Source organism: Nomia melanderi, chromosome 6 (assembly GCF_051020985.1).
Source record: "Nomia melanderi isolate GNS246 chromosome 6, iyNomMela1, whole genome shotgun sequence".
NCBI classification, from domain to species: domain Eukaryota; kingdom Metazoa; phylum Arthropoda; class Insecta; order Hymenoptera; family Halictidae; genus Nomia; species Nomia melanderi.
The window spans coordinates 12090928-13235869 of NC_135004.1; the positions used below are offsets into that span (position 1 = coordinate 12090928).

Below are 1144942 nucleotides of genomic sequence, written 5' to 3' on the forward strand. Positions count from 1 at the left end.
TTAGATATTTCTAGTGAAAAGCTTTCGAGTGCAAGGGGTTAAATTTCGCCCGGCGTTGCAGGGCGAAGGGCGAACAGACATTTCAATAAGATCTCGTGGAATAGTTAATCGTGTTTATATTGATGTTTGCATACCGGGGACACGTGAATACGCTTTAGGTCGCCTTAAATCGTGGTCGACGGCGATTTGGTAGTTGAACGGCGCGTCATAATTCAACGCACAGTGAAACCCGGTGCGCCTAAAGGTAACACGCATAAATCCGGCCCACGTGATCGCCGAACCAGGATACATTTAAAGTGGCCGAATAAGACGAGGTGGTTCACGATGGCCCCGAGATTAGGATCGGGACCGGCTGTTAGGTGTGTCGCCCCGCTCGTTCCGAAACGCATCCGGAATTCATGCGGCAGCTTCTGTCCACGTGTGCTACGGGGATCCGGGGCGGAATAGTTGTACGACACCGGGCCCCGGATCGTCCCGCTATCTCTATCCACGGGATGTTACTTACATAAAGGCTCTTCTTTATCGTGAAACGCCACCGGAACGGAAAACGAACAGCGCGAGGAGACGCGCGACCGCTTCTGCGGCGATAGTACATTCTCAATTTTAAATACTAATGAACTCGCCACTTTACGATTACGCGTTTAAACCCAGAAGGCGGACCGTGGAATTGTTGCGTATGAAAACGGTTGCAATCACGGTAAGTGTGACTGCGGGCAAAGAATACTAAGAAAAACAGGCGAGGAAAAGGACTCGAGAGCCGATCTCGTTGCTCGCGTACGAGGAATTATAGCGGAGAAAGTTTGCGAATCGATAGACAGCTCGTCAAAATCGTTCTCGTAATCCGGTAAATTTTTCGATTTTCCAAATGTTTCATTTGTCTGAGATCATATCAGAATAATCTCTTGAATCTACAGGTTTTAGGTAAGCTGTAGAAGCTGAGTATCCTAATTGATCGATTATTGCGTTCCACTATGAAATATTAAGACTAGGTTCACGGGCATTTATTGTACACTTCATTCTATTATTCCTAAAAGAATCGATGCTCGTTTATTTAGATCGTGGAAACTGGAGATTTGATAGTAGGTAATTGGGGTACGTGTGATCGCATCAATCAAAATCGGCGTAAATATGTACGAAATAATATTTCTAAAATCCAATATGCGTCAATTTGACGCGTTCCGTAAACCTAGTGTTAAAGAGTCTTGTTAGCACAAAGGATTGCTCACGAACAACGGAGCTGATGTCTCGCGAGGAGCTCGCAGCCTCGCGAGGACTCGAAAAAACGTGTTAAAGGGGTTTTGCCGGAGAGGAAAAAATTGCTGCGGTCAGTCGAGCGACAGCAGTTGCATCGGGAATCGATACACGTGTCAAATATACTTATCGCAATGCCATAAACAGATCATAAATCACCGGGAGCATATTTCAGAGCGAGAGGCTCGGTTGAAGCGACCTCGTAACGATCGCGGCACAGAAACCAGGAGCGACGAGCAAACGAAGGCGCGAGAACTTGGCGCAGAAGTATCGGGATTTATTCACGAATGCACGGCATTATCCCGTCTAGGCGGTCGTAACAAGCAAGGGAAACGATCTCGCTGGGCAGGATGTCCTTTTTCGGGCAGCCGGCTCTGTTCGACGGTGAAAAAACCACTCGAGAAAGAGAAGGGAACGCTCGCCTTCCCGGGAGAAATGGAAAATGCAGTCGCGACGCGACGTCGGAGGATTTTTTTCTCCCCGGGACTATCTGCGCGCGAGATCATTTCGAAATAGGAAGAAGGCGGGCGACTTTCTCTGGAACGTATATTCGGTGGTTGAATTCAATTCGATGCGATTCCGTGAATAATTTCACACGTCGAGAGTCATGGGGGTCACCGGTCACCCCCCGACCACATCGAATTATCACAGTACACTCAATTAAACGATGATTATTTGCAAACGTTTCTATATTATAAATAATGCTGCCTAACGCGGTGACATTCGGTGTGCAATAATGACGATCAACGCGCGATATTAATAATGCGATTCAATCGAATGATTTAATATTGCGTTTTTCCCGATTCTTACGTGGGCTTTTGTTTTACGAAATCCTGCTGCATTCGAGGGAGAGGTCAGATATTTGTGACGCTCAATATTTTGTACCTTGCGTGGAGAAAATTATATAGATCGCCTTCACGTGTGCTTGTATTCGAAATCGTAACTCGTGGTGCGGGGCATGGGAAGCTGACACGATTTCTTTCTTGAATTTTGTTTTGATGTTATCGAGACGATTTATCGGTTTAATGATATATTATAAACGTGAAGATGCCTACCGATATAAATGCTGATCGCGACCATGTTAAACCGATTTCTTTTGTACTTGTACTCAATGATGAATGGCCGTTCGAACGCAATATTTTACGAACTGTTTATTTTCACTATTTACGTTCAGTTGTTCGCTAATGAAGATAATGCGAAGGTTATAAAAGAGAACTGAATTTTTGGCAATTAGTACCTACATCTTTTATAATGGCCACGTGCGTCACTGACGGTAAATTTCCAACAAGTTCCCCGTTCTTTTTTTCAGAAATATGATTTAATATTAAAAAATACGTTGGGCAGTAGACAATACATTAATTGTTCATTTAATTTTTGTGACATTTCGCCCAGTTTTAAAGCCCGTTCGTATTACCCGTCAGAACGGAACGTCCATCACCTGGACAGAACAGTCGGGAAAAAACTGGAGCGTTTTGAAATACAAAAGAATATTTTCTATATTTTCTGTACGTCAATGAATAAATTAATCAACGGCATTTCTAAAATAACGAAAAAATTAAAATACACGGGGCTCGATCCTGAATAATAATTCTACGGGAACGCTGATTTTATATTAGTAATCACTAAAACATCATTTCCCCGGTAATTTCAACCATTAATGCATTGCACACAATATTTCAAATGATACAAATATCGATTTTCAAGCAATCAGCTTATCTAACATCTAAACGGCAAACCAATCATTCATCTTAATAGACAAACATTTATGAATCATTCGATACTGTCTACGTCAACCTATATCAACCACAAAAGAAGAATTTGACACTAAACGTACTCCGACCATTCAAACGTCCGATTTCAAAATTTCATTTAACCCTCTGCGCTCCTATGTCGAGAGTGCCTCGACATCAGTTTTATTCACAGGTATGACTCTTTGTCAAGATATTTTTAAAACAGACAATATTATTATGTTACTTTCAATATTATTAGTAAGAAGAATCGTTTACACTGCTCTCCACAAACTAACTATCCTTCGAAATGCATTTTAAATCAAATATAATAATACAGTTATCAAGGAAAACACGCAAAAGAAATTCGGAGTGCAAAGGTTTAAAACTGCATTTTCCTCCGTCCATTTAACACTATTTCTACCGAAGGTGTAAAGAAACCCCTAAGATTTTAACTTCAAATTATCTTCCAAGATCAGTCGTATATTTCAAATTAAATTTTCGACGTTTCCAATAACGATTATAAAATTGAGTAAAGAAAATATCCAAAATTTAACCAAACGAAAATGATTAAACTGAGAAAATAATTTCATGTTAAAATTTCAAAAGGTGTCTCGACACTCTAGAAACAGTGGTAACTATATATCAATTCTTATATCCTCCGATCAATCAATTCATCAATTCTCTTTCCTTCTTCCTATCTCCAATAAGAAACACTGATCGTTTACCTTGTTCCTTCATTTCATAATCAATTATTTCACCGGTTACGGTGAGAAGCTTACGTATAACCCGCCGGTTACGATTACCGTGAAAAGTTCGGAATAAATTCGTGTATCCCGGTGGACGTCTCTCCGAATAAAGGGGTCGAATGCGCGGCAAATTATTAGAATATATCTGGAATTCGTAATCGGCCGCGCTGGGTTACGGTTTAATAATGCCCGAGGAACGCGAGGCGTGTTCGTTTGTTTGCGTTTGCGCGACGTTGTGTCGGTTGCGCGCAGGAGGCCGGAGGGATCGCGAACCCGGAACAATGCGTCGGCAACGGGAGAAACAAAAATTTCCGTCGGGGCCGGCGGAGTCGCCGCGGGAAAGCGTTGCCGTGCAGAAAACAAATTGGTCACGATCATTAACGCCCTCTCCGCGTACCGTGCGGCCGGACCTATGGCGGTTACAGAACGATATTTTACATGGCCGCGCCGCCGTCGCCGCGCGCCGCGCGCATTCGGACGGATTAAATAACGTTCGGGTGCACTTGTTGCAGTGTCGTTGAAATCTGTTAGAGACCCCCGGATCATTTACACTTTCACTGGCCGCGTCACCGGCCGGTCGGCTGACATATTCGCGTTTTTTGATCGGCCTCGGAAATTAATTTTTACGCGTGGACACTGGAACGATCTCGACTGTTGTCCTATTAATGCGGACGAGAGGATGATAAGGGAATAATTATTGTATTGAATTTGACGTGTAACTATTGTCGATGTGCTTCGTGATATGGATAATTTTTTAACACGTTGAATGTCGTACGATTTCATGGAGAAAATACACAAAATGAAAAAATATAATGTTGAATCATTTGATTGAATTGCATTCTTATTATTGCACGTTCTTCTGGCTAAAAGTCACAAAATGGCAGTATTTGTAATATAGAAATGTTTCCAAATAATGGTCGTTTAATTGAGTGAACTATAGTAATTCCATTTGGTTGGGGTTACCGGTGACCCTCATAGCAGTCAACGTGCTAAGGGACTAACTATCGTAGTAGAACGTTAGTTTTGCAGTATATAAAGAGGAAAATCGTGGTTTTGTACGGGATTTTTTTAATTTCAAGGTCGATCGTTTTTTTGAGTTCTCTGTTGTTAGTATAGTAGGAGAAGGAACTAGGGAAACTTAATCTTTGCGGTTGTGTGTCGAGTGGTACGGTTTTAGTTAGGCATCAACGCGTGCAGTCATTTTGAATGCAATCTTTATAGTTTTTCGAATTGGACGCTTGACATTGAGTACTCGGCGCTGATAGTTCGCTTCCGGTATAATTCGCCGGTTGTTTCAGTCGTGAAAGGATAGTTGTAAAGTTCGCCCATGAACGCTCGGTGAATAATGAAGCAAATAGACCCGAAGACAATAGTCAAAGGGTGTTCTAAACGAGCAACAGATTTTTCGACGGGGAATCGATCAGGAACACCGACATAAAATAAATAAGCATGTTAGTTAAAGCGGAATTGGGATAGCGAATTCATTTCTTGGCAGGCACTTCATATCATTGCATTTATTGCAGCGCGCTCAGTGCAACGTATCAAATATAGATTAAAATACGTGCCGTGCATATTGAGCGCCGGTTCACATATGGCAGGGTACAAGTCAACGTCTGACGAATGAATAAACATGATCCGAGGTGTTCCATCTCGCGATAAGCATAAGTAAAATATAATTTATACTGACGTCTACTTCGGAGTATAATTAAATGTAACAATTCTTGGATACATTAACGGAGAATGTGGCTGCCGAACGCTAACGGGCGAATAAAGATCGGAGTACTCGAATTCGCTTTCGTCGGCTGAGCGGTTAATAGATATGAACACTTAATTACTTAAATATATCAAGCAATTGAAACGGTTACTCGAACAGACACACGTCTCCGATGTAACTAAAAATAATAACACGTTACACGGGCACAGTTAATAACTACATCTTTTCACTAATAGCAAATATTGAAAACAGTCTTACTTTACCTTTACCGTAAAGAATCTTCCGATATGCGAAAGATAGACGTTTATATTTACTGTTTACGTAACAAAACACACTCATATAGAATCAGTACTGCTCCGAAATACTTCCGTCATTCCCTTAAGCAAACTTCGACCGCGATTCCTTCGATTAATTCTATTTGAAACGTCGCGCGGTACCAGCGTCGAATAAACTCCAGGTAAACAAAGGGATAATAACTCGCGATACAATAAGAAGGAAAGAATCGAGCGCCGATCGGCCGGGGTGAAAATCCGAATTTCCGTTACAGGCGCAACCGGCCCGATTATTATGTTTCTTTGAGCGGAATATTTACCGGTTATCGAGCGTTTGTTTGCCGCGAGCTGAAACCGTTGTGGCGGTTACACAACGGTATCTATTTCACGTACGGAACTATTGAAAACTGTAGGCAGCGTTTCGGATACGCCATTAATCGTACAGGAATATTAATAACCCCCGCTCCGGCCGTCGGCCGGCGTTCACCGCCATCCCCCAATCGGCTGGTGCGTAACCGTAGTAGATTCGGAAGCTTTTGGCAGGTACAAAGCCGGCTCGTTTTACGCGGTTACACACCGGGCACGCTTCGAATGTATTAAATAACATTTAACGCGACCGCTGTAATATCGTTGAAATAATTAAAACGGGAACGGGAACGGCGGGCAGCGTGCGCGCGGCTCGTTTCACCGGAAAAATAAATCGGCGCGCGTCGAAACGAACTCCGGAATCCGGGCACCGTCGAATCGCGTCGCGCGGCTCGCGTCCCGTCGCGTCGCGTTGCACCGTCCGACGCGTTTCCGGCGTATTCGGCGACTGATACCGGCGAATAGATTCTAATTATCGAATAAATTAATGTAACGAAACGATCGATCCGGCTGGTAACCGACGCCGATCGTCGCGCGCGGTCCGGTTATTTACCGGGCGCGCGCGGCGCGGCGGGCAAAAACTTTTCTACCCGCGTGCCCGATTGATCAGCGATGTTGACAAGCGCGACGGCGAGCGGCGCCGATATCGCGCGGACATACATTATCGTCCTTTTTGATTGATCGATGAAATCTCGGCGTGTCGATTGCGGGCCCAACCGCCGCCGCCGACGCCGCCGCCACCGCCGTCGCGCATGTATATTTCATTTCTGCCTGGTTTAATGAACGCTCCTCCGGCAGAAGCTCGTAATTAACGCCCGCGGACCCTGATGTTTCAATTACGAGCACAACCCCCTTCTTCGGAGCGGAGACGCGGCTCGCTCCGGAAAACCGGAGCCCGAGGACGGCGTAATCTCGCGAAAAATCATCCCCGTACCCCGCGACGCTCTCTCCTTCATCCCGCAACGGAGGTTTCCCTTCCCTTTTTTCGTTTTGTTTCTTAACCCGAGTTTTTTTCCTCGCGCGCCCGCGCGGGGACGTCATTATCATAATTACGGCAACGGTGTATCTGGAGGCGGTTTCATGCGGAAAACAAATTGGCCACGATCATTATCGCCCCTTCTCGATCACTGAGAAACCGAGGGCCCTCGTGCCCGCTCCGCTCCGCTCGCTCCGTGCGCCGCGACGGCTACGCACGCGTTTCACCGTGCCTTGGTATTTACGTATGTAAGTGCGGCCAGGTAATGGCGCGTTTACGCCGAAAGGAGAAATCTTCGGTTCATCTTTGGAATTGAGGGACTCTGTGCTCGTCGGGACTGATGTGGGAGAATGACTTTTTTCCGGTGGTGTTGTGTCATTGCGATTTGATGTTGATAACGATGCTTGAATTGGAGGAAGCTGGCCGAAGAGAGAGACAAGTTGCAACGCTGACGAAACATCGTTTGTTCGTGTTAGACCTTTATCACTTGACCTACAATATCGTGTCAGACTCGAAGCAAATATTTAAACTGAATTTTGGAAGTCTAAGTGTTATTTATTTCTTTCAAATCTGAATTAAATGTCAATATTTGAAGCAAACGTAGACATAGAATGGGCATAACAATTGCTTCCTTTTACAATAAACTATTAACGATGAAGTAGTTGACGATCGTAGTTAAGAAATAGATCAAAGGGCAAGGGGTCAATATGAACTGCGATCGAGGTATGTTATTAACAACCACGAACTATGTATTCAATTTTTCCGCTGTATTTCAACGTTTGTGAACACTAGAACTATCGAGAATCCTTTTGAAAACGTCTTTATAACAACTACATGCCTGAATTTATTAACATTTCAATTGGTTTATACTTCAGTTTAGGTATTACTAAATCAGCTTCTTTAATCATTTCTTAAAGAAGTATCCGTACGTTTGCAGTCATTGTAAAAGAAGGAATTAGGAATTGCTCATTTTAACCCACCTGATAGTTCTAGTGTTAAATTGAACCACCATTTGTCGAGTACTCAGATATATTTTGCACGTAAAACATTTGCTAATGAAACCTAATGAGCATCGTTCGCTAAGAATGAAATGAACGAATCTTCGTTTGAGTTTCAATCTTACCGGGCGAGTAAGCAACCGTTTACTTGGTGTAAACGCACCGTAACACGTCCTCGCGCATGCAACTTGTCGCGTGTTCGTTGCGAGGAGCGCGAATCGCGAGCAAGTTTCCCCGCGGAGCGCGATAGCGAGTTTTACAGGTCGATTGAAATTGCGTGCCAAATTATGCTCGTCGGGTACGGACTCGTCTCGCGACGCGCTCGTCGATCCTTCATCTAGGGGACACGGTGTTCTACATGGAAATCGATTTCGCTGATCAACGCGTTCGCAGCTAATTAACCGTAATACGATCACCTGTCGCGGACCAGGACTCGTTCGATATTCAGGTGCACGCTCAACACAGAAGTTGTTACACTGTGATACATTTTAGATCGTTGAGAAACGGTGACCAGTTACGCTCGAGTCGTCGATTAAATTTAATTGAATACGGATGATTTATGGAGATCGGCGTGATTGAGAAAGATTCGTGGCGAGTGGTTTGATTTGGTAGGTTGATTTTCCAGAAACGAAGGTGTAGGTACACGCAAGATATATCCATTCGAAGGTGTATATTTTAATGGAACTGGAATAGAGTATCGGGAGAATGTTGCATACAATACAGATTTTGCAGACTTTTAATCGGCTGTTTTTATGCGGCGCAGATTACTTTAATCGGTAATCGAACGGAACGATTTCCCTGCGTACCCCTTATTTTCCCTGTGTTCGAAACAAAAAAAAGTGAAACTCACCCCAGCGTTACACGATCAATTGAATTCACGTGAAATCTCATGTTTTTTCGCATGATTTCTCATTAACCGATTTCAATTCAACCCGACCAGGATACCCCGGAAAAAACCAAAAACCGCGGTACGCTTTCATAGTTACCAAAGTAGCTAGCGCCGCACGCAGCCCCGGCGAAACGGAAAAATAATGAATAACCGGCCAATATTATTTTTCATTTAATTTCCCCCGTAATCCCGGCGGATCCCGAAAACGATCTTTGAAACTTTCGAGCCCGCCGAGCGTCCCGCGCCGTTGTTCCAACCGAAATCCTCGAAGTCTCATTATAAACAGAATCGAGGCTCTTGAAGCCGCGTGCCCCCGGAATCCACTTTATTCCGCCTCCTCCGGAACGACTTTCTAATTTTCCCGTGCGATCCCGCGCGCGGGAAAATCCGCGGGATACATTCCGCGTGTAATCTCGCGGCGAGAATATTTCCGGGCATCGTTAAAAAACCAACGATAGTTGGCCGGGGCGGCCGCGGGGATGGAAAAACGCGGGAACGATTTTCCCGAGAGCTTCCCCAGAAAATCAACATTGGCCCCGGCGAAAAAGAATTAATCGCGAGCGCAGCCCCCGTGCTCTTATGATAATTTCGCGAAATTTCAAATTAAGCCGCTCGCCCGGTTCCGTCTCTCATTTTTTTTTTGCTTCTTTCACTTCCCTTTTCAATCAAAGGTAAATTCCGTAAATATTCCGAACGGCTCTCCCCCCCGCCCCTCCCCCTCATCCTCGCCGTCTGCCAATCTATGTCTCTCTCTCCTCTTTTTCTCGACGATGTTCAGCTGGATTCGCCTGCTATCTCTCTCCCAGCCCTGTCCGCTTCCTCCCCCTTTCGCCCCGTTGCAAATCGACACGGTGGTCTGACCCGGGGATAATATTTAACATTATTACCGTGCCACGCCTTTCGGCCTGAAACAACCGTCTCGGTTTGCTTTATGCAATACCGGAAATCGACCCTCCGCGAACAGGAAGCGGCGATTACCCGTTGCATAAATATCACGCCTTTGTAAACCTCTATTCTTCGCGGACCAATCGATGCTCGGAGAAAGAAGTGCATCCGTAATACGGGGTGCTCCGAAAGTATTAGGTTAATGTGAAACCAATTGCGGTTCTCGTTGCTTTATGATTATAGTGAGTCGGAGAGCGCATAAAGATGCAACGCGGTGTCCTCTTTCGTACCGCGATTACTGTTAGGGAATTATTTTGATTGGATGTGTGTGTATATATATATTGTATATTGTTTTGAGTAAATATCAGTATCAATTTATATACTGTATCTGCAACATTGATTAACTTAGTGTCCGCCTGATATTGCATTTACGAATGAAGTAGAGTACGAATACGGGGAATATTATTAATATCGTCAATTCATAAATACGAACCTGTTCGAACTTCTTTCACTCGGCGCAACATAAAAAAGCACGTGCATTACGTTCCCCGTTCATCTTTTATAGGGCATACCGTAAAAATGACGTTCATCGGACATAATTAATTAAAGTCTAAGAAACATGATTCGATCACTTTCCGTTTTTAAAAAAGAATTTATAGTGGTACAACGCCGCTGTTACGCCGGTGCCGAGCGCGCGACGTCATTTTTCACTTTATCCTCCACTTTGACCTCCCGACGCTGCCTGCCGGCCGCGATCGTCGAACCAATAAATGCTCCGGACTGATCCGGGATATCCAGATCAGCCGGAGCGCGGTGCTCGCAACCAAACACGCGGTAATTGCGCGCGGTTTCTGTACGGATCACCCTGTACGAGCGCATCCCGATCCTTCATTAAAATCTGCAGAATGTCCGGCGGGGTCGATTCCAGTAAACCCGGCCGCAAAATACGACCGCCGGCCAATTAACAGGAGTAAAATAGCCGGCGTCGCTTTCCCAGTTCCTAATTCTAATCAAATCAGCCGCGGAATCTTACGATCGCAGCCCGATGCCGTCGATACCGATGATTTTTCGGCAATTAGCGAATACCGAATACAGCCGCGCGGACAATTCCGAGATTCCATCGGATCGTTGCGGCGAAGTCGCAAGGGGCTCCGCGATATCTCGTGGCCATCCCCATCCCCGTGCCCCGCCGGGTCAACCCGCGTCGCTTTTACCGCTCGAACCACGGTGGTCCGACCTGCTGCTAACGATTATCATTATCGCCTCGCCGCCTTTAACTTTCCGAACGACCGTCTTACGCAATGCTTGAAATTGGCGCCGCTCCCGGCACGGCCGCGGACGGGGCGAACGGAGACCACGGCCGCGCGGGGAAGTGCGCCGCAAAGACGACGGCTCGGATGTTTCGCGGCGACGAGCTTTACGATTTTCATCGGCGACCTCTGACACGGCGGACCTTGTCGCGATCCGGGTCCGCGGGGCTTCGGTTTCTCGATACGTTCCTGGGGAGCGTTTCCATTGTTCCTTTTCTTCTGCCAGGTCGTTACACCATTGTGCAAGCAGAAACGAGACGATCTCCGTCAGGGTCTAGCTTAGGTACGCCGTAATCTCGATAATTTCGGGATTTTTTCAAGTGGCGAGCCGTGAAGCTAGGATTCTGGGTGAATGGAAAGGTGCTGGATTTCACTTCGGCCGTGACGAATCCTTTTGCGTTGGATTGTTACGCCGAGATGATCGTCGGGATCGTTTGTTACTTTGATCCGATTTTAGGAGATGTTTGCTCGGGGTCTGCTTCGGCGGCAGTCTGTAGTGCTGTTGGTTATGTAATCTTTTTGTGGATCACGTTTTTACGATATCGGTTCCAATTAAGGTGCACCAAATATCAAGTTCCTGCTATACTAGAATATATACAACTTCCTGTGCCCATGTTTGAAGCCGCTAATTCGCATGTAACAAAAGTCACTGAAAGTACGATACACAAATAGTTTCAAAGAAAAAATGGCCGAAAGGTAGCTAATTCATTTTCACCAAACCAACTACTCGAAGAACCTTGATTCCAAAGAAGAATGACAGGGACGACTATACGCGGAGTGACGACAGCGCGAAGGGTTTTGGGTCAGGGGCGATGAAATTTTTCCTCCGAATCATCGGGGGATCGAGATGCGGGTTTATATAGAGATTCGATAAGAGCGACGTTATTTGCTTTCCTCGGCGGCGATCGCTTCGTCATCGTGGCAACCGAGGATCTCGCGTCTCGGGACGACGGATCGTGGCCGAAGGATCGAGGGCGTTTTGATCGTTCGAGCGGCCGTCCTCCTCTCGCTCGTTTTTATTTCTCGTTCCCCCGGCGCGGTGCGGCGCGGCGCGACGCGGCTCCGGTCCGCGCGCAGGTTCGTTCCTCGCGTTCCTGCGTGTCGTACGTGCGTACGAATTCGATTTCACGCGATTTCGTTCGATCGATTGCCACGTATAAACTATCCCGAACGGATCCGGCCGTCCGCGTTCTCCGCCTTCCCCTTTTTTTCTCTTTCCATCGTCCGCCTCCTACGTCGCGTTTAACGAAACAAAACGCGGGGAAAAAACGGTACCAAGACAATTAACGTCCTCGGGCATCCGAGTTTCGGCGCCGAGCGTGTCTCGTTGGACCCGGAGATCGACGTTTCAAGTAAGCGACGAGGATTCTGTCGGAGAACAAACCCGCGATCTTGAATCCGCTCGAGCCAGTTTCAATCCGAACCATGGCAAGGGTGGGTCGGGTCTCTAATGTTAACGAACTTGCGTCTAATTCGAAACTTAAATTGTATCGTTCGGACCGGCGCGAAGTGGAGACACGATCGTTCGATTAACGCCGAAGAGAAACAAGATGGCGAAACTTCCGGGCGAATCGCGCGCGCGATCGAAAAAAATGCGAGGAACGAACGGATGGACGGGGAGAGTAGTTCCGTGGGACTTGGTTGGAACTCTTCTCGGGATTCCTTGAATAACATCAACGCCCGATAAGCGAGAATGAAAATGGAAATTACAGGAGAGAGGAGGAAAGTTGAGGACGCTGATAGAAAACAACCCTTGTTCCACGCGGAATTGCGAGATAGACGCGAGGTACGCGATGTATGAATCGTGATGAATACTAAAATAGTATAATTTTTTGTAATATACGTGGCACTCGTACGTGTGTGTAGATATACGATAAACAATGTATTTACGAAGAAATCGTACTGTTTTAATCTTTCAGCTCGTAACGTTTAATATGAAAATACCAGAAGTATAACTGGTGTGATTAATATCGAATTCTCAGTTCTTGTTTCGTTGAATATGTTGCTTTTATTTGATGAGATTTTTATGGGTGGTTGATTGATAGTCGGTGTATTAACACTTATCTTCTTCATGTAGCATTATCTGCATGACTGGTAGAATCATGAATTCTGCACATATGACGCGGTAACGTGACTCAACACTATCGTGTTACATTTAATTCTAACATTTCAAGTTTGTTGCACTCTGTCTTCGCGAATACGGCCATAAACTTCAATTTCTCGCGATATTAATTTTCAAGAGTTTTTCAATCTATTGAGCCTTGTAACATTACTAAAAATTCGTTTAGTCGATCGTGATATTTCGCGTTAATTGTCTAGAGCAATCTGATGAACGCGTTAATTTACTTCTCGAGACGTTTGCATGTCATTTTCCCTTACCGTCGCGGATATTATAATTCAGGAACATCGCAATATTAACCTGTTAGCCAGGTGGCTTCTCGATCACGAATACGTATACGGACACAGAAAAAGGGGATGATAACCATCTGAAGCGATTTATCCCGCAATAAATTAGATCATCATTTCGTTTACGTCGCTAACAATGTTATGATACGTGTAACGTCATACGAGATTCTCCAAACAAACAAATAAGAAACCTAGCAACCAGCGAAAGGTGAAAACATGAAAATAAAAGAATATTAATAATCTCTTACCATACATAATTGCATTGTTTCCAAAAAAAAATCAGCGTACTACAAATATGCAAAAGTTAAAAACTTTCAACGCGAATCATCGAGGAGCTTACGAAATCCAGTATCAATGAAATCAGTGGATTCCGCAGATGTACGGTCGCCCACCAAGAAAATATCAATCGCTGCACCGGCTACATTTGAACGTGACTCGACGCTCTCCGCTGACCTTTAATTCCCTCCTCATAAGTTCACCTGACCGCGGTTTTTGTGTGCCTCCTTCTCTCCTAGTTGCGTAACAATCGAACCACCTCGCAGCGATGAAATAACGAGAAAACACGGTGATTCTCGTAACCGAGATATCCGCAGAGGCGGCATGTCGCGACGACGCAATTAGAACAGACAAAAAGAGGATCCGCGCGATCGAAGTCGAGTGGCCGGCACCGGGCAAAATTCCGGAGCCAGGTGCAAGTAGAATCAACCGCAGCAGCGCGCGGCCAAAAAAGGAGGCCGTAATAAAGTTCGCGCGTTTGGATCGCGCGTTGTCCTCGATATCATGACGGAGGAGATTAGAGTATCGATAAAAACGGCGGCTTGGCACCGGCTGGGCATACGAATGAATCCGGAGAGGTGGGAAGAGCGTGGCCGGTTCGGAACACGGGAAGAAAATACGGGCCGGATGGAAAATCGTTGGCGAGTTGGCGCAACGAGTTCTCGTAGGGGCCGACGACGACGACGACGACGACGACGACGAAGACGACGCTGGCTGGCATTATTTTTGCGTACCGTGGGATCCTCGTTTATATCCGACTGAAATTTCCAGGGGGTTTCGCTGGGAACGAGATTTCAAAGAGCGAAGGACGTGGCGCAAAAGCGGCAAAGCCGGGCAAAAACGGGAAGAAAGCCTGGCGAACGCGAATTCAATCTCGGAAGAACGGATATCCCGGTTCCTCGAGCGGAATTTAAAAGCTTTGAACCCGGTGGAACCGGGGCGGACGGGGACGGAGGCGCGAAAAAAGGAACGGGGCCGAAAGAGAAACGAAAGAGACGGGGCGTGCACCCCCGTGCGCCGGCCGCGAAACTTCCGCGGAAGAATCTTCGCGCGAGGTGAATTGAATTTTCGGGGATATTCGAATTCTGTTCGAGGAATCTGGAAGATTCCGGCTGCTACGGGGGAAAAGGGACTCGCGGGTTTTGCCGAGGAAGAATTTGTTCGGTTGTTGCCGGTACGATTCTAATGGGCTGTTCGTGAAACGTTTTCATCGGCGAACGTAGCTTTGAATCTTTTTGAACCGTCGTTAGGGATTCTAAAGGTTTACAGTGTTATCCGAGATATAGGAAATTGTATTCCTATTCTTGCAAGGTGGAACTAATTGGACATTGAAAGATGATCGTCCGTACTGAAGCAAGCTAATAATAATTTCAAAATTCTCGCGCGTAAAACAGATGTTTCGTTTGAGAAACTGGCCTCGCCTGACACGGGATATCTGAATCAATCTCTATACATTATCTCCGTACACATCGAACAGTCTCGAACAACAGACAACCGAATGCCCAAAATATTCGCAGTTTCAAACCCACCTCGCTGCACTCCACTCAACCACCCGGTACTAAAAGCGATAAATCGCGATATCACGCCACGACGTCAATGCTAATACTTACAGAAGCGTGAAAAATTACCCTAAACTTCCACGATCGTGAATCCAACGATCGCATGAAACTTTTAATCCTTCCTCCCTATCCTCGCACCTAAACACACAGTAAACGCATCGAACGGACGTAAAAGAGAACGCGGAAAACGTGGTGCGAAGACGAGATATTTCGTCACGGGCGCAGGACGAGCCGCGTTGGATCAGGAAGAAAAGGTGGACCGGGGTAGAAAGAAGGCTGTTGTTCGGCGCAAAGAAGGAAGAAGCGCGCCAGGAAGGAAGGAAGGAAGGAAGGAAGGGATCCTGGAAGGCGGATTCACCGCAGGATCGCAGGTAGTAGCAGGGTACGGTAGGACGATTTCTACGTGGCCCATCCCTCCGTTCGTTTTCTTCTCTTTCCTCCGGCGGCCGTACACACCACCTCATCCTCTCTCCACCCTTCGTTGGGTTTCGTGCCGAACGAAAGCCGAGGCAAAGCCGGAGCCGAACGAAACGAAACACGGTTCTCTCTTATTCGCTCCACCTCCTGCCTCTCTTGCATACAGGCTCATACGGTATCCACGTACAGGCGGACACGTGCACACGAAATCATACATACACACTCGACTGCCACTCTTTCTCGCGTCCTCTCTCCCTCGCGAGAGACTACTCTTACTCCGGCGCTCCTTCCACGGCTTTTCTCTCCCTTTCCGTCTTTCACCCGCTCCTTTTTCCTACGCCGCCTGACACCCTCTCTCTTCAACCCTCGAATCAGCGGCGAGGCAAAGGTGGCTCCGTCTCCTTCTAATTCTATCTCGTTGCTCGACCGCCTATCTCTCGCTCTCCGTCCGTCTCTCTCCCCTTTTCTCTTCAACGCAGCCGGGCTCGGCTCGCGCGCTCTCTCCCTCTACGCTTATCTCGCTCACCCTCGCGGCATCCGCGGTTACCGCTCTCCGTCCCGCCCGCGATCGTTCCCGTCTCGCTTCCACCCGGCCTCATTCCTACTCTCTCGCTCGAACAACCTATCAACTCGGTGGGTAGACGCGAGGTCCGGACGACGATTCTCTCTCTCTCATCCCATCGACCGACCGTTCTTACACCGATATAGTCCGCGGCCTGGCTCGGCTGTGTTCGTGGACGGGAACACGGGTCGTTCTATACCGGGTGGCCACGGGAAAACTGTGTCCCGCGCTGCGCTTATTCTATGATCGGCTAACGAAAATCTATGGTTCGCTGTGCTCGTACACCGTTTTTCGCGAATGTTCAACCGTGGGATCGGTTCGGTCCACCCGCGAACCGCGTCCGACGAACGCGGAAAATAGGCGATCGGAGGGTTAATTGGTTACTTCGGTAGCGCGATCGGCTAGACGATTATTTGCGCGGATATCTATAATGCAGCGCGTAGATTTTTATTTATAGGGCCGCGGGGGACGCGTTCATCCCTGTCGCACCGTGTTTGCCGCGGTCGGTGTTTTTTTAATTTTTAAGTCCTGGTTTCCCGTGGTCCCGTTTTCGAGTCGGGCGGCACGCGGCACGATAACGCGACGAGTTAGACGAACAATAAGCGGCTTTTCGGTGTAATATCTTCAGACGGACAGGCCGTCGGTCCCGTCAGCCGACCGAGGATCCGAATTACCGCGGATCCCGGCGTATTTCCATTTCGGATTTAAAACCGCGGCACCGGGGCGCACGCCCCCGGTCAACCGGAGCACATCGCGCGGCTTGATAACACCCGGGACCCCCGTGTAACGTCGGGCAACGCGGAACCCGGCTGATAACAGGTGTTTAGCCGGTGGCCTTCGGCGGAAACGCGCGAGCACCGCGATCCATGGAATATTAGATTTCGCATAAATCACGTATCATAATAATGGGCGGCCGGGCGGGCCCGCGCGCCGCGGGACGGCTATAAATTTTTAATGTGTTTTCTAATTTACACGGCCGGAATGCTGGTTGCCGTGTCCGTTAATAAATTGGAGCATAATAGAGGAATGCTAATAAGAGATTCTGTGGGGTTCCAATTCCGGAATGATATCGATGTAAATGTGAAAGTATGTTGCGAAGATGCATGGACGTTGTCGCAGTGTTTTGTATCTGTTCTTTGATGCGGCTGAGGATGCGTGTTGGGAGTAAGTTGTATGAAGGTGATTCGAGGTAAAAAGTATGTTGAGAATGTTCGTTGAATCGAGTGTGTAATTCAGTGTGAAAGAATGTTGGCGATGTTTATTCTGTGGACTGTGAACAGTACAATTTTGGGAAGGGTGTAGCTGTGTTTGGCGAAGAATGTTGAGGAAGAATGCAGTTGGTTGAAGATAGTGTTATATATATTTTTATATGATTTCTGTATACGATTGTATGAATAAAAGACAAGGATCGATTTTTTTGTGGGTGAAAATGTAAAGAATCGTACGAAATCGACTGCGTTAGATGGGGAAGTCTATATCATGGAAGGTAATGGATGAAAATTGAAGTTGAAGGGAAAAGGAATTGCTCTGAAGGTACACCCTGTTTTAAAAGCATGAAGTCTATTATGATTTCATAAGGAATAAGGTATTCCTTGCATTAATGAATGATTTTTGATAATGTGTTAAGTGTTATCCTGTTGTGATAGTGAAACAGTGTTTAATTACAAGCTAATCGGAAGGCTAATAATAAAAGTCGGAACAACGGTGTAACTTCTACTTAAAACCCTTTGCACTCGAAGTACTCCTCACAAACACTATCAAAGTTCGTCGTTGTACTGGAAGTGCATCTCTCAAACACACCAACAATATGCAGCACTGAAAATCAACTAAAAAGAGTCCGAGCCGCTGAAAGCTGTAGCCAATGAAAAGTTCGAGTGCAAATGGATAATATACAAATGAAAACATTAATTCCATAATTCGAAAAGAACTCAATTAAAGATACTCCATTTGCACATTCAACACACTCACCCTCGACGGAATGTAATGAGAAATGCAAATGAGCTATAATGAACGCGATCATACATTATCTTCTAGGAAAATGAAACGCTCCAATAATAAAAATCCGAATAACGAAGTCTTTTTCGAACACCTAAGAACTGTGCGCACGTGAAACGTTTAAACTACAAAAAATGGGGAAAAGGAAGTTTAGAACGAACATACAGGTAAAACGGTACAATAAAAGTTACGCAATTTACGCAGAACCTACGATTACAACAGATAAAAACCGATTACGGTAACGAATGAAAGTAGATGATAACATAAATTTCGATAAAATAACCTCGTAATTCGATTTCCGGTGGATTGTAAACGAAACACGGCGGTCACTTCTTCGGTTAGCGCAGACAGAGCCGTAGTTCGTTGTTCGGAATAATTGTTTCGAATTCTGGAACGCCGCGGGGTGAAGTCAGCATCGTCGGAATAACCGAGAATGCAAAATCGTGATGCACAGGCGGTCACGTCGGCGGCGGGTTTCTGCTAATCACCGTCCCGTTCTCGGTCACGGGAAAAGAAACGGATTTCTCGAAGTCCTGACGGCGACGGTTGGATCGGACGCGAAGGACTCGAGTCATCGCGTCGGATGACTACGAGTGTCGTCACCGAGGCACGCACACGACTGACTCACGATAAAAGGAGAAGGATGCAACGGGTGTTGTGCAAGCATTTAATTGTTTCGCAGAGGCCGAACAAAAAGGATTCTACTCGCCGGATAATTGAAACTGTCCTATTCTACTTGCTGGGATCTGAGGTGCCATTCCCAGATCTGCAGTTTTGCCAACGGAACATGCGTCGTAAACATTTTTCATTTACAACATGTCGGAATTCGAAATTTCGACCAACAGTTCCTGTCCATTGGTCTTCAGATTACACTTGATCACTCTTCTTTTCTTGTGTTCATTAGACGAAGAGGAAAATAATAGAATTTTAGATTTGAAATTTCACTGGTTTGTGGAGCTGTTACTGTTGACCTAAATGTCCTTTGGTTCCGAGAAGTGCTTTTAAACTAAATTCAACTTAAATTTTGTTTAACTTTATGTTATATATTATATACACAAATTTCCAAGATACGTATCAATTATAAATTTTTCCGCGCTAAAAACCGCGCGCGATTCGTCGGTGACGCGATAAGAAACATTTTTCAGGGATTACAGCGACGGTTTTCCGTGGCTTGAATAAATGAGAAAATGTTTAATTTTTACTCTCCGCGATCCGGCGCAAAAGGGATTCGTCATGGGGCTCGCGTTAAATCGATTCAATACAATTTAAATTCAAGCAAAATACCACCGGCGAAGAATATACCGTACATTTCAATTAAAAAACGCGACCGTTCCCGGGACCGGAAGCTTGCAACGAAACGTTGAAGCCCGCGCGAGATTGGAAAACGTTGCTAGAAGAATCGTTTTCGACGGAGGAATCCCGCAAATTATACGCACCGCGGAAACAACGATAAGAAACGCTATCGCCAGCGTCTCGATTATTTGCTTGCAAGACGATCCGCACGCAATTGCATCATAATTGAATAATAAAGAGAAAGAACTCTCGACTGTTCTGGAAATCCGATATCTATCGTTTCTCGTTGCTCTCTCGTTTCCGCTGCGGCCGCCTCGTCTCGCGAGAGGACGTCGCGTCGCGGGGTACCATTAACACGTTGACTGCCATAGGAATTTCGAGCGTTTTGTATAACATTGCTTATTCTTTTGTAAAACAAGAAAACTGTGTTAGAATCAATTGAGTCGCTCAGAAGCCAATGCGGTTAAGCCTAGAAAACAAGGATTGAGGAAATTAATGTTTTAACTTCCGAATGATTGTACGACATATTCAGAAGTTAGAACCTAAAAATGAGAAAATCCTTTAATAATTAAAAAGAATATTATTTGTTCCATGAAAATGGACAAAAATCAGACAATATTAAAAAATGGAGTTAACCGCATTGGCTTCTGAGCGACTCAATTATTAATGATTTGGTATCATAATTCCTAAGTTATACTGTTGTCTTAGTTACTTATGTGATTGAACATTTTCATTCAATATCAATCTTTTTATTGTAATTGCTTCCAAGCCTTCAAGCTCCGGTCATCGTTGACCATCGTCATGGTCATCACGCTACGCGAATCAATAATTATCAATCAAGAAGTAATCTCGATCGATTCGAATCGCCTGGATCGGCCGGCCAGATTAGAAATACCTACTTCGAATTTAGCCTCGTCCCGATCGTCGCGAGCAGATCCTGCGCGACTGGCACGTGCGTGAAGAATGGCGACAACGCCGGTTCCGCCGGAGATTTTCCGGGGCTTCGCGTGGAATATACGACTTCGCAAATATCGCGGGTGAATCGACGTCGCTTCGTGCGACTGTAAATCGTTTCGGCAAACTCGGAACGTTCGCGGGATCTTCCACGTAAGAGTTCTATAGAATTTTTATTATTGCTCGAGAGCAATTACGATGGAAAAATTCATGTCGAATAGAAATATTTAGTACTGCAAGTAGCTAGATGATCGTGTAATACGAGCACTGCGATATCGAGTCATTAATAATTATTTCTAATTCCATTCGGCTTTGTTGCGGAAGAATATGTGTTGCTATACGAAACGTTCGAAATTTTTCGTGGCAGCGAACGCGTTAACAGAGTAGGTCATCTATTACTGAAGAATAAAAGGGACATGCAGCAGTGCACGGAGAGAAGAAGAAGTGTGGGTTCACGAAATATATCGACAGATGAATGAATAGAATAGATATTAACGTGTTAACTGGAGATGAAGTATGGCAGAGTGTACAGATACGTTTGTATCTGTATTATCTTGGTTATTTACTTGGAGATTCTGGGATTAAATTATATGGTAGTATCCGTAGGAATGTAGGTAGAAGTGAAATTGTATTTATTGTAGGGTAGATTGCTTTTGATTGTTATCATTCCTCTTTGCTCGTGTCCGTAATGGTATTTGTGGTTGAAGAATTACTTTGCTAACAAGTTAAACGTTTCATTAAGCGAACTCTCCGTACGGTGATCCACGATCTATTGTAAAAAGTCTAGCGCTTAATTTCTATTATAAAACGAAACAGGTACACATTGTTTGAAAACGTAAAACAATCTTGTTTACCAGATTTCAAGCAACGAATTCATTAACGAGCGAAACACGCGTCAATATTTCCACACCAAAGGAATACCCCTGGACACCATGAAATTTTCCATCGGATGCAGAGTTATGCAGTCGCGAATATTACGAACTCGCGCAATCCGCAACGTTTGTTTTTTTTTCCCGGAAACATAATCTAATACCAGCAATAATTTCCATCCACCCAGTAGATGATTCTTTTTTGGAATGCTTCTCCTACTCCATTTTCGTCGAGTTATCGCGTCCGTGTTATCACGCGATGCGGCCCTCGGTCTGCTCCTGAATTATCGCCAATCGTACAGCGGGAAAATATGAAATTTCGTGCAACCGTAGCAATTTTTCCAGCCGCCCTCTCCACGCCTCCGCCGTCGCCGCCGCCGCCGCCGCTCGATTCCGATTTGCGAACAAAATGCACTCAACAGCCGGCGGCGCGATTGAAAAAGCGCGGTGAGTGAATACAGTTAAAGCAACGATAATAGTCCGCGATACAGAAAATTTTTCATCTGTGACCGCGATGTACAACCGAAACGACTTTACATTTTCCAACGTTTTTTCCTTTCCCCCTCTCGTTCTTTTACGTGCGCGCGTATAACCTCCCTCTCTCTCTCTCCATCCCTTTCGTATTTTTCAACCCCCTTGAAAATGTTTCATCGTCCAACGATAAACTGTCAATTCAAACGGCTTTACAAACTTGGCCCGGAAATATTTTTCCAGTCGCCATTTAAGCTTTTAAAGCGAGTTCGAACGACCAGCACGCTGTTTCGCAAGAAATTACGTTTCACAGGCCAGTCGGACGCGAAATTTCATTCGAAATCTCGTTTGAAAGAAACGCATCGTGTCGCGTGCAACTCTACGGAGTTTCCGACATCCAAAGCGATTCGAAACGTTTGCCTCGTGTTTTTAAATACTGGGTTTTAAATACAGGTCGATCTGTAATCTTTCGGAACCCCTAACGGTTTCGTTGTTCTTTGTTTCCATTCCGTCGCGATATTGCGAAGAAGTAACAGCTTCGCTAATACTACTGATATCATGTTTTCTGCATTAATGGACTGCAATGCAGTTCGCTGTTTTCGAGTGCTTCACTACGAAAGCAATATTTAATGACTATCTGTTTATGTAGTTTAGCTGTGATAGATAGCGTTACGACTTTGGATTCATTGGAGTATATAACTGTTATGCGTGTTTTGCCTCATTGGAAGAACTTTCCTATTCCCTAATGCCGTATTTTGCACCTAACATTTTCGTACATCCTACGTACGGTTTTTCGGAGTTAAAAGTTACACTCCTCGGAAGAACAGTTGGTTCTTTCTTCTATTTAATATGGTAACTTTAGATCCGGGCAACCCTGTCAGTGTTCAGCACTGATAACAGACATTTTAATAACATCTTTTATGTCGCAGCTCGTCCAAGATGCAGAGGAAAACGAGATTTTGAATTTCAGCAGGAAGACAGCAAAAATTGCTTGACTAAGTTACACAAAGTAAAAAGTCATGAGACGAAAAACTTACGCCACAATACTATATGTAATGAATTGACCCTTGAATTGACAGATCTCCACGATACTAGACAAATTGCAACAATCTCATTTTAGCAGCCATCACAAAAATCGTCGCATGAAATTGGTTCACTAACTTCGAAGTAATGTTTAAGAGAACATACTTCACAGACAATTACAACAATTTCCCTCGCTTCATATTCCGCTTTGGATTTACACAATGAATTCGCTCAAATTCCCTTGTTCCATCTTTCTTTCACTCGCTTCGAATAAACGCCGTCAAACGGTAAAACAAAACTGCTCGCACAACTCAATGAAACACACTTTCCGCCTTAAAACAGTATATACCTGCCAACGTAATTACCAAACAGTTTACTTGAAAATACGTACGGAACTAACAAAAACTTCCTTCATTTTCGCAGCAACACCGACGAAACTTTAAAACAAACACCCACCCAAAAACGGGATTAAAACGAAATAATCCACAACGATCCACAATTCACCGTCCAATTCAGTTTTATCATTAGACAGCAAAAATCAAAATAATCCGTAATCCCCCGTCACGCGGATAAACGCAAAGGAAAATAACGTTCGAATCGTCCGCGTTACGCCGATCTTCCAAAGAAAATCCGCGTTTCCCTGGGCCGTATTTCCCCGCGAATCAAGATCGTCCTTTTCCCGTGACGATCGGGTGATCGGTATCGACGCCCGGCGAACGGCACGGAGCCGGTTCGCGCGACGGGTCGACAAAAAAGTGCGGATTTCAGGATCACCCGGTACGTGCGGTGGCACATACAGCCCCGCGGTAGACGAAGCTTTGGGTCGCCGCTAGCTGCGGGCGTCCGGACCTCGCGTCTACCCTCTCATTTACCATTTGGTACCTATAGATAGGTACCTATATATACGTGCAGGTACCTAATGTACGTGCACGCAGACAGAGGCGCGAGCCGGGCGACGAAGACGAGCGTACGGGGCCACTAACATGAAACACGTAGGTATACATGCGGCGAACGAACACGCACACCTATGTACGTCGAGCCGACGGCAGAGGACACACGGAAAATAAGTGAGAGAGACGAAATGAGAAAAATAGAGAGGCAGAGCGAGAGAGAGAGAGAGAGAGAGAGAGAGGGAGAGAGAGAGAGAGAGAAAGGTAGAAAGAGAAGGAGAAAATGAGAGAGAGAGAGAGAGAAAGGTAGCAATGGTGAACGGGCCGAGAGTACAGGATTCGCATCTCTCGTTCTTTCGCGTTCCCTTCGCGTGTCCCTTTTTCTCTGTTTTCTCCCTCTGTTCCATCGCGCGCGCTGGGTGCCTAGGTGGCTCCGCGTACTTATTTTTCTACATAACAGGCTCGCGGCCGGGCCCACGAGCAACGGGGACGGGGAAGGGAGTGCCGAGGCCGTGTAACGCGTACGTACCGTACTTACGGCCGCATCCGTATTTACGGTGCAAGCGTTACCGGCACTAGCCTAGCCGGCTGGATGCGAAACGGAGGAGCGAGGGAGCTCTTAACGTGGTCCCGCGCACCGGTCCTCCACACGCGCGACATGTGCGCGACTTGCACGCGAGAGGCACACCGGTGTATCGCGAGCTGCTCGCCGCGGAGAGGCGAGACGCGTGGAGAAAGCCGCGCAGGGGCGGCGGACGGGGGAGCGGTAACAGTGGCCGCGGCGCGGCGGTTTTGCGCGCGGGCATAGAATCCGTTCGCCTCGCGTGTCTTCGGCAGAAAAGGCCGAGCCCGGCGAGAAAAGGTTGGAGGTGGCGGCATTGACGCGGGCCAGCCGGGACGCCGGGAGCGGAGGCGGGAACGCTGCGATGCCGGGCATCTCGGAACGACGGAAGCTACCGACGAGCCGGAGAGAGAGTCCTGCCCGAAGGGGCATTTTTTTTTTTGCAACTCGAAAAAGGAGGGACGAAGAGATTGAGGCGAGATGGAACGCCGCATCCGAACGCGGATGGGGCCAAGCGGAGAGGAAAACGGGGGTTGGGGGATGGTTGGTCGGTGGCAAGCCAGAGGGAGGACAGAGGCGGTGATGAAGAGGGTGAAGGTGGGACAGGGAGCTTTCGGAGAGAGCGCGCTGTTCTCTCTTTGTGTCTCTGTCTCTCTCGTTCCTCTCTCTAAGCGAAATTGATCAACGTCCTCGGGAAACCGATTAACCGAGGCAGACGTCTGCCATGAATTTTATAAATATATTTTCTTTTCAGCCGCCTGGTACTAGCTCGCTCGTGCCACGGTTCGCTTCGCTATCGGGCTGGCTAGGCTCCGCGACTTTTTCGACGATTTTCCGTTGATGAGATTGCATGCCCCCGCGGTTTCCCCGTACGTATATCGCGGAGGGGTGGAAACACGTACCGGCTGACCGCACAGAGAGATAGTTCCGCGGCTGTTTGTGTGTATCTTGCGCTACCTTTCTCTCTGCCGCGGCGCTGTATATGCAGATGAAATATATAGCCGGGAATTTTCGGGGCTGATGGAACCCGGCCTGCGGGAAATGGCGGAGTTCGAATATAGACGGCGGCCCGGGTCTAATAATTTTAGAACTCTTCGTTCTCGAGATAATTGCGTTCGTATGATTGCCGGGCTATGGACGTTCCGTTACGAATTTACATTTTTATGCGGGGTGCCGCGGGGGAAGTTGGACGGAAGTTAGACGGAAGTTGGACGGAAGTTGGACGGAAGTTGAACAGAAATTGATTTTTCTGTGTTCACGCGTTGTTCGACGGAGAGAGGATTTTTTTCGGAAGCTTGTTTCGTTGCGCCGATCGTGATTCTGGCGCTTTTAAATGTGTCGCGCGTCGTGCGATGTGTTCGTTGATTTGAATACGAAGGAATCATCGTGGTCGCACGCGGAGCGTCGATACCCCCTATAGGCTGAAACTACCGCGGAATTGTATTCGGTTTTATAAATTTCATTAGATCAAGTCCGGTGTGTATATTAGAGATTGTTACGTGGAAATTGTTTCCTTCCTCCCAGCCATTAACATCAACCCTCAAAGGTAACAGCATCGAACAATTTCAATCACTAGCTCGGAAATGAATTCATCAGATCGGTGCCAGGCTACAGTAATACGTGCATGTGGGCTTAATCCGCTGATTTCTTAATCACCCGTGTGTCTGCATTTAACTATCGTCAATCACAAAGCCGCGGAATACTACACAGTCTACATTTCTCAATACAGGGGCCCGTTCCAATCGCTTTTTTTCACCGTTAATGTAGAGATTACATGAATAAAACACGGCTAGAATAAAATCTTCCAGAAAAGCTGAACGCCGAACCACTTAATTGAAAACTCTATTTTTCCGTTGCACTCCGCTTTCGCGAAATGTTCCATGAAACCGGGAATTTGCGTGAGCATTATACCCAGCCTAATAATAATAAGGATAATTCGTGCGATCGAATCTCCAGTGACGAACGCGGACGTGTTAAAACGAACACGGTGATAAAATTAATACCATAACGCATTTATGATGTAAAATTATAGTGTCGTAAAATTATCATTGCACTTCTTTCTGTGCCCGCTTATAATCTACGGGAATAAATTGAGACATAGATCGTATGGGGACGACATAACCATCACCGGCGTCGGGCGGAGGGTACGGTAGGGGTACACCTTTTTAGTCTTCTGTCTATTTTAATTAATCCCCGGCCACCTTCGTCGGGATTACACTCGAATCTACACGATCGCGGGCTCCAGATACGGCCACTTCCCGATTTATGTTATTAGAAAATTATGTAACCGGCACGCGCGGTTTAATCGAACACAGCGTTTCGGCCGGGGCGGAATAACTCGGCCGACGCGACGCGACTCGTGTCGCGAAACCGTCGGCCACCGGGCCTTCCATTCGAAAATTGACAAAGAGTCGCGAAAACGCGGATGACCGGCCTTCACCCGTAATTACACGGCCGGCCGAGGAAGATGTTACCGGCGAAGTATCGTTACACGTGACAATGAATCATTATCGACGCGGTAATTAATCATAATCCGCGGCCTGCAATTAATGTCCCCTACGCTCGCAGCCTGTAATTAGGATCTTCGCTCGAAAACGCTTGATTTTCTTTCAACCGTTAGCTTCGCTTTTTCCCAATGCTCAGAATTCAGGAATATAAAAAGGAAAGTAAAAGAAAACGGACGGAGGGAAAGAAAAGATCGGCGAAAAACCTGTCGTCGCGCGGGAGGAGGAACGCGGCGAGGCAACCGCGGTTTAAAATGTCACGAAATAATCCCCGAAACTCGTTGGCCGGAAAATAATCACGTTCTCAGCGGCGAGCAACGTGACCGGCCACCAATTTTCTAAATAATAACGAACCGGCGGGGGCGGAGGACCGAGGGGAAAAAAAGAAAACGTTCCCGGCTCATTTGAGTTTAAAAGAGCGCACCGACCGTGCCCGACCGCAAACTGTTTCGCGAAAATCACGTTGCGTGCATTTCCATTCCGTTCCGTTCCGTCCTCAAAGACACGCTTTAATTATCTCGGCATGAACACCGTGAGAAAATTCGTTTCCAAGCAACAGAGAGAGAAAAGATCGTGACTATTTTTCTTTCTCTTTCCTCCATTTCGCCCCCTTTCTATTTCTTTCTCTTTCTGACCTTCTGTTCCCCGTTCCATCTCTTTCTTTGTTGTTTCAGGTACGTCGAAACAAAGATCGAAACGGTAATTTGTTTTAATCGTTCGGAACCGAGGGACTATTGTTTCCCATTGAAGAATTAACGAGTTCGCGCAGGAGGCTGGCCAGTGCGCCGGATTCTAACCCTTCGGTTGCCTACCAAAATGTTCATGGTTGTTGAAGCTTTAACATTTTACATTCTTTGCATAACCGTCAATGCTGAAAACGGAGAACAACGTGTAAATATTCGTAGAATGAGGACATAAAGCAACTTCACCATATTTTCATAGAAACAGGTTGCTAACAGAACCGTAGAGATATACACGTTCGCAAACATAAAAAATCGTTCATTTGCATCAGCCGATCTTGATTTCAGAACAACTGTGCGCTTTAAAACAAACTGAAGGGCACTAGTCGCGTGTTGTACGTATATTAAAGCATTTCCAAGATTTCAGACACCGTATAATAAATTAAATGTGAAAACTGCATCCGTTGCATTTGGAATCACTTTCTTAAGGAAATAAATATTTAAATATCTAGATCTAACTTGCCAGCACGAGAGCGGGCTAACGTAAAGTAAAAAGTTTACCATGACACGGGCACTTAATCTATCTAAGAAATCAAACTTTCGTAAGAATAATCAACATTAAGACGCGGTCGCCATTCAATCGTCCGCAGGAAAATCCGTAAAAACGCAGAACTTCCCAACGATTTTCCTGTTCTTGTCCCTGCTCGCGCACCGCTTCGAGGGGATGCGCGATCAACGTTCAAGGCCGACGCGAAACTTCGCGATAACGAAGGGAATAAATTTTCGGCGGTGCTCCGTGGCACGCGAAGTTTCCCTACGAAGATTTATCGCCTTGCTTCGGTCTCGGCCAACGGATTCGGCGGCGAACTTCCGAATGAAACTGCTTGGTCGTGCCGTTGCGTTGCGGCGAACGGAAAACAAACGGGAAAAACAAACGTTGCGGGGAACCGGCGTGTATCGCGTTCCTTCCGGAAACGGGGATCGAGAGATCCGTGCCGGGACCCCGCGGAACTAACTCGGCCGCCGACAAACGCACGGTCGCTGCTTTGTTTTCTATTAATTTCGCCGGATTCGTCGAGCGGACATTCAATTATCGGTGGCCGATAACGCGATTAAAATTTCCCGCCACTATGACACCGTAAAATATTAATTATAATACATTATTTTATTTAACGGTTATTTAATACCAGCGCACAATAATCACGACTCGCCGCGCCCGCCTCGCATTTCCCCGGAGCTTCATAGAGTGTATAATGAACTCTCGCCGGGCAGAAACACGAAACGTACGAAGAATTTACATAATACCGGTGTTTACTCCAGTTTCATCGAGAATAATTGAATCAATTTGCCCCACCCCACTCCTCGCCGTCCGCCAGCTACACGATTACACCAACCCGGGAGGGCAAGTAAAAAAAAGCAAGGAAACGGAAGTTAATGTATCAATGATGGTCGGACGGTGTGTACGATCGAAGGATCCTGTCGGTTATCCATTTCGCGAGTCTCGAACTCGTTGCCGCAGGACCAGCAAATTGAGCTTAAAAGCTGCTCGAATTACCGGCTGAAATTTTCTTTTAGAACTCCGCCGATCCGCACAATTTGCATACTAATTTTTTAAGAGAATTCCGACTTGATTGCGGGCCGATGTTTCTCCTCCGGTCCGGTTTCTCGGAAATGCTCCGGCTAACGAACGAAACCGATTCACGGATCACCGGTCCGGTCCGAACGGCGTTTGCCCCGGAAACGTTGAAAACGCGTCGGGGGTGTGAAACACGTCGCGCCGCGACACGAGCGCGCAGCTAATCTGCTCGGCGACAGAGAATTTTCCCCGATGATTAACCGCTTGTCAGACATATGCCGTCTCCGTTGGCCCCCTTTACATAGGGCGCTGCCACGTGGTTCGGCCGCGTTTCCGTGAAACGCCGGTCCTACCCCTCGGACGCGCGACGCGCACCCGCCGCGCCCGGCTAATTTGTCGGCCGAGTGTAACTTCGGGAGGTCCTTTAAAGCTCTCGTTCCCGTTCTCTCTTTTTTTCCGGCGGGTTTTTTCTCTGCGGAGTCGGGTTTTTGTGGCACCGTCAAGCCGGAACGCGCGTAATTTCCGCGTAAAGTGGAGTTCATAATCACCGGCGGGCCGGGGAACCGCGCGGCGGCGCGGGTCCGTCGACGATCAACGAAATTTCGACTTCGTTCCCATGTTTTCTGTTTCACTGCTTTTTTTCCGGCGCGGGGAAAATTTGATCGAACGGGTTTTGATTGGAATGATGATGAAGCAGTTGAGTTAAGGAGTAGTGATTGAAGCGTTGATTGGTGGAGATTGATAAATTTGGGACAATGGAATTGCAGTTTTTGTGTATCCCGGTATTAATTTTCCGAAGATCCTTCTACGTTTGTGCGTTCGTGTATTACTCACTGTTTTTTCTTGATACCAGACTTTTATCAAATTCAAGTTAAGATAGAAATTTGCTGGCCGAGATAAATAATATTGCACCGTGCAACGCTCGAGATTCATGTCCATTAATCCAAGGATCAGAAAAATAAAAAGTCCACACGCCCCGGATTATTTTCCAAATTCGATTACCTCGGAATGGAAACTACCAATAAAACGAATACATGAAAACCAGGAACTCCGCTAACATGGTTTCTATTGCCAGATAGAATCGAAGTATCCGATCCTCTAGGATCCCGAAATCTCCCCTAAACTCTAATCCGGTAGATTCCATCGGACCCAGTATAGAAATCGGTGAAAACAATTCTCCAATTTCCCTTCTAAATCCCATTAATCATTTTCCTCGGGTTACTTTCGGATCCGAAAAGTTTCGCGGACGTGGCCTGGGACCGCGGGAAAAAAGTGGCCGGACGCCAATCCAGAAATTCAGAAGACAGTTGCCTGAACTCTTACGACATTCTTCCAACGTCGAGAAGACAAGTGAGGGCCGTGGACAAAAAAGAATCACGCCGGGAGAAGAAGAAAAGGTGGAGGGAGGAGCACGGAGGTGGACGAGCAGCAGGAGGAGGATGTGGTGGTGGTGGTAGTGGTGGCAGAGGAGGTAGAGGAAGAAGAAGAAGAAGAAGACGGGCGTGTGGCGTGCGTTCGTCGTACGGGACGTGTTATTAGCCGGCACCCTCTTTCACGTTGCCCCATTCCTGCTCGAGCACCGCTCGTCTCGTCTCCTTTTTTCTCTGATTTCCTATGCGGGGGCTAGAAACGCGTTTAATTAACATAGCTGGCGTGGCTGCATCCCTCTTCTCCTGGGTGTCGAGCAGCCAGTCAGCTTTCACGGGCCATCGCACGCACGATACACGTATTACAAACTGTGTTTCCCTTCCTCTCCCTCCCACGGTCACCACATGGCCCGTTGTCTCTCTTCCGCGGCCCGGATGTACGGAGTGGGTGTGATTTAAATGTTAACACGAAATTCCGAGATCGATGGCCCACTGAAATATACGAGCCGGCTCCTTTCCATTGGATCGTTAGGGCTACACGCGGCACACGGCCGGCAATTCCGTACGCTTTAAACTTTTGCGACGCGTATCGGCGAGATGTTCCGACGTTTACGTAGAATCACTCTAAATGTATAAAGTCTAAGCAGATATGGATTGGAATGAAATTTAACTCGTTCGGACTTGAATCTTATCTAATCTGAAATGGTAAACTTGTTTGTACGTCCACGGCCTAGTCGGATGGAGATCAATTAAAATTCCTTCAGAGTTCGGATTCTCTTTTTGGAGGAGTTAAAACGGAAAGCTCGGGACTGCGATCATTGCTACGATTATTCCCTTTTTACTGTTATGTGCGCACACATTGTCGCGTAGACTGAACGCAAATAACATTAAAATCGACGTTCAATGGTGTTAACGATTAAAAAATTTCAATCTATACGTTTACAGCTCGAATAGCTACAGAAGACCCTGCAATACCGTAATAAAATTCATAAAAACGAAGTCGAGTGTTTTATAGAAATTTATCGTGTTTATTTGGGTGTGAAACTTCTCGTTAAATGTTTGTGTAGCCGATAAAAAGAACTGATATTTACGTACTGACGCTTAAATAGCGGTATGTATACATGTCTACATGTAGTTATACGTGGAGGGTGACTGTTCTGGCGCGTCTGCGCGCGGACCAGCATGTGGCGGATATAATACACGCCTACCACGGAAATGCTCTTTTTGACGGATCGCCCGACTAATTTGGTCGTTGTCACCCGGTATGCCCGAGGATTAATGGCGACCACCTAGCCTACTCTGCCGCGAATTCCTTGGAAAATTCTTTCGCGACCCAAGACGTGGATATAATACGGTGAACCCCTTAATTAACAGTTCCGAATAGGAACAATAATACACTTGCCACCCCAAACGTTCGCCACCCTCGATTTGCTCGCTCAGCTCGTAACTACTCGTGTGTGAACGAAACGAGTCTATTTTGATCTATATTATAACTTCAAGTCAACACACCTACTCATAAGCTTTACATAATTCGGGATTGTGGGAAGAGTATATACTTTTAAGAGAGAGAGAGAGAGAAAGATCATTAACACCTGTTTTTAAGATGTAATTGCCAGATATTGTGATCTTCAAATATGGCGCCAGATTACTTTGCGATGTTTATCGGGACTTTAAAAAAAATTGTTTAAAATAGGAATAGTAGACATTTATTCTTTATATTGAGGCTTATATCATCGCAATGGTAAAATAAGGATTTAATAAACGAATGTTTCAAAATGCAGTGAGAATTACTTTTTTTGGTCACCCTTATCTTGGTATGCTATGTATAATCAATTACTGCTAAATTCTTTATGTACCTTATACTGAGAGATCAGATTGAGTCTCTTTTCTGTTTTAATTACTAATTAGTGCTATTTGCAACGTTATAAAATGAGATATTTGTTTATAGATTAAGGTAAAATAATTTGTTCAAAAACTCACCGATCAGAGAAGTACTGAAAGTTTGCTCTCTTGTCAAGAATGGTTGTTTTCAATTAAATATTCCAATCACACGGACTCTAAATGATGATTATTTATATCAGGATTGTGTTATCTTTCATTTACAAGTGCAATAATAAACAAATTTGCTTTTACCATGACCAGTGGTGGTTTCTGCGCGCCATTTAACCGTTAATCTATTGACAACCTTGTTGCGCCATCTCGCGAAACGTTTGTGAACTATTAAGATGTATTATCGACGGAGAACAAATTCGGCCGGCAAGTTTGAACATACAGATCAATTAGCTACATTTTTAATTCTATTGTTTAAATGTACAGGTGACCGGGTTACAGATCTAAATATTCTACGGGAATCAATTAATTCTTTACATTCAACGTAAATACTTTATTTTCAGATCAATAATACAACTTAGAGTGGTTTTGTTAGAAAAATATCATTTAAAAAATATTTGTGAGTTAATTAAATAAGACTTGCAAACATTAAAGTGAAGAGAATAGGATTAAAAAAAGAAATAATATGTAACAATATAGTGATATTGCCGATACAAAAACGACTAGAATGAAAAGATATAAAATGAATTCCATTGTTGAATACGAACGCACCAAACATACTTGTATAGCTCGTACTTCAAAATCCTATTGTTAAAACATCAAATACAATTAATTATACGTATTGAGTCGGAACGGCTTCGGTATCACATTCAATAAGTGGTTTAGGACGTAGTACCGATTTGATTTGAATGTATTCAGTCTTAGGAACGTTTAGCAATCGCTACAAAGGAATAATAATTCGTATAGTGTATCACTCCGTTTACGCTTCGTTGTGACTACCACGTTTTAATAAATTTCCTTGGAATGTATGCAACAATAAAGACTACTGTCGGCCAAAATGTAGTACGGTACGAATGTGCAAACACAATTGATATTTAGCTTGGCACAGTATAAATAAGCTCTATAAATTTGTCAAAATTTGATCATCCCACGGATTATTTTAAGAAACTCGAAGAAGATTTCATTCGTGATTGGTTGATCGCCGCAGACAGTTTGTGCTCCTCTTGGAGGGCTGAGTCCATCATAACGTTTTGATACGTTTGCTTGATCCTGTCTTTGTCGCGGATCGCCAAATCTTGCCACTCCTTCTCGAGACTGTTCATCAGCTCCTCTCTCTGCAGTCGTGCATCCTTGATCACGGATCTGTCGTCCTCGTGCACCCACTTCTGCCACAGGGCCTTTGCATCCTGGCTACAATCAGTATAAACAAATGATCAAAACTGTTTCAATAATTATTCAAACTATGGCCATCGAAATTTTTTGATTGACGTATCGCTAATTGCTTTCTTAGAATCTTCACCTATTACATTTGCCCACATGCCATACAAACATATACACATCTGTCTGAAACTACGATCCTTCAAAGTCCAAAGGATCAGAGGGTTCAATGGATGACTAATCAATTAAAGCTATTAGCGGATCGTTTACTACTAATATAATTATTTATAGTTGATCTTGCTCATCACCCATTTACTCAAATCAATATCGCAAATGTTAATTCGGTAGAACTGCACTCCGAGTGTCAAAATGATCTATAATGAAAGTTCCATTTTTACAAACGTGACGAAGGAAGATCCAATTGCGGATCGCCGCCCTCACGAAACCTATCGAGAAACGAATGTAGGGCGTATAGGATGACGAACGTCTTGGCAAGCATTTACGAAATGCGCGTAGCGTATAGCGTGCACCGTAAGACGTGAATGACTCACGGTTTACGGTTGCAACATCGACGGACTTCGACTAATTCGAGAAGCACGGGGTGCTATTCGTCGTCCTAGACCCTTAGCGTCGCTCTCACGGTCACGTGCCGCGATTGCAACAAATCAAATCGCCGGTCGGATATTAAAAAGGAACAACAACATAGGTTCGATTAAGTCATACGTAATGTTATATCGCGATCGAAATATTTTTGTACAGCGAGTCTCGGTGTTGACACGATCGGACGTAACAGAGTGTTCTCCGGAAGGAAGTACGATTATTTCTTGATAAATAATTCTGGTAAGCAATCGAAAAAGAAATTCTTCCAGTGACAATTCGAAGTATTGAGAACTATTAAATTGCAAATTATCTTCGATCAATAGAATTCGAACAGAATTCTCTCTGAAATTGGCTTTCATCAGACATAGTTAAAAACTACATTTCGAAACGTGCAACATAATTCAAATATCAAAGTTTCAATGAACAAAATATTAAGGATTGCATAATAATGATAATTAAAATCCACGAAGATTTTCTGTAGAATTCATTGAACGTTCTTAAACTCACCTGTACATCGTAGAGTCACTGCAGATGTTCTCGCGCTCGGCCAGTTCCGCTGCCCTCTTCCCGATATTCATCAACCCTATCTTCCTCACCTCTTCATCTAGATACAAATTGTCAATGTTGTATAGCTGTTTCTCGCGGATCAATTCCAGTCTGTTTCTCATGTCCCTGAGCCTCAGAGCCTCGTCCCAACAGTGTTTGTTGCAGGCGTGGAGTTCACGCCTCGCAAAGTCCTCGATCTTGGACTTCAGCTCGTTGTGCGTCAAATAGAGGAACATCTGCTTCGAGAGGTTCTTGTCGCCGGGATCCCTCCGCAGCCAAGGCAAACTTTTCTCGACCTCGAACTGCCGGTTGTCCTTCCTTTTTATGTCGATCTCGTCTTGTTCCTCTTTGTCCGACCGATCTTTCTCGCGGCGAACCGATTCTTCAGAGGGTGTTTCGCCCGTGTGACCGGTGTCTGCATCGTCACCAGCTCTTTCAAGCGGAGACTTATCCGACTGATCTGTTCCCGTATTTCCTGGCCGGGAATCAGTTCCTTGCGAATCACCTATGTCCTTCGAACTGACTATACCGTCCGTCAAATTAGCAGATGGACTTACAGTCATCCTGCCATCTTCCTGGTAGTTGGTCAATCGTGAGTCTTCTTTCCTGTTTTCTTTATTATCACCGTAAACAAGATTCTCATTTTTCCCATTCGGAAGTCCAAGGGATAGAGAAGACCTGGACGACCTATAAGGAAAGTACCCATCGGGTTCGTCGCTCCGCACGTTCGTGTTCTCCAAACTCTTGCGAGCGTACCGAGCAGACAGCTGGTGGCTAGGAACGTCGGAATTCTCCTCATCCTTGGGACTCTTGCTGTTGTTCTCGCTCATTTTGTTGTTCCTGCGATAAGAACCCTGGCCGATTTGAACGAAATTCGTCGAATCTCTACAGATACGAGTGTACCCGAGATTGGTATCTTTCAGAGTGTGGAAACGTGAAATTGGGGGATCCGTGGGGCAGACGAAATAGGACTGATATCTTCGGCAAGTCCTAGGCAAATAGAGACTCTGCTCTGCTCGCTTCTCTTTTAACTTTTGCTTTAAAGCTTCCAATGAACACTCATCGGGTCGTGTTCGCGGTTTTTTCTTTTCTTCTAATTCCTTTTTGTATGTTTCCTCTTCCGCTTTCAGCAACGTTCTCAGTTTGTTCCTTCTGATTAATAACCGTTCCGCTTTCTTCGCCTTCTCTAGCTCGCCTCTCGGGTCTACGTTCTTGTAATTCCACGAGTCATAGTGTCTGGCAATTCTACACTCTCGCTCAAAGTATCTCGCGGTTCGCTGATAATAGTCGTGCTTGAGGTACGCTTCGTTGTGTTTCTGCGCGGCCAGCTGGTACTGTCTTTCTCGAAAACGACTGACCCTTTAACAGAACATGCCTCGTTGGTTACGCGAATGTGTTCGAGGTGTTATAGGAATAAATGAAAATTAACCCATTTCTGTCAGAAGGGTGTACATCACAGGGAAAGATGTAATAATATAGACAGGTTTTCTAAATTCTATTTAACATATTCACTTGTGTATTCGAGAAATGTAATTGTCCTCTGCTCGTCTTTTAAATGTTTTATGAGGTTACTTTTGACCGCACAAACAATGGTTGGAATGTTAACACATTCCCAGCCGGTGACGTAATATTACGTCTTCGAATGAATTATAGGAGCACAGTGTTGACGTACTGGTACGTCTTTTTATAATCAAGCTGTCTGGCGCTCCCTTCAAATTCATAGTACCTATAATTCACAAGCTTGCTTTGTTAACCTGTTAACAAGACAGATGACTTCTCCTTTGTGGCTGTTATTGATTTTCGGCAATCGTTTAGTATCCCCTTTATTTAATTAATTATTCTATCATTTTACTGTTAAATAAATGTATCATTAATATATTTCTTAAATTAACATTATTCGTCTCAAATGTTTGCAATCGTTCATGCTTAAGAAGTCATCCGGTTAATAGGTTACAATCGAATCAACAAGGACTAAACCACACAGGTCACCCAACTCTGAAAGAACTAACCAAGTACTAGCGGTGAACGCATCCAAGGACAATCACGGGTACCGATCTGCAGTCGATGACCCTGAGGATCGATCGACCTTCGTGTCGATCGGCACTTGGTGCATCGTAAACAGACGTGGGATACGTGGTACGACCAAGGGAAGAGGCGTTTCAACCGAGAGAGTCACCGAAAGCATCCTAGAAGAAGAGGACTGTCTTCTATTTCGAGCTTGCGTCTCTCTGTGACGTCACGTGGACGAAAATATCGCGCGGTTAGGGAGGTGCAGTCGTGGCCCTGATGTGTGGTCCAGGTCTCAATCTTTCCCAGACTCCCAAAAATTCCCAGCGGCTACGCTCTTAGAAGATTTCCTGTTAACCGATCGGCCGAACGTACGCGCGGCCACCGATAAATCCATTCTCCTCATTGTACCCGAAAAGTTTCCCTTGCGTCGCCCGTCGGGATCAGTGAACCGCGAGAGCAGGATCGCGGAAGATTTCCCCGAGCGCGAGAACACGTTTCGAGAAAAGTGGGTCGTAACTCTCCCACGTAAAACCGATCCCCACCTCGCCGTGCCGACGTCCAGGAGTCCGTCAGTGGCACATCGTACACGTCCTACAGAGGATCCTCGACGTCTACCGCGGCTCTCGCGATCCCCGAGAGCTGAATATACCACCCCCGAGTTTCACCAGGTGGACCTGATCGAGAAAGAAAGTCGAGCGTGATCGGAAGAAACCCTGCGACAGCGCTGAAGAAGAATGCCAGGCGCCGGTGGTCAACCACCGCAGAGGACCACCTTCAGACCGCCATGGGTCAAGGATGGTCCGAACCCTCTGCCGATGCCGACTGCACCCTGGACACTTAACTCCAGGAGAGACTCCAAATCGAAGGCCGAAGAACCGCCGGCGTTTACTCAAGTTACTCTCAAAGTAAGTTTCCAACTATTCAGAATTGTTAGCAGTTTCTTTTAAAGAAAACGCCAATGACTGGAACATTACATTTATACAATACACAATCGGCTAGACATTTCTTTCAATATCTGATTCAAAGTTGGAAGTGTTTTCGATAAAACGAGACGGTGATTAAAGTGACAAACGCTGGAGTACTATCGGTGTTAAAGAAACGAGAATGTGATTCCGTTGAAAAGGCTTTCTACGTTTTAATGGATATTAATATCTATTCTAATAACTTCTACATAGTATAACTGTTTCTCCTCGTTCTTTCTACAGAAATTGTGAATTCGAGAGAAGTTTTAAGGGCTCCTCTCTAAGACACCGGTTAGAATCTCATAATAAAAACCTAGAAAGTTTGTTTTCGTTTAAGAAGATAGCGTCAGCTCTATACAGAGGTAAAACAATAACGTCTGATCCCATCTGCGCTCATTCTACTAGAAACATGAACGGCCGAAGAATGACGGCCGCCTTCTGCAGTCTTTTTCCATTCAGATATTGGGTTTCAAAGTCACCGGACTTAGTCTATTAATATCTCGCGTGGGTGTCAAATAGCAAGTTTGCGTTACAAACACTTCGATAGTTCGAAATTTACAAGGGCGATGCATTCTGACCGTTTCCGTCCAAGAGATTGTTAGCGGAAACATTGTAACGCGTTTCGGTCGTACAGGTATTTACATTGTTCGTCCGCCATATTGTCCAGCTTGTTTACAGTCGAAACGATTTATTTACTTCGCGCGTAAGAATCGACCCTAACGCGTACACGAATCAAAAAGGATTCTGGTTCCTCTGTTTATTTGTACTTTGTTTTTTATCGCCGCATACCAATCCCAGAGCGCATACCTCCGATATTTTGGCAACGAGCCACGCGAAATCGTCGAAGTCAAATGAATCCTTGATCTGTCCAACCGGGAAAACGTGAAAAACGTGATGCCTGATGTTCCGCGGGACACGTGGCTGCGACGTGAACGTTAACGTCACTGTATTGTTTACAACTGTCGCGGTTAGTTAGATCATCGATAAGTCTGATCGGGATTTAGGTGATGGTACAGGGCGGCCGGTCTACATCGCCGTTTCGTGGAAATCACCGTTGAAAGTTTCCCGGCGCATACACGCGATTCAGGAAAGTTCCAAAAATATCGATTTATTCATTTCCTCCGAGACATTCGTCCGTGAGTTACGGCCGAGTCGTTATATTTGCAACTTTAAGCAGTTCGCGAACAGATGAAAGTCATCCTCGCCTTCCGAGTGGATGAAATTATAGATATTCGATCGTAGGATTAATCTGAAGCATCGGAACCAAATGATGTACCGGCGATTTAATAGGGAAAAGAATACATTGGAATGTTGCGAATTAGAATTCACGGTGACTCATAATTGTATTCGTTGCATCAAAGAGTCGGATCAATTCCCCTTTCATGATACGAGAGAGATCGGACAGAAGGCTAGCCCCACGGGTCCTCGCATATAAGCCTCTGGGTCACGATTATTTAAAGAACACGCGTTTCTATTTCAAATGTCTTGCCAGCTACGTCTTCCGCCAGTTTCTTAACGAGTTTATATCACGCTTTCGCGCAAACGTGTCGATTAGTTGAGGCGATTTCCCCCAGATTCCGCTATGAATGGCTTTTTTCCTTTCGCTGATCGCAGCTTATCTTGGCGACAGTGCCGCGATCTTCGCTCAGAGGAAGACTTATTCGAAGATCCGAAAAACGAATCCTTTTTTCGTAATTAATAAACACGATCGAGGCATTGATCGAAGCTTCTAGCGCAGAAACGATCGAGAAGGAAGTGCAATTCGGATTATTTAAAGACGACCGAGCGAACTTCGATACTTGCCAAGAGAATTCTCGAGACTTTCTTTCTTTAGGATCGAAGAGGGGCGGGTGGGGGTGGATGAACTTTTTTTTTCTATTTTCCGACGCAACTGCCTTTCACAATGCGTGGTATCGGTTCTTTTGTTGTAAATCGCCGGGCCTTACAAGCAGTCGTAACGAGTTGATCTGGGATAGAAGACGGAAGCGAAGTGTTCGGTCGTGAACAATGGACTGATCGTGTTCGACGAATTAAGTACGCGTTGATCGACGGTTGGCGTGCAAATGCTGCTGATATTAAAATACAGAATATCTAGGTTCGCTGATGCTGCTAGTTTAAACGGAACACATAACAAGTACCTACATTGTTAGTCCACTAATTCGCGGTTTAATTCGAACTGTACTTCTAACTTAACGCTAAATCGACCGGCTACTTAATTTACGGTTGTACATACACAACCGACGAGCAAGGCCAAAAACCAAACTGAAATTAAATCACATAGCCAGTGCGTAATATTACAGATAGCAAAAATGCAATGCCAGTTGTTTAGCAATAGCCGAGAAACGATGCAAAAATGCAGTGCTGATTATTTGAGTGTTAATGGCTCGTAAATCCTCAATGACACACAAAATCAAATGAAATCTAAAAACGGCACTCAATGTAAACAGTCTCTTTGTGTTAGTTTAGTGGTATACTCTAAAAATTGTCTTAATCATGATTTGTATTAATTTTGCGGGAAAGTATCCATAAAAAATGTTACAGTAAAAATAGTAGGTTAACAAGTTGATGAGTTAAAGTAGAAATATGTGAAGATTCTTTGGTTTATAGAGTGTGGCGAAGCCAGAAGCAAAACCAGTAGCGAAACCGGAAGCAAAAACAGTAGTGAAACCAGAAGTAAAAACAGTGGTGAAACCGGAAGTAAAACCAGCGGCAGAATCTCAATCTCGCAAACAGAGCAAAATCACAATAATCCCGGCACAGCCAAAAACCGAGAAGAATACGACCAGTAAACCGGCACCGAAGCCCCGCGAGAATGGACGACAAGAGCCAAATTCGAGGCCACAGCTCGAACGACAGGTTCGAATCGAGAGGTCTCGATCTCGAGGTGACACTATACCTCTCTCCAAGAGTGAGAGTAGTACAGGTAACAGCACTTAGAAAACTCCCCTTTAATCACAGTCTAGTTACCCCTATGTGTTTTGTAAAGTTATCCTAAAAAGAAGAAACAGTGAAACCAAATCCCAGTAGCTCTAATAGATCTAACAACTACAAACCAATCACTACATTTCGACCGATTTAACTATTACCGGGGCATGTTGATCGTACCGTAAATATCAATGTTTAAGATATATAATCACAACATAACAGTGAAATTGTCTCGATATTTTCTATAATAGATTTACGAATATTGTTCTTTACGTTGACACTTTTTAATCAGAGAAAAAGATACCTAGCTACAATGTAGATTATCATTCACAGGCATATATATATTTAGACACTTAATAAAATTTGATCAACAACTTTTCATTATTTACGCAATTGAATATAAAACAAAAGAATTATAAGTTATACTACGAAATGTTTTATATCCTCATTTTCTCAACATCCGACTCAATAAAGTACAGTTCAATAATTCAACACACTTTTACTGGGAAAAATGAAATTTCAAGTGATAGAATTCTTCAGTAATATGATGAGTCGCATTCAACGAAATCACGGTTGAGGATTACGGTACGATCAAGGATTCCCCGAGCGTTTCGAGCAAATCTACTTACCCCCATCGAAAACAAGATACCTCGCTATCGGACGGGCGTCGCGAAATATTCACGGCACAGTTTGCCACGGTAAAAATAAGATTTCCTTATAAATAGGCGCACCGACGCTGTCGAAGAGCTCTTCGAGGGCAGCGATCCCGCCGCCGCCGCCGCCGCGACCACCGCCACCGCCACCCAGCCGAACGATCCTGAAGGACCTTCCGCCGCTCAACGAGTCGCAACAAGAGAAACTGGAGATGCTGAAGTCGAGGCCACGGAAACGTCCCGACTGGGCGAGCATGATGAAGGAGGTGGAGAGCGGAAAGCGATTGAGACACGTGAAGTGCAACGACAGGAGCGCGCCCCTGATCGAGAGGGTGAACAAGGTCACTGCCGATCCAGCAGGTGATCGTCAATCGAACTTCGATCCTACTCAGATTCCCCGGGGCCGATTCTCTTAGGAGAAAACCGGTTTCACCATGTTCTTTGATTAGTCTCTGCTAGATTCCCCCTACCCCTCTACTCGCCCGTTTGTGCTGTTACCCCTTGGCAAACACGCACCCCCCCCCCTGCTCGCCCATGTAGAGGTCGATCCGGCGGGGTGTAATTAATTAAACTGTTAATAAAACGGTTCAATCAGCTTTTGTCCCCGAGACTACGATACGAGCTGTTTGTAGTACAACCTAGTCGTTATTGTTCCGATCCCCGTTCTACTGCACGGGAACCCTTTCGTTTTGTTGCTGAATAATATTATTATCGTTGAATTAACCGGCGTCTTCGTGTTCAGTGGGTTTTCACCGACCCCCTCCTCCCTTCTTCCAATTGTCCCTGTGTAAACGAATATCGGAGCGCGTCGCGTTCCGATTGTTGCCCGAATGAGACCATTTCCCCTGGTCGCGCTGTATGATCCTGATTGAGATTGATGTGTTTCTGGGAATTAAGGAACGGCCCGAACGGGATGCGTTCTGGCGTTTGTCTGTTTTTGGACCGAACGTTTCAGGATGTCGCGGTGTCTGTTGTACTGACTCGGTGTTTCTCATTAGGGAAGGCACACTTTGTGTTCGAATCCGAAAAGTCGAACATGCATAACCAATTGCTGAAGCAGATTCAGGAGGGCGTGAAACTGAAGAGCGTGAAGACGAACGATCGGTCGAAACCGATGCTCGAGGGACTGAGGAAATTCCGGAGGCAGCTGACGATAGAGGAACAAATGCAAAAGGCTGACGAGCCTACGGACGATTCGATTTCGGATGATATGGACGACATCGATGCGGTCAGGGACGATCTGCAGAGTACGAAGCAAATGCTTGCTTTGGAGTTAAGAAACAAGGAGGCTTTGGAGAGGGATAACAAGAGATTACAAGTAAGCTGATGTCTGATAAGTTACTGGTAACCGCCTTGATTTAACTGATTGTATCATTTTTTTAATGTTGACGCTACGTTTGGACTGGATTTACTTTTGTTCAACGTAATAATTTTTAGAGTTTTTTTTTGTAGTTAGCGTGTTATATGGGATTACACGAACTAAAAACTGTATTTAAGGTATCCCCTTTACAGGCAAGGATTTTGAATCTTGAAGCTGAGCTCGACAGACAAAAATCTACGAAAACCGTACAAGAACACAGAAAACAGGACGAGAAACTCACAGAGTCATTGAAACAGGAAGCTCAGCAGGCCAGGAAAGAGGCTGAGAAGTTTGAGAAAGACTATATGAATGTAGCAGAAGAGAGGGATAAAATGAAGAACGAATTGGAGGAGATGAGGAGAATGTATGCTGCTTTGGAGAGGCGTATGAAAGCTGGTAACAATAGTTCAAGTTTTATGGTACTGAAGAGTATACACGTAATATACTGATTTCTAACTCTTTTAACCTTTGCTCATTTATTGTAATATAGGCTTAGGCTAGCAACAGCTACTAATCTATTAACAACGCAATTAATAAACGATAACGAGCTTGAATAAAAAATTACTGTATCTTTGCGGCGTTAAGTTAACTCCAAATCGCTTATGCTTATTCTAATTTTGCCCCTTTATTTTGCGCTTTTGGGATCAGAGCTTGAGCAAGAGCTTGAGCAAGAGCTTGAGCAAGAGCTTGACGTTGAGCCGATAATAGAGCTAGCAGACGATAGCGACGACGCAGCATGGTACAATGTTTCAGGAATGGCACTGGCTGGTTGTCCAAGTGCAAAAGATGTAGCAAAAGTGGCTTCTCAAAAGAGTATAGATAAGAGAGAGCCAAGCGAAAGCGAAGAAGATGAAGAGGAAAGCACAGAAGAAGAAGAGGAAGATGACGATCCAAAGATTGCAGCTGAAAAAAGATTGCAGAGGGAGATCAAACTTTTATCAACAAAGATCAAGAATTCCAAGTAAGTATTATTGCATGAATAGTTTCCATGTAAACATGCATAAATATGATAAAAAATAATATGTTTATAATAGGGACAAAGCCGTAAATGCTAGAAAAGAGAGGCATGCATTGAAAGATCAAATTAAGCAACAGCAAAAAATGTTGAAAGAAGAGAAAAGGAAATTTAAACGTCTTCAGAAAGAAGTTGATAAAATGGCAAATTTAATGTCAGAAACTGATGAAGATAAAGATGAGGAAGAAGAGGAAGAGGAAGAAGAAGAGACAGAGTCTGAAGAAGAGTCTGAATCAGAAGAATCTGAAGAAGAGGAAGATTCTGAGACAGAAAATGAGGATGATTCATTAGAAGGTCAAAGAGACTCATTACAGGTATTACGCTAAATATCATATACTAATATAAGAAATAAAAATTATTCAATGTAATAACATTACCCAATAGAGATTGCATCAAATTTTGTCGTATTGCATCATGAAAAATTTGTTAATTCTATGCACATAATAATATTAATATTTTCATAGAAACGAGCCAAAAAGCATGAAGGACGTTTAGCTGCATTAAAGAAGGGTAATTATTTACTCAAAGCACAAGTTGACAGACTGAAAGATGATTTAGCGAAGCAACGAGAAGAAAGTATCTCTTTACAAGAAGATCTAGACTCTGTCTTAGCAGAATTAGGTTAAGTTAATTTAAGGAACAGTGAAAGCTTACTATGGACAATTGTATACATACACATATAAGTATTACATATGAAAATATAGAAAATTTTCTGCCTGAAAATTCAGACACGCAAATACACGCACTCACCTAAATGTATTTTATAGGATACCTCACACTTGAATCAAATTTTCTGTTCAGTTTTATCCGTAGCGTATGAAATTACTACTCTTTAATAACGACTAGTGAACAGAATAATTTGTTTTCTCCAGTATCTATGGAAAATGTACTGGAAGCGTTACGAATCAAAAGAGAAACATACCATAAACTATACCACATGCCTATCGATCAAAACAAAAGACAAAAGAGATGTAAATTTTCTATACATTAACCATTGCTCATCATATTTCGCAGAAAAAAAAATCTTTATACGAAAATATTGGAAACGTTTTTCCTTTTTTTGCTATAATATTGTATAATATTTTTAAATAAAAGACAATCGTTAGTCGATGATAAAACTTTCTGATAGGTTATCACAAACAAAAAGTCAACAACACTCACATGCTTATATAACTGAAATACAATCGACGAGCAGGTTTTCCAGAATTTACAAACTTTATTTTTTTTAACGATGACTTTTCTTTTATTTAGAATACACGATGACATAAATGTGTTTATTATATACTTTTGTAACTACAAAAAGAAAATCCACTACCACCCGTTAGAGTGGCCTGAAAAGATATGCACATATGACGTGAGACAAAATCCCTAGCATATTCCTTGAATGCATTGGCGTCGTAAAGTAAACATTGAATACACTTATAAATTTATTTACATGTTTAGTTGTTGCCGCTCAGCAAATGTACAAATCTCTCTTTTTTCTATGATTGTGTGACGAAACAGTTCTTGTGTTGTTTTATAATTATTCGACTAATATGACTAACTATAATAAAAGTAAAATTGTAAAATACACAGTGTCACTAAAACGAACAGGTAAGGACGATGCCGAAGTTTTTAAAATTTAAAATTATATTTGAAAATCAGAATATCGCTATAGTTCTCTGTGGATTACATATTCTATACAATGGTGTTGTAGTTTTTAGAACATTAGTCGTACCTTAAGTATTTTTAAGCATGCTTGAATTATAAAAATGTATTCGCGTTTGAACAATTCTGCGTCAACAAGTGTGATGACAACATTGCACTGCGAGCTAAGTTGAAAAAATAAGCTGAACTTTTATTAGTGCGGATAGTTCATGCATCTTTCGAGTGACACACTGAGAAAGATGTATTCGTTAAACCGCGCGTAACACCTTGCGTACGCGACGAAGTTCGTGAAACAACGGAGGCATTAAAGTGCAGGTAATTAAATTCTTATTGCTCTCCATTATTATTATTATTATCACTCTCAAATTATGCACATAATATGCACAACAAAAAATAAAACTGAAATGTAAATTTATAAAAAGAAATTAACTGTATGTACATTCGTTTACATAAAAACATTTAAACTGAACACAGCATCCAGATCGTAAATTAAAACATTCATGTAATGTACATGTTTTCCTTTCAGTGTAATATTAATCACCTATCTAATAATATTATGAAGTGGTATAGACGAATATGTTTCATTGCGCGCGTTCGTATCTATATAGTATGAGTTTATGTAGTCAACAGGTTGCATTAGTTTCGCGACTTTCGTGTCAGTTAGTGACCGTTGCGTTCGAAATTTATCGAAACACACATACAAATAAATATACCTCTTTCTTTCTTTTATTTATATATCGGTGATTAATATCATCGATATGCTAATCAACCGAGTACCTGTCGCAAGATTACAGACATACATGTTTGTTTCCGTATTACCCGCATCCGTATTTCTTCCACATCTGTATAGAATTCCAACTAAATACTGCCCGTTCGTCTTCTCAAAACTGTGACAGTAGTCATTTCTATACTGATGCAAACATCTCATTTCGTACTAATAGAATACTGAATATTAAGCGAGTAATGATTTCCGTTACATGATCAATGTAACTCAATAGCCGCATTTATTAAACCGCTCTTAGCTTTAGTTGCTAGAAAGGCTAGATCCCGTCAGGCTACGACACATTCCCGATTCAATTAATATATTTCCACGTTAATTAACTGCAAATATTTTTTAAAATCCGCATTACTTATTTAATATCCTGTATTCATGAAAATATTTGAGTATATGCACAGAGCTATCCAGGCATAAAGGAAGACAGCATCTACAGTAATAAAAATAAAACAAATAAAACATTCCTTGATCATTATAAATCATTTACAGATATAGTTTCTACCCAGACTGCATGATGATAGTGGTGAAACTGAACATGTTAGAAATCCTATGCTAGTCAGGTCCATGATTTTATGTTATAAAGTTGCAATACGGTGCTAATGAATGATGATAATTATAAATAATTGCCAGTTTACATACTAGGTTTCACTTTCTAGTGAATCAGTAACCGAATTGCACTTGCCAAAAACTTTCATAACAAACAAATACAGTTTTTCATGAAACTTTAACGTCTGTCTTAATCCTTTTCTCTTCCACTAATTTAACATCCGTTACATGTAGATTATGAATACTTTTCGCAGCAAATTTAATTACAGATTGTGTCGAAACTTGAGTCGTGTGTCTGAGATCCAAACGTTTAAGCACTTTACATCTTGCCAAGTGATCTAGTGTTGCCTCCGTGAGTAATCTACAGTTTGACAAGTTGAGTGACGCTAGATTTGATACTGATTGCGCTGGTGAAGTTGCTAGTTGAGCTACGCCAGCATCAGTAACTCTGCCACAAGATGACAGATCTAACGTTTCGAGATACGGCAAGTGTTGAACAATATATCTCAAAGCTACATCAGTGATATCACATCCAGCCAAAGATAAATTTTTAACATGTTTCAATCTTGATGTTTTGTCAATCAAACCAGGTCTTGAGTCTGTAGGTGGACTGAGAACTTCTCTCAAACTTGAGTCGTTCAGTCCAGATACATGACTCAAGTCTAAGGTGACGAGTGGTGGGCAAGTGCAAGTTCTCAAAGCACATACTCCCGCCCACGTGCAACCTTGTACAGATAATGTTCTAAGTTGCGGTAATCTACTTAGCAGCCAGGCTAATTGTCTTTTAGTAACATTTGTCCAGTCAAGAGACAGATGTTCCGGTTGGCGGCGTATAATACCAGTCAAATGTAAAGCTGTTAGATGAGAATGAGACATGTCCAATTTTCTCCACAAACTAGGATCTATGCTATATCTGGCCCATGTACGGCAAACCAAGGCACAATTCGCCAGATCCTTTGCATTTAAAAATCTAAAAATAGCAAGTAATGCTGTCTTGTCATACGCTAAAGATTGTCCATTAAAATCGGGCCCTGGTCTTTGAACAGGCGGAAGCGGAACAGGCCTAACAACCACATGGGGCCTCTTCAATGACTTACTACTTGAACCTGTTAATTGTACTGCTAATTGTGTACGCAAAGCTGTTCTCTGTTCACCCTCAGCCGGTTCTCTGTCATTCCATGCCTGGAATTTTTTGTATAGTAACCATGAATATTTCGTATTCTTAGACCGTGTCAGATTCCATGTGGGGACTTACATCGCTGGGATCGGGTCTTGAACGTTTACTTGGTGTAGTAGCTCGTTCAGAGTCTGTTGTCGGTGCTGATGAAGCAGCACTAGATACAGACAGTTTTCGTGCACGAGCCTTAGGTTGACGTGGTCTGCAGTCTAGATTTCGACCGCTTTCACAACACGACGGACACTCCCAACTGTTCGGTAAGTCATCGCTGACGGTTATAGTTTGCTGATCCATTCCTATGCATTCTGGATGGACAATGTCAAAACATATTGAACATTCTACTAAACTTGACGGTGCTGTTGGTGTCGGTTTGCCTGGATTAAATATTAAAAATTAAAGTACTTTAGTTCCTTAGTCTAATTTAAAAAAAAAAACACTATATTGAAAAAATAAATACCCATTAAAGGTGCAGGTGGCTGTCCCCAGCCATCTAATCTGCAAACTTTACATGCTGCAGTAACTGGGAGCATAGGCCTCAGACATTGCCTCATTAAGCACGTTTGTTTGGCACGACCACTTCCACCAAACTTCACCATATCTTGACAATACATGCACTCTCCACAATCAGTCCTTGTACACGCCTCACACTTTTTACACCTAGTGCGTCTTCGCCGCGGGAAAGCTCTTTCAGACTTTTCCTGTGAGTGATGCCTCTGTATCTTTGCAAAACTTTTCTTAGTTACTCTCAAGCGCTCCTGTTACGTAATGCAACAAGATATTTGTGAATATTGAAAAAGCAATAGACACGCATATGTTAATATAAATGTAACTTTTGCTTACCCTTTCTGCAATTGTCAATGGTGGTGGAGGTGGTAACACCGGATTTCCTGTTACAGCTGCTTCTGGATTATCATGCCTGTGTTGCTCTACCAAACATCGAACGTCATGAATTAAGGCAACAGGATCACGGATAAGGTCAGGCACATTCTTCTTAGTAGAAGGTAATGAATGTAAATACATAACTATTGCTTTTAAACCATGTAACTCAAATGGTGTTAGGTGCAGATGTTGATGGTGTTGTGGAATTGAATGTTGACGATGTGACTCAGAAATATCTAAGTGACTTCTCCCTAGCAGCACATGTACATATCTTTCCAATACATACCTACAATAAATGAACAGAAATTAATTCTCATGTTCTTTCAATAATTTGTTACAATGTATTAAGTAGTTATAAACTCACCATAACATTTCAGTGAAAAATGGATATCTGAATTTTTGTGGAACTTTTGTATGTTCTTCAACTTGTGCAACTTTCAACTGTTTTTCAATACCAAAACTATGTAAAAAATTTCCACCAAAAACTAATGAATCTTGAGGTGTATAGACAGCATGAATCCAACCAGTTGGGATGAACAATGTCATACCAGCTGTTAAACTTATTCTACCGCATCTGTCCACCATATCTCCAAAGAATACATCTGATTGTTTTCCACTTAATACCCATTCTTGATAAAGAGCTAAGTTTTTTTCAGTGGGAGGGATAAGCCAAAATATTTTTCCACCTCGTAAGATATGATACCAAACACTAGTTCCACCAAAATCAACATGAAAGTCCGTATAACACCCTTTCACAGACATCAAACAATACTTCTGCACTTTTGGATACATCATATCTTCCAAAAGATTTGTAGATTCCACTTGAGCTTCTTTCAAATGTCTTGGCCATACAACATCCACCCAGTCAACTTGTCGTACTAATGCAGGTGACTGTACGTAGTTCTCTAATTTAGTATGACTAAATTCTAAAGAGATGACATTCAATAAACGTTCCTTGTTAGCATCTTCATAATACTTTTGCCATTCTTTCATTGTCATATCTTCATTTTTTTGTGTATTGACATCCATTACGTCTAGTACTCTCTTGGAACCTAATAGATATAGACAATGCATCTTATTATATACGAATACTGATTATCAAACTGTTATAAAATTGTACATGAAACATACCAACACATGTTCTGACATCATTGACAGAAAAGTTTGAACTAGGTACTCGTAATCCCAATCCAGATTTGTCTCTGAATAATAAGGGTATGCTAAGACCATGCTTCTGCAGGTATGCTAGAGTAAGTTCTGAACCAGCCATTTCACGGAATAATCCAGAAAAATTACTAAGATTGTATCTGTCACATTCAATTTTTTCATCGAGCTGAAACGTCCTACGACCCTCGATTTCCTCGTCGCCAATAGTCCAATCATCTGTATATAACTTCCTAGTCCTTTCTCGCTGTAATAGAATTTGCAACAAATTCAATATTTACATATAAATTTTACTAAACATCACAAAAAAAGAAGCAAAACTTGTGATAAATCGTAAAATTATGTTTGGTTTGTTTACCAATTGACGCCTTTTAGGCAGGGGAGTAGAGTCATCGGCCATTGCGGACACGCTGTCAGAAACGTATCACCGAAAACTCATCGAATATTCAAAGTATGATGTTTAATGATGATTAACGTGGTTCCTTTAATATTAAATAAACGAAATCTCGTTTATTATTTACATGTCACGTACGATAGCCTGATATTAACATCGAACTTTTCTTGGATTTTACTTTCCCAGCAAAACGAGGTCGCCATTTTGCTGCCGGCCAATGCTACCAATAAGTACTATAAAAACTTCAAACCACTCCGAGCACGTAGTGTGTCGTGTGTAAGATATATTATAATTTAATAATTAAAAAATTTCCATTATATAACAGCACAATAGGATGTACATTTCTAAGATGTTATAACTATACAATTTTTCGTTATACTGCAAGAAATTTAATAGTAATAACCTAGAGATTTTATGTCACTACGCCAACTATGTATGGTACATATTGATGTGGCCTATATTGCAAATATGACGTTGTTTAGTGTCTTATACTGCGTGGGTACATTTTGACAATTCATAGTTAAAACTCGAATGTTGACATATTTGTATGAGTTATGGTGCTTTCCACGTTGTATTTCTTTACATAGTTGTGAAATTATACATATAAGATTTCTTAAAACTTTTTTATACCAATAAACATCAAGTCATTCACGAAAGTAAAGAAATATATTCTGCAAGCAAGGCCTAAACGAACGGGTTAGCTATGACGAGCCTACGTGACAGGCAAATAAATGCCTTGAAACAAATGTTAAATTTAAATCAACCTGAACAAAAATTGGAAGAAGCTGTACCAACATGGAAAGTTCTAATTTATGATCGACTTGGGCAGGATATTATCTCACCATTGATATCCGTGAGAGAACTAAGAGAGCTTGGCATCACGCTCCATATGCAGTTGCACTCTGATAGAGATTCTATTCCTGAAGTGCCAGCAATTTACTTTTGTGCTCCAACAGATGAAAATCTTGGGAGGATTGGCCAAGATTTACAGAATGGTTTATATGACATATATCACTTAAATTTTATATCGCCCATATCTCGACAAAAAATGGAAGATTTAGCAGCAGCTGCATTACTCGGTGGTGTGGTATCAAATATCCACAAAGTATTCGATCAGTATTTAAATTTTATATCATTGGAAGATGACCTTTTCATTCTTAGGCATCAAAACAGTGATGTGATATCATATCATGCAATTAATCGAGGAGAAGTGAAAGATACTGAAATGGAATCAGTTATGGAAATTATAGTTGATTGCTTATTCTCTGTCTTTGTCACGTTGGGAACTGTTCCAATTATAAGATGTCCAAGAGGGAATGCTGCAGAAATGGTGGCTAAAATGATAGACAAGAAATTAAGGGAAAATGTCTGGGACACAAGGAATAATCTGTTTGAAAGTGAAACAACTGGTCATTATAGTTTCCAAAGGCCACTTCTTATAATATTAGACCGCAATATAGATATGGCTACACCATTGCATCATACATGGACATATCAAGCATTGGCACATGATGTATTAGAGATGGCATTAAACAGACTTGTAGTTGAGGAGAATGTAGGACGGTCTCCTGCAGGTGGTACGCGTTCAAAGACTAGAGCTTATGAACTGGACAATAAAGATAGATTTTGGTGCCAACATAAAGGTAGTCCATTTCCTAGAGTAGCTGAAGCTATACAGGAAGAATTGGAACAGTATCGTACTTTCGAAGAAGATGTAAAAAAATTGAAATCTTCTATGGGTATTGATAGTGAGAGTGAGGTAGCAATGTCAATGGTTTCCAATAATACAGCACGTTTGACGAGCGCTGTGAATTCTCTACCACAACTTTTAGAAATGAAGAGATTGATAGACATGCACACATCAATTGCAACAGGTATTTTAAATTTTATTAAATCTCGAAGACTGGATACATTCTTTGAACTAGAAGAGAAAATCATGAGCAAACAAACATTAGATAGAAGTGTATATGAAACAATAAGTGATCCAGATGGTGGTACACCTGAGGACAAGTTACGTCTTGCTATTATATATTACATTTGTACAAATGTGTCTGATGCTGATTATAGCAAGCTTGAGGCAGCATTATCTGCTGCTGGGTGTGATCTGAATCCACTACTTTATATAAAAAGATTAAGAAGTTACACTAGAATAGCTGAGATCCAAAATAACTATGAAGGTGGTGGAACCAAAACTGTTAGTATGTTTTCAAAACTCATGAACCAGGGATCATCTTTTGTAATGGAGGGGGTAAAGAATTTAGTTGTTAAAAAACATAATTTACCTGTTACGAAAATAGTTGACGAACTGATGGAATCTAGACAGTCCTCTCAGACAGACGATTACTGTTATCTAGATCCAAAACAGTTGAAACATACAGAACAAATGCCAAAGAATCGACCAACATTCCAGGATGTAATTGTGTTTATTGTGGGTGGTGGTAATTATATAGAATATCAAAATTTAGTGGATTATGTGAAACAGAAAAGTGGAGCAGGAGTAAATAAACGGATCACATATGGTTCAACAACATTTATTAATGCAAAACAGTTGCTTAAACAGCTTTCACTTCTGGGACAAGAAGTGCATTCATAATTCTTGCAAATTATCCAATTGACTTTGGACGAATTTGTATATTTATCTCCTTTCTTATGGCGTATGCTAAATTTTCCTATTATTGTTATAGCCTTCTTGTAAAAATGTAAAATAAATAAAATACGTTTAATTATTTTAGATACAATTTCTCTAGGTATATTTGCCTATCCTTCATTTTTCCAACACATGGTTGAAATCTAGTTACGAATTTCGAATAAAGTCTCTAGCACGTTCTACGATTTGGGGTATTTTCTATAGTAAGAAAACAAGCCTGCATTTCGAATTGTTTGATCAATGAATCATTTATGTACGAGTATCTTTTCGGTTTTATCAAAAATTCATTGCACACCGTCTAGAAAATTCACTTTGACTCATTTATATAGTTCTATATAAATGAAAAATGACGACGATACAAGAGGAAACGAAAAACTTCGTGAGACGAGCTGTTCTTACAACAGACCCGCAGAAAGCTGTCACGGAATACTTTTTATCCAAGCAAGAGGATCGAAATATTAAGTAATGTCACAGAAAAAAAAAATAATTAATCTTTATAGTCGACATATAACAAGTATCAAGTGTATCCTAAGTATTCTTTTATTTTCAGCATAGTAACAATTAGAAATAAAAAGATTGTTTTAGAATTTTATGCACGAGATACTTATAAATTTCTTTTTATTTTTCCGTTACGATTTTCTCTTTGACAAATGAGATGTGTATTTTGAAAATTGAACGATAGAAAGTATCCGGAATGGGATAAGCCAAGGGATTTCCCTGCGTCGGAAGTGGTGAGAGCATATTGTGACTTAGCAAAAGTACAAGAGAAATTGCAGGCGAAATGGCTCGAGCAAGAGAAAAGGCGACAAATCATGGATGAGCAGTGGAAGGAGATGAGGCACGATGAATTAGTACTTCGCGAGTCATTCATAAAATTCAACCGATTCGTTCGGGAGAATCAGGAGAAACGGGAGCGTGCGGAGATTAAAATTAAAGAAGAACGAGAGCGCCAAGAGAGTCGACGCAAAGAAGTAAACTTTACATTTACTATCAACGAAGAGGAAGAATAATTGTTCTCAGTTGATAAAAACGCTTTTCAGATCGACAATTTAACCGAAAAGTTAGATCACATGAAAAACGTTCGCGACAAAATGAAGAAGTACGTGGAAGAGTACAAAAAATATCAGAATTATTTAGAGAGAGTGATTAACGAGACAGGAGAGTTTCACTCGATCTCTGAGATATTCAATCGTTATGAAACTTTGATCGAGGCCAGGTCGATCTTGTCCGTGCATCAAGATAAGAATCTTCAAGCGTTAGAGGAGACAGGGACAGAAATAGTAAACGTTTTTCTTTTATATTGAAGTAAAATTCTATAAAGTTTATTTGTCGCTTCTTGTACAGTGAGACGAATTCTTGTCCCGTTTCAGTATCATATGACGGAAACAAAGGCACAGAAATTCATGGGTCTGAACAATAAGTTGGCACAACTACAAGCGAGACGCGACAAGGCAGAGGCGAAAGCCCTGAAATGGGAGACGATCCTATCGAGGATAAAGGCAAGCACCACGGAGATGAATTTGAAGTACACGCAGGTAAAAACCTGCTGCTGGAATTTGTATCAGCAGACATGTAAGAGAAAGGATGTTCCCATCACTGTTGGCAAAGATGACACGGAGCAACAGCTCGAGCACATAAAACGCACTATCCTCGAATTAAAACGAATCATCAAGGTCGCGAAGAAACGAGCAGCGAAGATGGACGATCATCCTTAAAATACTCATTTAAACTGCTCTTTTTTTACATAAATACATACTTTTATCGCAAATGAAATATATACTAACAAATACACGGTTACTGTTTTAAGAATAAATTAAAAGACAGTTTGTAGATAAATTACAGCTTGACGTCGGATGAATCCATCAGCATTCGCGCGAAATTGGTTTTATTATTTGCATTATAGTTCGCGGGGAATTACGTTGAGGATGGAATCGCTTATTCTGTAAATTGTAATGATTATGTAGAAGTTGACTGGCATATCCTTTCATTATATCATTGATATCTCCTTTGTATGATTTTTCTGGCTGCCGGTAAGTGACAACCAGATATGTTATGCAGCAGGTCCGAGTAGTCTTCCTGGAGTCTTTGTTTCAACTTTTGAGTGGCTTCGTCGCGTGTTAATGGCTGCTCTAAGCCTTCGGACACGATCTGTAATTCTTCTTTTTCAACGCATCTATATCGTTTAATTGTTTTTTAGTTGATTGAAATTAAACATTGAAATTAAATCAATCATAAAAGATTACGGGACGTCACAGTATCATAAATTAATAACAACAGGAAAGGAATAAGAGAGGAAATTAGGACTTACAAGGCGCAGGGTTGAGTGGGAGCAATGTGTTTAATAGTGGGGACTCTTAATCGCGGTCGTTTGTCTTCGTCAAGACGGAGTAGCTGAGATTTGGTGGCCCTGTCTACCCAATGGACCTTGTGGAACATTTGCGTGATACGTTTCTCAATGATTCCCAGGTACAGCATCACGTTACTCATCATTATCTGATCGTTGTCGCCCAGCAGTTCTAAAATCGGTGAATTGTCGCACCGTATCGCTTTGAACAAGGAATCGATCCCTTTCAATAGTTTCTCCAATATGTCGTCGCACTGAAACAAACACCAAGAGAGCGTTCACGTAGAGGGAGACAAATAATGCAGGAGTAAACTATCTATTCAATCGTGGAGTTCGACGTTCTAGGTTTTCAATGTTCGATAGGATTACTGGGGCGTCACCTGTGTCACTCTTTCCTCAGCCGCGTCGGCGAAAGCTGTCTCCTCTTCGAGCTCTTTCTTCAGTTTTTCCAGTGTTTCGGTCTGCTCCTTGCTTTGGTTCTCGTTCAACATATTTGCCTCCTGTATCGCCGCCGTTAGCTGGACCATTCTCGCCTGCAGACTTTCCAGCTCGTCGTTCAATTCGTTCACGTAACTGAATAAAGCGAAGTTTTCCTCTTCTTGCTTGATGAAGTGTGCCGTTAGCTTGTCGATTTCTTGTTCGCCTAAAAGATGCAATTGCGTAACACGTGAACTGCTTGTTATTATTAGGTTTCCGTCGATGGAAGTGAAAGTACCAGTGAATTCTTTGATCGTCTGCAGAATTTGTTTGTAATTCGCGATCATGCTTTGTTTCTCTTCCATCTTCGCCTTCTTCTCAGCTGCACGTTTGGCATTTAGATCCACCATTTCACGATGCTGCCCCTTTACACCGAGGAACTCCTGCAGTTTCATCTCATTGTCCAGCGTTCTTTGAAGCTCGCACATCTCCGAGACGTGGGTCTTCAAATCTCTCATTCCCCTTTCAACAGACGAAGACCATGTTACGCGTACGACAGTTGACGAGATCACGTTTTCTTACCGGAAGCAATGAAAGTACAAATAGTTCGACGACTTATCTAATAAAGGTATAAAATAATCGATCATATGACGAGACCACCGGATACGATCACGCGTCATTGATTCCAGACCGTTGCTCCCGGTTCCGAGTTTCTAATTCGACGACGGTCAAGTTATTGTACACGAAGTACGAACAACTTTCTGGTCGTTAATGCGACTCTCAGTATTATGGGGCAACGATCCAATCTTTTCCAGCTTTCGCGGTAATTCTTTGAAGAGTGTGGTGGATCTTGCCACAGGACACTAGCGGGACAACAAGGACAAAATATTTATCGTTGTTCCGCGTGTACCTCTCGCGAAGAGCTTGAATCGTGTTCAACTCCTCGTCCCTCTGATTAAACGCGATGGTAGCTTGCTCGATTAAATCATTGATTATTTGTTTCCTAGTGTTTAAGTGATTAATCGATTTCTTCCAGAGCGCCGTAAACTGCGATCTCTCCTTTAGCAACGCTTCAATCTCGTTCCGTATCTCTGCATTTTTAGCGATTATAACGTTGAATCTCTTCGTAGTTACGTCCAAGCGATTCTCCAACATCGTGATCGTCTTTTGTTGTTTTTCAGCAATGTCTCTCAGCTGTGCGTCCGTTCGAACCTTCATTTTCAAGCTCGTCACTTCTTTCGTAAGCTGCAAAGGAAAATTATATCGAAGTTCGAACCAGAAACTTGATCTTAATCCAATAATACCTTGTCGATTTGTTTATCGAGCTCCGCTGTTTCTTCTTGCTCAGTTTTTATCATATCAGTGTAGCTCGCCTGGAGTTTTAAAAGGCACTTCAGCTTCCCTTCCATCTTCTGATCCTCGCGTAGGAACGTTTTCGAGTTCGCAGTCTTGATACGAAGCACGAGCTCCGCCTTTTCGCCCTCCAAATGATTGATCATGTTCATCTGGCTGCGAAGCTGCAGCCTAGCATCCTCTGCACAGGTTGCCCGGTCATTCTCCATTATCCTGTACTGTCTCTTTAGCCTTGACAGTTCAGCCATCGCCAAAGTCTCGAGCTCATGCTCGTCCGGCGTTTGTTGTGTTCTGTACGCCATCGTTGGTTACTGCTTTCGTTAACGGCGATCTTGCAAAAACGTTCGCAATGAATAATCAGTTACTCATTCCGTTACGCAATAGAACGACTCGATCGTCTACTTTGCGAAACTTTACTTCCTCGACGAAACTTCAAATCCGTGGTGCACGACGAGGGTATATTTAGAAATTTATTTATCGAGCCGTCAGTAGTTATAAATTATCCCCGGTTACATACGACTTGTCGCGTAAGGTTGTTTTTATTGATTGATGCTACGGAGAAAGGTTATTGTGACTCACTATTTATTTAACATTCGTGGAAAGTTACACGCGCGGCGCCGATGATCACTGCAGAAACCGCGGACGCCTTTCCCCGTGTCTTCCTCGTTTTCCACGTTGATGATCTCGAGGATCCACGGTGGAGAGTAAAACACTTTCCAGACGCGATCCCCGATGACGTTCGACGGCGACATTTGAGGAAGACATCTGCCACCCTGTATAGCTCGACCAGCTGTACGCGCGCCACTGTCGTTCTTGTTGGTGCTTCCGGTTGCCAAGCACCCTCTCAGGAGTGTATTGTAACGGGGATCCTTATTTCGCGAACTATTCCAATGGACCTTTCTCGATGAGTACGTTGTAGAACTCATACGAACACGTTCAACCGATGATAGACAGAAAATGCTAAATCTTAGAAATATCGACATCAGTTTAAAAATGTAGGACAATTTCATATGTTTCCAGGTAACTTCAATTACTTGAAGAGTCACTAGTTAGTGCGTGTATGTTAATGATAATTGATGTTATCGCATGTCTACAATTACACTGTTAAGTAGAGCGCTCGATGATCAACACCTACCAGTGTTGTTTATACTAAGGTATACAAATGGTGTCATGACCAACAACCTCGAAAGAGAAATATTTTCATTATCCGCCTCTCTTTAGCACAAATTTATTGCTACATCATTTGTGAAACACTTTATGATTGGGCAAGTGTTTCTCTTTCATGAGAACGCTTTGTTTTATACATTCGTCCGGCGTCATGACGGAATTGCAGTGAAATTGCCTGAGTCATTTCGCACGAAACGTATTTTCTAACACCTGGAAAGGCATAGAGAGCCCGATAGAACGCGATGTCTGGCAAATTTTCAGTCGAACTGCAGCAACCTGTTAAACTCGTAAAACGGCGCGGGAGGAAGGAGGGGGTAGGTAACCTGCGTTATATAAAGGCGCTGCAAAAAATGGTTCCGATGTGTAGTAGTCGATAATGATAAGATATGCGTCATAACGGACTCTTAACGAATATTGTTTCGCGATAATTTCCAGTCCGCAAAGATATTACACCTGTATCGACATCGATGGCTGCTTTTAAATGCAAATTCCCCTGAATTTTGAATAAACTATCCTACTGTTGACGCATAACACTGTACGCCAGTAAAATTTTATCGAACAATATAGATAAAATTCCTCTATAGCACAAGTAATTCGTATCTTCGATTCATACTCCAATTCTTCAATTTAATTCCTTACAACTACAAATTCCGTCTTCGCATTCCAGTATATATTTTTAAACATACAAAAATGTCCGTATGAAATTACAGAACAGTATTTAATTCCTCAAGAAAAAACCGCTGTACTTTCGATCCCAGCAGAAAAAACGATTGGCCGTTCTTGAACATCTGTTAAGCATCGAGAAAAAAAGTCAAAATTTATTTGAGACCAAGACACGAACGACGCCAGACAAGCTTACGAGGATCCTACGTTAAACACGATCCATAGATTTCGTGAGATCGAGTCAGGTGGCGGTTCGACCAGGTGGGTCAAGTGGTGGGGGCACGGTTGGCGGCGGGTACGGGCAAGGGAGAGGTTAGTATGCCTCCAGAGGGGAAGGTCGACAGGTCGATTGTCCCGTGTACGGGTACGCGAGCCTTCCACGCCGCGTTCTTTCGATTCTCCACTTCTACTCCAGTTACATCGATAAACGTCGCCAGTCATTAACGGGGGAAAAAAAGTAACGCGCAGCGTTGCCAGCAATCGGCGATAAAAATTAACCGGAAGCTACCTGGCGGACAGCCGAGCACAATAAACCTGGTCGGGCGGCAAACGCGAAAATAAAATCACGATACGGTCGTGCTCGATCGAATCCAGCGGCGCGAGTGAACGTTTTTCGTGACGGAACCGAGACCGAGCCGAACGAATTACTTTCAACCGGAGCCTCGGAGGTGGGAGAATCTCTACCTGGCCGGAGGAGAGCACCGCACCGCACAATTCCGTAATATTTATTTTCTACTGGCGGCTAGTGAGTCACTACCTGGCCGGCCACGGTGCGGCGAGCTGGTCGCCTCGCGTGTTCGCGTCCCTCTGCGCGTGGTTTCCTTGCGGACAGTGAGTTCACGGTGACGCTACGAACCAGTCCTGCGAGCAGGAGAACCGTCGCTTAAACTTGGACACGTTTCACCGTTACCGAAATGGACGATTAATCTTCGTTCCGTTGGCTTTGTGTTCGAAGTGTTAAAGGAAAATTCCGTCGTCTTTGACCGTGTTGGATTCATTTGCGGCTTGCACCCTTAATCAAACCAATTACAGATCGTCGTATCATTAATACAATGTTCCAATTTACCGGTAAAAATGAGTGAGTGCAGATTACCAGTTCTACATGTTGTACACGTTTGACATTTGTCACAGGTGCACGCTAAAATCAAGTGCCCTATGGAATTATAACAAATTTAGCGCAAGGTGATTTTGAAAGTGATCGAAAACCGGTGCAAGGTAATTTTACTTCATTCTCAAGCTTCCCTCGTCGCTTTCAAGTTACGAATATTTGAATTTGAATTCTAAATTTTGAATTGTTCGATTGGTTCCGGTCACCGAGGTTAACAACTAAAACCCAGTACAAGGGGCGTGATATGTAAAGACAATAAAGCTCGCAAATGGGTTAAGAATGTACGGTACGATGCTCTACATAGGTCACGGAGATTACATCGACACCCGTAGAAACGGAAAACACAACAAGGAAACGCTACGGTACCCTGGACTCGTCAGTGCGACGTTACAGTGTTCAATCAACGTGGGATACTTCGACTGACGTTTGAATCAAATTCGTGCGTCGGCCGTTCGCGTATATCTCACCGGGGCTGTCGCGCAGCTGTACCGTGCGTGTGCCCCTGGAAACGTATCGGGAACGGTTGTAGAATCGGAGTACAGCTGTGTACGCTGCACCGCTGTGTTTTCAGGCGCGGTAACATTGTTGACTTTCTATCGGAGAAATATAGTTACCGTTTCGAGGTTTCGCATGCAGTAACGGGGAAACGGAGCAGAACCACGGAATTAGTCCCGTAACAGTTCGCTCCATTTTCCGCGCGTAAACACCGCGTCGCATTGACAATTGGCCGATCAGGTTGCCTTTGATCGAACGCCGATCGGTTTCGACCCGTCAAGACTACGAGGATACCTAATGTGCTAAGAAAAACAGTATCCTTCACGGAGGATCGTGTCGATCGCCGCAACGATCACAGCTGATCGTTACCTCTAGCGAAAGACTCGCCGATCAATCACAGAACCTGTTCGGCCACCGATGTCGCGTGGTGGGCCGAGGGAAAAAGTGAACTTCAGCTCGCTCGTTACCGTCGCTCGCGTCTCGCGATTTATTGACAACGTTCGAAGGTGAGCGCCGTGAGTCACGAGTCGATTATCGATCACTTCGTTATTCCGTAACATTCCGCGAGCGAGCGTTCGAGTCACCGTTGTGTACGAAACGCGTCGCGCAGGTGAACTGTCCACGCTGCCAGCAGATAAGGGAACGTTATCGCTTCCAAGTACGAGGACTCGAGTGTCGCGTGCTCGGACGTCTGTGCCGCATAATCGATACCTTTCCCGACTCTGCGGATCGAAGGACGCCAATTCTTGAAAGGGATTGCTCTAGCTTCGAGATAAACATCGGAGGAATACGCGGGAAAGTGTACTGTCGTTGCACGAGGGTTCCAGACATGTGTTTACTTTTTAACGTCGATCAATCGCGGTATGAATATCGATCGCCACGTGACACCGAATCGACTGGACGCCAGCTAGAGCCGTCGTGTTGACCGGTTGTTCATTGTTGCTTGACTGAACGTTACAAATGTTCCTGACGTACGACCGGCCGGCCACCTGGTCTCGTGTCTGTCGTTAGTGCCAGGCGACGTTAAAGGTCACGGCTCCGCCGGACACGCAACATTTCAGTGACAGTCGCGAGTGCACGAGGACGCTCGGCCGCGAGATGCTGCCCAAAAAGGAGGTGCAGCACGAGCCTTACGCTCTCGAGGACATGATCTCCGATATTCAAGCGAGACGGAACTCCTTGGACCAGGAGGACCTCGAAGACCCTGCCGAACTTCTGAAGAAGCGCGACAGGGACCTGGTCCTCGCGGCTGAACTCGGCAAAGCCTTGCTCGAGAGGAATCAAGAGTTGACCAAGCAGAGCGAGGCCCTCGTCGAGGAGTTCTCGACGAAGTTGGAGGTGAGTGGTGTTATTTGTTACTTATTGTACCGTTGCTATAGACGCTCCGATCGATCAGAGTGCTTCCACGCGTTCGGATCCCTAGGGCTCTAGAAGTCTAGAGCCTAGACCATGAATGTCATGCGGGTGCCAACCTTTTGCGTGGGTGCTTTGAACTTTTTTGTTATCGGTAGCTCAGGGTTTCGTGATAATTTCGTCATTTTATTGTGTACCTGTTGTCTGCATTTATAGTTTCGATTGGTGTTAAAAACTAGAGACTTTCACGTCGATCGGTACCACGGCGTACCGGAACTTTTCAGTTCTTCTTTTCCTCGTTTTAACGATTTCAGAATATTAACAGAATATCCTTGCGCTGTTTTTTTATGTAAATTAGCTAGGTACGTACGACGTTTTGAATAATGCATCATTTTTCGAATAAATGTTTTCACTTTTGTTTAAACAGGCGATGAATCATCGGGCTAGGGTAATAGTGATCGTGTATTTAACTGGTGATAGTGTTAAATTGATTAGTATTATAATAATTTAATGAATGTCGACTTTTTCTTTAATAAATGTTTACAAATTGTTCATTCATAAATATATTGCGAGAGTTGTATGCTGTATGAGAAGCGGGTAGTTCGGGTCACGACCTCTTCTGTCTGAAAATAAGGGTAATAGATAATCGAGAATTAATTACTTAGACGACCGCATTCCTACTAATTGCCGAATAGCGTACGAAATCATGAGACAGCATTGGGTATTCGCGTGTTCGAATACAATTGTCGACAACGCTGATAATCCTATGGAAACTGTAACGTCAATTAATTTCACACAAACACATTTGTAACACTGATAATGCTCGATCCCATCGAATATGTAACTATGTGTAAACAAAGCATAACGAATCACCCTAGTACAAATTAATCGAATTTCTTCCACCGTCATTAAAGCCAGGCTTTTGTGCCTTGCCTACTATATTTTTCGTTTATTGTTTGACATAATGAAGTTGTTAACGGAGAAAGTACATTTCTAAGTAATTATTATTTGCATCAAATTGGTCTAGAAAGATCCGCATTTGCATAAATAATTCCACTCGAATCGTTACCTGCCGTTTCAATTTCTTAAATCTCGAATCATACTTGACACACACATTCACCTACTTCAATACGCGTTGAACAAGCGGCAATACTATCTTCCTGTTATCAGCGTTCAATCTCCGCGATACGAATACATCTGCAAAATGCACGCGAATCGCGGCGAAATATTCGCAAGTGCCTAATTATAAGCTAGAAAACATTGTAACTACTTAGTTCACTCCAAATACAGAAGTCCATTTTCCTCTGGAACAGAGGCAACCGATCTGGGGTATGCGAAAAAAACTGTGTAACGTAGGAAAAGCAAGAAATCACTGTTCCAGAATGCAACTATCTCCCTTCTTTTCTTACCTTTCATTTCGCAAACGCGCAATGCCATAAATATCGCGACGCGCTAATTCGAATCCGTCAATCAGTGATGATATCGTGGGAGATAATGAAAATATCTGATAGCGAAGATACGCTGAAGGTAGTCTGGCTAATGGCGTCGTAGCAGCGAGGGTAAAAATCGATTTACTTAGCTCGATGACAAAGATCATTGCGAGACAGCGGTCAACCGGTCGTATCGCTCGATTGAAAGCGACGGCTCTCGAAAGGGAAGCGCGGGAAAAATCGATCTCGGGCCAACAGAAAGCGAGTAGCGTTGCGTAAAAGAAGGTTTTATTAGATTAATCGTCGGGGCGTGGTTTGCGCATACAGTTCCCACGCGGAATGGTACGTGCAGTTTCATTACAATGAAAGCTTGCGCTAAGGCGACACATATGCCGTATTAATAGCATTTGAAGTCTTTCGAGTGAACCGTGAAAATAACGTGTTATTATATGCATATATGTAACACTATTTAGTTACCGGTTCACACGCATTAACGCCTATAGAAGAACCTTGCCTTTTCCCGCGATCAATTCTCGATTCAAAGGAAAAGACTACGACTCGTAAATATTCGAGCGGTTGACGCGATTCCTTGCTTAACTGTCTTATACGCGATAGTTCCTGCGGCGGTAAATAAGTTAGCGCGAGCTAACTTTTGTGAAACGAGCAACTGTTATTCCTCTTTCACGATTTTTAGATAAACTTAGCCGTCCAATCGAAGAAGGAGGTGAAGGTAAACATAAATTAAAAGTAAAGTAACGCTGCTCGTGTTATCTGGTGCTCCAAATATACGCGGGGCAAACGAATGTTTACGCACGAACGAGTATTGATGAATATTTGCGTTGAACCGCGAGAATGTAAGAATCCATCCAGTTTATAGTGTTCGGCTTGTTTTCGATTTATTCGAACTTCTACGTTCTACGTATAAAACGATGTTTTACGTTCTACGTAAAACACACTACACGTTATATTGTTTTCATATTCTTTCTCAGAGTGCGTGAACAACGCGATAAATCGAAAGATTATGGAGGACTAAACTTAACCTAGTTGCTGCCACGGAAAAGTAGTTTCCATAAGACAACCGGTGGAAAAAGTCTGCGCAAGAATGCAGCTGCATATTCGCCGTTCCTTCCTCTTCGAAAAGACACGCACCCAGCGTCCAACCGGAACGGTCATGATTACTCGCGCGTCCATTCCGAAAGAGTATTCATTTACCGTCAAGAACGAGTGGTTCGCGTCGCGTGTGCGCATCTTCCTGGCTCGGCCACGGGTTTTCGTGGTGCACGCCCGCAGAATGCACGCGCGAGAACTAAAAAAAGAAACAAAAAATGAAAGTCGCCGGATGGCGAGTCGGGGCTCGCGAGCACAAAACAACATTTCTCCGGCGGATTTCGCCGGAATCGGGCCACGGTGGATCGCTATGAATTTCCAATGCGGTTTTTACGAGCGTTGCCGCGATGGAACCGCGATCCGCCGTGCCGATACAGCCGATTTTATCTACCTCGCGAGACGAAGGAAGACACGGCGACATTGAAGTTGCGAATCGGCTGCTAAACGATTCCTCGCGTCATCGTTGATAAAGTTATTGGCGTCAGTTGCCGGTGGATGTATTCATGTTCATAAGTTGTCGCTGACACGTTCTGCTTAACCTGCAAACAACCACGCGCTCGCGCAAATGAACGTTTTTCTTATCTCTCGCGGAGTAAAGTAAACTTTGCGTGGACTGGCTCTGTGTACGCAGGGTAATGGGACCTAAAACGACGTACTAAAATTCAAATTGGTCTCGGTTAAAGGGTAATTGGCATTTTCTGTGCTTAATTGGTCCCGGTTTAAGGAGAAATTACTTGTCTCTCGTCTAGGATACGCTAAAATTGTTGAAGTTTTATTGGTTTTTAATTACCTGTGGTTGAAAAAATGCTAGACATGCGAAATTAGAGATCTACAAGAGATGTATTTAATATCTTTGATCTGAAGAATATTTATTAATTCGCCTGTTTGTGGCTTTCTAAAAATATGAATTCATTTTGATGGTTGCTTCTGCTAACGACAATGTTAGAGTCGGTTGAACCGCTCAGGCACGTCATTAGTTACGTAGCCTCGACAAATGATCATACGCTCGTCAAATATTTAGACTCGGCTCCCCAATTTTTCAATTATGATATTACGAATGGTGAAATTAGATAGAAAATTAGATGGATGTTAGTAAAAATTTGATTTGTACCTTCGTATTCCGAACTTAATTTACGTAGACTAAAGTGCTCGTGTATGTAAGGTAACTTGCTCGGAACGATATTCGATAGAACATTCATTAAGACACTTAAAATGATTTACTCTCTCCGGTCAGGTCAGTATATTCGGAGTACATCAAACACCTCCGCTCAACAGCCCACATGGGAACATTACGCCGGCATACAATCGTTACAAGGGGAATATTATAACCATCGAAGATTACCAAAGCATATACGTTCAATAGGAAATCTGTAGGAAGCATTAATTAATGGTGCAACTAAGTTACCGGGTACTTGTTGCTCAATCTTAACCATAGATCTCCTTCCGCCTAGGTAACTAAAAGCCACTTCTCTCAGAAATAACAAGTTACATAGCTATTGAAGTAACATCGCCTCTTCAAGAAAGGGGATACGCTCTTATGCAATGTTATCCCATTTTACTCTCAATTTTCGTCATGCGTTTTGTCATGCAGAATCACTTTTCGAGTTTCTCCCATTTACTAATCAAACGTTAAAATCCAACTACCCAACAACAATGAAAAGCTGTCCCATTCTCAGTAAAAGAAGGAACAATCACAAATCTCCACGCGGAAGAGAGGAGAAAAGGAGCGATGAGAATTGATTCATTGAAATCGAAGTTGTCAATCACGAATCTGACCATTGTAATCGAAGACAAAGGGAGAACAAAGGCAAGCGCAGGGCCGATCTTTCGGGACGAGGTCAAAAATAAGGCGACAGGCAGAACGCGGAAAGATAGAGGACGAAGAAGCGGGCGCGCGGCTACGCGGAGCGTGGTGCCGGGCATTGTCTTTGACGTTACGTTGCCTAAGTGACTTGTTTCCACGCTTTCGTGGCTTTCTGTCCATCGTCGGGGATTCGAGAACCCGTTGCAGGCCGCGCCGCGACGCGACGTACGCTCGAGAGCCGAGCGCGGTCCCTGCGTGCCAATAAGAGCTTCTCCGGAAAAATTGATGTCGTTACGCGGCCGAAACGATTTTGCTTTTACGCTTTCCCGGCCGCTTAAACGCTGTTGCGCTCGTGTATCGATCCCATGCCGATTCCAGCTCTCGCGTGAGCTTCTTCTGCGGAAAGTATTCGTCGAAAGTTACCTAAACCGAGCAAGATCCTTTAGAAAACCGCGGTTTCCGAGCGTTCCGCGCTGCAATTATGCAAATGTCCGTTGGAATGTCCAGTTCACTTTTTTTTGTCACTTTCCAGAAGTTGCTGGATGTAGGCTAATGTTGTTACGGATAAAATATTCCGTTGTTGCGCACGCTGCGAGGATGAATAATGCCATTCGAAGGGAAGTTGGAGACTTTCTTCTTGTTCCGAGATGTGTTACTTGTTTGCAGTCGCGTCGCGTGAGACCGAAAATAGGAATACACACAAATTAACGCTATTTGCAGCGACGCATATTTGCGGCGATCAATGTTCCATATTTCGTGCGGAGGAAAGTACATTACATTTAAGTGCGTTTTCGTCTAACATTGTAACGCAAGATATAACGTGGAGATTTTTTCTCTTGATTATTGTTTGTGTTTTGTAAAGACGATATGCTTTATCTAATAAAATATTGTAACCGAGAGGACTGTTATTGGACGAAATGCTGCTAGCGAATGGGTTGAGAATGTTTAAACACTTGTAGTTTATATAATCATATAAATGTACACGTGTAATAATCATATGTAGGATTATTATTTCTTGCCCGCATACCGTTTCCTAAATTCAGAAATGAGTAACTGCCATGACAAAGAATCACTCGATTATTCAGCGATTTTATCGCGAAAGAGATGTTATTAACTGCGCAGAATGACGAAAGGAAGACAATGGCACTTATTGTTCGGCCTGCTCGGCTAGTCACTACAAAACAGGAATTCCGGGGATAATCGTTTTCGCACGAAACGAGGATCACGTAATCGCTAATCGTCACGAACTTTTAGTCCCCGGTGTGTTTCGTTTTATGGCGCAGCGATGCCCGTACCGGAAATGTATATGCTTTCTTCAGGGGAGGGAAACTTACGGGTCTTCCGCTTCGTTTCCGCATGTAATTATCGGTTACGCGAGACAGTTCCGCGAGAACATGTATTACTATATATATATATATATATGGTACGGTGCAAATTTCATGCTAATCGACTTGTCGCTCGGTCATTTTTCACGCTTTATTACGATCGATTGTCTCGATAAGCGGCGATGTTTACGTGGTTGTTCTCTTCGTTACGCGCAGGTGCGACTTACACGTTCGTTAACTCGTTTTCCAGGGAAGACGAGTTCGATTTCCTAATCGTATTCAATGTTCTTACACTATCCTCTTTCTCATTGTTTCATTAGCATGTTACCTACTTTCTAAGATTAAAAATAACCCGTATTAGAAGCTTCAATTTACCAACAGATTGTGGCAGTGTCCGTAATAAGGAAACAATCCGAAAGAATTGAAAAAAACGGATTTAATTAACCCCTTGCCATATATCGTGCCAGACTCGTGGTGAAAAGATTAAACGAAATACAATAAACATAAAAATTACTGAACTCTTTTAAATTCAAATTAAATATTCTTCTATTATCAATAATCATACTTTAGAGCAAACGAATACGTAGGATATGTCTAGAATTGTTCTTTTTCAATAAACTATAAATAACGCAGCAGTTGTATCGGTCATAATCGAGGAAGAAATCATAGATCAAAGGGTTAATAATAATAGAAATGATTATATTCTACACAAAATTATTCATAGCACGCACGATCTGAGAATGTGCCTATTGGCTCGAAAACGGTAAGAGCTCAGCTTATCGGTGTCGTCTAATTTGTTTTTCGTTTCTTCTGATTTCCCCTGTGACCGTTTGGTTTTTTTTTATGTTCCTTCCTCAACGATTTCACTTTCACGATACAACCGTCCGTCCCCTTCCTCGTGGCTCGTTATCGACGATACAGATTTATTCATCGGACTTAGTGTGAACACACGTAGGCAGGTACAAGGCGCGTGCACGAACTGCGAAAGAGATGCGCGCCTAATGTGTGTATTACCACTGCGTGCCTCTATTATTGCACGGGTGGGGCTAGGCGCCGCGTTTCCGGATGTTTTAATTAGACCCGTTCGCGTTACTTTTACGGATATAGTGGGTACCGCCCGGCATCGCACGTGCACGACGTATCATTAAAATCGGTTACGTAAAGGTAACCGCTAGAAAGCACTTCGCGGTAGGGATCGGTCGTTTCCTCGATCGATCGTGATTCATTCTACCCGAAATTATGCGACCGCTTTTTACGACTGTTAACCTCTCGTTCCGAGTAGTCGCGGCGCGCGATGAAGATGCTAACGTGTTCGCTACCGGTTACCGACGAAGATCGTCGTCGTCTCATGAAGAGAGGACGAAGTAATCTTATGTGCATCTTGATTCCAACCTACAATTCGCTCCGCAACATTCAGGAAATTAATGAGATCGCTTTGGTATGCTTTTGTTGAATGCCTCGTAACGAGGATACGTTACATTCACAATATCGCGGCAACCGCCGTTACCGAGACGGATGGTGGCGGCGAACGTGTTAAATTCAAATTTTGCGGTAATTAATGAACGTTTTGGCGTTTAAGATGTATCTATGCGTCAAGAAGTGATTTAATTTCGTATTAAATTCACTAAACGAGTGATTTTAAATCGTCTGAGCTGAACAGTGAGATAACGAGTCCTGTGTTCTAACACGCTTTTATTTCCACGATTAATCGTCTTCAGCAACTAAGAGATCCACCGAAACATTCTTCGAGCAAAAAGAACTTCTACCAGCTGCAAAACAGCTGCTAGCGCGAAGCATACTACAGGACACGTTCTAAGCTATTGTAAAGAAATTTATGAGTCGATTGCGGCACGCTGTGCCAAGCGAAAGCAAGCGATCCGAAAATTTGATGCGTTTAATTCTCACGGTATCGGTCGTCTGTCGTCAAATAAATTCAGATTACAAATTGCCTTTCGATTTGACGTAATTCTCAGTTTAATATCTTCATTGTAACACAGTGTACTTTCCATTGTGCATGCTCGTTACGATTCCAGCTACAATTTCAAAGCAGACAGAATTTATGGACCGATTTCAAACGGCAAAATAATCCACCAGATACGTGCTAGAACAACGCCGAGAGTTGCAATAAAACAGAATAAATTCCAACGGAACGTGCACTAAAGTCGAATTCCGCAGTGAACGGGAGTAGAGCAGCGTTTAACTACATTCAAATGTCGCAGAAGTAAAACCGAGTTCACACCGCTTTAGATTTTCACGCACGGTTTTCCCGTATGTTTCACATTGAGAATGTTTTGCATACAACATTATACAATAAGCGTATGAAATTTATAGCTGCGAATCTAATATGTAGTTAAACATTTTCACCCGAGTTACAAGCTATAAATCAAGCTCGACCCCTTGGCGTAAAAAACATCCGAGTGCAAAGGGTTAAAATTACCGTCGCCACAGATGCGTAAAACATTCTTCCCTGCGTCTAGCAAATTATCGATGTCAAAATAATTCCAACAGTTGTAGAAGAAATCCTAGGATCAGGGGTTAAATGTTAAACTTCTTATTGAATTCGTTAAAACTTGACTTTTCCAGTCGCAAAGGACGCCTCCCTCAGGCGTTTCCTATTGTCAGCTAAAATGGATTACCCGAACCCACCAGCGAAACTTGCCCACGCTTTCAACCTCAACGGAAACGTGTCACGCGGCTTGGGCCGGCAGATTATCACGTGGGTTTTTCTCAGCGGTCTGTCGTACGCTAAAGGCTTCCGGGCAAGGCCAAGTCGGTGAGGACACGGCTTTACGTATGGCCGGGTTAACAGTCCCGCGAGCAAACGCGCTAATCGGCGAACCGATTACCCACGACACGCTTCTCTTTCGATGTTCGGTCGACGGAACCGATGCATGGCGAGGCATGCGATTATTTGAATAATAACGTTCTTGAAATGCCGAGGCAACCTTTCTGTATTTCAGCCGCGAAGAATGGAGCACTTCGGCGATCGAAAAAAAAAAACGAAAGAAAGAATCTTAATCGCTGGAAACCCGTTAATAGGTGTTTGCGCACGTGGAAATCGGCTCGTTTAGTTACGGAAGACGTTAACTGGAAAAGTGAGGCGGATCTTTAACACCTCGATCGACTGGAATTTTCTTGGTTTGCCTAACAGCCGGTTAACGTCGAGCGCGTAAATTTCACTGATCGCGTACATTTGATTACCTACACGCATTTAACAGCGGTGTATTCTTCCTTCAAAGTTCACTATCACCGGCGTACGTGGAAAGGAAAGTCGCGAATGGGTTTTTAAAGTCTGATGCGCATGGTTGGCGACGAAGCATGGGTTAGGGTAATAGCTAGATGGCAAAGATTTACGAGAATACGTATTCTTACGGCGAACAATTGCGAAAAACGGATAACATGGATAGTCTATCAATATATTTATTGCTTTTAATATATTTGAAGTATGACGATATATTCACAATCCATCTCGTGCATCATAGAAAGCGGTAATAATGAAGAAACTACCAAAGATGCACAATATTTTCTAGGTTCACTCTAGAATCCTACTCGAAATAGTACATTAGAACTCCATTTGCTTAGAAATCTTTCTCGATTCTCAATTAACCGTACACACTTCGGAGTTTCAATTAACTTCCGAGAACAGTGCGCCTCTGTTACCAGCAGAATAACAGCCATCGGTACCGTGCATCCAGCGGCGAACGCCGAGAATCGTTGAATAACAAGTTTGAAGAAATGGCGTTCCGTTGTAGCATAACTCGTACCACTTTCAGCAGATAAAAAAGGAAAAGTTTAATAGCGCTGTTTATTGTCGGATTCTCGTTTCGCGGGGAGATGTCCGGATCCATTGGACCAGTCGCGAAACGTTCGCCACGGGGTCGCGAAGGGGTTGGAAGAGGAGAAGCGGGTCAGAGACTGCGATGAAATCGAGCCGTCACCGCCGCCGCCGCCGCGTTTGCTTCTCGTTATTGTATAATTGGCTGTCTGAAAGCGGCAGCGGAATAATCGTGGTACCGTGTCGGCAATAAAAAGCGGCACTTACACGGCTAGGCGCAAGGCGGAGATCTAGAAAGCCGGGATTCCACGGGCTCCTCGCAGCCGGCGACCTGGGAATCTCGAGCGCGCGAATTACGCGATCCGCTCGTACGATTCTCCAGCGCGAGCCTGTTCAGCCCATTACAATTTAAGATCAGCCATTAACCTCATGATAATGCGTCGTGCGCGCGATAATTAACCGCGTGAAACTATGGAATCAACCCTCCACGCATTAGAGTATCTACTTCTCTGCACATTTCTTTCGAATGTGATTATCTTGGAATTGATTGTTCCAGCTGCGCGCGATCTATAGTTCCATCAGAAAGTCTTGTTTCGTTTGTATGTTTGTTTGTTTTTTTGGGGTGTACCATCAATGAAATTTCGAGCGGGATCCGAGAAGGTAAAAAGAACAAATTACTATAATAGATGTAAACTCTTCACTTTCTGTTTTATTACATAAATTACTCCGATTTTGTAAGATTTTTATGGGTACTGATTCGGCCGTCAGCGCGTTAATTGGAGTCTCGGAAAGATTTATTGATCACTTTCTACCTTTAAAAATACCATTGTTGTTTCGTTATTTCTGAGGCATTTCTATGTTACTAGTGTGCGATGCACAGCGTGATGAGTTCAGTCGATTAATGTAAGCAACTGCGAGCAGTTGGATCCGTTTCTGACAGGTGGTAATTAAGGGGAGAGAGTATTTGCTAATCGATAGATTGTTAACTTTTAGCCGGTAGCTACTGTACGTTTGCACGAAGGAGAATAATGAGTGAATGAAAAGAAGAAAGATCGTTTGAATCGTTTGCATTGCTTGCTATAGTCGTGTTCACGGTTCCAAGTATAAAGAGAAAATACTGAACATTTCACGACGAAGGTTATAACGTATCTTTTTAAAAGAATCAGTTTCTTTAAAGCATACAGTGATTTCCTTGGATTAGACACTTCCGGATCGCAAGGAAAAATATTCCTTTTCTGTGCCGATTTTATAAAATTTAGCAATAAAAATGATCTATCCGCCTAACTTCCGGGATACTGAATGCTTTGTTGGGTTCGAACGGAATTGGAGCAGGCCGTAATGTATCCAAGTACATACTTGCTCTAAATCACTACGTATAATACTTGCAGATTCCTCTGGTAGTAAAGCCGAGGATACGCATGGATATAAAGATTTCTTGCAATACTTATTGCTACTAGTAACGGGTATTTAACATTATACATCTAATTTCTGGCTCGCAATTGCCGTCAGTCTCAATAAACATTCACTTTCACAACTAATATCGACATTTGCATGGAACACGCTTCCCCCTTGTCCTCGTTCGCGGTGTTCTCGTTAAACAAGCAATTTCGCGTATCGTAACGCGTCAGCTTTTAGAGTACGTAAGCCGTATTGCATAAGTCCTTCCTTCACGTGCATTCTTATGAAGTAATTGTTCCTACCATTAAATAATTAATGAATACTTGAAGCCTTTCATCAAGCTGCCAAGGGACAAGCTGTCTAAAATATATAATGGAGCCAGGAAGAGAACTATTCCCACATTTCGTGGTTTATGCGCAGCCATTAACAGTATCATTAACTTCCATTCGTGCTTATACCTTCTAGTATACACTTACGGCTCGCAAACATTTACAATTGTTTGATACTTAATATTTCACGAAGAAAAATATTAAAACAAATACTATTAAAAAAGAACTACAATAAGCAGTAAAATAATACTATTAAAAAATAACTACAATAAGCAGTAAAAGAATTAGCGGAAACATCCTAGTACGTTCACTGCCACGAGAACCTTGATCCTCTTTTATTTTCGCGGATTCACTGTCAGCATAAAATACATAATCTCATGGTGTATCTTCAATTCATTCACCTTTACGTCAACACTTATTTAAAATACAATGAAGATACTCGTATTGTCGAACCTAAACACTTCCTCAACCACGAGTATATCCTACTCGAACAGGAAACAGCTAGCAACGTTAACCCCGAGGAAAATCCGCGCTCGGATCCGTTCTAGATCCAACGAGTGCAGGTCGGATCTGTTCGATAAGACGAGAAGTTTCACGCGCAAGCACACGTTATGCCCGCCATTTATGATTCCGTGAGAAAGTGTGGAGAACGAGAAGTCGTGGTTCGAGCCTAGCGACCGAGGCGTTCTCTGCGCGGCCGTGACGCGCGGCGTTGCTTTCGTGGAGTCACTATTATGTGGCTAACGTCCATAGGAAAGTGCCTCGTGAGATCGCGGTTAGACGATTATAGGGGGATCCGGTGCATTACGCCTTTCCCTTTAAATATTTATCGCATTTCCTACGAGAGCTTGACTGGTTCTCCTTTGTCGAGCGCGCCAGACTCGAAACGGACCAGCCCCGCTTTTCACAATCGCGCGCTCAGGTAGATTAACACGGCTCGCTGCCCTTCGCCAGTGTTTGGGCTGTTACCCGGGTGCCTCTCTTCCTCCCTCGAAAACGCGCCGCGGGGTATACGCCTCGACAAAAGGGACCCTGCCGGCCTCTTGGCCAAACACTGGCGAGGGGCTTTTCAAGTTGGAACCGTTCCTCGCCACTCCGATAAATTATCTCTTGTGTTGCGCCGGTCAAGGTAATTAGAGAGGAATGGCGGATGGTAGCTGGAGGCTTCGGGTCACTGTTTGTTCTCTAGGTAAATGGGTACCCCCTTCTAACGCGTTGCATTTGTCGAGCGTATTACGAAAGAACGTTGTTTGTAATCGGCACCGTGAATCTCTTCGCGGGGAACGCGATTCCTGAACAAACTACCGTGGCTTTGGGAAGTTTCGGTTGTTGAAGGTCGAGCGGCACCGTTAAATACGGCGATTAGTACTCTACGTGTAATTGTGTTTCATTGCCGTGAATTTATTGAATTAACAAACAGAGGGTAATTTAGAAATATGCGAGATGAACGATACAACCGTCGTTCCTTCGAATTACACCGGGAAATTCCATTCCTCTAATTACAAGCAAATACGTTTCCTGGATTCCATTTCCACAGCCCAATTCAATGCAGAGCATCGGGATCGCTAGCAGTGTAACTTCCTCGAAACAGTTAGATCTCTTAAAAAAAACGCCGATTCGCACACGCCACTTAGATGCGACTCGAGATAACGACGATAACGATCGTCCCACGAGCGATCTCCGAAACAATGTAAAAGACGAGAAGACACAGTTAGTTAGCTTCGGAAGAAAAGGTGCTCCGGCGGTAATATTCTTTGGCACTGGCGTTTTTGCCGAGTGTTTAACTTATCGCGGCGGATTAATAATCTGCTTAATTAAGTAATTAGAGGAAAAAGTTGTAGAACCGGCTGAGATGCCAAGAGAGTTACGGTACGCTATTCAGCTGGCTCGGATGGCTTGCTCGCGAGTAACAGACCCGATTCCACGCGTATAGGGAGACGAATACAATAATCGTTCCCAGTCGCGGCAGGACTAATTGCGCTGGTACAAGGAGCCGGCTACGAAGCGCGGCGATTTAAAGCGTAGACAGGCGCGAAGCAGACCGGAAGTCCTCGAAAAAGCGAACCGTTATCTCCGTATCTCGGAGGAACGTTCTACCCTCTTTCCTCGACCTGCTGTCACAGTCAAGATTAATGTCCGGTCGTTTGCGATCGGACAACGACGAATCTTTCGACTGTGGCATACCATTAACCTTTTGTTTTGCAGTATCAGGTTAACTTCAAAACGTCAAATATCGAATTCAATTCCACGGATGGACGTTCCATTTATTTCTTCCACCTTGTATAGAGGGTGACTTACGGAAGTGGGCTAAGCCTCGGACCTAAGCTTTACAACTAAGCCTTGAAACTAAGCCTGTGGTAAAAGGTAGAACAGGTTTTCAACAAACAAGATTAAATTACTTCAGTTTAGTGAATTCTCATGACTTTAAGATCACAATCCTTTCCCGTGGATATACACTTTTCCTATGCACTTGCAACCTTCGAATCTCTATTTTAGAAACAACCACCGTTCAACCTAGTTCGATCGATTCGTCTCTATCCTCCATTCTTCCAAAGCATTCCTCAGTCGCGTGAAGAATCCCGCACAAATAATTTTCATAGATTCGTGACCGTTGCGGCGAGCCGCGCCACTGGTTCCGATGATCGATCGCCGCAAAGCCCCCGGAAGAGATTTCGTGGAAGACAACAGAGGATGGATCTCTCACGCGATCGGCGATTAGAATCTCCCGAGTAGCTGGACACCGTTAGCAGTTCTTCGATTCTTTCTTTCCTTTTCAACGGTGAAAAACGGGAAACTGCTCGAGAACATGCTAGTTCGGACAGCGGCGTCATACTTCGTTAGACCGAGACGAATCGGATCCTCCTGTCTTTGGCACTGAAGAAGCAACGATACGGAAACATTACCAGTTTTATTACCAAAACGTTATTTTACCAAAACGTTTGAAACAATGTTCAACTCTTTCCTTTGTACATATAGTTCTCTATATATAGTTCGCGATATAACGAATATTTTATGTCATATTATTTCTATCTACCTCACCTTATGATCCGATCCGATTTGGACTACCCTAGCTATCGATAAACATCTTCGAGCCCCGCAGGAAGCGAAACTGTTCTCCGCGAAGACACCTTCGAACGAAATTAAAAGACCGGAAAGAACGGCGCAGAAGGCGCTCGCCAGAAGTTCACCGCGGTCTGTCACGAAACCGGCTAGTTAGGACGTAGCTCGTACCGTTACACGGAAACCACGGAGATTGTTTGTTTTCGATCTCGTAGTACCACGTTCGTTATCGTCGTCCATTGTTCCTCGGCTCCTAGTTTCCTCGGCCACGGCTCGAGCCGCGTTCATCGAAACGAACGAACGAACGAACGAACGAACGAACGAACGATCGCACGCGTAATTTCCCGGCGATCCAGTGAAATTGATCCAACGATGAAGGTGTTCGCTTGGTGGCCCACAATGTAGCGTGACGTTTTAACAAGGACCACCGGTACGCGAGGATCGTTGCCTGGCACCTTGGACACGCGGCGTTGCGCGTTTACGAGTTCCCGCTGGACGCGTTTGATGATTCGAAGCCGTTGTCGGCTAATTGATGCGGCCGCGGCCGGTCCGATTAGAGATAACACCTAGGATCTGTCTTTATAATGTGCCGCAGGCAAATTAGCTGGTAATTATGCCGAATAATTTAGCAGTTGTCATAAAGTAACGATTAATTTCTGCTGATTGCTCGTCCAGAGAATACCAATTAATTCTTCTCTCTTCGCTGAAGAATAGGAGATTCGCGGATAGGAAATTCTTCGAATTCCGGGTTTACGTTTACAGTTGCTGATGCATTACGAGCGCGATTCGTAGTTAAATGTGGAGCAGTCTGATTCAGCGAACAAAGAAGTCGACCTGAATGGAGCGGGCCGATTCTTTCTCCCTCCATGATGTCCGCCGGTGACGCCCGCGTTTTGTTGAATCGTTGTTTTCAACGCGGAATTCTATGGCTCATCGGGGACGGCTATTTTCGCGAAGTTAGTCAATACGTGGGTAGCAATCATTTTAAATACCGATATTCCGAGGAAAAAGTCCGTCGACGACCTACATAGTTCCATCGGTTAATGTAATCTGCGATTGGAAACGCGGAATTTCTAATATCGATACCAGCCCACGTGAACGAAAGACATCTTATCTATTTTAAACTGACACTAACAGGATAATCGCAAACATTCTGTTTGCTCTTCGCCTACGAAGATCAATTTTCCAATTGCACCGGCTACATTGCTATAAAAAGAATGAACTTACCTAATCTTCCAGACGATAAGATAAACAGAACATCTAATATCGCGTAATCAAATAAATACAACATTCCTTGCTCAATTATGACTCACCGCGTACCCGACAAAAAGCTGAATAAGTAAAGCTACGAATGGATTTGCGCCGTTGGCGCAGTCGAACCGCATTTCTTACCTACCGAAGGTTAATTCTGAAAGCGGAAAATATTACAGCGTCGTTTTCGCAATCGAGTCCCTGGAATTCTCCTTTTCAAAAAGAGAGAAAGAATTTCTCGGCCTGGATGACTCAACCCGAGCCCCCATTTTGCGTTCCCATGTAGGGCAGGAGCCGGTCGGTCTTTTCCTACGCTCCCACAGAGACAAAAATTGCCACGGAAAGAACTCGGAAGCGTCTCACGCGCGAGTCACGCCTAATTATCCCGTCTCGGGTCGTCGTTTTCCTTCCCCGACGCATTAATTCAATTGTCCGTGCAGATCCCGCGGCAGGGAAAATCCTGCGGGCGGCCTGCCCACCGCGCGAGTTTTTCCGTCGGTCTCGCAAGAGGCGTGTGCGTGCGCGAAGTGCGTGCACTCTCACCTGCCGGTGTCGAATGACGATCTGAAACGGGAGATCGGTACGCTGGTTTCACGAGACGCGGTTTACCGCTTAAGGGAGCATTGTAAAACAAGAACGAATTTTTCTGCACGATTCCATCCCCCCTCGCCCGCTCCGCGGAGCGTTTCCTCATTTCCCACGATTCGCCGCCGCAGAACCGACGGATAAAACGGTAATTTTATTTCTTAGTTGAATCATTGGTCGCTGGGAACCCGAGGCTACCCGTGGAAAAGAAACTCGCAGGGGTGGGATAAGGCGTTTACGTCAAACGGGCGCTCGGAGATTTGAAATGGTGCTTTGTTTATATTCTGCGTAATATTGGGTTGATGCAAACATTTTGACGTTTCTCGTGTGTGGTTAACAAAGCGATGTTTTCCTTCGAAACATATCACATTCGTCTTCAAACTATTACGACGGATACAAAGGACACTTCGTTTTTTACTCTGTCTTGGTTTATCCAGCGAACAGTTGAGAAATCTTCATTTCTTATATTAATATTCATTATACTGCAAATATTCTGTATAATATAGGGTCGATGCGAAAGTTTCAACGATATTTGTAACGTTCGCATCAACCTAATGTTATACTTTTATATTAAACATGGTTCATGATCTTCGAGCTACCTAGTAATAGCGTCTTCTATCTTAATCTGTATCGTGTACCGAGTAAATTTTCATTTCCTCCAAATCCGCGGCACTCGAATGTCATTTCAAACGAACAATTCAATTAATTCGATGTATCTGTCGATCTAAATCAGGCCCACGATCGCGGAAAGTTTTAATCGCGAGGTGCCGTGGATGCCTTGCATTGTCATCACCGCGAGCCCTCAACTTGATAAGATAATACTCTGATAGAGTGCCCGCGCAGGCGCACCTCGCGCAGCCTTGATACATTTCGAAAGGTTCTGGAGCCGCGAGCCGCGTTATGCAATCCGCGTTTAATTGCCGGCTGAGTCACATAAGTTTTGTAAACAATAATAGTTGCCGCGAAACCGCAGCGCAGCCAGCGACCTGTCTGTCGCTCGCTCGCTCGCTGGTCGAGGCGTTGCGACACGCGCGCTCAGTTTGCCGTAATCAACCCTGTAATCTCGCTGATCTGTGTACTTGGCCACTTTCGCGGAGATTCTGCAGATAGTTCGGCGGCGGCCGCCTTGTTTTCCAACTGTATCCACGATTTTACCGTCTCGACGCCGCCTCGTTGTGTAGTCGAGCGCGTTTTCGACTCCCCGGCGAACGTTTCGCGCGCCTTTATCATCTGAGCTTCCGCGGAATCGAGCGAGTTTCTATGGCCTGATAATCTCTTAACAACACAGGCATGATTGTTAAGACTGTTAATGATCAAGATCGTTCCTCACTTTCATTCGATGAAATTTTAATTAACAGGTTGACCGCCACGCTGGTCACCGATGACCGGAGCTTCCAAATTGCTCGACGGCAATAACAGAAAATTGATGTCGAATAAAAATATTTAGTGACATACTTAGCTGGATAATAGCGTAACGAGTAAATCATTATTAATCATTTCTAATACCAGTTGCCTTTGTTATGAAGGAAAACTCGTGGCAATCAACTTAATTACCGATACGCGATTGCCGAATCACCGGTTTGATCGATGTATTTTGAATATCCCAGCGAATTTTGCACGAATTATCTTTTCGTCGATGGTAACGGAATAACATTCTTCATACAGAAATGTAACAGTGTTTGGAATATCGTGTCGATGTCGCGGATTTCCAAGCGTTTCCAGTCCATTTTCACTTTCGATCAGCCGATTTATCGGTCTAAAACGATTGCGGGGCCGATTAGGTTCACCTTTCCGGCGTGTTCTGGCTGCGCCGTTTCCATGCTAACGGAATTACGCAATGCGGAGCTGGGATTTTACTACGGTTCGTCACAGCAGATTGAATACACGATCACGTAAACGGCCGCGTTCGGTGCACCTTTCCAGCTGCCACGAGCCGAACGACCGATCGAATTATTAGGCTGTCGCTTACGTAAAACGATAACGCTGCATTGAAGTCGGCGACTTTGTCGTTTAACGGGCATTCAGCGGGAGATCGAGCAATTGGTCGAGTGTTTTCAGCTGTATCATCGAATATCGGCGGAGTAATCGAGACGCGTTTGTCACGAACGTGTCGCAGTTGAACAAACTGACTCCTCAATGGCGACCGCGTGACAGAAACCGACCATTTCTTCGGAGTTGTCGCGCGCTGTTTGCGCGAACCTGTTCCAATTGCAAAACGTTCGAGGCAAAAACTGATGCGAGCGGTGCGTTCTTCTTGCGAGAGACAGCCGTAATCGCGGCCGAGGCGAGCTTCGATCCAATTAGCCGCTCTTTCCCTGATGAAGCGATATTTCGAGGCGTAAGAGGCCTACAGAAATTACACAACGCTTAACGCCGGTCGCCACCGGGTTTCCTCTAACTCTCGTTCACGTTAATGCTCGCGGACGGATCTGAGCTCTGTTATTAGCCGGCCGCCATTACGACGCGGTCGCGATCCGCGATCCCAACGTTTGAACTTCTCGGACGGTGAATCGTACGAGTTTTATTATTAATATATTAAGAGCCGGATTTTATGGCGGCCCCTTCGTCTGTATCTCTGAGTTGCGTATTAGATTGCGGATCTTTATGCCTTTACAGCCCCGCGGAGATTACGAAAAATAGAACATAACGTGTTTCCTCGGGTGTAATTAGCCACAGCCGTTGTTTATTTGCAGGCTCCCGGTGGTTATAGATGGGAAAAATCAAATTTCATTTCGCTTTGGTTACTTCGATGTTATTCGAGGCCTTGAACGTTAATGGGACGACACTATGTACGATGTTTCAATTAATTAGGATTGAAAGATAAAATCTGGGGTACATTTTTGTTGAATATTAAGGGGTATTTTTCATAGTTCGTCGAGATATAGATTTTCTGGGGAATTATATCCCGTTATTATGGGAAAAGGAAATTTAGTGGCCTAGATCGTTGTGGTTTCTAACGGTTTCGTTAATGAGGTTATAAATTTGTGTAATCAGTCCTAGGCTAATTGTAATATCCGATCGATGCCGTCTCTGGATATTAGCGGTTAGCAATGTTTACTTTCGTGAGCGGGAAGGCTGCCCAGACAAATGTTTAACGATCGCGAATATTGTCTTTACGATGGATTAAGAGATATAATTAAACTTTACGACGGTTTTATGTAATTTTTAACGCATGAGGTCTTTCGAAATGGCAATTGGCGTATGACGACTCCATGGAAATTCGCGTTTGCATAAAGATCTGTAATTTAGTGATCCTGGCTTTTCATTAATTGCACCTGGTGAATTAAGAGGTACGGGCTCGGACAGTCGACGAAAAATTATTAATGAACAGCGAGAAGAAGGGGTCGTTTTTTTCTGTCCCATAATCGAGTGTAACCGGTCATGTAGGCGTGCAAGCTGCACAGACCATGACGACAGAGGATTTTTCTAGTCTGTAAATAGTTTTAGCTAGAACTCATTGCATTCTCTGCACTTTGCATGGTACATTAACGCAACAAAATCCTCTGGGGCGACGCGATGGTTATTTTCGTAGATTCTCATGGGAACAATATATATTCCAGAGACAGAGAATTGTACTGCTCTTTGAATATTTTTCAAAGCTGGGTGTACTCTGCGGACGGTGCATTCTGCACGGAAAATTCGGTTCTCTCTAGAGAAATAGAAAGATATTTCCATGTTCTGCCGCGGAAAAGCGTATTTTTACGACAATTCAACGATGATTATTTGAAAACTTCTCTATATTATAAGTAATACCACCTAATACAGTGACATTCAACGAGATAAATCTGCAATAATAATAACATAATTCTATTACATAAATGGATATTACGTTACTTTCATTTTCTACATTTTTCTCGGCAAAATCGTGCGGCACTCAACGTGTTACCGATATTTATGATGTAACGGTTGTTTCAAGAAAACTGGGCCATCCTTCTTCAGTTTACCTTAAACCTTTTAAAAATCAGTTTGCCCTGAAGAATGCAATAATGGATGGACCGAGTTGCGCTGCCACGGCGATCGTGGATTCATTACGGGCCATTGCGGCTCGATTACGCGGCTATCTCCTTCTCCCCTTCTCTTTGAACTCTTTCCTCGACGAAGGTTCGCCTCGTAGTATCGTTTTCTTCGGAGGGAAAGTGAACAACGCAACGCTCGCGCACCGACAGCCGAGCGCTGCGTCATCGGCGAAGTGCAATGCCAATTAAATACAATTATCGCAAATATTCTTTTTTCGTCACCCTAATGTATGGTTGCGTTATTCGGAGAACTATGACGAATAGTCGTTTTCATACATACTTCTATCGAAAATGATCTAAGCATAGTTTCTATCGATTCGTATCGTCGATCTTCATTGCGAAATAATAATGCCTGTAGGAGGCCGATGTTCAGGTTCCATCAACCTTTCTATCGATTCAATGAAACGTTTTACGAAGCAATTGAGTTTACACTTCGTGCTTTTCCATTTGTAAATTAATGCGCGATAAAGTGAAAATGTGCGAAGGTTTAAAGTTTATTCGTAATTTAGAGACGAAGATAATTGGGGAGAATAAGAGGGGTTGTAAAAGGAGAAGAGAGTTTTAGTTTGGAAAAGTGTATTTTAATTTATGGACGACGTTTAAAAATGAAGACTTGGCGCTTTAATGTCCGGAGGAGACTGAGAAAAGGATCGGAAAGATTTAATAACCATCGACTCTTTTTAAGAAAGTAATAGCAGCTTGCCAGTCAAGAGGCGTTCAAAGTAAACTTTATTATTTCAAAGGGAATTCGAGCACCCTTCCTCGTTACCTCTCCTTTGTCGTTACAAAAGGTGAAGTACTCTTATTCGATTGTTCTGTCAACATTTTTACAATCGTGTCATTGATTCTACTATTCCTCACAACTAAATGGCAGTGGGTAAATGCTGTTTAATTATTTCCAACGAATAGGATATAATCTTAAGCACTTAATAATCAAAACTTATAATCAAACCACTTTATACTATCACAATCATTTAAAATGGAAATAAACTTTGCGTAATGCAAAAATACTAGATATTAAAAAGAAAACGTAGCGAAACTCCGGTGGAAATACAATAACAATAACCGACGGTCTCCTCAATTATATTTTCTTCAATCCAATAAATCTAAACAAGATACTAGAAAAATGAAACTGAAACAAGTCATCGAGTTCCTAGATATACTGTCGTAGTTTATAATTTCTAATAACAATATCCATAGGATTAATTTCATTTTCATTCTGCAAAATATAGCCTTACGGCCGTCACAAATATATGACGCCGCTATCGCACGCATTAGGGACGCCAGAATTGACTCGTCCAAACTGCATTGTCTTAACTTGGTGGCACAGTTTTCCCAACTTCCTCGTCATTTGCCAGTTACCTAACGGCAGTCAGCGGCAAGCAGCATCAGGCGAAGATCTTTCATTAAAGGGAACAGATTCGCGGGAAGGTCTTAACCGGCGTACCGTGTAATTAGATCAGACCGAAAACCGTTGCGCTTTGCGACCAAAGGAAACGCGATCGCGTTGCCTCACGCTGAAAACGGGGCTCGTTCATTCCATTTTCGCAATGGACGTCGCCGGAAGCTCGTCGTAAACCTTGCGGTTACCGTAACGAGAATTTCGACAAAAAGTGCAGAGCATTTCAATGATCCATCGGCGAAGGTTTTCTGCTAACTCTTAAGCAAGGAAGACGATCATCGCGCCTAACTTGATCCCGTAATTGCTTATCACTTTTCTTTTCGTTCCGTTGATATTTCCCGTTTAATATTTTCATTTTACCCGCTCGATAATTTACGTGTATCGTTACCAGAACGATCCTAATCACAGTGGAAGCACCGTGGCCGCGTCGGGGCACGGTAAATCGAAGATCCGCGGCGATTCGTACCAGCCAGCGCAGCGGCTCACTCTGCTTCCTTGTTTCGGTTGTTTCCCTTTCAATCGAGCGGATGTCTGTTTCTTCGAGCAGAAAGCGACAGGAGCTCAGCCATTAAATTAGAAGTCCGATAAAGTGTGCCGGAAGATGGATTGCCGGCTGTAATTAGAATAATCCCTGTCTGTCGGGGACGGTTTCTTTTTCGAAACCTTATTATTTCCAACCTTCGTCATCTTCCCGTTCTTACTCTGCCTTCACTAAAAGCACCGTTTATCCGTCGTTTACCTCCAACCCGAATTGTTCGAAGCGAGCCTCTCGATTTGAATACAGTTAGAGCGACCTGCTCCGATTTTCTCTAATCGAGGTAAATAAATTTTCGTTGCTTACAGTTTCAAGAGAACACTAAACGTACCGGCACTTTGTATACATTTACTCCTACAGTAACGTCGAATAATTGATTACAAAATAAAGGTAAATCAATTAAACGATAAACTTTCCTTGGTAAAAACAGAAACGAAAGAGAAGACAGGAATTGCGTAATTAGTCGGGCAATACGAGAATTGATATGAAGTTAAATGTATGAAAGAAAATGCAGAACTTCTGATCAAACTTTAAAACCGGTCATGGTACGTTTAGCGTTCACGAAGCTCGGTATTCACGGGAATTGTAGAAATCTCGTTCAAAACAGTTTTAATTGAAGCGTGTATTGTGGAGTGGCTTCACGGTAGAAAGAGTTAACGAACTCATTCTGTCATTTGCGTAACGTTAACGACGATAATGGGCACCGACGTGGGAAGATGAGGCAGAACCGATCGATGATGGAGGATCGAGGATGGAACAGGATCCGTGACTCACCGATAGTCAGGACCTTGTCACGCCAGCCACTTTTCAAGCAACGGTAGATCGTCGCCGGCAATTATCCGCATTGATCCGGACAGGTAGATGTATGGGTGGACTCGCAATCGGACGCTCGGATTAACCGGTGGTAACAGATGCTTAAGTTTGCCGAGAGGATGAGCGCTCGCTGCGGCCCGCGTATCTATGATTCATCCCTCGAGATATTAATAAAGACAGATAGCGACGCAGGCTCGAGTCGGAATAGACGGCATCGTTATCGGCACTCGACATTGTCCGGGGATCACGATCGCGTTATTTTCTCGTTGGAAAGCGAGAGAAGGGTACATCGTTCTTTTTTCGTGGTTTAATAACAGGAGATTTTTAAATCTTTTTAAAGAAAGCGAGGAAACGATAATATTCGACACGTTTATTGCCACGTGTGGTTGCTGTTTATGTTGAACGTTAAATACCGGGAGAATTAAATTAAATGAAATTAGATTAAAATGAATGTTAAGGAACGTAAAGGCTGTTAAAGCGTGTTTGATAAACGATTTATTGAGATTGTACGAAATGATATTCCATTTTAGAAAGGATTACGAGTTAAATTACTGTAATATGAGAGTAAGGTATAAATATTCCGTACTTTATGGAGAAAGAAGCTTTTAGAAAGCGCCGATGGTATTTAATGAATCGTACAATGGAGAGTACAAAGAACAGGAAAGATCCGAAGAACGACAAAGGAAAGCGCGTTCCTGAATATCTTTTCATTCGGTGTTCACTGAAATTACGCAAAAGCACGGGGCGATTCTAGAAACTGGGACGATTCGCAACTCTCTTCTCGGCATGACTAAAGAACGTTTATTATGTAAAAAAAAATTGAACCGCTTAACGAGCGTCTGCGCATCTGTCTGCGATGAGATTCCCGGGTGAAACGTTGAAACCAGTAATTATACTCTCTCGAGAACTGCGACCGTAGAATATGAATTTATCGCGCTGTAATGCAAGTGCACGCCTAGAAATAACATTCATTACATAAAACAAAGAAAACCGTGGCGCGTTCTACTCGAAACCGCCGCGCTCAAGAAAGAGCAATTAGAAATTCATAACAAATTCATTAAACTGTTTCGTGCATAAAAATTTTAATCCACCGACGGCGGCATAGCGTTCCGATGAGTTATTTTCTTAATCTTCGAACTAAAACGTGCGCCGACAAATTGCCAGGAAAACGAAATCCGAATATTCGTCTGGAGCTTGTAATCAGTTTGAAATTGCACTCGTTCCGCCAGAAATTAAATGAAGCGCAAACAAACAACGGAACTTTCCGTGAGTCCTAATGCAAACTGCATGACTCGATAGAGCGTGTCGCACGCGTCGCTCGAATGATCCCTTCCGGTCGGACCGTGTAATGTCCAGACATTAAACGGCAAGGATCATTCGAGCAGGATGTCGGATCTGCCGAAACGAAACGCGCCGGCAGAAAAGGCAGCGATCACAGTTTCCTGGAGCAGCCTGGCGTGGGAGTATTATATTCACGGCGTCATCGACAGTAAGACCACTACAATCGGGCCAACGGTCGGGCCGGAGAACAGGATGGAGACCCGTGACTCATGAACCTCCCGCTAGTTACCTCGGGCGATGTTCCCTTACGGAAAAGCGTGCACCTTGTCTCTCCTATGCGTTTTACAAGCGCCGCATTTTTTTATGCCTCATCTGTAGCAGTGACGCGCAACCTTTTGCTTGTAACGGACCGGGTGCAGCATCATGCGCTGCATATTCATCGTATAAATAACCGCCGAGCAGAAAAAGAGGTGGGAAGAGAAACGTATGAACCGTTTGCAAGGTGAAGGTAAATACATTTTCTGAACGTTGATAAATCTTAGAAACGGTGATTTATATTGGAAAGAATTGATGCTTAGGTTCGTCTGCGTGTAGGTAGTTTCATTAAACTTTTCTGGTTTCCCTGTTGCGAAGTCGATCACTTTGGTGAACGAAAGCAGTTTTGAGTCAGTTGTGCGAATATTTTTAATTGTGAGAATATATAGTTGAAATATGGCCGTGGAAAGTTTTATAAACAGAAAGTTTAGCCGAGCCACGCGCGATCCGCGAGTCGTAAAAATGAAATGTTTTGCCGGGCCGCAGGTTGTGCATCACTGATCTACAGTCATCCTTCTCTGTACCTTTAGTTACTCTATCTCTTCCACAGCGCTTTTAATATTTTGTCCATTGTTTTCCGGTTTCTCGTTTCTGTTTTATTCGTTTCGAACCTCTGCGTCAATAATTGAGCGTTGTTTCGAAAGTATTTCAAGCGTTCCTGTTCCGATGTAACGAATGCGGAGCAACGTTTTTTTAATCTCATTTTTTCAACTGCGCTTTAACCTTTTCACAGTATACTACTCGAAAGGATAATTATCCAGGTAAAATTGCAAACGGGAATGTTGCTAAAACCACGAAGATAATTACTGTGAACGTACGATTACGTCGAACATGAATATTCATATCAGAACACAACTGTCACCGCGTTTAAAGCGATCCGAAGTATTCGAATTTCCGCAGAAAGACACCGATGGAACAGATGTTTTTCAAATAAAGGATAACGTTCCGAATGATAAGCGGTGATAACGACGAACACTGTATTTTTCTGCGATCAGGCATTATTGAGTGCGCTCGAACGAGGATCGAGCTCCAATTGTTCCGCGAACTGGCTTACCGTGGAAGAGCTTTTAAACGGTGAAGTTTAACGCAAATCATTCGTCTGGTTTTGAAAAGTTAATTAGTCGCGTGAATGGTTGAATCGTCGGTTTCAAGAGCAATCGATCCATTCTATAGGCTAAGGATGCCAACGGCGTCCGGATAATGAAGGTGTATCTACCCCAACTTCAACCTAGAGACATTGCTTCAGCTCAAGTCTCTAACAAACTTCGTTCGATTTGCATTCAGTGGATTATAATAATCCGGGAGATTGATAGCTATTCCGTGACGGAATTCGTTAGCCTACGGTGAACTTTTGGGGGATCGGCGAACCATAAGCCTTTGGCTTCACCGGCGATCGGTCGATGAGTAACCATGGGAGACCAAGGCCGTACCTTCTAGCTCGATAAACGCCGCCGGCATCAAACAACGCGATTGTTTGTTTGTGTGCAGTCCCGCATTACAGACGCGAGTTCATTTGCACATGCATCCTGATTGATATTATGAAATTGTATCCACCAATTACGCAATTAAACGCAGACCTCATCGTAGGGATGAAATCTGAGTCGTCACGCGTAGATTGAGTAAAGGGTACAAGATTGTTCCTAGTACACGTTCATTCTTAAAAATATTGTTTTGTGTAAACAGTTTATAATGATTCAGTACTCAATATCTAGGAAAGATTAATCGACCGCTAATATGAAATATCCCAGCTCGATCACGATCCCACTAACCCAGAGCAATAGATATTACTTCTATCGCTGAGTTTTTTTATGGACTCCTCTGCTAGAATTCTTGATTGCAAATCGAGAACACCGTAATATTTCATTCCGATTCGTTAGTTTAATAGACCGTTCCCTGGTCGTTTGTAATTCTTCAGAGACGAGAAGAACGCAGGAGCTCTGCGTGACTGCGGTTCGTTTTATTTTCTTATCCACAGTTCTCTTCGCGTAGAACAATCATCCGAATATCAAACTGAGAGGCACGTTCGGCGATAAATCATTTCTTTTTACCGGTTCGAGATTTTCTCCGGTCAGGAGTTTCTTCTCTTAATGCTCCGCGGCTGAATTTAGCATGTACGATACTAAAATGTTACATAAAATGAATGTGATTGAATTAAAATGACTATCCGTCAAGCACCGAGGATCATCTGTTCTTCACCTGCTGCGCGGAAAACGCTGGATCACCGTGATCCGGTGTCTTGATCCCAAGAGATAATCGAAATACCTCGAATCGCGATTCGTGTTTATCCATTATCTAACCGCTGGAAGTTCTCGAAATACATTTTCGCAATGAACGACTTGGATTACGATTTACGATCAAAATATAAGGATTTAATCGGATACATATATCGTTGCAACCTGCAGCATGGCTAACCTCATTTCCTTTCTCTTCCTCAATTAAAGCCCAAACGCGCAGTAGTGAAATCATGCGGGCAGTATCCGCGATAGCTTAACCCCTGCGCTCTGTTCGAATACTTCGCATTGAATCGGTAACGCTGCAATCCAATTAAACTTGAATTACGGAAACGCGTTATCGCATCTCGATACTAACATGTGGAAATTACTCGACTACGATCTACAATCTTATCTGCAGCCAGTCGGTAAAGGCTGCTCATTGAAACCGCGATAACGATCGTCGAGACCTTATGTTGACCATGCGATAAAAGAAATTTACAAACAAAACTCTTGCGAATATTCGTACACTGTCGACAAAATTTCATTGAAACTAACACTAGAGCTACCGAGTATTTGATACGATTGATACGTAATCTCTATAAAAAGTGTAACACTAGATTATTCTCGGTTTCCTCAGACATTCATTATAGCATTCAAGTGAAACTATCTATTCTGAAGATCGTTTCGGATGTTATGTTTCTAAGATATCAATAACTGCGAGACAAAAAGACTGAAACCAGTCACATTTTATTTAACAAAGCGAAAGCTGACGAGTCAAGATATCTCATTAATTTGTACCTCAATCTTCTATCTCATAAATCAATTGAAATTCAATTTACTCAGTGTCTACATTCATTTTTACACCTTCGCGAAGATTTGTATCACCCGAATTCAAGTGACGCGACTGTCAACGCACTAAAGAGTACGATTTTAAGTGACACATGCCCTTCAACACAATGGACCATTAAAAACGAGGAACATGGTGTTCGTCGAATCGCTCTTGTATAGTACACGACAGAGGTACTGCAACTGCAACACAGAAAAAAAGAATCCACTGACCTGGAACACAATCCGGATTCTAGTCCGAAAATGTCAATTTCCACTCCGTTCCCGTTTCCCTCGGTCGAAAGCGAGATTCGTGCGGCTGGCCGCGGCCCAAACCGTTCCAGCCACCTCGTCGATGATGAAAGTTGTCGGCGCAGCTTTTGTTTCGTTTCCGCGCCGTTACGAAACCGTCGAATTCGTTGTCCTTTCCCTGGATCCACGCGAGCGGCTCACAGTCTTTAAACAGCGAACCATCGAAATCGTGGGGCTCGTGAGTCACCTGGGTCTCTTTAAAATTCGTCGAACGACCACGGTGAAACGAACCGGGAATTTCGGGGAACGAAATCCTGTTTTCCATTTTTTTTTCTCCTCTTCGTACGCCGCTCACGAACGACTGCGACAGCGTTCGTGGGTCGTAGGCGAAGCTTCGAGGTCAGAAGCAGTCGAGCGGTTCCAGCGGTGATCTTACGAGCAGCATTGATTCGTTTGTTTATCGACTAGGATTTTCTTTCCCTAGCTGAATGCCATTGCTGTATCCGGCATCGGTGCTCGCTGGATCGTGTCTTTAATCGAAGAAATGAGCGGGTATACAACAGCGTTCGGATTTCATCAGCCGGCTTGTCGATTATGAGCGTGTCTAGTTTTTATATAATCGATGAGATCATGTCCGAAATGTTTCGTTTTCCAATTGAAACTTTCCGTGAATCATTCAACGTGGATTGATGGAGGAGAGTGTCGTAATCGTTAGCGGTTCTCAGTACAATTAGTATGAGTGGAATTACCAGAACAAACTTCGCGAAGCAATCGAACTTCGTTTAAACGACTCCGCAACAGCTAGAGGTTGCAATCAACTCTCCGAGTACACTGCGCTTAAATTAGAATGATCTTTATTCAAACACCATTAACCCTATATTGTTTAAACTTCTAGAAACTCGTTCCACGTGTCACAGATCTCCCTTTATTTGCATAATCGAACGATTCATCCGCAGCTTTCGTTTCCGAATATGGCCGCTCGGAGTCGCCATTACGGCGGCATTCGACCGCTAAGGGTTCGAGCGAGTTATTAGAAAGGAATACTTCTCGAAACTTTTCGAAAGTTCATCTGTAGCATGGAAACCTTGCGAAATCGGGTTCTGGAGCTCGTTGTATAGCTCTCGATCGCGGAAAGGTTAAAGGCACGCGCAGCGCGGCGCGTGTTGTCGGGGCAAATTGGCTTCGATCGATTTTTCTAATGGTTTTAACATTCCCTCTGTTTGTTGCGACAGAGCCTAGAACAAGAGAGGCACCTGCTGAGAAGAAGGCTCGAGGAAGTCAAGGGCGAGAGCGAAGCCAGAGTGCTGGAGCTTCAGGCCGACGTCGAGACGCTCAGGAGCCAGCTGGAGGAGCAGAATGAGCGCGCGAGACGGGCGGAGCGCGATCAGGCGACTCTCGTCACCGAGCTCACCGCTCAAAACACGAGGCTCGCCGATCAGCTGAGAGAGGCAGCCAAACAGGAAGAGCAGCTGCTCATCGAGGTCAAGGTGCTCAGGGAAAAGTGTGCCCTTCGAAGTACCACGCTCCAGGATCACGTCAGCAGCCTGGAGGTTCTCAGGGACGAGGTAAATTAACAGTTTCCGTTTACGAACGTTGCTCAAACTTTCCGTGAAAACCGTCGAGCGGATGGCCTCGCGCTTGCGCGTTCTCTCGTACCACCTGAATATTGTTAAGCGATGATCGAACGCTACGTATACTGGTCACGATGTAAACTATGAGTCATCGTCGTCTCTTTCATTGAATTATTCTTACTGTTAGAATAACTTTGTATCTTTGTATCGCGTGGAATGATCATTTCATTATTATTAGAAACTCAGTGACTCCCGGTTTCGAAATGTTTCGTGTTCTAAAGAGTTAGAATACTTGCATGGCATTCGTCCGTTGTCAAGAGCTAGGTTCGACATACCAACTCGTTGCGATCTTAAGCTCTTGGTAGCAATCGAAACTTCGCAAAGGGAATATATGATTTGACTGCACTTAAAGCAGTAGCGTCAGCTATGAATTCATGAAGATCCGCAGTATAGCCGTGAAGAACCTCCCGGAGAACTTATCGATCGTTAGTCGATTCCGAGTCTCGGGTACTTCTAATTCCACGAGTATCCGAATACTCTCACGCATCTTCTTACGTAACGATCTTCGTGAGCCTCAAAGTATTCGTGCCGAAGGACTGTCCCGAGGACTGACCCCGTTCCTCCGACTCCGATCTTAGATTAGTCCACAAATTATTCTGGGAATCGCGCGTACCGTTGCATCGCGGACATCGCTGGGAATAGTTGAATATTTATGACACGGTGTGCATCGAATGGTCCGCGCGTTTAACGGAGTCACGGGGGAAACGTAGCCGTGAGAAGTTTAGGGCGCACCGCGGACGCAATCGTGACCCCCGGCGATCGACTTAAACCCGTCGTCCTTCGGCCCCGCGCCCTTTGTTCTCTCCTTACAAGAGGCGACGCGACGCGACGCGTACTCGAGTTTCAGGAAATGCTCTTCACGCATGAATTAAGTCCGCTGATGCACGTTACGCCGTCTGCACGTTACGTCGGTGTTATTGATTGTGCCGCGGAACGCTCGAAAACGTAAGTTGAACGGCTCCGTAAAGGCTGACACTTCGCGTTTCAGGAACTAGGTCGGTAGGAACCGTAAACAGATTCATTACAATGCGATAGAAACGTGAAAGATAATATTTCTCGGCGACAAAAGGTAAACAGGTCTGCGATCGATTATGCAAGTTTTTTTTAAGTGTTACATTTAGACAAAACGGAGTCGAGTGACACCGTGTTTTTGTAGTTTGTGTATTATACGTGCCAGTCGACGCGTAACTATGTGAAATTACGGAGCGAATTAATAATAAAGATTGTTGAATCATACATGTCTATTCGCGACCTATAGTGATGAATAAAGTAACTGGCCGGTAAGAGGAACATAGTCGCGACTAGGAACATTTACCACATTACCCGCCTGAAGGAGAAAGGAAGGAACAAAGGATATTACAATGAACCGATCCACATACAAGCGTCTATCATAGATCAGTATTTCATGGTATCAGTGCATATGTGGTCGAAGGCCATCTCACGGCTCTGGAATAAAGGATTTCTAAATATATTGAAGTCTTGCTGAAACTTCTATTCTACTCTTGTTCATCAAACTCGTTAATTGCTCCCTCTATCGCAGTCGTTGTTAGCACTTTCACCTTAGAAATCTAAGAAGACAATTCGTATAACCTACATCCACTTCACAGGACCATTATTACAATCTGATAACAAACCAGACATTAAAATCCTTATGCAAAATTTTACTCAAAGTACTAACAATCCCACATATACATATATCATTCAATAAATCTCAAAACCTCTCGAAACCTCTCAAACAAAAGCCCAAACGAAAGACCAAGAACAATAGTCGAGAAACACAAAGGGCGAACCGATTCCTGTATTCGTTCCAACTCGCAAACGTGACGCCCGTAGCTTGACCTTACGGCCGCAGAAGTATCGACGCGTTCCCTCCACCGAGAAACAAAATCACGCGTCCGTATCGTCGGGAGAGGGTTAACATACACGTGTTCACGCGCGAGGCCGTATTCTATAGTGTCAACAGCGGTTCGTAAGCGGATTGGTAGAGGCCAACAAAGTCGAGCCGAATGAAACGCGAGTCCGTTAAAGTCGGTCTTGCTGGCGTTCCAGGTGCAGTTAGTGTCCGCGCAAAGAGCAGAATTAGAGAGGAGGTCCTTGGAGCTACGGGAGGAGAGGGCGAGGGCCATGGCGGCCCTCGAAGAAGCCGAGGAGAGAGCAGCGGCCTTGGAGCGGCTCGGCCACGAGGCGGAGCACAGGGCGAAGCTCGCCGAACGAGAGAGGTGAGTTCTCGCGGTTCGACGCCAGGCTTCTTAATATTCCGCGATAACGCGCCAGTGATCCGCGATAACCCAGCCGACTCTTGTTTCATTATTGCGAATCGCTGGCCCGGCTCGATGCTACACGAGCAATCCGTGTAGCGTTGCCTTTCTGTTTTCTATCCGGGGAAGCCAAGGGGAGGATTCTTGGGCTTATCGGACGCAACGTATTTCAGACGTGCTGCTTATCTGGGCTATTGATACGTTTCTGAAGTTAACTGTGGAAGGTTGATGAAAACGGAATTTAGTAGAAGTTCGAACCGGCGACGTTTGTAAAAGTATTGACACAACGCTCACTTTGAAATCGGCGATGGATAGCAATTTTTTTTATTAACTCGATTCTTGGGAGTTCCATTAAGATTTTATATTTTTAGAACACAATTATATTTTTTATTTATAATATTAAGAATATAAGATGGTCGTTTTCGTTATTTGCGTCTATGTTCACGAGTGATCGACGGTTATAGACTTGTTGAAGTTGCGAGGGAACTTTTTCAAATTTTACTAGTTTAAATAGATAGGTTTTCTTATCAAACTACTAATACGGTGAATTAGATAATGGAGATTCTATTGCACAAAAATCCGTGGCTTACTGATCAGACTTTCGATTTACCGGAAGATTTCGTCGCTGCTCTCTTCTAATCAGATACAGACTTGAATATTACCGTGTTGAAATGTCAACACGCCGATTGCCCCACGCGTGTAACGTTGACGTAGTTTACACGATCGGGAACAATAAACGTAAAACACATTTTCCGCGGCGTAGTCGTCGATCTCAGCGCCCACGCGCCGCTACGGAAAGTCGATCTGGCGCAAGGCGATCGAGCCGAACCGGGAAACGGAATAGGATTCGAGTCGCGTGGCATTCAGCCTCGATCGGCTTCTCTCGTGCTCAGTAATCTCAGGCCAGCTGTTTGCTCGAGTCCATCGAGATTTATCGCGTCCTAAATTCGGTAGCCCGGATCGGTGTCCGAGTCGTTGCGCAAACATCCATTAATTGTCCGACGAGCGTTCTCCGTCTTCTATCTTGGGAAGAGGCTTTATCAAATCTCGATGGTAATCCTCCTCCGACGCTGGATAGCTTAATAATGTTACTAATAATAATATTGGGTCAACCAACAAATCTTTCTCCATTTTAAAAGTAAGTTTAACCCTTGTGTACCGTTCAGCTAATTCTCACACTCCAATGATGGAAAAAAGCAGCTTACGAATAAAAGGAAACTTCCACTATCAAACAAAATTTTATTAACACGTTGAATGCCGTACGATTTCGTACAGCAAAATTCACGAAATGGAAAAATATTAAATCTGATTGAATTGCATTATTATTGCTGTACGTTTATCCATCTAAATGTCATAAAAAGGCAAACAATCATCGTTTAATTAAATAAACCATTATAATTCAATGCCACTCAACGTGTTAAACTACGCATTGTCCACCGTCGGCCTCCCGACATCCTCCGGACATATTAAATAAAAAGAGGGTAGCTTTCCTTTTCAATCCAATATTCCTTCTCACATGCTCGCTGTACCTTGTCGCCAGCGTACGCTGTACTCATTATTTCAGCTAGGCTTGGAAACGAACCCCAACGAACATATCTCAACAAGTATTATTATCATTCGTAGGGACGAGCTGGCTGCGACGTTAGCGGTCATCGAGGCGGAAAGGAGAGGCCGATCGGACTCTATACAGAAGCCGCCGAGGTCGTTGCAGGCTGAAATGGAGTGCGAGGAGAGCGGAAGTTCGCTGGGGGAGCAGGAGGACCTTCGCAGCGAAGTGGCGAGGGCTGCGAAACGGTTGAAGGAGCTCTGCGTCCATTTGAGGCGGGGGGAGGACGACTCCGGCCTGCAAAGCGACTGCGACGAGTCCATGCTCGTGATCAACACCGCGGAGGAGGTGACCACCAACGGTCGGGAGACTCTATCCAGCACGGTAAGAGACTCCGCCGGCCCGCCCTCTTTGTTCCGCGACTTCCGGTTTCCGGCTACGGGGCACCGGGGCTCTTGACCGGCCACGAAAAAAACTCGACGAACGTGCTCGGCTCACTGATCGCAGCCGGGAGATCGTAGATAGCGAATCGAGCGTGACTGAAGCACCCAGACGATCGTCCGTGCGCATTGTTTTGCTAGAGTATTTGCGGATCGTGTTTGCGCGGGCCATGCCTCTGATAAGATTCGTAGCTCCTTGATGCGTGCTGATATCGCCGCGATCGAGTAACTGCCACTAATACAGCAATTAACATCGGATAAGAATACGAAGGCAAAATGGTTCCTAAGAAACTGGTAGCGATAAAGAGAATTGTCGAGTGATATTTTATGATGCGTAGTAATGATCATTTTAAATCAGAGTGTAACCTAATACGTCTGTCGTATGATCTGCCTGTGAAATGATAAAGAGTAAATCTTGATAGTCCTCTTTAGTTACTATTTTAAGCGATCCCGACAGTCTCCAATTTTTTCAATCTTCTTGCAGCCGAACTGTCCCGGCGCTCTACTGGACATCGTCGAGGAGGTGTACAACCTGGCACTGTCCGGAAGAGGAGCGCCAGGGGAGCTAGGTCTCGCCGTCGAGCTGCACAGGGTACGAGAAGAGCTGGAGCACACGAAAGAGCAGCTGAAGCAGACGCAGGACGAACTGAAGAGGCGCGGGGAGGCTCTGCTGGACATGACCAGCAAGCTGAGCGTATCCGAAGCGGAACTGCGCGGAGTGAGGGAGGAACGCGACAGAGCTCGAGGGGACATGGAGCATTCGCAGCTGACGAAAGACGAGGTCCTGGCGCAGGCTTACAAAGTCAGGGATCAAGCGGTCGCCAGGAAGAACAGGGCGGAAGTGGAATTGGCGAAAACGCGGATAGACGTTCTCCAGGCTAACAGCCAGCTGATGGAGGCGATCCAGCAGAAGATAGAGCTCAGTCAGCAGCTGGAGCAGTGGCAGATGGACGTGCAATCGCTCGTCGATGAACATGTCCGCAGTAAAATGATGCCAGTCGCGAACGCCATCACCGCCGCGAACGGCGAGAACGCGGAGATCGTGGCGCCGGCCAGGAAGAAGAGGAGCACCGGCTCGTCGCGGAAGATGTTCGGCTTTTTTTGACGAAAGTGATGGTTCGCGGCACGTGACAGCCAGGAAGGCCGGTGCACACGTTGATTGAAGACTGCGCTCGAAGGGAGGTTCTTTCTCGCGTTTCAAGGAGTATCAGGGACCATTCGACCGCTCATCGCCCCGGTTCAGGGGCAGACTGGTGACTCGAATTCACGTATTCGAGTCCGAATTCTACGATTAACCCGTCGCGAAAGATGAGACGCTAGTTTCTACGACAGTTTCTAGAAAATAGTCATATCGCGGACGGTTCGTATCACTTTTTACGCGCGCACGCATCCGAAATACGGACGGCACAGACTTCATCGTCCTCGGTAAAAGTTTCTCGCGGCTGTAAGACGCTTTTGCGCACGAAGTATCTTTCGTTTTCCTTTTTAACGAAGTCGGAAGAAGGATTAACGCGTTGCTACGTGGTATCGCAACGCGATAGAGAGTCCGAAACAGCGACCGAAGTTTCTTCCTTACGGCGCGAGCAAATCATTGAGGAAAGAAAGCGACAGCAACTCTCGGCCAGCTCGGGCGAGTTAAGCGATCGCCAACGGTGAAGCGTGAACGCTTTTCATTTCCCTTTGCGCGAACGTTTCGAGAAGTAATGATCATTCCGGTAATCGCGGTACGGCTCGTTACCGCGGCAAGAACGATCTTTAACGGCCGTGTGTTTCTTAAGGATCTCGTACGTTTCGCGGGTTCGATCTTATTACCGTGTCGAGCGAGAAGAATATAAGAGAAACCAGCGAACTTCCTAGTTCTTCTGACGACTGATCGTACCCGCGCCGGCCTAATGAAAGTCGATCGTTGGCCTCGCGTCTGTAAATAAACGGTTTTCGACGGACACTTGTCTTCGTAGGAGCGGAATTTCTTTATCGTTGATTGGTGAGACATTTTATCGATGTTACGATCAGCGCTCTGGGTCGAATTTACGACGTTACTGGTAGCCAGGAAATTGATCGTTGAAAAATTAACCGAATCGATTTTTAGCGCCCGTTATCGCGTCATACTTTGCCTTTTCAAATCGGTCTAACGTTTTAGATGGAATTGCCATTGCGCGCGCGATCGCAGCTCGAACGGCTGCAACGAAAGAAGCGAAATCGGTCGACCAGACCGCGGCACTGTCGCCGTTTCGTGTAACGACAGTGCAACGACACTAGAGAAATTTCCACGCGAATCCGCGCGCCGGTCGATCGCGAACGATTCTTCTCTCGGCGCTCAATTTTCATTCCAGTCCGAACGGTTAGCTTTAATTAACGAACGGTGTTTAACGAACAACGAAGCGGTCGCACGCGGATCGCCAACGCGCGGCTCCGTCCTTTGTAAATTAGCGGCCGGCGAGCCGCGAGCCTCGCCGAGATTGTACGATAGCTGTATGGTTCGCGATCTGAGCAATTGTGACAACTTATTTATTTAATAAAAGTCTGTTTTACGGATGCGTTGTTGGAACACACTTGTAAATACGTTCCTTGAGCCTCTTTACGGTTCAAGGTCTCGCGGTGAGTACCGTTCGTTGTTCTGAATGAGAGCTTACATCCATCTGGCATGAATTTGTAGAGTTTCATCGAGTTCCGCAGGACAATCGAAGCTATCTGATTCTCTGGCGAAATGTCGGGAACTTGTTTCCGAGAGAAGACGATGCACGATTCAGCGCAATCGAACAGCATTCGCTGCAGTTCACCGTGTTTTGATGAATATTATTTTATCTTCGATTGTTACTCTTTAGCGTTAGACTGAAATCATTAGTTCCTATCCTTTAGGATAAATCCTCGAGTGACGAAACGTTTGAAGTGACTAATTGTAAGAGATCGTAGACTATTGTAATAATTTGGTAAGAAAAATGAACACGGCAATATTTCATTACTAGTCGGCTTGGTGGACTTCATACTAGACCATCCATATTTCCTTCTATTTAAAACTCTTCGTTCAACAAACTAAATCGACGTATCGCAATATATTACCGTATCGAGTTCCTAACGGAGTAGTCAACAACAACAACAACAGGATTGAAAAGAAACAAATAGGCATTTATTCACAAGAGGCAGGTGTAGTTACAGTAGTTTTTTCTGTCGCTTTTATATATATATTTATATATATATATAATATGTATATATACGTATATATATAATAGTATCTCACGTTCGTTATAATTATCGATCGGTCCAACTACGCAATATAAATGGGCATGAACAATGGGGGAGGGGGCGGGTGCATACAAAGTGTTTTCTTTTTTTTTTTTGTCCTTTCGTACGCTCTAAAAAGCGACGTCGTTGCGAAGACGCGTCGCTCGGATATTAGTCTCCTCGCTGGTTAGAATTTTCAATTATCCTCCATCTCGCCTCGCGGGAAGCAAGACTCTATCCTAATGAAACGAACAAAATTAATCTCCTCCGCCGTGAATAGGGAATCATCCCTTCGCCGGCCGCAGACCCGGCGACGAACGTTCCGCTCGCGGTTTGCTCGCGACGTCGACCGAAAACAGGATCGATCGTACTCGTTTATCGTTTTCCTTTCATCTACTCTTCGTCCCCTTTTCCTCCTTTCTTCCCCTTCAAGTACATAGCCGGAGATCGCGCTACTCGAGTTCCAAAGGCGATCGCCAACGATATTTCCTCTCCGTTCCCTTTTACCCTCGTGAATCGGCGCGCAGTCGACGGCAACGATACTTTTATAATTGAAACGCTTCGACCGACACGCGACGAGACTCGGCGATTCCCCTATACTTTCTCGCTTCTCTTCGGCGTCGTGTCAACACGATGATCGGTGGCAACAATAGAATTAACAATGATCGATGACAACGCGATGATCCGATGACAATCGAGTCTGAACAATTGAACGAGATGACGCGGTAACGTTTATATTTTTCCTCCTCCTCTTCTTCTTCTTCATCATCGTCTTCATCTTCTTCTTCATCTTCATCTTCATCATCTTCTTCTTCTTCTGGTATCGTCGAAACTATCGAGTCGAGTATCGTTTTAATTTGCCATTAGGTATAGAGAGGTACGTTACTCGTTTTTTTTTTCTGAAGATAGAGAGAAAGAGAGATAGAGAAAGAGAGAGAGAGAGAGACACTATAATTATCAATGAAGCATCGTGTTTGTGCAGAACAACTCTTCTATCAGTAGATCGCATTTTTTTTTTCGTTAAGGATATTACATGTCACAGTAAATATAGTTAGGTTTGCTCTATTCTATGTCAGTTACAAGTGGCTTCCCTTCTCCTTTACCCTCCTCCTTCACCTCTTTTTCGCCTTTTTTTTCATCGATATCCTCGTGTCCCTCCCATGGCGACAAGTCAACACCTATTTATTTAAAGGAGACAGTTAAGCTACGCGCAGTTTGTGATCGTGTGTCTCGGTGTACGCTTCGTCGTGTTTATGTTTTCCTTCGCTATGTGTTCGTGTGTGTGTATGTGTGTGTGTACATTGTATATTCTCCGTGTCGTCTCCCTTCTCAGTCAAACGTGTAACATGTGTACTCGTGTTTCGTGTACATATGTGGCTCGCGTCACACGCGTCGCCGTTTCGACGACTCGGCGCCGCGATGTGTCCAACACCATTCAACTCCACGATTCATCGCCGCGTAAAGTCCTCGTACCTCCTTCCTTCGTTTGTCCTCCCTTTATCTCTACACAAGTGTATATTAATATATTTACATCCACACACACATGCACACACGCACGCACGCACGCACGCACGCACATCGCGTTTAGCATCCCCGCGCTCGTCGAGGCTGTCGCATGCCACCCCCGATCACTCTCGATCGACCTAACATTAATATAAATTCAACAACTGACATACGTATATATATACATATACATATACATATCGATCTACGTATATGTATATATACATAGAATTTTCGTAAAGCAAGGTATCGCGTCAACGATTACATGTATGTATATCAATGGTAGCAGAAGAAGCGCCGCCCCGGTTACTTTCGCGTCAATTACTCGCCGCGGCTGTCCCGATTCGCCCGGAATGCGGGTCGCCCGACGTTCCGTCGATTTCTCATCGTACCGAGACACCGTTCTCGCCGTCCGCGTTCGCGGAGAATCGATCGGCAACGGAAGGAACGGAAAAGACACGGGTGAAAGGAAATCCGAAGCGGCGGATCGAAAGGAGAAGTTCGAATGGTTAACGCGCGCCACTCGCGTCATCCATGACGCATTGGCCGCCAATGACCGATCAGTCTCGCGGGTGACGATAGTGAGGCACCGAGCAGACCGATCGGTTGCAAGCATTTTTCGTTTAACACGTTCGTTGCCAATGCTAACGGTTGCCGTCGTTGGGACTGATAAGGAAACCTTGTTCAGTGTCAATGGAATCGATATGTCCCCTTCGTTATACAGCACTCGAAGTTTCGAAGTGATGTATCGTTGGAATAGCGCCTATCAGCGGTTGCATGCAGCCGGAAAGGCTTTGGCACCGGATGTGCTGCCAGCCGGATAAGTTGGCAACGAACGTGCTGAACGGGGGATGTTTCCTTTCGTGGCAACACTCAGCCGTGGGACGAGGCGATTCTTTCTTTGTCTGCCGCGAGTGAGACCGTCTCTCCCCTCCAACGTATTCCAGTCAGTTCTCGTCGTAAAAGGCGGGTGATCGTCGCTACGTGCATTTTATGTACAAATTAATGATCCGTCTATCACCGCCACTGTAATCCCGCTACGTCCTCTTCGCCTAGATACAATTCGCTCTCTCGCAACCCCTCGCCAAGCACACTGTTCCCTCTTGCACACACGCTCGCCTATTACTCTCGCCATCGTTCCTATTTAAACGCTACATAGAAATATCTCTCTTCGTTCTGGGTCCCGCACAACTTTGTATCATTCGCATATGACGATGGCTTCCACGATGTGACCGTCCTCGATGGACACGGGAGGATCCGACGCCGAGCGCGGCAACCCTCTCCCCCACGGGGAACCGGTGATGACCGCGGAATCAGAAATGGGGCTTCCATTTGCATTTTGGTACTTAACGGTGAAGTAATTATTTTATTTATTCGTGGAATAATTGAAGTGGTAAATAATTCAATATGATTACCAGATGATTTGATAATTAAAAGTTACTAATGATTATTAATAAAGGTTTCCGTGACAGACCGAATAAAGTGTTTGCACTCGTGGAAATTCTAATTGCAAGATACTTGGTTCGAGATTGTCGAACGATACAACGGGTTTTCAATTAAAATTTTCAAGAAGAGCGCTGAAGGAGTTATTGATATTTATGAAAAGAGAAAGTAAAGGAGATAGTGAGGTACACTATCAGATTAAGAGAGACATAATGTTAATCGTAAAAATGATGCCCATCTCGGCTCACGGAAACGTGTTTTCTTCGAAGGAAGCGTCCAGGGAAAATGAACCTCCCTTGCTGTGAAACAATGTAGGTTCACTGCATCGTCTGTCATACGAAAATAATCGGAGATCGGACGAATTAGCTTCGTATGTCTGTACAATTCTGCGATCGTTCAGCGTCGGTAACATCTAGAGCTACATTAGAGAATCAACTGAAAGGAAAACGGCGCACGATGTTGGATCTCAGGTCAATTATTAAGCTACTGATTGGTATTAGGCGTATCGGCGTGCACTTGTCGCCGATTTCCTTCGAGTAGTCAGCATTTCCGCACGTGATCCATCTGCCACGTTCTATTACTCCGTGCAATGTGAAATGTCTCAATCCGAACTCATAAAATAGAACAACTCGTACAATCCAATCGATTTCCCATCTCAGTTACGCAAACAAAGCTCCAGCTCTCTAAGAATGAAAAAATAGTAACAGCAACCGAAGAACCGTACAAACTTATCATTTACACGAACACACAATATACGAAGTCAATTGGAAAAAGTGAAAACTTCTAGAAATCAATGAACGATCAATGAAAAATCGAACATGTTACATTGCACAATCGTTTCCGGCAACGAGGCCGAAAGTCGTTTCGCTGACTGCACGATGTATCCTAGACAGCCGCTGAATCACGATCGACGCGGTGCACGTGCGACTATCAAGGATTCAGAGTACGTACGTGCACTATCGTGAACGGGCAATCTCCGTGGACGAATATGGCGTCGGTCTAAGTTCCACGTGACGCGTGAACCGCGATATCGATTTCCGTTATCGTGAAATGACAACTACGTCGCGCGCGAAGGCGGTCAGCGTTTCCGATGATCGTCGGGCGTCACGATGACAGCAGCTCGTTACAGCGCGCGCAACAATGGCGAACGATCGCGTCGCTCGCGCTCGCGTCAGCGTTTTACCGCGCATAGTTTGTGCGTACGGTAACAACGTCGGATCGCTTTATGGTGTCGCAGGATCGGTGTATAACTTCGTCCTCGTCCTCGTTCATCTCGGCCGCGTCCTCCCCGTGGATTTGAAGGACGGTCGCGGTCACTTTTTCTTTGTCGCATCGCCCTCATCTCGCAAGGTGCAAGCTCTTCTATAGTTCGCCATAAAAAATAAACTCCCTATTACTCGTCTGTCCGCGCATGTAAGTAACGTGACGTGTACGTGTGTTTTAATTACGTGTGCCTGCCTGTTCGCGTGGGTGTCCCTACAGTTGCGTGTCCATTACAATACGTGTTTACGTGTGTGAGGTTTCGTGTAGCCCGGTCGTCCTCGTCTCGCTCCTCTAATCTGTACACCCGAGAATACACAATTGTTTTAAGTTATACATTTAAGCTCCCTATAGCTTCCGATTTCATCTTCTGTATCTCCCATTAATATTAATATTATTATTTCGTTTCCTCCCTCCCTTCGCTCGCTTCCCAGTTGAGTCGTCGGGTGCGCCTTGACGCTGGAACGCTCCGCTTCCTCAGTCATTCCGTTAACACTCGCACACCGTTCCCCGTTCACACTCCGCCTAGAGCTTCCCTCTCGAACCCAGCGAATTCACTAAATTCAGCGCGATAGCTAATACCATCCCGTATATACATTAAATCGATCCCTATTCTCGCAGGGACGTTGCTCGCTGCTCCGATCGTGTTTACGAGACACCGTGAATCGTGATCAACGGGTTCCATGCTCCTGGCGGCAGGAGCCTTTCTCTCGTTCGGTGTCTATCAAAGGTGGAACGAGAGCGCGAGCGTCTCCTGGGGGGACCGGGATTCTCTGTCAATATCCCGAAGTGAGTATACAGGCTTCTGGGGCGGTCGCGGCGCGTGAAATCGTTCCCCGCGGCCCCGTCGCCGTCACCTCGGCATCGTGTTTTTTAATCTTTTCATTTTTGTCGGACACTGCGTTTAACATACATAACATCATATCGACACACGTAAGCGTAGTCCACTATAGCTGTGGTAATTAGTATATGTAGTTATTAGTAGTATATGCTGTCCGGAGAGGGCGAAAGGAGTGACCTCGATGACGCGTTCGGCGGCGATTCGCTAAAGTATTTCAAGGTCAGGGGCGACTGCAGATGTCTATGTCGGATCACCTCTCGCTCAGCAGGCAGCGGCCACAGTTCCTGCGCAATCAGCGGATAAGTCTATTCAGATTTTTATTACACACTGCGGTGGGTGGGGTATCGGGAATAAAAGACATATAGCGAATTGTTCGTTGAGATAGCGACAACTTTGGAAAGTACATTGTTTGCTTTATTTGTCATTGATACAGTTGGAAAGGAGGGAAATGATGTTTCACTGAATCGCTTCATGGATCAACCCTTTAACCTGTTACCTTTGCCAGTATACGAGGAAGAGGAGCTTATATAATAATTGTACGATTAACATTGGAGGATAGTGTCCAGAGAACTGGACGCCATCTGGACGATGCGGGTGAACATAAACGACGAGTTTTCTTGTTTTCCTCCAGTTAACAGGTTAAGGACCACTTGGGCACGCTCGACTATTTCTTTGTGATAGTAAATAAGCGCTTAGCCTTTGAGACAAGTGCGTTAGTTTACTATTCCGAGGAATTTTTGGCGATAGTTCGAGGAACTATTGAGAATCGAATGATTTGAAATGAAGCCATGATGCATGAAAGGGTTTGACTTCGAATCATACGTTTCACTGGATGTCTTTTATTCGCAATATGAAGAACAGAAGTACTGCCGATTCGTATAGTTCAGCGGCTGAGCGTGATCATTTACCTGCAGCGAGAGAGCCTCGTCTCAGGACTCACCCTGCTTATTTCTACGTCCAGTCAGAGAGCCAACTAGAGACTGCAGAGTGGTGCCCAGTCTTCTCTCCTTCGGATTGTTCAGTTTGGTGGCGTGTTTAAAGCCCAGCGGGTGTGCGTCTAAGCATTTCTGATACCTCAGCTGTATACGGAAAGAAGGAATCGGATTTCAGTCAATAATCGAGTGAGTAGATTCGATTACTTGAATTTTTCATATCGTCAAATATTTTTCATTTCATTCACCGACCCATGTGATTTAGTATTTGCTAATTACCTTGCAAGCGGCTTCGATGGTTTTGCATAGGGCCCCGCTGCTGGGCTCGCAGTTGAAGACGTGTGCGAAGAAGAGATTTTGCGCGGTGTGCATTATAAAAGCGCACTGTTTCACGTTCCGGCCAATACCGAGGAACGACAAGTAACGTACTCGACACTCGGTGATACTCTCCTCCTAGAAAATACACCAACGAATGGGATCATTAATCCCTCATCCTATGATTTCTCTTATAATCATGCTAAGATAACTTTGACGTTAAGAGTTTATCGAAAAACAAAGAAAAATTCTTAGTTCATCCATACCAAAGTTTACCTCAAAATATAACAACTAATAATGAAAAAATAGTATTTACTTTTAATCTAAAATAATTGAATGACATTTAATTCTTGTAAGTTCCGATTGAAAACTTCCTCGCGAGTCTAACTCGATATTGTATGGCGAGGGGTTAAATGGAAATTATTCAACGAAGTCGATTTCTGCAGTCCCTTAATCTCAACTTACGTTCGGTGTAAGAATAGAAATCATGCTAGGCGCGACAGCAACTTTCACGTTTCGCCATTCGTTGATAGGTGTCATAGCTACGGTCTGATCTATCGCGTCGTTTAGAACCTTCATGCCTGTGGCCTGAGAAACTCTTATGGATCCCAGATACTGCGCCGGCAGTACCTTCTTTGGCTCTTCCATCGGCGTTGGAAAGGATTGTGCTGGGAACAGATCGATACACAATTAATCTTCTGACGCAACGAAACCTCCAATCCTGTTCTATCAGGAACAATCAATCATTAAGACGTTTCGTGCCACGGAAATTTTGGTCATATTTTGTTAATGAACTCTATTGATTTTTAAAATAAAATATTAAATTATATTCACGTTTTCGGTTATTTTTATATATTTCGATATTCTTTCTTTATATTTTGGGTGTTTTGTAACGTATAACACTCTTGATACACTCAAAAATATTTTCTTATAAAAATTGACGTGTACCATATTTGGTACATATGGACTGAACGTAAAAAGTAACGTCAAGGATATTGTTACTTTTATCCATTTCAAGTGCAACGTTTGAACGATTTCGATTATCCAAGCACTGGTTCGATCTTTGCAATATCGATCACTTACTGACTAGCCCTTGGCCATTTCTATGGAAGCGTCGGTGTTCCGTGGGCAAGTTGGTGGGTCTCGTGGCGAGGTTCGTTCGCCCGTTGATGTCTACAGGCTTCGCCAGGTTCTGGTGTTGCGACCGCTCGATCATGATCTTCTTGCAGATATCGCGTAGCGTGTTGGCAATCGTGCGCGCTGGTATGTCGCAACGGAACACGTGACACATGTGCTTCCGGGTCGTTCGGTCTCTTGCCACGTAAGCGAAGTCCCTGAAGAGCAATTTCATTCGACGGTTTAGTATCCAGCGATCTACAGTATCATCTGACCAAGTGTATAACAAGCGAAATTTACCTTTCACTGCAGAGGCCGACGAGGAAGACATGGAAAGAATTATGAACACGTTATTAACACTTCGATTCCAGCGGAAAATATTTCAACCCTCGGAAGATGGACATCTTAGAGGCTTCGTTAATTGGAATGTCTAGATTCTTTTTAATATTTGTTCGTCAATTCTTTTTAGATACGTTACCGAGGTAGTTGTATTAACCCTTTGTATTCGGAGTTTCTCACCAGAAATATTTTCACATTTTCTGATGGAATAAAGACGATATTTTGTGATACTAACGAAGAGAAATCACACGTATATTGAGGAACGAAGCTATTTCATTTCAATATTTCTCAAATTAATGCGTTGTACGAAGTATGATATTAAATATCAAGTTTTACAGTTGTACTGTAAGAAATCGAGCGGTGAGTGAGAGTCAGCTCTCTAGTGCAAAGGGTTAATGATAGTTTAATATTACCAATGTAATTAGCTTCAATTTTTATACGAATTTTCAAAAACTTGGGTCAAGATAGACCTCGCTATCGTCTTCCGAGGATTAGAAGCATCACTTACCGGCAGTGATCTCTGCCAACCCCCCACACCCTCACTGTGTGAATCGGTTGAGTATTCAGTACAGTCAGATTTTCCGGATCTATCAGCTTCAGTGCGCCCTCGTCCAAGTCCATGAACAAATCTTTACCCTGAAAGAATGGAAATTGTAAGTATAATTTTAGTATATTACTTATGTCAACCCTTAATGGACCAATGCCGCCATATAAGTAGTATGATACTTTTACTTAATGAGTTTAATATCGCGTATATGGCGGCAAAACTCATTTTATTATTATTACTGTTATTATTGTAATATTTACAATTAACACGTTAACCCCTTGACCTACGATATCGTGTCTCTCGTGACGAATATTTTCAATTAAATTTGAGAAATCTAAGTGTTACTAATTCTCTTCAAATATAAATTAAATATTATCGTTAACCTTATGTTCTAAATTATTAACGATAAAGTAGTTGTATCGATCATGATTAAGAAATAAGTAATAGTTCAAGGGGTTACGTATCGCTAGCTCACTTCTGTGGATTTATTTCCGCTTGTTATCCACGTTACGCTATTTTTTGGTAAGTGAACTTGAAATACCTCCGGTCCGTTAAGGGTGAATACAATAGAAGACACAAATAATACTAACATCGCCCCATCGACCAACCACGTCCAAAAGATCATTTCTACCAAGAGACAGGTCGACGATGCATTTGTTGACAGCCTTGCTGCTTCTTTCAGGTGTCAGATCTTCCTCGGCGATCTCGGTCCATCCCAGAGAACGCACGGCGAATCTGATCGGCTTGTCTTTGCCCTCGGAATCTGCCCTAGCCGGATAGCTTCTTCGCCTGAACGCAGAGAAAACATGAAAAAAATTCCTGCGTGCTCAAGAGACACGAAGGAATATAAACATTACAGGTAATCAATTAAGCGAAACGAATCTTACTTCAGAAGCAATTCTTTTCTCTTGGTTTCGAGCTCTTGGCACAAACATGAACTCGTGTTGCTGCGGGTCACGGTGTTCACCATGCCACTCGAAGTGTGGAAATTGTTTATCTGTAATAATCACGTTTGTTTACTGAACTTTCATCCGGACTCAATTTCGATTTCAAATTAACACACTGTTGATCGGCAATTCCATGCAGAAGCTGCCTCATGTTACCGGTTGTTGTTTCGTAATTAAATATAAAAGTGGAACGATCCAAGTAAACTTCAATATACTTTATTTACATATAACAAATTGAAATATAATTTTGAATATTTGCTTCCGCAATGTTCTATATTGCCCTGTGCTTCTAAAATTGAAACAGCTAATGCAAGTGCAAACACGAGTTAACTCGTGACCGGTCAACAATGTGTTAAGTCAGATTTGAACAATAAACCTACTGGTCAAAATGACTCGTTCCTACTTCCTCCACTTTGCAATTATCAAAAAGACAACAGATGTTTCTCGGAGGAAGTATTAACCCTTTGCCGACGAAGATCGTTTTTAGTACACAAAACCTTTCGCAGATTCTGCTAAATTAAACGCTGAATACTTAAATCATAAAGAATAAGGAAACTGTACTGATTTCTTGCTGTTCGAATAGTTAAATCATTTGTTTGCAACTTGGTATTCCATGGAAGTTTGATCTCAGCGAAATGCCGACATTCGTCCGCAAAAGGTTAAAGGAATTGATTTAGCAATACGCGAACTGAATTATAAATTAATTAAAGTCTCGACAGATGCACTCTTGAAGTTCTTATGGAGGAATTTCAAAAAAGTCAATTCAACACGGTAGTTTTAGTGTTAATGATTGAACCTTGTTACTCGATACTGTCATTATTAATTTACTCACGCTGTCGTTGTCCTTGATGAGATTCTTTCGGGATTCTCTCTTAGAGTTCAGCGGGGCTTCCGGAGGCTCTCTTTGTATGTTGCCGCTTTTCACGTGCCAATAATAGGGGCCATTTTCGTCTGAAAGGAAATCCGATCGTTCATTGGCTCCGCGAGTGTCAACATTCCCTTGTTGACCACTTTTGCCGTATTCACGAAGGTTTATCGGCTTACGCGGTAAAAGTTGGATCACCGAACTCGACGCAACACCTTCACGCCCACGCTTCTATTTGCCGTGCATCGATTTTCGTGACGTCCGTTCTTTTATTTAATCTTTCATTTCGCGTTGTTTCATTTGCTGCTTAAAACGGTTAAAATTAAAACGCTCCGGAAGCATCGTTCGTGTCGGACGATAAATAAAAATTGTTAATTTCCGTGTATAATCCACGCTATATTCTGCGCCGACTATAATTACGTCGATTTTCCATCGCGACACGGAGTTAGTTAACACGGCGGCTAACGAAGCGATCGCGGGATTGTCCATTGATCTCTGTAATTGCGTTACATGTCCCGGGCGACGCGACTATCGGGTGGAACTATTATACGGTGCTTGTAACTATTTCATTCATAATGCAAAACATTTCAAAGTGAAATTATGTCAGTCACAAGAGCAATAAGGCACTAATTTGAACATTCACGTTCGACAGGATAATTAAACCCTTCACTTCTGTATATCGAGCACCTTTCACGTTGCTCTGAAAACGATTTGGAGCAATCTGAGGTCATCGAGTCGGCTGATTCATCCTATACTTTCAATTATTCACCGTCTTGCTGCTACTAATACTAGATATTGTTCTCTTAACGTTGTCGCTGTTACTCCATTAATTCTATTAATCAACGTATCAACATTCATTTTTCATAGATTACAGTGACCAGAAAATCTCATCATGCTTTCAATTAACTTCAAGCACAAATTTCACTTTATTAGACTAAACTTTATTGAAGTATGCAAAAAGTATGTCTACGTTCTTTTATTCGTAGACATATTGACTATTATCCATAACCCTCCCATTTCCCGATTCATTTGTCAATACCACTTTCGAAATTTGGTGAAAAATATTTTACAAAGATAAGACACGGAATTCATCTAGTACAAACGACCTTTTAACACTAGATTTACAGAACCCGTTAATTTAACGGACACTGAATTCTTCAAACATTATTAATCAAGAATTTAGGTAATTTCGATCGATGTAATTACGAGTACACCTTGATTATGCGAATTAACTCTTTGCACTCCGAATTTCTTTTGCATTTTTCCCTCAGTAACTCTGTATTATTAAATTCATTCGAAATGCATCTTAAAAAATAGTTACTTTCTAGAGAACAGTGTAAACGAGTCTCACTAATAACACTGAAAATAGCACAACAATATAATCTATTTTAAAAATATCTCGACAAAGAATCACGCCGACACAGGAGCGCAAAGGGCTAAATCAATAAAGAAAGGGCTTTTCGAGCACAACTGAATGTTTATCTTTCACGTGGAACATCCTCCTGAAAAAGGAAGAAAAGAGATGATATCGGTATTGATACCCACCCTCGTGCTTCTGCCATCCAGGCGGCAGGTTCTCGTCTTTGTCCTCTGAATCAGTGGTATCCACCTCGGACGGCTTCTCCTGTTCATTGTTCTGCTGAGCGGCGTTGTTCTTTTGATCCTTCGGCTGTCTCCGTTTCACGGGCACAGCGTACAGCTCGCTGTTCAAGCCGCCCTCGACGTGCGGGACTCCGCCCATCTCTGTCGTCTCGTTGTCTGGTTTCTCGCAATAACTGCAACGCGAACGCCGCCGGATTACCATTTTATTGCCGCGAAATCGCTTCCCTCTCGTTAACGCAAACAATCGTGCCCGCGTCGCGTCGCGCAGCGCGAAACTCCGTTGCGGAAGCGGTACACAGCGCTCGAAAGCGAAGCAACAGGGATCCTGCTCGAGCAAGCGGTAAATCTCAAGTCGATGAATCTCCGTTTCGTCTGTTATCAAGCATCGGGTTGTGCAAGAAGAAATAATGAATCATAGAAACAGAGAAAGATCGGTCTTTCGATTCGGACGAGTATTGCGTTGAGTAAAAGACGCACTGTTATCCCGTGTGCATTTATTCTAACGTGTTCCGGACAAGGAAATTACTCTTCTGAGAATTCATAATTTTTTAACATATGAGTCACTTGAACAACCGACTTGCAATTGGTAATGGATATCTAATAGAATACGAGGAGCTAACAATTCGTCTTGTCGGTAGATTCTATGGATTCCTCTCGGATTAAGCAACAGTTTAATAATACAAAATAATGAATCATTGAAACAGAAAGTAATTGTTTTAATTCGAATGAGCATTGTATTGATCTAACGCGTTTCCAGTAAATAGATTCTTCCGAAAGTTTGTAACTTTTAAAAATACGAATCACTTAAACTATCGACTTGCAATTGATAATAAAATACGTATCGACGAGTGAACGATTCGTCTCTGATCAAGTATCGGATAGTAATAAAAAGCGATGAACCATTAAAATAAAAATGAATCGATGTTTTGATTTTAATCAATGAAATATGTACTATCATCCCGGGTGCATTTTAACGCGTTTCCGATAAAGAAGTTCCTCTTCTAAAAATTTGTAATTTTTGAATGTACAACCAATTAAATGTACAACCAGTCAAGCAATCGATTTGCAGGTGATAATGGATATCTAACGGAATACGTGTCGAGGAGCTGACGACGATTCGCCCCGACAACAGGTTCGATGGATCGCGTCGTCGTTAATATTTACTTATCGCCGCTGACGACGCGTCCGGTATGATAAATCGGGCTCCCCGTGTAATTGGCCATCGGACGGATCGTGAAGTTTTATTGATCACGCGTCGGCATCGACAGAGACGAATCGCGTATCGCTTCTAATCGCGTATCATCGGGACTGCTTACCGGCGCGACGCGACGCGACGTTTATCTATGTATGCAAGCGCAACGAGGCGAGCCGGGGGAACGGGGGGTGGAACGGAGGAGTTCGTAACGGAATCAACCCTTGTTAAACAGCACGAAGATTGAGTTAACGGCGGCCCGTAACGACTCGAATCGGAACTTGTTGCCAATTTCAAGAGCAGACCGCTGTGCGTGCGTTTTCAGAGCTGAATCGTTAATTTCGATAGTTCATTGAAAGCTACGAAACGGAAATAATATTCGAAACATTCCGATATTTACTCTTTTCCTCTGATCACAAATAAAAATGTGATTCAATTTACTTTTCGTTTGAAATATAAAACAATTTCTCTTCGTGGTTTCACGTTCATGTTATGTATTTATTAAACAACCGGACTATATCAAGACTTTATGGTTGTCATGTCTACCGACGTGAAAAGGGGAATAACGGAGAGTTTCATAAGCTTCCTTTCTTGCATTACAGTTTTATTATATGTTCGAACTAAGCTGCAACGTTCCTTTCAATTCTTAGTTCTATAAAATTGATTATGCGGGCATGTGCACAAGCATTCGTAGTTTAATAACAACAACGTGAATACTGCATTCGTAACCATACCGATGCAAAAGGAAGCAACATAAATATAAGAATCGTATAACATTCACCTATACAAACTTCTACGTTAAAGTGTAAAAGGAACATATAGTAATACAAAGGTTTATACCATTATAAAATCCAACATTTCCAAAAGTACATCCATTAAAATAGATTATCTTTCCTTAAACGAACTTTCCAAGCAAAATACCAGTGAAATTTGAAGTTTAATACATTTGCAATATTAAAATGCGTAACGCGAAGTTCCCGATAATTCCAACTTAACCGGAAATGCCGTAGAAACTACAATTTTCAGAGAGGAAGGTAAAATGCGTGATCAACGACAAAGATTTATACCATTATAAAATCCAACATTTCCAAAAGTACATCCATTAAAATAGATTATCTTTCCTTAAACGAACTTTCCAAGCAAAATACCAATGAAATTTGAAGTTTAATACATTTGCAATATTAAAATGCGTAACGCGAAGTTCCCGATAATTCCAGCTTAACCGGAAATGCCGTAGGAACTACGGTTTTCAGAGTGGAAGGTAAAATGCGTGATCAACGCGTACGGAGATCTACGGATAGAAAAGTTCTACGTGGAAATGGCGAAGGCACCGGCGAGGTGGAACGTTTCCATTCGCGATTCTACTTCCCAGGGAGTTTGATTTCCACGCTCGCGGTCCGCCCCACGGGATAAAAGTCTATTCTTCCGGGGCGCGCGCCAATTCGAACGCGCCTACCCACTTCCTAGCGCGGCCCGCGGCTGGGAGGATCGACGGGTAAAACTCGGGAAAAGTCAGTTTTACTTTCTAATGCGGCCGCCGCGGAAAACCGACGAGCTTTATGCGAAGAATTTTCACTTTATCTCTCCGGAGGAGCGAACGCTTTCTTCGCTGCTCGTTCTTCGCGGGGAAACGCGATCTTCCGGTGGCTCGGCAGCCAGCGGCGGAGATCGCGTCCATTTTTGTTAATCAGTGTACGTCCTCGAGTTCTTAACCCTAAGCGTACCACGTGTTTTTGTGATGTGACTCTTAGTCGCTTATGAGAATAACAGGAATGCTTAGTGTTATTGTCTTTGTAGGGCCCAAATTTTAACAGCTCAAAAAAACCTTTGGAAACGCAATATGATATAATGAAAAAATTTATGTAAAAAGTTACTCAAAGTCACATCGTGGTCCGATTAGGGTTAAGGAATTTTCGTCGTAATTTATCATCGACTAAGCTTCCATTTTGTTGCTGTGGATTTCGTTCGTGTTCCGAATTTTTAACACGTGCGCTACCAGCGTCAGATATTTGTGACGACTGTAATTTTATATTTGACATAATGAAAATGAAATTGATTCTATAGATATTGTTATTAGATATAAACTACGTTATATTTAGGAACTCAATGACTCAGTTTCAATTTTCTAATATTTTGTTTAGAAGATTTATTGGATCGAAGGAAATATTCTAATTGAGGGGACCGTCACCGAAATAAGCGCTGGTAGAGAGTGTTAAAGGGTCTTCCTACTTTTACCGTCAAATACACTTTTCCCAAGTTCGTTGAATTGAAATTTGATAGGAACGTATTGTCGATGTTAGTAATGATCAAGTACCGATAACAGAATTTTCTAATTGTTTTACATAGCTGCGTGATTACGTGTGTTACATATATACGTTACGTTGTGCAATAATTGGACGCGAACGTTATAAATACACGATTTATTTTTACCGAGTAAGGGCAAGGTGTAGAGGTTGTTTTAAGAGCCAACCCCGTTCAGTATAAAAGGAACTGATATTTACTCTACGAATGATATCGCGACCGGAAGGGACCATTAATTTTTCGCAGCGTCAAAGCAGGAGGACCCATTAATTACGAACACGATACCGGTGACACGAGTTTCGCGTTCCCCTGAATAAATCTCCGGGACACGTAGAGAACCCTCGAAACGGGCGCATGCAACGCGTCTGCGGCCGCAAGTTTGCAGCGCTGCAGCGTGGATGGGAGATGGGGCACAAAGATAAGCAATAACAACAACAACAACAACAACAACAAGAACTCGGAGTTTCCTACGGAGCAGGCTTCGAAGCGAGGAGGAACGATCGACTACAAAAGCTACTGATTCCAAATGGAATCGTCGAATCAGTTCGTTAACGATAACGCAACAGCAGCAGCAGCGGCAGCAGCAGCAGCAATGAGGTAACAACAATAACAACAAAACGGTGAAGCAACAATTGTTCGACATACGGTGCAGTGGTAGACTAGAGGAAGGGAGGCAACCAGTGAAAGACTCTATTCGTACGTACTTTCTCGAACCGGATAGATTGGCAGCGTCAACCGAGTCCGCGGTTCCCGACTGAAGGGGAGGCAGAATCGAGGAGGAAGACGCCGACGACGATGATCGAAGATTTCCGTTGAGGGTGTCGTCGACCAGAGCGGACTCCGCTACACCCTCGCTGCCGTACCTGAATCAGCACGTTACCGAGCGCATTACAAAAGGGAATCGATCGACGATGGAACACGGTGATTTCGGTGCGCCGTCATCGAATCGGTTCGGTTCTACCTCGTTTTCGTTGGTACATCGGTACTACAATGGTAGCTAATGAATGATTAGTAGTAACAATGATCGTCAGAATATTTTGTAAATAATATTCTATGTTTCTGTGAAATCAATCATTGCATCGGACTTCTGGAAAATTGAAAAATGAAATGAAACCGGTGGGAAATATGACTAATAGTAACAAACGTGTAGCTTACTTTTTAATATCTGCGAGTGCTTTTCATTTGATTATTCTGTATGGAATGTATCGGGGGAGGGGGGAATATTTTTCTCGCGAACAACAAATCCTTTTTTCTCGGTGATTCTATGTTATTTGCGAAGGACGTTTAATATAAATGTAAATTTAATACGAGTCCGTTCACGGGGAAAAAAGAGGGATACGCTGAAACGTTTGAACCAATTAAAATTGAATTAAGTGATCCGCGATTCGGTAATATGCAAAATGATCGGCTTGTAAATATTGATGGGAATAAATAAATTTCGTTGGCCGCGCAAAGGTATGTTGTCTTTATATTTTGATGCACTTCGGCGCGAGCAAAACGAGGAACAGATGCTGTCAATAGTATTTGCGCCCGTATTGCAATGGCAGTATTTACATTATCATATTGATGCCTCTATTACAAAGTCATGAATCTGGGGTAATTATGATCCGAACGGATAACTGTCCACCGGCCGCGTTTTGCATAATTAAACCGCGATTTATGCTCGTTCGCCGCGCGTCCGACATTTATACGTGTCAGGTTTCGCGATCATTTTTAGCAGATATGGATTTTACGCTTGTAACTCCGGTTGCGTTCCATAAATGAATTCACCACGATATTCCACTTTTGCGCAAATAACTCACTGTACGCTTACTGACGAAATATTTCATCGTCCCTTTAATAAAAAAACAGAATTAGAAATCATATATTTCATCGAAGATAATCAGTCTCATTTTATTCACACGTTATTCGGCAATTAATTCTGTTTCTCTGCAACCAATTTTAAATTAGTTACACAATCTCTATCGCATATATCTCATTGTGAACCATTTAGGACATTACAGGAACCAACGAGGTCCGACTTACACGGGGGCAATCTTTCAATCCAATATATCACACCGAAGGAAAAGGGTCCGGGGAAGTGACGCCCATTCCAAGAAATCGAAAAATACTGCAACAGAGGATACACCGGCGGCAGAAAAATTCAATTCCCCGGGGACGTTCTCGAAAATACGGTGAAAGTTCCCCCGGATGAAATTCCGGAAATCGATGTTATTTCCCTCGAATTGGTCAGACGGCGCTCGTTGTATTCTTCCATTCCCGTGATTCAAAAGCCCGATCCGCGCGGATGAGCCGGGGGCCGCTCGAAGTTCCCCGATTCTCGGCTGGAAATTCCGCGCGAACGACACATTGTCCCGGGAACACGCGAAACCCTCGGCGGTCTTGGTTAATTTCGTGCCGGGAACTTTTCTAATTGTACGATTTCCGCGGAAGTGTCGCGGCAGTTCGGGAAACCCGAGGAGATCCGCGCTATCCTCGTGAATGTAACGCGACCGGGCAAGTTCGCAGCTCGCGGAAACTTCTCGGAAATCTTTGAATCGCGAGATATCTCCCGGGACTGACGCCACGGTTCCGGGGACCCGTGTTACAAAACCGCGATTGCGTCTGACAGTTCCGTTCCGAGGTGCGCAAGTTTCCAGGATGTGACGTTTTCCTTTTAATCGAGGCTACCTCGATACCGAATATTATTGCTGTAATTAGCGTGACGCCGATCTCACGTGTTCTTTTCGCAAACGCAGGGAATCGGGAGTGGGATCGGTGTTCCCTTTTAGTCTCACGATTGAGCTGCTAGAAGTATCTCAATATTCTACCCGTAGAAAGTTAACGCTTCTTCTATGAAAGATGTTTTTTGACACCGTTGGAATTTTTGAATTCAAATTATTTTCCGAGTGTAGTCGTATATTCTGAACTGACTATTCGACTTTCTCAGTAACGATTATACAATTAAAACGTCCAAAATTCGATTGAGGACGAATGATTTAACTGGGAAAATAGTTTCAAGTGAAAATTTCAGGTGCCTTTTGACACGTTCGGTAGGAATAGTGTTAATTAGGTTTTCGATGTTTGTGTTAAAAGGATTAGTAACTTCTCTTTCGATGGTACTCTCGAAAGGAGTTGCATTTTTATAGACGATCAGTTTGTATAGAGAAATTCATTACAGAATCGTTAAGCAGATTCGAGAAAAACGAGAGATATGAATGATTCATCTCTGACGTAATCACTAAGGATCCGTTAGATCCCATGAATGATTCATAGAGCAACAGTTCAGCGTGTTCCGGGCTGTTCCTCTGTTTGCACTTTCGCTGTTTCGCGAACGGAGCACGGTGACCAATGGAACGCCGCGAACTGCCCCGAAACGGGCTCCCAGTGAAAACGGTACCGTCATTAGAAATTTTACGCCGACCGGGTACGACGCTTAGAGACGAACTTAACTGACCGTCACGGGGCGTTGCACGCCGCGCCGCAGAAATTACGCGGCTGCAAGGAAGTGCCATTTTAATTAACGATCGGGGAACGGAGCCAGGCACCGGCGTGGTTAGTACAGGGTCGCTAACCATGTCGAAGTAATTAAGGGATTAGCCGAGCGGTTTGCTGACTAACGCCGGCTCGCCTCTCCTGAGCGACGCTCGGCTCAGTCTTCAAACGATTCCTTCAAAGCCTGGGAATCGAAAGATTCCCGATAGTCTCCGGCTGCTTAGAGAATTATGATTCGCCAGCAGACGCACAGACATCGATGCTCTCGCTTAATCTCCCGTGGAGATCTTCAGTTCATCGTTTTCCGAGAGTTCGCAGGACCAGCACCCTCGGGCAACTTCTAATTCCTGCGAAGATAATTCCCTAACCTGGCTCTGAATAATTCAAATTTGGCACACGGTTACTGGCAGATAGAGTTAGGGGCGTCTGAAATGCGCACAGCATTCATTACGCGAGATTCAGCGAAGAACTCGAGTTTAACACTTCGGACGTCGAGCGCTAATCAGCTTGGACTTGGAGACTTTTGATCATTTACTTAACTCGAAGCAGCAGCGAAGTCGCGATAAGCCGGTCGGAATTATAGTTTATCATAAACTGACCCGGATCGCTTTTTCCGCGAAGTTTCGCTGCCGAGGACGTAAACGGAGCTGTTAAACGAGGGAAGTTGTCAATTTTCGCGGGGTCTTTAGACTCTGACAAGTGTCTTTAATCAACTGGATTTTTATGCTTGCCTCTCAGCTGGGAAAGATTATTATTAGTCATGCTGCTACTTAAGATCTCTCGTAATTTCTTAGTCGTATCTTTCGCCAGTAATGGACTACTTTCACTGTCTTTTATCGATCGCGTCGTTCCAAAAATTCGAGCCCCAAGTTGTTTGTTACTTTCAATTTTAGTCTTAGTTAGATCTTGGTTAGGTAATTTCGGTAATTTTGTTTTTAATTAATTTCTTAGTCATATCTTTCGCCAGTAATGGACTACTTCGACTATCTTTTATCGATCACTCCGTTCCAAAGATTCAAGCTTCAAGTTATTATTATCTTCGATTCTAGTCTTATCTATTTTTAGCTGGAGCACGTCCCAAGAAATTTTCGCGAGTCTCAGAGAAGCCTTCTTGAACCCTATCAATCTTCCAATGGCCCCGATCCTTAAGAAATATCCAAAAGGACTTTGATAAACCCCGCTGACCCTTATAGACCGACGATTGCCTGAGCCATAGAGCACCGGTGGCCCTTCACTCCTCGCCCGAAGAACGCGAGGCACGGAGATGGATTATTCAGAGGATTTCCGATTGCTTCTGACAGCCTGAAACTCGATCCTTTACCGGCCCGTTGCTCCGACCCCGGTGACACGTATCCTTCTTCTCCCCCGAGCTGAACCATATTTTAAGATGGCCGATGGACTGTCAGACTCTTCGGCGATATTAAATTTCTCGAAGGGTGGGACCGCGATAGATCACAATGACCGTCAAGCTGAAGGGCTGTCTGTGTACAGAGGACACAAATTATGGTAATACGCATAAAGAGAATTACTCGTCGAACACTAGCAATAAATTCCACTCAAACATCTAACCTCCCCCAGAATCGAATAACAAAGCTCACAAGGTTACGCCTTCATTTCCCCTATCAAATCAATCCGAAGAAAAACCCCGTATATTCCAATAACCACAACTCCACCTGAAAAATTCTCCTAACCAAAGAACAGGTACAACCTCCCCTTTAACTCTCTTCAAAGTACTCTAACAATCCAAACTCGCCCCGCTCCGCGCGAGACCCTCCGTCGTTAATAAAAACGTTACCTCATCGCGATTAAAGCTTTGACGGCGAGTCCGCTGCGTGTCGGCGTAATCTCGTGTTTTCATTTCGCCGGGGCTCCTTTTGAGCGTCGCCGGAGCAACCGGAAGAAAGGGGGTAGCAAACGCGGATAAGAGAACCGAGCACTTGGCAGAGCGCAGAGGAGAGCGCGCGGAAAGGAGAGGGACGCGGAGCTCGCGGAGTGTAGCCGAAGGGAGAAGAGCAAAGGAAGAGCGCGAGATTTCGCGCGGTCCAGTGGCCGGAGCTTAATAACACCGTTCTCAGCAAGTATGTGGGTTAGCGGAGGCACGAGTAGCAGCTTGGAAATTCGCCAGTAGTCGCGGGTGGAAGAGGAGGACGTCGACGCGCATAAATGCGGTCGTGCCGCGGCCGGCTCGGCTGATCGATCGATCCCTGGATGCCATCGTCGCGGGAATTCCCCATCGATTATTCCCCGCAGCGACACAACTTCCGATTGCTCCTTTGTCCGATCGCGAGCCGGATGATCCGCCCCGGAACGATTCGTTCCGCGGCTCGCTGCCGGATATCGCCGGGATTCCGCGCGTTCCGCTCGGCTCGGCCCGCGGCGCAATTCCCCGCGAAGTTGCCGCAACTCGCGGCGTTTCGCGCGTTCGAATTCAGCCGGCCTCTTATTATGTTCTCGAGGCCGCGGCGGTATGCGAGTCACGGGAACGACGGGTTCAAGGGGCGCGGGGGGCATCCGCGAGTGTCAATATTTAGTTTCTTTCGCCCACCGCGGGCCACCGCGTTCCTCCGTTGTTCCGCGGAAAGTTGTGCTTCGCTCGGAAATTCGAGAAACGGCCTGGTTCCACCGCTGGCATGTATATTCCAGAGGCAACTTTGATTAATCGCTCGTTTTTCAGCGGACCCGGTACTTCGCGCATGTGCTTTTCCATCGTCGCGACCGGACTCGTATTTGAAGTAGCTGTTAATTACTTCCTCGGGGATCGTTCTCGGGATAGAAATTTTTGATACTTTCATTTCGCGGTTGATCGAACGCCGAAGAATCGGTCGGCTTGCCGGGTGTAATTCGCGGATTTATGACGATTGGATGTTATCAGCGTTACCACCGGGAACCGGTTAATTAACTCGCAACAGGCTTCGAGTTTATTTCGTTCACAGAGTGTCCCAATGGAAAGTAACAGCGATAATAACGGAAAAAGTGATTTATAAAGGAGAACAACGGTAATCTACAGAATATATAGACATTTGGATGCTGAAATTCAATGAAAAACCGTGCTGCGCTAAGATAAACAGGCGAATTTACATATTTAGGCTAAACGAATCTCGACCCCGTCGTCCAATAGTTAAACGCTCGAGCTGAATGCAAATGTTCACCGCGGCAACATCTCCGGCATTTACAGCCACGATAATTAAACGCCCTCGGCGCGCGCGAGTCGCGATTAAAGATCTCGTTTCAGGCGGAGGAACTCGCTCGAGAAACGAATTCACCGGGACCACGGCGCGCCGCCGACGTTCATCGTCGTCTACGCTTCGAGTCGCTCTCCCGGCTGGAGTGTCGCTCGCTGAATTTCGGGATCGAGCCTCGCGTGCACGATCAAAGCGAGAGGAGATCGGATCGCGTCGAGGGGCTGGCTTGCCGATCGATTAACCAAAGCTATTCGCCCTGTTTGCGACCGGCTCGAGCGACTTACGCTAAACGGCCGAGAGGCAATGCAGAGTGCGGACAAACGGCCATTTTCTCGATAAAACTCGATAACTTGGAAAGTATGCGCGATAGGAACAAATGCTTCGGACAAAGTTGTAAGGTATGCAGCTAAACGTATGGTGGTTATATTCGTTTTTTACATTATGGGGTTGGTATGAAGGTTTTTCGGTGATTATGGATACTTTGCGTTTTGGTATCGATGTTATATAGAGGAACGGAATTTATTTGTAGGAAACTTTGATTTTTCGAAAATCGTTTTCAATTTTCGTTATGTGAACAGCCGAATTTGTCTATATGAGTGAACTAATGTTTTAGGAATAATAGGGAAATAAATGTAATTTTAATAAAACTATTGATCTCCACAATTTTCCATCTATCTTGCGTCGATTTTGATCGATGCCATTATAGGAACAGGTATCCAAATCCTTTGTTCTAGAAACTAATTGCAAACGTCTGTATGAGTAAACTTCTATTGTTCCACGAACAATAAGTGATACGATAAACGTTACTAAATCTATTTTTAATAAAACAATAAATATCCACAGTTTTCCATCTATCCTGTGTCAATTTTGATTAATACCTCTATAGGAATAGCTATCCAAATCCTTTGTTCTAGAAACAAATTACAAACTTCTACATAGATAAACTCGTATTGTTCGAGGAACCATAAGTTATACGATAAACGTTAGTAAATTTAATTTTAATAAAACTATAAATATCCACGATAACCTGTAGTTTTCGTTATATGAATACTGAAATTTGAAGGTGCTGTCGACAGGCAACGGAGGAGTGACAGGACTATAGCCTCGCTGCTCGAAAATCCTCGCACGGCGACGATCGCGATGAATATTCGCGGAACAGGCGGAAGAAAGCTGCAGAGGGAGGGGCTTTGAATTATAAGCAGCCGTGTAATAAGGCCGATCGCGGCGACTGAGATCGGCTGTCGGCGGCTCGTAATTGTAACCCACCCGATATACGGACGCACGCCGCCGCCGTAACTTTCAGCGAGGTGTAATTAAACCCAATTAGGTCGTAAGGTGAGCAACTTCTGACGCACCTGGCTGAACCGTAAATTACACCGGCAAGTTCTCTGTCTACCGCAATACCATGATTACGGTATACGCAGTTTCGCAATTTCTGGCCGGGCCCTGGCCCCGGATATCGACGGGAATTAAGCATTCCGTTTACCGTCAACGACGCCCCTGTCGATCCGCTAATTGTTGCGGTCCGCAGCTTGTTCGCCGGAAGAAGAACGTTATCGTACGTAAGTATTTGGACAGTTATGGTTTCCGTTTGCGAGAACCGGATGAGACAGGAATATTCGGGTGCACGGTCTTCGATTGTAGATCAAGTTTTCTATCAATTATTCTATATCATAGAAACTATGGAATTATTAGGATAGGAAATTTATTAATTTGTTGGATACTGGATTTTGTAAATGTTGGTTGGCACAATTTTGTGTTGATTTTGATTGATGTCGTTATAGGAATAGGTATTCAAATTTTTTCTTTTAGAAGTTTTAATTGGAAACGTCTGTATGAGTGATTTTCTATTGTTCTAGGAACCATAAATTGTGCGATAAAAGTTAGTAAATTCAATTTTAATAAAACTATGGATATTCACAATTTTTTATCTCTTGTGTCGACTGTGATTGATGGCATTGTAGAAATAGGTTTCGAAGTTCTTTGTTTTAGAAGCTCCAATTGCAAATATCTATTATTCTAGAAACCATAAATTGTACAACAAATGTTAATAAATTTAATTATTCTATTAATAATAAGTAAATTCAATTATCGTATTGATAATATTTAATAATTACTATAAATATCCATAATCTTCTATCTATCCGCCGATGAATAATGTCGTTAATATGTAATTACTTTTCCCCTGAAATTTTTGTGAAAGAAACTCGAATCAAAGTGCTGATACGTTGATTATGAGGAGAGGTGGTCAGGATCATTGATCGAGGCGGTCGGCGAGGGAGGTGCGAGTCGAAGATAGCGCTTCGGATAACCGGACCTAGGGAGAAATCTGCTGACAATATGATACAATCGGGATAATAGGGGGAAGCTAATTGGAACGTTTGATTCGGCTTTGAGGAACTTACCACCAGACTGAATGTCTACCCGGAGCCTGGCAGTAGAGAAACAAAATGTACTGGCAATGCGGATTGCCATTTGGAGAATTAGATTCGGAATGCTGCAATCTAGTGCTGTGTGTGGCTGCTTGCGAGGTATATTAGCTTGGGAACAATGTCAATAGAGTTGGCTTATGGTATTACGCTGAGCGACAGGATACTGAAATCAAGACGGGTAAGTAATCAAGATGATGTGCATTGAATTTTACGGCAAGAACAAAGGTACGCGTATCTGCATAAAATAATAAATACAAGTACGTAGAATTTATATATATCTGTGTAAAAAGTAGGATAAAATTACAAATTATCGAAACTGCAAACAAACCTGAGGCATATAGATATAGAAACCGAAGGTAAATATCGACTCCTAGAATCGCGTTTCGCATATTTTTCTGGCGAGGTAGAAAACAGAATATCGTATGATCGTTATCTCGGAAAGGTTTCGCTAACAACTTGATTCGATCGCACACGTTACCGCGTCCATTAAAATTCTCGGTCCGATGGACGTTATACTGATGGTCTCCGATAATTCCCAATAATTTATATATCCACAATAAACACATTAGGCAAACAATCCTCGGAGATAACCGATCTCGTATCGTTTCCCAATAACGGAAAAGAGGAGGAAACTTATCATTCCTGGAAGCAACAATCATTGTCCTCGATCAATCAACGCAACCCCGTAGATCAATACATCTCGGTCATCGATTATACCCTTGAAAACGTGAAATTATAAGTTGAATTACAAGTTACATCAGCACACGTCTAATTAGAACAAGGTAACTCAAGCTCGAACTTCCATTAACGCATTAAGCGAATCAAATATTTCTCAACAATTCTTAAAACGATTCTAACAATCACATTAAGTAATAACCACGTTTCCAATGAACATCTCCACTCACCTCTCCATAAAACAAAAAACCCCAAACGTCTTCCATCACATTAAGCAAACCAAACAATTCTCAATAATTCTTAAAACCATCCCAACAACCACATTACCCATCACCCACGTTTCCAATAAACATCTCCACTCGATCTCCATAAACAAAAAGAAACTAAACACCTCCCACCAAATTAAACCAAATAATCCTCAATAATCTCAAAACAGCCCCAACAATCACATCAACCAATAACCACGTTTCCAACAAACATCTCCACTCACCGATCCGCATAAACCAAAAACCACCGTCTTCCATCAACAACATTCAACAGTTAAAAACTCCCAATCTCCCGTCAGCAGCATGTAACAGTCGAAACGCGCCGATCGGCGTCTCCGGCCAGCAACGCGTCAAAGGAGGTGGCCGCGTGGCCGACTAATTCATAGCGAACTCTAACCGACGTTCGCAGGTGGAAAGGAAGAAGCATCGCGCCGCGTCGCGTCGCGTCGAGGCCGGTGTCGCGGAAGGAGGTGGGTCGGGGATGAGAAACAGGGACAAGTCGAACGGCGAGGGAGAAAGGGGTCGGCCGGGGGTTGCCAGTGGAAATGGAGAAAAGCGATATAAGAAGAAAGAGAGTCGTGTACGAGGGAAACACCGCGTACGTGGGCGTTCGTACGAAGTACAGTGGAGTCCGTTGGAAGGGGTGGCTGACGGTGGGAAGGAGGGGGTGTGCTCTTCTCCCTAGCCTCGATCAATACACACTACCGGTAACCCCTGCGCGTCCCGCGTCGTCCCTCGTCCGTTTCACCCCTGACACCCTATCCCCCGCCCCCGTTCCATTTCGAACCGACTCCTGCCAGCCCGACGGTTTAGACGGCCGAGACCGGCGCGGCGGTGTGTCGTTTAGCCGCACTCACCGGCGCGAGGCGCGCGCGGGAACCGGGCGTCTTAGAGCACGTTTACTGTAGAGCTGCGATACTCGATTAGAGCGGCGACGATAGAGCGGAGTAAGGAATTGATGAGGTTCGCTCTAGCGATGGGAGCGTTTGTGTTCGAGGGATGAATAAAAGTATGATTAGCGATCGATCAACGATGCGAATAATGGGAGATTAACACGTTCGCTGCAAGGGTTAGATATTCGTGACGGTTGTAATCCTAGATTTTACATAATGAAAATGAAATTACTTCTGTGGATATTGTTATTGGAAGTTATGAACTGTGGTATATTTAGGAAGTCAATGGTTCGTTTGTGGTTCAGTTTTCTGATATTTTGTTTGGATGATTTATTGGATTGGAGAAAATATAATTGAGACCGTCACCGAAATAATGCTGGCAGCGAACGTGTTAATGTTTACGTACTTTTTTCGTGGTATCTCAGGAGGGTGGTAATGATCGTTTTTTAATGAGTTTTTTAAGTCTGAATTGTAACGCATTTTGAGAACGTAGTTTGAGACACTAATGAGAGCTAATGAGAAAACATACGTAAATTAAGAAACAAAGCCATTTTATACAAATATTTCACATATTGATCATTACACCAAACTTAATATTATCTACAACTCTTTGTAATTTTATTATATCAAATCAAATGATAACTGAGAGTTTTAACCCTTTCTTCTCGAAAGTTTCTCACTAGAAATGTTTAACATCTTTTGACAAAAAGACGATATTCCTTGAAACTAACTCGAAGAGAAATCAGAAGTACATTGAGGAACAAGATTAACCAGTTAACTGTGGAATTTAGTTGGAAAAACCTCTCGTTCTGCGCGCAATAAAATCGAAAAATGGTGCGTGCACTCGTCGAATGCACGTAGAGTATATTTTAACGAAAGATCAAAGCGAAACAAAGAATAACTACATGTTTATATGAAAAAATAAAGAATTCATTCAGAAGAATTAGTATCACGTCAAGCTTCGCGATGACCTGTATACTCGTCAAACACGGTTAACTAGTTAATTTATTCCAATATTTACGGGTGCAAAACGTTAATAAAAAGCGAGACTCGTGACGAAGATTTCTAGATTAATTCAACAACAATCAATGTTGCTCATTTTCCATGGATCAAAAAACAACTGCTTTGCCATTACCAATGTGTTATCCTCAAATGAAATTTCCACCTGAAGTAGAACGGAGAATTTTCTTGCTTTTCTTTCAAATCGTCGATAGTAGAATATTACGCGAGCTTAGTAGCGAGAGTAAATAGTGCGCCAAGGGGTTAACAAGAACATAGTTTCACGAACTTTTCCTTCGTAATCCGACCATCTGGACCGCTACGCGGCGAAAGGGAAAACCGATTAACCGCGCGTGCCCACATGCTTTCTTTTGTTCGCGACGTTCCCCCGTTCCGCCGCGCACCCCTTGCCTGACCGTTGTCCGTCTATCGTGGTCCCACGTGCTTCGTTCCTGCCGGTTAATTTTTGCCCGGCTGACTCGGATTAGGTCTTCCTCGGATTTCGGAGGTGTTTCCTTTTGGGGCGTGAGTTTGTTTTCGGCCTCGCGAGGGAATTTCGGTCAATCAATTTGGGAAAAGAGCTGTGGCAAAATGGAGGATTTCGGAATTGAATTTCGGTCGACTAATATTGTCAAGGTTAATATTATGATTGACATCGTCTCCTGTACACTTCTAGCGAAATAAGGAAAACTGGAGAATTAATGAAAATCACTATCGAAATTCATCTATTTCGGTGACAAACCGAGTAGTGGTATCAATTCGCAATTTGTCGGAAGCTAATATGATTTTCCAGCGTCGAGTTAATTAAATCAGCGCGGGAAGAATTATAATTGATAATGAATTATCTGATAATCAGATAATACTTAATTAGATAGGAAATCTAATGAACGCTGGTGCGATCACGCATCAGCAATAACCGATTTCTAATTTCCAATGGTAATTATTATAGTGTACGCCTATCGTAGTACACGCATTAACCCTTTGCACTCTGATTTTCCACACATCCAAATTTTCTACTGAGAAGGAAAATAAAAGATCGAAGGAATGTTATAGCATTTTTCATTTTCATTAGAGATACTATAAAAATTAGTTGCAGTTGCTGATAAATTACAGAACCATCTGGAGCGCTAAGGGTTAAAAATATCTTGACAAAGAATCTGCGAATAAAACTGATTTAGCGCGAAGGGTTGCATCAATAAAGAAAGGGCTGTTCGAACAACTAAATACGTATCTTTACTTGTCAAAACTGATGTCGAGTCACGCTCGAAGATCGCAAAGGGTGAATAAATAACCTTTCAATTTTTCAACGAAACCGAGAGAAGCTCTGTATATTCATAAATATCAACGAAGCTAACATACACTTCATCATATCAACAAATTCTAACGATATTAAGAAAACGTTTTACCACGAACGAATAAACTCCAGCGAAAGTGGAAAATATTCGAGTGCTTTCTCGATACCGTCGTGGCGGCCACGAGATATTTGCCGAGCGAGTACAACAAATACCGACGGGCAAAGAACATGGGTACTGTCGACGAGCCCAGACCACCTCGAAATGGCTGGCGGTTTACGTTCGCAGGGAAGACACAGCGTTGCGCCAAGTGTTGCCGTCAGTTCAGGCTAGCTCGGTACAAGAAGGGCGGCTAGTTAGATCTTGTCGAACCGACAGCGTTACTCCCTGCGGCCTTTACGCCCTTCGGAGAGAGGGTTCCAAGGCAGTACACAGTCAGCTGGGGTAATTAAGTTTCGGGCGATGGAACGAACTCTCCAGAGTTCGGGTACACGTTCACCGTTTCGTCGAGGATACAGCCGGTCTGGCTGCTTTCAGATTAAATTCTATAAATATCGGACCGCGGCGCGCATCGAATTTAGATCGGCGAGGAAAGGGCGGCTGGCGGGGAACGATTCCTCATCTTTGAGCGGAATTAATTAACTTAACAGGGCACGGGCCGCGTAATCACATTTACATTTCGGGGTAATAACGATAGCTCGCGACGGTGTCTCGTAACGAGTCGTAACTGCCGGGGCGATTCCGCTCGCGGAACCCGCTTCGAATAAATACTCGGGAAAATTCGGTTCAAAGGTACCTTCTAATTTACTTAAAAGGTGTTCCTGTTTGGTTCCATTAGCGCTCGGAGTCTGTAAATTTCAGGGAATTTATAGACGGGGTTCCTTGCTCTAGACCTGCCAGGAGAGTTTCGATTGCGCTCATATTATGTTCGTTCGATCGAAACGTTTTCGATTGAAAATGCGTTCGGCGATTATAGGAGACGGTTTGGGACTCAGCGGACCATGAAATTAATCTATATATTATTCCATAGAAATTTCTATTCGAATAAACGTCCGTGGCGTGGTAATTGGATTGCGTGTTGCTCGATGTTGTGGAGTTCGATTTATTCCGAAGGGAGGTAAATAAGCGAAACTCCGGCATGGAACTTCTACCGTTTCTTAACTGACAGTCCCAGCAACGGCTCGGCGGAGTTGACGCGGAGCGATGCCGGCGAACTATCGACAAACGCGGTTTCCCAAGGCTCGGGGAGCGAAGGTCGCCGCCGGGGTAACGAGAACGTTCATCCACGTCACTTTCGTAATCAGACGGTTCTAATAAACGATCCCGCCTCGATAAGTCTGCGTCGGTAGGTGAGTCACATCCGTGAGAACGTCGAAGCGTGTCCTGGCACCGTCAACTCTAACAAACCGTGTAACTTTGGGTCGAGACCCCAGCGTTTTCAGTTGCCAGCTTAATCTTATCGTGCCCCGCGAATCTATAACTCGATACTTCGTGCTGGAAGCCGTTTCCTATCCGCCTGTCGCGAGGGCAAGATCGAGCGGGAGCCTATGTCTACAAACATCACGGTCACCTCGAGTTCGCAATTCATTCTTCCAACGTGCGATCAGCAACACCTACGGCGTCCTTGGCGCTGATAGCGATAAATAAACGTTAGCTCGCGTGATCGGATCTCTGTTATTCAACGGATTTCAACGAGATTACACGCGTACATATTTTTATCGGCTTTCCGATAGACTTTCATCTTCCCCGAAGCAATCTGAACGCGTAAACCCCGGTTTCGAAGGTGAATCGATTCATCTGACTCGGGTACGTACATACTCCCCCAACAGTTACAGATCCGCCGATTCCCAGCAGAAATGCCACGTCGCGTTACACTCGAGCTCAACTTCCTACCCCGCGCCTAAGCATAACGTTAATTCCGATTTCCGAGTGCTCCGGCGCGATCGGAGAATCAATCCGACGGAATCTTCGATCTCGCAACAAAGTTCCGATCCCGGTCTATTATCCACGAATCAGCCAACGGGAGCGTTCTAAATCCATCAAACGGCAAGGTGGGATAAAAATTCCATCAATCCCAAAGGAGATTCCCGCCGCGAGTTCCCCGGGATCGAATAAAAACGCGGCAAATCCTAGGCGCGACGCGTTCCGGGGGCGTCCCGTCGAGCTCGCGGACACCTGTTCCCGTTCTCCGGAGGAACGAGGAGCTTCCGTACACGGCCGTCGCAGCGACGCTGGATTACATCGGAATCGGGGCGGCCCGATTTAACGTCCGCGGAGTAGAATCGAGCGCGAGAGGGATCGGCAACGATGGAACGGGAAAAATTTGTTCTTCCAGGCCGCAGACTATAAAGTTTTATTACCGGTGCCGCTAAATTGCGCATTTTTTTTTCGTCACGGAATCTACACGTAGCGGGTGGTTAATAAACTTTTGGGTCTGGCTGGCTGCCGCTGCCACGGAAGAGAGCTTTCCCCCGACGGTGCCGGCCGGTTTACGAGCCTTTTTTTACGAGACTCCGGAAACTCCTCCCCCGCCCCCCGCGGAACGCCACGGCGTCCTGACCCCGAACACCTTCGGCTGTCTTTACGCCCCGCGCGAGATTTTAATCTAACTCCCGCCAGAAGTCCCGATCAAAGGGGAATCGAGCACGGTTGCCGGGTACGTGCCAGCGGGGAAAGGATTTCATCGATTCCATCGTGCAGTCCTTTTTTTTTTACGTGTATCCCGTCGTTGCTAACCGATCGCTTCGCATCGCGATGGAAATTCGAGCATCGCGGCGGAACGTTTGTATCTCTCGCGTCTCGATACACCCGGGCACGGTGTGTGGTTTTTTTATTGCCACCGGATACGCGATCGAGGATCGATGGTGTGGGAAACGCGAGCGAAGGGAAACGCGAGAGGACGACGGTGTTTACTTAGGAGCCGATGTTTTGGGACAGCGGGGGTCGTGTGTTATGATAGGGGTGTTTGAGGATTGTAGTTCCGGGGAAAGGTATCGGTGGACTGTTTTTTCTCGTTGTTGAGGGGCTCTTTTGGGAGGATTAGAATCGAAGGTGGGGTTATTGCGGAATCTGTTCTTGATTTTAAATGGTATTGTGTTTCTAAAAAGGAAGCAAGGATTACCGGAGCAATATTAATTATAATGATTAATAATCTAAATAGGAGTTTAATTTAACAGTAAAACTATCGAGGATTTAATACGATTAACCCCTATGAAAATTGTACCAATAGATTATTTCCGGTTTCTCTAGATACACATTACTGAAACTATCTCCAAGATCATCACGACTATTCGCTTTTCGAATATTAATAATGAAACAAAACAATCGAAACCGGTCACTTCGTCTACACCAGTTCCAGCGTCGACATAAATGAAATTCAAACGCATTAGCCGTTAAATCATCGAGACCCAACTTCCAAATCACAACAGCCGAGTTCCAGTTGGACAATTCAGGATTCAATAAGAGACACGATAACTGGGAAAAGGGACAGCTCAAGGAGAGCTATGCACGAAGCAGATCATTTCACGTGGAACCTAGTTCCCAAGGAAAATCGATTCTCAAAGGTACCCCCGCGACTAAAGGAGACCAGGGTAACATGTCCGCCTGCGACTGACTCACTCCACTTACACAAGCCCCGCCGGCGGCGCGGGTCCGTCCGTCCTTCATCGATCCCGGCGCAATTCCCTGCCAGTTTGTTTCACGTAATCGTTGACCGAAATTCACGTGGAGCCCGGCCTGGCCCGGCCCGGCCGCGGCGTTCGTGCCACGTAGCGAGCCCGGCCGGCTCGAAAAAGGACCGGCGGAGCGTAAATGGTGGAGGCGCATTGTCTCCGGAGGATTCGTCCGCGAGATAAGCCCGTCGGACAAACAGCGCGGGAGCCGGAAGAACAAACGGGGACACCTAGGCGATAGGATAGTTCCGTCCGCGGCGGCCACCCCTACCGGGGATTTCAGTTTCAGCCCGATAATTTCGCCCCGGCCGGGTATATCCCGGCAGAACCTTTCGGGACATTACTCTTCGCCGAGGTCTCCGGCGTCCCTTAGACGTCGCGCTGCCTCCGTTTTCGCCGGACGGTTCTCACTCCGCGGGGAGGGGAAAAAAGAGGAGGGAGGAGGGAAGATAGAGGGAATAGAGTGGAGAGGAGGATAAAGGGAAACGGGAAAGAGTTGATGGTTATAGAGGAAAAGGGAGATAAGAGTAATGAACGAGAGCTAGAGTAATAGAGAATGGACAGTAACGGAGGAAAAGAGATGAGGTGACGAAAGAGCTAGAGGTAGTAGAAAAAATTGAGCAGAGTAACGGAGGAGGGATGAGGTAATAGAAAAGAGCCAGAGGTAATAGAAAATAGAGTGTAACGGAGGGAAAGGGATGAGGTGAGAAAAGAGCTAGAGGCAATAGAAAAAGTTGAGGAGAGTAACGAAGGAGAAGGGATGAGGTATCAGAAAAGAGCTAGAGGTAATAGAAAGTATATAGAGTAACGGAGGGAAAGGGATGAGGTGAGAAAAGAGCTAGAGGCAATAAAAAAAATTGAGGAGAGTAACAGAGAAAGAGGGACGAGATCAGAGTACCAACAAGAGAGCTAGAGAGAGTAATAGAGAAAGTAGAGTAAAAGAGAGTAACGAAGGGAAAGAGAAAAGAAAAGAGAGAAAAACAGAGAATAATGAAGAAAGAGAAGATAAGAGAAGAATACACAGAAGAGCGAGAGAGAGGTTCAGAAGAAACGAGGGAAAAATAGGGGAAACGAGTGGAAAGTGGGTGAGACGTGAGTAACGGAGACAAGAAGGGAACGACAGAGACAAACAGCGAGAGAAAAGATAGAGCTTTCTCAAAAGCTCGACACGGCGGAACTTATCAACCGCGCGGCGCCGAGTTCCATCCCCCCGGCCCGCGCCGGATCGGCGATTACGTCGTGCCGGTATTACCGGGAGAGAAAAGAGGCACGCCCGGGAAGAAAAAGGATCCGGCGGCCCCGCGGAAAGGAACGCCGGCACGACAGGGGATTCCATTTCGAGGATTTATAGGGGCCCGTGAACGCGTGCGTGCATGAATGCATGCATGCATTCACGTCCACGCCCGGGCACTGAATTTCTCAACGTTCCGCGGGACGAACGAGCCACATCCGTGACCGTGCATCTGGATCAACGCCGGCCTGCGACCCCCCCGCAGCGCTCGTTGTCGATGGATATTCACGGGGAACGCGCTGCCCGGAAGATGGATTCACTGGGAAATTGTCAGAGATCCCGTGCTAGATGGTGCAGCGGACTCGCGATTCTTCTCATGTTATTTAGATTTAGGGTCGATGGCTGCGTACCGCTGGAAATCTCCCGGTTACTGATCGACTGCGGATAAGATCCGCCCTAGATACTGAATTTTATTTGTGCAACTTCTGCGTGTAGGAATTTAAACATTTATGTATGTATGTGTGTACGGGAACGTGTATTGTGTGTGCTGTGAGTCGTTTGGAAGTTAAGGGTAGGTCCAGGAAATGGAAACTGAGGAAATTAGTGTTTTGGAGTTTGAAATGAGTGTAGAATGTATTTAGAAGATACAACAGTAGGGCTTTCTGATTTAGGAAGAATGTAGAACTGAGTAAATTATTTAATAAGGAGAATATTATTTGTTATATTAAAATAATTATTACTATTGAATCACCATTAAAACTGACAGTAATCAGGAAATATCAAATCGACTTAACATTAGCTTCTAAGCAACTGATATCTATATTATATACACCCTATTGATTTATTATTTTATATCCATTCCAACAAGCCTATACCTTCGTCTTTACAGCTAAAATCCAAATTCCCACGTAATTGCTATACTCATATCGCACAAACACTCGGCCACGCCCAGATAACGGCATTCTCGACTGACAAAACATCGTCGGAAGAAAACAAAACTTGCGAGGATCAGAACGAACGTGACACGGTGCAATCGAAAAAAGGTCGAATAAATTGGCAAATACTCGCTGGAAATAAAACACAGCGGAAGAGACGTGATAGACAAGCTTCAACGAATAAACGTTAACACTGAACCCGCGTCGATATGCTTTTCATCGCGATCGCCGCGCGCTCCATCGAAGAAAAAGAATTTATTCCGCGCGTAGGCGGCTGGCGTGTCGCGCCGGTGACGATCATCGCGAGGAGTATCGGAGAAAAAAAGCGGAGCCGCGCTGCCAATAATTCTTCCGCGTTCCGGAGCACGCCGCTCGTCCCTGTCATTACCATCGTATCGGGTCCGCGCGGCGTTTAATGCGCGGATATCGAGGAACACTCGTTCCGCGGATAATACATCGTGCGTTTTTAACGACGGAAATATTTCTCGCGGCGCGCAGATGGACGGCCGCGTAATCTGTCGATGTAACGGCACGATAGCTTCGTAAAATTCGCGATATTACCCGGCGTCCGGCCGTTGCGCGCCGTTCCGATCGTTCGCATCCCGAAATATTTTCGTCGGCGATAAACGAAATCCGTCGTTCGCCGATCCATTTACGAGCCGGGCCGGGGCCTTGAACACGCGCTCCGCCCGTGAACTATGAACCGCGTCGTAAACCGATCGGCCGGAGGTTACCCGATCGTATTGATCATGCCGCGTTACGTGTTTCCGTCGTGAGCGCGTGTCACGGGGAAGACTAATTCGAATGTCCGCTTTGAAATTGTCGGGGATTACAGGTATTTATGGAGTTATCGTTTAGAGGACGCGTGGAGTAGTAAATATTCATGTTACTGTTTCTATTCGATTTCTGCTGATTTCTTTTTTAGTTTAATATTTCTCACTTTGGGGTTCACGTCGACGTTAGTTCATTCAATTACAGCTTAATATGACGCTCTATTTATTTATTTGAGAATATTTTGGAGTCATTGAAATCTTACCTTTAATTGTGACACTACAAATAAATATAGAAAAAATTGTTAAAACAGGTAGAGGTTGCAATAAAATAGAATGTCGAGTTTGACTCGACACAGGACTGCTAAGGGTTAACAGTTGTATTCAAGTTTCAGGTGATTTTTATATATTTTGATATCTTTTCTTTACGTTTCCGCTGTTTTATAAGGTATACCGCTATCTGCAATCATGTGTCTTAAAGATATTTTCCTAGTAAAATCAATGTGCACCATATGTGATAAATATAGTATTGAACGTGTTAAATTTAAGACTAAATAGGGAAATAACAAGTGTCAGAGCAATAATTTTCAATCGAACGTTGACGCGAATGTGTATAATATTGGGATTATTTCATGTAATCACCTATCCGGATCTTATCAAAACCCGCCGCGAAGAGCATGCGAAGATACTTAACACCGATGACCGCGAAAGCGGTCCGTTTCATTTTGAGCCAAAAGCTAACCCAAATACCTGTCGAAGTGGAGTCAGATATCACCGCGGAATTCCGCGGGGCAACGCGCTCTCAGGGATCTCCGCGCGAGGTCGAACGCCACGGAGGCCTCCAGCGAACCATTAAAAGCTCGTCTGCGGTAGACAGACGAAAATACTTGGTGCTCCGGAGTCAAGGGGCCGTCTATTACGTGTCTTAAAAGGATATATTTTTAGCGAGCCAGACGCCTTGAAACGTTTCGATGGAGTAACGAACTCTGTTTTCCCACGAACCCCGCGTGAAAAAGACGTTTTACCAAGCTTCCGTTTGTCGTTCGACCAACGCTATCATCTTCCAATTACGAAGGAATTACAATGTTTTCTTTATCGAACGTATTTCTAATCGCGTCTTGTTTTCATGTTAACACATCGTTTACGGGAAACGTAGATGCACTGTTTTCATGTAACGTAGTACTAAAGTACTACATATTTGTGTGACTTCATTAACAGTTTTGACAAAAGTAGATAGTTCCTTTTGCATGATTAAAAGTATTTCTATTTGCAGCGGAAACTCTCGAAAATATGTTGAATAATAAATAAATGAATTGAATGTAACTGACAGTTGAAATGAACAGAATAGTCCGCACGCAATGTGTTGATATAAATCAAAATCCGATAAGATCTAGTAACTCTGTTAAATCTAATAAATCTAATAAGATCTAATATAGTCACGTGGATCCTTTAACAAGAATTTTATGAACTTTTTAATTGAAAAATTTGAATTCTATCTTCACCGAGCGAGTGAAAGTAAATTACATTCAAAGATGAGACGTTGATAACAAGAAAATAATTAAGTTCTTTATAGCTTCTTTTAATTACGAATTACCGCCGAAAATAAAACGGAATTACGTTCACCGCTGTCCGTAATCCTGTCACCAATTACCGAGCGGTGTGGCTACAAGCAGGAAGCACAGTACGCCAAACGGAAGGCCGAAGAACGATCTCCTCCGATGATGCTAATGAAAATTTGTCTTCGCCGGGATAATGAAAAGGAGATGACTTTGGCAGAATCTTCGCTGGCCCGGGCTCACCGCGCTAATCGTTTCATTACCGTCAAAGCTGACGGTGATTAATGTCTGCTAAACGATCGAACTTCATCGAACGCAAACCCGTCCGTCCTAATTGCTAAAAGTCAACGGGTTGACGTTGCAAAAGACGTTTCGCCGCGTTGGCCGTAACGAAACTCTATCAACGCTAATTATTCAACTAATGGCGTAGCAATATCGTTTTTCGATAACGCGATACCTGAATCCGCAGCCGCGGACTCGCTTTCGGTCTGCATTGCCGATTCGACGCTGTAATACAGTTTTCAGAGCCTCTTTCGATTCAACCAAAAATCCGGAAACAACGAAATAAGACCCTTTATTCCAAAATTCATTTCCTTCGTGACAATGAGATACACCTTGATGCCTGATTGGGGAGACGAATGCACGTCGATGATTTACAATAAACGAATCATTTGGTAAGCCCACAAAGTATATTTAACAAAACGAGATTACACATTGTACGATCGACCATGCAACCACGCGACTACGAGGAACGCGTATGTAATAACTGATTAACGAAAAGATGTTCCTTTGTTCATCGCGTGCTTATTGTCGCGGTTTATACGAACGCCTCAACAATTTATTATGGCTACCTGATATTTTTGTAAGAGGAGTTTTCCGGAGGAACTGTTTTACTTCAACACTTCAAAACAAAAATACCAACATACAAATCCCCACCAAGCGTACACAAAACTAAACATAAAACATTCTAATAGAAAACCACAATCGCAAGAATATCAAAAAGATCACACCCTCATTCCAAAGCCTACAGATAAACCCTAGAACCTATTTATCTCCAGCAGAAACACTCCTCTTCCCTAATAGCAAGCACCATCGTTAAAACCGAGGCGGCATTGATCGAACAATTAACCCGTTACGAGGTCCTCGACGATTAAGCTCGTCCCAGAAGTTATTTCGGATCAAGCTGCCGGCATTCCGGTTAGGGTCGCGCGCGATCGGTTGCAGAATTCTCGCCCCGGGGACGGGAGGATCCAACGAATGTCCTGTGAAGCGGCTCCTTAACCGAGGACAGCCACACCTGGTGTTATCTGGCGCGCGGCGAGAGCCTCTATTACCATTAGAACAGCCAGCGCTTTCCGGATGTTAATGGAAAGCGGAGGTGTTCGAGGCGGGCCGAGTGGCCCGGGGAAAATCGTCGCCAGGGCCGTTACGCAGACCGTAAAGTCGTGGACCTTAAGCGATCCCGGGCTCCCGACGATCAAACGCGCGCCGGGATAACCGGCGCGATCTCGCAAACGGGAAAAACCGGCGACCGACCGCGAGCTCTCTTTCCCCGTCCGCTAACGAGACCCCTGAAACCGGCGGCCTCCTCCTCGAATTCGTTTCGACGGGTCCGCGCGCTATATAATAACGCGTTTATAATTGATTCGACGGATTAACGCGGCGATGTTTCGGCCCGGCTGTCCAATTAACGGAACGACTTCACCGGATTGTCCCCGTTTAACGAGGTTTCCCGCGGCGCGGCTGTATTATCCGGTCTGAGTTTCGATCGATCGACCGGCTCCGCTGGTTTTTTCATATGTTTTTTCGTCTTCCCTGGGTCCGCCGTTCGCGGATATTAGGTCATCGAGCGAGGATTCGATTTGGAACCGATGATTGGTAGATTCGGAGATTCGCGAGTTGTTATTCGATAACTTGTGAATGTTTTTCCGATTAATTCGACAGTGTAGTCGCGTGCGATTGTATTAGCGTCGTTTGATAGGGGTCCGCTATTTTTCCAGAGTAACGGGGCGGTAAACGATCGAGAGCCCATCGGTTCTCGCGTTCGACGTGAACGCCGGTTAATGGCGTTATCGTTAGAGCCGTAGTTTCCTTGACAATGAAGGGGAGCGGGGGGAACGCGATTAACTCGGGAGTAAATCTTGGACAGCGCTGAATTGAATCGGAAGGATCGCGAGGAAAGCTGGAGGAACTGTGTGTTCTCAATGGGGAATTTATGGAACGTTCGGTTCGAAGTTTCTTTGTACGTTCACGACTTCCTTGAACGCCACTCGATTCTCTGGGGGGAGGGGAGAGGACGTGATTTATGAAAGCCTTCGAATGGAATCGAAGGAAATTTGTGGAAGAATGCTGGGACATAATTATCAGCAGTATAGAAACGGAAGGACTGTTGACGCGATTAGCGTTAATAACGCACGTAACGTTGGGGCCGTGTTATATACAGCTAACATTCTTGGGGTGAGATTCCCAGCGAAGACGGTGGGTATATTAAAGTTGTTTCGCGAAGGGATTCGTTGAAATTCCAGGGACGCGACTGCGGAGCAGCGGCGCTGCTCCTTCGAGGTGTTTTCTGCGTGACATTAGATCGAGTAGGGACGCTGAGTGAATGGAAATGGGGATGGAAGCAGGGGAAGGGGGAATGGAAGAAGCAGGATTAGACGGGCAAAGTGGATTCCAAGACTAGCAGGTCAAATAGAATTATTCCGGAGCATCGGTAATTGCTTGCTTTCTTTGTATCGGATTAAGAGGGTTTCGCACGATTGAGTTACCAATGCGTTTCTAGGATTGTCGCGGAATATGTCTGTAACTATGAATAAGCATTACGCAACAGTAAAAATGATAATCAACCTTTTATCGTGTTACTTCAATTCGCTGTTTCTAAGGATATCGATACTTAACCTAAACTGAAATAAATATTAATCTTAACCCCTCGTTCTACGATTTATTTTTCAACTATGACCGACACAACTGCTTTGCCATTAATAATTTATTGAAAAGAGAGACGAATTTTAGGTCTATTCTATGCCTTTTGCTATAAATTATAATAATTGATGGAAGGATATTATTTAATTTGTATTCATAATAACGGAGGAATATTTACATTTGTTACGTTCTGTTTAACCTTCACGAGTCTCACGCGTTATTACAAGGCAAGAGATTAATTCGATAGTAGGTTAAAATTATAATTCGATATTCAATATTTCGTTCCCTAATTTCCCCAACTTCTCTACAAATCAATTTCAAAAACTATCGCCTACATCTCGCCGCAAAATATCAAAAATTTCAAGTGCAAAACTATCCATTGCAAAGAGTTAATATCGTTTCTACTTCCCACAACCTCCCAATTCCCAAGCACAAAAACAAATAAAGCATTCCCACTATAACATCTTCCCTCCACAACTCTCATCCCACAACCAAAGTTACCAACGAGAACCTCTGCTCCCCAAGAAACTGAACCGTCAATTCAAAACTCGACTACTAAAACCGCCCAAAACTCCGAGTTCCCGACAAAATTGCCAACGTCCCAGGAATGTCTCGCGCGCCGCGGAACCACGAGTGCTGAAATATTAGCCGCGTAATTTAATATAACATCCGACGGAATTCCAGGGAGAAGTTGAGCGACAAGAGGACGGCGTCCGGGGCGACCAAGGCGAGGCGGTCGACGGCAAGAATCGAAGCGGCCGATAGAAAATTCCCTGCGGCGAGCGCGCGGGGTCGAAAACAATTTCGCAAGGCGTCCGGTTCTTTGAAGCTGCCACGGACGCGTCCTGCCGCACGTGAATTTTCCACGGTCGCCGGATTCCCGGCCGCGGAGCGCGTGCCGGCACCGGTGGGGAAGGAAAAAACACGGGGAAAAGGAAAAAGAATGGAGGACGATCAAAGGCGAGAAAGAGGGAGGGATGATTAGGCGGCGAGGGGAATACACGGCCGAAACGGAAGAACGGGAAGGAACAAACGCGCGAAGTGGATTCTAATTTTACCGCGGGATCGATCTTCTTCTCCCGGCCCCTTCTCGTTGAATATTTATTTGCTAAAAATAAATACAACAGAGTTTGAAGATATATGTAGTATCATGGTTTTAAGACAGCGGGACAGCGAGTATCCCGAGGGCCATGCAAGGGAAAGGGACTCATGGAGACCAGGCCCAAGGGTTGGTGGGTTTTCCCGAAGGATACGTAAGCGATGACGAGTGCGTGGTTGGAGCAGGATGTGTCTGAGAATTTGTTGGAAGTTTGAGTAAGATTTGATAACACTTGATTTGATACAACGAAACTAAAGTTGGATATTTCATATTTCAAACTGAACTTCGCATTGTTACGTGAAATATTGAAATAAAACACCTTTGTTGCTTAATTTATCTGTGAATTATCGTCAAATTAGTTTCAAACAATATCACCTATATCTTGTTAAAAAGTGTTGAATATTTCCATTGAAAAACTTTCGACTGCCGATGGCGAGAGAGAAAGATGCTCAGAGTGCAATAAAAATGGCTGTCTTCAAGAAAACAGCTGACTCCTGCGAGGGAGGGGACTGCCTCGGATGCACCTTTCTCACCATTAAAAATACATTCGATGCTCACTCTCGACGCTTCTGTTCGTGCATCGAGTCCCGTGTCTCCCGATGATCACGGGACCGGCGTGCAAGCACGTTCGAGTGCGGCCTGGCAATGAAATATGATTACAACCACCGAGCGCGTGTTCGCGAGCACTCCGCGAACATCGACGGGGAGACCTTCTCGAAGCTCGGCGATCGTTCCCCCGTCTAAACAAGAACCGCAGGTGAAATACTACTTCGCGGTTGGCTATAAGATTGAAGTGTTGACCTACTCGTTGCTCTCGCAGAGTTATTTCGCGGTGCAATTTTGTGGAAGGAGGCTGCCGCGCGGTTCTTCGGCGGATGGAATTGGCTCGCGAGTGGATTTCCGTGTGTATTTAGGGTAGTTAACGTTCTTCGTTCCTTCTTGCGATTTTATTCTTGGGGAATTGGGTTGCCGTTGTCGAAGAGCATGTGGTATTGGAGTTTTTTATGATTGCCATTATTTTTAGACGCGGAATAGTCTTGGCGCATCGATCGCGACGGTCTTGGGGCGATTCTTTTATCGCCTCGAGTGCACGCCGGGAAAGTAGGTCTGACACTTGTCTCTCTCAATTCGAGTTTGTATATAGAGTGTCTTGTGATGAGTACCACCGACCGAGAGATTATATATAAAAAGAGGCCAGTGGGAATGGAGAAGATTTTCAAATGTTGGATGAAGCTTTCAGATGAATTCTAGTGTTCTCAGAATTTATTTTCGTACGTAGGTTTATCTAGTGTCTGGTTGTGATATTTATTCCGGGACACTATATATCCACCTGTTAGCACACATTACGAATTGTTTCTTCCGAATCCCGTATAAGCAAGCGCTCTCGAAACGTATCGAACGCTTCCCGTATCACTGCTAGAGTACACGAAGCCAGCTTCAGATCTCGTCCCAGAAGCTCTTTACGATTGGCCTGTTTTTATCGGGAGCGTAACAATAAAATGGAGAACGTCTCCGATTTACTTCAGAGATTTCCCAAGAATCCTCAAATCTCCGAAACGAAATAAAGTAACAAAACACCGACAAATAAACCACGGAAACACACCAAAACCCCCAAAAGCAGATAAACAAATCGAAGAATACTCAGTTACAAAATCACCGATCGAGCGATCAAACTCCGCGAGTAAAAGTGCCCTTTCTCCGCGAAATTGCGGTCGGATCCTTGTCTCATAAATCCCGGCGCGGAGTTGCAGCGGCACTCGATGGCGGTGGTCGATGGAGGTCGGACGATTAATTAATCCTGAAAAACCGGGGACCGAACAGAAAGATGAGGGGAGGAGAAAGGAGAAGACCGCGGAGGAGGTAAAAAAACAAACGACCCGGTGGCCATCGAAACGTCACGTGCCATCGGCGCGGCGAACGCGCGAAATTTATTTGCAGGCGCGCGGAACGCCACGCGGCCTCTATTTATAGATCCTCTTTCAAAGCGATTATAGTCGATCCGCGGGGGTGGCGAGCGCGGAGACAGACAAGGGCGGAGAGACGGTCAGGGGGTGACGGGGGCGCGCGGACGCGCTATAAAACCCATTTGAACGGCGGCGAGCCGCGATTAACGAGGCATTGAACGTTTTCTCCCGAAGCGGGCGAGCGGGGGGTGGCACGATCCCAAGTGCAAGTGCAAGTGCAAGCACCCTGGAGGACGTTCGGGCTTTAATTAACGATTGTCGCGGGAGCGGGATGCCGAAGTGGCCCGGCTGAGTGTGCCGGATAGCGACGAGTTTCCAGCTGAAAAAACTTGGTGTCCTTCGCCTCTTCAACCCCCAGCAGCCACCTGCAATTTTCCCCGCCATCTGTCGGCAGCAGACCGCGTCTCCTCGAGGAGGGCAAAAAGTACGGATTAATGAAACATTCGTTCCGCGACTGGGCGAGGTCGCCGGGCTCGTGACGCGCGATTGTTCCGCTCTTTCGAATTACGCTCGATTCGATTGCCGTCGAGGGTCGGGCGATCGAGAGGGGCCTCGGGTGTAGTTCACTGACACCGTTTACGGATATCTGTTCGGGGGTGGAGAGGCATTACCGATCACGGTCCGGCCGGAGGGATTCGTTTGATGGATGCTCCACGTTTGCGGCGGAATTCTTGTCGCGCGGTTTGAGACGGCTTTGCGGGGTGTTTCCGTGATGGGGTTCAATTGGTTCCAGTTAGAGGTGGGTCTTCGATGCTTTGACGTAGGGAAATTATAGGTTGTGTATAATATTGAGCTCTGTGCGTGTGTGAAATAGGGAAATGAAGCTTTAAAGAATGTAGTCTGTTAGACGTTGAATATTTCTTGGTGGTTTTCCTCGTGGAAGAATGAATCAGTTGTTATTTAAGTAAGATGATAAGTAAACACGCTTACAATTGATCTAACCGTAATGAACTACATTAACTCGTTTCATGAATATTCTCATGGAGATTGTAGTGCGTCTTTCTTTTGATCCGCGCACAATTTTATCCAGTCGAATCCATAGATGACTGCCGATTCCATTCCCACTATTCCTAGCGAAGAACTTTCGAGCGCCAGGGGTTACCTTTACGTGCCTCAATTTCGAATGCGAGTACTCGAGAGCTCGCGACTACAAGCGTACGTTCCCTTTGCAACGCGCGAGGTAGAATCGAGAAGATTCGAAAAGAATAAAGCAACTACGGTCGACTTCAGTCCCCAAAATTCCCTGTTCCGGGCGAGGAAACAGAAGGAGCCATTCCGCGCACGTAACACGGGAAACCAAGAAGAAACAGTCGCCCGTAGTCGGACAGCAAGCCGTTTACCGAGGAACGGCGTCGAAACAGTTCCCGTTCCATCCGAAACAGGAAAGAAAACTCGGAGCAGCGGGAAGTAAGAAGACTGCGAACTTATTTCGCAATCGAATCACCGGGGTGAAATTTTTTAAGCCAACACGACCCGAACGGGTCGGGCGACTGCTCGGAGGAAGCCGGCGCGCTAGGACTGCGCCAAAAGAAAATCAGCAACGGGATCGCGGGCATCTGGGCAGCCTCGGGGGATCGATATTCGCATAACAACGGTGCCGGGCGCAGCGCGAAATTTCCTCGGGCCGATCGTCCGGCCAGATTGCCGGCCGACTTAATCGTTCGATCGTCGTTATCGAACCAGCGCGGCGCACGGCGAGAGGATCGTTGCGCTCGCGTGCAACGCGACGCGTCGCGCCGCGCCGCGCGGCCGAACAAGCGTGCAGTCATCGGGCGCGCAATCCCCGCTTTATATACGTAATAACGGAGCCACGCGAGGGTGGCTTTTATCGACCAACCCTTCGCCTACTCCTAGGCACGCCTCCCACTTCGTCCTTTCTATCCGCCCGCGGAATCCTCCCACCCACACTCTCTTTTCAGCCTTGCCCGGCTGCTTCCGGGGAAACTGCGGACCTGCCGCAACTTTGACGTTCGCGGCAAGAAACACCGAAGAGCGTCCATCATTGTCTAACCTGGCGCTTCTTAACCTTCTTGAAGTCACGGAAGGTTCGCTTGTAGGATTTTTACCGAAGCCGGTGATAGTTAATCCTTTGCAAATACTCCGCCAGTGAGGATACTTAAATTCGATGTCGAAAGGTGACTCTTAATCACTACTTACCTCAATACAGGAAAAGTTTACAATTTTATGTACTATATTAAATTTTGTATGTTGCGTTAATATGTGAAATATTGATTCTCGGTCGCCACTTGAAGCGGTAAAACTGTGAAATCTGATATTTAATGTTGAAGTTTGTATAATGCCTTGACACGTGAAATATTGGAAAAAAATAGTTTTGTTAAACATTTTTAGCGAGAAACTTCCGAGGAAAGGGTTAAGACTTTCAGTCACCATTAGACTCGATATAACAAAATTACAAAGTGTTGTGTATAACATTAAGTTTTGTACAATTCATCGGTATGTGAGATGTTTATACAAAATAGCTTTGTTTCTTAATTCACTATGTTTCCTCATCGGTTCGTTTCAAATGTCTATGTTTCCAGTGAAAGACTTCCGAGTGCAAAGGGTTAAGATATTTATGATTTTATTTACTATTATTAAGACATTTTATTATTAAGAATTAAATGTCTATTTAATGTATTTACTCAGTGAGTAGTGACGTTTGATTTGAAATAAAGGGGTGTCTACTAGTGATGCAATTTCGATGTTGCTTGTTTCAATGGACTACTGTTTTTGTCTAGTTTTATTGCATCGTGTACTCCTGGAAGTCGAATGTAAAGGGTTAACGGTGAATAGAAATTGCGTTCGTGTTACCGTATACAGTCCTCTTGTATAGAACCTCTCGCCAGCTTCCGTGATTCCGAGGAACAATAGTTAAGTACCATTGGTCTAAGCAGTTAACGCGTAAGATCGCTTGTTCCATTTGAATTTTATCGCGGACACGCGAGACTACTTTCTCTTCTCCTGGAGCGCGCCGGTGTTTTGATATTTATTGGCCCGAATCATGGAAAGTATCCGGCGAATCGGTTGAAAATTGAACGCTTCCGAGGCGGTGTTGAATTTATTGTCGGGCCCCCGCGCGCGTATTTACACGCGCGCCAACCCCTCAGACGTATTTGATCGCTTGTTTGGCGTTCAATGGAATTGGGGCTTTTTTCTCGGCGTGGAAATACACGGACGCGCGATCCGACTGTTTCGTATCTTTTATTTACGTCTCCGTTGAACCGCGAATTGAAAAATAAGTGATCGAATGGGCTTTCGGCGGTCGCGCATTGTTTCGGGAGATTGTTCCGTCGCGGTTGCTTTTTTCCCTCGGTGTTCCCGAGGACCGCGGAGGAATTTTTTTAACGAACTCGGTGATGGATTGGTACACGCGGGACCCGGTAAATTTGATATATAGACCGGCTGGAAAGTTGTTTTCGATATTTTTCAAATAAATTTCGAGATAAAGCTCGTTGCGTAGGATTAGCTTTTCTTTTAACGTAATCTCCAAAAAGAGAATAACGTTTAAAGAGTTTAATCATTCGAATTCTTTTGCATGAGAAATGATTGGAACTTTTTAGCTGTTCACGCGTTAGAAAATTGATAAAGTTTGTAAGTTTCGCTGTGAAGCTATGAGAAAGTTATAAATATTCTGACTGAGCCGGGCAGTTTGTGCCATCGTGTTAACTGTAATCGTGATTCGAAAACGAGAGAAGAACAGTTGAATTGTACACAAAAGGGAACTAAAGAAGTGACGAATTGGCTGAGAGAACTCTATAATTCCCATTCTCCTAAAGGTAACGCCTCCTGGCGAGTGGCAGTTCATTCTTCCTTTAAGTACTGTTTCAAGATCCTCGGGAAGATACTTGTTTCACGACTGACCCGGTTTCTTTTCATTCATCCATTACTACATTGCCCCGCGGAAAACCGTGAAACGCGGTCTGTCCATTAACGCTTTACTTAGAGGAACCTACCTAACAGTTTCTGAACAATATAGCACAAAAAAAGGTAACCGTGATTAAGTTTTCTTCGAGAACAACAGAAGCGATCGCGTGCACCGGTTAATTTACATTTTGCCGCACGGTTTCCCATTCGAAAGGAAACGTCTGAAAAATATAGCGAACAAACATCGCAACGTTAAACAATTCAACGCCACGCCATCGACGAAATATTTATATACTCGCTGTTAATTAAATATTTATCACATGCGATACGATGGCAATATTATATTATTTGCGAGCATCGCTACGCGGGTAAATGCCACGAACAAATACACAAAAATACAGCAGAAAATCATCGAACAATCTAGGCAACGCATGATTCGATGAAACATCGCTTCAAATCCATTTCAAAAATTCGGAGAAGTCTTCCGTATCAACCTCGACACAGAAACTATACACCGGCAATCAATATTACGAAAACTTCCACAGTAATAGAATTTCCCTCCGTGTTGCAACTTTCACGTGCAACTCCGTATCTCTATAGATCTACCGCTACAATTAACTGCACTATTACGCTTCGAATCAATAAAACGCTACACGCGTATCCAGACCGCAATTACAATATCCTATAAACCGCCCCGGAACCGCCTTCGACCGAGGAACAATAAATTTTCAATTTCCCGGCAGCCCAGCGCGAGGAAAAAAAAACACAAAAATTCGCTTCATTTGGAGAACATTTCGGGAACCATTAAAAATGCATCCCATCGCGAGGAACGATTTCGGCCGACCGAATGAGAGCCGTGGAATGAAAAAAAAAAAATGCGGGGCCGTAGGTTCGCGGGGGCGGCGTCGGAATAAAACGTTTCGCAGTGAAACCGGCCGGCGGGTTCGATAACTATTTTCCGCTATCCGATCCATTTCACGCGATGCTGAGCAAAACGCGCACCGTCGACGAGAATTTGCGCGGCGCACCGTGGAGACACGCAGTCCCGGCGAAGCGAAGCGTGTGCGTCCGTAGGACACGTTGCCCGCCGACGATTTCACCGGCTCGTTAACGAGCCTGCGGATCGATCGCGTCGCGAACTAATGCTCGTGCATCGATAACGCGGCGCGAACGATCGAATCCTCCCGTTGCGCGTCACAGTTTCACGCGGAAATTACCGAAAACACACGTCGCCGGAGCGCGTTGAGAACCACTGGGCGGGAACGCGCTTACATCGATACGCAGTTCGACCGTAGCCACGCGATTCCTTTCGCAACTGCGTTCGAAGCAATTCTAGCTGTGGCAAGTCGTTAGGATGGCGAAGAATGATTGTATTCATCGTATACCTGCATATTTTCTAAAACTAATACATCGTTAACAGAAATAATAGACCTATCACTCGACTCGAAGGAAAGAAGTAATATTTACGTTCATTAAGGTCCATTATAAGCTTCATCGATAAGATTAAGATTCGTCGCAGCTGACGCAACCTATTGGAATCCTAGAATACCTAGATCGCGCGTAACAGTTCTAAAAGATCCCATCAAACCCCCTGATTGCCTCGCGAATTGCACGCTATCGCTAAACAAACCCTTCACCCGAGTTTTCCGGCTCCCAACAAGCGACCCTACGTAACCAGCGGAAGGGCCGAGTGCACGGGTCGGCGGTGATACGGGCGCGAGTCGGCTGGCGGATCCAGCCACGTCGCCAGTGGAACGAATCAATATTTCTTCCGACGACTTTAAACTTCGATTACCGTGCCGGCGACGCCGCTCGTTTCCAGACGCTTCGATGTCTCGCGCCGTTTCGCTTTCGGGTAAAGGGCCGTCTGACGGGCACAGCGGGGCCGGAACGGGCGGAGGACGAATGAAAGAACGGATGGATGGATGAAGGGATAAGGAGAGGCAGGTCGGTGCGGAAATCCAATAGCGGGTGCCTCGGGTGAGTCAGGAGTGGGTGGTCGGGGGGGGATTGGAGCAACGAACTTTAAAACGGCCGTCGGAAGCACTTACAGTCAGCTGCCACGAAGATCAGCGTGCAACGGGAGTCGCGGCACTAGCTCGACCTCCACCGCGCTGGGATTGTTATTCATTTAGGAGCGTGCAATCAATACTCTCCGCCCCCTAATTCGGCCAGGGAGACCTTTTCCGCCGCCTCCGTCTTCCAGCGTCGCCGTCGTCGCCGTCGTTGTCGTCGGATGGATGGCTCTCGGCACCGCGAGCGCGACGTGGCTACGTCGTCGCGACGGACTCTGCGTTCGTTCTTCCACCGGCAACCAGCAGCAGCAGCAGCAGCGGATCCCACGCACGGCGAATCGATCGCACGGCCAGTTCGAGTTCGCTCGCGCGGTTGATTGATTGCGCGCGCGAACGCGCCCGAAAACGGCGAACCGGTTCCGCGCGGCGAAGGGCGGGGGAGGGACGCCCAGCGGGAGCGACAGAGACAGAGGACAGAGAAGACCAAGAGAGAGAAAGGCGAACGCGAGGCGGACGACGAAACGTCACGACCACGCGACGCTCGACGACAGACTGAACGCCGCTCCGCTGCCAGGCGGTAGATTTCGGGCAACTTCGTGCCCACTCGCCGGCACTCGCCGCGGACCGTGACGTCATCCTGCCGTACCATCGCGTGCCCATACTACTGGCGCCTTGCGGTCGCCGCAGGTGGATCGCGGCGTATTTTTCAGCCGATCGTAAAATGTTGCCTGACTTATCCTTATTCCTTGCCGTTCTTGCTCCCCCGTTCGGAGTCGCTCTTTTTTGGCTGCTCAGGATACCGATCCCGTGCCCTCGCGCCGATGTTTTATGAAGTGGAGTCCTGCTCGCCGCGGATAATGAAACGGAGAATCGCTCTCGGATTGCTGCGACGCGAGCTGACGAATTAGGGGAGTTCAGGGTGGAGAGGTTCTTTCGGCGAGGGAGCGTTGATTCGACGGAGATGGAGGACGGAGGAGTGTTTATTTTTTCTGTGGTTTTGGAAGGGGGGAGTGGGTCGATGGAATTTGAATTATTTGGTGGTTTGTCGTGGATTAGGAGGATATAGGGATTTTGATGAGAGGATAGCTCGACTTTGTAGATGTTACTCTTCTATCTGACGCAACGCGAAATTTAATACTGGAACTACGGATCCTGACGATTTGACGGGTATTGAATTTTTTAACCCTTTGCGAGAGGATTCTTTGAAACATACGAAACCAGCAGATCAAGCTAAATTATATATCAATTGCTTAATTCACAGGAAAAAGGAAACTACGCACTGATCTCTCGGTGTTGGACTAATTAAATCATTTACGCGTGACTTAGTCTTCCAAACATAAAAATCTCATTTCACTAAAATGTCGATATTCGTTCGCAACGTTTAAAATTAAACATTATTGAGTCACTTAAGTCGATTTCGATTCGTGCGATTATTCGAATACGTATTGTAATACTCTAGTTTCGAAGCTACAATTTTCGCGATTCATAGACGTTTTCTAGGAACAATAGATTGAAGTGTAGAATAAACGTACGTAACTCCAGTGTTAACCATTGAAAAATCGTGTAGGAATAATGAAAATCTCGAGTCTGTTACCTGTTCGATCGCTGGATACTCGTTTCTGTTATCGTGCCTCCGACGGAACGTTATTAACGTTTCTCAACAAGAATATTCTTTTCGTGAATGATAAAGTAATAAAACATGCAGATCGCATCGACATGCTACTTTCTAAAATAAGGCAGCGCTACGAAATCTAGATTCCGCCCGCTCGCTACATTTTTGCATGGAATTATCGCGATCGAACCGGGCGTATAAATAGTTTTGTGTTTCATTGCAGTTCGGTTGCCACTCCCAGCTATTAAATACGCTCAATATAAAGTCTCAGCTGCGCGGGGGTAATTTACGGGGCAATTCGCTGCCGAGTGTGCCTGTCGGCATGTAAACAACTCGTGACAATCGACCTCGCCGGTATTATGAAAGACTCGTCGTTCGAAGACACCAAGGTCTTCGCAAGTAATCATCGAAGTTCGTTAAAGGCTACGCTAGGTCACTAAAGTGCACGTACAGCCTTAGAACTTTGTACGCCTGCATATCGGATTGAATCCGGAACACACGCTGCCGCGGAACAACGCGTTTCATGTTTATATCTACAAAGACACATCGCTTTCGCGAGCTTGTATCTAGGATAAAAAATCTAAACCATCAATCTGCATCCACGTCCATGTACTGCAAAGCAAACTGCTTCAATGTCGCTTCAAAACGCAGTATACACAAATTACGAATGTTCAGAAACCAATTGCGCAAAGTAATCTAAGAATGGCTGTATCGATGAACGATTAACGTGTACGCATTGGAATATTCTAGACTAAACTGATTTGCTATAATATTGATTCTTACATGTTAATTTTCATATTAACTGTTTGTTACCTAAAAGTGTCTATCGGTTCGTAGAATCAGACGAAGCTTATTTATTTGCTTTCCTTCTAATTATTCATTCTTATTTTTGTCATTACCCGCTTAGAACTGGAAAAATATAACGATCGCCCTATTTAAAATTTGTTTTTGTAAGAATAGAACAGCGTCATTCGGTTTCCGAATTGAAATGGAAGAAGTGCGATCGATTCGGTTAAATGAATCTAGAATATTTCAAATGTACGTGAATGACAGATAGAATGTCTCAAAATATATGCATCCAAAATGTATGTATTTGAATTCATATTATTGCGAGTCTCACAGTAAAAATATTCTTTACGCAAATAAAATATTCTCTCCTCCATTAATAAACGGGAGTTCGGAACTATCCAACAACGGTCACCTCCGAAAAGCCTTTCCCTTCCTCTCCAGCCGTGCACAGGCTTTCCCAATCAACTCCGCACACCCCTGGCTCCCGTTCACGAACAATGCGAGAGCCGTACAAAAGGCGACGGTCAACCGTTCCGACGAACAAATTTTTCCGCGTGACGCGCGTGCGGCGGGCAGCCGACACCTCTCCCCGATCACGCGAGTTCCGCATCAGCCCGATCTCGATAGCGCAATCCGCCAGGGATCGCCGAGCGGCGAGCGGGGCCGGGGGCGCGCTATCAAGTTCACGTCCGTGGAACGCAAACAAGACGAAGTCCACTCATCGCCGCTATTAATCTCGATTCCCGGCGGGACGCTGTAACGAGAACGAATTGCCATCGAAGGGTAGTGAAGAGGTCGTAAAGACGACTCGCGGCGAGCGCCGGCTGCCGGGGCGAATGAAAGGAACCCGGGCCGGGGGAGCGCGCGAGTCTGCTCGGTCCGCGGTACCTCGGAGCGGAGGCAACGATTTCGCGGGTTCCCCTTTCGCGCTGAAACTTTTCTACCCTCCACTTAATAAACGCCGGGAAGAATCTGTGCGCGCGGCGGCGGCGGCCGCTCCGGGGTAGGGTCGGCAAAGTAAATTCGAAAGTTTCGCCTCAACATGCCCGAGCGCAGGCGCGCGCGCGCGGGACGGGGGAGCGGGCGACCGAACAAAAGCGCGGAGCGACGAGGGAACGGCGTCCCGCGACGATGTCTGCCGACAAACAAGCAGTTCGTCTAATTGAGTAGATAAGCTGGAAGTTGCCGACAGCGGAAACGACTTGTTTACGCAAGAAACGAGACTGCCGGCTGACATAGCCGCCCTCTGATCACCGGGGTGAACGGGAACACCCGCTCGGAGGGGGAGACGCGAATGCGCCCGGTTTCGGGGATGGGTTCGTTGATCGGGGAACGTGACTCGTGATTTTCTGTTGATCAGGAACTATTTCGGGCGCCCGTACCGTTCAACCGTACGTGCGAGTTATATTGATTGGATGTGGCTGACGCGAAGGCGGGCCGCGTTAGTTTTTGGCAGTTCAATTTTTTTTCGAATGTTCGGCCGTCGCGCGACGGACGTTCGCTTTTTTCCGGCTCGTTTTCGGCGAACAGTTGCGGGGCGGATAGCTTTTGTGGTAGCGCTGTTACCGATGATTAGGTGCATAGCTTCCGTGCTGTGATAGATATTGTTAGGAGAATTTCGACGCATCCTGAAAACTGCGCAGAGATTCTTCCGTTGGAGTTCTAATATATTGAACTAAAGGAATACGGTAGACAAATTCCTATATAATTCTCATTTCACTCGCAACGTTCATATCGCAGGGAAACCGCGTCAAACGCGTTTTTAAGCCCTTTTTCCGAGCCAGAAGGGAACAATTCACGTTTGAATCCCACTCGAAACAATTATACTCGCAAGGAGCGGTAAAATCCCGGGAAAATCAGGAACGTCGGAGCGCGCGACGGATTCGATCCTCCCTTCATCGTGGACGAATATTCGTCGGCGAGGGTAGCGGAGTGAACCGCACTCATCGCAGCGAGCGCGACGCGATAAAAAGCGTCGCGTTATTTATTCATCTCGCTGCGTGCTCGAAACCGTGGACCAGGTGGGGGATTAAACATTTTCCGACGCGAGACAATAAAAATCCGGGACGCGGGACGGGAGGAGGCGCGGATCCGACGCGGAATCCATCGAATAACGCCGCCTGTTCACGGGATATTATTTACACCGAATTCCAGCGGAGAAACGGGAGAAAGGCAGCTGAAAGGGGAAGGGATTGTTTTCACCCTAGCGGGGGGCAGTGAAAAGAAGTCGAGCGGGGTTGGGGATGATCCGCGGGGTTCCTCCATATCCGGTTGATTTATTAAATTAACGTGGGAGGGTCCTTTTCGAACACGGGGAGGCATCCGCGCGACTGTGTGCCGGGTCGCGCGGAGATTACGGGACGGAATTCGACACACAGAATGCCGCAGACCAATCAATAGAGTACACTGGCCCCCACGGCCTTATCGAGTGCGTTCTCCCGATGCCAGATATATTCCCGCTTCTCCCCGAAACGAGCTGCATTCCCGTCCGCGCGACCAAAGTGCCGCGCACGGAGTTCTTCTCCGCCCCCGTCCACCTCCGTCGAACGGCTGAAAAGACGGCCTAGGACGTGGCCGGGGCTGGAGGGTTGTTGCCAACCGCTGAGACAAAGATGACGAACGGATAATAAAGCGGGGGCGGATAGGGAGGGCACCGAGCAGCGTCGGGCTAAGGGGCGTCTGCCGCGGGATCGTTTCTTCCGTTCTATAGCGGGCGTCGCGTCGCCGGGCGAATTGCGCCCGCGAAATTACAACCGGTGAAGCGTGTCCAATGTACCAATCTTGAATGTCGCCTACGGTTGTTATAGGAACGGTTATGGGGGAATCGAAAGAGGAAACGCGTCGCATATTGGGGAGGCTAATGTGTCTACCGCTGGCTGTTTGTAGTTTTAGATTGGACGTAATATGGAGATGCATGAACTCAATTAGCGGGGTGATTCGTGTATAATGTATCGCACGGGAACTATGTGTATTTGTTCCGCTCGTTGTATATTATTAACCCCTCGCGTTCGAGAATTTTCCATTCGAAACGTCCAATATTTTCGGAGACAGAGAACGTTCCTTGGAACTAACGACCATTCTCGCTTCAAATAAGGAACGAAACGATTTCATTCCAATGCTCCCTACAGCGACGCGTTATGCAAAGTTTAACGTACAGTTTACAATATCCCTGTGTCAAATCGAGAGGTAGAATATTTTTCAATCGAAAATTCATTCGATCTCCCGGACACCGGAGCCTAAAGGAGAACAATAGAGAAACGAGGTCCAGAAATTTATATATAAAATACTTAACTACATTACCCGCGAAAGTGCGCGAAATTACCCAGCGAAATTCATAGGCATCGCGGCGAAATGGCGGGCGATACGGTCGCTCGAGGGCCAATCTGCATCTGCCGCGATATAATAACAACACCGTCGCCGGGGCAATATATCCAACGGAAAACATCGATGGCAACGAGCGGCGCTGTTTATTTTGAATAATATCCGCGGCTGCCAGCCGGTTGGCTGGCTGTTTCTTTGTCGTCGCGGTCGCAATTATTGCCCGGAATGGAGTCACTACGTTACCCGGGTCGATTACACGGCCAACCTCGTTCGCGAATAAAAGGGTGGCGGAGGGTTATTGCATACGGAATCGCAGCCGGGCCGAAGTGTCCGGAATGGATGCGTCCCGCGGCCAACGAGACGGCCGCGTTTTATCGCCGATATTTTTCTCCGCGCGCGCGGAACGCCGCCGCGTCGAAGAAAGCGGCCGGAGGATAACGCCGGCAATCCTTTCCCCCGTCGCGTCTTGGACTTACGTAAAATAGTCGGGACGTTTCGTAAGCATAATTGCAGATTCTATCGGGGCAGGGCACGGTGGTATCGTGCTCCGGGGCGGAGTTTTATGGGTTCATTCGTCACCCGCCCCCCCACCCTGCCCCGCCGCGCTCCGCGTAATAGCGTTTCAGCGTGATATTCACCTTAATTTCTGCCGCCTTCGTAATCGATGGCCACTCTCTTTAATTTCTGCCGCTGTTTAGCGGCGGCGATATATGGAGTCGCGGAATTATACGGGTTACCTCTGGACCGTGGATTTTTATGCGTTCCTAACGGGATGAAGGTTAAGTACTCGGGTAATAATTGGATTTATTAGTGGCCTTCCGTGTTTCGTGGGTACGGCAGTGTTGGGGGATTACGTTGATTAGGTTGTTCGACGGATTTTGGAGTTTTTCTATCAGGACCAAACGTGGAAGATAATTTCCGATTTAGGACGTAGTTCCGTTCCACTGAACTAAAGTGGATTTTACGATTACTTTTACGCAACATGGTAGTTTCAGGAGCGTTACCGTGTCTTCCGTTGAAATCTAATAGAACGCCGATAAAATTTCAGTTCGCCGTTCTATACGCCGAAACCAATATCGCAGAAAATAAAATTTAAGCCAATCTACGTTCTTCATATCTTCCCGTGAGACTACGCGTTTTTATGGCGGATTCCATCGTCAGGTTTCATAAGTATACGGAAACAAAATTCCACGAGTGGTGCCGGGAAAAGTGGGCCACGCGAATACGTTGTGGTTTCATTAATCTCTCCGCGGTTTAGTCGGCGTATCGCGTGAGCGAGACAAATTTTATCGACATGTTTGATCGCTGTAGAGAAAATTTGTCCAAAATGTGCCGCGTTGCTTTCAGCGACTCTTTATTTTTAATAGCGATGAATGCAACAGAAAATATGAAGAATTCCACTGATGATTACGTTTATCGCTGTATTTCTCAGATTTTCTGTTACATCTATCGCTATCAAAAATAAAGAGTCGCTGAGACCGACAATGGCACTTTTTCGAGAAACTTTCAACGCTGTGAGCGACGTTGGCACTAAGAGTTAAGACATCCGTCTCGACTGCACGGGAGTTTCGATGAGTGTTTACTCGCCAGTCAAAGTGTCAAACACTTTTACATCCATTTCCATGCCGTTCAACTCGAATGACTTGGCCATCGCGTTGTCACGTTAAGCGCCATGTCAGTCAACGATGACTGACACTTCTGAGTTATTTGAAAACAATAGTAACATGCAAGATAACCAATATCGAATGAAGATGTTTAACACAATAAATCTTCTAAACAAAATATCAGAAAAATAAAACTGAAACGAGCTATTGAGTTCCTAAATACAACGTCGCAGTTTATAACTTCTAATAACGATATCCATAGGATTAATTTCATTTTCATTATGTAAAATACAGGATTACAACCGCAAAATATGACGCTGGTAGCGAACGTGTTAATAACGTAACGAAGTTGATTGCACTGCAAGGATTACAACGCCAAATAACTAATCCCAATCACACCACGATGCGACTTCGAGTCACATTTGAACTCTTCACCCAAATTTTTTCATTATTTCGTATTAAATTTCCAAAAGTTTTAGGCTTTTAAAATGTGCACCCTGTAAACAAAAACAATAACAGTCATTCCTTCTATTCTCATAAGCGACTGCGAGTCACATCGTGGTATGATTCGTTACAAAAACACGTGGTACGATTAGGGTTAATAATTGCCCCTTTTCTTCGCTACCAAAGAATAACTCCACGAGAGAACGGCCAGGATTTTCGTAACGCTCGGCGCGTTAATGGGCCGCGAATGGGTTAAGCATCGAATCGTTCGATACGTTTCGTTTAGCCGAACAGGCGGCGTTCGCACGGAAACTGGGTTGCACGCAGCTGATCGTCGAGCTCTCGAGTGGCACTCGTCATCCGTTCGGAGGAGCACGTCCGCGGGAAAGTTTCGCTCGCGGGTTGGATGGGATCGGCCGTGCGACTGTCATGTCTCCACTCGGCTCGTGGGAGGCGGATGAAGACGCGTTTGCAAACTGTGTACCGGCGCGTATTAAACGCGCGCCTCGTAATTCCCAATTGCGCGGGTTAATTATTCGACGCGGCGCGACGCGACGCGACACGGCGCCAGGAACTCGCGGCAAACTCGATAAGGATGCCCAATACCCAAGAGTCTTCTGGGCCGGTCTCGCGACAGAATTTCTAATCACCCGGGCGCTCGGGATTATCGACGCCTTCGGAACACCGGGCTTACCTACCGGCGCCAAGTTTCGCGGTTCTGCGGCGCACTCGAGGAGGCGTTCGAAACAGACCACCGAAATTTCTCGCCTCTTGCGGTCGCCGGCTGAAATCACTTCCGCCGGCGAATGGCGCCGCGCGGAGGACACCGCAGCGTCCAAGTACCCGGGCAGGATGTATCGCGGAAGTATTCGGCGACGAATATTCCTGCGGTTTCCGGCTCGTTTCGCTGCGAGGCGAGGTTTTAGGGGAGCTCTGTTTTCAAATTGAAGAGGAATCCTGAGAACCGGTTATACTTCTGTCGTTTGAAAGGTTGTTTCGAAATTGGAGGAAGATTCTGGGAGATGAGGGTTATATTTTTATCGTTCGAAAGGTTCAAGGAATGTTTTTCTGTTTTCTGTTCTAATTTCGAATTATTTTTAGTCGAGTTATCATTGAAGGAGTAATATCTAAAAAGGGCTGACAGTAGAGGTAACTGTCATGCAAGTGGAAATAGACATTTTATATTAGACACGAAAAGTGGCAAGAATATGCATCGTAAAAAGTCACGTCATTGTGAAATGTCAAAATGTAAATTTGTTTGATTAACTCTCATTGCATGGATTCGAGGAATAGTCCGAAACTGAATCTTCGTTTGAAAATTGTATGACCGTCCCGCTTTTACATCGGTGGAAATGAGGTTTCAAAACCAGTCCTCGTGAATAAGAGCCGACCAACTCAATCAATGAGACCAATTATACACACGATGAAAATCGGAATCCAACCGATCGATCACCTATATATTAACTGGTTAAAGAATACTCTACGCGATGACCGGAGTCAGTCGGTTACAGTGAACTCTGCCCGAACGTTTTTCAATACAGACCTAACCAAAAGCTCCGGCCCACTTTTTCAATGAAGCTTTCGAAAATCATAAGTTCTGCTTTGAAAAGGGAGAATCAGAAATATTTAAACAGTAATCGAACTTTCATTCCTTTGTCATATTGCTTTATTCCGCGGTTCGTGGAAGTTCTATTTCACGTTCGGAAATTACCCTCTGTACAATACCAATGGTACAAAGCAATATCATTTAACAACGATATTATTATATTCGAGCAAATTGAATTCGAAGCTTCGAAACCATCTTCATCATACCTATTTCTATCCCACTCATTTCCAATCACAAGAATAATACGTGTTCCAGTCAAAACATATCAAGCCAAATGCAAATCATTAAAACCAACTTCATCATTCCTATTTCCATCCCAATTATCACTAATATCCAATAACAAGAGTAAAATCTATTTCAGTGAAAACACGTCAAACCAATTGCAACTCTATATCATTCCTATTCCCAATCACACGAATAAAATCTATTCTAGTCAAACATGTCAATCCGAATGCAAATTATTAAAACCATTTTCATCATTCCTATTTCCATCCCAATTATCACTAATATCCAATAACAAGAGTAAAATCTATTCCATTGGAGACATGTCAAACCGACTGCAACTCTGCATCATATCTATTCCCAATCGCAAGAATAAAATCTATTCCGGTCACAATGGATCAAACCGTCTCTCTCATTAATATCTCTACCTCCATCATTACCGATCCCACAAACAAACCCTATTTCAGTAAACACGCGCCGAATGGTTCCTTCCGATCGGAGAAGGTTAGATCAGATTTAGCCGATCCGTGACGGCAGCCGGAGATATTTCCGCAACGGCCGCGCCAAGACGGCACGTCGAACGGTCAGTTATTTCCGCGGAGGCGACGAACGACGGCGATCCATTACAGGCGACGCAGGCGAGAGATCACAGGCGACGAAGACGAGAAATTAAATCCACGAGGTGAACGCGCGGAGCAATGAAACCGCCGGGCCGGAAGTAATCGCGGCTGAAACGCGGCGCGGTCCGGCGACGACCTGAAATTTCGTTATCGGAATGTCCGCGGGACGTGGACACAGCGACGGGATGACGACGTGCCGAATCGTTTAGCGCCGCGCCGCGCCACGGGGATCCGGAATGTCCTCCACCCCCGTTCGATCGGTCGCGGAAGGTTCGTTAGCCGCGCGGGGGATTAAAAATATTCGCGTCGCGAGCCGCTGACCCAGATTTCCATCGGGCCGCATCGATCGTTTGATTAATATATCTTGCGCGCGAAAATTCCGACGGAACGGGATCGAGCACGCCCGATGTGTCTCAGTTCGCCGGTACAACGGCACGTAACGCGGCCGGTTGATTGAAAACGATGGAGGGAAACGAACGAGGCGGAGGAATCTAAACGAAAAACTGTTCATACCGGCGGGCTAGGAATAATTACAGTAATTCTGCTTCGTTTCCCGTCTGCGCGTGCGTTTCGCCGACGGAAATGCACGCGGTTTTTCGAATACGCTCGGCGGTCCTCTTTCGAACGTATTCTTCTCGTTTAATTATGTATAAATATCGCATTAACGTCGGGATCGTTAAAGGATGTAGGCGCGTGTACGAATCTGTACGTGCGCACAGATTATCGCTGAATATTGCAGTGCCCGGTAAGTGATTATTAATTAATGAATATTCGGTGCGCATGTGTCTGGCGTTATCTGGAGAGTTTACGGCGAGATTGGGAGTTGAATAAAACTGAAGTTTAATGTAACAGATGGTTCGTAGATCATTCGACGATGATGACGAGTGTCATCTTGGCGAGATGAAATGTTCGTATTTGAGACTAAGTCGCAAATGAATGATTTAATTACTCGAGTAGCAAGAAATCAGAGAGTAGTTTCTTTTCTATTGTTCAAGCAATTGATGTATAATTTCACTTCATCAGGGTTTGTATTTCGAATTCGTCGCCGACGGTTTAAATCCGAAAACAGTGCGTCAATATTAAGTTCCCAGAGATCGATGAGAGTTTCTTTCGGTTTCGCGGTCGGACCATTCTCCTCCGAGTCAGGTGTCGAGAAGCTAGAGGCCGAGTATCGCGAACGGGACGAAGACGGAGAAGAGGGTCGGGAGGCAAGACAGCGTTACGATTCTCGCGGGAAGCCTAGAACGGCTTGGCAAGCAAGAAAAAGAAACGTTCCTTCCGTCGAGGGTGCACTCGAACGCGGTCTCCTCTCGCGAAGGAAACGGGGGGAAAAAAGTGGACGAGGCTTGAATATTTATTCACAGTTTTCCGGCGGCGGTCCGCGTCCACTCGATTCTTCCTCCACTCAGACTTCCGTGAATTGTCCGACTGTCGGAGTGCACTTCATTTCGAATACCGGTGCTCGCGAGGCATTGGACGAGCTGTGTGTAACCGGCGGCTCGAATAATTTCCGCGTGAAACGAGAAAGAGGGACAGAGACGGAGAGAGGGGGAGCGCGACAACGAGCGAGAGAGACGGGGCAAGGTTACGCGAGACTCGTTTCGTGTTTCGTGTCGCGATTTATTAACTCGGTGGTCCGGGGGTCTGCAATAAAAATAATTCGCCCGACGGAGAGAGACGGGGGCAGGGACAAAGAAGGAGCGTTCGTCGCGCGGCGTAACCGAAACAGAGGACGGAAACGGTCGATGAACGCTCTCGAAGCTGTCTGTCGAGCTCGTTTTTTGTTTCAGCCTCCTTTTTCCCGCGGTGAAAGGAAACAGCCCCGACGGTGCGCCGGAAAAATTGAAAAGTTCCACGGTACTTTCGCGGACTTCGGGCTCCCGCGTGTATTTTTTCGGTTTTCCGACGGGAAGTTGAAAGAAATCCGTCGGCGACCGCCGGATCGACCGTATCGCTGTCGGGACTTTATTCGAAAAACAAAACCGGAAAAAAATACACCGCGCTCCGGGATGAAAGCGGTGGTTTTCGCGTGTCGCCGCCGCGGCTGCTCAGCCGGCACTCGATTTTCGCCACCCCGCCGACGACGGCCGGGGCGATCGATTCCCCCGATGCACTTGGTCGCCAAGCATCGCGGTGCAACCTCGCTACAAAGACCTCCGCGCACTCGTCCCGGCGACTTGCATTGCAAAGCACTTCCGGTCGAGAGGATCCTCCTCGTCGTGACTCCCCCAGGGGGGGAGGGGGTTGTACGAAAGGGTCAAAGGGTAAGAAGGGTTCGTTGGCCCTCGATCAACTCCCTATACCCCGCGCACAGGTCACCCACTATCAACCTGTTCCGTCTGTACGCGTTTACTTGCGGTTCCGAACTACCCCCCCCCCCCCCCGCCTCCAGCGTTTCGCCCTTCGACCCTTACTACCTTCACTTTCAGGCCTTCCACTTTATTTTCCAGCTATCCGCCCTCCTCCGCAGCTCTCCGACCATCCCCGGCTGAACGTTCGGCCAGACGATCGACGATTACGAGGCTGCCGGAAGTCGTGGCGTTCTCTTTCAACGTGCTTGTCGTCCTGTCTCCGCCTACCCGCGCGACTTTCAATTCCGCTGTACTTTCGACGACGCGACCTTATCTGCCTCGCGTGCCCCGGACGATTATCCAATTTTTCCTGTTGGCGTTAAGATGCCACGGTCGGGAGATAGCTAGCCAATTTATTCGGTGGTACGAGCGTTCCTCGATTTACCCGGCTTCCGCGTGTCGGTCGAGTCGCCGTGTTCGCGGTAATGGCTTCTAGCGTGAGTATTATTTATTAAATAAAAGCGCGACTGGATACTCGAGGATTAGATAGATCTGAATGCGGTAAAATAAACGTGTTTTTATCTATACTTAACAGAAGAGTTATATCAGAAGCGAGTGCACGTCGAAAATAATCTAATCAACGTAATTGTAACGCGACCAGTTATTACCGTGAAAAAAGGCATCGTTCCGCGCTTCTAAAGCGGAATTTTCTTGGAACCTGTATTCCAAGGTCTACTACAAAGTCCATTCAATTTCGCCGTACCAGGTAAATTCCCCGTTTGCGACCCTCGACCTCGAGTTTCGTTCAACCGCCGCGATGCAGTTTTCGCATGCATACGAAACGAACTCCCCACAGATTTCAAAACGAACGATGCCCTCAGCCGAAATTTTTTTACGAGCGAAATTTCGAGTCGTAAAACTATGTGGAATCGGCTCCGTGATCTACAGGCCGGCGTTTGAAAATTGCGAAAGATCCTCGTAAAGCCCGCTGTTACCCTTTTCCTCGCCGTTTGCCCGTTCACGGACGCAACATTCCTCTTCTCCTCCCGGCCGTTTTATCCCCTCCTTTCGATCGTTTCTCGCGGTCCATTCGTTCCTGCTCTTGCGTCACGTTGATCGCGTTTCCCCGCGGTTTAGCAGTGTTTTAACCATTATACCAACGATACATCTTCGTTAGCAACGCTTAGTTTACCAGATTCAAGAGTACGATATGTAAATATACATAGGATCGTCAAGGAATAACCGAACTCTATTCCTCATTTTTGCAACAGCCATCGAACAGGAAAAGTATTTTAGAAAATACAACGTGCACTAACACAGGATACAACAGTGTCTCCGACTTCACGGCGTTCCGCGCGCAACGCCAACCCCCGTGGCCAGGAATTGCGAAGTTTCTCAAGCCCCGTCGAATTTTTCGTGAAAAATGTTCACGGCGAGCCCTTTGTCGATTACCCGCGCTATCGTCTCGCGTTCCAGTTTCCTTATTTATTTCCCTCCGCGTTCACCGAAGTTCCTGCGCGTTCCATACGATCGCCCCGGAAGCCGAGTTGAACGCTCCTCGAGCACGCCGCCATTCACTGTTATTCGGAATCGAGAATTTCTATTTGTTACCGCGTATAATAAGTTCGCGAACTTCCAGCGACTTGTTTGCGTGCCCGTGCCGGCGCTATAACCATTTTCGTTCTTAAAAATAGTTCGGGGGAAGTATCGATTCGCCCGTCGAACCGATTGCATACACGCTTTTGACGGTCCCGTTATCCGGAGACTTTCGCGGAACTGCCGCGAATTACGGATTCCTATTGTGTCGCTTTATTACGCGAAGTGTCTTCTGATATATTCGCCCCCCATCGGACGAAGTGTTAATATTTCAACCGCGACGCTTCGGGGAAGCTCGCTTAATCAAGCGACGTTTCGAATATTTTATTTCCCGGTCTCGTTCCGAGCTTCATGTGTTCGGTTTCGAACAGCTTCGGGATCAAATGAAACCGGACGAAGTTAAAACGAAACGAGGCGCACGCGTGTTCGAATAAAAGGAGTTCAAAAAGGATTATTACTACGCGCGGAACACGTTTTTCTTCGCGCGGAAATCGTTCCGGGGCAGGAAGCACGGTTCTTCATTTCGCGCGAGCGTGGCTCCTCGTTTTTTTTTTCTTTTTTTTCGAAAAGTTTCTCGATTTCCCCGCTGGTCTGGCAGCTCAGTACCCCCGGCGGAGCGGAGAGAGCGACGTAACGGCGCCCCTGGAGGGATTCGTTCACATAACACGCGTCGACACGGTGCCGGTGGGCCCGGAGGAGAACTTTTTTCGCCACCTATCTTCCCCGAGTACTTTGCGAAGATGAGGAGAACGATTCGGTGACGCGAGAGGCCGGGGGCGACGGCGGGGACGAAAAGTTTACGACGTGACGCGTGTCCCACATGATAAACCGGCGTCATTCATTTCACGTTCCTTATTCCGCTTTGGCGTGTCTCCGCGTCTGCCTCTGTTCCGCGGAATAATGCGCTCGCCGAGCGGACGAATTGACGCGGCAGCGTAAATGGGATCGCGGTGAAATTACTAACACAGATTTTCGCGGGCAACTCTCGTCGATGCGAATTAGTCGAGGGGAATCTTAGCTGACCTCGTTATTAACCCTTTGCGCTCGACGATATTTCTCATTACGAACATTCATTATTTTCTGACGAAATGTTAACGGTATTATCCGCAGCTTAGACAAAGTGCAACTCAGATGATAATACATTTGCAAACGTGTCTCGTTTTGTGATCCATGCATTCTGTTAATTAGAAGAATGTTAATTATAAGTAATACTGGCAAGGTACTACTAATTATTACGTTAATTTATTCTTAATGAGGAACTGCACGAATTTTGTACGTGCGAAAACACGTCACCTGTACTTCAGTCGCATGACGTAGCTCGACACTGGACGGTTTCGCACGGAACACTAATGACGAGCTGCACTCCTCACTTTACCGTAAAGGGATATAATTGATAGAGGGAGCGGAAGGCGAGTATATTTTGTTAACTAACGTAGTTTTGTTGTTGTCGACGCGTTTGTATTTTTATTGTGTATTTCATGGAGAAACAGATGTATTCATTTTAATGACACCCAATTTTTGAACTTGAGTATTTTTGAAATTTTATATATTAAAGAAAAATTAGAAATAAAGGGCAATCATTTCTCATGTTCTCATGACCACGTGCCATTTACTATAGACGCGTATATTTTTTTTGTTGTTTTTATTGTGTATTTTATGGAGATATAGATGTATTCATTTTAATAGCCTCTAATTCTTGAACTGGCGTATTTTTGGAATTTTATGTACTAGAAAGATATTAGGAATAAAAAGCAATCATTTCTCATGTTCCCATGACCACGTGTCATTTATTACAGACGAGTATATTTTTGTAGTTACTGTTATTGTGTATTTTATGGAGATATAGATATATTCATTCATAGCCTATAATTCTCGAATTGGCGTATTTTTGAAATTTTATGTACTAGAAAGATAATAGAAATAAAAAGCAATTATTTCTCATGTTCCCATGACCACGTGTCATTTATTACAGACGAGTATATTTTTGTAGTTACTTTTATTGTGTATTTTATGGAGATATAGATATATTCATTCATAGCCTATAATTCTCGAATTGGCGTATTTTTGAAATTTTATGTACTAGAAAGATATTAGGAATAAAAAGCAATCATTTCTCATGTTCTCATGACCACGTATCATTTATTATAGGTCGAAGTGACAGCGTGAAAATGTTAATTAACGCGATAAAGCATCCCGTCCTTTCTCGCCGCTCCGACGAGCCCTCTCGCATGTTTCACGCGTAAGCGCCCGAAAGAACGGGGATTTAACTCTCAATTAACGAGACGTCCACTAACGAACCATGCGTCGTCTAACCGGCGTTCACTCGTTACGCGTCCCTCCTAAGGATTCAAACGTACGTCAGGATGAATTATCACGCGCAAGGAACAACAGAGAGGCGAACGCAACACGACGCCCGCGTCTCCTCTCTATAACGACCACCTCCCACGGTTGCGGCCGCTTAATTATCGCGCAGCGTTAATTACGCCGCGATTAAACCGGCCAACGTACCGACCACAGCCGCAGAAACCCGCGTGGGAATTCGGAATCGTCCGTGCCGGATCTTGTCCTTGGTTTTGACGAGTTCAACGCGTCGAAACAATCGAATATTGTATATAAATTTTCGAAACTGTATACACAACGATATTCAAATGTTTATTCGCTAGAATATCGATCGCAGGACTAACACTGAACTGCGCTCAAATATCGAGCGAGGTTAAATGAAATTAATCTCATTTCGCGCTGTTTTAGAAACAGATTTACCTTTAAACCATAGAACTCGATTTTTACAACTATCCTACAATAGTTATTTCTCCTATAATTTCATAGTTATCGAAACTTCTCTACATCTATCTCGAATAATTCTAATCGCAGTTCCCATACAATTCGCTCGGAAGCCAATGCGGTTAACTCCAGGAAACGAAAATCGAGAAAATCAATATCTTCGCATCTAAAATTAGTATACAAAATATTCAGAAGCTATAAAACTATCTGACCTAAAAACAAAGTAAATCCTTCAATAACCGAATACAACTTATGCCTTCAAAACTGACAAAAATCAGATATCAAAAAATCTATTATTCAGCGAGTCAATCAAATTAAAAGCAAATCCCGAAGCGTCGCGCAACCCTTCTATAAATACGACTCGCGGCGAAATTCTCGGGACAATTTGCAAGCGACACTCGCAAGTTAACGTGTCACCGGGAACAGCGGTGCGGACGATACGCTAATATATTCCCGATCGTCTCGCCCGACTGTTTGCGTTGATCACTTGGCCGGCGAGTGTCACGGCGCGCGGTACCTCGTAGGGCAGGGAGACGGGGATGGATCAATTATTGCCGGGAACTTGGCTGGGACACCGTGTACACTGGTAAGTGGTCCGTTGGAAAGCGCGTCAGGGCGCGGCCGACACGTTTCGACGGGATCTCAAGGTGGAAACAGGGACCGCGCGCGACGCGTGTGGCTTCGAGTTAGCATATAAATGAAATTCGCCGTGGCCTCGGTGAATGCCAATGGACGGACGAGGGTTTCGAGCGTCGCGTCGCGTCGCGTCTGTGCACGTGTCTGCAAGTACGACCGCGCGGAGCGGAACGCGTTCCGTCGGGACGCACCGGGCCTCCGAATGGTTACATCTTGCGGGATTCTTTGTCTGTGGCAACGAGACAACGAGCTCGCGCTCACCCCCTATCGTGACGAGTCACCCGAATTTTCTCGCTTACGCGACGCCACTCCCCTTTGTCTCTCTTCCTTATTACGGCACGTGCATGCTGGAGTCGCCTCCCCTTTGCGAGGCTGCTCTTCCCAGAAATCTTTGGGGAGTTACGGAGCTTCGGGAGTGTTTGCCGTTTAGCTAGTTTGACGAGTCCCGCTCGTGATCATAGTTTCATAGAGTGGAATGTAGTGATAACGTGTCGCGATGCGAGATTCGGGGTCGAACGAGTGGATGGTACAGTTATGGCGGGGATTTAACGGTATGTTAAAATTGTGAGAGGATTGGATGGGGATGTGGTGATCTCGAGAAATGAGATACGCGGTAGATTTACGTAATATGAAGTAACAGTTGAAGTAATACGTGAAAAATGTTTATAAAATGGTGATCGGTGGAAGTTAGATTGAAGGTTTGGTTGATTAGAAGCTCTAGGTGTCAGTTATTGCAGCCCGCGAGGAAAGAAAGAAGCTAGTGTTAAGGAAACGTGAAAATGATATTTCCAAGGGTCGAGGGGACTAATAAATCAGTTGGAACGAAGGTGGAATAGCGTCGGCACACGCGAAAGCGAATGAAGATACCCGTGTAACTGGGTAACAGTAACGTCGTTAATTGTAACATTCTTGTCGGTTTATTTCGCCGGGGCGGGGCAGAGATTGAGGGCGATTCCGGGACCCGGTAATTTCCGTTCCGCGTAATATATCGATATGAATCATTTATGGCGTTGTTAATTGAGTCGGTACAATGCGATGGTCGATACGGAGCCGCTGGGAGAAGCAGTGGCGCGGGCAATGGTACAATCCGGCGGCGCTGGCAGAATGTCAATGAGCCGACGGTTTTGTCGGCGAAATAACGTGTCCGGGGAAATGCGCTCGCGTTGGAAGGATCACCGCGTCGCCGGCCATTGTACGCGGAAAACGATGCCAACGTGTGACCAAAGCCGATTGGCCCGACCCCTGCTTTCTTTCGGCCGGAATCGCGAAATTTCCGATGAACCAGCATTCTACCTCGGACTCCGGCCGCGAATTCAACCGGCCCCCGTATTGACTAGCAGCTCGTTGATCGATATCAAAGTGTCTCGACGTGTTCGCCGGCGGCAACGAAACAAACACGAAACGGAACGAAACGTCCCGGCAAACACGTCGAATGTTGCTCCGAACGGATTCAGGTGTCTGATTTGTCTGTTCGGCGTCAGTTTTACCGTTCTCGAACGTGACGTGGAACACGAATTTCTTAGAGCTTAATGTTCGTCGGTTTATTATGTTTAATTTACTTCGTTATTTATTCTGGTAGAATCCTTGGAACGTTGAATTCGTATTTGAAGCTGGTTTCTTTTGATGTTAATCGAGTGGCTTATATTGAAGCCTTTAGGTCTCTATAGATCTATGGAAGCTCAGCATTATACATTCATTCATAATAATATAACAATATAATATAATTAAGTATAATCAATACACTATAAAATTCACAACTCCCTACAGCGAAACATTAAATCAACAAACTATCCCGCGAGATAATCAACGCAGGAACGGTTAATCGATTAAAGGAACCCTAACCTTCGTTTTTTCGCGAACTTTTACTTCTCCCGTGAAAGGAGACTGATTCCACTAAAGAGACGACCAGGCTCGCGTATCGCCAGACCTCGACACGTGCAAATTTGCCAAGGTCCGAGGCGCGTCAATTCGAGCGTGCACGGCCAGTAGCAAACACGAGTCCGCGTCGGTACGTAGCGGAGGATCAACAAGGTGGTGTTCGGATTAAACAATGAACTCTTCGGCAATTAAAAGTTTAGCGGCAGAGGCCACGCCAAGAGAGCTGGGACATAGAGGGCCGGAGTGAAACTTCCCGTGGCCGGACATTAAACGCGAACCCGGAAAATAATTATTCGGATCGGCCGTTATCTCGCGGCGTTTACACGGCGCCAGGGGCGGCGATAAGATGCGCGGCGCATTCAGTTCACCGACCGCCCTGCGAGCTCGCCGACCGTCGGCGTGGCCATTATCGGCATTAACGGGCAAATTCGACGATAGCCCGCGGAGCCGAGTGCAACTGCAATTAAGGGCGCCGGAGGAAAACCGATTCGTGCCAAGTGCGTCCTCCTTTCTCGTCCTCTGCCCGCGCGCGACTTTCCTTTTTGCCTCTTCCGCCGGGCTCACTGGCGCGGGTCACTCGATCATCGTTACGGAAACGGGGTACTGTGCTCGAACAGGAAATACTGTTCGCGGAACATCGAGGAATGAGTAATACGAGGAATATTTTATAGCTATTTGTGGTACAGCTGCGGAATATTCGGGAATAGCTTGTTCGGAATGTTGGAATACGCGTGGAGTGTAGATGGGAATTGTGTAGACGAGAGGCTTCACGTTTTATGCTGGTTTTTGGAGGATGGATGCGAATGGTTAGTATTATTGTTGGTGTGTGTGTGTGTGTGTGTGTGTGTATGTGTGTGTATGATTGTTTAACTCGAAGATTGGTCGGTTACGAAAGCATCGCTCGTTAGCGATCGTTTCGAGAATACCGAAGATAGCGAGGTCTAGGAATCGTGCTCCTAGACAGAGCTTATTGCATTATGCATGGTATTTGGCCTATATAATCTATTTACGGGCCAGTGAATATGCATCATAGATTACAGAGTATACAGCGTGCATGTATTGCTAATACGTGTCCTCGACGTAGGTATAAGGAGACATTCGACATAGAATGTTTTCGATTTTGCTCTATTATTTAATCGCATATAGTAGAATTTAATTGTTGTCAATAGTGAAATGAAATTTGATGATCTATCAAGTGAAGAATATTGTTTCCAACCTGATAAACGTATGTTTATCAATAATCACCAAGTTCCTGCTCTCATAAACATGTTTGAACACATTGTATCCCTATGTCTGATCATTGCAAGAGTCTTCTACTTAGCGTCAGTATTCAATCGCAAAAATCGTCTGATCGACTGCATCATCACGTCAATCCTCAAATCAGCACTCAACAAGTTACTCATACATTCTAAGCGACTTACCTAACAGTACAAAAACTGAAAAGTCAAGATTTTCCACAACAATCGCCCCTTAACCTTCTTGCACCTCATAGATCCAGTAAAATTCAGTTTGTCCGACGGATCACAGAAAATTAACCCCTTGCACTCGAAAGTTTTTTACTAGAAACATTTGAACATTTTCCGCTGATAAAGACGATACTTCGTGTAAATACCTCGAAAAAAAATCATACGTACATCGAGGAACAAAGTTATTTTATTTCAACATTTCTCAAGATTTAATATTAAATATCGAATTCTATAGTTTCACAGTGTGAAATCAGGTGGCGAGTAAGTGTCACTTCTCGAGTGCAAAGGGTTAATTGTTAAACCTATACAAAAGCCTACGAATTTACCTTACACGACATTCGAACCGTTACAGATACGTAGAAGTGATTCGACTCCGTCATTTATCCGACATCCGTTACGATACAGTAGTACGAAGAACGCAAGAAGAGACGCGAGAGAATGAAGCGCGAGGAAGTTGAACGAGGTAGGGATTCCGGAAAGAAGCTCTCGACCGTTCGCTTCTTCTTAGGGGAACGCCTCCTTCGATCACCGAGCAGCTACATCGTTCGATTTACGAGGGTTCGGCGAACGTCCGCGATGCGCCTGTTATCGTCCGAATTCGTGGAGAGCTCTCGAGGCGGGTACGAGTGCAATCGCAATTAAGGTGCATCGATGGAAACCGATTCGTGCCAAATGCTACAGCTTCAGTTCCGTCCGTGCGAGCCGCTCCTTTCCCACCGCCAGGAAACGCGGCGATTCGATGGACGAGGGTGGAATCTTCTATCGACCGTGTTGCCCTCGCGAGGAATCACCGGTCAGTCTTTAAAAGCGGCGCGCTCCTCGCGCTCGACCCTCTAATCTTCGTTTACAGGCCACGGTTTCATTACAAGCAACTTCGCGAGACAAAGACGGGACCTAATTCTGCTGCAGAATTCAATTCCCGTGTGTACAAATCCTTGGCCGCATCTCAGACCGTTGAACTATGAAATACGTGTCGTGGAATAAATACATTTTAACCAAATTGCTCCCGACTTATTCAGAATCTTCCCCTGTGTTCTTCCGCGAAATAAATTCCGAAGTGGAGCGTAACAGCCGGAGCTTGCCGGCTAGAAGTTAGTAATGTAACAATCAGAATCTATTATCGTCCCGACGAAGTCCGACCGAATTGCTATTACATTCAACAGAAATCCCAGTTTACGCTGTCCCCGCCTAACACGCCGCTCGAGCGGTCGCGCGGGCGCAGCCCGGCCGTTTCGGCGTCGTCATGTAAAAATGCTGTTCACCCTAAAAACTGCAGAATCCTCCCAGCGGCCGTTGAATTATTCAGAGGCCGGAGGCCGGCGAGCGTGTCGGTCGCGTTACTTACGCGTCCGATTTCTTTTTACTGCTCGCGCTATGACGCGGTCCGTTTACTCCGGCGTCCGCCGCGTCGGTACTTCTTTACGATCGTTCGCGCGGACTTATCGGCGCGGCGACGCTGGCCCGTTATAAAGTTTAGCCTTTCGCGCTGGCAACCGATTCGGAGTCTCGGTAGAGTCTCTGCGAAGTGTGTCTTCACATATTTTAATAGATGTGTGCACTGTTCTTGCTTCATTTGCCTTTTCAATCGTTTGGCTTGCGAGACATGTTTCAACGTCTATAATTGTATCTACCTTATTAGGCCTGATGTACTGCAATGTACTGGAAAGCTGACGCGTTATGCACATACGGATCACACAACAAGTAGCTTGAAGTGTCCTATGACGTCACAAGTGCCTTCCTAGCACTTGGTACTATTCTATTCCAAATAATGCCATTACTGGTGATCTCTGCTAAGGAACAACCTTGCGTCGAGTTTATTTCTCTCCGAAAAGTGTCTTGGTTAGGTCGTTGATTAGAATCGTTTTATCTACAATAATACTATTACTAGCATCGAATGATAGTCTTTATTGTTAGCAAATAAACATAAAATAACCAGGTCTAGAGTTAACACGTTACCAGTTTCAAATCCGAAAACACATCCGAAAAGTGTCTTGGTTAGGTCGTTGATTAGTATCGTTTTATCTAAAATAATAATATTACTAGTAGTGCATCGAACGATGGTCTTTGTTGTTAGCAAATAAACGTTATACGATAACCAGGTCTAAAGGGGTTGATACGTTGCCAATTTCAAAAGCAAAAGCACATCGATGCGCATAAAACGTCATACCAACGCAGGAGGTTAATGAACATCGCGGAGCGGAGCTCCTGATGCCTCGTCGTTTTCGGGATAACAGGGCCCGGCGGATCCGCGCGGAAAAACGGCCGGCGCTAACGGGAATTTAAGCGCGCGGCCGAACAAGCGGCCCCTTCCAACGAGATAATGCGATTTATCGGCGTTTTGCGCACTGCAGCGAGAATTCCCGATGAATACGGAAGGAGAGGAACAGGACGCGGAAACCGCACGCTCGCCTGTACGAACTCCAGACCCGCGGGAAGCGTTCCGCACGCTTCATTTCGCGAGACGGTTATGCCAATCAGGACGCGGTTGCGTTCCCTGCTCCGCCGTCCCGAGATCTTTTATCGATTTCACCGTTATGACTTCCGATGGCCGGAGTCTCGTTTCCCAGTGGCCGCGCGGCGAACATTTCGCCGGGTCCTGCGGATCGTTAGTCCGTGAACAGGCCGTTACAATGGCCCCGGGAACGCCGGGAGAAAATAAACGTTTATGCCGTGCGAAATGTATTTGTTGGTCGCGCCGGGTGAACGGCGGCCGAGGTAATCGATGAAACGAAGATTACGGATTTCGTATTGTTTAGAACAGTTCGTGGAATAATGCAGTTTAGAAAGTGCGCGCACCGGTGCTGGGAAGTTCGACGTAAACGCTGGGCAAAATGTTTTGTATGACTAACATGGTGGTTTATGTGAATTTGTTATTACAGAATCGTGTCGGTATTATCTTCTTTCGAGGAAAGAAGTGGCTTGTATTATTTATGAGTAACCAATTGCAGAATTTGATGTGCTCTGATAAGTTACTTGTTCCTGCAGTTCGAGGGGCTTAGAATACTGAAAATTCAGTCTCGAGTAATTTCGTGTGCACCGTGTACGGTACGACTGCAGCGAATTCGATGAATATTATGTTGAACAACGTAACGTAATATTTGTGTAACACAGAGTATATTTCGGTGTAGTATATTTGCATAGACTGAGTCTTCCAGCGATTGCGAGCGAATCAAGGTACTAGGAACAGATGTACGTCCATTTTACAATTCATTAGAAAACCGAATGCGCTCGAGCAACTCGCAGAGGAGAAATCATGTTCCCTCGATCCAATTGATCCGCTGTAAATTGATCGCTCGCTCCATCAACGCTGAACTCCGCTCCGATGAGAAACTTCGGAATTAACGTGTCGAGTCCTCGATCAATTCACGAGCACAAGTCACCCGACATCTCGAACTTAAAATACAAACTAAGAAACCAACTGTTTTACCGACGGGCAGAACGAACGGTTACATTATACACGTTCGCGCGAACGGCGAGAACCGTAAAAGGGCGACGACGTTGACAACAGCGGAATATTTTTAATTGGATTAAACGAAATTCGCGTCTCGGGGGAAGGTTAAATTTTCCGCTCGAAAAAATTCCGCTGCAAAATACTTCATCCGGGTGCCGGTTTTAAAAGCGTGCTTCGGGCGATATCCGATGTCCTAGCTCTGATTACCGTCGAGCTACACGGGGAAAAATATTTCAACTTCCGCCTGCCCCCGCCCCGCTGACCCCGCGATTCGCAGGCGTGACGCGGTCCCCGGCGTTGCGGGATATTTTGTACCACAATTTACTGCGCGATTATAAATGTATGGAATGTAAATGGGTAGACGTTCGCGGGCGGTCCGTTTAAAATTCCTACTTTTCCCCCTTATTTCGAGCTGTTATGACTGCCACCCCCTCCGCCGCTCTTCGCGGCGTTTCCACTCGGGGCTTCGCCGGGCTCGGGATGTGCTTCTTTTTGGCGGAACCGCGCCACGCTATAAGCGCTTTAATAACGGGCGTCGGAAGCGCGTTTATACGGGCCTGAAGGGAGGCAGTCGGTTTCGCGCCTGTAACCAGTAATTTGCATAAAATAGGTCGGTATTTATTGCCAGACCGGGTAGAACGAAACTTAGCCGGCCCTAGTAATTCCTTCCTCCTGATACCACGGCGAAATTGTGAGATCGGAATCAGCCCTGTACACAATTCCCCCTTCCACCCCCTCCCGAGATCTCCGGCGAGCGCGATCCGCTGCCGAAATCGCCGGATCGAGCATGAAATTCGCGAGAATCGGTACAACGGTTTTACCGGAGACGAGGTAGTTCGATCGAGTGTTCGCTGTTTGAGAGTTAACATTCGACTCACATCTGTATCTCAGATTGTTACAGACAGCTGCATGTTTCACGAAGGAAATGAATATAGAAATCCGAGGATTCTTGAACAATTGAGACCTAGTAGATATCTCAGCTTGCATATCGCGAGCATCAATGAACCACCTATTAAACCATCGTTCGCGTTTCACTTCGCCAACTCTTTGTTTCCCCGTTTACCCACCGAGCCACGTTATACACAGGTTTGTTGGACAATATTGACCCTGTAATTCGAATCGCCTCGGGTCGTTTTGTTATGTGACTAATTAAATCGCTCGCAACCCGCGATGCCAGAATTCCGCTGTCGTCGTGAATGAAGACGTTCCTGAAAGGGTTAGACCATTCGCCGCGAGTCGCATAAGCGAGTAATTCATAGAATTTAGAACGGAGACTCCTTCCCTCTCGGCGCCGAGATTGGGTCCAGCTTACGGTTCCCAGGGATCGGTGCCGGGGATCCGCGGAAATCGGGAACAACGGAGGCGGATCGCGTACGACCGTTTTCCTTTATCGGCGAAGCGGAAACGGTCCGGCGGTTTCATAAGACGGGGAAGAAAGGGGGCGACGTTCGAAGACAGAAATTTTCGTGAATGGCGAGCGTTTTACCCGGGTCTCGAAAAATCCGCAATATCCGGTATATCCCGGCGACCCACGGCCGGTGTAAGCATTTTAATAACAACCGACCGCTCCCCGGCAACCCCTTCGCCGCGCCGCGGCGGACCCGACGCTTCCCGGCTGGCAGCGTCCGTGTGTTTGTGCGAGCTCTTGCAGCGATGCCCGCCGATTTGCATGAAATTGAAAGCCTCTTGGCGGCGCGCTGCGATCGGCGTCGGCGGTCTCTCGTTAGAATGGAAATCGCGGATTGAAATTTTCAGCGGCGAACGACCGGGAGATCGGGCTTCCTCTTCCCCGACGGCGTCGACTCTCCTCGTGCGTGAGGCCGCGCGCTAGGGATCGATATACGCCACGCGTATTCCTTCGCCTGACCACGTACGCCGGAGAATATCCAATTCGCAGCTGATGCCTTATACGCTGCACCGAATTTCTTCGGAATTCCTGCGACACCGCGCTTCTCGATCTCGTTAGATCGAACGTTTCGCGATCTTACGTTTAGATGAAGTTTCCGGACGATGCTTCCTGCTTTCTGAATGTTTACTGGAATAGTGTCGTCGTCTGTAGCGATCGGATCTTCAATTCGACGTAAAATACTGTGTTTTCGACGAGGTTTTCAGGAAATGGGACGTATACGCGGCATTGGGACTTTTTATGTGGATGTTGGGAGGAAAATGGAATTGTTATAGAAATGGAATGATGTTCGGGTATTGCTGAATGAAAGAAACGATGAATAACATTTGTTTACTGGGATATTGACAGTGGAGATTTCATCTGTAGGTAGGAGATACTGTTGCATAATTTGTTTGAACGTTAAAAGCTTTTTAATATTCTAATAGATGGGAATATTAAAATAAATTATCGAATAATCCGATGATTTCATCAATATTCCAGTGAACACAAATATTATTCATCTTTAAAATGCTTTTAATATTCTATTAAAGCTACTCGCGGAGTTATTTGAAAGCTCTTCCGCTCGAATGGAGAAACTTCGTTTTATCTTTCCCATTAGATTCTCATTTTATTTTCATTTCAATATCGTAAACTCTTTTATCCCATTTCACGAGCGCGATACCATTTCCCTTTCCACGACATGTAACTATAAATAATTCCTCGAGCGGTCACGTTAACTATTCTACTTTGATTGAACACTTCCTGTTAGGGGCCAGTGGCTCAAGTCCCGCGGAAGGGTCGTAAAGTAGTTTCAGGAAGAAAAATTAAATCGAAATGTTCCGGAGTTATACAGTTACGAAGGGACACAGTGAACTTTGAGCGTCGTAAAGTTTCAAGTGTTGTACTTTGAGGAAAGTCTAACGATGTTTCGAAGGTGTCGGGAAATGAGGTACCCATCTCCCGTTAGCACATCTCGTCCGTTCTCCGCGTTGCCCCCTTTTCCCACTGATCTCCGCGTTCCCGCGGAACGTGTTCTTTTCGCGTAACGCCGCGCAGAACGAGCAGATTAATAATTCAATGCGGCGGGATTTTAAAATGCCAATCCCAGCGACGGAATTTCGTTGAATTTTTATTCGCTCAATCGAACCCTGGAATAGCTGAAAATTCGCTATTCACGAAGATTCAAAGCGGCAAGCCGTTTGACGCGTAATCCATTCACCGGCCGGAGTGATTAATTCCGCAAAAAGGCAGAAAAACGTTTCGAAATCGGACGCGCGAAGAACAATTTCAACTCTCCAGCACCGTAACTCGGAAAAATTCGAAAAGTCGAAACAGTGACGGACAATAACAGCGAACAACTAACAAGTATCAAAATCCGTTAATCAAAAGTAACGTCTACCGTTACAGACTTCTTACTAAATGAATTCTACGTAATTTATTCGAACTTCAGAATCCTTCATTTTGCCGAGTGAATCTGACGAATGAGTGGATCCTACACGGATCGCACACCGAAACCCATAAATTCCATCGGTAGAAAAGAAAGCTGGAGTGCGCGAACGTTGCGCGACCGTTTCGAGGTGCGCGCGTATCGAGGAATAACGTTGTAAGCGCTCGTTGGGCCGTGACGTCGCATTTATCTGCGCGGGCGTGGAATCAATATACATTTATACCTGACGGCGCCGCGACGCCTAGCCATGACTTACGGCACCGGAGCAACAAAAGCCGCGGAGGAAATCTGTCGCGCGTCCGCGTACGTAGAGCTGCACCGGCGCGACGACCGTAATGCTACAATGCTTCGTATAGAAAATCGTGAAAGACCGCCAGGTTGCATTTCACACGAGCCGTGTATCGCGATACGTTGGCACGCGGATAAAACTCGCGTTATACACGGCGTCCGGGCACGGGAAACAAAGTTACAAACATTATATAGGCTATAGGACGCACGCAACGCGGGCTGCAGAGTATTTAGTGTCACGCTCGCGGACTCTAGGGGGACTGTAGAATGCATAATGTATACCCACGGACGTTCTGTGAACTGTAAAATGTATTATAGACACTGCAGGGATTGTAGAATATACGTGGAATCCGTGTGATGCACAATGCAGAGCAGTGAACCGTATTCTACGCTGTACTCTAGCGTAGCTGTGCGGGTAACATTCTTGAAATGCGAATACTTAACCCTTTGCAGTCGAGAGGTGACTTAATCGTTACTTAATTCAATGTAGGAGAATTGTATAATTTTATGTAGAATATTAACCAGTTAACTGTGGAATTCAGTTGGAAACACCTGTCGTTCTGCGCGCGATAAAATAACAAAAATGGAGCGTGTACTCATCGAACGCGGAATGAATGCACGTAGAGTATATTTTATGTGGAAAAATAAAACATTCATCGCTGAAGGAATTAGTATCATGTCAAGCTTTACGATAACGTGTATACTCGTTAAACACAGTTAACTGGTTACATTTTGTATGGGTCAATATGTGAAATATTAAAATAGCTTCGCTGTTATCCCTTGGCAGTTGACAGGTCACTCTTAATCACTACTTAATTCGATGTAGAAGGATTATACAATTTTATGTGTAATATTAAATTTTGTATGATGAGTCAATATGTGACATATCGAAACAATAGCTTTGTTATTAACCATTTTGCACTTGAGAGGTGACTCTCAGTCACCATTTGATTCGACGTAACAGAATTACAAAGTGTTAGATATACTATTAAGTTTCGTATCATGAAACATTTATATAAAATAGATTTGCTTCTTAATTTATGTTTCCTCATTAGTTCGTTTCAAATAGTGTCTATGTCTCGTCGGAAAGTATCGAATATTCCTAGTGAAAAGCTTCCGAGTGCAAATGGTTAATTTCTTTATCTTTTCTGATTACTTAGTTTCAAAAAGTGTCATTTATATCTTTATTCAATATGTCTAGTGAGAAACTTTCGATTGCAAAGAGTTAAGGACACTGAATGTGATGCGAGTATATTCTACGTTGAATCATTTGTACATGTTCCACAGATTATAGTAGTTTGATCGATAATAAGAATTGTAGTACCGTTCGAATTGCTTTGTAATTCTAATCTATTGAATATTTAAAAATATATTAAAAGCTATGGTTTACGGAGCTTTCCATGCGAACGGGGATGAATGAGACGCGCTCGCTTATGGGATGTAATGGGCTGTACGTAGTACTGTGTACGAGCACCATTCACTGTCACACAACGTACCATTACTTCTTTTCTACTATAACTTCGGATTAGATTAACCTATAGACGCGAATCGAACTGTATATTGAAAAGCAACGTCGCGATTAATTGATGACACTGTTACCGGACAGATGTAGCGATTGTTATTGTGTATCAAACGAATTGTTACATCCGCCATAGTCCGCGGTTCACTCCGGACGACGACCTTCCACGTAAATAATAGTTTATTGAAGTCCACACACGGGGCTACTGACTCCGCCAACATAAAAAATGTACGCTGTGTGTTATCTAGAACTGCAACCAGAAGTATCTCCATCGATAAAACCGGCACGAACAAGTTTCTAAATAAAAAGGGAACACTGAATCATTAAACATTAATAAGCCCGATCAGTCTCGTTTCCCTTACGCCGTTGAAAACAATGAAAACAAAGAACACAGTCGTCGTTCCATTTCCAATCGACCCACCCGTTACACCCGCGAATCCGTATCAGGTCAATCACATCCGTCGCATCCCGTTGCCAACGATAATCAGCCACCGAAGACACAAACTGATATTAATTTTCTATTAGAAACAGACTCCTCTTCGCGAGCGACGTCCAATCGCGCCTCGATGCGTATCGATCACGCTGGCAAAAGCTGTCCATGCACCGGGACACGTCCTACATAAATTTCCTGCCGCGTTCCGTGAAACCGGCGATCTCCGCCGAGGAGAACGTCGGCCGATTTGATTTAAGAGCGTCAAAACGCGTCGCGTCCGGATTAGTCCTCGTCGCGCGACGACGAACCTGTAAAACTCGGATCGAGAGGGTGAAGTAGGTGGGAATCGGCTCGCGGGCCGAGTTCAATTTCAACGGGGGTTAAACGGATCGGCATCAACGTCCCCGGCAGAGGAATCATGCAATTACGTAAATGGCAGATAATCGATAAACCGCAATAAAAGTTCGATCCGCGGACGCTCGTGAAAGTTTTATCGGGCTGGCGGGGGGTGGGGGGTGGGAACGCGGTCGGACGCGGCGGGACCGCGGTACGAATGCAAGCCGCGTGCCCGCGGTCTATCGGTGCATTCGTTGCATTATTTAAGCGTTCGGCATTACTGTCGCGCTAGCTTCGCCTGCGCTGCCCGCGAACATACGAGAACAATGTGTCGTTTACCTTCGACTACGCTTCGCCCGGCTCTCGTTTACGCTTCGCCCACACCCTCCGAACCTCTTCTTCCAGCTCCGTCAACGGGTACCCGGCTACTTCCGCGCTAATGTGGAGCAACCGTGTTTGCGCTAACAAAGTTTCGCGCGCCGCCCCTCGCAATTCGCGGACTACTTCCGCGCCCGACTATTTGCGGACCGCCGTCGCCGCCGCCGTTCTCCGTGATCATTACGGAATATTAAATGGAAACGCGGCTCCCTTTGAGCCGGAGCCCGACCCGCGAGTAAATCCTCCGACGTTGATCGAGTTAATCGCCGCCTTTGACCGGGGATTTCGATTTCTTCGCGAGGAAAACAGAGGCGGGCTTCAAAGCGGGACGGAGTAACGCGTTGTTTGCGGCGGCGCGCCGATCTCGCTTCCGCGTCTTTGACGCGTTAATTGCGATTCCTTCTTTCATTTCTATATGTCGCTGAACCGTAAATCTCGTTATGTCATTCCACAGACTGAATTCCACCGTTCCGATCGCGGATGATCCCGTGAACTCGGAATTAGCGAAGAGCTAAAACCGACGTGCATGGAAATAGTCATTGTAATGTCAACTTAATAGCCGCCTCGTTGATACCACTTATATCTCGGTTCAGTCTAGGGACGAGTCAGCTGTCGAGCAACGTCACCGAAGCCTGCGCACGGGAATATCCGAATATATTTCCTTATTTTCTATTTTAGCACGGGGAACGGCGACACAGGTGGAATACTAATCCGGGGTGCACGATGACTGAATTATTCCGGGATATCAATTTGGAACCTTCAGCGAAGGGGACGCGTCGGGTTTATTTTGGCGCGCGCGCTCGGTCGTTCTTTCTTTATTCAAGCCGGGTCGCCCGGCGACGTGCGACCGTCAACGATAATGTCGCGGGACGGAATGCTCGCCGGGTCCCGATCGCGAGAGAAATAACGAAAGCGCGGAGGCGTCGTTCGGGGCGTTGCAGGCAACGCGGTAAAAGGATTACAGGGACGCGCGAGAACGTCCTGGCAGCAGCCTATCATAAATTTCCATGGCCGTGGCAGCGTCGGCGCGACGGGACGTGACGGGCTTGAAGATACAGTGACGAGCGCGCGGAATGCATGCGACGTAATACGTCGACCCTCGATTGGGTTTTATTTCAAGGTCGGGATGGCGCGCGCTGCTGCGCGGCGAAGGTGAATGAAAGAGAACGACGGAGAGGGCTCGGCTGCGGGTTAATGAATTCCCGCGGTCGCCATCGGTCTATTTTTTTTCGCGGTTATTCTCGATTTCTGCGTCCCTCGATCAGTTTCCCCGGTTAACCTTTTGCTCGAGAGCCACCACTTGATTCGATATAGCAGAAGTATAAAGTGTGTGCAATATTAAAGGGTGATGTTTCAGCATGCGAGATATTGAAACGAAACGGGTTCGATTGTTCATTTATATATGTTTTCTTCGATAGCTTCAGAGAATGTCTGTATCTTATTGGGAAATGTTGAATATTTATAGTGAACTATTTTCGAGGTAATATAACATTTGATCTATGACGTTGAGATTTGAGAATGGATATTTATTTTGTAATTAGCTTATTCTTAGTTACCTCATATTTAGGTACGGTATTAAATTCAATATTTACTTAGAAATTCGTGCCAGTTTACTAAATTTGGAATACTCCATCCGCTATTCAGATATGGAATTTGACGTGCTTCTACATTTCACGCTTTATTTGAAATTTCTGAGACATCCGTTATCGTTTACTAATCCAGGAGATTCTATCAGTAATACGAACCGTATTACGAAAACATAGATACGCTCTCGGAAAGAACGAATTTTCGTAAGTATAACGAAACCGCTGCGCGAACGCGCAAAGTCTAAAACAATACAAAGGGATGCCTGCAAGCAACAGGGAAGCTTCGCAAACCGCTCAGTCGCAGCTGCGAAAATTATTCGACAAGGAAATCCCAACAACGGGGAGTTAAACACGTTCCAATAGATCCCCGCACCGCGCCATCAGCTCGTTTATTGCTCGCCCGATCGTGCGCGCCGTACTTATCCGAGCTTCCACTTCCGATACGACCGATACTAATATACAAACGGCCCCTGCACATCCCGGCGAGCGCAGAACACACCGAATAATCCAATTATAACATCAGAACCCCGCCTCTCGAAGGACACTGACGTAATATCCCTATCAACGTGTAAAGCGGCCGCGGGAATTCAGATAACACCGCCCCGACAAATATCGGTCCTCTCCCCCGTTAACGGAGTTCCAGCGAGCATTAGCGTATCCCGTCCCCCCCGGCAGCGTACACTAAAACTGTTAGCTCGTCGGTTTCACGAGCTGGTCCTGGAGGAAAGCCGCCGGTGCAGGGGATACGCAACGGAGTGGAGGCAGTTTTCACCGGGTCCTTTTCCATCTTGCCCCCCCGCCCTCCAGAAGACGAGTCTGCCGGTTCTATGGTGTGTCAGGCACGGTGGACCCTCCTCGATCCTGACGGAGGTTGCGGTCTCCGCGAGGGTGGCGACCGGGAAAAGCGAAGGCGTACGCTTCCAGAGGATTCCGGGGGAATGAGTTGCACGGCGGAATTGGAAGGATGCGGGACGCCGGAGGAGGTGCGGGGGAGGGTTGAAGAGGCAGGCTCTAAAGAAAAGCTGCCCTAACAAAGGCGCCTTATTTCACGCCCAATGTATCCCGCCTCAGACACGATCGTTAAGATACCTATCCTAGCGAGGTGCGAGTTCCGCCACCCTCGTCCGCCGCCATCCCGCCTCTTCCGACCCTCTTCCCTCTTTTTTGTCTTCCTCCACGCGAGACCCTCGAAAATGGTTCCTACTTCACGGACGCGCGGCTTTCGGCTCTCGTGCCGGTGTGCTCGCAAAGAGTCCTTGGAGACACTGTATAGCCTCCTACGTGCTAATCCGCGGTTCGCCGGTGTGACGTTGGGTTTCTTATATGAAACAAAGAAGTCACACAGGAAGCGCGACTTAGATCTTTCGATGAGTGAAATATAGCCGCAGAGGGTGCGAAGTGCCGGCTTACTCGCGATCGACGATGCTCGTGAATCACCGGAGAATTCCTTATCCCCTTCTTTACCTTCCATTTTTTTTATTAACCGGCAGAGATACGAGGCTCTTTCGGAAGCGGCGCGATATAAAATCTAATACGGATAATATCGGATCGCTCGGAGGCTTTTAATATCCCAGGGACGCATTGTCGACGCGATGCCACGGATAAAGGGTGGCAGAGAGTTGCGGGGTCGAAACGATAGCGGGGTGGCTGGTGAGGAGCGTGAGTGCGTGAGAGGAGGAGCCCGATAGAGGGAACTTATAGCGACGTTTTCGCTCTTCCGGCTGGGCCGATATTATACAAGATGACCCGCAATTCGCACCCAGCCCGAATGGCGGCTGTCCTCGTTCCTTATGGGCTTACGCTTCCTGAATGGGTTCGGGCCCGCGGGTAGGGGGGATTTTATCGGGACACGGGGACATGCCCGTTACCGAGGCGCCGCTTTGTGCCGCGCCGCGGAGCCCCGATTATGCGCGTGTTTCACCGCCCGACGAAACGGCGCGCATCCGTCGTTGAAAAGCTCTCGTCCTGGCCCCCGGTATCGCGGCCCGTACACGCCGCTGCACAATAACGACCCGATAATAAAAATGAAAAGCTGGTCTCTCGCGACGCCGCTGATCCTCGTTCGTTCGCGCCCTACTGCCGTTATCTCGTGCGGAGGAGCGCGACACCGGCGCCGGATAAACGCGGAAAAATCCTTTGAACCCTGCCACGTCAACGGTGATCATCCTGCTCATGGTTCAGAAATAATGCTGGATACAGCGAGTTTGCGTCGGCCGTTCCACCGCCGAGGCGGGTTTAACGGATCGAGCGGATGGCGGTTGGCGAGCATGTAGTTGGAGTTACTTCGATTGAAATTCATTTGAGGCCTTTGACCATTGGAGGGGAATAGAAGGGAAAATTAGGTGACTGATGGTTTGCAGTGGAAAAAGAAACAGTTGTGGATTTTGTGATTCTGGGAATTTTGAAGTTGTGCTAGAAAGTTTTTCAGTAGAAATATTCGGCATTTTTCGGCGAGGTGTAAATATATTTTATTCTTGGAAAGTGGCTAATGGAGAAAAGCTGGTTTTCAATATTTCACGTATCAATATTATATCACGCTGCCAGTATTGTCACCAACATTCGCAACGGTATACAAATACGATCTTCCTTTTTCCCTTGTATAACCTCAATAATTGCGTGTACAATGCAAACGATTATTACCACGATCACGAAGAGAACGTGGGATTACAACGTTCGCCTTCCAAGACAATTTCCCGCGACGTCGTTTTTAGCATAGACATCCCAGGCGCGTAAACCGTTATTACCGTAATCCCCCGTTCGTCCGCGATCGTCACCTGAACGCGATCTCCTCCCGCCGCTATCGAGAAGCGAGCTTAAGCGTGGAAAATCGCCGAGCAAAAGGGGCGTAATGATAACGAGCGGTTCGCGCGGAACGTCGGGGTGCCTCCGGGGGGAACGTAGCGGGGTGAGTGCCTCGGGTAATAAAAATTCAATTACCGAGGCAAGAATGTTTTATATCGGCGGCCACTCGAAAGTAATCGGTCCATTTGCCGGCCGGTCTCCGCGGGACGGCCTCTCGCGACGAGATGATTGGCCGAAAACGAGAGCAAAATGACGCATAATAACGGGCGAACGGCTGTAAGTGAATACGGAGCGGCTGATGGCCCCCCCCCCCCCGGGGGGGGGGGGGAGACGAGGCCTCAACCCTCCACCCGATGGAGATTGATGCGGATTGCATTAATCTACCTCTGCCTGGCATGTCCTTACCACCACCACCACGCCGGATGCTCGCCGGAGCTTTCTACAGGACGAAGAATAATGCGGATGTATTAAGCCCGCAGCATCCGTCACGAGCTCGCCGTTCCGCTTCCCGAAAATATATAATCCTCGAGCGCAAGCGGCGTGTCGAGTCCGGCCACTCCGTTCTCCGTTATCGGCTCTTCCTTCCGTTCCGTTAGGTATCCCCGCGTTTCTACGGCTCGTCAACCGCGGAACGCGATTTCCTATGGTCCCGTGTGCAAGTGTAGCGTCAGTGAAATTTACCAGCTCCGTCGCTCTCGGCGGAGGAAAAAGGAAGGCCGCTCGTTAAAGAGCGGACGCCAAAGGCGAGCGATCGTTAATTGATACCGCTGCTTTCATCTCGGTTCGCTCGGGATTCGTGCTCCGATCGTTTGAGATCCTCCTCTTATCCCTTTACCGCTCCACTCTGTGCCGAAACTTCCGCGCTTCTTTCGTCCGAGATCAGAGAAGACGGTGCTCCGCGCCGACTTCCGTTTTTCGCGGACCGCTCCTTTGAGATTCCGCTTCCCGCGAGCCGCGTCAAAGGGCAACAGAAACATCCGATCGATCGGCCGCTGTCGCGCGGTCCCTCGCTGCGTCCCCGTCGAACCGCCCTTCCGGCGTGCCCGCGCGCTCGCCCCGTCAAAGCGGAACAAGGTTAAGGATCGCGAGCGGAGATTCGGCAGAAATATGAGAGATAGCGCGAAGTACGGGCGAAGTTTGTCGCAAGTTTAGATTGAGTTCAATCTCCGAGCCCCGCGATCGTTGCACCCCTGCCTGCTTCCCGGACGAGCCTCGCCCGCCCCCGCCGACCCCTTCCGCGCTTGGCTTATCGTCTAATATCCAACCCCCGGGGGCGGAGGAGCGAAATATCAGGGCATTCCGTGCTCAGACCCATCCTCGCGCCGCCCCGTCGGCCTCACGGCTTGACAAAGTGGCCGACCCTTGAAATTGCAGGCCGACCTCCCCTTTCCGACACATTTTTGCCCGAGGACGCCGCCAGATTCTCGAATACCGGCCGCCGCTGACAAACTTCGCGTACACCCCCTCGCCGCCCATCGGAACTTGGGCAATCGCGACTTCGGGGCTTACCGACGCCTCGAATGTCCTTCGATTTGTTAGCGTCCCGCGGAAAGACACGTGTGGGGAATCTGTTACACTTGGAAAATGAATTTTTGCAGTGATTGCGCCGCTGATACCTTCCTCGGGAGAAGCGTAGGAGTTCCCGGTGGGTTTCCGTTTTCTATATTGGTAGACTATTAGTATGTTGGTTTATTTCTTTTAGGTCTAGACTGATGGTAGCTAAGTTACAGAAGAAAGTATTGCCGAGTCTAAGTTTCCTCTGAAGATTAAGTATTAACTCTGCGGACGGATGTCGGCATCTCGGTGAGACGAAACGTTCAGATTTGGAAGGCTGAGTCGTAGACGAATAATCTAATTAGTCGAACAGCAAGAGACCAGCACGTAGTTTCTTTTTCTATTTATTAAGCAATTAATATATAATTTAGCTTCGTATGCTGAAGGTTTATATGTATATTCACCTGCACAATATAGGTAAAATAGTGTCTCGATTAACGTAATAAAATAGGGTCAGCGAGGGTAATAGATTGGAGTCCACGAATATTCCGCGGGTTCCTCAAAACCGTTTGCCCACTTTGTCCAAAGTCCATTGTTCGAATTCTTGTCTTCCGGGTATGACCGCAGCGCTGGGTCTATTATATTAGAACAGAGGGTTGAATATTGAATTGCTCTTATCATCAGCTGTTCTAACGGGGCCACTTAGATGATCAACGAGCTCTCCTCTGAGAAGCCGCCGCGGCGGTGCAATAATGCAGCTCGCTAAACGAAGTTACCCGGCAAGCAATCCAGAAAAGGTTTCACGGCGTTGGAACGCGAGTCGCCGAATAATCAGGCGCGTTATTAGATCATCGATTTTCCGGTGACGCAGCTACCTCGGGAGCAGGGAATTACTCGGGCACGTCGAGTGCCTAACAACGTAACGTTGCGTACATTTCAGGCGCATCACCGCAAACGAAGTTAACGTTGCGCCGCGCGTTGAAAGCGGCCGGCCTGCAGCCAGGAAAATTCGCTTTTCCGCCCCGCTTCGCCCGGCGGAATTCGATCAGTCGCGACGGATTGTCGTCCCTCGCCGGCTTCGTTACCCCGCCGTCACTGCGCGCGGTGATTCGAGCGACGCGGAACCAAAGAAAACTGATCGGCCCGTATAAGTGGACCCAGCATGCATTAACTCTTTACACTCAGGAGGCGACACTCAGTCGCCATTAAACACAGCAAAATCATAAAATGAAAAACTCAAGATAAAATATTGAGTAAAGTATTAACACACGAAACAGAAGTACAACAATTCTCGTAATTTAAGCAAGATGTTCCTTTATCTAAGCTGCAAGTAATATTGTTAATATTTCGTCAGAAAATAATGAATGTAATGAGAGAAAATTGTGCTACAATTTAGCTGGGCGAAATTCATAATTGTGGGAATTCGTAAAAATGGATCGTAATTGTAACAATTGATATTTCATTCGTGATACTCGTGTTTGGCTTGAAATTGCGTCTTCGTGACAGTCGTGTCGTCGCACATCTGTAATTCGTGTTCAATGGGTTATGGTTCAAGCTTGACGACAGGCAGAATGTTACGTGTCTGACGGTATAAACATGATTTTTGTGTGAAATGAATCGTTACCTGTCTGAGCGAACAGTATAAACGCACCTCTAAAGTTTATTCTTCTTCCGGCCGCGCGGCCAGTGAAGCGGAACAAACATTACTCGCGGCCCGAAGTGTGCCACGAACGACTTTCCGAGTTCTAAGTCGAATACGAGCTCAATGAATAGCGCCGACCGGAGCTCTTCACATAAATTCTTTCCCGTTTGTGTTCTATACGCTCCCCGGGAGATGTATGACTCTTGAGGGTCGGATCTCCTTTGAAAAACTGTCCGAACGGTGACTCAGCTGCGCGGGATTGTCTACGAAGATGTATGTATGGACGAGCGTAGGAATTCTTAAGTACAGCATTCCGCATGTATTAATAGAATCGTGTCCTCAAAAATAAAGTTGCCGAGTCAAACGCGGATTCGAACTCGCGTTGATATTTAACCCTAATCGTACCACGTGTTTTTATAACGAATCACACCAGAATGTCTCTCAGTCACTTATGAGAATATAAGGAACGATTAAAATGTTATTGCTTTCGTTTAAAGAGCCCAAATTTTAAAAGTCCGAAAAAACTTTTGCAAATGTAATATGAAATAAAGAATTTCAGTAAAAAGTTCAAATGTGACTCAAAGTCAACGTCCGATTAGAGTTAACGTATCCAACGTCAGCTAGCGGAGCTTCATATTAGAATTATTCTGAAACACTGCAATCTTTCCGATGAAATCAGTTTTCCTACGAAATTAGGATCTTAATTGAACTCGATAAGAGTACGTGTACCACGGACACGATAAATGATTCGGCCAGGTAAAATTACAACTTCTTCGTGCCCGACGATCGATGTCTCGCCAGTAATACAGGTCTCCAAAAGCAGAGCCACGCGAAATTTCAACGGAATCGTCGGTATCGGATAATTGGAATCGTCCCGAAAGTTGCCGGCTGCCGGCGAACAGCTCGAAATTTCCCCGTGAGCCCGTAAATTTTCAATTACTTCGACTCGGATACAGCCGCCGGAGCAATAATATACCGCGCCGATGGAACGGCGAACAACGCCGGAGCGTATCAATCGGGGCAGACGGACCGCTTCCGAATTCCTCCGTGGAACTCCACAATGAGAGGCTCGAGCAGCTGAAATCTATTTACCGGATACCGCGATGCGAAAGCGGCCGGGAACCAAAGATCGGCTTTCCGCCGATCGTTCATTGAATCCTTTCACCGCGCTGCCCGCTAATTGCCGAACGTCTCGGCGCAGTCCTCGGAGGCGTTTCTATTCTATTCGGTGAATCCGCGGCCATTTAACCAGGATCCGGAACGCCGGACTGAATTTAGGCGAGTCCAAAGGGAGTGGCCGGGCGAGATAGAAGGGAAACGGGGGTAACGAAGGGTGAGACGGGGGTCGAAGAACGAGCGAGTGGAAGAAGAAGCCACCTTCCAGGCGAGAGGAATGCACCGGCCCCTGCCAGACGCCCGGCGTTTCCTTAATTGCATTTTTATGCTCGCCCGGATTTCCGGCCCGAGGAAGAGGACGGGCGAAAGGGCAACGCGGGAAGGGTTGCGGGCAGAGCGTGGAAGACGCCGGGAGGAGAACAGAAAAGATAGGGCGGATGAAATGGGGCTGCGAGAAGAGAGGAGTTTATTATCCCGCTTGGAAGAGGTTCCTTCGGTGTCCATTAACGTATCTCGATTCAGCGCGGGCCTGGCCGAATAAGACGCGCGATCGACGGCTCCGCTGACCGGCAACGGTTTTCTTCCGCGTCGTTGAGTACCCGTCTCGGGCAATTATCGGATAAACGAGAATCAACGGGTATGATGTCTGCTTGGACGGAGGAAGATAACGCAAATGCCACTGCGCTGATTCGAATTACCTTGTTGGTCTGTTAGGATTCGGAAGATCAATTGATTGGTTATTGGAAAAATGGTTCGATGGAAGAAGGAAAGAAATGAAGAGTTCCGAATTTTGAAATGAGGGAGTTATTAGTTTTGGAGGAAACGAGGCTGGACATTCTCGTTTTCGAAGTTGTGGAATATGGAGAACGGAGGTTTTCAAGGAGGAATTCAGTTCTGAACGAATGCGATTTGCCGTGCTCCTACGTTTACCGTTCCCGTTAAAACAATTTCGATCGTTTGTTAACGCGGCTAACAAGGGGGCCGGAGCAGCGGAAACTAATTACAGGAGTGTCCGGGGAATCTAATTTCGATATTAAAGGAGAGTGGACCGGGCGAGCGGCAATCGGCGAGAGCGGATCGGGCCGACCTTTCGAAAATCTCGTTTGCAAGATTAACGAGCCGGGACGGAACCGTCGGCAATTCCAAACATCGCCGGCAAAAGATCCTCGAGACGGAGGAGCCGGACGCGCGAACCAGAAGGAGAGTCGAGGAATTCCGGTCCGTTGAACAATCGCGACGGAGCTCCTGTAACTGTCCCGTGGAGCTTCCAATCGTCTTCCGAAGTTGTTCGTTTCTTGTTCGATCGCTCTCGCCCTCCCGCTGGAAGTCTTAATTCACTGGGTAAAGGAATGCTGAGTCGGAGTATCGTTCCAATTGAAAAATGTAATTACTTCCTACGATCGCGCTCCGTTCGACCGACGTACAATTTTCACTTCCACCGTTCGTGCCGGCGTTTATCTTGGATAATAATCCGCCGGCTCTTGAAATTAAGTGATAAAAATTAATGCTTCGAATGAAGCCGTTGCCAGCTGAACTTCAACGGCTTCAATTCTAGAAATTATCAAGGTAATACGTGTTCGCTCCAATTTTTTCGAATATGACGATATCCACGAAGTGCAACAACATTCTCGTCCATAAGTGAATTAAACGTAAACAGATGGGTGTACTTTCATTAACCGAATTAGAACTCCAAAGAGTGTACACTCGGGGCAGCGACTTGTTTGAAGATTCGAGCGCAAATATTCAGATACGTGTGTAACGAGGAACAAATATTCCTCTCGAAAAGATGGCAAGGGAGCGTTGTATCGCTCGTGTAAACGAGGAGTACCTTTAATGTAGTTTCCATCGAGGCGGTCGTAAATTGACTACCGTCGCGTCTATCAAATAATAATCACCAGCATTCACGTTTAAGGATCGTACAATTTCATATCTAAATTCCCTCGATCAATATCTCCGAAGAAAGGAATCCGTATTTGCAGCTCGGGGGCTGCTCAATGACTCCATTCGTCGGCCCATCATAATCGGAGGACGAAAGGGTCACGGGGTTCTTTACGAGGTGGCACGGATCGTTCGACGGGGCTCGATAACAGGTTCGAAAGACAAAGGAGGGCGGACCGAGCAGAATCTGGGCACTGAAAGGACGAGAATTTCGACCGGTTCGACAAATACCGCCGTGGGAGAAGAGGGGAGCGTGTAACTGCCGGAAATAAGTTCGAACTGGCTTGTAGCATCGACCATTCGCTCCTTCTGTCCGAGACGCCCCTTCTCGCGGGTCCGGATTTATTGAAATTTTATGCGGTATCCCGATGAGGTCCGACTCGGAAGTTTTATCAACGGCTCTAGGTGGACGGACCCTATATTACCGCGCGCGGAGGGATCAAGCCTGTTCGATTTCGCTCCTCGAAGCCGATTTCTCGCTTATTCCGGCTATCCGCGATTCGAGGAGCGACCGGAATATCTCAGCTAGACGGGATAGACGGGAATTCGGGGTGGAAGGCTGTCCAGAGAAACGGGCGGCCTCATGTTTAAAAGCAAACGCATAAAAATATCCCGAAGAAAATGGCGGACGGTTAAGGGGACGAATATAAATCGCTGGATATTCTCATCTTCTCCCGCCGGATATTAGACCCGGCATCGCAATTCGAACGAGACCTTTTTTTTTTTCTTCTCTTCGTGCGGGCGTCGCCGTGGATGGCGATCCTCTGTTCTACGACTTCTGCCGTCGTATCGTTTACTACGCGCACGGGGCGTTTCGTGAAATTGACCGTATAACGCGCCGTGAAAATCACGAGAAATATGTATTCGTTATCAACGACGTCGAGTTACGATTGCCTTCGCGATACGTTACTGATCGTCGAAGAGTCGTTTGAATTTTTTAGCTGTACCGTCTCCGCTTTCCAGAATCAGGGGAAAAGTTGCTCTTTAGTGAAAATTCTGGGTATATTCTGTGAAACAATGGAAATATACTAAGCTCGCTGAGTGTTTCATTCGAACGTAAACGAACACGGAAAGTATCAATGACATTTAATCTCTTGCGCTGGAAATCAATTCAGAAATTCAACAGTTTCGCGGAAAAATGTTTTTACTTATTTCACGCAAATGTACACAATGATTTTGTTTATCAATCATTTTGTATACAGTGATACGTTTCAAAAGAATCTGATAATGCAGCGAACCTCGATATATATATAAAACGTCATTAGCAATTTAGGTGAAATAACATTTGCACGTGTCTGCTACGTCTTTCCAGCGCGAGAACATCAAACCGAATCTTGAAACGTCGCCATCGACGCGCTCGTCAAACTACAACATGAACACCCTTCACCTTCAACCCAGGTCGTCTGGTCGGCGAAACACGTAACATCGATAAAAGGCTCGATCGTTTCAATTAACGGCCCCGTTCAGCGAAAGTATTAGGCCTGTCGTACAGTTTGGCCGTCGCGGGATCAGCCCTGTCGCAACAATAATCTGTCACGGGTAGGCTATTAATTCTTGCGGGAGGCGTCGCGCGCCCCGGCGATTTGTCAACGTCCCCCGTGTAAGTCTTCGCCGCCGCGTGGCGTCATTAAAACACGGATCGAAGGACGGAACGACAGAGCCTGCCGTGAAACCTAATAACTCCGCCGCGGTATCGGGGACACCTGGTACATCGCAATTCCGGACGCTACACGGACCACGCACGTACACAGAGACCACGTATACGTGTGGGACAGGCCGTGGGCGAGACGTCTCAATCCGGTGAAAGCTCGGCTCGCGGGGAACACGGAAAAACGCGGGGCACGGGGGCGGGGCGGCCGTAATCCCGGTCGTCGTCGCGTTTCCCGAATGCGTTGGACGTCCGTTCGGAAGCGGAAAGTTCGCCCGTGGCAAAGATTACCCGTGGCCGCGCCCGCTCGAAGAATCGAAACCCGCCAGGTCACGTCGCCTATTTCGCCCCGGCGACGAACGTGATCCGTTTAATGTCCGGCCCGACGAAATGAACGCTTACTCACCCTAGGTTATGGTTGTCCGAATTGTCCGGCGCGTCCTCCGTCACGGAGTCTTGGGTTAGGGGACCTTGAGTGACGTCGACCCCCATGCTGCACAGATCCAGCGTCGCGTACGTTCTGCGTGCCTGCACCCTCGTGTCGCCGCCGCCGGTCACATCGCCGACTCGGTCGCCGCCGCCGCCGCCGGTCACCTCGCCGCTTCTGTCGCCGTTCCCTAATAACTCCTGGTAGAGCTCATCGTACAGCGAGCTGCCGTTACCGTTACTGTTCAACGCGTCGTCCAGGCGAGCCGGGTCCAAGTGGTAGTTCGGGTTCTCGAACGAGAGCAGACCGTTTTCTGGAAGATTATTGTAAAGGAATTCTCTGGTTAGTCGGCTGTGAGGTTGATCATTCTATGGATTGTTGTCAGTCGGAGAATTTTCTCGAGTCACAATGTACTAGATGATTGGTCTACGAAAGTGGTAAGCCTCTAGAGTTAACATCTCGAAGGACATTGAAGCCGATACGAGAATGTCTATACAGTGATATGTACGAAACTAATACTGACGACAACACTTCACAATACGAACAAGACATATGCACAACAGCCAATACGAATACTGCGACTAAGGAGTAAGTAGTTCGACTATGTTCTTAGGAAGGATAGCTGAATCGATGATAGAAGTAAGTGTGATTCGACGGGATGATAACGATCATGAAAAATCATATTCTACGTTCAAGACGATTTATTCTTCAGTACCGAGAACTACAGTATACTAAAAGTACTATCGCAAACGTCCCACCGATCCGTGCTGCTTTCATGAAAAAGGACACGAATCGCACGAACGAAATCACCGCGAGATCGATCACACCCGAGCATTCTACTCATTTCAATACCCCGCGCCGCCATCTTCTTACACGATCCATCATCCCCCGCGCGTAAACCGAAACGGACGACGCGCTCAGGTGTTACAACTTCATCCCGTGCCCATTAGCCACGCCGCAACCTGCTATTTCATTTTCAGCCGCGAAAGTATCTTCGACCATCGCTCACGTCATTCGCCCGAAACCGTCTGTCGGTGCGGGTGGTCCCTGTGGTCCGTCCTGCAAAGGACGCGTCTACCGGGGTAGAGTCTACTCGGTGCGACATGCGGTGCAGCGCGTAGAACGTCCGTAGAACGCGAGGAAGCGTGGCGCAGAGGGAACAGGATCGAATAACGTGGAGGGTCAAGGTTCACGGCTATGGAGCGAGAGGTGTGCGGATAGGTGTAGCGAAACGGCGTGGCGTCGAAGGTAAAGCGTGAGACGCGGCCACCGGGAGGCTCTTTAGCCGTTTTACGAGCGGCCGTCGGAGAGGCTCGGGCCGTGTACGAAAAAGCGACAGGAGGCAGCGCGGAACAACCTGGCGGATCGATAGCCCTCGGCCGGTTGGCGTTCGTGGTCGTGGAAGGTGTGTGGCGGCCGACTTTTGCGATAACGAAAGCGTCATAGGCGGTCGGTCCTCGGCGTATCAAGATACAGCTCGGACGGAAATAAATGAACGGGACGAAAATAAGGGAGGCCGGCGTGAATGCAGGCCGAAGAGACGAGACGAGGCGCCGGGCGGAGGGCCGCACGCCGGATCAATCGCCGGGAACTCGCCGCGCTGGCCCCGAGGCTGCCCTCCCGCGTCAAAGGATCGAGAGACCGGCCCGACGAGAGGTTGGATAGACTGTTTGGCGGTGAACAAGCGCAGAGTTGTAGGTTGAAGCTGCGTGAGACACAGGTACACACCCAGAGCTGTCGTGATCGTGTATGTTCTACTCACTGATGCTCCTGAACAAGACGGCAGTCGCTAGAAGCAGGTTGTACAGAAACCGACAGAACGCGTCCATGCCGACGCGTCGACGGTCATATTGTCGCGGGGAATCGTCTTCCCCGGATAATCGTGAAACGACGCCAAGTGTACTTATCGACTAGCTATCGGCACACATAGAAGCGTTAGGGGGTGTGCATGTACAAAAGGAAACCGGCTCAGTGGAACGAGCGTGTGCGAGTCTGGGCTGCCTAAGTCGAATCTCCTTGGCCTCCTTTGTCCCTTCCTTTCTTCCTTCCTTCCTTCTTTCCTTCCTTCCTGCCTGCTTGCCTGCCTGACTGCCTGACTGCTTGCTAGTCTGTCCTCTATCCTTGATGCTCCTATCTATTCAACGTCTACCTATCTCTGTCCCCGTATCGATTCAACCGCGAGCTTTAAAGCCTTGCGCCTCGAGAAGTCGCCGGTTCTCTCGGTCAAAGGGACACGGGTTACCCACCGCGCGATTCCTTCGTCGTAACGTATTTCGCGCGTCTCCGCTCTCCGCTTCGATCTACGACAATTGGACTCGCACCGTTCAGAGCAATGTTCTTTGACCGAGCGGTCGGTTCGTAATTCGATGAGATGTTTCGTTCGCTTGGGAAACCGATTTTTGATGGTGCAACTTCTTTGTTAGAGACTGTCGCGTGACCGGGGATTGAAAAGATGGGGCGGGCTCGATCGGTCGATTGAAATTCAAGCTTTTCCAGGCTGGAATCAACGCTCGACGCTGCTTTTTACGCGAGTCTCGTGAAACAATGGACCCGTTGACGGTCGGGTCCATTAGCCGATCGAGCAGGCCCGGCGAAACCTGTTTCCGCGTCCCTTTGACGACACTTCTGTCGGGTAATTCGACGTTTGTCGCGACCCTCGCCGTTTTCACCGTCCATCGAACGTCGTGATTCGAATCATATTCCCGTGACGAACAAGAGGGTAATCGGCTTTACCCTCTTTCTTTCTCCCAGGCTACAGCGATCGAGGATACTTCTACTGCGATATCCGACCGACCGACCCCGTGTATTATCCCGATCGAAATTCCTGATTGGCCACGGTTATACTCCGTGTCACTGGGGAACGAGCAAATATAGCTAATTAGGTTGCGCTGGAATTTCCGACTTTTAGAAACACGCCTCCTACACATTCGACATCGGAAACTCAATTTACTATTGTTCTCGAATCTATTGTATATCCGTTATAAATTATTTTAAGTTATAAAAATCTCGATTAGAGAACAATTTCCTTACAAAATTCTTCCTGAGGAAATCAAAGAAGAGAATAATACTCTTAATATACACGAGCCACGTGTTTAATTAACCGTACGGACAACGCACAGCTTCAGTTAAATCGAACAATTCCGCGATCGTTAATGTGTAAACGTTGTTTCTACGAACGGAACTTGGCAAGCTAATATTTCGTCCGAGCGAGGCAGCGCTGGCCATAATCCCGGAAGTGTACGAAAGTTGGTCGATTCGGGGGAAACGTTCGTACGGGATGAATCAGCGGCAGGGGCGGCCGGGGTTGATCAAATTGGCCGGCGACGTTGTCCGGTTTGCGTGGCCTGTTAGACGCGTCCAGGAGTCGATAAAGTTAGACCCCCCTCCCTTTTCTTGGACAGCGCCGCACAGTTCCCCGGGTGCATCTCGTTATTTCGCTCGGGAGAAGCCCGAAGGGACCGGGGAACTTCGGGAGTTCGGACGCGGAAGAACAGCTGAAACCTCGGCGCGAAGTTTATCCCGGCTGTCGCCGGCAACTAGAGGAAAAGTTGCGTCGCGAAAGAAGGAGCTCCCCGGAACCGTGGCACGGGGCTTGTCGATAATCCATTAACCGGTTTTCGTGTCGGCCTAACGATTCTGAGGAGTGATACCGAAGGGATTGAAGAATGGCGGGTATCGAGCAACTTCTCTAGCTCCGGCCGTGAATAATGAATGCGTTGAATATTCCATTATGCGGTTTTCATGAGGGATATATGGTCAGAAAGCTATCGGAATAATTGAACGGGCCACTCTATTTTAAGCCTCGCGCAACGTCCCGGTAAATTCGACCCAAAACCTAAGCGTTGTTCTTAATAACGTTGTTCGATACAGAAATGTGTAGATTAATTTGATAAGGATACCTTGTATGCACGATCGTGTTACAGTTCACGTATTTAACTCGAAGGTCTGAATAGGAAATGTTCCGAACGCGGCCTGCATACAAGTAACAATGGAAATAAGGATTCGCGGAGAGAGGTCGACGGAGATTTAGTTAAAAAGTCAAGGGATCGGTAAAGGTGAAGTGTCCATTATCGAGTGGAAAGCAACTTAAAGAATTCGCAGCCGAGGATTAAAGGATTAAGACAACGCTGAGAAGCGAAGAATGCAAGACAGTTCGAGCTGCAGAGTTTCCAAGGAATCTCCTAATTGCTCTCCGGAGTAACGCAATAGTATTCCGCAGTAGTTTCGATGTTCGACTGAAGAAGTCGCTATCTTATGTTCGTTCTACCAGATTATGTCAGGATTGCGGGTAATATCGAATTCGTACGTAACGAAGAACACTTTATAGCTCGTAAAAACAATCTTATAGGATATTTAATTAAGGTCTGGTCGGGGGACACGGTTGGCTGGCAAAAAGACGCCCGTAAGATTTCGTTAATTCCGGAGGGAGGTCGCGGAATGACTCAGCGCGAGGGTGGAGCGCCTGTGCGCGACAAATTGGCTGACGACGTCGTCTTGCCGCATGCTCGTTATAGGTATGACCGACCGGAGTGCAGTTGCAGCCATAGTTGCAGCTGCTGCGGCCTGTTCGAATGAATCTTGTTACTTTCCCGGCGGCCGGGGGTTGGCGCGGAGAAAGGGGAAGGCGGAAACTAAATGGTGGGCTTTACACTTTTAGCTTGCCTTTCGCGTTAGTTTCGCTGGATAAGGAAAAGAAAAACGAGGATATAAGGCGCGGAAAAGTTATTCAAACGTTGCTGAAACTCACGGCGCTGCCGGCTCGAACCAGATCCCCTTTCTCCACTTAAGCGCGGATGGACGGATATCGCAAAGAATTTAGTCGGCCGTTAATTACCGCCGCTCCTCCGCGTGTATTTGTGTTCGAGGCTCGGGGAGGCGCGGAGCATTCAGTTGAAAAGTTATAAATATTCAATGCGACCTTAATATCTCCTAACTCCGACGAAATTCTGATGCGGCTAATTATTGTGATTTCTTAACGCGCGTACTGACTGAAGACCGAGAACGAAGTGCTATCGATGCGGAAATCCCTGTTAACTCTCCGAAGATCGTATAAATAACCGTCGCCAAATGAACTGCTAATAAACACAGAAGAATATCAGTTTCATGAATATTCCGAGAAATCCACATTCGACCATTCACAGGCTAATTATTACTAACGTCCGCGAGCAGCGATTGTAATCGAATCGAGTACGAAATTCGGCCGAACCGATCGTATCAATATCAATTAAATCGGTCTCCGGCGGCGAGAGTTCTCACATCGGAAATCCATACGCGGCCACCAACAAAAATCCGCATTGCGGGACACAGGGAACCATGAAAACACACAAGTCTCCTCTCTTCCTTTCCCGCGCCCGGTGCGGGGTTAAGTCATGGGAGTCGAGTCAGCCGATTCCGCGGGTAGACAGCGATACGATGGTCTTTTTCGCGAGTGCATTTCGTTATTTCCTCGGGAGCGGAGATCTTCGAAGAGAACCGGAATGGAGGTTGAACAGCGGAGTTTGAAAGTTTGGACACGCTTTCGGCGTTAGAACCGGAAGCACCGGGGACTCGAGGGGAAGAAGGGCGTGGGAAGAGTGAACAAGGAGGACAGGGTGTAAGGGAAGGGGAGAGCTCCGTCACCGCCCCTCGATGAGTCACCCTATCGATTCCTCGGCCGAGTCTAGGTGAAGTCTAAGGGGTGAAGGGGTCTTCTACCACCGGCTACCACTTCTCTCGCTCTCATTCTCTCTCTCTCTCTTTCCCTCTGTTTCTCTCGTTTCTCGTCTCCCTCTCTCTGTCCCCCGGTCTCATTCTTTTCCTCCCTTTTTTTCCCTCCTTCGACGTCCTTACGTAAGTCCTTTCCACGGAATATTAACTTTCATGGGCGCGGAGCAAGCTCTTCTGCCACGTTCCTCCGCTACTCGCAATTGCGAGGGTCACGTATCTCATAAGTACTGAACGCGATTGGCCGAGACCGTCCCGAGTATTCCCCGGGCCAGAAATGGTTCGCGGTAATTTTTTAGACGGGTGACGCAATGCAAATCAATTTCCCTCGGAGAGGGCGGACCGTCGAAGGCGACTCGAGGGAGGCAATCGGAGCGACGGTTTGGAAAATCGAAAATTCCTACAGGCTGTCTCTTTGCTGCTAAGTGGTTTGGTCGAACAGTTTCGTTGCGAGTTTCATTTTGCGAACAATAGTGATTGTTTATTAGAATCTCCGTGTTATATAGGAAAGTCGCGTGGGAAATAAATAATTCTTCAAGAAAAAGATTCTACTATCCTGATTTTCATTCTTAACTCTTTGAGGCACACGCTTTTAAATAAGAAAATAACCCGAGCTGCACAGAATTCACCACACCGTTTTGCTTTCACTTACTTACGCATTTATTTAGTTCATAGCATTTCCAACTGGACGAAAAACCTTAAATAAAATATTAAACTGTACGACTATCGGTAACTAGAACTTTTCGAGATGGGTCAAACTGTATCCCACTATGCATAAAAAGCTAAGCAAACCCCTAACAAAACCTAACCTCAGAGAGTTGAACTCCCAATCGATACCTTCAATCTCGAAATATATAGACCGCGAAACCCACGTCGTCTTAATTCTCTTAAATGTTTCTTGTTTACAAAAGAAAGAGAAATACGTATACCGAGGTTGCAGCAAACGCAACGAATAGAGGGTAGTTTTCCGCGGTCTGTCATATTTCACGGTACATAATCCGAGATAATAGCAGCGGAATAATTTCGGCCCGCGGCACGCGGTGCGCCATTCTTCCCGTTCACGGTCCGCCGCGATAAGGTTCTCCGCGGGCCGAGAAATAAAGTGATTCCCGCCCCCGCGGTCACCCTTTCGCGGAACTCAACGTTTATTCGAGCTCGGTCTTGCGATTACGTTCGGGTCGGGCGTCGATGCCAGCCCCGTCGCCCCTCTCGCGGCTTCCCCTCGCCGCCCATAACAATGGAGTTACGGCCTTAAATGTCTCTCGCACGGCGTACCATAGAGAATGGGGTGCGAAGAATCAAGTACCGTGTCTCGTTACGGCGAAAAAAGGCCGGGGCAATTTCAAAAGCGGTCGTTAAGTTTTACGACGGCCCGAAAACACGGCGGACCCTCCGAAAAGGTCAAGATTTTGCCGGGTAATGGTGTTTGACGGCGTCCTTTCCCTCTTGCCGGCGTCGCTTTCCCCGTGAACGGGTCGTCGGGACGGTGACCGTCGTCGATCGCCGGCCAATCGCCGCCCCCCGCCGCCCCGTCGACGCGAGGTCACGCCGCAGATTGATTTAATCGTTTACAACGTGTAACGCAGAGAAAATTCAGTTACACCGTCGTTAGCCAGCCGACCGTGCGGCGAACAACACCGTCCAACGCCGCGCAAGAATGCACAGTATCGATCAAAGCGGGGTGAATTTATAGCGAGCAGAAGTAAGAAGCGTGGAAGTATTTTAAAATGGCAAGATGGACGACGCGCCGCTCGCGGAATGCGAGAATATTAGCCGAGAAATATGCGCGACGGGTCTGACAGAAATATTCCTACCTATGATTGGTGTTCGGAGGAGAGGAGAATTCTACAATTATTGGAAACGCATCCGCGACCGTTATAAATGGTAGAAATTTAAAATTCAATCCCGACACGTCTCGAATATCGAGTATAACGGGGAAAAGCGAAATTAAACAAGCTAATAAACCCAAGCACCGTGATCCGAGGGGTCGAACCGTGCTCTTCAATCACTCGGAGCATCCGACAAGGACCGGAAACAAAAGTCCCATTTCAATAATGAAGACAATCGGGCCCGTCAATCACGGGCGCGCTCGATCGTCAACGATCGACGAGGGAAGTCACAGATCGACGGGTAACGATAACGGGGAGGAAAAATCGGTGAACAAGAGCTTCCGCTTTTTTCCCCCTGTCCGTTTCCCCTTTCCGTTCGTTTTCGCCGGGACAAGCTACGAACAATCCCGTTCGAAGGCAATTGGCCTTTCCGCTTTTACCCGCTCCCCGAGTCCCGACAATACCCGTTTTTCCCAGGGGGTCGCGCGGCCGACCGACCGACCGGCCGGCGACGGCGGATCGACTTCATGGAAGGATGCCTGTACCTATTTTTTCCTCGACTGCACCGGCCAGCACGGCCGAATGACGCATACCTCGGCAACGCTCGTCCCGTTGGCGCTTAGACATCCTGGCGCCATTCACCTACGGCGCCGCACGCAACCCTTAAACACTATTAACCGCGCCGTGCCACCACCCTCCGACTCCTCCTCCTCCTCCAACCCTTTGCTACCCAGACCAACCGTCGACGCCGACGTCGACGTCGACATCGACCGCTTCCGCGGCGTGTTATCTGGCTTCTCGATACCGTCGAACCTGGGTGGACCAATAAAGCCCTACGTCTGATTAGAAACGAGCGACGCCGTGCCCGTTCCCTTATCGCGCTCTTATCGGACGCGGGCCTTAAATCTCACTGAGGAAAATTGCGCGCCGTGCACGCTTATTATTACCGGATATTTGCGATCGATACTCGACGCACCGCTCGACTTTAGAACGCTCGCCGGAACGGTCTCGTCGATGATTCACGCTGTGACGCGACGCGACACGTCGCCGATCGTTCGACGATTTATCATTTTCTTCTTTATTTTTTTCATCCTTCTCCCTGCCGCCGCTTTTTGTCTTCCCGGCAGAGGAGCGCCGGACACGACCCCGCGACCGGATAACTGCCGTTTGATGGAACTCGCGCCTGCCGATGACGAGCTTTTGTTTGTTTTCCGAAAAATTGGAAAAAGTGGAACCGGCCCGCCTCGTTCCTTTGTGACGGGCGCCATCGGCGATATTGATTCCGCGATCCTTCCCCGTATAATTGAAACTGCAGCGCGGCCGGTGATTGGATTTCTCGTTTTCCCCCGGATCCTTATTTTTTCGGCGTGCGGAATTATATCGCGTGACGATGTAAATGGCGGTATATTTCTCAATTTCGCACGAAATATCCCGACGCTTCGTCGGGAATTTCCCGGAGCGAAATCGTTCCCGGCGCTGGATAAATTGTGTTTGAAAACGGCGAGCGCAACGTTCGATGCGGAACGCTCCGTTCCTTGCAGTAAGTTTTTCAAACGGTACTTTATCGGGACAGTAATGGAGATATTTTTACTTTATTTCCGAATCTCCCCGTACGACCGTGTATCGTCCAATATTTCACCCTCCATTTAATTCGTTATTTTGTCAGCTCCGCACGTTCTCGCCGAGCAGCAACATTTTACAAGTGAAACACACCAATTCCGCGGACTGTTACCGAATAAACTACGCGCACCGCCCGGAACACGCTACGCCGACCGCGCGGACGAATTCTTCGAATTAAATGGAGCCCGGATGAATCGTGTCGCTCGTCGACGGTGGTTTAACGACGGGATTCAAGGAAGCGACAACGCGCCATTCAACAACGTCTTTACAGCATGCAGTCGATAAACCCTTTTGAGCGGTTCCTGTCGAAGTAAGCCGGGCGCCGCGTCGTGTAATGGCGGCGGCCGTCTGACCACGCGCCGGCCGTTTTCACTTAAACGTACGGCCTGCACGAGGGCATAGCTCGACGGTTAAAGCACCGACCGCTGGTTTATGGCTCGTGTAAAGCAGAGACGCCCGATGAATATGAATAAGTGGCGGCGCGATCCGCGGGCTGCGTCTCGCGGAACCGCCATTTTTCCATCGTCTTAGCCACGGTCCTGTTGCTTTTAGTTTCTCCTTCCTCTCGCCCGGCTACTTTTCCCGATTGCTATTTGCTGATGCGTTAGCGCGCGATTTAATGAAGAGTAAAAGCCACTCTCGCCGAGGACACTTCCACGGAATTCGTCCCGGCACACAGTATATTCCCCTGCTGTCCCGGGGACACGTGACTCACCGTGCTCCTAAACTGTACAGCCTGCACCGTGAAATGCGGCCACTGCCACGGGGACGGACCGGCTTCGGAATTAAGGAACAACATTCGTAAAAAGTCCCCCGTTTTATTACCGTCCCCGTCACCGTTGCTGGATAGACCCGAAAAAAGTTTTGTGGAACTTTCATGATTCTACGCTCGGCAGGTTACTCGGAAGCTTCCACAGGAGAAACTGTATTGTCTGGTGAATTGTTCTACAAAGTCGGAATATCTACAGATTCCTGCGCCCTTATTCGAAACAATCTTCTAACGGGACAATAATATCTATCCGACCTCATTCGCAGTGGTCGCTTCTTCTCTGTCTCTTACAACGACGATATACCAAAGCTAAATCCGGTGTCCAGGATGCACCGAAAAACTGCCGCACGGTATACGAAGTTTATCATCCGATTGACGGGGAATAAGCGCGGTAGATCGGCGACGGGAAACCGGCCGAAGGCCATCGGTCAACGGACGAGGCACGGGCAATACCTTCCTGTCCATCGAATTAGATGATCCCGCGTTTCGGCGGGGCCCCGGGGGAAGGAATTTCGGCTGTCGGGGAATTGAATGGGAAGGGCTCTGACAAAACGGGTTTCTTCGTGACGACGGCAGGTGCTTCGTCAACCGTTCGATTCAGGGGCAAACCCGTAAAAATAGTCGCGCTCGCTCGCACACATCGCTCAAAGGCCGCCAGACGGGGTCCACGGTTGGCGGGCAGGGGAGGGGAGAGGAGGACGACGGTGGACTGGGGTGGAAAAAGGCCGTGGGCAGTGTGGTGCGCGAAGGCAGCGTTAAAAACTGCAACAAAACAGACGCGACCGTGTCTGGCACAAAGCCATCCGTAGCGGCACCGTCGGCCAGAGAGCTATCGATCTGAAACCAGTCTCTCCCCGTCTCTCTTCCGCGCTCTCCACCGCCCCCTCCCGCCGCGGCCGTGTTCCGCGTGACAGATAATTCCGATTCGCGAGCCCGAGGCTCGACGGCGAATTAAGATCGCTCGATGCGACGCATCGCGCCGCGTCAGACAACGACCGTTCCGGGGTTTAGCGGCGGGTCAAGGAAGAAGGGCGGAGGAGAGAGGCGCCGTAAAAATAGCGCCCCCCCCGTTTGCTCGATATTTCAACGGGGGAAAGGTTCCCCATCGCGGGAAAATTAAGTTACCGTACACGTCGCGGCCACAGGCCTCCGTTGTTCCCTACGACGTCTTTATAGCGGCGGAAGTGTGCTTAAAAATGGTGTACATCGCCGGCCGGGGGAGGGTGGCGCTTTTATCGCGTGTTAAAACCGGTTCCCCCGGGAGCGTTAGCTACGCGCGGTTTTAACTGCTGCCGGATGAAGGCTCGCGCTGCGTCTTGATAACCACTAAAGCGGCCTGATCTGATACCTCCTAGCCCGATGGGCTATACGTTCCGTTAACCCCCGGTCGACTCTCGTTTTCGCCTGTTCATTGTCCCCTGATGATACATTGCTACTGTGTTAACGCGTCATTAACGCACGGAGTGAATACTTGGGAAGTAACCGTGTTTTGTACCTATTAGTAGCGTATTTCGTCAAATAAGGTTATAAAATGAAAGCATGTTCGACGGTAGATCTTCCCCAGAGGCGATAGAAGCAGAAGGGAAAAGAAAAATTGAGAAACTGATTAATCGAGTAATACAACCGATACAACGTTGAATGAAAGACGTAGAATTTTCAAATCTTACTACCATTCGACCGAATTGTTCCTTTGAAAAATCGATCTAAGAGTAACCCAGGAGAAGACTCTTCACCGAAACCCTTCCACGAGTCACAAAATTAGCCACGCTTCCTGACGGAATAATAGCGCGGAAATTCGCAGTTGCCGCGGTCTCCAGCGAAGAACATCGAAACGTCGTTAAAAGCAAACTATGCAAATTAATTCGCCGGCGCGAGAGCGGACGTCGCGGTAGACGCCAGCCTCTGCTTCCGGCGAAGGCTAAATATCTCGGACACCGGAGAAAGCAGACGCACAGCGAAATATGGCGGCGGAAGGGAAGGGGTGCGGGAAAATGAGAGGAAACGGTGTTCGTGAATCCGGGACGGGGATAATCCAATTTGGCCGCGTCTTCTGGCCTGCTTCGTCCGTCACCGCCATCTTGAAACCGTTCGAAGTGCCGTCGGATGCGAATCGATATTTCAAGGACGGCTCGCCGTACGCAAAATAATTAACGACGGTCTGCTGTAGTGAACGGTGACGGATCGAAGACCGCGCGCCGCTCTCGTCCCGCTCCCCGCGCCGCGCCGCGCCGTTACGCCACGCCGCAAATGGCTCGGTAGGACACGGGACGGTAACCGGGAAAATTACGCGGACGCTTCCCGTCTTGGGTTTTTCTTTGCCCTGACTTTACGGCCGACCGTGAATAATTTACGCTGTAGCTATTTCACCGGGCGCTGCGCTCCGGAGGATAGCTGTTATCCGGGGACTACCCTCGGACGATAAAACGCGGGCCGCAATTAGAGGTTACTCGGTGAGATCGTCGCCGGCGAATCCCGATCCCGACGGGAAACGGCACGTGTCCCCCTTATGAAAATGATACACAGCTTTTTCGGGACCGCTTCGGCAAATAATGGAAACGTATCGGCCGGGTGTGATATATTGGATACGGTTGCGCGCGGGCGCTGCGGTGTATTTGCACGCCGAGAGTAAATATTGAGTGTGTGTGATCCGAATGTGTTTTACGTTTGTCGGCTCGAGTTCGCTTCTACGGATTTGCCGGTGAAATGTCCGATCCAGCGATCTTTTTGTGCGAATGCTTCAGTGGGGTTCTCGAGACACCTGTCGTGGAGGATTCTTTGGGTTATTTATGTTATGGTGTATAACTGAGCGTAATGGTTAGGTCCTAACCCTTTGAGGAAGATTCTTTGAAATCCGAAACCTTCAGATGAAGTTGAATTATATACCAATGAATGAAAGGAAATTATGTACTGATCTGTTGCTGTTCGAGTAATTAACACGAATGCCATGGGGGTCACCACCAACCATATCGAATTATTATAGTTTATTCAGTTGTGTGATTATTTGAAAAGATTTTTATATTATAAATGATGCTACCTAATGCGGTGACATTTAGCTAGATGAATGTTTAATAATTCAATTCAATCAGATAATTTAATATTCCTCCTTTTTGAAAATTTTGCTATATGAAATCGTGCGGTATTCAACGAGTTAAATCATTTGCTTCGGACTCAGTCTTCTAAACATAAAGATTTGATCTCGTTGGTATGACATTCGCGCGAAATGTTAAACACGCGGTAACTAAAGAATGATAAAATTGTTGCTATTAACTAAGATACTCTTATACCTAAAAACAGACTTTGTCCATGCTTCTTATAACAGCTGCACTTATAAGATATCTACAGGACACTACAGAACATTATACTCGACTGAATCATTCGAAGTGACTTTCGTAAATGCAAGACGAACCTACCGATGAACGGGGCGTCTACCCTTAATATAAAAAGTTTCTAGCAATCGCGTATATTCAAAAAATGATTCCGCGCTGTAATAACCATCGCGAACTCAATTTTACCAGCGATGCAATTACGCTGTCCTGTTTATACAGCGAGGTTCAGATCCAGCGGCGGCCGGGCGGCGCGAAAGTTTGTAAAATTCATCCAATTAAACGATGGTCGGCAAAGTTCGAAGGGTCACGTAATTATCAGAAATGGTTATACACGTTAACGACGAAGCGGAGGCGGCGCGGCGCGGGCGTAGTGCACGGCTCGCAGGAAAATAGTGCTCGGGGAGGAAGGGAAAGTAAAATTGCGAGGACTTGCGAGTCTCCGCGGCACGGCGGAGCGGGAGGGGTCTCGTCCTCGTTAGATTCGCATTTAGATTAAACTCGGTGCCGCGGTAATAACCCAAGTTTGGTCATCATTTTTTCCCGGCGAGCCGGCTGGGACGATCCCTCTCGCGGCTGGCTCCGGCTTCTCTCTCTCTCTCCCTCTCTCTCTCTCTCGTAATTCGGGCCCCGATCTCGGGCAACGAGCCCCGCTAACTTTCGGGAATTCGTTTAGAAAGTGTGTCGAAGATTTCCTTCGGGGGATAGCAGCCGCGACGCACGGAATCCTGAGAAATTCCGAGGATTTAGGGGACTCGTATTATCAGCTCACGGAGCCTGGACGAAAAACTTTCGACGAAAGCTGACAAATCGCGGCGCCGTGCAGCTGCAGTTTTAATTCTCGGCCTCGTCTGCTTTAACTCTCTGCTCTATGATTTATTTCTTAGCTATGATAGATAGAAGTAGTTTATCGTTAATAATTTATTACGAAGAGACAATTTTTATGATTATTCTACATCTACGTTTCCTTCGGAGGTTAATAATAACCATTAATAATAATTAATGGTAGAGAAGAAATATTCAACTTATTTTTAAGAAATATAAATACTTTCTGTTTGAAATTTTTATCATGAATCTGATGCGATACTGTAAGTCAACGGGTTAAGGTTCTTCTGGATCGAGTTCCTTTCGAGTCGCCGATTTATCTCGTTCACGTGTGTCTGGATTTTTTCTATTCGATACAACGAAACTCTGTGATCTTCAAATTTTAGACATGCAAACTATCATTCTATCATTCTATTAACCCTTTGCACGCAGAATCTCTTTTGCATTTGTTCCTCGATAACTCTGTATTACTACGATATTCACTCTGAAATGCATTTTAAAGAATAGTTTGTCCAGAGCAGTAAACGATTCTTCTTGCCAATAATCTTGAAACTAACACAATAATATAATCTATTTTAAAAACATCAAGACAAAGAATCACACCTGAATAAAACTGATGTCGAGTCACAAAGGGTTAATTCGCAAGTATTTATAATGCATGTGATATATTAGAAGGTAGAGCGTTAACAGTATGAACGCATTCGCACGCGTCGTGCAGTGAACGTTTGTGTGACCACTGTATCAGCGAGTCTATGTACATTCGTTATTGAATGGCAACACTACGCGTTTAACGACTAAATACGGAGGAAAAAGAGATACGAGGGAATAGCGCTGCGTGCCTGTGACCCGATCCGCAGGCTTTGCCGTGGCCCCGGCCTTCCATTTTCGGATCGTGCGCGAATCGTGTTGGCACATGTACTTAAGCGGCATGAGACCGAGCCATTCCGCCGGAACGGCAAAGCCAGCGTGGATGTTTCCGCCCGTACTTTCGATCGCCGTTTTTCACCTAAGACCCCGCCGCTCCATAAATCAACTCGCCTTTAACTTTTCGTGTACCGAAATCCCGCAGTACTTTGCCCGCGTCGCGTATTAAGCTTCCGCGGCACTGGCGCGCCTCGCTTGCCGCCTCCCCGCGTTCCAATTAACTCAAATGATAGACGTATTAACTGCGCGCCGCCCTGTCCATCTCCGACTGCATTTCCGTTCGTATTTTACGCACCGGATAAGATACCCCGAGGATCTCGACGCGGAACACGCGTCGGAGTTCAGCGGTTCTGTTCGCAAGTAGTAATAGTCTGTCCGTTGTTGGACGGACATCGACGTCACGCGATAGACACTGCATCCTGCTATGCTAACAGTGCCGTTGCGAAGTACGTTAGTCACTTTGACGATCTCGAGCTCGATATATTTCTAAATTTTCGGTTGTAGCTTACTAAGTAGTGATACCCTGCGTATAGTCAGACTCACACGTATTCAACCTACAGAACTTATATCGTAATATCGACGATAGTAATCTACAATTATAAACGTTACGCGATAGACAGTGCATCCTGCTATACTAACAGTGCCGTTGCAAAGTACGTTAGTCACTTTGACAATCTCGAGCTCGATCTATCTTCAAAGTTTCGGTTGTAGCTTATTACGTAGTGATACCCCGTGTATAGTCAGACTCACCACGTACACAACCTACTGGAATTTATACTGTAATATAGACGATACCAATTTACAATTATAAAAGGCTAGAATATAGAATACCTCGAAAACGTTCGTCTCGTTCGTAACATTTCAATGAAATTTTATTTTCTATTATTTTTCGAAAGAACCTCAAGATCACGCGTAACGACTTCCGCGAATATTTTCCCACAGTTTACCGTCATCGTCGCAGCGCCGGCCTCGTGATCCTTTCATCATCGACTGACGTACTTGATGAAACGCCCTCCGATATAGAGGCCAGGTGTTTTTAACCCCGGCCCCGTCTGCTTTCTCACGTGCCTTAACCCCTTTACGCCCATCGGGCGGCACGTACGCCCGGTACGAGGAGCTTAGAAGCATCTTTCGGTTTTACCGCGGCACCATAAAACCGATATTGCGCCGGTTCCAGGTGAAAGTTTTACCAGAAATCGTCGTCCGCTGACGTCTGACGGCGGCCAGGCGGCAATGGCACCTCGACTAATCCTTTTAACTACGGGGGATACACCGGCGTTTCCTTGCCGGCGTTACCTTTACGACACACGCCGGTTTTACTGACTTCCCGCCTCGAGACGGCCGACGTGTATCGCCGACGGATCCCTTCCCCCGTACGCCATCCGCCGGGCTGAACGTCCCTCGGCCAACCGTGGCCGCGATCAATTCCGCGAAATAATTCCTGTCGCGCGCACGGTGCAGCGAACTCCGCCCAGCCACCTCGAATCGGCCGTAAACCTTCCAATAATGCACTTTATACGGTGCGCGGGGGGCGCCGTGTAACGATACCGGCGCGAACCAACTAATCCGCGATCGTATAGATTATGTAAAGAGAGTGTAATAGACTCCGGACCCGCTGGATTACAGGATTATAGAGAAACCGTACGGCGTCCGCACCTACCCGCCGCGCGGGAGTAAGAAATTACCCGCGGATTACACCGCTGGTACCAGACGACGCTGTGATTATCTCGCGCGCGACTGTTCGACGACAATGCTGCGTTATGCTCTCGCGACAGCAGTGCCTCTCGACGCCGATGAGTTTCAGTAGATAGAGCTGCGGTTTTTCCACTGAACTGTTGGTATCGTAGAAGAACGCGTGTCTATCGAAGTTTCATATTGTAAATTTATCTAGAAATTGGGGCACAAGCACTATAGAATACTATAAATTTATCTGGAAATTGGGATACGAGCACTATAGAATACTATAAATTTATTTAGAAATTGGGGCACAAGCACTATAGAATACTATAAATTTATCTAGAAATTGGGGCACAAGCACTATAGAATACTACAAATTTATCTAGAAATTGGGGTATAAGAATACTGAGTCTAATTAGAGTATTAAACCTCATGTCATCTATATTTTCGAACAGAATAATCTCAAAGATAAACATTCTTTTTGCACTTCTAAGAAGAAACTCCGCAGATTAAAAGGATATTAGATACACACCATTAATCTCTCACAGTTACAGTCAATTTAGAGGTATAGCGTTTCAGCGAAGATCGCAGCTGTTACATCTCTAAGCCACTTCGCGTGAAATCGTGCGGTAGAGTAGCAAGTTTTCTGGGATACAAGCTATCAGATATGAAACGTCGGCCCTGTTTCACAATCGTCGGCGAAAACACGGCCGGTTACGATCGAATAATTCAATTGTCGAGTCAGGTCTGGCGGCGGAACGCGTTTCGAAAAGGGAAACCCGTAACGCGGCGTCGTATCAGACCGCGTAATGGATTCTAACTTCGGCGTCGGCGTAAAATGTACGCTTTACTGTCGATCTTAAGCGCTTCCCGCGTACCATGCATTTCACGTAAACTGTATGGTTTATCGCGGCTCGAGTTCCCGCGCCGCTGCGCTGCGCCGCTCCGCGCGAACTTGCCTGCCGGAAGGCTTCCCGCGAAAGAAACTTCTCGATTAAGGAAACGAGATACCGCGTAGTCGGCTAACGACGGAACATTGAAACGCGCCGCTCGGCTTGTTTGGCCGATTCTAGCTGAGTTTATTTTACGGCCCGCGACGCGCTTTCGATTTAATGGAACAGAGGTACCCAGCGTCTTTAAGGCCTCGTCTCTGTCTTGGAATTCTTAATCCTGTCATGCTTCGCGGCGAGACGTACTTTATGCTCGGATATTTGAAACGAACGGTTGAAAATATCTTCATTGCAGTATTTTCTAGAGTACTGTTCTTCTTGTGTAAACGCGTTAACCCTTTGCACTCGAAAATTTTCTAATAGAAATATTTAACTTTTTCTGGTAAGATGTAGACATTTGAAATCAACCAATGAGAAAATAGATATAAATCAAGAAGCAGGGATTTTATTCCGATATTTATATATAATATTATATATGATCTTATAATTTTATTATATTAAATCAAGTCATTTCTCGAGTACGAAGGGTTAATAGCTTTTTGAGGAAAACGGAGGTTTGTGTTCGAAATTAGATGGAATTATGTCCTTTGAAAGTACTCAGCTTTGATTTGAAAATTGTTTGAATGCTGTTGGTAGTTTCGAAGATGAAACAATCAATATTTTGCTTGTAGAATTTTGCACCAGCTTTATTAAGAACTCATGAATAATAATATAATGAGAAAATAGTTTTTCTTTCGTGAAATTCTCGACCAAACAGGAAATTACGTGAGAAACGGACGCAACGGGAATCAGTATCGCATACAATCCTTCCGCTCGGGGAAACCAGTTATAAGAAGATTTCCCGACGCTGGTAATCTTCGCTGGCAACAGGGTAGACCGCAAAATATTAGCGGCAGTAACGACGATTCCCGTAAGATTAGTTAACCAAGCGTAAAGCTCGGCGATAAAGCGGGACAAAGTAGCGAGGCGAACGTGAAATAGCCATTTCCGTGAATTTTTCGGTTTGCTAACGTTAAATATTGCAGGGAATATATTTCTGTAATAGAAACCATTCATCGGAGCATAGTTTTCGTCAATAAGATTATTAATTCATATGAAATTGTCGCGACGCACCATTTTTATTACCAAGAAACGATGAAGTAGAAGTTCCTAGCAATGGTCAGACACGCGAGCCAATAAGAAAACTTCGACGAGAATGTTCCTGTTTCGTAAAACTTTGCAATTCTGCATAAGATACAACTACATTAACAAAATATTCTGATCGTAATTCACTTATTTCCCAAATAACAAAACAAAACGAACCGAACAAGACTCAACTAACCAGTATTCAGCATAAACAATGATTCAAAGTTCAACATTAGTCCCTCGAAGCAAGAACTTCCTCCAAAAACAAACACTTGTCGCCCCACATTCCCGCGGACGACGAAAATTACCGTACACGCGAAGAACATTGTCATAAGTAAATTGAATGATTCGAAACGCTCACGCGGGAAACAATCGTTCTATATATGCGCGAGTAGGATTACTCCCCGATTGTTCTCGAAACTACAACAGACGACCTGCGTGTCGGTCCATAAACTCCGCGTATTATACGGGAATGTTTTCTGTGTATCAAAAGCTCTCCGAATTACCGAAGAGAACTTCGCCCGGATCACGTACAATTTTGCGCTGTTTAATTTGCCAAGGAATTGTGTGTTTCCGCTGCGAGGCGAGGAGCACGCGTTAGAGGTGAAACGAGGTGCGATGCGATGGTATAGCTCGCAATCCTTTCACCGGGGTCGCTGGCGATGGGATGGGGCCGGCATAAGGAGATTTCCCGAGGCGGGCGGGCTAGCTTCGGCGCGGCAGCTTTTCGCGAAATATTAGCTGCAATAACAGTATTTCTCGCGATATTAGCTGTTAGTCGTTTAGTTCTTCTAGCTCGCAACCCTTCCCGAGGCTTTCCCGCGGCGGCCCATTCTTCTCCGTTCTCGCGTTCCCTTTCGTTCTCCCCCGTTGAAATCCTCTTCCGCGTCTTTTAATTGATCCACCGCGTTGCCCTCCGCCGTTAACTAGCTGCGGGGCTTTCGTTGAGGTTCGAACGATCTTGGAGAACGTATCGCTGGCGAACCGCCAGTCCCCGGGCCGAAACGCCAACGGCCGCCGACGATTCTCGCAGCGGGCCAAGAACAGCTTTCTGATATTTCGCCCGGAACCTTTTACTGGGTCGGAATCAATGGGGCCGGGGCTCCATCGGTTTTATGTACTTCACCCGTTTGTTCTATATATTGGATTATTACACTCGTCGTTCCGAGACCCTTCGGGAGCAATGCCTCGGAGAAATTTGAAAAGTTGCGCGGACTTCTGGAAGGAACTGTGTCGATGTAATGGACTACGTTAGCTGATCGCTGGACTGCGGACCTTCGGGCGATTTCCAATGTTCGGGGATTACTTTGCGAATAAGAGGACGCAATCTCTAACCGTTTGTTCTTACAGTTCGAATGAATATTTTAAGCCCTTCGCTACTGTTGGCGTCTATAGACCGTAAAATATTATTTACAATAATTGCAGCAAAGCTTAAATCATGTATTATATAAATGTGACTTCGATTGGTTTAATTTACTTCAATTCAGTGTTTCCATAGTTTTAATACACTCCCTTCGAAATATGCGTTGACGAAAAATTCTGTCGTAGTCAAAGGGTTGAACAGTCTCATTCGAATAATGCAGGCGTTCTATTTAAAGTCTGTCCCAATATTGAGATTGTCGAGCGAAACGAAAAATTTGCTTCGTGTATCGAGTTGTTACCGTAGAATGGTTCGAGCGGCGTGTAAATATGACGGAAACACAGAGCGAGAGTCGTGCACAAAGCCGGCGGAGTTCCTTCGTCGCGGCACCGTCTCCGAAGGTTTCATAAAGCTGTCTACTAGCTGGAATTCCTCGGGAAAGGTCGCGTCGAAGACAATGGCTCCCATTGCAAGTGGGATTGCTTTCAGAGCAGCCGAGGACCGGCTTCAATGGCTATACCGGGGAGCTGCAGGCCCTTTTATATCGTTCTCTCGCGTTATTGCGAGCACCCTTTCCCACCTTATAATTGACTTACGGACTTTTGTGTCTTCGGTTCGGTCCCGAGAAGAAATTGCGGAGAAGATTTGCTGGCTGTCCGCCAGCCGGCCAATAAGAGGCAACGAAAGCACGCCGTTTCCCGCGGCCAGTCACGAAACGGCTTTCCGTTCCGATCGATCGACGGTTATGCGGCGTTCAAGCTCCTTGCGGGCCTGCGACCCTCGATAAACACCGTTCCCGAAACCGTGTTCGCGCGTCCGACGGTTTTTCGCTCGCTCGAGCTCGTGGAATCGCCAATGTAACGAACTTCCAATTTCATGGAGAGAGGAAAATTCTCGGCTGTGGACCACGAAAATTGGGAAATTTATATTTCCCCATTATCTACCGATCTTCTGGGTCTCCTCCAGAAATTGTCTGCTTCCTAAGATTAAAAGATCGGAGATTCGGAAGCTTGTTAGACTATATAGAAACAATTCAGTGATATCTTCGAATGGATATCAAGATATCTTCTGCAATAGATATATATTTATCAAGACTACTCGAACGAGACAATTTTGGACGCAGAGCATCCGGAAGATTCAATATTACCGATTTTCGCATCGGCGCGTTTACAAGAAAGCAACAGACTCTTTTACATTATTCAAATTCCCCCTAACTCTAATCAAGCTCGTCGAGCAATCCAATCGCGTGACAGCCTCACAATTAATTAACGCGCGACCACCGAGCAGGGTAGCTTTTCCCCGAAAGCAATTAAAAAACAGGAAGCTCTGCCCGCGATTCCCTCCGTCGGCCCCTAAAGCGCGAAGAGTCCGCGAGCGGTCGCGTCGCTCTGCAAATTATCCGGCTCTGGCAGCGGACTCCTCGGGGCGGTTTCTGGCGGCGGGCGGCCATAAATTGTATCGCGATACTAATCACGCCGGAATACATAAATACCTCGCCGGTAATCAGCGTGCACGCGTGTCCCGGGCAGCGACGCGTAAGTCTCTCTTAACGCTGGCTGGCGCCGAGAAAAACGAACTTCGCACATTATGGAGAATTATGCGTGCTCCTTTAATTACGGTGTATCGCGGGTGCCGGGCGGAGGGGGGGCGGCGCGTGGTAGGGGGTCGGTTGCTCGCGGTCATAAATAAAATATGAGCGATATGCAAATGCGATGCCGCCGGCTCGTTAATTAATAGACTGGCCTGGAATTCATGGCGGGACCGCGTCGACGACGTCTCGCGAGAATCGGTTTCCGCCGTTGCGCCTCGCGAGGAACGCGCGCCATTAATCGGCGTTTGCGGGCGCCGCGGCGCGGACCGGGCGGTCGTGTCGCAATTAAACGGCGTCGTTCATTTCGCGCCCGGAAAAAAGATCGCGCCGGCCGGGCATTGTGCGCGGAAAACCCGCTCGGACAGTTCCGATGAAAAATACGGCCGGATGGGAGAAAAACGTTTTCCCGGGGTCGCGTTATCGAGAAGTTGCCGCGCGCGAACGTCGAGTGGGTGAAAAATCGTTCTCGTTCGAGCGGGGAAAGAACGGGCGTTAAGGATACAAAAGGGTCCGGGATCGCCGGCGGAGGGGAAAAACGGGAAAAATGAAATCGGCTCGCACACACGGTTAACGGCGCTCGGCGCGAGACGGGCAGGGAAGAGGGTGGAAAAGCTCGGTTCCGGTCGGGGCGCGGCACGCACCTGTTCGAAGGGGTGAAAAAGCACGGCGACGGGGATCGCGGGCGAGCCGCGTTAACGTGACTACGAGGGTGGAATTACAAGGGGGTTAATCAACGTTCACGCAGACCGGCTTCGGGCTTTCGAGTCCGGGGGCTGTAAATGCTGGTCCGCCCGTGGACTTTATGCTTCGCGAAAATAGAGAGAGCACCGACGGCCGAAGCTACGTGGGAATGCGGTCCGGAGCGAGAGGGTGGGTCGGGGAGCGCCGGAAGTTAGAGAGAGAAGCGGGGGGCATAGATTTTACGAGGTGGACGCGCCACTTGTCTGCGAGCTCGCGGCGTTCCTCGTAAATTTATCTGGAGATCTTTCTTTTTTCCTTCCCCTCGGCTGGCCCGCCAACCCACCTGGTCCTCGCGCTTCCATCCCCTTTTTTCCCCCGTAATTTACTGCTAGCCGGTCGTGGCAACGGGAATACTTATGCCTCATATTTCCTTATAACGCGGCGGTAACGCGGCTCCGCTCCCCCCCTGGGAGGCGCGCGCCGCCGCGGAAACGGCCACGCGTAATTAAAAATGTAATCGTAGCTGAAACGCGGCCTGACGAATTTACTGCGGCAAGAATCCCCGCCGAGTGGTCGCGACGCGGCGACGCGCCGCGTGCCGTTCCGGGCAATTAGAAACGAATTTTCGAAATTGAATGGAACACGACCGACAACGCTGTCGCGCGCGGCTGGCCTAGCGGAGCACCGTGCGCGATGCCGGGCCCGGCGAATAACAATCAGTTACATTAATGCGTCGGTAATTAATTATCGAAAATTTTATACGATGGCTCAGCCCGACCCGTGGGCCGAGCGAATAGTTACATCGTGGCTTGATATTGCTGCCGGAGCAATTAATTACTTCCGATAAGTACAGCGGCGCGCGGTAAGAGCCGGCAGAACTGCGTCGCTGCCAGCCGGTAATTAATTAGCTCGAATTAATGTAGTTCAACGTTCCTGCGGGCCGCCTCGGTGATATTTCAATATTTCAACCGCGACGCCGGTGAAGCGTTTTTCCTTCCCGATTAACCCCGGGCTAGCTTCGCAGCTCCTATCAACGGTTGGGGATGGAGACGCCGGACCCGAGGATTCGGGCGGGACTGGTGAATAGTTAAACAGCAAAGGCGGGCCGGCTAGTGGGGGGCGGCAATCGCTTGCCAAGCGAAACACAACGGACGGGTAACTAAGATATACCGCAGTGCAATTCAATTATTCGAGAACAGGCGATAGTTAAATAAGGAATTTACGATAAACAAGCTTCGAGAGGGAAAGGGGACTCCACGAAAAAGATTATTAACACTAAAACCACCAGGTCGAAATGATTCTTGATTGCTACTTTGACAGTTGTTAAAAAGATAACAGATTCTCTCAGAAATTACAGAAATTGATTCAGCAATAGGTAAATTGTAAAACAATAGGAATCTGAGCAGCAGTGAGTATCCATACGAACTATCAGAAAATCAATTAGACTCGCCAGTTATAGTGTTAAAAAGTAACATTTTGTGAAATAAACCTCGAAAATGTCTCCAATGGTCCCGAAACGTTACAGATCGGAAAATGAATCAGTAGCGAATTTCTCCATAGGACGTCACGGGGCCTGGCTTTTAAGGTACGCCAGTAAAACACGAAAACGGATGGGCAACGTAAACGCAGAAAGGTGGACGGGTCGGTACACTGCCGCGGTAGCAGGTTATTTACGTTTCGCGTTGAGAAGTTCTGATCCGTGAAACGCGCCCCCCTGAAATATGACGGAAGTCTCGCGTCCGCGAGAGCTCCTCCCATTTTTTCGCGTTTCCTTTCTCCGCAATTTAATATCAGCGAGCAGTCACGTGGCAGCCGCCCGCTCGCCCTCCCACCCCCTTTGTCCTGGCGCTGACAACTTCGCGGAATTTTCGCGAGCAGCGATACGCGAACGCGTGTATTTTCCGGGCGGCTCTGTTTCCGCGAGACCTCGTTAGCGGGACCGTGTTAATTCTCAATACCCCGGCCCTTTTATTCAGCCGGCTATTACAACGCGGCTCGCCCTGTTACTTTTCTCGCCAGCCTGGTTTCCGCTCTTAACTCCCCGACTTCCGCGTCTCATAAACGCGATCGCGGCGCGCCTCGGGATTTCTCCGGCGGGTCAACACTCGGATCTCGTTCCTTATCTCGCGCGCTGCGCAGTGTTTGTCGTCTTAATTAGTACGGGCAACGCCTTTCTCGGATTTCCTTCGAAATGTTTTTTTAAAGGACTCCTCCGCGGCACTCTCGAAGTCGCTGGCCCCATTGTTCCGACGGAACGCGTGCGCGGTGAATGGAATTGTTTAAAACCAAGATTGAGTTGAGTTGTTAGAGAAGGAACTATAGCGTTTGTGGGTAGTGTGTATAGCGGTAATAGTTGTGAAAGAATGGAGAGCCAAAACTGTAAGAGCGTCGATGGAATATTTTCTCTTGGTTACCGAGAATTTGCTGCTGATGAATGCATTGGAAGTTTAAAGTCATTGCGAGTATAGTATCTTGTAACGTGAATATACTGTATAATAGAAAACTGAAAGTGGCTCGGTAAGCCAATATATTTCTGGTACAAGTGTTATCGCTGTCTCGATTAGCAGGACATCGTTTCTGCTTCCGGAAGGTATCAACGGCGGCCGCGAATATGCATATAAATCGATGAGGGAAAACGAGCGACCGCTTCAATATTGATCGGCCACGACACGCGGCTCTACGCGTAAATCTATTTACGAAAATTGTTGAAAGATACTCCGGCAGGAGGCGAGTTAGTCCCTTTTACGCGTAACAGCCATCATAAGCCGGCGGATCTCGTAAGTTCCAGTTACAAGGCGGGTTTAACGACGTCGCGGAATATCGCGTGCTGCGCGGAGGAGAAGTAACGCCCCGGAGATAAAAGTATAAAGACGTAAAGTGATACCAAGATGATAGAGACATTCACGGGAGGAAAATGCACGGAGAGAGCTCGTGAAACGCGCATCCGGATGGGATTTAAGAAGCGAGCCCCGAGCACGGTGTTTCGACGGGTAATAATGTAGACAGGGAAAATCACGTCGGCGTGTTTAAGGCGCGAAGAAGGTCGGCCAGTTCTAAACGATACACGCTGAACACAATTAAAGAAGCGAACTGCATATTTCATTGTGCGCGCTCAATTTTCTGAAATAGAATTTTTTTACGATACTTCTCCCGTGCTCAATTTTCTTCGCGGGTTACCCTGTGACGATTCCAGATTTTTATACAAAATTTTGTTATCCGAAGCTTTCTTTTAACCCTTAAAAGACCGGAAGTATTTCAAGTTTACTTACCGGTAAACAATACTGTATCATAGACAAGCAAAATGAAATTCACAGAAGTGAGCTAGTACAATACTTAACGTGTTGATTTTGAATATTACAACAATAACAGTGGAAATGAAATTACTTTTGCTGCCGTATACAAGGCGTTCGCTTGACAAAAGTTAAAATATGCAAGATGACTGCTGCCCACTAAAAATATTTAATAACATAAGTAAGTGAACAATATTGTAATCTAAGAATTCTAATGCCGAATAATTAATAATTGTTCCTATTTACCTCTGTTATGAAAGAACAAATCATATAAAATGTTGGAGATTCTCGTAGCGTTTAACACGTCGACTGCTACGAAAGCCTTCAGTTTTATGTATCGCATATTTTGTAGCAAAAATAATCGCAATGAGTACGGTACACTGTTATCTAGTAATGCTATAAAATATTTCCATTCGACATCGTCTCACGAATTATAATTATTGTCAAGTAATTTGGAAGCTCCGATCATCGGTAACCGATATGGCAGTCGACATGTTAACGTGTTAAATCAATTTGTAACATCGACGGTTTAATAATCGCGCACACGTCAGTTAGGAAAGATCAAGCTGAATCGAATCGCAACGGAACGCCACGGTCTCCGGGCGCAACCGAACGTTCCGCAAGCACGAAAGAAAATTCCGCGAATCGATAGTTCGGCAAACTCGTCTCCGATTCCCGGTACTCTCTCATCAACGCGGCTCACGGTCCCCGGCGGGCTCCGATCCGGGAAAAGTTACTTCCCGGCCACTTAAAACGGGCGGATCCAAGTGGTCCGTCCAAGTTATTCAAGTTCAGCCGGATTATCATACCTTTAATTCGTAGCAATTTGGTCGCCCGGCTATTAGATGGAGAGGAAAGAAATAATTGCCAGGATATCCTGGTCCGCCGACGCCAGCCAAGACGACAGACAGACCGACGGCAGATTAAAAAAGGCCAGATGCAGAGAGCGAGAGAGAGACGGAGAGAAAGAGAAGGGTGGAAGGTAAGGGTGGAAGAGGAGAAGAAAGAAAAAAGGAAGGGAAAAAAAGGAAAACAGGGAGACGACGAGAGGCTCTCGAGGAATTCGTGACTAATTAGGACAATGGCGGAGCACTCGGTGAGTAAGCAGGATTTTAATGGGCGGGCCTTCCAATCATCAAGGGAAAGTGCTCTTTTATTTTAGCCTCCCTCTCCGCGCCGCGCTCGTTCCCGCGGAGTCTTTCGATCGTCGAATCTCTCATCTCCGGATTCGATCGAGGCCGCTCTTATCTAGCCACCTCTGGAAGGAGGTGCAGCTGCATCTCCCGAGATTCGACCGCGATAACCAGGCATCGAGTATCCATCAAAGCTTTTCACTCGGCGAGCGACGCCGCGTGTATCGCGCGCGGGGCTCGTTACACGGGTGAACGATAAGTTCGACGGGGGTTGGAAGGATCCCGTTGGCGGGACGATTACGCGGGGCGATCTATTTTACAAATGGTCCCGACACGACGGTAGCGAGAGGCGAACAGCCGCGCTAATGGAAGTTACACGCTCGGATAAATTTGTTAAAGATACCGGTGCATTAAACGTCGCGTTCCGACGCGGCCGCGGGAGGGGAGGGGGCGGACGGCCGGGGGGGCAAACTACTTCGGCCTCGCCGGTATCGTTCCCCGGCATGAATAATTCAATAAAACGATAACTGCGTTGCGTGCTAATTTACCGTCGAGTTTCTCCGCTAATAATTCACGCGGTTTATGATATATCGCCGACGTCTCGCGGCCGACAATTATGCACCGCGCGGCGCTGCCCTAGCCGTAATTCGCGCGCCGCGAACACATCCGCGGCCCCCGACGCCGCGCCGGCGGATCCGAGTCTTCTTTTCCTCGACGGCCGGGACACGTTTTCGCGCGACAACCGCCGCGGAAACGATCGAATTACGGTAATGCGCTCCGGCGTATGATTCACGGGGCCCGCCCGTTCGAACGCGATAATCCGCTCGGGCCGCCCCGCCCCCCGGACTGCGGGGGCCGATCGAAAAGTCAAACACGCCGGAAATAATGATACGGCGCGGTCTACGGGGTCGCCCGAAGAATTTATTCCGGCGCCCCGGAAAGTATGAACCGAGATACTTTCGCCGGATGAGCTTGTATATTAGAGCCGTTCTCATTCCGCTCGCTGGGATACCGGGAGATTTCTTTTAAGTTCCTGAGATATATTCCCTCGTAGATTGTTCCTCGAGTTTCCGAGTTGATCACTGGTCGGCGACGGGGATATTCGGGCGGAATTTCCACGATAAATTCGGATAATAAATTGTTTATGGCGGGTTTTCGTGGGAGTTAGATCCATAGATGAGAAATGAACTTCTTTCTTTATGGGAGGCGGTTTGAAAACGTTTTTCCTTCGATTGTGAGATGTTCTTGGGATTTTGTTGGTGTTACTTGGTTGTTCAATGAAAACGATTCAATTTGGAGTTTCTTTTCTTTGGGTTGGGTTATTAATTTGTTCGTGTTAGTATTTAGTCGGGGATAGAATATAGATCGATGTATGAGACGGAGGATCATAGAGATCTTGAATCATCTTAATCCAAGGGAGCCTTCACCGGAGGAAGCGAAGTTTAAGAACATTCTGATACCCTTAGGAACGATTACGAGGATGTCAAACAGAGTTCGAGTACTTTCGCGAGCTGAGAAGTGCCTTTCAATTTAATAAAAACTTTCTAACTCGAGTACGCCTCGTCGTGATCCTCTGACGTACAAATCTCAGGTCCAATCCGTAGCATATTTTAAAATGATTACATTCCTTTGAAACGAATGAAACAAAACACTCAAAGAGCAGGCCTAATCAATAAATGTATCGAGTTCGCAAGAACATTTTTGCATTAACGGAGGACCTTTGATGTCTTTCCTTTGTTGCTTCGATGTATTTCAAACGGACTCGGACGGTTTCTTTGTTATTCAAATCTTACAACCGAAATTTAGCCTTCAACAAGTACACCTGACAAAAGAAAAGGTACTCCACCAAGGAGAACCAAAGCGCAAATTATCGATCACCACTAAAACATGTCGGTATAACCCAAAGAAAGGAAATATAATTGGAAAAATCAATTAACATTAAAACTACCAGACGCTTCAAATTAACCGACTTCGGAATCTTCATTCTACAAGTGTTTAAATTATCAAGCTATTTTCGCGAAAGACTTTCAATTAAATCTCTGCCTCTTCATAGATACAAGACTAGCAAACTCTTCGAATCTCAAGAAAACAATTCTCCCAATTTTGATTAAAGCTCGAAAATAAATCACTCTAATTCCTCCGTAGTTAAAACAAGCTTCCTCTCCAACGAGAAACACACACGAAGTTCATTCTATCTCCAACAACACGCCACGTACTATTTACAAACTTGCGTCGCGCGACCGCAGAGAAAATCAATGGCAACAAAACACCTAACGCAAAAAACACTACGTGGCTCTATACCCGCCGCATTATCCGCTCGGTCCGCCCGAGTCGTCCGCTCGCCCCAATACGCGCTGTGCGTTCGCATAATTTCGCGTCCCCGTGTACCTAAGCCCGGAACCGGCCGCGCTAATTGTGCGTTTCGCAGGGAGGCGCAGTGGGCTCGTATCGTAACGTGTTTTACCGTCAATATTTGTCGGCGGGCGGGGGCGTGGAGCCGACTCGCCGGCCGTTACTTACCGGGGCCCACCTTCATGGCGCTACGGCCGAGCCTGTATCGTAATTACGGCCGGGTTATGGGGGCGTAAAGGGAAGAAGTAGAGACGAAGTGACACTCTCTCCCGATCTCCGCCTATAAATGGCCGAAGGCCGTCGCCGGCCTTCCTATTTACACAGCCAGCCCTGTTTCCCGACCCGAAGGCCGAGAGCCGGGTCGCGTGTAACGCGGCAGCGTACTGCATGACCCCGAGCGTAAATGCGCTGCGTGGCAACGCCGATGTTTACCGAAACACGGGCCGCGAGTGCCGTTCGACGGACCGTCATTGCGTTCTGTAATCCGTGCAACTGAAAACCGAGGGAATTAGCCGGTGCTAGCCCTGTTGGCGCCGTGATTAAACGGCCAATATGGACGACCGCGGATTTCTTGCTTCAGAATTAAACCGCGGATGGTCGGGCAGCTGTAGATTCCATTGAAACATCTATAGATTCCATCAGTGAAACACTGGGAATCGAAGATTCGCGATATTTTGGTGTACGCCTGTTTATGCGTGGGCATTATGGGATAATTGATCGTGAGGTAGAAGGCCGTTACCGTGAAAACGTAGGAGACCGGTGTATTCAGCCGTTCATATGTTTGCTATTTGTGAACGGTAATTATGGTAGAATAATGGAGTCGCGCTGTGGACTGTAATTGTAGCTTGAGGGAGCATATTTTACGAAAATTATGAATTAACGCGCACACCCGCGGTTTATTCGGGACTATCGGCAGTGCGTACGTTCGTTCGGAGAATTATTAAAATACATAAATTTACTCGCGCGGCGACGAAAGCCGCGCGAAATCTCGGAAAACGAGCTCCCGGGATTTTTATAGGGAATCACGGACGAGTAATTCTCGCCGCGCGGCACTCCTGGCGTTAATTAATTCTGTTCCCGATTGTCGCGTCTCCGGGCCAAAATGAAGCAGCGGCGCCGGCCGCGGGTGCTTTATCGACTGCCTGTTGTATATCGGCGCGTGCCGCGTTGAAAAATATGAAAAGGGTAACCACGCGCGTTCCCAAAGCGAGCTGTTCAGCCGATGTAATTGTCCTTTCGCGGCGGTCCGTGGTCGGACTTCGGTGGCAGCGTGGAATCGCGATTCAATTTGCGGCCACGGGAACAGGGCCGTTTCTAGGCCGGCTAAGTTGTTTAAGAGGCAATGATTAATCACTGGGATTGATCGGGGACAGCGCGCTCGTACGATTTCGACGGGCGGAGATTTATGGAGCGAAGGATTGCCGGCCGGCCGGTCGGAACTGGAAATCGAAGCGACGCGTTCGGCCGTTGCAAAGGTCAAGCTTGTTTGAACTTCGTGCGCGTTTTCACGTGGATCGTTGATGCGGACAAAAAGGTTTATGTTTACGGAAAAAAAGGTGGCACGCGATACGTATGACCTTATTTGCCCTTATGGTAACTAATATCTCCCGGAGTTTCGCCGATGATTCGAGGTAACAACTGTTCGAACGTAACAACCCGGTGAAATGACCTATTCATAATCCGAAGCCCTTTATGCGAATGCCAATATATCTAGCGCGCAAAGAAGTAGATCGTGGCAAAGTTTCATTTCAGTGGCTCGAACATTGTAGAAAATACAGCCCCTTAAAGCGTACCTCGACAACTAGGGTTACTACATTTGAATAATCTTACTTTATATTTCTTGGACGCAGTTCTCTTCAGTATCAGTTTATCGCGCCCGCTCCCTTGCCGCCTGTACCTCACAAATCCGCGTAAACTGTCATTTGCAAACCTCTCCGGGAAAGTCAACGGCACGCACCGCGGCGAAATATTAATTTAAAGAACTGCGGAACGGTAAAGGCAGCGCGAAGAAGTGCGCTGAAGAGCGGAACAGAACGTTCTCCCGTGAAATTCCGGGCGGTAACTGTTTCCAAAGTTAATTCCGGCTGTCGCTGCCGCGGATCAGAGGCGGTTCTTATCCGCGACTGAAGCGGGCAATAAAAGAAGGAATATTTTCCGGTACCTTTGTGCCTACTTCGTGCTTGTTTATAGTAAGTGGCTGTACAAGAGGAAATTTCGTGATAGTAAAAACTTTTCCCCGGCGCGTTTCTCCTTGTACTTTTAGTTGAGCGGTTCCAGACGATGCTCGGGAAGAGGCAGACGCCGAGAGGCGAGGGTGGGTCGGGCAAAATTATTCCGCCGGTGGATGGGGTAACAGAGGGGGCGGAGATATTAAGGAAACAAGGCCAGGCGAAGTGTGCTAACGCCCCGAATCTCCTTCGATGGAGGGAAAAGTATTTCCGGGGCGAGGGGCGGCTCGCGTCACTTTCGAATCGGACGTTAAAAATTTTTCTCCAAAGTCACCCTCTTAGATGTGTTACTTAATAAAGACTTCAACCCCCGAAAAAGGGGACGACGTTCTTTCTGTTTGCGAGGAGAAGCTGTCGCGAGAGTATAATACATTGAAATTCTCCGTCGCCGGGGAAGAAGTCGATTGGAAGTTTCGGTCGGGAACAATTCAGGGTCAGCGGGAGAGCCTTCTGATATGAACTTCCCCGGGCGGAAAGTTGGTATTCCCGTTCGCGACGGAAGTTGCTCGTCATGCGGGTATCGACGGAAAGTTCGCGGGCTAAGTGTTCTTAACGTCGCGGATCGTTTAGATAAATGGTTATCGGATGGCAGTATCGCTGCGAAAAAGTAAACTGAAAGTAAAGGAAGTATCGTGTGTAAAGAAAACTGAATTGATTCAGAGGTTGCGCGAGCAGAAGGAACATCAAGGATAATGGCTGCCGCGATTTCACTTATCGATTGCGTCAATCGCGTTCCGGGGAGTACGGAGGATACTTTAAAAGCTACTATCTCCAGCATTCTTATAGTCGACTGTATTTTGACTTCGTTAAATCATCGAGATTCTTCGAGTTGCTCGCGACTGAAACTTTCAATGAAAAGATTTCAAAGACACTTCGAAATATATGTTTCGATAACGACAATATGCTACACTTCCTTCCACAATCTCCGCCCCTGAAATAGAAGAAACACGATGAAAAACCTGCTAATCCCAGTGATCCTTGTAACTACGCTTCCGGTCAAGGCAGCGAGCCGAAACTTGGCGCAAAACGTGTTCCTTGGCAATCTACCCTGCGCTTCATCACCGGTCTAATTTAGTTCAAGGTCGTTTCTGACCCCCTTATCCGGCAACACCCTTTCCCAAGGCTCTAAAAAGCCGCAGAATTTCTAACCGTGGCACAGTCGAATGGAGAACCCGTCGCCGCCGACGTCGTTGCGCCGCGGGCAAAAACTTTCTCGATTATTCAAACTTCCGCTCGTAATTCTCTTCGAGGCCGTTGAATCCGAGCGGCGATAAGTCCGACGAAATAATTCCTACACACTTCGGAACTGCATTTTTATGTCTCCTAAACTGGATCCTCGCGGTGGTGGTTTATCGCAGCGTCGCGACGCTCCGCCTAACAATCCAGCCAGAGGCTTTTCAGTGCGCGCAGGCCGCAGGGGGTGGATGTCTGGGAAGAGGATAGGCCGCGGGACAAATTCCACAGGATCGATCCTCCGCAGCGGGACGAAGTAGCTGGCTTTGAGTTGCTTCTACTCGTTCCCTCTCCCTCTGTTCCCTTTCCTCGTCGACAGACGTCTCTCTGTTCCTCTTCGGAGACTCCGGGATTTTCCTGTGTGTTTTTTAGACGGTAACGAGATCAGCGTTCGTTTCTACAGCAGACACCTATACCGGATAGGGCTTCAACTAGAGCACGCGGGTTCCACCCTCCCGGCAACATCCAGCCGTGCGCCAGTCCAGCACGCTCGACCCTGCCCGCCCCTCGCGCCTTCGTGCTTCTTCTCCGGGATAATCTTGTTACCGGCGATACCTACCCTCTTAATCCGCAGGAGCTTGTCTACGAACGAGCACCTAATCGTTCACCGAACCAGCCCGGCTATCTTTCACGCGGAAATCCACGAAACCTCCGCGAGCTCCTCTACCGAGGAAAAAGCGGCTTCATTAGCCGAACGCTGGCCCCCGTCGAAACGCAACAAGGGGCGAACGATTAGGGGGCGAAGAGAGGAAGGCGGATTCCTCGATCGCCGGACCCGGCTGATGGTAACGAGTCCGGAATCGTTTTAACGCGGTTCGCGTGACTCGCAGCCTCTCCGTTGCGCGATGGAAGAGGATTCTTTCAGCCGGCTTCATTTCACGGATGCGCGGGCCAGACGATGATTCCATTTTTTCTCCTTCGGCCGATCCCCCCGGCGCCTTTATTAGGATCAAATTAAACGGGCGAAAGAAAGAACAGGCAACGCGATCGATCGCCGGGAACGAGCACCATCCCCCGCGTTTAATTTATTCGCAAAGTAGCCGAACGGATATTCCGCGGGATGAAAAGTTGATTTCTGGGTTATTGGAAGATCGATTGACGGCCGGCGAGTAGGCTCGAGAGCCGAGCACCGGAACGATTATCGATAAGAATGTTATTAAAGCTCCCGCTCCTGCGTCTGTCTAAAACTCGAGCGCGGGCTGAGATCGCGAACCGGTTCCGATCCATCATCGTCGATTAGGGCGGCCGAACGGGAGCAGCTCGAGCTTTTTTCAATGGGAACTCTCCGGAGAAAGCAACCGGGAATACGCGGCTCCCGTATTATGCAGCGGCTTAATCGGGACTCCCGTCTATTAAGGGATCATCGTTCGCGGCCGTCCCATTTCGATTCTTTGATTCCGAGCCGCGGTCGCAGCTTCTTCTTGCAAATGGATCGGCGTCCCGGTTTCCTTTCACTTAACAAATTGTCAGCCGTTGCCTATGCTTCCACGGAGAAAGGAGTCGACCTCAAAGAGCCTCTGTTTCCATGCTAGCCCCGCCGAGGGACTCCCCCGTCATACTTAAGACGATCAGCCTTTTCAGTCGCGACAATGCCGCGAATAGCTTAAAGATCAGCCACCGACCCGCAATTTTGCTCCGCGTCGTAACCGTAAGGAGAGGGCGTTGGTCGGCGAGGTCTCATTCGTGCCTCGATATCCGCGTTTTGATCTGCTGACAAGGTCCGCAGCGTTGTCCGGTTTTAATGGAGAGTGCGACCCTTGAGGCAACGCCGGACCGAACGGACGTTACAGCGCCGCAGACGCCCGACCCCATTTCTTCCTCGACCTACGGTATAGTGGTAACAACGACGACGATTCGAGCCGTCTCGAATTAACGCTGAAACGCCCCGCTATACCTCGGCGAGACCCTGGGGAGCCCGCGGGATACCTTCGGCATCGTTAACTGGATTCTCCTCCCGCCAACTGGGTTGGTCTCTTCGACAACGCGATGGTAATTACGGGACAACAATGGGACGCGGTGGGTCCCGGTGTTTTTTAGGGGATTGGACTCTGCGGATGCTGGCTTCTGATAACGAAGGGATTATTAGGGATCAACGTATTAAGACGTGTTTTAATTAAGAGATGAAGCTCTTACCGTTGCTCGGTATCGAGTGAGGTTATACTTCCAAGATGATTCGCGTTTTAAGGTTCCATTTTGGAAAGAGGAAACTGTATCCCGTTGCATGCTTCGAAAGACCATAAAAGTGCTAGTGCCAGCGGCGGTGCCGAGAAATAAATTATTGCAGGACGACCCGTTAATCTTGGAAAGCTGCTAGGGGGCACGTTCGTGTCATAAACCCATGTTCGTCTTCGGCCAGCGTTCATTCTTGCTGGGCGTGTAGCATACATGCCATGCGATGAAGTAGTTATGCAAATGTAACGTTACAATGTAAATATTACATGTATAATGTAATAACGATGGTACGGTGTAACAACGACGATAAATATACACGTTCCCCGGATGGAGCTAACGAACGGGCAGACAGAGACTCGGAAGCGAGCAATTAAGGTAGATACAGCGATCAAGGTAAAGACTAATCTGTCGTAAAGTCGGTGTCCTACCAGTAACCCTCTCGAGTTCATAATTACCAAGTTTGGCGATCCAACATCGGAGGCCGCTAGTCGATGTAAATATTACCCTTTGCAATTGGGTGAACTTCGAGCCCGGGTACGTCTCGGGCGGGGACGAGGCTCGCCTCGGAGCGACTCCGCGGAGTCTAATCAAACATCCGAGCGAGGGATCAAGGTTGACGCGGCAGTCGTCTTATCTGAGGGCCGACTAATTCCCGGATTTCGTGGACGGGCGTTTCGTCGGGTCGCCCTTCATCAAGAGTTAATCAGATCACGTTTTAGAAGGACCGACGGGAAACGAGGACCTCGCGAGATCGCGAGGAGGATGCGGTGCCGAGAGGTCGAATGTTCGCGAGCGTAACAGACAGAGTACAAGCGAAAGAGGAGGATGGCGAGAGGAGAAGAGACAGGAGACAGAGAAAGAGAGAGAGAGAGAGTCAAAGAGAACCGATAGAGAGATCGCGGCAAATCGCTCGTGAGCGTATTACAGGCACGTTCACGCGTGGCTGTTTGCACGCGACAGGCGAAGAGCAAATACGTGTTCCCATTTGATGTGTTAAGCTTTTAGCTGTTTGTGTGAGTTGGTCGGGCTCTGTTCGTCGACGATCTCCGCGAATTTCTCGTTCGCATCACCGGCTCTCTGCGTCCTGCTCTCGCAAACCCTCTTCCAATCATCCTCTCTCTCTCTCTCTCTCTCCGTCTATCTCCCTCTCGCTCCGCGTATTCGTATGCGTGAATACAAACTCTCGCAACGATCAGTCGTCTCGTTCGCGCGCACGGCTCTCCCTCCGTCACCGACGAAACGAAAGAGAGACGATACCGAACGACGACCAACCGAGCCAGGCCGATGATCTCCGCGCGGCTCGCGGAAAAGTGGGGCGGTAATTGCATTTGCATGGGGTTGCGCCGGCTACGCGAGGGTGAAACCGACGAGGGAACGCGGAGACAATGGGAGAGAGAGAAGAAGCGAAGCGAGCGCGGAGTCGCGACGCGGGAACGAGGCCGCGCGAGAACAACGGGAAGCGAATGGGGAACGGGGCGAGGGGGGCAGGATGGGAAACGAGGGAGCCAGGAAACCGTAACGGCAGCCAAAGAAACGGGAACGTCGCGCCGCCGGCTCGATGAAGAATCCTATCGGAATGTCATTCCCGTCACGAGGGCGTTTTCCGTTCCGCCACCCTGGCAGACTTTATTGCATATTCCGAGGCTCTCGTTTCTTTTCCCCGCGTTTAACGCGGCGCACGAGAAGAAGACGCGGAAACTTGGGAACGAAGATAATAAACGCGTCCGTTTCATCCGAAGACGACGTCAGGCTCCGTGATAACGATACGCGTCCCGAACGCTGCGACGGACGAATTTCCTTTCGGATCGTCTTTCTGCTAGCAACGTCTCCGCCCTTATTCCCATTCTTCACTTCACAATCCTCTTCCGTCTCGGCGGAAATGCGGATCCGGGATTCCGAACCGCTTGCCAGATCGTTATTCCGGCGTTCCTTTTATCGTTAACCGCGTCGCGGAAAATACGGCGGACGTACATAAATTCCGCGGGATGGTCGCGTCGAAAAAAGCTTGAGCGACTTCCAAGAGACGGGCCGAGACGCCCAGCCTTGTAGAAGCGTATTAATATTCTGCGGTCGGCGTGCACCCTCTCCGCCGGGGTACATTTCGAGTCGCGGCGCGCGCGCGAGCACGGCAAGGGCTTCCATTTCCTCCCTCTAATCCACCGAATTCTCTGGGCGCGATACGTACACGAGCGGGTACTGAATGTGGAGATCTGCATACGCGCGTGTATACAGTCGGCGTAAAAAGTATTCGTGGGTAATTTCAACGGAAATGTAGAGCATCGTTTATGAGCGAAATGTTCGACAATTGGAAATAGGAACGTTCCCTTTGGAAAGAGTAATTACTATTAATTCAACCAATTAATACTCGCAAAATTGCGAAAATACAGGGTGTCGCGTACCCAGCGAATATTCAAAGTCGATTTTATCGAAAGCGAAGCTTCACATGAAAAACTTTTACATATAGCACCCTGTATGCGCGTAACAAGTACGAATAATATATCTCGTTCTTAACCTTTTACCTACGGCGGGACTAGGTGAACAGTTATACCTCTGCACGGCAAGGTTTGTCGCGGTCTGCATATCATAAATGTAATATCACTGTGATTTGAAGGAATTTTCCATCGTGTAATTACCTCCGCTTAGACTATAATGTGCATAACTATCGATGACAGAAGAACTATGCCACTACACTCGCATACCGTTCAAAAAGACATACACGAAAGCCACAGCGACGTGCAGTAGCTAAAAGGTGAAGAATTTCCCTTTACTTTTTCGAAATTGAAATTTTCACTTAGAACTATTCTAAGTTTAATCATTCCTCTTCTATTGAATTTCGTACATTTCCTACAATTAGTTTTATAATCGTAATTAGAAACATATAGAAGTCGACTCAGAATACGACCGAGCTTGGAAAATAATTCTAAGTGAAAATTTCAAAAACCCTTTTCACACCTTCGATGGAAATAGCGTTAAACCACGATCTACAATATTTCCCTTGAAACTCTTCGCTTTTCGAATACTTTCCGCACTGACTATATGCGTGCGTACCTCCATACAATGTATATTTACTCCATCAGGAGCCAGCATTCGTAGACGCGTGCTCGAGTATTTCGAAATACTCCACTCGGACGTCTTTCCAGAGGTGGATTACCCTCTCGTCCATGACCCGACCGCATAATCGCCCCCCGGCTCGAATTCCCCGCATAATCCCGTCCCCGACGAGGTCGACGCGGGGGTCGTCGCGCGACGACGGTTCCGGGTCCGCGCTTTCATTACACAGTTTGCAGAACGCCGCTCGAAAACACGCGTTCCGCTCGCGACGTGCCGGGCGCGGCTAATGGACCAACCCCGTTCCCCTGTCACCTCCCTTCGCTCAGCGGCGACCGTCCGTTCCCCGTCCCGTTCCACCGACACCCCGTCCCGTCGTTTCGCGAAACCATTTTTCATTCTTGTTAGTAGTCGCACGGCCGCGCAGCCCCGGCCCCCCGTGTTTTCTTATCCTCTTAAGTGTTATAAATCAACCTTTAATGTCGGTTTAGTCGGCCGAATAAATTCCCGCGTATCGTAACGGTGTTGCGCGAATTCTTGGAAATATTCCGAGCGTATCGCGGGCACCCGGCGCCGCCCCGTGTTAACGACCCGGCCCCGTTTATACGCGCGTCTCGGTGCGATCTGGGTACGGTTACCAGGCAAATAGAGAACGGGGAGCGTGCGAGATTCAAAGAAGCCGGGGAACGATGTATTTATTCGGGGATATGGTAAACAAGGAATCGGCTCGTTAAGGAAGAAGTTCGAAGATAGAGTTGGTTAAAGGTATCGAAGAGCTCTATTTGCCGATTTAAAAGCGAAACGGTGTATCTATGGAGAATATATAAAGAGTCTGAAATAATTGATGTCGAAAAGAATAATCTTGAACTGACTCGGTGTATGAGATATAAGAGAGTAGAAAATTAACGTGAAATGCGTCTAAATGCGAGTATGGATTAATAACACGCAACGAAATCGCGAAAGTTTGAAGTAACGGTACGAATGCAGTCGGATATCGTAAATATCAGATGTCCGGGACTCGCGTTCTCCGTGGATGGTAGCGTTTCAAGCTAAACATCTCCCACCCCGTTGTTCAACTCCCGACGTAATCCACGGCGTCACTTTCTGCTCCAATTTCTTCGAGAATCTTTGTCATCCGAGGACCTCCGAGCGTTTCAATTTTCTCCGTTCGGCGTGCCAGTCGCAGAGCTTTACATTCCGCAGCTTCTCGAGGAATCCGGCTTTTTGTCTTAATAATTGAAACGGCGATGCTCCCGCCGCCGGCGCCGTACCCGGCGCACAATACGAACGGTTCGCCGGCCAGTCTCCACCCGTCGACGATGAAGTTTCCCTTCATCCCGGAAATAATAGGCGGCCGCGTTGCAAACTCGGCCGCGGGACCCGCGTTTAAACCGCGTTTCAACGTAATTAAAAATACCGGGGCAACGGAAGACGAGTCGCGAGGGCCGTTCGGCGAGCTGTCCGCGCGTTCCCGTTCGCGAGCTCTCGCCGGCCGCTCGCGATTCGAACCGTCGGGCTGAATTTTAAACGTTCATGCGCGCCGCTCGTTCGCCGGCGTGTCCCGTGAATTATAATTATTATTCGTCCGTCGGCGGTATCGCTCGACAACGCCGGCCGTTTCGCCGCATTCACGGAAAGCAAAATTGCAAAACAACGCTGCCTGCCGTCGCGACTACCGCCGGCTTTCTCTCTCGCGCAATTTTCCAGCGTACACTGTTTTTTCTTCCCCCTCTTCCGCCGGTTTTTCCTTTTATCGCGGCCGTTCCAGCTCTTCGCAGCGTCAAGACGCGGTGCTAGAGGAAAGTCGCAACCGGATGCAGGCTCTCTTTCGTCTTTTCATCCCTCCGCCGCCCCGTCCGGCCGTTGCAGCCACCAAAGTTAATAGGTAGGAAACTCCGCGTAAGCCTCGTAATAAAGTGGCGAAACGTACGGCCCTTTCTTCTCCGACAAGACAGAAAATATTTGTCCCCGGCACGGAACCGGGTTTTTCTTCATTTCTCCGCGGGATTTTCTGGTTCTCGAAGGACCTTCCGCCCCGGGGCGCGCGTCGCTGCGAGGACTTTGCGCCGATCATAATTCTGCGGCCGCCTTAATAGGATTACTCTCTCCCTTTTTAATTGACCGCGCGCAGTCTCCGGTGCCTATCGGCACCGCGGGCCATAACGGGACGTAATGGATGGAAAATAGCAGGTGTATGTTGTCCAATAAAGGAGACGATTTCCGTGGTCCTCGGCAAAGGGGAAAAGGGACGAAAAAGGAGACAGGATTCAGCGTGCCTTCGCAAAATCTGTTACGGCTACCACGCCTGTGCTCCCTCCGTCCCCGAATTCCGGTTATATTTCGCGCACCAGGTGCTACCACGCCGACGGTTAAAACAATTTGCCGTAAATTTTCTCAGGCTAGAAGCCAAAGGAAGTAGCTGCCGGAGGGAGGGCGTCAGAGAGCGCGAGCAGACCAAGGATACTGCAAGGAATCCGCACGCGGTCCACCGAAGTTCGACGTTCTTCCTTCGTCTTCGACCTACATGCTCTATCGCGATTTTCCTCGCCATTTCCTCCGGGCAACGCCGACCGCGCGAATCGCCGTTTGTGTTCTACTTCTCCGGTTGCACGAGAATGTGAAAAATTGGAGAATTTTTATTTGAAACAGGAAATAAAGGTTCCTTTATCACATGGCTCTACGCGTTCCGAACACGAGGATCGTTTATACGACGAGATGCTATCAGAACTGGTTTCACGAATAACGTGAAACCACGGTTGCGCCTCTGATATTTCCAAGATGAATATTACATTTCCAATTCCGCGGAACAGAATTAAGTTACAAACGAATGTTTGATTCGAGCAAGGGTTTTCCACTTTGTAACTTTACGTTTTCCCTCCGCGAAATGTCTCCTAAGCAGCGTTGAACCATCGTTCCCCTACGTCTCCCCTTAGCGTGCGCTGGAATTGCTGGTCGAGTGGTACCTTTTAAACGACGAGGACAATCCACGGGCCATTGAAAATAATTCTGAAGGAGGACGAGTGTTTCGGGTTAGTGGACCTCGAGTATCGTGCTCCTGGGAAGAACGGGAACTAGGTATCTCGCCCCCTAGCTCGGGGCACTGAAAAACTGCGGCGAGGCTCGGGAAGGTAGTCGAGATAGCCTGGTCTGAAGGGACAAGAAGGATTCATAAAACAAGGGAGCCGGGGCGAGGGCGACATATTGCTGCGCGTGGCATGTATTATGCATGAATAGCAGGGGCCCAGGTCTACGTCGCCTCTTCCAGGTTCTTGGCTTTTGTTCTCCTTCTTGGCCGAGTCTATTAATTCGAACAATCGCGACTGTGTCCCGATCTTACGTCTCCATCAGCGATCCTTCCGTCCCAGGCGGACGCTTTCACCTGGAATCCTCGTGATTCCTTTGACCCCCGCAATTTCCTCGGTAACCAGCGAATAAAGTGAACTCTGCTGAAGCTCGTTATCGAACTGTCTCACTTAATCTCGTCTCATTAACCCGTTACGATTTCTTTCACGACCGCACTCGTTCGGATAATTTCGCCATTGATAATTCAAAAAGCAAAGACGACATTCCCAATTCACTCATACCTATCTTAACTTCAGAAGCTAGCAATTGATAACGGGAAAACAGTATTTAATTCGAACCCAAAATAATCGAGTTATGTTTAAATCTTGCGACTTCCATTTCAGAACTTGATTACGGGTCTGACTAGATTTTGCACGATAAATGATAACGTCGGCTAATAACGTTTCCGAATCGAACCTCGCGTCTTTAATAGATTATGGGACAACGTCGAGCCGCGTCTTCCCAGAATGCACTAGTGTGTCCTCTCATCCTTTGAAATTCCCCCCAGCCTAAAGTTCTGCCGGCTTGCTGTTGCGTCGGCAACGGCGGAATTATGCCACTTTTATGTCAAATATTACGACGGTCTTGCGGCTTGTCGGAAATTTTCCGAGAGCTCGTCGGATTTACGGACACGACTCTCCGGGAAAGCCGACTGAATCACCTCTCAGACGTGTTCGGAATGTTCGTTAAAAAGAAAAAAAATGACGAACCGGGAGAAGAAAAGGGAGAGAGAATTTGACGGGCGAAGGGGGCGGGTGGGGAGTGTATGTTTCCGTGAAATAATAAACGCGCGGAACGAGCTCGGATTCGTTCTCTGATGGATCGAGACGCGGACGACTACTGACGGGGAGGCGCACACTTCAACGGAGGCTCGTGCAGGGACTCTGAATAGAACGAGGATCAATTTGAAGTGCAACGGCTACATATTTTCGTAACAAATGGTTCTCAGTATGCACTCGAGTCTTTGCAGATAATAATGATGATGGAGCTCGTCTCGATATTTTTGCGATATCGTTGACTTCGTTCGGTACTTAACTACGAGTGTTTGTTAAAGCACGATATAAAACTACTGTGGAATTGAATGGAAACTACCGTTAAAGAATGATATTGCCTCTTTCTAAACGACTGTTCTGTCAACGCGTCGTCGTTACATTTTCATTAGTATCAAGCGAATAATATATCTTGGGAGCGATACGGTAATCGACGCGAGAGCAGGCAATTCCGACAACGTTTCCCAAATTGATCTTCCACCCTCATTTTTAAATTCCCCATCGAACCGGCCGTTACCCAGGAAACCAGCTCCACGGAATCGGCGTTCGTGCTCGCTGAGACGCGGCCCGTCGTGTTTACAGGAGGTTAACGATATTTGCGTTGATGGGAATGCGCGGGATGGATTAATCTGCATTAAATTCGGCTAAAACATGGGGATTACGTGGCGCGAATGCGAGCAACCGTCACGCATGATTGAACGGTTCCGCGGCGCATTGTGCACGTACCAGCGACCCGTGTACATACGCGGGCTGCGTCTCGTAACGCGGAACGAATGAGTTTCTTGAGGTGCATCCGGGATGAGAGTGCACGCTCGCGTGTCCCCGCCGTCCCGCTCCGATATGCAATAATACTTTCTCTATTCCGCGAGATAAGCCACGTCTGCGTTGCCAGCGGTTACGTAAAACCCGGCGCACAATATCGAGATTAACGTCGCAGTCTAAATTTAGGCTGCGCGATTTTCTGGAGCGCTTCCTTCGCGAAGCGCCTCCCTTCTGTTCCCCGTAGCACGCCTCCTAGAAAAACGAAGACCGCGGAGCAGAGAGAAAGCCAGAGAGGGGAGCATCTCGGCGCGAAGAGCCGCCAGTAAAAATAGAGAGATGTGACACAGTTCCAGCGATCGGTCGGGAGACCGAGGAGAGATCGAAGCGCGAGATGAGGGAGGGGTCGGTTCGACGCTCGCTCCGCTCGGATCAAGGGATGGGGAGTGGAAATGGGATGGAACGACGCCGTCGTATCGTGATATACGGGAAACGATACCTCGCCGAACGGCCGGCACACCCGCATCGGCATTTTCCATTTGCAATATCCGCCGAGGCAAACAAAAATCTAATACATATTTGCTCGTCGCGGCTGCGACCCGCATAACTGGCTGCGGCTATGAAGGGCAGAAACAGGAGGGCAGCGAAGGTGGAGGGTAGCGTGGAAACGGCGGTGGTTGGACCGGCGAAAGGGGGTGGCCGAGGTGACTTCGCTTTCTGGGGCCACCAGTCGAACACGCAGCCCCGAGTCAACGGCGACGACATTATCGGTTTCGCATCAACCCTAGTTTACTCCGGCTGCATGTGTCGGTCCTTTGCTCTCCACCCCTTCCACTCGCCGTTACCTCGTATACCGTTTACACGTGTGTCCGCGTGCGCACCCGCCCCGATAAACGGGGCTCTCGATCCGGAGCATCTTCCGCCGCGATCACCGTGTTAGCGTCGACCATCATCCCCCGAAAAACGGATTCTCGCGCGAAGAGACGAACGAATTCGGCGGTCACGGAAGGACCGCGGCTGCGGTCGCGTTCAACCGGCGTGGCGAGCTCGTCGCGAGCGAGAATGTCACGCTTTTACGAGCCCACTTTCAACCAGCCACGCAACAACCCCTCTAACCCCCGGTTTACCGGGCGTCGGTGCCCGAGCCCGGCCGCAAAAGCCGAGGGGCTACTTATTCAATATTGTATACGGCCGGCCCGTGTTTGCGCTCGCGAATTACACCCCGGTTTTCATGGCGCGATAAAACACGGACAGGGGAGCGTGCATACTCGCGCGAGAGAGGGAGTGAGAGGGGGTAGACGGAGAAAGTGAGACACAGGGAGAGAGAGTACTCGGAGAATTGCCACCTTGCGGGAAGGAAGCGCGCCGCTCACCCCGGATGGGATGAAGGGGATGTCTTTATCCGATACCGTCGGCTTATCTTGGTCCCCCGTGATTCTGCGTGGGCGAGCAAGGTGAGGGTTACACGGTTCCGACCTTCGTTGACGTCAGACGTAAATAAAGCCGACGTCTACCCTTAAATTCCGCCGGTAGCGCGCCAGCTTATTATTAGGACCCGGCGAATCTCCATGTTCCGAACGGAGACGCTTTCTCGCGTGGTTTGTCACGAGCCGACGTAAACCGAGCGTCCCGGATATATACCGCGTTGCTGGATTATTCCACGATCGCGTCGTTAACTTGAAATTTATATTGCTCCGAATGGAAGGTGCGTCGAGGTTACGATGCAATTTACATTTGCCACGAGCGAGGGTGAATTAGACGAACGCTAATGTCGATTCCTTCGATGTCTGCTTCTACATTTAGCACGGGATATGCGGAACATATTCGTAACATCGAAGACGAGAATACCTCCGGTCGATGATTTTAAAGCTACGAGAGATGCAGTGACGAAGAATCCGAAGAATGTATTTGTCAATCGAGATTCCAATACCGCGACACACCTGTTTCCCCACATACTCTATTTCCCCGAGAAAACGCTGCACCGACGCTCCGCGAATCTGTCGCGCGAAAAACACGCGCCACGTCGGAACGAGAGCACGAGCCAATTAAACTCCGCCGCCGTCAATCGAATAACCATCAACGAGGTTCTCCAAGACAACCGAAGCGTGGGATCGATACCGGTCGCGGGACGCGAGGCGGGCGATATCGCGACGGCTCATCGCGAATGCATCTCGAGGAGCCCGTTCGCCTCCCATTACGGAATGCAGGCTGCATGCGCCCGGGCGACGCGTAGAACAAACCGTCGAGGCGTTGCGTCGTGCCTGATGCATGCATGCATACATGCATGCACCCGCCGCTCCGCGCTCCGTGCGTTGCTCGTATTTCAGAAGGCCCTGAGGCCGCGCCGGAGGATTTACGGCGAGCTGGAGATTCGGGGTCGGCGGCCGAAGGTCGTGTCCGAAGACGTCCTCGGCGAGAAGGGAACAAGGTGGTTCGGCGAGACTGACGAGGCGCAGGCCGCCGCGGAAGACGGACGGAGAGACGGCCGCCGGCGCTCTCATATCTGCTTCCGGCCGATGAGAAATTTCAGGTCGGCGGTCGACGAGGTTCACTCGGGTCGAGGGGCTCTCGCGCGCAGCTCGACCGCAAAGTCTCGGTTTAGACGATGTTGGTTCAGCGGGAGATTTAGACGTCGGGTTTCCGAGGCTCGCAGGATTAATGATATTTGCGGAAAAACAATGGCGGACCGTGCGCGAGGCGAGCGCGGACGCCGGCCGCGTATCGAAGGGCACCGGCGCCGCTCCAGCGCGCGCGCAGCAGTCGGAGAGAGAATAAATCCGAGGACCGACTGCTCGAATTAACGTTCATCCCCGGAAATTGGAAAGCGGATAAACGACGGAGCTTGTAACGAGACTTTTCGCAGCTCCTCCGCACGGGGGGACTTGCTGAAGGCTCGGAGCTAATTATCGCGCCGGTCGTTACCGTGGATATTCTTAAGGACACGTTCGCCGGCACGTTCGGGAACTTTCGCAAATAATATTAATACCGGCTCGTCTTTCGGCGGCTCGTCTCTCCGCGTTGATAGGCGCATCTCGTACGGGCGTACGTCACCCGGCCTCATTATTATACTCTGTGTCGCGAACTGAAAAGCCCCGACCGCCGTGTCGTCGGAACAGCGATGTCACGGCGGATGGAGACAACGGCCGGGGACGTGCTCGGGCAGAGACAAGGTACCCGTCCTAACTTTCGAGTAATTAAGTGCGTCGAAACTTGGATAAGACTCGTAATTGTGTTTTATAAGGAGCCACCGGGATAGCTTTCCGGGGCAGTCGCTCGTTCGTCGGGCTTTTTAGCGGGGAAGACAATCGGGGCTACGTGACCCGATGGTTTGATGAAACTTCTAATGAAGTAGATTTGGGACGATCTAATCTGCAGAGTCGAAATGTCTAGTTTCTTCTACATTTTTCGAGAATCCGTCTAAAGGAACGTTTGGAGAATTGCAGAAGCTATGAAGCAGGATTCGGTGTTCTTTATGAAGGAAAAAAATTATGTCTGTAGAGTTTAGAGGTAGATAATTAGGATACAATTGCGTAATTGTGTTACTAAAATCGGCGCGCTTAGACCTACCGTTAAACGAGCACGCCAATGGTACGATCTCTCTTAGTAAAGAGCTGCCATTGTATCCTGAGTTCCGCGTTTGAAAATGAAATGCACTTCGACACGCTAATCCCACATAGTCGATTCACCGTTGAAAAACGACGGAGTGTAACAGTTTAGCATTCCGAAGCGGCGCGAGCCCGTGCGAATCGACTTCTCGCCGCCCACGCGGTGAAAGGACTAAACCACGGAGAAACTCTTCTCGTTTAAAAGTCCGCGCGTATCGTACGACCGAGCCGTATCGTATACGCTCGGACCGCGACGAGAGGCGGTAACCTTGTTACAATACGTCGGTTGCGAAACTCTTTATCCTATAGACTGCATTATTTCGTAACGCGTGTTTCTCGCCGGGAGAAAACAGATAATCCGCGAGTCACGTTTGCGTAGCTGCGTTTCGAGGGAAAAGCGATTCGGTACGCACGCGAGACCGAATTCTCCTCACGAGGATGTAGCACTTGGACAAACGTCGGTCGCATCTTTCAACAATTCCGCGAGCAATCGCTGAGCGCATTGCCGCTTCGGTAATTGCATTTCCGATAGGCGAGTGGTCAGACCCGATACAGAAACGCCAATTACTCGACATCCAACGAGGCAAATTTACTTGCGCCAATTTCCGGTCACGGAACGGCTCGCGCGGCGGACGGAAATGATAAACGGATTGGATATGCTCGGCGATAATTAGTCAACGGCGCGTTCCTGGGCCGCGCGCAGGAATGCAGTTTCTTCCCGTTGAAAATCAATTTCCCGATTTCTTGTTCGAGTCGGCCGGGCCCGGAAGCGGAGAAATGAGAGACGGTTGTTTTGGCCCGCCCGCCTCGCGCCGCTCGCCGAACAATGCGTCCATCAGCGTGCCCCGCGACGCGGTGTGCTGAATGCCGCGGCGATTGCATGGAGCTGCAACTAACTGCGATATCGATGTTCCCCGTGTCGAATTATTCGGCCGAAAAATTCTGTACCGAGCTGGACACCGGAAATCCGGAAAGGGGCTCTCGGTGTCGGAAGGTCGGAAGCGACGAACGAACGAGCCGCGCGAATTGACTCGATATCGACGCAACAATTAGCTAATGTATCGATGCACGGCGACACTGCGCCGCCACCGGCTAGACGCACGCTAGCTTTACGAGACGAGGAAATTCGCTTTCCCAGATGTCCTCGGCCCAACCCTGTCGATAATTGCCGACTATAAACCGCCGACCAACCTTTGCCACTTTTGTCCTCGCCGTTATCAGGTTACCTTCTCCGCTCTAGAAAAACCTTCCACCAACTTCTCGATGGACAACTTGGAATGTTTCTTGTTGTTCAGTGAAGCTGCTTCGTTATTCGTCGGACGAAAAGGAAACTTGTGTGTCTTACAAGGTTTACATTTGCTATGGAAGTTAAATATTAACGATACGGAGACTATATAAGAAGGTTAAATCAATATTTGCGAAATTCGAATTTTGCGGCTTGGAAAGGTACTATTATTTTCGCATAAATCGAAAGTTTCATTTGATTGAAATGATCGCTTTTTGATTCTATGTAGCTTCAACTGTTGCTATCATGAACAATGAGAGCAATACTTTTTGTCCAAAAATATACTCTACATATTTGAACCAGAAATTAATCTACAATCTTTGAAACCACGTTCGATATCTTTTCCAAAAATCCCCGAAAGATTACGTTCGAATCGATGCAAAGGAAGTTCCTTAGAGGGAAAATCTTTGCATCGATCAAGACATCGATTATCCTGAGAAACAGGCGACCGGCTGTAGTCGTGGTCGCGTGTGGACGGACAGGTTCAACGCCAACCCGTGAATTCTTAGTAGAAGTTACCCGTTAATCGATCGCCGGCCGGGGAAGCCTGTCGAGTATTTTTAACGCTGTCTTTGAAATCCAACGAACCGAACGGGAGCCGGAGAAGAGGAATTCCTACGATACCTCTGGAAATATATTCCCTTCGAAGAGACGTATAACCGCGGCGCTGATCGGAGGTCATCCCCGCCTTGCATTTTTAATGGAACTCCGTGGGACGCGTAGTTACGCGATACGGATCGAACCGGCCGGTAGTTTCACCGGGTTTTCGCCGTTTCGTCGCGAGCGGGGCCCTATCTCGCGTGATCGAACGCGTGTGCGGTGAGTAACAAGGCGTGCCCCGGGCAGTTCGGTCGTCACGCGACGATACGCGGCCGTTTTTCGCGCGCGCGGCTGGTCAGGGTCGGCACACACGCAGAAAATACGTGACAAAGACCCCTAGGGCCGTGAAAGCACTCGAAAAACAGCGACAAACGGAACGCGTGGAAATGTTAACTCGAGTGCGCGGAGTTGTTAACTCGATGGCCTGGGGTGGGCGCATTTGCGCGATAATTATCGGGCACGTCGAAAAATCGTGAAGCATGGGAGAAACGGAAGGCACGGGGTCGTTCGGTCGTTTCGGTCGAGCCGTTCGTGACTGGGTGGACATACAGACTATGCAAACACATCGGGTGAATTGCTTTTTAATGGGCGCTAACTATTGTAATTGTCAGGGCATCTACTCGTTGCTAATTGACACACGGATATGCATTAACAGGGGTCGAAGGAAGGGACAAAAAGCGTGCTCGGTGACTTCTAGGCCGTTCCACGCGGCGAGAGGATCCTCTCGGAATGTTTTCGCCGAGAGATGAATGTTCAACGGTGAGAAACGGACGGCGAGGAGTCACCGAGCACGCTCGCGAGGACGATAGGAGACACATAACTTACGATTCACTCCGTGGAGAACCATCGTGGCCGTTTTACACAACAATAAAAATTGTCCTCGACAGGCTCCACTGGTTACCGAAGCGAAACTCGTGCGCGAACGGATTCGGTGCTTTCCACCCTCTCACGGGGTTAGCTCATTGTTCACGCGGCGTAGCGGGCTCCCCGCGAGAAGATAACGACGCTCCCGGGTGCTTCTCGACTCGGCTCGACGAAAATAAAAAAAAAGCGAACGCAGCCGCGCTTTCTAACACATCTCCGCGAGCACCCGCTCTGCTCGACCGACGAGTGGAGGCAACAACCCGACGAGAGGAAAACAAGCTTCGAGCTCTTTCTCCGCACTGTTTCGTTACTCCGTTAATCGAGCCTACTGCCGCGATCCGAGCAGAATCATCTTATTTCACGATCGAGAACCGGCGAACCGAGAGTCACGCTGTTCGGTCGTTTCGGCGGAAAAGAGATTGATAACGTCAGCGTAAACGAGTATTACGACGGTTGTTAAGGTCAGTAGCGGACAAATGGCACCCCGAGACGTTGGGGCGTCGCGGTCGTCGCAGTGACTGGCGAGACTCGCGGCTACCCCCACCAAATTCCATCCCCTTCCAAGCTTTCCTCTTCAACCCTCGCGTATCCCCACGCTTCCCCCACCAAGCACGCCCGTCAACCTCTATATCCATACATCTATACGTTCTCTCCTCTCGCTCTTTTTCTCGCGCCGGATATCATCCCCCACCAGGCGGCTGCTTCTTCAACCCTCTCTTTTTCTTTTCGACTTGGTTCGTTTTCTTTCTACGCCGGCTCCGATCTGCCCGTCTCCGTTGTTCCGACAACCGAGAACCGAGCTAGTCTCTTTCTACCTTTTTTTCCCACCTGACTCGTCTCCCTGTCCTTCTCCCTTCTACCTTTCTCTCTTCACCCCATCGCTCGCTCGCTCACCCGCTGTTTCCCTCCCTCTCGCCGTTACCCTTACTTTACATCCCACGATCTCTCCCTCGTGCTTCCACCCTCTCTCCCTTAGTCACCCTCTACAACCCCCCAGACACTGGCCAAGCGAGTGGTCACGTGACCGTTAGCTCGGCCAATCATGCGCCGGATGACGTCATTCGCAGGGGTTCTCACGAGCCGAGAGAACGAAGGTTGAACCCCGACGCGTAAGGGATGCATTTGCGGACTTCGGGGAACGCTCGTGGAAGGGATGGTCGGTCGGACGCGGTCGTGCGGTCGGTCGGTCGGTCGGTTCGATCTCGGAGACGACGCGCGTGACGCAACGGCAGGACCGTCGATCCTCTCGGATCCTCGGGGAAGGATTAAAGTAGCCGTGTCGCGGGCCGGACAAAGGAACGCTTCGCGCTCTCGCGTTTGATTTTCTCCTCCTCTCCCCAGCGACCCCTCGACGTTGCAATATTCAAGAGCCATCGCACCGTGAAAAATTACGCGGTGTACGAACCGGGAAAACGATTCTTGAATTATATCGTGGAGCGCCTCTATAGCTCACCAAACGTCGCGTTTAACGCTTACAACGGCGAGATACGTAAATCCAATGGAGCCGGCGGGCTCGTTGTCGAACGAAGCTGACGGATTATCGAGAACGCTCGATAAAATCGTAGAAACGAAGTTTCCATTGTGGACAGAGAATTACATCATCCGTGCAATTCGCTCGTGCTTAAAGGTAATGAGATACTTGGTATCGGAGGCGAATGAGTTCTATAATAGGAATCGGAACAAAATCGAGTACCGAGCTGCGAATTTGTATTAAAGAACTTTCACTGGCGTATTTACTAAGTCAATAATACGTACATTACAGTTTTCGTACAAATATTTCTCTTCTAGGAGACTCGTACATAAAATAGCCTCTTACCTCTAAGCACGTACACGTCGCACGTGACAGACGCGGCACTGAACGCATCGAGACCTTCGAAGAAAGTCGAAAGTTCAGCGAGAAGCGGAGCGTTCGATAGAGTCTCCTTTCTGTTTAGAGCTCCGCCGTTCGTAACGCGACCCCCATAAATTCGCGACGGGGATGCAACGCGTACCGAAGCCCATTTTTCTCGGGACCCGGGGAAAATGGGTTAGCGCCGAAAACTTGCCTGTTTGTATTCCGCACTCGACGAAGGTTCCCCGGGCGTCGCGTTACGAGGTCGTCGGCGTCGAAATGAAATTCCACGGGTCGCGCCGTTCGGGCCGGGCCGGGTCGGGTCGGGCCAGGCGCGAAAGCCGGCGGTAAATCAAACAACCGTGGGTGTTTTCCTCCGAAAAATTTCAGCACGGAAATCGCCTTAACTGCGGCTCGGTCGGCGCCGTGCCGCTGCGATCGGTACCGCTGCCAGGTGTGGATTTAGCGCGGAACTTTCATTCGCCGAAAAACTTGCTCGTAAATCTCGCGGCGAGCGTCGTAAAGATTTTCCATTCCTCCTCTTTATTCGCGTGTTCCTGGCGATCCGCCGGGGCGAGGAACACGCGCGTAACTCATCCCTCCGGCGGCGCCGCCGCCGCCGCTGCTGCTGCTGCTGCCGCGCAAAATAATGCGAGTTAATCCGCGCCGTAAACAGTTCATGAATAAACGAGGTACGCGGCCGCGAACAGCAGACGCGAGCGTTTTCCCACTAGCGGAGCATCGCATCCCGCGTCTCTTCGTCCCCCTTCCGTCGAAAATTGTTTGCTCGCTGCGCCATGAAAACTGTCGATCGTGAAATTCGGTCGGCGGCATCGCCGCTCGCGATCTCTCCCTCTGCTCCCCTCTCGTTCCCTCTTGATCCCTGAACGGGGTAATCCTTCCGGAAAGTATCGAGGCAAGGGGACGGAAAAAAAAGAAGCGGTCGATCGGTTATCTCGTCCGACTCGAATATGTCATCCGACGATCGATGACTCTATTAACGGGGGATACGCGTCGCGCGAACAGACGATCGCCGGGATTATTTTAAGGACATTAGCGGCGATAGCGTCGCAAAAACTGTATTAATCCGACGATATATCGTCGGCCATTGTGTACGTTCGTATTTTTTTCCGAATCCCGGGGATCGAAATGCGGGAATAACGAACCGGTGCCGAACATACGTCAACGAATCTTCGATTCCGGGATCGGCCGGAGGAAATTTCTGTTACGCGTCCGCCCGGGGACAAGCGCGAACCGAATCGCGGTTTGCTCGACGCTTATAAGCAGAAACGTAATTATTGGTTATTAACCGAGCATGACACGCCGGCGCGCCTCGTAATTCTCGCATTAATGAAATTGATTCATCGAATCCATAAAGCGAATTAAATTCTAGCAGCGCGGATGCGCAATCAACGGTTGCGGAAACGGAGCGCGCCCGGCCACCGCACCGGCGGGAAACGGGAACGGGGACTTTCCGGATTTAATTTACGAGCCACTCGGTCAGCGGATGGCTCTCTTTTTTTCGGAAAAATGGGGCGGAACGGGGAGCAAGAGCGGTTCGCGGCGATTCCTTTGATTCCTGTGGCGCATAAAGTAAAAGCGGTCGCGGGGAAAGACGCGTAATTAAAAGCGTGTACTGGCACTTAATAATCGCGGCCGGCAATTTAATTTCAAATCCATTTTGCCGCCGTTCACGTCGGCCTTTACACCGCGCCGCCGCTCGAACGATGGAAACGTATCGGTTTTTCGTCTGTCCGTTCGGATCCACCCTTCACCATACTCGCGACGGCCGGGCCGAACGAAAAAAAGAGCGGCGCGAGAGTTACGAGATCCATTTTTCTGTTCGATAGGTGTCGTTCATTCGTAGCCTGTCTTCGGGAGTGATCGCGACGTTCCGTCGGATAGATGGATTCGTAAATGGTTTGTCCCCTGAATTGCTGCGAGTCACAGAATAAGGGCCTGTGCACACGAGCGACGTGATCCCGCTGCGGTGCCGCAGCGGTTGACGCTGGCGATTGCGTATCGTGAACGATGTGGCCGTTCAATCTTTTTTGTTTCGGAAACTAATGACGTATGACAGAACTAAAATATAGCGATACATTTTTTAATGTTACAACTAAAATACTGCATACTAATGTAGAGTTACGCAAAATGTTTGACGAGTAATGTTTGACCTCTAAGAAATTGATTAAAGTAGATATTTCTTAAAAACATTTTGTTCCTCTGTAACGTGTGGCATTACACATATTAAATAAATACACGCATGGAGCGACATGAAGTTATTGATGTGCTTAGCCCAATTTTGATGATTTTCATGTTGTTGAGGATATAATTTTGAACAACCTTTTTCTTAATAGATTGTCAGTGGAAGGCTTTCGATGTTACATCGACAACTTGACCCAGAAAGATATGCTTTATTGGGTATATACTTAAAATCACTGTCACGATTCGTTGCGATCACGCAGCGGTCGTTGTGGGAGTCTTGACGTATCGTCTAATGTTCGGAACATGACAGACCATCGTTGCCATAGCATTCTGTCAATAGCAGAGTCGCTGCAGTCCCGCGGAAGGATCGCGTCGCTCGTGTGCACAGGCCCTGTTGCGGTGATACCGAGAGCTAAAGCGGGTCGTGAATCGTTGGCAGTGAATTTTGCGGTGGGTGTAGGCGATTCTTACGTGATCTAAACTTTTAAATAGTTTAGATACCCAGAGATTGACGTATAAAAGTCGGGAATTACTTTACTAGTACGTAGTCACGATTTATGGGAGAAGATAGAGCTTGAAGTAATGAAGGTCACTATTTCTAATCTTAGATTAATCATAAGCTTCTTTCATCCGGTTATCCGCCCCGCCTTTTAATTCGATAATATTCCGGTTAATCCAGGTGACATTAATTAGAAACTTACGGTTTCGACGCGACAGAAAACGCATCGACATCTTTCGTAACCGGCCAACCGGCGGGCAAAAAAGATTCTTGGCTGACAACCGAAATTCCCTTTTGGGGAACCGAGGAATGCAGAACCAACGGCTTTTCCGCGCGCCGCCGTCGCTCTCTATTTTTATTTTGCTCGGCGTGAATGCCACTGACACGCGATACGCAACCAGAATGCGAAACGCGTTCGCGATTTTCTAGAGGTGACTGCGCGCACGGCGGGGGCTCGGGTTATAAATTCACGATCCCCGCGGAACGGTCGACAGTGTCGCGGCAAAAAAAAAAAAACGAGAAGCGGGGGGAATCGGAGTGGGAAACAAAACAAGAAAGAACGTAATCGCGTTTCATCGGTAATAAAGCTGATATTTGGTAACAAGGGCGAGCCGTAAAAGTACCGATGGAAACGGCCCCTCTTTAAAACAGTTTAGAACAGGAATATGAAGTTACGAGGGTTCGTTAAAACGAAGGAAACGGTTTTAATGGCCCCGCGACGCGTCTACTCGTTATGCACGGCGATACGTCGCACTCTCCGCTCGGTGGTTAACCCTTAATTTGTAGGGTGAAGGGTGAAAGACTCCCGCTGCTCTTTCAAAGCCGAGTGCCTGATTGGTTATGGTAGAGGGATTAATACTCTGCGCGGGGCCTTTCACGAAATGGATGGAATCTCGAGAGTCGGCGGCACGGGAGTAATCAACGGCTGCTCCTTCAAACCGTTTGTTCAATGAAATCTTTCCTGTTATTTACTAACCTCCTTTGTCCGCTTTCATCGTTCGGAACATTGTGGCGAGGCAGCTTTCGTGTTCCGTACGTGTGAGCCGACGGGAAAACATTCTACGAATATCTCACGGATCAATCTGCCCGGGGGTAGTTTCTTGAACCCCGATGCACGTAAGTGCCTAATGAAAGGCAAATTAAATCAAGTGCCTCGTCATAATTGGGTTCCAGAGTTTGTAAGTGTACTAACGACGGAATGATAAATTATTTAGAATTATGTTACTGATGTGTCATTATAATTCAAGATTTTCCTCGGCGATTATTGCTACACATGTTTTTCGCATTTGCATTAAAATACGATGACCGGTTTCTAAAACCTCGGCTGAAAATAGAAGTGATACATCACTCGGAGACGGTAAATAACAACACCGCTCGTCGGCCCATTTAATATTCATTACTCTATTTTAATGGGGCGTACGAAAATAGACACCGCCCACGCTTATTAATGAAAGTCAATTTGACCTCGATCCGGCAGTTACGTAACAAATATGTTCCTACGGCGGTCGAGGGTCGAAGCGATCGACATAACAGCGAGTAAATCAGAATTCGCTGTGCACGCCCCGCTCAGTTACGTCTACTCTGTTGTTTGTCCCATAGCAACCGAAACAGGTGCCAGACAGCTTACACAAATCATGCTTGAAACATCATCGGGTAGACGGGGAGCGTGGGCGGCTGTCTGCAGGTGACAGGATCACAAAAATGTCGGCGCGTGCACCTGTCATGGATGTAACAGTCCAAAAGCGACGTTCCCCGAAACCATTAATACTTCGACAACTGGTCTTTCAATTACACCTGAATCTAGGATATATACCAATGAACGATATTTACTCTCTCCTTAAGGTCATATAATTGAGCTCATATTAATGCTTAACATTTTATCCACCGCAACCCAATTAACCGGTTTTTCAATTGCTTAACAAACAATAGCCTATTAAAATTAGGCTACATTAAAACAGAAGACACCAGAACTATATAATGATAATTTCCTGTATTTTGATTGTAAAGTTACAAAACTTCACAAGTAGAAACATGCGCTTCTAGTAGCAGAGAAAACCGTGTTAAGCAGTTGTCATCAGTGATTTTCAGAAGATTCCCATGAAATGTACCCACTAGCGCGCTGAAAGACTCCTCGTTTCCCCATGAAAGACTAAACGAATACATTACACAGAACCAAAACACAATCTACATCCCTTACCGTGAGCGACAGCTCAAAGAACACACGAATATTGGTCGCTACTCCTCGAGGCGACGCGCCGAGGAGAGCCAACCGCGCACGAGGCAGCGAGCAAACACTCGACCGTTGACCTTTCCCCGGGGCCCGTGTTTATGTAAAAACGGCCAGGGAAATAATAAAGAGGAAGACGAATGAAACGTAAATAAGAGCAATATCAATTCATTTGACGGGGGGTCGGCGCGCGCCTTCTACGCCGTTGACGCAAATTGTCCCGGAAGACGCTCGCGCCCGGAATGAAACAATCAGGGGGTAGCAGCAGCGGGCGGAAGACGCGCGCGGCCCCGGATTTTCCTCCGGGGCCTGGTGAATGAAGAAATCACGGCGAGGCGGCCATCATATTTTTACGACACGCGCGGCACGTCGTCGCCCGCGACGGCTGAGACTTGCATACATCCACCTATACAGGCCGGTTTTTATCGTCGTCCTTTTCATCGTTCGCGCAACCCCCAGCTCGCATGTAGGTTACGCGGATTAATACTCTCCAGAGGAAGTGCAACGGCGATAAAGAGCGTTAGACATGGGAAGAGGTATATATATAGAGAGAGAAAGAGGGAGAGAGAGAGAAACGAGACTGATCTACGTTGAGCATTAATAGAACAAAACTTTCTTGATATTTAATCTAATAAATCTACGAGTTCAGCAACCTTCTATTTCAAACGAGGAATAACGATTTATCGGTGAACAATGAATAACGAATAAAGAGTTATTGCCAACGAAGTTTTTCGCCGTATAAAATCGTCACTCCCCATTATCACATATAAATCGATTCCGCGATGTCATTCTTTATTCGCTGTTTAAAACCAGATTTGTCCAATGCCGTCCGCAGCGTGGAAAAGACGAAAAATAGCGGATAAAGAGAGGACGGGGTTGGGAAAACAGGAACGAAAACTGAAGAGAAAAGCGGAACGGCGTGGATTCGATTGGATTTATACCCGGTGTAAGGACTCCGTAGGAGGAACGGTGGCGGCGGCGGCGGTGGCGGAGGGAAATCGCGAACGATAAAAGAGAAAAGAAGTGGAATACGGGTGGAATGGGCGGAGTGGGTGGAGCGGGGGTCGAACGGCGAAAGGGTGAGTGGAAGAAGAAAAAACGAAGGGTGCCTCGAGGGTCTGCATATTTTTTTTTTCATCCATTTAACGATCACCCACCGGTCGTACTCCCTGCAGACAGTCGGGAGAGTGGCGGGCGCGAAGGAGCGAGGGGGCAGGTGTGGATTACGAGGATGTGGCACTTTTTAGCGATGAAAAAAAGTATGTCGCATTAATTAAAAACGCGACGCCGACGGTGAACGCAATTACGGGGGCTGCGCGACGCTCCGGGTTCATTCGGGGGCCTCGCGTTTTCACCGAGCAACCTGTTTTTCGCTTATTTTTGTTCCGTTTCCCACCGTTTCCTTCGCCCCATCATCGCGCGGCCTTTCTCTCCACCTCTCTCTCTCTCTCTCTCTCTCTCTCTCTCTGTTTTTACCCACCCCACTCGCCCCTTTCACCCTTCGACCCCGCCATTTCTCGGTTGGCATGCCGCGACTTCGGAAAAATCGTGACACGGTTCTTTGGCAGTTATTCCGGCGGTCGCCGCGGCCCCGCCGTAATTAATGTCCGACTTAACGGGACGTAAAATTCCTTCCGTGGTAAAGCGAAACGAGTGCAAGCCCGTCGCGCGGCGTCGGCGGCGTAACATCGATCCGTTTCGTGGGAACGAACTCCGCGGTACTTTGTTGCGAAAACCGAAAGAAGGTCAGAAGCCCGTGCATCTCTGAATTAGGATTTCCGCCGGCCCGTCGAACGTTTCTACAGCCGAAGCCAGTACGCGGGACGAAAGCCAAAGGACAAGCTAATATCTGGCCAGTCGGAGCTCGCCGCTCGCGCCGTCGCAAAGATTTCGCCGGGACGACGAAGATGAGACTGGACGGAAGGGTGAAGAACACGGGGAGGGTGGTCACCCCCTAACTGCTAGGGACGTGCCGCTGTGCCCTGTGGCAATTTCCGTCCTCGAATTGAAATGTTATTACGTTAGCGACACGTTCAGGTTACCACCGTCCGACCACCCTTCGCTTTAACCCCCCCCCGGCCCCTCGCCATTCTTTCTCCTCTCTGTCCGACTTCCCTTTATTTTTCTCTTTCCTGTTGTCCTCCGCGCAAATGCGATTTCAAGTCACCGGGCGCGGCCGAAATGGACGAAAGAAGGAGCACGCCGGCCGGAATCAAGAGGAGAAGAGGCTACGAAGGTCTTCCCAGCGGATCCAATTCGCCTCGTAAAGAGAGCCAGGAACGAGGACAACCAGCGAAACGTCGAATCGCTAATCCCGCCGTGTTGCCCGCGTTGCCGCGTCGAATGGCTCCTTTTATCTTTTCCCTTCGTTTCGCCGCACTTTTCTAAAATCGAATTAAATCCGTTACACTTGCGCGAGAGTCGGCGCGGACTCTCCGTGTCTGATCGCGGCGCGCCGGCTGAAAGAGCTGCTCCGCGGGACTCCGTTCCGTGTCCTCGCAAAGCGGCAGGCCGATACCGGCGGAATGCGGACCGAATGTCCCGGCGCGCATCAGTATTTCCGGCTTCCCGAAGCCGCCCGATAAAACGGGCCGGGGGTAGATTTGTGCAGCCGGAGAATGAGGTAACCAGAATGCAAGCTCGCCGCTTCGAAATCGCTGATCCGAATGTCTCCGACGTATACTTCCGTCTACGTGAACGGCTTTAACGGCGGGATCGGCGGCCGCTCGAAAACGAAAGAGACGACGGAAATGCGCCGGGAAGTGGAACGACGCGTGCTCCGGTTGGACTGACGGCATCCGTCTGGCGTCGACGTTATCGGCCACCGAATTATCGGGGAGATAATACTTCGCTGAATGACAGATGACTGAATGACTACTCTAATGAGTAGTTGTATTGTCCGGTCTATTTATCTGGAATGGGATATTAGACCGCGTAACTTCCCATCGTCCGAGTTTAAAAGGAGTGGGTGTAGTTTTGTCGACGATAAAATCTTGTGCGAATATTACTATTGCGTCGGTGATTTAGGAATATTATTTATGTGGCACTTTTAGCGTTAAAGATATTACCGTGACGTCTAACGTATGAATTGCGAAGTTTTCTTTGTCATTAACTGCTTGGAATATCGTTGAATGAGTTCTGATTAGAGAAATCTAAATCTGTCATTGTTAAACCTTTGGAATAATATTTCTCTTCAGCCAGAGTATCGAATAATGATCTTACATTGAATTGTACTGTTCAGAGGACGAGATTCTGTAATGCACGCTACATTCGAAATTCTTGCTTTCTCACCTGGAGAACACTCTTCCAGTGGCTGATACTTCCAGAACAATGTTACTGTATCCGACACCCGATATCCAGGAAACTTTGAGTCACCCCAGTCGAGACAGAATCAATTGGCTGCTCAAGGATATTGAATATCCTCACCATTCGTCCCTTCAGAGAAGAAAGCCGAACGCTAAAAGCAACTGCTTAAGGAAATTCGATTGCCTTACACCCTGCGAAACTCAACTTTATAAACATCGTACGATCCTTCTCCTTTTTATTAAAAGGCTCCAAATACACGTTCAAACATATGCGAACACCTCTGACTTACTGCAGCGAATTAATAACGAACAAGCTGTAACCCTTCCGGAACGAATGTCGGCAGTTTGAAGACATCAAGCATGCATAACCAAGATACAAAGTTGCCAACATAAAACTGAATTATTCAGCTAACCGAAGATCGATCTTCTCTATTCCTTCGGCATCTAGAAGTTTCACATATAATTTAGCCCTCCCAGCTGAAAGGCTTCGCGTATTCTCAACGAACTCTCGTCAAAGGGATGAAACACTCTCAGAACACAAGGGATGAGAGATACACTAGAACCGGCAAAGCCGAAAGAAGAATCGCGCAACAAATGTGATCGACGTTGATTCATCGCAGCTGTAGTCACCGATCAAACAAGATTGATAGGAGCGGTCCGCGACGCGAGTGCTCGCCGGACTTTTTATGGGATTAAGGCAGCCGTGATCCACGCCTCTCGTAAACGGGTTATAAACTATATTCTGGTCCGGTGTATAAACGCGCAACGTTACGTCCGGCCGTCGTCGAGGACCATACCCCGCGACGTACGGTTTGCACCGGCATAATTATCCCTGTAATACCTTCAATTTCCGCGGGATCGCTTCTGAACCGTCCTCGCTTACGAGCGACGCGCTCGTAAATTACGATGTACGCGGCTCGCCCCTCGCGTTCCCCGTTAATCATCCCTCTTGTCCGATTCTTTGTCCCGCGTCGCGGTAAATGCTCGGATCCCAGCGGCCCCGCGAAACCAAATCCGCAGACAACGACGCATTGTATCGTTCCGGGAGGCTTTTTACCCCGATATGCGTTAAGAAGAAAGTGCCGGCACAGTCGGGGGGCGGGAGAAGAGCTCCGCGAACGGGGGTGTCTCGAAAACAGGAACATTCCGGCGGTTTAATGTCGCCAGTGTCGTCTACCCCCTTCCCGCGTCGGCGGAGGGGGCTAGCGTTTCTCGCACTTGTTCCTTTCTTTCTCCATTTACTCGCCGCGCGGGATCGAGGGGATCAGGGGCGGACAAAGGGACCGAGGAATAAGGGAGAAACCCGTTTTAGACACCGAAACTTCTGTGAAGTCGGGAGACGGGACGAAGGCGGCGGATGACGGAGCCTTCCGCTCGGACGGGGATGCGCAAAAAGAATGAGAAGACGAACGACGGCGGCGGGGGCGGCGGCGGGGCGGGGGTGGAACGACGGAAAACGGAACGAGAGCTGACCGGAGCTCCCGTGACTTTTATTGCGAGCCGAGCGTGTTAATCCCGGACGCCCATAAATTCATCCTGCGGGAATTGCTTCTTAACCGACGCTGTCCCTCGGCCACCGGACAACCTGTCGAACACTTAACTAACGTACGTGATCTCCGTTTGGCAGAGGAACAATTCGAGGAACGCGGATGCCTGAGTGCGGCACCTGTTATACTCACCGCCGGAGCTATTAGGATTATACCTTTTTCCTGCGATCGTTCGCATCCGATATCCACGTGTTCGATCGCGTTGCAGAAGCTTGGTGGATCGTGTTATCGGTTAGTTCTTTGGGAAACCTGAGACGTTTTCTTGCTTTCGCCAATTGTGCAGCTTCGTTTGTTGGCCGTCCGTCGTGTTTTTATCATAGTCATCGAATTAGGTCTAACCAGAACGATCTCGGCGCGGCTTGAAACGTAAATCCGGGAACCGCGTAAAATCAGCGCGGCGAGTGGAGAGCGTAAATATCGACCGGTTCCGGGAATACGACAAATATTTAATTACCGGAGGCAAACGATAGTTCGCTCGGAGTAGGTCGTAGACGCGGAGAACCGAAGAGGCTGGATGGTCGGACGAGTGGCTGAAAAAAGGATGAAGGGAAACGAAGGCTTTCAATCTCCCGTTCCTCCCATTATCCGCGCAGCCATTTCGATTCCTCGAAGCTGCCTCCGGCCAACGGTTAGCACGCCGGCCGAATTACACCGAGGGGCAATTTCTTTCGAAGGCATTAATTAGTTTGTATTTTCCGGCGCCATCAATCTGCGACCCGCGCCACAAATTCAAGTTCGCGTGGGTCGCAGCGCGCCGCATCGTTACACCGGCCGATCGATAGTTCGTGAAATTTAAAGACACCCCGGCGCCGCCGCGTTAAATATTTCAAGGAAATTAATATGACATCCGTCTGGAATACTTGTACAAAGTATTTCCGACGGCGGAACCATCGGAGGAACGGAGCAGCCGAATATGATACTCTAACCCGACACTTGTAACTTCGCGAATGGTTTTATTAATTTTCCAAAATTCGAGCGGAAAACCCCGGCAAAATTCAATCATTAAATACACCTTGAATTACGTCCGATCGTAATCAACATACTTCTCGACGTTCACGACGACCGGGGTCAGTGAAATTTTTTTAATACACGGACCACGGGGAGCAGATTGAAAAGAAGATTACCGAAGCGGACCGCGAACGTTGGCTTAAGCCAGGAGTTATCAAGTAAATTGTATACGAGTTAATGAAGCACACTCCGCTTAATAGGCACTCGCTTAAATATTAACCACGATACTCCAGTTTCCCGGGAAGAAATCCGCAAGATTCCCCGCAGCGAACAGAAACCGGCACGGGGTTAATGTCTCCTCGCGTCTAACGAACCTCCGCAGCTCTCCGGGCGAAAAACGTTAATTAAGGTGAATTTTTCGCGAAGGAAACCGATACCGAAATGAAATTAGAGGAAGGCCGTTGCAGGGCGGAGGGTCGGCACCGGGCGACAACACAGGGCAACGGACGAAAACCGAGTGAATGGCCGCGCGGGCCTCTTCACACTCTGAAAATCCGGCTGGCTTCGGGTGGAACCGGGGGTCGGCTCTTTCCGGATCTCTCGTCAGGGTCGTTTGATATTCACGTGCCCGTGAGTTTTGAGGGAAACCTTATACGCCACTTCGATCCCCCTGACAGGACTTTTGCGCCGCGTATCCAAAGCCCCGCGGCAAAACTGGCACGGAACGAGTCTCTTCGCTCCCGTACATACGGCTATGTACGGTACATACCTATCCACGAGGTGCAATTTGCATGCCCGTCCTCGTTTTAAAGCCTACCGGTGATTTCTGGCGTCATAGTTTCTATACACCGCCGCTACGAAAACTCGACCCGATTCCGTCCCGTTCCAGCCGCCTTCCGCGCGGCTGTTCCATTGGAAATGACTTTCGTGGAATTAATAGGATACCGACGCCGGATGCGTCCCCCTTCGATACGCACTGCCACCCCCGCGTCGTGCTCTGTTTTTCTTGGATAGATATAATACGGACGTGACTGTCGATTCAGGTTTCATCGGAGATCGCCGCATTGGTTGCTGGCGAAAGTTAGGAAATTAATTACAGAAGATCGTTGAAGTGATTTGTGAATTATGTATATTTTTATAGTCCGAAAGTGTGTTTCAATGTTTGAAGGTAAGAAATTCGTGAGGCTTGAATAAAGGTATGTTGATTAGATTTATCGAGTGTATGAAATTTTAATTGCATTGCATGTCGAAGCAATGGTAAAAAGGGGATGGTTCCTAATGAGGGACGGACAAGTGGAACGAAGTTTTTTAATATAAGGTACCGTGTTCGGGAAGACAAGCTTTGACAATTTATCCGATACGCGTGCAGACTGAACAGGATAAGTGGAAACAGACGGTAATGAACAGACACGTTAGTGGAGTTCTTTTCAGCGGCACGTGTACGCGACGAATATTCCATGTATTATCTCGGAAACACAGCATTGTACGAGATAACTTCGGTTCACGTTTCGAACTTATTTTTACACGAAAATTCGTCCTCTCTCTTCACTCGTGTCGCGATTATCGTCGAGACACTCCGCGTTGAATGTAACTGAAATCGTGTCAAGATTTTTCCGTGCATACTAAGTTGAACGTGTAGAAACGAAAGTCGTTTTCATGCAGTTGGCTCTCTCGCGTATCTCTTCATTAATCATTATTTCCCTTTGTAGATGTAACTATGCCATCGATGGAAGCGGCACAACGCCGTACCATCGTCGATACTTATCCCAAGCAGAAACAGTGAGTAACGCAGCCACGTTAACCCAGATACTCGAGGTATTCTTAGACTAGAATTTCTTGCAAATGACGTTTTGCACAAAAAATATCTGCATTCCGGTGTCTCTGTAGAACTGACAGGTGTAGAATATTTTACGCGTGACGTCGACGAATCGACGATACAGCCAGGGAAAGGGTGGATCTATACGAATAAAAATATAACGAATGCATACGGTGACGTTTATTCATATAAAAAATCAATTTAAAACGAACGCGCGCTGGAAATTTGTCTGCTGCTCACGTAATCGCGCATACAACAAATAGAATTGGTAAATAATAAACAGACGTTTCAATTAAACCGCATTCAACAGTGGAGACGTTTGATCGATTTCCAAACGGGGAACCGCTGGTCAAAAAATTTCATTCCAGGTTTTCAACGTATTGATTCACATAGATACGCGCATTTTTTAGATATCCATGTAGCCCCGCCGCGGTATGTAATTTTAATTAATCTCCATTGTCCTTTAGCAGTTCTCCACCGATCCAAATTTTAAGAATACCTCAACATCCTGCACGAGCATACATCACGCATAATTTCATAAAAATGTTCGGGACGAGATTTAATAAAAGCGATATTAAAACGTGCTGAATTTCGCCCCATACACGCCATTATTATTCCGATTACGCTAGAGGAAAATGCGAATTTCCACATAAATTTACATTTCCCCGCATTAACTTTGCAGAGACTTACGAAAACCACGAATGAAAGTATATTATTCGCTGTATTATCAACTCCAAGTCGTTGATAACAACAGAAAAATGTCTGAAGCTTCAATGGAAAATTCATATCTTACTCGATCTCAATAATTTCTATCAGCATTCACGATGTTCCTGTATTTCCAATTCGAAAGAAGCTCCGCGACGCGACACAAGCGAGGAAGCATCGGTGTTTACGCGAACGTTTCGGCATCAGTCTGCAAATATCAGTGTCAAAGTGGAGGTGGACGAGTCGAAGGAGGCGACGGCCTACTTCGAGTCATCGGCGATACCGGCGCCGAGGCGAGGGAAGAATTAGCCACGAAACGAGCAATGCCGGAAGCACGTGTACCAGAGACCTCCGCAGGAAGCGGGGTCTTTCCTTTGAATGCGCTTAATTGCGAGAACAGTTTCGTTTCCAGGAGGGGCCAGACGGTCTGACGAGGAGCACGGAAATGATTAACGACAAAAGCCGGCTCCTCCGTCGGATCTCGGCCGCGCGGCGGAACGGAGCCGGCCGGGGGACAGAGAACGAGATACCGTGAAAGAAGAAATAAATCTCGAACGTGAACAAAATGAACGGAACTGTGCAATTACTCCGTGGCTTCGGAACTATCGGCGGATTCCGCGAATGAAAGGAAACATTTTAATTATTGGCCGAACCGTTATTTTAATTTCCATGATTGTCACGGCGAACAATGCCGGACAAGGTTACCGTCCTCGGACGTCTCGCCTGCGAGACATCAGCAGGGGAAAGGAAGCCGGATTCACCGTGCGCGATCCAATTACACGCGAAAGATTAGGATCTCTAATTCGACGACGGCATGACTATTTCCACGACGCAGGGTTTGCCGATTAAATTGAGTAGCCTGTGTATCATTTGGATGAATTACGTGGTATACGAGAGGAACACAAGGTGTCTTGTAGCTGGAGGTGCAATCGGACAGAGGCTGACGTTATGTGAAAAGGTCAAAATTTGATTTCGAGAAAATCGACTTTGAATATTCACCTGGCACGAGATTTCCATGTCTTGTTATTGGATCTCACTGTGGATCATTGTCTCGGTTAATGTAAACATTTTCCTGAGTTTCATTTTTCACATAGTATCAGCCACTATCCGGTTGCAGAGAGTTACATACTACCCCGTATCTCGTTCGTTTATTTGACAAACATCACGCCTTATCTACGATATCGGTCAGATCGACGGTTCTTAGAAGAGTATAATGTTTGCGAGCCCCGGCGGTCAGTATGGTACGGGGAAAAAATCGAACGCCGCACGAGCGCGTATCGACGGACGAGATTGCGCTCGACGTTCGCGTATCGAGAAGTATCGACAACGCGCGTCAAGTTTAATTAAGCGGTAGATATCGTTGAAATCGAGGGGAAATAATCCTGACAGAATGTTTCGGGGGGAAATGTAGAAAATCGACGGGTGACGGTTGTTTGCCGGGACAGATGGATGTTTCGATTAAAATCGATGTTACGGCGCCCCTCGCCCGGTCAGCCGGAGGATGCGCCGTTCTCGGGGATCGCGGAACTCCACGCCGGCAGCGTGGAAACGAACGGGGCAAATATTTCTTTTAATTAAGCGGACACGGCCGCGACACGATCGAGGAAGTTCGATAACGAAGCGCGCGCTCTGTCTTGCCCCGTAGGAAATTAAACGGCGGATGATTTATTCCGTCGGTCAAATGAAACAACACCGGCAGAGAGGGGGAGGGTTATTCGTTTATTTGGCAAATATCGAGACCGTAATCTTGGTTCCCGGGCCGGGAATAGCGTCGCAGAAGAAGCGGAGGCCGAGCGAAGAGACAGACGGGACGAGGGAACCGTGAGAGAACGAGTAGAAAACCGAAGGGATGGGGCAGGGAACGGTTGTGGACGAACACCGACTAACTGAAGGGTGGGTGGTTGGTCTGACGCAGCAAACAGAAAATAATACCGCGGCCATTGTTCCCGTTTCGCTTTTCCGTCTCGCCTCATCCGAGCACCGCCGGCATCGGGCCTTCTCTTCCTAGGAACCCTTCTCCATTGTCGAGTTTCGCTAGGTCCCTTTACCTCCCTCATCATTTCCCTCCACCTTCTTCCTTTCTCCTGCTCGTTCTCCCGTCAGTCTCATGCTCGGCGTCCCTTCTTCGTCCCTTTTTTCGCTCCCTGCTGCTGCCGCTCAGGTCCTTCATCCCATTGCGCGGCACATGTATTCCCATATTTTAGCCGGCCCTGAAGAGGAACGAGGAGAGGAATCAGCTGCAGATTGGAGCATTTATTCGACTCGGGAAAAGGCGAACAATACGCCCTTCGTGTCTCGACACTTTCGCCTGGAATAAATCAATTTTTTCGTTCGGCCCCGACCGCGTTCTCCTTTTGCTTCCCGGCGGCGCCTCGTTCGGTCTCTCGATTCCGGTTCGTCCACCTCCCGACGAAATCACTCGCGGCGAAGCGAGCCGCGCGAATTAATCCCACGTAACGCGTTTATTTGTCTTCCATCCGCAGCGACCGCGTCCCCATCTACGAATCAGCTTTATTACCTCCCGACGCGGTGGGTTTCACTCCTCCCCCGTTCTTCCGTCGCGACAGCCCGAGCGGAACGCGCGGCTTATTTCGTTGTCCCTTTGATCGGTCTGCTGTAGTGAAAACCCGGCACCCCAGCTCGCGGGGAGTTCACTTTCCAACCACCGTCAAAGACCGCCGTTGCTCGCCGAGTCCGACGCTCCGTCCCGTTTGCGATTGCACGCCCATTGAAGGATACGTTTATAAATCGTCCGTCGTGAATCTTTTTATTCGCTCGATGCTTCTCGTGCTCTCCTTTTTCTTTTTCCTGCTGGTCGAACTACAGCTTGAATATATTGAATTGCTTCCCATCCGGGGCGGAACGGGACGAACAACGCGCGGGGATGGATCGAAATGTTTATTCGATCGACGCAAAGAGAACGATTCGTCGCGTTCAAGCGCGACGTGGAATCGAAACGCCCTCGCGCCACTTCTCCTCGCCTCGGTGTCAAACGAATTAATTTACCAGGTAATTTTCAATATGTATCGGAAACATCGATTCGTTCCCCGGGCGACCTCTCCCACCCGGCGGTGTTCCCGTCTGTTTCTGCCCGTACGGGTTGTATTTGCCATTTAATTTTCAGCTCTCGGAGATAATCAAGAAATATGCCCGCGTCATCGTGTATTTTTATCGGCCGGCTGCTACGACCTCTGGCTCCGCCGACAGGGAGGCCATATTCAAGCTGACCGGGAGTCGGACCAGTGACCGATAAGGGCAACAAAAACCGGCGGCTTCGATTCAATCTCCCGCGGCGTTCAATTCGGATTGGATCGGTTTAATTGAAAAATTCGACGCGTCCTGTCCGGCCTTAATGAGATTTTCGTTACCGTGGAATTATCGCTGACATTATCAATCGGCGACACGCCGCCCGACATCCAGTAATAAACGGTCGTTCCGCCGGCTTTTGCGCGCCCGTTCGACGAAATCGAGTTATAGGGACTCCGAATTGCTGCTCTCCGCCGAGCTACTCTCCATACTACGGTAAAAGGGTCTTTATAGGCGGGCAGTGACTGAAGTTAACAGATTGGAAAGTTGTTTCAAATCTACCCATCATAAAATATAACGCTTGACTTTTAATCTTCTTCGATAACTTTCAATGTATCGTCCACTCGTTACGGAAACTTTCTACGATCAACTGTCGCAGAAAGGGTGAACATAACCAGTTGGTCGACGAGTAAACGGTAAGAACCTCACGGCAAACGTAGATTAGCCTAGCAACACGTTTCCTGCCTCATGAGACGTTTCTTTCTCAGCAGAAACTACAAGACGTTTCTTTTTCTTTCTTCTGGTACCGCCAGGTAATTTCGTTCCGGGTAAACGTAATATCGCGGGACGACTTGAAACGGGAATTATTTTTAGCCGGGCAACGTTTTTCGCCCCTTGCGAGGCATCGCCGAGTGTCGAGTGGAAGGCCGAGCACAATGACCGATAAAAGTAGCTCGCCCGCCTCCCCAAGTTCGATTCAATTTCACGAAGTTTCAGCAGGCGCGCCCGACGGCGTCGGCGTCGGCGTCGGCGTCGGCGTCGGCAACGGCGGCAGCGGCAGCGGTGGCGGCGCGTCAAGTGCTGTCATCAAACTCGCATCCACTTTGCGCTGGTAGGACAAGTGGCTCTGCAGCACGGCCCGCGAAAATCCACTTTCCAGCTTCGAGGCCCTGCTACTCGGCGATGCATTATTCCGTCGAATAAGACGGATGGGAATAATATTCCAATCAGGGGCGTCCGATGCAGCGAGCAGCCTCCGATCGTTTGCCATAATGGGCCACGATCTTAGCACTCGTGAATTATGCGACTCCGTCCCCTGCTGCAGCCCTAGCGCCGCTTAGGAATAAGATCAGAATTTCCCTGGATACTTCCGGAGAATTAACCGGAAACTTGCACCCTACGCGCAACGGTGCTCGTTCAGACGCCACGTGTGGAGGATGGATGACGGCGTATCGGCGCCGATGAATTTTTCAAGCGTTGCGTTTCGACGCCGAGTTCACCGGCGGTAGTTTTTAGAGGTTGCATCACGTGTCCCGTGACACTTGGGGCAAACTTAAGAGATCGGCTCGATCCGTTACGAATAATAATATTGGAAGATGTCTGTTCGGCGGTTAAGAGGATTACAGAGTAATTCACGAGGGTGTAAGTGGTTTGTTAACACGGAAATTAGTGGTTAATTGATTTAGAAACTGGCGGGGTTCCGCGGCGAGTCGTTATTTATCGCGCGTTATCGGTCTACCTAAAATTAGGTGACCCGATACAGCTGCTTTGACTCCGGCCGATGATAATCTTCCCTCGAAGAAGCCCGGAAGGAAATAGCATCGATTTGTGCCCGCGCGGCACGATAAAATTCCCTTCCTCGGATTCGCCCTTTCTCTTCCAATCGCCGGAAAAATTGCCGTAATCGCCGGCCATTACACCGATGGCGCGACGATAAGGGTAAATTATCCTCGGATTAAAAGTGTTCCGCTCGACGGAGACCGGTGTCCGACAATTTCTAAGGGATCTCGAAGGATTCACGGCGATACTCCATTTTTCTCGGAGGCCACCGCGAAATAGGATAGAGTCACGGAACGATTTATTAAGATCCCGGCGAAGTTCGAAGCAGAAGGGAAACCAAAGCGCGGAATAGCACTGCGCCTCCGCCGAGGAAGAAAGGATAACGGAAAAGAAGCGACCTGTCTCGGGCGAACTTAATGGCTCTAGAAACGAAAGTCCGGCTGGGAAAGTTATCAGCGTGAAGCCTCGCTCGGAGATACGAGCATGAAACGCGTGACAGCGAAAACGCTGAAGTTTATTCTGGGTCACTGCGCAATTAACTTCACATGATTTTCTCAAAGTTTTCAGGCTCACCGCGTTTTCTCTGGAAATTACCGCTTAACAGTGAAATATAAAATACGACTAACTTTGAATTCTCCGAAGCTACGACTGCAACAGACGCTGAAACTGTGCGTTAAACGGAACTCCCCGAAAGTCTCGGTTTCGTTGCCCTCCGTTTAATTCGAAGACAGAAGATTCTCCTCCAGTTTCATCGAAACACATCGTAAATCCTCCCCAATGTTTTATTTACAGCCCTAAACTTGTTGCTCCCAGGGGGAGCCCCTAAATTCATACAAATAGCAGCCGTCTTCCCGTCGATGGCCCCGCCATAGTTCAAGGGGGGCACGAACGGAAGACGGAGATCTCGAAGACGAATGGGCGGAATTAAAAGTCGCGAGTCGGCGACAGGCGTAATGAAGCGGAAGTGGCGGCAAGAATCACGGTCTGTCTAGCTCGGTGAGCTTCCTGTTAATATAGGACACTCTTAAATTTCCGTCGTCGCCGCGAACGAACGGAGAAAGAGAACGGGGACAGGCGAGACGAAGATTGCAGTACGGCGCGGCACGTTCGCGTAACGACCGGTTGGGGTCTAAATCTTGATAAACAGCTGCAAAGATTGTTAACGGTCTCCCATTATTTAGTGGAGAGGCCGAGTTCTCGCGGCTCCGGAAGACCGGAGGAAAGGAAAGAATTAGAGGGGAGACGGCCGGGAAAAGAAGAAAGGGTTTGGATGTCGGCCAGGCTCCGCGGGGCTGAAATGGTCGATCGCCAAAAAGGGGATCGTTTAAGGGCTGAGCATCGCGGAGCGTTTTGTCGCGGAATGATGGAGAGCCGCGCCTCGAGATCCGCTTTGTGAAAGGGCTCGCTGCAGTCTGTCACGCCCACGTCGATTCCGGCGGGCGATCAACGTCGCTTGAATTCCCTTTCTTCTTGGCGCGGCTTAATATGCGACTCCGACGTTAGAGTTTGCGAAGCGCCGCGCCGCGCGGACGCCGTTGTTTGCCCGGCCACAAATCGTGCCAAAAGTGGGGAAGAACGTTTACGGACGTTCCAGCGGAACGGACGGCCGGGCGGACATATTTACCCGTGAACGTAATCGCGAGTGTCTGCGCCACTCACCGCTGCCAACGCGTGGCGGCTACTTTCGCGATGTCGTCACGACACCGTATTGCCCATTAACGCGATATACGGCGGCTCCGGTCGCTACGGAACGCGACGCTTTCGAAATAAACCCATTAGACGACGCCGCGCCCCCGCGGCTGGGACCAGCTCGCGAGTCTCTCGTATGTGGAGCGGGACGGATAGACACGCTCGCTGCCGGGGACGAGATTCGATATAGCGTTCGTACATGGGCGAGCTGGAAACCTGCTTGTTTAACCCTTTACACTTGATAATATTTTCCGCTGTAAATGTTCAGTGTAAAATACTGTTCTGATATAATGGAACGTGTTACAATGAATTCAAGGATAGAACTATTTTATTTCTAGATTTCCCGAGTTTGTACCTTATTTCGTACGTTTAATATGGAATTTGTAATTTCGTAATTTGGCTGTGTCGAATCAAATGGCGGCTGAGAGCACTGCAGAGGGAATGCGGTATCAGTATTTCGATGTTTAAAGCGGTTATAACGCACGCTGTTAGGTCTCTTGACTGGAAATGAGTAATATTAATTACACGTTGAAGCCTGGTGCCCCGTTAATAGATTCCACCGACGACGAAGTAGTTATGGAACCAATCCAAACTGCATGCTTTTGCATATTCGTCGTGACGTTTCATTTTCCGTGACTTAAGGGTTTCAGTGTCAGAGTGCAAACGCTTAGAATTCGACCCACTTGAACGAGCAACGAAAAGATAAATTCTATAAAATGTACATTGCTTGATTGTCGCTCGACGTGTATCTGCGATACAGGTGGGTGCAAAAACAATGAGCACGATTACAGAGCGCGGTATCCGTGTAATCGGTTCGAGCTCTTCGAGAGCTGCTCAAAGGCTCGCGCAGCGAACACGGCATATTTGCCGGTTCGCGAGATCGAATAGGCTACTTGTATAATCATTAGACTGGGGGATGTTTATGCACGTTAAATATTCAAGAAGCGTATGACGTTTATTACCCACGGAAATTATGCAAATATGCACGCGAAATATGCTAATACCCACGAAAAATATGTGAAACATGCCAGCAACGTGTTACGACGTAGATTTGACATATAAAATATTACCTACAATGCCAAGACCTATGTTTGTACAGTGCTCAATGTTGCATTCGTTTCGAGAGACACGTATGAACGTACGCAAAATAAAAATATAGCGAACACTAGAGAAAATACGAGCTCCATAACTTTTCGCTATACTCAGACTGTTAAAGCACTATTCTCCAAATATTCTCTCTACGTCCGAAATCAACAGCTCACGTTTATTCCCGGTTATTCTAATTACCCAGCGTGTACTTCGCAACCTATCGAGCTCGATCCTCTGTCGTCCATTTACTAGATTAAGACATTTATAAATAGATCCAACGCGACTCGCGTCGGACGAGCCTCCTTATCTCCGTCGACATGCTCGCTAACAAAGAGAATCCTTGGAGACGTGGAAAAGAAGAAAAATAGAAATGGAGGGGAACGAGCACTCACCGAGAAAGACGCTCTCGTCCATGTCGTCGGCGTACAGGTCGAGGGCAAGGTCGACCGCGCCGTCGGTGACGGCCTGCTCGTTCTTCTTCGCGAGGTCCATCAGCTCGTTTCGTATCGCCAGGTGGCCCGTGGCCAGAAGCTCGGCCAACAGGGTCAGGTAAGACGAGTTCAGGGAAGTAGGGCTGGTAGCACGTAGACAGCCAGGCAGCCAGAATCCTAAGAGGCCGTAGGGAACCACCGGTACCGCTCCGGTACTGACGAAGCCACCGTTCAGAAGTTCGCCGCACAACATAGGTGCAGCGATGACCTCAGCTCCTCCCTCGTGACCTTGGCAACGCCTCGATGTCGACTACCTGCGTCAACAGATCGGAGAGACGCGGAATTAATCGAAGCCGCGGGATTACTCGGTACGGCGGGATCGAATTAAAACGGGACGTTAATCGTTTTACGCGGTGATCGGGATCGTCGACCGGCTGACGGCTCTTTTATTCGCGTTCGAGCTCCGTTTAAAAGTTCTCCTATTGTTCCGCGATGAATTTCAAGGCTGACGGAAAGGCGACACTTTATGCGTGTAGAATTATCGTCGGGTAACTTTGTTCATTCGAAAGTACGGGGAATTGTGACATTGTTTGGTGAGTGGGAATCGAAACTGTTTCGTTTAGTCATGCCTCTTTGATAACCTCGAGTTGCATCATGTTATTGTTGACATCTTGAAAAGTGACGAGTAACGTTAAACGAAATCAGATAAGGCTAGTCGAAGCGTTGTTTTAAGTACAATGGAAGATTTCTCTGAGGACGTTACGAGACAGTAGATTGAACAAAAAACGATTCAATGGAGATACGAAAGAGTGAGCTGTAAATCATAATTGCAAATCAAACAATGATAAGAAAGTGTGCTCTGGACTGCAGATAATGCGAGCAGTGCAGGCGTGCTACACCCTATCGCATCAAATAATTCCGCCCACATGTAACCTCAACAGACTACAAAGTCAGAGAAGTTTATGGTGTATTGTGTGTGATGTATAGCATTGTTTTATTAAGGCTTAAGATAACCAAGATTGTAAAACGCGCTAATAAAACTTGGCACGGTTCAGAATCCCGAAGCACGCGTAGAATAAGTGTATACAAAATAACAATTCCGTCGTGAATCAAAAGATTCTTATAAACACGCAGTCCTATTAAAAAATTATTCAAACAATTTCAAACATTCGAATTTGGACACTTTGCACTCGGTAGCTGAACTTTATTTAACATAACAAAAATATAAAGTCTTGTATACAATATCAAATTTTCTACAACGCATCGATACGAGAAATATCGAAATAAAATAGCTTTCTTAATTTATGTATGTTCTCTCATTATTCAGTTTCTAAGAACACCGTTTATATTTCATCGAAACATGTCGAGTATATCTACTGAAAAACTTCCAAGTGGAAAAGGTCAAATCCCCATCGTTCATATTTCCCTACAAGAACAGACCGATTAACCCGCTCAAAAGCGGACGAACGAAAATCCAATTATAGAACGGCAGCACAGCGGCGCTCGTGTTTTGCGCGACCCGTTAATGGACGGTACATTACTATACCTCTATCCGCGCGCACGGTTTTCGGCGGAGCTCTATATCAAACACGGACAAAGCGAGCACGGTGCGGCGCCCGGTATCCAAAGAGAAACATCGAGAAAACGGTTCACGAGAAAATTGTCCCGATCCTCGGAACGTAAGGTCATTACTCTTTCGAGATCCGACCGCGAAACCGAATAATACGTTGCCGCGGGTGCCGGTGCACGCGCGGATGAGAACAAAACTTCGCGACCATCTGCATGACAAAAGAGTTGGCACAACACTGGACAACGGAGGAGAACCGGAACAATACGATTCACGGCTCACGTGGTTCCTGTGCAATTATCGTGAAATGCACGCGAATTAATGCACGCCGCGGGCACAGGTACACACGCGCGCATACAAACGGTACCGTGAAACGCGAGCCGACCGTACGCGGCGTGTACCGGCGATACAATACGGAGATGGAGCACAAGACGATCGATACAGCCGCGGATTCACTCGTAAAAAATCGATTTAGCGGAGCGGACAGGTGTTGTGGAAACGCGGTGGCTCGCAGAAATGTCGACGCTCCGCGACACGTGTTCCGATCGTAAAGTTTTCGGGGGGACACGCGCGAAATTGAACCCACCCGTCATCTTTCGGCGCGCCGGCCGGCTTGACGCGGTACACCGTGAAGAAGAAAGTTCCGGCGGAGAGTCCGACAGTTCAGCGTGAAATTCACGGATATTCGAGCCGCGCCGCCGGCGGGCAACACCGGTCGAGAACCGGCCGTTCCGCAGAGCCGGTTACGCGACGGAGGACAGGCGTAAATGGACCGTGGCGAGGGGAAAACCAGATGCGACCCAATCGGAGCTGTGACATTCTTCTGGAGCCGGCCACTTGTCGCCGTGTTGCACGGCTGACGTCACTAGTGGCTCGCGTGGGCGTGGACACGCCGGATGATCTCACGTTCGCCGTCGTTGCATCGTGGATTCACCGCGAACGATCCTGACCGATCCGATCTTTCGGCCGCGCGTCGAGCGCTCGGGAATGGAAGTCTCTCGAATGTCAAGGCGAACTTGGTTAACGAGAGAAGTTGAGAAACGCATGCAGATTTCGATTCGCTTTCCGTGTAATATGGAACTCGGAGAAATATTCGGTAAGATTTTGATGGAGCGGATTGCTCTCGACGAGAAGGGTGAAGGAACGATCGGATGACGCGGAGTATAGTTTTGAAAAGAATTCGTACCAATTAGCTTTGATCGTTTAGCGATGTAAGTGTGGGGAATATTATTCTAGTTACCTTGTTATGATTTGAATAATTCAGTAGACGGTGATCTAATCCACTGGTCATGCCACGGATATTTCTTCTTTCATTCTGATTCACTGATTTGATCGCGGTGGGAGATCCTATGCACTCTAGTTCGTGCATAGCGGGAGGGAAAGGATTGTGAATCACTTTTTATGAATCATAGATTTATATGAGCGTTTGTAGGGAGAAAGATCGTCATTGACACGCGATCTCGAATGTTAGGGATGCATACAGTAGAAGAATATTAATAAATATCGCATTCTAAGCATTGTATAAAAATACTAATTCTACATATCAATTACGTAAGAGTAAGGAAGGAAAGATCGTGGATAAATTACATTTCGATTAACCAGTTGATTCTGAAATAAGACTGTCGCATATATGGGGAGAAAATACAAGTGTCCATGGATACGGCCCTGAAATTGACCATGTATTTCTTTCGCCGGCGCGACCGGCGTAAACCGAGGCGCATCAGACGCGAGAAATACCCTGGGAAATGATCTCCCGTTAATTCGATCGTCTATGCACGGACTATCTGCGACATACATATTTCATGGGTATTCCGATTACACCGCGAGAAATCGCTGTGCAATTCGAGTTCCAGAAATTCCTGATCGGAATTTCGAACGCGTTCCGTAACCATTGGCGTAGCGCCGCGCCGCGCCGCGCCGCCGCCACCGGCGCTATAACCAAATTGATAATTTTACGCGCTATCGTTCCTGGCGAAGCGATACTCCAATTGACATTCATTTCAATCACCGTTCCGTTAGACACGCCGCTATTCGATTTTATTTCGCAATCAGGAATTCTTCTCGCGTCTCCTCGGAACTCCCCTCTCGGCGGGAAATTTATCGAAATACGAGGTTCCCGCGCGGGATCCTCGCAATTCCGAAAATTACATGTAGCCGGGTAATGCAGTTCGCCCTGTACACGAGCCGCGGTACATAGTCGATATTACGGCAACAACGCACGAGCGCAATTCCTCGGTCGCCTTTCGTTAACGCTACATCAGACCCGTAACGATTATTCGTTTCGAAAATTGGCGGAACGGTCCGTTGCGGACGACAACCGTAAAGGATAGGGCGTGTTGTCAAAGTGATTTAATTTTCCAGAAACACGCGCGAGCTGCTACGCCGCTGCAAGACGGCGAGTTCCACTCCTGGAGGAACGACGTTTTACTGTGTACTATTTTCGCGAAAAAGCATACCGTGCATAGCGTACGCGTGGACGGAATATTCTATCGAGACTACGCTGCAAAATCTTGGGCGCTGACGTGACCCGGACCGAGAAGTTCATTTTGAAAATCTCTCCCGAACGGAAGGAACGTTATTACGGCCGGTGCATCGCGCGATATGAAACATTCCACGCGATAAATTTGTTTAATGAGCGCTTTATGGAAAGTTAATGCACTGTTACGCGTGCCTCCTGTGTTTAATACAACGCTGATGCGCCGCTGTACCATGAAATTCATGTAATGTATCAATATACGTGGAATGATCGTTACGAAAAGACTACAAGAGTCTCGTGAACATTCGCTTTTACAGAAGTTGCAGATAACGAGCTAATTAAGAGTGAAGTTTCTCGTTTATCGAATATGAATCTAAAGATTCGAAGATTTGAAAAATCTATTTAAGACCTGAGGTCTAGATGGAAATTTCAATCCGGAGACTCATAAGTCTCGGAAAATTTCTCTTTTGGACTTCGTTGGGCTGGTTTCCTTGTAAAGATCCAACGGTCCCTTGGAAAGGTCTCTATCTAGGCTCCCAATGTTTCCCCCGGGAATGTCGCCCCTAGGGATTCAAGGATTTCGTGGGTCTAAAACTCCCTTTGGAACGTTCTCCCCAGGGTTTGTCGAATATATTACAGAAGTGCTTTCCGCTGACCACGATCGTCGTATATACAATATGTACTCAATATTCCCCGCTTATCTCTAGATAAAAAGACACGTCAGTATAAAGTGCAAGGATCCAATTTAAGTAGAATGGAAAGGATCAAACTTTTCATGGCAGTCAGACACGTTCGTTTGAATAAGCGTAATGCCTTCCAGATGCAATCGTAACGAACGTAGAAAGTTCTTTCTGAATGTTTCAAAGTGGCGTCCGCGGTATAATTCAGCCTCTTCGATGTTTCAGGTTAGATAAAAAGTGGCATTAACAATTACGCCCGGCGCGGCGAGTAAAAGACAATCGTATCGCGCGGCCGAGGCGTGCTAAATTGATAAGCCGGCGGCGGTTTAAGTTGAATCGATAACAGGGTTAAAACTTACGCAGTCGAAATTACCGTGTTCGGGCTCGAATTCCTTTTTCCCAGATTGCACGCGATTCGAGTAACGTTCATGATCGTCGAATTACACCATTACCGGGTCGAATGAATCATGACTGACTAGGAATACTGCTATACCGGTACTGAGAAGTTTGCAGATAACACCGGGGGAACAGGAGGGGTTGGAGGAAGCCATCGACCAGGAGCGGCAGACGAACGGGCGCCGTGACCACCCCACCCCAGAAACCCACACCACCGTCCTTTTATTCACCGGCTTATCCAAAACTGGAACAGCCCCTTGCTCAGCTCGAGAGCACGAAACGTATGAGCGCTGAGCACGAGATATTCGTTCCACCTTCGTGGCCATTCATAAAGCAACCTTAAACGCCGCTTTTAACCGCTAAATACAGCCTGATTTATGACGGTATCTACGCGTTCTCCGCCAAAAATTTCACGGTTCGTTTAATCTACGACAAAAAGAAATCGTTGGCCGCACGGAAATTAACCGGCCATCCCCTCCCCCCCGGCCGCCGCGCGATTATTACCCTCGTTATTTTATTTCTCCTTCGCCGAGCCGGTAAACCACGCGGCGAATCGCCACCCACGGCAACAACGGCGTTGTTATCGCCGGTATTACGGAGGCAACGTTGCACGACCGAACTCTCAACAAATTTGCACACCTTGATTGGCTGTAACCCGCAATGACGGGGGTGGGGGAGGGCGGGAGGTTACGAATTTTCAAACTCTCCGGGCGTTGTTTGCGGCCGCGAATTTCTCTATTCCGCGGCGGCCCCGCGCGCCGTTCGATTCCCGAGGGCCGTTGAACTCTCGGTGCATTCACAAAGTAGCTGAAGTTCGCGGCGGGTCGATAGATATATAAACGAGTCGTAAGTTTCCCCGGTGCAGGACTCCGTGAGCACTTTCGCGAGCACGTACACACACGAATCACGGCCGGATCGTTTCCACCCCTCGTCGTGTCTGGGTAAACATCGTCGACGCGTCGTTACCAGCTCCAATCTCGGTGGTGCCCGCGAAAATCCGACGGGACTCGATATCACCTGCCGGAAAATCGTGACGTCGCCGAACAGCCGGGCTTATACACCGGCGAAGCTTCGATATCGCGACGCTTCTCATCGTTCCTGCGGCCCCGCTAGACCTCCGACGTTTCCGGCCGCCGATAGAGGGTAGAATTCGTTTGATGACCCATTCCGCGGCCGGACCTAGATGTGTGCACGGATGTGCCGTTGACAGATGACTCGATGGTCTAGTGGGATAGCGTAGACTAACAAGGTTTTCGGCTTGTTTTCTTTATAGCTTCCATTAGTTACGAGTCCCGCTCTTAATCATAATTTTGGACCAAACGGGAACGTCACGAGTGAGATTCGAGATAAGAATTTCAAACATAAATGTCACGAGTGAGACTGGTGGTCTACGGCAAATATTTTCCTATTTAATATATATAATATAATAAATAAATAGTAGTGTGAGGGAGTAACATTGTGAATGATAGGAGGGCCGATCAAACCTATATTCCTCAGCTTAACAATCAAGTGTTCTTCCAATGGTACTCTGGTAACGACGGAATCGGATGACATCAAAACGGCGAAATATTTGAGCAAACATCCCGATAAAACCGCCAGGTCCCGGCATCGATTAAAATTTCGTGTAATATCGCGCCGGAATCTAGACGGGGTGCCGTCGAATCGAAGGAGGACAGGAATCCCAACTGATGAGAAACTTGAACGAATTTTTTCCTTTTCCCCGTTTCCCTTATTTTTTATCTGGGCCCGCGCCGCACCTAAGAGCAACCTAGTCGACTCGATAAGAGGCGAAAGTCATTTGCTCCCCCTAACTCGGTCGGCGAAACGAAATCTTCTAAATCGAAGATGAGTTTCCCCCGACAAGAATCTCGTCATTAAGATTTTTGATTTGAATGCAAATAGGCTGCTAGTTCTCGGTATCTCCGTCCCCCCTATCCTTCGGGGTATTTCTCGCCGTAAATGGAAATAGAGCTTATTTTCTGGAACGAGACAGAGAAGTTCGAACGACGCGGACGCGATTCGGGAATGGCGCGGATGGGGGCGAATCCGTACCGCAGCCAACTTTTGCAATCAGTTCACCGTGGAACAACGGCTTAGACGTGTTCGTCTCGTGTGCGGTTCCTTTCGTCGCAACCGCGCGTCACGCCGCGGACGATTTAAAATTTCAAATGTTCTACGAACATTCCAACCGGATCTTCTACGCGCGTCTTTCTACAGCAATCTTTGAAATTTAGTTTTAAGAAGTTGACACGTATATTCTTAAGCTTCTCGTATGCGCTCGAATGTGTCAGTAACACTAAACGTACCTTGAACAGTCAAATGATCAGTTTTAAAATTTGATTGATAATTTTTAGTATTCATTTATTCATTCCACTTTATATCAATTCCTACATTGTCCGATTAATCAGTTTCTCAATTTTTGCCTTTCTTTCTGTTTCCACTAAGAAAAATCATCTAATCTCTTTACCTTTGTTCTCTAACCAGTTAGTTCACTGGTAGCACAAGATATATAAAAAGTGCCGATAAGTTTAGTGTCAATGATAGAAAAATATTTCCACATCCTTCTTCGTTATCAATTGTAACAATATACCCGAGATCGAAGGAATACGAGGAACATTGAATTTTTGTTTCGCTCGGGTCAGATCACCCCCCAACTGTCCAAGGAAAAATGAGTTATGCCCGACACACAGGTAAGGCAAGTCGTAATCTACTGGTTCCTGCTTGTTACACCAGCCGCGCGTCTTCCTGTCGTCGCGGGCGGTGTCGCCCGTAAAGACGACAAACCCGACGTAATTTTATCCGCGTCTAGGCGCGCCTGTGCACACACGCGCACACACACACACACACAAACACACACACGTGCGCCGCGTCGTCCTTCGTCCAAATGAGATTTTACTTCGCGACGGGTCGCGCGTTTACCCGCGACACGCGCTAACAACGCCGCCCGCGCCGATGAGAATGAAAACGGTTCGCGCGAACCTGACGCCCTTCCTTCGGACGTCCCCTCGTTACCGGCTGGAACGTCGTTTTCCGTAATCTAACGTTACATCCTTTCACGGCAGAATTTTTGTTAACGAGAAGGAAAAGGTGGCGGCCGGCGTCAAAGCTAAAGCCCCGGCAAAGAAACACGAACCGGCCGCGGCGCGGCGAGTCGACGGGTTTACGGGCGAACGACGCTGAAAATAATTCACAATTACGGCTCGCGTTTCTCCTTCGGGCGCCACGACCCGATGAATCACGCGACCCGGCTCCATTTCCCGTCGCAGTAATGCCCGCGGGAAACAATATCCGACAGTGATACGAAATTAATATAAACAATAACGGCGCGAAACGTGGCGCGAACCGATATCGCGGATTCGATCGCCGGCTAACAACCGGTCAGATTACACGGAAATGGGTTTTGATACCGCGATAACCCGGCAATAGGATTTCCCCGGCGAGGCGGGGTTATCCCTTTAGAAGGAGAATTTACACGAGGATTTACACAGTCCGTTAGGAACGGGTGAACGCCGAGCGACACGCGTCGAGCCCTGCCTCCCCTCCTCCGACCGACTCTTCCCGGTGTAAATTCAAATATATTTGACGCGTCATTCGGCAGCGTCGCGCGCGGATATTTCCGGTTACAAGGCGGCGCGGAACGCTCGCGGAACATTCCCCCCGTTGTTTCTCCGGCGCGGATTGCGAAGGGCCGCCGCCTTCGGCCTCCGTTCTACACGCGTTATAGCTGTATAATTACGTTCGTTAAATTCCCGGTGCCTTCTGGACGAGCAAACTGCTCGCTATTTTAATTAAAAGTTTCTGTTTGGCTCCCTTCCGCTAGCCGGGAATTATGCAGCGCATTTAGAGCGCGAATTCAAACTCGAGCGATGAGGTAAACCAGCAGGTAAACCCGGCCCGGTGGACAGGGCAGCGGGTTGATTGATCGCGTGTCAGGTTCCAGCCAACCTGGCGCCGGCACAGAGTCTCTCAACCTGGCGCCACGCGGCTTGGCTCCGCTGGGAACGATCTGTCCTCGGTCTCTTGTCTACACGACATTCAGGCATAAATTTCCTGACTCATGCTTTTCCACGAATGATCCGCGGCAAAAGAAACAAATAAGGGAACCGGGGCGCGCGATGTTGGAACGAGGACGAATGTTTGTTCTCTTTAAACGGGAATTTTCAGAGGCTTTTCTAAGATTATAGATAAGTATTTGTTGAAAGTGTTAAAAGTACTCGTTAAAATATACCTTTTCAAACTCACGGATAACGTATATTTATTAATTGTCGATGATCGGTATGCCGGATCTTGAAGTTAATTTATAATTCAGGCTATATCGCTCGAAACACTGTTCTCTCGAATTCCAACGGAAAGTTCACAAATCTTCGAGTCCTCGTTCGGCAACCATGACACCGATTACAACACAGTCAGAAATCGATACGCTGTTTGCGAGATACGTTTGACAACGGCTCGCTAAACCAGCCAGCATTGTTAGCACACGAAGGTCTATGGAAGCGTTGCGAAGGAGAGTCCTTGAACTTAACGAATAAAATGAAATTATCGTCCGCGCCGACCCCGCGTTATTCACCGTCGACGTTAACGTTCGAGAGGTCGGCCCGTTCTCTCCTACCCCGTTTCTTTTATTCCCGTTCCCAGCGGTTGGGCGCAGCGAATAAGAAACTCGCGTGATAAGAAAACCGCGGGTTTTCGCCGGATAGAACGGTGGTCGCTACAAATCACGGGGCCTCCCACCCCCGCCGCCCCCGTTCTCGTTTCTGTCAGTCACTTATTCGCTCGGTCCCGTTCTCCTCTGTTGGCCGAACTCTCTCCCCCTCTCGCTTTCTCTCGAACGAGCCTTTTATTTGATCGACGACTGACGTTATCGTGGGTAATATTGGAGCGAGAGGCGACTCCACCACTTCCGAGCGATCAGCTTCGCTCCATCAAACATTCATGCTGTCGGCCGCGAGCTTGTGTAGCCGCTCCGTGAAAATGCGCCCGATAAAATGTGCTGGCCCCCCTCCCCTCCGCCGTTCCACCCGCAGAACCACCTCTTTCGCGTGGCCACGGCACTCTTTTGTGAGGAGTATATAACGTCGCCTGCCACCGTTAATATTCCACCAGTTAACTTTCGCCGTCCCATGGAGCTACTTTTCGAAAATTGCGCCGCCCTTTCGATCCCGATAATCGTAACTCTGCCTGTCATGTATATCCATATGTCTCTATATTTCTGTATCGATACGTCTGTATATCCGTATCTCTATAAAGCTATAAATCTATAAAGCTATATCTCTACGAATCTATAGATCTATAAATCTATATCTCTACGGATCTATATGCACAGGTATCTATATATATATATATATCTACATGCCTATACGCCTGTATATACACATATATTTCTAGTTACGTGACTCGCGGTCAGCCGCGCGTCGAATCGCTCTCCAATACGAGAATTAACGTTATCGATCCGTATAAGCGGGCGGAACTTGTTGCGAGAGTCTCTCTATCTCGAAGGAAGCCAGGCCTCGGTGCAATTTCAAATACCGTGAACGATGGACAGAAGGTAGGCCGGGCGGACGGGCGGACAGGCGGGTGGCGAGCGAAGAGGGTGGGCAGGAAGAGGGACTCTTTGAATGCAAAGAGAGGAGAGTGAACTCTAGACCACTTCGTCACACTCGAGGGAAGACGGAGAGGGCGGCGGGCGCGGCAGCTTGTTCTAGTTTACGATTCTCAGAACGGGCGTAGAGAAAACTCAGGCAGCCGTGCATCCCACGTGGCTAAGAGGCCAACCCGAAATTGTCGCGAAACTCCGCCGGATTTCGCGTCGAAATAACTCCCAAAGGCTGCCTCTGCCTCGAGCCCCGGTCCGAGACGTTAACGGATTACTTTTATTTTTCGGCTGTCTGCCTTTCAATACATTCCGCGCGAATTCCTCGCGTACCGCGAGTCCTCGAAATTTTGTTCAAATTTTCGTGTGCGCGAGGTTACGCCGACAAGGGGTTGCAATTCACTTTCATCGAAACGATAGGATATCGATTTGAGCTTTTTTTATTAAGTAGGGTAATAGGGGCTGTTAAATATGTGGGATAAAAGGGACACTTCTCCCAATTGAAATTAATGAATTTAACGTGGCTATTTAACAGTGTTACTCTACCTGTTTCCTTAGTTTCCGGTGCTGTGTAATAAGAGAGCAATGGGAACATTCGTTTCAACGCGCTTATATCTCAATTGCCTCGTTCCATTGATGAGTGCGGTAGCTTTACGGTATTCCATATTTCGAGCGTTAGACAATTACGCTAATGAAGGAGAGCCGGCATATTTATGTAACCTGACCATTTCAGCTAACCATGTCTGATTACAGAGTAAATAGCCGATTGATTGAAAACCGACTCTGCAGGTAACGCGGCGCGTTGATGACTCGCGTCAACACGCAGCCGCGTCGTTGACGCATACCAAGCGGAAATGATGCTCGATCCGCGAGCGTTCGTCTCAAGAATGCAAATGCACCCGGCGCGCATAGTAATATGTAGATTAAATTAATCCCCTGCCGGTCGAAAACTCTCCCGAAACTCACCCTTGTTCCGAATCTACGCTGGAACGTTCTGCGCGGCCTCGCCGCTGTTATTAAAGGATCCCATATATTTTGTAATCCGAGTGATTCTTGCTATTTGTTACTGCAAAACCGAATGCATTATTATTCACGAACATCGCGACACGGCTAAAATCGGCAACGATTCGCGAGGAACGAGAAACATTTCGGACAGATGGACTTTATTTTTATTCGCCTGGACGCGTTGATTGGCGATCCAACGGTTGCGGGAATCGCAGCGAAATTGGAGTAATTCGCTTAATGGAACAGAACCATAAAAGTCAAAGTTTATCAGACTAATTACTAAGAATAATTTTATCTTTCCTCTATCTCATGGATTCTGACAAAACGAATGCGCGTGTCGCTATAAAAATTCATTTCTGTCTCTGGACGAAGAGCAGTATTTTCGTGAAACTGAATGAGCAGTTATGAAGATTCAGCGTGCAGCATATCATTTCGAACGAGCAGTAATAATTTCATACACTATCACTTTCGTACGGATACGCAACAGGAAGTTCAAAGTTTCTCTAATCGCTCACCACGTTACGTAATGTACTTCGTTACGCAAGATCATTAGTATGCTACAAAGTTTCCACAATGTTTTTGCGATACTGAATGTGTTTTAAATTAGATACGCCATGTCATGAATGCTGATATAGACGCGTAAATGTGATACACAGATGGTAAACAATCCTTACGTTATCGAAAACAACGGGGGGGGGGGGGGGGCAGTGATTGAAGGTTGATGAGGAACTTTATATCGGACATTCTCTATTTTCGCATCGATCGTTGAAATTGAAATTACCCGGCGCACTATTCTCGTTAAGTGCATCTCCCTACGCCGCCCGTTCCTCTATTCTCATCCCTGTTGTTACACAGAAAAATCGAATGTATCAGAACGTCGGGACAATAACGAAAACAATTCGTCTCGATAATACCGAGGCAGGAGCATCGATATTACTTTATTGAAGAGCCCGTTCGATGGGAATAATAATGCTATGAATCATTCAAATTCAGTTCTTCGTTGCCAACGGTGTTATCGACTCCCGGTCGCATATTCAGCGTTCTAGCATCCGTGCGGCTCCATCAAGAATATTTCGACGTTGCCTCGTGTCCCGAGAATTAAAAGGCATTCGTTCGAACCTATTATTTCCTGCTACCGGTGTTCCCGTCGAACGAGCGCCTACAGCTTAACCTTAATCTTCCCCGCAAATGATTAACAATCTATCATCGAGATTTAACCGAGGAACGATACTCTGTCATCATTACTTGAATCCGATGCCGAAAAAAGGGGAAAAGAAGTACAATTAATCTCGAGGTAGTTCTGAGATTCACTTTACTGCTAGTTGTGTATAATGTGTACATTTATCGTGTTTAGTTCGCGTACTCCATTAGTGTTCAGTGTAGTTAGATTTATTCTAATGTCTGCAGTACACTTTTAAGAGAATGTTTAATGAAACGACGAGGAAAATTGTACTTACTTCAAGTTTTAAGGTATCATTGTAAAGGGAACATTTCAATCTTTAAATCCATTTAAAAACTAAAAGCTAAAGATATTGAATTAAAATTCAATGAGTGTTAAATCAATTGTAATAGAGACTATCAAGTTCGATGAATATTAAACTCAGTGTCTGTTACATTAAAATGTCAAAGAATGTTATATAAATCACCTTGAGTTTCAGACTTCCTTTGTGTCTTCTATCATTTTCGAATCAAGGACTTCTTCCTTGATTCACTTCCTTCACTACTGTGACGAATGTATAATGTATAATGTTTACGAAGAAACTGCTCATCGATCATCTGCTATGAGATATTTCATTTCAAACCGAAGAAAGAAATCAGCCGCCGTGAGATTATTATTAAGTGCAATAACAATAAGTGGGTCTTCACTCGCAGTCTCATCGTGGTGAGACCTGGGCAATTACCACTACAATATTTTTTGTAAAACGAGCATGGTAGGCTAATTACCTGCGGTAATTGTACAATCTACATGTGAAATATGCAATCATCGGCAGCTAAGTATATACACAATATTTACGTTCTTCGCGGATTATGGAGAGAGTTATGTAACTTGTATACTTTTCGGTATGTTCATTATTTCGACGCATAATTAAAATAAACGGAAAATCGCTAACTTTACTATTTACATTTGCTACCTACCGCTGTTTGTTCTGTATATTAAAGTAGACTCTACGTTAGCATTAATTCTGTTTACTGTGCTTATGAAGTTAGGAGTTACCCTCGTGTAACATCTACAACAGAAAGGAGAGATCTAAAATGAGCTTAAAACAATAATTTAAGCAACGAGCATTGTACGGCGGATGTAAATATTAAAATTCGACTTAAACTACATCCACCGCGCTTACTCCAGGCCCCTGGCAACGGTGAAACGCTGTTTCATCGATTGATTTATTGGCCTAAGAATTCGTGACAAGATTTCCGAGTTCGAGAAGCCATTATTCACCGGCGAATCGGTGCATCTGCGGTGAACATGGTGTAATTCCTCAGGAACGAGGCAGATTCTCGAAGCGTCAGGTGGTTCCCGAACCCGCGTCTGATCGATAGAAACGAGATTTAATGACGGAGGCGTCATTGATGGCCGTTCAATATCCGTCTTATACGGGGCCGAACACGCGTGGCCCCGTCCAACGGTCGTTCCTCATAGCCGCGGAATTTCGGGGGCCGCTTTTTCTCGCGCGAACCCGACCCGGTCGGTCGATAAGCGGATTCCTCCCACGTACGTGGAGCATTCGCGACGCGTCGCGAAAGTTCAGCCAAGTTTTCCGCGAAACTGGATTCGTTCGGGGCCGGCGAGTTATCGCGCGGTTCTTTTTTATATTTCCCCGGGACACAACGGTGTCTCGCGGAGCTGGCGGTTGTCGTGACATGGCTCTCGAATAGGACACTTGACTGATCGATCCAGCGCCGGTTGACAGCTATAAATATATCGTTGAGAAATTAATACCGCGGAGAGCTAGTTTGACCTATTTCACTCTAAAATCATGAATACTTTAAACCTCTAATCCTTCGATTTTCAAATATCGCGGCTATAATAAAACCGAGCCAAATGGTACGTACGAAACATATGCTCAGCGAGAATGGAGATTAAACAAATACCGAACCGTTTAACTAAATCGTGTCCCGCGGTTCCCGGGCATCGACAGTTCGCCGGTAAAAGCGAATTTGTTTTTGAAACTCCAGTTCGTGACAGCTTAGCCTCGAGGTAAATTACCAAAGTTATCAATAATCGTTGCATTGAGTCGCCCGCGCTGGACTGCAGCGGAAAGCAAACGCAGAGACGGCTCGCGGCTAATCCACGGAGGCCTCTGACGGGCCGGCGAGTCTAATTTTAAATGAAAAGTCGGCGATCCTTTAATCCGAACGAAGTAACAATCTTCGGGTGTCACGGCACATCGGTCGGGGTGCAGCTGTAGACAGTGACAACGATAAATATTTATGGAAAGATATCACGATTCAAATTAAGATCCGAAAAGAGACCGAACACGCCGCCGGGAAGTAATTTCGCGTCTACGGAAGCAAGAAAAAACTCCCTTCCGTCGAGGACAAGTCGTTATCGCTAAAGTGGCGTACTTTAGATATTCCTCGCACGTTTTTAAAGTGTCCCGTGTCAAAGAGTTCGCAGAAGGGCAGAAAGAGAGAAAGAGGGAGAGAGGGTGGGAGAGAAAGAGAGAGTTTCCCGAGGTAGCAGCAGCAGGAGTCGTCGTCCAGTCCCCAGAGAGGATTTTCCTGAATTCGTTTCAACTGGATTTCCTATCCGCCAGTCAGGTACACTTCGGCATAAGCACACACAGTGACGCACACGTAGACCCTTCGTGTCACGCAGCCGACGCGAACGAAACGTATCTTCGTGGAACAATATTTTCGTTTCCCTCGCTCGCGTGATCTCTACGCCCGGACTGTTTGCCGGGATACACTCCAGGTAGGGTGAACGTACACCGTGTATTATCACCGTCGAATCGGGTTTCATTCGGCCAGATTCGACTCGAACTGGAAACTCGTTCCCTCGCAAATCCTCCGACGGATGTTCCTAAGGTTTCACGGGGAACGCCGCGGCGAGCACGAGTTTTTGTCAACGTGGGACGTATCTCTTCCTTTTCTGTTGCCATCGGCCCGGCACAGAGCAGGGCTCCGGCTTACTTTTTTCGGTGTTCGTTTAACCCCACGGAACGGCGTCTGGCTCGTAGCGAAATTTCAAAATTGAATTTCGTTCGTTTGGAAAACGGCGTAACAGCTCTTACGATTTGTTCGTTCGTTTGAGACAAGCAGTTGGACTTCTAAGTGTTCATCCATCAAATGTAAGAAGTCGGAACGATTTCTGATGCGGGGAAATGGTTAGCTCTGCTTCGGTTAGCACGGAATTGTCATTGTATATCTAGTTCCTCTCGCCGGAGACAGTTTGAGAGATCCTGATCGAATGAAGCACCCTTGTAATCGACTGCGGGAGTGACAGGTACCGGAAGCACCGAGACACGCCGTGTTATTTAATATAAAATTTTGATGGGCCCGAGATTGGTGGATCGAGCCGGATCCAGAGGCAACGGGGGTTAAGTCGATGAGGCGAAAGAGATCGAGAGTTCGGGAGAGGCCGAGTGTAAGGGAGGGCTGGTGATCGATTGCGTCGGTACATGCACAATAATAGGGGGATGGAGTCATGTATCCGGGCTAAACAGCCCATTTGCCCTGCACAATGGAAGCGACGTCGCTGTGGGCTCGACTTAATTACCAGAGGCTGCCTTTGGCGGAGATCAGAGAGGCGAAGAGAGGCGAGAGGATCCCCTATCGGGAGCAGTCTACACCTAAGCCCCATTTAACAGACTCCCAAGAATGCAAAATTCACAGACAAATCGATGCTCTTCAATGGTAAATTTAATTAACGTTGTTAGCGGAACTTGATTGCTGGAACAATCGCCAAAGAAGACGAACGGGTAGACGATGCACTCGAATGGGCCTACGCCAATGTAAATAAAGTTAACAGTATCGTTTAAGTGGCCTCGAACCGCGAGTGTACACTTCGCCGCGAATCCAGTGTAACACTCGTTTTATCGTTGTAAAAAAATTATTGGCTCTTCAATTCAACTATTTTCTATTGATACCCGGCTTTTCTAAGTAAATAATAAGTATGTCGGAAAAAACGAACGTTATAAGTAGACTGCGAAGTAAGTGGATCTTGAATCTCGAATCATACATTCGAGGGAAATGCACGCAATATGAGAAAATATACGAACAATCGAAAGTGCATTGCTTTTCACTGCTGTTACCGCGCGAGAAAAGTATTCGCGACGCGACGTGAACGATACGTTCGGTGATGCTCACCTCCAACGCGAATTTAATTGCGATGGAAGATCTTTAGGTGTTAGAAGAGGAAGACGTGACTCTCAGGGTACAGAATTGATGAACGTTTTAAAAAAACTTTAATACTGACTGCCACAGACTTTCTTACCAGGGCGACGCCGTGCCACGGAAAAACGCAAGGCTTGTAAAAATCCGAAGACCTGGACATCGTTTTATTAAATTGACTATTTTCGTTACGTACAGATGTCCAAGACTTCCGACTTACTGCATGCCGGACGCTAAAGCGCCGTTCGTCGAGCCTGCTTGTAATTTTTATGATTTGTGCTGCGTCACGACAATTGCATTGTTACAGAATACTGTTCTCCATCGTGATTCTATTTTTTTTAATTACATAGAAAAGTTGAATTTTCATAATGATTCGCAGTGTAGTTATACACTAGTAACAACCAATATTTAAATGACCCGACATTTTGAAGAGTGAATGTGAGTATATTTAGCAACGAAAGAACTAGAAACTGGGACATTGTTTTACTCTCGTCACACGTTATTCGCATCAATTGCATCTGCGCTATGATCGTTGCTTTTAATGAACGAGTTCAACAAGAAGTTTACGGCCATATTCGTGACATTGTTACGTGTTAATGTGTTACAGCAACCTTGTGGATTGATTGAACTAATATCGTCGCTGTTATGGCACCGCACATGTTCGGGATGCTTACGCGGTCGATCTCTATGCTCGCTATAACCAAATGCTCCTTGATAACTTAATATCGCGGAGCTCGTTACGCATACGCGTGACATTAGACACTTAGACATGACACTTTAGACGTGTGATACACTTAAGGGGGTGCTCTACTGTCAGTACCTCGAAAATAGGCAATTTTGGTGAATTTTCCTTCTAAAGTATGTATTTCATTTTATACGATGAGCATACTGCGGTCTCGAGGTACCAAAAACTTTCCAACTACCTATAATAAATTGCGACGCTCTTAAACAGGCAATGATATTGAATTTCGCAATACAAGCAATCGATTACGCATATACACCAGACATATCTGTTTATATCCAAGATCGAAAGTAGAACCGAATAATTCTTTCATATGTATATTCGTCATGACACTGATGTTTAATTGTAAATTGGTTATTCACATATTATCAAGTTTTTCAGAATAAATAAATGTATCTATTCTCTTTAATTCTACCGAAAGATGTATTCTACGATATTTGTTAGACGTGCAACCCGTCACTGAAAAGAGATCTGTCGTCTACAGGGCCCACTAACTATACCACTGTGCCCTCAGGTTAATCGCTTCAATCTGCTACGTTAGTATACTCAGAGGTAACCGTATAGCGAGGCAGTAAACCCAGTGGGACCATAAACAGAAGCTCCTTTTGCGGATTCGGAGCAGCTCAGGCATTATTGGGTACGATATTATTTCAAATAGCAGACAATAAATGGACCGTCTCACTTGAAATTTTCAGTAAGTTTTGAGTAGCAATAATATGCTCGAATTGTGCACGAAAATAAAATTCCATTCTAAATTTACTAGATATCGTTTCAACAGATAACGCAATAACAACATGTATCATTTCAAATGACATTTAAATCGTCTTTGTAGAAAATGATGTGATCAGGTCAAAGCGAAGATCCTCGAACCCAGAACCGCGTACAGGATTTCAAAAACTTCTAAAGCCGGTCTGAAGCTAAAGCTCCCTTAAAAGAAGGCTACCTCGCAAACTATACACCGAGCTAAGTATCACATTTTTTATTGTCGCGGTACTTCTTGCTAACTGGCAAGCCCAAACAACTATTTACTGTCTCGTCATATTTACTTCCTCGCTACAACACCGCTCCGAGGCGTGCATCAAAGAACCATTTTTAAACCAACCATCCCAAGGATGCCAGGAAGTCATTACATCTGTCTATTATTATAGACGTCTTATTAGACGTCCAAACATTTTTTGTTATTCCGTCGAATCAACACATTAATCCCTAGCTACAAAGGTTACGTCAAAGTGCACACAGAAAGAGATTCAAGATTTTCTGAACCGGCGGTATTCGATCCCGAGGAGCCACTGAATCCGTCCGGTCGAGCAGACAAATCTCATCGATAATTTGAAGGTAAACTGCACGCGAAGTTCGAGCATTCTTACGGCCGGGCCGTTCGTTACTTATCTCCCGACATGGCTCACGGAGCGGAGTATACCCGGGAAACCGGAGCAGTAAGAGTTCCCCCGGAAAACAAAACAGTTTTCCGATAGTTCCGTCTAGTGTGAAAACGAACAGAGTTAGCGGAGCCCGGCCATTAGTACGGGAGCGGCGGGCTCCCGGTATGTATCATTGCGGGAGGGAGGATAAATTACGAATCTGCGCCTAGTACTTACCAAAGTTTTCATAAAGTTCACCGGTTCGCTGAGGCCACTGCATTAAACGGGAGTGTATCTGTAACAGACGGCGTAGTTTCTGTTTAGCGTGACATGTAGATAGGGGAACGTATCAATTTTATTTGAAATGGCGTAGGGTTCCGTTATCATCGTCGCTGCGCAACACCGTCGGCCCGTTCCCGTCTTCCCGTATTCGCGATTCAACCGCCGTGCAAAATCAAAAATTTCACAGAAGAACATTGTAACGAGGGATGAAAACCGCGAAATTCGTTGTAGCGCAGAATGTAGGTTTCTGCGCAATTTCGCAACGGCGATGCAGGCGCTTCAGTATTCAACGCCGACGCTTCTGTCTTTAGCTCCAATTGATAAGCATGTGACGTTTATCTCCGTCAGAGTACACGGGCATGGCATAAATATCAGCGCAAAATCGCTCGCGCTCACTAGTATAGCGGCTGGCGGCTAGCTAGCAGCATCGTTTGAACTACTGCTCCCGTGGAACCGGAAACATGGAGTCCACGACGTTAACGTTGCTGCTCGGCGCGTTGGTGCTTCTGGTGCTTTATATGCTGAAGAAATACACTTATTGGCAGAGGCGCGGGATTACAGTTGCCAGTGGGTTCATACCGTTTTTGGGTCACACGTGGCCGATATACTGCTTGAGGATGAGCCTGCAGGAACTGTTCGAGAGGATATGCACGGAACAAAAGAATCGCAGTATGTTCGGGATATACGACATGTTCACGCCGGCGTTGGTGTTACGCGAAGCGGCTTTAGTAAAGACCGTGTTGCAAGGCAGCTTCACGAGTTTCCATCGGAACGGATTCCAGATATCGAAAGATCAGGATCCTCTATTGTATTATAGTCCGTTCTTCAACGAAGGCCAGGAATGGATGACCGGAAGGAAGCGGCTAACATACGCGTTCTCCGGCTTGAGGCTAAAGGTGATGTTCTCCGCCGTGAGCGGCGTGTCCAGGAAGATGCAGGACTACCTGGAGAGACGGATGAAAACGACCAACAAATACGAGACTGAAATGAAGAGTTTCTTCGGACGGTTCACAGCCGAGACCGTGGCGAACGCGGGCATGGGCGTGGAAGGATACAGCTTCGATGAAAACCCGCCGCCGGACTCTTTCCACGACATTGGCACGCAGATCTTCAACCCGATGTTCCTTCTAGCGATTCTGAACAACCTGGTACTTCTCAAACCCGGCATAGCTAAAGTGCTAAAGCTCTCGTTCCTGCCGAGGAACGTGGACAGATTCTTCAGGAACTTCGTCGACGAGAACCTAGAATTGAGGGTGAAGAACACGGTACCGAGGAACGATTTCTTCCAAGTGATGGTCGATTTCGAGAAGGAACAGAGCGAGAAGTTAAACAAGGAGGTAATCACGTCACACGCGCTTACATTCTTCTTCGACGGTTTCGAGACCAGCCGGTTGACCCTCAGCTTCATCACGTATCAACTGGCGATCCATCAGGATGTTCAACAGAAAGTGAGGGACGAGATCAAGAGCGTCATAGCTAAATACGACGGGGCGCTGACCTACGATGCTTTGAAGGATCTCAAGTATATGGAGCAAGTGATGAACGAGGCGCAACGATGCCATTCGGCTTTGGTTTTCCTGAGGAAGGAGTGCACCGAGGAATTTGTGCTCGAGGGCTCGGATGGACTGCGGTTTCGCGTGGAACCCGGTACGCAAGTGCTCATACCTGTCGAGGCGATTCACCACGACCCCACTTACTGGAAGGACCCGATGGTGTTCGATCCCGAACGTTTTAGCGAAGAGAATAAGCCAAATATAGAAAAAATGTCTTTCATCCCGTTCGGGGAGGGTCCACGCATGTGTGTCGGCATGCGAATGGCGATACTGGTGATGAAATCGTGCTTGGCTACCTTGCTAAATGACTATAAGATCGAACTCTCACCGAAAACCAAAGTTCCTTTGAGGTGGTCACCTTGTCATTTCCTGTGTGAACCCCGTGACGGTATTTGGATGAATATTACGAAACTATAAAGTGTTTTGTTACTTTGTTGCTCGTATTTAATACTCTTTGTTTCTCGCGTATGATGTAATATTGAGTTTCGTAATGTTTCTCTATACGATAATTACTGTCTTGTGACATTCGAATATTACTACTCGAAGAGATAAGTGTCGGCACGATAACGTATCGAAACAAATGTCTATTTGCGATGTTGACATCATTCGTAGAAGTGGTTTGTAAACATATTTTTTTACTTTATATTAGTCTTGTTTATTTCATTCTAAGAAAAGACGAATGTTTCGCATAGTTTTCAATTTGAACTACTATGTCGTTATTTGTTGCATGAAACGATTTGGTTTTCGTGACATGCAACCTCGGTGTAATAGTTTTCGAACTAAACGCGCCGGATGTTGGAGGCTACCGTGTCCGTCAATTTGTTAACCTACTAGCTACAGTCTCTCTGTGCAACGTAACGACGTATGAAACCCATTTGTAATCGTAAGGTCAATATAGACTACTTTAGTAATTCAGTTTCTTTTATTTCACATTGTTATTGCTCCCTTTATCCTTGAAATTTATTCATATACTCTCAATATTTTAATAGAAACATCTATTACTGTTATTATCATCATTATTATTATTCACATTGTGTAATATTAATAAGATTGCATGATATAATAATCTATTGAGATTATTCACCTAAATTATTCGCTTAGTCATCATATAAAATTTCAGCTGAAAATAATTAATCTTATCTTTAGATAACTTTTTTTTTCAATTTGTTGACACTTGTAGTTGGAAACTTTAGGATGTCTGCTTTTATTCGCAGACCTTTATCTCAAAAATAAACAGCGCCATGCGACCAGATTACTCTGGAACTCTAGTACGCAACAAAATTACTTTGATAACAAAATCTCGAGATTTTACTTCTTTGTCTGTCTGTCTGTCTGTCTTTTGTTGCGCAATAGCCCGGGATAGATAAATAGAAAAACAGGGGACACATAAACTTTGCAGCCGTGTGTAGGTATCCGTGTTGACTGCAAGTATGTCTCTCCCTCGTCTCAGAAGGTAGCGACTCGAACAGGTTCTCTGAGTGGTTTCTCGTGTTCGCTATCGTCATGTACACATAACTACGCTCAATGTACGTGTGCGGGCGTACATATTCTATATTTTATAGGTATATTTTATCGTCTGGCTCGTCGGTTACGTGGCAACTCGACGAAAGAACCAAGCTTCCCAAAACAATTCGAATAAAGTGATTATCGATAAAGTTGATTATCAATATCACTTTATCGATAAAGTGATCAAACGATATACTATTTTAACGGGGTGCGCGTTCTATTGCACGAATTTAATTTTTGGATCATCGTCATTCGAAATCAGTAAAAAGAGGAAGAAGATATTGAATATTCAATTGAAAACGAAGAAGTATAATCAAATTTGTACGCACTTATAAAACACTTTAAGTTAATAAACATAATTACAGATGAATAATAAAATTATACTTATTTACACATATTTAGCTGAAATTATCGCTTGTTATTACTTCGCATCCTCCTCGTTTAAACAACGTTTCTAAGAAATAATATGGTAGACACTAATTCGAGATAAAAAACTAAATCACATCATTAAATAACTACGAGTAATCAACTTCTATTCAACGACATCAACATATCTACACTTAATACGTTGATACTGAAACAAACTGTTTGTAATCTACATGAAGTAATCGAATCCATTTTCACTCGTCCTACATTCCTCTTTACCTTCACATTTACTCTAAAAAAGGTTCATCGAAACGTCTTCGAAAATCTCTCCGAACCAACAAGCCCACAGGAGACGAAGGAACTCGGGATCGACCTCGCGAACGACGAGATCGCGCAAAAAAGAAATTCCTTTGAAACACCCGGAGCGGGAGAGAGAAAAAGGAGCAACGACTCTTGATTAACTTGGAACTGTTCAATCAACCTTATCGTGTGCTTCTGTCTGCTGACAAGTCCATTAAGTCCCCCGGTAAATAAACAACGATCTTAGGTTTTAATTAGAAAGTTTGTTAATCCGTCGCGTCCGACGGAAGCAAATCCGGATGTTTAACGATTCATAAATCGATCGGTCGACGAATGGATTTCCCGGCCATCTAATTCGCGAACCGGTCTCCGCGTTGAATTATGCGCGAGAATTCGATTCGACCCTGCTTCCGAACACAATGCGTTCGCGCTCGCGTCGAGTAAGTACATCTACTCTCTTTTCCCTCGTTCTCCATTTCACTTCCACGCTCTATTCTCCTTTTCCATTTGATTCGTCTCCTAGACCGATCGGTTCCGTTGCTCGCCCACCGAGAAACAAGAAAGCGCACGATAGAGGATCGACGCTGGTGTGCGCACTCTCGAAGGCGGAAACGTGTGGTGTCGTGCCACGAGCAGAAGGGGATGGCGCGCGACGACCAAGGAGAGAAGGGTGGTTTAGGGCAGGGGATGAGGAAAAGGGCCTCGACGTCCGTAGTGCATCTTTCTCTGATTTCCCGCGGGACTAGTCGCCTCGGTAGCTTTCTCCTCGGTATCGGAGCCCGCCGGATGAAGGACAGAGGAACGTGGGTGGTTAGGTAGGTAGGTAGGTAGGTAGGTAGGTAGGTAGGTAGGTAGGTAGGTAGGTAGGTAGGTAGGTAGGTAGGTAGGTAGGTGGGTAGGTAGGTAGGTAGGTAGGTAGGTAGGTAGGTACCGTAGGTGGCTATACGAGCACCGCAACGTGTGTCCCCGCGTAGCATGATTTATTTTATTGCTTTTCAAGAACCTCGCATAATTTCACCCTCACCCTACCAGCAGTTATTTACCTCCCCCTGCTGCCGATACTGTATGTAGAAGGGCCAACGGAACGGATCGAGGATCCCGGCAAGAGATCAACAGGTACGAAGGACTGCCAGTATCCGAGTCAGGACATCGAAACCACTGTCCGGGGATGAGGGTAGAAGAAAAATTGGAATGCGCGAAGCTCGTGTCGCGAATTACGCGGGGAACACGAAAATTGGATAAAGATTTCGATGGAAATATTCACCATGGCAGGAAATGAATTAGTACATTCGAAGGTCGCGTCGGTTCGAGCGGGATGCGCGAAACGGAAGTTGAGCTCGATTTAATTAAAGCGGACACCGGTAACAGCGACGCAGTAAATTGAAAATTACGGAGCGAACTAATCCTCTTAAATGGAATATTGCTACCAGAACGATACTCGGGGAGCGCCGCCACCAATTCGATTGTTTTTGACTAAAGCTACGGCAATAAATTAATCCTCTTTAATGGACGCTCGAAGCCTGCCGGCACGTTTGAGTCCTCTAGCTCGCGTCCTTCTCCGCGTCACCCCGGCCCGACGGTCTCGTCGCCCGGCCGAGCTGCTCTCGCGTCGTATTAACAGCTGGCTAGAACCGTTGAAGTCAGTTAGGAGCTACTGCGATTAAGCGACGAATGAATGAAAAGCGGAGGTGCGAGGAAACGTATATTCGCTTCGTACGTTGAGATTGGAGTGTCATCGGTACTCTTAGAATAATAAACGCTGTCAAATATCAGTAATAGTGATAAAGTTAATAATTGATAAAAAGATTGATGAACTGTATTCATCCGTGTGTAACGTTCATATTTAACGCTTCGGTGGAGGATTTCTTTAAAAAACGATTGAATATTTTTAAATGACCGATTTGCGCGCTAACGAGTAATATAGAAATAATTTGAAAAATATGTATCGTTTTTTCGATGTTTCTCTTTGATTGGCAAACAGTATTTGTTGACAAGTTGCTAGAACATCGATAACTGACTATTGCGAGAATTTGTGAAGTGATTGTTGTTTTTATAGAGATATGACGAGTTGCCAGTAACAATAGAAAAAAACAATATGCGTGCACTATCGCCGCACTACCTATTCGAGAAGAAAAATCAATCACGTTGTATCGTCAGGCAACGACGCGCAACAACAGTAGAGAATAGAGATTCGGCAGATTATGGAATACGTCTCTTGCAGAAGACGATAAAATTTCGGAACGCGGACACGCGAGCATCGCGATCTCGAGCATAATTTTCGCGAGAGCGGCGCTCGTTCGCATCTTCCAGCATCCATTTGCATGAGAAATCGTCCGTTTTCCGATTGCGCGGCGATTCCGGGAACACCGGGGATAGCAGATAAATTCCTCAACAACCATAAAACGACACTCGCCGGTTTTCATTCTCGTCCCCGGCGTTGTATTTCTTTCTTTTGCCGGCAGTTCGACGATATTAGCGGCCCCGTTGAAAGGATACCGGAAGAACGTCAACTCGGAGCGTAATTTACTTGCCCGCCGCCTTTTCCGAATGCGCGTCGCCAAGGGTGGGAAGGTGAAAGAGAAAGAGAAAGGGGGAGAAAGAGAACGAGGAACGAAGGCGAGGGTGCAGAGGAAGGTGGTAACGGGACGGAGGAGGGGGGTAGCGGCAGGGTCGTACCAGGAAATTTCACGGAGTGGCGCAATAACGTTTCTTATGCCACGTTTCCGGAGTGGCGTGCTGTTGGGGGGAGGGTGGGCAGCTTGCAAATACTCACCGCCGCGCGCGGCACGAAGAATGAGAGTGCAATGGAGAGGGTGAAAATAGCAGGGAAAAGGGAGGAGATGCAGTCACTCTCTGGCATGCAATTAGGAGCTAGGCATCGCCTTGGAAAGGATCCCCCTCTTTCGGTGTTCCACCTAGGATCGTCCTTCTCTTACCATTTCTTCTCTCTCCCCCATTCACCGTCCCTGCCCTATCGTTCCCGACTTTCTTCAGCTTTCTCCCGCCAACCGTCGTTCGATTATATACGCACACAGATTTCCACCCCCCATCGCACGGCTTCCCGTAATCCGCGTCAGCGTCTCTCGGCACGCACACAGCGTGTAACGACCATAGAAAATATCGGTTCGAAAATTGGACGCTCCCTCCACGCGGGAATCGGGAACCGAGATTCCGAACATGAAAAGCGACGGATATCAAACGTGTATTACGATTGTGGCGGCATTTCGAGCAGACGTCGCTGGAAGGCTTCTGAACTGATAGTTCTCACTGTGAGATTCGCCAGCGGTTTCTATTATTGTCGGCAAGAGTGGAGGGATGGAAGGATTAAGGTACCCTAATTAAGAGGATAAGGTAATGTGTGTAGATATTTTTTGTTACTGCCCCTGTTGTAAATTGACGTACGTAAACGCGACGCTACGGCTTTGGTTTGTTCCTTCAGTAGGAAAAATTGAGGGCAAAACCACTGCCAAAGGTGGGCGAGTCGGATAAATTGCACCATCAACCTTTAATCAGTTGACCCCAGACCGCACATTACCAGGCCCGTGGCGAAGCGGTCCCTTTTTTTTCCCCCCGTCCCATTCCACCATTTTCTCCGCATCCATCATAGCCGCCATACCACTAATAAAGGATCGGGTCCAGAGACAATGTCGTTCTCGGGTTAATTCAACGGAAAACAATGAGGGATTCGGACCGTCAGGCTCGTGAAAGAGGTCGAGGGACGCGACGCTGATTTCGAAAAATTTCATTTCTACGTACCACGGGATTTATAACGGAAATGTTTGAGATTGAACTGCCACCGGTGAATCGGGAACAGCGGTGGAATGAAAGGGGCCAGGAGAGCGGAGTGTGCGAAAACAAAAAAAAAAGAGAGAGAGAAAAGGTTTGAAACATTGCTGCCGCGTACGAGCGAAGGGGGTTGAAGCAGATAGTGCCATTCAGTGCTACCAACGGATGATTCCCGCGGGAACGGGAGGGTAAACACTAACGCCAATCCAGTTCTCCTCTCTCTCACTCTTCTCCACCCGCTCGCCCTCATCCTTTCTCACTTTCTCACCCCCCATTCACTCTGTCTCTCTCTTTGGGCCTCTCCTGCCGACTATCTGTTTCTCGTTTTTTATTCGCTTTTCTGGTTCTGGCAGCCTCCCACCGCGCGACGACGCGTAATAACGATAATAAATCGTGTCTGAGTGATTTAGAGGGTTCATTTAGCAGCCGAAACTTACGCGCGAACGCGGAGATCGCCGACGGGTTATAGAGAATACGTCATTTCCGTTCACGTCAATCCATGAATTAGCGACAGTGACATCTGCGCCGTGAAATTATTGCATCCCGCGGTACGACAAAATTTTTTCGTCCGACCGGAACCTTGAAAAATTGCAACCCGCCGCGGCGCAGCGCTTCGACGCCGGCAGATCGCGTTCCACGTCGCTAAGTTCCACGTAACCGGTTTCTCGATAGACAACTGTTTCACTGGTTTCGCGCGATGTACTCGGGAGACATTGTCCACATATGGGACTCGACGCGTCAAAACGGCGAACGGAGGGTCCTGTCAGTTTATAAAGTATCGATCATTCGACCGGCGCGATGGACAGTCGCGTAGTACCCCGAAACTAAAATGAATCTTCCGAACAGTGAGTCGGGATGGAATACGGTTTGAGCGCCAATAAAATCGTACCGCTATCGCGGCCGGCCAGACAAAAGTAGCTGCTTGATATAAGACACAAGGTTCTATTGCCGGAAATTAACAAAAGCCGGGCGGTGTGCGTACGTGGTAGCCGGGGAACAGAGGCAGCTTCGAGAACGAGTTTCTATTTCTCGTTTCTCGTCGACCTTCTCCCCCGACGGTTGGGTTATTCGGTTCGAGCAAGCGCGAAAACAATGGCTTTAATCTCGGCCGGTCACAATGCACGGCTCGCTGGTATGTCGTAGCCGATAAAGCGCGAGCGACCGGCCACCCGCTTACCAGTGCCGAGAAAGACCTCGGGAATAGAGTATATCAGAGGCCACTCAATGTAGAACCGAACTCGCCGGTCCCGATTATTATCTACCCCAAATAATTCCAATTAATCGCGGCAGCTTAGCTCGGCGAACTTTTAAATTCAATTTGCCGTTGTTCGCGGATTATCCTTCCCGCCCCTAGCGCCTCACCTGAACACCGTGCACACGCCAAAAGTTTATCACCGGCGTTCTCTTATTTACTCGGTATCCGTCCACCGTGGCTAATAAATGAATCGATCGATCTTCCGTGTACGTGCGAAAAGAGGGGACTGGTACGACGAAGTCGAGGGGCAATTTTGTTGCGCCCGATTTTCCGTTCCGCACACGGGTTTCCCGTTGCGAACACGAGCGCGAGCGCGCGCGGCGTGTGTGTGTGTGTGTGAGCTAGCAGACGGATTCGACGTCGGCCACCGGCAAGGGGAAAGAGGAAGGGAAAAGGCGGAGGCACGTCTCCCGGTATCTTTACGACCTCCCAGGGACATAAAGTGGTGTTATCCCTCTGTAGCCGGTTCTCTAGTAAAGATGGTGTACGACGACGCACACACGCGAACGCGTGACAGCGTCCGACTCCTATGAGGGACGGACACACAGCACGTAACTATAGCGCGCGGACGACCGGGACACCACCACGACCCCTTCTGCCAGTTAGTCTCGCCGAGATACTAGGATAGCGATAGGACATCAGCCTTTAAGCATCACCCCTTGAACCGGGCGGACGGTACAAACCCCAATATTGTCGGAAGAAAGGCGGATAAGCCTGTCCCCGTTACAATGGGACCTTTCCTGAATGGAGGTGTCGAAATTGTTGAATCTATGGTACACGGATCTCGCCAGCCAGAGTCGTTTAAGACGCGATGAAAATTCAACAGGATCTTTCAGGCCGCGGCCGGGATAGGAACGGTATTGGTTACGGAATAAATGACGGAGAATTGTTTCGCGAACAATGTTACCCCGCTCGCCCCCTTCCCCTCCGATATGCATATTCATACGCGTGTCTACGTACGCGAGGTGCCGTCCATTCAACGGAGTAACAGGTGCACGGTCGGTCCCTTCCCCTCTGCTGGAAACGTTCCGCGTTTCCCATCGGTCGAGTTTCGATATTAGAAACGCAAGATTACTGCCATCCGAAAATCAAGTTGAACAAGTGGAAAGATGGAGATGAAGTTGGAAGGTGTGAGAAAATTGATTTCTCTTACAGATATTTAATATTGTACGCTTTAAGAATATTTATTCAGAATTTGAGACGGTAATTTTAGAAGATGTGGGAGATGAAGATAGCTTTCTAGGTGTCCGACTCATCTCTCATTTAATCGTATCCAGAAGTACTAAAATTATGAAAGAGAATTTTTAGATGCACCATAAAAAGAGTAAAAGATGCGCGCTCACGGTAATGTGCAAGCTTTCTTAAAAAGGAGTACCTGGGGAGGACGTCAATGTTTAGGCCTCCCCTAAATACATATTCGTGCTCAATGGCGCCAATATAAAGGAAAGGAATGAAGAGCATCGAGGAAAAGAGGAAGTCGTAAGAGGGCACGCGTAGCGATACGACAAGGCATTTCCTGACCTTAAAACTTTTACAGGTCCCGCACAGAATGCAACAGTCAAAGGTATTTTATAGGTCTGTCGGCTGCCGGTGGCAATGTTCCTATCCCCCGAACATGTATTACTCGCGGCCATAAACTTACAGCCGGAAATCGATCTCGTTTTTACCGTCGCGCGGGAACCAATCGTAAAATAAAATCCAGAAGGAGCCAATGTTTCGGAATTTTCAAAACGACGGGACGCCGGCCCGTGTGTACGCGCGTGTGCGTGTATGTGTATATGCCGCGCGCCGCGAAATGTACCGCCACCCCCTACGCGAAAGTGGAACGGTTCTCCCGTTCCCCTTATTATCCGCGCGCATTTTCCCCCTCTCCCCCTGCCGTCTGTTCCTGTTTCGTTTCTCGTTGTCCCGTCCCACGGCGCTTGACACGCGAGGGGAAAAGGAGGTAAAAATCGTCTGTCTAGATATCCCGCGTCTCCCGGGTGAGATAAGATCCGTGAAAAAAGGAGGCGAACTACCGGCGCGGAGAAAGAAGGAAAAAAGGTCGCGAGACATTGCCGCGAACCTCGCGGATGGAAATTGAATTTCCAGGTCGAAAGTTCTCGAGAGACACCCTCCGTTACTCGGCCCGTTGTAACACAACACGAGGTTTCTTCGCGAGGCATCATAGACGCGACTGGATGAAGTCCGTGGACCGGTTCACAGGGAACGGCGCGCCGCTGCTCGCAGCAGATTAGTATCCCTCGTGGAAGATAAAAAGAAGAAAACAGGGCAGAAGGATCGATTCACCGTCGAAACCCGGGGAATTCCATTGCGATTACGAGTCACCGCGTAACCGCGAACGAGTCGGTTAATTCTTTTCCCCGTTCTCCCCCGTTTTTTCTCCCCCAACGACCGTAATATTTCACATTTCCATATTACTCGGCCAGATTTGCTGGCTTCAGTACTCGGCGCCGTTACTTTAAACCGCCTTTTCACTGCAATTTTCCCGTACGAGCGACTCGCAGACCTCTTGCCGTGACGCAGGTACATTCACGGGCTAAATTACATGGTGCCGGGGCGCAATACGTAATTAGAGGCGCGTGAAAATAAATATTTCGCTTGCCGCCGTCTTAGCCAGCTACACGCGCGCGGACGGTCCACCTTTATTTTCCGGCTGTTTCCCTTCCGAGCGAGAGGCGAAGCGAAATCTTTCGCGAGCACCCGGATTTTCCTCGTTCCGTCCACTGTGAATATTTAACTCTCAAAGACCCTCGTGAGTGAAATTTCATAGCGCCCGGTTTGTGTTCTGGTATTATTAGAAAATGTTATAACCGATGTTTTTAATTTGTCGACTGTTTATTTAGACTATCGGTTATCTAACTATGTAAACGTTATCACGGTAACGTAACAATAACGAAGCAATTAGAAGCTAAAGGTCGGGAGTGTTGATATTTCTAAGCAGATTTCTTGAGGTCAGACCGGTTCGACTCGCGATTTTTAATGTCATGCATCGTCGAGTTTCTAAATCATCCTCGCGATTATTGAATGGGATGGTGGCGCGGATAACTCCATAAATTCAGTGTCACGGGCCAGTTACTATCCGGAACGAGAGTTCCCGTAGTGGCCCGTAGTATCAGAATTAAGTGTAAACCTATAGATTCGAGGATCCCTTTCGGAATCCTTATGGGGTCGTTATCGAAGGAAACGACGCTGAAAGCGAGTGGCTTTCTGGTCAATAGCAGTTAGCGGTGCACGTGAGACCAGCACGCAAATATTGATTACGGATAGTCCTTGGCGAAACCGTCGCGAATAAGCTCGAATATGCATTACTGGCATTCACTCGAAACGAGTAGCAACGGGACTGGAAAGTACACCATGAATATGTGAACGGGTGAATGCGCGGTAATTTCGTTTGAAGGAGAAAATTTCTCTTCTTTACCTTTCGAGCAACTTCTCTTCTTTTTTTCTCCCTCTGTTTCTTTTCACGAGCGTTACCTTCAAAGAGGTATCCTTGTACAAATTGGAAAATCGTAACGAGGTGTAGAACACGGGAAAACAGGACGCGGGATGATCAAAGAAGACGGCAACGGGAGAGGGAAACGCGGAATCGGAATATGAAAATTGTAGGAATTGAAAGCACCTGCGCGCACAATTCATTAAGCATTATTTGTATGCTAATACGGGATATTTGAATTTTATTAAAAAGTACACGGACGTTGCCTGTATTTCCTGGAGGTAACCCTAACATCTTCCTCGCCCTCTTCTTCCCTCCTAACTGATCTTCTCGAGCATCCAGACACGCCCTTCATCGACCGTTCCTTTCGCGAATTAAGCTCGGGATAAGGTGGTATCCGAAGGCGAGTAAGGGTGAGAAAGTCAAGGGCAAGGGCGTGGGCGTAAAACCGAGTCGAAAAAGAGGATGTACGGGGAATGGAACTGGAACACAGTCGAAACCGCCTCGGAATAAGGGAGAATGCGTGTATTTTCCTTTCCTCCGCGCTACTCTATTGCCCGTTCGTTCGGCAGTAAATATTTCTTTTACGCCATCTACATTTTGCAAACTGTCCGTGAAACGCTGCGAACATTTTCTGAATACAATCCCCGGTTCCTGTGAGCGTTTCCGTTGAATATAAAGAGACTTCAGCCCCGGATTAAATTTCGGATCAAGCGATATTCGAGGATGACTGACAACGTTGAGCCGCGCCGAAGAGGGTGTAAAGTAAGGTCGAACGGAGGGTGTTACCCGTTTTACCTGCTGCTCCAACCCTTTCTGCAAGGGGAAGGGCTTCTCTCTGCAACGCCTCGCTAAAGAAACAAGCCCCTTAAATTTTACGAATTCCGAGAAGCAGAGTCTCGTAATGGTCACCATAAATTCATCCCTCCAGCCCTTAACCTTGCCAGACCCGAGTTACATAATCAGCTTTAAAACTTTAGTTGGCTATCGACGAATGAGACGCCAGGCGAAATATGCCCGTTCGGGCCCCTGCTAATCGATCAAAGCGATAACAATAGAAAGGTTTACAACTCTGTCGAAGTGTAGAATTCCAATGTATAATGGACTATTCGTTATATAAGCCCTTGTGCTTTACAATCACTTTTAGCTACGATCATTGAAACCTTACCGTGATTAGTATATTAAAAGAAAGATAATTCTATGTTTTGTGAATTGAAGCTGGACAACATAAGAGTAAACTTTCATTTCGACTTAACGTAATTTATTAAATTACGTTTAATGTTTTCAAAGATTTGTTTCAATGATACGAGCCAAGAGGTTAATATGATGTTTTTAATTAACAACCAAAAGCTCAGCATTCTGTATATCCAGTGAAATATATTCAACAGAATTAATGCGAATATAATTTCATAGCGACTTGGTGAAACAGATTAACAAACGACTCGTTACTGTTAATGCGGGAACGACATCAGCGACAAGACAACCTCATTTCGCAGCAGCCGGGGAACAGCGAGTAAACATCTTGAAAGAAAATCCTCGATGCAAATCTGGTATGAAACTTTGCTTGTCCACGATTCGTCGGTACTCGGCAATGTTCTATACGAGCCTTGCTCGACAGAAACTTCAGCAATTACGGTGTCGAAAACCCAATTAACATTGCCACAACGCCGCGTATTTTCAATAGAGGATACGAGAAACTTGGCACAAAGGAGTGCTTTCTATTCTTACCGGAGGCGAAGTTAAACAGTACCAAGAAATTGGTGCACTGATATTTCAGAAGTTAAAAACACCGCGCAAAAGATTGAAACTATTTAGGAAGGGTTGATTCTGCACGAAGCCAACAGCCGAAAATGTGAAATACAACTTTTTAATGCAAAACATTATCGCCAAGAAAGTCAACTTCGAAACCTTATTAGATACACGTGTATGCAGTAAATTACAAAATTATAAAACACGAACGTACACGTTGATAAGTTTTCATACAACGGCACGCTACAAAAAATTCGACTTTAAGTTTGTTCTAACAAGGGATGAACTATAATATTAGATTTTCTCTTGGTTCTACGCGAAACGTTACGAAATACCTCGCACAACGAAGCGCAATATTTTTTTCCGAGTTGGCACCTTCAAATTAGTGAACTCGAAGGTAGCACGAGGAATGCACCGTGGAAAGGGCTGGTAAACTTTATAGTTTCCTCTTAATTAGAACACAGTACCCAGATGTACAGCACGAGGATCTTCTTCTTCGTGACCCGCATACGCCGTTTGAAAATTTCCCCGTGGACCAGGCGCGTCGTGGCACGTGAGATCACGTGTGATCGAACGACAAAGGGATAGCTGCCGGCTAAAGGAAAACGGTTCGTGGATTTAATCGAATCAGCCCCAAGATTTCTGTTTCTGCTAATAGCGTTCCCAAAAATCGAATGTCGGCCCAGGACCGTATTTCGCTCCGTTTCCTCTCGATCGATGTCTTAATTGGATTATAGGAAGTCCATTTACCGATGGTGCGTGCCCCAGTGATAGAGGAAACACGGGTAACAAACGCGAACGAGAGGCTAACGGGAAAAAAAGGAATTCCGTCTGTCGAACTTATAAATGATCGCCCCTCGTCCCGATTTCATTTCACGAGCCGTCGCACAGCTAGACGCTTCTTCCTCCCCGTCATAATTGTCATAACTTCCTGCATTTTCCTCGGCCTTTTATATCGCCGACCGTTCCCTCGTTCTCCTCTACTCTCCCGTCCCCGTTTCCATGTTCGCGAGAGTAGGGCGGACGCGAACCACCCCCGAAACTACCGCCGCAGAGAGAAGACATTAGAAATAAATTGCCGAGATACGTCAGAAACTGATAAAGTATCCCCGAAGAGGCAATATTAGCAAAGAGGACTGCGGCAATAACTCTCGTCGTCGGTGATCGAAAATTTCAGCCTCGCGACGGGTTGAATTATTCGTGCAACGAATCGGATCGCAGCATCCTTATTTCACGTTTCCCGGCCCGTTCGGCGTTACCTGCCACCCCCGCCGCCGCGCCGTCGCCGCGTTCGATTTCCTCTCGAACGGGGGGCCGGCCAATGAGATTTCCGAGGAACGGCCGGGGTCCGAAAGTTAAACGGAGAAATTTCAGTAGACGGCCACCGGCCGGCGCGCGAAGGGCGAAGTAACGAATTTCAGGAAACATTAAGCTCCCTTCGTGACGGGGCGAAGGTCCGTCCGAGTAGCTAGGGGATGACGTCGGGTTAAGGTCAGGCCGAGCGGCCGATTTCAGGATTCCCTCTTTCTGTAACCGATCGCGAGGGGATCGCGCGAGATGTCGTCGAAGACGAACTCAAGGGAAAGATTGAGAGAGAGAAAGAGAGAGAGAGAGAAGAGCAGAGGACGAGGGAGGGAAAGTTAGAAAAAGAGAGACTGTGGCCAAAAGGTAAAAGAGGAGAGCGAGAGAGAGTGGAGTATTGACGTTGTGCCGCTTTTAAATATTGCATCCAAGTCACGTTCAGGACCGTATCCTCTCCACCCCCAAGCCTGAGCCCAATGCCCCCACCGTCAACCTCGAGTCACCCCCTTCCCCTTTTTCCGACCCCACCAGCCAAGCGGCTGGGCCGAACGTCGCATAACTACCGCAAGGTTTCCAGGGAGACAAAGGAAAAGCCTGGAGGAAAGAAGACAGGACGCGCGAGAGCGGCGTGGCACAGGGGGTGGCAAGAAACAAGGGGAGATCGAGGGAAGAAAAAACATCCGTGGCCAGTCTCTTTCTCCCCGCGGCGCGGCGTAAAGAAGGTAACGAAGAAAAAAAACGAGAGTAGGGTGGAATGGGGGCGAGAAACGAGAGAAGGAGTACGAGAAGGGTGGAAGCGAAAAAATAATGCGCGTAGAGCGGTTCGGACGTTCGTGCGGGAGACACGTTCGACGCTTCGGGAGAATGGGAACGGGAGAATGAAAGAGAGAAAGCAGAAAAGGAAAGAGGTCCGCCGAGCCGGGACGCGAAACTGTGGTTCTGCTCCCTTTGTCGTCCCTTAACCCTTTGTCGGCGCCGCGATCGTCATTAGAGTCATTTTCTAAACGATTTATTTAACGTAGCCGCGCGCGCGAGTGGCTAGTTGAGCGTCGATCGGCTGAGGGTATCGCGAGTTCGAGAAACCGATCGATCGATGGTGCACGATTTTCACGGGATACGTGTCGATTCGTCGGCCAGAAGCGAGAATCAACGGGAATCACGTTCACGAAGTTGTACTGCACTGCGTAAAAACTTTCGGAGCCGGAAGAAGGTAAGGAAAACCGAGCGCGCGTGGTTAGCTGACCTTTATCCCGATCCCCTTCCGCGATCCTCGAACATCATCCCTGCCGATCGATCGGGGCCTGATCGACGCGTTCAACAATTTATTTCCACCCTCGGCCCTCCCACGGTTTCCGAGTAGGACTCGTCCCTACGCGAGAACAACTGCAGCCACTTCCGAGTATCGACCTGCCGCAATGAAAATATATAAAATTCTCTAGGCACCCCGCTTGGGATCCGCGTCTCGGGACTCGCGCGAGCGGCGTGTCCTCGCGGCGCTAGTCAGCTTATCTTATCGACTATCGGGGCCGAATTAACCGTGTCAAGGACGGAAATTAAGATATTGACCTCGGCGGGGGTGAGTCGGAAAGTGTGTCACAAAATGCACAAGCAGCGCCCTAAAATTGTTTAAATTAACCAGCGAATATATAAAACCGTCTACCACGAAATAAACTCATTGTTTAATAACCGTGCATCGCGCGACGCGTCTGCGTGAAATATTCAACGATCACGGGACTGCGTAACAAAATTTAATGGCGTCCGGTTCAAAATTCACCGGAAGTTACCACGGAGCCAGCGAAACGTTGCGTCGTCGCGTACATGGCTAACAATGGAGAACAATCTTAAAAACCCGTTGAAAAACGCGGAAACTAACATGCCCGTTATCAAAGTATCTACGCCACTCGCGGGCACAATAAAATCACCGTGGCTCTCCCAGAGAGAAAATAAATTTTTATTTTTGCAAGCCATAAAAATAGTGAGCGACCCGGGGTAAGATAATGTCGACCCTAACAGGAACTCATCTCACCTTTCCACAGGACACGAGCGACGCGAGGAATTAACTTGTATCGCGGTAGGTTTCGCGCGCGATTAAAAATTAATAGGACTGCCGCATCGGGACGATAAACGTAACGCGACGACATTTCGTGCGGGAGGCGCGTAAAAACCGCGGGGAATAAAAAAAGAGACCGTTCGTCGATACGACGTCCGTGACGCTTCGACGGCCGTAACATTTGCCCTTAAAAATTTTCGCGCGAAACGGCCGCTCGGCACGCGAATGGACCTATAGAACGAGCCAATTCGAGCCAGTGGAACGCGAGTTTCGAACGTCCCGGGAACACGGGACGCGGGTGACAGCGATTTTGAAACGGCCGCGGGCGACGCGGCTCATCCTTCGAACTAGTCGGGCCGCGGGAGAACGAAACGGGGAAAAGAAAAGAGCGGACAGCCTACTTACCGTGTGCGCGAGGCGGGAGCGTTTTCTCCGACGGTTATTCGAAGAAAATCTGCGATGTGTCAGCTGATTCTTCTTTTGTCTCTTCTAGGTTCACGGTTCGAACGGTTCACCCGTGCCGCAACACGCGAGAACGTGGGGGGTGACGGGCGCGTGATAGTGGAGCGAGAATGAATACGTGCGACACTGTACCGTTACACGGTGCGAAAACGAAGGGAGCGACACACAGCGCCAGGACAAGGTTAGAAACGCCGAAATGCCTCGGTGACGAGCGCAGAGCGGAACGTCTAGTTCGCCTCGAGGGCGTCGCGGCGCTGCCAGGCGACGATGCGACCGCGTTCCTACGATCCCCCCACGAATCTGTCCCCCGTTTCGTGCCTTTCTCCCGCGCAAACGCTATTGGCCACCCCCTCCGATCCTCCCACCAACTGTCGGACTCGGGGTATGTCGGTATTTCGACCAACCTGCTGTTCGCTAATTTCCACGATTACCCTCCGCCGATCCCCCTCCCCGCCGCACGGCACTGCTCCGCGTAACAACTATCGGAACGATCTTCCAAAATTTCTACCTGCCGATCCCGACGTGTTCACCTTTCACGCGGCAATGACCACTCGTTAATTACCGCTGCCTTTAACGCTCGTTTAAGTAACTACGCATCGAGCTTCCGAATTGGCGCCAGTTCGAACCGCACTGCCCGTTACTTGCAGGCGCTGCCGATGATTCGGTTTTTGAAAACCAAGCTGCGAGCTACGTTTAATACGATTTATAAGTTGTATTGTATTGTTTAACAGTATTTATTGTGGAAAATCGGTAAATGTATCACCTGGACTGGTACCGTCTGGAGCTTCTAACGTCTACGTTTGAACTAGTCAAAAGTGAGTCAAAATTTAAATCGATGAAAATTGAAAGAGGAAATAATTGGAAAGGATCTTGTATAAAATCGTAGAATTAATTATTTAGTTGTCCCATATCAGTTTTATATTTGTTTGTTAGATTATTTACAGAGGGAATGCACATATTTAGTCTCTCAACGACTAGCACGTCAACGGTCTTGGACAATGGCGGCTGCGCTGTAAGGAGGAGACCGGTATCGTGCGATTTGGTTGCGTTGTATTTATTGTTTAAACAAAGGTAAGCACACAGGAACATTGTTTAACGACTAAAGTAAACATAACCTCTTATTCGAGTAACGTAAATAACATTAAACGTAATGTTCATCACGTCCAATAGAAAGTTGCTCGCGGTACCGGGTGTCTTGCATATAGTTGCACGTTGGATAACCAAAAACTTGGTCGCACGGGGGACCGGGACGTCGATGTAACATATGGGGACATTTCAGAGTTATTATAAATGAAACATCAGTCTTCCAGCAGAACGCGTGACGGTGGACGTCGATTGGTGAGTGCCTTTAAATAATTTCATATTAATTACTAGAATTTGGCCACAGCTCGTGTGCGACGCAGTCATAACGGGCCCGTATGCCGCCATTATCGAATTACAATTGGAACGTACAATTCGGACGCAACACGGTGTCGCGACAATAGGCTGGCGAGCAAAACTCGATAAAAGCGGCAACACTCCGAAAACTGAAAAGCTTACGTGCGCAGTGGTCAGGCGTTCCCCCGGATAATCGGAATCCCGTTAATGATTATAATAGACAATGGGTTTAGGGAAGCGTGGCACGAGCCTGGTGTTTGTGTACTTGGCCAGGTGGACGGCGGGGCGGAGGGGGTGAGCTTGTGTAAAAGTGAATCGCGGCCTCGTGGCCCGCGCTTCTACGACACTATAGCAAAAATCAATACCAGCTGCTACGCGCGTCTGCAATTTACTGTTTATCTTATGGTCTTTCGAATGTATCAATTCCGTTTCCTGTTTTTGTTGAAACGCGCAACGGCCGGGGTGTCGCCCGCGATAATCCGTATCGCTCGACCCGCTAAGCAAACTCAATTGCGAATGGAACGCCGCGGGGTTAAATAGCGACACATTCGAACTTCATCATACGGCGAGATAAAACGTATGATATTTATTGAACGGTTCCCCGCTATAGACTCGTGCTCTTGAAAATATTTGATCGCTTGTTACATGGACAATGGGCTTTGTCTTTTTAACGGAACGGATAGGAATGAATGATTGAATTATTGTCGCAATAATTATAAAATGGTATTTATGGTAATATAAAGCGATGTATTTTGAATCGTTTGATTGATATATTTGATTTGTTTCTTTAGCTAACAAGGGTATGACAAATTGTAATTTTAGTTTGAAATAACTTTAAATAACTTCAGTTAGAATTGGAAATTCTGTTCTGTAAAGTACTGCAAGATAACATCGATACAGTCGTTTGTTCTTGAAGGAAATTACATTTTTCATTTTCAAAAGACAATGCTGTCTTGGGCAGTTCATTTCATTCAATACCTTTGTATCAGGATTAATAGTAGCTTCGTGATATTCAAAAAGAATTACTTCATTTATTTCATCGTTCGGAGATAAAAGGCAGGAGAAAGAGGTAGAAGAGAACAATTGGATCGCGTTTTTCCTTGCGCGCCGGCGTCTTCGCCATTTCGAATTAAATGCGACGAGGTGACCGTAGCGTTTACAAATATCGCGCGATCTTCTATTTGTTAATTATTCCGACTGCTAAGTCAGACGGAAACGATTACCTTGAGAAAAATTCAATTTCCCGTGTAATTTTGCGTACCGTGGCCTCGGGTGGCCGTTTATTTATTAAAACACTCAGTGGCATGAACCTCTTTAAATCACGCGTATCCCTCGAGTACTCCTGTCTCTCTAATATTTATTCATCTCATTCGAGCTGACCGCCGTTGCCACGAACGGGAATTCGGTATCAGGCAAACGTCCGTCTGAAATCGGCTAATGTAATATTGAACGCTTCCTCCTTGATCAGTGACCCCAATATCAGTCGATGATCCAACAAAAAACCTCTGCAAATTCACCCTCACAGCTCGGCTTTCAACAACTCGAGTATAACCCCTTTACGTCTACGTAAAAATAACCCTATCCGTCACGTACCGCCTACAATATTTAACTCCGCCATCCCCAATTCTTCTCATTACCGCAAAAAACAATTCGCTTCCATTGGAAACTCGCCGGCAATAGGGGAAAAAAGGAAAACCTTCGCACGCGTCGAGCGATGCGCACCCCTAACACAGTTTCCAGTGCGCGTCACAACAGGCTTGTTTGTCGTGGGTAATTTGCGGAGTATTAACCCGCCACGGCTATAAAACGCCTAAGAATTCCTCGGCCGTCGAAAACATGAGCGTTATATAAACTCGACACGCGGGTACATTAAAGTTGCATAAAATTAATTAACGTGCCGCTGCGCCTGACAGGAAATTAACAACCATTGTGTCGCGGGGGTATATCAATTTATTAGGTTCAGCCGCGCGGTTCATAGCGTGAAAGCGTGTACGGACATTAAACGATTATATTTTCGAGCCGGCGGCGGCGGCGGCGGCGACGACTAGCCCCGACCGGCCCGTGCAAGCGAGCCGCGTTGATCGGGGTCGCCTCGGCCGGTTTACACGTCAAAGTTTACCAAAGGTTCTTCAGGGCCGATGCACCGGACCTCTCCCCATCGTTCCGGTGCACACCGCACCGTCGTTGGACACTGTGCTCATTATCGCGCGCACCGGCTATGAACCCCCGACACCCGGAATACCAAACGACCACCGATCCTCGTCGATGTGTTACATAAGGATACACCGCACGTGGACCCGTTAACCCGTCTCTGTGTTATAATAACACGTACTTATAGAAATAGTCGTAACGAAGGGGTATGTACAGACATGTCCGTGCGCGCGCGCACCACCATACCAGTATTACCAGCATCCCGTCCGGACAGAATGGGGTGAGCCAAGGCGAGCGCATTAGGGGTGGGTGATTGTAATTTCACACATGACGTAACGCATCCTCTCCCACCCCTCTGTTTTCTGCCGTCACCACCCCTCCCCGTCACGTCGTTTCGCCTCGCCTCACCTCGCCACTCCCCTGTAGTATTTTGGTTTCGTACGTGCGGCATATGCGTATCCGCGCATACCATAGAAAGGATAATCCTCCTGCCCACCTCCTCGCGTGCCCGAATGCAACCCTCCTTCCTTTTGTCTGCGCCATATCCTCCCGTCACTCCGCCTCTATCCGGCCAACGGATCTCGCTTCGTGCGCGCTCTTTCCTCGCGGCAGCTAGTACCGTCGCGGAACCGCAACCGTGTCGGTAGCGACAACCAGACTGATGGTTCCGCGCTGATTAGAATTTTCGGTCGGGAGCGCGACACCGATAGCTGTCGGGCGCACAGTCGATGGGGGTTGCGCGGTGAAGACGGCACGCTCGCGAGAGTTCAGCCGCGTTATGAAATTCTGTTTGTCGTTAGACGCTCGTGACGTGCCGCGCGCCACGTCGGGGCGTCTTATTAAGAGCGGTTCATTACGCGCGAGTGACTGAAGGAATACATCGAAGGATAATTGAAGGATGCACCGTCGTTCATTGTCAACGCACGTCCCCGCAGCCGACGTCCCGCCGTATTTTCTTACTCCTCGACGTGTCTGGAGTTAGAACTCATTTTCGCACTGCCGACTACCTACACACTCGCATTTCCCTGCTGATTAAAATCTCGGCCCGCACGGACGACGCCGGGGGATGAGTCGCGGGATCATGAAGGATGATATTATACGGACGCGCAACCCGTTTCTTTTGGGGGTGAAAATGGGTATAAAGCTAGCGGACAGGGAACATCGGCCAAACGAATATTTTATACCTGGCGGAAGTTCATTAACTCGGAAAAATGTTATGCAAATCTTGGTAGTTGTTACAGGCCGGCGGTACACGCCGAGAAGTTTGTTCATTAAAAGCACTAGTCGCCCAAGGGATTGTTGATCATTCCTTTAATTAAATGCACTTTATCTTCGGATAGCTTTGGCAATTAATTCCCGCGCAAACTTTGCATAGCTTTGCGCCACATTCGGGCTCCGCGTTCCCATTTGTTCGCCGTTCGAGCGCTGTAGTGGGATCGAGAAGCCAGCAGCGGGGGGGTTGCCTGTTTCTTTCGCGTAACCAGAGCGAGTCGATGCACCTTGCCCCGCAGGCCGTCTTTAAACATTCAAGGGAGTTATACGTACATCTCTGGTCTGCCAAATATCTCTTCCACCTCATCCTTCGCACGCTTCTTTCAGTGATATTTAATATCACCAAACTGGCGTTAGCCGGTAAGAAACAGCGACGAAGACGGGAGATGAACGCCGCGTAGGAGGAACGGAGAAAGTCGTCGCGAAGGGATGAGGTTCGGATGGGAGCGCCTTATCAAAAATTAAAATTTCATTCGGCCAGACCCAGCTTCTCTATCTAGATCCTCGGGGCGGTTTAGAGCCACCGGAAGCGAAAGTACCAGTGCCGAGAAGATGGAGGCGAATCTCTAATCGTGAGAAACTAACTTTCCCTTCGCGAAAGTTCCACGCCACCGTCGTTCGGTCCCACCCTTCCGCCATTCGCTAGCGATTCTCTTCGTTCTCTTCGAATTTATTCTCTAGCCTGCTGGCTCTGGATTTGAGCAGCGTACATTTGAATTTATGACCTTTCCTCCAATCGATGCCTCGTGCACCAGTGCCTCGGACTCGCGCGAGCGAAGCTCGAGCTTTTACCGGCTACGCGATGTTCGTCCGCGCGTAATCGAGTAACGATGACGATCCGGCAGCGCTTTATAATCGCCTTTCATTGTGTCCGCCCGTTCTCCAACTCGCTTACCGGAGGTTTAATTGCTCATCCCCCTTTATCAACGATGTAAATAAACTCGGCAGATGGAATATGAATCGTCGTTCCCGGCCAGCTTCCGCTCCCTATGTCGGTCACGATAAAAATGCAAAAAAATGTAATTTAAAGACGAGCCACCGAGCCCCGTGCTAGCCACTTTTAATCCCGGCGCCCGACCGCTACGCCGAGCTTTATCGTCGCGTTACAAAGGCTGTTAACATCCGCCTGGGAAAAAGATTTAGACGCGCAATTACGTGGTTGGATCTCGAGCGGAACGGGAAGAACGGCCTCCGCGGAAGTCGAGCCGTTCGCGGCACAATTTCCTTTTTTGCGGCGGCGACAGACGCGGGCCAGTAATACGGAATTAATTGGAACGCCTATTGCAAACAGTCAGTGTACATATTTCGATGTTCGCAGGGCACGGTCTCGCGAGCGACGGTTAATTAATTCCGACCGGATAGTTTACTCGGCGCCGAACCGCGTTCCGCGAAAAATCTTTCGCAAACCATCGGTAATGGATTTGTCTCCGATTTAAAGGCTTCGAAAATTCGATTTGCCTTGTTACAAGAGAAGTTATCGAACCCAGGAATTCAAGGAATTATGAAACTTCGTGTGGAAGTGGAGTAAGTAAACCTAACTTCAATCTTTTTTCGTGCCGAATTTCACTTTGAAAAGGTAAACAAAATTACAATGTATTAGGCTTGCTGCTCTGCTTGCACACAAAGTTTCATAATCTTTGAATTTCCGAGTTCGATAACTTCCCTCGTTAGTCGCGGTTAGAGATACTCCAGTTTCAGAATGAATCGGATGAACCCGAAAAATCGACAAGGTATAGGTCATTATTCGTGAACTATCCGTGACGCTTCTGTTTCCAATTCGGAGCGCGATGTTTGAATGGTCGCGACGCGGGAACAACGAAAAAAGAGGATATCTTCGCAGTGTTTCCTCGATCGGCATACAAGCGAGATCGCGCGAACGTGACGCTCGAACGGAAGCGAACGCAGGTGGGGGTTAGGAATTGCGAAGAGCGAGACAAACGAGGGTTGAATGGCCGTTTGCAAAATTATTGGGTAGAAAGAGGGAAATCGGGTGCAATCCGTGCGCGGTTAACCGCAAATGCCGAACGAATATATTCGTCCCTTTCTCGTTCTCTGCCGTACGTTTATTCGCGCGTCCTTCTCTTCCTGTCCCACGGATCCTCCCCCGACGCCGCCGACACCGCCGCTTCCACCCTCTCGAATTTCCTCGTCGCCCCTTCCGCCTTCGGCACTCCTCTTTCTCTCTCGCGGGTTGCTCATCGGAAATCATTGCCACGCCGCCAATTGTCAGCTGGCGGTACGGCGGATTGGCTCAGGCGCAAACGCCGTTACCTCTGTTGTTCGAAGAGCAGATCGTTAGGGGATGGCTTTAATACGCTCGGTATGAACAATTTAACGTTGACGTCGTTAGCGGATCGGCGTCGCGCGTGAACGCTCGCGCGAATATTTTCTGTCGCGCTGGCACAGATGCCCGAGTCGTTTTAATATTCCCGACCCGCTTAAGTTTTATTTCGGTTGAAACGGTCGCGTGTGAGCGCTTGTTTGTTTCTTTCTCCTATTTTTCGTTGTTTTCGTTTTTTTTTTTAATATTCCGCCGTGATGTTTTACGCATCCGCCGTACCGGCGAATGTTACGAGCTATTTTGTACGAATATTTTCCTCGCCGGTGTATAATATCGTACGTAAAAAAAAGGAAACGTCGCTCGCGGAACGACGGATTCTCAGCGCTATTCATATTTCCCCTTTAATATCTCGGCCGTTCCGCGTCATTGTTCTCTTCCGTCCTCGACCCGCCTTCGATCGGCCATCCTTCTCTCTTGTCTGCTCATCGGAAATCATTCCCACACCGCCAATTGTCAATCGCCGGTAGCCCGGATTGGCTTCGATCCAATACAACTAAGTTCTGCCCCGCTCGTCCCGCCGACCCGTCGGTCCTCCGGCGGATTCTGCGCCGGGCACACGATCGTGTTATCCGGATCGTCCGGAAATCCGTCGGATCGAGAGGATCGACGAAACCCAGCTGCCGGAGGAAAACCGTCGAAACGCGGGCGTGACTCGTGAACCGGGGCGGCGGAGATTAATTTATCCGGAAAATTCGGGGATTAAAACATATACCCGAGGCATGAATCGAATTTGTACGTTCGGCCTGTTTTCGCACTGATTTAACGACGATCGATGGACACGTATACGAACACGGGGGCCATTTCTGATAATTCTCGCGTTACGGGATGGTGGATCGGGAAATAATGACGACGGTACAAACTGTCGTTGTTGTTCCTGTTCCGGCAGATGTTTCGATTTTTCGAGGAGGCAAATGTTTAGTGCCCCATCGTCGCTTCGCCGATGATCGATTTCGTTTTGATGAGAGCGTTTCTCGATTCTCCCTTTATCCTGCTAATTGTCAAACGTGTAACGGAATTCGTGATAGTAATTGTTCTTTATTACAAATTAGAATTGTCGAGTTAAAATTTGAAATTGTTTGGATGTATTGGAACTGGAATAAATCTTTCGATGTTGCTGCTATACCGTGCGTGCCAGTGAGCTATAAGAGATTAAGCGCCCGGATTTCTGCCCTCTTTAGCGATCGTTGCTATCCTCATCATTTCCTGAAACTAGGTTCCGGGGTACTTGGTTCCTGCTACCAAAACATGTTTGTTTTCGTAACTTACCGACTCGAGCCCGTATTTTCTCGTGCCGAGTATCGATATCTCACTAACATTCGTTCCTTCCTACCCTCGCTCGTGTTCTTGGAACATCTACTCTCTCACATTATTATTTGTCGAATCCTACGGTATATTCATGTTCCCTAGATACATTTAACTTCGCTGAATCAGTTTTATCACGCGATGCGCCTTGGATTAACTAAGAAATTAATCGTTGGACGTTTACACAAGTACAGTTTTTTATTCTCGTCAATCGACTCTTACCATACCGCGCTGTTCAGTTTAAAAGAGCAGGATTTCTTTGATCCCGTCCCCATCGGGCCGTCGAATCACGAGGCAAAATTGATGAAATTATTTATGAGCGGGTAAATTACGCGCACGCGAGGATCAACCCCTTAAGGATCGTCGCGTGCGGCAAATTTGCATCGACATTTTAGCTATAAATCGGCGGGGAAGGACTGGTGGGCGAACGAAACCTTTCAGGAAATATAGGTTTCCCCGAGAATTCGAGGCAGGAAATGCTTGGCGAAAATTCCTGGTGGTCGATGAGGAGGATAACTCGTCCCTGAAGTGCAGTAACCTCGGCGGAAGAGTCTCTAGCCCGCTCTAGCATCGCGAGAAGGTCTTATGACCCGTGCAAAATGAATGCATCCCTTCGCAAGCTTGCATCCTTTTCATCCCTGCCCCGGGCCGCCCGCCATTGAGCCATCCGTTAAATCGAGCGTGTCCGTAAAACGAAATACGGAATTTCATTTGAATCTCTCGCTCCTCTCCCCGGCCTCATCCGTTCGCGCAGACCCTCCCCTTCCTTATTTATTCTTTATCTTTACCGAAGCACGGGGCAACGGGCTCGATAAAAATATTTACATAGAGATTGCGCGCCGAAACGGGGACAACAATTCCTTCGCGTGACACCGTTCTCCCTGTCGCGCGGAATTATCGAAAGCAACGAAATTCCGGCGAATAAAACGGTTCGCTCGCGACGACTCAACGAAACCAAGAACGGGGCGACATGAAATATTCCATTCGACGTGAAAACAAAGAAACAGGGCAAACTTTTCGAAAAACGACGGGAAAAAGAAAAGGGAACGGACGAGACGGAATCGCCAGCGAACGTCGTGTTTTCTTAAGGGAGAGGGATGTAGCAGTTTCAGTCGTTTCAGATGTGGAAAACATCCCCCTCGATGAGACGATGCGGTTACCTCGGTTTCCTCCTTCCGCCTGCCCTTCTCCCCGACCTTCGCTCCCGACCCACCGCCGCCCCTACCCTTAACTCTACTTGCGTATCCCGAACAGGTTACAAACGACGGGCACGGTATTACAAGCCGCAAATTACACCCCCGCCGACCCCGCCGCCACGTGAATGTGCGAGGCCAAGACTGCTGGATTACACCCCTGACTGCGAGAGCTTCCGCTGGAATACCGCTCCGCCCTCCACGGAAACGGAACGATCCGGGCTTCCGTGATAAATTAGGGTGAAGAATATTAACTGTCGTTAGGCAGACAATTATTGGAACACGGTAACGCGCGAAAACGGCCGTCCCTGCGGGAACCGTTCCCGCCGTTAGTTGACTTTCACGTTTTCGCGGCGCGTGCACCTCCATCGTATTCGCGTCAAGGAACGATCGGCCGGCCGAATTGCGCGTACAGCGAACACGCCGTAAATAACCGGCCAAACGTAATATCGACAGTGGTAAAAAGCACCGCCGAACTATCGACATCCAAAACAGATATTTCACGAAGATAAACGCGCCGCATAATCCCCCGTGTAAAGTGATGTTGCGAGCGTGCTTCTTCTGTTCATAAATTACAATATTCACGTGCCCGTCCCGCCTCTGCCCACCTATCCCCCTCGCTCGCTCTCCCTCTTGTTCACCTGATGCGCGCACCCCTCCGCGTACACCCCGAAAGTTACAGGAAATTCGCTACAGAATTAGCGCCGCGGATTTCGTAAACGATGAATTACTACGCGGCGTAGCTGTACTTTAATCGCTCGGATAACGACGCGCCACGGTGCCCGGTGTTTCTAAGTTTACCGCTGGATAACGAGGATAGATCGACCGGTGATCGATAACCGTTAAATCGCTGCTCCCGCTAATTAGCCACCCGCTAAACACGTTCCGCGTGATTCACAGCGCTGTTGGAGGAGGCGAGAAATGCTGCGCAGCCTTCCATTCACGCGGAAAATTTTTCGAGCTCGCGTCTGTGTAGATAAGAATGTATCGACGAATAACAAATTAACATCGAAAATGAGATGAGTAAAGATGAATTCTTCCAGGGCTAATTTCCGGCACAACGCACGGTATGAATGTTCGATAGCTTTAAGAGGGTTAACGAAACTGAACCGGACGGTCGAGAGTTACACAGGCAATGCACGGCGAAATGTTTTCGGTGTAATCTCGAACTACCGCTTCATTTTCCGGAATTATTCGTCCGCTGGAAAACGCGCGAGTACCCGAAATCCTTGCCCGTCCCGTGACGATCCTTTCCGCCTTTTCGACCGTAATAACGCGGCACAGACAGCTCCCTGGTAAAGCATTTCGTTAATTAATTTATACGATGGCGTGTCTGCGTTTGGACGCCCGTAAATGATTTCGGGCTCTCTGATTAGGAGGCAGGCAAACGGGAAACTAACGTGAAGCTACTTGTACTGTGTATTTGGGAAACGGAAAGTTTGATTGAAACCGACAGTGTTCGGAGGCGGATGCTGTTCATAGGATTTAATGAACGTGTTCACTTACCGTGCTCGCAAAGTACGTTTGTCCGATGCAGGGACATTCTTCCATTCCAGTAGCGCGAGTAACACACTTAATGCTACTCGTTAAACAAGTGAAACAGAAAAACGTGGAACGTAGGAATCTCATCGTCATAACAACTCCGGCATCCTCCAGATTCCACACCGCTTCGCGTGTGCACTCTTATCAAGATCTCGCGAAATTTCCGGGACAGGTTGACCTCCGTCTAGATGCGGTATCAGGAAACTTCATAATTTCCTTGATTATCCCGAGACAATGTCGCGGGAAAAGGAGAATGAGTAGCGACTGACCACTTTTAAACACTCCCCGTAAGTAGCCCACTGTGCCCAGGTAACTTTTAAGCTCCCCTTTTTCCCGTGTAGCGCCCGGAGTCTCTTAAACTCGCTCGCGCAGCGAGGAACATTTTTAATTGGAACATAAATTCTGGTAATTCGGGGTCGGAACTTTTCACCTCGGCCGCGCGAAGCGAACCTAAAGTGGGCTTCGAAACTGGAGCGGGGGGCAGGGTAGCAAAGCAGGGCGGGGGAGACTGTTCGTTTCACCTCGGAAAACGTTTTTCGCGTTTCCGAGAGTAAGCGGGAAATAAAGGGGGAACGAGGAGGCGGCGGGGGGTGTGCCAGGATGCTCCCGAAAACGGACGTGAATAATAGAGGGAGAAAGGAGATCGTTCCGAAGGAAGACGAAAACGCTTTCCCTATAGATGGAATCCTCTGCGTGCGTCGAGCATTCGGCGAACGTCTAGGACTCGGGTCCAACGGCAAATTTTCGCAGACGGTAGCATTACTTTTTACGAGTGTAGCACCCAAGAGACGGACCGTATCCACGGGCGGCGCTCCGGCGTGCTCCATATTTTATACCCTGTTGCTTTCGGCGCGCGTTACACCGCGGAACAGCCAGTTCGTAGGCTTTAAAATGAAAACAGATGTTATACGTGTTCCGTCGGCGATGAATATAAGAATAAATAATATTCTCGCACGTATGAGCGTATCTCGTCGTGACTCGCAGCTCGAACAGTTAACGCCGGGAACACCGACCGATCGACCAACGAAAATTCCGATGTGAATTTTTGATAAATATCGTAGAAGCGCGCGTGCTGAGACTTAGCGTGACTTTCATCGCGGCGCGCGTGCGAATAATAAATTCCGCCGAATGCAACGTTACGAGTTCCTTAATTGCGGACAGAGGAATAAAAAAGATGGTACTTCAACTGTGGCGAGCTCTGGGGAAATGGAAGGCGATACGGAAATAATGCGACGCGAACGTTACCAGGCAGGTACCGAGGGTAATGATGGTCCGTGAATAATAGAAAGAAGTACAAAACACTGCTTAGGAGGTTTATTAAATAGTATATCTTTTATTATTTAATATTAAGTATTTATTACATACAAGCATTTATACAATACGAAGTATTCTTTTTTTATTTTTAGACATGACTGATGATATTTAGCGTTCTCAGTATTTGTATGTTTAGAAACGATTCTTTTCGTATGTATTGAGATTATTATTATTGTTATTATTACTATAGTTAATTATTAATTACGTGTCCTTATACAGTAGGTTTTAGTTAGACCGAATAGAGTAGTTTGAATAAATAAACTCGGTACACATAGTCATTGCGCACTTCCGTTCACAAAGAAGGGCGACGCTGAGCGCGCCCCCCTCCCTGTTTTCCCTTCCTTTGTTTTTTTTCGTCAACGGTGAAAAAATTCATGGAGTATGTCGTCGTGATCGCGTAAAACTCAATCGAATTGCTTTGTTCTTGGTACCGTAAACTGCGCGTCGAAGAAGCTTCAGGCGGTTAACGTGTTGTTCGTGTGTGTACGTATGTCTAACGTGTCCTAGGATCGTACGCGTCTTTACAGAGCGGTGTGCTAGAATTTACCTCGATAAAAATACACGTCTGTCTTCCGTTGGAATCGTTAGTTTCTTAGGTATCGCGCGATTCGAACAATTCGTTACATCGAAACACTGCGTTATTGCATGCATGTATACGTTCGATGATCTTACTTTAAAAAAACGAAAAGACAATTTCCGAGGGTAACGAACTCGCGGTGATCGAAAGCACGCGTCGTTCGACAGCGTTGGGGAGAGCTCTCGGCGTGACACGGAAACGCATGATAAAAAATGGATATTCGAGAACACAGTGAAACCGTGGTGCGCAGTTCCTTTCTTTCTTTACGGATTAGCGGTTTTCTTCTCTTTCCTTTGTTTTTTCCCCCTATTTTCAGCTACGCTCACGATTCTTCTTCCGTTTTTCCCCTGGTTTTCTTTTTTTTTAGTTTCTCTGCTCATTCGAGAAATCTCGTGACGATCGGATTACATTTGATTACCATCGATATATAAGTTCGGGCCCGCAGGATCGGCCGGTATTATGCACCGCCTGCGGCCGGGCGAGGTGTTGAAACACAAAAGCATGCTAAAAAAACGACATCCATTTTACAATAGTATGCCACAGTAGTAACAACACAACTTCTGCCTTAGACACCGATTACAATCGTTCTGCTGAATAACATCAGGCGTTTACAAATTATCGTTCTCTATCTTGTATACTAGTATGATACCGCTGCTTATTTAATGAATAGCCACCGCTGTTACTGCACGCAACGTGACCTTGTAATTTCCGTCCGCACGAGCCCCGCGGGACAGATTCCGTCGGGTGGCGGGACCGCTCGAATTTACGTGCGATTAACGCCGGCGCTCGTGATCATCGGCGGACGCGAGCTGCGTCCTCGCGCTAAATCGTGGTCCGGTGAGAAATGAAGGGTAGTAGGCGTCATGTACAAACAAAGCGAAACTGTCGGCTGTCGTCGTTGTTTCCGGTATAATCCCGCGAACGGTTATGCAGTGGCTATTTCACGAAAGCAATAAATCGCCATTCTCGTCATCATCACAGCTAGAAAATTTATATTAGATCCGCGAGAAACGTAACAGTAAAATGAGAATCTAGTTGGATACCTAGAGTACCAATATTGAGGTGAGTTTTCTAAAGAGACAAAAAAAAAAGATAAACGAAGATAGAATAGATAGAAGGATAGAAAAAGAGAAAGAGAGAAAAAGAGTGCGAGGGGGCAGAGAGGGGGACAGAGGAGGAGAGAAAGAGAAAAGAGAAAAAGAGAGAGAGAGAGAGAGAGAGAGAGAGAGAGAGAGAGAGAGAGAGAGAGAGAGAGAGAGAGAGAGAGAGAGAGAGCGAGAGAGCGAAAGAGAGAGAGAAAGAGAGAGAGAAAAGAATATACGATAAAAACAGTAAGATTGCTTGACTAGTGAGCGCACGCCCCAAAAATGTAGTTATGGAAGAAATGTTTTTTTTCCGTTTTCGTTTTTTACATCATATCTTCGAAGAGGATCTTACTAGATATGACTTTACATAGATATCCTTTTCTATATTCAAATTCTATAAGGTAAATATTATTACTATATCTCTTATGTAAGGACAATCATTGGAGCTTACCTCCTACGTCATTTTGGCAGATACAGTTTCGCAAATTTCCCGATCCGTCTTCTTTATATATAATATTTATATGTATAATATGTATGTATATATGTATATCTCGTTTTAAAACCAATTCACAATCTTGTGCTATTGTTTTGTCAAAACCGCTTTTCAACACATTCGTCGGACGTATACAAGTCACGAATGCGTGGATTCGGGTCAAATCGGATTTCGCGTGTACGTCGATTTCGGTCACTAATTTTAACCCACGTTTGAAATTTGAACAGAACAAAACAAAAAATAACAGGACAAATAGAGAAAAAAATAATAAAGAACAAAGGGAGACAAAACAGCATTCGCGAAACAACAAAACGAATCGTGAAACGTCGTTACAGAGCACGGGCGACGAAAAAAAAAAACAAAAAAACGTGTGTGTTCGTGTGATTATACATGATCGTTTCAGCATTATCCCCAGATACAATGAAAATCTTTACGCGTGTAAGTATGTGTGTACGTCAAATGATAATTCACGTTCGAAAACAGGCCATGCTTTCCCATTGAAAGGCCCTCCAGAAACATTCGATTCGTATATCCTAACAGCATACTATAACGGACTGAGTGCCTATTTACTGGTTGCATAATATTATTAATTAACATTATATATTATTTTACAATTCTCGTGACAACGTTTAAAGGACATCGGTAGTCTTTCTCATTGATTCGACGTAGTGCCCCGATTTTCTCTACTTAGATCTCCGTTTCTACACATCGATAGCGCTTATTTACATTATCTCTTAAATGACGTCGTTTCGAACGTTGTTATTATTCTTATTATTATTATTCTTATTATTATTATTCCGTGTACCTGTATCGCTTGCTGGAAGCAACACGGTATTCTTTGTTTCGAATCCAAACTCTGTTCTTCCTCCGTTTCACCAGAATGTTTTAATATGCGCATTATGATAAAAGATCTGTAGACCAAGAATATCGTGTTACATTTACATACGTAATTGAAGTTACATGATCATATACAGGGTGAATCCTAGGAAATAGAACACTTAAATACTTCGGTAAAAATTACACTTGTCGAAGTGTAATTTCGATTCGACAGCCGTATGAAATAATACAAACATTTATTTAAAAGTTATTCGAAGTTTATCGATATTTTCTTTTTCTTTTTTGAAGATAAGCGATATTCAGGTGTTCCGTTTTCCGCGATTTAGCCTGCACCGATATAAATAAGATTACAAACTATCAGTCGCCGGTATCGGTACAGTAACGCATAGACATACCTGGTACTTGACTATTATCTTGCGGTTTGTTGTTTATAAAAGAATCCTGGAACGGATTTACATTGGCATTAGCAGCAGTGGGCATGTATGTGTTGGCCATTGGAGTGAAGGGTATAGCTGCTGGGTTTAGGTTCGAGTTGAGGGTGTCTTCATTGGCCAGATTGCTGGTCAGTTGGAGTATTGGGCCACTACTGCTATTACTGAGAGAGTCGAATTCCGTTAGGTCTAACAGGTTGTTGGTCACGTTGTTTTGTTTGCTATAAAATCAGCCAAAAAGGAAACATACAAATACTAAATAATAGGCAGAGTAACAAGACTAGAGACTACGTTGCTGTGAGCGCATTGTAATTTCCTATGGGAAGAAAATTACAATCACTAGGGATCGGCTAAGCCAATCAGTGGACCATTCATACCTTCGAAACACTATCTTGCTAAAGTGAACATAGTATATATATATATATGTATGTATGTATATACATAAAGTACAATATTTTAATTGTTCGATATAGAAGCGAATCTCAGAGTATCTAGAGAATAAGTCTAAAACGTTTTCACAAACGACCAAGGAAAGAAACAGATGGACAACTATATATTAATTACATTTGGATTTCGTTTATAATACGTCTTGTACTGAATCGATCGTGATTGTAAAACTTTCTCGAAAGTGAACGATCGTAAAGGAACATTGCAATCAATTCTCTTCGGTGGTAATCGGTCTTGCATCAGCATCACTAGGTCGCTGACTAATGTTCTCGAAAAGGGAGCTACTTTAATGCTTGTAAAGCAGCTACAAAAAAAGCGTTCGTAATGTGTGCTTCTGAAACTGATGCGGAATTCTATTTGAAAGCCGTAAAAAGGAAAACCGTACGTGGAACAGAATCGTCGCGGAAAAGAATCTTCTTCTCTCGAGAAAATTAGAAATACATAGGCAACGTATTTACAGTATACTACCATACAGCAGGTTTTACAGAGATCTGGTTACAGCGATAAATAATTTATCGTATCTATATCCGCTTTGAGTTTCGTATATCCGGATGATACTTGTTTTTGATCGGTACGCAAAGATACGTTCATTATATCAAATATTCATGCCCCGTATCGACACGGACGCCTATGGGGGATCAAAGTGGAGTGGAGCTGTGTGAAACACATGTTTATACAACGAAAGAGTAATGTCAAAAATGTGTGTGGAGGTTAAATAGTACATAGCAAAAGTAGACAGTAAGTTGACACGTACTGCTGGATGATGTACAACACAAACTCAAAGAACACGTATATAGAAACTTAGAGCAAAGAAAAGTTTACAAGCCACACCATATTGATACAATTAATCGACAACATGCAACTGGTGGTAAGAAAAAATCGGCAGTAAGAAAAAACGTTAGTCAATGAACACTTGTACTGAAAAAGGCATACATGACGAGCTTGAATAAGAACTAATTGGAGGAAAGATAAAAGTATAATAGCTCACCAAAGACGTCTTCGAACCTTCCGAATGAAATATATGTACAATGGCGAAGAACGCTCGGATGGCGAAAGGAAATCATTTATCTTTGATGAGCTCTCGAATGATAAAATTACAAAAACAAAACTTTTTTTCGATGAGTCATTAAATTTATGCTATTTATCTTTCTTTACATTATGTACACTGAATTTATTATTGATTAGTTGGTATGTAACGCTCTAACTCTGTTAGTCGTTTAACACTTCCATGCTTCGTATAACATTACATGTTTTTATGCCATTAACATATCGCTAAAAAGAGTCGACGTACATTATCAGTTTTCTGTACTGTTTGTTTGTTTTTTGTGTCTTTTTTTTTTGTTTTGTTTTAATCATTTAATAATCCTTCAGACGTCTACCTAAAAATAGTATACTTTGTAACTAATACATGATTAGATATAAATTATAAAATATATGTAAGTATAATAGACAATACAATATACATTTTCTCCATACCTCTCCGTGTTACCGTCGGATTATCGTCATCGTTTGTTTTTTTTTTTCGTATAATTTATTTTGTTAGTTATTGGAGAATAGCCGTGCGATTAAGGTGAACTCGTTTCGTTTCAGTAGCGATAAATAATATAATGCCAGTATATTTCGTTCTGTATTTGTCAACCATTGCTCTGACTACTTTTGCAATGTACAATAATACGGATAATTGTTTTTTTTTTGCGTTAGAATGATACTCGTATAAAGCGACCTTTCTCTCTACCGAGCTAAATTATGATTTCATAGGCAGTTCCCTTCCGATGTTATTCATAGGAAAGCGCAATAAACTTTGTTATTTAAACAACTATGCATAGTAGATATATATATATTTATTCTTTTCAAACTTAATTTCTTTGTTGTTCATTCGCGGATACTACAAAAAACATCTCAAACAACAGAATTCATTATATACACATTAACGATAGATTCTCAGCATACGCGTGTTTTCTTTCATAATTTAGAAACAAAGAGAAGAGGGGGGGCGGGGAGGGCAGGATCATTATCGTTTACATTTTCACTTCATTCTCTTTGAATTTTTGCTTGAAAAAATGAAATATGTCAATCGTACTTTTTCTCCGACTCTGAGCATAAAAACATACATTACAATTAATACAAGGTATATAATTAATGTGGCACATGTTCTAATCCTACTTTTCATATTCATTTGGAAAACAAATGCTCGTACTCCTAGCCATTTTCATCCGTGATCTCGTTCCCACTTGAATAAGTGGAAATTCTGGTATAAAATAAAATAGTATGTAAACCGCATCGATGCTGTAGAATAAATGCAGGAGAGAAGCGACATCATAGACAATGATTTGAAAATAGACTAGTAACTGTTACAAACTTCACGATCGGTTATTTATAGTTCACGCTCGGTGTGCGTGTGTGGATGAATTCGTCGTGAATATATAAATAACATTCATTACATAAATGACTAGAGTATTACCCTGAATCATTCGAAATACAGTGCTCTTTTACTTCTGTATGCGTTAAAACGTTGCTATGTTCACGAATACGTCATGTTTTGAATCATCAAGGATCAAACACTGAAACTTTCGCCACATTCATTGCTCGATTATAGTTCCCGAGACTATAAATTTCACATGCAACGCGTATCTCGATTCGAATTGATTCGTTTACTGTAATTACTTTTTTTTTTCTTATTTTTTGGAACAAGTATTCTTTTTTTGTGTTTTTACCATGAGCATTACCGTTTTCCGTTACACGAACATCACTAAAAGTCAGTCAACATTTGTTACGTACGTAATGGCTAGTATTGTGCAATTGTTTATAGTACGTTAGTTACATCGGTTAATCGTAATAATTGTTCCTCGAAAATAAAGAAAAAAGAAAACTGTAACTGCACTTGATAGATACAAGACGTAGCGCGTGTCATATTCATGCCGTCGTGTCCACGCGGGTGCTAAGTTAATAATATATGCACTCGGTAGAAACAACGTTCCAAAACGTTTATTACTAGAACGACTTTCCGAATCGTATGCAGAACGGTTTTCATCCGTGGAAAAATACCTCTTACTCTATGGCGCCTCATGAAATCAAAACGTATACGTTCGAACGTTTCTTCGTGAAAACTCCTATAGTGTCGAGGTGTGTGTGTGTGTTTTATGTGTATTCGTGTGTGGGTGTGGGTGTGTTTCGTGTGTATTCGTGTGTAGGTGTGGGTGTGTATGTGTTTGGTGTTACGCATGTGTGTAAGGAGAGTCAGCGGTGTGTAAGTAACGCTAGTCTGATCTAACGTAAGCCTTGCAACGGGCGTTTGATATAGTATTATTGTCGAACGATCTAAAATTAAATGAACTTACAATTCTTTGAGATGCTCTTCGATGTAATCATTCAATCTATCCGTCTGTTTTGTAAATTAGTTAACTGTTTCTCTTTTCTTGTTTCAGTAATCGATGAGAAAATCCAGTTATATTATGGATTTGTGTTATTTCGTATGGCGTTCGGTAGATGTCAGTATGTAACTCTTACATGTTAATGGTAAATGTTCTCACAAATCTGTTAACTGACTTAATTTTTATTATACTTACACGGTGGCATTATCCAGTGTAATCGATTGATTGTTGATACCGTTTCCGTGATTCGTATGATGACCGTTCAGTTCTCCCTCCACGTTACCCTGATTATTATCCAATACAATTTTACTTTCATTAATGCCGTTACTATGCGTGCCGTTATGCACAATATCCGTTTTCGTGCTGTTCTCCGTGTGATGAGCCCGCTGTTCACCGCTAATGAATTGCTGAGTCGCCTCGGATATCAGGCTGGCTGTCATCACGTCTTCCCCTTTGTTACCTGGTGCTGGTTTGTTCTCATCGTTCGGGCTGTTGTCTTCTTTCAACTTGTCGCCGTCACCACCTTCGCCCTGCACAACAATCATGCGACCGCGAACAAATCAATTAGCAAGTGTAACAAGGAATCAACGCGATGGACTGAAGAAATTTCATTAGCAAAGTGTTGTTACCTTGGTGGGTGTGTTGCTCTGATTTTTCCCCCGAGTTCTAAGCATGATTGCCTCGACGCGCTTACGTCTGGCGAGTCTTTCCTCTTCTTCCTTTTTGAGACGTTCAGCCATTTCGATCCGCTGTCTGTAACAAGAACATCATCTGTTCTATAACATTCCATTCAGCTTTTCACGAAATTGACAAATAAGTTAAGTACATCCATCCTTTCTATTAACTATTATCAATTGTTCTTTCAGTATGACAAACATAAATTAGTTAAGTATTGAAAAATATTCGTCACCTTTCGGCTTCTTCCCTCGCTTTCCGTTCAGCCTCTTCTTTCTCCTGTTTCTGACGAGCCTCTTCTTCTTTTCTTCTCCTGTCCTCCTCCTCGCGACGTTTCGCCTCCTCGATAGCCAGTCTCAGTCTCTGTTCTTCGGCTTCTCGAGCTTCGTTGGCCAAACGGAGCGATTCCTCTTCCAAACGCCGTTGCTCTTCCTCTTCGGCGCGTAGTCTCTCGGCTTCCAAACGTGCTTCCTCCTCCTACACAAACAAAAATGTTCACGCATGACCTTCAAGCATTCCAGCGTCGCGTCACATTATAAAATATTGTCCTGAGAACTCACCAGACGTTGACGTTCGAGTTCGGCTTCCCGTTCTGCTTGCTCTCTGGCCAATCTTCTACGTTCCGCGATAGCTGCTTTGGCCTCCTCCTCTGTGGTAATTCTGATCTTCGCTATCATCGAGGCTGAAAAGATATCAGTCATGAAACAATCAGCAATTCCAACCTATTCACACTACTTAATTCCCAAGATTACTCACCAGACATGTCGACCTGTTCTTCAATAATGTTTTCTTGTTTCGCTTCAGTTTCCGCTGGAGGCTTCTTCTCTTGCTTGTCCTCTTTCTTCTTGGGTGTCTCTTGTGACGGTACGGCTGCTTGATTCTCCTGACCCAAATTGCTCTCTTCTTTCACTTGTTTTGTCACCGGTGCAGGATTGGGCTGTTCAACGATGGCCGACTTCTTCGCTTCTTCGATACCTTGTTCCGCTGCGCTGATCTCCTGCTGCAACAAACACAGGATACAGGAACTTGATCAAACCGTTGCAAAATCTAGCGTTCCATCAATCCAACTCGACATTATCGAATTTAGACGATTCATTAATCAAACTAACCGTACATATCTTCATAACATAGATGGGAAAGCAATTACCTGCGACTTTTCCGTGCCCTGGTCTTTCTTCTCCTCGTGCTGCTTATCATCCGACTTTATTTCTTCCTTCCCCTCGTTCTTGATTATCTCCCCTGTGCTCTCTCGAATGAACGGCTCATGCTCGATCCCCGGGCTCTGGAGCGGCGTCGCTTTCGGGGTTATCCGCGGGGACGCTTTCGCGTTCTTCGCGAGCTTTTCCGTGGGCTTCTTGATCTCGGTCATCTTCGGCGTGGAAGGTTTCTTTGGAGTGTTGTGGACCTTTGGCAGTGGCGGCTTTGAATCCTTTGTCAGTTTCGCATCGCCGGACAGATCTGCGTTACCGAAATTCACGGGATCACCATCAGTACCAGCTTTCATCCCCGTGTGAGAAGTATTTCAATGTGCAATTTCGAATTACGGTAAACAAGGCATAAAAACTAAAGGAAAACCAAACGTAACCAATTCGAAGGAGTAATCATATGAGACCATACTCGATAAAATTCAATTTCGAACAGAATCGAAAGTTGAACAGAAAGGACTTTGTTTCACGCGTCGCGATCGGCACGACGTTATCGGTGTACAGGAGAAATAAATAAGAGAGAAGTGAAAAAATGGCATGCTCACTGTGTCGTTCTGTGACCGAAACACCGGTACCGGCAATAGAAGCAGGTCGCGGCCGACGCGGGGCAGTTGTACGGGGACGCAGATTGACGTTACTGCTGCCCACGCTGCTGGCGCTTTGCTGGCTCATGGAGCTGTGCGGTCGTGATGGGCTGTTCGGTGTCACCTCCCCGCTGCGGATGCCTACGCGTACCCACCCAAGGTGAACATCTCTTCATTTACGTGGTGTTAGGCTTATATGTCCGCGGCGTAATGTGCAAAAGAAACAGAGTCGCGGTGCCGCGACACACGGCACCTCCGCGCCGCTGCGACACTTCGCGGTTAATTAGCTGTCAGAGACCCTGCGGCCGCACACCCCTATCCTTTTCGAGGATCGGATCCCATTGCTCCGTTGACATTGAGAGGTCAACTTCAATCAGGCCGGTCAAATTGACCTTGAACGCGTTTCTCAACGATGTAATTAGGATACTCGATAGGTGTTCGATGTCTTTGTTCAACGTTTGTAACTATGAGAATTCTAATTCTAATCGAGAGTATTGATAGGTGAATATAATAAAGATGTAATCACAGAGATTAGAATTTTGAATGTTTCTTATACTCGACAAGATAAATTGTAATCTATTATTCTAGTGTGGTAAGATTGAGGTCGCTTCAATAAGGAATATAAAATTTGTTCAACTATCACGTACCAATTCCTAGTGTTTCGAGAATTTGCAAGTAGATACTGGACGAAGTTACTTAACACGATGACGGTAAATGGAACAATAGCGAGGTGGGAGGTGCGACCCTTCACCGATCAATATTTCCTGTCACGAGAGCATCAATCCGTCTTCGAGTCCTGACGAGGTTGCCTCCGATGCCAGCAAAATGACTTTTCGAAAGGGCACCGCGTATACGCATGAGCCTCTGACAGACGTGAATCGCGATGATATATATATATATACGATACGAAATATTCTTGACTTTATACTGCTAGAGTTCGTTGGTGCGCATTGCTCAAAAGTATCTTTACAAATTAGTCTCTTCTTTTCTTGTTCTTGCCGATATTAATGTTACAAATGAACGAATAGCGAAAATCAAAGAGAGAACAAGCACCGCCACCAAAAATTATTGTTGTCTGTGCCGTTTTGTGTATGTACATCGAGATTAAACCATATAGAACGAAAACAGGCTGAAAATGAATATACCAGAAATCATAAACAATCGCAACAGAGCGAAAGAAAAGAAGAAATTAAAAAACGTAATAATTGAAAAAATAAATAAGTATGTATATATATAGCGAAATATGTATTGCACACTAAATACGATCATGGTTGGTCATTTGTACAGCTCGATACATGGTGAACGAGATACATACATGGTGTATACATGTGATAAAAGATATGGAAAAAAAATATTGTGTGTAGCTTACCAATAAAACGTTAGACCGTCACCTCTGGTAGCCGAAAAGCCGGTGAGTGAGTACTGTCGTTTCTTAGGCAGGAGCGTTTTGTTAATCAATTCGTATGACTCGAGACCGCCGACGATTGAAACCGCGGTAGAAAATTCATGCAGCCGACGCGTATGTATACATCGTTGTTAAGTATCGATTGTTAAAGAAAGACGGAAGCGTGAAACGCTTTGATAGGTCGTATGTTAGTCTCCGTTGAATACGCAAGCGTGTATTCGTCGTCTCGCGTTATTCTACAGAAGATATCCGAAACGATCGTGCGACGATTTTCTGGCTTATTGATTCACAATGGCTCCTCACTGCGTCTGTGCATGCATGTGTGCACCCAACTCGAGTTAGAACGAGTACAATATTAACCAGCGCTGTTCTATGAGAATTCGCTAGCTTCGAGGCTTTCCCCCCAGTCCGACCGATATTTTCCTATACACTTCGCATTGTACACTGCAATAAGTCTTAAGAGATTTATCGAGGACTAAAAAAAAAAAATATTTACCATATCCGAAATCGATTCTTGCAGTTTTCTCTTCTTATAGCGAACAATGCAACTCCCTCTTCTATTTTGTACGCCGATAAGACGAATAATTTACAAATTCTGTTTAATTTGGAGCACTATTAAATTCGCGTCAGTACACACCAGTCACTTATTCAACAATTCTGCAATCAAACCGTTAATTCTAACGAAGTATATTACTTTAATAAACGTTTCAAACTAATAAAACCCGCAGCATCCGCGTAACAGCCTAGTAATTATACTCAACTCCGGAGGGAGCAAAGTAGCGAAACAACCGAATCCCCGAACAGCGCTGTCACGAACCTCCTCGTCTCCTACCGGACCCACTGAACAACCAGAAACTTCCACGACACCATCCTCCGCGGGAACACAAATTAGTATGAAGCAGAATTCCGGTAGTACATCGTCGGTGAGCGACGCGAGAACGTGTAAATAGATGAGACCGCTGACGGAACGCGCGTGAGGTTACGTCGAGATCATCGGTGCGAAGCCGACATTCACGAAGCTTGCATTGATTTCGAGCGTAATCCACGGCGCATGAGAGAAAAGGATGCGAGGCGGACGGACTAGCCGTCCGATAGAGAAAAAAAAAATATATATATATATATATTTACATGTGCGGTGTGTCGGTTTGCGACAGATAGGCAGCGAATGGGGGTAGGCGGAGCAAAGATCTCTGAGTTGAGTGCACAGGAACGATCTTACCTTGCTGCTGTTGGATCTGATGCTCGCGTGCTTTGCGACGGAGTTTCTCGGCCTTCGTTGGTCTCGGCATCGGGACTGCGCCCGGCAGCGTGCCCATGCTACGTGAGTTATCTGAGCGTTTTAGGCTCTTGCCGCCGGACGCAGCTAAGTGTGACATGCTGCGACTCATGCTAGAAGCGCTCAGAGGCTGGCTTTGCTGTTCCGTCAGTGTGCTAAGTTCTGTCGGACGTTTCCTAGGCTGCGCGAGCTGGTCCAGCCTGGACATGGAGTAAGTCCTACCTGGCGAGCGTGTGAAGGCCTTCGCGCTGGAGCTGCGTCCCGACGACGGCGGGCCATCGCGCGGCGACGGTATCGTCGGCATCAGATCGGTGCGCCTCCTGTTCACGCGCAGGTAAACCGAGCTAGGTGTTCCCGGTGTCCCGTCGCTCTCTTCACCTGCAACCGAGCCCCCGGTTTTCGTGATGCCGATAAGCCTCTTCCCGCGCGGCGGAGAGAACAAACAGAACACGTGTGTACACGTAGAAAGCCGCGCACGTGTAACGATCCTTCAACATCGCCACACAAACTTCTCGCGTTTTTCTAACGATTTTCACCGTGATACGTGTGTAACGCACATTAACCGTGCGACTACGCGCTAGTGTGTTACTTTACGCGTACACATGGCGTTCCCTCCTTTCGAAAGACACTCGGACAGAACTCGACGATCGTCTCCATGCTGTTCCCTGGTCGTTCGTGTGCGTGTGTGTACGTGTCGAAGCGGTCGAAACGTGCGCGCGACTGGACATCGTGCACGACGAACAGAAGCGGGGTTGTTGTTTGCGAGACTGTCGTCGAGACGCATGCCGATGGACGTTCGGGGATGCTAGGGGACAATGCTTGGGGGTCTGAGAAAGACGTTACCATGGCGGACGAAGCGGTGCATGCAAACCGGTTAAGCGAAAAATCCTTGTGCATGCGGTTGTATACTTCTTCTTTTTTTTTTTTTTTTTCTTTGTCGGTGTTTCAATTAATATCGAGGCGAAAATATCCGTTACAACGTGTCTGTGAGACTCGAGTCGGATAATCGAATAATGTTTAGGAACGAGTGTGTTCGACGCTCAGTCGTGTTCGTGCGTTGTATTGTTGAATTGAATTCGGAATGAAAATAATAAAACAGTTTGCGAATGACATGAATATGCTTGTGTTTCAGAATGATAATAGAAACGTCACAGAAACGTGTACGCTGCCGTTCATATGGATTTAGACGTGCGCGAATGCTCGTAAGTGGAATTCTTCTTTATGAATATATTTTCGTACGATAATAATGGTAAAAATTCTTCATTAAATTTTACTAGGAATATCCATATGAATGGGAGTATATATATATATATACAAGGTGTTTAACTACGTGTTGTAGATATTTTAAGGGTGGTTCTAGAATAAAATGAAAATTTCTTACTGTTTTATGGATGGTTCTAGAAGAAAATGAAAATTTCTTGCTGTTTAGTTTGTTCTATATTGTAGAATCAGCCTTTCTAATATCTACTACGCTCAATTGACACTCTGTATACTCAAAAGTTTTCGTATAATGTGTATTTCGATTGAAAATTGAGGCACCTCAGCTTCTCGTCGTCTATCTCATCTCAAGGAGAACTATTTGTACGGTGGAGCATACTCTAAAGACAACAACGCTACTGTTAGAAGGAAGAACAGTTAGTTGTACGACTTTCTAGTGGAACAACACTTATCTAAGATTAGGTTAGTAAATTTCCCATTACAATGTACATAAAAGTGTTAGTATTGTTAGCGTATAATCTCGAGTAGCTTTGGATGCAGATGATTAACTAATTACGTCAACTATGCGACTTCGACATCGATTTAACCCTTTATGTCCTCCATTGTGTTAGTTCTATCTTTTACAGCAGCATTTTCAGGACATACAAGGTTAATCCTGCTACGTTCTTCGAATCTACTCTGACTTAATTAAAATTTATTTTCTTAACGCTAATACAATTGCTGAATCTTCTTCATCCACTATCCGATCTCTCATTTGTTCTTTTATATTTGACGAAAGTATACGCGTTCTCGTTCCCACACACTATTTCAAACGCATAATCGAACTTAAAACTATAGCAGGGTTAAGAATTCTTGAAAAAAATAACAAACAAACAAAGGGGAACAAAGGAAATTTCGAAAAATAGATGTATAACGCCGCAACAAAGCATCGACGTCGCACAGCATCGCGGGACGCCCGACGAACGCATTCGAAATGGTTCCAGTGTTCCAATGTTCGCCGGTGCGTTAAACAAAAGTGACATGCTTGCGAGAGAGTAATAATCCCGCGCGTGTGCTAATGAACGAGAGAGAGAAAGAGAGAGAGAGAGAGAGAGAGAGAGAGAGAGAGAGACAGAATTAAAGAGAGAAAGACAGACAGAAAGAGAAACAGAGAGAAACAGAGACAGAAAAATACACAAGGACATGTCGACAGCTCATACTGGGACAACAGAACAAATCTCCCCGGTTGCAGACATCTCGTTTTCTTTCTTTTTGAATTTTTTTCTTTCGAGTTCTGGACTCACCACTGGCAGCCCGCTGAATCATCGGACGCCTAGTGTCGCTATCAGACTTATCATCGATGGCAAAGATGTCAGTTGTAGGAGGCAGAGAGAGGCTGGCTCTCTTATGTTTGGCGGGGGTTAAGGGAGGATCGGGGCTAGAATTCCAATTGAACACCTCGTACATGGACGAGGACATTTTCATATCTGCAAACAAACCATTGAACGCTGCAACATTAGGCACCTTTTCATTTTTATCGTTCTCTTAACAATTTTCTTTCTATCTCTTTTGATTCACTTAAATTTTTTCTTCAAATCTTTCGTCAATTACATTCTTTTTGGGACTCTCAGAGGGGGGAACGTTCGATCGACAGACAATAAATGGAGTTAAGTGGGTGAATATTAGCATGAGTTAGATCATAGTGCGGTTTCACAGGTATATGTGTATACTTCGAGATTACAATCCGCCTGACAGAGCCACCACCAGTAGGTATACAGGTAACAGCGGATGCAAAGGGATCTTAATTGCCGAAGGAAATCTATCTCCGGCCGTGGTAATATTCTCTAGTTTATTACGTTTACTCAGGCACATTTCGCGCTACGAGGTTCTCTTCTATGTACTCCGACGCTCGGAGTTCCGTATAACGTGTTCGGATTACCGGCAAGTCGGAGAGCGAAGATGAGGTGCTTCTCGTGTGTACATGAGGGTGGACTATGCTAGCAAATGAACAGAACGCGGCGACGGAAAATCATTTTCATCTGAATCCTCGACGCGCGGCTACCTCGCGACACTCCGAACGCCGTGAAATCAAATTCATGGGAAAGTACTAATAACGATGATACCAACCAAACAAAACTGTGAACCGAATGATACCGCGTTCGACGGAGGAACCGAGGGTGGCGCGCGCGGACGGCGTATCCGACGTTAACGACGCTGAATGACCGACTCATGCTTCATGGCGCGATTCCTCTTTCTACGATCGATCGTGGAAGTCGTGTGAAGTATCCATGGGTCGTGTGTTGGTGATCGATGTGTAAATATGTTACAGACAGAATCCTCGATGGAGAAAAAAAACAGTGAAAAAGATACTGCGTGTGGAAGCGCCGCGACTTTTTTCGACGTCCATGAAACCGCAGCGTTCGCGCTGGGGTTTCCGGGTTCTCGTTACCGTACTGGTGAAAATAATCGTCGGACGAGCGAACAACGATCTCTGAAATCATAACGGGAAGAGAGGGGAACAGCGCGCAAGCGGAAACAGTATAAACGTCTCGTTCGCTGTCTGCGTAGTTTTCTGGAACGGTGTGCATCCATGCGTTACGCACTGCGGCATCGATTGCGTAACTATATGTATATCGAACTAGAAGCGCTGTGTGGTGAAAAAGAACGCAGTGAGAAAAGAAGCGGCCTTCGTTCGCTGCGCTTTTCAACCGTCGGTCGGCTCGATCAAATCCGCCGCCGACGTCGAACAAGAATATCTCTCACACCAACGACACGATTCACTAACGATTCCTACACGAGCTCGTAACCCTGACTCTATTCTCGCGCGGCGAACAGCCGGCGACTGAACGACAGACGTCAAACACCCAGACGAGGAACCGGAGTTCACCGCCGATTCTATTTCCGGGATTCTCGTGAACTCTCGTACCCGATTCTATCGATAATTTATACACCCAGACGGTATAAAACGCACGCTTTCTCGGATCGATTGATAAAAATAGAACCCTCACTTTCCTCTTTCGTCGGAATGGTAACTTCATCGTGTGACGTTTCTCGCGATAACATACCGCGAACGCGTAAAACGGAATCATAATTGGAGCAACGTTAATTGGTCGCGTGAAAACAAGTTCAACAAAGCAGTTGGGCAACGGATCGAAGAGACCAACAGTGAAACGCGACATCGAAGCGACGCGATTGTACGTCGGGAGTCCGAGCACCGGCGTTTTGTTCCGGAAGTGCCGTGAAATTTTGTGAAAAGCCGCCACGGGCAGGAAATCCTTTGTCTTGTTCATTCCGAGCCGGGACACGCGTTACACCGCGGCGAGTCGTACCTTCTGTCAGCGTCGGGACCCATTGAACGCGTCGGCGGCCATTAACGAAACGTACGCGCGGTGTCAACGATCCTCGCTCGTTTTGACGTCTGTCGTAACTCGCCGAGCCGTGATTCAACAACGATTCGGCTTCGACCGCGATAAATCCGTTCCGTGCCGCGAATATATCCGTGAATACCGGCCGCGATAAACGCGTCGAATGATATTCTGTATGCGAGCACTGACCTTCGCCGAGCTTCCGGTCTAGACCGCCGGCGGAAGTGGCTCGTTTCTTGCTGCCGTCGAGCTCCCTTTCGGAGGACCTCCTCGTCAACGGCTGAGCGGCCGAAAACATCATCACGTTCGTGGTGGACGTTGCTCTACGCGTTCCCCAGAAAGTGGAGCCACCGGTGTCGGCAGGCTCCAGCATCCTCGGCGTGGAGCTTCCGAACGCGAACACGATGTGCGACCTCTCGTTCCTCTTCTTCGCCTCTATGCGCGCCTCTCGCTCCTGGTTCTTCCGGAGGATCGCCTCCCTTCTCTCCCTCTCCGCCTCGCATATCAAACGTTTTCTTTCTTCCACTTGGTTTCGTCTGGAAGAACAACACGGTAGAATGTAAATTTCGGTCGACCTATGGTTGCAAGTGAGACTTTTTTTTAGACGTTACACCTGTGCCTCGAGACGCAGTAGCGCATACGATAATCAGACTTTAATTTTGAGACGTTTGGTAATGATAGGATCACCTTATGGTGAACTGTATGTACTCGGGGTTGAGAAAATACGAAGGCACGATAGAGGCATCGTTTCTGTTCGCGTTTCTAAAGTCGTTTTTCGTTGTGGTATGCAATTTAGATAAACGCAGCTAAGTTTGATCGTTGTTTAACAGAAGACTATTAATGATAGCTACCGGAAAGGATTGTGTGTATAATCATCTTTTTCGAATATAGTCATTACAAAGACGGCCAATGCAGCTGGTTCTGTAGAGTCGTTAGTTATTAAGATAATTTCGTAGGAATTTAAGGGAATCATTCCACGTGTATACATTTCTAGAATTAAATACGAGTAAGTAAACGAGAGACATGCTGCCGGTCGGAAATATTTAATCACCGGCTTCGCTAACATCAAACTTCTTTCTTCAATGAAGCAGAGACGAAGTTTCGAGCTTTTACATGGTGAAACGTAATCAACGCAGCCTGAAGTTGAAGCGCTGAATGAGAACCCATAAAAAAGGTGGCCCGCGGAATCTTTCATTTCCCCTGCACCTCTAACTCGCGAATCCCGCGGGCGATAAAATATTTCCGCGCCGCGATGTACATCCCGGCCTTTCTCTTCTTTCAAAGAGACAGAAAGCGATTCCGTCGCGGTTGAACTCTATGCAGGTGTCGCGGTAATTTCGCGGGCTTCTCTGCGGTGGCGGCGGCGGAACAGTTTAGCCCCGCGTCATATTAACCAGGTCAACTTATAACCTCGCAGACCGCGTAATCTCGTAAAGAGCGTTTAAAACACATCAATGTTGTTCCGTGTCGCGTTAAACTCGCGTGTCATAGGTCAGAGAAAGTTACCCTCGAGCCGCGTTATCGTCCGCGTTGCGGCGTGATCCTCTCGTCTCGCCTTGACTAACACAAAAAGAGAGCCTCGCCGAATGCTTTTACCGCACGACGAGCCAATTAGACCGCCACAAATTATCGGCCTCGAAATCTACTTGAACCGCTATAATCAGCACGCATGGACAACCTATAAAATCCGCTAACGATTCGCGAATGAGCGTAGCGACACCTTTGACACCGTAATGATAATCTTTCGTTAGAAAGCGTGATGCCGAAGTCAAATAAAGAAATAAGAGGATCCCGTTGCTGTCAGACGGTCAAAGACAGCTATAAATCTCGGTTCGACTCGGCGGAGCGAGCACGCGAGTAGGGGAATACCGTAATTCGCTAAATATGCACTTCCTGCGTGTCAAGGGGTCTCGAGGTAAGGTCGTCCCACGATTTCCACTCTGGAAATAAAGAGAACAAGGCGCGGGGGTGGGGGTAGAAAAAAGAAGTGAAGAAATACGAACACAAACCTGTCGTTGTCACGCGATCTGAGTTCGTCGATGCGCCTCCGGCGTTCCTCCTCCCGCTGCTCTCGGAAACGCTGCGCGGCGAGGGCCTGCTGTCTCAGCTCTTCCAACTTCCGCTGTCGCTCTTCGTTCTGTCTCTCGCGGACGAGCTTCGCCCTGTCCACGTCTTTCGCGCTTCCCGACGAGTCCCGTCCTGGGAACAACCGTGGAAATCGATTAGCGCCTACTGCCCGCGCAGTGCCCTCCATTCTTCGTTGTTTTATTCCTTCCCCTTTAAACACTGCGGACCCGTTAATTGCTGCCCCGGATGGTTCACCTGTTCCCGCGTCGCGTGCGAGCGCGTCTATCGATTCCGTTCTAAATCGTTAATCGCGAATCGGCTCGTAATCGCCGCCCTCGTGAAAATTCGTTACGCGAAATCGATCGTCGCGCCTCTAATTTTTCCATGCCGATCGCTCGAACGGGATCTTAATTGATATACCGAATATATTTAACCGTGAACCGTCAGTTTACGCGATTAATGGACCTCGAGCTGGTAATTCGTTCGTGGCAAATAAACGATCTCGTAGGTAATCTCTCGTCGAAGCGTTTAACAGCGGAGAACGCGCATAGATTCTTCAATGAACTCGTCGGACGTAATTATAGAGGACGTACTCGGATGCTACGATAAATCGAAAGCGGTTCGAGGGAATATTGGTTTATACGCGGGTTGATTTGTGGTCCGACAAGTGCCTCGGATTGCTCGTTACGTCCGTCCGATCCGGAGTTCAAGAAAGAATACGCTGAATCGTGCCGGGCCGGTGAACCATCGGCGCGGGAACCTCTCTGTACCGCGATACGGCGATAAACGAACTCATCGGACCTAATACAGCTTTCGTGTTTGTTATTTATCGGACACGCTCCTGTACCCTGTATTTCTCGAGGGGGGAACGAGGAGGGGAATGTTAGTTTCTCGGCAATTGCCCTTGTCAAGGTGATACCTTCGCTCTCGCTATGCGGCTCGCCGTCGAGGGAGTCCTCGTCGTAGAGACTTCGTCGTCGCTTCACATCTGTCGAGAAGAAAGCGAGAATATGTGCGTACGCACGTGAGATTTCAGGTATTACGGGCGTAATCGGCACACTGCAAGCATGCGGCCACGGACACACCGGAGCTTCGCCGCGTTTCTTCGAAGCCGATGCGAGGTCTCGTTCGAACGAGCATGCGTCATGCAACTCAAACGTTTTGTAATCATTCCGCGGGACAAATCGTGGAGGAATCGCGTCGCGCGATTTAATTTGAAAGCATAAAACGGTAAAAAACGAGAAGGAACCGCGCGGTCTCGCAGCGAGATCGGAAGATATTGCCACGTGCCGGAAGAAGTATTAAAAACCGACGTGAGGAGAGGCGTCTCTATCGCGTCGATTCGATTACACCATAGAATGTGATCAATTCTTCAGCGTCGACGCAGATTTTCTCTTCCGCCGTGCGCGGCTGCAAGAAGCGCCGAGGCGCCGGAAAAGAAATTTACCCGGCCGTTTTTCATCCGAGAGAAAGATAGCCGGCCGTTCCAAGCAGTATCTCGGTGTTTCTTTCCACGGGCGCGGTAATGCGATTATGAAAAATAGGACGAACGGAGAGACGAGCATATTAATAGAGAAAAATGGCACGCAACGTTGGGAACGCGAGGCGGCTGCTTGACGGTACGACCGAAAGTTTCCTTGCCACGATTCCTCCACGAATTTTCCACGTTTCCGATCCATCGGTTCACTCGGATGTTTAGTTTTCAGCGGTTAGAAGGGGGGCAGACTCTCGCATCAGACTTTGTTAGCGCTGTTTAATTGACAAAGCTTGAAGGAACACGAGACAAATTCGTGTACAGCTGCGTGCAAACGTTAGAGCACACACCGAACAGAAACGCGAAGCGTATAAACACACGCGAACACTCACACGTATAGACACACACACGCGCTCGCGCGCGCGCGAACGCGCGAGCAAACAAGAACACGCACGTTGCGACGCAGGGGTGGCGTCCAATCGGATGCGGTAGTTTCCAATTTCGACGGGGGATTACTATTAATACGCATTCGCTACGCGTGGCATTAAATTCCGTGCAAATATCGCGACCATTTCGTCGCGGAACACACTGCCCGTTGTTTGTCGGGCTGATTATTACCTGACGAGTCGGGAGCGGCCTCGTCACCTCCGATTTGGGCGAACCAGTGCATCGTTTGCTCTGCGGAAGATAAATTTTGAAATTCGTTCCTGCAGGACTCTTTTGTTCCAACGGACGCGACCGGCGGTAAGCTCCGAACAGGGTTTTGGCAGCGTTTCGGGATCGATTATGCAAAGTGACGTCGTTAACGCGCGATCAAAAACTGCGCGCCGTTATCCGGGTTGTATCGATTTAGGATCGTCGCTGCGATACTTTATCGGCCGTATAGTTATCCGTCGCGTAGCAGAATGCCGGTCGAAGTTTTCATGAAAACTGACGGGGTGTTTATGACTTGGGAACTTCGAGAATTCTTTAAATACGTCGCCGCGCTTTCCTGATCAGTGTTTTCTTAATATTTGGGTTGATCATGCAGTGGTTCAGTTTTTTAACCCTTTATGTTCTGTGTTACTTGAAAATATTTTTCATTCGAATCTCTACAAAACTTGAGGATACTTTATTCACGATAGCATTGAAACAAATACGATGATTTAAATTGCTGTTAGAACATAAAGGATTAAACAGGGAGCATCTAATTATCCGACAAGAAACTATTACAGATACCACAAGATTCATGATCAAACTACACAATTTCCAGTCACCTATCAATATTCTACGCACAGCAAAGATTACTCTCGCACGCTCATTTTTCCTCTAGAACACCAAGACTACTACATCTAACACGTCCACCCACAGATTTGCTTCTCCAGCGACATTTCAAGCGTACGATCATAAGCGGTATGAATAGCACGCAGTCCCGGGAGAATCCTAATCTCTTTTCTTCAAAGCGGCGCTTCAGAGAATCGGAAAGAATAACTGCGGCAAGCAGCCCGGAAAAATGGAGCGGAATTTAAGGGGCGGCTATATATTCTTCCGAAAATATTCTCGGGGGTCGGCATAGGGAAAGAATAACGGCGAAAATAAGCCGGGCGATTTTCCGTAGTTGAAAAGCGGCGGGCCACGCGGCGCGTGTGGGCGGCGAAAACCAACACGATTAAAAGATTTCGCGATTTCATTAACCCCTTTCCATATAATCACGAGTGTACTTCGCGATAAATATTTCTAACTTAACTCGACGAAAAAAACAGCCTATTCATTCTATCGCCGCTTGACCTACAAAGTGAAAATGCACTTGCAATGAACGGAGCAATTTCTTCGCGAATTATTCACCCTTCGCACTCGAAAATCTTTATTCGTATTCATCATTTTCTAACGAAATATAAATGATATCTTTTACGACTAATACAGATAATACAAATATATACATAAATAATGATACATAAATACAAATAATACACGAATCATCAGCAAAGTCGATTATTCTATTTCAACGTTTGATGCATAATTACATCACACAAATCTTGACATCGAATGTCAGACTTTATAATTTTCCCATGTCGAACCAAACGGTAACTCCGAGTCTCCGGTCGAGTGCAAAGGGCTGAAGTCATTCCAAAAAGCACAGTCCCGAAGAAAATTGTATGGCAAGGGGTTAACGATACACTGACGCGACTCGCAAACGACCGAGCTGCGTTAATTGCGAGCCGCCCGTGGCTCGGTTATTTTCGACGTCCTACAGGCCACGGGAAAGAGGGTGGGCCCTAGCCGCTCTCGTTCACGACGAGGAGGGGCGTGCTTTTCCCGGCGACGTCGCTTCCGGTACCTGATTGCGAATGTCGACGCGCGCTGCGGGGAAAAACGCGCGCGACTGGCGTGCCGTCGCGGATAATTGATAATTGGAGAACGAATGGCCACGAATGGGCGTCGAACGCGGAACGTCTGCGTCTATAATTATGAAGGAGGATTGGAACGCATGCACGCGAAGTGGATGGTTTTGCCGAGAGTGCGATCGCGACCTGATAACGATCCGGATAAACGCGAATGGGACTCGAAGACGACGCGTTAGGCTTAGTACACAGTGGTGGTCAAGTTTCGATGTCCTCTGAATACAATTAAATGTTAGATCATTCTGTAATTAACCCCTTGCGGACGAAGATTCTTTGAAATGTACAAAACCTTCGGCAGATGAAGTTAAATTACATATCGATTGCTTAATTAATAGGAAAACAGGAAACTACGTGCCAATGTTTTACTGTTTCACTAATTAAATTATTTGTTAAGGGTTAATACCGTTTTCTTATACTAATTCTGGTGACAAAAACTATTACTTGCAATATCCTGTAATCATCCACTTACTGATCATCGTTACGTAACCTTCCCTCTTGTTCGATCTTTTAATGCTTATTTCGAAGGGATATTAGAGAATACGTTACGAAGTAAGATAAACGGCATTACTTATCAGATGATCTGATATTATTCAGACATTCGACCATAGTATCAATTCTTGTCTGATCTCGCATCAATCTCGCTCTATCTTCGTTAATCGAAAACAATACACAAGGGACAAATGTTGAGCAGACAGAGAGTCAACTGATACTGTGTACAGCGCCTTACGGTGCTCGGTCAATTATTCCATCGGAAGCTGATTCTAGTCTCGTCCCGTACCCTCGTTAACGCCAATTACAACCGGCCGTACTTTCCACTGATTGCTGGTAACGAGTTTGATATATTACCCGGCAGCCATTCGCGTGTATTTATTCGGTCGTTCGTTTGTCCGCCGGTGACGCGTTTAATAATCACCGGGATTGGACGTCTGATAAGTAACGTTAATCTTTCCGCTGCAACGCGCGCGATCCCGAGAGAAACAGCATCGCCGCGAACCGGGCGCGCACGGGCTGCCCGCTGACACGTGGTAATGTTCCTATCGTTTACGACACTCGTTCGCAGCTTTATTACGCGGAAGTAAAGAGCCGCGCGGCTATCGGGAACGTTTGATCGTTTGTTTAGTGCGCGATAAGTTTGGCGCTTTTAGTGAATAAAGTGGGCACGGGCACGAGCGATCGAGTTTTTGCGTGGGGTGTTTCGCTCGGATCGGTGCTCCACGGTGTTCTTTTAAGGGTGGACCGGTGGAAGCTACTATACCGTTCATTATTAATGCCGAGGAAAGGAGGAATTCTGTGTTCGTTAGTCACGTTCACTGCGAAAGAGAAATATTGATGCCGGAAGAATTGTTTGAGAATAATAAATGTAACCTATAATGGGAGCACTCTGAAAAGGACACAATTTTTATGGGTGTACACGTTCCCCGATCGAAGCGAGATGACAGGACACAATCAACGCGACGAAGACGCGCGTATCAATTAGGCGACGCGGTTCCACGTGAAATTGAAATTTCTATTCGATTACTAATTACTGTCCGCTTTCACGTTCCCGTTAATGGAGATTCGTGCGACTTACTTTCGCGACTGGGGCTCCTTTAAAAAAAAAGAGGAAGACGAACAGCGGAAAAAAAGCAGGAAAGAAGAGCGGAAACGAAAAAGAAAATGAAAAGATAGGATGGAAAACGAGGTGGTTCCGCGCGTGTCAGCTGTTCGGTCGTTTCCATCGGACGTCAGGTAAAGGAAGGTTGCCGGCTGCTACCTGCCGATGTTGTTTCCGGCTGCTGATTGCAAATGTCAGAAGAGTGGGAAAAAGTGTGAGAGCAAAAGGGGAGAGACCCGTTGGACCGCCTCGTGGCAACCGTTGATGGTAATTGGACGTTTCATTAGCAATGCGGATGTGGAATCGGACGAGAAAGGGAGGAGACGCTAAGCAAGAGCAGAGGGACAGGCGATGACAGAGGGAACAGAGGGACAGAGAGTGAAAGCAGACATGGAGGAGGAAGAGGAAGACAGAGGGGCGGCAGCGATCGCGCTCGCGAGACGTGAAAACAGGGTGAAAGCGTTTCGACGTTACGGATATAAAGTTCTGTCGGACGCATTGGAAAGAGGGTTGTCAACGAAACGAACGAGCCGAATGGCGGAGCCGCATCGGCAAATTCGAAAGAGCGGCACGATGGGGAAAAAAAGAAATTATTGAAAGCGCGACGTTGGCGTGCCGGGCGCGAACGTAATTAATACAGACGCTCCAGTTTCGCGGGCAAAATGGAAACCCCGATTGCGCGTTACGCGAATCAATACCCTTTCCAACCTAATTTAAATCCTCGGTGAACCAAAAAAAAATAGAAGAGAGAGAAAAAAACGAGAGGCGGAGAGAACGAGAAAAAAACGAGGGGAAAAAAATGAAATTCGAAGGACGCCGGGGACTGGTTCGCGAGTAAATGAGAGCGCGCCCGCTTCAAGATGATTACACGGGAGCGAGAGGGGCGAGGAGGGAAAAGCAGGGGGGAAAAGGAACGAGAGGCACGGGGAAAAAAAGGGGGAATTTTCAGCGGAGAAATCTTTGGACGATGATTTAAATTACAGCGGTCTCGTGCTACAATGGGCCCCGCTTCCCGCGAAAACGCTCGAAAAACGGCGAGAGGCCCTCGGCGGTGGATATACACACGTCTGGCTCTGTTAATCTTCCGTCGCCTGGAAGTGAGTCGGAAAACAATGGAAATCCAGCCTTTTCATCTGGTCTCTTCGTAGGCCGCGTCGGAATTGAAATTTTACCGTGAAGAAACCCAATTGTCGGCCGAGAGCCCTGGATCGCGATAGTTCCAGCCGTTTCAGTGCTGCTGCTACCCCACCCTCCAGGCCTTATCTGCCGGCGAACGTTTCGGCGCAGATTTAGGGCTTCATCGGGAGCTTCCGGCGTTCAATGGTTACGAGCGGCAATCTCCAATTGCAAACTTATTACTCGATCGGAGTGGCCCTGCCTCTTTATCGAGCCGGTCCCGGTTTCCCGGTAACTCCATTCGAAAGTTTGCTTTAATCAGCGGACCTCTGGGCGCTGGTCTTCGAAGAATTATCAAATTGAAACGGCTCATCGCGTGCCTTACGATCGAGAACCCGGCTCGATTCGGCGAACAAAGATTCCCATTCTCTGACGAGATCACGGGAGATCCGTGGACGGTCGGCTAAGAAAGAATGGGCGCGATATTCAACCGAGCATCAAAAAGACACTTCCCGGACACTGGGAAAGAAACGACAAAGACCGGGTTGCCAGGCTGCGGAGCCGTGCGCGAGCCCATTGTTGTTGCCAATAGAGACGCGGCTGGCTGGTTCGTTGCGTTGCACGGCATTCCGTGAAACAACGCGGCGAGAGGCGAGAGAACGCGCCTTGGATCTTCGGGATGCGCCGCGAATCCATGCGTGCACACAAAAGCCCTTTTCCAATCTTTGCCGCAATACCGGGCCGCGCGAGAATACTTTTCGTCCTAAATTGTTTCTTGCAACAACGGACTCCCGAGATTCCCGGGGGAAGAAATGGGAACGACGCGTCGGCGGGAGAAATGGGTCTCGAACGGCGCGGGGAGGGAAGCGTATCCTTCCGGCAATAGGTCAGCGCGGAATTTTTTCAAGGAAATTCGAGATCACCGGCCGGTCTCGTCCCGATAGCGGCGGCCATAAATTTCACGGGGATCCGCCGTCGAAGCGGAACGCGGCGGAGCGTTTCCGCGCGACAAGGTCGCGGATTGCCGTGTCCCGCGGGTCGCGCGTTGAAAAATCTGTCGGTAGATAGAGGCTGGGGACGTTGTTAATCTTCCAGCGTTAGGAAGTGGGTCGGAAAACAATAGGAATCTGTTCTTGCCATCTACCTCGGCCGTGCCGTTCTTACTATTTCACTGTCCTCGCGGCGCTTCTCGAGTCGACTGCTCTCCACTTCAGCCAACCGTCCCTATCCTTGCTCCTCGAGCACCTCGTCTGGCTCATTGGCGCGATACTACTGCTTCTCGAATAATGCATAATGTCGAGTGGACGCCGGGTACCGGGCGAGAGCGGATCGATGATTTATTGCCGGGACTCGATCCGCTATCGTGACGCGTAATTATTCCTTGAAACGTCTCGGGCACCGATCTTACCCCGTTTCAACGCGTCTCGCGGTGGGAACGCGAAATGGGCCATTCGACGCGAGGAAAAAACGCTCGATGAACGTCGAACGGAATTGTTTGAATGTTCGATCATACGGAGCATTTGGTTCGTTTAGTTTTAGCGTGAACATTGAAATTACCGAGGAATTAGAGTAATCTCTAATTTTTAGTTAATACTGGAACTTAGAAATTTATTTTACAATCTCTAGCATCAACCGTGTTCGTTTTAATATCAGCAAAATAAATATTCTGAAATAGGTCAGTTCGAACAGTATATTAAATTTCCACTATCACGGTTCTCATTCAAATAATTCAACATGTTTAGCGCTTGGTCACGAGTTTCTCATTACCTTCATTTATCTGTTATTCGAAAACAATAAAATCGTCGGTGACGGTGACAAATTGCCAGAAATAACACGCGGTTGTTTAAGCGTTAACACGAAAAAGAATCCGAGTGGACACGAAATTCCAGGCGTCGTTCAGCGAGTGGCCTTGAACTATCACGAAGTAGCTTCTCTATTCCCAGCGTAGCGCGACACCGGCACGTTGAATTCGGTTTCACCGGTTCGCTACACGGCGAGCCGCACGATTCGAACGCAACGCGTCGAGTGGCTCGTATTGCATTTTAATGGAGGCGCGTCAGAGTCTGCGGGTGACGATCGAAATTGTCCCGGTTTCTCATCTCAGCGTCACCGGAGTGTTCTACTAATATTTAACGAGCGAAACCCGGCGGAGGGTGGGTCGCGTGTGCAACGATCCCGCGCAACGTTGTTTCCGTTTCTGGCCTGATAATTGCGCTCGCGCGTTACGCGCCCGCTGATATTAACGAAACACACCTCCGATTACGTTATCGTCCCCTCTAATTTTTCCGTCGGTAATTTAACTCGGCCTTATCTCTGGAAGCGCTGTGCCTCGACCGCGCCAGGAATTACGAGTTCGTAATGAAGTCGGTCCCTTGATTCGACCCACGGAAAGATAATCACAAGGCGCTGCGGTGATTTCAGTCTACAGGTGTTCATATATATTTCCATTTTTATAAGATTACACCGGAAATTGTGAACGTTTACGTCGAAGGGAAAATTTCACCGCTCCTTGGAGAAAAGAAGAGAAGATTGCCTGGATAATTTAACGGTTTGAACAAGTGTCTCGTTGGAGCTGTGTAATGATCTTAAAAAGCACGCCGGTCGGAATCGTTGTATTATTTGGTGGAGTAAATGGTGCGGAAGGTAAAACTATTTCCCGAGCAAGGAAAACTGTCGCTTTGTGTTCCCATCCGACAGACAACAACAATGGAATCCAATATATCCGATTGAAACCATTCTCATCTTCACCTATCGGAGGATCAGCCTCCAAACGCGTGTGTTCAAACACGGGATCCAGATTTCTCGAGGCTCTCCCGGTGAAACGGATATTTTAGGGCTCAGCGATCATCGATCTTTTGTTACCCTTCCAGACAAATGCACCCGTTATTATCAATATCACGAACGTTTCCCACGGTTGATTACACCAACCCGCTTTCGGAACGCGCGGGGTTCGGGCCAAGCGAAGCGCGAGAGATGGAATTAAAACGTTATTAAATCCAGGCCCCGTTTTGCGACACATGTAGAAATTGTATTCGTTAGCTGGCACGAGCTAGATGCTCGCTCGACGGGTACACGAGACCAATTTGCATCGATTTCATCTCGATTCGGCTGCAGTTCGCGTGGTTTTGTCGATAGATGTGCAATTTTTGTACCTTCGATTAGCTCCAAAATACCGCGTTCGCGCGTCGTTTGTTGTACGCACGAGGCTGAACCGTGTTTTCAACTCTACGACTAAAACTGTGATTCCAGAATGTTAAAATTAAGATCAAACAAGAAAATCTTTTGCAACAACGCGTGTAGAGCTACAATGGCGCTTGAAGAATTGTTTCGACGCCTTTACGGCGGCAGAGAAACTGTCGCAGTTGTAATTGTGTCACGCCTTTCGAACGAATCAAATAAATTTTCGACTGCATTTCTCTTACTGTTCCACCCGCTAACAAAGACGAATAACTCTAGCAAGGGAATATCGTAACTGAACGAGCGAGTGTGTCGTGCTTAGCCTTGAATGAAAACACAACTGCTGCCCGGCTTTTTCATCGGTGCACGCGTTCCAGGAGCAGACGTTTTGTCGCAACCGCAGTTCAACCGAATCTCTCGAAAAAAACCTTGTTTTTTAACCGAGAAATAACGACGGGAGACCTTTGCGCCGGTTTCCTTTGCATTCGGGGACGAGTGGCTGGCTTTGTTCGTGAATTTACAGTCACTGATCAACGAGAAAGGATTCCCCTAGTTGCGGTTTACGGGACGGAAAGACGAAAAAAAATAAAAAAATGATTTTGCGGACGACCGTCGCGGCAAAAAGGGAAACGGAAACGATACTCTCGCGATGGCATGCCATACTGGAGGCTAAATCATTCGTTCAGCGACTAACGCGTCCACGGGCATGCACGGTGTTCGCGATTCGTACGGTAGCCTGTAATACGTGTAATCGGGGCGACGGATGAAAGCATTGCAACGTTTACGTGTGCCTGAAAGGAATGTTTAACCCTCTGACTGCGGATCGCGGAATCATTCTGACCGACGCGAAATGGAAACAGATTTTGCAGATAGAAGAATAAACAAATGAATATCAAGTGAACGAATGATTATGAATAATCGATAAAGAGACACAATGAATCAATGAAGGATCGATCAAGAACTCTTTATTATTCAATAGAGAAAGATGAAATAATGAAGTTCGAATTGAATTGAAATGAAACTTGGATCCCGGTGTCCGAGGGTTAAATATGCTTGTGCTTTAGATACTTCTACATCTGTACGTCTATCGTTCTATATACTTACCCTTCGTGAGAGAGTGGCGATTGTGTGCAGAACTGGACCTTTGGTTAGTTTCCTCAGAAGCGGCTCCAGCTGCAAAAGACAAACGTAATCGTGTTGGAAAACTATGAGTGAACTTCTTTACGGTATCGTTACGTCTACAGTTTCCAGAGAATATTTACGACCGGCCGTAATAGCGAAATTATAACATCCTAAACGAAAGTGGACGTGGGAAGCGGCAACTGAAATTCGTCGTAACTTAAGCAGTAATTTAACAACCACGTGTACATTTACTCTCCTACATCTTCGAAAAGGTCAGGAGGATTCTATCCCACACGGCAATAACTATTGTTGATTCTGTATCCGCGGTTGCAAGGCAAAACAATACGAATGTCTTCGTTGTCGAAATACGGCGGTACAAAGTTTGAAACGCGAGTGTGGGTCAATAAGCGAGTTACCAGTGTTCCCTTGTCTAGCTTCAGCGCCGTAAAAGACAGTCGGCTGCCGCGGGATGGCATAAATCGCGTGTGTTGCATCAGCCACTGGTATTTAACACGATGTTATTCACGTCGTTTTACCTTGAGATAGTGCAACTATCCACGTAACAATCGGGAAACTGTTATGGATCCTGTTTCCACTAGCTCGCTTTGCAATCTCCGAACAATGAGAATTAGATAAACGAACGGATCCTAATGAGTCTCCGTGCGAAACTTACTTCATCGGCGTGCTTATTCGAATAACATCTGGAAATTTTAGCGGGCGAGGGAATCTGGACCACGAATCAGAAGCGAGCATGTGTCAAGCACGGGAGCGCACTTCGCGAAGCATTTATCACAGAATCGGGTGAACATTCTCCATGGAAACCGGAGCACGGCGTTTCAAATTCTCCGCAGATACTCGCGCGTCCTTTTCACCGCGTCAGGTCGCGTGTCTCTAAATACTTTGGAGTGCGACGTGCTTGCGTCGGCCGGCCGCGTCTAACTATTCATCAAAGTTGCCCGTGAGAGAGCGCCGAGAATGGATCCCTTTATGCCGGCATCCATTGACTCGGCAGAAGGCTAACCATCGCGATACGGCTGCGACTGCCGGCCACGTCGCTAACAAGCTTATTAACAGCGTCTTCATTAGCCCCCGCCTACAGCTAATAAACACCTTGCGACGCCGAGAAATACATCTTGCCGCCGAACAGATCGCCGGATTCGCCCCAATTAGCTATCGCCCGGTGAATAATTGACTGCGTAAATAGCCCAACAGCTCTCGACTCGAGCACGGCGCCGCTTTGTCCCGCTGATGCAGCCGATCCGGGAAATTCGGATGCAAGATAGAAGCTTGAAACTCCAGGCAGCGCGAAACTTGTATCGGGAATGGGCGAATCAAGTAGAATTCAAGCTGAACTGACTTATTCGCACTATCAACAACTACAGTCCCATTGAATTCGTGCGTTTAAACTACCGACGAGTGCACGGAGTTCAATGGTTCAAGTATTCCCATAGCGCTCGCTGAAATCTCTGCGCATCATTCGGTGACGCCTCTTTTATTCCGAAAGCGCGGAACTAACGGAAGACAATACCTCCGACATAAAACAGTTTAACGTGTGCATGCGAAAAATGTGATCCTCGTTCCTCATTCAAATTCATACAATACGGACTACAATAAAATCGTGTTGCGAAAGCTTCAAGCACTTCGAAGCAGCACCGCGCACGGGCGCGTCGTTTAAAGCGAGGCAGAACAGCCCTATAAAGAAGCTCCGCGATGACCGTATTTATGCGAAGCGTTGCGAAAAACAAAAGGACCCGGCACACGTGGAGAACCGTGGTGGCCCCTTAAAGCTGGCAGCGTATAATAACGCAGTTTCGGGGGAAGCTTCCACTCGCCGGGTCATTTCATCGGCAATCGATTCGAGCGTCTAGCTGAGCGTGTACATCACGCCCAAAACGGCAGGCTGACACGTTCAATATTTTACACGCCGGTTATAGCCGCGAGGAACGGCTGGATGTTCGATATATCAGCCGACAACAGGGCGGCCGGTATAATTCAATGGATCACGATCAGGGGCGTGAAGCGATTGTCCTGGCCGCGCTGAGGATTCCACTGTCGGCGGAGCCAGCCGAGCTGACAATCGGCGCGCGGCGAAGTTATTATTATAAACCGAGCGCGTTGTCGCGCACACGCGTCAAATGGTAATTAATTTCCGTTCCGGCGACATCTGCAACGATCCGCTCGCCGTGAAACGTTCGTTTCGCGTGGGACGCTGCGCGCTTCGCGACGGGAACTGCATTAGCGCCGTTCCCAACTCCGAAAAGCTTTCGAGATCACAGTAAACTTCGAGTCCTTGCGGGAGATCGAACGTTCGGGGACGTTCGAGAGTATCCGAAGTTTTGAGTTTACCGAAACCCGAATGCGGTCCTCTGCGTACGGTTTCGATGACCGTGGTGAATCGCGATTCCGCCACTTTGAGTCCTGAAACTGGAAAGTTACAAGTTCCAGAGGAAGCTAAATTTTTCGTACGTACAAACGTAACCTTCTTCGATGTCGGACAGTAACCTTGATAACATATTTCAAGATCGTCGAAACGGAGACGGACATGGTCTTGCGTAACTCGCGACTCGACGTTTCGGAATCTCGAGGCGGTCATTCCAGCTGTGCGTGGAACACCTGCGAACCGTAGCGTCGCCTTCGTGTCGTATTCGCCGGAGCGAGCACGTCGATAACGGCCGCGTCGAGGCACGCTCATTTGCCGCGAACAAACTACATTACTCTCGAGCGGCGTCTTGGCCCAGATGTGCATGCACAAGCGAACACCGGGGCCGCCCGGGTAGTAACAATAGGTGGTTGAACTTCGACATTTGCGGAGGCCGCCCTTTAGCCCTTCTTCGCCGGCGCCATTACAACGGAAACGTTCGCCGGAGCCAATTGCGCAGAAGTCGTTCGCCTCCGCAACCGTGAATAACATTGATGACTAAAATCCGCACGGGATGGGAGGCGTTCAATGAAACGGGAAGTCTACTGATAAGAAAATCAGGCAACGGATTCGCGGAATATTGCGTCGGGAACTGTAATCTGCGTTGACTTATTAACAACGGAATCTCAGAGCCACTGGGAGGAATTAGTCCAACGCTTATTTCTGGGATAACACGCGTGCTTTAACGTTCAGGGGGCTGTGCAGGGAATTCCTTTGAGAACGCCGGCTCAGGTTTGCTCTTAACAGAGTCCCTTGAACGATCTCGTAATTCCCGGAATGTGCGCATGGTACGTTTCTCCCTTTTGTGAATTATTAAGGGCGAAACGCTAGTCATCCGTTGCACTGATTAGACTGTGGATCTTTGGCGGAAGTCATTTCCCGGTAATTTCTTCCCGGGGGTGCCGAAGATCTGAATGGAGACTAGATTGTAGTATCGTGGAAGACAAACTGGAGATCCGAAAGCCTGGGGGGTCGCCAAGATCATTAGAATCTCGCTAGGTTAGCAGTGATAGGACCTTGGGGTCATGGTCGCCTCGGGACGGACTCTTTGGCCGGTCAGTCAAAGGGAATCCGGGGCTACTGAAGGTTCAGGTGAATTTTACCTCATGATATTCGTGTAATATTCAAAGGAAAACGTGCTCGTGGGAATACATCGACCGTTCTCGACTTGTTCTCCGAATACGCGGTAATTAACCAAATATTCGATATCGATATTCAAGTAGAAGTTCGTGAAGAATGGTATCCTTCATATTCTTTGTATCATCATATAGCGAGATAAGTCTCAAGACACCATCAAAGTGGAATCGTTTTACCGAAAATTTAACTCTTCGGATAAGTTTTCCATCCAGCAATGATCATCTCCCGGTCGTGTATCCTCCGAGACACCGTTCTCGGATCCATTGCTGTCTCTTCCACTAACCTGACAGCCGAGCTATTAAAACGTCGCTATTACAGATCGTCGTCCCCCGATAATGAAAACTGAGAGGCCGTAATTCTGATGGCGACCGAGCTGCAATTTCAATGGAGTGACGATAGACGACCAAAGATTGTTACTCGGCGAGAGAGGCGCTATTACTTCCCCCCGCTGTGAATGCATTGCTGCGTGTTTATTCTTTAGAACACCGGCGAAGGTAATTTCTCTCGAAAGTGTCGTCGCCTTTTTTTCATTCGGTATATGGCACGGTACCGCTGTCACCTTTTTTCCCTGTGTACTGCATAAAATGGAGGAAAGAGAAGTGGCGGAGAAATTATTGGAAAGCATTGACTTGCAAATTAGGAACGTCAGCGTGGCGAAATTTAGAGAAACACTTCTTGGAAGATTCTTTTGGAATCCAGCTCGAAGATCGAAATGTTCTTTAATTAATATATAACTTCACCAGATGGTGGTCAATCAAGAAAAGAGTAGATTAGAGCTCATCTTTATTTATTCAACGGAAAGAAATGTATTCACGAGAGAACACACGTCGCCTCGCAATGTTTGCGCGGTAGGCTGTAACGTTTGCCGTCGCGCGTTAACGTAACGATTCGCCGTTGCAGCAAGTGATAAAACCGTGGATAGCGTACGGTCGCGGTACGATTATCGGCGACACGAAACGAGCGGCCGCCGACGAGATTGGTGTGTTTTTAAACGGCCAGCGATGCCCGGTTTTCGCTCGAGCAATTTCGGTATTGATCAACGAACGCGAGGCCTGTCGCGGGTAGAACAGGAAAGAACGCGGCTAATCACGGGACAATATTGAACAAGTGATGGCGGCCACATGAACGCGTCCGCGAAGTGCAACGTTTCCAGCTAAACGACCCATCGCGATAAATACTCGTCATTCTCCACGCGACCGTAGCTGCACAGCTAATCCCCATTTAGCGTACCTGATTTTAATTGCACGGTATCAATCCCGTGCTCGTGTTAGCGCAAATGATATTACATTCGTCAACCTTTTTAATTCGCCGATAATTAATTGTAGACAACGGAAAATTGCGGAAACATTTACATCTGTTACGTTGATGACTGTTCTGTTACGTTGGGAAGACTGAAAAGAGCGAGAAAGAATTCGTTAAGAGTCGTTTCATACTTCGCGTGTTATGTGCCAACGAATATTATAAATACGGAATCCCCGCGAACCACTGATAAATGAGAATTTATTCAGTAAATTAAAAGTATACAGTTTCTTTCGAGTAACCAAATGGTATTTCAAGTGGAAATGCATCAGATCCGCGAAGGCGTCGAGCAAAGTGAAATCGTTTTCACGTGTCAACGAACAAAGGGAACGGTGCCACCGGCAGAGAGGGATGGCAGCGCGGCCGGAGTAGACGGAGACACCCCGAGGAATAAACATGAGACGGGGGAACCACTCGTATAACGAGCGTGTTCGTTTCAACTTCCTGCCTCGCGCGAACGCCTCTGCCAAGTACTACCGTGGTAAATAATCGCCTGATTCGCCGTCTCCTCCCGTGCATTATGAATAATCATCCCCCGCTAGTCTACATCCACTTCCGCCTTGCCTCCTCTTCCGTATTAACACGCCCCGTAGAAACTCCAATAAACATTGACATAATTCTTCGAACCGAGAACCATTGCAACGGAATTTCCCGAAGAACCCTCCGCGCGAACTTTCATTATCTACAACAAACAGTTTCCATAAGCCTCGGGCTACTTACGTTCCCTGATAAAACATGCGTCACTTGTCTCGCTGCAACCTCGTCGCATCTCAATGTACACGGGACACCGATTAAAACTTTATGTCTTTCGCGGGAGAATCAGCTTCAACGCGGACAGAACCGTTACGTAGCGGACCTGAATGTTGCAAGAAAGTTTCCGCGTGACCGTGATGATCGTCGATCTTCCACGATCTCGAAAGAACGGATGGAAGGAGAGAAAAAAGTGTAATGCCAGCGGGGAGTTCGAGGCTTCTAAATTAATGTAAAAACCCTGCCGAAGAAAGGGGAGCTCGAAGACTTGATGAAGCCTCGAAAAAATGAATCACTCGAGGAGGGAGTAGCCGAGGAAAGGATATCTCGGTGTCTCGGCGAGAACATCCATCAAAGGCGCTGATTCCCGGCGAGGCTCGTAATTTCCGCGGAACAACATCTCGCGCTCCATAAATTCCCATCGCGAACAAAAGGGCCTCTTAGCAGTCAACCGTGGCTCGCCCCGGCCGGATCCTTGATCCGCGGATCCGTAATCGATCGCGCTGGCAAATTTACGGAACACCGGGAACGCGGCCGAAACTATCGAATGTCGCAATGTTCCGCAGTGGTGGGCCGTTAATAGGAGCGTCGCATGCACGCTATCACGCCGCAAGAAATTTATTAGGGACAATGAATGCGGCGGGGCTCTCCGGTGTCCAGTCCGGGAACGTTCACCCGCCGCTTGCGAAACAATTGTCGTTGTTATTTGCGGGGGAACGCGCGCTCCGATGACGTTTTCACTTAATTGTCCGTTGTTGTTTCGTAACGTGTGCCCCGAGTACAATGGAGTAATGCGGGGATAACATGCGCGAGAATCGAGGTAATTCATATGAGGAACTTCGCTGGGATTTAGGAAGACAATGCAGTTTGAAAATAAAGGGAACTTGGAGTGGATGTTCTTGGGAGAATAAACTGCTATAAATCTATCTTTCAAAACCGCGCCCGATCAAAGGCTCAGCGACACAAAAACCTCGGGAAACTCGATTAAACTTTCCTCTGTACTGAATGGAAAACAACTTGTTAATTCATATATTCAACAATCTACTTATCATTCTATCCAATTCATTTGACACTGAAATTACCGCGAGCAGTTGAATTGACTTTCTAAAATTTCCCTATAGAAACTGCTCGATACTACTGAGACTTCAATTAATTCACAATCCATACCGTTTCTTTCTCAGAGAAGCATCCTTTCAATAATTGCAAACAGAATCAGTCAACTCGTCCGGTAGCGCTAGCGTTAAAAACAATTACCGCTTTGATCCTCGGTAAATGACCGAACACTCTTTCTTCCCGTCTCGCCTATCGTTGATCAATTACCAACGCAGCACATTTTTTTCGCCCCTCGACGGACGGGCAACCCCACTGCCTCGCGTCTCCCGCGTGAAAAATCGCGTTGCCACGGAGCGAGCGACGTTCGCGTGTAATTTAGACACGGCGCGACGGGACGATCAACGACGAGGGCTAATAACGCGGATACAGCCGCGCGGACGTGTTCGCGGCACGGGGACCAATTAATTCTTCGCCGTTTCATTTCCGGGGCGAAAGTGGGCGAGTCCATTTACAGGCCGTTCCGTGGACTCGTGATTATCCTTGCAGCGTCCGCGGCGTATGCATGAATACGTTTCAAGGACCGGGGGAGCAAATATCAACCGTTTAACTAGTTGGCAAACACCGGCTAACGCGTTTAGCAGGGCGTTAGGCAAACTTGCGGCCTCCGCGAACGCTCCGTTCCAGCTATCCGGAAACGCCGAGGTGCACTCACGAGGCCCCGAAGGGACACGTCGCAGCCACGTGATCGACGATTAATTCGAAAACCGTTCGGGCACTGAGGACGCACCGGTTACTCGTCCCTCGGATAAACGTTTGACTTTCCGATGCCACTGGTAGCGCTTAAAAATGAAATTTTCGGGCCTTAGTCTTTAACCCTTTGAACTCTGTAGGCTCCAATATTGCACCAGTTATAATATGAAATATTTTAATCTTAAAGAAACTACCCTGAAATTATTCGATTTTCCACGCATCCAAATTTTGTACTAACAAGGAAAATAGAAGATCGAAGGAATGTTACAGCATTTCTAATTTTTGCTAGGAACACTATAAAAATTAGTTGCAGTTGCTGATAGATTACAAAACAACCTGGAGTATTAAGGGTCAATCTTTAGGACTTGTAAAATGTAGAAATGTACGAATGGTTTAATCTTGATTTGAGATTAATTATGTGTCACGGAGAAATATGTTTGACGTTACTCATCGTTGTAGCTCTATGCTATTAAGATTTTGGGAGTTTATTCGTGTATAATGTACGAACGGTTGAGTCTTGATTTGAGATTAATTATGCTTCACGGAGAAATATGTTTGACGTTACTCATCGTTGTAGCTCCATGCATTCAGACGTGTTGTGTAATAGATCAAGTTATTGAGTTCGCGACTGGTTCTGCAATATTAGAATTCAAGTTGTCGAAGTTTTGCAGCGACGAAAGCAATATTCATGGTTTCCGCAAATGCAAACACAATGATTCGATAAAATGAAAGAATTATTGCCCGAATGGAGGAGGAAGCGAGAAGCTAACCCGCTTTCCACGGTTAGCTAGTTAATCAATTAGGAGAGTCCATCGGTTTCGCTAAAAATATTCCAAACAGTTGTTCCATCGGGTAGACAAAACGGGGGCTGCTCTTTTGGAAACGTTTGACTTAGCAGTAAAACGGGATTGATTTCAATTAAACGCGTCCCATATTTCGCGGAGCGAAAAAGCACTGACAACCGGTCCGCAGAGGGAAGGCAACCCCTAACGAGCCGTAGTCAGCAAAAATTAATCGATCCGCTCTCCCCGGCCAAGTCAGAAATGCATTTTTTTTCGGTCGGCTTGAAAACAGTGGTACAAAAGCGCGACCGTTACGCGGCGAATTTTCTTGACACGCGAGCATCTGCAATTCATCATCGCGGTGGAGCAAATTGCGTGGCATTTAAATCCCGTCAAGATTCCCGGTATCTTCGAGCCGTCAGGCAGCAGATAACGAACCGCCGCGGACTGTGAATTCATTGGAATATTCGATCGCGAATAATCGTTCGATTGCCAGGCGCTTACAATAATCGTATTATCCCTCTGATATGACAATAGCTATGAATCCGTTGATCCTGGATTCCTGAAAACGAATTCGAACTCCCCCAATAACGCGAGCGTAATTAAGCCAACGATCCAGTTCGACCGGAATTTCGCGAGAAACACAAGATCTCCCACAGATCTGACAAAACGCGATCGATCGATCGTCCGCAACCTGTTTAAACGACATCTGTCTCGCCCCCTGAATTCCCGGTCCCCTACTTAACCATTTAATACCTCCTAAAAGCTTCAGAAGTGGATACTGCCATAGTTAAGACTTCGGGCTATACATCATGTCCCCCAGGAAACTGATTCCGACGTTTCACGAGCGATGCAGTTAGTTCCGTCGGGCTCTGTTAAGGAGGAGTTCTCGCCCTGTAACATCCGACAGCCTCAACCGGCAACTCGGACTGCGAAAGTCTCGACTAACTCGTTCAGAAGTGTATATCTCTAAACTGGATCAACCAATTATAAATCTGTATTACCGCCGAGAGCGAGCAGCGCCGGCGAACGTTTACAGCGAATCTGAAACGAATCATTCAGAAACAATTATTCCAATCAACGTTTTAAAGCGTCGTATTCACGCAGGCTAACTAACAGTCCGCTATATCGAAGTACACGTTGCCTGTTTAACTCGCCCCTCTCGCGAGCGCAGGAGAGTACCCAGAAAAACCAGATCCATTCCGATGCAACAATGTTCGTCGAAATTGGCTTCAGAAAAACTGGCACCCATCAATTCTTCGATTCTGCCAGCCGCAAAGACTCGACTTCGAATTCCCGGAACGACGAAGTAGATGCGTCGAGCAGCTGGCGCCGTCCCGGCCATCAATTTTCACGGGACGAGCGCACGTGCAGGAGTTAAGTGACCGTGCGTTTACGTGATCCCGCGTCTACGTGACACTAGTAGGTAGATTGTTCTTCGTATAACGACGCGGAGCCGAGGCGAGTACGTAAACTTAGATCGACGGCGGACGCTTGTATCGGCTGGCTTATCGCGCGCGAGAGCGGTTAATTAGTTCCGAGCGACGAGGTGGTTGAAGAAATTGCAGGTGCCCGCGCCCTTTCAAGCTCCCGGCGTCCCGGTTAATTACCGGCAACGCGGGACCCCCTTTCTCCGCGCAGAAAGGCGCTTAACTCGGGACCGGTAATCCCGAAGCGGCTCGATCGCGCGGACGAACCGACTGACGGCATCGGCGCCGTTCCGAGTGAAATAATCGGCACACACGTCATCGATCTCCGTCCGGCGAAAGGGATTTCGGATTATAGTGATCCACGGGAGCGACCGGCCGTTCATCCATTAATGAGTCGCGAGGCGCCGCTGCAATCTCGGTGATAAATCGGCGAAAGTCGAGCGAACGGTTTTCACCGCCGCGAAACCGTAAACTCGTTTTTGTTTCGGACACTTCTATTTGGTAGCCGCGCGGTCGGTTCGTTAGGTGCCGATTCTCCGGCTTCGTATAATTTTTACATTTCTCCGGGTTTATGAATTATGAATCGCCATATGTAGAAGCGCGCGGCTGCGGCTGACCCCTTTGGCCGAGATAACGGTCGAAACTCGGCGACTGCCATTGTCGAGTAGCGCAGATTAATAATCCTCTCGAGATAATATGGAACCTGTCCCAAACTCGCATTCCCGACGACTACAATTTGGACAATTTAATTTAGTTCGATTTAACCGGAGTTTAATGTCCTCCGGTCTACGCGTAGATTATTGTGTCGTTAGTCATTTGTATCTAGTCTGGGATATTTTGATCTATTAATAAGAGGAATGCAAGCTTTGAGGACATTGTCGTCGTTTGGTGCTATTGCCGGTCATGTTTCATTTCAGCGAAACTTTGCAGACTACAACGACGATACCGATATCAACGGATCTTGCTTTTCGACGACACAATCTCTCAGCAACGGTACGTTCTGCCGCATATTCGCTCGTTAAAAATGTAGAATGTTCCACGCCGGTGAATTACTCATTAACACGCTCGACGAAAAAATGTCCTCGGACATGCCCCCAATGATTTCTCGTTCGCTAATGGCCAATGAACGGCCAGCAAAGTTCTGTTCGCTACTGCAAATGCGCGCCGCCGGCCGACAGCGAGCGGACACCGCGTTGATCGATGATCCTGTTCGCCGGGTAATTAATCCGAGGATCCGCCGCGCGCGGCCATGCTCCTGCCGGGTGTCGATTCGAGCGGGCACAATCGAAAAACGTGTCGCGGGCGACACAGGCTTCCGCGAAACGAATTTTTCGACGCGTGATGGGGGAACAGGGGGGAACCGGGAACGCCGAGGGGCGGGGCGGGGGATGAGAAAACGACCGCAGCGCCGGCTAACGTATTTATCGCAAAAAAAGTGGGCGACACAGTCCCATCCTTGTCCGGTTACATTAATTTAATGGCTCGCTGACAATCGATCCGAAAAACTGGAGGTCGCTGGCTCTCAAACTCGACGCAAAGAAACTTTAATCAACGAAGAAGAAGAAAATTACTTGGGAACCGTGCACGTTCCACCGAAACGTCATGTCTTGATTAAATTGCCTTTTTTACCGTGGCATTGAGAACACGTTAGATGTACCGTGACACAGGAATGTCTCGAATGTGACACAAGAAACAATGTAACCGTTGATTTTCGGCCGTCGCCATCGGTCATTGGCAAAGGTAACTCTAGTGCACGCGGAAGGCTAGACGCAGAAAGAGGATGTTAACCTCTGTGCATATGCGCGGCGGTTTCACAAATTTCAGAATAGCTGGGGTTATTCTATTTTAGTGCTTACTGCGGCCGTTGAAAAATATTTATAGAACGTCCTCGCGCAAACGCTAAGCGAACTCGTAGGCCTGAGCAATAAAGTGTGGACAGTGACCAGCGAACGCGTACACAACCGCCACGGTCATTTCGGCCTCGTAAACTCTGATACACCACAACTCTGTTCAACCCTCCACACCGCTTTCTAACTTTCCGTTGTTATACTCGTAATTCGCGAACTCGCCCGACTCGGTATACGTGTGCGCTGTATACTATTCAGATATTTATAACAAGGTAATAAATATAAAACAGGTTAAGGTTTCATCATTAACGGAAATTGGAAAAAGCCTGTTAAAAGAGAAGCGATCAAAAGAAGATATACTGTGACACAGAGAACTCTGTTCCCGAGATCATGAATCAGTCTTTACGCGGTAACTGTACATATGCAATAAGAACTATTGACATTTCGTCTCGTGTAATTGTACAATGAGAGCCCGCTTCAGTGTCCCGTGGTTGACAAAGGATGCTCGCCGCCTCTCAAAGGCAACGACACGGCAAATACACGAGGAACGGTTGCTGCCGCGATTAATGCTTCCAACCACGCGAAATCTTAAAGGGTATCAGTTCATGCCTTAGTATAGAATGACATTAATCGAAGGTTAGTCAGTCCTGAGAAGGTTGGAGGTCGTCGATGTTGAACAATTCAATTAATTCGCGAGCACGCCTGATTCCCCTTTGGTTTTTGCGAGATGAACATCCCTCAAAGCGCATTGAAACAACGTTGTACACGTCCCCGGAGATTAATCTCGATTTCCTTAATTAGAGGCCATCTATTTATTACCCCGAAGGCTCGGCTGACAAACAAGATGCAGAACGTACCGTGTAATAGCCGTAAGATTGCGAGGTAGCTACCGGGCGATCTGAAACGGGAGCCTAAGAAGACGGCAAGATTGCGAGGTAGCTACCGGGCGATCTGAAACGGGAGCCTAAGAAGACGGCAAGATGGCTGATCGCGAATGTCGGAACATTTATCTGCGCCGGGAGCATCGTACGTCAAGCGCAACCATCCGGCGTGATAAACGGTTAGACCAGTCACGTCTCGCGAGAGAGGCAACCCGTCTGTTCCAAGCTGTAGGTTTTTGAGCGCGGATTTGTTGACGCTGCTGTAGGTAATTTCTCTTGTCTCCCCGGTGCGCGAGATTGAAATTTTAAATGTCCGGGCGAGCGGACGCGAAAGAATCCATTACAGTTTTAACTGCTCGACACGACAGGTTTCGTAGCTTGTCGGACAAGCTGCGCATTACCGGCGATTCGTGCATTGTATTCACGAGTAATTCTCGTTAAAGAGACAACGCCGTCACCCCGGTTACATTTAGAGCGGGGAAAGTGTCTCTCGAACATTGTTCGGCTCCTCATCACAATTTCAATGTATGCTAATGGAACTCCGCGTTGATGGTAAAACGCCAGAAACAAATTACCGTTTGATCGATGTTCAGTTTCATTTAAACAGTGATGCAGAGGCTGGACGCGTTTCGACGAGCTTAACGAAGAAACGAGCGAATCCGGTAATTCGTGAATGATGATTAATTAAGAATAAAAACTGCATCGTGATATGCGATGGGTAATAGTGAATGAAGGATAATCATCCGCGATCCATGTTAACGTGTTTCCGCGTAATCTGAATTAGTGCCAGTTCCAGAATAAGTTAGAGAGCGAGCATTATTGCTATGAATCACAGAGCTCCGCAACGAGTGCCAAATTCCTCGTAAACTTTCATTCGCGGCCATCAACACGCGAAACACTGGCAGTGGTAAATGTTTAACGATGTAAATCGCTCCGACGCTTTCTCGGAGTTTCTGGAAGTGCCTCGGATCGTTTCTAAATTGTTGCTAATTCGTCATTTGCGACTCGTTCGCGATTTATTCGATTAAACCGGGATCTATCTGAGATTATTTAGCATACGCGCCGGCGTATCAGTCAGGCGGGTGGAACGTGATTACGGTTTAATCGAATGCGCGTCAGGTTCGTGCTCTGATTCGGTTTAATCTTCTGACCACCTGTGTCACGCGACTAAACGCATTGTCCTTCGAGGACCGGCGAAGTAATTTCATTTCGAGACCAGACCTTCAACGGACACTTGATCCCTGTTCCCGTTCGCACTGAAACTCATTCGAGATCCCGTTCCTTTAATTTTCGTCTTGTTACATTCCACGGACCTTATTCATTTTATTTATGTCACTCAGACTGCTTTACTGCTTACGAAAATTAATTATATAGACTACTAATAACAGGAAAAAAACAATTATATATTACATACTTGGAACAAACAATTTTTCAATAATACACATCGAATTTCAATGGAACTAATTCCTTTTCACCTTATTCTGAAAGTATTTCTAGAAATATAATCAGGACAGCCTATACTAATAGAATAAATCATTCTAAAGCAATCAATCTTTCAATCCAAGCCGGATTGAACGATTCAAAAGAAGCAGGTCGAGGGTTCATCGGACACATTGACGTTTCCCAATCCGTTCGACCGCATATAGATGCACGTACACAAAAATATATTTATATATCTCTGCAACAATCGCAGAGTAACGGTTCCACGGTCCTCCGGCAATTATTTACAAAACAATGTCGGGTTATCCGCGAGAGAGCCGAGCCGCCGATGGGCGCCGGCGGGATGGAGAAAGAATGGACGAAAACAAAACCGGCGGGATTTAATTGGCACCGAACAAAAGTCAAGGCGAATGAGTTTTCGCCCGACCGATAGAATGGGAATTCCGCAGTTTCCATTTCATCGTCACGAAGAGTTATTCGTTACGAAATGAAACCGTGAACGCCGGCCTCGAGGCCGGAAAAAAAGCAAGCAGCGTCGAAGCCGGTCTCTCGCTGTGTATCTCGAAACAAAGAGGCGCTCGATCTCGCCCGGCGAATTTCGGGATCCGCGAAACTATCAACGCGACGCGAGAGATCCGCGTGTGTGCTCCGCGCTGGCCGCCGCTTCGCGAGCGCAAACACCTATTCAGGCCCGCTGCCGGAGGAGGAAAGCGCTCAGGCTCGCGCGAAACGTATCCCAGCGCGAAAAGATAACCCCGCCGTCTGTCCGCGGCGGCAATATTCGCGGGATTTGCTTTAAACCGGTTGAAAAGAGTACCGGAGGGTGTGATAAAAACAAAAAAACCCGGCGAAAGTAGGGGAGCTTTTGATAGATGAAACGCGGGGATCCGCGCCGTTGCCGCGCGAACGGAGATATAGCGCGAGGACGGGGCGCGGGAGAACTCGCGGAAACCGGTGAAAGCGAAATGAAGAGTTTTCGCCGATTCGCGGAATTAACGCGGCCATGGAATCGGGGAATTGTTCTTCCGTGAGTTTCGTGTCGAGGCTGTCGTTCACTTGCGTTGACCGATATCGCGTGATCGCGATTTCACTTGATCGTATAGTGATAGAAAAATCTAGTAGTTATATTCCAGTGTTTTTAAAGGATAGTATTTTTTAAAGGAATACCTAATGGATAATTATTGTTAATAAATGATTAACAATTGATATCGAAGGAAGATCGCTATATTTATGTTGTATTCGTATAAAGAATCTCTTCCCTTTTTCCTAGCTTCAATCATTTGCCTCCTGAATATTGTAGAAATACTAGAGTCCCAACAAAGGGCGATATCCTCTGACATCCACAGCGACGAGAGGCTCACGCGAGTAGCCGGATTATTACTTTCGATTTTCACGGAGCCAGAGGTCAGCTCAGCGTGTCCTCAAAGGAAGTCTCCGAGAAAAAAGAGGCGATTCTCGATGAGACCGCCCATTACTCGTGGTCCTGTTCTACAAAGGTGACCCGCCCACCCACCCCGCTTCTCCAACGGTCCTCATTCTGTCTCCTTTTGTCGCGGATTTCAATTGGCAAGACGCTGCGCTAAGAGGCTCCTACTTCTTTCCCTTACGGCCGCGTCGTCCGAGACAAAACGGGTCCCGACCGCCGGGAATTAGGTCAGTTGATTAAAAATAAAACAGAGAAGAGGAGAGAGAGGAAGGCAAATACCAGGGGCGGAGAGCCACCTAACTATTCATACGATCTATAGAGTTCAATCGTCTAGTTTGCGCATGTAAATCCTCCGACGTGTTAGCATGGCCTACTCACGAGTCGAGTTAGCAGGTGTAAACAAAGACACGTGACGGCTAGTTACAACAGAAGAGTACAATTCACATTTTTCAAATAGTTGTCTCTTCTAATAGTTAAGCCATATTTTTCTATCGTTTATAATTTTCTTTACTTTCTGCGATTCAAAATAGCTGTGATATACCTCAAAGTTTAAATTATCAGTGATAGAAACATCGCAGCAAGAAACCAAACAGTGGGGAGTCAGAATTTGTTGGTATTGGAAAAAAGAGTGTTGTCTTTGAGAGGTTAATATAGGAAACACATTAATGATTTGTTCATTTGTATTGATTCGCCCCATTGAACGGATTATACGACCCAAATCCGACGAATGAATTTGCATATTCACGAGGCGATCAAATTATTTTCTTTGGGATATGTGTGATCCGCCGTGTTTCGCGAGTCCGGGCTGCGCCGTTTTCGTTGCGGCCACCCGCGTTTATAATGGAGCCTCTTTGTGAAGCATAATGGCCGGGCCAATTGCGGTTGTCCCCCGCACTTCCCTCAAAGACGCACGTTTGACCCCGCTTGACGCGAATCTCGGTTCAGCTTCGACAATAAGCGCGGTGACTTTAATTTCCATAATTTCCCGAGTAACACGAGAGGAATTTCTTCGCCGGAGTGCGACGACCTGGTCACTACCACGACGCTATCATAATTCCGCGCGTTTCACGCGCGTGACGTCAAACATGCGTGTATTCATGAGCACCCCGCATATAAGGGTACAGAAACTCCGCGTGAATATTCATGCCCCTTAACTTCTGTTTCGCATAATGTCTCGTCAGATTTATTCTTCTTTCAATGAAGTTCACTCGAAATTATTAACCCTCGCCAACAATCCTTCCTGATTTAACTACCTACTAGAATATAGAACAAAGTCACCTCTAGCTTATATTAATTTCCGAACACAACACTCCGACAACCTCAAATTTGCAACTTTCGAGTAATAAAAGACACACTCCTGATCATTTAAATTCTAAGTGTCTTCTTAATCCTTTTCCACAATACTATTCCACGTAGGTTCGTAAAGGTCAACGGAACTAAAAGGAACCTATAACACAGAAGACTCTAACATTGGCTGATAGGCGCACGGATCACGCGAGAAGCTTCCTTTCACCGTGGACGCAAATGGAACAGAGCAACGCGACCGATAAAGGGTCCACGACAGCGAGCAGGGCTGCAGTAATTACCGCCGGAATAAAATGAACCGGGGTCATAAAGCTGCGCACAGATTACTCGTTCGGCCTATAAATCGGTCGGAGCTTTCAGAGCGGCGCGGTTCCTCTCTCTAAAAAATCAAGCTGGCAGATAGCAGCGGCGTTTCATCCGTTTCTCCCGTGGAAAGTCCGATCCATTGCGATCAAGGTCGTTTATCAAACCCCAGCTTCGAACCAGAGATCTCCTCGACGATAGGGAACAATCGGAAAATTTGTCGGGTCATTAGCATCCGGTGACGGAGCGTCGGCCGGTCTGGTGCTCCGGCCAAGTCTATCTGCCATTCCACCTGCTGTCCGCATCCATTGATTAATGGCATCGCCGACTCGCAGCCTGTGAACGTGTTCCCCTCGCCAGGAACGATCGGTCATACTCTTCCGGTGAGCAGCGTGTCTTTGGAAACGCTGGAAAAAATCAATCTCGGCCATCCCACTGCGCCGCTATCGATCGCCGAGGTTAATTACGCCGACTATGATCCGTCCTTTGAGCGAGATCGTTTTCAAACGGTTTCGGAGGAAGTTTGCACTCGAAACGACTGTTCATTAAGCGTAGACGCCGCTTGCGCCCGAGTGAGCTTAACGGGGACTTTAACCTCTTGCTTTACGATTTCTTTTACAACTGTGAATATTGGGGACGAAGGGGACTCGCGTTTACCGTGGACCGTAAAGCCCCAGGCTCCGAAGACGTAAATAATGGTTTTGTATCTTCAGATTGGAGACAGTTTTAGGAAAAGATTCTGATCGAACGTATATACTTTGCAGATACAACGTAGTAATTACTCTCTATGAACAAGAAAACCGAATAGTTTCTTACGTCGAGGCAACTGAAATTGAATATCCATCGATTCCATTAATACTTTTCTACACAAGCGCACAGTTCCGCGACATTTCCATTTACTCCGTCACCTTTCGCCCGACCGCGAGCAATTCAATCGGCGCAGGCCGTGATTACCGTGGCAAAAGTTACGAATTTCTTGTCGAACGTGGAAAAGAGGGCGAGGGTAAAAAAGAAATTCAGCGCGGAAGCGGCTTGTAAATATGCAGGACGCAGTGTCCACGGGAATTCGTCAGAGAGGGGCTGCACACACAATCTACATGTAAATTACAGCCAATCACCGGTCCCCGCCGCGCGCCGCTCTCCCGTCACGATAAAAATCTCCGAGAAAGCGCCCGCGAACTTTTACGAGATCCCCGCCGCCGGTATCGAATATCGCCGATGCCCGGGGCCAAGCAGCGCCGGGAAATGCCATCGAGATGGAAGAGTATCGGGCCGAGTATCGTGGCTGATTTTACGTATGATTGGATCGCAATATCCCGCTGCACAATACTTGCCCCCGTTCTCCGGCGAGCCCGTCCCGCGGATCGTTTACAAGAAAGGGAGCATCAATACTAATAACCGTGCTCAGCGATCACCGCGATCGTTTCGGCCGCATCCGTCAGCTGAATTGCCGCGATCCGACTGTTACCCTCTCCCCGCTCGCCGGTGAACAGTTCCGCTTCGAACTAATACGACCGGACCACGACAACTGAAAATTTCATGCTTGGAAACCGGCTGAGAGCTTTTATCGAAAGGAACTTCGTTGGATGTTTCTCGAGACGTTTGGGGCTTCTTCGAAGAAGTTTATTAACGTTAGCATTTGTGCAATGATGACAAACATTAGCGTTGATGTAATCTTTATGAGGATTATTGCAGTACATTCGTTTTCGAAAGGGAAACTGTTTTCAAAATCATTTTGGATATTGAATACTTTGAATATATGAATGATTGCAGAACAAGAAAACTAGAACTTGTTATTTTAACGGATAGTTCTAGTGTCAATGATGAATTTGTGGTGTTGAAGTTATGTGTCAGACATGTATTTCGCGAATAGAATAAGGTAGTTCATCTTCGATTAAAGGGAACATTCATCCTCGACTTGCAGTGTATTAAGTCGGCGAAAGAATATTCTTGTCCTCTTCTGGATGTGGTATTTATCGTATAAAAAGACTATTTCCTGAAAAACACTATAATGAGACGCCCCAAAAAGCGACGCAAATTGTCGAAAATAAAGGCCACGATTTAATAACGTTTCATTTAGCAAAGTGAAACCTGTCTGGAAACTTTCGGCAAAAATGGGAGGAGCTGTATTTTAGTGGATTCGACGTAAAAACTGTTGGCGATGCGACGCAACAAGAGGGAACGCACCTGTGCTTCAATGTAGCTAGCTCGAAAGGAAAAAAGATGCGACCGAATAGAAACATTCTGCCTTAATGAAGATGTTCCACTTTTCCCTCGATTTCTGCGGTATCAGCAATTTACGTGAATAACGTCGATGGGAGTAGAGCCCGTGCGAAAAAAACGCAGGAGAAATCGTCGGGACGTTACTTTTTACTCCCGAACGATTTCATTACATTAGCTCGTATTAGCGGAAGTGGTCTAAACGCGTCAGGTCAGTGGAAAAGATGCAGACGCACCGGAATAACCGACGCGAAAGTAGAAAAGTCCAACAAGAAACGGCTCGGGCTCGGGAGCTAATGGACTAACGAGGATTCGCGAACGCCGGCCGTAAAAAAAAAAAGAAAAATAGAAAGACAAGAACACGGCCTGACGGATGGAATTCGAGGATACCGGTCGGTTATGAATATAGCCGGGTAGCGGGGAAATTTCATTTCAGGGTAACGAGAGTGCAAGCGGAATTTACCGTGGCGGAAGGCACGCTTTCCAGCTTACTCTGATAGTCACGGAGCGGAAAGACGGCTGCGCGATTGTGTGTAGTCGCATTGAAGTCCTAACAGACCGGCATCGCGTAGATACGCACAAACGTCGTGATTTTGCATTTTAAGGCAAAGGCATTAACGTCGTTTGCAGATCTCGTTACTGCGAAGGGCGGAGTGAGTTATAACTAGATTGTGAGTTCTTATGGAGTTACAGCTCGTCTGGAGATCTACGAATTAAGGTGACGCAGAAACTTCTACAAAGTTCCGGTCTTTTATCGTGGTGTTTGTGATCTACTCAAAATAGGAATGTTCGGAACAAAATTTTCTTGCACTGCAGTTTTCCGGTGCTTAAATATAAGAATATCGATTTAGAGAATCTCGATTTGGATTTTCCTTGGATGTCCAATCGTGGGAGATCTCCGACATCGACGACAATGTTAATCCTGTAACACGGAGCGATGTAGCGACGCGCTGCGAGCGGCCCTGCGTGCGCGTATGTCCACGCACATCAAGCAGAAAGAGCAAACAAAGGATATCAAAGCTGCGGTCTAGCTGCAACGCAATAGAATTTCATTACAAGTTTCATCTGAGCGTCTACTTGCGGCAGCAATATCAGCTGGCACGAAGTTCCAGGTGGCGGATGCTCTAAACGGGGCCAGCCCGCCTCTTTTTACTCTCGCCGCTGACCCAACACGGCGCCAATGTAGTTCTTGATTGAACCCGAAGGCCGTTTCGCTGGAATTTCTTCAATGGTCACACGATTCGACCACAATTCGAATTGCTCCGAAGGCATAGCTTTGTCCGGTGTTCAGAAATCGAATTCCTCGAGAACCTGCAGAGTTACGTACATCTGGACGAACTAAAATACTCGATTCTTGAAAAACAGTTATACGAATCGTTCTTAAATAATAAGTGCCTTTCGGAGGTAATGGAAGAAACCTGTGCGAGAATATAAAGATTCCGTGCAAGTGGAAGCAAAAACTATCACGTCTAAATATAACGACGAACAGGTTTTTCAAAGGCCACTGCTACTTTGATGGTCGCTAACTGTAATAGCCTCTTAAATCAATTGACGTTGTAATCTACCAGTATCACGAGTTTGTATTCTGTCGCGCGGGAGGCCTCAGGTAATAATATTTTCCGCGAGCAGATGAAAAAAACCGATTGCCCCAGATTGCCGCAAGGTGTCCGCGCGAGGGATCGATAAATAAGATTCGAGACCGGGAGAGTGAGTCCTTCGTCGAACGTATGAGGAGTTTCCGATGAAGCGAGTAGCCCGGAGAGAAGCTACTCGATCCCGTAGCAGAGCTAATAATCCGGTTCAGTGAAAATTCAGTTTGAATTTCTTTGATGAATATTCTTCCGAGGCGGCGAACGACGCCGAAGGTCCGGGGACAGAAAATAAGACGCCGGGCAAACAAAAACCCGGGGGAACTTTTCCAGTTTGTCCGAAAAGGGAAATTAATTAAGTACAATTTTTCTCTGTTTCGCGAAGCTAGCAGTTGGATTGGACGCCAGGAATTCCCCGAAGTTCTCCGTGTTCTTTCCGGCCGAAAATCATCCTATCCGCGTTATGCGGTGAATTTGGTCCCCGTCGGTGAACTTTCCACGCTCCCCTTGGCAAGAAAGTTACGCAACCACCCGTATTTCCACTTTGTCGGAATTTCGCCGATTTTTATAACAGACGAAACTGAGGTACACATATTCTTTGGCACCGGCGCATACTAACTTCGATGGAAACACCTGAGAATTCGCGCTCCGGGAGGAAACTTATAATTGAAACTTGAATGGCACACGGTAACACGACGAACATAATTTCCAACGAGATTAAGAAACGCGGCAAAACCTGCAGCAGCTCTTATCTCAAGTTCGATCTCCGAACTTCTTCTCTGCGGAGGGGAATTATAAGACAGAGGTTTGAAACTCCAGCCATTAACGCTAAGAAATCCGTCCCGTCTGTTTAAGAGTTAATCATTCCCAAGGAACGTCTTCGCTTTTAAAGCCCAGGTCCGTCGGCGAAAAAATACTCTCACTCTGATCCCTTCCACAAACCTACAAACTTTTATTAGAATCGAGGAGGAGGGATCGAACGTCATTCCTTATCAGAGAAATCCGATCGGCTGATCCGTTCGCAGGGCTTCCCGAAGGAACCTCCCGAGTTCCTCGTAGTAATTGCACGACGTCCGCGAACGTCCAGGCGGAAAACAGCATTGTTCGGGCGCAGTTTCGGGGTAAGCAACGAGGAAGCAAAGGCTCCGCAACATCTTAACCCGGCCCCCTTCCGCGGAGTAATTGCGACCGGGGCGGCTGATAATAAGGCCGCGTTTTACAGAATCTTTTGTAGTCGCCGGCTCGCTGGTTGCCCGGCAAAAACAAACGGCCGCGATGAGAGGCGAAAGAGGGGCCGATATTAAACAGTCGCGGAGCGCTCCTTCGGTCTGGTTCGCGGCGGGTTAACGACCGGGCCGGCGAACGATATTGTAGCGAAAGATTAGAGTCCAGGAAGTCCGTGGGAGGACGGCGTCGAACGTTTTCCGCGGAGGACTGTTTATTCGCAGGTGAGAACGCTGGACGAAGGGGGCCCGACGAAACGGGTCGAAAACGCGCAAGAAACTCGTTAGCGCGGGGCGGGAGGCGGCTTTAACGAGCTGTTATTAACGAGAGGGGGACCAAAGTATCCGGAACGGTAACTGGATAGAATCTCGGTTGGCCCGCTTATAAATTGCTACCGTCGGAATTCGCGAGTTCTCTCGGCGTCGGAATTACAGTTCGATCGTTCGACCGTAGTTTAAATGGTTTGTCCCGGGGTGCATTACGGTGTCGAGCGACCTTTTGTCCCGCGGTAATGCGACGAGTTCGAATTGGTCCGCAATTAGACGGCTAAATGATTGATAACTCCGGCGGAAAAGAGGCTGCTCGGTAATCGTTACGCGGAATTACGTCGGCTCCAATGATAGATAGCCGTCAGCCGGCGGGACCGCGCGTTTCCGCCTTAATGCGCCGTCGGAATTATTTCGTTACACCGGGGAACGGCCTATTTATCAAGTTTACGGCCGCGGAGAGCCGCCCGACCGCCCCGTTTCTGTCGCGGAACTTCTGTTTACGCGGCCGGCGCAATTCCGCGAGCAACGGGGCGTCGACCGGCCGTTCGGGGATAAGCTAAATCTGCGGAAAGGTACGGTTAATCGTCGGCGGGCCACTCCGCGCCGGCCTCCCGACGTTTTATGCATTTTAACGGTCGGTTAACGTCCGCGGAAATTTATTAACGACGCGGGAGGCCCTCACGCGACGTCCCCCCGCGGCCGGCTGAATGAAACAACGCGGAGGAGTTACGCGGCGTTGTTCAACACTCGGCCGTTGTACCGTTAACACGGTAATTAGTCGGAACGGCGGGGCAGCTGGTCTTTCCCGATCGGCCGAAATGAAGATTTAATGTCGGGCGCGCCGGAGGAAAAAGTAAATCGGAGACTCGATTTTAATTTCACGGGGGACCGAATGATTTACTCCAATTCCTTGGGGTCGAGCCCTGCCTGGAAATTTGCTGGAATGCTTTTTTATGTAATCAGATCCGGTTAATGGCTTGAATTAGAAACTAAGTAGATTTCGGTCTGACTCTCATAGTCATAAATATGGATATTTCTTTCATGTGAAATTGAGTACAGTATGATTTTTTTTTTCTTTAACAGGTTGACTACCACGGGGGTCACCGATGACCGGAGTATCCAAATTAGAAGGAAATACTTAGAACTTATGGGACAATGTCGAATACAACAGTGGCGTAAGTAACTGGACAATAGTGTAGCGTAAGAATTGTGATACCAAATAATTAGTAATTCTTCCTTTTAATCTTTGCTACGCAAAGAATAAGTGATACGTTTAGCACTGATGTTTTGTCACCGACCGAAGCTTTCAAGTTACAAGAAATTGACTTGGAAGATAGTTAATTTCGAATACAAATTTTTCGTAACGTAAATAACTAGATAATAGGGTAATATAAGAATTTTCATATCAAAGAATTAATAATTCCCGCTTTGTATCTTTGCTATAGAAAGGATAAGTGATACATAAAATGGTGTTTTTCGTCAGCGTGTTAAACATCGTATAAACAATGAAAAAAGAGACACACAGCAGATATTCTATCCGTCCACGGATCACCGACGAAAGGAACAAAACAGCACCACCTTTGAAGACACGTGACTCGAATCACGTTTCGGAACCGCTGAAATTTGTCCGCCTGCCAGACACGTCAGTCTTTCGACGGGCCACGCGGCGCGGACCGCTTTAAACGCGTCTCCACTCGTTGCACAGTCTGTCGGTCGACCGACAACCATGGACAAGTGTCTTCGCGGAAGATCTTTGAAGTCTGCTCCGTCGCCAGAGACCAGGCAGCGCGGCGTCGAGCCGACGAGCACTCTCGTCAACGTCGAGCTCGCCTCTCACCGGGGAGAGACGAGAGAGTATCGCGCCGGGAACGACAAGGAATGTTGGGCACGTCGCCGGTATCGGGAAACGCGGTGCACGCGGCTCGACTCGGATTTAATTAAAACACCGGGGAGCAGCGCGGAGGGCGGTTGCTCGCGTTGTCTAGGAAGTAGCGGGCGCGAGTAATCTTTCCGGGGAGCCTCGAGCCTCCAGGGAACAGCGAGATATTAAAATCTTAGGAAACGGAGACGCGAGTATGAAGCGCTGATTAAATTAATGTTATACAGGCGTAAGTCGGCGTTAAGGTAATTCCAGTAATACACGAAGGTCAAGGTACAGCTCGGAGAAAACTAACACGTGTACGAAAAATGTATGAATCTGCTTTAAGGAATATGTAAGTACGCGTAAGCTTCGAGGCGCGTGAAGTTACGGCTTCTGTAACACGTCAGCGTGCGCGTATTGAATTATGCGATCCGTAGGTTAAACAGATTCGTGCGACTTTGCGAGAACAAACAGTGTTAATCGCGGGGAATTACGTATTTATCGGTACAGCGTACTTCGTACAGATCCATGAAGGATTTCACCTGCCCGAAGTTCTCAAGGCGGAGAACCGCATCCAAGGAATTATTCAAAGGTGAAATATATTTCTAACAAAGCGCCGTAACCGCCGCCCAGCTTATGACAAACGCTTCCACGATTAATGCAGAAACACGAAGGAACACAAATCGCGGAACGGCGCGGCCCGTGCTACCGCGAACTTCTGAATATTCAATAATCCGTAGTCCCGGGCGGTGCAGTCTTTGGCACAAGTCCTGGACGCAACCGGCTACGGCCGCGTAACGTTGTTACATCGCGCGAGTTCGCGAGAACTCGAAACGACGACCGAGATTCCTCCGGTTGGACCTCGCACAATACTTTTTCCGACACCGTCCTTGACCGTACGCCGCAATAAACATGTGGAGCCGCACACCACCTTGGATTTATGGAGAGAGAACGTCCTAGACCCGTCGGCGACGTGTTTCCAGCGTGCGCGGCTCTCGCTGAATTTTTCCTCATTTTATCCAATCCTAGACAATTTCCGGGCATTCCGCTTTCCGGGCTTGTAAATATCAAGCGCGCCGTGGCGTGTCTCGAAAATTCGAGGCTGGCTTCTTCACGGTGACGGAGCCGCAGCGATTCGAGCGGGGGGCGGTGACGAGGGGCGACGGAGAGCTCAATCAGCCTGGAATCTGTGATTGCGGGACCGGGCACTGGCCAAGAGAAAATGCAATAGGAACGTGTCCCGGCCGGAGAAATCCGCAGAACTCGATCAGCTCGCCGGTGAAACATCGTTAAACTTCCTCCTTTTTTTTCCGCCGGGTTTCACGCTTCGAGCTTAAATATAGCATTTCCGACATAATCGTGTCGCCGAGTACACGTAACACGGTTACAGGGGAGCCGCGAATGCATTCCCGTGATTGATTCATTGGTTATCGATTCATTTTTGTCTCGCTGCGGGCAACGCGGGAACGATGACGCGGATGTTATGCATCTCTAATAGATGTACCTGGGGAAAAATAGAGCAGTGCGGTCTGATGCGCGCTTCGTTCTCTCGACCTAGAAAACCTATTCATTATTGCAACGGGTTTCTATTTAATCCTAGGTTTTGCGCGGCGGACTACGGCGGCGCGTACGAGAGGGAACGAAAGTCCTATTGTGACCTACGGAAGCAAGCACAATGACGGCGAGGTAATTCTCGTCTAGACTGATTATCGCGTGTATTCTTAACGAAGTTATACTAACTCGTTTCAATATTATGTCGCGTGTTCTATTTGCGGTGTACTTGGGTCTTGGCATTTGGTCTCATTTGATAGAAACATTCGCTTCAGTTGTAGGAGACTAATCACTTTTCCATTATTTTTGGAAGTTTTTATTTGTAATTCCATTCAGTACCATTTCACCGAGTCATTAATAACGATATTGTAATGTTATCAATATTAATACGCTATTAATGCACTAATATTATTCTCGATATCGTGAATATTCGAATATTATTATCGTTAATATTAAAACATTATTATCGTCATCATCGAGCATTAGCATAAACGAAATATTGCTATCCAATAAGAGAGAAACTCGAACGAGACTATTGGGAGACGAAGAGAGTAACGGTAAAAATAATAAAGAATGCATATGATGTGCCAGAAGAGTTGCTCCTCGCAGTCACGGAAGGTTAACAATACACCATGGCGAACAATGAAATAGTCATTGCGGTAAGAGCTTCTCTCCGGCGATGTAATTTTCAATGGGCGAAAGAGAAACGCGCGTAGGGAAGACGGTCGGTGTGCTCGCCGGTGATTCGAGAACGAGCGGCGGTTGCCTGGGAATCGGAAGACCATCGCCGCGGAGATTTCTGGGTCATCCCCGATACATAAATGCCACTAACCGAAGGGAAGGAAACTATTAACGAAATGCATCCTCCCATCGGCGATCGATTGGCAACTAGGCGGAGAAGAAGCTACGCGATTCGCCCGGCCGTGCAACTCGTCCGTGCCTGTTCCGTGAAATCCGCTCATCCATCTGCAATTAGCAATTACCATAATTCCGCTAGGAAGCTTCCTTTTCGAACTGGGAAATGGCTACAATCTCCTGCCGCAATACACGGTTACATGGGAAATGAATTGGCGAGGATAGACGCCATTGTCGTTGGAGCACGACGAACGAAACAAATTTTTCATCGACACTGTATACGGCAAGCAGAAACACGATGGGAAATTTTTAATAATTTTAATGGTCTGTCCGGTTGAACGGAGATAACGCTCGGAGGAATACTCGGATCGGTTGTGGAACGAGAACAATCGATACGGTTTGAATATTGCGATGCCACAGGGGCACACATAATCTTATTAACACCATACTGGGATATGAGCAGCTGCTAATGAATAACGCAACGTTTAGGGGTTGCGTCTGAATTGGATCTCCCCTAAGTTTCATCTCTCCCTGCCAGAAGATTACGGGAAAGTATAATTTAGCACCCTCCGTGTTCAGACGTATTGATTGAGAATTATCACGCGCGACTTAGTACAAATCGACACGCTTCATTCAGGTTTCGTTTGATTACTGACTGTTTATTCTACGTTTTTTTTGGTCGATTTGTCGAATGTTTACTTCTATAAGTGTACAGTGCGATATACCGTAGTATAAATTGAACATTTATAGAAATAGTCATGTATTGATGTATTCACTTGAGCGTCTACGTTTTTGCCAGCGGAGAATATCGGGTAACAACATCGCGGGGATCAATTTGCAAGTTGTATCAATCCACTTGCTCTTAAATCTAGCATCAAGCGATAACAGTTTCGCAGAATTTCATTCTGCGAAGAGACAAACTTGGGCGCTCAGGATCCGCCGACGAGAACTCCGCGTGACGTCTTCGGAACCATCGCCATTAAAGTCGCATCTGTAATTTAGTTTATAGCGCGGACAGTTAATTACCGTTTGCCGGAGATAATTAGCATCGGGATCACGCTCAGAGATTGTGTTATTCCGAGGCTGGGGCAAGAAGTTCGCGTTTAACGCTTGCGAGGCGTTGATTACGGATGGCTGGATTTATGGCTCGCTGTTTCTTAGACGAGCATTGCGCAAGAGACACGCATCGCGAATAATTTTCCGAAGAGCGGCGGAATTAGCGTATAATTGCTCACCGTTGTCATTTAAAACTAGAAAACTTTCATCAAAAAGAATCCATTAAACATGTATCGCGATGCTTCCCTAAGCTTTCAAAATTTACCTCGCTTAAGCTGAAACTAACGATATTAACGCTTTAACGAACATTTCCAAAGAACGAATAAATATTTACCGCACACTAGACACCCAATTCAAACGCAGGTCAGAATCAGTAATCGATGAAAGGACGATGTTCCCAGTCTTTTGACACGGGATATAAATTAATCGACGATTCTCGATAGGATGGATTCGAAACGATCCTCTTCGAAGTTCAGTGGGGCGAGGAGCGCGTTTCCCGGCGAGGTATCGTTATCGAATCGATGAATGGGAAACTCATTTAGCGAGGAATTCGGGCACGCGACCGCATTCACGGGCGGACAATAAAGACATCACGCGATATAAGTTTAATTGGTACTCGCGGCGGGCACGTTCCAATTACCAGACACCAACGCGACGCCTCGCGTCCGCCCCGATCGCAGACAATCCCGCGACCGACGACGGTCCGCGAACAATGGGACGGCGTTTTGTTAAAACGCGCTGGAGACGGAAGATGGCCGATGGCCCAAACGGTTCGCCGCCGGTTTTCGAAACAGTCTCAAGAACTCCCAAGATTGGCTCGGCACGAGTACCACGAAGCCTTTTAATTTGGCACAATGGCACGGAGGAGCGGGAAACGCGGAAACCGCACGGCGGAGATGTAAGGGACGCTGCCAGTGATTAGTTGGCCGCACAGAATCCCCTATATTCGACACACTTTCCGCTTACGTCCCTCCTCCTACCTCTTCCGCTTCATTCCGCCCTGAATGAAATGCTCGACTGTCGGGTACCACTCGTGGGATACTCACCTGAAACAAAAAGCGAAATAAAAGAAATTAGCGATCGCTCGGGATACACGATTTTCGCGACGCATCACTTCTTTTTATTGTGCGAATAACAAAAGGAACTTTAAAGAAGTTAACTCGAGGTACTGATTTTTATTGCGTAACGAGGAGGCAAAGTAAAAGAAATTATATAGAGTATGTAAAGAAATTCGAGTCTTCTTTCTACGCGAAGAGGGAATAAAATAAATGAAATCGACGATTGCTCCGGGTTCCCTTGATTTTCGTAACGCGTCTTTTTCTCTATTACAAAAACAGGGAACGTAATACGAGGAATCAACGATTGCTCAAGCCTCCTTCGGTTTTCGCGTCACTTTTTTCGTTCTCACGTCCGCGTCGATTCAAATTACCAAACGCTGACGCAATCCTACATCTTTAATTTATGATACGACGCATATGATTTTTCATGCAAGAATCTCTGCGAAAATAGACGTGAGGCTGCCTTGATTGCGCAACTATCATTTACATTAGCTTCTTTTTGCCGGATAGCAAAATCCTTTCATGATCGTTTCACTTAATTAGCTTTATTCAACGGTTCAATCAAACCGAAGCTCATTCGAACTCCTTCCAATAGTCAATCATTCAGTTATCCTGAACACATCTCGCACGATTACATCGAAACATTCCCACCGAAACTTCCAACATCCCCGAAACAACTCGTTCCTCGGTAAAAACCCGTTTACCAACAGACCGCCGCGAAGCCCGAAGAAAAATACGAGCTCCCCGAACACGTATGCCCGAGAAACCAGGCGTCGAATCTCTCTGTCTCCGCGAGTGGTTTATCCACTTCCCGATAAGCGTGTATCGAGCCGGGCGAGTTCCATCTCCGGCGGAAGTGGAATAGCTCCTTGCGGGAATTACACGCGGGCGACCGATCATTTTTAACTGTCGCCATAATTTATCGCCTCCACGGGCTCCTTTAGAGTCAACGTCCGCAACGACACCGGTTCGGCATCTGTACACGTCCGAGACAGGTGTGGCTGCTTCCTAAAATCGTTCGGAACGTAATGGTCCGATGGAGGGGGGTGAAAGACAAATCGTGTATGCGAAAGGAACGCGAGTGGAGAGGGTCTCGAGTGTTTCAAGTTGGCAAGCCGCGAGGCAGCTTCGGCGCTTTCGCGGCTCGAGTGCCACGAAACCGGCGGAAAAGGCTTCACGGGGCGCGGGCGGGGCGATCGCTCGCGTCGCTCGCCTCGAAGAAGCCAGACCGAAGTCAGCGATTCCTGTCCTCGCCGCAGACTACCGACTTATTGCTCTCCATCGGCCGGAGCCGCCCTCGGAATGACCTCCGAGCTAGACGCTCCCCCTGTTTCCTCCCCGAGAGGGCTGGTTCCGACATCTGCTCGAGTCACGGCGATCCGCTCGATACGCAGATAAAAATGATACCGCAAGGACTCCCCCTTCCGGCTTTATTTTTCGCTCGGCTCGTTAACACCGATTCGACCGTGCACCCCTGGCCGATAAATCGCCGCCGTACGCGCTGCCAGCGCCACTCGAGGAATATTTTCGATGGGCTCAGATTCGGCGATGTGTATGCGGGTTAAGAGCCTTTTAGTCGAACCGCGTAACCGCCACTCGTGGACTTCGTTCGCGTTTCATCCGCCGGGCGCTTAGGAAATTTGCGGTGACCCGTGGTTCGGTGAAAAGCGTGGGAAATATTTCCGTTGCACGCTTTCAGTTTTTTGGCAACATCGGTCGTAACCACTTTTGTTTCGAATATTGAAAGAATTATAATACTTGGCTGCATTGTTTTAGTCGCAGTTACTCCGATAGTCGGCCCGCATAATACGCCGGGGACTTGTACACAGGGCCGCGGCGCATTGTCATTCATGAATCTCGAGACCTCGCGAACTTCGAAACGAGAAAACTTGATAAAGAAGAGCAAAGTAAACTCCACGGCGGATTCTCTATCCGTTGTTCGTCTTTCAGGCAATTATTAGGAGGTTGTGTGCGCGAGACGACGATGTACTCGCTAGTATCAACGTTTTATGGAAACGATATCGAGCGTTCACGGCGGAATAGCTACGTAATTCCGAGTTCCGCGAAAGAAACGGGAGAAACGCGAGAAATCCAATGGACTGGTAGCCGGAGGAGGCGGCGCAAACGCGGCCAGAATGATTTCCATAGATTGTCGGCGGATCTTTATTTTTTCGCGCGGCTTGCCGCGAAAGGAGGCGACAGAGGAAATCCACCTTGCGTAAACACGCTTCAAAGGACACTCCGTGGAAATACACCGGAGCGCGAGTTCCGTCCGGAGGAAATTTTCTCGAGGAAGCTTTCCACGCGTAGCGAGCAGGCAATCGATCATAATCCCACCCTCGACCGAGGACGACGGAACTTCGATAGAATTTCCAGAGAGTCCGTGAAAGCGTGGATCTGATATCCCTGGCCCTATCCCGCTGTATCCGGAGATATCTTGGATTCCATTGGCCACGAAGTTCGGCCTCGATGAGCTGGGAATAGAAGATCGGCCACTGGGAATTGTTTGCCGAGGGTGAAGAACGCTCTTTGTTACATCAGAACCGGCAACTTTTTGTCTGCGAAGATGAACGACTGTGATTTTAATGCGTTCGCCGGCATTACAGGGAATCCTTCCGACCGAATGACCAAAATGAAGTTCGTGGAGCTTCAGAAAGTTAATGCTACGGAGGTTGGACTCTCTTCGAAAAATGTATTTACTGAAATCATTGAACAGTAACACTGGAACTACCGAATTCATCCATTTCTGAATTGTTTGTTCAGGTTTATTATAAAAACGACGAAAGCTTCTCCGAGAAATTATTAAAGAAATTAACTTACTAACTCGCAAATTAAGTCATGAGTCAGTCGAAATTTGAGTAGCTGTACTGTTAGAATTCCTAGAGAAAAATTGAAAAAACCAGTTTGAGTGTTCGGTAATTTTAGTGTTAATCTAGGGCAACTGAATATTCGAAAAACACCGTAATCCCATAATAACAATGCCAATATCCTTTCCAATTAACACGTTCTGTTCCACGTGTACCATTTATTACACGTGCAATGTTTATAAGGAAACATTTCTTGCGAGACATGTGTCAAAGAACAATGATGCACCTCGCGAAACAACAAAAACGTAAAGAAATACCAAAATGTATAAAAACTCAGCAAATCTTGAATGTAATTCACTCTATCACTTAAAAAGTCAGTGCACTTTATTACCAAGGTATAACCGTAATTTCCGGTGGCACGGAATGTGTTAATGCTCGAGAAAAACAACACTGAACTAAACTCTGCATCATCGATCAGCAATAAAAGACCTGGTAACCAATAGTAGCCGAGCACAATAAGACAATCCTGCTGCTCGTAGCGAAGGAAGATGTCCTCCAGATAAACGTCTCCGGACTGGACGCAGCTGGAGGAATCTTCCCCGTGATGCACCGCATATTAATTCGCGTTCGTGGAACTGCGACGCAACGAAACTCCACAAAGGCGAACCCCCGCATCCACATTTTCCCGAGCAACGAGGCTGGAGTGGTCGAACGAGTACCGGAACCACTCCCGGCGTCCGAAAAAAAAAGCACTCGAGGAGAACAGAAAGGAACCGCGCGCCCTCGTCGAAATATTCGATCCATATTCAGTGGGTGCATTATGCGGATTTGCATTCCAAAGACAAAGGGATCGGCGCGACGGTTCTTGTTACGCGGGGGGATGCGCAAAACAAGACACCCCCGCGAGCTTTCGGCGGGCTGTTGCCAGGCGGCCGAGATTACCGTTTCGACCGGGGATTGAGAACAGTTAAGATATCCATTTAGGTTCTTAAATCAATTATGCAAACCAGAAGATATCCATAATTAAACCTTTGCACTCGAGAGGCGACTCTCAGTCATCATGTCATTTGATACAACAAAATTACAAACTGTCCTGTATAATATTAAGTTTTCTACGATGAAGTATTTATATAAAATAGCTTTGTTTAATTTACGTATGTTTCCTCAGTTCATTTCTAATGCAAATCTTCCGAGTGCGAAGGGTTAATATGTATTCATTCCGTAACTATTACTTTCAATATCAATTATTATAACAGCAACGAACTACAGTCAACATAGAATCAGCAGTAATAACTAATACAAAACCAAGCCCCATATAGTACCAATACTCTTTCGATTCATACTCCTATTCCCTCAATTTTCATAACTGTCTCAGCCAGAGCCGATGCACAACAGTTCAAAACAGTCCCATTGGAAGCCATTTCGGTCTCCAATTCGAGCCCACTTCCGTCTAACAGGATGCACGTTGGATCCAATCGATGGAAGGTCCGCGCGGCCAGAAGAGGATTCGTTAAACGACGCAAATCGTAGGAAGCGGCCGCTCTACCGCATTGCGAGACCGCATTACCGAGCAACCTGGTAACGCCCATAATTCACGGGCCTCTATAACCACGGCCTGGCTCCGGTGCACGATATTCCGGGTTGTAACGACGTGTTGGCGAGGCGTGCGGAACACCCAGTCCTCGTTCTGCCCCGTGCACCGTTCAGACGCCGCTCGGCCGGCTCTCTTTCGAAACAATTACGCTGATCAACGACGGAGATCGGCCGTTCGAGCAGGTTCGCGGGCGGTCGGTCCCGTGCCAATCCTGATTCCCGGAGACCGTCTTATCCCCCACGCTGCTCCCTAGCCGTGTAATCCGCTCCGGATTGTGTATTGAAGTCGGGACGCGGATTGCAGGATTTGTTAGAAAAACAACCGGAGCTCCTCCGTCCACGGCGCGCTATCGCTCGCGATAACGAGACGCTGACGTTTTAATTTAACCCGTTGCACCGGCTACACTGCTCGCGCTGATAACACTGAAATCCGCGCGTAATTTAAATTGTTTCGAACATTCGCAATTTACGATTACCGAGTTAACCGTTTGATTTCCAGCGGGACAGGAACGGATTACTGTTCCTAATAGTTTTAATCGATGCTGTAACCAGAAGCTCGTAAAATGCACAGCTGAACAGCGAAGCGGGAAACGAACAATTCCTTTTCCGGAGATTTATGTTCCTTTTTGGCGACGGCCTGGTTTCGCGGATGGGCTTTTAGATATCCTTGGTTGGCATGGAGAGCTCCTCTCCGTTAAAACGCTGGGGCGTCCAAAGTTTCCGAAGGTACGCGCTGTAATTTCGCTTTGTGCTTTAGGTACGAGTGACGCAATAACGTGTTTGTGCAGAATATATTTTCCTAATGTTTAAAGCGACGTTAGATATTGAAGATCGTTTATTCCGAATGTTTTCTTCGTGAAATATCACTCTTTTAATGAACTAGACGGTAAAAGTAGTCTGTCAGGAGTTAAAGTAAATTACTTTATCCAAAATTAGTAGGATTTTAAAGGATTAAAGGAATAATAGTTACGATAATCTCAGTTCCCGAAGAGAAGCAGAAATGGAAACTAGATCAAAGAATTCACCGCGAGAACTCCCGTCGAAGTTGACGCAGTCCTCCAAGCGAAAACTGATCTTCCGCGGGTGAAGAACTTCGCTACTCCGAAAACCTTCGGATAATACGTTGAAAATTATTTGCATTGAAATAATCGTGAAACGATGCGCGCCCCGAGCGATTCGTCGTCCACGATGCTATTGATCCCCTCGGCACGCGCGTATCGCTCGGTCCCGCATAATCCTCGCCGAGATTACGAGCCAGAATCGATACGAGAACGCCGGACACCGATAGAGGAGAAAAAAGCAGCGTTTATCGTCGAGGAACAGCTCGTCCATGGAGATATCTTTGAAAATCGGTGCTCGGAGCAGCAGCCTCGAGAGAAGACGCTTCGGAACTTCCCCTCGACGGGACGAAAAAGGAGCGAAACGAATAAAGAATCGTCGGTTTGCAACCCGAGAACGGATCGCCGATGAGAAACTCGAGTTTCCCGACCGCGAAAATTGAAACCGATTCGAGGAGGATTCGCAAACCGACGATCCCAGCGAAAAGGTTGCAACGACGACGAGGAAAGAGTAGGAAGTTCGCGTTCCGGCTGCGTCGCAGCCTGGCCGCGACTTTTCGTGTGCCTCCGCGGAATTGGGCCAAACAAGTATCGATGGCACGGCAGAAAATTTCGCAGCGGGACGCCGAAAGTCGGAGAGCCGCGGCCCAATTTCGCCCCTATCTGGCTTGATCGAGTTAAACGTCATATCGAAAATGATTTGTTTCGTCGGACGACGGTACCCTCGATGGGGAAGCCCGATTCCGATTTTCGAGTCGGTTATGCATGGCTTCGAGGACCTGGCTCTGGGTCACCGGGAAACCAGCAGCGGAATTAACACGAATGCCGCACGGTTCATAGAGCAAAATACACAAAATGGAAGATATAATATTACATCAGTTGATTGAACTGTATTGTCATAATTTATAATATAGTATCATTATTTATAATATAGAAACGTTTTCGAATAATCGTCGTTTAATTAAGTGAACTGTAAGTCGATCTGGTTGGGTCACCGGTGACTCCAATGGAATTCAACGTGTTAACGGTGGAACTGCCGTTTAATGTCTATTTTACGAATATTGGAACGATGGAAATGCTTTTGCCAGATATTGCAAAATACATTTGTGTACGGATGCAGCAACAAGCTGTAAATCGTAAGAAATGCACTTTTCTAGGTTTTAGAAGAGATAAGTCATTCGAAGTGTATAATAGTTCTAGTGGCAACCACTTGGCTTCTGATCCCTCCAGGCGACGGACGCAACGCGTCACTGACAGAGAATCGCTTGTCAACGCTACGAGTGGTTACAATTTTATTCCTGCCTTTTAGTACCGTTTTGGTTTGATCACGGAACTCCTTGTTACACTTATAAATAATTCAGCGTCTGATCCTGGAACTAGTAGTAGGATATTGTAGCTTTGAAGCTGGCGAAGTCTCCGGCGTATCGTTCAGTATGTATGACCGAAGTAATGTACCAAGCTCATACTGAGCACCGTGCTATGCAGCGTCTTTCGGGAAGAGTAAACTCATTGTACATGCTATCGGCACGTCGAAATCTATTCGTGTAACAAGCCTAGACAAATGTTTCTCTGGACGCTGACATCCCTAAAGAAATCTAGAAAATTTCATGCATCAATTGTACCTTCAATATTAGCAACAGTGAATCTTATTCGTCGTATCCAAAAGATAACTTCGTTTAGAAAGTGTACATTGGTAATGTTTAAAACCATTGCGGTCGGAACACACCTTTCAAAGATGCATCAGTGGATCATACGAGATTAATAGGTTCCACGAAAGCGCAGCACGAAGATATTATTTAACGTACTAATTTGCTGCGAGTCGGTCAAGTGCAGAGGCGTATAAGCGCGAACGGTGGAGGCTGAAGGAGGCCGATAATGGATTCACTGTCGGCTCGGGGAGCTTTGAGCCGTCGGCCAGCCTGCCGACCCTTTTGTCGAACGAAATTCTTCACCTCCGCTTCCAGGAGCGGCTCGAATCCTCGGGGAAGGACGAGGGCAGAGGCCCGCTCGAACGGTTCCCCCGGAAAGCTCGATAAAAGGGAGGAAAAGTCGTTGGAAGTCCAACAAAGAAGGTGCCGGGAGAAGGAACTTCGGGGTCCGTTCGCTCTCGCGGTAAATCGCGCTGTTCTTTCGCAAACGAATACGCCGTGGAGACGCCAAAGGGCATCGCGGAGTTGATAAAAGGTTAACTGCCCGTGATCCACGCCTCGTACACTTATCGCTCCGCTCGCTCGCTTCCGATGGCCAGTGGCTTCACCGGACAATTCTTCGAGTGAATTCACTTATAGCGACGAATGTCGGGGATCACTGCTCTTTTCATAGGTCTTCGAATCGATTCGAACGTTCGGTATCAAGCTCTCTGTCATGAATTCCACTGCTCATCGGAATATTGTAACATTAAACGGACGTCTTACTCGGTTGTAGTGCATTGCACTGAATAGTTAACACCGAACGTACCACGACCAGTCAAATGACCGGTTTTCAAATATAGTTAAAGATAACTTTACATCAATTTTTATGTTGTCCAGATTAATCAGTTTTTCAACTTTTGTCTTTCCTTTCGCTTCTGTTTTCGCTGAGAAAAATTTATTAAGTTGTTTACTTCTATTTTGTAACCAGTTTGATCAGTTACGATAGGAATAGGTGTATATGAAGTGTCGGTACGTTTAGAAGATTCCTACGATTAACTTGGGAAAACGTGATTTCCGAAGTATAATTGCGTTAATGAATATACTCTCTTTCCAGCGTATTCTGTAGGAGGAAGCCTCGTGACGTATTCCGGCGTAGGAAGTTTCTTTCACCTCGAAACAGAAGGATCGGTGTCAGTCCGTCGCGGTGAAAGCTTCCGCGTCCGTCGGGAGTTCGTGCCGCGGTCCGTCGAAAACTGCGTTAATGGAGTAAAAGCCTCCGTGTGTTTGGCCGCGTTACGCTACTTCGGGGCCGAGGAAAGCCCCGGAAACGTAGGCAAACTCCGTGAATACGTGCTCTCCGGGAGTTGCCAGCCGGTTTTTCGAGCACGGCCACTCGCGGCGTGCTCGAGTGCGCGAGGAAGGCAAACAGTCCGGTCGCAGACGGTGCCAAGTTCTTGCCAGCGGCCCGCCTAACCGCGTATGCCATCTATCATCACCGAGGAACGCCGTGTTTCCCGCGGAAACTCGTCGGAAGAATGAAAATGCGCGGCCGCTAACTTTTCGGACGCGGCTCGGTCGACCGTTGTTTTTCTCCGACGAGCATTACCGCCGGTTTAATTTAATATCCCTCGTTAATTACGCAACCGACGTCAAACACAAGATGCAACGAATGAGTTTGCACAACTGCCTCTGCATTTCCCTTAACGCGGTTAGCGATCGCACGCGATCCCCGGACGCGGCACAGAAGAATCAGTTTTGTTTCCATCGAGAAATTATGTTACTGAAGTCATTTGGGTCACTTTGCGTCCAATCTCCCGGGCAAATTTTACTTTCAAATCGATTTATACCTGCTCCTTTCATAACATTATTAACCGTATCGAACAGGAGGCCAGTAATATCGTTGGAACGCGACGCGGAAAGCACTTGTTTCGTTGCGTCCCTCGATCATTGACTGCCCCGTACCATTTACCCATAAAATAACTCGTTCCGCGTGCACTCCTGTAGTAGCGATACAAAGGCTCGATATTACTCTATCGCAGAAAATTACAGTGTGCAAGATTATGAACGTAATTCGACGTAATTTCTCTCGCGAGATGCATTCCATTAGACGGTGACCGACTCCGATTAATTATTCGGAACCGATGCAGCAATGCGGTGAATTATTCATTGGTAAACCTAACACGATTACCTAATAATATTTCTATCGAATGTACTATTCGACGTAAGAATATAGAATTCCACGTGATAGCGAATGTTTATCCTGAATCGAGGTGTACATTAGAAATGCCACTTCCGTTCTTTAATAATAAACTGTTCATAGCTTCACGTGGAAGTCAAAATGAATTCATCGAAACAGAAACTATTAACTAGCATGCACTAAACATCACTCAACCCATCCGCTGCCAATCACGAATACGTTCTTAACCCTTTGCGGACGAAGAATCTTTAAGTAATTAATTAAATAATTAGACAGAAAAGAAACTATATACCGATCTCTTGCTGTTCAAGTAACTAAATCACTTGCAACTTAATCTTCCAAACCCGAACATTTCATGTCGCCTAAATGTCAAGGTTCGTCCGCAAAGGGTTAAATCGGTAGACACTGAAAAGTAGAGCCGAGCTGAGGGAAGTACCTTCGTCGCCAGAAGTTGAGGAGTTGTCCTCTGGTTCAGGCGACGATCCTGGGGACACGGGAGACTGCCTGCCGACTCTCGAGTCTGACCGGCGGTACTCGAATCCTCCGGCTGTCCCCGATCCCCTGTTGTCTTCGTAGAGCCGTCCCTTTTCGGGGGACACGGACCGTCCGTCCCTCGAGTCCGTCCCCGAATACGAGCAGCCACGCTTGCCGTCCCTCGCCTCGGGGCTGCCCACTCTTTTCCCAGAGTCGACGGGCATCGCTGAACGTTTCCTGAGGATTCCGTGACGGGAATACGTTTACGTCTCGTCCCCGTCTCTCAAGGCGGCGTTGAACGGCCGGTTCGATAGTTAACGGGGCCCGATCGGACGGAAACTTAAATTAGCCGAGGCGGAATCGCGCGCCTCGGCCAGCCCCGCGAACGAACTATCGAATTTCCGGCACGATGACTCCTTATCCTCCGATCTTCGCATCGCGTCCGGTACGCCGACCGTTCCACGAGAAACGATTCGTCGTTATCAACGCGTTCGCCGGGGCGATTCGGATTTCAAGGAAAGTGGATCGTGATTGCGCGATCGGACGATACTCCGAGAATTACGAGCTGTTGACTTTTCCGATGACGCTTCTCCTCGGGTAATCGAGCCGCCGATTGATACCAGCCGGGGCAGATAAGACGCGTCCCGAGATCCGTGATAGAACGGTGTCAACTTTGTTACCGGGGATTCTAACGATTGATTTATTATTAGCATCGATGGGAATATCTTCGATTATAGACTAGGCTTATATCGATAAGAACTCGATGTATCTCAGACGTAGCGTATAAAGCATCTATAAAAAGCCAATGCCTCGAGCAATGAAACCAGCGACAACATTGGAAATCAATTCGAAATTCAAACATTCCCATCGAGGGGGCAAACATCTCGACTTCCCTCGAAAGTGGAAGATCTGACAGCGCGCGTTCCCAATTGACCGCGCGGCCGCTTCCGGCGAGAGACACGTAAGATTCGAGATGAAACGCAACAGGAAGTCATCGTGCAACGGAGGAAGCGTATCGGTTCGATCGTAAACGTACTCCCTGGAGTCGCCTGAGGCGGTGGGCGATCTCCTTCCGGTATAGTCTCGGTACTCGGTTGTCGTTCCCGACGATGTCTGCTGCGGTGATCGTCTACCGCTGGTCCCTGATTCTCTGGCCTCGTGGCAGGCGTCACGGACATTTGCCAAGTCAACGTTGGCAGTAGTCTTTGCTTCTTTGGCGGGAGATGGCGGCGGAGACGTTGGTGGCGATGGTGATGGACTTCCTGCACGACCAGAACTGTAGCACACGGCTGCCTTCCGCAGAGTCTCCCTGCACAGCTCGGAGAACATGCTGCCTCCCCCATGGCCGTGGCCCTCGCGGACCACCAGCCGTTCCTTTCCGATTCTTCTACGTCCAAGGACCCCTCTCGCCGCCCCGAACTCTCACAGTTTCCTCGTCCCTTTCCGCGTTCACCGTTCACTGCCGGTACCCGTCATCGTCGCGATCTCTTCCTCGGAAACCCCGTGACTCGCGGCGCCACCGTCACCGGAAATACTCGCGTCGCACTACATCGCTCCTCGCCTACACCTAAGGCAGCCGGCTTTAATCGAGCATCCATAAACGGATCCCGCCGCGACCGAATTCATTTTCACGGTAGCCTCGAGCGACCGTTCGCGATGACCTCGACGGCCCTCCTCTTTTGAACTCCGCGGAGGATACCATCCTATCTGACTGTCATTATACAATGGCTCTTGCACTACTGAAACAGGATACCTAAGCGACACCAAGTTGAAAGTACCCGAAAAAAGGAACACGCATTCCTCTTTTCCATCCCATTTCGCAACCGTCGAAATTAAAGAGGAAGGAACTTGCAGTTTTACGAAAGTTCGAACGCCTCTAGAGGAACAGACAATAAAAGTAATGCAGGTATCCGTTAAGCGGTAACAGACGGGGCCAAGACAGACGCCGAGCCGTCGGGGAGAGCGTGCGCGCCAAGATAGCGGGGAAAAAGTTCACGTAGAGGGTGGCGCACTCGGATTTACTTCCCCAGGGTATGGCTACAAATTCGCCGGGGCGCACTCGGCATAAACACGTTTACGCGGAGCCAGGATAAGCGGCCGGCCGATCGGGAAGAGCGAGTTCGACCCGCTTCCATAAAGCACACGGCGAGCGTGCCGCGGCGCGAGGCACGATACCCCGATGGGGGTTGGTGTTAGTTACCGAGGGAACGTTCCGTGGGCCGTAGTAAAAACGTCTGGCCGGCTGCCAGCCGTTTGAAAATTTACAGGCCGCCCTCGGCCACGACGCGAACTGTCGTGAGCCACGGGGCCATCCTGTACGGAAGTCCATCGCATGGCGTCTCGTTTGCATTATTCCGGAGTAATTCCGGCGATGGCTATTAATTCGACGCCCCGATCGAAACAAACCGTGCGCCGGTGTGTCTTTGATCTTGCGTTACCCTTGCGGGCCTGATCAGCTGAACGATGGCCACTTTTAATCTTTGAATGCACGGCGACTGGGGAGGAACTTCGGGGGAAACGAATTCCGTTGATTGCGACGTGGAATAATGTTTTGTTGTGATGATCGACACTAATACAGGCATTTTTCCTATCGTAGTCAACGCGTTGTCTGTTATAATGGTCACCGGTGACTGGAGCTTCCAAATTGCTTAAATAGAATTACAATAATAAAATTGAATGAAAATATTTATAAGACGAAGAGCTAGCGTAATAAGAGTACCGTACTAAATCAGGAATAATTATTTCTAATACCATTCTCCCTTGTTATAAGAGATTATTTTTTATATAAAACGTTCGAAATTCTCGTGGCAGTCAACGTGATAACTGACTACAAAATAGAGATAAGATTAGATGATATTTAGTGGAAAGAGAAGGATGAAAATTGAAAAACCAATTAATCGGAGAATATAGGAATTGGTATGAAATTAAACGAACAAAAGAAAACGCGGAATTTTAGATCCTGGTTCCCTGTAGGGTTAGTGTTAATATTTGAGGTTAACATGGATTAACGTAGGATTGAATGTTTATTTGTTATTCGTAAATAGAAGTTTAAGTCCTAAGTTAGCGAAGAAGATTAACTTTATTTGCTCTACGAAGATGTATACTGAACGAAGACTCTAAAACACTCTCTAAATGTATAACGATGGAAAGTATGAAAAGGCACTACTCGACAAAGACCTGCCTCTGGTTGATTTCGACATCATTGTGGAACGTTTCGAATTTAAGTAACGGAGGGAACATCTTTGAACCGCAGTCTATACCTCTTTCCCGGAATTAGCAAGGACGATGCGACTCTAGAGCACGGAGTCCCGAACGACATTGTGAAACTTTCGAGGGAATAAATACGTATCCCGAATCCGGAGCAGCCGCTGCGCAAGCGGACCTTTAAGAAAAACCGTATTTGAATTTCATTCGCCGGATAAAACTGAACACGGAAAAAGGGGCCACTGTGTTCACCGAGCGGCTCGAATGGGGATGATAAGGTAAATATGTGGATATCGGGGAAGCGAAGGGTCTCCGGTGATGGATGGACGATGTCGATTGTTTGCCGATGAAACAGCTGATGGACAGGTTTAAAGTGGTCCGCGTTGGGAGCGGGTGTTGCCAATGGTTACGACACTGATTAGTTGCGTTTAGTTTCATTCGCGTGGTCCCAATGCCAAGAGAAACCAGATGCGGTTCGCTCATGGGGAACGCAATAACATCGGCAAGATAGATTCGCGTATTCTCCAGAACAAAAGCAAACCTCCAAGTTAACCCTCTCGGAAGTTTTTCACTAGAAACATTCGACACTTTCCGGTGTGACACTATTCGAAACGAACTGAGAAAACGTACGTCAATTAAGAAACAAAGCTATATAAATATCTCACGTATTGATGCATCGTACAAAACTTAATATTATATACACTTTGTAATTTTGTTGTATCAAATCAAATGACTGAGACCTCTCGAGTGCAAAGGGTGAAACTCAACGAATAGAAAAGCTAATCAACTATCATGTTACCAAGGCATTTAAAGTATAATCTTACATCACGAAATAAATCGGATGAACGCAACTGAGGAATCAATCCCGAAGTAATCTGTTGAATAAACGTATCACTCTCGAGTAGAGGACAAGAATGAATTTGAATCCGCAATAACTCAACCTCCGTACTTTATCTGCGTCCCAGCCGACGGAATTGCAAATGCGCTCGAAGTTGAGGCGAAGAAGGGAAAGCCGAGCCTCCCGACACCATCCATCGGGAACTACCAAACGCGATCCTCCTATAAATAAAATCGCCGATAAAACGAAAGGTTTACGACTACCGCGGAAACAAAGGTTTATGTAGCATGTCTATTAGAACCTCCCCCGTAGCATCGGTAAGGAGAGCGCGAGGAAATTTTTACGACCGGCGCCAAATACCGGAAGTGGCTCGTACAATCCGCCGGCGAGATAATGCCGCCGGCTAATCAGGAGACAATGTACCGATGGAAACGGAGACGCGAGGCGTAAAGCGGTCACAATAAGCGTGACGGGCATCGAAGCGTTATCAGCCTGCCGATAAACGTCCGCGGAGAACCGGGCATCTGTGTCGGGTTGCCACTTGCCCGGAAATTCCCGAGACAATTAGCGGTTGAACCTCATCCGGTCACCGCGGGACACCGTGCACCAGTTTCGAATCGTTCGAGGATACCTCGACGCGAAATACTCGAGATTCTCTAGGACTCTTTGGCGTCCGGACGCTCGAAACGTCGAAGTGTATCCCCTAATCCTTAAGCTGAATAACTTACTGCCCAACGTATACTTCGAGGAAACCTGAGAAATCGAGATTAACCGTTCGAGTCCCACCGGTTTTTGCAAGAACCCACTCGAAAAGTGTCAAGAGGCCCGATCGCGCTACTTTCCTTTCGATTTAGAAACTGAACGACACTTTTCTATATTTAAAACCAAATTTTAACCCTTAGCACTCCAGGTTGTTTTGTAATCTATCAGCAACTGCAATTTTTATAGTGTTCCTAGCGAAAATGAAAAATGCTGTAACATTTCTTAGATCTTTTATTTTCCTTCTCGGTGCAAAGTTTGGAAAATCTAATGATTTTAGAGTAGTTTCTTTAAGATTTATTAAAATAGTTAATACTATAACTGGTGCAATATTGGAGCTTACAGGGTTCAAAGGGTTCAATAGCGCGATCGTTACATTTCTCCAGTTTTAGGTAATAAGAAAAATAAAAATGAATAATTAGAAGAATTAAATAAGCTTCATCTGATTCTACGAACCGATACACTTTTGAAGAATGTAACAGAGAAGCGCCATCGCGCCGCTTGGGGCTCAAACGGTTAAGATTAAGAATCGTGAAATTTATTCGAAACCTTCACAAGCACTCTACAAATACAATAATCTCAAAGGAACTATATAAATCGAGACTCTAATGCTGAGGCAAAATTGAAGATTAATTCATTAGAGATGACAGTTCTATAACGATGGCGAATGATAGATGCTCATTGCACTGCAAAGATTGAACGACACATTAAGAACGTACAAAATGGATAGCACAACAGGAATACGCCACTGGATACCCAATCTCTATCATCACTGGATAGCGCGAAGTGCTCCGTAAAAAAAGTCGCGACGTTCCCGTTGGCTTCGCTGCCAGGAGGATCGGCAGCGCGTGAAACAATCATCGGATTATCGCGTCCCGATGCGGGCATGCTCGGCGAGGATAACGATGGATCTCTGACCGGTCGCGCTTGGCACGCTCGCTTCCAGATACGGACGGCGGATGCTGGCCCGCGCCCGGACCAGTGACCTTCGCGACCTAATGGAAATCCCCGATTCCAGTGGATTGCAGCGTGTAGCTGACGTCGATGACACTAGTACCATTGCCAACCGCTCTGCGACTGTTAGATAGGCCGCGGACTCTATCCGAGACAATTCGACCGCAAATGTCAACGATTCGAACGGGTTACGAGGAAATTGCCTCTGGATAACTCTTTCTCTTCGGGGAGGCTGGCTGCAGATGCGAAACGTCTGTTGAAGTATTTGGTATTTGATACGAAGCGTTGGGTCGGGAATTATGGGGTCAGGAATTGGCTGATGTCCGAGGGTATGGATCGGAGTTTGTGTAGGTGAAACGTGCAATGGATAATATCAATGACTATAATGTTTATCGCTGATTATAACCTGATTAGAAGATAGGGTGATTATGAGTAGAGAGTGATCGAGTTACCGAGATAAGTGTATTGCAGAGATTAAGCTATCTGATGGTTCTGCTAGTTTGTATGCGATTTAATATCTTAGAATTTTGCTACACTGTGTAATTTGTCAGAATGTAGTGATTCATATAAAAGTAGCAATTCTCTGGAATTCTTGATGCATTCTGCTTAACAGTTCGCGTCAATATCTCTAAAACCATGGGGCGACACGGCAATAATCGCGAACGGATATGCACCGCGCGCAGGCCTAACAATAAGAGCATTTTCAGCGATTCTCAATTTAACTAAATAAACGTATTATCGGAATCCGACGCGCTAATTCGATCCGTATCAAATCGTGACGCTGCTCGCGAGTACGAACGGAGTAACCGCGTACCGCGTGACCCGTTCACTGGACTCCCATTGCCAGCCAGGTGCACGCGCACTCGGATGAACTTCGCACTCGATTTTCTCGAAAGCGAGTCTCTCTATGAAAATTCTCGTCCCGCGTTTCCCGGTCGCGTTTGCAACGGAAATCCCCGTTAAAAAGATCTTGCGGAATCAACCCGCTAAGTGGTCGATCGGGAACAGTCCCCCTCTGTGCTCGTTCGACACCGTTATTAGCCGACGTGGGTACGTTGCCAACTGGATTAGAAGAAGCGTTGGGCTCGGGTATTGAAAACGTTGAAAGATCAAAGAAGCGCTTTGAAGGATTTGACGTCACCGGTGCGAACGATGAATCCCAGAAAGCACCCGCAATGGAGTGTCCAGCTTCACGGACGGTTACTAATTCACGCGTTCGGCTATACAGTGGCTCATCGACGGCGGACCGGCCTTGCCAGCCGGCGTACGAACCATCGAGCTTCCGTCAGCCTTAGAAATGGAGCACAATGCCGCGATTCTTCTGACGTCTGACGCGGATAGCCGCATTCCCGTTCCCGCGGAGCACGCGAGCCGTATAATTCATCGATTATCGTATAAGACACTTTGTTTTTTTCCCACTCCAGACCGCGAATGGCTTCCAGCCGCCGATCGGCTCGCTGAAACGATACCGTTGAAACGTTATTTGCTCAATCGACGGGATTGCGGATCGAGCGGCTTTTTGATCTATTGAAATCGAACCCCGTCGTCGCCCCGGCTCGTCGCTGATAATAATAATTAACGCGTCCGTTGCCACGCGCCTGGTATTCATGAGGTCCGTGCATTCCGTATTCATTGCGCACCGATAAAGCGAGACATTTGCGTGCTCGAGTATTCAGAATCGAATCGGTGATGCGATGCTAGCGGAATGTTTGTCGCCGAAAGAAAGCGAGACTCGCGTCCGCGGAATGCTCGAGTGCACGAGGTACAATATAGTGAAATTTGTTGGATGAATATTAGTATCATCTTGTCTTCGATTTAACCACTTGGCAAGGAACGTTTCGCAATGAGAGGAATAAAGACTAATGGGAACAGTGACAGGAGGGAAATATAGATTCTCTGCTCTTCGAAAATTTCATCTAGAAAGAATGTAACCTTCGAGAAAGTATTCAAAGCGTTACGTTAATGATCAGCGTTAGAAGTAGTTATAAAGCACGTAAATGATCGCATCGAGCCGATCTCCTATAAGTCGCAACCCAGATAGCACACGTTATTAATTTCCGACCGCGCCGATGCTTATTAACGCTGCAGCAGCGGAATTATCATCGAGCTGCAAAAGCAATCAACCAGACGATGGAAGGAACGCTAACCAGCGGGAATCGGTGGGAAATACGCGGACGGAGGGGGTCGCGGTTAAACCAATTTCGGGGCACGTGGTGGGCCGGGACGGATCGGGTGAAAAAGTGAAACAGCTCGTAGACCGAGGATGCCACCGCAGCCAGATCCCACAAGCCCAGGCTAATTTACTGCCCCCTATTATTTGGCGAGCACCGTGAGAATCCTTTCCCCCTCTCCTTAGTATCCGCTTAATGCCAGTGTGCTCTGGCCGCACGGCATATTATTCGCCACGGGTAAATCATCCTGTCCCGCGGAAGCGTAATTCGCTTGACTATTAATTACGTTAATCGCCGGCTTCTCTTCCGACGTCGAGGACTCCTCCGATAATAAAGGAGACCGACGACGGCTCGACGATAACCGCGCGTTAATCGCCGGTCAGCACATCGTGGTGGGCACTCAGCAGTTACGAAGACAAACTGCAGCTCGACGCTGGACGGCGCCGAGATGGATCGTAAAAGACCAGACTGACGGCGACCACGTGATCGGAAAACAGGCGATATTCGAGCTATCGCGAAGCACAGCCTGGAGATCGAAGCGGAAGACGCTCGTCCTCGAGAGGGACGCTTGGAGATATTTACATTCCCCGGAAAAGGGCAGCTGTCTTCCAGGAGCATATCAAAAAGACATCGATCACCTCAGCGGTTAGATATGTACGTCCCTGGTGACGGAAGATATCCCCAGACGCGCGAGATGCAATAAAGTCAGATTTTTCGAGCACGCGAGAGGCAAATCGCAGGATTAATGGCCGCGATGGAATCGCTTCGAGAAACCCTTCGATCCTCTTCAACGGAACCGTCAATATGTTTCAAGAAAGAGAACTCTCGACGGGAAGCGCGAAACAAAGACGTCCATTCTCGAGTCGGCAGATCCCTCCGGTGCGAGGATAGCCTCGTGCGTTTCGAGATGAACGGCGTCGAATCGGATTACACCCACGAACACCACCCACGTGACCTGGAAATCGTCTTCGGCGAGTTATCGCGTCGTTACTCCCCCGTGTTCTCTCGGGAGCTCGAAGGCGATCTCGGCGAAGCGGTTTCCTCGCGCGAAGGAGCGCACCTCGCGGAAGGTGTCTCCGATTCGAGCTACGAGAACGATGGTCCCGAGAGTAGAGAGAAGGTGGAATGAAAAGAACGAAAGGCCGATACGATTGTGCGGAGTCGAACCCGTAAAAGTCACCGCGAAAGGCGACGGCGTGGCGAGGAGGGCCCGTCGCGGCACACACGGTCGTCGGTCGCTCGAGGCAGGAAGTCCGCGGACTGTCGGGCGAACACGCGTGTCCTCCGCGAGGATGCACGGCGGAGTAGAGAGCGACAGGGGAGAAGAAACGAACGCGGGGGCAGAGAGCGCACCTGGTCGACGACGACGCGGCAGGAGAGAGCGCGCGTCCTCCTCGTGGCGACGCGGCACGTCATCCCGGCCAGCGGGCGGACAGACTCGAGCATAGAGAAGGGTGAACACGCACGAGCCGGGATCACCTGTACACCGCACGGTCTTCAGGCGAGAACTGAGGCCCGCGAGGGTGGGAGCAAGAGAGGGAGACGGAGGCGTGGGTGCGAGCGAGCGAGCGAGCGAGCGAGCCGGACGATCGTCGTCGAGGAACGGGAGGCCGGAGCGGAACCGTGGGAGCGACGGAGACAGAGGGCGAGAGGGTGAGTAGTGACGGCGCGCGTCGCGTCGAAGCAACCCCTATTCTGAAAATGTGCGGAGGTGGAAGAGCGCGCAGACCGAGGGAGACGGGGACGGTGAATAGAGCGAGAGGGAGTGGGGAGGAGGGTGCACCGAGTGGAACGGCGAGGGCGAACGCGCGCCGCTCGGTTAGTACGCGTGTAGCGGCTCGAGGGAGGGAACCGGAGGGATTCGGAGGGATGCGGCGAAGCTGGATAGTGGAAAAGGGTGGGTGAAGCTCTGCCGGCGCGGCGCGGCGCGGTGGCGAACTCGCTGCCGTTTTACCCCCTTCGCGCTCCTCCGCCCCCGGCGTAACTAACGTCTCTTTCCCTCTCTCCGCGTAACGGCGCTGCTGTTGCATCGATCAGCCGTGCGCCGCCACCTCCGACACTCCCGAAATGGTCAACCCTCCACCTCTGGTTACTCCTTCCTCTCTCTCTCTCTCCCTCTCTCACTCTCTCGCTCGTATTCGCTCTCTTTCTCTCGATCCCTATCTCCATCTCGCTCCGCTGTTCCTCTGCGTGCGCTCTCCGCGACCGCCACCTCCGCGCTCAGCTGCGCGCACCGGCTAATTCCGTCGTTGATCTTCCACCGCCCATCCCGCCCCGGCTGACCCGTCTCACCACCATCTCAATCTTCTTCTTCCACTCGTCAACCCCTCGCGTTTCCCCCGTCATCATCGGCTACCACCCCGTAACGCTGATTTATCGCGCACCCGGCTCCCTTTCTTTCGCCGCTGGCCGATCCCAGCACCGCGCCGCGAACGGAGCGTGCCGCAGCGCGGTCGCTCCGCCGGACGGCGGATGTTTTCGCGTCGCGAGGGTGGTCGCGTTGCTGACCTTGAGCCCGCGGAGCACGAACGTCCCCCCCTGTTTCGGTTCGACGAACTATACGCGCGGAAACGTCGGGAGGATCGATGATCGAAAGGGTCCGCTTTCAATGGGATCGGCGAATTTTCATCGATCGCGCCGCTCGCCGCGGCTATGCGATGGTGGGAGGATGGCGTGACCTTGACTGAGCGCGAGGGACCCGGAACCGTGAGCGGGAGGGTCGCGGGAACCTTTTCGCTCCGGTGAAAAGGAGAGTCGAGGAGGCAAGCCGGTGTGTTTCACGCACCGGTCCTCTGAGTGCGGCTCTCTCTCTCTCTCTCTCTCTTTCTCTCTCTCTGTGTCGCTCTCGATCTTCCGCCTCTCTCCTCGTGCTTCTCTTTCGTCTGCCACCGAGTCTACTCGAAGTTCGAGAGGATCGATAATCTTGAAGCCGACGTAGAATTTGGAGAATTCCGCACCCCTAACTGATCACAGAAAGCAGGGAAGATTTCAAGGGGGAGATATCGTGTCCTTCGACCAGGATCCTGTTGCCATGATCGATTATGGTGAGATTGAAGGGTAGTTCAGTTTATCTTTATTTCTTGTACCTTGATAAGAAGCTACTAACCCGTCGATTTCGGTGAATTTATAGTAGAACGTTTCTGGGAATGTTTATACTTAACCCGTATCTTTCTTGTCTCTCAGCATCCACGCGGAAGAGAGGAGCGCAGCCATCGAGGTTGGGAAACGGCGAACACAGCAGACTGAACTTGATCAACAAATATTCCGAGGATTGAAAACTCCGTGAGTAAAGGTCCAATTTCCTCCCAAAAAAACCGCTGAATTCATCTGCACCCCGCGAAATAGATCGTATAAATGAAATCGTAACGAACAGGAAGCCGAAGCTTCACGAGAAAGAAAGTTCCGCGGAAATAATCAAACGGGCGCAATAGAAATGCCACGCGGCAATACGAATAAATATTCCTCCCGAAGGGTGGAAATTTTCAGTCCGCTTGGCCCCGACGCTATCTACACTTTCGATCGAGAAACGATCGAACCCTTGCACTTCTCGGTGTGGTTGAATTTCGAGAGTTTTCATTACCCCGGCAACGATCGCTGGGCTTTTATTATTCTAAAATCGATACACCCAATATTTTTTATTACACCGCACTCGATGAGCGACTGGTATCGGCGGCATCGCGAACCCCGCGGATTGCACGGTTACTGAAAGGTACTATCGGGCCATTTTGCCGAATAGTTTAGACGAAATGGAACACGGAATTCCACGTGGAAGCGTAACGCGCATCAAAACTTCGTTCTAGTATTTAATTAAACGCCGCGAACTTCCGCCTCCCGCTTGTAACAGATAAATCTGCTTTTATTTTCCTCCTGTCTCATCAATATTCACCGCCTTGCGTTCAACTTCCATTCCATTGAATCTCACGCAAGCCCTTTGAATTATTACGAATTTAATCGCAACACCTGGCGAATTGAAACTTCAAACAAAATATAGTCCGAAACACGGCAAACATTTCCCGACGAGAACACGCTCGGAACCGTGCAGCCAAACTCGCCCTCCGGTGTTTAATCTACATTAGATCAGTGCGCCGCGGAATCGCGTCGAGCGTCGTCTGCCCGACTCATCTGCATTGCTCTCATGAGTGACATGACTGGAATCCACATACGGGTCCTGAAATTCCGGGCGTGTCTAGCGGGGGGAGGCTGTCGACTGCGTCCACTTCGAATAACCGGAGTCCGACACCGCGCGACGGGTTACGGTTCCCGTGCCAAGAAATGCTCGGCGAAGCCATTTAACCATCTCCTTTCTTGTTTCGCTCTGGAGGCATTTCCGGGGCTGAGTTATTCCCCGGATTTCCCGAGCCTCGCGCCGGGAAGACGGCGAAAGGTTGCGTCGGCGAGCATCCTTGCTAGGAAATAATTAGTCCGGTGTCCTTCCAACTAAATATTTACTCGCGTCCGTTCTCCGGGCGTTACTCGCCGAACTTCCATTCCCGCTTGCCGAACCTTCTCACGTCGAATGAACCGTGCAAGGTAAACGAGTTTCATCGAGATTCGATCCCGACCCGAATACGAATTTCACAAATTACCCACCCGTTTTATGGCTAGATATATTTTAAAGGTACAGGGATTTTATCAAATCTTCGCTCAGGCGATCTAGACGAATAGCAGGGTGTTTGAACTAACAGCAGCGCCCGCTTCAACCAGTTTACTGTGACGATTATACACGTCATCGTAAAGCTTGACACGATACTAATCTTTTGAGCGATGAATTCTTTATTTTTTCACATAAACATGTAATTCTTCTGAGTCTTTGATCTTCCATTAAAATATACTCTACGTGCATTCGTCCTGCGTTCAACGAGTACACGCTTCATTTTTCTAATTCACTGCGCGCAGAACGAGTGGTTTTTCCGACTAAATTCCACAGTTAACTGGTTAAACGAGTAACCGTTGCTTCTCTCCTCTCCTTATGTTGTTTACCAACGACCGATCGCTTCTGTCACTCTATTAGAAGCTACGGTAATTGCGATAATCACGGTGATTACGCCCGTAAAAATCACGAAATATCGCAGCAAGGAAAGTAGGTGTTCCAAAGAATGCAGCGATAGTTTTTGCCCGCCAACGACAACAAAGACTATCGGCAATCGTAGTTCCGTTCGAATAGCCGGCTGAATAGCCGGCTGAATACCTCGCGAAGCTGCTCGGCTCGTCGCGTTGCGTCCGTAATGCTTCTTTTTCATCGGAAGAAAAATCACCGCCGGTGAAAGCCCCGATATTCGCGAAAGTAGTCCCGTCGAGTGGAAGACACTCGAGCACAAAGCGGGCCCGCCCGAGCGCCGGGCGGTGCGCGGGGTTAATTATCGGGCATTAATTTCGGTCGGAGAAACGACATCCGTCGATTGCGATCGGAGCCCGAAGCCGCGTGTACGAGTCGGAAATGGGCGGGCCGGTCGATGGAAAACTGACAGAGGCACCGCCACTTAACGCTGTTTTCCTTTCCATCGTTCCCTCTGTTTTCGTTCCGATCGCCTCGAGTGCACTTCCACGAGAAACGGGCGCACTCGCGAGAGCTGTTCCACGCGCGAGTCCTATCGCGCACTCCGCCGTCCTCGAACAATCCGATTTAACCCTTTATAGTTCACTGGTACATGCTTCCAACACTTGTAAACACAGTAAGTTTTTCGTTCCGACGCATTATGCATTCAGATACGGAACGATCGATGTGATCGATATTAATCTTTCTTATTGTCTAACTGACGCAGGAACTATCGAGTATTTAACGCGATTTATACGCCATTTTTGTAATGAATTATAACAATTTCTCTTTTAATTTTCTCTAATGTTCATTGTAAAGTGCAAGAAACTATTAATTCTCTGAAGTCTTTACGTAAGTTTCATCTGCTATAATTTATTCCATTCAAATTAGAATCACATATTATTCTTATCAATATTATCCTCTTGCAGTCGAATGTTGTTGCAATGGAAACTTCGAGTTTTGATATCGAAATCTGAAAGCTGCAAACGAGTAATTGAATTATTCAAACAACGACAAACTGATATGTAGTTTTTTTCTAATATTTCAGACTTCGATAGGTAAATTTATGAAGAAGGTTCGCAAAAGTTTAACAAACTCTAGTCCGCGAAGAGTTAAACATCCAACAACTCCACGTTAACTTAATTTTCAATTAAAATTTCAAAATTTTAACTTATAATAATATTTCCTCAGTGTAACAGTTTCTCCTCAATTGAATTTTGGACATTTCCTACGATCACTCTCATAATCATTCTTCAGAAACTAGAAAACCCAATTCAAAATATACAACTAATCTTGAAAAGTAATTCCAAATTAAAATTTCAAAAAGCACCTGAGAATCATTTCCCAAGATTAGTCGTATATACTCAACTGTCTCCTCGATTTTTCCGAGAACAATTACATTGATTAATTCTGAAAATTCAAATTTCAAAAGCTATCTTCCGACACCATCGGCAGAAACACTGCTAAAAACTTACAGGAAATTCCTCCGTCCCCAAATTACCATAAACCAGCTCAGTTACTAAAGAACACAGGATTCAAGGGGTTAATGCCGCTACTTAAAGCCAGTATAGCGAAACCAGTCGGCGTGAATTTCGGGAACGGTATTCCGTGGTCCGACGCACGGCTCCCGTGCATCGATTTCCCATTTCCTTCTAAGTAGCCCGTCCTCCCCTAATCCCCCCTAATTAAGGCACACTCGCTCGGACCAGCACCTTATCTTCCGCGGCTTATCGACGCTCTCTCTATACACGGGCCCCGAGAATTTACGGCCGAATCGATTTCACGGCTCGCGGCCGCCCACGCGGGAAGAAACAAATAAATAGCCGTCGCCGTTCTTCCGATAGAAGGAACGGAATCGATACCGCCTCCTCGTTAATTCCTCGAATATCGAGGTTCCACGGGACCGGAGCTGCGTCCATATTTGTCGCGCTGCTCACGCACATCGGCACGCAGCCTCGCCGGTTTCCGTGTTTCGTTTCAGCGACGCCCGCCGAGAATCGAGTGTCCTCCGATGGGACATCCTCCCCTCGCGACGAAAACGCCGACCCGCTTTCCGAGATTTACTAGCTTCTCAACGAGACGAAGTGCGTTCTTCGCGCGTCTCCGCGAAGTAGAGTCCATCGACTTTTTACATTTCGATAATCAGGTTTTCATCGTAAATCTAACGTCCGTCGAATCTCTGTAGCCTATTTACGTCGGTTCGGTTGATAAGTACTTTCTCTCAACTGGTTTAATTAATGAAGTATAGAACCTAATGCCTAGTTTCGACGAGTTTTTACATTCGTCGGTGTACTCGGTTTATAATTAACGAAGATCCTGCAGATGTTCCTCTGTTCCACTGTACAGTGTTGCTCTCTTGTTAACGTTCCCTCTTCAGTGGAGGGTTCACTGTACAAGCTGAAAACGCACATAAATTCTACCTATCACTGCAGCTGCGCCGGACACTTCCCCGTACACGTGTATCGGTCGAAACGAACGAACCGTGCGTATAACAGCGTCCGCTGCCGTGGTAGCGAGATAAAATCGAACAAAATATCGTTGTCCCCGGCACTCCATTTCCTACGCACGGCTGATCTACTCTGGCAGACCTATTACCCCGTTTCGGCCCGATTCGTCGTCCATCGCGTTTTGATTAGACCGGAGAAATGCATTGCCGGCAGCGGACGTGGTCCCTGGACATCGGCCAGAATGATATTTCGAAGATGAGCCGCGTCCTGCGGAGCACGTTGCACCCGCCGGAGCCGACGAAGCAGCTCGGAACAGTCCTACGGAAAATTGAAACTGCCTCGCGAGTACGTGACTCGAGGGGCGGTGTCTTCGACCGGCTACGTAAATAACAGCCCACCAAAGCGCCGCGATACACAATCTTCTCCCAGCGGTTCCTGCGTCCGAGGGAACGCCGTTCGCAGGCTCGTTGGTCGCTGCTCCTACCCTCGAGCGAGATTCTTCCGTGCAGCTGGAAATCTCGCGCGAATGATGGGATCTCGTGGTTGCACCAGGGAAAACGCGACGAAACGTTTTAGCTACCTCCAATGTTGTTTCAGGCTGGTGTACGGTTTAGATTTATGTTTCTGTTTACGATGTAGGTTTGAAGCCTGCGCTTTGAAGCGTGTATTTCGAATATTCAAAAGTGTTTCCTCCGTGACAAGGAACTAATAATAATTATACGGACAAATGAGAAAATAGGAAATGATAGGAATGGAAACCTAGCGAAACTTTCTCAAACAAAATCTACGAGCTATTTATAGCTCCGAAGGATTTATATTCTCTAGATAAAACGCGCTGATCGATGAATACCCTATAATAAGTACACAAGACAGTGTCCTCCGCAGAAACAGTAATTACAAGCCGCGCGACAATGGAGACAATGAAGAATTCCTACTCCTCCGCGATCCTCTTTCAGCGACTCACCATCGAGGCCCGTGAAACGCATTTACGCGCGACGATTAACGGCACCGGTGACAAAAGCGCATCGTTGATTCGACGTAAAAAAAATCCGCCACAAAGACAAGGCATCGCGAACAGCCGCGGCTCGTAATATTTCCTTGGAAGGGAAACACCGCAGGTCTGGAGCGACGGGAGAAACCTCGGAGGGTAGTTTTCACCCTCGCGCGCGCTGTCTCGCGTCATTGTCTGCCGCGGGCTCATTGTGCCCGGCTGCGCGTCGTGCGTCAGGAGGCCACGCGCGCGTCTGCGAATATTGAACAGAGGATGCACCGCGCCGGCCGGTTTATTTATCCCCCCGGAATTCCGTCGGGATAAAGGAAAAAAAGGAGGCAAAACGAAATAATGCCGAATAAAAGAATTTTCGGACGCATTGTGTACCGCCCTCGAGATTGGAAGCGCGCCCGCTGCAATTGGTTTATTTATCCCCCCGGAATTCCGACGCGATAAAGGGAAAAGGGGAAATAAATAAAAAGTCAATGAAAGTGAATAAAAGAATATTTGCGCGAGTCCTATCGGTCGGCTTTCGGGATCGACGCGATGCGATCGGTTTATTTATCTTTTCGCGATTCGAGCGCGATAAACGGGGAAAAACAAAAAAAAAACGAAGAAACAGTAAACAAACGTATCGTCGGCCTACGCTCGGAATCTGTAGCGATATATATCATTTCCGAATTTCGACGCGATAAACAAACAGAAGGCAGAGACAACGGTAAATAAAAGAATTTTCGAACGCGTCGTATCGGCGCACGCTCGGCGGGAAAGCGTTCACGGGACGTTGCGAGAATCGCAATAGTCGAGCCTTGATGAAATTGGCGGCGGCGACGGGGGTTTCTCGGCCGCCATAGAACGCACGGGTGCACCCCACGAACTCGATAAACGAATTTCAGGTAAAAGCACAGTTCAATCGAGTATCAGATCCGTCTAGAAGTCGAAGGTCTGCCGGTCCGCCGCCATCGATCCTCCGGCCATATTCGACGATATTACCGGTCCAATCTTTCCGGCGCGGGCGCCGGGTGGGGCGGGGGATCAATCGATTATCGATCACGGATCCGAGCGCCGCCGGGATTCGTTCCGTTCGCGCAGAGGACGGAAAGCTCCCGGCCGTCGGAGCATTACCACGCTGAACCTTCCCTGTAATTCATTTCGCTCTCCAGACTGTTGGCTTTCGACTCACAGCCCCGCGAGTCGGCGGCACGGTGTCGACCAGTTTAATAGAAGAATTAGGCGACACGGTCTGGTTCGCTCTCGAGAGCTCGGAACTGTTGTCGAAGCCTCGAACGCTGCCGCGATCCTCTGAAGCTCCGGGGCTAAGGTAATAAAGCCAGCGATTGATTCGGTCAAGTGGGACTTGCTAGAGAACGAACCGGTCACTTTGAACGCGACACAACCTTTCCGATTGCACTAATAACTTCGATGTATCTTTAGCTTCTAACAGTCTCGGATAATCGTCCTATAGGGGACCTCAACTTCAGCCGCAGCACCGAGTGGTTAACTCTCTGCTGCAACGGGACTCGGGATCCACTTTGATCCGATCGCCTTTGAACCGGAGTACGATTTCGAATATCAACCGAGAGCTCGACTCCTAACGAATATCTAAAACCCAATAATCTACGAAGACGCATTATTCGCCGTGAATTTATTAATCACAGTACACATACTGTATTCATCTCTCGAACCAAGTTGCAAGTAAAAGCGTGCCACCGAAACGTCGCAAGTCCGCCAGCTCTCCGTGTCTGAATCAGTCCGAATTCAATCTAAAGCTTCGAGCAGGGAATCCGCTTCCAGTGACGCGGCCCGGTTCCCTCCGCTCGAGGATTCCTGGAGTTGTTTTTGCCAGACTCAATGGATCAACTTCGTTCGCCTATCGGAATCCTAGCCGAAATATCCCCGGGACGAAAAGAAACAAAGCAATCCCGTTGAAAAGGGGAACTGCGGGCACGTCGGAAACGGCGCCGCGAAATGGCCCGAGATCTCGGCCCTGGGTTTCCGCGTAGCCGGGCATTAACGATCGGACGTATCGCTCGTTACCGCGAGCCGCCGCTTTATCGGCGTCGAGATTTATGTCAAGTGTATCGGAGGAGTTCGGCATTTTTATTCGATCGCGATAACGTCGACGGCGCAGCTCCTTTGTTCCCCGCGCATTGTGGTCGACTCTGTGAACCAGCCCGCGACCGGCCGGCCGGTCGTCGAGAGTTATCGAGCACGGGGAGACCGGGCCTTCGCTCATGGGGCCACCGAGCCAAGGAATCTCGCGCACCCCGATGTCACGGTCCGATAGACCTGTACCGCCTCGCCCGACACGAGCGAGACGACGTCCTACGAGTGTTCTTCACCTTCCCTGCCGTCTACGCTCGCGGGTTTATCGACTAATCCTCGGCACGAGGTGCTCGGGTCTGCGCTGACCCAGCTTTTTATGGAGAAACGCCGATGCTCCGTGATTTCCTTTCATCGAGACGTTTAACTCTTTGCGGACGGATGTCGGAAAAATGATACAATTAGTCGAACAGTAAAAGATCAGCACGTAGTTTTCTTTCTATTAATCAGGCAATTGATATGTAATTTAGCTTCATATGTTGAAGGTTTTGTATGTTTCGAAGAATCTTCGTCAAAGGGTTAAAGGGAACGTTTGTCTCGCGAATGGATTTGGGACATTAGCTGTTTGCAGTTGAGAGAGGACCTTTAGTAAGATTATGATGTTTTGTTTGATGTTTGACATTAAACTGCGTGTGGTGAATTAACCCTTTGCACTCGGCAGTTTTCATTTGACGATGAGATAAAGACAGTACTTTGTGAAATTAACTCGAAGAGGAATCATACATCGAGGAGAGCTATTTTATTTCAATATTTCTCAAATTGATGTAGTATATTAAATATTAAATTTTATAGTTTCACCGAATGAGGTCAAGTAGTGAGTGAGAGTCACCTCTCGAGTGGGGTTAATATATGTAATATTGAAATGAAATGGATTTGTTGCTTGATTTATATGTGATTTTTTATTAAGTCAGCTTCAAAGGATGTCTGTATCTTATTAGAAAACGCTGAATAGTTGTAGGGAAATATTTAGAGCAATGTATTGAAGGTGAGATAATATTTCAATATTTTGTAGATTTCGTATAGATTCTCATACGCGAATGCATAGGATTCTACAGTCTGCTTGTGGTTTCCATGGCTGGCTGATTTCCAAGCAAATGTTTCGGTAGTAATTGCAATCGTGAACTAACAGAGCCATTCTAGAGTATGATGGACAATCACTATGATCGTCGATGTAGCCGAAGCATCATCGTTCCATAAACAGACTATAATTTGTAGAGGATCGATGCACTGATACAGTAAAGACCGCATCTCTGTTGTCAAGGAAACACGACGCCGAGCGCGGCCACTTCTACCGGCATATGCATCGAACTAGAGTGCCCGACCCCTCTGTCATTTACTATTGCCGCCGTCCTTGATTAGCAATGATGACCCATAGGGACGCATAATGCGCGGAGCGTTCCACTCCCGAACGACGCGACCGCACGATATTTGGCCAAGTTGATCGTCGTGTTACCGAAACATCGAGATCGTTTTATAAAAAGACGTTTTATTATCGAACGCCCCCTATCGGATAATAAAAACTTCTATCAGAAATTTCTAAAGCCATTTAAGTTCTCGTTCGCGTCGGAACGGAACTACCTCCCGATAATTAGCAACACAAATCTCCCGTCGGAATCTTATTAATAATACAGCGGGGAACATAAATTAAATCAATTATACCGGTCAATTGCCCGAACGATCGGAGATAGGGGATAATTTACAAATACGCGGAATTTATGCATAAATCGGAACCAGTTTTCTCTGGTTCACGATTATTCCGCATCGGCCGGGGAACCGATCGCTTATCGCCGTACAGATTTCAGGGGGAATTAGCTTCCGGTTTAAATAAGTCGGCGAGGTGCAGCGATGCGTCTTGCTTAGCGGGACAGTCGCGAAAGAGGTACCGACGACGACGGGAGACGCCACTAAATCTACCAGTCGTCCGACGACTTTTTCAACAGCCACTTGGAACCGTACCAACGGAATCCCGCGGATGCATGCGCCGAATGGAAAAAGGACTCGTGAAATTGTGCACCGCGCCGGGGGGAAATTTTATTACCCACGCCGGGAGACTTAGCCGATGTTTTCCGAGCGTATTAGCACAATACAAATAACCAGCAGCTCCAAACAGGCCGATTCTCTCTCTACGCGTACGAAAAATTTCATCGTGACCTGTGATATTAACCCTTTGCACTCGGAAGCTTTTCACTAGAAATATTCGACATTTCCCGGTTAAACATGTACGACACTATCTGAAACGAATTAAGCAACTGTGGAATGTAATTTGAAAAATCTCTCGTGCGCGCAATAAAATCAAATAAAGTGTACACTTGTCAAACGCAGAGCAAAGGAATCTATACTATATTTTAACGAAAAACTACAGCGAAATTAAGAAGAATTACACGTTTATCTGAAAAGATAAACAATTGGTCATCGTAAAAATTGGTACCATTTTGCGCTTTAAAATGACGTGTATACTCGTCGCACGCAGCTAACTGGTTAATGAGAGAACATACGTAAATTAAGAAACAAAGCTGTTTTATATAAATGTTTCATGTATTGATGCATTATAGGAAACTGAATATTATATATAACACTTTGTAATTTTGTTATATCGAATCAAGTGGTGACTGAATGACCTCTCGAGTGCAAGTAACCCCTTGACCACGACAGAATTTTGCTTCCACGGTTATTTCTAACAAAGTGTATTGAAACCATCAAAACAGTCAATTGAACTAAATTAAAGCAACATAAAATAGTCATATTTATATAATATACGATTAAAAATGCAACTGTTGAATTAGAAATCATCTATGTCTGATGTAAGGGAGGTTTACAATAACATTGATTTAATAATCAGCCATCCGTGGTGATCAATTAATTAACTCGTAACAAGTTTCTCACAATCCGGTCACTAACAATGAAAAATACTTGACAGTTTGCTCGGTGAATGATAAATGTAGCACTCAGATGCGGGAGAAATGATTCTCTTATTTTTCTCGGCAACGGACGAGATACTTCATCTTATTCCACTCGATAATTTTAACGGAGTACTTCGCGAAGATAAAGAAAATTTGCTGCATCCAAACGACCTCTTGCATTAACCGCGAGGACGAAGTAATTCCTCCGCGTGACACCGTTCGCCGAGTCTCTGAAACTCAGACTCGAATTTAAAATGGAGCGAGTCTTAAACGCAGCGCGGCGGAGATTCTATGCGGAGAAAAATCGCGAAAACTTTGAAACTGGTTTACCGGCGCCTTAGGCCAACCGGGAAGTTTCGAAAGCGGCGCGTTCTTTCGCGGTAACCGACAAGAGAGCCCGAAAAACTCCCGGAACGGTGCGTTCGAAATCTCGTAAGCTGGAACGCTAAATATCGCCCCGTTTCTCCCGGTTAGCGATTCTCGCCGGTGCTCCGGGGTTATAACATGAAAATTTTCGGTCGAATAATCCTTTCCGGGCTATTAACGCGCGCACGCGTACTCCGCAAATTCGTGTGCACGTAAGCCGACGGTGAATATGCTTCACTTAGTAACAAGGATATTACGTATCGCGTGTAAATAGGGCATTTAGGAATTACCATCGGAAGGATTAAGGCCCTAATTATCGCGAGTTCGCTTGTATCGCGTACGTAATATCAATAAAGCGGGACAATAAGCAGTTCCCCATTGGAAGCGCGGATTAGCATGGATCATTGCCAAAAGAAGAACGCTTCCGACGAGCCGGAAAATCGGAGGTATCTCGTTCGCTGGGAAATTTTCTTGGCGTATCGACTCGTTCGTTAACGCGGACGAAAGTTTCACCGACCGGTTGGGATCTTGATTACTGTTCTTATTCCCCGCGAGATCCTTTTGTTCCCGGGGTGGTGAAGTTCGCCGAACACGCGATCGCGCGAAGATGAATCGGCAAGTACGTGAAGTTCCCTCGACAGGTGAGTTTCATATTGGAAACTGGCCTTGTCTTTCCGTGAAGTCGTGACTTCCACGCGTTGGGATGGGTTAGAATTAAAAGTTCAGACAGGTGAGGCCGCGAAATCGCTTTCGACTGTGATGTTCCGCGTCGAGATTAGTTCTGCTGCGATGGTTCACGAAGGATATTCTTCCTAATCTAGTTCTTTAATTCGTACTAAATTCTTTTGGTATTCATTAACAATTAAATGGAATTTTATTAACGCTTCATAGGCGCCTCTCAATCGTCACGCGATTTGCTACAGCAGAATTATGAAGTATAATATTTAATATTAACCTTTTGTACTCGAGAGGTGACTCTCAGTCACCATTTCAGTTGATATAGCAAAGTTATGAAGTTGGATATTTAACACTAACACTATAACTACCGTACCAGTAAAAATGACTGGTTTAGACTTTTTCGTTTAGCAATTATTGATATCTTCGAAGCATTGAATATTCGAAATGATTTTGAAAATAGTTTCATTTGAGTACTATATTGAATGCCTGAAGAAACTGAAAATAATCTATTGTTACAGCTTTTATGGGAATTGCATATTAATCGTGTTAAATGCTCGGTAATTCTAGTGTTAAGTTTTGCATAATGCATCAGTGTGTTAAACATTGAATAAAATATCTTCATTTCTCAGTTCATGCACGATGTCTCGTCAGTTTCAAGAAATGTTGAATGAAACGATTCAACTTGCGTCAATCGTTTGTCAATCTTAAGCAGTTTCACGTTTCACCACCTTCTCGCCTCTTTAATCCAACAATACTTGTACTTTATTGAATGGCAAAATTCCTTATAAGTAACGCTATTCGTGTAATCTGGTACTCTCGAGGATTCTTTAGTGCCATCAGCACGTCCGCTCAGCCAACGTTTAATCCACCGCGGAACGATTATCGCCCGTTGTAAACACGGCAACAAGCCAAACAAATTTCACGCGTCGGAATTTTGAGAGGCAGCTCGTTCCATAAATTCCAGATTGGCCGTTCGGACAAAAGGCTCGGCGGAACGATGCACGCGCGCTGTACGCTGCGCTGTCGCGAACAATCGGAACGCGTTGATCCGCGACAACGGCGGCTTTTCAATCGGAATTGCTTCCGAAATTGCTTCCAAGAAGCGGCGGCCGCGTTCCGTCATCGAAGAATCGACTTTCACCGGCCACCGACTATCGGCGGAGCGGTGATAACGGCGATTACCCGGGAAACGCGGAGGAAACGAACGAGATCCGCGGGATTTCGACGAGACATGGAAACTATCGGGACCGGAAACAGGAGGTGAGCGTGCAGCGCGAATGAAAGGCCGATCCGGGTCGGGCCAGACGACGATCCCAGAGGATAATCTTCGTGATCCGTTTATGCCGCGGATTTCGATTCAAACGCCACGGAAGGTCTCGCGAGATATTGTGTCCCCGTTCGCGATTCACGAATTCCGGCCGCGCCGGCAACAATGCCCGGATTAAGATGCACAAACGAACCATCGGGCGAGCCCGTTATTCCGCGAAGCCCATTCATGAAGATCAACTTACACGGCCCGGGCAACGTGGCTGCGCGAAGCGGACATCTCGGACGTTTCCGCGCGACTTCAATACTTCGACCGATAAGAGCGATGCTCGTATTACGGCCCAGCGATCCTCGGTCGACGGAATTTACCGTTCGCTCTCGGCGCATCATTGGTTTTATTGAGACTGATCAAGTCGGCGACTCGGCTACGGACTCCAGCGAATTAAGAATACATGCAGCGGCTCTGATTCCCAATCGAAATATCGATGAGGCAGACAACTTTATTTGTTCATTCGATCTTCTAGCATTCGCTGCGATTTATAAGGTGTTTGATATATTGTGCAGGTGAATACGTAAAACTCTTAGGTTTTGTTAGGTAGTTCCTTATACATCTGTTTTATATTTTAAAATATTTATCCTATATCTTTCGAGAATGTTAAAATTCACATTCGCAACGTTTTATAAGGTGTTCGATATATTGTGTAGGTGAATATGTAACTCCTAGTTAGGTAGTTCCTGATACATCTGCTTTATTTTTAAAACATTCGTTCTATATCTTCTAAGAATGTTAAAATTCACATTCGCAACGTTTTATAAGGTGTTTGATATATTGTGTACGTGAATATGTAAAATTCCCAGGTTTTGGTTAGGTAGTTCCTCATACTGTTGTATATTTTAAAACATTTGTTCTATATCTTTCGAGAATATCAAATTCACGGAATGGTTGTATAATTGAATGCGACACGGTCGAATAAACAATTCATGTCGATAAGAGTAAGCTCAAACAGTGACTCGGTGTGCATATACTACAACTTTTAATCCTTAGCATGCAAAATTTCGCAGAGCGAATATATACCAGTACAGGGAAACTTGTTGTGTTAATTCTATTAGCGATTTCGGGAGTTGGTTGCCCAACAGTGGATCCAGCGCGCAAAAACAAAAGAAAAGTTCATGTAAACGTATACACGGTCCAACCTTGTTTTCAAGCTGCAGTCGTGTTTGCACCAGTTGTTCAGCCATCTTCATCGCGCCAACGGAGTATCTCAAATATTATTTATCGGCGTGTTGTAAACTAAAGATTTCCAGAAACTGGCGCAACGCAAGAACGCTGTAACTCGGAAACCAGGTCGCGTCGGACGTGCACCGTGAACAAACATTTAACCGACATGTAACCGCGTCTGTACACGTTCATATAAACCTTTTTACTCCAATTTTATACACAGCATCCACCGAATGAAAATCTCTAACACAAATATCGCGAAATACCCGATCGCATCTCTCAATAGCTTCGTCTAAACCGATTAAGAAATTCAACCGCAGTGTTTAATTAAAGGGAACCATTAAGTCCCTCGATCTTCTTACGGTTTTGCATACCGATTGCTCAGTCTCGCATCGATATTCGGTCGAAGGGTAGATATTCGCAGTCGCTTCAAGCTCCGCTTCTCCCGTACAATGTCGCAGACATCCGCGACGCAGAGCGTTTACGCGAGGACCCGAATACTTTCCCGATAGAACAAAGAATGCTGTTTGCCCGGGAAACGTTAGGAAGCCCGTGCGGCTGAAATTGGCACAATTTATGACAACAGAAGCGGATATTACGCGAGCGAGACCGGCGTCGGACAGATCTCGCGGCGCGATCGTGTCACGACACCGGTAAGAACGGGTTCCTCGGGCGTCGGCGGACACGGCCGATGAATAATTCATCGGCGTTTTAGATTCGAGATAAATTTCCGGTCGGCGAAATTACTTTCGCAGTCAAATCGACCGTAAGAGATCCCGGGGAACCGATGATCTCCCGGTCGTTGCCGTCTGAATAAAAATTGCCGGCCGCTGCACGCGCGACCGTAATAAGATCGCGAAGGGATTCGATAACGAGGTTAGTCGCGTTTCACGCGGTAACGCCTCGCAATTTCCGCAAAACAGCGACTGTAGGCCGGGCACGCGGCCGCGCCGGCAGCTGCCGGCTCATCTCGCGGATACGCGTCAATCATCGTGCCAATCGGCCGGCTCGCCGATGTCAATCGGTCGAACAATACCTTCCAACGTGTCGCGATCGAGTCTCGCCAATTTCCGTGTGCCACCATCTGGTCTTTGATAGTCGGCGCGTCGAAATTAGAACGCGACGGTTTTACGGGTTTCGCTTCGGATTGTGCGAGCCTCGGATTCTTGCGAATTTGAAGGATAATGAATGATAGTTACTGGTGGCATTTATAAACGTTATTCAAATTCGAGGTAATCGTTGTATCGGTGTAACAAAGTTTCTGAACACTTTGTAGTCTACCGATTCAATTTTCTAACGCGTAGAAAGTCTGTTTTTGCAACTTCGAATCGAAACACAAGAATCTCCGGTTCCGCGGATAGCAGATGCAGCGCGAAACTCGATAAATATCACCGTTCCGTGCGGCGGCGGGCAGACAGAGGACAAAAAGTCGACAATAACCGCGTGATAGAAGCCCGAAAGCGAAAAAGAATATCGCGAGCGGGGCTGAGTCAGCGATAAGGTATCTTAATCTCGCACGATTATTTGCAGTGCCGGTCTCGTCATAAATTTTACCGGGTAAAATATGAGGCGGGCATTACGCGCTCCTCGCCGGTGACTGATGAGCAGTTGAACTACTTTTATCGGTCCATTCTTATCGGAGATTAAACATCGCGAATTCCGCGTTCCTCGATTGCATCGCGGATGCAAAGGAAACTCACCGAAAAACTAAGGTTTATCCACTCCACCGACGAACGATTCCTGTCGTATCGCGATATTCCAGTTGTTCCGAGGATCGACTAACTCTGCCACATATTTTTCCCAAATTTCAATATCGAAACGTTCGATTGGCGTTTAATCGTTTATATTGCAAATACTACGAAATATGTTCATTGAACTGCACGATAAAAGTAATTACAATTTCTCCGACTCCCGGAAATGAATATTGAAACAGAACACTGACGTTTACAGATTTATACGCTGGGAAATATTCAACAAGTGCATAGTTTATTAATTTTCCAAAATTCCTTTCGGCCGGCCAATAAAGCTGCTCGTTAATCGACGAGCGACGTTACATATTCAACGAAAAAACAAAATGGATGACGACACGGAGGACCGTGACGTCCGTTCCAGTCGCGGCCGTGGGGGGGTGCTCATTAACGAGGCCTTTCTCTCGAGGAATTATCGATCACCGCGGCCACAACAGAGCGAAGTTCCGCCGGAACCGGCATCAAATATTCGACGAGCACGAAATTAATTGCTCGTCACGGACCGTTCCCCTTTGCCGCGTGGGTCGCGGGATAAAGTGTCAAGGAGGAGGGCTTCTTCACGCTCGCGAGATCCTCTCGTCTCATCTCGAGCCCCGCGCTTGACAAAGTGCATATGAAATATAACGAGAATGTGGGATGCGGCCGCATCCTCGGCGCAATTTCGCACGAACACGTTATTACGCGCTCGCGGGGGCGGAAAGGGTCGAAGAACGTGGCGCGCGGTAAATCTTTGGCTATGCCGTCGCTGCGTTTCGGAACACTGGTAATTAAGCGTCCCTAACGTTATCAACATATTGCGTTTCCTCGAAGCCGTTGTAAATCAGCCTCTCCGCTTCATTCGCGAGACAAAGGATGAAATAGTTATAGAAAATTTTAATAAACACATGAAACGGAAGATTACAGTAACGCGAAACCATTGACTAACTAAGACAACGCTTCACGTTACATGTTTAAACGTTAATCAATAATTATATCAGTAATTATATTAACGAAGACAATGCTTACTATTGAAAACCTAAAAATATAAATTATCGAAACGGCAGGATTTTATAGTTTCCCCGTGAATTTCCATAAATTCGCAGTCTGATAATCGCTCTTTTCTTCCCCGTCCATTATGGAAATGACAATTACTTATTCGGAATTCTACGATCTTCCATGCCGCTGCAACTTTTATCCGCGGCAATTAAGTCCCGACGCTTAATTCTCCGGAGCGTATTGAATTCGAGGAACGCCGGATAAATACGTTTCAATTCGTGATCGACGGAAAGGATAATTCTTTTGAAGCTCGCGTCGTCGTCATTCGATTCGCGAAAAGCGTCGGGTATCGGGCCGAAGAATCTCGTGTTCCGAGACTGGATACCTCGATCGATTATCACCGGTATCGGCGATCGCGTTCCTCGGTTATTTCGCGGCCGGCTCTCGCAATTATCCGATTCCGCGGCAGTGTATAATATTAAACGCGGCGACACGGGCCGAGCATAATGAATTCGTTTATCACGGCTCGCTTATCCAGCTGATCGGGTTTCGATAGCGGGGCCTGCCCCCCCTCTCCGCGGTCTCTATCTACGTACCGCGATTAACCGGCCGCTGTTCGTAGCCTCGCTCTACGGCGGTGTACTCACCTGAAACAGAGGGAAAAATATTCACGTTATTAACAAGTGTTCGCGGGAATTAGCGTCGCGTGACGCGTTCTTTCGCGCAACTGGCCGCGTGTTTGCAGCGTGAATTCCGTTCCAGAAAGCGGAGATTCGACGATTACGGGGGAAGGAACGTCTCGATAGAACGGGCATCGAGTCACGCAGAATTTAACGATTTAGAGATATTCACGAGGACTGTCGATGTTGATTAATTATTAGATAACCTATGATTTGCTTTGGAAATATAGTTTGATTAACTCTAGAACCACCAAGCACCAAAATCGATTTCTTGAAATTCCTCTATAGATGCATCTATTGAAACTTCAATTTGCCAATTCAGTTTGCCAATTTTTAATCACTTCTCAGGGAAGAATCTGTTGTTTTTAATAATCGCCAAGAGAAATCAGGAATGGGTCGTTTTGACCTGTTCAGTAGTTCTAGAATTAATGCAGTTTCGTTTTTACTATGACATTCCAATTTCATTTGTGTAAGTTGTCCCATGAAAATATCGGACAAAGTTTCACTTTCACGTTACAGTTCCTTCGCATGTTTCAATAGTTGGGAATACATAATGACAGGCCTGCTCGAAAAATTAATCTAATAAACGAAAGCGAGTATCAAACCAGTTCGCGTGAACGGGAAAGAAACCGGTTGCGGATTACTCGTTAAGTAAACACAACGGTCATCGGGACTTCTTGCGCGAGCGCGTAACGCGCGCAAGAACATCGTAATATCTCGTAAAATATTGATTACTCGGTTTTTAGCCTCGCAGCGGGAACTTCCAGAAAAGCGGCCGGAATCGACGAGAGGCTAATAGCGGCCGATGAGTGTGTACACAGTTCCGTCACGCACGATCATCGCCCGGTAATTGTTAATTACGAGATAAATCAATCCGCACCCTCGATTTACGGTCCCATCGTTTCTGATTCACGCAATTCCGTTAGGTTAACGTCGGAGGGGCTGATTGGCCGATATTCGCCGCGACTGCCCTATAATCCGTTTTCCTCCCCGTCCGGAGGAGGAGCACGACTAGAACTTTTCATTTCCGATTACCATTCCGGCCGGAACGCTGACCCGCGGGCGTGGGTCTGCTCGGCTCGCGCGAGACAATGCTGGGAATAAGAATGGTGTTACGTAATAGAACTGGAGTACAATCTTTAGGGTTCATTGACGACGTCCCGGCGTCGTCTTCGAGGTGGAAATTCAGGTTACGAAATCAATTTTTCAATTAGACTCCGCGCAGCTGTTGAGTAGAGCCAGCTAACACTGGTGCTTTGAACGTAACGGTTTCAAATTTTATCGCTTTTTAATGGTCCAGTGGGACGCTGTAACTCAAATTAACAAACGCCGTACCGGCTAATTTTCAGAAAACTGAATTGTGATGGTAATTCTCACTGAGATGGACTTATATCGCTACATAGAAAAACTCAGATATCATGTTGTTATGTAATGTATTTTAAATAGATCATCAATTCGAATTAAATTTTATATTTTTTTCAATGCTGTGGTAATTAGCGAAGTTGCATAGCTAAGTGCCTTCACACAAAAACGAGATTTCTCGTTACCGGTGCGCAATGTGTTAAAATGTTAATTTGAGTAGTTCTATTTGAGAAGTTAGTAACCATGAGATTTTGGAAAAAGTAACGTCCACTTATGAAAATGACGAGTGCGCACGCACGAAATAAATGTTGAAGGTATAACGTATTTGGAATCGGTAACTCGCGTTAACGAGTCTTATGTTGCGGGTTTGATGAATTTTTTATGGCACGCCGATGCGTAAACGAAAGTATGGCTATGCGTTGTTTGATTATGTACTTTCCAGTGTATCAAAATTACTTTCACACCTTATATAGATTGCTGCAGCTCTGTTATTCCCACATATACTTTAGTGGTCGACTTTATGGGCCATTATACGTCCTGTGAAATTATCTCGCTATCAATCTCCACTTACAATTATTTCCATTGTACGGACAGTAACCGGTCCATGTCATGAATAAATAAGAATAATAATATCACGGAGACAGTACCTTAATATCTAAGTCACCGCTCCTATTATGACGTAATAATGGCATCAACCGAATTTATGGGACAACAGCTATCGTGTCGTTCTTTTTGCTATCACCGCATAAATAACCCATTGTACGTCGTTAGCGATCCGTGGAGGCTAATCTAGCACAGAAATCATCCAATACGATCATCCTGTCACATCTGCGAAAGGATAGCAGCGACAACCGTGGCGTGTGAATCTTGAAAAATATTACGATGATCTCGCGAACGCATGCTTTTCAATTTCGCGCTGAAAGTTTAACCCTTTGCGCTCGAGGAGTGACACTAAGTCACTACCTGACTTCATATAGTGAAACTATAAAATTTGATGTTTAATATTGTACTATTTATAGTGCATCAGTTTGAGAAATATTGAAATAAAATAGCTTTGTTCCTCAATGTACGTATGATTTGTCTTCGAGTTAGTTTCAGAAAATATCGTCTTCACCTCATCAGAAAATGTTAAAATATTTCTAGTGGAAAACTTTCAAGTGCAAACGGTTAACATATTGAATAATTCTAAATAATTCTAATTAATTCTATAATTCTATAATTCTATAATTCTATAATTCTATAATTCTATAATTCTATAATTCTATAATTCTATACTTCTTTAATTCTACAATTCTACAATTCTACAATTCTACAATTCTACAATTCTACAATTCTACAATTCTATAATTCTATAATTCTATCTAAATAATTAGATAATGGTGTCACGTTAACATTGTGATAACAAATAATTAATAATCCTTTCTTTTTATTTTCGCTACAAGGGAACAAATGATACATAAAACGCTGAAGTTTTCCGTGGCAGCCAACGTGTTAATAATATAGTCGCGAGAAAATTATTAATTCCATTATCGACACACCTCATTTGCCTGAATTCTGCCCGGCTTTCCCTAAACCTCCAAATTGTCGAATACCTTGTGTGAACTTCTACTCGCCTCTTTATGCGACAACAAATTTAGTCGTTTCTCTGTGCAGACGGCGGCAAGGTGCAATCAAACAGCAAGGAAATTTGAGAAAACAGGGGGAAACTCTGTTTAACGCGTCCTGCACCGTTTGCGCCACGCGTTTGATATTTCGCGAACATACACAACGTACAGGATCATACGCTGCTATAAATTGAACGCTTTGAGTTTCATCGTGAAAAACGAAACGTTTAAGTAATTGCAATTAAACTTTTCCAATAGAATCATTTTTCTCGCGCGTCTGCCTCGCAGCGACACGGACGGTTAATATTGTACGATCGGAATAGCAAATATGTAACTCCAATCTGCATAAATGCAAATGGAATGATTAAAGTTCGATAAAACCGAACGTTTCACACATGAGAGAAACCGTTCCTGTTACTGCAACGCGATATCTGCTTTAAATTCTGCTCTCGCGCTTCCAACGCGGAAATATATGAAAAATGGACGTCTTATTGCAATACATGTTTGAAATACAGGTACCAGGAAGTGTCATTTCAGAACACGTGATACTTATTGCCATAAAAATGATCGATCATGTTCAAAACATTAGCCTAATCAAACAATCTTCGAGCATTACTTAAAAAAGATGCATCGCATTAAAATTCATCGCTAAGCTACTAAATTATGCATTGCCCACTTTGTTCCATTATTTCCTACTCTTCACACACTCCTCCGTAATATTCATTTATGTATCATAATACAATTGGCTATAATTGAACATCACACTGACAGCCAATCGAAAACACTAATCAACCCATTTTCTCCCACAAGCAATTTCTCCTCAAACCTTTAAAATAAAACACTTATTTCTCGCTAAAAACATCTTCAGAATACATTTACTTTCTTCATAAACACTGCTTCATGTACTCAACATAGTTACACGAGAATATCCACGTTACCGGAAGCAACTAAAATTCAAAATATCAACCTCTTCAACAATACCAGCACACGTGTCTACACCTGATCCAATTTAACGTTAGCGTCCATCCGACTTGCTTCATTTCCGTATAATTCTCATTACCTTCGTCCGACGAGCTAAGCTGCATTCAAACGAAGACTAACATAATCTTCGTCCGTTCTAAAAACACAATTCCGCCCTGAAGAGGTTGGCGTCCCATCTTAGAAACTTCGGAAACACGAATGACTGTTAGCCGAGGCGATAGAGAGTCCAGAGAGCAGTCGTTTGTCAAACACGATTCCAGAGGCGTGGATCTCCGTAGACGGGCTTTTTGGTGCGTGACATCAGCAGATCTATTAGTCACGGGATGAAGCTACCGGGACGCGACCGTGTGCGGCAATTACGAGGAATCTGGAGGAGGAAGCCGCGTCCCCGCGTAAGAGTAAACAATGCCCGTCTAACGTTACTTCCCGCGGAAACCTTTCATTACGTTTAACGAGAAAAATCCAGCGAGCCGAGCGGAGCGGCGTTCAACGCCGCGGCTTGACCCGTTACGAGCAGAGACCGCGGCCCGTTCGGAATACATAACGCGGCCAGTGGAAACGGACTGTTCTTTGGGGTCAGACTGCACAGTGGTTGGATATGAATTCAATTCGCGGAACCTCTCGTCGCGGCCGAAGAACATTTTAATCAAAGATCCGCGGCCTTTGCAGCCGGCCCCTCCGGCCCGGTTCTCATTGTTCATGCTTTCGGGTGTGAATTGTGTCTTCTCGGAAAAACAACTCCGATGTTTCGCTGGCTGCGGACGCGGCTTCGTTACGGGGAACGCCGCGGCGTTACTGAACACGGCGAGGACACGCGAGTTACAGCTGAAAGATTTCGCAACGGGAACTGGGAGAACGTTTTGTTCGACTTCTTAATTAATTTAATTGGCGAGCAGATTCGCCGAAATTTTCGTCTAGACTGTTTCGCCCCTGATGTGTGCTGGGAAAGATGTTTTGAGATGAAATGTTCGTATTCGGAATACTAAGTTGTAGACGATGATTAACCCTTTGCCTTACAATAACGTAGACACGTGGTGCAGATTTCAAACAGAATTGAACTACCATGGACGTTTGCTTGATCTTTTTGAATACAAATTAAATATTACTCTTCTGTTATCGATCATTATACTTTGAAGCAAAGATTGATATAGAATATGCCTATAATTTTGTTTTTTTCCTTAACACGTTGAACGCCGCACAATTTCATAAAGGGAAATACACAAAATGGAAAAAATATAATATCAAATCATTTAATCGAATTGCATTATTACTATTCCACATTCATCTAGCTGGATGTCACCATATTAGATAATGTTATTTATAATATAGAAATATTTTCATATAATCATCGTTTAATTGAGTGAACTATAGTAATTCGATTTGGTCTAGTTTTCTAGATAGTTTTTTAGATTTTGGTGTAGTTTCTCCTTTTTCTCTGTTGTTTAAAGAGTCGATGTATAATTTAGCTTCATATGCTGCTTTCGTGTACTTTAACTCTAGATTCACTGACATTTACCGTAATTTGTTCTATTGTTCTTAGAAAAATTGTTATCCGTTCATTTAAATATTAGAAATTAGAGGTTTGAGAGTAGACAATTAGAATACATATTTGCGTAACTGTGTTAATAAAAATTGACTCAAAGATTTACCAAATAATACTTATAAAACTCAATAGGAGTCAAATTGACTCGTTCTAGTTTGCAGAATAATTAATTCTATAATTCTATAATTCTATAATTCTATAATTCTATCTAAATAATTAGATAATGGTGTCACGTTAACATTGTGATAACAAATAATTAATAATTCTTTCTTTTTATTTTCGCTACAAGGGAATAAATGATATACTTATACTTTCCAAATGCAGAATTAAATTCATAACGAACGTATTATTGTTTAAAATTCCATTTCAAAGACAAGCTGCGTTTCACACAAGTACGAGGTAAAATAAAGAAAATATGAATAATCTCAACTGCAAGGGGTTGAGTCACAGAAACAGTTAATTACAGAGTTCATCCGTTTCATTTCTCAAAGTGAAATGAGATCGAAGCAAGGATTCCACGGAGGATATCACGAAGAACGACGATCGTAGGCGTGCTCTAAGCCGGGCTTAGGTCCCGCCTGTTCCCTGCGGAATGAGTTAAACCCAGGTTTAATGACCACACATTCGTCCTCTTTCCGGAGGGAAACGCGACGTCTCCAACGGGGAACTCCGAGAAATTCGACGGACGAGAATTACACGAATATATTTTATTCGCGAGGAGCGCCGCGGAACGGAGAGCCGGCCAGCTTTGTTCGGACGTCAATCGCACCCGGCTTGGTCGGCCGATCGTTATGGCCGCGTGGAAAGTTTGATCGTCATCCTCGATTCATAAGCAGAACGCAGTTCGTGAGCGGAATAACGAGTGAATTCAAAGGATACGCTATCGCCGCGCGTTAGCTTCGACAGCTCCGCGAAATTTACCTAGCGAATCGTTCGCTTTCGGACGATGAGCGTCGGTTCGACTCGTAGCAAGTTACGTATACTATAAATCCTAGTTGCAGGTTTCTCGCGAACTCGGAAGAAGCAGGTGAGAATGTTTCTCGAGTACTCTGCTTCGAGGAGCACTTAAATAGACGTTTAAGAAGTAACACGATCTGATTTGATGAAAGAGGTGAAACCAGTCTCCGCGAGACTCGGATAAGATAACTATCGTGTTTGATTTGATTCAGGTTTGTTAGCTATGAAGCTTATAAATTAGCAAACTGGAATTGCGGATGCAAACGTATTCGGACGCTCAAGAAGGATGTGCTCCTGTAAACAGTATTCACTTAAGAAGCCGTTATTCCCTGGAGAATAATTAACCGTCCAACGGCGCAGCTGAGCTACCGATTAATTAATATCATTATTCTTGAAACAAAGTTACTTGGAAATAAAGTTCCGAGTACTAGGAGTAGCCTCGGAGCAAATATAAATTAATTATCGTAATCTTATCAGTTGTGTAGCGGTGTACACACTTCGAACATTCGTTTAAGCCTCTTCCATTCAAATATCAGTTTCCTTGTCATTGAATGAGACTCGAAGTTTTTCATCGATACCGTGTTCCCGATGGTTTCTCAATGACTCAATGGCTCCAGGATGTAGATACGATTGGGAGATCACTCGATGACTAAGCGCGAACGCGGAATGATGACCGATCAGTTTTTGTCTATCCTAGTTTCATTTTCGATACTCACTTGTTATTTGTCGATAACGTAAGCAATGAAGAAATATGATCAAACAAATAAAGAAACAGGTAATGATTCAAACCATTGTATGTACGGTCTCGCTAAACATTAAGTCATCTCCCAAGAATATACAACGTCGAAGCGCTACACTCTGCGGCCTATAGACAAAACCTTGAAATTCGACTATTCACGTAACAACGTTACAATCGAAACACAAAGTATCTATTCTCACTGAACAAACTACATAATATCCCCATAATGTAAGAAAAATACAACCACCTTTATCTCTATACCTTACAACCAAAGCATTTTTTGTATTACTCATACTTTCTAAGTTATCGAGTTTTATCTAGAAAACGGTCGTTTGTTTGGTCGCACTGTGCGCTGGTCGGAATGCTTTCGAATACCGATGGAATGGCTCATAAGACAGAAACGATCGGCCGATGATTAACACGTTGACTATCACAAAAACCTCCACAGTTCTATGTACCGACTTTTCAACGAGATCAACTTATAAGTTCGTGATGACTATATGAAAAATATTCAAATGTCTTATTATTTCATAAGTATTAACCCTTTGAACTCTAGGCTCCAATATTGCACCAGGAATAATATTAGATATTTTAATGAATCTTAAAGAAACTACCCTACAATTATTAGATTTCTCACACATCCAAATTTTGCACCGAGAAGGAAAATAAAATATTGAAGAAATGTTATAGCATTTTTCATTTTCGCTAGGAATACTATAAAAATTGCAGTTGCCGATAGATTAACAACCTGGAGTGTTAAGGGTTAAAACTATGATACTACATTTATGATTTATTTATTTTACTCGTTGGTTTAAAGTTTCACTTAGTATCTTAAATTTATTAGAGATTCCTGTTTCTATTAAATATCTGATGACTTTTGAAGAGGTTCCATTGTTTTCATGAATGTTGCAGTTGCTGATAGATTACAAACCATCTGAAGTGCTAAGGGTTAAACGAGTAAATCAGTTCTAATAAAATTGAATATTTCCTTAAATGGTGCTCGTTTTAAATAAAAACGAGATTTCTCGGTTCCGCTACACAATATGTTAAATACGAAATTTTACAATTCTCATGCACCAATCGAGTAGTGACAGAGGCATTCGGAGTGCAAAGTGTTAACCCACCTGACCTGAAACAGTTAAGTCAGCGATCCGCGTGTCCCGTGGAAACGCTCGTCGAAATAGAAAGCGCGCGAACGATGAACGTCCAGCGAATAATCGTCGGCGGATATCGATCAGCGGACTGTATGACTCACGGCTAATAGGAGGAACGGTCGTCCGGCAAGGTCCCATTCATTCCGCCTTGAATTTTCTCGGACAGGTGTTTCTCGCGTTCCCGGGAATCGCGTAAACCGCCTTAGCAAATTGAGCGAAATGGAATCGCGTAAAAACCCCTCGAGCGTACATCCCAGCTCTCGGTTTTCACTATCGAACGACCGTCCGGGAATCATTCCGAACTTTCTCCCCGTCGAACGCGTTTCCGACGGTTTCGTCGTGAGCCGATCGTTTCGCGAAACTGTCTCCGCGCCGACAAAGTTGCTGCCGATGGCCGCGTCCGCTTCCTCCGTTTATATTTAAATGGCACGGACGAATTCCGCTGATAAGTTTCGACCGTTCGTTTACAAATGCGCCGGAGGGGAAACGTTTCTGCGGTCGGGAACGTCGGATAGCGTGGAATAATCGTAAAATGATACAGTGGATATTTTAGCAACGTAATGAAATGTAATCCGTTTCTTTACTTTGGAACGTCGGGACAATTTAGGCGAAGATTTCGAATAGAATTTCGTAAATAAATGTTTCTGTAGTTCGAGGGAATGGTAGTTTCTTTGGACATAAGTCATGCTTTGTATTTGCTAAAGTGATTGGACCTATATAATCACAACCGTATGAGTGCCACTCAATCCTTTCGTTTCAATTCAGAAACTGAATGACGTTTTTCTATTTTTACAAAAAATTCTAAATAGTTTCATTCGTCCATTTCCAAGCTGGCAATGACAGAAATAAGAACAACTAATTAGGAACATAGATAAATGCAATTTGAACCGACAGACTCACTTTTAGACGGTATAACAGTACCGCGAACGGTTACTACGCATTCATAATCAATTAAGTTTCATAAAAACGCAAGCCAAAGACAAACGTGGTTAATCCCCAACAAGTTTCTCCCGCGAGTTCATTAGAATATCGTGTCGTATCTCTGGCGAGAAGAATTTCCTCCACTTAATATTCCGAACGGGAGTACAAGGGAGCGGTTTAGATTCTCGAACGGGTCGCCATCGGTCCCTGAATGACGGTAAATATTCAAGTGATCATCGAGTACCGTTCGACGGAAAATCCGAATGTACCTTCGTGAAAGTGCACCTTCCGCAGAGGTCGATGCCTCCCGTTCTCCTGAATGGGCAGATCGTGCGGACCCAAGTTCTCCCTCGACAACGAGCTCACCAGGATCCCCCTGAGAGTCGCGAGGGTGCTGCTCGGTATCTCCCTGTTCATGTCGCCGGCTCCCATGTCACCCCCAATCTCACTAACATCCCGGTCACTGCTCCCCCGGCTCGCTATTCAACACTCGGGCGCATAATTCGCAAGGATTGTCGCGCCTCCACGGACACCGAGATGCGTGGTTCACTTCGACGACTGCGAAGCGACCCGATCTCCGTTTCTCTTCGCTGTATTTTAATTGTTCCCCTGCGCCGGTCACATTCGACTTTGTTCACCTTTGTTACGTCGACGACTCAGGAATGAAAAAAGTTTGTCTAAACAAGGATCCGGTGAGCAAGAGTTCTCACAGACGCGGATACTCGAGGCAACACAAATGGATTTTTCTGTTCTTTGCGGGTTTCAGCGCGAGCTCCGCGCCGGAAGTGAAGCGTAATTCAGTTTTTGTTCTTGAGTTCGATGTTTCTTGGAATACGATCGCGGAAATGGACTCGATATTATCCGGAGATCTTGTTTGAACTGATTCTCTTGAGCAAACGATAAGTTTCTTAGATAAAGGTTCGATAAGAGAAAGAAGATTATAATGTAGTTGGACTGTCCGCTTTCCTTCGGCGTTTCTTGCGATGTAATTGACCTTTCGGAATTGGATCGTACTTCTATCGGATCTTGTCTGTAATGCTTCCTGTTGGGAATATGGATAATTCTGCCAAGTAGAGTCGCTAAGCGAAAACTGTTCTTCGGCGATGGAGGCAGCGAAGAACTGGAATATATTTAGACACCTCGATGTTTAACACTCGATCCTCGACGCACAATCAACATTTCAAGCCTGGACCCAAACTTTACCCTACAAATTCTCTTGTTTGGATTGGTCGTCAGGGACATCCAAGTAGGTCTTGCGCAATGTTTGCCAAACAAGCGTCCTACGATCGGATCGCGCGAACAGTAGCCATAGATTAATAAGTAGTCGGACAAGCGTCGGAATACGATCGGTACGTTGATCCTGGATCAGTCTTTATCCCATAGACCCTCTTGTTTGAACTAGTCAGACGTAGCAAGTTCCTGCAGAATTCCACGCTGGACGCCGAAGAGGAATTAAAATTCATCGACAAGTCTCGATACTCCTTTCACTTGGAATACTTAACGAATCACAATGAACGTATCGAACATAAAAAGGCACACTTCATCCTAAGTGCTTTCTGACACGAACGAGTTCCCCAAGGTTCGCCAAGTAAGATCCGAACACTGAACCGACACGAGCACTCCGCGGGTATTCAAATACAGCGGTACAACTGGATTCCCTTTCACACAATGCCCGTCGCAGTGTAGCCGACACGTCGGATCAGAATTTTCCTGATACTATCGGCGCGCGACCGGCGCGGATCGCCAATGACCCAGTTCCCCGAAGGAAAACCGCACGAAATCCATCCGGCGCGCGGCAAAAACGGCTCTAAACGCGGCTCGAGCGGCCGCGCGGTCGCATTTATCCACCGGGTGATCCACCGAGCGAAATTTCACTTTTCCCCGAAGGGAGAAGAGGACCGCGTTGCCCCGTTCGAAACTCCCGTCGATCCGTTAAACGAGCGCGGCGCTGAGCAACGGTGACGCGGCGCGTCGATTCGCCGCGGGAAGGCGATCGAGAAAACGGAGATCGCGGACGCCCCTTTCCACCGTGACGTACGCGGGCTCGTAACTGGCTTCTCCGCGGGCCGCCGTCGACGGTCACCAGGCGAGCGTTGCGTCACAATGTAAATTTAATCGTTTGTTTAGCGGCTGACGGCTCCGCGGTCGGGCTGCAGTTAAAGGTCGCGCGCGGCCGTGGGTACGTCGGCGTCGGGGACCTCCGACGGATCGATCGCCGCCGCTCGGGCCTCGCGGAAAATCGAGCGCCGATAGAAAGCGGCGCCTTTCTCCTCGGCCGATTTAGAAATTCCGTCGGCGGCGCACTTTTCTCCTGGGAATCGTCGGCGGCCGCGAAACACGCGACGCGCCGTGACCGAAGCACTTTTGAACGCACGCGCGAATCGACGCGCACCTCGCTCGATTTCGAATTTCACGGCCGCGCCACCGCCGGAAGCCGTGCGACGCACCTATGCGGGAACGACGTCGCGGTCGGAGATAAAAGTCGCGGTCGTATTGGCGGATCGCCGCGATCCGCCGCGATATCGATTTTAATGCGCGATCCCCGGCGACAACCGGACGACCCGGTGGAACATGCCCGACCGTGCGACTCGCCAGAGAAGCCACAGGTCCCTCCTCGCGGCACCTCTTTCTTGCTCCTTCCTTTCGTGCCTCTCCTCCTCCCACTCCCTCTACGTCGCCGGTCTGATTCGACGGACACCGAGTGGATACGCCGGTGTACACCTTCGACAACGTGCCGTCTCCTCGCACTCCCGTCCGCCGTTCGCAGGTGCACGGAGTGGGGAACCAGGTGCTCGCCTTGTCTCGAGTAATCGCGGGAACTCGCGAGTCTCTCGTTTTTCTCGTAGGCGGAATTTAGAGGTTCGCTTTCGAGATGTCAGCCGGCTACGCAAGAACTAAGACCTTTCCGAGCTAAGGGCGTCGGCTCGCGTCCATGCTTGATCGCGACGTTACGACGATTAGGTTCGAACTCGTTCCCGTTATTAGCCGCGGAAACAATGCGAACGAAGCGAACTGCGAAATGTGACGACGGAGAATGACATTGGCGTAGGATTTCATATTCGTTGGTTTCTTGTGTTCGCGGAATTTGCGGTCATTATCATAATATCGCGTGGGCATGGAGGGCTTAGTGCTATTGGGTCTTCTTAGAGGATTAGGTGGTGCGTGGAAGCTTCCCCTTGCCCCGTGCAGTTTCAGCTTGGAGGTAATCGAACGACACGTGGACGAGAACCGAGGATTTCGATCATATTCGATTCAAAATTTTAACCTCAACCTAGCTGTCCCTCTCTCGCGCGAATCTGGAGCTACAATCCGCTAGCGCTGTTACACAAGTAGAAACCGTTGTTCATGGCCAGACGCGAGACCGATGCACGCGCGACCCATTTGCGTCGTTTCCCGCGGTTCCTTCGAATTGGTGTTTTCTAATTCATACCAGGTTTCTAAAGATAGTCCTCTATACATCTGCGCAGGACGTCGAGTTAATTCATCCTCGTTCAACAGGTTGCGGACAATGAAACCTCGGTTTTGCGATCCGAGGCGTTGAATTCCAAAGGAATAATTCATCCACATTACTATTCACACGATCCGTAACACCAGCCTACAATTAAATCTTCATACTTAACATAATCCGAAACACGCGTTCATTCCGAGGAGATGCGAGTAAGATTAATACCCGTAGAAAATGATATCACGCGAAACTAGATCTCGAGCGAGATAGCTTCCCCGGAAGGATCTGGAATATCGACTGTATTCGTAAAGTGTGCGCCAGGCTTTGTGCGTCATCCGGTTGCACGCAGAGGAGGGAAAGGCAATTTGGCTTCCGGAGGTGGTCTATGTCGGGCCTGAAATAGATCTAAACATCTCGTGTCCCCGAATCTTAGATGCAGGCCTGGTAGGCAGCGTCGCCAGCGGATCCATTAACAGTGCCAACCGGTAGTAGGCCGTAGTCTATTTCGGTGTCGAGATTGAGGTTCGAACGCCGTGGATCAATGGACGGAGCAATCCGGTAAACGGTGTTCCGGGTTCCGGTCCAATAAACCTCATTGCCGCGTCGGGCATTTTTCTACCTAGATCGGCTCCGTTTTCTTGTTTATTCGCTCGCCTCGACGCCACGCAGGGGTCCGAGACGTTTTGGTCAGCGAACCGACGCTCCTCGCTGTTCGAACCGTTTACAAGGCAAGGATAATCTTTAATTACTGAAGGAGGCGGTAGTTAAACTCGAAGATAAGATTATCTTCGGTACACACATTTGCGCCGGAGGAGCTAATAGCTGAATCTTGTAATAACGTTTTTAAGAACGCGCAGCTAGGAAATGGTTTTCTTGGTTCTTCTGTGCGCGGGGAAAGTAGAAGCATGCATTGGGTGAGCGGAGTGAACTGGATAAATATATTACTACGGTTTTGTTCTCCATGTTTTCTGTATAACGCTGGTATGGATAATACTATTGTAGTTGTACTTTATCGTAGACTCGCGAGTGTTATGCAGAAACACTTGCGCGACTCAATTTGACGCGTTCGTTAACAGCGTCATATATTTGTGACGACCGTAAGCCTGTATCTTACATAATGAAAATAAGTGAATTCTGTGGATATTGTTATTAGAAATTAAACTGCGATATTTAGGAAGTCAATGACTCGTTTCAGTTTCATCTTTTTAATATTTTGTTTAGGTTCATTGGATTGAAGAAAATATAATTGAAAATGAAATTAATTCCACGGATATTGTTATTAGAAATTAAACTACATTATTTAGTAACTCGTTTCAGTTTCATTTTTCTAATATTCTGTTTAGTTTCATTGGATTGAAGATATTATAATTGAGACCGTCACTGAAATAATCGCTGGTAGCGAACGTGTCGAGCTCTCCACATGTATTGTCTCATCAGTCAGCAGATAGTTGCAGCTCCGTCGCGAGTACAATACAGAAATATGCGCTAACCACTCAGTTAATCGATGACTCGCGCGAACGATGTCAGAATGCGCAACGAAGCAGAATCTCATCGGACGATTCAGAAGTTCCTCGTCTACTTCGCGGGCCAAACAACGAAGCAGAAAATAATTCCCAGTTCTATTAACTCGCGACAGAAAAACCAATTCAAACCCGAACGGAGCTGTTACGCGACAGGCGTGTGGAACTCTGATCTTCAGGATTACCGTGCCACACGCGCAGGAATTAAAGCTGCCCAAAACTCCGGCGGTTTCGATGAAAAATCACCGGGCATCTCTGCGGTACGTGACACACCGGGTCGAGCCGGATAAACATGCTGCAGTTCCGTGAACGGTTAACAATCGCGTCGCAAACAGTATTGAAATGCCGCGTCACGCTGGTATTTCGATTGTAAAAATAGAGGAAACCGACGATGAATATTCCCCGTGTCGGATCCGCGCGAGCGGCTCATTATCCGCCGGTGTGTCTTCGTAAGTGGATAAAGGAGAGGTGACGCGGACGTGCCTCGCCTCGATATTCAAATCACCTGCGACGAAGTCCACCGCGCTCCGTCGCCCGCCTCGTCCGTCATCGTTCCCGAGATAAGGATAACGCCGGGCTCGTTTAAACGACGGGAAACGTCGTCTGTTTTCACCGGCGAAGCGCGGCGCGGCCGTGCTCGCGTGGAGAGCCGTCGGGAAAACTCGCCCAATTTACGCTCGAGCGGCGATCGTCGGTGTCGTTTCCCTGTCGCCCGAGTATCGCGTACAAGGCGGACGCGCGGCACGACGAAAACGACCATAAAAGGCAGCGTCGAGCGGCCCTCCTGCGTTCCCGGCGAGCTACGCTCGCCGGAGTATCGTGATCGACGCGCTCGAAAATTTGGAAAGGTTCCGACGCGTCATCCCCGATAACGGTGTTTCTTTTGAAAGTTGCTCTTGCTAGATTGTGTCGGTAGTCGATATCTTATCTGGAGGAACGCGAGCGGTTTTTCGAGTTTCCGATGCACGTTGCTGGGCGCTTTGTCGGGGAGCTGAGTAATGCGTATTTTTGTAGATCTCGTGGTGGCCGGGTAATTTATATTTTTGGGCATTTTGTTGGTGAATTGGGGAATGTAGAATTTTGAGGTATTTACGGAATAGTCGAATAATACTTTGAGTAGTTTGTTGAGTATGTAAATAATGCATAATTTTGGGCACTTTGTCGAATAGCTGAATGTAGTAGATTTTGTGGTAGCTAGATAATGGATATTTTTAGATATTTTGTTAGTAGGATAGAAAATGTATAATTTCGAAGTCTATTGAATGACAAAATAATATCTTTGAGTATTTTGTTGAGTATATAAGTAATGAATATTTTTAAGTAGTTCGTTGAGTAGATAGATAACGTATATTCTTGGTTATGCCGAATATGTATTCCATTGTAGAATATGGGAGCTCAAACAGGAGGTTCCGTCGGTTTAATAATTATGGCTGGAGAAACCAGTTTACGACGACAATAAAGGACACGAAAGTACCGCAGTTTCCTCGATGCAGAATCACATTGTTTCCCGGTGATTTTCAGTGTCTAACAGCGCTGAAATCTCGTGACGCATGTCCAGTCAGCGGATGTTTACTGCGGGTTCCTAACTTTTATGGACTATCGCACAGGACTACGCTTTCGGCCTTTGTTCCTCGCGGCGCGCGTTCACACGTGCGAATGAATAAAATATAGGATCGTTGAGCAAATCGTTTCGCGATTTTAACGATGTAAAACTTTAGCTTGCATAACCTGTGTAACCACATTATATTTAGCTTACATAAACATAACTATATCACTCGCGCAATCGCGGAGGATTTCCTGAAAGGATTCCCATCAGCGACGTCGCTTGAAACATCGTAGCGCTTTTATTTACAGAATGTGTTCCAGACTCTTGGCATTTCGCTAATTACTCCGCTGCTCTCTCGTCGAATGGCTCGTGAAAGATTACAAAAATTACTTCTTTCAATCTTCGCCTCCTAAAAACGCATTCCTCGTATGGAACATTAAACGGAAGCTCACGCCGTTGAACGGAACGAGTATGAAACATTCTGGGGAAAAAACGAAAGTAACTGCGATTCCGGCGAAAGTAGTTCGATTCTCGGTAGCGAGGCTGTTTTCAACGCGAATGCACACGGAAAATCGTCGAAGAGACGAGGGAGCCAACGATTCGGCCTGGTTTTTACGATTTACACGCACGGCTCGTCGCGCCGGCCGGATAACTCGAAGGAAAATAACTAGGTTGTCGGTTTCATCCTTTGAACCCGCTGCGTCTGCCCGCCTGGTTAAACATCGCGCGGATCGAAGCTGAAAATGAGCCTGTCGCTGGTAAAGCGCCGCGGGAGCCGTGGCGGTAGATTTAAAAAGCGAGATAGGAGGCGGGGTTCTGATTTCCGGATGTAATGGGAGCAGTTTCCGCCATCTTGGACGGTCGGTCGAGCAATTTGTCGCGACGCGCAATCGACGTCGACGGTCGCTCGTTAATTAACGAGGCTCGGTCACTTACTTTTACTAATCGCGGAATTTCGCCGAGCCTTTGGCACGCAGGCTGCCGCTGAAAGGGCTGCCAGGTTTGTTCGGATAAATATCGTTTGGAAAGCCAGAACCAGTTTCCCTTTGATTAAATTCTGTTTCGTTTTGCCGGGGGAAGAGTTTAGACGCCAATAAGAGAAGAAAGGCAAACTTGAACGGTAGTTATGACAACTGTGAGGGAACATGTTCGAGAATGTTTGCGTAATCAAGTGTCAAATTATTTTTAAACCGATAATAGTATATACTATAATATACTACAATATACTACAATATACTACAATAAACTACAATATACTATAAAATACTTGCACTATTACTTGTGCAATATCAATATTTAAATTTGCATCAATGTCTGTGAAATAAATGGACGACCAGAATTATTGAATCTCCAAAACTTAATATTATACCAACAGGCTATCGTAAACAGATTTATTCCAAGTAGAAATGGCAAGCAATATACTGACATTTTACTGAAACACGATTCAAGAGCAAATACTCGTACATATCAATTACTTTTATTCAACATCGTAGTCTTTCGCTCTCATGCATTATCCATACAAAGCGACACCGCGCCTCGTCCAGGAAAAAAAAAGGTAGTTCCATTTTATATTGCCGCGGTAGCTGTAGGAACAATGTCAAGGATCGAGCCAAAGGAGAATCCAGATTTTATTGAAAGTAGAACGAATTTGATCCAACGATATTGAAAGCACCAATCCACTTTTTTTCCACGGCAAACGAGAGAAATGTTATTAAAATTCCCGGGGACTATTTATTCCCATCGGTTGCGAAGCGCCCCGGGATTCTGACAATTCGACAAGCGATCATCCGTATTCGCAGTCTCCACTTGTTAGCTTTAATTACCGTTCCATTATTCACAACGATGATCGCGCGCACAATGTTTCTCCATTCAGAGGCACGATTGAAAGACGCATTAAATATTCATTAGTAGCTATCGCTGTAACGATGATAGCTAATGATCGCCGCGCACGGGAGACGCGGGGCACCGCGATACACATTACACGTCTCTTACGAAGAAGGGGCAGCGAAGTAATTAGCTGTATCCAGGGGAGAATCGAATGAACACGGATCAATTAGGCTTTGGAATATTGGACGTCAACGGCTCGCATGCATCTAGAACAATGATGAGAAACCAGCGTGACATGCATGGAACAGTAACCGATCGAATCGCATCGCTGCTATTATAAATTCCTCCAAACTGTCACTTAGAAATTCGACAAAAGTACGTCCATTAATCTATACATTCAATCAATCCATTACCATTAGAACACTTCGCGTACAAACAATTTTCCTCCTAAACTCCATCGTTCTGCGCAATACAAATTGACGGATAAAACTGGGTTAATCCTCTCTAATTCAACTTCGAAGTTTCCAACGAAAGAACGAACAGCCGGTCCAACAACTAACAAAACGATACCGAGAAGAGTAATTAATCCGAATTGCGAGGGTCATATCCGGAGCCACCGCAGATGATCTAGCGTCGAGTCGTAGCAGCGGCGCGATATCTCTTTGTAATCTCGGCCCACACAGAAGCGCAACCGCCCGTGAACGCCGTAAATCATCCGTAAAGCGCGAATAGGCCGCGAGCAACCATCGAGAGCCGGCCGGCCCGCAGCCTGACCCCATAAACAGGAACGGAAACGCCGGCATTTTTTCCGGGCCAGCCCCGTTTCACCGCGCGCCGTGGACGTAATTTGTAAAGTCGATCACGGCGACCGCTGGGCCCTGCCCCGATCGCCGGAGATCGATTATTCCGTATCTTCCGAGTCCGAGGAGGGAATTGCCGCGCGCAATTTCCGGGTTGCCCGTGCCCGCGGCGGTCCACGGCCGCACAACCGTCGCCGACGTCCATCCCGTCGAGTTATCGCGGCACCGGGCCGCGCGTCGGTGCGTGCAAATCTGAAATCATCCGTGAACTCGGGGATCAGCTGTGGATAATGCTCCTGGGAACGCATCGCGGGAGACGCTTCCGGCGTTTAATGCCCGCTCGCGGGATACGAGGTTAGACAACGGGAGAACCGCGGGACAAATGACTCGAGGATCACCGGTAATTAGGGGAACTCGGGACTCTCTGGAAAGAAAGGTAGGAAGCTTGAATCTCGCCGCGGTGGCTCTTGGTCGTGAAACGGGAGAGATGCTGCGCGATGGTTGAAATGGTAGGTTTCAGACAAAACGAATGGATATCCATCTAGTAGATGATTGAATACTTCAGAGACTCGTGTAATTTATACTGAAAAACGAATGAAACGTGTGCATCCGTTTTATTGGAAATTATCGCGATTGCCGTATGAATATTTCAATATTCCCTTAACGAAATAATTTAGTTGGTAATCGATTGATTAAACGAAATTAATCCTGTAGATACTGTTATTAGAAAGTATAAACTATTATTTCAGACGTTTCAGTTTCATTTTTCGAATATTCCGTTTAGATTTATTGGATTGAAGATATAATTGAAAATGGAATTAATCCTATGGATATTATTAGAAATTCAACTACGACATTATATTTAGTAACTCAAAGACTCGTTTCAGTTTCATTTTTCGAATATTTCGTTTAGAAGGTTTATTGGATTGAAGAAAATATAATTGAAAATGCAATTGATCCCATGGATATTATTAGAAATTCAACTACGATATTACATTTAGTAACTCAAAGACTCGTTTCAGTTTCATTTTTCGAATATTTTCTTTAGAAGGTTTATTGGATTGAAGAAAATATTATAATCGAAAATGAAATTAATGCATATTGTTATTAGAAATTACACTATGACATTATATTTAGAAACTCAATCACTCGTTTCAGTTTCACCTTTGTAATATTTTGTTTAGGTTTATTGGATCGAAGAAAATATAAATGCAATTCATCCTATGGATATTATTAGAAATTAAACTACAACATTATATTTAATAACTCGTTTCAGTTTCATTTTTCTAATATTCTGTTTAGATTTATTACATTGAAGAAGATATAATTAAGTAGACAGTCACCGAAATAAGCACTGGCAACGAACGCGATAAACACCATCAGTCTCCACAATATCGCAGATCAGATTATTCACGTTCAAGAGCATTTCAACAACAGTTTACCCACTTAGATCACAGAAAAATGCCGACTACACTCGTCTGGAAAGCACTCGGAGCTCGTTGGAATGCAGGGATCGGCTAACGCATTACCGAGCGCATTTCGCGCGCTTTGTCGATCCCGGGACTCGTTCCCCGAGATGATAATGACCCTGAAACGATGCCTGCCGCGTGCATGCAAAAAACTGGCGTCGCCTGGAACCGGAGAACCGGCGGAAAACGGGACGCATCAGCGGGGAAGCTCGAGAAGCTCGCGCTGACCCCTTTTTTCTCCTATTCAGTCGCTGGAACCTGCGGGCGACTTTCCTGCGGCGGCGTCGTCGCGAGCCGTTCGCGGAGAACCGTCGCCTTCTTGAAAGAGCCGGGGAAAAGAAGACGCGAGGGGACTCCCTATGTGGGACAAAGTCGACAGAGACGAGTAAATCAAACACTAATGGTGTTTTTCGAAGACCGGTGCTAATGTATTCCTGCTTGAGATGCACGCTGCGCTGACGACTTAATATTCCGAAGGTTAGAACGAGGTGTAAAGTCTACAAGGATTGTAGATCATCGTTCAAATCGCGATTCAGTCGTGCTGTATGTATTATAGAATCTATAGTGTGTCTCTTAATTGCAAATTGGCATTTTTCTGTGGTATACCATTGATTTCTACATTTTTGTGACTTCTTTCTCGCAGAAATTTGATGAAGATACGCGATTTTTGCACTCGAGAGATGGCTCGCCAGTTAATTCGATAGAAAACTAATTGAATATTTAGGTAGAATATTTAGGAAACATTTAAGTAAAACCTTTGTTTAATTTATCTGTGAATTATCGTACATTGCGTACAGGCTAATTTTCAGTGAGATCAATTTATATCACCAGCTACGGAAAAACTCAAGTATATTGTTATGTAATATATTTTAAATACGCAATCCGTTCGACACAACTAATATCTTTTTAAATGCTGCAATTAGCAAAGTTACAGAGCTAAGTGTCTACGTAGAAACGAGATTTCTCGTTACTAGTATGCAATGCGTTAAGTTTCAAAGAATACTGTCTGTATCTCGTCAGAAAATGTTGAATATTTCCATTGAAAAATTTTGAGAGCAAAGAGTCATTGTGCAAGGTTGAAGTTGTAGAATATTATATTTTCCTGGAACAGTTTTAATTTTGATAAGACTGCATAGGCGGAGCCAGAGCGCGATTATTACATGAACGGAGCACGCAGGTCAAATCGCGGGTTAACTGAACTCGGTCTCTATTAAAAGAGCACGACGAAACGAATGGAACATTTAGGAAAACTGTTACGATCCACTGCACTTTGTCACAGCTGCTAGACATGCGATCCTAAAATCGAAGTAACTAGGTCGGTATCCGGCGCATCGATTTAAGCCGGCCAATAGGGCCGCGATCAAAGAGACCGACGCGGAACGATCGTACTTATATAATTCTTGCATAAAGCAACATTCTAAGGAAGGAATACTTTGTAAAGAGAAAGTATGCATAAATTCTCCGGGAACTGAGTCAGATCCAGCGGACCAGTCAACATTTTTCACTTTCGATAATAAGAAATTCCAATCTGTTAAAAATAATCGTTACGACGGAACGCGTAAGAACAAAACACGCCCGGAATGAAACGCAATTTATGGTGGTCTTTAAAAGTTATATTTAACCTCGCGAAACTAAATTTCCTCCTAAATTCCGTTAAGAATGCGAAAAAGCTTTCTGAGAGGCTGGGCGAGAACGAATCGAAGGAAATACAGGTTTGTTTACACGTGAAGCGCCATGTGAGTCATCGACGACTGATGCATCTGAATTACTTGGAAACAATTGTAATGTATGAGATGATTGATGTCGAATAAAAATATTTAATAACGTAAGTAATTAATAATTCCTGCTTGGCTTTGCTACAAATAAGAATTGCATAAAATGCTCAAGATTTTCGTGGTACGTATTAAATCATTCTGCATCACATTCGTTGGATTAAATTTATTTAATCATCTTAACGCATTGCGTTTCGGTTGATTCTTAGAAAACTGGCCGATTTTTCAATGATCAATTTATAAATTCCTAATATATCACTATAAGCAGAATATTTAAATATCTAATCACTGTTTCATAAGTGTTAAACAAGTAATCGTTATAATATTTATTAAATTAATTTAATACTTTTTAAATGGCATGGTAGTTAGCAAGGTTACAAAAGTATGTTGAAATAAATACGAGATCTCTCGTTTCACAATGCATTAACATATATCTAAAACAAACATATTCCATATAAATAAGCTAAGCGTACATATACACTGAAGTTTAAAATAATAATTATTTTATTTAGCCAAGCGTCGACTACATCCATTTTACAGACGTAAAAATGACGTAACTCGATATTGTGTACGATTCTCCATGACCCGAACAAGTCGGAACAAACGATTAAACGAAAAAACTGCGTTTCCGGGCATTTTAGAACTAAAAGTGCGCGGCAGTGGCTCAGATTTTCCATATCCAAGGAAGCAGAAGATGCATTCGACTGTCCAAAATTGTTCTGCCCGAAAAAATCTGTGCCGCGGAAGTCGGCTGCCAGGTTTTTCGCGATAGCGCCGATAGAGCACGGTTACGCAACAGATTTGTCTCGAGCCGACATCGTTTCGCGTCGCGATTTATACGGGCCGAGAAGTTGCGAGGCCGGTATTCCCGACGGCGATTTCTTGCGGCTGGCTGGCCTTGCAATGCCGCGCGCGATGCAAAGCGTCTCTGGCATTAGAACTGCATCCACCTGCGAACGGCCGCCGACGATGGCATGCGGCTCTTGCGGCCAGCTATCGGCACCGCCGACAAAACATCCCGTGAACGAACATTAATTTCACCCCGTCCCATCCGTCGGGCCACCCCTGACGCGCTGCCATCTTCCAGCCCTCGGGCAGATCGGAAGAATCGATAAAGAACTTGTCATGTTTTCGAGTATATGATTTGAACTTATGACTTCGTCGATGAGCATCGTGCTTATTCCAGGTGTATTAACACGTTGAACGCCATGGGGTCACCGGTGACCCCAAGCAAATCGAATTACTTTACTTCAGTCAATTAAACGATGACTGTTCGCAAACGTTTCTATATTATAAATAATGATACCCATTGCGGTCTCGTTTGGTTTGATGAACGTACAATGATAATAATCTAATTCAGTCGAATGATTAAATATTGTATTTTTTCGTGTTAACCCTTTGCACTCGAGAGATCACTCTCAGTCAACACTTGATTTGATACAGTAAAACTATGAAGTTGAATGTTCAGTGTTTTGAATTAAACTTTGTATTGCTGTGTGAAATATTTAAATAAAATAGCTTTGTTGCTTAATTTATCTGTGAATTATCGTTAAATTAGTTTCAAACGATATCGTCTGTATCTCCTTGGAAAATGGTGGATATTTCTAATGGAAAACTTTTATATTAACCCTTTGCACTCGAGAGGTGACTCTCAGTCACCGTTCGATTCGACGTCGTAAAATTAGAAAATTTGATATTTAATTGAACTATGTATAATACATCGATGCGTGAAATATTGGGATAAAAAAGCTTTGTTTCTCAATTTACCGGTGATTTCTCATTGAATTCATTTTAAAAAACCATCGTCTTTGTTAGAGAATGTTAAGCATTTCTAATGAAAAACTTTCGAGTGCAAAGGGTTAACACGTTGACTGCCACGGTCACTGATGACCCGAGCTTCCAAATCAGTTGAAAGCTACGTTAATTTGTCAGATACATAATGTCGAATGAGAATGTTTAATAGCGCAAATAACTAAGTAACTGAAGGTTCTCGTGATAGTCAATGTGTCAACGCTGAAACTACCAGGCAATTAGAATGTCTTGTTTCCAAACTTTTATAATATTGGAACAATAGGTTTCTTGAGATTCGAAGAATCTCCTAGTTCTGTACAAATAAAAAAATTCTGAAGTGGATAATTTGTACAATTTGAATGACAAATGAACGATAGTTTTTCAATACAAGATCTACCTTTGATAACCTAATCTACCCTTTGATCTAGCAAACCTATAACATTCAATATTCAAATAAAATAGTTCCATCCACTCGTGTATTTCTATTTAATACAATCACTGATTCAATCGGTACGCCATTACAAACTAATGAATATACATAGAGGAAAACCTTCCGACTGCAAAGGATCGTACGATCACAACGAAGTCCATTAAAAAGCACAAGCGTTAACGTTCAAAACAAATTCCATACTTCGGTAACAGTACAATAACACTCTGCAAGATGGTAAATCTCGAAAACATGAGTTAACATAAAAACCGAGTAATCACGATCGAAAACGATCGATCACCGATTACACGGTTAATTATTCCAGCGAACTGGATGCAGGCTATCTTTCATACACCATCGTTTGCACCCGACGACACGAGTAAGCGCGTTTCCGAGCGACTCCCGCCCGGAAGACGCTAATGGGCCGGGAAAAGTGGCTGGAACCGTGACAAAAAGCCACCGTGGTAATTACCGAAGAGGGCTGGCCGAAAAATAGGAACGCCATGGAGAAGCGGCCGCGTTAAGTGTGAACTTCGCGAGATCTATCGGCAGCTCTGGCAAGTTTGTGAAAGAGCCATTAGGAAGTTTCGGCCCGGCAACTCCGCCGCGCTGCATCTTAATCCCTGTTTTCACGGATCGTCGATACCTGAGGGTGCCATTTAAAATTCTAATCCGGAACTGTTTTCGGCGCCCGACGACGCTTCGCGCGCCGAAATAGTACTCGCTGCTCGCGCCGTTTTCGAGGCTGCAATCGAACAATTTCCGAGGGAAAGAATTACTTCTTCGAGACCTGTTCCTCGTTCTTCGCGAAAATGACATACATTTATGCGCTTTTTTGCTTGAATATCATTACTGGGGATGATAACATTCTCTGGATCGGAAAATAATCCTCCATATCGAATGCAGTGTATTTAGATGGTCGACAGTCGGCAGTTTCATTTAACCCTTTGCACTTCGGACTTAGTCGCCAATTGATTCGACACGACTTTGTGAAGAGTGATATTTCATATCACGTTGACTACGAAAATCATCATTTTATGTATCACTTATCCTTCCTATAGCAATGGAAATATTCAACATTCTCTGACGAGATGTAGGTCATATTGTTTGAAACTAATTTGACGATAATTCATAGATAAATTAAGCAACAGAGTTGTTTTATTTAAATATTTCAGGTAGCAATGCAAACTTGAATTTGAAATATTAAATATTCAACTTCATAGTTTTCTTGTATCGAATCACGTGGTGACTGAGTCACCTCTCGAGTGCAAAGGGTTACCCTATTATCTTATTTACGTTACAGAAAATTTGTACTCGAAATCACTTATCTTTTGAATCATAATTATTTTCTTGTAGCTTGAAAACTCTGGTCACCGGTGATCACTATGGCAATCAAAGTTAAACTTCGTGTAATATACAACGATATACAAAACATCGAAATAAAACAGTTTCGCTCAACTTCTGTGCGATTTCTCGTCGAATTAGTTTCAGAGAATGTCTGTTTCGCCATAAACAGTATCGTATCTATAGCGAAACACTTCTGAAGTGCAAAAGGTTAATTATATCGTCAAAACAGGAGGCAGCTACAAAATAACACATTACTCAAAAGCACACTGAATTCTCAGTTGAGACACAGAAATTGTCCAACCATTGCTAACAGAAACCAAACAAAAACCAAATCTCATACTCAAAGGCAACAAACTTTTCCCTAATCCAATATCAAAAAACTCAGATCTACACACAGAAACCTCTATTATTCTCCAAACCAAATCTCATACTCAAAAGGAACAAACTTTTCCCTGATCCAATATCAAAAAACTCAGATCTACACGCAGAAACCTCTATTATTCTCCTTATTTGCCGTTACAAGATCCACAGCTACGCATCAGAATCAACGGACCGAAATCGCGGTTCGCCGAAGCAGCTATAACCAGAGGCAGACTCTGTTCCGCGTACCGCCGGGGACATTCGGCACCGTAGACACATAAAACCGTCTCCGGAAACGCAAGACGGCGGAGAGCGATTCGACGGTGTCGAATGGAAAGTTCCGCGCGGGCGGTTGCACGATTAGACGGCGACTCGTATGCGAGTCGCGGACCGCGCGCGTGCGTGCGCTCCCGCCGCTTCGTCCCGAGGCTTTCGAGCGAATCGGGCGCGCGCGGAATGCGAAATCGCGGTCGCGGTTTTTCGGCGGCGGGAGGAGGCGAGGATCACCGGCCGCGATCCGTCGCGCGGAAAACGTCGCGAGCGGAGATCGCTACGCGTTTCATAATTCCCGTGAAAGTCGGATCAGCCTCGATCCGCGTCCGCTTTTAATCGGCGCCCCGCGTGCGCGAGAGTCGTTAATTATTCCGCGACGCGGAGCCGCCTGGCCGAGCCGCGCGTGCCAACTACAAAGGCATAACCGGCGAGCGTTTCCAGGCGTCGGATTTCACCTTTCAAAGCAATGTTCGCTCGCATCGAAGGACGAAAATACCGGTGTCGTTTGCGTAATCGTCTCCTTTTTTTCGCGGGTCGGGTTCTTGCGCAACGGCCTATTAAAACCGAACTGCAGGCACCGCCGCGGCGGCGATAGATACGCGAGGAATCATCCCGCGATAAATCAGCCACGGATCCGACCGAGCGTTCCGCGAGTGTTGTAAGCGTAGAGTGCTCGGCGGTTGGTCGTGGTCGCTGGAGCAACCTCTTTAGGGAAATTTAGTCGATCGTTACGATCTTTTGAAACTGGGAGTGTATTTAAAGAAACAGAGAGGGGGATTGTCAGTTTAGAAATGATTAACGTGTTTGGCAAGAATAATAACGTTTCGACTACTTTGAATTTTAATCATCGATGTACAGGTAACTGAGCGATATTTTATACAGAGTTTCTGAAACGCATAGAATAATGGCTCTCGTTATCGTAAGGTCAGCCTGTTATCGGAGGCAGATCATTTGACTCGTTATCTATGCTCCGTTAACCTTAAAATGAGTCTGAAACGAGCGTTCAGTTTCTGATTACTCGTCGAAGGAAAATGTTTAACCAGTTAACTATTTGACGAGTATATACGTCATCGTGAAGCTTGACGTGATACCAACTCTTTCAGCGATGAATTCTTTATTTTTTCACATGAACGTAATTCTTTGTTTCGCTTTGATCTCTCATTAACCCTTTGAAGATTCTCTGAACTATACAAAACCTTTTGTAGATTCCGCCAAATCATCGAATGCCTAAATAATATGGAACAAGGAAATTACGTACTGGTTTCTTGCTGTTCGAGCAGTTGAATCATTTGTTTGCACCTTAGTATTACAAACATAAAAGTTTGATCTCGGTAAAGTGTCGACATTCGTCCGCAAAGGGTTGAAACATAGTGTATTCGTCCTGCGGTCGAAGAGTACACGCTCCATTTTTCGAGTTTATTGCGCGCAGAAGGTTTTTCCAACTAAATTCCACAGTCAATTGGTTAACGTAAAGCGTTTCTGCTGTTTCTGGTGGACACTCGCGAACCGCGACAGCGTAGAGACATAGATTACAAAGAGTATCGCAGTAGTATCGTACTGTTTCGGGTCAGACGGGACGTTACGAGGGAATTTCGGGGTGCCAACGGGAAACGCGTCGAGATCGCGTCGATCCGGAGCCGACCCCATCGGCGACGAATAAAGCCAAACCCGAGGTTCGCGCCGTTCGTGTCAACAGGTGAGAACAATCAAACGAACCTCCCGGGCAATCCGAATCCAATACAAATATTCTTTTTAGTGCTGGCCGCCGGTGGACTTTACGGTGTGTCCCACGACCACAGCCGCGTTTCGGGGATCAATAAAGATTCTCCCGACTCTCCTCTTCATTATCGACGCTCCTCGTAACTCGGTCGAGTTCGATACATTTATACAATAAAATCATTTCATCGTTCAACGGCCGGTCATCTATACACTCGATTCCCCGTTAAATTCCGCTTTAATATCTCATTATTGAGATATTAGTTTCAAACTGATTCTAGTCGAATATTAAATATGAATTCCAACTGGATCTTCACCTGTACAAATAAAATCCTATTCGAAAATATTCGCGAACCGGTGAAACATCGCTCACATGTCGCAATTATTGCTGCGAACAGTATCTCCTCTTTCGTTACCCAGCAACTGGGGAGACCGATGCAAATTTTCCAATCTCGAGTGGCCCCGATATCGAGTTTTCATCAATAAAAATTTCAGATTTATGGAAATCGTCTCATTTAATAGGTGTCTAAAAGCTTCTCCAATAAACTTCAAGTTGCGAGCGAGGTTGGGCGAGGGGCCGGGAGGGAAAGAAACCGAGTAACCGTGAAAGAGAGAGAGGTGGGAGAGAGAGAGAGAGGCTGGAAGAGAAAGAGGAACAGAGGAAGAGGCCGCGTGGGAGGGACGAACAGCGATGGAAAATCGAGGAAGCGTCGAGGCACGGCCGGCCGTTCGCGATTATTCAATTTCAGATAACTCGAGGACATGGCAGCCGATGGATCCGTGCATGATGCGCGTCATGCACCGGCGATACAACATGCACACGCAACCGCGAACCCGGCTATTACCGTGTTTAGGCGCTGGAGCGGTGAAACGTTTTACATAACTGAAAGCCGAGGCGCCTTTCCGTCACTGCTAGGCATCCGTCGCGCCTTAACTCTTTTACGGTTATTCGTCAGCTGTGATACGTTTTCCATGGGTTTCCGTTGATTCGGTTACACGCACCTGTCGGTTTAACCTGCTATGTGTCTTCATCGTTTCAGCCCGGAGCTCGTCGTTTGCATGTTATGAATATCAAAGAATTGCATCTGTAACATTGCAGTTTGTTAGAACTACCGAGCATTGACATTGACTTCAAATCTCTTTATAGAAAGTCGAAGAGTGCATCTGTTTAGAGTTTAACCCTTTACGAAGGTTCTTTGAAATGTACAAAACCGACGGATGAAGTTGAATTATACATCGATTGCTTAATTAATCGAAAAGTAGGAAACTACGTACTGATCTTTTGCTGTTTCAATAGTTAAATCATTTGTTCGTGAGTTTCCCAAATATGAACATCTCACCGGAACGTTGACATTCGTCCGCAAAGGGTTAATTGATCAGTGATTCAATTAAAATTAAATTCTTTAATAACTCTCAGAGAAATCTGCTATGTTTTTAATAATCGTGAGAAGGAATCAGGAATGGATCATTTTGACTCATAGCTCTAGTGTTGTCTGACGAGGCTTGCAGTGTATAATTGTTTGAGTGCTGGTTTGTGAATTAGATTGACTCGATGTTGATATTCCAGGAGAATTGTTGAAGTCGTTTGAAATATTGAAGGTGTAATAGACAATATTGTATGAATATATTGTGATCGATGAATTAGATTGGGATCAGGCCCTCAATGCGGAAGGCACATCATTATTCAGGTGACGCTGCAGTCTGACGTGCACTTTGCGTTTAAACGTTAACGCTTTTATACGAAAAGAAGACAATATAGTTAGTACATCGATTGGCAGGAGAGATTATACGGTAAAAGGCGGCACGCGTGTCGTTAGTGAAACGAACTCCGACACGGTCGAACACTAATGTCCACCTGTACGGCACAGGGGGCGCTATAAAATCAATCAATCCCAATGAAAGGGAACACTGATTAATCTCTATTACTGTCGTCATTAAATGTGTACCTCTAATAAAGTAATTTCTGCCAAAACAGACATGTTAATATGCATACAATGCATTTGTAAAAGATCAAATTTAATTGATGGACACTAACAATGCACGTCATAGGATCGATAGGTTGAATTTAATTACAGGCATACACCAAGAGAAATATAATATGTTTATTAATGTATAACGACTCCCTTGACATTTCCTACAGTTTCTACCTCAATTATTTGCAAAAAGTCAAAATACTGTTATCACCATCACAGATGCACTTAAACTCAGTGACACCGACGTTCGTTAAATGTCATTAATTAGTTAATTCATTAAATATTCATTAAATATATTATTAATTCATTAAATTCATTTATTAGATACATCAGTAATTAATTCCATATTTATTAAATATTTATTAAATCTATTATTAATTCATTACATTCATTCATTAAATATACCAGTAATTCGTTCAATATTCATTAAATATAATACTTATCGAACATATATTAAATCTATTATTAATTCATTAAATTCATTCGTTAAACTGTGTTGGAAACTCGCCGTTAGAAGGCGAGAAGGGTTAAGCGCGAAGAATCCCGATTCTAACGTGTCGCTGACAAATGTGACGAAGAAAATTGTGCGACTCAGCGTCGTGACCCGCTGGCGAATGCGAGGAGCTCCGTTACGCTGTTCATTACGTATAACAGCGACATTAATGGGTCGTAAGAATTACTGGACCGGGACACGAGCTCGGAAGCTTTTCTTTGCCGAGCGACTGCTCCGGTAATCGAGCTAAGCGCGCGGATTCCCCACCGCCTGCTCGTTATCAGCTCGTATCACCGCCTATTCACAGCTCGTTTCGTCGTAAATGGCGGACGCGCTCGATACGAGGCGCGCCGATCATCGATCGACCGATCGATCTCGTTCTTAACATCGCGAATTTCGATCGCCGACGACCCGTGCGGCTCGTAAGCGAACCTCCTCGACGCAATTTCTTCCCGCGGCTGAATATTCGTGCCGCCGGTGGCAGTAAAAGTTGGGGAACCAGTTCTCGAATCACTGGAAAACATACTCCCCGGGGTACTCTATACCAAATAAAGAATGTCGTCGCGGTTTCGTACTGTAAGAAAGTGAAAACGAGCCGGGTGCCGGCCGTACGCACGGGGGGACTGGGAAACGGATCGCCCGATCAGGGAGAAATGCGTTCTGATGAGATCCGAAGAAGCCCGGGGAATTCTGAAGAGTTGCGAGGACGCGTGAAGAATTCGGAAGAGGTCTCGAGAAGCTGAAAGAGCTGTGAGGGATTCTGACGGTGTTTGGAGCGTTTTGTAAAGTAGCTGAGAGTTCTGAAGATTCTGAAGAATTCGAGGAAGTTCGAAGAATTCTGATGATTCTGAAGAATTCGAGGAAGTTCGAAGAAATCTGAAGATTCTGTAGAATTCGAAGAAGTTCGAAGAAATCTGACGATTCTGAAGAAATCGAGGAAGTTCGAAGAAATCTGACGATTCTGAACAATTCGAGGAAGTTCAAAGAATTCTGAAGATTCTGTAGAATTGAGAGGAAGTTCGAGGATTCTGTAGAATTGAGAGGAAGTTCGAGGATTCTGTAGAATTGAGAGGAAGTTCGAAGAGTTCTGAAAATTCTGTAGAATTGAGAAGAAGCTCGAAGAATTCTGAAGATTCTGTAGAATTCGAAGAAGTTCGAAGAATGCTGAAGATTCTGATAGAATTGAGAGGAAGTTCGAAGAATTCTAAAAAGTTCCGAAGACGCGTGAAAAATTCGGAAGTGGTTTCGAAAAATTCAAACAGCTGTGAGGGATTCTGAAGTTTGAAGCGTTCTGAAGAGTAATAAAGAGTTCTCAAGATTCTGAAGAATTCAGAGAAAGTTCGAAGAATTCCGAGAAGTTCTCAGGAAGGTCAAAGAATCCCGAAGAGTTCTCGAAAAGTCCAAAGAGCAGTAAGGAATTCTGATAATGCCTAAGAATTTTACATAGTTACGAAGAATTCTGAAGATTCCGAAGAGCAGTAGGAATCCCAAGAAGATACAAAGACTCGCATTGAATTCCGTACAGTTCTAAAAACTCTGAAAAACATTTCGAAATATCCATCACCCACAGCCAACGTAAAAACACAGAACTGTACAAGCAGCGATGCATCACCTTCGAATTTCGTTAAGATAACCGAGCACTTATAACCGTCCGCGTCGACCGGCGAACGCGTAAATTAGTGTCCGAATGAATCGGTTGCGTAATCGGAGCACAATCAGCAGCGTGTCGCGGCCACGCCGCGTGAACGCGTGCGTGTCGCTGAAAAAGGCGTCGCGGGTGAGAAAAAGGGATCGCGAATTCGAAGGGTATCGGGTTAACTGTAAAGCAAGAAGTGTCAACGAGCTGCCAGTTTCTCACGACTATACCTTGACGGCGTCGTAGCCCGAGAACAGCTTGAAGTTCTACACCGTCGAAAGGACAGGAGTCGGTTCAGGGTTCGCACGCATTACTCGCCGACGTTTCCTACGAATCGTCGCTCGTTAGACACGCAGGCCGAGAAGGCGCCGCGGAATCGAATGAAATCGGATTGTATCGAATTAACGAGGGTCCCGGGATTTTGCGACGCGAGATTGTACGCTCGGCGGGCAAATATTTGTCCGACACCCTCAGTGCATCCAATAATGCAACAATGCGAGTTCCATGCGCGCGATATTTACATCGCGAGGAACAGCTATCCGCTGATCGCAATTAACAGGCGAGCAGCGATGGAATAAATAGCTTTTCTTCGGTTCAACGAACATTGTGAACGCGGGTGAAATTAATATCGTTGTCGAAAGACACTCTGCACCGTCGATGAAGAACCAGATGCATTTTCAAGGAGGAACTCTCGAGGAATTCGGCAGCCGGCGAGAGAGGCGACTTGAAAAACAGAAGACCTCGACGGAAAGGGATCTCTCCAGGCGAAATCCTTTTGACTCTAACCAGAGCAGACTTCCTTTCGCCGAACTTGAGCGGAAGGCTCTCCTCCCGAACGATGAAACGAGAAGTTCTCCGGCTATCATCGATTAAAAGCCGCGCGTCCGGTTTCGCTCGGCGGCAGACGCTCGAGGATCGGCGGGCGGGCAACGGGGAGGAGCCGCGAAAAGCGGCGGCGTCGGCGGTCCCGCGTTAATTTACGAGCAATCTCTCTGTATCGGAAGAAGGTCTATTTAAAGCCGGAGATCTTTCGCGACAGATCTAATCCCGGGAAGCCTGAACGGCCAGAATCGGATTAAGCTAACGCTGAGTGACAATCTCAGGTAATAGCACAGAGGAAATTGAGTAACTATGCAAATTCCCCTCTCGATCCCGCCGCTACTCGCGGAGAGACCTGACGCTCGAATTCACGGACGCCAATTAACGGGCCGAAACTGATAATGATCCATCGGTAAGTCGTTCGGCAAAACAACGGGGGTTCGGATTCTTCGTTTAGTCATTTCGGAGACTGCGTTAATTCCGACTGGTTAACAGTTCTTTGGAAACACGGGACGCTCGAAGTTTGGAATGATTTTTTTCTGGCTTTGTTGGGAATTCGTTGGATCAACGCTTGAATTATCTATGCTAATGCAATTTTCGTTTCATTTACAAAGAATAATATCTATTTGAATACTAGAGACCAAACATTTAATAAAGAAACTCAAGGAATTAAGGAATTAGAGCATATAAAGTCCGAGAAGATTAGAATTCTTTATTTTTTCCTTTCTTTACTGTAAATTCGTTGGATCAACGCTTGAATTGTCTATGCTAAATTTTGTTTCATTAACAAAGAATAATATCTATTCAAGTGCTGGAGACAAAACATTTAATAAAAAAAACTCAAGAAATTAAAGAATTAGAGTACACAAAGTCCAAGAATGTTAGAATCCCTATTTTTTCTTCTCGTTATAAATCCATTAGATCAACGCTTCAATTATCCCTACTATTTCACTAACAAAGAATAATACCTATTGAAATGCTACACACAAAACATTCACTAAAGAGACTTAAGAGATCAAGAAATTACAGTATATAAAGTCCAACAAATTTCAAAGATTACTAAATAAATATTAATTTCAAAATTAATTCGATAAAAGCAGCAAAGGAAATTTTACGTTTGTCTAAGCTGTTCCTGCATAAGCCGGGTGTGGCAAGCGAAGTTAGGAAAGAAATCGTTAAGGCAAAGAATCCTCGTTAAGAATCAGCGTCTAATCAGGAACTAGAAGCATTACTTGCGACTGCTAACCGTGCACCATGAATCGTTCGTTACCGTTGCAACCTATGCAGACGTTTCCGAGGCACGCTTGCGTTACAGTGGCTTTTTCGGTACAGCCGGGCTGGTCTAGCTGACTGTTAACACACCGCCATACAGAGGCGCAATTGAAAAGCGCACGGTGAGCAAGCTTTCGAGATTTTAACGTGGCCTGCCTCGCTACGAGCTCGCGATTAATTTCGGATCGATGCTGCCCGCCATTGCCACTCGACCATGTTACGTAATAATATTCTGCGCCAATCTCGCGTTCGTCATTGTCTCGCGGCTCGGAACGTTATCCTTGTACAAAGAAATTAATTAGCTAATTCAGCTACCACGCAAGAAATTGTATCGCTGCTTTAACACATTGCGTACCGGCTAATTTTCAGAAAATTGAATCGTGCGGATGGCAATTTTCACTGAGGTCGACTTGTGTCAATATACATAAAATAACTCAGATATATTGTTATGTAATATATTTTAAATAGATAATCAATTCGAATTTTATATTTTTTCAATGACGTGTACGGTACGTTCGATTATTCAATGGTGCTTGCGGAAGAAGATAAACCTGTTCCATTGGTTGTCGAACCGCCCCGCTAGAACTCACGAGTTTCAGCCGGTCAAGGAAACCCACGGATAATCCCTGTACTCTGGATAGTCTGTTTGCCTCGCAGCTCTTAAATCCTTCTGAACGCGCGCGGAACAGGTGCACATACAAAGTATCCCGAGTAAGCTACAACAGCAGGTACAAAGAATAACCGATCGGATGTTTTGAAAGCGAAATCCGAAGATGGATTACCCTGCCGTTTAACCTCGCGATACACTTCCTGCTGTACCCTAGTTTCAGAACTCGGCAAACCTGCTTGGAAACCATGAACTTTATTAGCATAAGGTAATAAGGCGAAGGAAAGAGTTGGAAAATATCAAAGCGTCATTCTAATAGAATTTTTTATCACGTTGAATAGATATTTCTTAGGAAACTAGAACAATTGGACACTGGCGCTGCAAGAATAGTAAACAAGTGTCTTAAAAAACGTTTCATAGAATTTTTAATAACTTTGTATATATTTGTTTGAGAAACTAGCACAAATGGACAACATTAATATTAATGCCACAAGAATAATAGTAAAAGAAAGTCGAAAAATCAGCTAGAGTTTTGTATAACCTCGAATATGTATTTTTAAGAAACTAGAACAAATGGACAACATTAATGCCACAAGAATAATAGTAAAAGAAAGTCGAAAAATCAGCAAACAGAGTTTTGTATAACCTCGAACATGTATTTTTAAGAAACTAGAACAAATGGACAACATTAACGCTATAGAAATACCAAAAAAAGTATCTCAAAGTTGCAATAAAATTTTGTATACTCTCAGATATACTTTTTTAAGAAACTACAACAAATGGGCAACGTTAACACTGACTTTACAATAATAGCAAAAAGAATCTCAAAAACTCCACAACAGAATTCTTTCTAACCACAACAATTCTGTAAGAAACCAGAACTGCCAACATTAACATTAACACTAGAAGAGCAAGGGTAAAAACAGATTCTCCCAAGAACACGGCAACCTTCTCCACGAATCACCGAAGACAAGAACAGCACGAAAAAATCCCAAAACCAATCGAGACGATTAACACACGTATTCCCGCGCGGTCGCGCTTACAAATGTCAACCTTTTCGAAGCCGGAATCTCATTGGCCGCGAAACAAGCGCGAGCACGGACGCGGGATGAATCCTCGAATGCTAAATAAAAACGTTGAATATTAAAATGAACCCGTGAACGCGGCCGATCGATGCGCCGGTAATTGTCTGCCCTCCTTCCGCCGGCCGACTACTCTATTTCTCGTTATTTAACGTCATCGCCGGAAACGCAGCGACGCCGGGGAATACGTTTCCTCGGACACGGCACGCGGAAATAACGAAAATCCCGGCCCGATGTCCGACCGTTTTAAGGGGGGCCGCGGGCATCGGGCCGAACTTTCCGCCCGAAAAACGTACCGGCGAGTTTTAATAGTCGCGGGATCCGCCCGGCGCATTTCCGGAGTTCTCATTGTTCGAGGAGAGCAGCTACGCGAACCGGCAATCTGTCGGGCGGGTCACCGCCGCGCGGAAACCGGGAATTCTCCGCGTGTACCCTCTCGTTCCCGCTGTCCCGCCGTTCGCCACGTTTTCGACGGTATTTCAGCTGGAAGTTGAAATACCGCACGACAGAACGACGGTACGCCCGTATGAAATTTGAGGATAATTAACGGCGAGCGCACTTTGTGTACGGAGTACAGTATGAATCGAAGTAGCACAGTTTACATCGTCGAAACACGAATTATGTATTGAGCAAACTATTGTAGTATGCCGAAGGGTACTATGGGACTCCGGCACCGGCTATGATACTAATTAAATAATCACGTATAGTAACCATGTATTTATTTATGTATTTATCTATTTATTTTCTTATCTATGATCTTTCATGTTCTTGTTTCGCTCTCTGTTTCTTTTTGCCTAAATTTTCGATAACTGACCTAACCAAGACCTTTCGAGTGCAAAGGGTTAAATACATATATTTATTCCTAGCTCTTGGTTACTCAAGATCTCTTTCAATGTTTATTATCAACGGCTCGGTACTCTTATTCCTTTACTGACAAGAAACGACTCTTGGTGTGCTTATAAATTTTTCCTTACGAAAACAAGGACAAAGAAATTGAAAATTGGAAATCTGATTAACCGGCAGTATGAAGATTGATATAATATCAAAGGGAGATAAAGAATTTTATATGAAATTCTCAAATCGACCAAGTTTGATACGTTTAGTGTCAACTCTAGCTACACGCGGCCCTGCATGTCCATTAATGTGTACAGAGCATTCGGGCGTGCAAAATTGATTGATCGATTGTTTGATTGAAGGGTTGCGCGATGGTTTCGCAATTTTCAGATTTCGCGGGTTACTATTGTAGGAGCTTCGCGTATACGCTGACAAAAGCTTGTTTATTGTCTTCTTTTTATTCAGTCCGATCGGTTTCGAGAGTAACAGAGAGAAAATAAATGATAAGCTTCGATGAGCTGAAACATTAAACACGCCGTGAAAAGTTGCGAAGCAGGTGTTGGAGCGACTGAATATCGCGAGCTGTTCCGAAGTTCGCGGACGCGAAACAGATTAATAGGCACAAAGGGAGCGCGCGGGGAGCTCCGGAAAAGCAGAAAGATGCGGCGAGACAACACACAGCCGAGGTTCCGTTTCGCAGTAAACGAGCGGCGGTCTAACTTTCGCAATCTTCATTTTTCTCCGCGGGAACCGAAAGTTTCCTCAGCGCGGAATATCTTTTCGTTTACCCGTGGAAACTAGTCCCGGTTTCTTTCAATTTCGATATTAAGCCTCCTAACTGCGACGTTATTGCGCGCTCGGCAATTTTATAACTGCTTCGCGTTCGAATTAATTCGCCGATTACTCCGGCGGAGTAGCTGCTCGACGATTCGACGAGCGAATATTTCTCTCGCGATGCTTGTCGCTTAACACTTTGCGGTCGGTGTCATTTTTAAATCGCCAGTGTGACGACGTGATCTTATTCATGATTTTTGGGGTATGGAGATGTGCGTGATTAATTCGTGCATAACGTACAAAACGAAAAATCACTGAAACATTTAATTTAGTTGATCAGTCGGTGGGAAATTTCCGGCGCGAAACAAGATCTCGAGCGCAACTGTCAACATTTCCTATAGACTGGTTAAACAATCAGCTTCATATAATTTGTTCGGGAAACGAAAAAGACTGTACAGTGTGTTCCGACAGGAAAACTCCAGAGAAAAGACAAGAAACACGCACGTATTGCGATAACTGTACTTGTGATACTTCGGAAAATTACAAAAGTTAAAACTTTTTGCTTTTATGTAGTATAAGTACTACTAAACACTATAGATCAGCTTCAACATATTCTGTTTTTTAATATCCATATATTTCCCTCAAATCACTTAGGGAAAAACGATTCCGAAAAGCCAAATTTTCCCCGACCGCAAAGGGTTAACACTTTGACTGCCACAGAGGTCACCAATGACCGGAGCTTGCAAATTGTTGAAGAACAGTTACTTGATTTTCAATAAAAATATTTAGTAACATAAATAGCTAAATCACAGCGTAATATGACTACTGTAATACCAAATCATTAATAATTATTTCCAATATCATTTGCCTTTGTTATTAACGCGTAAGTATTACTATTCAAAACGCTGGAAATTCTGGTGGCAGTCAACGTATTAACGTCGCCGTTTTCCGCTAAGTTTTTTTATATCGTGTCAAAGCGGAAATATTATACTCGGTATGATCGGAATATTCGACATCGTATGTAAAAGACAGCAATACCTCAATTAGTAATTCCGGGATATTGGAATTGATAACATCCACGAATTATTGGCTTAACTCGTGGATTCCGGAGCCGAATATTCCATGGCTTATGCATGGCTATTATAATCGCACGCGAGCATTAGACTCCATTATGCAACAGAATAATAGCATTATATTGGATTTTACTGAATTCGAATTTGACGCTGAGCACTCGGATTAAAAGGCACAAGTGATTTCTATTGTAAATACTTTTCACCAACATGCTTGGATTAAAGAACAAATGTTTAAAATATTCCTTATGCGGACGCGTTGTACAAAGCTTAATGTTATGTATAGGATTTATTAGATTTATTCTTAATTTATTGAGACTTTACAATATTGCTGTCAGAATCTGTTTTCCAATGAAACCCTATATATATTATAGTACATATTTAGTAATGACAAGTCCTCACGACTTTCTTGACAATTGTCCTTCATTTTCAAACAAAAATCAGTGTTAAGTTTATATGTTACTGCAATAAGACGATTAGAAGAAGCCTACAACAAGGTGTCGTTCCAAGTCTTACGCTTGGAGTTCTTTGTTCTCCGTTTTTCTGTTTCCCTTTGAACTGTAATCTCTAAATAACTTGTATATTATTGTAATATTATTTATCGTCTTATTACGATAACATACATTCAAAACTTCCTTCAAAAATAGAGAACCCTCGTTAAAAAGCCAAGAGAGTTTCATTTCTAGATATCTACTGCAACATGCATTGAGTTTCATTCGAAACCAGATTTCCTGACCTTCTAACCCTTTGCAATAAAACGTTAAAAAAAATAAAATAAAATAACGCAATAAAAAATATAATGTTTCGATACGTAAACTATTGGAACAAAATAGCACTCGAGATTCAAAAAATATCGCCTCCGCTTCTCAAAAAATATTTCTACCGAGAGACTTCCGAGTGCAAAGGTCTAATTATGAAAGTCATCTCTCAGGTGTACAGAGTAGAAACAGATGGTTACGCCCGGCCATGTAATTGCGAGAGTCATCTCTCAAGTGCAAAGGGCTGAGCCTGTTTTTCTTAGGAAAATCGGATTTCTCGGATCGGCAGGTCAGCCGAGATAGGCTCGGTCACGGTTCCGCGCATCTCGCGGCGCGCGGAAGGTCGAGAGGAATCGGAAGCCGTTGCGGCGACTCGCGAGATCCTCCTAATTGCGTTAGGGCCCGTAACCGGCGGAGCCATTTCTAAGTAGCTGCGGACGGTTTAAGGTTTTCCCGGCAACGCTGCTGCTTCTTCTGCTCGAACTTTCGCAGGCCTTCCGACCTCCGCTGGAAACTTCCGGATGTTTCTTAACGCAATTGCGCCGGTGCATCGCAACGGGCTCGAAACTTTCGGCTTTCATGTGCTTCCCGTCAACATTCAGACCTGTTGAACCGTGCGCGATCCCGGCCCGAACGAACGGGAGATCCTTAGATCCGATTTCAAAGATAATTAACGCGCGCTTTGTTAAAAAGAAGAAACTCCTCACGAGAAAGTCGAGATCGTAGCGCACATATAAGTGATGCGAATCAGTTCGCAGCGAGAGTCAGGACTATTAAGTTCAATCAGGATGATAAATCGCGGTATCTTATAATTAGGGTCGTAAGATCGAGTTTCTTACGTGCCCCGTTCAACGGGGAATCAGTTTACGATCGCTTCTTACGCGCGAGACTTCTCTAAATTCTGAATTATGAAGATTGGCAGAATAAAAGAACGCTTATCCGATCATTCCTCGATGTTTTACGGTTTATACTTTGATTTCATAGGAACATCGAGGATCGATGCAACGTCCGCTTTAAAATCCTATGTTTACAGATCGATTTCCAAACGCTCGGTGATTTATCCACTCGACAAAAGAGCCGAACGAGCAACGCGTTTCGCAATTAAGTCCGTCCGACCGAGCAATAGCGTTCGCAAGGTGTCCCATTAAAGTCGTGTCTCAATATCAATTAGAGAAACTCTAATTAACATTCACGAAGCCAATTCGCACGTGACGCTGCCTCGAGTGGCGCAACATTGCGGTCTGCTTTTCCGAAAAAGAACGACACTCGTAACGGTCGTTTGCTCGATTTCGAATCGACCAGAAGTCATCGTTGAAATACTTATTTCCACATATTCTAATGAAACCCGAGTTTCGATGTATTCCCAAGAAATCTAAAGAACCGTCGATCAGTTGTTATTGATCCTTCCTGAACGAGTACGATGCGAAATCAAGGCTGCAACCGATCGTCTCGTCAAAGGGAACGAAGTTTCATGAAAATAAAGTATCGAAGGAACATCCAGCTCGGAGGAGATTGTTGAAAGTAACGACGAACCGCGAAAGCGGTCGCGAGAGTGTGAAGAGCGAACTGCTTTGAGGAGATAGAAGGAATCCGAGGAAATCGCGCGAGTGAAAACTTGCTCGTTAGACGCGGTCAAAGATCGTGCGGCGAGCACGCAGGATTCCTCTTCTACTTTATGCTTCATGCCATAATAAGACCAACCATTAGGCGAACGAATGATAAATACAAAATACGACTTTAGAAAATAAAGATCGGAGACCAACAACTGCTGGTAAGTCTTGCCTGAAATCATGTGGAACACCGTTTTGCAATTAAAACTGACACCAATCCCTTGTCGATCACTAATCCCACGATATTACCAACGAAGAAGAACATCTTCTTCAAATCCGATCGAACACGATCACCGGGTAAGCTAATTAAACGAAGCAATCGATCGGATTCGTTCTTCTGAGCCTTCGGATACTCGCGTGCTGCGTTATGTTTGCGCGACTAATAGCAAATTATCGAAAACGAGACGGAAGAGATGAGAAAATGAGAAAAGATAAAAGGAAATTGAAAATTGATTTAACCTCTTGCCCTACGATCGACACAACTACTTTGTCATTAATGATTTATTAACATTGTAACACCCAACCAAATCGAATTACTGTAATTCACTCGATTAAACGACGATTATTTAGAAATATTTCTATATTATAAATAATGCTACCTAATATGGTGATGTGTATGGTGATCTAGACACAGACGATACTTTTTGAAATTAACTCAAAGAAAAATCGCAAGTGAATTGAGAAACAAAGCTTTGTTGTCCCAATATTCTACACACCGATGCATTATATACAGCTCAATATTGAACATCAAATTTCATAGTTTTATTACATGAAATCAAGTAGTCACAGAGTCACCTCTCGAGTGCAAAGGGTTAATTAGCATTGTCCAGCTACGTCGCCCATCTTTTCACGTCTCGTTCCATGCCAATCCGCCATTCCTCCACAGGAAACACGTAGCCAATCAAAATTACAAACAGAACACATAACGAGAGACCCTATCTTGTCAGTATTCCATCCTAGAGCTCCGCTCCCGCGGAGCGCCGAGTACGTACGTAAATTTCGCGTGTTCCTCGCGGTAAGCTGCGCCGGGAAAATGAAAACGGTCCCGAGACGCGGGATCTGCCGGTGCGTGACACCGCCTCGGTTCCGAGAGAGCAGACGACGACTGTGTTCGAGCACGTCCGACCCCGCCGATAGACAAAAACGTGCGCTCGCGTCCGGGCCGGGTCGAATCGGGTTTACGGAGCCGGCTCGGAGGCGCCCGCCGTGACATTATTTACGACGACAGATCATCGATCTACGAGCCGCATAAAACGCCGGCCTCCGCTCGATTTCGGCGGCCGTAACGAGAGTTCGAAACTGGGCCGAGCGGCTTCATCGAATTACCGATTTGCGGGAGAAAGTCCGCCGGGGATTTTCGAGCGTTCCGCGGCCGCGCCGCGCGGTGGCCGTCTGCGGACGACACTTGAAAGTTCCACTGTACGGATAGCGGAAATTGAAGGTTGCCGAGGTGTTGGTAAATAGTCTATGCTGTACGAGATGATTCTTAGTTTAACCGTTTGGATGCTAAACAACTTTTGTGGATATTTACCAAAAATGCGGAAGTGTGTGCGAAAAAATTAATGAGAGTACTTATCTAATGAGATCGCAAATATTGTGTTATTAGAAAAAAATATCAAAAATAACGTTTCAAATAAAGTTACTTTGATTTATTTCTTGAATATAGTAAGAAAATTATAACTAATTATGACTAACACGAGAGCGCTATAGCGCTCCTCCACTCAAACGGTTAATAATATAGGTTTCGTGCGAATGGATTCAGTTTCTTTGTTTATTATCGTTGGAATCGAAACGATAAGTGTCGATTGTCGTTGAACGAACTCCGTAATATCACTGTAATGTAAGAAATATATGAGCACCATATGCTTGGCTCAATACCTTACAACTTTTGAAATCGACATTTGAAACCTTAAGAAGATTAATTAGCAATTAGTAGTTCTAGTGGTAATTAAAGAGAGAGAAGTTTAAGCTGCGTTGCGATAGTTTCGCTTGGAACGGATAGGACGATGGATCGAAGAAATTGAAGGGAACAATGGGAAACTATCTTAGAATTGCTATTTATTGATGATTCTTAATATTAAAATTCTTTGCCTGAAAAAAGGACTTTGAATAACGTTCTGTATTTTATTTCGACACTGTTACCGTCATCTTTCTACACACTTCCATTTATCAGACTAACTTTCACTTAGATAAAAAAATAGTAGCATCATTAACCCTTTGCACTCGAGAGGTGACTCCCAATCACCACTTTATTTAACACAGCAAAACTATACAGTTGAATATTTAGTATTTTAAATTAGACTTTGTACTTTGAAATATTTGAATAAAATAGCTTTGTTGCTTAATTTATCTGTGAAGTATCGTTAAATTAGTTTCAAACCATGTCGACTGTATCTCGTCGGAAACTGTTAAATATTTCCTGTGCAAAAACTTTCTAGCGCAAAGGGTTGACACACAGGTACCTTCAGCTTCCAAAGAAAGGAGTAAACGTATTCTGTAAGATACTCTAAAACCGTAGAATTCCTTTCTACACCACGGTCACAGTAGAGTCAGACAGCAAATATACGACGCATTCCGGTATGCTATCTTCTCCGAACAGGTGAAATTTAAGCCTGAAACGTGCTCGCCGTAGAATCGGACAGCGCAATGCACACATGTCACGAGGGTCGCCTGATTCTACGGCAAATAGATTTCCGAATTAAATTCACGTGTTTCCCCGCGCGAGTAAGCTCCATCCAGCGCCTAAGTCCACCGAAATCGACTTCGCTGATCCGCAAGATCGGCAGCGAGTCAGCCTCCAGCCGTTAATTCGACGGCGCAACAAAGAAAGGTTTACCAAACAATCGCAGAATTTTAAATCTGACGATTTGACTGGCTCCCGGTACAATTAGTGTTAACTTCTAATTAGAATTACAACAAACTAATTATAACTTAGAAGATAACTGATTTGGAATACGAATTTTCCATAACGTAAATAACTAGATAATAAGGTAATATAAGAATTTTCATATCAAATAATTAATAATTGCTTTGTACCTTTGCTACAGAAAGGATAAGTGACACCAACCTAACCAAGCCCACCGAAATCGACTTGATCCGCAAGATCGGCAGCGAGTCAGCCTCCAGCCGTTAATTCGATGGCGCAACAAAGAAGGGTTTACCAAACAACGCGTGGCGCAAATATACCTCGGAGCGTTTGATTCCCGTCTTTTCGTCTCGGCACACAAGGGGACGCCTCGCGTCGGGGGCTCCTTTGAGCGCTAACCGAGAACTTTCCTCCCTTGTTAGCCGTCGCCTAAGAAGGCTCCGAGAGCGGCGAGACGTTGCGCGACGGAATCTGGGTCGACGGGACGGACCGATTAACCGCGCGAAAGGCGAAAAAGAACGTGGCGCGACAGAAATAACCACGGCGCGCGAGATAATCGCTTCGATTTTGTGTTTTTCTTGCGGCCGCTCGAGGAAAAGCGCTTATTGAAAATCGCTCGGTGCGCGTGTCTCTAACGAGACCGCGTGACGCGAGCCGCTTCCTGCGGGACGCCGCCGCCGCCGTCGGCGCGGGGGGGAATATTGACGCGCGTCGCTCCGCGATAATTGACTTTTTAATTGACTACGCAAACCGCTCGCCGATTGCCATCTGGTTATTTGCGAAGGAAGCGTGCGCCGGCCGGGTAAACATCCAAAAATGCGGTTACGGTGCTCGTTCGCGTTTCAACGGGAACTCGGAAGCGGGAAATGGATTTCACGGTGATAGAAAGGTATTTGAAATTTCGCTTGTAATTCGATGATGTTAACCCTTTGCACTCGAGAATATTTTTCTCGACGAATGTTATTTTCGGATGAAATATCAATATTTTTTGCAACAAAGAAATACCTTGTATAAATTGACAGAACTGTTTCATTCTGATGTTCCATGTGTTGATACATTGTGGAAAATTTAATATTGAATCTTAAATTTTATCATTTCGTTCGGTAAAATCAAATTAACCCTTGACGCTAACCGGCAGTTTTCCTGTAACTAGTCGAATAACTGGTTACAAAGCAGAGATAAAGAAATTAGATGATAAATTGTGTTTTAGTGGATATAGGAACAAAGGGAAGAATGAAGATTGGAATCTATATAAAATTAGATGAACAAAAGAACACGCAGAATTTTAAATCTGGCGATTTGATTGGTTCCCGGTACAATTAGTGTTAAATAACTTCTAATAAAACCCCACGTCACCGATGGCCGCAGCATTCGAATTACAAGAAAATAATTATAACTTGGAAGATAACTGATTTCGAATATAAATTTTCATTAACGTAAATAACTGGATATAGTAATATAAGAATTTTCATATTAAAGAATTAATCATCTTTTGCTATAGAAAGGATAAGTGATATATAAATGTTTTTCGTGGCAGTCAATGTACTAAGGGTTAATAGATTAATAATTTGTGACACGTCTTGTATATTCGAAGTCGATATCGATAACAGGAGAAAATATAGTCTTCCTATAGAGAATATTCGACTCAACCTTTACTTTCACAGTATAATGAATACGATTTCGCAATCATCTCAGTCGCCGGAGTCCCGCTTTCTTTCGTCTACAGACTGGGGGATGCAATGCTGAACGAATCATGCGTAATGTAGTACAGACAGGGAGGGCATTATAGAGGGATCGAATTACGAGGGGAGAATGTGGCATATATTACATTGTGAAACTCGCAGCAAGATACACTGATACACCCCACATTTTTATCTTAAACATTGCGATTAATAGAAATAATTTTCTGACTTCCACATAACTAATCGATACAAATAGAATCATATTCTATAACACTGTTCAATCGTGGACACAATTCATAATTATTCCATTCTAAATATACAATTAAATAAAAGTCAACACGCAAGCTTGCATGAATATCCATAGAATGGCAGCTACAAACAAACTGAATTATACTAATAACGCCTATCCCCGTTGCACAGGAATAAAAACGTTACGTTCGTATTATTTATATTACCTTCCGCCGAAAATAAAAGCAGGTCCAAGTATTTCCAGGTCTGTCAACCTGTCGCGTTCGCATTTCCAACCCCCCTTCGTCGCTCTTAAAATACACGGGGACGCGCGCCCGGGATTGCGCGGGAATTATGTATAATTCGCGATTTCCCCGGGTGTGACGGCGGGTCGACGTCGGAAATCAATTTCACGGAAAATCGCCGACTCAGTCGGGAATGCCGGGCGAGCCGGAAAAACCGGCGGAAAGAAAAGCCGCCGCGAATAAGAGGGACGGGCCGCGGTAATATCTCCCTTTCCGGCTGTATGCATAATCGATGGATGTTTCTTTTCGCGAGGGCGGCCCGGGAATTTATATTTCAAGACGAACAACCCGTAGTCGGCGGCCGACAGCTCGGGCGACGGCGGACGTCCTCGCGGCCCTGTTTTCCCTCGAATTTCCCACGATTATCCCGATCGAGCGTGAATTAACGCGTTGAATGCCGTGGCGGTCACCGGTGACCCCCGATCAAATCGAATTACTGCGGTCCGCTCTATTAACCCTTTGCACTCCAGAGGCGCCTCTAAGCCACCGAATGATTTGACACAGCGAAACTGTAAACTTTGGTATTTAATATTAAACTTTGTATGATGCGTCAATGTACGGAATATTGAAAGAAAATAGACTTCCTCGATGCGTGTGAGATTTCTTAATTCAATCTAAGAAAATGTCGGCTGTCTCATTAGAAAATATTGAATTTTTCCGAAAAACTTCTGAAGTGCAAAGGCTTAACCAGTTAACTGCGTCTGACGAGTATACATGTCATCTTAAAATCATATTGTTTAGTTTTTCGGATAAACATGCAATTCTTCGTTTTGCTTTAGCTTTTCGTTAGAATATACGATAGACGCATTTTTCCTGCGCTTAACGAGTACACACATTATTTGATTCCATTGCAAGCGTTATCAAAGACTTTTGAAATTTAATTCCATAGTTAACAGGTTAAATGATGATTATTGAAAACGTTTCTGTATTATAAATAATGTTATCTAATGCGATGACATTCAGCTAGATGAACGTAATAATTCAATTCATTGGAAATGGGTGATTAAATAATGAAACATATTTGCAGTGTGACTTTATCATAACTTTGAAAAACACGTCTAGTTCTTTCGAGTTCTCTAATGCGAATGATTCGGAACACCCAGAAGTAAATTGGGTTTTTCTTTACCGTTTATGGTCTCGCCTAATGACAAAATAACTTCTTGACTTCGAGTGACAAAATCCAGAGACATCTGACTGTCCTATCGCCTTTGTTTAGACGAAAGACGTATAACCGGCATTTTTGCTTTTTCTAGTTTAGTAATAATTCAACGCAATTCAAATGGTTCGATACTGTATCTTTTCCATTTAGTATATTTTGTTGCATGAAATCGTGCGACGTGTCAAACAACGCATGTTCCATTTTCGATTTTCGAAGCATCACAATCATCCACGGAAACATTCGATATTTCGGACAACAACGGGCAGCGATTCGGGGAATCCGCGGTGCAGATATAATTCGCGAACGATCATCGATCGAGCGGTTCTACGATAGCCGACATGTAAATTACGCGACGCGAATAACATCGGCGGAATGATATCGTGCAACGTGCCCCGTAATCGATAGTTTCGAAGGAAGGCCGCAATCCGGGCAGCGAGTGTAATTAATTAATGGTCAGGCCAGCGCAAGAGGATCAAAAGGAAACTACAAGGCGAAAAGAAGTTCGACCGGAACGGAATCATTGCGGTTTACGCGTCTTCCAGCTAGCGTTGGATTACGAGGATCGTTCCTGCGACTTTGACAGGCTACTATCGCGTTACCCGGTTCTGGGAACGCCGGCTGCAACACACGAAACCGTCTCCACTCTTTCGACATTCCGCGGAAAGGCGCTCTCCCCCGGGGAATGCACAATGGAAAATCGATATATCGGCGGGGCTGCTCGTAATTTCTGTCGCTCGCCGCGGTTAATTAACGTCGACCGGCGCGGAACGTTCATTGAGGAATTTATACCCGCCGTTACAAAGATGCAAAGGTCAACGCGCGCCGCATCGCGATATTACAAGTCATAATTCTGTCGGAAAGCTTACGCAAGCGAGCGTAAAACTCTAATTGCGTCTATATGCTTTCCTTCATAAAATCTGAATAACAAATTTTAGATTATATCTCGCGTCGGGCTGAAAGCTTCGCCAAAGAACCACGCAGAAGCGGTGTTCATACAATTCGACGTTTCATCCGAACGTTTAAAACGATTGTCGACGAGGTTTTCCACGCTCGGTGAAAGTTCCGGGAAATTGGCCGTTATAACCGAGGTTCAGTATACTTCTTCCAGGAAACATAGACACGATGAAACATAAGAGCAGCCGCCTAGCTCACTCGCGGAAAGTTCCTCAAATATGAAGTCCCAAAAAGAACGTTCGAGGAGCGGAGTAACGAAAAACCGCACTCCGGCGACGCATCAGAGAAATGGAACAGTTTTTCCAGCGCGACAAGAAGAAACCCGTGCTATCCGCTGGATAATTCTTTATTTATTCATCGCTAACTCGCGGGAGGTGCAAATAAACATCCGCTGCGAAGAGGGGCAGAAGAATAAAGGGCGAGCCAGCCAGCAGCGGCGCGAGCTTTCCCTCTGTTCGTTTTGCAACCTCTCTCCCGGCGTGCGACGTGTGTGTACCGAGGGACAATCCCACTCGACGCAAAGCTGCGTTACGTTTTTTCTTTGGGCACTCGCGACGCGGCCTGGCGCAGCCACGTGACGCAGCAGAGAACCAGGTGATGGTGCTCGGCGAGCAGCGAGGCTTTAGGCGAAATGTGGGTCACCCGAGGCGTAGTGCGTGCGCGCCTCTCGCCCGCGAATCAGAAGGCCTCCGTTCCCTCCCTGCCCCTGGCTATATATACATATACACATATATATGTATATATATATATATTTTTTCACCCTCGACCAACCAGGGAGAACACGGTCGAATGCCGAGCGACGGAGCACTCCAGCCGCTTTAGAAAACACGGCTACCCTCCGCGGCCGCGGGATTTTCGGCCGCGTAGGTGGTTCGTTATTCCACGCGGAACGCGCTAAAAGCCGCCGCCTCGAGTGTTAATACTCGGATCGGTAATGCGGCGGAAGTCGACGCTCTGAAGAGTAACTGGCGCAGAAGTCGCTGTGTTCGGGGCGCCCGCGTGTACGCGACAAATTGAATTTCTGCGGTCGGAGGCTGGAATATGAGCCGGCCAGTTTCGCGTGGAGCGTGGGACTGTTACGATGGACGATGCTTGGTATTTACACGAGGAAATTGGTATCGGTAATTGGTATTTAAATGGGAACACAGAAACACGGATCGAATGGTGGGAAAATTGGAGAGAGGTTTTCTTGAATTTTAGCGCGGCGCTCTAATGAGTAATGGAATAAGGACGTCGCGAACCGAGAATTTTAACGGTAGCGAAGAATCAGCGAAGTAAAAACGGACGCACGAAACTCCTTCCGCCGCGAGTCGACAGGCGCTGAAAATCCCTTCGCGCGAAGCCGCTTTCATCGCGTTAAAACGCGTCGGCGGCGTCAGTTTCCGCGAAAGTAGCAGTCTAGACGGTTCCGGAGGATCCGCGGGTGTCCCGTGCTCGAGCCGGATAAACCGGCGTGTCCTCTCTAAACCGCGGCCAAGGAAAATTACATTTACAGCGGGATTTTAATTCGATCACGTCGGGCTTACTCGGAAACACAGCCGGCTGGGATATCTCGGGAATAAGTCCCGGGACGCGATCGTGGCGCGAATACCGCGCGAAATTGACACATTCTCGGGGCTCGCCGAGCATTTTCCGCGGCGTATCGGGCTCGACGGACAAAGGGAGGGCCGGGAGGAGGGTCGCGGGGGCGCATAATGTCCGCTCGATAACGATAAGAACGCGGCCGCGCGAGTGAATAACGAATCGCGGTTACTCGCAGAATTTTAATACCATTAACGGCGGCCGACGGCACCGGGGGCGAGCCGCTAACGAGATCGACGCGACTGTAACAGGCCGGTCGCATTAATTTTCTTGAAATACCGTCGAGAGCCTGCGGGAGAGGGCGTCGCGCAGGGAACGCGCGAAGAATCGAGGGAAAAGAGGAGGAGCGCCCGGAAAAGAAGGACTCGGCGCGGGGGCGGGATTTTCCGCGGCGCTCGGGAACAACCGCAGGAAAAATGTGTGTTCGCCGCCACCCCCGCTGGAACCCGAGGCCGGCCGTCGCTACGCAGACTGGCTCGCTAATTGCAGTTAATTAGCCCGTCAGTTCGTGGATCGCGGGTAATGGAGAAGAGAGGTTGCGCCGCTCTATGGAAGAGAATTAATATTTTTTGAGCCCGCGTGCGTGAAAGAGCGAACGCGTATTGGTGTATAATGAGAGAGATAAGGGTTGAATGAAAATTCATTCGCATTCCTTGATGGTTTATGGATGTATAGATTTAAATGAGATGGAGGTATTGTTTTCATTGAATTCGGTGGATAGAGCAGAATTTGCAAACGTTTGATAATTAAGGGAGTCTCTAAGCTGTTCGCACTTTTGGTAAGAATTCAGTCGGGATTCTAGAATATAGATTGTTGGTATTTTGGTGAAGTTGTTTACTGCTGGTAACAGATTTTGAGGTCTGTATTATCAACTGTAGTTATGGTAGGGTGTTTGTCTGAGTTACCTACTGAAGATCGGAGAGAAATCTCGGTGGGTGCTATCCAGTGCTGTTGCTGTAGAGAACTGCTTTATCATCTTACCGACATGCAGAACGTGTACCGACAATATTCGAGAAGCAAACCATTTGGTTCTGTCACGTGGAACTCATGCGTTCAATTTAATCAATACAATCAGTAGACAAAGAAACGCAGTTCCTGCACGGAAGAAAGGGCTGAAAGCTGCTTTTAGTAAGAAGATGAAGCTTAAAGCACAGTGTTCTTAGGAACAATCCTCAAAAGGGAAAACTACTTGCTGTAAGTACTGTAATGGAACATATTTACTTTTTATATCTAATTGACACATCCACTGTGAGAACGTTCATCCTTATTACTCTCGTTAAATAATATCGAATTCCTTGGTGAAGGTGTACAGATTTGTTGATAGAAATTCTAAAAGTATTTGTTAACAGAGTCCACCAAAGGGTGTGCCATCTATCACAGTGGATATGTCAACATGCCAACCCCAAGTGACTGCGTCCCATTTCTGATCAGACAATGTACACTATCTTATACATAGGCGCAATCTATCATTCAGCCTGAACTAGATTTCCCCAGAAAATTGACTGTCAAAATTTATACAGCATGTGTGCTGTTGAACGAGATTCTGTTATCTCCTGTTCAATGGAAAATTTTCCTACTTGCATATATCTCGAAACATTCTTCGGGAAACTCAAAAATATACTATCTACTGCCTAAACTCAAGAAAATCTGGGAATTCCAATTGATTATTACAAACTCACGCATTTTTATTCATCCTCAAACGTAACTCAGCTAAACCACCACTCTAGAGTACGGTCATAAATTAAGCAAAGAACGTTCAAATCCTCTCAGGTTTAAACCTGAAAGGACTATTCTATTCAGCTCTCAAAGAGGATTTCCTCGAATTAACCTATACAACCAGAACATCGTTCCCAAACTGCAACTCGAATACATCCAAATATTTCCACCATCGAACACTCTTTTTCAGCTTATTATATTACACTGGAAATTTAAAGATTCGCTGAAATGCTTTGAAGTACAGAAATCTAACACGTCTACTTTCCACTTCATCGTCCACCTTCTTACGATGTTACACCGTTGACCGGTAATTTTACAAAAAGCTATCATAAAGTGAAACAATCTAAATCAACCTTAACCCTTTGCACTCGAGAGGTGACTCTCACCACTTGATTTGACACAGTAAAACTATAGAATGTGATGTTTAATGTTAAACTTTGCATAATGCCTCGATACGTGAAACATTGGAATAAAACAGCTTTGTTCCCAATGTACTGATTTCCCTTCGAATTAGTCTCAAAGAACATCGTCTTCGCCTCATAATGTTAAATATTTCTAGTAAGAAACATCCGAGTGCAAAGGGTTAATATACTTTATTTATACACAATGAATTGAAATGAATCTTTGGTGTCTTTTATATAACTTTTATTCTGCTTTTGCAATATTCTTGCTTTGCATCTCAAAAATTGAAACAGCCGATGCAACCACGAGTTGACTCGTCATCGATCAACAATGTGTTAACTAATTACCAGCGGATGCGAGGAGTACCGCAGAACATATCGATTTCGTACAAGAGAATAAGAGACCGTCTAAACTTCCTCTCCGACAGCATGAATGGATACTCGCGATGTCGAAGTTCGCTGATTTCCGCGAACTTTTTAATCTGAGCCTCGCTCCGAGGACAGCGATAAGGGTGGGACGAAGACGCCGGACGCCCGGCCTAAGAAGACGAACGGCTCGTGTAACGATGTGGGCGGATTGTCTCGCCCCCGCAACTCAAACACAGGCGAACACGATCCGACGAACCGACCGAGCCCTTTCGGTCCTCCGCCCAGCCGGCGGAGGAACACCGAGACTTTCCTCCTCGCCTCGGCGAGACGAGCGATTCACCTGGCGCGGCGGGTTCCTTGGCCCACGGGCGGAGTCGCTGATTCGCGAGAAGCGGGGTCAACCCTTTACGCAGGTGTGCTTCTACATCGAGATACTTTTCAATCGAATGTCCAACGGATGACTAATTGAATCTGTTAATCCTTAACGCATTGAACGCTGGCTAAATTTCAGCTACTAGAAACGGGACGGTGATTATATATATATATATATTTAACCCTTTGCACTCCAGAAGTTTTTCTTCTTAGAAATCTCACATGCATTCAGGAAGAGAACTATTGTCTTTCAATGTTTCGTACATTGATGCGTTATACGAAGTTTAATGTTAAATATCAAAGTTTACAGTTTTGATGTGTCAAATCATTTGGTGACTTAGAGGCGCCTCTGGAGTGCAGAGGGTTAAACATCAATCAACAGAAATTTGTAACTTGCGAAAAAGAATAAGGAATTCGATTTTGTCTTTTTAGTTTGGATTTGTGTTATATGTATCTATAATGTTACGTTAATGTAGGACTAGCAATTAAACAGTAGACTAAAAATCCAGCATTATCGCGTGATAGCGCTTCTGTTTGTCAGTATCAAATATAATTTTCTTACTATGTTTTTCAAGAAATAAATCGAAGTAAATTTATTTGAATAAATGTTATTTTTTGATATTTCCTTTGTAACAACACAATATTTGTAATCCAATTAGATAAGTATTAAATCTTATTAACTTTCTTCATACACGCCCAATCACTTCCGTATTTTTGGTATATACCCACAAAATTTGTTTAGCACTCAAAGGGTTAAAATGCTGAGTTGGGTCCTATAGGGGGCCCAGAAAGTATTTTTCCTTAATAATTTCGTAAGTCATTTTTTGTAATTTTTCATATTTTCTGTATTTTCTTTCTTCGTCGACAAGTATTGTGGATGAACTATAGTAATTCGATTTGGTTGGGAGTAACCGGTGACCCCCATGGCATTCAACATGTTAAAAGCATTGAATATTGTAAATTATTTTAAAAACAAATTGTTTCACTTGAATACTATAACCTATAACTGAAGAAACTGAGAATAATCTATTGCTACAATTTTTACAGAAATTACATATAAATCACATTAAACGCTCAGTAGTTCTAGAGTTAAGGAAATAACCACTAAATATTCCTCCCGAACCAGTGACACGTTTTAACGGTAGAAATTGAAGACATCGGAAAAGTGGAGTCAGCCACTTTGACCTACGAACGACTCGTACGCCGACCGGATATACGTGTCTCCGAGGGAACAATGTAAATGCAAAACGTTTTCGACACGCGGGCCTGGTGTCTCGCGCGGCCGACGCGAGAAAGACAGAATAAATTGGGAAAGGAGCGTGGTTCCTCCAGACGAGTGTGCCTCGTCATCCGGCACGTGCTGGCCCATTCGCGAAACCGGTTCCTCGGTCCCGAGCATCGCGCGTCGTCTCGCCGCGGCTTAACGATCGATTCTTGACGAATTATCGTCACTGCCGCGAACGCTCTCCATCGAGATCAAATAAAACGCGCTCCGGTTGATATGAACACGTCGAACGCCGCACGATTTCATGCCGGAAAATACACAAAATGGTGAAAATCAAATATTGACCCTTTGAACTCTGTAGGCTCCGATATTGCACCAGGAATAATACTGGATATTTTAACGAATCTTAAAGAAACTACAATTATTCGATTTTTCACATATCCAAATTTTGTACTAAGGAAAATAAAAGATCTGAGAAATGTTACAGCACTTTCCATTTTCGCTAGGAATACTATAAAAATTAGTTGCATTAGCTGATATATAAAATCATCTGGAGTGCTAAGTACCCTTTGCGGACGAAGACTCTTTAAAGTGTACAAAGCTTGCAAAATATGCAGCTAAATTATATATCGAACGCTTAAACAATAGTTAAAAATCGGAATTATACATTGATCACTTGTTATTCAAGTAATTAAGTCATTCGTTTGCAATTTGGTATTCCAAATATGAAAATTTCATCCGACCGAAATGTCGACATTCGTCCGCAAAGGGTTAAATCATTCGATTGAATTGCATTACTGTAATTGCACGTCCATCTAGCTGAACGTCACCGCATTAGGTGGCATTATTTGTAATATAGAAATGTTTTCGAATAATCATTTAATTAAGCGAACTAAAGTCGATTTGATTGCGGGTCACCGGTGACCTGCATGGCATTCAACGTGTTAACACATGCGTACCGGTTAATTCTTAGAAAACTGGCCGATTTTTCAATGGGATCAGATTGTAAGTTAGTGATGTATCACTATATGCAAAATATTTAAATATTTTATTATTATTTCTTAAGTAAACAAGTAGTCAGTTCTAATAAAACTGAACATTTCTTCAAATGATGTGGTAGTTAGCGAAGTTACAATGATAGGTTAAAATGAAATCGAGATTTCTCGTTTCCTTTTATAGAAACTATACGTAAATTAAGAAATACAGCTATTTTATATAAATATTTCATCTATTGATACATTATACAAAACTGAATATTATATATGACACTTTGTAATTTTGTTATGTCAAATCAAATGGTGACTGAGTCACCTCTCGAGGGCACAGGGTTAACCTCTTGAAATCAATTCAGAGATTTGGCGAACTCCTGCGACAAGAACTTTATATAATTTATTAATCCTTTGCACTTCGAATTTCTTTTGCACATTTTCCTCGATAACTCTACTATTATATTTTATTTCAAATACATTTTACAAAATGGATAGTTCGTAAAGAGCAGTGTAAACCATTCTTTACCAATACTCTTGAAAATAACATAATACTATAATCTATTTTGAAAAGATCTTGATCAAGAAGCACGTCTATGAATAAAACCGATGTCGAGTCACGCTCGACATAGGAGCGCAAAGGGTTAACACTGGATTTACATTTACTGTACACGTTAGTCCATTGTTCCTAGAAAATTGGACGTCGGAGATAAGAGCTTGAAAAACAGAATCGCGATACTATCAGCATAGTTGCGTCAATCAGAATCGACTTACATTCTGATCATATAATCGTTATAAATTTCAATATCCGCTGAATTCACGGATTGTGAACGTTTGCATTAGTTTCGCGGAGAAACGTGAACTTTAGGATGCTCGTTAATCGTTCGTAGCAATAATAGACATGAAATACTGGTAACATGTGTGCCACGCGATTGGAATCTCGTAAGCGAGGAACACAATGAAAGAAATAATAGAAAATAGAGAACCGCCGATTAATCTTTCTCAGGGTCTAAGAATATCTAATAGAGGAATCATTTTCGTGTCCCGGGAATTTCGTCGTACAAGGGGTTAAAGGTCGTAGAGATCGTCTGGCTTTCGACAATGAGTCAATGGGTTTCACGTGTAGTGAAAGCATAGAACAATTGAAGATGCGGAAGATTAGACGTCTAACAGCGAGTATGTCGTCGACGCTGATTCATATAACAGAATGAAACTTTTTCTCTCCAATAGCAGCGTGTTCAGGTTCAAGTATACTCGTGGAATATTCATTAACCGTTTGGGTGCCACGGGTCTTCGCAAAAACCCGGTCGAAAAGGTTGAAAAGTTCTCTCGTTTCAATTCAGAGACTGAATTACGCTTTTCTATTTTGAACAGAAAAATAGAATGGTAATAAAATTTAATAGAATAGTAATGACAAGAATAAAAATAAATAATTAAAAGGAAGACAAATAAAGTTAATTTGATTCCACGAACCGATCGAGCGACACTTTTAGTGTAACCTAAAAACGCGATCGCGTCGTTTGGTATTCGAACAGTTAAAACATTAGCATCTTTCATTCATTCTCCAAAAATAATCATTCGAAATGCGATGTAACGGTGGTAAGTACACAAACGAGTACAAATTGAAAGTTCACAACTAACGTAAAAGCGGTAACACGCGACCGAAGAATGTTTTTCCAACGGAATTAGCGTGATCCGGTTACCAAAGAAGAGCCTCGCTCGACGCAGAGGGTTGAACGTATCCCCGTAGAATCTTATTGATTCAGGCTATTAGCATAACAGTAACACGCGAGCGGAGCAACAGAAATTTAGGTCCCCGACCGAAAAACCGAGAGCTTGTCAACGCATTGCGTACTGGCAACTAGAAATTTCGTTTTCATATAGAGACACTCAGCTGTGGAACTTCGTTAATTATTAGAGCATTTAAACAAATATTAGACTTGAATTGATTGTCTATTTAAAATATATTATGTAACAATATAATCTCAGCTTTTGTATGTATAGTGGTGTAAGTTGATAATTGAAAATTGCCATCGGCACAGTTTTCTGGAAATTAGAATTTCTGTTGCACTTTGGCCTCGATAACTCTGTATTACGTTATCTGAAATGTATTTTGAAAAATGGATAGTTTGTAGAGACCAGTGTAAATGATAATTAGTTTTTACTAATGATATTGAAAGTAATATATAAAATAAATTTGATATTTAATGTTATACCTTGTACAACGCTTCGATTTGAGAAATATTGAAATCAGATAGCTTTGTTCATCAATGTATGGATGATTTTTCTTCGAGTTAGTGTCACAAATGTCATCCTTATCTCATCAGAAATTGTTCAAATGTTTCTACTGAAAAACTTCCGAGTGCAAATGGTTAAGTTTCTTGGGAATGGATGTGTTGTAACATTAATGACTACTTCTCATTACGGTTGAGTGCTGTTTAATATTAGAATCGAATGATATTCTTGATGATGCATTCAATTATTTAAAGGACACTTCTTTCGCTGCGACGTGACGTGTTTCAACTTCATGAAGATTGTAATATAGGATTAGAATTACAATGCATTGCAATATTATATATCACACTTGGCTAAACTGCGGCTCTCTCTAGTCAAGGCCGTGAAAATATCGTCAACACGAACAAATCCTTTAAAGTGAACAGTAAAAGCTAACAATAATAGAATCCAATGAAAAGAAAATTACATATTATATAATGCGAATCTTTATATTCAACAATGAAATTTAAAACTGAAAAATTTAAATGTTACACAATCCAAACGTTTGTCTAATTGCGGCTTTCTCTAGTCAAGGCCGTAAAAATATCGTCAACACGAAACTCTTTAAAGTGAAGGGTAAACTAACAATAGAATCCAACGAAAAGAAAACTACGTATTTTATAATGCGAATCTTTATATTCAACACTGAAATTTAAAACTGAAAAATTTTAATGTTACACAATCCAAACTAGTGATAAAATCTAGCCAAGTATATTACATATTAAGATCCCAATATTTTATGATACATTATAATACCAATAATACCATATTATAATACCTTCCACTCGCACAGTTCCACAGAACAGCAGAATTTTCAATAGAAGTCGAACGCCGCGATTTACCTCTCGCATTTCCCGGTCCCCGTAGAGCAGCGCGATTTTTTCGTTCCCGATTCGACGGCTCATTGAAAAATTCCCTCGTCCGATTCAGTCCCGCTGCGAAACCGCTCGTCCCTTTTCTCCCCCTGTTCGCGTGTACAGCCCGGCTCTGGCCAGCCTCCGCAACGGCCACACGCGTGTTTACACGGTGCGCAAACCAGGGTACCGGTCCGCGGTGCTCGAATCACCCATCGGGAAACGCTGAATTATACGTGTCCGTTCGTCGGCAATTGTTTCGCCGCTCGTTTCCAGGCTCGCTGCCTCGAGAAACTGTTGCCCGGATATACTGAAAATGTTGTCTTTAGGGTCGCGTATCGACCTCGCGGCGATACAGCCTCCGACGAGCTGTTTCGGACGAACGGGACCAAACCACCGAATTACTAGGTAAATCCGACCTTCGGCCGCGTTAATTGGACCGTAACAACGAATCCTTTCAAGACGACCGATAATTAAGCTCACGTGTGAAACGGCCTATTTCGGCAACGGCCGCCCCGTTCAATCGAGAAGCGAGTTAGCACCTCGAGCTTCGACTGCTAACCCTTTGCACTCGGAAGTTTTTCGGTGGAAACGCTTGAACATTTTGTGATGAGGTGAGGATGATATTTTGTGAAGCTGACTGGAAGAGAAATCATGCGTATATTGAGGAGCAGAGCTATTATAATATAATTACTATGTAACCAACTATAAGTATAACATAAATAATGTATAAATAATATATTATACTTATAGTAAGAGTATTAATAATATTAATAATATTACTAGTACTACTAATATTACTAATATTACTAGTATTACTAATATTACTAATATTACTAGTACTACTAATATTACTAATACTACTAATATTACTAGTATTACTAATATTACTAATATTACTAGTATTACTAGTATTACTAATATTACTAATATTACTAGTATTACTAATATTACTAATATTACTAATATTACTAGTATTACTAATATTGCTAGTATTACTAATATTACTAATACTATTAATATTACTAGTATTACTAGTATTGCTAATATTACTAATATTACTAGTGTTACTAGTATTACTAATATTACTAGTATTACTAGTATTACTAATATTACTAATATTACTAATATTACTAATATTCCTAGCATTACTAATATCCCTAGCATTACTAATATTACTAGTGTTACTAATATTACTAGCATTGCTAATATTACTAGCATTGCTAATATTACTATTATTACTAATATTACTAATATTAATACTAACACTATAAGTATAATATTAAATATCAACTTTTATACTGAAATCAAGTGAGTGAGAGTCAACCGAGTGCAAATTAATATCCAAAATTTCGAAAAGCAAAGATATCTGAAAATTGCGAAGAGTGTAGGTCCACGATGGCCCAGTTTCTTCGATTATCCAGTTACCGAACGTTCGACTATCGACGATTAATCGTACACGTAGCTATGGCGTTCTCCGTCTACTCCAGTAACCTGAAACGCCGGGCTTTATTCACAGAGTATTACACAAAGTGGTATCGATTCGAAAGCACGTTTGCGCATACACGCTCGCAAGTCGGGGGGTGTGTAACGTGTACACGCGGCAGGACACCGGCGAGCTTCGACCTATCCAATTACAGCAATTTAGGTGAGTGGAAAAAGGAACGCAGCGGCGGACCCTCGCGATGGAATTCCCGACCGCGAAACATCCAGTCAAATTCGAGGGCGAATCCTCCGAGTCCTGTAACGTTGCCTCTTCCTCGATTTTCTCGCGAATTCGTGAAACATTCCGCTCGCTACGCGGAAACACTCGAGCATCGCGGTCGTTACAGAGTGCAGCCGAACGGACGTTATCTATATGAATCTTGACAATTCAACCCTTTGCACTCCAGGTTGTTCTGTAACCTATCAGCAACTGCAGCTAATTTTTATAGTATTCCTAGCGAAAATGAGTAATGCTATAACATTTCTTCGATCTTTTATTTTCCTTAGTGCAACATTTGGATGAGTGGAAAATCTAAAAATTTTAGGATAGTTTCTTTAAGATTTATTAAAATATTTAATGTTATAACTGGGAATATTGGAGCCTACAGAGTTCGAAAGGTTAAATCGTATACTGAGGCGAATAAATGTTTGAAATGGATATGTGAGAGCTGGGTTTTGGCTGTTTTTATGTGAATTCTCGTTTCATTGTTTTAGCTCGAGATATTTTCTTTGGGAAAAAGAAAGATCTGCGAGTTTGAAAGAGAGGAATATTGATTTTGGTGTAACAAGTTTATAGAAAACTGTTTTCCGGACGAAACTCGGTTACTTGAAAAGTATGAGTGATATAAAAAAATGATTCAGGTAAAAGTTGTAAAGTATAGAGCTAAACAAATGGTAGTTATATTCGTTTTCTACATTTTGGGATACTATGAAATCTTTTCATTGACAATGGATATTTTGAATTTCGATTTCAATGTTATATAAATAGAGAGACGGAATTTATTTAAATAAAACTTTTACTTTTGGAATGAAAATACGAAGTTATCTGAATAGTCGAATTTTGAGGTTTTGTACATAGCCCGCCGTTTTCTGGATAAAATTCGATTATTTAAAGTATTAGTGATACAAAGAAATGCTACAGTTGTAAGGTATAGAGCTAAATATATGGTGGTTACGTTTTTGTTACACTATGGGGATATTATGAAGTCTTTTCAATGACTGAACATTTTGCACTTCGATTTCAACGTTACATGAATAGAGAAATGGAAATTTTGATTTTTGGAATGAACGTCGTGTATAGCAGCGACAGCTTAGCGACACATTGGTAACCTCCAATTTCCGTTATCCGAATAGTCGAATTTTGTGGTTTCATCCACAAGCAGCCGCGCTGTCCGTCGACAGGAGAGAATGAACTCCGCGAAATTGAAGTTTGAATTTTCGGAAAAAAGAGTTGCAACCAACTCCACTCGACCCGTTCAAACTGTCGCGGACACGGTTTTTAATAACGCTGTGTTTAGGAACTCCCGCTTGTTACGCTAGCGCGGAACAGTTTGTAACAAAAAAATTCAGAGGTATGGAGCGATAAAACGACGTTCGACGCGCGAATTTTAGTGGTCTTTCATTGTTGACGAGGAAAATGGATTTTGTGACGAGTTTGGGCAAGCCTTTCGCGGTCGGGCGCGCGCATTGGGGATTCGAGAAATATTAATGAAGAGGGTTTTGAACTAGTTACTGAAATTGGGAAATCTGGATAGCGGTTCGTAGGATTTGAAGAGTTTTTTTTGACAAGTTTAAAATAATGAAATCAATGTACAGTCAAAACTGTTTTTATGCGGTAGATAGTGACCGCATACCACAAAAAAAAATGTTCAGAAATTTACGAAACAGTGAGGAAGTGCTTTCGAACAAAATAAATAATTAAATTACACGTGGAAGCATTTTAAAAAAAATTAATTTCTTATACACGGAGAAACTTTCACAATGCACATAATTTACTGCTACTCGTCGTAGTCCAAAACGCGCATCTTCTTGTAATGAACTGGTTCAAAGTCGCTTTCATCACTTGAAAAACCACAACACCGTTGGGATTCATACACCGTATAAAAAAATCGCACAAAAAAAATGTTCAGAAATTTACGAAACAGTGAGAAAGTGCTTTCAAACGAAATAAATAATTAAATCACACGTGGAAGCATTTTAAAAAAATTTAATTTCTTATACATGGAGTAATTTTCACAAAACGCGTATCTTCTTGTAATGGACTGGTTCAAAGTCGCTTTCATCACTTGAAAAACAACAACACCGTTGGGAGTCATACACCGTATAAAAAAAAATTGCACAAAATAAATCGTACAAAAAAAATCGCATAGAAAAGGACCGTACAAAAACAGGTCTAACTGTATTCTGAATCTTCGTGTATTGATGGAGTACAAAACTGTTCGAAAACATCATCATCATCATCTGTGTTCGTTTCATCTTTGAAATCTGTGCCGGATGAAACAGAATCTTATAATGTAGTATTTATTCTTTACTTCTTCTTTATGTTCTAATTAGCTATATATATTTATACATTAATTTATTTATGTATTTATTTATGTTCTTATTTATTTATCTTTTTTATTTATTCCTCTAGTCTACTTATTCAATTATTTATGTCGCTTTACTCATTTTTCTATTTATCTGTATGTGGCTACTTATTTATGCTTTCATTCTTTATTTATTCCTATACATATAACACCCATAGCTAAATGTATTTAGCTCCACAGCTAAACTAGCCATGCTAGTGATAACACTTATTTATTTGACTAGCCTCCACCATAAAGGCGCTACTATGTATCCACACCAAACTATGTAAGGCCGGGGAACATTCTTTTGAACAATAAAAGCCTTTGATCTTTACTTCTTCTTTATGTTCCCATAGCCACGCTGATAATTAGTTATTTTAATACATTCATTTGTTTATTAGATCATTAAAACATCCACCTTCGCCATAAAGCCGTAACGTTGTATCCCCCGGCAAACGTTGTAGGCCGGGAGAACATTTCTTGGTAAATAAACGCCTTTATTTGTTCTTTACGATTTTCACTTATCACACTTCTGAAAACCAACAAACTCCGGTCAACAAAGCTTAAGTAATAGAAGAACAGTTCCACTCGACGGGACACGGTGCACCGGACAATAGGTCTCCATTGTCAGTCGCGCTGTTCAAACAAAATCCTCGGCAAAAACCGAAAGAACGATCGTTCGTCCATAAAACTCGAAGCACGCGTTTCGGATAGACGGAAAATTCATTAGTCTCGGTGAAACGTCCTCGACGAACTCTACAGATAGAAGTACTAAAGGGCTGTGGAGGTGGGAGGATCGAATAGAATGGAATCTGCTAACGAAACGGAGTAGTTTGATTGCAAATTATAATCACCGTTACCAATGTTCAATCAGAGTTTCAGCAACTAGTCCAAATTCACCGTTTATAACCCTGCATCTAATCCACTAACAAATTCACCAACTTCTCATAATTATTCGTAACATTATAATCGCATAGTTAAATCCAACATTAATCACCGGAAGTTCTCAAATAACTGAAGCGTCTCATTAACACGTTGACTGTACGAGAATTTCTAGCGTTTTGTAATATTCTTTAAACCTTTGCACTCAAAAAATTTTTCACTAGAAATATTCACTTTATTTTTATGAGATATAGATGAAATTTCTTTAAACTAACTTGAGGAATCTATTCACAAAATAAGAACAATGCTATTTTATTTCCACGTTTCACGTATCGACAGATTACTCAAGACTTAACCCTTTGCGCTGTGTTGCTTAATTTATCTGTGAATTATTCTTAAATTAGTTTCAAACAATGTCGCCTGTATCTCGTCGAGAAATATTGAATATTTCCAGTGAGAAACTTTCGAGTGCAAAGGGTTAATAACAAAGGCAAATGACATTGAAAATAATTATTAATGATTTAGTACCACAGTAGTCATATTACGCTATTATCTAGCTACTTACATTACTAAATATCTTTATATAAAATCAAGTATTTCATTATAATTACTCTTGAGCAATTTGGAGGCTCGATCATCAATGACCACCATGTCAGTCAACGTGTTAACCAGTTAACTGCGTTCGACGAGTACACACGTCGTCTTAAAATCAAATTGATAAATTCTCCCAACGAGAAATTATTTATTTTTTCCGATAAACATGCATTCTTCGTTTTCCTTTAGTTTTTCGTTAGAATACATTATAGACGCATTTGGCCAGCGTTAGACGGGTATACGAGTATAATAGAAATTTCCACAACTAACTTCCACAGTTAAGAGGTTAAATTGCCTAAAATTAAACGAGTTAGACGAGTATACGAGTATAACAGAAATTTCTACAAGTTCCACAGTTAAGAGGTTAAATTGCCTAAAATCAAACAACTCAAGATAACACAAAACCGAAAGATAATTCCACGGTGATCCGTCGAAGGGTTAGCGATCGCAGGAGGCGAGTCGCAGCGGAATCAAGAATTGCGTTCTAATCTCGATACGTAATCAGATTACATTTCGCCTAACCGTGGGGTACACGTCGACCGTTAAACCATAATCAGATTACATTTCAGCGAACTTCGGAGAACATACACAAACCGGACGTCACGATCGCCGGCTAATGACATCGCATCGCAGACGACCGAGCACAATAGAATCCATTTTGCGCGAGGAATCCGGCAAAGAGTTCTAGGCACGACGCGATGCCGGCCAACCGGGATCGATAGGCAGGTGAATTTCCGAGGGAACGATCCGAGAAAACGGCGTGGCGCGGCGGGCCATTAAACGGGGCGCGCAGCCACGCCGAGGGGGAACAGGAATCCGGGGCCGTTTCGTCGCCTCCGTTCCAACGGAACAAAAGCCCGGCAAAAAGAGCGCTCGCCGCCAAGGAAATTCCCCTTGACGGATCGAGCAGAGGATCGAGATCTGGCTCGCGTTCCTGCGCAGGCCTTAGGGTACGACGCGTCCATTTCGGAGTAAAACTATCGCCTCCTCCGAGGAGCGTTTCTCGCTAGTGGATGCTCCCATAAAAGTGACAACGAGAGGTTCACGATAGTTTCGGTTAACCTCCACTTCGCAAAAACACGATGCTCGTGAAAAATGCCATCTGAAGAGAGTATAGTGGTTTTAGTGTTATCACATTGTTGACCCGTCACGAGTTAACTCGCGTTTTCATGGCCGAACGTTGTTGACCGGTCACGAGTTAACCCATTCGCTGCTAAGCCTATATTATATGAATTCCCATTGGCATTTATATTTTGAGTGGTATTGTTTACCAAAGTTCTGTTATTTCTTGGTAAAAGCACATGTATTATCATGCATAATCATTTATATGCATAAAATCAAAGAGTATACTCGTCGTTGGCAATGGGAAGGCAACAGGACTCGACTCGAGATTTGCTTAATCAAAAGCCTTATGTTATAACATATTGAAAGTAGGACGAGTATACTCGTCTTTGGCAGGGTGTTATGCGTTGGCAGCGAATGGGTTAACTCATGTTTGCACTCCAAGAGTTTTCAACCAAAAATACCCAACACTTTCCGATGAAATATAGTTAACATTTCTTGAAATTGGCTTCAGAGCAATCGTACATAGATTGAAGAGGGCTGTTTTATTTTAACCCTTTGCACTCGAAAGGTGATTCTCACTCACCACTTGGTGTCAAAATTCTACGTGTCCTTTCGTTCATTTAACATTATTTCTACCGAAGATCAAAAGACAACTTTCGAATTTTTAACTTAATTTCCCAAGTTTAGCAGTATATTCTAAATTGACATCTCGACTTTTCCAATAACGATTACAAAATTAACTATAGAAAATGTACATTAAGATTTCTCGTTACCAGCACACAATATGCTAAGGAAAATAAAAGATAGAAGAAATGTTACAGCATTTCTCAGTTTCGCAGAAATACCATAAAAATTAGTTGCAGCTGCCGATCGATTACAAAACAACCTGGAGCGCTAAGGGTTAACACTAGGTTTACGGAACGCGTCAAATTGACGCACACTGGAATTTAAAAATTTTGTAAATGTTTACACCGATTTTGATTGATGCGATCACACTGACGCGTACCCCCAATTACCTACTATCGAATCTCCAGTTTCCACAATCTACATAAACGAGCATCAATTCTTCTAGGAATAATAGAACGAAGTGTACAATAAACGCCCGTAAACCTAGTGTTAATAGTTCTAACGAATGCACCTACGAAATGGAATCATAAGGCGAGGGGTTGAGAGGAAGAGGCGGAACACCAACGGAGCACCAACAGAGGCCTGAACCACGAATTCCGTGTAAGTCGTTAGCGGGCAAGAAGAGGAATTCAGCGGCCGCGCCGGAACGGAATAAATAGGCGCAACTCGGCCTCTCGAAACGAGTTTCTCGGCTCGTTTCTAGCCGAACAGAAGCACCGACGAAACGGGAACTTACGGTTGTTTCTCGGATCCTCCGCGACGGATCATCCTGTTTCACCTGCGGACTGTGACCCGAACGCGCAGGTAGTCGATGACCACCGGGTTCACTCGTTCGGGATTTAGAAGTCGTAAACCGTGAAGGGGAGCTCTTCTTGCGCGTCCGCGGATCGCATGCAAATGAAGCTCCTGTTTATTATTGGACCACGGATCCCCGCGCTTTCATTAGGCAAAAATGTGTTTAAGAAACTGTAAAATACAGGGTTCATTGAAATTTAATGCCCGCCGAGTAGGATGCGTATTGTAATATAAATTAAGTTTACTGCGCCCGAGGTTCGGATCAAATCGCTCGACGTCTTCGACTCGGGGCATAAAGTTAGAAACCTGTTCCATCGGTGGTTCCCGGTGGTACCGTTTTGTGTTTCCTAATGCAAACGCGAATTACGGCTGATAAAAAGGAATAGTAAAATAGGTTTTAATTGTGACGGATGGAGATCGTGTTCGGCGGGACTGACTTCTTGCGTCGTGATTGTGTTTGTGAGATTGATATCGTTGGAATCGGTTTATTCTGAATAATTTACTAAAATCTTTTCATCTTGGGAGTTGCGTGTTTATAACAAAGTTGTTATTACTAATGCTAAGCTAGAAGAAGCAAACATGTTACATTAAAGAAGAAATGAAAATCATGTGCAAAATAAAGTTATGCTTATAAAAATATTCCTCTTTTATTTCTTCCTAAATTATAGAGGACAAAACAATTTTACTTTGATATTTCACATAGTGACGCGTTATACAAAGTTCAGTGTTAAACATCGAACTTTATAATTTTACTGTATCAAACCAAGTGGTGAGAGTCACCTCCCGAGTGCAAAGGGTTAGGAAATAAATCATAGGGCAAGAGGTTAACGTTGCAAACGAAGGAAGTAATGCAGCATTATTCATAATTACCAACAGAAGACGCGAGGATCGTTAGCGTTCAAGCAATGCGCAGGGCGTGGAGAAATGGAATGGGATGAACCATTTCTTCGTTTATATGCAGCGCAATAGTACGCGACCTAATATCTTTGGATAAGCTATGGCACGAGCGCTCCGGCGCCGCACTGTCTTCGAACTCGGAGTACGTTGTGTGCGCCGCGCTGTGAACGCGTCGGACGGCTGCGTGTGGGTGCGATCAGTCGATCGGGAGAAAAAGAAGGAGACGCGACGACGCCAAGGCAACAGTCGCATCGCGGAGCAAGGATATTTTAGTCCGAGCACGCTGCATTTCTTAATTACGAGCGTTTACCGCAGCTGTGAAAAGGAATAATGCAAGGCGTGTTTCAAGGTGAAAAACGTTGATTAATTCTTCCCTCTCTACTTACGAATAATAATATTCTATGGATTGAAACGTTGAATACGTTACTTCAATGATTTTGATGAAACTAAGGTCTGTCGCAATGAGAAACGTAATAACGATGTCAGTGTGAATTTTAATAAATTTAACTGTTAAATACTTTGATTCTAAAGTCAACCCTTAACACTAGAACTACCGAGTATTTAATACGATTGATATATAATCTCTATAAAAATTGTAACAATAGATTATTTTCAGTTTCTTTGGATATTCATCATAGTACTCAAGTGAAACTGTTTATTTCCCAAATCATTTCGAACATTCAATGCCTTTAAGATATTAATAACTACGAAACAAACAAATCGAAATCTGGTAGGGTAGTTCCAGTGTTAACGGAGAGGTTGAGAAAAATAAAATAATCCCTCCTCGTATGTAAATACTACATTTATCATTCACTGAACAAACTGTCAAGCATTTTTCATTGTTAGTGGATTGTAAGAAACTTCTCTCGAGTTAATTAACTGATCACTGTAGATGACTCATTAATCCTTAACGGAACGAAGTATTTCAAGTTGACTCACCGCGAAAAAATGTAACATCGATAACAAGCAGGAACAAATTCACAGAAGTAACCTAGCACAATGTTCGTGTTAATTGTAAATATTACAACAATAACAGTGATAAAAATAATAAAATGATTTCTGCTACCATATAGGAGACATTGGATCCAGTAAACAAAACTCGAAGTCGAATCAAAATATTTAATAACATAACTAAATTGATAATAGTGCAATGCAAAGATTAACGTCAAATTATGAATAATTGTTGCTACTTCTCTTTGCTAAAAAGGATAACTGTACAGAGAAATATTCAAGATTTTCGTGGCGCTTAACGTGTTAACCCCTTGAACTCTGCAGGCTCCAATATTACCAGTTATAATATTAAATATTTTAATGAAGCTTAAAGAAACTACCCTAAAATTATGAAATTTTCCACAGATCCGAATTTTGTACTAAGGAAAATAAAAGATCGAAGAAATGTTACATTCCTAATTTTCGCTAGGAATACTACAAAAATTAGTTGCAGTTGCTGATCGATTACAAAACAACCTAGAGTGCTAAATAAAGATGGGTCACTTTGTCCCGTGATCTGTTCACGTATCACCTCTAAAGGGAAAAGGATCGCAGAAAACGAGATGCACCAAGAAACTGCGAGATCGACGATTTCAATGGACACTGGCGAACCAGTAGAAAGGTATACGGAATCGGAAGATCAAGGTTAGTCACGATTCGGGTAGCTTTGAGCTTACCGCGATCACTCTCTCCGCGATCGAGGAAGATGAGGCCACCTGGCAGGTTGCCTACTCGTGTGCCAATCGTAATAGGCTAGTCTGCTGCGTGCATTTTCCGTCTGTCCCTCGCCGAAGGCTAACGATCACCGACACAGCTGAATCAGCAGATTTTATTTTTAATAAGGAGAACCTTCCTTCCAATGATCTATCTGCTTTCGTGTAAAATCGAAGTCTCTAACTGGGTCACACGGCGAAGTAGCTTTTGAGATATACGCGAATGCGTTTTTTAAGAGCGAAGAGTCTAGAAGTTTACTCGTAAAAGCGCGCTATCTGCTCGGCGCGACGTTACGAGGCTACTGAATTATTTCCGATTGATATCTTGAAAACTTAATGCTTCTAGATCAAAAGAGGCGTGTAGCTGCCGTAAATACGTGATCGAATTATTTCGTAACGATCGACTGAATTATTCAATCAAAAGTAAACTTTACTCTTTAACCCCTTATTCTACGAGTGAGACTCGAGAAGTTTTTCAACATGATTTAACAAATATATGTATTACTCAGTTCATTCGACTTCAAAGGAAATATTCCTCTGTAATCAACTATTATACTTAAAAGGAAATATAGGCATAACATATGCTTAGAATTTTTCTCTTTTTCCAATAAATTATTAATGACAGTCGTATCGATTAGAGTTTAGAAAGAAATCATAGACCAAGGGGTTCACCCTTTGAGTGGAATGCGTCACGATGATCTCAAAATTGATTTTCCACGTCACAAATCTGCCATATCGTAACCCAAACAATTTTCCTATTTCCATAAATAAATTCAATTGAACCTGTAATACTACAATTTCCTTTGCAATAACTGTATCTCTAAAATGGCAGCAAAACTCATAAGCAGGAACATGAGTCGAAACAACTCGTAAAGGGTTAACCACGCGACGTCAAGTGCAACATTACAAATGACCCCATCGAGTTACCAAACATCTTCCATTTGTACTGAACTTGTCCCAATTCGCAGCAATGGAAGATTCCTCCAGCCCAATTCGCCCGGGACGCTCCCACGGCGGTTAAATAAGAAAATTATTTCGCCTCGATTTCCTCTGTCCGATCCGAAGTTTATCATCCGGGGATCGTGGAATCGCAGAAAGGAGGGGCGGGAGTGCCCTAGATAAGCGGAATAAAAGATCCCGGTCGTCGGATCGCGCGCGGCTGTTTCCGATTTTACTGTGCGGTTTTACGTCGCGAGAACGGGGGAGACCGTGAAACCCCTCCGCCAAGACGTCGCGGGGAAAACCGAGTGAAACTTTCCTCGAGTGACCCTTCGGGGTAATCGAAGAAGCCCGGGAAAGCTGAAGGGGGACTCGTAAAAATAGTGGCCGCCGAGGAGCGCTGCGAATCACGGCGGCGGTGTCCGCCACTTCAGCCTTCTCAATCCTCGTTGCCGGTCGCATTGAAAACAAGAACAATGAGGACGGTGATTGTTTCCACCGCTGACTTTCCCGGGCAGCTGCCCCGTGAACTTCGAGGAGCCGACGAATCGGATTGGCCTTCGCCTTCTGTCGTTCCACGCGAAAAAATATTCGATGAGCCACAGAAACCGGGGCTTCGTGGGAAATATGAGAAGCTACTATAGTAGTTACCATTAGATATTGAAAATGTGGATCTTCGGTAAAAAGAGAATTAGGAGACAATATGGACAACACGTAAAAATACAACTTAATATCACGAAGGCCAACACACGACCCTCTATCACGCACCAAAAATGTTCTCCGCTGTCTCTCGCCAAAGATGTCCTCATGCACGCATTTCCACTCGCTTTTAACACACACCCCCATTCGCTCTGTCTTTCTCACCCTTGCACCCTTCTCACTCGCATCTTTCGTCCATAGTCAAAATTCACGCAGTCACGTACACGCTTTTCTCACGGTCCAGTCTTTATATCAGTTGTAAAGTATCATTGATATTTTATCAGAAAATAATGAATATTTGTTGAGAAAAATATTCTCGAGTACAAAGGGTTAACGCTAGATTTATGGATATTTAGTGTGGTTTTTTGTATCGTGTTTAGGAAAATGGATATTCGTTCAGTTAGATCTTGGAAATTAGAGGTTTAGAAGTAAACGATTAGAGCAGATATTTGCGTAACTGTGTCAATCAAAATTGACCCTAACATTTAGTAAATTATGTTTATAGAATTCAATATGAGTCGACTTGACTCGTTTCGTAAATCTAGTGTTAACGAGTTTGTGTTTAATTTGTAGAAATTCTAGCGTAAACTGTGGATCTCTATTGTTTCCGAAAGCTCGGACTGTTTTATTTGAAATATGTAATAACATACAATTATCTAGTAACATTATATAGAAGTGTATAATATTAAACTAGCCTCCAGAGTTTCCAGAATCACGGAATTTACAAGATGCTACAATTTTAATTATCTAGGAATATTGTATAACAATAGAAATGCATAATATTAAACTAACTTCCAAAATATCCAGAATTACCTAATTTACAAATTGCTACAATGTTCAGACACCACACAGTGTATAGTACGCTGGATCGATGAATAACACACGAGCGCTAGGAGAAATTGTCAGAAACTGTCAGAGGAATTGGACAGGCTGACAATCGCTATTGTCTCCGATCCGAAGGAGCTACGAAAAGGCAACGAAAATTCGTTAGACGGGTCGGTTAGAACGGAAAGAAACAGCCAGAGACGAACGCGACATTTTATTCCCGACAAAGAGAATGACGCTGCAGCTTGATGCTTCAGCTTATTTCGTCCTGTTTTCGCATTTGATCGGCCGCCGCGGAACACGAAAGATATTCTTACGGGTGGGTGGGGTTTATCGGCTTCTCCCCGCGTCAGATTTTCTCCGAGACAACGATCGCGCGGAGAGATCGATGAATTTATCGGGCTACTTCGCGAAAGATCGAGGAAAGACGAAGGGAGGCTCAAACTTAACCCTTTGAACTCTGTAGACTCCAATATTGCACTGGGAATAATATCAAATATTTCAACGAATCAAAGAAACTACCCTAAAATTATTAGATTCTCCACACATCCAAATTTTTCACTAAGGAAAATGAAAGATCTAAGAAATGTTACAGCATTTCTCATTTTCGCTAGGGATACTATAAAAATTAGATGCTGATAGATCACAAAACCTGGAGCGCTAAGGGTTAAATAACTTCGGACGAGAACCTAATTGCCTGAACTTCTACCGGAAATTGTTTGCAATCAGTTCTCTACCCCATAGATCGCGAACTTTGAGATAAAACATTCACGAATGAAAATATTTGCTTCCAATACTCTGATGTTAACCTTCACCGAATATCGCGGCGAGGTTAATTCCAAGCTTCGATACGATCAAAAATTGGTGGAAACGATTGATAAGCTGCAAATGGATAATTTAATTAATGATAAAATGAGAAATTGATATATAGTTTCTCCTTCCTCGAGGCTCCACTATGCAATCCAATTCCTCACGGAAAGACTGAAAATTCGAGGAGACAAAATCATCGTAAACGGTTGACTCTGATTCCACAGCGCGTTAAATGGGAATTACGTTTGAAACGTTCACATTTCACGTTCCTGGGGCGAAACGTCGAGCGAGTACTAAATGGAATTTCAGTTAATCCAACGTTTTACAATAACCAACAAAAGTCTTACGGCGTGTTTCAATTTTCTCGGGCTCCGACGTGTCCGCCGGAATTGAATCAGAGCGCGGAGGTTTAAATAAAATTCCCTGAAAAGGGAAAATACCGGGGACCATAATTACGTTTCTTTCGTCGGTCCGCGTCGGCACGAATTAAAACAAACTCCCGACAGGTAGGGGCAACGGGGAATCGTTGAAACGTTAAACGAATCGTTCCTCGGGGTCCGTGTCGCGTCTGCGCGCGCGATCGGTGGCCCCGTTTTCCTTCGTGAAAAACAGCCGTTTAACTGGAACGAAAAATTCGCCGCGCGATAAACCGCTGCTTTGTCGCGATAACAATATTCTCTTTGTCTTGTATCGAACACCGGAGGACGGAACCGCGAGGCGCGAGGCGGTCGGAGAATAACGAACGATTCACGGAAGTCAACAAACCATTAAGATAAAGAGCCACGCGTTCATTAAGCTCTCACGCGGACGTATAACCGGACACACCGGACCGGTTTTAAAATTTCATTTGAAATTCTGCGTTCTCTTTCGTTCGCTTCGCTTTACACGAATTCCAACATTGTACAATTAATTAGCTGGATACTTATCCTTCCTTTCGTTCCTGTTTCCAAAAATTCATCGACTAACCTTTTTCTTCCGTAGTATTCGACTAGTTACGAGAGATACAGTCAGCAGCAATCTTCTAACGTTACGAATGTGTAACACTAAAACCAGTCAAAACTTTCGATTTTTTTGTTACGCAATTATCGATATCTTAGAAGCACTCAATATTTGAAACGATCTTGAAAATAGTTTCACTTGAATACTCCAATGAATGAAGAAACTGAAAATCTATTGTTACAATTTGTATGGGGATTACATATTAACTGTATTAAATACTCGGTAGTTCTAGGGTTAAACGCAGCGAACGTTCTACAATCTCTTAGCACATCGTGTTTTTCGAATTTCCACGTAGACTGCAGAAATGCAACGTGTAATTAGCGATACGCGGTGTACAATTTTATTAATGACGTTTCTTATCGTACCGATCGAATACGTTAACTGTACGTACAAACTGCTACTACGTTCAATGTTAATCAGACAAAGGACTAAATGTATCGGGCACGAGGTGCCCCGTAATGGATTTCTGCGATAGCAAATTGAAACCCGATCATCCGGCGGAGCGTATAAACAGAGATTGCTCGAAAAACAGGCGGAAAATTAGCTTCGCAAAAAGTTCAGACGCCCCGAGGGAGGAGATAGCCGATCGCGGTCGACGATTACCAGCAGAATCAGCCGGCAATTATCCGGCAGGAGGCTTCAGCTTTTTACCAGGCCCATATCGCGAGCTACGTGTGCATCGATACACGAGCCTCTCTCGTTTTCTTTGTTTCCCGCCAAGTTTCAGCGCATCGCGCTATCAGCTGTCTAAAATTGGGTCGGCCGGAGTGAAACGTTTGTAACGCTGGCTCGGTTACGCTGATCTGCTACAACGTTCAATTAGAACCGCTTAGTATCAATTAAGACACGTTTGAAATCGTTCGACGCGCAATCGCGGTTTCGGTCGGCCTTGATTTTTACGGGAGTCGACCATGGAAATTGAATATTTTATTCGATATAGAAACATCGCTCGTTGATATTACGCTGGTGGTTCAACCGTGTTGTTTGTTTATTGTATCAAGGGAGAACGTTGCGTTCTATCTCCTTTTTGTGACGTCAAACTGTACCAAACGTTGAAATCGATTGAATTGTGGCTAAGTAAATCAACGGGGTTTTAAATCGAGGTACAGGAGAAATGTCGGAGGTTTCCCGTGGATAAGCTACCGAAGCATGCACGCTTATCTCTGATCTGGAAACATTTAATCGTGGCATTGGATGAAATTGCACTAACGAGTGGAATTAATTCATTTGAAATATAATGTAGATACAAGTGTCCACCATTGCTTCGATAAATTCTAGTCGAAGTTTGTTTTATGTTATTTCCGTTAAGTACCAGTTCATTAACGCGTCACGTGCCGCGTGGGTCGTGTGCGACCCACGCTGAATTTTCTGTTCAGAGCGAAAATGAATTCTCATTGAAAAACGAAGTTTTTGAAACATTTATTGTAGAGTCAAATATCATCTTGATATATATACCGCTTTTGTTTAATTTAATTGTCAAAGTGTGCGTCGCACGTATTAATCAGTAGGAGATACTGAATACACTGTAAGAAGCTTTTAGCAGGCGCCAAGCGAAACATGGTGTCGAATGTCTGCCTTTAACGGAACGTTTCTACTTCGCAGCCCCGGTTCTACCTACGACCTCGAAGTCAAAATCGATCGCCAGCAGCTTTCTCGCCCTTTAACCTCCGATAAGGCTGTAATCGAGACGCTGCCAGCCAGAGATGGCTAAATTAACGTATAAATTACAGATTGAACCCTCGACGAGAGATTTTTACGCGCTATTTATAGAGTCCTCTTGATCACGCGATGCGTAATGAATTAATCACGGTAATTGCGCGTAACGTTCGACTATCCAAGAACCAGTTTATAGCATCTGGAATTTGCATTAGCGGACCGGGTCGTTACGACTATCGACTACCTATGTTCAGTGGCAACGACGTCGATGCAAATTGTCCCCTGCCGCTGGGGCGCCTGTAAAGCGTATCAATAATGGAAGCCCTTTGAGACGGACGTGCCGCCGGTGATCAACGAAGGTGACAATTAAACGATTACGACTCGTAGATCTCAACTCCTGATCCGTTGGAACTTTATGAGACGAGGTTTACGACGACGAGACGATGGAAAGTCCGATTGTGCCGAGAGAAGTGATTCTGCCTTTTAAGTTTGATTACTTCTGTTAATCAAATAGAAAGAATTCGTTAAGACGTAACGGTTCATTATGTTCCATTGTAAAAAACGGTGTTATAGTGTTTGCAGATGGAATAACGGTTTTTTACAATGAAACGTAATGAACTGTTACGTCTCAATGAATTCTTTCTACTATTTAATTCACAGTAATATGATTAAAATTGATTATACATGATTAATAATATCAATATGATATCAACGACGCAGACATTCGACGTATCCGCCATATTCTCCGAACACACTCACACTCCAGCGCCCCGAATGCTCAACAGAATCTACGACGCTCGCGATTCAACGAAATCGCGTGAAACGACGCAGCCCGGCAGGCTGAGCTCTCGTCGTGTCTCAAAAGCTCAGAGCGCCCAGCTCATTTCCACCGGGAGCCGTGTATTCCGTGATTTTTAGGGTGGCCAAGGAAATCCCGCGATCTTCTCGGGAATCTCGGCGAAACGGGGACGCGGAGAACGGTATTGATCTGTGTGCCGGCCGTGTGCCGGCTCGACCAATCTCCGATCTATAAATCAAATTACGCACGCGGCGGCGCGATTTGGCAAGCGGTCGGAAGCGATTTGCCATTAGCCGATACCGAAATTAACCGGTTCCCGGGGAAGCGTGTCCGCGAGTAAAGGCGGCGCCCGGCAAAAGAGCCGCGGAAGCTTGAAAAAGCTCGCGTCGAACCGACGACAGTCTCCGGAGGGATATGAATATTTAATCCCCCAGACGTCGCCTCGCTCGTCGACGAATTCCAGCCGAGCGCCGGGGCGAGGAGCTTAATCGCGTCGACGTTCCGTCGTCGATTCGCGGCGTTCGCCGAGCGTCGCGTCGCCGAAGACGCCTTTAAACACCGCGAACGGGGAATAAGTCGCTCGCAGTTCGATCCGTGGATCTTCGGTTCGAATGTCTATCCGAGTGCCGTTAAACCGATCCAAACGATGCCGAGAGGAATTATTTACTTAGTACCGGCATTCGATCGGGACTATTATTAGAGCGGGTTTGCATTTGATCCGGCTCGAATAGCTTCGGGCTAGCCTGCTCGGATTCAGTTCGCGATACTTCGGAAGATTATTAATGCCGGAGCCTTATATATTAATGATGTTTCAGAGAAATCCTGCGGAGGCGCGCAGCGCGGACGTGATTGATTGGAAGTGGAATTGCGGAGAAAGTGTTCCTCGGGAATGCACGAGTTTACGGTATTCGCGGATATACATGAGTCACACTAAAATAAATGAATTCTGGAGAATTTCAGATTTTAGTGGGATAATAAAGATTATATCTCCAGTCTATTTTCTGGAGGATGACTCTTGGGAATTTATTTTCCTACGAGTAGTCTATTTTCTGAAAGGCGATTCTCGGGGAATTTATTTTTCCGCGAGAATTAAGTAGTTTATTTTCTGAAAGTTGATTCTCGGAATTTATTTCTCTGCGAGTAGTGTATTTCCTGGCAGGTGATTCCTGGGAGATTTATTTTTCTGCGAGAATTATTATATTTCCCGGCAGGTGATTCCTGGGAAACTTGTTTTTCTGCGAGAATTACGTAGTCTATTTTCTGGTGATTCTTGGGAAGCTTATTTTTCTGCGAGAATTAACGTTTGGATACGACCGACTCTAATGGACTGCGCGTGAGACGAAAACAAATACATCACTGTCAACGGACTCCATGGCCAATCGAAGAAAAAAGCCGAACAATGCCGTCTAAGTCATAGATTTCAGAACCGCGCTTCGTGCAGCCTCTCCGGCGTCGTCGTCGAGCACGAAATGTCACAGAGTCCATTGAGAAAGGGGACTCCGCGTTAACAGTCTTCGCAATTCTATCTCCGATACGCGAGACCGGCCGGTTGACTCTTAAAGAATCCGCGCGAAGAGAAAGACTCCCGCGTCTATTCAAGACGCATCGGGTCGATCGAACAATACCGTCTCTGGAAAGGTATTTATCAATCCCGCGCGATAAATCCGACTTCGAGGATTGATCGACGATTGAATGGACCGCGATGGGAATTTCATTAGACGCGCGAATCGGTTAGAAGACGACCGTTGCGAGACGACTCCATAAACGTGGATCGCCGTTGAGCTTACAATTCGAATCTGAATTTGCATTCGAATTTGCCGCGTTTGATTTTTCCGACCCGTTCGATTCATAACGGTCGACTCTATCGCGCGATTGTTTCGTACGCCGCGCGCGCGACGAGGGCACGCAATCGATTGCGCTGAATATCGAAACGTGGGAAAACAGAAAAAACCGACCGCTCGATCGTCGGTTGATTGTGCGATACTTTTAACGAGTCACAGTGTTTTCATTATGCGAAGTTCTATTCATACAAACAGATGAATAGAGGAGAAACAAATATTGATCGGACATTCAGGTAGCTAATAGATGAATAGAGAGGAGAGAAACGCCGATCTACCATTCACGTCGCTAACGGGTGAATAGGCGAATAAATTTTACCTACGCGTGATTTCCTGTCGTAATAATAACACTTGCGAATCACGTGAAAGGAACGTAATATAGCATAAATCCGCGAGGAACGTATTGGATAACCCTCAAACTCAACCTGTTCGTAACATCGGAGCTCCCTAGTAGCAGGACGGAACTTTAATAGCAAAAGTTGCACGATTATAACGGAACCGCGATGCACCGGCGATAATCCAGCGGAGAACAAAGGATTTTCGGGCGTCCCGAAGTGGAATATCCGACGATTAAACGACTCCGACGACCCACAAAGCAAGGTCATTCATCTCTAAATAAAGAAGTGAAACTACAATCCTTGCGTCACGCGTTTAGCAACTCGACGTTAGCAACGCCGCACCGATAGAAATCGCAATCGAGCGGCGTGATCACGATTTATACCCCAAGAACGCCCTCCGGCGAGAACCTAAAAACCCTGGCCATTGTTCGAAACGCGAATTTCGCAACGCGGCGGTCCGGAATTCCGCGTGCAACGGGAATTCCGTTCCGAATGCAATCAAAGACGACCGATGTTACGCGTTGACGGGGCGTTTATTATTATTCGACGACTAGCGAATAACACTAGCCAACCGTACGGTAATCGAGTTAATTGAAATTCCATCGCGTACACTGGAATTCAGCCTCCGGATCGTCCTCGACGCGTCGAATCGGTCCACCGGAGCGCCGCGATCAAAGAAACAAAACGCTCTTAGGTCTCCGAAAAACGGATACAGTCGAAGGTACAGTTCCGATTCCGTGGCGATCGAGCCGAATCCCGACAATCGATCGTTCCGACACCGCGCCTCGTCCGAGGGAACAAAGATTCGCGCACGTAACGAGATTGTGCAACGCGATTGCCGCGCATTCGAACGAATTCATCGATCACACGCGGCCCGGTCATTAGGCCAGGCGCGCTTCCGGCATCGAAATCGACCAGCGACTCGGCTCGACTCCCGTTCGGCCGGTAGACGCCGTCGATTCGTAACCGAGGGCGTGGCCAAAACCGCCGGCCAGCTTCATTAACTTCGTTAACCCCGGAATTCGACACCCGCTCGCGACCGCCGGCTGCCGAGAGCCTTCGATCGGACGGGCCGCGCACACGTGTCCGCGACGGTAACGGGAGCACGCCGGGAAATCGTTCGAGCGGAGTCTCGTTATAGTTAATGAGAATCGAAAGTGTCACTTGATGAGCACTCCTCGTCTATTTCTTTCGCCGCTGACAGACGTGTCGCGCGGAGGAGCGGGCCGAGCACTCACTGGGTCAACCGGGAGCCCTGGAGAACGCCGGCGCGGTCATGCGTGGATGGAAATGGTACTCACCTGAAACAGAAAAAGGAAAGCTCGTTAGCCGCCGGTCTCGATAAAGTTGGAAAGTAATGATAATTCGGTCGAATTAGTTCTGTACCCGGTTTTTTTTCTTCTCTTTTACGACAGGAGAGTGGCAATGTAATTCGTGGATTATAAGTTAGAAGTTATTTCAACCGTTTATTTCGAAAGTGGCTTACGTTCGGTTAACAAAGATTAACAAAGCATTAAAAACGAGGGGATAATTCGGAATTGTAAGCGTAACGATTAACTTGGATTTTTGAAAAATGGAGTGAAGCCACTTTCAAAGTAAACGGCTCGTTTATTCGGTCTTTAATGGAAAATGAGGATTGAAGAGCAGGAAAACGTAGGAACGGTAGATTAAAAATTTAATGGTAAAAATATGTTATGGAAATATTTGTAAGTCAATATATTGCAAAGTTGTTTGCTGGTTTTTAATTGGTATGTTGGTTATTTATCGGTAGAATGCGGATTTTCATGAAAATTCTCAAATATAGAATTTGAAAAGTAGAGTTACGATAAATAGCTTCTTCGAAGAAACAATATAGAAACCACTTTGGATATTTCATATGTTTACCATAATACACGCAATCTCCGCATTTGCGGATTCCCCGCGAACGCATAAAAATTCGCAGTCTATTTACCGGTACTCCAAGCTGCTAATTCCGCAATGGTCCCTGAGAACCTTTCAAGCGCGGCGTTCTGTTAATGAAGCTTCGGAAATATCGGCATAAAGTTACCCAACTAGGCGATCCTGTAATTATTTTAGGGGGCGCAAAATATCTGGGTCACCCTCCCTCCTTCGTTCCAGCGTTCGCATGTAACGCGAGCATTTTATGAAATAATGGTATGCTTAACGTTCGGAGGGGGCCGCTCGGTAATTAATTACGCGTGGCACGAAAACAACGGGATGATATCGACGTCGCTCTCGTCAAAGGGCAATGGAAATTATTCTGCATTGTTGCTGCGGTTGCCGACATTCGTTCCACCGCGAAACGAAACGTCAACGCGTGCAGCCCGCGCGAGACTGTCCGGAATTCGACGCGTTCGAAAGAAATTTCGGAACTTCGCGCGAATAATGTCGTGTATCGTATTAAAAAGTTCCGGCGAACTATCTCCGGTCTCGCGGCAGTTCTCGCGGCAGTTTCCGCGCTGGCGGTGCGAGCGGAGTTTTATACTGGATCGAAAGTTCTGAACTCGATGTCGAACTACCGGCCGGAATTGTTGGCTATCGATTGTACTCGCCACTCGATGCCGTGCCAGCGTTCGACGCCTGTCGGCGACGATCAAAGCTCTCGCGGGAACAATTGATCAACGCCTGATACCGGGAATTAGTTTACCGCGGATTTTCTAACCAAGTTATCTACCATCGAAGCTAATTAGACATTACTCAAAGGAACATCATACCGCTCCATACGTACGCTCCAAATTAGCTGAATTATTTATACCCAGTTTCGCTGTTGCTCGTATCATATTTAGGCTTCGAGAAGATAAGGATACCTTAATTGTTACTTTTACTCGTAATAAAGTGAGATTCCATTAAACCGCGAATCCTTGCTTGCGATGGAATTCAATTAACGTTCCAAGACGAAAATCTTCGGGTAAGTAAATAAGGAGATTAGGGAACAACTGAAGATAAAAATGAACCGCGCCGTCCGTAATTAGTGGAATCATAGAGATTTCACATTCAGGTTACGCTGGTTTTCATAGGTAACTACGCCATTGTTATCGCAAATGGTAGTATATTAGACTAACCATTGCTCTTTATCCTGCAATTATTACGAGTACGTATCCTACGTCTCATCTAAGTATCAATTTCATTCAACTGTCACAACGCGAGTAAAGTACGATAAAGCTGAACATCCCGTGCATCGCGTAGACAAAATATCATTCGAACGAACACCCGTCATCGTTAATTCACAATAACCTCGTAAATATCCACTCGTCAGGCACGACGGAATCCTCTACACGTGAAGTCCTAAAGTTCAAGAAAGTCGATCCAACCGACGAGGACCATACATCAACCGAAACTTCCCACGTTATGATCATCCTCCTGCTAATCCCCTATAGCAACAAAGTTAGTCGTGTCGCGAAAGTTCTCCGTGCCCGAGTGCCGGTTCCAACGATTATCCATCGATCATCGGCGGCGCGCGTTACGCGACGCGGCGGCGGACAGTGGTACCGAAGGGGTTGATTAGCGCGCGATCGCTCGAATCGCGTCGATCAGCCGGAATAAACGACAAAGGGTACGTCCGTACACTTCCGGCTAAAGATACCGCCAGTCCACGAGGCTGCCGCGTTCGTCGAATCGAGGCGTGAGCGCCCAAGGTCCGGGGTAAGGTCGCGTCTTTAATTAACCCGGCGTGTCGGGCGCGGCTTAAAAATAATTAACGCGATGCTACAATATGTAGGCTGCCGTTTTTCCATCCGCCGCACGCGACGGCGGTAAACGTCGCCCGAGACACGCCGCGGCCGACGAAAAATGTCCGGTGACGTCGATCGAGAGGCGCGGCCGGCGATAACTCGCTACCGCCTCTTTCTCTGATAAATTCCGGCGACTTCGCGGCGAAAACTCGGTCCAAGAAACTTTCCGCGGCGATTTATCGGCGTTCCGAGCTGGTCCGGTCGTCTGTGGGATTAACCCTTTGCGTTCGACGATATTTTTCATGGAAAATATTCGTTATTTTCTGGCTAAGTGTTAACGGTATTTTTCGCAACTAACACAATTGATTATATAAATTAAGAGAACTATTTTACTTCGACGTTTTATGCGTTGATACAGTACGCAAGGTTCAACCCTTTGCACTCGAGAGGTGACTCTCAGTCGTCACTTGATTCGATACAACAGAACTAAAGTTGAATATTTCATATTTCAAATTAAACTTCGCACTGTTACGTGAAATATTGAAATAAAACCTTTGTTGCTTAATTTATCTGTGAATTATCGTTGAATTGGTTTCAAACAATATCACCTATATGTTGTTAAAGTGTTGAATATTTTCATTGAAAGACTTTCGAGTGCAAAGGGTTAATATTGAATTGAAAATTTTATGAGTTTGCTGCGTCGAATCGCAGAAAAGGGTTAACTCTTTGCGGACGAATGTCGACGCTTCGGTGGGATAAATTATATTCGGAAGACCAAGTCGCAAACAAATGATTTAATTAGTCAGATATCAAGAGATCAGCGCGTAGTTTCCTTTTTTCCTGTTAATTAAGCAATCGATATATAATTTAACTTCATCCGCCGAAGGTCTTGGACATTCCAAAGAATCTTCGTCCGCAAAGGGTTAATTACTCAAACAGCATGAGATCAGCGCGAGGTTTCCCTTTGTCTATTCGTTAAGCAATCGATAGATAATTTCGCTTTGCCTGTTGATGGTTTTGCACATTTCAAAGAACCCTCGTTCGCGGAGGCAACGAGAAGAGGCGAACGGGCTCGAATATTCATATTTCGTCGGAATTATGCAGCGACGACGCGACGTTCGAGTACGGCGAACGAGCAAGTAGCGAAATCCTGGCTAAGCCAGACCTCGCGTACGTTAATCCCTGTTTGCAGTTCGACGGACGCAGCGACGAAAATTCCCGGGGCCCTTCGCGTTAATTGCTCCGCGGACGATTTGCCCGACGTTCGAGTGCGGTTGAAATGTTTTAATTATAGAACAGTTTGATCGCGATTCGCGCAGCGGGAATGTTTATACGAGCTGCTGGGAAGTTGGCTCTTCGACGACGACGTTCGCATACGTGGACTGGTGGTTTTCAGACATCGAAGTTCATTGTAGAACTACTATTTAGGTTGGAATCACTTGTTCGCAGATTTCTGCAATTGTTCAAATTCCGGAGATTTTGCGAGAAATTGTTAAACGAACTTGTGTGCTTGCATAGATGCGATGAGACGATTTCAGTCTCGGGAAGATGAACAGATTTGTATGATATATTATAAACAAGTCATTATAACTGATTCTAGTGTTGATTTTCTGTTTATCTTATCTGTTGAGCTCGTTTGATTTGTTTATGATTAGGAAGTGTAGTTTCTTTCAAATGAATATTAATGCGAGTATACGAGTGTACGGTAGTTTCTTCGAGTATGAAGGTAATAGGCGAGTTTAGTTAATTAGAGGATAAAGTGTCTGCTAATTTGACGTAGTCGTTAATGCGAGCGTGGCAGAGACCGCATGAATTTGACGGTCGCGTGCCAAGCAGCAGGGATCGGTCTCTTATGTCACGCCTAAAGGTACCGAGACGACATTGATTTCCGGTGCCAAGATCGCGTTAATTTATATATTTATGGAATCATTTATAGCTCGTGCGAACAGACGACGATCAGCTGCTTTGAATATTACGGAAGCTACAGTTTAATAAACCTGTTCGCGTCATAAAGAGTTGAAACAGTCGCGACGTGGAATGCGAACAGTGCAGTAGTTAAACGGGCAAATGCATCGATAAAATATTGATTAGATCGTTAACTAAATTCTGCGGATTTTGTACGCTGCGAGTGCTTATTAAAATGGTACCGTTAATATTTCCCTTTATCGATAGAATGTCAGCGCGTCAACTTCGATAATCATCGCCACCTTCACGGCGAGGGTTCGATTCCGTAAAGGAGAAATGCAGGCTTCGCGCAAACGAGGTGGTTATCAATCCAATTTCTTGCTTTATCGACATCTTTAAGGACTGTCCTTTCAGAACGTATTGCGCGAAGCGGAACAGGTGATTGTGTTGTGTCGATCTGTGAAAATGTCGTCTGTACCTCATTAGAAAATATTCAATATTTCCAGTGAAAAACTTCTGGAGTACAAAGGGTTAACACCTTGCTGACCGATGAATTTGTTCATAGAAAACATCTTTCAGCCTCGATATACATGCTTCAATATACGCGCTGTAAAATGACTTCTGATCAGTTGACATTAGATTCTTAAACTTGTTAAAAAATTAAGTTGATGCGAATTTTTATTCGATTTAACCTCTCGGCCTATGATTCTTGCTCAACTGATCGATACGGCTACTTTGTCATTAATAATTTATTAGAAAAAAAAATTCTAAGCATTTGTTATACCTATGTTTCCTTTTAAGTATAATAGTCGATTACAGGGGAATAATATTTACTTTGAATTCGAATGAACTGAGTAATATATATATTTGTTGAATCAGGTTGAAAATGTCACAAGTCTGTTGTAAGGGGTTAATCAATCGATAATGAACAATTTTTCTAATTTCAACAATTTCCGATAAACCACCCCTTTCCATTTGAATCTACAAAGACGAAGGTAATCAGGAAAACTTGGATGATAAATATTTATTCTTTCAGGGGATGTCACCTTTATTTCCAAGGGAAACATAAAGCTGTAACAGTTGTAAATATTTGTTACGACGATAAACGTTGAGTAATGCCAACAAATTCTAATAAACGTCTTTTTCATTCGAGTGGTAAGACAATTTCGTCGCGACCCTATACCCGGGAATCGAAAATGGTATTTGCGTTGACGACGGCAAAGCAAATAGGACTAAAGCAAGCAGCGGCGATAACAAGGACAGCCGAGCGACATCAAGTAAAAACGACAGTGCCGACGAAACGTAATTTTTCATACTTTGTCGAGTACGACGATAAAAGTTTACGACCGACACCGGTAATTATTTCTCGCGGACAAAATCTTTGCGTTCCGTCTGTCGCGAGAGGATGTAACGAGCGTCACGATGCTGCGCGGATACACATTTCGAATGCAGCGCTCGCTGGAGTGGATATCTGGAAACGTTTCAAGTAATTAAAGAAAAAGAGGGAAATATCGAGGACGAGAAATACGTTTATTTTATTGCGTTTATGTCCGAGCGAATCTCGCTTTTCCAATACGGCGCGGGGAGATTAATTGATAGCTCCCTAATTTCTGCTAGGAAATTATATTCCTGAAATCATATGCATCAAATTGTTACAAATTCGCATTAAAACAGCTTGGAAAGAGGAAACCTACAATGCGATCTGTTAAATTATGATATACGAAACGGAATAAATTCGATTTTAACACTGGATTTACCCGTCAATTTGACGGATATCGAATTCTTTCAACATGTAACAGTTTAAGTCGATTTCAACAATAGAATAAAGTGTAGAATAAACGTCTGTAAATCTAGTGTTAAATACAGAGAAGTGTTTACACTAACACTAGAACTACCAAGCAGTCAAGTTGATTTCAAAATTTTTCTATAGAAACAAGAGTGCATCTATCGAGACTTCGATCACTCAAAACTTTTGCGTATTACTAAAGCAATTTCTTTCGAAATTTCTTAGAGAAGGATCTATCGTTTCTTCAATAATTGTAAAAGAAGAATTTAAGAATCGGTCATTTTGTTTCATAGTTCTAGTGTTAAGAACATTGAACAATGTTACAATTCGTGCCAGTATCAATAGATCGATTGCATTTCAATTATTCCAAGCTAAATCGTTGCACGAAAGCGTACAACCGTAGTCCCTACGTAAAATCGATGGAACTCAATATTCATGTAATCGATTTGCTCTAATCGATTACCAAGAACAATCCGACCATGAGTTTCTCTTCGCGAAAATTCATGAATGCCGTAATCGTCGAAGGAGCAATTACCAATTTATGGCCCAAGAACGATAAGAACTGGTCGTCCAGTTATCGTGAAGATCCAATTGGCCCAAATAAGGGCATCTGTGCCCTTAGAAAAGAGCGTAATCTCTGTGAAATTGAAGCGACACGGCAGCACCGCCTAACCGTGCTGAAAGATTAATTAAACGAACAGCCGAGACTGATTCGAGGCTGTTCGGATATTTTCAGGGTAATCACTGATTAGAAAACAACGCGTACTTCTTCGATCTTTAATCCGTTGATCGGGGAAAGACCAATCGACCGATAATTTACATTCGATCTCGCCTGCCCGTGACTTTTTGCTTCCTGGCTGCGAGTGTAATAATATACTAATCCAGGAATCATTCCACACAAAAATAAATCCAAAATGGAATTCGACACTTTCCAAGAAAATCAAGATTAACTGATATGCAGTTTCTTTTATCTTCGCCTGAAATTAATCCATGCTTCGGTTTTTGAAGTGATTATAGAACATATTCAGAAGCTACAAAGAGAAGGGCTTACTAGAAAAAACGAGTAAATCTTTGAATAACTAAAAAGAATATTATTTATTCCATCAAAATTTACAGAAATCAGAAAATATCAAAAATCGACAACCGCATTGTATTACGAGCGGCTCGATTATATTTCAAGAAAAAATTCCGTTCGATTCGAAATCGATAGCTTTGGAAGCAGCTGTCGATTCGCCAAGTTTTTGCACGTGTTGTATATAAATTAATACAATCATTATCGAACACTTCAGCTTATTGATTTAACAAACTTATCGCTATTGCCGTTACTCGAGGTACAATCACCGGGAGATTGACAGGTTCAAGTAGCCGGACGTCGATAAGTTCCACGTAGGATCGGCTGAAATCAATCATCCTTCTCGCAGACATAATTCACCGAAGGACACCGTGAATTAGATGACTAACCGAAAAATCTGATTACAACGCCGTTGCCGCGACCAACCGCGGGAAAACAGTGTCCCCGGTGTTAAAGACAGCCGCGCGATCGGCTAACTTCGTTTCGCGCGACTAAAGGTAATGGCGAACGCTTCAATCATTATCGCGCCGCTGTATCGCGACGAACGATCGACAACACGCGTCGACGGCTCTAATAACGATCCGATCGAATTATCCGTCGACGAGGAAATAATTATTTTTCGTTTGACCCGAGGGCTGACATTAAACATATCATAAATTCATCGCCGATATCCGCGCGGAATTGATAAATAATTTATTTCTCCGCGATTTCCATCTGAATGCATAACGAGATCGCGATCCGAGGATTCTCGTCGACGATCCCGTCGCGAGATCCATGCGAATCGTTGGGAACCGATTTTCGGAAACCGCGAGAAGCCATCGAATCGATCGGCCCGCCGTTAAGGCCAGCGATTAAAACTTTACAGGACACGGTCGAAATATGGCTCCCGGTTGGGACATCGAATTGAAACGTTCCGTGAATGTCTGTCCGTGCTCCGCGCGGGTCTTGGCAGCGTTTCACACCTGAACGGGTTAGCATCGAAACGGGGCGACGAAAAAACCGGGGAAAAAAGAAATAAAGAAACGTCGGTGACTACCTTTCCCGTGTTACGTAAGCGCTTACAAGAATGTTGCCTCGCGGGCTGCATTATCTGTAATCTTGTTACGGACCTGAATGCACGGGGCCGCTCGAAAAGCTTGAAGCACTGTTATCGTGTAAAAGCAAATTAAGTGTTTATTAACCAGTTAACCGTGGAATTTAGTTGGAACAACCTCTCGTTCCGCGCGCAATGAAATAAAAAATGGAACTTGTACCCATCGAACGCAGGACGAATACGAGTATATTTCAATGAAATATCACAGCGGAACAAAGAATTACATGTTCATGTGAAAAAATAAAGAATTATCATCTCAAGCTTTACAATGACGTGTATACTCGTCGAACACAGTGAACTGGAACAATCGAACGTCCCAGAACTCTGAAATTAGTATTTGTCACCGATACGGCGTCTGATCGTTGAGTCTCTAGAAGTCGTTAATTTAATCCACTATACGAAACGCGTCCTTGTTCTAAGCGCAATCAACGTCGTTTCCATATCTCCTGAAATTTTCTTCCAGCGTCGTCTCACTCGTAAAACATGAAGTGCCGCGAGTACAGCTTGTTCACCGATATTCTAGATGACGCAGCATTAACTGCGATCGCGCGTCTCTTGCACCTCTCTCTCTCTCTCTCTCTCTCTCTCTCTCTCTCGGAAATCCATTGGCACGGCCGTAAAAATAATGAAATTATCGACAGCTCGCGGAACCGCGAGCCCGCAGTTTCGATTTTCACCGTGCGACTGATTGCGACCGACGGAATCCGCCGGGGAACGTTGGAAAGTAATTCGCGAGCGTGTTTCGTAACCGCGTTTTACGCGAATTCCGATTCGTTCCTGGACGCGCGCGGTACGCGCGGTTTTGTCGATCGACAGCCGCCAGAAGACGCGGAAAGAAACCCCGTGCATGCCGTTCCTCCGTTTCGCGTGGAAAAAACGCGCCGCGGGACGGTGATTGAAAAGCGCCGATGCACCGGCGGCGGGGGAGGACGCGCGGCGAACGCGACGCGTAACACCGTCGACGCCGGTTTCGCGCTTGCTTTCTTGTCGATCCGGCGATGTATCGACAGCCGGAACGGCCGACAGGTTAATTAGCAAAAATATCGGCGCTGCCCGGTCGCCGAGGGAGGCTCTCTCCCGCGGGAATAGGGAAAAAACCGACGACGCGGATCCGCCTTTCGGAAACGCGGTCCGTTCTCGCCGGTGATTAAAAACGTGACCAGGTTGATCCTTTCGAAAAAAAGGGGGACACGGGAGCGAGCAGAAATTGCCGCCGCATGCGGACTCGCCATTAAACAGGAATGCGCGTTTCCACGGGCCGGAATATTAACCCGAGTGCTACGCGTTCCGATGGAACCCATTAAAAACGCCGGCTGATTGTCTCGGCACGATAAGTGAGCTAACTGTACCCGGGGAACGACAGGCGAAATTTCTGCCTCGCGACGTTGTAAATCCCGAACGACGAGATGTCCAGGGAAAGTGTTTCGGCGAGCGACGTTCGCGGTTCGGTTTGTAGCCTTGGACGGAGAGGCTCGCGCTAGAAATGGACGATGGGGAACCGCAATTGGACACTGGGTCAATGATGAGTGCCGTTGATAAGCCGGGGACTCGAGTGTTACGATTCATTGTGAAACGGCTGAAATGAAGTGTAAAGTGGACAGATACGCTGATTGGGAAAGGAGGTTGCACGGAGAGGAAACGTAACAGCTTCGCGACAAGCGAAAGTAATGGAGGGTTTCTGGGTGAACCGAGCTTCGTTGTGTGTAAAGCTTGAGGAATGGAGGACATTTTTTTATATACGATACTGCTCAAGGGATATGAATAGCTGGTTTAACCTTTTACGTCGCGAAGGTACTGTAAAGTAGCACTTTCGTTGAAGTGCTACGAACGAAACATGCTTGTGGTTTGTGGAAGATGTAATGTAATTAAACTGCTGCGGCCGTTTATAGTTAAACGCGTATTTGTGGTTAATCTATGCGTCGCTTGAACAATGGAGTAAGTGTTTAGAGATAATGAAACGGTACGATGGTGTAGAAGGTAAATGGTTAAGGAAAGTAGATTCGCTAAGGAAAAGTCAATATTGATTCTGTCTCTTTTTGTTCGACAAAATTGCTAAAGCCAATATCCTGCGCCATTTCACATTTCATTTCGCGGAATACTCTGTTCACTCTCGGTCCTCGTCAATATCCAGTTTTAAATGCGTACTTTCACTGCCTTAGTTACAGATTTCGTTTAATAGCTAGTTCGGGAGCATTCTTGAGGTTAGGTGGTTACGACTGACCTATTACGCGACTATTTCATTATTTAGGACTATTATCTAATCGTAATGACTGTATTCGTGTGATTAATAAAAACGAATGGAAAGAATGTTAAGGTTTTTAGTAAAATATTCGTCTACGCAGAAGAATCGCTTACACAATCAGCCTTCGCCTTATCGATATCAGATACACTATCAAATATACTCAGTCAAATACGTCAAGCTTTCACTGTTTACAGTTACTTCAGTCTGGTATTATCATTATTCCGACGATTCTAATCAGGAATTATTTAAAACAGAAATTCCTTTATATTCATTCTACATTCTCGTATACATAAACACTCGCAACCTATTAATACACTATACACATCATCAATGACGCAATATTTTCACAAAAAACAAAAACAAAGATGACCTTAAAATATGCTTATCATCTCCATCTTCCCTAAATTCTCAAAATTCCACAAGCAGCGTCTGAAAATTTAATACAAACACAAACCGATCCGCCAAAAACTCCGAATATTCATAACCGGCAGATGCGCAATGGCGTCCGTATTGACACTCGCGAGCGCTGTGCAAACAGCGCTTCCAATTCGAACACTATCTCGAAAAAAAGAACTCGGTAAACCCATCAATCCGAGCGGACCGCAAAAAACCATAACAATACGATCGTAAACTCAAATGGACACCTTGAACGAGAAAATTTCACCAGAATTCCCGGAGAAAAATGTTTATTGGCCAACGAGGTTCTTGCGGCGAGCAGATTTCTTCGTATCAACATTTTTCCCGCGGATCCGAATTCAGTGACGAGCGGCGTCGGCTCCGTGCATTCAAAACATCCGAAAGGAACCCGCTACATTCTCGACGGTCTTGCTCTTCACCGTAAGAAATAATTCCCGCAGGAATTCCCGGAGGAATTGAGGGGGGAACACCCTAAAATTCCGCGTAACGTGCTCGAGGCATCGGGAGTCCGTCAGAGAAATACATTCCCCAGACATCCCATAAATATCCCGTGGCCAGATGGATCCGCGGGAACGATCGAGCGAAGCGGGCTTTAAGGGATCGTGAAACGAGAACGCGATACGTGCGCGAGTTCCGGCGTCTTTTTCGTGTCGCGCGGCGAAACACGTTCCCGCGGCGAGCTGAATTTTCCGGATTCACGGAACGCGACAAGTGTTATATGCATTTCCAACCTCGGCTCTCCCGGCACTCGCGACGCGAACACGTCCAGCGTAGACGAAAATTTTCCTGGACACGGGAGAACGCGACGAGTGTTATTCTCGCTCGCAAACTCGATTCCGCGAGTTGTCGCGGAGAGACGCGGTGCTGCGATCAATTTCATCTCCCTGAATTTCCAGGGAAGGCGAGTGTTTCTTTCATTTTCGAACTGGAATTTCCCAGCACTTCCGATGCGAAACACGCTTTCGGGATCACTAACGTTTCCCTAAACTCGGTACACGCGATGAGAATACAGCGATGTTTTCCCTTTCGAACTTGGCTTCCCGAGCTGTCGCGACGGCGAATAAGCTACGAGATTACGTCGATTTTCTTGGATCCAGGGAACACGATAACTGTTATTTTCATATCCACAGGCGGCTCTCCTATCGTCGCGGAACACGCTCTCGCGAGTACTGAGTTTCCCGGGACTCGGGAAACGCGACGAGAATATAATGTTATTTTCTCTTTGGAATTTTTGGGAACGCAGCGACGGGGAATAAGCTCACGCGTATCAAAATATTCCTACGTACAGAACCATCGTAAGCATTATTTCCATTTTCAAACTCGATTTTCCAAGTCACAATTTCCCCAAACTCAGAAAGCGTGATAAAAGTTCAATGTTCTCTGTTCAACCTCGAGTTTCCGAATCGTCGCAGCGAAGAATACTCGGTTAGCGAAATTTGTCCAGGAAACACGATAAAAATTATTCTCATTTTCAATATTCACAATCAACGCGACCAAGCTCCCGCGACTCGTGGAGAACGTGCTATTTTCATTTGCAGACTCAGCCTTGCGAGTTGCTATGCTTCTTTGTTCATCGAGAGCTCGCGGGAAACGGAGAACACCGTGTAACGTCGAACGAATGCGCTTATCGCGGCGCGTTTCACGCTCGATTGTCGATAACAATGACAAGCGGCGCGCCGCGGGGACCGCGACGGAGGAGTCTCCGCGACGGAACTGTGACGAGTTCCGCGACAAATGATCCCTCCGGTGGCCATTCACCGGAGGCGGCCGCGATGGAAAACTTTCGGCGCGGAAAATACGCGCGGCGTATCGCGCGAGGCAAGTTTCCAGCTACTCGACTCCGGCCCGAGCGAACAGAATGAAACTATCTCGCGCCTCGCCGCGCGCACCGCCGAAAGAAAAGCGAACTTGTTCCGCGATACATCTTGCAGCGACGCTTCGCGTTGGCCGCAACGTTCAACCGGATAATGAAGTGCTAAGAAATATGGCAGGGGAACGAGGAACTTCTTGCCTTCGAGTGATGCTGCGCTGCTTCTTTGCCGGAACACGCATCGACTGCGAGATATTCTGTTTTCTAACTAATTCCCATCTGCCACGCAGTCAACCCTGTAATAAGGTGGTTAATTGGTTTCTTGTTATTTAGGAGCGTGTCGTGCGAGACTTCGAGATTGTATAAATGTAGTGAAGCTTCAAGGAACTGTAAGATGTTTTGTCTTGGTGTAGGAAGATCGATGGAGTTTCAGAGTTTAGTGGAGGATGATTGTAATTTTTTATCTTCGTGTAGGAAGATTGTTGCAATTTTTGATTCTAACGGAGGAAAGTTGTTGTAATTGTTGTCATTCAAGGAACTGTGAAATGTTTTGTCTTGGTATAGGAAGATCGATGGAGTTTCAGAGTTTAGTGGAGGATAGTTGTAATTTTTGATCTTCGTGTAGGAAGATTGTTGCAACTTTTGATTTTAACGAAGGAAAATTGTTGCAATTGTTGTTCTTCAAAGAACTTTAAAATGTTTTGTCTTGGTGTAGGAAGATCGATGGAATTTCAGCGTTTAGTGGAGGATGATTGTAATTTTTTATCTTCGTGTAGGAAGATTGTTGCAATTTTTGATTTTAACGAAGGAAAACTGTTGCAATTGTTGTCCTTCAAAGAACTTTAAAATGTTTTGTCTTGGTGCAGTAAGATCGGTGGAATTTCAGAGTTTAATGAAAGATGGTTGCAATTTTGGATCTTCGTGTAGGAAGATTGTTGCAATTTTTTATTTTAACGAAGGAAGGTTGTTGTAATTGTTGTCATTCAAGGAACTGTGAGATGTTTTGTCTTAGTATAGGAAGATCGATGGAATTTCAGAGTTTAATGGAGGATGGTTGTAATTTTTTATCTTCGTGTAGGAAGATTGTTGCAATTTTTGATTCTAACGAAGGAAAGTTGTTGCAATCGTTGTCCTTGGTATAGGAAAATTGTTGCAACATTTGATCTTGGTGTGAGAAGGCTGTTGCAATTTTTTATCTTGACGCGGGAAGGTTGTTTTAATTGTTTACCTTGGCATATGAAAGTTATTGCAAGTTTCGATCGTGATAGTCTAAGGTTTCCCGTACCAGCTGCTTCACTTCATCCTCGGGGAACGAATATAAACGTACTGGAAACCAGTTTTTTTTTCGTAGAGATTTTGAACACATTTCGAGAGTTCAACGAACCAGTCGCGTGTTAGAGATTTATTTGAAAGCAGGAGCGCATAAAAACGCTTTAACAAGGGCACATTAGTTCCACTGTTTAGGATATTGTTTTCAATTATCATTCCAATTATTAGTAGAGTGTGAACCTTCGAGCGAACGCACATTTTCACGTGCCAATTTCGAAAAAGGCTGGGCGGTATGTGTCTTTAATAATCCACGCTTTATTAAATTGCATATCAAATGAAGTCGCTAATTAAACTTTATTACCTACGTGTACACCGGGTCTGGCATCTTTGTGGCTACATGCTTGCGCGTTATTAATACTTTTCGAAGCATCACGGTTTCCGCATCCGTGCCACCATCGCATCAAGCAGAATTATTGCACTGGTAATCGAATATTTATACTATGAATCCTTTACCCGCCGCGTGTACAATCGTTATTTTCAGAGTCGAATACTCCCGAGCCGCGGACCGTGAAGGCGTTCCAAACACGAACGAGAAGAATTCGCGGCTAGAAAAATCTCCGGTGAACCACCAAAACAATTTTTATCCGAATTCCTTTGTTAATAAACAATACCTCACGGAGAATGGAGCCGGCGAATCGAGTATCGGTATTCGCGAGGAATGCAACTCGCGTTGCGTCCGAGTTCCAGCTACCGAAACAGAATGTCGTATTCGTTTTGCGTATAATCCGTTGTTCCAATTAAAAGTTCCAGCCGGTCGCTACAATGGCGCTCCCAGGAGCGCGATTCGGTTGTAGCAGACGGCCGAACGAAGTTTCGCGTAATCCGAGCCGATACCAGACGATCCACGCTTTACTTAGCCAGATTACCTATATCTGATCAAAAAAACCGTCGTTCGCCGCGACATTACAGCAAAAACCGAAGCGAGCGTGCGAAAGAAACCCGTTGGGAGAATAAAGTCGGCGTAATTGACTTCGCGAAGTCGCTTTGAAAGGCAAAAAATCGCCGCGCGATAGCTTAATTGCTCGGACCTCGTGGAAATATTGAAACAGCGGTTCGCACGGAAACGAATAGCAGATGCGCCGACTATGCAAACAGCGGAGAGTGATGGATGTTTTTGTAATGCTGAAATACTGTCGATGAACGTAACGCGCTGGCGGCGTACACTTTAAACTTCGCGTTCGCCGAACAAAGCGTGCTCGCGGCTCGAGCGTGCTTCGCGAATTTCTCACTCGCGGTCGGGGGAGAAACAAGCGCGAAAGGAATATTTCCATGAAAACGAAGACTAGATCTAGGGAACGGTACTACGGATGTACAGAAACGTTAGAACGTGAAATCGAGATTTCGATTTCTTTCCGTATGCAAATGGGACTGCAACCGCCGACTCGTAATATTTTATTAGGACACGAAAGGTTGAGCGGGATCCCTCGGTGAACACGAGTAACCGTGAAAATGAAATTCTGAAATTTGATATCTCCTTGAAACCGTCCAATTATAATACTAGACTCACTAACACTTGTAATTATGAATTCGCCATTATTCAAATTACCTCCGCACGTCCATGCTAATTCGCCTTCGTATGCATCCTGTCCCACGAAACCAACCAACAGCGCCTCTATTCTCATATTCAAACATTCATAGCGTTCTAACTTTGCATATCGAATCCCTGCACATTTCATTGAAATTTCTGCTTATCCCCGAACACTCCCTTATCTGCACGTATCTTTTTAAATTAACCTACAAACGACAGTGCTAATAACGTATCACTGTTTCCTCGCGAAAATACTCTTGGGAAACCTCACGAACTATTCAACGACGAACAGGATGGATCCCGACGGCTATAAATCGAGCAAAAATGTTGCAGATATAAAATCTTCGTATACTATTCAACATATCAGTTGTACAGTTAAAATAAAACAGTATTTCAATCTTCTATGGCACAACAATTCCATACGAAATCCTAATACTAATAGAAAATCCTCAATTCGAAAACGTATAATTTCTAAATTCTTCGAAATTCAACTGCTAAACACAAAGCAGAATCCCAAAAGAACATACTTTTACGAAATCGTTCCTAACTACCTTCGATTCCATAAAGAATCTAACCAGAATGGACTATAATGTTTCCTATTCAGCATTCGAAATCCTAATATTAACCCATTGCACTCGAGAGGCGCCTTCCAGTCGCCATTTAACTTGACCCACCAGGATCTCAAAGTTTTTAAATTCAACATTAAATTTCGTATAACGTATCAACGCCTGGAGCATCAAAATAAAATAGTTCCATCCCTTAACTTACCCAAAATACATTCTTATATCAATATCAAAACGTACCATCGACACATCACCAGAAAATAATGAATATTCGTTGAGAAAAATATTCCCGAGTGCAAAGAATTAATACAGAATCCTCGATACGAAAATGTATAATTTCTAACCTCCTCAAAATTCAACTGCTAAACACAGAATCTCAATAAAGGAAAATACTTTCACGAAATCGTTCCGAGTTACCTTCGATTCCATAAAGAACCGAGCCAGAATGGACTATAATGTTTCCTATTCAGCATTCGAAATAATACTCCAACCCAGAGCTAACCCAGCGCTGTCGTAAGCCGTAAAAGGTGACCCGGAGAAGTGGTCGGCAGTGACCTAGTAGTCAATCAATCGACTCACATAGCCAGACGTTGCCACGGGGCGCGGTGTGGAGCAGGTTCAGATGCAAGTTGAAGTCTAGACCGGCCAGGTCCTGTCTCAGGTGGGTGCTGTCCATGATCAGTGCCCTTTCCGGCAGCAGGAAGAGATGATCGCTCCCCTCCGCGGGCCCCAGGGTTCGCGGCACGCCGAGCCCAAGAGGCCCAGAACGGGCCGTCAACATCCTATCGTCGCGATTATCGAGGATCGCGTTGTCGCCCGATGGCGCATCCTCGCACCCGATTCCCGACACGCTGACCGTCGGAGTTCCCTCCTCGTTATCCCCGATATCACCACCTCACCACCCCTCGGCAGCACCCTTTCGCACTTCGCTATTAACTCCTACGGGTTCGACTGAGAAATCAGTTGTCTTCAACACACTGATCACCCTCGACGGTTGAATTATCCAGCAGACGAACCCTTGCGATTACACCGAATCGATTAAAATTCGTAATATTCTAAATATTAGAATATCAGTGTTAATATTTCTCGAGAAGATTGCAGTATTCACAGTTCGACTGTCAATTCAAACGTTACTTCTCTGCAGCTGAAACCGTAGCGTTTCAAGTAGTATCGGACAGCACGCTGCAGACAGCTATTTCTCTGTTTCAAGAGACGCGTGCAGCATTCACAGTCGAATGTTAATTTGCTACAGCTCAGAGAATATCAGAAGCTTCCACTAGAGTGATATTTCTCTCTTCCAACGGAGGCTAGAATCCACGGTCCGATCGTCAGACGGGAACCAGCCAAAAAAGAGGATCGACTAGACCCAAAGCGAGGAGCGCGCGGCGCGTTGGCAGTCACTCGTTCGACCCTCCCACAGGGCTCTCCTCTCTCATCGCGGCTCGACGCGCAGCTACGCGTTCCAATTAATCCGCCACTAATTACCGGCCAGCAGTTTTGTCGATCGCTAATTGCGGATCGTCTGGCAGCGCGGTTCGCCGGTCCCGAACGGTTCGCTGGACTCGCGTGGCACCGGGATGACGGTCTCTCCCCGTGATCCCCCCTTCTCTCGATCCTCGAAAGGTGTTCGCCGCTGTCGAATCCGGCGCGTCACGATAGAGACGGGCGCGTTGCACGCGCGACGTATCTTCGATCGGCGAGGCGGGGACGAGAGGCGCGCTCGCGATCTTCTGAGTCACTCGGTCAGTCAACTCTGCGGAACGGGGGAGGAGAGGCGGTTCGCGCGAGAGCGTGACACGCGGCGGAATTGACCGCGCCGCTGTCGTTCGAGTCGTTTAACAGCCGAGCTGGGTGTCCTCCTCGGGAGCCGCTCCAGATCGGTCGAAATTCCGACAGCGAGCACAGAGGTCCTCGATTCAGCGTCGAACGCGACGAGCCGTTTGATCGGCTTGACAGTCCCGGAGCGGTGGTCCTGCGCGATTCACTTGGTCGGTCACGTTTGCCCGCGCGCTCCGGCGAACGGAGCGTGTTTACGGAATCTCGGACGGCCGCTTTGGCGCTAGGAAAATAACGGAGCACGCTGGATACCGTGGGAGGATGCTCCGAAACAGGAAGCACGTGCCAGCTTAAAGAGCTGCGAGCGCGGCACCGATCAAACGGGAACCAAGATCGATCGGTCACCGCCGGAAGAGCTGTGCTCGCCGGGCTACGTGGTGCGGCTGTCGCGACAGGTTGAACACACGGCGGCCAGTCGATGACAGCCGTGACTCGTGGCAGCGCGCGCTCGTCGACGGTAACGCGATCCTTCGCGCGTGGCGGTCAGCGTTCGACTGAATGACGCCGCGGTGCAGCGCGGTCTCGAGCGGCGCCGAGGGGTGCCGGAAATCCCCGAGCACGCGGGGACGCGATCGGCCCGCGCCGCGACGGACACACAACACACACACCGGGATTTTTCATTTGTCCCCCCACGGCGAGATTTCATCCGGACGAGGCCGGGCCCGCGCGCGACTAACGTAATTTCTACTGAAACTCTCTCGCCACCCCCTCGCGTACCACCCTCTTCTCTGTCCCTCTCTCGCCGTGCGTTTGAACGAGCCCGCGCGACTCCACTCGCTCGCCGGAATGAAAAACGCCGTTGATCTGGATCTTCCGAGCGCGAGTCGGGATAAAATACGAGACGAAGCGTTTATCTTTGTACGAGCGTGTCTCGCGAACAATCCGCTTTTAGCGGGAGAGCCTTTTGTGAAATCCGGAGTTTATTCTCGGACGGATAAATCAATTTCCCGTGCGAGGCGTCCGAGGGCTGCGGTTCCGACGGGGGATGGGGCCGTTTTGGCTGAGAACACCCGGAGAGTGCCGTTTCATTCGTTTTAATTAAGATATTTATCGTTGCCGCGGATACTCGGCCGATTTAGCCACTGAGACGCGAGTCTAAGCGTTTTCGTTATTAGTTTTATAATTGAATCCCCGAGCGGCGCGCACACCTGTTTCCATTTATTGCCGCGCGAGCGTTATTGCTCATTCGCATTCGGGCGTTCGGTTCGGTTCGGTTCGGTTTCACGGTTATGTTCCACGGGCGAGGGGGGGCCCGCTGGCCGCGATGGACTCTGACAGATGGCAATTACTTTACGGAGAGGTACAATTAAAAAATAATTGCGCGGGTTCGCTGTATTCCAAAATACCGAGCCGGGGGAAGTGGACTCAAACCGATGGCCATTAGCGTTACGATAAAGCATACGCGCGAGGCCGCGCCGCGCCGCGCCGCGCAGCGAATACATATTTATGCGCGGCCGACGCAACGGTCATGGCTCCGAGAATACCGATTCGCGAATCAGCTCGCCGACTCGACGGAAGGATCGAGATCGCGGGGGAAATACTTCGACGATGCTGCGCGCATTAGTTTTCGAGTACCGTAACGCGCGCACCACGCTCCGTTAAAACGAAACAAGATTATTAAATGTGTAATTCAACGTTACCGCGGTTTAATGCCGTGTTTTGATTAATACGCGCGCGAGGATGGGGGCATTGAAAATAATCCGCCTCCGGGGGAACGCGTTGCTCGCGGTTCTCTGTTCTCCGACGGCCACGGAAAATTGCGGAGAAAGTTTTTGTCCAAGCCGGGGCATTATTTTTTGGTAGCTTTTGTGGGGAGTTTCAACAAAACCTGCGTTTCGAACGAGCGGGAATGTTTACGAAAATATGACGTGAAATTTTAGTGATGCATACGTGATAAATGAACGCCGTCGGAGTTTTCGATTAATGGCCCCGGTCCAAGCTTCGCTCGTAATTATTTATTATTTCCACCGTTGCGATACGCTGTGTATATCTATATCGGTTATATAATTTTCATTATTCGATTAAAATTCTTACCGTCCCTCGAATGGCATTTTGCGCGTCGGCTTTGTTCCGTTAACGAAACCGACATTTACATTCCCGGTGCGCATTATAAATATTTATAGCGTGTCCAGCTGAATGAGTCAACAATGGACAACAGCGGCGCGGCTAGAAAGTTACGCGAAACGAGTCGAATCGGGAAAGGTAGCATCCTCTGCGATCACTGCATTCCCTTATCCCGTCTCGCGATTGCGACTCACGTTTTTAACAGCGCGAAGAATCCGAAAGTAGAACAGGGAGCTGAAGATCTCCAATTTCTTCCTTCGAAGTAATAAGCAGACTGCGTATTCGCATACCTTCCAATTTCAAAAGTACACCTCCGACAATCAATACCAAATCTAAACTAATTATCTCCTCTAAAAGTTTTCGTTCGCTGAAAATAATCCTCACGCGGAAACATTTCAATTGTAACCCATGCGAACGCGCTGGGCGCCATGAAAAACGGTATAAATTCTTGTCGTCGGTCCAGTAAAACGCAACAGACTGGGAACTAAACGAGCCCGACGAATTTCCCTCGGCTTTCCAGACTCGTTCGTCGCTTGCGGAGACACCCGGCGGTTTTTCGGTCGAAAATAAACCGGCGTCGGGCGTTGCGTCGGAGCGGGGACGCGTGAAAGAACGTGGGAGGTGTGATGCACTCGAGTGTGAAGCCTCGCGATGCGAGAGAGTATCCTGGTCGCGATGCAACGGCCAGCTGCGGTCAGCAATTTGCGCGAACCTCGATTTTATAGCCGGGGAATGTTTCACGGGGCCGCGCCGAAACTGTTCTCCGCGAACCGGCCGATCGTTAGAGAACGATTCCCAGAACGGTGGACGATCCGGGGAAAAGAGCACAGAGAGGTACGCGCGAGCTGGAACGCGATCGTTCGCGGGCCTATAAAGAATAATCGCGGCGTCTAATGGCCGACCCGTTAGACGAGCGTCTCGGCGATTTGTCGGATTGCCTGTTCTTCTTCACCCACTAACCGAGTGTTCGGCTCGAGAGGAAAAAAAGAAACGAACGGGAGGGAAAAAACAGTTGAAAATAAACGCGTTCCCGGGCACTGGTCGCGTCATTAAGGTCGCCGCAGCCGTGGCTCCGAATCGTCGTTACTTCAACGACAGTTGACGTAACCGTTTAAAGATCCGCGCGATCTTCCATTAAAAATTACGTCGATTTGCTCCGTCGATTCGAGTACCGATTCAATCTTCCTTAGATGACACTGGACTTTATCGAATCACCGCGGCACGCAAGGATTCTTTTTCCATCGGTAATCTATATAAGGCGAGACGCCTGGCAGAGGCTATATAACGTGACCGATGTTACCGCGAAGGAAATGAATTATTATCCACCTCTGTACACCTTCTATTACCAGCGGAAAGAACCGGCATCAAACGTTCTTTGACGCCGGCCGAGTTCACCGTAACGCATCTTTTTTCCAGCAACCAAATTAATCGGGAGACCGTAAGATGAGTCAACCGGTACACTCTCCGAGCAATCAACTTCTTCCGTTTCAAACCCGATACTCAATAGAACCCCGGAATGCGCGCTGCACTCGAGCTCGACAACTACCACCGAGCGCGCTCGAGCCTTGCCGACCTAACAGCCTTGCCCGAGCCGGTCTAATCGAGAGCTATCAAAGCCGAACAGCGGAACTTCCGTTCGCCGGTGGCCATCTCCAAAATTCCGGGGAATCTTGAGCGGCCATCAATATTCCGCCGCCGGTCTGCGGCTTAAAAGATTCGAGCCCGTCCCACGGAAGCCGGAAGGAAAAAAACGGTGGATCGTCGGAGGAGGGCAAGACCTGGACAGCGCTCCAGCCAGACAGAAGTTCCTCCGACGTTCGGTATACTGTTACAGGCGTCGGGACGCTAGAGCGCTTCTTGCGGCTCGATCTTCCGCGTGCGTGCCTCGTGTACGAAGTCGCTGAAACGGCGATCGATGCCCCTTTACGGGGACTAATATGCCAAGACCGGCGTGCCCGACCGGTCCGACGTCGATCGCCGGCTTCGCGGATGCCTCGGCGAGCCTGCTCGATAGCCACGGGATATCGGGAGCCAAGGGCGCGCGCCGCGCGCTGATTGACAGAGATCTTCCTTGACTTTTTGCCCCCGGCACTTTGTCACTGATGCTAGGAAGCGTCCCAAGCGCCTACGGCTAATCGAGACGGTATCCCAACCGCTGGCGCGTTTTTACCGGCTGACGCACTGAAACGCTTCCGGATGCTGTTAACCCTTCGCGAGAGATAACTCCGAGTGACCACTTGATTCGAGAGAGTGAACCTGTTGGGTTTGACCTCTTCCGAGCGAACGTCGACGTTTCGAGATGAAATTCTCAGGGTTCGAAGATAGGGATCAACCCTTTGCGGACGAACACTCGTTAAAGTGCACAAAGCTTGCAACATGTGAAGCTAAATTATACATAGAGTGTTTAAACAGTAAAAAACGGAAGTATACACTGATCACTTGCTGTTCAAGTAATTGAGTCACTCGTTTGCAGATTGGTATTCCAAATATGAAAATTTCATCTGACCGAAATGTCGATATTCGTACGCAAAGGGTTAATGGAATAGCTCAGCATGTAGTTTCTGTATTTTTCTGGTATTTAACACTAGAACTACTAGGTGAGTTAGAATGACCCATTGTTGATTTCTTTTATAATTACTGGAAACAAATGCTTCTCTGAGGAATCGTTAACGATTTAGTGATACATTGTAATATAAGCCAACTGAAATCTTAGTAAATAGAGAATTATGTTTTATAAAACACTTTGGGTCAGTTCAAGTGCTTCGTACTTCTAGTGTTAAGCAGTTGTATAATTTAGCTTCATCTGCTGACGTTTTGGATATTTCGATGAATCGTTTGGAAGGGGTTGCTGTTTAATATTACCTTCGCTGCGAAGTGTATGTTAATATTCTGGTTCATTATGGGCAATTTGTAAATGGGGTATAAGGTAAATATACATGAACTGGGATTATTAATTTACTGTGCGAAGTTTAATGCAGCTTCGTTTCGAAATCTGTGTTCCATTTAAGTTCGTTTGTAGATAATGTGAAAACTTATTTTGGAACGAAGGAGGATTAAACTCTCTGTAATGCACCGTTGTGTGCAGTATCGGTATATTTCTGAAAAACTAGCGAGTGCAAAGGGTTAACCCTGCGAGGAAGTCGATTGTCCGTGGACCGAGGGTCGACGTTACGAGGTAATCACCGAGAAATCGGATTTCTAACCAAGATAAGGTAAGTTGTTGTATTGATACTCCTGGTTTTTGCGGTGCTTCCTTTCGAAGCGTTCGAAGGCTTTACGTCGTAGCGGGAAATGGAGTTTCTTTAATCTCGCGAGAGAGAATATGAAACCTGACGGGATGATTGATCGATGGCGGGAAGTCTTGTGGAACAACGAATTAGAGGTGGGTGATATCTGGAGCTGAAATAATGGAACACTGTGTTAGTGGAACGCTTTGTTGTGGACGGGCTGACTGCCAGCGTGGACTCCCAGTGTCGAATATCCTCTAAACTATTAAACGAGCACCTTAGAGTTCTAATTGAAACTTTCGACGCGAGCCGGAGGAAAATAAAACGTGCAACGAATAAGACACTCGCAACCTAATCTCGACCGATCCCTCCGAACGCACAAAACTCGCAGCCTACTTCTGGAACTGGCAATTCGCACTCGTTCCGTAGTAATTGGTCGGCAGTCATTGTTCCAAGAAGCTGTCAGCCCATAAAACACAGCTTCCACGAAAAGAAAGTTCCACAATGGCCATAGTGCCCGTAGCGAATCAAATTGATAATCTTGCCCCACGCGCAAAAAGGTCTCGCTTTCGTTATCGAGGAACGCCATTAGCCCCGTCGAAGGCTAGAGATTCGTCGCATTCGCGGGACAACGTCGCCGGAGGAGTAACTGTTCAGCGAATTAAAGAGCCATTAGCCCCCCGGATTCCTATTGCGCGGGGAGGACGAGGAGTCCCGTCGATTATATCATCGCTGAACCCGCGTGGCTACCGTTAGCTCGTCGGCGACGTATGATATCAAACGGCATTGTAATGCTCGATACGCGATCGGCCAGAAAAGGGGCGTCGAGACGTGACCGGCAATCCCGGAGCGACTCCGACCCCGAAACCAGCTCCGGGTACCGTTCGTATTAGTTACCATCGTTTTTGCTACGCCCGCGCCGCCGCAAAAATGTCTTCGACATCGGCGATGGTGGGAGACGCCGGCAAAAAGCGAGCACCGCTTTCGCTCGAGCGCGCATTGTTTGCTCGGGCGTGGCCTCGTTAAAAAAGGAACCGAACGCGAGAAAAACGGTCCCTTCCGCGCGGCCACGGACCTACGAAAAATCACGTGCTTTCTCCCGGGAGCTGCCGATTGTTCGAACCGCCTAGCTGCGATCCGCGCCGCGAGCTTCCCGTCTGCGACGGTCGTTTCTGGCTAAGATGCGTTCGCAACCTTCTTGCGAACCGCGCTATTCAGACGCGAGACAGACGAGACGCATTGTCGGGAAAATATCGCAGCCCCTGGAGAACACGGTGACGACTTGAATGCATGAAACTCTTGCACGAGAGCGTACATGTTTGGCCGTTTATATTTAGGATGAGTGCTTCTTGAGGGATTCTTCGGTTTCGTACCGTCGGTTTTCTTGCATGGAACACTTCAACGGGATTATTCGGTTTCGCTTGTAATGGGATACGTTCTGGTTCGGAGAGTGCAATGGAAAAGCTATGCAGCGGTCGTTTTAATTATGAATCGTAGAAACAGCATGGGCGGAAAGATCAACGTTGCTCGTCGATAACCCACGCAGCAGTTACCGCGTTAATTGGCTGATTTCGTTTGATATATTGCAGTTTAAATGCGAGTATTCTTCCTGATGATGAATGTGTGCCTTTGAAAGTATTCCGAACGATGGAACGAGAAGTTTCGAGATTCTGTTCGGTTAGGTGCAATATCGCCGCTCCGGCTGAAACAGTGGAGTGCTAAATAGAGAGACTTTAGGGTGTCGAAGGGCAGCAATTCCGGAGGGTCGCAGGGCTGATCCTTTATCGGCGATGGCCCTTAGGTGAGGGCGCCCCGAGGGGACAAGCAACACGGGCTGAAAGCCGAATCGATCTACCGGTAACAAAGTCTGCAGGTCCGCTATCTACGCTCTGAAAGGGGCGACTGCTTCCTGCAGCGAAAAGCAATTTTAGCAATTCCCGGTTTCGACTACAAAGGGTTCGCTCCGATTGCCGGGCTACTTCGGGGAGCCTCGAGATGGTTGCTGCACTTGTGTCCGGACTTCGGCTCCTTGCGCCCGGGAGATACTTTAAGGAGCCATTTTCATTAAAGCCTTATCGCGAGCAAATCGCGCTATGATTTCCCAGCAATTCAATCCAACTTATCTCAAAGTGTTACCGCGTCGAATCGAGTATAAAGTCTCCGTTCGCAGCCGAAGAGTTTAATTAAGGCGAGACCAATGGTTCATTAGTAACGAAAAAACGAACCTTTCGAAACATTCCCGATTTCCCTGCAGATGAAACGCCAGCCGCGCTAGATAACCGAACAACGCGAAATTCTAACAAAGATTAATACGCGCGATTCGTGCGCAGTCATTATCCTCGAACAGGAACAGCTGAGAATTCGAGAATATCAATCTCCCGGCGCAGTTACAAGCGGCAAGAGTATCATTACGAAAATACGCGATGAAAACTGGCCGAGCGAGTCGCGAAACTTCATCCTCCGAGGGAAGAAACTCGTTCGCCGCGGCGGTAGCGATCCGAGAAAACGCTCCGTGAGGCCGAAAGCAATTTTACGAGTTTGTTACACCTTGTCCTCCGACGATAGAACGCTTCGCGGGACTTTGTAACGAGCCGCATCAATCCTGCGCGGCGTCAGTCAGGATCGACCGGTCGCCTCGACGAGCAAGCCACCGTGCACGCGTTTTCTCCGCGACTCGTTCGCGCCGCTAACGGAGCGGCAGAGGGGAAAAAGGAAAAACGCGAGCCGGGCCGCGCGTATTCGCGACGCGGGTCGCCCGTTTGTAGTCACCGACCAACTACGTACTCTCTAGCGAGAATAATTAAATTAAAAAGAAGCCAGACAGACCGTTCGTACGTGTTTCGTGGCGCGAGCAGATGGCACGCGGTGAAAGCGGGCAACGAACAGTAGCTTTTTTCAAAGGAAACCGAGCGGCGTTGATACGCGATCCGCGAGGCGGCACGCGCGTAGATAAGTCGCGCCGCGTTTTATTCCTCCTTTCCTGCGCGCGGCGCGCGGTACGACGTTGACTTCGAGAACAGCGAGATATGAACCATTCAATCGATTAATTCTGCAAAGTAGATAGCGGAAGAACGCGATGCTGTGATACACATTGATTTTTAGGAAAAGGATTTTGAATGTAACGCGCAGGAAATAATCTTCGAATCGATTCGATCGGACTGAATAATCAAGATGCAATCCTTATTGCTCCTGCAGCGTTCCCATGGCCAGAAGAATGTTATGGCGCTAATCTTAATAACAGGGGAGTTGGTTTGAAATGTAACAGATTTAGAGCCAATCAAGCATAGGCGATAAAATATTGAAAAACTCCAGAAGTAGAGTAAACCGATTTAACCGGCTAGTATATGGGTACTCGTTACGATCGCGATTTATTCGCGATATTTCCCAGTGACCCGTTCTAGCGAGCACGCAGTCGCACTCATCTCGATCGCCGTTTACCGAGTATCGCCGGTGATCTATTCCGGCGATCATGTTTTCCGTTGCAAATCGACGCTCAGGAAGCCCGCGAAAGAGTCGATTTTCCGACGGTCGAGCTAATCGGTCGTCCGGCTCGGACGGCAAGACAGAGCGGCGCGCGGAGAAAAGGAAAATCGAAAGCAAAAGGGGAAACACGACTCGAAAACTGGACGGGAAAATCGACGAGCGCCGCGCGTCACGTCGACCCAGTTTTATCGATATCATCCGGCCCGGTCGGTTATCTTCAGATTATCGCGAGAACAGACCGAATTGGCACGAGATCCGATGTGACCCACTAACGCCGGCTCCGCTCGCGCTGTCCACGGCGCTGCTAATCGGGATTAGAGGGAGTTAACTCAAACGCTTGTCGCGTTACCCGATCCCGTTACCATTGATCCGTTTCAGTCAACTGATTCGCGCACGCGAGAATCCCTTTTTCCTTCTAATCGGCCGTGTCCCGAATCGCGCGCGAACCTCGGAGCCGAAGGAACCCGCCGGCGCGCGCGTCCGAGCGCCCGTTTCTGCGGCGAAACTCGGCAACTTAACCCTTTGCGGACGAGGATTCTTTGAAACGTACAGAACCTTCGGCAGATCAAGCTAAATTATATATCGATTTGTTAATTGATAGGGAAAAAGGAAACTATGCTCTGATTTCTTGCTGTTTCACTGATTAAGTCATTCGTTCGCGACGTAGTCTTCCAAACACAGACATTTCGTCTCAAAATGTCGACATTCATCCACAAAAGGTTAACGCGAGAAGTTCCAGCGTTTTGAATGGCTAACACATTGCGTACGGAAAATCTCGTTTTTATTTAAACCTATCTTCGTAACTTTTCTAACTGCCACGCCATTTAAAGAGGTATTAAATGTTATTAAAACAGATTACTTGTTTAATACTTATGAAAAAATAATAAGATATTTGAGTATATCAGGAACTTATGAATTGATCTTATTGAAAAATCGGCCATTTTTCTAAGAATTAACCGGTAATGTGTTATAATATAATATATTATTACACTAATATACTAACATATTATACCAATACTTATTCTTTAATAAAAAAGGCAAATGATATTGAAAATAATTATTACTGATTTAATATTACACTAGCCATATCACGCTATGATGTAGCTACTTATGTTACTAAATATTTTTATTCAAAATCAAGTTTTTCCGGTCATCGATGACCACCGTGGCAATATAGCAGCTTCATTCAATTTCCGTATAACTTCTCATTAAGCTACTTTCAAAAACTGTGTCTAGTAATTCTAGCAGAAGGCCTTTAGAGTGCAAAGGGTTAACCGTCAATTTCCCTTATGCGAGTAGTCGAATTTATGGAGTTCCGACCAAAGGCGGCCGCAACGTGCGGCCGTCAGTCGGCTCTCGGGCGGTGCCATTTTCATTTTCCCGGGGAAACTCGGACTTCTTTCCGCGATTCCTCTGCACCGTGTCCTTTTACGGCGAGATCCGTTTATGTGTCCGCGCAGTTCCGAAGATCATTAAGCGTGCCATAAACGTGAGCCGCGAATCATCTGCGTTTGGAAAATTCTAAAAGAGAAGATAGCGCCAAATACACTGTCACAGTTTCTCTGCGGATTCGTTTTTCTTCGGACTGGTCTCTTTATTCGTCGCTTTGCTCGATTCACAAGCTGCGCCGAGGTGCAATGGAGTTTCTATAAGACCGAAAACAAGTGTTTTTCTTACGGGGAATATATAATACGCGATTCGCGGAATATAGTCCGCGCGAATTCGTGTTGCTTCCGACGTTAGAAATTCTAGTTTATTTTACATGCTGTCGTGTATACGCAATTAATTTCCGAACCACCGGCCGAAGCTCCGTATCAGCGGCATGCATCCGACACGGTAATCAGCGCATTAATGTCTGTACACAGATTAGAATTTGAAGAATCTTGTACCGATTACCGGCACGCGAACTCGTTCATGCCTCGATTGAACGGTTCCCGAGATTATCGGGGACTGTTCGAACGCGGTTCGTGTGCCTCGATTATTCGTGCTAATGCAGGAGCAGGAATACCCACTGCCCTCGGCCGAAAGCGTTCAAACGAACTCGTTAATGTGATTATTATGGAGTCGTTTTCTGGTTTGTGAATAGTGCACTATGGCCGTAGTGGCAAGAACGTTTCTAATACCGCGGGCAGAAGAACGAGCGATGAGGTATCGGAGATGATTGATCGTTTGGTCGAACCACTGCTCGATTTCCTTATTCTACACTCTGTAGCAAGAAATAATGAAGGTAATAATAAGAACAGTAATAAAGTAAAGACGATGGTAAAAATTATAATATAAGAAATAATACAGATAATAACAGAAGTATTATATTTCCTTGTTCTACACTCTATAATAAAAAATAGTAGAAGTAATAATAAAATAAATAAAGATGCTAATAAGAATTATAATATAATAAATAATATAGATAATAACAGAAGTATTATATTTCCTTGTTCTACACTCTATAATAAAAAATAGTAGAAGTAATAATAAAATAAATAAAGATGCCAATAAAAATTATAATATAAGAAGTAATATAGATAATAATATAAGTATAATATTTCCTTGTTCTATGCTCCACAATAACAAATAATAAAGGTACTAATAAGGACAATAATAAAATAAATAAAGATGCCAATAAAAATTATAATATAAGATTTAATATAGATAATAATATAAGTATAATATTTCCTTGTTCTACGCTCCACAATAACAAATAATAAAGATACTAATAAGGACAATGATAAAATGAATGAAAACGATAATAAAAATTATAACATAATAAATAACATAGATAATAATACAAGTATAATATTTCCTTCCCTACCGATGCGAAGATACTTCTCATAATTGTATCTTCCCACTCTACAAATGAGAACATTATTCACGTTCGATACACGAAGAACTCCACGGCAGAAGTTCAGCATCTTCGATCCATTTCTGTCAGCGGAGGACAAATGGAAAAATATCTATACCGATCAAGGGTAGAGCATCCGACGACTGGTCCACGAATCCCGTCGATGGAAACCAGCCCGAGCCCTCCTAAGCGAAACGCGTTTACGTGTTGGGAATTGGGTCGAACGGGCGTTTCCTGGAAGGTGCGAAAGGAACGCGAATAATTCCGTTTCGACGATGCTGCCCAGACCGACCCATGGGTTCGAGCGGCAATAACTTCGTTCCGCTGTAATAAATATCTCGACTGAGGGGCTTCGCTCCCGGCGCGGCGTCTCGCGTAAGCGACGCCCGTCCCTCTTCATTATTCTTTTTCCTTTCGTCTTTTCTCGGGCTCGGGGAGCTTCCGCGAACCGATTTCTTGCGTCTCTGCAAATTAAACGACCGACCGACCGACGAGGGAAAGTGGAGCAGCCCAGGACCAAGGAAAAACGTTGCCCGCGCCGCGCCGCAGCTCGAGAAAGCTCGCTGAAAGGACTCCCGGAGCGGCTAACGCGAGAAAATTACTAAATATCTGCTAATTATCAAGTTTTTAAAGGGAAAAGCCATGTTCATTTTCTCGTCGGCTTCGCGGAGCAAAAGCGTCTCCGAGGGAAGGAAATGTGGGGTTATGGAAACAGACGTTTCATCTTTTAAAATGAGTCCAGGCGAATTATTCGATTTTTTTCTCGGGAAATTAGGATAAGTTGAACATTGGAAATTTTCCTTTGAAGATCCTGGCGACACTGTTGTTTTAGAGATCAGTGTATCGCGTTGTTAATAGTTTAGAAAATTGAAGTAATATTTAACTAGAGGAAAAACATGTATCTCGATCCTCTTTGGTAACAATCGATTCTCTCGGTACGTTGAACGCGTATAATATTTCAAATCCCAAAGTCTCAATGATATCGTATGATCTTACTATTATCCATTTGAACGAACATTTTTCGCCGCAAAGGGAGCATACACCACCGACGAACAATCGAACGAGAAAAATCCTGGTCGGAGTTAAACGAAACGGGCGCGCTCCTTTGATTTCCGCTCACGATCTTCGCTCCCCATCCCCATTGCAGTCGAAAGTTGCGGGCGAGGAACCTTTAGATATCTGAACGAGGTGGAATCGAAGCCGCTGTGCAACCCCGTTCGTCCGACGCGGGTTGGGGCGACGAATCTCGATAAAATTCGAACTTCTCCACGAGAAACAGGTTCAGTTAACCCCTCACCGAAATGACATTTGCCCTATTCTTCTCGTACTCCGAAATATTCGTATTATACTTGCATGTTTACTAACATCAAAAATGATATTAGCTTAACACAAACTTCGTTACCATTGAAAATGACTAGTTTTAACCCTTTGAACTCTGTAGGCTGCAGCACCAGTTGTGATATTGAATATTTTAATGAATCAAAGAAACTGCCCTAAAATTATTAGATTTCCCACACATACAAATTTTGTACTGAGAATGGAAATGAAAGGTTGAAGGAATATTATAGCATTTTTCGTTTTCATTAGAGATACTATAAAAATTAGTTGCGGTTGCTGATAGATCACAAAACCATCTGGAGTGCTAAGGGTTAATTCTAACGGTTCACTTAATTATTCCATTTATTCTACAGAATTGATTAACACTAAGCGTACCGACACTTTGTAGTACCTACTGTAACCAATCAAATCAGTAGTTAGAGAATAGAAGTAAACCCGATGGACGATATATTTTTCTCAATAGAACCGGAAACGAGAGGAAAGATAAAAATTGAAAAACTGATTGACAGGACAATATAGGAACCAGCATAAAATATGAAAGTTTAAAACCGGTCATTTGTTTAGTGTTTAGTGTTAAGAGTTTCCTTCAATCCTTTCAGATTCTTCTCTATCATAAATGTTACCCTAATTTATCTATAACTCAAACTTCCCGATACTTCCAAAGCGACCTTCAAGTCTCGAAAATACTGAAAACGATAATTAACCCTTCGCACTCGAAAAATTTGTCAGAAATATTCAATTTATTTTTATAAAATATAAATGACATTTCTTAAACTAACTCAACGAGGAATCTATTCACAAAATAAGGGGAACAATGGTATTTTATCTCCACATTTCACATGTCGACAGATAACTCAAGACTCAATGTTAAATACGAAATTTCACAATTTTGATGCACCAGTCGAGTGCACGGGTTAAGTAACGAAAAATATCGACAGTTGAAAACGACAGCACAGTGAGTACCGTAACGTCGTCCCGAGGGGTCGAGAACGGAAGTAACCACGCAACGATCATCGATTCGCAAGGAGCATTCGCCGCGCCTTGCCGAATTCCAGCGAGCCAGTAATCAGTTACGCCAGCCCATTAAACGCCCCTCCGCGGTCCGTTTTCAGGGGCTTCCCGCCTGAAACTTAAGGCCGCTGGACAATTTTATCGGGCGGCGTAATCGATATTCTCCACGCACGAATGATTTTTAATTGCCGCTTTAATCTCGATGGATTTACCTTCGGACCGGCCGCTCGATGGTTTCAAGCTCCCGTTTCAATAAAAAAAGCTCATCGGACCGCTTCCGTCTTAGAAATCGAAAGAGCAAGCTAACTCGCGTAGAACAATCGATCCTCCGAGCTCAATAATGCCCGTGTTAATCCTGCATGTCGCGCCTCGCGTGTCTCAAGTTGATCCTTCTTCGTCTCTCTCTCTCTCTCGTCGAAAGTCGAATCGGCTCGAAACGATTATCGTCGTGGCTGCGAATAGACAATTACTCGACGACAGCGGAACAGTAACGAACGATCTTTCGAGCTGGTCTTTAACCTGAATCCTGCGACGGTGAACTTTCTTTTCGTGATTCTTAGCCGATCATTTGAATAAAAGGAACCTTTAGCCGGACCGACTCGACGAGAAAGTCGCCGCGATATTTAGCGATCGCGGCGGCCGGGTCCCCCTGTAATCTGCTTTAATTCCCGGCCCGCGCCGCGCGCGACTATCCTCTAACCGCGCGTCATTATGAAAGAGGATCCTTTTTAATTCCGAGCGGCCGCGACGGGTCGATCGGGCCCTGTCCCGTTCCCCTTTTCTTCGGGCAAGGATTAAAGGATCGGGCAGAGGTGGCGGCCTCGTTAGTTCCATCTTCTTGATTAAATTGACCCGACTCCTGCGGTCGGCCGGCTCTTGCTGCCTTCTCCCTGCTCGACTTTTATCGCCGGACCAAGAGCCCGCGCGCCTCGAATCTCCTGACAAACATCGATCGCGTGCAACGTGAAACTCGCCGATCGAGACCCGGTTGCTAAGTGTAATTGAACGATTGCGGTGGGTGGGGCCATGAATGTTTGCGGATTTCGTGTAGCGGGGACAGCGAATCCGATAGATTCGATCGAAATAGGAATCAAGAGTGAGTTTTATATATTAGAAATGATGTGTATTGGTTGGCATGAATGTTTGCGGATTTTGTGTAGCGCAAACAGCGAATCGGATAGATTCAATCGAAATAGGAATCAGTGTGAGTTTTACATACCAGAAATGATGTGTATTGGTTAGTCATGAATGTTTATGAATTTTGTGTAGCGCAGACTCAGCGAGTCGGATAGATTCAATCGAAATAGGAAAGAAGTATGCGTTTTATATAGCAGAAATGATGTGTATTGGTTAGTCATGAATGTTTATGAATTTTGTGTAGCGCAGACTCAGCGAGTCGGATAGATTCAATCGAAATAGGAAAGAAGTATGCGTTTTATATAGCAGAAATGATGTGTATTGGTTAGTCATGAATGTTTATGAATTTTCTGTAGCGTAGACTCAGCGAATCGAATAGATTCAATCGAAATAGAAATCTAAAATGAGTTTTATATAGCAGAAATGATGTGTCTTTTTTCTTAGTTGGAGGAGAATATTTAAAGATTCTCTTTCGATTTAATTACTGATCGAGTATTTGTATTTATTGTTCAGTGGAGAATGATTCAGCTTGATCTACTTTCTTGTCAGTTAGGTAAACGTATGTATGGAGAAGTGTGAGGAGATCATAATAGTGTTTCTAGGTTTTAAGTAACTCGATGATCGATGTAATATCATTAATTTGATTGACTGACGTACAAATTGTAGATTACTTTTCCGTAAGAGAAAAAACGGATATAGAACAGTTTAGCTTGTGAGAATACCTTCGAAGTGGTTCATTTCATAACGAAAGTTTATGGAGCCATAAAATGGCGTACTGATTGGTTAGGTAAATTCGATGAAGTATTAAAAAGAAAGAATAATGTCGTTCGTCTATGCAAATGTAATTGTCGTCGAAAGTCTATAAACAATTCAATGCATCTGAAACTTGATTTTCACTAATGAAGTGCGAACATCAACGATTATCTCTGATCATAATGAATAAACCTTCCGTATAAACAATCAGAGTTCAAACGTTATACTGATTAGCAAAGTGTGGTAATGATATGCAAATCCTCTACAAGAACAGGTTTCCGAAGCACAAAAAGGAACTATCCGCAGTTACATTCGTCACGTACGCGGAACTGGAACACGTATCAACATTTTTCGTATTTCGTTCAAACCGATGTTTATCGAAACTCATTCGAGCTCCCTGGCAATCTAAATTTTCTCACGGCATAAAAGCGATCGGATTCGTCCGATAGCGTTGCCGGCAATAATAACCGACCGTATGTTTTTAATAATATTTAGCAACGACAGGATGCGCGAGGAGGTATTGTTCGCTCGTGTACACACAGGAAGGATATAACGGAATTGTCTTTCGCAAATAACGACGGGGATTGCGACCCATATACCGATGTTTTTTTTAATCCCGAGTATCGAGGACTCGTTTATTTCATTCCGAGCTGAGTTTATCTTCGATCACCGCGTACCTGGATCCGCGTCCCGGATGCTGGTTATTCGAAATAATTCGCTAAACATCGTAATCACGAACGTTGCTCGCAGGATGTGGGCGTGCCCGTGTGCCTACCCTTTTAGGCTTTCATTTAATTAGAAGATCTAGTGCTGAACAGAACTCGGGGATCGTCCATCTTTTCCTGCGTGGATTGTGTAACAAGATGTAACGTTGCTGAACTTATTAGTTTATATATGAATCAGTTTTTGATATTTTCTGATTTTTGTCAATTCTGTTGGAATAAATCATATTTTTCCTAATCACTCAATGATTTACACGGATCTTCATTTTTTTGGGTCAGAAAGTCCTTTTCATAACTTTTGAATGTTATATAATCATTTCAGAAGTCAAAATATTAATTCTCTCAATTCTTGTTTTCCAAACTTAATTGCGTTGGTCTCTAAACTCATATAATGCTGAAACTGCGTGCTTTATTTCAGTCGAAATAATTCTGCTAATGAAACAGAAACATGAAAGTTACAATTTCTCGTAACGATTGATTTTCATCATCTCAAATATCTAACTTCGAAGGAAAATTACTTTTTAATCTATACACAATATTGTGCTACCCGAACGACACGAAAGTTAAGTGTCAAGGCAATTTCAGCTTTCTTTGAAGATTAAATAAAATTCATTGCACTTAACCCTTTGAACTCTGTAAGCTCCAATATTGTAGCTATAATATGAAATATTTTAATGAATCTTAAAGAAACTTCCCTAAAATTATTAGATTTTCCACACATCCGAATTTTGTACTAAAGAAAATAAAAGATCGAGGAAATGCATTCCTAATTTTCACTAAAAATACTATAAAAATTAGTTACTGATACATTACAAAACAACTTGTGCTAAGGGTTAAATACACCTTTTCAAACTGTGCCGCGATAGGTGAAAAATGGAATAAACCTGTAATTGAATTTTTAACAACTTCATCGATACGGATCGGCTTCGAGAGGTTCGTGACGCGACTGTTACGGTAGGGGAGAAGTTTCGTCGTGAATAAAGAAAAGAGAAGCGGGGACACGTGGCGCTAATTAAGCGTGGCGAAGGCGGCCGGGGCCCGCGACGACGCACGAAACCGACGGAAGAAGAAAGTGGCCACGGGAATCGCGTGTCTTTCGCGCGTTGTCACGTGCTCGAATGCAAAGGTCCCAGCCGAGAGTTTCTTTCCTCGAGACATCTCGTCTCGAGATCGGGTCTCTCGCGCGCGCCACGACCCTTTTCGAGGAACTACGATCACGAACCAGAGCCTTGATTTTCTGCAGCCCACTTGGCTTTCGCTGCGGCTTACTTCCGTGCGTGGAATAATTCGATGCAGCTGTATTTACACGCCGCTTGGTGCAACTGCCGCGACCGAATCGGGACAAGCCGCCGCGGTTGGTCCAGATCCATCCTTGAAAATAGCATGTCGACACGCTGACAATTTTTTTTTTTGTAATTTGAAACGTTGGCATCGCGAAGTTTCAGTGCTTCGGAGTTTCGATGCGGTGGAATCTAATATTCGTAATTTAGAGGGCTTGGAGCTCTGGAATATGAGTAGTCGATGATTTGGGGGCTGAGAGTTTGAATATTCGGGTATGTGAGAATTTGAGTATTTGAGAATTTGAGGATTTGAGAATTTGAGTATTTGATCGTTTGAATATTTGACAATTTGAATATTTGACAATTTGAACATTTGGCAACTTGAAAATTTGAATATTTGAATATTTGAATATTTGAATGTTTGATAATTTGAATATTTGGCAATTTGAAAACTTGAATATTTGAATGTTTGACAATTTGAACATTTGGCAACTTGAAAATTTGAATATTTGAATATTTGAATATTTGAATGTTTGACAATTTGAATATTTGGCAATTTGAAAACTTGAATATTTGAAAGCTTCAACATATCAAGCCACACAAATTTCAAAATTTTAAATTAGACCCATCCACAATTGCTTGAGAACCTCATTAGCACTAAGAAATCTCAAAGAAAGCAAACCAGTAATATGCAAAGCAACGATAAACCAAGTTCCAGTAATCCACCGCACGACCAACCCCCTCGCAATCGCGAATCGCTGTCAATAAGCCGAAGAGACAAGGCTGTATCCATAATATCGAAGAACAAGCCAGGCCGGAGGACCTTTCCTCCACCGAGTGTAGGAAGAGAAACACTGTTGTCCGCTCGGCGGAGCACGTAATCTGCATCCTTCGGCAGGAGTCACATCGATCTTCCGTGGAAGAGGCGCAGGACAAGTCGAAGCGTCAGCGGCTGCGTTTTTCCCTTTTTTCTCGATTTACCCGGCCGTCCGTAGGCGTTAAACGCGAGCCAAAGGATGCCGTCCTCCTACCATCGATCGGATCTCTCATCTGGGTCAGTCTCGACCTGCCCCTCTCCCGCCCCCCGATTCCCTCCGTCCGTCCATCCCTCCCACCCACGTGTACATCCCTTTTATTATCCTTCCGTTACAAGATCTCGCGCCTTCCCGTTTAAAGCAGCGCTAATGAACTCGCCGGAGATACGGGCGCGCGGTTAATCAACGAACTCGTGGAATTCGCTCGATCACCGCCGCGATCCTTGTTCCCCGATTACCTCGTAATTAGCAACAATTTACATGCCGTTCAGGGAAACGCGGTTTCTACTCGGAGACCCGGTTCACGGTGACCGCCAGAAGAACCGGGAGTTGCGGATCCGGCTTTTCTCTTCGCGTCCTTGGATTTCTAATCGAGAAAGAAAGTGTTCTTACATTTTTCAAGTCGTTCGATTCAAAACCCTCAGCTGTATTTCGGTTCACGGAACTGATAGTTCTACGATCTTCGCTTTAATCTTCACGATTGAATTACCAGCTAACAGGCTTCCCAGCTTCGCCTGCCGTGGATTAATCTCCGAATTTTCTAGTTTAACGAAAGCAGCCCTGTCACTTAGGGCCCTCGAGCAACAAGCTCCCGGAAAGTGTTTCCGCTCGCGAACTCGTCCTCGCGACCGCCTGCAGCGAGTAATTCGATAAACTTCCGAGTAAGTTTTCGATACTCGGTACGTACAGGAACTTTCCAGGGCCGCTGCGATTTAGCTTTGAGTTTCGTTCAACTTGACGTTTCGAGATCTTCGTGTTCCAATTTCGTAGATTGTGTAACCGTTCGCGATACCGGGAAGCCACGGTTCGCGCATCGGCCGAACGTTTGAAACCCGACTGCGAGGATTCGAAAGGGAAAAATCACCGCTGGGAAACACGAGACTCGATCCCGGCGGTTTCAGAACCATCCGGCGGCTCCTGCGGCGCGTACAATGCGCCATCCCTATAAACACGCAGGAAATTGTTCGCTGGTAAACGGATTAAGGTTGACAACCGACTACGAACGGGGCAACTTGAGCTGCATTCCAGTTCGAGACTTACACACGGCGGGCTTCCCATCCCGACCACTTCACCGGGTCAAAGTACACCGATGCGCCATTGTTAAACAAAAGGATGCGAGAGGCAGAGAGAGATAGAGATAGAGCATTGCGTACGTCGTTCAGCCCGGAAAAGCACTGTTCGAGTGGCTCTTCACCTGTCCCAGTGTAACTAAATAATGTACGGGCAGACTTGAAAGCTTCCGCTTGCGGCGCAGGTACTTAAGCCCTAACACAAGGCAACGATCGTTCGACGGGATGCTTTGAAGCATGCCTCGATCGCTGCAATTACAGCGATCATCGCAATTATAACGTTTACTGCTGGTTTAAGTTCGAGGATCGCTTCACGTGATAACCACGATCGTGCGCAGGATGTATTGAAAATCGCTGCGCTAACGACTAGAAGATATTTCATATAGAGAGAGATTGAAAACCGAAAGACGAAACACGAGTTTGTATATTTATTCCTATCCCGAATTCATAGTTTGCTTCTCTTTGCGACCGTTGTTACGGTTGTATCGAATGTTTAATCAGTGACAATATTCCCGATTTAGAAACGAAAAGAGATAAAGGAGAACACAAGCTGCTCGTTTATGATAGCCATTTCAACGATCATTTGTCCGTTACTGATATCAAACACTTCCGTCGGATCGTTAACGATAAAACGATCCCCTGGACAAGAGCAATCGCGAGTCAACGGATTAATCGACAGGCGATTTGAGTAGACTCCCGTTCAAACACCTGTACACGTTCTCCGACAACTGTGTCAAGGGACAGTCGTTCGTCCAGCCTCTGTGTGCCGAGAACAAACAGCGAAAAACGTTTTATTGCCGACGAAAGGAGACCACGCACGCTGGGACAACTATATACTCGCGAGGAAATGTGGGATGTCGGAGGACACGAGGGGTACCCCGAGCAAGTATTAAGGGGAGCGGCGTTAAAAATTCAACGCGGCGCGGCGTGCACGCACGAGGGTGGCGTAGTCGAACCGCCGGCAATAACCGGCAGGGAATTACCATAATTTTCCACGCTCGCCGCTGTCAATTTCCTGCATCGCGCGGCGGCCGATGCCGCGCGGTGTCCGACTTTATTAAAAGTAACGCGATCGTCGCGCGCGCGCGAGCGGGGGCGGCGCCTCGCATTGTCGCCGTGTATCCGTGACACCGATTAATCGGCGTCCTAGGCGCGCCGAATCGGCCGGAATCCCATTAAAGTTTAATAATCGATTTCACGTCGCCTCCCATCATCGGTACAAATTGGCCACGCGGTAAAACGAGCTGGCACGCCGAATCAACGGGAAAGAACGGTCGGCGGCGCGCGCCCGGTTATCGATCGAAATGAGTTGCGTTACCTTTGTTTTAACGACAGGCGGAATTGGAGAGTGTTGCGCAAAATTTATACGGAGGTGAGTCACTTGATTGCGTCGCGCGAATGCAACTAATTCGAGGGGGATAGATGAAATTGGAGAATTCGAAAGGAATATTCGAAAGTTCGCGCCGCCGTTCGTTGCCTTCCAGAGGCAACGGTATGGTCATCCGGGCGAATATTTTCCGCGATAATTGAATATCGCGGTAAAAAGCTGTGCGTAGTATATTAAGCAACGCCAGCCTACGTCGCCGACTCCACTGGCTAAAGCTGCAGCCAAATTGAGCGCGGGAGCTGCGAAAAACGCTTCTCGGAGCGGTCGATTTACAACCGGCCGTAATGAAATTAACATTTAACAGAGGTGTAATGAATTGCGGGATCCTCTTTTTACATAGACAGTGGTTATAGAAAAGGAGACATTACGGGGAACACGAAGTGTCAATCCCCGTGCACGCTTCACGGATCACGCGGCGTGAGGGAGACACCGCGTCGCGACAAGATTTACACCTAAATTAATATGCAAATCTAATATTCCTCGGAAATATACGGAGTCCTATCGGTGTCCAAATAAATAACTCCACGGCGCGACGTGTCATCATACTTTCAGATGAAGCAGCTCGACGGTCCGCGACGAGAAGCACGCGTGTCGCGGCGGGTCCCGATCGATGCCCGTTAACAATACACGTTGCCCGTTAATCAGCGAAGCGACGGATAACCGAGAGCCGACCTCCCTGGAGGCCAGGGCACCGCGAGATACGAGGGTTTCTCGTCTAAACGAACGAAGGAGCGACGAGAACGCACAGGTGCTCGGCCGTTTTATCGGCTTCCTGCTGCACCTGTGCACCTCCTCCTAAGCGTGACGTCGCGGTATGTTAATTCCCGTCTTTCCACTCGGGGACGGGCCTTTGCGCCTTCGAGACAGCCTAATCGGAAGCAATTAGAAGCGTCGTGGTAAATCGGCCTGGCCGGCGATCGCGTCGAAACCTGGACGCCGAAGGAAGAGGAAACGGCGACCCAGTTGAACAGCATCCGCGGGGTCCGTCCGTTCACGGTGAAAATGAACGCGGCCCGGCGTTGTGCATCGTTATCGGCAATCAACGCGCAATGGACGAGGGTAAACGGCGTGCCCGACGGCACGAATTAGATGAAATTCATGCGATCGTGCCGCGGAAATTAGCCACGGCAACGCGAGAGCGTTACGACGCCGCGGACATGCGATAGCTGCGGAGCACGCGTTCGCCGGATGCTCCGGGATCTTCGGCGTGTAACGATACGCTTAATTACGTGTTTAGGCGAGTCGATGATTCAGAAATGCTCGAAGCTTCCGTTACTGGATCGGCAATCCGTGGAGCAGCCTGCGCGCCGATGCTTTCGGAGAATTGAATATTCCGACGCGATCGACGTTCGAAAGAGACCGTAGTGTCCGGTGATTAGAAATCATTATCGAGGTGGAGTAAAAACTTTAATTACACGCGCAGACGTTGATTCAAAGGAAATTAGAATCTGTTAGAACGCTTCGCCTCCTCGTTGGCTATAGAAAGTTATTGCGAGGAAAAAAGCCACTGTGGCAAGAAAATTTAATAGAACCGGCGACCCAATTGGCGTCCTCCGCTACTGCCAAAACGGAATCCTTCGAGTGCCCACGCGCGCGATCGACGTTAAGCGACGCGGACAGGATAAGCACGAACGTATCAGAGAAATATCTCCAACCGCGTTTATAAACAAGCCCAGGCGCACGGAGGCTATAAACAAGGAACTTATATGCCCCCGTCAACTTTTACCGTCCGACATAAATCGCGGCACAATATCGTGAATAATGGATCGCGTCTGATACGAGTATCACAGGGGATACGCCTCGCCCGCGGCCGGCGCGACGATCGATGTTTTCTGTCGGCCTGCAGGTCGACGATAAACAACCAATAAAACGATATATCCGATTATTCAGGTCGACCGGCGACTCGAATCTTAATTAGAGAGACCGGCTGCAGCCGACAGCGTCGGTCCCGGCGATTCGTAATTGTTCCTCGATCGTTTATTATCCAGCCATCGAAGACCGTCGAACGGCACGTGTGAAGTTACAATGAAAATATTCTCGGCTGGTAATAGTTAACACCTCGGCTATCGTGCAACGCGAAGTCGATAATCGTCCTTCGCGCAGCCGATGGCGACATTAGTCACTCGCAGGTTCGGATTACGCATTCTTTTCCTGTTACCTGCGCGGTGATTGTTCAGCGCGAACGGGTGTAGGCTTCTATGCCCGCTGTTTATTCAGATACAGTATCAGCGGAGGCATTCCTCCGCGCCGGCCTCGGTGAACTCGCATTATCCCAGTAACAACTAAAATCTTTATCTTCCTTTGTCCTAGAGGTCTCTTATAAGTTAGCCGCCACGTCAAACGCAATCCCCGCGGAAACTCGAAGATGAATGTCCACGATAGCGTATTGAGTAAATCAAGTTTCATTAGAATCTATGAAGCCATAAAGGCCACGATAAATCTTAATCCCTCGGGTTCCAATTCGCTGAATAAATTACAGGGACTTTCATAGCCGTCGGTTCGGCGGTTGGAAAATTACCCAATCCACCAAAATGATATTTACAACCCATTAACCCGCGAACCACTTGGCTACACAAGAATCCGGATCACCGTGAGCTAGCCCAGACTCCCCGAAATCATGAACACGTGCAGTATCTGCATTGCACACCTGCACCCCGGCAACTAGGCTTCTGCGGGTCGCATGCAAAATTCAGGAAGCCGACCGACGATCCCCATTCCACCAGCATCCCGCCTCCACCTTAAGCCAGCCGGCTCCTTAGCGAAAGAAACGGCCGGAACCCCTATCCTCGAATCGTTAATCTTCGCGATCCTCCCCGCGCGTCTTTCCGATAGCCTCTGATATCTAGCCCCAGATCGAAGCAATCTCGTTACGCGTCCCGTTAACGCGTTATCATCCGCGCGAGCTTTCTGGGCCACCCGGACCGCCCCAAATGCGCCAGAAACGGGAAAGACGGTCTGCGGGGAACCAGAGCGCGGCCGCCGGAGATCAAAACCCGCCGCGCGGTTAACGATCCCCGTCAAAGGCCTCCTCAGCCGCCTTAACGACGATCGTCGTCGTCGAAACTCGCCGCGGAAACGCGTAGTTCGCGGCGGCAGGAGAAGGAGCCAACGCGCCGTGGAGTGGTCGAGTTCTCAGCCGCCGCGATAGACCCGCCGGAAGTCGCGGACCGCGACGGCCTGCCTCTCGACCGCCCGATGGTCCTAGCGCTAATGAAGCGCAGCTATCCAAGAAAAGGCAGGAAGGGGAAGACAGCAGTGGCCGGTCGCGTGCGACGCGTCGCGCGTCTTACGAAGCCGCGTCCCCGGCTTTCCTATGCAAAAGGAAATGGGCGAGGGTTGCCAGGGTGACGGCAGCCGGCGCCCGAACGAAAGGGTCGATACGACGACGCCGACGTCACCGATTCGCTTCTCCTACGCTACCACGACTCGGCCGTCGTTTCCACGAGGCGGGAGTTTTGTTTACCCGAGCGGCCGGCGGAACCGAGCACCTTCCGCGAATTTATCTTGGTCAGGATCCCGGCCGGTTTTTCTCGGGCCGGCTAGGCTGGCGAGTGTATAAAGGCCGTGCTTAGTGCCGCGAGCCCCTTCAGCTTGACAAACAGGCTCCCCGCTAAATGCTATGGACATTGATTTCAGTTCGGAGCACCGCGGAAAGGAGTTTCTTTCGAGCCTCGGGTCGAGATGGAATTTTAGCGGAGATTTCCTAGGGGTTTGTTTGAATTTGATGTGAATGCCTGGGACACAATGGGCTTCGCTGAACGTGCACGAGGTTGAAGTCGTGTTTGTGTTTACGGCAGTGGGAGGTGAATATAGAGATGCTCGTTATTCTGCGAATGTGGGTTGGTATTTTAGTGGAACATTATACAGTCGAAGAAATGAGAGAGGGTATATTCGATTGTGTCTATAAAGTAGCGAATATTGCGCTACTATATTCAGGGATTACAAGGGAATCATACCTCAACGAAACAAAGGAACTTCGCGAGGATGCCACGACAATTTAGCCGTCCCGGTGCGCCGGCGACGTACCGCGCAAATGCTCAAAGCCTCGAATTGCGACTGCAGTACGTGACCGCCGGGACAAAGGGCCGCGGGGGTCCGGGCGAAACGAATTTGTTGCGCAAACGAGCAGCGAGGCAAGTAATTCGAACAATTCAAGATAAAACCGGGTAGCTAATCGCGGCGGAAGTTCCGATCCGGAGTGGTTTTACGAGTGTAATGCGTCCCGCTAGCCGGTGAAATACGCCGAGCGACGAGCCGCCGGTATTGTTACGGCTACGCGGAACCATAAACATAATAACATCCCATTTCATCGAGCCGGACGATCCTTGTCTACCGGTCTCGTCCTCCGTTCGCCTATTTAAATTATATTCCCGCTCGAACTCCCCATTGTTCCCGGCGGATAAGGAGAAGAAATAGGAAAAGAGCGAGCCGAGGTCGACTAATTTTAACATGCATCTATTATACAAATAGAAGCGACCAGGCGGTGGGACTTTCACCTGCGAGCGATCGCACGATGTGGAACGAGCCCGGCCCGATCTGCCGAGCGATCAGATAAAAATCCGCGAAAAAAATGGAGTCCCGGATTTAAGGTCAGATAAAGGCGGCTCGCGGCACGAGCAGCCCGCGGCCCGCGCCGTGGATCCTGGATCCACCTGCGACGACGCTCACGCAGAAAAACCGGCCCGGGGACACAAGGTCGAGAACAATGCTCGCTCGTGCTGAACGATCGAACGATCGTCCCGGGACCGTGATGAACGTCCGCTTGTTCGCCGCGAACGGTACCGCGGGGGTCGGGACCTGCCTGGTAAAAAGAGATCGCGATACGTCGCGACGACTCGTGTACCCGACGCTGCCACCGTTCATCGTCCACCACGGTCCGACGCAGCATCGCGGCTTCCTGGATCCGACGATTAGCATGCTGCGTCGCTACACTGGAATTTGTATCTGTCGTGTGCCTGCGCTCAGTCCAGACCGCAGTAATTTAGATTCAGCCGGGGGATGAAAGTTTTTAACGGACGCCTGAGAGGTTTAAACTGTGGCCAGCTCGACGATACTTTGTAGATAGTTTTTTTTTTTTTTTTGATAACCGAGATGAGTTAAGTTTAACCGGTGGGACTGGGATTTTTTGTAATCTTCAGAGGGAAGTTAGCTAATGTTTTCAGAACGGTTGGATTAACGGGGATTCTGAAGTTTCTGGTGATTCGTTGTTAATTATTTCTAATGGCCGACGGAATGAGTGTAGGACAATTTGCGCTGGTTAGTATAGGTGGTCCTTCTTAACTGCAGGAAGAGGGTTCCACGATGGCTCAGACGTCTCCAGCCTTGGGCACAAATAAATTAATCACGACGACGAATAACGTAACTCGGGTCAAGTGGTCTCGAGTGAAGGACTGAGACGACGGAGAAAGTTTTTTAGTGATAGATCTTACGTATGGCTTTGTTCCGGAGAAAAACGCGCTTAGAGGATGGAAAGATAGCTGGATCCTCCGCACTTACCGAGCTCTTGATACATTTTCTAAATGCTTTCATTCAATGTGACGGAGCAGATCTAATGAGCATTGATTTTTCTATTTTCAAATTCTTCGGGAAAAATCTTCATTCCACACGAATATCTCGGAACAAATTATGACATTTTATCATCTAACATGAAACAATTAATCGGAATTACGCTGTTACTAACGCGGCATCGACTAAGTCTTTCGCGGTAAACGAGCGCCGAGTTCCGACGTGCGCGCAATGCAGGGAACAGTTAGCATTCTCGATCCAGTTCCCAGAGAAATCTCGAATATTCACTCGCGGGAAGCCACCGGCGAAAATTCGGCGCGCGAGATTACCGTAAAGTCTCGAGCGCTGTGTGTCGCCGGATCTTAAGTAGATACGACCGTGCGTGAGTCAGACCCTGGGGAGGAATTTGGGACTCGGAGAAATAGGGATGAAGCTGCTCCCCGATAGCGCTGTTACTGCAATTTTCGAACTTAGTGAATCATGGGTGGGAAGGTGACTCATTCCATGACTGCTCGTTACGATCGACCATTGAGCCGTAAATTGACTTCTAGATAAATAGATTGCGCAACTGTATTAGGATGGACGGAATGTATCGGTAATGGAGAAGAATAGACGCGTTAGCTTAGTGACATTGATGCAGTGGGCAATTTGAGAAACTGGCACGGGGTATTGTATTTTTCTGACAATAGGTTAACCGGCGCGGGAGAAACAGAATGATTTTTAACGAATGTAACGTTTTTAGAGTAAAATTTTAACATTGAGTGATTGGAGTATGTATTTTTTACTGAATCAATTGAGTTCATGAATTATGAATTTGTTAATTCCGTGTGAAAGACTTTGATAAGTTATTTACTATAAGTTTTACTAAATGTAAAATACATTCTTTTACGTAATGTATCTTTTTGGTCGGTTGTTTAGTCTTCAAACAACGCGAAAGTTTCCAGCATCTCGCTATATTAAGTTTCAATGAGTTTTCTAGCTCGAGTATGCAAATTTGCGCCACGTATAGACGACGTTGGTCTACCAGCAATATCAGAGCATCATAAATATGTAATGCGAGGTAGCGACTGTGGTAAACAAAAATCATGTGTCGAGAATTAATAGAAAATCGTTAAGAGTGAATAAATTATGATGGCAGATGCTAGATACCAAGATTAAGCTACTCAATTTAGCAACGTGGCATGTAGCTTAATATAAAATCTGAAAATACACGAACTGTAATACCAAAAATGCACGCAACAAAGTAGTTCATAGGAAGACTGAAGTTTCAAAGATTTCTAGATGATCCCATTGATATTCGGAGGATCCGGTTACCAGAATAATAGGCGATTGTTCAAAATTCCACCGCAGAGAAGCTCGGAAGCCCTGCTCGTATCATTTGATCCAACATTTTACCAGATTTCAATCAGTCCTTTCAGTGAACAATGATAATTGTCACGAATCACATTGAAAAATATAATCCTCCACGAAAAACATGCAATACAGAAAATTGAGTACTACACAGGTATATAATAAATATAGTGTTTCTCACGAAAAAGTGAACGCCAGAAACGTTTCATTGACTTCATCGGTATTCCAGGGACCTAGCTACCCGCACAAAAAGGCATCGATAAAAATTGTGTCACACGAACTTTCGGAAGGCCTCGATAAGTCGTCCGAACCGACCCTGTACTAGTTTTTCCTCGAGAATCGTCTTTACCAGAAAAGAGTAGAACTAACTCGACTAATACATTGATTACAGTTACCTAATAGTAACAAATAACAATGTAAATAATGTGAAATGATGTATCAAATGAAATGCAAAACAAGGAAACTATTTTTCACGAGGAATGGAATTTCATACGTCTCTTGGCGACTTCATCGATATTCCAAGGACCAAGTTGCCGCACAGAAGATCATTGACAGAAATTGTGTCACAGGGGAGCCTGAAAGCTCCAGTTAACCCTTCAGAAATTCTTTCAAATTCTACCTTTTCTATTGCAGATATTACCGTAGTTTGTTGGTAAGTTACTTCTTTCTATATATCTTCAACAAGTTTTAATTGAGTCCCTCAGAAGTTAAGTCGAATTTTTCATATTTTCTGATTTCTGAACATTGTCATGGAATAAATAACATTCTTTTTAGTTAAATAAGTTTCTTCATTTTTTCTAGGTCAAAAAGCACTTCCTTTTACAGCTTCTGAATACATTACATAACAATTTCAAAGACCGAAACATTAATTTTCTCAATTTCTGCTTTCTAAACCGCATTGGCTTCGGAACGACTCCATTCTAGAAGGCAGGCGAAACTGATAATTAACCAGTTAAGTGTGTTTGACGAGTAAAGCTTGACATGATACTAATTCTTTTAGCGACGAATTCTTTACTTTTTCACATAAACATGTAATTCTTTGTCTCGCTTTGATCTTTCGACGAGTACATGCTCCATTTTTCGATTTTACTGCGCGCAGAGCCAAAGGTTTTTCCAACTAAATTCCAGTTAGCTGGTCAAATAACAAACTTAAGAACAGTACTAAAATCAGTATCAATCTCATCTTCCAAGAATTAAACAATTCATAACGATCGAGTATCAACTTCCGTAACTCGGATTCCCGGGACATCCCGCGGGAGGCATTCGATGCCGATTTCTTCACGCGTGAGATGCAACCGGATCGAAGCGGAATAAGATTCTCCTCGGATTGTGCCAAGCGCACACGCCACCCCCCTCGGGGGCTATATCGCGTGCCCCCCGCGCGGTTGCCTGTGTCGCACCGCGGCCCAGTTACGGTGCTCGCTGAAAGTGTAACTAATTAGACGCTTTCGAAAGTTGCCGCAACGTAACAATGTTTTATCGGTCCGAGAGATACGGACACCACGCAGCCTCTATCTCTGTCCGGCCGTTGAACAATAAGAGAAGCGCGCGCGCGCGCGCGCGGGCCGTGAAATGTGGATCTCTTGATGCATTCCATCGATCCCGGACGACGAGCTTGCGCGGGGACGGGATCGAGCTCAATATTTACTCGGGAATACGAGTCAATTTCGATGCACAGGTTTCCCTCCGTGAGCTTCGAATTGTAATGCATTCGCTGCGCATGTATTACGCACCCGCCGTGCGTTTGTTATTCATCCGTTATTACTTGCCTCGGGAATTTAGAATTATCCGCGGGAATTTAACGCGGTGTTATTTCATGAACACGCTGAACACCGCACGATTTCAAGGTGCAGAATACGCGAAATGGGAGAAGTACAATATTAAATGATTTCATTGAGTTGCGTTGTTGTTATAGCGTTATTGTAGCGTTATTTACAATATAGGAATGTTTTCACATAATCGTCGTGTAATTGAGAGAATTACAGTGACTGAATTTGGGCGGGGTCACCGGTGACCCCCACGGCATTCAATGTGTTAAGTGTGGAATTTAGTTTGAAAAATTTCTCATTGTAATGAAATCAAATAGTGAAGTATATACTCGTTAAATGCACTTAAAATATATCCTGACGAAAAGCTAAAGCGAAACGAAGAATTACATGTTTGTCTCAGAAAATAAATAATCCATCGTTGAAGAAGCACCATTAAGAGTTTTAAGATGACGTGTACACTCGTCAAACACGGTTAACTGGTTAGAGTGTTCTGAATCTATTACTGAAGATAATGAAGCGATTTTATTCGAATCGATTTTATTGTTAGATGCTCTTGGTTCGAATTCCGATTCGGTAAAAATAAAGGATCGACGTGAAACCAGTCTGAATAATGAAAATGGATTTAAGGAGAAGTTCACGCTGAACGAATAACAATTTAATTGGAATAGAATGGTGGAATGCGTAACGGAACGCGGAGAAAACGCGCGTGTTTCACGCTGCCCGCTCGTGTTTGACTTCACCGGCGTTGGTATTGCAGAGGTGCGGATCGGTTCGTCGTGCTCAGGTGTTAGCACACGGTTTCCCTGTTCACGCGGCGTCTTCCTTTTTTATCGGTAGCTTGCGCGCAACGGGCTACGAAAGTATCGTACCTTTTTTCCTTGGACAGGATTATGCAAGAGCAGCTTCGGATCAAGATAAACATTCTGTGACCTGGAAACCGGGATCGATATATGCAATACCCGTGATGAATAGTTGTTATTAGCCCGCGAATTGTATGGAATTCCGCGAACACTGTGATGCAAGTTTAATTCGATTCTAATCTCGATCGCAGTTATTTAGAGACCTACATGGGGAACGGGGGTTCCATGTGCCCGAGAAACTGCGATCGATTCAGGTCGCAGAGCATTCAAAAAATCATTACTAATACACTGAAACCTCCAGCATAATTAAACGAATATTCCACGTTTAACGTTGAAGCAACCGTTTGAAGCTAAAGCAACCGATGTAGTCGCAGAGACCAGCTATCACGGCTAAAATTGAAAGCAACTCTGACATTCCAAAAATTCAACCAACAGAATTTCCAATTCCAGTCACGAAGCCATTGGTCCAAAGACCAAGTAACAATCTCCACGGCGGAATTCCCGTTTCAAGAGAGCCGCGTGCGTGGGCGGTCACCAAGAACTGACCGTGATTTGGTCGGTCGATTTGACTCGTCCAATGGAGATCCGCGCAAACACGCGTCACATATGGCAACCGTGACCTATCTCGATGGCGCATGTGCAATTAGCGCGGATCGGGCCGCTGGGACGCGCGAAGAATACCGCGTATTATCAATCGACTCCGACGTTTTCCCCTATTCTTCGCCGATCGAACGTTATCGAGAATGCGAGCGGAATCGAAACGCAACGCAACGGACACGGACGAGGGCCGTAAAACAGCGGATCACGCGTGGATGAGCGAGCTGATATAATGGATACTCGCTTCTCTGTGCGCTTCCGCTCCCCTTCATCCGATTCTCCGGTGATTGCGCTTCGAAGAAGAGTGACCCGATTTCCCGTCACGAGGACCGTCACACGTGCCACGCGGCGAAGGGTTCATTACGACGGTTTACTTAGAAACTGTCGTTATTACTGCCGTTTCGGATCGTCGGGGCCATCGCGTCAAACGTACCGTTCGAACTGCTGACCGGAACAGGGGAATCCTCGGCGAACGGGGTGATTCGAATCGCAACTTGGGACACTCGAGTAAGAATAACGAAAGATGTCTCGGAGGGTGTGTTTGAATCTTCGTCGTTCGACGTCGGGATCAATTACCCTTTAACCCTTTGAATGTAGGCTCCAATATTGCACCACTTATAATATTGAATATTTTAATGAATCTTAAAGAAACTACCCTAAAATTATTAGATTCTCCGCACATCCGAATTTTGTACTAAGGAAAATAAAAGATCGAACGATTGTTGTAGCATTTCTCATTTTCGATAGGAATACTATAAAAATTAGTTGCAGCTGCTGATATATTACAAAACAACCTGGAGTGCTAAGCGTCACATATTTGTATTTTATACAACGAAAATGAAATTAATCCTATAGATGTTATTAGAAATCATAAACTACGACACTGTATTTAGGAACTCAATGACTCGTTTCTATTTCGTTTTTCTAATATCTTAGATTTATTGAATTGAAGAAAATATAATTGAGGGGACTGTCATCGAAATAAACGCTGGTAGCGAACGTAAGAAGAAAAGGAAGGTTCAAGATGTTAGGAGTTTAGAATATTCTTTGGGGAATGATGTATCTCTATAGGAAAGCTGTGCATTGGAAATGATTTTGTCACTGGTCGTCCACCGATTAAACGATGGTACTTAGTTTGATTGGAAGCTACTGGTTGGAATTAGTAATTACGAACCTGCATTGATTAAACATTGTTTAGTCTCGAGAACTATAAACCCGGCGAAGCTTGAGACTCTTCTTTTACTACCTTCTATGTAATATGACAGCTCCTTGTAGACCAGGAACACTTGCACGTTTTATGGAGGCTAGTTCAAACATTATCGCCCGTAATTGGAGCAACAGAAGTTGCAGTGTGTGAAAATCTTGCGCGTTTACGCGTTAAAAATGTAAGCACTTTCGTAAACCTAGTATCGTCGAGAAGTTTCCCGGGATACCTGATTCCCCGCAGAAGTGAACCGGACTTTTCAGCGTTTCACGCGGGGAATTTTTATTGCGCGTGAAAATTTGAAACAAATGGGTACGAGAGAAAAGAACAAGAAATAATAATCACGCTATCGGGAGTTCTCTATGCGCGCAGAGGCGAGATTCGTGCTGTAAAAGTGTCATAAAATCTGATCTCGATGAGGAGCGCGGTGAATGTTTTTCGGGTTATCACGCTAAACAGTTTTAGTACATTGTTCAGCGAAATTTAATATCTTCGACCCATTGCATTTAATGGCGGAGTATCGCACCCGAGGTTCGACCGAATTATTATTGCCGGAATATTTCATAAGCATGCACTGACCTACACTCGCGAATATGGAATATTCAGTTACGTTTAATAACAAGCGTCCTATATAATACGCCTGTTATTGGTAACAGATCCTTGTTCCAAACCGGAAATCAACATAACTGCAATCGGCATTTTACGAGAAACATTTGAAACACACCAGCGAGATAAGAAAAGCGAAAATAAAGAATAATAATACCCTACCTTCAAATTCTCACATACAATTCATACCAGATCCAAATTTATCGCTTTCAGAAACACCGAATGAAATTCGTCCATAATTTATTACCAACCCAATTCAGATCTACTTCCAAAAATCCAGACTAACTCATTAAGCATGCGTGAAATCCAATTATGTCTATTCCCATATAGTCTTCCTACCCAATAATTCAGTCTAACAGCATGTACCGAGCCGAATCAGAATCTAGCACCCACAATTATAAAGGAAAACTTGGGGTTAAAACCGGAATGAACGTGAAACCAGGAATAAAGAGAAACGTCGAATAAATTGAATCAAAGGCTGAGAAGAATCCCGGGATGATTCTATCGCGATTGTTCATTGGGGATGAGCAGAATCCGGCGGGACAAGCGCGGCAGAAATGAATGATGTCTCTATAAAGCGGGGTCTCCGCTCCCCCTGAGCGGAGATCCACGATTTCCCCGCGATCGGTATCACTGAAACGGGGCAGTCGTTATGTGGGTCAATTTGTTCCATCTAAAGCGTCCCGGCATCGATCGATTACGATCTCGAGCGTGATTTACGGGCGGAGGATCCGCGAGGCGTGCAACCCCGTGAAGAGAAACTCCGCGCCGCTGGATCGCCGGCTCCGATCTTTTGTCACACTTCCCGTTGGACTCGTGCTCCTCTAAACCGGTTAATATCCGCGGCGGAATCTCCGCGGCGGCCGCGTCCTCCCCGCGGTTTCGAGTAAACGGTAATGCGCATATGTAACTGGCATCTCGCGGTCGGCATTGGCAACGTTTTATGCGCCCCCAACAACCTCTTAATGGGCCCACAAAATAACTGTTATCTTTGCGACTGACGTTATGCTGTTGCGGACCGTCCATAAACGGGGAGTATCTTGATTTATGGATACATCGGGATGCTTTCACGATCGTGTTGTCGCTTGTAAAGGAAGGATCATTTTGATTATCTTCGAGCACCGGGTAACGTGTTTCGGGGAGTGCTTCGGGTGAAGATAAAAGACGATCATGTGTCTTGGTTAGATATAAACGTATATTGTTCTCGAATTGAAGTGTTCGAAGTGTATTCACAGGGTGTGACCGACGGTGAGCACAATAGCAGTAAGAAACAATTTATTTCTCGACGATTATTCAATTTCATTCCTCGCCGGCGCGTTGATTTCTTATTTACATAGCCGACGATTCCCGTACCGTGAATGTATCGCGAGATCTGCGTTGGCATAAATTACATTACGCGCATGTTTATTACGGGAAAAATCACGTCAGATTAATTCCCGCGATATCTAATTACGTCTGCACGCGTGATTGTGATCTTGAAATTAATATCGAGCGTTTTGCCGCTTTACGTTTTCCCGATAATGGGTTTCTCGTGCAAACCAGTGTGCTCTCTAGGAAATAGCCGCGCCTTTATCTTTCCCGTTGCAACGCGTCCGAAAGTTTCAGCGGCGCAAATTGTTTTCGAGTTAACGAACGCTTCAACGTGCACGCCGGGGCCGTAAATTATACGAATGATTCGATCGAATTAAGCGGGACTCCGCGTATGCGCATCAATTAATTACTTCGTTGAACGCAGCCGGCGGTGTATCTGAATGCAACACTATCCTTACACATTCAGTGGTTTCGATAAACCGAATAATTTACGAATGTCGGGGTCTTGTCGTATTTCAGAGTCGTAACATTAATGCGTTCGATAAGTGAACTTCGAGGTTATAAACGTCAAATTGGAATTTCAACCAGTTCATCGATAACAATCGAGTATTTCAATCTTACTCGCGAACGTTCCGCGGCAACCCTAATCAACAGATTCGAGTTTCATCCTCCAAAATGTTTCGATCATCCCATAAACTATACACGAACATTATAAATCTCTAATTAGTTCGTAATCCCTGCAACTTTTCTGAAGACCTAGTCGGAAGCTAACAATCCCATCAAGCTCAGTAATTCCGTCGGAAACATCGCATTAGGAAATCCATTCGTCGAAGTGGTCCGTCCTTGATTATGGATGGAAAAGTGGTTTGAACCGATTTTATTAAAAAACACGCTGAAATTACGGAGATTTCAGGATCCCGCGAAGGTAAACGCGGCTCACATCTTTTTTAACGAGCGGCGAACGTTCCGGGCGGATTAATGGCGGGCAAAATACGGCGAGGATCTCGGTCGAGAGGACAGAAAATCCGTTCCGAGCGGGTAGCATCCGACTGGTTTCAGCCGGAACAGAAACGTCGGCGCCGAGGGAAGACGATTAAGCTCGTCTCGACTCGGGGATGACTGGCTGCGAGAATAATTCGGTTCCCGGCGAGTCCGAAGACGTTCGATCCCCGACGAGGAACGGCGCCGATTTCTCCGTTGAAAATTGAATTTTCTAGTGACCGTTCCGACATAGAGCGACGCGAGCTGAATCGAAGAAAGTGGACGCGAGGTATCGTCCGTCGCACGCGGAGAGTAACGATGGAAATCGCGTGACGATTCGCCGAGGAGTACGTTTCAACGTAATCGAGCCGGGTCGGGTAACTCGGTAATTAACAGGCGTAATTAAGGTTAATTGACTGCCACCAATCGTATCAACCGTTTCTGCATACCAGAATTGTGATAATTAACGGCGAGAGAAGCGGCGTCCAGCAGCGCTGCGTAGACGATAGACCATCGCGTTCGTTATTAATGACACGAGAAAAAGAACCGGCGAACAGTATTCTTTATTCTTAATGATCCCGCGGCCGGGAGAAAGCCGCTTTTTCCAGCACGCAGAAAATCCGTGAGATGTCGAAATATGTTTCGCGTTTTCTAAAACGGCCGGCCGACGTCAGCACGCCGCGAACGGGATCGTAAGAAAGCGCCCCGTATGCGCCGGAGAGTAATCCGGCAGATATAAGGCCTGGTTTTCGCGGATCGTACGGATGTTTTAATTATCGGGCGCGAGGCTAATAATTAACCGCCGCCGGCATTCCGGGATCGCAGCCATAAACGTCTGGCGGTGATGTTTAATTTTCTGTTTGCGAGTTGCGGGCAACTCGGTGTCGTTACGTAAACGCCAACAGGAATTTCCTTTCGGCTCGAAGGAATACTTTATGCCCGATTTTACATCGTGTTCCCAACAATCCGGCCATCTAATCTAGATTTCGTTTGTGCGAGTAATCTTCGAAGGGAACTTTCCAATTTCGACAGCGTTGGGAATAACTATTGCGTCACCTCGCCGTTTTTTTAACCTTTCAACCGTCGAGCTTCGCTGAAGATTAATGTTTAATGCACCGGACTGGACTTATTTTTATTCGAGTTATCGTGTATAACGGATCCGGGAGTTAACTGCGGAGTAATTGAAAGCCTCGGGCGAAGTGGACGGAAGGTCTTCTATTTCGTGGAAGAAACTGACATTATAAATACACCTGCGGAACTACAAATCTTCATTTTGGCTCGAGCTCTCAAGATCGAAGGACCTCCTGGCTCTGTACCGCGGCTCCGTTTCTGATTATCCCTTGGGCCACTGAACCCACTGACCGGCTCGCTTCGATTGCTCTATATAGATATAGAAGCAGCTCCGACTCGTTAAGGTAAATAGGTCACGGAACTGCCATTGAAATTATTTCAGTGTGTGTATCTGTCCATCCGTATAAGCTACTTTCAAATGAAACATGCGGTATAAATACCGAAAGTTTCAGATCTCAAATAACACTTTCCCCACTAAAAGTATATTAACGGACTTCTTAATTGCCTCGGTGCACGAGAAAAGAACGCGATAATTTTCTCTTAATCGATAAATCTAAGGCGGAGTATTCTTATTGCTACTACCGTTGCAAAATTCTTAAAGAAATCCTCGGCCGTTAATCACCGATTTTTCAAGAGACCGACGAGAAGGATTTTGAAACTTAGCCGAGGTCGATCGTGGCGACTTAAAAGGGTAGATGCCGTTACGCTTGCGCAATTACACGAGACGTTGCTGTGCACGATCTCTGTGCACCTCTGAACGTCACTGAAACAGAAAGAACGCGGGACGAGTCCAGCGACCAGCAGTCATAACACGGGAATCAAAGCCAAATCTATTTCGATCCGTTAATCGCGGCAATAAACGCTGCCAAATGGAGCTGAAAGGTCAGCGGGAGATAAAGGCTCGCGTTTGGATCGAGCCGGAGACAATGATTCCACGATTGCGCCGCGTTTCGTAATGACTTTCGCGCGCCTGGTGCGCCTGGTGCGCCTGATGCGCCCGAAACGTGCCTGTGCGTTCCGTTAATTTATTTTATTCGAGACGAATACATATATTGCGTTCCGCTTATTAGGACGAAACGCATAAATGTCAAACGGCTCGGCCGGTGTTTTCACCGTCCCGATCTCCGCTGTCTCTAAATATCAAAGACCCGGTGAAAGCGTGATCGTAAATGCCAATCCCTTTTACTTTTTCCGCGCGCGGCGCGGCGGCGACACGCCGAAATGTCTTCATCTTCCGAGGAAACTGGCCCGGCTCGGGGCTAACGGGAACGTGCATCTAGAAATCGTGTGGCTCTCGCGTTACCTGATTTTTGGCCGAACGTTTCCGCGTCGGGGCGAATGCACGATCGATCCCGATCGCCGATCGTGCCGCATAAACATGTCGAAGTTTGGCGGAGCCGTGACTCACCTGTAACAGAGGAAAGATACGATTTAATTCGCCTGCGAGACGTACTTTATGATTTTCTTAATACTACGAACACCGCTTTATTGTGTTCAGTTGTATATTTTCATCGAAGACTTTTCATTAAACAATTACTCCTGATGCAATGTATCAAGTAATAAAATCCAACTCGTTCGTTTTGGAAGGTCGCCTCTCTGCAGGGCTAAAGTAGACAATTACTTTCATTAAACATTCAACGAGGTAATGGTGGGGCGAAGCTAATGAGATCTCAATTACAGATGAGACATTTGTATCGACCGCAAGTGGACGGACAAAGAAACAAGGACGACGCGGTATCTGCCCACCCGGTGAACACATTCGCTGAATTGAGTTACGATCGGCGATGCGATCTGCAAGGTTTTTCCCTCTAGATAAAGATTCATGAGATCATCGCTTCTACTTATAGAGTTTACGTAGGCTTTCACCAGATTCCTCAAATACACTTTGTTCTCTTTCAAACAGCATCGCACGCTTCTCATAAATCGGGATAAGCATGAAATATTACAGGTTCGATCTATGAGAGGGAAAAAGAACGAGCGTAGAGCACCAGCGTGCCGAAGCTCTCTTACGAATTACAGTCAACACACTTTGATATAAATTTTAACGGGGAGAAACAGAAACGACCGGTATTATCGACGAGATAGGTTCTCCTAGCAACAAAGAAATTTCCTCAGTACGATGCGTGCGATCGTTAGGTCGAAACGCGCCATTACACGGGAACGGAGACGTCAATGGTACAAATGGCCCGACGTAAAACTTGATGGACGTATCGATATCAGGGTCTCCGGGTAATGACATATTAAGAAAAAGCTTTCCGCAGAGTAAACATATCTCGCCGAAGTTCGCCGATCATAACGGAACCAGCGAGACGTGACGATGTAGGAGGAGGAGCAGCGAGTCGCATCCAGTGTTTGCTGATTATACGGTGGCAAATCGGCCGAGTGCATCCTCCCACGGGGAAATTTAATTGAATCGTTTGCGGACACGTGTCAATCGTAAACCGGCCGGAAAAACCGCTACGCTGAAAAAGTCGCGGTCCGACTGTCCGCTGCAATTAGCCGGTTCGCGGCGAAACGCGCATCAGATCATTGCGTGAGCACTTTGATCCCTTCGGGCGATGCATCACGGTCGCGTGATCAATGCACGCAGCGTCGGTTTCGAGAAATTAATAAAACATTCCATTACCCTCCGACCGTGCAATTAATTCGGTCTTTTAACGACGGCCCGAGCGATTCGAAACGGAGAACGCGAATCTCGCGGAGAATTCTTATGCCAGAGGAATGGATCAAAAGGGAGCAAAAAGCAATCGACTCTATAACAAGCATCGAAATATTACCAGCATTATAAACACGTAACCGATCATTACAAGCTCCCCAAACAAAACCACTCGTCCATGCAACCAATCAGGTAACAAGCCCTCCGACATTAATTGCTATCTCCAAACTGACGAATACTTCATACTCATCAAACATTTGAAACGTTGATTCTGTATATGTCACGGTGCCACGACAAAATACAAATAGCAAGTACACATATTCGAAGCGTCTGCTATTATTTAACACTAAAACCACCGAGTCAAATCGATAATTTCAAATTTTTATATAGGAATTCTAAGAACGTAGCTATTTCAGTTAACTTCTAATTTCGCAAAGCATCTATCTTTCTAATAAGTGGAGAAGAATTTAGGAATAGGCCAACTTGACCCATTTGATAGTTCAAATAGCTACAAAATTCATCCCTATTGACAAATCCAGATCAATAAGTCACCAGCGACATCAATAATATTAAAATAATCCAAGAATACTCTCGAGTCTAGGCGAAAAGCCCGCGACGCGCATCAGCAGCCATCCCAAGTGCCTCAACCGCGGTCTCGTCTAAGTCGGTAAAGCAGTCTAATCCCCGAAAGTCGCGCACTCGATATTCCCCACTCGGTCTGCGAAGAGCCGTGGTCGATACGTCAGGGAGCTATGATGTCGACGGTCGAGGAGACGTTTCCCTCGTGGTTCGAGAGTCGCCGGTTCCGCGGCGGTTCTCGGCGCTCGGCCCGATCGCAGCGCTGCGGATGTCCACCGGACGGAACGCCAGTTTCCGGACACATTTGAAAACCGTGGCGCGCAGTCAGTTCATTCGACGGGGACGGTTTTAGAGCGGCCGTGCGCGCCCGTCGGCTCGCGAGAGGCGAGCCACCCGTACGTAAAATTAGAATCTCCACAGATGCCCCACGAGATTCGCGTTCCCCCACGTTTATCCTATTTCTGAGGGTGTCCGCCGCGCCGGTCTCGCCGTGCTTTTGTTTACCTAGCACCGGCGCGCGCGGGCATTTATCACTTTAAACGGGGATCGTTTATCGCGATCGTCCCGGGCCCTGAACTACGACCGATGCCCCGCGGAGATTAACGCGGCCGATTCACCGAATTCGAGGCTCGGCAACGGGAACGATACATCCGAGCCGCTTGAACGCGGCTCGACCGCGAGATCGCGTGATCTTCATTCGGAAGTTTCGTTCTCGTTTTTCTTGCTCTGCGAGGTTGGATACTTTCGAGTTTCCCCTTGTGCTTTTACCTCCAGGCGGAGAGAAAGAGCTCGGTCTGTTTGATATTTGATATTTGGTCGGTTTTTGGGAAGCATGTCGGGGATTTAACCGTTTGCACTCGGGAGGTGATTCTTAGTCATTTGATTTGACACAGACTATAGAATTTGATGTTTAATGATGAACTTTGTATAGTGCCTCGATACGTGAAATATTGGAATATAATAGCTTTGTTTCTCAATGTACTGATGAGATGTCTTCGAGTTAGTCTCGAAGAATATCGTCTTCGCCTCATCTAAAAATGTTAAGTATATCTATTAACACATTGCGGACCGGCTAATTTTTGGAAAACTGAATTGTGCGGATGGCAATTTTCACTGAGGTCAACTTATATCACTATACATAGAAAAACTCAGATATTTTGTTGTGTAATATATTTTAAATAGATAATCAATTCGAATTAAATGTTATGTTTTTTCAATACTGTGGTAATTAGCGAAGTTGCATAGCTAAGTGTCTTTATAGAAAAACGAAATTTCTCGTTACTGGTCAATGTGTTAAACTTCCGAGTACAAAGGGTTAATTATTAGAGAATTACTAGAATTCGCTCGATTAAACGACGATTATTTGAAAACTTTTCTATATTACAAATGGTACCATCTAATGCAGAGATATTCGACCCGGAAAGACAGTTTTGCTCTAACATTCCGAATGGTGACTTGTGTACATTGATAATCTTGCTGTGTACAGGTATTAGATTGTTTTGAAATGTATCACTCTACAAGAGTATTGATAAACATTAGTGTACATATCCGCGTAAAATGGGGAAAAATGAAGTTCTTGGCAAGACCTCTGGATTAGTTTCCAGCGTAAGAGGTTGAAGCATCTCGAGAATTCGATTTCTATGAATATAAGCTTTCTATTTTTGAGTCGAAGTAGGTGTAGTGACGTTTCTGTCGAAGGAATGTAGTTAGGTTTTAGGAGATTAACACTAAGTTTACGGAACGCGTGAATTCGAAGTATATTGAGCTTTATAATCGTCATTTAGTAAATGTCCGGGTTCTTGATTGGTGCAGTCACGTATGTGTCTTAACCCTTTGAACTCAGTAGGCTCCAATATTGCATCAGTTCTAATATTAAATATTTTAATGAATTGTAAGAAAACTACCTTAAGATTATTAGATCTTCCAAATATACAAAGTTTGTACTGAGAAGGGAATTAAAGGTCTAAGAAATAAATATTGGTAATTTTCAGTAGGACTACTATCAAAATTGGTAGGACTTGCTGAAATATCACAAAACCATGTGGAATGCTAAGGGTTAATTGTATATCTTTAACCCTTTGTAGACGAAGATTCCATGATATGTACAAAACCTTCAGCACATGGAGCTAAAGTATATATCAATTACATAATTAATAGAACAAAAGGGAACTACGTGCTGATCTGCTATTCGAGTAATTAAATCATTCTTCTGTGACTCAGTCTTCGAAATATGAAAATTTCATCATCAAATATCGACATTCGTCCGGAAAGGGTTAAGTCTCCGATTTCAACAATAGGATAAAGTGTAGAATAAATTCCTTTAAAACTAGCATTAAGCGAGCGAAGGTACGTAAAACGGTAAAAATGATTTGTTATGTTGTTTGGCACGGAAGGCGAGGTGTTTCGAAGGACGCGTAAACAGATTAAAAGAAAATATTTATATAATCGCCGAGGAATTCCACCCCACGCGTGGCGCGACCATTTAAATTCGAAAGGATGGGTGACGCAACCTTCGGAAGACGCAAGAAGTCACTTCGGGTTCGGAACGAATCGCTGTGGAAAGAGTTAGGAGAATGGAATTCCTAACACAGCGCGACGCTCCATTTACCGTTCTATGATTAAATCTGTTAACTCTGGTATTACGTCCGCAGAGTGACCCGGTTGTGGATTTAGTAGCCGGCGTTCCTCTAGTGGCCAACGGAGGCAAACGAACGCAGGCGGTTCGACGAACGGCGCTAACATAATTCGGTGGCATCCGGGGACGCGCGACTGATACGCGCTGCCACACGCGAACATGTAAACGCTTAATGGCGTTTCATTAAAACTTCTATCGCCCTGTCTATTGACCCTTCGCAAGGGTTCCTCGAAGTACTTAGGACCTTCGTTGTAGAGAAGTGTATTGCATGAATTCTTAACCCTTTGCACTCGGAAGCTTTTCACTAGAATCATTCGACGCTTTTCGATGAAACATGGGCGATATTATTTGAAACGAACTAATGAGTGCGTCAATTAAAAAACAAAGCTATTTTACATAAATATTTCACATATTGATGCATTGTACAAAATTAATATTATATATAACACTTTGTAATTTTGTTATATCAAATGAAATGGTGACTGCGAAGGGTTAACAGTAAGACTAGTAGACGAGTCAGAATGACCCATTCCTGACTTCTTCGTTTTGCAAACAAGATAACAGTTCCTCTGAGAAATCATTAAAGAAAATGATTTAGCAATATGCAAACGTAATTATAGAACAATTAAAGTTTCAACAGATGCACTCTTGAAGTTTCTATAGAAGATCAAAAGGTCAGTTTACTTGTTTAGTAGGTTTAGTGGTAACCCTTTGCCGACGAATATTCTTTAGTGTACAGAAGTGATTGAAGTAAAATTATGTATCAAATGCTTATATAATAGAGAAATGGAAACTATATACTGAACTTTTGTTGTTTCATTAATTAAATTGTTTGATAACAACATAGTATCCCAAATGTGAACGTTTGATATTGTGAAAATGTAGACATTCGTCTTTACAGAGTGAAACATTAGAAAAAGAGATAGTGCTTAAAGAAATAGATTATATTGATGAAACTATCTGTTATAGATAAGTGTGACCTTTCTAAATATGCTGGCAATTGTCTTTAAACTTGTTAATAAACTTTAAACTGTTAGCACTCTGTTAATAGAGTGTGAATACACTGAGAAATAATTGTGTATTACGCGGTAATTTTAGGAGTGATTCTTTAATAGATCCACGTCCTCGAAACATACATTCTCAACAATGATATCTTCACCGTTACTGCCTCGTTAGGATCAATCCCAATTCCTTAATTGCTGTCCTAATTAAAAAAGTGCATATTTCAGATATTCCACCATCTCGGAATATAAGAGCAGAATACGAAGCAAGAACAGCGCACGAACGTTGCAGATAATTTCCTGACGTTTGAAATATTTATCTTCAATCCAGCATTAATTAGTGCACTTCTGTTTATATAGAATAGGAGAAAACAAAGGCTAGCAGAATAGTTGTCGAGTTTCCAAATAGTTATGGATCGTAGCGTATAGAATATGGTTTCAAACCGCCGTGTCCCGAGTAATCCAATATTCCAATAATTCCGTAGAACATGCACAATAGAATTATACACGTAACTTCATTGTGCACCAGTCCACTCAGAGAAACGTAGATCGTTTGACGAACTAACTAACAAGAACGATTGCCTTGTGGACCCCGAAGTGTGCCACTCATTAAGAATTTCTGTTTCCAACGAATTCTCTCAGCCAGCTACATTAATATTTATCATTTTCTCAATTAAAATTCTGTATCCGCCACGTGCGTTATACTCTGAACCGCTAGGATCCTGGAAAAAAGTGTCACAAGAACATAAAGAAAAAGTAACGCACGCAAACGTAACGTGGAAGACATCTGAAATGTCGAGTGACGTTTAATTTAAAAGAAAAATTCACAAAACACACGAGCGGTATCACTAAAAAGCAAAATCAGCGTATGTAAATAACAATGAATTGCTGAAGCATAAATACTCTTGCAAACCTCTATCCGTAAAATATTAAAAAATTTAGCAAAAAAAGCGGTATCGATCGCAACGCTCAAATAGAAAGGTAAAACACGTAACGATTATCGCTTCATCTTCAAGCCAAAGACAAAGATTATCCGTCGATCGCGCGTAAGAGTTGGGGAAACCTTTTCAGATCAGCAGCCACGCGAAGCCAGCCAATCGGACGGTTCCTCGTTACGGTTGCCCAACGTCGACATCGTTGACCCGCCAGCAAGAGAATTCTAACGTCTCCGCGATTTAGAGAACCAATTACGAAGGCAATGGGTCCAGCAATGGCCCCGCGATGGATGCAAATGGGCGACACGCCGCGCGTCGGACGGAGACGGACGTCGCCGGGAGAAAGGGAGCGAGTGAAGCACGAGCGGAGCCGCGGTAATTAACGGTTATAAAAGGCCGGCTCTCAATAACCAGCCACGAAAGTCCGGCGACCAACGACACGATCTCACCAGCCACGAACTGACCTTTTTCTTGCCTCATTGTTCCGAATATTAACCCTTCGAGGGCGAACGTTGCCATTCAGGTAACGTTACCTCTTTTCAGTCGAGAGCTGACTCTTACCACTTAATTTCATGTAATAAAATTATTAGATGCTTCATACTAAATTTCGTACAATGTGTTACTATGTGAAATATTGGAATAGAATAGCTTTCTTATTAACTTGTGTATATCTTCTGATTACTTGGTTTTAAAGAATGAAAATAAAGGGTTAAGCTTTCCTTGTTCGGAACAGAGTTCTATATTAATGATTTAATTATTCAAATGAAAGATTGATTCTATAGTTTTTCTCTAGTGTTAAAGAGTTTGATATAGAATTTAATTTCCGCTGAAAATTTTACATATTCAAAACACTAGTCTTCGAAGGGTTTGCAATTAAGTGATACCCAATATTATTAGCAAAAAGAATTGCTCACATTGTTTCCTACCAGCTAAACTTCGAACTGCATTTCGGAACCCATAAAGTAATAGAATTATTAGGAAGAAACCGTGAAAGAGATTCGGAGCGCGAAGATTAACGTAGGCGAGGTGTACGCCATTGTTGCGCGTCCTCCGTAGATCATTGTCCCTCGAAGATTCATCGCGCCGATAAACAAGGTAATTCAGCAGCCCGGTGTTTTAGAAACAAGGATTACGGGCGCGAGCTGCATCGCTATTTTAATTAAGGAAAGACGTTAACGAGCCGCGCGAAAGAGTTGCGCCGGTCCCAGACGATCGACGCGCAGGAACAATTAAAAGTGAACTTTATATCACCAGACGCAGGAAAACGCGGCGATGTCAGTCGCGTAATGGCCGAACAAATTACCGGAGGAGACGGGACGGAAAAAACGTCCGGTTGACGGGATATTCGTCCCGATACCATAGTTAATAGTCACTGCTTGCCTACTATTGCTACCACTACTATCGCTAAAACCGCAATCCCCACTCTTTCCGCGGAGAATTATTTGCAGAAAACGTGACCGCGTGCAGCGGTAATAACCTCTCGTTCCAGGGGTCAGTTAATTAACCATAATCTCGATGTAACTTTGTACATACAGCGATTACGCGGATCGGACAACACGCTGAGAGTTCGGCCGGCTGCTTCGCGATCCCCGCATTTGCATAGTTTAATTGCGGAACCCGCCCTTCCGTCTAACGTAACTTTTCTTCACCACTCCCCGCCTGCCGGTGACTTTTACGACTTTTCTTCGTGATTCCATTCTAACCGGTTCCGGATAGAAATTTCTGCGAACGATTCGAAGATAGATTTCTTTTCGTCTCTTTCTCGCATTTTCTTCGGGAATGAATCTGATAAATAAACTTCGTCGGAATGTATCAGAGGTAATATGTAGTGGATTATTGAAGGAGAAAGAGGAAATTAGGCGTTTAATTTTCACGAATACTTTATTAATGAAAATACGTGATTGCAGGCTTTTCGCCGAGGCCTAAATATGAAAAGTTTTGAATGTACGATTGATCGGTTGTACGAAGAATCTGTGACTGATAAGAAATCCGTTTTATATCGCACGACCGAGAGTTTTCTGCGGATGTTCAAATGTTGCGTCACGCGGACCAGGTCGGACGGATTGCGACAGATTGCGCGAGAGGAAGGAAGCGATCGAAAAGCTTGGGTGGCGACGTTATTCATTAACTTTCTAATTGCGAACCGGTCTAGGCTCCTCCGTTAACCAGGCAATTACGCGTGCGATAGAAGCTTTCATCTGCCTCGGCGATTCTGAGACTTGCCCTGGGAGCGTGAAAAAATAGTCGGGCGCGTGTTGAACTCGGCTGTCGTTGGGTCGGTGCATTGTTGTTCGAATAAAAATATTTAGCGCTGTAATAGCGTAACATAAGATCCATATCGAACCATGAATAATTACTCCGAACCCCACTTATCTCCATAACGAAGGAATACATGAAAATGAAACACTCGAAACCCTCGCGCCGAACAATCTATTAATTTTCTAATTAAAATACTTCAACGAACCCTCTTTGCGTATAGTACACTGAATCAATTAAAACAATTCAATTCAACGAATGCGATCTAAAACGCTCTCGCAAGAACCTACACTGTCTTCGTATAAAAATGAATAAAGTACAAGCATAAATCAATTGGTGAACAGCTCGGATCGCGGAAACGCTAGTCAACACTTGATCGGTGAACAAGCTGTCAATACTTCTTGATCTCACGGCAAACAAGCTTCCGATCGCCGATCACCGGCGATAAAAGATCTACTAACGAGGATCTCGAGGGAGAGCCAGCCGATCGCCGATTAACGCGAGGGCTTCGAGGGTCTATCTACCGGTGACCTCGATCTTTCTCGCGTTGTCACGATATAATTGTTATTACGTGTCCGTGAACGAACACCGAGTGGTATCGCGGCAGACACCGTGGCGCTCGCGAACACACGCCGATCGATTCGCCAGGCATCGCTTCGTGCTAGATAACCTCTCGACGGTTTATGCAGCGCGCTCCATTTTCTGTGACTCACGCTGGAAACGGTCCTTTTCGTTTCCCTTCCCTTCGCGACGGAAGTTTCTCACGAAAAGAACGCCCCGAGAGACGATCGTTCTCCTCTTTTTTTTCTTCCGTTATCGAGAGATCAGTGATAAAAACCAGTTCGATATGACCTAACCGAGACAACTTTTTCTCGTTTCCGCGATCGAGGGAGCCGCCCGTGAACTTGCGGACGGGAAACCAGCGACGCGCGATCTCGAAATAATGTTTATCGCGGGCGAACAGTTACGAACGACGAAAATAACGGGCCGTGGGAAAGAAAAACGCTGGAGATCCGGGATAGGGGTACACTTAAGACTGACACACAAATAAGCACGTTTTACGTGCTGTTTTCAGTCGACGGAGCACGCCACAGACCGAGATTAGAACCGAAGTTAAAACCGCGGAGGAGTTTATTGGTATTTTGAGTGAAGAACGGCGAGACGCTACACGAGAACGACGCGTGCTGTCTGTCTTTGAACGTGATCCCGTCGGTGCGCGCTGGAAATATCGTTCGCGATACAGGGCGTAATTGTTATTTATGATAATTGTACCGAGCACGTGCAGCATACTGTGACTTATTATTCGGTCTTTGTAAAACTCGCATTTCATTGAGGAAAAAGATTGATATTCAGTAACGAGTATTGCTGTATCTTAGAAGCATTCTGCACATCAAAAGAAAAAAAACAAACTGCGCGTTGCGATAGCAGCGGTGACACTAAGCGAACTCTCGCAATTTTCGTGTCTCCGAAGATTAAACAGCCAGCGGACAATGCGGAATTTAATTAACTAATTGAAAAGGCACGATAAACCATCCTTAATCGCGGTCGAACGTCCGAACGGAAATTTCCGTGGAAAGAGTCCGCCGCGAAGAACGCGAGCCGCGGATTTCTAAAGAAACTTAGAAAATTCCTAAGCTGCCGCATAATAGACCAGCCTTCAGGAATCTCGCGACAAATGTGCAAAAATCATGAAAAACGTAGTTAGGCGGGCAACGATCGTTCGGTGCACGTGCACCTGGACAATAAGAAAATACTTAACCCCGGAGCGCACGACTGTCCGACGGTTGTAAAGCATTGAATCGCGCTAATGGTATTCGGCTACCAAATACGTCAAAACGGACGCGCAAAAACCGCTGGAAATCCTTGAAAACGCGGAGCAGGCGTTCTCGGGCGCACGTGCAGGCCGAGACGATTGGTGAACCGCTCAATCCCGGAACACGCGAAAACGGGCGGGGAATTTATCCGACGGTGACCCACCCTATTGAAGCACGGGACCCGTGGAACGTGGAGATCCGTCGGGCAACGCGACGCAACGGAACGAAACGGAACGCGCAACGAGCCACGCGCGCACAATGAATAGAACGTTGCATTGTGGGCGGACACGACGTCGCGGTATCTGCATAGGAACCTTGTAAAGTCTGTTTCTCAAAGAGCCGTGGCTGGAACACGTGGGCAACGATATCTGGTACGTGATAAAGATTTCACCATAGATCAGAGCCGGCGCAACGGGGAACGGTAGCTTCGGCGAGTCACGATTCGTGAATGAAATCCTCGAGGATCGGTCTTTGTGCCTCGCTTCGGGCCGACCGGAGGCTCGGCTAGCTCCGATCGAGCCGATGGATTATCGATACGCGTGTTTGCTGATGGACGACGTATCGGACACACCGGCTAAAATAAATTTTACTTTCGAATTAGTTTGCTCGAAGGTCCTCGGAGGCTGAATAATTCACGCCGCACCGGTAGGACGGTATTTTCGAGAGGAGCTGTTTGAGATCAGTTTTATACGTTTGCCTGGCTCTCGTGCGTGTACTCGTGTGTTCGATACGAATTGATATATTCGAATGTGAGCATAGTATTTGAGCACTAGAATTTAATGATATTGAATCAAGCTTCGCAGAGATTCACCTCGTTCACCCTTTGTACATAAAGATTATCTAAAGTATATAGAACCTTTCGCAGATTACGTTAAATTCGATATCGAATGCTTAAATAATAGATGAAACTATATTCTGATTTCTTGGTGTTCGAGTAGTTAAATCGTGTAACATATTCCAAGCATGAAAGTTCATCTCGGGAAAATAACAGTCGTTCGCAAGGGTTGAACGAGATCTTTCAACGATAGATTATAAGCTACAAATTAGAAAACTGTGCCAACATCTCCAACTAAAAATATCAAGAACATCAGTACAATAGTTCTTAACTGCAATATTCGAACAATGAAAAATCCTAGAATCCAACGACCCCAGACGACTGTGCTTTTACAACAGCACTAATGCAGCAAGCCACGTGCGCAATTTCACGCGAGCTTTATTTACGAACCCCTCTACTGGCCGCTGCGCTCGTTCGACGGAGCAATAAATTTTCCCGCGGCTAATAGCAATCTAGGACATCGCGGAACTTTCGAATTACGAATACCCGCCAGTGCTTCTGCTCGCAATTATCTCGTGCTTCCATGGAAAACGTTAAGAAACGCGAGAGGATCGTTACCACGAGTCCACCGGACGGACTCGCGCGCCGGCGTGTAACGGCCGGCATGATTGTTGATCGAAAATAACCGGCGACCCGCCGTGAAAGACGGCAACTCGGTTCTAGACGACGGACGTGACGTCACTCCCGTGCCAAATACTCGAGCCGGCTGGTAACGGAAGTCGTTATTTTTACCGCAGCTTTTTTTCTCTCTGTCCGCGCGGACCGCAGCGGCGCGAGGATTCACGCTGGCGCAACGTTTCCTCGAGCGTGCCAGCCGCGAATCAATGAAAGCCTTCACTCGTTTTGCTCGGCCGTTCCTCGGCCATCACCGGCGGCAATGATGTTGCTTCAACGATTCACTTATTGTCGCATGATTGCTCGTTTACCTCGAATCATCCGGTTCTCCCGAACGCCCGATGACACTTGCCCGCTTTCTCTGCGAACAATGGGTCCTACTTTTGCGAGGACTTTACTCAACCCGTACCAATTCGATGAATATTCTGTTATCCGTCATTGTTTATGGTAAGGGAATATTAACCCTTCGCACTCGAGAATATTTTTCTCAACGAATATTCATTGTGATATTTTTTACAACTAACATGAAGAAATACCCTACATAAATTAACAGAACTATTTTATTTCGACGTTCCATATGTTGATACATTAAATAAAATTTAACATTGAATTTTAAATTTTACCATTTTATTGGGTCAAAGCAAACGGCGACTCAAAGGCGCCCCTCGAGTGCAAAGGGTTAATACTCTTTAGAGTTGAAGGTAGAACGTGTAGTTTTTATGGGACTGTTTCAAATCAGTGATCCTGTGACTGTATTTTGTTACCGCGAGTGTTTATGTTTCTGTCCTTATGCAAGGTGACGATGTGAAAATTAAAGGGATGTTTTTTGGCAGTTTCTTTGTTTTGAACTATTTTTTTAAAGGTTCAACAAGTCGTGAGTCTTTTTGAAACTAATGCGGTTATGTCGGTTTTTTGATATTTTCTGATTTTTGTATCTTATTTAGTTAGTCAAGCGTTCAATCGTTTTCTCTAGGAACGACTTCTTTTTATAGCTTCTGAATATGTTGTATAATCATTTCAGAAGTTACAACATTAATTGTTGTTTTCTGGACTTAACCGCTAAGAACTGTTATGCTGTTAAGTTTAGAGTCCATTTGAAACTGGCGTAATTCAAAGCAATCGATATTTTTTATTGTTTCCAGGGAACAACAGGACGTAAGAATAAATTGATTTTTTTTTGTTTTTTATGTGTTTTTGTAGAGAATTTAATTATATAAGAAAACTCACGAATAAATTATTTCGAAAAAAACGCTACGTAAGTTTTTTCTATGTTTGGAGGAAAAGTAGGGAAGCAAAATGTAAAGCACGTGGCGTTCAACGCGTTAGCTCGTCGACTGCTAACGCGAATGCCGCATAATCGCACGTTCCGCGGCCTATTTCGAGCAGGCGCCGGTTGTTCGGCTGCTGCGCCGATGAGTAACTGTTACTCGAAGCAATTGCAACGATAAATTTGAATCGAAGCGTAATTTCTGTCCAGATAAGCGTTAATCGCGGATTTCCTGCGGACAGTTGACCGGTATTTTTGCCGATAAAACTTCAAACGATTTACGAGGCATATTTTAAGTCACAGTCCAGTCTGCGCAGTCCCCGGTACGATTTAGAATCGTTTTACGTCGGACGTTCGCAAACTTGAACTGCGCTTCCGTGAAAATTATACCGATAGCATTACCTAAGAACCTCCGGATCATTAATGAAATGCAACGAACAACGAACCTTGACTTAAACACGAATCCTTCACAGAGTTCTCCTCCAATTATCAACTCTCATTGAAACGAATTCACGAAATACTCCTCGAGCAGCAATTACTCGAACAGACGGTAGCAGAGGCCAACGGCATGATTCTATTTTCTAAAATAGTCGGAGCAACGTTTCAATCTAAGCAAAGTGGTACAAAAGCTTTCACCTAAGAGGTCGGGGCGCCGAAATCGCGGAAAGACGGCGCAAGAAACTCGAGAACGCTTTTAACGCGAGCGTCTGGAGACTCGCCGACTCCAAGGTACGTCTTCATCCAATTACGCCTGATGCAACCGGCCACGTCCGATGTAATTGACCACTGGCTGATACCCAGAAGTGTGTCAATTTAATGTCTCAATGACACGCGTCGCATTATTCTGTGCGTGGAGCGGTATGAGTCACCGAGAATTTGCACAGGTCGGATCGATAGGACCGTATTTTGCATTCTGCCGGCGTTCGTCCTTCCAGAACGATCGGCCGGAATTGTTCGCATTCTCCGGTGATTGTTCCACGATACCCGGCGCGACCGATCAGTATCATTAAGAGACATAAACCGAGAATCCGGCGAGAACGTAAGAGCAGATATGCACTTTCGAAAAAAGGACGCATTTTTTTCAAACCGAAAAACCCTGTTGCATATGCAGAATTAATCAAATCGATGAATTATTCATGAACCCGCCGGACGATTATCTCCACGCGATAACAGTCTTCGCGAGTCATGCAAATAATCTCGTCATCTATGGACACTTCGTACGCTGTTTCCAAAAAAACAGAAGCCTCCATAAACCCGTCATATAATGCACTGATCACATTTCTCGAATTGCTGCCTGGGAATGATCAAACGAAACGATCAACGGATGATCATCGCGAAGATCATACTCCCGAGCACTCATCCCGATAATCACGACAAATTGATCACATTTCCCGATGGCTATCTCCGACTGATTGGAGAGCATCGTGCATCGACAAAGAGTCATCTCGAGGGCCGTGTTCCCCCTTCGCTGGTCGGACATCATCGGCACGACAAGTCGATCAGATTTTTGCATGGCCGTCCGCGCACGATCGGAGTCCGTCGAGGAGCCTCCGTCGGATAGAGATCGGATCGGTCGTCGATTCATGATCTCTAGACGCTTCGCAATAATGCTCGGCTGTTCTTGCCGCAGTCATTGGACGCTGACTCAGACGGTGACTGTGCGGCCATCGTTGGCGCGAGCGATGCGTGCCGGTTGCTTTTCTTTCCCGACGCGTCAGCGCCACCGAAAGTGTCCCAGATGTTCTATAGATTTAAATCCGGTGGCTTGTTTTACGACGTCCGGTGTTCAATTCCATCCTACCCGGTTTCGTTTAGGTTCTCGGAGCGCTCGATCGTTTCCACGGATAAAATAACGGGAGCAAGTCGATACCGCGTTGCAACGCAACGTCGCATGACTCACATGCAAATTGGAAATATTTTCACGAAGACCCGCGACGCGGCGAATGAATCAGCCGTGGAACGTACAGAATTTTCTTGAATACCGCATCGGCCGTCGGTCAGAATAATTTTTCAAAATTCTCTGTTCGACAGTCAGTCGTATTTATATGAGGACTATTATTATTCTCGAATGGGTCGCTGAAATACGCCCGAGAATTTGCATTTCGATTCAAGATTACCGGGTTCGAATAATGCCGGAGTAATCCGTATTGTCAGGGAGTTTCTTGCGGCGTGAATTCATGAATGAGAAATTCGAGCCCGAGCCGCACGATTATCATGTCTGTAGTCGTGAACTATTTAGACGGTGCACGTGGGCAGCGCGGAGGCAACTTTAACTAGAGGAGCAAAGATCGGGGATGACACGACCGCGACCCGGAGCGGAAAAACGTCGATGACGCGACACGCTCCGCGAGATACGCGGCTGTCAGTTGCATTACAAGTGGGATTAAATCGAATAAGCAATTAGGACGAGCGATGCGATTAACCGAACGTTTTCCGCAGTGGAACGTACGGCTTCGTTGCTACCGCAAGAGCGGACGCGGAGGAAATTTTCGTTAGAAGCATCCTGTTTTTTGGGACATCTATGGAGAACCTGTGTCGTCATCGGATCAATACGAAGTCCAAGCTGAATTTGTTACGTCCATATCTCTAACCGTTAACTTCACGTTTCGAATAAAAGTGAGTAAGACATTACTATCGCAAACAGCAAATTGATCTAAACTACAAAAATCACAGATGAACATACTGAGAACTAAATTTTCCAAGAACCTCGGCGTATTACGTAATCCAATATACACAAGAATCTAACTACAAAGCTCGACCAGCAAAAAGAACCGAATGAACCTAGCAGCGACTCATCCAAGCGTCGTAGCAAAAGTTTCTATGAAATCCACTTATGAACCCTAACCCCTCAAACGAATACGCCGAAGCAGACCACGTCTATCGAGCAGCAAGGTCGCACAGACTTCGATCTTCTTATCCTAGATTCACGAGTTTGACCGAATAGAATAGTAAAAGCATGGAAGCTCAAGCGATCGTGGAAAGCATGTCCGAACGTCGCGAAAACGAACTGCGAACCGTTCGACGGGAAAGCGACGTGCAGCGGAACACGTTGGCGTCCTGCGCGCTGCTCGGAGCGGCCGTCTCGTGGAAGCGTGGAGCGTCCGTTAGCAGGGTCCCCATCGGAATCGGAATAATTCGCTGCGGCGGGTGAACGGCGAGAAAGACAGAGTGTAGAGCAGTGGTGAAGCCGGAAAAGCGCTGGTGAAAAGCATTGTCGGCCTCTGTTCAGCGATGCGGCCGAGTCGAGCGAAGCTCTCGCTCCGCGCGGCAGCGTGGACGTGCAAAAAGGAAGCGTGTTACCTCGAACGATGGTGGTGACCGGCCAATCGGAGGCATCGAGCCTTTTGCAACACCACATATCGCGGCGACCACGACGAGGACAACGGAGAACGACGACGACGACGACGACGACGACGACGAGAACGAGGAGATTTCGATATATAGGCGAGAATGCTCGAGAACGAGGCAAACGTGGATGATCCGTGGTGGGTTGCGAAGCGGTTCCTCGCGTGGAAACGCACACAGTCGGTTTCCACGGGTCGGTCGAACGGGGGAGCGCAGTGAACTTGGCGTCGCGACGGAGCACCGGCGCCGGCAAATGGCGACCCCGTGGTCGATAGGCACGTCGCCTCGACGCGACGGTTTTCTCCGTTACGCACCCCGTCGGATCGAAGTTTGTATGGGAAACCAGAAGATGGTGTTGGCTGGGGGTTGCTCGCCCCCGGTGCTACCGCCGCGGAGACCTTGACGAGTATATCCACCCCTTGATCCTCGGTGCGCCGCGCTACCCCGACGTCACGCCTTGCGCCATCTTTGTGACGTCAATGAGATCTTCGCGGAACCGTGCCCGATCGATTCTGTTTTTCTGTTTCTCGCCCTCCCCGCTGCCGGAAAGCTTCGTGTAATCCGAAATATACGTGAAAATTTGATCCGACCGAGGCTTTATTCGCCATCCCTTTTCCGGAACAGACGGAAATTGTACGGCAACATCGGGGCGCCACTTTCGAGGACTGTGTATTTTTCAGTGGATCACGTTGGAATGTACCACGTTCCGTCAATATTTCGTGGAACTGATTTTTTGGTAGAATCTAGGGTTCGTACAAGGTGGAATTTGAAGGTTTCGAAGTTTCGAGCGTTCGTGCGAAGATACTGTGGATAGTTTCGCATAGCGCGATGTGTACGTGACAAAGTGGAATTAGGGAAAGTTGGGAGTTCCCTAAATTCACGCCTAAATCGCGGAATCATCGGCGTGCGTTTAAATCACCGCGAGGCTGCTAATCGAGCGTGCGAAGTCGATATTAACCCAGCGGATCTCGGTTTTAGACCTAATCTGCCGGAGCCCGCGCGAGTACGTCCCTGAGGCCTCGAGACACGAAGCTACCGCGGTCGATCGATCGATCGATCGATTTATGGGTCCGACCTCGTGGATCCACCTCCGCGAAACTCGCCGTAAACGGTGTACACGACGCCCGGTTTATGCGAGCTCTGCCGAGATTCTCATCCCACGGTGATAACGCGGATACGAGACGGTCCCTTGACCCCGAAAAATGCGGATCGATCCCGCCACGCTCGGCCACCTAACGCCTCCGACCCGCTATCGAAATCTAGTCGGCTGCTTCCAGCTCGGGGAAGCGATCCGATGGATCTATCGTTTAAAGAGACTCGAACGAGGCTTATCCGAGGCGTTCGATGACCCGTGAACGCTGTAGATCGCAGATGCGGTTTAGGCTTTTTTTGAGACGTAAAAACGAAACGCTGGACTCGAGACGTTCGAGTTGCGGGGGGAAGAGTAAAATACGAATACTAGTCTTGAGAGTTAGTTAACGCTGAAAATACTGTTACTTTGCAATTATTGAAAAAATACCGATGACTTTTTTGATGAAGTACTGAATATATCGATTTAAAGAAATTGGAAATTGAAATTTCGATAGATGTATTTTAATGAATTGCATAAGAAAATGTAGAATAGTTAATTCTACTGTTCGATGGTTCTATTGTCAAGCAGAACAGAATTTTCTGTATGTTTTAGAAGTTGAATTTAATTCTCGTTACTTTTTCTTGGAAAGTCGATTGAATTTCAATATTGTGTAATGTATAGAGGATGTTAGAAGACTCGATTATACGAATCGTTGGTAAGTAACCCAAATTCGAAAGGAACGGGATGGAAATTGGCGGTGTTCTAAAAGGATTAGTTCCAGCGATTGTTATCTGGAACAGAACGAAACTGATCGGAGTTATCGCCGGTTGAATACAAGCACGAACACGCCTCCTCATCCACCAGCTGATGTGATGAAAGGGACTAGGTATTGTTGGCAGTATGTTGCAACCTTGCACCAGGTGTCAACACTGCGTTTCGATGTTATCGAGTGAGTGATATCTAACTGTGCCATTCACGTTCGCGTGAAGAATGGCTAGAACACTGAAAGATCGTATTTTCATCTTGTCTTCGAGGCAGTGTTTGCAGTCCTTGCAGCTCCGCTGACGTATCAGCTGTGCCATATTTCGCTCGGACCTTTTTTAACCCGCAGCTGACGGATATCTGATGACAAAACCTCTGAATTCCGAACTGGTTTCTAACGAGTCTGCAGACAACGATGTATAAGTCTCGTTAGACATCCAATTATTCCCTCGAACATAAATTTACAAATATAACAGTCAATCATTACAGATAAATGAACTGCAACAAATTGCAAAGTTACAAAAATGGAATATTTAATAAATCCAGATCAACATAGAAATAGTATTAGTTAAATTGGTACTGTCGAAATCTAGATAAAAACGAAGCCAGAATCCATCAACCAGAGCTAACAGAAAAAATATTTTCAAAAATAACTGAAACCGAAGCGTGGTTTCTTTTGAGTAACAGCTTGGATTTAACAGAGCCGATCGGGCTGGACGCACGCCGCGTGGTACGAATGCAGTAAAAATAATACGCGTCGCCTTCGTAACCCGAGTAATCGATAACCGAGGGAATGGAGAGTAATGGTACACGGTAGGACAGAGTGGATCGGATATAAAAGGACTCGGAAAGGACGCGGGTGCGTTCACCTCGTCTTATCCCTGTCTAGAGCAGTCAGTCTCGCGTCCACGTGCTTTTATGGTGTTTCGCATCTGGCTGCGCCCTTATGGTGCTCCACGGCCGGTACCTAGCTTCCACTTGTCCGTAACTTTTTCTTCGATCGTTGTCCCTGATAGCGACGTCACTGCAACTATATCATCGCGTCGAGTTGTCTCTTTTAGGCTCAAGTTTACTGACTCCGACACTTTGTATCTCGCGGCGTACGTCTTATTTACTGAATCTCATTGAGATCTATGGGTCTAACGAGTTGCCATAGACTTTCCACGTTCCTAACACATTCGTAATAAAATATAAAAGTTAACAAGTGACTATACAATTCCTCTTCGAAACGAGCCAAAGACGTTACGACGGACAATTTACGATTTACAATTAAAAGGATAATAGACAAGATTAACCTTTAAAGATAATAGCCTGCATAGTTGGGAGATTGAAATTTCCTGAAACATTCGCTTCGCAGGGACGTATTTCACGAAACATGGGTTTTACCATTAAATGCCTACGTCGGATGTCACTACGTTAAACGTCGAGCCTCTTCAACATCCCAATAATCCTACTCAGCTAACGTTACCAAACAATCTTCAAATGACTCAAGCAGAGATAAATTCTAAACGCATCCTAGCAATCCACCGACCCAACGGCAGTAAACGTTCGAGCTTCCGTTCGCCGCGGGATTTGAATATTCCATCATGTTCCGCCCATATTCCATCGGATTTAAATATTCCATCAACATTATGGAACCCGGCGCGGCTCGTGTTTCGATGCTGGGGAAGCGTCGGTCGCGCGGCCGATGCAGCGGGAGCGGCGCACGAGAAGCAGCCGGCACGCCGGGATTAAACGGGAAAATTACGGGTTTGCAGTGGACCGGGAGGCCTCGCCCGGCGAAAATAAAGAAACCAGAAGACGGGGGGCATCCCGGTGGATTCCACGGGTACGTGGCTCCGTGGCCCGGCTAATTTATTGCACCCGCTGGACCCGGCCGTAATTATCCCCGCGCCGAAATCCTCGAACGCGTGTCCCCTCGTGCCTCGAACTGCGTCGACGTCCACCGCGGAGAATCTACCCTCGCGTCCCCTCGATTCTCGATAAGGGAAATCGAAGACACGCTCCCGAAATTAAACAAGATTCCGGCGAAAATGTACTCCGAGAAAAATGGAACCGTAGAAGATGCATCTCGCAAGAGTGAAACGATAAGCTTGATAAAGTAATCGACGAACGAAACGCGAGTCGCAGGAATTCGCGGTGACTCACGGCGAAAATCTCGGCGTGACGTAAGATATGCTGATTTCGAGTAATTATAGATGGATCGAGGATGCTCATGCAAATCCCCATTTCTACGCGGATATATTTAGATAATACTCACTTTGATTACTGTTTCTTAAGTAATAGCGGCTGTAGGCTGTAAACGAAGTTGCATGAAATTCTATTAGACTTTCACGTTAACGAATTCGGAAGTGACTCACGTTAAACGCTCGGCCGTTGCATGCGGTAATTAAATATAAAGAAACGAGCTTCTCCGGCGTCCCATAAGAAAACGAGAGACCGAAAACGCAACGATAAAATCTCGAATAAAATCCATACAAGAAACGACTGCCAGAGGAGGGCTACTACAAGAAATAGGTGTGAGAGTACAGATTAACGCCTCCCGTTCCGCGGGGAAGCGTCTCATTAACCGCCGTCAATTTTCGAGCGGCTCGCGATCGATGCGAGATTAACGATCGAAAACGATCCCGCGAGTATCGCGGAGGGCCGGGGTGACCAGGAGCCGTGAGAAGAACATCTCCGCGCGCGAATAGTAGGCCAAGGGAAAATGAGTGAAGCGAGCCGGTGTTATCGATCGCGCCGCTAATTGCGAATTCCTTCTGGCGGCCCGGTCGCACGCGCTGAACCCGGAGAAAGAGCGGGCCAGGTGAGCCGAGCGATACGGGATCGGGGAACGGAATCCTGACGCAATCTTATCCGGTGTTTGGTCTCCGGGACCTCGTCGAAAGCCGGCTATCTGACAAAATTCCGGGCGGATCGTTCACCGTGGCTAAATATACCGGGCGCGTTGCATAGTTGCGTCGCGGAATTCCGCCGTTCCTCGCGCGCGTCGGATACAAACAAAGTGGAGCCGCGCCGCGGAGCTCGCTCGCGTCCCTGTTTCCGCGGCGGCGGCGGATCTCGCGGAACCGGCCCGGTCGTTGTGCGCTGAAACACGCGGAACTCGCGAATAAAGAGTGCGTGCCTTGGCCGGCGCTGCAGGATTATACACGGTGTTCCGTGACACGTGGGGAACTGGGCAAATTGATTCGGGACGCTGCGACGAGGGCGTTCGTTTTTGTGGATGGATAGAGGATAGAGACTAGTTGGAGTCTTGAGAGGTTGATAGTTGGGTTTTCTTTGGGACTAGAATCAGAATAGATGCAATCATTTATGAAGTCGGAAATATCTACTTTTCGAGAGTCAAAGTTAACGTTGCAATCTTTTCTGCTTGTACTGGCTCATTTTCCTCAAATCAAGGTACAAGCGAAGGTTCTAAAGTTAACCGAATTCAACACAGGAAGATCACGGAAGGAACTTGTTCTACCATGTTTCTATTTTGAATCGAAACTGGGCATGATACTGGACATACAATAAGGAACACCCTGTAGATCCGCGCGGCGAACGCGGCCGGTAATATCTCGCCGGTTGCCGGGGGAACTCGGACCGGCCTGTTCTCGTTTCGGCCCGATCGTTCGTTACTCCGCGAGAGCACAACGTTCCGGGCGAGCAAATTGGCGCGAAATAAAAATGCGCGGAGGCCTGTATCCACGTGTAACGGACAATGAACGGCGGCGGCGGCGGCGGCGGCGAGCAGCGGTTGTCGATCGCCGGGTCAGATCAGCCAGGAACGCGGACTTCACCGTGGAAGTCGTTTGACGAGGTAGTTATCGTTCGTAAATCGTCATTACTGTTACAGCGCGTTACGAGCCGGCTACCGGCTCCGCGTTTTTCCGATCCAGGCCGACCGGTGTCGCGATAAAGTCTTGTCCGGATCACGGTCATTTACCATGATTTATCCCGTGCCCGGGGATCTCGGCTTGTTTCGCGCCGATAGGGATCTAGTTTAAACCCCCGTCCCGCGGATAGGTGGACCGGGATGAATCGATCAATAAACAACAGCCCGCGGGCCCGTCGGCCGCTATCGGCGTCGAGTAAATTGCGGATTTTCACTCGAACGAGTGAAATCGGGATCGCTCGGTTGAAAATTCTGCCGATTCCAGCTGCCGAGGGTGCAGGGATCGAACGCGGACGCACATACGGGGGGACGTGACGCGCCGCAAAAAGGTTAATTCGATCCAGAAGCCGACGCTCGCCTGGTAATTCAAGGTGCATGCCGCTCCTAAAACGGGATCATTATATTATTAGAGTTAGCGGACGATTGCCTCGAATCGGCCGCACGAAGAAACAGCCGGGTTTCTTGCTGGCTAACTCGCCGGTGCACCTTGAGGGACTCGCGCTCCGCGTTTCAGGGTAACGCGCGCCGCTCCGCGCGGAATTACGCGCGAGACACCGCCACCGAGCCGGCGAACGAATGTCGAGGGAGCCTGATGAAAAGCAACACGACCGGCCGGCTGTTTGCTATTTTCGCGCTCGGGCTTTCCAGAACCTGACCCGACGACTACATTCCTTTCAACGAGCGGCACGGCGCTTCACCCAAAAATTACTCGCGGCCCGCTCTTCGCGCCGCGGCTGCCGAGTTAGCGACAGGATCATCCTCGGGGAAAAATATGCCAGACTGTTTCCGTTTCTTTCTGCCGGCGACGAAATTAAATGGCGTGGGCGACACCTGTGTATGGAGGAATTGCTTCGGCGGGCGCTGTTATTTTCAGATTCGGAATTTTTATAGACCGAGGTTCATCGTGGCGCGTGGATCATATTGAAAAGTTGGAACGATAAAGAAAATTCGGAGTGACGGAGAGTGAAAGATACTAGACAGCCGCGTGGCTACCGGAGGAAGAATTTTTCATGGTAACGAACGTTGCGAAATATTCGATGATTTATACGCAGAATTTATCACGCGTTTAATAACACGGACAGCTCCCGCTATCCATTTTTCCTAATAGAACTTTCTTAATAATAAAGTTTGAAGCTTCTGAAATCTTTCTTGTCCTATCCAATCCTCCGTTTTATACCTCCCAAACAATATTCCGTATAGCTCGATACACGAAACCGGGGGCGAATATAAACTGAAATTTACCACCGAAGGTTTCGTATTCGGCAGGCGATGAAACGAAACGTATCCCGTTATCCAGCGGCATAAATGCATAAAACCTGCGGTCTATTCTCGGCCGCGTTCGAGCCGCATTAAAGGCCTCCACCCGAAGAGGCGTCGAAACACGAAAATAACCCCGGGCCGGGGAGCAGAGGAAAGAGAAATCTAATTTCACTAAACTAGATTCCACCGATGGACCTCCGCGGTGGGTCGATCGAATAAACCGATCTATTTCGAGCCGATCTCGTAACAATGGGTGAGAGCGCGGCTAAGCACGCGGGGAACCCGGTGAACGATTGGCCGGGGCGGAGACGCCCGATGTCGCGGTAGGTATTCCCTCGTAGCTTGTACGCCGGGCGAGTTTGCACGCGCCGTGCTCTCCGCGACGTGTTATGGGAACCGGGGACTTCGAGGTTCCATCGTAAGAAGGGCAAGTTCAAGGTGAGCTACCGAAACGGAAATGCGTGTCGGCGAAGTGTCCAAGACCGACACAGAAACGAGGAGACGGCGTGCAGAAAGAAAGGGGGGAAAGAGAGAAAGAGGAATCGTTGGCAGCCAGTTGGCCAGGCACGTCGAACGAAACCGCAAAGAACGATAGCCACATTATTTAAGAATAATCGCGGGTTATGCAACGCTCGATAAGCTTGTATCGTTCCGCCGAACGTAACGAGCATACGATTATCCTCGACCGCTATGAACGACGGACGCCGCAGCGAAGGATCGCCGGCGATTTGCGATCGTGAGCGTTCCGATTCATGGAATCCCGTTCGCCGGAGCACGATTTCGATGTTCCGCCGGCTAGGATCGCTCGAGAACAGAGCCTCGATCGGTGTATTATGAAACGGGAGCTATATTTAATCGTTGCCAATACGTACACGGTAATTGCCGATCGTCCGATGCGTTCGCTAAGTCATTAATCGGGCCGTTTCGCTATTCGAAAGACTGCGCCGATTTCCAGCGTTGAAGAGAAGTGACTGGCCTTTGTAAAAGGACTGAGAAATCGGCACTTCGATCGCCAGCGCCAGCGTTCTTCGAGGATTTTCGACGCAATCGCGTTACGGGAATTAATCGTTCTTTTTTATCATTGCGAGTCCTTTGCTGCAGTCGGTTCCTGTTTTCTAAGTAGTTAGCAGCGCTCGCTAGTTGTGTCGCTTTTTGTTTGTTTCTCCTCGGCTCGACTTTTACCGTCTCGCGAATGGTATGCGAATGTAAAAAATCAGCGAGAGGAAACATAAAAGTTCAGGATGCAGTCGGAAGCGAAGCGGCGAGGAAGTAACAAGACGGCTCGAGTAAACAGAGAAGAAAGGAGAAGATAAAAGGCGGCGGATAATGGGCCAAGCGAGGGTCCGCTTGTGCGAGGGGCGAGAGGTTCGGAGATAAGATGTCTTGTGAACCTACCTCTTTTTCATGGCTGTGAGAAGGAAAAATGGAGAGCGCTGTTTTATCTTATTCAACCTAATGCCTCTTGTGTCTACTACATGCGCGACAATATTTATAAGAAAATTGATGAGAAAAATCAATTTATAATATAAGCTTAATTTCATTAAATTATCCTTACCGCTTTATTCCATTCAACCACGGAGACTCTTTTATGTCTAGCTAATTCATTAAATTAATCTTCGTGAAATTATATATTGAACATGTGCTACAAAAACCTCGGTTATCCTTCGTATTCATTTATAATGTCGATTCTACCGTAATACCGCTATCGAACTGAGAAGGAGTAAATGTTTTGTCCAACCCCTTGTCCGCGCTGCATTCATTGTTCCCCTGTGACAACGGAAAACGGTCGCCGGCCCGACCGAATCGAGGACCATGTGCCCCGCGATCGATTTTCCGCGGGACCGGTAACGGTAATGAGACCGGGTGAAAGTATAAAGGCGAACAGCGGCTAGTAAATTCGTTCGTAATCTCAGGAATAGCTGGAACGGTCTGACAGTGATCTAGCGGATCGCGTGTGCGACCGGTTTTGCATCGCGAAACAATGTTGCGCCCGAAGAATGAACATTGGCGATAAATTCGGTGAACGGCCGCGTTTCGCTGGCGGAGCAACAACGGCGTAGGCTTCGAAAGGTTGAAGCGTTCTATTTTATAGAGCCGGCGCCTTTCGAAGTTCACAACTTTCATATCGAGCGCAAGAACTTCCGTTAGAGAAAACGTAAATTACCGCAATGAATCGTCGAACGGTTTGCAATAAACGTTCGCTCGAAACCCGAAGATCGCGCAGTTAAAATTCAGATCTCGGAGGAATCTAGATCAAAGATACGAATTTACTGCTCCGTTACTCTGTAGAACGGTTACGATAAATTTGCCGCGGACAAATGCACAATTACCATTAGTTCCCCGACAAAAGGTCAAGCCTAAAAGTCAGTCTCAATTATCCGCACCAACAACTCAACGATTCATAGACACTAAAAGTCGCTGTCAATTAAGACGATTGTTCTGTCCTCCCTGTTTCCTCATATTCCCTTCCTTTCACCGTGCACGTTGTCAAACCCCGAACCCGATAAAACAGAGACCGTACGATCGATACGGAAAGCTACCATTACCGGGGCACCAACGGGCCGCGCGCAGTCATTACAATTACGTTTCCCGATCGAACAGCTGTACCAGAAGTAATCAGCGAATTCGCGGCTATTAAACTTTTCTCTATCCCCTAACAGGCCGGTGCCGAGAGCCGCGCGAGTCGGACAGCTGTGCGATCAAGTTTGACGGTGTACAACGCGCGTGTATCGCCGGCGACAACACGCGGAAACCGATCGCCGCCGGATCGCGGCGCGAATTAAGCGTCGACAAGTGACAGCAGGACGCTTTCACCGTTGCTGATATATCGACGCGAGGCGTCCCAACTCTGCGTTTCGTAATCCTTCTTGACCCCAACCGACAGCCATTTATTATTCGAGGAAATGATAGGTGCCTGGAAAGGTCGATGCAAGTGTTAGCCGCTCGTCGGATCGGGAATTCTTTCCCGATACCGATTCACCGGTAGCCTCGAATGTCAAACGGTGATGATTATTGGATTTCCTTCCCCGCGGCGGACCTGTCGTATTTATAGCGGAGAAAATGGCTGAACGAGAGAAGACGCGAGCGGCAGGAATGTCGAGCTGCGAGGATTCTTACAGAGACGAACCTGCCACGACCTCCGGTTGGGAAATCGAAATGGAGTCGCCATAGTAGGAGTCCTCGCAAGCCGGCTATCATGCTGGTCACGCCGCCCTCGGCTAAGAGAGATAGCTTCGTTCGGGATGGTTGCAGTTTCTCGTCACGTGCGCGATTATTTCGAGCTTTCGCTCGGGAAAGGGTTCTCTCCGCTGCTCAGATCGATGCTGAGAGTTTCGTCGTAACACTGATGTCGCTTGTCCTGCATTAGCTCCTTCGACAGTCGACTCGTTGACTCGGATTTCAGTTAAGTTCGCGTGTCAAAGTCGTCGATGCAGACACTCGCAGCGAAATGTTCGACATCGACGAGTAGCGACGTCGCTTTTGTATTTACGTGGCCGCCGCGGTTGTAAAGTATACGAATTTATCGGTGAGCAAGGGTATTTAACGCCATTTCCGCTTTTAATTAACAGCGTCGGGCGTAACGGGCCCGTCGAGGAATCGAGTATGTATTGATTCCGTCTATTCCGCGTATAACATTACCTTAACGCAAATATTCCTCTTTACGACATGCGATATAAAATAATTTGATATTTATTCCCGGGCATCTGCCATAATACAGTCGACCGGGACGTAAAGTTGTGTCGCGAGTTATCCTGCGGTCGAGGTTTCTCGTAAAGAAGGATTCAAAGAGTATGATTCAGACTGAAGTGTCGGCTCTAAAACTGTAAGATGTCTTCCTATGCTAGGATCCTTGGTGAGGGGTCCGGGGAGGTCGGTGGTGTGTGTACTCCAGTGATAAGACCCCTTGTGGGACGATATACTAAAATATAATGTTCACTTTGGTAGGAGGATACTCGGAGCTTCCTTTTAATTTTATAATTTGATTAGGATATAGATAAATTATAGAAAATCTGTTCGAAAAGGCTCTCGAGTCAGTAAGGTTTAGAAGAATTCAAATATCTATTAGAATCTATTTTCAATCTTAAATACCCACTTACACATCTATTTGAAGTTATCTCAAATCCTAAATATCTATCTGAATCTATTTTAAATACTATACACTTCTATCGATTTAAATACCCGCATGCTATCTTAACTATCAAATATTCCTCTTACTCGTATTATCTCCTCTATTAAAAGTAAGGGGAAAAAGAGCCACGCAACACGGTGGCAACAGGCAAACAAGATGAATCGCGCTGAGAGGTGACGCAACGCGAATCGTGCGTGATGGGGGATCAATGTTATTCAATTCCGTTGTAGTAGGATTGTCAACGAGCGGCTCGTCCCGTTAAGCCTAGCGTATGGTTAATACAGTAATTCCTCGGTCATTAGATGCAAACAATTCGCGTTCGACGTGGATTGTCTCGAGTACGGATTGGCCTGGCGCGGCGGTGAACAGTTCAGTCGCGTCCGAGACCGAAGTGCAACGTGATCGGCGTGGAAATTACAAGAATCTAGTTCGAATGCAACTTGGTTGGAAGCTTTGTCCGATTACTCGGACGACACTCGCTCTTATCTTGCATCGGGCAACGCATTATTGATTACGACTGGAAACTCTCGACCTTTGTCACGAACCATCTCCGTCGTCAAGGAGGAAACGCTGCGGCCACGTCGGAACAAGGTGTACGATCGAGTGCCACGGGGAATGGTAACAAAGAGCTTTTTATCGGTTGATGTAGCCGCACGAATGAAAAGCGGAGGATGCGAAATCAATTCGGTCTGCCGCGTCGGCATTCCAGACGGCGGTTCCACCTGTTAATATCTGATTAAGAGGGAAGCACTTTAATCAGTTGAGCGTAGACGACGTGAAAGGGACGCCGGAATTTTACTTTCAATCGTGAACACCGGTATTTCGTGGTTGCGAAAGCGCACACCAAACGGCACGCTTTAATCGATCCCTTAAGAGTTTTCCAAGTTCATACGTAATGTTTCCTGGTTCTAACTTTGTTGGTTTATTTTATCACAGTTATCAGGGATATGTAAACGACAGTAGTACTATGGAACCAGTTGAAAAACGCAACAGATAACGCAAGAAGTTTTACAAAATTATGCACATGCATTTATAAATTAACGTATACGCTTGTCACCATCGAGTTTTTACATCAACCTACGATAAAACAAAATATTGCAAATACATGAGATTATTCTTCAGAAGGTTAATTATTCCGTGAGGTAAGTCGAACATACAGCACGTGGGAACGATTTTTTCCCTGAGATAACACAGACTTCGACTCGAGATCAAAGTATATATCCTGTACATTAGAAGCATTAAAATATATCAATAGATAGTAAGTTTCGCAAAATCGGTAACTATTAACCTTTCGCGGACGAAGCTCCTTTGACATATATTTTCCTCAGTCCAATAAAATCCCTAAACAAGATATTAGACAAATGAAACTGAAACTAAATATAATGTCGTAGTTTATAATTTCTAATAACAATATCTGTAGGATGCATTTCATTTTCATTATGTAAAATATAGGACTGCGGCCGTCACAAATATGTAACACTGGTAGCGAACGTGTTAATTAATTAAAGAAAGAGAACCACGTGCATCTCTTGGTGTTCGAGTAATTAAATCATCTGCTTGCGACTCAAATCATCAGTCTTGCAAATGCAAACATTTCGCCTCGAAATGTCGACGTTCGTCCATAAAGGGTTGAAGTATCGATTCACATGTGGAAGACAGTCTATATCGAAATATAGAAAAACACAATATTAGAAAATTACAGATCATTTCAGAAACAGAAAGAATAAGGCGAAAAGTCGGTCCGTCCGTTCGGTCCGACGACCTAGACCGAGTGGCGAGACGACGGGTTACGAGAGGCCTTCACCTTGACCTTGAAGAGCACCGACCGTCCTAGCAAAGGTGAACCGGACGGACAGACGGTGAGCCTTTACCTGCTACGAGTCCGTTCGACTCGCCACGTAAGTATAATGCACGATTTCCGCGGTTACGTAAGCCAGCGGCGCATTTTATCGCGTTCGCGTCATCGCCGAGAAACGCGGTCCCATCATTGTCTCCTCCGTCTTTTGTTCCATGATAGTGCTCCTACCGTGGCCCCGTTGTTTTTCTTTTTACCTTTTCTTTTTCCTCTGCGCGACACGGATAATCTTGTTACGTTGAACTTACGCTAGCCAAAGAAATGCTCGTTCAAAAGCAAAGTACAAACTCGACGAAATTGAAGTTTAAACGAACATTCGTTCACTCACGGTACATGATTCGTTAATTATAAGAATGCTTCTAGAGATTTGATACGAATGCTGAAACGATATAACTTATCTAGTTTATCCGGAATCCTTTCGAACCTTATCAGTCCAAGTGTTCCTATCAAGCGCCAATATTAAACGTTTTACTTCAACAATGTTTATTAAGCACTGTATCGACTAGCTTATTATCTTATTTGAAGTGTGATATTTAAAATTTCGAGCATATGTTGAGAATAAGTTGCAGTTATATAAGGATTAATGCTAGGTTTATTCATACTTATTGTGCTGTTTATGCTATTACCTCTACAAAATTGAGTTCATGTAGGTCTTGGAGATTGTATACACAAAAGTATACAATTAGAACGCACATCCTGTATTCGCATCGATCGAAATGAACGTAAACCTTTAGTAGACACAATAAAATGAAATCCACTATGCATCAGACAGACGCTTCAGTAAAGCTAGCGTTAAGCTAGGTGAATATTCATTGACGTCCGCGAGAACTATAGTTCGAATTGCAAATGCTCACGAATTGGTCAGTCTACATGCTAAACGAGCATTCGTTCAATTGACAGGAATGCGCTATTAGTCGCGTATCCGTGTCGCGTGACTCTCTAAGCTAATCAGCCAAGCCGATAGCCGCGTTCGAAGCGTTTGGCAGGCGTTGCCGCGCGATGGTCAACAACTTGTTCCGGCGATGATGCGGAGGACGCTCGCGGAGGCCAGAACAAATCCTCCGGCCAGACAAGGGTTTTAATTGGAATCGCGGTTTTTACGCGGCGCGCGGCTCCGGCTATCATGGACAGCCGATGAAAGATTCCAATTAACCGTAATACACCCGGTGCTTCCTTTAAAAGCAATTGCCAGCAATTACATGGTAAGTTACGCCGATCAACCGGTGTGTAACGTAGTCCCGGGTCGGTCGTCTTTAATTGAATCGTTACCCGGACCGAGGTAGAGCGTTTTGTAATTTTGGTCCCAGGCCGCGGCGTTCTGCCGCGGACTTTCCGTAATTATCAATTACCTGGGACGAGATATTGCGCAATAAAGCCGATGTAAAACGATCGATCGGGACTATTATTCAGGCACGATAGCCGCTAATGGCGTTAAACTGAACTAGTTCAGACCAGTTATCAGCGAGGACGCCTGCGTACCGTATCCACGTACGCGGCGATTTGGAAAATCAGAAATTCGTTTCGTCGTTTCAGGGCTTGTGCATGCGAGCGACGTGATCTCACTGCGACCTCGCAACGGTACGCTGGCGATTTTACGTACGTGTACCACATGTACAAACCTCATCTTCGATAATACATAGAATTAAAGAAGAAAGGAGTACAATTTTTCATCCTCGCGATCCGTTGCCATTTTGTTACGGATCGTGAGCATAGATCCTCAACTGTTCGTGGCAAACAAATGTTGAAGACACTTCAATTGAACGGGCTATTCAGATGCAAACGGCGATTGTCGTTTGTTCGGTGTATACAGAGTGCTCGAACTCGACCGTTCGAGTGGACTTTCTGCACCGGTGTTGCAGATAACGGCGAAAAAGTTTCGTTTGATGCTCGAACATCTAGCGAAACGTCGCCCGGCGAGCACCGGCTGTCGAGTCACACCTGCCCAGCCGGATTCCATGTTCAGGGTCATCGGGAACCTTTGCCGGTTTCAACAACTTCCCGACCTTCGGCTTTTCGGCGTTAACCGGTCATCGGAAACGATCGTTCCCGAGAGAACGTTGCCCAGCCGGTCTCCCCGTCTCTCTCTCTCTCTTTCCCTCTCGCTTTCTCGATCGCTCGATTTCGTTATCTCGACAGCTCGAGCCACGTTTAATTCCATCAGTTTCAGCACGCTCTCGATGCAAAGTGATCGGGGTGGGAACCGTTGCCTGATAAGTTATCGGCCTACCATATGCTGACTGAGACGAACCGCGCTGATAGACGATATTTTCAAGCATCCCGAGCGCCGATAGCTGGGTGAGTCACGAAGAGAAATCAGAAAAATTAGAGACTATTTCCAGGCCAGATTAATAACCGTTCGGTTACGTAATGTGGTGGCGGTGTTGCGGGCTCCGTAACAATGGAAAATGCGTTTTCCGAGTGGAAGACAGTGTCTAGGCACTGTTAGTTGTTCTGTAAGTTTGATCGAAGTGTACCGAACGACGAGTCTTCGGAGATCTTTCTCAATCTAATGAAACTCCTATATACAAGTTTTAAAAAGTGCAACGTGCATTTTGTGGTAGCCTCTTTTAAACATACCGCTTCCTTTTGTCAATTATTTTCTACAGAAGTGTGCATAAATGATTCGACGTTTGATATAATCTGAATTCAACGTCACTCAAAGGTATGGTCCTCCTTCTAAATAATCGCGAAGTTTTTGAAAATATTCCATAAGGTATGAATCTATCTACGTTGTACGTGATCTCGTCTATACCCGTCCTTCCAAGATGCACGCAGAGTCTCCGCGAGATCGAAAAACTGCACCGCGAAGACTCGAGTTACCGTCAAGATACGACAGCCGGGCTGCTCCGCGTCTAACACACGGAAGACCACCCATGAACTGGACGAGCAAGTCGAAAGGGAATTGAATCTAGACGGGCGATCGACAAGCGCGAGACGACACAACTTTTACGTAACGTTCGCGGAATGACGCGCGCATACCTTAACTTTTCGTTGCGAGCCCGCGGAACGCATGACTTATTTATGAACGGGGAAAAACGAATAAATTACGACAGGCTACGACTTCGTTTTACAGTCGCGACCGCAACAGAGGAATCCCGCGAGCATTCCGGCGATGACGATCATCGGATGTACGCGAGATACGGCAGTCACATTTTCTCACAATTCGCGTCCTTGCATCCTGGTTACGATGGTTGTTAGTGGCATCGTTGGGAACACTCGAGGCTCCAGAGTGGAAAAGAAAATAACACAGCGCTTCGGTTATTCTATCTAAATGCAAACCGCTTAAGATATGCCGAACACGGAAATATGTATCTTCCCTAATTAGAACTGATACAAACAGATATCTTTAGTTTGTAATCAATTTCGAACATTCTCTAACGCTGCTTTTTGCTTTTGTCCAGAAGTTGAAAGTATAAACTTTGAGGTCGTTTTTGAATAATACAGAAGTAGATAGATCTATTCGAATAGTATTAGAATAGATAGAATTCGAATAGTAATTCGTATAGATTCAGTTTCTCAACTGTTAACGTTCTACTTCGATCGACAGTCGATCAGAGAGAATTAAAATCGAACCTTCGAGCAATTAACTCGTCTCAACAGAGATGTACGATGAAGATGAAGAAAGAACCGTACACCGGTCAAGCGATAAACAGACACGGCGGATCGATGGTCACCGAAATAAAAGGCGACGCGTCGGCGGCTAACGAAGGACATTAGCATGACGCTTGATTGACACCGAGGTGCATAGGTTGAAGGATTCGTGCCGATGGCGAAGTCAGTCACACCCAGCTGGCTAAAGTGACGTTAAGTAGGCCTTCGCATTTAACATCATTGGCCTCCACGCAGCCGCGTTGGCCGGCTGGGATAACTTGTTCGTTCCAGCCGTTTCTACGGGGCTTTATGTCTGTCAGGTTTATGTAATCGGGTAATGGAACGTGGGCGAGGTCGTCCATCCTGCCTTTCCACGCGCGTCTTTCAGCGAGCCAAGACCTGGAAGGGCCCACGGGGTAGCATAACCGTGCGCCGCTGATGGATTCGTCGTGGACACGCCGGGAATAATCGCGGACGATGGCGATGACGGCCGGCAGACGCGGGTTTCCAGTTTTCGATTTGCCAGTGTGATGCAGGATGCGCCGTATCATCCTCGAGACCGAGGCCTGGAGCGAGACAATACGTCCGCGCGATTAACCTTTTATGTCCGATGTTTTCTCGACAATTATGTTTTTGCTCAAGTATAAAAGTTTCTCAAATATCGATCTCGAACGCGAGGATGATGTAAATGATTTTATAGTTTAACATATTAAGCGATAGGAAGGATGTGTTTCTGATGTTTCTTGGAGAATATCTTTACTGAAGTATAAAAGTTGAATATCGATCTTGAACACGAGGATCATGTAAATGATTTTATAGTTTAATATATTAAGCGATAGGAAGGATGTGTTTTTGATGTTATGTAATTAGTAGGTTAAAGAGTTTGTCTTCGATCATTTTAAAGTTTGAAGGATTGAAATAATGGTATTCAGAACTCCATAGAATAAAATTCTATTTTAAGATATAATGAGTGTATTATTCCCAGCAAAAAATTTTAACTATGTTACGAAAATACGGTCGGTAAGAACGGTACTTATTTATTCTTGGTTATCGTGTTCGCATTTAATGTCGTAGGCAAGATAAACAAGGAAAAAGTATATCGGAGTAAAAACTATTTCGAACAATTTACGGTCAAGGTAATTGTAATATGTAGATAGCTAGATAACACACAGTACGACGTAAGTAATGGTGTAACTCGGCCAGTTAAAACAATAGCGGTAAACGCGCGGATCTCCGGCAGCACATAAGAAAGCATTAACTGAAACACGGTTCTGTTTCAATAAAGGACGATTCAGTTAATTCGAATATTTTACCCTTCGCTAGTTACCGCGGCTCTTCCGCTGGTCTACTAATAAACGGAACGGATTCCTCGTAACTGTTACAGGCATTTTAGTGTCCATTAGAAATTTAATTGGACTCAATCGTTCGACTTTAATGAATAATTAGTACTGCGAATCGCGATAAAGAATCGAGAGGTTGAACGACCGTATAAATCGCTGCCGATACGTTTCGAAAATATATCTAAACACGGATTCGTGTATGAATACTTTGGTATTAGATGGGTTTAAAATTGTTCACTTTTTTTAACGGTTAATGCTCGGCGGGATATTTTCTAACCTACCAAACTTGATTGAAATTACTTACTTATTATTATCATGCAGCTCGAGTTTTATGGTTCTTTAAAATTGCGTGCCCCAGAGGGTTAACCAATTTAAAAATAACATCAACCTTTATAAAACCAGCAGCAACATAATTTCTTCTATATATTCAAAATTGAATCTCCTCACTGATCCATTCAACAAACCAATTATATTAACACTGAACTACCAGACAGGTCAAAATGACCCATTTCTGATTTCTCTTCGCAATTATTATAAAGATAACAGACGTTTCTCTGAGGAATTATTCAAGAAACTTATTTACAAATACGCAAGTATCAATTAAAGCTTCAATAGATGCACTCTTAGACTTTCTACAGAGAATGTTCGAAAAGTCAATTTAACTATAATTTTAGTGTTAAATTTAGCAGAAGAAAGCAATAGTCGTACAAAATTCTGATTCTCCAGTTTCCATTTTATTTGAAGAAAAACTGTTTCAACCGTATGAGATTCTCACGAGTGTTGATTCAGCAGTGGGCGCATCAAAATCAATCTATTCTTTCTCGTCCATTCGATTTTCACAAGCCGGCGCGCGGAAGTTCAACGAATCGGAAGCCTCGAGGCGGAGCCACGTGGGTGGCTGGAACCTTCCCTCGGATCGACCGCATCGGTTCCCGATTATCGGCTAGACCGATCGCGAATTCGTCGGAACTTGTTCAGTCGATTTGCATGCCGAAACAACGTCGAACAATATCCATCCGCCGCTGGAGCGGGGCTCGCAGCGCCGCGTACTGGTAGCGTTATCTCGGATCTGACGCGCGGCACGCTGTCGAACACGGAAAGACAGAAACGCGCGCGTAAAATCGGCGAAAGAACGCGCGGATGCCGTGTATCTCGACCTCTCGATGCGCAAAACACTCGCTCGGTATAATCGCCGCGAACCAACCGGTGGGAAACGTGACCGCGCGAACGTGTTCGTCAACGATAATCGTCCCGACTTATCGGAGGCTAATTAGAATTATAAGCGACGCTTTATCGCCGATCTAGATTGAGTCGCGGGTCAAACACGTTTTACCGGGGAACGGTTACCTTGAGAGACACCGGGCGGCAATTAATTTCCTGTTTAATTACAATGAGCGTCGCCGTTCGAGCAGTCGGGCTTAGCCTACTGTAAAACGCAAAAAGGTGTACGAGTTTTATGGTTCACGGTACTTGACGAGAGTACAAATGTTGAATCAGCATAGGATTAAATTGATTCCTTTTTATGATAACAGTTTGCTTTTATGCTTCTGTTTAAACGGAATATGTTCTCGCCGAGGCTTTTTGTGCGACGGAGGATTGATGAATATTTAAATGGAGATTTTGAATTGGGAAGATTGGTTTTAGATTGTATGTTTTAGTGCGTGTAGCATCTGTATGCGAGATTCAACGAAATTATAAGCTCGTTGATTTAAGTGTTTTCTTCGTGACTGCAGTGGTCGGTGTTATTTTATCGTTAAAAATTCGAGGGAAAGCAAGAGGTATGTTTAAGTTTGCATACATTTGTTCCAGAGGTTACGCGTGATGTGAGAGAAAAATATTGTTCCCTTGGAACTGCGCGTAACTGATGATAGCGATATTTATTAAATTAGGTTTAAAATTTCCGGGACAAATGCATGTTCAGAGTGAAAAATCCACGGTAGAACAAAGAATATTCACTTGGAGAGGGTAGATTACTTTACCACGTATTGTTCATCGAATTTAGTGTGTAACGAATATCGCGCACGTAACAGGGAACGTGTGTAGAAGTTCAAGAACCGTGAACATTTCGGATGCCTACACAAGAGTTAATATGACTGTATAATTCCTACGTTGATTTGATTCGAATGAACACAAAATGCTAATAACTCTTACCCGCGATTATATCGACACACGAACGCTATAAATAAATAGTTATGTAAGAGTCTACCTCACACTAACGATAGCATTCGACGTACCGAACTCAGCGAAACGAAATTCATTACGTTCATCGTGATGCAAATTAAAATACAAAACTCCGTGGATAAACCTTCAATTTTCAATATCAGTTTCATTAAATCATGTTCGTTCTTTTCATAGTTAATCCTACGTATCACTGGCAGAGCTTCTAATTTTCCATTTCAATTTCAAGCTGTCGAATAATTGGTGCTATCGAACCTCTTCAAAGCCAAAACTATAATGCACACTGCAATGTACATAAAGTTCGACAGGAGTTCAATAAAAGTGAACAGAAAATAACAGGAGAAAAAGCATTCGTGACCAATGGAACCGCACGAAGCCGGCAAACTTCTGATTGGATTTACCCTTCGACCCCCCGGGGCGTGGCGAAAGAAAAAGCACGAAAACGGTTTTCGCGGTTCCGAGGCAATTAAAAGGAATTTAACGAGGCTGCCTTATCGTTCGCCGGTCGACGCGATTCAGAAAATTAGTCGGACACGCTCAAGGGAGCTCATCGTTTCCGCGCGAGCCTAATACCGGTCTGCCACGGAATCAAAGAATTCCATCGTCGATCGAGAGCGCGCCTTGTTTCATCTTTTTCCAGCGTTCCGTGCTCGCGTGAAACGGTGAACACGCGTCACGGTGAATTATGAATCGTCCCAGATGGAGAGATCATTAAAGCCCGTCTAATTCACGGATGCTAATGAGCAAACGAAACGGCCTGCTGCTCGCTCTAATGCGGCTACGTGGCGTGTAGCCGGCGCTGCGTGTTTCGCAACAAGGTCGTTCGCTGTGCGATTGTTACGTTAGATTCTTACGGTTTCGTGCGAAAGTCACTCCGAAAATTAACGAGCCGCGGATCTCTACGCATGGATACGAACAACGGCCGATAATTCCGCAACAACAATTTACCGCGGCTACCTTTGACAACGTTTACCGAATTACAAAGGAGACATTCATCAAGACAAGCTCCCATTTCGTTCCACTTCTCATCGGTGTACTTCCAAGAGCATGAAACCGCAGATAAATCCTCGATCCATTCACAACGACGAACAATTGGATATTTGTAATCGTAACATTCCGAGCAGACATATCGCAGATAGAAATGTAATTGAAACGTCCGACTATGACCCGTGTAACCCACAAAATTCCCGAGCCCGATAATGAATCGAATCTACCAGTAGATTACTATGCATTCGTCGGACAGGAGAAACTGATTATTGCACCGTATCGCAATCAAGCGTTGCCGTTTGATAATTGACCGCCGGCATGATTGAATCCGAATTGCGGCTGGATCGGCGGGGATGATGATTTCACGTTTCCATCGATCGATCGATCGGAGGCGCGTAGGAACGCGACACGCGATTAGGCGATCGGCGCGGCCGTTCCGAGTATAATCGCGCGAAATGATTGTCCGAGATAACAGGTTCCGCGGTACCGTTCCCTCTGGCACGGATTCTGCACAGATCGCCGATACGAACGCACCTTCGGCTGCCGGCTGACCCACCTATCGTGAGAAACTATCCCGGGAATCGAGCCTTCTCTTTCAACCTGCACGCACTGTCGCGAACGTGCGGCCGCGACTGCAGACTACGAGATCCCGCGGCTGCCTCCGCGACTACGCCTCGACCTCGAGAAACCGCAACGCGATGATCGCGGAGTCGCGTTCGTTAACCCCGGCCGCTATCGCTTTTAATCTGGCTATCTCGGGGAACTCGGGGTATTAAGTTTCACGAACCGACTGTCTCTCGCGGAGGAAGAACCCGAGTTCTTATCGATTGGAATTAAATCTCTATTTTCTGGCGCGGCGCGGCAGCCGATCGTCGGCTCTTCGGTCTGGTACAGAGGCAACTAACGAATCGATTGTGGTGACAGGATTCAACGTTCTCTTCTGAGGTACTTCAGTGCTAATGGGTTTCATTCTGTTTATTCGAGAATGCTTTTATAGAGCTCTGTTTGTGCAGGATATCGGAGATACTTTTTGTATAATAGAAATGGGCGTGTTTCATGAAAGGATCTTTGAAATACTCGTTATAATAAGCTGTAATAATTATTAAAATCTTGATGGTCTATGAATAATAGCTCTCTGTCTTCTAACACAAGATCCTGGGACTAGCATTCGTTAAAAGTTTCAAGCCATAACTTTCGTTTTCTCCAGTACTGGAACTTTGTAACGTGTAGCGCTGAGAGATTTCTTACGCCAACAGTCTATCCTCAGCCAGTACTTTACGATTTGTTTACAGCCCACGTGCAGAGAATTCATCGAAAAGGAACATTCCTTCGAATCGGGGATACTCCCCCTCGAGAGAGAAAGATATTCTCGAGAGCTGTCGGAATTATATACTGCCGTAATGGAGAAACCAGGAAAAAGGCTGCGCGACCCGCCTGTCGTCAGGTATAATAACCCGACGAACAGAAATGCGTAAGACGTGTGTGATGCGGGTTCAGTTCTCGGCGACGCAGTCGCGAGATGACGAAGGATTAACGGGGAGCAAACTGTTCTTATCGGCGAGTCCGCGGCTACCATTTACGAGAGCCCTGATCCGAGATCGCTTAGACCGGCTGGCCGCGATAATTACATTAATTTTCTTCGCACGGCACACCTCCCAGTACAAACAAACAGAAAAACAACCGGTTGCGATGAAGGGTAATTAGCAAAGTCTGCCAACTGTATCTCGCGTTGCGGAATACAGCGAGAACCAGTAACCGATACGGATTACCGTAACTCACAGCTCAACGATACGAACTCGAGGATAATGCAGAACTCACCGCGGTAAGGGCAGTGACTTAGGTACCATCCATTGTCCTGCGATCTAGAGTATGCTTGCTTACCTGGAATTGAAAAGGGAAAATGGTTATTATTTGTATTACACGTTAGATCACTATATTAGTAGATAATTATTTTATCATTGGTAGATTTCTTAGATTTTAGAGTTTTAAATACTGAATGAGCTTATCGAAATAGCGGAAGAATTTTAAAATTGAGTGATACAATATGTCTATTATAGTACCATCACTGTTGAAGGGTTGAAAGGAAATCGATACTTCACCCTTTACGTTAACTTCACTTAGAACTGAAATTTTATTTTGTATGTTATAGTCGGATCGATCTAAATTATCTGCTAAGTTAGCAGTGGTCTTAACAATTTATGTCCGGAAAGATTAATGGAAAACGTGTTTGATCGCCGAACAATCTCGAGGTATTTACACGTAGTTATCTACACTGTGGGAACAGAAATTTCCTCTAGGCACTTATTTCCTCGACAATTAAGTACTTGACGCGGCAGGATCAAGACATCGCCGACCCAAATTTTCAGTTATCAAGCAATTACCCGTCATCCGATAAGGATCGATCGGTCCACCCATCGCCTTAGAAAGCGGCGACCCGCCCAAAGAGGACGTGAGAAAACACAATCAGGAATTAATAACGCCCGGACAAGAAACTTTCTACGGTATTATCCATCATAGGCTTTAGGGTCAGCCGATAACCCCGCAGGAACGGCGGGAACATTTCGAGCGACCAACACGACCGCGATTTCTATCTGAAAACTTTTTCGGATTCGCCCGGCACGGATGGAGGTAAAGATAAACAGCGCCACAATGGGACCGGTAAACATATCGGTAATTAAGAAAAACTCCAACACAATTTCCACGCTTCGTTCCGTCGATTTTGCGTGAACAATGATATCTTTATCTATAATTCAAAGCAACGAGTCTTCGAAACGCCTGTTTTCGCCGGAGGCGCGCTGCCGCGATCGGTTGCAAAAATTCCATCGCAATAGCCTGAAACATTTCCGCGGTATGTTCGGAATTTACGACTCTACAGCACCCGGTAGAATTCTTACTTTTTAATCGAGTGCTGCGGGCTCGAAGACAAATAGTTCTAATGCAGGGGTTTACCAACCTGAAGAGCTTAATGTCAAATGTGCACTCGGATCGCTTGAAATTGTTACTTGTCATACTCAACACTCGCCGTACCACGTCTGAATCCGTTCAGATACCGAGTTTCCCACTATTATTTTTATTTGCAACCATCGCATTGTTCAATTGTATAATTAACCCTGAAACTACCACTTGGACAATGACTTGGATTTCCATTCGTGCGAAAAGATACACTTGTCAGAGAAATTTTTGGGTAAATTAGTTCGCTAACTCCAAAGTACAAATCAAACTCTTATTAAACGAATTTTTAACCGATCCGCAATTCTAGTGTCAACGTAGTATCCCTTAATAACAAGAACGAGCAATGAAATGGGGAAATATAAAATGAAAATGTTTATGTCACCGAGATCCAAGTACCGATCCGCGTGGAGCCAGTCGTCTGCACGACCGCTAGAATCACCGGCGTCGCAAGACTTAATATCCAATTAACGATTCCCGGGATGCGTACTGAATTTTTTCATAAAGTCGCCCGCAGTTATTCGCGGCGTATCCCAGCGGTCTCGTGCTTTTATCGTAACAAACCGAGGCTATATCGCGGAAATTTATGCATCTCGACGATTCGCCGGATACGACGCGATCTCCGTGATCTTCGCGCGTCCTGTATCGCTCCTTAAACGGTGACCAGGGAATCGTGAAGACGCTCAACGTAGCAATTCAACGCGATACTTCGTATTTCCGAGTTTCGCGGTACGCTGCGCGGCGGCCGGGCTCCTAGAGAAGTAGATTCAAGCCGCGGGACTCGTTTCGCGGCTTCCGTGTCCGATATCCATACCGTGAATACACACGATTTCCTTAATGGCAACATCGTACACAATTTATTTTATATCTCTCGCGGTTACGTTTCTTCTTTGATCCTTTTCAGCCACTCTCCCCTGTGAAAGGTCCGTCTCGCGATAATCTCGGTCGAATATCATTATGTCCGATGATTTACTGGGAACTTTTTACGATCCGTTTCCGCATAGATTCATGTACATCGACGCTGGAAGACCGAAAGATATACTGGCAGGTTTGTCGCGCGAATATTCGACGGTCGTTTCGTGCTGGTTACGCTTCGTCACGAACCCAGAAGGCGTGCACCGAATGATGCAACGCGAAAAACAAGCGAGACGGCGAATTAGCCGGCTCCTAACGAGAGAGGCGCAGCAATTTGTTGCGCGTTCCACGCAAATAGCTGTGCGAATAGGTCAACCGTATAACACGATCGGTGTTAATGTATCTGCCGTTCATAAATCAACATTCTTCGTTTTCTTTCGCCGTCGGATCGCGAACGCTGTCGCTCGAAAAACTGACCTGCACTTTGTTCGGTATCATGCCATTGCAATTTCTGAAGTACCCACGAGGAATTACAAAGTTCGCGGTGATGCCGGACTTTTATCTTCATTTTAATTAGACAAGGCAACTCGGTTTTCTTGTGGGACTCAGGGAATCGTGTTAATCAGTGCATTAAATTCAGATCAGCGTAGTCGGTTAGGCAAACTGTTTAATGGTAACCGTATGATTCGCTCGTGCTTCTACCGGATCGTGTGCGCGTCGATATTTCACCCGTATCTTCGGATAGACAGAAAGGTCATACTATCACGTGTCCGTCTTACATTCCATTTTATTTCACGAACTACAACGTAAAATCGATGTTCCCGGGGAATACCTGGCGCGTCTCGGCCGCAAGAGATATTTATCCTCGGTTATTCCTTACTTATCTTTACAAGCTGTGCAACAACAAGCGGCGAAAGCAGAACGCGTAAAAACGATTTATTATCGAGAAGTCGTTGAAGGCCGCCCAAGATTTCCCTTCTGTCCAATATTATTTCCCCGCGTTCTTTCGACAGCGAGTTCGCGTAGAAACGCGGCTTGCGCAATTGCAATTAGACCGTGGATCGAACTCGAACGGAATTTCATTATACCGGCAGGCGTCAGGATGATGTATCGATGCTTTTCGGGGGAAAAGCGCGAACAGGTTTTGCAGGGGATTCATTTTCGATCGCCGATTCAACGCGTGATTAATCTTCGCACGATTTGGCTCGGTGTTGTGACACGGAGCCAACGCGATATTCAACACTTACAAGCCACCATTAACAAAAGACAAATTAATGCTATCATTATTAAGTTAATAGCGAAGTATCCAATACAACTGATTTGTTTTGTGGCAAAATTTCCACTATCGGCACTCTCGATAAGTACTCCAAAGAGTAAATGCTTATTATTTACTATTTACTATTATCGGATTTACTTTTGCTTCTATCTTCACCAAATAGCCACGTAAACCATGTATATATCATGCACAATTTATGCTTGCGCGAGATCCCTAAACGAAGCTTCACCAATTCCCTAAACCCTAATGACACTAAACCAAAATTCGCGTGGGGTGCAATGTCTCCCTCGATGGCGATTAAGGGTTAATTTAGCTGGACGAGACCGCGTCCCGCGTGAAACTGAAAACCGAGACAAGGGTGTCGTTCCAACAAAGTTACCGGACGCGCTGGTAACAAGTGGACAACGCACCGCCGCGGGAGATTCGGTGCGCATATGGACACGTGTTGCCAGGAACTGCGGCGGACACGCTCAAAAGAGACAATTATGAGTGCGTTCTGGCAGGCCTCCATAATATGACGCTGAAATGGCGTGTAAGCTTCCAGAAGAGTTGCGCGTGCGACAGGATTAAGTAGAGCAGAGGGTCAGCGCATTAACCGCGCCATTACGAAGAGTCCCAATTACGTGTGCACGATACACCGACAACATTCCCGTCACGTATATCGGTCTATTCAACCTGCACGATGCGGGATAAAGGATCTAAAGCTTCGGGGGCTCGACAAAAAAGAGAAACGGAAAAAATAATTAATCAAGACAGGTTCTCGGACCGAGATTATCGACGTAAAATTAACTTCTGTTACGAGCGTTCGGTGTATATAGGCCAATTTAAATCCTTGCGTATAGAAATACTCGGCTCGCTAATTAAGAATCGGAGATCCCACGAGCGTACGACGCTACGATTCTACGGTACATCAGAGATAAAGGAGGCAAAAATCGCTGTAAGAACATCGATAACGATTAACTAATCGTATCGGACTCTAATCCTTATCAATAAAATCTTATCTTCCTCGTGCAACGTACGTATCTGACACTCGGCGAACAACTACTTTCCCGGAGCGTGTCCTCCCTTCTGCGAGATTATTCAAATCCGTCGGACGGATATGCGATAATAATTGCATAATTCGGTCCGCAGTTTTTCCCGGTCGACCTGGCTCACTCGGATCGTAAAAACTCGTTTAATGCGGCTCGCACGACCCACGATACACGTTTCTAATATTCAATTATATGGCTGGCGGTCGGTGATTACGACTCGGAACGGCGTGGCCGCTCGCCCGGCTACAAGGTGTACCGGATAATAATCGAGCTGGGCAAGCCTTCGACGCGGCCCGAGCGCGACAATCGTTTCTGCGTTTCGGCTTGTTGTCGATTACGCGAATCTGTTGACTGCTTCACGACCGTGCTCGCGTTGCGCGCGGATCTTGCGTTTTTCGTGGCTAACGTCCGTTGGCTCTTCGATGGCAGAGAATTCACTCGATTTACTCGGATTTTGGAATATACATTGGTAAATCAAGTTATTCGATATTTTCTTGAAGAAGCATTTGATGTCTGTTTGATAATTGTACAAAAATAAATTTGGAATGATCAGGATTATTTTGATCTGTCCGATAATTCTAGTATTAACAAGAATTCCCATATTGTAATGGAAAGTTCCATTCGATGTACAAAATATGACGTTCCATTTGTAAACACATCAGACACGTCCCTCTCGAGAAAGTTTTCTCTTAGGCTGGTTACTTCACGAGCCCGCAGAGTACAAATTCTCTTCCCACGGAGGAATTTTCCTACAACAACTTGTCATCCTACGAAACAACTCCGACAGACGTTCGACCGAACTGAGAACGCTGTGGAGCACGGTTATCGGGCAAGTGTTAATTATTCAGGCAAACGATGCAGAAAGCGACAGTGACGTGACCGCCGAGCGCCGAGCAATATCGAGAGAACGACAACCGTTCAAATCGACCTTTCACCCTCTCGACCGCAAGCACGAACCTCCACTAATGCGGCCAGTCGATTTTTCGGGTGAAAACTTAACGACGCGGAGGGAAACGAGCATTCAACGGCGACGTATTTCGCAGGCAAGAGTTATTAGACACATTTACTGGACTTTTATTGAACTTTAAAAAAAAGTCTTACAAGGTGCTTGTCTTAGAATGAAAACAACTTGCCACGCAGTGATAAGAGGACGGAGCATGAACCGTTAACGCTAACCGTACCGACCCTCTATATCTACTTCTTCCTATCGTAATCAGTCACACAACTGGCCACAAAAGATAGGTAAACAAGTTGGACGATAAGTTCGTCTTACAGGAAACAGAAACGAAAGGAGAGATAAAGCTTGAAAAACTGATTAATCGGACAAGTTAAACGACCGAAGGAGAATGCAGAATTTTCAATCGAATTTTAAAACCGTTCATTCGACCAGTTCGAAGCGCGGTTAGTATTAAACAAAGATCGACGCGCGACGCGTAATTTTCCCGGGAGAAACGCGCGAAGTCGGATGACTCCATCGCCGTCCCTGAAACGTAACAACTCTTCAGAAGAAGGAAATTTGAGCACAAAGAGATATTTAGAGTGGCGTCAAAGTGTTTCGACGGTGCAATTTACGATCCCGCGAAATCCTACCGGCCGGCCGGGCACGACGCTGGTGCCGTACAAAAGGAAAAGGCAGCTGCACTTTTCTGGCCTGGCCTGAAAAGCGCGGAGAACAATGCCTCGTGAATTGCCGCGCGACAATGCGCGCGAAGAATGGAGCCGCGTTCCCTCGTAACCGCGTTGCGTGTACTTTCGACCGTTTCCGCGGTACACTTATCAAATTTTACGAATCCCCGCGATAGGGGCAACGGGCAAACGGTGACTCGTCCGGGGTAAATATTTGCGCTGCTCCCTCCGAACAGACGGCGCGGGCTATCGATGCAACGGCTCCAGCCCTCATGGAACGCAAACAAACCACAGATATAAATTAGAAGCAGTCTTCTCCAATGTCGCGGTACCTTCACGGTCTGTGTCTACAGAGAAGACGAGGCCAGCTGCGTTCCGGTGAAAAGCTGCTGGAACAATGCCCGACGACAGCGACGAGTCACTAGGAAAATATTAGACTTCACCTTTGAATTTCGCGCGTATAATTTTAAATAGCCGCATGAAAGTTACAGTACTCGGTGCAAGGACTCCGAGAAATGAGACTTAATTAACCTCTTGCACTGGAAAGACGTACCATGCGCGTAGAGAAGCTTTTGTGCCGAAATTCCCATTGAAATTTTATGCGCATTGATAATCTTGTTACGTACACTAGATTATTTTGAAATGTACCACTCTATATAAAACTATTAATAAACAAAACTACGTATCTGCGTAGAACATGTAAGTTCTTCGTGCAAGACTTCATCGAATCTCTGAATTATCTAGTGTAAGAGGTTAAAAGAAGCAGAATATTTTGAAATGGTTGATTTTCGGATACTACTTTCTCAGGTTTCCTTCTCTTATCGATTGACAGGATTAGATTGGTAAACGCCTTAGACCGTTGCGAAGTAATTTCTTCGAAAGCCCGGATATTAGGTTCTGAACTTCTTGAATTTTTCAGCGGCGTAATAGCAACAGTCGTATCGTAAAACCAGTTCCCGGCGTTGTTCCGACGCGATTAATTTTCAAAGTTTAACATTTTTATAGCTCCCCGTGCGAGATTGCATGCACGCGATGCAAACACCTCCCCGAAGCACCGATGGAGCGCGCGCGGAGAGAAAACCGAGCACGCGGTTTTTTGATACCGGTAATACGGTTTCTGCTATTGACCTAGGCCATGGTTTATGAGCACGCGCTACGCCACCGTGCGTCACCCGTCGATCGGGGCACGTGAGACGCCTTCGAACAATCAGCCGGCTGGATTAAGAGCCATTCAAGCGGGGCGTCGCGGAGGACAAGAATCGGGGCACCGAGCCAAATCCCGGGATGATTCACTGATTCTGGGGGGAACCTTGTCGGGACGTGGAAATTTCGATGAGAAAATTCGAACACGGTTACAGACGACCGAGATTATCTTCTAGGAAATTTAACTCCGATTTGGGACTAGATAAATTCTTCGAATTGCTCGTTAGACAAAGTGATTAACTCCGCTTATTGAGTGTTGCCAAGTGTTAACCCCTTACTCTGTGATTTATTTCTTAACTACGATCGATACAACTACTTTATCGTTGATAATTGATTAGGTAAAGACGAATTTTAGATACTTGTTCTATATCTATGTTTACTTCAAGGGTTAACGATTGATAGGAGAATAACATTTCATTTATATTTTTAAAAAAGTAAATGACAGATTTTTCAAATTCGGTTTAAAATTTTCACGAATCTGGCACGAGATTGCAAGTGAAGAGGTTAATGCTGTAACTTGATTCTAATCTGCATTTAGTTAATCGTTTACGGGAATGACGGGCTTAATTATTAACGCATTCATCGCGAAGCGGACTTGTGTTTGAACCTTCCAATGCATAGACATTGATATTAACAACGATTGTATTCGAAACTCAAGGAAAAATAAGAGAAATGATTTCCCACGATAATTTTAGCCGCAATAGTGACGCCGCCGAATGTAAACGCAGTTTTCGCGCGGTGACAGAATTCTCACGTCCGCTGGGCGCTATTTTCATCGACATTTCCACCTCGTAATTCCGCGTCAAATGCACGGCTCGAGTGCATTTGCAACCTGTCGTGAAAGCTGCGGAAGCGATAGCGCGGCTTCTCGGTAGCGTCGAGCCGCAACGAAGGAAATCGCCTTCGGATCGCCTTAAAGAGCCCGATAAGATCAGGGGGACACACAGCCGCGTATGGAACCGTTCGTTTGGCTTTTGTCCAACGTGGAAACCAGTTCTTACCGCGGGACAGCGAATTTCGCAGTGAAACCGATTAACCGGTGGAACGCATAACCCTGTACCTGGAAGTGTTCCCGCGATAGCAACAATGTGTCGACGGTGTTACGGTGTATAGAGACAATCGCCGGCTACGAACGGTAAAGACACGTTGTCGAGACGGCGCCACGTTGGCCGCGATCGAAAAATGTTCCTGGTAAAACATTTCCTGGTATAACCTTTGATTAGAATAAGAAGTATGGATATAAAGCTTGAAGTAGGAGAAATAGAAAAATAAAAATTTCGACCAGGAAATGGGTATGAAGTTTGAAGTCGGAGAAATAGAAAAATAAAAATTTCAACCAGGAAATGGATATGAAGTTTGAAGTTGGAGAAATAGAGAAATAAAAATGTCGACTAGGAAATAGCAAAGAAATGATAATTTCGAAATAGTGTATAACTTAACATAATTTGTTCTTGTACAGGTCTGTTTTTGATTTTTCCAATTCACCCGGATTTCTGGGATAATTTAGTTCGAAGTTTGAACAGATTTTTTCACTTCCGCGTAATAAAGAGAAGTCGAATAGTAGGTGCAATTAGAAATTCTGACAATTTAATTAAATCCTACGGTGCAGTCTCAAATGAAACTGTTTCTATCGAACGTAGTCGGAAAGTAGTACATTCGATCGCTTATCTACAACTTAGTATTTCACTGCCTGTAATTCGAACGTTTCTTCGGAAAAATTTCTCAGCTACGCAACGCGGTGTGACGTTGACAGCTTTAAACAGCAATAATTTTCGTAATGAGGCGTAGTAGGAAACGATTCTTGCATAAGCATGCTGGAAACATTTTAATTCGCGATAATGCGGAACTAATTGGGGATTGAAATGTATTTCTTATCAATTGTAACAAATTTTTACGATTTTCTCTATTTCGATGTATCGCGTTGCCTCGGAAGTATGTTACCCATTCCAGAATAAAAGAGAAACAAGAACGTAATTTCTCCAGGTAAAAAGTGTTAACCTGAAAACGTCCAACTTCAGGTGTTCTTTAATGAAAACTTTTATCAATTTGTACATGTCGGAAGCTAACCAATATCAGAATCATTAAAAACATCACGAAACAAAATAAAAAAATTCACAAAACAACGCTAATACAAAAAAAGGTGATCCGTCAGCAAATTACTGCCCAACTCAGTCCAGACCACAACTAGCATGTTAGTTTCGAACTAATCCGAATGAAAAGAACCGCTCCAGTTTCGGGTCCCGTTGTCCGTTCCATGCAATTTGACGGAACAAACTGTAGGACCGTTCAACGATGCGGCATCGCAAATTCGCCGCGACGAATTTCGGCGTGCCGTCCCATTATCCGTCACGAATTACGAGGAGCGCGAACGCGAAGTTCTCGTAAACCGGTGGACCCCGATTTAGCCCGACGACGAAACGTTCAAACCGGAGCAGCGTGTTTCGCAAAGGACGTGACCAAATTCCCTGAAACAATCGATCGTATTGCCGCGGTCACGTGTGTGCGGGGCATTCGCGAAGTTTGCGTTACATTCTGCAATTTTCTGCATCGTAAAGAGAGTGCATACGTGTAAACCCGCGGGAAACAGAGAAGTTTTCGCGGAAAGGATCGATATTACGCTATTTCATTCGCAACGTTCAGGTCGCACATTCCTCTAATAACCCGAGACAAATGCAACCAGGTCGTTGTACAAAGTGCGACACGACGCCAATTAAATTCTAATTAAATGATAATCACACAATCGAGAGCAAACGGTAGCCTCGGCGCGAGCCGAGAATTCTAAGCGATCTGATCACATACCTAAATCGGGCTGCCCGTAATCGGCGAGCATCGCGACGACCATTCTGAGCACTCACGATCCAGCCGTGACAAACTGTTTCACACCAAACATCAATTGTAATGTAATATCTGACAGGGCTCCAGTCGTCCTAGCCGCGGGGGAAGAGGAGGAGACGAAATATCCAGCGATCACCGATCGATGACCGAAAATGGCAACCGCGACGGGGTCGAATATGAAAGTCGGATGGCTCTAACGCGCCCGGTGAATCATCCGCTAGTAATAACGTGTAGGCACACACATCCTCGCGGAGACTGTTCAATGAATTACACAAAACGACAAACGACACCGCGAGTTTCGTTGTTTCCCGTGATCGATCCCGACGAGGCGCGAGTATCGGCGATATTCCGCGAGCGTCTCCGTGCGACGACTGAGGACGTCACGCTTGCAACCTTGGATCGCGAGATCGTCGACCTCGATCGGCGGAAAAACTCGCGGCTAGAATTTACATTGGGCGAGGAAAGTCGGATTCTCTCTTTCTCCTCTTCGCTGGGCGGCTAGGACCGAACGGCAGCACTGAAGTAGAAAAAAAAAAGGAAAAGGTGGAACCGTATCGAACGCGCGCGTCCTACCAAGACGACTTTCTCGCGCGTTCGTTGTCTCGCTCGCGTGTGCCCGGGAATGCGGCAGCGGGAATTCCGTCGACCCGCGTCCTTGACTTTCGCGTGGAAGACGCGTAACTGGCTCGCACCGCTCGTCCAGGATCGCGATGAACGAGATTCGTTCTACGACTGCGTGAAGCTGAGTGCGGCCTCCGCGATGAATCAACCCCCTTCCCCCAACGAGTCGATGCACCGCGCGGGGCTCTACCCCCTCCTCTTTCCCTTTACCTTCGCGCGGATTCTTTCTCCGCCCTCGCGGACTCGACCGACACGGTCGCCGCGACGCGGGACGCAAGGGCTGCGCGCGGGGTACTTCTACTTACAGTTACGAAAGCTTCCTTTTCGGGACGTGACGCTCTTAGGGATGATCGCAGTGCGTTGAATTAGAAATGAACCGGTTTCATTATTTATAGGAGCGCAGGTTTATAGGTGCCTTTTGCGTAAATGCTTCCGCGTTAAAAGTATTTTTTGATGTATGGCAATGATTACGGTGGATCGATGTTTCGAGAGTGAAATGGATTTCTCAGGAGGGCACTAAATGGAGACAATTGAGTTTCTGTTTGCAGATCGACGAGAGTCTGGACGTTGTTCGATTAATACTCTGGACCACTGTGGATTGGCCGACGAATGTAGTCAAAGGGGACAGCTTTGAGGTAAGTGATACGTAACGTGATGAGTTGTACTGGTTTGTTCAAAAGCTGTGGTCTATAGCTTTGAACGTTGCGAGAATGGTTTTAATGTTACGTAAAATGTACATGTACCGAATATACCAACCGTGTTGAAATATAATTTCATTTTATAGAATTATGAAACAACCTTAAAGCACGTGTTACACAATAAGTGTTACACAAAATGGATGCAAAAACGTCTAAAGGGAAAGAATTGAAATGTATTTAAATGAATTTAAATATCAAGTTCGTATCGGAATAACTCGAACAATGCGCAGAAATTAATGCCCACATTTTCACCCCCAAGTATCGATACCCACGCATGAACCGCCCAGTACAATCTCCCGTTCCCTTCTCCTAGCGGGCAGATATTCGCCCGCGGGCGGGTGTAATTGAATTTTTACGGCGACGGTCCGTTCGATTTTTTTGCTCGCCCGGTACGTCGGCGCTCGGGGTTTTTATGGGGCTGGGCGGTCATGTCGAGCAGATCAATCGACCGTGACGATTTTTAGGCAGCATTTATTTTTTATCCACGGCAGCACGAATCCCCGCTTCGCCGATGACTGTCGATTTTCGGTGGGCGGCGACGCATTCCATAGACGTTCGGGTAACTCGACGGAGGTAATTTAAGAAGGCTAGCGAACCTGGATATTTGTATCCGGCCATCGACGCTAACAGACAGCGAAGGGTGTCTACATAGAAGGTACCGAAGGTTGCGTTCCAATCGCGAACAGGAATCTTTTTTGGTGTTGGTAGCTCAGACGACGGTGTCGTCGCGTGACGACACTGGACAGGCAGCGTGCCAACGTCTGAGTCAAGCGTCGCGTCAAGAACGGAGCGCAGGAAACGCGTAAAACTTGACGAAAATCTTGCTCCTATTTCTGAGCGCGGCCACCTGGACCGATTCGTGCCAAGGAATCGCTAATCTCGAAGCCTCGGACGCGCAATTGTAAACGATTCCGTGGAATCGAACCGATCGGAATCGAAGGAGAAAACGTTACTTCGGTAAAGGTCGCTCGGAAATTCCAGATAAGTTCGAGAACGATACAAAACGACTTTGAGCGGCTTCCCGCGGCGCGCGTCGACTATAATTACCGCGTGCCTCGGGTTCGTAGACTAGCTCCGTTCAATTCACGACTCTTATTCAGCTTTCCCTAAATATAACTTACGTAACGCGCCTGGCATCGCCTGACGAGCGATGTCCGAATTTCGTTGAACGCAGCCGACCTCTGGAAAAACAGCGCCGCGCGTTTGGGAATTCGATTGGGAGCAGCCACGCCGGCATGAGAATTCTCGTCGGGTCGGGTTATTAATAAAACGGATACAATAATGTTTGTTTGATCATCCGCGGCGTTCCACGGAGTTTACGAAATTATATAACAAGAGATAATAATGGAATGGGAGCTATAAAAGAGCCGGAGTCCGGCTCGTTAAGCGCAGTCAACGGGAAATGTAGGAATACGCCTGTGCACGGTAATGTGTGAAACGCGCGGCAATTAATTCTTCCTCATTCTTTGTACGGCGATCATCGAAATGCTTGTCCGCGTCGACGCAACCGCCTAAAGGCCAGTCAACCTTTTTATAACTGTGACCGGTTTGAATGAAAAGCATCGATGGCTTTCATTAGCGTCTTACGCGACGCACCAGCGTTTCGATCTATAGTTTCAAATATTCTAAATATAACCGACCGATTGCGAATCCTTGTACGAAATCACCGTTTCAACCGTCGGCGTAACTGGGCCACCTATCAATTAGCGATACGACTTTTACAAGGAAATCGCGGGAAAACGGAAATATCTTGGATACCAAAATGCAGAGGCTAATGAACGCGTAACAGGGGGGTAACAACGGAATGAACTTTATCATAGATTGCAAGCGGCCGGCTCCAACTTTCATCCGACAAGGCGCTCGAGGTAAACGATGCGGAGAATTAGATAAAATCTTTCAACGTCGATAAACGTCTTTTTTGCTGAATTAAGGAGAATCTCGGATCCACGTGAAACTTCGTTAAAAGTCTCCGCCGAGCCGCGTATCCACGGTGAACGCATAAAGGCCCGCGTGATCTAATCGGCGAGTGCGATCTCCCGCGGAATCCCGGCGTTATCGATCACACCGGAAGACAAATGGTCCAACGTATTCGTCGGGCTGCGAGGCAGATCGAAAGAGTCGCGGCGACTGTGTGGCCGACCGACTTTCACGCGGCGGGGCCCGTTTTGTTTCTAGCCCGTAAAACGATGAACGATGAGCGGTCCCCGCCGCGGCGGCATAGAAACCGTCGGAACCTCGCGGCGCGTTTAATGCCCGCGACGTGTGAAACCGTGGTGGCGGCCATTCGTTTCTTCCCGATGGACTTTCCTCGGGCGGTTTCTAGGCTAGCGGGGACCGCGCGAGAGATCGCATCCATCCATCGCGCATACCGCGTGATCCACGTGCGTTACCGTGGAAGGAAAGTTCCGGTTAGTCACGTACACGGCTGTGACGCATGCGCCAATTTATGTCCTAATAAATCGCGCGCACGGACAGCCGGCCAACGGCCGGTGTTCCCGCCCAGCCCGCCAGGTTCTTTTCAGCTTTCCAGCGGAATCATTCCGAGGTGATCGCGAATGATCGCGATACTCGATAACTATCTTATCTGTCCGGACGCTTATTGTCAGACGCGAGTCGCGGAGAACGGAACATCGAGGGAGGTATCTCTTCGAATATTTGCTGTGAACGTGGAGAGATGAAATATTCGAGAAATCGTTGGTATTGCGATCTTCGGCATTTCTCCGAGTATTAGAGACTTCGGCATTTGGATTATTTATTCCTTATACGCCGAATTTATTTTTGGAAACAGGAAAATTTATGTAGTGTGATATTAATAAATGCCAACCTGTAAATACGAATTAATAATGTATTCGGTAGTATTTATAATTGTATTAAATTGAATATAGTTTGTGATTTTTAAGTTACAGCGATGCGGGACGTTTAGGCCTGTGTATGAAAGTTTCAAATCATGTGCCCTTATATTGGCATCTTGTTGATTTAATGAATTCTTTACTCAAGGTAGCGAATGGAATTAGATAATTAATTTAAAGTGAAACGCCCCTGTGGAGAGTTAACATGCTTGCAACCAAAGAGAATCGTCGAGCCGATTTGATAATCCAAGGCTGACGGTTACGCGAGTAAGCAGCCTGCAGCGAGTCAAACGTAAAAATCCGCGAGCCGCCACTGGCGGAGAGGATCCACGATAGAAGCGTGGGCGATTACGTAAGCGGTGCTTTGTTGCTGCCGGGCTCGCGGAATTGAATAATTTAGTGCCGCGACCGCTCGGATGAATAGATCGTGGATGTTCGTGCGAATTTCATAAAGTTCATTGATTACTCGTGGGAAACCGGGCACAATGAAACATTTATTTTGTCAATTACGGGGCTCGTTATCCGTTAAATCGTTAAAATATCTTCCTTTTTTTCGTTCTGCTCTGTAATAAGCATGGTAATGACGGCGGTTTTGTTGCGCTGCGGCCGGCGCAGAAGTAACACGAGTGTAATAATAATACGTGAGCGAGTACTTAAGAGAGCGCGTAAAAGGGCTAGATGCGAATTAAAGACGTTATTAACCGGAACTTTCATACATACATTTTTATAAGGTAAGAAATATTAGCGGCAGCACGAGATGAGATGATCGCGAAGAGTTATTGTTATTCGAGCACCAGTCAACTAATGCGTGCTACGCGTCTCGAGATCAATGTCACGAGGACTCGTTGCTAACTGGAAATACACACTAGAAAACACGAGTCTACCTCTCCAATTAGAATCCGGTAACATTGGAAAAGAGTTTTTGTGATTCCCAAGGATGTTTCAATGTCGTTTAATTCCATCGACACTTCGGCGTCCCGAAAAAGGAATAAATTAAGAGAGTCAATAGAAGCGATTCTCGTAAAGTGAGGTGAATACATTATTTCTAAAAGTTTGAAACCTGTTCCAATGTTCTGGATTTATAAAAGAAGATAATGCAGTTCATTAATCTTCTGTATCATATATCTTGGGGAGTTCTACAGATCATCGAAGTTTAACGTTTGAAATTATTCGATTAATTATTTGGATTAAATAATTAGATTCCAATGGCGAAAGGAAAGAAAAGACCAACAGAACGGACGTAAAATAACGAAAAGCGATAATGTCTTTTAACCAAACAAACGACCCTAAATTGTCGCCGGTCTACATTCTTGATTCACCATGCCAGTCACGATACCTGAACATACGTAAATACAAAACGCAACGGACCGAGTCGATGAAGTTTCGAAAATAGATAAAACACCTTGCCGGTCCGGTTCGAGTGACTCCGATTGAACTGGAAATCAGATTCCGAGAAGTCTACAAACATCACAAAAGACGTCGTTCGGATATTCTGATGACTGTCGACACGTCAACAGCTGGCAACAGGTTGTGCGCGGGACTGGCAGATTGTTTACAGTCGCGACGCGTAAACACATCGCGCGTCTTTTTTTCGCTTGCAGCAGCAAAATCGAAATATTAAACACTCCAGGACAGAGGTCTGACGGCATTCCAACGGGGATTCGGCTGGGAATCGTCGAGCCGCGACGGGCCCGGCCGTTCCGGAGTCAGATCCGAAGAAACGAGTCTATCGCGAGATGGAGTCGGACGTTAGAAACTCGCGGCCGAGACAAAAAGAAACGAGTAAAACCGGCGGCCGCGGTAGATTCCGCGAGTGTTGCGCGGATTATTAACCCGACATGTATAATAGAAGAAGAGGAAGAAGAAGATGAAGACAAAGACGAGGATAAAGATGAAGATCAAGACGAAGGAGAAGAAGAAGAAGAAGAAGAAGAAGAAGAAGAAAAAGAAGAAAAAGATGGAGGAGAAAACAAGGAGGGACGCGTCCGTAGGCAAAGGTCGCCGCGCCGAGCCGCGAACGCAGGTGTGTAATAAACGTGGAAACGAAACGCGCGAACGGACTCGGAAATTCATATTTCTCCGTTCGGCCGCTGCCTTTAATCGGTATGCTGCGAATCGGGTTTCGCTATTTTCCTCTCGCCACCGGGCGGAGGATCCCTCCGCGAGCAGGCGAGGCAGGAAACGTTGATGATCGAAAACGGTGGCCGGTCAATGATTACGTAACGGTGTTAAAGTAATTAGTACGTATTACATGGTGCAGCGTTGCGGCCATAATTAGCGGCCACCTCGCAGAAAGAAGCTGCTAGGAGGCTCTGATTCCGATCGAGGCGCCTGTTAGGAGAGACCTACCGCGAACTCGAATTACTCCGGTATTCTATGGAATCCATGATTCGAAGACGATTAATCCTGCCACGGATCTTGGTTCGGTCAAGCGGTTCAAACGATGTTTATGCAAATACAGCTTTCTCGCGAACTTACTACACGGAAGTTTGAATAGGCCGGGACTCTGCGCGTTGTATCGAAAGTTCCATGGAGTTTCGGGTTTAATGAGAATCTCGTTAAAAGTTTGTTGCTATGTTTAAGGGTCGATTTAAGTGCTGTTGTATCTATGTACAATATGTGTGTACGTAGATTTAAGAGAACTTCCCGTTGCGAAGAATGAAGTTGTAAATTCGTCTTTAGAATCTCCGTCAATTATGAAGACGATCTTCGGTCCTGTACGGTCTACAATGAAGTTATGGAATAATGATAATGCTTTGTCTTCTATCGTCTGGGATAATCTGACTGAACTGCAGCTCAGGAAAGTGAACTTTTGTCTCGGTTATAGCCGGAATATTGTATGACAAAGTGCACTCCACGGTGTACGTTGAATGATTCTTTCAAGAGAAAGGGCGGTACAGTATCGATTCACCTATACTGAACAATGCATGTGGAACTACCACCGGGTCTCTCCGAGAACCGTGGTCGCTTATCAATAGACCGAAACTATTCGTTAAACGACGAGTTAGGGCTAGAGGTGGTGCCGATTCGCTGTAGCATAAATGCCAGCCAATTTAAAACGTCCTGCGTCGTTTCCTGTTTACAGCGTCCCGAGGCGGTGGATATGAAATCGACCGATCGAGGACCCCAGGGATTATTATTCGCTCGCACAGGCAACGCACTCAATTTCTTTCAAATATGAGAACTAACAAATAGAAACGGCAGTTGAGACCTTTAATTCGTGAAAAAGAAAATTAGAGAGGAAACTATATCCTGCATTAAAATTTTCATTCTGGTAATTACAGAGTGTACACGGTGTTGAATTTTATTAATAATTTGATTAAGCGTTACAGGTTATTACTTCTTGCAATAAATTACACAGTGCCATAACCTGCACCTTCCAAGTTTCAGTACAAATCAACATTGCCTAACCAACCATTTCATTACATTTGTTCGTCATTAATTACAGTTCAATCATTCAAACGAATCGCTTGTCTCAAGCTGGCACAGTTCCCTCATCGGTTATCAGTGCAATTAGATTTCTTGCCCGATCCCCGTTACCATTTCCCATTTTCCAATTGCTCTATTTACTAAATAAAGCCCGCATTCGAACGCTTTTTGCCCTGGTACATCACCATAGTAAATGACGCTAAAAGGACCATCGATTTCTTCCTGAACATTAGTTAAAAACTGTCTGCAATGGAATGCTCCTATTACTCAGCCAGTAAATTACACGCGCCGCACACGGTCTAGACAAATTAGAGGCTTGCTAACACCAAGTGAGACGACAAACAAGATTCTATTTCCTCCTGCGACGAGTTAGTAATAATTAGAACTCTGCTTATCGGTAGTACAAATGAAATCTTCGCCTTCCTCCCGATGCTTCGACGCGCAAATAAATCGAGGGACTATTGAGAAAGGGAGCAAAACGACGATAGAAGATTCGCTGGAAATATTACTGGACGCGATCGCGGTTTCTAGCCGAGCCAAAACAATAACGCGTATACCGTTATCAAACGCGGCTCTCCACGCCACCGAGAATAAATAAATGCAACCTACTTAAAGTATCCTCGTCATCTGTTGCAACCGTGTCCGAGAGATCCTACTTCGAGTCGGCCGGCCAAAGAGAAAACGCGTGATTTTTCCCGTGGCCACGACGTCGTATCGAATACGCTGGTTCCGCGTGTTTTACCGGGATTTCGCTGTCAAATATTAATCGAATATATCGAAGGCATTCGGCGCTAGACGTTCTTACTGTTACACCGGACATGTACGGAGCGAGCTGACGGAGAGGGCAAATAGAGCAGATCGGCGAGGAATATCTATTACGGACTCGTTTATTGACGCCACCATCGCGAGGAAAGTCACGTTTACATTGTAATACACGGCCGTGCACGCCGCGCTCGTAACGTACGCGCAATACTTAACGGGTTTCGGGGACGTTAATGCAGATCAATAATTTCGAAACTTCAACGCTCGCCGCTCTCGCGGGAAGAGATAGAAAGAGAGAGAGAGAGAGAGAGGGACTCGTAATCAGGATATAGAAAGCCTGGGATTTATGGCCGTCGAGTTTCCTGAACGATCTATCAATTAAATTGATAGAGTTATCTACCTTCGACGTCGTGTTCGGAGATAAAAAGAAAAAACAATATGCCCGTCTGCGGTGGCGTACGTGATCTATAAGAGAAACAGATAAACGAAACGTCGCGTGTAAAAATACTCGACGCGGCCAGTCCTTGAATTTCCCGTAGGATCTATCAATTGAATTGATCGCCGGTTGCGATTCGAAGGTGAAAGTTGATAGGACGGTTCACGGTGCATTACGATCGACCGGAAAAGGATAATTTACACGGTGGTTAACAACAAGCCGGTTAATAAAACCGAGTGCACCATTGACTCACAAACCCAGCGACCTTAATTTTCGGACTAGGTTGACGCGAACTGTCTGCGCATTGTGCGTAGATTCTACAGGCCAGCTCAAGCGTCGACCACGGGCCCCGAAATGCGTTTAGGATTCGCCGGCAACTGACGTTTAAAAGCCGGAGGCACGTGGTCTCGCGACCGGACATAAATGGCCGACTTCCTTCCGTTAAAATTCGTCGGAGCATGTCTAATGTCAGCGGGCCGTGTGGTCGTGAATCGCTTACCAAATGGACCCTGCGGATCGTTGGATGCGCCGGGAGAACGATCATCGTCCATATATTTTGGAATCGTTATTATTAACCGAAGAAGATTGCGTAAAAACATCTGAAGATGGAAATTCCATGTTTTTAATTGATTCTTAGGTAATTTTTCAGGATTTCTATTGATTAAGGACAGTTTATAGAAGAATAAGTAAGCGGAGTATTTTAGAATTTTGGCCGGTGTAATTTATGACTCAAACGAAGCTGTTTTGGAGGTGCCGCTGCTTCTAGTGACTAATATTTACAGATGCGCAGCAGGCACGGTGAGACAAACAATCTTAGTCGGAGTAAACATAGGGTGCTCTAAGGATATTTTTGAACTGTATCTAAATGTCGAAGCGGGAAGTCTGTAACTAAATATTCAGTAAAATAGATTGAAATAACGAATTCTTAATCGTCTAAGGAAACTCTTATACAATATTCGAAGCTTGAAAAGCATCCCCTAAGAAGTACTGTTAAAACACGAAACCTTCGAGTTAGACACATCGACACCAAGGAAACGAGAGTGTCGCGAAGCTGAACTAAATCAGGAACGCTGTTTTTCTCGAAAGTGCATTTCTTAAAGCGGCGGTCGTGATTTCCCCGAAACGATTAGAGATATCGATCTGAACCTTTTACGGCGCACGCATGCAACGTTCTACCTATCCTCGCAACTAAAATACCTCACACGCATTTCTTTCTCTCAATTCAGCTACAAGAGAAACACGAAATCGCTGAAATTGAAGTTTCCTCGAACCCTCTCTGCACCATTACATCACGCAACGAGACGAAATAAAATTACGGGAAGGGAATATCCCATCATTCGCCTAATGCTCATAGCCACATGTGAATGAATTATTCCTCCCTTTCCATTTCCACAGAAATAATTCCGAAGATATTCTAGCTTCCAGTCCTACAAAACAGAATAGCCAACTAATACCAAGTGTAATGCACCACGATGTGCGCGAATAAATCCCGTCCCACCGCGGCCATCATCAACCCCGCTATCAGCGGGCTGCATTGAGAGGCGCGGCACACACCTCAGACACCTCGGCAGCATCGAGGAAATAAACAAACGAGTAAACGTCCGCGGAATGAATCTGCCATACGCAAGCTCGGAATCGCGTATTCACCGGCATCGTTGTCGTACAGCGAGAGAACAACGACGCCGTCGAAGCTTATTCAAACGGCGCACGAATAAAATACTGAAGCGTAGGCATATTGATCCGCGCCGGTCTGCGGAAGATCGCTATCATCGCGATGCTTCTAGAATATCGGCGAAACGGGGGAACTCCTTGGCCGCGGCCGAATGGATTAAACGCGGACATCAACCGAACAACGTCGAGAAGAATTGAAGTGGCAGTCACGCGATGGCTGGCCGCGCCCCGGCTTCTTCGCCGATTCACGCCGAAATGGATTGCTCGATGGCCCAGATACAAAAGATCCCAGTCGCGCTCGTGACTTTCAACTCGCGTATTAACACTTTAACACCTGGATCGCGCGCTTTCGTTCCGCGAAGTCGAAGTAAAGATTTCCTTTCCCTGCGAGGTTCTGTTCATTCATTACCAGGCGAAATCGAATATTTCGAATGCAACGATACTGCGTATACCTTTTGTAATTAATTCGTTTTCAGCGTACCGAAACAGAGTGAATTTCCAGTGAACGATTCCATGAAACGTCGTTTGGCGTATGTATTTTATACCCTGAAATTACTGGGTGTTTTATTAACGCGTTAACTTCCATGGCAGTCGCCGATAACGCTTCTGAGAAGATAATTGATGGCGAATAAAAATGTTTAATAACGTGAGTTGATGATCGTGTAATGCAAGGGTCGCGGTACCAATTAATCGACGATTATTCCTGTTTATCTTCGCTACGAAGGAACATGTGTTGCGCGGAACGCTCAAGATTTTCGTAGCAGTTATCGTGTTCAAGTCGGACCCCTGCCCACGGGAAAATATGTTCTAATAGAGACGTGCAGGGGAACTGGTTCGACGCGCGGTGCGCGTGTCAGGACGCGCGCAGCATAATACTCGCGACGCATGTAACCGAGTTAATCGCATTACGGCGGCGGGGACGATCAGAAATCCCCGATTGATCGGCGCAGGACACACGATCGTACCCGCGGATAATCGGCCGCTGCCTACGTAATTTTCCCGGCGAAATAATGTTCCTCCGGCGAAAAAGGAATTACCATTAAGCGATCGAAAGATGCGCGCGGTCCGTGGCGGCCGGCGCGAGCGCAGCCACGCGGTTGCACGCTGCCAGCCAGTAGATGGCTTTGGTTCAACGATAATAGGCCGGATCGAGCTAACGACTCGTCCGTTGATCTACATACGCGTAGCTTCGTCCCCAAGTGACTCGAGTTCGGGTTCAGGTTGAATTTCGTTGCTGATTTTCTACCGATCAACACGGAGGGTGGTAATTTGTTCTGGACAAATTGCGCGTCCTCGACGAGATCGGTATTTGTAAAGAAACAGATCCTACTTGTGGAATGGGATCGGCGATGCGAGTTCCAAATCGAATTTCTGTACTCGCATCGCTTGGGATATGATGAACGATAAATTGCACCAATCCTCGAAATAAGAGTGGGTGGTGGCTAATATTGCACTGAGTGATTCCGAATGCAGATTCGTTACTATGAATTACGAAGTATACACTACTGTACAGACTGATCCATTCTGAAGGTATTTAACCGAAGTCGGTATAACCACTCGAAGTAGCGATCACCGATAAAAATGACACCGAAGATAAAAATAACGTAAACTACAGCGCACAGGTTAAAATAAGATATACAGATAGTAAATATCATACTTTAATCGCAATTATTAAAGATAAATAACGGAACGGCAAACTCAAAAATAACAGACTGCCCAAGGTCGTCTGAACGACTTTAAATACTGATAATAACAATTTTTAAACATTCCATCGTCTCGATAACGTACATAAGGTCGCACCGCGATCGTTCCACAATGTCACCGGGAAATTCGACGCATGCAACGTCCTGTATACGAAACCACGACGACCGTTCGCCAAATGCGGTTTCCCGATAACGATGCGGACGAGATCGAACGAACCCGGCGACCATCATCGTCCGATTGTTTTTGTCCAAGTTCCAGTCGGTACCATTCTAGGAATCAAATAAAACGTGTCCACGGATAATAATACGCCCGCCGGCGAGGAGCAAGTTTCACGCGGCGCACAATGGCAGGAGAACGTGGCACCATCAAGTGGCAATCGATTACCGGGCCGATATTCTCTTTTACCGGCGACGATCTATCGCGATAGAACGCGTGTATTTATTGTCTGGCGAGTAGCGGCGGACACGTTGCACCTCCCCCGTGCAGGTCCACCACGGGACCCGGTGGTGCTCGAATACAACGTTCGAATGCCACCGATCGGGAATCCGTGGGTAACGCATACGCGAGCACATGCGCGCGCGCGCGCACGCGTGTGCTCTCTTTCTCTCTCGTTTTCTCTCTCTCTCTCTCTTTCTCTCTTTCTTTCTCTCCCTTCCCCGTGGACGTCTTCGTCGTCTCTATCTCTGTCTCTCGGTAGTATACGAATATATCTATACGGCAGCCGGAGCGTAGGTGTTAGACGAATCAGCCGGCAGTAAATTCGCGGCAAGAGATAACGGTAATCTCGGGCGAGGGATTACTTGAGCGACGGTGCGAATTGCAAGGCCGTCAATGTATGACCTTAATGAGTAACGAGCATAGCGCTTAGGCGGACACACAACGAGAAGAGAACAAGCACGGTGTGTGTGGTTCTGTCTGCTGGTCGGTCGCACGTACTACACGCACGCTGCGCGAAGGGTGTCGTGCAGCAGAGCGTGTTCACGTAGCCCTGTCAAAAAGGTGGCATGTTTGGCACTGCTCGGTTGTGACGTCTCGTTGACAGGCGTGTCCCTGTCAACGGGGGTCAGGTTAACCAGCCGCGATCACCGTGAACGTTGCGACAGACACGGAAAACGAGCCCGATTCGTTGGTACATTCGCGACGATTTTCGCGATCGTTCCTCCTTGGGGCACTGTACGTGCAGATGGCGTGATTTTTATGGCAATTACGGATCAGACCGGCCGTTCCTCTACACCAACGATCTCGCCATGATCCGTAGCACGATATCGTACCGCAATCACGACAAGTAAATCGAAGAACCGCAATAAATACCTCGCTTTTCGACGAGCTCCGAAATCTCCTCCTTGTTGTCGGCCATCTTAGCACCAGTCACTGGTCACAATGCACGCTGGGTAAAAACAAACGAGCACCACCACGGCGCCACGATTGGTGGTTCAGCGCCACCTGTACGTTGAATTTCAAGTCTGCCCGCCGGTGACGTTGGTCAGGGACGTCTCGGTGGTTCAGATAATAAAGGCACCGATGGGATCCATTGTAATTATCTTCATACGCGTGGAAAATAATGGGATTCTGTTTTGGATTTTGTAATTGTTATTCTTTTATGTCATGTTGGAATAAATGAAAAATTGTTGATTGAATAATATTGATGTAGATAGATGTTGCGAGTATACGTAGGTTACGATGTTATTTTAAATATGAAATTTTAATGAATCGTTAGGGTAGTCTTAAAGCGAATGTAACAGATCAAAATTGCCAGATAGAACTGTGTAAGTAACTATCCACTGAAGGATGCGGCTAGATTTCGTTTGACACACTTTCATATGCCGTTACTGGCACACGTCGTCACCACATCGGCTGCTAACTTATTTCCGTTATATAGGCCCGTGGCGGCAGTCTTCGTTCAGTTTTCCTTAAGTTTGGACGTAATTTCTAACACGATTTCAACATGAGTGCAAGTGACGTTGTGATTGTATCGGCAGTTCGAACACCCATAGGTATAAATTTATATCTTATATAGTAAAATCTTCTGATAAGTGAAAATTATTACATTCATTCCATGACATACTACTAACCCATTTTAAATAACATCATATAAACAATCAAATTTTCAATTTAAAATATACTCTGTGTTAAACTTAATGGACCTAATATATATTGACAATCAGTAAGATTTGAATTTCTTTTACTAATCAATGAGTTGTAAATTCAGAAATTTCATTTTTATAGACTTAGAAATGTGTATTCATATAGACTTTATAAAAGAGGTCCTGAAGATCTTGATGGCACTTTCACTTACTTAACAACCAACTATAACTAAGAAAAACTTGTTAAATTCTAATCAGAATGTATTGTTATTGCATATAGTGTTCTACGTATATATTTTAATAAATACAGAATCAAATTAATAAGTATTTAAATATCATATTTAATAATTAATCATCATTTCAAATTTCTTTAAACTGTATTTGTTGTAGGATCATTTTGTGGATCCTTATCTTCAATGAAAGCATCAGATTTGGGGTCTATCGTTATTAAAGAAAGTTTAGCAAGAGCTAATATTAATCCCAGTGAAGTTTCTGAAGTCATTTTAGGACAGGTAATCTAAACTCATAGTTTATTATTCATTAAAGCAATGTATTCAAATTATTGCATACAATAGATAGCTTAATGAAATATGGTAATTTTTTTATATTTAATGGGTAAGATTGAAGAAGTTCATAATTTCCATAAAGTATAAAAGATATACATGAATTATACAGATAACATACATAAGTAATTTGTTATATAACAATAATTATGTTTAAATGCTATAATGCATGCAAACAATTGTATTTTAGGTATTAACTGCAGGGCAAGGTCAGAACCCAGCAAGGCAAGCATCTATCAATGCTGGAATTCCTGTATCTGTACCTGCTCATTTAATTAATATGCTATGTGGATCCGGTTTAAAGTAAATACTGAATTTTTGTTTTGTAAAAACTTTACAGCGTCAATGCTACTCTTATCGCAGCCAAGCTTTTAAATTTAAATTTGTTTGCACATTGGTATTCAGTATGTCTTCTACAAAGAATATATGTCTTTTTTAGAGCAGTTATCAATGGTTTTTTAGCCATAAAAGCTGGTGAAAGCCAGATAGTTGTAGCTGGTGGTCAGGAAAACATGAGTCAAGCTCCACATACAGCATACTTCAGAAATGGTATTAAAATGGGGGAGTGTACTTTCTCTGATTCTTTAATATCAGATGGCTTAACAGATGTATTCCATGGTGTTCATATGGGAGTAACAGGTACAAAAACCACATTCCAATTCATATACATTTTATATTCATTTGAATTCCTGTAACATTATATGCATTACATAAGTGTATTTATCAATGTATTATATCATTTACAGCTGAAAATATTGCTAAAGACTTCAAGATAAGTAGGGAAGAACAAGATGAATATGCAGCTAAATCTCAGCAAAAAGTGCAAGTTGCAATAACTACAGGATATTTCAATAAAGAAATTATCCCTATCAAAGTGCCCACTAGAAAAGGACCTATTATAGTATCTAAAGATGAATTTCCTAAGTTTGAAACAACTACTGAAACACTTAAAAAATTAAAACCTGCCTTTACAAAGGTATAGCATTCCCTTTTTTCAATAAATTGAATTATTTAATAATATAGTAATTATTTTAATTTTTGTATAATTAGACTGATGGTACTGTCACTGCTGGCAATGCTTCTGGAATAAATGATGGGGCAGCAGCAGTAATACTTATGTCAGCAGCAACTGCAGTGAAAAAAGGACTCACTCCATTAGGCACAATAGTTGCAGTAGCTCAAACAGGAGTGGAACCAAGAGTTATGGGCACAGGTCCTATTCCAGCAGTAGAGATAGTGGTTAGTAGATACAATAATTTTGCCAATATGTATGAACAATTTGTATTTTCAAAATTATGTTATAATGTAATGCTAAATAAATATTTCAGCTGAAAAAGGCGAATTGGACAAAGGAAGAGGTGGATTTGTATGAATTAAATGAAGCTTTTGCATCACAAGCAATCGCATGTGTCAGAACACTGAACTTGGATACCTCTAAAGTTAATATATCTGGGGGAGCCATTGCTTTAGGTCATCCTATTGGTGCATCAGGTACATAAAACATGTTAATAAACAGATTATATTAATACTTGTACTATATCTGAAATATCATTTCTCAGGCACTAGAGTTTTAGTAACTTTGTTACATGCCTTGGAAAGGACTGGAGGCAAGAAAGGTGTTGCAGCTTTATGTATTGGTGGTGGAATGGGAATCGCTATAGCTGTTCAAAGGAAATAATGAACACTTAAGTCAATTAGAAGTATTTATACTGCAAAGGTTGAAGTTTGTTGGTGCTTAACTGTTTTGTCAATAACTGGGTACCTAGACATCTACTTTCACCTTCCATTTAAAAAAATTGCAAAACTACATTTTTAATTCTGTGGATAATATTGCATTGATTCGTATTTACTGCATAAAAATATACGCTGAAAATTATAAATATGAAGACTTCAAGCTCGTAACAAATAATAGAGATAACTGGGTACCCGTATTGCGAAAATTGTAGTTTAATAGCGAAAATAGAAAGAGTAGGAAAATTTTATGGGCAACCAACACAAAATATAAATTACTTGATTAGTTTATTTATTAATTTATAATAATAGACATTCTTTAAACATTCTCGTAACTTTGACGCATTTTTTGACACTTTCCAGTTGGTACATTTGTAAAAAAATGCCTTGTTATGTATGTGTTTAACAACCAATTTCTTATAATTGGAAAACACAACACTTCTACTAGATGATATAAGTATATGACGATAATTTGTTTTATTTTGTAGAAGGCTATTACTTTCGATATATATATATAATATAAGGAACAAAAGCAGCAGTATCTGATATATTACTGAAGGAAAATACTAATGAACATTCATTTGTTCGCGTATTTGTGCTACATTGACTGACCACTTTGGTGCCTTGTATTTTCATTAGATTTTAGTTCACTATAAAATCCAATTATTTCTAGTTTATCTTTTAGTCCTGAAACTGCGGCATGACTATGTATCGTGGATATCTTAGCAGCCTTGTCCTTTTTTGGTACATAAGTACTTATCTGTTCATTTTGATAAAAGCCGATTAACGTAGAAAATTCTTTATGTGAATTGATTCTCATACTTTATGCCATATTTTGTTGGTTTTAATGAAATATAGTATGTACGTTTTGTTCTATCTTTATAAAGGAGAAGTTATTTATCTATCGTAAGATCGACAGCAGGATTACATACTTTATTCAATTTGAATTTAATACAATCTATATGTCACATATAGAATCTGCTTTGTAACTAACCATCGTACACGAGTATTCGTACCGTTAGAACGAATAAATTGTTCAATACTGGATCGATTAATCGATTTACGTTCATGGTCATAGGGGTACGTCAGTTGTTTAAAGAAAATTTATTATCCGTATCATGAACTAACTTCTACTTGTAAACATACAATATTCCTGGTTATTATCCTTTATTCGAATATTTTATTATAGTATTTCTTGTAAAAAGTTAAAACTTTTCTATTGACAATTTGTTGAATAGTCAAATTTTGGTACAGAATATACAGACATAGGTATGATTGTGTACTACATGAATGTATTTATAATTACATTTATACAAAATTTTGTGCAATGTATATTTATAGAGAAATTATTTTTATACATCAAAGATGAAACTGTAAATAAATAAAATGATATCTATAAAATTATACAAAAATACAGATCCTCTCATTATTCAATTTTTTTCAGTTTTCCTCTTCGTAGAATCTTTATCTGTTCTTTTTCTTTCATCCAAGATTTTCTCCATTGCAGCAAGTCCCTCTCTTTGGGTTCGTTCAGTGCGTATGCTTCTAAACGTGCGTTTAGTATAGTGTACATTTCTCTTGTTGCTTATTAAATGTTGTATGTTTTCTTTGATAGCTGGTATAATACGTATCTTAAATTAAGAATATATTATAAATATGACAAGCATATGTTCATATTACAAATATTTAATGCATTAATGATTGATATTTACATTTTATACAAGTTGATAAAAATAATATTATAATATTATTATTAAATTATTAACTTATTAATGGTTAACTTATTTAAAATTTTAAAATGTTGATATACTAAGTGGAATAGCTGGATAATATCCATCATATTCCTTTCCATGCTTATTAAAACACGAATAAAGTTCTTCTAATGGTTGTTGAGCAATTACATCTATTTCTGGTATACATAATTTTGTATGTTTCTTTATAATGAAGCCCCAAAATGAATCTGTACTAATATCACAATCTTTCAAACAGAAATAAGAACCCCAAAGTGTTGAATTTAATATTTTTTCATCTGGATGTGACAATCCTTGATGAACCATTCCTTCTGACATTTGTTCCTCAATTACAGCTATTGTATCACATTGTATACATGCATTGGGCACATAGATATCTTGTATAAGATTATCTCCAACATACATACAACGAGGATTATTTTGTTTTGATACATGTCCAAGGAATTCAACAAGTCCTTTCCAATTGCCTTGACTGTATATCCCACCCTGTTTTAAATCTTTAGTCTCTACTATGTCACCTTCTTGATTATTTACAACTTGTAAAAATGGCTCTTCACAGGTGAAAAAACCTGGCTTTCTCGCATAACAAATAATAATATCAAATAGAGATTTCCAATCTGTTCCAAAAGCATATGAAGCGGTACATTCAACAAAATCAATATTTGATCCCGTAATGAGAAATGTAACACGATGTTTTTTCAATTCTTTAAGCCATGATATAGTTTCTGGACTACATTTACGTATATATTTTGCAGGATCTGATTTTATACTAGGGAAGAAGTAACCCCTATCTAGTTTAAAATGATCCCTATTATACATTTCAATTAATCCATCTAATATATCAGGCCAAACATTATATGTATTTAAAGGTCCTCCATTCTCTTTGTCAAGAGTGTCTATTAATCTGGCAAAAATGAGAGATGTCGAAATATCAAAGTAATCTAACAAGCTTCTCATTTTCATTGATATAGGACCATTCCATGTTGACAACATGTCATGACAAAAGGCATCAGTAGCTTCCCATTTTTGGTTGGGATATATTTCTTTAATCTTTGCAATGCTTAATAAATGTGTTCCATGACATGCCCTTTGAATTAAACCTTCAGGACTTATTCGAAGAATATTTCCTCTCTCAAAGTCTAAAAATAATCCTTTCTGCATGAAATCTAAGTCTTTATCTTCCAAAGATTTTGATAAATATTTTCCATTATATTGTTTCTCTGTTATTAAATATGTGGCCAAAGTTTCATATACCAATGGCACCAAATTTGTTACATTATAACGTAACAGTGTGTTATCTAAATCAAACCCAATGCAATCGTAATCAAGAAACTTAAACATATTCATTTTCACATTCATAGATGGAAAAAGTGACACTGTTGTACAAAAATGTTTAACACTTATATAAGGTGTGAAAAAACAAGAAGGTTTGTTTAATTTTACTATTGTTTCAAGATTAGTAGATCCTACTTGAAGATAAATCAGTAAAGGCTTATGTAGTAAACGTAAACTTTTTATCATATTTGAAAAAAAACTTTATGAAGGGAATAATTCAAATGGGTAAAAATTAATATATATTTTATTTATAGATAATTTTAATATGAGTGTTTGTTTGATAATAAATATATTGTCAATGTTAAGATCAAATTTTAATCAACTGTTGTATAGACAACTTACAAGGTCAAAAATACCTAGAAGTAACAGTTATGTAAATAGAAACTTTCTTATTTCTTTTAAGGGTTATTTTTTAGAATCTATTTAACATTGTTTCTATCTAAAATATAACCTGATATTATATAAGATTATGATATTATGTAGAAATATAAAAAAAATGTTTATTTTTTAAAATCTTACTTTTGGTGGAATATGAACGTAGCGAATGTTTCTTGCCTGAACGAAGAACATATCATAATTGTAAGAATCTCCTCTAGGATCAGTGAAAACACAATCCTTCATTACAATGTTCATGAAACTGTGACAACGGGACAAAATCTTAAATAATATTGTACCAATAATGATGACAACAAAAACATTCGAAGGAAAGTTACTTACGCGTCTGAATGCTCTATAGTTCCATAAACTGATGCTTCGTTCCGAAGGTCCACGGTTGTTTTCTCATTTTCAACAGCTTTTAATAAAATTGCAAGGCTGTTGAACAAGTTAAATCTTTCTCCGCTTGATTCCTGATTCATTCTACACCGGTAATCAAAATACTTGTCAACACTTCCTAACTACGCGAAATGAATCTGAGAGATCTCTCTTATGTCATGATAGTTTATGGATAGTATACATTATTGCATTCATATCCTGCGTGTACCATTTATTACAAATATCAATAAATGATTCGCTCATTTATTGTATTTTATATCTTACTCTGAAATTATGGTTTTCAATGATAACAGTCAATTGCAATTAAAAAAGTATAAAAGACAATACAAAAAAACAAATACAAAACAATCTAAACCTTGACTTGTGAATCTCGCATTCATTTTATAATTGATACATGAAAACGATAAATTCCATGAAGCTTACCTTTTAGTTAAGTTACATAATCATAATCATCTGAATTTTCATTTATTTTCAATCTAAACTCTATCAACGATTGCATACATAATATTTAAAATTAAATACGATACCGAACGATGACTCAACTCATAGCCCTCTAGCGACAAGTTCAAGAATTACTGCTGCAGCTTGCAACAGACCAGCATCTATAGAAGGTGTACAGTTCATGATTGCGCGCTTATCAAAACGAACAAGTTCTCCCGTCATTCCGAGCCCGCACGGGATTCAGTAACGTTCCTGCTAGCGTAGGAGATAGGAAGAGCTGAAGGAGAGATATATCACGCACATAGTGTTGAGACAGTTGACGCAGTTGAACTGAAAATGTTCACCGGATTAACGAATCAAGTTTCAACATGGATGGGCAAGAAGGCTGAGGAAGGCGGCTCCGAAATGCCTGGCGAGAAGAAGGTTACTTCTCCTGTCGCCGAAGGTGAAGTTCTCGAAGATAGAAAAGATAGGTGAGTATCATCTTATGAACAGTTATTTAATTATCGAACGTTGCAATTCTCCTGATACGATCCCCGTCTCTCTTATTGCATACATTCTGTCTTCCTGGGGTTAATCTCATTTGTGACACGACGATACTTACTATCTTATACATTGCGTTGCAATGTACTGTAATTCGACGCGAATGTTTCTCGCCTGTCAAACTGAAACGGTTGTCGTTAGCCGGAGACGCTCGGTTCACTGCCAATCGAATCTACGATATTTTTCGTGCATTCGTGCGACGCTGCTGAACACTCTTTCGGAACAATGTTTGCTGCATTTTTGAAATTAGATCGATAACAACCGTTCCTCCGCTTACGTAAAGTTCTATTCATGCGACAAAGTTACGACGTTCCATGAGCCGAAATGAGGTTAATATGGTTTCGATATGTACAATTTTGCACTTAACCTTTTTGCACGGACTTTCTGCGATCACCAATCATTAAAGCTCTCTAAAGATAAAGACGTATTTTGATCTGTCGAAATGATTGAACGAGGTAGATATATGTATTCGTGACCGATATACATGGAAACACATTAAAAACGCAGTTTCGAGCGATTGATCCATCCAACAAAACTGCGGACTTTCTACGTTTGTAATATACTCGATCAAGTAAAATTTCATGTAGTAGAAAGTGCAACTAATTCGATATAATTCTTATCTAATATGAAACGTAATATAGTTTCTTCTGCACGAAATGAATTTTCATGTCATTTCAAATTATTAGGTTGGCATAAAACAGTGCGTATTCTCCTAGATATTTGTCATTTGATTATTATCAATTTTTCATTGTCAAATAGACGTAGCGTAGAGCACGACAGTTCCTTCTGTCCCTTTCGCAAAATCCATAATGTATCGTGTAAAATACAGGTATAGTGTAATTCGCGAACTATGCTCCCGTTTCACTGGGCAGAATATTAAAGAGCTGGAACTACTTAAATATTACATCATCCTCTCTCCCGTTTTCGTGGATTTGCAACGTTGGCTACGGAATATTTCGTATTTTCCGGCCCGAAGACACGAGACGTGAACCAGTACACGAGCTTTATCGGTTGGTTTCGCGCACGAAATATGACATTTACGAGGCCGCACTCTCTGAAAGTTGCATCAGGTACAATGGATTTCGCAGACAGTATTTCGTGACCTGGGTCACACCATTACGATACATAGTATCATCCCGTGAACTTTTCAATGCATCGCAGCTCTTCGTCGACGCTAAATCACTGTCGCCATTAAACCACTTTCCTGTGAAAGGGCATGGAACACTCGACCGCTATACCGAATCCAAAAATATTTTAGTCATCGTAATATTTAACCAGTTCGAAGCGTCCAACAACAATACGGAAAGGTTATTCCTTTCGGACGAGGAACGTATTTTTAATTCCTCTCGACTCTTTCAGTACTTGTTTCTCACGTTTATTATCGTAAATGTATCGGACGATTCCAGCGACTGGACCAGTCAACCGTGTTTCAGATGCAGTTAAAAAGATATAAAATTTTACACGCTCCAAGGAAATGCATCAATTCATATACATCGTACAATTCTTACTATTCCCTCCTCGGTTTAATTCATTCGCAGGAACATTCTGCACCATTGCATCCGCCCCTGTTCCCCTCACGGATCTTCGATAACAATTTACCCTTTAATTCTTCTCTCCCTGCCGACACCTTTTCCGCGCCACGAAAGCTCAGAGGTTCTTAGAGGTATGCGAGTTTACCCGTTAATTTAATTCCCTTTATCCAACCGCATTCAGAAGTTTCCCTTTTTTTTCTTTATTTGCACGGGGTGGGTGGAAAGAGCACGTCGTCGGTGACGATAGGCGGCTGACAACCGTTTCCTGAGCCAGGTTCGCTATCGAGCTGGCTTTTAATTCACGCGCTTCATTTGCCGCACGGAATAAGAGGAGAGCAGGAAGAGAGATAGGAAAACAGGGGTAAACATCTCACCCTCGGTATTCCGGGGGATAGTATACGCGGAAAGGTTGTGCATAATTTAGTAATTCACCGGACGGTCACTCGCTCGGTTCGTTTCACCTCGGTGTCCCACGAAAATAGTTCGGGATAAACATTCCTCGGCCAATCGAACGAACGTCAGTTCCGGCCTAGAATACTCGTTCGAGAAAAATTGCCACCCCCGCGCCGCGTTTTCTTCTAAGAACTTAAGGAATACGCGATCGAACTAACTGTACGTTGTCGGTCTCGATCATTCCCGGCTTCCATCGGCTATGAAAGGAATGCCGAAAACAGCTGGGAACCTATATCCCCACAAAAGAGGGGAGCGAGGAAGGGGTTGGAGACGTAATCTTTTATATAGGTCGCAATCGATACGAACGCGGCACACCCTCCCAGCGAAACTGTTAAATTTCGTATAATGGTAACGAGAGTCCCTGCTCTTTTTTCAACATGCTTTGCGGCCAGTTTCCCGCATTCAAACAATTCCCCGATTTTCTGGCCACTCGAGCGTTGCTAATGACAATCGGACTAGCCGCTTTTTGTCGCGCGTTTCGCGCTTCGTTTTTTCCCCTGTATACGCGTGAGTCTCGATGTTTTTTTTTTCGGTACCTATATCGGAAAAGTGACTATCTTTTTGATTCGCTGCCCACCTCGATCTCCTCGCCTTTTTAAACCCTGGTTCCCCGTGTTCCTTCAGACCTCGGTTTTGATAGACGTTTAAATTGCTATGCCGCTGAAATTCGAAGTTCCATGAAAGTTGAAACAACGGTTCCGAGAATATCCGCGAACTTTTTTAAGTGCATACGTAGAAGCGTGAGCAGTAACGATTGAACAGCGTGACCGTTCACCGTGGGGTGAATTATCGAAAAGCGGCGTTGCGTGCACGGGGGATAATCGCGTGGCGTGGCGACTAATTCGAAGTAATTGTCTTCGATTCGAATCTGATACAAGCTATTACAGGGCCATCATCGTTATGTATTATTATGTTAGCCGTGTATTCTTCCCCTTTTCCTGCTTAAGCGATGAAAGAGGACGCCTAAGAGCCTCGGCACGGGATTTTTCACGAGTCAAGAGGGCGCGGTTTGTTTAATGCGCCACGATTATAACCACGGCGAAACATTTACAAAGTCACCCGGCTCTTTAAACGAGTTAGTAGCGTAGAAACAACGTTGCGTTGGCGTACACGGTGGTTACACAACTCGCTTGTAACATATTTATGGGAAATAAGCGAAAATCCGATCATTTTCCTCTTACCAATTTTGCTCCTCGCGGAGGAGAGCAGTTGTTACAATTTTTCATTCGTTTCGATAGAAAAGAGAAATCAATAATTATCTTCCGTAATAAGCAAGTAACATGTAGCTACTAAAATATCCAATTAAAAAATACCGAAACCCTGAACAACCAACAAAAAGTTTATACCATTTCCCAAATTTCGCTCGTACGCGAGGAAAATTTCAAAGGATATTGAATGCTTATTTCATTCGCGGTTCTTCGTCGACTTGATAACTTAATCCCAGGAAGATAGTGTTTTAGCGTTACCGCGGCAGAAACCGGATCGAAACCCATTAAAAGTTTATTCGAGGATGGTCAATTGGGTCTTGCCAATTCCCATTACCGCGGGGATACTCGAACGTGTATCCCACTTATCGAGAGCTTCCGACAACGGTTCAATTTTCCCGCGTCGAATTTATTTTCCGACGCGAGGATATGGGATAACCGGGGGAACGCACCGCGGGCGTCGTCTTTTCGGAGATGTCTGGCAACGATACCGGTGCCAGAGAGCTCGCGGAAAAACAGAAAACAGTTTACCGGCGAGCGTTTTCGTTGCCCTCGAGCGCTTTTACGCTCGCGTCTGAATTTCTTGCCTCGCGCTGCCTCTCGTCCCGAACCGTGGTAATTCCGCGGTGCCGCGTTTTTAATGCGGTTCAAATTGTTCCGCTGTTCCGCCGTTGGTGTGCGTTACAGCCGTGTGGATTGAAAACATGTTTTTCGCGGTTCGCAGTCCTACCAAAGGCGGTAGCAGCAAGCTGGAAATGCTGGCTGGTGTGAAGACGCAGATGACGGGCTGGTTTAGCGGCGGAATACCGGGATTAAGTCGCGGCGGCGCGCAGGCAAACGAAGGTGAATCCCAATCACCAGCTGGGATGAACGAGGCTCAAGCCGCGGCGAATAACCAGTCACCGCCCGAACAAGTTAAGGACGACGACGCGAGTAGGTAAGGAAACGACTCCCGATGAATCCGATTTGTTTTCCATGCAGTCGCTTGATCCGGATAAACAGGATCAACCATTTGCCTTGCAACAACGGGTACAGTCATTCGCGAAGGTTTCATTCAAATTTCGACTTTACGCAGTCTTTTCATTGGAGAATGTCGGATGGATATTGGTTCATGTATGTGCGTTTTACTGAAGAGTTCTGGTAGTGGCGCGAGATAATGGACTAGTATTTTCCTGAATACGGAGTAGAAATTGCATATGATGTTTGCTTAATCTGTTTGGACAAGCTGTGTTTATTCAACACGTTGTTCGTTCAAGTAGAAGAAATTTCTAAGACCTTCGGTGAAATGAAGAGTACTCAGTAATCAAGTTCGTAATGTAATAGTGACAGGTTTTCATGGATGTTTATTCTGTTTTTATAAGCGAGTATGATTGTGAATGAAATTTTAAGGCAGAAGGTTAATTCTAAATTCGTTTAAATAAAATTCATCCGCGCGATGAACTTTCTTTTTCGGCAACATGGGAATTCGTTATGTACACGAGTTTGAATAGTCGTTTTTTTGGTCGCATCGATCATATTTTTTCAGTATTAATCCGTGTCAAATGACATTGATGTGTCACTCAGATTGTCTATAACATTTTAAAAGGTAGAAATTACTCATGTTGGGTTGACGTGTAGCTTAAATGGTGAACCCATTCATTCTACTTTCCCTGTACGATTTGACACATGCTATTGTCTTCGCTATAGTTGTAGTTTCAGTCGCACGTAATTGCTAGACGCAGTTAAATTTAGAAGAAGAAAGATTGAAATCATTCCAATTTCTGATTTCGCTGGAACAAAATGAATTGTGCTGTTGCCTTGAAAGAAATGTAAATATGCAGCGTCAAACATTTGTTTCGAGTCAATACGTTGTTTGCGGTGTATTCGTGCCTGGAAGGCAACAGCGGTCCACGATTCCATATCGCATTTTTTCACGGTTTGTGATTGAAAATTGAATAAGTGAAGTCACCTTTCCCACTCGAGCATTGAACAGCGACCCTTTACCGCTATACAATTGAACTACTGTTTACTTTCGACTCTTTGAGTTTTAACTTTCAAAAAACAATTTGCTAATCACTTGACCTATGACTATTCATTTCTATCAACGACCTAAGAATTTTAAGAACGTTGTAATTCCAATTAAAACATACCGATTCTCATTGAAGAAAAATATAGTAACACGAATTATACATTTGTATTTTCTGTTGTTTACAATAGTGCAACTGGAGGGGCGGATAGTGGTCCTGCTAGCTTACAAGGTTCACCAACCGAGGATAAGAATGGCCAGCAACCATTTGGAGCTGGTAAGTTTCTTAAGAAATCGTTTAAATCGCTTACCCATCTAATTCAAATCTCAATGCAATTAATTGTCTCGCCCATCGATAGGAATTATTTATAATTGCCTTCTATGAGTGCACTCTTGCCATTCACCTCCATTAAATCACTTTAACTCGGTGACTGCTCGGAAGAAACTTTTAATTACATCCAACTTCGCGAAGATGAAAGAGTTTAGGACCCTTTAACAGACTTCGCTCTCGTTACTGCTGATATTCGTTACGGAAGTCAAGGCGACTGTTTAGATCAAAAACGACGCAAGGGGAGAAAGAATGGCCCCCATGCTTTTCAAGCGAAAGCGAGCGCGCCGTTAAAGGGGAACGAATAGTTGGATCTCCTCCGTTAAATTCAAGTTTAAATTGAAATCAGCTAAAGTTCTCCGTACACGATGTGCGTGTTTGTTTTGCATTAACATTACGTCTGGCCATTTGATTGCGTCACGCGAGAACCGAATTCGCGATTATATAAACTGGTTCGTTAAAATTTAGAGTAAGCTGATTTCCCACGGAGAAAATTAATTGAGAGATTAATAATGAAGTTCGTACGTATAGATCATTTCGTTCGACAGAGACAAATGGAGATTTCATTCGACCGTCACAAATGCCTTTAATAACTAGAAATGGCCGGTATCGATCAGACTAAATTGACACGTGTACAGTATTCTAAATCGTCTTTCCGAAGAAAGCATTATGCAACACGCCCGAGAGATCGTTATTCCACCTTCACAATTTATTCCGATGCCGAACGTCACTTTTTCTATAACTGTGTCAACGATAATAGACCACTTTGCATTTAAATCCTGAAAATACTTATCTTTGACGCCCCTTCAACCCGATTTCCCTGTAGGACTGATTCGTTTTTCATAGACTAGCCATACGTTTTGCAATCTTAACGAGTATCGCCCACATGGGAAAAAGTCCTCGCGCGTTTCCATGCCCGCTGCACGTCGCACTCTATAGGCTCCGCACAATACTCGCCTATAACTGTTCCTCGTACAATAGGGATTTGATTTTCTCGAATACTGTGCATATTCACGTTGCCAAATGCGATCATTCAGGTCCAGAAAGGAATAAACCGCTTAAAGTCAGCTTGCTAATCCTTTTGTTCCCCATTTTTAATACCATTCACTCGTTACACAAGATACTTCCAAAACAGATACTCAATTTTTACCGTCATATGTTTTATATCTTAAAAATGAGGAAAAACAATGTATACATTAAAACTAAACTCCACTTCCATATAATCACACGAGAATAATCTCTAATAAAATATGTATATCGCAATATCCTCTATTATCGTCAGTAATTATATATTAATAATCATAAGCGTCGTTGTATAGTTGACACGCATGAACTGCCATTTATCAAATACCGCAGATCCTCGATACACTTCCAATCTCATTAATCCTCCCCTCAAAAAAATCATCCGCGAAACTTCCGCCGAGAAGACAGAATCGCGATCGAATGTAATTAAATCCGGAAGTACCTTTAAGACAAGTGTGCGGAACTCGCTGAAAGTGGAATAGTTAAGTATTCTATCGCGCGGCTCTCCGCCCGTAAAATATCTCGATCCGATACCGCAACGTGTATCGATCCCGCTGAACTATTAAATTAAAACTTGCTCGCCAGATTTTTTCCCCTCAGGTTTCTTGTTGCTACAAGTTCCCGGGGACACCGGGAGAATTCTTCTTTCCCCCGGCCTTATCCCGCCATATTTTATTCCGCGCTATGAAGTTGTATCGCCGTACTCGTACGTTCCGGCGAAAATTCATTTCACCGCCCGTGGGACGTTGCGATGCAATTTTTTTCTCCTCCGGATATAGAGATAATACCTCGCTGGAACTTCTCACGTTCACCGATCCCATCAATAACATTTTCGTAGGACCGTCCCTCCTCTGTTTTTCCTTTTTTCCCCTCTGTCTTTCGTCGGCCAACGTGATATTCCGTCGAGAAGCTCGTCGTATCTCGTCGCCGCGTATATATTTCATCGCCGTGAAAGACTCGCGCGAGGTTTCGCGCGGCAGCACGAGTCAGCGACGAGAAAAGAGATATCGCTCTCGCCGAAGGGAAAAAGCTTTACGGGCTAAATGCGCGATATCGTTAATTGTTTCTCCCCATAGAACACAAGGCCGCCGAATGCACGGTTGAAGCTTTATTATTGGCCCCGTGTCGAACAATATGTCGGTGCGTATAGAATTTCGTGGAAATCTCCCGGACAGCACTAGCGTGTTTAATTTCCAGCCGACGCGAGGCCGTGTCAGCCTTCGAGTTTCTAATAAACGATGAATAATTATTTTATTTCCATTCCGCTTCGACGATCGCCGAGATACGAATGATAAAAATAGAGGGATCACGGGAAATATTTTGCGTTCCCGTTGAAATTAAAACGCGCCGAGTCGATCATGCTATCCGAATTTAATGTCATAAGTTCAAGGTCACGGTCCGACATCAATCGCGGCGAAATAATGAATCCTCTCTCCCGCGCGCGTGCGATATTTTGGAAAATTTGATGCAGTGACGCAGACGAAACCGTGGGATCTCGTATCCCGAATAAGTTCATTCGGAAATTAACTGGATAATTTCCGACGTTGTGTCAAAGGAGACCCGCGATGACCATTGTTCACGGATTGAGCACCCGCCGCGAAGGCCGACGAATTTTTCCGGGAACAGTTGTTTCTGCGCGGAAGCGCTGGTGAAAGCTTCGATACAATGTATATATATATAATGTTACCGTACAAAAATGCTTTGAATCCATTGACCTACGGCTAATTCTATTACGTCCGAGCGATTGTTGAATCGACTCGAAGCATTTTAAATTCAACCTTCAATGCACCGTAGAATAATGCATCAACCTGTTATATCGATTTAATAATGGCTTTCGGTTAATTCATAACTATTTAAACTACTTACCTTCCGATAAGCGGATTTCGAACATTTCAGCCAACCTGGAAAAATGTGTCGCAACGAATTAAAGAATAATTTACCAGTTCTTATTAACATCAGATTTCTTGTTTCCGACTATCGCTGAAACTAATTTCGATCCGATGACATCAATTTTTCCGCGTATCTGCATTTGATTTACGATTTTCCAATTAAATGTCACACCCCAGCGGGATTTCCTTTCAGAACGTGTCGTTATAGTTCACGGCGGAGTCCCTGGGACAATGCAGCGCGTTATACAAAGAAATTTCGTCCGGGACAGCTTTTGTATCGACCGCGATTCTTTATCTCGTGAACCTTACCGTATCCCCGCGCAATCCTGTGCCCGTATCTCCCGCCGAAGATACGACAGCCCGCTTTGTGCTATATTTTTCCCCCGACCGTATCGTTCGCTCCTCTTTGAGCGCGGTTCCGATCAAATCCATGTATGGTCCCGGTAATGTTATTCGAGCGAGTGTCAGAATAAAAAAGCGAGCGCTCGTGTCGGGGCTAGTGTTGTTTTCGGGAGTTTATCGATTTCGCGAGCAACCTGATGCTTAACCACATCGCGTTCATTATTTTCCAAACATACGTGTCGTCTGTTTCATTGTTTCCAAAGTTTCGATACGTTTCGATAAATACAATAACCGTCCCACGTATTCGAGTACCAATATCTTCTAACATATTAGTTTCGAAGAAGCTTGAAAGGACGATAGAAATCTTTCAAATTAATTTCATATTTTCCCATCGCTCGTTGATACCCGAATAAGCAATTTTGAACTGTTTCACCGCTTTCGATAACATTCGCGTAAGCTTAACAAGTAAAAGGGGATCTTAAACAAGAGTCACGCTTCTGATCTTCATTTATTGTACGACGCGTTTCAATATTGCCACGGTTGGTTATCTAGGGCGAATCACAAGACGTAGACGGTGCTTTGTTAATCAAGGAACTTAGGTCGAATCTAACGTGGTACTTGACCCAGCACGTGTAACCCTGATCCAGTTGCAAACCGAGACATAATCAGTGATTGAAGCCGGCACAAGTGCTACGCGTTAGTGCCCTCTTCTTTCCTTTGTGGATCGGTGGGAATCCAGCCGTTTCGCTTACACATCAAATCAAACGGAATCTCACTCGTTCAATTACCGATAGCGTATCAGTTGGGCAACTGCTTTGATTAATTTCGTTCCATTGATCGGGCGAGACGCCTCAGTCGACGGGGGGCGGAAATCGGTCACATATTTATGCGACTTGGTTTCGTCGACCTACATCCATCTTCCGAAGAACACGCGGTTATCGTGGCGCGTTCTATTCGAAACGTTCTAATATAATTAGAACGTTTGTACCAGCTCACGTGTTCCCTGCGGTTCGCTCGGAACAGGGAAACCACTTTGCTGGAAGTCGCCTCTGTGCTCGTAGCTTCGAAACTCTCCACGCCAAGTAGACAAAGACCGAGACGAGAGAGATTTTAGCTGAAACGGAGGACTCCTCTGCGCACAAACGCAACGTTAAAGGTTTTGATCGCTACATTCTGGGACGCGTTTAATTACTCGGGACGGTGGCGGTAGCACCGAAGAAACTACTCTTCGACGGAAAAAAGTGTTCGATCTACCGTAACCGTATCTCGAGATGAAATCATAAGCAGATTATGAGGGTGCAATTATTATCACATTACTTCGAAACAGTACTCGCATGTACCATCGGAACCCAGAACTCTCGAACGAAACCGACGGAAACCGAATTTCAGTTGAAACACTCGACACCCACGCCACTCCCGAGACTCCGTCTCGTCTCGAATTTCACTGGAGTAGTTCCGAGGCGCGAAAAGAATTTCACCGGCCGTCGAAGAAAGGAACGTTCGAATTCTTTCTATACATTATTCCTTCCCCCGATCGCGACGCCCGTTCGCCGGTGGCGGTCGGGGTTCCGTCCCAGGCATCCGAACGAAAGCTAGCCGGCCGCCTTAACGCCATTAGCCTTAAAAGGAAACTTGGTCGCGAAACAACCGTTGCATAATGCCTCCCCCGCGAGCTCCCGGGTTTCCGTACGGCCGAGCCGCAGCGGTGGGTGGGGATCCGCGCCGCCCTCGGACACAATTGCGAAGTTGCTGGCCGGTCGGGGTGGCTAGAACTTCTCGCGGCACAAAAGAGATTCCGGCCGCGTGCCAATAACGCCGGGATTCGATCTTCGTCGCGGCGTTCTTCCGTTTTTTCAGACCGGATTACGCGTTGCCCGGTAATATTCCGGGGACGCCGGTGTTTGCGCTCGAATCGACCGGAGGATTAACTGAAGCTGGCTAGGTCGGGGCGAGCCCCTAAAAAAAAGAGGGCGACCGGGGCACGCGGGGGTGGTCGATGGAGCTTGGCTAAAGGGTAGCAGGGAGAGGCGGTTAACAGATTTGTCCTTGGCCTGGGGCGCCGTCGGGCCACCGGACACCGTCGATCATTGATAAAAGCAGGCAGACGAACGGTCTACGCCGCGGCCGGCGAAATGCTCCCGTGTGCGTCGCCAGAGGACCCAGATGACCGCGTGTACACGTATAAATCGGCTATAGTCGACGTTCCCGAGTGAAACGTAGCTGTGGGTGGGTCCGGCGACCGCCGCTTACCGAAACGTTCGCCACGATTTTCCCCGAGCATAACCAGATCCAGTCAGCAAGTAACTGTCCTTCGCGTCGAGGGGTTGGACCCCATCTTCGTCGATCAATACGACCAGCCGAGCAACTCCTCTCACCGAAATCAGCCAGCGCAGCGTGCTCCGGGAACCCTACGTTGTTTCACCGAACTCTCCGGCGGGTTTTTCTTATCCTTTACCCATTCTCCTTCTTCCTTTTCCACGGTCTTCCCGCTACTTCTTTGTTCCGCTGAATGTTCCTCGTCGGGAACGTTTGATCTTATCGTTAACTTCGGGATGACTGAAGGGACAGTTTATCGAGCTTAAGCCTTTGATGGTCGGAACGGTTTTTATCTTGCGAAAGAGGGTACGGCTGCTACCTTCGGAAAGTCGCTGAGTAATCCCACATGTTTCGGGGGATATAATATCGGTACATTAATCATGTGCATTAGCATGCGTGACCTACTAACGACGAACTGGGCCATGAAGTAGACAATTAAAGGTGCGCTACTGATTCTACGTATTCGTATAAATGACACTGCTCGTGTGGGAACACATTCGAAGATGTAGTAACTATATCGGTTTGAAAATCATTTTGCCTGGTGCAAGTATCGACAGATCGGGAATTTGAGAAATGATACAATTGATAATATTATTGAATTAATAATGAACATTCGACTTCTTATGTAACCCTTTATTTCTTCTGTTATATAATACTAACTCGTAACTCCTACACAATCGGACTGTACAATCGCTCCCCGTTCATCGTTCCCTCAACAAATCGATCATCGAAAGATGCTTCTTAATTCAAGTTCCAACGTCAAACAAGACACTCCGTTAATCAAATACGCTAGTAACGCTGCTTTTCATTATACGTTGTATCGTCCCCCATTGACACGAGTGCCTTCAGCCGGGATTCTCCAAGCCGTGAGTCGGGTCTTTTTGAAATTCATTTATTCGAGCGGTCGCGCGCTCGCTCGGCGTTCCCCTCGTTCCGCGAATTTCCGACAGATTTCCCGGTTCAGCGGGAACGCGCGACGAACGGTCAAGGCTATCGTCGTTATTTTATTTCATATATTTTTGTCCGCCGCGCTCGCGGTCACAAAGAGATATGTAGGCAACCACGGTTTTGAAATCGGAGAAATTTCACCGATGAAATTCAAATCCCACACGTCACTCAGATGCCACGCTGGCTGGAGGCGTTCCGTTTCTAAAGCGCGTACGCACTCGCCGCGCGGAATTATTCGCGGTGACGGTGCCGTGCGGTCTCTCCCCGACAGCTGGGGTAGAAACAGCGGGAACGAGAGAGAGAGAGGCAGAGATAGTGTGTGCGAGAAGGAGAGAGAAAGAGAGAGAGAGGTGCCTCCACAAAATTTTTCCGCCCCGCATCCGCGGCTGGGTCAAGGTTGCTCGCCTAGTGCGTTTCAACGGGAATCTAGGTTGTCCGATGCCATTGAAATATAACGAACGCCATCGCACGCGTCGCGGCCAACCTTTTTTTCTCACTGGGAGTTCTATCCGCGACGGCCGCGGGAGTCCTGTAATCAGATTACCCGGCGTTCCTCCTCCTTTCTCGTTAACGTCGAACGCGCGCGTCCCGTGATTATTCCTTTAATCCCCAAAGAGTCGACCGCAGGCTTTAGAAACATGATGACGCTTAAACGGATACGCGTGTTCGGTGCGACGTTTCCTCGTGTGGGAACACGAGACGCTTGAGTCTATGCAGATCTTGATGTTTTTTCCCTCTATCGCTCCCCGGTTCCTTTGGCTGAAAGGATTTCGCAGGGAATTATCGAATATTTTTTCGAGCGATTGTATCCCCTTCCCGGAGCAGGGGGATTTTTATTTCCGAACGCATCCGAGGCTGTTAGCGAATGATTTTTACCGAACGCCTCGGCTTACGGTTTATTCCAAACAATCGCGACCGTTGTGCGGTCTGTTTAATTTAATCGCGCCTCTACGCAACAAATTGTTTCGCAGTTCGCTTCGGGTACTTCGCTCGCAGAAATTAGCGCAAACTGTTCTCAAATATAGCGACTAAGTACTTTAAACATCGCGGCCGACGTACCTCGTTAATGTTCGGTCTGGAACACGAGACTCGCGCGGGCGAAACTTGTTGTTTCCAATCGAGGGTTTAAACTGTTCGCCGTTCTTCCGTCTGGTATACTTTATACTGAGATACTTGATATTATCAATTTCGCTTGTTCAAATATTATCGTCCGTGAAGGGAAACTGATTATAATTATCGAATACAATAGAAATAGTAGAATAATTGAGAAACGAGCCGGGAATTTCGGAACTTGCAGTCACGCGCGATGTAACTTGGTTCACGGGAGTTGCTGAAAATAGACTGCTTCTACTAAAGGATTGACTGCTAGGAAATAAACGGCATAGGCAGGAGGTTGAGAAATTTTTAGCTGTCGAGCATTGATTTTTAAAAGGCTGTGAAATAACCAGTGGTAGGTAAAGCGTTAAGCTTTGCCACATTGGAAAATTTCCTGTTGCGTCATTTTATCGGCACCTGGCGTTCGCCGATGTTTAAAAGGTTTCCCTCCGCTCCCGGCGAATTTCATGAGTTTTTAACCAGGCCAAGCTCCAGGACTCCCCGCATCGATCCTTCTCCATAACGGAGCCTGCACCGGCGACTTCTCCGGAGAACGTTAATCCCGAGCCGAGGAAATTGCGTTGGCAGCCGCCAAACAATCGTGAAATCGTGCACCATCTAATGGACCACTCCGACGGTTAATTGCACGCGCTAATTCTTCCTTGGGTCACGAGCAATCAAGTGCCCGTCTTAATCAAATTTACTTGGTCCCTACTCCTCGATCTTAAGCTACTTTGCATCGCTTTCTCCCTTCCGGCTGTCATTTTTCATTCCATGAACGACTGCTTTCTTTGTACACAAAGCTTTTATCTTCGTCGCGAATCCCTCGCTGTCGGGTTTCAGCGAAATTTTTCACGGAAAATTTCATCGTCGTTTCATCACGTTCAAACTGGGGGGAAAGCAACAACTCCGAGGAAATACACGCTTAGCTGAACACCGCGAAATATATGGACATTTAATGAGAAATTTTCTTCTTGGAATAATACTTGCAAAACAATTCCCGAATGGTTTGAACTTTCGCGGAAGTTTTACACGTTGCGTAAACCGAACCGAGCCGCGGTCGTTCGAGTAACATTACATTGAACCTTCGTAATTAAATTAAGCCGAGCGTACAGTGTACTGATATTTAGTATTCGAGTCCAGATTCTTTCTTAGGAACGAGTGAACTTGGAATCTTTGGCACGGAGAGCTTACGAAGTGTTGAAAAAAAATCGTAGAATGCGGACTTCTGGAAAGTTATAAAGTTTTAAGTCACTTTTAATGTAGCGCTTTCATCTTCGGTATCTCCGACGTTCTCCAAGGAACGAAATACTTACATGCTTCCGTAGTCGACTGACGGTACACAAATACCTCCTTTGAAGTAGTCAACATTCACGTTAACGAACTACCCGTTGAACAATATTTAATATCCCTCTCGCCCGAGGAAGCGTCAAGCTTCCACGCGATTTCACGGATCCCCGAGTTCAACATTTTCCCGGGGAAATTGCTTCGCCGATGGGAACCTGTAACGTCGGGGAAAAAATGAAACGCAGCGATTCAATTTACTACGTAATATTCCGGATCCTTTTTGCATACTGTCTTAAGAGATTACTGGAAGTTTAGTGGGCAGATCGAAGATGCTAACGAGCCACTCGACGTCCGCGGACGAGTGCCGTGGCTGGCGCAGGAATTCATTATTCGATCTTAAAGCCGGCCCTGCCTCGTTCCCCGCACTTTTCCACGATCGTTTCGTCGCCGTTCGAACAGCCGTGGCTGGCTTCGGCTTAAAGCGCGGCCATACGTACGAAATATCCGGTGGGATGGCTGCCGAGGCCTGAAAACCACAAAGGGAGCGTCGAGATTCCACGGCGGCGTAGGTGGAGCGCCCCGAGCTCGTCGAGCTCGCCGGACGACCGAACGGAAGAAAAGAATTCTGCCCTCGTTACCCTCCACTTTGGGGAACCCCACATCCGCCATCCCCTTAACCATTGCCCTATCTTTGCCGCACGGGGTCGCGTTCTTTGACCGGCGTCCCGGAAGACGGGACGAGTTTGATGACACCGACGTTTACACGCCGCAGCTCCTCTGGCGTCGCGGATTTCGCAAAAATTAGAAATTCACCGAGCTCCGCCGGGGAACTTTATTCAGGAAACACGGCCGAGGTACAAGTTCCGTGTGGCGATACTTTGATAACGGGTTAATACAATAATCCGATTGTGTTCTCGTCGAAGTTAGCCCTGTTAGCTTAAGCTGTTTGTTGATGCAGCAGGATGCTTGCAGCTCTAATCTCATTAGGATCTATTTCGATCGTTGTTACTAATTTGTACGTTCCGCTGCTGTTTATTACTATTACCGTTCTAATATCTTGAAGTTCTTTAAGCTTAATGGGACGCGGCACAATTGATATTAATGTTATATGTTCTCCGGTCTATATTACTCGAAGTGCATGGCCAAAGAGGAAAGTAGCATCAAGAAGCAAAACTACTAACCTGTGATATATGAGAGTATACAACTTGGGCTCTTAATTAGGATCTCGTTATTAACGGAAATTAAGATTCTACGGCGAATGGTACTTTAATAAACACTCTCGAGGGTAGATACTCAAAAATAATCCTTACTCGAGCACTCCTCGCCCATTGAGAAGCCTGTAAGCTCATTATGGGACGCTCTTTAATAAAGATACTCTAAGTATTAATAAAAATACTTTATAAATAAAACAAACTACCGAAGAGGTATCAAAATTTCGCGACTTCGTGGTCATATTCGAAGCCAGCGAGGACACTTTCCGCGTCAGCGATATTGCGTTCCTTGGCCGATGTCCCTGAAGACGCGCAGACAAGTTCGACGACATCCAGACTGGGTTCATGATCCAGAGGTTCCTTGGAATCGGATCCGATAGTGGAGTGGCGGAGCAATCGAAATTCGAGTTTCGCTAAATTCCCGTATTGTATTCCCAGTTTTCCGGTTGAACTGTCTTCCGCTTAGCTCGAGCGTAGCCAGAGGGGACGAGAGGGAGAGAGAGAGTCTTCTCCTCGCAAGATTTGAGAACAACAAATACCTGCTCCTATTACGGGTTTCCTCTTTCACCCGCGATGTGCTCGCTTTTCACAAGAATTCTTCGGAGATTTTCCGCCTCGGCTATCGGCGGAGTTCAATGCACTACCGGGACGGCGAAAGTCACTACCCCTCGATAATAAATCGAATACGATAGCGCGAGGAGCACGGGAGAGGAGGGTCGAGTGGATTTCTCTGCGAGCAGGGTCAAACGTTGAATCTATTCGGAGGCGGCTCGCCTCGCGAGCAGGATTATTAAATCATTTAGGGATGGGAATGGGAAGAAGCTACTAACTTTATTTAGCGGCGCATCCCCCGGGGCAATGGGATGTTAAGCCCGTAAGGAGATCCTCGCGTTGGAAATTGCTGGCTTGTTTATAGGAAGTGGTGAAATTATCTTACCGTGATCTGAATTAGGAATCGAGTCGTTGGTATATAATTCTATATTTACTGGGTACCGGAAGAAGTTCGTGCGGGTTCTTAAATTTAAACACAGAGAACGGGTTTGTAATCTCAGTTTCTCCGATGCCAACGGTATGGATATAACTTGCTGCTAATTTCATTCGTTAAACTAGTAGAATACTGATTGAAACCGGATTCATTGCTAACGAGAAAACGTTTATGAATTGTAAATCAATTAAAGTCTCAATAGATACTCTTGGAGTTTATATATAGAGACTTTAAAAAGTCGATTTAACTGTTCGGTGGTGTTAGTGTTCATGATCGATGACAGCTAGAAATACGTTGGACGAAGAGAAGATTAAAGGCGACGAGGATAGAGCGTTAGGTGCGACGACCAGCGATATCAACAGAAGAGCTAGTCGGAGCTATTCGTAGACAAGGATACCGACACAACAACAAACTGTTCGGTGTAGATAGAGCTGACATAGGTGAAGCGAAGAAAAAGTTGGGATACGAAAGAAATGGGAGATTATTGAATAAGGATTACCGTTTTTGTTTCTTTTGACTCGAACAGTAATCCAATCATCGGAAGAAACTGATGTTTCAATTACACATCTCAAATTGTACCTGTCCTTTTAATAAAGTACACATTAGCCATGCTTCAGTACACATCGCACGCACACGGCGCTTAATCAGATCGCGGTAAATGCCGATTCGCGTTACAGATACTCCCGTTCGGATATACCGCAATTTAAACTTAATTTAATCCGTCCAGTGTTAAACCAGTATTTAAATCACGAAGCGGTTTAAATACATTTAAATACAATTAACCCTTTGCACTCGGGAGGCGACCCTCATTGATCACTTGATTGGAGGCTTAGAAAAGCAATTAGTTAGTTTAGTCTACTGTCGTGGAATGGTATTGAGCAATATTGTGCAATATCATTAGTGTATCATACATTTAATATCTATCCTCTTTTATTCGTTCGTTTCCTTTCGTCTCAGCCTCCGAATATCCAAAACATCTTGATATTCACGAATACATCTTACTAAAATTACAATTTAACCAGCAACTACTTTTTACACGTGACGAGTACACTCGTAACCCAGAATCTCATTATTTCTTCATTTACGAGTGTACTCATCGAAAACGGCTAACCGATTAAACGCGGCCAATGATTATCCAGTCGGCCCTCGAAGATAATCGAACAATAACTTGGAGTGGATGAATTGCTGGTCCCGTAAAGATGAAAGATTTCCGCGTAACGTCGTCTTGTGAATCGTTGCCATTTTACGACGCGTTATTACACACCGTAAAGAGCGAATATGGAAGGCGACGGAACTGCCCCCTAAAACCCGATATACGCCGTTCCGGTGTTCGATCGAACGGTTCCCCATGGAGCGGCAAGCGTCGAGTTCGCTCGCGTTGCTTTTAAAAGGTCGCGCGCAGCGGCTGCCAGCCGGGGCGCTTCCCGATGGAAAAATACGATTCGACCGGCGCGTTTCGAACGGAATTTGTGTGTTCGACACACCTCCGGTTCCGTTTCCCTCTTCTCCTCGGCGTGTTCGCTTTGTCGCGGCGAAACTGGCGCGAGGTTGGCGGAAGTGCAAGGTCGGCGTTTGATTAATCGAGCCCCGACACGTCATATAATTTGAAGATACTTTTCCCTCGCGATTTTCACCCCGCGGTCGGTCGCTTTCGATTCCGGGAGATCCTATCGCGCGACGGTTTTAAAAATACGGAGAAAGAAATTAAACCGCTCGGCGAACGATGGAAGTGCATATCGATTGCATAAGAGTTCAGGAACATAAGAAAATAAGGGATACTTATTCGGTAATAAGGGTTAACTGTGCAGGATATAGCCGTGAGACTGATTTGCATACGTACGCTTAATGCGAGCGGTCTCGGGGGAGGAGATAATGGTATGTTATGACTGCGTTCAACGAGTCTCGTGTAGGGGAGCCTTTTAGAGTCGTTTTTCTCTTCTGAGACGTCTGTGGGACTTAAACTGATTTTTACATGTAGCTTTACATGGAAAACTACGTTTGCGATGCTTGAATATTAATGAAAGACTTGCAAAATACAAAATATCTTGAAGGAAGAATATATAACACAAACATCTACCTCAATACTCAAGAAACTTCGTTTCAGTAGCAATCTGCGCTTACGATGTTCTATAAAACCCAGCAAATCGTCTTTATAAAATGTGAATAAAACTCACGGGGAAAATCTCGCCACCTTCCTACACCTTATACCACGCATCGCAATTTCGCGTACAAACACACGTGAAAGTAATTCGATGTTCTGCACGCTACGTAGAAAACGTTGGGCGTCACGGATGCGTGAAGCTGGTCGCGAACGTGTTGAAGAATCCGATCGCAGTTCATCGGACTTTCAAACTCGTTCCCTCGTACTCGCTTGTTCGTCAAAGAAATTCCGCGGAACGCGTGTGTCATTACCTTCGACGAGAAATTCGAAAAGAGAAACAAACACGTCGTTACGGAGGAAAATGAATTTGCATATTGTCAGACAACTTCGAAACGCTGCGCGAGCGCGTCGCTCGGTGCGAGATAAATTGAATTCGCCGGCGTATCATTTTCAGAACCCGGTCGAACGATCTCCCGGCGCGGTCCCCTCCCGATAGACGCTTTTAAAATTGAACCGATAAAAGCTGACTCCATCGACCGCTATATGGGACCGTTTGTTCGACACCCCGGGCGAGTTATCGCAAACCGATTATGGCGGCGTCGGTCGCATCGCCATCCTCCGCGATGCATTCTCGTGACTCCGCTTCCCTCCTCTCCGCTTCTCTTCTCGTCTCTTCCCATCACGACCGACTGTTCCCTCTCAAGAACAGTCGCGCGCGATTCGCCGAAGATTGCTCGTCACATTTGCCGAGAAGTTTTTAACTGTCGAACAAGTTCCGCGCTCGCAGCCGTTCCCTCGCGTCGGCCGAAGTTTTCCATTCCGTGCCGGATGCGCGAGTGGATTCAATCCGAAAGCACAGGCATTCAGGGATTTGTCCGTGTCCCCGCGTTCCGTGCATCCGCGAGATTTGTAATCGAGAAGAATTCGTCGGGGAAAATCTAGCGAGATTCGCCGTGGCTCTCCGCGTTTATCAGCTATCGAGACTCCCGACGGAGGAAATGACGCTTTTAATTCCGGCTTTAAAAGATAGTCATCAGCGTCTCAATTATTCCTCGGTATCGTCGCTCGTTTTATCTCTTGTTTTTATAAACAGACGGAATTCGAGGAGTTAGTTGACGCCACTTTTATCTTGCTTTCACCTAATTCGAATTTCGAGGAGAATATACGCGGACTGCGATCGTTCGACGCGAATACCCGAATCGCTGTGCTTTCCGCGGGATTTAATGGTTCAACGGCCAAAGACACTTTCGATTGCCAGCTCGTTGGCGCGAGCGGCGCAATAAAATCACAAAGTGTCGATCGTGTTGACGCACCCAGCCAACTTCTATCAAAAGCGACTCGAATTACAACCCCATCGCCGAGGAAAACTTAGGCGAGCAGGATGCGTGTCGCGTGTCGTGTGTCGTGTGTCACGTGTCACGTGCCGCCGCCAGTTCCCTCATCGATTTATCGACGACGAGGCGTCGCCATAATAGTTGCCGCGCGTGTTACGTTTCTTATTATTCACCGTTCATGATGCTCTGTCCGCGGTACATTTCTCGGGGGCGTAATCTTGTAAAACATTAGAACGGAAGATTGTACATTATGCAAGGCTCGTAAGATATTTGGCACCTATTTGTCGCGTCCTGGTCTCGTGCCAGCGGCGAAGAGAGTTCAACGATAATCTTCTCTATATTTTATCCCCGCTTTTTTCACCGAACTCAATGTCTCTTCGCCGGGAGACGCGGCAGTCATGCGAGCATCACTGTTAAATTGCTTTTTAAGTTGGCCGGAGATGAAAGTATTATGTCGTTCCCTCTGTTAGGAAATTTCTCATTCAGCTTTACTCTCGAACGATTAACATTTTTAAATCTACTATCAGCGAGTCTAGTTATTATAATACATCCCGTGAAAGTTAGACACATTATATCTACATTATATTTTTATTAAATTCATTCGAGTCAGTTAACGAGCTGCCATTTAGACGAAATCAGCTCTAGACTGTGATGCCTAAGCGTTAAGGAAGGAAAATCAAAGATTCAGAAATCTCTAGGGTCTCTTCAACGATCGGAGTCCCTCAAGCCTAACATTGATAAGTCCCTAGAGCCAAGGTCTCCTCAGGGCCAGCACTTCATCTAACGAACCAAGCATTCGAGGGGTGAATTCTTGATACCAGGCTCAAACCTCAACGTTCCGTTCGTTCGCGTCTTTCTGTATTACACCCCGTACAATAGGTTCTTCGTTACATTTAATTAACGAATCATTCAGCTGTCCATTATGAAAATTGAATATACCCTGCGCGATGTAACTGAATAGAGAATGACGCGCCGAGCGAGAGAAATAAAACGAATTCCAATATGAAGATGACGTAGCACGTCGTGTAATCTAAATAACAGTGATCAACTAGAGGCGGCCGTGAACGAGGCGCGGAAGGAAAGGAGACGCTGTCTAGAGCGAGAGACGAACAGGGAGAGATGAAGCCACGCGAATCGAAGTAGCTCAATTTGGTTGATTAAATTGGCCTCGGATTACGTCGGGAGAAGCGAGTTACCGTGTTGCCTTCGCAACCGCGCCCATGATACGCGCGCGTTAACTCTTTCGCGAGCCGCGTTCGGCTCTCGTATCGGGAATTTAAACGGCGTTTCGGCCGGAACGTGTTTCCCGCTAACGAATCCACTCGCCCGTAACGAGACGCCTGCACCTCGTCCCGCCGGGAACTTCTTAAGAAACTCTTCCGAGCGGATTGTGCCTCAAGATTCTTCGAGCGACGCGGGATTAAAGTAATATGATCCTGCGTACAGTCAACTGCTCGGTCAGGTGGCAGCTCGGGTGGCCGGCGTACACGGGCGACCGAAGATCGCGCGGCTCGGACGCCGGAAAAGGTGCAGTTTCAAGTTTTCCGCATTTTATAAATGCTTGATGAAGCCGCGTTAAAGTTGAACGCGGTCCGCGGACCAACTGGGTCACCGGTGATCTATGGGGCGGAACGAACAACGAAAGTATCCGAACGGCGCGCATGCTTTGGGCTCGATTTGAAAAGATTGATATTAGGTATTCCAGAAGTAGATTACGGAGTAGGGGGGGGGGGGGGGGGCTGGCCGGTGTAACAGGTACGCGGGTCGAGGGAAATTTATTGTTCCTCTGTGCGTGTCGGACTTCAATGTTCCCCGTTTTCCATTGATCACTGTCCGATCGAAGTGAAACAGCTGTCAACGGAGCGGCTAAGAATTGTCATCTGGATGGAATATTAACGTGACACGAAGAAGGAAAAATGTCAGGCGTGTTCGGCGCTCTCGCGGAATTAAATATTGAAGCGGAATCTATTCAGCTATACGCGCGACGTGTTTGGGGGAATAATATTGTCTCTGGTTTAACGTGATTATCGCGTCAGGATTATTTTCTTTTTATTCCTTTAAGTTTCCGCTGGTTCCATTCAAAAGCGAAATGAAAGAATTATGTCGAGGGCAAGCGTGGGTTAAATGTCAACGTATAAAGTGGGATGTAACATGAACGGTGAAATAGTTTTCGCGGTGGATGTACGTTTCAATATGTCCCTTCTTTTGATGTTTTAATCGTCACTCAACCGCGACGGTGTCGCTTGTGTTTTATTTCTGTTAGGACTCGAATGCACTGGTTGAACCGGTGGGACAGCGAGAAACGCGGAGAGTTTCGTGTTCGTTTCGATTCTGTACGCTCCCGATATTTTTCACCCTTTCCTGACAGAATAAGGTCGGAGCGGTAATGTTTTCAGCATATTGTACGCTCGCGCCGGGAACACAGAGGGTGTTGATAAAATAAACATTCGCGCCGTAAAAGTCTGCTACTCGGCATATATGCGACAGTGGATACGGTGAAGCGACGTCGATGCGGATCTGTAAATGTTTCGATTTCAATTTACGGGACGTTCGGTTGAAGCCGCGACGAAGAAACGATCCAAGAATCATATTCTCATGACACGTCGTTCACCGTAACGATTCGTAAAACATTGCCTCGAGTTTGCAGAAGTTCCCAAGGACGTTTCTTCCGTGAAAAGACTCGTGCTTTTATCTAATTACACTGATCAGGCTTACTTTTAGCACATAATCTCTTGCGCGCCGTTTATCTTCGAATCGCGATAAGAATATAAACCACGGTACAAGATCTGTAATTGGTAACTCGTAGCAGAATTAGTGGCTGTAAGAATAAATAACGAACGGATAGAAATAAAAGTTAAAAACAGTAACGAGATGGGAAAGTGGAAGAAACAAAGTAAGGAATGGAAAAAGGGGGTTGAAGTACTGAAAAGGGGAGGACTGAAAGAAATTGGATTTAGTGGAGGGTGAGACTGTCGAGGGTGGAGAAGAGAGAAGCAATAGGAAAGAAGGGAGCTTGGCAGCGCTACCTAGCGGAGGAATAGGAATCAGAGGGGTGTTGTTGTCGACAAGGAAGGGAGGGTGAACGTTACAATAGAGAGTGTCGAACGAAAAACTGATAGACAGCAGAGGGAACAGCAAAAAAGAAGAAGAAATAAAAACGATGAAACACAAGAAGACGGAAAATATATAGGAATTTTTTAAAAAGTAACAAATAAGATGTGTCTAGAAGACCTGGTACATTTAGTTGAAGGTTGTATAAGAAACAGTAGACAAGAAATAAAGGAACAAATGTTTAGCGAAGGTCGCAATACAAGCGTGGAGTTACAAGTCGAAGGAACTTTATTTACACTATTTCGATTGTCCTATTGTTAGACTAGCTTTCGCGCTGTTGTGCCGATTTCTGAAGGTGAAGGATTTAAAAGGTTACACGGAACAATGGCCAAACGACCCATCAACCGACTCCCATAGCGTCTTGCTATGATGAGCAAGGGGCAATGGCCTGACGCCCTATCAGGAACTGTTTTGATTCGGCCGGGGCATTGTCCTAATGTCCTGATATCGGGCTCCGTGTGTCTGTCCTCTTTCGAGCGTTGACTACAGAAAAACAGCTCGCAAGTTTTTCTGTTGCCAACGCTTGCTAGAAAGTGATATTGAGAAAAACAGGGAAAGGGGATTGGAAAGTCGCTGGAGTGCGAAAGAAATTAAGGCGAGGGATAAAGAAGCTGAAATGCAGATAGGATCACGGGGGAACGAAAAGGGATCAGGAAACGTTACGAAAGAATATGAGACATAATTTCAAGTGAATTCCTTGAGCAGTTGTCGACAGGAACATTGTCTTCGATCAGTTTCTATTTCCTATAAGTACTGTGTCCACGGAAACCTTCGAAAAGAATAAAAATCCGAATTTTAATCCTTTGCACTCTGTTGGCTCTGCTATAGAGACAATTTGCATTACAAATTTCATACGATTAATGTCAAATGGTAAACTAAATCAAAAGAAGCCATGAATATTTGTAATTTTCCTTTTGCAAAATAAAGTGTATAGGTCCTTGAAAGTTTCACTATAGAAACGAACTATTAAGGAATTGAAAATATTCGAAGTGCAAAGGGTTAAGAACGTCCTCCAGCGTTCTTCAATTTCTTATAGGGAGCGGAACTGTCGTATAGAATCTTCCATGCACTTAACATTCGAACCGCAACTATATGTACCTTTCACACAGATAAAAAGGCCATCCAGCGAACACAGGTCCGCGAGCTTCGCATTTTCATCGTGGTGTTCGAATAAACGCGCACCGTGTGTTCGCACATGTTTCTCTTCCGCCCGGGAAACAAACTGTAACGTTTATCCGTAAAGTCCCGTAACGGCTTGTACATATTTTTCCCCCGAATTTCAAAAGTTCCACTTTATCCATCCGGAGGAGCGTTCTGGGTTCAAACGTCGCCGCTTTCTTTACCGCCATCATTTTTTATCCGCGACGGAGTGGCGTTACACGATCAGCCGTTCCCGGGCAAGACGGCAACAACACGGCTCCCTCGAATGTTCCTCGTCGGCGTGCTTAGTTTCCGCTGGCCTTCCTTGATAAATGGCAAAATTCCCCGGAAAAGATCCCCGGCGAGGGATAGTCGAGTGACGTTTCTGGGTTAGAACCCCAACGCCTTCTTTCTTTCTTCCTCCTCTTCAATGTCCCGCGAGAAAAGCGACTTTTCACGTCCCTCGCTGATGTTACCATTTTTTTCTCTGCGCCGGACCTGCCTGCGCCTATCATTAATCCCTTAATCACCGAATTTTCTCGGTACACAACGTTACTCGCGAATTTTATGTCAAGTATTAACCCTTCGCTCTCGTACGTCATGCTGGAGATAATACAAATTTGTTATACTTTATTTGTTTTACTTTAACGCTAAACCTACCAGACTGAATTTGCGACAGTTAAAGGGTTGATCTCTTACACTGAAAATGCCACGCACGTCCACATACTTTTGTTTTAATATTCCTAACGACGCGTTACATACCTTTATAATCATATTAAATTACATATTCCGTTTTAAAACCTACAACTCTATACCAAGATATTAATAAATAAGATTAGTACATATACTTCTGCAAAACGGGCAATGAAAAAATTCTTCGCACAGAACGCGAAGGCCGTGCCGTTCGAATTTCATGTCGAAAATACCTACTGGTTTTGACCGCTGTGGATAATAGTGTTTTTGAATTTCACCGATGCTTGTCCGTCGCAGCGTGACTTTGAACCGCACAAGTAATACACAAGCATTGTCGCTTGCCTCTGTTCGACCTCTGCTCGAGGGTTTTTCAAAAACACTTGGATTCAAACGATCAACCTTCCAACGATCTTGCCGGAATGCCACCTTTGACTCGCGATATCGAGTGGTGGGGAGTGCGTTCCGGGCAGTAACGAGGAGTCAAAAGTGACTCCGCTCAGTCTCTTACTGCTTGGTCGTCGGAGGGTTAACATCTATTCCCGCTGAACTTTCGACTCCCGTTCTTCTTTGGTTACGCGCTGGTTGCTCCGACGTAAGACACTTTAAATTTTCTATCTTCCTCGTCCTTACTTTCCTTTTCTCAATTTAACAATCATCTATTAGAGGCAATGCTTTATACATTTCCTTAATTGTACGTTTCGATAACTTTATCCACTAGAAGTACCATTGCTATTTTCAACGATAGTGGAAACTGTTGTTTAAAGAACACATGGTGGAAGGCGTTTGAAATGCATCCTCGAAGTTTTATCTTTAATAAATGGAACTCCGAGGCAACAGGGGACAATGTTAAATTTCCACTGGCTCGAGTTTAATGTATGTATTATTCATATCCGTTGTTTTTCTTTGCTGTTACAGTGTCTACAAAAGCGTTGGAGGGAGCGAAGAGTTTGGGCGGATTCTTGTATAGTGCAGTGAACAAAGCTGGGAAGACCGTGGTGGAGGCTGGTGTAAAGATTAAAAAAACTGTTGAGGAGAACGTGAGTAACATCTACATTTCATTCGTTTCTCCCTTGCCTTTCCCGTCGTGTAATCCGTTGGGACTCTTCTGTTTCGATCGGAGAAGATGTCTCAAAGAACGTCTTGTGTTCTACACCTTTGACTTTTCGAGTCGCTGAAATAAAGATAAGAAATTTCTTTTCGAAAGTAAGGAGTTCTGAAGAATGTAAGTTAAGGTCATAAAATTTAATCAAATCTATAATCTAATCAAAAATAGTATATATAACAAATTAATAAAAATTCAAGTAGCAAATGATACTCCACAATTTTGAACAGTCTTTCCTTTGTTACACGAAACTTCAATTAGAAGTGTGGAGTATAATGAAGTAATGTTTCTTGAGACACCTTATATCACGACAGCTATCTTATCTTTCCTTCTCTGGCGAAATAGAAATTACATGCGTTAATGTAGCAAGTTTTAAGGTAGTAGCTTGAAGGATTTCATTAAATAACGGAATCCTCTAGTGCAGTGCACTTCTGTTCGTAGCTATCTTTCAACAATTCCTCTACGGTAGACTATAATTATTAATACGAGATTTTCAACTGAGAATCACCCTTTTATACCGTAGAACACCGAAGTCAATACCAAAAGGATAATAACAGTTAGAAACATTTTTGAAATACAGTAGAAATTTCCATTAACCAAGCTTATTCGTACATTTCATTTAAATGAATCAAACTTGTAAAACTTGTTCTTTAAAGTAGAGAACCGTTTCGAAACTTTCCCCAGGTATCATAATTGCGCGAGATCGACTCGATACCATAAATCGAACCGGATTTTAATAAATCGCGTGCAGCTGACTCTCGACGATCGATCAATAGAAACGCACGCGCGCACACAAGATTCTGATCGAAAAGCCTCTGCATCAAATCTGTCGACCGTTGAATTTGTCGGTACCACTTTATAACGATTCGTCGAACTTGAATGGATATTGTCGACCCGACGTTTCCCTATTTTTGGCTTACTTCCGGTTGAAATACTGACCGGCATTGTTCGTTCACAGGAACAACCGACGTTTGTTTTCAAAACAGAACGCGACTCCGCGTTGTACACCGTGCGTGTCTTTATGAGTCGAGCAATGAATTAATTCCACGGGTTTCTGGGTCGGTACGGAACTTTTCACGCGTTTCGTTCACGCCGCGGCATTATCTTTGTTCGGAGAACGGCCAGAAATACGTCGACAACAAGAACTGGGAAAAGAAAAGCGGCAATCTCGAGACCTGCCCGCGATGGTCCTCGAGCTTAATTCCGCGAGCTGCCCACGGTCGCCCCGCGTACCTGTGATAATTGCGAGAACCGGCTTTCGTCTTATTTCCGTTCGAGGAGTAAGTTCTTTTCCGATTGGGTAGGAAATAATTTCCGCGAATCTACGGTCTGTCCAGCGAAGATCAACCAGCGAGAACCAAAAACCGTTCGTATCGCGAGTAATAGATTTTCTTTTCAATTCCACTGACTTTTAATCATAGATACATACCAAGCAATTTATCCGAAAATCGGATTACCACCGATCGATACCAAATTTCCATTTATCCGACGATTGAAATCGATCAGAGAGTTTCCAACAAAAATCAGCTGCGACGTACTCATTAAGAATTACACGTTGGCACAAAAACATTCACAGGAGAAAGAGAAAAAAGCGAATCGACGCTCGACTGCGCACCCTACGTTAATTTCGTTCCCGTTATAAATTCCCCAGCGTCGACTACATTCGTTCCGGCGACGATTCGTCGATATTTAGACGCGTGTGCCCGGGGAGGCAGATTAATATCCGCGAATTCCGGCAGCGAGTAGGAAAATCATTTTCGACGCGCGTGACGCGCGGGATTTTCTATAGAGCCGTGAATCGGTGGAGATTTTCCTAAGCGACGCCGACGTTTCGAAGGATATTCCACGCGCGACACCCGGCTCTCGCACCTTGCGCTCCGCTATTATTGCGTCCGGATCGTGTCAATGTGCCTTCCCATCGGTCGTCGGGGGGTGTTCGATGGAATTGTTCGCGTCGCGCGGCGATCAATGGCCCCGTGAAAAGAACCGAAGGGTTGTTAAACCTTCGTCGCCGTGATATATATTTTCCCCCGTTGCGCGGCGCGAGCCGATACGCGCGGGGCGGGGCAAAGTAAATACGAAAGTAACGAATATCCGCGTATTATTTGCCATCGCGGATGGGCAACGATATTCCGGAGCGTTCCGCGGGAATTGGAACGGAAACACCGGGCATCGGCTCCGAGACCGACGCGGACGCGCGTTTAATTAAAGATAATTCAGTCGTCGGCGAACGGTGGACCGCATCAGCGGAATTTATTTATTTCAGCATGAACCGTACCGGGATCCGGTCGAACGACCGGATTTAAAACTCTGCCTGTTCTTCCGTTCGTTGAACTCTATATATCAATTCCTATCTTGCCCGATCAATCAGTTTTACAATTTCTATTTTTCCTGTTTCTTCTGTTTCCACTGGGAAATTGATCGTCTTACTTGTTTACCTTTATTCCGTAGCTAGTTATTTGACTGATTGCGGTAGGAAAAGTGCTCGATTGGCTACGGTAGATTAGCGCCGATATCGTATTACAACGCGACCGGAGCTGCTTTTCGCGGTACAGCGAGAATTCCATGGCCAAAACGCGAACACGAGTTGATTCGCGCGGAAGGGCAACGCACGGAGCGTCCGATGCGATACCGCGGGCTTTATTATCCACGCGGAACTTCGTTACAGTATGTAACCGGGCGTTTATGGATCGATATAAAATTTGACGTTCCGCTCCACGCAAAACGCGATTCCTGTATTCCATTTCAATTTCAATTTCGATTTCGACTAGGGAATTAACCGGCGGGGCGGGGGCCGAACAGCGCGCGCCTTTGTTCGCGGCAAATTGGAACGCCACCGGGAAATCTCCGATGCGTCGAAGATTACGATCGGCAATATCGCTCGGAAATTATCACGCGAACAATAACGAACGCGCTGCGTGGGAAGCTCCTCTGCAATTTGTTTATTTTATTTTTGGTACCGTGATACATGGAAGCGAATCGTATCGGAACGACCTCGATGTATATATTTTCTTCGGTCAACTGTATCCTTCGTTGTTCTATTTATCGATCATCGACCGATGAGCTATTGTAGGAGAAATACTTTTATAGTAGTAATAGTAGTAATGTATTAGTCTTGATCTGTAGTCGTCAGTAGTATTTTACAGTAGTGTATATAAATAATTATAAAGTTTCTAGTATAGGTAATGAAATTTTGCTTAGTTCGGTTTCGTGCGAGTTACTGTTGTGAATATTGAATCTCTTAGTGGTAGAAACAGCAGTCTACGTTGTAGTTGACGAAAAGGAAGAGCAAGAGTACGGACAGATATTAATGACTCTGGCGGAAACCGATTTCCGAGGTATCACTGTTGATCGTCCGAAATCCGCGTCGGAGCTCCAGCTTTCCGGAGAGCTACGGGATTTTTCGTGTGACGCGTTCTCTCCGGCGTGCAATCTTTTCGCGGCGGCTTCCGCCGTGTTCGCAGCCGTGGCGCGCCATGTGTGCGCGCGACGTGCAATTTCTCAGGAGAATCCGACAATTCCGCGTTTAATGCGACCGTGTTACAGTCGACAGCCGGTTTGTACCTTCGGGATCTTTGATTGCGAGTCACTCGTCTTGCGAGACCTCCAACTCTCGCTTCATAAGCAGGCTGCCGCGTTTTCTTGCCGCGAAACGACGCCGGCGGATCGAGCTTCTGAAACAATGCTTTATTACCTCGATCCCCGGCATCGAGAAATGCGTCTGACTAGGTGGTTTTATTTTTTAAGAACTCCGTGCTCGGTAAATAGCTCGGGACGATTGTAATTTAATGCGAAATTTTATCGACGATAAAGATTCAGAGGCGGATGAAATTTTTACTCGAACCATTTGTAGAAATAGACGTAAAGTGAAGGTACATAAAAGTGAAATATTGAGATCTTCGGAAGACTTCTATGAATATTATGATTCATTATTCCTTTTAAGAAACCACCTTTTGTCTGTACTTATTAATACAGTACGAAACAATAGTAAATATCACGTCAACCTAAGAAAACTCAAAAATTTAATAATATCGTTTCAATGCGATTCAAACAATCCCATAATCCTAGCTACACGAGTCGCAAAGAATCCCCATTCCAGTTTCGCATCTCTACTTCAAACTAACCTTCGTTACACATATCCTATGTCCAAACGAAAATTAGCCAATCTACAACAAGTTGTCCCGCGTACGTCGGTCGCGTGTTGTTGCCGATTGATTAGCGTCGCGGTGGATCGATGAAAGGGGCGGCTAACTCGATGAAGATCGAAATGAAATTTCGCGCGGCCGATGAATTCGAGCGAGCGGCAGCCGACCGACGGCGGAATGTATTACAGCGTCGAAGTTAGGGGATGGTGACGGTTCAACGGGCGCATAATGAAGTTAGGCGGGAGAGGGCGTCGATCGGTCGGCACGCGGGCGAGAAAAATCCATTGGGAACCGGGAATTCCGGCGTGCACGCGCGGCTTCGCGGAAAATTGATCGCGCCGCGGTTCGACGGCGGTGTTCCGCCTGCGAACAGCGATCGAGCCGCTGCCGGCACTTCGGGGTATCGGGTTCGGAGGTCGTGTTGTGTGTCACCCCTGTCTGCCCGCGCTAGACACGCAACGGATAGGTTAATGCACTGCTCCGGTGTCTGGGATCAACTTCCGGAACTCGTGTTTCGGATACGCGGAACGCGCCGGATTGTTTAATATGCTCTCGATCCGATAATCCCGCGGTACGCGCGGAACTTTGGAATCGTCCGCCGATTTTCGGCGATACCGCGCCGGCGACGAGAACTCCGACGCGACTGGCGATCGATACTTTCGCGGAATAGAATTTCTGTGCGGCTAACTCGATATTAACGCGAGATTGTTGCCGGACCGGGCTTCGGGATTTGCTAGGGGATGAAACGCTGTTTTACGATTTCCTGATGGTTCCGTGAGCTGAGGCTGTGCATTTGTGCATTGTTTTCTTTGAGTTCGTGGATGATGTTTGTTGAGATTTTCTGGTTTTTACTGATTTTGCGATGTTGCCTTGTATTTTTGCTGGATGATAAGGAAATAGGGCGATTTTTGTGCACCATTTTATTCGGTTAGTTTGGTGTTCTAGATTTTTACTTGTTCATGTAGCGTTATATTTGGTTTGAAAGGATAATCAAGGCATAAGGTTGGAAGCTAATGTGGTTAAATCATACGTGTAATATTTTACATACGACTGGATATAGGACGGACGTGAATTGTTCTAAGGGAAATTGCGAGAACTAGGGAACGAGGGTGTTTCTTACGAGAGACGATGTTATAGAAGTTCTAGATGGAATGCAAGTTGCAAAGAGAAGTTCAGAGGTCAGATTCATAAACTTAGAGTATACGTTGTGGAGCTATCTCCTTTAAACTCGTATTTAAGAGTGCTCCGTGCATTTCACGCGTTATTTCGAATTTCTTTCTGTCACAACTTTCCATCGAAATGAACAAAATTTCAGAGAACAATTTTCTATTGCTTCCACAAAAGTATACAGAAATTTCAATCTAAAAGCATTCAATAATTATCTATCACCGGTCAAACTAAAAACACCAATATCTCCATTGTCTACTTCGTACCTGCCACTTTAATCAATTTCAATATTTCACGAATATTCATAGAAAAAAGTGCTCCGTCTACGACGGAGTGTTCTTAACGCGTAACCCACCGTTTTCTCCCCTCGACGCGGAGCCTTGAAAAAAAGAAGTGAACTCACTCGTGACGCGTCGCGACCCACGATAGCGTTATTCAGCGTCCGCGTAGGGAAAAAGTTCTGCGACGCGCTTCCGGTGAAAGGATGCGACACGTCCGCGCCTCACGTCCGACCGGCTGACAAGTGTCGTCCCTAATAACGTCCGACGCTATATGCGCATCGTATTAACGCGCTTCTCGTTCGTCCTGACGTTTCTTTCATAACGTACGAGCAACGACCCGGCAAAATCTATCAGAACGGCTGCCGATGGGGACCCTGGAGGCGGACAATGATCCGCCAACGTCGGATGACGCGCGGAAGCCTTCTTCTTCCGGCCAACCGACGCCATCCCCGTAATTCCCGTTGGCCGTGTATCACGTATCATGAATTATTACCGCGCAGCCCGATGAATCCGCACGTAATCTATCGGGTATCGCTTACAACCGAGCAAACAGCCACCGTTACGTACCACGGATTACGACACGCAAAAGTTTACATAGTTGGTACCCTTAACACTAAATCTACTGAGCAATTCAACTCACTTTTTGAAATTTCTCTGTAGAAACTCGAGTGCATCTGTCGAGACTTCAGTTGATTTGCAATTCAGTTTTATCGGTGAATCAATTTCTTTAATAGTTTCTCGGAGAAACATCTGTTATTCTTTTAATAATTGTGAGAAGAATTTAATGGGTCGTTTTGATTTCTGGTAGGTTTAGTTTTAATGGCTTTGATTGTTCGATCAATTCTCAGGAGTTTTGTACCGTTTCATGAGAAAGTCTAAGCGGTGCTTCTATTATTTTCTCTTCGCCATTATAATACTTTATCGATTCTGTTCCTCGTCAAGGCTCGTGGTATCTTGAATCTTTGCGAGAGTCTACTTTAAAAATTTAAGCCTACCGTTGAAATAGGCAAAGCAAATGGCTACGTTTACTGACATTTAATCTTGCGTTTAATTGAAAAATAGATCAAATTAAATCGGAAAATAATATTCGAGAGGGCGCGTGGACGGCAGTGGTTAAAAGTTTCGAATCGCGATCAGAGTGCAGTAAAGTGGGAGTTCTCTCGTTGATTTAATGAATTTTTGATTGCAACCTGTGCTCCGCTGAATTGCAGATGATAATTGATGCATTGAACTGGCTGTTCCATTGTGTTTCATAGAATACGATATGTTTCGTGTGTATAAACGACAATAGCGTAGGAATTAAAGTTCGTAATTACGCATTTATGAATATTTTTTGACGTAAGAGGTATACGAAATAAATTCAAATGAATGTACGGGAGGAAATGTGGTTACGCGGAGAAAATAGCTTTCGCTGCTGCGACCGAACAGCTGCCGGTGAACTGAAACGGTTTATTAAATAAATCTAACAACGTAACTGTTCTCTTTTTTATCGTGTTTACGCAGCATGCCAGTTTTCTACTTTTCAAAGCAGTGCTGCAGGTGATCTTCAGTCAAAGCGTTCGCCGTGTTCGCGGTTTTTTCTACTCTTTGCGCGGATGGGAGAAAATACATACGTCTCTCCAACGTGTCTTTCACTTTTCGAGAAGGCGGAAAATCACAGGGTATCAAATCCGAGGCAGACTGGTTGTCAGAAGTTGTTCGTTTCTCCGGAAAGCGAAGAACACGTTCGGTGATATCTATTTTCACTCTCTGTTGGAGACGAGGGAAAAAATGGCGGAACTGCTTAACGTTTTGATGAATGATCAGATTCAGCAGTGCTTGGAACAATGGAAAAGATGTGTCTAAGAGTTTGTAAATGAGGAGATGAGGATTAATCTTTTCAAATTCAGTAAAATTACATTATCATATCCTTTCAATGAACTGATTTTAATAGGCAAAGTGGTTTTTATTGTAATTAACTATAAAATGGTTATGTTTTAAATTATTGCAGTTATTTTTTGTCGTTTCTCTCCAGTATTAATAGCAACGCTCGGTCTCGCACACCAGTGTTTTAATTTTTCCACTTTCTCAGCTGCAACGCATTACGAACTATGTTTATTTCTCAAATTAAAAATACTTTCCACGATCGGGCAGTATCAGCGCCAGTGATCAGACGCTGTAATTACTCGTAAACGCCCTGCGAAACCTAGCACGAACGAGAAATACGGCTGTGGTAGAAATGCACCGTACTTGCGGGGATTCTACTTATATGAACACCTTCCTATCCCGTTGCAGATCTAGCGAATTATCTTAATCTGAAATTATAATTAGAATTATTTTATTATTGTAGCGAAGTTTAACATTCTGCGGGTTATACTTAACGGTATCAGATAATTTCATTGTACGTAACTGGAATACGCTTCGCACAGGTAAAAAATTATTTATACTTTTCCAAGTCCGTATTCACTTACACCGAGGAATGCAGACTTATCAGAGTGACCTAATGTTTCATACCTACGAATAAATTGCAGACATTTATGCATATTCACACCCTTATAAATCAGAAACATCGCAACGAGCTGTTTTCCTACTTCTCCATTACGTACATCAGTGTTCTAAACGCCGAGCAAACATTTTCATAATCATCACATAAATTCCTTCCATTATTTTTCTATCCGATCTTCCAGGTTTCTATTATTTTTATGCATTACCAACACGCAAATTTCGCAATCCAGTTCCAAAACACACCAACGACGTTCGCAACATTTAACGAACCACGCGTTCATGTTAGTTTTCGTCGCCTCTTCGGCCGAAAACTCTCTAATTAACCACTGTTACACGTCCTGTAAATATTTTCTGCCGATTACACGCTGCGAAAATCAAGAAGTCGCGTGATCTCGTTAGCCGCGGTCGCTCGCGGCGATAATTCGAGTGGCGCACGGAACGGCGATTTGTAATCGTGTGTACAAATCGAGAGGCGACCGCACGCGACCGATCGGCGTCACCGAAATCGGTCGCGGAGGGTTCCGGCGAGGCCGCGGGGCGTTAATTAAAATCCATTCAACTTCCAAAATCAACGAACGCGCGGGAGGCTGGTCGCAGCACGTCGACCGATGGTCCGGTCCCGGCGGCGTGTCTCTTGTAAAACGGTGATTTCCTAGGGTACTTTGATTCGTGTCGGCGAACGGTTAAATAGCGACGATAATACGGCGATAATGATCGGTTATATGGAGGGATGGGATCGTGTTCAATAGGTACTCGCGAACACGAGTCAATTTCAGTGGGCGAGCTGCGTTTCACGCGTTTCGAATATTGTTCAAAGAAGGTGTACGAGTGTAATGAGAGAGGATCAGCACTGGGTAAAATATTATTTCGAATTTTCAGTTATATACAGCCTGTTTTAAAGTGACGATGGTTTATACCGGCGTTAATTTGAGAGTGGAGTATCGTATTTCGGAATGTTTTTGTGAAATAGTATTCGTAAGTTGTAAGAATGATAGTAACAGTATTAGCAGTGGTAATAATAGTAGTTAAGTCTAAAAGACAAAAATCGAAAATTAATGTATTACTTCTGAAATGATTATACAGTATATTCAGAAGCAATAAAAATACTTTCTGGCATAGAGAAACCAAGGAATCGATTAAATCCTTTAACTGAAAGGGACATTGTTTATTCCATTAAAATTAACAAGGACCAGACAATATCGAAAAGTCGACTTAACCGCATTGCTCCTGAGCGACTCAGTACTCGTAATAGTGCTAGTAACAGTTAACAGTTATACCGCAATAAGAGTAAAACTAGAACTAAAACCAACTCAGAAATCCCACACACAGCCATCAAATATTTCGCCAATACTAACAACCGAAGCAATCAATCGAGCCTAACCAAACCAAAACTCATCGGGCCACGGATAAATTCCGCGAAGCCACTGTCAGGCGATTAAATCTATCCTCCCAATAATAAAACGCCAGGAAAGCCGCAGGAACTTATTCGATTACCCATCAACATCATCCAACAAGTGGGATCGCTAGCCACGGGTACGTCAAACCGGGTCGCGCCGCGGCCAGTAGTCTAGCCCTTGTATGGTCAGCCGCGCAACCCCGCAGGAGTAACTCGGCACCGATCCTCCTGCCTGCCACCGAATACCTGTTCGCGTACGTGCACAAAGGGATGCCCGCGGTCTCGCGTGTACCCTGGAAAGCTAGATTTCTCTCTGATTCTACCTGTAGGCGAGCATGTCGTACATGTGCGGCGAGAACGACCGCGGTGCTGCGTGCACACACGAGCAAAGAATAGAGGCAGTTGGGTATTGATCCGAGCCAGCAGCCTCTTCATTCGAGACCGCCCGACTACACGAACGCGCGGGCCAACTCACACCGTCGAACATCCTCTCCGGTTTGCGCCTCGACTCGAGGAGAGAGAAAGACAGGGAGTAAGGGCGACCGGCGGCGGTGGGGATGGAAAAATGGCAATAACGCCCACACACAAGGAAACCTCGGTCCACCTCGACGACACAGCCCTGTCTTCCATCTTGCTCATCAGCAGCTTCCCCGTCTGCCCGTCGACGTCCTTCCGTCTTCGTTTAACCATCTCTCACCTATTTGTTTGCTGGCTACAGGCTTCCTTGCTCCTTCTCTCGCCTACTTCTATCTTCCTCCGTCGCTCTTGCGCGCGCGTTCCGCCTCCGTCCCGCAGCCGGCTGGTAGAATCGATGCCTTGAGCCTTGAACTTTCTCCGGCCTCCAGCTCCGACGCCCGTCTACGCGTACGCTAGCTTCCCGTCTCGAGTCCGCCCCCTAATTCCTCTGGCCAGATTCGCCGGAGATTATCCCGATATCGTTTATCGCGGCCCGGTCCCTGTCCCTCCGACCGACGACGGTCCCGCGCGTGTATGTCCCGTCGCTCTCTCCCCTTGTCCCCTTCGCTGTTTCCCTCGCGCCGCGTGTACACAGAAATCCGGGCGGGCTGTTTGCACGGATTTGATACTGCGTATATCGAATGTCGATACCATCCGGCTGTGAATTTCAACGGTCTGACAGCTCAAGGTTCCCGGACCAGCTGATGCCCCCGGGAGAGGAACGCGGAGTTTCAACGAATCGCGCGCGGGTCGCGCGCCGGGGACGGGGTGTCCCGGGTCTCTCTCCTATCATTATCGTCGAAATTTACCAGGAAAGCGTAAAAGCTTCTCTCCCATTCGCGCGCACCACCGTATTATCGATTTTCGTTGGCCCGCCGCCCGCCGCTCCGCTCGCTCTCCGCTCCTCTCGCGGCCCCCTCGGTGCCCCACGAGCGCACGGCTTTTTTGCCGAGCGTGCCAGCTGCCACGGTCCCTCTCCCCGGGTGTTAGAAGGTCAGCCGGTACGCAAATTAATTGAGATAGGCTTGGCCGGCCGCGTTCACCGCCGATCAATTATCCCGGCCGAATTACGGAAACATCACGCGTCTGGACGCGCCGACGTTCCTGATCGGGGCCTCGGGCTGCGCCGCTTGTGCGTGAGATCCCGCCGTTTCGGCGCGTTCCACTTGCGGGACGATCGATCCACGCGTTGGATAGACACGGATCTTTTGTGCACGGTTTTTTTCTTTGCCGGAGGAAAATGTAGAGGGTGGCACGCGCAGTTGCTTGCACTTTTCCGGGATGAGGTTTTGGAGTTTCTTTTTTTTAGGTAGAATGCGAAGAATGGTTTGGGATAAACGTTACGATGAGGGTTTTCGCAGATTTTTCGTGAATGGATTGTGCACTTCGTTGTGTTTTTGCGAATTTGTATCTTCGTCTCGTGTTTAGCTTGTGCAACGTTGCGGTCGATTAAATGAATTTTGAAACGGAAGCGAGAGACTCGCGGACCGCGCGTTTAATTTTTAACGCGTTTGTATTTTTAAACGCGAAAGTGTCCGTGATAAATCTATTCCCCTCGCGTGGGAAAAATTGTTAGTTTACAGTTTCGGCGTGTTTTCGTTTAGATATCGACTCCTGTTCGATCGTGCCGTTAGTAAGCCCTCAGCTTATACAGAAAATCAACATATAGGTTCCAACACGGTTTATTTGAGTGAGACACAGCCGTCGGTGCATAAAGATTTACGGTATGACCAATTATGCTCGGTCTTGTCTAAACACAATGTAAGTAAATTTTGGAAGCGTTTCATTGCTAGCTGCATTTTGACATCCGATGTCATAAATAACCAGCAGCTGACATATCATAAAAAACAGCAGATCAACCCTTGGCCTATGATTTCTTTCTCAACTCCGATCGATACGGCTACTTTGTCATTAATAATTCATTGGAAAAAGAGAAAAATTCGAAGCATATCTTATGCCTATATTTCCTTTCAAGTATAACAGTTGTTTACAGAGGAATAATATTTACTTTGAATTCGAATGAACTGAGCAATATATATATTTGCTACATCACTATTTATATATATAACCAAGACATTCAGACAGACATGGAGACAGACATATAGACAACACAAGTTCATAACTAATCACGCTGCACGCATACACACTCCTTTCACTCATTCAACAAATACAGTCCACTTTCGATCGAGAAAAGGGGGAGGCCTTTTTTCATCATCCCAACTATTTCACGCAAGGTTAATTCGGCGTGTGAAAGTGCTACGCCACGTCCACTAATATTTTCTGGACAGCGTGCACGAACAATATAAATGGTTAGATATTTGATACGGGGTGCGATATTCAGGGGCGTTGAATCCCGGGATTCGTGTGGTATTTGTATGCCGGATAACCGTTTAACCTACTCCAAAATATCAGCAGATGTCACTTAATTCTCGATTGTTTTATTTCACTTCGGATCGGTTAATTTTAGACACACCATTCTCAGCGTTAGAAACTGTATCTTTTATATGAACTCTTGTGTCCGACCATTATCGATTGTTTCTACTTCCACTTAACGACCTGTTATAGAATATCACTGTTTACTTCTTTCTATAATAAGTCCATATAAATCAACAAATATACAGCACTGCGATCTAAAAAGAACCACTTAAAGCTTCACAATTATTACTAATATTAACTTCGAGTAAAAACAAAAATATCACCTTTCAACCGACAAGAATTAAACGATTTCACCTGCAGTTCCCGTTTGCGTTCACAGGGTGGACCAACTATCGCGAACCAATTACAAATTTATCATCTAATTCCATACGTTAACGAAAGATCAGGAGCACGTTCGCGAAAGTTAGATTCAAAAAGCCCGGCACGAAACAATGTGTCCCGTGCGAACGAGTTTCCCAGAGTGTTCGCCGTCGCTTCCAATTCAATTTGTCAGGCTGTCGATCGCGCCGTGGGCCGGCGCGAAACAATAGATTCTTTTTAACCATCGGCACAGGTATTATACCCGCGAATACGTGTTACGTTTCGTCCGGCGGAGGGTCAAAGTACCCGTCGATGTTGTTCAATTTCCAGCAGTTACGCGACCGGTTGCCCCTTTGTTGTGGCGAGCTGCGGTCATCGACAGCGTGAAAATTCCGCAATCTGGAGTGGAACGGCCGCCGGCCCGGCCCCGATACCTGCCCTCTCGCACCGAAATAGAATTTTCACGCTAAGATCAAAGGGACGCTGATGGACTCCGCCGCTCCGTGTACACCGGTTTTCAAAATGCTGCCGGTCAGAGATCATTGTTATCGGACCCGCAATCGATTATCGGCTCCCGCGATTCGTGCATTCTTCTCTCCATCGTACGACTTCCGTGACCCCGTTTGCAACATCTTTCCCCGCGAAACTGGAACTTTAACACTGAACATGCTACACGGGTCGAATGACGCACTCCTGATTTATTCTTTGATGTTTGAGAAATTATTAACCCCTTGCTGTACAATGACGAGTGAGATCGCGATAAAGATCAATGTTCATTGCCCACGGATCACAGCATATAACCATTTCGCTGTTATCAATGTATTATCTTCGAATTAAATTTCTGCTTAGAGTGAACAATTTTGTTGCTTTTCTTCTAAAGTGCCGATAGTAAAATGTTACACGAGCTTAGTGCCGAAAGTAAATAGCACGACAAGGGGTTAAAGAAATTGACTTAGCAATACGCAAAGTGAATTGTAAGTCAGTTAAAGTTTCAATGGATGCACTTTTAGAGTTTCTGTAGAGGATTTTCAAAAAGTTTATTTGACTACTAGTTTTAGTGTTATTATTATTTTTCGTTAAGGTGTTCAGTGCGAGAGGATTTTTGTGATTTAGATTTTACCGAGGGAAATTTGTAACGTTTTTCGTTTGATTGATTCTAAGATATGTTGGGATTATACGTATTATACTGTGAAATGATCGGAAATTCGATATTTATGAGAATATTTTAAAAGCTGCATTTAAAACTGGATTTCCTGGGATATTTATTGCGTTGTTCGTAGAAAAATGAGTATTTGCTCGCACAGACATTGGAAAATAGAGCCTCGACAGCGGAGAGTTAGAATTATTTGTATAATTGCGTCAATCAAAATCAACATAAGCTTCTAGTAAACAGTGCTCGTGGAATTCGATATCCGTCGAATTCACGGTTTCCGTAAATCTAGAGTTAAACAAGCACATAAGAGCCATTGTTTTAATACGTGACCGACACAAACTCGAAACGATTATTACGGACGCCGTGGATTAGTGCGAAATATCATCGGCATTGTAACAGCTAAGAGTGAAAGGCTTTCAATTATGAGCGCCGAATTACTTCAGAATTAAACGGTGGAGCTTACTTTAAACGCGTTTGATGGTCCTCGACGAAACGCACGAATCAGAATCAGAATGCCGTCCTTTGAATTTCAAATTAATTCGACTTCAGAATATAATTCGCCTACGGTCCTATTTTTTTCCGTCGGAAGCGGTAATTAAAGTCCGAAGAGCGGGGGGAATATTCGAGACATAAAAGAAATGTTGCTGGGAAATATGAGCTTTTAAAAGCGACGCTGTTAATGCAACTTGAGCCAGTTAATGAACACGACGTCGAAGTCTTTCGCTCCGTCCAGTTTTGATCTTTCCTTTCATTCACTGTTTCATTAGGGGAGTGGTCAGCACGTGGACTCGAGAGAAACGTTCCCGATCAGTTAAAACGACGGATTTCTGGAACGTTGGACATTAGGTTTTCGCGACACTGATGGATCCTAGGTGTATTCAACGAAAAGATTTTAAATGATAAATGATTTTACTTCTTAAATACCTTCAATGTAGCTTTTCACGTACCTTTCTCATGAGACACTGCCCCTGTTTTAGCTGTACTTTCTAAAAAGAGGTCAATTTTCGTAGCCTATAAACAATGGATAGGGAATAAACTTTCGTGGGCAGTGACATTACATTGTAGCATCAACGCCCACGGCGTTGTTTGTGGAGGTGAAAGGTCCCTGAAGGGTTATTTGGTAAGGGTTACTAAATTTCAAGGTATACGCCATGTCAGTGGCTATTGATTTACTGGCTGGAACGCTGGAAATGTCTTTCAAAAAGTAAAATCATTTCTTAAGCTTAGCCTCTAGTGCTCGTTTAACACTAAAACTGCCAAACGGGTCAAAGTGACTCATTCCTGATTTCTTCTTTTTGCCATTGTTAAAAAGACAACAGATGTTTCTCTGAGAAATGATTAAAGAAATCGATTTAGCAATACTCAAACTGAATTGTAAATGAATTAAAGCTTCAATAGATATACTCTTGCAGTTTCTGTAGGGGAATCTTAAAAAGTCAATTTAACTCGGTAGTTTTAGTGTTAATAATTGACGAAATAGTCGTAAAATCGTATAAAATAATTATGTCAAAAAAGGGACGATAAAGGGAGAAAAATCATTCTTTTCATGACAGCGAAATACGCGTACAATGGAAAAGAATCTCACGCGACGATAAACGTTAGATACCCAGAAGCGTTCGCGCGGAAGATTCATCTTCCAGTTGGAAGGTTGCATTATTGGAATAAATATTTGCTGCTGCACGATCGACGAACCCCGACGTATAACAAAAACCACCCGGGGCCGTTCGATGATCTCTGCGTCGACGCTGCGTAACAAGCTGGCAGAGAGGGCATTCGACCGAAATCGTACCACAGTGTCGCAAAAATCTGCCGCAACGTTGTTTTCGTTCTCACTCCCACCAGCGATTTCCGGTTGGAATAACAGTTTGCGATCATTCATCGTCAGGACGTTCGCTCGGCGTGTCTGTTGACACGTTTGCTTCCGAATCGTCGAATTCCTGTACAAACGAAACAATTTGCAGCGTGAAATAGAAACTCAAAAGTCGAAACTTCCCTTAACCTCGCACCCTAAACATTTAACAAAATCCATTTGACACCTTACCTAGGTCAGTTTCCAAACTAATCGATAACACGACGGTCAAACTAATTTATTACATTAGCAAACTTTCATAGGTTCGAGTGGAACTCAGAAACTTAATATTCAATATGAAATCTCACGCAACATGAATCCTTAGCACTTCAGATGGTTTTATGATCTATCAATTTTTATAGTAACGAGAATTAACAATGTCATAACATTCCTTAGATCTACTTTCCTTCTCGGTACAAAATTTGGGTGTGCGGAAGATCTGATTATCTTAGTTCCTTTAAGATTCATTGAAATATTTAATATCATAACTGGTGCAATATTGGAGCCTACAGAGTTCAAAGGGTTAATACAAGAAATATTGACACTAGATTCACAGACGTTTCTTCTACCCTTTATTCTATCGTCCCTATAAAACTACATGTTCATCTATATAAATCGCGAAAACCATAGCTTCAAAACCACATTACATTGCAACGCTTACTCCTATGCACAAATCAAACTCGTCTTGTCACTAAACGTACAAAAAATTCAATATCCGTTAAACTGGTGGGTTCCGCAAATCTCGCGTTAAACTGAAATAGTTCAACCTGGATGAGACTACCTTTCAATTACACATGGATTCCATCGCTCGAATCACGGCTGTTTATCGTGGCCGCTAAACGTCTATGGCGGCGATATCGAATTTAGGTTCCCGAGGGCGTGACACCGGAAAGACAGAGAGGCAGGATCGGCCATAGTTGACAGTGCGGTCGCCATTCGATCGGCCCATAAATCAGTGTACAAGGTTTGCCCGGTCGTTCACGTAACACGGTCGCGAGAATATTATGTCGCGGCGTACCTTGGCCGGCGTTTGCTGCCGCGAGCGAGCGTGCCAGCCCAGCCAGCTCGCGGCAGACACTCGGGGGAGCAATCGATAACGAGCCTTGACCTTCGTAAGGGCCGGCCCGGTGCATCGCTGCCGAAGGCGGCCCCGCGAGTTCTCCGCGTGGAGATCCTCCGGATTAATATCTCGCACTTGTTCCGAATCGAATATCCTGCTCGATACCGGGCCCTCGGCACGAATTAATCCTAACGCGCCGGAAGTTTGAACAAGCCGGATTAACCCTTTGCGAGCGAAGATTGTTGAAAGTATACAAAACCTTCTGCGGGTTCTGTTAGATTAAATACTGAATGTTCAACACTGGAACTACCGAGCATTCGATACGATTGAAATGTAATTGCTCTGAATATTGTAGTAATAGATTATTTTCGGTTTCTTCAGACGTTCATTATAGTAATCAAGTGAAACTATTTATCTTCAAAATCATTTCGAATATTCAATGCTTCGAAGATATCAATAATTGCGAAACAGAAAAACTGAAACCAGTCGTTTTGATTAGTATGGTAGTAGTGTTAAATCATAGAGAATAAGGAAACTGTGCACTTAGTTCTTGCTGTTTGAATATGTAAATCATTCGTTTGCGACTTGGTATTCCAAATATGTTTGATCTCAGCGAAATACCGACATTCGCCCGCAAATGTTTAATACATCGGGCACCGGTACGCTTCATCGGTGAAGAGTTCGAGCATTTTACGAGGAATTCGACGAACCATCGCGAGATCATCCATGCCGCCGTTTCGCAGAAACAATTATTTTAGCCCGTGCGAGTTTGATGTTTGGTTTATTAGCTAATTGAATGCTAGGTAATTTGCAGGCGGATTTCGGCTGACCTTGGAAAGGCTCAGCGAAATTATCACCCGCACGTGTGAACATGCAGTTCTGACACTGCTTCGGGAAATGCTCTACGCTAATCTCGGGGATAGAATTCAATTCAATGAAATAGAGATAGAATCAATGTCGCTCGGTCGTCTAACAGGAGCCTCGCTTGTGCGGTTCGGCGTAAAAAATGCATGGCTAGTCTAATTCCTACGCGAGTAGTAGTTTATTTCATCTATTAAATTATTATTAGGTTAATCGATAAGCTGCGAGCTTCACATTGGACGCGTCAGAGAGTACTCTGTGGCGTGTTACTTTTTGAACTTCAATATTTCCCGAACAAAGGAACATTGTTGGTGTTTCATAAATACACGATTTTAATCGGGTTCATTATATACGCCAACGTTTAATCTCTTTAGTCCCGTGACTCCATTATAAACCCATAAATCTAAAGCGCGCCAGTCGAAACAGACCTCGCCGAACAGAATTCTTCCGACCGCCATATTGTCGGAACACATAGCCGGCAGTCCTGAAACGATCGCCAGGCGGTGTTCTATTAGCGGGACCCATTTGTTCTTACCGTTCGTTCCACGTGTCGCTTATGAATACGTAGAATCGCCGGGTAACCGAGTCGTGTCATCCGAAAACTTGGGAGCGCGTAAAAGTTTCCCCCTCGTTCCCGCCTGGCGAGCAATTCGCTTTTTTATTCGCCTGCGACGTTTCCCGGCGGGAAGCTCGTTCCTTTTTACGCGTTTCCTTATTCATCGTCGTTCAACTCTTATTCATTTCTCGTTTACGTTGGTCGGGGTTCGATATCTCTTCCACGGCGGCCGCGCAATAAATACGTATCGCGAGGCGAGCAAACAAAGTCGACCTGATTTCGCCGCGTCTTCACGGCCGAGCGTTTTTTCTTCCCTCCTTCCGTTCGCGATCTTAACCCGATTCATTCGTTACCGTTTCCATTCCGTTCCTCCCTCGCCGCTTTCTTTCCTTTCCTACGGGTACGACGTGTACGCACGTTATTGCGCGATGAATATGGATCGAACGGCGAACTCGGCGAGTCCCGTTTTCCTTTCTCGTCCTTGGGCCGAGAGGTTTAAGCCGGCCTTTATGCGGCGCACGCGTCCCCTCCGTTTATTGCGAATTAAACGAATCCTCTTTCGTCTTCCCGTTTTTATTCCCTTCCCTATTATTCCGGTCGGCTTGCCTCCTCGCCCCGAGACCAGAGCTCGCGATGACGATTTAATGACGAGCGACCGACGCGTAGAATACAGGGCGCTGCGTGTAGTCGATAACAGTTAATCGGCTGTTTTCGTCTCGTTACTCCGCGCGTGCCGCGTTTGTCGAAATTGATTGATTTATTTTATCGCCGGCGAGCGTTTATTCGCCGGGAAATCGTTTCCCTTTCTTCCCGGCATTTCCATCGCAACAGGCGAGCGCGCCGCGTCCGAGCTTTCTCGTAGTTTCGACGTTTCGTTTCTGTCGGCCGATCGGAGCGAATTAATTGTACGGTGGGAATTAATTCTACGATTATCGATTGACATCTCGCCTATCGTCCTAACGGTGTACAGTAAACGTGTAACGCATTGTTTAGAAATTATCGCTTCCGACCACACCGACAGCATTGTTTGCACGACAAGCGCGGTCATAATTAATTGTGCGCTAACCGTGCCTCGGATAATGGCTTTTGATTCGTATCGTGTGCCGAGGAGCTGACCCCATACGACGGGATATCACATCTAATATTAATTTCATCGGTTACACACTAATTTTCGATATCGACGTCGGGCTGGAGGGAAACTGTACATCCGGGGATTCAGGGAGATTGACGGTGTGTTTTATATTAACCTTCCGTTTGTCATTGTCGCAGCTTTTTCAGTTATGAAGGAAATGAATTTTTGTTGGTCTTGTATAAAAAGAATTGTTTTAAAGAGAAAGTTATTATTCGAAGCTGCAATGTGCCGCGAAATTTCTTCGCCGGGTATTTTTATGAATACGAGAAGAAACGAATGAAATGTTTTATGGTGTATTATACATTTACATATTTCCCGAACACGTGAATACCGCGGTCTGCTCATTACTATTCGCTACACGGGACTCAGTGTCTCCTGAATTTTGATTACCCGTCCAACTTGGATGGCGAAATAATAAATTAAAGCGATAATTTAGTCGTTTGAGAAACTCTCTCGTTTAACCTGTTAACCGTTTAATTTTCCGTACCACGATTCATAACGTGAGACTAATTGGAGATGAATAAAAACGATTTGGGTCGCTTTAGCAAGCGGCGGACGCTGTTAAGATGTAACTCGTATTAACGCAACTATTCGAGTACAAATGACGTGGTACCGTTATCAAAGTGAATATAATATTATTTCAAATTAAGTTTAACCAGAGAAAAATCTGAGTTAACGATCATTTCGTAAATTGTACGTTGAATCAGTCTCGCGAAAATGCTGCTTTAAATTGTTATACCTTCGTGACAGAGAATAATTTATATACAACGAAACGTCGCGTTTCTTTTTATTTATTTTGCTTATTTGTTTGTCAATTTTGATCTATCTTGCTTACTTGTTTACCCATTTTTATTTATCTTGCTTACTTACTTGTTAAGGTTTAATTATTTCACTTGTTTGTTAATTTCCATATATATTTGCTCACCTGTTTGTTAGTTTTCGTTTATTTCCGCGCAATACCGCGAAGATTATATTTCCAATAACGAGTTCGACACGCGTACTCGATTTGATCCTATGAATAGATACGCGTGTGAACTATGACCGGGAAGGATTCGCGCGTCGCGCTTTATACGGATTTAAATGACAAGGAGAGGGTTGGATTTTTATGTACCGTCACGCCGCGAAATGTCCCTGGTGGCATGAAATCCGAGTCTATTCGGATTCTGAAAGCAATAGGCGATCGCGTACGTATCGATTATCTGTCACCGCCGAGTGCATTCGAAATGCGCTGCTCCTAAATTCGCCTCACGATTGTTGTTCTCGAACTTTTGTCTCGATGATAATGCATCGCAGACAGCGCCTCGAATATGCCCGACAATCGCAACGGCGCCGTTATATGCTCGTCCAAAGTACGTGATTCATCTAATTCGTATCGCGATCGAATTACAAATGAACCAGGGAAATTCATGCGCTCCCATCGTACGAACACGCTAATGAATTATGAAATACGAACTCGAGCAAAAAGGTATTTCACTTTGTGCCTATTTCTCGGAAACCGTTCACCGAGGAAATGGAATTTACATTAATTTCTTAATTTTAAAGACCTCTCGAAGCCCTCCGTAAAAGTCGGTATCCATATTTCGACTTTCGTCATTCGCGGTTTGCTCCGATGAACAATGATTGGCCCACGAATTAGGCCTCGTTCGCGCGAGGACCTTGAATTCGTCGAAATTGTTAGGTGCAATCCGAAGCAGTTTCCTCGCCAATTAAAATTTTTTCCCGCCCGGCGACGTGAAATTTCACGCAATTAAATGTGTGATTTTAATTAAAATTCCTCGTGTTTTATTTTCTCGTCCGTGGGAGTTACGGAGTGTTACACGGATTTGTTTTTCTGCGTTGATGCACGTTTAATTTGCACCGATGAAAAAGAGGATTGGTTTCGGTATGAATCGAGTGGAGTTTTTTAATTGAATAATTAATAATTGTTACCGGTGTTCATTTCTATTTTTCATTCGGTTAATATACTCCATTTATTACCTTGTATTTTGATTCAATGAATGGAACCCGAGTACATTTGAAACAAATATCCACGGAGTGCGTCGATACACTTGAAGCATCGTGAGAGATTTATTTTCCCCATATATTATTTTATCGCTTCATTGACGTGCCGTCTTTCCCCACGGTCAGTTTCCACGACGTTCATTTTCCTCGGCCATTAATGAATATCGACAGCTGGTCATCGCCTCCATCACGCCACGCTTCACCTAGCTAATCGTTCCTCGATTTTTATTGTTCGACGCGTGACACCCGGTTCGTTCGTTGCAGAAAAGAATACCTTTTCTTTCTCGCAATAGAAAAACGTCACCGGTTTAAATACTACTCGAACCGAGCGTTCCCCAAGACAAAATCGGGAATCCTTTAATTTCGCCGGGATTATCCGGAACCGTTCTTTTCGCGGCTGCCCATCCGCAAAAAGCGATACAGTTTCAAAGAATTAATTGAGAACCTTAATCTCCACTCCGTCGAAAAAAACCCGCATTAATCCTAAAGTCAATATCTCGTTATTTTTTCTCAGCGGGAAGACTTTCGAGCCATTTTTTATTTCCTCGGTTTATCTTCCATTGAATATGGATGTTTCAAAGGAGTCTCCGTAAAACTAATATTCCCCCCCTTGATGGAACTAAACGTATCTGGCTCAGAATCGATCGTAATTAAAGCTGCGCTCTGTTTCATTCGGCGTGATACATTCAAATACGTGACGCGCAATAGAATCATTTCCATAATCTCAAATACAAAATTGTGTCACTTAGCGTGGACGAGGTATTGCAATTAATGCGCTGATCGGTTAATCTAACGAGAATTCGGCTGCAATTGAGGGTAATCGGATACTGTTTACACTTTTACGAGTGATATATCAAGTAAATATTATTACAAATAACGTCGATCCACGAAATGGCGTATCTCGAAATTCATTTCATGAACTATCTATTCAATTTACTCTAGAATCACCGACTGAACGAACGATCTATAATCTTCTCGCATAAATTATAATAGGTCATTTACTAAAATATCAATTTACCAATATTTCAATTTATCCGCTGCCGACACAATCTATTTAATAATTCCCCAGAATATCATTTGTATATCTCCAATAATTCCAAAAGATATTCAAAATGTCTGCTTTTATTGTCACGAAGCTCGTGATCGAAATTATACAAACTGTTCGACTCGATAATCCGGTAGTCGCGATCGAGCGCAGCCTGTTGTCGAATTCTCTCGCGGTTGTATGATCGATGCGTTTTTTGCGGCGTCTCGTTACGTCGGGCACCCGTTACCCGTAATTAAGCGTGTTGCCGTTAGCATAATGGATGAAAGACACGTGTCGGCGCAGCAGCGATGGCGGCCCGGGCTGAATACAGAATCACCGAGGGCGAGGGCGTTATCGAGATCGAGGCGCGGCTGAAAACCGTGCTTAAACTGTTGCGCGTGTCGCCGTGGAACACGATGGCCCCAGCCTGGTTCAAAATTGACGAGCTTTTTTCAACGCGATCGAGATATAAGGGCACGTTTACAGCGGAGCTGCGGTGAAAGCTAAACGTGTACGTCGATCAGAGGAAAATTAAAGTATGTATAATCTGCGCATTCTGCAAATTACACGTGGAATGATTAAATGATATAGAGTAAGGAAACGTACTGGCTTCCTGCTGTTTGAGTAGTCGAGTCACTTGTTTGCAATTTAGTGTTACAAACGCGAAAGTTTGATCTCGACGAAGTGTCGACAGTCGTCCCCAAAGGGTTAACACGTTGAGTGCCATGAGGTCACCGGTGACCACCAACTAAATCGAATTACCGTAGTTTGCTCAATTAAACGATGTTTATTTGCAAACATGTACTATAAATAATACTATCTAATGCGGTGATATTCAGCCAGATCAACGTGCAATGATAATAATGTATTTCAATCAGATGATTTAATATTATATTTTCTCCATTTCGTGCATTTTGCTCTATGAAAATCTAATAATCAACGAGCGACACGATGAAAGATACAAAAAAGAATCATCGCTAGATAACAACATAACTACAATATTGTAATACAAGTCCTACATATTTTATTATTCGCATCGCTGATCAATTACTCGAGATATCTGCGCGTCGCTCCATAAACGCTCCAATTACAAAACAAAAGCAGGTATTCCCACGCTTCGCTTCCATCGCAGCTTTAATAAACGATCGCATCTTCATAGCAAACTCTCCCTGAAACTCGGCGTCTTTCAGCGAAGTCAGCAACGCAGTTGAATTCCCGCGTCGCAGCTGACGAACGTCGAAATTGAAACGCTTCGGGGAACCGATCGAGCGGCGCGTCCCGGATATCCAAGAGCGGGCGTTGTTAATTAACCTTTAATTAACTCCGGCTGGATGGGAATCGTCGCCGCGTGTCATTTCCCGCTTTTCTGCGTCGAAGTTTCCTCGTTAGCGGGCCGATTCGGCCGGCGTTTAAAGGCTGCCAAGGTCGTCGAAAGCGACGGGAGAAAACTGGGCTACGCCGATCCGCCGCGGCGCGTGTTCACCTTGCTCGCTCCCCGAACGAGAGCGAAACGAAGAGACGGATTAGAGTTCCTTCAATTATGCAGCCCCGCGTGCGACGCGACGCGACGCGACGCTACCTTTAGGCTCCGTTTATCCGAGCGTTAATCGAGATTGAAAGTTTTCTCGTTACCTTGGAGACAATCCGAAAGCTCGCGTTCCTCCTTGACGCCCGCTACACCCACACCCGGTCGATCTACCCTTTTACCCGCCCACTCGGTGTCTTTTCTTGTCTTCGATTTCTTTTCTCTTGGCCTTTTGTTTCTTCTCGATACTTGCACTTCTCGAGAGATCAAGTAACGACGATCGTTGGACGGCGAGTTAAAGGGGCACGAACAGGGGTCGGATGGTTTTCACGATGCGAACGGTGCCTGGGGTCGTTTTAATCCTCGATTGTTCGTTTTTGGTGATGGTTCTTCTATATCGTTCAATTTACGTTTACGACTGAACGGGAAAGTGGGAAATTTAACGGGGACTTTGAAAATTTAGGGGAAAATACAACTGTTGGAGGATTGTCGTGTTGACTACTGATTTAGCGATCGTAGACTTTGTAGAATTGAAATAAACAATCTTCTTAGTGAAACAGAAATTGAAGTCAAGATTCCTCATAGTTACCATAATCCAAGAATACCATTTCATAGATCCAACAAGTTATTGAAGCTTTAAAATGAATTTCTAAATTTATATAGGATCTTGATTATCGCGTGTAAGAAGAACTCGTTACAATCGATACGAGATTGTCGATATTGAAAGCTAAATGAGAATTTTCTTAGGCTACGCGAAATTACCCCTTTCTGCCGCGCAAATTCAGGCTATTACGCGCAGGCGATTCATTGTCGCCTCGTTGATCGAAGGGACTCCTCGAGCAGGCAGCGCGCCGTTCGCGAGGTTCTTCATTATCCTCGTTCCTCCTTTCAGTCGCTGTTCTAATTCCTTTAGCCAGCCGGACGCTGTGACGGATCGAGAGAGGGCCGATCCGCCGGCTTAAGACGAAACCGGCGGGCATGGACGGGGATTGCGGAGTGTGAACTCGATTAATTCCCGATTAGCGGGTAATCGCATATCCGTGACGGCCGATCGATCGACCGCAAACTGGGACCGTTGGCTCGACAGACGCTGCTTTGTCAGTTAAGGTCAGTGTCGAGGAGGGAAACTTGCGTATGAGTCCTTGAGCGATGTTCGGTGATCGGTGAAAGATACGGAACAAAGTTAAAGGGTTTCTGCGTCGAAGTAGCATAGGTCGTGATTGATCAGACACTGTGATCAAATCGTGAGGTAGAGTTTAATTTTAATGTTGACGTATAAATAGATGTTTCTTAATTTAGTTTGTTATATAGGTATTCTCGAAGATTAGAATTGAGTTTTGATTAACTATAAATGAAAGATTGATTAAGTTTCACTAATGTTCCTCTTGTCTTTGGTCAGTTTAGAAACTAGAAATGATGGAAGGATTTACGCTATTTCATTACGCTTTTCACTGTACGGATAATAAGTTCCAGGTAATCATTTAAAGGTGTATAAATTCATATTCCATTAGACTAATCTGCAAAAATCGACGAATTAAAGCGAATCCCATCTCCTTACGCGGATTTAGCACGCACCGGGTAACCCCAGATCTTTATTAAACTTCATTAGAGCCGACAATTCCGTTGCATTTTAATCCGCCCCAAATCCGTCGTGCAGTTATTAAACGGAATTCCATCTCCGCTCGATTTCGTTTAAAACATTTCATAGCTGCTTGGGGTTGAAATTTTTCGGAACAACGAAACGCCTGCTACCCTCGAAAAACTACGAAAAGAACGTCTGTTGTTCGCGCGATTTCAGCCGGATCCACGGTAGCTGAATCTGTTTTCAGTGGTTAAACGAGGCACACCGATACGCCATGGCGACCGCTGCTACTAATAACATTCGAAACTTTTAAGCCAGCTCGATCCGCTTTATCAAATCCCCATTATAGCGGTAGTCCGCGTAATTCCGACTACCCAGTGGCACACATTTATACTCCCGGCAAAATATTCCTTTGGTTGTCCACTTTTATCGGACCCCGTTAATTTCTCCTTCAAACGACGGATAATCCTCTCTTGCAAGGATATCGGGATGCGAATAAATCAAATCTTCCCGAGCAAAGGAGGCCGGATGCTTTAATACCAGAATTACTCAACAGTTGTTATGATTGATGATAAAATTTCTCATACTGAACACGAGGATGAATCTATTAACGTTCGAAGTCACTCTCCACCTGTTCAAGTAAAATAAACTAACAGCCTCTCGCAACAACCTATTTATAATTCCGATAATTGCGAGAACAGAAATAGGTCATTTTCGCTCGTTCCCCGGTTCTAGTGTTAATTGTTTCCTAGCGCTTGTCGCGGCAAGAGAAAGAAAAAGGGGTAGAAGGAAAAGCGACAAAATGGAGGCACGAATTCCCCAAGGTCATCCTTCCCCTTCTCCTCGCGGCCACGGATTTCCCTTTCCTCCCTTTCTTCCGGGCTCACATCGGCGTTGAGAGCAAACACGAGCCTGTCCCAGTTCCCACGGCCGACATAAGCAGCGTTTAAAAGAGCCGCGGAGGTTTTTGCGGTTCTGGCCAGCATTCGTCCACGCTCGTCGTCTGGTGACAGGTGTCTCGTGAACGGATAAACACACCTGGCGACGATCTGGTGTCGTTTTCGGATTGGGCGTCCACGCGTACAGTACCTTAGGCTTCCTTCCATACGTCTGTAGCTTCTTCGAAGCTCTGACTTCGATGGGCGAACAGAAACTATCGAGAAATCGCATCATCGTGTCGCATTGAAATCAGTTGATTCGTTGTTGCGATCGGATAAACACACCTGGTGACGATCTGGTGTCGATTCCAAGTTAGGAGACTTCACGTGTAGCATTAGAGGCTCTATTCTATACATTTATTGCTTGCCGGATGTTCCAGTTTGAATAGACAATAAGGAAATATCGAAAAATCGCAGAGTTCCGAGGACGCAACTCAAGTTCGCTCGACTGTTCCAACTAGAAAGAAAATTTTCTCTCGGGCTAAGCAGATTACGTGAACCTTGGCGACAGCTAGTGTCTTTAATAAACGAGAAACAAAGTTTGCTTCTACTCGGCGGAGCAATCAAGGCTTCACTGTATACCTCCAGAAGTTGGACGCGAATTTGCACCGCGAAACCTAATACACGCAGCCATTAGTTGCTGCAGAATCAGAGCTTCAATCGGTTAAGTGGCGCGTAGACCGTCAACGAGCTGCGTTGTACTATCTGTTCAAGTAGCTTTAACAAATTTCCCGCGCGAAAAGCTACTTTGCGTCTGTTTAATTAAAAGAAAACTAGAAGAAAGGCGGTATTCGAGGGGAAGAGAGGGAAGAAGCAAGTTTTCACTCGCGCTTCGTACGAGAATACTGAACACCCATTAACCGGATTATGCCCGTGCATCGGTGACCAGGTGGACCAGATGATCCAGCGAGTGTTTCAGGAACACGTGCCGATTATCTTGAACTTGGCAGCAGCTCGTCCGGGCTCCGCGCAGCTCGTCCGCCGCTCGGTCTGGTTATTGTGGGCCGCGATGCTCGTTATCGCAGTTCGTTTGACGTTAATTAAATCTCTCGAAACGGCGAGCGGTCGAGGCGAGTCGGGCGGTGCCGGGTCGGGTCGGGGTTTAGAGGCAGCCGTGATACGAGAATTGGAATTCGAATTTAGAGGGAAAATGCACGCAGGCCAGCCGCGCGCTAAACTTTTGTCGAGGTCGCGCCGACGCGTTTCAAGGTGAAACATGCTAATAGGATTTCGATGAAACGTTTCCGCGAGACCTGCGATTATTGGGGGATGAGCGTACGCGAAACTTTCAGTAAAAAGAGGATCGAGCGAGAGAGAGAGAGAGAGAGGGAGAGAGAGGAAGGGAAGGAGACGGACAGAAAGAGAGAGACGTACACAGCGTGTCAGCGCGAGAGGGTGAGGAGATAGATAGGAGGCGGTGAATCGCGAAACGGGCACAAGGACAACGCTTTTTCGCTAGTCTCGCGAATGCTCTCCCCGTTCCGAGAGAATTTAAGCGCGCTTAGAAATATCACGGACGCGTGGCTTTTCGACGAGTGTGTTTCATTCGCGCGCTCCTCTTCCCGCGTGAGAATCGACGCGCCCTCCCGCATCGAGGTACCGCTGATCGCCGATGGTTAATTGATTGTAAATTTAATTAAAACGCTCGCCGAATGTTTGCTCCGTTGTATTTTATTGCCGATCGCGAATCTGTACGGTAAACCGGGATTTAAAGACGATTGCATTCCGGGCTTTATATCGAGCGCGGCGTATTATGGTTTTTTAATCTTTTTGCTTTTACGCTCGTTTCATGCGAAGAGGAAATCTGTTTACATTAAAGGAGCGTAAGAGCTACTTTGGCTCGATGCGGGAAGTGGATATAATATTTGGCCGAAGGCGCGTTAATTACCACCGGTTACTGTTGTAATTATCCGTATTTTTACTTGGCGATGAAATCTCTTAGGCGTACTAATTATACGAGCATAAAGGGAATCGCCTCGTCGAGTTTATAAAGGGGATTTTCACACTTTATGTCTGGAATTATGGTTTACTGAATTTTTACCGGCGTTTTTACTCTTGGCGTTTTAAACGCGAAATATAAGTTTATGCAATGATATATTAAATCAGATTGTATTCGCTAAATTTAAGCGTACACGACTGGCGACAGGATTCGCTCGACAAATTTGATTTACCGTCTCCGCTCACTCCGATCGCTAACACCCACGACATCCATTTCCGAACTCGATTTATTCGCGGTCGGATTTTATTCTTCCCACCGTTTCTCGGGAATCTTCTATTATCGCATAACATAACGCTCCTCGACACATCCTTCGCACACGAAACGCGAGGCGGACGTTCGTACCACGCCAGCCAGCGATTCCGGGGATTCGGAGAATCGGAATCAAAGCACGGGCGATTCTACGAAGATCGTAATCGCGAAATCATCGCGTTTCAAGTTGTAATATCGTAACCGAACCAGTGTTCGAATTTCTCTCGACGGAATTGTTTGTCGACTTCGAGAGTTTGTGCGGTAATTTGCGCGGATATGATGGAAAATAAATTATTTTGTTTCCATTATCTTCATTATTTTCATTATTTTTATTATCCTGGAAGAATGAATTAGTTTTCGAATTTCGACGTCGATCAATTGGCGTGTTATTCCTGCATCGAACAATTGATCGAATTATCCGTTCAAACGAGGTGAATGAAATAAAACCGAGATAGCGCGGCGCCGACCAATACGTTTCCTAACATTGCTGGACCAGAAGCCAAGCTGCGATATTAGGAGACCGCTTTAACCGCTATCGCTAGCCGCATACACCTCGCACATGGCTAGATATTCCGTGCTCTGCATCTCATATGAGAATTCGCTATTTTCGCGGTTATGCGACCTCGCACACGTGACTTCTTTACTCGCCAGGGAATTTCGGACGGCGGATCCTCGTGAAACGGATGACTGAGACAAATAGTTGCGGGTTAAGACTTTGAACAATTCCTGACGGAAGAATTCTCTGGAAGTTTGAGATTTATACTTTGACTTTCATTCGTTTGCGATCGCCTTCAAGTGAAACATTGTAGATACTTCGGTTATCATTCCTGTATTTATCTTTACAAAACAATCGTAGTCGTTCCGTAGGACCCAGTTCATTTAAATGAACTTCAATCGTTATGAGCTCCGCATCCGGACAAGATTCTTGAAAAGATATAAAAGCAGATCCATCAATTAATGCTTAACAAGGTCGAACAGCTCATTTTTCATTCAGCGAACGCGTACCTAGAACTGTGGAGCGTGTAATTACACAGTTTGAAGAGTGCTACCGGACTATCATCTTCAACTTGATTGATTACCCTAGATTCAAGCCGACACACTCTCAGCCCCGGTTTTTCGTCGTCCCCTGACGGAAGCCTTCGAAGAACATACGGAAGAACAAACATTCGCGCGAAAGAAGAACACGGAACTCCGAATCTTGGATCGCACGCTTCCAGCGAAGTGTGAGCAGCATTCGAAATTTCCTCGTGAAATCTACTCGCTTAACTAATTGCTCTGCCGGTGTAACTTCTTCGATTAATATTCGAGTAACTCCCCGGGACCATGTGAAAACGATCAGAAACTCGGCTATCTTGGACGCGCGACGGCTAGATGGGATCCGAGTTCTGCAATCAAGAAACTTGCGCCGATCAAACGGTGACCGTCGTAGCGAAAAGTCAAAACTGCCGTGAACGCGTTATCCGTCGGCGAGGTACGGTCCTCGGGAACCGTCCGCGACAGGATTAACCGGCAGCCGAACGCCGGAAGAGCTTTCTTATCGATCGTTCGCGCGGGACTTCGCGAACTTGCCCGGCTCTATCGGTGGATCCGTCGCGTATTTCAACGCCGACCTATCGCGAACGTCTTCCGCATAGAATTAACGGCAACACGTTGCCCGTAATTGGAACCGCTGTTTACGGAACGGTCCTGGCAAACTACCTTGACTTTGGCGGAATCGATTTTCCGATTGTTAATTTAGATTACATCAATTATCCGCCGCCGACGCTGCAAGACGCTCGCGAACAGCTGTACATTACGCCGACAGAATGGCGGCCGCAGATGCGTTCAAATGCATCGTACCTGCGCTCGCGCGATCTATGCTCACCGATGCTACAGCGGTTTCGCGTACACCTTGTTCCCGCCGTTCAGCTTTGCGAACTGCTTTACACGCCCGGCTGAAACTGCGGTATCTTAGTGCTCGGCGGTCGGTACTTCGTTGTTCGGAAGCTGCATTGAAATATGCTCTCGTTCTGTACGATGAAGAGCCACATTTCACCGCGCGCTCGGTTTATCTATATTACAGAGATGCATTCGAGAATACACCGATTTCTTGTGCATTTAGAAATCACATTCGAAAGTATAGTTCCACGCGCTTTACGATATACTCGCTTTGCTCCCGTATGAAAGCTCCATTTAGAAATGTAATTCGTTCCGCCTACGTTGCGAAGATCCATTTTACACCGTACTCGTCTCGTCCGCGTTAGAAACACGTATTTCACGGTGTACTTTCTTCATCTGCGTGAAAGGAACACATTTTACAATGGACCTCGCGTTAAGAGGACACATCCGGTAACATAATTTCGCTTACAACGTCGGGGATCCCCGTTTATAAGTGTTCTCGCCCCTCGGGTTCAGACACCGTGGTTAAAGATGTATCTTCGTTATGGGAAGACGGCGTCATGGTTTCTAATTAGTTCGAGCCGTGTAAAAAGCATTAAGTGGCCACTTTTCGCGTAAGTGAATTGGGAAGTAGTCTCGAAAGCCTCGTTTCTTCCGAGGCTCCGCCGGGAGAGCGCGGTCTCGCGAACCTTCTTCACCATAGGTGGTCTAGGACGTACGTTCGGGGACGAAGACGATGAACGCGGTCTCTATGGAAATTAGTTTCGTGCTTCCATTAGGCTGGAGTGTCCTCAGCCTCTGTTGGCCTTAAGAAGTGGTTCCTTGACTTTTACGCGTGCGTGCATTCCTCGGGAGCGCCGGGTTCTGACGGCTGTCGCGTAACGGGGTACTTACGAGATCCTCTTTTCCCTCTTCTTGGGCATGATCTGGGGGAACCGTAGACTCGCGGCGCGCACCGCAATCTTGGGGCAGGCAGCGTGCTTCATAAATAAAGAATTTGTAAATATTCAAACTTCCACAACGTTCCTCTTCGTCGACTGTCTCTCCGGTCGTAATCTGCATACTGGGATCAACGGTCCTTTCGCTCGTCATCTTGCTTTCCCATCTTTTCGCGGAATTATTCTTCCCTGTGTACTTTCCGCATTTTCCGCTATCTCCGCTTGAACTGCCTCCTGCATCCGAGTAAAATTCAACTTGGTACTCGGATCTCTGAATAAGTGTAAAATCTTGTAACTCCCCCTGCAGTTTCTCGAACCTTTCTGCGACGCTTGTCGACTTTGTACTCTCGGTGTTGTTGTTGTTGCGATCACTGTAAAAATTCCATCGCCGCGCTATTTTCATTGTCTTGAGTTTGAAAGTACACCGAGCTTTCTTTTCGGTCTCTCCGCTAAATATTCTATCCTCGCGTAATAAAGATTAATTAAGGAAATACCGGCGCACAATCCTCCGAATAACAAACTCCCGGAAACTGCAATTTATCTCCTCCCTCCGCGAGAGGCTGGCCGACTCAATCTTAAGCGCTTCATAACGACGCACCGCGAGACGCCGAGTCAAACTTCCACGCTTGTTCCGACCGCCGCGAAACTTTCCGTTCCCGTGTATAAATATTTGTCGGCATCGCTATCCTTTGAATCCGCGGGCGTCAGACAATAATCATTCCCCAGCCGGGGGCTCGCGACGAGGCGGAAATAAAAGTACGCGCGAGCGGCGGCGCAGAAGGGACAAATATTTTAAGAGATCGAGCTCCTCCTCGGGCCGCGGACGCTATTTTCCGCTCGTGCATCGCAAAGAATGCAAACGCGCTCGCGGAACTGCTGAAAACGTAATCTCCTTACGTATTGAAATGAATAATTCATCTCGGTGTCAATTATGAAACACAGTCTCGACTCGAATTTCAAAAGCGGAGGTATCGCAAGAATTCCAAGAGGTCGCCGTCTTACTTTTAACGAATCAAAGCTTCCGAGGGAAGAAACAAGCTTCCATTTAACTGTAATTCCCTTCGATTATATTAACAAACTTTCATTTCGCACGAAGATTGGCAATCCGTTAATCGGTTTACATTTCGCTCAACTCGGCCCGCAAGTTCCTCCTGCCATCCCCTAACTCAGTCAGCGCTCTGTTCGACGAAAGGCGAGTCGATTCCGAAGGTTCGAGGGTTGGAAGCGGAGAGGGTGGGACCACAAGATATTCAGCCGGCGCCTTGACGAGCCCTACCGACCGCCGAGAGGAGATCCCAAGGAGTTGGGCCGGTGACGTCACACGACAGTCATCTGGGTCAGGGCAGACTGTGACCCAGTTCGGGGGTGAGGGCGAAGCAAGCCGTTCCACGAAAGCGCACGCAGCTTTTGCCAAAGTGGCTTTCCCCCGATGCAACACGCCGCCTCGTCAACGGTCAACGCGAAATTTCGTCGTCGTCGTCGTCGTTCCGACGGGAAATTCAATTCCCCGGCAGCTCCTTTGAACCGTTCACTTTGTGCCGGCGAGACTAGTGTCCACGCGCTAATTTGCTGGCCGGCCGCGCGGTGCCCGCGTGATTTGTTACGTGAACGCTTCACCCCCTCGCGCGGCGAGCGTCTTTGGATACGATCGATCAGGGACTGCGGTCCACCGTTGCGGGGAAGGTTCGCAGGGTCAAAAGGAAGTTATCTTTCGAGAAGAAAGAGATCACTCCCAGAAATTGCGACTGTTCGTTTAGGCTCGAAACGAATTTACAAAACTGCAGCGCTAATTATATCGAAAGATGTACAATACACTGTGTACCGAATTATCGAATTACAATTTGTTACGGCTGGGACGATATTTATTTTGGATATTTACTCGTTTACGTTGAATTTCTGTAATCTGTTGGCGATAGTTTGTGTACAGAAGTTCGGGTAATCGCAATTTAATTGGCCAATAAGCAGATTAAACGTAAATCGTCGAAAGGTTCTGTTCACTGAGATATTGTTGTAACTCGAATTCAACTGTCTGGGTTACTTGGGAGAATCCGCGGCGTTGATGGGACTGTCGTTCGAATGCAAATCAACGTTGACTTTCGTATCCCGGAATTCCCTGTAGCACGGCAGCGGTGATCGAAAGTACGCGTGTCACCGTGGTTGCGTCAACGGTGTGCAAAGGGTTAATAGTCCGCGCTCGGCGGCGAGGTGATTGCAACTGGTCTCTTTGCACTTCGGCCTCGGAGATCGATGGGAAACGTTGATGGGAATTCTATTGGACACGGACGCTCTGGGACGCGCTGATACACTGCCGTTTTTCGGAAACCTTATCGACACCGGCACCGCGCGGGGTGTTTGCCGTGCGGGACACAAAGAAGCGGTAAAACTCTATTGCGATTCGATGCCAAGTATTTCGGTATTTCGAGTGATCCGGGAAACGTTTTCAGTTGTCGGTTCATCCGTTCGTGGATCATTGTTTCTGCGTCTGTGTTTCGGTAGCTCTCGGCTCACCGCGAACACGTGGGCCGCCTCTGTTTCCGTTTTCAAATATTCACGATTGATCTGATATATTCGTTCCATTCCCACACGTTCTCGTAGACTCAATTTTCGAATTCTTTATAGTAGAGAATTATTTAAACCTGTCTCGATTTTGATGGAGTTTCCCGAAAATTGCAATTTCTGTATGCACTGTGTCTGAGTGCTTTTTTCTTCCTCTTTAGTTTCATCCGTATTTTAACGAATTTGCATGAGAGTTTGATTAAAATAATATCTGAAATTTCTGGGAAATTATCCTTTGCGATCGAATTACATGCTAGGAAGCCTAAAAATCGAGTAACCGTATAAAACGACGCTTAAACACACCGAAAGAGTTCTCTCAAGGCAATGGAAACACAACTTTGCATGCAATAATATTTCCCCTTACGAGGAACAATATCGAACATCGAGTTGCCATTGAAATAGATGACTCCACACGCTACGCGAAAATATTTGATAAAATACCCAAGCTAAGTGGAAACGTGGAAAAACACGCGATCGCGTTCAGGCCCCAGAGACATTGAATAATTGTATCCCTCGCTGAACATCGCCTTCTATAATTCATAGAAAAGACGGTTTTCCGAACTCATAAATCAACAAACCGTCTATTAACCGTTCTATAAAAAGCCTCCAAAAACTTGTTAGTATCTCGTACCTGTAACAATAAGATGAAATCTTAGAAGGAACTTCCACGAAGGGCCATTATTCAGTTCAACGAATGGGCGTTCGCAGAACAGAAATAAGTTCAACCCTTTAGAGACCGGAATGTTTTAAAATACTCAATACCTTCAGCGGAAGAAACTAGATTATACATCGAACTCTTAAATATTTGAAAAACAGAGGATTGTGTTACTTGAATAATTCAGTTACATCTTGGTAACTTCGTATCTCGTACATGAAAGTTTGATGTCTTTAAAATATCGATAGTTTTTACTCTTTAGATTCTTTGAAATACACAGAACCTTCATCAGATGGAGCTAAATTGTACATCAGTTGCTTAAACAACTTATTTCTCGAAATACGGAAACTTGATCTCGATAAAACGTCGACGTTCGTCTTTGAACGGTTAAAATGTGAATTTCGATTCGTGACGTTTCTAAGTTAACGAGAGGAGGTGGGTGTCGTTGGAAGAAGGTCGGCTGTACATCGATTTCGTCGATCCAATGAGCGTAATCTGGTCTTGACGCGTTCGCCCGGCGGCGATTCGCCGTGTTTTACAATGGTGCGGTCATCGATTGATCCACGAGCGGGTCGAGGGTGCCTTCGAATGCTCTTCCTCCGGTCTTCCCATTGATTGGACGCTCTTCCCTTTTTTTGCCTCCCTCTCACCCTTTTTCATAGTGGCCCGCTTTTCCGGGCTCCCAGCAGACTAGTCGTCGATCTTCGACAAGATCGACGAGCCGTTTGCTTCGTGAAATTGGAGCAGGTAACGGTGGAATCAATTAATATTAATTTATTACTATTAATTTAAATTTATTTCCTAGCACCATTGTCGAGTATCGGATGGGCATCGACGTAACATATCATTGGTAATCAATTACTTGTTAATTAGAAGTGAAACAATATATTATTCCATTTGTAAATTTGATCGTTGCATTCGGTGCAGTGGCGAAGAAAATATTCGTATCTGATTGTGTCGAGTTTGATGTGGTATATTCCTTATCATTGGCAACAATTGAAGCTCATTCGGCTGTCCTATTTTCGGGACCTCAGATTACCAAATTTCGTTCCGAGCTTGCTTCGGTTTAGCTGTAATTTGTGATTAAATGCGTATCAACGGACGTACAATGGACACGTATCGATGTGATAATTATTAGTTTCGATACACGTCATATTTGTTGCGGTATTCGAAAACGTATAATTCAGTGGATTGACGTGCGGGGATCAATTTCAATTACTAATGTGTTCTCTAGATATTCTGTACGAAATACTTCCGACCCTCAGCCTCGTGGCCTATTTCCAGTGCTCTATTCTAAACAATGACCAATATAAAAAATAGGTGTCAAGTATTTTTATATAATAACTATCTTTCATACCAATAAATGTAAAATATTTTTCTAAGAACCATCTCCTATATATATAATTGCCAAATATTCTCAGAAAACCATCTCCTACATAAACACTTGTCAAACATTTTCAAAGAACCATCTCCTACTTAAATACTTATAAAACATTTTCAAAGAACCATCTGCTGCATAAATATTTCTCAAATATTTTCAAAGAACTATCTCCCACATAACTACTTGTCAAACATTTTCAAAGAACCATCTCCTACTTAAATACTTATAAAACATTTTCAAAGAACCATCTGCTGCATAAATATTTCTCAAATATTTTCAAAGAACCATCTCCCACATAACTACTTGTCAAACATTTTCAAAGAACCATCTCCTACACAAATACTAGTCAAATATTTTCAAAGAACCATCTCCCATGCGAATATTATAAGTATTAGTTACAAGTTCGATGTTTCTACCAGTTCAGTTCCTGGTAAGCAAGGATTATCCACGTGCTCCGGTGAAACTTTTCTAAGTCGAGTCTTAGCGGGAATTTGGCTCGAGAATCGAAGAACATCTCAACAGAGACCTTTCCAAGATACCGAGTTCGGGTCGTCTTCGGGTCGAACTAAAGCAGATACCCGAACTCACGGTTGAAAGCTGCCCGGGGGCTGACTATTGGCCGGAAGTTCTCCGGGTTCGCGGTGGCGGCGCGTTCATTAAAATGTAGCGTGGCCCGCCAATTAGCCCTCCGGGATGGAATTCTCTTAATTATGCCGTTGCTACCCTTGCGTTCTTTTCGCTCGCTCATTAAACGGTCCATTTAGAAAGAGGGGCGCGACGCGTGTCGGCGGCCCCTTCTTTCAGTGGAAATCTTCGGACGCTGTCCGGTTCGCCCCGTACTCGGGGAGACGCGATTCGGCTGAGGCGATTAACCGACATCGCAGCGAACTCAGTATTGACCCATTTACGTCGAGAAGAATGAAAGATTATACCTTCATTTGTGTACAAATATTCCAGAAACTGTAGGGGACTTAATGCTACGGTGGCTTCTGAATGATAAATGTGAAGACATTAGAATTGCAATGGTAATAGTCAAACCACGTGTTTTTCATTAAGCAGAATCGATTGATAAGTATATTCGTAGGTTAACCGGTTAACTGTGGAATTTAGTTGGGAAAACCTCTCGTCTGCAATAAAATCGAAAAATGCGAAAGATCAAAGCGAATCAAAGAAGAATCACATGTTTATGTGAAAAAATAAAGAATTCATCGCTGAAAGAATTGGTAATGATACCAATGACACGAATCAAGCTTTACGATGACCTGTATATTCGTCAAATACAGTTAATTAGTTAACACTCGAAGTTGATGCTTAAAGAGTCATCGAATAATTAAGAACTTCTGTATAAAATATTTCAAGGAATTGGATTTGATCAACCACCGTATGTCTTTGATTAATTTCGAAAGTTTAGAAGTAGCAAGTTTCGAACTAGTATTTTAATTATAGCAGCACTGCGAAGGGAAATACTTTGAGCTTAATTACTCCGCGAGTAAGAAACACGAGCTCCCGGCGTCCGTTTCCCAGCAATATTTCCAGCTTTGGAAGACAAAGATCGTCGAGCGGGACAAGTTTTGGGGATAGAATCTTTATATCTGGCTCGAAGAGGCGGCGGTTCTGAGAAAGAACGCGTCGTTTGCACCGTAACTCTTGCCCGCGGAGGAAAGTTTCGCCGTGAGCGTTACGGTTAGGTGCTCGGTTTCCCCTTAACTGGCGCTCGCGGCCGCGTTTATAATTACAGGTCCGAAACTGCGCGTCTTTGTGGCACAACCATCGACCAGAGTCCATTGTCGGCTTGTTCGTAAGACGCTTCCAAGGCAAATTCGTGATGCTGCATGTTACTAAAGATCCATTAGCTGTTTGTGCGCTGAAGATGACGATCGCGATACTGCCTATTACCCTGATTTCTCTGTTCGGCGTTGATAAGTGTATACAGCGTAACCTGATTTTCAGTGACTAAGTATCGATATGTATAGTATCGATATGTATAGTATCGATATTCAATAATTAGTAATGTAAATATTTTACATTATCTTCTATCAATCGTCATGTACCTGTTCTATTGGAAAGTATTTATAAAATGACTTTTCGGATTTTTGGTAGATTACGCAAAGAATATATCAGCGCTGGCACGGTTAATGCACGAATGATGTTTTATTAACTCAAAATTGAACATTCGTGAACTTCGATATTAAAAATACAAAATAAAAGAGACTGCCGCGTTTGAAACGCACGCGATACTATATCCGCCGACACGAACTTGTTACATTTCACGTTTAAATGAACCATAAAGCCGTGTTCCCACGGCGAATGATCCTGCGTGCATGGCTCATTTACCGTGAAACAATGGGCCAGTGGAAACGATCGGTTTGTTTCGTGTTTTTCAGCCGTGATCGATAAACTTCGAAAAAAATACGATCCACGCAGGTTCGTCGAACAATGTGCAGCGACCACGCAACGTTTGGTTGCAACATGTATGCCAAAAAATGGAATTAACGAGCTGCGGTCTCTACCGAGCATCGTACTATCGGATCAATTCGTTTCTATTCATTCTCGTTTCATGTCAATGAATATAAAAAACATGCAACTTTCGCAAGTTCATTGAACAATATTCGTTGAAAAGAAATAACGGCGAACTGACGTGTTCGCCAAAAAACACTCCGCGTAAAAGAGGCTTAAATCTCCAATTTAATCTACAATTCACAAACAATCGATCTTCGAGATCGAAACGACTACAACACATACTGCAACACAAATGAAAAAACAACCCATACTCGATTTCTTTCTGCAATTATTAAAAAAACACGCTTCTCCGAGAACTTATCCCAGAAATTGATTCATCGATACTCAAACTGAATTATGAATCAAAGTCTCAATAGAACCACTCCTCATTTCCATAGAGAAACTTCGAAAAGTCAATTTCGCCGCTCGGTAATTTTAATATCAAACTACATTCATCGAACAGTTATCTATCAATTATTCTACTCCGTCCGTTATAAAAGGGAAAAAGGAAAGAAAAAAACGCTCTCGTCGGTGACGCGACTTTCTCGCCCGGCGAACGTCGCAAGCTATCATTTCAGGAATCAAAGAAAGTGATTCGCTTAAGGGTGTTGAATATGCAGCCGGCGCGGCGGCCTCGCAAATAAACGTTCGATTGGCGGGGCGGCTTTAAGCAGCGGCAGATGGAAAACGAAGGACATTGTGCGGGCGTAAACGAACGTGCTTTCAAGCGATCTGGCCGGTGCGTGCGATATAGGACGTCCATGGGGGAAGAATGAGGACCTGGCCGGATGAAAGTAGGTCGTCTTATTATGATCAGTCACGAAGTTTCTGAAACGGGCAAGGGGAATTTCGCCCGGGAACTCGTTTAAATGGACGCCGACGCGGCGCGCTCAAAGGTATCGTAACGATCGCCGATTCCTTCTTTCCGCGGCCTCGAAATGCAGATTAGTTTCGAATCACCGTCGGATTTCGAGTCGCTCCACTCGTGTCATCTTCGGAGACCTTCCCCCCGTCCATAGAGGCGAGCAGGGCGAACTACGGTGAGATTCGCTCGAATCTCTTTGAACACTTCGAGCGACACGTTTGCTGGTAATCGACGACGCAACCTTCGACGCAACTTTGTGATGCAGCGGTTAAAAAGTTTGTCGGTCCCCGAGAATCAAGCGTGTCAAGGAGAGGTTCTGGGCGCTGTGAAAAATTGTCTTCTACGGGGAATCCGTTTCTTTGAGGCGTAATACGTGGAATCACGACCTCCATATTTGATCATCTCGCCTTTGTGCCGTGGTTTCTGTGCTACTTGCGGTGGAGGATATTCATCCAGCGGAAGTATTATTCATTTATGGCGGAGGAGATTCTCGCCGTGAAGCTAGAGACGATAACGTTGTTTATAGATGAAACATTGATACAGAACGATGCGCTCGTTCCTTCGCGAAGGAAAGAAGAAATTAAACATCGGTTTGGGAAACAGTTGTACAAACATCGTTACTTCCATTGAATCATCGTGAACGGTGTGAAATTAATCTGACAATCTAGATTTGTCAGACTTAACGGACGACAATTTAATCGCTCGTCGGAAGAGGAGCACGATAAATCGCGGCATTAACGTCTTCGAAGTATTGTTCTCGAGAAGAATGAGGAACACATTCGGTTCCGATACGTTCCCAGCGTAATCCGCTATTAATTCCAGCGACGAATCATCCGTCTTACTCGGAGGAACGATGCGTCTCCTAAAGTAGCTTTATCCGACTGTCTGTCGGCTCCGCCGCGCGCGCGACCGGCAACGCTGGCAAACAGCGAAATACGTTCCGTGTCGCAGGGTATCCATTAAGAGGATATTCTTCCGCGCTTCCCGTAATCGCCGATCGCCGCGCGAGCGCATTTTCCGCGGCCGTTGAAAGCGGGCCAGCTTTCTCGCCGCGACTGTTCCGGATCGTGGCAAGTCGGGGAAGCTGATTCCCGGCGACGGGAACTGCCGCGAGACGGAAACTCGCCGGCGAAGCTGCGGGATAAGTTGTTCGCGAAAGTATTTACTGTCGCTGTTTATTCGGGATTAACCCTTTGAACTCTGTAAGCTCCAGTATTGCACCAGTTGTAATATTAAATATTTTAATGAATCTTGAAGCTACCCTAAAATTATTAAATTTTCCACATATCCGAATCTTGCATTGAGAAGGAAAATAAAAGATCGAAGAAATGTTACAGCATTTCTTATTTTCGCTAGGAGTACTGTAAAAATTAGTTGCAGTTGCTGATAGATTACAAAACTTGGAGTGCTAAGGGTTAACCCTTTGCAGACGAATGTCGACATTTCGAGATGGAACGTTCATATTTGGAAAATGATTGAATTACTCGGACAGCAAGAGATTAGCATCTAGTTTCTGTTTTTGCTATTATTTAAGCAATTATAATTTAGCTTCATCTGTTGAAGATTTCGTACATTTCAAAGAATCTTCGTCTGCAGAGGGTTAAAAGACTCGAGTTTCTCGAACTCGTTAACTCCGCGATAAACATTCCTGATTATAAGTTCTACTGAACTCGAGAAAGGAAAATGGATGTCTCTTCGAGCTACCGGAAATTCCTAGAAGTTTCAACGAATCTGAAAAATCTTGGAAAAAATCCTGTCCGACTCGAAGTGTCACTTTGGAAGTGAGTTTTTTCATCGAACCTCGTCGCATATTTCACGCGACCGGATGGTTTTACGGTAAATTGTATCGAGTAGGATACGTGACAACACACAGGCCACGCTCGTCAACAAAGTTAACGCAGCGACATGGTACACTGCTGAAAGTTCTGCTGCATTAGAAGAGTAATCGAGTTTCAGCGCTTGGATAATGGTTCGTTGATACACAGCCGGGAACGACCCGGCTCGGCCGTCGCAATTTCTCTGAAGCTTGCCATAGCGCCGGACAGAATTAATTCGGCGTTCTAAAGCATCAAACGACGCCGTGCGACGCTTACTCTATTTTCGCGCTGTGCCTGTTTCATCGAATCTGTTTCATCTACGACTACGATATATTTCCTATCACGTCGTCCTCCTATCAGCTTCCCTACAGCGCGTCGCGGCGTCCCTATCGATTCCCAGAATCACCGAGAGCTCGTTTTCTGTCTGTGAAATATGATACCCTTCAGATCGATATTTTATTCAGATAATCACCGAGAAACGAGAATCTTCATTTGCCTTTTTCCTTTACAAATGTATGTTTTATAAATGTAGGTTTCATAAATTCTTAAAAATGTATTATAGCGTTACTGTGGTATAAATAATGAAAGGGTGGATCTTGAGTAATCGAGAGTTAAGAATAAATATATGTATTTAACCTTTTGCAGTTGAGAGGTGACTCTCAGTCACCACTTGATTTGATGCAGGAAAGTTTATACTATGAAGTTGAATATTTAGTACTTTGAATTAAACTTTGTATTGCTATGTGAAATATTTAAATAAGATAGCTTTAATTTATCTGTGAATTGTCGTTGGATTAGTTTCGGACAATGTCGTTTATATCTCGTCGGAGAATGTTGAATATTTCCAGTGAAAAACTTTCGAGTGCAAAGGGTTAATAAAATAAAGCTGAAACTGTGGTCAAAATATAAAATATGGAAAAATCACGATCTCAGTATAGACTACAGTATAGACTTGTTTAACCATTCGAGTCCCAAGCGACATGATGGCGCTTCTCTGTTACATTGTCTAAAAGTGCCAGTCTATTGGTTCGTAGAATCAGATGAAGCTCATTTACTTCTTTTCCTAATTATTCATTTTTATTTTTCTTGTCACCTAAAACTTGGAGAAATGTAACGAATGCACTGTTTAGCCGTTTGGATGCTAAACAACTATTATGGACATTTACCAAAAATGCGGAAGTGATTGGGTGTGTATGCAAAAAAATTAATAAGAGTACTTATCTGATGAGATCACAAATATTGTGTTACTACAAAAAATATCAAAGTAACACGTATTCAAATAAATTTACTTTGATTCACTTCTTGGAAAACAGTAAGAAAATTATAATTGATACTGATAAACGCCTCTGCGCTATAGCACTCCTCCTTAGCAGTCAAACGGTTAAAACTTGTTTTTGTCAAAATAGAAAAGCATCATTCAGTTTCTAAATTGAAACGAAAGAAGCGCGATCGCTTGGCATTTTTCGACCGGGTTGTTGTAAAAACCCGTGGGATTCAAACGGTTAAAATTTGGTTTTATCTGGAAACGCCTTCCGGGACGTACGTCCGTTATAATTTATAGCAGTTCGTTGGATAGCAAATAATTGGGAAATAGCTTCAGCGGGGACGAGAGAAGGTAGAACAGCAAAGAGCACGGATGTTGGAAAAATTTCATTATTTCATTAGGGTAGGTTCTCTTGACTTTTCTGGTCGCGGGCTTGTTTTCCTCTTGGGCGTTTCTCGGCTAAATGGATTATGAGAGCCCGTCAACGGGACATGCCCGCATGAGCCCCGGAACAGAGAGAATCTGTTAATCCCCTACATCACGGTCTCGCGTTACACGACAAGGGTTATCTATAAATTGTATATACGGAAAACAAGAAGCGACGGCCTGCAAAGGAGCAGCCCCTCATATTTCAAGCGTCATCCGGCGTCGTTCAACCCCATTCTTTTTCTACTACTCCGCCGACGTTCGATCAACGGCGCGCGGTGATATCGCTGGAATTCACGTGGACATTATTGAAATTCGAGAAAAGAAAAGCTTGTTAAGATTCCTTGAATAACGGGGGACAATAATGCCGCGTCCGCCTGCAAACATTCGAGATTGCCAGTAAGATGCAATTCTGAAGGGAAGTCTCGCGATTCCAGTCTGTGGGGACGAAATTAATGAATTTCCATTCTCGTGTTTCTGAATTTGAAATACTGACGTTCGGGGATTTGAAAGTTTGACATACTGTCATTCGAGAATTGCAAATTAAAAAATTTGAAGCTTAACGTTTGAAATACTGCCACTCGAGAATTTGCAAATTAAAAATTCGTAAATTTGAAGGCTTGAAATACTGTCATTCGAGAATTCATAAATTAAGAGATTTGAAGCTTAATGTTTGAAATACTGTCATTCTAGAATTTGCAAATTAAAAAATTTGGAAGCTTCAAAGTTTGAAACACTGTCATTCAAGAATTTGCAAATTAAAAAATTTGAGGCTTAAAGTTTGAAATACTGCCACTCGAGAATTTGCAAATTAAAAATTTGTAATACAGTCATTCGAGAATTCATAAATTAAGAGATTTGAAAGCTTAAAGTTTGAAATACTGTCATTCAAGAATTTGCAAATTAAAAAATTTGAAAGCTTATAGTCTGAAATACCGCCATACAAGAATTACAAATTAAAAATTTGTAATCTTAAGAGTCCATAGTTCAAAATACCATTGGAGAATTCGCAACCTCGAAAGCTTCAAAGTTCGAAAATTTCCCAACCCGAGACAAACATAATCACCGAAGAATCCGAAAGCTGAAAACACGGTCATTTACGAATCCAATAACTCGCTGGGTCGTTCGGAAAGAATGTCTTGAAACATCGTTTGCGTTCTCCGTAAAGACATTCGACAGCCGATGCATAATGCATCTCTAGGCGCGTCTGGCTTCCTTCTTAAACGCAGTCACGTCCACAAAGGCGCCTCAAATATAATATTATAGCACGCGACGCGGAGCCGCGGCGAACGGTGCGGAAATTCCCACGTAGCGGCACGAGTCGTTCGACTTTCGATCCAGGGTCACGGTGGGAGCGTCGCATGCTCTCGGCGTTTCCCGTTCATTGTCCGCCGCCGCTGCGCCTTTTTGCTCCACCCTTGGCCGACCCTCTTTCTTGTTTTTCCACCGCCGGCGTTCCCGTCGTCGATGTTCGAACCGGGTTAACCTCGGCCGCGATAGGGCGGCAGGGGACGCGGATCTTCGGCCGATCGATGAACGTGGATTGCATGGAACTCGGACTAATAACGAGTTCACTGCGCTAAGAATACCAACCTCCTCTCGCGAAACGCTGTCGCTCTAGGCAGCCATCTCTCGCGTGCCTGTTGCCTCGAAACTTTCAAAAGCTGGATACAGCCGCTCGCGTTTCGCCGGTTCCGCGTGGAAACCAGAATTCCCCGGGCCAACTTGATTTCATTAGCGTTCGCCTCGCTGGGAAGCTTGTTAGGAATCTTGATTCCGAACTGCGAGGCCCGCTGATCGTTCAACTCCGACCCGAACGGGCTAGGTGCTATTTCGATGCGTAACACAAGCTGCGAACTATCGCGGAGTTCGCGCCGGAGTGGGCGTTCCCTTGTATCCGGATTCCCCGCGTCGCTTCGCGGAATTTTCTAATGATCGCTGGGACTTGGGGGATGCATGAAGTTGAATGGAAAGCGATCGTAGGTTAACGCGGAGTCTATTCTTGATGGGATTTCTGGAATGTTCTCTAAGCAAGCGTTTTGTAAACAGCTAAAGGCAAATGAACCGTTTAGTGATCAAAGTGTTCGCGAAATAAAAAGTGGAGAGCGATAAAATAAAAGAAACGAAGGATTTTCAAAGTCGAACGCTTCTAACTTTGCCCTATGAACGGCGTAAATAACGATGACGCGGCGGAAACTGGTGCTCCATTGTTTTGTCGGTGATCCGGTAGCAACTTTTGTATTTCTAGCGGATGCTAGGCTTGGGATAGTTTATCAATAAAGCCTTTACGCCGCTTGTTTAACTGCTGAATAACAACTCGAAGGGCAACATTGAAGTGATTAAATTGTAACTCCCGATTACTCTGGCGTCGAGTCCCTTGTCGTTACTCCGCGCCGACTACGAGTACGCGTGATGTAGGATGGTATTGTTTCATCGTAAGCTCGCTAGTTTAGAGACCTTTGCCAACTCTGTCTTCGTTAATTCCCCTCCTCCGACGCCATTAAATGTCACATTATACGCACGCCTCGCGCACAATGCCAGCCTCATGAATAGAGGAAGAAACAATCATCCAACTCCTCTCGGAGACGTCCGAGATCTGATGAGCGCCGAGTTTCTTCCAATTAACAACTCTCGGAATATTTTTAAACTTATCGATAACAACATTATCAACTCCGTATTTGAACCTGCCGTAATTCATTGTAACTATTCCTTCAACACGTTGGATGCTGTTACCGATGACCTCAAGCGAATCGAGTGACTACTTCGATTAACTCTGCGAAATGTCGACACTTCGGCGAGATGAAATTCTCATATTCGGAAGACAAAGTCGCAAGCAAATGATTTAATCACTCACAGCAAGAGACCAGCGCGAAGTTTCCTTTTTTCTATTAAGCAATCGATAGATTCGCTTCGTCTAAAAGTCTCGTACATTTCAAAGGATCTTCCGCAAAGGGTTAAACAATAATTATCTGAAAAGTTCTCTAAACCCTAGATTATCTAAACCCGCAATAATAATTCAATGACAACCTGATATTCCATTATCATTTTATATATTCCTCTCGAAAAAATCGCACGACTCGCGTGTCAACATTTTTATTCACAAAGGAAACGTAGAAAATGGAACTGCCAGTGCTAACTATCGATGAGACGGGTCCCTCGTTTTGCATTTGGGTTGATGCACAGGAAGACGCAGGATGATTTAAGTTTTCGAATTTCCTCGAGGCAAGCCGAGCTAATGTACATTACAATGTACCCGAAGTTTGAAGGGGTTGAGAAGTTCGAGCGATCCGGGATAAGAGACCAATCCTCCACGGTCTTTATATTCGAACAGCGCTCCGCGTTCTCGGTCAACCGATTACCCCGCTCGAAAGTCCCGTTCAATGTGCACGTGCTTTACGAGATAGGCTAGCGCAGTGTGTCTTGGTTAAACGACCTACATCAGATGGAAACTATGCCGGACCGCAGACGTTTCGCCGTTATTGTCGACGTTAACGTGCGCCGCGCAGCATCCCCGACTGCCGCTTGATCGCGTCCGTCATAGTTCGCAACTGTACCGACCGCTCTATACCGCTCGTAACCACCGTCGTACGTTGTTCTCGGTAGACGAGTGTGACACTGTTCTTAAAAGTTCAGCAAACGTTGACCGCGGCCGGCTCTTCTTATGGCGGAATTATTGACCTCTATTACTGAAACGGTTACTTCGAGGAACTGCAACGAATATTTCAAACGTCCGTTATAATGTTCATTTGTTATTCAATGCTGTTTCTATCGAAGCTGTCGAAAGGCGCTTTCAGAAATTTTAACTGAACATTTTCTTAGTTGAATTTCGGACGTTTCCTATGATTTTATAATCGCTATTGGAAGTCGAGAGGTTTCAGAATATACGACTATGCTCGGTAAATAATTTGAACTTAAAATGTCAAAGGTCTTTTGAGATTTTCGGTTGAAATAATGTGAAATATTCTTTGACATTAGTCTGCGACTTCGAATTCGATTTTAACGAGATCGATTTTTATATGTTCAAAGAATGTTTAATATTGATGTTTCTCTCTGGCGAAAGATTTTACTTTGTGCTTGCTTGTGGGTTTGTAGACTGTTCTATGATGATTAATGTAAATACACGAATATTTCGTATAAAAGGAGTTTCATAAGGTCAAGAGTGGTTTAATGCATTTCAGAGTTTCTGGGTCACCGCTGACTACGTCTTCCCCATTCATTAATTCAGTTTATTTATGCCAGTAAACAAAACCAGAATTGATTTTACTAGGAAAATAGACAGTAGCGCGCACTATATCCTCTTAGGTACCTCGATGACATTTTGTCCTCCGTGCGGCCATTCATCGATTCTTCCACTGAGTCTGGCCTGACCACAGCGCGCGCATACCACTGCCAGTAGCATAGCCTACCTACGCCACATTTCCAACAGCGATTAATTTAACTGTGTTGCGTTCTTCGGATCTATTTTGACCCAATTACATCGTCGTTCTACAAGAACCATGTTATTTGTCAAATTTCCATCAATTTAGTAATTAGTTCAGTTATTCTCATTCATTAATCCTTTGCGACAATATTTTTCATTACAAACATTCATTATTTTCTGACGAAATATCAATAAAATTATTTGCAACATATATAAAGAAACATATTGCATAAATTATGCGACAGAATTGTTTTATTTCTGTTTCATGTGTTAATATCTTACTCAACATTTTATATCGAATTTTTCCTTTTATCATTTTTCTGCGTTCAATCAAATGGCGGCCGAGTCTGAAATAAATAAATTGAAATAAATTCTTGCAACTCAGATCCAAAAAATTCACTTCATTCATCATTAACACGTTGAATGCTATGGGATCACCGGTGACCTCAACCAAATCGAATTAGTATAGTTCACTCAATTAAACAATTATTCGAAAACATTTGTCTATTACACACAATGCTACCTAATGCGGCGACATTTAGCAAGGTGAGCGCGCAATAATAACGCGATTCAGTCGAATGATTTAATATTATATCTTTTCCATTTTGTGTATTCTTCTCTATGATATCGTGCGGTGTTCGACGTGTCAAGAACTAACTTTCAAATGTATATAGAAAATTCTGTCATTCAAGTGTAGGTGTACGACGATCAAAGTATTTTCCAATTCGAAAATAATATAAGAAACTCATTACTGGACCACGCCTATCTATATTCCTAACAAGATCTCGACGGTAGCAATAAGATAACAACCTCGGCTCAATTAATATCGCATAATTGCAGCGCATTGTCGTGTCCATTCTCGAGTTCCCGGTCGGATTACAGAAGTTATTGCAGGCCGCCCCAATTCGGACGCCGAAACTCGCCGGTCGACGCGTGTTCAATTCCGCTTACTTCGCCGCAGCGTGCAACTTCTACTTCGCATCAGCCTCCGCAGCTCGGACCTCCATTAATGACGAGTGATTCGCCTTGTTTCATTACGTATCTCGTTAGTCCCGGGTAATGACTAGGCACTCGTCGGTTCTACCGGCGCGAAGACGGAAAATTGAATCGCTGGGAAGTCCTTCCGGCGTGGGCCGACGCGACGCGTCTGCCGGGTAGGTGTTGCAGCTCCGCGAAGCCTCGGAATAATTTATAATTCATTTTAATTAATTCGATCCCCGCGGGAGCCGCCGACCGTCTGTAACAAACCGTCTTTTTCAGTTATTCAACAGCTCGCGGTCTCGCCCAGGCGTCTAATTATAATTTGGAGACACTGCGAGTCGCGAGTACGCCGTTCCTGTTATATTATAAATTACATAACTTCGTTTCACTTTATTTACGTCTTCCTCACTCTGTCAGTCTGTCAATTAACCCTTCGACAGGTGACTCTGAGTCGCCACTTGATTTGATATAGCAACATAAAATCTTGCGTACAACGTGAAGCTTCATATAATGCATCGATACATGGAATATTGAAATGAAACAGCTTCGTTTGTTAATTTATCCATGTTTTCTCATTAGTTTCGAGTGTCGTATACTTCGTAAGAAACTGTTGAACATTCTACGAAACATCCGAGCGCGAAGGGTTCACATGGAACCGAGTTTAAGCACAGCTCGAGACATTATCGAGGGGCGGTAAGGAAATTTTGAAAGCGACTTGCGGGACGTGACCACGCTAGGAAGAGAATTCAGGATTCCCGGTGAAATATTTCGCCGCGATAGATTCGCGGGAAGATTGTGTACGTGACGGGTACGCGTTTGTTCACAGCGGCGCGAGAAATCTCCGCTGAGGCCGCGACTCCGCGGCGTTCTTTTTGCAGCGGATTTATTTCGCTTCGCGGGAATTTGCAATTCATGGACAATACGAGGGATACGGGAAGCTCTCCGGAAATTGTTTTAAATTATTCCGTTTACGTAATTTGTCCCGCGTTGATTGCGGACACGTGAGAATACGAACGAAATCTGGATTGAAACTCGGAAATGCAATAATTCCCGTTCCTCTTTCAAAGCGCGCGCTCCCTTTACAATCCCGCGCACTTATCCCGGCGTTTCGTTGACTTTTAAGAACATTCTATTTGTCGGATCTCCCTGAATGCCGCCCGCGGCTATAAATCTTACTTTCAGGGATGTTTTTAATTTTCGAAAAGGCCAAAAGGCACCGGGAGAGGAACCCGGACAGCGGAAAGCCTGACAGATTCGTTTTACCGAAAAAACTCTTCGCACAAACGCGAAAAACGATTCTCCCGCGGCAGTTTCCGGTCATTGCGAATTCAACGGTCACTCTGCAGCCACGCTCGCCTGAAAAACGTCGAATCGCGAAATAACCTAAACCGCGGGAGCACGATTGTTGAAGTTTCCCGGGTAATATTCTGCGAGGTCTTTAATTATTTCAGCTATGCTTCATTACGGCCACGTGACCGGTAATCAAAATATTTGCAACATCAGAATGCAATGCAGTCGGACCTCGCAGACGAAAATTTCGCTTCCACCGCTGATATTTCGTTTCAGCGGCCGCTGCGAATATTCTGCATTGATTCGGCAAATCTGGACCATTCAGAGACACTTGATTTCCCGTCGATTACATGACAATCAATTTCTTCATAACTTAGATTCTTCGTATTTCTCATTGTACCTCTAACTATAGAAAATAGGAAAACAATGATAGTTGAAACTAGTGAATCACTGAAGCAATCAATGTTTTAACACTAAAACTACCCAGCAATTCAATTGACTTTTTCAAATTCCTCTATAGTAACTCTAAGAACACGTCTATTAAGACTTTAATTGATTTATAATTCAGTTCGCGTATTGCCAAATCAAATTCTTTAATAATTTTTCAGAGAAACAGCTGACAATTTTAATAATTGTAAAAGAAATATCAGGAATGGGGCATTTTGACCTATCCGGTAGTTTTAGTGTTTCCTAATGAGATACAATTATACAACCTCATTCATATCCAACAAAGTACTACTAAAAACAACGTCCAATTTGACTTATACATAAAAATTCTTCATTCCCATCATAGTTACTCTTAATATCATAATTGTACCATACAAAACTACCAATTCTTCCCAAATGTTCCCATCTAAACGATATAACTGCCATATTAAACAACAATTCGATGAAATAACGTAAACGCAAGCTTCAAAACGAAAAACCGAGTGCACTCCGAATCACAAAAAGTTAATGGCGGACGGGACAATGGCGATGCGAGTGGTGGGGGCCAAGAAAGGCAGTATAAAGATAAGAATCGCCTCCCGTCGCCGGCTGTCTCCCGGGACAAGCAGAAAATCGTAAATGGAGCTTTCTCTATCAGCGACGGATATTACGTCAGGGACGCGAGGCACGCCGCCATCTCTTTGGCACTTGGTTCGCGGATCGATAGGCCTCTTCTTCGAGGAACGTCACTCGTGAGTGATCGCTCACTCCGCGAGAACACTCCTCCCAATGTCGGGTGTCGTTTAACTGTCCTCCAGTGGAGACGCGTTCTCGACGATCGCTTCGCCGGTGTTCCTCGCCGTTCTCCTTCGATCCGGGAACACGTATATCCCGGAATCCTGCGCGTGCCGCGGGTCCCATTGGCTCCGGTTCAAGGACGGGAAAAATAATTTAAAACCGAGCGAACGGCGGCCGCCCGCGCCGCCTAAATTCTTAATCGGTCTTCATACTCCACCCGGGAGCGTGTAACGTTCCCGAAACTCGTTATCCTTTACAAATACCCTGAAACATTGATGCGCTGCTCTTTGATTATCAGAATGCCGAAGAACGCTCGTATTCTGCTGCAGTTTTTAGCATATCAGGAACTCTGTTTGGTTAACAATGCTTTCAATCGACGAAAGGATCTATATGGAAATTGTGAAACGTTATTAAATGTCTTAATAGATCGAGGAACTAACAAACCATAAAGGTGGATCTTAACACTAGAACTACGAACCAGAATTGTAAAGAAATTAGGAGAACTCGAAGTGTAGGGAAATTGTCTTTTTGAAGTTCTATGGAGATTGAAGTTTCAATTGACAAGTTAGTTTGTGTACTGGTGAATTAAGTTTTTTAGGAAATTATTACAAAAATCTCCAATAAATACTAGAAAAATTAATTCACCAGTACACCAACTAACTTATCAATTGAAACTTCAATCTCCATAGAGAAACTTCAAAAAGACAATTTCCTACACTTCTAGTACCAAAGTAGCTTATAAAACACATCCAACAAATAGCATCTCTCAAGGAGTATCCAACGTAAACGGTTCTCCCAATAAAAGAATAATCACTACAGTAAACGTTCGAATTATTCGATGAAACACTTCCAGCCGGCAGTAGTAATAAATTCAAGCGGCGGCCCCGCGGGCGGGCTTCCGGAACAGCTCGCTAAACTGTGCCGATGTTTCGGCTCGGAATTCCGTCCCGACGGCGGGGCAGCTCGCTAAAAAATTGATCCGCCCCCCGAAGCGAGCCGCCGGGGCTTTTTCAGCCGCGAACGATCCCCAGACGATCGCGAACTTTTATGGCCGCGAATCTGCATATTGTAATTCAGCTCGGACAGTGCCGCGGAACGGTCGGTCACGTCCCGAAAGTTCGGCCGAGAAGCAAAAGTCGGACGCCCCGTCACGGATCAATAAGTTCCACGGTCCGCGGGAGAGAGCCCTTCGTTCCCGCTCGGCGTTGGAACCGTTTCTCGGTGGCCGATTTGCCCGCAGGATTTATCCCGCGACCCGGAGACCGCTCGAACATCGGCGACCGTGCGAAAACTACGGCCGCGAAATGATTAATCATCGTTGCTGCGACGAGTTCTTGGTTTTTCCGCTTCGGAACTCGCGCCGGCGTTACTTAATTCAATTACCGTTTGATATGGCAGTTTGTCACGTTAACTGCCGAATGAGCACTCATCGGGCTCGTATATAGCCGAGACAATTATCTTAATGAAATGGGAACCGGGAAATTAAAATCTTTCATTGCTATTAGCCTTTTAATATCCTTGCATCTCGCGGGTAATAGGTTTTTCTGTAGATCATATGTTATCGTAGAAATGAGTTTGAGATGTTTATAGGAGATATGGGGAATGATCTGAAATTGTCTATTTAGGTGACACGGTGGTTAATTTGGTAATCGTTCGTTCGAGGATGCCAGCAATTAGTATATTAATATCTTTGCTTCCTGTGGATTTCAATGGATTTTTCTACACTCGATGTGTTACCATAAAAATGGATTTTTAAGTATATGGAATATATATGAAAAATGACCTGAAATTGTCTATTTAGGTGACACGGTGATTAATCTGCCAATCATTCATCCGAGAATATTATCAATTAGTCTCAATATCCCTGCATCTCGTAGACTTTAATAGATTTTTCCGGTCAGCGTGTTATCATATAAATGAATTTTTAAATACACAGAATAGATATGGAGAATGACCTAAAATTGTCTGTTTAAGTGACACGGATATTAATCTGTTAATTATTCATTCGAGGATATTCGAGAAACTCTATAATTGCACTCATAGGTGCATTATATGATTATGATATTATGAATGATTATAGCGGAAATTGGATTAGTCTAGCTATTGAAACATATTGAATGTCGAGGCAGCCTCGGCACAAGATCAGAGGGGGTTAGAGCTGGTCCCGGTAATGCGGCGGGACCATTACCGTCGAGGCACGCGCGCACTCGTCGCTCGATACCCGGGCTCCTATTCGCGAAAGTCTTTCCCAGTTAATCGTCTCGCAAGAATTCCGTCATTTTTTACCTATCCCCGCTTTTTTTTCGGCGCGCGCACGCGTGCTTGCTCAGCTGCCGCGGATAGGTCCCGATCGCCTTCGGATTAGGAAACGTTCGATATACTTGGTGCCCTTCAGTATTCCGAGGAATTGTTCCTGAATGCTGTCAAGTGGACAAGTTCTCTATTGTTCCTGTTAATCTTTCATTTTCATTGATCTCTTCTTTGCACAGTTAAGATCCTCACTCGAAAGGATTTTACTTAATGCGTTTACTCGCTTGAAAACGGGACGGTTCTAGGGAATAGGTACAATTCGTGATTAACACTGAAACTACCAAGTGGATTAATTGGTTTTTTGAAATTTCTATATTGAGACTTAAAGAGTGCATCTATTGAAACTTTGACACGTTGACTGCCACGAGAATTTCTAGCGTTTTGAATAGTAATACTCATTCTTTAATAACAAAGGCAAATGGTATTGAAAATAATTATTAATGATTTAGTATTACAGTTGTCATATTACGCTGTGATCTAGCTATTCATGTTACTAAATATTTTCATTGAAAATCAAGTTTCTTATTGTAACTGTTCTTCAGCAATTTGGAAGCTCCAGTCATCGGTGACCACCGTGGCAAAGTGTTAATTGATTCATTAAATTAATTTCTTAGAGAAACATCTGTCTTCAATAATTGCGAAAGAAGGAAATCCTGGTAGTTCTAAGTATGTGTAGCTTCATTTTACATTTTAGATTTCATTTTCGGGAAGTATTCTCCGTAGAGAAGGTAGTGAATCATTCTGAACAGTGAAACTCCGCTGTAGATCGAGATACGTCTCTCAGATTTTTAAATTTAGACGAACGATCTTGAATAAAAATAGGAATGTCCTGAAGGGAATTTCCAAGTTGAAGTTAAAGCAAAGTTGACCATGGAAGACCTTTTTCAGTTCATTCCACCGGAATATAATTTCCCTTTGTTATCTGCGTTCCGCTGCTTTCTTGCCGGAAGCCTTTCAATGCAGTCTTTATAAAGTTGCTCACTTTTCATCCTACATAAATTCTTCCGTGTCCCATTCATCTCTGACCGTTGAGTCTCTGTCGCCGCAACCAACACCGCGGAACATCGTAATTAAATAAAAAAACTTGGGAACGGCAATAACGAAGTGGAAAACGCAATACAATTAAAACAAGGTAACAAGAAGTTCGATGTAAAATTAGTCGATGAATATTTCAAACATTCAGCTGCCCACAATCCTCGTATCTCCTGCAGTATAGAACGCATATCTTCGGCTCTCTATTTATAAAAGAGATCAATCCAGAAGCGATCTACATGTGTTGACGTCTTCCGATGACAGCTGGACACGAGAGCAAAGCCAAGTAATTCAATCTTCATTTCCATCGAACTAAATTACATCATTCTATACAGAATTCAAGAAATTTCATATCTTTCACAGAAAATTCTAACTCAATCTCTTCTTAACTCTACATTAATTAATTTTTTACACATCCACCGAGTCTCCAAAAGTGTCCTCCGTCATCGAGGACTCGCGTGTCACCAGGACCGTCTTAATTAGCGAATTCAGGTTAGTTTTTGCTCGCGTCACAGCCGAAATGCCAGTAATCCGCAGCGCTCCGCCGAGTCGCTATATTTGCTCGAGCGAGAATTCCCCGCAGCTCCGCGACAAATTAGGTTCGATATTTAAATTTCAAGATCCTAATACCGACGGCGCGTCGCCATTGGAAAATGGATATTTCGAATCGAACCGGCGCGTTCTATTTCAGTGCGGCGCACGCGAACGATCGCGCCGCCGCGACGAGTCTCCGTTCCGCGATCAGATTTTATATCGGAGCACTCGCGGCGAAAGATGAGGGCAAATATTATTTGAGACAGCGGATACCGTGCATGATAAATCGGCGAACATCCTGTACTAACACCGTCTTGGCACGATAGAGGCGACACCCTGCGTAGTCGGCCGTCTATTTCCATACCGAATCGAAGGATATCTTAATATTTCACGCGACACGCGATTATTAAAGATGATCTATATTACGGGCGGACTGTTAATCCGATCGGATCGCTCCCGAGCGGTTCGTAAATGTTTCAAAGGGAGATAATAGTTTTGGAACACCTGCCCCCTGTAATAATAAAAAGGCAGATTAATATTCGCTACTCGTGAAACCGTTCAGGCGAAAGTATGAAAGGCATCGATTCTAACGTAGATTTATTCAACATTCGAATATCAGCTATACCCGTCTAGACTGACGACTCGTTGATTAATAATCTATTAAGCAGATCGCAATTATAATCAGCGGAATATATTTGACAAGTAGACTGGAAATAGTTCAGTAAATTAGACATTTCCAATCTCCTTTCTCGTTCATTAGATTAATTCAACTTTATTCCGTCCCGAGCAGTCGCCTCGGGCTGCGATCGCCATTTAAACCTTTGAAAAGTTAATCAATATCACCTCGGACCGTTTTATCGCCGCGTTTAACGAACATTGTCCCGGGTCGATCGCGGAGAGTCGACTCCCCGGGACTCGCAGGATTTTTCCGCGACCTTTCGCCGCGTGTTTCCGGCAACTCGCCCCTTGTGCCGGTGCATGCGCGTCGACACCGCGTCGACGCATTGTTCTTTGACTGCGAAAGCCCCCCTCGCTCTCGTTATCGTTCCCGATGTGATCTTCATTGTGCTCTCATCTTCGGCTGCAGCGTCTAACGCTCTCGCAGCCTCGCCTTGAACTGGTTCGCGACGAAGGTATCGAGAGCGTTTCCTTTCGGGAGCAAAAATTGCAGGCTTCCGTGGGAACGGCGGCTCATAACGCGAACGCGGAGGTATAAGAATAAGTATCGGCTATAGCGAGATCCGAGTAGATAAACTTAGATCCACGCGGCCGCCGCCGGCTCGACACGGCGGCGCGCGGATAACAGAGATTCCTCGGGAGAGGAGAATCAATATTAACAACCGGGAAGAGACGTTATCGTCGGCAGACGACAACACGATAACGCGAGATCGAGTAAACCTCGATGCATCACTCGCGAGCGCAGCTGCAGCGAAAACATCGCGTCGGTTTTATCGGTGCAACGATTCCGTCGCCTTTGTGCGGCGTAATGTTCCGGTTAAACGGAAATCCATTTACTTGTCGGGCAGTTTTAATGCCGTGTACACAACGGAAATGTAATTATAATCGAAGATGCGCGTGAAACGCGTATGAAATTTCCAATCGAATCCCCGGACGCGTTAATTGCCGAGCGAAATCTTTAAACTCGACCGTACTTTGTACTCCGTTATATTTTACGCGTTAATGCTCCCCGTGAATGCATAAACAACGCCGGCGCGCTAATAACGGTAATAACATCCTTCATTACAAGAACATAATGGATCCCGGCGATTTCATATCGCGCCCTAATTAGCCCGACGAACATTGATCTGTTGTAACGCCGACGGTTACACGTCAAGGGCGGACTCGCGAATTATTGCACGGTCGCCAGTCGGGCTGCGGACGATCGCAGTTTTCCTATTCGATGAAAATCATTTTTGTAGGGGCGCACGCGAGCGTGGATATTACGTAAAAGGCTGGCTCGATGGATTAACCGGCCGGGAATCGAAAATAGGTCGTCGTTACGCATCTGTAACAGTTGTTCGATAGGGCAAAAGCTTTTGAGGTTAAGGTCAACGGGATTGTTCGACGAACCGCAAACCTCCGGCTATGTATGCTAATATAATTCTGTGTACGACTATCAGAATTACCGGTAATCGGCTCGTATCAATCTTCTTCCTGATTTCCCGTGCCTCTGTTATTACGATCCTATCATCGTACGGTTGCTCGCGTTACCGGTAAACTGCGCGCAGCTCCTCTGCGGAACAGTGTTTCGTTTGTTGGAATTACCGTTGCTTTGAACGTTGAAATTTTTGATAAATTGTACAGTTTATCTTTAGGCATTTTCGTTCGACGGTATTCCTTCTTTGTCGTGATTGATTGATCGATCTGCGGGTGTAATGATCGTTTATTAACGCGATGGTTATTCTCTTTAATTAGGAAATTGAAAGAGAATTCATACTAGACTTTGTTATTTTAGCCTGTGAGGAGTTCAATTACTAGACAGCTTCGAGGCATAATTAACTTCTTGTCGTATAATTTATTTCGCGGTCAAGCTCGCAATTGATGCGCCGTTAATTACTTCCCTGCAGGAAGATTGTTTATTGCAGATAATAGCGTTTAAACGTTTGAAGCGTATTCCAGCTGCAGTTTTATTAATAATCGGTGTGCCTTCGTTTTAGCGATTAAATATTCAAGTGACTTATATTCAAATGGATCAAATCAGAAACTCTACATCATATTCTACCAATTTTTCAAAATTTAGATAAAACTTCACTTATTATTAACTCTTTGACGAAGATTCATTGAAATGTATAGAACCTTCAACAGATAAAGCTAAATTACATATCAATTAAATAGAACAAACAGAAACTACATGCTAATCTCTTGCTGTGAGTAATTAAATCATTCGTCTACAACTTAGTCTTTAAACGACATTCGACATTAGTCATTTTTCTAATAATTTTCAAGAAATTCAAAAGTCAGTGATCACAATTGCAGTCAACATGTCAACTCGAATTAACTTAATCCTCAAAGATCTCGGAATCAAGCTTCCCTATTGACACTAGATCTACCAGATGGATCAAAATGACTCATTCATAAATCTTTTAAAATTATTGAAGAAACAATAGATCCTTCACTAATTTTCTAAAGAAATCATTTCAGTAATACGCAAACTAAATTTGGAGTGATCGGGGTCTCGATAGTTGCACTCTTGGAGTTTCTACAGAAAAATGGTAAAAAGTCAACTCGACTATTCGGTAGTTCTAGCGTTAAAAGCTTCGACACTCGCCCCGTAACGCGAGACACAAACAAATCAAAAATCAAGCAGCGCCGCTACACGAAAGTTCATTCCCAATAGAAATACCGTTGAAAGTCGATAGAGTTCTCTGTAACCGTTCCGCAGGCTCTGATAAAGTACAGCTCGGCCGAGTTGGGAAGCGCTGCCTTGATATACGAACCTGTTCGCCAGAGTAATCGATTGTTCGGACTCGCGTTTGCCAAGTCACGATGCAACCCGAATTCCGGCTAATAACTGTCGCAGCAACTTCATTGTGCGACGAGAATTACGTCTTGCGGAGGACACGTGGCGCGTGCGTCTACGTTTCAGAGTCATTGAGCTTGAAGCAGCTCTGAAATTGAATGATGATTGGAGCACGGAGAATTACCATTGTCCTCGAACCCCGTGAATATCGGACATCAATGGTGCAGTCAGCAACGAACGTCTTCGAACGTTATACACTCTTAGAGAAATTTTCCACACTTCGTTTGTATTTTGCTGAATTATTGAAAAATTTATATCAATTCTTATATTAATAATTACGTATTAAGTTAAATAATTGATATAAGTAAAATTTATACCAATTCCTGTATTAATAATTAAATAATAACTTAAATAAACAAAAGGAAGGATGAAGAATGAAAACCAATTAATCGGACACTATAGAAATTGATATAAATTTGATTTATATCAATTCTTATATAAATAATTAACCCTTTGCACTCAAGGGCTCCGTTGCAGAGCCGTTCAAAATTCGTCGTTACAAACTGTAAAATTTTTTTATTAAATATATTATAACATTTATATCTATAACCGATAGAAAGCAGTAAGATACATCTGACTTTTCTTTTCACGCGTATTATTTATTTATACGTTAATACGCTTTTTCTATTAAAATTACTTCGAGTTGCAGGTAATAGTGAGAAACAGCTTCGAGTGCAAAGAGTTAAATATTAAGTTAAATAATCGATATAAATAAAAATCATATCAATTCCTATAGTGTCCGATTAATTGGTTTTCATTTTTCATCCTTCCTTTTGCTTGTCTCCACTATAAAAATTCATCATCTAATTCCTTCGTCTATTTCGTAGTTATTCTAGTTACGGTAGGAAAGGTGTTGATAAAGTTGGCGTTAACTTTATCAATTTCCAGCGACCTTCCGAAGATGATCACGGATTCAGCCGTGAATCGAAATGGATTTCCTGCCGCCCTTCCCACGATCCCGAGACGCCAGATTAAACCGTGTTGCTGTCGCGATGATTCCGTCTGATTCCTATTTATTCCGTCGACCGGAAGCGCTGATTTCGAGACCACTTCCGGCTCCTTCTTCTTCGGTCACCAAGGTCCCCCGGGTCGTAACATCGACGATCCTCTCGAACAGATCCGATGCACTCTTCGACGCGCGTTTCGATATCGAGACAGCTGTCAAACCGGCACGCGTTGTTAGCGAGCGTATCGTCGTTAAAAACGAGTGGCTAGAACGGAGCAGCGGCGACGTACCTCGCCGACATCTGTCGCCGGCGCGCCGACCCAATTTTCCACGGGAAAATCAAGTGGAAACGGCGGAAAGCTTGTGGCGATGCCTCCTACGCTCGCGACTAGAGCACCGCGATCTATACATCCGTTTCGATCTTATTGAATCTTTCATGTATTGGCGTGGAAACTTTATTATCCAAACCTGAACTTGATGAAGTTCCTGTAACTTTCTTCTATGTACTTTTCCTCTGTTCTCGTTTTCTGATGAGATAACGATATTTTGTGAAACTCGACGACAAATCACACGTACATTGAGGAACAAAGTTGTTTCATTTCAATATTTCTCAAATTGATGCTTTAGACGAGGTATAATGTTAAAACTTTCTATGTACTTTTCCTCTGTTCTCGTTTTCTGATGAGATAACGATATTTTGTGAAACTCGACGAGAAATCACACGTACATTCAGGAACAAGCTATTTTATTTCAATATTTCTCAAATTGATGCTTTACGAAGTATGATATTAAATATCAAGTTTTATAGTTTCACTGTGTGAAATCGAGTGAGAGTCACCTCTCGAGTGCAAAGGGTTAAATAAACGAAAGAAAGCGCAGAATTTTGAATCGTTCAATTGATTTACATTCATTGAAAGGTTGTGAGAAGACGGTGCTGGAATATTTTTATTAGTGAGAAGTTAGCGAATTTTTGTTTAATTTAAAAATAGATGAATAAGTGAAATGTCGAGTCTAGTATTTGATTTGAACGTTTAGTTTATGACTTTTAGAAATTGAAAACTAAGATGAAAGTGGGTGTTTGCTCGGTCGCAAGGAAAGCCAAGGGGTGTGAGTGAAATTAGTCAGTCGAGTGATACCCTTCGATCGACAGCTAGTTTTACGACTTTCCACGAGGGTCATAAAGTACAAACTAAATCGATCGATTCCGAATAAAGCTGAACACGTGTATTTTCCTGAGACTTCGCTGTTTAGATTTCTAGTGGGTGCTAAGGAGAATTTCTGAAATAAGTCAGCCAGTGAAACACTTAAAATTCTCAAATAAGCTAATCATTAAGAAACATTATCTACAATAGAATTCCATTCTCTAAACACTCAATCCATCAACTCTCACTAATTACCAACACAACAAATCAACTACCATGTCTGACCAAAACCTATCATTTCCACTTCGACCAAACACCAAACCACCAAACAATCAATTACAAAAATTGATCCGTCAAGAACTCTATGAATCTCAATTAATTTCCACAGTGCCGATTAAAACAAGCCGCAGATCCACTATCAAAATCCATCGAAACCGCGCAGCGCGAAGCGCGCCCCGTCCAAAATTCCCATTATAATCGCGTCCAAATAATTCAGCCCAATTAATTTAACAGGCCCGCTTCCCGAGTATCAGGCTCTCGTTTGAAAAATTTATACACCGACGTTCCATAGTTAAATCCGTACCGGGCCGCGAATTATTGATCAGACGTTGAATAACGGATTCGCGTTTGAGGATTCCTCTCATGAGAACGCGAAACCAACAGCCGCGAAGTTATCGGTCGGGTTCGACGACCCCCGGGTTCAACCGTGTTAGCTGCGAGGGCAGCGAGACGGCACCGCCGGTGAGGAGGGGGGAGGAAATTTCTACGACCCGGCGAGTCGTCGTCTCCGGCGAGTCTGACTGATCCGAGAGTCCCGGCGAGAGGGCAGCGTCGCATCGACGGACAACGATGTCCCATTTCTCGCCACCCTTTTCCCTTGCACAGCTTTAATCCCTGGACGGTAATTCGAAACGACTCGGGAGCCAGGCATTCGGGCCACGTTCCCGGCTCCACGTGACCGTAATATGGATCCCGCGCGCCGGGAACGAGCGACACCGCCGCGCCCTTCCTCGCCAGCCCCGTCGTTCGTTCCTCGCGGTTAAAATGATTTTTCGCCGGCGAGGCCGGCTCACGCGGAAAATTTGTTAAGATGCGAAATGAAATTTCCAGAATCGTTGCGGGGAACGTTCTCCGTAGAGGGGAGGAGGACGTTAGGGGATGCTGGAACGAGATCGTGATTTTTCGCGAAAAATTTTGTTAGGGAGAAACTGGGAGGTTCGAATGCGAGATTAGGGGAAGATTGACGTTTGGTGGGTTATTTGGAAATTGATGTTTATGGACGTGGGGGATAGTAGTTCAGTGAATTGAACGATGATTATATGGAAACAGTTTTATGTTATGAAGAATGCTACGTAATATTGTGATATTCAGGTGGAACATGGAATAACAATGCAATCCGATGGAATGATTGAATATTAGATTTTTCCCATTTTGTGTTTTGCTATATGAAATCCTGTGGTATTCAACGTGTTAATCCTTTATACGTTGGCACATATAGATGCCACTTTTATGATGGGTCAAATTACAGGGACTCTCTGTTCACCATTTTGATCCTTATGGTGTTGCAAGGAACGGTAAAACAAGGAATCTAGGAAAATTTCGAAAAAAAATTCTCAATAATTGTTTCTTAAAGTATTTCTAATACGTATACGGTAGGGAATACGAATTATCATCAAAAAAATAATTTTCCCTACAAAGGGTTAAGGGAACGTCTGAATGCGTCATGGTTTTCGGGATTGCGTTTGTTTAACCTTTTAGTTCTTGTACGCTAGATATGTTTGACATATCTGACTGCCTTATATTATTTCACATTTGTTCCGCGTGAATGACATTTCCTAACGTTCCTAATGTCACAGTAAGCAGCGTCATATTTCGCGCAATCCGTGTAGAAGCTCGCACAGAGAGATACAGTATCGCGGAAAATCCTGTCGTGGCTAAAGGTTAACGTCGAGCGAGGAAAGCCGTTGAATCATTGAACGAGCATTTTCGAAATTGAGTAAACGAATGGGTTTATTCGAAGTTAAGTGAGTGAACGAGTTTATTTAGAATTGAATAAGTGGACAAGCTTTTTTATCGGGGAATATAAGTACCACTGTTTGGTGTTATAATATAGATGAGATTTAGAATGGCGGGTAATGAATAGGAAGAAGAGGGTAGTTATCCGTTTGAGAGCGTGCAGCGTCGGTCGGGACGCTCCGGCGTCGCGGCACGGAAAAAACCGAGGCCAATTTCCGAGACGGGAGGAACGTTGAACGTCGCTGCGCGTCCCCCTGCAGCCGGTCGTCGTATCGACGGATCGACCGTGAGTTTATGGTAATGTTATCTCGGTTTTTACGTCTGCTATTGGTAATTTATAGCATCGTTTATATCTCGATCGAGATGAAACGCGGTTTAGACGATAGGCATGTCGCGGAGCGTAGGATCGTGCAGCTTAATTGATCGCGCATTTGAAATTTCATCGAGGTAGCCTTCAAACGCACGCGTTATTTCAGCGAGTTGTACTCCTGTTTTAATTACGTTTGAAATGTAACCGATGAAAAGCGCCGGTGAACTCGCGGCAAACAAATATATTCCTTCGCCGAGAGTTTCGTTCGGAGGAAATAAATTAATTACGTTCACTTGATTAAAAATTCTGCCTCGGAACAACTTCGCAGGATTTTACATCGCGAACTTGCCGGGGTCGCAACTCCGAATACAGACCCGTTAACGATGTAACAATCATTCGCGTTCAGAAGTTCTCTCGTTGTTACAGAATTTTCATCGCAATTACGCGAACATTCCAATTAAACCTCGAACTTGCTTCTCCCTCGGCTGTTATATTCGCAAAACATTTCAGCTCAAGAAATGCAGAAAAATTCAGCTGTTTTTTCAGTTCTACCTTAATACCACGCTCGCCGTTAATCACTCCGACTTTCTACATTCTCATCTCCACAGACTGAAATACTCAACACGTTCAACACAAAAATTAATTAACCCAATTAAAATTCAACTCATCCAACCTGAAACCTATATGTTGTATATAAATTCTACTGAATTCTACCTTAATACCACACTCGCCGTTAATCAACCCAACTTTCTACAATCTCATCTCCACAGACTAAAATACTTAACACAGGAAACAAAAAAATTAATTAACCCAATTAAAATTCAACTCACCCAGCCTAAAACCTACATATTGAATATAAATTTAATTTAACTCTACAGTATCTTTGAATTCTTTAACACTACACCCTCCAATCAGTCCAACTCCACAATCTCATCTCCACAAACTAAAATTAACCCAAAAAACTAATTAACTCAATTAAAACTGAACTCACCCAGCCTAAAACCTACATATTGAATATAAATTTAATTTAACTCTACAGTATCTTTGAATTCTACTTTAACGCTATACCCACCAATCAGTCCAACTCTCCACAAACTGAAATTAACCCAAAAAACTAATTAACTCAATTAAAACTCAACTCACCCAGCCTAAGGCTTCCATATCCCACTAAACTCCTGCACAAAAGAAAACAAAGCCACTCCCAAAATCCCAAAACCCCAAAACCCCAAAATCCCAAAAATCCCAGAATCCTCCCCACAATCAACAGCCAAAGTATTCCTTTCAGATCCCTCCGCAAGCTAACATTATCCCAGCACAATGCAACGTTACACCCTTCCCGACATCCCCGTCGCAGGAAATAAACGCAGAACGCGTGCCGGCGCGAGGCGCGTCGCCTTTGTCGCGCCGCGCGGCCACCGGCGAGGAAATAAAGTTATACATTCCAGATTCCCCGTGAATCTCTCCGCGGCGCGCAGCCGGCATTGAATTCCTTCGGCGTTTCGCCCCGCCGGGCTGCGTGCGGCCCGACATCGATTTATCGGATAAGATTCGTCGCGCCGGATGACATTTTCCCAGCGCCCACGCGCGTTTCCCGGGGTCAAGATCCTCGATGCGACCGGCAAATCAAATTCGCGACGGACTGCCCGTCGGGATTGGACGGTAGCCGAAGCGTTGCATCTGCCGCGGCTCCGGAGGCGGAATGAAATCGCCGGCCGAGAGATTAGTCTCTGGATCCCTCTCCGCAGGATCGGAAGTCCCTGCACGCCGAGTGCCCTTTCATGTCCCCCGCTTATCTCCGGCTCGATACGGCCGGAACTTTTGTGAACGCCGGGAAATCCGGCCGAGAATTCCTGCTTACACGCTCGGAGCCCGAGAAGTGCTTCCGCGAGAGTAATATTTTATTACACTCGAAATTCGGCGAACCCGTCGGCGCCGCCGGGATTGGATCTCGCCGGTTGTTTATTTGCGCGGGGATTATTTTAACAAATGGATGTGTATTTAGAGGGGAGGCGTGGTTAATGGAAGCTTGTTCGGCGGAACGTCGAAACGAGTCCTGCGGAAGTTCTCGAGATTGTAGTTGTTTCGCTCGAAATTGACCGGGGGGAGCAGGAAGTGAACGAGCTGTTTTGAAATTGAGCGAATGGGTTTATTCGGGATCGGGCGGGTGAACGAGATTATTTACGATTGAGCGGGCAAGGTATATTGCGGAATATAAGTACTGTTGAGAATATTTGATTACATTTTGTGTTTGAACTCGGTAACCGTGATGCGGACGAATTCGGAATTGAATTTCATTTCGTGGGATATTCTGGTGACTTCAGCGTAACTCGCAATGTAATTGTGTCATATTTCTACCATAAGTATAATTCCGATACTTTCCAAATCTTGCCAAGTTATTAAAACATCAGGTTGAAGTACGATAGAATTCTAAATGAACATGATTTAAACTAGAATATTCGAATTCCAATAATTATATTTCCCTGAAACCTGCTGACTGGTTTTAGAATGTTACATAGAAACTCGCGGTGGAAAAGACATTTCGGATGGAAATGGAGCGTGTCCTTTCGCCGTTGTAACAAGGAAACAATGGAACTCCCGGAGGACACTTACTAGTAATAATTAACACTATCCCCGAGATCTCATTTCACGGTACGATAATTCACGGCGTCGGGAAAATGGAAGAAGCGCCTAAGACGCGACTGGACGCGTAATCGGCTTCGGGCGCAATTTTGCCGGGCGAAAGTTCAAATTGCGTCCTCGGAGGAAAATCGCTGATGGATACGGCGCTCGCGTTGCAATTTCGCGCATCGATCAGAATGGACGGGAGTAATGTACAAGGGGTTCGTATTGTCGCACCGTGACGAGCTTCTTGGCGCTGTAAAAAGAAAGGGGGGAGAATATAGCGGAGGAGAAGGAACGCTCGTTCGTGGAAATGGCTACGCGACCCGACATAATGACGGAGTCGCGGGCTCGCGTGACCAACGGTTGTAAAAATCCGCCGGGGACGACGTGTACACAATTGTAAACTGGTGACGTGCCTCTCATCGACGCGCCACCGGAATAAAAATAAACCGCGCTTTCTGGGCCACTGGTGCACAAATTTCTACAGCCACGCTGCGCGACCGGTTGGAAAAAGGAAATGCGAATTTGAAAAAATGTAGGAAGGAGGATAGGAATTTTTAACACTGGATTTACGAGCCAATTTGGCTCACATTGAATTTTATGAACATTACAGTCGGACCTGTTTTTGCGGTTCTTTTCTCTGCGATTTATTTTGTGCGATTTTTTTTATGTGTACTAACCAGTTTATCGCAAGATGCGCGTTTTGGACTAGAGTAGCAGTGAATTATGTGCTTTGTGAAAATTTCTCCATGTATGAGAAATTTAATTTTTTTTAAATGAGTCCATGTGTAGTTTATTTATTTTGTTTGGAAGTACTTTCTCACTATTTCGTAGATTTATGAACATTTTTTTTGTGCGGTTTCTATCTGCACAAAAACAGGTTTGACTGTATTTGGTAAATTTTTGGGTCGATTTTGAGTGGTTCGATTAGGTGATTACGGTTTCTAATAATACATTTTTAAATGTTTGATTTCCTAGATGTAAATGGATGAACGTTAATTTTTCTGGGAACAATAGAATAAAGTGTATAGTAAATTTAGTGTTAAAAGTTTGTGAATCGGAGGAGAGTATTGATTTTTAGAATGGTATGAATCAGATGATGTGAGTGTTCAGAAAATTATTTGTCGGAAGATAATGTGAATTTTCGGAAGTTATTAATTAGAAGATAATGGGAAATTCTCAAATGCTTGTTAATCAGAGGAGAATATGAATTTTTAGAAAATTATAAATCAGAAGATGTGAATTTTTAGAAAGTTATTAATTAGTAGATAATGGGAAATTCTCAAATGCTTGTTAATCAGACGAGAATATGAAGTTTTAGACAATTATAAATCAGAAGATATGAATTTTTAGAAAGTTATTAATTAGTAGATAATGGGAAATTCTCAAATGCTTGTTAATCAGAGAAGAATATGAAGTTTTAGAAAATTATAAATCAGAAGATGTGAATTTTTAGAAAGTTATTAATTAGAAGATAATGGGAAATTCTCAGATGTTTGTTAATCGAAGGTGAATATAAATTTTTAAAGTTATAAATCGATGATGTCAATGTTCAAAAAGTTATTACTCAGAAGATAATCTGAATTTTCAGCAGTTCATTAATCAGAAGACAACGGAAATTTAAAAATATCAATTTTCAAACATCAAATTCTATTCACTCCGCCAACCATACCAAAAATTCCATCGTTCAACCCTTCCCAACTTCGCAAAGTAATTCTCTCGAACCCCCGCGCAGGATGTTGTCCCGACTGTCAACAGGGAATATTTGCAAGGAACCCACACGCCTCTATCGCGTTTTATGCCGAATATCGCTGTACCAACATCTCGTCCAAAAAACGTCGGAATATCCGAAAATATTATTCCGCAGCTGTCTCCGTTTCACGCGGGGTAGCCCGGGGAACGAAATGAAATTAAAATAAAACTCGGAATAAAAACAGAACAGCCGAACGCGGCCGGCGAATTACAAGATAACAAATTTAAAAGAATAAAATACCCTTTTTCCCCGCGTTAATTACTGCATCGCCGACCCGTTGTTCCCGGCCCGCTCGATGCTATGAAATTAAACACGCGAGGAGCATCGCGACGTGTCCCGTCAGTTCGAAGATTTTTAAATTTTAAAATAAATTCCCGTCCCATTCGCGCTTGCACAATTTCAGGCTAAACCGGCGCGTCGAATTCGCAATATTTTCTACGCCGTACAGGCGGTATACATATTCCCTTATTTCCCTTTCAAAACTCCATTCTCAAAAATGAAATATTCATCGGTGGAAGGGGGAGGGCGGAGGGTATCAATCAAATTTAAATCATACTTCGATTCTAGATCACCGCATACATTTACCGAGCACCGTGTACATACCTATATCCGCAGTCGGCCGAGGAAAAAAGGAACGAGAAACGATAGTCCGGGTTCGATTAATTCCGGCACTCGGAGCAAACGTTTCGCCCACATCCGTAAACCGATCCCGATGTTTCATCCCCGGCCGGTTTGACGAGTTTCACGGAAATTTATTTCTTGCCCCCCTCGGCCGCGGGTCCCTCGCTCCGATTTCATTAGATCGCTCGCTGGAAATTGCTTTAACGACCGATGAATTACGCGCTGTCGAACAATAACCTCCAGGTATTGCATATATGCGAAGGAACGGCGGTACCATTGAAAATCGGATAAAAACGATGGACCGATAGCGGAATGCAATTTCTACCGGCGCACCGTCGAGCACGATTTTATTCGGACTGATAAAGGATAACAATAATACGATAAGGACGAATAATTGATGGGATTCAAATGTATTCGAAGCATTATTCGTTATACGAAATGTTTCTGGCGGCTGTCGGAAGTAAGTTTCATCGATCCCATGAATTTTTCATGCGGAAATTCCATTTGGAGGCTGATGACGAAAATCGGCGAACGTTCGGCCACCGGTTGTTGGAATATGGAATACAGAGTGTGTTTGTCGATGTAACGTTCGAGCGAACGTCGGGGGAAACGTTCCAGATAACACGCGGAAATATATACGAAGGTAGTAATCGAATAAATCAATCAAATAAATCCGGATGAATTAATCGAATAATCAGAATAATTTCTCGCGAACGGAGGGTAATTATTGCGTTCGGTTAAATTAACTCGGGCAAATGTTTATCCGGGGCGATCGACGAACGGTGCTGGGCTTGGTTGAAGGAGATGCATTCGGATCGTCCGAATAAAAACCGAAGTTGACGACGTCGAAACGAAAGTATCGATTCGGTGGATGGAAGTCGTGCGGTTGATACTAGCTTTACGTACTTTTACTGTACGTTTTATTGTTCCCAAAGAGATTGATATTCTCTCTTTAATCTTGGGAATTCTGGGTTTCAAAGTGGATAATTGACAGGCGTATTCGTGTAATTACATCAACGTAAACGTCTTCTAATTGACCATTCGCCAAGTCAATTAGCTTCACTTTCAACGTTTCTAAAATTTTATCTTCTAACCTTTTAATTAGAATTCTTTATATTTCAAACGAATTTCTATATTATTATATTTAGTATCAGGAGATACAAAAATTCTTTTAACTATACAGAAACTGTATTTTATACATTTCACATATTTTTGATATTGAAACTATAATAATTAATTAAAATATACTATGATCCGTTCGATTTTCCATTTAACCCTTTACAGATTCTTTGAACTATACAAAACCTTCAAACTAAATTATACATTAATTACTTAACACGTTGAATGCCATGTCACCGGTGACCCCCAATCAAATCGAATTGCTATAGTTCATTCAATTGAAAGACGATTATTTTACAATATTTCTATATTATAAACAATGCTACCGAACACGGTGACATTGAGCAAGATCAGCATGCAATAATAATAACGCAGTTCAATCAAATGATTTAACATTATATTTTTCCCATTTTGTGCACTTTGTTCTCTGAAATCGTGTGGCGTTCAACGTTAAACAAAAAGAAGAAAATTACACTGCAATACCTTACTGTTTACTAATTAAATCGAATACCGTACTGTTTCCAACTAAAGATCTCGAAACAAATGAAATTCCTGAAATTAAAAGGAAATCCAAAATCGATGTACACCGTTACATCGTCTACCTCCGTTCTTTCGATCCGACGAATAAGTGGCCGAACGACTGTTTATAAAATTAAACGCGCGTCGAATCGACGTGTTCCGTAAAGCCCGAGCGTTAAACGGGGAAACGTTGTCGCGACGTTGATGCGCCGGCCATGCAAAGTCGAGAACTTCGTTGACCCAAATAACAGCGCGATAATAAGGGTGCTCACCTAGACGAACTTGAGCCCCGGTGCGCGCCACGTGACGCTTCTAATATTAGCCTGATGCGCGGCGAGACGGCGAGATTCGTCGATTATTCCGCGGCTCGAATTTTCCCGTGTAAAACCGCCGGCCGGCTATTTATTCGACAGTGGCCGCTGGCCAGCTGCTAACAAGCTGGATCCATTAACCCTTTGACTGCGAAAGGCGTACATATACGCCGTCATCAGTCTATCAATATTTACGAAAGGCGTATACATACGTACTCGCGCGTCTATCGATGTATACGGAAGGCGTAAATATACGCCCTCTGTGTTTTTGTACTATAACATTTTTAATCGTTCGAGTCCCACGAGTTTTTGCGAAAACCCGGTCGAGAAATGCCAAGCGATTCTTTCGTTTCAATTTAGAAACTGAACGAGGCTTTTCTATTTTTACTAAAACTAATTCCAAGTGCGATCGTTACATTTTTCCAGTCTTAGGCTAGTAGTAACAACAATAAAAACGAATGATTAGAAGGGAAAGATATTTGATATATATGAAAAAAGTATCTATATGTATATTTGAAATATCTGTGTTTGACGAGTATACACGTCATCGTAAAGCTTGACATGATACTGATTCTTTCAGCGATGAATTCTTTATTTTTTTATTTACTTTATTATTTATTTTATTTGTTCACAGAAACATGTAATTCTTCTTTCTTTCGCTTTGATCTTTCATTAAAATATATTCTACGTGCATTCGTCCTGCGTTCGATCAGTACACGCTCCAATTTTTTTATTTTATCGCTCAGAACGAAAGGATTTTCCAACTAGATTCCACAGTTAACTGGTTAAACAGCTATTAAAAACAGATAGAAAATGGATATTTTTTATTTATTTGCAATGATTATTTTTGAAATCCTAAGACTGGTATCAAATCTCCAGGTACTGTTTTGGTCATTGGACACTAGTCAGTGGACGACTAGTCGCAGCGACTGGCATACGAATAACGCGGCGTCCGTATTGATGGATTACTCCGAGATCGCGCCGCAGTCAAAAGGTTAACATATTGCGCGCCTGCCTGCGATAATGCGGGATTTTTAGTCTATCATTTAACACGTTGAATGCCAGGGGGGTCACCGGTGACCCCAGTCAAATCGAATTACCATAGTTCATGCAATTGAACGATGATCATCTAAAAACATTTCTATATTACAAATAATGTTATATGCGGTGACATTCAGCTCGATGAATATGCAGTAACAGTAATGCAATTCAATGATTTAATATTAAATTCTCTCCATTTTGTATATTTTGCTGTATAAAATCGTGCGGCATTCGTATTAATTGCGAATTCTACGGTAATGTAACATTTTAGATATGTACGACACAAATTCAAAGTAAAATTTACAAAATCGAATTCCTTATTGTTTTCCGTAAATTAGAAATTTCGGTTTGATCGATGTTTAAAGATGTATCGATATAACCACCGACGCTCGTGTTTTTAGTAGGTGAAATTTAGCCGGCGTACAATGTGTTAAGGCGAGACCCGTCGCTGGACACCTCCGCGCGGCTATTCGAGACATCGTTGTAATGACTTTCAGATAAAACGAGTTTGGAACTTCTGATAGCGCGCTAACGGGAGTTAACGCTCCGTGAATATCGTAATTTATGACTGCCGCTTCTGGACCGGATGAAAAGGTCCCTCGCTAAATACTTTGATGCCGCGTGGGCGATGATTGAACAGTGCGAATGGGAAGCGGAAGGAGAACTTCGTCTATTAGTAATTTCATGGGATCTAATGGATTCCCCCGCGTTCCACGGCGGAAGCGTAATGCGGGATTAACCGAAAGTTGTGAAATTACGGTGAGCGTTGCTGGAACTCGGGCGAAATGTAAATATGTGGTAAAAAGATAGTGTAAGATTAGCAGGAGAGTGATACTGGGAATTATGCTTGTTACGAGGGAACCGAGGAGAAATGCAAATACGAACAAAGTCATGTAGGAGTAATAAAAATAGCACTGAAAAGTATATTCTGTAGGTGTTAGGAAACTGACGTAAAACGTGAATGATAAAGGAGTGATATAGGATCAACAGGGAAGTAGCATTGAAAATACTTAACGAACATCATTAACTTGCTCTATAATTTACTTCTTAGCTACGATCGATGCAACTATTTTATTACAATGTTACTAATTACTTACAAAGGTTGATAATTAATAATAGAAAGGTAATACTTAATTTATATTTAGAAAATATAAATAAGATTTCTCATGAAATTTTCGTCACGAGTCTACCACGGTATCGTAGATGAAGATTAAGAAACTAAACTATTACTGCAGCAGAATGTGTTTCATTCAAGAGACAAACATATCGTCGAAATTCTGTTCCTGAAATATTCATTAACACATTGCGCAACGCGCTTCCAAGGCCCGCACGTTTTTGGTTCAGAAACAATTTATACGATGCATATATGCACTTTCTTAACTCGCGTTTGGTATTATATTCAAGTAAGGTATTCGTAAATATTACTATAATATAATATTACTATATGTAGTATCTAGAATATTTATTGTAGGATGAATGGTTTGTCGTGCGTGCGAAAATAGTGTGACTGCGTTTAGAAAATCTCGAGTGGCTGAAAGAATGCGAGGAAGAGTGTCTGGAACTGAGCGACTGGACCGTGAGAAAAGCGTGTACGCGACTGCGTGAATTTTGACTATGGACGAAAGATGCGAGTGAGAAGGGTGCAAGGGTGAGAAAGACAGAGCGAATGGGGGTGTGTGTTAAAAGCGAGTGGAAATGCGTGCATGGGGACATTTTGGTGAGACAGCGGAGAACATTTTTGTGCGTGATAGAGAGTCGTCTGTTGGCCTTCGTGGTATTAAGTTGTATTTTTACGTGTTGTCCATATTGTTTCCTAATTCTCTTTTTACTGACGATCCACCTTTTCAATATCTATCTAATAGTAACCACTATATATATATTAATATATTATAAAAACGAGATATCTCTTCGCCCGGCCACAACGTTCGGCTTGCTAAAGACGAGATATCCCGTCGACCGGCCACAATGTGTTAACATTTCAAACGAAATAAGCGAGGAGATAGGTGCACGGCGCCGCGTCGAATCTCTCGCAGTCCCTGCACATGGTCGAGAACCCGGCTGACCCAAATACAAGAACGATAATAAGGGAGCTCAGCTATCCCGAACCTAAGCTCCGCCGCCGCAGGACTCCCTGTCTTTAATCCTTTTAGACGCCTCGTATCCCCGTGATCCCTGTCCGTCCATTTTTCTTCGTTCCTCGGCCAATCCTTACCATTCGTCTCGTTGCACCTCTCGCCGACCACCGCGCCGCGTGTTTATCCTCGGGTTATTCTCGTTAGTGGCTCCAATTTCGCGTACTTAAGTAATAAACTATAACGGCGCGGTAATTAGAAGCCACTGCAACTAAAACCCCGCTGTTATCTTGCGCGAAAGAATTTACCTCCCACGCCTTGTTTTACGCTTTAACGAACAACGGGTTCCTCTTGCGTTCAGTGGTCGCGTTATGCGGTGAGGAATTTGTTAACCATTAACCGATTTTTTGACTGACCAGCAACTCTAAGTCATTTTTATTCTACTTCGATGAAAATTTGGAAACGTTAGAATGTTTCTTAGATTTTTCGTTTTCTTAGAATAAAGTTTGCATGGGGACGAATTTAATGATCTTGGGGTGGCTTTTTTCAAGTTTGTTCATTAATACGTTGGATTATTATAATTTATTCAATTAAAGGGTGACTGTTTGAAAACTTTTGTATATTACAAGTGACACTCTAGTGATATTAAAGATAAACCTGCAATGATAACAACGCAAATAATTTCTCTGCAAAAGCATACGGCACTTAACTTTGACTGCTGAGGAGCGTTATCTCGCTCCTCTTATGTTTTGCCAAAATTGCGAAGAGAGTGATAGCGTTCCTTTTGTTATGTTATGACTGCGTCTTTACTAATTTTATCCACAAAATGAATTAAAACAAATTTAAGTAAATAAATGGTATTTTTTAAAATTGTTGTTGCAATGCAATATAAGTGAGTTTATTGTATGAAAAGTGTTTTCCATTTTTTCCCATACACGCGCAATTAGTGTCGCAGTTTGTAATTACTTTAAACCTAATCGAACCACGATGTGACTTTGAGTCACATTTCAACTTTTTATTCAGATTTTTTGATTATTTCATATTGCATTTCCAAAAGTCTTTCTGGTCTAAAATTTGGGCCCTGTAGACAAAAACAATAACATTCTAATCATTCCTTTTATTCTCATAAGTGACTGAGAGTCACATAGTGTGATTCGTTACAAAAACACGTGGTACGATTAAAGTTAACCCTTTGCGGTCCGAAGTCTTGGTTTCTCACTTTGAGGTTCACGTCGACATCAGTTCCTTCAATTACAGCTTAATATGACGCTCTATTTATTCAAGAATATCTGGGAATCATTGGAATGTTACCTTTAAATGGTACAATTATGATACTACAAACAAATATAGAAAAAATTGCTAAAAGAAGCAGAGGTTGCAATAAATAGAATGTCTTACTCGACATAGGACTGGGGTTAAAATTGTATCGATCGCTTTCAACCAGAAAAGGAGAAGCAAAGTTGAAAATTTCGAGTTTATAGATGTATATTATACAAGTTCCGTGCGAATAGTTAACGAAACAATTACTCCGCGAGCATCGTCAAAGTATATAAACCACAAATGGTTGAACTTCGTAATACATTACTCGGAGCTCGCCGTATATATCTCTTTCGCTGCATTGTTCTAAACATTGCGAATGTACGGTGATAAATCTCGAATAAAGGATTTGCTTAATTCCGTTCGTTTTCTCTTAGCTTCCATTGAAACTTCGATTATATAACGATACACTCGGAGAATCGAATTCTGTTTGAATGTACGAATTAATCATAATATTTCAATGCCTGTTTCGAACGAATCTACGCTGTCGCCGCTTGTTGCATCGACGCGTGGAACTATGGTTTCGCATTATCGCGACGTAAATCAGCATTACATGATAACCGACGCACGAAATTCGTTCCAATCGGCGTACATTAATCCCTCTGTGAAAATTCGACGCTGCGAAAGACAGAACAAATTATGAAATTTAATTATCCTTTCGTTTCGCCGTGCGAATGGATGTTTATACTGTTGAGAGGTGATTCAACATTATGTTCACGGATATTTAGTTTGTTCTATTGTTTGAAGAAACATTGATGTTTGTTCGTTTCGATTTTGCAAATTAGAGATTTGAAAGTATTAACCCTTTGACGAAGCTTCTTTGAAATATACAAAACCTTCAACTAGTGCGAACACGAGTCAACTCGTGACCGATCAACAATGCGTTAACCCTCTGTAGACCCATGTAACTTTGAAGTCACGTATCAGTATATTGGCATCTTGTTGATTTACTTCATTTTGCACTGAAAGTGGTGAATAAAATTAGTAATCAGTTCACTTAAACTTTTATATGCCCAGGCGTGAAAGTTCAACGTCATTGTAACTTTTAAGTTACAAAATATATTTGCTTGAAATTATTGAAACTATTGAATACGTTGTTAATTCGTGTTCATATGTGGATATTTATTAATTTTGCATAGATTTTGTTATAATCATGAACAAAAATTCGGTCCATAAAGGGTTAACTTCGCGTGACGAAATCCAGACACATCTGGTCGTCTTTCTATCGACTTTGCTTAGACTAAAGATACATGAACGTTGCGTCTTTTTGCTTCTGCAAATAATTCAACAACCTTCAATTTTCTCTACGCGAATAGTCGAATTCCAGGGTTTCGTCCGGCAGCCCGTGCGCCGTTCGAGACTCTTCTCGCGAACAACGCGGGGCATGTAACCAGCGCGAATGCCGCAATTTACTAGAAACAAAAACCGGAAACGGCGGGAGGGCGGAGGGAGGCATCAGAGAAATTCCCTAGCCGAGGGATCGATACGATCTTAGCGGGTCCGCGACGCGCAGTCGGCGGGTATCGACAAAAATACGATAACGATCTAATTAACGTACGGGGGTGAACGTACCGGCCTGCGCGCGCGCGCGGGTCCTTTTACCGGATTCCCAGCAGCTATTTCCGTGGACCGCCATCGATGCCGCCGATAATTGCACGATGTCCTACAAACTGCTCGTCCTGGCATGCCCGCCGTTGCTTAATAGAGGAATTAATCATGTTACAGAGGCTGGTTGCTGAATTAAACAAAGAACAGGAAGCACTGATCGCTAGCAAACACACGGAGAAAGGAGAAGCTGTTGCACCCTGGGTCGGCGCACCCAATGAAGATGTACTGCGAGAGGAATGCCTATCTCTTTCAACTGTGAGTAATCCCGCTCCTTCTTTCGTCGTTCTTCTTGTCTTTATGGCATTCTTCCGCGAGGGTTTACAGTGTCTGAGAATTTTGCGATTGTTCAGATGCTTTCGAGCGTTTTAACGCTTTCGTCCGGATGCTGAGTATTTTTGATGATTTCTGTTTTGTGTTTTGAGTCGAGGGTTTTATTGGGAGTTGGAATATTAACCCTTTGCACTTGACAATGCTCTTCGTAACAGATATTATTTTCTACAGAAATATTATTTGCAAGTTATATGAAGAAATATTGAGTATAAATTGTGGAACAGAATTTTATTTCTGTTTCATATGTTAATACCTTATTTAAAGTTTTATGTTGAATTTTAGCGTTTTGTTGCGTTCAGTCAAATTACTGAGAGGTGCTTCTTGAGTGCAGAGGGTTAATAATGTTTAGAATTTTATATTGTTTAAAATAATATTTGGAAAAATTTAATAATATTTGGATGAATTTAACACTAGAACTACCGAGCATTTGATGCGATTGAAATGTAATCGCTATGAATATTGTAGTAATAGATAATTTTCGGTTTCTTCAGACACTCATTATAGTATTCAAGTGAAACTATTCATTTTCAAAATCATTTCGAATATTCAATGCTTTGAAGATATCAATAATTGCGAAATAGAAAAACTGAAACCAGTCATTATGACTGGTACGGTAGTTCTAGTGTTAATGATATTTGGAATAATATTTGGAATAATATTTGGAAGAATTTAATAACATTCGAAATAACATTTAGAAGAATGTCATAACATTTACACTAATATTTAAAATTCTCATTCAACACATGTTTCAGAACCTCCCCAAAATCCACTACACTTCTCAAAACAAATTACTCACGAAAACTATCAAAACAAATTAAACAAACCTATTACCTCCAACTCAAACAGAAATCCAGCTCCATTCCTCGCTCAAAATAAATTAAAACCGTCATCGAACTCCATTCAACGAATCGGCCGGAATTTTCAAGAATCTCGATATTCCCTCGCAATCTATCGAAACGTCGTTGTCTTTCATCAGCGCTATTGACTCTGCTCAAAGTGATATTTTCCACTTCCGTTGATTACTGGTCCTATTTTCGGTAGCGGCGGCGTAGAATCACGCTCCCGTGACTCGATTCTGCCCGTCTGGCGGATCCTCCAGGAAAAAAGGATGAATCCCCGCCTCGCAATTGGATCCCGTCGCGCGGAGAGTAGGGCGCCGCGGCGAGGTGCTCGACGTATCACAAAGGACCGGTAGCCGCGATACAATTTACGCGACGTTTACTCCCGTCATTAACGCGCGGGGAACGACGAGCCGCCGTCTGAAGACGTTCCCTCCGTCAGCAGTCTTGTAACTCGCGGAGGAAACGTTCGCGGGACGGCAGTCGCGTCGCTTTTATTTAAACTCGAGCTGCTCCCCGCCGCACAATGGCCTTTTCCGTTGAATCCGAGCGAAGTGATTTTATTTTCGACCAAATAATTCCGTTTCTTGAATACCCGCAAAAACCGCTCTACCGTGCCGCTGCCTCGGAGCCGTTTGCCGGGGAATTTATTAAACAATGGGGAAGTTGTACGATTGGAAAACACGGGACTGCGAGGAAAGTAAATTTACCTGTAAATTGAACATTTTTGTTAGGAATTCCCCTGTTCGTGAATTAATCGAGAATGGTCTTTTTATGAAGCCGCTACCGGGTTGTTCATTATTTTTGCGTACGGGTGCTCTGAATGGAAATTGTAAGGGTTGTAATTTCAATTTGAGCGTGAAGTGAAATGAATGCGATCGACCGTGTTTATCTTCAGCGTGCTGATTGAATCTTTTAATTTATGTGAAACCAGATTTAATATTACTTTACTCTCATCAATATGTAATTTCCTGTGATGCACAGGCACACAAATCGATATTTAATTTTCAATTTGATGTACATGCACAGAGAAAACTGTTTAGAACTTTTAAGACATCGATATTTAATTTTCAGTTTAATATGTATAAAAAGCTGTTCAGAAACTTTAAGATATCGATACTTAATTTTCAGTTTAATGTGTGTACGGAAGCTCTCAGAATTTCTAGAGCAATATCGATATTGAATTTTTAGTTTAAGATACACGCGCATCGAAACTTTGGTGGGACAACATTCGGAATAGCATCGTGTTTATTTCGTGTTAGCTGGGGAGCGAGAAGATAGGGAGGTCTGTGTTCTAATTGGACGGTTCTCGTGTGTCATTGAACGTAGATGTTTATCATTCGGAGGTAGTTTCAGCCGGGGTCAGAGTTTCCTGACCGGCCGATGACTGGCGGTGAACCGCATGTCTCGGCGCTCGCAACTCGCCGCGACTGAAGTTGACGGAGCTGAATGCATAATTCAATGGAGCTTTGTTTCCAGGACAAAAGCAATTTTTTGAGGCCCCCCCCGGTCGGTGTCGATTTCGCATGGGACTTCGATGCGGTCCAAGCTATGGCCCAAGCGACGCTCGCGTTAGATCCCAACTTGGAATCCATGCGGTTTCAACTAGTGCCTAAAGAGTAAGTTTATTTTCTTTAATCAACTATATTAACCCATTTGCACTCGAAAAATTTGTCAATAGAAATATTCAATTTATTTTTATGAGATATAGATGATATTTTTTTAAACTAACTTAACGAGGGATTTATTTATATAATGGTAACAATGGTATTTTATTTCCACATTTCACGTATCGGCAGATTACTTAAGACTTAATGTTAATTACGAAATTTTACAATTTTGATGCACCAATCGACTAGTGAAAGATATGTTTTATGAGTACAATAATTGCGACGTGGCTGTATAGGTTTTTACTTTTTTATACGTTCACTATTTTTATTTTGATGCGATTGAAACATTTATGGCGAGGACCAATGTTCCACTTTTTCGTATGATGCAAATGGGTTAAACAATGTATGAGTGTATCAATGAAAGTGCCATTTACTAACGTCGAGTCTTTCGACATTTTTCGCTACAATCCTTTATGGGTTTGTGGAAATTTTAATTTAAGAAAGTTTCTGTGTTAACCCATTCAAGTTCAGAATTTGTTTAAGAGATGATCTTCAAGAATTTGTATATTCTTGTGGTTTATATTGGATATTTACAAAAGATTATCTCATCGAAACACATTTAATCTTCTGCAAAACAGAACAAAGTACAGAACAAGTATTCTTAAATCTAGTGCTAATTTTCATTTAATTCATCTCTTTCAAAATTCCCAAATCTAAATGAAAATTAACCCTTTGCACTCGGAAGGCGACTCTCATTTGATTTGACGCGGTAAAACTATGAAATCTGACATTTAATGTACAACTTTGTATAACGCCTTGATACTTGAAATATTAGAATAAAATAGCTTTGTTCCTCAGTATCCTTCTATTTCCCATCGAGTTATCAAGGAATATCGTCAAAAAATGTTAAACATCTAGTGAGAAACTCCAAGTCCAAGGGTCAACCCTTTGCACTCGAAAGTTTTTCACTTGAAATATCCAATACTTTCCAAACGTAGACAAAATTCTTTAAAATGAATTTATAAGGAAATCACACATAAATTAGAGAACAAAGCTATTTTTTCAGTGTTTCACGTATTGATGCAGTATACAAAGTTAAAAATTTATAATTTCACTGTATCGAATCGCCTCGCGCTTGAAAGTCGCGTCTCGAGTGCAAAGGGTTAACAGGTTTCAATCTTTACTACCTAATCACTAATCACGCATGCTGCATAAGTCAGTGCCGAATGGGTTAATCAGAAACACTGACAATTGAACGCCAGCCACGAATTTCCTTCGACCGCGTAGCCGACGGAGGAATCGATAATCGAGATATCCTGATTATCCGAAGCCCCGCGGAAGTCGGCCGGTATCCGGTTCTCGGGCAGAAAACTCTGGGTCACACGGCTGCGGATCAGTTAATTTCCCGGCTGTGAATTAAATCAGTCCGCTTTGGTGGCTGGCGTTAATTGGCAATTTCCAAACCGGTGTCCGATTACGGTGAATCGGAGAGTGCGGCGCGCGTCGGTCTCGAGTATCGGCCGCCGTCGCGTTTCACGTCTCAATTAATTTACCTGTCCCGCAGGATCTCGGAAGAGAACTTCTGGCGGAACTATTTTTACCGAGTGTCCGTCCTTCGGCAGAGCCACGAGTTGAACGCTATGGCTCAATCAGAGAATAGCGGGAGTTTAGGTGGAGCCCTGAGTCAACCTGAAGGTAACGTTTCATTCGTACCGGCCTGAAACACAGGCGCTTTATACAGGGTATATGATACGCACGGTGCATTCGACTTACATTAGAGAGCCCGGTGGTTGACCCTTCCTGAGATCGACTTGTGGTCTGTTCTACTGGATCTTCGGAGCGCTTGGTGAAGCTGATCGTCGTCTATGATGAGAGGATTAATGAATTCTGTGTTCCTCTGAAAGAAAATGTTTGGACAACAGAATTCATTTTGATTGAGGGATAGATTGGATATTTGGATTATTTTCAAATTTTTTGGTATTAATGATTTATAGGTGTAATGATTAGTCATTTGTAGTTTTCTAAATTTGATTTTTAACTTATTTTTGAGTTCTACGATTGAGACAGAAATTTCATTATCCTCCATTTCATTTTGATTGAGGGATAGATTGGATGTCTGGATTATTTTCAAATTTTCTGGTATTAATAATTTGTAGTTGTAATGATTAGACATTTATTGTCTTCTAAATTTGACTTTTAACTTATTTTTGAGTTCTACGATCGAGAAAAAAATTTCATTATCCTCTATTTCATTTTGATTGAGGAATACATTGAATATCTGAATTGTTTTCAAATTTTCTGGTATTAATAATTTATAGGTGTAATGATTAGTCATTTGTAGTTTTCTAAATTTGACTTTTAACTTATTTTTGAGTTCTGCGATTGAGAAAGAAATTTCATTATCCTCCATTTCGTTTTGATTAAGAGATACATTGAATATCTGAATTATTTTAAAATTTTCAGTTAATACCTTATAATTGTACTAATTAGTCATTTATCATTTTCTAAATTTTACTTTTAACTTATTTTTGAGTTACAATCGAACACTGCATTTCTCAAATGCTATAGTTCGCTCAAGTATATTATCAAAAATTTCCCAATGTAACGTCTATATAACTTCCTCTTATAATTTTCTCATTATTCCGACTGCAATCTATCCATTTCAACGCCGCGCACCGCGAAACTTCGATGACTGACAGCAATCCGCAATGTTTGAATCGCTTGTAGCCGGGAACAGACCGAAGTCAGTTTGGAAAGGGTCGATCACAGTGGCGCAACGTAAACACACCCTTCCCGTTCGTTCTCCAGTAAACGCTGCCTTCTAGTTTGCATTGCAGTTTCGAGCTGCTTGACTCGAAGCCCGTTATGTCTATGCGAGCACGACGCGGGTAAACGAGTAGATTGTCGAGACGTTCCGCTGAGACGAACGGAAAAGAAAGAAAGAACGAACGAACGAACGAGCAAACAAGCGAGCGAGTGAGCGAGCGAGCGAGCGAAAGACACAATGCAATCGGGACGATGAAACGTTTACGAGCATCGACGTTCTTTCCGCGGCTGATCTACGATCTATTTCGTCTGCGCACCTTTGAGATCGAGATCGTCTTTGCATGGCACATCCGAGGATTTTACGCGATCCCCTTAGATTTATCTGTCCCTGGACGGGCCGCGAGCAACGTACCGGCTGGCCGGTATCGTAAAACTCTCCCCTGCGATTCCTCGTTGCGCTGGGAACACGGGCGCTGCAGCTAAATTGGACAGCGCGCGTATTAAAGTTCGTGTGTGGACTGCCGATGTTCGGCGGAAACTCGCGGAACATGACGCGAAATAATTTACAAATAACCGAGTTAACGCATTGTACGCCGGATAAATTTCGGCTGGTAAAAACGCGAGCGTCGGTGATTACTGATGGATTTTCAACCCTTCGCGGACGAGGATTCTTTGAAATGTACAAAATATTCAGCTGAAGCTAAATTATATATCGGTTACTTAAGTGATAGGAAAAACAAATTACGTGATGTCTTGGTATTTGAGTAACCCTCTATGAGCCGAATTTTTGTTCACGATCATAAAATCTATGCAGTAGAAAATTAATAAATATCCACATATGAATACGAATTAACAATGTATTCAATAGTTTCCATAGTTTTAACGAATATATTTCGTAACTATCAAGTTACAATGACGTTAAACTTCATTTTATTCGCCATTTTGAGTGCAAATGAAATAAATCGACAAAATGCTAATATACTGATATGTGACTTCAAAGTTACACGGGCCCGTGGAGGGTTAAATTATTCGTTTATGACTTCATCTTCGAAACATGAAAAGTTCATCGAAATGTCGGCATTCGTCCGCAAAGGGTTAACATTCGATCCTAAAACACTCTTCATTCGCACCTCGATCTCTCAAGCTCTGTCCTAAACATTCTTCTCATTCTTTCATTTGCACCCTAATCTCTCGCATGCCCTACACTCCTGTCGCTCGGTTATAAACATTCTTCGTTCACACCTTAATCTCTCGCATACCTTACAAAACGATGGACTAAAAATCTCACATTATCGCGGGACCGGAATGTGTTAATATTCTGATTCTCGGAGGGTTAAGAGGGAATGAAATGAAAACTTGATAAGTCCGTATGTTTACGGTAGAAAAAAATGAAATGCTCGGGGTAATTGCATTGTAAAAAAGTTGGGGAATATATCCGTAGTCTGGATCGAGTAAAAAACTTCTGATAAAGTACAGCCTCGTTCGCCATTTGTTCTCGAGGCCCCCGCAGCTGTTCTCAGCTTGGAACGGTAACTGGTAACGAACGTTCGAACTACCCCCATCAACGGCGTTATTCGTGCGTTCCGTCTTCCTGGCGTTCGTTAAATATTTCTTTATGGGAAAATAAATAAGAACGAGGCATCTCTTGTAATATTCTCGAATGACAAAGAACTAGTTCAATAATTGTTAAGAAAAATGTTTTCAAAAAGCTAATATATTCGATGCGACGTTCGAACGTTCGAATTTCCGATACATATTTAACCCTTTGCTCTCGACAATGTTTTTCATTACAGACATTCATTATTTTCTGAAATATTAACCATATTATTTACTTACATAGAGAAAATCTTGTATAAATTATAGGATAGAGTTGTTTTGTTTCTGTTCCATGTGTTAATACCTTATTCGACGTTTTATATTGAATTTTCATTATCATTGTGCGTTCAATCAAATGACTGAGAGTCGCCTCTCGAGTACAAAGGGTTAACCTTTAATGGTTGAAAGGTCCCGTTACGGGGACGTAACAGTTACACCATAGAAAACGAAAGACCCCAATACGGAAACATGGCAAGAAGTTTTCATTTCATTAATCTACCACCGCAGTAATTCTCTTTATCAAATATTGCAACGTATCATTGGTTTATTGATCATGCACTGACAAATATTTACCGTAATACATTTTATGGGCGAAAATTACAAAAAAGCTCTCGACCATTAACCATACTAAACTCGTGTAATATTTTACCATCGATTTAAACGAAACAAGAAAATTGTCAATTCCAAGTGAAAATTTCATTAGAACATTACAGCAAAATATTTGTCTTCGATCCACGGGTAACAAACAACATTGACTCGTTAAATTACTCTAGAAATCTCCAACACGAACCTCCCTCATCATCGTACAACAAGGGGTTAAAGGTTAAAAGCTTCGCACCTAAAACCGGAAGATTTTATCTCCCGAGAAATTCGCCCGTTATTTTCGGCGAGTTTCCACGTTCACAAATCAACGGCAGCGCGTTGCGAGCGAAATTCACGGTCCGCGGTCGGAGCCATAACTCTTTCGGAAATTCCGGCGCGTCCGCGGCGTTGAAATTTATTCAGCCCACACACGGCTCGCTGTCTATAAACATCCACGGTCTAATCACGGCGGCCGGGTTACGCTTGTCCCATCGAATTTCCTGATCGTGAAAATGGTAACGACGCGCCGCAGCACAGTGTATTCTGGAAAGGTTACACGGCCAGATATACTATTCGGATGGAAGCGGGCGACGCGTCGCGTCGCGTCGCGTCGCGGTCGCAAATTATCGAGCCGCGGCTGATTAAAGTACTGTCGGAGCCGTGTTCCCGCGTCGCGCCCCCCGGAATTATAGATGCAACGTTAATTCGAGGTGAAACGATAATTCCCGATGAAATATTGATAACCGACCGGCCGGAAAATCAGCGCGTCAGTGCGTTGGCGGAAAAGAGCGGGCCCAGACACGGCTTTCCGCGCGATTCGTTCGTCGCGCTCGGAGCTGCGAGACCCCGGGACCGGGAAAGGGGATGAAACCCTCCGCGAGGAGGAAGAACGGAGAGAGAGGAGCGCGTAAACAATGCAGAGGCCGGAGTAATCAACGATACGAGACTGTATTTCATTGGAGATCGAGGATACGTGGTATACGTCAATGAGAAATTGCTTGATTAGTAGATGTAGTTTGATGGGAAGTTCGTCACTGCGGATCTTTATGGAAATTAACCCTTTGCGCTGTTGTGGAGGTCAGTTTTATTCGGGTGTGCTTCTTTGCCGAGATTATATTATGTTATTTTCAATATTATTAGTAAGAATCGTTTACTGCTATCTATAAACTATCTATTTTGATGCATTAATGCATTAATAATTAAGATATATTAACCCTTTGCGGACGAATGGCGACATTTCGATCAGACGAAATTTTCATATTTGGAATACTAAGTCGCAAACTAATGACTTTATTACTTGAATGACAAGTGATCAGTGCGTAGTTCCCTTTTTTATTATTGTTTAAGCATTCGATGTATAATTTAGCTTCGAAAGTTGCAAGCTTCGTGTACTTTAAAGAGTTTTCGTCCGCAAAGGGTTAATAGTTATCGAGGAACTGCGAAAGAAATTCGGAGTGCAAAGGGTTGAATTTTTAGGAATTATTAGAAAAGTATGAGAAATGATTTTTGGAGAGTTTGTAAAGGGTACTTTGGATATCTCATATACTTGCAATTTTGCTCTTTTAAATTTTGCATAATTGTGTGAGAATCCATTACGAAGTTTATAAACGTCAGACTAAAATTTTCTAGTACGTTCCTTTCATTTCGTTTGCATTTTCTACTCAAATCGATTAAAAACGAGAGCCTCGAAACGAAGACGTCACTGTCGCTACATTAGTTATTAATACAATCTCTTCTCATTACTTCTTAATACAATCCTTTTCCATCAGTTATTAACACAGAATCCGTTAAAAAAGCAGTTCCCATCGTCGTACACCGCAAGATCAATAAATTCCGAAAATAATTCCGCGAGTCTCTTTCCGAGTGGCTTCATCCCGTCGACTGTCTGCGAACGTTGAAGCCTCTCTCCCCCGCGGGAGCTCGGCTCGCCGCTTCGGGGAATACCCGCGCGACAAGTTGAACGAGTCCCCGGGTCTCCGACGACTCGATAATGTCTCGCGCCGAGAAACTTAATGACTTATTTGCCGCGAGGAATTATTGAATGAACGAGCGGGAACCACGCTCCCAGGGAAGTCTCCGCGAATTGGTGTACAGTGTCTCAGACGATTTTCCAGCAAAATTAACCTTCGCACAGCGGATACCGGGTCCGTCAGGACCCGAATGCGTGTCGCTCCTGGGTGGCAATTGTTTAAACTAAGTCAAAGTATATCCCCATCGTGTCCCCATCCTCTATCACCTGTCTTTCAGGAAGGAACACAGGTAGATGTGTGTCGCGTTGCTCAGGAGAAGAGCTCCGAAAGGAACTCTAACTTGCACAGTCGGAACAGGAACACTGTCTCGCGGATTTCCGACTGGAAGTCTCGAAATAGATTTGTTAACGATTAGGTTAGACGGCAATTATCGCGTCGAAGAGACTGATCGACGCGGAACGCTGCGAGCGAACGACGAATGGCCGGGGCTCTTCTCTCGAGCAACGCGGAGTAGTGTAGTATGTGTAAAGTGAGCGAGAGCTAATCGCACTTCAATGCAATTACAGTGAAAGTTGTAATACCTGTCTCTAATAAGTACTATTACTACGTAGCGATGTCCAGCGAAAGATGGTTGTCAGTAAATCATGGCAAGTTTAGTAAACTCATTAACGAAAGTGATCATGACGATGAAGTCTATCGAAGAAGGTGTCGTACGGTAGAGCCGGAACAGCAAGATCATGGGAATGATGTATTCTCTGCTGAGTGTGTCGTGAACAATGAAAGTCACATAGTTTCCGGATGTGTCCGGAGGTACACTGAATAAATGTCGACGGAGGTCACAGAGTACTTTTCGAAATAGTAGCGATACATTGGCTGAACAGTGAACACGTGCGTAGTATCGAAGAGTCTCCCCGACTTTTCACTGGCGATGAGATGGTGGATATTATTTGTAATGTTCACGAACGAGGCGACTCTGCCCGAGTGTCACGATGCAAATGCCACAAGTTGGAAACCAGTACCGCACCGATGTCCGTGAATACTCCTTAATACTGTTTAGGGTAATAAGGATAGTAAACCGAAGAAGTGATTTCCGTAGAACCTATGCTTGAACTGGTTTCTGAGTTACCAAATTGTCGTTTGGGAGTCTATACACGGTCTGTTCGACGGCGATCTCGCCACTTGCTTATAGACCAACCCGTTCGCTACCAGGGTCTCAGAGGAGAATCTGTTCTCTAACAGGAAGCTCTAAAAGGAAATTCCATTATTTTAAACAACGTCGATTGACATTAACACGTTCAGTGCCACGTGTACCACATACGGTACACGTTCTCTAAGAAAATCATTTTTAAGACACATGGTCACTGACGGTTAAAGCAGCGAGAACATAAAGGAGTATCAAAACAAAAATCAGCAAACAATCAAGTATAACTTAATATTTAATTCGAAAAATCGGTCCATCAGCAAAATATAACCGAGATTCGTGGCACGGAACGTGTTAAATCTGAAGTGACCAATTCGACTCCGATTCGTCAAGAATCAGAAACTAATTGCCGCAGACCAAGAGTATGCATCTAGTTCATTACTTTGTAACTCGGTCTGTCGCGACACGACGTCGGAAACATAAAGAACACACGTCGCGTCTTCGCGACGCCGGCAGGAGACTCGCGGCGTCACGTTTATGTGACGCTGGTAGCGAAAGGGCTGAACTCAAAGTGTGTTAGCTCTGCTTTACACACTGCTTGCGGGTGCAAGCAACAGCCTAAGGCCGGGTCCACACAGCTGTTCGCGAGCAGTTGGCTCGCCAAACATGCTCGCCGGCGGTGTGGACGGTTTGGCGAACACCGGGCGAGCAGAGATCTCATCAGCGAGCAGTGTTCGCTAGGGAGCTGGCACATCAAAGGATCTGTTCGCGAGCAGGGAACGTGTCCGGACGTGTCCGATATTTAGTACCGACCGAACAAGTCATCGACCGCTTGCGATCTGTCTCCAGTGTGAACGCGACACTATTCCTCTCGCGGGTAGCTCGCGAACAGTTCTCTTCGGGCCGGACGTGGCCTTAGGAGACGGAGCGCGGTCTTGCTGGCCGATGTGTAAATTCCTTGGTTTCCCTGGCAGTCAGCGGTGAATCCATGTCACCTGGCCGCTGTCTTCGACCACGCGTTTGGAAGAGTAATCGAAGAAGGAAGGAAGCGTCGAAATTCTTAGCCGAAGGGAAGACGACTGGAGGATGCCGAGTTCTGGGACCGTGGTCGAAGACAGCTGCGCGGAACGCTCAACTATATGCTTTCTTTTCGTTTGTCGTTCGCTATTCGCCGACTCGGCGAGTCGGGAGAGTGTACGGATGACGTTCGGAAGAGACGTTTCGCATTCGAGAGAACGATCTCCACCGGCAGCGCGAGTCGCGGCAGATTCGGAAGTGCGCCGACGTTTCTGTGAATCGATGGCTCGAGTATTAGGGAGCTGAGAGAGACGAACGGCTGACTTGCGGCTGTTAGGTACATTGTATACCTTGCGGCGGGATGCAAAGGATATTGCGACTCTTCAGTACAGTCGGCGATAGACGAGCAATTGGTAACTTATCGATGTAGATGTCCTTTGAATGTTTGGACGTTATGTGATCCTCGAAGCGTTTTGCTCTTGTAATGTTCAAGTATGTTTAGAATCGATGTGAAACACTGACAAGAAACAGGGTGGACAGTCGAAGATCTTTCCGAGTTTTGGGAGCGGTCTGATCGAACTTCACCGATCTGTCAACGGAAGAGCTGTTATTGGATAAGCTTACAAAAATGAATGAGCAAGTAATTCGTTGTAGAGACAGCAAGAGAAAATCGGAAAGATCTGACGGTGATACTCACGATACTCTGAAACAAACTCAAGAACTCTCATATTTCCATCGCATTTTTTCTTTGCTCGGAATAGAACTTTCGTTTCTTGTATTCCACCGGCACGAGAATTTTCTTTCCAACGGTACACCACGAACACGATATACATCACCGGTGCAGATACTAAGTCCGAGCCGGAAGTAATTTCTGTCCGCAACGAAAGGAAAGGCGGTGTAGACTCTCTTGATAAGTTAGTTAGGTGACACACTTGTCGGAGGTTGCACTAGACGAATGGCCTTTTACTCTGTTTCTACATTTCCACAAATTTTCATTTTCCAAATTGCAATACCCCTTTGTAATTTGGATCGCGAGGTTGCCCCACGAGAATAAGAAGAACAATGTTTTTGCAGGAATTGGGCACACAACTAACTTCTAGATATATTGATGAACGTGTACCTGCACTTGAAAGTGGAGTTTTGATGTCGAATAAGCGTATTGCAGATGCAATCGAATCAACTGGCGGAATCGAAGCATCAAATGACAAAAAGAGAGCCACACACCAGTTTCAGAAAAAAAATGTTCCAAGGTGTTATGTTTGTGTGGTCAATGATAATAAATTCTGACGAATACACAATATATAATAGACACATATGTTCTGTACATGGAATAGAGGAGGTAATCGTCATATGTACATCTTGTTCAAATAAATAATAAATATATGTCAAATACATAATATATATGTAAACCAAATTTGTTCATTTTTTGCCCTTATCACCGACGGCAACGAGTTCACGGCAATAATTGGCAATTATGTAAATTCGACGTCCATACTTCTCGAAAACAATCGACGAGTTTCTTTCATCGACGTTTGTCCCATGAAACAATTTTCCGTTACACTTTCAGCTCTCGATTCCTTAACGGTACAAGTTGATCATTTTTTAAGTTACGACGCGAATTTAGTTGCCAGCGATTCGTAGACTAATTTCGCTAAGGGTCCGGTTGGACCCGGTATTACGATCATCCGCCATCCGAAGGTTAAATTTTGTTTGTGACACAGTCATCGCCATTGGTATCCGAACAACCGATGCCGTTTTATTTTTCGCTTGATTTCCTTTCCCATCGAATTACTTTTTTAATCGAACACATGCGCCATTGATTTATGTTTATTTATTAATGTATCATTTATATTTTATAACAATTTTCAGCATCCTCCGCGAGCCTCATTGCTCATCGGGACGTATGCATAAAACGTAAACACCGATAGCCAATAAGTATAATGAAAACCAAACAGCAGATTCCTCGTACACAATCAATTCCCGGCGTCGAACAACAAACAAACAAAAAGACAATCGAGTGGCACACCTGGAGTAACCAAATCTCCGGTGAAAGTCAACGTTTCACGCATACGACCCGATGGGGCCGCCTAAGTGCCCGAGAAGTCGAAAAAACTGTATCTCCGGCACAATCGAAAGCGACCGTTCCATCAATATTGCTTTCGTTCAAACATCGCGGCCGGGGAAAAATGCAGAGATCAAACATTCGGCAAATGAATATCAAACACCGGCTAAAGTGGTGAATCGATTCCGGGGTTTCAATTTGTTTCGGGTCAGGGAGGAAGCGCCGCGTGTCCTTGTGCGCGCACACGGTGAAACGTGCACGCGCGCGAAAAAGAACGAAAGGAATAAAGGGGACGTTGAAAAGAACGGGGACAACGGCTGGAGAGCCGTTAGCGGGCTTCGCGAATACCGGTTAGGCAGTTCCCGATCCCTTTTGGTTTAGCCGTCAGTGTTGTCTTGCGCACAGTTCAAACGACCACGGGCCAGGAAACCAGCGGGACCACGACGACCGGCGGTAATAGCGCATTGGTCGATTCACCGGGCCATGAATTCGTCTCCGACAGCATGAGAGTCACGGACACTGACCTCGAAGAAGTCCGGGAAGGCATGAAGAAGCTTGGAATGCAACCACCTAAAGGTTAGTGATCATTCGTTGTAGTTACTCTTTATTACCGATGGACCGTCGCTCGTACCAATACGAACCGTTTCGTGGCACAATTACTTGGTTCTTTCTTGTGCAGTTTCTGAGGGTTTGAATAAGGATTAGTGGAATTATTGAAATGACGGGTTTTAGGTTCCTTGTTTCAGATTTTGATTGTTGGTGTCTTGGAAGTTATTACAATATTTTGAAACTAACTAGTTAACGTTGAATGTCATGGAGTCACGAGTGAACCTCAAGTCGAATTATTATAGTTCATTTAATGAAACGATTATTTGAAAGCATTTCTATATAAACGATGCTACTCGATGTAGTGACTTCAGCTAGATGAATGTGCAGTAATAATGTAATTAAATTTGTGTATTTTGTTAACTTGTTGAGGTTTTGAAGTGTTTCTATAGGAACTCCAAGAGTGCATCTGTTGAGAGTTTAATTAATTTGCAATTCGGTTTGTGATGCCAAATGAGTTTTTGTAATAATTTCTTAATGAAGCATTTATCTTTTTCATAATTTCTCAACGAAGCATTTGTTACCTTCTTAATAATTTCTCCTCGAAGCATTTATTACCTTCTTAATAATTTCTCAACGAAGCATTTGTTACCTTCTTAATAATTTCTCAACGAAGCATTTGTTATCTTCTTAATAATTTCTCAACGAAGTCTTTTTAATAATTGCAGAAGACATCAGAAATAGGTCACCAACTCGTCTAGTACTTCTATTAAATACCCGAAGTAATTTGAAAACTAAATATTTTCTCTTCAATGCTATAACGAATATCCAAAGATAATCGTAAAAACTCGATCGTTACTATTTTCACAAGAGTTACGTGTTAATTACATTAAACATTCGGCTGCTCCAGCGTTAATGAACTAGACGGACGGGAGGAGCCGGAATTGACCGCGCGGAATCGCGATGTACCTGAGCCAATATTGAACCGGCGAGGGAAGAGCTGGCCAAGCACTGCTCCCCGACTTTTTAATGAGCCTTTGACAAATTCCGGTGCTCCAGTGCCATTTTTCATAGTTTGAAATGTTACGGTTGAAGGCGCGCCGTGTTCGCTGCGTTAATGTGACCCAATTCCCGACACGTTGACATTCAGTCCGCTGACCGTTCTTGAGAAATGTCGATAGTTCTATCGACAATAAAATACTTGGAACAATTAGACCTTTATACGCTTGCTGATTATGAATATTCTGTTACTTGTACACATCAGTTTGAATTTTCTCGTGATTTTTTAGAATTCTTTCGCTCGACTCGACGGAATTAGAGGAACCACCAGAGAAACCAGGGTTCATGTTCAGGGATGTCGAGGATACGGCATACGTTTAATTGTTAATGTCTCTAATCCCCGGAGGGGGATACGGGTCCGACGAGCACTACAATCTGTCAAAGGCTCATTAAAAAGTCAACGTAACAGTCGGGGCTTCTCCCGTGAGTCTATAAGTGGTAACAGTCGGCAGACAGGGGTAGCAAAGTCGTAAAACTGGCCACTTCAAAGTGCGACTATTTATAAGGTATCTAATTTTTTTATCGAAAAGAGACTAAATTTATGTAGTCTTCTGTGGTCAGTTTAGCTTCTAACCCTTGTCATTCGAACTTTGTAAACTAGTTTCTTCAAAATTAGACTGATCAATTAGATTCCTTACAACAAGCATCAAGCTAACTTCTTTTCTTTCTACTTCGTAAATAAAATATAATGATTAGTCAAGTTAAAAATCCACATTAGTAGCTATAACTAATCCAATCATCTTAATTAATTACAAACTGAAAAATTTTGTTATTAAATATATTATAACATTTCTATCTATAATCGATAGAAAACAGTAAGATACATCTATGACTTTCCTTTCATGTGCGTATTATTTATTTATATGTTAATACGCTTTTTCTAAAATTACTTCGAGTTGCTAGTAATATCAGTGAGAAACAGCTTCGAGTGCAAAGCGTTAAAAACATTTGTATATTCTAAACAATGCTACCCAACGCGATGACATTCAGCTAGACGATCATGCAATAATAATGCAATTCAATCAAATGATTCAATATTCAATTCTTTTCATTTCATATACTTTGCTCTATGAAATACAACATTCAACGTTAAATAATAATCAAGATTTACCACAGATAAACAAGCAGAAACAAGACTTGTGCCACGAGATTTCGATAGATTGACCCACGAATCAATACAACCAGACCGATTACCCCAGAAATAGTCACGCGTGCACGTTACTCGAAACTTCTGTTATTTTTCGTCGAACACACACACACACAGACCTCGACGAGCCACGAAAACCTCGGAGACACGTTACGTTCCGTTACGTGCACCGGTGAAAATTTGTCGAGCAAGAAACACGTTCACAGGGACGCGCGCGCACCCCTTTCTATCTCTATTCGCCGGCCAGAAACAATGAATATTCAGTTTTAATAACGAAGCTATGAAACGTCCATTCAAAGTGGAAATGTGTGTGACATGTGTAGGACGCCGCGGGAGCTGTGATCTTTTGTGTACGTACCTACCTTTGATGGGAGTTGCACTTCGCGGAAAAACGTTTTCATTTTAACGGAATTATTCCTGGTCAGTTTTTTTACACGCGGCCTGGAATCATTTGGCTTTCCACTTGGTAAACGTCATTCTTCCTTTTACTCGCGGCACGTCGACCGGCAGCCAATTGGAAACATTCGATAAAGAACACACGCTCCTTGGGTTGACATTTACATTCATATGTAATTCATAATTCTACATAATTCGTTTTACATTACATTTCCGTTTGTACGTAACTAACACTAGAACTACCAGTCAAAACTGCTGGTATCGATTTCCTTGTTTCGCAGATATTGATGTCTCGAAAGCATTGAATATTAGAAATAATATTGAAAACAGATATTTTAAATACTATAATGTATGACAGAAACTGAAGATATTTATTACAATTTTTGTAGGGATTATATATGAATATATAATTACTATATATATGAGTCATTACAGGTAGTTCTAGTGCTAATTACATCATTATACATTATAAAATTACAGCTCTTTCGACAAACATCGATCACTATTTTCATTTTCATTGGACGATAGACTGATGCAAATCATTACAAAGATCGACGAAATTAGCTTTCATAGAGTGCGTACAATTTTCAGATACAATCATTCAACTCTGAAAGTCAGCGTAGTCAGAAAGGTTCACAGTACTCTCGCAATCATTATACATTAGAAATTTCGTTCGAATATAAACTGTTCGAACGACGGTAGAAGCGAATGGAGAAAGAAACTGGAGTTTTAGGATCCGATGATCCGTGCGCGAGACGTGTCCGAAACTGTCGGTGAATCAACGCGACACTGACGATTGTCGTGTCGCAAACAATGTTTCCCGAAGGTTCTTAATGCCTTGTCACCGTAGTGTCTGCGTTCATCCCCCGTTTCTCACGCAACTGTTCCAACTTCCTTCTCCCGGTGCACTTCCCCGTAGGAAACCGTCGTTCTCGTCGTCAACCAACTTTCCCACGTCGCACCACCTCGCGCCCCCTCGAGCGACCCACCCCCTTCTAACACCCCCGTCAATGTCTTCCGCGTCTCTGCCTGGTTGCTTGTCTCCCCACGCTTTTTGTCCGCCGCCTAACAGTATCTCATACACTATTAATTGTGTGACTAAACGACCTGTTTTTCGTTTCTATTTTGTTAACAGCTTAAAGAAGAGGAGGCAAGTCAATGACCGTACGTCGAACTCTCAGAAAAACCATGTTAGCAACCTTCTTTGTAGACCGTTCCGACAGGCACCAATGATTTATTAATACTCTGATTCTCCATCGAGACCCCTCCTTTAACTCCTCTAACATATCGATGAATTTCATCACTGCCGTTTTCATGACTTTGTATCCTCGCTTTTTTTACCATCATTCGCGTACTATCTAACGGATCACTGGTATCCTTTAACACATAAATACCATGTTCCTAACAGGCGACTAATTTACAATTCACCGCAATTTTCGATTCTGTCCTCTATGCTTTTAATCATTTGAGAGATATAAATAATTTGACAGCAATTCGAATATGACGAAACGATTTGGTTGATTTTTTAAATTATACATCCGTAAGCTGACTGTAAAGCAAAATTGATTGTTTGATAATTGTAAATGCTGTGCACATGCTAGAGTCGATGCTGACTAATAATGATTAAAAGGATCTAAAATCCAAACAGATTAATATTGACTCGTTGTTACGAGAAAAAATGAACGGACTATTTAAGGACGTTGGTAGAAAATAGATATTCTACTGGCCACAGAATGCCATAGAAGCAAATAATAAGAAAATCGGTTGATCTGCATAAGCATTGCTGCAAAGAAAGTACTATAAAGGCAAGTGGATTGTAAAATTTGAGGAATAAGATGAAAGGCATAAGAGAAAACAGAATTTTCATGATATAAGTAATAGGCTAATAAGAAAAAGAAGACTAATAGAAACAAGACATCTCTGAACATTATTGGAACATGATTGTATGCAGACGTTGATTCAATCCGTTGCCTCCGTCTTCGAATACTCTTCTTTTATTCAGCCATTCTGTATTTTATCATTTAGTTATTTCATCCATCTATACGATCATATTACGTAACAAACGAAACAACGTAAAGGAGTAACTTGAATCAGCATGGGGGCCTTTATTACGGAAAATGACGATAATAAATTAAGAAACTCCTAAAATATCCAAATAAAAACTGACAACTTCGAAAGATTGTCCTGTGACTAATTATTAGAAACATTTGGACATTGTTTTATACAAATAGAGACGGCGAAAGTGAAGACTGGAGATAGAATATATATAGAAATAAATTACGTCGTGTCTGGCATGAAAAACAAAATGGATTGAAGAATGAAAATAAAAATTTTATCGGTGATTCAACAGTTGAACGACAAAAATTGACGCTAATCTGAGAAGCGATGAAAACAACAAAACAAGCGACGGCGGAGATTATGGTGTAACTTGTGCTCATAATATATTTCCCCGCAATATTCCCCAAGGAATGCTGTACTACAATTGAACAGAAACAAGTTTGGAACAGTTTAAAAAGTTTCACACTGCTCTAAAAGCGTCGGATGGAAAATTCTATGGAAGTCAATTTGAAAAAAATGCATATTCTCCGATAAAGTTCACGAAACATCATAACTTATGTGCAGGTTTCTTTTTATGAACCACAATGCGATCAGGCTTCTGGGAATATTTGATTTTGTTTCTATACAACCGGATCGTATATAAAATTCAATAGTGTATAAACAAATAAATAATAAATACCGACGAAATACTTTTTTCCACCTTTTAGCATGGAAAGGCTTGGTAATTAAATTACGTTTGACTATTTTGTACAAGGTTTTCCATACACACCGAGAAGCTGTTAAATGCATCATGATAGCCAATAGTAACGACAATTAAAAGGAGAAATATAAACTGTAACGAGAAATATGCGATATTAATTGAATTTCACACAAAAATTTACGGAATCCGGCAAGCAGTACACTGAACCGTTAGATGAAGTGTCGGTTGACTTCACATTAATAAATGATTTCAGAAGATGGAGTATTTTACATACTCGACTGCGCAGATACGGTACCTTGATAAAGTAAATTACTCGAAAGTGTTTATTGCAATGTGTGAAGTGAAGTACTTGGAGAAATGGTTTGATGATATAAATTGTAGAATTTCAGTGGGCGGGGGATAGCGAATGTGGGTTCTTAATTATGCAGAACTGATGTTGTACGTGATGCGCAGCTTTCATATAATTATCAATTACAACATCTGCGTGAGGTTTAAGGTTTCCACTTTAATATTTTGACCACAAGTTACCATTACTCAACGATATTTAAAATATTGTTCAAACTGTGTCGTCAAGAGGCAGATCTACTCACAAGAAAGAATAGAAACTACGAATTCTAATCAGCTCCTGCGCAATGATATTGATTAAAGTCCGAGGCCACTATAATGTGATCAAATTCCTGCACATGCGACACCCAACCCTTCGACGGCGAATTATTTTTCTAAATTTAATCACGATACTGGTACATTCGAACGAATAAAATGACGATATATAAGTCTCGAACTTCAGTTGTTACGTTCAATATATGATTATGCTTTTCCACAGGCAACGACTGAATCATTCGTATTCACTGTTCACATTTTGTAGCCTAATCCTGAATGTATCAAACAAAGCAGATATCATAAAAAGCAAACAATAGTCTGGTAATGAAAGAAAGCATGAAAATAGAGCAGTTTATAAGAGGTTTCCGAAACTATTGGGAATTATTCAACGCTTACACCGGTCTGAGGACAAATCATTAGATGAATATGTAAATATAAGAAGCACAGTAATCGCTGAGAATGTCTGCTAGTGCGACAATAATTATAGCAAATGAAAATTACCCATGTCGCATCTCATTTCGATGTGAATAAAATGAATCAGACGATAATATATTGGCATTACAAAACGGCAACATGACACAGTGAAACCCGATTTCTGATATTTCTAATCATATAATTTCTTTATAGAACATCTTGTTAAATCGTTCATCTTACGCTCGCGGGAAGCATGATTACAAACAACTCGTACGTTTACAACTTATGTCGAGAAGAATTAATGAATCGAAACAGATTGCGAATGAAACGTCATTCTAACGCTGTCGAAAATGCGTATAAAAATTGCACTTCGTCAAGTATCATGATCCTCAGTTACTGTGGCTTTCTAAAGAAGCACCGATATCGTGAATACACTCACATTGTATAGAAAGTATATTTATTATCATATACTTTGTTGCTGTTTGTCATTTCGATGTAAGAGGACACGGAATTTTCCATGAAGCGATAAAAACGATAAAGCAACAGCAACTGATATAGGCGGAAACGAGATGACTTACATGGAGGAGGAACAAGAACATGTCTCGTTAATTAAGACCAGTTTGTAGAATATCAATACATTCGTATTTTTCACAAACGAAAGCGCAACAAATGAAGACTCCACTGATCTTCGAAATCGGTTGCTCGATTCGGAACAGTGTTCAACAGTAGTACAGATGAAAACTAACCCAATATCAATTAAACCAGTTAATAGAGTATCGAATATTCGAAGTCATCTATCCGCGGAAATCAGTATCCTCTTGTAAACCAATCTCTTGGGTATCTAAGTTCGAGTGAGCATTACTAAAAGTGGCGAAACGTAAACAATCATTACCGTGCTTCGATCGTCCTGCTTCTATGCAACGTCACCGTCTCATTAATTTCCTGAGTCCTCAATACCTCCCGAGTATCGTTCCCGCTTAATCTACCGATAGATTACAAATCGAATGCGAAGTGGGAGGAACCGAGAACAATTGACACAATATTTACAATCGTATCGCTAAGGTGTCGCAATGGCTAATAAGAACAAGCTTTTACCATTAATCAACGGACAGATGCACAGGTATACTTGACACGTATCGATTCACGCGCCCCCGCGAGCACGCGATAATTCATCGCGGAATCTATAATGCAGCTTGTTTCTCTCTCTACAGAGGAGGACTGGGAACGTGAGCTAGAAGCCGAACTAAAGGACTACGAGGTGGTGATTAGCAATGAAGATAGGAACGTAATGATCGACAGAGACACCATGGAGTGGAAACGGCAGATTGATGACCTCCTCGCGACGGAGGCAGACGAGAGTCACTAATTTGTCCAAGTGATCTTGTTTCGCGATTAATTAGTCGATTATTATACTTGGCATTGTGACAAAGGCTCTGGTCATTTGTAATTGATGTTGTTTCCTTACTGTATTGACCGCAATCGTGATCAAGATGCGATCACAAAAATATTTTGATCGGTATCACTTCAGGTTGCTTCGTTGCGAGTTCCTTTTAATCTCTGCTGAATCGTAATGTCGAAAAAAGGAATTCTATGTTCAATAAATAACAATGCCTACGATTTTACCGGAAGTACAGTTACTGTATGAACCTATGTTGTTTATCGTCGAACGAAATTTCTATATATCACTTACATACCAAGTAGATGATGTAAGAAGTGTGATAATTTAGTGTGTCACGATTCCGGTTTCTTGTATCATTATTAACTATCAGTTAGGTGTAGACATTAAAGTGACGACACTAAAGCCATAGAACACGAAATTCCACCTCCGGTAGAATTGCTTATATACTTCATTTGGCGAAATTCTAGTGTAATAGTGCGTTAAGCTATTATCGTGACGGGATTTCGCTAAGAAGCTCTCGTGTTGTATGCACATTCTACCGTTACTCTGTACACTCGGAGTTACATTTGAAACAATTGATAATCATTCAACAAATGATACAAAAAATTTATCGTGTATCCGACTTACATTAAGGTGGATAACTTCGCAAGTTCTTGTCATACAGTATAGATGAAATTGTAACATTGCCCAGTAGCAATGCGACCTATCACGTAGAATGATACGATACGAACGCTGGTGCTGCGTCAAATGGAAAGCATAATTAAACCAAAGGACAATAATTCATGTATACAGACTCTTGTTCTCACGTACTCCGTGCTCTTAGAGTACATTCTTACTCCCATACTCTTCGCAAGGTAAACGAATCTTATATGGAAATCGTTATTAGACGTAAAAACAGGTCACCGAAGAACAAAAGAAAATGGGATGATCTGAAGATAGAACATCAAATTAAAAAATGTTCTACCAGAAGGACTTTTGGATTTCGTAACCGTAGATCTCGTCCTCCCAAGGATTCTGATATTATAGAATGGTGGTCTAAACTAAAAGGAAAAATGAGAAACACCTCCTTCGTCAAATCATGTCAATTAATAAAACGATTAATCTTCGTTGCGGAAGATACTTAGGAAACTTGAACTCTGGTAATCAAATATTGGTAAAACAAGGATGTAAAACGGCGTTTCTCATTTTCAACCGTAGACGACCGTCGGAATTGTGTAAGACGACGTCATGATTGTAAAAATTCGAACCATTCGTGGACATTTATAATGCAATCTCTAAGCCTTAACGTCCCATTTTCTCGTTCCTATTTCCAATAGTGCTGTACTGTTCTGTAACGATCTATACATCGAACAGTTCAGTACAAAGGTAGTAATACGTCGGCGCTGTTTACCAAATTCCATATATAGATTGATGCTTAGTCATGTCGTAAGTTTTCATAGTAATCCATTTCATCGTATCAAAAGTCTTATAAATATTTCAACTGTATGGTTTAAGTGGTTTAGAAAGTTAGCCACTACACACGGGGAATTCGGTGTGGAAGAAAAACAGCTTGCTATGCTATCCGAAGAATACACCTGGGTGAACGTACACAAACGTCTGTGTTTTCTGATTGCCGACACAGTGCAGGTGTGCCTAAGCTGATCCTTAGATACATTTTCATTATGCTGAAGTAGTTTACAAATATACCATAAAATGTACCTACGATCTTCTGTCAGCCCACTGCACTGTTTTGGTATATCATTTAGCGAAGAATTATACGTACAAAGCATACACAATTGCGATCAACGATGAAGCTATTCCTGACACAGTACAATGGATTCGCAACTATGTGTTTGTCGTATATTTACTTTAAGTATTCTCTATTAAAACGCAACACTGTTACGTTTAACCAGGGTGGCTATAAATCTCCGTGGCTAACTCTCATTGCCATTACCATTAGTGTTCACATCATGATACAAGCGAAGAATAAAAAGATGAAATTAAATCAACAACTACTCCCATGAAGTTGAAATCAGCTTTGTAGCGATAACGATTCTACGGTACACTCATCTTTTAAATGACGTCGTTCTTTTAGTTTCGTTGTTCTCGACACGTTGATATCTTCTGGATAATTTGTTGACATCACAAACATGTGTCTAGGGAATGGCAAGCCATTCTGTAGACAGTGAGCTGTTTAAATTAATTGAGAATAGAACGGACGTTAAATGAGTATGATGTGTACATAGGAATAGCTGTGTTAACTCAAGAAATATTAATATATATTTGCGCGTTTGAGAGTAAGAATGGACAATAGTATATACGTATATATCAATTGTTTTGGTTTAAGTACTTACGTTTACCGCAGGGTGGCTAAATATTGCAGAATATAATAATGATATCCTCTTAGGCAATTACAATATATTCCAGATCAGAGTGCTACTCAAAGAACTTCTAATATTCTGTAACTTTCTTCGATTTTCAATGCAATCGGTCTGCCGTTCAATGTTGCAAATAAAGTCTTTAACATAACAGTAAAAAAACAAAGCTAATAAAAATAAATTGTTATTCTAAATTTAGCCACTCTACGACCAAATAGAAAATATATAAGTATACTTCTACGTGATACTATACATCTGCATCAACAAGTATCCTCGATATACAGTTATAACGATCTAAATTTGTCCGTGTTGCTTTTCATCTATACAGTATGCAAGGATTCATTACAATCATTTCTCTCAAAACAAAAGAAATAAGACAAATTGGTGTGAAGAAATCTTTTTTTTACAAATGATATCTGGGATCCGGCTGACGTATTGCGAAAGTTTCTTTTTGTGCTCGTATAAATTCTCACTGTCATAGGAATATTGTGGCACGGTAAACAACGTATAAGTGCACGCACACAAGTGTATTAATCCTACCTTTAGTATCATTAAAATTTCAAGTATGCATTTGGGCCTAATGGTAATTGATGAAGAACTGTTAGCCTCAGTGATGTTCGAATTTGTATTTGAATGAACGGTAACATATGTATCTTCCAACGTTATCTGTTCATATTATTTTTCAAGCTGCAGCTCGTTGTGTGAATTCAATTTAATATACTCCATGGAAACTTATGTGCTCCCCATTCTTATAATTTCTATCAATTCAATTCAATTAATTATTCAGCAATGATTTATATGTCACACAACAGTACAAAAAATAGACTTGAGTATTTTTCTTTTGTATCTGTGCAAAAAGAAGGAGCATAATATACGTTTTCGTTCATCATTCATTTAAACTACACCACCGGACGGAGCACAGAATAACATGTCAAATAAAATTAATATGATATAACTCCGGAAACGCCGTGAAACTGACTTAGAAGCAATGCTAGATTTTCATTACTCTTCTATCTTCCATAAGTAACCCAATTGCATCTTAATTATATATTCAATAAACTGATGTAACTGTACTTCTCTTCTCGTGGCTACTTGATGTAGAAGTCAATGGCCGTTTAAAACTCGATCAACTTCATTGTTGATTAATGTTACGACATTTTCGTTTAAACTCCGTTGTCGCTGTTTGTGGTCCTATCTATAATGAAACAAAGAAACTCGAGATAATTCATGGCCTAACAAGATCATTTTACACTTTAGACTATTGCTACACGCATGTATGATACACGGCGCACTTCGGCGATCGGCCGATTTCAAAGTGACTGTTAAACGAAGACGAAACTATTCTACGGTACAATGTATTCACTTGTAAAGATTAACTGTACACTCGATAGGTATGTATATATACTTATAAAGTATATATGTACATATATACATATGAGAATAAATAGTAAGTATATATACGTATGTATGTATGTATGTATATATGCGTTGTTGACTGCTTTGAAATTATGATAATATATTAAGGAATAGCTATCGAGTGCGCATGGACGAACGCGTTAAATTTGGGAACTGTTGACGAATAAATTATTATTGTAACTGCGGGATGTAATAATAGGAATCATGTACCTGGTCAGAAATAAATCTGATGGAAAGATTGAGAATGTAGGTTCGTTTCTCTTGTCGATTGTTTCCTTAGTCGCTACTTGGAACTTTCTCTGTAATCATACAGAGGATGGATCATAGAAACTCGGTTTCTTTAATTAATTAGGTATATATTCTTTAAAATCCAATAATTTAATTAAATGGTTGTATATTCCTCAAAATCCAATATTTTAATTGGATAGTTATATATTCCTCAAAATCCAATAATTTAATTAAATAGTTACATATCCCTCAAAATCCGATATTCTAATTAAATAGGTGTTCCGTAAAATTTAAGTATTAAATTATAAAATATCAAGGATATCCTTTTATAATGTATAGTGTAATTGGAAATATGTATTATGAGACTAATATGAGCTGATTTTATCATGGACACCTTGAAGTAGACGTTATGGATTTAGCAGTATACAAACAGGGTAGGTACATTTTTTTTGTTTTTGGAAGTACCGAACGCTAACATTGCTTTCAAATTACGATTCCTGAATAGCGATTCATGTCACCCTGTACGTATTGTTCCACACATTTCACGCAAAAAAAATATAGAATGACAAGGATACCTCTTGTATCGAGTAACGTAAATCGCGATTCAGGAATTAGCGTGAAAGCAGCCTTACGGTAATTGCTTTCGTGTTTATGAATTTGAATTTGAATTTAAACTGAATTGAACTGAAATTCTCATTTATTGCTAGTAGAATGAAAAGTTTCTAATTTCTAATTTAATACTTCTAATGTTGACGCTATTTATTTTAGTTCATTTTTATTAAGAAATCGAAGCGAAGAATATGGTTGAAAAATTCATTAGTTTAGCCATTTAACTACTACGGATCTTCACAAAAATTCGCTAGAAAATGCTGAATGGTACGATCGCTCCATTTTTATATTTCTAAACGGATAATATAAAGATAAATAATTCAGAGAAACATAAATGAATAAATTTAATTTGACTTTACGAACTGATAGACTGGGACTTTTGAGCAATGAACCTGAGAAACGCGATCGCACCGTCTAGCGGTTAAACAATTATTATAAACAATTTAAGAAATATCTAATACTAATAATATAAATACTATTATTAATCTTATAGCATGCTTTAACTTCTAAATAGTGCAAGTAACAATTTAGAATTATTTTAACAGTAACATTAAATTCTTTCTAAAAATTTATGTAAGCCTATACAATATTATTAACGGTTTCACTTAATGAAATAGGTAACTAAAATACAAATGTTAGACTCTTTCCCATTATTATATTCTTAAGAAATAATTACGTTTAGATAACAAGTAAAAGTTACAATACAAATTATTAACAATTTAATAATCGTTTTCGAAATACACACCTTCAGTTCCAATAATACAGGCTTCTCTTCGAGAGTGAGAAATTAACAGACATTTATATGTACTATAAATCTTCAACGAATAATTTAAAATCAACACACTCTATGAAGCACGAGGGCAGATCAATCAAAAGAGGAATAAATGGTACAAGCGACGATATTTATATTCATTAGCCTCCTCCATTCACATAGAAGCCGATGGAAGAGTAGGGGAAATCTGATGTTGTCAATAATCTGTTTGAATGTGAAATCGGTATAATTAACCCTAGGACAACAAAGCCTTGAGCCGTTACGAGGACGACCAAAGGGGTGGCTCGCGGAGCCCACCCGAGTTTACATCGAAGGATAGTTTCCATCAAAACATATTTTTTAAATACAAATATATATTACAAGCGTACAGATTCGCACATAGGTAGGGAAATAATGTAAATGAAAGATTCATGTGTATTAATTTTTAATATGGTTTTATTTATGTTTTTGATATTAATCGGAGCTTGACATATTTTGCACTATACATTCATTACTGTAGTATCGAATGTTTATTAGAAATATGTCTTTTGCATCTAACAGAATTGTTTCGGTTTAGATACATTTAATTTTATTTGTTGCTTTTAATTTGTAGTATCCCTTTCTCGTTAATTACTCTCTATTGTTGTTAGGACTACATTTTCTATACTTTCAATGTGTTTTTGTAATCTTAAATTCATACATCATCAATATGTGTTTTAATTAATTCATTTCAATTTGAGAAACAGCAGGAAAAGTGATTATACTTTTCTAATTGTTTATTATGAAATACTGAGTGGTTAATTGCGTTGTTTTTACATTTCTAAGCAGGAAATAAAAATAATAAAAATAAATAAATTCAATTCGACTCTACGGATTGACAAGCTAGCAGCAAAAGAATATTCATGTCGTTTCGCCTTCAAATAATTAATGTCTTTATCAAACTAGAATCGTCTATTCAACAATCTGGAAAATGTAATCGACAATAAGTAATTTTATGAAATATTTTGAAGTGAGAGAATTGATGTTCTCGAATGTTCGGTGCGGTAGGTTCCAAGAGCCATCCCCACTTGGTCGTCCTAGGGTTAATAACTGTAATCTTATCAGTAGGTAATAAAAGTATGAACTTTATTATTATAGTGAATACTTTAAACAATATACCTTTACACGAGGGTCAGGGAATAATTTTTGTAACAATGTAAAGGACTCCAACAAATATTACAATAATATTATTAAAATAAATCTTTATTACATACATCATTCATGTCAGTATTTACAGATCTCACATCAAACGCATATGTACATACAGCAAATCCATGCTCTTCACTTTCATTGCATTTCCATACGATTGAGATTTATAATTATTTCCGGAATAAAAAATATTCCCTTCGCGAATAAAGCAAAAACAAATAATTCAACATGATTAATAACTTGCATAGGCGAATGGATGTTAGGAAGAAACTTTCTTAGGTAAAGTAAGTATGAATTGTAAAGTATTAGAAAAAGACATTTTCAGTCGGGAGAAAATAGTGTAATACATACAAGTAACATTTTTATCATTTTAAGAATACTAATATGAGCACGTAAGTCTTTACATAATTGCACCTATGAAATATTTCTCGCACCCGTATTGACTTCTGTATCACTTTTTCGGTTACACATAAGAGAAGACACGTGGTTCTGAGCTATTAATCTTGGAGTATTTAAACAGAACATTAAAAAAGAATAAAAATTAAAAAAAAAAGAAGATAAGTTTCTTTGAAAATATGAGACAACGTAAGTATGTCCATACAATTTCAACATTTCTATATACTTTACATATTTTATCCACTATTCTTTTTTTTTCATTCATATTAGTTTGTTTACATTTATCGACAGAGAGCGATGTTTGGACATATTTTTAGTCTACAGTTCCGCCATTATGATTTCAATTTATATCTACACGGAGTCACCATTAGCGAGTTTTAATATTTATAGAATAATCATAATGTCAAGATTCATGGTTCAAAATATCTTTCAGATCGTCTGGTAATGTATGCGTAATGTCATTTATTCGTTCCTGAAGCTTTTCTTTTACAGACTTACCTATAGGTACCTCATCGATATATGTCTTTTCTAATTTTTGTCGTATCCTGAGAACCATATCAACTAGTTCTACCTCTTGCTTCCCTTGTACCCATGTCTTTAAATCCTAGATCGATTACACTTGATTATAATGAATAAAATTACAGTTAGGACTGAAAATAAAATATGAAATGATTCAAAAACATACCGCTTGTGATAGTGCCTCAAGTTGTATGACTTGCAATTTTTGTGATAATTCAGTATACCTGGTATGAAACCAACCAGAAAAATTTGGTGAACGAAAAAATCGTCTGTACAGTCCTACCCAATCTCCTTTAATGCCTGTAGTCAACTGTGGTCCAGCACTACTCAATGTAGCGAAAAAGTCATCTGGATTAAACAATTCAGGTATGGGTGTAGCCTGAAAGAAACATGATTTAACGTTGTTCCAGCCCCGAATTTATAAAATAAAATAATAATTACTTTGAAGGGTGATATGTCCTTTTGTAGCGGCATAAGAGTTGCAATATATCTTTCAAGAGGTATCATGAAGCTTTCCGTTAACTCTATCAAATGACGTTTCAGGAGAGCCGTTTGCACTTCGCCTGGTCTCTTGGTTTGGATTCCCCTGAATAACTTTTTGAGTATAGTCTTGTCTTTTTGAAGGAATGGTTTATATTGTGTGTACACTCCCGGTTTCGAATCCAACACTTTGAGATTCTCTGACTTCTTTATTTTGTACTTTTGATTTTCTAAAATGGAAACAATATGAATATTTTTATTTCCAATATTTTACAATATATTACAATATTTCCTATTTTTATGATGTTTTGTAAAACTTACCATTACTACTTCCATTACTTATTCGGATAATGTGAGGCCAATGCTGTAATGTCTTGGCAAAAAATGGATTGGTTACACCTAATATTACGGCTGGGGGCGATGGAGCATCTGTAGTATACTCTTTAAACTCAGAGTCATGAATTGTAAAATAAGGTCGTTGATCGGCACAGTATTTCAGTGGTGCTATCATCCTAAACATAGTTTAGTTTTGTCATGTTTATTACTTTATAACTGTCCTTGTAAATTACTTAAAAATACTCACGCAATGAGTGCTTGTACCATTTCAGAGCATCCAGTAGGTGAACCAGCCATAACAACAATTGGTTCACTAAGTAATACTAACTCCCATAGTAGATGTACATAACTTACAACACTAGCTAAACTTCTAAACATATCACCTTCATAGGCAGATGTTAAAATTAGTCTTCGGGTTGCGTGAAAATTTGGCGCATGATCTATGGCAGCAATAGTGGGTACAGTTGATTTATAGTTTTGATTCGGAATATATGTCTAGAATATAAATTAAAATTAATTTATGATGACTAATTGTTCAACCATTATTGATGTATATCAATATTTACTTGAAATAAAACTCCTATAAGTGGTAAATGTACTATTTGACCAGGTACTGGAGGTGGCCATTGATCAATTTCTCTTACAATGGCTTCCATAACAGCACTACCGACTTCAAAAAACTCAGGTGCAATTAAAGCACATAATTCACCAAAGAGATTTACAAATGGCAGTTTTGTAATTATAACAATACTCTGAAACAAGGATAAAGTCACAGTTAAAAAAGATCCACTGGTATTTTTGTTATTTTGGTCTATGCAATAAACCTTTTGGAAATATCCTCTTGGAAGAGACTTGTCTTTTACTTGACGAAAGTACACGTAACCCCAGTAATAGTCTTTGTCGCATTGTAAAAATGGAGGTGATCTTCTATCATATTCTTTTAAAGCTTTAGTGTCCTGTACGACAGCTCCATTTTGTCTTATTCTGACATGATATTGAGTGTCTCCCATGCAGCCAGAATTGGAATCAGGAAAAGCAAGATAACAGACATTAGACCTCTCTTGTTCAGATAACATGATATGACCTGGATATATAGCCTGTTGAATAAAAATATATATTATAAATATATTATCATTGTACAAAAATTTAATTACAAAATATAATAAGTATATGTACCTCTATAGCTTGGCCTAATTCAAGATCAAATGTAACAATACATATACAATGTACCCAGTTATGAAAACATTCCCATTTCTCATATATCTTCTCTTCTTTATTATTTACATTATCCATTTTTTTACTTTTTGAAGATGAGGCAACCGACATTTTTACAAAAATTTTGTTTCAGCACATGTACATACAAAAAACCATGTTACTTGTTATTGTACTGTACGACTTCTTTAAACACTTCTAATCAACTTATAAATTAATGTATTATAATATCTCCTATTGAGGAATTTGAGTATCTGAAAAATAAATGTGTATCCATTAGTTTCTATATCATCACGTAATATATAATTCCCTTAGCTCTATGAGAAATACAAAAACCTACGGCTTTGTTTAAGGTACACATCTTTATGCACTCATCGACCATAAATCCATGAACGTTCTATTACTCTCAAAAATTTCATAATTATTCTTAACTTCTGTCTTATGTATCTGTACCCTGTTCAACGATACTTAAAAGCATGTAATCTCTATTTCCACTCTACTTGAGTGTTAAGAAGCAACGTGTGTTGGGGGAAAATGTTAATTTAAGAACCAAAGAACTCAGGTATCAAAAACGCGAGGGACATTGCACGTATGCTTATTTCATTATCATCTATTATGTATACACGGCCGTTAAAATGCCCACGTGTTTTCGGCCTTTTGGCAATAACAATCTGCCAAACATGTCATTTGGGTTCTCGAAACAATGTTGCGGTGATAGGGAACATGTTCGTGGATTACATCTGCACCAATATTCTTCTTCACCGAAACCAGCTGCATATGTTGACATTTAATTGGATACACATCATTCGGACTCGCTTTGTTAGAGAAAGTCTTCATAATGCTCGATGCCTGAAATAATAACAATAACCTCCGCAACCAAACATGTACGTGCTTGAAAAAATTCAATTTATCCACGCACGTCAATCCCGTGTGTCAATGTCAGAATACAGATACACTATTTCTACCCCTATCAGGATTAACACAATTTTGCTTTCACAATTTATTCACGAAAGGTTTTCTAACACCCTACCACTGAGACATCAGAGACCATAGCGGTACTGACGCTTTACTCGCCTGAATTCTGCACTTGTCCGCACGCAAATCACACCAGATGTTAACCGCGTGATTTCGCGATGATTTCTTTGAAAAATAAAAACTATCATCGCAAAATAGTTTCATTCTTCATTACTTTTCATTAATATTATTCTGTTGCTACATCGTTAAATTATAGAGTAAGAATTTTATAAAGTACATATAGTTTCTCCGAATATAAGTAATTTGCAAATATCTCAAATTTATGCAACAATATATTAAGTGTCAATAACAACCTTATAATTCTTCAAAGTAAAATTCCCGAAGCGAAACAGTTATAATTTGTATTGTCCTAAAATTTCAGTTCTAATTAAAAATATAATTTTAAATAATTTAACTAATTATACTATTATATTTCAATTTGTCATGTAGAGTTTATTGATATTATAGTTTATCCTACGCATGCATGTTGCACCGGTATATTTCATATTGATCAAAATTTATGATCAGTAACATGGTTGCAATACGGGACAGGTGCACAAACATGGGCCATTGTTCTATGTAGATGGACCATACAATCAGTCCTGCCTCATTGCTTAACTCAACACAGCAAGAACAAATTATTTTCATTTGAATCATAACTGAATAATTAATTTCTACTATCGCGATCGGATAAATATCAAAAATATTTATTGCTGTAAGTCAACAAGTAACCTAAGTATTTTTATAAATAATTCGGTACAAAACAAAACTTTGACTTGAATATAATCAATAAAATGATCTAGAAAAGTTTCAATTTAAGCAAAGTATAAATAAGCAGGTCCATTATGCTGACAATAGGGGCGATGAATACGCCCCTGGAACACGATTGCGCGCGTGCTTAATCTCCGCGGCTGTCACATTCTGTCAAGCCCGGTCGTAAGCCCGTGCTCATCAGCCATGCTGTGTCCAACTTTAGAAAGTGTAAATCGCAGGCATTAAGTGTCGCACGGCGCGGTTTCTAGCCGCCAGGAAAAACGGCGGCTTGCAATCGCGATCAAACATGTACCCTATCTTTCCCGATCTAACAACCGATACGGGTGTGTCTACGCGCGTGTTCCGATACGTGACCAAGTATGTCAGTTAGTTCGTAAAAGTGCGACGTGTGCCGTAACCGTGACGAGCATTAGGTTACCGGTGAGCAGGAATATTCTCCGACAATGTCAGCTGATATCCTGCAGGATAAGAGCGTAGCCTTGAACGGCAAGAATGATGTACCGGTAGGTCCGCGGCCCACTACCAGACGTGGACTTAGGGTTTACAAGATCGTCGTCTTGGGTGACGGTGGTGTTGGTAAATCAGGTATTTCGAATCTGATCTTTCGTTGCTCGAGGAATTTCTTTTAATACACGTGTATTATAGAAATGGTTTTTCAGCTGTCACTTTGCAGTTTGTTAGTCACAGTTTTATTGACTACCATGACCCAACTATAGGTAAGAATTTGTTTTGTGTATGTTAGCAGTATATTTCTAGTGTTATTATTAGTTTGTATATACCTAGTATATAACTTGGTTTTTTTGTTATCACCAGAGGATTCGTATCAACTACAAAGTGTAATAGACGGAGAGGCTGCGCTCTTAGATATATTGGATACAGCAGGACAGGTGAGGATGAATTATTATGATGATGTTGATCGTAAGAGGGTATAACTACAATATTACACTTTTTGTACATAGGTGGAATTTACAGCTATGCGAGATCAATATATGAGATGCGGAGAAGGTTTTATGATATGTTATTCTGTAACTGATAGGCATAGCTTTCAAGAAGCTCTAGAATATCGAAAATTAATATCGCGTGTGAGGGCTAATGAGGATATTCCATTGGTATTGATTGGCAATAAATATGATTTGCAGCACAAAAGAAAGGTAGAATATTTAATTGCAACTAGGTTTTATTGATTTTATGTATGTAATAATTATATTGTAGGTAACTACAGAAGAAGGTAAAGCACTTGCAGAACAGCTTGGTTGTCCGTTTTATGAAACATCTGCTGCTCTCAGACAATTCATAGATGATGCATTTCATTCGTTAGTAAGACAAATTCGTGCTAAAGAAAGGTCGCGAAATTCAGTGCGTAAACATAGTCGCTGGTGGCGATTGCGATCGATTTTCGCTTTTATTTTTAGAAGAAAACAAAGACACAGCAACAATCATCACTATTCTCCTTAAATGAAATTAGTCTAATAGGAAACCTTTTGATAGCATATATTTTAAATGAATGACACGCAGAAACCCAGTTTGAACTTCCATAGATTACAACGAACGAAATTTCAATAATTTTGATTATATTTAATAGTAGTCTCCCTGTTTAGAGACTTATTAACATCTCACTGCCTTCAACCCCATTATATTTTGATAATAGTAATGGAGATGCAAAACATAGACTGCAACTCATATTTTTTATCATAAATTCTATAACATTATGTAAAATTAGAATTAGTTACCAACTCAGAAAAAGAAGAAAGTAAACTGTTATACATTGTAAATGTATAATATGTTTGTCATTTTTTAAGTCTAACTTCAGTATGGCAGTAATAGTATTTTCATAACTCTTTGTCCCGTTAATACGATGATTCTTTCATTATTATTTATCCGAAAAGGCTGTTAATGTTATTTATAGTATATTTTAATAAGAAAAACAACAAAAATTCAATGCCTAATTATCATAGAAATAGTTTATTTATATCTCGTTTAAATTAATATAGTCACTTCCAGTTGGTGCTTTTTCTAGACAGAATTTACACTTTAATCATTGGGATACAACCTATTAGATCGTATAACCAAAGAAGATAGCATTCATTACCGAGATAACATAAAGCATAAAGTAAAAAATTTGTAAATGTGAGAAACATAGAAAGATTTATATCACTTTATAGCAGTATTGTTATCTCGTCCTAATTAATTGTATGAAGTTAAACGATTGAGTTTTATTTATAATAATTTAATTTTTGCAAAAAGAAGATTTATAAGAGATTCTTTATTAAATTAAATATGTATCTTTATAAAGTACATTCGAGATTGATGATACGTAAAATTTACAGACGTTGTACGCTTGAAAGTCACATCGAATGTAATAATTTTTGAAAAGATATTCGTTGACAAAAAGAAATTTAAATGATTACGATTTTATATTGAATGCAGAAAGTACTAACAGTGTGCGATATTATTACAAATTGGTAAAGGTTTATCTTCGTGAAAATTAAATGGCTCCTAATAGAATGTACATTTTTATATTACAATTAATACTGACTACATATAACAAATTCTATTTTCACGATTCCTAATATTCGTTATGTAATGATATTTGTAATTCGTGCAGCTTTGATACACGCGATTTTGTTTCAAAAATGTCTAAGGAAGTACATGATTGTAGACAAATTGTGACAGTGTAGAGATGTAATAATAGTGTAATATGCTTTAAATAATTGCCACGCAATAGAACAAATTTATATTGGCAAATAGTCGTAACATAAAATAGTTAAATTTAAGTTTATACATTAAAGATCTAGTCGTTACTTAATGTTTCCTAGTCAAGTTTTGCATTTTGTACACATAATATTTTACAGTTTAAATGTGCAGTTATAAATTTTAATTGAACAAAATTTACCATGTTTGTTTATATGTTTGTCATACCGTATAAATATTTATACATGTTAGTATTATATTCTGGTGATTTACATATAATCCACCTTATCATATCACGACCATGATAACAGAAACTATTTTATTTTTTCGAACGTATATATATGTATACATATATATATAATAGTATTATCAAAAAAAAAAGCTGATAATAAATTGTATGGTACACGAATAATAGCTTTGTACTGATAAAGTAAAAAGTATTACTAAATACAAATGAATTACATGTAGTAAGTCAGTGTGTAAGAAGTTTGTACAATATATGTAATATGTAAAATATGTTTGATCTTCAAATATTTGTAACTATCAAGGAGAAATTAATTTGTTCACATTAACACAGTTATTATATCTTTTTATCATCCTGAAAAAGAGAACAGAAATTGTTGTAAATATAATTCTAGCTGAAATGGTATGTAAATGTGAAAGAGCAATTTGTATAACTGTTTTGTTAGGATACTATGTAAAATGTATTGCTTAACAATTGAATTAGATATATGCATGTTATTGTTAGAAATATACAAACAATACAGCAAGTTAAAATTGATTGTGTATAAAATAAATACAGGAAAAACACATGTTACGATGACAATACGATAATATATTACACAGACTATAAGTTCGTAATGTACTGTTAGAAAGAATTTTCTAATCGAACAAAAGATTTTTAAAAACGCACAGAACACGTTAGCTCATTTTCACATTGAGCAATAAATTTAATACGATCGGAATAAATTTATCTAAAATTAATGTCGTACATAAATTGTAAATGTGACATGCCAATTGAAAATATCAAAATGTAAATTGCAAAAGTATTCAAAATACATTATCCTAATCTAGGATCATAGTTGTTAATATTTTACAATTACACATGAGCATAAATTTTAAAATTTATTTTGGATCATTCATTTTTACATATTTCTTCCACTATGTATCTGAATCAGAACTGAATTCACGATTATAATTATAATTTTATTAAGAATATGCTTTTTGACCTTAACTTATGTAATTTAAAAAATTTTTAAACCAGTTACAATAATAATTACATTAATTCTGATCAAAATTTGCATTATATCATAAAATAGAGAATCGTTCCTTAAATAAACTTGGTATATACATATAATTTTTGTATATTGTAAAAAGAATATATTGGCACTTAATATAGTAAATTGTGTTATATTATGTAATTGCACAAATATTTCAGCTGAAGTGACAAAAATATTTTCATATAAATGCATTAAAACATAGACAATATTTTAATGAACTTTTTGTATTATTATTTATAAATTTTTACGAATAATTATAAAAAATTATAAATCTATCATGTTTAAAAGATATCTTTTAACTATTGTACGAAGTCCTTTGTATTATTTATTAGTTCCACTGGCTGACGCTATCATTTGTTGATCCCTCTGACTTTCTACTATATTGTCATCTGTAGTTCCCACATTTTCTTGTCTACTATTGTCTATATGAATAATAAAAAAATCAGCATAATTTGAATCTTAATTTTTTGTTATTCTCTCTAGGAGTCATGTAAATTAATATCAAAACTTATGGTAATGTTTTATAGCATACTACTAATACAATGATACTGAACAAATTACATATTTATATTATTTCAATCACACTATATAATTACCTTGCTCTTCTACTTCTGCTGCATCCACATTGTTCTGTGCCGTATCATCTTTGTTTTCTTGTTTCGGACTTGCTTCAGCTGAAAGGCATGTAAACTAAATTACTACTATAAAATAAGACAGTAAAAATGTTTCTGAAAGGTTTTAATTACAGTTCATTGTACAAATAAACCATTATTAGTAACATTTTAGTAGTTCTTGAAATTAGTTTATCCCTCACCAATTAGTAAATATAAATTATATAATAATTGCACATAATACTCTATTCAATCCAGATCTTCTGATTGAAAATATAAATTCACATTGAATAATTCTTGGTATATTTGCGTCATAATGTCTTACACATACACAAGAAAATATATTAATTTGATAAAGACTATATAAAATTAAAATCTGGTACAATATACTTAAAATTTCTAATATTTATATATCTTTTATTTTTTAGTATATTGATACAAATACATAGAGTAGAATCTATGATTAATCTTTTAAATTTTATACCAGTCTATCAAATTTATATATTAAATGAATTCAAAGAGTGAAGCACAATTAGATCAGATGCAAAAAAAATAAACTTTTGAACGTGTTTTCGATATCAAGAGGCGGAAAGTAGAAAAGTAGTTAACAACGATAATGGCGTGTAAATAAGAGATCATTAGTTTTCAGTAGAGAAATTTACGATCGTCGGTGTTTCATTGATGATATTGTACTGTGTTATCCATGTTGTGCGAAATGATATTCCTGTACATGTTAAATAAATAAGCAGTGCAGTGTGCTCGTAAAATGTGTTATCTGCTTTGTGTAAACAGAAATTTGATGGAAGAAGCACAGAAAATACAACAACTTGGTACAGAGTTACTGTAGGAATCTAATGGTTTACTTTTTGGATAATTTTCTTTTCCCTTGAGATAAGAGAAAAGTATCACTACCTTTCAGCATTGTAACTGAGAGGCGAGGACTTAGGCGCACAGCGCCAGGTGGATCTCTTGGAAGAATTGGAATTCCATGGTACTTCAAACCACGCTGACCAGCTACAGATACTCTTACAGCCGACTCCGGAACAGAACCCAATTGAGTCTTGTTATTGGCTGTTCTTGTAGCTAAATTGACAAACCCCCAGAATATCTTGTAATGTTAAGTACATTAACGATATGAAGAAAACGAAAGAAAATGGCATTAATGTTTCTACTAATACCCCAAATATGTTAGAATTTCTTTGGACATGATTGTTGAAGAAGCTGTTGTAATTTGGCCTACTGAGACAAGTTACTAACTTGAAAACATGATATCAAATTAGCAACTCCGATTAGAAGAAATACTATTTCTTACGTGATCCAATCTATAACTGCAAGCAACTTATCTTAAAATCAATTTTGATTTACACCTTTGTAAAAATATATTGTTCAAAATATATAAAAATATAAAGTAAAAACAAATGAATATGCAACTTACACTGTTGAGTGAATTCGGAATTCTTCTCAGACGGTTTGCTACATGTAAGTTTAACTTTATCAAGTTCATCCTTCAACTGAAAAAGATATTAAGATATTAAAGATAATATTAAAAAGAACTGATTGAAATACGTCAAATATAATCATGTATTAATTAATAGTGGTTGTACCTGATCTATTTCTTCTTGTAACTTCTTATTTTCATCCCGTTTTTCATCTAACTGTGTATTAAAATTATCTTTCTCTGATTTCAATGTTTCTAATGTTGAATGTAAAGAATCTAATTTAGTTTTGCATGTATTAGAAGTCTCCTCCAATTCGTCATTTTTCTTCTTCAAATATGTTTGTTGTTCCAAAAGTACATGAAGTGACTCCACCTCTTTTTCTGTGTGCTTATACCTTTTTTCCAAATTTCCACGTAACGTGACACACTGATCTCTTTCTTCAGCACTAAAACAACATAAAAACCATAAATATAAAAATACTTCTGTCCTCGTTTTTATAAACATTAATATCATGTACCATGATACAAATAAACATTTCTCTAATGTGTGGCAAATAAAAATTATCAAAATAAAAATAAATTGTAATTGTAGCATGTTTACCGAATAACTGGCATACTTCAAGTAATTAAAATTGTTTATATATTATACAATGCGGTCAATGTTTTTATAAATAAGTGCAAACTCCATTAAAATTTACGCTAAAACAAATGCCACACGATACGTAAATAACATCGTAATATATTATGAATAATACCTGATCTTAAGTTGTTCATTCAATTCATCAATTTGCCTAACTAGTTCAATATTTTCAGAAGATAAAGTCCACCAGCTGCAAATTAACATTAAACAAGTGACAAGAAGTCCTCCGACAAGGAGGGGAGGACATCGGCCTCCTCCGACTCTCATACTGTCAATTCCCATTCCTTATTTATTGTATCCTGTATTTATAAGAAAACACACATGTGTTCTGTTATCTTTCATGAAAAGAAAAAAATCAATTTTTGTCATGTGTCACTCGCACTCTATTTGAATGAAGATTATAAGATCGCGGTGTATACAGGTTTGATCAACTGTCACGGTACATTACTCACGATCAATGCAACAAAATAAAATAAACAGCACTGTTTTTAAATCCTTCCCAAGGGCACGGATTCTCTTTAAACGATCTTCACGTGATCTTAACGAAATAAAACGTGTAACGTGTCGTGGGCGTATTCTGATATACACTACCGGTATTGACAACGACGTGAACGCATTTTATCACGGTAAATATTAAATTGCGTTCCGCCTTGGCGTGTCAGGATCCCTAGTGCGTGTTAAACAATTACGTTTCTTCGTAGGTAGCCGCGACATTAGCGTAAAAACGGTTTAAAAATCAATGCGGTACATTCATCGTCCTGGGACAACTAACAGTGGCGACTGGTGACTAACCACGGCAGTCACCCACACACCGACACACACCCACATGCATTAGAACGCGTATACGTATACATATAACCTGACAGGACCGCATCCATACAGTTTGAATCGACACGTATTCATTAAAGAGCTGGCAGAGGACTACATAGTAAAATGCAACCTGCACGAAAATACTAACTTCTTATATTTATCCTAACAAATTTGTACTTTTCACGATATCAAACTGTTGAAAGATGGATTTTCCATAAACTGCATACATTGCCTCGTAAATTGCATATAGTAATGTTTGCAGGCTGAACAGTTTTACCGGTTGCCAATTATGAGACACATATACGTTTATTCTGCGATAAGTCGAAATAATCTCTTTGCGATAGCATGTCCTTCGATACTATTTGACTTTCGAGAACGCTTATTTTCAATGGGAAGCAAATTAGCGAGAACTAAACAGCCATCTTGCGGAAATTTGAAAATAAATGTTTTTTTTACCGTTTCAATTAGATATAGAGTACATTGAGACTGTGAATAGAGGGGTACGTCTATGAAGTAATACAATACACATAAAAGTCACATTTATTCTGCTCCATTTACGAGCAGACGATATACATTTATTTAACACTGTACCATTGAAGAGAATTAATAGTTGAATAGAGTAAAAAGTATTCTGATGGTGTAGTGAACCCAAACGACAAGAGAGACATGTATTTAGAAACTCGACGTTCAATCCGTACCGTGACACGATTCACCGAATGGTAACTGATCTCAGGAAACAATGGGAAATTCGTTTGGAACTGATTCGTCGTAATGAATAACACAATGTAGACCGTAGAGGCATGCGGGTCGTAAACTTGTAAGTCTTGCCAGTAGGCGAGGTAACCAACGTATACAATGCTCAAGTTTGTTCGCTTATGATTTATGCAGAAGATATAAAACAAATCAGATTTATACGTATCGTAAAAACTAATGTTTCCCATGATATGTATAATTAAAAATAACCCGTGAATTCCTTTTACACGAAACGCATCCTATTAATGAATCCACCTGAATTTTTAATTAACGCGATACAATCTCACAATGAAATGCGAATATTCGTCGATTATGATGTCAGCGTTAAAGGTTGGTTAATTTTAGGTAAACGCAAATTCGATATTTGCAATTCATACTCACTCGACCGTTCACTATTGCGCGATCTTACGACTGTACTATGCACATCTTCGATAACCAATCGATTCCAATCATAAACGAACGCCCCATCCTGTATACATAAATTATCATCTACATTGTTATGGTTTCTTTTCTCTTTTCACGTGCAGCGACCTTGTCTGCGCGCGAACTTAAATAAAATATATGAGAAATTTAATATATGTATATATAATATATGTATATGTATAAGCCAGCACTGTTCAGCGATGGGCCCCCTCGCACACCTGTTCCCCTTTCCGATTGTTCACCTTGCGCATCGGTGTCCTCGTCGGTGTACGCGTTATCGTGTTTGTTTTTCGAAGGAAAAGACCGGGAGTATAATCAGACAGACTGAAGTGAATGATTTTACAAAGAAATTAGGAAGAACTGATACTCTTCTTTTACTGCTTATATATCTTTCGTTATCTCGCGCAAACATGCACGTCCGTTTTTCTTTCTATCTTACTGATTCTTCAAAATCATCCACTGAAATTTTCCTGTTATCTGTTTTGCTAGGCAATATGTTAATGACCACAACAGTGCGACAGTCCACCCCACTCTAGTCATTCTAAGTTTGACATTTGCTTCATTCAAGTGGGGCAGATAAATAATTCGACCTTTACACCGCAGGTCTCTTCTTTCGAAAGACGGGATACTATCTCTGGTGAGAATATTTTATTAAATAAACAAAATATCTATTGTAACAATTATTTACGTAGTAGTTTTAATTAATGGAAGGAAAATAGAATAAAATAAGTGAAAGAAAACTAATTTAACGAATTAGTTAAAGAAAGTTTTTAATAGCTACTGTTGCCATTAGTTCAAGTATTAAAGTAATAATTTGCCAGGTTGTTTACATAGTTTTTGTAATTTTCAAATATTAATACTTTCGATCAGAGATAGTATAATTAAATCTGTGACCTTTGATGTCCAAGGTGCTACGCTTCGTAGATCCTTAACACTAGAGCTACCGAATGGGCAAAAATGATTCATGATTTATTCTTTTACAATCATCGAAAAGATAGCAGTTAAAAGACATCATTCAATTAAAATCTCTATAACTGTAGTCTTAGAGTTCCTATAAAAAAATTTGAAAACCAATTTGACTGCTCGATAGTTCTAGCGTTAACGTCGCGTGGTTTCTCTAATGATTCAGGAGTGGGAGAACCGCAAAGAGCACGCTAGCCCTCGTGTGGATAGCGCTGATGTAAGCGGTAGAATTCGCCAGCGGCCATATTGTGTGTTTACGTTCACGTTATGTAAAATCGGGGAAGAAGAATCGCCGATGGCACGGGTAGCTTCGTATCAATGATCGGAACGGTCACTCGACAAGCGAAAGGATTCGTCGGCCGATTCCTCTTCCCTTACAATGAAGTGCTCCAGACGATCGTCGACACGTGACATCATTGTAATGCAGAACATGTGTCCAAACAGCCGCTTTTACTTCTTAAATCCGGCTGCACATATGTTCGCTACTGATACCAAACATCGGAGCTAGACATCGAAAAATAATCTATCGCTGCAAACGTCGAACGTTGAGTGTTTCGCATACTCGCGTCTACACACCTAATTTTATCATCTAGAATGATCGAACGACTACGCTGTTTTGCCGAATAGGTGCCGATAGAACGAATTTCGGTTAACTGAGTCGTTAGGTCACTTAATTATCCCCATCAAAACCATCTGCGATAACACCTGGCAGTCATACTCTCAATTGTCCTCAGGAAGCGTCTGTAATAGGATCAAAGTGGTTCTCGTGTTACGTAATTAACCACACTTGTCTCATTTTTGTACAACAGAATACAGAGCACGAGTATTCAAGTATCTTTATTCGCTATTGTTTACACAGAAATATGCAATTTGATTGTTCGAGAGACGAATGTTTTTTTTTTCTTACACGACTTCATTGGAGTCACGTCAATTTGTACTGTGCTATTCTCAAAACAGCGTAATCGCCAGGTAATAAGTTTTTTAACGTTTCGAATGAGAAAATCAGGTGGTAAAAGTCACGTGCCGCGAAGCACGTGGTCGCTAACATTGGGAAACACGTAGAAACGTTGCACTTTCCATGAAAAATATATTCGGCCAGAGGTACACTGTATTCTTTATGACACTCTCTGCGAAAAATCGGTAACTTTCCATCTCTTTTTTTTTCATATTTGAAGATATATATGTTATGTTCATTCTTTTTCTACAATATATGGATAGGGGTAGAAAGAAAATCTCGAAGGTACCGTTTTTCTCTCTCTACAATATAGATACATTCATACTGGCTACTATGAGTAAGTTTTACGTCGATCCTTGCGTACATGAATATTGTCTTCTCGAACTGTCCGGTACTTTCTCGGTCGGTACGATGTTTGCACATTGATCACATTCGTTTGCGATCGATTCGAAGGTTTCCTCGTTTCTTTTCCATGTCTTCAAATGATTGATTGATGTTCTCGATTCTTCGTTCTTCAACGGCAATTTAAAATCTTCTCTTCGTTCTAACATTAACTAAATGGGAACTTTTACAGTCACAAAACAATATCCGATCTAGGAAGAAATGATCCGACGCCTGAACCAAGATGCCTTATGCTGATTGAGAACGTAATTAAGATGATATTGCACTGACCAATCCAAACATTAACCTGCATCGATAAAGGGAACGATTCGTTCTTTGTTGAACAGCGCGTTATTTTCTTTTTTTTTCCGTTTATTTCAATCGCAGACCATACACAAAGTTCAATACCTTTAGAAACAATAATCATTAACTATACAATGTACGATTTCGTTCTTAGAAAAGTACAGTAATTTATGTGTGTAGCGTGATTTTGATTATTAGCGAAAATCGTTTTACAACGTTATATCCAACGTAAATTCATATCAAGGTATAAAATTCGAATTAGCGAATATTGATCTTCTTAAACGATACCTGGGTCTGCGATCAGGCACACTAATTTTGTAGCTGTGGTTTTAAACATTTAAGTATATCCGACACGTTTCAAATGATTTATTTACAAAATTCGGTAAATCTTCAGAAGATATGTACGAGAAGATAATTTCGTTTTTCCTTTCTTTCAGTTATCTCTCTCCAAAAATCGAGGCTTCGTTTCACGAAACTTAAAATTATTCTTCTCGTATGCACCGTCTCAATTTTACCCTATTATACTTTAGTACCTTATCGGAAAAGATCAATTACCTACGAATCTTTATTTTCTTTTTATTACTAAAAAACAGTTTTAAAATTGATCGCAGTCACTCGTACGTCGAGACCGCGAAATTTCGTCGAAAAATACAAACTGTATATTATTCAGTACCGTCGTAGGTGAGTGCAGTGTAATTTGATCCGTCTTATGGCGCTAACACGCTGCATTCACAGAGAAACTTTGCCGCTGACGTCGGCAAATTTTTGCGGCAGCGTTTCTTTCTTATTATTCTTTTTTTTTTCGTTTTTTTTAAATTTTCTCTACTGCATACAATTCACTTTTTATACGTTTGATTTTTCACGTATGTCCATGCAAATTGTAAGCGTACTAAGGCTTTTTCTTTTTTAAAGTTCTAATCACGTAGGAAAAGAGTCTATAATAAAATCGTGGTCCGATATTGTGTTACTTTTTTTTCTCCAATGTTTCATCACAGAACGCGGTTTTGTAACTTAAGATATATAAATTCTAGTGAAACCAATCATATCGATTCATTTGAACATTTGTATGTGGTAAGAGAACAAAAGTCTTAATTATAAGACTTCTTTGCTCGTTCAATTAAGTAAATCAGAGAGAAGCTAACCGAGTGTGTTTAATACTTGCTTTCGTTACTGCCAAGGGTTATATTTACTTTATAGAAATGTAACGCGAAATTCGAATGGAAAGAAATGAACTACAATATTACAAATTTGTTATTATGATGAAAACCCTTCAGTATGTTCTATTCATTTCTATTTACATTATTCTAGACAAATTTTAATTGATATTGTATTGTATGATCTTTGTTCTCTTAAAACAATTAGTAATGAATAACAAACAAAAACTTTCTATACTAAAATTAAAGAGAACCTAAAACGCGTGAAAAGAAATTTTTCTCATCATAATTATCAATGTACCCAAACTAATTAATTGTTCTTTTTCTTTTATACGTGTCTGATATATGTGCAGAAGACAGATTATGACACCCTTATATAAATGTTAAAATTAAATTTGTACCTTTTCTTTCTGTCTTTTAATTTTAGTATAGTTACAGTTTTAGAGTTTCTTTTATCTATCGTGTAAGAACATGTTTTTATGAGTAACACTATGATGAAATAACGAGTATTTCATGTAAGATGTTTTTCTATATTTATTAATAGATTCTTTTAATATATTCGGATATTGCATGAAAAGTGTACATGCTTTAAGAATTACTTTACAAAGAACAGAATATCGTATTTCATGTACGTACAGTTCACAATATTTTATCTGCACAGTATTATAATAATTATGGATGAATGTTCCAGTATGGTCTAGTGTCATTGCCTGTCAACCCAATTTACAAAACAATATGAAAGAACTAATAACTTTGATCAATTATCTGTACAAATGATTTTCATACTCAATAGATCAAGTGTCTTATTACATTGTTAATATTACATATTTAGAGAATTAATTTCATACCGATATATATTGAGCATATGTTCAATGCACAGTTAAATTACTGTTAAAATTGTACACTAAATTAATGCAAAGTTATTAGTTCTCAAAATCGTTTAATCTTTTTAACACATTTTGAATATTCCAGTCCATAAATGGTATTGTTAATATAAATTTTAACATAATATATTAAGCATTTAAAATGCTGTGTTAATGCTTAAGCTACAAGCAAACAACAAAAAAAAGTGTGTATCCATAATGTAAAAGTAAAATGTGCGCTTAAATTATTGCATTTCAATAAAACCTTAAGCGACCAAGATAATTTTCGTAAATTTATTTATAGCTTCTTCAACCTCGGGTTAAAAAGCTACTAAATGGTTTAATTAAAATATATTATGCTCAACACAAATAAAGATGTATGCTTTCTTAATGCATTAATGCATGATTGTTTTATTTTGTCTATATAAATTCTTTCTATGTTTCCTATATAAATTCTTAGCATCTTAAAAGATTAAACTTTATATTAGACATAATATATTATAATGATATACTATTCGAATAATTATTTCGTTGCCATCTAAAAATATTCTTAACTTTCTTCAAATTTTGTATTCTCTAAAATATCAACGCCATTGAAATCAAGTTACAATTTTTTCACGAACAATATGTGCAATTCTACTAACTTATATTCCTTTCTTCCAGGTTCTTTTTTTTTACAAAAGGTCTCTGCTTTGTTATTGAAAGCAATAACAAAATTGCAAAGGTAAATTTGCATCGCATCCATTCAAAGAGAATTTTACACTACGTGCTTCTTTCTCTTATTCATTCCTTGTTTTCTTTGCGATTGGCAGTAACAAAAGTAACCAGATTAAAGTGTAGCACCGATGTTCTATACAGAAAAAAATGGTATAATCAAATCATCTGCTCCATACACTTGCATCATATTATAAGTTTTCAAGCAGTTTCTTATAAGCCAAATTTTCAACAAATATTTACAATGAATATTCAAATGTAGCTTGAAGTTTGCTCGATTTTCAAAATTCGTTAAAAATTTTATATGTAGATCAATTTAAAACAAAGTTACGCAAAACTTTTAGCGAGAGTTTCGTAAAAATGAAATAGAAATTCTGTTTCACCGTTTTATATCAATTTCTATTAGTATTTCAATTCGTTTTAATAGAAAACAATAATGAAGGTGGTCAATATTTGGGCATGATAGGTGATGCAAGTGTAGCCATCATCGATATGTTACCACATTCATAGAAAGCAGTATAAACATGAAAAAACTTGTTTAACTCCAAAATAACCACCTTACCATTTATTAACAGTACTCGTGTTATCTTTACAGAAAAATGTCGCGCGTTCGCGAGGGAATAGGAGAATAACGGTGAGTCAGAAAACGCGGTACAGAAAGATCTTGTACTCGTACAGAACACTTAAAATACTTCTTTTTTTTTTAAACCCTTATGTTTATACCTCATTCTAGCTGTGGACACTTCTTCTATCGCTCTTTATCGTGCATTCACTTCTTTCATTTACTCGCATATATCACGTCGCTTATTCGAACGATGCACTGTTTTTCATTATCGTTGTTAGGCGTGTGTACCAGCGGAAATTAAATAATGAGTAAAACTTTTGTTCTCTCGAGGAATGAGAAAACAGGCTCACGAGAAGTTATCACTTGGCGTCTATTTTCATTTTCTTCGGAGGAGAGTTTGTCTGTGAGCGTATGTCCGAACCAGATCTCTTCATCTGAGGATTACTCTTCACAGCGGTGGTGGGATCTATCGATAACATATTAGTTAACCGTTTAAATATAATCTATTTTTTAATTATTTTCTATTAAAAATTATATAATTTTACTAAGATGATATAGGAATCTTTAATAAAACTCAATGTATAAAATATTAATAGTATAAGAGGTAAAAAAAATGTACACTAACCTTGCAACCACCTCACTTGGGTTGCTGGTCCATATCCTTTATCATTTCGTGCTGCTATTCTAAATATTATGGCCGGTTTTGTAGTAGTATCAACGTGAGCGGAACTAAGAGAACTATTTGTCACCGAACAAGAATTATTCGAACCGCAATAGACTCTAATGAAGGCTAACTGATTTGGAGTCGACAGAATTGTTCTTGGTTCCCCGTCATTATTCAACGCGGTACTAGCACTCCGCACAGCTAAATAAACAGAATATTCCAAAATAGGTCCAACGTTGCTAGACGGTGGTTCCCAAGAAATTTGAGCACCCTCCGCAGATTTGGAAATTTTTATAGCGCTAGGTGCTCCAGGGTATCCCGGAAGACACGTTTTGAATGCAGATACCTTAAGATAAAATGAAATTTCATACTTATCATGTAGATTTCCATAGCACTTGTAATCACTTTATTTACCTCACTCCAAGCACTTCGCCCGCAACTATTCACAGCGGCAACTCTGAACTTATAAGCCGTTCCAGGTTCTAAAGCAACCTTGGTTCTTCCCTTGAAAATATCCATACTCAACGATTTTGCAGGAATATCTAAATCTATTGGTTCACCATCAAGTAAATAATAATGTTGTACAGTAAAACTCGTCCCTTTGATTATACCAACATCGTACCACTCTGCTTCTTTCTTTTCCTCTTCAGTCTATGAATATATATTAAAGAATTTACATTATAATTCATGTGACGATACAGCAAGAAATATACAAAAATATAAGTTTACCTGCTCTGTTTTTATCTTTACTGGTTGTTCGGCTGAACCTAAGGCAGCTGTAGCCAATGTAGTCAATGCTGTGGAATCATCCCCACTTTCTGATCTGCTGTCATTTAGTTTATCCTGCTTCAAATTATCTTTCTTAATAGGTTCCTCCTTCGCTTCGATTTTGATCGGGGTCATTGGTTTTTGAACATCCATCTCTTTCTCGAGAGATGCAACGCTATTCGCAGATGATATTTGTGGTTCAGTTATTTTCTCTTGTTCCATTGGCTCATCGGATTGTTCTAACTTTACTTGTATATCTGGTGTTATAATGGGGGTTGCCATTGGCATATTTACATCGGCGGGAGTCATTGAAGGGTCTGTGGCCATGGATTCGTCATTATCTTCTAATTTTTCTATCGGAGAATTTTCTTCGGGCAGATCCATCGCTGGCTCAGCATCTTCATCTTTACATTTTACCGCGTCTTGGCTATCTTCTAGTGAAAACTGTGATACACTATCTTCGGGTGATAAATGTTCAGGAGCTGGTGACTTTTCATAGTCTTTTATGTCATTATTTTCAATTTGTTCGGCTTCATCATGCTCTGACGGCTCTATGGCATCTGGCATAGATGTCTCTTCCGACGGAGCTTCTACGGGTTCTGGCGTGTCATCGTTTTCAGTTTTAATATGCGTTTCCTCGGATGATGAATTAGCTACAGATTGCATGTCATTTTCATTTGTCGGTTCCGGATCATTTGTAGCTTCTACGGGTATTTCACTTTCATCCGGTTGTGAGTCAACTGAGGGTTCCGGTTCTGAAGGCAGTTCCTCCGCAGTACTAGTTGAAACAGGGATTTCAGGTATAGCCTCTGAGGTTTCTGAATGTTTCACTTCACTCTCTTCTATATGAACATCATCGGTAGTTGTAGCACCAATATCTTCTTCCATTTCTGCAGACTCTACGGCAGGTGTCTCTTCTTGATCTTCAGTCGCGGGATCTTCGTCTAAATCCATTTTCTCGTTCTCTTCATCTTCAGATAAGAGAATATCTGCTGGGCCATCCATCTGAGGAATCACGAAGTCACCATTGCCGACAACTTGCATTGTCTCGCCAGCTCCCATCTGAGATACCAAAGCAGCCGCTGTGGTAGCTTCGTTACCATTGCAGCTATTGTCTATTTTACCGTCTCCTGCGCCACTATCATCCGTAGCCACCATGAAAGACAAACTACCAGAAGGCTCTTGAACTGGATCTATTAAACCTGCTTCTGCAGCTAACGCAGCCAATGCAGCGTCAGTTGTAGCAGGACCATCAGTTGTAGATGCCAATGTTGCTGATGGTTGTTTTTGTGATGGAACAAATAACATTTTACTAGTATCTATCGCATCCGACGCGCTGGAAGTAGTTACCACTGAGCTACTTGTGGGCATCAAGGTAACCGTTTTCGCACCTATTCCTCCGGACATTTGTAGTGTCACAGGTTTTCCAGACACCGTGACAGATTCCGGTGTTTTCTGTATTTGTGGCACAGTAACAATTTGATTCTTTCCAGTGTTGAAAATAGCTTGAGGGTTCCCCTTTGTAGCAATCGTTACAGTCTTTGGTACACCACCCTGGCCTGGAACTGTAATAGTAATAGGCTTCCCGGCAGTTCCACCTCCCATTGCACCAGACGAAACGACGATCATTTTCACTCCTTGCTGATTTGTTACATGATTAGTAGCTGACAAAGGTAAAACATTTACAGGTGTGGTAATGTTACTTGTTTGCCCGTTACCAGCTTGAGACGTTGTGACAGCCTGTACAGCTCTTAAACCGGAACCTGTTGTTACTACGATTATTTGATTACGACCAACTAGACCACCGTTGTTTCCAGGTTTTGTAATCATTATCGTCTGTTTGCCGCTGATGTTTTGACCTTTGCTCATGGCAACAATACTAGATGTTTTCATGGTTGTAAGTATTTTCGATCCTGCTACTGTATTAGGATTTACTAATCTCAATATCGTTGGCCCTTGGTTTAGAGGTTTCGCACCTGTTGCTTGAACAGTCTTACCAGGAATCAGACTGACTTTAGGCATACTTGTTACCATTCCTTGCCCAGTTTTAAGAAGATGCACAATCTGAGGTTGACCAGATATATTCTGACCTGGCTTCTGAAGGATGATTTGTTTACTTTGTTGTGGAGTCGCAGTTCTTAGCACTGTTGCTCCAGGTGCGGCGAAACGTATTTGTTGACCAGGTTGAGCATTTTTCATTCTAATCGTATTAGCTGTAGTTTGTGGAAGGATTGGAACATTATTCATACTTATTTTTGGAGTTGCAGCAGCCGCTGCGGCCAAAGCAGCAATACCTGACATAGCAGCTGGTGTTTGACCTGCTACCGTTGTGTTAGAAACTGGAGTCTGTTCTGTCGTCGTCGGTGCTGAAGTAACTATTGGTGAACGAATTCGAATGAGATTCCCAGCTACTCTTGGCGCCATTGGACTAGCTGGTTTCGTTACAGCTTGTGATGGTACTGGTTTCTGAACCGGGCTTTGTACAGTTGATTGTATTCGTACGGGAGTTTGTGCTACGGATGGTCGAGCAGAAGTTGAAGTCGATGGAAGAGCAGCAACGGTAGTAATGGGCGGAGATGTAACAGGAACAGTTGCAGGTGTAACCACTGCTGGTGCAGTAGTAGGCGCGGTGCTGGTTTGTGTACTGACTGTAGGAAAGGTGCCGGTCGTAGCTGGAGGCATATCGTATTTCTGAATTTGCAATATATAATATTGAGCCGATGGTGTTGCTGTCCAACTAACTTCCAATGTTTGAGTAGAAGCTCTCACTAATTGCACTCTGGATGGAGCAGGAGGTTTACTAACTTCGAGGTACCATAAATCTTTGCAACAAACCTAGACAGATACATCACATTACAAAATAGATAAAACTATCCTTACATTGACAAGTAATTGTAAGAACTAACAATAACCTGATTGTTCCAAGCTTTGCGATATCCGTCTCTACCGGACCATATATAAAGTCTGCTATGCACTCCAACTGCACAGTGACCAGCACGAGCACGAGGAACATTATCTTCCAAAGTATCAAGCGTTAATTCCTCCCATGTCAGTGTTTCTAAAATAATATTAATATTATTTTACTAGTTCACATAGACCATATTATTTACACAAACTTACCTAAATTTAGACAAGCCAATGTACTTGTACATTTCCACTCTTTCTCATGGGTTGCCACCTGAACATCTTCAACAAGTGGTACCCATCCTCCAAAAACATACATTCGATGACCGATTAAAGTGGCAGTGTGAAGAGAACGTGGTAATGGAGTAGGTCCATGTACCACTGGTTTATTCCAAGTCATCGTATCAATATCAAGAAACCATAAATCACCCAATCGACAACCACTCATACCACCATAGATGACCAAACTAGTTTTCCCCGTGTTTCGATCAGTATAAGCTACTCCACTATGAGACTCTCTGGGTGGTGGTTCAGGTCCATAAGTATTTGGTATATCCCAAGCTGTTCCTCCATCAAGGAACAGCTCAAGGGTATACAGTTCATTTAAATATTTTGGTATATGATTCTTAGGATCATCACTTGCATTAGATAAACCTCCAAAAACAAAGACCTTATTACCAATAAGGGTAAAACTATGTCCTAATCTGGGACGTGGTACAAGACCTTGCTTGGGTGGTTTTGGTCTTAATCTTTTCCATTCCCATCTGCTTGCTTGAAGTTCATAAAGCTCATTTGAGTATTTTCCATATTCTATCATACCACCAAAAACCAAAATCCGAGTACCATCAACAACAAGTCCAAAGGCTGCACAACCAGGTGGAATATCACCTTTTGTCAATGGTACAAACCATTGGTTAGTTGCTGTAAAAAAACATGGATATCATATAAAAAAGGAAATTAGACACTTTTATGTATATCTAATCTATTTAAATCTGTTCATATGAGTTACTTTTAATTGACAAATTGGCTGATGTTCTTGAAAACTTTAAAAAAAATATCAAATTCCTTGTATAATACGGTTTATATTATACTCGTTATACTCTTGAATTATTGTAACATCAACTAAATTAAGATACATAACTATATATTATTGTTATGTGACATACATTTACATATAGAACACAGGGTATTATTTAAGAAAACTTTTTAAAACTAAATGCAAAGTGCGCGTCGAAATACGCATGCGTACGAATGTTCTAACGAAACGAAAAAGAAATGCAGCGGGCATCCATGATACGGAAGGGCTGTAAAAACGTAAAACGAAAGAGTGGGAGGAGAAATAGGAACGGAAGGAAAAAAGACAAGGAAAGGTGAAGCGTGAACGTGGAACGACGGGAAACACAACGTATCAGTGGTGGGGCATAGAGGACAGTAATGGCCGCTCCCGTAGAGTATACACATGAAAAATGACAGATCGCGCCAATTCAACATATGAAACTATTTTGACGGCTGTCATATGAAACTGGAAAATCCATAGATTGTGGTACAATCGGAATACATAAAACGCATAATAATAAAACATTTCGCATGAACGAAATTCGCGTTTCTTCGGTGATCCGGCCGGTGACCGTCTTGACAACGTATGTCGCCATCTTGGATCGCGGGAATCATCAAGAATGGCGCGCACAAAAGACGCACAGCAGCGATGCTACTTACCCGTGTTATAGACATGAAGCTCGTCAACAATGCCCTCGTTTCCACCGCCGAAAACAACCATGAGGTCCTTAATAGCGACCGCCCTGTGTCCATGTCTGGGTCTCGGCTGGGGCCCGGTCGTATTTGTGATCCGCTTCCACTTTAGTATGGGTGCCGCCATGATGACCGTTGATCACATCATTTGTTCATACCGCGCGACTACGAACCACCGAGTTACCCCTGGAGCAGTAGGGCGCCCGATGGTTTCGGAGATAGTGCGCCCTTCCTTATCTTGGTACCTCGATACCTTCACTATTCACAATTCGTATGCCCCCTATTTGAATAAACTCGAAAGTTCACACACTTGACGAAAATGTACTACTCTCGATTTTCTCAACACCGTCGATATCCGAACTTTTCGATTATAACCTTCCCTTATCGGTTGTATTTCACGAATCGCCTCTCCGTTACTGTCCAAACAAATGGTTCATGGAAACGTGACGCACAGCGATAATTTCCCGATAAGAGTTTTAAATTACGAAAATTCCATACGAATCAGGAGACGTCTGTAACGCAACACGTATGTACACTGGCGATCAGAATACTTTTCCACCCCACTCCAACTACCAAGAGTCACCAGCGAAAATTCAAGCTCTTTCTTATGTTGTGATATTCAATGGTCAGTTCGCAGCGCCATGCTTGTAGGTGGTAGAGCCGGTAATTAATTTGTTCTCTTGATGTAGGCACTTACGTATAGTTCATTCGTTCTATGGATTATTCGCACGGATAAAAAAGAGGATAAATTATATAAACAATTTTTACGAAAGAATTACTGAACTCTGGAAATATGTCAAATTGTTATCATAAAATGAATACATTATAATAAATATTTTGAAAACTGCAGCGCATTCTATTTGTTTTATGCAGCAGAGATTATATATATAATGTTATACTAAATTTTTTTAAATGCTATTTTTATTATACTATTTTATGAAAGTATGTTTCTTAATTGTCTGCGATTTTTTATTAATTTCTCGTGATTAATTAAAAAAATAAATAATACTTTTACCGCAAAAGGTTCCTTAAATCTTGAAAAAAAAGGAATTGAAATTTCGCACAAAAAGAATTAGGTATCATCGTTGCATTTCAAATCTAGTTTTGCGAACGAGGCATTGAATATGACAATGCAAGAAAGTACTTTTTAGTTTCAGGCTAACCGATGGAGGGGTGGGAAAAGTAGAGTATTGTCACAGAGAACGTAAGCACGCGTGGCGCTAGTGAAGCGGGGCTACAGCTTATAAAGATTGTGTAACGCCATATAGAGGTAAAGCTTTATCTTTTATAAAGATAGACAAACCCGCCTCCATTTTTGCAATTTCTCTAAAGCGCTATCTATCAATGAACGAATCAAGAAACAAAAAAAAAATGAATTACTTTCTAATTGTACCTATAGTAGATATAATATAACTATTTCCATTTTATCAACAAAACATTAGAATGTACTAAAAAAAAATTATTCCAAAAAATTTATATCTAGCACATTAAGTGAATTTAACTTTTCCAGTCACAGGAGGGCGCTTCGGAATTAATTGTTTGACGAGAAAGTATAGCACATTTGGTTGTCTATGATAGTGTTACAAATAAATAGTACAACTTCATTAACAAAAAACATTACAAATGATGTAGGTGAATGAAAACAATGTCTTTTTGCATTATGAAAATAAATTCTCTTGACAGTATTGTAAATATCATGAAAGTAGTTTTATCTAAATTTACAAGAGAACGACTCTACCTGTAAACTTTATGCTCTGTGGGCTACCCCATTAGTGCCACTTAAATACTTTTCATTAAAAAACTACTTGCTGTCTATTTGACTTAAGATCGAAACAAAATACATACAACAAAAATGGCGGCGTCTATAGTCACATGACAGAATTCTCATTGGTCTATTTTATGCCGGCCAAGATCATGCCTGCTTACAATAAGTCAGCAAAAACCCTGAATGACTGCATAATTTTTATAAATGAAGTGACACATTAAACATTTGACTTTCAAATGACGTAACTGAAAGCTCAGCATTTTTTAGTCTCTTTTTAATTTTTTAAGTCGTTATTCATACAAAACATAAAGGAAAATCGAAAGTTTTTAGAACTGTTAAAAACCTTTTTTCTAGTGTATACTGCAGCTGGATACTATGTTTCTAAGAAAGTCATCTAGTTCTATTATGTTTTGCTTCGATCCTAAATTGAAAAGACAACAGAAACTACAAATTTGTTCAATAAAAGACTTGAATTTCACTTGTGGAAGTGGTTTATGTCAGTATTCCGGCTGTTTATTATCTGTTCTACTTAAGATTAGAGCAAAACACAACAAAACCACGTGACCTTCACAGGAACGTGTCATAAAATAAGGCATACAGTGAACGAAGGGGGTGCATCAAAATTATATTCACGATAGCTTCTATTTTACATTAATCTTAAATAATAATTGTTTTATTACAGAAAGACACGAGTCCAGATCTTTTTAAATATATTACACGAATCTATGAATATTTAACGTCCTGTTTCCATTAAAAAAATGAAAGTCATCTACAGTATTTTTTAAAACTTGTTACACACAAGTACGGCCCTGCTTAATGCAAAAGGAGCCAATGGGAGATACATCACGTGACCACCCGCGCCGCCATTGTTGTTGTGTTTTGCTCTAATCTTAAGTTGAATAGACAATATATATTTTTCACGTTGCACAATCATCATTACAATCAAACAGGGGCCCGATCATATGCTGGAGCGGAGTCTAATCTACTAATATTCTTCGCGACTGTTTTAGATGGAACGCAGCTTCGCATCCCTTTCGGAACTTCCGTCAAACTGACGAAAAACGGCGCGATCGAGGATTTCATTACGTACTGATAATTACTTTACGAATTACACGAATTCTCATGTACGGACGGCTCAGTCTAACGTGACGAACATTCAACAAGAGGTTTTTAGTACTTGCCGAAAAAGCTGTTACAATCAGTAGTTTGACGGCACGCACAAGAGGCCTCCGCAATCTTCGTCCACCATTGAACACAACTTGCGTCGGTAACGACCGCATATGTTACCAACACACATCAACCTAGGGATTTTTGTAAATTTGTTCAACAAATGAACATCCTGTACCTTGAATATTCAACTGTTACTTATGGGGGCTTTATTACGATCATATGATTCTTTTGAAGTTGTAATTACAGTGTAATAATTTAACTGTTTTTTTAGGTTAATATGAGGATACGCATGGGCACAATGTAATTGTTCAGGAATATTGTGCAAGACTTGAATATGGACTATGTAAATTATTGTTATTCTATATTTCTATAGTATAGACTTTTTATTACCTTATAAATATTTTAATGATAATGAAGTAGTAAAATTAAAGACTCTATTTTATGTAATGAATATGTATGACTGAAAGTAATAAAAATTCTTCGTTATTGTCTCCCTACTCGTGAACTATAAGATGTAGGGATTAGGAAGCGAGTTTATAGCGTAAAAGAGAAGGCAGTTCCATCTAGCTTTATATAAGCTAAAACTCTAAATAGTGTTACATAACCTTTACACACTGTGGACTTGTTTCACTAGCGCCATGTGAATCCTCCTTTTAACAAGCACTATATTCAAGGAAGATCAGTGACGGAACAGTAGCATTTGTATGACGCTGGTTCGCGTCATTGAACCTTGAGTTATAGATGGGATGTCGGTTTACCTCTCAGAAAGTGAGAGTTGGTTGGACAAGTATTCAGGAGATTAAGATTTTAATATTCGTAAAGCACATCTTGATATTGTATGAATTATAATTAAATAAATATAATCCTGTGATATTTCTTATGTATCAATAGCATTTTCCCACTCTTGTTTACGCGATTTGGAATGTCAAAAACAACCAATCAGAGTTGGAAAAAGCAGTCGGAACAAATTTGCATTTTTATTATCAAGGAAAACACGTTTCGCAGCGTTTTAGTTGTGAATAACATTTATTTAAATATGCATAAGATAAATTGTACAAATAAAAAATGTTTAAAGTAAACATATCAAATTATAATTCTAGTATCTACTGAAATTCACTTGTATACATGCTTGTTTTTAAAATATACTTTATATTGTTTCTGTATGAAGTAGTTACAATACAAACATAGTAAAATGCATCACTTATTTTCCTTGGTACATGACTGAAGAAAACATTCTTTAATTTTCGGATTTACATGTTTATGCTTCATGATATTTACAATACTTTTTGGAATGATATAATACCTTTTACATCTAATACAGTTAACAAATAGAAACATTGGTACTGTATGTATAATGCATTTCTGTGTTTAGTATTTAAATGATGATAGAATTTCATTGCTAAGTTAATGAATATAAAAACAGCAGAAAATTATCGAAATTGTACAGGACTTATCCTTAAACCAATGCATTCCTTACCAACTAATGCAACTTCACAGACTTTACACACAGTCTCCTTAAACTGTGGTAAATAACTTGCTCCACATAGTGGACACTTGACTTCTGGTTTACCTTTATAAATTGGAACAAAGGTGCTGGCACATAATGAGAATGGATTATGTTCATCATACACTAGTTGATGTTCATCCACTGGATTCTTGTCACACGCCTGAAAAATGAATTAAACCAATTACAATCACCTGTTTAAACAATGTACATATAAAAATACATACCTGCAATATTTTTCTGACTTGCTGTGCCAAGTCAGGTTTAGGTCCTAATTCAAGCAATCTTCTACCAAAGGAAGCAGCAGTTTTGTAGTTCTTTAACTTGAAGAACATATTCACAGCTATCCTCAAAGTAAGAATTTGATGTACAGGTTGTAAACTACAGTGTGTAAAGTATGCTGCCATTTCACAAATGCGTTTTTGTTCAGCTAGAGTAGCCTTAGGCAGATTTTTTCTTTCTGTTTCCATCTTCAATCCTAAAATATATTCTCTACAAATCTGAATCAATTGCTGTGCTTCTGCAATATCTTGTCTTGTATCCACAACCAATAACGGTACACTAAGTAAAATTGCTTGGAATTTTTCTATAGCTTCTGGGAACTTTCCACCAGTGGTCAAGTGGTAACATACTTGTAATCTCTGAACTAAATCCGTAAGATGCAATCCTACTGCGGGCAGAGCGCTTTTAGGATTTGTTTCCTTCCAATTTCTTTGAGGATATGCATATAATGAAGGTATACTGGGTAACGTATCAAACGCTGTTCGAGCACGAGCATAAGTACTCATAAAGAGATTCTCATAAGAGGCGAATTCAACAACGCCAACTTGGTCATTCAATAGTCTAAATGCGGTTTCAAATGATCCAGCTAGTACATGGTCCACAGCTAATTGAGAATTATTCACCCAATGTTGCGTTGGTGGTACTCCTTTCGTGGGTGGTGAATAATAGCCATCTTCAGTTGCAGTGGTTGCAGCTTCAAGTTCTGGCGGTAAATCTACGTCTTCAACGTCCCATCCAGCACTTTCTTCTCCTTCGGGAGGCTGTTCTGTTTCTCCACCTTCTTCATCATCTATTCCCAATTCTTCATCATTACCCCATCCTTCAACAGGTACGGCACTATCGTCTTCTGGAGCTAAAGCAGCAGCCACTTGGCTCTTTCCACGCGACAACATTGCACCCTCGAAGAAACCTTTAGAAACTGTTAGCAGTGGCCAGTTATTTTCAGCTTGTTGAATGGGTACAGGTGGTTGCAGGTACACTGCTCCCTTTTCTAGAGCAGAAAGTTCTTCGCTCATAGAACTGTATTGAGCATCGTCTTCTGGAGATGAAATACCATGAACCTTCTCAGTTACATAAGCCAAAGATGCTTGACCAGAATTCTGAAATACAAGAAAGTAAAATTAACATTATATAAGAATAAATTAAATTGTGATTAGCAATTGTGAAAATGCATACCCTTAAAATTTTTGCACGCTCATAAACATCACCAAGTAACAGACTACCCTGATATTGACCAGAGACATCCTTTCTAATTTCTGCGATTTTTATCATTTTACGTAATTTTTCTAAGTTACCAGTAATGAGATAGAGGAATGATAATTTTTCAAAATTCTTTGTTCTCTGATAACACATTTCTACAACTTGATGATTTCCTTGTAGCAAGGCTGCTTGAGCCAAACTTTCCCAACAAGTCTTCTGATCAAGAGATCTTGCTGCTTCTAGAGCCACTTCAATATTTCCACATTCAAGAGCAAGTCCGAATCTAGTCTTTTCATCTTTCACAAAGTGCAAAGCAACTTCAGGATAACCCTTCTGTTGCAGATAGGCAATTATAGACTGACCAACAAGATTTGCATTTCGAACCATATGCAGTACTTCTTCATATTTCCTATTAATTAAAGCCAATTTGAATTTATATTCTGTTGGGTCTATTCTAAGAATTCGTGGTCTACATTCTCTGTCTAGACAATAAACTTGATTGCCTTTAACTCTAGTTACATATATTGGTAAGTCTAATGTGCGGATGATGCCGTGATCACCATTGTTAATTGCGTATTTAATGTGATTACTAGTAGTATAGATAAATACTCCAGAATCATCCCAAGCTCCAGATTTAACTCGAGTATTTTCATGAACAGAGCACAAAGACTCTAATCGTCTGTTACAGATATTGACTGTATGTTTCGCAAGTAGAGCAACATGGGACATGTCACTAGACCAAACGACGTATCTGCATTTAGAAATTTTTACTTCAGCTAATGTTCTTTTCTGCTGAACATCAAAAAGCGTTACTTGGTCAGCGTCACGTAGAAGAAGCATTCCTGTGCCAGCATAGAATATTTCGTCGCAGTTTTGAATTTGTACCTTCTTGGTAAATTCGTTCTTCAAATTCTTAATGACCAACTGTAATAGAAAAACAGATTGATTACATTTAATTCTCTTTTACCTATTTTACATTAAATATCTTTTAAATACATACTGAATAGACTCTGTCCAATACAGCAAAACGATTCCTTGCAACCCAAATAGCAGTGACTCCAGAATCTCGTTTTGTATCAGCCTCAGTAACTGAATCACCCTCGCGAGGTATCATACATAAATCGTAAGTACTGTTTTCAACATTATGGGGTGACCTTGTACAGATTAAAACAGCATTCTCTGCTTGATTATATGACATACTGTAAGGACGAGTCTTTCCACCTCCACGAAACTGCATAACAGAAGTATCTTTAGAGGTAGTGAAGTCCAATTTTCTAAGGAAACGATCTTTCACATAATAAAGAACATTTCCATGCACAGCATATGCTGGACGTTCTCTCTCAAGTTTGAAAATGATCATTCCAGAATCATGACCAGCAGCAAAGAGATTTAAAGTAGGATGAGCAGCAAGGACCCAGAATCTTTCATGTTCTCTTCTAAATGTGTGCAAACAACTACGTTTTGTCATATCCCAAACACGTATACTCTTGTCTTCTGAATTTGAAAGAATTAAATCTTGTCTAGGATGGAACAAGACACAGGAAACATTGTTGTAATGGCCACGACATGTGTCTACTTCCCATGCTTTTGCGTCATTCAGTCTCCACATTTTAATTTGTCGATCATCAGCTCCAGAAACAATCAAAGGTAATGTAGGATGGAAAGCTGCCCAATTGACACCACGGTCATGACCTTCAAGCACGTGCTTTACTACAGCATCAGCTTGACCAAATAGATCAGTTGCTCCAGGATTTTTTAAATGATCTTCTAAGCCTCCTGGACCTGGAGCTACATTTTTCTTTCTTAGGCCAGAAATGTCCCATACCCTAACTGTTTGGTCCAAAGAAGCAGATACTATTATGTCTTCTGTAGGGTGGAATTGTGCACACATTACATAATGATTATGTCCTGTTAATACACAAATGCATGTACGACTTTGCCAGTTCCAAATACGGATTGTCTGATCATCAGATGCACTTAGAATCCATGGATATTCTTGGTGGAATACTATTGTTCTGATGTAATCTAAATGTCCTAATAAAGTGAAGATGCATCTTCGCTGTTTATAATTCCATACTTTAATTTTATAATCATCACCACCAGATACAAACAGAGGCTGTTGATTGTGGAAACAGATTCCACGAACAGGTCCATCATGTTCATCAAATTTGTCTAACAGGGTACACATACGATAATCCCATAATTGTATGACTCCATTGTGCAAACTATAAAAAGATATTTATATTATTGCTCTATAATATTCTTTGATTCAATATTTTTAAATTTGTCATTATTACTTGGTAAAACAAAACAGAAATTAATTTTATTTTTATGATATGTAAGTTGGAATGTATATATATTAAAAAGATAATAAATATGAAGTTTATAATTTACCTTGCAAGAACCCAGGGACGTTTTGGATGAAAAGAAAGCCCTTTCACACGAGCAGACTTTGTTTCAAATTTCGTCAACATCTTTTATTACGTGTCAAATAAAATAATGTGTTTAAATACACATACCTTCTTCCTAACCTTTGAAAATTTGACACGACTGAAGACACGTCACTATTGCCATGAAACACACTATCTCAATAGATATTCACGTGCAGTTTGGAGGATACTGCGCTAAAACGATAATTTCAGATTTCGGTGTATATGAGTATAATTTGATAATTATTGTCATAAAATGTATTTTCATAAATTGTGTTATATTAATTTACAAATTCTTTATACAATTTTCATAGAATATTTTTATTCTATCCTTGATTTATAAATAATTGGTAGACAATAGTGTTATTTACATAAAATGATAAAACAGGTGTTACAATATTAATAAAAAACACAAGAAATGTTATAATTACTATAGTGTTAGATAAAGTATTAAATTCAAATTACATACATTTGAAATAAATACTATATTCACATAATGTATTTTTGAGAACTAAATAACATGTGCCATTTCTGGATTGGTCAAAATGTAGACATACTTGTTAAAACGCGCATGCCCATTTATAAAACAATGTTTTGTCGTCTGGTCTTTTGCTGACGGTCTAGAAAAATCTGTAATCTATTCACTTTGAAAATACCATTGAAGTATTTTGTATAATAATTATTTTATATAAAATATTTTAAAGTAGATCGTTCACAGTTTTAGTATCGTTTCATTTTTAAAACAGAGAAAAGAATCTTCTTTTATATTCTTATATACGTATTTACATGTTGACGTATAACAGTGGCCGGCACATTCGAGTGGAATAATGCGAAAAACTATTGGTGTTATTTTTCTTCATTTGTTTACTTTATTTTATATCACTTCTGTGGAGTGTAACAAAAAGCCATCAAGTGAAGAACTCAAAGCACAACAATTTCCTCCTTGTGCAGCTTGTAAAGTTTTAATAAATAGTTTCAAAAAGGTGAGTTTGTTACTTTTTACATGTTTTAAATGATAAAAATATTATAATTAAAATTAGAATGTAGTGACAATATATTATATTATTTATGATTTATATACATAAAGACACTTCTTCTATAATTTTGTTTTTATTAAACAATTATATTTTCAGTTAAATATCTTTTCAACATGTAGTTTATATATTTACTAATATATTTTTTGTTCCATAGGGTATAGAAAGAACCAAGCGTGAGAAATTTGATGGAGGAGATAGTGCTTGGGAAGAAGATAAGTTAGGTTCATATTCAAAAAGTGAAACTAGATTAATAGAAATACAGGAACATTTATGTAAAGAAGTAGAACGTGGTAAGATTCAGTGCCATGCTTTGGCTGAAGAATTGGAAAGCAAGATAGAAGAGTGGTGGTTTCATCAACAAAATAAACATCCAGACATTTTTGATTATATATGTATTGAAGAAACTGGGCGATGTTGTCCAAAAGATCATTTTGGACCACAGTGTGTACCATGTCCAGGATTTCCAGATAAAATTTGTAACAATAATGGTAAATGTAAAGGAGCAGGTACTAGGAAAGGAAATGGTGGATGCTTTTGTGATAAAGGCTATCAAGGAGAAAATTGTTCTGAATGTGAGATTGGATTTTATGAATCTTATAAAGATGAGAATAAATTATTGTGTTCTCAATGTCATGCTTCCTGTCATGGTCCCTGTAAAGGAGCAGGACCAAAAAGTTGTGAGAAGTGTGCAAAAGGATGGCAAATGATAGATGGGCAAGGTTGTACCGATATTGATGAATGTATAAATAGTAATAAGTATTGTCCTGGCAATCAATTTTGTATTAACAAAGAAGGAGGTTACAACTGTCTAAGTAAGTTATTGGAAATACCTTTCACTGAAAATTAGAGAACTAATCTTTTTATTTAATTTAGGTTGTGATAAAGCTTGTAGTGGTTGCACTGGTGATGGTCCAGATATGTGTATAAAATGTGCTGATGAATATCATAAACAGGATAATTTATGTATAAGTAAGTTTTATAATGCATATTTAATAGAAATCGTCTAATACAGAAATTTTAACAATATAAATTATTGATATAATGTATATTAATTTATAGATTCTGATCTTTTGGGTCGCAAGAAACAGGAGAACATTGCCAGATATGCTACATATTTTGGTCTCTGTGTAGCAACATGTATTATTTTTCAAAGAAACATTTATATAGCAAGTGTAATTGGATTACTAGTTGGACTTTACATATCAGTTTCTGAATATATGATAGCTCACAGTAATCTTCAAGATACTACCACAAATTTGGATATTCTAGGTCCTGCCTAAATTTGTACATACATAATCTACCAAATTTTCTAATTTAACATGTAGTTTAATTTCATCATAAAATAAATAATTTTTTGGTATTCAGAATTTGTTTATGTCAATTATTTATTAATTTACGTTTTATCATAATTATAAAATAATTTATTAATAAAATTAATGTATATGTGTGTGTTACATGTAATATTCCTTACTTTATTGACAGAAATTTATATTTATATTAATAAAAACATTACTCATGAATGACATTACTAAAAGTACTTTAATAATTTATTCTTATAATTTTTATGTTGCAAATAAACTTATTGTGTATTTAAATTGTTTAGCTATGATTTTTTATAAATATTTATCTTCTACGAACATATCTTTATGAGTATTATACAGAAGTATTTACGTAGATTTAAGATAAGTGGTAGTTGCGTGTATGTGCTTATCTATGAGTTTCTTTTTCTGTCACTAGAGGGCTATAATGGGTAAGTAGTTTCTCGCTTGAAAGAATTCACTGCTGTTGTATATCAATAGGGTATCTTAAGTGTTTCATCGCAATATTCAAATTATAATATTATATCCATATTTAATTTTTGTAAGAAAAGCGTCAAGCGAACCTTCTTCATTAATTCTATGTCAAAAACAATTATAACGTGTTATTTTCGTATCAACACAAATTTAATTTAAATTTTCTGTGCAAGTACGTTTTTATAATTGAAATACTTGCAATATAAAAATTACGAAGTCAACGCTCTCAAATCAATCTGACGCGATTAGTGGTAGTTCTCTAGTATTAAATATCTTAATAAGGAAAATTGCTTCATTAAAAAGTTTACACGATTTAGTAGAAATTTAGATATTTATTAGTATCTTTTGTTATTGTGTAACATCAACCTTACTTTTAAAAGCACTATCCATGTATTAACATACAATATAAATATAATTTCTTGCGTTACCAATCTTTTGTTGCCAGTCAAAAAACGTACTTTCTAAAATTCCTTTCTCCTCCATATTCTTTCCTAAGAAAAATTAAAAATATTTTCAATCAAATAAAATTATCATGTCAATTTCATAAATACAGCAAGACAAAATTTCAGCAATTCTAGATTTTTGTGTCTGTCGCGTACTCTCAATTAATAATTTTTTCCCTCAACATTGTTCTTCGGAATCTTAATTCCATCTACAATAAAAACAGAACAAAATCATATTCCTCCTTCAAAACCACAAAGCCCATCTCACACATTCCAAAGACTCGTCTTCAACCTCACCTTCCTTCCTCCACCCTAGTTACCAACTACCAGCGACAGAACTGATAAAAGTTACAGCGATACCATAACAATCCTCGTACACCATACAATCAATGTTTCTCTAATAAACACACCTCCAATTTCAAGCATAGAATCTGCCTTCGTAAAACTTAATAATCCTTCGATCTCCGTCGAGTTGATCCATCCTTCCACCCCCGCATCCCACCGCCATCCTCCGCATTCGATCAGTTATCTCACTCCAAACCTCCGTTTATCCTCAGAGGTGATTTCAAAGCTAACCACGTCGCTATGAATAATTATTATATCAACGAGAGTGGAAATATTCTATACCGACATTTCTTCCGCAACCCTCATCGGTTGATCTCTCCTAATGATTTCACTTTTTACAAGAGAGATCGTACTCCATCCTCCACAATAGGTTTATTTATGGTGCAACGTAACAGCGATCTTGGATGCGAGATCATCGATGGTTTGATGACACAGCATCGTTCAGTGCTCCTTGACGCCACGCGTTGTGCGCTCCATCCCTCTAGCTGGTTACGTTCCGTTGCCTATGAAGCCTACTCTCGATACTCGAACAGCCTTCAGCTGAATTATCGCCTAGGAAATGAAAATGAGATCGACCCTTGCATTCAAACATTAGAGTCTCTTGTTACCGCTTGCTGTAAGCTTCGTCCTTCACGGAACCCAAATCTGGTACTGATTTTGTGGACGACGCGGTATTAAAGTCTTATATCAATAATATAAAGCGTGTCGGGAAAAAGTTTTAAGAATAGAATCTTCAATGTTGTGAAAATCTTATCGAATTTCTTGCGAGGGAAATTATCTAGGGTAACTGTTGTCGGAAGGGAATCTTGGAGTGCGCGTTTAAAATTAGTTGATAGAGATGAGCCCATCTTTGGTGTTACTGCAAAATATTAACAAGTGACAATACTACCTTTTCATTGTTAATATATTAATACTGGAGAATTATTACTGATCGCGGAAAGGCGATGATTTAGAGGAAACGTTTGCTATTACTCGAAGAATATTCGTAATTTATCTTCTATTCATCATTAAGTTCTTCTTAGGAGTTATTAAGCAATTCTTATGTTTATTAGTTGAGAACACAACATTGTCAAAGTCAAAGAGGAATTTAATGAGTAGTTCTAACGAGGTAGATACATTTATTCGAAGGTACCAAAATTGTGAAATTCCTGGTTCTGATAAGATAACATTCAATATGAAATACTCTTTTGAAAAAGTATAACTCTGGTACATTTGTAATAATTAAATCTCTATTTCTGTAAGTATTTTACACTTAGAAAAATTCGGATATCCGAATTCGAAGACAAAGGTTTTTATTATTGTCTTCCTCCGCTAGATGGCTATCTGAACTTATATTTTCTCGCAGGTGAAATCGGATTTCTCGTTCTATACATTGAAAGATTGTGATGTGAAAAGTTGTAATATTCAAAACATATCCATATTAACAATTTTTGCAGGCGTTTGTTGTGATAACAATACGGATAATTACTTAACAAAAAAAAGTATTATAGCGTGTTAATGATGTGTTCTACAATTTGAATGCATTCATTAACAAATTTAATATCACGAAAATGGGATTGTAGATATAAACCCACCAATAAGTTTCAATAGTTTCTTAGAAAAATGTTTTAACCTATCAGTAGTACTTCACTGTTCAATTGTATGTATTGATAAGTAAACAATGTACTTAGTGTCATGTTCTAATATAACAAATTAAAAGAATAAGTAACTGATGTACCATGCAATAAGTTAACTTCGCTATCAAACAATTTAATGATAAGAATAAAGGTAAGATATATTTATAAAAATACTTACAATAAATTCTATTAAAAGTTAAGCGACTTACATTCTTTATAAATATTAACAAAATTGCAAACACTGTTATGAATTCAGGGATCGTAATACGTCACTTTATAATTACTTCACTTCACAAGATAATATTTGAATATAAGCAACATAGTATATTCAGGTACATACATTGCTAATACTGATAGAAATTATTTAAAAATATTAATGTCTAACTTTATTCAATACGATGAAACAAAGTCGTTAGTTATTATTTGAAATTTTCGAGTATTCGTGGGTTAGTACGCTAAATGATGCGTAGAGGGCGATTATGACTCGTAGGTTTCTCGAAAGAAAAATTACGTCCATTACATGATATATATAAAATACAACTAAATACACTTTGCAATACTCAATACAATATATCCATATTTTAATTTTTAGAAAGTGAGTGCGGTTTATCGCTCCTTTTCATAATATAATATAAAACAAAAATTCTTATATTTTCATCAGCTATTACATAATATTGTAGACAAATAAATTATTAGTATACAGAAAATTATCTGTGTTTAAGATAAATGAATAAGTTTAGTAATTATTGAATATTTTATTGCCATTTCAATTTTAGGTTAAGTTTTAATATATAACATAATTATAATTTATGAAATTATTACATAAGTTATTTCAAAAGTTCCTTTCGCTTTATCGATAAAAACATAAACAAACGAAGAAACGTAATGATAATGATATAAATGATATACAATGCTATTGAATTACAGATAAGTCTCTTCGATGTATTACCTTCTTTAACTTTTCCGAAAGTCTAATATTGCCATATTTTTAAAGTTTTTGCCAGACTAAATACTGCAGATGTGTAGATCGTGAAGGCAAATTTATGGACCAACTTAATTTCTACACGTATACATATTGATAACTATTGTTTTGAAAGGGGAATTAAAGATTTTATTGTACAGTATTTCTTATTTAAGCATTCTGAGTAGATAGTGATTTGTTTCAGTGATTTTTTATTGTAGTTTCATATTTTTAATATATATACTGTCAGGAAAAAGCAACAGTAGGAGAGCAAGTTTGTTCCCGGTCTAAAGCTAAGATAGATTTATAAAAATACTTAGAATAAATTCTATTAAAAGTTAAGCGACTTATACCCTTTATAAATATTAACAAAATTGCAAACACTATTATGAATTCAGGGATCGTAATACGTCACTTTATAATTACTTCACTTCACAAGATAATATTTGAATATAAGCAACATAGTATATTTAGGTACATAGACTGCTAATACTGATAGAAATTATTTAAAAATGTTAATGTCTAACTTTATTCGATACGATCAAACAAAATCGTTAGTTATTATTTGAAATTTTTGAATATTCGTGGGTTAGTACGCTATATGATGCGTAGAGGGCGATTATGACTCGTAGGTTTCTCGAAAGAAAAATAATGTCCATTACATAATATATAAGAAGTGCAATAAAAGAGCCTTTGCAATACTCAATGTAAAATATCCATATTTTAATTTTTGGGAACGGAGAAGGATAATCACTCCTATAACATAATATAAAACAGAAGTTCTTACGTTTACTTCTTAAGTCGTTACTTAATATTGTAGACAAATAAATGATTAATATACAGAAAATTATGTGTTTAAGATTAATGAATAAGTTTAGTAATTATTAAATATTTTGTTGCCACTTCAATTTTAGTTTAAGTTATAATATATAACACAATTATAATTTATAAAATTATTACATGGACTTATTTCAAAAATTATTTCCGTTTCATCGATAAAAACATAAACAAACGAACAAACGTCATGATAATGATATAAATGATATTCAATGCTATTGAATTACACATAAGTCTCTTGGATGTATTACCTTCTTTCACTTTTCCGAAAGTCTAATATTGCCATATTTTTAAAGTTTGTGCCAGACTAAATACTGCATATGTGTAGATTGCGAAGGCAACTTATGGACCAACTTAATTTCAACGCGTATATATATTGATACCTATTGTTCTGAAAGGGGAATTAAAGATTTTATTGTACAGTATTTCTTATTTAAGAATTCTGAGTAGATAGTGATTTTTTCAGTGATTTTTTATTGTAGTTTCATATTTTTAATATATAAACTGTCAGAAAAAAGCAGCAGTAGGAGAGCAAGTTTGTTCCCGTTTTAAAGGTAAGATATATTTATAGGAATACTTAGAATAAATTCTATTAAAAGTTAAGCGACTTACGTTCTATATAAATATTAACAAAATTGCAAACACTATCATGAATTCAGGGATCGTAATACGTCACTTTATAATTGCTTTATTTCACAAGGTAATATTTGAATATAAGCAATATAATATATTTAGGTACATACACTGCTAATACTGATAGAAATTATTTAAAAATGTTAATGTCCAACTTTATTCGATACGATAAAACAAAGTCGTTAGTTATTATTTGAAATTTTCGAGTATTCGTGGGTTAGTACGCCGAATGATGCATAGAGGGTGATTATGACTCGTAGGTTTCTCGAAAGAAAAATTCGGTTCACTACATGATATATAAGAAGTACAATAAGATTCTTTGCAATACTCAGTATAACATATCCATATTTTAATTTTTGTACAGGCTGGGGGTAAGCAATTCCTACCTTATAATGTAATATAAAACAAAAGTTCTTATTTTTTCCAGCAGTTGTAAAATATTGTGGACAAATAAATCATTAATATACAGAAAATTAACTTTGTTTAAAATTTATGAATAAATTTAGTAATTATTAAATACTTAATTGTTACTTCAATTTTAGGTTAAGTTTTAATACATAACACAATTATAATTTATAAAAGTATTACATAACTTATTTCAAAAGTTATTTCCGTTTCATCGATAAAAACATAAACAAACGAACAAACGTAATGATAATGATATAAATGATATTCAATGCTATTGAATTACACATAAGTCTCTTGGATGTACTACCCTCTTTAATTTTTTCGAAAGTCTAATATTGCCATATTTTTAAAGTTTGTGCCAGACTAAATACTGCAGATGTGTAGATCGCGAAGGCAACTTATGGACCAACTTAATTTCTGCACATATATATATGTATTGATAACTATTGTTTTGAAAGGGGAATTAAAGATTTTATTGTATAGTATTTCTTATTTAAAAATTCTGAGTAGATACTGATTTTTTTCTGTGATTTTTTATTGTAGTTTCATATTTTTAATATATATACTGTCAGGAAAAAGCAACAGTAGGAGAGCAAGTTTGTTCCCGCTCTAAAGGTAAGATATATTTATAAAAATACTTAGAATAAATTCTATTAAAAGTTAATAGCGACTTACATTCTTTATAAATATTAACAAAATTGCAAACACTATCATGAATTTAGGGATCGTAATACGTCACTTTATAATTACTTCACTTCACAAGATAATATTTGAATATAAGCAACATAGTATATTTAGGTACATACACTGCTAAAACTGATAGAAATTATTTAAAAATGTTAATGTCTAACTTTATTCGATACGATAAAACAAAAGCGTTAGTTATTATTTGAAATTTTTGAATATCATGGGTTAGTACGCCGAATGATGCGTAGAGGGCGATTATGACTCGTAGGTTTCTCGAAAGAAAAATTCGGTTCACTACATGATATATAAGAAATACAATAAAAACCTTTGCAATACTCAGTATAACATATCCATATTTTAATTTTTGGCCAGGATGGAGGACTATCATTCCGACCTTATAATGTAATATAAAACTAAAGTTCTTATTTGTTCAGCCATTTCAAAATTTTGGAGACAAATAAATCATTAATATACAGAAAATTAACTGTGTTTAAGATTTAAGCATAAATTTAGTAATTATTAAATACTTAATTGTCACTTCAATTTTAGGTTAAGTTTTAATACATAACACAATTATAATTTATGAAATTGTTACATAACTTATTTCAAAAATTATTTTCGTTTCATCGGTAAAAACATAAACAAACGAAGAAACGTAATGATAATGATATAAATGATATACAATGCTATTGAATTACAGATAAGTCTCTTCGATGTATTACCTTCTTTCACTTTTCCGAAAGTCTAATATTGCCATAATTTTAAAGTTTTTGCTAGACTAAATACTGCAGATGTGTAGATCGCGAAGGCAACTTATGGACCAACTTAATTTCTACACATATATGTATTGATAACTATTGTTCTGAAAGGGGAATTAAAGATTTTATTGTATAGCATTTCTTATTTAAGAATTCTGAGTAGATAGTGATCTTTTTCAGTGATTTTTTATTGTAGTTTCATATTTTTAATATATAAACTGTCAGAAAAAAGCAGCAGTAGGAGAGCAAGTTTGTTCCCGCTCACCCCTTGTCCACAGCCCCAAAAGATTGCAGGCACCTGGACCAAAAATCGTTCACCCTTCCAACTTTTTAGTTCCCCCTTTCCTCTGTTCAAAGGTCTGGCTCGTAACTTTACCCTCAGCATCGCTCGAAGGGTTGTTTTAAATAATAATAACACAACCCCGATCAGAAAAAAGGAATGCTATGTGTGTCAGAGTTCAGTACCTCGCTGGTATGAGAACTGTGACGTTCTGTAAAACATCGATGCGGTGATATTCGATAAACAGTATTAAAATTGCATTTTTAACTGTAACAAGTAATGGATTTTCTTAATTGCGTAGGAATATTTTTGACAGTTTATGGTTTGGCCAATGTTGTGCATTTTAATGAATTATTAAGTGCTAATAATTATAAGATTGGGAGTGATTTGTGTTAATTTTGTTTAGTGTTTTATCCATTCAAATGTACTTTGATTAGGTCTACAACATCGAATTGTTGTAACAATTGTGATAAGATATTATAAATGAATAATTAATATGGCGTTCTATGTATTGGTTAGGTGAGTAATATTACCTACTTTTTAAATGAATTTTATTATAATAATAAACAAAATACTTATATGAAATTCTGATAATAAATTTTTCTAATAAATAAATATATAATATAGTTTACATACCTCGTAAAAATTGTTAAGTTATAAAGTTTTCTTTGTTAGAAACATAAAACATAGAAAAGGAAGTTACATAGATTTTTTAAAGTTTCATTCTATCTCTAATCGTGGCATCTTTTTTATTTAACCGGATTATTTTTAAAAATACAGCAGTGTATATTTACGAAAAAGATGATTATACATATATCATATAAATTCTCTGCTTTAAAGTGATTGACAAATGTAGAACATAATTGTAAAAGAGGAAATCAGAAATAGTCATTCTAACTCATCTGGTAGTTCTAGTGTTAAAGTACACATAAGGTTTATATTATAAACAACTGTTAAAAGTAAGAATAATTTTACGTATATCGTTGTTCTTATCTATAATAATTTGACAATTCTTATAATTAGAACTAAAATGTTTATGTATCATAGTATTATCTGTAAGTAAACAAAATAAAATAAAACATAAGCTTCAAGCACCATAAATGAGCTTACTATTTCCAACGTAAACATAATATGGTGACTGTCCACTACCATAAGCGCCATTTTCTTATTCTAACAAGTCATCGAAAATCCTGACAGAAGGTTGGAAGTAGCCAGGGTTGCTAGGACAATATACTGATCTCTGGAAACGGATTCGAGGGGGTGCGCGTAAGGATCGCCTTTTACCCTCCTAGTTCGGAAGCCCATTGGTCAGATCAGACTCTGTCCCTCGTCAAAACTATCGATTATTTGCTGCCGATTTTCAAAGGCTATATGCCAGATAATTTCAACAATGTGACAGGAGGTGTGGTTTGCTCTATGGCTAAGTTACACCTATGAGATCACGTACAAATGTAAATAATCTGATTTATAGTAAGTTACCATTTTGGGTTGCTGATTTTTCATTTTAACCATTAAAATTGAAATAATTTCTATTATACCAACTTTCCATTTTCAAAACTGAGCATTTATTTAGATTTCCACGTAAAAGTATTTTACTTTCCATATAGTGACACAAACTCTAATATTATGCAGGCCACACTAAAAAACTACAAATCAGAAAATAAACTTTCCCGACGAAGAAAGACTCCATATTTGGGTAGACATGTGAGGAAATTAGTTTCTATCCTGTGTTCCTTACAGATGAGTCGTTTCGTTTTTCCTATGTCTTAATTTCTAAGGAAACAGGATCAAATTTAACATCTCGTTGACGTTTCTAATAAGAAAAAAGTTTTAAAAACTGAAAATGACTGAATAGTAGTTCTTTTGACGTCTGTTCACTTGACCGTGAAAATTTAGCTAAGGAAGAAATGCGTTTGATCTTCACAATAATTTAACGAACATTATGGTAAACAGAGAAATTGGAGAAAGGAACGTTAAGTGGCTATTAAGAAATTCTTCTTCTTACCACTTCAAGAAGAGAAGAAAAAAGTGACAATGTCTAACGAAGTACAAATGAATTTTAAATGAAATTTCATGCAGCACAATCTCCACTAAGGTTGCAGTTAATAAAAGAAATGATATAAATAAATATCAAGACAAAAGAGACGAATCATTTGACTATAAATCTTCACACAAGTTTATACTTATCTAGAACAACTTTAAGTTTCATTCGATTAAAAATAGTATAAACACATCAATATTATATATCGATACTAAGTCGAAATTTATCAAATTGTTTTATTATGCATCACATTATGATAGACCCTAGGCAATTATTTATATCCAGTAAATACTTCATCAACCCTTTGCACTCGAAAGTTTTTCGCTCGAAATATTCAATCCTTTCTACTCAGATGCAGACAAGATTCTTTAAAATAAATTTCTCAAAAATCACATAAATTAAGAAACAGCTATTTCCTTTCAATATTTCACGTATTGATGCAATATACAAAGGTTAATACTAAATACCAAAATTTATAATTTTCCTGTACCAAATCATCTAGCATTAACTTCTTCTTACGAGTTATTAGTCAATCCTTATGTTTATTAGTTGAGAACACAACAATGTCAAAGACAAAGAGGAATTTAATGAGTAATCCTAACGATATAGATACATTTATCGAAGGTACCAAAATTGTAAAATTCCTGGTTACGATAGGATAACATTCAATATGAAATACTCTTTTAGAAAGTATAACTCTGGTACATTTATAATAAATAAATCTCTATTTCTATAAGTTTTCTACACTTGGAAAAATTCGGACACCCGAATTCGAAGACAAAGATTTAATATCAAAATTTATAATTTTCCTCTATCAAGTCATCTAGCAATCAGCAATGCAAAGGGTAATTTACAATTATCTTTGTAACAACAAAGAAAGGGATTATTGAAGAAAATGGTGAAACGATCTTTGGGAAAAAATAATGGTCATTCCGAGTGGTCGCCATTTTGTCCGAGTAATTGTTCCGAGACGCCTGTGGAAATGTGGACCCGCGATACCCACGCGTGCGTGTGCTGCGTATCCGAGGAGGGTGAAAACGCGTGTAGGGGCGTGCGGTCACGTGACGCTGGTCCGACGGTCCCGTATTGGCTGGTCGATGTCCGATGACGCAATAAACCTGACGACGCGCGGGCTGCTAGGACGAGTGGAACTGATCGACGACAGCCTGACGAACGTATCCACCCACTTACACACACGTATGTGTCAGACGCGTGGGCATCCACCAGCACACCGGAAATGTACTTTTTTTAAACAGTGATCCTGCGTCTTCACCTTTCTGATCATCGACGCAGTATGTTAGATAATCTTGTGTGACGAAAATAGCCTCGAACGTCTAGACAATTTATTTTTTAAAGAAACAGCGGAATCTGTTTTTATTTTATGTATTTCATTTAGTAATTTATTTATTGGATGATGCTTTCGGTTGGTGAGAAATTGATGTGGGTTTTGAGAATGTGGAAATGAATATTATGGAGTTGTGTTATTTGCTTAATTAGAAAGTGTAACGGAATTATATGGTTGATTAATTGTGATAGTAATAGTATGATGAATTAATTTATTTATGCGTTTAGAAATGCTTGCGTTAGTTTACCGTTAACTTAATATTTTTATTTAATTTTAATATTTAAATCTAATTGAAAGTTTATTAATAATTATGGTTTATTATTGATCACACTGTCGTTAATAAATAATAATCAATAACTACTCATTACTATTTATTAATTCTAATTTATTCACAATTCAGTAAGCAGAGCAAACCCAATTGTTCAGTTCGCACCACATTGTGTGTAACAAAACATGAAAATCATTTTTCATTTCCAATATTGACAACCGATACTTCAAAAATTGCAATCCATCAGAGCTACAAAAATCAACAATTAACCCCTTGACCTACAATATCGTATCAAACTCGCGATGAAAATTTTCAATCGAATTTGAAAAATCCAAGTTATTTATTTTCATGAAACATAAATGAAATATTACTTTCCTATATCAATCGTTAACCTTTAGAAAAAACATAGACACAAAACAAGCATAAAAATTCTTTTTTCTTAATAAATTATTAATAATAAAGTAGTTGCATCGATCACAGTTAAAAAACAAATCATAGAGTAAGAAATTATCGACAAGCAAAGTTAACCTTTGCACTCAGCAGGCGACTAACCATTTAATTTCACATAAAACCATAAAATCTGATAATTAATATTAAAAATTTATTAATAAATAGAAACAGTTTTTCCTCAATATACTTGTAATCTACCTTCGAGTTACTTTCAAGGAACATCTTCACCAAAAAACGTTAAACATTTCTACCGAAAAACTTTAGAGTGCAAAGAGTTAACCCTTATTTTTAACAATATTTTTCTAAAAATAGATTTCTTGACAATATTTTTCATTAAAAATATTCATTACTTCTCGACTAAATATAAACGATATTTTTCATAACAAACACAATTGATTCTCTTCTATAAATTAAGAGACAGAACTATTTTACTTCGTTTTCATCGATCACAAGGTTTAACCCTTTACGGACGAAAATTCTTTGAAATGTACCAAACCTTCAACAGACGAAGCTAAATTATATATCAATTGTATAATTGATAGAACAAAAGGATGCATGCTCTCTTGCTATTCGAGAAATTAAATCATCCTTTTGTGACTTCAAAATATAAAAATTTAATTTCGGAATGTCGACATTCGTCCGCAAAGGGTTAACATTAAATCGAAAATTTTATACATTTGCTGCGTCGAATCAGGTGGCGACTGTAAGGCGGCCCTCGAGTGCAAAGGGTTAACAAAGATTTCCCACACAAAAACTGGCGGTTCTGTCTTCCGCACGCCGCGCCCGTCTGTCGAGCACTATTCCACGCTAGAAACCAGTCTCGTTGCCTCGATTCGTCATGCCGGAATCAAGCGCACTTATCTGGTCACCTGTATCTGAGCCAAACACACCGTATACACCCGTGTACGCCCGGCGTGTAATCGTTGAGCAAATTGCCGATACATTATCGAAATGGTATCGCGGGATTTAAAGAAACGTGTAAAAAAAAAAAGAGCGTAAGGGTCTTTGTAGTGGGGGTAACGAACCGCAGGAGAAAGATCGGGCACGAGTGTTCCAGCATTCCGTCACGGGCGCTCGTGATCGACGGAAGTATTGTGCCGGCGTGAAAGAGATTTCGTTGGGAAAAAGCGATCGAGGGAAAAAAAGATCGATCGAGAGGATCCCGTAAGAGCCAGGGACGATCGCGTCGTGTTCACCGAGGCGGACGGTCCTCGGCTTCGTCGAAAATTCGTCGTGCACAGTCCGAGGGGTCGGCGAACAGCATCCTAACCTCTCTCGATGCCTTTTTGAACATGACAGGAAGCGCGGAGGCTCCGGAAGATCGAACGAATCAGGTATTTTCTGTTTAATGATCACGGTTGGGTTTTGCAAGGTACTTTGGGGAGGAATGGTTGAATTTTTAATGTGTCGTTCTTATGTTTTGGAAAATATTTTTCTGGGTGGACGCTTTGGAGGGTGAAATCGAGTTTTTCTGTTTGTGATTGGGGTAGTTTGGTGGTGGTTTTTGAGAACTAGTTTTGGATGGTTTGTAATTTGGTTTTGATCGATTTGCAAGGGGAAATAGTAAAATGAATTTGATAAGAAGGATTTTGTGGGGTGTTTTATTGCTTGAAATATATTTTTCTTTTGATATGTTGTAATGAATTAAAGTATTGATCTATGAATGAGTGAATTTTTAATTTGATAGGATGTAGAGGGTTAAGAGATGAAATATTGTTTCTATAAGTTTTACAACTCATTTATTTTTTATGATTAAATATAAATATTAAGAAATTAAAGAATTACCTATTTAGAAAAATTTTTTTTTTTATTACTGTTAGAATTAGAATTATCAACTGTAAATTGTTAAAGTTACAATTAAAATTGTTTAAAGTCAGGTACAGTAATATTAAAAATTGAATTTTTTAATGTCAGAATTTTTCTATTATGCTTTTCAAATAATATTCATTTTATATCAGTAATATTTTAACAAATAAGAATACTAATTTTTACAAGTTAAGCAACATATGTAGAACTCAATATCACAATACCTCTAAACAGAAATATTACATTAATAATTACACGAATATTCACAAAGTAACAGATATTCCACGCTGAAAGACTAAAAGTAACTAAAAACCGCCTCGTCCACTCAGTAGAAAATTAATACCACCCTAAATACACGCTAAACATACACTATTTTGTATTCCGAATATTTAATACGCTCCCCGGAAGCGGGAACCCTCAATTATTCGGCGCACTTTGTACACATTATCCACCCATAACTCGCCATTAAAAACGTTTCCCGCCTCAGCCTGCATTCGGCAGAAATTTTCGACACAGATAAAACTAACGTTGACGCTGCATTTGAAATTCACTGCACCAATTAAGACTTCTGCGTATTATCGACGCGAATTCCCTTTCTTCATACAATAATTACCCCGCATAAATTGTCTGGCACAGAAGCGAATCCTTTTTTTTCCCAAAAAGATCCCAAAAAGCGACGAAAAACGATGGAAAAAATTCAGAAAAAGAAAGAAGAGACCGCGAAGCGCGTTGCATAAATTGAATTTCGCACGATGCAAGACGTGTAATTATCTCTCGCGCCGTATGCGCTCTGTCAGCGTACTTCTTAATTGACGTTAACAGGTTTCCTTCCTGCATGAATATCTTTCCCCCGAGATCGGTATTATGCGATAAAGAATCTCCTTCGTCTTCGTCTCTCGTTCCTTCTCCCTATCCTTCTCGCGCGTCTTCCTTTTTTCCTCCTTTTTTCGCCTGCACCGCGATGACGTCATCGCGCGAGTATAACGACCCCTCCATGGCTCATATATTATCATGTTATTATAATTGAACCGTGCTTTCGGCCCACTAATTGAGAGCATAATTAATTAGAGGATGGACTGGCCGTCGAGATTCGGAATACCGTTTCGAATTGTTCGCGGCCGTCTATTTGCTGAATTCTGCGCGGCGTTAATAGATTGGCTGGTTTCAAAATTACCTGGTTATTACACGGCGTACATGTATGCAATTGCGTCCGAATCGCGGCCACAATTTGCGCGATTGATCGCGCGATACGCCGCGGGCCATTTGCAACGTTTATACTTTCGGTTGTATCGGTCATTATATTGCGCCGCCCTTACCAATTATATAGGTTTCATTAGTAGTTCATACATATATGTATATATATAATATATATAATAATGATACAGTCACGAAATTGAAAATTAATCGAGTGATTCATGTGGTATGAAATTAGATAACATTTATTGACTAACACATTAGATTAAAGACTTCAGTCTGATTGCGGTGGTTGCGGCGAGATTTATTTAGGAAGCTACAATTTTATTTCCTTCATCTTGCATTTTATAGCTCGCGCGCGATACAGAGAATTGATCGTGTCGCAGCAAGGTTTATTTAGGAAGCTCCAATTTTATTTAGTTCATTTTGCGTTATAGAAGAGCATTTGCATTTTAGTTCATTTTGCAATATAGAAGATTGATCGTGCAAAGGATTATTTAAATAGAAACATGCCTTTTGTTTCTCATACAATTGGGTTTGATAAACTAGGATTAATCCTTCGCTCTATGAAACCGTAATCTGACACAGTCACCCTATATCGGGTCATTTCATAAACACCGTGTTTAATCCTGCGACAGGACCTAGTTCGCTTATTCGACGCGTAGGAAGCACCGAAAAAGAAGAAGCCCGCGCGTTAATGGAATTCAATTTATATCAATGACCGAGGTTCGTTAAATTATTCTCTGTTTAATGCCGACTCCCGCGGAACAGTCCTGCAAAGGTGCAATTTGCATAAGCATCCTCAGCCTAATTACGTGCAAGAAATCCTTATTACGGTACATCTCGGGGAACATCGGATTGTTTAATTGCCGCGGTATAAATTCAGCCCGTAACTTTTACATCCCGCCGCGTTATTGCACGACCGTTTCCCCCGCAATTAAAAAAGATTCGAAAGCCCGCCAAATAGAAAGCCACGATTTTATCTAACGCCAGGCCGACCGCCATCGCTGAAAACTTTCAGCGAAACCGCCGCGAAAAGAATCCGGCCGTAGAATATTACGATTATGATGTAACGCCGGCAAGGAATCTATGAATAGCTCGATGTAAATTACATTTTATCGAACGGATCTCGGAATCAACGGAATTACCGCTGGCAAGATGGCGAGCGCGAGCGCGAGCGCGCGCGCGCGCGACCTTGCGCGCGTTGCCCGGTCGATGTTCTCGCTTTCGAATCGATGAAAAATCCACCGTGGGTTTTACACCGCGGCGAGAGAGCTGACTGTAAAAAGCAAAATCGGTTTTTGCCGGGCGCGGAGGGGGAGGGTGAACGGATTTTTAGCGGATCCCTCGGTGCCAGGATAATTCGACACGCCGTTTTTTCCCTTTCTTCCCGCGATTTTTCACCGTTCCGCTCCATTGTCGTCGGCCGCCGCTCCTGGATCGCTTTCACGAAGGCATTAAAACGATCGTTCTCGCGAAACAGAAATAATTGAAATCACGGCGGCGGTGGCTGCGACGACGACGACGACTGGGAGGACGACGACGACGACGACGGTCGCTGATCCTGACGAATGAGACGGCAGATAACGTAATTGAATTCTATTTATAAACCCTTGCAGGAGGAAGTCGTTTCGAGCGAACCGTGTGTTTATTGGAAAAACTGCGACCCGTGACCCGTCCCGACAGTTTTCATACCTTCTTTATCTAATCGCGGCTGTTAATATTTATTCTCGCGGTTTCAATGCAACCGACAATCACCTAACGGCGTTAAGTAATATCTTCTCGCGATCGAATTTGAAATTATCGAGCGTTAGAGGTAAAGGTTTGTTATATTTATTGCACGATTTCTCGTGTATTCTATACGTATTTTATAAGATAGACGAATGTTTCGGTAAAAGGCGAGTAACTTCTTACGGCGACGTGAATCATTCGTACATTAGAAACTAATGTTTCCACCACGTTGTACCATAATAACCGAGCTTACATGGTTCAGAAGAAAATGACTTAATACCCGATGTAACACGAAATAATGTTAGAAATCGTCCACTTAACGCGCAGCGAGTTACTTTTTGCCGCTCGGTATGGAAACAGGGAGAACCTTGTGTTAGATACAGCTGAAATGTGCAAGTCGTTGCGTTAGTCCTCTCGAAGACGCGGCGGTCTCACGTTTCATCGATTCCGGGCATTAGTGTTCCGCCAAGTGTGTCGAGAAATTTCGTCGAACGCCCGGAAGAAAGTTACACCGTAATTGCCTTTCGTTGCGTTATCCTCTCGCGACGGCGGCGCGAAAGAGCGGAAAAAGAAACGAGGAGCGGGTCGCCAGAAAAATGGCCGGCTCGCGGGATCCGTTCCGTTCGACTATGACTCATTGGTAATAATCGTGTTTACGACGGTATCTCGCCGGGCTCCACTAATTTCACCTGACATTTTACGGCCGCCGCTGGCCCCGTTTTTCATATCTGAATTACACGCCGACGGAACATCGTACGACATTGTACGGATCCCGCGGAATCGAACATCGTAACGCCGCGAAATCGGCTGGGAGACTGCATTCCTCCGCCGGCCTTTTATTCCTGTAACGGTGAACAGGGCTCGTTGCGACGGCGAAATAAGAATGTTTAATGCGCGCGCGTCCAATTCGATCGAGTTCCGCCGCTCGAAAATTTCCTCGTAGGATATCGGAGGTCTGCCGGTGTTACCGCGAAAACTCATTAGTGATAAGGATGAGGGGTGTGTCAGAGATAAGTGAGTTACTTTGGAGGAATTATATTATACTTGCAATCTTCAGACGAAAGTTGTATCTCGATGAATAATCTTGTTTGATGTTTTTATCGAATAATTTGTATCGCGTGCAAAATGGAAAATGGGGATTTGTAATTGTTTGTCTTTTTTCTTTTGTATTGAGAGGAACATGGTTTTTTGGAGATACTTAGAGTTGAGTTATGAAGTATGTTGTGTTTTATATGATAAAGTAATTAAATAGACGACGTGTAGTAAGTATTATATAAAAATGGGGTTTCTATGAGAGTAATTTATACGGTCGATTGATTTCTATTTTACCCGGGGATTGTGAAAAACATTCGCGAGCAGTTTTGGTTTTTTCATTGGGCAGAGTTCCTTTTATTATTCATGCTCTATAAACTAGCTGTTTCATAAAAATCCTGCGGTGAATCTTTATATTCGTGGAAGCTAATTATTCCCCAGACACGAGTAAAAAGGACCGACATCACCGTTAGCGGTTTGCCCTGTTAATTCACTCGGTTTAAAGCTGTCTACCTAAAAAGATAAAATTCCATCCTAGCTCGAGTCGTCCTCGATACGATTAAGGAGGTTAAAAAGACCTTGGCTTCTTTCCTTTTTTTATCGACCACCTCGAGGCTGCTGCCTCTGCTGACTTGTAACTTCTTTATTGATCTCGAAAGATTCAAATATTTGTAATACCAGAGAATCACGTGTCGATTCACTGATTTTACGTCGCTGCGCAACTAAAAATTCGTGATAAACCGTTAAAATAAGGAAATTATGCAACCAAAGTTGTTATTGTTACGTGCGATTCAATTTAAAGTTATTAAAGTAAGGAATAACTGAACGACGAAAGTTCGATTAATTAATTCCACAATTTCTACGATGTTATCAACCATGTACGCTTGAAATACACTTCATCGTCGTTGGGCAACCAACTTACGAGGTATCTTCCCGTTGGTAGTTTCCCGAAAAGCGTAGGCGGAAATATCGTGACCGATTGGTAGCCATAGAATCTAGTGGGCGTGACGAGTCTGCTTCCCTCTTCAGAGAAAGACAGCTTTCCATTGTTTGCCTCTACGTATTGTCCGAAGTCCTAAAATTAACTGAAATCAGTAATATCAATTACACCGAATCTGATCGCCCTTTTTCGAATACCGAAACTGTACAGATTTTCCAGTTCACATTATTTAGACACGAAATTCCTTAAACCTTCAAATTTTCAACATATACTAAACTACAATATTTAAGAAACACAATTAATTTCACTACACATTAATCTCCAAACTTCATCTTACTCTTTCTCTCTACACAACTACCTAATCCTCTCTCAAAAATTCAATATTCCAAGATCAACGATCGAACCACTCTCAAAATTTCCATAATCAACAATTATATCAATTACACCAAATCTGATCATTCTTTTATTGCTACAGAAACTGTACAAATTTTCCAGTTCACATTATTTAGACACCAAATTCCTCAAACCTTCAAATTTTCAACATGCACTAACTACAATATTTAAAAAAACACAATTAACTTTTACACATTAATCTCCAAATTTCATGTTACACTTTCTCTCTATCCAACTACCTAATCTTCTCTCAAAAATTCAATATTCCAAGATCAACGATCGAACCACCCCCAGCGTTTCCCTAATCAACAACGAGCTATTACATAAAAACGTCTCGTGCAGGAGACAACGAGTTCGATTTAGATTCGATTTAGACTTCAAACGTCGAACTCTTTGTCCGTCGCGCGGAATCGATCGATGCAACCCCGAACTTCTCAATCTAGCCGAACAAAACGGCTTCCTTCCTCCGTTTTCGATCGGGGAAAAAAGGGGGCGAGAAAAAAAAAATAAAGGCGCTTAGCTCCTGCACAGGCCGCACGCTATCACCACCTGGATCGCATTGTTCTCCCGGCTGTATTCATCACGTAAATTGCTTTCATCGGGCCAAGTGTCGGGTTAGCCTATCCCGATTCGCGTGGTTGTTACTTCGATGAGAAAAAAAAAACCGAGGCGAAACCGAGTCGACGGGACGATTAGGTCGGCCGACGAAATATAAAATTTTCGGGCGACGGTTGAAACTGGCCGGCGGAGCGTCGCGGTTCTTTTCTCTCCACTCTTTTTTTTTTTCCCCGAAGGGGGGTAAATTGTGTGCCGCAGGGGTGAAAAGCTTCGCGTCATCGGTGTTGCTCGCACTCGCAAGATGATTCCTCGCAGGAGAGAGAATAAAAAAAGGAACGGGAGGAGAAGGGAGCATTACCGTTGCTTATCCCTATCCTGACCTATGGTTACCATGGCGACGCGCGGCACAGCCAATCCCACCCTTTTACGTTAGGGGAGTCCTCCGAGGACCACGGGAAATTTTATTTCTCTCTGATCAACGGGGAAAAAATACGTCCAACTGGATCTTTTTTTTTGTCAACCGTATCTGCCCAATTTTCGGCTCGTTTTGTCGTCATCGATTTTTTTCCACCCCTTTGAAAATTTTCGGGGTGTAGGGGACTGCGAGGGTTAGCTCGAAAATTTTGGAACTCGGAAGGTTCGCGTGACTCTAGAGGATTCAACGTGTGATTTTTAAAATTTATTTTATTGTGATAAGATGTTTAAGTCTTGAGTTTACTTATCTTTGTTAGAAAATTAGGGACGATGAGAATGAATGTAAATTAATTTGAAAAATCATATTTAGTTTCAGAGCTCTCAGTTTTCAACAGTACAACCCTTAAATACTCAAAAATTCTACAATAAATAATAGTTACAACATGCAAGTAGCTTTCCCACATTTTCAAGCTTCGCTAATTACCTGTTCCAGAAGTTTCGATAAAGTTCCTCACCTGTAACTTCTTACCTAGAGCACACTTACGCAGCATTAGATATTTCCGACCGCGAGTTTGCGTATGCCCCTTAAAAATCTCGAAGAAGGTAGTAACAGCGGAGATGTTTCTAGGATTCCAAAGTTCGTTCCTGGTCTTCAACATTAACTCCGAGGCCATTGGAACTTATTAGCAACCTCGGCCCTTCCGAGTCTTCGTAAGCTCATCTTACAAGCACGGGCTCGTAGCAGTTTGTGCTATTTATGCCGGGTTGCAGACCGGTTCGACTTCACACTAACGTGGACTCGTGCGTGTGCACCCTTCCACGGTCGCAACATTAGGTTATTGGAGTCCTGGTGAGTTTTTACCGGGAACCTGGCCTTCACACGTCACCGAAGCCACGGCGAGATTCTCCGATGAAATCGTCTTTCTTCGTGACGCCGGAACGGTATCAAAAGCTCCCGTCCTTGAACTCGCTTTTCAACGGTCCTCTCGATCGCCCTGTACCTACGGGATTTTTTGTCCGCCGACTTCCCGAACGAACTCGCCGGTTTCTTCGGCTGCGAGTCGAGTACCGTTCGCTCGTTTAAATTCCGTACCCGTGTTATTAATTCTTCCATTCCGTATTACGTATGTTAATCATAATTCTCATCCACATTATGTTTTTATATTACCTTTAATTTACCCCGCCACGTTTCTTGCCGCCGTACCGTCAAAATTTCGAATTACAAATTACGCGTTTCCTTCCGCACAGGCCGGCTAGAGTTATTCCTAATTGAAATTCTCCTTGCGCTCCTTCATATTTCACCGGCGTAACTCCGGAGTTCGCGTTACAAATTATATATCTTTGCTCTAGATTTCTACTTTTTCCTCCTCGGAGGTTTCCGCGAACTCCTGCCCACGTGGCGAAGTACAATATTTGCTCTCCGCTCGAACGAAGACGGAGAACTTGCCGTTCGAAACTCGATTTCCCTTCTTTCCGCAAGTTCTTATTATCTGCGCTTTATCTGCTAATTTCTCGAGATGTTGACTATTGTGTCGGTGGATTGACCGACTCAATATTTAATTCGTGCTCCGAGTTGCTCATACTTTTTCATGATTTTCTTAATGGAAGAAACTTGTTTCGGGTATCCGTGGTTATCGTTATTCTACGTTGCACAGACGTTTGGGTTCGCGATCGCACGCCCGGTTCGGAATCAGATTAAACCGGGGAAGACGGTGTCGCGAGGGTTGCGCAGGATTATTCCCAACCCATCGTGTGTAATTGAATTTTAAACTCCCCGGTACATATGCGCCCATTCATACCGAGCACGGGCACAGCCGCCTCTGTGCAGCTCGCGGATTTCATACGTGAGAGAATCAATTGAACGTTTCTGCGCCGGAAGTGCTGAATCTACCCTGTCTCTTCCAATATCCATCAACCACGGTCTATATATTTTTCATCCCCCTTTCTGTACAGTTTGGCATTGCATAACAGTTTTGCGGAAGAACGTGGAAACATAGAAAGCACGCTAATGTAATGTCTTTAACCTTTTGCACTCGAGTTTTTCGCTTGAAATATTCTGTACTTTCTAATTAGATGTAGAAGATTCGTTAAAATGAATTTAATAAGAGATCATACGTACATTAGGTTATAAAGCTATTCTCTTTCAATATTTCACGTATTGATGCAGTATACAAAGGTTATAATTTTAAGTTTATAATATAAAGTTTATAATTTTTCTGTATTGAATTATTTATAATATATCTAAACCAATAAATTGTAATATATTCAGATCTTTCCTGATTTAGAATAATTTCCATTAAAACAAAGAAAAATATATACTTCGTAATAATTTTCTAGCGTTATTTCCTATTATTAAAGTGCTTCGAATATTCAAAAACAATTAAAAACGTAGCTATTTCAAAACTACAACTTTCCAATTCCAGACACCTGTACACCAACCTATATTAAATCTATCGAGTTCAATCTCAAATTCCTAAAACTCAGCCGAAAGGAACGAGAACTTTCAGCAATACGTATCGAATAACGCTCCACGAACAACCACATAAAAAGCTTGCACAAAAAAACAGAACACCCATGCGCAACCAATCTTAACACATTGTTGACCGGCAGTTTTACGCAAAAGCTATGCTATGTCACCGATTATTATTTCGTAATTAAATACGAAAGGGAAACAATCTGAATAAGCTTCAATATATCTTTATTGTATGTAATGAATTGAAAATATTTAACCCTTTGAACTCTGTAGGCTCCAATATTGCACCAGTTATAATATTAAAAATTTTAATGAATTTTAAAGAAACTACCCTAAAATTAGATTTTCCACACGTCCAAATTTTTCACTCAGAAGGAAAATAAAAGATCGAAGAAACGTTATATTTCTCATTTTCGCTAGGAATACTATAAAAATTAGTTGCAGTTGCTGATAGGTTACAAAACAACCTGGAGTGCTAAGGGTTAACCCTTTATACTCGAAAGTTTTTCACTAGAAATATTTTACCATTTTCTGATGAGATAAAGACGATATTTTGTGAAACTATCTCAAAGCGAAACCACATATACATCGAGGAACAAAGCTAGTTTATTTCAATATTTCTCAAATTGATGCGTTATATAAGGTACAACACTAAACATCGAATTTTCTAGTTTTACTGTATGAAATCAAGTAGTGAGTGAAAGTCTCTCGAGTGCAAAGGGTTAATATCATAACCGGTGCAATATTGTAGCCTACGGAGTTCAAAGAGTTAATCATTCCTTTCCTTCCCATAAATAACCGCTCATCGCATCGTGGTACGGTTCGTTCTAAAAACACGTGGCACGATTAGGGTTAAAAATTCCTGGTTAGCACAGCGCGCTCAGGGAATGGGGAGCCGATACTCGGTCAACATTGTAGCAGAGCGGTTCGATTATGTAAATCTCACCCCCTCCAAGGCGCGATCTCTACCTGGAACGTCGGGGAACGGTGCGCGACGCGAGGACACACGACACCATTTTGTTTCTAGTCCGCGCGAACAAAAGGGCTCCCGGCTTTGGGAATCTGTTCCGTGTCCCACGTGGTGGCCGAGTCTTAAAAACGTTCCCTTCTTTGTGGATCGAGTGTCCGTACGTGAGCCGCGGCTGTTTCGCGGGAGCGCGCCGGCAAATAAACCGGGATAGTATACGGGGTGAGCCGAGGGACATCGTCCTGGATTATTGTCCCGGAATATCGTCCGTTCTCGGCGCTCTTGATCCCGGGCGCAGCGTGCTCAGATACCGGAGTCCAGGGAAATTTTTAATCGACCAACGCGCGCAGGGTGGTTTCGTTTCAGCCGGACGATAGGATCGTGAGCTGGTAATTTACCTTGCGCCGCCTATGCACGCGTTCCTTCTAAATAGGCTAATGCACTGGGATCGTAGGGGTTCTCAGTGGTTCGCCGTTCTCTTTGGGGCAGTTCCTTTTTAACTCTTTGCACTCGAGAGGTGACTCTCAGTCACCGCTTGATTTGATTTGCAAAATTATAAAGTCTTGTATATAATATTAACACGTTAAGCGCCAGTCACTGGTGACTGAGGCTTTTGAATGACTAAAAAACAATCGTAACATACAAGACGACCGATGTGAAATAAAAATGTTTAATAAGGCAACTAAGTTGGTAATAGCGTAACGTAGACGTTGCAACGCCGAACAATTCATAATTATTCCTACTTCTATTTGCTACAACAGACAAACCCTATGGGAAAACGCTTAAGATTTTCGTGGCGCTTAACGTGTTAAGCTTTGTATGATGCATCGATATATGGAATATTGAAATAAAATAACTTCCCTTCTTAATATTAGGTTTACGGGCATTTATTGTACACTTCATTCTATTATTCCTAGAAGAATTGATGCCCGTTTATTTAGATTGTGGAAACTGGAGATTTGATAGTAGGTAATTGGGCTACATGTCAGTGTGATCGCATCAATCGAAATCGGCGTAAACATTTACAAAATAATATTTCTAAAATCCAATATGCGTCAATTTGACGCGTTCCGTAAACCTAGTGTTTATTTATATTTTTAACGCATTGAACAACATTGATGTTTATTAAAATAATTCTGAAGTCTTCATTACTAGTCTCACTCGTCATTGTATGGCAAGGGGTTAATGGGGAATATGATACATTGAGAAAAAAAGTTATTTTATTTTAATATTTGATGCATTTATGTATTATACGAAAATTAACATTGTAGATTTTGTAATTTGTTATAAATTTAAATGATAACTAAGGGTGAAGGATTAACACTCGAAGCTTCAAACTTTGCTGAAGTAATTGTGCTACATGTACTTCACCATTATTGTAATATTAATCATTAATTTCTTTATAATCGAGTTTATTATTATTCTGTTAACATATTAATCTCCGTGCTTTAACAAAAACTTAATCTTCAAACATACAGGGGCGCTTTCGTTTCAGCCGACTGATAGGATCGTAAGTTATTAATATTCATTCGACCCTGTGCACGCGGTTATCCTAAATAGGTTGACGTAGCAGGGTAGTTAAGGCTCTCTAGTTCCTTATTTTTCTTAACGGAACATCAATCTTCCTTTTGACACACATATTTTGCCTCCTGTATACCAGAATAGAATTTAATTCAACATTACCCTCCTCAAATTAAACTACCCCTTTGAAACACACATCCTTGTTCACCGAGAATCTCAATATTCAACATAACAACTGGTTCACAAACATTTATTCTATTTTATTTTACCATTCCTAAAGAACTACGTGTTCATCTATTCGCTTAATAGAATCAAAATCGGTAAACTCTTACGAAATAATGCATCTCGATAAGATGAAATATTCATATTTGCAAGACTAACTCGCGAACAAATGATTTAATTAGTCGAACAGCAAGAGATCAGACCGTGGTTTCCTTTTATTCTATCAATTAAGCAATTGATATGTAATTAAGCTTTATATGTTGAAGATTTTGCATGTTTCGAAAAATTTTCATCCGCAAAAGGTTAAAACATTCAATATCCATCAAACTGTCGGGTTTTATGAATCTAGTATTAAACTAGAACTACTGGAGGAGTCAAAATTCATTTTTTTTCCAGTTATTGAAAAGATAACTGATTCTCTGGAAACTTACTAGAGAAATTGTTTTATCAATACATAAACTACATTGCGAATCAATTGAACTCTCAATAGGTGCACTATTTTTTACAGAGAAACTTCAAAAAGACAATTTGAAGAAACTTTTTTCACGCGAGCCTCTTTTTCGGTAAATTGAAACAGTATTTAATTTTTAAACGCGATGTCAATTTTCCAAAATATAATTATTATTTCTTTCGTTAATCTATATGAAATAAATATGTATTTATAAAACTCAGGCTCAATTTACGCGATCTGAATTCAGCAACACCGAACAAAATAAACTTTCGTTCCCCAAAAGACCATTATTACAATTTCTATTGTTAATCTGCATGAAATAAACATATTTCCAAAACTCCCAGCTTTCCTCAACATTTCTTCTCTTATACATTGTTCCATTCACGCGATTTTGCTCGCGTAAAACGAACCCACGCAGATTTCCGCGTAAATCGCGATGTACCTGCAGCCCTCGACGCTGCAGAGTAGCAGAAACCCAGGAAACTCGTCTCAAGAAAGAATTGTTTACAAAAGACTCGCGCGGCGAGGCCCGCAACAATGTTCCTAAGCGAGAGCTGGGAGAGCCTCTGCGGAGAATGCGCTCTGGGAGCATGACTCGTATTTACTAGACGCAGTTTCCCTCCGCCACCGGCATAGATTCTTAACTTGTCCCGGCGACCCGGCGCGGAACGGTCGCGGCCCGGTCTGCCTCGAATTCGCCGGCGACGCCGCGTCCCGCGCGTATTCCGCCTCGCTGAACGGTGCCACCGGGACGGCTCCACGCCGCCTTTATCGCCCAGGTGAGTCCAATTAATCGGGAATCAAATTCTAATTAGGCAACGCGCGCGCCTGAATAATTGAGGCGCGCCTGCTCAACGGAGCACGCTCGGCCGGCGCACCGTAGGCTGAAACATATTTTCGAATTATAACTGTACGCCGCCGCCGGGAGGAAGTGGAATTTCATTTCATCGCGGAATCGCGCGCGATTCGACGTCCTGATTATTTCAGTTCCTCAGATTCCCCTCCTTCTTTCCATTGGCTTCTCCTGCGCTGCGTTATTCAGGCTCCGTGATTTCGACGGATTCCGCGATTGAATGTTGAGTGATTGTAGTCGAAGTGAACTCGTGGGATTGATTTTATTAGAGTTAGATTTGGTAGAGTGTTTGAAATTGTTGGGGTTGTTTCTGGAGTGGATGATTTGAGGTTTCTTTCGATGAAATTTAGGGTTGTATGTATTAGTTTAAAGCTCCTTTACAAGCGTGGATTTTGTATATCTAGTTTAACATCTACTGCTGGTTATTGTAATTTAATTATATTATGGAAAGCAAGTTTACAGAATTCCTCGAGTAGACTAGTGTATCATTTAGACTCTTTAATTATGAGCGTTCCAACGAGTCTAATGCGAGCTTCAAAATTCAATTAAGGAATCACTCATGTTTCCTGGAATAATCAACAGCGTCTTCCAGAATACTAGACATCATTAAAGCTTAAGGTTTCAATTCATATTAAATCATGCAGAATGTGTAATGTAATTAGCCCTTTGCGATCGATGCCACAGTGGCGGCATTTAACGTTTGTTTTCGACGTCGGTGTCGCCAATATGACGTGCTCTTTTTGAGTACAGCGTTATTTTATTCAACAAATTCTTAATATCCATATATTTATTATAAACCTATAGAAAAATAACTTTTATACATTTGCTTCGACTAGTTACTTTCACCAGAAAAATGTGATCGTAAAGGGTTAAAGCTTCAAAGATCAATTGAGGAGTCCTGTAGATCAGAATCTCCAAAACAATGAATTAGCAAGGTAATGGATGATCAACGCGGTGATATAATTCGGTTGATCGTTTTCAAACAAGGGTGATCTGGATAGTAAACGAGACAAGTGTGCCAGAATTCGATTCCATTCCCAGCGGAATGTTTAACCTAGAACCCGGGTTAGCGGACAGGCCAGTCCGTTGATCCAGGAATTAGGTAACAGAGCGTCTTTGCTTGGAAACGCTCGGGACGCTCGCGGAATTCGCACCTTACTGCACTTCGGTCTCGGAACTTGTTCTCCTAGAGCGATGAACTTTGCGGCAACGCTACAGGCGAGTCAGCGGTACCCTGCAGCCGACTCTATTACCTCACCGCTTCTAATTCGATACAATCCTTGTAATTACTGGTCTGATAACGAGCCGAACAACTCAACGTTCTCGTTAGAGAGGCCAGAACCACTATCTACCGTACAGGCGCGCACTTTAGATCGAACGAACGCTTTATTTAAGGTTACCGAGCACCACCGGGAGCGGTTTCTTTGGTTTTCGAATTGTCCGGCTGTGTCGGAGAACGTAACAAATACCGGGAATGAAGGAAACACGCGGCTCTGCACGCCGGATTCTTGACGGGTGAGTAACTTGTTCGATACCGTCGGCCTTGAAAGTATTGCGTAGGTTATGGCGGAATAAGAGATTTGAGAATGCAGTATCAGAAACTGGTTTCCGTTGAAGATGGAAAGTTGCAGCTTCGGGGAAGTCTGGGGAGTTTGCCTGATTTACCCTTCGCGCGGCGGGGCTTCTTGAAAATATCACTTTCGTTGACGCTTCTGTCGCGAGTCGAGTGTTTGTTGTTGGGCTTTGTTAACACGTCGCCTACCGGTAACGAGAAATCTCGTTTTTATGTAGACACTTGGCTGTGCAACTTCGCTAATTACCACAGCATTGAAAGAAACATGAAATTTAATTCGAATTGATTATCTATTTAAAATATATTACATAACAATATATCTGAGTTTTTCTGTAGTGATATAAGTTGACCTCAGTGAAAATTGCCATCCGCATGATTCAGTTTTCTGGAAATTAGCCGGTCGCCATGTGTTAATTGTTTCCACGGGTTTTTGGAGAAACCTGCTTGGAAATTGCTGATTGCAATCGCGCTTCTTTCGTTTCAATTCAGAAACTGAGGCTTTTCTGTTTTTACAATAAATTTAAATAGTGCGATCATATCATTCTTCCAGTTCTAAGCGGATAATAAAAAATAGGAGGAATTAGGAGGAGAAATTAATAAGCTTAAATAGCTAATAAATTGGTGCTTTTGGCAATGTAACGGAGAAACGATCGCGCTTGGCACTCAAACGGTTAATAATTGGTAGAATGCAGTTTAATGTTTGAGGGATTTATTATTTAAGATTAAAAGTACCACTGGTCAAATTGATTCATTTGGGAATCATTATTTGACGATGATCACTGTGAAGATGCTTTTGTGAGGATTTATAAAGTAGATTTGCATATTTGTATGAATTCATTAGCATGAAGTGCTTCAAATCTCGAGGAATACACTTTTTTCATATTTTTAAGAGATTATGGAAGAATCACTGTAATTGTTCGGTAGTGTTAGTGTTAAATGAGAAAGGAATATTTTGGAAGCTACGTAAACTGTTCATGTTCATGATTTAAGAGTACTCAATTGAATTTTAGCTTATTAGGGGGATGATATTTTTATATAACAAGATTCTTCAGGGTTGAAGGAGAAATAGCTCAGGATCTGAAAGTATTTTCTTCCCTTGGAATCAAACCGCGGCTTGCAAGAAGAGGATTCGGTTATTGGATCAGATTAGTCAATCTGGAAAGGGTTTAAATATTCAGGAAAAATCCCAGAATGTTAAATATGCACTGCCTCCTCTGTAGATTTCGAGGAATATCTTCCGTAGGTAATGAATATTTTAACAGCTGCTCTCTTGAACGTGCTCGGTAATCAATAAATCAAGATTATCCTCATCTTTCCAGATATTGGATTCAGTCTACAAATGGAAATTTTTTTAATTGACAAGAACTGATCTCCGAGGTAACCGGATCGGAAGTACGATCATTTAAACAATTCATCGAATATAATCTCCGTTCGGTTATTTACATTTCTGTGATAATTCGAACATTTCCAATGATAGCAGACTCTTAATAAATATTTCTACCAAGGACGAACTTATTGAAATCCATCAATCTCCCCTCCACCTACAAAAGAGACTTCAGATTACCCTGGTTTCTCATTATAAACTTTAAATTACTAACCAACTTCGATATTGGCTCGCGAAGTCTATCATCGGGCCCCTGTTTAATTCCGTTGCCCTCCTCAATTCATCTTAGATTCGAGATATTATCAAAAAGAAATAGAAACACGTGAACCAGTAACGAGTTTCATATAACAATCTCAAACTCGAATTATCCTGGACAAAGTCCATGATAGACCTCTTACGAAAATGAATTTAGAGATTCAAAGTCTTGCTCGAATTTGTTTACCTATTTCACACAGATATATACACTAATTTTATTTATAATTGTATAAAGTGATACATTTCGAAACAATCATGTTTAACGAGACATTGCCAATTTTGGAACAAAAGCATCTCCACGTGCACATGTTTTTTTCCCAGCGCAAGAGGTTAACCTTTTGAACTCTGTAGGTTTCAATATTGCACCGGGAACAATATTAGATATTTTAATGAATCTTAAAGAAACTACTCCACAATTATTAGATTTTTCACGCATCCAAATTTTGCACTAAGAAGGGAAATAAAAGATCTAAGAAATGTTATAGCACTTTTCTGAAGTGCTAAGGGTTAACATGTTAACTGCCACAGTGGTTACCGGTGATCGGAGCTTCAACATTGCCTAAATACAATTACAATAAGAAAACTGATATCGAATAAAAATACATAGTAACACAAACAGCTAGATGATAGTGACACTTATTCTGTGATACCAAGTCATTAATTATTTCTAATACCACTTGCCTTTGTTACGAAAGAATATTGTTAAAACGTTCGAAATTCTCGTGGCAGTCAACGTGTTAACAGCCTAAACAGTCCAAATACAACCAGAAAATCCGACAAAGTAAACGAGGAACGCAGTAACACAGCTAATACTCCGCAGGAACGCTTCGTTACACGGTGTTCGTGTCCGAAAGCGTTGATATCTCTTTTCTCGCGGCGTCGGATTCAAGGAATCATCGTAGCTCAGAAGAAAATCGAGGCGAGCGCAGCGCTTTACGACACCGGTAGAAGAACTACGCCCGGTTCCTTTGTTACTTTCAGCGAGGAATTCCCGTAAGAACGCCAGGAAGTGCCGGTTAAGCGTTCCTCGCAGCACGGAATCCTTGCCAAGCGATACTTGCATTACGTTTATTGCCGCTCCGAGGCCGAGTTCCCGGTATTTCATCGTTTCTAAGCGCATTTGCAACCAGCCCCGCTCCCCCGGGCCTCGCCACGAGCCGCGCAATCTGCTCCAATAATTCTTGCCGCTTATAAGTCAGCACCTTGTGTCTAGAGAGGCAAGGATCACATTCGAGCAGACAATGCTCCGATGATTCCTGCCACTCGAAACGTAAGCGGCTTTGCGAACGGCACGCATTTCGAACGTACTACCCAATGATTCTTCCTTACAACGAAAGCAACGACCAACCGCAAAAATCAAATTCCGAGTCGCGTGAATCACTCGAATGAACTTCGCGATCACGTGAACGCTGCACGAATTACTTAGGCAGGACACGCATTGACCTGTTGCAGCTTATAATTGGATGGTTTATGACTCGCTGGTCAGGAATCTCATTCGAACAAGTTGCAAAGATCACAGGAATTAATTTTGCTGCTTACAAACAACCGCGCTGCAAATGGCAGGAATTCGAACAGGATGCGCATCGTAAGTCTCTCACTGGTCGTAACAAAATAGCTGCTGGATCGAGTGACAAGAATTATATCCGAGCCTGTTGCATGTATTGCTCCGATGAATCTCGCTGGACCCGCAGGTAGCTTCACTGCGAACGACAAGAATCTTCCGAGCATGTGCATCCTGTTCGAATGATTCCTACCGTTTGTAATAGGATAACTTACGACGGAGTCAACGAGAATCCTTCGAGCAATTAGTTGCTCGGATAAAAAGTTTCTCCACTGGCACTGATCATCGCGCAGCAATGTTGCGCGAGCAGCAGACACAAAGAGTAGAGTGCCTTCCGAAGTCCGCCATCTTGCTTCGCTCGGTGTCCTATGGGAGAGCTTTCCTCTCGGCGCGGCCGTTGCGTAGAATTATCTTTATAGTCGCTGATGACACGTGGCCGCGGCTGTTGCAACCCGTTTCCACGAAAAACCATTATTCACCGTTAGCAATCATCGCACTGCGCCCGCCGGATGATAGAAAATTGCCTTCGAAAGGAAGTTTCCTCCGTTCGGCGGGAAGAACGCGTCGCTGCTCCAAATGATCCGCTACGGGGGAGGCCCGCTCGATCGCCGACGATTGTACGCGTCGCCTCTTTACGTCCCGGGTCACGTGGATCGCACATGTTACGTTTATACCGGAGAAATTGCAATCACTTCTATTTGCCGCGGGGATAAGCGTCCTCTCGCGTGCAGTCCTTTCGGTTGCGTTTCCGAGAAACGATCCTGCGCGTTGCTCTCGCGCCTTTGTCAACTAATGTCACCTCTGAAGCTATTCATTTCTCAAATGTCAATGTTCTATGAATCTGCTGAGTATTATAAAAATAAAATAAATTATTGTTGAATTTAATGAATAACGTTATTGGATTGAATCGAATAAGGTAATCTGATTTCAGTCATAGGTAGGATTGAGATTTGAGAATTTTTAGTATATTTCATGACACTTTTGCTGTTGTACTTTAGAACAGTTTAATGTAATTGAACGTTAACGTAAGAGAGTGGTTACTTCATAAACGTCCGAGGTTCGAGAATATATAGAATTTCTGTATAAGTGGAAGAAGAATTGAGGATTGACTTTTTTAGAATGTTTCGTAAATACTGTTTCTAGGTTTCTCCCTTTATTGCCGAGCGTGGATCCCACATAGGTGATCCAAAACAGGGTCCAGGACTAATTTAAGATCCTCGGGTCGGCATTCTTTCGTGATTCCTCCACGTTCGTCCGTTGAAATATCTCGAGGAACTCGATTGCTTCTCCGGGCCCTTTTATAGTGACCATTATACCGCGTCCAGAGAAGTATAGGGTTTATCGGCTATCATGACTTGCCGTATTATGCGGCTCGATCCGGGACTTTCCACCTGCGAGACCACAACTCTCCCTGCGCCAATCAATATTCCGTTCTCCATCGATCTATAGGCCTCCACGAGAACTTTCGAAATCATCGAGCGTTTCCTTAGGATTTTCTTCAGGAAGCCGTTCAGAACAGACTGTTTTCTTTAAATATCCAATTGAAATTCTTGTTAATCACACAGGAAGGATGACATGAATATTCGAAAGAAAAGTGACGGAGAAACGATGAAACGTTAGAAACCATCGAGCGTTTCCTTAGGATTTTCTTCGGGAAGCCGTTTAGAACAGACTGTTTTCTTTAAATATCCAATTGAACTTCTTGTTAATCAGAAAGGAAAGCTACGATCGAGAGCTTGTGGGAAGGATGACAAAAATGTTTGAAAGAAAAGTGACGAAGAAACGATAAAACGTCAGAAATGCCGCTCAGCTGTTATTAAAATAGCTGTGGGATATGGAACGATAGTATCGATGTCTTCGGCATAGGTTTATTCTTATTCAAAAAGGAACCGTTCGATATCTTATATAACGGTCACTGAGATACGTCTTATTAAGCTATTTACGCAATTAGTCATGTCTCCGTTCAATAATTGTACTAATAATAACAACGACTAACTTTCTCGTTTGTCGCTTTTATTGCCTACGATCGACACTCCCATTAATTGTTTCATCACGGTCGGCTAAGAAAGCGGCGCAGCCAGCCAGGCGGAAAAATCACGGTAACATAACGACATCCAATTCCGTAGCAAGAAGAAAAACCATTCCCCCCGATTAACAAACTGCGCTTCCACATAAAAAGGAAGAAACGTTTGGTCGACGCAGCACCAAAGAAAACGAAACCACCTATCGATTCGAGTACATATAATAATAACCACTTCTTTTCTGGATTATTAACACTTTTTTCGTTTCTCGTTCTTCTTCGTTCGTGCACACCGTTTATCACGTTCAGCAATGTCTCGTTCCGATTTCTTTCAACGATGCATCCGTTTTTTTCAGAATTTTCAGAGTTCTTTCCATCAAGAATTCTAAATTACAATTTTCTGATTCTCGAGTTTCTTGTTACAGTTCGGTGTTTCTATCAATTTCACCAGAAATGGATATTGATCTTCTAAATGACTTTATCATATAGACATTTCTACAGAAATATTTCATACACAGATTCTTCGTCGAAACCAATTAATTCTTAAGCTAAATGAGAAGAACTTCGCTGAAGCTTCACGAGGAGAGCGTTTAATTATGACGCGATCTACATGACGGTTCCCGTGAAATGTGTCATAGTTATTATCGGTAACAATACAGTAATGATGATTATTAATTAACGATAATACTAATGGGCGAGCAACGATCGGCCATTCACGCGCCGTCAACCGGACAATATGGTAACACGAAAATCCATCCCGTCGGGCCGGATGTTCGGCCCCCCGTTATTTCTGCATTCTCATTCTGCTGCCAATTATTTTTGATTTGTTACGAAACAATGGTAGGTTAAACAGAGCCGAGTGCTAGCTACGTGACTAATCCAAGTTATCCCGTGAAATCGATACCGGATAGATGGTAACGCTTTCCATTCAACGACACACCGGGAACGCCACTACTTGTCACCGGCACCGGACAATCCACCTTCGATCGTAATTTGCAGTTTCTTCCCAGCGCGCTCGTAACACGGATCACCGTGACAGTTCGCCGAAGACTTTTCCGGTCGCAAGGCAAGTGATCAGTCACCGATTCGATCGCTCTCATCCACCGTCACCGGTCTCCCGCGATTCGACCCGTTTAACTTCTTGCTCGGGAACCTTCGATTAACAATCGAAACCTACAGGTTTCCCGAGAACTTTCCACCGAGATAAGTGATCGATCATCATCGAACTGAAACGCATAGGAGTCGATAAAAAATTCTTTTGAGAATTTCCTGTGCAACGGAAACGAGTCCAATTTAAAATCGTAAGATTCGTGTGTCGGTAGCTACCCTCTGTTGCTCTGCTCGGTTCCAGAGTTAATGGAGTCCGTCTCGCATCATTTTTCGCAGCATCAGCATCCTGTGAAACCGCGTTTCCTCGGTTTCTTTCTCTAATAACGTTTTAATGCTGCGTGGCCTTGACCTGGCCCTATCGGGCCTCCGCTTCTGCCACCCCCCGGGCCGGTCCGTTTCATCCCCTGTCTTGCCGTTAATACCTGTGGATAATGACGCGACTCGTTTGCCCTTGGAAATATGATCAGCGCCGATTGGGGGAGTTTAATTGAGTTTTAAAATGAAACTCCGGGTAGCTGTTTCGCGTCGGCTTTGGATGTTGCGACGGGGATGCTTCGTTATGAAACAACCCGTAACTGTTCGTAAGTTTCAGGGCGAAGTTTTCCGTGAGTTTTATCAGTGAGGAGTGGAGCGATAGAGATAATTTGCTAGTGACGGATTTAAATCGTAATTTGAAGTAATTCTTGGTATTCGTTGAGAGCAACGAACGAAGATTCCAAGGGATCGCGCGACGGAAGCGTCGATAAGTCTTGCCAACTGCGAATTCCCGGACGAACGCACATTACAATCCCACCGACGTTTATTAATAGTCGGGGAAATAGTTTGTAGAGTTCGAAACCATGAGAGGTACTCTAAAACGCTACAGCTGCGCAAACAGTGTCAGGTGAAACCGTTCAGAATCCTCGATGTTTCATTTTTTTACCCTCTTTGAAACCGTGATTACGGCCGAACTTGCGTTCGAGTAAACTTTGGAAGATCAAACACCCGTGTGTAAACACGGGTCGCCTCGATCGAATGCGCAACTACCGACAATAAACCGCTTTAATGGGAATTATGGAACCTGACGTCCTCCACGGGCGATTCATAAACGATTCAATCTTTCCTATGGAATCTGCTATTCCATATCAGTTTATTCAACAGCGCTAATCGTTTTCTTTCCCTTCGTCCATATCTCGAAGCTATAATTATTTAATAACACTCGAATATCTTCTACCCTATAACACTAGACCACACACGGTTCTCGGTAGCCAGTATCCGAGAACCTGTCGGTAATGGACTCCAGGTTCAGTTCTCAGCGTAATACCCGTGCATTATACCAGTACATAAACTCACGGAAAATATCGCGCAATCTCTGTCGAACTAATCCTAAAAAACGCGGCACTAACAAGTCACCCTGGAAGTTCCCACCGCGCGTTTAATCTCATTATCAGCGTCCAGCTTTCGCACGGACTGGAAAATTACACGTTCCGATGGAAATTCTTCAGGGATTCCGTTTCGTCGGGTGTCGCGGTCGCTCGGTAACCGGCGTGACCGTAATTTCACGTGGAAATCGTGCCATCAAACTGTCGATATTCGATTACACGTCTTACTCCGGCGTGCGCGCGGCCGAACGGCAATCCCGCCGCGTTTCCTGTTCGCCGGTGATTCTTGCGCCGCGATTACCTCACGTTTGTTAACCGGTTTATCGCGTTAGCGGGTAGGATATCGAAACGTTAATTAGATCCGATTAGCCCCCGCGCTCTGATTGACTATTAACGTTAACGTAACCGGCCGACCGGCCGACCAGCCGGCCGGCCGGGACACGCAACGCCGCAAATTGGACCACCCGATAGATGGCGAACGTACGCCGCGCGCGTTCCGAGCAGTCCCCAGCGAACATGATTTGCTTCTCAACTCGATTGCCAAGTTCAAAGCCATTCTCTTCCCTTTCTTTTCCATCTTACGCCTGCAACCTCTCCGCCTTTCTCTTCCTCGCCCGCCCCGCGCTTTGATCATCCTTTACCATCCTCCTCGAACTTGTCCCCCGCTCCCTCATCTATCTCTTGGTTTGAACTCTGCGAATCTCCTCTATCTCTTGGCTCAGACTCGTCTCTCGGTTTTGTTTCTCTTGGCTTAAACTCCTTTTATACTCCTTTATCTTTCCACTCGGGGCTCTTTCCTCTCTCTTTTACTTTTGATACCTTCTCCGTCATCTTTCGTCTACTTCTATTGGACGTTCTACTTTCATTCTTTCTTCCTTTTACTCTCTTTGATTTTTTAATTTCCTCGTAATCCCTTCTCTCGTGGCTGAAATTTCCTCTACAGCTCCCTCCCTCGATCTCTCAGCATTCTCAGCCGGCGGTGATCGAACAGTTTATTGAAGATTACTAATAGATACCTAAGGATTTCTTAATCAGCCTCTGATAGCAATAGCAGTTATAATCTTGATCGCCGAATCACTCGTAGCAGCGTAATTCAATTATCAGCGGAGAATTATGTTCCAAAGAGAATTATTGAGCCGCCTTAATATAAGATTATAAGTCATTGAACAGCCTATTAATAGCTGTTCGGCAGATAGAGTGTTAACTGGAAGTCCTTCCTCCTTCGCTCTCTTCTTCTCGTCGGCCTCTTTATTAAAATTCTGCTCTCTCTTCTCAGCTGAAATCTCTCTCGCACTTTCGTCCATCTAGCCGACGCTCCCTCTCACCCTTCGATCTCCTGGCGGAGGTTCCTCTCTCAGTTCTTTTTTCAATCCCTTCGCATAAGTTTCTCTCCTCCTCTCCGTCGAGTCTCTCGCTTTCCCTCCGATCCCCTCGCTGAAAACGCCTTTCACATTCTCTCTCGTATCTCCTGCCTCGGACTTCCCTTTCGCCCCGTCTCTTTCCGCGTACGGAGATCCAGCGACGCAGCAACACGCGGCCTGTCGGCAATTAAGGGCATTCGATAATGATGGAACTGTAGGGAACCAGGAACTCGTTCCCCGGCCAGTTTAGAGAGGAGAACAAATCTGTCACTGTCAGTCCTCTATTCAACGTCTCGTCCGCGCGCTAACTCGATGAAGACGGAGAGACAGCGAGACCGCGAAACGGTCAACGGTTGTTTTTGAGACGTCGACGCGGTCTGCTCTTCGCGGTGAACGTTTAAGCCTGTCCCGCACTTTACACTTTATTCGCTTGGAAGACTGTTAATACGTTTTTCGACGCTTATCGACCGATTACTCAGCCTTTTCATTGTCAATGCTCCTCGATTAGTCTATTCAAATTACGCTGGATTAGTTATAGTGGAAATTAGAATGGAATGACGAGTGTTCCCTCGCATTTTGATTTTAACCAATTAACCCTTCGCACTCGAGGCGCCTTACAGTCGCCACCTGATTCGACGCAGCGAACATAAAATTTTCAATTCAATATTAACCCTTTGCGCTCCGTAGGCGCCTCTCAGTCGCCAGTTAATATCACAGCGGAATTATAAAGTTCGATATTTAATGTTAATCTTTGTGCAACGTATCCATATGTGGCATATTGAAAGAAATCAGTTTTATTCAATTTACGTGTGATTTCTCCAAGTCAGTTTGAAAGAATGTCATGGGTATCTTCTTAGAAAATGTTGAGTAGTTCTGAGGAACTTGTGGAGTGCAAGGGGTTAAACCTTTGTAATGTATCAACATATAAAACATCGAAGTAAAATAGTTGTCTCTTAATTTATATAAGATAATCAATTGTGTTAGTTGCGAAAAATATCGTTAATATTTAGTCAGAAAGTAATGAATAGTTTTAATGAAGAATATTGTCGAGTGCAAAGGGTTAACTGTGGAATTTAGTTGAAAAAAATAAAAAAATGGAGCGTGTACTCATCGAATGCAGAACGAATGCACATAAAGTATATTTTAATGAAAGATCAAAGCGAAATAAAGAAGAATTGCATGTTTATGTGAAAAAATAAAGAATTAGTATCATGTCAAGCTTTACGATGACGTGTATACTCGTCACAGTTAACTGGTTAAAGTCATGTACCTTTACAAATAGATACAGGTACTACATCTTGGCCGAGTAGCTACATGCTGAAAGAACAGAGGGGCGAGAGAAGACGTTCACTCGCTGCGCTCGGAATAGTAGCTATGATAACAGTGACGCCACAATTTCGGCACGTCCTTCTTATTGTACAATTCACGCAACAAAGAACGCAAATGAAACGAAATGCGATGAAGTGAGATGTACGAACATTGGCGTTGAACTTCGTTTCTGTGTGACGGTGAATTTTCATGTTGTTCGAAGACAGAGCGCCAAGATGTGAAAACTGCATTGTAGATAAGCTTCCAATTGTCAAAGCTAAGTTGTCATCAGTGAATTAGTTTCGATCGTAAGCGATAAATATTAACACATTGCGTACCGGCTAATTTCCAGAAAACTGAATCGTGCGAATGGCAATTTTCACTGAGGTCAACTTATATCACTACATAGAAAAACTCAGATATATTGTTATGTAATATATTTTAAATAGTTAATCAATTCAAATTAAATTTTATATTTTTTCAATGCGAAAAACGAGATTTCGTTACCGGTACGCAATGCGTTAACATATACAACACAAGCAATCGATTCGCCGTTGCATAAGGAGCGCGCGATTCATATGCGATTACCTAATTGGCATTCTTGTCTCATTTCATTACCGTGGAAACAATACGAAGGAGCGTGAATGCTGCGATATCAGGGATAGACGGACGGTCACGTTCGAAGTATCATGCATAGATGGAAATCTGATAGCGAGAATGGCACAAGAGCAAGAATAGCCTTTCACCGTGTATTTTGTTTCAGGTATTGATTAATTACCGTGCAATGATATGGACGAATTTATTACTGCGCACGAGAGGAGCGCTCCCTTCGCTCCGGCCAATTATGATCTGTCCAGCCAAATGAGACAGCGAATGCAATCGAAAATAAGTGGTTGCTAACTTAGATGCGACTCGGATAACTGTGCGTGCCGGCGATCGTTATGCCTAGCTCGTGAATGTTTTATGTCTACTGTCTCGTCTCATTGGATCGACTATAGATCCGCATTCCTTTCGGATGTCTCCTTTCTATCGGCGAGCGATACATAAATTAATGCAACCTCCTGCACGTTGATCTGGTGTCGTTCACGTGCGACGCCGTTCGCCCGCAGGACGATCTTTCCGCGTCGCTCCGGCCGTAGAGGTAAACGTTCTAACAGGGAATTTAGGATCTAATCTCCCGCATGCTCCTAACGCGATTGTATTTGTTTTATGGACGCACCGGACGGTGTTTTTTGATTTGTGGTTGTGGTCTGCCTTTACGGTCAAGCTTCGACTATAAACACGTTCTTGCGCGCACCGTGAGAACCGGCCGGTACGGCGAGCCTCTCAGAATTCTCGTCTCGCGCGCCGATTCTTATTATATTCCTCAAAGAATTCTTCCGCTGGATTTTCGAACGTCGTTGCGGGGAAACCTGAGGTATCCAAACGAGAGTCCTTTCCTCTACGAGGATCTCGCGCTAGGTTCTTTTTTGCGACGTTCGTGATTGATCTCTGCGGTCGGCCCCGCTCCTCTCGCCGCGAAGCTGTTCTGCATATTCTGGAAGTCGCAAAGAGATATCCTTTGATTGGTACTTCGGGCAGGAAGTACTTTACCGTGATCTTTGTATCATCTTGTTGCTCCTCTGTAATATCCTGTGGCTACAGGTCCAAGCTTTGGAAAAGTATATCTCCTCTGCGCTGTTGGACTTAACAGTTTATCCAAGAATCATTCAACTTCGAGCTTCGTTTCCTCCTAATCTCGTCTAAAAGAACTGCAAAACAATCTGTACACCAGCTACCAACATTTTCCTTCCTCTTCGAAAAGATATATTTTCAATGCAGCCAGATCTTTAACCCTAATCGTACCACGTGTTTTAGAACGAATCTCTGTAACTCTCAGTCACTTATGAGAATGAAAGGAATGATTAAATTTTAATCAAGGCCCCAAATTTTAAAAGCACAAAAAAACCTTTGCAATACGAAATCAAAAAATTTCAGTAAAAAGTTCAAGCGCGACTCGCATCGTGGTCCGATTAGGGTTAAACAAAGGTGTAAAATGAAATTCGAGATAGCTCGAGGCGGTACGATTTGAAGAGGCAGGTGGGGAGGCAGGGGAGAATTTTCGATTCTATTAGATACGGTTTGCCGGGGCGGGTTCGTTCGGAACTTGAGGTATTTGTTCAAGGATCCCAATTCTATCAGGCCTCGAATCGTCGTCGATGCTTTCGATGGAGAGCAGATTTGCCCAGAGCGGCTCGTGAATATTACCCTCTCCTTCCTTCTCTCTCTCTCGCGCGCTCTCTCTTTCTCTCTCTCTCTCTTGCTCCCGTTACCTCTCCACCTTTTTTTTTCTCATTCACATCTCGAGGACTCTCCTCCTCGAGTAGGAGCCAGCACGTGCTCGTTTCTCAGCGTGTACGAGGCTGGGCGGGATTTCCGAGGGTAAAAAAACTCGTGTCCCAGCGCGGGGACACGGCTAAAAGCACGACACACATCGGATTACGTGTCTCTAAAAAGAGGAATACGCGGGAAAGAATCGCGCCCGATTTATTTCTGCGTCTTTCCCTGACCGCGATCCGGACCGGCGGTCTATTTCCTGTTACGGCTGAATAAGACTATCGGCGCCGGCGATCTCTAACAGCCCGATCCGCGATGTGGAGAGTATTTTTTACTCGGAATTCACGGAGAACTCACGGGCCCATGGGAAGAAACGTTTGATAGTGTTGCCGGGTATCGGTGTGGGCTTGGGGTAACATGATTGATACTTTTGCTGTTGGAAGGGATAAAGGATTCGGCCGATAGAAGTAGGTTTACGTGACCCTTCATAAATTAAGAGGAGGTCGAGATGCTTTTTAATTTCGGGCGACCGTTTTAAAGGTTTCCTTAGTTTCGTCTGATTCTACTCTGTTCCACTTTATTCGATTCTCTTCCATTTCGTCTCGATTCTAGGATAATTCTAATCGAATTTTCTGATCTTCACCCTTTGCACTAAAGATCCAGTCGCCTGATTTGATACAGCAAGATTATAGTTTGATATTTAATTCCTTGATTTATATGCGATTCCTCTTGAAGTTAGTTTCAGAAAATATCGCGTTTGATTACAATATATCGAGTATTTCCAGCGAAATACTTCTGGACAAAGGAACTCTCGAGTCATTGCATCTCTAATAGAATCCTCTTCATAAATCGACTAAACATCTGCGACAACTCTCATAGCAGTTAACCTTTTGCGCTCGAGAGATGACTCTCAGTTATTTGATTCGACATAAAATTACAAAGTGTTATACATTAACCCTTTACGGACGAAGATTCTTCGAAAAACACAGAACCTTCAGCAGATTCGGCCAAATTATATATCGGATGCTTAAATAATAGACAAAAAGGAAACTATGCACCGATCCCTTGCTATTTGAGTTATCAAATCATTCGTTCACAACTCAGTATTCGAAATATGAAAGTTTGATCTCGGCGAAATGTCGACATTCATCTGCAAAGGTTAACAATATCTGAAATATTTATATAAAATAGCTTTGTCTTTTAATTCACGTTTTTATCAGTTCGTTCAAATAGTGTCGTCCATGTTCCATCGGAAAGTGTCGATCTTCCAATAAAAATCTCCCAAGTGCAAAGGGTTATTTCGATTAATCCTAACAACCTTCAACGCAGGGATACTATACTTCGGAAAGAAACGTCGCGGGCCGATCTTCTGGGATAAAATTCTGGATTCAAAAGGACGGTTCATTGAGAAACACCGTGTACACTCCGTAGTCCATGGAAAGGACACGAGGAGAAAGGAAGAGGGGGACAGCGCGGGGAATCGACACCAGAGGATTATTACAGCCGTGTTGCATAACATGTCGTTGACCACGGCTGGATTACTCATGCTCCTCGTCGCGTGACCTTGTATCGGAATCGAGACTCGAACCACTACAGTCGATCCCCTCGGAACGATCCTGGCGCAGATCGGCGACCGTGGACCGCAGGGCAATGCACTTTCTTGCACCGTGTTCCATCGCGCTCTTCCTGGAACAATACTATAACGACACGCGGTGTCACGCGTGCCCCGGGGATTTACATGTCCGAACGGGGACGCCGCGAGGCGCCGCCATTTTGTACGCCGCGCGGACGGGACCGTCTTCTCTATTTTTAGAGGTAATCTCATCGATTCAGGTAATTTAAGTGTATTGAATATTGATTCGCGGAGTCCTGAAATTACGGTGTAGTAATTGGAGATTAGATTTGTTAGGAATTGATGTGATTTCGAAACGGATTCGAATTTATACCGAGGTACACGGTTTCCATCGTTATTTCGGTTGAACCCTTTGCACTCGATTTGTGTTGTAAACTTGTATTTATTTTTTGAGAAACGCACGATGAATCATTGAATGGTAGAATTCAACGCTTTATATTTTATTTGTTATTGTAAGATTTAATTTTTATTTTTAAAGGGTGGGACTTAGTAATTTTTAACGTTGTATAAGAAATTTGTATTATCTTCTGTATGAGAGTGGAAAATCGTGTGTTTATATTTTTCTATATGCAGGATATAATGATAGTTTTACTGGCTTCTTGCTGTAATTAAGAAGATTTAGATTATTTCTCGAATAATTTCTACATATATTCTGATTTGATCGTCGAGATCGTAAGAATGTTCATTATTCAAGAATTTTAAACGCGCTCTCCCGTAGTCGTAAACTTTGTTACTCGATAAATGGAACAGCGTGGAAATTATTAGCGTAATTTGCTCGGTTTCCGAACAAACTTCCGAGAAACAGTAGAATCCGCCAGCACTTCCGGAGTCTTAGGATTCCGTGATTCATTTAAGGAAGAAGCTACAGGTACCAGGCCTCGAATAGGCCAGGATCGGTGCTCTTATTGGCTTCGTTACCACAGGAAACGCGCAATCTTCTGCAATCTTCGGAGCTGTGCTTGGTTACTACTTCGTTGCACCGGATATCATCGGCAGTCTCGCGGAAGACAAAAGCGTACTTTGTGCGGACAACATTGTTGTCACCGTTCGTGAGAATTCAATCGTCGTAATTAAAACAATGATAGTTTCAATTCTATTTTCAACACTAGCGAGGAATTAGATAATGATGCTAATTTAAATTTGATAATTTTCGAGCATCGAGAAATTAAAATATAAATTCAAACGTCTATTGATGTTTAGAGCTTGACCCGAAAGATTTCAATAATGATTAAGTACGTATAAAAATAATTGTCATGTTTCTCCGTTTCACAAGACAAACAGTTTCCTATTATCCGCTAAAGTCGTCGCTAATTGATGTATTAAATTCGCAAAGTTCTCGGTCTGATTTTGAATGATCAAAATTCAGTCAGCGAATCGCCTGATTCGTTGGCTTAAAATTTTCATGCGGAGTTCCGCGTAATGAGTTTAATCTCATTGACGGAGCCCGCTTCGAGAATGCATAATATAGCCGATTTAATTACGAGAATCAGTTATAGAGCCGTTTGCATCGATCCTACTCGCGCGAACGTTATTTTCTTTCTTTTGATAACGGTGAATCATAATCTTGCAATTTGATCGTGACGTTCTTCGAGGCAACCGTTTGCAACACTATGACTTGCTTTTACGATCGACTAATACTATTTCATTTTCTCTGTATAGAAAGAATCTAAGAAATCCAACTTCAAAATCTTAACGCAACGTTTGTAACATTAGCAAAAGATTGTCGAACCGAATTACGTTCCTATATATAAGAAGACGTAAGTTTTATAAAAATAAAATTTATTAGCCTGTCCTACAATATCGCGTGAGACTCGTGACAAAAATTTGAAACTGAATTTAACAAAACTAAGCGTTATTTGACTTTATTAAATTTAAACTAAGTAATTTTCTATTATCAATCATTAACTTTTGGAGTAAACACGGACATAGAGCAAGCATCATAATTCAGTCTCCTAATAAATTAATCAAATTTTCAAATCGCAGTGCCTTAACTCAATATCCACCGAAGTCGTCAAAATAATAGATTTCATACTCCATCACTGACAAAGTCAGTCTCCGTCAATTCTACTTTACGAAAAAACTACTGAAAAATAAGTCCACCATAAAAACCATTCCACCTCGAAGCACGTTCTAAAATCTCCAAAAAAAAGGCAAGACGTGACAATTAAGCATGCAAACGGACGAAGCGACCGCGATTCTCCGCCGAAAATACCCGGCGCCACGTTAAAATAACGAAACTTACCTGTAACTCAATCCAATTACCAGGCTTAATCCAATCACCCGTCCATCTTAAATTTCCCGGCTCGATAAAACCTTCTCGCCGGATAGCAGGGAAAAAAGCCAGGAAGAGGATACATTTGGCAGAAGATATGAAGGCTTGACGGAAGCGGTGTACACAGGATAATGGGATCAATCGCGGCGAGCGTAATCCGGGGGCAGCGGCGAGGATGCCGGAATTCAGTTTCGGGTTGTCAGGTATCCCGCGGAAGCGACGGTGTCGCCTAATTAATAAAATAAATGATCCCGGCCGGTGCATCGACCCCCGGAGTTTGCGTCGCTGCATCAGCCATTTGGCTGAGTGACGGTGCTCCGCCGACTGACGTCGGCTAATTGTCAAATTACAAAGATCGAGAATATCTAATGGACGTCGAGCAATGAGACGGCTCGTCGCGATTTTGAACCACCCGTCCGGCCTCCCCCGCCCCCGTTTCATCCCGGTTCCTCCCTACCATTTCCAGGACTCTGTATTGCGCAGGAGCCACGTGTGCCCCCACCACGGCCGACGGCGATACAACCCCTACCCTTTTTGCACCTGCAACCCTTCTGTCGGTTTCGAAGTTACGTCATTCGAGTCCGAGCCACCGGCGGTCGTGGTCCAACGCTTCCGCTTCCGGTTCCTTCAGCCAGCCACGAGGACCGCGCATTCGGCAGACCCGCTGGACCTCTGGTAACGTCTAGCCGTCAGCTCTAGTTAGCTTCTTTCGTGAGACTCGGTGCGGTCTTCGCTGTGTTTGCTCTATTTCGCCCGCCGCTCCGTTCGCTTTGCCTGCTTACCTATGCTCTTTCGTACCACTCGTGCTTTCGTTGATCGTCTTTTGTGCTTCGCGGAATTGCAGTCACTTTGGGTTTTAGAGTTCAGGTCTCTCGGTGATGATCGTAAGACTGGGACGTTGGGATAGTTGGCTTGTTTGTTTAATGGGATGTCTCCTTTTGCTTCGTCGTCGATGGGGTTGGGATTGTAGAAGCTTTCGTATTTTACTTTCTGTAATTGGTTGTGGGTGTTTGAGATAGATAATGTATTGCTTTGTGAAGGGATCCGTTATAGTTCATTGAGTGAGTATGGTTTGACTAGCAGTGTGCATGGTAATTAGCTGTTTGCTCGATTAGTGCATGAGTTCAGTTTGTTAGTATTCGTGTGTAGATCGTGGTTCGAACTTCTATGAAAACCGTAGTTCAGTTTCCTGTATTAGAATTTATATTCATTGTACTTATCGAGATTCAATGTTACAGTCCACGAAAGCTCGTCAAGTTAGAATACTGTACAGTGTCGTTACATCCTTTACCTTGGCGCCATATTTAAATTCCCGCCATCCGATTGGAATCAGCGACGCCGCCGGTAAAGAAGAAACTCCATTTCCGATTTGACGGTTAGTTTCTGTGAACGGATTAATATTGAAAAATCCTGTTACACGAATTCCCCGATCCTTCGTATAAACATTTTCTTGCGTTACGTAATATTACACAAGGACAGCTCTAATTTAAATTGTAAATAATACGAGCCTTGGAACGTTCCTTGATACCCATCAGCATTTCCTGCTCGTGTGGAATACAAGATTATCCTTATTACAATTGTTAATGGTACTGTATATCATAAAATGGTTAAGGAAAGTAAAGTTTGACGTTAAAGGACGTCCGAGGATTGTTAACAACAATCGGAACTTCCTTCCCGCGGAGCGCGAGGGAGTTCTTCCTTATTATCATTCTCCGCGGAATTACAACTCATGAAATACCTTAATGGAAATTACAATTTCAAATTAGAAGGATTTTCAGGCGGCTGTAACCGGCGCATCAAACGTTCGCTCTTGCTGTGGAGCGCAAGACGATTCTGTGGAACGATATTCTTTGTGGAATTACAAGTCACGGTGGATTTAACGAAGTACAGCACCGAATCGAAAGGCTTTCAGGCTGTTTTAATAACCGTTAAGTCTTCTTCTGTTCCACAGGGCTCGAGGAAATCCTTTTGTTGGCTAATCCCGCAGCAGCACATGTTCGATATCCGTGTAATAAAATTATGATCTGATAGGCCGGCCGAGCCCATTCATCTCAATCATGTTTCCCAGAAGATTGACGAGCGCGAGGCAGTCCTGACCTCCGCCATTCTCTCCTCCGCGTGGAGTTCCCATTAAAATAAAATTGCTTTCGTTACACGGCTGGATCCGGGATTCCAATGTGATTTTAAGTACTATTTATTAGAACAACGGCCGACCGCGATTCTTAATTAAACGATGATTTATAATGATTGTTCTCTGTTTTACAGGAAGCCAAGGGAATCCCCACCTCTCGTCTCCTCGGAAGTCACCGTGCTCACCGCAAACGCTCTTTATGCTTTTGATTGTTGCTCAGAAAGCCTCGCTTACGATATCGGCTTTCGGGCAATAATCATAATCACGAAAGAGCAGAGCCTCAACCGATTTCACCGCTAACTGTACCTGTTACCTCGAGATCTGGGAATCTTTAGTTCCTTCCTGCCAACGCATTCATCGGCTACCTGTTCTACGACTGTGACTTAATTGTATACGATAGATTATTATAACGAAGAAACCTACGTATATGTACAACGGAAGACGCATAGGAAAGGAAGATTATATAAACGTAAAATAATGGAAATTGCAAATGTGCTGTATAGAATCAGAAATATCGTGTTATTGTTACGTAAAATTGTATACTTCGGTTCACTGATATTCGTAGTGTAAAACAGTTAATGCTATGTATTTAACAATATTATTGTAAATTACTTAATATCATATTACGTATAACATGTTTATAATACATTTGAATAAACATACAGTTAACAAATAACGTACGCTATATCATTATTCACGTTGTCTGTAATCGCAATATTACCGTGCGCACTGTAATACAATCATTAAACACCGCAGTTCCGTTGTTATCATGTGCCTCCCTTCAATCCCAACCGTACGTATGCGTTACCATTACTTTTATTGTCACTATTGCGATCGTTATTTCCGCCGTTCACGGGCCACGGTAATTATAGTACGTGCATTTGCGCTATCGCGGAAAGACGCCGAATACTGCATAGATTTGCGTGTGGGAAAATACACCGGGAGGAATCGATAGAGTTTCCGGGCATTTGTGTCAAAAATAAATTGCCTTTGATTGGCGGTCCCGGCGGCAGAGCGGCGTTTAAATAAAACAAAACCGGGCCGCCCGCCGGAGGGAGCGGGAAAGAGACAGAAGGGGAGAAAGGAGAAAGAAGGCCGGTCCACCTTTTACAATCCCGGGGGTTTATTGAATTTCATCCGCGATACTCGACCACTCCCTTCTGACGTCTTCAATCGAATGAAATGTATTCCTTTGAAATTATAACCGCGCACTTGACTTCCCTTCGCTATCGTCGAGTACTAATCCTTGCTTGAATCCGTTGCTCCGTCGACCGATACTCGCGTTTTAATTGTACAACGGACGTTTATCATTTATCCCGTACACTTCTCGTCTCCCGTTTGCTGACTTATTTACTGGAAGCCTCAAGTTTATGCGGAACCGCTGGAGAATTGTACGTCAGCCGACGGATAATAGCGGAGTACCTTTAAACGAAGCGGAGATTGAAAACTAAAGCTGTGAAAGTTAACTTCGTTCGAATAGCGATTGTTAATTTTTGTGAATGTTAACGTTCAGTGCCACGTGTGCATATGTTACGAATTTTTGTAAGGAAATATTTTTAAAGCACCGAAAACAAAGAAACAGTATCAAAATATATGAGAATTGCCGAACACTTGAATGTAACTTAATGTTTTATTTTAAAAATCAATACAGTGTGTAAGTAAAGTATAACCGACATTTTCGTGGAACGAAACGTGTTAGATAAAGATGTGCAATTGAATGTTATTCTTATACGGTAACATTTTGTATTAAATTTCATTTCGATTCCACAATCATCGACTGTAAACAGTATTTTCAGATCCAGTCGTAAATCAGTCCTTAGAATTTCCCTGTCCTTGCGAACCCATCAACCTTATTCTCATCCTATATCCCTTTTCCACAATCCGAGTCCTTTAAACCCTCCATTTTAGAGTTCAATCATGTTGTTCTCAACGAATATAATACCAGTTTCCCTAACTTATGGAAATGACAGCTTCTACGTGTATCATTATTGTGAATTCTATACCTACCAATTGTAGACGTCAATATTTCAGCGTTAATCGACAAGAAACCCAGATATCTGTAAAGGCAGTTTCGAAATACACTCTAAACGAAATGAAATTCAACTAAAAAACTCGTCCAAACCATTTCACAATGTTCATTTCCATAAAACTCCGTAATCCCTTATCTATAAATTGCATTCCTAATACTCTCAACCAATGAAAAATCGATAAAAACAATTCAAACTCGAATAAACTCGATTTCCACGTTTAACGAACAAACAAAGGATACCCTAATCGGTTTCTCCAATATTCCCAATGTTTCCGGCGTCGAACAGCGAGCATCATCGTCGTTCGATGAATCGTTTATCAGATTTCACGGGACCGAAACGGGCAGCCGCGCGATCGACGGGGCGAGGTGGCGGGTTAGCGATGGCTCATAAAAGATTCAACGTTAATTACCGGAAATGGCCCGGCTGGAAATCCGGTTTTTATATCTTGGATGAGCGCGATATATATATATATATCTATATAATATATATATTTCCGAGTGGCGTCTCGGCCGCGAATCCGCGCGAGACGAGAAGAAGAAGAAGTTTCCGGCTGATCGTCGGGCCACGGACGTCGGGGGCCGTGACGTTTCGTTGGGCGTCGATGGTTAACGGGTAACTGGTACCGACGTCCGGCGTTTCTCAAAAACTGCCAAAAAGTCGAGGCAACGAGGGTCGACAGGTGGAAACGGCGGGACGTGGGGGAAATTCCGGCGGCGCGAGAGACGGGTCAGGCAACGATGCATTATTTAAATTTTAAAAGCATTTCGGAGTGCCGGCTTAATTCGCCGTCTAGTTAGCCGGCGCGTCCCTCCTTCCGCTGCCCTTTTATTGTGCGTGGACGACAAACAACCGTCGAAGTCGCGCTAAACGTATGCGCCGCGACCCCCGATATATTACGTGCACGCGTTTCACCCTTGGATGATACTGTTTAACGGTGAAACTATCTGACGGGTCAGAATCACTCTTTCCTGATGTTTTCTTTTTGCGATTATTAACCCTTTGCATTTGAGAGGTGACTCTCAGTTGATTCGATATACCAAAATAAAGTCTTATATGGAATATTAACACTAGAACTACTGTACACGTCAAAATGACTGGTTTCAATTTTTTTGTTTAGCAATTATTGATATCTTCGGAGCATTGAGTATTCGAAATGATTTTGAAAATAAATAGTTTCACTAGAGTACTATAATAAATGTCTAAAGAAACTGAAAATAATCTACTGTTACAATTTTTATAGGAATTACATATTAAGTCATTTAGACTGGTTTGAATTTGTTTGTTTCGGAATTATTAATATCTTAGAAGCATCGAATAGTCGTAATGATTTTGAAAATAGATAGTTTCACTTGAATACTATAATTAGAGAAACCGAAAATCATTTATTGTTATAATTTTTGTAGGGAGTACGTATGAATCGTAGTAACTGCTCGATAATTCGAGGGTTAAGCTTCTTGTAATCGGTGAATTTGTGAAATATTAAAATAACTTTGTTGCTTAACCTATGTATATTCCCTCGTTCAATTCATTTCGAAGGATGTCATCTATAACTCATTGGAACTGTTGAATATTTTTAGTGAAGGACTTCTGAGTGCAAAGGGTTAGAAGGATAAGAGGTGTTTCTCTGGGAGGTTATTAAGGAAACTGATTTAGTAATACGCAAACTGAATTGTAGATCGATTGAAGCCTCGATAGATGCACTTTTAAAGTTTCTATAGAGAAATTTTAGAAAGTCAGTTTAACTCGGTAGTTTCAGTGTTAGTTGTTAACGTTACAGAAATTAGTTTTATCTGGATGTTTTTTAGGTATATTTGTTATTCTAACATCTGTTTTTGATTATAACGTGTATAAAGACACTTGTTTCGTTTTTACTTACAGTTGAGAATTCTTCTTCTTTATTATAAAAAAGCATCAAAACTATTGCATTAATAAAATATTTTTAGATTTCGACTTGCTAGGTACTTTTACGTAGATTTTTTAATTGAGATTGTGTCATGTAATATTCGACTGTAAGAAAGGCTCTTTGGTGTGATTAATTAGTGGTAATGATGGTTTGCATACGCATTGCAATAAAAGTATATTATCGTATATGCATTGAAGAAACTAATTACGAAAGTTGATAAGAATATAAATATGATACTAAATGCTAATCTATCATATAACACTGTTGAATTTCTTTCCTTTTTCACGCATCACCTTAAATTTCTTGACAATCATAATAATCTACCCTTCCGTGACACTCGTCGAAATGTAATCCCTCGATAATACTCCCGCTGACGTATCCTGAAACACAAAGCATCGTATCACGATAGCCTTTATCCCGCCTAAAATGCTCGTGACACGCTTCACTGGATTTTGAGAGAAGCGTTATCGTACCCGTGCTCCGTTTCAAATAAAGATACAGAGGAAAGTAGAACAATATCGTAAATTGACTACTCGAGAAATGCATCTCTTCAAATATTCATCGCGAGCTCTAAATATAATTCCCACCACAGAAGTCGGAATACTAAAAGCTAAAGGTAAAAAACTTACAAATCTGACAATACTAATACAATTACTATCCGCTTAAAAACCTCTAACCGTTTCGAAATCTACAACCTAACGCCTCTACAAAGCGCAGCGTTCAGCCACCATCAAAAAGCCCCAAAATTCCGCCAAAAGTAAAATCTCTTGAAGCCGAACAAACCACTCAGAGAAATGAAGATTCTCCAAACCCCGGTTTCAGACCAGATTTTCCGGTATTTTCCGCGGGCTTTCAATAAATTGCGCTTCCGTCGGCTCGCCGGAGATGTTGAAAACACGTTTCCTTTTTTTTCTCCCCGGCGTTCTCCACCGGCGTAAAACTATATCCTCGGCGCAGCCAGCTCCGCCGGCAGTCCATATTTATATAGTCAAAGCCGGTTGACAGATCGACGTTCGGTCGCGACTCGTTCGCCTTGTGCCGATGAATATTTCAGTCATTCCTGGCTTCAGCTGTCAGTCCGCGGGACAAGATGCGCGAGAAAGAGAGAAACAGGCGGCTGAGGGGTGGTTAGAAGGGTGGATCGGATGGATCTATGTATAGAGACGTATGGCCCGGCGAACTTTCGACCTGCAATGACCCAGGGCTGAATGCAGACGCGTCCGCGAGCTTTTCCACCTTTCGCGATGGGGCCTCCCCCGCTCGCCCTTCATCTCACGCCCCCTAACATTCTAATGATCGGTTTTAATCCAGGATACCAGACGATTGTCTATGAATAACAGGAAATTACATATTTATGCGCGTGCGACCCGGATCGACCGATTCTTCCGAGCAGCCTGGATCAGGCATTCTCGGCGCATCCGTTTCAAATGGGAAAAGTCTCCGGCTGTTTGCTACTGTTTGGCAATTGAAGATTATAAATACCGATTACGAATAGAATCGTTCGGAACGAAGAGTCAATGAAATTTCGCGTTGAATTCGGTGAGATCGGAGAAATCTCTTCTTTTTTGGTTAACTGAGTGGAAATAAGAGATTTCATTATTCAGGGGATCAATAATCAAGCAAGGTTCGAGACGTTTGAGTGACTGATCTTCTTTTGGTTGGAATTTGTTTGTTCAATTTTTCAGGATGTAATTATATAACATTCATGGTGGATATATTTAAGAAAATGCAGTTTTAGCAGATGTTTTTCGCTCGTAGCTTTAAACTTCGTAACGAAACTTTTAAATATATTTACTTTTCAATTACATCGCCGCGTTTTTATATCTATAGCGTTTACGATGGATTAATGTAGTGACTAAATATTTAAACAGCAAATTACTGGGCAACTCATTAAAGCATAGTACACTCGTTATTCTATTTTTAAATTAGTAATTAATGACATAAAAGTTCAAGCTGTCCAAAATTCATTCACCAATTCACTCGTCGGTTATTGAGATCAACGTTCATCAAAATTTCAATTTTATATTTTGCCTTCTCGTATAATCCATTTATTGTATTAAGTTCGCAATCTCGTAATCATCATTGTATTCGGAATTTATACTGTCAGATGTTAGGATGTATTTTATCCGAAATCAATAGTAACCCACCGCGTTAAACATTGAAATTTACCTGCTAATTGGAAATTCAATATTTAAACGTCAGCGGGGTGACATTTTACATCTACTAGTTTAATAATGAGTGGAGCCCGACGGGCGAGTAAGTAGCTGTCTTTTTCGCGGGGCTTCAAAATCATAATTAAAGAAAAAGCAGCAAAACAAACGCGCGAGATTATGGAGTCGCTGATGCTACCTAATGAGACGCAATGTGTGCACAGCTTATCCGCCGTGCATCTGCGATATCATCGGTTTATAAATATAATTACCAGCCTTCCAGCGTATAGATTATATCGATGATAATTAGCGAAAAACGTGTGTCTATTAATAATATTAAACGATGCAAAATAAGGATTACCATGATAGATCGATAAGACAAAGGAAGTTTTAATGATTCAATGAATTAGTGGAAGCAAAAGACCGGAAGCGTTGCGAAAATATTGGATAGCCATACGAAAAGGAAATGTCGCTTATAATTTCGTTACCTCGTTTATTTATATCTCTCCTCTATTCTAATTTAATGACTTTTATCAAACCAAGATTCAGAAAAGGTACTCATTAAATAAATTTTTTCAGCGATTTACAGCGATTCTTTACTGTGGGTTAGAAAAAGAACTACATTAATTACTGTCGTATGAATTATTGTATTACTGAAACGATCCTAAGATCAAATTCTTCGTTGATACTCTCTTTTTATATTCTTTCGAGCAGGATACGTCGTATCTGTTCGTTCGCAAGCCACGGTGTCAGTTTCACTCCTAAAATAAATGACTTTTTCCAAATATCCGCGGGGTAAATTGAATTAAGGACAACTACAAACGTCAACTCACGTTCACCGGTGAATATTCATGAACGTCTCGAGAATTGAGTCTCCGTAAGTAGTTTTCTGTAATACCAGTTGCGGTTTCCGAAGGAAACGTTTGGTCGTTCAATCGTCGGCCGCTTAATAATTCAATGATCCGTTCCGAGTTTGGTCTACCGTTTTCAATTGGATTTAATAATTTTCAAAACTAAACCGAATCGAGCCGAGTATACAAATCTACGCTTTGTCGATAAGGAACTACTATCTGCGCTCCGAAGCCAAATAGAAGATAAATATTGATAAAGCCGGCCGCGCTGAAACATCGTGAAACGTGGAATTTGCAATCTATATTTTAAAATTCCATATTATTAACCTTCTCTTCACTCCTCGACTACCAATTATTTATTTACTATAGCTAAAGTTGGCATGCATGAAAATAAATCATATTTCGATGAAATATTTGTTACTAATTGTTTTACCGTTCCATATTTGGTACGAGTGAATTCCAATATTACGTCACTTATCCGTTACATTTATCCGTTTATTAATAAATATCTAATTTAATCAGCATCCACATAACCAAAATACCATAAAGAATCAATAGTATCTTTTCCGAGTTATTTATATTCAATCATAAATAACCCTCAACGAACAATTTTTACAAAAAATATCTCATTATCAAAAATATGTAAATACACATTAATTGAATACTTGACAAAGGATACACACTTCCAATTAACAAATGTAACCGCGAATGCTCATTTACGTCAATTGTCCTCAGTATACTCCATTTTCTCGATAAACGATTAGATTTTTCACTGCGATATAAAAAAAACGTTGCAATTAACTAAATTAACGTTATTCCACGACAATCGAATAAATTGGAATGCGAGAGAGAAAGAATGCTCTTTTATCGGTGAATGCTCCTCCAGCCGACGACAGCTCGATAAAACGTGAAACGGCGACGTACACGCCGTTGTATCGCGTGTTCAATTTCGTTACATCGCTATAAACGCTGAGATGTACGTATATATAGTGCATTATCGTTGCAAAACCCCCGTGAACCCGCTCACCCCCTCCGCAAAATGGCTCCGCGCGATGCGTTTGGCCATCGTTTGTTGTTACATTTCGCAAAAGTTAGAAACTTTGTAAACTGTTGAACAAAATTGACATTTTGTATCAGGAGGACATGAGCGCGGAAGAGGTGTTCTTTATTTTGCACAAAAACAGAGTCCCGCGAACGCGCGATTTTTGTTGCCTTTCACTCGCGAATTCGAGCGGCGGCTATCTTTTTCCGCATTCCCGGATCGCCTGACTATTCTAATGAATAGTTTCGCGGATTAAGCACTCTTCGAACTATTTACCGTTTCCTGTGCGACGCTTTCAAAGGTTATTCGCTCGCTTGAACTCGGAAATCGATAATTAAATCGATTCTTCTTGGGGGAATTACGAGATATTTTGATCGGGAGGATCGAAGAGGGGCTTTTCGGAATGATTTATAAATCATTAAGGTATAAGAAGTTTAAATTTGTACACGGATGTAGGGTAAAACTGTAATATTGTTTTGTACACGTCTCTTTGTTGGAACTATTTCTTATGGATTTTTATGGTGCAAAACATAAAGAAGTGAAATGTAATTTGTGGTTTTTCGTTATAGAATACTAGGAGAAGGTAAACAAATTAATGATGTTTTGATGTATGACTTTATGAAAGTCGAATACCTCGCTTAATTGATTAAAGCTGTTAATGGTATAATGTTCGAAGAATGGCTTAAGGTGTTTGTGTATATTTTTGTATATTGTTTACCTTGTTTCCATTGAGTATCCTTGGATGTAGTCTGCGGACACGTGGAATGTAAGTTTGACATTAGTCACGTGCATAATCACGTGTTCGAGGGAAGCTGAAAATAATTTACATGTAAAAGCATCAAATTTTGAAATGGACGCGAACAATGAGTCGGATTTACAAAAGTTGTTCAGTGAATCGTTAATCAACGATGATGTTTTTACGGTAGCGACGACTGTGGACACAGGTAAATACTTGCACATCTTCAGCTTAATTAAGGCGAGCACGTGGTTCTACGGAGTAACCTATACAATGTTACAATTTCAGGTTTCGAATGGCAAGCGGTGGATGAATGCAAAGAAAAATTGAATAAAAATGTTCAGATTGTTAAGGAGCGCGGAAAAATCTTCTTTAATATATATCGGAATCAATTTGAACAAGTATTGACAGTTTTTTATTATTTCTATGTAGTCAATTTGAATTTATTATCTTATTGATACTTGAATGAAACAGAAATGTAACTTTGTGTAAAGTAACCAAAATTTTATATAATATAAGCTTTGTAACAGATTAGGGATAATATTTATATATAGTATACACTTAAATATTAAATTTGTCATCAAATATTCTTGTTAAGATCAGATTCATAATTACAGGTACAACAAATGAGATCAATAGATAATATATTTATAATTGCTGATGTAAGAAAATTTGAGTTTACTGGGTCTGGTAAAGAAGCTGATCTTCAGCTATTTAAAGATTCAGTTCACAATAGTATGAAATTAGAAAAAAGCTTAGATGCTTGGAAATCTATTACTAGTTTCCAAGGGAAAATATATCCCACTATTGAAGAGTATAATATAGCAGAAAAAGACCGCAAACTTTCAAATACAGTTACCTCTGTCGCAACACATAAAGGTAGAAAAAGAGGTCAAGATCCATCTGAAGCTAAAGAAAATGAAATTCTCAGATACAGAGTAACATGTGAAAGAAGTGGTAATCACTCATTTGAATCGGCAGATGTTGCTAGAGCAATTGGAGGAGAATTACAAGATAAATATTGTTGGCTTGTGGATTTATCTACATATTATTTAGAAGTTGTTTGCAAATTAACTGACAGTAAGTAAGATTGCAAAATCAGTTGTACACCAAGGTATATAGTATACTACATTATTTCTAGATGAACTGGTAACACATTTACGCGTTACTCATGAATCTAAGCATCGTAGAAATATTATGTGTTTTGGACCAACTACTCTTAGGGCAACTGTATGTTATAACTTACTACAATTAGCTCAACCTAAAACAGGAGATATAATAATTGACCCAATGTGTGGTGGTGGATCTATTCCAATAGAGGTTGATAGACAAATTTTTGTTTCATTTCTCTCTACATATAATCTAATAATAACAAAAGCTGATTCTAAATGTTTTAGGCTGCTTTAGTTTACTCTCAGTCTTATGTTATTGGTGGTGACAATCATATAAAAGCTGTAACTAGAACAAGGTCTAATATTGATGCATCTGCCTCTAGATGTAAAATTGATTTAATAAATTGGAGTGTATCACAATTACCACTTAAGGATTGTTATGTTGATATTGTTGTCTCAGATATGGTAATTATATTGTCATGTAAAAAATATTGTTAGTATATTATTTAATTCATGCCAGTACTTGTTACAGCCATTTGGAAAAAGAAGTGGACGAATGGTAGATAACAGAATACTTTATAAACAATTTTTGATAGAATTAGGACGAATCCTGAAGACATCTACAGGTCGAACAGTTTTGCTTACTTACGACAGACGCAGTTTTAATATGGTATGTTTTTAGAATACAAAAATTAATATTTTAATTCAAGATCATATAAATATCTTTTTTAAGCAGGCTTTGCAAACAGCTGGAGACATGTTTTGGGTAACAAAAATGCTAGGTGTAAATATAGGTGGTCTACATGCTGCTGTTTATGTTATGAAAAGGACCAATGTACTTTATGAGAAATATAAATCTAAAAGCAGCAAACGTATACCTCCAAAAATAATTGAAGGTAGAAATTTGTAAGCTTTGTTAATTTATATTACAAAAGAAATTCTAATATTTTTGTTATAAGTTAATATTCATAAGAGTTTAATAAAACAGAATTTTTATATTTCTTATAAAAACTTTATTGACTATTTAATATAATAAAGCACACATTCTTTAATGTATTTATACTAAATAATGAAGCTCATAAGAAGAACTTTCTTCTACTAGTTTCCATATCATGTCTTCTACCTTGTATAAGCCATTCATATTCTCCATACTTGCTATCAAAAGTTCCATGTTGCAAAGATCTCAGTTTTAGAGTAAACCTTGGTCCCAACTCTCTTAATTTAGCTTTTCCCTTCTGTAAATCAAACTGATACCTACAAAAATATACACATATCATATTCTCAGATCCTAATAGTGATTACAACATTATTACCACTTGTTCCAATATGTTTGTAGATTATAAACTTTACCTATGATGCCTAAAGAATATATAATCTCTTTGATTGTGAAATGTGACAACCCTTCTGCCTTTAAACTCTGGTTGATAATGAAATAAGGCTCCTAACATTCTACCAATTGTGTAACCCAAGCGAGTGGTAAAATTATTTAAAATAACTTCTGGCCTATGCTCTGTAATCTCCTTGTGACTACGTCTTAATTCTGGTGTTATTTTAACATTACTGAGTTTAAAGTATGCTGTTGGTCCATTTGGTAAATGAATGACTAACATACCATCTGAGATATTTTATAAGAAAAATAATAAACTGATACAGTGAATAGTTAAATATAATAAAACATTAAAAATGATCTTAAAAGTATGAAAAGGATACTTGGTTTGCATTGATCTTCATTAATAACAACAATGTCAGTGAAATTTCTAGCAATAGCACTTTTCACCATTTTTTTCACTCCTGATCTATTCCTGTATAAAGAAATGGAATTCGGTATCATCCTTGTCATTTCTCTGCCGAAGATTCTAGTTTTCCTTGTTGGATTGTCACAATAAGTAATCAAGACTTTGGGTTCATATGAATGTTTATAATACGATGCAAATTCATCATGCTCAAAATCAAGTTTAAGTTCTTGATTTTCCTCATCATCAAGATTTCCAATAATCGTAGTTTCATCTTTCTCCCTTAAACTTTCAATAGTGTGTGGTACCTGTTTTGGTGCCCCTTCTTCAATTCTTTTTTTCTTTGCCTCTTTCTTGGCCTTTGCTTTCGCTTGCAGTAACTTTTGAGACTTTTTATATCGTACTGCTTTACATTTTATGTGATTAAAGTTGCTGTCAGATGGTAAGCTAACCTCTGACGATTTGGTGTTTCCAGATGTACTCGGAATTGCTTCATCACTTTCTTCTTGTACACGGCTAAAAGGATTTACCCTTAAATTTTTCACTTTCATTTTAGTGCCTTTTGAATTTCAGTCGGTATTTAAAACTTTTTCTTCGTACCACGTGCAATTACTTTACACGTGAACTCAACGTCATTACGTTATGCTAGGTTAACGTATACATACAGTCAATGCCGCCAACATTCAAACATGATGCCAGTACATGACAATAAAGATTTGAAAGTTTTAAAATTTACATTAATTAAAATATATTTACGTATATATACCTGTACACATGTGCATCTCTACACACAAAATACATGCTTAGCATGTTTTTGTAATTACATTACTTTATGTACATTTAAGTATAGCGCGTATGCAAAGAATATTGTATGTATAAAACCCAATAACATTTTAAACTGTACAGTTTATAAATAAATTAAAAATATTCTTGATCTTTATACAAGAATTGCATGTCATAATTGAATGTTATGCATGTGTATACATATAATAATAATGTAGGAATGATCTTTCTTGTCGTATTGTGTTTCACCCATAAACCATTTTTAGTTGAAAAATTTCAATATTATCCATAGCAGGAAAAAGACAACTATAGAGAATAAGAATAAATATAAAATATAATAATGGTGGCTTCCTTTAGACAACCGTAATACACGTGAAACAGATCCCATTAAGGAACCACTTGTTCTTTCAAAATCTTCATCCTGTGATAATAGAAAAGTATTTTTAATATATTTGTGAAATGTAATTCGTACAATATACTGTATGATTCAGCCATTAATTATGTTACCATTCCACGAAGCATTTTCTCTTGGTATTGCACTTCATTTCCAATATCTATTGATAATGACTTTAGGGCATGGATCTTATCTTTTAAATGATCTGTCATCCTTTCATTTTCATCTTCCAAACCATTGTGATTTGATGTTGACGTTGATGTTGATGGTAATGGCTCATAGGCATAACCTGTTGCAAAAATTTAAATATGTCATATTATGATGACATTTCATCACAATAAAAGTAATATTTTCATATTGGTTAACTTACTTGTATGAGATCTGCGCATTTTATTCTCAATTTTGACGGTTATTTAAAACACCCCTGCAATGAAAAGAGTAATAATATAAATATGAAATATCTTAACAAAATGTAAAAAGGAAACTAACAAAATGACATTCCAAGTACAAAAATTTTTTCTGTTACAATATTCATGGAAAATTCTTTTTTTATTATTCTGTAACTGTAGAACGTATTCTAATAAATGTGTAAAATATGGATAAATTTGAGCAGAAAAGTCATAACAAAGATGGATTAATCTGAATCCTAAAATGGAATACGTAACATAATATTTTGTTATATTATTTGTCATTTATAACAAATTTATGTAATTTACTTTAATGACTAAACAAATTGTTTTTTATGCATAAATTAAAACAAAACATAATTACAAACCTTGCAGAAAGAACTGTCAATGAAGTAATCTGAGAACGGACGAACAGCAGTACGTTCACGTCACGTATGATGTGTAGCCAGGGTTGCCAACCATGAGCTTTTCTTCAGCATTGCCGTTCAAATTTTAAACGTGCTACGACACGTCTTACTCCGTTATTAGGTATGAATTACTTACACTATTTTTAACTAAAATCAATATAACCATATTATTTATAATTAAATGAATATCGCAGATAATATTCATAATTTTTCATGATAATGTTTCAGAACAATCAAGAATGAAATAATTCTTACGAAAAAAAACTTGGCTTCGACATACAGAGTAAGTGTTGCATGATACTTTAACAATTTATAGTTGCAAAATTGGTTGTTTTTTGTTAATAATTTATTAATGCAGGCTGGGTAAAGACTTACATTACAAAGGAAAGAGAAATATAATTTATTCTATCATTTTGACTAATTTTGAGGTACAGAAGAATATTCATTATTTTATCATAAACATTGATTCATTCATTATGATAAAATTTATCATAGGTCAAGGAATTTGTGTAATTATATACCAGGAAGGTGAAATCTGACTGATTTGTTATATATTGTTTACATTGACTCTTCATAAATTACAATCAATTTATATAGTTTTTCCTCGAGTTTATTATCAATTACAATATGTTAAATATAAAGGCACAAACAATGAAAAGTAGTTCTCTACTTTCTAGTTCCCTACAATTCTATTCTTACTTGATTCAGTGCTATTTTTGATATACATATATATATATATGTATATATATATACATATATAATTCGCCACTTAACATTAATATAGATTCTTAATGATAGGAATACTCATTACAATGTTAACCTAAATCTTTGATGTTGAACTTAAATACGTTCGTTACGTCTAGATATTCACAACCCTATAAGAAACGTTCAACGTTAAAAATTCTTTTTACACATACCAATTCCTAGAACGAAGGTGACACGCATAAACGAGGAATGAAAAGAAATTACATTTCCGTGATTCTATTACATATATAAAACTCGTACCCTGAACAAATTTCAACAAGTATTAAAACTTAGTTGTTCTATTTTTCCCTCGCATGTCCTTCGATATTTTACATCGTGATCCACGGATATATAATATTTATTTATACTTTCACATCTATAAACATTTCTACTTCAACATCGAACGACGATCGATAAGTTCTAAGAATGTTTTCTCGTATATAAATTCAACATGAGTTGCGAACGTCGTGTTTTGTGCACCATGTAGTCGTTACATGTAATTATGTCTTTCTATGTATATTAGTACACAATTATTCTACCGACAGTTTGATCCCCAGGACTTAACGGAAATTAGGCCTGAAACTCGAATGCTTTGCCATAAAAATGTAAGAAAACATTTCTGCGATCAGAAATTCGGATTGTTGACGATTCACTTTGGAATGTTTAATGCCACAGGATGATGTTGGAAGACGTTACTTGATTCTCGGACTGTGACTTTTTCTATATAAGAAATTTTTTTTGTACTTTCACACACAGTTTCTAGAGTTAAGAATCAAATTTTGAATGTGTCCGTTCCATCACCGAAGCTCCACGCTATTGATATTCTCATTAAAATCTATCAACAACAAAGGTCATTACTCTGATAGCACCTAGAAAGAAGTTTCAGTTTACACGAGTTCCGTGCGTATCCATTCCATGGACTGACATTGCAAAACGACACGTTCAAACTTCTCTCGAATAATTGTATACAAAGTTGAGCAGTTAATTGGTCACCTTAAATTAAAAACGCTTGTGTTGAGGGCTAATGAACCGTTAGGCAAGAATATGATCGTTTATGCAATAGTTAAACCTTAAAGTATTGTAATCGACGATACAGACTAAAACACCGTTAGCAATAAATATAGGAAACACGGGACGCCGATTGTTATTATTGCTTGGTCATGTGATACGTTTGTAATTCCAGTTGTCTATAAACTGCTGGTATTGTTAAGTGTCAATGAATGTCTTCCAACGTTTGCGAGTTACTTGGCAGAATATTTGGAGGAGTTCAGTGAAATGGTCGATGAATGAATTCTACGGGACGGAGCGGGGCTAACCGGAGCCGAAGGAGACGGTCCAGTAGGCGTTGTTGGTTTGGATCCTCTTCTGCTTCGTCTCATTGACGAATAAGGACTTGTTCCTCTGTTCACGCGTTCGTGGGCGTACAGTAACACGCCGATGTCCCGATTGCCAGCCTCTAACGCAATTTTCAGAGCGGAACTGCCGTCTATATCGACGATTGATGGATCACAGTCTGGGTGTGCAAGTAACAATCGCACAATATCCGTGTGTCCGTGTTCTGCAGCGCACATTAAAGCTGTACTACCATCCTCGTCTTGAATGTTAACTGCCGCTCCAGCATCCAGAAGCAGTTGAGTCATGTCTTTGCGGCCATGAGATACTGCCAGCATCAAGGCAGTTTGGCCATGCTGAAAAATATGCAAATGTTTTATTAACTGCTTCTTATATAGAATAACAGATTTATAAGACACTTACCAATTTTGCTCGAATGTTCACATCAGCCAGCTGGAACAATCTATTTGCCACGGATGCATGAGTGGAATTCCTGACCTCTGCAAGTGCTGCTAACATCACAGCTGTATAACCAGCTACATTTGCTTTATTAATATCGCAAACTTTAGAATCTAAAAGGATGGACACAACATCAAAGTTTCCATGGGAAACTGCGTAATGCATTGCAGTATTTCCACTGGAGTCAGTCATATTGACAATGTACTCCAACAAAGTACTGGAACATTCTTCAAAACAATCTAGATAATCCTCTACTTCTAAAGGATTGGCATTTACTGTGCTAGAGATCTTGAACCATTCTTGTTGGATAATGTTGATGGCATTCTTCATCTGATGAGAGATATTCTTGCTAGGTGATTTTTTAAGGCTGTCGTTCAGCACCTTCATGGCAGCCAGCATTTCCTTAGAAGGTTCAACCTTCTTTCTAGGTTTCTCTTGAATGGGTTGGAACAGAGCGGATTCTGGAAGCTCATGCTTTTCATCGTTTTCTGCTTGCTTCTCCGCCATGTAGATTTCTTGGGACTTTTCATCTTTTCTCTTCTCCCCTTGTAATTGTTGGATACTAGAACAAACAATCATAAAATTCATTTTCCTATATTGAACATCTTTGCAAATGCTAATTAACTAAATTTGCCCGAATCAATTTAATACTTTAAGAACCTTTTTTTTTCTACTTTGAAAATCTTAAGACACTGGTCTATGGAAAATTTTTACCCTTTCTCGACGAAACGAGCAGACGACACTTCGGTAAGCTCGCTATCGTGTAAAAAACGGATAGCTTGTTGTTGTTGTCGCCGTTGCAGCATCGATCTGTTTAGATCGTACACACGGTTACTCGTTCACCATATCGTGATCGTAGGAGATTTAGGGTACACTTTCTCTGTCACTGACCTCACAGGTGATATTTACAATCTGACCTCTGCGCACCGCTGTGAAAACACTTATGACGCATCCGACGCGCAGCCATAGACTCCAAAAAACCAACAACCACCCGACATGCGCCTCTCATTAAGTATATGACGCATTGATCGAATATGACGCTTTATCGACTCACCCCTCGCCTTCACCTTTCACCCCGCCAGTGACAGATGGCGTACAGTGTACAGATCCAAAATATCATTAAATCGTTTCTCAGTAATTAAACTTACATATAAAAAATATTAAATAATAACAGAGGGTGCAATGTAAATTTTAAGAAAGTGAATTAAATATTTTCCATATATACATATATCAATTAACCCTTTGCACTCGAAAGTTTTTCACTAGAAACCTTCAACGTTTTCCGACGAAAATAATAAATTGAGAAACGAAGATATTTTATTCAATATTTAACGTTATAATGTTAAATAACTTTATAACTTTCCTATATCAAGTGAAATGGTGAGTGAGAATCACCTCCCGAGTATAAAGGGTTAAATATGTGCATTTCATTATATAAATATATAATGAACGCTGGCACAACACCATTGCCGTATAATTAATTCAGAAATTTACTTGCAACGTCTATTTAATTAGCGGACCGTCTATCGAGTAAACTAAATTTCGCAACGATCGACGAGATGTTAGACGAAAGGAACATAATGACTGTAAAAAATTCCCACTAACCGATTGCTATTTTCATACTGCTCCTTGTTATCGGAATCGTATCTAATCACACCAGCGGACGGTATCTTCGTGTACGTGTCCTGCCGTTTGAACTGCCTCCTCTGGTCCATCGAGTTATTTAAAGGTATATGGGACGGCCTAGGTATTCTCGAGACGAGATTCGTGTTCTGGTGATTCATATTGTTCTCCGCGTTATTTACAATCTGCTTCGCCAAGTTCTTGATGGTCTCCTTACAGTTGTCGCAATAATTCGCCGCGCACGAGATCGAGATGTGCGGTTTCACCGACTCGCCGACGGAAACGTCAGTGTACTTCTTCTTGATCGGCGAGGTGCCGAATTCCCGTTTCTTCGGCGTCAGGCCGGATGTGTCGGTGCTCTTCACGGTCGTTTTCACTAGATCGTCGACCATCACGCTGACCGACCTGGTAGCTTTCCTCTTCACCTTGGTGTCGCCGTAATTGAACGAATAGCTCCTCGAGTTCAACGAGTGCAGGGATATAGGCTGCGCGGCCAATGGATCGGGACCAACCGCAATGGTCCTCGTTCCAGGACCGGTTCTCACTTCGATGCCAATTTCAGACACCCTCGGCTTCACTGTCACCCCCACATTCGCCCTCATTTTAAACGGCTCCGACGCCTGGACGAACTGATCTCGCTTCTCGACGGGTTTCGGAGGTTCCGGTGTACACTGGCAGCCCTTGGAAACGGTGTCCTTGATCAGAGTACTCTTGTACATCCTGAGGGCGTCGTCGACGATGATCGCGACGTCCTCTTTCGTCAGCACGTCCTTCATCGTTAGAACGGTGGCTGTCCCGTGGGATCGTTTCTTGATCTCCTTCTTCGCTTCCGGCGCGATGTCCTCGATCACGAACTGGCTGACCACGAGATCCTTCAATTTGCTCCTCGTGTTGATGCCGACATCGCGAAACTTTTTAGCATCTCGGACGAGCTTCGGACTGGTCGGCGGTATCGATTCGGTTTGAAGTGGGCTGCGCCTCAAACGGTCCATCATCCTCACTTCCGGCGCGATCTCCTCGTACATCAGCTGGCTGCGGGTCAACGTTGACTTCCAGCTGTCCCGCGAGTCGCTCGAATAGAACTTGTCCAGGCTCGAGGTCGATCGGTCGTACGACAACGAGCTGTGGTCTTTTATTTCAGGTACGATTTCTTCGATCTGCAAACGACTCCTCTGCAGCGATCGTTTTATCGGGGTGCTCGTTATCATGCCCACGTCTCGGGTTCGAACCTGATCACGTAACAATACTCCAGTTATTTATGTGACTACTATGACTAGTATTCGTGGGAATATCGAGTTTTGTTTAGTGTTAGAGCTGTTTAATTAATATAAGACTTTTAACAAGGGGTCACGCGTGAATTTCATTTTATGATTTCAGTATCGCGATCGAATGAAAATAATATGGACACTTCGAACACCGTTGAAAGAACCTTGTTACTCGTGTTTTGTACTTTGGAGCTTGGTTATGATTGTATCAAAGTTGCAGCACAGTTATTACTGTTATGTTCCATTGAGAAATTAATGTCTGATCAGTATTCATAGCCCCGGGGAAAATTTACATACGCGGATCAAAATCCATTGTAGCACATGTAATTCTAGAAAGTCCAATCTTTTGCCTGCGTATTTAACATATTCATAACATGTATGAGTGTGCTAATGAAAGTAAAATGAAACCCTTGGGAAGAATCGCACGAAGTTTCATCTGTTTTGTAAACAGAATCTTCACTAGAAAACATACGTCTCTGCTTGACTTCGTTGGCTAATGAAGGATCCAAAGGAATTTAAATTCGCATAAATATTCGTAGCCTATTTATCGCGCCGGTAACACGCCTTTTGAGAGAGAAGAAACTCTTGCATGTTTAAACAGTCTTTCACTTTGTTTCTACGGCAGCTAATAATATCATTCACTATTATTTCAAATGCAGCTTCTCTTTCATAAAGCTTTTACACGACTTCCTCTTATTCAGCGAGCACCGTTCCAAAGTTTCCCTTGGCTTACGTAAAACAAATTCATCGGGTCTGAGAGAATCTTCTCGCTTTTCACCGGCGGTAACTCTAAGTTAGTTTTGACGAGATGCTAAAATTCCATGCATATTTCATGAGGCACTTGTTTCAGTGATTTGTAGGGCAATGAAAGCATCAAATACCTATTGTAATACTACAAGTCCGCGGCGTTTCTATTTGAACAACTTGTTACACATTATTCGACAGTTTATCCTTCGTCCGTGAAATCGCCTCGTCAGATTTTCAATTATAACGAGAAAAACGAGCGTTTCCGACATATGATTCACGGGGAGAGATATCAACAATTTAACATCTCGAAAGTGGTTCGCACACGTTAAACGGGGAAATCGTAATCACATTAATCTCGAGTTTCCACTTGAAATAGAAAACCCGATAACACGATCTCGCAGAGGAAAGCATGGTCAGTTAAATAATACGTAGCGTCAAAAACAAACGCGAGCTGAAACGATCGTAAAACGATCTTGCTCGGGAATATTGGAAGTGCGATGCAATCCAATAAATAGGTTCACGTAACGAATTACTTTTAAGACTCATTACGTTCGCGCGCGCCGGCGAATCTCGATCTCCGATACACACATTATCAAGTCCAATTAACTACGCCAGAAATTAAACGAGCCCGCGAGAGTCTAACGAGAATTCGCCGGTGATTCCGAAACGAAAAGACTTTCTCACATGGTCGATGCTAATTCCTCGATTTCTTTGGTAATTAATGCTTCTTGATGCTTCCCTCGTTCTTCCCGCCCCTCCCCCCGTTCCACTGCCGTTCTCTACCGCCCCCTCCTCCGTGAACTATGCAAATTCTTCTCGGTTCGCTGGAACCAGCATTCCCAAGCAGTTTCGCGCGTTTCACCCGGGCGCGTGGATGGGGAACAAAAGCCGATCAAACACGCCGATAAAAACCGAACGACCGGTTACCGGAAACGTCGCACGGTGGTCTAGAGCGTATAATTGAAAGGAGAGACGTGCAACATTGAAACTTAACCCTCTGCGGACGAACATCGACGTTTCGACGAGATGAAATGTTCATGTTTGGAAGACCAAGTCGCAGACAAATGATTTAATTACTCGAACAGCAAGAGATCAGCACGTAGGTTCCCTTTTTTTCTATTAATTAAGCAATTAATATACAATTTATCTATTTCTCTTGAAGGTTTTGTACATTTCGAAGAATCTTCGTGAGTTTACGTTTAATCACGACTTTTCTAAATATACTCCGTTAGATTTTGAAGACTATTAATCCTTAATTAAATTATCGATCAGCCTGATTTCGTTAAGAAATGATTAACCTCTTCAAGGATACTGACACATGTACAGTTGATTTTAGTCTGATATTAACGTCCATCAAACTGACACTATTTCTTAGTATATATTTCATAAATGCCGTCCGTGTATCGTTTAATTCGTATTAGTTTTAACACACTAAATTTCGCACGATTTCATAGAGCAAAGTGCACAAAGTGAAAACAATAGAACATTAAACCAATTGAATTACATTAGTATTAACATAGTTCATCTAGCTGTCACCGCGTTCGTTCGAATTATCGATAATATAGGAATGTTTTCGAATAATCATCGTTTAATCGAGTGAACTGTGGTAATTCGATTTGGTTCGGGCATTCAACGTGTCAACGAGATAAACCAATCGAAAACTAGAATCATCTGTGTTCGTTCTCAAAAAGAATTCAGTCTTGGAGAGGTTGAGGAGGGTAAATAAAGGATCAATTACACCTCGATCTAGACCACTGAGCTGGCTGTTGCATTACCTGCTGGTGCGAGACGCCAACGTCCCGTGTCATAACGCCGCACATCGTTCCCATGTCCCTGGTCGGCGTCGGGACCATGGCGTTCTTCAGATTTCGCTGGGACACCCGCTGTTCCGAGAACGACTGGCTGCGGTGCCTGTGCAACGCGGTGTCGTTCCGGGCGTTCGTCTTGCTCAGCTCGTCCACTTGTCGCAGGAGATTCCGTTTCTCCTCTTTCAGCACCGACACTTGCACCTGCGGCGACCGTGTGAAAGCAGAGAAAATGAAACGAGATGCGATAATTGGAGCGATCATTCCGCGCCGATTTAGATAAGTCCCGGCGTTCCGCGATCGAGCCGTTTTCTAAGGTGCTGAAGAGCAGTAGAATCCTGCCGTGGATTTCATAGGATTCCTTTTCAATCGATTCTCATTCGTTTTTCAACACCGTTACGTGTAGTCCTTTCTCGATTAGTGTTCTTGCTTCTTCGAGGATAGAAGGTTAAACGCCAGTAAAAAGCTAATGGATCATCATTGACGTTCATTGATTCATATTACACTTCATTGAACACGTCGGAGGATGTTTGAATTTACTTGTTAAGATGAAAAATGTATTGTTATGGAATAATAATTGATTAACATAATCGAAGGCGTATATTCGATGAAAAAGCGCGTGCATTGTTTGCGAAACGGACGGGCGTATATATATGCTTTAATGAAATTCTATTATTTGCGCGATCGGATTGCCCGGGGGAAATTTGAATTTTAATAAAGAGCCGCCGCACACGCGAGAACTTTTTCGCAAATTAACGATGAGGCGGGGAGCTATATTGAAAACAGGTTAAATTAAAGCGGAAGTTCAGTTCGCCCCTCTCGGATCGGGACACGGATAGAACTCACCAGCAGGTCTATCGTTATATAGGCAAGGTGGCACAATATCCAACAGCATATCGTGAAAGGACACACGGCACTGTTTTGTATTTCCTCCGGCATTCCATCCGAGTTAATTACGTGCGCGAGTCAAAGACTCTGTGAGAGAGACTGATAGAAACGCTTCGCGCTAACGATTTCCGAGCGATATTTCTGTCGCTCGACAATCGTGATCTTCTCTGTCCTACCAACGGTGTCTCTGTTCTGTTTACGATCGGGCGTTCTTCAAATGTTCTTCACGGGACCCAACAATTGCTGGCGCGAACCGCCAAGTAGGAATTTCGAATTGAATTTAATCGGGATTAATCTTTTTAATTTCGATTCCTATACAGCTGTTATCATTGTCCGCGCTGTTTCCCTCTGACAAATCGCAAACCAGTTCTCCGTGTGCCTTTTACCCGTACGAGCTGAACGTTAGCTCCGCGACAACCGACATTCTTAATAAATTATTGTCCACGTTTCTGACAGTGTTCATTATGTCAATTCAATATTATCAAACATTATCGCTTATATCTTTCTCGTTAATACCCGGTAGATTCTGCGCGATTTGTAAGTATTACAGATTATCAATGATTATTTAATATCATTCTTAACATTCTGCGTGTTAATTCTAAGAATTATGTAATACATGTTTCCGGTATAACTACCTGTTTGAAGTCAGTCTTCAGTGTTTCATTTGTAACTCATCAAGTAGTATCAAATTTATTAAAACGAAAACGTTAACGTAATCAGTGATTTGAAAGAGTAGTTTCTATACAGTTTAATAATATGCTTATATAAATTTCTAGAATTGCTACTGAATTCATATACTTTCAATCCTCGACTCTCGTTATCTCGATTTCATCTACAAGGATTTGCATAAGAATTCCGCCGGGCGCGATCATGAAGGAAAACGATCGTAGAATTAATTACACCGCGATCGTAATTACGCTTTCCTGTCGGAAGTATCGCAACGGAACGAATACGCGCGGATGACTCACGCGACGGATCCACGCGGCAAGAAAACCGTCACCGGGGCCGGTTAGGACGCGCAAAATCGTCGGGTGCAACGGCGGTTTACCTGCAGCATGGGAATCGCCTTGACCTGTTCCTCCAGCTCCCTCATCCGTTCCAACGAGGCCGCCATTTGCTCCCTGATGTTCTGGAAAACACGCGTGCCATCGTCCTGCGTTTATTCTTCGCGTTCATGTTGCGCGGTTATCTTCCCATGCTCATGTTCCACAGGTAATTTGGCGTGTTAAGAATCATGCCGGTGTAAGATAGAAATTGATGGAAATTACAGGTTTTTTTTTATAAAACTGATGATCTTTGTTTCCTTGTTCATTTGATTTTCATGTTTGGCATTATGGAATATGGTATTTCGTAAGTGATTCGGACTGTGTGTCGTTTGGGAAGTTAAGGATTTGGGGGTGTGTTGGAATGTAGGAAGTTAGGAATTTGGGGATTCGAGAAGGTTAAAATTTGGAAATTTTGGGATACAAGAGTGTAAAAATTTAGGAATTTATGGATATAAGAGTGTAAAAATTTAGGAGTTTATGGATACAAGAGTGTAAAAATTTAGGAATTTAGGAATGTAGAAGTTTAGGAATTCAGGAATTTAGGAATGTAGAAGTTTAAGAATTCAAGAATTTAGGAATGTAGAAGTTTAAGAATTCAAGAATTTAGGAATATAGAAATTTAGGAATTTAGGAATATAAAAATTTAGGAATTGAGGAATATAAAAATTTAGAAATTTAGGAATATAGAAATTTAGGAATATAGAAATTTAGGAATTTAGGAACATAGAAATTTAGGAATTTAGGAATATAGAAATCTAGGAACTCAGCAATGTAGAAATTTAAAAATTCAGGAATTTAGGAATTTAGGGATTCGGCAATGTAGAAATTTAGGAATTCAGAAATGTAAAAATCTAAGAATTCAGGAATCCGGCATTTAGAAGATGTCAAAATTTAATTTTCTGAGGAACATGTATCACATGACTTACACCATTATGATCCTTAATCCTTATCTAGGCAACCAGATATCCATTTTTATATGTTCTACAGAATCTGCTAAATTCTCGTAAAAATGTACCAAAATAGTTCCAAATCTCCATATTTCTGAATATTCTCATAACGACTTACATCACCGAAATAGAAAACCTATTCAAAGCTACTGTGACAGTACAGTCTGTATAGTCGCAAATATTTTGGTTGTCTACATAAGGCTTAACACTCCACTTGTTGCTCGGTCCGTTACCTGTAGCGCGCCCGTGCTGAGATTCGAGTTCCCGCTGCCGACGCTGGCGTTGTCGAAATCACCTGGGTGCTCGACCTGCGCATTGTTGTTGTTGTTGTTCTGTATCGGCATCGTCGTGTTCGTTCCATCTGGAGATGTTTCAAACAGAATTGTCTTACTTAATCGAACTCGAAAGGTTTCTTCGGCAGGTTATCGATGCAAACACTCTATAAACATGTCTTTTTAGAAACTAATACGTCTTTTAATAAGATTCGAAATGAATGTTTAATGTTCTACGCATAGTATCAGCGAGAATACGCTGTAAGAATGAGGAAATGAGAGGAATTTAGCGTTACTAATTATTGTCGAATATGTGTACTCTCGTGTAGAGAATTTATGTTTATAAATCAGCTATTATGGAAATCTCTTTATACATAAGAAGCAGGGATTATGGTAATCTTTCTTCAGACGAAACTCTTTCGATAGATCTTTTTTGCAGATTGTTTTAGAACAAGACAAGTTTCTTTGGTTATAACTAAATACTCCGTTTTTGCATAGATACAGACATTACCCTGTAATTCCTATAAATCGCAGTTGAACGAAATTCGTTTTACCCTATTAAGGGTTTCATCGTAGTTCGAACTAGTCGAAGACCTCGTTAAACTCTCTTAAACGATTTCTTTTAAAGAGTTTTAGGAAATCGAAGATCCTACGGGAGTATACACGCATAAAATCCGCAGTCCAATTACAGTAGAAATGATATTTAACCGTTCGCGAGACGAGATGCAGAGATATTCCGATGAAGCAGAAATTAATGCACTTATGCGATTTACGCTTCAAAGGAATGTCAATACACGGAGATTCCACGTTAATGAACTGAATGTTTTAATATACCCTGTATGAAAATTGGAAACTTCATCAAATAACTGATACTGTTTATTAAGTATTCGATACGCCGTTCGATATAAAACGTGCACGCTCTTATTAAGGAAAATTCCAATATCCCTGTACGGTTGCTTTCGGGTATAAATAAACGGGAAATATTCGAACATGACGGTGACAATTTTGTTTGACGTGCAAATGAATATTTATGTGTCCAGATAATTCTTTGGAACTGCGATGCAAATTCGGGTAATCGTTCGCGTGCGACTTCGGCGTTCCGCGTTTCGTTGTTGCCTGTTGGAGGGATACTACGTATTCGAAGCTTAATTAATATTAAAGCATTATAATGGACGTCTGTAATATTCAATTAGCCGGTAACGTTTCGACGCTTTACAAATATCTATACACAACAGCGCACGGGTGTGCAAACGTGTCCGTCCTAATGGTTACGTGATTGAGTCTCCGATGAATCGAAATAATGAACCGAATATGCAACGTAATCCGAATCGAAATTATTCACGTTGCACATCTACGATATCGAAGCAACCCAATTGCGACGCGTTGAATTACTAATTACACGAATGTATCCTTCCAATTATATTTTACAACGTTATTTGCCGGGCTTCTGTACAATCTATATGGAACGGTATCAGTTTGCGTTCTTGTTACATTTCCTCTTTCCTTTTCATACGTCACGATTTATTTTCTGTTTTATTTTATAACTATATCAAAGAAACCGTGTTATCAAATATTCTCTTATCAGTAAAAGGTAGCCCTTATAAACAAATAATACGAACGAGGATGAACTAGAGAAACTGAAGTTCTAAATCAGATCTAAGCTCAAACAACCAAAATCTTATTTTTCGTTTAATCATCATTTGATTTTCCATTTCACAACCGTAAGAGTAGCAACCATAAGATTTCACAAACAAACTCAAACAGACTATTGCAAATATCTCTGATCCAAAGAAGGTAACCTACACAAGCTAATAATACAAACAGTGGCGAACCAGGAAAACTGAAGCTCTAAAACAGATCTAAGCTCAACAAACATCCAAAATCTCATTTCGTCTCCACCCCACAATTTATTTTCCATTTCACAACCGTAACAGTAGCAACCATAAGATTTCACAAACAAACTCGAAGAGACTTGCAAATATCTTCGATCCAAAGAAGATAGCCCGCATAGTCTAATAATACGAACGAGGATCGAACCAGGCAAACCAAAAGCTCTAAGAAAGGTCTAAATCGAATCCAAGCGGAACATAAATTCAACGTCTGGACGATCGCCAACTAACGCTTCCTGCCGATCAACCCTCCCAGGCCGCGTTGTCTCTCCCAGCGTGCTCATCCCGCGGTCTTAGTTGCGCAACTGGCGTTCACCTGCGGCCATTCAATTTTTTTTTCTAAATTGATCCTTGCGTAAGTGGCTTTTGCCCGTGTTGTTACAGCATTGTGCGGGCTCGTTGGCTCGCGGGACAATAAAGAAACGCGCCAGACGTTCCGGCGCGGGCGTTCCGCGTCCGTTCGACGCGGCGCGTATCGTGACGCGGCCAACTGGGCTCGGCGAAACGTCAAAGGATTTCCCTGCACGCGATCCGCGAGCGGCTTTCAACCTGATAATTGCCCGGCCGTGCGGTACGCGCACGGGGAAAAAACGTGCCCCGGCACCGCCCTCGATAAAAACTCGAATGTCTCCGCGAGGAAATTTCATTTACGCGAATTTTCAAGGTACAGTCGCTTTCGAAAGTTCGTTAACCCAGTTACCATCGCCGGGCGATTTAGAAAATGCGCCCGCATCGCTGCGTTCCCGCTGTTTCTTCTCTTTTTTTTCATTAATGTCTGGGGCTAGCCTTGACCGTGTTCATTCCCGATGCGAGTTAATGGCAGTTTGAATAGATAATAACCTTATGAAGCCATTCATGAGGTTTACTGCCGGATAAAAATGCTGTATTCGTGTTTGCGGTATGTGTAATGAATTCAGAACGTATCGATCTAGACGTGTACTCGCGAGGGAATGTCGATGGATCTTGCGATTGAATTCACTCGCGAGGTGGTCGACGGAAATATATTTTCTGAGCTTACTGTACGTCCTTCTTCTCTGTGTACGTATATTTAAAAGCCTCGTACAGTTCTTGACATTCTCGTCGGAGGTTTTTAGGGACATTGTCGAGCAGCCTCGTGACTTACGTTTGAATACCTAACTCTTTACGCTGCGAGTTTTATTATTCCCCGTTTGCACTGCTATCTTTATTTCAGATCCTTCAAAATTCTCCGAATAGAATGCACGATAATCGCGAACATCTCCTTCCTTTTTTCGGAATCATTAAAGCGCGTACGCGCACGAGGATACTTTGGACGAGATGAAATTCAAAAGAGAGATTTAAGTATATTTGTTTCAAAGAGCATTTTAATGAGAATGGCACTTTAAAGTAACTTCCCCGTTTAATTTAGGAAATGGGAGAAATTCCGGTAGAAATTCAGCTGAATGCCGCGGCGCAAAGGAAAAACAGCCGCGCTGGGAATAAAATTTCGTGGCTGAGATGCTTAAATTTTCATGAAACCCGGCCGCGAGAGCTTTTCCCCGTGCATTGTGTACAAGCGAAATTAAAGATGAATAAGCGCGATCTGGAAACACACGTTGAAGTCGAGTAGCCAGGAATAAACGCGAATATGATGTAATTCGCGGGGACACATTGCGTCGGGTCACGAGAACTTTCATGAAGAAGATTAATGATTCGCTAAATTTAATGCGCTCCCCGCCGTGCGGCTCCGCGGGTGACACACACACGCTACTTATGCTAATCTACAACATTTATTAATTAACCGTTTGAATTGGGGATTGGATAAGGACTAGCCTCTTTAACGATACGATATTCTTGAATCGCCAAGAAAATATATCCTGCTTGACTTTATACGTACATCCGCATACGGATGACCCAGATTTTCATTTCAAGCCATAAATCAATCTTTATGGCAACGCGTTAAGTCCGATGTTATGTTCGTGTAATGGTCACGTTCATTCTGCTTCTATGAAATTGTGTCAAAATTCAAGCCTACGTCAACGAGACGCAGTCATTTCTGTAAGTAGACGCGTTAAATCACACGCGAAGTGACTATACTTAGAAATCTCTGAAAAACGTGCCTCTGTTCCGAGGTATAATCGTTTTCATTAAAGCCTAGAGACTTTTAATGAGATCGATCGGGTAGTCAACAGCGTTCCCGCAATTTATCATAAAATTGCGTTCGAGAAACTTCAAGAAATCCTGTGAAAAAGTGAAATATCGAATTTCTCTGTCAAATTATTTCAAAAACGAAGAACTTCAACCCTTCATTAACTCAATATTACACATTCCATATCCAAACATAGAAATACACGATTGCTCTCCGCTTCGCTGCTTCTTAACCCTAGAACCGGACGAATCGAAGCGACATTCCTAATGTCTCCTTTTCACGATGATCAAAAACTGAACAAACCTTTCTCCGAGAAACCATCGGACAACTCACTCAGCGATACGCGAGCTGAATTGTAAATCAATTAAAGTCCCGACAGAGGCACTCCTGTAGTTTCTATAAAGGAATCTCGAGAAGTCGGCTTAACCGCTCGGTAGTTTTATTAAATTCCTCGAGCTTTTTCTCCCGCACGATCTTCCAGCACAATGCGGTGATTACGAAACACGCGGCTGGTAAAATGAAGAGTTAACGAAAGAGTTAACAGGCCCGTCGAACCGTCGAATTCCAGTTGGTTTCATTTCGGCTGCAGCGTGCATGTTAAAGACGAGCTGATCGCTCGCACGGTTCCACGGGCCCGGTTAACTGGGTCATAATTATAAAATTATTCTACCGAAACTGACATTGGCGTCTCCACGCGATCCACGTGAGAGATCCTTAAAAGGGTTGCCGGCGCGATCCTCCCGCGGACCGTGGCAACGGGAACGTGCCGCCATTCCGGATAATGACGCGTAATCGTTACGTTGCACTTTATATGGAAAAACACGGGGGATTTCACCGGCACGCGTATTAGAATCGTGTCCAGGACGAGAAAAAAAAAGAACGGGCCGATCTCGGTCGTGAAAGTCCATTGGAACAGGAGCGGCTCCTGGCCAGGCTCTTCCTCCTTCTTTTTCTTTCCCCTGTTGCTTTCTTTCCGCGGAATTAACCGCCGCCGATCCGTATCGCGAAAATTCATGCCTAGATGTTTTTTCGCGATCGCGAGCCGACTCGTTATCGCCGTTGCATTCCGATGCAATCTAAATTCGAGGTAAATCTTTCGATTAACACCGCGGCTATCGGCGATCGGCCGCTATCTACGATCTTCCTTTCTTTTCCGACCGGGGCGGACACAGTAACTTCTAGAAAGGGAAGTAGAAATTAGAGTCTGTTAGGGAGATTAGTTATGGAGCACGATCGGAGTCACGGAGATGTTTAGAAATTCATTTATATCCTTGGTTCAGATGTGCATCTAATGCACCGAAGCAAGAAGATACATTACTGCGATAAGCTATAAAGTATTATAAATATACTCTGCCAATGAGGAAAATATTTCCGATGAATAGCTGGAGTCGTTAATTGTCTAATGCCGCGGATGTTATCTGAATTCCCGTGAGCTTGAAATCTACGACTCAATTTCCGTACACGCGTATTTACATTATAAGAAAGAATCGTTATCTTTTGTTTGTTGCTGCGAAGCAATCAGAACCTTCGAGCCACTTTATTGTTACAGGCAATAGAAACGCGTCGAGAAAGATATACTCAAACACTTTCTCATTGGTATATCCTGCATCTTCCATAAAGCATAATAACATTAACACTACCAGACGGCTCAAAACGACCCATTCCTGATGTTTTCATTTTGCAATTATCAAGACAACAGATGTACTCTGAAAAATTGTTAAAGAAATCCATTTAGTAACGCACAAACTGAATTGTAAATCAAAGTTTCAATAGATGCACTCTCGAAGTTTCTATGGGGCAATTTCAAGAAGTCAATTTAACTCGGTAACTTTAGTGCTAACGGTTGCTCAAACGTTAACCACAGTCTTCTAATTTTTCATAGAAACAGTCCCAAGGTTTCCACTTTCATCTAAAGTAAACAGTTAACGATAAGCGACTCGCGCATTAGCAGTTTCACGAGCGAATCCCAAATCCGACGCTCTTACAAAGTGATTAAAATTGAAAAGTTTCTTACGCCGCTACCCGATAAGTCGAGATAGAATTACCCTTAATACCCGCTCGTTTCACGGCGGACTCGTTTTATCAGATTCGCAACACACGTCGACCGTGTTACCCGGGCGGTTCATTACCGCGAGTCCCCGGCATTTTCTACCTACGGAGGAGAAACAGTCTCCGTCACGGAATAATCGCGCGTCTTCCACGTCGCTCGTGAAAGTCGAGCGGGCACATCGGCAGCCTCTTCCTTTTTATCTTCCCCTTTTAAATGGATTCTTCCTAAACTCGTTAAAATCCTTGTCGCACGATACGATCTGGATCCGATTAGAATTTCTCAATTAAACCGACCGGGCCTGAGTAACTCGGGGCAGGGGAACGTCTTCGAAAGGAAACTTCTTCCTCGATACTTTCTATTGTTCGCCGGGAGGCAGAGGATGTCTCGGGCAACAATGTTTGTAGCATACGTTCGTCCCTCTGTGTCGACTGCGGATCCATGGGGAAGTTTGAAGGTTAACACTGAAATCGAGCATTCGAATGAACTGTTTGAAATTCCTTTGTAACCTGCAATCGTGCGTTTATTCAAATTTCTACTGACAGATTTCAGTTTAGGTATTAGCGAATCAGCTTTTTTGATATAAACTACCTAGCAGATAAATTGACAGTTTGAAATTCTTGAATAGAAAGTGGAAGAGTATATTTATTGCATCTTTATTTGATTTACAATTCAGTTTGCACATTGCTGAGCTAGTTTCTTTGATAATTGGTTGGAGACAGCTGTTGTCTTTTTAATAATTGCAAAAGGGAATCAGGAATGGGTCGTTTTGAATTTGGTAGTTTCAGTGTTAATTTCTGGAAGAAGTATCTGTATGTTTTTGGTAATTGTGGACGAAGAAATCTGAAATAGATCATTTTAACTTATCTGGTGTTTTAGTGTTAAACCTTGTACTGATGAGTGCGACTCCTGGTAGACAAATTTAATGAAAGTCAATGTTTATTGTACACAAGGAGAAGTGGAAGCCTATTTTACTATTTTCAATGTTTGTATCTTAAGCAAAGTGGTGGCAATGAATATTTCTTTCAACATTACATGCAAAATAGAAACGAATATTCTTAATCGTTCCACTTTCACTTAACGCAAATATATCCTTCGAATATTTACAAAAGAACGCTCGTTACAGCGACAGAAGAAAAAGCGAACCTCCCAACTTTTTCGAATAAGTTTTCAACGAATTCTTCAAGGAACCACCTGCGTCGCACGTAAAAACCGTTAATTAGAAATGCAATGCCGATTTCGTTGTAGGAAACCGCGATGTTCACGGTGCTTTCGCTATTATTTACGTTTTCGAGCAACAATGAGTTGTATAATCCCCCCTCTCGACGAAATCTTGGGTCCGCGACTGCTCCGCGGTATCGCGTTCGATAACGGATCCGACTTGTTTGGCCACCGATAAAGTGTCTATCTCTTAATTGCTTTCGTCGGATCACGTCGCGCGTCGCTCGAGCATCCGCGTTGACACTGAATTCTCGGCCGGGCTTCTGGGCACAAGATCGCCGCAGTGATATGCAAACAGTCGGGACCGGACGATAATTCACGGCAAAAACATGACCCGGAGGAAAATCGGATGACGCAAGAATTCATTATCGTTCCCTGCTTCATCACGCTCCCTCTCTCTCTCTCTCTCTCTCTCATTCTCTCTCTCTCTCTCCCTCTCTGCCTGGAAAACGCACGCGCTTGTGGCTATCTGCAGTTGGGAGCAAGGTTTCCAGCGACATTGTTGCTGTGAAAGGAAAACTGGTGCAAGCGAATCAGTGACTTTCCACTTTTTCAATCGAGCTGACTGATAAGTGAACTCCGCTCAATAAACCGGCGACTTTACGCGTTTAATTATTCCGATTATTCGTGATCAACCCGGGAATTCACACTGAATCACTTTGTTACAAAACGTCAGAGTACTGCGGACATTCGTGCAAATTAATATTTATCGCGACTCCTCCAGTAATTGCAATTATTTCGTAGTCCACGCTTCCCATCGAGGATGTTCACTCGTTGCTAACAAGGCGAACAGTTTATTGAACTTCCGCGGCCCGCATTTTTTCCGTTTGACACACTCCTGCACACGATGAATGCATAAAATCCAGTTATACGCGAGTTTCATTAGCGCGTACTCTTGCTCCTCGTTGAGCAAGCTTTCGTTCGAAAAACTGGATAACAGATAAGAACCCGATACAGTTGTGTTCGTCGCAAATGAATGACAATAAGCCCGCCGCGAGGACGCAAACAATGAGACGGAGAATAGAAACCGGAGACTTACGATATTTCCTCTTCGCCTTCATCTTGCAGAAGGGCATCCTCTTCATGATAAAATTCTTCACCCCCATCTTGCCCGCTTCACCACCGAACACTCAATTCACCAGAAACCACAGAGATCAACCGTACCGATCAACCACACCGAAACTTCCTCTTCAACTCGAACCTCATCGATTGAACTCTCCGGTCAGGTAGCCTGTCGAAGGTCCTGTCTTTCGTGCGAATATCGATCAATTAAAGAATCACCACGGTTCACGGTGAACCGTTAGATCGTGGATCGAGCCGTTAGACGTTCCTCGTCCGTTTCGTTCGTTCGTCGCGTCGATGATCGATGTCGTGGGCGAAGAGTCGAAGAAAAATCGATGAAAGATCAAAAGGAAATCTACAGAGCACGAAGTACCGATCGTTACATCGTTGAAAATTCAAATTCGCTTCTCGTTCGATGATTCTCGCTCGGCGAGCTGCGCGTGTTCGTCAGACCTGCGGACGATGATCGATCGTCGGATCGACGCGATCGCGCCGCCTGTCCGTCACGGACCTTCCCGTTGTCGGTTTTTCGAGCATTCGCGGCACGATCTTGTTTAGCCGCGCGCGGCCACTGTTTGCGTTTGACTGTGACGCCGAACTCTCTGGGCTATAGCCAACCGGGACGGGGACTACTCCGGCCGCCTCGCGATGAGGTGAATGGAGAGGGGAATTGTGTGCCTCTTCTCCTGTTCTTTGCCCGGTGTTCTCGTCGATTTCTTAATCGGTCGCCACGCCAGGAACACGGGAGAAAAAGGACAAACGCGGCCGAGAGAAAGATCGCGTGCTCCCCGACCCCGCGCGATTAGACCGGCGTGCCGGTTTAACACCGTTTTCGCGACGACGCGCGTGTGTGCGTGCATACGCTGGCTCTGATAACAGCCAGCCTTGATCGGACGCGAACGGTCACGGCTTATCGGCGATCGGCTGCGGCCGGCTGGGAAGATCGCTGGAATGTCTATGCTTCGAATGCTGCCTGCTTTCGGAATTTTCGGGGTTTGCACTATCTTCTCGAGCGAGATTGAAGTTTCTTTTTCGATTACTGGAGGAATGAACGTCTGCTTAACTCTGCGAGATGCGACTATCAGTCACCATTTGATTTGATGTAACAAAATTAGAGTTATATATAATATTAAGCGTAATGCACCAATATGTGAAATATTTATATAAAATAGCTTTGTTTCTTAATTGATGTTTTCTTAGTTCGTTTCAAATAGTGTCTATGTTTCGGAACGTGTCGAATGTTTGAAAAGCTTCCGAGTGCAGAGGGTTAATATATTAGGGACGTTTTGTGTATTACTTTTATGTTTTAGAGATTTTCGATAGTGAGATATTTGCTTGAGATAAATATGTAATAAAGTAGATGGTTAACAGATAGGACTAGAAAGTTTTGATCGTACGAAACATTGTAGAAATGTTTGAAAATGGAGGTACAATATGCAACTGCGATCGATGCGCATTTGCAGCAAGGCTACGTAATGGCGTACAGTAAAGTGGAAGCAGGTACGTTAGCATAAATTGAATATTCTTCCTTGTTCGCTCGAGATCTACATAAAAACTTCAATCTCCTATAATCTCGGTTGTTCTAATTACGTTATGAAAAACATGCATTTGCATGCAGTTGCCCGGTAACGAGACCTGTTTCACTTTCGATCGCGGAAGAAACCGTCGCCAGTCCACCCGGAAACGCGCAGCCACGGCCGCAGGTGTCGTTTCATCGATCGGGTCGTCGAAATTTTCAATTTTACAGCTGGTAGAAAACATTGTGCACCAGTTGCGCGCCGCTTAGGCTAGCAGGTGTACACGGCCATATGCGACCACCTTGCTCCGACAAGGTTACACCAAAATGGTTTAGCGTCCCCGATGAAGTCACGCGGCCCCTCCAAATCGAGTGAACCCTTCGCGGAGCCAGTAGTGGTCTTGCTTTTTCATTCCACGACTTGCATCTACGCTCCTCCGTTCGACTACAATTGAATGCCTCGCTTCAACTCCATTCGAGAACATCTGAGAAGCTTTCGAATCGTGACTACGTGCAACGATACAGCGAATATAAACAGTAAAAATTGATACAATGTACAATTATCATCAAAACAGAGAAACAGGATCGAACAGAAAACGTATCAATATTAAAATGAAATATCACTTTCAGATATAAATTTCATTCGTAAACATCTCACTCGCAAATACCAATTTTAAATTGAAACGAAACATTTACGAATTAAATATTCTTTTGTTATACGTATTCGAAATAACGGGTAAAATATAGAATTCTCCTGTTTCCGCAGGATTATTAATGAAAACGTCATTTCAGCGGCTGCAGTCATAGAAGAAATCATAGAGCAAGGGCTTGAAACAAAGCCTTTTGCTAGCCAGCGAGCGGAATACCGTGGAACAGCCCTCGAATCCGGCGAAACGGTTGTCGATACCGAAACGCGAGTATTTTCGGCTGGAACCGTGGCCTCCGCGAATTCGTGTCGCGGTATGACCGCGTTATTTCCGTGCGTTCCTTTTGGCAGAACGCCTTTTTCACCGACTCGCCTCGTTTTCAACCCCGGACGCGCCGAACGTATTTCCCCGCGTTTCATTTGACAGCGCGGGGATTTAACAATTCCTCTTCCCTCGCGCAGTTCCGCGATAGCCTTTGACAGTGGACGAGCCGAACGTTCACGGTCGTCCGAGCTTTGATACCCGAATATTTATACCGGCGAAATTTTGATTTCGAAACCGTTTAATCGACGTAAAAACGTCTACGGAACGGCGACGCGGAGCCGTTCCGCCCGGTACTCGCACGGGAACATAAAGAAATTATGAATGGGAATATAAAAATGGCCGCTCGAGCGGCCGCTCGCTTGCTCGAAGATTAACCGAGGCTCGCGTCTCCGCGAATAAACGTAAAAATTGCCTTTTATTCGTCACGCCGAACAGTTTATCTGCGCGCGAAATATCGCCAGCGATAAAATACGCGAGAACGCGTATTAAAAGTCTCCTCTTCGTTAATACCGTAGCAGAAGTTTCTGATGCGGTGGAAGATCGGTATGATGTTTATGGTTTTTCGCTTGTTATTCGCGAACGTCTGTCGGGACGAGATTTTCGTCGGTCGTTTGTTATTGTTATGAATATTCCAACCGCGGAAATGGGAATTTCGAGCGTGGAAAAATGATCGACGGATTGAATCTGTGTTCTTTGCACGGGAAACATTCGCCCGTGTAAAAAGCTCCCTTGTAACAAACAGTCCGCAGGGTATTTTGTATTTTCATTTGTCACGCGAAAACGAGTTTAACCCTTTGTATCGGAGAAGCGAATCATAGCGAACGTTTCGTTTGATATAGAAAAATCAGAGAATTCGATATCAAACTTTAATACGCTTCAACGGGAAATATTGGAATGAAATAGTTTGAATCTTTCAGTTCTGTTATTTCTGTTTAATTCCATATTCAAATTCGTCGGTATTTGGGAAATGACGAATACAGTGAGAAAACTTTCCAAAGAATTAAGAATCCGTTTCCAGGTCGCGTAGCATTTGTAGAGCGATAAATTCCCCCGGGAATCGCTGCGTTTTCTTCGTCTCGTTAGCGATACGATCCTCGTGACCGTAGGATGCTGTTCCACGAAAGATTCAATTACTATCGCGAACGGCGAACGGGTGATATCCCCGTCACGCAAAAGGGAAATTACGAGGATCGCGATGCCCTCTCTTGATTTTTCTACTTTCTAAGCGACGGCCGACACGTCGGCTCGCCGACGAGGGTATTGTTAACACTTTAACGACCGGGGGTAATGGCGTCGGTCGTTAGACGTCGTAGGTTTTCCAATAAGCGAAAACGCTCGGCATCGGTCGCGTTAAAGTTTCTAGCTAATAATGAGTGAACGGATTACATTATTCGTATACCGGGGTACGGCGTCGATGATCGTGACGGGCCGTTCGTCTTCGATTGATGCACTTTCGCGATTGGATAACGCCGATCTTTCGGCTGCGACGGAGAAAGTTATGTGGATCGTCGCTTTATTACTCCCGCTCGATGAAATTCACGCGATGGGCTTATTCTCATTTGTTTCGCCATTATCTCATTCCTAACGAGTATCGCAAAATCTTTCAGAGATTTTCCACATTCCAATCTCAATCGCGAAGATCGCTCAATTCTTATCTGCTTAATTTTACTTTGAAATTTGTTAGACGTTCACTATTTATGTAAGGATCTAGGAAATGCAGAGTGATCATAGAAAGAGTGTAAGATATTAACACTGAACTACGAGAAAATTCAAAACTGATGTCTCCTCGCAATTAGAAAGGTAACACATGTTTCTCTAAGAAATTATTCAGGAAATTGATTTAGGAATGAAAAGACTGAATGGAAAATCAATTAAAGTCTCCGTAACTGAAATCTCCAAAAGTCAATCTAATTGTCGGTAGTTTTAGTGTTAAATATATCCATAAACTTCGTCACTAAATTCCTCAACACGTATCACTTTCACCCAATACAACTCGTCACTTCCATTACATCGAACGACAGAAACGAAACGAAGGGATCCGCAGCAACGGAGAATCTCGAGAAACATGCGACAAAGAGTAACGAAACGCGTCGGTTCGTCGGCTGCAATTGAATCGTCGTCGACGATCGGTTTTTCGCATTCCGATCCGCTGGCGTGCAGATCCGACCGTTGTCACGAAAACCGACCACCGCGTTCAACGAAATTAGTGGGCGTACGAGGGGTTACAGGGCCCGCGACATCGTTGCGGGGTAACGCACAGGTGCCGTTGGAAGCGCCGGTGCAACCGACGCGAACACCGGAAGCAGGTGGTTCCAGCCACGCACCGACGACTTCGCGCGTTCCGCCGTTCGAGCGGATTCGTCGAAGAAACCGAGGCGTCCATCGCGACGAACAAGACGGCGAACGCGTAACAATATTCTCCAGTAATCGCGAAAGCACTTTTCTCGCCCCGAATAACTGCGTAATTGATTCCTTTTTCTTTCCTCTTCTACGTTACGTTTAGTCTAACATTCTGGAATATTTAATTGCAATCACTCTTGTCGATTTCAATAGAACTTCAGAAACGAACGTAATATAGAGGCTTCAATCTTGATAGATTATACAACTGTCTGATAGATGAAATATAGATGATAAAATATACAAAGTGGAAGAAATATAATATTAAATCATTTGAATTGCATTATTATTGCGTCATTCAGCTGAATGTCACCATATCAGGTAACACTATGTATAATATAGAAATATTTTCAAATAATCGTTTTATCGATTGAACTACAGTAATTCAATTTGGGTCACCGGTGAACCGCATTCAACGTGTTAACCCCTTGCAGATGAAGATTCTTTGAAATATACAATAGAAACAAAAGATACGTTGATGTCAGTTCAATCATTTAAATCATTCACAGTTAATTCCTCAAAACAAGAAAATTTCATCTAAATATCGACATTCCTCCATCAATGGTTAACATTCAGTAGGTATAAAAATAGTATATTCAGGAAACATCTGAAATTCTGTATATACGAACGAAGTAGAATGATTATTTCCGAAATTGGAGCACTGTTTATAACCCCTTCGCGAATCTGGGGTGAGTTCCACTTAGAGCTCGCTTCAACAGCAGATATTGGCCCCCGTGTCGCGGAGCGTTACAAATCGAGCGTGTCTTGCCCGTATCGATTGGAATTAGACGGAGCACGCCTTGTCCCTGCGCCATATATCCAACGTTCCTCTCGTCCGCGTGTATCGCAGTGCGGTCCGTATCCACCGGAACTCGGCCAGCCGCGAACGGCCACGGGAATTCGCAATACATTCGCCCGGGGAATTGTATCGGAACAACTGTTCCCGCTGATCACTTAACGGTGCATCGCGGTGTTTTATACGGCATTAGCATTATCATTGGATTATTGGGTTAATAATACCCCGCGCCGGGAACGTTAACGGCGGAACGTACGGGGGGAATTGTAGCCGGCCGGTCCCGGCTCGTAAATTCGTAATTCCGCGCGGACCAGCGCAGCGTTGCGTTAACGACGAGAAGTTTCTGATCCAATACCGGGCAACGTTACAGTCCAGTTCGACCGCATAAATATCATTTTATTACTGATTGCGGTACCCCGCGAACGATTAACGTGACGCCTTTTATGATCGCCTCGTTTTGTCATGGCCGTTGCGCCTTGTCGCGTGCATCGGCCGTACGGCGAATCGATTTCCACAACGAAAATTAATCCCCTCGCATTAGACCGATCCAATTAATCCGCGGAAGGCGGACGTTCCCGATGATTTCATGAACGCCGATGTCTGGAGCTATTAAACTTCTATCGTTAATACGTCGGCGCGCTGATATATCGGTGCCGTTTGTATATCGATTCGTTAACTCCGCGAGAAACCATTGAACAATCGGAACGCTTTGTTATAGGAAAATGCGGTTTTCAGTTTTGTTTCGCAACTACCGGACGGTCGAATTCATCCGTTTTAGAATTATTAGTGATGAAATTGTGATAAGGCTTTTGAGGAATTGTGAAGTTTTGTGTTTTTACAGATACAATAAGGGACCTAATCTCGAGAAATATATTCTAATTTTTATAAGTATTCGGAAATAAATCACTCTAATTGTCCAGTAGTTTTAGTGTTATTTCCTGTAGTTTTATATATATTCTGTTTCATGATATACAAAATTCTATCAATATTTCTACATTCATTCCACATTTCATTATTTCATATCTGACGCACTATTAACCCTTTGCACTCGAGAGGTGACTCTTAGTCACTACTTGATTTGATACAGCAGAATTATAAAGTCTTATATATAATATTAAGCTTTGTATAATGCATCAATACGTGGAATATTAAAATAAAATATCTTTCCTTCTTAATTCATATATGTTTTCTCATTAATTAGTTTAAAAGAAGATCGTCTGTATCCTATCAGAAAGGATTGCATATTTGAAAAACTTTCGAGTGCAAAGGGATAACACGTTGAATGCTGGGGTCACCGGTGACCCCCAACCAAATCGAATTACTACACTTTACTCATTTGATCATTTGCAAAGATTTATATATTGCAAATAATGCCCAATATAGTTACATTCAGCTAGACGAATATACAATAATAATAACGCAATTCAATCAAATTGATTTAATTACATTTTTTCGATCTGGGTATACCAACATAATCAACCAATCACTTAAATCAAGAATAAAAAAAAACAAAAAATTAAACGAAGTTTTTAACAGTACGGGTCAAGACAGACCCAGGCGTCGCCGATAGGGGGTTGATCCGAGAGTAAAACCGGGAAAGGACGATCTCGCCGTCGAGTCGGTATGGATTCTCGCTTGTTGGGTCCGCCATTGTCTAACGATAAGACCGGAAACGGGAGCAAGAACAGTCTCGTTGCGAAACGTGAGAATCTTCCTGCGAACGGGCAGGGCACAGCTTGTTTTCAGGATGGAGTCCGCGGTCCCGTGAGAACAGTTGCTTTTCGTCAGGCGTCGCCAACCGAACCGTGCAAAAGCCGCGGCTTTGTTCGCGACACGTGGAAGAAGGAGAAAGACGGAGGCAGTGAAAACCGTGTGAATGTTAGTGGATCGAAGAACCGCGGGCCGACGTACGGAAGATGAGATACGTCGTTAAGGATCTTGATCCTTTATTCGCCGTTAGCGAGCTGCCCTCATCTTTTTTCATGGTTTCTCCTAGCCGCCGGCAATTTGCACACAAAAACTGAATTACTAATTTTATGACGGCTTTGTTAATGCGCCGAGACAATTCCCAGTTGAACGGCTCTCGCTGTTTAATTATTATTCATCCTTTGTGCTTCAAGTAACAATGATTTGTCTGTTAACCAGTTAACTGTGTTTGACGAGTGTACGCGTCGTCTTGAAACTCTTAATGGTAACTTTTTCAACGATGGATTATTTTTTGAGACAAACATGTCTTCTTCGTTTCGCTTTAGTTTTTCGTTAGGATTTTCAAGTGCATTTCGCCTGTATTTAACGAGTATACGCTTCATTATTTGATTTTATTGCGCGCACAATGAGAGTTTTTTCAAACTAAATCCCACACTTAACTGGTTAATGGGGAACTTAGAGGATAATGTTGCATATGAAGTAAAGGAATGTTTTCTTTAAATTTACCACAGGAATTTGAGAATGTTATTTGTTTCTGTTACATTGATTCTTTACGATTGCGCTTGTACGGCGTTGAAAGAGAAATTAAGCAGATGAGGGTTGATGAGACTCGAATGAACGATTCTCCAGCGGTTCCTTCGCAAAGGAAGAAACCAGGAAAAGAAAGTTGTTTGCTGACGACGAGAATCAGTCAAGCACTGTCCGCTGGATGGTCTACAGAATCCAATTATCGGCGATTCGTTCGATTTTTAATCGTGACGATTCACCGTTAATCTAACTTAATTAGGTTCCACTCTATTTTATTCGAATCGGATGGTAATTAGGAAGAGCGTATGCACAAAGGAATTCCGAAAGTTTCCGAAAATTTCTAACCGATCTCTTATAGTATCAAGGTGTTATCTCTTCGTTTATCACTCCATTTATAATCCAATTGGGATTTTTAAATGTCTCTATAAAGGCTGTTCAGATTCGATCGAATATTCAATTTTATTCCCGCAAGGTCGTTAAAAATGAAATTCTTCTCTGTTTTACTATATAATTGCGAGTTTCATGTCGATCCGTCAATTAGCAACAACTTTCTTTATGTTTTAATTGCGGCAATAAATCAATGATAATCTATTCCCGGTGAAAAAAGGAGAAAATTTCGTTCAGCCAGGAAACATTATTGGCTTGTTAAACAACTAATAAACTAGATCATCAACTCTATCCGCTGGAGGGTGTTGAAACCCAGGAAGCGCTGTATCCGAATGTAACGTACAACCATCGCGGGGGAAATTTTCATATTCCGCGTGTAATTACGCGAATCGTTGCGTTATCGTTCCAACGGCGCGTGGTTGATTGCGACTCCGCACTAAATGAACGTTGCGCTCATTGATTTTGGAATCCTCGGTGCGGCATTTCTAGATCACTGTAATTACGTAATACAATATCCTCGTTGTTCGTATTACCAATTCCAACAAGCGAGTGATAGCCTTTTTAAATGACGACCATTAAACGCGTATCAATTAGGAACATCAATTAAGAAATTCATTTGTGAATATACGAAACCATTAACTTTAATATATTCGTATCAATGCCATATTATCATATGGAAAACATGTTTTTACGATACTCTACAATTTTCAGTTGATTAATTGAAGCTAAGCTTGTTTTTTACACTTTGAGTACCAAGGATCGATAAATCGCTCCTTGCGAAAGTTTCTCTCGATTTTTTATTGTTTTTATCCAACGTGTTTTCAATATTGTGTAAAGATTGTATGAATGTTAGATAAAAATTCACCGAAATATAAATTTCTGCTTATAATCATGCATCTTTCATTAAAATTGTCTGGTATTTCTCGAATATACACGGAGATTTTCCTGGCATTCAGAGATTTAAGCTTCTTCACGAGTGTTCCCCGGAGATCGTCGATCCGCGAACGGTGCATTCGGCTTTTACGAGGGAATCTTCATTAATTTCGAACGAGGAACAATAGATTGGTGGGTTTTACGCTTGCACGCGACAAAGAGAACGGCATCCGCCCATTTCGGTGAAATGCCGGCTGAAAAGCGTAGGAAGCATTTCTCTTTACGGCATTATTGTGTAGCAGGTCATTGGGCCATAGAGAATCTAAAGATGGCCGAACGGATTCAGCGCGAGGAAATCAAATGTGCGTGAAATTATCGGATCTCTATTCCTTTTTTTTTTCCTTTTTCTTCGGTTCTTTCACCGCGGCAATGAATCTACCATCGAGCGGGCCGCGCGGCACGATTCTTTCTCCGCCGCGGACGGCTTTTCCGTAATTATTCGTTCCCTCGAACGATCGGTTCCAATGAAAGGTGAAACGCGTGGAAGAGGTGTTCGGTTCGTTATAGATTTCCGATTGTCACGGATACCGGGGACCTTGTTGAGTCAATTATCGAGGCAGATGGATATCATAGGCTCTAATTCGCGATTGCTACCGCATCAATGTAATAATTAAGCATTCGTTCTATTTTTCAAATCTAAACGTTAGATTTCAATGGAAATCTAATAGTTCCTGATTTCTAAATCGATCATCTATTCAGTCATTGAATTTAATCAAAAATATCTTCAATATTTATAAACATTACTCGTAAAACAAATCGACAATGAATAATTTACATTCCTCTATTGTACCTGAAATTCATTCGTTCGTAATTATTCAGTTTCTATTCAATAATTATTACGAATATTATCGAAGGCACTATAATTATCATTAACTGCAAACAGATTCGCAATCCGTCAGCGTCATCGTTCGTGCTGAAGATATTAAGGTGCCTTCCAATTTCCCGTTGTGGCGTACAGTTACAAAGTCCTTAAAAAACATCGTTGAATAGCATTTCCATAGCGACACGTTTCTTACTTCGCTTTCTATTCTACTCCCGCAGACACCGTACCACGTGTACAGCCAAGTATAACAAGGCGTTCCAGGTAAAAACTCCAAGTTTATCACTTCCATATGTCCCGAGCGTCGCCAGTGGTCAGCGAAGGACAATGGCGCCGACAGGTCTCCCGATTCCTCAATAGCGGCGAATACAAATGAGGAGCGGCTCAGGTGAGAACACGTGGCGGCCAGATGAAGTTGTAAGTTCCAGGTTTTTACCTGGGAGATGTCGTTGCACCTGACCGTGCACATGATGGCGCAGGTATAATGTGATCGTAAAGCTTATTAGGGTCGGCAAATTCGTGTTTCGGCGTGGAGTACGTGATCAATACAAAGCGACGGTTAGGGGAGTGTCGAATGAAGGCTATTAGCTTCACACCTGTGAGCAACACGTGGCAACTGTACTAAGAAACCTTAAGTCAGGTAAACATTATATTACAGTGTTTCAGAATTGCAATAGAACAATAAAATTAACCTTTTGCACTCGAGCTTTTCGCTTGGAATATTCAATACTTTCTAATTAGATGTAGACAAGGTTCATTCACATTGCGTACCGGTAACGAGAAATCTAATTTTTATATAAAGACACTTAGCTATGAAACTTCGCTAATTACTACAGCATTAAAGAACATAAAATTTGATTCGAATTGGTTATCTGTTTAAAATATATTACATAACAATATGATATTTGAGTTTTTCTATGTAGTGATATAAGTTGACCTCAGTGAAAATTGCCATCACAATTCAGTTTTCTGAAAATTAGCTGGTACGCAGTGTGTTAAAATGAGTTTATCAAGGAAACACATGAATTAGGGAACAAAGCTATTTTCTTTCAATATTTCATGTATCGATGCAGTGTACAAAGTTTAATGGTACATACCAAGGTTTATAATTTTCCTGTATTAAATTATCTGGTGACTGCGAGTCGCCTCTCAAGTGCAAAGGGTTAATAGTTCATTTCTATCGTTAGACTTTCAACCTAAAAATTCGCTTCGCAAAAGAGAAATTCCAAATATTCATAGATTCACGTATCTGAATTTCCTCTATCAATTTACTTTATTCGAGTAAAAAGAGAATCTTACAATTCGAAGTTAATTATACAACATCTACGATGCAAATCATATCTTTACAGCAGAGCCAACAGAGTGCAAAGGATTGAGAAACCACGGTATTTGCTTATCATCGATCAAATCCAACCTAAACCTGCTTTCATGTTTGAAAACAGTACGCGAGAGATATCAATATTTATCACGAGAGACCACGAACTGACATCGATATGTTATGAAAACATCGGTTTGGCTGAAGTCCTTTCTTTGAAATCCAGTTCCGAGAACCGATGAGGGCTGAACTCTGCGCTTCAAAAGGACACGTTGCATTTGGCGAAACATTTTAACCGCGAAGACTGCCGGCGAATTCGCTGGTATCGACTGCGTTGAGGACGAAAAGAAAAAGAAAAAAAAAAAAACATTGGCCTCACCGTTCTCGGTGCGATCTTGTTTGCCGGTGGTCTTGGTGGATCTGGAGCGCCTGAGGGTCGCCTCGAAGTCGCCCACCACGTCGCTGAGGTCGAGGGCCGACGAATCTTGCACGCACCCCTGCCTCTCGTAGCTCGGCCTCGGCAAAGTCGCCACGCCGTTCGTCGCGGTAGGTACTTGCGGTATTTTCGGCAGTTCGGCCTCTATTCCTACGAGGGCCGGGCTCACCTACGATTAAAAATACGAGGGAATTCACGAGGCGACCTTCGCGTCGACAGCTGTCGATCTTTGATGAGTGTTTATTGTGCCTTGTCTCTTTGCTTCTCTTCGTTGTCTTCCTAGTTTGTTTTGATTGCACGGAGCTTATCGAAGATTATCATAGCATTTTTTAATATTAGAATTACCGAGGATTTAACCCCTTGGCCTAAGACGAGCGAGGCTCGTGAAGATTTTCAACGTGATTCAACAAATATAGTACTCGGTTCATTCGAATTCGAAGGAAATATTATTCCTCTATAATCAACTGTTATAGTTAAAGGAAATGTAGGTATAACATATGATTAGAATGTTTCTTTTTTCAATAAATTATTAATGACAAAGCAGCCGTATCGATCAAAGTGGAGAAAGAAACCATAGGTCAAGGAGTTAACCCAGTGTTGCCCGACGTAAATATATTTCACAATATTTACGCACGTCAAGAAAATAGCAAAAGTGTTGTAATAAGTGTAATAAAAATATTGTAATATAATATTAAAAATTATATATACGTTACATGGGGGGCCATAAGAATTTTAGAAAGGCTTAGGTGGGGCATGGTACAAAAAAGGTTGGGAAACACTGATTTAACCTCTTGACTTATGATTTCGTAACTATGATCGATACAATTACCTTATCGTGAACACTAGAACTACCGAGCAGTCAAATTGTCTTTTTGAAATTATTTTATTGAAACCTCAACAGTGCAATTATTGAGACTTAAGTTGGTTTGCAATTCGCTTTGTGTACTGCTAAATTGGTTTTTCTAGTATTTTATCAGAGAAGTATCTGTCATCTATTGAATATCTGGAAGAGATGAAATCAGGAATGCTTGAACAATAGAAAAAAGGAAACTCTACACCGATCTCTTGCTATTCAAGTAATTAAATCATTCGTTCGGAACTTAGTATTGCAAATACGAAAATTTCATCTCTTCAAAATGACATTCGCCCGCAAAGGGTTAATTCCGCAATTTGCCTTTGCTTCTAGGTACAATACGAACAACAGAATGTTTAACAAGCAGCATCAATGTCTCCAAGTTACCTACTTCATTACCTCACAAACGAACTAACAGAAATAAATCCACTCATTGATACTCCTCCTTTGAAAGCAACAAACCAACGCACAAAACGAACGGCACGACCGTTACGCAAATGAATCGAGACCTCCTTTCATCGAACTTCTTTCGCGAATTCTAGAGGCGAGCGTCCCGTTTCGAGCGAACGCTTTCCAGACGTAAATACTAATTTTGCGGGGGTGTAAATCCGCGTTAATTGTACGACGAAACGGTCAAACAAAGATCGTCAGGGCTCCGTCGTCGGCGGCGCGGCAGCGAGCGTTTCCGCGAGGATAATATTTAACCTAGCGTAGAATCAGCGGAGCGGTGATTTTATAATGAGCCGGGGAACGGAGCATAACTTAATTAATGCCCGGTACGAAAATGAATGCCCCGGGGCCGGCTGCAAGCCACTCGGCTAGAACGGTTTAATTATGGAATCGCGCGATCAATTACCAGACCCAGGAGAACTTCCATCGACTGGCATTGCCTTCGACGTTCCCTTTTCTTCCGTCTCTCGATGCTAGACCTGTCGTCGGCACTTCCCGCTGCGACCGCCTCGCAGTATCGCACGAAATCCAGGTCGATGTGGTACCCGTACGGACAGCACAGGCACTTGGACCCCGTGGAACCGGAAACGTAGGCCTGCGTCCCCACTGCGCACAATACAAACAGCAAATCAGTAACGAATTCCGCCACAGACACGTGTAACCGCTATCAGATCGCGGTTTCTATGGATTCGCGATACACGAAAGCGGAGGGTACTAGAAAAGTCTTAACGATCATTTAATTAGGTCTCTATTTTTCTTTCAAATGTCTTGGAATCAACAGCGGATTGAATTAATTCAGAATCATACGGAGATCTCTGTACGCTGATCAATCTAGTCATTAGCATCGGAGTTTTCAGATGCCAGACAGATTCCTTTGAAAAATGGTAATGATGCTGATTAGGAGAAACACATTCATGGTTTGGTTAGCATTTGGAATTCTCTTAGTATATGGGAATCATGATCTATAACTGAAAATGTTCAAATATATAGCGGTTTACAATGTACACCGGGTTTTTCTGGAAATCGAGTAATTTTGAGTTTCCGCTCGATGGTGCATGTAAATCGCGTAACACGCGCTCATCCTTTGTGCTCGGCCATTGTCCGGCGGAAACGAGAAATTTCATGAAAGGCCGCGCCACGCCAAGTACCGGGCTCGTTTCAATAACCAAATTTTCTGTTGAAATGTTACGCAACTTCATTCATCCTCGTTAATCCCCGGAGGAAGGAACAACACCGGGGCCGAAGTGGTCGTATTTAGAGTGGTATTATTTCGAGGATCGGAACAGACCAAACAATGGCGGCAGGCTAGACAGGGGGGCTTGTCTTTCTTCGATCGACCGGAGAGAAAGGGATCTATCTTTGGATGGGGTTTGGATCGATTGTGGTTCATCTCGAGCGGCTGATTGTTCGAGGGTAACGACCGCCGCGCAGCGTAAACCGAAATATGTTGTAACCATTGGCGACCATCCAGAGGCACGGTAATAATAATCTGGCAAAGTTCGTTAGCCGGGACAGCGTGGGGATCCCGTTTACGTGTCATATGGTATCGCGCTGTTCACGGTTCGCGGCCCTTTCACGCTTTCCACCCCTAACGTTCATCGTCGATAGAACACGGAGAAACATCGTGGAAACAGAACATGCGAGATCTTCACGTTGTTATTGTTGGGGAATTAACCCTTTGCTCTCGAAAGTGTTTCATTGGAAATATTTAACATTTCTCGACGAGATATGGACGACATCGTTTGATATCCTATAGCGATACGTTTAATTTAATATACTAAATATTCGACTTCATAGGTTTGCTGTGTCAAATCAAACGGTGATTCAGAGTCACGTCTCGAATGCAAAGGGTTATGAAATACAGTAATTGAAGGGAAATTCAATGTTTTTTAAGTGAAGCGTTCAATTTGGAATCTATATTTTCGATTTACTTTTGCTTTTACCTTTAACCTTCAATTTTCAGAGCCGACCACTAGGGTTAACACTAGAACTACCAGATGGGTCAAAATTATTCCTGACTTTTACAGTTATTGAAAAGGTACAGATATTTATGCGAGAAATGATTAACGAAACTAATTCGGCAGTAGCAACGCTGAGATACAAGTTAATTGAAATCTTAATAAGCGCACGCTTATGGTTATTAGAAAGTTTGTAAAAAGTTGTGATCGGTAATTCTAGTGTTCAAGGAAGAGGTTTGAAAGGTTTCGACTATTTTTTGAAAGAAACATTTAGTAATGAAGTATGGAAGCTTTTGAAAATTAATGTGACAAATCTAAGATGGAAGATTAGTTAGTATTGAATTAATCTAATGGGGGATTACTAGGTTAGTTTAATTTAGAACATACTAATTACTAAATTGATTTAATGTGAGATTGCTTAATTGCTAAATTAGTTTAATGGAAGATCACTTGCTTGCTAAGTTAGTTTAATGGAAGATTACCTAATTGCTAAATACAAATTTATAAATTTAGAAAGTACTCTTTAAGCTTTAACTATCGAGATGAATTTCAGCACAAATTAAACTCTACCTCTTACATTAAACTATTCAGTTTAACTATTAGTACTATTATTATTGAACAAAGATGATTCATGATAATTCTAAATCTCGAGTTCAATAGTTCAATCTTAATTCTTGTTTTATATTACATTTCTTTTGACCCTTTTCGAAAATCTCTAACTTGTCAACGATCAGACGCTCCAAAGGCTCATCTGCACCTGACCCTCAAACAATAACAACGACATTTTAGACAACACTAAATTCAGATCGCGTAAATTGCGATTGCGCGTAAAACTACCGAAATCGAGGGTCAAGTGTAGTTTCATCAACCCTTTCCTGAATCATACCAATCCCATACTCTTATTTTCCACCATCGACTTCGTTCTACTTCGAGATCGTTTAACACGTTGAATGCCATGGGGGTCACCGGTGACCTCAACCAAATCGAATCACTATAATTCATTCGATTAAACGATTATTTGAAAACTTCCCAATATTATAAGTAATACTACTTAACGCACTGGCATTCAACAATTCGAACCTGCAATAACAACCTAATTCAATTATATAAGTCGATATTACATTATCGTCATTTTCTATATTTTTCTCGGCAAGATCGTGCGGCACTCAACGTATTAAACAACAGACGCTTACTCGTCGCGTTATTTCCTCGGCTCCTTTGACAACGCGACCGAAGCGAGGGGAGGACTGATTTATCCGCGCGCAAAGCGTGGACAACACTGTCGCACAGAATTGTTCGCGCTATCGCGATCCCCGTGGCATTGACTTAATGAACTTTTGCGGCAAGATCGTGCAACGAGTCGCGCTGCCGCGACGCGCTCTTACGATCGGAGATATCTTTGTTCCCGCGGGCTGTTGACAATTTCTTCGGATAATTATAGGTCGAAGCAAGCCGCTGAGCGGGGCGCACAATGCTGCGCCCCGGCGGCGCGCGAAGTCGGCCGCGATGAGCGGTTCCACGGTTTTCCGTGAAATTTTAATTTAGAACGGGTTCCAATTGCCGCGTCACGCGGATCGTTTGCTCGGAGATCTTTTTATCCGGCTCAAAGATGCGCGCCCGCTTCGCCGCGCCTCGATTAGCTCAGAGCTCGTATCGCTGATGGTGGCGGTTCCATTTAGGATTGCGGCTCAGTGAGTCACTAATGGTAAAAGAAATGACGGGGAATAGACAGCGAGGATGGGGATTAAAATGACTTCGACTTGCCGAGCGCCGAAAGAAAGTTAATTTGACGCTTTACGCGCGGATAACGTAAAAGTGCCTTTTGCTGTAGCGTCAATCAGTGACAAATAGATGTTCATATTTATTTCAGTATCACTTTACGTGGAAAGTGAACGTTCGATTCGTTTCGGTATGGTAGAAAGTATTTTAACCCTTTGCATTCGAAAGTTTTTTAGTAGAAATATTCAGCATTCTCTGATGAGATACGGACGATGTCCTTTGAAACTAATTAATGAGAGAACATGTATAAATTACGAAGGAAAGTTATTTTATTTCAATATTCCATATATTGATGGAATAATTGGGGGCTTACTGTGTGGTTTGATTCTTAATTATTAGGGAAAGTAGTGATCGTGGTGATTTGGATCATCGGTGGTTCGGATGTTCCATAGTTTGGATAATTGATAGTTGGAATGATAGGTTGGAAAATTGGTAATTCGAATGATTGATTCTTTGGGAAATTTATAGGTGAAATGATAGATAGTTTGGAATATTGATAATTCGAATGATTGATAGTTTGGATAATTGATAGTTGGAATGGTATGTATTCTGAAATATTGATAATTCGAATGATTGATAGTTTGGAAAATTGATAATTCGACTGATTGATAATTTTAAAAATTGATAGTTGGGATATTTGATAGCATGAAAAATTGATAGTTGAAATGATAGATAATTTGGAAAATTGATAACTCGTATGACTAATAGATTGAAAAATTGATAATTCGAATGATTGTTTGTTTGGGAAATTTATAGGTGAAACGAATTATAATTTTGCAAATCAAATCAAGCGATGACAGAGTCACCTCTCGAGTGCAAAGGGTTAAAACTGTCGAGCAATTGATGTGACTGATTTCTAAGTTTATACAAAAATTAGAACATTTCGATGTCCATTGTTATGTCTATACAAATTTATTTTACAATTTTTAACGAAAACATTGTCATAATTCAAATACTTGCAGACTAAACATTCTACAATAGGTTAACCTGACCCGTCTGATAGCCTGTGAATGAATGCTGTCGAAAACACATCGAACGATGAACAAAAGAGGCGAGTGTAATTGACGCGAATTGAAACGAGCATAATGGCCCGCGTCCGATGTTTAATATGCAGGGGCTAATTGCAGAATATAATCGTGTACAAGTTTATATTAAGATAAAAGGGAATCGGGACTTTATTAATTAAACACTTGGTACAATAACGAGAATGATTGGCATGCAAATTTCCGCGGGGGAATAAATATTCCCGGTAATGACCGGGTTTATTTTTAATAAATTATCTCCCGGAGAATAATACATATGTATGCGCTTGGTAAACACCGGTGAGCGAAATAACGGCAATTTGATCGATTAAATTCATTCGATTACAAAAGCGCAGCGTTTCGATGTTTTCGATTCCGGCGACATTTATTAACTCACCGTTTCCATTGAAAACGCGGGCCGAGGGTACGACGGTCAAAGCCATTTTCCGTCAGCCGTGTCACTTTCAATTGGTCAGGGCAGCATTTTCACAATTCTGGAACAGAGAGCGTCGACATTTTAATTGGCTGCTGAAGCGCTGATGGATCTGTGATTGACGGTCACTTATTGCGAACGGTTTATTGCATTATTTTTTAAACAATTGAGCATTTTGAAAACGTTCGTGCACCCTTCAAAAGCTTCTCAATATATGAGAATACAAATTTTCCGATACCCTAAAGAATCTGCATAATTATAAGAAAATATCATTAATATTGGAAATAAATGTATATATTACCATTCATTCGAATTATATTATCATTTATCAGAATCGTATTACTATTTATTCGAATAATATCCTCGCAATGATTTTAACCCCTTGTCCTACGAGTGAGACTCGTGAAGAGTTTCAACATGATTCAACAAATATATACATTACTCAATTAATTCCAATTCAAAATAAATATTCCTCTGTAGTCAGCTATTACACTTAAAAGGAAATATAGGCATAACATATGCTTAGAATTTTTCTGTTTTTCCAATAAATTATTAATGACAAAGTAGCCGTATCGATCACAGTTGAGAAAGAAATCATAGGTCGAGGAGTTAACCCTTTGCACTCCAGAAGTTTTTCATTAGAAACACTCAGCATTTTTTAATGAAATACCAATGACATTCTTTCAAACTGACTTAACGAGAAATCATACATAAACTAAAGAGAGAGGCTGTTTTATTTTAATATTTCACATTGTACAAAGTTTAATATTAAATGTCAAACTCTATAATTTTGCTGTGTCAAATCAATCGGCGACTGAGAGGCGCCTACGGAGTGCAAAGGGTTAATGAGCGAAATCGTATAACTGCGAAATAACGAAACACGAGGAAAAGGTTTTCACGCTCGGGGAAATTCCTCGGAGTCTATTATGTGGGAAATATCACGGCGTCGGCCGGTAGGTAAACCGTTCCGATCAATTATCACAGAACCGCGTGTCGTTCCCGGCGTCGCGGAAATTCTCGGAACCGCGTAATTTCATTAGCCGTTCGTTAAACCCGCGACGATCCGCCTCGGATCCTGTCATACCGCTGGCCGCGTGATTTCTCCCTCCTCCGCGCCGCCTATCGCCGTCAATTATTCACCGACGAAATCTTCCGCGGTTCTCGTTTCTAATAAAGCCACCGAGGAACTGACAGACGCGGGGCGGGACGGTTCGCGTGACCGGAAAGCTAATTATAATGGTAGCGTCAATTAACCGGACCAATTGTGACCGAAGTGGTACGGAATATTGAATTGTTCGAATGATCGGGTAATTAAACGTGCGTGAACTTTGTGGGAAGTGAACCTGTAATTAATAATAGTTGTGGTACGAGATGTCTCTGTAATTGGTAATGTGCGCATCGCGGAGAATGTTAATTGGGTTTTGGAGGAATTCATTGGGGGCTTACCGTGTGGTTTGATTCTTAATTGTTAGGGAAAGTAGGGATTGTGGTGATTTGGATCATCGGTGGTTCGGATGTTCCATAGTTTGGATAATTGATAGTTGGAATGATAGGTAGTTTAGAGAATTGGTAATTTGAATAATCGATTGTTTGGGAAATTTATAGATGAAATGATGGATAGTTTAGAGCATTGATAGTTCGAATGATTGATAGTTTGGAAAGTAGAAAGTTGGGATATTCGATAGTTTGAAACATTGATAATTCATATGATTCATAGTTTGGAAAATTGATAATTCGAATAACTGATAGATTGGGAAATTGATAATTCGAATGGTTGACAACTTGGAAAATTGATAGTTGGGATATTCGATAATTTGGATAATTGATAGTTGGAACGATAGATAGTTTGGAACATTCATAATTCGAATGATAGAGAGTTTGAAAAATTGATAATTCGAATGATGGATAATTTGGAAAATTGATAGTTGGAATATTTGATAGTATGAAAAATTGATAGTTGAAATGATAGATAATTAGTAAAATTGATAATTCGAATGATTGATAATTTGGAAAATTGATGATTCGAATGATTGATAATTTGGAAAATTGATAATTCGAATGACTAATAGATTGAAAAATTGATAATTCGAATGACTGATAGATTGGAAAATTGATAATTCGAATGATTGATAATTTGGAAAATAGATAGTTGGGATATTTGATAGTTCGGAAAATTGATAATTCGAATGATCGATAATTTGGATAATCGCTGCCGCACTGTACTCTCGAAAAATTCTACAGCTCGGCTCTCTGCAACCGAAGAACAAAAAGAAGTAAACGATGGAGGAGGTACGTGTTACGAGTGTTGCCGCGGTGTCTTTGCGTCGCGGGTTTAAGCACAATTTCCACGGCGTCCTGTGCAGTGTGGCTAATTCCGTATGCCGGATTTCTGGTCTGACGATAACGCGTCCTCCGCGTCGCTTGTCGCCCCGGCGAACTTTAATTGTTCGACTCTGGCTCCTCTCGCCGACCGAACCGCCCTCATTTGACACGTTGACTGCCGAATCAGCGCTCATCAAGATTCCACCGAGTCGAAGCAATTTTGCTAATGAAACGGAAACCGAAAAATCTCCACCTTTCAGCAGCGATCATTTCTCTCTCAACTCTTTCGCATGCCTATAAACATTGCATCTGATTTCGAACGACATTACAGCGAATAAATTCAAACCTTACAACAATATTAATACCTCCTAAGACATCGATGATCGCGTAAAATCAATACTCCGTCTCATTCGATTCAATTATCTCGAGATGAGTCACTCAGGTCAATGTCCTCGATAACTCCACGAAATTAATGGAAATGCTCCCAGAAAACCGGTAACGAATAATAAAAGTTCGCGCGGAGTGTAAATTATCATATACAATTAAACTCAGTCCGACATGATATTGAAATATTCGAAGATTCCTTTTCAGAACTCCAGCCTCCAAATTCATTCCCGTTACTAAAAGCTGAAATTATTATTGACATCCCGGTTTTATCGCCCATCCGGATAATTAGTTTGGCGACGTAACGTCCGTGATTCCCCGAGATGGCTGTTATTAAATCCGCCCCTAATTACCGGCAATCAAGGATCGCACAGCTGTATTTCTCGCAATGAACGAAAAAGCACTTTCTCTTCGGCGGACGCGCTCGCGGCGGGACCCGGAGTGCCTAATGCGTTGTTTCAACATCTCCGAAACCCTTTTCGATCCTTGGCCCGAAAACTGCTCGGCTGTACGTGAGACATTTACGAAAACCGGCCAACGGAGCCGATTAGGATTCACGGCGCGATCGCCGCGGAGGGATATGTATTTCTTCGGCTGGAGGTCGTAGGGCCTGGACACGTAACGACGCCATTTCCTCCTTTCTCCGACGGAACGTCGTCGTCCCTATGATTTTTAACGAGGCGTCTTCTCGTACGATTCGTAATGAACAAGCGAGTTTCACTCGAGCTATTTATTCCTGTTTCAGGGAAGATAGCGATGTCGATGGGCTGTTAACGCTAGATTTACGGGACGAGTCAGTTTGAGTCATCTTGAATTTTGTAAGCTTTATTTGGTAAATGTTTGGGTCGATTTTTATTAACACAGTTATGCAATGATTGTGTACTATAATTAGCTATGCATTTGGATGCAAATATGTATTCTAATTGTCCACTCTTGACTCTTTGTGGTTGAATGTTGACGGGCTGTTAACGTTAGATTTACGGGACGAGTCAATTTGACTCATCTTGAATTTTATAAGCTTTATTTGGTAAATGTTTGGGTCGATTCTTATTAACACAGTTATGCAATAGTTATTTATTATAATTAGCTATGCATTTGGATGCAAATATGTATCTTAATTGTCTACTCTCAACCCGAATTTCGAATGTCGCCGTATTGGCGATTTTGAGCTTTGATATATAAAATCAAAAACGAAGGAATATTTCAATTATTCAATTAACCAGAGATTGACATATGGTTCTTTTTCTTTTAGTAGTCAAGACTTCGATAATTCAATTATTTGTGAAAAGAAATGTTAGAAGTTCAAAACAGTCTCGTTTGCAAAGAGTTAATAGAAAATTGTCAACCGTTAGGGGTTAAACGTCTAATTTCTAAGATCTAAATGAACGTATAAAATTTTTTCAAGAACTATAGAACAATCTGTACAAATGTCAGTAAATTTGCAGTTCAGTGGTCGGTAGTTCTAGTGTTAAAATACAAGAGTTCAATGTATAATTTGTTCAAAGTTAATATATAGTTTCATATAGAAAACGCTTTTGTTCCTAAACATTCATCGTCCTCAGTTTAACTTTCAAATTAACGTCACTCAATTTATCTTCAGTTTAATGCGACATTTTAATAATTTATATGGAAACTTTAAGAAGTACTGAAACTATTTATGCGACACAATTACGATATGATTAATGACTGCAGCGAAAGACGATAAAATACACAGTAATTAAGATAAAATTGACTGTCCCCGACGTGGGATCGTAAAGGGTTAAAAGAGCGCGTCAGTAACGATATGCCGTCGTCTCGTGGAAATATCCGACATCTTCGGGGCCATCTTCGCTCTGGACCGGTATTCATCTCACGAGCGAGGATTACTTCTTCGAATCGAACCGCTCGCGAAATGGAAACTTGCGGCTCGTTGCGCGGAGGTTGATGTAACCGGTCGCAGCCTTGGATCCGCGATCCAGCGAACGACGCTCGAGCGATGAAAAACGACCTAGCGAATTTATCTGCGAAAAGTTAATCTCTACGAGACGATGGACGAAATGTCCTCTAACACTTAACTCTTTGACAATCGAGCATTTAAGTGCTCCTGCGAACTTCAAACGCGTTCGATGTGGATCTTCGCGTCTGCTATTAATATTTCTCTACGGTCATTCGTAAAACCTGGAGACAATTATTAACACTAAAACTACCAGGCAGATCAAATGACCCATTCCTGATTTCTTCTTCTTGTATTAAAGATGAGAGATCTTCGAGAAAGTATTAAAGAAATTAGGAATACGACAATTAAAGTTTCAAGAGATATATTCTTGGAGGCGCTATAAAGTAATTTCAGGAAGTCAATTTAATTAATCGGTAGTTTTAGTGTTATATCATTTTAATTTTATATGATTTCAAATTCTTATTTTCAAATTCTCATATTCAAACGTTAAGGGATTATGTTTACCACGAATCAAATTTTATATTTTTTTCAATGTTGTCTCGAATGATTTGGAAAATTGATAATTCGAATGATTGATAATTTAGAAAATTGATAATTCGAATGATTGATAATTTGGAAAATTGATAATTCGAATGATTGATAATTTGGAAAATAGGTAGTTGGGATATTTGATAGTTCGGAAAATTGATAATTCGAATGATCGATAATTTGGATAATCTCTGCTGTACTGTACTCTCGAAAAATTCTACAGCTACAAATTTTATATTTTTTTCAATGCTGTCTTTATATAAAAACGAGATTTCTCGTTACCAGTACGCAATGTGTTAATATGACCTAAAATCTGATTTATTTCGAACAGAAATATCAAAGCTTTTTCAAAAGGATTTATAAGGAATTCTTAAATTGTTAAAGTATTGTGATTCTAAACATGAAATTATGTCTTACTGAAATTTCGAATCTCCGAGAATACGTGTACCAATAAGTGGTTCGCTGTTCCAAAAATTGCTCAAGTCGGATGTACTTAGCGTCGTCACGACCTCCGGACGCAAAATGGCGCAGTGACGCAAGCGGTGTTATTCGGCAAGCGGCGGAACGCGTGAAAAGTGGGTTGTAATTTTCAACGCCCAATAAACATTTGCTTTACGCGATGAGTCGCTCGCGCTCCGGGTCGCGATCCGTTTTGTTATGACATTTCAAAGCGCGTCGACGATAATCGTTATCTCGAACAATGCGTCATGTTCAAGAACGATAAAGCATCTAAGTGGTGAATATATGACGGGATCCGCGGGATGTTTCCCGTCGAATTTTCGCAGCTCGAGCAAAACTTTTCCTTCGGATCCTTTGATCGAGAGCGCCGATCAGGATTCGCGCCACGGACGTTACGTGAGCCGGCAACTTGAATTTTCCGGTGGACGCGAATTTTCACGTTGACCCGTTGACACATTGCGCACCGGCAATTTTCGGAAAAGTGAGTTGCGCCGATAGCGATTTTTAGCAAGATCAACTTAAGGTAAAGTGGGGTGAGTGCATAAACGGGCTCTTATTAGTACATTTATTCTGATTAATACATTTGTTCAAAAATATCATTTTTTAACATTTAACGTTGTACCATTACTATTAATATATTTTACATCTTTTTATATTAGGACATCATTTCATTTACATAATTTGATATTAGACTATTTTCATTTTGTATATTTTTCTTTAACACGTCGACTGCCACGAGAATTTTCAGCATTTTTTATGTTAATACTTTCGAAACTACCGTACTAGACAAAATGACTGGTTTCGATTTTTTGTTTCGCAATTATTGATATCTTGAAAGCATAGGATATTCGAAATGATCTTGAAAATAAATAGTTTGAATACTATAACAACACTTGAATACTATAACAAATCTCGAAGAAACTGAAAAAAGGTGTTCTTATAATTTTTATAGAGATTACGTATTAATCGTGTTAAGTGTTCAGTGGTTCTAGGTTAACGTGACGTATTTATCTGTAGCCTTACGAGCATCGATCGTGATAATTTAATCAACGATTGTCGCGGTTTTTAGATACGAACGCTGGCGCCTTGCAAAGATAACCTGGAATTAAATATTCGCTGACGATGAAAGTGACGATCGATTTATTCCGATTCAGTCGCCGGAAGTATTATTCAAGCAAATAAATCAGCAAAATACAAACATCTCTGGAATTATTCAAAATCGAAGGGAAAACGTGTAATGAAAATACCACAATCTACACATTTATCAGCGATAATGAATTTCTCCTAGATAATCAATTTCAAAGATCTAACGATCAACATTCACTTTCTAAACGAAACTCTATCCTCCATCTCATCTAAGATACAATCTTAGTAACCAATAAAAAAACCTGTTCACAGTACTTTACAAAAAGATTTGCAATCAATATATTAGCCCTTTGAGGACGAATGTCGTTTTGACATCAAGCTTTTGCGAATTCGAAGTTGAACAAATAATTTGCTCAAATAACAAGAGATCAGTGATTAGTTTCCTTTTCCTCTAGTATTTAAGATCTCAATATACAATTTAATTTCCCTTACGAATAACAGAATTATTATACTTCGAATAATAAACATCTTAAAATTTCCATGTTTATAATTCTCATAGCACCAAAATAATGTATATTTCACTACAATCAAACACACGTTTCAAACATCGATCCTCACGAGTACATCGATTCCGAATACCTCCGTCTCAGATTCCCAACGATCCCCGAGATGCGTCTAGCGCAGAATTCACGGATTAAACGGAACAGAGGCCGCCCGAATGGGAAGTACCTACGCGCGTCCCATTTCCGCGTAACGATCACCGCGAGATTACGAAAGGATGCGACTCACGTGTGCTGGAAATCAGAGGGAGGCCGGTAGACGGCCGCCGTTGAATGGAAAGTGAAGTCAACAGCTCGTCGTGCTCGGAAACCGTGGCCTAATTCCGGCAAAATGAAGCCCCGGAGCGAGGCGCGCGGGCACAAAACGCGAAGCGGACGGGACCGCACGGACGAAATTCCGCGCGCGGTTTCGGCACCCGCGACAATGGCTCGCGTGAAATCAGTACCAGCCTCTGGCAGCGTTAAAACGGATCGATAGCCAGGCCATGCTGGCCCCTGATAAGCCGACGAGCTGATAGCCACTCCCGTACACCGCGACAATGCGGTTGTATAAACCCGGCCGATCGCCGCGGGCGACAAATGTGCGTGCCTACACGCGCGCGTTCGCTGTGTGCGGAAAATTTCATGATGCCCCGGCCCACGTTCGCCATCTAATCGACCGTGAATCCCTTTGGAATCCTCGAACGGACCGGTAAATTGCCTCCGAATACCTGTTGCTTTTCTAAGCCTATTTTCGGTTGTTTCTTTGAATGTACGCGTTGTTTAGCAGAATTTTGTTTGATTTTGTATTTTAGAGGAGGTTTGTTACGTATTGACCGCTGTAATTTGTTTTTCGATGGTTGATAGATATACTTTGTCATTAACCCATTCGAAACCGATTGCACACCGTGTACATTTGCAAAATGAGCGTCAACGTGTTAATAATTTATTAAGAAAAGGGAAAAGTTCTGTGGGTATTCTATGTGTATATTTGTTTTATAATATAGTAATGACAATTGAAGAATATTTCGTTTGAATTAAAAGGAATCGAGTGATATTTATGTTAAACTCGATTTGAGATTTGAAACAGTCTTATGTGAAGTGTTTTGATTGGGTATGTAGATTTGTGATGAGTATTTGTAATTATGGAAGATTGGTAGATAGTTGGAATAATATAATTGATAGTCATTTGTATTGAAGGAATGAACGCAGCTTTCAAAGTTGGAAGTATCGCATCAAAAGCCATAATTACTTAAGAATCTTGATAATTATTAGAGCTGGAATAAGATTATCAACAATTACTCTTCAATGAATTCAATTAATCGATAGGTAGTTAGAACAACATAATCCTCTTCATTTGAATCGCATAAAAAATTATAGTTAACTGCATATCTTGACAATTATTTTACCTGAAACAAGATTATCAATATCTACTTAATTTCCAATTTAAATAATTAAATTCAACAGATCGGTCGCAAAATCGCAAATATCGTGAAAAACGGGAATTTCAGGATCCGTCTCATTGTATTTATTCCCCCGTTAATGAAACATTAAATTCCATTTATTATACGAACACATTTCCCGAGCAAAAACACGCGAGACTTTTCCTCGCTCCGCACGGAACATTATACCGCGCCGCATATTGATATTTATGCTCTCCGATCGGCAATATTCCGGAACCGCCCGTAAACAATAGAGCAAACGCGTAACAATCACTGCCGCGTTATGACGTCCCATTGCTGCCGTCGGGGCGTCGATGCGTTTCCACGGGACGGTCATGGTCCCCATTGTTCGCGCGATTTGTTCCCCGCGTTAGTTATGGGATTGAGCCGATATTGAAGTTTACCGTTCAACCATGGCGCGGCCATTTTGAATATACAGGTCGGTTCATTTAACGCCATCATCCTTATCGTTCTACGAAACCGTCCTCCATCTTGAAATTACCCTACAATGGAACAAAGCGATTCTATCTCCATCGTAGCCATTTCCTAGCCGTTAAACAGAATTTTTAAACGAGCTCATTCGCGTTATAGTAAATCTTAAATTGAATTTAACGAATGAAGATATTTTCAAATTATTGTAAACATTAAATTCCTTTGTTAACAGATAAAGGAGCTCATGAAAAGAGGAATTATACAAGGACCAGTGAACTCAATTGTGATCGGCAGGTGAGGGAGAATATTAAATCTATATTCAGCCTCAGAAAGCATTTCGCTTTATTGCGATTGATTCGGTGACAACTATAAATGAATAAGGATTCACAGTTCAATGATCAGCATTATTTCATTAGAGGGGCAGCCGGGCAACCGAGGCTGAAGGATCACCGATGATTATATTCATTTCCCTTCCGTCGAAGCTTGTACACGGGGAAAATTGGTAATCCATGACGCGCGAAGCTTCATAGTTTTCCGTTTCCAAGCTCCGATAAATTCCAATGGTTTTCAATTTTTAAGCTCTGATAAATCTCAATAGTTCTTGGCCTTCAATCTCCGGTATTCAATCTCGCCCTCGGACCTTTATCGAACGATCGAACACAGGAGTAGCGATCGGCCGGGCCGTTTCATGAAACCGGACCCGCCAATCGGAATCCCCGCGCGAATAGTTCGACCGGCTGAAATTCGTGCGTGTAATTACGTGACGTGTAATTAAACTCTGCTCGGGCGCGAAAGTATCACGCGAGAAAGAAAGCATAGGAAGTGCACGGGTCGTAATTAATTTCTTGTTTTCCTGCCGCTTAATTCCACCTTGTTCCATCGCGATGAATTTTCCTCTATTTTTCTTGCCTCGGAGTTTTATGCTCGCCAAGGGACCGCGATCTAGCATGTCGGTATGAAAGTTGTGGCAAATGAAAAACTCAATTGCTCAATTTGCTCGACGACGAACGAAACGAACGAATTATTAACATTTCGTTGGAAGATGGACTGCAGAGGCCTCGTCTTCAACTTCCTTAGGGTTGATGAGGTTTCTAATTAAACAATGTTAACCCTTTGCACTCGAGGGCCTTTCAGTCGCCATTTGCTTTGATCAATAAAATGGTGAAATTTAAAATTCAATATTAAATTTTATTTGATGTATCGACATATGGAACGTCGAAATAAAATAGTTCTGTTAATTTATGCAGGGTATTTCTTTATGTTAGTTGTAAAAAATATAATGAATATTTGTTGAGAAAGGTATTCTCGAGTGCAAAGGGTTAAACTAATTTTATAAAATAATATTAACCTATGCGCTTGAATTCGATTTAAAGATTTGACAAAGTCTTGGACGAAGAATTTCGCTTTCATCTATTTTACGTGTATATACATTAATTTTATTTATTAATCGTTTTTGAACGATTAAAAGAAAAGAACCTTGTATACCTAATGAAACCAGATTACCGATGTTTTGATGTCATTAGCAATTTTGAAGCAATAATTTCTCGACATGCGTGCGTTTTTCCGCGAGAGATTAACCCTTTGAAGACTATTTATAGCATACGAAATATATAACAGTCTCAATTCTCAAATAACAGAGAAAAAAGAAACAATGTACTCATCGTTCGCTGTTTCACTAATTAAATTGTTTGTATGCAACTTAGTATTACGAACACAAAAGTTTGATCTGATCAAAGGGTTAACATTTGCACTCGAGGGGCCTTCAGTTTCCACCCGATTCCCGCAGCAAACTGATAAAATATTCAATTCAACATTAAACCTTACGTAATCCATCAACACAAAACATCGAAGTAAAACAGTTCTCTCTTACTTTACATAAGATAATCAATCTTGAAAAATATCGTTAATATTTAATCAGAAAGTGACGAATATTTATAATGAAAAATATTATCGGTGCAAAAGGGTTAATAATAATATTAACACGTCGAATGCCGCACGATTTCATAGTACAAAATACTTGAAACGGAAAAAATATAATATAAAATCATTCGATTGAATTGCATTGTTATTATTGCAGGTTCATCTAGCTGAATGTCACCGCATTAGTCAGCATTATTTATAACATAGAAATGTTTTCAAATAATCATGGTTTAACCCTTTGCACTCGGGAGGTGACTCAGCCACCACTTGATTTGACGCAGTAAAACTATAAAACATAATATTTAATATTGAACTTTGTGTAATGCCTCAATATGTGAAATATTGAAATAAAATAGCTTTGTTCCTTAATATACTTGTTTTCTCTTCGAGTAAATTTCAAAGAATATCGTCTTCGCTTCGTCAAAAAATATTAAATATTTCTAGTTTGAAATTTCCGAGTGCAAAGGGTTAATTGAGTGAACTCGATTTGGTCACCGGTGACCCATGGCATTCAACGTGTTAAACGATTCCAAAGTAGAACGAAGTCGATGGTGGAAAAGAAGAGTACGGGATCGGTATAATCCAGGAAAGGGTTGATGAAACTACACTTGACCCTCGATTTACGCGGTAGTTTTACGCGCAATCGCAATTTACGCGATCGGAATTTAGTGTTGTCTAAAATGTCATTGTTATTGTTTCTTTTGTTAAGTAAAACGAATTCACGTGGAACGGCATTCAACGTGTTAATTACTACCCACTTACTAATAACCATCTCTACCATGAATAACAAAGCATCCTACATTTCCCTCCATCTCCATCAAACTATTTTCCACGAAGGTAGAGATCATGAATAAACGACCGCGTCTGCTTCAGCGTTCCACGTCGCCCGAAGGGGGTGGGCGAAGGGGAGGATTCTCCGGTGCTCGAGCGGCATTATCACCCCGGCGCAGCGCGATAGGAAAAAAGCGAGAGACTCTCTCTCGCGAGAGCGTACGAATATAGAACGGGGCCGTAGGGGGGGGGGGGGGGGGGTTGAAGATAAAAAGTCGCGTGCCCGGTCAAAGTGCCGGCGGAGATGACGAGAAGGATCCGTCCTGATGGAGATTAAACACCGGCAGGATCTCCAGGCGAGATATCTCGGAGGAAGCACTTAAAGCTCCGCGGGTGCGTGTAAATCATACACCTAACCGCGGCCGCCTCGTTCCTCCCCGCTCCGCCTCGGCCGACTGGCTGGCTCGCGATCAGTCACTCCTCCGCGCGAAAGTATAAACACAGGATCGTTGCGCTACCGGTCGGAGAGAGGTCGCTAGTTGACAAATTACACGCCGTTTTTCTAGTCCTCCTTCGCTGCGAGTCGCGTGGGTGGCCTGAGTGTCAAGGTTGCCGAATTAAAAAGTTCCCTCTGGTTTATTGATGGGCGGCGAGCCTCGAGGGAGACGGAAGATGGCTGCTTTGGGAAACATTTGTTGTTTGTGGGAAAGTTTATTTTGGTTTGTGAGATTTTTAAGGGTTTGAATATGGAGATATGGTTGAAGTAAAGGATATATTGTGTTATTGAATTAACCCTTTGCGGACTGTCGACATTTCGGAGGGATGAAATGTTCATATTTGGAAGATTGAGTCGCTGGCGAATGATTTAATTGCTCGGACAGCAAGAGATTAGCATGTAGTTTCTGTTTTTACTATTATTTGAGCAGTTAATGTATAATTTAGCTTCATCTGTTGGTTTTTTACATTTCAAAGAATCTTCGTCCGCAAAGGGTTAAAAAGTTCGTTCTGTTTCATTGATGGGGGGGAGCCTTGAGGAAGATGGAAGATGGCTGCTTTGGAAAATATTTGTTGTTTGTGAGATTTTTAAGGTTTTGAATATGAAGATATGACTGAAGTAAAGGAAGTATTGTTTTTATATCACTAGCAGATTTAGATAGTCATGTTATCTGTTGACTCTCGATGGACCGGAAATATTTCAAGTTGACTTATCGTCAAAATATACTGTAACATAGATAATGAGAAATTTACAGAAGTGACTTAGCAGGATACTTAATGTGTTCATTGTAAATATTGCAAGAATAACACTGATAAGAATAATAAAATGATGATATCGAGCCAGTAAGTAAAATTGCCATGCCGCTAACATGGCGGCTTTACTCTGTGAAGGGTTAAAGCAGATACTGTGACAACACTGACACGTTTCCAAAACACCATCGCTCCGATAGCTGCAACTACCTTGCCATAACACTCCATTAATTCTTATAAAATAAATTTCGATTCAATGACGAGTGAGACTCCTGATGAAGATTTCTAAACCAATTTAACAACAATTAATGTTGTTCATTACCCACGCATCAAAACAAACGAAATTTCCACTTCAAGAATGGAAAATTTTGCTGCATTTCTTCCAAATAGTTGATAGCAAAATGTTACACAAGCTTAGTAGCGGAAGTAAATTGAAATTCATAAGCCACATTGTCATGAACTCAATTCTATATAGCCTTAATTTCTTCAAATTATTACGCACAACCCTCGGAGTACATTTGCATTTTCTATTTCGCGACTCAAAACGTTTACTTCGACATTCTACGATCTCAAATCCCCAATCATCCTCAAAAACCTCGATCGTTTCATCAATCCAACATCGAGAAATTCCAGAAATCTCCGATCGCCAATCTTCACCAGAAAATCTTTCACCGTGAACTTCGCACGGTCACGAAAATATCTAGAATTCCCGGAGATACGCGCGGGTGTTGTTTGCCGAGCAAACACGGTAACGTGGGAGTTTTAAGGAGGCAGCGATCACGCTCGTAAAGCGGCGAGGGGTCGCTTCGAAATCTGCAAACCGTAAATTCTCTTTACACGCGTTCATTGAGTCCCGGTGTCGCGCGAAGCGTGGGGTGCGCGCGGAAAATCTGCTCGCGGAGATCGTGCGGCGATCGCCGACTGTCGCGCCGCGGGACGTTTGATGGCCCCGGGGCCATCGCGTTTAAACGATCCTCTGGATATTATACCGCGCACCACGGTAAATATAATGCGCGGCGGTGTAGCGGTCGCGCGTACTCGCCCATTAAGGCTTTTCTCAATGAACGTACGACGAAAATACCCGCGGCGGCGCACCGGATGACGACCGAAACCCGTAACGTATTTTTGTCATCTTCTTCGCGCGCCGCGCTGCGCTTCGTCAGTTTTTTCACCCCGGTACGAAAACAGGAAATGCTTTTTGGCCGTTGACAGGGAACGCGGCCGAATAGCGTGACCTTATCATCGTTTCGAGTGTAGTCGCTAATTCTTTCTGTGGAATGCTTGTTGTGTGAATATCTGGCATTGTGTAGTTGTGTTATATGTAGTTTTATACTGGTTTGTGTTAGGATGTTTGTTGATGGAAGAATATGTTTTTGTTGTTTGGTGAAAAGTTGGAAGATTCGCTGGTTTCGTCTTTAATTAGTAATTCACTCAATTGAACGACGATTATTTAGAAATATTTCTATATTATAAATAATGCTACCTAATGCGGTGATACACAACTAGATGAATGTGCAATAATAATGCAATTCGATTAAATGATTTAATATTATATCTTTTCCATTTTCTGTATTTTGCTCTATGAAATCGTGCGGCGTTCAGCGTGTTAATACTCTTGGATCATTTTGAGTAATTTCGAAGTTTAGGGAAATTATAGAATTTATATTCTTTTTCTGCCATTTGTATTGACTTTTGTCTATTAACCCTTTGCACTCGGAAGTTTTCAGTAGAAATATTTTAACACTTTCTGATGAGATAAAACTAACTCGAAGAGAAATCACACGTGTATTGGAGAACGATGCTATTTCAATATTTTTCAAATTGGTGCGTTATATAAGTTGTAATATTAACCTTTTGTGGACGAAGATTCTTCGAGATATACAAAACCTTCAACAGATAACGCTGAATTATATGTGAAATACTTAATTAATATAAAAAAGGAAACTACGTGATGATCTCTTGCTGTTCGACTAACTAAATCATTCGTCTGCACTTAATCTTCCAAATACGAAAATTTCATCTCGCCGAAATGACATTCGTCCGCAAAGGGTTAAATATCAAATTTCATAGTTTTACAATGTGAAATCAGGTGGTGAGTGTCACCTCTCGAGTGTAAAGGGTTAATCTTATACTTTCACCTATAAAATCATTGTATACAATTACATCATTCAAATTGATTCCTAAAGAAAACATATGATTTTATTCACGAATCAAATGACCCGTATCGACACAGACAGACACATAAAATATCGGCAAACCTATTAATAAAAATTCCATATCGACAACATCTAATTTTTCAATACTCGAACAATATCGTTCCCATAATGTCACGCCTACACTAATTTCAATAAATATCCCCCGACATTTGTACACTTCAAACTCACCGTTGTTTCACCCTCGAAACGCTTCGAAAAATCCCGATAACGATCGCATAACGGGCAAGATTTATTCCGCCATTAAAACGTTCGAGCAGCGCGTAAACCACATCTCCGGCGTTAAACGTAAAATTAGTTAATAACGTTATCCGAGGGATACTATTTTCCACGACACTATCGTGTCCATCGGTAACGATCCGCCATTAACAACCGAGCCTAATCGGCTCAGATCTGCGTTCCTTAATTGCGATGTTTGTGTAACAGTCCACTGACTTTCTGGCCGATCCTTCGCACGATCGGTCCGCGGGCAAATGATTTCCCCCGAGCGGGGACAGACAGAAATCGAAGTAGCCGGCCGATAAATTAAACCCCGGCGTTTAACGATCCTTTTGATCCTGGGAATTCGCGTTTTCTCGCCATCCGGCGATCTTAATCAAGCCGGCGCGCGCACCATTTATTCCGGCACAATGAACGGCACACGTTCAAGGATTTCTCGATACCCGATACACGCAGCGGCACGCGATTTAGTTGAGCGTGAAATTGATCTCTCTATTTCTCCCCCCCCCCCCCCTGCCGCCAGCCCCGATAGGATATAAATAGGAATTAGTCTCGGCCACTGAATATCGTTATTGACGACGAATAAATCTGAATCGACGAGACCGTTTTTTTTTTTGCTCGGATCGCGATTTAAAAGGAGGAAGCGTAACGCAAATCCTGATTCATACGGCGCACGGTTCCGATCCGCGGGCTCGCTCTTTACCGTCCTCTTGAATTCCGCGATCAAATCCTTCCGGAGCTAAACAATTTATACGGAACCGTCGGCCGATCGTTAAGGACCTGAATAATTCATCGGAAACAGACGTTCGATACCGATGAACCGAATCGATGGACGAACTCCGCGAAGTAGCACGAACGCTTTTTCGAAGGATGGAATACAAGCGGTGGAGATTAAGTGTGTTCAATCGTTTTAATTGCAGAAAGAATAGCGTTGGTTCGATTTTTTCTAAGTGTATGAAGTATGTGTGCAACCCATGGATTTTTGTGAAAGATTCTTGTTTGGAATTAGGATTGAAAATATGACTGGAATTAATGCTTTTTTCTTCTTTTCTTGTAATCGAGGAAGTTGCAAGTGTTTATTTTGGAATTTTAGTAATGAGTTTTTACTCGAGTTTTAGCTTTGACATTTTGTTAATAAATTTTCATTCAAACTTTTACTTTGAAATTTTAGTAATGATTTTTACTCGAGTATTAGCTTTGACATTTTATTAATAAATTTTCATTCAAACTTTTACTTTGAAGTTTTACTAATGAATTTTTACGCGAGTTTTAGCTTTGAAATCTTATAAATAGATTTTTACTCGAACTTTTACTTTGTAATTTATCTAACGAACTCCTACTCCAATTCTAGCTTTGAAATTTCATTAATACATTTTCATTCAAAATTTTACTAATAAATTTTCATTCAGACTTTTACTTTGACATTTTAGTAATGAACTTTTACTCGAATTTTAGCTTTGAAATCTTACTAATAGATTTTTACTCATATTTCTACTTTGTAATTTATCTAACGGTCTCCTACTCGAATTCTAGCTTTGAAATTTCATTAATACATTTTCATTCAAAATTTTACTAATCAAAAACTACTCTTCATCATCCACTGCGCCAAAGATACCAATAATCCAAAGTCATGCAACAACACAAACAAAAAGATTCTATTCCTCATTTCGAACAGTAACGACGTTCTCTAATTGGACTTCAAACCGTTTCGTCACTCCGCGCCGCTCCGACGCGCTCTCCTAGATTACAAGTCGCCGATGACGAGTAACGATCGGGCATTGTAAATAAACGAGCGAGCAAACCGAGCGCGTCGTTTTATTTTAACGCCGGAAGAAATTAGAGTGTCTCCTTAGCGTATCGAGCCGCGGTTAATTATAGCGGGGCGCAGACCGCTCGTATTTTTAAACCGAAAACATTCCCCGCGGCAGAGGGAAGTCCGGCAATGTAAACTTTGATCGACGCGTAACAACGCCGCGAATTGTCCTTTTTCCGCGCACGGCTATCTATAGGACAGCCGGTATCTGAAGGACGAAAGCGCGCTTTGATCGCTTTCTCGCGCCACGGCCGGGCAAAAGGACGCTCGAAATTACCGCCACTTGTTCGCTCGAAATCGCTAACGAACCGTGGTCGATCCACTGCAGCGCAACGTTTAACGAGAAAATATTAGTTTGCTACAGAAAGCTTTTCCCCTCCTTGATTCTTCGTTTCTTCTCGTTTACGTTACGTTTACGTTACCGTTTAGTTTCAAGGTAGGATTTATTGATTTTTCAGAGCAATTTGAAATTTCCAGAAGGAAAGTTGTTGTTTTTAACCTTTTATATTTTAAATAAGGGTTATTTAAAATATACGAAACTTAAGGCAGATCCTGCCGAATGACGCATCGATTGCTTAAATAATAGAGAAACAGGAAAGAATTTACTGATCTTTTGCTGTTTTAGGAATTCAGTCATTTGTTTGAAGCTTAGTATCGCAAACATGAGAGTTTGATCTCGGTAGAGTGACGACATTCGTCAGGAAAGGGTTAATAATGGAATAATAAAGTAGGAACAGATAATTTAATAGAATTTACAGTTTATTGATTTTTCGGAGCAATTTGAGATTTCCAAAAGAAATGTTCTTGTGGTTAAATAATGGAATAATACAGTAGAAACAGATAATTTAATAGAACTTACAGTTTACTGACTTTCTGGAGCAATTTGAAATTTCCAGAGGAGAAATTGTTTCTAAATAATGAATTAATAAAGTAGGAACAGATAATTTAATAGAACTTACAATTTACTGATTCTCTAGAGCAATTTGAGATTTCCAAAGGAATAGTTCTTGTATTTAAATAATAAAACAAAGCATGATTAAATAATCTAACACAATATTAAAAAATAGAGTTTAATAACATAAACAGAAAAGCACTGCAACATTACACACAATACTCCAAAGCAAATTAGAACTTCCCAAGCAATAACAACAAAATACAAACATCTAACACAATAAACAAAATTTATCAATATAAACAAATGAAAAGGTACTGCTACAATCAGTGGATAGTTCTCAAAACATCAATTTACAAAACACGTATCCGACCAGTAAGAATCACGGTCATTAAGTTTCATTGAATTATTCAGTCGCGTCGTAATTCAAAGCCAGCCCCGTTAACAGCCTAATATTACACGGGGCAACGAGGCAACAGATGAAAAAAACGGAGAAAAAAGAATCGTGGCGAGTGACTGCGGCTGCATTATGCGGCGCCAAACAAGGCGACTCGCCGTGAGCGTGCATTTATGAAAAATTACGGGATACAATTATGGCGCTGCGTCCCAGAATAAAACGACGGAGCGGAGTGCCATTGCGTCGATATTAACACTAGAACTACCAGATGGGTCAAAATGACCCATTCCTAATTTCTTCTTATAGAATTACCAAAAAGACAGCAGATGTTTCTCTGAGAAATCGTTACAGAAATTGATTCATCAATGCGCGAACTGAATTATAAACCAATTAAAGTCTCGATAAATGCATTCTTGAAGTTTCTATAGAGGAATTTCAAAAAGTAATTCAACTGCAGGTAGTTTTAGTGTTAAGATGTTTATTATTCGAAGTATAATAATTATTTGCGCACGAGGATTTGTTGAAGTATTGAAAGCGTTTCGTAAGGGAAATTAAGAAGCTGATCTAGTATAGATATGTAATCTCTATAAATATTGTAACAATAGATTATTTTCGGTTTCTTCGGACATTCATTATAGCATTCAAGTGATACTATTTTCAAAACCATTTCGAATATTCAATGCTTCGAAGATGAAACTGCGAAACAAGAAAATCGAAACCAGTTTTGACTGCTACGTAATTCTAAATTATAATTCTATGACTGGCGTCAAATAAAAATGTTTAATAACTTGAATAACTAGATTATAGTGTGACCTAATAATCGTGTAATAATTGATAATTATTCCTTCTTATTTTTGCTACAAAAGAATAAGAGATACATAAATGAATTTTTTCGTGGCAGTCAACGTGTTGAAATATAAACCGATTGAAATCTTAATGAATACAGTTCTAAGTTTCATAAAGAAATTTGGAAAGATCAGTCTAAGTAGTTCTAGTGTTAACCTGATTCGACGCAGCAAACTTTCAAATTTTCAATTCAATATTAAACCTTGTGTAATGTATCAACACATGAAACGTCGACTCTCAGTCACCAATTGATTTCCTACAGTAAAGCTATAAACATTGATATTTAATATTATATTTCATATAACGTATCAATCTGAGAAATATTGACGTAAAATAGCTTTGTCCGTCAATTCACGTGAATCTGTCGTCAAGTTGGTTTTACAAAATATTGTCATCTCATCAGAAAATGTTGAAATATTTCTAGTGAAAAACTTCGGAGTGCGAAGGGGTAATTTACATAAGATAATCAATTGTGTTAGTTGCGAAAAATATCGTTAATATTTAGTCAGAAAGTATGGAATATTTTTCATGAAAAATAGGGTTAAATGTCCCATCGTTAACCGTGCGCCGAAGGAACGACGATAAGCCGGGGCGGAGGCTTGATCGCATTTTGCATAGATATTGTCGGCCGAATGAGCGACTTCCGGCCAGCTGTAGGCTTCGGATGCGCGATCTCCAATCGCCTCGTGCCCGCCACACGTGATCTTCTCAATAAAAAGCACCGTTACCAGCGAATATGCCCATCCGCGTCGTCTAACACGCCGGTTACGCAAGATCGGATAAGTAAAATTGTTTTAATCGGCGAGCTTTATCAATTAACTCGCTCGACGACCCGTGCGAGTGGTGTTTTTCTTTATAAATTCACAACGAGATGTTCTTGAACCTGTGATGTGCTCGTTTTTGACATTTTTACCATTTGGTTTGATGTAGCGAGATTGTAATGATGCTTGATGGCGATGTTTGTAGAATGTCATTATTGGATGTTATCACGTTGTTGACCGATCACGAGTTAAGTCGTGTTTTCATACCCGAACGTTGGCCGGTCACGAGTTAAGTCGTGTTTGCACTTGCATTAGCTATTTTAATTTTCGAAACGCAAGGCAATATGGAATATTGCAAAAGCAAAATATATAAAGTTATATACGAGATATGCCGAATGTTTCATTTTAATTCATTATTTATGAATAAAGTACGTTGAAGTTTATTTAGATTGTTTCAGTTTCATACTTGATTACAGAATAATAACCGGTGTAAACAACAATGTGTTTATTGTTATGTGTTATTATGTATTTATAGTTATGTGTATAATAACAACAATGTGCTATTATGTATTTATGGAAAATTTGGAAGTGCAGAATTGCATACGACACAAAAGAGTACACAGAATATCTAACATTTAGTGTTTTTCGTGACGTTTGTTAAGAAAAACCATTTTTCATTGTAATTCTGCTTTTCTAATTATGTTCTTGGAAATTTCAATTGCATAAGGATCCTCAGTCTAGTCATAAATGAAATGAAATAATTCGGTCTCTTTGTTCGTATATTATATGTATTTATATTAGTTGAGAGAAGTACCATTAATATTTCATTAGAAAATATGACGAAGAAAGCTTTTGATTTCAAAGGGTTAAAGACTCAGTTCTGTGATTTTGAAACACTGTATGTGTACTTAATACAGGAATATGATTAAGTCTTTGAGATTCTCCATGATTTTTTTAGGAAAATTTTCATTGATCCGTATTTCGATAAAATTTCATTTTATTCATTCGTGGAACACCGTGTATGATGTATAATCACTTGATAATTAGGTTTTATAGATCGCTAGGATTCCAGAGATCCTAGGTATAATTATGTAAACGTCACAAGAAACCTCGGGGGCGGTACCCGCGAATTGAAGCTCGTCAGTTCGCGGAATATTAAATACCAGGGATAATATCATTCTCCAGAGGTCTCATTAACGAGCAGATTTTGATTCGTGCTCTTCAATATCCGCGGGAGGACGTCGTTATCGGAACTAGGTACAAGGTAAGTTAATGAAGTTCCTGTTTCGTGTTGATTGGTTACTTGCCCCGGCTCTTATCTCTGCTTTTCAGTTCCAGGTAAACGTTGCGCGTACTTAGAATAGAAATTTTCATAATTAAATCCTCTAATTACGTAGAGCAGAACACAGCTAAGGGTATTCGAAGCTGAGACGTCAAAATTAATTAGGCAATACGAACGCTCGTTTCTCGTATCTCGCACTTTTTGCGAAAAAAAATTCTATTTTCAAATCAATTAACATCAACATTCATCTCAACACAAATTAACTTAACGAAAGGTTCAAACAATTACCAAAAAAAGAAGCATTTCTCTATTAATAACCTTTCTCCAAAGAAATGAAGAAAATAATCAAACTTCATTTTACAAGATTAATCAACGTCACGATTCCCGTCGCAATATTAATAAGTTGATTGTAATAGCAAATTTCCGTAGCAAAGCTAAAAGGAAACAATTATTAATAACTCGCTACAATTACCCTGTTATCTACTTATTCACATCATTAAACATCTGCATTCAACGTCAGTCCTATAAATTATAATTACTTTAAGGTCATTTCAAAGCTTCAACCTATAGGATTGTCCCCGCAGAATCATTAAACCACAATATAAATTAATAAAGGGAAATACAAAAAATGGAAAAAATATATTAAATCATTTAATCGAATTGCATCATTACTATTCCACATTCATCTAGCTGTATGTCACCACGTTAGATAACATTATTTATAATATAGAAACATTTTCATATAATCATCATTTAATTGAGTGAACTATACTAATTCGATTAGATCGAGGGTCACCGGTGACCCTAATGACATTCAACTTGTTGAAAGCTTCACCCAAATGACTAACTTAACACTAGAACTACCAGTCAAAATGACTGGTTTCAGTTTTTCTGTTTCGCAATTATTGATACCTTCAAAGCACTGAATATTCGAAATGATTTTGAGAATAAATAGTTTCACTTGAATACTACAACGAATGTCTGAAGAAACCGAAAATAATCTACTACAATACTCACAGCGATTACGTTTCAATCGTATCAAATGCTCGGTGGTTCTAGTGTTAAAAATACAACTGCCCAGTTATAATTGATAATTATCAATCTTATTTCTCTGGAAGAAAATCCGAGCCACCCGCGTTGACGGGCGGACAATTACACCTCGAGCCGGCGATCTGTTCGCGACAGGAGCGGATCGGCATCGATCTCCGGAGCGTTCAATTAAAACCGAGGAACTTTCGACTGCGTTACGCAACGACGAATTTCTCCCGGCGACTTCTGGCCGGAGAGCTCTGCGGATTAATTATGCCGGCTGCCCGACTCCGCCGAAAATCCTCCGTTTATTTTCTCCGTCGCCGGCCCGTTTCGCCGTGTACGCGCGTCCGTGTGCTCCTTTATTGGGCCTGTGACACCGGGGCCTGATGCAACCGGCCGCGAAGGCGTGAGCCGCGTGGGCGTGCGCCGCGCTCGCTCGCAGTGTGGGTGAACAAATGTAAGGGGTGCTTGGAAACATCCATACACCTGCGACCTGCGACAATCTCGGCCACCTTTCTTCTCCTCCGGCGCTGGCTGCCGGGACCCCATTATTAGACAGCGGATTTTTATGCAAAATACGGGTGTCCCGGGTGTTAGAGACGCGGCGGCTAAGCGGGGTTGAGTGACTTCTTTGGATGGGGATTTTCGTTTGGAAATGGAGAAAGTACTTTGGAATTCTTTTGGGAGTGGATGTACTTGGGAGTTGGGTGTTAGGTGTGCTTTGGAATGTTGGGGTGTTGGAAATGGAGCAAGTGGACTTTAGAGTGTCGGTGAGTTGATAATGAACTGTACTCTGGAATGTTGGGCTGTTGGGAATGAAGCAAGTGTACTTTGGAATGTTGGGATGTTGGGGTGTTGGAAATGGAGCAAGTGGACTTTAGAGTGTCGGTGAGTTGATAATGAACTGTACTCTGGAATGTTGGGCTGTTGGGAATGAAGCAAGTGTACTTTGGAATGTTGGGATGTTGGGAATGAAGCAAGTGTACTTTGGAATGTTAGGATGTTGGGAATGAAGTAAGTGTACTCTGGAATTTTGATGAGTTGGAATGAAGTAAGTGTACTTTGGAATGTAGGTGAGTTGAAAATGGAATAGGTGTACTTTGGAATTTTGGGATGTTGGAAATAGAGTAAGTGTGCTTTGGAATTTTGGTGAGTTGCAAATGGATTAAGTGTACTCGAGAGTGTTAGGCTGTTGGAAAATGGAGCAAGTGTACTTTGGAATGTTGATGAGGTAGACATGGAGTAAGTGTACTTTGGAATTTTGGTGAGTTGAAAACAGAGTAAGTGTATTTTGAAATGTTGATGAGTTGGAATGAAGTAAGTGTAGTTTGGAATTTTAATGAGTTGAAAATAGAGCAAGTGTATTTTGGAATTTTAGTGATTTGAAAATAGAGCACTTGTACTTTGGAATTTTTGTGAACGTTTGTTTGCTATATGGTTGGTGCATTGGTATTTTATATGTATAGTTCGTTATTTGTTTGTTAAGATTCCGGATTTTTATGGGTTTGTGATGAATTTGGGAATGTATAAATGGAAAAGGTGTAGATGTAGGAATATATGTAAAATATTCGAAGTTTTTAGTCATTCTGTATTACAATTATGTTTGTTAGGTATCTCGGAAAGAAAACAGAAGTTGAAATTACGAGTAATCTCTCAACACGTTGCGCTAAGTCGATCATTTAACAATCTTTCAGAAGTCAAAGATGAACGTCAGAGGTTAGCATTAAAAGCGACTGGTATCTAACGCTTCGTAAAAATGAGGAAAAGGCTTGTTTACGGTTACGCAATCGTATTATTGTACCAGGCGCGTGAATAAATATGATCGAACGGTGATCTATACGATTTGTGGTCTCATCGATTCAATTACGAATCAACAACTCATGTCAAATAATCTAATATATTAATTTCCTTTGGAATCATTGTTCAAATGTAAATGATTCAGCTATTGCTTTATCGTTATTGATTCCTGGATTTGACAGAGTTTGTCATTTCCCCAACTGGGAATGTCTAGTATATCCCCAATCCCAGTCTTCTATAAATTAGTGAAACACACTTTACACTTGATTCATGTTAAATTAATTGCGTAATGAATATTTGATATAAATTTTACTTCGACACTTGCATGTTCATACACAAATATCCCATCAAATGTTTATCTTAAACTACTCGAGCATTGGAAACTGGTGCAAATCATTGATATCTCTTGAGGCAAGACGCCGACTCTAATCAAGAAGTTGTACAAGTAAACAAACGCGATTAGTTATTAGAATCCAACGTATTCGAAACTTAGTTTCAATAATTGGTAGGAATAATGACAAACACTACAGGAAACAGAGCTTTGCCTTATATCATCTTTGATAACTCTTCTCGGTAGACCTACTTTATCATTGTCAACCTTCCATATAAACAAATAATCATGCAATAAGCATCTACCAAATTTCATCTTCCATCATCTATTAATTTCTCACATCTGATTAATTTTAATATTCCTCTCAATATTACCTGACGTCCATTATTAATTTAAATAATATCAAGGTATCTCCAGGGCATTATCCCATCATTTGATGTTTAACTTCCATTATTAATTTAAATAATATCTTGGAAACCAGTTAATATTTAACTTCCATTATTAATTTAAATAATATCTTGGAAACCAGTTAATATTTAACTTCCATTATTAATTTAAATAACATCAAAGAATCTACAAGACATTATCCCATCATTTAATGTTTAACTTTCATTATTAATTTAAATAACATCAAAGAACCTCCAAGAAACCATCTCATCACTTAATATTTAACTTCCATTATTAATCTAAATAACAAAGAATCTCCATGAAACCATCCCATCACTCAATATCCAAATTCCCTGCACACCTTCCAACCTGCTACATAACTTCGAACACACAAACATCCAGTCTAACCAACTCCTCGAGTCACGATGAATTCTAACAGACTGTTGACCGGCAAATTTACTCAGAAACTATCCCATATCACCGGTTATTATTCCGCAGTTACATATTCCAGTGAAACAATCTAAATAAACTTCAATATACTTATACACAATGAATTGAAATTAAACTTTGTACATATTCTTTAGATAACCTCGAATATTTTGCTTTTGCAATATTCTATTTTAATTATAATATAGATTAATTATTAATATTAATTATAGATATACTATTATTAAATATATTACTTTATTATTAATATTAATAATCTCATTGCTTATTCTATATCGTTTCAAAAATTCAAATGGCTAATTTTCAGAAAACTAAATCGAGAGGATGGCAATTTTCGCTGAGGTCTTATATCACTATCTATAGAAAAACTCAGATATATTGTTATGTAACATATTTTAAATAGATAATCAATTCGACTGAAATCTTATATTTCTTTCAATACTGTGATAATTAGCGAAGTTGCATAGCTGTCTTTATATAAAAACGGAATTAACTCGAGACAGGTCAACAACGTTTGGCCATGAAAACGCGAGTTAGCTCGTGACCGGTCAACAATGTGCCAAGATTGAAATTCACGTGTCAAGGGTACAGGTCCGACGCACATGTCCCACCCGGTACATGAGAGCGAGCATAAGAGCCTCACGTGGGCTCACCTATCAGCCTTTCTCGTTCGCCCATGCACATTACGCACACGCGTGCGCGACATGAATAACACACGACCCGGTTCTCGCGATCATACAGGCATATTCCTTTAAGGGCCTTAAAGACCGACAACCGGGAACATTTCGCGCTCTCCATATACGAGCCGGTGCCTCGCGGATTCCATTAGACCACGGTGACAATTTCAAAACGCGGCGCCGACACAGTGTTGTCCGCGAGCCCCGCCACCGATCCTCTCCGCCGCGGAATCATTTCACGGGATCAGTCGCGGATTTTTATGGGGGACGCGCGTGGGAGTCGCGTCAAAGTGCCGCGATATTCTATGACATGAAACGTACATTCCACAAGTTGGCGGTTTAACGAGCGATACCGGTCGCTCTTTATTTCTCCTCGTTCCTGTCTCGTTTTGCGGCGATCTGGATTCAGTTCTTTTTTTAGCTTCGAGCTTTTTCATTTCCAGATCGTGCTCTGTACCAAGCCGAGAGTATTAGATGATTTAACTCCGCGGAAGATTCTTCGAGATGCACAAAACCTTCGAGAGATGAAGCTAAATTATATAACCCCTTGCCCTACAATATCGTGTCAAAGTGATGCAGATTTCAAGTAGAATTTGAGAAACATAAATATTATTGAATTTGTTTTAATGCGAATTACATATTCCTCTGTTGTCAACGAGTATACCTTAGAGCACACGTTGACAGAGAATGAGACTGGAATGTTTTCTTATTTTTAAGAAAGTATTAATAATAAGGTAGTTAGATTGATAATAGTTTAGAAAGAAATCATAGGGCAAAGGGTTAATTGCTCGAATAACAGGAAAAACAGAAACTACATGCTGATCTCTTGCTGTCCTAGTAATTCAGTCATTTGCCTGCGACTTCAAAGTATGAAAGTCGTTTGCATGCGACTAGTCTTTCAAATATGAACGTTTCATCTCGTCGAAATGACATTTGTCCGCAAAGGTTAACACTAACTACCAGATGGGTTATAATGAGCCATTCCTGATTTCTTCGTTTTGCAATTGTTAAAGATATAACAGATGTTTCTCTGAGAAACTATTAAAGAGATTGATTTAGACGAAAACTGAATTGTAGATCAATTGAAGTCTCGATAGACACACTTTTAGAGTTTCCATAGAGGAACTTCAAACTCAATTGAACGTTTAAGTTTTAGTGTTAATTAGGGTAATCATAGTTTAAGAATTGGTAACTGAGAAGCATTCAGTCGCACATCTTCCTTTACAAAACGAGTAACTTATAAACAACTTTCCACTATTAAAATCATTTTCCATAAACTAATTATCAAATGTTTCACCAAATTTTTCAACCTTCCACTAACTTTGAAATACCTTTAACACGAAAAGCAGGGACAATTATTATTTGGCGTTGCCATCCCCGCAGTGCACTATTATCAACTTCATTACGTTATTAAACATCTCCAATCGACATTGAATATCTTGCATATTACGTTTACTTTTAAGTAACTCAGAAGCGTCAGTCATCGATGACTGATATGGCACTTGACGCGTTAAATACCACTTATTCCTCCTATTCCTCACCTCCATTCCCATTTCCAAGATTCATTCCCATCATCAATGAACGTAACACGTTGAACGCCGCACGATTTCATAAAGAAAATACACAGAATGATAAAAATATAATATTAACCCCTTGCTGACGAAGATTCCTTGAAATACACAAAATATTCAGCAGATGAAGCAAAGTTATATATCAGTTACTTAAATGATAGGAACAACAGAAACTACGTGCTGATCTCTTGGTGTTCGAGTAATTAAATTATTTGTTACGACTTAATCTTTGAAACATGAAAACTTCATCTCGCCGAAATGTCGACATTCGTCCGCAAAGGGTTAAATCATTTAATCGAATTGTATCATTATCCACGTTCAACTATCTGAATATCACTGTATTCCCTAGCATTATTTATAACATACAAATATTTTCATATAATCATCGTTTAATTGAGTGAACTATATTCGATTTGAGCAGGGTTCACCAATGACCCGGTGTTCAACGTGTTAACAAAGTTAACCCGAAAAACCGAATCCCGCGAACGCGCAGTATCGCAACAGGCGTCGGTTCGCTAAATGAAAATCGAAACGTCGCCGCGTATAAATAACGCTGACACAAACCGGCGAGGCCGATTTTCCTTCGAGCGTACCGGAATCCCGAACGACCGTCGAGTATTTTTGCGGACGTCCACTAAACCGTGTTTCGCCCGAAGTAATACGTTCCCGGTAATCTTCGCTCCCGAATCTAACGACGACGGTGGTATTCGTAATTTAAACGCGGAACACGTTCGCCGGCCTCTCGCCGAAACCAGATCCGCGGGTCCGAGCATCCCTGCAACGCGAAACCCACGCGACGGATCTTCATTTTTTTCTCCCGTTTACCCGGCGCGCGTTTGATATTCCCTTCCTCCTTTTTTACCTTATTCAGTTTCCCAGTGGCTCCGCTATCCCGATCATTATCCTCTTTTCACCGTCGTTTTTGCGCCCAGTTCACGGACGCCGGTTGCTTTTTTTTCCCCCGCCGCCGAGCGTTCTTTTGTCGAGCGAAATCTCGACTCTCGCAGCGGCGTCGTAAGTGGATTATAAATGTTTATAGCCGGCTACGTTTTCGTGGGCCAATCTGACGGAAGCGGGAGCGGGAGAAGGGTTTATCCCGTTTAGGGATTTATCGCGTGAGGGATGCGAACGTTTTTATTGAAAGGCGACGATGATTTCGGGCTTGATCTTGAATTGAATTTTAGCTATTGGAAATGCGAGGCGTTGATTATATTGATATATTGTTAACACATTGTTGGCTAATTTTCGGAAAACTGAATTGTGCGGATGGCAATGTCACTATACATAGAAAAACTCAGATATTATATTGTTATGTAATATATTTTAAATAGATAATCAATTCGAATTAAATTTTATATTTTTTCAATGTTGTGAAAATTAGCGAAGTTCCATAACTAAGTGTCTTTATATAAAAACGAGATTCGTGCGCTGTTTCGTCTTCGCATTGTACGCTGGGTGAATTTTAGCTATTGGAAATGCGAGTCGATTATATTGATATATTGTTAACACATTGTTGGCTAATTTTCCGAAAACTGAATTGTGATGGCAATTTTCACTGAGGTCAACTTATGTTACTATACATAGAAAAACTCAGATATTATATTGTTATGTAATATATTTTAAATAGATAATCGATTCGAATGAAATTTTATATTTTTTCAAGGCTGTGATAATTAGCGAAGCTGTATAGCTAAGCGTCTTTATATGAAAACGAGATTTCTCGTTACCGGTATTCAATGTGTTGACACTTTGGATGCCATGAGGTCGCCGATGACCTCAACCAAATCGAATTACTATAATTTGTTGAATTAAACGATGATCATTTGGAAACTATCCTGTATTGCTGGACCTTCAATAATAATAACGCATTTCAATTACATAATTTGATATTAGATTATTTTCATTTTGTATATTCTTCTCTAACATATCGACTGCCACGAGAATTTTGAGCATTTTATATATTAATACTTTCGTAACAATGTTAAATGATACTAAGAATAATTACTAATAATATCACAGTACTAATGCTGCACTATTATCTAGTTATGTTACTAAATATTTTTATTCGACGTGAATTTACTTGTCATTGTTCTCAAGCGAGTTAATGTAAAACTAACTAACAATTAATTCTTTGCGGACGAAGATTCCTCGAAACATATAAAACCTTCAACATATGAAGCTAAATTATATATCAATTGCTTAATTAATATAAGAAGAGAAAACTATGTGCTGATCTCTTGTTGTTTCACTAATTAGATCATTTGCCCATGACTTATTCTTCCAAATCTGAACGTTTCATCTCACCGAAACGCCGATATCCGTCCGCAAAGGTGTCCGCAATGTGTTAAAATTGTGTAGGTATTGCTTAAAAACGTTTATATTAGAGATTCTAAATATTACAAAATTAAAATTGTTAACTATAATAAAATCTTATAATAAAATCTTATAGACAAAACAACGTAATCCTTCGTTAAAAACTAATTCGATCTATACACTTCACGGTTTCATCTTAAAAATCTCAAACAACATTTCCAATTACCATTTCCAGCGATCAGCAGTCTCCAAGGTAAATCTCAGGAATAATTGATTAAGTTCCAAGAATTAATTTCATAAGTTTGTATCGAGTTACGGAAAGGAATTTAGTAAAAAGTTAATTCGTCGTGCCGAGATCCAGAGTGAAGAAGACGCGGCGGGATCTTTTAGCGAGTGCCTTGAGGAACCATTTTTATTAGTTTTCCCGCGACGAGCTGAAGCAACGCCGCTCGTTTCCGTTTTATTGCTAGGAACTCATTACGAAATGGAAACCGCCTGGACCCCGAGCTAATAGCATGTCTAAATATGATTTTCAAATTCTTGCCGGTTCCCAGCCAGTCCCTCCGCGCTCCGTCGTCGTTCCGATGAAACGTCGTGATCTCGCGTCACCGGTAAACGGTTGTAGTTCGAAAGGGAATGATGTCACGCGAACGGCGGCCATTTATAATCCACGAAAACACGCGTACGTCCGCGGGCGTTCGAGCTCGCGTTTCCATGGGAGCTCGTAAAATCCGCAGTTTAATCAGGAACGTCATAAAGCTTATTCAAGGCGGCCCGCGCGACTGCATAATTAGAGTACGAACGCTGCAACTTTGAAGGATTCCTCGAACAAAAAGGAGGCTCCTTAATTAACGCGACGATTCCGTCATTTGAATGGAACACCGTCGACTCCCCGTTAAATTGCAGATCTCTAATAGAAATAATCCCTAAAGTATCTCCGAGCTGTCCCTCGTCGTTTTCGGATCTCCCTTTGTTCCGTTCACTTTCGATTTAGTCCGGAACGATAACACCGATTTCTTGTTTCCGTTGTTAATCCAAAATCCAATTTTTCGCGTCGATAAGCCCGCCGCTCTCAGATTTTTTAATTAACGCTCGTTCCTTCGGAAGTCGTCGCCGAAGGTAACGCGATTCCTTTGACGTTGTTAATTTAATTAAAACAGTTCTAGGAATCCGATGCCCCTTTGTCCTTCCGTTCTTCCGTTTCATCCGAGTATTGTTCCTTCCGACGATTCAACAAGGGAAAAATATGTGCTTCTTAGTACGTTGAATGACACGGAGGTCGCTGATGATCTCTAATTAAATCGAAGTAGTATAGTTCACTCAACCAAACGATGATTGTTTGAAAATATTTCTATATTATGATAATGTTACCTAATGTAGTAATATTTAGCTAAACCCAATAATAATAACAACAATAATAATAATAATAACAATAACAATAATAATGATAATGATGATGATGATGATGATGATGATGACGACGATGATGATGATAATGCGATTTTTTCAAATGATTTAACCCTTTGCGCTACTATGTCGTGACTCGACATCAGTTTTCACAGATGTGCTTCTTTGTCAAGATATTTTTAACCCTTTGCACTCGAAAGTTTTTCATTAGAAATATTCAATATTCTTCGATGAGATACAGACGATGTTCTTTGAAACTAATTAACGAGGAAACATGTATAAATTAAGAAGGAAAGTCATTTTATTTCTAAAGTCATTTTTATTTCTTAATTTTGCAAATCAAATCAAGTGGTGACTGAGAATCACCTCTCGAGTGCAACGGGTTAAAATAAATTATATTACTATGTTATTTTCAATATTATTAATAAAAAGAATCGTTTACATTGATATCTAGAAAGTAAGTACTTTTTAAAATGCATTTCAGATAAAATATCGTAAGAATACAAAGTCACCGATGAAAAATGCAAAAAAAATTCGATGCGCAAGGGGTTAATATTATATTTCTTTCATTTTCTGCATTTTGCTCTATGAAACCATGCGGCGTTCAACGTGTTAAACACAGAACATCGTAAATCACTGCGAGTCAATTTTATTTCGCGTAAAAGACTGGCGGTCTGGCGAGCAGAGAAAGAAATTAGAGCTGAAAACCAGTTTACGCGCTAGATCGCGAAACTTCTTCAGTCCGCGTTCTTCTAGGCCGATCTATGGAAACGGCAGTTAAAAATCATCGTTAAGGGTAACATTCGAACGAATTCGTTATTAAACATCGTGGAATTCCTCGCGTTTTATTGCGTTTTAAGGAATCAGACCCATAAAGTCCGCCGCAAGGATATCGTATCGAACGGCCGTCTCGCGAGAACGTTCTCGGAATTAATGAATTCTAAAGTTCACGATCTTGGAATTGGCATATTTATGGGCCGTGTATTTATTATACCCGCTAGTCGACGAATTCGCTCATTTCGAATTCATCGGGTCTATTTCAGGACTAGGCTATCGAAACTCTAGGAAATTAAACGCGTTACCGTGACTATTCAGGGTTAGGTTTAACCTTAATCGTGCCGCGTGTTTTTATAAGGGAAGTAATAGGAAAATGGTATTGAAAATAATTATTAATGGTTTGATATCACGGTAGTCGTACTATTATCTAGCTATGTTACTGAATATTTTTATTTAACATCGTTTTATTGCAATTGTTCTTTGCAATTTAGAAGCTCCGATCATCAGTGACCACTGTCGAAGTCAACGTGTTAAATAACTATCAATTTAACCCTAGTCGTACCACGTGGTTTTATAACGAATCATACGATGTGATTCTCAGTCACTTATGAGAATAAAAGGAATGATTAAAATATTATTTTTGTTTAAAGATCCAAATTTTAGCCCAAAACAACTTTTAGAGATGCAATATGAAATAATCAAAATATTTAAGTAAATAGTGCAAAGTCACGTGATTCGATTAGGGTTAAATTTGGGATGTTAAATGAACCAAAGATAGTTCATAAAACACTCGTCCTCTGCATCACCGACGGCCATTTTAAAAAGGGACAAGATACTGATGAAAAAGTGTATTCATTAGGGTTAATGACAGCGCTTTTTATCCGATCAATGACGAATTTACATGCTAAATTTCCCTCCACCGTTCGTCCATTCAATTTATCGGATTCATTAATATTTCTCTCGCTTTCGCCTCCTCGTGTCTTTAATTTGAATTCGATCTTCTCGCTTTTTATTTCGCGCACCTTGCGAAATCAATACCATGATTTATCGCACGCAATAAACACCATTTATTACGGCCTTTGATGCTATCTGGTTATGTTCAATAGCACCGTGGAATCTCGTTATTGCGCATCACGTCATTAGCCTGTCATTTCGTTCCGTTTTATTTCCTTTCATTCTGTTTCAAGTTTATTCGTAATTTTAACTATCATTCTTCGCTTATATTTATATTTTCGTAGATGATTAACCCTTTGCGGACGAAGGTCATTTTGGCGAGGTGAAACGTTCATATTTGGAAGACTATGTCGCGTGATTTAATTACTCGGACAGCAAGAGATTAGCGTGTAGTTCCTGTTATTGCTATTATTTAAACAATTAACCCTTTGCACTCGAAAAGCGCCTTTCAGTCATTTGATTTGACCCAAAAAAATTGTGAAATTGAAAATTCAATATTAAATTTGATATAATATACGAACACATGGAACATCGAAATAAAATAGTTCTGTCACTTAATTTATGCAAGGTATTTCTTTAATTGCGAAAAGTTTCATTGACATTTCATCGCAAAATAATGAATATTTATTGAGAAAAATATTCTCGAGTGCAAAGGGTTAATATATAATTTAGCTTCATCTGTCGAAGGTTTTCTACATTTCAAAGAATCTTCGTCCGCAAAGGCTTAATGATTTAAGTATTTAACCATGAATTAACCCTTTACGGACAAAGATTCTTCGAAACATACAAAACCTTATGAAGCTAAATTATATATCAATCGCTTAATTAATAGAAAGAAAGAAAGAGTTAAACATCAATCAAGCCGAAATTTCGAACTTACGGAAAAGAATAAGAAATTCCATTTTATAATTTTACTTTGGATTTGCGTCACACATATCTAAAATGTTACACGAACGTAGTACTAGCAATTAACCTATAGGATTTTCAATGTGTATCATACCATTCGCCCGACGCGAGCAATAGAAACGCCATTACTATCGGCGACACGACCGGTCAATACGAAACCTGCCCCAGCTATTTTATCCCTTAGCTCGGTCGCGCCTGGCACGCATTATTATTATCATTCCCGTGCGTTCGATCGGCGAAAGAGTCTAGCGGAATGCACGGGCGCACGAGCCACGCTAATTCAATGAAAAGATTGCACACCGGCAGTGCATTAGCGTCCTCTCGCCGGTCCGCCGAGCACGATTATCGGTCGTTGAAATAATTATCGGGGTGCAAGTGCGAGGAGGGCAGCGACGGCGAGCGCGGAGCGAGGGGCCGGAGGGGAGGGCAGGGACAAAAACCCAACGAAGAAACGCGGCAAAGCGAGGTGTAATTTATTTCGTGCCGGCTGACCGTGCCCGGGCAACGCTTATTACCACGTAACGCAAACACCGGTTCGGCTTTAATTCTCGGTCAACCGATAATTTTCTCCTGGCCGTGCGTTCTTTCGTTCCCGATGCAGGCCGCGCCGGCACTGGCCGCGTCGAATGAATAAAACGCGCGACGAATTGCACCGGGAAACGGACGAACCCGGTCCGGTTCGGTTGCGTGAGGTTTCCTGGGAAATTCGGCGGTTGAAAGCTACTCTCGATTCATGCGGATATTTTGGGGGTTTTGGGTGGTTTGAGTATTTATGTGGGAATTGGGGTTGTTTGTGCTGGAATGTAGAGTAAGAGGTTTTTGTGTGGTATGTTGTTTGGAGTGTGTTGATCGTGAGTGTGCTTTGTTTTTTTTGATTGATGGGAATATTTTGGATGTTTTATGTGTTTTGAGTATTAATATGGGAATTGGGATTATCTGTGGTGGAATGTGAAGAGGAGATTAGGTTTTTGTGTGTTATGTAGTTGGGAATGTGTAGATTTTGAGTGTCGATTTTGAATTCTTTCCGATTCACGCGAATATTTTGGATATTTTATGTTTTAAGTATTGGTGGTTTGAGTATTGATGTGGGAATTGGGGTTATCTGTGCTGGAATGTAGAGTAAGAAATCAGGTTTTCGTGTAGTATGTAGTTTGGAATGTGTTGATTTTGAGTGTGCTTTGTTCTTTTCGACTTATGCATATATTTTGGGTGTTTTATGTGTTTTGAGTATTGATGTGGGAATTGGGGTTATCTGTGCTGGAATGTAGAATAAGAGATCAGGTTTTCGTGGAATATGTAGATTGGAATGTGTTGATTTTTAGTGTATTTTCTTTTAACTTTCATAAGCGTGTTGTAATTTTATCCGGGGAATTGAGAATTTAATTAAAAGTGGAAATTTTAAGGTACTTTGTTTGTAGTAGTATTTTAACTACTAAAGAGATGAAATTGACCGATTCCTAAATTCTTCTTCTCCAGTTACTAAAAAGATGCTTCTCTGCGAAATTACCGAAGAAATTGATTTCTTAATACGCAAATTGAATAGCCTACCCAACAAACGTGGAATAACAATAAAACAATTCAATGAAACGATTTGGTATTCCATTTTCTTCGCTCAGTGCATTCCGCTTCATAAAATCCTGCAGAATTCAACGTATTAATATGAAAAAGATTAATTGCCAGTTTCAATTGAGAAGTGAGAATTCTAGGGAACATGAAATTTTAATCACTCGTATCTCCATCGATCTAGTGTGGTCTTTATGAATGAACCTAACGAGTTCGTTTCGAAACAGCTAATATCGGCTGTTCAAAGTAATTAATGTTACCGTTTCCACGAATGCGTCACGGTGCGCGGACTCGCTACGCAATTATCCACGGAATTATTTTATTAGCCAATTTTCCGGGCGCGGCCGCGACCTTGGCATTATTCCTTGACTCGGTTCCGCCGACTTTAATAATCGCGAGCTATGTCGGTCGTCGCGCTTCCGATAGCTATGGGAATAACTCGGTACATACGGTGCGTGAAGAACGTCGTCATCGGGCGAACGTAATCACCTTGAAATACGCTCCGCGAATACGTAATCCTTTCGCCATAGGACGCACATGTGCGTCCGCTGCGTTATTACACGAAAAAACAGTTTTTCTGTGCAATCGTTTGGACACTCGAGCCATCGTTCCATCGTGTTTCGATGATCCGAACGATAGACGTCGTCGTGGGACATAAACAAAAGGCGACACCACATTCGCGGAGAAACAGCGCTTTCTAAACTCGTTGGTTTATTCATTTATTCGCTTTCATCGCGATTAATTAACTTATTGTCGAGCTATAGGGAAAATCTATTCCTGTCGACGCCTCGTCTTTCGACGTCTTTATTTGCTTTCCTTCTCTTGCTGCCTTTGTAAGGCATTGTTTAACCCTTTGCACTCGAGAGGTGATTCTCAGTCACACTTGATTTCATTTGCAAAATTATAAAGTAACAAGGATATTCAAGTTATGAACCAATTAAAGTCTCAATAGATGCATTCTTAGAGTTTCTATAGAGAAATTTCAAACAGTATTTCAGTGCTCGGTTCTAGTGTTAACCCTTGCAGTCGACAGTATTTTTCATTACATTCATTATCTTCTAACGAAATATTAACAATATTATCTGCAACTTGCATAAAGAAACATCTTGCATCAATTATGAGGCAGAATTGTTTTATTCCTGTTTCACGTGTTATCCCTTTGCGGTCGAGTGTCGACATTCCGGCGATATCAAATTTCCATATTTGGAAGAGTAACTCGCAAACGATTCAATTACTCAAACAGCAAGACATCAGTGTATAATTTCTTTTCTTTTCATTATTTAAGCAATCGATATATAATTTAACTTCATCTGCTGAAGGTTTCGTACATTTCAAAGAATCTTCGTCCGCAGGTTAATACCTCCCTCAACATTTCAGAATTTTTCATTTTATCATTTCACTTTACAAAGAGTTAAACGTGAACAATAGTCAAATTGTTAATTCATTATCCTCTATTCCTCAAAATCGATTGCCTCCTGTATTTTACAAGAATTTTCATTCGAAAATGTTACGAGACGACAGAAAAATCAGCGAAAAACGCGCAGTAGGCAGCGCGTCAAGAAGTAAACCAGCACGAAAGCTTCGTGCCCGGAACCCAGCGTTTTGCCGAAACGTTCAGGTGAAAGTTTCGAGAGACACTGTTACCGCCCAGGTGATCCGAGGTGAGAGAGCGAGCCGCGGCGACATTGTTTCCGCGAAGCGTGCGCGCGCGATACGGCGAAGAAACCGACGTTCAGGCAGATGGAGCGGCCAGTTAATGGTTCGATGAGAAATCTGTTGGCCGTGTTAAATGCCAGCCAGCTGCATCCACACGTGACATCCGTGGGAATGGGTCAGAGAACAACCGAGTGGCTTCGTTTCCTGGAATGCCGCGGCACAATATTAACCCTTAGCAATCTAGGTTCTTTTGTAGTCTATCAGCAACTGCAACTAACTTTTGTATTCCTAGCGAAAATTAGAAATATAACATTTCTTCGATGTTTTATTTTCCTTGTTAGTAGAAAATTTGGATGTGTGGAGAATCGGATAATTTTAGGGTAGTTTCTTTAAGACTAAAATATTTAATATTGTAACTGGTAATATTGGAGCCTACAGAGTTCAAAGGGTTAAGGAAACTACCCTAAAATTATTCGATTTTCCACACATCCAAATTTTGTACTAATTTTCGCTAGGAATACAAAAATTAGTCGCAGTTGCTGATAGATTACAAAACAACCTGGAGCGCTAAGGGTTAATGTTGAACGTTGTACACAAATGCTTTGATACGTGAAATATTCTAACAAAATAGCTTCGCTCCTCAATATTCTTGTGATTTTCTTTTGATTTACTTTCAAGGAATATCGTCTTCATCTCGTAAAAAAATGTTAAACATCTCTACTGAGAAACTTCCGAGTGCAAAGGGTTAAATTTCCGGCATTCTGTACAGTTAATTTTATAATCGTCATTGGGAAAATCGAAAAATCAATTCAGAATATACGACTAAGCTTGGAAAATAATTTTAAGTTAAAATTTCATGTCTTTTGGCACTTTTGATAGATGTGTCAAGCTTTAACCCTTCGCGGACGAAGGTTATTTAAAATATACGAAACTTAAGATCCTGCCGAATTACGCATCGGATGCTTAAACAATAGAGAAACAGGAAACAATTTACTTTTGCTGTTTCAGTAATCAAATCATTCGTTTGCAACTGAGTATCACAAACACGAGAGTTTGATCTCGATAGAGCGTCATTCGTCCGCGAAGGGTTAAAGGGTTAAACGTCGAACGGGAAATGCCAGCGCGCGGCCGCTGCGACTCGGGAAAAATGATTTTTCCCGTGATATCGATAACTGCCGGTACACGCGGGACGAACTTTCCACGATTGGCTTAACGAGCTCCGTGGCCGACGCCAAATAAGGAGTCGAACGGACGTTCCAGTCGGCCAGGGAAAAAGTTCACGCGCCGCGGGTAAACGGAATTCGCATTGTTTCGTGGGTGATCGAACGTGCTCCCGTTTTCAGGGTCGGTGACGTGTTAGTTGTTCTGAAATTCGGGAATGGTGATCGACGATTTGCTGCTGGATCTTTGGAACTGCGAATGATTATCGAGTTTTGTACAGGTGAATCGAGTTTTCTGTTTCAGCGTTGAGAAAGTTAATTGGATACCTTGGGTTGATTATTGTCGTTGGACATTTATGTTTCTATAGTTATTTAGTGAATGTATAGTTTGGATATTTTATGTGGAGTCTTGGTAGGTAGTGTAGATTGTGAAATATAGATTTTGGAGATGGGAAATATGGGATTTGTGGATTTAGGGCAGTGTTTCACAAACTTTTGTGCCATGCCTCAACTAAGTTTTTTTAAAATTCTTGTGCCCTCTATGTGACATATATGATTTTTAATATTATATTATAATATTTTTATAATGTTTATTATAATATTTTTGCTATTTTATTTGCGTGCGTGAATATTGTGGAATATATGAAGTGATATTCTAAATTTCAAAATTCCCTCCTTAACTCTAATCAGGCCATGATGTGACTTTGAGACACATTTGAACTTTTTACTTAAATTTTTTGATTATTTCATATTGCATTTCCAAAAGCTTTTTTGGGCTTTTAAAATTTGGGCCTTATAAACAAAAACAATAACATTTTAATCATTCCTGTTATTTTGTGCAATGTAGATCTATACGATTAGGGTTAAAAATCAAATTGCCTCCTTAAAAATCAAAACACTGATTTAGGGGATCGACAAGGTTCAAGGTAGCTATTAGCTAATCAGTGATGATGTCGTCTCATTGCTTTCCATTTCCCACTGATTAATTAGAAACTCAATGAAACTGTGACATCTAATGCTACTCTACTGACAAAAATTAAACATTTGATGCAAATCATCTACAATCGAATTGTTTAACACTACTGCCACGTCGGTCACCGATGACCAAAGCTTCCAAATCCCTTGACAATTATTTATCAGATACCCAATATCGACTGGAAATATTTCATAGCGTAAATTACTAGACAATAGTGTAACGTAAGCATTCCAAATATTAAATCTTTATCTTCGCTACAAACGAATAAGCGAGACACAAAACTCCGAAGGTTTTCATAACAGCCAACGCGTTAAAAATTCAAATGAACGTCCAGCGGATTGCGCAGGAAAATCCAGAGGTGTTTGGGAGCATTTGCATTTCACTTGTCCTATTCACTCGACGATAGTTTCGCGACGCTTCGTCTATTCATGTTCCCGCTGTGGGAATATTAGGAGTCTGTTGACACGAAAAATGTCGATGACGTGCCAATTGACGGTCCCCTGGACGGTCCGTCTCGTATTGTTAGCACAGAAGCGGCCGGAGTCCGCACGCGCTAAATACCCGGCTTTGTTGCAAGTCAAACAAAATTCGCATTACAAACAGTTGCGTAACGCTTGCATATGTGCAGCTGACAGTTAAAAGTTGCAGATGCTCGAACAGCGTCGGGAAACCGGAATAAGAATGTTTGTAGCCTCGCTGCTGCGTCGACTCGCGAAGGAAACTTCATTAACCTGCTAACCGTGGAATTTCATTTCAGACGTCTCGGATGATGCTCGCAATGAAATAAAATAACGAAGTATATTACCCTTTTTTAAAATTTGATCGTCGTTTACAAACATTTAACGATACGCGAAGTTCAACATTTTTATAGCTACGCGTTCGGGCGAGTCTCGTTTATTTTCTGCGATAAATTTCAACTGCCTATCGTTTTTAGTTTTCACGTAACACTTGGTTTTTCGGAAAATTCGACCGTCTTTAAAAACCCAGTTTTTTCGAAAACTGGACGTGACTCCAATTTGGTTTTCGGATTTATTTAGGGTAAGGAACTCTATAAGAATCACCTAGTTTATTGTAAAAAGCAAAGTAGGTTAAAATTTGTTTCACAGTGGAATTCATCGCTGATAGAATTAGTATCATTTTAATTTTAAGATGAGTATACTCTTCAAACACAGTTAATTGGTTAACACTAGAACTACCGAGCAATTATCACGTTCACGTCGGCGTGTATCACCGATGGCTCACAGTAACATATCACAATATACAGTGTTGGCTCATTAGACGGTGTGTAGCATCAAATATGTGGCTCAAGTGGTTTGGTAATTAGAAAACATATAGTTGAGGATTAATTTACTTATTGATCGTTTCAATATTTTTATCAATTTTGAGAATTCAGACAAATGGAAAAATTCTTCGTGAAATCTACAAACATGGATTCATTAAGATATAAATTAACTTAATTAATTAAGTAATATTAATAATTAATATTACTAATATTAATTACTAATATTAATAATTAATATTACTAATAATATTAATAATATTATAATATTATAATATTACTAGTAATATTATATTATATATATATATATATATATATATATATATCTTATTATAATATTATATTATAATATTATATTAATTTGTACCTTTGCAATTCTAAAAGCAGTTAGGAATTCGTTGACCAACCTGGTAGTTAAAATCGACAAGAATCCCGTTATAATCGCTAACATCATCTCAGCATCCACATTACATTGTCATCAATATCAATATTCCTAACAGCAACAAATAAAACCGCACGTTGCATGCGACTAATTTCTCATGCACACGAGCGAGGCGCAAGGAAACCGTGAAATTTGAATACATTTCTATGTTAATGTTATTCGAACAAAAAACTGCGAGGAACAGAAACTTCGCTGAACGTTTCTTCGATCGTCATCCGTGGATCTACGTTCTCGCGATTTTGTACGGGCACTTCGGTACTTCGTGTGCATGCGATCTGCATAAAGTGCGCGCGGATTTCTGTTTATGCATTCGCATAATCGCTCCGGGTGAGCGCAGAGTTCACTTGCGAGAGCCGGCACCGTGACCAACATACTCGCACCGAGTCAGTTATTAACCCTTTGCACTCGACAATATTTTTAATTGCAAGCATTCATTATTTTCTGGCGAAATGTTAACAGTATTATTTGCAACTTACATAAGGAAACACCTCGCATAAATTATGGGGCAGAGCTGTTTTATTTCTATGTTTTGTGTGTTAATACCTTATGCAATATTTTCTATTGAATTTTTTATTTCATCATTTTGCGTTCAAACCCTTTGCACTCGACAATATTTTTCCTTACAAACATTCATTATTTTCCGACGAAATATTAATATTATTTGCAACTTACATAATTAAACATCTCGCATAAATTATGGAGCAGAGTTGTTTTATTTCTATTTTATGTGTCAACCCTTTGCAGACGAAGATCATTTAAAGAATACAAAACTTTCTGCAGATTCTGCCAAATTACACATCGAATGATTAAATAACAAACTAATAACGGAACTATATACTTCTCTGCTGTTCGAGTGATTAAATCATTCGTTTGTTACTTAGCATTCCAAAACTAAAAGTTCGATGTCGGAAAAATGTCAACATTCGTCCGCAAAGGGTTAACACCTTATCCAATATTTTCAATCGAATTTTTCACTTCACCATCTTGTCGCGTTCAATCAAACGGCGACTGAGAGTCGCCTCTCGAGCGTAAAGGGTTAAACCCGGCAAACACGTAACACGCTCATCCCGCTGATTACGCCGTTTTCGACAGTCGACGCAGGTGAGAGCTGCAACGTTACGTGACGCGTTCTCAGGTGTTCCGGCGTTCCATCGACGCGCGCTCGCGATTTCCTTATGATCGTTCGACTGTGGCCGCGTTTTCTTGCACGCGGCCCCCGTGAGTCGAGTCTTACGGGGCTCTCGTTTTTATTTACATAGGCGGCGAGATGCGCGGCACCGTAATTGCGCCGGGCCGCAATTATTTGGAGCGGTCTTGCGTCCAGTGAAATCGTACGCTCGCCGCTCGAGTTCCGCCGGCCGCTACACACACGCAACACGGCTGATCGATATTTTAATAAAACATCAACTCTTTGAACGACGGCCCTGCCGCGCGTGCATCGGCGACCGACAGCGTTCGTCCATTTGCTGCATTATTAATAGACGTTAATGTTAATTTCATTAATTCCTGTCTTTGAATATTCGATGGCAGCAATGTCTATTGCTTTAGGTATTAATGCGACGCTCCGCGGTATCGTTACGGAAACAGGTCGGTGTTGTGTGGGGATTGGACAGTGTGATTGAGTATTAGTTTGTTTTGTGATAGTATCGATGATGTTGTAGAAATGTTATATAAACGGAGCAGTATTGATACTAGATTTACAGAAGAACGGAGATTAAGTGAATTGACTGTAGGTATTACGAAAATGAAGAAGAATTGAATTGACACTAGATACTAGGAAAATGAAGATTAATTGAATTGACACTAGATACTAGAAAAAGGAAGATTAATTGAATTAACACTAAATATTAGAAATATGAAGAAGAATTGAATTAACACTAGATATTAGAAAAATGAAGATTAATTGAATTGACACTAGATATTAGGAAAATGAAGATTAATTGAATTGACACTAGAAAATTAAAAAAATGAAGGGGAATTGAATTGACATTAGATATTAGAAAAATGAAGATTAATTGAATTAACACTAGATACTAGGAAAATGAAGATTAATTGAATTGACACTAGATAGTAGAAAAATGAAAATTCGTTCATTTCGATCTTGGAAATTAGAGGTTTGAAAAGAAACGATTACAATACATATTTGCAACTGCGTCAATCAAAATTGACCCTAACGTTTAGTAAACAATATTTATAGAATTCAATATAAGTCAACTTGACTTCCGTAAATCTAGTGTTAACGCGTTGACTGCCACGAGAGTTTCTAGCGTTTCATATAATACTAATTTTAATAACAAAGGAAAATGCTATTGAAAATAATTATTAATGATTTGATATCACAGTAGTCATACTATTATCTAGCTACGTATTAAATATTTTTATTTAACAATCTTGTTCTTCAGCAATTTGGAAGCTCCAAACAGTCAACGTGTTCAAGTATCAATTTAAGTATCAACATTAGAGAAAATTTACATTACAGAAAATTTTAAATAGATTCACCAATATAAATATCATTGAATTCATTCGAATTCAAACTAAACACCGTCCCTATTACCAATGATTACAGTTCAGAGCAAACGTTGCCATGGATGTCTACAATTTTCCCCTCGTCCCCAATAAATTATTAATAACACACTTAGATCGATCACGGTTCGAATAGGAATCACAGGGGTTGAACGGTGTAATTAAATATGAAACGGTCTGTCCCGTTCTTACTTCACTTCTGAAGTAAACAAACCGCGGATGATTTAACATTGATCTAATCCTCGGATGATTGCTCGAGGATTCCGTTCACGGTTAACTTCGTTCGCGGAGAGCATTAATTACGCGTGTACCGTGGATCCAAGGAATGCCGTGCGCTTCGGGGTATAACCGAACGCTGGGAAAAAAACGAGAGAGAGAGAGAGAGAGATGGCATAAACTGTTGGGTGTCACAAAGCCAACGTGCATCCTTATATGTATCGACAGAAACGCCGCGGATCTTGATAAATTACGCGATCGTATCGCGATGACTTCAGGTGTATTTAAATGCGGCTTCTGTCATCGTGTTAAAGGAGGCTGGGACGTGTCAATTCGCGGAAGCGACCGCCGCTTTTAACACTCGGGCAACCGCCTGAAAAAAAAAACTATAACTATAACCTCTTCCGTTATCTTCCATTGAATTCACTCGATTAATTTGGTTGGAAACTTTGTTTTCTGAAAACGAGAACCGTGTTTGATGAGTTCCAGATAATCCCGGTTCAAGATTTACTAAACAACGAAAGAAAAGATTAACAGAATAATGCGGGATTTTTAGAATATCGTTTAACCCTTTGCACTCCGAATTTCTTTCGCACTTTTCCCTCGATAACTCTGTATTATGATATTTTATTTGAAATGCATTTTAAAAAATAGTTGGTTCGTAGAGAGCAATGTAAACGATTCTTCTTGTTAATGATATTGAAAATAACAGAATAATATAATCTATTTTAAAAGTATCTTGACGAAGAATCACACCTGTGAATAAAACTGATGTCGAGTCACGCGACATAGGAGCGCAAAGGGTTGATTTTTAACTTACGAAAAGGAATAAGGAATTCGATCTTGTAATTGTACTTTGGATTTGTGTTATAGGTGTCTAAAATGTTACAAGAACATAGGATTGACAAGATCGAATTCCTTATTCTTTTTCGTAAGTTAAAAATTTCGGCTTGATTGATGTTTAAAAATGTATCAGTATAATCACCGTGTTAACACATTGCGTGCCGGCTAATTTGCGGAAAACTGCATCATGCGGATGGCAATTTTCACTGAGGTCAACTTATATCGCTATCCATAGTAAACCTCAGAAATCATATTGTTATGTAATACATTTTAACACGTTGAACGCACGATTTCATAGAGTAACATACAGGAAATGGTAAAGGTAGAATATTCAGTCATTCGATTGAATCGCGTTATTCTTATCGCGCGATCATCTTGCTCAATGCATTAGGTAGCATTGTTTGTAATACACAAATGTTTTCAGATAATCGCCGTTTAATTGAATGGACCATAGTAATTCGATTTGGTTAAATAGATATTTAATGTGTTAAATAGATAACCAATTCGAATGAAATTTTATATTTCTTCCAATGCTGGTAATTAGCGAAGTTGCATAGCTAAGGGTCTTTATATAGAAACGAGATTTCTCGTTACCGGTACGCAATGCGTTAATTGCTCGAATAACAGCAAAAACAGAAACTACGTGCTAATCTCTTGCTGTTCTAGTAATTCAGTCATTTGCCCGCGACTTCAAAGAATGAAAGTCGTTTGCCTGCGTCTAGTCTTCCAGATATGAACGTTTCACCTCGTCGAAATGACATTCGTCCGCAAAGGTTAACACTAACTACCAGATGGATTAGAATGAGCCATTCCTGATTTCTTCGTTTTGCGATTGTTAAAGACATAACAGATGTTTCTCTCAGAAACTATTAAAGAGATTGATTTAGACGAAAACTGAATTGTAGATCAATTGAAGTCTCGATAGACACACTTTTAGAGTTTCCATAGAGGAACTTCGAACTCAATTGAACGTTTAAGTTTTAATTAGGGTAATCATAGTTTAAGAATTGGTAACTGTGAAGCATTCAGTCGAACATCTTCCTTTACAAAACGAGTAAATCATAAACAACTTTCCACTCTTAAAATCATTTTCCATAAACTAATTATCAAATGTTCTACCAAATTTTTCAATCTTGCACTAACTTTGAAATACCTTTAACACGAAAAGCAGGGGCAATTATTATCTGGCGTTGCCATCCTCGCAGTGCACTATTATCAACTTCATTACGTTATTAAACATCTCCATTCGACATTGAATATCTTGCATATTACGTTTACTTTTAAGTAACTCAGAAGCGTCAGTCATCGATGACTGATATGGCACTTGATGCGTTGAATGCCACTTATTCTTCCTATTCCTCACCTCCATTCCCATTTCCAAGATTCATTCCCATCATCAATGAACGTTTTTCAATCTTCCACTAACTTTGAAATACCTTTGTTATTGAAATGTTTTTGTCAGAAAATTATCAACGACATGTACACGTCGATAGTCTTATTGGATTACGTGTTCCAGATTGTTCTGAAATTTACCACTTCGTACAAAATTATTGGTAAACGACATTTGTGTACATATCAGTATATAATATACGAAGACAGAATTCTTCGCGAGATCCTGTCTAGTTTCTCAATTCATTGCCAACGCAAGTGGTTAAATAATCACAGACCCGGGAAATTTTTATGAAATTCATGTTTCCTTGTATCACGCCGCGAGCAATTTCAGCTGTTCGAGGGTATCGTTTTATTTCAGTTGGACGTTGAAGCGGAACGATTGCACTCTCGTATATATTTGATTTTAATATGTTCGTAATTGTTATTCCTGTTTTTTTACTTTGTTTGGTTTCTTTTGTTAGTCGACCTCAGCGTGGAATGCAATTGGGGAGTAAAATTTACTTTGAATATTTTTAGTCAACACAGTTTTGAAGGGGTTGGATGTTTCGGTGTGTGAAGTTCTTTATAATTGTGTAGTTGACTTGGTTTGTCAAATTGTAGATATAAAGAACTATTTGATATTAGCAATTTTAGTTAATGAAACATTAGAACACTGAAAATATTCAATTATTTGTATTATTTGATTCAAAGTTATATTTATATTTAAACTCAGCATGAAATATAATTAAATAGAGTATAATTAACTTTGATTACTTTTAATCAATTCAGTTTATAGAGATTGAAAATTTCGGTGTGCAAAATTCTTTATAATTGCGTAGTTATCATAGTTTCTAGGATTATAAATATAAAGAACTAATATCAGCAATTTCAGTTAGTGAAAAAATTAGAACTTTAAAAATATAGAGTCAGTTGAATGATTTGTTTGAAAGTTCTTCATAGTAGCGTAGTTGCCATAGTTTCTAGGATTGTAGATATAAAGAACTGATATCCGCAATTTTAGTTAGTGAAAGAATTGGAACACCGAAAAAAACAGAGTTGTCTGAAAGTCATATTTCCAGATTTGTCTAAGGAGTTATTGTACATTAATCGCGAGAACAATATGCGCATCGCGTTCGTAAAGATCATGTACGGTCCGTGTTGTATGCAGAAGGGATCAGCGAGACTAAACATCGACGCGCGTAATCTGTCGATTAGAGGCGCGAACACGTTCGTCTATTTGTCGTAGTTAACTTTTACGACGACGTCTCGAATAGCCAGCGCGGATTCTTTTCATCTGGAAATTCTAAATCTCCGCCCAAGTCCACTGGGAAGTCAGTGAAATCGACATTCCTTTGAAACATTACAATAAAACTAACTTATAACAAAATAAAGATAACTGAAAACAAAACTTAGAATAACAAATAAAGTCAAAGGAAAAGAAGAAAAAAACTAAAATTGAAACAGAGGATAACAAACTTTCCAAAGAATAAACCACAACAATTTGCATAACAGGAATCAGAATAAACAAAGAGAAAGGAAACATGTAAAACTGAAACAGAGAATAATAAACGCTGCAGAGAACGAAGCTTTAAACGACAAGAATTATTTTTATTTATTAAGAAACATTTTCTTTCTGCCACTTGTATCAACTTTCATAATTTCTAAAATTTAATCCCATAATTTCATTTATAAGATCGTTATATATAATTACGTTATCTTACGAATTACAATTGTTTTCGAGTAATTTGAAATTTCTGTTCATCGGTGACCGTGGCAGTGAACGTGTTAACACCGGAGTTTCCGAATTGCTTGATAACAATAACAATCAGAAAATGGATGCCAAATAAAAATATCTAATGACATAATTAGCTGGATAACAACGTAACATTTATTGTGATACCAAATCATTATTAACCCTTTGCACTCGGAAGTCTTTGACTAGAAATATTCAAAATTTTCCAATGAGTTACAGGCGACATCCTTTAAAACGAATTGAATGATAGAACACACATAAGTTAAGAAACAAAGTTATCGTTTCTATTTTACATAATATAGTTTAAACGGAGTTTAATATTGTGTGGAAGGCTTTATAATTTGGTACATCAAATCGAATGGTGGCTGAGTCACCTTTAGAGCGCAAAGGGTTAATTATTGTTATCATTCGCCTTTGTTACGAAAGACTAAGTCTCACGATACAAAACGCTCTAAACTCGTGGCAGTGAACGTGTTAAGTCCGGTTCGCAGTAAGGGAATCGCGAGCGCGAGAGCCGGTCTCGTGCGGCAGGGGACAAAGGCGGCGTGTCTTATCGTCGTATTTCCACGTAGCGCGAGTTCACTTGTTTTCACGAGCGCGTACGGGTACGTGGTCGCGCGGAATGCAACCGAGGATCGAATCACTCGTAAACACGGCGAAATAGCGGAACGCGATATGCAAATCGGTGACGCGTTGGCGGAGGCTTGAGCAACCGAGCGGGAACCCTTCATTCACGATCAAACGTTCGCCTCGGAGGCATCGGCTCGACTCGACTCGCGGCGTCTCGCGCCGAACACAAAGAGAGAACCGGCCAATTTAACCTTCCAGACCGGGGAATCGAGCTGCGCACGGTTAGATCGGCGGAAAGAGTTAGCCGCGTTTCGTCTGTCGTGGAATCGCGCGGTTATTTAATCGCAATAGCTCGCAATTTGCATCTCATTCCGCCGGCGATCGCGGCTATCGTTTGTCCCGTTAACGTTTCGTCTCGCTCTCGAACGGTTCCCTTATCGCAATTACCGGGAAACTTTTATCATCCCGACGGGGCCCTCGTCGCCGCCCGGGAGGGAGTATAATACGCGCGGAGCCGCGACGGCCGATTGTGAGCTTTTGAAATTAGATATTTCCACGTTTCCCATCGCGCGCGTTCGATTTATTTCGATAGAATCCGCCGGGCGCGCCGGAAAATTCCCGGGGTTCCCGTGTAAATCGACGACGGGGATAAATATTATTCCGCTCGGAGCATGGGGAGTTTTTCATTTTCGGTATCGCGACGACAAAGTCCGCGGCTGTCGCGGTTCTATCGCGAATTCGCCCGCGCCTACGACCCCGCCGACCGGCCAGGTTATTGACTTCGTGCGCCACGTGAATCGAGCCGAGTACTCGACGTACATGAAATAATTATTCTCAATAACCTATATATTGTCGCAGTTTGAACGTGAATGTTCCGCTAACGAACGCGTCGCTGCGCGCTCGCGCTGCGGACTCAATGGAGGCGAACCGTCGCGATCGATCGTACGATCTATCGGAAAATTTTCGCGCTGCTAAGTGATTGGCCGTGTAATTAGAACGGAGATGGTTCGAAGGAGATGCGCTAATAAGGTTCGATGCATTGAAGTCTATCGCGAAATTTCGGTATCGATGAATTAGATGTTTTAGCATCGATAGATAATTAACCCTTTGCACTCGAAACTTTTTTTTAATTGGTATTACCAGCAATTCCAAGGAATTTCAATGGAACAAGCATATTAACGTATAAACAAACGATACACGTATGAAAGAAAGGTCGTAAATATATTTCATTGTTTGTTATCGATTATAGATATAAATGTTATAACATATTTAACCCTTTGCGGACGAATGTCGCATTTCGGCGAGATGAAACTTTCATATTTGGAAGACTGAGACGAATGATTTAATAACAGCAAGAGATTAGCATGTAGTTTCTGCTTTTGCTATTATTTAAGCAATTAATCCTTCACACTTGAAAAGTGCCTTTCATTTGATTTGACTCGAGAAAATTGTACAATTGAAAATTCAATATTAAATTTTATATTTTATAACACATGGAACATCGAAATAAAATAGTTCTGTCGTTTAATTTATGCAAGGTATTTCTTTAATTGCAAAAAATATTGACATTTCATAAAGGAATAATGAATATTGAGAAAAATATTCTCGAGTGCAAAGGGTTAATATATAATTTAGCTTCATCTGTCGAAGGTTTTCTACATTTCAGAGAATCTGCGCCCGCAGAGGACTGATAATAATGTTTCGCAGTTCGTAATGATAAATTCTAAATGGCTCCGCTCCGGGGCCCTCGAGTTCAAAGAGTGAATACAACGTTTCAATGTTACTAAGTAATTGAAGATGTGATTTCATGCTATACAAATAAACTGCTCGACGCAATAAATCCAGTGAAAATATACATTCGCGCTATTCGGAAATCGACTGGCAGGAATGATTGGACACTGACTAACGAGGTGACTCCGATAACTTCTGCCAATTAATCGATCGTCCATCGAACGCTCTTTTCATATCGTCCGGCTCGTTAATGGGCCACGATAGCTTATAGATATTTGCGGTTTTATAGATTGATTGGCTTCGTTGTAAGGCTTGATACTCGAAACCGGCCCGGGAATTCCATTTTATCATTTTACCATCGACCAGTTGATATTCGTTTGAAAACCGGTGAGAGCTTGAAGGTTCTCTAACGAATATTTTTGTGGAAGTATCGATATGAATGCTTCGACCTGTTAACTGTGGAATTTAAATTCAGAAATCTCTGATGATGCTCACAATGAAATCAAATAATGAAATGTACACTCGTCTAACGCAAATTCATCGATAATATATTCTAACAAAAATTAAAGCAAAACGAGAACAATTGCATGTTTATCTGAGGAAATGAATAATTTATCGTTGAAAGAATTAATATCATTTTGAGTTCAAGATGGCGTGTATACTCGTCGAAGTTAACTGGTTAACCCTTTGCGGTCCGAAGTGCTCTTGGTTTTTCACTTTGAGATTCACGCCGTTAGTTCATTCAATTGCAGCTGAATATGACGCTCTATTTATTCAAGAATATTTGGGAGCCATCGAAATGTTACCTTTAAACGGTACAATTGTGATACTACAAATAAATATAGAAAAAATTGGTAAAACAAGTAGATGTTGCAATAAAATAGAATGTCGAGTGACTGCTAAGGTTTAATACACATTTACGTTTCGTATCGAAAAGTGAAACTTTTAAACAATCCAATAAACATACCAGACGAGTCAAAATGACCCATTCCTGATTTCTTCCTTACGATTATCAAAAAGATAAATGTTTCTCCGAGAAATTATTCAAGAAATTGATCTCGCAATACGCAAACTGAATTGTAAATCGATTGAAAGTGAAACGATTTCAACTTCTGGAGGAATGTTACTACTACTAGTGTCAAAATGATTCATTCTTACATTCTTCTTTTACAATTATTGAAAAACCAATAGGTCCTCTAAGAAATTTCGAAAGAAACTTATCAATACGCGAACCTTTCGAGTAATGGAAGTCTCGATAGATGCTCTTGGGGTTTCTATGGAATAATTTTAAAAAGTCAACTTGACTGCTTGGTAGTTCCAGTGTTAACCCCTCGCCGTATTTACTTCCGGTACTGAGCTCGTGTAGCATTTTACTATCAATTTGAAAGAAACGTAACAATTTTCTCAATTGGAAACTTCATTTGAAGATAATACATTGATAACAGCAAAATAGTTTCTCGCTTTTGTTGAATTAATCTGGAAATCCTCATCGCGAGTCTCACTTAGATCCACCCTTGAAGTCGCTACAGAAAAATTTGAAAAAGTCAATTCAACTGCCCGGCAAGTTTAGCGTTAAGACGGAAACGTTCGATCATGCGAACGTATACCATCACTTACGTTTGATTACGGCTTATAAGCTCGTGTATGATTGACTAATGAAACATCGAAGATCCCTTGACAATCGCCATTTATCTCGTGCCCGGTTTTCAAAGCGTCTCGCTGTAACCGCGAATGTCTCGCGCCAGGTGAAGCTCCATTAGCCAGTTTATCACCGCTTAAATTGAACGGATGACCCACGCTTTTTCACCGTGGCGTCCTTCGAAAAAGCATTTACATCAGTCCAATGACGACTCGAAATAGAAAGTCACCCACGCAGCCGCGAGAGCAGATTTTCAATTCCACGAGCAATTAGCGCGACGACACCGCGGCTTTACAATGGCGGCGATCGACGCGCTGCCAGGCCGATTCAATCTTCAGTCGTTCATTTACAATGCAAATCCCGGTGTACGTAAATCGCCGCGGAAACAGTGTCACGACGGCAGATCGGTTTTTATGATAGCTATGATCGCGGCCACGTTTCGTTCTACGTTTAACTCTGGAAATAAATTCACGTGTCTCCGACCGTATTACTGTCTGTCGCTAATAAAATATTTCGAACGTTCGTGTCTCTCTATTCAATTTCAACTTTACTCGTTCGTTTATACGTTTAAAATGAGTATGGCAATTCTCTTGAATTATTAACACGTTCAGTGCCACGTGTACTACATGCGGTACACAATTTTTGTAACAAAATATTTTTAAGGGACACATGGTCAAGAATAGTTGTTACAAAGCACCGAGAACATCAAGAAACGGTATCAAAATATGTAAAATTTAAAAAAAACTTGAATTTAATATTTTGCTTATAAACTATATTGATTTAAAAAATTTTTTTAATAGTTAATTTTCAGAAAACTGAATTGTGCGGATGGCAATTTTCACTGAGGTCAACTTATATCGCTATACATAGAAAAATTCAGATATCGTATTGTTGTGTAATATATTTTAAATAGATAATTCGAATGAAATTTTATATTTTCTCCATACTGTGGTAATTAGCGAAGTTGCATAGCTAAGTGTCTTTATATGAAAACGAGATTTCTCGTTACCGGTGCGCAGCGTGTTAAAAATAGTGTGGGAATGGATGTAGTTGAGTGTGAGAATAGATACATATGAGTGATGAATGTGTGTGCAATAGATGAATGACGAGACTGTGTTTGAGCGCGGTTTGAATGAATGTTCGAAGCATTGGAATATTCTAGATTAAATTGATTTCAATTAAATCGAGTTAAAGGAACCAAAGATAGTTCACAAAACCGTCCGCCATTTTAAAATAAGTTGCAGATTCCGAATACAAACTACACAATTATCATTAAACCACGAAAACAATGGTTTCATTCAAGCAATCCCATCAAAAACCATCCCTCAGCAGTTCGCGGAAATCAGTATTCCCTAAACCACGTGCATCTAAACATCAATAACGATTCCATCATCCGACAGATTACGCAACTCGCGCTAATCCTCAATAAATCGCTGCCAGTTTTTTCTGCCGAGTGCAATGTCACGATCCATCTCGCAGATTCCAAACATTTCCATCGTTCAACCGGTTCCCGCGAGTTCGTAGACGCCGAAAGACTACGTGCACACCCACGCAAGTCCCCTAAAAATCTAATCCTGACTAACTACAGCTGCGAATGACTTTAATAAACAAGAACCTTCGACTTTCGATCCACACATCAAACTGCCACAAGCATGTATCAGTTAACACTAGATTTACGGACATTTACTGTACACTTCATCGCATCGTTCTCAGAAAAATGATATTCGTTCACTTGGATCTTAGAAATTAGAGGTTTGAAGGTCGACGATTAGAATACGCATGCAACTGTGTCAATCGAAATTGACCCTAACGTTTAGTAAACAACGTTTATAGAGCCAACTTGAATCGTTCCGTAAATCTAGTGTTAACGCGTTGATTGCCACGAGAATTTCTAGCGTTTTATGTAATGGTTATTTTAATAACACAGGAAAATGCTATTGAAAATAATTATTAATTTGATATCACAGTAGTCATACTATTATCTAGCTACCTATTAAATATTTTTATTTAACGATCTTATTGCAATTGTTCTTCAGCAATTTGGAAGCTTCGGTCATCGGATCATCGGTTCAATGAGTCAACTTACTTCCATAAATTTAATGTTAACGAGTTTATGTTCAATTTATAGAAATTGTATTGTAAACTGTGCACGTCCATCATTTCCGTAAGCTCAGACTGTTATTTGAAATACGTAATAACACGTAATTACCTAGTAATCAACTTACTTCCGTAAATCTAATGTTAACCCTCTATGGACCGAATTTTTGTTCATGAAATCTATGCAGTACAAAATTAATAAATATCCACATATGAATACAAATTAACAATGTACCTTTCAATAATTTCATCGAACAAATATATTTCATAACTTTCAAGTTATAACGACGTTAAACTTCCACGGCTGAGCGTATAAAAGTTTAAGTTAACTGGTCTCTTAATTTTATTCACCACTTTGTTTCCAGAATGAAATAAATCAACAAGATGCCAATATAATATGTGACTTCAATGTTACATGGGCTCACAGAGGGTTAACGCGACGTCAGCTCCAAACGCAGAATAAACAATAAAATCGTCCACTTAGTCGAACCCACCACTGTTCCACCAGAACCAATGCAAACAGAACCTCGAATCCATCGGCAAAAGATCGGAAGATATTTACGTTAGAACCCGGTAATACTCGACTCACCGACCTGTCAGAGTCCTAGCCGCGGTTGGTCCCTCGCCCCAGGTGTCTCTTTCCAGGACCATCATCGTCTCCGGACCCAGTAGGATCATCAGCATGCGCGGACCCCGTAGCGTGACAAAACGATCGATCGATGGATCCAATCGTTCCGTTGTCGCAGCCGGACGAGAGCGAGGCACACGCGAGTGCGCGCGCGCTGGCGTGCGTGCGTGCGAGCGAGCGAGCGAGCGAGTAAGCCGACAGCTCTCGCGAGATCACCGGCCGGAACAGCGCGCAACACCGGCGGATCGGGAGAAATCCACGCGCCTGGTCCCCGCACAGACTCGAAGAGGTGACTGGGGAGATTCTGAGGACCGACGGTTCTGGTTCACGACTGGTTCTTCTCCTTCCCCGTCGGCCTCCTGGCCCCTACCATTCTGCCCCGCGGTATACGCCGTGGAAAAAGAGACGGATGTAGTTTACGAGCGGCCGGGGCACCGAGAGTCGCGGACGGACTCTCGCAGAGGACTAGAAAAAGAGAGAGACCAGATGAGATGAGATGAAACTCGCAGAGAGAGAACGAAAGAGAAAGAGAGAGATGGAGGATGGTAGAACGCGAAGAGACGCGACGAGCTGGGAGGAGAGATGCTGGCCAGATACAGCGACGCCGCGAGCGAACGACAGGTTGCTACACGAGACGGGGGAACCGAGCGAAGAGAGGGTGAACCGGCGAGGCGGATTGTGCACGGGCCCCACCGGGTGGAAAGAAGCCGATCGGGTAGGGGTCAGGGCCGACGTTCGCGGGTTTTCGGGGCCGACAGATGGTCCGCGGGATTTGCGATGGGGGAACACCGGTTTCGTGATTCGCTTCTTGTCCGGAGAGTTTGAATGACGCTTTCACGCGGTTCAGCGTTCGCTTTGATGGGCTTGCGATGCAGTCGATGGGGACTTTGTGCGCCGTCGTGGAGAATGGAAGTGGAAACTGTTATTGGGGGCTTGAATGTAACGTGGATGAGGTTTGGATAGTATGTTCGTTTGATTTTGGTTAGAAGTGGGATTGGTGGGAATGAATGGAAATGGAAACAGTTATTGGAGGCTTGAATGTAACGTGGATGAGGTTTCGATAGTATGTTCGTTTGATTTTGGTTAGAAGTGGGATTGGTGGGAATGTTATGGGAATGATTAGGGTGATCATGTTGGGAATGGATGATGAGTGTTAACAAGTTGACTGAATAATTAATTATCTGCTACCACAATTCTTACGTTACAATATTATCTACTTATTTACGTTATTCAATATTTGTATTCGATGTCAATTATCCTATGAATTATAATTGTTATCAAGGAACTTCGAAGCTTCGATCACCGGTGACCACTGGTCTTGCAGAAACAGGGAACAGTTAACCCTTTGCACTCGGAAGTTCACTAGAAATATTTGAACATTTTCTGATAAAGACATTTTGTGAAACTGATTCGAAGAAAAATCACACGCATTGAAGAACAAATTTGCAATATTTCTGAAATTCATACATTATAGAGAGTATAATATTAAATATCAAATATTATAGTTTCGCTGCATGAAATCAAGTGAATCGCCTCTCGAGTGCAAAGGATTAATAAATAATCAGTGCGAATCCTTGCAATGATAAAGATATGTATATTAGTAATTATAATTGAAACTGTTTCTGTTTCCTTTGGGTTAATAAATGATTTGTGCCAATCCTTCCAATGATAAAGATATGTATATTAGTAATTATAATTGAAACAGTCTCTTTGCTTTCAGGTACAAGCGTTCTAAGCGGAAGATGATAAAACTAGATAGCGGAGGACGAAAATGATGTTAACGTTCGAGGAGAACGGAGGAAGGTGAAATTGCGTTACAGAATTATTAGGTAAGCAAGACAGTTTGGACTCGCTATCGTAGCGAGCGATCAAAAGAGAAATTTCTCTGATTAAACCTGGATTCCCTTCGACGATGTAAATGAATTTCAACGTGCCGGCTGACTCGTACTTCGCTAAGTAAATATTAACTATGCCGCGATAACACACACACACCTTGGAGGTGTGCTATTTAACGGGGGAACTACTTTTTAAGAAGAGGAAGTCCGAAGGTTGCGCAATCGGTACACACGATTAGCACGACCAGCGCGTTTTCATCTCGCCTTATGTAACCACTTATAAACGAGATATGAGATCATACCCGGCTAATTACCGGCGTGCTTTCGCGCCGGTTGTTTTACGATGATTGCTCCACACGCCTCGTTCGATTCCTAGGTAAACACGAATTTCTGTTACGGCTTGATGCCGCTCTTCCCGTCATTCACTTATCTTTTATCGAGTTTTCCTAGGCGGAAAGGAGAGTACTTGGTTGGTTTGATAACTTTATCATTTCTACGATTCGTTAACACTAAAACTACCGAGCAGTCAAGTTGAGTTTTCGAAATTTTTCTATAGAAACAACAAAAGTGCATCTATAGACTTAGATCATTGAAAACTTTTTGCGTATTAGTAAAACAATTTCTTTAGCAATTTCTTAAAGGGATCTATTATTTTTCCAATAATTGGAAAAGAAGGATTTAGGAATGGGTTATTTTGACCCAGGTAGTTCTAGTGTTAACACTAGATTTGTAAGAGTCAATTTCACTCCTATTGAATTCTATAAACATTATTTAAACGTTTGAGTACGTAATAGAGCAAATCTAGGCTACCACAAGCCAGCTGTCAAGTCAAAAATAAGATTCCGGAATTTTCTAAATACACCCGTCCCGACAGAATAATATATTTACCTATTTCCATGACAAATTCGACCGACCTGATTATTCCTTTGAACGGTCCGCCGCGACAGGAAGAACGTGACATCGGGAGAACGAATGACGTTACGGTCCTACCTCGAAGAAATCGGGTCATTCAAGTCGGCAAATCTCCCCGGGCCTGAATGAGTCCCTCCGGGATACAGGATCTCAGCACCCCTTTGAAAACTGGGATCAAGAGATCCTCGGAGAATAAAGGTGCGCGGGAACCTGAATGTATCGGGTCTAGTCGGGATCGTTTGTCAGGATCCGAAGGAGTCCTGAAAGTTTCGGAACTTGAAATATGTAAGAAATATTTCGCAATTACCTTAGACAGTATAATTGACCCCTTGACTTGTGATTTATTTTTGAACTATGATCGATACGACTAGTTTATCGTCAATAATTTATTAGGAAAAAAAATGTTGATATTTGTTGTCTACGTTTACTCAAAATGGTAAAGATTGATAATAGAAAAGTAATATTTAATTTATATTAAAACAAGAATAAATGACATTCAGATTTGTTAAATTCAGTTTAAAACTTTTGTGACGAGCCTGACTCGATATTGTTACACAAAATTATGTTTTAGAAAATTTATTTCACGTAGCTTAACAAAAGAAATAATAATAATGATGTTTTAGAAAACTAAAGTATATTTTATTCGGTGTTACTAAATTCAGATCGCGTAAATTTTTAAGTTTGACTAAACTGCAGTTGGAGTACATCAAAGTTATTGTAATTTTAATATAACAAATTTGATATATATAACTAATAAATATAATTTTTTACTATATTATTCAATACTCTGTACAACTCAAATCCCATATTATTCCAAACTTGCTTTTCAACGTTCTTCAATGCGTAGAATATCGTTCAACGAAGCTAGTTCCCAAAGAGACTTCAGAATCCCAAAGTTGTGGAATCCCTATACTTTCCAAATATCTTTAAAAATATGTATATCTAATAACTATAATTTTTTACCATATTATTCAAAACTCGTGTTATTCCAAAGTTGCTTGTTCAGCATTCTTCAATATATAGAATATCGTTCAACGAAAGAGATTTCAGGATCCCTACACTTTCCAAATATCTTTGCAAATATATAACTAATAACTATAACTTTTTACCATATTATTCAATACTCCTTACAACTCAAATCCCGTGTTATTCCAAAGCTGCTTGTTCAACATTCCCCAATACATAGAATATCGTTCAACGAAGCGACTCCCTAAAGAAACTTCAAGATCCCAAAGTTCTGGAATCCCTTCACTTTCCAAATATCTCTAAGACTCGAGCTCAATGAATAATGGGTCCACGTTATTTTCGGGTTTTCGCGCGCCGATGAAAGAGGCTTGATGCTTTCGGTCCAGGTAGGAGGATCCCAACAATGAACGCAGACTCCTGCTCCGGAATGGAGGAACGTGTACTCGGAAGCTCCCGGAGAGGTGCACTTGAACGAAAAGCTGATCTTTTTCCAGTTCCTCCCTTTTATTACATGAAGAGGAAGAAGGGCCGGTCGCGTTATATTATGCGCGAGTAATTTAATCCTTGGACCGGCCGAGCGAGGTCAAAATGACCCACGGTGATGTTTCAAAGCCGTCGTATCTGGTTATAGCAGCCGTCTACCTGAAACCTTGCGCACTCTATCTTTAGGACGGTGTTGTAGATTCGCCGGACTGCAAAAAGGATGTGTTGACCAGACCGGCGAGTTTGTTGCGGTTCGGAGTCGGCCGTCGGGGCATTTCGCTCTTAGACTACTAAGTTCTCGTTTTTCCGAGTACGATACGAGTCGGTCTTTAGGTATCAACTCTTGAGATGTCGGGGATTGATAGGTAATCTAAAATTACGTTTTAGAGAACTCATTACTTAAGTTTCCTTTCGATTCCGGGCAACTTGTGTTTTTTGGCTCGAGGAATCGGAAATCGATAGGCTGATACAGCCCTCGGAGTAATTATTTAGGTTTCCTTTCGATTCGAGAGATTTTTCAGTGAGTTAACCGGTGAACTGTGTTTGACGAGTATACACGTCATCTTAAAATCTTAATGGTGCTTTTTCAACGATGGATTATTTTTTGAGACAAACATGTCTTCGTTTCGCTTTAGTTTTTCGTTAGGATGTATTTTAAGTGCATTTCGCCTGCATTTAAGTATACACTTCATTATTTGATTTTATCGCGCACAATGAGAGATTTTTCAAACTAAATTCCACGTTTAACTGGTTGAAGGATTTTCTACTGTTTTGAAATATTTAACTCCTTGTCTTGTAATAACGTGAGACGTAGTAAAGATTTGAAATAGAGTTTAACAAAGAATATTACTAATTACCTTGATTTGTAATTAGATATTCTTCTGTTATCAATGATTATATTACAAGGCAAACGTAGATATAAAATATACATAGAATTTTTCCTTTTTCAATAATTATTAGTGAACTTGTGTCAATCACAATTGGAAACTAAATCATAATTTGATATAACTGTCGGAAAAGGAAGTGTCTTCATTCTGATTTCCATAATATAATTCTCAAAAATGAGGGTTTATATAATAATATAAATCACTACAAATTAATATAATGATAATAGTCACAATAAACCGATCAGAAATCCTCAGTAGATATTTCAAAGATCCTTCCAGCATCCCGAAATACTCGGTACCAGTCTACAGCCACGAAACGCAAGTGGAAACCAAAAATTCCAGGCGTTTGAGATGTTAAGTCGACGATAACCATTCCGCGTGGCCGTTCAACGGAATGAATAGTAACAAATTTCAAGTTCGTCGCGCGTTCCGAGCAGACTCGCCTTGAGCCGGGTGGCCGAGGGCCGATTCAATGGCACCGGCAGAGCGTCCGTAAGATTCGCGTCACGTTGCGTTCGCCTTTGGAATCAGATGAATCCGATAATCGGGCCGGCATCCTTCGCAACGATTCGCATGCCTGGTCCTGGCGCCAAAGTCAACAACAGTCGATAAAGCGATGGCAATGACCCGAGTTGCGCCTCGATTGCGTCCAGCTGTTGCGCTCCCGGCAGTCGGCAAATAGATCCCCGGCGAGCGGCGGTCCCACCTCCGGGGCTTAATTCTCGATCCGTTACATCGGATGAGTCAAGCACATCCACTTAGACCCGCAGATACACACCGGTCACTCTATTTTAATAATTGCACCGAGCCGCGCACCTCTAATTTTACCCCGTCGCCCGCGCGCGCGCGCCAGCGCGAGCTCTCCGCCCCGGCCTGCCATCGGCTAATGCCCGCTTTGTTACGGTTACATACTAGGAACGCGGAGCGGGTTCGCCGGATGGCGATGGGATGGACGTGTTTTATGGTTGAAGGAGATTTTGAAGTTTGGTGATAGATGGAGGAGAAGTGGTTTGTTAGGGTACAGTCTGTGTTGAATTTTGTTGGAGATTGGAGGAGTGGTTTGTTGAGATAGGGTTGAGACAGAGATGTTGAATAAGTTGAATAATTTGAATGGATTAACGTAGATTTTTAGGAATTTTGGTTGGAGACGAAGTGGTTTATTAGGGTAGAGTCTGTGTTAGATGGATTGATGAGAAATGATGGGTGTATGGTTTGATGAACTTTGTTGAAAATTGTAAGAGTGGTTGTTGAGATAGTGTCTATGTTGAATAAATTGAACAAGTTGAATAAATTAAGGTAGATTTTGAGGAAGTTTGGTGATAGATGGAGAAGAAGTGGTTTATTAGGGTAGAGTCTGTGTTGGATGGATTGATGAGAAATGATGGGAGTATGGTTTGATTAATTTTGTGGCAGATTGGAGGAGTGGTTTGTTGAGATAGGGTTGAGACAGATATGTTGAATAAGTTGAATAATTTGAACCGATTAAGGTAGATTTTGAGGAATTTTGGTGATGGTTGGAGAAGTGGTTTGTTAGGGTAGAGTCTTTGTTGATGAATTTTGTTGGAGATTGGAGGAGTGGTTGTTAAAACAGAGTCTATCTTGAATAAATTGAACAAGTTGAATAAATTAAGGTAAATTTTAAGAAATTCCGTTTCAACTTCAGAAAGAATGATTTCCCAAGGTAACATCTATACCGAACGAACCGATAAAAGGTTGATTGATCGAACGAAAGTGTAAATTAATGAAGTGTTTAGAGAAGAGTGAGATCGCAACATCTAAAAATATGATGTGCAAGAAAGTATGACTGCGCGCAGTAAAGGATAACACTCGGAGGAAGATACGATTGCTTGAACGAAGAATAATGTTTGAAGGAAGTTGTAAATAATGTTTAATAGAGAATAATGTTTCATAGCAGAATTAACTTCTCGGTAAGTGGAGGATAATCTTTGCAGGATGACATGGTTTCGAGAATAGCAGACAGTGTTGGGAAGGTGACATGTCTACTTAAATGGAAGATGATGTTAGGGGCATATAAAATCTCGAACAGATAGACCGTAAAATATAGTTACGTACGAAACAGATGAACAGTGTGACAGTGTAATTTATGAATGACGATTACTATTACATAAAGTTTACTAAAACATACATCTATGAAATAAGTATTACATAAAAATCATTGGCGACTAGTAGCTAAAATTTTTAACCTTTGTAAAAAAAATAACAATAATAAAAGAAGAAGGAAAGAAATATATCCTCAAACAAACTTGAACAAAACCAAACCGAAGAATTAACCCTTTGAACTCTGTAGGCTCCAATATTGCACCAGGAATAATATTAGACATTTTAATGAATCTCAAAGAAACTACCCTATAATTACTCGATTTTTCACACATGCAAATTTTGTACTAACAAGGAAAATAAAATATCTAAGAAATGTTATATTTCTAATCTTCGCTAGGAATAAAACCCTTTGCACTCGAAAGGTGAATCACAGTCGCCATTTTGTTTGATACAGTGAAATTAGAAACTCTGTTGTACAATAGTAAAGTTCATTTAACGTAATTACCCATGAAACGTTAAAATAGAATAGTTCTATCCCTCGATTTCTATATTATTTCTATTAATGTCACTAATAAAACCTATCATTGATATCTGATTAGAAAACGAAGAACACATCCAGCGAAAGAATTTACGAATACAAAGGGTTAATATTTATTCTATTCAGCTTTCGAGCAGTATGTAACGTCGGGATTCCATTATACATACTTATGAGTACAACTCCCACCTTCCGGGATACTTCTTTAGGTTCGAAACACGCGTAGTCGGGTTCCGTCGTTGCTCGTGGTACCAGCTCGTTCCATCATTGTTCAGCGGAACCGTGAGAGCAGCTAGAATAGAAACGAGACGAATGAATCGCGCAGCTCGATTTCATTTGTCTTCTGTCGTTACCCGTTCGACCGACCGAGTCACGGCGAATTAAACGGTCCGCTTCGTTCTACCTCAGCCCCGCAGTCGCAGGCTTCGGACACAAACAAATGGAACCCAATCTCCCCGGGTACCATTCCTCCAGTTGTTGGAACAAGACAAACGCGCGGGTCCGCGAAGTTTCTGGAACACCGTAAGAATACGCCTCTAAGAAACGGAGATTCATAAACCGATCTTCTAGCTGCTATGTCTCTATTATTAGGTGAAAGGCTGCTTACAGGTCGAAAGTTCGCAATTCACCCCTTGCACCGATTTATCTCTTAACACTGGATTTACGGTACCCGTCAATTTGACGGATATTGAATTTTTTAAACATTATTTAGTAACAGTTTAACCACTCGCGCTGGAAACGAATTTAGAGGTTTGACAAAGTCTCGATGAATTTTGTTTTTACCTATTTTACGCGGATGTGGGCGTTAATTTCGTTTGTTAATCGTTTTGTATAGAGTGATACATTTCGGAAGAATCTAATATGCGTGATGCAACGAGATTATCAATGTAAAAGACATCGTTGACCATTTTGAAACAGAAATGGCTGGACGACTCAAGAGGTTGAGTCGATTTTGATTCGTGCAATTATGCGAATACGGATTGCGATACTCTGGTTTTGAAGTTAATTTTCGCGATTTATGTAGACGAACACGTGGTTTTCTAGGAACAATAGAATAAAGTGTGGAATAAACGTCCGTAAATCTAGTGTTGACACTTAAGCGACCGCTTAAAATGGTAATTACAACCTCCTCCATTATCTTCAATCGAATCAGCTCAATTAATTCGGTTAGGAACTCTGTTTGTGGAAAACAAGATGAATTTGATGAATTGCAAGTAATCCCACTTCAAGAGTTACTAAATAACAAATGAAAAGATAAACATAAAAGGCAATACATTGCTAAGTGAAATATATTTAAAAAATATATAACACTTAGATTCTCGAAATTCAGTTTAAAATTTTCGTCACGATATTGTAGGTTCAAGGGGTTAAAGAAAACTATCGGGAACCTAAAGGAATCTATTAACCCTTTGCACTCGAGAGATGACTCTCTGTCATTTGATTCGATATAATAAATTTACAAAGTGTTATATATAATATCAAGTTACATATAATGCATCAAAATGCGAAACATTTATATAAAATATCTTTGCTTCTTAATTTGTTTTCTCATTAGTTCCTTTCAAATGTCTACATCTTAAAAAGTGTCGAATGTTTTTAATAAAAAGCTTCCGAGTGCAGAGTTAACAATAAGAATAAAATTAGGAAAAATATACAGCTAGCAAACTAGTAGAAATAACTAGCAAAAATATTATCGATTTATCAAAAGAGTGTAAACATTCAAAATACGAGCACAACAGGAATAAGCTCGCGAGGAATCAATGATTTATTTGAAAAGTTCGAACTACCTTGTCCTCGATGGTCCAGAAACTGTTTTCGTCTGCCTCATCGATCACATTTGTCAAGCAATAATTAAGAACGAATTCTTTCTCCTCCTCTTGACTTGCGTTCAAAGAATTTCAGCGTTCGTAGCTCGGTCCAGAGGAGCGAGATACGGATCGTTCTCGATCTCAGGGATCGACGCGGATCGATCCACGCGCGTTCTCCGTGCTCCTCCCTAGCAGATAGTCGTCGGAGAAAAAAAAAATCTGGAATTCCCAGTGGGTGGACCAGTTCTCCGTCCCCGAAGATAGCATCTCGTGGTGTCCTTTCACGTTACGCGCGAAACTTGCTCGTTCGACGCGCGGAGTCGCGATTCGCGATCGCAGCTGCGGGCCATCGAGCCGCCAGACGTTCGACGTTCGCTCCAAATGGAAGCACGTCAACGGCGATGACGTTTGACCAGCGTGAAACACATCGTTTGCTTATTAATCGATCGACACGTCGAGTCGTGCGAAGCGTTCGTGACGTTCCAACTGCTTTTAACCTTTACTACCTGAAAATTTATCTTTATCTTCTGCTGTTCAGAGGAAGAAAACATTGAATTATCCTATGAATGATCGAGTAAATTAGTAAAATTTTCACAGGAAGAAAACATTAAATTATCCCATGAATGATCCAATAAATTAGTCAAATTTTCAGAAGCATAACACATTGAATTATCCCATGAATGATCCAGTAAATTAGTCAAATTTTCAGAGGCATAGAACATTGAATTATCCCATGAATGATCGAGTAAATTAGTCAAATTTTCAGAGAAATAAAACATTGAATTATCCCATGAATGATCCAGTAAATTAGTCAAATTTTCAGAAGCATAACACACTGAATTGTCCCATGAATGATCGAGTAAATCAGTCAAATTTTCAGAAGCATAACACATTGAATTGTCCCATGAATGATCGAGTAAATCAGTCAAATTTTCAGAGTCATAGAACATTGAATTATCCCACGAATGATCGAGTAAATCAGTAAAATTCAAAGAAACGTATGTAAATAAAACAGAATATCATCTCTACCTTATTTCCACTATATAATAATTTTATATAACTAGAAAAGAAAATTTCTTTACGATTTCTATAACATAATTATCAAAAATGAGATTTTATACAATGGTTTATAGTATCATAAAATACAGATGAACGGCTCGACGGAGAACTAAAACATTAGACCACTTATTTTTAGAAACAGACTACAGGAGTACTGTCTCTCGCTGTAAATCAAACTCAAGCTAAACATAAGCAAACCATATCTCGCCCCCACGTGATGAATTATAGATCGCGGTAATTGATAATTAATTACTCGGCCGACGTAGAGAGAAACACAGCGTTCCATGATTTAGATTTCTTTTTATTTCCGAAGCGTTTATGCACATATAACGATCAACGGTGTAACAATCCTGTTGCTCTGGCGCAACGCACACTCTCTCTCTCTCTCTCTCTTTCTCTCACACAAACATCACGTATTTCTCTGTCTTTCTCAAACATATATCGTACACCTCCACCCCGCCCCCATCTCATTTCTCATTAACAGGCAACATCCATTTCCGCAATTCCTTTCGTTACATTTTTTTTCCTGTTGCGATGCAAGGCAACCGATAACCAGCTAGCCATCTTCCTTACGTAATACACCGGTCGCTCGTTACACGTAATTTTGTAATCGAGCAACGTGTCTCGCAATGAAATCGTCGCTGACACTTGGCTGTCGGGTCGAGAACGCTCCTGTATGTTTCACGTTGCACAAGTTCGTAGCACACTTTTTTCATATTTTTCTTAACAGTACTCTTTCACGGCGTCATTCGAATCGCATTAAACGTTGACTGCCACGGTTGTCACCGATGACCGGAGCTTCTCAATGACTTGCAATTATACCTTGTAAGATACATCCAATAGTTCAACGGCGTGAATAAGTAGATGATAATGCAACTTAAGAATCGTTACCAAATAATTGATAATCATTTCTTTTTACCGCGCGAACGCTGAAGCTTTCCGTGGCAGTCAACGCGTTGAATGTTACATATTATTCACAGTCCTTTTCCTCTACAAAATCGGGTTAATGTTTCTAAGTTTAAGTGAAAATCTGGGTCAAACGTCAGGTTGCAGATGAAATATATTTCATACTCGCTGCTTCAATTTCAATCAAAGTCGAAACGCTGTCAAAACCATTCGAGCTGCCTGCGGAGAGGATTCTGTCTGTCTTTTGACAGTTCGAAAATAATTGATATCCCTCGAAGAGAGCAACGTCGATGTTTCAATGTTTGAAATGAGAGATCCGATGATATGATCTTGCAAAGGCAGCGATGAACTGTCGAATGACATATATCACATGTAACTCCGTTTGTTAGTAAGGTTCCTTATGAAAAAAGCGCTACGGACTCACGACGGCAACTGAACATAATACTGTTTGGCTCGCTGTCGATGAAACGCGAGTGTTTACAAAATTCCGTCAGTAATCTTCGCAAACACACACTCGTCACGTAACGTTTACGCCGCGAACGGCGAACGCGCTCGCGAATGTTGCTACGGAACGTCACCGTCGACGCTGGTCCGCCTAGCGACGGCGTTTTCCTCGCGACACACGAATAAAAATCCCCATTTCACAATTTCGAACGTGGAGCTCCCTCGAGACTCGAATACGAAACGTTCAAGAGAATACCGAAGACTTGGAAAGAGATAAAGATTAGAGCGGAAAATGTTTAATCTACGGACCTCCGGTCGTCGCGAGAACTCCGTGCAGACTGGTTAACGATAAAACCTTGAAAACAACTGGAAGCATCTAACAGAAGTACACAAGGAACCAATTGACGCAAGAAGATCTATAAAAACTCGATTACCAGAAGCAGTTTTCAGCAGCCACAGCAGTGGACGTAGAAATCTAGAAATCACTACTGAAGATCAATTTCCTGACTAAACTACTGATTCTGGTGTATCGATCTATAGGACTTTTATATTCCTACCATTAATATCTACAATTAAAAATCAGAACGAACTCGATCCAATGATTTCGAAATTTCACTCCGCCATCTTGTAAAAATGATCCAAAGAACCAGTATTTCTATCATCCTTTAGATGCTTACAAATGCTACTAGTTTCTTAATACAATCGAATCAAAATTTCATTACAAAAGGTAAATAATTTCTGACGACTACACGTTTATTAAAAAACAAGAATAAACTTTTGTTAACCAGTCTATAAGCAGTACGTAATCCCAGAGACCTCCTACGAGTATCCTATTCGACGCGAGCTCGAGTATCTCGGAATGAACGATGAAAGATGACGAGTGAGTCGCTCGGGATCCATGCGATCTATAAAAATCGAAAAGTTTTTCACGGCGTGCAGCAAGCATTCGATTCGCCGGAGCGCGTTTCACGTTGGTGGAGGAGATCCGATGACAAAAGTTTATGCACCGGTTGGAAGCTGCTAAGAGAAACATGGACAAACGAGCTTTACACACCGTACGGAACGGTGTACGTCTGAATTTAGTTATTGCGGAGAGGTGTCCCGTTTATCCTCGTGTTTTTCTCCCCCTTCTTTTAGATATAAACATGCTAAATACCTGAGAGAAACTCGATCGCGAGCGTGTTGTCAGCACGCGCCGACCGGTTGCGTTAAAGATTAACTCCTTCCCTTTTTCTTTTACGTACATAGATATACAACGCCAACGTCCCCGTTGACCATTACGGCGTGATCGTGCTCCGACGCGATGGGAACACCGCGGCCGGGGCAGATGCTTTCGATTAATCGCGCCGATTTAGCGCACGTCGCCGAACAGACGAACTATTAATCCGTTACCATCGGTGAAACTGTACATCTTAACACGTCGAATGCCATGGGGCCACGGGTGACCCCCAACTAAATCGAATTACTATAGTTTACTCGATGAAAGGATGATTAGTTGAAAATATTTATATATTATGGACAATGCTACTTAGATGAATGTGCGGTGATAATAATGCAATTCAATAAAATGATTAAATATTATGCTTTTTCTATTTTGGGTAGTTTGCTCTATGAAACCGTGCGGCATTCAACGTGTTGATCGAACCTAAGGTATCCGTGCTCGTTGGACTGCGGGTTTTATAATACGGATATTAACCTGTTAACTGTGGAATTCACTTTCGAAAATCTCTTATTGTACGCGCAATAAAATAAAAACGTGAAGCGTGTACTCGTCAGACAGGATGAATGCACCTTGGGTATATTTTAATGAGAAACTAAAGCAAAATTAAGGTGAATTACATGTTTGTCTGGAAAAATAAGGAATTCATCGTTGAAAGAATTAGCATTTCAAGCTTTAAGGTGACGTGTATACTCGTCGAACGCAGTTAACTGGTTAAAACGTGAAATAGCAAATAGATTGACGTTGGATTTGATTAAAAACTGTTGACGATTCACGTATTCTGTAATGTGAGATGATAATGTAAGATTTCTGTGGATAGTTTCAGTATCGATTATGTTTCTCACTTAACAAATATCATTACAATTTGATGTAGTTTAACATTGGAACTACCGAGCTGAAATTGACTTTGAAACTTCTCTATAGAAACTTCATAGAGACTTTAATTTTTCATGATTCGATTTGCAGATTGCCAGATCAATTTCTTTAATAACTCCCAGAGAATCAATTTTTTTAATAGTCGCGGAAAGGAGAAATCTGGGATAATTCTGTTAATTGGCTCTCGAGTACTTCCCATTGGGAATATTGAATATTTATAAAGAATTATAGAAATTAAGGAAATTACCTAGAAAATACACAGTCCAACGATCGCGCAGATGAATCCACGGGCCGACCGCGAACGATCGATCGGTCGCCGTGCCGAACGATACGAGTAAAGCTATAATCTCCGTTTCGATGTGATCTATTGTATCATTTGTCGATTAACGTCATCTACTCGATAAATAAAAAAATATGTATGAAATATTGCAGAATGTACACATTGGTATGGGCATTTACAGTTTCATGTCTATACACAGGGTGGTTGGCAAAAGGAGTCCAAAGTTCCGAGAGCTCGTGTTGATCACCGATCAGCATAATTAACATTTAACCAACGCAAGTCCCAAAGTATCGTTACAGTACATTCATCCCAAATTTTTCACAGGTATTCTCGTCGTCTAACACTCTCCTCCAATCCTCTTCTCTGAACAATACCTTCCTAATCAACAATCTTCCAGAATAACCAAAGTGACAATAGATAAACCCTCGTCGCATTTTAACGAGTTTAACTCGTCATAAAAATTCTGGGACAAATATAAATATCACGAGGTGACAATAGGAGTGAGATATCGGTCGCTATAATTGTGACCCGGATTTTGCTCGGTTAAATGGTATGGCAAAGAATTAACCTTTTGCACTCGAGAATATCTCTCATTACGAACATTCATTATTTTCTGACGAAATGATAATAGTATTATCTGCAACTTACATAATGGGGCAGAATTGTTTTATTTCTGTTTCATGTTAATACCTTATTCAACATTTTATACTGAATTCTTCGTTTCATCTTCCTGCGTTCAATCAAATGACACTTGATTTCACGCAGTAAAACCATAAAATTTGATACTTAATATTATCTATACAATGTATCAATTTGAGAAATATTAAAATAGCTTTGATCCTGTGTGATTTCTCTTCGAGTGACACAAAATATCTTTACCTCGTCAGAAAATGTTCAAACACCTCTATTGGAGAACTTCCGAGTGCAAAGGGTTAAAACACATTATATTTAATGAAAATACAAGTGTAATAACTTCAACACTAGAACTACCGAGCACTCAAACCGTTTCCAGATTCTTCTAAGCACCCACTAAATTTCAATCTTACGATTCAATTCGCATATCGCTAAACCAACATCACCAGAAAACTTCCAAAACTCCGTGCCCAAGCTGATAAATCATTCCCCGCGGCGAGTAGAGCAAGCCCCTAAAATCTCGGACCCCTTTTTATCGGGCCGTACGATCGACGCACGTTTGTTCTGCGGCCAGGCGAGTGCGCGTCGCGGTCGTACGCGCGTGTACGTGTGTATATTGTATAATACAAAGAGTCAGTCGTCGGTACGAGTTGAAAGGTGAGTGTCACGGTGATTTATGCCGGCAGTCGCACGGTTGCGCGTTTATGAGCTAGGCTAATCGTAATTCTTTCTTCTCCCCCGGCGAGGGAGAGAAGCGCGCGAGCGCGACGAGGAACGTGTTACACGCGTCCGATCTCAAAAGCCGGCCGACACACTATTTTAAGTGTACTTTCTAATTTTACGTTCCGCCGTGGATTCCCTCTGTTCTCCTCTTCCTAGAAGGAAAAGCCGCTTACGGGGGATAATTGGTTTCAAAATAACCTGTCGCGCTTCGAGCGAGAGGAAAAAACAGCGAAGAAGAAGAGGAGGAGGAGGAGGAAGAAGAAGAACAACCCTCAGGTTTTACGTACGATCCTCGCGCGAACGTTTCGCCCATCGTCGCCGCTTAAAGCTGCTGATTTACGAGGCGTATACCTGGTTATGCTCGTACCTGCGAGACATCCGGGTGTACGCTCGCGGAATCGCCGAGTATCTCGATTCGAAAACTGCTCTGGAATTCCGGACTGCGTAATTACGCGGCAACGGTTTCTTCTGGTTCGCTCGGCCCTCGTTGGTAAACGTTTCGCCGTTACGCGCGGGACAATGGACTGTACTTTTTGTTGTTTAGACTGATCTGGCAGGTAGCGGGAGTTTATTGCCTTGCGGTTTCAAGTGTTCCACCGTGGAACTTTTGTGGATGTTTGGCTCGACCGTGGTGGGGTGCTTTGGTGATTTATGTGAGAAGGTTCTGGAGGTATTAGGATTGTAGTTACGTATCGTACGATTGTAATATGAATGATTATAGTAACGGTTAGGAAAGTGCGGAGGTTGCAGTGGAATGTAACGCTAGAACTGAGAGTTAAAATGGCCGATTTTAAGAGTCTTGTTTCCATTATTATGATGCTTCCGTAAGAAATTTGGAAAATTGCATTTCCGCAAGGTTTTCAAGAAATCTGCTTTCCTATTTTTTGTAACAAACTATAAATAGCTCGGTAGTTCTAGTGTCAACCTTAATGTCACTTAATTCTTCGAAGTCCGAATTGAATACTATTTTTCTACTATCAACCCTTTGCACTCGAGAGGTGACTCTCAGTCACTTGATTTGATACAGCAAAACTATGAAGCTGAATATTTAGTATTTTAAATTGAACTTTGTATTGCTATGTGAAATATTTAAGTAAAATAACTTTGTAGCTTAATTTATCTGTGAATTATCGTTAAATTAGTTTCGAACAATGTCGTCTATCTCGTCGAAGAATGTAGAATGTTTCCAGTGAGAAAGTTTCGAGTGCAAAGGGTTAATTACAATGCCTTTGAGTAAAAGTACACATAGAAACTGTAGAATTTTTCTCTTTTCCGATTGAATTGTGTTCAATAAAATATCTCTTGAAGAATTTCTCTCAACGTAGGGCCATAAAGGGTTACACATTCAAACGTACCCTAAAAGATCCAGCGAAATAAAGACTAAAGTTTAGCACCGCGAATCCCCATAAACATTTTACAGTAAACAATTATCGCCGATGAAAATTCGAAGGACGGTCGGTTTTCTTATCGAGATACTCGACCGTTTCATTTAGCCAGGCATAACGCTACCCGCATCCAGTCATTATAAAACTCTACGAAACCCCGAGCCACGCTCGCTTATCATCGAATTGTAAATCTCTATGTAAAGAAAAACTTGTCAGGCCTTCTCGATGTTCGGAATCATTATGCGTAATTGGTAAACTGACACGCGTCGTTCCGAGCTTTGTCCGGCTAAAAATGAAACGAGGAATTTATTAACCCTTTGCACCTGATTCGACGCAAACTTTAAAATTTTCAATTCAATATTACACCCCGTTTAATGTATCAACACACACATCGAAGTAAAGTAGTTCTGTCTTTTAATCTATATCAGACAATCAATTGTGTTAGTAATATCGTTAATATTTAGTCAGTAATGAATATTTTTCATGAAAAATATTGTCCAGTGCAAAGGGTTGAACTTTCGTTAGAGACTGCGTTTCGTTGTACTTGACATGCTCGGGCACGCTACAAATGCGTAAAGTTCGCAGTCTAATTATCACTTGCGACAAGGGTGACGAACTTCTCCGGCAGGACCCGCGCTCACGGTACGTGACACACTTCACCAGCAGTTAGCGGGTTCTCTCGCTAATCGGCTGACTGGCCACCCCCGCTATGTTCCAGATGACATTAGCGCGTACAATATGCATAGGGTTCGCCACGTGAAACGGAACACCTAAACTTCAGCATCACGATCGAAGCCAGAAATAAACGTTCTAGAAGTTTGTGTTGTTCTCCGAGACGAGAGTGACAAACGATTTATTCAACGTTGCTTTCAAGATTAACCCTAATCGGATACATTGGAACTTTTTACTTAAATTTTTTGATTATCTCGTATTGCATTTCTAAAAGTTTTTTTTAAATTTGAGCCCTATAAACAAAAATAGTAACATTTTAATCGTTCCTTTTATTGTTATAAGTGACTGGGAGTCACATCGTATGATTCGTTATGAACACGTGGTACGATTAGGGTTAAATTTGTTTCATTGGAACTTTCATCTTTAACCCTTTGCACTTGAGAGGCGAGTCTCGCCATTTGATTTTATACAGTAGAACTATAAAGTTTGATGTTTAATATTATAGTTTATATAACTTATCAATTTAAGAAGCATTGAAATAAAATAGATTTGTTCCTCAATGTACGAATAATTTCTCTTCGAGTTAGTTTTATCTCATCAGAAAGTGTTGAAATATTTCCAGTGAGAAACTTCCGAGTGCAAAGGGTTAAAACACGTTATACTTGATGCAAAGACAAGTTTAATAACTTTAACACTAGATTAACTTTCCAGATTCTTCTGACTCTAAGGATGTAGCTACTGAGATTTCAATTATTACGGTTCAGTTTACATATTACTAAATCAATTTCCTTAGTAATTTCGCAGAGAAGCATCTATCTTTTTAATCATCGGAAGAGAAGAATTTAGAAATGGGTCAATTAAACCCATTCGTTCTAGGGTCAAACATGGATGAAACAAAGATATATAATCTTTTTTAATAATTTGATCGAATAAACTCGAAAATATTCTTTCTATCGTCACGTACGTTTAAGATAGCGTAATTTTCTGAAACGTTTGTTTGCACGACTGTGAATGATAAAGTTATTCCGGCGTTCTGATTCAAATGTTCCACCCTGTATATTATTTCTTTGAAGATGCTCCTTCTAAAAGAACGCATATTACACTCGTAAGTTCCAGCAGTAACTCCACTGATTTCGTTATGATCGTGTTCCCTCGGGGTAGCTCTAAATCTCGTTACCGGGCACGTCCGACAACATGGCGGCTCGCGGCCCGGGAAAACGCGTTTTACGCCTGACTTTGTATCGGATGGCGAATTACTCGCAATCAGCTCGCAAGCCGCGCGGCAAAGTGAACATGATTGCGTTCGGAGCACGGAATTTTTTAATCAGCCCGGTTAATTCACCGCTCGGGAACGGATTTCGTCGCGGCGCGGCCTCGAGCGACTCAAAAAGGACGCTCGAGCGTGCACTTTCGCATGAGCTGCCGCAGCATTACGCGCCCGCGATTTATATGCGGCATGGAAAAGAGAAATTATACAGGAACCGAGGAACGAAACGCCAATCGTCGTTCCCCTTTGCTTTTGTTCCTCGTTCGGTGAATGATATGTGACGATACAAGCGAATTTGTACCAATGTTACAGCGCCCTTTGGCTTTTGCAGCTCGAATTCTCGGTATTTGTAGTGTCGAGGCTTCTGGGTCTTGTCAATATTCTGAAACTGTGTATTTCATTATGTATACTAAACGTAACAAAATGAGATTAACCCCTTGCGATTTATTTCTCAACTATGATCGATACAATTACTTTATTATTGATTCATTGAAAATCAAAAAATTCTAGACATATTCTATGTGTGGTCTAAAGTAGGGTTGATAACAAGAGAATAATATTTAATTTTAATGTACAATCATTCAGTAATATTTGTTTATTAAATATTGGTTAAAATCTTCACGAGTCTGACACGTTATCGTAAGGCAAGGGGTTAACCTTTAATTAATCTCGGCTTCACATTGACTAATCTTCGATTAGTTCTGTTTCATACAATCGGTAAGATTGTTTCTTAGTACTCTAATAGGAATTTCCTCATTTTGCCTTCTTGTAACGAACAGAAGATAATAAAGCTTCTGATAAATATGAAAGTTACAGAAAAATTCAGATTGGTTTCATTGTAATTATAATTGACACCGTTTTATGAGCCAATTTCAACAAAATCTCTGAATTTCCTAAAGAAGCCTCGAGCAACATTGCAATGATCTTTAACATCGTCTGGCAAACCACGACTGCTACACCGCACGGGGGACACGCCAAGAAATTGGGTGAAAGGTGTGAGAACGGACTGAATGAACAGAATCAACTTACAAATAAATATAAAACGTATATTTAAATTAAATGCCACAAAGTATCATGTCTTGCGTCATGAACGAAGCTGGGAGCTTCCTAGTTCCTTTCCTCCGCGTGAAATTACAGTGCATCAACCTGACGGCGAACGAACGACGGCGCGTGTCGCGAACCGGAAGCGACGTCGGTTCCTCGAGTTCGGAGGCGACGGATATTCCACTTTCGAACGCAGGAAATTAGACTCCCGCGCACTGGCAACTAATTATCGAACGACAACTTACTGGTAGTCGGTCGCAACAGCTAACAAAACCTATACTACGAATTCAGGAGCTTCTCGAACAATTATCGAAACTGGATTGCTCAAAGATATTCAATTAGCGAATTCGAATTTCATGTGAAACGCGATTGAACGCTTGAAATTTGATTTACTCGACCTAGGAACAATCATAAAACAGACGGTGTTTCTTATAGTTACTTGCTTTTCAGATTCTGAACAAGCGATCAAACATTTCGAACGACAGCGTGATTAATTACGTTATTCTTTTCAGAACCTTAACGGTCCGCGAGTTGCCGATTAAAAACAATAATGTCATGCTCCGGCGACGTGATTAAATTCCGTCTGAGTTTTTTTTCGTCGATCGATAAAACTGTTTTCACTTGGAACGAGCGACCGTGAGCAAACTGTCACTCAGCGAATTGTCAGCGGCGCGAGAGGGCTGGAGAGGTTCGTAACTGTATGCCCAGTGGACAAGGTGCAGCGAACTCGTATATACAATAAGCTTGTCGAGAAGCGACACGTGCTAATGCGGCTAAACCCAAGCAGACCTCGCTCATTTTAGAGCCCGCGCGGACAACTGACGGGAATTTCGTGACCCACAGTTTCATCGTGGTCTCTCGCGAGAAAGCTGGGGAACTGTTTGCCAGCTACGACAAAAGAATTTCAAACTTCACGCGTGAATATTCTCTTTCAGGATTCCTTCGTGGAATTTTATACGTCGAATTAGACAGTCAAAGTAACTCTTCCGCTTGGTTTAATAAATTCGTTATAAAATCCAGAATGTCCGAGTTCGCTGGATCGAATCCACTAAAGCATACTTTCAGTTTCTCAACGTTAACCCTTTGCACTCGGAAGCTTTTCGCTGGAAATATACTTTCCGACATGGACGACACTTAAAACGAACTAATGAGAAAATATATGTAAATTAAGAAACAAAGCTATATAAATATTCATATATCGATGCATTATACAAAACTTAACACGAATACCATGGGGTCGCCAACCAAATCGAGTTAATTTATTCAATTAAACGATTATTTGGAAACTTTCTGTGTTAGTAACTAATGTAGCGACATTCAACAAGATAAACCTGCAGTAATAACGCATTTCGATCACATAATTTGATATTAGATTATTCTCGTTTTGTATATTTTTCTCAAGGTGTTATTATATACAACACTTAACTTTGTTGTATCGAATGAAATGACCGAGAGTCACCTCTCGAGTGCAAAGGGTTAATTCCGATTTATTCCTGTTTCCCTCTATTTTCGATCACTTTCCACGGTGACTGATATCTCGAGGCGATTTCCCGAGAATTTCTCCGTCGTCTCCGTTCTTCCGTCGGCGTACTCAGTCTTATGCTATCCAAACACCGTCCGGTGCACCGCAGTTTCACGCGGGCTCGTTGATAATACGATGATGAACGGAAAGAAATGAAATGTCACCGGCGCGTCGAGTTCGCGGACGGTTCAGCGGAATCGAAACGAAAAAGCGGATGTGTCGGTCGGAGCGTGGGAGGACACGTTGAAGGAAAACACGTCGAGGAGGGTCGTGGAAAGAAAAGGGTTCGCGTTCGGTAGTTCGTCGAGACGATGCTCGCAATTGTTTCGCGGGAATCGACGCGGCGACCGACGAAATTATTGCTGATCGCTTGGTACGTAATTACCTATTATTGCTCTGCGAGTTTGAAAACAACGGTGCCTTCCAACGGTCGCGACGCATTTTCGATCGATCGTCGATCTCGAGTCTATCGGTGAACGAACCAATAACTTAATTAATGGACTACGATGATTGGATCGTCCGATGGTTTCAATCGTTATGCCGTGTAATTAGTGGATTGCACGCTTAAATGACCGTACATTGTTCTCGTCGACTCTTTTTCTGAGACTAATGATTCTCTCGCTCGAAAAGGGTGATACAGTTGCGATCTTATCGGATCGATCGGCAACTGCCATCAGTCGTGTTCGTAAAAAAGGAATTTAGCGATCTCCCTCTAATGTTTTGAGATGTATAGCAATTAGCTACGGGATAAAAGCGAAAAATATTGCGGGCGGTCTTCTAACCCACGTCCGGCGGATGCAAGATCACCTTGACGCAACTATTTTCGTCGCAAACGAACAACCCGCGCGGAGACATTGAAGGAATTGTTTTTCCTCAACGTCGCAACTAGAACCGTCGCTTGTTGTATTTATAAACATATGCGTATCTTGAAGAACATTCGTCTCGGTAAACATTGTGCAAATCATGCCATTCCACGAACAATCTCATCATCTAACGCCAACCTTTACCACAAAATTGCTAATTCTCACGTTAAATTCCACAGAGAATCGATTCTTCGCTTAGAAACACCGAACATTCATCAAAAAAAAAGAATCGAAGAACCCCTCGAGAAATGAGGAACGACTGAAGAAACAAATTTCGTAGATTCATCGAGTACTACCAAGTTTCTAGCTCTACGATCACCTCTTACAACGAAAGACTTAAAAACTGAACGTCGGAATCAGCGTTTCTCGGTAAAAGTTGGCGTCAACGTGTTTTGCAGAACGACCGGATATTATTTCTGAACCAGAAGGTCTTCGACGACCGCGTGTCCGAATTGTCAGCTGTTAATATCCGGCAGAAGGGCGAAAGTCCATTGGCCAATTAATCGATAGTCTCGTTTCGCAGCTCTGACGGCCTCGGATATCCACAAATTGTTGCGACGACGTGTTGAAACTCGCTCGGAACTCGTTCGCACGAAAAAAGACATCGATCAATATATACTGGAACGCTTGCGACGGTGCGTAATGCAGCGCGTTGACGGAAAGAAGGCATGTCGAAGGAAGGCTAGTCTGATTGGACAGCTCGAAAGGAAGCACGCCCACTTTTTTCGATTCCAGCGTGCTGTACGCCGAAAAGACGTGTACCGTGTAACGGTGAAAATAAACGAAGCACACAGTGGAGGTTATCTCTTGCTCTGCGCCGTCCCAGATGCCATCTTTCCGGCAACGCGCGGTACGACCGTCTAGAAATGATCGTAACACGTGTTATCGTGCATGCATGGGGCACTTGGTACAGAAGATGTTCGCCTCGTGCTTGATGGAACGAATATAGCGACACTTGGGACTGTCAAATGCCAAACAGAGCACTGCAGCTTGAACACTTTGACTGACATTTTTAACGTAATCTTCAACATTCATTTTCTTGGCGACGATCGAACTAAGTTTTATCGAATGTGTGAGATATAAGAAAAGTAGTAATGGTTACGAAGAATTTTGACTAGTTTTTGCTTTGTCAAGAGAACTGTTTCAATTGCATGTGAGTTTCGATGGTTATTTACTTGGCAGTCGAAGTGTCACGCGTTGATTAATCAGGGATGCACCTGAATTCCAGTGCAACGCTATCTGTACCGAAGGTGTCAAACGACACCTGAAATTTTAGCTTAAAATTAGTTTCTCAGTTTAATCTTGAATTGAGTTTTGGACATTTCCTGTAGTTAATTTTATGATCGTTATTAGAAAAGTCGAAAAGTCAATTCAGAGTATATGAATAACCTTGGAGAATAATTTTAAGTTAACATTTCAGACAAACAGTGTTAAAACAGAATCACAAAACTGAGAATTAAGACACCAGGATTCTATGCTTTCGGTTGACATTTTTGTTAACAGAATTGAAGAAAACAAAGTCTTACTGAACTTCAATTTTCATACAGTTGTAAAATTGCGTAGAAACCTGGTTCAAGAAATTCAAATTCAATATTCATTTGCCAGAGCACCAGAGAGTCACTACATCGGTTCCATCTGTTACATCGGAATAAAGTTTGTAGATGTCCCCAACATGAGTTCCGATTTGACAGACAATGCAGTATCGAAGGGAAACATTCGCCTGTCTATAAAATCATCGTTAGAGAACTTCGCGTATCAGTTTCGACTGTCGTCCTTACGAATCGTTTACAAAAGTGGCGATCGAGCTCTTGAAAGACAACAGAAAGTTCCTTCGACCAGTCGTTAACGGTCCTATTAACTCACGTTAACCCTTCGTGCCCTGAAGTACCACTCAAATATTGCTACGGAAAGCATATATTTAATTCGTTAATCACTAGTATCATTATACACATTAATTCCCTGATAATTTCGAATAACGACGCCGACTCTCGACGAGATATCGAGATTCTAAATCAAAGACAGCGCGATAAGAATGGCGTCGCTCAGAGCACAAAGGGTCGAAGTACACGAAAATCGGCGACATTCCCGGGGAACATTTAGAAGCGAACGGTTACTACGATTCGTAATTCAAGATTCGCACTCTGCGTCAGTCCCTACTTTCAGCGGCGCCCTGCACAGTCCTCGAACACGGCGCGGGCAGACTCGGGCGTTCAACGCGGACCTCGTTCACGCTTACTACCAACCAACTTCAATAGATCTATCTTTTATATACGTATATATATAATATATACCTATATAGATTTCATCGGTATCATAGGTACGCGGGTAAATTGCTTACGCGATTCTTTATGTACAAATTATCACGGTATCAGGTAGCCGAGAGGATGATCGGTGACGACACTGAAAACGATCCGGTCGCGTTGGTCCGGCATCCCCGGGTTCACGTTCGTCGGTCCGTAAGCTCCGCGGCGACCGACGACGGCGACGAACGTAAATTTATTTATTGCTGCCTCGCCCCTCTAACGGCGCCGATCGATCGACCGACGGATCCAGTTTGCTAGTATCGGAGTGTCTAGTCGGTTACTATGGTCACTAGATTATCGTTAAGGCGAATTTTTATGGCTATTAAAATCGTTAAGGCGAAGTAGTCGTTTATACGGTCGATGAATGTTGAGGCGCGTCGACTGGAACGTCCCTCGATCGACGGATCGACGTCTAGTTCGATCCACGATGATCCTGGCCATCGTTTGCCGAACCAATACGAACCGCGACCTTTTCGTCCGAGAACAGCGGCGAACACGTTGACTGTCGCGAACGGTCACCGGTGACAGGTGTTTCCGAATTGCTTGAATACGATTACGATAAGAAAACTGTTGAACGAAAATATTTAGTAACGCGAACAGCTGGATGATGCACCGCGAGCACCGCGATGCCAAGTCATTCGGAGTTACTACCAACGCCGTCTGTCTTCGTTACGAGGGAATATATATATATATATATATTGCTAGAGAAAACGCTCGAAGTTCTCGCGGCAGTCAACGTGTTAATAAACGTTTCTAGCGTATTATTTATACTGCCCGGGTGAAACGGAAACTGGACGCTCCCTCCGGCGGCTCGGCGCGACGCGTTTCCGCGTCTCTTCCTCCGCCTCGTTCGTCGCGATTCATTTCCCTCGCACGCGTCTCTCGTTTGATCGCGCGTAGGCTGAGTCACCTGTGCTCAGAGCGAATCACTCGTGAACCATTTACTACAGGACAACCGAGCGTTCCCATAAAAGTCACGTTGTCTCGAGGAAATGACGACGTTAATGATACTTTTTACCATCCTCCAGCGGAAAGGTCGCTTTAACTAGGATTCACTTGAATTTCTTTTACTCTTCCGACGCTATTCTTTCGGGACGTGAAATTCAAATGGTAACTTTGATTAACAAGGGCGCCGACTCTTCTGGAAGGACTGGAAAATGAAACTTTGTCGTGATCGTCCTTCGAGAATGATAGACACCTCTAGTGTCTCCGAGGCGAGAAATAAAATTATACTGACTCGTACGTAATGTTACCATTTTGACATCGATGTCGTTGGATTCAAAGAGAAATCGATTAACGTAAGATTACGTCGTATTATTTATAAATAAAGCTAATATCTATCAGTAAGGGCAGCAATGGCTTCTCTATCGCAAGACGAGACGTATTAAAAAAGAATCCGTGGCGGAATCCTACAAATTCAATAAACTCACAGAATTCTCAAGCGTTCACTTTATTATGAATTTCATAATAATCCCCCGCGAGGGAGATATGACTTTCCACGTTCAATCGTCCTCCTGCTTCCCGAAAAATTAGTCTAAAAAAATATAAATTTGTATAAACATCCGCAGTCTATCGATTGCTGTGCACCGTGCACACATCGGAGCTCGAACACCACGTGACTCTCGCTCGAACGGCTCCGTTTCACGTTCGGTACAATAATAAACGATTCACGAGCCGAAGGTTCACGAAATCAGGCGATTCAGCCCGCGTGTTTCGTTTTCCCCGTCGTCCCCCGCCGCCAACGCGTCCGTCGGACAATACGAGACGGAATCTCGTATTCGCCGAATCGGCGGCGCTGCCGCGGCGAGCGGGATTCGACGATATCCCTCGGAAACACGGTTCACACGGCGAAATCGATTCACCGTGCGCGCGACCGGAACAAGCGCGAGCGACTCCTTCGATCCTCCTGCCTCGTAATATTCCTCTTTTGATCGTTTTTGCTTTTTACCCTCCACCCTCGGATCCACCTCGAAGATCGCGGAATCGGAAAAGGACAAATTTGAAATTGTATTCACTCTTCGGGGCTCGCGTCCTACCCCGAGGGTGAGCTGGGCCGCCTACTTTCTCGCTAGCGCATGCGCACGATTTAGAATTATCTTTGCTAATTATTAATTAGTTAAATATCACAATCTATGATAAGAAATTCATGTGTACGTCGTGTATGTGTGTGTGTGTGTGTGTTTATCGTGTGTACGTGAACGTGTGTTTGTGTCTGTGTATGTATATATATAGATACATATGCCACTCGTCGCGGCACGCTGAGAAAAACAGACGACGCGCGACGCAAATTAGAATCGACACTGTTACAAAAATAAATAATCGTCTCAAGGGGTGAGTGTGTATACGTGTGGAAGGGTAGCTACTATACAGAGGATGCCTGAACTGTAAGCTGATCGAACGGGGCTAATCAAATTCTCCGTTAGCCGGCGAGGAAGCTCGATGATCATGGATCGATGAGCCAATCATTCTCGAGACGCTACGCTGGATATTTTTATGCTAAACTTACACGCTCGGGAATCAGATTTCAACGGGCGCCGATCCTCCTCGTCAATGATTATAGCTTCTATCTTATCACGGAAACGCGTGAAATCCGTGGTCTAATGATATTTATAAAAAAAAAAACTCTATCGCTAATTACAACGTCACGAAACATCCACGACAATTCCTTAGAAAGTAGACTCACAATAATTCAAAGTCGATCTTTTTCAGCGGGCCGAGTCGCACGTAACGTCCGTTCTCAACGTCGACGATCGACGATCGATCGTTCCACTGTTCGTCGAACGAGCGGAAGTTACGTTTCATCCCGACGCTTCCGAGTTCCGAGAATTTCTTCTGCGGCGACCTCGGGAATTCGCGAGACGATCGCTTCATCGATCCGTGGTGCTCTCGAGACTCTCGCGTTCGTCCCGACGAACGAAGCTGTTTCGGAGACCGTTTGTCAGTTACGATTCAAGAACACCCTGCACACCGAGGGACAGCAATCGCCGCTGACGCGATTCACCCCCGGTGAACCGAGAGGGAACACGAAAGAAAATACAACTAACGAACGGTCGCGGCAACGGGAAACCATGAGTCGCTAAAACACCTTCGGAGCTCCTAGATACAATTGTACACGCGGCGAACAGAAAGCGGACAGAACCGTGGAGACAGAAATTAACGACGGTGCGCACCGAGTGTATTGCGGCTATTTATAATATATTTATATATGTATACGTAAAAATATTGAAGAGATCGTTGATCGATAAAAAAAATATATGTATATGTATATGTATACTATGATATACGTATGTACAGGCGAGAGACCCTCCGTCCGCGGACCGAATCGTGAAGCATGAGTTCCCAAAGGACTAGATCGGGCCCAGGGAAACGTGTTGGAACCAAGAACGTGCATCGATTTCTCGCACGAGGCGAAAAATTAATTAACCCTCGCACCTTGTCGACGGTACCTTGTCACCTTTAAGACAAATCGTAAGGTAACGTTATGCGATTAAGGGTGTACAATTTTTTTACAATATTTTCTTGAAAATCAACATTTTTCGAGCGACTACCGATAATCGAAACTATCCGGACCGTCGTATTCGATCTCCCCACGTCCACGACACGACGATCGCAATCTATTTACCGTGAAATCCATCGTTGAAGCTGATCGTGTCGCTAACACTTTCACAGCCATACATTTAGTTACAAAAACGAACCGACGACGTTTCCTGTAAACTACGCGATATTTACAGAAGCAAAGTTGCTACTCGGAAAGTAAGAGCACGGTTATCTCAACCGATGATCATTCAGTTTTTTCGTCGTTAATAGCTTTTCTTTAGTCGATCACAGAACATTAAGAAACGAGTATTTTAAGTAAACGTACGGAGCTACGTTCCAGGGAGATCGCGTTCGCGGAATCGTCGGCGAAGCGGTAACAGTGCCGTTTCGACTGTTGCAACTACTTGACGATCGCGCGTTAGATGCGGCACGCTCTAAGGTTCCAACATATCTTCGAGAAACCCAGCGCAGTCCTTCGCGCGCGCGAGACTTCCTGTTTCCGATCCTTCTTGCGCGACTCCGTCCTTTCTATCGGGCTATTTACAAGACGGTTTCCCCGTGGCTCTCATAGTTGTCTCCTATTTACAAAAAAAAAAGAGTGTCGGTGTCCAAGCTGCGCGGTTTACAAATCGTCGATGCACACTGCACACGTTTGCGAGTTCGTGAGACCGGTCGCGACGCGGGAGCCGAGTCGAGTTCCGCGAATGGAATCGTCCGTTCGGTCTGAACGGAAGAACTTCGGCCCCGCGAACGCCGGGCGTCTCTGTGTCCCGGATGAAACTGCGCGACGAAATGCAACTAGAGCCGAAACCTATCTCCGCTGAGAAACCGTATCGGTTGATCGACGTAAGGTACGGGCTCGACCGGTGAACGCGTGATTCGTGACCCTAATTGGTTTACCACCCGATTATACCTTTATCGATGACCGTGTATCATCCATTCACCTTGAGATTAGAGTAAAAGTCAACCCCTGCGTAACGTGGCCGCTTATTTCACTAAATGTTACCGGCGAAATTAAAAGTCTAGTACAAAGAGATTAGATTCCTAGGGACGCCATTTTGCTTTCGTTACTACGAGACACGTGTCGCGAAAGCGAAGCAGTGAGAGACGATTTTGTTTAGTATTAATTTCACGCTCTTCGCGAACGATTACTGTGAAAAGGTCGCATCTGCCGTGACGAGAGACATAAGCTACCGAAGTTCTCTGTCACGGATAATAATCGTTTTCTTTATCGCGAGATGCAATCCTTCTGCTTCCCTTTGCACCCTTTATTTCTTTGCTCTGATATCCTCCGGAAATAATCCTCTTAAGGGATACTTATAAGCTTCTTAATACAGAATGACTTGTTGAGTTCTCTCTGTCTCTCTCTCGAATGTTGCGCATTTTTTAATGGAAATATTATAATGTTACACAGGGGTTCTCTTAGTCTGAATAAAAAAGAAACGCTTTCTCAGGAACTTTGTAAAATTTGCAATCAGGATCGTTTTGTATTGAGCTCGAGTGATGATTGAATGATATTTCCACTAAAAAAAAAAGGCAAGAATGCGTATGCTTTGATATCTAGGTGCTTTCAGCGTGAGTAAGCCGTCAGAAACTTTTGCTCGGGGCTCGCATCGCGAGTAGGAACGGTTCTGCTCGGCGCAAAATGGATCAATGAGGAAGCGCCGGCACTGCTCCAATATTAAGTTGAACGGATGATAGACGATGCTCCGATGATCTCGCGAAGGAAAATCATCGTCGTGAAAATGAATTTATCAGTCGGTAGCCGAAGCTACTTGATGATGTAATACTCTAAGAGGATTCGCTATTGTCAATCGACTTTGCACGGCGAAACTACAGGGTGGCGCAAAACACGTGGTACAGGCCGAGAATGAATGAATTCATCGTTAAAAAAAAAGAAGGAAATCAGAGGATAACAGAAATCGTACAGAGAATCCGATCGATTCTACTCGTCGTTCGCGGATCGCGTAATTCTCGTCCTCGGATCGCGAACATTAATTACAGCTACGCATTGATGTCGGCCGGCGCCGACACACATCAATTAAATAATACAATTCCTACGTTGACGAACGTAAACCATTAAATTAATTAAAAAAAGAAAAAAGAGGAAAGGAAAGAACACATTAACCGACGTTCTCGGTACACTCTGTTCCGCGGATGTCGGGTCGGACCACGAATTCTGGAACACCCTGTCGCGACGAGGGGAGCATCGTTGATACAAAGATGCCGGTCCTTGGAGGATAACGGGGTCGGTGCTGCGCGCGTTATCGGGAGAACACGGGGAATGTTTTTTCGATGGGACGCGTAACCCGATACAAGTGGGCACTGCTTTCGTGGAATACAAAACTCGTTAGTAACAATGAAAACCGATCTTCCGTCGTGGCGCGGTGATCTACGATAAATTACCGGAACTAATACCCCCGCCGCGAAACCTCGTTCCCTCGAAACGAACCGTCCCGAATTATTTTCCTAACTTCCAACGGAGCGACGTACATCGATCCTCAACCGTCCCATCGGCTCGGCCGAGAAGTTCCCTCGCGCGGATCCAAAGGCAACCTCCGCATCGTATTACACTACGGTTCGATCCGTCGAACTAACCCTACGATTCGCGAAACCTATCTTTCAGTGTGCTCCTTCGCGTCTACCTATATCCGCTTAATAAATCCTGCAATCTATCACCGAGTGAAATCACACTGAAACCATGAACAAACCGGAACGCGAGCTTCTCAGCCGAGCCGAGGAACGTTCGCGAGGACAATCGCGATCCTCGCTCTGCGCGAGTAACGTCGGCGTGCGGTAAACACACATCTCTACAGGCGACACGTGCGATAGAACAGCTAGCGCCCGGTCACAGGGCGTACATCCATGCACAGGACGACGGCGCGCGAGTCCCGTCGGGACATCGGCCGCGCGTTTACACCGTGCGCATGCTGACTCGACATCGACATATTCTCTTTTTCCACCAAAGACACAATTATCAAAGACTTGCCCCCAATCTCGACAGGCTTTCGGACCCGGGCTTCCGCGCGTCTACGGCGGCGAGTGCGACCACGTGAGAGAGGATGCCGAACGATGTAACAGGAGGTAGAGATAAAGGCCCGTCGACCGCGGTCCTCAGCCTGGAGTGGGTGGGGTCTTGTGTCAGTGAATATTAAAGTTGTACTGCTTACGGCTGGACGAGATACGAAGCCACCGGCTGACCGCCAGTGGCTCCGGGTGACAGTTCGACCAAGATATGTCCCCGAAATGGGGATAAGGCGATGACGCGGTCGTCGCCTCGACCTGTATCGCCGTCGTGGACAGGTCCTGCTGGTAGTCGTGTTTGGTCCTCTTCGACTGTCGCTGGTTCACGGGGCTCAGGTGGGCCGCCGTGTGGTTCAGTCTCTTCCCGTTGATCTGGGGCGGGTGTTGCTGCTGCTGTTCGAGCTGCTCCAGCTGCTCCAATTGCTCGAGCTGCTCGAGCTGCTCCATCGGCTCGAATATCAGGCTCGGCATCGAGGCCTGCACCTGGTAACTCCTAGACAACGGCGAGTGAACGATGTTGTTCGATCGCGGTAGCTGCACGACCAGCTGCGACTTATCCTTGTAGACAGGGGAGTAGATGGTCGTCGCCGCTTCCGGATCAATGTCGACCGGCGTCTCCGCCTCCAGGACGGTCGTGACCAACGGCGGCTGTGTGCATGTGGCTGGCAGTGTTGCTGGCACAACCGGTATCGCCGGGGACGCCGTGCTCGGTATCAGCGTCGCGACCGACGAGGACGGCTCCTCGTTGCTGGTCGCCGGCAACGGCGACAGCGACGGCAGCACCACCGATATAGGACCCATTATCGAGCTAGACTGCGAGGAACCGGTCGAGTTCACTATCGACGACTCCAGGCTCCTCAGCTCCTCGTTCGCGAAGTCCTCTTCGAGCTTGGTCTAAAAAAGAGAATCGTTGGCGACTCGCAAATAAGAATCGTAGGTGCCCTTACGAGGTGTTGGCGTTTAACTGCCCAAAAGAAACCATGCCTTACAGGTTTAGTGGAGCCATGCGGGGCCAGACACCGATAAAGCAAATCAACAGCCTGCAATAACAAAAACAGAAAACAGGTATCAACCGACACCCTTCTCGCTGTCGCTCGTACTGTCGCGGCTGACTCGTCTGGCTCGATCGATCCATGTTCGCCAGCGACGTTTGTCAGTAACATTCTTTCTTTCTTTCTCTTTTCTGTTCTTTCATACGTTCGTTCCCGATTTCTTGTTTCGTACGGTGGTCGTCTGTGGCGGGTCAAAGATGCGTTCGCACTGTCGCTTCTCTTTATCGAGCGACTTGCACTGCGGAACTTCGTGAAACTGCTTCGACTTTTGGTGGAATGTTTAATACTAGAACTACTATTGTCAAAATGACATTCTTGTATTCTTCCTTTGCAATGATTGAAAAACCAATAGATCCTCTAAGAAATTTCGAAAGAAACTGTTTTAGCGATACGCAAACGTTTCGAGTGATGGAAGCCTCGACAGATGCTCTCTTGGGGTTTCTATGGAATAATTTTGAAAAGTCAACTTGACTGCTTGGTAGTTCTAGTGTTAACCACTTGCCGTATCATTTACTTTCGCTACTGAGCTCGTGTAGCATTTTACTATCAATTTGGAAGAAATGTAACAATTTTCTCAAGTGGAGGTTTCATTTGAAGATAATACATTGATAACAGCAAAATAGTTTTTCGCTTTGATCCGTGAGCAATAAGCAACACTGAGTTTTGTTAAATTAATCTGGAAATCTTCAGCACGAGTCTCACTCGTCATTGTACGGCAAGGAGTTACGGAAAGTTGAATATTAGACTTTCGAACTAATAGATTCAATGAATAAGAAATCGAATGAAAATATACGATGAATCGACTGAGTTGCTATTTTGTCGGTTTTTGGAGATCTTCGTGCGTTACAGATGCAGAAACATCCGCAGTCTAGCAACTTTATGTAAAGAAATAGCGCACCGGTGAAGTTTGAATACTTTTGGAAGCATTATACACAGAACAATCGTTTGAAAGCCCGAACAACCGATATTCAAAAGTACATTAACTGATTTGCTCGAGAGATAGCCTACGTAAATCGAGACCCACTGTGCACGATGGGTGCGATAGGAGAAACAAGCAAAAACTTTATTTTACATGCGAAGCAAGTGCGTTTCTTTCCATGGTGCGCATATTCATCGTTGCACCTCTTCTTTTTTGTTAAGTTTACACTTGTCAGAAGTGCCTCATCACGCTACCTTTTAACTTCAATGATATTTCTTTCAACATGCTGTCCTGCTTCAAGGACAAACTTTTTGCTTCACCGGTCTATAAAGAAACAAGCGTTATAACTCGGAAACTTATGTCTGCCGTTAACGCAGCACAAGCGTAGGCGAGTGTAACGTTGGACATACGAGCCATCGCAGGGCTCGATACGTTACACGAAGAAATCAATACGCAAAGAATGAAAGCAGAGTGTGCAAACGCTGTTTTGACCCGCTACAGATCCTCGACTCTTTCTAGCCGCCGTCTAGATTCCGTCTAGTGCGTCTTAAGAGATTTACGAAAAGCAAGAACGCGCGTGTAATAGGGTATCGATTGATACCTGATGACGCTCCAATCGAACGCATGTCTCATGGCTCGACTAAATTTTGACTAGGCACAGGGCTCGCTGATTTACCGTGCCACCTGTTGTCCCCGAGATCTAATTTTCTATGCTGGCGGTACACGAACGATCGATATCTCGATACACAGTCGTCGGCGGCAGCATCCAGCAATCACGTCCTCGACGAGATTCGTATATTTCTTAAAGACGCCACGGAATTCGATTCCGAGTTGAGTGTGTCCGACGCTTGAATTTCAAGCGAATCTCCCCGATCTAATTCGGTTAAATGATAAAGAAAAAGCCGGCATCGTTCGTTCATCAAACATCCCCCAACTTCGGTCGGGCTTCGCGAGGCTCTCCACGGTGCGTGATATAACTCTAACAAGCTTTTTCTACACTTTTAAGCTTTCCAAAGCCATTGAACATATTTCCGTTCCCTGAAAACTCGACGATATGGACACGCGATAAAATTGTTTTCCTGCCGGATCGACGAAGCCGATGGAAATACAACGCGACGAGCAACAACGTTCCGTTCGAGCATACCGACGGGAACGTGGCGGGGTGTGCTTCGCCATTCCGTTTCCAGGGAATTAATTAATATAACGGCGAAAAATAAATATGACGGGCGAACCGGCTGAAATATTGACGGAACGATAAATTTGGTTAATTAAAGACTCTAGCGGGCGGAATTCTGCAAATTGTAGGCGCACGCTCTGCGTAACAAGAACACTTTGCTCGATTACTGGAGTCATTGAATCATGCAATATGTCATTTCACAGGTACACGATGACAGAGAGATAGGTACACATTACTACGAGAAGAGGAGGCAGAGGTAAAAGGAGGAAGTAGAGGAAAGTACGCAACATGATCCAACGAAAGTACATTTACCTCGAGGCTTTGAAACTCTCGCGAAGATACGGAGGATCGCTAAATCAGCGCGGAGGAGAGAGCCCGTTGGACCGGAACTAAATATTTGCACGGAAGCGAGGGGACACAAAAAATATCTCGTTTCCTTTGGAGCACACAAACCGCAGGAACATCGAACGTCGTCTCAAAAACACAGAATACAAAGTCTCAACCCTTTCACCGCGGACCGTCTTATACTTAAAAGTACCAACATTCTACAGCGAAAACCGGTGACTTCGTAAAATCACTTCATCAACAAGTAAACAGAGAGAAGACCGAGTTTCCGACTCGTTCAGTCAATAAAACTCAGCAAAACTAGATCAACAAAGATCAATAAGAGAGAATATATTTCTGCGCGCGCAATGATTAAAAAGAAAACTCGATGGAGTTCACCTTTGAAACAGCTAACTTTCTGATCAACTGATCATCTCATTTCCACTTCCAACAACAGAAGTCATAAATTATCCCTTCGCGGTGAAAGGGTAGGCCAAGAATCGAACAGGACCTCGCGGAGACGACAGATCGCACGTTCATCAGACCAGGGATGCAAAGAGACAGAATAGTGACAACGAAGAGGATTCACATTAACGGATCGTCCTTACCTTTGGCAGTGGATACGTGTCTGGCAGCGAGAGAACAGGTGGCGAACTGGGCGCTTCCGCGTCGGCGTTCAGCCCAGGGGTGTTGGGTGTCAAAGGGTTGAGGTTGGAGGTAGCTGACGAGACGGTGACAGTGCCGGTCACGGTTACTTTCGTTGGCCGGTTCGGCACCTCCTTCGACGCCCGGTGTTCCGCGAGAAGCTTGTCGAAGGTTTTGCTCCGACCGAGGACTGTCCGTCGCAGCGAGACCGTGTGCGCCTTGCAGGTGAGCGACCTGGTGCAAGGCTTGCCGGTCTCGTCGTTCCAGACACCGCAGTGCCGGTCCGGGTCGTACTCGCGGTCCTTGAGCAACGACCGGTCCGTTTTAAGCCTCTTGCGACGTGGCTGCTGCTGGCCAGCTGTACCCGGACTTTTCACAGGACTCGAGGAGACCGTCGGCCCCGTCGACGAGTTCGTTGACGTTTGAACCGGAAGGGACTCGAGCGGCGACCGCGGTGACGTTGCGACCGGCAGCGACGACGGCAAGCTCGTCGGCACTATCGGCTGTTCGCCGGCTCGTTTCACGCTCGTGTGGTTTATCTTATTCCCGGTGGTGATCTGCGGCGGCGGCTGCGTCTTCTTCAGCTTCGACACTTTGCAATACGGCGTTTTCACGGGTGGCTTGACTGCAGGGGTGGTGGGAGGCGGAAAACTGACTGTGCCGGAAGGATGACGACTTTCTGTGGCAGAATAAGGGAGAACGTTTAAAGCATCGAGTGGTGCCGTTTTTCATTTGGCCGCACGGCTATCTTTTAAGTCAGTGTTCCCCAACCTTCTTTGTGTTCTACCCTTTCTAAAATTCTTATGCCCGCCTATGTAACTTGTATATAATTTTTAATATTTATTATAATATTTTTGTGCGTAATGTTATGAAATATATGAAGTGATATTTCAAATTTCAAATTGGCCCACATTGAGAAACACTGTTCTAAGTTATATATAGCTTTAAGAACTGTGGATTGGAGGTTGCTGTTTTTTTCAGGACATTCTGTGATGAATATGTACTCGTTTGGTCGTGTACGTTTAATTGTTGTGTCCTGTCTTTACTGATGCTGAATACTTTTAGTTAGGAGTACTCTGGGCGAATTTGTTAATGTATATGTTGATCTTTCAAGATAGGGTTCTTTGTGATCGCTTAAATTATCCCTTCATCGGAGCTCCGGAAAATGTTTTCTGTCTTGTGTATTCAAAAAGACTATGCTTTGCATTAGTATATTAGTTTGAATAGTATGTCTAACTCGTTAAAAATTGGTCTGCCGATTTATAGATACCCACTACCAGGTACTGATAAATCTTATCTGTTAGAAAGTTCGTAGTAATTGCAATGTAAATATTTTATGTTTGAAAGTGTAGTCATGATAAAGTTCATCCTTAGACTTCAATGAAGGAATACTTTAAATAGTCGGAAGTGACATTTAATGACCTTGGAGGATCAACGTATTAGGATCGATAAATTCGTCTCGAAATAAGCTACACATCCAGCGAAACAAAAATATACAGTTCCATTTAAAAAATCGAATATCATCTTAAAATATCAGAAGCACCTCTTTTGATACTGAACTCATATCCATCAGAAAGTGTCTTTTTTCAAGCAAAGTAGACTTTATCTATAAATTTTTTTAAAAATTGAATTGGTGGAAAAATAATTATCTAAGTTTGATTGTAGTGAAAGCCTCTATTTGAACTGATTAGATTAATCTATTCCTTTCTATATTAAAGTTGGTTTGTTGGATAGACATGCTATACTTAACTTCAGAGGATATTAAATATTCTTTAATAATTAATATTCTGTGAAATTCTTTGATTTCAAAGATATGATATGATTTCAATGAAGTATGTTTGAAATCAAAATAGTCCCTTGGAAAATTAAGATTGAATCAAAATAGTAAAATTAATGTAAAGTAGTACAATGAAATTACATACCCATATGTTGAATAAGGGCTTGTGGTTTGACTATGGCATGACATGTTTCACATACAACGGTGTAAAAAGTATCTCTTTCAGGGCAGAATCCATATAAATCAATGTCTGGAACAAAGATCATCTTATTAAAGGAGAGTCAGGATATTTCAATATATCAATAATACCTTGTATCCATAATATTGAATGAAAATAATGCACAATAGTTATTACAAAATGCATACCTTCTGCCGCAAGGCGTGTGACTGAGGTGGAGTGCTGACCTTCTGCTTCGTCATCACCTGTAACATACCAAATACTTCTATGACGCCAACAATAAATCATACAAGATCACACAAGAAAATAATATAAAACATAAAATACACAATAAACAATAAAATATCATCAACTCAATAAACATTTCATATTTTCATTACAATCAAATCTCATCCCCTACTCAAATTCAAAACTCCAACTTCATCACATCAAATCTGCAACTAAAATCCATCAAATACCACAGCAATTAACTTTCCAACAATGACAGTCCCACATCTGAGATTCCATCACTGAAACCCCATCATCATTCATCCCCATCATTCACAAAAGCAACCAGTGAAATAAAAAACACAAACTTCATGGTGAACAGTATTTATTATGTTTACATTTCTTACATGCATTATCGTTCCACGCATTTCCTCGAAACCGGATAGAATCAAAACAGAAAGAAATCTACGAAATCGAGCGTCGTACATGTATAAATAATCCAAGGGCAACGGGATCGTCGATTACGTTCGCCGATAGATCATTAAACCGGGGGGATCGAACGAACGATCCATGCCAGACACCGTTTGCGGGCCGTCTGTTTTTCACGGTCGGTATTCTATTTCTGAATTACATAATTGTCAAGGAAAAAAGGACGCGGCTAGGCTCGCGACGCTTAATCGTGAATCTACGGGCGATCGAAACCGTCGGACAAACGTCGGCGACATTTCTCCGGAATAAAATCATGCCTCGGCTCCGACACGGTAACGTGACGGGCCGTGCGTCAAGTCCGCGGACAAAGGAGCATCGAAGTTGAGGTTAGGTAGACTGTAGCTGGGACGCTCGCCGTTGTCGCGTTCCGGCCAGCGACAGCGGACGAACGAACGAGCTTTTCAATGATTATTACAGCGCACTTACTCAACGGCTTGTCTCGTCCTATTCTTTCGATCCAGCTGGACCAGGGCTGGCCGTGAAAGAATGTTGGGCTGTCACTTCCCGACATTGCCAGTGGCGCTCGCGTTGTGAATGAAACGCGACGCGATTTCTCGTGTGTATATAGCGAGACGAAAGTGTTTTGGGGGCCGGACCGCGTGGACTGTCAGGTACGGCGGATCGCGTGCAGTCGTCTGCCTTTCCCTCGACACGCCGATATTTCTTGGACACATTTAGGCCCTCTTTAATGAATAACCGTTCCCTGTTTCATGAATGGAGGAAAAAAAAGAAAGCTACCGTACGCGGTCCCCGTCCGGCATAACCCTGTCGGGGAACATCTCCGAAACGGAACGAGATTTTTTTTATCGGCCCCTCGTCCTCGCCTGTACAACCAAGTACGAGTAACACGCTTCGGCGTACGGCACGCACGCACAGTTATTACTGAGATTCTCGCCGCTGCATTGGACAGACTGCCGTGACGTCACCGGCGTGCAGCCGACTTACTCGTGCGCAACTTGCACGACGGCCCAATCGGACACCGTAATTCTCTGGACCGTGGCTCGCCTCGTTGTCATTCCCTATTGGCTGACGCGGGCCGCTCAGCAGGTGGATTGAAAATTTAAAAATCCCTTCTGTCGCCGAGATGTTTTACAGAGTTTTTCATCCGCGCTCTTTGCTTTTTGCCTTTTCGGTCGAATGGGGTTGTTCTGTATCGCTTTCTCGATGGATTCGTGAGGTTTCAAGGGGATGAATTGATTTTCTTGGTGGGAACAATTGAATGTTGGATGGGTTAATTGTTGGAACGTGATTTTTCTATGGTTATAGACTTTTTTTCACATTTTGACTGGTAGGGTGGTCACCGATGACCAATGCTTTCAAATTACTTGACGATAATTATAATTCGTCAGATAAGTAATGTCGAATGAAAATATTTTATGATTTAATTAATTTTTCGATGGATTCGTAATGTTTGAAAAGGATCCGTTAATTTTTCTGTTGGAAAAATTAAATTTTGGACGGGTTACCAGTTGGAACGTGATTTTTCTATGGTTATAAGATTTTTTTTAACACTGACTACCATGGTGATCACCGATGACCGAAGCTTGAATTACAAGAAAATAATTATGACTTGGAAGATAATTGATTTCGAATACAAATTTTCCATAACATAAACAATTAGAGAATAGGACAATATGAAAATTTTCATATCAAAAAATTAATAATTCTTCCTTTATATCTTTATTATAGAATAAATGATACATAAAACTCTGAAGGTTTTCGTGGCAGTCAACGTGTTAATGGAAGGTTTTAAAAATAAGTTTGTGGTTCAACGTTTATTTCGTTTACTGTTAAATCTTTATTTAATATAAGAATTCTGGAAATATTCTTAACCGTATACATGTAGGTGAATGACGAAGATCATTGATGAGAATGGTTTCTTTAACAAAAAATCACACAGGTCCGATTTTAAAAATAGAAGAGATACTGCTTCAGTTGAATACTACCTTATAAATCTCTTTAAACTCGTTGCATAAATAGAACGAACGAATTGTTAACTTATTGTAGATTAACAGGGATCTCGAAACAATTCAGGAATGAACATATTCAAATGATTTCCGGTGTGAATAACGTTCATCGTACAACAGTATTTTGAGTATTTTGAGTAATAATCGAACAGCATTCATTCATCCTCACGCAATTTAGTGAACTATTCTGCATATTCGCACAGACGACAGTGGAATGTGCACTTTCGTAATTGTTTGTGCATTCTGAAGTTATCCTGCAGTCAGCTTAAATCACGTGATATCACTCATGGACTGATATGATATTAGGCTGAACAGAATGTTGTGTCAAGAAATTCCAGGGTTATCACTTAATTGTGCGTTTTCCTAAGAAATTTTAATTATTTGTGGATATGTTACTGTGGGTGTAACTTCAAGTAACTCTTTTCTTTATGATATATATATATATATATATAAACAAAAGCAAGTGTCTACATTGTCTTTTTCTGGGTCAAAGATACGTCTCACCTTAACTTTTCTCACAATTGTCAAAGATCCTTCTAGTTAAATCTAAATAAAATTGTCCTGTTGTTTTCAGACAATAATAAAGTTAAATTGTAGGCAGAAGAGAAGATCTTTAAAGGATAAATTAAATTATTTAAAATAACGGTACATACAATATCCATCAATTTAGTGAAAATCTATAGTAGCTTTTGTTTCAAACAGTTCACCCGTTACATACATGGACTCTCGTCATAGAAAAAGTTCCTTAAAATCACGTCCCTGGCAGCGTACCCGAAAATCTTTGAAATCGATGAGAACGCTACACGAAACAATTCTTATGAATTAATGAAGTTTTTCCAAGTACTTCGTTCCTTTTCAGATACCTCTTGTTTGTATACATTCAAGAGATAAGTGAATCAGCAACTGCACTTTAGACTCAGAAATAAATTATCCGTTTTAAAAAATAGTCACTTTTCCTTTGAATCTTCCGACGAAACTTTCTGTTCAGCCTTCGTCATCGGTGGGTTCACGTCTATTCGCGCTGGATTTCAGATTGCATGATAATTTCAAAAAGTTAAGACTATATAGAATTAAATTCATGACAATGTGGCTTATAAACTTCAATGTTGTAACATCCGTGTCATTTTGCATCGCAATGAAAATGAATTCTATAGCATTCACGTCCGTATTAACTCTAACCAAACCACAATGCGACTTCGAGTCACATTTAAACTTTTCACTTAAATCTGATTATTTCACATTGCATTTCCAAAAGCTATTTGGACTTCTAAAATTTGGGCGCTATAAACAAAAGCAATAACATGTTAATCATTCCTTTTATTCTCATAAGTAACTGAGAGTCACGCGGTATGATTCGCTATAAAAACACGTGGTACGATTAGAGTTAAATACGTCGAAGGTTACGAACAGTTCGATTGGATACAGGTATAGCGCGCGAACAAGGACCGCCGCGAAAGCAGGCATGGAGATTAAGAAAATCGAGGAAAACAGATGCATTGCCGAAATAAACAAAGAACAGAAGGTCTTCGTCACAATCGCGCACAGGTAAAGATGACACTGTCCACCGCGAGCTGGTGCAACCGACGAGAACGTAGATACAACGAGAGGACTAACAATCTCTCCAGAGACAAAAGTAATTCTTGAGACCCCCGTTAGTTCGAGTCGGCTTCACCGGGGATTTCAATGCCGTACAAGCAAGGACTTAGCCACGCCCGTGCCAGACCCCAATTTGGAAAACGAGCGATGTCAACTACCGCCTAAGGAAATAACGGATTAACAGTTCCGACGGGATTACTTTTATAGCCATCCATTCTACGCCGGAGGTATAGGCACGACGTTCCAAGCAGAAAACGGGCAAAATTCAACCGTGAAATCTAAAGTTCAAGTGGCCTCTGGCCAAGGAATCATCGAAACCGTGACGAAATACGACAGCGTTTGCTGATTGAACGAGCAACAGACACATCCGATAACACGAAATATGGCGGACAACTTGAGAGAAGTCGAAGGAATGAAGTAGAATCTCATCGTCGTGTAAAAGAGTAGATTTTGACTAGCAGAATGATGACGGCAGTGCTGTCGCCTCGCGTAAATCGTTAAGTAGACGAACTACCGAATTCGATCCCGTTTTAATAGCTCCTGGGATACACGTTCTGTTCGGTGGGTTGGGCTCGCTGCCTCGTGTCGCCGCGGTTCTCCTGGATCTGCACCCAGTTCAGGTACCAAAATGGCTGCTTGTCTCTCGGCCAGGTTTTGATTCTGTTGATCAGGTCGACGTCGCCGAGCGCGTCGACCGGCAGGTCCAACGGATTCACCGTCGTCGTCGTCGTCGTGGGCCTTGAGGACTGAGCATCCACGCCTATTCGGTTTCCCAGCGCCGCCATTGCGACGGCCTGTTCTTGGATGTACTGCGGAAGAACCTGGGGATAGCGATTTCGGTCCGCGCTGCCGGCGTAAGGCGGCCTCTGAGATTGGGCCAGATAGAGCACGGCGAACAGAATTACGATGTGTTTCATCTGTAACGAGAAATTAGACGGAATCGGTATTACTTCGCGAAGATTGTTAAAAAATTTCATTGCTCCGGCCTGCTTCCATTCGCGTCGAAGATTCGATTACTAGTATCTCCGGCTACGCGTATCTTTCGTTTTCAGCGAGTTCATTGCTTCCTATTAACTTGGCCTGATTTTATTCCCCTCGCAGGGAACTGGTATTTTCACGGTTCGCCCGTGATCACTGTTGAAAACTGGAATTTCTACCTGGCCTTTCACGAAAGCACGCGCGATAATATATCAGGGAAACTGCGCCTCGCCCGCGAAATTAACGAATATTCGCGGATTCCTCTGCCCGGCGAGCTAGAAAATGCAATTGTTAGCTTCGCATTTGTGCAGTTTGTCGAACGGTTGTTAATTTCCGGCGAATATTAGAAACACCGAATGAAAACATGCGGATAATGAGTATTCAATCGGTAAAACTAATCAAACACTTAGCGCATCAATTTTCAATGAACGGCTACAACATTCCAAGGAAATTAACACATTCCTCTCGCAGTTTATAGATATTTGCACGAGAATAGAATTTCTACTGTACAGAAATATTGAATGCAGCCCGATAATTGTATTCCTTCCCATGTACTTACCATGGTGTCACTTGAACGTTTCTGCGTCGTAAAAATTCTCAGCGCGCGGATTCGATCACAGACTCGCGATCGTTCGGATCCAGCTACCACGGTCAAATGTGTCCAAGACGTTGGCGGCCCGTTGTATATAAATCCGCGAATACCGGGATCCCCACCACTAGAAGGGAACGAGTCATATGTGCGTCGATGGGAAATCGCTGCAACTTCCCGGCTCCATTCCCCACGAGAAGACGCGTGTGTGCATCTTTCTGGGCGCCGTGAAATTCCCGTCCCGGAGGGCAAAGATGGTGGAGAACACGTTTCAGACGTCACCGACGTCTTTCTCGCAGGACACGAGACTAATTTCTCTTCGCATCAACGCGCCTAATTCGGGTTAATCCTTGCCCAGCCGCGTTCTCCTCAATTATCGGCCGATTATGCGAACGGATCCGTAACCCTGATACCGACAGTATTTTTGTTTCCGTAAACAGGAGACTACGATGCTTACATCGGAGCTGGTTCTCAATGAATTCGCAAGTACAATCGTTCGTTTTGTTGCCCCTTCGATGCTCACCGTTTGATTCAAAATTCTAAAGTTACTTCAAGGCGCACTGCTCTCATGTAACCTTCATACGGCTTTTAAAATCAATCGTATTTAAAGTATCGCGTTACGCGCTAGCCGTGCGTGCTCGTAACGATCGCAAACGAAATTTATACCCCCAATAGTCGTAAATAGATGGTGGAGATTAGATCTTCGAATTTCATCGCGTTAAGTGTAATTTCGCGTACCGCGGACGTGTAACGTCTGCGGTTTGTTTGTGTGCCTCGGATAATTTGGATACGGAAGAGAACGATTATACACTCTTCCAATGCTTGCCTACAATAGGTTATTATGTGCATTCGACCAGAGAAATTTGTATTTGAACAGTTCGCGGAACTCCATTACAAGTATTAGCTGTTCGAATCAAATGGCTGCCGCCGCTGCGGAATAATTACACATTTCGGACAGGTTTTCCGGGGTTTCATTAATGTTAACGGTAATTTGCGGTTCGCGGTAATGAAACGAATTTCGCGGAACGTTCTTCCATTTTAAAGAGGTTTCAACATTACACGTGAACTTTTACATCGAGCGGTAAGAATGCGGAGTTTATATTTAAATATGAAATGTCATTGTTCCATCGTTTATCATTGTTCCTATAATAACTTGATATTTCTCGGATACGCGCGAAACAAATCGTGTCGGCGAAGAGTGCTGCGGTTTCCAGTCGCAAATGAATATCTGACTGATTCACTCGGATATGTGACACATTGAAACCGCACGAAATTGAAAATTGTTACTTTCGGTGTTATTGTTATTTTCCAGGCACGAAGGGATGGTGTTTTCTGTCATCGCGATACCGCCGCCGTTGACGGCCATTATTGCGGTTTTAAAGCGGCGATGCTCGTTCCGCTCTCCATCTCTGTCTCGCCGCGATTTTTATACGAAAAAATAGGATCGGCTAGATTAATCGCAGTAAATTCCAATCAAATGCGAGATAAATACTTTCTGTTATGTGAACATAGTCCACGACCTTGCTACACTGTGCTGTAAATCATTTCTTTACATCGAATCGAGATAGAAAAGAAGTCATTGATGTAATCGTTCTAAAATTCCATCTTGGCTTGGCGTATTTAAGATTCTCATTCCAGTATGAGCAACACAGCGGATGATATACAATCGAGATACTTAATTCGAAACAGTGCAAGAAAGGTCACGGCTACAGGAAGGTTCCCGTACTTCCTGGGTGCTCTCGATTTAATTCTTCGCGTATCAAACACTTCAATCGCAATCTTCAATTTATTTACTTCATTCTTATCATTTCGCGAGTATAAATTTAAATTGATGTAAAGAGAACATATAAAATTACTCCCAATCAATTAGAACACCTGAAACTCTTCGGAAAAATTTAATATAGAATAAAGAAGTTCCCTTCGTTAGAATAGATTCATTTAGATATTTGAAGCAATTACTTCGAAATTCTGAGTTTTTTAACCTCCTGCCCTAGGATTTATTTTTTTAACTGTGACTGACGCAACTGCTTCATCATTAACACGTTGACTGCCACGAGAATTTCGAACGTTTTGTGTAACGATACATCTTTAATAACAAAGGCAAATGGTATCAGAAATAATTATTAATGACTCGGTATCACAGAACACGCGTTACACTATCATCTAGCTGTTTGTGTTACCAAGAATTTTTATTCGACATCAGTTTTCTAATTGTAATTGCATTTAAGCAATTTTAGTGACAGTCAACGTGTTAATAATTTATTAGAAAAAAAAGGAACTTTGATGCTTGTTTTATGTGTACGTTTCCTCCAAAGATTAACGATTGATAATCGAAAAGTAATAATTTATAGGTAATAACTTATTTTCATATTTTATAAGTAAGAATATAACTTAGTTAATATTTTATAAGCAATAAATTATTAATAATAATATAGAATAGTAATAACACTTAGATTTTTCAAACTCGGTTGAAAATTTTCATCACGAGTCTGATATTGTAGTTCAAAGGGTTAAGATTCCTGTAAAGCATTATTTTTAACCAGGTAACTGTGGAATTTAGTTGGAAAAACCTCTCGTTCTGCGCGCAATAAAATAAAAAAATGGAGCGTGTACTCATCGAACGCAGGACGAACGCACGTAGAGTATATTTTAATGAAAGATCAAAGCGAGACAACGAAGAATTACATGTTTATGTGAAAAAATAAAGAATTCAGCGCTGAAAGATTAGCATCATGTCAAGCTTTGCGATGAGATTAGGTATCTATCTATTTTATAGCTGAAATAGCCAATGGATGAGGTTCGTCGCGGCTGAGCTCCACGAACGGAATGCTGGAAATATCAGGAGCACAAAGCCGATCAGGCGTGCGAGTTCTCGGTAAACTCGTGGATTTTCCTGAAAACCGCTGCATGGTGCCCTGCTCCTCTGGCTGTGCGCCATTGTCGCCATTGACCGAAAGGAACTTCACCGCGATTTTTACTGTCACGGTCAAGTTTGCGTCCCGGTTACCCTGCGGCCGAGAAATCGCTGGGAAACCATGAGATCCTGGGTTTTTCCAGACCCGCTGTAAACATCGCAATAAAATTCGTTCTCGAAGGAGGATGATTAAACCTAACCACTGCTCCCTGTGTTTGTAAAGCTGGAGTCTATGTTGGTTTTCCGTTATGTAATTCAGAAATATTGTTCACGAGTGAGAATGATCATTACCGTCTCATTCAAGTGTTTCCCAGCTTTGAAATTCCCACGTTCAGCCGCTGAACAATGGACCGCTGATTCCCTATCTCTCGGTTGTTACTTAAAGTTTATTGTCTGGAACGCGTCTAAGAATTCGTCTTCGTACCGCGATTTGATCCAGTGCGATCTGGCCGATCGATAAATACCCGACTCGATTTGATACGCGTCATAACGCGTTGGGATTACACGGTCTAATCGTTCGACGATTTTTTCCTTGCTCTTTGACATTTGGACATCCACGCATGATAAGATTCCCCCTCGACGATTGATACGTGGATATTTAATGAAAGAATGTAAATAAAGTTCTAAGAACAGAGGTTCTTATCTGGAGAAGATAATCATTGTTGTTAGTATTATTAATATATTCTGTAAGAAGTAGAATGCACTTCCTATTATAGAAAGAAAGATTGAATAAGGATCATATGGATCGTTTTTGAACTTTCATTTTTATTTTCACACTAAACTACCGAGCGTTAAATTGACTTTTTGAAATTCCACTATAGAAACTTCAAGAGTGTATTGAGACTGTAATTAATTCAGTTCGCGTATTGGTAAATCAATTTTTTAAATAATTTCTCAGAGGAACACCTATCATAATAATTTCAAAATGAAGAAATCGGGGAGTCTTTTCGATCTGTCTGGTAGTTTCAGTGTTAAACATGTATATGGTTAGCTGATTGCTAACTTATTTCAAATCTTGATTGTATTCGATCGATCAAATGATTGCTATTTATTGGCTTATTGTTAGTATTATTCAAAGAGCTCCATGGTGTATGCAAATAAACATATTTTAACTAACCAAGGAGGAAAACGTAAATATAGAATTAAATAAAGGCGAGGACGGCATAGTTCGCATCATGAAAAATGACACAGCTTTCTGCAGCCGCAACCCGTTTAGATATCAAAGTATGGCAATATAATTAAATTCATCATTTATTTGCCGCTCGAAACCTGTTTGAAATAAGGTTTTCCTGTTCTTGTAAGGAGGGCGTGTATACATGGTGTCCATCGATGCCTTGCGTTTCTACTACGTCTGAGGACACCGTAGAACTTCGAACAGTTCACAGTCGTAGATGATTCTATAATTTAGAATTTAGAAAATTTATATTAAACAAAAAATGTTTGATTTCTAAAAATGATTGTGTACTTGAAATTAGTCACTATATGCGTTAGCTATTGTTCGTACTTTAGAAATAGTATTTGTTCAAAATAGACAAGTTTCAAAACTTTAGAAATAGTTTGGTTTCAAAACATGATTGTGCTCCTGAAATTAATTACTATATGTATTACCTATTATTCGTACTTTAGAAATAGTATTCGTTCAATATCTTATCGAAGAAAATGACATTCACTTTCTATCTAGTTCACGAATTCAAAATCAAATGCCCTTTAAAGGCAGCATATATCCAAATTGGAGGCACAGAAAAATAATTGTGAAATAATTAACAATATTGCGCGTTCTTGCACGACCATTAAGTAAAATGTAATTCTTTCAAACGCGGAATTTATCTTCGTGAAAGAAGTCTCTCATAATGTAAAGTATCTTAAAAATTCATATTTTTAATACAATCTGTTCGTTAACGCACTATATATTCGGAATTATCTTTGTATTTACAGGTCACGCCGGTTCACCATGTTTCCCGGCAACGCACACCATCCTGTAAATCAGCGATTCCGCGAGAACTTGTGAGTGTGCGTAATTATTTCCAATAACATAATGCGTGAGTAATCAATGTTTTAGGTAATAAAAAGTCGAGAATGGAAAATCACGCTATACGAAATACAGAAAACCCAAGAAAATGTACAAGTAAATAAAATTCAGTGTATCATTCTTGCAGTGATTATCTTTCATATTAACCAAGAGTATCAACAAAACTCCAAATTTTTAACATCTGCAGCCTCAAACAAATGCATAATATCAATCCTTGGCCACAAACTTAAATTGCAAAATGAATCATAATTTTGCGTATTGATCGAGCAGGCAACTATGATTTTCTGCATTTATTGTCAGATGGCAGTTCTGACTAATGCTGTGAACATTACCTCTACAAGAAGCAGGAATATTAACCCTAGGATTTTGTTTTTCCTTTTCATAATTCGAAATAGTAAAATGTTTTCTTTATATAATAAATCGGAATGTTATAATTAATCGTTCATTGCGGAATATTTAACAAATATTCCATTAGTAACACAGAATAGCAGTGCCTAATCTATTAAAGAACCGTTAAGGTAATTTAAAAAACAATTTTTAAAATTACCGTTTCTTTATCCAGAATTGGTTACGCCATTTATTATGAAACTGCTCAAACTTCTAACCAAATGGTACTCCAGATTGTTTCTCCTAGGTGGCGTCATTAAACAAACTATCTCTGGCCTTGTCACTCCTATATATTTATTCTTATCTCTACTTGTCCATGATTGCTGGCGCCACATATTGTGAAACCATTCAAACTTCTGGGCAAAAAGTATCAAATTGTATCTCCTAAGGTAACGTGGATTTATTAACCCTTAGCACTCCAGGTTGTTTTGTAATCTATCAGCAACTGCAACTAATTTTTAAAGTATTCCTAGCGAATATAAGAAATGCTATAACATTTCTTCGATCTTTCATTTTCCTTCTCAGTGAAAAAATTTGGATGTGTGGAAAATTTAATAATTTTAGGGTAGTTTCTTTAAGATTCATTAAAATATTTAATATTATAACTGGTGCAATATTGGAGTCTACAGAGTTCAAAGGGTTAAGAGTGGCTTTAAATTTCAGGTTAGATATTCTTTAATCAGTTTCTTTAGTAATTTTTCAGAGAGGTGTTCGTACCGTTTTAGTAATTACGAAAGGAATAAAAAGGAATGTGTCACTTTGACCTATCTGATAGTTCTAGTGTTAAAAAAAAATAATTTTTGCTAGGAGAATTTTTGACTATTGCGAAACTGAGACACAAAATTGTGAGAAAGGGTTTTATCATAATAGTATCATTTTCTATGATACCGACACAATGAGGAATGAAATTACAATAGAATTCGATACTTTTTCGTCATTCCTTTGAGGTACATATATATATATATATTTATTTTATATTGTTAATGTTCACATGTTCAGTGGCGTTTTCAAAAATAGCTGTTTCCGTACGCATCGTGAAGCGATGCTTGTCCTATACTGCAACGATAACGTAGGAAGTGACATTATAATAGTAAAACGCCTTTTTACAAAATTTTATGTCTTAATTTTAATATTGTGGAAAATCCTTCTCATAAACATTTTTCTTATTCAAAAAGAACCTCTGTATCGGTAGAATATGAGACTTATCAAAATATAAAAGTTTCAAAAATTACAGGGAGTGACATTGAAATGATAAAACCCTTTTTTGTCAAATTTTACATTTTAATCTTCGCATCATTAAAAGTCCCCCTCATAAACATTGTTTTTTATGTAAAACGAAACTATTTGCAAAATTTCAGCCTCATTGGATTTGTCAAGTTTTCGAAAGTCTTGTATTTTGTAGAATAATAAATGGATTTTATCTAAAAGTAAAAATAATATCTTCCTTAATAATGATGGCACGAAATTGTTGATATAATTCAGAAGAAAGATTATAGTACAAATTGGATAATATTTTTTGTTTTATCTTTTTTTATAATGTGGTACAATAAGGAGCTATTGTTATGTAAATAATTAAGATAATGAAATTCTGTGTATAATCATAGACGAGGTGTGCAATATAGTTAACGCATGTCTTGTTTTGTAACCAAACATGTCAGTATTTAAAAATGGCCGTAGATGCGAGTAACTAGATGTAATTTTCGTCGGACTACAATCGATATACTCTTGTAATCGTCTCGGTAAATGCGTCAATGGCCTAACTTATTTATGGTATATTCCATTCTTTTTATTAGCCTGCCAAGTATTTTGACGTAAGAACCTCGTGAATACCGATTTATATTTTTGATGCTACATCTTGCTCATAACATTTGGCGAAACCAGAATTGATTCAGTTACTCAATATTTGTCTGGGATGTTCGTTCCTCTATAATCAGCTCGTCGATCTGGGCAGGTAAATGACACTACTTTTTTTTTCTCATGTATAGCAATTACGTCCTAAAATGATATCGCGGTAACAATTGTCTAGCAAGGTTAACTGTGGAAAGCCATTGAACAAAAAGAAATACTTCTTCAACAGTGTAAGAATATTTATAGAGAAACACCATGTCATCTGGTTTTAACGATGGTCCACAGAACACAGGCACACTTCCGAAAAGCAATAGAAGAAATGATAGAAATAGGGAACGGTCAGCTGCTAATCAATTTGTAAATCATTCTTCTTATCATGGACATGCACAACATTCTAACAATTTGGTAAACTAATTAAAAATTAATATAATACTTCTACTTCTTGTTGTAAATTATTTATTTTCATAATATTATGTTTTATTTCTTGTAATATACATTATTGTATGTTAAAATATTTCTAAGTTAATGACATAAGTAGTATTATATTACGTTGATATACCAAAATAATTTTATTGTAACTTAATCTGTATCCTATTATTTAATAATATTTTGTAATATACAAAATATATTATAGACCTAAACATTACATATTTCTTAATTTAATGTAATTTGAACTTTGTAAATGAAAACTTTACACACCATCTGTATATAGCATTTTAGAAGATAATCTAATAATAGATAGCTGAATAGTGGGGAAGTTCTCTCTAAGAATACATATCCAGATACAATCCTACCTCAAGGCAGTAGAGTTACAGTATTTCACTCACCATTTCTAGAAATCATTTCTCTGTGCACCTAATCAGTTTCTTTAATTTAATAATTACATGCAATAGTACCAACTTGACTGGAAACCAGTTAGTGAAAGGGATCATTTAAGGATAACAAAGAATAGTAATACAAGATCAGTTCCTCCAGTACCCTCTACATCTTATCAGGATATATCTGAATTTGGTATATATTTAAATATTTATTCTTTCATATTTTTGCAGTTTAATCAATTGATATTTTCTTTAATTTTATCACAGCATCATATACCTGTGGAAGGCCATACAATTACAGTGCAGAAGATTGGCAGAAAATGGTTCCACCTACAGATTCTCAAACTCAATCACCTTCACGATTTGAAGGAAGGAAACCCTCTAATGTTGATAAAATGGTACAGTATATGTAAATAGTTAATTCTAATAAAAATGTAAGTAAACCTTTTTCATTTAACTATTACAGCCTGATAAAAGTCAAGTAGAAGCTCGCTTAAATAAAATCAGAGAGTGTATCAGAGTTACGTCAACACTAATGGATTCACTTGTTCAATCCACTGATCCAGTAAGTAGAGAAAATTAATAATATGAAACAATGGTTTCTTTTGTGCATTACATTTTTTTCATATTCAGATTTGTATTATTATATTATAGAGAGCACAGGCACTAAATGAGAAATTGGGTACTATGTTAGAGGACCTTTATGATAGTGAGAGAAAATTATCCAGACTTTTAGAACAGTATGAAGACCATGAGATGTTCTACGAGGTTATTACAAATTTCATGTATATTTAGGTTTGCTACATTCTATAAATTATTCACGAAATTTTTCTTAGAATGGAGATGAAAACGGCGAGTTAAGTAGAGAAACGAAATTACGCAAAATGGAAGAATTACAGAGAAAACTTGCACACTTGATGAAACATCAAGCTAGCGTTGTTGGGATGCAATTAAGTGTTACAGAAAGATTAAATGAAGCACGCCGAGCTCAGCAAGCTCTTTTACAACAGGAAAATCAAAATGAAGTTGTCTTAAGTCAATCATTACCTGTAAATGTCGAGCAACTTGAATCTGCAACAGCAAAATTGGCACAACTCCAAACAAAGAAAAAACGCATGGACCACATCGTCGCAGAATTACACGCTATAGAGATGATGTCTGACAGGGGTAGCTGTGTTAGTATACTATTTTCCACAATAACTTGTATAACTTAAAATAATGTGTATCGTTGTTCATTATACGTGCATTCCAGAGTTCTGAAGGTTCAAGAAATTGTATAAGAGATAAATCCGCTGAATTGGAAGCCATGAAAGCACAACTTGCTCATTTAGTAGCATTAGTGGCCGAAGTGACAAGATCTCGCGAATGTCCTGATTCAAATTCTGACCCCGAACCAGAAGTAGACATAAATGGTGATATGACAGCTGCTTTAAATGCTAACGAAGAAGAAGGTGGAACAAACATTTCGTTCGAACGTCAAAACGATGTCGACGACAAAAGTCATGAAAAAGCTAGAAATACAGAAGATAGATTATCTGTTGAAGAAATACAGGTAAGAGTACCGGTACTTCAGTATGTATTATAAATTTATTTATGCATAACCTTTTTCACAGGCTTTTACACAAGAGTTACGAGAACAGTCTGCTCTACTACAAAGTACCAGAGTAGAATTACAACGGTTGAAAAGACCAGCGGCTTCGACGTCAACAGCAGCTCATTCTAATTCCACAACTGTTTTCCCCACTCCAACTCCTCCCCCATCAGTCACAACTTCAACCAGTTCTGATAAAAAACTGGACAATAACAGTAATTCAGAGACTCAACCAATTCAAGGAAAAATACGTCAAATTGAAGATTGTATGCGAAAGGTATAATACTATTTTTATGCGTAAAGTTCAATGAAAATTGCACATTTATATCACTTTTCTCCTGTGGGGCAACAGGATTCATCACATTCATCTAGCGTTAATCGTGACTTAGGAGGACCAACTGATTTAAATAGTCAAAGGAGTTCCAATTCTCATGTCAGTCACACAAGTACTCCTGCTAATGTATGGCCTCCTTCAGCTGCAACAGGTAAAATACACTGTAATGTATATGCGTTATAAACTTCAAGCTTTTACCTTCCGGCGTGTAGGAGGATCCAATGATCAAAGTGTAGATGGTGTATCAACAGAAAATTTAATGGATATAGGTGCTCAAACAACAGCAATTGAAAATGGATTTAATGGAAATTGGTGGACATACCCACCACCTCCATTAAATCAAGTACAACACGGTAAGATACATACATGATTATGAAAATCAAGAGACTTCAGATAGCAATAGGATGTAACAAAGTCTATGTAACTTCTTTTAGGCTCGTCTGAATATTATCGGCAATTAGTATTAGGATCTCAAGCTCAACAACTTCAGATGATGGGTACTACAATACAACAATGTTGTCAATTATTATGGTCACAGCAGCGTGAACTACAAGCCATGCGCACAGCTATTAATCAGCTACAAGCACAATTGAGACAATCCCATTTACTACAGCGAAGTAACAACAGTGAAAATAATGATGAATATTCTAATTTAAGTCGTAACGCTCATCATCTCGGTGAAACGTTAGATTCTACATTACCGCCAAGTTCGTCTTTACCAAATTTGGTGTCATTACCGAACTCTTCTCCTGCATTATCTCATAATGCTGCATCAACTTCTGCTAACTCTCAACAGCAACAACAGCAACTGAATAATCAAGTACCACCTGGGAATAGGGCAAACAACTATTGGGATAATTTCAGAAGGTAATAGAATATCCATGTATGGTTAATTGGTACGAATTTTATCTCATTTGTCCCAGTGTCATGAAAATGTAATCTATACTGATACAATTGTATCAGAAATCAGATCGGAATTTTTTAATCATGTAATCATTCAATATAATATTTGTTTTCTCATTTATGGAATTCAGTTTTAATCAACGTTTCCTTTTACTTTTTAATTGGATATTATTTAAAAAAGATTTTTTTTTTTTAAGTAAATTTAGGTACCTTATAATCGATAGATCGTGCACATCCATCTTCCATTTTTGTGTAAAACCTAATGTATCATTGCATAAAATAATAAACTTCACGGTCTATCTGTGCACTCTTTGTCTTGTACTTCTCACTTATTACTACCCTCGTTTAAACCATATCACACGTAGATCACTATTGATTTTAATTCTGTAGTCCAATGGTTAGTGAATATGAAACTAAATGAGGATAGTATATATTGGTACGTAAACTATGGGTATGTAAAATAACGTGTTCAAAAATTAAATATATTTGATATAGTTTAATTTTGACTAACAATATATGCTCAGTTGACAATAACCGAAGCTTCATTTATTTTGTATTTGTTAATTTTTTTACATATAATTCTTAACAGGACATAAACTTCCATTTTTTATATTAATTGTTTTACTTTATGCATGGTATGAATATTTTAGAAATGGTTGTATGTTAAAACTGATATTTGTTCGTTTTTTCAATTTTCAGTTATTCCAGACAAAACTTACTCTCTGGGAATGCAAAAACTGTGACTGATGCTATGACAGGAGCAGTTGGAAATTCATCATCCACTGGAAATACTATGTCAAGTGTGAATACATCTCTTCTGTATGCAATTTACATAAATTATTTCATTGGAGTATCTAGAATTGATTTCATGTTTTATACATGATGCATTTTAATTAAAGGAAGGACAAACGCAATAGGGATCAAGGAGCTGATAATTTACCTTTGCCCTCATTAAGTGTTGCAGAAGCACAATATTCATTAAACTTACAACTGCCGTCTAACTTGCAACAACAAGAGAGAGAAAACACTGTAACACATAGTAATATTTTAACAAATGAAGTATCACAACAACAAGTTGATAACTTTTGGGAAGAAGCACATTCATCATTTCGTTTACCACCTGTCATAAATGATGAACATCCACTTCAAAATATAAGGTATGATTCTATTTAGAATGTATTTTAGTAGTTTTCTGTTTAAAACATATTCAAATATATTTATTTTTACATGTTGTATCTAGTTCAGAAATGAAGGAAATCCTAAGTTTATTAATTTCGGTAAATAAAAAACAACCGGATTATTTGGTCACTGTATTAAGGGAAATTAAAAACATAAGCGAAGATCATAGATTGCGACCTCGTTTACTGAGATCACTACGCGCTCTGCAGGATATGCAACCCCTGAGCAATCCACTGGTTTATATATTTTCTTAGATCAGTCTATAAATTTATTAAATATTGTTAATGTGTAATACACATTCATATTTTTTTTAGAATGAAACTACTGATCAAACTGCTAGTGAAAGTTGTCAATCCAGTGATGAAGATTCTGAAATAGATGCAGTATTGGATGCTGCACAATTAATTGTAACATCTCAAGCAGGAAGCTCAATGTCTCCTACTGCACATGTACCACTGTTAGATAACATGGATATGCCTGTAAGTTTTACTATTACAAACGTGTTATGTACTTAAAAGTGGATTTCATTTTATACTTTATGCACTGTCTATAGGGAACATCTTCAACTGATTCTGCATGTGCTTTGCCTATTACATCTACTATTAAACCTGGTTATAATGAAGACTTGGCAGAAGCAGATCAATCAAGACCTGAATCATCTGGCAATAAACAGGTATATCAAGTAGAAGTTAAGTGTGTAATACACACTTAAGTAAAATATCTTTCTTTTTTAGTCTTGTATGAATGAAGAAGACGATGATCAAGGCCAGGAGGAGGCAATTGGACCATTAGCTTTTGCTCAAACAACATTTGATGATGAAATCAACATAGATTAACTTAATTCTGTTTTTATGTCAAATAGACTTCTAAGATTTTAGTTTTTAAGTATTACGTTTTTACTTACTTTAATACTTCTTAAAGTTTCAATATCATTCAGTTATCTTCCTAGAATAAAAATTGTATCAGGAAACATTTGTAACAATAACATACATTATTCAGATTGTAATAAACATTGTAATTTTTATGAAAAGTAAATATTTATTTTTAACTTTATGGTACAGCGTAATGACATACTTATGAATAATGAATATACAACTTTTGATAGGAATAGAAAAAATATAAACATTGAAAATGATTGTCAGGTATCCTATTTAAAATTCTGTTTCTGCACAATCATTATCAAGCATTTGTAGTCGTTGAAGATGATATATGGAGCACCCATGTGTTTCAAATAAAATTGTTTCATATTCAGCATTGCTTTCAAGTGATTTAAACTCATCGCATGACAACAAATGTTTACGATCTGTATTATTTAAGAGATTGTGGTTACCTGCTGCCAAACAGCAGCCCTTGTTTTTCACAATGACTTCCTCCATGTTTTCATCAGTGACTGCGTTTATATGCAATAGTTTCGACTTATTAGACACCTCGGCCAATCCATAGTCCTGCGTATTTCTTCTACCATGGTGTGTGTGGTCGTTACCACCGCCTCTGAAAGGAAACCCGCAGACTTATCGACTAATTTAGTTGGATATATCCTATGTCATCCATTTTGTCAGCAAATTATGTCCTTACCATCAAAAAAAGACCAAACTTACTAAGTGTCATTAGTTTATGAAAAAATATTAGCACCTGTGCTTTCCATTGCATACCATTAGCCATGGTACAGATGACAGGATGCATTAAGCTTCAAAATAAATTTAATGCCAGGATCGATGAAAATCTCTGTGGTCACACGTAAATACACAACCATATCCCCGTAGGGATGAAAATCGAATATCCATACATTTGAAATATCAATTCATTAAGTAATTATTACATCGAAACGATTAAAAAACATAATAACGATTTCATCGTTCATACAAAATTAATCGAGACTACTCTACTTATTAGATTTTCTCTCTCTAATCTATAATATTATTTTACGAACTCCATTTTCCCGCTCAAATATAACACAGAAGAATACGCAACGACCTCTAACAAGATTTACCCGAATCACGTACGAATATGAATTGATGAGGTCGAAGTTTTGTGCATACGGTCACACAAATAGAAAATGCAAATACTCTCAACTCTCGTTCGAACGAAGGAATACGTAATAATGAAATTATAAATTCTCTCCTACCTTCGCGGAATTTTTTCGGATCGCTGGCGGGGCAGTGATCACCGTTGCTTCGCTTCCGGTTTCTCCGTCGAAGCGTATCCGCGTAGTCGTGGGCCGCCTGTTGTTGACACTGCTGCTGCTGTTGATCGCTAGCTTTCAATCGACTATGCGCTGACGCTTCTACAACCACGGAATCGTTATTCAAATAGCGAGATGCCATAGAATAATCGCATCCGTCCTCGTCAATTTCCATAGCTGTATCATAAGTACAACGATTGTGTACCGGTGTCCCACTGACTTCCTCGTGTTCTAATACGGGATTCAGTTGATTCTCTTTTCTAAAAGTCGGCACGTAACCATAATACGTGTTTGACGACATGAACGATGGAACGACTGCCCTCGCGTTATACATAGCACCACTAGCTACCGCCATATTTAACCTTTTACGTATAAAACCGATTTTTCCTACTACCCCGAAACGTTAAAAACTCCGTTCCTATCTATCTGTTGATCTCACACGTATCACGGACTGATAAAAAAGAAATAAACAGAAAGCACCATAAAACGAACACGACGTTGACACTATCCCAGAGGAACGGCGAATGTAGTTCGGGTTGGAAGCCGAGTATGCTCGAGCACCGGATCGGCAACGTTCGGCCGTACTCGCTCGATTTGGTCCATTTCTTCAAATCCCCACCAACTACCTCTTCCAACAATCGACCCACACATGGGAATTTGTTGTACTTATGTTACTATCTGACTCAACATTCGAAAATATTTTCAGAGAATGATTCTACTTTGAACATGATTTTGAAATTGCTGAAATGGCATTGAGATTTCCATGTGCAGCGGACGGCCGCTGACGACGCCGGCTTCCTATTGGCTAACGCCATTGCATAACGGACAGTATTGTAACCACTTTATTCGCAGAAATTAAATATATCTTCGTGCACGCGTGTTACTGAAATAACAAATCTTATCTCGATATTTCAGAAAAAGAAAACGATTCGTCGAAGATCCTTGCGTGTTGCCGATTTATTTTAAGAGACACGTGGTTCCTCGAACTTTTCCAAAAGAGCGCAGTTCGAACGAATCGCATTTACACGAGGAGAAACATAAGGAGAGGACTTCACCCACTTGGCACACTTCTCAATTATACAGCGGTTGGTGAAACGGTCGATTACCTCACCTGTTTATACTGTGCATTAAACAGTTTTCGTTTCAAAATTACAGTGACGTTGGGAAACGTCATGATTGAAACGTTATGTCATGAATCGTACGTTCTATACAAATATTAAATTTGTATTTCACAGAAGCATTGAAACTAGTCCGCGTTTAATGTACTCTAAATATAGGTAATCTATGATTTACATTCGTAACCTATGAGTTACATAGTAATTTATGATTCATGCATTTATGGATAAATATAAAATGATTTTCAGTTCCACGGAAACCGGATTTCGAAGCTGCGCTGCGCATAGGTAGGAATTGTCTTAACTCTCCACTTATCATTACTAACAAATTAATACGACGGTAACACAGTGGTAATAGTAATGAAGAAAAACCTAAATTCTAGCGTTTATAGCACAAGAAATGAAGTAGCTTTACATTTAGTATTTTAGATTTAGAAAAGCCTGAGTTACCAGGTTAAAAAACATGCTTTTAGACTGTTAAGATCTTAACAGTGTATTCAACGTTATTAATAAACATAAATTATGTTAATTGTTAGTAAAAATAAAATATACTTTGTAGAGTTATAAAGTATAAGCACGGACGAAGTATAAGAGATATTGCAAGCTTATGGGACTCGGTGTCACATGTTCTGAATTACCGACTGTAAAAAGTCAAAGGTGTTGCTCTGCCCTCTACGTGTAGGGAACGGTCAATAGGAAAACTACATCAAGTAAAATGATCAAAATTGACCAGGTAGTAAATATGGTAAATCAGTATACAAACGTATTCGTTACAATGTTACCATATCTTCAATCTTCCAACGCGTGAAACTATTTGCTGTAAGTATGTACATGGTTCAAGTTGAGTTGGGGATCACTGGTCAGCACCGGTTAGTACTGGTCAGCATGGATCTGCATTGACCTCAACTGGTCGGTAGTGGTCATTAGTGGTCACTAGTGGCCAGAAGTGTAGGAGTAGGTCACTGATGGCCAGAGAGGTCCAAGAAGGACCAGGAAGGTCCAAGAAGAACTAGGAAGAACCTGGAAGAATCTGGAAGAAGGTTCAAGAAGAACCAGAAAGATCCAAGAAGAACTAGGAAGAACCTGGAAGAATCTGGAAGAAGGTTCAGGAAGGTTCAAGAAGAACTAGGAAGAATCTGGAAGAAGGTTCAGGAAGAACCTGGAACGTCCAAAAAGAACTAGGAAGGACCTGGAAGAACCTGGAAAAAGGTTCAGGAAGAACCAAGAAGGACCAGAAAGGTCTAGGAAGATCCAGAAAGATCCAGAAAGATCCAGGAAGGACCAGGAAGGTTCAGGCGATCAAGAAAGTGGCTACTAGTACACAACGGAGGACTCTGGTCCCACAGTTCAAGAGCTCACGACAAACTGAACTCTATACTGTCGAGGCTGTCCCATTTATAGATAAGGTCGCCGATGTTAGCCGCGATATCCTTGACCTCAGCATCGAAAGCAACACCTCGTTTAACCGTCTGCACTCGATATTGTAGGAACCTTGTGTTCGTGATGATAAGGTAACGCCCGTGAGCATAAAGATCACAACGATTACCCAATAACGGGAATATATGAAATACACATTGCATATTTTATTTAATCATAACAGGCCATTGTTTACCAATATCCTTATTCAATTTATAACTTTAATCCGCTTTTAATGATAAGTTTGAATGTGTTTGAATTTCTCTCAATTGTTGTTCTAAGCTATTGCATTATTTTACTATTAAAACGTCACGTCGCGACGTTCAATTGAATGAAAAAAGAATTTTTGATATCGGTAACATTATACTGATTGTTATTATTAATTTCTATATTCTTGATTCTCATTCCTATCACTTACAGCGCTGCTATGCAAAACTAGCCTTAGTCGATAGGACAGAGCGTGACATGAAAATGGTAAGGGGGTATTAGTACCCCCGACAGTGACAAAATTTAATGTCTACCCTATATATACCTTATCTGTGAACGTGACAAGGCAGTAGATATAATACATATATTGCGTCAAATTTTTTAAAAGTTTAACGAATCAGGAAATCCAAGAATCCACGTGGAAAAATGTATTAAAATATTGAACACAAAATGGCGATGATACAAAGGACATTATTAAAATACAGGTTGTACAAAGATATTTCTAGTAAATAATTCTCGTGTTACTATCACACCAAAACGTAAGCGCTAGGCGTCTCTTCCATTCGAATTCGATTTTGTTCGAAGTACATTGAACTTCGACAAAACGTGATTTTCGAGCAAATCCTTGTCGAAGATGAAACGGGCCAGCGCCTGATCGCCTATTCCAGATAAAACCGCCACGAATCTTCCCATTTCGTTCACGCTTTTCATTTGATCCTCCATGAAGCCGGTGACAATAAAGTCACTAGCGTTCAAGTCGCCATGTTTTTCCGCCACGGTGTTCACCGCCACGAGTTTCTCGCTTACCTCGATTTCCAACTCTAGAGCTGTCTGCGCAAATAAAATCACGTTCCTTTTATTCAATATTTAAATGCTTTAACACCTCAATATTTTCTATAACTTTGTACGAAATGTAAAAATAAAGTACCGATCATAGCCGTTAACACTAGAACCTGCGTCAAAAATGACCCATTTCACTTTCGCAATTATGGAAAGGGCACAGACGATTCTCTGAGAAATTATCCGATGAATTGATTTAGATCAATACAAACTAGAGTATAAGGAAATTGAACAAAATGTTTTATAAGGCAATACAGAGTAATCAATTTTACTGCTCGGTAGTTCTAGTGTTAACACGTTCGCTACCACTGTCACATTTGTGACGTTCACAAACCTATGTTTTCTATAAAGAAAATAATCACTCGTTCTAGCTTCATTCGTTTCAATAGTTTGTTTAGATTTATTGAATTGAAAATATTATAATTAAGAGGATCGCCGCTGAAGCAAACGCTGGTAGCGAACGTGTCGAGAAGCTTGCATTGTCTTTGCTACGATAAACATTGTTTACTTTGAAAGCATTCAACGGGCATTTCCAATCTTGGTCGGCGGGATGTTCCACGTTACACAAATTAACGCAACCACCGCGCATTTTTACGTAATTCACAAATCGGAGAGCGTGCTCGTGTTCCTCGTGGTGCATCTGCATGAAGAACGATTCGCAACCGGGCAATGCGACATCGGCGCGTCCGAAATATGCAGCCTGGAGAAGGCAAATAAATTTGGAAGCGTTTATTTCACTTTCCTCTACTTTCCGTCCGTGATTTCATTTAAAAATACATCGAAAATATGCGTTAAACAGTCGACTTCGTAGTTCTAAAAAATATCCGTTCTATATTTACAAGACGATCTATTTTTACTAGAATCATTAACTTCTAGATTGTACCAATTACGCAACACTCGGTAGCATATTAATAATAAGGACGAATTGAAAAGCACATGACGAAATTATTAACTACATTCATTATCATTTATTATAATATGTGATTATACCACGAAAAAACTTATAAGTAAAATACAATAATATATCTCTATATTGACATAAATACTCTCAAACAATAAAATGGTTGTAAAAATATTCATACTATTTCCAGTCTTTACTGATAGTATTTTTATATAAAATCTAATTTTAAAGTTTCTATGAATTTTTGTTCTTTTAAAGAACTACATTCTTGCAGAATAGTTTAATGTAAATCATTTTAACTCTCCATGTAAGGAAATAAATGCGACTGTAATATTAAACCGTTCGGTTCGCACGGGTATTGCTATTTTTATGGGCAGTAGTAAAATGCGGAGTATATAGATAGCACGGCAACTATATATGTATTCGATTTTCCAATCTTACCATAGAAAGATAATAATAAAACGCTTTCAGCTCTGCGTTTATTTGCGCGTTCAGTATGGCCTCGGTTTCCTCGTGGAATTTAAACTTAGCTGGTCTACCGCTCGGCCATTTCATCGGTTTCTCAATGCAACGATCGGATTTTTCACCGGGACAAGAAGAGGCGTACGATCTTGAAGACAACGCGAGGACATTGCGCTTCTGTAACTGTAATTTGAACGGTCTCGAAGAACATTAATTATTTTTCCAAGAGAAGACGGATGAAATCCGTAAAATCTTATAACGTTGAAACTTACTTTCTTTTGGATAAAATCTGGCCTCGGGGACACAACAAGTCACTAAAAATTTGTCTATAGCAAAACCGTTTCAACATTTTTACATCTGAGCACGTATAATTTATAAGAAACTAAAAGTTGTGGATTATTTTGACGTACGTGTCATAGGATAGATTCGCAGTTATTTTGGAGTAATTCAATATATAGCTAATTTACCTGTATCCTGTAACTAATATGTTTGAATGATAAATCAACGTTCTGTTATATTCTCCATACAATACTGATCGAGAATCACGAATAACGGAAAGACACGTCGCGAGTTTCGAATTATTCATTTTATTTACGACCATTAAATTTCGCATAATATTGTGCGATACATTAGAATATTTCTTATACTTGCTATCACCATATTAGAGACTACATATAAATTGTTTATCGAATTGACACGGTAACAACTTCTGAAATATCTCTAGGAAGTAACTCGATAATGTGACACGTTGATGATGGAAGAGATTGTTTGATTATAATCCCAGTGCAAAGTTGCAAGGAAGTTCATCGCAACATTCGTTCCATCAACGGTAAATGTAATTCAATTTTCAATTCCAATCTTTTCCGAGATTGGTACAGAATCATACTTTGTGAATAGAAACAGTAACACGTTGACTGCCACGGTGAAAACAATTATAATTCATAAGATAACTGTCGAATGAGAGCGTTTAACAATGCAAATAACTGGATCATAGTGTAACCTAGTAATTGTGTACCAAATAATTGATAATTATTCCTTCTTATTTTTGCCACAGAAGAATAAGTGGTACATAAAACGCTCAAGTTTTTCGCGGCAGTGAACGTGTTAAATGGGATACCCGCTTTTTCTATATTCTTGTAATGTACAATTCTTCTTTTGACTTTCGTGCATTCGATTATTTATTGTCATGAAGACCTGAACTTTTCAGCTCTTTGTCAAAGATGTACTCTCCCAGGCCTCCGGCAACTCTTTCCAAATTCGTTACGTGACAGGCGATTTCTTTGATCGAGTCTACTTGCTCTTGTAGGAACTCAGTCTCAAGGAAGTCCACCAAGTTCGGATCGTTGTGCGTCGACGCCAGCGCGTGTAAGTCCAGAAGACTCTGAAAATTGTGGAAATATTTTCTGTAATAAATTTCATTCTTGAATTGCCGTTACGAAGATTGAGCACCGTTTATATAATACAACGGAGGAAAAATATAAAAATTGAAAAAAAAGTAGAATGGAGGAGCTGGGATTTGAACCCAGGACTTTCCGCATGCGAAGCGGACACTCTACCACTGAGTTACACCCCCGGTTGAAAGTAATTGTACTAAAATTGTACTTGAGATAATCGAATCGAATAACTAAAGTATTACATTTGCATCGATTAAATTGAAAATAAGCTGTAGATTAGTACTATTTCTTGGGAGAGTGTAATATATTTTAGTATTTACAGTTTAAATAATACTGTTAATAAATTCATACCGAAGAATATTACAACTACCTGGTCGCGACTGAAGTGACTTTCGTCTGATTGAAATAAACTAATTAATACTAAGAGAAAAATATGTTCAATTTACGTTTGAAACATTTTTATTAATGATATATTTTTCTTGTAACTCTCGTATAACAATATGGATTTTAAAGTCACTTGTGACTTTGAAGTCACGCATCAATATACTGAGTTAAATTGATTCATTGCAAAATGACGACATTAAATAATTAATCAACTAACTTTTGTATACACAGGCGTTTACGTTAACGTTATTGTAACTTCAAAGTTACAAAATATATTCGGCCCGTAGAGGGTTAAATAAATATTACTATTATTGAAATGTTCATCTGTTATTAACGCGTTTAAAATAAAATAATAACGACGACACGTCTTATTAACGCGTTTTAAATAAAGTAATAACGACGACATATCTTATTAACGCAAATGAATTTCAAATAAAATAATAACGACGACAGTAATTTTTATAATTTAAATACATGTTAACTGATACGAACCTGATTTACTTTCTTCTCAAGGTCCAGTGCTGCCATCATAGCCTCCTTAGCACTACCCCAATCGTTCTGCGGCGCGCCTACGATTTCTGTCAAAGAGATATTTCCGCCTCTCTTGTTTTGGTACGCCAAGAACTTCATGCCATGTTCTCTCTCCTCATCGGAGCATCCTTTGAAATATACATGAAGTCCCGGTAACGCGACATCACTTCTATCAAAATAATAAGCCTGAAAGTAAACGACGTTAGCAGACGACAGTCTCACGTGGGACATCGTAGCAAAGCAAACACGTGACAAGTGCAAAACTATCAGGAGTTACAGCTTTTTCACAAGTGTTAATTTATCATAAATACAATGCAAAATCGAATAAAAATCTCATAACAGGAAACGTATAGAAAAAAACTCAACATTTTTTACAACGGGATTTTTATTACATTCATAACGTCAGTGAATAAACTATTATTCCATTTAGAATTAAATATTAAAAAAATCTAGACTGAATTAGTGAAAATTTCTTAAGGCGTTGAACAATTTCATACAGCAAAATACACAAAATAGAAAAAATCTAATATTAAATCATTTAACTGAATATTATCATTGCACGTTAAACTGAATGTCACCGCAGTAATAGGATTATTTATAATATAGGAATGTTTACGAATCGTTTGAATGAATTACAATAATCCAATTTTCTTATGGGTCACCGGTAACCCATGGCATTCAACGTGTTAACACTAGATTTACAGAACGAGTCAATACGACTCAATTTTATATACACTATTTGGTTTTCTCGATTTTGTTTGATGCAATTATGCAAATGTATACCTTAATTATCTACTGTCAAACTTCTAAGATTTAAATAAACGAATATCAATTCTTCCAAGAACGATTGAACAGCCTACGCAGTAAACGTCAGTAAATCTAGCGTTAAGGACGGCGTCATTAAAAAGAAACTTAGCACAAACATCCATCGGACATAAACATTCATCATTCAGAAATGTTTTCACGAAATGGGCTGATATGTCACGTTAAAAATAGCCACTTTAATCAATATGTGGATTAACCATGGACAGGTAGACGTGACTCGCGTACAGTTCCAAATTGATTTGCTTGTTTAGCGCCGCCTCGCATTCCGCGTGGAAATTCTGTCTAACCAAACTCATGGCGGTCCTCGTTTAATATATCGGTTGCGATACAAGGAAACGTGCGTAAACAGATAAATGCAACGGGTTCGCGGGTAACACTGGTCTCAGGACGGCTTGCGACGCATATAAAAGGACCATGCGTTTGACTTGCGCTTTCAAAACATACTGCATCGATTATATACAGCCGGCACTGGATAAAGGCGCACGCAGGCGCACTGTGCCCTCTTAGTGAAAATGTGAGTCTAGAAACATGACCTTGAGTGTAAAAACAGAAGCGATAACTGCCGTACCTATAGAAGAAGATCTTTGCGAGTGTGATTTAATTAATCGTAATAGTTTCTTGTTAAAGTATTTATTATTGACGTTTATCGTCAGAGTGACTTCTGTCATTGTCTTGCTTTTATTGAGTGATTTACCTGTTTCTCTTTAACACCGCTACCAGCGCTTATTTCGGTGACGGTTTCTTCGATTCTATTTCCTTCGATCCAATGAATCTAAACGAAATATTAGAAAAAAAGGAAACTTATTGTTATTAGTAATTATAAACTACATTATAAGTTTCAGTTTCATTTTTTTTAATGAAAATTTTTAATAATTTTCAATTAATCCTATAGATATTGTTATTAGAAATTATAATCTACATTATATCTGATTAATTTCAGTTTCATTATGTAAAATATAGGGTTGCTGTTACAAATGTGTGACGTTCAATGAAGGTGTTAATGCTTTGAAATTTGACGTTTACTTGTATAGTGAGTCGTCGAAGAAGTTCGGCGCAATTTCAACTTTGTATTTCAGGAATGTGGATATTTAAATTTGTGTTTACTGTGATTCTCTTTTTATTTATGTCTGTCTGGAGGGATTGGATGTGTTCTCAATGTTCCCGTTGTTTTCGCCAATGGAAGCTGTCACGTAACTCGTCATTCTGTGGACCAATCAGAAATGCAGCTGTGCGGTGGTCTGGGTTGGATGTGTTTCGGAACGCAAGTGGAACACCGGAAATGCAATATACATGAGAGGCGTCATAACGAATGCATAAGGAAGTTTTGTTTTTTTCATGTTTGTCGCGTCACGATTTGTCCTGCGTTTTGAATGTTTGAAAATTAACTTGTGGTTTGTATTTCATATTTTAATTAATACTTTAGTAATTTAAAGGGAACGGGTAAAATTAATGTCAGGGTAGTAGGTTATGTAAACTCTTATAGTATCCATACATGTGCAGGTAATCCTCTATAATCATAATTATATACTTTATGTAAGTTAATTACACAATTTTCTAGTAATTTTACACAATCTTAGGTTATAATAAACTATGTTCTATATAATGTCACCTTCGATATATGTAATTCGAATACTATAACTTTGCAAAAATTATTTAAATTAAATATATTTGTATATAACAGAAATTAATACTTACATTAATAAACACTTCATACTCCTCCATCATTCTATGGACAAACAAAATAGAAAATACAATGCATAATAAAATTGCATGAACACTTTGAAATTCGGTTGCCATTTATTAGAACATCAAACGATACAATAAATAATTGCAGATTAATCCTTAATTACCCGAGATATACCAGAAGTATATTTAGGATTCATACAATAAAAATTTATGTATCTGATTCCACTCATATTTGAATATTTCTACATGCTTAATGCTCCCACTTCAACCATCGTTAATAGAATATTATTTACACACAGTATAATATTTGTACATCAATTTATATAATGTAAACATTATATATTAGCTAAAACAATCATTATGAACAATCGAATCACAAACAAGATTTTTCAGGTACTACTTTCAGCTTGAAATCTTTTTTAAAAATGACACTATCACTCGGTGCTTAGTACACACATAGTACGTGATTAAATACACAACAGTGTCTCATCATCTATCTTAAATTATTCCGGAATACATCTTAAACAATAAATCTCTCATCGATCCTCCGATGAAAACGATCATTACCAACGAAGCTCGTTCCTCTAATTCGAATCTCTTCGCAACGGGCGGCCACGCAGAAACCGGGCTGCCGCGTCGATAAAGTCTCTTCGTAACCTATACAACAGCGATGCGTCAGTTTCAATGATTCAGTGGTCACACTCGACCGGGTCACAGAGTTTCACTGTTTCCTCGCCGTTCCGTGGAAGCCCCATCATAGCCGCTGTCACACGCACAAGAGTCTTATGTCTAATCTTGTGCAGTGGCCAGCAGCTGCACTGAGGTCCATTTTCCTTTTTCTCTCTTCTCCTCGAGTTCTCCGAACGATCTGCATCTCTTAATCCTCAAAATCTCATAACAATTAAAACAAACCACAAGGAACTACATAAACGACGAAGACTAAATAACTCCAATCAAAGGCTACACGATAAAAGAAAGACATCACGAAACATAGTGCCACTATGATCTAGGTCGGAAGTTTTCAAAGACCTCCGTCGAGGGCTAGCCGACGTAACTGCTTATGTGAAATATTTAATCCATTAGCATAGTTTCGAAAACTGGACTACGGAGTGGCCAACTATATACAAGCCGTCGCGAATAAATGACTGCGATACTACTCAATATCCGTGTTACGCGTTAAATACTTAATGAATCAATTGAACTCCCTCCAGAGGAGAGGGGGGGCGGCATTCGCGGAACGTTTCCTTGTTTCGAAAACGAGGAAGAAGGGAAAGCGAAGTTTTTTCGTGCAGATAACGCACCGCCGTTAGTCATGTGCAGATATGTTTTCAATGCGACTCCGTTGATATTTGAATCGTTATCTCCGCGTATTTACCGGCCACCGCGAAAACACAATACGATCCGCGCGTCTCATGTAAATGCACGGACGGTACGGCTCGTACAAAGATAATTTGTGGGGATCGCACATCTGGCGGTTCTATAGGCGTGCAGGATAGTTCTACTCGAATACAAAATTCATCGTCTTCGATCCCCCTACCGTGCGTTTCTACGATGAACTTACCGCCGTCCGCCCCAGGCCTAAGTTCTCGCGGCCGGAGTTGGCCGGGAGTTTCGTCGATCGCCAGGCCAGGACTCGATCGATTCTTCCGAAATGGCCTTTAGCTTCGAGCGACGGTGTCCTAATTCTTCAAATCCTTCCGCATCTTCGATCATCCCTCGGCTGAAGTCCTCATCCTTATGGGACCATTTCGTTCCGCTCTTCGAGCAAACCGGTCTTCGACTTCCGGTGATTTCTAAACGTCGGTTGATGTTCATTGTCTTCTCTAATTGGTCCTTCTTGGATGTCCTTCGGTGATCATCGATGGACCTGCACAGCGTCTTAGGGGCGCACGTTTCCGTTTTCCACTCACAACCGCCGATCCTCTCGATTATGGGGAACGTGGGTGTTCGAATCGAAACGAATCAGCCTGTTCACTGAACAGCACGACGTGTCCGGTGTGTCTGCGAGCGGACGGGGGCAGGGCGGATGTGTCGGGCCGAATCTTTCCTGGTGAATCGCACTTTGATCGATGCTCCCCGTCGAACGGCTTCTGTCACTACGCGATCGAAGTCGGCGGTCGGAGGGTTTAATAAAAAATGATCGCACTTCTGTTCTGTGTTCCATGCACAACTGCCGATAGCTTCTTAGCTCACCCTTGGTTATATACCAGGACACCACGTGGTCATCTAATCCATCGGCCAATGAGGGGGTAGCTTTAGCGCCGGCCGGCCAATCGACGGTTACCTTTAAGGCCACAAGACACGTGTTTCTTGGGAAATAAGGGCACAGGCATTACGAACGAAATCGTATTTGCGTTACCGAAGTTGGACGATCGAATAGACCGTCGCATGGATTGCTTGCCTTAGCAGTTCTTCTAGGCCGGCGATGTTCACGCTTCGATGATGCCCGTTGTTGCGATCTGGAATCGATGGACCTCGCCCGTTCTGCGGATCCTCTGTCCGATCGTTTCTTCTTCGACGGCTGTAGCTTCTTTTTAACGCGTTCACTGTCATGGGAATTTTAGGCATTCTATATAATATTCCTTATTCTTTTGTAACAATGACAAATCTTGTAACCCATTCACTGATAGCGTAAAACGTGTGATTTCATTTGTACTTTCAATTTATTTTGCTTTATAGTACGATACATTTCAAGTACAACCAAGATTGTAACAAACTGGCAATCTCTTGCTACGAGTATATTCGTGACTGGCAGTGAATGGGTTAATCTTGATTATCATCTATGATTTCTAAACGCTTTGGGATCGATGTGGTATGCTTTATTTTCGACGATCGTTAAGGGATGAATGTAGCTGGGTATTTAGATCTGTGGTTGGTCACCTAAATCTTTGTATCTACAATTTACAGATCTTCAGAAATGAAATAGAATTTCTTTGGGAAATTTACTTCTTAACGCTAGAATTACCAGCTGGATCAAAATGACCCTTTCCTGATTTCTTTCAGAATTATTCAAGGGGCACAGATACTTCAGAAATTATTGCAGAAACTGGTTTAGTAATACCTAAATTGATAAACCGATTGAAATCTTAACAACTACACACATGTGGCTTCACGAAGAAATTTTCAAAAGCTTCGACAAATGTTTCTCCGAGAAATTATTCGAGAAATCGATGTAGCAATGCACAGACTGAATCGTAAATCAATTAAAGTCTGAACAGATACACTCTTGAAGTTCCTATAGTGGAATTTCCAAAAGTCAATTTAAGTACTCGGTAGTTTCTGTGTTAACCCTTTGCACTCGAGAGGCGACTCCCAGGCGCGAGATGATGTGATACAGTGAAATAAACTTCTGTATTTACCATTTAACTTCGTATACTGCATCAATACGTGAAATGTTGAAAGAAAGTAGCTTTGTTCCCTAATTTATGCGTGAGTTCTCGATAAATTCATTTTAAAGAATCTCGTCTACATCTAATTGGAAAGTATTGAATATTTCAAGTGAAAAACTTCCGAGTGCAAAAATCAGTTATCGGTGCGGTCAGTACTTGGTCCCTCAATCTCGCGATCGTCGTTCGAGAGACTACATTTCAAATTCATTCTGTACAACAAAGAAAAATTCTTCAGTTGCCCGCGTTCCGGAAATCGAATTCCATCGTTTCCCGGATAACATAAAAGCCAGCGGTTCCATTATGTAACTTTACTTCACCCTGTGACCTGGCTGTTGCCGTCTGCCAGCGGTACAGTTGTTAGTGGTGGTGTTTAATGATATTGTGAAGAGGTGAATCCTTAAAACGTATCCCACATACATACCGACGCGATGCGGGTGCCCCGTTCGTTAAATAGTCGGATCCGGCATTAGGACGACCCAATTTTCATTCTTCCCTGCCGAATCATCGTCGTCGTTCCCAAATACTGCAGAACCTCGATTATCATACTTAACACATTGTTGACCGGTCGTGAGTTAATCCGTGCTGGCACTTGCATTAGCCGTTTCAAGTTCTGAAATGCAGGGCAATGTAGAATACTGCGAAAGCAAAATATTCAGAGTTATTTAAAAGATACGTCGAAAATTTCATTTCAATTCGTTACGTATAAGCAAAGTGTATTAATGCGTTTTCCGATCTTTTCGATCTCACATATGCCGTGGTGACCGTTATAAGTGTATGTGATTAATATAAGCTTCTTGGTGTTATTCTGTTTCATGAAACTGAGGAATTACAATTACAGTTTAATTAAAACTTAATTTTATGAATTAACATAATTCATCGATCTTCAGATGAGCAAACAAATATTCTATTCACATGGAACGTTTCGGCTGAGAGTATTCAGCACTCAAAGGGTTAAAGTTTATTTAGATCATCTCATTTTCGTATTTAATTACGTAATAACCGGTGACATGGGATAGTTTCTGCGTAAAATTGCCGGTCAAGAAAGTGTTAATTGGACCACTAACAGCCCTGAGAAACGGAGTCTCCACGGGAAACTTCGCAAATCATGTTTGCAAAATTCGATTCTGTGTATTTTGAGGTATAACCTAGAAACCAGAATCACTGAGATTTTAGGTAATGAAAATTGAACGATCCAGATTAACAAAAATACTTGTTTCTTCGAAGTCCTGCTGTATCTGATTCTTCAGGTCTCACATTGACTGCCACGGTCATCGATGACCGGAGCTTTCAAATTACTCGAAAACAATTATAATTCGTAACACAACTGGTGTTATATGAAAATGATAACTCAAATAACTAGATTATAGTGTGGCCTAATCGTGTACCAGATAATCGATAATTATTCCTTTTTATTTTTGCTACAAAAGAATAAGTGATACGTAAAACGCTGAAGTTTTTCGTGGCAGTCAACGTTAACACGTTCCGTGCTATTTATGGTACACGCGGAATTTTCTAAGGAACCATTTCTTGTGAGACACGTCGCGAAGAAACAAAAACGTAAAGGAATAACATCAAAACATCTGAAAAGTCAGCAGAAGCTTGAATGTCACTGAATCTATCAGTTATAAAATCAGTGCACTGTATGAGCAAGATATAATCGTAATTTCCGGTGGCACGGAATGTGTTAATGAACTCTGTGCTGTGTTCACTCGATTCTCAATTAGAATTTCCTTGGATTATACAATAAACGAATTATGATATACGTTGCTCTTTTGTGAATAATGCAATTTCATCTGAACTAGATGTAGACGAATGATTTTGTGTATCAATTTCACGTTGATAACGTTACGCCAAGGAGTACGAAGGAAAACGATGGAAAACAATGATGGAAAATTGGAACATATATACTGGGTGTCTGGGTTCTTGAAGTATAGTAAAGTATTTTCTAAAGGCTTCCTCAGATATCACGAAGGAAATGTCTTAACAGTTGTTTCGTATGAAAAGGAACGTTATTTATTGCAAATATTTTCTTTCTGTTAATGAAGGAGAATTTAATTTTCACAAATGGGATGCTCTATTTCTGATGCGTATTCCGTTAACACGTTGACTGCCACGAGAATTTCTAGCATTTTGAATAGCAATACTTCCTTAACCCTTTGCACTCGAGAGGTGACTCTCAGTCACCACCTGATTTGATGAAGTAAAATTAGAAAATTTGAAAAAATTAGAAAATATTGGGATAAAAGAGCTTTGTTTCTCAATTTACTTGTGATTTCTCTTTGAGTTCATTTCAAACAATAACTTCGTCTACTTAGAAAATGTTAAGTATTTCCAACGTACTTCCGAGTGCAAAGGGTTAATAACAAAGACAAATGACATTGAAAATAATTATTAAAGATTTAGTATTACAGTAGTCATACTATGCTATAATCTAGCTAGTTGTTACTAAATATTTCTATTAAAAATCGAGTGTTAAATTGTAATTGTTCCTCAGTAATTTGAAACTCCCATCGATGACCGTGGCAGTCACCGCGTTAATGTAAATGAAAACGAATTCATCGAGTTGCCGTGGAAATGATTTTCCTCGCTGCAACGTCCTCGTTCATAACAAACAACTTTCGTTACAAAGTTGTTTTCGTGCATCCTCCACGTGAAAGTGGCTTCATTCTTGCGAAACCAGTCGCTCGGGATCGTTATCCTTGAGATGAATAAAAAATCAGCGGTCGATCGGTAAGATCACCGGGGTCTCCGTCGCGGATCGATTCGAATTGACGTGGTCATGGATGTAGAGTGAAATTAACGGGGATATTATCAGCGCAGACTGCCGCCAACTTTTGCGGCTTCCCACGAAAGAGGTCACGTGATAAAGGACACGAGATACCCCGTCGACGTCCAAGAATCGAGCTGGCTTTCGCAGTCGGCGTGAATCGTTAGCAGCGAAACAATGCGCGTCGAAGAGATCCGGAAAATAATTACACGGGAACAAGTAACGCGCTGGATACCGAGAATAATCTGAGACATCGACAATTAACACTTTGCACTCCTTTAACGAGCGCGACTCGATACGTCGGTTTTATCGATGGATTCTCTTGCGACGCTCTTAACGCTAGAACTACCGTCTTCGTCAAAACGACGTATTCTTGGTTGCTTCTTTGAGAACTAATTAAAAGACAACAATTTAGATTTTAACCGTACCAAGAACTGATATTCTAGGTTTATGTTGTAGCTTTAAGTTATTTTTTAACACTAGAACTATGTAGTCAAAATGACTGTTTTCGATTTTTCTGTTTCACAATTATTGATATCTTAAAAGCATTGGATATTCGAAATGGTTTTGAAAATAGTTTCACTTGAATACTATAGTGGATGTTTGAAGAAATCGAACATAATCTATTGTTCTGATTTTTATAGATTGCATATCAATCGTATTAAATGTTTGGTAGTTCTAGTATTAAAGTTACGTTCTAGGGTGAAGTTATTTTTCCAGGTACAAAGATTTGAAATTCTGGGTTTCTTTCGTATATCTAATTTTAATAGCAATTCCTATATTGTCTGATTGCATAGTTATTCAATTCTTGCCTTTCCTTTTGTCTCTGTCTTCACTAGAAAAATATTTAACATCTAAGTTGTTCATCTTTATTTTATAGCCAGCTATTTGATTATAGTTATTTGGTTATGGCAGGAAAAGTGTCGGTAAATGCACTTTCATAGTTTTCAGAAAGAGACCAAGAAAAGTCAGTTTAATTTCTAATGGTAAATTGTACCATTTATGTTCAATGTTACTAGCAAGAAGCCTCATTCGCGCTGCTTATCAGCCAATCGTCTTTCGAAGTACATTCGAAGCAAAACCTTGCACTTTCCCCATGACTCTGAGGTAATAATCCTCTTTCACCGTTACTCAAACAGTAACACCGTCACGACCTAATACCACCGCAAAGTATACAGATCTATATTAAATAACGAGAATTTCATATTACATACATTGAGTAGCTTTAAAAACCCTATACACACGGAAGACTGTTAACACGTTCGACAGTAAAAAGGAGCTGCAAAAACACACACGCAATGTATACAGTACTCCAACCCTTAAAATGCATGATAATTTTCAAAAAGTAAAACTATATACAATTAACCCCGTATTACTCACTTCCTCTACTAAGCTCGTGTAACATCGTATTATCAGTAACATAAGAAATGCAGCAAAATTCTCAATTTTGCAGAAATTTAATTTGAAGATAATTGATCGATGATACAACAGCAAAATAGTTTTTCCTTTGATCCATAGGCAATCAACATTGTTTTTATTAAATTAATCTAGAAACCTTCACGAGTCACTCATCATTGCATGACGAAAGGTTAAATGCACAATAACGTAACTTATTCGAATACATTCATTTTCCCAATGACAACGAATACATTCACGCGAACATAAATTTCCCCATTCAGTCGAAAATTCACGAGGAAATCCTCGACCAAATGAAACAGCTATATTCTCGATTCCAATGGAAAGGAACGATCCAAAGAAATCGCGCCCCTCCGCGCGGGTGTCATCGTTCGCCGATTAAGAATCGATTGGCGGTTCCCCGGACCCTCCGTTAGAATTCGAAACTGCGAAGGGGGTAGCAGTTTCGCCGGCCGAGGTGCTCGCCCCGTAATAAGGGTGGAATGCGAGAAGCGGATGAAGATGAGGAGGGCCCGAGCCGTACGCCCCTGCCGACTGTTTCCTCCGGCCGAGGAGACGACGGGTGACGGGGCGACAGAGAAAGAGGACGGCGGAAAGAGGGGCCGAGGGCGGGGGGTAACACTAGCCGAGTAAGCTCTGAACACTTCTCAGGATTCATGGCTTAGCACCCCCCGGATCCTCAGGCTTCACGTCTGCCTGGCCCAACCTGCGACTCCTCCACTGGCTCCGACTGCTGTCCCGTTTTTCCACGACCCTTCCCATCGCCGGTCACTTCTCTCACAGACGGTCCCTCCGAATGAACCCTCTACGGGCCGAATTCTTCGTTCATGATTATAACGAAACATGCAGTACAGAGTTAACCCTTTGCACTCGAAAGTTTTTGCACAGGAAATATTCAACATTTTCCGACGAGATACAGTCGACATGATATATCAAATGCTTAATTAATATAAAAGAAGGTTCGCGATGATCTCTTGCTGTTCGACTAACTAAATCATCTACAACTTATTCATCCAAATACGAAAATTTCATCTCGTCGAAATGTCGACAGTCGTCCGCAAAGGGTCAACACGTTGACCGCACGGTTTCATAGAGCAAAGTGCAGAAAATGGAAAAAATACAATACTAAATCATTTGACTGAATTGCAAGTAGCATTATTTATAATATAGAAATGTTTGCGAATGATCATCGTTTAATTGAGTGGACTATTGTAATTTGATTTGCTTGGGGGTCACCGGTTTCAAGCGTACCGAGTTTCGAGTGTACTTTTCGAATTCTTGCTGTGGAGACTGGTGTGCGTGTATTGAGATTTGAACTGGTTTGTGATTCAATTCGGGTATTATGGTACTATGGGGTATTAACACGTTGACTGCTATGGCGGTCACTGGTGACCGGAGCTTCGAAATAAATTGATAAGATAATTTATAAGGCAATTGACGTTGAATAAGAAGATTCAATGACGTAAATAACTAGATAATATTGTAACGTAAGAATAGTGGTAGCAAATAGTTAGTAATTATTCTTATTTATCTTTGTTACGAAGGTGTAAGTGGTAAAAGGCTGTTTCCCGTGCGTGTTAAATCTGCGAGTTAAGAAGTTATCGAGAAATTAGGGGAATTGGTAGAATCTTCTTTAAATGTTTGATGGAACTGCTGAGAGTGTATTGTAAATTTCTGTAATTTTCCAGAGAAGTGTCTGTTATACTTTTGATTATTGTAAAAGGGGAACTAGAATGGTCGATTTTGATCTATTTGGTGGTTTTAGCGTTGGCACTTCGTTATTGGACAGCTACTAACAGGCTTTTCAGTGGCTTATACAGAAAAGCAAGGAAATGTAAATGATATTCACCTGTGTCTTTATTTAAACTCTTCTCTTACATTTTATTAGTATTATAATTATGAGAACAGCGTAATAAAGAAGACACAATAACATCAATCATGCTCTATACTGTACCTCTCTCGATCAAAGTGAAAAACAACAATAAAACGAAACAGTATCAACAATACTTAACTGCCATGCGAAGCGTACGACTTATTCATAAAACTTGTCCACTAAAATTTCCATTCAATTTCCTTCATTAATACATTAACTATCATCCACTACTCTCAAACCAAAAATCAACAATATCTATATTTATTACTCACTTTTCAAAAATACCATGCAAACAGATACATGCACGTACCAATTACAATTCTCATCGAGCAGAATCGATCGAACCCGAAATAAATTCTATTCGTTCTAACTAAACTCGATGTACCTTCGCAGACATTCCATGCTTCTAGCTTCGAGACGCAAATCTTGCCCTCGAGTTTCTTCCTTTCTTCGTCCGCTCGCGAAGGATGACATTCCCCTCCGACGATCTTCGGTTTCGACAACGATCCGTTGATAATATAGGTACCCACCTTACGTTTATGTCATATTTCATATCGCAAATTTCTACGAAATAAGACAGAAACATAAGACGGCTTTCCTATGTCGCGTCTGTCCCTCGCAGAGCGTCTCCGTCCTCGTCTTCGCGATGAAGTCCGATGTTCCTCGGCGATCGTCAGATTATCGACGTGAAAACGAAGTACACACCGTGTCCACGGGAAAATCATGCTACTGACGCCATTGTGCAAAGAATTTGTTATGCGATACAGTGCGCGGCCAACCGACCGCCGCAGTGTCAGATCGGTGTTACATGTCAGAAGGGTGGACACCAGTTAGGATTTCAAGCCCAGTCCCTCGAAGGCTCGCTCCTTGATGGTCTTTTTGTTTACACATCGAACGAACGATTTGTTTATTCAATCGAATCGTTGCCGACAGTTGCTGATCGCACGATTTAACCCCGTGCCCTGTAATATCGTGTTACTTAATTCTTCCGACGAATTGAATATCGTTTTTCTGTTATTAATTGCAGTGCTTCTGAGGAAACGTGGAAATAGAGTAAGTGTAGAATGTTCCTCTTGTTCTAGTGAATTATGAACAATAAAGTGTCTGTTGAGTGTGATTGGGAAAGAAACTATGGGGTCAGAGGTTAACTCATCGACTGAAAACCAATTAGACTCTATTGCATCGAACTGCAACCGAAGATCTATTTTGTCGCAACTGAACTGTACTTTTATACATTTATAGTAACCGTAAATGTTTCAAGCAGAATAAAGTATAACTATTGAATTGATACTGTTTTTAGTTGAATGTGAATGAATTATAACAGAGGATGTGAATTTCTTTGACTTCATTCTTTGAGAAATCGACGAAGAAAATTGTATTTTAAAGAAAGATTTGCAGTCTATGTTTCATTGTGTCATGCTGCAGTTGGTGGCAATGTATTTCAAGGATTGTTATTATTAATTGCAAATTGGTATTCATAATAGACAAATCATCTAGTTAATAGGTAACTCATTTATGTACGTTTATATTGCAGAACTTTCTTAACCCCTTGCCCTGTGATTTCTTTTCCCATCATGCTCAACAGGGATGTTTCATTTGACATAATTCAATCGAAAAAGACAAATCCTATAATTATTCTATGTCTACGTTTACTTAGAAGCATTGCAATTAATAACAGAAAAATAATATTCAATTCGTTGGAAGAATTAAGTGACATATATATTTATCAAATTGTAATATATAATCAGATATTACTAATTTTAATATATAATCAAATATTGCTAATTGTAATACACAATCAGATATTACTAATTGTAACATATGATCAACATAATCAAATTCTAAATCTTCATCAGTCTGACACGATATTATACCAAGAGGTTAATTATACTATACAAATGTCACACGAATATTAATCAATTTTCCGATCTTCCAACGAACAATTCTAATTTCTCGATTTGTACCAAGATCACAGGTAGATTCACGAAATCTCGCGGTGCCCAAGAAAACAGAGCCGACACCAACGTTCTAATTATCGTGGTAATGTTTAACCGCGTTAGTTGCAACGATCTCGCTGATGGGATTAAAAGAAACATATTTTTTCGGTGGAGAGGCCGGTGTATATAGAACAGGGTACGGACACTTGGACACGTACGTACGCGCGCGAAGTTGCATAAGAAGCCTTAAATCTGCTTGAGGTAAACGGGATTAATCTCATCCACCCCACGCGAAGCCTTGCCAATCTCATTGGCGTAGAAAAATGTGAGTTCTTCTGCGAGTGAAGATTTTTTTCGGCTCTAACGGGATTCGGGTCCTCGTTTTTACGACTTCTAGCTTTCGGGAACGCCGGGCCACGGTCTCCTGTGAATCTTAACCCTTTGAACTCTGTGGGCTCCAATATTACCAGTTATATCAAATATTTTAACGAATCAAAGATACCCTAAAATTATTCGATTTTCTATATCCAAATTTTCTACTGAGAAGGAAAATAAAATCGAAGGAATGTTATAGCATTTTTCATTTTCACTAGAGATACCATGAAAATTAGTTGTTGATAAATGAAAACCGTCTGGAGTGCTAAGGGTTAATCATAATAATAATAAGGGTTGATTATCATATATAACGATAAACGAATTCAATGAAACTGTTTGCAAGCGAATTTCTGCGTATCTAGAGCCTAATGACATTACGAAATTAGGTCTAGGCTATTCAATCGGATCTTCGAATGCACGTCGATGCACGAATACCGGAGTGTCCTTCCCAGGAAACAAGAGCAACATTTTGTAGTTATTTTTGCACGTAAGGATATTGATTGATTAGAATCTGGAACAAATGTGTTTACCGAAACAACTTCTGGCAGTAGTCGGTGACAGTGTCTAGTCGGACAACGATCATGCGAGGAATGTTAATTGTTTTCACTCCGAATGTGAAGCTGTTAATATTAATATTAATATGTATCGAGGAAGAGTGAATTTGAAGGATAATATTCGATCGTTAACTAATGAATGTTTTGTCTGGTAAATTGTATTCTGATATTGTTCAGTTTAGAGATTAATTAGCCATCGAAGCAATCGTGAAATCGAATTGCTACGCCCATGAGATTCGTACGTAACGGAACCGATTTTTCAAAATCACCGTCTGCGTATATGACGCGTCGATCTTCGACGGCGTCGCGACACTGTCCGACGGCACTCGACGTCCCCCGCGTTCCCGCAGGATCGTCTTTGATTTCGCTTCGATCCTGATTAATTAACTGTCGACCGGCGTTTTGTGCGAATGATAAACAAACGTTCGTGACACACTGGCACCGCACAAACGTCTGCCAAAACAACTCGTCAGTTTCTCAAAGTTTGACCTGCCATCTGGTACGCAAACGAGGCACTAAATTCGTAGACTAATTTCGGAAAATCTGGCGAACAATGTTAAATTGGTAGTGGAAGTCCGGTCTGTCGATTGTACGCTGTTAGCGTTAATCGAAGTGATATTAAAGTACGTTGATGTTTGCGTAACGAATTGCAACGTTGTTATTCTTAATTGTAGATTAACAGTTGATTTATGCTTTTAAATACTGATGAATGGAATTTATGATGAAAAGATGATTGAGAGAAATGTAACTGGAGGAATCGAAGGTTGTCGACAGTAACATTGTTCTTCTATTTCCCTATACTAGATATATGAATACTGCAAATTACAAACTGTGTTACAATCTTATTAAATTATGCAACGAATAAATTATAGATCTATCAAAAAATTTATTCACTAAATATCTATGATAACTCTCAGCCATTGTATATACAATAACAAAAGTAATAGACTTATTCATTACAAGTTCCTTTGAAGTCTACATAAATTCTCAAATACCTAATTAGTCATCTTCAGGATCACAAAGTTCCACCTATAGCTCTATAACACCATACATTCATGACAAAAGTTAAACTACAATCTAACATATATAAACATCATTCAATTCTTTTATGTTTAAATTAACCATTATCTTCGTCTTATCGACTGTTGATCTTCATAATAAACGATTATAAGATTAAAATAAGGAATGAATTAATGTTAATCGATAATAAATTATTAATTACATTTATTACTATTTTAGAAACAGTATTAGGGAATATATATGTATTTAATAAATGATAAAGTAGTTATAATGAGTACAATTGCTGAAAATCCAATGAGGCAAGGGGTTAAGCTTGCTCATCAGCTCGCAGTAGAATAGTTCCGTGCTCGGTCAGACGAGTCTTGTTTGCTCGACGAGTAACAACTCTCGACTGCCAGCTTCGCGAGTGGTTCTCACCTTTACCAATGGCCGCCGAAACCACTTTATCAACGCTTGCACCACGGTTACCGTCATACTGCGTTTTTATCGACCCACCTCGGTACTGCAGTTCGTCGCTTCGCTATCTCCCACTTCCAACCCCATGCTGCGCTGTGCGGCAACTTCCGCTACCCCGTATGAATTTTTCACGCGCGGCTCGCATGAATATTTCAAGATCGTTTGTAAACGACCCTTTTAACACATCGATTCCGTGTCGTCTGTAGATGAATGACTCTTCATCTGGATCTGATAATTAACCCTTTTAATTAATAATTAACCCGCCTTCGACTAGACATATTGAACATTATCCAATGAGTTGTAGGTATTCTTTGAGGCGAACTGAATGACGGAACATGGGTTAACCCTTTGCACTTTTAAAATTTCGGAGAAGTGGACAAATGATTCAACCCTTTGTACTCGAGAGGCGACTCAGTCGCCATTTGGTTTGATACAGAGAAATTACAAAGTTTGATGTTCAATATTAAATTTCATTTCACGTAATTATCCGTGAAACGTTAAAATAGTATAGTTCTATCCCTTGATTCCTATATTATTTATAATAATATTAATTATAAAACATATTGATATTTCATTCGAGAATGAGGAATATATCTAGCGAAACAATTTTCGAGTGTTAATTCATCGAACGGCAAGTCAGCACCCAGTTTTCTTTTTTTCTATTAATTAAGCAATTGATATGTAATTTAGCTTCAGATGTCGAAGGTTCTGTATGTTACGAAGAATCTTCGTCCGCAAAGGGTTAATTTATACCGTGAAATACTGGACGAACCACATTTATTTACCCTTTGCACTCGGGGTCGACTCTCAGTCACTTGATTTACAGTGAAATTATAAAGTTTGATATTTAACGTTGAACTTTGCATAATGCCTGGATACGTGAAATATTGAAATAAAGAACGAACTTCGAGTTACTTTCAAAGAACATCGCCTCTGCCTTGTCAAAAAATGTTAACGGGTTCGCTACCAGCGTCACATATTTGTGACAGCCGTAATCCTATATTTTACACAACGAAAATGAAATTAATCCTATAGATATTCTTAATAGAAATGATAAATTACGGCATTATATTTAAGAACACGATGACTCGTTGCAGTTTCATCTTTCTAATATTTTGTTTAGATGTATCGGATTGAAGGAAATATAATCGAGGAGACCGTCACCCAAATAAACCCTGGTAGCGAACATAATAAATATTTCTAGTGAGAAACCTCCGAGTGCAAAGGGTTAACACGTTCGCGGACGTTTGCATCACAATGAAGATGAATGCTATAACATTGAAATTCATAAGCACATTGTCATGAATTCAATTCTATACAGCCTTAATTTTCTGAAATCATTATGCACTTCAACCCTCGGCGTACAGCATTAGCATTTTTTCTATTTGTGCTCATTAAATGTTTCTAGTGAGAAACCTCCGAGTGCAAAGGGTTAAGGTATACAAAACACAAGGAGACTAAAATGATTACACCTCGATTTACACGGTAGATTGGTTCCCCAACAATGCCGAGTACATTGAAATCCTGCAATTCGAGTCCACAAATCATATTAAAAAGAAACACACATCTAATAAATTTAGCAAATTCATAGAAACAGTATTATTTATTTTCCCTATGAAATATAATACCAGAAAGACCCAATATCACTCTTTTTGTTGTATGAGGATTTTCTTTATATACATTTTCACTCAATTCTTTTTCTTTCTATCTGTTTTCTGTTTTTAGCTTCCTTTTTGCCAAAGATTTTTGAAAAGAGTTCGTTTAATACTACTTGATGTTGTAGTATTGCAAAAAATTAATGTAATTTTTCCATTTGTCTGGCCTCACGGTGTTAAAGTGAAATGCAAGTGTAAGTGGAAGTTCTTCAGATCTTCCTGAACCATGTTACTCAGCATTGTAACCCTTAAAATGCTGAGTGGGGTCCTATAGGGAGCTCAGAAAGTATTTTTCCTTAATAATTTTGTAATTTTTTGAAATTTTTCATATTTTATGTATTTTCTCTCTTTTCGTCAAGTATCGTGGATGATTTGTCTATTCTAAAAACATTACCGTTATTTTGTTTTTAACTATAAACATACTGGAGTCTCCTGGAGATGTTCTTCCGGCATGGAACTTTATTCTATAGCGTGTAGAAGACAATGTTTGTTTATATAGAGCAATATAAAGTATATCAGTCAAATTGAGGGGTTCCGTAAATCTATTGTTAACCCTAATCGTACCAGTCACTTATGAGAATAAAAAGAATAATTAACCCTTTGCACTCCAGAAGTTTTTCGCCGGAAATATTCAATATTTTCTAATGAGATACAGACATTTTTTTAGATTGAATTAAGAAATCTCACATGCATTGAGGAAGAGAACTATTTTCTTTCAATATTTCGTACATTGATGCATTATACAAAGTTCAATATTATATATCGAAGTTCACAGTTTTGCTGTGTCAAATCATTTGGTGACCTAGAGGCGCCTCTGGAGTGCAAAGGGTTAAAATGTTATCGTTTTCGTTTATAGGGCCCAAATTTTCAAAGCCAAAAAAATCTTTTGGAAACGCAATATGAAATAATCAAGAAACTTAAGTAAAATGTTCAAACGTGACTCGAAGTCGCATCGTGGTGATTAGGGTTAACCCTTAAAATGCTGAGTGGTGTCCCATAGGAAGACCCTAGAATGTTTACAGCCAAAACCAAAATAACAGTAATGTTTTTAGAATAGACAAATCATCCACAATACTTGAAAAAAGAGAAAATACATAAAATATGAAAAATTACAAAAAATCAAGTGCACTATAAATTTCGATATCCCAGTTAATATTTGATAAAGCAAATCAATCTGATACCACTTGCATACACCATTTCCGTTAGTTCCGCAGTGAAATAAATCCGCCGCGGCCGGCGATAAATATTTCAGGGACTGAAACGTGCCTCGCAGCTCGAAATTATATATAAAGCGACGTGTATAAATACGCGTGTACCTACGATCACCGTGAAAATCAATGGCGTTGTAAAAAAAAAAAAAATGAACAAATAAAGAGCGTGCTTTGTTATTTCGAAGCGCGTCGATGACGCGTCGATTGCGTCGATATTTCATGACGTCAAGGAAGCACCGGGGGAAAAAAGTAAACTGTACCGGGCCGGTGAACTCGTTTCAAGGAGATCCGCGGCCGAGGGAGGCTGCGAGAGTTGCCGGAGAAACTGGGACAGGGAAGGCGCGGGAGGGCGATCTTCCTGGTTTAATCGTAAAAATTTATGACGCGTTATTGGCCACGAACGGGACCGGAGGGCGAGCGCGTTCTTTGAGCGCGCCACCTTTTCGATGGAGGGATTATTAATAGCGGCGGGGCACGGATACGGTGAAATGTGAAATTTCCAAGTCGATACGAATAGGTGAGGCGTGCGGCTCGACTCTAAAGGTCATTTAACGCAGCGGAATAGTTCGACGCGTTGTCGCGACACGTTAGCGTGTTAAAATTCAACGAGATTCGGCTAACTTGTTTAACCGCTTTAGACCCGCCGCATAGTATGCTCCGCGTTGTTCTCGCTAACTCGAGACAATTTGGCAACTACGAATGTCAGGCTCCGGAGGAATAAAAAGTTGGGAACGCTGCTGACAATTCTATTTTCTACACCGTTCTCAGGGGACTTTAATGCGAATCGTGCAACGACGAATGGAATGTTTTTAATTAGGTTGAAGGAAGTAGAATTTGAAAGGGTCGGCGGAACGGAAAATTAAGATTCGAGCTCTTGTCCTGGGAAATTCTCTATAGGTTTTATAGAAATCAATTGTGCGAGCTGAAGGGATTGTTTGAATTTCATTGATTGATGCACAACGCGTTAACCATTTATCTTATGATTTATTTGTTATGCACTTTATCCGAATTTATTAGGGAAACAATTTTCGTTTATTCTATTGACGTTTATTTTAAGGATTAATGATGGATAATAGAAATGTGATGTTTAATTTATATTTGAAAGGTCTACGTGACACTTAGATTTCTTAAATTCAGTTTGAATTTTCGTTAGGATACGATATTGAAGGTGAAGGGGTTGAAGATTTAACGCGCGACTCGAGGATTGGAAGTCGGCGATTTCAGTATTCCGTTGTGTCCGTGAACATGTGTTCTGTAAACGGAATCCTTGATCAACTGACGCAAGAAAACGACAATTTTCTTTCGCGAAGCAGAACTTGTTCGCGACGCGCTCGCCGGGGTCGTTCATCGGGGGTGGTTCTATAAATAGCGTGCCACCTGATATATAGGTATTCGGGTCAGCAGAAGGCAAGCCAAGGGCGGGCTGTTCAGGATTCTCAACGGTGTGCGATATCAACGAAGGAAGGGAGTCGTAAACGAAGGGCTCTTGAACTTGCTGATACGTTTAACCCTTCGAGTCCCATGAATTTTGAATTCGAAGTTGACACGGTGAGTGTCGCACGGTTTTGCCGAGAAAAATGTACAAACTGAAGATAATGGAATATGAAATTATGTAATTGAAGTACGTTATTATTATTATTACATTAGGTAGTATTGCTAGTAATATAGAAAAGTTTCCAAATAATTATTGTGTAATTGAATAAATTGTAGTAATTCAATTTGATTCACCGGTGACCCCCATGATTCAACGCGTTAAAAATGCAGTGTTATCGATAATCAAATATTCTAAGAATCATAAATATTGCTTGGCAGCGATAAAATACGTTACTTTAACGCTTTGATGACACTCATTCACCATAAAATTTCATACAGTGAAACCCTAAAGTTTTATATTTAATATTATACCTCATACAACGCATCAATTCGAGAAATATTGAAATTAGTCCAGTTAGTTTCACAAAATGTCTTTATCTCATCATAGGATCTCCAAATATTTCTACTGAAAAACTTCTGAGTGCAAAGGGTTAACATTTTTCTTAATAAAATATCTTTCTCAATAAATATTCATCATTTTCTGATGAAATGTCAATGATATTTTTCGCAACTAACATAAAGAAATACCTTGCATAAATTAAGTGACAGAACTATTTTGTATCGATGTTCCATGTGTTACATCATATAAAATTTAACATTGAATTTTCAATTTTACGCCTCTCGAGTGCAAAGGGTTAATAAACATTAGTCTCCACTTATGGTCCCAAGCAAAGACCATCATACTGCAAAAGAAAGGACAATGAAAAGATTTCAACAGTGAAATGACGGAGTAACAAAGGATCGCTGCCCGCGGAATCAACGATTCACCGCGTGAATCGACGGAAGATCCTCGTCGCCGATCGGGCCGAAGCAAAAATCAGCGAAACGTGTTGGCGACTTACCTTCGTGCGAAATCAAGGGAAAAAGGCAATGTTCCCTTAACGGTCTCCCGGCTCCCGGTATTCGAGGGGAGCCATTGTTCGCGGGACATTCTAAGGCCCTGCCTAGCGGACGCGGCCGACGAGCGGTATCTTTTCAGCGGGACAAGTTAAGGAGACACCGAGAAGATCTCGTGGGCTGACCCAGTTCCTCCCATGAACGCGTGTATTCCATTGACCCAAGATGGTTGCCAGGCAACAGCACACCATGGTGCTTAGACGTTTTGGCAGAAGTGCAACGACTTCGATCTCCGAGGACATTTCTGCTCGACCGTTGTCCCGCGCGCACCAAACTCCCTGCGCTTGGTAGCAATCCGCGGATTCGAGTGTCCCCTCGCGACGGTCGTTCCTCACTGAATAAGAAAGAACGCGTCCAACGGAGGACGGTTCCAACGACAAGAAGAAGATCGCACTGAGACACTGAGATTCCACGCACTGGCGAACGTTTATCAATGAGGCCGATCACGTTCACCGCTCGGGGGCCGGGGCGCAGCTTAACGTCCTTGAAAGAAGACCGAAAGTGGTTAACGGGGATCGGCTGCTCGGCCAGGAGGCGGCGCGCTCTGTTTGCCGTCCGCCCGTGTCCCGGTCCCTCGCGATCAGTCTGATTCCCGTCCCTTTTTCCCTCCGCGCCCTCTTTTCCCTCTCTATTTCAGATGCGTGTCGTTGCCGTGCCGGCCTGGTGGGGAGAGATTGTGAATGACGCAAGTCATGGGAAATCTGGGTCACCGGGTCATGCTACTCCATCCCCCTGTGAGCTTCTCTTCAATGGGGCTTTATTTATGAAACTGGATGTGTCGCGCGACCGAGGATCCTGGCTCCCGGTTAGGGGATGCGAGTCCTCCTCGGCGATCCATCCCCGTCACACGCGATCACAGTTGCGGTCACCTGGACCGAGACACTTCCCGAAACTCCGTAGCCTCGTATCCAACCCTTTAAAATCACCGAGTTCATTCTGTTCCAAGGGGAAACTGGATGGAGCGAACGAGAGTTCCTCTCGATCGGATCTATGGGGTACAGGAGTTCTACAGGATTCGGAGTTCGCGGATACGACGGTGCGAAAGGGGATGCTCGGATTTTAGCTGGCGATCTGGAGGGACGGATGACGCGAGAAACGGAGGGACGGGAGCGACAGGACGGCGAAGAAGGTGAAACGTACGGCGACCTCTCGGCCCGCGCAGCCTTGGGAAACTGGGGCTTTGAACTGTCATGCACCATTTCTCGATGCCTATTGCAGCGAACGCCGAGCGGGGACCGCGGGGTGCGAGCGCATGTAGAGAGTCAGCCCCTATGACGTCAGCGAGCCGCTGGCCAATCCCAGGCCCGCGTTTCACCGACGTCATCACCTCCCCCGAGGTGACGTGCATTCCAAGGAAAAGAGGGGTACAGAGGGCCGGGGCACAGGATCGCTGGGGGACTCGGGGGGAGGGGGCCGCTGGAAGGCGCAGGATGACGAGGATAAGTAGTGCACCATATTTTGATCGAATAAACGAGGCTAAACGGCCGCCGTGAAAATTACCTGTCCCCCGCGAACGGTTACACCGGGTAGTTCTTACTATTTGACTTTGGGCTCGATGGTTCTCCCTGTTAACCGCTTGCACGAGAGGATACGATTTCATTCGGTACGAGGGAATTATGAAGTTTGACGATTAACCTGTTAACTGTGCAATTTACTTTGAAAAATCTCTCGTTTTGCATGGATATGGATAAATGAAGTTTGTACTCGAACGCAGGTTCGATGGAAAATCTAAGGGAAACAAAGAATTATATGTTCGTAAGGGAAACTAGAGAATTTATTGTTGAAAGAGTTAAGGTGACGAGTATACTCGTCGAGCGCAGTTAACTGGTTAACGCGTTCGCGGATAGTAAATTTTAATGAGCCGAAATAGAAAAAATGCTAATGCTGTACGCTGAGGGTTGAAGTGCATAATGATTTCAGAAAATTAAGGCTGTATAGAATTGAATTCATGACAATGTGCTTATGAATTTCAATGTTATAGCATTCATCTTCATTGTGATGCAAACGTCCGCGAACGTGTTAACCCTTTGCACTCGGAGGTTTCTCACTAGAAATATTTATTATGTTCGCTACCAGGGTTTATTTGGGTGACGGTCTCCTCGATTATATTTCCTTCAATCCGATACATCTAAACAAAATATTAGAAAGATGAAACCGCAACGAGTCATCGAGTTCTTAAATATAATGCCGTAGTTTATCATTTCTATTACGAATATCTATAGGATTAATTTCATTTTCGTTGTGTAAAATATAGGATTACGACTGTCACAAATATGTGACGCTGGTAGCGAACGTGTTAACATTTTTTGACAAGGCAGAGGCGATGTTCTTTGAAAGTAACTCGAAGGGAAATCACAAGTATATTGAGGAACGCTATTTTATCCCAATATTTCACTAAACATCATTTCTGATTCATTAAATATCAGATTTTATAGTTTCATTGCGTCAAATCAAGTGAGTGAGTCAATTTGACTCACACTGAATTTTATAAACATTATTTGGTAAATGTTCGGGATTTTAATTGATTCAATTATGCTTCCTAATAATACCTTTTTAAACATTTGATTACCTTAGATCTAAACGAACATCAATCTTTCTGGAAACAACAGAATAAACCATAGAATAAATTCCGTAAATCTAGTGTTAACAGATTCTGTATCGGCTAATTTTCAGAAAACTGAATTCTGCGGATGGCAATTTTCATTGAGAACTTATATCACTATACATATAAAAACACAGACATCATATTGTTACGTAATATATTTTAAATAGATTCAAATTAAATTTTATATTTTTTCCATTGCTGTGGCAATTAGCGAAGTTGCGTAAGTGTCTTTATATAAAAACGAGATATCCCGTTACCGGTACGCAATGTATTAAGTTCATTTCTGTAGAAGCTCGAACTCCACTTAAAATCCGCCCGTTTATTTCGAAGTCCATGTTTGCGTAAACTCTCGTTGTCTAGTTGCGGTCTGTTCCCGTGCACGCAGATCTCGAGAAGTTTACGCGCCGCGAAAACGGTGACCGGAGCCCGCTGAATCGAATGCGCCAAGAGAAAACTGGGACAATGACGTGCCTGCTGGAGAAGCGTCACGCTCGCGGGTTCAACCGATTTTCAATGAATATCTCGAACCAAGTGTCCGATACTGAAAACTCTTTGAAAAGAGCACAAACCTATCAGCTTTAAAAAATCAAAATAAAAATCTGATACTGAAAAAAAAATACGACTGTTATCGAAGCACTTCTGTACCTCGATCTATCAACGAAAACGAAAACGCTGGACGAACCCCCGGTGGGACGCGCGCCATTGGAAGACCTCCGAGGGAACGTGTTTACCGGTGAAAATGACCTTTAAATTCTCGATGGGGCGAAGAGAGACAGCGTTCGCAGCTGAAAAGCTACGGCGAGCCTCGTGGACGGACCGTGATATATTTATCTTGACTTTTATTTTCGCGATACGCGGCTGTGCACCCTCCCGGGACAGGGGCAGAAGAAAGAAAAAACCGCCGCCGCGCCTCGCGTCTCCGGTGAAAGTGAAAACCGTGCGCGATTTTCTCTAGCCGTCGGCTTGTCTATCGGGAATTTTGCGTGGGCGTGTGTTTGGGTTCGTCCAGCACGCCACGTGCTCGCCGGAATCGCTTCGCATTGCTCGCCGAGCAATTCCGATGAAATATGCATTACCCTCGCTGCTCTTTCCTGCGTTCCTAACGCTTTGCGGTCTTAGGAATTCACCGTTTGATTCGACGCGACGAGATTATGAAGTTTAAAATTCTATATTAAATCTTGTTCGGAAGATTCGAATGAAATAACTCTGTACCGTGATTTAAGCAAGATCGTTCTCAGTAGCGAAAGATAATTTTCCATGAAAATGTGTACCTTTAACACGTTGAATGCCAAGGGTCACGGTGAGCCTCGATCAAATTTAATTACTGTAGTTGATTCAATGAAATGATTATTTGAATACACTTCTATGTTACAGATAATGCTAATACGATGACATCCAGCTTGATGAAATAATAATGCAAGTGATTTAATATTCGTGTTAATGAATAATTAAGTAACAACGCAGTTTCCCAGTCCTGATAACAACTTGGACAAAGCTATTTCGCTATTTCCTCCAGCAAAAAATTCTACATCTATCGAAGCTAATCACACAGAGCCTAGAACTCCCACAAACTCATCAAAAACAGTCAAATTCCTCGATTCTCGGGGAAACTCCGCGAAGCTCTACCTATCCACTTAAACAAGTACCATCTGCATCGATTTGCTTGTCCGAAAACCGGGAGACCGCGGGTGCAACACGCGGAATGTTTGCTACTTACTCGTGCAGCAACTCCTGACGCTATTCCCATCGGCAACGGTGTATTCGAACGGTTCGCACTTCCTCCAGTAGCCTTTTGCCAGTGCCTCCAGGATCCGTCTTCCTCTTTTCATGCGGCGGTATCAATGAAGCTCGGTATCAGCCATCGGAAGGAGTCCTCTCCCGAAGAGCATCGCGTCCGACAGGGGTCGAGGATGAATTTCCGTTCGAGTCGAATCGAAGAGACCCCACAAAGGCTGTGCACGATGCGTTCCAGTCGAAATTCGGATGTTTTCAGTGATGAATTCGCAGCGGATGGTCGCCAGCAGGGGAAGAGCGCTGGCTGGAGCGGGCGCCAGCCTCGAATTCGCGCGTCTCAGTGATCGAGGCCGAACTGCAGTCGGGCTAAAGTCCGATGGAACTCGGGGACGAGTTTCCACTCGGAGGCCGAGGGCTGCCAGGTTTGAATGGAGCCGTCTCGCGATTGGTCGGGCGGACAGTGACGTCACTGCATTGATTGTCCCGCGCACGCCGCACCACGTGGCCCAACGAACGTCCCTCTCCCTCTCGCTCCCTCGTTCTTCCTTCGGTTTACTCTCTCTTTCAACCCTCTTACTCTTCCTCTGAGCCTCTGTCCCCTTCATTCCCGTTCTTTATCATCTTGCTCCTCTTCCCGCTCTCTTTCTCTTGCCGACTGAAAACTGCTTAGAAGAGGGTTGCTTTGCCAAGAGTATGGACGAGATTTCTTGCTGGGGTCCGTACGACGCGACGTCTGGTACCCAACGCCGACCACTTAGAGCCTGGCCTCAGTCCTCTTATTTCCCTTAGGATCGGACCTCACCTTTGAGGCGAGATTGGGCGGCGAGTTGGGCGCGATAGGGGTTGAACGATTGTTTTGGGCGCAGCGGAATGCGGACGATGGGGTTTCAGTGTTTCCGAGGAGTTCGGGAGGCGATGGTCTCGGCACTGCAGCTTTGTCGAGGGGTTAGACTATTTTTAGGGTTGGCTGGATGAAAGTTGTCGATCATTTATGCTTGATACATTGATGAATCTTTCATTTCAACATGGATGTCATAAAGGGTTGTCGAATATAAACTATTCCTTCTCAGCGTCACTACCTTAACACTAGAACTAGTACTCAGAATGACTGGTTTCGATTTTTGTTTAGCAATTGATATCTTCGAAGCGTTGAATATTCGAAATGATTTTGAAAATAGTTTCATTTGAGTACTATAATGAGTGTCTGAAGAAACTGAGAATAATCTATTGTTACAGTTTTTATAGGAATTGCATATTAATCGTATTTAATGATCGGTAGTTCTAGTGTTGAAATGGAACTTCCACTGATAAATTGAATCCCCGAGACACATTGCGCCCGATTGCTCCCCTAATTTCGAGCACGTGTTTATCTCCGCTAAGCAAGGGTTGCACCGGTTCGGCTCGTTCCAGATTCTTTTCTTCGCGCGGCAGGATTAGGATTACTTGGACGCTGTTCGCGAGATCCCGGATAAAAAGGTTGCCGAAACCGTTCCGCTTATCTGTAACAGTTCCAACCGTGTCGTAGATCCTGCGTATAAATTTCTCGCGAATCAAACCAATCGGCTTCTCGAATTTAAACTGTCATTCTAAAACATTCGACCATAACCACTTGCACTCCAAAAATCACTGGAAATATTCAATTTATTTTTATGAGATGTAGATGACGTTTTTTTAAAGTGACTTAACCCTTTAATTTGCATCGCAGATGTCACGTCACATTAATCTCAAATTGTAAAATTCTTCTTCCTGTTCGAATATGGGAAATCGACGGAACAAATTAAAAGACGTGAATCCACGTATACTTGTAACTTTCCTCTTTCAAAACGAAATTTTAGGTTTTCGAACGTTTCTCTATAGAAATGAACTATTAAGGCATTCGAAATGTTCGGAGTGCAAAGGGTTAACGAGGAATCTATTCGCAAAATAAGGGGAACAACGGTATTTCATTTCCACATTTCGCGTATCGACAGATTACTCGAGACTTAACGTTAAATACAATTTTACAATTTCGATGCACCAATCGAGTGACTGAGAGGCACCTTTGGAGTGCAAGGGGTTAAACCAATCAGTTCCATCGAATTGTCGAAGTTTCAAATTCAAAGTGTCAGCGAATAAACAGTCCGTGTCCGGATCAGAGTAAATTGGTCCGTAAAAATGGAGCAGCGGATCGAGCCTATTATACGGCTGTGTTCATTTTCGTCCGAAGATTCCCCGGGGGATGAAGGTCAGTGACGCCGGCGACCTTCCTAAATATTTTCCAATCGATAACCGGTTACCTTGTAGTCATCCACTTTTAACTCCTCGCCACCGGATAAAGATTAAGGTCATATCGACCCGTATCATGATTCAATCGGACATTTCTTACGCGAGAACCTCCTCGTATCAGCTGCCCGCCCCCCGCCCCCTCCCTAAACACACACCAGCAACGACACTCCTCGTACACCTAGTTGATGCTTGTCCTGAATGCCTAATTCGACGATTCCAAAAATAACTCGTCGGAGAAGCAGCCACGGTGGCGGCGGCGACAGAACCAGCACCACCACCGCCGCCGCCGCCGCCGCTACCACCACCACCACCGCCGACGCCGCTGATGCTCGTTTCCAGCAACCTCATTCACCCAGTTTTCTCCCCTGCTGCACCCTGTGCGGTGACCCTTCCTGCTGGGAGAGTCTGACGTATCTCTCCGATGTAGCCACCCCTGGCTAATCGTGATCATCTGGAAAAAGAAAGTAGCTTCTTCTGAAACGCGGCCGTTGTAAATGTCGCCTCGCGGTTTTCACTCTTCGACGATGATCTCTTGATGGTCTGTTTGTTTGTCGTTGATGTTGCTTGATATGTTGGGTAGTAGACTTCATTGGACTTTAACCCTTTGCGGATGAATTTCGATATTTTGCTCAGGTGAAATTTTCTGGCTAATCGTGATCATCTGGGAAAAAGTAGCTTCTTCTGAAACGCGACCGTTATAAATGTCGCCTCGCGGTTTTCACTCTTCGATGACGATCTCTTGATGGTCTGTTGTTACTGGACTGTTTGTTTGTTGTTGATGTTGGTTGATATGTTTAGGAGTAGATTTCGTTGGACTTTAAGCCTTTGAGGATGAATTTCGATATTTTGGTCATGTGAAATTTTCATATTTGGAATACTAAGTTGTTACGAGAAATCTCGTTTTTATATAAAAACACTTGCAACTTAGCTAATTACCACAGCATTGAAAACGTATTAAAATTTGACTCGAATTGATTATCTATTTAAAATATATTACATAACAATATGATATCTGAGATTTTCTATGTATAGTGATGTAAGTTGACCTCAGCGAAAATTGCCATCCGCAGAATTCAGTTTTCTGAAAATTAGCCGGTACGCAATGTGTTGATAAATGATTTAAGTACTTGAATAGCGAGTGACCAGTGTGTAGTTCCTTTTTTTACCATTGTTCAAGCATTCCTGATTTCATTTCTTAGGTGCTACTTAATCAGCGTCTTCAGTAATTTCTCAAAGAAACCTCTTCAGTAATCGCAAAAGAGAAATCAAAGAATCATCTTGACCTATTTAGTAATTCGTGTTCAAGAATAATTATGAATTCAAGAATTATCCTGTAGAAAACGAGGACACGCGATTAACCCTTAGGGCAAATTATTTTTCGATAATACGTATTCCCTAGAATATACATATTAGAAACACTTTAAAAAACAATTATTATCGAGAACTTATTTCCGAAATTTTCCTAGATTCCTCGTTTTATCCTATTTCTCCCAACCGTTCCTGCAACACCATAAGGATCAAAATGCTGAACAGAGTCCCAGTTTGACCCACAATAAAAGTGGCATCTGTATGTGCCAGCAACCTATAAAGGGTTAACTCGGAAAAACAGCGAGCAAGTGAAACGACGCTGAATAAATGAGAAAGTGATTGCGGGAAAAAGACCTGGGGCAGGGTTAACAATCAATGGAACGACGCGAGTCTTCGATTGGCGAACATGTCCTACGTCTCAGCAGGCCAGGCTCTCCCCTCTCTCTCCGTTGAACGAGAGATGCTGGGAGGCAGGCGCGAGCGAAGAGGACGGAGGGCTATCCAGGCAGCAGGCTACTGGGGGTTTCAGGTCGATGCACCCCTTCGCTCGCTTGCCAACGAGGGTTCGACGCCCTGCATCGTCCCCTGACGTCATTCGAGCGCCTGACCCCGTCCGCCCCTCTCCTCGTCCTCATCCTCCTCGCGGCAGCCATCAGCCTTCGCCGGTACCCGATGGAACACCGAGAGCTTCGCCGGAACTAGGTTCTCGTCCTTCGAAAAACCGGATCCTCCTTCGATCGGCGGCATTTTTTAGGTTTTTCTTTTTTTAGGTCAGATTTCAGGCCCTCGGCCGTGATTTTTTTAATTGGTCCCGGGGTCTCCCCTCGCTTTCATTAGCGAGATCGTATCGCGCCGCTGCTCCCTTCCGAAAGTGAAGCCAATTTTCGTTCCGCGCTTTTGACTCGCCATCGATTGCGCCTGATGAAAGGCTGATTTATATTGGACACGCGGAAAAGTTCTTGCCGACTTAACACTCGAATCACCGGTGTATCGGGTGATCGCATCAATGGATGTGTTGGGGCGTCTTATCTGCGGGAGTGTCGAAAGACATCTTTTGAAGTTTCAACCCTTGGCACTTCAGGTTGTTTTGTGATTTATCAGCAACTGCGACTAATTTTTATAGTATTCCTAGCGAAAATGAGAACTGCCGTTTCTTCGACCTTTTATTTTCCTTCTCAGTGTAAAATTTGGATGCGCGGAGAATCTAGTAATTTTAGGGTAGTTTCTTTAGGATTCGTTGAAATATTTAATACTATAACTGGTAATATTGGAGACTACAGAGTTCAAAGGGTTAACTTATTATTAAACTGAGAAGATAATTTTAGGTTGAAACTTCGAAAGGGGAAATTACTGAACTGAGAAAATAATCTTTTGTTATTTGAATTTGGACGTTTTCTGTAAGTAATTTTATAATCGGCATTGGAGAAGTCGGAAAATTTAGAATATACGACTAAACTAAAGGAATGTCAAAATTTAATGAAAGGAACATTATTCAACTGAGAAAATAATTTTAGAATTTCAGAAGCTGCCATTTGACACCTTCGGCAGAAATACTGTTAAGAGAATAAAGTCAACGTGAACTAAGAGCATCTTAATAGCATTTTTCATATGAAATAAGAAGTTTGGAATCTGCTTTTGATGAATTTCGTTGGTCTAGTGTTAAAGGAAATAATATCAGTGGAATTTAATCAAATATACTTATAGATCATCTATCTTCAGCTATCGAGTAAATACTTCACTATTTCTGTACAACTCGATATTCTGTCAGAGTGGTCCAGGGGACGATCTTGAATGATGAATTGGCTTTTTTTGGACTGTTTTTAAAAGATACCTAGAGCATAGTGCTCTCTACCCTTTTAATTTGAGAATTACTGGTTTACCAACAAGGGGTTCTGTTTAGCGGAGTTACTTTGATATTTGGAATATAAGAAAAGTTTCAAAAAACTTATAAAAATCGCCTGCAAGTTAAATGCAACGTTAGTGATCTTGAATGATGAATTGCCCTGGAGAACGCTAAGTTTTGTAGGTTCCAACACATGGAATGGCGTGTTCGTTGAGAAACCGTCGCGATACCAGGACGCCACGTTAGCGGAATGTCCGAATGAATTACCATGACGTTTCCTTTGATTGCGACCCAGGCGTTCGTGAACCGGCCAGGTCGTTGGTATCGACGAGTTATCATGCCAATTCCGCGGAGCTGTACTGCGGATTAACATTACCCGGTGCGGTTTACGACGTGATTGTCTACTTGTCGCCTAGCTATGACGATAGATCGATGTCCGCGGAATAGGTATTGTTTCCCGCAATGAAGAATTATACTGACGTAACATTTCACCGTATAAATTACCCCTCGCGAAGCTGAGCAACGAGTAAATCATAGTGACGAATTAAATTGTTAATCCTTATCTTAGGAATTCAATCATCAAACATTTTCTTTAATTCTTCCCAGTTTTATATCGAAATTCCTGCAATATTCTGCAATTGTCACATTAACATCCATCTCAATGATATCACACGTTCAGTGTTTCCCAAAATAATAACAAAAGATCACAATAGAATCCTAGAAACATGTCAAAATGCATACTGCATCAAGCAACGAGTAAATAAGCGGACGAATAAAATTGTTAATCCTTATCTAAGAAATTCAATCATCAAACATTTCCCTTAACTCTTCCCAGTCTTATACCAAAACTTCAATATTCTGCGATTGTCAACATCCATCTCAATGAAATCACACGTACTTCCCAAACTAGTCGCAAGAAATCACGATAGAATCCCGGAGACACGTTAAAATGCACGATCGAGCAACGTTGACTCCAGTCCAAGGACGATCGAGAAACGCGTTGCGCAAGAAGATGGCGAAACCGTGCACGATAGATCCCTCCGTGGCGTCTCGGCCGGCGGGCCCAGCGGCCGCCGCGTTGTCGTTCGAATTTTCAATCGATGCCGCGAATTAATATTCTTGGCGGTGCAGTCGATAACCTGTCCCTGACGTAACGCCCACGCGGTGCGGTGGTGGGAACCGTGCCGAGGGGTTGCGCGGGGGAGGATGAGGAAGAGTTGGTCGGTCGAAGGGTGGAAACGCCAGGGGGCGGTCAGCGAAACTGGGTCACTGGAGCTTCATTCACATTACGCGGCCATTCATGAGATTTGCCAACCGTTCGTTCGGCTTTCATGCTCCCGACGCATTTCTTCAGTTTTTCGAAAACCAATCCTGCCACCTGCCTCCTCGCCTCTTCTCGGACGCGAGCCGATTCGTCCTGCGATCGGTCTGTCTCTTAATTGTCGGGTCGACGGTGAATTTTCCGGCTGTTTTCCAATGGCACTCGCCGGGACGCTACCGCCATTTCTTTGCTTGAACTTGTTAATCATTCGTTAAGGTGATCACTTCATTGTGATCCTCTTTTTCGATCTACGCGAATGAAGATTGCAAAGGTAGAACTGTTAGCTGGGAACATCCGAAGACTAGAAATGAACACCTAACTCCTAGTTCTACACGTTTTTCAATCACTTCGCTAAATTTTATTGAACTTTCGTACCCCGTTACATTAACCCTTTGCGGACGAAGATCCTTTAACGTATGAAGCTAAATTATATCAATCGCTTAGTTAATAGAAAAGGAAACTACGTTCTGATCTCTTTCTGTTCTAATAACATCATTTCATGAATATTTCATCTTACCGAAATAGTGACACCCGTCCACAAAGGTTTAATGTAATGGGGCACGAAAGTTCAATCAAATTTAGTGAAATGATTGAAAAACGCATAGAACTAGGAATTAGGTGTTCATTGCTAGGCTTTGGATATTCCTAGCTAACAGTTCTACCTTTGCAATCTTAACTCTAACTACCAGAGCATTGAAAAAATATAAAATTTAATTCGAATTGATTATCTATTTAAAATATATTACATAACAATATATCTGAGTTTTTCTATGTATAGTGATATAAGTTGACCAGCGAAAATTGCCATCCGCACAATTCAATTTTCCGAAAATTACCGGTACGCGATGTAATTATTGCTATCTTCTCTTCATACAAGACTTCACAGATGTTTCACAGAATAGATTTCTAACTCTTCGAATGGACTTCGTATATAACTCTTTCGAATCCTATTGTATAACATATATAACACTATCTATTACTGAATAGCGACAAAACTGGTAGACGACATAGAAAGGTCGTAGGTTAACACGTTCCCCGCACGATGTCACAAAGCAAAATACACAGATGGAAAAAATCTAATATGAAATCATTTGATTGAATCGCATTACATCGCACGCTTGCTCAATACCACCGGAAGCATTGTTTATAATACAGAAATGTAATAATCGTCATTTAATTGAACTGTAGTAATTCGATTTGATCACCGGTGACCCCCATGGCATTCAACGTGTTAAAGATTCACCCCCACGTTTCGGGGATCTTTGAGGCAGGTCAATGACGAGAGTGGCCGCAGGAACAACAGCGCGGTGGCTCGTCGATCTGACCGTTTCGGATCGTCGACGATATACTCGTCGGAGCCGGAGCCCGTTATCTCGACGGGAAAGTCCACGGCGAAGGGGGAGGCGTGAATTGGTTCGAGCCCGACCAGGGAATTTCTCAATAAACTTTCGAAAGCGTCTTCAAGCGGCCCGGCTGGGTCCGACCGACCTAGTTTCGCCCGGGCAATGACGTCGTATATGACGTCACGGGAGCGGAAACTGGGTCGCGAGGTCGAAGCACCCCGTCGGTTTCCCGTGGATACTTGCCCCCTTGCTTGATGGCTCGATTCATTGAAAAAAAAAGAACGAAGCAGCGGGATTTAATATCGTTATGCTCATCGAGACCGGCTGTGCGCATCTCTCGCGTCATTTTCTTCTTCTATCTTTCCATGATATTTAGTAGGCCTGAAGAATATTTTATTCGTTATACACTTCGAGGATTTTCGGATAAATTTCAGCTTGCAATTTGCGAGAGGGCTTTTTATTGTAGCTCGGAGGGCGTGTAATTTTCTGGATATTTAGACCGGATGAAGGGATGTGAAAGCTGTTTGCTAAATATTACAGTAGATTTGAACAAGCTTCTGCAATTAATTACACCGTTAAGCGCAGGGGCTGACGCGGCAGTCGACGTGTTAATGACATTCGGGACTTACATATTCTCTTTCCGCTCGGCAGACTCGTCTTTGCTGAATCTTTTAGCCGCGCCGCTTTACGATGGCTCAAAATTTCGATTCGAACCGAATTTCGTTGGATGTGCGTTATGCGAAATCAAGAACGAAATTCCTATTTCGTTGAGAAGATTATTTCGATTGTAAACCCTTGTGAGCACCGATTCAACGGTGAACGAGTTAAATCGGAATTTGCAGACATTTATTGTGCAATTCTATTGTTTCTAGAAAAATGTTCGATCATTTGGATCCTGGGAAATGCAGGTTTAAAAATAGACAAGTGAGACACGTGTTTGAACAGTAGCATTAATTAAAACGTTGAATGCCGCGCGATTTCATAGAGCAAAATACATAAAACGAAAAGAATCTAATATTAAACCGTTTCATTGAATTGCATCATTATTGCTCTATATTCATCGAGCTGAATGTCATCGCGACAGCATTATTTGCAATATAAAAATCTTTCTAGATAATCATCGTTTAATTGAACCATAGTAATTCAATTTGGTTAGGAGTCACCCCCATGGCATTCAAAGTTAAAATCGTAGAGAATTATTTCATAATGCTTGTAAAAGTATTATTTTACAGTACATTTTTATAGTACTTTTCTAATTCATATAAAATTCATATAAACAAGTATACTACACCGACAGCATACATAAAACTAAAAAATTCAGATGTTTATGGATCAGACGGGAATAATTTGTCTTGAATCAAAAGTAAACATTCATGTGAAAACAGAACTGTGTGTACTTGTCTCATACATTCTGTAGTATCTAGAATTGTTAGGGTAGGTTAACCGTTTGAGTGCTGAGGAGCGCTATAGCGTTTATCAGTATCAATTCTAATTTTCTCACTATGCTTTTCAAGAAATAAATCAAAGTAAATTTATTTGAATAAATGTTATCTTTCGATATTTTTTTGTAGTAACACAATCTTTGTGATCTCATTAGATAACTACTCTCATTAATTTTTTTGCCACACCCAATCACTTCCGCAATTTTGGTAAATATGTACGAAAGTTGTTTAGCATCCAAACGGTTAAGCTATTTTTAAGAGTGAATGTAAGAATGAGTGTGAGTGAAGGACAGGTTGTAAAACGGTCGAGGCAAAGTGGCCTGTACGACGTCGCGGACCCAAGATTGCAGGGCCAGCTTTTCAGGGGTGCATCCGAGTGTTTGTGACGAGTGCGAGCGAAAGGAATGCTTGTTGGAGAGAATTATTTTTTGTGAGAGTCGTGTGTCGGCCTTCGTGGCATTGAGTGGTACTGTTTTACATGTTCGTGTTGTTTCCGTATTTTATATCTTCACCGTAGCTCTAGCTTTATTTTATTAACCCTTTGCACTCGAGAGGTGACTCTCAGTCACCACTCGATTTCATACAGTGAAGCTATAAAATTTGATATTTAATATTATATTTCCTATAATGCATCATTTTGAGAATTATTCAAATAAAATAGCTTTGTTCCTCAACGTACGCGTGATTTCTCGTCGACTTAGTTTCACAAAATATCGATTTCATCTCATCAGAAAATGTTCAAATATTTCCAGTGAAAAATGTTTAGCGGTGACTCTCTGTCACCACTTGACTTCACGCAGTAAAACTATAAAACTTGATATTCGATATTCAACCGTATATAATGCCTCCGTGTGTGAAATATTGGGATAAAAAGCTTTGTTTCTCAATTCACTTGCAATTTTTCTTCGAGTTAATTTGAAGAAATATCGTCTGTCTAGTTAGAAAATGTTAAATATTTCTAACGAAATACTTCCGAGTGCAAAGGTGTTAAATCAAGATTGGAATATAGAAATAATTATGCTATTTATTGGAAATGATTTTCTTAAAGGATAATTATGCAAGAAACTAAGAATTTCACTGAAGATAGAAGATTAGCATCTGATATTCTAAAAGACTTTGCATGTACTAGAACCTGTTAGTTTATTTACTTACTTAGATTTTTTATTTCGTAATTTTTTCTGTATCCACGTAATTTAATTTCAAATCTAAATACATATATTTATCCCTATCTCTCGATTACTCGAAAGATTCACCCTTTCATCGTTATCTATACTATATCAGCACCATAATTCTTGTGGCCGGAAGTGTCGCGCGGGACGTAGCCGGCAGATACCGAGCGAGCGTCGACGGTTGAAAGAGAGGCGCTCATAAGAAATTGACGCTCGAATTGACCGGTGGCTAGGGAACGGAGGAATAAGGGCGCAGTCCCGTCGACGTCTATAACAGTCGGGCAGGTATTATCTACCGCGTTCTTTGGGACATAAAGTCGTACGGTGCATTGACCGGTCGCTATGACTACCGCGAAGGACGTAACGTACTCCGCGACGCCCGCTGGAAATCGCAAGGAATGCCGCGCCGCTTCGAATACGCGACGGGAAAGTAAAGGAAACAGTTTACTCGCCCGCCCGGATCGTCGAGGAGATATTTCCAGAAGGCCGGCTTGGATTGCCGTCGTGTCCTTGCGGCGTCTCCGCGGATTTCCTCAATCGCCGCCTCTCGCCGCTCGCGACTCTTCGCATTTCCATTTTCCATTCATTTGTCCTTTTGCGCGTTGTCGACTTCTGCTGCTTGATTTCCGTGATTTTTACTATTGGTTCACCCCTTGCTGCACAACGATGAGGAGACTCGTGAAGATCTATAGATTAATATAAATCAATGTTCGTTGTCTAAAGTTAGAGACTATTTTGATATTAGTGTATTATGTTGAAGATTTATAGATTAATTAAGTAGAAACCAATGTTCATTGTCTACGGATCAAAGTGAGAAACTATTTTGATAGTGTATTATGTTGAAGTTCTGCTTAAAGAATGGAAAACTTTGCTACTTTTCTTAGAAATTGCTGATTGAAATGTCACGAGCTTAGAGGAAGTGAATAATACGTCAAATTAATCATGATTTTTGATCTATTAACCCCTTGCCTTAGAACAACGTGTTAGACTCGCGATAGAGACTTTGAACGGAGTTTAACAAATATTATTGAATTCTAGTGAATTCGAACTAAATATTCTTTTGTTATCAATTGTTATAATTTAGAGTAAACATAGACATGTACCAAGAATCTTTGCCTTTTTCAGTAAATTATTAATAACAAAGTAGACGTATCATACTTGAGAAATAAATCGAACAAGGGGTTAATTATCGATAGATTGAAAATGTATCTGCAATTCTAAATGGAAATAGATATCAAGACAAATTCAACTTCAAAATGATCATTCACGTTTCCTGAAATCGCCAATTGAAATGCTTACCAACTTCATAGAAATATTGTATAATCCATTAGAATTGGAATTATTCGATTTATCAGAGTCGGAGACTAGAACCCTTCGATTTTCAATTTTCTATTCGCGGTGAAATGAATTGAATGAATGCATCTATCGTCGGGATGGATTTCGGAGCGTCCGGGCGCGGGATGAACTGCGGACGAAGATATATGGGGTGGAGAAACTTCCGTATGAAGGGAAACTGGATCGGTTGTATATAATTTCCAGCGCAAGAAACGCGGCAATAAGGATAATGCGATTTCTTCCGTCCTAAACGATTCTGCTTTTTTTTCTTCCACCCTCCGACGCCCGTCTGGGCAGCTGGTTAATGGGTTTTTCAGAAAGAACAGCGCGTCTGGTGTCTAGACATGACACCAGTCGACTGATGCGACAAGTTCGTCGTGTCCGTGTAGGTACGTACGTCTTCACACCCAAATTTATTAGCTAGCTACATTGTGACTCGTAAAACAATTTCAACCTTTCAAACCACACAAATACTTCGAACTGCCAGATTTATTAAAATTACTTCTGCGAACCGTGCGAATAGATCTTCCGTGGAAACTCCAATTCTAACCACTGTAATATTTATGTTATAATAATTGTATAAGATATTCATGTTTGACCTGTGAATATTAACAATCTAAACCACACAAATACTTCAAACTGTCAGAAATATTAAAATTACTGCTGCGAATCGTGTGAATAGATTTTCTGCGGAAACTTCAATTCCAACCACTGTAATATTTATGTTGTAATAATCGTATAAGCTATTCATATTTGACCTGTGAATTATTAACAATCTTGCAGTAAGCACTTGGAATAAGGGTAGCAACTCGGAAGTTTCTCGCTAGAAATGTTTAACATTTTTTGACAAGACAAAGACGATGTTCTTTGAAACTCGAAATCACAAGTACGTTCAAGGACAAAGCTATTTTATTCCAATATTTCGAGGCATGCAAAATTCAACGTTAAACATCAGACTTTATACTTTCATTGCGTCAAATCAAATAGAGACTCAAGTCACCGAGTGCGAAGGGTTAAGAATCATTCCTTCGAAATTCTTCGATTCCGGCGCTCAAACTGCCGTAACCGCAACAACCATAACCTACTGAATAATTTCAAACATAAACGCATATTATTCTATCATATAAATACATCATAAGCCGTGCTTACACCAAGCGACACGTTCAAAGAACCACCGCTAAAATTAAGGGAACACTCGCCAGCGTTCGGCGATAGCAACCCCCTAGATCGCGACATTTGCGGTACTGTATCGTTCGCAGTTTTGCAGCGGCAAGAGGAAAAAACAAGGAAGGCGGAATACAGAGAGACAGGAACGAAGGGAAGAAAAAGGACGAGAGGGTTGAAGGGGGGAGCAGGGCACGTCGACGGGGTCGGTGGTTCAGCGGGCGACAGTGCTCGGGGAAAGGGGTGGTAAAAGCGACGCGGGAAAGAGGGTGGAGGAGAGGGGGACGGTAGGTCGGTGATGGCTATTTTTGGAATGTGGGTCACCCATAAACCCCGGCTTGTCCCGTGACGTCACGGGATCGTCGTCGTGGCAACAGGGACGCCAGGTTAATCACCCTTGCTTCGGAGCTACCCCCACCGAGCCTCCTCCGCGCACCTATTCCTCCCAGCCAGTCAGCCCACCCCCCGGGGATACATACCTGTATATCGTGGGAGTTATTTTTAATAACCTTCACATTAACGCTGGATCTGGGTGCCGGAAGATTTCAACCCCTCCGAATAGCGACTCGAACGATTTATTCTTTTTCGGTCGTTGGGAAACTGCGGGACCTCTTTGGATTTTGGTTCGAAGGATTAACCGTAGGATGTTCCTCGATTGGACGCGATTGATTATGAATAATTTGCGAGAAATGTGTACGAATTGGGTATCTTGTAAGTAGATTTTAATTCTGAGGGTGAATTATCGATGAGACGACGGTTTGTCGCTTTGGATGTGCAATGGTCGGTTTTTGTTAGATTAGTTTGGATGGTGATAGAAGAGGTAAACTTTTTTCGGGATGAAATTGTTTGGAATTAGGTTTTGTTCGGAAGTTGTTTTGATGGGGACTATTGGAGGGAGTTGAATATTTAATTGTGTAATTTATTCTGTTCCATCGTTTGTACTTTGATGGAGGTATAATTTGTATAATTATGAGAACTGTAGGTAATTTGTTGGTTATTTTTCACTGTTAATTTAAGATAGAGGGGGTTACGCTGTTTCTTACGCTTCATGGGTTACGTCGAGATTGCTATTAATATACCGAGAATTACAATTAAAGGATTTTGCGAATCAGTGACTGATGTTCCGCAACTAAATGTCGTGTGCGAGGTGTCGCAGAACAGTTTACTAACTTAATTATAAGTTCAGCTGATGAAGCAGTGATGTGTGAACTTCATGTTGCATGTGGTTTCAGATATACACTGATTTCAAACTTATTACTAATCTGTTATTACTCGATTAATCATTTCAATAATTTCAGCGAAATTCGTTTCGTGGATATTTTCCAAATAAGAGCAGAATTGAAAATATGTCTTGAACTGTAGCATTTCTCAAAAATTGTATTGCAACGATATGTACTCACATTTTCCATCAATAACGATTGTGTTTATAGATCACACTTTCGATGTTTAATATTATACATTTGTTGCATTAATAATTTTGGCACAAATAGTATATACCATCGCATAGTGGGCTATTTGCTCGAGTTAAAATTAAAGACAAGCTTATACCAACTTTCTACAAGAAAATATGAGAATGTAATGCAACAATATACAATGACATGCAATTATATGACATGTAACAATATTTATTATATTTAGATTTATTAATATAATTTAGAGATAATTTAGAGAGAATAAGATTTATTAATATTAGATAAATATTAGATTAATATTAAATTTATTAATACTAGATTAATATTAGATTTATTAATATTAGATTAATATCAGATTTATTAATATAAAGTATATATAACTTCATATAAATATATACAAAATTATATATTTATATATCATATGTTACATGATATAATATACAATAATATAATACATAATACATAATAATACATCATAAATAATGTATAATTGTTTAATTCATGGATTTTCTACCATTTTTCTATACCAGTCAGACTCTTAGATTTTTAGCCAACTCCACTGTGCAGCATTCACAAAGAATTTGCAGCAAGTTCACAAGTTGTTATCCTGCGAGTAACATTTACCAGAGACACTGATAAGAGGCAGAATAGACTAAGCATCCTCGATAAATTGTTGTGACATCACCGGGGAGATACTTAGTGACGTAGACTTAAGTGCCACGTGACCCCTTACCAATCACGTTACTTGCAACCTTACCAACAGAGTACAAATAACTACACATAAATAAACAAAAAACCTGTTTCCTTTTATCTTCTTGCGTCAATATTAAATTCTTCAGACCATCGAACACGGTCAATAAAATGTCCAAATCTATCCTATTTCTCATTGATGGTAAGTCGAAATTAATGATAAAAATTCATATACCTGCACTATCGACACTTGTATATCAGAGAATCTACTTTAACGTTTGCTGATAACTAAACATATAAACAATCAAACAGCAAAAATTTCAAAGAACTATAATTGTTAATTATACATATTCCTAACATAAATGCATATACCAAACGTTCTCTATCAAAAGACATCCAACTATCAAATCGATATTAAGAACACTATTTACTTAAGCATCGCATGACTCGATTCATAAAATTCAACTGCAGTTAATGATCTCCGCTTCACCGTATCTCGGGAAAACGTTTAACGTAATCATTAAATAGAAACTGTAATGTGCGTGACCAGGATACACCGCTGCAGCCGCAAATTGCTACGATTAAACAGGAAGGGGAAGGGAAACTGCGCGAAAACGGGAGTATATTCCCAGTGTTTTCAATGTCCCCTGCGTCAGTTGTTAATTTCTATCTGGGCACTGTAGACTGGTCTGTTAAAATCAGAAGCTTTGATTACGAACCACCAGAAATTAGGATGTCACCGGTGCGTTTAATAATCCTCGCGATACTCCTGATGGCTTTGTTGGTCGACAACCGATCCAAAGCTCTGACGTTTCCGGAAGGCAAAAGGACTAAGCGCTGTCCACCGGGATATAAACAGATCCGTAATGTGGGATGCAGGAAAATCACGGATCGTAAAAGGTAATACTCAGTAAAATCGATCTAGAGTTTAATAATGAAATATTTAATTGATTAAGAGAAATATCTCTGAATTGAACTTATAATTTATCAGTCGATTTTATAGCATGGAATAAAAGAGAATAGTGTCTTGATTAAATAGTTTGATTGGTTCATTTATTCAATCACTTCATTAACAATTCTTTACGTTTCAGTGAACATCGAATATTAAATCTGCACAGAGCTGCATAAACGATAACGTTAAGAAGTATGAAGGATTAATCATCGATATTTTCATCTGGTATTACTCTTTGGAACTCATGGCAAATTTATAGTGTCATTTTTTTACATTTGTATACGTGTACGGTGAGACATGCGTAAGATAAATCACAGCTTATCTAATTGAATCTTGTATCTTATGTAATCACTGGCTGAGAATTAATAAAGGATTGTATAATTAATCGTAATGTCCGCGGTAAGATTATTGTCAGTAAATCCTATTCAAATAAACCGCCAATTTGTCTGTTTACTCTATCGATCTATCGAGGTTGTGCAGAAAATGGCTGCCTCCAGGGTTTAAGTTGTTTAAAATGTAATGAGTATTCACGAGTTGAAAAAGCTATTTTATCGTTACGAAACGATCACATGTAATTTTAATTACAATTTAATTGCAATTTGGTCTAAATATTGATTGAAAAATATCTGGAAGATACATAACCTAAGTACATCGAACTTTATTCATTTTGTGTTGGCAAACACTGTACAATAATAATCATAGAAGTTAATAAACAAGTATATTAATTTAAAAACATATTTCTTAAGTAGATATAATACTCTGCTTTTATAAATTTGTATTAGAACAATATGTAAAATTGAAAGAACTAAAATTAATATTTTTTAAGAGACTGAAATATATCATTACTGAAATATAATACATTTGTTCATTCTAAAGTAAAAGTGTACCTATGAATGTTGCGTTTAAAATTGATTCTATAATGTATCCTGTAACACAGCGGACACGAGAGCTATGCTCGTAATGTTTGAAATGTCCAGCATTCGTAAGTGTATGATTCACGAACTGCTTCATAGACTTAAGAGTAAAATGAGAGCAATAAGAGCCGAGCAATTTGGAAACGATTAGGAAGGATGCTGGACAATCTTCCTACCAATGAAGCCTGTTATGAAACTACGAATTAATCCTTCAATCTTCGCTTTCCAGTTTACGCTCACCGCATTTGTGTCCTTAGTGTTCGTTAAATTAATAAATACGATAAAGGAGAGAAAAAGATTTTCTGACAAATTCAGATAACATCGTCAATTTAAGATTGAGCCAACGTTAAGCGGTCGTGGGTTGCGTTAAAGGAGGAAAAAGAAATGTTTCTTACATCGTGAGAGTCTGGAAGACAGTTGTGTTATCGAGATTGCTCAATTATATCGCGATAATCGCCATGATTCGATGGCAATTGTAATAATACCATTAAATCACCATTAAAAATAAACCGAGATATCTTCCAATGTTCTGTGTCACACACATCCTGAATACTTTCACGATGGTTATTGCACAAGTGCCGCGTACCGACACAACTTTATTCTATGGCGCGCCGAACTTTTTCACGAACCGCTACCTTGAGACGTTGCATTGCACGGAGCAATCTTAGAATAGTTTAATCTCGCATGTAGATTAATACACCCACGCCCATGGTCGGCCCCGTAATCATTAAAATCCTCTCGTCGAGCGACAGACTCGTCTGTCAGCGTACCAAACGATAAAATCTCGCGTATCTTTCCCATTGAATTGCGCAAGAAAAAATCGTTAATGTTAACACAACTCCCTTCCCTCGATGATTCGGTCGTTCTAAAAATTCGTGTCGCAATGTGTCCAGGTTTCGTGGATCCATCAACGTGTCTTTCTTAATTTGATGAGATAAAGACACGAATTACTTTACAGTCTTCAAGAAAAGGTCTGGGTTAAAGAGAAGCCATAATGAACTTAGGATTGACGTAAGGAACATTATGTAAAAATATTATGCATTTTATAATACCTCATATTCCACGAGATCTGTAATTTGTGTAATATTCAAGGAGTAAGTACTTATTGGTAAGTTACTAATTTTCTTGGTGGAATAACTAAGAAATTCCAGTAGAGAAGCATTGCACGAAGAATCGTAAATATAATACATCTTCACTGTGTTCCACTAATTTATTAGACATTACTAGCGTCTTTAACGCGTTAAATCAATGGTTACTTCATTACTATGGTTACTTCTAATTTCCAAAATCGTTTTCTCAAGACCTAGACTTGCACAAGTATCCGAGGCCTAATTAACATATGTATCTCCCATTTCGAGGAATCAATTAAAATTCCAGAAAGTTCTCTTTTCTAGAAATCTACAAAAGATTCAATCTATTTCCAGAAAATTCTAGTAAGCTGAGATCACTTTCAAATTTCTGGGAAATCCCCCAATTTGATTACAGAAAATTCCTTATAAAAAACCGTCACTTAAGAAAGCAATCTTCATCCATCGCATTTTCATTTAATCTCCAATTCATTGATTCGTTCCAATCGACTGTATCACCTTCGGAAAGTATTATCACAACGATTAAAAATCGGTTCACTCATCAATGAGTAAACATCAGCACAGTCGTCAATGAGTAACCAACGAAAACCCATTTCTTAGCGATTCGCTGTCAGCGTTTACAACTCTAATTATTTACTTTCACATGTATGTAAAATATACCCTTTTCATATCTACGTCCATCTAATTTAATATGAATCTCCATGTAATTTCTACACATAGGAAAACTACTCCTATACAACCAATTAACGAACCCGAAGATACGACCTCCAAGATAACTCTAATTAAATCCATTTCCAAATGAAGATAACCAAAAATCTGCAACAAACCAGTTTCCTCAAGTCAAAATTCCTCGATCCCCACTTAAGCAGGATTAGCTCCTTCAAATGTCAACTTTAATCACCGAAAGCAAACAATTCTACAAACAAATCCTAAGAACTAATACAAAAATACACTCAACACTAGATTTACAGGACGAGTCAATTCGACTCACATTGAACTTCATAAGCATTATTTGGTAAATGTTTCAATAGATTTTTGTCACCGCAGTGATGCAAATGTATATCCCAATCGTCCGCTCTCAAACCTCTAATTCCTAAAATCTAATTGAAAGGATAACAATTTTCCTAACAGAACAATCTGTAAATCTCAGCAAATCTGTCCTTAAATTTCAAAGTTCTTGCCGGAACGAACTCTCATAAAAAACCCAGCGAATCTTATCAAGATCCCTTATCAAACTAGAATCTCATAAGAACATCCTGAAATGCACTTCCGCCGAATAACCGTCAAATCGCGATGCAACGCGGCGATAGCGCGATCGGTTGAGGCCATCCGCCTCCGATAAGGGCTGCGGACGTTGTTCGTCATCGAATGAAAACCGAACAAGGAAAAATTGGAAAGTCCGCGAGGCACGTCGGTGGACACCGCGGTGAACCGCGTGTCCGTCTATCCGCGGAACCGTGTGTGAAGCGAGCGGCGCGTGTGTGTGGCCAGAAATACGCGTCGGTCCGTATCGCTTCGGCAGTCGATCGCGGCGCGAGCAGCGGAACCTGCTCAGGTGTTGCGTTCTCCGCGTTCCTCCGTTTGCGCGGCGTGCGATGCGAACAGTGGCTCCGAGTGGCTTGTAAACACGTGCCGACGACTCGGGAGAGAATATTCACGGCGACGTTGAACCACACACAAGTACACGAAACCGCGCGCTTTGTGCCGTGCGCCAGACACGCACGCATACTTGTTGTCCTCCGTCCGCCGATTTGCTTCGTGGATCGACCGACTCGGACCGGCTCTATATCCTGTTATCAATATATTGCAGTGAACGACGAAGAGGAGCAGCCGCGGGCCACCACGCGCGAAAACATGTCGCTCTATAAGATCGGTTCGTACGTGCTCGCGTTCGTGTTGTTGGGAGCGGTGGTCGGACTCACGCTGGCGCAACGGGATGACAGCTTCGTATTCCCGGACCAGGTCCCGGAGAAATCTCCGGGATTCGACTCTCCAGATTTGGCGGTAAATGCTTCGTCCTGGTTCCCTTCACCTTTCCGCTTCGGATTCGGCGAGTTGATCGGTTCCGATGAATATCCGAGTGTTGGTAGATGCGGAGTGTGCTCCATTGTTCAATTTCGTTTGAATCATTCGTGTTGAGTTCGGACGGTACTGTGTATTTTGAGTATGTTACAGTAAAGTGAGTCGTCAACTTTGTTCGACTGGTTTCTAATGGGTAGTTCGGTATTCGCAAATCGGTATAGAGAGTGTTAATCGATTGTTCTTTAATTAGACCGTGTTGGTTGCTATGGAAAAGGATTTGGCTCGAATGCCATTTTACGCAGAGTTCAAAGAGAATTTTGCTTCGCCAGCTTCTCCGAGATCGGCGATCCGATTCCGTTCCCATGCCAGCGTCTCGCGCGCACTCCCACGTTTTCTCTACGGTAAATAGCGCAATTATGTTGTCCGGCGTGAGGCGATTGTAAAGAGCGCGCACACAACGAGCCGGCCAAGTCGGAAGGCAATCCGTCTCCGCCAGAAAACGGCGGTGTCGTTGCCTCGGCGCGATTTTTTATCGTGAACGCGATATTACCGTTCAACGCCGAAGCTGAACAGCGAAAAAACTTCAGCGGAACATCGCGCGAAACTCGTCGGGACAAGGAGTCGCGTTTGATCGCGCGGAAATCGGCCATCCGGCGCTACCGTCGCTTTTTTTGTTGCTAGCCGTGACTCGCATCGGTCGACACAACCAACGGTTGTATAACAAAGTTAGTCACGCATTACAATACAATCGTTTTCACTTTTCGATTAGAAAGAAGATGAATTTGTCGGCTCCGAGTCATCTTGCCGGGAAAGACTTCGAGGTTTCAGTGGCTTTCGCGATTTAGCTGTCGATCTAGTGACACCTTGGCGAGAAACAGTAAATGGCGATCGGATGGGAGGAGCTTAGTTCCCGTTTTCAATGGTAGACGCCGACGTTGCGACATTCTTGCGGCAACAGGAGCATGTTTTCCCGTAAAGACCTGGATGACGCCGAAGGCCGTACGCACTAATGTCAAGGATGCACGGGACCGAGGTGGGAACCTCGACGGTGCACGGCACGCTTAGAATGCTCGCCACGGTGTCCGCGATACGACGTACAGGTGACTGATTACACGTCACCTGGCAAATGCCTTGCCGATTACACGGTGACCGTCTAAATTTACCGGTGCGACGAATCACCGGCCCCGGATATCGACGATTAGGCCCCGTAGACTGATACCATTAGCGAATTCGACTGAATTCGATTAATTGTTGGAAAATACCGATTTCTAGGACTCGTACAATGAAATGGAACATAAAACTTTCCAAAAACAATTTTTACAAGATTTCGTTCGAGCTGTTGATAATTTTCTTATGTGTTTATTGAATTGGATTTCTTCGTATATGGCAATTAGAGCAAAGTGACTGGTTTAATTGTTTGATATCAGGTGAATGATTTAATGTAATATTATGAGGTTGTATTTTATTGTATATGTAACTATACAAATAAGGAGCTGTTGAGGATTGGATTCATAAAGAATTTTAACGATCGAATTTACAGTTCAATTGAATAATGCGCGAGCTTGTATTTTATTGAGAAAAACTCGCTTGGTCAGAGGTTTTCATTCAACAGGATTATCTCTCGTATTCCGTAGACCTGCTGTTTGCGTCACGCTTCTTACTGCAATTTCAGTTGCGCAAATTATGGTCGTAAGAGCTCAACGTCATTATTGTTAGTATAATTGCGCTGCCTCGCAGCTTAATTCCTTTGCGATAGAGTAAGATTCGGATTAGTTCAACGACGTCGAAGCTATTAGACAATGGTAGACCAGGAAGGATATTGTAATGGCGGAGGGAATTCTATTGGCAATAGGCCAGAGAAAATTGTGGGGTATCGCAAATAGACTACAAGTGTTTATGCAAATGCAGTCATTGCGGCAACTAATTTACTGGCACGGTAATTCATCAAGAACCCGTTTGCTCCGGTACAGGTTTTTCCAAGTTCCAAGCGAACTACGGATCTAATTTTATCAAACCTTTCATTTTCACTGCGTTCCAAACAAACCAATTCGCTATTCAGATAATTTGCAGTTCAATAATAAACTACAGCTACATCTTAACGCATAGTCTAATCAAATTATATCCATACATCTCGTATTAACTCCTAAAGCATCGTTTATACGATTTTTCATTCTAATATCTGTCATTAACAAGACCGTTATCAATTACATTAACCACTAGAGATCAAAAATAAAATATCAGAATATCGGAACACGTTCATCTTACAAATTTTCTATGTTCATATGGTTTGAATACAAAATAACCGTTCGCAATTTTCAACACTAAAATTACCAAGTAGTTAAATCAACTTTTAGAAATTCCTGTATAGAAACTGCAAGAGTGCATCCATTCATACTTTAATAGATTTACAACTCAGTTCGCGTATTGCTGAATCAATTTCTTTAACACTAGAACTACTAGCCAAAATGACTGATTTCGCAATGATTGATATCTTAAAAGCATTGAATATTCGAAATGATTTTGAAAATAAATAGCTTCACTTGAATACTTAATGAATGCCTGAAGAAACCGAACACAATCTATTGTTACAATTTTTATATGGATTACATATCAATCGTATTAAATCCTTGATACTTCTAGTGTTAACTTCTCAGAGAAACATCTGTGATATTTTGATAATCGCAAAAAGAAGATATCAGGAATGGGTCATTCTGACCCATTTGGTAGCTCTAGTGTTAACCCTTTGGCCTACAATATCGTGTCAGACTCGTGGCGAAGATTTCGAATAAAATTTAACAAATGTCACTTAATTCTTCGAAGTACGAACCGAATATTATTTTTCTATTATTAACACATTGAACGCCGGCTAAATTTCAGCTGCTAAAAACGCGAGCGTCGGTGATTATATTGATACATTTTTAAACATTAAACCAAAATTTCTAACTTACGGAAGAGAATAAGGAATACGATTTCGTAAATTTTACTTTAGATTTGTGTTATACGTATCTAAAATGTTACATGGACGTAGGATTAGCAATTAAACGATAGACTAAAAATCCCGCATTATCCGGCGCTCAATGTGTTAATTGCAATGCTGAGTAAAAGTAGACGTAGAATAAGTATAGAATTCTTCTCTCTTTCTATTCAATTATGAACAACAAAACATCTCTGTTAAGCGCAATTGGAAAAGAAATCATAGGGCAAAGGGTTAACCCTTTTACTCCGAAGTTTATCACTAGAAATATTTCAACATTCTCTGACGAGATGAAGACGATATTTCGTAAAACCAACTCGACGAGAAATTCACGTGAATTAACGGACAAAGCTATTTTACGTCAATATTTCTTAGATTGATGCATTGTATGAAGTATAATATTAAACATCAAACTTTATAGCTTCACTGTAGAAAATCAAGTGGCAACTGAGAGTCACCTCCCGAGTGTAAAGGGTTAATAAGCGATTCGAGTCGCAGTAGAAAGAAAGGTCAGTGCGCGTCCGAATTCGGACAATGTTTTGCCGAGCAAAGCGACGCCGGATGAAGAGAGAAATCCAGGTTGCGATTAATATAAAACTCGCGCGCGCAAGTGTTGCAAGGTGAAGCCCATTCTTCCGGCAAGGTCGGTGCTTTATTTCGCGGAGTTTCCGCTCGCTCGATCGTAATGCAATTATCGCGTTACCTGTCGAATACGTGTGCCCCAGTGTCGTAACGCCGTCCGCCGATCGCTGTTGGCGCCGATCATTACTGTACGCTTCGATCCCGACGTGAAGTCCCGATCGGACGACGATTCCTCGAAAGTGCAATGCCTCGCTGCAGCGGATTTCACGATTATGCAAATCGCCCGTGTGCGTAATCCGTTTAGCAAAATGCGCGAGGTGCGGGTACCGGTTCCGCGCTCGCGGGAGTAAGGTGGATAGAAAAACATTTATGTATCGCGGTTTATATCTGGAATACCACGTAAAATCCCGGACAATTAATGACAGGAAACGGTTGAAAGTAACGTTTGAATGACATTCGATTCTCTGGGAATAAATGTTAACGTATTCTTATTAGTGCCCATCGAGCTTTTAGAACAGGACCTATAACGAGGTCTGAAAAATTCTGAAATTAACTGCGAAAGTGAGATTTTCCATAAGAAATTGATACAAGTAGTAACCCTTTGCACTCGAGAGGTGACTCTCAGTCACCACTTGATTTGATATAGTAAAATTATAAGCTCGTATATAATATTAAGCTTTGTATAATGCATCGATATGTGAAATATTGGAATGGCTTTGTTTCTTGATTTATGTTTTCTCATCGGTTGATTTCAAATAACGTCGTCTATATGTTACTGGAAAACGTTGAATATTTCTAGTGGAAAGTTTCCGAGTGCAGAGGGTTAATGCAAGTTGGACCCGTGTCCAAAAGAGGAATTTCACTACTTATAAAATTTGAATCGCGTTATAGAGTTCTATTGTTCGTGTTTCTTCCACAATTTTCCAATCTTCTAAGTTTTATCCCATTTCATCCCGTTGTATCTGTAATCTGTGATATAATCTATAATCCTATTGAATCCTACTCGAAAGATACATATAGTCACTAATAGGAAAGGATCATCGAAACAGGTAGCTATCACTTCAAGCAACGAATGCCAAGACAATCGTAATAGTTTCCTTTCAACACGTTCACCAGCGTCACATAATTGTCGTAACGCTATATTACATAATGAGAATTAAATAAATCCTAGATATTGTTATTAGAAATTATAGAACATCTATAGGATTAATTTGTTCAGGACAATTTATTTAGACAATTATATTTAGGAACTCAGTGACTCGTTTGCTTCATTTTTTTAATGCAGTCAAACCTGTTTTTGTGCGGTCCTTTTCTATGCAATTCTTTTTTATGCGATTTATTTTGTGCCATTGTTTTTATGCGGTCCTTTCCTGTGCAATTCTTTTGTTTGCGATTTATTTTGTGCCATTGTTTTTATGCGGTATATGAATTCCAACGGTGTTGTTCTTTTTCAAATGACGAAAGTGACTTTGAACCAGTTCATTATAAGATGCACGTTTTAGACTACGACGAGTAGCAGAGAATTATGTGCATTATGAAAATTTCTCCATGTATGAGAAACTAAATTCTTTTTAAATGATTCCATGTGTAATTTAATTATTTATTTCGTTTGAAAGCACTTGCTCGCTATTTCGTAAATTTCTGAACATTTTTTTTATATGGTCCCTATCTATCGCACAGAAACAGATTTGACTGTATTCCCTTTATATTCATTGGATCGAAGGAAATATAATTCAGGAGATCGTCATCGAAATAAGCGCTGGTAGCGGACGTGTTACTAAGTGTCTCACAGTATTCGAGGAACTCGACGACCCGTCGCGAAAGAGTAAAAGGAAAGAAAATTCGAATGCCCCGTGTTAGCGTCGATATAACTTTAGCTCGGGGAATATTTTTCGTCGCGTCAGCGTTACAAAATGACCGGTACAAGTGGAACAACCGGCGGGGCCGTCGGGGGACCAATCTCGACGCGGCCGAACGAAAAAATATTCAATCGGACGAGTCGCGAGGGGGCATTAACATCAGGGAGCTGGTTTTTAGAAACTTCGTACATCGTTTGCTCGTTTTTTGGGTGTCCGGGCGCTAGAGCCTCGCGCTCGAAACCTGTTCCCGGGCTAAGGACGAGCGTCTCGGGCCTCGGAGGAACAGCTCCGCGTGTTCCCCAGGATGACCGCTGCGCGAGCATAAAGATACCTTTTTAATGGCGGTCCAGATATAGCCGGGACGACGGTGGAACACTTTTTTTACAGTTTCCCGGATGATTGACCTGCGCTCCTCCGGCAATCCTGATTCGAATCGAGCATCCGCGATCGCGGCTGATGACTCACGAACCAGCGATACCGGGAGTACCCTGATAATTACACACTGAGCTGTCTCGGTCGGACAATTTTTTTCTTGTCCACCGATCGACCGCTTTTCCTCTAGAGTTTCAACGTGCGTTGTTCTAAGATAATCGGGCTGATCGATAAGTCTCGTTTCGAAATGCATTGATTGTTGAGGATATTTTGTAGATTGACACTAGTGAATAGTAATGGTTAATGATAATCAATTTTTTTTATTCTTTAGAGTTTCCATGTGTACAATGGTATGAAGTAGGTAGTTTGAAAAGTTCTTGTTTTCAAATGCGTTGCTTGAATATAGTTATCGTGGAAATTAGATGATAGTAATGGTGAGTTAATAATAATTTTCTATTTTGTTCTCTGCAGCAAGGTTATCTTAAAACGATCAAATATTTTTGAACGATGTGTTTACTCTGCGGTCGATTTCGGATAAGAGAGAAGAGGTTCGTTGCTGGAAGCAAACGCGGTACACCTGAACACATGCCTCGTCGTCTTTTGAACTTAGGAATTAACGATGCGGATGACAAACCGTCGGAATTCTTAAGCAAAACAGGCTTAAAAGCGGCTGATTAACACGTTCTTCTTAGGAAAAATGTTTCTGCATCCGAGGAGCGCATACCAAACTCGAACGATTAGCTAACACGCTAATATACGCGCGAAGCTGAAGAAATACAATCGCCTACCAATATGTACGATCTTTTGTTCAACTCTTAACCGATATCTTCCGGATCGATTCCCCGAATCCACGTATTATCTGTGTTACCGATTTCGATTAGACCGCCGAGCGATAACGCCGCGGTACGCGAGCGAGCGAGAGAATTTTCCAGCGATTCTCCTACCGATGCCAAACATAATTTGTTGTTTGTTTTTCAGCAAATGCTGGAGATCGCGCAGAAACTGAACGACATGGACTCGGTGGATGACGTGCTTAAATACGTCGAAGGGGTACCGGAAAGTAACCTAAGATCTCCTTCAAGTAAGTGTAATCACCGATGAATCGATACTCATTAAGATTCAATCGAGTGTTCATTAATGTTAATCGATCTCGACACGTATTTAAACATTCTTCGCATTCTATTCCACTGCCATTTAAATTCGTCCGACACTTTCTTAGATTCCTGTGTTTCATCATTTTTCTCCGACGAATAAGTTTGGGTACAGAAATTGAACCGAATTTGTGAGCACTTTATTCAACACGACTACCATCTTTCTGATTTCAAGACAGTTTATTCAATTTGAAAACTAACGGTAACAGATCATTCTGTCGTTACGCGATACCGAATACAAAATATTATTGTATTTTCGGGAGACAACGCGGACCCAGCCCGCCGTCAGCCCAACAACTGTTTAACGAACAAATCGTTGCAAATAAATCAACAATCACAGTAAATATTAAACGAATCCGAGCGGTGTACCTTAACGATTTCATTGTTCAAACACCGCCCGGCTATCAGCGAATATGAGATCATCCAATAAACACGATAGCGGAACGTAAAAATGTATACGCTCAGAAAAAAAACAGTCGTATAAAACTTCGACTTGTAACAGATACGACTACCGGGACTCGAACACTCTTTTTTTGCGAGTGTTCCGCTAGCGTAAACGTGATCGTTTACTTACTTAACTATCCGTGACGGTAAATTAAAAAGAAACAACCTTGACATTAGTCCTGCGCAAAAAACACCTCGAAAAGTAATTTCCCGATGCTGTATAAACGAACGAAACACAAAGTAGATATACTTTAACCCTTTGCACTCGAAAGCTTTTGCCTGGAAACATTCAACATTTTCCAACGAGATATAGTCGATATCGTTTGGAACTAATTCAACGATAATTCACAGATAAATTAAGCAACAAAGCTATTTTATCTATTTCACATAGCAATAGAAAGTTTCGTTTAAAATACTAAATATTCGCTTCATAGTTTTGCAGTGTCAAATCGAATGGTGACTCGGAGTCACCTCTCGAGTGCAAAGGGTTAATCAATTTTTTGATTAAATCAATCTTCAAAGATGAAAACGAAATTTACTGATCTTTAGCTTCTGAAACTTCCTCCGTTACCTTCTTCTCTTCCGACTCCCGAGCAAAGCGCACTTTGGCCTTGCTCTTACTTTCGTATATGATCAAGTGGATTTGATAATTGAAAACGAACTCCGTCTTGTTCAAATCATTGCGATCGTCCACGTCGATGCGAGGTTTGCTGAAGACGAGCTTGTCCTCTATATACCTGGGGACAATTAGAGGCGTAAGAGGATCTTTCGCCGCCAATTCGGTTTCCAAATTCGCCAGGAAGCCTTTGCGATCCTTGAAGAAGTCGAAGTCCTTCAGGAACCCGTTGAAGTCGTTTTTGTTCGGCACCAATCTGTCGCTGATCTCGTTGATCTCCTCTAAGCTGAGCAGCCTAGCTTTCGGCGGACTGAAATACGTCCCGCTGTTTTTTCTTTTATGCGAGGACTCCGAGGCCGGCCGTTCCGTTAACGTGGAGTACGCGATTTGCAACTTGCAGGGTCGCCGCCATCTTTGAAGGTTAGACGTGGCCGAGACATACGAGTTCCAGGCATCTGCGGTCGGATCAAATGAGATTCTTATTACTGCTTGATTCACGTAGACCTTGTCTAAGTTTCATTGAATTCGCTTGCTCATGCGACCACTGATTTTTAAAAAACACATTGAAGTGTCAGGTTCAATAAAAATGTGTACCATAATGGAGGGTACAATGGGAAACGTATTGTCTCTACGCGAAAAAGATATAATCGATAATTTGTTCGTCGTTGATAATTTGCTAGAAGAAATTCCTCCATAAATATTCGATCTTATCTACCTATTATCTTATCTCGATCTACTCCTATAAATTTCCTCGACTAGTCACTTTCAAACGAACAAATTCAACATCTTTCATATGTTTCTCTACGTAACCACCCCTAGACACCAGATTTACGGAATTCGTCAGTTTGATGAATATTGAATATTCTAAACATTATTTAGTAACAATTTAAGTCGATTTTGATTCTGAAGTTACAATTTTCGCGATTTATATAGACGAACACGTAGTTTTCTAAGAATAATCGAATAAGGTAGAATAAACGTCTGTAAATCTAGTGATAACGTTTTGCACCCTGCGTAATAATTCTATGAACAGGTAAAACATTTGAACAAATATAAAATTATCGATAAATTATTGCTTCTTGTCTGTTCACTGAGTATTCCATAAATTTTAATATTTCATTGAAATCGACCCTTGCCTTGTTTCCAAGCTTTCCGCGAGAGTTCAATCTCGCCCTGGGCTTCGACGTACTTAACCGTCCCGGTCTCGACGATAACAGGCCGATCTCCTTGGCCGCGCTCTCTCTCGACGGCTTTGACAGTTGGTGCCACTTCCTCCTCCAATTTTATCCTATTAATGCTCCGCTCGATCTCCTCTGTGTCGGTCTCCGAGATCTTCAGCTTGAAAAGATTGCTGAGATCGCCCTCGCTCAGATAGTGAAACACGTCGGCGTCCTCTTCGTTCGCGGCGGCGGTTTTCATCGGATCAATTTCGTTCTGATTCAAATCCCTGGTGACGTCAACAGCCGCAGACACATCCGTCTCCAGGAAATCCGTCTCGTTGATTTCTGCACGGTTTTTCGCGCAATCGTCGCCGTTATCCGTATTGACGTCGATCTTCGAAGTCTCTCGGTCATCGAGGCTCCGATACGAAAAGTCTTTTTCCCTGTTTCGAAAACTTCGCAATTAGGATCACCGTGTCGCCCCTTTGTCCGACGAAAGCGGCGTTTCTCGTCGCTGAGATCATTCCCGCTTTCCTCACCGATTCGACGATTTTCCTTCGTAACTGACGCCGCTGCTGGGAGCGATACTCTTGAACACGTGCCTGCTGTTCACTTTGTGCGCCTCCATGAAAGCGGCCACGTTCCTCCTGCCGCGGACCGTTCTGCCGAACCAATCGAGGACCACGTCCTCGGCCAGGTGGCTGTCCAGACCGGAAGCGAGGCCATCGACCAGCGCGAAGTAGCAGTTCGCGAATGAGATCGCTCGCGTGCGTTCGTCCATCGTTCGCCTGTAAGAACAACGGAGAGCTGGCTAGTCCCGACACGAGATTACGGAAGCTACTGTAGGACAGACGCAAGAGGAATTCAGGAAGAGGTTGGAACGGAAGGAAATCCTCTGACTAATCGCTGGAAATTCGAACCGCCGACCGTAGCTTGTTTCCCTTTCCTGTAAACGCGGAAATTCGCGCGGACTTTCTCGGTCTGGCAATGGCTGCGATAAATCTTGAGTTTTCAGCTGTTTCGTGACTAAGCTGTAGGCAATTGAAGCGAAACTAAAGAATCTTCTGTTCGAAAATTTTGGTAAGATGGTTGAGGAGGTAAAGGTGGATGTATTAGACAAGATGATACAGTAATAAAGTACTTAAACCTTTTTATTTCGACGTGAAAGGCGATTCGACGATGTATCGAATACTGCTGGGTTGCCTAGGGTTGCTAGATTGTTTACCGTTCGATTTTCTGCGTCTATTGTTGCAGTAGGACTCCCTGGTCCGGTGTCTGAGCAGGATGGCCCGATACTTCAAGGAGGTCTATTCCATAGTAGAATAGGTGGAGACGGCGAGGAACGTTCCAAAGCCGAGCAACCGCTATCAGCTAAGTGTGAGCCAGAGTTGCAACCAGTCACTCTGAAGGTGGATAACGACCCATCGAAGTTTTATTATCCCTCTTGCACGCGAATTCACAGATGCGGGGGGTGCTGCTCTCATTCGTTGCTAGCGTGTGAACCGGTTGAGACCAATGTTCGGAACTTCGAGGTAAGTCGGTGAACTGTGACTTTTAACCCTCTGCGCTCTGTTACGTGATAAAGGGCGATTCGGACGATTCACCGTCGTTTTCTATCAGTGAACTCTTAGAACGTGTTATTTAGAAAAATATATTGCAATAAATAAGTCACGGTAAATGAAAAATCTTATTTTAGAACAATAACATTCTTCTCTTATAATTTTCAAAATAAATCTCTTTAATTAGAGTAGGCTTTCGATTCGTCAGGAAGCAATTAGAGCACAGAGGGTTATGTTCCTTTGTTTAATGACCCCGGAATTGAAAATAACATTGATTCGAAGGTAATGGTGATGTCCCTGGTTGGCCGTAAACTGAGGTATCAGGACAAACGCATCGTGCCGCTGGAGGAGCACACGAAATGCAAGTGCGGCTGCAGAATTAAGGCGGAGGTAATTTGAGGACAGTCGATAATTGGGATCTTCCTTCTTAAACCGGTACAACTCGGTTCGCGGATACTTTCGCGGTTGCCACGCATTTATCGCGTGCTGCGAACTATACAAGTAGTTTCGGTTGAAAAGGTTTTAATTCGATTAAACGCGTCCAGCGTTGAGCCGTCACGAAGGCACTCAACTCTTTTTCTATCATTCCACGTCGTTAACTTTCAACGCTCGTTGTATTATAAATATTTGCTTGATACTTTAATGGCTGCTCGTTTCACGTGAAACATATTAACTAAAGTGTTTCGTGCGCCTTCGTTACTCGATAAGAACAATTTTTCGAATTAAAATTTAACACTATTTCTACCGAAGGTATCAAAAGACACTTGAGATTTTAACTTAAAATTATTTTCCAAGCTTAATATATGCCGAATTGACTTTTCCAACATTTATAAGGCTGACTGTAGGAAACGTCCAAAATTCAATTAAGGACAAATTATTCAATTGAGAAAATAATTTTGTGAAAATTTTAAAAGGTGTTAAGAATTCCTAAAATTGAATCGAAATTTGGGACGGAGAGTGAGCTAGTCGAGAGGATCGATGTATTCGAAATTTGAATGACGATCGAATTGAAATTGTTTCAGCATTGCAACGAGAGGCAGTCGTACATAAACGCCGAGTGCAGATGCGCGTGCAACAACGTCGACGAAGCGGCGAAGTGCATAAAGAATAGTACCAAGGTGTGGAATCCAGATCGTTGTGTCTGCCTCTGTAGGGACGAGCAGGAATGTTCTACGGGATTTTATTTTGATCAGAACACGTGCAGGTGTGAGCGGAAAAAATTGGACCAGTACTAAGGGCATTGGGCAACTCTCTTCTCTCACTGCATTCTACTCTCTCGCATATCTTGTAAGCTGCACGCCCTGCACCACGTCATTTCTTGGATTTACTTATCGAAATTTACCGTTTCCCTGCACAAATTGTGAAGCTAACAATTTCTCAACCCCTTGTGACGAGATATAATAGAAGTTTTGTCACTTATTTAATTTAATGGTATAATTGATCGTCAACACGTTGAACGCCGCACGATTTCATAAAGACAAATACACAAAATGGAAAACATATAATATTAAATCATTTGGAATTGCATTATTACTATTATACGTTCATCTAGCTGGATGTCATCGTATTAGATAAGGTTATTTATAATATAGAAATGTTTTCATGTAATCATCGTTTAATTGAGTGAACTATAGCAATTCGATTTGGGTCACTAGTGACCCTCATGGCATTCAATGTGTTAAGGGGTTCGTGATTTTCGTGACTTGAGTTAATTAACCATTGTGTTTGGAGGAATGCACTACTGCAGTTATACGTTGTTTTATGTGTGTTGTAATTACTAAACTGTTGAAATCTGAAGATAATTGAAACATGCATGGCTTCTTAAAACCGTGTTCATCATTATACAGACCGCATCTAATAAAAGCATGTTGTGCATTCTGAATGTTTTGATATAATGCGTTCAACTGTTTAGGCTGGTAGATTGGTATCTTTGAAACTGAAATATCTGTTGCAGGTGTAAGCAAGTACTATTATCCAAGACATGGTTCCAACCCACAAGGGGTACAGACTATAGATTTGCTCAAACTCAGAAGCCAGACAATGTGCCGCCTGTAATAGTGCCACTAGATGCTGCAGATCCTAGGAGAAAACCCAAAGACGACCCAGAATACTAAAATGATTTAGGAACCTGTAAACTACATCACAAGACTCGCGAGACAGCTATTTAAATGAACATGCTTCCCACATCCGTGCCATTTTATTGCAATATAAAACATGTAATTATAGTATTCGTAAGATAGTATTAATTCAGTATCGCAGGATGTAAGTAATGTTATATTTTTACATATCAAAAGACTTTGTGATATAAAGGAATACAATTATTTAAAAAGAAAATTCATATGCATTACTTATTATAAAGTTAATACCTAAGATTAGTTTTACTTAAGTAATAGAATATTTAATCAGTATATTAGTTAATACTTAAATATACGAAGTAATATAAAACGTGTTTCATTATTTATATCATTGAGAGGCATCTAATCTATAATTGTTGCAATCCAGTCTCTAGTTCTTCCATCATTAACTCCTTTTGACGTTTCTGAATCTCTAAACAATGTACAACAACCGCTTTGTTAACTTTTAACAGACTTCGACAACTGTTGCTTATGGATTCTACAGAATCAGCTAGATCACCTAAAAGTTTGTAGTAAAGGATTCTTGTCAGTTATGATTAACTTACTAAAACTTATTACCTAACCTCAAAGCAATTTCTGAAGTAATTTAGTAAAAGGTATATCCTTTAATCCAGCAATTGAAATTAAATAATACAATCAAATACATAATAATATTCAAATCCATAATTAGAAACCACTTGGGTTCGTTTGCTAACAATAATCACTTACGAACAATTGATGAAATGTCATCAACAACCGATTCTTTTGTAGGTTTCAACCGTTTACTCAGTTGCTGCAGCGCAACATCATTATCTTTTATTGGATTCATTATTTCTTCGTCAAATTAACGCGATTGAAAATCATATAAATAAACAGAACGACAAAAGTGTTCAAACACACGATTGCAGCGCCAAATGATGCAAGAACTAGCGATTCAGGCGGTTATACTTTTAAAAACAAATGGAGAAGACAGTTCTAACGAAATTAATTTTAAAATAATATAAAATGATACCCAAAGAGTAATACATCCATTCAAATATACGCAAAAACAATCACCGGTAACAACTATTACAAAGATTAAAACGAACCATGCAGTAAAAGTATTTTATAAAAATATCAAACTCGAAATTTACCTGTTCGACTGTCGCTGAAGCTGCACGTCAAGGAAAATTTCACTTGCCTCTTCGAACTTCAAAGGTCACACTGACAAACATAATATAAAATTCGACTTTTAACAGTTTCATCACAATCTAACTGTTTTTTAACTGTTTATATAAAAACTGAACCTTGACTTCACGGTTTCAAATGACAAAAAACTTTACCAACAACTGAACTGTATACACTCCCTTGCCGCCATCTGATGGTCATCACCGAAACGCAGCAGTTTCCTGAAGCAATCAATAGATGCCGCGATCTAAATGATCAACGACCAAGAACAAATATCGCGAATGTCTATAAATAATTTTACAGATAACATATTCTCATTGAATCATCGGTGAACGCATCTATAAAACGCATTACGCACTACTTTTAATTATTCCCGCTGTAATTTCACCTAAGTTCCTCTTTATTCGAGGTGCAGTTAACGTTGCTAACTGAAGAACAGACTCTCGACCTTCAATGGCACCCATAATTAAGTGTGTCCCCTATTAAATGCGCCCAGAACCCGTTCAAGTTTCCTCGAACGTTAAAAATCCAATTCATCAATCTTTATCGAACATACTGTAATTTCATAATTACGGGTCTTACAACCGTACACCGCGTATAAATTGCAGGCTCGGGTTTCGTCTATTTTTACCGCGTGCAATTGATACGCGTCCGCGGTTCGAATACACAGCGGGCCATTCAAAATACATATCATTAAGCACACGCATGCGACGATTCCATGGCTAGGCATCCGAATGATTAATAATTCCCTACGAATCTCAGCTAAAAAAAGTTTACACAAAAATATCTGCAACCAGGCTGTTTAACATTAAAAATCTACTAGTTGTTTTATAAACATCGTTTAACGAGGAATAACCAAGGAAAAGTAACAACCGTCCGAATAAAATCCGTAATTACATACGCTGCCTGTAACTACCATCTACCGAAGTAATCACACGAAAAACACATTAAACTTGTTCCCCCCGTCTAATCGCTGTAATCGTTAATTACATCAAAAAATGAAAATACCTGCTTAGACCAGTATCAACACTTGGCCGAGGACACTGTTCTCCGAAAGAAAGAAAAAGTGTATCGTGAATAAATCATCCCATAGGTGGATAATTTCACCGGCGTCCGATTTTAGGGTTAAACCCGTTCGAGCGTATTGGATCGGCGAAATCGTCCCGGATTATACTTCATCGGGATGATCGAGATCCGGCGAAGAGGTGACGGGGAACCGTCGTCGGGGAGAAAGGGTCCGCGGGGTGACCGTGGCGTGTCCGCCCGGCCGGAGCGTAGAAAGAAGTGGACGAGGCGCCGTTTTTTTTCTGCCCACCCGTTATAATTGCTGGGGGCTTGTCACTTTTGCCGCAGTGAAGTATCTCGTCGCCGCGTCGCCCCGCGCCGGCCGTCTGCGACGTCTTCGTCTGCGGCGGCTCACTTCAAAGCACGATCAGTCGTACACGCTCGACGAGACGCCGGCAAGAGGAAGAGGAAATAAGGGCCCAGGGATAGAGAGAAACAAAGCCATCGGGCCCCGGCTTGCGAGCAGCACGTGAGCGGCAACATTTCCAAGCACGTGCGTTTTCCAATGATGCAGGACTGTGTATCGGAGAAACGAAGGTTTTCGTCAATTCAGGCAACGAGGGAGATTCTGATAAATATTTGGTGAAGTGATGGAAAAGAAGTATAGAAATACTTTTGTTTTAACCCTTTGCACTCGAAAGTTTTTCACTGGAAATATTCAATATTTTCCGACGAGATGTAGACGACATTGTTTGAAACTAATTTGACGATAGTTCACAGATGAATTGAGCAACAAAGCTATTTTATCTATTTCACATAGCAATAGAAAGTTTCGTTTAAAATACTAAATATTCAGCTTCATGGTTTTGCTGTATCGAATCAAGTGGTGACTGAGAGTCACCTCTCGAGTGCAAAGGGTTAACCCTTAGTTGTAATCAGCAACTACAACTAATTCTTATAGTATTCCTAGCGCAAATGAGAATATAACATATCTTCGATCTTCTATTTTCCTTCTCAATGCAAAATTTGGATGTGTGGAAAATTTAATTTTAGGGTAGTTCCTTTAAGATTCATTGAAATATTTGATATAACTGGTACAATGTTGGAGCCTACAAAGTTCAAAGGGTTAAAAGAGCGTTCACGTTGGAGTGATGCATAGAGTCTTTAGGAATTGCAGCAGGATGCACGATGTTGAAGCCTTTCCACTCGGAAGCTTTCCACTAGAAACATTCGAAAGGAACTAATGAGAAAATATACATAAATCAAGAAACAAAGCTATTTCATTTCACTAATCCACATACCGATGCAAAACCCTAATATCACGTTCCTTACCAGCGTCGTATATTTCTGACAACCGTAATCCTATATTTTACATAATGAAAATGAAATTAATCCTATAGACACTGTCATTAGAAATGATAAACTACGGCATTATATTTAAGAACTCAATGACTCGTTTCACTTTCATTATCTTCCTTAGATTTATTGGATCGAAGAAAATATTATAATTGAGAACACCGTAATAAGCGCCGGTAGCGAACGTGATATATTATACATCAAACGTCACAATCCTCTATCTTCCTATATCACTTCGCTTCGAGGTACTTCTAATCCTTCAGCTTGCAGCTCCACTAGAAATTCACTGAAGACATTCTATCATATCTCCTCCTAGCTCTTCAGCTTTCACCGCGGGCGAGCAATAAACTCACCCCTAGGCTCTCGTGGAGCGGAAGCTGAGGCGAAACCGTGGAAGACTCGACGAACACCGGAGCCAGCGATACTCCCTATCGACAGATAATTACACGGCTAGGTGTTGAAGGCACCCACGGCTCGTTCGACGCAATTTAATCGGGTCGCCGGGGTGCAGAATTTTTTCCCCGTCCCCCCGGGTTGAATGCGGCTTAATTGCGTTCGGTAGCCGGGAGCAGATTTAAAATTCAAAGAGGTGAACAGTAGTGGGCCCCCGGAAAAAAACCGGTACCTCGCCTACGTATTTTACGCCACTTTCTTGCGTGTACGCACGCGTGTATCTCTGTCCCGCTTCATCGCCGCCGCCACCGCCGCCGCCGCCGCCGCCGCCTCTTCGTCAAGGACTCCAAGGGGCCAGCTCTCAGCTCCAGGACGGTCCATGCAGCCGGGTAAGAGGCTCCGCGGATCGTAACACGGTAGCCAACACGGTGGTAGGTTTAAATCATATTAAAGCGCATCCAGGCACCGGGAACCGTAAGCCCGGATTACTGCTACAAATCGTCCCGTACGGGGAATTCCGCGCGGCCGAGTAATTCGATCGTCCCCGAAGGTCCTGCTAATCACCGGCCGGACCTCCCCCCTAACTCCTGCGCACCGATTACCGCGTTTCTTTTGTGCTCGTGCCCTTTGTTGCCTTCTTTTTCGCGACCCTGGCCACGAAATTCGTCCGGTTTTTGCATCCGCCGAGCGTATAGTCGATGGTAAAAGTATCCCTCGAGAGGGAGGATCGATCTTGGGGTCTGATCGATCGAGGCGCTCGGTTTTTCCTTCTCGGAACACGCGCGGCGCGCGTCGATCGACGGATCATTAACGCCGCTCCGGCCTCTCGCGGGGACGCGCGAACCATCGATCACGCGATTCTATGGCTATCGGCGCGGTACGGTTCGCGGGGAGGAGGCGCGTGATAAAGCGGTCCCGTGGAAAGTTACGAAACAACGTGGGCAGCGACGGTAGAAAATGGCGTGGGTCGTGACGGTCTCAGACCAGGTGGAACGTGTTTATACAAGATACGACCTGATAAGACATCGGCCGAAGCTCGACGGAGAGGTGCCTACGGGAAGACATGAAATGACCAATGCCCGAAACCGATCGGCCAGTTCTGGATTATTTCGGGGACTATAAAAACCGGGGCCCGGTGAGAGAGTTTCGCTTGCACTCGGCGCCGCTTGCTCTTGGCGTCTATGAATCGAAGGATCGGTACGAAAATTTTTGTTGAGACGCTCTGGGGTTGGTTTAGTTTCTGCACTTGTCGGAGTTATTTAACATTGGAACTGATGAGTTAAACTGACTTTTCCGAATTTCTTTATAAAATTTATATTTCAGTGTAGCTGTCATTAGAGCAGCTTCTTTGGTACAAAACATTTGTTTCTGGTAATTACAAAAGAAATTGGGAATGGTTCGGAATCACTCATCTGGTAGTTCTAGTGTTAAGTTCCTCTAATTTATGGCAATAAGAGTTCTTTCATCGTAGGTCTATATTTACTTTGAAGATTCAATATTGAATTAGCAAAGTTTATGATTGGTAAATTACACTTGAAACCCGAGTTGATCATTCGATATAACTGATCAAAGTGAAATTTCGATTTAGAAGTCCTAACAATAGGTAAACACTGCGACGTTTCCAAAAGAAAATTGAATTAGATTAGTAATTCAATTAGATTTTCTAATCTTCCTATAGAAAATCCAATATTGTCTATTGAGATTTCAGTCGATTTACAATTTAGTTTCCATATTATAAATCAATTTCATTACTCATTTCCCTAAGAAGCATCCGTTCCCCAATACTTGCAGAAGAATCAAGGAAAGGGTCATTTCGACCCATTCGGTAGTTCCAGTGTCGAGACCATCGCCCAACGCACAGGTCACGATCTTATCGCGTCCACGAGTCCCATTGACGAGCCTAGAATCTCCATAGACCCCATTATAATCAGTTCCGTTCAGGAGCGCGACCCGCGGATCGTGACGAGTGGAATACACGGTTCGCTATCGCATTAACGACTCTTTGTGCCCCCGCCCCGAATCCTGTTACAAATTACACGTCGCATTGTAACACTTCGGCCGCCGGAGGATCCGTGATCCGTGAGCCGCTCACGCGATTCCGGGTCCCGGCGCGCGGGCAAATCTCTGCCCCTTTCCAGTGTCACGGGGACGAGGCTGGCCTCCTACCCCCTTCGGGAATAGCGATCGTAACTTTCGTCGTTGTTTTTTCGAGGAAAAAACGAGAAGAAAGGGGAAAAAAAGCCGCGGAGGTAGAAAAAAGTAACGAAAAAGGTAAAAAGAGACGGAAGAGAGAAGAGGAAAAAAAGAAAACCGAAGAAACGATCGGGGCCTCGTCGGGGTAGCTCTTGCCTCATAAAAGCAACAGAACCGTCCGCGACCGTGCCATCAATTTTCCCCTTGCACCGTAGAAATACTCCAGCCCACTTTGCCTTCGTCCTCCTCCATCTTCGTTCGCCCCCTTCCGCCCCTTCGCCCCGCGCCACTCCCGCCCCGTCCGCCGAGGCCCTCTTCTTCCTCCGGAGTACCAGTAGCACTCGTGTATCGCGGCCTCTCTCGCTCCGACTTTCGTGTTCCCCCCGGTGCACGGCTCGGCTCCCGTTGTACCGATTGAGTGTTGACCCCGCTGCGTCACGCTCGCATGCTGCAGTTTGTCCGAAACGATACGCAACAACCGGCAAAAACCGCGCCAGCGGTAGACGCATCTGCATCCCCGGCCGCGACGCGCGGTTTTACGATGACTGATTTACGAGAGACACCGGCCGGTTCCCTTTTTTCCCCCAGACCTCTTCCTTCTCGCTGGCGTCCCCGGCCGATCGCGAGTTAGAATATCGATTCGTGCTCGATTTTATCGCGTCCACCGCCACGAGAATTTTGAATGTTTCGTGTAACGATACGTGTCCTTTCACAACGAAGGCGAATGATATTGGAAATAATTATTAATGACTTGGTATCACGGTACACGTGTTACACTGTCATCTAGCTGTTCGTGTTGCTAAGGGGTTTTAATCGACATCAGTTTTCTTATTGTAATTGTATTTAAATTGTTTATCAGTATCGATTATAATTTTCTTACTATGTTTCTCAAGGAATATATCAAAGTAACTTTGTTTGAATAAATGTTGTTTCTTGATATTTTTTTGTAATAACACAATATTTGTGATTTCTTTAGATAAGTACTCTCATTTTTGGTAAATATCCACAAAAGTTGTTTAGCATCCAAACGGTTAAGCAATTTTGAGGCTCCGGTGAACGGTGACCACCGTGGCAGTCAACGTGTTAACACGAACTACCGAGGAGTCGGATCGACTGGAGATTTTTCTGTAGAAACTCCAGGGGTGCATCTGTTGAGATTTCTATTGATTTACAATTCAGTCTGTCAATTTCTTTAGTACTTTTAGAGAATTATCTGCTTTCTCAATCATTGCAAAAAGAAATCAGAAGTCATTTTGACTTGGCTGGTAGTTCTAGTGTTAAACCGTTGGGATAACTTTGTCATTGATGATTTGTCCGACAGTAAAGAAATATTCATAGTTGATCATCTTTATTTCGGAATGTAACGATTAATAGAATTCGAAAATAATTGAGATTCAGTTTCTGCAACTTCAATTTGTGAATGTCCTGGGTCTGTATAGTGAGAGAACAATCACCAGGAGTCGATGATAGAGAAACTTACGCATACGTGATTAGTTGGTTTTTAAGAGATCGCTGAAATGGAAGTTTTAGCGGACTCGGATCGAGGTCCGTACCCCTTTTGGGAAGATTATCTTCTCACTGACGCAGCGGTGATGCACTGCAATGTAGCAGCTGGCCAATCAAAGCTCACCGATTGGTAATTACCGAAGTGGAACGTGAGCAGGGTACGCGTAATGCTTCTTCGGCTAACTACAATGTTGTCGAACCGTTGCAATAATTTAGCCGGAGAAGTATAACTCACGACCGAGGGCCCCAAAATAATGACTAGCCAGCGAGCCTCGGTACGTTAATTCACAAAAATTGCTCTGAAATGAAAAAGAGGACTCATTAATCCGCATTAAACTTTTTAACTTCTCAATATCCTCGTTCGCGATATCTCCCGAATGTCGAACAGCGATTCGAACAGACAGGAAATGAATAGATCAGGTTCTTCGAAATTACTGGTTAGTATCGCTAAAAAACCTGTTAAAAACTAGTCAGCAATTAATCACCAACTTTTACGAGATTATTAAGTAACCAGCGATAAGTGAGCGTGTTAGCTGATAATCCTAGTAATTGCTACCGATGATAAACTCCTACGCTGATCTATATTATAGTACAGCGTCCGGGCGTACGCTCGGATTCCAGTTTGTATCAGACTCGATTCAAGAAAAGTGAAACCTGTAGGACGCTGAACCGCGTTCGAAAGTAGCGAATGTTACGTAGATCGGGCTGAGAGTGGATTATTCCAATGCGCACAATGTTGACGACAGATCTACAAGACACCTTCCGACTACTGGATCGTATTGTTTGTCAGAGAGAGACACAATCGCGACTCTAGATTGTTTTGTAATCTATCAGCAACTGGTGACAAAGGCAAATGGTATTAGAAATAATTAACGTCTTGGTATCACAGAACACGTGTCACTATCATCTAGCTGTTTGTGTTAATAAGTGTTTTTATTCGATATCAGTTTTCTGATATCTTTTTCAACGTGTTAACCCTTAGCACTCCAGATGGTTTTGTAATCTATCAGCAACTGCAACTAATTTTTATAGTATTCCTAGCGAAAATGAAAAATGCTATAATATTTCTTAGATCTTTCATTTTCCTTCTTAGTGCAAACTTTGGATGTGTGAGAAATCGAACAATTGTAGGGTACTTTCTTTAAGATTCATTAAAATATCTAATATTATTCCTGGTGCAATTTTGGAGCCTACAGAGCTCTGTTTTCTTTATATTTGACTATCGACTTAATCCAGACATCATTCCACTAAAAACCCAAGATTTTACTTGATCAAACCTCTACGTGCGAAGACGAGCGTACTGACAGCTTCGAACCTAGCCGATCTAATTTCCCTTTGATACGGACATCCAAGGAACTCGTCGACCATCCCATAATCCCGTAAGCTTTCCAGGCATCGCGCGGAAATAACGGGCAATATTTCCTCGAATTTATTGAAAACGCCATTAATCTCCGCGCACCTGTGTCGTTATTTACACAGCCAATCAGTGCCAACTACTGGCCGCGAAGCATAAATTGACAGCGAAATTGGCAACGCAATTTACGGTGCAAGCGTATACACCGAGAGTTTTCGATCTACACGCGATACCGTGGGCCACTTACGCGGAATCGAGAGAGCGCACGAGAGTGCTCGACGGAACGAGAAGAACGATGATCGGTTCGATCAAGATCGACGTATTCGCGATTATTACACGAGTCTTTTCCGATTGCGGGTACGCGCGAGCCCCTCCGGAGCAGCTGTTCGAATCTGTTCGAACGAGAAACGAGATCAAAGGAGCGAGGAAGAGGATCGGAAATGGACAAAGCTGCGAGCAAGGTATCGATGATAGTACTCCGCCGCGGGAAATATGGCGACTGCATCGGCGAGCGATTTCTGCTGTATAAGGCTGCATAAGGCCGCAGTAAATTATCGCAGTATCGCGCCACTTATCTTTCATTTCTGCCGTGTAACGGATGAAAGCCGCAAGGATCATGTCGCGTCGCGGGAGAAACGCGTGTCCCTCGACGGGCGGACGGTGCCACTTAATATTTAATTTTATCGATACGGATTCCGTTTCGCGTCTCGCCGTCGGTGTCCCGCGAACAGGAATCGTCCGGCCTGAGTACGAAACAAACGGTCCCTCTTGTTGCGTAAAAACTCTGAAAAACAGCGCAGCGGTGCGCGCCGTATGCAGAGGACCCGGCGCCGACGACTTTAACGGTCAACGCTGAATTACGAGTCCGCTCCGGCCCCAAAGCTGGATCCGCCCGAGTCGCTCGCCCGTGAAAACTGTCGGCGATTTCCGAGCCGTTTGATAAATGGAGTAGGATCTTTGACATGACCCTTTTTCTATCGGCGCGAACAGGTTCTTCCTTTCTCTCTCCATTTGTCTGCCTTTCTTTTCCTTTCGCTCTGCGTTTATTCCTCCGTCTTTTACACTATTACTCTGTTTTTCGCTGCTTCCCCTGTTTTACTCTATTTTTTCTCTCCCTCGGTTACCCTGTGTTTCCTCTACTCGCTCGATACTCTATTTTTCTCTCTTTTCGCTGTAATCACTCCATTTTCACACTGCTCCTCTGTTCTGCTCCATTTTTCTCCCTTTTCTTCAATTAACCTATACCACTACTATATTTTCTCTTTTTCCCAGTAATCACTCCATTTACACCCTTCTCGTCTGTGCCACTCCATTTTTCCTTTTCTTCAATTACCCTATATCCTTTCCACTACTACCCTATATTTTCTCTTTTTCCCTTTAATCACACCGTTTTCTGTCTCCTCCACTTACTTTACTTTTGCTCTTTTCCTGTTTTGCTCCATATTCGTCCCCTTTCCTCAATTACCATATATTTTCTCTTTTCCTCTGTTTCTCCTTTTTCCTTGTGTTACTCCTACTTCTCCATTCTTCTCTGCGTCTCGCTCCCTTTCCGATTTTCCCCTCCCCGGTTCTCCGCTCCCCTATCGTCCTCCCTTTCTCCCGCTGTTCCTCTCATACGCGACGCTATCTACGAGTCTATCCGACGCTTTTACGGCTTCATCGCAACCGACTTCGCACGAGCCACTATCCGTATTAAGAGGTCGGCCTGGTCGGTACCGAGCGGCAGCCGGCGTCCGACGAGTTGCCGATTAAGTCCTTCCTCATATCGGGCCGCTTTACATGACGCGTCGCGCTGATAACGTCGCGCGAAAAAAGACACGTGACCGCAGAAATCTGGCCTCATGGCTTGCCGTACGGTTAATGCGTCTCGCTTGCGAAATTGATGGGTTGCGTCGACGATTTCCGTAGGTCGGGGCTCGATTTCCCGCGGTTCGTCGCGGATCGGTCGAAAGTTCACCGAGTTGCGATTTAGACGACGGGAAAAATCGTCTGCTTCGACTTTTATGGACACTCGCTTAACACATTCTGCGATCACACCAGAGGATTTTCTCCAGTTTTCATTCCCACTTATAGAATCGAAGGAAATACAGTAATTTCAAACTTGCTGGGTCGGTAATGTACATTGTCGTTCAGAAGTTAGGACTGTTTTTGATTTTTTATATTTTACAGTATTTACTTCACTTGATATTACATTGTTAGATTGATTTTATGAATATTTCATGAATAGTACGATGTTACAATGGGTTCATGAATATTTCATGAACAATGGTAAAATTACTCTGTGTACACTTGGAGTGTTTCTGATTTTTTATGTTTTACAGTACTTATTTCACTTGATGCTGCGATGTTAGAATGGTTTTATGAATATTTCGCGAATAATGGCAAAATTAAAGTGCTTGGACTGATTACACTTGGACTGTTTCCGTTTCTTTATGTTTTACAGTACTTATTTCACTTGATACTACGATGTCGGAATTGTTTCATGAATATTTCGCGAATAATAGGAAAATTACAATGCCTACACTCGCGTTATCAAAAGTTCTATGCATTTCGCATCGCGATGGTGTGAATAATATTAGTTCGTAATCTCTACACGCAATTTCGTCGTTAGTTAGCCGTAATCGCACCGTTCGCGCACCTATCGTGTCGGTTCACCTCGGCCCGATAATATTGCACTAACGAGATGCGCTCCGAGATTCGGGAACACTGGAGGAATCGAGTACTCACCGGTAAATAACGCAACCTTGTACTCAACCCGACGCATTCGTGCCACGTAAACGGCGATCTCCTTATACGCGGTTGATAGACATTGAAATCGCTCCATTAAATATTTATACCGACCCGCGAGAGATCCCAGACACTCCGAGACGAGATGCAAATTGGAACGGCGAACGAACGCGCTCCGGCTTTCGCGCCGTGCCAACCAACAACCGTACAAGGGCTGTAAATAAAGCTCGAATTGGTTCGAGTGTTCCGAACTTCCAATTGAATCGAATACTTTTATCTTAATGTTTTTGTTGGTCGATTCCAGGCATTCATTTAAATCACTACTAACACCGAGCGATCTTGGGGAACTTAATTTTTAATGAACCCCGGTAATTTAGATAAGAGGGCTGCAGGATTTTATGCAACATATTTCTAAGGGCAATTTAAAATGAACACTGGACTTAAATAAAATCTTATTTCCTTCTTACGCTGTTCAAGCAAAATAATTCTGCAGTACTCGATTGTATTGAACTCTTTGTTTCACAATTTCTCCAAGATTTAGGTATAAATGCGTATTTTAACCCTTTGTACTCGAGAGGTGACTCAATCACCATTTGAGTCGATGTAACAAAATTACAAAGTGTTATATATAATATTAAGTGTTGTATAACGCATCAATATTTATATAAAAAAAGTATCAAGTGAAATAAGTACTGTAAAAAAAAATCAGAAACATTCCAAGTGCACGCACTTTAATTTTGCTATTATTCGCGAAATATTTATATAAAATAGCTTTGTTTCTTAATTTATGTATGCTTCCTTATTAGTTCGATTCAAATAATCTATGTTTCATCGGAAAGTGTCGAATGTTTCTAGCGTAAAGCTTCCGAAAGGGTTAATCTATCAATGAAACGGCACACTTCGTTCTCCGATCAAATACGTCCACAAATGTGATTTCCCGCGAAGACGCCAAATAAGCGGAGACATTGAAGTCCCCGCGTCCAAGCGAAATCCACACACATAGTCGCACGATCTCCATGAAATAAATTCGCCCGCGGTACTTAGTTTCCGGGGTCCGATTAAAACGGGTTTCCGCGGGGATTCGTCACGGTGCTCGCGATTATTTCGCCGATCGTATTTGGTGGTAGCATGTCCGCGTAAATAACATCCTCCGCCGTGCCGCGCGGGGTGGGTCGCCGGGGGGAGATCTGACGGGCCCAATCTCGAAAATCTGCGGGCCGACGCGAAATCTATCGGAAAAGGAAGAAAGCGAAGCACGGCCGGGCCCCGTGAGTGATCCAAGAGATCGAGAGTTTTGTGGATCCGGATCCGAGGGTCGAATTCGATCCTGCATCTCGCGTGTCGAGACACGCTTCGCTGTCTTCTCCTCTCTCGCCGCGCGTCTCCCTCTCTTCATCTACTTTCCACCTTCGACGATCGCCGTCCCTCTCTCTTCGTCTTTCCCTGCCTCCTCGTCTGCGCCGCTTCGTCCCTCTCGCTCCGTCACTGACTCACTTACTCGGTGGAAACAAAAGGAGCAACTGGTGTGGGCAGAGATGAGGACAAGGAGGATCGCGGAGAAGAAGGAAGACGGACGGAGAGGGAGCGAGAGAGGGTGAAGCACAGGACGAGGAGGGGGTGGAGGAAAAAAGAAAGAGAGCTCGGCCCCTTCTCCGGGGTCCGTCGACGGGGAAGGGGCGAGACGTCGAGCAGCAGCGGGTTCGACGGAGGGACGGAGGACGCTCGAACGGGCCGAGGATCGAGGGATAGGGGGTGGAACAGGGAAGGAGGGAACCAGGGAAAAAGAAGAAGGAAAGAGAGGCGCAACAAAAGTAGCCGTGACGTCGCGCAAAGCGAGCAAACCGAACGAACGGCCGTGCTGGAAAAAGACGAAAAAAAAGCGAGCCTTCGCGGCAACGCTGAAGGGAACACGCGGGAGGGGAGACGGAGAAGAAGAGACCGGCCAAACGAAGAGGGGACCCCAGGGATGTAAGGTGGAGACTTTCGTGCCTCATACACGCACTGCGCCGGAGGATTAGATCGATCGTTTCGGTCCGATCCGACGTTTAGTCCTCTTCTGCTTTTGCGTTCAGCCTGTACGAGATTGAAGGGAGTTTGGGAACGTTTGACGTTCACTGTGGTGGATCACTTTGAGACGTTCGTGCAGATTTCTTGGATTCGCGCGGAAATTTTGGTGAATCCATGTACGATGTTTCGAATCTGTATGGTTTTAGATTGCTTTGAATATGTTCGACTTTGAGCTAATTTTATGTGATTTATAATCAGTTTCATCGATTCGACGAGGAAAATAGAGAATTTAAGTAGTACGGATAAACTGGAAGAACCTGATGGAATGATATATATACATAGTAACCTTTGAAAAAACAGTCCCACGTTCCCCTGCGCACAATACTTCCTATCTCCCACGTACTCCCGGCAAAAACAGGTTGCAACCGACTCGCGCAAAAAACGAAAAGCCCGCGAATCACGGGAAACTGCGTTCGCGTGCTATATATAGAAAACGCAGGAACCGCGGGTTTCTTTTTGTTTCCGCGACCGGGCACCGGTAACCGCATTACCAGGCCCGACTTCCGAGTAACCCGATCGATCAGCTGGCCGAGTTTGAGTTTTCGTCGGCGGCCGTTCCCCGGCGCACCGTCCACGTGGAAAACCCCGGCCAATTAACCTACTGTTAAGGAGCGACTGGCCGCTGACGGGTCGCTAGACGCTGGACGGCCAGCGGGGTAGGGATGAACGGGGCGCGATGAAATCCGCGAAAAATGGAATCGGCGGCGACACCGTTCGCCAGGGGGACAAGGCGAAAAGCTATCGGAGCGTGGAGCGTGCACGCATTGTTGCGGAACGCGAAACACAGGAGTCGATGAACCGCAACAATCGTAAACGTCCTCCCTCGGTGCCGATATTCGGTCGCTACGTCCCTGGACCGTGGCGGAGAAGAGATAAAGGAGGGCGGCGGAGGGAGGGGGAGAGCGTGGAAGGGGCAAGGAGGGAGGACAGGAAAAAAAGAGGAGCGAGAAAGAGAGGAAGAAAGAGAGAAGCAGAACTGGCAAAAGGGGCAAAACATGCACTCCGGCACACACTGTGCCGCCGTCCTCTTCTAGCCCGACGGGTTTAGCCGGTCTGGTCTCTTTCCTTCCTCCTGCGGCTGTATAGAGTGTAGTAACGTACCAGCGGGGCCAAGACATAGTACCACGCCGAGCGCATTCGACTTTTCAGCGTGCACGTGCACGTGTGTCGAGGAGGCATAATGCGCACCGGTTCTTTTTCACTGCGGCTATGTACCTGCGTGTGCACCACCTCCCGGCATCATCCTCCGAGGTTCGGACATCGGGACGTACCGAGACGACTCTCCGCAATCGGCGGATGTCAAGGTCCTCCGGCTCCTCCGACGTGTTTCCCCTTTCGCTGACCGTTTTAGCGGAATACGTCGGGACGCTGGTCACAGCTTTTCGGCTATGGTAGCGACGTTTAGGGTAGATTTCGGGGGTTGTAGGGACACGTTGAACAGGGTTTCGTCCCGTTCTGTGGTCTGGCTGTGTCTGTTGGAAGGTTGCTTGGATTTGGGTCAAGACTGAATGAGGAAATAGATATTGTAGATGAAGGTGTGTCGGATTGGTTCGGTGGAAGGTAGAATAGGAATCACTCGGTAGTAGTGATCACTTGGTTCTTGGAAGTTTGATTAATTTACAATTAACTGAACGAGGAATGTGACATACGATAGAGTCAATAGATCCGAGCTTATTGACTCGCATGGTTCGCGTGTAATGGGTTAATAGAGACTATAAATGGAGTTGCGTCACCGAAATTTGTCATTCTCTGTCGGGCTGCTGGGCTCGAGACGTCTAGAGGTTTCGGACAGAGGACTCTTTTTAGAGGTCTTTGAGGGATTCCTCCAAACGTTTCTGGGATCCATCAAGAGCCCCGAGAGTCTCAAAGTTTATTCGGTGGGTCTTTTCAAGGATATATGTTCATTTACATTTTTTTCAATGTCTTCGGAGTTCTTTAAACATCCTTCTCAAATCTTTTAGAGTCCATTAATAATCTCTTCGGGGACTCAGAATATTTTGGAGCTCGGGTTACTAGGATCATTATTTTATTAATGATCATCACAAAGTTCAGCAGGGTATATTAACGGTCCTCTCTCGAGACACAAGATCTCATTGCAGGGTCCTTTCAAGGATACCCAAGGTCCATTAATGATTCTTATAGGGACCTCCGCAGTTCCAAAGGACTCCGGAGTCCTTTGTGGGATCATTCGAAGGACGTGCCAGGTCCCCCGGGGCAAGTTTTTAAAACTGCGAATCACGACCCTTTAGTGGGTCGCAAAAAGAACACAATAATTCACGCAAAATATGTGTCTGCACTGGGTCACGTTGAAAAAAGTTTGTGAACCACTGCCTTAGGGGACGTCTCCTTATGGGTCTTTGCGGTCACACCAAGGTCCTTAGTATGCTGTACGGCCCATTAGTAGCGAGGGTCAAATTTGAGGTTGACTGCATTTCGGCCTGCTGGGAACGTCCGATAATATTTTGTGCTGGACCAGTGACTTTTCAGCTTAATCCCTAAAATATCTGTTAGAAATTTTATGGCTCTCACTTATCGTACAAGTAGCGATCTTCCAATGGGAAATATAATTTACTATACAAGCGAAATCACGCGAACTCCCAAGCCCACAAAGAAAATTCTAGTTTCTCGAAAAACCTAATACATCTAGAGCAATATGAAAACAACGTGTAACAAGGTAATATCAGCTGATCACAATTTCCCCGACGTTTAATTGATAAACGATACCAAAACACAAGGAACACCGGTCACCTGTTTTTCGAGGAATAAATCAATTCGGCGACGGTGTTATTTTTGTCGTGCGCTTTCCGCGAAATTAATACGGGCCAGAGAGATACACAGCGCCGTGCCCGGCGATCGCAAACGGGTTGATTTAAATTGCCTAATTGTAAGTTCCTCCCCATTCGTCGTCTTCTGGGTGGAGCCGATCGGTAGTTGTGTTCCCCGCGGTAGCCGTTGCACGTAATAGCATTCGGAAGGAAGGCAGGAGCAAAAGGTACTCGCGAAACGAGACGAAAGAGAAACAGGAAGAACAAGAGAGAGAGAGAGAGAGAAAGAGAGAGAGAGACAGACGAATCGAGAGAGTAAGAAAAAAGGGGTGGGAGACAAGGGGGATGAGGAGGAGGAATGGCGAACGCATCAAGAGGACCGGGGGCTTACAAGGGGTATACATCAGAACAGATTAAAATCGTCGAATCTTCCTTCCATCTATAGCCTCGCCCATCGAAATTGCAGCCACCATACTACCGATCCGATTCGAACGCGATTTCCTTGTCCCCCCTCGAGCTTCCTCTTTTTTCCCCAACGCCGACGGAACCCTCTTCCTACGAGGTAGATACGCGATGGTGCCAAGTAAACGGACTTCTAAACGCGTCCGTGCGTTTACAACCGCCATCAACGGCACCGATACACCCCATACATTCCGACGCCGTTAAATTAAAATTATAAACTTTCCTCGGTCGTACCTAGAAACCGGTACATCCTCTCTTTTCCCTTTTCACGGGGATCCACAATGCGGACTCGACACGCAGGAGATCGAAAGGAGCAAGGATGTGGAAACTCGAAGGACTCCGGAGATCGGCTCGATTGTCGCGAGGGATCCGCGTTGTAAATTCCGCGTTATTACGCCCCCTTATCGCGCTTCTTACTCCTCTTACATTTAGATGTTCGATACCCGCATCCCCACCCCATTCTCCTCCCTCCCCGCCGGAGATCGTCCGGTTCTTTGTTTAAACGCTATTTATCCGACATTCTCGCGAACAGGATTCCGATCGCGGCGGAATCGTGTACGTGCCGGCTACGATCCTCTGTATGTATGTACTCGGTCCCGGACACGGGTTATCGGCTGTTCGCGTGATTTCGGCGGAAACTCGGCCGTAACGGCTAGCGATGGGAATTAACCCTTTAACCGCTAGCGCCGACTATAGTTCGCTTGCACGTAGCATTTGATCCTTGGCGCTATTAGACTGTAACACTATCCACGGAACCCGCTAATTCGATAGATGGTAAGTTTTATGAACGCTATTTGGTAATGGTCGGTTTCAATTTCGATTGATAGCTACAGGAATATGTATAATAACGTTCTGTTTTGGAAACTCTAACTTCCGAGGTCTATATGAACTCACCCCTATTGTTCTGAGAACAATATGATTCGTGTAATAGAAATATAGAAAAGCTCTCATTTGTTACTATAGAAAACCAAATCAAGTCTACCAATTGGAATTCTTAGGAAAATTCGGTATATAAATTTGTACAGTATCAGAGAAATCTTTTCGAAAGTTGCACGGAAAGCTTATTTGCGCAAAGCCGTATATTAAAGAAAAGGTTGAGATATCTGGGGTCAAAGGAGCATATCACGTAATTTTTCAAAAATTTCAATCTTTTTCAAAGTTGCACAAAAAGTTTATTCGCGGAAAGCCATATAGTAAAGAGAAGGTTGAGATGTCTGGGGTCAAAGGAGCATATCACGTAATTTTTCAAAAATTTCAATCTGTTTCAAAGTTGCACAAAAAGTTTATTCGCGGAAAGCCATATAGTAAAGAGAAGGTTGAGATGTCTGGGGTCAAAGGAGCATATCACGTAATTTTTCAAAAATTTCAACCTTCTCGAAAGTTGCACGGAAAGCTTATTCGCGGTGAGGTACACGGCAAGGAAAGGGTTAAAGAGCCCCCGTTCGGGCTTGTTCGATTCAATGTACCGAGACCCCGAAAGAATTCACCCGGCCGTCGTAAAACCTTCGGGGACACTTTAATAGCTCGACCCGCGCGGCGCGGGGGTGGGGCCGGGGGATCCATTCCGTCTCACATTTGTGATTTACACATCGTAAAGGCTACGAGCGGGCTCGCGCGACCGCGTTGTACCGGCGACCACTCGCGGCCGGATTTGGCGTGACCGATTGCGCGCTCTCGCTGCGTGCCCGTGTTCGCGTCCCGATGCCGTTTCGACCTGTTCGCGGAGCAGTATGCAAGGGCGGTGACGTCACCGGTGCCATGCCCTTGCGGAAAGGTCGTCGAGGCCGATCGCAGCTATACGTATCTCGCGGGCTTTCGCTTTTCTTTTTTGGGCGACCGATGGTTGATCCAGGAGCTAGTTTCGATTGTTTCGTTTAGTTACCTTTGCTTCGACCCTTTTGGACTAGTTACATACTTGCGTAGCTTTATTGAAAACTTGATCGAATTTTTGGAGGTTTCAAGGCTGTAAAGATTGTGCATGGTGTTTATTTGATCGATGATTGGATGGAAACTAGAAAATCCTGTTGAAGCGTCGTTCTTGACAGTGCTTTAGTTTGCTTTTACATTGGTACCAATTTCTATTGTGGTTCGATAATTCAGGTTTCAATATTTTATAATCTAGAAATACCAGATCAAATGATTTTTTCGATTTCTTTAAGAATAATTGAAAAGCCACAGATAGTTGTTTCAGAAATCATTGCGGAAACTGATTTAGTAATACCTGAATTGATATATAATTGAAATCTTAGTAACTACACATTTCCTGCTCTCACGAAGAAACGTTCGAAAGTCGCTCGGCAGTTAGTGTTAATAACTCATTAAGTTCAACGAACGAAAATCAAATTATTGCACGAAACAGTGTCACTGCAACTCGCGTCGACGATTCGAATATAATCCAGTCAGGGTAAACGCGACACGTTCCAGACATAATACAATTTCCATTAATCACTATCAACGGTCCGAAAGTTGCGGCGCTCGCCGGGCTCGCTGGGGGAACGTAGAATCCATGCAAATAATAAGCGTTTCGAGGGTGGATCGCAATAAAAGCGAAACGAAGAGGAGCGTCCTATCAAACGGCTCAAATCGCGGGCGAAAGATTTATTGGCGCGGGGGATTTGCATTTTAAATACGCGCAGTGGCGTCGGGTGTTAAGCCGCTCGAAAAGAATATCCTTCCCTGCCCTCGCCGTCATTATCCCCTCCCCTGTCCGCCGGCGACGGATTTTTTTCTCCCACCGGCGTCTACGAGGGTGCCCGGTAGCTCCCGACGAAAGAAATCCGGAACAACGACCGGGCAACCAGGAGGCGTCGCGGGAATAATGAAGATCGATCGGGAAAGCCCGTAGATCCTCGTAGATCGCGATAAACGGCGTGTCCGGGGACGCGGTTCAAAGCGGGCCGCTGCGCGTCTATTCTTGCAGAGATTCGAGCGGTTTTATCGGGGGCCAGTAATCCCGCCGACAGCTGACAGGCAGTTAAGATTCATTAATGCTGTTGGCAACGATTCAACGGCTGCGAAAAAAATAAATTTCTCCGGCGACCAGGACGAGCGAGGGAAGGGAACCGGCGCGGAGGCTAGAGGTACTTCGATCTGATTCACGGCTGGGAAGAATCGCGTTGACCGCAAGTTGTAACCGGGTACGCCGATCGCAACGGTGGCGAGAGTCTTGCCCGCGTGTTCCTTTTCCGCGATGCTTAACGGGATATTTCCAGTGTTGCGATCGAACGGATGCGTTACCGAATACGCTCTGCTGAAATTTCAATGGTTACTGATGAAATATTGTTTGTGTATTTATTATCGATGGCTGGGCCCAGATCGGGTGAAAGGTATTTACGGGTTTTGCTCGTAGTTTTCGGTCGCGTGTAACTGTTAACACGTGCGTCAGGAAAATTTTGACCGTTTTTCTGTAGTTATTCTTTTGTAGAAAGCAGGAGTAATTATTATTTGGTACAATCCTTGCTTAGTGGAATCGTGGAACTATTTAAAATCTGAGGATCATCTGGGCATTACTTGCGTTACTTAGTGGAATCTAAGTAGTATCAACTTAGTTACGTTATTAACCGTTATATTAACCATATGCAGGTTTCTTGACCATTTCTCTGTAGTTATTCTCTTAAAGTAGCGACAATTATTCATTATTTGGCGGTGCAATCTTTGTATTGTAATGTTATCAACATAGTAACGTTATGAGCCATTTTCATTCGACATCGGTTATCTTGCATGTTACGATTGTTTTCAAGTGATTTGCTTAACATATTAAGGATCAATTAGAATCGTATTCCTTAGTCTAGCCGTCGAGTTGTTGACAGGCGATACGTTGGTATTTGCGTATCTAACTTCTGTCTATTGAGTTAAATGTATATTCGTAGCAGGTAGCAGTACCTCGTCTTCTGGGAATTTATTAAATAAGTTCTGCGTAATATTTTCTCGGGGCGTCTCACTTTAGTCGAATGTTCTGAATGATTCCTGCAGCTACTGATGACGAAATAATCTTCCTCCGGTCACCTTAAATATCCGTCCGAGGTCGTTGACACCTTTTCAGCACATTACCATCAACTTTTTACAACGCGACAATGTACTCAGCACCAGGACGAGTTCAACGATCCACGGTCCCGCGGAACCACCTCGAATAAAAGAGGCAACTCCCACCGATATGCGCGAAAAAATTGAAGACACAACGCGCGACAAGCCTCCTCCAAAAAACCGACCGCGGTTCCGTTCATTACCAGCAAATCACAGGTCCCTTTTTGCAAGGTAACACGAGTGGCCGCGTTAGCCGTACGTATCCGGAACGAAAGACACGGGAAGAGAAATCAAATAGAATTTGGGAGGGAACGGGGAAAAAACGTTCCGCGAAGGGGACGCCGCACGAAGACGAAACTGCGCGTCGCGCCGTTTTAGAAGCATTCGGCCATTTTCGTGTAAAAGTCGGAGAACTTCCGATAGAATCACAATACAACGATGAACCTTTTTTCAACTGAAGCTGGAATGTCGCAGAATCGGAAAAAAAGTATGCAAGAAACTCGATAAACAAGTTTCAAGAGGCCTTGAAGAAATTGATTAAAGTTAAAATTTCTTAAAAACAACCCGTCACAACATGCGATCGGATCTTCAAATCCTGTAACTTGAATTCAACATTTGAGAATCTATAAAAATAGATTTGCCGAAGCTACAAGATCGTTAAATGAAAAGTTCACCTTCGATTGAAATAACCTCAGCCAAATCTACAAGAAAGGTCAGACTTTCGTTTCAAGAAACATCGACCTCGATGAATTTTCCTAAAGTCAAAACCGATTCATCGTACTATTCACATGTTTCCTTCCGTTCCGCGACGCTTCAGCCTCGGTTTAAAAAGAAGTTCATCGTTCCATCTCAATTCTGTCGAAAACGCTTTGATTCCGACAGAAAAATGAGCGAACGTTCCCGTTGCGCGCGGCGCGGCGGAGAAAAGAGTAGAAAAAGAGGAACAAATCGCTTCGATATATCAACGACGCGAATATTCGGGCAAATTATTCTTTTGTCCGCTACCGCGCCTCGTTCCGTGACGCTGTTATGCCCTTCCGACTTTTTCTCGGGGCCCGAGCCGCTTTTTCTCGGCTTTATCGAGGCGTAATTTCGGGGCCCCGTGGTTTCGGTGGCCCGGATTGAAGGTTTTCGACGGGGAACGGGAAATCGATTCGATCCACACGCCATCGCTGCCAATCCATTCGCCGCCGCGTGTTACGCGTGTCCGGCCGAGGCGTATTCCGGCGAGTCGCGGCCGGTGCGACAGGAAACGGTGGCCCGCCATCGATTACGCGGTTTTTTGCGACGATTCGATCCGTCGGCGACGTTTGACGCTGTTTACGCTACATTTGCCGGAATGATCGCCACGGTCGGCGCGGGTAATCGCGACACATGACAATTCGGAGCGAGAATAAATGGCTTATCTTCCCGGCGGATCGCCGCCGCGTACGGCAACGCTGCGTGAATCGTGATACGATTTATCGGATTGATAACGCGACCCTTTGTCCGACTGTGAATACATAGGCACGGATAGAACGCACTGAAACGTGATTTCGGAAGTGTCGGAGCGGCGCTTAAGCAAACATTCTATGGAAGTTAATTTTACTGTTGGCTTTCAAGAAATTGTAACGCATCGGTGGATTCTTTAATTTAATTGGAGAGTTCGTTGTTCTGTAGAGCTTCTGAATTTTTTAATTTAGTATTCTTTAAGTTTCTGGGAGTCGCTGGAGATTGATTCTTTGATTCACTTAGAGAGTTACTTCTTTTCGGGGAGTAGCGAAGGGTTGATGAATTCTTGAATTTAGTTGGAAAGTCATTTTTGCTACGAGAGTTTCAGGAAGTAGTAGAGGATTGATAAATTCCTGAATGTAATGGTTGAGAATTCTTCTTTGTCTACGGATAGGACGCGTGGAGAATCGTTAAAAGGGTTATTTAAGGATGACAGGGTGGAATTTGTAAATAAAATCCCCGACATTGTACAAGGAAGTGAGGAAAAATTGAAGGAAGTGACGTGCGATTTTGCGGACAAGGCCAACCTGTTGCACAAAGAACCTGGCAAGAACTATGTAAATGGTATGATAAGTTCTACATCGTTGGCTGCATTCGATAAACCATTTTGCGAGTGTTCCTCATTTACTCGGGGGCTAGGGCAACCCTTTCAGCGATCGGTAAATCAGAAATAATACGGCTATAAAACCAGCGATACGAAACGCTGTTTCTCTAAAAAGGAAGGAGTAGCGTGGAAATTACATAAGAAACTTAATTAATCAATTACCGAACGGCACGAATACCTGTTAATTGAATTTTGATGGGCGCCAACATTAGGGAGCCAGTATCTTCTAACGGATAAGAGATTTTCAATCATCGTTATACGCCACGATCGTTCCATGTGTTAATAGCGTATTAGACCCCACGAAACACAATGAAAGTTCCTACTATTATCATTCTAGTTTAATGTATATCGATATTCTTTCTATAGAAAATTATTCTCTTAACGATGTTCCGCTGAAATTAATCGATCGTCGGACGTTGTGCAAACATCTGCCGTACAGATTAGGTTTCTCGGCTTACAATTGATTATATAATCATCGTTACCGTAGGAAACGCTAATTACTCCGACACATTTTCGCCGGGGGAAGGTGAACATTGAATCTACAATCGACTCCATTGCCTCTTATTTCATTTTATTCTACCATATCCTAGAAATGCATCAAATTCTACATTCATTAACTTATAATGCTTACTTATAATCATCCTTAACGAACGAAGCCAGGAAACGCTAATTACTCCAAGGCACATTTGCCAGGAAAAGGCAAATGTTATATCTACGTTCAACTTCATTAACCCATTCGCTGCCAAGGACGAGTATACTCGTTTTTGGCAAGGTGTTATGCGTTGCTAAGGCGAGTATACTCGTCCTACTTTCAATACGTTATAACATACAGGCTTTTGAATAAGCAAATTTCGAGTCCTGTTGCCTTCCCATTGTCAACGACGAGTGTACTCGTCTTTGATGTCATGCATGTAAATGGTTATGTATAATATATGTGCTTTTACCAAGAAATAACAGAACTTCGGTAAACAATACCACTGAAAATATAAATATTCATTTCATTCGACTTCGCCGTTCGCTATAAATGCAAAATCTGACCACTCGCGAGGTAACCGATAATCGATCCACACTGTGTTCAGCTGTTCAACACCGCCACGAGTCAGACCGCAAATGCACCGGCTCGTAAATATAATATTATAAAACCGTCGAGACACCGCTTCCCGTGCACACGGGACACGGTTCCAAAAAAAAGGCCGCTAACGACAGGAAAGGGAAGTTCGTACTGCGCGAGGTATCGCGTGCTGTTTAGCCGGGAAGAGTGCATTGATTACGCTCATGAGAAAAACGTAATCGGATTCCCTTAGCAACAACAGAGTGTCGGGCCGTCGGTAAACCTAGAAGTCGGTGCTTAGGCGCACAGAGGGTGTCGAATGACAAGACGAGGCGATAACAATCTCCGTGTGGACGATCTAGCAGCGTCACGATGCAAATCGACGGGGACGGCGACCGCTCCGATCCACCATCGCGCGGTTTCCGATTCGCGACGTGTATTGCTGGGAGATTGCTCGGCGACTAGGATGAGGAATTCGGCTGATCGAAAGCTTTCAGTTTTTCTCACTCGGTTTTTTATTAACACTGGAACTACCCGTCGAGATGACTTTTCGAAATATTCCTATAGAAAGATTTCGATCGTTGAAAACTTAGTTTGCGTATTAAAAGAATTTCTCTGGAAATTTCTTAGAGAAGGATCTATTGTTTTTTCAATAATTGTAAAAGAATGTGGTAGTTCTGGTGTTAACTTTATTTTATAACTCGTAATTTTTGATGAACCCAATTTTCGGCAATATGGTTATAGGCAGGCAATGAAAAGTATGGAGATGTGAACTAAAAACGCCTGTTGCCATTGTACTATTCTGATAGACATCAAGTCACCTCCCAATTGTAATTATTACGAACTTTTATAAAATGAAACTAACGCAAAGAAATAAATTTCCGAGGAAAATGAAACAGCTGCATAAGAGAAAGTCTGAATTTTACTGTTATTAGAAAACTTACGCAATTTTTCTTTAGGCAAATATAAATGAAATTTGTAGCCGATATTCTTCTACTGTAAGAAAATAATAAATAAGACAAAGATAGTAAAAAGTAATTGGAGTGTAAGCCATCAGTAAAATTTTAAAAACTGTAATGCATCGCAGATTTCAAGTTGCCCCTCGGAATTAATGGAATAAATTAAACGATCCCAGCAAATTAGCTAATTACTCTAACGAACTGCGGTCGCTATTAAACAGCATACTCATAGAAAAACATACAAGAGACGAAATCAATTTTCTCAGACCTTAACCCCATTCCACCGGAGCACCACTTCCCTTTCCCTGCACATTCGGAGCTCTCAGTCAGTATCAGACAAGTCTGAGACCAGTCTCGGTCGTTTTTTACGAATTTTCCCATCCGTAGATGAAAACTAAAGAAAGAAAAAAAGAAGCATCGCAGGCCAAGCATTACCGTGGGTAATGGCCGGTGTCATTAGACGATTGCCATCTCGTCGTGGTATGCTGCGAAAGGAAACGACACTGGCGTACCGACGCGACTGGTCGTACAGGAAGATCTACGATTAAACTCTCTTGCGCGAAGAGGAAGTGCATGTTTTTGCGGCGATCAACTGGGACCACGCATAAAAGACGGGCAGACCGTGTCGCGGACGTTTCATGACGGACGAGCCCGGTGTCCGGCGGATCGTTCCTCGAAAATATGGCGCCCGATACGTTCCCAGGAAGACCGTTCCACGATTTCATCGTACAGCGGTCGAAGCGACCGATGTAGGAGGACGACAATCCCGTGGCAAGGACATAATCAATTAACACGTTGGATGCCATGGGGTCACCGGTGACCTCAACCGGATCGAGTTACTATAATTTCTTCAATTAAACGATGATCATTTGGAAACTTTTCTTTACTAGTAACACTACCTAACGCAGTGACGTTCAACAAGATAAACCTGCAATAATAATAACGCATTTCTATTACATAATTTGATATTATTTTCATTTTGTATATTTTTCTCGGCACTCAACGTGTTAATGATTCCCCGATAGAATAAGATGCTTCGTATTTATTACAGATTGAAGTATTAAAAGATACGTTGCATTTAGAAGTAAGGAAACGAAGAATTTTAATTTGAGAAATATCAATGTTCTTCAGTGTTAATTGTTCATTGAAACTATGATAATAGTGTTCCTCGTTAAATGGACACCGAGGAGTATCCATGTTTCTCAAATTCAAATCGTTTGGCCTTATCCATTCATCACCTATCAATCATTAATCCCTTACTCGAGAGAAGACTCTCAGTCACCGCTTGATTTGATACAGCAAAAATGTAAAGTTTTATATATAATATTAAGCTTCGTAATGCATCAATACGTAAAATATTAAAATAAACCAGCTTTATATCTTCATTTATATACATTTCCTTATCAGTTAGTTTCAAAGAGTCTCGTCTATATCGCAATGAAAAACGTTGGATACTTCTAATGAAAAACTTCGCGAAGGGTTAAATACTCTAACTCCTGCCATTTCAATATCCATATTCTCCGTTCTATTTATCTCTGTCCAACATTCGGTCCACCGTGCGTCCCATCTCTCCGTCCAAATGGCTTCCGTCCAACGTTGCCCGAATAAAACGTCTTCGAGAGCAGCGCGAACGTTATCCGTCTGCCCAGCTGGCTTCCCCTGACACCGAACAGAGCGACGCAGATAAGGTGGACACAGCTCGGCAGTCGAATTTGTCCGCGCAACCCTCGGTTTGACGTCTCCGGCGTTGTTCCAGCTCGCATGATAAATGTCGCCGCTATTAAAATGGCCTTGCCCCGGCGAAGATGCGGCCGCTTATCGAGGGGAGGCCGGGGACGGCCGGAGATCCCCGGATCGTGACTAAAAATGGCGATGCAGATCGAGCGCGTTTCGCCGAGGGCGGATCGGGATCGAAAGCCGCGGGATGATCGGTTGCGTTCGTTTTCACGGTCGTCCAGATAAGTCGGACGGCGAACGGCGCGCGCTCGATGGATGCATTCATTCCCGCGAATCATTCGATCCGAGATCGCCGCGTTAGAGAGATTCAATTTCGGCTTCTCGCACCGAGGATTCTCGGAAGATTCCGCAAATTTTTCCATTTATCTTATATTCTCGCCAAATTCGCTCCATCCTGTAATTTTGTAGTAGTTCTCTCTAGGAAATGGATTAAAGTTGCATGATTTCACGGGAAACCGAGGAGCGACTGCACCCTTTCCCACAATTACGTTCTTGCTGCAAGCAATTAGTAAGCCTTGACCGTTAAGATCAAACTAACACGTCATAGTAACACTAGATCTAGCAGATTAGTCAAAATGACCTCAATTTCTTCTTTCACAGTTATTAAAAAAGTACAAACGCTGCTCGGAGTAATTATAAAGTAACTTGATTCAGCAGCAAGATGAGAGATAATACGACTGAAATCTCAAGAAATGCATTCTTATAATGTGAAATAAAAAATCAATTTGACGGTTCGGTAGCTTTAGTGGTAAGAAACAACGGACGCACGATAGAACAGGGAAACATCCACCATTCGATAAATGAAGTTAATTCCAGCATCAGTCTGTTAACTCAGTATTTTCACAGAATCGCTTAGAGGTACTTCCTGTAATCTTCTATACCGTTAGACACAATCTAGCTTCAATCTATTTCTCAGTGCAACTGACATGTCATAAATGAAAAACACAAAGGAACCATGTTAACGCATTCCGCACCGGTAACGAGAAATCTCGTTTTTATACAAAGACTCTTAGCTATGTAACTTCGATAATTGCCACAGCATTTAACGAAATATTAAATTTGATTAGAACCAATCCTCCATTTAAAATATATTACACAACAATATGATACCTGAGTTCTTTTTTTCTAGACAGTGATATAATAGCAATGCGTTAATACATTCCGCGCCGTTAATTTGTTTACACAATTCCCCGTCCACGCGAGGCACACTGCAATCAGTGCACGTGAAATTTTCGGTCCGTGGAAGCGGATAAAGGGATACCCCGCCCGCGGCTGATGTATGCGGGTTTAATGCGCGCTGCGCTCAGGCAGCGCGCCGTTGCACAGGTGTGCGTGGCCCGGCGCGGAGAGCTCCGGGACGCATTATTAACTTCGGCTGAAAAACATTTTTCACCTCTCCGTTGAAATAACAAGTGCAGGGACGAACCGCGCACTCGCATAACCCGAGGAGCGCATGCAGCGCAGCGCAGCGCGGCGTCCGTTCCCCGCGAAGGTCGGAACGTTTCCGCTTTCTTTTTTCCCCTGCCCCCTTTCCTTTATTTCTCCGGCTCCGGTTTAACTGGCGCTGGCTGGAAGCGCGGCCGCAATTTCTTCCCGAAAATTACGGATGCGTTTTACGACACCGCGCGCGAACTAATAATTTGATTCGGGCCAGCGGCCGCGAGCTCTTCTAATGCGCGACTCGCTGATCGGCGAATTGCGAGAGAGCCTCGGACGCGTCGGCGACCGCGTCTTTTTTCGTGAACGTGGATGCGAATTATCACCTGACGAGTGCCACGGGTCTCTGCAAAAAGTCGGTCGAAAAATGACAAGCGCGGTCGCGCTTCTTTCGTTTCAGAAACTGAATTACGCTCTTCTATTTTTACGTGAAAAGATTGTAAATAGAGCGATCGTTCCGTTCTTTGGTTTGTAATGAGGTAATAATGAAAATAAATAGTTCAGAGGAAGACAAATAGAATTTGATTCTACGAACTGATAGAGTGTTAGCACTCAAACAGTTGAATTGAAACGTTTGCGAAGCTTGGAGAAAGTTTTGGACGACGATAATAGTAAGATGTATTGATATGATTTAGTAAGTTGGAGATGAATGGAACATAGACGTTTCAGACGACGTTGGTAGCAATTTGATAGTAATGATTCTTGTCTTCTGCAGCTTCGTTGGAAATGAAGTGAGGAAAATGAAAAAAGGAAGCGAGGAAGTTGAAAGACAGCGCGATGCTAAGGGAAACGAGCAACCTTTCCTTTTTGATCGATAATAATGTTAATGCTAAATGTTCCAGCACTTTATATATGCGGTAGAACCTCGATTTTCATATTTAATTGGGTGACTAACAGTGCAGATAAATCGAGTCAGGAAGAAATTCCTGTGTATATCGAGATGTGTAATCTGAGACGCCGAATTATTAAGGCGGTGGGTCGGGACGATCTAGATCGCAAAAATAATTAAGCTCATATTCTGCCAAAAAGGAATCAGGGTAATTGTCTATTTAATCTAAGAAACAATGCGCGAAGTAACCTTTAGATAATAAGGATAAACATTCTATACGTTGCTTTTTTCAACGAAAACGAGAAAGAGACAGCGGTCATTTGAACGTGGTACATTTAACGTTAATCGCGTTCTTCGATCATCGCGTTGAACGTAACGGCCGGCGTTAGCCTAACTGTTTAATATTTTAATCGTCGCCGCTGGAACACGGCCGGCGCGTCGTAACGAACCCGACCGCCGCGGACGGAGCGCGAGTTTCCTTGATTACGTCTGCGCATTACGACTTTGCCCGATGAACACTCTCATAATTTACAATCAGTATAGCGGTTGTAAACGACACCGGCTCACAATTGCCCCAATAAACTACCCGATTCGATATTGCTTTATTGCGATACACACACGCCGCGTGTTTCCTCCGCGAATCGCGCGCGCGGAGCTTGTCAGCTTTCTTCTGAGATCGCGCGATCGGGCCTGGCCCCGGTGATCTACGACGCGGAATCGCGCCCTTTCGCGGGGATTAACCCTTTCGCCCCGGCATACTTGCAGTAAAATGTGATCTTCGCCAACGGAGCACTCGGTTGAACAGTCATGTCTCTTCACCCGTGCCACTCGGAAGTAAGACAAGCGAATTAATGAGTCTTCGTATCGTCCGGAACTCTGTTTTTTACGAAAAGTCAGAGATGACGCGAAGTGATACAAGGGCAATATTTAACGCTAAAACTACCGAGCAATTGACTTTTTGAAATTTCTGTGTAGAAACTACACGAGTGCATCTATTCAGACTTCAATTGATCTCAATTTCTTTAATAATTTCTTAGAGAAGCATCTGTTATCTTTTTAATAATTGCGAAGAGAAGAAATCAGGAATGGGTCACTTTGATCCATCTTATGAAAATCCTGATACTCCAACTGACTCCCGTTTTACAGGAGAAAATAAAAAAATCTTTTACATCTATATATTTTATTTTCGTCAATGAATTATATTACCATATTGTTCTCTTGTGTTTTAACTAACACTTTCCATTTTCATCGTATGTATCTAATCGTCCCGAATAATCGGAATTCCACTGTACTGGAAAACTGTTTATTGTCTTCCTCGTGAATGATGGTCCGTTTTGGCAACATATAATGTTTTCAAGCGGCTCTATTTTAAAGAGATATATCATGGAGTTAAGATAATAGTCAGGTACTCTCGCAGGTACAATGCAGGTCGGAGGAAGAGACAAAAGCGGACCAAGATGAAGAATTCAAGGATACACGTGAGCCTTAAAGTACTCGAGTTTCAGCATTCGCATGGGAATAGTCAGAACACAGAAACAACACAGATTTACCACAGCGCAATTTATCATCCGTGTCGCCGCCCCTTTCACATACTTTCATATATCGTCTCGCTTATGCCAGACGCACACAGGCGCCCGTCCACCGCCAATTGTGGGAATTCGCGAGTTAAATGTAAAAGCGTAATGAGACCGTTCCGGGAATAAAAGCTTTTGAAATTTTCTTGCGGCCGCCGGCTTCCATGCTTAAATGTCGCCATTTAAATATAATCGTGCGATAAGTTTTCATTATACCCTCCACCTCCCGTCTCGCTATATTTAGTTGAAACGAAACGAGCGCCATTAAACAGATTAAAAAGAAGCGTTTCGTTCCTCTCGTTTTTTCCCCTGATTCGCCGCCATTAACATGCAAATATCATAGTTTCATTTAAGAACGTTATACGCGATACGAAAACGTACGTGTTCATGTAAACGTGGTGGATTTTTTTCGAAAATGAGGTACGAATAACCATAATTGGAGTCAATTATCGTAATCGCTCACATTCGCTTGCTAAGTAATTTCTTTCGTGCTAAACTCATGAATGTTCCACGCTCGTGGATCTGGAAAGAGCATCACGATAACGCTCGTTTGCGAATGAAAAGTATCACTGTTGTTACCTATGCGCTCGGTCTATTGTCAGAAGGTTAAGAACAAAGAGCACGCGTTCGACGCTTAATTTAACTGATAAATTGGTAACGTTCGTGACGCTCGCGTAATGGTCGCGTTCGAGAAAGCTCGTGTATTTAAAAATCGTCGGGAGAAATAAATTCGGAAATAAATTCAGCCGAGCAAGACGCGTACACGAGCGTGTAAGTTAAACGTATCTCTGAAATTTAACTTAACAAATCATTCATTTCGTACATAACTGTAGCTCCGAGCGATATATTCCGGGGCTATAGCCTGTTTCTCAAAAGAAGAGGTCCGAGCTACACTAATGGCCACAATAACTGTCTACCCCACTCTATTCGTTTCGTGATCGTAACATACAAGTAATAAGAGTGGGGTGGACAGTTATTACGATTATAGGTATATATCAAGTCTGATCTTTCAATAAACAACGTCCCTTGACTCTTTTTCCATTCACTCTTGTTCTCTCTTATTCCTTTGAACAAGAAAACAATCAAATTACTACTAACATTAGTAATAATTTCTCCTTCCCCTGGTTTCGTTATCAAAAACTTCAAAAACATTCCAATTCTAATGATCTGCAATCCTATGCATTGTTTCCTAACCAAAATTCGAAACAATTAAAACTGTCATTCTGTAAATACCTGGTACGCAGAGTACGAAAAAATTCAAAAGGAGCTAATCACTTCGCCCTACAGTTACCTGAAGTACAAAGCGCTAATTTGAAAAGTTCCAAAAATCGCCAGTCGTGTCACCTATGAACGTCTGGCGTATGAATCGCCGGTGCGTTCGGTGTTAAAATCTGTAGCCGAGGAATACGGAGCGTTTCGAAGAATCAGGCCGCGAGGGATTCCGCGCGGCCAATTGAAAGGTCAGTTCCACGGTTTCTTGCTCGAGGTCCGGCCACTTGTACGCCAATTCCCGTCTCCCTCGAGCCGACTCCGTGGCGTGGCGTGGCCTAGGTTTCCGCGCGGCCTGGCCGGATCGGTGGAGCGGTAATTTCTGCAACGAAAGTCACTGGCTGGCAATTACCGGGGCCTCTTCCTCTCGCGAGGCCTCCGGGCGAACGTGCAGCGGCGTTCCCGCATCCATCGCGACCGCGGCGTCGTTCCTTTGCATAGTTCAGCTCCCATGCGAGCGCCGTAGGAGTCCCCGCAGCCACCGGAAGCTCATTCACCAAACGTTTCCCTTTATTGCTAGCTGACGGGTTTACGAGCTTTATTTAATATCTTCAGCGACGCGGCCGGAGCGAAACTTTACGAGATCGCATTTTTCCGTTGGCCTGTTATTAGTCGCGAATTTATGACGTCTTTTATAGGACGGAACAACGCGTCTGATTATCCCCTGCGATATCCCTCGATATCCTTCCTTCCCGTTCCTCTTGGTCCGCTGGTAGGGGGGGGGGCGGAAGGAGACGGCACGGTAGGGGGTGGGGCGGGGAGTCGGACGTGTTCGGTTTTATCGTCGAAAGTGGCGAGATTGTAGCAGCGGAAGGTTAAACGCGATGCATCGCGGGGCCCCGACAACGATGCAGGTCATTTCTCGGCCATTGAACCGAGCCGCGCCGCGCACAGGGTTGCGTTGAACAAAAACCTCTCCACCCGTGCATTGGTAGAAGAACGGGCCACAAAGTGGATATGTTGCCCAGCAGGCGAACAAAGTGTTGTCAGTCCCCTAGCTCGCGTTTAAAGGAGCCGTGAAACGTTAGACGGAGCACGGCTAGGCGCGACTCGACTTAACCTTTCACGGCCCTGGAACAAAGGCCGCCATTCTAGACGCGCGGGATGGATGCGAGAAGTCGGAAACTCGGAGTTAATTGTTTTTTGTCTATTGGATGACTGACGTTGCCCTGGATCCCACTTGTCGCGGGGGGAAATGAGGAGGAGTGGTCGCTGATTTCAATGCGTTGTCGCCTTTCCTCGTGATGCGGGGGAATAATGGAACGAAAATGTAGAGATAGGAGGAAGGCAGTAAAAAGACGAGATTCCTAGGTTTATCTTCGTTAGGTACTTAGTAAATATCTTAGAAGTGTCGTGCAGAAGGTAGACCTGTTTTTAAAAAACATTACTATCGACAGTGAAATGTTGCTTTCATTTTTCCTCTTCAAACTAGATAACAATTGATCGGACAGGGAGCCTATCAAAAATAATATACGATCGAATGTTCGAACGGAAAAAAAGCTCGAAGTCTCGGACACGATCGTGTACAGGATCTTCAACATTGTCGTAAACATTCGGCCGGGAAACATGAGCTACGTGTGGAGGTAGCAAACATGAAAGGCAGAAGCAACAATCTAGAAATAATGCGGGAACGTTTTAGTGGACGAAACCGGATAGATATACGATCCATCGCTGCCACGGCTGGTTGGAAATTCTTATACCAAAGAATTTCCGTATTGCTACCCGACCAATCCGGTTTTCGAATCTAAACAGTGCTGCTCGGAGGACCGGCGGGGTGAAGACGTCTCCCGTGGCCATTGACGAAAACGAAGGGGAACGGATCGCTTCAGGGGACTCAACATTGTAGATCGGAGGAGAGAGGTGAAGGGGCGGACGACCATTTCTTTCGGAGTTGACCCGAATTGCTTATGGTGAGGAACGTGGCCTAAAAGACTCGAATTTTCGAAACTTCAAGGCTTGACCTTACACGTTGCATCTCGATGACTTAGACTCCTGTAGACCTCGAGTCTTTGAAGCTTCAAGCTCTCAGGGCTCAACCTTATAAGTTGATACTTAGATGCTTCAGGACTCAACTTTAAGAGCTGAGAAAGCTCTATCTGTTCCTTAAGAGCCTTTAATGCATAAGATTTTCTACTCAGCTTGTAGTGTTCAAGGCTCAAGTCCTGAGAGCTTGTGCTCTTAGCGCTCGAGTCACGGCTGCAGCCTTCAAAGTTCAATACTCAATGGTCATTTTCACAAGACCACTTCGAAGGCTACAATTTGAAGTCCCTGGGCCTCTCGAGCGCAGGATGATCCCGAAAGAATCAACGGAAAAAAGGGCACGGCGTTTAGCATAATTGAGTTCTCGGGCCGAGTCCTCGGCGCCCGTCAATTTTTCCCATGGGAGGAAGAAAAGGGAGCAACGGAAAGCCTCGCCGCGTAAAAACGGACAGCAATTGAAACGGGGAAACTCACGGGCGAACCGGAGCGCAATTGCTTCTCGGAACGCAATCCGCAGCCCGCGAAAGAAACTACAATTGCCGTTGACCGTGCGGCGGCGGCGGCGGCGGCGGCGACGGCCCAGGATGCTCCTCTCGCTCCTCTTGACATTAATAAAAATCTCAGGTAAGCGGTTCGGGGAAAGCAAAACCTTTCCCCGGTGGTGTTTTACACTTCCTGCCGGCCGACACTCGGCAATTTCCTCCTTTTCGCAGCGTTCTTGCGCCGCGATCTATTCCGCGCGGGCGGCGATCGGAGATAAAGACGATTTCTTCCGCGCGGATTTATTGCTGTCGGTCTTCGCGGTCTTTTGCGGTTGAGCCGAGTCGATTGGTATCGCAGGGGAATAACAAATGTTTCGGTGTCTTCTTTTTCTCCCCTTTTATCCTCTTTTTTTAGGAGGAAACTAGAGGAACACAGCGATAAACACGCATAATTGACGCGTCGGGAGCGGCGTTTAAGTTCCTTTTCCCCTTCGACCAGCTCCGTAATGGATGCGAGTACCCATGGGGTCGACGCACCTTTCGTAAACAGATCGCTTACGCTCAAGGACGTTGGTGTGGTACTCGGTGTACTCGGTGTGTGATCATTAGAGTTCGACGGGACCATGTCCTTGCGTGGACACAGGAAGTCTCATTGATTTTCGCATTGTTAGTGTTGGTACCGAGGTTTCGATTGAATCGCGATTACCGATGCAGTTGTTTGTATAGTCGAAGGTGGAAAGGAGCAGGTACCGTGGGTATGAATGGTCGACCGTGCGTGCGGGTAGTCGGTGTCGCCTTGCAAATAGGTGGTGCCGTTATGTTTGGAAAATAGTGGAACTGCGCTTTGGGAAACTCGAGTGCCTCGACAAGTACGAAAATGCGGCGTGAAGACGCAGCGTGTATACGTGACCGCGTGAACCTTGACTATGGACGGAAGGGTCAGAGTGCAAAGGAGGTGGTGAGAGTCAACGGCGAGTCGAAATGCGTCGATGGGCCGAATTTTGTACGATTATTGGAGAGATAGAGCGGAAGATCCGACGATGTTTAAAGAAATTGTTGCACGGTTGAATGCATCCTCGATGCACTGCTCTTCAAAATTCTTCCGTTGCACTTTGCGTTTTTGTTAGTAGACAATGCAGGAAGTGCCAGCATTAATAACACTTATACGGAATGAAGTTTTATTGAAATTAAAGTTATAAATAAATATTTAAGTTTTATACCCGTTTGTGTTCAGGTATAATATATCGCGCACTGATAAGAATGGATAGTAAAAATTTCATAAGTAGTCTTCGTATATAAACATTAACGCGACTATAGTTTGCGTGTCTAATAAATGAACAATCGTTACGATAGACATCTTGCGCATCCAATTGAATCATTTTATATAGCCAAGATGTTGCATCCACTGATAATACCCAAGAATATTAAACATCGCTTGGAAATAATGATCCACTAAATCTACAATGACTCTGAATTTCACGCGCGATAAACGAAGATTCTTGTGATAAACACGACGAGGAAAATGCTAATGACAGTCATTACTCCATTATCCGACGATCGTACGGAGGGCAAGGTATAACCCCTCGGTGATAGCTCGTAGGTGATAGATAAGTCTCCCTGGCACGTACCAATTAAACGGACGCTCGAATATCGCAGGTGATTAATACGCAATTAATTCCAGCAATTAATTCGTGGAACCCTAACGACTTCTACTTACACGGTTTCCCTACGGTTACGTTTATTCCGCGCATAGATCAGGACTCGCAAGACGAAGACAACATTCTCCTCGAACGAACCTATGAATAATCGTTTCGATCTATCTCCAACAGAACCGAAAAGAAAATTTCGTTCGAGAAAAAGAGAGCAACCTTCAAACTTTTTCTTAGCCCGACCAGTTCCAAAGATATTCGAGCACGCATTTCTCTTCAGTTCCGAGAGCTGCGTTCGCTCTTCGAAAATAAACGACGGCCGATGCAAAAGAAAGCATCAGACAATTTCTTAGAAGTTACTTTCCACCGGCAATCGCAGAAATCGGCTCTCACCTCTTCGCTGAGAGCGAATTATTAAAACCAGTCTCTAACGGCTCTCGCCGCGAAACATAAATAAATTGCGGCGCGAGCAAACCGGCCAACAAAGTCTGTACATTATATAGAAAGTTTGCGTCCGCTCCGAAATAACGAGAGGGGTGATAGCGTCGATGATTCTCCTCCAAAAAACGGAGACTCCCCTTTCCACGGCAGGCGCCTTTTGCAAAAATACGATCAAGGTGAACATTTTTTTTTTCCCCCCTTGTTCGCCTCCTTTTTTTCGCCGTATTCTGGGAACTGGTAAATTGCATCGGCACCTTCACCGGTGGTTTCTTTGTAGCGAAATGACAGCGTGCGACTTTCATGCCGGTCGCTGGTCCTTTTTTTTCGCTGACGAGTGGGGGGTAGAGGGCGAGGTAGGTGTGGCGTTATTAAAGATCCACCGCGGCAGGAAAATAATGTCGGGTTTGTCAATAGCCGCGCAATTTCCGAACGAGGAACCGTGATCTCTTAATGAACGTTTGCGTAACCGGTTCGCCCGTCCAGTTTCGGTACGCGAGCCCCGACCCCGGGACGGCCATCATTTCCCGCTGGACCGGGGAGGTATTTTTAAAAATTTGTTCGCGCGCACCACGGCGAAACGCGTGGTGTTCGTCAAGCCGGCCGAACATTAATAATAAACAGCCGCTCGGAAAGATGATCCGCGATCCCACGCAACAGGTAACGCGCTAAGTCCCGATCGCGCGCGGATCATCGAACGATAAACATGAATTATTGTCATTATCAACGGTTTAGCTGCCAGAAGCCTGCTAAGATATTGGATCACCTGTGTACCGTTCCGTTTTATGCTGATCTTAAAGCTCAATGGTCACGTATGCGGATGCTTCGCGTTCTTAACATGGTTACGATTATTCTCATCCTACGGGATTTTTATTGATTCAAATGTGTTTAAATTGTACAGTGTGCAGCTAACCGGAACTTATCGTCGTTTATATCAGTTATACGTGTAATCCAATTACTTCCATGATCTCTGTTCGTCATAAAGGACTGTATAATTTGTAAATCATAGATTTCGATGGTGGAATTAATTCTGCAAAGATTATCCGTTCAGGGAGAACCTAATTCTAACTTGAGATGACTCGTCGCGACACTTGTTCAATCATCATTTCCACCGATACTTTTCAAAACGTCGTCCGTAGTTTTCAAATCCAGACTCCATCCCCTCGAGTGTTATCCGTACAATCCGAAACTATGGATGTATCTAAACTGCCATCGGTTTATCCTCGCCTCGCGCCGTTTGAACTTAGTTCGATTCGTCCGGAGCATCGAATAAATTAACCGTTATAGAACCATAAAATTCAAACAGCGCGACCATTCGATCCTCTCCCCGCGCGACCGTTCGATCCGATCAACCGCGACAGACTCGTGGATCCATAAACGCAACGATCGCTCATCATAATTTTCCCCGGGACATGACTCGAATATTATCTCTTTGCTGTCCTATGTCGAAGCGAACTTGACATTCAATTTTACTCAATGTCTATTTATTTTAGCAATTTTTCCTGTACTCATGCGCGATGTTATAATTACACCGCACGAAAGTACCATCTCAGGACTTCCTCGACGTTCTTTGAATAAATGATTAATCACTCCGCCGACGTGTTCCGTTTCAACGTATTTTACCATTTTTGTAATGGTTATTGATGGTATTATAATCATACACAAGAATAATTTCAATCATTTTAAAACGTTCTCGAATATATTAGCAAATCACTGTATTAACCCTTCGCACCCCAAAGTTCGTGCCCTATAAATATTCATCGTTCGACTACAGCATTGTATATATTAATACATTACCCAGGATTTAATATTGAATCGAAGCTGTAATTGAATTAACACCAGCACTACCGAGCGCTTGACTTTTTCAAAATTCGCGTACGTTCATTAGAATTTGAATTGACTTACACTTCCATTTATTACCGAGTCAACTTTTTCGATAATTTCTCAAAGAAGTATCTGCAGCTTAGCAGTAGCTTTAAAAGAAAAAATCGGGAATAGGTTATTTTGACTCGTCTGGCAGTGCTGGTGTTACATAACGTTCATGCAAGCTGCAGAAGGGAAAGCCAAGAAAAATTCCGAGCGCGACGGTTTATTTTTCCCGGGGCCCCGAGATCGTCGCGCAAACCACTACCGTGGAACGGGACGAACAGGAGTCCGGCAGGAACCGATTCGTGATTTTTCATCCTGCTTCGGCCCCCAACGCGTCGGGGCTTTCCTCCGGCAAGTGGAGCACGCGCGCGCGTAGCGTCCACGCACACGCACGAGTTTATTCCGCGGTGCTGCCCTCTACGGTTTCCTTTCATTGGCCCCTTATCTCCGAGCGATGGTGAATCACCGCGGCCAACACGACGCTCGGCTGCACGGGCGAGACAAGGGCGATGAGATAGAAACAGAGCAAGAAGAACAGAGAAGGAGATGGACAGTTGAATAGAGCAAGAGGCGAGGAAAGAGTTAGCGAGCTAGAACGAGAGAGCAAAGAAGATGGTAAGTTGGGTAGAGCTAGCGGCAGACAGAGAGGTAGCAAAGTAGGCAGAAAGAGGAGGAAACAGCAGAAAAGGAGAGACTGAAGCAGCATTGAACGGAGCAGGATGCAGAGAACGAGGTAGACAGACAGGGAGAAGATGAGAGGCAAACAGAGAGATAGGAAAAAAGAAAGAGCAGAGCTAGGTGGAGAGTGACAGAACGGCGGAGATAGAAGGGAGGCGAAAGAAGACAGAGCTAACGATAGAGGTGCAGCAAGATGGAAAGAGCAAAAGGATGAAGGAAGAAGACGGATACCAAGTCAGAGCCACCGAAAGAGCAAGAGAGAAACAAGTTAGAGGCAAGAGGATCGAAAGACTAAAAGAGGAAGAAGAGACGATGGTACAAGCGGAAAGATAGAGATACCAAGAGGGGCTGATGGAGTGAGAAAAGAGAAAGAGGCAGAGCTCTAGCGTGGCTAAGGTGGAAAGGGAGAGAGGTCCACGGTGATGCTTAGCAGGCGTGTGTGGTGGTCATGAAATAACCGAGGTACACAACGAAAGAGGACTGGGATTTGGCGAGGTGGCAGGGGCGAAGGGAAGAAGAATCATGGCGCGAGAGGAAGGAAGAGGCCGAGAGAGTGGGAGAGAGAGGCTCGGGCATGGTGTTGACCGGGCTTTGAACCCTGATCCCACTGGAGTACTACGGCGTAGTACGGCCTCTCGTCGGATTGGTTGGTCCACTCTTCTCGGTTTACCACACTATCAACCCTGGCTCGGTCTCTCTCCCCCGTTTAACCCTCTCTGTTCCGTGGCGGCGTCGACAACAACCCTTCCCTTCCGATACGGTTTCGACCCTGGCTGCGTTTCGCGTCAATAGCGAGCGGAGGCCCGGCCGCGGCGAGCAACACCGCGAGCCACTTAGACGATCGACTTCTTCGATGTCCTCTTCGCGGATCATTGCAAATGTTTACAAACAGATCGCCTACACGCGGCGCATCTCTCCGCGCTTGGCTCGTGGGGTGCGTCCCGCCATCTTTGTGTGCGTATACAACTGGCAGTGTATTCGAATTGTATTTTCATTCGGTGGCGGATATTTAGATGATGGATTCTTATGGTTCGCTCGTAGAAAAGATTTCATAGGAAAGGGAGACACGGGAGAACCAGACGCAACTTCAGGGTGGTTCTCGTGTCACGAGCATTTCCGGAAGAAGTAAGATTCAATTTAACTGACTTCTTTCCGAGTTTCTGCGTAAGAATTAGTATTTGCGTAGTTATTCGGAGTTTATAGGATGCAGTACTCTGATCGTAATTAACCGAACGACGGAGGTTCCACCGATTGCTCCATTTTCGAATGTAGCAGAGCGGCTCTCAATTGGAATAGTTAACACTTGTTTTATTGGCGCGACGTTTTTTTCAAGCCGGCTTTAACGTCGCAACGATGTCATGATTATTAGCGATCCTAAATTCTTGACTGCCGGATCTTAATTCTATTAAACTTTTATGGGACCAGTCAGGTAGGAAGGCAAGGACTGTACCTTACTACGAGGAACGGGAACACGCAAAAGGAACTGCAAAACTCGGGCAATGAAGTAACAGCAAAAACTTGAATAAAGTTAGATCGACTAATGCCGAAGATTTTTTGGAGCGGTGATCAGACGAAATGGGTGGACATGCTGATAAAACCATCTCAATGGGGGGTAGTGAATCGGTTTTTACTTAAATGATATCCTATTGTTCCGCAGTTCGAGCTCTAAGCTTACCGCGTGACACGGATTTATTCCTTAAATGTGGAATAACGTATAAAACATTCTCTGACCTACTCTACATAAACTCTCATTTCTTTCACCTACCCAATCGTTGCACGCGAGAAACTTAATTTACAAAAATCCAGCATTACACCAGACAATCGAACACCAGCCAGAAGGAAAACAAGACACTCGTTAATAATTTCGTGCATCCGCAGGAAGCAGGGAATCGCAAAAAGAAAAAAGATGTGCGGTAGCAAGCCTATTTCCTGTTTACAACTGCGGAGGCCCAAAAATTTGGAAACGATATCTCTCCGCATCGGAGCATGTGTTCGCCATATCCATCGGCTTCGTCTGGTAGCACACGGTTTTTTCCTCGGCGTCCACCATTTCGGGGAAAAAACGAGGCACGACCGATAACTCATCCGCGTAATTCCCCGGGATCGTATTAGGCACGGGCGAGGAGAGATTCGAATGGAGAAGAGAAAGAAATTAAAGGAAGGAAAAAAGGGAAGCAGAGGAGAAGATAAAAAGAAATTTGCATGGCTGGTTAGGTGGATCGCGAGGGGCGGGGTGGGGGGGCAGCGAAGCACGGGCGCCGTGTGTATTTTACAGAAGAGACACAACCGGGCTCCTCGTCTTGCGCATCCTCGAAGACTTCGAACCACAGCCAACTACCGCTTTGTCCTTACTTGAAGAGGCCGACGGTAGGGGATGGGATGATCTTCGGCGATGGTGGGGCAGGAAAGATGAGCAGGGTAGAGGAAGGCAGGGAAGGTGGAGGACCGTTGCACTGACCGGGCTTTGAACCCGCTATGTGGTAAACAACAGGTACGTTGCACCCGTGGCGCAATTTGTAAGAGGCGAGCCCGAAGAAGACTTCTTCTTCTTCTTCAGGAAGCCGTCGTCCGAAAATAATGCGAAAGACCACTTTCGGGTAACGGCCGACTCCCCTACCACCACCTGTGTTGCTCCCCTCCGGGCTTTCTGCGTTCGTAAATTCGAGGGAAAACTCCGGATTTGGTTTCACCGAGATCGGCAGCAACCTGCCGGTTTCGTCGAGCCTACACGAAACTGGGTGCTCGAGGAGCAAGACGACACTTCGGGAAATCCCGAGTTACTGAAACTGGATGCTGTGGAGCCAGTCGGAGCACTGGTTCTTGGGATCTGGATGGCGAAGATCTTTGGTTGTCCACGGAATTAAGAATTCGGGATGTTAGATGATACTTTAGAGTATGTGAGATCGAGTTTTGCAAACGCTTTGGAGAAGTGGTTTCTGAATCTCTATTTGAACGAGGTTCTTGTGTATGTTAACTTGAATGTTCTTCGCTTGTTCTTTGTTTCTTTTTCGAAAATTATGGATATCTAGTGGTTGGTAGCGACTGGTATTGGTGATTAGACTATGTTTCGTTAGATAAACACAGAAGATTGGATCTTTGCTACTCGGTAGCTAACTCTCGAAGACACTTTTGTAACCGTGATTGAAACCGACTTCGGAGAAACTTGACGTCAGGTTTTCGAACAGAGTAGCGGATGTTATATTAATGAATGAAATTTATTTCCACTTTGTGGTTTCCGGTGTCTTCCACAGAAGACAATCTTGCATTCCAATGGAATGACTTGGTGATTAGTTTTTCTTGGCGCTGTCCGCAGCATGGCGTTGTTTTGTTTGGGATTGAGGCATCTGTAGCCTCCGTGTAACTCAATCAACACCTTATTAACTCTTTGTTCTTTTTTCCTGTCGATACCTTCCTTTCCATCTGCTCTTTCATTTTTATTTAACAACGATACGTATCACGCCCGATTGCTCGCAGATTGCTATACTTTCATCAATCTTTTTCCATCAGTCGACATTTCCGAAAAGCAACGGGAAAAATATCAAGTACAGCTTCGACGATCATGACCATTTCCGTTACTCGCACCGGGTAGACAGCTGAGATTGCGTCAACGAGCGCCGGGCGTGCTCGTCCAACGGTTTCATTGAACGATATTAATGCCGTTTCCCGTTTTCCTCGCGCAGTTTTGTTGTTCCGTAACGAGGAAGTGGGATATCGGGTCTAATCGGACGCGAATGCTATCTGAATGGCACAGCGTCGTCGACTTCCGGCTCACGATGGCAACAAGGCTGACGAAATCGAATCCCGCGTTCCTTTTTCCAGATGCCGTAATATTTCCCGTTAACCGCACGCAATTATTGCGATTGTCTTGCAATGGAATTCCACGGGAGCCCCGAGCCGTATTCACGGCTCGGATATTTCCCGGAGCGGACTGCTCGCGTACTTCGCGTTTCTTCAAAGAACCACCGAGCTCGGGTTGGAAGACGAAAAAAATCGTGCCTCGTTTTTTCGAGGCGCGAGGAAAGGGAAGATGCCGGGGGCCTCTTTTGAAACATCACGCCATTGACGCGCACGCCAACCTTTCACGGGCGTAAAAATAGAATTCAATGGGAGATTTCAACACCATACCCGAAAATAAATCTATGCCGGTTTACGTAATCCCATGCAAATTCGAATCGACGGGGTTTGTTGTCGATCGACGTGTCTACCCGACGCGATGGGCCTAGTTACCGACATTCCGAGTTCCCTCGGCGACCACTAACTGTCGCTACCGTCGCAAAATTCCCGAGAAATGATTCCCCCTACACATAAACGCGTCGTCCTTTTTTCAAACTATAAATGACAAACCGGCTCTGTCGATCTTACTCCTCTTTAAATCGATCATAAATCAGCTTTTATTGACCCTTCAGAAACCGTCCTGCCTCCCGGATCGCGAAATGTTTCCCGGAGCCACGACAATTGCGAAACATTCGAATCGTAAATAATCGCGCACGCCGTCCATTGTTCGGCGAAAAAGAATACGATACAGAGAAAGCTGTAAACCGTTCGAAAGAAACGGCCCGCTTCTGCGCACGCTAATTCCCAGCACGATAATCCGGTGACCGAAAAACCGGGTCACTTCCGGTTTCCATCGCGGAGACCCGGTTCAAACGCGAGCGATCGTTTCGCGGAAAAAACGAATCGTTCGAGTGATTTCCGGAGGATTTGTCCGTGTATTTACGAAAACAATGATTCTTCGATTCTTCGGGTTGAATCACACGTTGATCCTCGATAAACCGGCGAGAATCTTCATAGCGCGCGCGTATTTGCTCAAATTATACAATAATTATCGCGTGTACGCGGCGAACGATTAAAAAGTCGCGAAGAAACGAAAGCTCTAAGTCCCTGGGCGAGATAGGACCGTGTTTGCGTGTGTTTACGGTGTTTGTTTGATTTTAATAATCGTCTCGTTATTATTCCGGCGCACACGGTCCCTTCCCTGTTTTTCTATAAAATCCGATTTCGAGATATGCACGGAATTCCACGCGGTTGTATTGGCCCGAGGAACTGTGGCCGGGTACTCTCATTCAAGAATGAACGTCGAAATGTGAGCGTATCGTCTAAAAATACTGCCGGTGGGCCGAGGTGCGCCTAGCAACAGAGATTGCATAGAAGCATAACTATAGTGAACGTGCGTGTTTATACGCCGAGGCACAACGAGGACACGGGTTACGGAAAAAAGGAGCCTGGCCACACGAACTACCAGCACGTTTCAAAACGACTACCGAGGCCTCAACAATCGCCTCTTTCTCTCCTCTTTTTCTTTCTCTCCGTCGCTTTTTTTTTTCTTTAATTTTTAACTGATTCACCGTGGGTCGAGCGATGTTTACGAAATCCCATGGAAATTTACGTAACCCTCTGGTCGTATTCAAATTCCATCGATAAACAATCCGAAAGAAAGTTTTTATAATGGAGACTTCTTAATATTATTTTTTTTTTGTCACTCTCAACGAGCTCAGCGTGAACGTATACGTACACTTTTTGTAGATTAATTTGTAAGAGAGCCGTACGTCTGAAATATTTGTTTACTTTTCTCGGTGGTTTTATTAGGGTATAAACGGAAAAACTCGATGAGGTTTTATTCAACTTTCCGCCGCGATTACTTTGAAATAATCGCGAGCACTATAGGTGCATTCAGCTGTGAAATTGTGCTTATAAAATGGCTAATTCTTTTATTGCCGGCTCCATTAATTCTCGGTCTATTGCCAACTGCGGTAGAAATGAAGCAACCGAAGACCAAGGTTAATAACGATTACGATTAAATCCTGGAAACTCCGTTCGCCTGTAAAAAAAAAAGCGACGCGGGTTGTTAATATTTATCTACGAAAATAAAATCGAGCGTACCGTCCAGTAGAACTGGCCGTTCCACGGTGGAACACCCTAACAATTCCAAATAATACAACGAATAAGCACCATGAATTTCCGTTGTTTATGAAACGTTCCTTTTTATTATCCCGAGCGATCGCGGTTGTCGTGCGCGAGCGTGGACGTGCCCAGGCGATCGAAAAACGCAGCGTTCTCTTTCGATCTTTCCGAGAATTTTTTTTCTACGTGCCTTTAATCACATGTACATAACGATACTATACATCAACGTTGTCAGCAACTTCCTACGTAATTTTGTTCTATTCGAAAATTTCACAAAACTGCTTTGGATCTTCATTGTTTAAATACTTCTGCATCGATGTTTGCATCGAAGATAAAGAATTTACAAACTCATCGCAATACTAAAATTCAGATAAATACAGACATCTTGGTTGCCAACCAAAGAGCTGAAAGAACACATGTACTCCGATGCAACCCACGTGAACAACTCCTCAACTCTCAAACACCTACTATTATTATGTAGCAAGTATTTCGTTGCTCGAAACTTTCCAATTATTCCGGAGAATCCTCCTTCGTCGCAGAGAAAGTTAAAAATCTCAACTTTATCCTCCGCAACGAGTCTCTACGACTATAACTTGAAACCTGATTTTTATATCGAATTCTGTTCACCTATTTAACCATAATGGACTACCATTCAATGCACTAACAGTAACGGCGTTATTACGAATGAATACTGGTAGTATACTACTTTCCCGATGGTAACAGGCTCAAAGGAATGGTGTACATATGGTTGCCCGTCACAGTTTTAATATTTTATCAGATATCGAAGCAGTAAAACATTATAATGTGCCTCAGGCCTGAAGGAGCTAACCATAGCGACCTATTACCTCCAGTCGCTAACGACATAGTAAGTCGACGCGTCGATAAACCTTCAATTAAAAACGAAAAAAAAGATTTATCCGTCGCGACGGAGTACAGAAGAGGTTTTATACAGGCGTTCATCGAGGGGCACCGGAGGATCGAGCGAGCGTACGCCGATAAACGCTTAAAAGAGCCTAGATTGCAGGGAGACACGTGCACCGCGGCTCGAAGGAGTCGCCCGGAGAGCCAGGGGCCACGTGGCTTCCTCAATGGAAACGAGATTATCCGTTTTTCCCTCATCTCCGTTTCCACGAAGGTACTACGGACGCGTATCACCGAGGCGATCGTTATCGGGGCCGAACACGACGAAACGCGACCACGTCGTCCCCCCTTTCGGCCAATTACTCAAAACCACTTTAATCAGTCCGATTCACGGCTGCGATTCTTGCATAATTCCCTGACCCCGATTTCGCGTCGCTGCGAGGAACCAATGATTACAATCGGAACCGAAACTGTCACCGCGTGCTCCTTAATCACTATGGCAACCGAAACGCTTGCGTTTCTTTTAGTGTTGCAGTATTGTTCGTGAATTGTTTATCGTTAAAGCATAGATCGATGAAATAGGGTTGGAAGAATAGAAAATTGAAGTGATTTGGTAGAATTTTTATAAGAACGTAAGAATTAGGGCGAAGAATGTTGAAAAATGAATATTTATATAAGGGTTGAATAGAATCACGCGATGTATTTCTATTATTATTGATCAGGTGTTTACTTCGAATATTCATTGGTATACTCTGGTTCGCGAATTAACCGTACAATTAAAAAAATGCAGGAGGTACCTGCATGCACTTTGTATTCAAGACGCGAGGCTACTTGCAAATTCGTTCGTGCCGAGGCGACGACCCTGCGGTTCGTCGAGTCGAAACATGTATTGACGAGCTCGAGGATCCACAGGCCGAACTGACAATGAGTATTGATATAAACACTGTTGCGCCCCGTATTTACTGACTCGGTTATCCGTGATTCAATGAACACTCGAAATTTCAGGAAAAAAACGGTCTGCGATTTTCGAAACGTTGAACCGAGGGAATCGTAGTAATTTGTTAGAATAGAAATGAACTCCACGTCCATGGTAACTCGATGTTTACTCCAAAGTTTAAATCTTACTCCAATGATAACAACAGGATACTCGTGTATCACCCGAACACAAGAAAACCGAACGATACCCACATTTATTAGATTCAGTTTATAATCCATACCACGAGAATCTAATACGATACTAAAAGCCAGGAGGCGAATCTCGCAGCGATGCCTTACCGAGTTAACGTATCAATTAAATTTTACCGTAGCCGTGTACGGTACGTAAGTACCACGATATATATAGCGTTCACTATTACCTACGGTTTCAATTACCCTCGCCGAAGAAAAAGAATCCTCGAAACTTATTGGCTAGCCGGAAAGCCTCTTGTTACTTTCGAACAAATTGAAAACTGAAAACCGAGATTGACTTTGATGAATTAATTTTCACCGAATTCCGTATACTTAGTTCGACAATTTTCCACCGTCTTTCAGTATATTCGTCTCTTCTTTACACATTCGCGACAAATGACGTGAATCCACGTCTTTTCGAATATGATAACTTTCAAAATATTTTGTTATTCTGCTTTTCCATTTGCGACTCTTTTAACGGAAGTTTCTTCGTTTCAAACAACAAATCGTTACGAGACTAATATCTCGAAACACTTCCGAATTTCATCCTGTTTTAACGTCAAAAATCTGCGGTAATTAGCTCGATTCCGTCACTTTCGCTGACAATTAGTAGTCGAAAAATTTACTGGTTACGAACGTGGTATCGTTCATTTGCGTACCATGAAAACGATTTTCTGGAAAATAAGACCCTTCGGCCAACCTATTTCCTGTGGATACAGTAGCGTGGTATTATCAACTGATCTCTGCCTTCCTTCCTTCTTTCCGTGACGCCACACTGAGAATGAATAATCTCGTTTCAAGCCTCCTGGACCATTTTCATCCTTCAGAAAAAGAATCTCGACCGCAACGATCGCGAGGCTCGCGAATGAAAGGAAGGAAGAGGAGAAGGGGAAGTAAAATTGAAATGTAACTTACCGAAGGTAAATATTCGTAGCAATACTTGGACACCACCTGCTTCTCGGGAGAGTAGTCTCACGGTGTGTACCGGCTTCTGCACAGCTGCACCTGTCTGAATCTTTTCTCGGCGAACAAATTTCTGTACGCTTCTCTTAAGGTCGCGGTAGGAGGGTTCGAGGGATTTTCTAGGACGCGCGTGTTCTGGCTGCAAAAAGGAAAGACAGTTTAAGGAACATCGTAACGGTTGCAGGATGATTACTGGCGGAAAAACCTGACTACATGTGAATGGATGAAACAAGGACAATGGACAATGCCTTCCTTTTTTGCGACATACCGTGAATACATGAATGGAGAAACAAACACGGAGTGGAACAGGTAGTCCTTGGTTAATATGGAACGTTGCAAAATATTATTATTTCCAATTTTGACACTTTTAGGGAACTTTTTCAGAATTTACCATTGAGGAAAGGGAGAAAATTGCAATGTTCTAGTAAGATTTTTACTACAGACATCTCTCGCCATTTTGCGAAAGGAAAAAGGATATGTTGGACTCAAACAATTTGTTCACAAAGATAGTACATTGTTTATCAAATAATCTCTAATATTTCTTAATTGCGATCATTTCTCTTAGTAAAATAATCTCGTTAACCAAGGGCTACACGCACGCCAAGGTTCTGGACGCCCAGGTGTGGTAAAGAACAGATACAGGTGTATGTTTTTTTTTTATAGATAATTCTTTTTTTTTTAATAAACATAGGCATTCACTTATGTAGGTTAGTTCTTTTTAGACTCTCTTACGATTATGGTTTATATAATAATATATTGTCGTTACACATAGAATTCTTACGCGAAATACCAACTGGAAGTGAGGCACTGGGTACTTTTCTCCGCTCTCCCGTTTAAACACGTTTCTCTTGGTTCATCAACATTCACCCGCACAAACAACCGTCATGCACGCGTGCCCAGGCGTATGCAGCCTCCGTTCACACCAACAGTTTTTCCCAATCAGCTTGCGGGGCCCGTTACGTCACGTTTTCGGAAACGCACATATACATTAATCTACTTATTACAAATAAAGAAGTACACGCTAAGTTATGTTTACTGAGATCATACTAATACATCACAGGGTTACATAGACATACGATTTTTTATTCTCGTTTTACTATTTTTTTTTTGTTTGCTTATTTGTTTGTTTGCTACGTTTGTTCCGTTTCGTTCCTGAAACGGCAGACTCCTTGTGCATCGTGCGCGACCTTTAGCAGATCTGCCGAGATTCCATGGTCGTTATTCGCGTCTCTCTTCCTTGTTTCCCTTCGCTTCGTTCTTTTCCTCTTTTTTCCTCTCGGGCAACGAAAGAAAAACGTGTTACGTGAAAAAAAAGGTATAGCGAGCAGTCTGCCGTTGATCATCGATCCCTTCCGAAAGACTTAACGATCATCAGGTTCGCGGGCGCATTTTCATCCAATTGAAAAAAAAAAACAGAAAAAGTACGAATTCCATCGAAAGTTCGAAAAACATGTCAACGCGCGTTCTCCAAGTTTCTTTTTTGTCGTTGTACGTATGCATTCGTTTATCAGACTACGGAGTAGAATTTTGATTTTTTTTTTCCCTTTCGAATTTCCCTTATCGCGACGCTCCGTGCGCGCGACCGCGCCGCCTTGAAAGCGCCATTGTAGGTTCGAGTACAACGCGACCGGTATGAAGAAGAAGAAAAAAACAACAAGCGATGTGAGTGACGACCATTAGGAATTCCTCTCAACGAATCGATTCTTCCGCCCGCGCGCGGCTCGACGCGGGCAAAAAAAATAGCTTTGTAACCACCAGTCGTATTTTTGGATTATAATCTCAAAACGGGGGAGTCGGGGTTCGGGGTGGGGGGTGGAGGGAGAAAAGACGTGAAGAAGTCTGTGCCGGGGGGATGCGAGAACGGTGGGACGGGAGGGCTCACGGGGGTGGGGGTGTGGAGGGGCTGTTCCAGAGGATGGCTTTAACCAAATTATTATAAGCGAAAGAAGAAGAGAAAGAGAAGAAGAAGAAAAATGAAACTTGTAATAAACAGCTACCATTATAAAATCAATATACCATTTAAAGAGATATACAAATTACATTTACATTAAATGTTACGGTTCCGCGATGGATCGATCCGCGATGATTTATCGAGAAAGTGACGAAGGTGTTTTGGTTCGTTCTCCCGAAGAAAAGAAGAAAATCGTTCTCTCTGTGTAACTACGAGCCTCGCGCGCTCTCTCGTTGGACGACACGTAGAAACAAAACGATTCGGATACAGAGATTTGCACTCTTTCTTTTTCACGCTCTCTCGCTCTCTCTCGCTCTCTCTCTGTCTGTTTCTCCGAATTTTCTGTAAACCGTTCAAAGATCTCGCGACGCTACGATTTGTACTCGCTGAATGATATTTACCAAGAAGTTTGGCATGATAAATGGTACCTAATATGGTAGTCATACCGGTGTTGTGAATTTCGTGTATCCGTAAGTGATACTCTCGCGAAGGGGTGAACTTCTGGGCTGCGTAGAACTTTCAACGGTTTCCACGTTTTACCACCAATGTCCAAAGATGTTGCACGATGTAACGCGAGCTTGTAATATCAACGAACCGCTGCGTGAATGTTCTAATATTATAAATTTGCGTGAAGCGCGTCTTGAATTCATCGATATCGTGAATTTGAATGAATCTTAACGCGAGTTCGTTGATGTTAGAAGTCAGCGTTGCGCAGTGCAAGGGGTCCCTTATGAGACGATCAAACAAAAGGGAGGGTTCGAAGAGTATGCACGGGTAAATGCATCGAGAGAATGTAAATTGATCGAGAAGCTAAGCGAAGATTGCGCTATATAAAAGCTACATTGATTTATATAAATTTCAATCGATTGTAATATTACACAATTTCATTAATTACGAAGATCAAAGTAAAATAAAATACACAAAGTATGTGCAATCTTCTTCTGTCTTCTATGTACACTAGGATTGGCTCGGACCAGGGTGGCAACACGTGGAACAAATGGGAGGAGAGAGGAGAGGGAGCCGAATACGATGAAGGTTCCTTCTACGGTGACACACAAGAAGAAAGAAAAGAAGAATTAATAAATCGCGGGGTGATTTGGCATCGGCTGTACTTTCTTAAAGTCGTACAGGAGATCAATGCTTAAACATGGGTAACCAGCTACGTATCTAAATCATTATCTCTCTCCCGGTTGTATCGTCCTCGAGACTGGTCTCCATCCGGCCACGGAAACATGATCGTGTTCCCTTTCTTTTCCATAATCTCAAAACGTGTAAAATAGAATTGCATGTCAAAAGATTGGCTCCTGTCATTGTCATATAATTCGAAAAGAAAAATCGATCTATTGTCATGTGATTTCGCGATTGTTTCGAGGATATCATCAATCGAAACTATCGCGAAACACGTCAGTGGATTTACCGGCCTCTCAGCCTTCGGCTAACAGATTCAGGATGAATGGGAACAGTAATTTCTAAAGTTAATGAATTTCAATTTTTTTTTTATTAGTTTTTAACTGTAATTACCAGATGGACACTATAGTTTTCAAGTGGATGCTATAGCTCCCGAATACCTAGACATTATAGTTCCGTAGTAAATGCTGTAGCTTTTAGATACTTAAATATCGTAGTTTCTAAGTAGACGATACAGCTTTGAAATATTTAGATATTATAGTTCTCAAGTAAAACCTATAGCTTTCGAATCTATAAACACTATAGTCTCCCAGTAAATACTACACGTTTCAACTACGTATGATATTTCTCAAGACAATACTGTATTTCCAAAAGCAACTCCAAGATTCGCTTTTAAGACCTATAATTCCCATATTTTCACGTAGGTATTATATTTCTCAAGGCAATACTGTATTTCCAAAAGCAACTCCAAGACTCGCTTTTAAGACCTATAGTTCCCATTCATCGCAAATGCGTTAGCATGTCAAGTTACAAGGTCCGCGGGTCTCCAGCGAGGATCGAACTCGTCGCTGAGGGCCCGCGGGGTCTGAATTGAGACAGCCTCTGTTTCCAAGGGCCCGCGGACCAGGCTCGAACGGGCCTTCACTCTGTCTATGTTTCGGCGCGAAACGCAAATGCACTTTCCACTTACCTAACCTACGGGCTTACTTAAAAAAAATCTACGTGTATCGTTATCCTAAAAAATATTTATATAATTTGTTCTCTGCTTACACTCTCGTCCGAAGTGTACGACACGTTTCCACGGATCCAAAATATTCGTCTGGTCGAAAAAAGAAAAAGATTCATCCATTCATCCCCGCCCATCGCTTCATACTCAACGATATCGAACGGACAAAATATATTACATTAATTTCATGAAACTCGTCAACTCTCATACACTCATACGCTGTCTCTCCCTCTCTTTTTCTCCCGCTCGACAAATTATTTATTTATTTATATATTTATATATATATATATATATTTATATATTTATAACGCTAAATCGTTACTCTGATCCTAAACCTACTTTCAAGAAAAAGATAACGACACGATGAATTACATGTACATACATAAAATAAAAAAAGTAGAAGAAACGTAGAGAAAAGGAAAAATAGAGGATAGCAACAACCTTGATCACCGTACCGTTCCTATCGTCTATCCCTTTAGGCACGGTGATTGTTACTATCTTTTTTTTCATTTCCGTGGCATGGCTACGAAAAATATATGTGTCTCTGGTTAGTCTCTCTGTGTAATGCGTACGTGTGTATGTGTATGTGTGTCGGTGCGTGTACATTATAAACGTTGCGACGAAAAACGGAGCGATTTGTATCTTTTTTCCCTTCTTTTTTTTTCTCTAAATTCACTGGCCACCGTTTTCCGTCCACATATTCATGGCGGATAAATCTATGTGAATGGCACAGCCAACGGACCTCGCGCCTCCTGCCAGAGCTTGCCACTGCCTTTCTCGTTCCTCCTGGGGGCAGCGGTAATACGCTTCTCGCTCGCCAGCTCCGACCTGCTTGCTCCGTGGTTTCCCGGCCTCTCTCTCTCTCTCTCTCGCTCACTCTTGCTCGAGCGCGACAAAAGATGGAAGAAGGACAGCGAGGCTGAAGGAGGAAGCTCGGAAGAGACTCCTTAGCTGCGTATCTGACCTGCGTTGCGGGCCATTTTCTCCGGCGGCTCTATCATGCTCTTCGCGCTACCGTTTAGGCTACGTTTACGACTCTTCATGAAGTCTGAAAGCACACAAATAACCATACGTTTACATGCTAGTCGAACCTAATATATTAAGACGTTTTACGATTAAATTTATCGAACCCGAGCGATGCCCGCTCGAAAATATTTCGGTCGTATCTTAGGCGGACGGTAGTATCTGTCCGTTTAGAGGGGAAAAAAATGGATGGCTCGTATTTTTTTATGGAGCGGACTGTACCATTCGCCGCGTATTTAATGCATATCATTTTTACTGTTTCGACTGGCGAGTCTTGAATTTTAAACGCGGAGTTAGAGGCTTGATTTATCGGCGAGTGACGTTGATGGTTCTATTTTTCATGGTCTCTGTAGGTACATTCGAATTCCAATCGTGGAATGGCAAAAATAAAGGATTCTTTCGTATCGATAGGACACGCTTTTTCAAAATACCAGACTCACCTGTAAAAGCGCAAACGTCGTATCGTAGATGTTACATTTTTAATATCGAACTTTCGAAATCCTCCGTTTCGTTTGTTCCGTGTAATTCAATATTCCAATGCGTGCGATAGATAATATTAAAAAACGAGAATTATTCAATCTCGTGTCGCTTCTGTAACTTGTTTAAAAAAAAAAGAAAAACCCTCGCTCGAATCGGCCGTCCTCCTCAACTTTTATCGCGAGAACACAGGCACAGTTATCTCATCAGCCATGGCCTCGGACAAGTTCTGGTTAAATGGCAACTCAACTTCGCCTTTGTAGCGAGGAGAAAAAATACTCGCTCGAAAAAGACCGTGATTCGAAGAAGGACCGAGGTCGTCCGAGAATCTGGATCCTAATCACGTGCAAATATAAAGCTCGACCTCGTGCATCTTCGATAACCCGGGGAACGTAATATCGGCACATCGTGCCCGTTAATTATATCAGTGGCAGATACGGTAACCCGTCGGATCCTCGCGGAGTCCGACGATAATTAAAACATGCCACGGGCTCGGTGTAATTTTCTGTCTTTAATACGCGAGATGTTGTATGCGAACCTTTAATGAGTCACGATAGAGGAAGCCTGCGCAAAAACACGGCCTGCGCCGGGTGATACTCGTGATCATGAGTCACGTCGCGTCGCGTTCAATTCCACATAGCCACAAAAACCACCCCATCCCCATTGCCACCCTCTGACCCTATTGGTACGAACATTTGGCGAATTTTCCACGGGGAAAACCCCACCCATCTGTCCGATTTCCCGACCTAACCCCTCCGCTTCGAAGCTTCCCGATCGGTACGGCACGCGACACGAATTATGGAGATCGCCGTAACAGCTGCGCGCGAACGGTCATGACCCCACCTCTCTCTAATCTCTTACGGTCGTTAATCAAACGAAAAAATAGAAATTAGTCACCGCGACGGAGACGCCAACGTCTGCCATTATTTTCTGTTGCCGGCGAGAAGCACGAACGGTTCGAGGGTGATTTTATCAATACCTGGAATTGCTAGCAGCAGATTGACCAATGGGTTTCTACCGTTAGGTTCATTCGTAAGCAAAATTCATCAGCTCCAGTTCATTGATCAATTGACAAGAAGTCCAAAAATTACTTTGTTCCTAGTATTCCCAATATTACGAGTCCGCTCAAGAACTTACACCAATCTTCCTTGATCTCACTAAAAACTCCTAACAACTGAAGATAACTACCAACCACTCCCAATTACCAGATTCTCCAAGCCCCAGGTACCATCCAATTAAAAAATACCGTAGAAAAATGCTTCCCATATCTATACCCGTGATCAAGCAGGACGATTCATCGATGCCCGTGTAAACGCACTCATCAACCCCTCCGTTCCAGGTATCACCCTCTCATCGATCAGCGAGCTTTGCAACCGGCGAGGTGTCGGGTCGGTTCGCGGAATCGTTGCGTGCAATTTAAATACGTAGCGCGCATGCGGGTCGGCCGAGCAATCCCGATTTTAAATGCCAAGCGAGCCACCCCGCGGGCCATCCACCCCGAGGGCTGGGGCGATTGTGAGCACAGCTGATACCCCCATGCGAGCAGGAGGCGAGTGCACACACTCGTCGGAAGGTCGCACGCGTGAACAAAAGCCGATGACCGAGGGTGCGCGCGGCGGAGGCAGGGGTAGATGTACGGGGGTGCAACCCCATATGGACGGCACAGCTGACCGCGCTGGCTCATTAATAACGTACGTTAGGAAAATCAGTCGCCCCCATAGCGCCGACGAAAAGGTACGTTACGAGCGGTTCGCCTCCCGTATACTCGAAACCGTCGTGCAAGGGGTGCAGGGAAGAGGAGCGTGTCGAAGGATCGGCCGCCACCCCATATCGATCCGGTTAATCGAACCGCGGCACTATCGCCCCGCGCGATACCATCGGGAAAATAATAACGGTTACTGTCACGAGCCGCAGCACGCGACCCATGGAAGCCGAACCGCGAAATAAACGGCGAAGGTAAGGCCCATTACGCGTAATCTAGAGCAATTAGCTCCACGTTCGAACGAGCGCAGTACTTTACGGGAACGACCGCGACCGGATCTTCCTGTGGGGCGCGTTATTATTGGCCGGGATTTTTTTAGACGCGAACGGAACCTGCAACGATGAGGAGAAATTAATTTATATAATTTCATTTCTTTTCTCGATCGGGTATTGGCGATTCGAGAACCAGTCGTATGGGACTGGTCTGTTTAAATAGCTAAACCTACCGGCGTTTGCTCTATACTTTAATTAAATGCGACACACCTGGGCTTATGAGAGTTCCAACGTTCCAAGAACTGCGTATTCGAGTTCGCGTACACTGGTAACTAATTGAACTTGTCTTTTTTGGGGTTGACCGTAGATATACAAATTTATGCATTTTAATACTATCAAAGACTTCTAGAAAAATTCGTAACTTCAACGGTAGGAATGATTCTAATTGATCTCTAAGCTTCTAGACTCTTTTACCGAAGTTTTAGTGAACTTTTGCAATTTTTTTACTCGACACAACAATTCTGCCGTTTCATTTGCTAGATCTCCTGCAAACTACCCGCAACTTCGAGTTAAAATCACGGTTCCCCGTGGACAACGAACCCTACGCAATCGTAATTCATTGATCGCCGGCTGGTCGCTTAAGCGTTAACGTTCTTCATTATCTGCCAATCCATCGTAACGAGTCCTTTCGAATTTCGCCCGAGGGGAGCCTAGCCAGACATCCTCCGTCACCCATGCCCGTATTAATACAAAATCAATGCCGCCCCATGCAACGCGCGCGCAGTGGCTCGGGCTCGTTAGCGCAGCGTACTCAAAATATACACGCGCTTTCCCCGCCTGACAGTTTCATCCAGCGCGCGTCCCGGCGGACACAATGTGACGTATAAACAAAAGAGCGTCGCGTCGCGTGCTTCTGCGACGCAAAATGTGTTTACGGTCCGCGTAAGATGCACGGCGTGCGGGACACATGACGAGTCACGGCCAGAAATAGTGGCGTCGCGTGGGTGGTGTGCACGGCCGACTAATAAATAGGCGAAAAAAGGGGAAGTAAACCGTGAGGTACACCACACGGACAAAATGGCGGTCCGCGACATCGCTGGAACGCGACACGGAAGACCCGCACGCTCCGTTCGGGACTTTCCAAATACTTGGCGCCTCTCTCGCGGCATTTAACCATATCTCGAAACTACAGAAACTCGTAATTACGTATTTTACGCAATTGCAGACATGCAACCGAGCGAATTATAAGAAACCGTTTAACAAGATTTATATATTCTAATTGTTAAATAATTTTTGCTAAAGTCTTTTCACATAGAGGAAACTATATTTGACCGAAGGTCCGCAGTTTACTTATAATATTTATAAAATAATGTTATTATTGATTTCCACGCTTATTTTGCCATGCAATAGGTATTTAGTAGACAGCTGTCCGCAAAAATTCCCTCAGTCATTTCAAGAACCCAAACTGACCTGTTTTCGTTCTCGGAGACCGCGCTAGCAGTTCAACGGTTCGAGATAATCGATAGGCGAATATGCATAATAATGTTTATCGTTATGTCATACGTGTTTACCCGAGGACCGAGTACATTTATTATCGAACGATGCTTATCCGTGCTAAAAATATATTCCCTGGGCGTTATTTTCAAGCTTATCGACGAACCGTGAGTGTACGATCGTTTTTATCAATCTACGCATTCGTAGGAACGCGTCTTTTTATTGTCCCGAGGACGTTCGCCCGTAGATCGGCCTCGATTCCCAATCAACACACCGGAGGCCCCAGCTTTACCAAACAACGGTCGCGTTACGCGAAATCGTGCATGCACGATGAGGACGCGCACCGCGCCGATTGCTATTCATTCGTATGGTATCAGGTGCTTACGTAATTACGTAAATCGCGTAGACCTCGTCTGCCGGCCGGCGAATTAGATTGACCTAAGCTGTACGCGTTTCCCGTATAAATAATGCCAGCCAATTAACTCCGATAATGCGCGTTAATCGAACGGAATAATTCAGGAAATCTCTTGCTCTCTCGTTCTCCTCTCCACCTTTCGGCGTTCCTCGGTCAATTATGTAACGCGGCTCTTTCGTTGTAACTGTTCGAGAGAGATTAACCGTTCGCGATGGGAAAAAGAAAGAAAAAAGAAGACGAAGAAGAAGAAGAAAAAGAAGAAGAAGAAAGCGAGTCGTTGAGGTTTGACCGAGAAGCATTCGGTGGACAAAAAAAAGCACATCGCGAGACGTCGAAACAAACATTGCTGATTATCTCGCGCGAGAGGCTGATACCGTCTGCGGCTTTTGGAAAAAAATATCGACGACGGCAGATACGAGTACGAAAACATGCAACTCGCGTGCAATAGACGATTATCTCGGCCGGCGGCGGACTTGAAACGCGGGAGAAGGAAACGACGCGTGGGAAGTCGGAGGGCGCTTTCAATTCGCCGCGGCTCATTAACGCGTCTATCCGACGCTTTCCCTCGATGTTTATACGCGGCGCGATGCCTGCTAGACGTCCCGCGACTCTGCGGGTAAATATCTCAAGGAACTTGCACGCGAACGCGCCGCGCCGTTTGAATTTCGCGCGCTAACCGGTGCACCGGCGTTGACTTTTTGCTCGGCGCCAGGGGTTCTCAACCGGAGAGCGGCCGCGAGCGCTGGTTCACGCGAGCCACGGCGAATTACGGTCTGTCTCTCTGTCGTTGGTCGCGTCGTTTTATTTCGAAACGGTACTCGCCGCGAAATATCAAAAACACGGCCGCTGCAGCGCACAGTTAACTCGCGTTAATAAATAATTAAGCCGATCGACCTCGAGACCAGCCGTCCAATCAAAACAAGCGGTTCATTCAATGAAGAAACAGTCGGTTCCATTAAAATTACACGGTAAAAAAGGGGGAGGAAGGGTGGGGGCGGGGCGGAAGCTTTTCCCCCGTACACACTGACGCAATCAGCGCTGACTCCTTTCGACCGTGTCGAAACAAGCGCACGTGTTTGCGCGACCAGTTTCGTTTCCAACGCGCAATGGCGGTTCGCGTGATAAATGCAAGAAAACAACGTTCTAATGGAAACTAATTATCATTCTCTGTGACGGGGTTCATTAAAACGCGTTTTACTTATCCCTTTAACGAGATACAGTATCTTAGAAAAATGCAGCTGAAGTCTGCAAAAATGTGCATGGGAAAATATTATCATTATTGTTTCCGTGTTAACACTAGAACTACCAGGGAGATCAAATTGATCCATTCCTAATTGCTTCTTTAATAATTATTAAAAACAACAGATAATTCTCTGAGAAATTACTATAGAAATTTTTTCAACGACAGACAAACTAAGAAGTAAATCAACAGAAATCTCAATAGTAGTTTTCACAGAAAAATTTGAAAAAGTCAATTTGACTGTTCGGTAGTTCTAGTATTAACCCTTTGCAATCGAGAGGTAACTTTCAGTCACCATTCATACAGTAAAACTATAAAATTTGATATTTAATATTATATTTTCTATAATGCATCATTTTGAGAAATATTCAAATATAGCTTTGTTCCTCAATGGGTGATTTCTCGTCGACTTAGTTTCACAAAATATCGATTTTATCTTATCAGAAAATGTTAAAATATTTCCAGTGAAAAACTTCCGAGTGCAAAGGGATAATCAGAAGGAAAAATAAATGAAAAGGTCGGGTAGTTCTAACTTACCGGTGATAGAGGACTGTTTCCTCGTCGCGGAGGTTGATAAAATGGGGGTAGTGGGTTCGACGATGTACACCTTCTTCTCCGCCTCTAGGTCGAATATTTCGTTCATGGTGACCTCGCCGATTTGTGGTACCCTCGGTTCTTGAGGCGGCGTTCTTTCCGACTTCTGAAGGATCGGAGTGGTCGCCGGGGTCTCTTTACGAAGGAATTTCTTGGTGGGCGAGGAGGAATCCTGTACCTTCCGAGGCGTACCAGGCGCGTGTTTCCTTAAGTAGGGCATACCGCGTAGGGCATAGGGCTCTGGCACCACGTCCTGCGGTGTGACCAGCTCCCACTCGTACCTCGAATTCGCCCGCGGTATCTCCAAGTGAAAGTCGAATCCCCATCTCTCGGCGTCGAGTATGGATTGAGCGCGAAGCTCCCGCTCGGCTAACGCGCGAGCTGCAGCGTGATCGACGGGACCGAATAGATCCCTTCGAACACGAGCGAGGGCTGCCCTGCTAGGCGCCGTTCGTCCTCCACCCAGATTCCGACTCATTTCCGTCATCATCGCCGGATTCAACACTCGTGCGCTCATATTTCGTTAGTCTACCGTGCAACGGCAACGTCGCCGTTTACCAAAGTTTTATTATATGTGTACCGAATAACCGATGGTGTTCCCAAGCGAGCGAGACACGGCTTCTGCCTCTGTCTCTCTTTTCCGCCGCGGCGAGTCCTCTCTATCTATCGCACGTCGTTCGTGTCCCGACGACGTTTTCGGTACGCGATCTCCGTGTGTTCCCCCACTTGCTCGCGCACCACTTTTTCTCGACGACTGTTAACCCAAGCGCACCGCACGAGATCATTAAGAGTTGTCCGTCCGTGCATCGATTTCGACGCGTTCACACGTGTCCCATTTACGGAGATGATTCTTCCAGGAATCGTTCACTGGACATTGATGTTCTCGCGGCACAGCGAAACGTGGCAACGCTGGTCGTGGCGCGACCCACCGAATTTCGAATAATGGCCGTGCTCACAGCGTCGCCTCGGGACTGCGCTGATCGTTGACTCGCTCGTGTAAGCGAATTACACTTCACGAATAAACGTTTCACGGCACACACCCACGGAACCTGCAGTTTTATTTGCTCCGAACGAGATGCGTATCGCTTCTTGCCGACCGTAAGCGTGCACACGACCGAGAAGAAAATTTGGCAACACGGTAAACACTGTATTGCGTATACCAACGAAGGGAGCGAGAGACCTTATCAAAACAGCAGACCCGGCTATCTCATCATTCGCGAGAAGTTCCTCGGACAGCTCGACGTTGTAGCTACACGAAACAATGTCCGGTGATTAGTCATGAAGTTGAATCGAGAATTTCCTGCTCGTTTCTCTCATAAATTGATCGTGTAGCCCGCGGGTAGAACGAACCGGCAACGTCGCGCGCACTTGCGCGTGAGCCTCCCAGAGACGGAGATGAGCGTGTGTTTCTCGACGTGTTCCCGCGAAGAGGCCACGACGATGTTATTCGAATTTCAAATCGGCCACGTAACCGTGTATACCAACTTCAAAATTGTCCGGACCACGCGAGGCGGTCAATCACAACAACCGTGACACAAGTCCCTTATACACGGCACCAACAGATATTTCACGGAAAACGTTATTGCACACGGCCCGAAAGCACCAATATGCTGTTCGCTGGCGACCCACGGAACCACCGTATTGGCTCCGACACCGCGTAATATCCAAAGTTCCGGAGTAACAGACTTCCCGCCAAACACACGACTGTCAAGACACACGCGTGGTTCCAAGTTCGGCGGAAGGTCGAACACGATTGCGCAGTTATGTTGACGCTCTACGAGGTGCGTGCGTGCTGTGTAACTGGAGGAGTTGCGCGAAGACACGTCCCACACGTGAAAAGCGCTCTCTAGCGACTGAAGTGTGCGCTTCTCGTTGCAGGGAACCAAGCCTCTAAACGCCTCGGCTATCCTCGGCTCTCTTCGGCTAATTCGGTGCCGCGCCCCCTGCCCCGCCGCGTCCCTCGCCCTATCCCGTTCGGCGAAGGAACGAAATAACCGCCATTCGCAGAGTATAGTCCCTTCGACCTGAGCGCAGCGATTCGCCTCTTTGAAAATACGCACGAGAAGCTTGTACAGTTATTGGCCCCTTCTCCACGACAATATAAACGAGCAGAATGCTGATTGTAGCGATTGGACGTGTCCCGGTATCCCAAGCTCCGTGGTAAATACCCTCAGACTTTATTTTTCTGCGTTGAGGGTACCCACTCGGTTGCTAGGATTTTCGTTTTCCACTGCGACTCGATGCTGTTCACCTCGTTTCGTATTGCAACCCAGTGTACGTGCGATAAATCGAAGGCGCAACCTTTGCATGATTATGTTAGGGTACATGTTTGCGTTGCTGTGTATATTTATTGTTATTGCTATAAATATTGCCGGGTGTATTTTAATTATTAGACCCGCCATGTGGTTGAGTTTCGAAATTTGGAATAATCGATTGTAGATTTTTTAGTAACGTACTCATTCAAACAAAGTAATCCGTAAGCACAAGCGCGGTCATGCGTGGAAGTTAATCGACAAAAAAGCGAAAACGCACCGTGTATTGACAAAGGGGCACAAAATAAACAAGTCCAGCTTTCAAAACAACGGTTGTAATCTTATCGCGGACACTCGTATGTACGTTTATTCGGCGGATTTCCATGTTTGCATGGCAATACGTTACGCACAGTGAATTTATTTGCATACTGTTCAGATTATCGCCGACATTTTATTTCGACTGATAGACACCGTGATAGTTCCAACGCCGCGATGAGAATTAGACCATCATACTTTCAATTTTGATAAACTCGGTCGTCGGGGCATCTTTCTCGAAAAATTGCACCCTATGTAATACATACCACTAATGTAAACCTTGAACGTATTCTACGCGTACTCAATATTTTGATCATTTAATTTACATTTAATTTAATCATTAATCTCGGTCAGTTATGAAGCCAGGTGGCAATCCATACATCCAGTGGCACATCGACGATGCTACTGTTTACTCACCTTTAACCCCTTGCCTTATAATATTGTGTAAGACTCGTGGTGAAGATTTTAAACAGAATCTAACAAACAGAAATATTACTCAATTCTTATGAATTCAAATGAAATATTTTTCCGCTATCAGTTATATTTTAGAGCAAAGGTGGGCATAGAATATGCATCGAATTTGTCTCTTTTTCCAATAAATTATTAATGACATAGTTGTATCGATCACAATCGATAAATAAATCATAGGACAAGGGGTTAATGCCTGAAAACTCGTGAAACGTCCCCCCCTATCCCTTTCGTGGCCATTTATCTTCACGCGGGCAGCATTGTCCGATAAACATTTTCATTGCTACGATAACAGACACGAATTTCCATAATCCGCCAGTAATACGTCTATCACAACCCAGTCTACGCGTGAACAGTTACGATCTTCGTCTGGCCGATATTATGCGAACGCATAAAATGCCGGGCACGAGTTCGTTCGTTGAATTTGAACAGGGCAAGTCGACCGGCAGATGTCTGCCGGGACGCGGCTAGGAAAGGCGCGGGATCAACGAGGAGAATCGACACTTTTCATTGATAATTGTCAATTTACTTCGCCGCTGTTCTCGTGGCCTGAATCGTTTCTATCTCGCGCAGAGGGCAACGGGGAAATGTGTCGCGTCGCGTAGGTGTGACTCGGGGAGAGCAGACCGTACGCGACGACCGCGGCCAATCGGGTCTCCCGCTTGACACGTTGCTCGCACCGGTGTTGGTGCGTATCCGCTCGGCGCAGCATGGCCGCCGAACCGAGCGCCGCCATGCTCGCGCGGGAAACTTTCAAACGTTCAAATCTACGGTAAACGGAAAACACACCTGTGAACAAAATATTTTTGGTTATATCCCATTATTTTAATTACTTACCCTCCAATAGTTCCCTCGCGAGGTATATAAGAATTTTCTAAGCTTCTTATCCAACGTTCATTAATCCTCCCTCTTTTTTTTCAATGATTCCTCTCATCCATAGAAACGATCCCCAATAAGGGGGAAAAGGGGATAAAAATAGAGATGCAAATGAATAGGGTGTAAAGATGCTCACCGGCGGGGTCAGAATTCTCATGAGCGCATTGCAAAGCGTGTCGTTGGGAATGAAAATCCCACGCAACATCCAGGAAGTGGTGAGGGTGGCACCGGATGCATCTCAATGAGGGGAGAACGAGCGAATGAGTCGCGTAAAACAATCCTTTTTGCGTTTCGTTGAGACTGCCGTCTCTCTTTCATCCGCGGTTAGGTGGGGTACCCGTTTAGCAAGGTATTTCGTTGCACAGGTGTTCCTCTCATGGCTCGCCCGTAGACGAAGGATGGAAAATAAACACCGGCGCCCTCCTCGTCCCCCAGCCGCCGCGGAACGTCTACCCCGTGTATCTTCCAGACGATGAGCTGTCCTAGATTATTTCTCGAGGAAGCTCATGTGTATACATCCTGAACTGGCGGGGATGACGACTATGATTGTAACCGTACCGGAAGACGCGTGGCTGCATCTGCGTCGCGATGTTTACTAGCCGGAGGGACACCTGTTCCTTTCGGCGCGAGGATTTCGCTATCGAATCCGGGTTTACCGTGGCCGCTTATCACGTCGCGTGCACGCCGCGTCACAGAATGAAAACGTTAACCGCGATAAATCATGTTTATCGAGACCAAGATGGTGGATCGAGCCCGAGGCTGCCTCGGACGGGGTTGTCTCGCGCGATCCGATAACGGATGACAAGTGGTCTTGTTTCTTTGTTTTTCGTAGAAGCTATCAGGCGATTACAGAAACACCGCGGATTCCAAAATAAAGGATAGCCCAACGTCGATCGAACGTCGGCACTGCGCTCGTCACGGCTAGACAGTGCACCTACCGACGTGGTTGATTAACGATGCGTGGTTCGTGAAATTCCTCGAGCGGGCCCATTGTTCGACGGCTCACCAGAACAATGAAGGTGGCGCGCGTTATACGCGAGCATCTTTTGTCGTAGTCGCGATTGTGCCCACTTCCGTGGGAATTCGCGGAACGGAAGTGCAATTTCTGGCAATGGGTATACGGCGGCGCGCGCGCCGGCTCGGCGAGTCGTCGACCAGCTTCCATGCGCGCGGAGCGACGCGGTCATGGAAAAAAAAGGCCGATTCTTAAGGGCCGATGCCAGGTGCACCGGTTACCTTCTCACGAGACGTCCAGATTAATTTTTAAGAAATCCTGATACTCGTGGAATCGCGCGTACGTCGCGGCACGTCTGGCTCTCCGCGGGAGCGCGACGCGCTCGGAACCGCGACGCGACGATTTCGCCCGGGAATTGTTTTATTTATCGTCGACGGGGGGAAATTTGCATGATCCCGACGCCCAAGAGACCGTAACCGTAATTGTTCAATTAGCATAGTTACGGTTAGTCACGGCGCGGGCGCGCTCGGTGCCGCCTTCCGAGAACAGAAGCATTCATTCGCGTCTCCTTGGAAGATGCATTAAACAGATGTGTCATCTCGTTCTCGTCTCTTTAGAAATTAGGTCGTGCATAACTCAACCGCCATATGCCTCGCGTACGATCCTTCCACGTCGATATATCGTGTTACAGCTGCGCCGGGTCGCCGCGGAACAGGGAAAGGACGGTGCGCCGGGGGGACAATCTCAAGATCTACGTGTACTTGCGCACTTTCTATAGAAATATATTATTATTCGTATAATAAAAAGTACAAAGCCGTGTACGCACTACAATCTATTCACATCGCGTAATATCATTCGTTCGTTAACGTAACGTGTATTGCACACTACTCCAATAAATACTGTATTAAATTAATTTGAGTAAGACCGCCGCGAGACGCGCGTATAAATAATACAGTGTCACGATCCTAGCGGAACGCCGACCTCGATTTGCCAATGTTCCCGCGAATGGTCGTGCCGTTGCGTTCCGCCGAATTAAACTTTAATAGATAACTTTGGTTCGATGGATCTTCGGGCGCTTCAACGAGCCCATTCTGACTAGGTGTTTATTTACAATTGACGCGGCCCGCGGACCGCAGATGCAGAGACTTCCTCGTGTTCCTCGGATAGAGGAATTCCGCGCGGGGAATCTCGGTAGCGGCGGGCGTTCTCCGTTATTCCTTCCGCACGCTGTCGCTCATTTTCTCGTCGTCTTTGTCTTCCGGTTGTTCTTGCATCGAGAAGTCGTCGTCCTGCGCGTCTTCATCCTGCATGACTTGCAAATTCTCTACCCGATTCCTCGTCTCCAGCGGATTGCCGATCTCGTTTCCGTGTTGATCGAGCTTCACCCACACGTACCGGCCGGGTAGCGGTTCTTCCTTCTCGAAGTCGAAGTTCCATCTTTCCTTCGCCTACGCCCATACAACACGCGAAACATAAATAACGTTCAGAGAAAAGGGGGAACGCCGTGCTCGCGCACCGCGTATCCTTTATGCAAGGTGAATTATATTCTACCGACACGTTCGCGTCTAATGACGCGAACCGCGTGTTCTAGCGAGCTACAGCTGATTACCGTTGACACGATGTTACGTCATGTTAAATGTCTTCGTTTCGAACGGTTACTTTAAACGACTAAAATTTGTAAATTGAAATATAACTTCGAACAGTCGCGTAGTAGTCGCTAAGATTTCTATATCAACTTATCGATTTTAAACTCTTCTGCCACGCGTAATTTCTCTTTATCTATAGCAGTTTTTCTTTGTTAGCAAACTATATCTCTAGGACAACGTTCAATTTTAGTAGACAGAAGAAACTGCCGTTATATCAGTTACTCACGTTCTCCCGATTCTTCCTCGCCTCCTCGAAGAAACAATTAGCAATGTTGTCCTCGATCCCGGTGTTCCGACTCCTATTGTTCTCGTTCTCGTTCGCATCGTCCTGGAAAAGCCTCCTGCGCACGCTGCGGAGTCTGCGTCCCTCTTGAACGTCCACGTTCGGATTCTGCATCGTGAGTCGGGCCCTGGTGAATTCGAATTAACATGTGTCATTCCTCGGGAAAAGTGCAAAGAAAAATCATAGCGAAAGGAATCCTTCGCAGTCGTGTTCCTTTTGCATTTTAAAAGAGCGCAGCGGAGCAAAGGAATTGATAACGACGCCGATGTAAGTTTAATTACCGGCGCGCCACGCGCGATTTAACGTACACAGTGATTCGCTGTGGTTTGTAAACAATGTGATATGCATCGAGCGGCGCTCATACTGTGCCGGTGCATGCACGTGCATCGGCGAGAGAGCGAGAGAGAGGGGCATACGTAATGGCGAAAGAGAGACAGAGAGGAGAGAGAAGAGAGGAGAAACCCGTAGCACTCTCGAACGACGCGCTACGTCCAACGGATGTATCGGAATGCATTTCACTTCCTGCATCGACGTATCCGCGCATACAGGATTATATTATAGTTATTCTATATTCAGTCGGGATGAACTTTCACGCGTAGAACAGGGCCCACTGTTAACGATTCTACGGCTGCTTTAAGCTCGAACAGGAATCTCTTTACCGAGGCCCGCCATTCGTTCGATTCTGCAGTTCAGGATGCAAACGTTACTCGCCTAGACCAATCAGCGAGGAATTTCAGCGATGTTAATTATTAGAACATTCCGAAGAGAAGGCTTTTCCGCCGTAAACACTCAATGATCGTGTATTTGGAAGCGTCATCCTTGAACGTTTGTGTTTTCAATATTAGATTTATGGAACAAGTCAATTTGACTCATACTGACTTTTGCAAGTATTATTAGACTTTTAAATCTTTAATTTTCAAAATCTAAATGAGTGAATATTCATTTCTCTAGGAGCGATGGAATAGAGTGTACATAGATTTCATTAAACTTCTTCAGTTTTCCTTTCGCGGAGTCGACTGTTTTGGCAAATGAATGGGTCGAGTCGAAACGAACATTGAATTTACCAAGAAGCTCGAGGTAAATTGTCCAACGCTTTCCTCCTATCAAGATAATCAGATTGCGGAGTGCATTTATGGAGAATTTAATAGTTGAGATTTGCATAAAATCCAGACAAGGAAAATTATATCGACTGTTATATCAAAAGTACGGTGACTTCTGTAATGTTCCTTAAGGAAAACCGTTTCCCATGGTGATTCTGTTTTCTTAATTACATTCCTAACGATCTAAATTTGCACAAAGTCCAGTGATAACAGTAACACTCCATTTTGTTTATAAAGACCTCCGCGAAATCCCAGTGAACGTTCGGCAGCAAGGCCAGTTCCCCGGTGTTTTCACCGTGCGAAAGCGAGCGGGTCTAGGTTGTCTCGCTATTTTGCTCCTTTACCCGATCAGAAACTGGTTTTGTAACTGAACTTTCGCTTCTATGAAGCCAACTCTTCGCGTCGCTCGACCGTCACCGAGTAATTGCAATACGGTACACGCAGCGGTTAATTGTCTGGATTTCGTGCGACGATGATTCTACGCGCAGCCGCGAAACGAAATTCAACGTAGCTCCCGGATTTTTCGCGTTTTTCGACGCGTTCGGCCGTGAAACCGGGACCACGAGCGAATCCGAAACGCAATTTCGCGTGTAATCAGGATGTGCAAGTCCGAACCACCTTGCGAAACAAAGAATCCGTGCTGAGGAGCGTGCACCTGCTCGAGCCCCACATCCGCCGTTTATGGTTACACTCCCTTCTGATATCGTGTCATCGTTTTTCCAATCTGCTGCCTCGGAAATAACAACATTAGGGTAGTTCTGTGCTGTACTAAACATCTCCTTCGACCTTTTATTATACGCTTATGGTAGGACCTCGATTACCCGAGTCACCATTTCTCGCAATCTAGATCACCCAGAGTCTCGAGTGTCTACGTGCAAACTCGATAATTTGGATTCTTAAAGTATACCCTAGAGTGTATGCAATTGGAATTTTGAAAGCGTTGAAGAATTTCTTCCCGAGTGTCTACGTGAACAACCGGTACCAAATAAATCCGATAACCGAGATTCTACTGTACTTTACAACATTAGGGCACTATGGAAGAACTACACAAAAATCCTCCGAAATTTCATTGCATATACACTTGCACATTCAATCTAGTATATCAACAATAACAACATCACGGTAGTTCTCTGCACAGAACTTCTTCGAAATTTCGTTGCACGTACGCTAAGCATTCTTTCCACTCATTTGCACACACTCTGTCGAGTCTACCCGCAAAGCTAGCTTCGAAATCTTCAAAACAAGGACACCGATCAGTACAGTCCGTTTAAAGTCCGTAATCGACTCACATTTTAGGCGTAACCTTCATTTTTCCACCTGCTGAGACGTTGACTCGCGATTGACGAATTTCGAGTGCACGTCACCGCGATCGGAGACGCGGAATTGCGTAACACGGGTTCACTGTCGTCTCATTCTTGGATAAGAGCAATCGCCGCGTGCTTTCCTTCACAGAAACCATCCACGGTTTAGCGTCAGCTGGCGAAAAGTTGGCTTGAATAGCAACGCGATCGATAATCCCATCGTTTTCGTTGGGGGTGTGGACTGGTACTAAGGCACGAGGGGGTATTTCAGTGCGCGCGCACATTGCAACCGGGAGATGCCCTGTCATTGCGCATTCGCACGGATATCGATATTTCACGTGTTCGACGTTGCATTACCGTGACTCCTTCTCTGTCACTGGACGGCGACCGTTCGATTGTGACCGTTCGGTTGACAGAATCTGCATTTTTCATGTCGCGTCGGTCGTCCGATGCCAGATCCGTGATACTAGTTGTGTCCTTTGCGAATAAATACTTCTCTATGGTAGTCGAGAAAATTCTTGACAGTGGAGTGTTTCAATCAGGCACCAAACATTCGTTATTCGCGGTGAATTGTTGTATCCACTTGTTGCAATAGTGCATCTTTAATCGATTAGTTAATATCATATATTTGTTATACAATGCTTCAAGGAATAAAAGGTTAATTGAATAAAGTGAATAAAGTGAATTCTTATTCGATGAATTATTATTATTATTCGTGAACACCGAATGCAATTTTGTTCGTTACTCTTATCTTTTAACCTTCGTCCGTGTAAAGTTCAAGTTTCGGAAAAACATATGTGGTAATTATATATTGTTACGATCGTTGTATCTGATAACCGTGCGTTACGATAAGAATATTCGATTTCGATAATAAAATTATATAGAATTGTACAAGTTGCAACAAAAGTTCCAGCAGTCGGAGTCTAAAGTACTCTCGTGCTCGTTTCGCAGCAGATTACATTTGTACAGCGGATCGCACACTCGACGTTGAACAAGTTGTTTTTGCAACAACCTCGATGTGTTCTCTAGTGTTTAACGCATTCGCCGGCGGTGTCGGATGTTGTTGACGATCCGCGTCTTAGGTAAAGAAAGTTGAATTAATTCGGCGCGTGTTGTTATCCGACGTCGTAGCGCGCATCCTGGCATTCTGGAACCGAATGACTTTCCTTATTACATTCGTTTTGCAGAGTGGCTACGCTACGTTTAATTGCATATTGTAATTAAGAAGACCGTTAGCGAAACGAATGACGGCCGGCGAGACTGTTAGTAGTTTTCACGCCGCGTTCTCTCGATTGAAAGTGTATTAGGCGGTAATGCAAATAAGTCTGGTTTCCAGTGTAAACACGTTCTAACTCTGGAAACTTAATTACAATTCAGTTTTATTTCACTACTACTTGAAACCAATAAGAACATAGTCCTAAGCCCTAAGCTTTGAAAGTTGAAGTTTCTAGCGCTTAGAGCACGAATGAACCTTGAAGCTTCAAAGACGCAGTCTTCAAGATTGAACCACGAAATTCGAAGACTCGAGCTTTAAAGAACTCTGACCCCGCAAGATTCAATGTTTAATGTTGAAGCTTTAAGGACTCGAGTTGTTTACTCTGTATGATAGAAGTACGACGAAACCAACAGCATGGATCCGCGACGCTGGTCATGTTGACCAATTAACAGTTAACCGACGTGGTCACCGATGACCGTTACGAAGAGACAAGTGATACTATACAAAACGCAGAAAATTCTCGCGGCGGTCAGCGCGTTAACATACCTCTACGAATTGCTTCAGAGTAAACACTTTCATTTCAAACAGAACTATGCATTTCCCCCCTCCGTTCCCATCGGCACTTTCATCGAGCAACTCCGCTACAATGTATCCTCGGGGACTCAACAGAGGTTGAACGGTCCTATAGAAAGCATGCTAGACAATCGTACATACCTGTACATGAAAAATGAAAAAACGTCGCCGAGGCGCGCGCGTGCGTCGACGTTCCACCTAAAAAACGCGACCTTCCACGTGCATCGGGCCGATAACGCGGCTCGCCGCGCGGCTCGTTGCACGCACGCGTAGGTCAGGGAAGCAAATTCCAAAATGGAATCAACAAACGCCGCCGTGGTTACGTAACAACCATACACTAACCTCGATTCTCGATGATTCTCGACGTCCCGGTGGTTCTCGGTCATAACCTAATTTTAGACCGAATTCACCATCACACGGAGAGAGAGAGAGAGAGGCGCGCGCGCGCGACCGCTCGTACGTAAGCTGTGTCTCCCGCACACAACCGACCTCGTGCCGATGCGACACTGATAATCGAATCGTGTCCACTCGATATGAAACGGAGAAAAAAGGCTCCGATCGCGAACGCGAGGCGGCCGAGTCGCGAACCCGAGTACGAGTGTCCGGGAGTTGCAGACGGTGCAAGGCTTAAACTGCGACTGGCTTGAAAGGCCTGATAGTTACTTGCATCCCAGGTGCAGTAGGCTAGCCTAGATTCTCTTTGCAGACTATTAGTCGCGAGCAAGAGTGTAGAACAGACGCATGCGCGGGTAATGATCATCCGAGTAGGTTCATTGTTCCGTCGCTCATCCCGGAACCCCGGCCCGGTTATCATTGTTAACGATACTCATTGTCAGACCGCAAGAAAGACTCCGTCCGTCCTCCACCGGAAACAGATTACGTTCGACGAACTGCGCTGGACAGTTTCCGATTGGCCACCCAACGCGGCTCTGGTTCGGAGCAAATTATCGTTCACGCGAATCGATCCTTCCTTCGACGGTTCGGTCGCTGAAAGTGTCCTTTCGGTCCCATTTTTCAAGGATATTCAAACGTTAATTAACGACACAGCAAGTTCTTTCTATATCTTCTTTCTCCGTCTCTCGGGAAACTCTGTCTGCTTATCTTCGAAGTGGGTTTTACCTTTGTACACTTTGCAGATTTTTAATCTTTCTTTTGAGGTAGGTGAAGAATAGAATGAGTAGATCGTGCGATGTCCTACGAGCACGATGACTGTACATTGTCATCGTGGAATATAACACTTCCTGTTCATTAATTGCAGGCATTCTTACATCACTGTCTTAAACCTGTCACTCGTTATCAGTGATTATCCAAAGTGATCGTTCGATCGTTTATCAAGATAACAAGAGAATACAAGCTCCTAATACCTCAAAATGCATGAAAGATCCCAAAGACAACCTGCTTGTAAATATCTGTCTCGAAAGATCGGAGTCACAAAATTAATCTTCGCACTTCCGAAAAAACTCCCCTAACATCTCCTGTCAACGAATCCCAAGAAACCTCATTCGTGTCAGTATTTCCAGGACGTTTCCTCGAAGGTCATCGGAGTATCAGAGACAATAATAGCCTCCCGTGCACTTCGGTATCAATTGTTCGATACAGAACCGCTATCGATTTCGCAATGGCGTGTCTGATCGGCTTTCGAACGGCACAATCGTCGATCAATATTTGCCGCGATCGGGCGCGATGAATCCGCTAGCGAGCGAGCTGCCGGAGAGTTCGAAGACACGTCTCGCCGCTCGCGTTGCCGGGGGAGAAAAACGGCGCGCGTTTCCGTGAGAGTGCGGGCCGCACAGAATGGCGGGAAATAGAACGCCGGGGAATTCTCACATACGGACACGCGTATTCCCCGGAGGATTCTCCGAACGGTAGGAAAAAAGCGGCAGCTGGAAGCAGGCTCCTAGAATCTAGATAATTCCTCGGCTCTCCGAGCGGTTCGGGATCCTCTCGTTTTCCTCCTCCAGGGCGGCGCTTCCTCCTGCCCGTTCGACCTCTTTAACGGCTCCATTTCAACCGTCGTTTCGTACCGTTCCGCGCCGCTGTACCGCGCCGTAACTTCCGAGGAAATTACACCGTCCGAACCGCGCGTAATTTCGCTTCGTTTCTTCATTTCCCTTCGGCGCGATGGCGAGCCGCTCGCGCATTTCGCGCATTTCGCGCGGCCATTACTCCGTCGAGATGTCTACGGCGCGGATTCGCCACGCGCCGATACTGAGTCGAAAAATCGTACGTGCTAAGGAATTATATTGTCGAATCTAAGTTATTGGATTAGATTTTTGGAAATTGGAAAGGTGATTCTTGACATCGATCGAATGATAAAGGGCAAGAGTTACAGATTATATTTCGAGGTATTAGGAATTAGAAATCATTGTTCATAATTCTTGATCAATCGAGGACAAAGGTGGATCTAGTATTCTTGGATCGTAGTGCCCATCGATCACTCGCGGTCCCGACGACAGCTGATATTCGAAATTTGTTAACCGACCCCTGGTCTCCGGTTTCGACACTCCTCGAACAGGATGGAAGATTTATTGGCTAAAGGGTGGCCGCGTGCTGCGCGAGTCCCCGTGTTTTCGGAATTTTTACGTTCTCGATCATGTTCGGGAATTTTCGTGTATCCCACTTCATTCGACGGTTAATTATATAACCGTTTTAGGATCGAAATAATTAACTCCATGTTTTTAATTTTCTCAGATATTAGCACCACGACACTCAATCGACGCTTAACTTTCTATATTGAAACGAAATTTCCTCGATAATTTCGCGGAGTTAATCGCTTCCCGCATTAACCGGCCGTATGCGAGCGCCATGATTCCTTGTGCAGGCTCGAAAATTACTCGGTGGCTCAATTCCCGGCGATATACTTGATCGAGGTAGTCGACACACTAATCGATGTTACCAATTTTGAATTCCCAATTTTCGATTCATTAAACGAATCGATCCGGTTGTGCGGGATTTTTACGAGTGCGGGCGCCGCGCTCGGCTCGCCGGTATTAAAGCCATCAAATTTTTACTCGAAGAATAGCAAAAACCTTATCCCGTTACTGTCTAGTAATTAATAGAATTATCTTAGGATTCTGAGATTTTAAGATCCAGCCATTAAGACTGAGCCTCGAAGCTTCGAGGACTCGAGTGTTTTACAACACCGAGCCAGAGAATGGTCTAGCTGAAGCGGAGCATTAGAAAGCATCCAGGTTGAAGTTCGCAACACGCGAGCTTCAACGTTTAGCGCGTGTGACCTGCATGAACATGTTCAGGCGACGAGCGCGCCTGATTAATATTAACGCCCGACCGTCGGACCGTTACTAACCAAAAAAGAACCTCGACCGCAAACCGTCGGACGATAGCCTTTCTCATCGGGATCGTTCCGTTCGAATTAGTTCCGACCGAAGTAGACTGAAGCGATTTCCTCTCGACGGCTGTTTCCGTCGGATACGATCGTCGCCGGCTCTTCTGCGTAGCCTGCGTTCGCCGTTTCGAAACTGGATTTCGCGTCGCGACGACAACGACGGCGAGGTGAAAGCCAACGGGGCCTGACCGATATCGAGCAATTGCTTTTACCTTGAACACGTCCTTGACTCGGTTCGTTATCGCGCTCATGAAACTTGCATTACGTTCTTAGCACCGTTCGCGCCGTCTATCGCGCCCTTATCGTCGATCCGATCGAACCTCCGCCCGTTATCGGGAGTGCAGTATCGGGACAGGTTACTCAGCCGTCCTTGCGACAATTAAACGAGCCGATCATTGGTCAACTCGATTAACATCGGTTTTTTGAATTATTTCCAATTTGATCGACGGAACGCTCGATCGGCCTGTCACTTCTCGTATGTAAAACAAGTTTTCTTATTATTGGGTTTAATATTATGAATATTAGCTCCACATTTATTCGACTATACAAAAATCGTAATGATAATCAAAGCTCTATCGAGAATATTACTGTTTTATGCGGTTTACGCGTTAGATTAAAGCTGCGTCTGTAGCGTTGTATTTTATAATTCATATAATATCCATTTGGTTTTCCATTTACGGGGAATTCTTGAAAATGAATACGCGTTATTTCATCGTTTTGTACGTTTTGTTTTATGGATTTAACCAATTGGCGAGCCAGTGGCTTAAATGAAAATTATGCGCGCCGTTTTAAATCGTTTATCGATAATCGGCAGATCGCTCCAGACGTTGCTCATTTTCGTAACCGCTTGATCAAACATGGGTTGATTATCGGTAATTGAACGAGCTCGGTAAATTTACTTTAAATTTCGTGCGCGACGATGGAACATCGCGCGCCGATAACATTAATGAAACATGGCCAACCGGTAATTTGCGAACGGTCGGTCGGACACGTGCGCGGAACCGTTCTAGTGGACTTGTATTCTGCTTGTGATTCGAACGGGCAGCTCCACCTTCGCCGGTGCTATTCTGGCGACGCGGAATCTTGACACATTTTCCGACGCTTTCGGTTTCACTTTGTAGAAATCACTGTGGGTGAAAAGGCGTTCAGTCGGCTGACACATTTCGTAAAGCGTTCGCTACTTATAGAACATTTGTGATATGATTTAAGGTCCCGTGAGAGATCTACTTTCGTGCGATACATTTTCGAATTATACGATTTCTTATTTTTAGCATTGAACATTATTAAAATCCTTGGAACACTTCAATATGATTGTTATAGTCTTTGGAATGTAATGGAAACTTTTCCTTCAGCTTTCGTAAGAATTTCGAGAACATAACTTTGCGTTCCCCACGCGAAAGTCGATGTCACGTCAGTCATCGTTGATTGAGTAAACTCTCCGTTCACGTCGCGTAGGTTACCAGTGACCTACACTATTGAATGAAAGGTTAGCGACAGAAACAACCTGCAGCATTTCACTGTTCATCAAACGAAAACACCAAACAATGGAATATTTTTTCTATTCAAACACACTCTGATGGATCCCCTCATTTTTATTTTCAATAAAATGGTTCTCTAAAGAACAACCGATTGAAAGAGTTTTCACAGAAATCTTTCTATTATTAAAAGTCGAATTATTTTCACATTTTATCTTTTTGCACTGTCAAGTGGAGCTACGTACAGTGGAGATACCGTCACAGAACACAGAAAAATCATCGTAATATTTTATCGTATAATATTCCGTACAGAGTGAAGACTACTGTCACGGATAGAGCACAAAAAAATTGCCAAGGATCTCTATTAATTCCACATAATATTTCATCGTATAATATTACGTACAGTAAAGACTCGTCATCGCAGACGGAACAAAAATTGCCAAAGATCTTCCTACCAATTCCATATAATATGTTGTCGCATAAAATTGCATACACAGTGAAGATTCTATGATCACGGACAAAACACACAAAAATGACCGGACACCGATCGCATTGGCAGACGATTTTCCGACGTGCTTCCCGATTGGCCGGGGGGCAACCGACTCGTTGCGGTTCCTATGAATGGAATCCATATTCATTCATTCGTCCGCGGGTATCGCCGCATATACACGTGTTTCCCGCCGCGGATCTCTGGGTATGCAAAAATCTTTCGCGCCAACTGTCGTTTCCTGCGTGAATCCACGGACCTTGAAATATATTCCCGCGAAAAGGAATCACCTACGGTCACGGTCCGCGCGACGAGGAAGCTCGCCGAAGAAAGTGGTTCCTGAATTATACATATTCACGTCGGAAACCAGATCCCGATTTTTGTTTCCATATCCAAGGGGGGATTGGTCGTGTCTCTGCCCACCGAGTGTCTCTTGATCGTTACCCGAACGTACGTTATAACGAGGAAATGCTAATTCCTCGGACGCACCGGGAAGGATTCACTGTTGCCAGGTATTTAGCATACGTTACATGTCATCCTACTCGTTATGGCGTGCTGAATATGAATATTGTATCCGTTTCCGAAGGAAACGAATTTTTCGTGAACGCACGCTGCGCCGAACCGAGCCTGACATGGACGTTTCGAAGCTAATCAAGGCGGACAAAAGGAAAATAATCGCGAGAAGGATTCTCGACAATTATGCAGTACAAGGGTAGGTTTCTCTAGTTCGTGAAATTAGCATAACTCGATCTTAACTCCGCTAAGACGGTGATTTGACGTTTGACGATTATAAAACGTAGACTTTACCTTCGCTTCGTGAAACTAGCTCAATCCTAACTCTATATAAACGAAACCTGTTTCTGTACCTGAACACGCAATGAAAAGTATAAAACATTGAAGAAATACTTAAGGAACGGTCAGGCAAATGTAAGTAGCTGTATAACTGCAAGAACTTGAATATACAAGAATTGAAGATTCCATAAAGTGTACCAAGTCGAAGTTTCCACTTCGACAATACTTTACATTCGAAATCCCCTTCATTCCCAGAAAAAACGAATGGAATATTCATATTAGCACAACGAAACCTGTAAACTGACTGGTAACATATGGCAAAATTAGGGTGCAACGGTAAAGTTCAGCCACACTGCGACAAGACAGTGATCCTCGCCGGTACCGCAAGTTTCTGCTCCATTAAAACACGTTTGCTCATTTTCGCGTGCTTCACGCGTTCCCTGAACACCGTACAAATGACCCGGGCCTTTGACGCAGCCCTAATCTAGCGCGACCTCCGTCACAAAGAGAAAATAAATACGACGAACCCCGTGTATTAGGGCTCGGACTGGCCGACTTGGCAACGCACCCTTGGAATCACGCCCCTCCATCGCACGCGTGTGCCCCGAACATGGTCTGGATCGTTAACGGCGGACTCGTCCGATACGGAACGCACTCGGGGCTGTTTCCTGTCGGACGTTTTCATCCGCCGAACGTGTTTCCAGGGGCGGAAGGTTCCGTGCGTGGAGTGCGTCCTCACGTGCGGCCAATCTGTCTCCGCGACGAGACGCCGTCGCCGACGGAGACATTTATAGAAACTATGGGAAGAAGTCGTGGAAAAAACGGCGGCAAAAACGGAGAGTGCATCGATGGAAGTGAATCCAAAGATCTTTCTACTCTGAAAAAGGTTTTCCCAAACATTTTACTCTATTCACATTTCACCGGACCGTTATCAGGATTTCTACGACTGTTTCATATCAAACAGTACAATATATTTTTAACAATAGTCTCAAAAGAAAGTAACTGGATCACGTTGCCCAGAATGATTCATTGAATCAAGATTGCTATTGAAATATTCACTTAACGGACCAGAAGTGTTTCAAGTTTACTTACGAAAAACATAGGTAACAAGCGGAAACAAATTCGCAGAAATCACCAGGGCGATACTTAACGCGTTAATTGTAAAAATTGCAATAGCAGCGATTGGTTAAATCCTTGATTGCGAATCTTCAATAAACTCTTCAATATTCGTTGATAGATAACGCGTTGATTTACCTTCTATCAGAATATGTTCCCTATGCTATAGATTAAGTCCAGAAATCCACTCGCTGTCATGATCGGTCGCCAGACTCGTTTGTTCTACAAAACTTCCAACGATCCGAGGCAATCGTTTTCAAAACACGCGAATCGCAAGCGTCACGGAATACTAGTCGAGGCTGTCCAATTAATGGTTGACTCGTTAGGCTCGTAAGTTATGTGCCCCTGGTCTATCGGTTGCGTCGGATCGGCCCGCGTAATTATCGCCGGCTGCTCGTTAGCGGAAGAGTTTTCGCAACGCGTCGGGAACTCCTGGGAAAATCGGCCGGCGCGGCGTGTTCCGTAAACAAGTGTTGTTGGGGAGAGTTCGTTAACCGGCGGCCACCGCCTCGCATTCCGCGCGTAATAACAACGAGAAATCATTATAGGAGGATCCCGCACACGTGGGTACGATCCGCGGCGCAGCAGGATTCCGCCGTACCCGAGGCGGCGTCAATGATCGTAATCGACTTAATTAATTTTGAATTCCAACAGTAACCAGTATGCATCCCCGCACGTTGCTGCTCGCTTTCGACGTGCGTTCCGCCAGGTATAATCGCGCGCGCGGATCGTGAAACGTTTTTGAAAACTTGCAATTGATAACGCTCACGATCTTTCCGCGTCTTGTTTCCATGTCACGCTTTCCACTCCGCAAACTGTTCTCGGTCGGTTCCGTTACTAGCTGATTCACCCGGTATCCGTGAAAAGTTTCCGGAAAATCAAACCACCTGTATCGTTATTTCAATGTCTATCAGAATATTCAACGTGGATTCTGTATTTGCTCGAGATACTCTGGAATGTGTAATTTAATAATTAATGGTATCCTCGTTTATTTAAGCCACTGTTATGAATGTTTTATCAAATGCATATCTCCGTAAGACATTGGTAAATGCAAAGACTATATTTCAAAAAGACTTCGTAATTCTTTCAATTTAATATTCACTAATATCAATATAGTATTTACTAATGTAATTATCAATTCAATATATACTACTATTACACGAGGCAGTTTAATGTATACTAATTAACATTCGTAATTACGGTCATCACGAATACGCGAAGCTTCCATCAAACTTTCTAATCTGAGCTTCTAATCACTCGACTCGTCCCCAGTAGTGCTCATTCCCCACTGTACCACTCTATTCGGATATTACTCCATATTCTTGGATTATTAGAGTACACAGGTTGTTAGTGGCCTCTCAGGTCCCGAGGCACAGTTTCCGCCGTGAGTTTTCGATCGTAAATCCGTGGGGACGCAACGAACGCCTCGAAATAGGTTAAACCACCCACACCCCGTCGCAAATCCACACGTCTGTTCAGCTTTTCCCGTCGATCCCGGCCGACGAGAATAGATTCACGTAGGTCGCGGACGCAGCTGCGGATATCTATCTAACATTTATTTCGTGTTTCGCGCACCGTTCGGCCATTTGCGGCAGGTCAGTGACGCCGCCCCGGCCCACGTATCAACCGCGAACGACACTCTACCGACGGCGACTTTCCTTTGCAGAAAACTACCAATACCCGGAGCCGACCGGTCGCGTGGTCCCGATGGATTTTACGACCACACCGGACCCGTGAATGCCTCTCGACGCTTTTTTCCATCGACGCCCTCGGGTTTACAAATATTTATTTCCCCGCGGACGGCGACGTCGTTACTTTTTTACCATCCTCGAACCGTCTCCTCCGCGATTTTTCATCTCCGCGCCGTGTAATAATCACTTTCTCCGTATACTATGGAGCAGTGGTTCTTAACCTGGGGTGCGTGCACCCCTGCGGCGCGAGAAAGCAATCCCAGGGGTGCCAGAGGTTTCTAAATTTTCGATTGAAGTAAACGAAAGTCAGAATCGTTGAATTCAAGTGATTATTCGTGGTTCTTTCAGAAATTGAGTATCACTTCGAAAGTATTTTTATAATTATACAATAACAATGTAGCCATTGAAGATTGAGATATTGTATGTATATGGAAATACGTGTTTATTTGGTGATAAATAAATTATGTAGATGTAGTTTCTTAAACGAAGGAATAGAAATAAAGGAATTATTTTTAGACTTGAGGAGATGGACGCGACAAAGGTTAAGAACCACTGCTACAGAGAAATCGCATTTTTCCAGAAAACATAGTTTCCGACTCCAAGCGATAGACAATTTAGAAGCTAGGCTTGAGAATCGTTGATTTTCCCAGTGACGGAAGAAAAACGAAGTGTCAGTAATACTTTTGCAAAGAGGATCGACTCACGTTGAAAATAAAAGTGACTACAACTTAAGAAACTGCGATATCTTCTCATTCATCGCTTACAGAAGAATTTAATAAAAGAGAACGGCAACGTACAGATAGCCGGGGAACTATTATAAATGTAAATCACATTCGTTCCGATGGATTCCAACTTAATTACTCGGATGTTCTGTTCGACGGCCGCGTGGTCGGCGCGCGCGCAAGTAGAAATTAGTCGAGTCATCGCGATTGTGCGTTCGTCACGCGAGAGGAAAGGGAAAGCGACGGTTGAAAACTGTTTCTGACCTACCAGACCACCGAGCGGAGAATATAAACACGTGAATTTCCATCGTTGTTACCTGAGCCAGGTATATTCCGTGTATCACTCGTCGGCCAGACTTAGAAATGTAGCTCTGGTAATTCAACTTTCATCTTATCTCGCCTCACTTTCGATATTAATTCGCTACTCGTCAATACAGTTACACGTAATCGATCAAAGCCACAAACAAAACACAACGAGAGACCTCTCTTGCTGCTGTGCCATCTGAGCAATTATCTCCTATACCACGAGGAATACTAATCATTACACAGCAGTTCATCTCTGAAAGGAAAGCGCTTTCAACCCTTCAAAGTACAATATTCAATATCAAATATAACGTAATATATAATTAAACATAAGATATTAAAATAAAATAGTTACATTCCTTGATTATTGTGTAACATCCATCTAGTACGATCGAAAACGTGATCACTGTTTCATTAAAAAATTACGAATGTATGTAGCGAGCAAACTTTGTGAGTGCAAAGGGTTAATCGATCAATTTTCATCACTTCTCATCTCGCCTTCGATGCCAATTTGTTATTCGCCGATACGGTTAGTAGCCAATCGAAACTATAAATGCATACCGGAGTGCCCCTCTTCCCTTGTGCCATCAAGTAATAACGAAAGGGTGTCATCGTCGCCGCGGTTCCGAAACTTAATACGGAAGTTGGCCGAGTCATTGTTCCAGGGGACAGTGACAAAGCCCATTGGATACTGTTTTCGGCCGAGATCGGCGGAATAAAGGGGAAAGGTGTCTCCGGTCGGGCTGTGGGTGCATTCAACCTGCCCGGAATTTAAAACCCTCGCACAATAACCTCCCGTGTTTCGTACGCAGCGAGAAATCCAAGACTCGCCCGGTGAACCCGAGGAGCGCAGGAAAGGCCAAACCAACGATGTAACGTTACACTGTTAAATCCCGTATGTAACGCTAGTCCCCGTCGTCGTTGCGCTGTGCCCGGCGGCGGTGAGTTACCGGATGCAAGAACGACCGCAACACACGGGATCTATGGTTTTCGAGGGTTGCGCCTTATCTCTTGGGGACGCGACAGCAGACGCGGCCGAGTTCTGGTTTCCAGCGTGTTCGGACGTGTTCTACTAAGAGATCACTCGATGGCTAAGAAATTCGGCTGATTGAGCAGTTTCCATTTTTCTCTTGATTTTCTTCTTAACTTCTGTTCTACAACTCCTTGCCTTATGATTTACTTCTCTCCTATGATCGATACAACTACGTTGTCATTGGTGATTCATTAAGGAAAGCAAACAAAATTATAGGCATACTTTATATCAATCATCAACAAAAGAATAATATTTAATTTGAATTTAAAAGGATTGAGCAAACGTTCATATTAGTTCAATTTTGTTTGAAATTTGCACCACGTGTCTGACACGTTCTTGTAAGGTAAGGGGTTAATTTCTGATCTTTTCAATCACTGATTTACTATATACTAAAACTGTAAATTACGAAGGCATCTCTTTCCCCAGTGCATTTTCCGTTGGTTTCATTTCTTAATTCCCAATCTTCCCGATCACTAATTGACTATTCGACAGCACGGTTACACGTAACCGATCGGAACTATAAAACTGTAAACTACAAAGACACCCCTCGCCGCTGCGCCGTTCCGCTAGACATCCAGTGATCTCCCAACTGTACTTACGTACACGCTTGAAACGTGTCCGTGTCCAATTAACACGATTGATTCGTTAACGCTCCGCTCAACTCGTCTTGCTCGGGAACCATGACGATTCGAGGAACGCTTAAGGAATTAACCTATTCCGCCCACGTTTGTTTTGTGCTTCGTTTTACCGCGATATTCGATGAATTAATGAATAAGCAACGACCGTGACGTTTTTTCGTCTCATGGAAACCAGCGTTCACGTATCGAGAGCAAAATCGCACCGCGTGATTGCGCGAAGTGACGATTCCGCCGCTGGATTGATCAGCGGAAGAAATTCTGGTTCGCGTGATTCGATTTCCTCCGGAAATAATCTTCGCCAGACATCGGGGGAACAAGAAAGTTCCCCGAGTTATTCCAAGAGCGATTCGACCTAGAAGAGCGCCGATTCGAAACGTTGCAACGAGAAATTCTCGCGCGCCAGTGATAAACTGGCTCGGCTTTCGAAAGCTCTACGGAAGATAAGAACTGCGCCAACGGAATAGCGGCCTACTTGGCGGCGTTCAATGGAGAGCGTATCGAGGAATCGCGTTACCGTTAGCCCCTTGCCATTCAAAGAGAGTGGGACTCGTTGCAAAGATTTCTAGCTTAATCCATTGAAAATCAATATTATTCACTGCACGTTTCTCAAAATAAACAATTACTTTGCTAGTATCAATGCCACATCCACTATCGAAGAATCAATAATAAAATAGATCCAACGAACCCAATCAGAAAGAAAATCGTAAACCAAAGGGTTGAACACCCGTTGAAACACGTTGCAACGCATCGACTCTAAAGTTCATACGATTCACCTGATAAATATACATAATTTCTTTGACAAACATGATCTTCAGATTCATTATTCTTAATAGAAACAACTGGTATCAGAGGACAAAGAAAAATCGGCGGATGCAATTCACGCGGATGCCCTATTTAGGAGACAATGCGTGCAACGTTTCAAAGCGTGCAGAATCAACCCCGATAGACACTATCGGTCGAGCCTCGATCCGTTCGATCGAACGTTTAGTTGTGTACAATGCACGTGTTCACGGTACGAGTCCTGGTCCGATCTCGGTTCCGCCTCCCTCCATCTTCGTCCATCGCGGACAACACGCAACGGAAGAACGCTGATTGGACCAATATCGTGTGCCAGGCCGTATCTTCTCACCTGTGCCTCGCAGCCAGCATGATTGACGGGTGCACCAGGGATATCCGCGCGCGCGTGTGTATATATTCGCGGTACCGTTCCGCGCAACTTTGCCTCGCCAACTGAAGCTTTCGCGAAACGCGCCGCCGCGCCGACGGCCGCCGCTTCCACGGTTTTCGAGCCTCTTGTGCATCGAACTGCATTCCATTCGCTTAATCATCCACGTGCGTCTATTTATAAATGAAAGCGTGTATGGCCCTCTATTCCCCGTACCGAGCGGAGTTACTGAAACGCGGGCGAGCGAGCCGCCCGCACTCGCCGGTCCACACACGTGTTGCCCGTACACGCGTGCGTATTGGTGTGTACGCGCACTGTCATTTAAGCTCGGGAAAGGAAGTCTATTTCCGGAAAAAAGGGAGTAAGTCGATGCGACGAACGAATATAGAACGGAGGATGTATCATCCTCTGTACCGTTCAGAGAAGGGATGTTGTTTGGACTGTTGGGAGCGAAATGCTGTTTCTCGTTATATTCGCTTTGATGGCAACGACGTCTACCCGTAGGAATTAGTTGGAGTCGTTTAAGAATGATAGTAGTCTGTTTCATTATCGACTCGTGTGATGTAAATGGTAAAATATCGGTTGAAGTTAGTAATAGAAGTGACAGACGTTATTATAGTAATCCTAGTAGCAATGAACACTCTGCTGTACGTTCAGTGAAATAGATAAGAATGTTGAAAATTATACAGTAGGAATAGTACTGGTTGAATGTTCTCTTCGCTTAAACGTTCACAGAATCTTAACGCGCTCCGCGTGGAATCGCGTATGCGTAATCCCGTTGCAAGAGGAGTCTTGCGGGCAGGCAAAAGGAAAAAGCCTTCAACGGTACCACTCGTGCGCGATAAGGCAAAAAACAACGACTCGGTGTATCTTTTAATTGAAATTTTCGGAGTACATCCCCCGCGCATAACGCGTATCGCGTGCTAAGAGCTCGCGAGTGTACATTAGCGTGGCCGGCCGGCGCAAGGGCTTCGCCGTTCCCGATAAATTTCAAACGACCGGATCACGGTGGCGATCGGGTCGTTTCGCGGCCACTTATCTGCCCGAGTGGATGCACTTTCGGACGACCGATCGAAAAACCGACCGCGCTGCTGCCCGGTTCCACGCGGTAATGGACTTCGCGCCGTCCGGGTAGACCGGGAATTTTAAGTGCTAATCGTGCCCAGAAAGCGACCCCGCTTTCTAGACGCTCCTTACGAAACAAGCGCCGGTGGAATTCCACTTGGCCCGCCTCGAGCTCGTACATGTCCGCGACGCAATTCCGATTACCGGGAAACGATCTTGCGATCGATCGCAAATGGAACTGCGACGGTTAATCTATTCGCATCGAGGGAGCACTGGACGATAATGTTATAGAAGACGACGTTACGTAAGAGGGAACTTTAATTGTTATCGCACAGCAATGGTACGACATTAAAATCTCCTAAAGCTTCATACCAAGATAATACTTTTAAAAATTTGATGAATGCTTATCAAAAGCTTGATGAAGAACTAGCATACATCATTCTTGAAAACGACCAGTAAAAGCTTGAACCAAGCGTTTGTTGCAATTAGGTTAACATTCTGGCAAACCACCCACGCAAATCCCTCGAAATGAGATCATTTTGTTCGACGGAACCTCGACTGAAATATCAAAAGTCGCCGTAGCGACTGGTCCGCCGATCCTCTTCAACCCCTAAAGTTCGGCTCACTGAATACATTACAATAGATTAATGTTTAAACGTAGACAAAGAACCGTGCCACCCACACGTGACTGACATGCCAATCAAAATGTTAAGGAGTCATCGTTTCCGCGGTTGGCCACGATACGAAACACCCGAGGCCCGCGCGTGGAAAGGGAAGACGGCCGGCAGGCGCGCAACGACGACTTCGAAGGCGGTGGTACGGAACGACCGAAACACAAACGGACACTCGCTTTTTCGCTCTTTATATTCAGCCTGGAAGTGATTTCACGGTTCGCAGGACCTCCCCCCGGCCTCCAGACAGGATCTAGGCGAGGCATCCTGCCCCCGAGGATCCTCCCTCCGCGCGGCCGTTCGCCTCCTGGCCAGGCGTCAACCGCGGTTACGCGTCTACTCTTGCCTTTAACCCCTTGACGACGACCTTGACACTTCGCCCGATATATTTAACCTTGCTACGGTCCTCAGCTTATCTACACACTCCAGACATCATTTCACACTTACGAACAGTCTAGTAACAATTTTCTTATACCATTCCTGAAAAGCTGAATCGAAGGAAATGAAACGAGTGGCGTTAAACGTGAGAACGTTTTTGAATGAGAAACAAGGTTAATGTTAATTAGCCTGTTAACTGTGGAATTTGGTTTGAAAAATCTTGCGTGCAATAAAATCAAACAATGTATGCGTCAAACGCAGGAGGAATGCGCCTAGGGAATATTTTATTGAGAAACCAAAGCAAAATTAAGAAGAATTACATGTTTATCTAAAGAATCATCGTTTCAAGCTTATGATGACGCGTATACTCGTCAAACGCAGTTAGCTGGTTAATATACAGTTAGGTCACGGATTCAAAGGTACATTTGGACTCAGAAACCTTGACATTCGAAGTTGTACAGTTTTAGCCGTCGCTTCGAGTAGAACGAAGCATCGTAAGAGGTGATACAGTTTATTAAAGTTGAATTTGAATTTTACGACGTTGATCGCCAGTCTGTTTACACGCGCCGTGAGCATGCTAAGCTCACCGTTGCTGGCACCCAGGGTCGCTCGCGGAGCATGAGAACTGCCGGGATCACGGAGTCTCTGCGGTCGCCGATCGAATTCACCCGATTCTCACAGAGAGACAGCTCTCCGCGTGAGAGACTGGACGAAGACACCGATGCACGATGATTCTCGAACGTAACCCCGTTCAATACGGTCGATCAGTTCTTGCGGTGGTCTTGGTCCAGCGAGCAGAGGTACCGGAGAAGAACAGCTCGTGGGACATCTGCTCCCCTCGAGCCGTGCTCTCTGCAAACGTACTTACTCTTACCTTACAGAACTACGAGTTACCTACCGAATCGAAGCTTCGTGGGCGGGGGAAAGTGGCCCGGTTGAAATTTCATCGGGACCGACTCCTCTGCTCTGCGCGCCGTTTCGCTGCCTCCCTCTTTCGATCGCCCTTCCTCTTGCGTCATTACTTGTCCCTTTAATTTTTCACTTTGGTACCTCTATTTGCCGAGTATCCTGTTCGTTCTTTGGAAGGAATTGTAAATATTAGGTGTTTGGGGATGGGAAAGGTGCTGAGTCTTGAGGTAGTCATTAAGTGGCGCAAAGGGATTGGGGTGGTTGAGGGTTTTTGAAACGACGGAAATTGAATTCAACGTTGAGATACTAACTCAATAATTGTTGGATTTTTGCAATTCTAATGAGTATCTTTTTTACTTCTGACGAAGATAAATGTTAATGACTGTTAATATTTTCTATTGGGGAAACTTTAATTTGCAGTATTGTCTAGTGATGTTAGACAATTGTTATTCTTTCTGTTATGCGTCACATATGTATCGGCAATGAAAAAATGATTTTTTTGTTTATCTGTTTTATAAGGGAAGGATGAAGGGTAATTCGTTTATTGTCTGGTTCGCGTAGAATTTCGTAGAATATTCAATATCAGTCCTCGAAGTCGCAAGATGGAGTACTAGCGTCTGCACCGAGTTCAGTACGCACTCGTGAATGTCAGTCAATAGTTACGGCTCGTTTCAGTCGGTTGCGTAAGTATTCATAAAACTGGGTGGTTCATTTCATGTAATCGTAAAATACCTGGCATCATTCAGCCCTTCTTGAATCTTGCGACGACTGTGTGTAAGCTTCTCGGGTAATGTTAGACTCTTATCTCTGCTCGAAGAATAAAAAGAAATGTGAGCGCTTCTTATTTTCATCCCTGGCAGCGTTCGAGAAGGATTTGAATACCAATGATAGATCGGAATTGAATATTGCTCTGTTTTAAACATCCTATATCAACTGTAATTCTAGTATTTATACTATCAGTTATGGGAACATGTTAATCCATGGAGACCAAAATTTCCAAACCCAACTAGAAAAATTTTGTATCTAAAACTACTGTTTCTATAATCATTTTTTAGCAATTATTAAGATCTATAGAATTTAGTGATCTAATTAATTTGTCAGTCACTTAAATTTAAATTTTCCCTACACGAAAATACAGAGATATTTTAATTTGTCATAGATTTCGATTAGCTTTGTACCTCAGATTAGCTTTAAATTATATTCGTTTCCATAAAGAAGTATTGTAATTTTCAATTTGAAAAATCCAAATATCCCAATAAAATAAATTTGGACAACGAATGTTAATATTTAGATACTACACTATATCCAAAATCTTCAACGTTCGTTTTCGAAGATTGATCAGCAGGCTCGCCGTCGATACGCGAAACGTCTCGCTGCAGCATCTGGCCCGTTTCCTAAATGTACGGTATCGACAGTGCCGAAGACGTATTCGTTCGTCCGTTGAACTTTTTTGTCGCCCGCGTTCTTCTTCGCCTTTTTCCCCGGTGCAATTTCGACTTCCCCTCGAGCAACGACACGTGCACCTTCTCGCGGCCGTATCCGGCCGAAGTCGATCGGACGTTCGTGTCCCTTAAAAAGAGCTAATTTTAGGTTGGCCGGCGACGAGGGTTGCACGGATTCGGTGAACGGGAGGAGAACGCATCGTGCACAAACGGTTCCGTTGCTCTTTACACGACTCCGAACAATGGCGATTTTAACCCCTTTTCTGATCGTTTCCTGACCGCCGTTCGCTGACCGCTATTGAAACTGTTGCAAACCACGGTGTCTGGGGGTTGCATACTCACAGAGCGGCAGGAAATCAATTAATACGTACCTACATTTCTCGTGTGAAGAATGACGCAGACATTTAAATGAACTTTCTTAGGTACGAACAATGATACTTCTAACTAAAGGATATCCTTCCACATTTTATACATACAAGACACTGTTAATACTTCGCTGTACAAGCAAATTGAAATTAAATTAAAATTCCAAACCAAACGACCTAACTCTCGAAATTACTACAATTTCACAACTCGTACGATTTGAATACTGAAACTTCGCTTAAGTACTCTACAAAACTAACATTCTAAGACGAAATCGTTTCTGAAGTATCAATGTTCTTCATCGCGTTTATGTAACCCCTCAAACACCATTATCACAGACACGACGAAAATGGCTCAGATGAAAAAAAGATAACAAATGGTCCTCGCGTGGTCGAAAGGGTCATCGCGACCAGTTTTTCGCGACAGGGGTCGAACGGATGGGCCACCCGATATGAATGTCCTTTAATTACAGAGGCCGGTTAGTCCCCCCGTCTATGACCGACTGTTTACAGGGCATTAGCTAATACAGGGTGGCGCGGGGTGAAGCGAACAGGCGCGTGCTACCGTTGAAAAGTGAAATGCCACTCGGCGAGTTCGTTAGCCCATTGTGGGCATCATTTGGAGCCACTCGATCGGACATTAGTCCCCGCCGGCCCCTCATTTACCATTCTTCGATCCGCCGTGGAGATCGTAATTTATCG

The 1144942-nt window shown here is 43.5% G+C and overlaps 33 protein-coding genes, 10 long non-coding RNA genes and 1 other non-coding gene across 125 annotated transcripts; 18 read left to right on the forward strand and 26 right to left on the reverse strand.

Annotated features, from left to right (window-relative positions):
- Window positions 1-32921: 32921 nt before the first annotated feature.
- LOC143174598 (uncharacterized) lies at window positions 32922-45132 on the reverse strand. The gene is made up of 3 exons (XM_076368325.1): window positions 44981-45132; window positions 34856-36253; window positions 32922-33781 (listed from the first exon to the last, which is right to left on the reverse strand). Coding segments are annotated over exons 1-3 (1656 nt in total). The 5' UTR covers window positions 44983-45132; the 3' UTR covers window positions 32922-33525.
- LOC116427983 (uncharacterized) lies at window positions 37205-44546 on the forward strand. Of its 4 annotated transcripts, none has more exons than XM_031978990.2 (8): window positions 37205-37809; window positions 40474-40789; window positions 41517-41804; window positions 42443-42762; window positions 42942-43200; window positions 43453-43765; window positions 43839-44133; window positions 44284-44546. In XM_031978990.2, the coding sequence occupies exons 1-8, from the start codon at window positions 37639-37641 to the stop codon at window positions 44443-44445; spliced, it is 2124 nt and encodes a 707-aa protein (XP_031834850.2). In that variant the 5' UTR covers window positions 37205-37638; the 3' UTR covers window positions 44446-44546. The 4 variants fall into 4 exon arrangements, with proteins under 4 accessions (XP_031834850.2, XP_031834852.2, XP_031834851.2 ...); XM_031978992.2 differs by having other exon boundaries at window positions 37209-37809; window positions 43558-43765; XM_031978991.2 differs by having other exon boundaries at window positions 37209-37809; window positions 42957-43200.
- Window positions 45133-45427: 295 nt separating the features above from the next.
- On the reverse strand, window positions 45428-50631 carry LOC116427982 (jmjC domain-containing histone demethylation protein 1). 3 transcript variants are annotated; one of them, XM_031978988.2, is made up of 7 exons: window positions 50366-50631; window positions 49975-50254; window positions 49208-49895; window positions 48805-49129; window positions 48422-48677; window positions 48043-48338; window positions 45428-47969 (listed from the first exon to the last, which is right to left on the reverse strand). In XM_031978988.2, the coding sequence occupies exons 1-7, from the start codon at window positions 50405-50407 to the stop codon at window positions 46956-46958; spliced, it is 2901 nt and encodes a 966-aa protein (XP_031834848.1). In that variant the 5' UTR covers window positions 50408-50631; the 3' UTR covers window positions 45428-46955. The 3 variants fall into 3 exon arrangements, with proteins under 3 accessions (XP_031834848.1, XP_031834845.1, XP_031834847.1); XM_031978985.2 differs by having other exon boundaries at window positions 48422-48719; window positions 50366-50630; XM_031978987.2 differs by having other exon boundaries at window positions 48422-48683; window positions 50366-50518.
- A 193-nt stretch (window positions 50632-50824) lies between these two features.
- Window positions 50825-53127, forward strand: Slh (sec1 family domain containing Slh). Its single transcript, XM_031978993.2, has one exon. The coding sequence runs from the start codon at window positions 51105-51107 to the stop codon at window positions 52992-52994; it is 1890 nt and encodes a 629-aa protein (XP_031834853.1). The 5' UTR covers window positions 50825-51104; the 3' UTR covers window positions 52995-53127.
- A 150-nt stretch (window positions 53128-53277) lies between these two features.
- Window positions 53278-54763, forward strand: LOC116427988 (coiled-coil domain-containing protein 42 homolog). The gene is made up of 4 exons (XM_031978997.2): window positions 53278-53510; window positions 53731-54019; window positions 54089-54328; window positions 54419-54763. The coding sequence occupies exons 1-4, from the start codon at window positions 53395-53397 to the stop codon at window positions 54761-54763; spliced, it is 990 nt and encodes a 329-aa protein (XP_031834857.1). The 5' UTR covers window positions 53278-53394.
- Window positions 54764-55040: 277 nt separating this feature from the next.
- On the reverse strand, window positions 55041-58333 carry LOC116427987 (Coiled-coil domain containing protein 114). Of its 3 annotated transcripts, none has more exons than XM_076368323.1 (6): window positions 57742-58333; window positions 57114-57493; window positions 56720-57054; window positions 55773-56331; window positions 55357-55646; window positions 55041-55221 (listed from the first exon to the last, which is right to left on the reverse strand). In XM_076368323.1, exons 2-6 carry the CDS (start codon window positions 57462-57464, stop codon window positions 55041-55043), a joined length of 1716 nt encoding a protein of 571 aa, XP_076224438.1. In that variant the 5' UTR covers window positions 57465-57493; window positions 57742-58333. The 3 variants fall into 3 exon arrangements, with proteins under 3 accessions (XP_076224438.1, XP_031834856.2, XP_076224437.1); XM_031978996.2 differs by having other exon boundaries at window positions 55773-56035; window positions 56108-56331; window positions 57114-58328; XM_076368322.1 differs by having other exon boundaries at window positions 57114-58332.
- A 961-nt stretch (window positions 58334-59294) lies between these two features.
- On the forward strand, window positions 59295-98074 carry LOC116427986 (bicaudal D-related protein homolog). The gene is made up of 5 exons (XM_031978994.2): window positions 59295-61933; window positions 90897-91229; window positions 93345-93514; window positions 95177-95483; window positions 96024-98074. Exons 1-5 carry the CDS (start codon window positions 61694-61696, stop codon window positions 96642-96644), a joined length of 1671 nt encoding a protein of 556 aa, XP_031834854.1. The 5' UTR covers window positions 59295-61693; the 3' UTR covers window positions 96645-98074.
- On the reverse strand, window positions 64177-89819 carry LOC143174599 (uncharacterized). Its single transcript, XR_012998775.1, has 3 exons — window positions 89647-89819; window positions 64877-65024; window positions 64177-64684 (listed from the first exon to the last, which is right to left on the reverse strand). It is a non-coding gene; the product is annotated as an uncharacterized LOC143174599 (long non-coding RNA).
- A 570-nt stretch (window positions 98075-98644) lies between the features above and the next one.
- Window positions 98645-300082, reverse strand: LOC116427989 (amyloid beta precursor protein binding family B member 1). Its single transcript, XM_031978999.2, has 16 exons — window positions 299758-300082; window positions 282005-282062; window positions 262578-262930; window positions 190440-190773; window positions 114669-114827; window positions 110415-110644; window positions 108837-108955; window positions 107945-108054; window positions 107648-107846; window positions 107019-107146; window positions 106472-106477; window positions 106139-106389; window positions 105521-105723; window positions 105020-105193; window positions 104749-104887; window positions 98645-104092 (listed from the first exon to the last, which is right to left on the reverse strand). Exons 3-16 carry the CDS (start codon window positions 262867-262869, stop codon window positions 104070-104072), a joined length of 2367 nt encoding a protein of 788 aa, XP_031834859.1. The 5' UTR covers window positions 262870-262930; window positions 282005-282062; window positions 299758-300082; the 3' UTR covers window positions 98645-104069.
- LOC116427991 (putative cytochrome P450 6a19) lies at window positions 282426-284513 on the forward strand. Its single transcript, XM_031979009.2, has one exon. It carries the CDS (start codon window positions 282511-282513, stop codon window positions 284017-284019), a length of 1509 nt encoding a protein of 502 aa, XP_031834869.2. The 5' UTR covers window positions 282426-282510; the 3' UTR covers window positions 284020-284513.
- A 12241-nt stretch (window positions 300083-312323) lies between the features above and the next one.
- On the reverse strand, window positions 312324-605978 carry LOC116427961 (uncharacterized). 32 transcript variants are annotated; one of them, XM_031978916.2, is made up of 19 exons: window positions 389730-389878; window positions 381487-382017; window positions 380413-380687; window positions 342168-342236; window positions 333414-333473; window positions 332241-332309; window positions 331264-331453; window positions 329444-329790; window positions 327194-327376; window positions 324636-325070; window positions 321973-322152; window positions 321370-321680; window positions 320979-321222; window positions 320783-320904; window positions 320458-320699; window positions 320177-320300; window positions 319743-320077; window positions 315694-315950; window positions 312324-315372 (listed from the first exon to the last, which is right to left on the reverse strand). In XM_031978916.2, exons 2-19 carry the CDS (start codon window positions 381777-381779, stop codon window positions 315359-315361), a joined length of 3750 nt encoding a protein of 1249 aa, XP_031834776.1. In that variant the 5' UTR covers window positions 381780-382017; window positions 389730-389878; the 3' UTR covers window positions 312324-315358. The 32 variants fall into 32 exon arrangements, with proteins under 32 accessions (XP_031834776.1, XP_031834781.1, XP_031834775.1 ...); XM_031978921.2 differs by having other exon boundaries at window positions 324915-325070; window positions 331258-331453; XM_031978915.2 differs by having other exon boundaries at window positions 320979-321219; window positions 331258-331453.
- LOC143174650 (uncharacterized) lies at window positions 317507-319736 on the reverse strand. The gene is made up of 2 exons (XR_012998866.1): window positions 317653-319736; window positions 317507-317555 (listed from the first exon to the last, which is right to left on the reverse strand). It is a non-coding gene; the product is annotated as an uncharacterized LOC143174650 (long non-coding RNA).
- Window positions 427299-430481, forward strand: LOC143174649 (uncharacterized). Its single transcript, XR_012998865.1, has 2 exons — window positions 427299-427692; window positions 428486-430481. It is a non-coding gene; the product is annotated as an uncharacterized LOC143174649 (long non-coding RNA).
- LOC143174578 (uncharacterized) lies at window positions 596932-602041 on the forward strand. 2 transcript variants are annotated; one of them, XR_012998738.1, is made up of 2 exons: window positions 596932-598559; window positions 601946-602041. It is a non-coding gene; the product is annotated as an uncharacterized LOC143174578 (long non-coding RNA). The 2 variants fall into 2 exon arrangements; XR_012998737.1 differs by lacking the exon at window positions 601946-602041 and adding an exon at window positions 599622-599981.
- A 386-nt stretch (window positions 605979-606364) lies between the features above and the next one.
- Acat2 (Acetyl-CoA acetyltransferase 2) lies at window positions 606365-610081 on the forward strand. Its single transcript, XM_031978950.2, has 8 exons — window positions 606365-606532; window positions 607013-607134; window positions 607376-607488; window positions 607625-607824; window positions 607932-608161; window positions 608236-608424; window positions 608514-608676; window positions 608745-610081. Exons 1-8 carry the CDS (start codon window positions 606484-606486, stop codon window positions 608861-608863), a joined length of 1185 nt encoding a protein of 394 aa, XP_031834810.2. The 5' UTR covers window positions 606365-606483; the 3' UTR covers window positions 608864-610081.
- Window positions 610082-610188: 107 nt separating this feature from the next.
- On the reverse strand, window positions 610189-613057 carry LOC116427963 (U7 snRNA-associated Sm-like protein LSm10). 2 transcript variants are annotated; one of them, XM_031978944.2, is made up of 3 exons: window positions 612720-613057; window positions 612522-612639; window positions 610189-610547 (listed from the first exon to the last, which is right to left on the reverse strand). In XM_031978944.2, exons 1-3 carry the CDS (start codon window positions 612857-612859, stop codon window positions 610347-610349), a joined length of 459 nt encoding a protein of 152 aa, XP_031834804.1. In that variant the 5' UTR covers window positions 612860-613057; the 3' UTR covers window positions 610189-610346. The 2 variants fall into 2 exon arrangements, 1 of the variants encoding a protein (XP_031834804.1); XR_004235184.2 differs by lacking the exons at window positions 612522-612639; window positions 612720-613057 and adding an exon at window positions 610629-612465 and having other exon boundaries at window positions 610399-610547.
- A 344-nt stretch (window positions 613058-613401) lies between these two features.
- On the forward strand, window positions 613402-741694 carry Sap47 (Synapse-associated protein 47kD). Of its 4 annotated transcripts, none has more exons than XM_031978945.2 (9): window positions 613402-613690; window positions 617675-617887; window positions 619147-619232; window positions 639674-639795; window positions 715562-715699; window positions 718093-718232; window positions 719788-719918; window positions 729739-729933; window positions 737489-741694. In XM_031978945.2, exons 1-9 carry the CDS (start codon window positions 613554-613556, stop codon window positions 737641-737643), a joined length of 1317 nt encoding a protein of 438 aa, XP_031834805.1. In that variant the 5' UTR covers window positions 613402-613553; the 3' UTR covers window positions 737644-741694. The 4 variants fall into 4 exon arrangements, with proteins under 4 accessions (XP_031834805.1, XP_031834808.1, XP_031834807.1 ...); XM_031978948.2 differs by lacking the exon at window positions 737489-741694 and adding an exon at window positions 731193-733363 and having other exon boundaries at window positions 613403-613690; XM_031978947.2 differs by having other exon boundaries at window positions 613404-613690; window positions 729763-729933.
- On the reverse strand, window positions 732660-743194 carry LOC116427966 (uncharacterized). The gene is made up of 3 exons (XR_004235185.2): window positions 743032-743194; window positions 741660-741748; window positions 732660-741228 (listed from the first exon to the last, which is right to left on the reverse strand). It is a non-coding gene; the product is annotated as an uncharacterized LOC116427966 (long non-coding RNA).
- Window positions 743195-743282: 88 nt separating this feature from the next.
- On the forward strand, window positions 743283-744810 carry LOC143174651 (uncharacterized). Its single transcript, XR_012998867.1, has 2 exons — window positions 743283-744144; window positions 744305-744810. It is a non-coding gene; the product is annotated as an uncharacterized LOC143174651 (long non-coding RNA).
- On the reverse strand, window positions 744264-748433 carry LOC116427939 (protein DENND6A). Its single transcript, XM_031978869.2, has 9 exons — window positions 747509-748433; window positions 747133-747422; window positions 746781-747053; window positions 746523-746708; window positions 746204-746451; window positions 745942-746132; window positions 745582-745850; window positions 745307-745519; window positions 744264-745225 (listed from the first exon to the last, which is right to left on the reverse strand). The coding sequence occupies exons 2-9, from the start codon at window positions 747280-747282 to the stop codon at window positions 745025-745027; spliced, it is 1731 nt and encodes a 576-aa protein (XP_031834729.1). The 5' UTR covers window positions 747283-747422; window positions 747509-748433; the 3' UTR covers window positions 744264-745024.
- Window positions 748434-749240: 807 nt separating this feature from the next.
- Window positions 749241-751904, forward strand: Ric (Ras-related protein interacting with calmodulin). The gene is made up of 5 exons (XM_031978871.2): window positions 749241-749541; window positions 749616-749672; window positions 749770-749843; window positions 749916-750107; window positions 750169-751904. The coding sequence occupies exons 1-5, from the start codon at window positions 749400-749402 to the stop codon at window positions 750409-750411; spliced, it is 708 nt and encodes a 235-aa protein (XP_031834731.1). The 5' UTR covers window positions 749241-749399; the 3' UTR covers window positions 750412-751904.
- An 855-nt stretch (window positions 751905-752759) lies between these two features.
- LOC116428049 (uncharacterized) lies at window positions 752760-758094 on the reverse strand. Of its 11 annotated transcripts, none has more exons than XM_031979114.2 (7): window positions 757845-758094; window positions 755732-755915; window positions 755143-755422; window positions 754974-755049; window positions 754451-754621; window positions 753524-753601; window positions 752760-753349 (listed from the first exon to the last, which is right to left on the reverse strand). In XM_031979114.2, exons 2-7 carry the CDS (start codon window positions 755896-755898, stop codon window positions 753249-753251), a joined length of 873 nt encoding a protein of 290 aa, XP_031834974.1. In that variant the 5' UTR covers window positions 755899-755915; window positions 757845-758094; the 3' UTR covers window positions 752760-753248. The 11 variants fall into 11 exon arrangements, 10 of the variants coding, with proteins under 10 accessions (XP_031834974.1, XP_031834969.1, XP_031834973.1 ...); XM_031979109.2 differs by lacking the exon at window positions 757845-758094 and adding an exon at window positions 757561-757819; XM_031979113.2 differs by lacking the exon at window positions 757845-758094 and adding an exon at window positions 757125-757549.
- Window positions 758095-763605: 5511 nt separating this feature from the next.
- Window positions 763606-772651, reverse strand: Hcf (Host cell factor). Of its 9 annotated transcripts, none has more exons than XM_076368710.1 (8): window positions 772532-772651; window positions 769553-769843; window positions 768053-768757; window positions 767839-767990; window positions 764894-767767; window positions 764579-764815; window positions 764126-764510; window positions 763606-763966 (listed from the first exon to the last, which is right to left on the reverse strand). In XM_076368710.1, the coding sequence occupies exons 2-8, from the start codon at window positions 769710-769712 to the stop codon at window positions 763860-763862; spliced, it is 4620 nt and encodes a 1539-aa protein (XP_076224825.1). In that variant the 5' UTR covers window positions 769713-769843; window positions 772532-772651; the 3' UTR covers window positions 763606-763859. The 9 variants fall into 9 exon arrangements, with proteins under 9 accessions (XP_076224825.1, XP_076224824.1, XP_076224823.1 ...); XM_076368709.1 differs by having other exon boundaries at window positions 769553-769865; XM_076368708.1 differs by having other exon boundaries at window positions 769553-770001.
- Window positions 772652-773458: 807 nt separating this feature from the next.
- On the reverse strand, window positions 773459-778476 carry alphaCOP (coatomer subunit alpha). Of its 2 annotated transcripts, XM_031978877.2 has the most exons (6): window positions 778405-778476; window positions 777901-778130; window positions 776507-777731; window positions 775483-776430; window positions 774252-775406; window positions 773459-774187 (listed from the first exon to the last, which is right to left on the reverse strand). In XM_031978877.2, exons 2-6 carry the CDS (start codon window positions 777978-777980, stop codon window positions 773951-773953), a joined length of 3645 nt encoding a protein of 1214 aa, XP_031834737.1. In that variant the 5' UTR covers window positions 777981-778130; window positions 778405-778476; the 3' UTR covers window positions 773459-773950. The 2 variants fall into 2 exon arrangements, with proteins under 2 accessions (XP_031834737.1, XP_031834738.1); XM_031978878.2 differs by lacking the exon at window positions 778405-778476 and having other exon boundaries at window positions 777901-778132.
- Window positions 778076-780339, forward strand: Creld (Cysteine rich with EGF like domains). 2 transcript variants are annotated; one of them, XM_031978880.2, is made up of 5 exons: window positions 778076-778154; window positions 778739-778918; window positions 779127-779784; window positions 779846-779941; window positions 780032-780339. In XM_031978880.2, exons 2-5 carry the CDS (start codon window positions 778763-778765, stop codon window positions 780250-780252), a joined length of 1131 nt encoding a protein of 376 aa, XP_031834740.1. In that variant the 5' UTR covers window positions 778076-778154; window positions 778739-778762; the 3' UTR covers window positions 780253-780339. The 2 variants fall into 2 exon arrangements, with proteins under 2 accessions (XP_031834740.1, XP_031834739.1); XM_031978879.2 differs by lacking the exon at window positions 778076-778154 and having other exon boundaries at window positions 778488-778918.
- Window positions 780340-834637: 54298 nt separating this feature from the next.
- LOC116427883 (tRNA (guanine(6)-N(2))-methyltransferase THUMP3) lies at window positions 834638-837512 on the forward strand. Of its 2 annotated transcripts, XM_031978716.2 has the most exons (7): window positions 834649-835597; window positions 835678-835790; window positions 836007-836469; window positions 836531-836709; window positions 836787-836966; window positions 837034-837171; window positions 837238-837512. In XM_031978716.2, exons 1-7 carry the CDS (start codon window positions 835504-835506, stop codon window positions 837409-837411), a joined length of 1341 nt encoding a protein of 446 aa, XP_031834576.1. In that variant the 5' UTR covers window positions 834649-835503; the 3' UTR covers window positions 837412-837512. The 2 variants fall into 2 exon arrangements, with proteins under 2 accessions (XP_076224640.1, XP_031834576.1); XM_076368525.1 differs by lacking the exon at window positions 835678-835790 and having other exon boundaries at window positions 834638-835597.
- Window positions 837513-837577: 65 nt separating this feature from the next.
- Window positions 837578-838816, reverse strand: LOC116427884 (putative ribosome production factor 1). Its single transcript, XM_031978717.2, has 3 exons — window positions 838212-838816; window positions 837852-838116; window positions 837578-837755 (listed from the first exon to the last, which is right to left on the reverse strand). The coding sequence occupies exons 1-3, from the start codon at window positions 838783-838785 to the stop codon at window positions 837578-837580; spliced, it is 1017 nt and encodes a 338-aa protein (XP_031834577.2). The 5' UTR covers window positions 838786-838816.
- A 149-nt stretch (window positions 838817-838965) lies between these two features.
- Window positions 838966-840300, reverse strand: Bet1 (blocked early in transport 1). 2 transcript variants are annotated; one of them, XM_031978719.2, is made up of 4 exons: window positions 840187-840300; window positions 839782-839835; window positions 839525-839700; window positions 838966-839438 (listed from the first exon to the last, which is right to left on the reverse strand). In XM_031978719.2, exons 2-4 carry the CDS (start codon window positions 839798-839800, stop codon window positions 839280-839282), a joined length of 354 nt encoding a protein of 117 aa, XP_031834579.1. In that variant the 5' UTR covers window positions 839801-839835; window positions 840187-840300; the 3' UTR covers window positions 838966-839279. The 2 variants fall into 2 exon arrangements, with proteins under 2 accessions (XP_031834579.1, XP_076224642.1); XM_076368527.1 differs by lacking the exon at window positions 840187-840300 and adding an exon at window positions 839901-840034.
- LOC143174628 (uncharacterized) lies at window positions 840259-980896 on the forward strand. 4 transcript variants are annotated; one of them, XR_012998822.1, is made up of 5 exons: window positions 840259-840346; window positions 840454-840508; window positions 887560-887621; window positions 934453-934561; window positions 980724-980896. It is a non-coding gene; the product is annotated as an uncharacterized LOC143174628 (long non-coding RNA). The 4 variants fall into 4 exon arrangements; XR_012998825.1 differs by lacking the exon at window positions 980724-980896 and adding an exon at window positions 967328-967854; XR_012998823.1 differs by lacking the exon at window positions 980724-980896 and adding an exon at window positions 960125-960262.
- Kank (KN motif and ankyrin repeat domain-containing protein 2 kank) lies at window positions 840928-933201 on the reverse strand. 4 transcript variants are annotated; one of them, XM_076368522.1, is made up of 10 exons: window positions 932698-933201; window positions 878164-878260; window positions 873414-873613; window positions 871648-871873; window positions 851315-851442; window positions 850137-850217; window positions 848171-848404; window positions 844366-845612; window positions 842725-843322; window positions 840928-842657 (listed from the first exon to the last, which is right to left on the reverse strand). In XM_076368522.1, exons 2-10 carry the CDS (start codon window positions 878207-878209, stop codon window positions 842211-842213), a joined length of 3207 nt encoding a protein of 1068 aa, XP_076224637.1. In that variant the 5' UTR covers window positions 878210-878260; window positions 932698-933201; the 3' UTR covers window positions 840928-842210. The 4 variants fall into 4 exon arrangements, with proteins under 4 accessions (XP_076224637.1, XP_076224638.1, XP_031834573.1 ...); XM_076368523.1 differs by lacking the exon at window positions 932698-933201 and adding an exon at window positions 885704-885932; XM_031978713.2 differs by lacking the exons at window positions 871648-871873; window positions 873414-873613; window positions 878164-878260; window positions 932698-933201 and adding an exon at window positions 859657-860311.
- LOC116427882 (uncharacterized) lies at window positions 952716-971623 on the reverse strand. Its single transcript, XM_076368524.1, has 5 exons — window positions 971171-971623; window positions 970237-970293; window positions 970016-970120; window positions 968057-968772; window positions 952716-964870 (listed from the first exon to the last, which is right to left on the reverse strand). The coding sequence occupies exons 1-5, from the start codon at window positions 971253-971255 to the stop codon at window positions 964094-964096; spliced, it is 1740 nt and encodes a 579-aa protein (XP_076224639.1). The 5' UTR covers window positions 971256-971623; the 3' UTR covers window positions 952716-964093.
- On the reverse strand, window positions 972519-976021 carry LOC116427885 (uncharacterized). The gene is made up of 2 exons (XM_031978718.2): window positions 975845-976021; window positions 972519-975224 (listed from the first exon to the last, which is right to left on the reverse strand). Exons 1-2 carry the CDS (start codon window positions 975845-975847, stop codon window positions 974838-974840), a joined length of 390 nt encoding a protein of 129 aa, XP_031834578.1. The 5' UTR covers window positions 975848-976021; the 3' UTR covers window positions 972519-974837.
- Window positions 980897-982797: 1901 nt separating the features above from the next.
- Window positions 982798-988753, forward strand: cmb (combover). 2 transcript variants are annotated; one of them, XM_031978776.2, is made up of 18 exons: window positions 982798-983155; window positions 983231-983457; window positions 983946-984063; window positions 984138-984268; window positions 984337-984435; window positions 984525-984638; window positions 984707-985045; window positions 985123-985422; window positions 985484-985738; window positions 985814-985946; window positions 986065-986148; window positions 986230-986662; window positions 987398-987517; window positions 987598-987855; window positions 987939-988113; window positions 988192-988356; window positions 988431-988550; window positions 988612-988753. In XM_031978776.2, exons 2-18 carry the CDS (start codon window positions 983308-983310, stop codon window positions 988711-988713), a joined length of 3096 nt encoding a protein of 1031 aa, XP_031834636.1. In that variant the 5' UTR covers window positions 982798-983155; window positions 983231-983307; the 3' UTR covers window positions 988714-988753. The 2 variants fall into 2 exon arrangements, with proteins under 2 accessions (XP_031834636.1, XP_031834631.1); XM_031978771.2 differs by having other exon boundaries at window positions 982803-983155; window positions 986008-986148.
- On the reverse strand, window positions 988690-990673 carry LOC116427919 (uncharacterized). Of its 2 annotated transcripts, XM_031978782.2 has the most exons (3): window positions 990003-990673; window positions 989208-989366; window positions 988690-988822 (listed from the first exon to the last, which is right to left on the reverse strand). In XM_031978782.2, exons 1-3 carry the CDS (start codon window positions 990412-990414, stop codon window positions 988815-988817), a joined length of 579 nt encoding a protein of 192 aa, XP_031834642.1. In that variant the 5' UTR covers window positions 990415-990673; the 3' UTR covers window positions 988690-988814. The 2 variants fall into 2 exon arrangements, with proteins under 2 accessions (XP_031834642.1, XP_031834641.1); XM_031978781.2 differs by lacking the exon at window positions 988690-988822 and having other exon boundaries at window positions 988889-989366.
- Window positions 990674-990726: 53 nt separating this feature from the next.
- Window positions 990727-992962, forward strand: LOC116427921 (uncharacterized). 2 transcript variants are annotated; one of them, XR_012998725.1, is made up of 4 exons: window positions 990727-991144; window positions 991215-991336; window positions 991424-991462; window positions 991734-992962. It is a non-coding gene; the product is annotated as an uncharacterized LOC116427921 (long non-coding RNA). The 2 variants fall into 2 exon arrangements; XR_012998724.1 differs by having other exon boundaries at window positions 990729-991144; window positions 991195-991336.
- A 381-nt stretch (window positions 992963-993343) lies between these two features.
- On the reverse strand, window positions 993344-995418 carry LOC116428024 (soma ferritin-like). The gene is made up of 4 exons (XM_031979043.2): window positions 995273-995418; window positions 994980-995199; window positions 994146-994337; window positions 993344-993628 (listed from the first exon to the last, which is right to left on the reverse strand). Exons 1-4 carry the CDS (start codon window positions 995347-995349, stop codon window positions 993344-993346), a joined length of 774 nt encoding a protein of 257 aa, XP_031834903.1. The 5' UTR covers window positions 995350-995418.
- Window positions 995419-995571: 153 nt separating this feature from the next.
- On the reverse strand, window positions 995572-999871 carry LOC116427946 (soma ferritin-like). Of its 2 annotated transcripts, XM_031978881.2 has the most exons (4): window positions 999830-999871; window positions 998829-998906; window positions 997271-997495; window positions 995572-996381 (listed from the first exon to the last, which is right to left on the reverse strand). In XM_031978881.2, the coding sequence occupies exons 1-4, from the start codon at window positions 999857-999859 to the stop codon at window positions 996175-996177; spliced, it is 540 nt and encodes a 179-aa protein (XP_031834741.2). In that variant the 5' UTR covers window positions 999860-999871; the 3' UTR covers window positions 995572-996174. The 2 variants fall into 2 exon arrangements, with proteins under 2 accessions (XP_031834741.2, XP_031834742.1); XM_031978882.2 differs by lacking the exons at window positions 998829-998906; window positions 999830-999871 and adding an exon at window positions 998332-998573.
- Window positions 996502-996573, reverse strand: TRNAA-CGC (transfer RNA alanine (anticodon CGC)). Its single transcript has one exon. It is a non-coding gene; the product is annotated as a tRNA-Ala (tRNA).
- Window positions 999872-1039155: 39284 nt separating the features above from the next.
- LOC143174580 (uncharacterized) lies at window positions 1039156-1039937 on the forward strand. The gene is made up of 2 exons (XR_012998740.1): window positions 1039156-1039494; window positions 1039686-1039937. It is a non-coding gene; the product is annotated as an uncharacterized LOC143174580 (long non-coding RNA).
- Window positions 1039938-1043040: 3103 nt separating this feature from the next.
- On the forward strand, window positions 1043041-1056621 carry Pvf1 (PDGF- and VEGF-related factor 1). 3 transcript variants are annotated; one of them, XM_031978732.2, is made up of 7 exons: window positions 1043042-1043228; window positions 1043359-1043552; window positions 1050336-1050438; window positions 1053983-1054260; window positions 1054570-1054677; window positions 1055310-1055491; window positions 1056242-1056621. In XM_031978732.2, coding segments are annotated over exons 1-7 (1026 nt in total). In that variant the 5' UTR covers window positions 1043042-1043227; the 3' UTR covers window positions 1056402-1056621. The 3 variants fall into 3 exon arrangements, 2 of the variants coding, with proteins under 2 accessions (XP_076224307.1, XP_031834592.1); XM_076368192.1 differs by having other exon boundaries at window positions 1043041-1043552; window positions 1053986-1054260; XR_004235173.2 differs by having other exon boundaries at window positions 1043042-1043552; window positions 1055310-1055574; window positions 1056242-1056393.
- Window positions 1048384-1057748, reverse strand: LOC116427896 (uncharacterized). The gene is made up of 4 exons (XM_031978733.2): window positions 1057535-1057748; window positions 1053268-1053516; window positions 1052705-1053171; window positions 1048384-1052023 (listed from the first exon to the last, which is right to left on the reverse strand). The coding sequence occupies exons 2-4, from the start codon at window positions 1053507-1053509 to the stop codon at window positions 1051488-1051490; spliced, it is 1245 nt and encodes a 414-aa protein (XP_031834593.1). The 5' UTR covers window positions 1053510-1053516; window positions 1057535-1057748; the 3' UTR covers window positions 1048384-1051487.
- LOC143174579 (uncharacterized) lies at window positions 1056541-1057345 on the reverse strand. Its single transcript, XR_012998739.1, has 2 exons — window positions 1057131-1057345; window positions 1056541-1056921 (listed from the first exon to the last, which is right to left on the reverse strand). It is a non-coding gene; the product is annotated as an uncharacterized LOC143174579 (long non-coding RNA).
- Window positions 1057749-1105008: 47260 nt separating the features above from the next.
- dap (cyclin-dependent kinase inhibitor dacapo) lies at window positions 1105009-1117531 on the reverse strand. Its single transcript, XM_031978911.2, has 2 exons — window positions 1115604-1117531; window positions 1105009-1109491 (listed from the first exon to the last, which is right to left on the reverse strand). Exons 1-2 carry the CDS (start codon window positions 1116175-1116177, stop codon window positions 1109391-1109393), a joined length of 675 nt encoding a protein of 224 aa, XP_031834771.1. The 5' UTR covers window positions 1116178-1117531; the 3' UTR covers window positions 1105009-1109390.
- A 3756-nt stretch (window positions 1117532-1121287) lies between these two features.
- LOC116427891 (uncharacterized) lies at window positions 1121288-1139466 on the reverse strand. 5 transcript variants are annotated; one of them, XM_031978730.2, is made up of 3 exons: window positions 1139378-1139466; window positions 1122399-1122582; window positions 1121288-1121974 (listed from the first exon to the last, which is right to left on the reverse strand). In XM_031978730.2, exons 1-3 carry the CDS (start codon window positions 1139395-1139397, stop codon window positions 1121738-1121740), a joined length of 441 nt encoding a protein of 146 aa, XP_031834590.1. In that variant the 5' UTR covers window positions 1139398-1139466; the 3' UTR covers window positions 1121288-1121737. The 5 variants fall into 5 exon arrangements, with proteins under 5 accessions (XP_031834590.1, XP_031834587.1, XP_031834589.1 ...); XM_031978727.2 differs by lacking the exon at window positions 1139378-1139466 and adding an exon at window positions 1126988-1127375; XM_031978729.2 differs by lacking the exon at window positions 1139378-1139466 and adding an exon at window positions 1124845-1125157.
- Window positions 1139467-1144942: the final 5476 nt, after the last annotated feature.

Excerpts from the sequence above, each read along its gene's own strand:
- LOC116427983 (XM_031978990.2), top strand. The coding sequence starts at position 37,639 with ATGCCAGGCGCCGGTGGTCAACCACCGCAGAGGACCACCTTCAGACCG. Across the intron at positions 41,805-42,442 it reads GGTCACTGCCGATCCAGCAG|GGAAGGCACACTTTGTGTTC; the intron begins GTGATCGTCAAT and ends GTTTCTCATTAG. Across the intron at positions 43,766-43,838 it reads ACAAAGATCAAGAATTCCAA|GGACAAAGCCGTAAATGCTA; the intron begins GTAAGTATTATT and ends TGTTTATAATAG.
- LOC143174598 (XM_076368325.1), bottom strand. Across the intron at positions 33,782-34,855 it reads AGTGACTCTACGATGTACAG|CCAGGATGCAAAGGCCCTGT; the intron begins GTGAGTTTAAGA and ends TACTGATTGTAG.
- LOC116427982 (XM_031978985.2), bottom strand. The coding sequence starts at position 50,407 with ATGGCCGATGACTCTACTCCCCTGCCTAAAAGGCGTCAATTG. Across the intron at positions 50,255-50,365 it reads TGCCTAAAAGGCGTCAATTG|CGAGAAAGGACTAGGAAGTT; the intron begins GTAAACAAACCA and ends ATTCTATTACAG. Across the intron at positions 47,970-48,042 it reads CAAGACCCGATCCCAGCGAT|GCATGGAATGACAGAGAACC; the intron begins GTAAGTCCCCAC and ends AAAAAATTCCAG.
- Slh (XM_031978993.2), top strand. The coding sequence starts at position 51,105 with ATGACGAGCCTACGTGACAGGCAAATAAATGCCTTGAAACAAATGTTA.
- LOC116427988 (XM_031978997.2), top strand. The coding sequence starts at position 53,395 with ATGACGACGATACAAGAGGAAACGAAAAACTTCGTGAGACGAGCTGTT. Across the intron at positions 53,511-53,730 it reads CAAGAGGATCGAAATATTAA|AAAGTATCCGGAATGGGATA; the intron begins GTAATGTCACAG and ends ATTGAACGATAG. Across the intron at positions 54,020-54,088 it reads AAGAGAGTCGACGCAAAGAA|ATCGACAATTTAACCGAAAA; the intron begins GTAAACTTTACA and ends AACGCTTTTCAG.
- LOC116427987 (XM_076368323.1), bottom strand. The coding sequence starts at position 57,464 with ATGGCGTACAGAACACAACAAACGCCGGACGAGCATGAGCTCGAGACT. Across the intron at positions 57,055-57,113 it reads TCGATAAACAAATCGACAAG|CTTACGAAAGAAGTGACGAG; the intron begins GTATTATTGGAT and ends TTTCCTTTGCAG. Across the intron at positions 56,332-56,719 it reads ATTCAAGCTCTTCGCGAGAG|GGGAATGAGAGATTTGAAGA; the intron begins GTACACGCGGAA and ends GTCTGTTGAAAG.
- LOC116427986 (XM_031978994.2), top strand. The coding sequence starts at position 61,694 with ATGCTGCCCAAAAAGGAGGTGCAGCACGAGCCTTACGCTCTCGAGGAC. Across the intron at positions 91,230-93,344 it reads TGGAGGTTCTCAGGGACGAG|GTGCAGTTAGTGTCCGCGCA; the intron begins GTAAATTAACAG and ends CTGGCGTTCCAG. Across the intron at positions 93,515-95,176 it reads AAGCTCGCCGAACGAGAGAG|GGACGAGCTGGCTGCGACGT; the intron begins GTGAGTTCTCGC and ends TATCATTCGTAG.
- LOC116427989 (XM_031978999.2), bottom strand. The coding sequence starts at position 262,869 with ATGTTGTGCGGCGAACTTCTGAACGGTGGCTTCGTCAGTACCGGAGCG. Across the intron at positions 190,774-262,577 it reads GGACGAGAGCGTCTTTCTCG|AAAACGGTCTGCTCTCGTTC; the intron begins GTGAGTGCTCGT and ends ATAATCTTCCAG. Across the intron at positions 107,847-107,944 it reads AGAAAAGAATTGCTTCTGAA|GCGAAGAAGCTATCCGGCTA; the intron begins GTAAGATTCGTT and ends CTCTGCGTTCAG.
- LOC116427991 (XM_031979009.2), top strand. The coding sequence starts at position 282,511 with ATGGAGTCCACGACGTTAACGTTGCTGCTCGGCGCGTTGGTGCTTCTG.
- LOC116427961 (XM_031978913.2), bottom strand. The coding sequence starts at position 381,779 with ATGTTCTCCGAGCTGTGCAGGGAGACTCTGCGGAAGGCAGCCGTGTGC. Across the intron at positions 380,688-381,486 it reads GCCTCAGGCGACTCCAGGGA|GAAACGTTCAGCGATGCCCG; the intron begins GTACGTTTACGA and ends CGGAATCCTCAG. Across the intron at positions 320,905-320,978 it reads AGAACAGGTCGACATGTCTG|CCTCGATGATAGCGAAGATC; the intron begins GTGAGTAATCTT and ends ATATCTTTTCAG.
- Acat2 (XM_031978950.2), top strand. The coding sequence starts at position 606,484 with ATGAGTGCAAGTGACGTTGTGATTGTATCGGCAGTTCGAACACCCATA. Across the intron at positions 607,489-607,624 it reads CTATGTGGATCCGGTTTAAA|AGCAGTTATCAATGGTTTTT; the intron begins GTAAATACTGAA and ends TGTCTTTTTTAG. Across the intron at positions 608,425-608,513 it reads TTCCAGCAGTAGAGATAGTG|CTGAAAAAGGCGAATTGGAC; the intron begins GTTAGTAGATAC and ends TAAATATTTCAG.
- LOC116427963 (XM_031978944.2), bottom strand. The coding sequence starts at position 612,859 with ATGAATCAGGAATCAAGCGGAGAAAGATTTAACTTGTTCAACAGCCTT. Across the intron at positions 612,640-612,719 it reads ACTATAGAGCATTCAGACGC|TTTCATGAACATTGTAATGA; the intron begins GTAAGTAACTTT and ends CCGTTGTCACAG. Across the intron at positions 610,548-612,521 it reads ACGTTCATATTCCACCAAAA|ATACGTATTATACCAGCTAT; the intron begins GTAAGATTTTAA and ends TCTTAATTTAAG.
- Sap47 (XM_031978945.2), top strand. The coding sequence starts at position 613,554 with ATGTTCACCGGATTAACGAATCAAGTTTCAACATGGATGGGCAAGAAG. Across the intron at positions 639,796-715,561 it reads AAAAAACTGTTGAGGAGAAC|AGGCTGGTTGCTGAATTAAA; the intron begins GTGAGTAACATC and ends ATCATGTTACAG. Across the intron at positions 729,934-737,488 it reads TGGAATGCAACCACCTAAAG|AGGAGGACTGGGAACGTGAG; the intron begins GTTAGTGATCAT and ends CTCTCTCTACAG.
- LOC116427939 (XM_031978869.2), bottom strand. The coding sequence starts at position 747,282 with ATGTCGGTTGCCTCATCTTCAAAAAGTAAAAAAATGGATAATGTAAAT. Across the intron at positions 746,709-746,780 it reads CAAGAGGATATTTCCAAAAG|AGTATTGTTATAATTACAAA; the intron begins GTTTATTGCATA and ends TCCTTGTTTCAG. Across the intron at positions 746,133-746,203 it reads ATGGTACAAGCACTCATTGC|GATGATAGCACCACTGAAAT; the intron begins GTGAGTATTTTT and ends AACTATGTTTAG.
- Ric (XM_031978871.2), top strand. The coding sequence starts at position 749,400 with ATGTCAGCTGATATCCTGCAGGATAAGAGCGTAGCCTTGAACGGCAAG. Across the intron at positions 749,673-749,769 it reads CTACCATGACCCAACTATAG|AGGATTCGTATCAACTACAA; the intron begins GTAAGAATTTGT and ends TGTTATCACCAG. Across the intron at positions 750,108-750,168 it reads ATTTGCAGCACAAAAGAAAG|GTAACTACAGAAGAAGGTAA; the intron begins GTAGAATATTTA and ends ATTATATTGTAG.
- LOC116428049 (XM_031979114.2), bottom strand. The coding sequence starts at position 755,898 with ATGGGAATTGACAGTATGAGAGTCGGAGGAGGCCGATGTCCTCCCCTC. Across the intron at positions 753,602-754,450 it reads CTCAGTTACAATGCTGAAAG|CTGAAGCAAGTCCGAAACAA; the intron begins GTAGTGATACTT and ends CATGCCTTTCAG. Across the intron at positions 753,350-753,523 it reads AGCAGAAGTAGAAGAGCAAG|ACAATAGTAGACAAGAAAAT; the intron begins GTAATTATATAG and ends TTATTCATATAG.
- Hcf (XM_076368710.1), bottom strand. The coding sequence starts at position 769,712 with ATGGCGGCACCCATACTAAAGTGGAAGCGGATCACAAATACGACCGGG. Across the intron at positions 767,991-768,052 it reads ATTGGCTTGTCTAAATTTAG|AAACACTGACATGGGAGGAA; the intron begins GTAAGTTTGTGT and ends ATATTATTTTAG. Across the intron at positions 763,967-764,125 it reads CCAAGTGAGGTGGTTGCAAG|ATCCCACCACCGCTGTGAAG; the intron begins GTTAGTGTACAT and ends TGTTATCGATAG.
- alphaCOP (XM_031978877.2), bottom strand. The coding sequence starts at position 777,980 with ATGTTGACGAAATTTGAAACAAAGTCTGCTCGTGTGAAAGGGCTTTCT. Across the intron at positions 775,407-775,482 it reads AGCGTGCAAAAATTTTAAGG|AATTCTGGTCAAGCATCTTT; the intron begins GTATGCATTTTC and ends CTTGTATTTCAG. Across the intron at positions 774,188-774,251 it reads AAGTCAGAAAAATATTGCAG|GCGTGTGACAAGAATCCAGT; the intron begins GTATGTATTTTT and ends TTCATTTTTCAG.
- Creld (XM_031978880.2), top strand. The coding sequence starts at position 778,763 with ATGCGAAAAACTATTGGTGTTATTTTTCTTCATTTGTTTACTTTATTT. Across the intron at positions 779,785-779,845 it reads AGGAGGTTACAACTGTCTAA|GTTGTGATAAAGCTTGTAGT; the intron begins GTAAGTTATTGG and ends TATTTAATTTAG. Across the intron at positions 779,942-780,031 it reads ACAGGATAATTTATGTATAA|ATTCTGATCTTTTGGGTCGC; the intron begins GTAAGTTTTATA and ends ATTAATTTATAG.
- LOC116427883 (XM_031978716.2), top strand. The coding sequence starts at position 835,504 with ATGGACGCGAACAATGAGTCGGATTTACAAAAGTTGTTCAGTGAATCG. Across the intron at positions 835,791-836,006 it reads ATCGGAATCAATTTGAACAA|GTACAACAAATGAGATCAAT; the intron begins GTATTGACAGTT and ends TCATAATTACAG. Across the intron at positions 837,172-837,237 it reads ACAGACGCAGTTTTAATATG|GCTTTGCAAACAGCTGGAGA; the intron begins GTATGTTTTTAG and ends TTTTTTAAGCAG.
- LOC116427884 (XM_031978717.2), bottom strand. The coding sequence starts at position 838,785 with ATGAAAGTGAAAAATTTAAGGGTAAATCCTTTTAGCCGTGTACAAGAA. Across the intron at positions 838,117-838,211 it reads TGAAGATCAATGCAAACCAA|ATGGTATGTTAGTCATTCAT; the intron begins GTATCCTTTTCA and ends AAAATATCTCAG. Across the intron at positions 837,756-837,851 it reads ATATTCTTTAGGCATCATAG|GTATCAGTTTGATTTACAGA; the intron begins GTAAAGTTTATA and ends ATATTTTTGTAG.
- Bet1 (XM_031978719.2), bottom strand. Across the intron at positions 839,439-839,524 it reads AGAAAATGCTTCGTGGAATG|GATGAAGATTTTGAAAGAAC; the intron begins GTAACATAATTA and ends CTATTATCACAG.
- Kank (XM_076368522.1), bottom strand. The coding sequence starts at position 878,209 with ATGGCTTTGACCGTCGTACCCTCGGCCCGCGTTTTCAATGGAAACG. Across the intron at positions 850,218-851,314 it reads TCAGCACGGGCGCGCTACAG|AACATCAGGGAGCAAATGGC; the intron begins GTAACGGACCGA and ends CGTGTTTTCCAG. Across the intron at positions 842,658-842,724 it reads TGAACATTCGAGCAAAATTG|CATGGCCAAACTGCCTTGAT; the intron begins GTAAGTGTCTTA and ends CATATTTTTCAG.
- LOC116427882 (XM_076368524.1), bottom strand. The coding sequence starts at position 971,255 with ATGTCGGGAAGTGACAGCCCAACATTCTTTCACGGCCAGCCCTGGTCC. Across the intron at positions 970,121-970,236 it reads CACACGCCTTGCGGCAGAAG|ACATTGATTTATATGGATTC; the intron begins GTATGCATTTTG and ends TCTTTGTTCCAG. Across the intron at positions 964,871-968,056 it reads ACACGTATCCACTGCCAAAG|ACCAAGCTCGAAGAGGACTT; the intron begins GTAAGGACGATC and ends TCTCTTTTTTAG.
- cmb (XM_031978771.2), top strand. The coding sequence starts at position 983,308 with ATGTCATCTGGTTTTAACGATGGTCCACAGAACACAGGCACACTTCCG. Across the intron at positions 984,639-984,706 it reads ACCATGAGATGTTCTACGAG|AATGGAGATGAAAACGGCGA; the intron begins GTTATTACAAAT and ends AATTTTTCTTAG. Across the intron at positions 985,739-985,813 it reads TTGAAGATTGTATGCGAAAG|GATTCATCACATTCATCTAG; the intron begins GTATAATACTAT and ends GTGGGGCAACAG.
- LOC116427919 (XM_031978781.2), bottom strand. The coding sequence starts at position 990,414 with ATGGCGGTAGCTAGTGGTGCTATGTATAACGCGAGGGCAGTCGTTCCA. Across the intron at positions 989,367-990,002 it reads TCCGAAAAAATTCCGCGAAG|GCGGTGGTAACGACCACACA; the intron begins GTAGGAGAGAAT and ends TTCCTTTCAGAG.
- LOC116428024 (XM_031979043.2), bottom strand. The coding sequence starts at position 995,349 with ATGTTGAAACGGTTTTGCTATAGACAAATTTTTAGTGACTTGTTGTGT. Across the intron at positions 994,338-994,979 it reads TTTATTATTATCTTTCTATG|GCTGCATATTTCGGACGCGC; the intron begins GTAAGATTGGAA and ends TGCCTTCTCCAG. Across the intron at positions 993,629-994,145 it reads GCCCGTTGAATGCTTTCAAA|ACAGCTCTAGAGTTGGAAAT; the intron begins GTAAACAATGTT and ends TTATTTGCGCAG.
- LOC116427946 (XM_031978881.2), bottom strand. The coding sequence starts at position 999,859 with ATGATGGAGGAGTATGAAGTGTTTATTAAT. Across the intron at positions 997,496-998,828 it reads GCGGTGTTAAAGAGAAACAG|GCTTATTATTTTGATAGAAG; the intron begins GTAAATCACTCA and ends GTTTACTTTCAG. Across the intron at positions 996,382-997,270 it reads TTGAGAAGAAAGTAAATCAG|AGTCTTCTGGACTTACACGC; the intron begins GTTCGTATCAGT and ends CACAATTTTCAG.
- Pvf1 (XM_031978732.2), top strand. Across the intron at positions 1,050,439-1,053,982 it reads TAACCTAAGATCTCCTTCAA|TAGGACTCCCTGGTCCGGTG; the intron begins GTAAGTGTAATC and ends CTATTGTTGCAG. Across the intron at positions 1,054,261-1,054,569 it reads CCAATGTTCGGAACTTCGAG|GTAATGGTGATGTCCCTGGT; the intron begins GTAAGTCGGTGA and ends ATTGATTCGAAG.
- LOC116427896 (XM_031978733.2), bottom strand. The coding sequence starts at position 1,053,509 with ATGGACGAACGCACGCGAGCGATCTCATTCGCGAACTGCTACTTCGCG. Across the intron at positions 1,053,172-1,053,267 it reads GAAGGAAAATCGTCGAATCG|GGAAAAAGACTTTTCGTATC; the intron begins GTGAGGAAAGCG and ends TTTTCGAAACAG. Across the intron at positions 1,052,024-1,052,704 it reads GCGGAAAGCTTGGAAACAAG|ATGCCTGGAACTCGTATGTC; the intron begins GCAAGGGTCGAT and ends ATCCGACCGCAG.
- dap (XM_031978911.2), bottom strand. The coding sequence starts at position 1,116,177 with ATGAGCGCACGAGTGTTGAATCCGGCGATGATGACGGAAATGAGTCGG. Across the intron at positions 1,109,492-1,115,603 it reads GAAACAGTCCTCTATCACCG|ACTTCATGAAGAGTCGTAAA; the intron begins GTAAGTTAGAAC and ends GTGTGCTTTCAG.
- LOC116427891 (XM_031978726.2), bottom strand. The coding sequence starts at position 1,124,331 with ATGTTTAGTACAGCACAGAACTACCCTAATGTTGTTATTTCCGAGGCA. Across the intron at positions 1,122,583-1,124,173 it reads CGGATTCTTTGTTTCGCAAG|GGCCCGACTCACGATGCAGA; the intron begins GTGGTTCGGACT and ends CGAATTCACCAG. Across the intron at positions 1,121,975-1,122,398 it reads CGAGGAAGAATCGGGAGAAC|GCGAAGGAAAGATGGAACTT; the intron begins GTGAGTAACTGA and ends GTATGGGCGTAG.